Source organism: Jaculus jaculus, chromosome 8 (genome assembly GCF_020740685.1).
Source record: "Jaculus jaculus isolate mJacJac1 chromosome 8, mJacJac1.mat.Y.cur, whole genome shotgun sequence".
NCBI lineage: Eukaryota > Metazoa > Chordata > Mammalia > Rodentia > Dipodidae > Jaculus > Jaculus jaculus.
The window spans coordinates 101,004,641-102,030,131 of NC_059109.1; the positions used below are offsets into that span (position 1 = coordinate 101,004,641).

At 42.7% G+C, this 1,025,491-nt stretch overlaps 2 protein-coding genes, 2 non-coding genes and 2 pseudogenes across 14 annotated transcripts; 4 read left to right on the forward strand and 2 right to left on the reverse strand.

Annotated features, from left to right (window-relative positions):
* Window positions 1-109,800: 109,800 nt before the first annotated feature.
* Slc24a3 (solute carrier family 24 member 3) lies at window positions 109,801-668,330 on the forward strand. Its single transcript, XM_004668736.3, has 17 exons — window positions 109,801-109,921; window positions 187,949-188,077; window positions 430,000-430,076; window positions 500,111-500,185; window positions 506,669-506,753; window positions 507,111-507,214; window positions 601,892-601,966; window positions 614,509-614,534; window positions 620,028-620,081; window positions 627,033-627,166; window positions 628,915-629,075; window positions 629,757-630,027; window positions 636,998-637,164; window positions 640,329-640,443; window positions 643,334-643,446; window positions 661,573-661,638; window positions 666,367-668,330. The coding sequence occupies exons 2-17, from the start codon at window positions 187,960-187,962 to the stop codon at window positions 666,514-666,516; spliced, it is 1,791 nt and encodes a 596-aa protein (XP_004668793.2). The 5' UTR covers window positions 109,801-109,921; window positions 187,949-187,959; the 3' UTR covers window positions 666,517-668,330.
* On the forward strand, window positions 565,745-566,309 carry LOC105944789 (annotated as a pseudogene).
* Window positions 587,896-588,002, reverse strand: LOC123463081. The gene has a single exon (XR_006638693.1). It is a non-coding gene; the product is annotated as a U6 spliceosomal RNA (small nuclear RNA).
* LOC123463197 lies at window positions 638,572-638,704 on the reverse strand. The gene has a single exon (XR_006638790.1). It is a non-coding gene; the product is annotated as a small nucleolar RNA SNORA70 (small nucleolar RNA).
* Window positions 668,331-691,767: 23,437 nt separating the features above from the next.
* On the forward strand, window positions 691,768-692,673 carry LOC123462878 (annotated as a pseudogene).
* Window positions 692,674-731,225: 38,552 nt separating this feature from the next.
* Window positions 731,226-1,008,632, forward strand: Rin2 (Ras and Rab interactor 2). 11 transcript variants are annotated; one of them, XM_045156483.1, is made up of 15 exons: window positions 731,335-731,420; window positions 787,866-788,006; window positions 881,082-881,210; window positions 891,850-891,942; window positions 929,955-930,055; window positions 930,392-930,442; window positions 954,786-954,978; window positions 960,322-960,433; window positions 963,418-963,490; window positions 970,153-970,244; window positions 973,213-974,355; window positions 993,736-994,041; window positions 996,301-996,432; window positions 1,002,755-1,002,918; window positions 1,007,153-1,008,632. In XM_045156483.1, the coding sequence occupies exons 4-15, from the start codon at window positions 891,886-891,888 to the stop codon at window positions 1,007,471-1,007,473; spliced, it is 2,745 nt and encodes a 914-aa protein (XP_045012418.1). In that variant the 5' UTR covers window positions 731,335-731,420; window positions 787,866-788,006; window positions 881,082-881,210; window positions 891,850-891,885; the 3' UTR covers window positions 1,007,474-1,008,632. The 11 variants fall into 11 exon arrangements, with proteins under 11 accessions (XP_045012428.1, XP_045012418.1, XP_045012417.1 ...); XM_045156493.1 differs by lacking the exon at window positions 881,082-881,210 and having other exon boundaries at window positions 731,226-731,420; window positions 787,906-788,006; XM_045156482.1 differs by lacking the exon at window positions 881,082-881,210.
* The last annotated feature ends 16,859 nt before the right edge of the window (window positions 1,008,633-1,025,491 follow it).

Below are 1,025,491 nucleotides of genomic sequence, written 5' to 3' on the forward strand. Positions count from 1 at the left end.
AAAGGAGAGATGAATTTCAGTGATTTGTTGGTAAAGTGCATTGGTGGTTGGTTTATCACAAGGTTCCTTAGGTTGGCATGGCTTGGCAGAATGGTTAATGCTGTGTGTTTACTGTCATTTCCACAAGTCGTTTATCTGTATCTGGAAGGCAGGTACTATTTTTTCTATTTCTCTGATTTCTGTCTTAAAACTGAATTCAGCAGATATTTGTTGATTTCATACTCTGCCCTAAGTATAACACTAGGCACTGAGGGATTAGCAATGAACATTGTTGAAAGGCTTACAGGAGTCAGTACCAGCTACCTAATAACCTTTGACAAGTTATTGAGGTTGTATCCAGCCATGCTTCTTGCTGGTCTGTATCAACCACTAGAGGGCAGAAGAGGAGAGACCCTTTCGCAGGAGACTACCACCTCGGAGGCTGTGCCTTGGAAGTGGAAACCCAGCTGCAAAAACCCAAGATGTAATAGGGAGACAGGTGTGAGAACAGGAGCCCTTGTGATTATTTCTGGGTGATGTGCTTGGGCTGGTTTTGTTTTTGTTTTTGGTGTCTTCCAGAGACCTTCCACAAATTGGAAAAATCACTCAGCCGTGCTGTGACAGCATGAGACGTCTGTCCAATTACCCCAGTGCCTGTGCTCTAGGGAGCACAGTCTTTTAAGTTGTAAAATATCTTCTTTTATAGTAATGAACCACTATTAAAAAAATCAATTTACCTATAGGTGTTCAAGAAAATAGAATAGGTGGTCTCTCATAGGTAGTTTTAAAAAATTCTGTTTAAAAATATGAGAGAGAGAGAGAGAGAGAGAGAGAGAGAGAGAATGAGAATGAGTATGGGAGCAAGGGCCTTATGGTACTGCAAATGAGCTCCAGACACATGTACCACTTTGTGCATCTGGCTTCATGTGGGTACTGGGGAATCACACCCCAGGCTAGAAGGCTTTGCCAGCAAGTGCCTTTAACTGCTTATGTATTTCTCCAGGCCCTCTTAAGGAGTTTTTCTTTATCACTTTGCTCCCAGTTTAATTTAAAATAATAAGAAATGGCTGAATTTTCTTCATCTGATGGAAATATACTCAAAATACAAGCCAGAGCTTTAGTTCATCCCAGTTTGTCAGTCCTTGGGCAAATGTGGTTGCATAATTAAATGGATCTGGATATTGAGACATAATCATATGTTTTTTTAAAATCTCAATTGGGTCATCCTTCTATGTTTTCAACATCTAAGCATGATTGTTCTATAATGAGCAGAAAAGCTTGGAATAGAAAATTCTTTCCTCCTCGGTGGCTTGAAGTGACACCCATCTTCAGTGGCATAAGCTCAAGCTTGCGAGAGATTCTGATGACCAGTGATTTCCAAAGCACCTGTACAATCTAGTGGACTCAGCATATGGAACAGGAGAGAGCGGAGCTCTGAGAAGATGATAAATCCTATAGTCCTATTCATGTGAGGATACTAATATGCTACTTAACACTCTCATGGGATTGCTTACATGAATGACCTTCTACTTTATTTTGGAATTATATCCAAAGTATTTAGGAAGATGCCAGTGTGATTCACAGAACTGAAATCTGCTCATCCCTGAGCATTAGTTGTTCAGTTACCAAATCCAGGCCATTATCTAGATCCTGGGAGAAGGGGGGGGGGTCACTTGGCTAGGTGTGTGGGGTTATGGATTTAGACGAGTTGGTTATGCATCTACTTAGGGTACAAGCAATGGAGATATGTGAGTAAAACCTTAAGTTTATTTGTGTAGTCAGAATGTACTTTGCAGTTGGAAATCACTTTGTATTTTTAGAGGAAGTGAGAGACATGTGGAAAGTGCAGATAGAAAATTTTATGATGATTGCTGAAGAATTTTTTTTGGAAAGCCATTTTATGTTGAAAGTGGTATTATGTGGTCAGGTTGGGACAAGAAAAATGAGATATACTGCTGTCAGAGATACAAATCAACCTATAGGGAACAAAGAAGAATTGCATTTACTTGGAGGCTTATCAGGATTGCAATCCTAGAAATAACAAAATCCAGGCCATCTTGAAAATATGCTTCAGGTTTTACAAGAAAGTGTCCATGTTTATACCTTAAATTGCACAGAGAGCCATTAATTACATTTATTGTTTGTCAAGAATTGAGATTGCTGTGACAGAGGTCAAGCTGTTTTATAGGAAAAGGGTTTGACTTAGTCTCAGGTACATGGGACCTGGTTTCATACTAAGTACAAGGTCTGGCGAATTTCATTCTGGAAAGCTGCAGTTCGGAGTTTACAAGGTCCTCCTGTGTAATTAGACCAGATCAAAATTTGTAATCCTATGAGTACACCAGGAAATACCCCTAGTTCTCCCTTTCTATCATCTCTGCCAATTGTTCCCAAAACAACCATTATTTTCACCTTTGTCCCCATTAATTAGTTTTTCCCAATTTGGATAGCATATAAATAGAGTTGCACCAAATGTTTTGTGTGTGTCTGTGTTCCTGGGGGCTGAACCTAGGGCCTCACACATGCTGGGCAAGTGCTCTTTCACTGAGCCATATCCTCAGATCTTGTTCTGTTTTCTCTCTTGATACATGCTCTTGCTAAGTTGCCCAGGATGTCCTTGATTTTATATATAGTTCAAGCTGGACTAGAACTTGTTATTTACCAGTCTAAGCCATCCAAGTAACAGGGATTATAGCCTATACAACCCAGCCAGGCCACATGTACACTTTTGTGTCTGACTTTTATGCTGCTATGAACACTGTCATGCATGTCATTTGCTAGACATGGAGTTTTCGTAGCAGATAGAATCACTAGAACATAAGTCTGAAAAATATATAATTTGTAATTCAGTTAAGTATGTCCAAATTGTCACAGCAAAAACACTTAGAGATGACCAAAACCTGAGTGGATCAGGTGTCAATCAATGGCACATTCAATTAGAGGTTCACTCATGTCAAGGACAGGTGATCATTGCAAACTGGCTTTGAACCTTGCTCTTCCAGTCCCCAGCACTGCAACTTGGTTCAGGCTACATAAGTCCAGGATCCCTAAGTTTCTTCATCTGTGAACTGCTATAATTAGCACCTACTTCTTTTCTGAAGGTGCACCAATTTGACACATAGAACTTGATTAATACCCCTTTACTATATGATGATAATTCAGTGTTAATCAGGTAGCATAAAAGGGATCACCCATCCTTTCCTATGTTGTTTAATTTTAAAGCAATTACAAGTTAAAAGGAAAAATTAAAATAGAGTTTTAAATATATCATCCCAATTTGGTGGTATATTTCATATATGAACTGTGTTAACTTATCAAAGTGAACATATGCTGGAGATGGCAAGCATGCCACTTCAGGATCACCAGGAATTGAGCGCTGAAGAGCTGCTTGACATGGTTCCAGCCCAGCTGTCTCTTCCTTGAAGTCCAATGTGGCCCCTCTATAGAAAAATCTTTGGCTCTCTACGCCACAGAAATCTGTGGTTTTCTGTATAATGTTTGTCTTTCTCTGTCTTTCACTTGGTGTCCCAATCTCTAAGTTTACTTTTCCAGTAAAAATTGGTGTTGGTGAAGTGTTGGTCAATGTACCTGAAAGAGGCTCTGGCATACAATTGGAAAAATAAGAAAATGGGTCAGAGATAATTGTTTTCCTTAAAGGCCTTAAAGAAAGTCAGGTATGGAGTACAGAATACTTAGGAGGAAACAATGAACCTCCTGGAACAATGTAAAACTTGTTCTATGACTAATTTTCCTAAAGGGTGGCAATTGCAATTGATTCTTTACCAAGTATCCTTACAGAAAAACAACCGAAGTCAGAAAGAGTTCAATGGGGGGACAAAAGTCTAAGTATTGGAGGAACGTGAAAAGAAAAATTCAAAATAAATGATTGAAGGATAAATGGATCTACTGGATCAGTGATTAATGATGGGAAGCCCCATTTGTGGTTGTTTTGCCTCTCACCTTTAATAGAGTAATTGAAAGTAGAAGTCCAGGAAATCACAAGTGCTTGACCGCACATACATAGGGAAAGTGTGAAAATAGTTAATCATTATAGGGGCCTGACGACTTTACTTGAGGCGAATAATTATGGGATTGTTTGATGAAAAGGAATAACAAAATGTTTCTATGAATTCTGTGAAATTGTACTTTTCTTGATATTTGTTCTTGCATGACGTGATCAGAAAATAAAAGACTGAGGCTAAGAGCTGTGGTAGCAGAGAAGTAGAGAAACATGGAAGCATAGAAACAGGGAAAAACAGAGAACAGAAAAAAAGACAAAAAATAGAAAAAGAAAAAAAAAAACAGAAAAAGAGAAAAATAAAAAAATATAGAAACAGAGAAGGAGGCAGAGAAAGATGGAAAAACTCAGCTGCCTTCAGCATTAGCCTGTCAGCTTGCACCAGAACTTGACTTCGAGTCGTTATTGCACTGCTCCCTTTCACACCTCTCTTCGGGGACCCTCCTGCAAGCCAGGGCTGGGCCCTGGCAAACATATGTCTCTTACTTTATACTGTCTCACTGTCTAACAACTTAAATGCAGAAAACTCTAAGTGCTCACAGAATTTGAAGTGACTTAGTCCATATATCTTATCTTCGCAATTGCGGGACTAGCCATGCTCATCTTGGAGCTTTTGGGTACACACTGGCGTTAGAGACAGAAACAGAGCCCCAAGGCCCGAGTGTGAAGGATTCCAAATCACTATGACCTTTCTTGGGGAAATTGCTGAGTCTGTGTGCAATGGGGGCCAGCTCTGTTCTTGGGAATCCTCCAAATTAACTTTCACAGAGATCATAATGTATTCTAAAGGGGAAATCATGAAAATATGACAATGTAAAGCTTATTTATATATCACTGAAAAACAGTAATAACTGTAGCAATTATTCTGAATGCACCCAAGGTTTGTGGAGAGTATTTCATCAATGATCTCGGTTAGACTTTCTGGCTCATGTTCATCACTGTCATCATTATAATAATGAAGCTGTAGTCTGCGTTATTATTGTATTAAAGTCATGTCCTGAACATGCACCCGCTTATTTCTGAACGCAAAGCAGGAGCGCTCTTACATTCCCATGGCTGGTGCTTGCTGCTTGTGCCACTGACACAGATTTACTGTGCACAATTAAGTGTAGGCATCACTGCTGGCAAAGTTCGGGGAAATGAAAACATCAGTTCTTGATTGAAGAAAGAGGAAAAGGAAGAGAGAGAGAGGGGAGAGGGGGAGGCAGAATGTGTAGTAAGAGATGGTAACCTTGAAGATCAGTGACCTGGCAGTGGGAAAGCATGGATTACACTGGATATGCTGGAGAGAAAGAGGAGAATTTTGATTCCCTCCTTATCTCACATATCTCTAGTGTCATGTTACACATTATCTGCACTCAAAGTGCAGCAGCCACTCCTAAAAGACCCTGTTTTTCTGTCTTTCTGGGATGCTGTTTCACTCTTCTATGACTCTGTGAGGTCACCCTATGAGCACATTGCAGTGTTCATGCATGGTTTTGTGATGGATGCTGTGATGGTGTAGCCGCTGTGAGAAATGGACAAGTCTACCTGTCTCCTTCCTTCTCTCTCAGCTCTGGGGAAGTTCATGTAAGGATATAAATATAGCCCTAGCAAAACATGCCAAGGTTTTCATAATGTGCACCACACAAGTATACCACAGGGGATGCCCCTGTGAGGATCTATCTACATTCTCTGTTGAAGTGGGTGAGAAATTGATTTTGGTACCTCACACCTGGTCCCACATCTGGTCCAGAGAATAGAAATGCAGACAGTCACTTATTTCTGTCTGTATGGGGCCATTGGAAGAATTCTATTGCAAGTATAATCAGACATTGTGTTGCTCTTTTATTTTAAACACTACATGTCATCTAACTTGGCTCTTCTTGTTTTAATTGGTCCCTAGCCAACGATATGACAGAATTTACTCTGGTTCACTTTTAGGACCAAAAAAAAAAAGACAGATAAACCATATCCAGATTGAGTCTCTGGGATGGCCTGAAAGGAGGCATGATGGCCTGAGTTCTTAAAAATACCCATCTAAGATGTAAATAGTAATCAAAACTAAAAAGTTTGTAAATAAGCCACAAAGAAACCTAATCCTTTGTTAGCTAATTAAAAATATATGTTATAAAAAATGGAGAGTCTGAGCAGAAATACCTAGAATGGATATAAATATTGTACCCAGAAGTCATAGGTTTTCACAGAAAAAATTCAGGGTCAGGTTTGGGGTACCTCTTACTGAAGTATTGGTCAGCAAGGTCACTGAGGTGTTCCCCCCAAATAAATAAAGTATATTACAAAGGCTCTTGGTTGCCCACCAGGATAGGGTCAGACCCTATTTCTGAAGATACCACATGCTCCTGCTTTAGGAAACTGAGAGAACATATTAGAAACGAGCTGGAAGACTCCTCCCTACTGACTAGTGATCACTGTGTTAGAAAGTTCTATGAAGCTTGCTGGAGGGGAAATGTTATCAGGGTCTTACCAGCAATGGACCCTGCAAGCTGCCCAACTGGACATCCGGGCAAGATGTGCCTACTAGTACAGTAGTGGCATGGCTGTTCAGAGGGTAATCATTTGTTACCCTCCTAATTCAATTTGCTCTCTAATTAAGCTTAAGGACCACTACATGGAAAGAAATTCATGCCAAATACTGAAAACCTAGTCAAAAGCCTATGGCTGGGAGAGTCACAAATCTTGGAGGGGAAGTTATGACTGTCGTTTTTTTTTAACTAACAGCTTCCATAATTATAGTCACTACACCATGACAATTTCCTCCTCTACCCCACTTTCTCCTTCACAAATCCACTCTCCATCCCACCCCTTCCCCTCCCAATTAGTCTCTCTTTTATTTTGATGTCATCATCTTACCCTCCTATTATGAAGGTCATGTGTAGGTTGTTCCAGGCACTGTAAAGTCATGGATATCCAGGCCATATTGTGTTTTGCATGTCTGGAAGACTACATTGTAGGAAGCCCTACCTTCCTTTGGTTCTTACATTCTTTCTGCCACCTATTTTGCAATGAACCCTGAGCCTTGGAAGTTGTGGTAGAGATGTTTCAGTTCTCAGCACTCCTCTGTCACTTTTTCTCAGCGTTAAGGTACCTTTTGAGTCATCCCAGAGGTGACTACCATCTGAAAATAGAAGCTTCTCTAAGTGACAGTAGCATTAATACATGGGTGTGGACATTAAGAAAAGTGCTTACTGAGGCAGGTTGGTGGGCATAATATATACATTTAGCCAGACACCAGCTGGTATTACATTCCCAGGGCTCATGACCTCCCCCATAATGAGCTTTTGACTAGATTTTAAGTACCAGGCATGTATTCCCTCCTATGGAGTGGGCCTCCAGTCCAAGTAGATAGCAGTTGATTTCCCCCACAACAGACATGTCACTATTGCACCTGTTGGCTCATTTGGCCTGGCTGGGCAAACTTAAGGCTTGCAGTGTCCAATGTTGTCTATCTCCACTGATGACTTCTTTTTCCCATATGGCTGAGTATAGTATAGCTTTTTCTTGCTTTCTGTTATCTGGTCTACTGGGAGGAGGTTTTCAGCTCAGTTCCAAAATGAGTTCTCAGTGACATTGCAGCCCAAGAATGTGGAGTCTTCAGCAATAGGGTCTTACCATCTACTCCTGGTGTGAAACCAAGAGCCTTAGCAATGGCCTGTAATGTTTTGGGGGCATCAGGGACCTCTCTGGCCAATAACTCACTGGATGGTATCCCATACCTGGCACCAAATTTTTTCTAGTAACAATCTATGGCTTCTGGGTGCATTATTGTCCAAAAAAGTAGGTTTCCATATAGCTTATTCATACTATTATTGTTGGACTACACACACACATATTCACAAGGTGTCCATAAAATTTCCCCAAAATACTAATATGCTTATGTACATATTAGCAATCTCACTTTTGGTTAAAGATGTCTCTTTTCAGATGGCAGTGACTGCTAGAGACACTCGAAGTTCATCAAAGTGCTGAGAAGTGACCGTTGTATGGACAGGCATCTCTATCATACTCTCCAATGGCTTGGGGACTATAGTGGAAGCAATGATGGAAAGAAAGTAAGAACCAGAGGATGGGGAGGAGAGATTTCAAATTCTTTCTCCCAAACATATAGTGGCCATTGCTTTCATGACCTCACAGTGGTTGTTATTATCTTCATAAGAGCTGCAATAATAGTGAGCCCACCAACAGGTTGTTGTGGAAGATAGAGAAGGAAAAAATAAAAATAAAGGACATCAAACTAGAAGAGGACAACCATAGGGGGAAAGTGGGGGTTTTGTAGAGGAGGTAGGGAAAGGGACAAAGGAGGATGGTGGGAGGGGATTATGTAATTTTTAAAATAAAGTTCTATTTAAAGTTTTCAATAGTAACTGTTTAATTTTTTTCTTTATTAGTTATATACATACCCAGTGGGTAAACAGTCATGTTGGTACCATCTTTAACTTCCTCCCTATCCCTCCCCCTCTGAAGGGACCCTCCTTGTTGGGGATTGTAGGTCATGCAAAGTTAAAATTTTTATTATGTTTTATTTAAAAAAGAAAATAAAGAAAATTCAAAAATGGTCATAGCTTTGAAGCTAATTATAAGTTGACCTTTATAGAACTTTGTTATTTAAGACAGAGGATCAGAAAAATTGACTACCCCAAACCCAGTATTGTAAGGAGTAGCTTTGGATTACCTGCTTATGCATTCCTCTAGCATGTGAAACAAAGCTCCAAGATACCTAGACTTCTTATAAATGCAACTCAATACACAAATGTCTGCTCAGTTCCCCCATTTAGATATTAAATAGATATCTTATAAAAACATATATATATTTTTATGTTATATCAGTAATAGAACACAATAACCTAGGTGTCTAGTAAACACCAGAACTTTATTTCTTTATCAAGTCCAACATCAAAGTGCTGGCATGCTGGCATTCTGTTGCTGTGAGGGTTGGATTTCTGGTTTGCAGAGGGACATTTTTTTCACTGTGTTTCTTCTTCCTCCTTTTTTGTCTCCCCTTTATTTTATAGCCAGAATCTCACACTGTAGCCCAGGTTGGTCTTAACTTCATTCTGCAGCCCAGGCTTGCCTTAGCCTCCCAAGTGTTAGCATTATAGATATGATCCACCACACTTAGCCTTGTTATGTGTTCTCATTGTAGAATGATCAAGAGGTCTCTTGAAGTTCTATTTTATAAGGACACTGTTGTAGTCAGCTCCACAGTGCTGGGATGAACATCTAACTAGTCATAGGTTATGGGAGGAAGGGATTTATTCCAGCTTTCAATCCAAGGAAAGCTCCAACAATGGTGGGAGAAGCTGGCTCCTATCCATAGATCCAAGCAGGGAGCCACCACTAACAGTCAGCACCACAAACAAGCACAGCCAGGGTTCAAAACTGCTCTGATCACAACTTTGGGCTGGAATCAGGTTTATCCCCAGTGACACCTCCAGAAGGCTGCTAGAAACTTAAGTAGGAAGCTTAGCCTTAATCAAAAATACATGAGGCTATGGGGGACATATGTTCACATTCAAACCATTGTAGATAGTAATCTTATTCCAGACAGCTCAAACTCATAATCTAACCATGACCCAGAGGCTTTATCACTATATATCATCATTGGATATCATCTGACTTAATGGGCTTGAGGGCATAAATATTTAGTCAAACCTCTGATCTCCCCATCCCATAAGTTATTTTCCTATGACATTTCCTGTGTTAGTAAGTGGCAATTTTATCTTTCCATTGGTTCATATCCTAAAAATTAAAGTCAAATATTGAGCCCATTCCCATCTTCCTTACATACAACAACATATACCCAGAATCTTGTCACTCCTCAAGTATTCTACTCATCACCTTTGTCTCCCACCTACAATTTCCTGTAGCTTCATAACATGTAACTCACAACTTCACCTTCCCCTAATTCTCCATACCCATTGTCAATTCTCTACCCAGAAGCCAGGGTGATCCATTTAAATGGAACAGATCATGTCCATGTTGTGTTCAAAATCCTCTGTCAACTTGATATAGTATCACTTAGGAGCCAAACCTCTTGAAATGTCTGTGAGGGGGTTTCTAGATTTGGTCATTTGAGGTGGGATAACACACACTAAATATGGGCAATATTATTCCATGGACTAGTGTTTAAGAGTGAATGACTAAAAGGCTTCATGATCTTGATGCTATGTATTCCCCCTGTCCTGATGGCCTGGACCCTCAAACTGTATGCTGTAGTCAGTTTCTACACTATTGGGATGAACATCCAAACCAGGCACAGCTTAGGGGAGGATGCTTATCGATCCAGGTGGGATGTTCCATCAAAGATGGAAGAGGCTGCTTCATGTATCCAAGCAGAGAGAAACAACTCAGGTACAACAAAATAGCCCAGGTACAAGAAAACCAATAAGCACAAATAGGTATCAAGCAGTAGGGACCTCCACCAGAGCTCAGACTGCTCTGCATACCTTTGGGCTGAAAATCCAAATTAAAACACATAAGTGTATGGGGGACATACATTCAAACTACCACACTGTGAGACAAAGTAAACCTTTTTTCTTAAGTGCTTTTGCTAGGCATTTTGTCAAAGCAATAAGACAAGTATTTGATACTACTTTTGACTGCTCCCGTCTCACTCAGTAAAGATCCAAAGCTTTCACCTTGGCGCCATGTTGACTGGTCCTTCTCAGCTAAACTCTGCATCTGTTTCCCTTTGCCAACACTGTCTGACTACTAGACCTCCTTGCTATTCTTGGAGCTCATCAGTGGCTCACTCTGTCTTTTCCAGTGCCACCTTATGACTTTCCTGGGGGGAGAAAAGGATATGGAGAAAGAGGGCACAAAAGAGAGAGAAAGAACAATTATTATAAAAATTAATGCTATTTATGGACCATGATCATGGAACTATAGGTAGGTTCAAAGAAACTGGGATAAAAGAGGAAAGTTCTGAATAAAAAAATAAATAATTGTGAAATAGCAGTCTTTGAGCACAGCATCAACAACAAGGAAGGCTCTAAAGTTGGATAGAGTCATGGGATAGACACTCTTAACAAAGTGTTCTGGAAGAGTCTTGTGTGATGGATTTTGTTATCAGGCAAATACACATGAGGTCTCCTTCTTAAAAACCTCCTGTATTTACTTAACTTTTTAGACCATCTTTACACAAATAACTCCATATTGATTCAATAAACTTCAGTTCTCTGCTTCCATCCCTCACCATCTGTATGCTTTCACCTCCCTACTTTGTTTCTCTCTAAGATACTTTTATTTTGTAATAAGAGGAAAATGGTTAGTGGCAAAGAAAAAAATTATGGAGGTAGACAAGGTGTAGGTATCAAAAGATTAAAGTTCATAACAGCTGAATGATGACCTTGCAAAAATTTTACATTGTTCCACCAATATGCATTATTTCTTGGCCTTCATCATTGATCGAACAATACACACATAACATGTGATCCAAATGGTTGTATGTGACTCATTTTTAGAATCTTGGTAAGTATTATTGGCAAAAGGAAACCTATTTTTCCCTTGGATTGATAGGTGTGGTATAAGTGGAGCTATTAAAGACCATTTGGTTCTTATATGGCCAGACAGTGCTGGTAGGGTGGTGTGGTGAAGACCTTGCATCTCTCTGTGGAAAAGGGACCTGGCAAGTTGACGATGGGGTAAGAAAGCAGCTTTCTCTGCTCAGGTGGAAGCTGGTGCTGTGGGTCCATGGCTTAGGAAACTTGGCTTCTCCAATAGCAGCAAGATTGACATAATGAGAATGATTCCTGTTTAATCAGAATTGCTGAAGCTTTTGCAAATGCTGAACCATGTTTATAGAGGGCAGACTCTATGATATCTGAAGGAAAAAATGCAACAGTAGATACTGTATCATTGTTTTAACAGAAAAACTCAGCGAAATATAAATACTCGATAGCAATAAAGTGAGAGAGTAATGGCGTGTCCATACACAAACATTTCATGTAGCCTTTAAAATTTTTATTTCAAACAATTTTTAGTGACAATGGAAAGTGTTCATGATATAATGTTGATACAAAATTATATAAACAGTATAATTCTAGTGCTATTTTTAAAGCCTTTCTTTGCAGATAAAAGAGACTATAATGAAATATACTAAGATATAATAATGTTTTCTCTGGATGGTGAGATTATGAATAATTATAATTTTCTTTTTATTTGCACTGTATTTTTCCAAATAATATTTACTTACATGATTAGAGAAAAGCATGGCTTTGTTAAAGATTGAGAAATAGGGCTGGAGAGATGGCTTAGCGGTTAAGTGCTTGCCTGTGAAGCCTAAGGACCCCGGTTCAAGACTCGACTCCCCAGGACCCACGTTAGCCAGATGCACAAGGGGGCACGTGGGTCTGGAGTTCATTTTCAGTGGCTGGAAGCCCTGGCGTGCCCATTCTCTCTCCCTCTCTCTATCTGCCTCTTTCTCTCTCTGTCTGTCACTCTCAAATAAATAAATAAAAATAACAAAAAAAAAATTTAAAAAGATTGAGAAATAGAAGCACAATGCCTTGCTATAGCTTAAATCTGGAATGTTCTCCAAAACCCTGTGTGCTAAAGGTTTGGTCCTCAGAGAGGCATTATTGAGAAGTGATGAAACCTTTAAGTAGTCAGGCCTCTGGTGTTCCCAGTGGTACAGTAGTGATATTATTGCTATGGGGGTAACCAAGTACCACTCTGTTTGGATATGACACCTGATCCATGGGAGGGAATCTGTAAGCCTAGTCAAAAGCCTATGGCTGTGGAGGTCATAGGTCCTAAAAGGGATACTACTCCTGTTGTTTGGCTTAGTAGATATGTTCTGTGCTTATCAACTTGCCCTCTAAATATGTATATCTATGTACATAGATTAGTGCCATCCTCACTTTTGTTTAGAGAAGCTTCTCTTTTCAGATGGCATGACTGAAGAGCCTTAAAACTCATCAAAGTGCTGAAAATAAGTGACTGTGGAGTGCTCAGTGCAAAATGAGCCATCTCTATCACCTCTTCCAAGGCTCAGGGAGCAATGCAGAAGAGGAAATAATAGAAGTGGCAATAATATAAGAACCAGAGGATGGGGAGGAGTGCTGTGAAATGTGGTTATTAATGCATGACATGACCATTGCATTAATGATCTCAAAGTTACTGTCATAATCTGCACAAGATCCACACAATACTGAGCCCATCAATATTTTGTCATGGATGATGGGGACAGGCATGAGACCACTACTCCTCTGAAGATTTATGGGCATCTGATGATATCTGGGGAATCTGGAGTCATTTTCTGCAGTGGTATAGCCATTGGTAGAAGCCATATTCTCTAGTAAATAATGCCCTTATCCATGAAAGTAACCATGATTAAAGTCCATGGAACACACACATACACACACACACACACACACACAGAGAGAGAGAGAGAGAGAGAGAGAGAGAGAGAGAGAGAGAGAGAGAGAGAGAGAGAGAGGAAGAGAGAGAGGAGAGGAAGAATGAATCATCAAAGTAGTAGAATGACTACTTGGAAATAAGGGGCTCAGTGAATGCTGAATGAAGACAATGTCTAGAGAAGATAATAGAAGGAGGTGGTGATCAAGCTGCATTATATATGTGTATAAAAATTGTCGATAATTAAGAAATGACGCTAGCTAGTGCCTTTATTTCATTGCAAGTATGCTTCAAGGGTAGTGAACAGTTTTTCTCTGCTACATGTTCCACAATCTTTGCATCACTACAGGCCCAAAGTAATGGGACCAATTGACCAGGGTGCCAAGGATTAGCTCAAGTGTTTTGTTTTAGTAACAGAAAGTTATTGAACACATCCTTAGTCATCACTTTGAATATCTCCTCCTTGTAACTAAGCCATTGTTTCCTTGTAATAGCCCACAGGACATTCTGCTATGAATTAGAATTGTCTTTCCATATTCATCTTCATGGCTGGATTTGGGCTCCTTGATGGTAGAGACAAGTTTAGGTCCTTTCAGATCTCTGTCTTAGACATGCTTGGAACCTCATACATACTTAAAAGAACTGAATTGAAAGAATTTGTGTGGCATTAAGGGCCACAGGAAGAGATATGAGGAGATGCAAAAGCTAGGCATTTACCATAAAGATGGTGATTTTCCAACAGGACACGAGAGCATTTTGCTTTACCTGTGTGTGCTGAGGTAAGAATCATGATGCTTCTGTCCTCCCAGTATTTTGTGCAGGTCACAGCTCTCAACAGAGACAAAGTGCTTGACATGGCATGGGATGTATGGAAGATCAGGAGAAGCTTGCATTCTTACCACTGAATGTTCTTCTTACTATGCTGCTCCTTCCAGAATCCTTGCCAGCCCCACAGTGAGGACCTTGCTCCAGAACTACATGGCTATTTGGGGCCTTAGATCTCTTCTCTACATTCTACCTTTCATTTGTTGTCAAATTTCTTTACCCCTGAGATCATAACCCCTTTGGAATAGGAGATTTATTAAACATTATATTCCCTTTGATTCATTGCTCCTGGCAGGTACTAAATTAAACATATTTAATTAACTTTAAAATAAGTGCTTATTTTCCTTCTCAGATACCGTATTGTTTTGCTCATTTTAAATCCCAGTATTTCTTAAACTGAAGTGCAAATTTCTTCTGCTTGTTATAAAGCCAACTCCCAAGGAGTAGTATCCAGAAGATGAACCTACGGGGACTGAGGAGACACAGCTGAGTGGCAGTGAAGGTTCCCTGGTCCCCACAGAAACCCTTCACTTTTGTCTCTTAGAAGCCAGTATACAATGCTGACAGGAAAAGGACTGTCACTCTCAGATGGCTAACCCTCATGCATGCACAGCTCTTAGACACCCCATAAACATTTAAACATTTATTATAAAAATTTACTCACAGCCCCATGCTGGTTAGCTGCTCTCACCCCAGTTTCTTGGCCTATATGAGGCAACAGAAGCTAGTTTGTGTGTGTGTGTGAGTGTGTGTGTGTGTGTGTGTGTGTGTGTGTGTGTGTGTGTGTGTACATGTGTATGTGTAAGTCCAGATGTTGATCTTTTATTTAGGCAATTAAGATTTTAAATTTTTTTGTTTTTATTCTTATTTATTTATTTGAGAGCAACAGACAGAGAAAGAGGCAGATAGAGAAAGAGGGAGAATGGGAGTGCCAGGGCCTCCAGCCACTGCAAACAAACTCCAGACGTGTGCACCCCCCCCCTTGTGCAACTGGATAATGTGGGTCCTGGGGAATTGAGCCTTGAACCGGGGTCCTTAGGCTTCACAGGCAAGCACTTAACCACTAACCCATCTCTCCAGTCCCCAAGCTATTTTTATATATTTATTTGCAAGCAGAGAGAGAGGGAGAGAGGGAGAGGGAGAATAGTTGTATCAGGGCCTCCAACTGCTGCAAATGAACTCCAGATGCATGCATCACTGTGCATCTGGCTTTATGTGGGTCATGGGGAATGGAACCCAGGTCATTAGGCTTCACGGGAAAGCACCTTAACCACTGAGCAATCTCTCCAGCTCTGATCTTTTTTTTAAAGACGATTTATTTATTAGAGAGAGAGAAGGAAAGAGAGAGAGATTGAGAGAATATGGATGAGCCAGGGCCTCTTGATGCTACAAACAAACTTCAGATGCAGGCACCATTTTGTGTATCTGGCTTTAAGTGTGTGCTGGGTCATCAGGCTTTGCAAGTAAGTTTAATTGCTGAGCAATCACTCCAGCCACAGAGGTTGATCTTGAGTGTCTTCCTTGATCTGAGGCTCTCCATCTTATTTACTGGGGCAGGGTCTCTCACTCAATTCCAGAACTTGATGATTTGGCCAGTATATCTAGCCATCTTGCTTCAGGGATCCTTCCTGTCCTCCTCGGGAGTGCTGGGATTCTAAGTAGGCCACAACACCCACTTGGCATTTATGTGGGTGCTGGGGATCTGAACCAAGATCCTCATGCTTGCACAGCAAGCACTTTGTTTATTGAGTGGTCTCCCTAGTCCCCAGAATCTAGTTTTAGAATCACTCATGGTTCCCATGTTGTAGTCAAAGGCACTTTCAAAGTAAGAATGAGGGATCGTCACGCAACTATATTCCAGAGCTAGAGAGAGAGAGAGACAGGACTTACTCTTTAGGTCGGGAGCTGGCTCCTAGCTAATATCACAAAACAAGACAAACAAAACGTGCAGCACACGGCCAGCCTGGAATTTGAGGTCTTTCAAGTCCCCTGGGTTGTTTCAGTGTTCTCTTCAGCAACCCCACTAACTTGCTCTGTGAATGTTCTCCTGTAGCCTAGGAGGAGCCAAGGGATTGTGACCTTGGTCTCCTCCTGAAACAAGATGAGAATTCACATGTATGTAAATTATCCCTCTAGTTTTTCTAGCATAAATGCTAATTGATAATAAGCAGTTGATAACTTTTGATTTAGGAGTCTCTTAGAAAGCTTCCTGTTTAGTCTGCAAACAAAGCATACTATGTTTGATGGTGGGGTTGACTGTCATTTCATCATGACGCTGGGCCATGCGTCTTGCTGAAGCATGACTCACAGAATGAATTTGCCTGCCACAGGATGTCACCAATAATGCTGCTATTCAAAAGAGAAAGGATGCTACTGGCAGGGCTCAGAAGTGATTTTTTTAAAAAAATTAAAAACCATATTTGTATATCCTTCAGAATATTCCAAGCACCTCCAGGAGGAGATACAATGCTTTCTGTTTAGCTAGCAAGTTGAAGGCAACAAAACCCCCATTATGTGGACTACTCCTGGAGTCAAATTACAATATTTATCTCTACATGTGAACTTGACGTGCATAATTACCTGCACTTCGAACAGAGAATGGAAGGGAAGTTTCAATGAGAAGCCACCTGTGTGCTGGAAATGATGTTGTTCCAACAGAAACAAAAGTTGTGGGGGAGGGCTTAGGGAGGAGGAAGAGGAAGGGGGACACAGTATATGAACATCCTGGGTAGAGTAAGGAGGGAGAGAGAGTCTATGGGTGTGTAATTGAGACTTCAGAAGTATGGTCTGGAGAAAAACAGTCTGACTTGTCCACCTCATCAGTGATGATGGGACTTCCTATATAGTCACACTAAGCTTTATTCCACTAAACTACCCATGGCACCCCAAGTGTTCCTCTACCAAAGACCAGGTCAAAATAACAGTGCATCAAGGTGAGCTCAGCAAGTATGAGTATCTAGAGCCCTACTTCAGAATCTGGGGGCTGATTCTGCAGAAGACTCCCCTTGGTCTCTATGACTGGCTCTCAAGTCCACTGGGGCTGGGCAGGACCCACTGTGGTATAGGATATAATGCTCCTCCTATCCAGTGGACTTTCACCCAAGCAGCCAGCATCATCCCTCTCTCAGTACCTATCATTAGGGGGTCAAAGACATAGAGAAACACTAAAGTCCTGAGCTTTAACTCCTCTGGGGACTGTTTGTAGCCAGTGGCTGATGGGTGTGGAGATAGAGATAAGCTAGCAGTTTTGTCCCTCAATTCCTACAATTTGGAAAGTTTCTCTCTCTCACTCTCTCTCTCTCTCTCTTTCTTTTTTGAGGTAGGGTCTCACTCTAGCCCAGGCTAACCTGAAATTCACTATGTAGTCTCAGGCTGGCCTCAAACTCACAGTGATCCTCCTACCTCTGCCTCGTGAGGGCTGGGATTAAAGGCTTGCGCCACCATGCCCAGCTCAAATTGTATGGTTTTGATTCTCTATGGATTGAACCCATTTCTCGGTGCCACATGGCTTGATCCTACATGTTGACTTCCTGTTCCTCCCTCTGTTTCCTACAGGTGTTCTTGGAATGCTTCCTAGGAAACCACTTCTATGTGAGCCCATAGACCACCAGTGATTGGCTGAGAGACATGTCTGTGTACAGACACACAGATCTGCTGCTCTGGCCACAGTTGACTGGAGCCAGGATAAGGCTTTAACCCAAAGCAGATGACCAACAGAATAATCATGAAGAGATCTGTATGGTAGTACTGATCCTAAGTGTTAACTGTTGATGCCAATCATAGTTTGGCATCTAGCCTGGCATTCACAGCAGCAAACGAGAGAGACCCTGTTTCAACAAGGTGGATGGTGAGGACCAATACCCTCAAGGTTATTCTTTGACTTCCACAGTGCACCATAATGTACATGTGCCCCCCACCCCACCCCACACACAGGTGGGACACTCTTGATTGTCACTGCTTATGTAGGCTAATCTATACAACCCTTCTGTGTGGTAAGCAGTGCAGTAAAGGAGCTTTACAGAATAAAACACTCCTCTCTGTCCAGTGACCACACCGGACCTTCCACATAGTACAGATGGTTCACACTCCTTTGAGACCTTCTGAGCCTCACTGCTGGATCTGCAGGTTGCCCTCCTGGGCCTTCCCGGTTAGTCCAGCCACCAGTGGACATTCAACCTTGTTTATTAATGAGTTTGTCTTCCCTGTTAGTAAGTTTCAGTGAACTTGCATCTTTTTTGCTATTTCCTGATGTTTTCTTTGGTCTCTCAGCAATCCACCCCACTTCCCTAGCATAGCTTGGCTGGGGCACTACAGACATCTACAGCTCAATTGCTTCCAATTAGCTGGCTGGGGTCCTTTGATTTTACCTGCATAGCAATCGTGTGGCTTAGGAGAGCTGTTCTAGGCACCCTGATTAAGACTCATTTTTCTGGGTTTTAGCTGTCAGCAGTCCTGGAACTTGCCATCTATTGCAATCCTAAGCTACCAATAGACATGATCAGTGTCAGGAGATAAGCAACAGTAGTGGTATCTGCTAATGCTAGTAGCCCTTGCATAGACCTCAAGTGTTGAGATCCTCAGCCCTTGACTGTGACAAGTTTTGTAGTGCTCAGGTTTAAGGTGTCTGAGACCCCTGACCTTTAAGGCTTGGCAGCTTCCTAGGATTCTTCAACTAACCAAGGCCTACAGTTTCTCTTCTCCAGCTCTTTGCAGCCTTTGCCCTTTTGTAAATATATTTGCAAGCAGAGAGAGACAGAGAGAAAGAGAGAAACAATAAATGGGTTCACCAGGGCCTCCAGCCATTGCAAATGAACTCCAGATGCACGTGCCACTGTGCATTTGGCTTTATGTGGGTACTGGGAAATTGAACCTGGGTCACTAGGCTTTGCAGGCAAGCACCTTAACTACTGATCCATCTTTCCACTCCTATTCTCCCTTCCTTTGGACGCCATTCTCCACCCTCTGTAGCTATTGCTCTACTCCCACTATCCTCATCTCATCACCTGTGCTCCCTGCCATGCCTGCCTGAGCTATTCTCTGAAATGTTCCAGCTACCTTCTTGTCGATACTGCTGCTGTCACTTCTGCTGTGATGGGAGTGGAAGTTGCTGCTGCCCTCCTGTTGCTTCCAGTCAAAGAGCTTGAGCTAGGCCACTAAGGGAAGTTCTGTATCTTGTAGTCAAAGTAGAAATGACTTCAGGGTCATCCAGAGTTCACTGAGGTTTGGACTGGCAAACAGTCTAGTGTGGGCTGTTTGAAACAGCTGTGGCTAGGACAGTAGCTTCTGGCCCTGTGCCTCAGCAGCAAGCAGCTGTGGTGGCCATGCAGCTTCTGCAAGATATCTGGAATATTCCACGCAGCTGAGTGTCATCTTGAGGGCAGTCTGCTGGATGTATGGCTGTGGCCCTTTGTTTAAGACAACTGAAGCATCAGAAAAGGCTTTCATAGATGTGACTTACTGAGACCAGGTGCCTCGGCCTACATCTTAACTTATTTGCAGGAAAAAAGTATTAAAAGGGGTGCTTATAGTGAAGGCTTATCATAACATCAGCAGTGACTTAACTGTGCTTTAGCCATGCCACAGCGGGAGGAGCGTGCCTCTGCTCTGTCTCGCATTACCATTGCTCCCAAGCTGTTCTTTCTTAACAAAAGGCCCTTAAACTCTTTGTGTGTCCCAGTGTCTTTTACTGAACCACAAAGAAGACCTGGGTATGTTTCTAACTTCTCCAATAAAAATCCAACTGAGTGTGACACTTCCTTTTGGAGAGAGACCATTGTTGACACAGAGTGAGGGGCTGGCCAGGTTGACCTCACTGGAAAGCGCCTATGGAGGTATCACTGGCGTTGTGCTTTGGTAACACAGAAGCCCAGGGGCTATGGCTTTGAGTCTTTCTTGAAAAGAGCTCAAACTTCAGATGGCCATCTTAAAACTTAGTGTTCAAACCCAAGCTCTGGACATCTTGCTATAAAATAGAATTCAGAATGTAAACACAGATCCAGATTTTTCAATCATAGTGCTATGCAAAAGTCCTAGCAGGCACTCAAAAATATTTGAATGGTAACTGAGTGAATGAATGAAGTCCAGAGGTATAAAATGCCCTTTTCAGGATAACATAGTAAGATAGCCAAGCGGTCTTCCTTTCCCTCCCTGTCCCGTGGTAGTATTTAATCTAAGGGTAGCCTCTTTGTGGTACTGTCCCTTCTCTCCCCAGAAATCCCTGTGTAGGTTGATTTGCCCTTCCTGAAAGCAGGTGTGACTGTCATGACACATAGCGAACTTTATCAAGGGCCTCACACACAGTAGCAAGTCAATAATACTGTGTCAACAATGTGCATTCCCTCTTCTGACATATGTGTGTGTGCATACATATAAAAGTATGTGTGTGTATATATACATATACATTTACATATACATATACATATACATATACATATACATATACATATACATATACATATACATATACATATGGTGTGTGTGTAGATATATATTTTTAAACATGGCTCTCCTCATTGTGCTACTTAAAAGTTTTTGCACTAGTTCGTGGCTTCTTATTTGTGGCTTCTAATTTTCCACAGGCAAGAAGTAAGAAATTAAAACCAATGTCAAGTGTTCGCAGAGAGGAGATGATTCTCATTATTCACATCTCTTGTGTTCTGTAAAGTCACTGCAGACACTGAATTAGTACTAAGCTACCACTGCTGGAGAAAGCAGAGCTGGGTTCTTATGAGTCACAACACAGAGCCATCAGGCCCAGGGGTAGGGTAGGGACAGCAGAGATTTGAGTTCTGACAGTGTGGTCCAGCCCTCAGCTACCCTTGGATGTTTTTTAAAAATATCTTTATTTGTTTAAGAGAAAGAGAGAGAGAGGGAATGGGTGCTCCAGGGCCTCTAGACACTGCAAACCAACTCCAGAAGCATGCACCACCTTGTGCAACTGGCTTATGTGGGTCTTGGGGAATTGAACCTGGGTCCTTTGGTTTTGCAGGCAAGCATTTTAACCATTCTTTCTCCTTGCTCCCTTAGATAAATAAAATTAAAAACAAAACAAAAAAGTCTTCCTGACAAATTTCAGAAATATTTATTGAGTACAGACTATATCTCAGGCACTAGAATGGGCTGAATACTATGGTGCAAACCTTCAGTGGGTTCATGGTTTTAGATTCATCTCAACTTTTAAAATTAAAATTATTTATTTTTATAAGTTTCTACATGTATATTATGTATTTTGATCTTACTCCCCCCCACTACTCTCCCTTGATCCTCTTCTACTTCCGTTGAGCCTCTTCCTAGTCCCCTTTCTACTTGTATGTCTTTTGTTGGGACCCTATGTGTTTAATTGAGTTGTTTATATGTACCTTTATGAGGGGTTATTTACCAGACCACAGGCAACTTACCAGGGGCCACACCACTGAAGAAAATGTCTCCTCCCCAAGCAACAATTAATTGCCAAAGCTCCTTGGGGAGGGAGGCGGTGCTGTGAGCCCTTCCTCCGTCCATGCTGAAAGGCTGACAGGCCCAGTCTTATCAGTTCTAATGCAGGTAACCACAACCACAGCTGCTGTGAGTTCATGAGCGCAACAGCCATGTGTGTCCAGAAGACAGTGTTCCTCAACTCTCCTTCCCTTCCTCCAGGTCTTACAGCTTCTCTGCCTCCTCCTTTTGCGATGCTCCCTGAGTCGCTTAGGACTGAGCACTCAACAGGCCCTTATTCTGTGCACTTCATCCAGTTATGAGTCTTTTCAAATGCTGCTCACACTACAAAGAATCTTCTCTGACCAAAGTAGCTTGTAATACATTGTTTCCTGTGATTTTGTTTTTAATGTTAGGTGTTGTTACAATCCCACTGCATCCAAAAAGCAAACAGGCTGGTGGTGCACAATAGCAACCTTCACATGGGCTGGGGGTGGGCTCTGAGGGTCTCAGCTTGTCTCTTCTATCTGGGGAGGGCATGGGTTTGGCTGGTCTGGACTGGGTGTGACTTGATGACTAGGGCATCTTCTTACTTTATACATGCATGTAGGCTGGGATGCCTCAGCATCAGGCACACAAGCGGGGGTCTCTGATCTATATTATCTTCCTCATTCATTAGACCAGTGGGCTGGCCAAGCATGCTGTCATAATGATAGCAAAATTGCCAAACAGAAAGGGAAAAATACATAAAGCCTCCAAATGCATCTGCTTATTTAAACCTCATTTTATTGGCTAAAACAAACCACACAAGTAAGACTGAAGTCAAAGAGACAGGGAAATGATTGTCTCTGAGAGGAAAATGTTATAACAGGATGTGGATACAGAAAAGGGCAAAAGGATTGGAGCCAATAATGCAATCTGTTACATCATTCTTTACCCTTAGGTCGTCTAGAAATCTGGGTGAAAATTACTTAAACATGGTGTCTACTTCTTTCATTGCTTAGCTGAACTTGGCCATCTTCCCATGACTTTCTCTTCTTTAGGTTTTCTTTTTCTTAAATGGGGTACATGGCAGGAGAAACCCACCTGTGGTAGAGCCTGGAAAGTTGGAGCGGGTACCTTCATAATGTGCTTTTATCAAGAGCTCTCTGGAGGCAAGGCTTGCATCATTCCAAGTTGCACTCTGCAAATTGCTAAGTTTTAAAGAAGCAAATATTAATGGAAATGCATTAGGTATGAGGTTATCTTGAATTTGTGCACTTGTTCCCAAAACCACGCTGAGAAACTGTTTGCATAAGGCTAATTTTGTTCATTCTTTTTGTAGGAGGATGTTCTGGTAATAGGATTGGACAGGCTACATTATTTTCTTTAATACCTTGCTAGTGAAAGATTGATTTTTCTTGATGTAAAGTACGATACACCTCTTCCATTAAACAAATGAAACTGCTTAGGTCAGGAGGGCTACAAGAAGGAGCAGTGGTGTGGTGATAAATGTTTAACAACCCGCCTCTGCAAGAAGCAGCCCAAGTTTGTAGTATTTGCCAATTTCCATGGCATAAATCCTCCAGCCATAGCTAATTTAAGACTGCCAACCTGCTGATGGCTCTGCATGGAGACTGGCAGAAAGATGTACTGTGAGCCTTATGTAACCCAGCAGTGCCTCTGATGCTGTGGTGTTGAGATAGAGTGGATTAATTTGCTAGGTGGCCATAGGGGTAGTGGAGAGAGGATGTGGATCTTTTGTAGACATTTTAAAAAAAGATTTTTATTTAGTTATTTATTTGTGTGTGTCACACCAAGATCTCTTGCTGCTGCAAAGGCCCATCTAGCTTTATGTGGATGCTGGGGAACCAAGCCCAGGCATGTAGATTAAAAAAAAAATTTGTTTTTTTGTTTTTCGAAGTAGGGTCTCACTCTAGCTCAGGCTGACCTGGAATTTGCTCTGTATTCTCAGGGTGGCCTCAAACTCACAGACATCCTCCTACCTCTGCCTCCCGAGTGCTGGGATTAAAGGTGTGCACCACCATGCCCAGCTGAAAATATGTTTTATTTATTTATTTGATAAAAAGAAAGAGAGAGAGGGAGGAAGGGAGAGAATGGACACATCAGGGCCTCCAGTCACTACAAACAAACTCCAAAGGCATGCATCCCTTTGTGCATCTGGCTTATATGGGTCCTGGAATATCAAACCACAATCCTTTGGCTTTGTAGGCAAACACCTTAACCACTAAGCTATCCCTCCAGCCTATAGATTTTGCAAGCCAGTGCTTTTAACCACTGAGCTATCTCTTCATACCCCCTGTATAGACTTTCCTGAAGGTAATATCAGCACAGGATGAATCAGAATGAAGCTAGAGTGCTCATGGAGAGGAATTCCTCTGGGATAGGCTGCTTAAGAGTAATAATAGAGCTATGTATGTTTTCGCATAGTTAATAGCCACTGCTCTCAGAAATCCATTCTCACTCATATAATTACTCTTTAAAAATATTTTTACTTGTTTATTAAAGAGAGAGGGGGAACGAGAAAGAGAGGCATACAGAGACAGAGTGAGTATGTGCATGCCAGGGATTCTTGCCACTACAAATGAACTCCAGATGTACACACCACTTTGTGCAACTGGCTTTACATGTGACGTGGGGAATCAAGCTTAAGTGTCAGGCTTTGCAAGCAAGCATCTTTAGCTACTGACCAATCTCCCATTCCTCACAAAATTACTCTTTATACAACCTCCTATCAGAGGTTTCATTGGAGGGTATAAAGGCTAGGGTCAAATCTGGACATTTAAGTCTTGAGTTCTTTTTGTTGTTGTTGTTGTTTTGGTTTTTTGAGGTAGGGTCTCTCTCTAGCCCAGGCTGATCTGGAATTCACTGTGGAGTCTCAGGTAACTCACTGCGATCCTCCTACCTCTGCCTCCCAAGTGCTAGGATTAAAGGCATGTGCCACCACACCCGGCTTGAGTCCTTGTTTGAAGTCACAAAGCTCTCCTGACACTCCCTCAGTATCTGAGAAGTTTAAATCCAGGAGTGATGTGTTCTGCTCATTTTCTCTGGTACCCTCATCACTCTCTGAGACTATCCTCATCTACATTGTCCTCTTGGGAGATGAACACTTTACCCACAAGATACAAGAGCAAACACCATCTTCTCCAAGACTGGGTGTGACCTTGCCTTCCTGCCTGTGACTTCTGTCTGAGAGGATTTGTCCAGGGACTGACCAGTGTGGCTTACATCTGCTCACAATTTTAAGCCTTTATTTTTACAAAATCAAGTTATATAAACATTAATAAGTATATTAAAATTCAAAAGGACTAGATACTCCTCACTCATCTTCCCCTAAGTAACTGCACTGTGGTCCGTGCTCTTGGGATTATGTCTATGATGTGTGTCTGGTGGAAACACCCATGTGAAGGTGACCACTAAGCATCTTTTTCTCACTCCATGTGCAATGACAGCACATAGGTATTGTGAAGTCATCCATTGTAGGAACATTTGTACCATGGAGGTCATCAAATTCTGAAAAACAGGCATGGTTTATTTTGTTGTTTGGTGAGATAATAGAGAAAAAAGTTATTAAAACAGATTAAACCTAAAAATGTGCCAGGTTGGTAGCAGTTACATTTTATATCATGAAAAGCTTAATGATTGCAAATATTAGAAAGATAATATTCATTTTAGTATAGAAGTCTTTCACATCATCAGTGAGCAAGTGGCATTCCAACATGCTGCCTTTTAAGACTTCTTTTGTTGTTGTTGTTGTTAGCAAAAATACCAGCAATGGAAGTACACTTATTGACCACTTGTATCCATAGGGTTGGTAACAGAATTAGACAAAAACCAAGAGACATTTTTATTTTCAACCAATATGAAGAGACCAGATTTACCCTCCACTAAGAAAAATTGATAGAATATATAAAAATGGGTTCTCAAGGTATTAGATGCCAAGAAATTGAGGAAACAAGGTGAGATGCATGATTGACCTAGGTTGCTGCCAGGAGAAATTTTCAAGGCAGCAAAACAGGAAGGAGTGGTGGTAGAAGTGGGAGCAGACAGAATCTGGTAAGCTCCCTGAGGTGAGGATGTGCAGTTAGTGTGTGGAGAGGACAAGCTGGCTCTAGCCTCAGAGTGTCATAGAGAAGTCAGCTGCTCAAAGGGGAAATTTTCAATGGGGTCTTTAAGTATTTACCAGTTCTCACCAGTCTAGCAGCTAGTCATCACTTGGCCTTTACCCATCTATCTGGTTAAAACCTATGTGGTTATGCATAAATAATCTTTACAGAGCCTCAGTACATTGACATGATGTGTTAAAATAGATACATGTATAGTTTGAAATACACATTGTAAAATATAATAATAGCTCAGATTTATATATCAGTTTAAATGCACATTGTAAAATACCATAGTAGATCAGATTTATATACCAGTGGACATCCCTTTATGCTAACTCACTCAGACAATGAAAGAGCCAGACTTGATTTATTCACAGCATGCCTGGGATGCAGCATCATCAGAGGGAAGGAGGCAGAAAGGCATGCAATGTTCTGCAACACTTAATGGGCATGGTTGTGTGCTATCTACCCCAGATACAGGTATCAGTATGCATGCATAAGTAGTTGTCAACTTGGGATGAGTAGCTGCAGCTGAAGTTGCTATGTTCTCTAGTTCCGGAAACATTGGCAGGCTGAACAGTATTACTATTTCTTTGCTGTGTAACTATTTAGAAACATTTCCTGAAAATTGCACTGTATAGTTGATGTGCCAGTCAGCAGATTGGATAGCAGGGTGGACTGGATAGAAATGAGTACATTCACTTGGCCTGGGAGCTTAGAATCCCAGCATGACAGAGTCTGAACACCAGAGGGAGAAAGTCGGCCTTTGTTATTTCCCCAGAGTATCACTGTGGGGTTTGTGGCTGCTGGAAATTATGCTTATCTAATGCATCTAAATGCAGGCATCAAGCTTGTATTTAAAGCCAGAGCCACTCCCAATATGAAGTGACTATGCCATGATCACTGTGCCATAGTCTGTTACCTGTCATCTCAATAGGGACTATGGATTGCTTTATAAAATAAGGGCTCAGAGATAGTTATTGCTCAAGAACTGAGATTTCCCAGCAATGCCTGTTTGACTCCAAAGCTTCCATGTTATGGAATATTTCTTAAAGAAGATTGTATAAGCCATCAGCAGCACCCACAGAGTGCTGGATGATCTAACATTCACAGCACTTGGTGTAATCATCTGCATTCTTAATCCCATCCTATAGATGAGGAAGGAACTTTAGATAGGTGTGTGTCTTGCTCATTTGAGGCGCTTGGGATGGCAGTGCTGGAATAAAAACCCTGATGGTCCCCCTTCCAAATCCTAATCCCTTCATACTCAACCACAAAAGAAAGTGTTCTTATTAAAAAGATTGGACTGGGCAGGGCTTGGAGGTGCATACCTTTAATCCCAGCAGTTGGGAGGCAGAGGTAGGAAGATCACCATGAGTTTGAGGCCAGCCTGAGACTACATACTGAATTCCAGGTCAGCCTGGGCTAGAGTGAATCCCTACCTCAAAAATCCAAAACCAACCAACCAACCAAACAACAACAACAAAAAGATTGGACTGGGGCTGGAGGGATGGCTTAGCAGTTAAGGTGTTTGCCTACAAAGCCAAAGGATCCAGGTTTGATTTCCTAGTACCTGCATAATCCAGATGCACAGGGTGGCACATATTGCTGGAGTTCATTTGCGGTGGCTGGAGGTCTTGGTGAACACATTCTCTCCCTCTCTCTTTCTGTCTCCCAAATAAATAAATAAAAATAAAAATATTTTAAAACAAAACAAAAAAAGACTGGACCAAAATTTGGTGTAGTCTACTCAGCAAAATGTTAATATGCAGCCTTGTTCTTGTCCGCAGCACCTGTGTGTGATGTTCCATGTACTGGGAGAGGTTATTTCCAATCCTTCACAGCTTTCACAGTGTAATAGCACCTGCCTGGTGGTTCAATGTTCTGTAGATGAGGCTTATGCACTCAAGACTGGGAGATTTTCTTTGCAGTGAACATGCATAAGAACTGGGGTTCAGAGTCAGTTGATCTGGGCTACAGTTCCAGCATTACATCTTTGGGACTGAGTGGCTTGAAGCAATTTATTTAATCTTTACGAGGCTCAGTTTTTCCATCTGTGCATTAGGACACAGGAGACCCTGTTAGGGTTTCTATGGGGATTCAATGAGCTGACCTATGAAGTCGCAGTTCAAAGACTCTTGTCTCCCCAGCACCTTATTCTGAGGTTGAGCTAACCCTGGGCCACTAAACTCTCAGGCAAAATGACCTGGGAAGAGGAGCACAGGGTCACTGCAAGGTTGCCTGCAGCTGGCAGTAATTTTTCCAGTGGCATTTCTGTACCCTCCTCAGACAATTTAGGGGGACAGAGACCTATTCTGAGTGGTGTGTGTGTACCTCTAAGAATTCACAAACGTTCAGGAAAGAGAAATCCTGGGAAAAGACTTAACTTCACAGTAGGCAAGGGTGGGGGTTGAGGCTTTGTCCTGTGGTGTATTTGTGTCAACACATCCCAGCCACACTTCCAGAGGGTGACTCTGCAGGGTTCCACTCCTCAGCAAGGGTGTGCTGGGTGCCCAGCTCTCCCACTTCCCTGGGTCAGCCCAGCACAGCAGCAGATCCCACACTGTGGACTTGCGTCTCATTCTCTGGTTTCTGTCTGCTGCATATGGGATTTCATTATTTTTTTGAGGCAAGTCAAACAGACTGGCCTTTTTATGAGAGAGAGAGAGAGAGAGAGAGAGAGAGAGAGAGAGAGAGAGAGAGAGAGAGAGAGGGAGAATTGGCATGCCAGGGCCTACAGCCACTGTTGTCTCACTACAGATGCTTGTGTCACCTTGTGCATATGTGTGACCTTGCATGTGTGACCTTGTAGCATGCGTCACCTTGTGCATCTGACTTATGTGGGATCTGAAGAGTTGAACATGGGTACATAGACTTTGCAGGCAAGTGCCTTAACCACTAAGTCATCTCTCCAGCTCCATGGGGCTTCATTATTATTATTATTTATTAGTTATATACACAGTGTGTATACAGCCATATTGATACCATCTTTAGCCTCCTCTGCAGGGACCTTGCTTATTGGGGCTTGTGGGTCATGCCTTATGGGGGTAGCCATCAGTTATGGGGAAGAGGCAATGTCTCTGTGCATAATGTCCTAACATGTGGTTCTAACAATCTTTCCAACCCCTCTTCTGCAAATGTTCCTGAGCCATGTTGAGTTCATTTTAGATCTACTTCAGTGATGAGGTCTTGGGAGCCTCTGTGTCTCTGAATATTTGGTTTGGTAGGAACTGAGTGTTTTCTGTCTTCTTCACCCTTGTGCTGATACCAGGTTCACCAAGAAAGCAGCACTCTTGCTCATTTCCCCACATTATTTTAAGGAGATGGTTCACATATAAATTTGTGTAGAGGAATCTGCATCTATGAGGTGTTGGAAAACCTAAACAGGGAATCCCAACTATTTTAACTCCAAAGTAATAAGGCTTTAGATGCTAAAAATACTCCATAGTGTAAATGTTTTTCTTTTTAATTTTAATTGGCCTTCCACCACAATGCAAAACTACCACACACATTTGAGTCTGCCATGGAGTATTGTGCATAATTGCACAGCATTCTGAGAATGCAGTACTTGAATTTTGACTGTGGCCTAACTCTCCAGGTGTCCCTGAAAAGTCAAGCTAGGTCTCCTTAACTGGTTCAAAGGAGAACCTGTTGTCCAATACCAATTTCTTTCTTAATTTTTAAATGTTAATATTGATTAGGTACAAGTTAATTTTCAAAATAGAGAGAATGCCAGGTGGCTGAGTTCTGTTCCTCAACATGCAGCTTGAGAACTGGAGTATTGTACATTCCTCACATGCCCTCCAAGGGCCTCATCCTGATGCTGCTTCGTTCCATCCCTGTAGAGGGCTAGCCACTTACCTTCAACGTTGTGGTTATAGCTATCTTGCTTGTACTGAAATTTTATTTTGTACGTATGCCTTGCTTTCAAATATGCTTAATTAATCTTTTTCATTATTTATTTGCAAGGGAGAGAGAGGGGGAGGGAAAGACAAAGGGGTAGGGGAGAGAATAGGCCTGCCAGGGCCTCTAACCACTGCAAATGAACTCCATGTGCATGCACCCCTTTGTGCATCTGGCTTTATGTGGATACTGGGGAACTGAACCTAAGTCATTAGGTTTTGCAGGCAAGTGCCTTAATGCTGAGCCATCTCTCCAGCCCCTAGTTCAGCTTTCTAACATCATAGTCATACTCATTTTCCTCTAGGGATTACTTTTCCTATCAATATTATTCCTGAGACCCCTTCTCTGCCTTGGGTTGCGGTAGATCACTCACTTGAGCAGCTGTGCAGTTGCTAGTCCATAGTATGATTATGTAATCTGCCATTTAACTTTTTAAAATTAACAGATTTTTTGCATATGTTTTATTTTCTGAGACTTAAAAAAAAATAGCTTCCAAAGTAACAGGTTTCCTCTTGTCATTTTCACGTCTGTTTGTTTTGATTGATTCCCCACCTTCTTCCTTCATCTGCCTTGCCTCCCTTCCTTTTTCTGCTGCATTCTTTCACCTTCATTATAAAATTTACGATTTATGTTAATCCAGTTTTTCTTTCTTGTACTTATATTCTTTCATTTTTGTGGGCTTTTTTTTCCCTTTTAATAAAGTCCCTTCAAATAGTTTGGAAGTTTAGTACTTGGTCATTTAGGTGCACATTACATGGTTTAGTCTGGAGATGACTTAGCAGTTAAGGTGCTTGACTGTGAAACCCAAGGTCCAGGTTTGATTCCCCATTACCGATGTAAGCCAGATGTACAAGATGGCACATGTGTCCCATTATCTTCCTCTCTGTCTCTCTCATAAATAAATAAATAAATAAACAAACAAATAAGATATTTTAAAGAAAACATCAGAGGCTGGGTGATGTTTAAAGAAAAGAAAATTAATCTCACAGTTTTGGAGGCTAAAAGAATACACAGTATTGAATTAGCTTAGATACAGGTCCTCTGTGACAGAATCACATCATAATGGATGGATTGGAGATGATTAAACTGACATTTCAATCAGTTCACTTAAGGGATTATGTGATCCAAAATATGACACAAAACATTTTCAGTGTTCTGGGAAAAATCAACCTAGGATCATGTGTGATTTTTCCTAGAATATAAAAAATGTTCTAAGTCATGTTTAGGATGATATGGTGGGAAATGAAATATCATTCTAATCATCTTTGTAGGTAATATGCCATTTTACTACAGAGTTTAATTTTATATTCTATGTATGATGGTTTGTTAATTTCACCATTGTGTTTGACTGTTGCTTCCAGTCCTGTTTGGAATTTCTTCATTATTGATTTTCTTTTCTTTTCTTTTCTTTTCTTTTTTTTTTTTTTGGTTTTTCGAGGTAGGGTCTCACTCTAGCCCAGGCTGACCTGGAATTCACTATGGAGTCTCAGGGTGGCCTCGAACTCACAGCGATCCTCTTACCTCTGCCTCCCAAGTGCTGGGATTAAAGGCGTGCGCCACCACGCCCGGCTTCATTATTGATTTTCTTCATGAGCTCTGGACGTTTTTAGTTATGATGACTTTGAATATAGTTTCTTCCTCATTATCTCCAACAGGGCTAAGACTATGTTGAGGTGAGTGGAGGACTTGTGTTAGACACAGAATTTAGTAGTTAAAAAATTCAGTAATTGAAATAAATCATATTTTAATGCAATTTTCTAGAAACAAAAATGGATAAAAAGAAATATGTGGTGAACAAAATATCAAAATTTTGAATAAAGAGAAGATCTGGCAATGCCATGCTGAGAATGTAATTTTTCTTTCTCAGAAGATCAAATTTTGGAACATTAAAGTACTTGAAAAATTGAAAGAGGGCTGGAGGGATGGATTATCAGTTACGGCGTTTTCCTACAAAGCCACAGGACCCAGGTTCGATACCCTAGGACCCACATTAGCCAGATGCACAAAGTGATGCGTGTGTCTGGAGTTCATTTGCAGTGGCTGGAGGTCCTGGCGTGCCCATTCTCTCTTTTTGCCTCTCTCTTTCTCTCTGTCAAATCAATAATTTCTTTTTACATTGAAAGAATATGTATTAAAGCTTGACATTATTCTGTTTAAGTACTTAATTTATACCAAAGCCAGCACTTATTATGTGTTTCTATTTCTAGCCATACTGGAACAAACTCATCAAAAATGTTCTCGTGAAAACCATTAACCATTAAAATACATAAAAACTTGTATACGGAGTGCACTTTTTTTTTTCCTTTCTAGGTTGCCTGATCTCTGTCCAGCATTATTTCCCATTGCTGAAGATTATATTTTAAAATGATGATGATGACAGACATGTAAAGTCAGATGGCTTGTCCAAAACTGTTCAGCTGGTTACAGGCAGAGCCAGGCCTGGAATGTTGGCTTCTTTCCTTGGCACGGAGCCTTTCCCAATCAATCATTTCTAATTTACTGAGACCAGTATTCCTATTGCATAACCAAAATCTCTACAGGATGTGTGTTCACCTCAGGACCCATAGGCTGGGCAAGTGTTAGAGAACTGAGGTACTTCTCCAGGCAATTGGCCCACTTCTGACTGTGAGCTATTAAGTGGGAATGTGACAACTGGGTCATATACTTAATGCCAGTTCTTTGATTCTCAGACTTGAGACAGAGCACCAACAAGGTGTACCAGGCTTTTTAGCTCATTATAATATGTTAAGATACATAAGATATTAGAATAATATGAGCTGGGAGCAGTGGTGCATGCCTTTAATCCCAGCACTTGGGAGGCTAAGGTAGGAGGATTGCCATGAGTTTGAGACCAGACTGGAGTCACAGAATACATTCTAGTTCAGCCTGAACTAGAATAAGACCCTACCTCTAAACAAATAAAAAGAAATAGTCTGAATATGACTTGATCTCTATACTTTGTTTTTTTTTTTTTTTTTTTTTTTTTTTTGGTTTTTTGAGGTAGGATCTCACTGTAGCCCAGGGTGACCTGGAATTCACTACGGAGTCTCAGGGTGGCCTCGAACTCACAATCCTTCCACCTCTGCCTCCCGAGTGCTGGGATTAAAGGCGTGCGCCACCACACCCAGCTATACTTTGTTGTTTTATCCCATACCATCTTCTACTAGAGAGCAGATTAAACAAGATTGACATATAAATTTAAGAAGCATTTCTAGACTAGCACTCCAAGACCAAGCCACATTTTTGTCCAAAGCAATGAATATACTGCTTGCCACACAGAAAGTACTGTTCAATAAATATTGGCTATATCCTTAGCATTCTTGTTCTATTTGAGTATCTATGAACTCTTTGAGAAATGTAATTATTCTCCCCAATATTTCTTCTTCATAGGTTAAATATCTCCAATTCTTTTTTTTTTTTTTTTTTGAGGTAGAGTCTCACTCTAGCCCAGGCTGACCTGGTTCCACTATGGAGTCTCAGGGTGGCCTTGAACTCACAGTGATCCTCCTACCTCTGCCTCCCGAGTACTGGGATTAAAGGTGTGCACCACCATGCCTGGCTCTCCAATTCTTTTGTTTATTCCTTACGTCATTTTAAAACACTGATGCTGGGGGTTGAATTTAGGGCCTCATTTATTCTATGCTATCACTCTACCACTGAGCCACGTTCTCAGCCTGAGGGGCATTTCTAAGAAAAAGCTTAAAAACTGAGATTTTCCTACCCATTATCTTATCTTTTCTTCTGTGAGTTCTATAATTTCACTTGGTAGCTGAATCTCTGCTCTGACTGGAGTTTTCATGGAAGCTTAGCTTGATAGAAACTTCTAGGTATGAATCTTCTCCAGCAAGTGTAACTCCTTGATGAGAAATTTTCCTGAGGTTTAAGTTCCCACAAAATCTCATGTGTGGCTGGAGAATAGCAAGTGTCCATGACTCCTTGGTTTCCAAATTAGTCAATGTTTGTATGTGGATTTGTGCATGTATGGCACCCATGATGTGTGTGATGTGTGCTTTTATGGTTCAAATAAATATGCTTTCCAAATATGTTCTGCCAGTCTAAGGGCTTATATTCAGTTAAAGTAAACAAACAAGTTTCCCCTGCATTCTCCTGTCTTACCGCCACAGTGCCAGCAGTAGCTTTAAAGAAATTTAAAACTGCTATCCCTTATAAAGTAAACCTGGGCTGGGGAGATGGCTCAGCAACTAAAACCACTTCCTGTGCAAGCTTTAGGGTCTGAGGAAGCCTGATAGACCAGTCAAGTTCAATCCAGGATCCTCATAAAAATCTGGGTTTGGTCATATGCATGTGTAACCCCAGTCCTAAAGAAGAGCAGAGACCTGAGAATCACCAGAGCTTGTGAAAACCCTCAACTCCGGGATCAGTAAGACACTCTAGCTCAATTAAGAATGAGCAGAAGAGTGGATGAAGTAGGATGCCCAATGTTCTGCTCTGGCCACCAGAGGTGAGCACACCCTGCCACAGGTGAACACATGGGACACCACATAGGCATAACACACATACACGCACACACACACACACACACACACACACACACACACACACACACACCACATTATGCACGTAGAAGTCAACCTTATGCCCCATGAGAAGCATGACAAGGGTAGTTTACCAGTGTTTGAACAGATGCTTTCAAGGCCTTTTAAGATTTCAGGGACAGTGATAAAAAAAAAATTAGACCACTGGACTTTGTGGCACTTGATTCTGTGAGAATCTTCCTCCCTTATTGGTAAGTTGTATGAATCATGGTTTACTTGTCATTTTCAACTACCTTTTTTTTTTTTGTAGTTTTTGGTATACATGTCACAGATGATTATAGTTTTCTTGAGCTGGGAAGTGATCCACTATTTTATCCCAAACCTAGAATGAAAGTTCTGTCAGCCCCAATAGATTAATTCTTTGCAAGATACTTCGGGTGTGTTAAGAATTCATAAGGTAGCTAAGATGGAAAGAAGATATTACTATACAGAAGGGAAATGGATAATGGTAAAACATCTATGCTTGGTGGCAGGACCAAGTTTTAAATAAATCATTGAGTTCTGGTCAAGTTCATCTCTCCTATTTCTTCCTTCTATAGTTCACATTGATATGCCTTCCAAATAAGTTCTCAGAGTTTAAGGTTTTATTTTCAGTTAAAAATTAGCAATCAAATTTCCCCTCCATCTTCCTGTTTTACTAGGAAAAGAACACCAGCCAGCACCAGGAGTAGTGATATAGTATTTTTGGGTTCAGGACGGGTCCCCCAGAACTTATGAACCCCAAGTTTGGGGGTTTGTCCTACCTTTAATAAAGAATAAATAAAGATGTGCTCAATAAGGACAAATTATGAATTATTAAGGTTATTTAGGGGAAAAGCACAATTTGTGGGATCTATTTAAGGGAGATTGGAGTCTAGGAGGGGAGGGTAAACATGAAGGAAGTAGGAAACATGCTCAGGTGGAAAGTACAGCATAGTCCATGAGATTCATTTAAGAGAAGTTAAAAGGGCAAATGGTGATGGAGGTGGTGAAGGAGGAACAGCAGAGAGAAAATACCAAAGCAGCCTTTATAGCATCACACTCGGGTATGTAAAGGGAAGACCTGATTGGCTACAAATTTGGTGGGTGGATTTCAGAGCTAGTCCACCTAAACCATTTTATTAAATAGGGTGTTAGGCAGTGGGCAGCAGGGGTGCTGTGGAGCTGTCTTGATCAGACATTTTGCCAAGAGTTTTGTTCTTGCGCAGGGTGAGGTAGCATGGAAGCTGGGCCCCCCTGTTCTCTTTGAGCCTCAATCCCTAACTGAAACTACCAAAAATATGCTAACTTCCTCCTATCCTCCTTCAGTAGCTTTAGAGAACTTCCATTTGGCTATCCTTTCAAAAGTCATTCTGTCTGACCTACTAGGAACATGACTAGAAATATACCAATATTGTATGCTCCAAAAGACTTATGTGACTCGTGCCCAGTTCTCTTTCATGGCCCTTAAAATCAAGTGGTAGGATGCCAAAGAAGCTACCCAACACTGAAAACAGGATCATTTAGTCCTCCTAGTTATATTCTTCCTCGTCACCAAATCCAGGGTTCCACTGCCTCTGCAAAATATTTCAACAAAGAAAGGCTACATGCATGCTCTCAAATGCTATGATCACATCTACGTGTGACTATTTAGATTTACATCAAACAAAACCTTTCATCTCTTGAGATAACTAGCCACTTTTCAAGTGCTAAACAGTCTGCTACAGAAATGGCTACCATACTAGTCAGTAGAGCTATAGAATATTTTTATCATCATGTAAGGTTCTATGGGACAGCACCAGTCTCTGTTGCACATAGTAATTCTGCCTGAGTCAGGGAGTGGGAAATAAAAGCACCCTTGAAATTCTTATTTTCTGGCTTCAGGTTCCTACTAAATTGTTTTATATCCTCATATAATAAATTTATGATATTTTATGGATTGTAAATTTTCTTACTAAGTTATCATTATACCTTTTATTCCTTTGGAGTCAACCACAAAAAGGTTTCCAGAAGCTTTGTTATGGTTTTGGCACCTTCTTTGCTTTTGGCAAGAGCCATAATTTCAGTATCTCACATTCTGTTTTGTTGTAGAATGCGTCCTACAGCTAGCTTAGATGGTCTTGGACGAATCTGAACTCCTCGCGTGTGGTTTTATATAACAGCCATGGTAAGTCCTGCCAGTTGGCAGAGGATACCCAGGGATGATAGGAGGTGCCAAGCAGGTGCAGTCTTCAGCTGTGTTGGCCATGCAGGGGTTGGGGGAAGGGGAGCCAGTGCCTGGCTTTGCTCATACAGATAGCTGAGCCTGGACCTGATTTTTAGTGAATCACATGACTGCTTTTATTATACAGGTGGATTAAAAAAATAGGGCATAAACTTCTGAAAATGATCTGTTGTGATTTTGGAAGGCAACTCTGCTCACTACTATACCATCCACACACATCTATTATAATTTTGCAAAAGGGTGCACAATAAATTGCCACTCCTTCTTTTGGGGGCTATGGAGCTAAATATCTTCCCCTTGAATCTGGGTGATCCTCCTGTGTTGGTTTCCTTTTGCTATGTAACAAATAATCACTAGTGGATATTCTTAAAACAATTCTTGTTCATTAGCTCATGGTTCTGCACATCAGAAGCCCAGCACTGCAGGGAATCACAAAACGGAAACCATGATGTCATCCAGCATGACTTCCTGCCTGGAGACTACACTCTCAAAGATCCTTCAGGCCTTTGGAAGTATTTGGTTGTGAGGATCAAACTGAGCTTCTGTTTTCTTATTGGTTGAAATGGGGATTTTAAAGCCTTGTTACTTTTTCCACTTTTAAGGCAGCAATGGTATATTGAATCCTCCCATTCTTCAATTTTCCATACTTCCTCTTTTTGCCTTGGCTAGAGAATAAGGGTTCATGGGATTAGATAATGTACACATCCTAAGGTCAACTGTGCCATAACAGGTATTCACAGGTTCCATGGATTAAGATGGGACAACTTTGAGGTGTCATTTGAGAAATTGTATAAAAGATTGTGACAGAGTGGTTGATAGTATATGACAGAAAGGACCCCATAAAGTTTCTGAAGGTAGACTATAACAGATGTCTCATCCTTTTATCCAGATATGCTATTACTTGGGACTCCAGCTTTCCATGTAAGAAGTCAACTACTCTGAGGCAGCCTGGCAGTGAGGAAGCCACTACACATGCATGCCACAGTTGGGTACTCTGCCTGACAGTCCTAAATACTGAGCCAACTCAGGTGAGGCTCTAGGCCTGGGAGTCAACTGGCCATAGGTGATTGTAGCCTCTAGTCACTGAGTCACTCTAGTCTTCAAGGTTTCCCAGTTGAATTCCTGAACATAGAAGAGCCATACCTATTGCACCTTCCCTGTTCAATTCCTGAGTTGCAGCTAGAGGACCACAGTAATATGATTGTCCTAGGTCTGTGCATGTGGATGTAGTGCATTCTGTCCGAGGTTCGTGAATGTGGATTTGGTGGTTCTGCAGCAACAACCGGTGGGATAAGTCTGAAATGAGGATGAGACTACCATCTTCTCGTTCTCCTCTGTGGAAGTGCTGGTGGTCGGTGGTGTGTCAGCTATCACCATCATTGTGAACAAATACTTGACAGAAGTAGCTTAAAAGTAGAATGGGGGATGGAGAGATAGCTCTGCAGTTAAGGTACCTGCCTGCAAAGCCTAATGACCTAGGTTTGATTCTACAGTGTCCATGTAAAGCTAGATACACAAAGTGGAACATGAATCTGGAGTTCATTTGCAGTGGCTAGAGGCCCTGGCATCATGCATAGTCTCTCCTCTCTCTCTCTCTCTCTCCATATATATACATATACACACACACATACACATATATATGAACATATATATTCACATATATATTATTTTTTAAATATATATATATATATTTATTTAAAAAGAAGAATTGTTTACTTTGATTTTCATTTTCTTAGAGCTCTTGCCAATAGTCTCTTGGCTCTGCTTCTGGGTCTGTAGTGAAACAGAACATCATGGCACCAGGAGTGTGTGGCAAAGACCATTTACTTCATAGAAGACAGGAAGCAGAGTGGAACCATGTAGGGATGGCCTAGAGCATAAATATAGCTCCCAAGAATAGACCCCACCCCCAGTGAATGACTTACTTTAAGTAGGCCCCACCATCTCTCAATAGTCTATTTAGATTTTGAATCTATGACAAGATTAAACTGTTCATTAAGTCAAAGCCCTTGTTATCTCATCATCTCTGTAAATACCATCTCAGACACCATCTCCTAAATATTTCTCAAGCCAATCAAATTGATAATCAAGATTAACCTTCACAGGTGGGCTGAGACTGCTAATTCCTGTTTTCTAGGAGTTCCAGTATATGAAGGCCCACAGTAATTTTAACATGTTTACTATCTGGGCATATGCTGTTCCAGATACAAGGCAGGTGCTGGGGACCTGAGCTCTGGATTAAGGGGCAGCATCTTCTCTCATGGAGAGTAGAGCCTTGTGTTGGGGGAAGTCCAAACATGTAAATATTCAAGGTGACTGCAGGTAATGCTAACTCTAACACAGAAAATAAAAGAGGGCCCCATGCAGGTGGAGGGGCACTCACGTCTGACAGTTTGGTGAGTGAAGGCTTGTTGGAAGAGGCAGCAGCTGAAATCCAAATTATAGTCAGTTCTGCTGTCAGGCTTGTTTTTGAAAATGTGGATTTGCACCAGTGGGATTGCTATATTAGGAAACAAGTTTTGTATTTGCTTATGTGTGATTTCATCTGCAAAAACACAAAGTCAACACAGAGAATGACACTCAGGTGTTTAGATATACAGCAAAGATACCAAGGCCTCAAACATGGACCACTTTCTCAGCTCACATGTGTTGTGAGACACACCTGTTGATATCTGGTATCTGATTTGAGATGACCTCTTCATATTCCAGTCACAGTAATTTTTAAGGCACAAATCTTAATGTCTGTTTCCACAGGCAGATTTTAGTCTTTATCCAAGACCAAGTGACATATTTATTGTCATGCGATTTCTTATCCAATTACCTAAGTAAAATTCTTCTATAATTTTTGGTATGTATGTAAGTATGTATGATGTATTTTTTAAGACAGGGTCTCATGTACTTGAGGCTGGCTTCAAGTACACTCACTATGTTGCTGATACCAAGGCTGACCATTCCTCCTACCTTAGCCTCCCAAGAGCTGTGATTACAGGTTTATATCACCATACCTGGAACATCTGCTCTCATTTTTATCAGGCTCTTAACTTTTAACCAGCATATCCCTGTTGGCCTTGTTACATGATTTTTGCATAGCAGTGTGATTTTTTTAGGAACACATAAGTCATGTTATGTAACATCCCACAATTTAGAGCCACATTTTCTCTGTCCCAGAGGCAGAAATGAACTGCATATGTCTGAAGAACTGTGACAGCCTAGCCATGGCAGGAAGGAGAGAAGGCAAATGATGGAGTTACAGCTCTGAGGTTGGATCATGGAGGCCTCTGACTAAGGAGTTTGGATAGAACACAGTGGAGGTAGTAAAATGTTACCTCCTTTGTTAATGGTAGAACTGGCTGGAGAGGAGCAAGTGAGGGGGAGATACAGTGCCTTTCACAATCATGATGCCCCTCTGGGCTGGTGACTGAAACTCCCCTCAGGAAGAAGAGGTTGTGAAACATATTTTCTTCAACAAGTTTAACTCACTATTTTTAACATTCATTGCATCTGAACCAAGCATACTGTTCAGAGACTGATTAGGAAAAACACAGTTAATCCTGAAGGCTTCTGCACCATCCTTCATCCCACTTCCACCCTGAGAGGAAAACACTGTGTGTACTATGCTGCATTGTAATGTTGTGTGGATGTATGTTTATTATAACAAAGCTGGATGGGAAACCATGTCTAATTTTTGATTGATTGCTTGGCAGTAGATGAAGGCACACATTTTCAATTTCTGGGGGAGCAATGCTTACATTTCTAGATACTTAATGGTGCCCACATTGAAGGGATTTGAAAAAAAAATCATCCTTTCCTTCCACCAATGTCTGCCTATAAGCCTTATAAACGTCCTTGCTTGCACACTGGGAATTTTCCATTGTGACATTATTGTCTCTCAAAAAGCTTTGAGTCCTTGGCTCACTAATGTTCCCAAGGACATAGTGAAGCTCCCCTCTTTGATCTCCCTTTGATCCCTCAGTAACTTGAGGAAGTTTTTTTTTTTTTCTTAGCACTTGGTTGAAGTTTTCATAGGACTGACACATACATAGTAGAAAAACTTAAATTGGTTGAAGGGAAATAACAGTGAGGAAAGTGAGGCAAAGAGGAGGAATTCATGGTAGTAGAGCCCTGGGTGTCCTTGTATGGCTCCCACATCATGCATTACAGTGCATTACACCCACTTTTACAGCTGCTCTTTAAGTTTAGGGAAACCAGCTCCCCGAACCAGCTATAGCCCAAAGAGACCATGGTTTAATCATTAGATCATCTTGTGAGCTTTTTAATTTTTAGATGTTTTATTTTTTTATTTGTAAGGAGAGAGAGAGACAGAGAGAAAGAGAGAGAGAAGAAGGAGGATGAGGAGGAGGAAGAAAAGGAGGAGGAAGAGGAGGATGAGGGAGACAGAGAGAAAGAACAGGTATACCAGGGCCTCTAGCTGTTACAAACTCCAGATACATGTGCCACTTTGTGCATCTGGCTTTACATGGGTAATATGGAATAGAACCCAGGCTGTTAGGCTTTGCAAACAAGTGCCGTAACTGCTAAGCCATTCAGCCCAAGAAATGGAAGTCTCTTCTGTTTTTGGAGTGTTTTTCATGAACCTCCACTTTTTTCTCACTCTTGAGAAAAGGACATGATAAAAGAACTCCTAAGAATATTCCCTCAGACTTGTTAAATATGACCCTGCATCCACTCACCATCATCATCCAAATCCTGCACATCTTCAAGACATGGATACTTCTAGCCTTATCTATGAACATTCATTGAACTATGCAGCAGTACAGAATTTTCCTTGTGTCATGGGTTGGATGCAGAATGTCCCCAATGGACACATATGTTTGAACAATTGGTCCTTAGCTGGCAGTGCCCTTTGGGAGGCTGTGGAATAACAGCCCAAGTTGTGGAACCACTGAGAGGCAGGAACTAGCTGGAGAAAATTGATCTCTGGAAGACAGGCCTTGAGACTTATAGCATAGTCATCATGTTCTTTCTGCCACAGATGAGCTGCTCCTACCACAGTACCTCCCATACCACACTTACAGTCAGTCTTTCAAGCTGTGAACCAAAATGAATTCTCCTCCTTTAAGTTGCTTCTATCAAGTTTCATGTCACCACCAGGAGAAAACTAACCAATAAGCCTGTATGCAAGTTTCCATAGCCTTAACACCTATTTATAAAAAGAAAAATGGGTTCTGGCACCCACATGAGTTTAAGTAAAGAAAAAAAGTAAATAAATGAAATGGACTGGTGTGAGAAGAAGGCTGTGGCACAGAAAGAAATAAAAGTTTCTGAATGGAGACGCAAGCCTATTTCAGTGGCAATTGTTTGAGAGCTTACTGCCTTTGAAATCAGGCCAGCTGTTCTGCATGGAGAAATCAGGAAGAATACTGACTCTTTTGAAAGCAGAGGACAAAAATGCTAAAGAAATGTTCCCAGTCTTTTTATTGAACATTCATATGAATATATGAAATAAAAAATATGAAATGTCATCCTGAGTGTTTAATGATGAGTAATTGATTAAACAAGTCATGACAGAACTGTGCAACAGATCATTGTCCCACCAAATAAAATAAAATGCAGTTTCAGTGGAGCATTTATGTGGTAAGATGTTTATGGCATTATTAAATTAGAAAAAGTTGGCATTATTCTCTCTTGGATTAATGAATTTGGTAGTCAACCTGGTACACTATGGAGTATAACAAATGCTGGAAAGCAAGGGTCATTGGATGTGCAACGTGGTTTGGAGATGTTGGAGATGTCCACTTGGCAATGTGAGGCAGGGTTGTTGGAGTACCTGCATGGAGACCTGATGAAATCATGAGGATAATGCAGTGAAGACTCCAACGCATCTTGAAATGCCAGAACTGTGGGACAGCTACCAAAGAGAACTTCTGGCTTGGGATGGAGTCTTCTAGCCCAGCTGAAGGGATGGACCTGGGACCCTAGAGACTTCATTGTATCAGTTGGAAATGGAACTGTAAGATTTGGTGTTTGCTCTGTTTATTTTAGATTTTGCCTTGGTTCAATGTTTCCTTGCAAAGCTAGCATTTGCAGTGTGAATGTTAACCCTATGACATTATGTGTTATTGGTTTCATAACCTCACAGTTAAAGACTATGGACTATGAGGATGATTGATAAAAACTTACGGGGGCTTTTAAATTTGGACTGAATGCATTGCATTTTACATCATGAATAGTTATGAGTTTATGGGGTCCAGGAACAGAATGTGGTGGTTTGAATCAAGTAACTCTCATAAACTCATGTGTTCTGAATGTTTTATAGTTGATGGCAATTTGGGATGTGGAACCTTGCTGAAGGAGGTTATGTTTTGGGGGGTGGGTCTAGAAGTGTTATAGCCAGCTCCCTCTTGCTAGAGTTTGGCTCATTCTCCTGCTGCTGATTTCCACCTGCTGTGGCATAGGTGATGTCCAGCCTCTGCTCATGCCATGTTTTCCCCTGCCATCATGGAGCTTCTCCAGGAGACTGTAAGCAAAAACAAAGCCTTTCCTCCTATCAGCTGACTTTGGTTGTGTGCTATCCCAGCCACAAGAAGGTAACTACAACAGTGGCCATTCAGCTTGGGTGCATCAACATAGACCTCACTATAGTACTGTGTGCATGGTGAAGAGTAACTTGACTTCTTTAATACAACTTAGGTTCAGTGCTATAGAGCATAATATTTCATCATCCATGAAATGCTTCATATGTCTGAGTCCTGTCTCTGCTATGGGGTTGATCACTGATGGACTATCTTTAAAGAACTCCCTATTAGGCCTACCTTTTCTGACAACTTTTTACTGGGGAGATCAAAGGAGCCACTGTCTATGATGGTGCTTTAAATATAAAATGTCCACCTGAGCATTCAATGATGGGTAATTGATTAAATAAGTCATGATAGAACTGTGCAACAGAACATTGTCCCACTAAATAAAATAGAATGCAGCTTCAGCAGAATATTTATGTGGTAAGATGTTTATGACATTATTAAACAGGAAAAGTAAATTCAAAGCAGGATATATATACATTGTGATTTTGTCTATGAGCTCACAGTTACTCATATTTTCTTCCTCTCTCTCTGTCTCTCTCTCTTTCCTTCTTCCCCTTATCAACAGCAGCACAACTTAGGTGATAGGATTATTGACAATATAAATTCTATCCTATTTGTTGAGGTGTAAGCTCTAAATTTTCAGCAACAAACATTTTGTATTAAGCTAAAGAATTAAAAAATTAAAATCGAATACAAAGCTGCAATTTCATTCAGAATAAACTACTTTTTTAAAGATTGTGCTGTGCTAAGTATGTATAAGAGGCTCAGTGAATAATTTTGGGCTTCCTTAAATCCTATGTGGGAGGTTTGCAAGTAAATACACAGGTGACTCAGCCCACATTTGTGAGCATGGTGTGATGTGATTACCTATTTCAATGCATTGGATGACTTGCTTATGTCTAGCTCCTCAGTTGGTACTAGTTTATTTGAGACATGATCTCAAGAAGCGTGGGTCTGAGAGCAAGGGAATGAGAGTAGAAGGAAGCCAACAGTATAGATGTGCTATTAATCACACTTTTGGGCAACTGGGGCCTTACAAACTTGGGACCTCTAGAGCTGGGGGAGCATTTCCATCTGCTCTTGATTTAAGGCTGCTTCCAGAGAGTATAAATACCATAGCTTTTCAAGTCTCCATGTCTCCATGCAAAACAGGTTTCAGAGGTCAGAGGCCCACACATACAGGCAGATGGAAGGCATTAGTTTGATTGACATACATAAGAATGATGAGTGTTGAAAGGAATATGGCCAAGTATTAACAGCACTCATTGCCATTGCATCCTGAATTTATTTGTGTTGCTTTTTGAGACAGAGTCTTGCTGGCCTAGAACTCATGATCCTCCTGCCTCAACTTCCCAAGTGCTGAGGTTAGAGGTATGCAATACCATGCCCTCCCTTTTTTTCCCTTCCTTCCCATAATACTTTCCTTCTATCTCCCTTCTTTCTCTCTTTTCTTTTGTAAAGATGTGGCCTTACTATGTAGCTCTGGCTGGCCTGGCACTCAGATGTAGACCAGGCTTGCCTTGAACTTGTGTTGATCCTCCTCCCTTTGCTTCCTGAGCTCTGGCATTGCAAGCATGCACCTGTAGTGCCTGACACTATTCTTCCTTTCTTATTTATTTATTTGAAGGTGGGGGGAGGCAGAATGAGAGAGGGGGAAGAGGAAGAGAAGAGATAGAGAATGGGGCATGCCAGGACCTCTAGCCACTTCATAGGAACTCCAGATTCCTGTGGTACCTTGTGCATATGGCTTTATGTGGGTATTGGGGAATTGAATCTGAGTCCTTTGGCTTTGCAAGCAAGTGCCTTAACCACTAAGCCATCTATCCAGCTGTTCTGCCTTTCTTAATAAGCACCATCCTATTAGGTCTTACTCATATTTTGTCTTGTTGGGCCCATGACTATGGAAGGAAGTGGTCAGGGGTAGCATGTATGTGGCAGGTCCCTGGGGAAATCCAATGCTTTGGATTGGTATGACTTTGTCACCAAATACTGAATGTCTATCCTTGATGACTAGGGATATCAGAACCAAATGTGTGAAATCCAGGCTTCAACATCAATCTACTATGGCCACTGAAACTGAAAACCTGTACCATAAGCACATGATATCAGAACTTAGAGATGTTTATTTATGAGACTGGCTAGGTCTCTTTATTTTTTATGATGTGTTTGAACTCTCTTACATACAAGGCAGAATTCTATCACCCCAGAAGTCTATAAAAATCTCTCACAACTCATTTTATGGTGTGTTTGAAATATGTCAGGCTGAGTTACTTGTTGATAATTTGTCTTGTTTTTTTTTTTTTTTTTTTTTTTTTTTTTTTTTTTTTTTTTTTTTTTTTTGATGCCTCAGCTGGGGATTATCTTCCCCAAAATAGGATTGTTAACTTCTTGGAGACCCATGACCACTGTTTGCTAGGAGGATACATGAATATTTATTTATTGATGCCAATTTGGTAGCAACAGAGATCTGGATTTTAGAAAGTTTAGTAAGAACAAAGACTGTTGGAAGTCGAATCCCAAGTTGTTCATCTTAAGGTTGAGAATACAGAGGTCCAAAGTTATCAAGGTGCACCAGAATGAAACCCCACCACTTTTCCCCATGAAGGCTGTTTAGTGTCCCAGCCTGGTTGGCTAGTAAACAATATTGAGTCTGTCATTCAGTGATTCATGCTCAGAATCTTGTGATAGAATTTTATGGAATCTCTCTTTTTCACCACTGGGGGAGGGGGAGGCTGAGTATCTGAAGCTTTACTAGGTCTTTTAGTTTCTTTCTTTCTTTTTTCTTTCAGAAAAGACAGACCAATTACTTAAGGATAGCACCAGTCAGCTAGAACAAATCATTATGGGTTCCTGATATGAGAGCCAGCACTCTTCATTCTCTGGCCAGGCTCTCTTTCCACTCCAGTGGGGGCAATTTTGAGGATAAACTCAATAATACATGTGAGAAAATGACGCTGTGGTAAGACTTAGTTTGCCAAGGATCAGCTGCTCAGAGGAATAAAGGGAAATCAGCCTCTGAGGACTCAGAGTGTTTAGGATTAGGACTCCGTGCTTCTGGAGGAGGGCAAGCTTCTATGTGAGGTTTTAAAAATATATTTTATTTATTCATTTATTTTTTATTTGAGATAGAGAAGAGAGAGGAAGAGAGAGAGAGAGAAAATGGGACCACCAGGGATTTCAGGCACTGAAAATAAACTCCAGACTCATGTGCCACCTTGTGCACTGATTTTATGTGGGTACTAGAGAATCAAACCTGGGTCCTTGGACTCTGTAGGCAAGTGCTCTAACCACGAAGCCATATCTCCAGCCTTACATTGGGCTTTTTAGTTGAAGACAAAGTTCTGTGTTCAGATGAGCTAAAAACCTCACTTTGTTCCTATAGTGTTTATTTAAGATGGAAAAGCATACTAAGGGTATGGGGTCCCTTAGTTTTCTGTTGGTGTATATACATGTATATGACCTGAGTAACGTAGACAACCAATGTTTAAGAAACTTGTACAGAAGGTGGAAGCTAGACCAAAGGACACCATCCTGGTTGCTGATACCATTTCTGGGACCTCTGGGAAGTCAGTGATGTCATTTCATCAGCATGTCTTATTACCTGCCCCTCCCCTCTACACACTACTGATATAGCATCAGGTAACTTCTGCAACTCAGGCTCTGCCTTTGCCTTTCCATTACCCAGGAGCCTTGGAACAAGGAAGAGATGGGTAGGTGCCCTCAGACAGAGGTGGAAAATGAACCCACTCTATGGCCAGAAAGGCCATCCACTTCCTGTGTTGTAGCCTGGCATATACATCCTTAGGGTTTCTCAGGTTGTGGGTTGTGCTCCTCAGCTGGACCTGGGAGCAGTGAGACCCACTGACTGGAGTGAGGGGGGCATATAAAATTAGTAATTATTCAAGATGTATAAGGTTGCAGCCAGGCATAAAAATACCTTCACAAACATTTCACTCATAGCCTTCGCCACAGGGGTTTATAGTGCCATATTCCACGTGGCATTCATTAAGACACAGGAGTAAAATTGAGAGGTTGCCTGATGCATTTTCCCCTTCCTACTAACACTGATTAGAAATCCTGTTAGTTTAGAGTTTTGCTAATGAGAGGATCCCATGCCCTCTCGCCAGAGTGCTTTATGATGTTTAGTAGTTCACTCATAGTTCAACAAGCCCAGAGTGGCTAACTTCTTCACCGGGACCAAAGACTAGAACTTAGCCTTCATGGAAAGACTCAGGGATAACCTCATGGTTTGAAATATATAGCCGCCTTCAGCAGAAATTGTCCATCTAAGAATTAGCAGTAATTGCTATGAACCGCCTACCTGGACCCCTGCAAGCGGAGTGAGCCCCAAGGACTGTGCATAAGATTTCAAGATGGTACCAGGACAGGTGTCACCAGGCTGAACTACTTTTAAAATACACTTTCAGGTAAGTAGGTATGTGTGTGTGTTCATGCACACATGTGCTTGCGAGCACATGTATGTTACTCATCCCCAAAAGGCATATGTGTTTTAGTGGATCTATGAAATGGCTTTTTTTGTGTGTTGTACAAAGACATTCTGGCTTAGATAGAACCTGGTTCACATGGGCATCCAGTTGTGACTGTCTTTTAGGTTTGAGGGATACTTGTATAATTTCCCCTTTGAGACGTTTTTCTCCCTTCCTCGCCCCTCTTTTGTATTGCTCCTTAAATGTTTCTGTCTCCAAAACACAACCCTGAGGACATCGCTTCTAGGGCCTGTGTACCTGCCAGGTGCTTTTGGTCATTGGACAGAGATTCACAGGAGACTGGCAGAGCAGGCACTGGTGTGAGGTGATATTTGAGGCAGCAACTGAAGTAGATGTTATTGTCAGTACTTTACCCAGGAGCCCCTGGGTCTTGTCACTTCTTTCCACACCCAGTGTATGTTTACTTACAAGGGCCAGCCCCTTACTTCTCTGTTGGAGGACTGCCCCTGGGACTCTGAACAATTCTGCTCACATGCCAAGACCTGGCCTGGAAGTACTTTTATTTTTTAAATCAAACAATAATAACCAGGCAGATTTGACAGGAAGCCAGTGCAGTGAGACGCCAAGTTTGGAATGGGTCTCCACACTTAGGTTTTAGGATATTGAGACGTAATATATGGTCAGCACAACTTCCAGGTCTCGAGTTTTGACAAAGATATACACCTATGTAACTCACACCTCCATCCAGAAAATTAACATTTCCATAACTGTGACAGTTTCCTTATATACCTTTCCAGTTAACTCCACCCTCCTCAAGACCACTGAAAACCATGTTTTCACTTGTATTGACATATTTAAATTTTCCTGTTACAGAAATTCATGTACTTGGAATTATAGCTCCATCCTTCCTTGTGTAATGCTCTTCCCTTCAACATTATGCTTGTAAAATTCTTCCATCCCTTCATTTGTAGCAATAACTATAGTTCTCGCTATTGAACCGAAGTTTATAGTATCAATTGGCTACAGTTAGTGTATCTATCCTCTTAATGGATGCTTGGCTGGTATGTGATTTGGTACTATTATGAGTAAAGCTGCTATGCACAGTCATGTGTGAGACTTTCTAGAAACCATCATGTTCTGTATTAATTTTTCTCCATCCCTGTTTCACTGCATTTAACTATATAGTCCATGTTGAATTGGGAGTGGTCACTGACACCTTTATTCCAGTGATAGGGCATGTTTTGCATTGAGTGCAAAAGGCAATGGCCTTGTAAAGTGGCATACTGAAATACTCAAGGCTAGAGAAGATGGGACTTTGCTCCTCACTCAGCTCTTCCTGCCCATGACTTTGCAGCCTGAGCTGTTAGATGAGGACCACTCATGCAACCACGCTTTCTCCCTCCCTCCCTCTCTCTCCCCATTTCTTTCAGTCAAACACAGTCTTTGTGCCCAATCTCCTCTTAAGATGTTCTGGTTTCTCCTCTCTTATCAACATCTCAGCACCACTCTGCTAAGTCTTACTTGCCTCTTTTTTTTTTTTTCAGTATTAGGTATTGAACCCATGGCCTCACACATGCTATAGCACTTTTTCTACCACTCAGCTATATCCCTAGCCCATTACCTTTGCCTGAACCTCAGTTACGTCACTCACATGTCACACTAGCCGCATGTGGGCCCCTCCCATCCTGTTGAAGCATCAAGTCTCAGCCTCAGTGAGACCCTTTCCTTTGTGTTCAGTATGTCTCCCCATACTGCTGTTCGCAGTCCACAAACCTGAGACCAAAAGAGGGTAAGTCCCTTGCCCATGTTTACATAGCCGATGAAGAATGAAGCCAGAGTTAAAACTCAGGTCTGCTCCATCACACACTCCACATGCTTTCCATCCAAATGTCTTTGGTAAGGAGCTATATGCTCTTGAGGGTAGAAAGGAGAAGGAAGAGGGGTGGGGGAGATTGCAGATCAAGTCCCTGACTCAGTACTTTCTATGTATCAGGCTTGGGGCATAAGTGGCCTGTATGGGAGAAAATGTAAATGATGGAACCTGGTGTTGATTGGGGGATGCTTCTGGGACAAACAACATGAGGAAGGCAGTTGAGCAGAGGAGTGGCTTCCAGTAATGTTCTACAGGTGCACTGGCCAGGGCGGAGAAGAAAGAGTGTTTTATTGTGTAGGAGTCTTATGAAAAAATACATCTTTATAAATTGTAGCCTTGAGAAATGGGACACAGGTCAAACAGAAAAGCTGGAAGTTCAAAATTACTGAGGGGTGGCAATTCTTGTCTAAGCCAGCCAGTGACAAAATGGAAAAAAAAAAAATAAAGAGGTGAGTGGAGCATCCGTCTGATTTAATTATATTTATAGAATGCTAAACTTTACAGTCTATACAAGCTCTCGGCTTCAGGAACACCTGGAAAATTCACTTAAACACTTAAATAGCCTCCTCTGCTGGCTCTCTTGTTTACCTGGATTAGCTGTCATGCTGCAAGCATGTCTGGCCTGACTACCTCTGGGCTTTTTGCCAGTGTTTCTGAGGGTGAGCAGCACAGGGGCTTCCAAGGAGGGGGAGCAGATGGAGACTGCCTAGCTGCTGGGGAGAGCAGGACCACCTGTGCTCATGGTCTGTGGCTCTCCTGTAGCTGTGCACGGTTGATGGGAGTGGCAAATGCATTAGGGCATTTGTTAATAAATATTATATTACCAGAAAATAATATTGTGAAGGGTATATTGTTTTACCCATGTGATAACATAATTACAATCTTTATAAAATTTATTTTTATTAGATTTGGACATCCTTAGTATGTAAATAGCACATGTTGGTATCATCCTTTCCTTCATCCCTGCCCCTTTACCAAAGGGGCCCTCCTCATTGGGGATTCAGGTCATCCCCATGGGGACTAGGGGTCATGGATTGTGGGGGCAGCAGTCAGTTATGAGGGAGAGGCAATTCCTCTGTGCATAATGTCCCAACTTGTGACTCTAACAATCTTTCCACCTTCTCTTCTGCCTTGTTGGATGTGTTTTAAGTCTACTTCAGAGATGGGGTCTTAGGAGCCTCTGGATCTCTGCTTTGGTAGGTGTTGAGCACCCTCAGTGTCTATCTCCTTCACCTTGTGCTGATATCAGATTCACAGAGAAAGTAGCACTCCTGCTCCTTTCCCCAATTTCCTCTGTGGTTCCAGCTAGGGCCGGGGTGAAGTGTGAGGGTCACTTATCTCCTCAGGTCCCTCTCCTATATGAAAAAGAAAAGCAGATTCTCCAGTGGAGAGTTAAGCCAGCACAGGTTAAATGGGATAACCTATTAATTAAGAGAGAATTTAATGGGTGTAGTCCCTCTTATAGACCAAGATTAGTGGGAGCTTGACATTGGGAAGCAAAATCGTTATCTGAATGTAATTCTGACTTCTTTCCAAGTTCCTGATATGGTTTCCTTTCCACTGAGCAGATGTGTTAGCCAATCCAAGAGAAGTTGGTTACCCATCATGGCTGTGTCCCAATATTGCACTTGTGTGAGCATCATGTCAGATTGTTTGCTTCTGAGTCACTTAGACTTTGAGTTGCTTGGACAAATGTTGGCTACTTTCCCCCAGTAGCTCATGTAACACCTTCCAGCACTAGATAGGCTAATTGCCTGGGGACTGGCTCTCTTCTGGATTCTAACCAGGTCTCTCTATGGTCCATGCCAACAGTGTATGGCGTCTTCAGCAGTAGGGTCTTACTATTAACCTCTGGTGGGTAATCAAGTGCTCCAACAGAAATCTGTCTTGTTTGTTTTGGGAGATCTAGTAGGTCTCTCTGATCAATAGCTCACTGTGGATGTAAACCATATCCTGGCACAGGGAATTACAGGTCAGTGCCAAGGGAAAAGAAAAAAGAAAAAGACAGAGAAGAAAGAGAAGCAGGAGAAATTTGAGGTTAGGCTTGGTCTCACCCTCTCCAGGGCCCTTCCATTCAAGTGCTCCAACTAAGGTCCTCTTGAGGGTTCCACCTTTTAGTCTGATTTCCAGGATATAGGATTCTATGGTTCTCATTCAATTTGGGTTCAGTTTTGTGTTTCTCCCCTTCCCCTACATACTACCCTCATATTGTCCAAGCCTTGAGATGCCATTCAGGTATGACAGAAACTTGGGCTTATCCAGATTAGGAACTGCAGATGAGTGAGACCATGCAACAATTATCTTTCTGTGATTGTGAGTTCACTTAGAATGATCTGTTCCAAGTTTGACCATTTTTTTTTCTACAAATTTAATTGTGTCATTCCTTCTTACTGCTAAGTAGAATTCCCTTGTATAGATATACCACATTTTTTGTGGCACTTAATTTTTCTGGCCTTATTTTTATTTTTTTTTCTTTATTAGTTATGCACATACTCAGTGTGTAAACAGCCATGTTGGTACCATCGTTAGACTCCTTCCTATCCTCCCCCTTCCAAAGGGACTCTCCTCATTGGGGATTGTGGGTCATGGATTGTGGGGGTAGTCATCAGTTATGGGGAAGATGCAACATCTCTGTGCATAATGACCCAACTTGTGGCTCTAATAATCTTTCTGTCCCCTCTTCCACAAATTTCCTTGAGCTATGTTGGGTTCATTTTATGTCTACTTCCATGATGAGGTCTTGGGAGCCTCTGTGGCTCTGGACATCTGGTTTGCTAAGAGTTGAGTGTTCTCTGTGTGTACTTCTTTCACCCTTGTGCTGACACCAGGTTCACCAGCAAAGCAGAACTCTTCCTCATTTCCCCAATTTATGGTTTCAGCTGTGGCCCTGGTGAGGTGTGATGGGCTGATCCTCTCCTCAGGTTCTGTGACCATCTGAAACAGAGAAGCAGATTCTCCTATGGAGAGCAAAGTCAGCACCAGATTAATGGAATAACCATGCTATTTTAGAGAGAATTTAATAGGTGTAAGCCTTCTTGTAGCACAAGATTTTTAGGAGCTTGATATTGGAGAGTAAACTCATTTTTTTTTTTAATATGGTTCTGATTTGTTTCCCAGTTCCAGCTATGGGTTTCATTCCACTGAGTACATCCAATAGTCAATCCAAGGGCAGCTGGTTACCCACTATGGCTGTGTGCCACTATTGCACTTGGGTGAGCATCACATCAGTTTGTTTGCTGCTGAATAGCTTAGACCATGAGTTGCTTGGATAGATGTTGGCCATTTTTCCCTAGTCACTCATGTAGCACCTTCTGGCACTAAACAAGATAACTGTCTGAGGACTGACTCTCTTCCAGATTCTAGCCAGGTCTCTCCATGTTCTGTACCACTAGCATATGGTGTCTTTGGCAGTAGGGTCTTACCATTAACTTTTTGTGGGTAATCAAGTGTTGTGACAAAAATCTGTCTTCTTTTGTGAACCTTGTAGGTATCTCTGACCAATAGCTCATTGTAGATGTTAACTGAATCCTGGTGCTGGGAGTTACAGGCCAGCTCCAAGGAAAAGAAGGAAGAAAAATACAGGTAACATACAGAGAAAGAGAGAAGAGAAAGGGAGGGAGAGAGAAACAGGAGAAGATTAAGGTTAGTCTTTATCATACCCTCTCCAGGGCCCTTTGATTCAGATGTTCCCTCTAAGGACCTGATGAAGGTTCAACCTTTTAGTCTGTCTTTCAGGGTATAAGATTTATGGTACCAGTTCCATCTGGTTCCAGTTTTGTGTCCTCCCCACATATCCGTACCTTCCCCTCCCACCCCACTCTCCTTATTTTCTGGTCCTTGAGATGCCTATTAGGTATATCAGCAACTCACGGTAATCCAGCTTAGGAACTGCAGATGAGTGAGACCATGTGGTGATTATCTTTCTGTGACTGTGTGAGTTTGCTTAGAATAATTTGTTCCAAGTTTGATCACTTTTCTACAAATTTTATTGTGTCATTTTTTTTCTTACTACTAAGTAGAATTCCATTGTGTAGATATACCACATTTTGATCATGCATTCATCCAATGATGGGCATCTGAGTTTATTCCAGTTCTTAGCTATTATGAATTGAGCAGCTATAAACTTGTTTAAGCAAATATCTCTGAACTGAGATGTGGAGCTTTTAGGGTACATGCCCAGTAAGGGAATCACAGGGTCTGTTGGTAGCTCTATATTCATCCCTTTCAGGAGTCTCCATATTGATTTCCACAGTGATTATACCACCTTAAATTCCCAACAGTGAATTCAATAGCAGCAACAACAACAACAAAAATTAAATAGCTTGGAGTAACACTAACCAAGGATGTGAAAGACCTATATAATGAAAACATAAAAAAAAAAAAACTCAAGAAAGAAATTGAGGAGGACTTGAGAAGATGGAAAGATCTACCATGCTCCTGGATAGGTAGAATTAATAATGGGAAAATAGAAATTCTTCCAAAAGTAATATACATATTTAATGCAATACCAATAAAAATGCCAGCATCATTCTTCACAGAGATTAAAAAACGATCTCAAAATTCATGTTTAATAGCAGAAGGCCTTGGATATCCAAATATTTCCTCATCAAAAAAACCCCACCTCTGGCGGTATTACCATACCCAATCTAAAGCTATATTACAAAGCCATTGTGACGAAACAACCTGGTACTGGAATAAAAACAGAAACATAGGCCAAAGGAACATAATTGAAGACCCATACTTTAGGTCAAGTAAATATAGCTGCCTGATCTTTGACAAAGGTGCTAATAATGTAGCCTGGAGAAAAGACAGCATCTTCAACAAATGGTGTCAGACAAATTGGATGACCGTATGCAGAAAAATGAAATTAGACCCACTTATTTTGCCACATACAAAAATCAAGTCCAGATGGATTAAAGACCTGAACATAAGACCCCAAACTCTTCAGCTACTGGAGGAAAAAATAGGAGGCACGTTCCAAAATATAGGACCGGGAAAAGACTTCCTGAACGAAACCCCAGTAGCCCAGGAAATTAAACACTCAACCAATGGGATTTCATGAAGCTAAAAAGTTTCTGCATAGACAAACATACCATAATCAGAGCCAACAGAATACCCACTGAATGGGAGAAAATCTTTGCCAGCTGTAACACTGACAGAAGCCTAGTATTTAGAATCTACAAAGAACTGAAAAACTAAACAATAAAAAACCCTCCCATTCCAAAAGTGTGGCAGAGAACTGAATAGGGAGTTCTCAGAGGAAGAATTACAAATGGCTAACACACACTTAAGAAAATGTTCAACATCCCTACCCATTAAGGAAATGCAAATTAAAACAACTATGAAGCCGGGCGTGTGTCGCACACCTTTAATCCCAGCACTCGGGAGGCAGAGGTAGGAGGATTGCCATGAGTTCGAGGCCACCCTGAGACTCCATAGTGAATTCCAGGTCAGCCTGGGCTACAGTGAGACCCTACCTCGAAAAACAAAAAATAAACAAAAAATAAAAAATAAAAAAATAAAACAACTATGAGATTCTACCTTACCCTAGTAAGGATAGCAAACATTAAAAAAATCAAATGAAACCAGATATTGGTGAGGATGTGGAGACATAATTATGATCTGTTATCCAAGATTCATTTTCATCTATATACCTTTTGTAGAGTAATGACTTAAAAATTGAAACAAAAGTTTTAGTCCTATTTTTTCTTTCCTTTAGATATTGCCCAGTAGTCATTTTTCAAAACTAGCCAGGTAAAAGGAGAGATGTATATTTCTCTTAAGAAAGTGAGTTTTCATGCCTGGTGCTGCAAACCTGGTCAAAAGCCTACAGTAAAAGCTGCGAAGATAGCTCACAGTTTAAAAGTGCTTGCTTGCAAATATTTCCAGGTTAGGTTCAATGCCCCAGTACCTACATAATACCTGATGCACAAAAAGCTAAAGACATATGAGTTCATTTGTATCAGCAAAAGGCCTTGGCATACCCACTATTCATTCTCTCTCCCTCCCTCTCTTTTCAAATAAATAAGTCAAATATTTAATGACAGCAACGACAAAAAGCCTATGATTGATGTGGTCTCAGTACCTTGAGGAGAATCTACTATTGGGGTTTTGCTAAATGTACATGTAATTAAACTTCTTTTTAAGTAGTTTCTGTTTATACTCATAGACTAAGTCCATTTGCAGCCTTGGTTAGAGCAAGTAACTTCTTTTGACAAAGGGTGACAATACAAACTCTTAACTGGTCCAAATGCTGAGTATAAGTGAATCTTGAGTATGGGTCCCTGGATCCTCTGGACCACAGTTCCTCAAAGGTGTCCAGGCAACCATGGAGAGCAGGGTCTTGAGGGGCTGTGAGCACCATGAAAGAAACACTTTTGGGAGGCAGTCTCAGTGAACAGCTCATATATTTGTCAAGGAAATGGGCTTATAAGAAGTTGAGTGTGGGAGGAAGAGAGTCCTAAGGGGATTTGTGCGTTCAAAGGTTACTAGCATATGCCTAGAAACATTCATTCCAGCATGGAGGGAGAGAGTCAGGTGATCTAGATAGTGATGGGAAGAGAGTTGCTGGGGGTGGCAGGGATGGACTATGTGAATACTAATAAGGAGGTTCCTAGGCAACTGACCAAAGGTCACAGGACTATGGGCAACGCCTAAGTTCATGTGTGCTGGATTTGGAGAGTGAGTGGCCACCTGTAACCTGAGGGTCTTTAGCCATGCCTGAAAGCTCAGGCAAATCTCCTGAAGGCTCCAGTCTGCGCCTGGCAGTGCCCGACATTTGAGTGCTCTCTGTGTCTGTCTGTCTGTCTGTTGGTCTCTGTCTCTCTCTCTCTCTCTCTCCATATATATATATATATATATATATATATATATATATATATATATATATACACACATATATATGGCTGTGTGTGTGTGTGTGTGTGTGTGTGTGCATGCACACACACACACACATATTTATTTATGTATGTCCTACTTCCATCCTTTCATGGCCCAGGAAACCTCACAGAAATCACAAAAGAAGAAATAGTAGGAATGTAAGAACCAGAGAAAAAGTGGAGAGTAGTTTTGTGAAATGCTGTCCTCTGGAGGTGACATGGCCACTCTATTCATCAACACACAGCAGTGGAGGTTACCTGCACCAGTCTCTGTAAAAGACAGGGTCCATGAACATTCCATAATAAATTGGAGAGGATATCCTCATGAGGCCTTGTCTCTATTTGTGGAGCTATTGGCAGTGAATGGTTTCCAGTGGTTGGTATGTTTTATTCAATGTCCTTACCAGTAAGTTGTCCATGCTGAAGTGAATAACTTCCAACTCATGCTCATCTCAGCAGGTTTCCAAATTAAACTCAGTGGTTCACACAAAAAAAAAGACATAAAAGTAGAAAATGAACTAAGTGTGGTTAAAAGGTTAGCAAGAGTGGGAGGAGGATAAGAGTGGATAAAGTGGGATGAACCTGATCAAAATACATAGTATACATGTGTGAAATTATAAAAAAAAAATAAAGTTCGTCTGAGGAAAACCATGGCTAACAGAAGGCAGATATGCAGGTCCCCATGGAATGGTGGGAAGCAAGAATAATAGGAAGAAATGCTAAGATATACATTCTGATTGACCCTTCTCTAGGTCACAGGAAAACTTAAAGGCAAAGGGACATTGGTGTCTGTCTGCTAAGAAGGAGCAGAGAAGAAAAAGACTAAGAAACCGTCTGATGCACCTGAGTCAGCTAAGAGATTTTCAGTGTATTAGTGTAAGTGGACTAGATTGGATTTCATGTATCCCAGAGTGATGGTATCATGTAACACACTTTCTTTGAATGTGAATTTGTAATGCTGTTATGTGGAAAAGCAAGAGATGAAATATGAATATCCTGACCTTTGCTCTGAGTCTGATTCTCAAGTAAGCTGAAGGCAAGACTGAAGGCAGAAGACATTTGTCCCATTTCTCTTAGGGAATATGGAAGGAAGCTGCTTTACCAGAGCCCTTTGTATCAATGCTGCAAGGAACCTCAGACAGGTTTGTGGGGGAAAGAAAGAGAGTTGGTGTAACCACCTAAAGTGATGGAGAAGATTCATAGCTCATGGTTGATGGTGGAGGCTGAGCTTACTTACTTCCCATGGGGGTCACTGTGATAGGAGCAAGTGACCTTGTGGCTGAGGGCCAAGCCCAAAAGAAGCTAACATCACTGTGCTCAAACACATTCCATTGACCAGAACCAGTCACATGACCAAGTCTGAGTGCAAAGGAACCTGGGAAGTACAGACTTTTCTGAAAGTAAATGAAACACTTAGAGAATACCAAGTGGTGTTGTGGCTGAATGTCTATGCTGTATCAAGAATAGTTGCAGGTGGAGAAATGGCTTAGAGGTTAAGGTATTTGCCTGTGAAGCCAAAGGACCCAGGCTCAATTTGCCAGGACCCATGTAAGCCAGATGCACGAGAGGCATATGCATCTGGAGTTTGTTTGCAGTAGATAGAGGCCCTGGTGTGTCCATTCTCTCTCTGTCTGTGTCTCTTCTCTTCTCTCTTTCTCTCTCTCCTTGCAAATAAAAAAAATAATTAAAAGAAAGAAAGAATAAGCCAGTCATGGTGGTGCACACCTTTAATCCCAGCTCTTGGGGGACAGAGGTAAGAGGATTGCCATGAGTTCATGTATCCCAGGGTGATGGTATCATGTAACACACTTTCTTTGAATGTGAATTTCTAATGCTGTTATGTGGAAAGGCAAGAGATGAAATATGAATATTCTGACCTTTGAGACTGCAGCCTGAGACTACAGAGTGAATTTCAGGTTAGTCTGAGCTAGAGTGAGACTCTGCTTTGAGCCCCCCACCCTGTCTGCCTCACAAGAGAAAGGATAGTTGTCTCTTTTGAAGTGTTGATAGAGTTGTTGTTCCATTGGTATATGGACCATATGCATTTATATATTATGATAATATATGTTATTATAATTATTATGTGGATGCTGAGTTAAAGAGTCAGGCAGTACCAGTTACAGACTTTAGGATGTTGTGCTGTACCAGCAATAACTGAGATGGGACAAGATAAGTCTGGGAGCCCACTAGGCCTGATAAATTCAGCAACCATGGACTTGAGCAGAGATGACACCTGACAGCTCTGTCAACTCTTTAGATATTTATCTGATAGGCCATGATCAAATAAGGATACATGCAGATATATGTATTCATGGAAGTGTCATGATAAAGCCTATTACTTTATAGAACTAATATGTGTTAAGAATTATAATCAAAAAGAAACCAAAGGGAACCACAGAAGACCTAAGAAATATGATGACTTTTTTAATAGCCAAGGACGTTTCCCTCTTATTACCCTTTGGGGTGGGGACATGTTGACATTCTAGGGAGATGAAAGTTGTTATCTACCATTAAGAAAGCTACACTTTCTTTGCCTCACGGAGTGTGGAATGTATTAATTTGTGACATTATGTGTTTTATTTAGATGGGCTGAAAATCTGTTAGAAATAGCGCATGTTTCCTCTTGATGGACCTCTCATAAAATGTTCACTGAGCTGCCCTTTGCTGGAGTTCTGGTGTGGTGACTTCTTCAGGACAGGACCCTGTTGTAGCTGAGGTTTGTGGGATCACAGATTGTGCTGTTTTTAAACCAGATGTCTCTGGTTTCATGAATTTATGATTGGTAACACACAGCCTGCTATGGAAAGAAAAAATGACTATCAATATTAATTTGGCTGCAAAGTCTGCATGTAAGTTACAAGTAGTTGGACTATCGCTGAAGTGCTGGTAGGGTCTTGCAGTAACTGCTGGAAGCTTAAGACCACTTGATCCATTAGGAGCATTCAAATACATTGTGAAAAGGAAAAGAAGATACTGTGTCCATCAAACAAAAGTGATGGGGACAGTTAGGCTACCCGTTCAGCTCATTCAAAATTTTAAGTTATATTGGAGGCAAATCACTTTTAAAAATTGTTTTCCATTGGGGGACTTTGCAAACGTGTCCTTTATAAGTCATTCTAAGATTTCAATGAGCTCAGCATCCATGACAATCTGTTGTCTCAGAAAAGAATCAGTTAATACTGAAAGTTTTGCCAAAGGAGAGGGGAGTTCACAGTCTAAAATTCTAGCCCAGCATTATTCACCAGGAGACAAGGGCTATGAAACTTTTCTTTTTGGCAGGTATTAAATTAGTGTTCCCCTGCTGATCCCTGAGAGCAATAAAAGGCATAAAAAGAATCGCCAAGAAAAACATTAGAATTGTGTCTAAAAAGTTCTCAAGATCAAAAGAGGTCTTTTGGCAAATATCACCACTCTGACTCCCCACCCAGGGTGTTTTGAGCCTTGTGGGCTGTCCAGGTCCTGGTTTGGAACTATTCAGAGAGGGACATAATGACTCTTCAGATTTTGGCTAACCTCATCTTGGAGGGAAAGATATCTGGCTAATATGAGAGAAACCATGGATTTTCAGGTGGATTTGTTGAGCCATTTAGTCCGTAGGTGCAGTGTGTGCATGGGGATCTGTGTGGATGCTGCATAACCCAGAGATGGACTGGACAAGCTACAATGCTATTGTCTCTCACTTTTCCATATTCCACTGTGTGACTGCTCTGTCAGCTGTTCTTTGTTGGTTTCCATCAGTGGGGATGTGAGCAAAAGAGCCCAAGGCAGGCAGGGAAGGGTCTTCTCTTTCTTATTTGCCTTCTGACCTTGCCTTGCTTCTTCACTTTGGCAGCACTGTTTGTTCCTATAGCAACAGCTGAGTCTAGTTTGCAGTTTTCCCAACAGTAACAAAACCAGCCTTTTCATATCCCACCTTCAGGCAGCAGCCTTTGCTGGACAGTGCTCTCTCCTCAGAGATCTTCATCCAATACCACAGAGACCTCCTCTGAGCTCAGAGACACTATCATTGATTTTCCAGTGTCCCTTCCTTGGTGGCATGAGGCTTAGCTGCCTGGGACCTCTCCTCAGTGTAATCCAATGACCCCAGGCTCTTCTCTGTGTTCCTGCAGTCCAATTGAGATGTTACTTGCTTCCTAGTGCTCCACTTCCATGACACTTCTGTGTTCTCTTTTTGCTTCTTCACTGTGTATTTATTTATTGTTTTGTATCAAGTTGTCTTTGTGAAGAGAGCCCATTTGGTTTCTCTCTCCTGACTGGACCATGACTGATAAGATGAGCATTCAGAGGGAATATGAAGAGGAGGGTTTCACTTGCAGAATCTCTTATAATTACTCTCTTCCATGTGACTCTGCCTAGAAACATCTAGCTCAGGTATGTGTCCATTCTTTTGGGTGATTCTGAGGGGCCTATTCCTGCCTTGCTTCCACTTGCTGCCAACCTCAAAAGGTCTGCTCATTTCTGCCTGATGACAATGTCTTCTAGTCTTTCTAGCACTTGGGCACAGCCACATGACTCCAGAAAAGAAACATAGCAACCCCAGTAGGAGGTCTGATTTCTCAGAGAATGAATTCTAATATAGACCTCTTCCCAGTGGCTTAGTCTGTGAGAAACCTTTCAGATAAAACTTCCTCTACTTAAGGGAATGTGAGCTTGCTGCTTAAGTCTCACATGACAATTATCCTAGAACAAAGTGTCTGGGAGCACTACGTTATTTATTGCAATACTAGGGAATTTGCAGGTTATCCAAAATATGTGAGTTCACCTACATCACTTAATTTTTCAATTCACAAATGGGCCTTTAACTCCACAACCTTTCCTCCTTGCCTTCCCAGAGCAAACTATGCACAACTCCATAAATATAGACATATTATGAGACAGCTTACACCCACACTGGGAAAATACACATTTCTCTGGTTGAAATCACAAACGCTAACAAGCAAAGCTGTATTAGAACACATGGAAAACTGGGCTTGGTGGTGCACACACATAATCCTAGCACTTAGGAGGTTGAGACAGGAAGGTCAAGAGTTCAAAGTCATTCTAGGCTCCATGGAAAGACATTATCTCAAAAATCAAAACCAGGCTGGAGAGATGGCTCAGTGGTTAAAGGTCTTGCTTACAAAGGCTGCTGGCCTGGGTTCTATTTCTCATTACCCATGTGGTGCATGTGTCTAGAGTTCATTTATAGAGGTAAGAGGCCCTGACATTCCCATTATCTCTCTTCTACCCTCTCTTTCATAAATAAAATGTTTAAAAAATAAAAACCAACCTAAACTGAAACAATATACACCAACTCTATTCACCAAAACAATACATGGCACCTCATTTCTAATGTAAATACTCAAGTTAATAATGACACACTCTCTGCAGGAACACAGGTGGCCCTTTGGTTTATTTATGCCTAATTTAGGTTTTACTCTTGAGTTAAATCAAGTAATGCTTTTTCCAAGTCAGAGTGTGCTGATATCTTTACATCATAGGTTCAGGGTTGTTACAGGGAGAAGGAAAGTGTTAGTTTCATGGTTGGCTAAAGTTTGAACCACATAGCTTTGGATAAAGGTAAAGTTTCTTTCAAGGGAGAACTACTCTGTCATTCAATTAAATAATCATAATGGTACTTGTTATAAATAAATTGTACTTCCATAAAATTAATGTTCACTGGGAACCTCAAAACATGACTTTATTTGGAAACTGTGCCTTTGCGGTTGCAATTAGTTTTGATGAAGTCATATTAGTTAGGGTATGTCCTAATCCAATAAATGATGCATTTATGAGAAGATAAAATACACATAAGACAGCATCCTATGATGATTAAATCAAAAGTTGGAGTGCTACTTCTACTATCTAAGGGATGCTTAGGAATACTGACAGTTTCTGGAAGTGAGAAAAGGCAAGGGAGGGTCCTCCCCTAGAATACAGAGGGAGCACAATCTTGATTCTGGATTTTTACCCTTCAGAACTGTGAGAAAATAAAATTTCTGTTGTTAAAGCACCTAGCTTACAAAAGATTGTTATTGCTGTCCTAGAAAACAGTGTGTTCTCTTTTCTCCACCCATCTGTATATTTTATTTCTTTACTCCTGTCCCATCTTCCAACACAGATGTTGACTATCTCAGTGTTTGGTGCTTTACCAGAAGTTGAATTTTGGACCAAGAAAATTTTAGTTTCTTTGTAGATGATTGAAGACAGTCTACATATGCAAAATTTGTGAGTGATCTTTGAGAAAGAGTGAACTATATCATGTATATCAAAGAAGATATGTACTTTGTGTACATGTGCTAAAGAATAGTAATTGCTTTTGTAAAGCTAGACCCTTACTTTGACCTCTAGAGTATTTATATGTCCTTCCCCAAATGTATTTCCATTTTATGCAATAAATATAAATCATTTGTTTGTTTTTAATTCCTAGTTTTAGAACATACATGTGTTTTTCTAAACAATATTTAACTTGATTTTTTTTATCTTTATTATATAAATGGAATCATGCCTTAGGCATTCTTCTAAAAGTTGTTTTCTTTTTCCACCTAACTTTAACTTTCTGAAACTTAGCCATAAAGATATTTTAACTTTAGAATTTTTTGTGTTGCATTGTAGAACATAAAGTTTATTGGTTCAATAGACAGTAAATTTATTTCTACTATTTTTGTTACCAAAAGTTATAAAAAATGTATGCCACTTACTTAATATACATCATTATTTTATGGGGAAATATATTGCATCAGAAATATATAATTATATGCAAAGTTAATATTTATGTATATATGCAAATAATGATCTTTTCATTTCAAAAACAAGTTATTTTCTGAAATAATGTGTACCACATGAAAGTCCATAGTGGGGTGTGAACATTTACACTTCCCTAAATCCCCGTCAACACTTGGAATTGTCAGAGTTTTGTATTTGTGCTTTGTATTTGCATTTCCTGGAACTTCAAGGTGTTTTTAGAGGTATGGGCTCTTACCACAAGCTCTCATAGACTGGATGTGGTGGTTTGAATAAGAAATGTTCCCCGTAGACTCATGTATTTAAATACTTAATTCCTCAGTTATACACTTTTGGAAAAGATTACGGAACCTTAAGAGGCAAGTCTTGCTGAGGAAGTGTGTCACTGGAGGTGGGCCTTCAGGTGTTACAGAACAACACTGTTCTCTCTACTTCTTCCTTGATGATGTGAAGATGTGACACCCAACTACCTGATCCTGCCATGATGGACACTTCCCATTGAAACTGTAAGCAGAAATAAATCCTATGTTTCCATAAGCTATTTCTAGTCAGGTATTTGTCCTAGCAATGAGAAAGTAACTGATACTCTGGGTGACTTATAAACAATGGCAATTATTTTCTTATAGTGCTGAAGTGTAGAAATGAAGGTACTCTCATGGTCAAGTTCTGATGAGGGCCTTTTGCCAGGCTTCCAACTGCCAATTTCTCTTTGTGTCCTTTTATGGCAGAAAGCAAACAAGAGAATTCACTAGGGTTCCTTTTATAAGGGTACTCATGCTAATCATGAAGGCTCCATCCTCATGATCTAACCTTTCAAAGGTCTCACTTCTTAACATCATCACATTGGGAATTAAAATGTCAACATGTGAATTTGGGGGGGAGGGGAGACAGATTCGATTGTACTTCTCTTTGAAGTATCTTGCCTTCTTTCCTAATTTTCCTATCATGCTATTTATTCTTTTTTCGTAAATTTATAAGAGATATTTATGAACTATTTGGTTCAAATTTTTGACATTGTGGGTACAAGGCAAGTATCTTACAATGTGTGGCCTACACTTTTATTTACTGGAATTTTTATTGAACATAAGTTCCTAATTTTCTGTGACTGAACCAAGTTATTTTTCCTCTCTGATTTTTCTTATTTGTATATCTTTCAATAATTCTAGTTCTTTAGAAGCTGTTTTAGTGCCCCAGGTTACATTCCATCAGCCCACTGTTTGATTTCATCATTACTTGTTTTGGAAAGTTCTGTGCAAACCAGGATTCACTTCAGTAATCTCATTAGTAGACTTTTTAAAGGTTATCTGACTGTGTCCCAGGGTTAAGTCCACCTTAGTAATATATACATATGTATAAATATATAATATATGCCATACTATATATGACATTATACATATTTACACAGACACAAATTCATGTTTAGCTTCAATGTGCTGATATTCCATGTAGTGCACAGGGTTTTGTGCATCTCTAGTCATGTTTGAAATTCTTTGTTCTTTTCAGGCTTTTTAATCAAAGTTATGCCTCATCTTGGTCTATGTTTTTACAGAAGCCTAATTGTCTATTCCTTACATGTGCAAGTAAGTTCAACTGTAAATCTGCCTGAGTATGCTATTTTAATTATGAAAATTGCAAACTTAGCTATGAAGTTTTGCTAGTAAACATTACATCCTCATGTTTTTTTCTATTTCTTTTCATCAGTTTCATCGAAATGTATTGACATAGTCATAATTTTCTTTTAATCCTATCATGTTGACAGCATTGGCAGTCCTTCTTCATTCTTGATATAATGTATGGTACTCATCACCTAACTTTCTTTCTCATCCTTTATCACTCTGCTCTTGATCCCCTCTTTCTCTATTGTTCTTTTTTTTCTGATTAGTTTGTGAATAGTGTTAATATATTTAACAAAATGTACTCCAGGCATAACTGATTGTCTTGATTAGATCTTTGTTTTGCATATTATGCAGTTTCATTATTTAGTACTTATTACTTCATCTCACTTAGTTTTATTCTTTTATTAATTACTTAAGTTGGATGCTTTTTTCAGCATTCAAGTAACAACTTGAAATATGTGGTTAAAAGTATTTTATGGGCTGAAGAGGTAGCTTAACAGTTAAGACACTTGCCTTCCTAGCCTAAGGACCCTGGTTCAGTTCCCCAGTACCCATGTAAGCCAGATGCACAGGTGTGCATGCATCTGGAGTTTGTTCACAGCAGTGAAGTCTCTGCCTCATCCATTCTCTCTCTCTTTCTGTCTCTTTCCCTCCCTTCCTCTCTCCCTCCCTCTCTCAAATAAATAAATAAATAAATAAAATGTTTAAAAAGTATTTTATTACTGTTTATTCAAATATTCTCTAATTTATATTTATTGATGACATCTGAATTGTCTAGTAAGGTCACATGGTTATCAGTCAAGTCTAATGATTGTCTTGTTCCAGCCTTCACACATTCCCAGTTATTCACAAATTTGATATAATAATCACAGGGGAAGGTGTAGTAAAATGTTATTGTGTAAGAATGGACAACAGTTGAAAGATGAAACTTGAGGGTATTCTTATCTTTATGTTTTAGATTATTAAAAGTTTAAAATTGTTACATTTTCCAGGCAACATGATATTTTATCAATGTGCTATGACAATTAAGTTCTAAATCTGTTTTCTCTGATATAGCAATGTTTTAAATTTTCATTATACAAATCTTTTACCTTCTTGGTTTGAATGCTTTTCCTAAGGACCCAGAAATTGCTGTGTTATGTTCCTTTTTGTGCTGTTTACTGAAGATATACATAAGCACACTGATTTTTCTGTGTTGATCTTATAGCCTGAAATTTTAACAAATTCATATATAGCTATAGTAGTTTTTGTATAGATTCTTAGTGATTTCTCATATAGGGTTGCATGATCTGCTAATAGGGTTACCTGTACTTCTTTCAAATTTGAGTGGCTCTTATTTAGATTTCTTTTTATAATTATTTTTTAAGTTTCCATGTTGAAAAGAAGCAATGAAAATATGTATTTTATATTTTTATATTATTGTGATGTTTGTGAAAAAGCCTGCAGGATTTTGCCATTGGATATGATGTCAGCTGTGGGATTATAATAAATATGTTGAGGATGTTTCATCTTACTTTGGATTTTCTTAGTTCTTTTATCTTGAAAGGACGTTGGAACTTGATAAATTTCTTATCCACATCAATTTACAATGATGATGTGAGATTTCCTCCCTTTTATTTTGTGAATGTGATGTTGTGTATATATTGCTTTTGAAAAATTGAACTACCTTTACATTCCTTGGATAAATTCCAATTGGTCATGGCATGCAATCTTTTTCTTATGCTATTGAATTCAGTATGATCACATTTTGCCTAAACTTTTTGCATTCTTATTCATAAAAATATTGATCTGTAATTTTCTTTTCATCTGATATCTTTTCATGAATTTGTCACAGGCAATTATCCATACATAAGAATGAATAATAAGTATTGACTTCTTGGAATTTTAGAAGGATTGATGTTAGTGCTCTAAATATATGGTATGATCCACTAGTGAAGCTAGCTAGCCTTCAACTTTCTTTGACAGAATATTTTCTAATTAATAATTCAATTTCTTTCTCTTTTTTCCTTTTGATGTGGTAAGGATGAAACTCATCACCTTAGTTTGCTACACAAATGTTCTACCAATGAGTTATGACTCCAATCCTCAATATCTGTACTTGTTATAGATATGTTAAGATTTTTTTTAAAAATTCTTTTTGAGTCAGTTTGTGTCATTTTAGAGCTGCTAGGAATGTTTACATTCCAACTAGAATTCATGGCTTCATTAGGTACAATTATTCTCCTTATTCTCTTTTGTATTTAAAATATATTTATTTATTTATTTATTTACTTGAGAGAGACAGATAGATAGAGAGGGATGTAACGTGCATTCCAGGGCCCCTAGCCACTGCAAATAAACTCCAGACACATGGGCCATCTTGTGCATTTGGCTTTACATGGGTACTGAGGAATTGAAACTGGGACCTTTCGCTTTGCCACCAAACACCTTCACTAACTAAACCAACTCTGCAGCCAAATTCACCTTATTCTTTATAATTCATGACTTGGTAAGGATGGAAGTGCCATTTTCTTCTTAACTTCCTCTTTATGTTGCTTACCTCTCTCTTTAGCTTGTCTAATTAGCTAAAAATATATTGACACTTTTTAAAATTTCATTAATTCTATTTTTATTCTCTATTTCATTTCTTATTGATAATTCTTATTGTTTTATTCTTTCTCTTACCTTTTGACCTAGTTTAGTTCCCTTTCTGTAGTTACTTAAGCTATAGAGTTAGGTTGTTGACTTGAGATCTTTTTCCCCTTTACAATGTAGTTATGGTTGTGTTTTATATGGTTACATATTTTAAAGATATTTATAGTTATAAATTTTTCTCTGAGCAAGTTTTCCATATTCCTGTCATTGCATACCATGAGTTTTGCCATGTTGTCCTTCCATTATTCATCTTACAGTATTTTTCTACTTTTCTTTGTGTATTTATTTTCTTTGGCTGACTTAAGACTATTTTATTCAAGTAATGTAAGTCATTTATAATATTCCCACATATTTGTGACTTTTCCAGTTTTTTTCCATTTTTGACTTCTAGCAGTATATTACTGTGTTCGGAGAAGACATTTTGTGATCTCAGTCTTTTAAAACTGATTGAAGTTCTTGTGGTTTAACATAGTTTATGTCCTGGATAATGTTCCATGAATACATGAAATATAAAATATATTGTTGTTTGATGGAATAATCTAGCAGTGTTTGGTTAACTTAAAGTATTGTTCAAGCTTTCTATTTTCTCTCTATTTTATGGCTGATCTACTTGGATATCTAAAATTGAAAATGTGTACTAGAGTCTGTAAGTATTGTTGCATAATCATTTATTTCTTCTTTAAATTATATCACAAAATTATATAATTTAATTATATAATCATGGACCTCTGAAGTTTAACGCATAGATGGTTTTGTTATAAACTTCTTTTTACTCAATATATTATCTCCTTGTTTTCCTCTGCAACTCTTTTTTATAAGTACAGCTACCCTAAGTTTCTTTTGGCTGCTCTTTGCACTGAGTATATTTTAATATTCTTCCACTTGCAATCCATATGTCTTTGAAAGTAAAGTGGGTCCTTGCAGGTAGCATATAGATTGTGGTTTGGAAAAAAATTTATATTTGCATTCACTGCCTTTTAATTGGAAGGTTTTAGGCACTTGCATTTAAAGTAATTACCTAAATGCAAGAACTTCTGTTGTTTTACTATTTTTTTTAATTTAATATATTTATGTGCAAGGAGAGAGAGAAAAAGAGAGAGAGAGAGAGAGACAGAGATAGAGGGAATGGGCATTCCAGGGCCTCTTCCACTTGCAAATGAACTCCAGATGCATGTGTCATTTTGTGCATCTGGCTTTACATGGGTATGGTAAAATTAGCCCAGATTGTTAGGCTTTGCAGGCAAGCATCTTACCCTCTGAGCCATTTCTCCAGCCCCTTTCTTTTTTCTTTCTTTCTTTCTTTCTTTCTTTCTTTCTTTCTTTCTTTCTTTCTTTCTTTCTTTCTTTCTTTTTTTTTTTTTTGAGGTCTTACCCAGCCCAGAATGACCTGTAACTCACTCTGTAGTCCCTGGCTGGCCTTGAACTCACAGCAATCCTCCTACCTCTGCCTCCTGAGTGCTGTAATTAAAGGAGTGTGCCACCATGCCAAGCAGGTTTTTCTATTTTTATGTATGTGTTATACCTTTGCATTCCTTTCTTCATCTGTTCCAGCCTCCCTCTAAATTTGTTGTTTTTGTAGTGAACCATTTTGATTCCATTCTTATTTCTATTTCATATATTCTTTAGATATTCTCTTTGTGATTATAGGGAAGATTGCACTTAACATTCTAAATTTATTATCATATTATTTATACCAATTTACATTAAGTAGAGTTACCAAAATTCTGCTTCTAAACAGCTCTGTTCCTCTTTATGTTATTTTTTGTTACATTTTATATCTTTATACATTGAATAAATATATTTGATTTTTACTCTCTCTGTTTTCATTATCTATAAGTCTTTCACATTGTCTTTGTGGTAGCTTAAATGGATATCCCCCAGTACATCTAGGAGTCTTTGTCAAGCTTGTAACTTGGTATCACTGTGGGTGTTCCCTAGGGTCCAGCCCTAATTGTAGGGGTGGATTTAGAATTCTAGTCAGATATGCACAATGTTTGAGCTCTGCCATTATGGAGTTCCTTGTGCTGGTTTCGGTTGCTTGGTTTTCCTCTCTGCATGGACCTGTGAAAGTAGGCCAACTTTCTTCTGACTTTATGAAACTTCCTCTCTATCTGTAAGCTTTAATAAATCCCTTCATCCATAACCATGCCTGGTCTGGCGGTTCATCCCAGTGATATGTGGCTGACTACTACAGAATTGGTCCCAGAAGTGGGGTGTTGCTGACCATGTAGATTTGTCCTTTTGGAACTTGTATGCTGAAAGAATGGAAAACCTGGTGCTGACAACTTAAGACACCTTCTGGAGTGGTAATCCAAGTATTATAAACTACTATGATAAAAATTTTGAAATGCTAAGTACAGAGAGAATTATATTTGGAGGCTTAGATTATGAATTTTCTAAGGGGGAAAAGGGCTAGAGAGGACTTTATGGGACCTGGGATATTGACATAATGGCTGCCTGTGTTCTGATGCCCATGTCTAGACAGTTTGACTAAGGATAAATTTGTAATAGACTGATATGTTTGGCTAAAGAGATGGGACTAAGGAACATAAGATTTGAAATTGGAGATATTAAAACAAGTTTGAATGTCACTGGCACAGGGACATATTTTAGGTTATTGAAGCTGCTACTGTCAATAATATTAGAAATCTTAGGGAAGATAACCTAGCTGCTTTACATTAAAGTGATGGAGAAAAGGCTTGAGGTGATTTCCCCCAGAAAGATTTAATGGTATGAATGTACTCTTTTGAAAGGAGATCTGAAAAGAAAGAACTTGTCCAAGGTCATGATTTATTTCATCCCTAAATTAAGAACATGGCTGTGTCCTGCATACCTGTTATCAGATTTGGAAGCAAGAGAAAGGCATGGAATGGTTATAAATTGCACATGGTTCCAGAAGCTGCTCCTGAGATGTACCATATAGGCAGTGCGTGTTGACCCTCATGAAGAGGTTGGTGTAGTCACTGGTAGATGGACTGTGGTTTGCATGGAGACACCTAGATGAAATGGATAGACCAGAACTATGCAAGGGCTACCATGGAACACACTGTTGGCCTTGGATGGAAGTCTTCCCTGGCTATTGAGCCCAACTGGAGGGACAGAATTGAAAAATCCAAATACTACTCACCGGTCACTAGTTATGATATCATACTTGAACTACAGATGTTTGATGTTTGCTTAATGGTTGAGTTTGCATCGTTCTAGTCTCCCCCTGTTATGCCTTATAGCAGTTGGAAATGTTTATATGTTGAAAGTATATAGTGTGTTTGATTTTATAGGACTCATAGCTAAGAGATAATCTTAAATCTCAGATGAGACTTGGGACTTTGGAACTATCTTAAATTGGTAAAGACTGTAAGGACTTTTGAAGTTGGGCTAAATACAATTTATGTGAGATTGTTATAGAACTACTGGGGACCGGGGGTGAAATGTGGTAGTTTAAATGGATATCCCCCAATACACTTAGGAGTTTTATTAAAGCTTGTAAGTTGGTGTCACTGTGGGCAGATCCTAGGGTCCAGACCTTTGTGTGGATTTAGAATTCCAGTCTAAAGATATGCAGAATGTTTGAGCTCTGCCATTAGGAATTCCTGAAGTGTAGTTGCTTGTACTGGTGGTCATTGCTTGTTTTTTCTCTCTACATGAACCTGTGAAAGTAGGCCAACTTCTTCTGCCATTATGAAACTCCCTCTGTTATCTGTAAGCTTCAATAAATCTCTCCATAACTGTGCCTGGTCTGAAGGTTTACCCCAGTGATGAGTGGCTGTCCACTACAGTCTTATTTTCCATGTTTATCAGCTCTAGCAGTTTTCTGGTGGAGTCTTCAGGGTCTCGTTTATGTAGAATTATATATTAAAATAAGGAAAGTTTTTTCCTATTTGTATACTTTTTATTTTGTTCTCTTGTCTTATCATTCTAGCTAAGACTTCAAGAACTATATTAAATATACTATATTCAATGAATATGTGCCAATAAAAAGAAATAGTTACAAGCATGACAGATATTAATATATCTAAATCAATTATTAGTACATGTGAATGTATTAAATTTACTATTTAAAAGAAAAAGTGTCAAATTAAATTCAAAATTACAATACTATTTTTATTATATGTTATATACATTTCATTATATATTATTATTACAATATTTACATATTAAAACACACATAGATTAAAGTAAATCAATCAAAAATATGCATCATGCTAAGAGTATTCAGGAAAAGGAAAGTAACAACATTAACTTAAAACATAGTTGACTTGGCAGTAAGAAAATTATTTTAGATTAAAAAAATTCAAAATGAAAGAGGGATGAATTCTTTAAGACATAATAATCCTAAATGTGAATGCTTAACAGCATGGCATCAAAATGCAACAAAAAATTTAGACCTAAAAGGAAAAATAAACAAAGTAATTATTATAGTTTATAAATCAAATGCCCTTATTTCAGGAACTGGTAGGCATGGTATTCAGAGAGCCAGAAAGTAGGGTTGATCTCAACAGTGCCATCAGTCAAGTTAGTATTGACAGAACACTCCTCTAATTAGTGGAACAGCACTTTTTTCTTCAGGCTCGTATGGCATTTTCACCAAAGTGGATCATATTCTAGGTCATAAAATATACTTTAACAAATTTAAAAGAATACAAATCACAAAAAGTATGCTTCCACATCACAATGGGATTAAATTAGAAATAAATTACAGAAAGATAGCTCAGCAAAACTGTAAACATTTTCAGATTATAAAATGAAATTATTTTAAAATGACATTGCATTCTGAGACACGAGCTGAGTCTGTGGTCCATGTGTGATTACTTAGGCATTTTGGCATTAATGGGGTTTCGCTTGTTTCTTGCTCATTGTGTACATGTGTGTCTGTGCACATGTGCACATGCTGGGGACCAAAGCCAGAGTGCTATGCATGCTAGGTAAGTACTTTATCACTGAGGTACCCACTTTTGTTTGACTTGGGTTTAACATAAAGTGTTGGAATAAAATTTCAGGGTGCACTGAACTGCTTTAGTCTCAATATTTTATTCGGATCTGTTATTTGGCTTTGTTGGACCTCAGTCTTTGGAACTGCAAACAATATAAGTTTCCTTTTACTACTCCATTTTGGAGCCCTATAACGTGTTTATCATAATCAATTAATTATGTAAGCAAACCTTGTATTTAGTGAGAAACACGCCAGGGAGAGTGCTAAAGCTTGTCAATTACATTTCTTTTTTATTTTCTGAATATTTATTTCCAAATATAGGCAAGTATTTAGAAAGGAAAAAAAAGTCTTTAAATGTTAAAATCCTATTAAAAATGAATGCATATTTATTACAGACATAAAGTGTTAGAGTAAATTATCATAACTTTTTAAAAGACGGCATTAGCTAAATAGCTTTAATAAGACCAACCTGCTCATCCCTTCTGAGCAAAAAATGTCTATAAAATTCAAAGAATAATTCTATCAATTAGGTCACTCAAGCTGTTGTAACCAAATACCACAGAATGGGGTAGCTTGCACAAAAGAAGTTGATGGTTTTTTGCACAGTTGTAGAGGTTCGATGGCCAAAGTCAAAGTGCCAGCAGGGCTGGTCTCTGTTGAGGCCTCTCTTCCTGGCTTTTAGACATGCATTTTCTAACTGGGCCAGAAGAGCCTTAACTCTGCATGTGCCCTGCTGGGTTCTCTTCCTGTTCTTATGAGTCTACCAATCTGATAAGATTACAGCCCGACTCTTTTGATCACATCTAATATTACTTCTGTTGTAGTCAGGTTTGCATTGCTGGCAGAAATCACCAAACCAAGAGCAATTCGTGGGGGAAAAAAAGGGTTTATACTGGCTTACAGACTCAAGGGGAAGCTACATGATGGCAGAGAAAAACTATGACATGAGCAGAGGGTGGACAACACCCTGTGGCCAAGAATAGGTAGACAACAGGAACAGGACAGTGTGCCAAACACTGGCAAGGAGAAAACTGGCTATAACACCCATAAGCCCGCCCCAACAATACACTTCCTCCTGGAGGTGTTGATTCCAAAATTTCCATCAGCTGGGAACCTAGCATTCAGAACACCTAAGTTTATGGATCTGCCTTGTTGGATGCTGGCAGAAGACAGACATTCCAACCAGATACAGAGCAGCTGTTATATGCTTAAAAAGTTGCTCAGACAAAAAGAAAATCTGTTTCAACGTTATGTTTTGCTATTAGTAAGTAGAAGAAATCAGTAGGAACAGTGGTTACTTTCAGAGAAAAAAGTCATTGGAATCTGCTAGAAGATTTATCAGAACAATACATCTTTGACATATGCTTGCCTGTAAAGCATAAGGACTTATGTTTAACTCTCTAGGTCCCATGTAAGCCAGACACACAATGATGCAAGTGCACAAAGTCGCACATGCGCATGAGAGTATCCATTCATCTGGAGTTTGATTTCATTGGCTGGAGGCACTGGTGTGCCAATTCTCTCTCTCACTCTCACTCTCACTCTCAATCTCACTCTCACTCTCACTCTCACTCTCACTCTCACTCTCTGTCTCTTTCTATCTCACTCTTGCATATAAAAGACTGTTGGCCTTGTTACAAAACACATAATGCATCTTGGACTGGAGAGATGGCTTAGCAAGTGCCTTAACTGCCAATCCATCTCTCCAGCCATCAGGAACTATTTTTATTTATTTATTTTCTTTTTTTTCTCAATTATTATTAACATTTTCCATGATTATAAAAAATATCCCATGGTAATAACCTCCCCTCCACTCTCCTCTTTGAAATTACATTCTCCATCATATCCCCTCCCCATCTCAATCATTGTACTTGCATATATACAATACCAACCTATTTAGTACCCTCCTCCCTTCCTTTTATATCTCCTTTTTAACTTACTGGCCTCTGCTACTGAGTTTTTTCCTTCTCACGCAGAAGCCCAGTCATCTGTAGCTAGGATCCACATATGAGAGAGAACATGTGGCGCTTGGCTTTCTGGGCCTGGGTTATCTCACTTAGTATAATCCTTTCCAGATCCATCCATTTTTCTGCAAATTTCATAACTTCATCTTTCTTTACTGCTGAATTTAACTCCATTGTATAAATGTGCCACATCTTCATTATCCACTCATCAGTTGAGGGACATCTAGGCTGGTTCCATTTCCCAGCTATTATAAATTGAGCAGCAATAAACATGGTTGAGCACATACTTCTAAGGAAATGAGATGAGTCCTTAAGATATATGCCTAGGAGTGCTATAGCTGGGTCATATGGTAGATCAATCTTTAGCTGTTTTAGGAACCTCCACACTGATTTCCACAATGGCTGGACCAGATTGCAATCCCACCAACAGTGTAGCAGGGTTCCTCTTTTTCCTCATCCCCACCAACATTTATGATCATTTGTTTTCATGATGGTAGCCAATCTGACAGGAGTGAGATGGAATCTCAATGTAGTTTTAATCTGCATTTCCTGATGACTAGTGACGTAGAACAGTTTTTTAGATGTTTCTATGCCATTCGTATTTCTTCCTTTGAGAACTCTCTATTTAGCTCCATAGCCCATTTTTTGATTGGCTTGTTTGATTCCTTATTATTTAACTTTTTGAGTTCTTTGTATATCCTAGATATTAATCCTCTATCAGATATATAGCTGGCAAAGATTTTCTTGCATTCTGTAGTTTGTTTCTTTGCTCTATTCACAGTGTCCTTTGCTGTACAAAAGCTTTGTAATTTCATGAGGTCCCAGTGGTTGATTAGTGGTTTTATTTCCTGAGCAACTACCACTGTGTTTGTTGTTATCTGTGACCTCGGTTCTAATAGTGTTTGTTTGATGAATTTGGGTGCCCCCGTGTTGGGTGCATATTTGTTTAGGATTTTAATCTGCTCTTGTTGGAGTGTGCCCTTAATCAATATAAAGTGACCTTCCTTATCTTTCTAGACTAACGTTGGACTGAAGTCTACCTTGTCAGATATTAGGATAGCAAGCAACCCCTGCTTGTTTTCTAGGCCCATTTGCTTGAAACCTTTCCAACCTTTCACCCTAAGATAATGTCCATCCTTTGTAGAAAGGTGAGTTTCTTAGAGACAACAAATTGTAGGATCCTGCTTTTTAATCCAGTCTGCAAACCTATGTCTTTTGGTTGGGCCATTGAGGCTATTGATATTAAGTGATAGTATTGAAAGTTGTGTATTTTTGTTTGCCATTTTTTTGTGGTTCCAGTTCTACCTTTGCTCTCTTGTGTTAACTAGTATTTGAGTATTGCTTGTTTTTTCCAAGTTCCTTATATGTGTGCTTTTCCTTCTCTTTGGCATGGAGGATTCTTTCGAGTATTTTCTGTAGAGCTGGTTTTGCCTTCTAATCCTCCTTTAGCCTGCTTTTGTCATGGAATGTCCTTATTTCTCCGTCTATTTGAATGGTTAGCTTTGCAGGATAAAGTAACCTTGGTTGACAGTTGTTATCTTTCAGAACTTGGAATACATCACTCCAAGCCCTTCTGGCTTTTAAAGTTTGTATTGAGTAATTTGCTGTAATCTTGATGGTCTTGCCTTTGTTGGTAGCTTGATTTTTCTCTCTAACTGCTTTCAATATTTTTTCTTTGGTTTGTGTGTTTGGTAGTTTGATTATAATATGGCAAGGAGAGGTTCTTTCCAGGTTTCGTCTGCCTTGTGTTCTAAAGATTTCCTGTATCTGCATTGGTACCTCTTTCCCAATTTGGGGAAAGTTTTCTTCTGTGATTTTGTTGAGGACACCTACTATGCCTTTGGAGTGAGATTCTTCTCCTTCTACTAAGCCCTGGACTCTTATATTTGATCTTTTCATAGTGTCCTGAATATCTTGAAATTCCCATTCATAGTTTTCTATTGGTTTGTCTTTCTCTTTGTTGGACTGTATTAGATCTGCCACGTGGTCTTCTAGCTGAGATATTCTGTCCTCTCCTTCATTCATTCTACTGGTGAGATTTTCTACAGAGTTTTTTATTTCATTAACTGTGTTCTTCATTGCTAGCAATTCTGACTGGTTTTTCTTTATTATTTCTAGTTACTTATTTATGTATTGTATTGCCTTCTTTATTTCATTAAATTAGTATCCTGCATCTTCTTTGATTCCTTTGATTTCCTCTTTCATTTCCTCTTTGATTCCTTTGATTTGTTCTTTGACTTTTTGAATATATTTACAATCATCCTTTTGAAATCTTTCTCAGGCATTTCCTCCAACTCCTTTTCACTATAGGTCATCTCTGATGCATTATTACTTTTTGGTGGATTTATACTGTCATGCTTTTGGTGTTTCTTGTGTTATAATGTATATATTTTTGCATCTTGGATTAAGTTAATGCTTGGATTTTGTAGTTAGCTGGGTGTTCTTAGCTGTATCAATTGATCTGATGTTATACATCTTCAGTGTAGGAGATTAAGATGTTAGATTGGCTCTTAACACTTTCAGAGTATCTAGAAAAGTGTTCCTAGGGGTTGAGTTTGCCTGCTATGGGAGTATTCAAGTAGGCTGAGTGGAACAAAATATAGGTAGATTCTAAAATTTAACTAAACACTGTACACATTCAATCAACAACAGCACTGAATAAGAGTAGGTATTATAACAACCAAATCCTCTATCAACAAAGAGTTTAAGCTTTCTGGTCTGTTGAGGGTTCCAAGTCAGCTTGTGACCAAGTGAGACCCTTCCCTGGTGCAATCCCAATTACCTTTTTGGATGTTTTTGATCTCAGTCAAGTAGGCTGGCTGGGTTGCTGGACCGCTTCTGTTTTCTGGAGCTGGGCACTGGCTTTTCCTGTGGGGCAAACTGAGCCTGGTACCTGTGGCCCTGCAGATGGGAACCCCTGCTGCTGGAACTGCTGCTGCTGAAGCTGCTGTTGCTGGATCTGCCGCTGGTGCTGCTTTAGCTGCTGCTGCTGGGTCTGCCACTGCTGCTGAAGCTGCCACTGCTGTGTCCGCCACTGCTGCTGCTATAGTTGCTGCTGCTGGAGCTGCTGCTGCCACTGCCTTGGCTTCTGCTGCCGGGCGGGGTGCCACCGCCGGAGCTGCTCCAGCCTGCCTGTGTGGGCTCTGGATGCTTTGGGACTCTCCTACTTCTCTGCTGCCATTTAAATTTCTCATAAACCTCACTTTTTAGTAAAAGTGTGTATTTTGCTGGGTTTTCTTTGGCTTTTTCTCCCCTAGGCTGCTTTGGCGTGGTTCCTATGCTGCCATCTTAACCGGAAGTCCCTCAGTAACTATTTTTAAGTACCATTGATAAAGCCTTCAAGTTTTGGAGTTGGTGGCAATATTGCATATATTGGTAGATCTAGGCAGATTTATGTGTTTATGGTGTAACAATGAGCATCAATTGACTACTACTCATGGATACCAGGTCTTGTGAGCTCTGTAAGCTGTCAGGTGATGTTCTAGCATTATGTTAAACTTTAAAAATGTGATCACTCAAAATTCTAATTAATAAATCTATGAACAACTGAATTTCTTTTGGGGTTTGTATGGATATGTATATGTGGGTATGATATATATGTATGAATGGGCTTATGTGTTACAGTGCATGTGTGAAATCCAGAAGAGAGCCTTGTATTCTCAGTTTTCTCCTTCCACTTCCTTTAAGACAGGTCTTTCTTATTTTTCGCTGTGAATGCCAGTGTATCTGGCCCAGAAGATTTGGGATTCTCCTGACTCTGCCACTCACTGCCATAGCCTTACTGTGATTATAGACACTTGTGTGGCTGTATCTGGCTTTGTCAGTTCTGAGGAATTAAACTTCAGTTGGCTTGAGCAGCAAACACTTTTGACCACTGAGCAATCTCCCCAATTCAGATTTCTCTTTGATGGCATTTCAGATTTACTTTTTATAAGAGTTCATCCTAAATATATTTTCTTCTTGCCTATTTCAGCCAAATATAATTTTGCATCCAGCCATACCAAATTAGGCCAGGTGTGGTATTTGATACCCCTTCCTCTGATATACCTTGAGAGGATAAGAAGGTACATGAGGAGGTATGAAGGTCTCTGGCTGTCTGCATACTTATTATCAACCTCCTCAGAGGCATGAGTTTGGTTAGGACAGCAGGGGTCATTTCAACATGAAAATACCATAAAATGTCTGCCTAAAGACCAACACTTTTCCTTAAACATCCTTCCTACTGAAAATTAGCACCTATCTTTGCCCATCCAACTAGGTTCTTATTCTGTTTGGATTTTGGCTAATTGACTTATTTTTGTAAATTCCCAACAATTTGATATACATCCAGTGCAATTCAATTGCTAAATGAAACTGCAGAGCTAGCCAAATTTGCATGCTTAAATGAGGTGAATGGAGCAGCGCTGGAGAATTGTGGGGGCGCTTACAAGACTGTTGACAAATGAAGACCTGGCAGAGTGTATCAAGTGAACAGCTGGGGAATGGAGAACTGGACAGATGGATGACAGGAGGCGCACCTCAGTGAAGAATGATTTCAGTATCACGGGAGGAAGAGGGGCTCTCTGAAGACTGATGAAGCTACAAAAGATGCTCATTAAAAACTCCTCCTTATCTTGTTATGAATATAAAACATAATGTAAATATGGATAATAATGACTGCTAATATATTAATCATGTGGAGGACACTGTTTTAAGCAATTTTTCATGCATTCATCTAACTTTGCTCACAACTCTATGAGGATAGATGCCCTTATTATTCTTATTTTACAGTAGTGAACCAAGTTAAAGAAAGGTAAGCAAGTCTCCCAAGGTCATATAGCTAGTAAGTGATTAAACTGACAAGTAAAAGATATTGTATCAGGTATCTTCTTATTGCTGTGAACAAATACCTGACCTGAAGCAACTTAAGGAAGGAAAGAATTTACTTTGTCTTATGAGGCAGTGATGGGAAGGTGGTAGGCCAGACAGGAAGCAGAAGATAAATAGGACTGAGCTATAAAACATCAAGACCCATCCCCAGTGTCCCACTTCCCCCATCAAGGTCCACTGCCTAAAAGTTCCACAACCTCCCCAAACAGCACCACCAACTGGGGACCAAATGTTCAAACACATGAGTCAACATTTTGCATTCAGACCACAACAGATATTATAGCAGAATTCTGTTGAAAAAATTTAAGTCTTAATAATCAACAAACTCATCTGTTTTCAGAACTGTGTATCATTATAATTGTCTGAAGTGTTTAAATGGAATGATAAATTCTAATACTTGTAGACCATGCTTAACGTGCTAGGCTCTTTTCTGAATGTTTTATATATCTTACTTAATCTTCACAACTGCATGAGGAGGTATAATAATTACCCCATTTTATAAATATTGAAAATAAGGTTTTCCAGTGTTAAGGATTTGCTCAGATTTAACAGCTAGGTATGTAGTGGAGTTGTGATTCAGTATGAATCAGACTGGTTCTAGACTTCCCTGCAATCACTTTACTGTATTGCTTCCTACATAATAATAAATTTGTATATCATATATATATGCATATACATATATGTAACACATTTGTGTATATATAAAATATACTATGTGTACATATATGAGTATATATGAGGACAGAGGCAAATGTAGATATGGGTAGAAAAATATTGTTTCCTGGTGTATCTTCAGTGCAGAAAATCAGCCAGAGACTTCTTTCATTCTTTGCTTTAAATGGTAGTCACCATTAAGAAGAACAATTTGATTCTTGGTGAAAGGACCTAGCAGATTAGGTAGCAAAGGGCAGGCCATTGCAGCATTCATGTCCACAGTACTGTTCACCATATAGAATTCACTGTAGGAGGTCTGCCTGGGACCTCCAGGAACTGAGCTGCAGTTACCCAAATATGAAAAGATTGTTGAGATCTTTCATCTGTGTAGTGCTGTTGTAGGAAACTTTAGGGACTTTTGTGGGGCCTCAGTGGACCCTGAACAGCTCATGCAGTTTTTTTTTTTTAAATTTTTATTAACATTTTTCATGATTATAAAATATATCCCATGGTAATTACATGCAGTTTTTAAAAAATATTTCCTTTTTTTAAAATTTATTTATTTATTTGAGAGCGACAGACACAGAGAGAAAGACAGATAGAGGGAGAGAGAGAGAATGGGCGCGCCAGGGCTTCCAGCCTCTGCAAACGTACTCCAGACGCGTGCGCCCCCTTGTGCATCTGGCTAACGTGGGACCTGGGGAACCGAGCCTCGAACCGGGGTCCTTAGGCTTCACAGGCAAGCGCTTAACGGCTAAGCCATCTCTCCAGCCCTAAAAAATATTTCAAACGAATATATGTATATGTGTGTGTGTATATATATGATCAGTCACATTTCATTTTGTATTTCTGTCACATTTTATATAGAGATTTTATGATTATATTCATATATCATAAATTCATCTTATTCAAATGTACAATTCAGCAATTACAACACAATCACCAAGATATGATCACATTCCTACTATCCAATTCTAGACAAGTACAACTCCCCAAGATAAACCTTACTATAGAACTTATTAGTATTTAGCACTCTAATACCTTGGTGCTTATTAGCAACAATTTCTCATCTTCTCTCCCCTAATCCTCTGGCAACTATAGACTGAGTGCCTACCTTGAGTTGTTTTTTGCTCTGGATAGTTCATGTAAATGAATCATATAAAACACAGAATTTTCAGACTGGCTTCTTTCATATAACATAATGTTATCAAAGTTTATCCAAGCTATAGTGTGTAAACACTTCATTATTTTCTATGGATGGTAAATCTGCCATTGTGTAAAGTATTTTTATGCATTCACCAGTACATGTACAATTGTATTATTTCTATTCCTTTCAGCAACTATCAATAGCACTTCTAGATTCATTCACATGCAATATTTTATATATACCTGGAAATAAAATTTTTCATTAACATGCTTAATAACACTTGTTATTATAACTATCCAAGTGGTTGTAAATCCCATCACATTTGCATTTCATAAAGAGCTAATGGTATTAAAACATTTAACTTTTTCTTGTGTATATTATCCATAAAACTATTTTCATTTTATTTCAGGTAGATGTAATTATCTCAGTACCATTTGTCTCAAAAGCTATTCTTCACTAAATTTTTAACACCTTCATCAAAAATTAATTCATTGTAAATGTATGAGTTTATTTCTGCACTCTCAATTATATTAGATTGATCTTTATGTCTACAACTTTATCAATACCATACAGTATTGATTACTGTAGCTCTTTAGAAAGTTTTGAAATTAAGAAGGTGAGCTACCCAACTATGTTCTTTTCAAGTTGATTTTGGCTACTTAAGTCCTTTTCCATAATTGAAAAATAGCCCTTAGTTTTTAAGAGAAGTTTAGGTTCATGAAAAAGTATGTAGAAGACCCACAGAATTCCTATATCCTTTCTTCCCATCCACATGCATTCTTCCCCACTATTAAAATCTTGCACCAGAACAGTATTTGTTCCATTTGATGAGTATATAAAGACACACCTGATCAAATAGTCTACAGTTTATTATATTTGCATTTATTTCAATGCTACATATTTCATGGTTTTGACAAAAGAATAATGACATGTAACCACCACTATCATATCAAACAAAAATAGATTATGGACCATATATCTTCTGTGTTCTAGCTACCCATCCACTGACAACTAATCTTTTTCAATATCCCAATGTTTTTTCCTGTTTCAGAATGTCAAATATTTGGAGTCATAAAGGATTTTGCTTGTTTAATTTAATTTATCTTTTAAGACAGGCAAAGAGAGAGAGAGGGAGAGAGAGAGAGAGAGAGACTATGGTTCTGCCAAGGCCTACTTTTCTGTAAATAAACTCCAGACCCAGGTGCCACTTTGTGCATCTGGCTTTACATGGGCACTGGACAGTTGATCTTGGACTGTCAGGCTTTGTAAACAAGTTCCTTTAACCGTTGACACATCTCTCCAGTTAGTATAATGATTTTTGAGATTTTTTTCAGTTGGTTATACACATTTAAGATTCCTCCATGTCTGCTAGTTGCTTTATCACATACAGTGCTAAATAATATTACCTACAGAGCCATCCTGCCACCCCTTCCCCAGGATAATGGATTCCCACTACATGGGAGTCATCCTGTTACCTCTTCTCACCATGATGGATTTCTACCCCACAGTGCCATTCTGTCACTCCTTCCCCACAATGATGAATTTCTACCTCACAGAGACATCCTGATACCCCATCCTTATCATGATGGATTCATACCCCAAGAGCCATATTGCCATGACTTTACACCTTAACAGATTTTACCCTCTTGAACTGTGGCCTAGAACCCACCTTTTCCTCCTGTGAGTTGTTCTGTCAGATGCTTTGGTCACAGGGACAAGAAAAGTAACTTAATGGGGAATGCAATTGCTGTGCTTTATGGTAAGTGTATGTTTTATATTGTCTAAACCTGCTACACAGTCTCTTAATATAGGGCTTTATTGCCTGCCCACTTTAAAATCTAATTATTTATTGTTGAGTTTTAAGAGCTCTTTGCAAGTTTTGGATATTAGTTTTTGAATTTTTTTTTTTTCTCAGTCAGGGATTTGCTGTGTAGCCTAGGCTGCACTTGAACTCATCATCCTCATTCTTTAGCTTCTTGAGTGCTGTGATTACAGGCATGCACCACTACACTTGGCCAGACAATGCTTATTTATTAGATATGTCATCCTATATCTGCCTTATTATATTATTCTCTTGATTCTCAGACAGAAGTTTTCCATTTTACAGAAGCCCAGTTTATCAATTATTTCTGTCATGAATCATGCCTTTGGCATTTTAAAACTAGTTGTCAATATTCCCAAAGTCATTTTGCTTTTCTGCTGTGTTATGCTCTAAGAGTGTATCCTGTGTATTTTCCATTTAAGTGATTGTGATGGTTTGACTATCTTTCTAAACCCAAGTTGGAATCACATGGTCATTGTAATAGTGCTAAGAGGTGTGCCTTCAATCGATGATTTGGTTATGAAGTCTCTGATCTGGATAGTGGATTAAGGCTGTGAATCTTAGTGTGGGATGTGCTTCTGATGAAAATAGTGTTTGTTCCCATGCCCTCTCACTTGTTCTCAGCTACAGGTTGATGCAGTACAAAGGTCAGATAAAGCCAAAATGAACCCTTTTCTTCTATAAGCTGCTTCTGACCTGTTAATTTGTCTCCACAATGAGAAAGTAAGTGATATATCCCCATTTTATGTTGGTATTAACATTTAAATGACATTTTATACAATCTATTCTCATCAACAAAGATTGGTAATTACACCTTTATGTAATTGTCTCTTGACTCAAATAGTATAAAAATTATAAATAAAAATACATTTATCCTATTTTTATGTTTAGCTATTAGTTGCCTTTACCAGAATTCTTTATTTCATGTCAATTTGAAGTACTCTGTCATGTCCTTTAAATTTAGTCTGAAGGACTCTCTTTAGTATTTCTTTTTTTTTTTAATTTTTATTAACATTTTCCATGATTATAAAATATATCCCACACTTTCCCGTTTGAAATTCCATTCTCCATCATATTACCTCCCCATTACAATCATTGTAATTACATATATACAATATCAACCTATTAAGTATCCTCCTCCCTTCCTTTCTCCACCCTTTATGTCTCCTTTTCAACTTACTGGCCTCTGCTACTAAGTATTTTCATTCTCACGCAGAAGCCCAGTCATCTGTAGCTAGGATCCACATATGAGAGAGAACATGTGGTGCTTGGCTTTCTGGGCCTGGGTTACCTCACTTAGTATAATACTTTCCAGGTCCATCCATTTTTCTGCAAATTTCATAACTTCATTTTTCTTTATCGCTGAGTAGACTCCATTGTATAAATGTACCACATCTTCATTATCCACTCATCTGTTGAGGGACATCTAGGCTGGTTCCATTTCCCAGCTATTATAAATTGAGCAGCAATAAACATGGTTGAGCATGTACTTCTAAGGAAATGAGATGAGTCCTTTGGATATATGCCTAGGAGCGCTATAGCTGGGTCATATGGTAGATCAATCTCTAGCTGCTTTAGGAACCTCCACACTGTTTTCCACAATGGCTGGACCAGATTGCATTCCCACCAGCAGTGCAGAAGGGTTCCTTTTTTTCCACATCCCCGCCAACATTTATGATCATTTGTTTTCATGATGGTGGCCAATCTGACAGGAGTGAGATGGAATCTCAATGTAGTTTTAATCTGCATTTCCCTGATGACTAGTGACGTAGAACATTTTTTTAGATGCTTATATGCCATTCGTATTTCTTCCTTTGAGAACTCTCTATTTAGCTCCATAGCCCATTTTTTGATTGGCTTGTTTGATTCCTTATTATTTAACTTTTTGAGTTCTTTGTATATCCTAGATATTAATCCTCTATCAGATATATAGCTGGCGAAGATTTTTTCCCATTCTGTAGGCTGCCTCTTTGCTTTTTTCACTGTGTCCTTTGCGGTGCAAAATCTTTGTAATTTCATTAGGTCCCAGTGGTTAATCTGTGGTTTTATTGCCTGAGCAATTGGAGTTGTATTCAGAAAGTCTTTGCCAAGACCAATATGTTGAAGGGTTTCCCCTACTTTTTCCTCTAGCAGCTTCAAAGTTTCCGGTCTGATGTTAAGGTCTTTAATCCATTTGGACTTAATTCTTGTGCATGGTGAGAGAGAAGAATCTATTTTCATCCTTCTGCAGATATTTATCCAGTTTTCAAAACACCATTTGCTGAAGAGGCTGTCTCTTCTCCAATGAGTATTTTTGGCATTTTTATCGAATATCAGGTGGCTATAGCTACTTGGGCTTACATCTGGTTCCTCTCTTCTGTTCCACTGATCTACATGTCTGTTTTTGTGCCACTACCATGCTGTTTTTGTTACTATGGCTCTGTAGTATAGGTTAAAATCAGGTATAGTGATACCACCAGCCTCTTTTTTGTTGCTCAGTATTATTTTAGATATTCAAGGTTTTTTGTGATTCCAAATGAATTTTTGGACTGTTTTTTTCTATTTCCATGAAGAAAGCCTTTGGGATTTTGATAGGGATTGCATTAAATGTGTAGATTGCTTTAGGTAAGATTGCCATTTTCACGATATTGATTCTTCCAATCCAGGAACAAGGGATGTTTCTCCACTTTCTAGTGTCTTCTGCAATTTCTCGCTTGAGTGTTTTAAAGTTCTCATTGTATAGATTCTTTACTTCCTTGGTTAGGTTTATTCCAAGGTATTTTATTTTTTTTGATGCAATTGTGAATGGGAGTGATTCTCTGATTTCATCCTCTGTGTGTTTGTTGTTAGCATATATGAAGGCTACTGATTTCTGTGTATTTATTTTGTATCCTGCTACATTGCTGTAGGTTTTGATCAGCTCTAACAGCTTGCTAGTAGAGTCTTTAGGGTCCTTTATGTATAGAATCATGTCATCTGCAAATAATGATAACTTGATTTCTTCCTTTCCAATTTGTATCCCTTTTATGTGTGTCTCTTGCCTTATTGCTATGGCTAAGACTTCTAAAACTATATTAAATAAAAGTGGGGACAGTGGACACCCTTGTCTTGTTCCTGATTTTAGTGGAAAAGCTTCAAGTTTTTCCCCATTTAGCAATATGTTGGCTGTAGGCTTGTCATAAATAGCCTTTATTATATTGAGATATGTTCCTTCTATTCCCAGTCTCTGTAGGACTTTTATCATGAAGGGATGTTGGATTTTGTCAAATGCTTTCTCTGCATCTAATGAGATGATCATGTGATTTTTGTCCTTCAACCCGTTTATGTAATGTATTACATTTATAGATTTGCGTATGTTGAACCATCCCTGCATCTCTGGGATAAAGCCTACTTGGTCAGGGTGAATGATCTTTTTGGTATACTCTTGTATTCTGTTTGCCAATATTTTGTTGAGAATTTTTGCATCTATGTTCATGAGGGAGATTGGTCTGTAATTTTCTTTTTTTGTTCTATCTTTGCCTGGTTTTGGTATCAGGGTGATGCTGGCCTCATAGAAGGAGTTTGGTAGAATTCATTCTTTTTCTATTTCCTGGAAAAGCTTAAGAAGCAATGGTGTTAGCTCTTCCTTAAAAGTCTGGTAAAATTCAGCAGTGAATCCATCTGGGCCTGGGCTTTTTTTAGTTGGGAGATTATTGATAACTGTTCGGATCTCCATGTTTGTTATAGGTCTATTTAAGTGATTAATCTCATTTTGATTTAATTTAGGTAGGTCATATATGTCAAGGAAATCATCCATTTCTTTCAGATTTTCATACTTTGTGGAGTATATGCTTTTATAGTATGTCCCTATGATTTTTTGAATTTCTCTGGAATCTGTTGTGATGTTACCTTGTTCATATCTGATTTTATTAATTTGTGTCTCTTCTGTCTTTCTTTTGGTCAGATTTGCTAAGGGGTTATCAATCTTGTTTATCCTTTCAAAGAACCAACTCTTTGTTTCATTAATTCTTTGGATTGTTCTTTTTGTTTCTGTTTCATTAATTTATGCCCTAATCTTTATTATTTCTTCCCATCTACTAATTTTTGGTTTGCCTTGTTCTTCTTTTTCCAAGGCTTTAAGGCGAAGCATTAGGTCGTTTACTTGCGACCTTTCTAATTTCTTAATATAGGCACTTAAGGCTATAAATTTACCTCTTAGAACTGCCTTCATTGTGTCCCAGAGATTTTGGTATGTTGTGTTCTCATTATCATTTGACTCTATAAATTTTTTGATTTCCTTTTTGATTTCTTCATTGACCCACTCATCATTTAGTAGTGTATTGTTTAGTTTCCATGATTTTGTGTATGCTCTATAGCCTTTCTTGCTACTGATTTGTAGTTTAATTCCATTGTGGTCAGATAGAATGCAAGGAATTATTTCAATTTTCCTGAATTTGTTAAGATTTGCTTTGTGTCCTAATATATGGTCTATTTTAGAGAATGTTCCATGAGCTGCCGAAAAGAATGTATATTCTGCAGCCTTTTGATGAAATGTCCTGTATATATCTGTTAGGTCCATTCCTTCTATGACCTCATTTAGTCCAGATGCCTCTCTGTTTATTCTTTCCCTGGATGACCTGTCAGTTGATGAGAGTGGGGTGTTAAAGTCACCCACCACCACTGTGTTTGGTGTTATCTGTGACCTTAGTTCTAATAGTGTTTGTTTGACGAATTTGGGAGCCCCCATGTTAGGTGCATATATGTTTAGGATTGTAATGTCCTCCTGTTGGAGTGTGCCCTTAATCAATATAAAGTGACCTTCCTTATCTTTCTTGACTAACGTCGGACTAAAGTCTACCCTGTCTGATATTAGGATAGCAACCCCTGCTTGTTTTCTAGGCCCATTTGCTTGAAACACCGTCTTCCAACCTTTCACCCTAAGATAATGTCTATCCTTTGTAGAAAGGTGAGTTGTCTTGAAGACAACAAATTGTAGGATCCTGCTTTTTAACCCAGTCTGCAAATCTATGTCTTTTCGTTGGGGCATTGAGACTGTTGATATTAAGAGATATTATTGAAAGGTGTGTATTTATGTTTGCCATTTTTGTGTGTGTGTGTGTGTGTGTGTTACTGGTTCTACCTGTGCTCTCTTCTGTTAACTGGTATTTGAGTATAGCTTGTTTTTTCTAGGTTCCTTATATGTGTGCTTTTCCTTTTGTTCAGCATGGAGGATTCTATCAAGTATTTTCTATAGAGCTGGTTTTGTCTTCAAATACTCCTTTAACCTGCTTTTGTCATGGAATGTCTTTATTTCTCCATCTATTTGAATGGATAACTTTGCAGGATAAAGTAACCTTGGTTGACAGTTGTTATCTTTCAGAACTTGGAATACATCACTCCAAGCCCTTCTGGCTTTAAAAGTTTGTGTTGAATAATCTGCTGTAATCCTGATGGGCTTGCTTTTGTAGGTAACTTGATTTTTCTCTCTAACTGCTTTCAATATTTTTTCTTTGGTTTGTGTGTTTGGAAGTTTGATTATAATATGGCGAGGAGAGGTTCTTTCTGGGTTTTGTCTGGCTGGGGTTCTAAAGGCTTCCTGTATCGGTATTGGCACCTCTTTCCCAATTTGGGGGAAATTTTCCTCTATGATTTTGTTGAAGATGCCTACTATGCCTCTGGAGTGGAGTTCTTCTCCTTCTACTATCCCCTGAATTCTTATATTGGATCTTTTCATAGTGTCCCGAATATCTTGAAATTCCACTCATACTTTTCTATAAGTTTGTCTTTCTCTTTGTTGGACTGCATTAGGTCTGCCACCTGGTCTTCTAGCTTAGATATTCTGTCCTCTCCCTCATCCATCCTACTGGTGAGATTTTCTACAGAGTTTTTTATTTCATTAACTGTGTTCTTCATTGCTAGTAATTCTGACTGGTTTTTCTTTATTATTTCTATTTCCCTATTTATGTCTTGTATTGCCTTCTTTATTTCATTAAATTGGTGTCCTGCCTCTTCTTTGATTCCTTTGATTTCCTCTTTGATTTCCTCTTTGATTTCTTCTTTGATTGTTTTCATGTGTTCTTTGACCTTTTTGAACATATTTATAATTATTCTTTTGAACTCTTTCTCAGGCCTTTCCTCTAACTCTTTCTCACTGGAGGACATTTCTGATGCATTAATACTTTTAGGTGGATTTATATCATCTTGCTTTTTAGTGTTTCTTGTGTTATAATGTATATATTTTTGCATCTTGGATTAAGTTAATGCTTGGATTTTCTAGCTAGCTGTGTATTCTTAGCTGTATCAATTGATTTGATGTAATATATTTTCAGGGTAGGACCTTAAGGTATTAGGTGTGGCTCTTAAGACTCTCAGAGTATCTACAAAGATGTTCTTAGGGGTTGAGTTTCCCTGCTATAGAAGTATTCAAGCAGGCTGAGTGGAATAAAATACAGGTAGATTCTAAAATTTAACTAAACACTGTACACATTCAATCAGAAACAGCCCCGAGTATGTATGCAAGAGTAGTTATTATAATGACCAGATCCTCTATCAACAAAGAGGTTTAGATTTCTGGTCTGTTGAGGGATCCAAGTCAGCTTGTGACCAAGTGAGACCCTTCCCTGGTGCAATCCCAGTTACCTTGGGTGATTTTGGTCTCAGTCAAGTTGCTGCCTGGGTCGTCGGGCTGCTGTTCTGATTTCTGGAGCTGGGCACTTGCTTTTCCTACGGGGCAAACCGAGCCGCTGCTGCTGCCTCTGCTGCTGCCATAGCTGCCACCACCGGAGCCACCACCGTTGCTGAAGCTGCCGCTGCCGTGTCCACCGCCGCTGCTCCCCCCGAAGCCGCTGCTGCGGGATCTGCCGCCGCTGCCGCTCCTGGGTCCGCTGCTGCTGGGGCCGCTGGTACTGGTGCTGGAGCTGCTGAAGTTGCTGCCGAACTTGCTCCTGCTTGGGTCCTGCTGTCAGCCCAAGTTGGCTTGGCTGGGTCCCGGGCCGCTGCTGTGCTGCTGTGTTCACTGGAGCTGGGTTCATGCAGTGGGGGAGGGGAGGGAGCCACGGCTGCTCTGGTTGTCTCGCTGCACCACGTGTTCTTCTACCTCGCGGTCTGCTCCTCGCTGCTTGCTGCCGCTCTCCCCTCACGTGTCCCGAGTTGCGGAGAGCGCGGTGTGAGGGGAAAATCCCGCACCTGGCTTTTCCTGCGGCTCGAGCCAAGAGTCTGGCGGCTTTCTGCTGCGCCACGGCTGCAGTGGTTGGCCGAGCTGCCGGAGCCGCTTTTCCCGCCTGTGCAGCCTCTGGATGCTCTATAACTCTTCTACTTCTCCGCTGCTGCCTCAATTTCCTATACACCTCACTTTTTAGTAAAAGTGTGTATTTTGCTGAGTTTTTTTGGTCTTTTTCCCCCCTAGGCTGCTTTGGCGTGGTACCTACGCCGCCATCTTAACCGGAAGTCCCCTAGTATTTCTTTTTAAAACAATAAATTTTATTGTGACTATTTGAGAATCATATGAATGAATTAGATTCTAAAGTGAAGGAAATTAGCATATCTATTATCACAGTTCCTGTTTGTGACACAAGCAACTAAAATTGACTTATTTATTTAATAAAAAAATCAAATACAATACAATTTCATTAAATCAAGTTCTCATGCTGTATGTTAGAACTCCAAATTTGTGCATCCCATATACTAATTACTTTGCATCTTTTGACTTACCCTTCCTGATTTCCTTTCTGTCTCCACTTCTGGCAACCACTGTCTGTGTATATGTGACATTATTTTTAAATATTACATATTAACATGTAGGTAAGGCCTTGCAATGTTTTATTTTAGTTTCTGGCTTAATTTGCTTGGCAAAATGTCTTCAAGGTCCATAGATAGATAGATAGATAGATAGATAGATAGATAGATAGATAGACAGACAGATAGATGATAGGTAGATAGATGATAGATAGATAGATAGATAGATAGATAGATAGATAGATAAACAGATCTGATTCTTGTATGTGTATACACTTGTATGTGCACATGGAGGTCAGAGTTCAACTTCATTTCTCAGGTGTCATCCTCTTATTTTTGAGACTGGATCTCTCATTATCCTAGAATATACTAAGAAGGCTATAGTGTAGTCAGTGAGGCCCAGGGATCTACTTGTCTCTGCCTCCCCAGTCATGGAATTGTAAGTGCATGTCACCACTCCTGGCTTTTTTTGCATGAATTCTGGTGATCAAACGCAGGTTCTCATGCTTGCAAGGCAAAAAGTTTACCAACTGAGCTATCTCCCCAGCCCCCTTTACTGATGATTCTCTAAGGCTGAGTAATACACACACATATTCATAAACATACTTCTCAATTCTTAGGGGTAAATTTAAAATTCTTTCCTGTACTTGAAATCACAGATATTACTGAGCCCTATTTTTAAAATTTTTTTTTGTTTATTTATTTATTTGAGAGTGAGAATGGGCATGCCAGGGTTTCCAGCCACTGCAAACAAACTCCAGACGCATGTGAACCTCCTGGTGCATCTGGCTAACATGGGTCCTTAGGCTTCACAGGCAAGTGCTTAACTGCTAAGCCATCTCTCCAGCCCTTACTGAGCCCTATTACAACAGTATATAAATTGTACACACACACACACACACACACACACACACACACACACACACACACATACACACACACACACACACTATAGCTGTTGTATAGATGGCTATATACTGATAACCTAATGGCTAATGAGTGACTAATAGGCAGGTAGTATGCATAGCATGGATATGTTAGACACCATGGCCATTCATGTTCCTGGCTAGACAGAGAGGTCCAGTTTGAAATTTGATCATATTACACAGAACATCACACAATTTAGATAGTATGATTTCTTTTTAAAAAAATTCCATTGAATATTTTCAGACCAATGTTGATTGTGGGTAACTGAAACTGCTAAAAGCAAAGTGACTGATAAAGGGAGAACACTATTGAATCTTTTTATGTATTTAATCCATTTATGGAGAGGAGAGTTATTTAAATAGCTTCGTTCCTGTGAATAATGCTGCAATGAAGTCAGACATTCATCATGTAGACAGACATAAAGACGTCTTTATGAGGTGATTATGATTTGGGAGTACATAGTAAGAAGATAGCTGTATCATGGTCTTTCTATTTTTAATTTCCTTAAGAAACCTCATAATGTTTTCTACAATGGCTGAAGCATTTACATTCCCACCAAGACCATGCTGAGATTCCCTTAATATATTTCTTGCCTAACTCTTTTTTTTTATAGTCACCATCCTGTTAATGTGTTTCAGCTTAAATGTGCCTCAATTCTAAATTGAGGCAATAAATTACAGTGGCTTTGACTTATTATTAATGATATTGGGCACTTTTCATAAACCTGGTGACCATTTCTGTGTCTGTTTTGGCAAAATGGAAAATTTTGGGGGGCATTTGCTATTTTATTATCTATTTTAGAAAAAAATAGCTTAGAAAACTGTTTAAACATGTTTGTTTTCCTGATAAAAGGTTATAAGTTCTTTAGAAATTTTGCATGTGAGTCCCTATTAGATATGTGGTTAGCAAATGTGTTTCCCACTCTGCAAGTTGCCACTTCACATGGTCACTTCCTTCTGTGTAGAAGCATTTCTGTTTGTACAGTTTTGTGTTTACTTTTGCTCCTCTATTCTAAGCTTTTATTGTTGTCTCAAAAAAATAATTCTTGAAGATAAAAGCTTAATGATGAAAAATCAAACACAAATGAGTAGAATTTTTAAAATTCATTTTTAAGCTAGGTTGCAATTTGTGTATAACAATGCTGCTAGTTCTGCATATTCTACAAAGTTACTTAATTCATCTGTTAGTTGTAAAAGGTAGGTGTGTGTCTTTCTATGTAGAGAACAGTGTCATTTGCACATACAATTTCACTTCTGTATAGTCCAAATGCCTCTTCTTTCTCTTGTCCAAGTTGTTAGTTGTGGATTTTTATTTATTTTGTTTATTTTTTTTTTTTTTGAGGTAGGCCCATGCTGACCTAGAAATCAATATGTAGTCTCAGGGTGGTCTTGAATTCACAGTGATCCTCCTAACTCTGCCTCCCAAGTGCTGGGACTAAAGGCATGCACCACCACGCTTGGCTACAGTTGTGAACTTTTAGTAAATTATCTTTATTGTGTTGAGAAACTCTTAATTCTATAATAAGTTGCTAAGTGTTTTTATCAGGAAAGGATGCTGAACTTTTTGTCAAATACTTTTCCGATATCAATTGAAGCACTTGTGTGGTTTTTATTCTCTTATTCAGTTAATATAGTGTATCACATTGATTGTTTTGGTATGATAAACCAGCCACATGTACTAGGGACAAATCCCCACTGGTGATGTATAGAACTTTTAATGTGTTGTGGAATTCATTTTGTGAATATGCTATTAAGGATTTTTACATTGCTATCCATCATAGATAAGGTCCTGTAGTTTTATGTTCTTGTGAAACCTCTGTAGCTCATCTGTTAAGATGGTGTTGGCCTCAAAATGTATTTGAGATATTTGCTCTACTTATATTTTTGAAGGGGTTAAGACATTTTTTAATTTTTTGTTGTTCATTTTTATTTATTTATTTGAGAGTGACAGAGAGAAAGAGGCAAAGAGAGAGAGAGAGAAAGAACGAGCACACCAGAGCCTCCAGCCACTGCAAACGTACTCCATATGTGTGCGCCCCCTTGTGAATCTGGCTAACGTCGGTGGGTCCTGGGGAATCGAGCCTTGAACCAGGGTCGTTAGGCTTCACAGGCAAGCACTTAACCAGTAAACCTTTTCTCCAGCCCAAGAATTTTTTATAGTAATTCTTTAAATGTTTGGTAGAATTTAGAAGTGAAGTCATCTGGTCCTGAACTTTTCTGTATTGGAAGGTTTTAATTACTTCTTCAATCTCTTTATTTATTTATCTTTCTGTTTAAATTTTAAATTTTTGCCATATTCAATCTTGGTAGGTTATACTTTTCTGGGAACTTATCCATTTCCTTGAGGTTATCCAATTTGTTGGTATGTAAGTGTTCATAATAGTCCTTTATGGTCTTTGTTATTTTAAAGTTTCTTTATATGTTTCCATTTCTGATTTTATTTACGTGAACCTCACCTCTTTTCATTTTAATTTCACCAAGAGTTTGTCATATTATTTTTTCAAAGAATCAAATCTTTGGTGGTATTGACTTTTCAGTATTATTTCTGTTCTTGGTTTGTTTCTGTTCTTATCTTTATTAGTTCCATTCTTTGGCTAACTTTGGGTTTCATTAGCTCTTCTGTTTCAAGCTTCCTAAGGCATAATGCTAGACTATTTGTCTGGAGACTTTCTTTATTAGTGTAGGCATTAATGGCTATGGATGTGAAAGTGCTTTCATTGCTTCATGTACATGAAGCTATTGGGTTCAGTGCTATTCATCTTAACATGTTTTTTATTTTACCTTTTTCCCCTCCATTTATTACTGAAGAGCACTGTTGTGGTTTGATTCAGGTATCCTCCATGAACTTATTTGTTCTGAATGCCGGGTCTCCATTTGGTGGCAATTTGGGACTTGAAGTCTCCTGGAGGCAGTGTATTGTTGGGGGACAGGGCTTATTGGTATCAAAGCCAGCTTCCCCTTGACAGTGTTGAACACATTCTCCTACTACTTTTGTCCACCTAATGTTGGCCAGGAGGTCATGTCTACCCCCGCTCATGCCATCATTTTTTTCCTGCCATTATGGAGCTTTCCCTTGAGTCTGTAAACCAAATAAACCTTTCCTCCCAAAAGCTGCTCTTGGTCCAGTGTTTTCTGCCAGCAACACAAAGCTGAATGTAACAAGCATCTTGTTGACTTTTTACATACTTAAGTTTTTCTCTAAGATTTATCCTATTACTGATTTCTAGTTTCAGGCTGTGATAGTTTTGAGTAATACTTGACATGATTTCAGTTGTCTTCTATTTGCTCATTTTGTTTTGTGCCCTAACATATTGAAGAATATTCTATGCATGCTGGAAAATAATATATATCCTGCTACTGATTTGAAGGATGCTCCCTATATATGTCTGAGCTTCATTTGATCTGAGGTACAGTTCAAGTCCAATTAATTCAAATCCTTAATAGTTTCTGATGGGTTCATCATCTATTCATTGCTCCATGTGAGATTTGAAGTCCCTCACTACTATTTTATTGCTATCTATTTCTTCTTTCATGTTCATTACTATTTGCCTTGCATATTTAGGTGCTGTAATATTTACAGTCATTATGCCCTAGGTGATTAAATACCCCATTTATCATTAAATACTGAGATTCTTTTTACTCTTATAAAAGTTTCAAGTTGAAGTCTATTTCATCTGATGTATATATACATATTACCTACTCTCTTTTGGTTGGTATTTGCATGGAATATCTTTCTCTACTCTTTCATTTCTAGTCTATTTGTTGTCCTTAAAGTGTGTCTCCTATAGGCAGCATTTAATTAGGTCTAGATGTTATTATTATTATTATTATTATTTTGTCTTTGGGTTGGACAGTTTAATTCATTTAGATACAGGTCACTATTGGCAGGGAAGGACTTACTCCTAAAATTTCATTCACTGTTTTCTTATGTTTGTAGAGTCTTTCTTGTCTATATGTATTCTTTGGTGATTCTTATGTGGTGCTAAACTTGGATTATTTTGTTTTCTAATTGACATATCTGTTGTGGATTTATGCTTTGCAGTTAACATGGAACTTGCATTAATTGTCATGGTTATTCTACTTAAAATATATTAATTTACTTTTATTAAAACTTAATTTCAGGGCTGAAGAGATTGCTTAGCAGTTAAGCACTTGCCTGTGAAGCCTAAGGACTCTGGTTTGAGGCTTAATTCCCCAGGACCCACATTAGCCAGATGCACAGGGGTCGCACGCGTCTGGAGTTTGTTTGCAGTGGCTGGAAGCCCTGGTGCGCCCATTCTCTCTCTCTCTCCCTCTCTCTCTTTTTGTCTCTCTCTCTCTCTCTGCCTCTTTGTCTGTCGCTCTCAAGTAAATAAATAAAAATAAACAAAAAAATTAAAAAAACAACTTAATTTCAGCTGCATACACACTTGGATTTTAGCCCTTTCACCTCCCAATTTAGATCTTTACTGGCACAAATAATATTTTTCATATTTTGTATTTCTTAGCAACTTTTTTGGCTAGCCTTGTTCTTGACCACATTAAGTTTTTACCTGAATACCAGAGACAAAGATTACTTTTAATCTCAATTTGACTATGAATTTACTTCTACCAGTGAGGACTATACTTTCAGATGAGATGTTCTCATGATAGTAGTTATCTTCCCTATTTTCTAGAGCTGAAGTGGACCTTCCCAGGAAGTTGATGCCTTTCAGAGTAGCCATGATCCCCCCAGCCCCCAGCTTTTCCTTCTTGTTTACACAGAGCCTCATGTCAGTCCCAGAAGAAAGGTTAGGACTTTTGAGATATTTTCTCAGCATGTACACAGCCCTGGGCATATGCATAACTCTATGCATGTATGTGGCTTTCTGTATTCCCATACATTTAGGTGCTTCCAAAGCCCTTATGAACATTTCTTTGTCTGCTTCCTATTTTCAGTTATGTGGTTAGCCTGGTCTTGTTACATCTGTTACTCAGTGCTCTGGCCTGACATTCAGCAATAACAATTCAGCTATTTCCAACAAATTCCCACAGTCAAAAGACTATTAGCATTGGCCAAGTGAAATAAGGACGATTTTTTTCCCCCAACAACCATGAGCTATGGCTACTAGTTTTGCTCTGTAATCATAAGATACTCGTTGTCAAGGAGCTGGAAACTGGGAATGGGGTGAGCTAAAATGCAAGCAAGCTTACTGTTTCTTCTTTGTTTCAGCAAGTATCTCATTGAATAGATGCTCCCTCGGTTGGCATAAATCTCTCATTCATTTTCCAGTCCTGACAAAGTTGATTCTGTATCTCCAAGTTTTCTTGTGGAGTGAGAGACTTTAGGACACACTCACTTTTATCTTGCAGAAACTCCTGAAACTTGTCACATGAGCTAAAACATTGTCCACTTGAGGTTTTGCAGTACAGGAACATTCCATCAATCCAGTTACATGTGATGGTAACTGTAAAGACCAAAGCCTTTATGTCTCTGTCGCTAAGGGAAGAGTCAGTGATTTATCCTTTTAATAAAGTTGAAGATCCCAGATATCTGTCTTTGTCTGTGGATGATAACCCAGTAGTTCATATTTTCGTTTTCTTTTTTTCTATATGATGTGTTTGTGTGTGTATGTATAAGTAAGTGTTTGCATGTACACATGTGTGTGCATTTAGAGGCCAGAGGTCAACACTGGGTGTTTTCCTCAAACTCTCACCTTTTTATTTATTGAGAAAAGGTCTCTTGTTTGAATCCATAGCTTGCTAATTCAGCTAGTCTAAGATAGCTAGCTTGCCTTGGGGTTCCTGTGTCCCTGACTCCTATACATTGGAATTACAGGTGGCTACCATGCCTAGTTGGCATTAACATGGGTGCTGGAGGTCTGGTCTCTCATCTTCATATTTGTGTGACAAGCACTTTGTCCACTGAGCCTACTCTCTTTACTTTATCTTCATGACCTCACAGCAACTGTTGTTTCTTGCACCATCACGGATGGTAGTGCAGAACAAAAATAAAAAGACATCAAAGCAGAAGAAGGACTGGTTAGAAGGAAGAAGAGGTTCAGTGAAGGGGGACTGGGAAGAGGTCAAGAAAAGGTAAGGGGAGGGTACTGTGTTAAAAATACAACATTATATACATGTATGAAAATTTTCAGTAACAAAAGTTTTTAAAATTTAAAAAAAGAGAAAAATTACTGCTTGTACCAATGAGGAAAATGAAGGCCCCTGGAGGTTGTATATTCTCTGACTCTTGCATATCAGTGGCAAAGTTAGTTTGCTCTTTGTTCTTTCAAGGCATTGGAGGTTGTTGCTCACAGAGGAATGTTATGAGCACATGGCCTCAAATAACTTTAGTGCCTCTGAAGTTTCTATTAAATAGACAGAAAACATCATATTTTAAGCATGAAACAAGACACTTTTGTACCATGATACTTTGAAGCTAAAAGCCACCAGCAGGACAATACTCAGTCTGACCAAGGATGCCATCAGGAAGATCCCTCAAGTCATCAAAAGCAAAAGGTTGTGCCTACCACAGGAACTTGTTAATGCTCATAAATGTGGGTGATTAAAAAGTTTAAAAAATGCAAATTATTGTATTTAATTACACACGATTGCCTCTCCTGAATTTATTTTATAAGCTCTTGGGTTGTTTGGTTGCATGGGTTTCCACTCTGAATGGCATCTATGTTCATTTATAACCAAGTTTCATAATCTTTGAGTCCATGACTGGAAGATTCATATCTATGGAAAAGAAATCTTCTCCATGGGAAATAGGAATGTTGTAAGATTCAGTTGTGCACTCAGATGTATAATTCTCACTCCTCTCCCCACCGCTCATTATTTATTGTTTGAACAGCTTCCTTCCTTTCAATCTGCCCCCCACATCTGTGGGAGTCTTTCACAGCATCAGAAGCATGGGAAATAACTTAAAAATTATATTTAATTTATTTATTTGCAAGGAGAGAGAGAAGAAAGACAGGGACAGAAAAGAGAGAATGGATGTGCCAGGGGCTCTAGCTGCTACAAACCAATTCCAGATGCATGCACCCCTTTGTGCATCTGGTTTTATGTGGGTACTGGAGAATTGAACCTGGGTCCTTTGGCTTTGCAGGCAAATACCTTAACTGCTGAGCCATCTCTTCAGTCCCTGCCCCAGCAAGTAACTTATTAAAAAATAGATTAATCCTATAATAATCATTGTTGCAGCAATATTGATGACAATTGCTGCTAAAGTTATATGATGGAATGTTGTTAAGAAATAACATATGGGGATGGAGAGATGGCTTAGTGGTTAAGCGCTTGCCTGTGAAGCCTAAGGACCCCAGTTCGAGGCTCGATTCCCCAGGACCCACATTAGCCAGATGCACAAGGGGGCACACATCTGCAATTCGTTTGCACTGGCTGGAGGCCCTGGCGCGCCCATTTTCTCTCTCTCTCTCTCTCTCTCTCTCTCTCTCTCAGCCTCATTCTCTCTCTGTCTGTCCCTCTCAAATAAATAAATAAAACAGAAAACAAATGTTTTACAAAAGAAATAACATATGTATAGTTTGCAAGTGTCTCCTCAATATTGTGTCTCAAACAGAAACTCTTGGTCATCAAGGCTGACATCACCCCAAATTACACACAGTCATGGCATCATGAATTCTTTATTAGGAAGTACTGAGAAGGAAATGACACATTTTCATTGGCAAAAAAGTATAACCTCTTGCAAATCATGAGAATATCCCAGAGAAACCTAAATCCAGTCTCTGAAACAAGTGTCACTATGCTTCAAAAGCATCAAAGGTAAGAGATAGAAAGGCTCTAAAGCTATCACAAATTGGAGGAAACGAAAAAGAAACATAACTAAACATCATTCTGGGTCCTCATCAGGATACTATAAAGGTACAAGAAAAGTGATGAAATTTCATTAAGATCTGCAGTTTGTTTAGTAGCATTTTATCTATGCCAGCTTAGTTACCTTGATCATGGTATTGCAGATACTCAAGGTGACATCATTTAGCAAAGATTAATTGGGAACCAACCCCAAATCTCTGCAGAATTTGGTAATATTCCTCTGTGTCTAAAATTAGCTCAAAATAAAATGCTCAATAAAAATGACTGTACTCAATTTTTTAACATGTCAAAGGTCTTTCATTCCTTTAATAATTTGTTATCTTCCTCAAAACATCAGTGTTTGGGGAGCATAACACTGGAATGAGAATATTGCTAATGAAGAGTAAAGGTGGGGGTACTTTGGCAAACCAGAATGGGTGATGCCAATGCAGTACTGTAGTCTCAAATTCTCATGATGCCATCTCAATGTTTAGGTTGCACCTTGCTTTGTTTTTAGAATGCTTTAGACAGTGATGTTGTTATTGAACATACATGGTTTACAGCATATGTGGAATTTAATTCAAAATATTTTTCAGTGTTATGTGGAATACAATGTCTTGCTATTTTCAGCTAAATGTTTGATGCTGTAACTGAAATTCTTTTTGTCCTCAGGGACTTTAGAATCTATTGCCTATAGATTACTTTAAATGCTTAAGTGCTAGAAATTTGATTTTGTTGGTTTTCCATATTTAAGAGGTGTTCAAATGTAAATGAGTCATGGAGAGTTGGAATCATAAAATTGTATATATAATCTTGAGTGTCTTACTGTGTGGTTAGCCATAAACCTGGGTGGTTATTGTTATGATTTGGATATGATATGAATATGTTCCCCAAGGTTATGTGCTAGAGAGCTTGGTCTCTTGAGAACTGAATATTTTTTTAAAAATTATTTATTAGAGAGAGGCATACAGAGAGAGAGAGAGAGAGAAAGAGAGAGAGAATAGGCACCCCAGGGCCTCTGGCTGCTGCAAATGAACTCCAGACATATGCACCACCTTGAGCAACTGGCTTATGTGGGTCCTGGGTATTCAAACCTGGGTCCTTTGGCTTTTCGGGCAAATACCTTAACTGCTAAGACATCTCTCCAGCCTGAGAATGGAACTTAAAAAGTATTTTATTTTTATTTATTTATTTTAGAGAGACAGAGAGAAAGGTAGGGAAAGAGAAAGAATGGGTATGTCAGGGCCACTAGCCACTGCAAATGAACTCCAGATGAATGTGCCACCATGTGCATCTGGCTTATGTGGGTACGGGAGAATTGATCCTGGGTCTTTAGACTTTGCATACAAGTGCCTTAACTGCCAAGCCATCTTTTAAGCCCAAAGAATGAAACTTTTAAGAAGTAATTAGATCATAGGAGCACAAACCTCATGAATGGATGTGTTCTATCTGTTGGGCGTTCTAGCTCTTGTGGGACTGGATTAGTGCCATAAGAATTGATTGTCACAAAAGGAGTATTGGGCCTGTATTTCTTTTCTTAGGTACACAATGTGGTGTGGGATGTGTGTAAGTACGTGGTGTAGTGTGTGCTGTGGTGTATGTACATGTATGAATATCCTATGCACCTACATGTGGTGGCCAAAGGAGAATGTCAGGTGTCTCGCCTTTCTACATGTACTTACCTGATTCAAGAACCTGCTGATTTTTTTCTGAGCCCCTGTGATTCTCCCATCTTTTTTTCTCACAGGACTGGGGTTACAGATGGTAGTGGTCTTGCTCAGCTGTCTATGTGGGTCCTGGCGATCCAACTCAAGCCATCTGTCGGGCCTCCTCACGCTCTCATGTTTGCACAGAAAATGCCTGACTGCTGAGCCATCTCTCCAGCCCACACTTGGCCTTTTCTGTACATAGCTAGTCCTCTTCGAACTTCTCTGCCATGTTATGACACAGTCAAGCCCTCATCAGGACTTTGGCACCATGTTCTCTGGACCTTCCACCAACATAATTGTGAGTCAAATAAACTTCTTTAAGGTTTCTTAGCCTCAAGTATTTTATGTTATAGCAACACAGAATGAACCAAGGCACTAGTAAAGTGCTAGCCATCTCATCTATGATGAAGTGTAAACCAACTTCACATTTTTCAGCCTTCTTTATGCATGGGAGTCTTGTATAAATTTTATTAAAATGAAGGTGGGAGAGTCTGTATTTCTAACAAGCTCCCAGGTGACAACTCTTAAAAACAGTCACTGTTAGGTCCTGATGACATTTTGAATAGCAAGGGCTTAACTGACTAGAAGGGAAATGGCTCCAGGATAAACCTCCAAAGAAAAGGACTTAATTTTAAACAAATGAAATTTTAAGTACCTAAAGGCAGTATGGCTTGATAATAAAAATTTGAGAGAATCATGCAAATGGAACAAACTCTTGATTCAGGAAATGCTATATATAACACCCTGTTATGTTAATAGTACATTTGAGGAAACATGGAAAGAAAAGAGACTGGATTCAGCTCAAGATTAGGCTGAGCCAGTCCAGGGCAGACAAGAAACATCTTCCAGGAATACAGTCCCAAGGAGAATGTTTACCACTGACACCAGGGGGCGCTCCACCACAGCGTTTCCAGGTTTGGAGCATCTGGTCAGAGTCAATCCCCAATCCAGGGAGGCTGGTAACCTGTTGAATGAAATGGTAAGCAATGGAACTATTTCCCTGACCTCGGGTCTCTGGCAGTGAAGAAGAGTGATAAGTGTGTATCTATAGACCCCAGGTTGTTACACTTGACAACTGGGTTTGACTTACGGTGGGTTCTACAGTCAGATTTGAAAGCGTGGGGTAATGATCCTCCTTAAAGATAGCCTAAGGTCGTGCCAAGGGACAAATGACTTTGGCAGTTCTATCCTTTGAAAGTTTTGTGTTTTTAGAATGCTTCCCTGTTATTCTGAGGGAGGGTTGACAGTGTGGAAACTGAGGCACAGGGTAAAAATAGATTGCACCTTAGATCTGTGTGGCAAGATTAAAGCCAGAAATATAGCTTCCTAACCAGCCTGGCTGACTGTGAGAGTGGGCTGCATCTACCCCGGAGACATCCCAGGGCTTGTCAGAAAGGAGCCTCCAGGACACAGAACAGCCCAACGGAAGCTGGGAGAATCCCTCACACTGGAAGGCTGGCCTGAAGGCTACAGCAGGTCTTCAGCTCTGTCTGGCCAAATTTGAAGTCAACTGGCGCTAACTGCTTACACATAAACTTCTTTGCCTTTTCTTTAGTTTCTAAACTAAAAAAAAAGAGGACATGTTGATGGGAAAAATAAATCTGAAACTGTAGGAGAATATAAAATAAACAGTGAAAGTCCCCAATAATCCCCACCCTGAATCCTATACTTCCACTTCCAGGAGTAGCCACTGCTAAACACTATATTGTGTGTGTGTGTGTGTGTGTGTGTGTGTGTGTGTGTGTACATATATATACACATATCCTTAAATTCTCAGAGGATAAAAATTAAGTGTTCCAAGAATAATTTATTTATTCTGTTGGGAACTATCTATCTATTATCTACCTATCTACAGAGAAGTGATTTTGCTGAACTTCACAAAAATAGGATTAGACAATTTATATTTTGATTTCTATTTTTCAATTATATATCATAGCTTATCAGGATGAGATATTGAAACTAAAGAAAAGTTTCCTCATTAAAAACATGAGATTTGCCAGACATGGTGGCATACACCTTTAATCCCAGCACTTGGGAGGCTGAGGTAGGTGGATTGCTGTGAGTTCATGAGCTCAAAGCCAGCCTGAGACTACCTAGTATATTCTAGGTCAGCCTGGGCTAGAATGAGACCCTACCTTGAAAAACCAAAACACAAGGGCTGGAGAGATGGCTTAGCAGTTAAGCACTTGCCTGGGAAACCTAAGCACCTCCATTTGAGGCTCGATTCCCCAGGACGTAAGCCAGATGCACACAGGGGCACATACATGCACGTGGAGTTTGTTTGCAGTAGCTGGAGGCCCTGGCACACACATTCTCTCTCTATCTGCTTTTTTCTCTCTTTGTCTGTTGCTCTCAAATAAGTAAATAAAAATAAGCAATTTTTTAAAAGAAAGTAAAAAGAAAAACCAAAACACAAACAAATAAACAAAACCCCCATAAAACAAAAAACATGGGATTCTCAGATCATTGTGGTGGCACACCCCTCTAATTCCAGCAACAAGGAGGCTGAGGCAGAGGTCTTATAAATTTGAGGCTCACCTGAGTCTAACAAGACTTTCTGAAAACAAAAAACCAAATCCCATGGAAGTCTTGAACTTATGTCCATAGGGAGAAGCTTCAGTGTTCTGTCTAGCATTCTCTGCCATGCTCAGCATCCCATCTGCCCAAGTGTACGTAGACAAGATGAAATTAGAGACATTGGCCTGCTTTCTTTCTAAACCACATTGATAGAATGAACAAGCTGCTCAAATTGTGAATAGCTACCTTGTTGTCTTTTGAAGATTTCATATTTTAATCTATTTATTTCTGTGAATCTGAAGTACATTGTCATTTTTTAAATATTTTATTTATTTATTTATTTATTATTTGAGAGAGAGGAAGATGAAGAGGGAGAAAGAGAGAATGGGTGAACCAGGACCTCCAGCCACTGCAAACGAACTCCAGATGCATGCACCCCTTGTGCATCCGGCTTACATGGGTCCTAGGGAATCAAACTGGGGTCCTTAGTCTTCGCAGACAAGCACCTTAACCACTGAGCCATTTCCGTAGCTCATGTTGAGTCATTTTTAACAGTACTCATGTGAAACAAGAAATGCAGACATATCCATAGGGTGTGCTGGTGTGCTGTCTCTGTTCCTTCCTAACACTCAAAACAAGTCAATGGAAAATATTGACAAGTAGAAGCTAGGCAATATAGCTTTCTTTCTTAGATTCGCCCTCTAGGAACATGCCAAGCTTCCTCAAGAATAGCAGGTCTCCAACCTTAGTACTGAAGAGTCTCCAGGAGCTGGTAAGCAGCGCATTGTGAACCCCATCACTCAGGGTGGGGCTCACAGTACCCACTTCTGAAAAGCTCCCATGGACTTGAAATGTTCACACACTGCATTTAAGGAAACTCCATAACTTCTAAGGCCTGAGTGTGCATCTGCCCTGTCTGTTATTTTTCTCATTCAAGGAGACAAAGAGTGGAAAGGATGCATAGGAAGAGACCGTATACAGATTTTTAAAAATCTGCTACCAAATTTTATGTGCTTCTTAGGGATTCCTCTATGCTTACTTTTGTATGCTTGGCCTGAAAAAAAAAAAAAAAGCATCAGTTGATTTGTCTGCCTGAAGTCGCCCTGGTGTTCCTCCTTATATGATGCAACCGGGTTGAGAAGCAGCCAATGACTATTTGTCTGTTTCCATCTCAGCTGAAACTCCTTACAAAACTAGCCAGCCTGGGAGATCAACTGAAGCATCAGGTACAGAAAACTCCTACACCCACACAAGATGAAAAAACTCATCATGGCTGTGTCCCCCGCTGTGGACAGATCTCAGGGAGACAAAGCTGAGCCAAAGCAGCTTCCATTTACCTAAAGTTCAAGGACAGACAGCAGTGACCTAGAGTGAGAGGAAAGAGAAGAAGGGTAATTGAGGGCAGCACGATTGCCAGCAAAAGCTACTAAGGGGGAGATAAACAGGGAGTAGAAAAAGTTCTATGTCCAAATGTGGGATTTATTTAGTAGGGTGTGTTACATACATAAGGTTATGGAGCTAAAATCTTAACTGTATTTATTGAACTTCCACATAATACTTTTGGGGATTTTGTCTTCTTTTTCTTTCGTGTGTGGGTTTGGGCGGAGGCTGGCGCTCCGTACACTGGCCTGTGGTGGCCAGAGCAGAATGTCGGGTGCCCCTCTCTGTTGCTCTTCTGTTCTGCCAGGTCTTCTTTTGAGCCAGAGTCTCTTTACTGATATCAGAGCTTCCCAGGGCTCCAGCAATTCTCCCATCCCTGCTCCCTAGCAGGACTGGGGTTACAGGTGTGTGTGGCTATGCCCAGCTGTTAGGTGGACTCTGGAAATTTAAACTGTCAGTCTCAGGCTCTCTCAGGCCTTCATGATTGTTCAGGATGTGCCATCTTTCCAGCCCAGTATAATCCCTCCTTTTTTTTTTTTCTTTTTAAAAAGAAGAAAGCTGTGAATATGGCCATGGTCTACTAGGAAGAAACTCTAACAATCTATGTAGGGGTCAAAATTCACCAAATAAACGCATACAGTTGGGGACAAAAGAGGCAAAATGGAAATGATCATAAAATAACTCATTTCTTTTAACTATTGCAGTACTCTGAACACCTACAATAGCAGGAGCTCACCTTACAAACACAAAGGGCATGCGATGCGGGGACTTACCACAAAGGAGTGACTGTTTCTTTCTTCTTCTTTTTTTAATCTATGGAAATGCTGTTTTAGTGGGGTTTTTATTTTAGAGAGCATGAGAGAGAGAGGGGGGGAGAGAATTGGAGCACCAGGGTCTCAGCCATTGCAATTGAACTCTAGACACTTGTAGTGGGCATGCCCCACCTTGCGCTTGCCTCACCTTTGTGTGTCTGGCTTACATGGGATCTGGAGAGTCTAACATGGGGCCTTAGGCTTTGCAGGCAAGCGCCTTAACCACTAAGCCATCTCTCCAGCCGTTTACTGGCTTTTTGATAAAAGCAATGAGCAACAATGAGGAGTGAAGAAAATATAATTCTTCTTCAGTACAACTAAGGTCTTATCCAAATGTCTGTGACTGTGCATGTGAAAACCCATGTGACCTGCAGGTGAAGGGCACCTGACTAATTGAATTTACACAGTAGTTTCTTGAGGCTACATTAGAATTATGCATCCATAGGAGGCTTGAACACTTCCCAGGCCTGAAGAAAGTCCCACATTCAAGGTTTGGCTCTGGAATGTTCAATGGGAGGATTTCTCTCTTGTCTCCCCAACCTGCCAATATTGGTCTCACTGTGCTCCCTGTGGACAGCTAGTGGTCTTTGCTTGGGGTAAGTCTCCATGTCACTGGTCAGACACAGTGAAGAGGCTCACTTGTCACTTCACTAAGCAAGTTAATGCCATGATTTCTTTTCCTCTCCCTTCCCGGTTCTAGATCAGTGTGTCTGTTTCCCACGATGGGCAATGTTTGCTGTTATGGAGACACAACCTTACTTTGTTGTTGAGACTGCTCTGTCATGTCAGGTCTGGGCACTGTGCGTGAGGGGAGGCAAGAGAACTGGAAAGACTAAAGGTGGACCAAGAGATGTGTCTCGTCTAGGTATAGATAAGGCTGCATCTCACTGGCTGGTAGATTTCATCTGGGCTGAGAGTCCATTGTGTCAATGTGATCACCAGCCTGTCTTGGTGTTTTCTTTGTTTCTAACGCAGAGTGTCACTATAAAGCCCATGCTGAACTCAAATTCCTGATCCTCTTGCTTCCACCTCCCAAGATCAGTGATGACAGATGTGCATCACTATGCCTGGCTTCACAGGAGGGGCTTTTGATTTTTTGCTTGTTGGAAAGGCACAGCTATGCTAACAATGAGTTATCTCTATTCCCCACATTCAGTTCTAAGTCTTCAGGTAACTGAAAGTGAAATGCTATGTATGTAAAACTGGGGCCCAGGAGGGGGAATCCAGCCTCCAGCTCATTGTGGGAGATGCTCTGTAAATACATGTGTACATTCCTGGAGCAGGAAGCGGGGGTGGGGAGGAGTCTAGCATCTCCAGGATCATGCCTATTTTCTATTTTTTCCAAGTAAATTCATCCTCAGGTATAAGCTCAGAGCCTGGAGTTTTCTTCTGAAAGCTACCCTCAAAAAATGGGTTGGAGAGACAACTTAGCAGTTAAGACGCTTGCCAGTGAAGCCAAAAGACCCAGGTTTGACTCCTCAGTACCCATGTAAGCCAGATGCACAAGGTGGCACGTGTCTGGAGATCGTTTGCAGTGGCTAGAGGACCTGGCATGCCCATTCTCTCTGTACTCTATCTCTTTCTCTCTCTCAAATAAATTGAACATACAAAAAACTTTTTTAAAAAAAAACAATAAAAGATCAAATGTGAATGGATCAAAGAATGAAAGTCACAACCGCACCAGTATCCGTAAGGTTCCCAACAGTGGGAGAACACAGGGACATCCTCTACTCTCGCTCCTGCTCCTCTTTCAGCTTTCTGAAACCTCCAAGACTGGGAAGTGGACGTAGGGCAAAAATGACACTTTTCCCTGATAAGGGCATTTCCTCGGGGCTGGGGCCCTTTTCCTCCAGTACTGATTGGACAGCAAGAACCTGTTCCACTCTATACTTGCCTGAGAGTGGGATTCAGAGTGAGGACAAAGAACTTCCCTGATCTCAGGAAAATCCCTGCAGAGGGGCCACCACTTGGGCAAATAAGAAGCCCATCAGAGAACTAAGGTGTTGCCAGGCTGGAAGTTCCACAAGTTGCCACCACCCTCCCTGGGTGAAGGCTGCTGGCTTCATCTTCCTTCTCTACTTCACTGTGTCCCTTTGTCCTTTGCTCTGAAATGTGTCAAAATGACCAACAACTCAAAGAATTCTTTCTCTGGGCCACAAGGGTGTCCTTTGTCTTCCAGGAAATCTCTACTTCCTGGTCTCCTCTTTCCTCCTTCCTCCTTTCTTCACACCTCTGCCCATCACCAGATTACACAAGTCTTTCTGTCTACGGCAGGCATTTTCTGCCCCTGTGAGCAAGTGTTCATTCCCTGACCCAGTGAGTTCCATATTTTCTCTTACTCACCTTTTATTTTCCCTGAAACACTGTTTGAGTGTCTTTACTAATTAGTTGAATTATTCTGAGTTCCTAAAGGTTCTTTTCCGTGTCTCGGAATGCTCAGTGGATGTCACAGAACTGCAGAACTCTCTAAGCATGCTCCGACTCGGATGAACCAACACAGTTTTAAGTCCTCCTCAGTAGCTGGCAACCTGGGCAAAGCCCCTCCCAGACATTGCAGGGCCGGTGTGATGCACGAGGCCATGAGGATGGCAAGATGGATACAGGAATGAATAAAGTGTATGCACAGAAAATGAAAGTCCTCCATGCTATAAAGGCAAAATTATCTCCTGTGGAAAGGAAACCACCAACTGCGTCCCCCGACACCGTCAGGTGGCATTTGGCATGCTATGGGGTGGGAGATGAACCACAATGGAGGACACATTTGGACTCTGGCCCCTCTGCAACCTAGGCACAGGGACAGCTTCTTCCCCACCGTCCTTTCACCCTTCCAAAAAGCTTTCACATAGATACCCAGGTAGATACCCGGTTTCTGGGAGATCCATTGATCCTTTCTGGAACAAGACTTATTTTCAGCAGCACTGCGAAAGGCTTCTCTTCTTCCCTGGGTGGCATCCAGCTAGCAGCCTCAGGGAGGCACCTGGGAGGATGCCAGGGAAGCCCAAGTTGAAAGAGGGAGCGTGCCTGGAATCACTCCGTATTCTGTCTAGTGGGCACCTGCTGCAGAATGGTAGTTCCACCAGCCTCCACACCTTCCCTAGGTTGGGACAGGAGAAATGGGAGAAGAATAGGAGCGTCTTGGGCTCTATCTTCCGGGGTGAGGCAGGCTGATGCAGAAAGCTAGAAACCTCTTCCTCCGATTGGCCAGGGACCCTCGGGCCTTTGCTACTAAGGACCGTAGCAGCTTGCTACCATTTCTTCTCCTTTCCTTCCCCCTCTCCTCCCCTTCCCTCCACCACAGACCTGGGCTTGGTTCAATTCCCCAAGGAGCAATGTAAGAGCCTGGGCCAGAACGAGGGAGCCAGGGCATCCCCAGTGAACCAAAACCCTTTGAGGAGGCCTGTTCCAGGACCTGAGCGGGGCACCCAAGGGGATCTCCGCAAAGGGGCAGAGGGGAACCCGAGAGGCCTGCTGTAGGAGACAGTCATCACCACCCGTAGCCAGACACAGGCAATGGAGTACCTTCTCTGAAGGTCCAGGCTCTGGGCAGTGGGTGGTAGGGTGCTGAAGCAATTCTCGGTTCTTCAGAAAGTTTCAGGCCAACCTTTCTTTCTGGCGATCTCTGCCTAGGGGTGGGGGGTGGGAGGGGGAGGGAGCGTCGGCGCCGGCGCGTTTGTGTGAGTGTGTCCAGCCTCAGCAACTCGTAGCCCGGGCACTTTCTCTTGGCACCTGAAGGTTGCAGGATTGCGCACAGGTCAGCCCAGTGTCTTCCCCGCGCGCCCCATCCTCGCCTGCTGGCCAGCGCCGGGTTGCATTCTCCCCGCTACCACCCGCCCGTGCGCCCCCCACCGTCGCCGCCTACCGACCCCGAGGCAGGCCGGGTGAGCCTAGCAGCGGCCAGCGGTGGGAAGCCCCCCACCCCCACCCCACCCCGGCGGCTCGCTCGTTGCTGCCCGGCCCCGAATCCTCAGCACATGGAGTAAAGAAGGGGCGGCCCCAAGACGCGCTCCCGCAGCCCCGAGAGGTCGGAGTCCTCTCCGGGGTGGAGGTGGGTTCTCCGGCCGGCCGAGTTGGCCAGTGGCGGGCCCTCCTCCCGCTGGTCCTTCCCCGCTCCTCCTCCTCCTCCTCCTCTTCCACGGCCCCCGCCGCCCCCGCCTCCCGGCCGCCCCCGCCGCGCCGCCGCCCAGGCCGAGCGCGGGCGCGGAGCGTGGGAGCCATGGCGCGCGAGGAGGAGAGGGATCCCGAGCGCCGGGAGGCGGCGGCGCGAGCGAGCGGCCAGGAGGAGGAGGAGGAGGAGGACGGGGGGGAGGAGGGACCGAGCGATAGCGACGACGAGGGTGACGGCGAGGAGACCGGCAGCGGCCAGGAGGAGGGAGAGCCGGAGGAGGCGGCGGCCGGGTGGGAGCGCAGCGAGGACGCGCGGCTGCTGCGCGCAGGGCTGCCTCCTCCTGCCGCGGTCCCCGCCGCGGCCGCCCGCGACCCCAGTCGCTGTCCCCGTCCCCGCCGCCCGCAGCCCGGTCGTCCGAGGATGCCGCCGCCACCACCGAGCGACGAGGACCGCGCGCGCCGCCGTCGCCGCCGCCGCCGCCGGAGGGACCTTCTGCTGAGCCAGCTCTGCTTCCTGGCCTCGGTGGCGCTGCTGCTCTGGTCGCTGTCGAGCCTGCGAGAGCAGAAGGGTGAGTGCCCTCCGCTCGCCCCGAGTGGGCGCTGCGGCTCCGGATCGGCTCCGGGGGCTCGGCGAGGAGCGGCTGGGCACGGGCCTGGCCAGACCTCCCCCCATCCGCGCCCTTCCCCGGAGAGACCCGGGCACTCTCCCAGCCCTCCGCTGTGCCCGGGAGGAGGAGAGCCCGGACCACGCTGTGCAGCAGAAGCAGCCGGTCCCCCGCCTCCCACCCCCCAACCCGGGCACCCTGGACACTTTTACCTACGCCTCTTGCCTCTCTCCCTTGCCATCCTGAGGGACTGGAGGTGGTAGAGGTGGCAGGCAGACTCATCTTCAACAAGTCCTCCCCCGCACGTCCAAGGCCAGTGAGAAAGTTGTCCTGATAGGAGTGGGTACCTGTGCAGGTAACCGCCTGTACTCCTGGCTGGCTGCAGGCTTGCAGGGGTTAGCTGGTACTTTACGCCCCGCTCGGCACTGGCTCGCCATGTAGATCAGGCAGGGTGGGCAGCGCCTTGTCACCTTTGTGGTTGTTTCCGGAACAGGTGCTAGGAACTTCGAATGGGGAAAAGAGTGTTAGCCACCAGACAGGGCTTAGGAATGACTCCTTGTAGTAGGGCTTCTCACCCGGAACATATGGGTTCCTTTCCCACGGCCGCCTTCCTTCCGCAGACCTGCTGCTGCTGCTGGGGAATCGACCACTCCTCACGCTGTCCGCGGTGCCCTGCGGGGGAGGGGGTCTGTGCGCGCGCACACGCGCGCGCGCCCGTGCACAGGAACACAACTTTGGTTTTTATCTTTGTCCTTGTCCCCTTTGGAGCTAAAATAGACCTTGTGGAGAAATGTGCACGGAACAGTTGTCCATTGAAAACAATTTGGACTCCGAGGTGCAGCTGTCTTTAAGAAGGAGGGGGGAGGAGGATGGACTTGGAGGAATGTTGTTAAATGATTTTACATCCCATCCTTTCAAGTGACAGGGTTTGTGGGGAAAACAGTCATCTAAATGGTGTGTGTGTGTGTGTGTGTGTGTGTGTGTGTGTGTGTGTGTGTGTTTGTGTGTGTGTGTGTTGGGGGAGCAGTAACAAATATGTGCTGTAGTGTTAAGATACACACAGCTCTGATAGGAGGTGTTGTAAAGCACAGAATAAAGACATTTTGATAGTGACGGTGACACGTTTTTAAAGGCACTATCAATCAAGAAATGGTTCTCCCTTAAATTGCCTGTGTGGTGCTTCATGGTGAAACTCAGTGGGCATTCAGGTCTTAGCAGATCTCTCTACAGACTTCATCATATATGGTAATAAGAAGAGAGGCCTCCTAATCTTCAGAGAAGCCTGCGAAACTCTCCATTGCTTGTGAATCAGATCTTCTGGCCATGGGTGCTGACATCCGGGAGGGAGCTGTGCCATTTGAGGGAAGCAGAGTTCTTTCCAAGGGCAGATTCGGAACTGCCAGGCATGTGCCCACTGCTTTAGTGTCAGTAAGGGCTCCCAGTTTTTTTGTTTTTTTTTTTCCTGGTTGGGAAACCAGGTGATTATAGTTCATGCTACCTTTGGAAAGGGCTGTTCCAAGTCAGTTTATACTCTGGCCATTTTCCCAGCATGTTGGAGTCCTATGAGTGACAAGATTCCCGCCACTTTGCAGGATATACATTATTTTCTGGAGGATGAATGTGACACCCACAATTAAGTAATCAGTTGCAGGAGGTTGCACCCCCTATGAAAATCTGGGATCATCTGGGGGTAATGTGGTGTCAGGCACTGTAAACTTGGAACCTGATGACCAGATTGTGATTTTTGCAGTGGTTTCCCTGGTGTTGACATTTCTGTGTTCAGGTGCTCCTGACTCAGGTGCCATTCCATAGCATTCCCTCACCCCCACCAATCTCTACCTTTCCCCTTGTTTCTTCTTCATGTTTTACAATTCTCTTTATCCCTCTCTCTTCTTCTTTACCTCTTCCCATCAATGTTAGCGCCTGAAAGATTTAATTGGGAAAACACAACAGTGTTCATGATGGCGCTGGCCAGCCTCTGTTTATCTGACCCCCCCTTCAAAAAACGACATGTTATTTCTACGTTTCCTTCCATTGGATCATGGTGGTTTCAATAGGTGCAGTACAGCAGCCTTTAATAGCAAGGCATAGTTTTCCTTGAAGATCACTTGAACATATTAATTAATGCATGTAAATCTACAAATGATGACATTTCTGCTTGGGAAATTACCATTCAGCATTTTCAACACTTAAATAGTGACTCTTACACCCCCAAACTTGGAAGACACTCCACATAATGGTCTTTTCAGAATGGATAAAGCAAAGACTTGACATTTAACTTTGTTTTAATGACAAGATGGGGCTGGGGAGTTGGCTTAGCAGTTAAGGTACTTGACTGTGAAGCCTAAGGACCCAGATTCAATACCCTAGTACCCACATAGGCCAAATACACAAGGAGGTACATGCAACTGGAGTTTGTTTGCTGTGACTACAGGCCCTGGTGTGCCCATTTTCTCTCTATCTATGCCCTCCTCTCAAATAAATTAAAATAATATTTAAAATATTTTTCAAAAAAGACTAGGTATCTTAGGCTGGACACTTAGGTTCAAGTCGCAGAACGAGTGAGGGGTTGAAGGAAAAACCAACCTAAGGTGGCTTTATTCTTGGTTCCCACTGGTGTTCCCTGATGTTGGTGCCACAATCCGGATGAAGCACTGTGATATTTTCATAATTCCATGGGGATGCCTTAATCATAGCATGCAGTCATTATTAAATTCTCAGAAGCTTATTTTCTAACACATATTGATCTTGCTTTTTTTTCTTCCCTATGAAAAGAACAGTTTCTTTCCCAATCCAAATAGATGTGTGGCAGTTATGTTACATAATGTTGTATAATACTTTTATTATGGAATTCAGGAATCGTTTTTTGATTTCTAACATAAGCCTGGATTTGGTTATATACTGAAAAGTTTCAGTTGTGATCTGAAAGACTCTTAGTGTGTTTAGTATTCAGTTACAGGCAGTGTGGAGAAGAATCTATACTGATTTGTTTCTGTGGAGATGGAACATGAGGTTTGTTTAATTTAGGTCAGAGAGCATTAGTGCTGGAATGAAGAGAAATCTTAATTCTAACTGAAAAAAGTAGTAATAGTAACTACAATGTGGTGGGCTGTTGGGTGCCAGACTTTGTGCCAAGCACACCTTATGGACATTTATTTAATCTGCAAACGTGCTCCAAACCCGTGGGCCTTCAGCCATGAGGAGACAAACCCCAGGTGCTCTGTCTCATTGTTGCTGATGAAGATCTCATTGTTGATCTCTGTTGTTCAAAGCCCATTGAAATAAGGTGGTAGATTTGTTAATGATGCTTACTTTATTTTCTTCAATCAGAATATATTATTTTATACATTTTGAGTGATTTAAAAGTGTTTAATTTTGGTCTGACATAAACTATGTAGCTATCTTTTTCCAGAAGTGGTGTGACAAAAAGCCCAGGGGTTCTAATTCAGGAGTAATTACAGACATCCTCTCTAGAAAATGCTCAAGAGAGTAGCTCAGAAATATATTTCCACACACATATATGCTTATTCGATTGTGCATATGTGTATGTTATGCATATAGAACAGGATCACCCTCAAGTTCAGTATAAAACAGCTATTTAATGTCTTTGTTCATGAATGCTTTTGCTCTGGAATTTGGATGGGCACAGTGGTGATGGCTTTTCTCTGCTTCATTATGTTGGGGACCTCAGCTGGAAAGGTTGCAAGCCCTGGTGACTTGGCAGCTGGATCTGGAATCACCCCAGACTACATCACTTCCATGTCTCAGGATTGATGTGGCTGTTGGCTCCTCACCGACACATGGCCTTTGCATGTGGCTCAGCTTGAAGCCTCTCAGAGCATGGCAGTTGGGTTCTAAGAATGAGTGCCCCCACAAAGCAAGGCAGAAGTGTGTGGCACTGTAATCTTCTAGCTTAAGAAGCTGCATGGTGCTATTGCCATTATTTTCTTCCAGTCAAGGCAGTGACAAATATCAGCCCAGGTTGCAAGAGTGGGGGTCATTCAGCGGAGTGGCAAATAGACATACCAACATCCACACACATATACAGGTTTGATGGGAAATACCCTGCTGGGTGTATTTAGAAAATCCAGGAATGTGAAAGGAGTGACCATTGTCATTTCTCAAGGTGGGCAAATGACAATGAAGCATATATATAGGCACATGCATATGTATATTCAGGTGCACACTTGCCATGTAAGCATGAATGCTATGGTGAGCTGAATGTAAACGTTTCCCATAGCCTCAAGTGTTTGTGTTTGAACTTCCCACTTCCACCCCAGCAGGTGGAGCCCTGCTAGGCGAGGTGTGTCACTAGGGGAGGATCCATTTTTATTATTAATCATGAAGTTTACTATATGAATGCATCTGATGTTGGCCATATTGCCATTGTGTTATACTCATACCCCTGCTTCCTCACCCTCAACCCACTGAGGGTGGGGAAGTAGGTATATAATGCAGGGATATAAAGCAGGGATATAACCTCAGTGGGGTTATTAGCATTTGCTGTGGGGTCATGAATGTATAGGTCATTCTCTCTTTGCCACCCTGTAACTCTAACAACTTTTCAATGTGTATGGGGAGGGGGCGGATCTTGAGTCTAGACTACTGTGTGCTCGGAGCCATCTTGTGGTTGCTGAGTTCTCTTTCTGATGCGGTGGTATGATGAAATGAGCCAGCTTCCTCCACCATGATGAAGCTTCCTTTCGAAACTGTAAGCCTGAAATAAACTCCTCCCCCCTCCCTGCCACCTGATAAGCTGCTTCTGGGCAGGTATTTTATCAAGCAAGGAGAAGGTAAGGACTACATATATGCATAATATCTTTGAAATGTCTTCCAGTCATGAAAGTGTGGCTCCTCTTACCTGGCATGGGGCCTGGAGGTAATCTTTGAAGGAAGGTTACAAGGGGAGATTCTGACTGCTCATTTGAGAGTCTGTCTCTGCTTTTGTGCCATCTTTCAAATGACTTAGAGTCAGACCCATACACTCCACGACTTACCATCCCCTCCACCAGCCTTCGCTTATCTGATTTTACAACCTGAGACTTTCTGTCGCTTCATAAGAGAGTGACCCTTTTGGCCTCAGATTTCTTTCATTTGTTGTTCCCACTGACTGGCCTGTGGTGCCCACCACTACAACTAGATAAACTTTTGCTTCTAAAGCTTGTTAATTCCTTCTTTTTGGTTCCTGATCTCCTTGGCTCTATTAGAACCCCTACTTTACTCTCTGAAAACACTCTTTTGCCATTCATGGAATTTATCAGATGTGACAACTATGTATTTGTTTGGTCAAGAGTTGAGTAACATTCCTCCTCATCAGATTTTGAGCTTCAGGAGGTCTGGGAACATGTGGACTCTCCATACTTCTGTCACGTCTATCACCCAGCCTACGATAGGAGCTCAAGAGGTATTTGTTATAGAGGTACCTATGAAAAGTTTGTTAGATAAGAAAACCTTCTTGATTTCCGAACTACAATACCTGTGCTAAAAAGTAGCTACCATGTATTTGGAGCCCATGAGCGGCATACACTTTATATGCATTATTTCTCATCCTTCAAATTCAATGTTATAATTTACCATTCCTGGGATAGCACTGAACTGAAGAAAGGTGGCAGGCAGTTCCTAGGATCAGTTGATTACTGGCAGGATTTGCACACGGATGGATGTCCCTGTGTTAAAGCAGTGCAGTGCTACATTTTCCAGCCTTGGCTGAGGAGGATATGAATTCAAGATGGGGAAGCACCCTGCCTTTTTCAGTCAACCAAAGAGTAAAGGAGTAACAGAAGGTTGGTTTCATAGAAGCAGTATTTTAGAAACACATTGCTTTGCAACCTTGTCTATTTTCTGCACAAACATATATAGATGTGTTTCCTTCCTCCTGGCTTTTCTTAGCTGCTCATCAACCCAGATTTTTCTCAAAGATTTCCTTTGCTTGCAAGTCTTGAATCCTTGTGGGAAGATTTTTTACCCTGGAGGGTTGGCAAAGCCAAAAGAATTGCAAAACTAGCTATTTGCTGAGAATTCCAAGGCCTGGTGGAAGTTGGCTGATAGTACAGGATTTGGCAACTTTCTTTCTGTAAGGAGTGTTCCTTGAGCAAAAGAAAAAGAAGTTATTGGTGGTGGAGTGGGGACGGGGGGGGGGGGGGCAAGAATACGACACAGTGTTTTCTAATGGGGAGACCAAGGTCTGGGGAATTCAGAAAATGCCCCTGGGTCACAAGGCAAGTGGACTATGTTGTCAGGAAGGTAATTAGAGGGTTTCTGGCCTGGTTCTGCCTTCTGTTTCTGTGGGCTTTGTTTAGTAATTAGTTTTATTTGTTGTTTGAAGTAGTTTTAAACAGGCTGCTATCTTGTAGGATTTGAGTTTGAAATGTTAAGGACTCATGTGGAAGAAGGTTTTCTTTGAGCCAAGGGGTGATGTGCTCTGGGCATAGCAGGGTTCCACCTGCTAGCCTCTTGTCAGTCCTCTTTGGGCCCAGGCTTCCTCCTCTCTTCCTCTCCTCACCGTTGCTAGCCCAGGCTTCCTCCTCTCCTCACCATTGCTAGCCCAGGCTTCCTCCTCTCCTCACCGTTGCTAGCCCAGGCTTCCTCCTCTCCTCACTGTGGCTAGCCTAGGCTTGCCTCCTCTTTTCACTGTTGCTGGCCTAGGGGTTTCATCGTCCTTTGCTGGCTTCCCTATCCCTGTCCTCATCTTTGTAAACTGTCTTTGTAGGAAATTCTTGTCAGCAGTGCAGGGAGTCCCTCCCTGTATCCCATGGATGCCAAATCCAGGGACCTTCACCTCTTCCTTTATTAAACCTCTGGAAGGTATTTTTCTGGTTGGAGGGGTGACAGTGGTATCTAAGATGGCCACCCACTATCTTTCCTTGAGGTATGATAAAAAGAGAAGCACTCAAGAGCTGATGTTTAAGAATTATGAGAAAGATGAATGAGAAGTACAGCATGCTTCTAACAGGTCATCCTGCCTACAAGAAGCTGAAACCTGAAAACAAAAAGAACTAGAAGGGTAAAGAATAGGGAGTGAGCTGGGCATGGTGGCACACATCTTTAATCCCAGCACTTGTGGAGGATCGATCACTTTTAAGTTCAAGGCCTATCTGGGACTACAAAGTGAGGCAGGTTAGCCTGAGCTGGAGTGTGATTCTGCCTCAGAAAAAGCAAACAACCAAACAACAACAGGGAGAGAAAAAGACAAATACATGGAGAAGTGCACAAAAGATTCTGGGAGGCAGTTTGCAAAAGTGCAACAGTCAATGGCCAATGGACACAAATGGCATTTTTTAACGTTCTCAATGGGGAAATGTGAACTTAAAAATAATGAAATGCCTTTTGTAGCACTAGATTGTCAAAAATAAAATGTTGGTAAGGATTCAAACAAAATAGCTCCCTTTCACTTCAGATGAGGAAATAAATTGCTATCCTTGGTGGGCTGCAATACATTGATAACATCTTTGGCATTGATCTGACATGTGTCCCATCCTTTTAGTGAGATTCAAGTGTAGTAAGAGAAACAAGAGAGGATTGTTTATGAACCCAACATGGACTGGTTGCTTGAAAGGGCCTAATGGATGGAGGACAAGGCACTGGGCCAGAACGATGGTGTATTTGCTAAGTCAGCAAGACCAAACAGAAGGACTCACAAGCTGACAGGCCATCTTCACCTAGTCATCTTTACATGAGCCTGTGCTGGTAGTTTTGGTCTTTAATGATTAATGAGGGAAGGAGACATAGGCTTGTTCTACCAAGGGATCCAAGTGTAGTTAAATACAACATGGAGATTATTTTCCTTGAAACATACACATGGCTAGAGGGTTAGAATAGTTGAATAGAAACTCAACATCCTTGGACCCATTGTGGGCCATGAAACTGGTCAGTTGTGACTCTGAACTCTGGAGTTTGGGGATAGATGTGAGCTCTAGGGAATAGTGGAAAAGCTTATGTCATTCCTGGAACTGACCAAAACCATGCTTATTTCAACCATGAAATCTAACAGTTGTTCCTTCCCTTTCAATAGCTACTTATTCCCTAGAGGTGAACACACAGCCAGCTCATCTGCTACCTAGTTTGGTTCTTTGCCACCCATTTGCAAGTTTTGTGACATTTGCAAAACCACTCTTTAGTCCCCACCCCTCCCATACAGTGCTGCTTTGTTTGGGTTCTTAAAATAATTATTTTCACTTTAGAGAGCTCGTCTGCTACTGGCATTTGAACCTGTGGAGCACAAGAAAGAACAAAGTGGGTCGGGGAGGCCTCCGTGACCAGTAGAGGAGGCATTACATGTTGACATCAGGAAGTCAGCCGTGCCATTTTTCAGACAGAACAGGAAGCATCCATTTTTGGATAGTTTGACTGTGTGAGCTGGTGGAACATAGCTGACAGTTTAAAATCAAAATTATAAGCAGTTGCAGCTGCAGCTGCAGGTGAGGACTTGTGAGTAGTATACCAGACGGTGAAAATTGTCTCTTTGGTGAGCTCATGGTCCTCAGGTTCTGCATGGTGTAATCACCTGGGGAGCTGTGGATGCCACATTCCCAAGGCCCTGTTCCCAAAGATGCTGATGTAACACACCAGGGTGTGGAGTGGGCATTAGTACTTTTTAAAAAGTGATGCTGTTAAAGTAAGGGAGAGTGCCCCCCACCCCCAGGGTAGACTGACATTGTTTATTCATCTTACCAAGGCTGTGTAAATGCTCTTTGTTGCTGAGCTCTGGAATACACTGTGCTACTTTTCCCTGTCCTGTATGTAAAGTAATACTCCCATGCTTTGTTCTCTAGGCCTTTCTCACAAATGAAGCCCAGACTCTTCCTTTGGCCTCATCTCATCTTAATATGTACAGCAATGTTACATATTCTATCGTGTTTTCTTTTGGAAGCAATCCTTACCAGATTCTTCTAGCCTGCTCTAGTCTGGACAGGTTGCTTGCTCAGCCTGCTGTCCAGCTGTCATCTTGCCATCTCCCTTCAGTCTCGTCTTGTTCATGTCTATCAGTTCTCTCTTGTGTTGAAAGCCGTGCTTCCTGGAAGCCATGCATGTGTCTCTCTTGCCTTATTCCTGCATTTACGGTTACACTTTTCAGACCACACTTTCCAGATGCCTCTACGATAAGGCAGGGGAAGTACAGGTTTGAGATCTTGTGTGTTTGAAAATATATTTCCTCTACACACGTACATATTCAATGCATTGGAGCCAAGAATTCAGATTGGAACCCAGCATGGTGTTCTACACCTGTAAACTAGCACTTGGGTAGGTGAAATAGAAGGGTTGTGATTTGGAAGCCACCCTGGGCTACAGAGTGAGATGCTGTCAAAAAAAAAAATTAGGCTGAGCCATATTTTCTCTGGGATTTGAAGGCTTGAATGTCTTCCTCCTTCCAATGATACCTCAGCAAAGTCTAGCACTACCCTAGTTTTTAATTGTTTTTAGAATCTGTTCCTCCCTCTAAGAGATGGATATTATTTGCTTTGCTTCTAGTGCTAGTTATGTGACTAGTGGGTATCTGTGTTTAACCTTTTTCCTAGATTTTTCACCAGGTTCTTTTAATGTGGAAGTGAACGTCATGCATGTCCAGGAACTTTTCCACTGTGAGTTCCTCCTTCCTTGCTTATCCCCAGTCTCTTTCTGACTTGTCTGTTGTTGGGACGTTTGAGTTCCTGTATGGATCCCTTAATTTTCATATATCTTCTTTCCCACCTCTCTCATCATGCTTTTACTCTAAGTTTTTGCTCCTTTTTGGTGGTGTTGTTTATTTTTATTTATTTATTTATTTGAGAGCAACAGACAGAGAGAGAAAGAGGCATAAAGAGAGAGAGAGAGAGAGGAGAGTGGGCATGCCAGGGCTTCTTACCACTGCAAACGAACTCCAGATGCATGCACCCCCTTGTGCATTTGGCTAACTTGGGTCCTGGGGAATCGAGTCTCCAGCCCTTTTCTTTTTGAGATAGGGTCTGTTAAATAGCTCAGGCTGGCCTTGAGCTTATGATTTTCCTGCCTCCCAAATGCTGAGATTACAGACATGTGCCATCACTATATGTTTTTGGCTTAATTTATGCAGACTTTCTTAACCAAGAATTTCCAACTCTTACCCTGAGTTTTCAATTTCTGCTGAGTTAATTGTCCTGTACAAGTTATTTTAATAGCACCCCATCCTACCGTATCACATTTTACTTCTAAATATGTATATATTTGTCTTTGAAGTTTCTTTTCTTCCATCCATGGACTCTGGTTCTCCAAGTTGCTAATGTCCATTTATTTTGTTCTGCTTTGCATACTATGTATTTTGAGAAGAAGTCCTGGTGAAGTTTACATGTGTAGGTGTGACTGTTGCAAAGGTGATTAGAGCAGTACTGGAGGCTTTTGTTAACTCTGAATGCTCTTGAGAGGTCATCTGACTGGGTCACTCATTGGGCCAAACTGTAGCTCTTTAGCTTTCCTTCATTATCAGGGGGTGGTTGAATTTTCCAGAGGAAGATCATTCAATATCCTGCCTCAAGGGGAAAGACCTGTTCCTTCTGGGAATCCAGTGAGAGGGGAAGTTGGTGCTGCGGGAGGTTCCTTGAGCAAAAGCTCATCCTATGATGCAAGCTATACTCATTCCTCCCAACTCAGGGTATGCAAAGGTTAGATAATTTGTTTGATGACAGAATTAGATCATCCCAAGTTTCTTTAAGTTACTCTTCCTTTCCTTTCCTTTTCAGTTTGAGCTGTTATATTACATAGCAGAATTTCAAATTCATATGTGAATGGAAGAAGTAATATGGAGACATCCATCATCCATTTTTCTAATATGCTACATTAGTAATACTTTTCAAAACTGTAGTATACTACCACCAAGACAGTGACATTGGTACAATCCACCTTGCTACCTTGTTTACTAGGATGTGCCCTCTGTTTTACAGTGTGTGTGTTTGTGTGTGTGTGTGTGTGTGTGCGTGTATGTGTGTGTGTGCGTGTGTATATGTGTGCTGGTGGTTTGATTCAGATGTCACCCACAAACTTAGGTGTTCTGAATGCTAGGTTACCAGCTGATGAAGATTTGGGAATTAATGCTTCCTGGAGGCAGTGTATTGTTTGGGGGAGGGCTTACGTGTATTATAGCTAGTTTCCCCTTGCCAGTGCTGGACATACTTTCCTGTTGCTATTGTCCACCTGATGTTGGCCAGGGGGTTATGTCCACTCTCTGCTCATGCCATCGTTTTCCCCTGCCATAATGAAGTTTTCCCACAAGTCTGTAAGCCAAAATAAATCCCTTTTTATCCTCCAAAGCTGCTCTTGGTCGGGTGATTTCTGCCAGCAATGCAAACCTGACTGCAACAGTAAAGTTTATACTGAGAGTGACATTGCTAGTAGATACCTGACTGTGTGGCTTTGACTTTTCGGAGCTGATTTTCAAGAGGAATGTGGAAGGACTATTCTGGTGAGAGTTGAAAGACCTGAATTCAGTAAGAACTAAAGACTGTGAGTTTTGACTTATGAGGGTGAGAAGAAGCTTTGCTTGGACTGGGATAAAAGCAATTTATGTGAGAGGCTTGCTGTTATACCCATGTCCTGAGAATTTGTGCAGGGTAACATTATGTAGAAATGGACTGGTGTGAGCAGAGGGATATAGCTCAGAAATGAAATCTTTGGGCTGAAACTTCTGCCTGTACAGCTGCAATTATATGTGATTACAACCTTTGAGATTGGGCCAGCTGATCTGCACTGGGACAAGAGGAAGAATGTAGATACTTTTGAATCTGAGTGCTCAAGGTGTGTCCTATTCTTCAAAGTTTGCTTTATTCACCCTTAGATTAACAAATTGGCACCCTACCTGGTATTGTAGAGTATAAGATATGCAGGAAATAGAGGATCATTGAGTTTGAAAAATGGTCTTGTGTTTTGGAAATGGTCATGGGCAGTGTGTAGCAGGTTTCCTAGATGCCTGCGTGGAGACCTGATAGAGCCATGGGGATGGACTGTGGGTTGCAGTGGAGACCCAGTGGCAGTGCTGGGACCACTAGATCACTTCTAAGGAAAGCTGCAGGCCCCAGATGAAGGTTTCCAGGACTATGAGTAGCCTAGCTGGAGGGGCAGGAATTGGAACTTCAGAGATTTGTTGCTAGTTAGAATTATCGCACTTGGAGATTTGTCAATGACTAGAGTTGTTGGGCTTGGAGCTACAGAGTTTGATGCTTTCCCTAGTTCTTTTAAATCTTGCATTGATTGGATATTTTTTTTTGCTATGCCCAGTGCCATCTTTTGCAGTGTGAATGTTTATTGTGTACCATTATGGGTTTGGGGGAAATTTTTGGTATTATGGCTCAGTTAAAAGACCTTGGATTATAGGGATATTTGAACATCATTAGGATTGATAAAACTAAAGGGACCAGTTTCCCCTTGCCAGTGTTTGGAACACACTCCATACTCCTGTTCCCGTTGTCTACCTGATCTTGGCCAGGGTTGATGTCCACCCTCTGCTCATATATTGTCTTCCCCCGCCATTGCAGCTGTTCTTGGTTGGGTGATTTATGCCAGCAATGTAAAAGCGACTGCAACAGAGAGAGAGAGAGAAAGAGAGAGAGAGAGAGAGAGAGAGTGAGAGAGTGTGTGTGTGTGTTGGATTCTGTGTAGTTTCAGTACCTATGTAGGTTTGTGATCTACCACTACTCTCAAGAACATCAAGGCAGTGGACAAAGGTCACCATGTCACTATGTTGCCCTCTTATGACAAAACCATCTGTACCTTTTGCTGCAAAGGAACTGTGAAATAAAGTAATTTGGATTATATCTTTCCAACAACTTAGTATTTTTAACTTTAAGAATTAGGATAAATTCTACCACCAAGAATATTTTCACTGTGCACAAAATATTCTTATAAGAAAATAACCACCAAGTCAATCTACATTTCAAAAATTAGGACAGGAAGAGTTTTCTTTGTTTGCAGTTTTATCATTGTCATGTATGGAAACATGAAGTTGGTGCCAGATAAAGGCTACTAGGCTTGGCTTGTTAACAGTTTCTTTGATGGATATTTTTGTTTGTTTGTTTCTTGAGGTAGGGTCTCAATACAATTTTTTCCTGACATTTGTACACTATTTCTGAATAAATATCCATGGAAACTGTTTATTGAGGAAGTTATTCAAGTAGCCTAGCAATATGATTTTCAACATTGATTGTATCTGGGAGTTTTAGGGATGGAAGTGCTCTTAGAGGCCACTGAGTCTAAACCTGGAATTCACCATGTGCTCCCAGGCTGGCCTCAAACTCATGGTAATCCTCCTACCCCGACCTTCTGAGTGCTGGGATTTATAAAGGCATGCACCACAACACCTGGCCTTCTACATCTGATTTTATGTTGGAAGGCAGTGACATTGAAGGAAACTAGACTTGTGGTTCCTTGCTTGAAAAATACTTAAGAAAACACACCAGAAAGTTAAAGGGTAAAGGTGGGATACATTTAATGAAAACTAACTTGAGGTAAAACTGTCTTATACTCTGATGTGTTATTGAAGTGTTGGAATTTTTCTAGGAAATGTTTTTGACATTCACTGTAGTCAGTTCATGGGAAAAATAGAGATTCAGGGTAGCTACTTTATTTGTTTAAGCAGGAGCACTGGGCACTAGGATTCCTGACTTACATTATTAGTCTACTACCCTCTTTCTGTATAGTTACTTAATATAATCAGTAGGACGGTTGGCTCTTTGGAAAATGACTGTTCCTTCATTTTTGGTGGGGAGGGATGAGGGGGATTTTGAATTTATACATTTACAATGTAGTTTTTTCTCCTTGCTCTTGCAATCCTGGACTGTATCCTGATCACCAGTTCTGAAGAAAGTCAAGCTTCCTGTGACTTTAACAACCAAAATTTGAAAATTTGATGTGAAGGACCTTCAGAATGAAATTCCAATTTGATGGCTTAAAATCAGAGAGGTGTTTTGAATTATACACAGAAAGTAAACTCATTGCACATACTATAAACATATCTAGGTGTGAATTCAGATTAATTCCATTGCTTTTCAACATTGTGATATATTTCCTACTTTGGGCATGTTAAAATTGATACTACTGGCTGGAGAGATGGCTAAGCAGTTACTACCACTTCCTGAGCAAGCATGAGGGCCTGAGGGGGCCTGAGGAGACCTGAAACCCCTGAGTTCAGTTGCTTATCACCTATGGAAACAGCTAGGCATGGTAACACATGTACTTGTAACCCCAGTCTGGAGGAGAGCAGGGAGGAGCCTAGAGAACTGCTGGTGCTCATGAGCATGGTAAGCTCTAGTATCAGTAAGAGACTCCTTCTCAAGGAAACATGATGAGTTGTGGAAGAGGCTCAACCTGCCAGTTTCCTGTACGCTGTTCTCCACCAGTGAGCACAGGATGTGCCTATCTGTGCACACGTGCACTGCCACCACACAAACCCTACCACACCTACTACTGCTACTATATACACGCACACACACACGACATCAGACTGCATATCACATCATAGATCTTTAAATTTAAAAATGAACATAATATCTAAATTAAATTTGCATGTAGTAAAACTTCAGGATAAAGAATATCATCCCTCCCCCACAAAATATCTCCCTCAAGTCATGCCTTTGAACTCATACCCTTACCCTTATCTCTGACCATGACCCATTCTCTTTCACCGTAGTTTTGTCTTTTAAAGAAGTTTTTGGTAGCCAGGTGTGATGGCACTAGGGAGATATAAGCAGAAGAATCATAACTTTGAGGTCAGTTAGAACTATATATACTGAGACCTTCTTTTGAAAACAAAATGCAACCAAAAAATATTCCACAAATGGAATCCTCCAGTCTGCAATTTGATCTTTCTTGTATTTAATGTCATGATTTTCAGGGCCTGAGAGATGGTTTAGCAGTTAAACACTTGCCTGTGAAGCCTAAAGATTCCAGTTTGAGGCTCGATTCCCCAGGACCCACGTAAGCCAGATGTACAATGTGACACATGCATCTGGAGTTCATTCGCAGTGGCTGGAGGCCCTGAAGCACCCATTCTCTCTCTATTTGCCTCTTTCTCTCTCTGTCTGTTGCTCTCTAATAAATAAAAACTAAGCAAAAAATCATGATTTCCAGATTCATCTAAGGTATCTCCTGAGTCAGTAGTAGTTCACTCCCTCCTCCCACATGTATGGGTATATAGTACACCAGGAGAGATATTTAATAGTTTGTTCATTTTCCTATTATACAGCATTTGAATTTCTTCTGGTTTTGATAATTGTGAATATTATAATTATAAATATTAAGCTCCAAGTTAATAATTTCTTTTTCTTAACTTATTATACTGGCTACATCTTTTAGCACCATGTTGCATTTGAAAAGCCATATATGCCTTGTCCCTGATGTTAGGATGGAAAAATTTAGTCCTTCCCTGTTAAGTTTAATGTTTACTATAGACTTTTCTTAGATGTATTTTAGGAAGTTAAGGAACTTAATTTCTAATTATAATTTGCTGGGATTTTAAAAAAATAATTAATTTATTTATTTTCAGAAAGAGAGAGAGAGGGAGAGAGAGAGAAAGAATGAGAATGGGCACACCATGGCCTATAGCCACTGAAAACAAACTCCAGACACTTACACCACCTTGTGTGCCTGGCTTACATGTGTACTGGGGAGTTGAATCTGGGTCCTTAGGCTTTGCTAGAAAGTGCTTTAACTGCTAAACAATCTCATCAGCCCATGATTTTTTTTTTTTTTTTTAATCAGGGATGGATGTTGTGGTTTGTCAGAGGTATTTCGTATAACAATTAATGTCCTCATGTTCTTTTTTTTCTATGGTGGATTACAGAATTATTTTTTTATATGTGGTAGGCATGTATATTCTGGATAAACCATACTTGATCATGGTATATTTTTCATTTTATATTTCTTGGATTTGACTTGACGAAATTTTGTTGAGGACTTTTGTGCCTATGATCTTATGAAATAATGGTCTACAGTTTTCTTTATTTCCATTTTCCTTCTACTTTGTCTGGTTTTGATATCAAGATAATACTGGTCTTGGGCTGGAGAGATGGCTTAGCGGTTAAGCGCTTGCCTGTGAAGCCTAAGGACCCCGGTTCGAGGCTCGCTTCCCCAGGTCCCACGTTAGCCAGATGCACAAGGGGGCGCACGCGTCTGGAGTTCGTTTGCAGAGGCTGGAAGCCCTGGCGCGCCCATTCTCTCTCTCTCCCTCTATCTGTCTTTCTCTCTGTGTCTGTTGCTCTCAAATAAATAAATTTTAAAAAAATTAAAAAAAAAAGATAATACTGGTCTCATAAAATGAATTATATTTCCTAGAAAAAGATTACTTAGAATTGGTCAATCCACTAGTTTTCCACAGGTATTTCTCTATGACATAAAGGTTAAAATATTATGTCTCTATGATGGCAATCAAAATCACAGTTTTTTGAGTCAGAACCTCACAATGTAGCTCAGACTGCCCTCAACTTCATTATCCTCTTGCTTTAGCCTCCAAAGTGCTGGGCTTACAGATGCATGCTACTACTTCTGGCATAAAATTACAATATTTTTGTTAGTATTATAGAAAGTTGTATTTCTTTTTTTAAATATTTTTTGTTCATTTTTTTATTTATTTACTTGAGAGTGACAGAGAGAGACGGAGAGAAAGAGACAGATAGAGAGAGAATGGTCATGCCAGGGCTTCCAGCCACTGCTAATGAACTCCAGATGCGTGCACCCCTTGTGCATCTGGCTAACGTGGGTCCTGGGGAATCGAGTTTCAAACCAGGGTCCTTAGGCTTCACAGGCAAGCGCTTAACCACTAAGCCATCTCTCCAGCCCGAAAGTTGTATTTCTTAAGCACTTAACCTGCCCAAGACACTGTTCAAATATTTTTTCTATCTTGACTTTCATTTCCCAATCATCCTATGGAGTAGGTACCATTTTTATCTCCATATTACAAAGATAAATTAAACAGAAAAGTTGAGGTGAATTGCTCAAGAGCGCAAGGTTTCTGTGTGACCAAGTTGGATATAAATACAAGCTGATTCCACATCCCATGAAATTAACTATCACATTGTTTGATTATATCTCTTGATTATATAATTCTAATTCACTCAGGTCTCTATTTGAGATAGTGAGGTAGTTTTTTCCATGACCTCACTGTGGTAAATTTCTTGTGTGGAAGTCTTTGTCAATATCTGACAATTTCTTTCAGTTGGATTCTTAGAAGTGGTATTTCCATGTCAAAGGGCATGCCTACTGTAAAGGCTAATATATCCTGCTTTATCACCTTCCAGGAATGCGAACATGGTTGAAATCCCAACAGCTATGTTGAGAATGCTAGAGTCAGTGTTCTCTTGCCAAAAGTGAATAATTATTTTATGTATTTTTACTTATTTTCTTGTTTGCTGTGCTGAGGGTCAAACCCGGGTCCTCATGGGCATATTTGGAAAGCACGCTATACTTGAGTATACCCTAGCCTCTACATAGTTTAATTCAGTTTGATTGCAGAAAGATTGTGTCTCATTGCTTTACTTTGCTTTCTTCCTTTATCAGTGAGGCTTGAGTATTTTACAAATATCTATTAATTATTTCTAGAATTGAATGACGATGAGAACACATCATACTAAAACTTATGGGACACAATGAAGGTGGTCCTCAGGGGAAAATTCATAGCACTCAATGCCTTCATAAAAAAGACAGATAGATCCCAAATCAATAACCTAACCATCCACCTAAAGGCACTGAAAAAGCAAGAAATATCCAACCCAAAGAGCTCCAGAAGGAAAGAAATAATTAAAATCAGAGCAGAAATTAATGAATTGGAAACAATTAAGACAATTGACAAAACAAAGAGCTGGTTCTTTGAAAACATAAACAAGATAGGGCTGGAGAGATGGCTTAGTGGTTAAGCGCTTGCCTGTGAAGCCTAAGGACCCCGGTTCGAGGCTTGGTTCCCCAGGTCCCACGTTAGCCAGATTCAAATAAATTAAAAAAAATAAAATAAAATAAACAAGATTGACAAACTTCTGGCCAATTTGATCAAGCCAAAAAAAAGAGAAGCTTCAAATTAACAAAATTCAAAATGAAAAAGGAGAGATCACAACAGACATAAGTGAAATTGGGAGAATCATCAGGACTTATTCAAAAACCTCTACTCCACAAAACTGGATAATGTGGAGGAGATGGATAAATTACTGGATGCATACCATCTATCAAAGCTAAACTCAGAGCAGATTAATCAACTCAATGAACCCATCACACTCATGGAGATTGAAAAAGTAATAAAAAACCTCCCCCAAAAGAAGAGTCCAGGACCAGACCGCTTCTCAGCTGAATTCTATCAAATCTTCATGGAAGAACTCAAACCAATCTTCCTAAAACTGTGCCACACAATTGAAGAACAGGGAAAGCTACCCAACTCCTTTTATGAAGCTAGTATCACCCTAATTCCAAAACCAGGCAGAGATGCCACAAGAAAAGAAAACTACTGGCCTGTTTCCCTGATGAACCTAGATGCAAAGATCCTGAACAAAATCCTCGCAAACCAAATCCAACAACACATCAAAAGCATTATCCACCTTGACCAAGTGGGATTCATCCCAGGAACACAGGGGTGGTTCAACATACAGAAATCTGTCAATGTAATGCAACACATAAACAAGGTTAAACATAAAAACCACATGATCATTTCAATAGATTCAGAAAAGGCCTTTGACAAGATACAACATCACTTCATGATCAAAACATTGGAGAGAATTGGCATGGTGGGTTCACATCTTAACATAAATAAAGGCAATATACAAAGCTCCTAAGGCCCAAATAATACTTAATGGAGAGAGACTGGAGGAATTCCCATTAAGATCAGGAACAAGACAAGTTTGTCCACTCTCACCTCTCCTTTTGAATATAGTATAGTACTGGAAGTCCTAGCTCAAGCAATAAGGCAGGAGAAAGAAATAAAAGGGAAACAATTTGGAAAGAAAGAAGTTAAGTTAGCTCTATTCACCGATGATGTGATTGTATATGTAAGAGACCTGAGAGACTCCATCCCAAAACTCCTGAATGTGATTAGCTCCTATAGCAAAGTAGCAGGATACAAAATCAATGCACAAAAATCAGTAGCCTTTCTATATGCAAATGACAAATATACAGAGAAAGAAATAAGGGACACGGTCCCATTTTCAATAGCAACAACAACAACAACAAAAATACCTTGGAATAACATTAACCAAGGAAGTGGCTTTTTCTTTTTCAAGAACGTGTCCCACTTTATAACCCAAGCTGGGATTGCAGGTACAAGTCACCACACTTGGGTCGTCACTTTTTTTCTAAAAGAATAATAGTATTTTTCAAAATAACTTGTGAGTTTCATATATCTCCTATAGGAAATCTCTCTCTTATCCTCTTAACAAGAGTTTTTGGCATATTGATCTTCATATTTATCTAGTTCAAACTATAGCTTGATTTGTTTGAACTTTTTTCATTGTTTTATTTTTTATATCCAGGGTCTCAATTATATATTGATTTTGTATAATCTTCTATGCTATTTCCTCTCTCAGTGTGGTCCCCCCTTTCTAAAATAGCTACCTATTTCATTTGGGATTTATCTTAGCATGAGGTAAAGATTGTAACAGATTAACAGATTTAACAGCAATTCTAGTGGCATTGTTTATGGAATACACAATAATACAACATTGTACAAATAATATAACATTGTTGTGTTACTGTTATTCCATGCTTATTCCCTATGTGTCACTGGAAATTTGTTCCATTTGCTCATTAATTAATCTCGTAGTTTATTAGAATGTTAATTATCTGGAAGGACATGACTCTTGTCCCCTTGTATAAGGAAAAAAATATGTCATTTGCTGTTATCATTTATTTATCTTTCTGAGTGAACTTTAGAATCTCTGTTGTTTCCCTGAAATTCCTCTAGGTTTGGAGAAATCTATAAATAGTGTATGGAAAACAGGCATTTTTACAGTGAATATTCTTCTACTGGGTTGCTCTGTTTGATCAAGGCTTTAAGGAAGTTGGTTAGAATCCATGATTTTCCTTTTCTTTTCTTACATTTACTTATGAAAGTTACTCTGCGATTGTGGAAGTATTTCCTTTATCATTACTCTACTTTACAAGTTATTCTCAAAAATTGAAGGCTATATAATAATAAAAATAAGTATTAAGCAAATCATTATCATTACATTTTATAACATTTTGCTATTAGAGAACTTTTAAGAATAGTTTGCTATTGACCAGTATATACTTTCATTTTGCTATGAAATTTTCATTTAATGTTAATTTTTCCATTTTTTAAAACTCATTTGGGATACTGAATTAGCTAAATGCCTAATTAACACTTACTGAGGTGTTAAAAATATGTACCTATGTTTAGCCTTTTCTGAAGCAGGACTAGATAGTCATGGGTTTCATTTGTTGGAACTTTCTTTTTTAACAATTTCTATACTTGCAGACAACAAACCATGGTATTCCCCTTCTCTCTCCCATGTTCCCCTTCATAACTCTGCTCTCCATCATATCACCTCCCCCTCTCCATTAGTCTCTCTTTTTTAATTTGATGTCATCATCTTTTTCTCCTATTATGAGGGTCTTGTATAGGTATTGCTAGGCACTGTGAGGTCTTGGATATTGAGACCAATTTCTGTCTGGACAGTTGTATGTAGGGAATGGTACCCTTCCTTTGGCTCTTACATTCTTTCTGCCACCTCTTCTGCAATGGACCCTGAGCCTTGAAGGGATGTTTCAGTGCTGGACACTCCTCTGTCCCTTCTTCTCAGCACTGTGTTGCCTTTTGGGTCATCCAAGTGGTCACTGGCATCTGAAGAGAGAAGCTTCTCTAACCAGAAGTGACATTAGAATTAATATGTGAATGTGAACATTAATTGTAGTGTTTTCAGGGCAATTTGGCAAGAGTAATATATGCATTTACCCAGACAAGAGCAGGCTTTATACCCCTAAGTCTCATGACTACCCCTGCCATAGGATTTTGATTAGGTTTTTACTACCAGGCATGTATTCCTTCCCATAGAGTGGTCCTTCATAGAGAGCAGTTGGTTCCCCCCAGAACAGACAGGCCACTATTGCATTTGTTCAGTTATTTGGCATATCTGGCCAAACTTGAGGCTCCCAGTGTCCACTGTTTTCACCACAGATGACTTCTGTCTCCCATAAGGCTGCATACAGTGCAGCTTTTTCCAGCTTTCAGTTGGATGGGCCACAGGGAGAAGGTTTTCTGCTCAGCACCAGCTTGATTTCTCAGTGACTTTGCTACTCAAGCATGTGAAGTCTTCAGCAATAGGGTCTTACCATATCTTTCTCATGGGAAACCAAGGGCCTTGGCAATAACCTATAATGTTTTGGAGATAACAGAGACCTCCCTGGCCAACAATTCACTGGAAGGTATCCCATCCCTGGCACTGAAAATTTTCTAGTAACAATCTATGGCTTCTGGATGTGCCATTATTCAAGAAAGTAGATTTTCATATGTCTTATTCAGAATGTCTTGAACTTTGTATGAAATTTCTGCTCTTAGATTAATAAGTTTACATATATCTTTTTTTATTGCTTCTGTGTTTTTTTGTTTTTTGAGGTAAGATCTTACTCTACCCCAGACTGACCTGGAATTCACTATGTAGTCTCAGGGTGGCCTTGAACTCATGGCAATTTTCCTACCTCTGCCTCCCAAGTGCTGGTATTTATGTGCCAGGATTATTTTTTTCCCCAAAATAAATTGATCTGCACTGGGTGTGGTGGCATACGCCTTTAATCCCAGCATTCAGGAGGCAGAGGTTAGGAGGATTGCCATGAGTTCAAGGTCACCCTGAGACTACCTACTGAATTCCAGATCAGCCTGGGCTAGAGCAAGACCTTACATTGAAATGCCAAAAAAAAAAAATGAATAAATAAATAAAAATAAGAAAAATTGATCTCATGTTTCTCTATGTTGTGCAATACATTATGAAGCATAGCAATTATCAATAGCTTGAAAATTTGAGAGATTCTGCCCTATGGTAATTTTGAATAAATTACTGTTTTTTCATGAACACTTTCCTATGCAAATGATTTATATTTTCTAAAAGAAGTGTCAATTTCATTATGATTTTTAAAATTAACAAAATTATGCATTACTTTTTTTCATTTAAATTGTGTGTAATTGTGATTTTCTAATTTTCCCTCAATACTTACATGTCTCTTTCTTTTCCTTAATGAAACCTGACTATATTTTACTTATTTTGCCAGCTTTTATATGATTAATTTTTCTCCTTTTCTGATTCATTTTTTATAACTTATATTTAAAATAATTCCCTTAATTTCTGCTTCATTTTCTAACAGGGAATTGTGAATTTGATTTTAGTTCTTTTTTAAATTTGTATTTATTTATTTGCAAGCAGAGAGATAAAGACCAATGGAGAGTATGGGTGCACCACTGCCTCTAGCCACTGCAAATGAACTCCAAACACATATGCTACTTTGTGCATCTGGCTTATGTGGGTACTGGGGAATCAAACCCAGGTCATCAGGCTTTGCAGGCAAGCTCTTTAACTACTGAGCCATGTATCCTGCTGTACTTTAATTCTTGATTAATGATGCCTTTGACTTTGTTGATAGCTTCAGACTTACACTATAAATTGTTAAGTATTGTGTACTCATCACTGGCACTTTACAAATACAAATTGTCATGAATTTTTATATGCAATTTTTAAAAGACTGCCTTTGATTTCTAAGTTGCTAAGATTTTATATGTATAATTTAAAATAACAAGCTCTAATTTTATTTCATTTGCATATGGAGACTATGACTTTGTGGCGTTTGTGTTGGTTGTTCTTGGAATATTAACTGTTGTTTAGAGAGCTATTTATTTGTCTCTGAAGTCAGTCATTGTTTCTCATTTTCATATTTTGGTCTTTCCTCTTTGATTCTACAAGAGCCTCTAAATTATTTTTTTTTTCTGCTTGGTGATTTTATTTTAAGTACGTTTTTTGTTTATTTTTATTTATTTATTTGAGAGCAACAGACAGAGAGAGAAAGAGGCAGAGAGAGATTGAGAGAGAGAGAGAGAGAGAGAGAGAGAAAGAGAGTGTGGGTGTGCCAGGGCTTCTAGCCACTGTAAACGAACTCCAGATGCATGCGCCCCCTTGTGCATCTGGTTAATGTGGGCCCTGGGGAATCAAGCCTCGAACCCAGGGTCCTTACACTTCACAGGCAAGCACTTAACCCCTAAGCCATCTCTCTAGCCCTTCAGTACTTCTTTTTCCTTCTCTGGGCTGTCTTTTGTTTCTAATTGTGCTTGGTGCTGACATTTCATTTAGCCATTCCATGCCCTGTCCATTTCCATGGTAGCTAACTCCATTTCAAAGTTGGTCTTGCTCTTTAGGAGTTGATTTCTTTTCCATATAGTTCATGTTTCTTTGTATAATAATGAGATTGCAAATAGTTTCTTTCTGAAAGTTACTTTCTTTTTTGGTACGCATAGTGTATGCACATGTGTACAGCTGCGTGTGCCCTATGGGGAAGCCAGAGGTTGACGTTGAGTGTCCTCTTTCTCCTCTGTCTTATTTCCTCATTGGTTTTTCACTAGACCTGGAACTGACCAGCTTTTCCGATAGACTGGCTGAGAGAGCCCAGGCACCGTCCTGTGTCCACCCATCAGTGTTAGGGTTACAGACGTGTGGCCACACCTGGCTTTATGAGCGGGTACTGGAGGTCAAACTCAGATTGTCTCGCTTACGGAACAAGCGCTTTCACCCATTGAGCCATCTCCCCAGCCGTGCTGTTTCTTGTATAGTTACTTATTGTTATTATTATTTTTTTAGAGATTGCAGAGATTTTTTTCAAGCAATTTTTAAGACAATGTGCCTGTGACTAAGGAAGTCCAGACCAGCTGCGAACAAGTCTTCTCTCCCCCAGTGGCCCTCTTCACTCTCACCCATCCACATCAATTCAGCTTCTGTCAGCATCACTGATGCTGAAGGGCTAGTTGATGGGCATGGCCTTTGGCCACCTTACCAAGGTGTGTAGTGTTCCTCTACTTTCTTAGAGGTGATTCCCTGTTCCTGCTGTCTGGTAGTTCAGATATTTAGAATATTTAGATAGAGCTTTTGTCACTGTTATTTCCATCAAGGGGTAGTACTTCCTAACTCCTACGTCTAGAGGCATTGCCAAAGCATCGAGAATCATCCCTAGTTCATGATACCTCTTCTCTTGTTCTTTCCATCCTCTTCTCTTAATCTTTAGAAGGCAATACATTAGCATCCTGCTTTTTGATTTGGTTGACTTGGTTTTCAGGAACTGGGGTCTCTGAATGTATGATAAAGAAAGATAGTATACGGTAGAGATACCCTTGAAAGCAGTTCTTTTTGGCAGAGAAAGCCTCACATTTCTGAGATAGGTGTTAATACCTGGGGATCAGCATGTTTTCCATAGGCCAACTGCTACATCACACTTTTTATGTTTCAGGGCGTCATTCATAGTCCATATAATTATATATTTTCTCTTTATTCATTTATGAGAGATAAAGAGAGAGCAAGAGAATGGGTGCTCTAGGGCCTCTAGCCACTGCAAACAAACTCCAGATGCATGTGTCACCATGTGTATCTGGCTTACATGGGTTCTGGAGAATTTAACTTGAATCCTTAGGCTTTGTAGGCAAGCACCTTAATCACTGAGCCATCTCCAGCCCCTGCATCATTTTATATTTCTATAAATTTCCTTCAGTGGATATATGGAGAAAGATTAATCACTTGCCATTGGCTCATCCCAGAATGCCTGTTGGGGTTTAAGCTTGAGAATTTCAGTTTGTGATTAAGAAAGAGAAAGTTAATTCCTGGGTAGAATGAGTTAGAAGCAATTATATCTATCTGATGCTCACTCACTGGTCTTTGCAATTTCCAGGTTCAAGTACTTTTGCATGGTTACTTCACATCATTATATCTATAGAACGAAGGGTGAGGTATTGTTATCCACATGTGGGTTAAATGACTGAGCAAGACCTTACAGGTAGATAGTGGTTATTTTGAATTTATACTTGAGTAAAACACATTAGAACACTACTTCTATTCTAAGCATTTGTGCAGAAAAAGCTCTCTGAACACTTGTGCCAGGGAGTAGAATAAGAAGTCACCCTAGTGTGGTGGGCAGGATAATGAGCTTTGATCCCTGGAATCTGTGAATTTGTTATATTACTTGACAATTATGGAGGAATTAAGGTCTCAGATGTAACTAAGGTTGCTTGTCAATGGAACCAAAATGCACAGATTATCCTGGATTATCTAGATGGTTAAGGGTCGTTACATGGCTCTTATTAGTGATGGAGGGAGGCAGGAGCATCCAATGTTGGCCACAGTCTTACTCTGAAAAGTAGAAATAGAAGAAGTTTGAGTGATTGATAGTGTGCACATTACATGGAACATTTAAGTTAGCATCTCCAGGTCATCATTTGAAGATTTATATATTTATTCATTCAGTTGGTTGTTACTCTTCCCAAATGAGAATGTCAGCTCCTTAAGGGAAGTAGCTTGACCTGGTAGATTTTTGGATGCACACCCAGTGTCTAGAATGGAGAAGCTCAATAAGGAGTGTGCCAATTAATTTACACCCTTGTTGGAACACTGAAATTAGACAGGTACTGTCATTAAGAAAAGGAAATTGAATTAAAATTATGATATCCATCACAATCAAGATATTACTTGTTGTTTTTTTTTAAATATTTGTTTATTTGACAGAGAAAGAGGGAGAGAGAGAAAGAGAATGGGTGCACCAGGGCCTCCAGCCACTGCAAAGGAATTCCATACACATGAACCCCCTTGTGAATTTGGCTAACGTCAGTCCTGGGAAATCAAACCTGTGCCCTTTGGCTTTGCAGGCAAATGCCTTAACCACTAAGCAATCCCTCCAGCCCATGGTATTACTTTTAAATGTTCCTCCTAGTGTTTCATCATATGCACAAACATTTTTCCACATAGGTAATAAACACTCCTCACACACCAAATGATAAGAGAGGTTATCATCATAAAAAAATACAGTAAAATATGTTGCATTTTAACTTACGAATTGGATGTTCTATGTTGCATTTTTACGATTTAATATATTTTAAGTAAATGTAACTATTTAAAAAGTAGTTTCCACTTCACAAGGTAGTGATTCCATTGAAGAGATAAATCATAATTATTTATTTTGATTATGTAAGTAGTGCGAGGTTATGAATATATTTCATTACTCTTACTTTTGCTCTTTTGTGTGCAGGGTCTATTCTAAATTACTTTAGCTTTCTCATTGCCATTGTGTTTGGAGAAATTCTGTAGGCCTGCACACCTGATCAAGCCACTAATGGTGCCAACGAGTTCAGAATTTTCTCATCCATATATAGAGGGCTCTATCCACTGGGGAACCCATCTTAGAGTTTTTGACTAGCTTTTATGTTTTTATTTTATTTATGTGTGTGTGAGAGAAATAGAGAAAAAGGAAGATAGATAGAGAGAGAAAGAGGATGGACATACCAGGGCCTCCAGCCACTGCAAACAAACTCCAGATGCACGAACCACTCTATGTATCTGGCTTATGTGGGTCCTGGGGAATGGAACCTGGGTCCTTTGTCTTTGCAGGCAAGCACCTTAACTGCTAAGCTGTCTCTCCCACCTGCTTTTATGTTTTTGTTTAAACTATTAAGAAGGTGTTCTTCATTGGTGGTAACATAGTGTTGACCCCTTGTCTCTTCAACCTGTTTCTACCTGAAACTGTTCCTCAACAGAACTCTCTAGAAGTTCATTACACATGAAGTAGAAACTGTGTGTGATGTGGTGAACTCTAAGGAGAACTATCAACTTGGAAAGCATAGCAAGAGAGGTGTTAATATCAGGCAAAGGCAACTCCTTCAACTGCGCCATGTGAGGACTTCCCTTTTTCAATAACCACTTTGTTTTCCTCATTTTCTCTTCTTGAGGGCTGCTTCAGTTTCCTAACAAACCAGGTGCTCCTCTGATGACAAAATAATATGGGAAACACAGTCTTAACCCTTGCCTTAACTTTGCAAAGAGCAGTAATAAGTTGGGGTGGGAGAGTGAGTGGCTGTTCTCAGGATCCCCCTTGGTTGTATATACTAGCAATGTTAGTTGAATTAAAAACAACAGCTCTTAGAGGAGATATGTTCAGGCATATCTTGCCTCACATGGCAAGAACATCAACTTTTAATCTCTAGCCAAGAGTACCATAAATGGATACATCTTATCATGATGATTAGGGATGCTTCTGTGGGCTTCAGAATGTCTCTTGATAGCCTTAAACTTTGGGTTTGTTCACTAATGTCCTTCAAATCAATTAAGAAGTAGGCAACAAGAGGAAGAAGGAGGAGGGGCCAATAGGAAGCACATGCTTGCCTGGTGTTCTTTCCTGATGAATGTTCTAAGTGTCACCATAGAAGAAAAGGTTATTGTAGGAGACAAGAGAGACAAGATGAATGAAATCTTTTATGTTGATACTGTGCAGGACTGGGCTGTATTGTTCTGCTAAAAAGGACAGTAAAATTTCATGATGCTTTTGCACCATTACAGTTTATTCCACAGAAACATTCATATATAGGAGACTCTGCTTAAAAACTCAGAAACACTGTTCAGAGAAGTACTGGATAGTGAATCTAGAGATAATGGTTCTATTCCCATTTCTGCAAGTAGCCTTTTGCATGGTGTCTCAGTTTCCTCATCTGCAAAATGTGAGCATTTATGTTAAGTAATCCTTATATTCTAATACTAACCCTCTCTAATTTGGTCATTAATTTTAAATCACAAGCCTCCTAGAAATCATTGAAAATACACTTTCTTCTCAGGCTAATTTACAGCAAGAGCAATATCAGTTTGCTCTCAAGCATAGCCTGCATCATGATTCATTTTTATTTCATGAGAATTACTCTTTTAAGTGTGATCTTTCTATTGGATTCATAGAACCATTGAGATTGGATGATTCAATGGGGTCCTTCTGCATGCCATAAATTTTTGCTCATCGTGTAAGTCAGTGGTTTTCAAGGGAGATATTAGGATCAGCAGTATTCAGTATTAGCGTGCCCTGAGTTCTCCTAGGAGTTTGTTAGCAATGCAGAGTCTTATGTCCTACCCCATCCTGCTCAGTCTATGAGCTTGCTCAGGATAGCCATTATCTTCTCATTTCTGGGACAAAAGGACCTCATCAAAAGCAGCACACAGAAGAAAAGGGTTTATTTTGGGTTATAGTCTTGAAGGGTAGTTTCATCCTGGCAGGGAAAGCATGGTAAAACAGAGGCTGGGCATCACATCTTGTTACCTCAGCTTGGAGGTAGCAGGAAGAGTGGGTGACCTAGTGAACGCTCAGTAGGGCTGGAGTAATAAACCTCAAGATGCACCCCCAATGACACACCTCCTTCAGCATGGTTTCACCTGCCAAAGACTTCACCAGGGATTGCATGTGAGGATTAATCACAAACAAATGTATTATAGAGTACATTTCCGACTCTGACTGCCACACCCTGGATAAGGTGCTTACCATTTTTTTCTTGCTGCATAAGAAAGAGAAGTTTGAGAATCACCACAGTAAGCCAGGGCAGTAAGCAGGTGCTGGGATTTTGTCCTCTTCTCAAATCCTACCTGCAGCATTTGGTTTACTCTGTGAGTGATTATTATAGTTTGGGTCTAGACTGTTCCCTAGAAGCTCATGTATTAAAGGCTTGTCCCCAGCTAGTGGCATTTTGGGGAGGTAGTAGAAGCTTCAGGATGTAGGGTCTAGTGGAAGGAAGTTAACACTGGGGACAGGCATTGGCATGGGACAATGGGAACCCTGTCCCTTTCTGGATGGTCTCTTTGCTTTCTAGCCACTATGAGATGTCTCTTCTGCAGATACTCCTGCCATGATACACTGTGCTGTCCCCAGGCCCCAAGCAATAGGCCAAAAGAACATGGACTGAAACCTCCAAAACTATGAGCCAAAGTAAACCTTTCCTTCTTATAAACTATTTAGTTTAGGTACTTTGTCACAGTATCTTAAATCTTACTAACACAGTGACTGTACTTCAGATTAGACTATGTTAGAAATGCCAAGATTTTGACCTGCTTGTGTTAGAAAAGCATCTATGAGACTGGAGAGATGGCTTCATGGTTAAGGCACTTGCCTACAGAGCCTAACAACCCAAGTTCTATTCACCTAGTACCCACATAAAGCCAGATGCGCAAAGTGGCACATGCATCTGGAGCCTGTTTGCAGTGGATGGAGGTCCTGGTGTGCCCATTCTCTCTGTCTCTGTTCTATCTCTCTCTGTTATAAATAAATACACAAAACTTCTTTAAAAAGAAAAGAAACACAACTATGACTTTCTTAAGGGCTTAAATGATGCTGAGTGAGAAAATGTAGACCTTTTGGGGATAGAAGAGACGATAGGTCTGCTTTCCTTCTTGGATGAAAAACATAACTCCCCAATCTTTGAGGCATGTCACTTTAGAAGGAGCCCTTCAGGTGCACAAGTATATCCTGAAACAAAGTAGTGGACGAAGTATTTCTGGAGGGACAAGGAGGAGGAAAATAGCATGATCTTGCTTCCATTTCTTTATGTAGTATTATCTTTTTGATATTTGGCCCTGGGCTTTGATCATCTGTCTTGTGTTGATGATGGGTCCTAGCCAGCAGTGAGCATGGTTCCGAGGCTAAACACACAGCAGGACCAGAGGGCGCTCTTCTTGGAAGGCCCAGTCTAAGATTAAATTTAACCACAGCATTGTACATTAACAAATAGATGTTTATTAGAGCATATGTGTACACACACACACACACACACACACACACACACACACACACACACCTTTATAATCATGTCCCCAGTAAGGGGTTTTATAAAGTTTCTGTTTATCCAGCCCTTGCTGGCATTTGCTTGAAATGCACCATGCCTCTGTACAAGCCACTAAAGCCATTTCCTTATTGTGAATCATTCACACTGAGTTCAACACTGCCAAGAAGCTCACGTTCTTATTCTTTTTTTTAAAATTTAATTTATTAGTTTTCTTTTCAGTAAATACAGGCAGTTTGGTACCATTGTTTTTCTATCCACAGAATACTGGGCTCATTTCTTATATCCTTTGTTATCTTGTAAGCATTAACAATGTTCCATAGAGTGTTCTGGCGCAAACATATTCAACATGGGATGTCCAGACAGGTACAGGACTGCCACTGGCCCACAGCTACAGATGCCCTTTTCACATAAAGATGCCATCCACTCCTCATCCTATCTGTGCATCTGCCTGGTTTCCACATTGTGCAAAGTTCTAGCTGGAACTTGGAATCCCTGCAAAGTACAGAAGAAACTTTTACTTTAAAAAAAAAAAAAAAAAAACTTCTGGAATTAACTCTTATAAACTAGGGTCTTTTTCTATATGGACTCTCTGGTTTATGATCTGAGCCTCCTGTATGCCCACACCTTCATTGAACTAGCATCCTGGAAGCCAGAAATGTGTTTCCTACCCTTTATAGTGTCTCCCACCACCCCTTGGATTACTCTTATCTCATCTTCCCTCAAGCTCAGGACCTGGTAGTTGTATCCTTTGGACCCTTAGCTTTAGGGCTTCCCAGGTCCTAACTGCTTTCCCATGACCACGACATGCTTCACACTGATTGGTATATTGAAGCAGCACTGGGCTGGAGGTAGGGATGCACTCATGAACATCCATTTGTGGTTCCATACTTCCTCGTGGGGTCAAAGATGGACCCTGTCTCACGCATCGGGGCCTCCAGTGTTCAGCTTTAGCATATCTTCTTAATGTCTGTTCCCCAGACTGTATGATCAAGGCTCATCTGGAATATGCATGGATTAGATAAAATAAATATTGGATGACAAATCAAATAACAGCATGCATGACATGCTTCCAGAATGGCAGGCTCTCAAATGTTGAATCTGGCCTGCTTGTTAGGCCTAACTTAACTCCCATGTGCTAACCATTTACTCTTGTACATTTTTTATTATATATATTTTTTATTAACAACTTCTATTACAGATAACAAACCATGGTATTTCCCTCCCCACCCCTCTCCTCCCATTCCCCACTTTCTCCTTTATAGTTCTGCTCTTCATCATATCCCCTCCCTCTGTCCATTAGTCTCTTTTTTAATTTGATGTCATCATCTTTTTCTCTTATTATGAGGGTTTTGTGTGGGTATTGCTAGGCACTGTGAGGTCTTGGATATCAGATCAAATTCTGTCTGGACAGTTGTATGTAAAGAGTGGTACCCTTCCTTTGACTCTTACATTCTTTCCGCCACCTCTTCTGCAATGGACCCTGAGCCTTGGAGGGTATGAGATGTTTCAGTGCTGGACACTCCTCCATCCCTTCTTCTCAGCACTATGTTGCCTTTTGGGTCATCCCAGTGGTCATCGCCATCTGAAAAGAGAAGCTTCTCTAGCCAGAAGTGAGAGTAACATTAATATATGAATATGAACATTAAGTATAGTGATTTCAGGGCAATTTGGTGAGAGTACTATATGCATTTATCCAGACAAGAGCAGGCTTTATACCCCTAAGGATCATGACTTCTCCTGTCATAGGCTTTTGATTAAGTTTTCAGTACCAGACACATATTCCCTCCCATAGAATGGGCCTTCAGTCCAATTAGAGATCCACTGGTTTGCCCTAAAGTAGACATGCTACTATTGCACTCCTTCAGACATTTGGCCTGTTTGGCCAAACTTGAGGTTTCCAGTGCTCACTGTTTTTACTGTTAAGTATTTTTTAAAACTTGATTGTAATTTAATTTGGTGTAGTCAATTTGCCTTTTGGGTGGGAACTGCTCACTATTGGTACCATGTGGAGTTAAGTAAGATAAGTCTGGAGGCACCTAGAGTCTAGTAGGAAGACAGATGTATAGATACAAGGCCAACACCCTATGTGAATTCCTGAGAGGATGTTAGCCTTGATTGTCAGTGTTTGGATGCAGTGCATAGCAGAGCTGGCTGCGTATTTACAGTGTTTTTTTTTTTTAATTTAAAAGATGTTATCAACAAATACATTTTTTAAAAATTTTATTTATTTATTTATTTGAGAGAGACAGACACAGAGAGAAAGACAGATAGAGGGAGAGAGAGAGAATGGGCGCGCCAGGGCTTCCAGCCTCTGCAAACGAACTCCAGACGCGTGCGCCCCCTTGTGCATCTGGCTAATGTGGGACCTGGGGAACCAAGCCTTGAACTGGGGTCCTTAGGCTTCACAGGCAAGTGCTTAACTGCTAAGCCATCTCTCCAGCCCAACAAATACATTTTTTATTCAAGATGTACACTGAGACACAGTATGTATACATTGTGTCTGGGTTACTGCAGTCATATGGATGAAGACATCCACCATCATGATATGTGTTGTATGTGCCTTTGTGTGTATGTAATAAGGAGGCTTTGAATCTACTTTCATCAAATTTTATATAAGCTGTCCTCAGTATGCTACATTAGAACCCCAAAACTTATTCATAACTGCAAGTTGGTACCATTTGACCAGCATCTCCTCATTTTCTCCCACCCTAACCTTAAAATCATGGATTCCTTCCTGCTTGTGACAATTGAGCATCATCAATATGGTAGTTTGAGTGTGACAGTGTAAGTATATGGCCCTATAGACTAAGATGGTATTTCCCCTGGACTCTGTAAGCCTGAAGTAAAACCATTCCTCATATAAACTGTGTCTGGCTGGATGTTTGTCCCAACAACAAGGAGGTGACCACAACAATAGATAATACTCATGTCCTTATGAAGCATCCCTGGCATTATTGCTCAATGTTTACTCCTTTATGTAGACTCCACACCACACTCAATTGGGCATGCCCAAATTTATGTACATTTTTGTTTATCCATGGCAAACATATGGTATTTCATTGTACTTTGAAGCAATCTGTGTGTTTCATTTTGTATGTTGCTTATTGACATTCAACAGTGTATGTGAGAGATTGATTCATCTCCTTTTACATGTTAGAACAGTCTCCCAGGATATTCTGTGTACCTTCAAATATCCTGCACCCTTCCCCTATACTGCTCTATGCCAATTACATGTTCTCATTCTCTGGCCGTTCAACTTTTGGATAGGATTAGCCTATCCAAAAGTACAAAGGGGGAGAGAAAGAAGGTTACCTCCTTTGCATCCCTGCCCTTCCTGCTATCCGACTGCAGTGAACACCCCTGGCGGTGTCTGTGATTCACCTTATGCTGGACAGCCCTGCCCTCGTGGATTGGCTCCTGAGCTCCTGTAACACCCTTCTCTTTTTGCCTGTTACTCTAGAGATATTAACAGCTTCCTCCTCTTGCTAATCCTGGCATGTCTCACCGTCCTCTTGTTCTTACAGTCAATTTCCATATTAAATTCCCTTTATTTGAAATGCGTACTGTGGTTTCTGTTTTTCTCATGTGCCTCTGCCTCATTCATCTGGGTACCACAAAGATTACTTTTCTCTTTAATTGTTCTGTTCTTTATTTCATGGTTGCACCCTGAACAGGGTGCACGATGAGAGCCCATGCCCTGGAGAAATTGATATCCTGGGTCTGTTCCTTTGCTGAGGATCCAACTCAGCATGAATATTTATAGTCAGTGTTATGGCTGGTGTGAATAGAGTGTAGCAGAGAAATCTTCAGGTTCCAGATGCCAGAAAACCAGGTATATACCATGATACAGAAGAGACCCTAATGATGGACATAGGTTTTAATGGTGATCAATATAGGTTCATGTAACAAAATAGCTCAGGGGAAACAAACAGTTGCTGCCTGGAGAAGTTTGGAGTCTCCATCCTTACATGCAGAACTGATAAGCCAGTTTATATCTTGTTGTATACTTCTGTCTCCCACCACACAGGGACTATAAATAAGGGGAAAAAATCTTAAAATGAGGCCACATTGAAAGGTCAGTAGTTGTGACAGCAGACCCATTGACAGGATGTATGTGTGTAAAGGAGAGAGGGAATTTTCCTTGGGGATTATGTAGTCCTTTCTTTTGCTATAAGGAAGCGCTTGAGGCTTGGTGATAAAGAAAAACTCGTTTGTTTGGCTCATGGCTTTGAAGGCTGGAAGTTCGGTTAGCACAGTTCCAGTTTTGGTGAGCAACGTCTAGAGGTACAGCATCATCGTGAAAGTGCATGCAAGAAGGAGGAAATCACATGAGTCCAGAAACTGGAGTGGAAAGGGGTCAGTTTGGCTCTTTTTGTAACAACCTGGGGGCAATGTACACAGTGACCTAGCTGCATTCCACAAGGCCATTCTCCTTAAAGGTCTCACTATCTCCCTCTATCACCACAAGGGATCCAGAGTCTACTGCATGCCGTCTTGTGGGACAAACCACATCCAAATCATAGCAGGGGTGGCTGAGAGCTCAGTGTGAGCAGGTTTATAAACCCAACTCTTTAGAAAGTGCAGAGCTCATGGAGTTTACACTCTTCTTCTTCCAACTATTAGGGAGGCTCCCTAAGCTCCAGACACTTCCAAATCTTAAAATTAACCTAACAGGAAAAAAAAAAAAAAACAGTTGTGGGATGGGGAAATATCTTAGTGGATAAAGTACTTGCTGCTCAAGTCCTCAAGTCTGAAGATCTGAGTTCAAACCCATATCCCACCTAAAAAGCTGGAAGCTTGTAGGAGGAGAACTTCTGTAGTCTATCCCTATCATGCCAGCAGGAAGATGGGAGGTAGAGACAATAGAGTTTCCTTGAAGCTCAAGACATATCATGTGCAGTAGTCAACAATGAGTGTGGGGGAGATCCTGCCTCAAACAGGGTGGTATGTAAAGACTGACCCAGAAGTTGTCCTCTGACCTCCACCTGTGTGCCATGGCATATATGTGCCTATACACAGAAACACACAGACACATATGTACCATACATGTATACAAAAAATAAAAAAAGAAGATGGCCTGAAATGTTGATAAAGAGAAATTTGATGGGAACAGTTGTGACCAAGAGGGCACTAGCCCATTGTATATTTGTCCCCTTTCCTGAACATTCTTTAAGCTTTAAGTTTAGAGAGCTTTAAGTTTCAGGAACCGCATCTTCATTCATTTTCCTTTTTCTACCCAAAGTGGAGAGAGATAGTGAGAGGATAGGAATGAGCACCTGTTGCCAGGGTGACCAGGCACTGGACAGTGTTTTGGGGGAGAGATGCAGGGAGGGGTGTAGGTCTTGTTTAGCCAGCAGGGACATCTGTTACCTTTCTGCTTCATCTGCCTGCCTTCATCCACTCTGCTGTCTGCAAGCCACCCTGAAGGGGATTTCATGAGTTACCTTCTGAGAGGATGTGATGTGGGGTCTCTGTAAAGTCACAGGAAACTGTTCTCTCTGGGGTCAGCATTAGTTCTTGTCACAGGCTGGCTCAGCCTGACCATGGTCTCTCTGGAACATTTGAAAACTGGCAAGGCCAAGCTGAAAGTTGGAGTATAAAGCTGTTTCCTTACATGATCTCCTTGTATAATACAGTTATCCACTCCATAGCTGTAGTTTCCACAGCCAGGGGTTCAACATATCATGATAAAAATATTCATAAAAATAATTATGTCTATACTGAAGTAGGTGGAGATATATATATATATATATATATATATATATATATATATATATATATATATATATTTGAGAGAGAGAGAGAGAGAGAGAGAGAGGAAGGGAGGGAGGGAGGGAGGGAGGGAGGGAATATGGATACACCAGGCCTCTAGCCACTGCAAATAAAATTCAGACACATGTATCACCTTGTGTGTCTGGCTTACAAGGTTCCTGGGGAATCAAACATGGGTCATTTAGTTTTGCAGGCAAACGTTTTAACTGATAAGCCATCTCTCTAACCCTAGATGGACTTTTAATGCCACTATTCCTGAATCAATACAGTGTAACAAGTGTTTTATGGAGCATTACATTGTTTTAGGTATTATAAGTAATGTACAGATGATGTAATGTATATGGGAAATGCACATAGGTTATATGCAAAGATGGTTTCATTTTGTACAGGGCACTTATGCTTCTTTGGATTTTAGCATCTGCAAGAGCTCCTGGAGCCAGTGCATCATGGATACTGAGGGATGACTATACTTGGTCTCCAGTCTTATGTGAACATGTTGCATTTAAATAGAATGAAATGTGGACTATATGAGCGTTAACCTGGCTGAATGTAGTTAGGCTGAAGTTTGCCACTGATGAGAGAAAAGTAGGATAGGATAGAGGTGCTAGTCTCACACGGAACTTTTGCCTTCACCTTTCACATCAGTCCCTCATAGTCTGTTCCTTGCCTTCGTATGGAAGCCTGGACCTGCATTTTGTCTCAGCTGATTTTACTTCTAGTAGATTTTTACAAAAGCTGCTGTAACATTTTCCTACTGCCTTTTCTATTTTCAACCCAAATAGGAAGTGACAAGGACAGTTTCAGTGCAGAGAGAATGATTCATTTTGTTACTTTCTTTAAAAGTGCTTTTGGAGTGTATATGTGCAATGTTATATACACACAGAAAAAAATAGTGTAATTGCATAGCTTGATGGATTTTCATAAATGAAGCACCCATCACTATGAACACTGCACCCTTAAGCAAGCATAGATTTGTCCTATCTGTTATTGTGCTAATCCAGTGCAATGTGTGTTGACATTTATTTACAGAATGCCATGCTGTGTTCTTTGGCCATGCCCTCATTTTGGTTGTATATTATTCACTATAATTTCCATTCTCTAGTTTGCTGTGAGAATTGATGAGTGCCTGTGCAATTTCCAATATTTTTCTGTGATGAGTCATTCTGCTCAGAGCATTCTTGCATAGAGACGTGGCCCGTGGTCACGTGTCTATCTCAGTAGACTCCAGAGTGGAGCTAAAGCATCTTGGACAGTATTTCTTGCTTTCCTTTAGTAGTTCCTTACAAGCCACTCTCCAGAGTGGAGGCAACTATTTAACATGCAAAGCAAAGTGGATAACTAGTTTTAAATTCATTTGGTGAGTGGAACGGGTCTCATGGGCAAATCATAAAAGCCAAGAGAGAATCCAAACCTTCAGGAAGGGGCAGTAGCCAACATTGTGGTGCCAGAGCTCCTCACCCTTGATTGGTGTTCAGTTCCAATACCATACAAGGGACTGGCCAGACAGGGACACACCAGAGGCACCACACCTTGCCCTCTGCAGACCAAGAAAACAATGACTATTACTCTTATTGATCATCCTGTCTTCCTCCTTTTCCCTTCTATGTACCTACCCATCTCTCTCTCTCTCTCTTACACACACACACACACACACACACACACACACATACTTTGTCTTGAAGTAATTCAGGCAGGGGAATTACAGTGTGGACAAAAGTGTAAATTACACCAGAGAAAGTATGATCCCAGTAGCTGGAGCTCTTTAGAGAAGCACTTATTTAAAAGAAAGAAATGGTAGGGATGAGTCTTTCCAAAATGACTACATCTGGAGTCTGACCTGTAAGCACTGGCCTTTCCTCCGTTCTCTCTGTGCAGTGCTGGAAATGTGCTAAATTTATAATGACTGGTCTGAGGAGAGACAGCACAACCCCACAGAGTTACAAATAACAGGGCGGTGCATTTTCTGTTGCCTTTGTGGCCACCCCTATATGACTGGGGACCCCACCGTCAGCTGTCTTTGCTGGTGCAGGGTTCACCCTTTGCCCAAGGCCCTGGTGAACACAGAGGGGCAGAGTGCTGTGGAGGAGAAGACATGCCCCTTGGGATATCGGTCAACCTGCTAGAGGACAATGTCCCTCAGGTGGCTGACCCTTCTCTTTCTACCATTCAGTCCAGCCGGGAGTGGAAAATTAGGTATTTGTGTGGAGCGATGGGAATCTGCCAGACTGTGCATGTTGATTGACATAACAACCCTGTCACATTGCTCTCACCCCACTAATTTGTCAGAAGATTGGGGAACCAGTCTGAGATCACACAACTAAGAGTGGAGGGACAGTGTCTGGAAGCCCGTCTTATCCTCCATGTGTCACTCACCCCCAGCCCTGCGTGCAACAATGGAACAGCTGCAGTCTTTTGGAGGTGGTTTCTCTAGAATGAAGACCACACCTATTTTGCCTTTCCACTTGCAAGGTGACATGCCCGGGCACCAAGGCAGGGCCCTGCTTCCATCAGACCCGGAGGACCCTGGCCAATGGCCATGTGAACCCACTGTGTCTGTCCCAGTTACTGTGCTTCTGGGAAGTGGATGGAGAAGCAGATGAGCACAGCCTGAGGTCCCCGCAGGCAGCCATGGTGTGAATCCCAGGGTTCAGAAAACAAATGCATTCTGGGGGAAGTCACAGTTGGCTGCATGTGCACACTCAGAGCTAAGGCATGTGGGTGGCATGTCTTATCAACAAACTCTATGTTTTGGCCAGCAATGGTCCTCTCTCCTTGGGCACTGCAAAGACTGGGGCTAAGAAGCCATTTCCTTCATTGCAGAGCACTCCTTTGACTGTGTGGGGTGCTCTGACAGTTGGCATGGGGAACAAAGCATGATTTGGGGATGACTTATATTCCCCTCTTCTTCTCTGCATCTGGCACAACCTCAAGGGCCTAATGGAGAAGGTCAGTTTACAAGGCCTGAAAAGGCTAGTGTCCTGGGCCCACTTCTATTAGTGTTTTGCCAAACATCCAATGTCTTGGAAGACTCTGGGCCACTAAAACCATACATTGCTAAACATCATTTCTTCCTTTTCCTGTACTTTCATTATAGACCTACACAACACCTATTGAGGCTTCTGGTCACTCTGCGATATAACTATGTGTTTATGTAATTATAACTAAAAGCAGAGTCTCATGGAATTTCTGCTCATTATTAAGTCCTTCACTGGAGGAGGACTGAGGTTTTTGATGCACTGTCATAGTGTGAAACTCCCAAACCACAGCATCCTCTTCCTGTACAGAAAGGTGCACTTGCTTTGTGTACTCAGACTTCCCTTCCCAATGAGTCCCCAAGCCTAGGTGAGTAGGAGCTATAGGGACAGAAAGACTCTCTTTAGTGTGGACCAAACTCTCTGTAGATAGGCTCAGGGAAGCCCGGAAGGCCCATGTAGGTGCTGCCTGCCTGCACTCATGTGCCTCTGGAGTCTCCTCCTTCATCTCCCACTGGCACAGCTGGATTCTTGGGCAAGTGAATCATTGCAGGAAGGAAGCAGGAGAGACAGTCTGGGGATGTTATCTCTTCTGGAGTCTTACTGTGAGCTCCCGAGCACAGGCTCATCACAGAGTGAATTGTATCTTTGAGCAAAGGGCCACTTTTTGTATCTCCCAGCCTTCCACACAATAGTCCCTGGCTGTCCCTGGCATAGGCTGGGTGGCCCCTCAGATGAGAGATAGCTTTTCTGAAGATAGCATCAGCTGAGAGCCAAGAGCAGACACTGTTGTTGGCAGTAGGTGAACCTGTACAGAGAAGGAGGCCTAAGAGTATCACAGCCCCAGTCGGTGTGGCCTAGCTTGGGCCTCCATTCCTCTGTCCTTTTGTAAACTGCTTTGGAACAGCCCATGTAGATGCTCCTAGGCATCTGTGGAGCCCTGCTGGGGCCATTCAGTAGATATGATAAAAGAAAACCTCCTGTATCCAATGGGACCCATATGGGTTGGCAAAGCCAAGCTGTGCAGACATAGAGGTGTGAGTAGGGTAAGACCTTGGGGCTCCAGATATCTAGGGAGGTGTCCTTTTTTGAAGCCTGTCTGAGTTTAATGTGTTATTTTTTCTTTTGTTTTCAAGGCAGACCTGGGACTCACTCTGTAACACCAGGCTGGTCTCAGAATCACAGTGATCCTTCTCTGTGTAGGGCATTTTCACTCAGCCAGATAGTCCTGCTTATTCCACTTGAGATATCAGCAATTATGCAGACACTAAGCAGGGCTGTCAACACCAGAACCACGGTTCTGGGTTGTCCATTTCCATCTCCCCTCTCAGGTCCAGAGTTCTAGTCTAAGTATTGCCAGATCTTGCCTCTAGCCACTTAATTTCGCCATTGCTGCATTCTTGGGGCCAGGCTATTTGTTAGAAAAACATACCTATCTCATATAGGGCAGGCTTCTGGGTCGGAATTCCGAAACACTGAAAAGTACTTCCTGCACATATCCAGAAGAATTTTCCAAAGCCAGCATTGATGAATTGGTTGGTGGTGCACGTGGTGAAGTTTTCAGCTCTCTGTCTTCTTGCCTGAATCAGAGAGAGGCTCCTCCCAGGCTGGTGGCTTGAATTCACGTCAGGAGCTTTGTCACATTGAGGGAAGTTATAATGAACAGTGAATCAGCAACCCCAGACTGTGGGCTTCATTTTACTACAAGATGGCTGCCCTTTGTCTCTCTGGCAAAAAGGGTGTTGAGCAATGAATGTTTAGGGCTGTGCAAATGCTGAATAATAAGTGAATTTGATCCCATCAGGCAGCGAGTTTGAATGGCTCCCTTTGATTGACCCAGTTATACCTTGAAGGGCCCTGGTCAGGTGTGTTGGAAAAAAAATATTGGCTTCAGCATCTGACTGTGCCTTGATGTTATCAGGTGCCCCTGCAGACTCCCTTCTTCCAGTAAGATTTGATTTTGAGCATAATAAAAACCTGAAGAAAAGTGTAGAACAGTGTGAGGCAATGTGATGTAAAGTTCAGGATTGCTAAAGACACACTGAACTCAGATACAAGATTAATTTACAACTCAAAGGGAGGGATGCTGGCATAACCTGGAGCCAATATGTAGGGGTTCTGCTTGGAGTCAATGAAAACCTCAATTTTTGCTCATGTTTCAGATTCATTCATTCATTCATTGACTCAACAGGTTGTGGGATAAGGCCAGTGTTGCTTATATTGTGTTTGAGATGCCCCATATAGATTAGGGCGTAGACAGACAATGAAGTCTTGGGTGTACTATAGGGAAAAAAAAAAAAAAAAAAACCTATTTTACATTCTTTTCACAAAACCATACCAAAAGCAACTCGGGGTACAGCTGACATTTTCTATATTTTACTCTGTTCTGAAAGCACCAGTCATTCGTTAGTTGTCAGTGAATCTAGTGGGGTAAGTTCCCTTGACCCTTGTTAAAGAATAATTTTCAGAAATGGTAAACCATGACCTTCCTATGTATGTACAGTGACCGTGCGCTGAAGACTTCACTGGACTCATTATGTATGAGGAAGCTGGTACAACATTATGAGTATATCAAAACGCAACCTGAAGAACACATATTGGTAGATCAGGGATAGTGAAACAGATGTGCAAACAAATGGAGGCGAAATTGTTTTCTTTCTCAGCAAGGAAGAAAAGTTAATTGAACTTACTCTGCAAAATTAACATGTACAGGTAATTATTTTACATCACAGTCAATTTCAGGATTATAAAAATAACTCAAGGGCAAGGAAAAGTTAGAATCAGATAATCTGGAAGTGTATGCTAAAAACAGGGTATGATTTTTGTATTGAAGCATGAATTTTCCCCTATATTCAGGAAAATCCAGTAAACATGCTCAGAAGGTATCTGTCTCCTTTTAAATATATGGGGAGAAGTAAAAGATTTTTGGAGTTCTCCCCCCACTCTGCCTTTCTTCTTATTCTGGGAGACAGGGTCTCACCACACGTTACAGCCCAGGCTGGTCTGGAACTCCTGATCCTCCAGAATGCTTTGGGTTAAAGGCATGCACTATTGCTCCAATTCTTTATTATTATTTCATGGTTATACTATAATGGGACTCTCAGACTTGAGTAACTTGAAAATTAATGTAGAAGATAATCACTAAATGCACCCTATGTGGTTTTCCAGGTCATATATTAATGAAAAAATATGATTTACCAAATATGCTTATGGAATTTATAACACTGAGTATATGAATAGGGTTGGACTAGTGAATCCATGAACCAGAAATGAAGTAGATTATGCAGTATGAAAGGTTCCATAATGCACTGGTTGTGGTGTGGAGGATGGATGTGTGGGAAATGGACACATTTAGAAATATCTAAATAGTTTCAGAACATGATGTCAGTATCTCTGACTGCCACTGGACTTTGTTCCTGACTCTTGTTACACCTTCTCATCAGGATGGCTGAAGTGTCAGTCATCAAGCGTCAATCACCAAATGATTTCCAGTGAACTCTGGCTCCTTTTTAAATGTATCATTATTTATAAAATGCTTCAATTTCTCTTTCTCCTGATCTTTCTTTTCAGTACACTGTCATGCTCTGCCCCGTGGGCAGGGTCTTGTCAGTGGGTCATTACACTGACTTCTGTACCCATCCTAGTTTGACAAGCATTTCTTTAATTCCTTGGGAATGAGAACCATAAGACAGATGCTGACCCAGCTGCTAGATCTAATCCTCACCCACAACCAAGAAGACAGACATGGATTAGAAACAAACGCTGTGGAGTATAACATGCTAGAAAAGAAAAGTCCTATGGCATATGCTGCACAAGCATGGAAGGGGGAGCAAGAGCTGCCCGAGCAGTAATCACTGGGAGGGTATCTGAGGAATGGGTAGGAGCAAAGTGCATAAAAATGAGATGGCAGATTTTTCCATGTACACAGAGCTGCAGGAGACACAGTGCATTGGAGAGGCTGAGCATGGGAGACCTGTGTGCTGGGAGCAAGTAAATGAGCCTCAGAGTGACCCAGGGTAAGCTGGGGTAGGAGGAAGCAGTGGCAGACAGTACTAAGCTACGATAAAAAAATCAGCTACAAAAAGTATTTTTATTTGTTTCATTTATTTATGAAAGAGAGAAAGTGGGAGAGAGAAAGAAAGAAAGGGTGCACCAGGACCTCAAGCCACTGTAAAGGAACTACAGACACATGTGCCACTTTGTGCACCCAGCTTTACGTGGGTACTGGGGCATTGAACCTGGGTCCTTTGGCTTTGCAGGAAAGTGCTTTAACTGCTAAGCCATCTCTCCAGTCACAGTAAATTTTTTCTAAAGGTCACTGCTATGCAATGCCCATTAGACAAGACACCCTGAAAATCCCCTTTGATCCCAAATAGCATGAAATGATAAGACTCACAGAGGGGTGAGCTTGCAAGGAAGTAGGGGATATCCTCTGCCGTAGCCGCAAAGGAAGATGACTCTCCCTTGAGGGAGCATGCTGATAGCACCTGCTTCATTTTTCCCTGATGGCATTTGTCCATCTTAGTTAACAAGCGATGTATCTTCAATGATATGAAAGAGCACAAGTCAAGGCTCCTGGAGTATGCGAGTCAGTTGGGAAATTTGATATAAGATGCTGATATGAAAGAGGAATCCTTTTATTAATAAGTGAAGGGCCATTGAATACTAATAATGGTTACACAATAATGTTTACCACAAGAGAACATGCTAGGAACCATCTCCCTATTGACTTGGGCTCTGCTTGGGAGAAAGTGAGCTTATTCCAAAAATACCTTGCCAAGTACCTGCCTCATGTGCATTTGGGGTTCTTGTTGACACTATTTTTATGGCTCTAGACACACCATGCCATAAAAAGTGGATTGCACATTTTCCATCACCCTGGGATGCCTAGAAGAAGTTATGAAATTTTCAGAATTAAATTCTAAATAACTTCACATAATAGCATTCACATATATATTTATTTATTTGTTCATACAAACACATATATTAACATTTTAAACTGCATAAAGCAATGATTGTATAAGTATAATTAACTTAGGTAGGTGGTCTGAATTAAAACATTAAGTTCTTGTGTTTTGGGAGAGTCAATATGTTGATTGAAATTTAATCTTATTAAACCAAATGTGCATTTTAACATTAAAAGTTATGAGGTGTTACTAAAGTACTAAGATATATGAATTGCAAATGAAGAGAGGAAAAAATGGCACAAAGAAACTGTCAGTCCAAAGAAGAGAGCAAAGAACAGTATGAGGATGAAATAAAGGACAAGTAAAACAGGAAAAGAGAAGACAGAAAGAGATCAAAATAAATTCAAATGAGTAATAATAAATATAAATGGATTAAATTTATGACAGGTTGTCCAACTGGATTATACAAAACAAATTTTTAACTCTGTGTTGTGTACAAGGGGGAAGACTCAGTAAAAATCGCTGGAAACAATAGAGTGCAAAAGATGTAGGAGGCAAACACTAGCCAGAGGGAACTCGTGAATTGTCATGAACAGTATGATCTGGAAAGTGCTTCTATAGGTCCAAACCCTATAAATTGAGGCAAAGAGTCAGTACTTTATGATAAATGGTGTAGCTTACTGGGAAGATATAGCAGTTTAAAACTTTTCAGAACTTCATAACATAGTTTCAACATATGGAGCAAAAACTAAAGGTATGACAAGAAGAAACTGAGACAACCTTACAAGTTTACAATATTGAGAGGTTCTTTGTGACTGGATAATTAGGAAATTAAAATGAAATTGCAGCATGTCTGAGAGAATGTTTTCTGTGATGAACATGTGTGATACATTACACTCATCAAAATTGGATGCATTTATTTTTCAGAATGTATGAGAATGGAACACAGATAAGAATTTGCAGGGCCGGGCGTGTTGGTACACATCTTTAATCCCAGCACTCGGGAGGCAGAGGTAGGGAAATCACTGTGAGTTCGAGGCTACCCTCAGACTTCATAGTGAATTCCAGGTCGGCCTGGGCTAGAGCAAAACCCTACCTCGTAAAACCAAAAAAAAAAAAAAAAAAAAAAAAAAAAGAATTTGCCTCACAATTAGTCATAATATAAGCCTTTCAAAAAAAACAAAAGCAAGCGTCAGTATATTGACAGCTAATTTCTCTGACCACAGAGGAACACTTCTCACCTTAGCTGTGTGCAGCATGTTCAGGTCTGGCATGTGACATTTCATCCTACAGTCAGGCCTCACTCAATGGTGGCAATACAGTCAGAGAAATGAGGCATCCAGCACTTTGGTTGTTGTGAGTGTTCTTACTGAAGTCCAGTGGAACAGCATATTGCATACCTAGGCTACGTGTACAGCATGCTACTGGGCTGAATATCCTAGACAGGTTTAGCACTGTGGTCAGTATTTGCATATATAAATATAGAAAGGTTTGGTAAAAATTCCAAAAGACTTTTACAATATGATATTGCCACATAGGCTCTTACTAGGACTGGAGCGTACAGGACTAGGCAGTGCTTGGGTGAGCCTGTGAGTGAGCGATAAGGAAATCTGAAGGCGGGGGGACATGACTGTCCACTTACTGTGGATCTTATAACATTGTATACTGACTTATAATATGCTGAATGTTACAGAATACTTTTTTTTAATTTTATTTATTTATTTATTTGAGAGCGACAGACACAGAGAGAAAGACAGATAGAGGGAGAGAGAGAGAATGGGTGCGCCAGGGCTTCCAGCCTCTGCAAACGAACTCCAGACGCGTGCGCCCCCTTGTGCATCTGGCTAACGTGGGACCTGGGGAACCGAGCCTAGAACCGGGGTCCTTAGGCTTCACAGGCAAGCGCTTAACAGCTAAGCCATCTCTCCAGCCCATTACAGAATATTTTTAGTTTTGGATAATAAACTCATTACATTTTAAAAACTTTCTATTTTTTGCATTTTTGATTTTTGTAATAATGCTTAGAACAAATACATTGTCTAGCTTTCCAAAACCCCCTTTTCTCTTGTAAAATGAGGTCTTGTTACGTGTCTGGGGCTAGTCTCAAACTTACAAACTTGCCTCTATTTTCTGAGTAAGACATTGCAGGCCTCTATCACAAAGTTTGGCTTCAAAAATGTATTCTTTATATTATTGTTCTATAAGAGTTTCCATTTCTATACTTTTAAAAGTTTTAAGTGTTTGGGCTAAAAACTAAGACCCAAACATACACACTAATATAGGCCTATGCTGCATCAGGACTATCAGAGCCATTGTCTTCCAACTCCAGGTATATCTCTCTGAGAGGCCTTAAGGCATGAAAACAGGATTCTGTAGGGCAATCCCTGCCCCAGGCTGTTTTACAATTTCCTCCACTTTTTAAAGTGAGTGGAGGACTCTACTCTAAAATAATGATTAGCTGTTGGGGTATAACTCAGTTGGTAAAGTACTTGCTATTCATACACTAAGCCCTGGGTTCAATTCTAAGCACATCATAAAGTAGGCATGGTGACACATACCTTTAATTCTGGAAGTTGAAGCAGAAGAATCAGAAGTTCAAGGTCACCTTCAGGTTCATTTCAAGTTGGATGCTATCTTGGGCTACATACAACCCTGAATCAGTAAAATGATTTTAAAAATAAAATGAAGATTAAAAGCTGTAGTAGGGTAAACTTGTGACCTGGGGCAGCAGTCTGTCATCATCAAGTACGTACTGGGGCTGTTGTACATGCTGTGCTTTTCTACAGCGTGGGCCACAGCAGGCTTCTTTACACCAGCGTTACCACAAGCAGGAATAATGCACTGTGCTTGTCTCTATGAAAGCTGGGAAGTGAGTCAGCTCTGGCATCATCTTATGGGATTGTTGTGGATGGAGTCTGTTGTTGACTGAAATGTTATTAAACCTCACAAGACAACATTTCGCCACACCACCATAAAGACAGACTAAAAATAAATGAGTTAATCATTCGCTGTAAGAAGTAAGAGGGAAGAACACTAAAATAAATCCAGAGATATTAGAAGAAAGGAAATGATAGATGTAAGAGTGCAATGAGTTAAATAGAAAACAGATCTATCATTAATGGAATTGTCAGAACTCAATTTAGTTCTCTGTAAAAAAACAAGCAAACAAAAGAAAACATGAATATCTTGACAAGCTTGGTCAGCAAAATGGATAGAATTAGACAAAAACGTGCAGCATAAATACAGCTATGGCAGAGACTTTAAGAAGAGTGACTCTTTGCTAGTATATTAGGAAACTCAAGCAAAACTGACATTTTTCTTTTTTAAAATTTATTTTTATTTTTTAGAATAAGAGAAGGAGAGAGTGGGGGGAGGGAGGGAGAGAGAATTGGCATGCCAGGGCCTCAGCCACTGTAATAAAACTCCAGATGTTTGTGCCAACTACTAGGCATGTGCAACCTTGCGCTTTCCTTACCTTTTGTGTCTGGCTAACGTGGAATCTGGCGAGTAGAACATGGGTCCTTAAGCTTCACAGGCAAGCGCCTTAACTGCCAAGCCATCTCTCTAGTCCAAAACTGACTTTTTTTTTTCTAGAAAGAAATGACTTAATAACATGATTGAAGAAGAATTGAAAATTTAAAGAATTGTGAGATATTAAAAATTCTAATCAGTAGTTTCCTATGTGCTCATCTGTTTAAGTTTATTAATAAAATTTACCTCATAAACCTATAAGGTAAGAAAAAGGAATAAGATTTGCTCAACAAATGCAGAAAAAACACAATTTTCAAACATATTCTCTTTTCTCTTCCTCTCTATATATTTGTATCCAGTTTCAATATTTTTCTCTGCAAAGCAGGGGCAGCAGGAGGCAGAATATCAAAACCTGAAAAGAAAATATAATTATGGATTAAACATGAAAGACATTTCCATTAAAATCAGAAATAAGTAAGAGTGATCATTATTATTCTATCTAATCAATATTTTATCTCAGGTGGTATACAATGTATTATCAAGAAAAAAGTATTTCCCCAAAAGAATCAAATAGGATTTTTTTAAAAGAAAAAATAGAATGTACAAGCAGATGGTTTAACTAGCAATAAAGCTCCTCCATATGAAGATCAATAAACAAAAATTAATTCCGGGGCTGGAGAGATTGCTCGGTGGTTAAGATGCTTGCCTGCCAAGCCTAACAACCTGAGTTCAATTCCCCAGTACCTACCTAAGCCAGATGCATAGAGCAACACATACATCTGGAGTTTGTTTACGGTAGTTGGAGGCCCTGGTGGGCCCATACTCCGATAATCAATCTGTCTGTCTGTCTGTCTGTCTGTCTGTCTGTCTGTCTATCTATCTATCTATCTATCTATCTATCTATCTATCTATCTATCTATCTATCTATCTATCTCTGCCTGAAAATTCATAAATAAAACATTTAAAAAGAGTTAAAAAGTAATTCCTCATCTCTACATCAGTCATGTATGAATGGACAATATGTACCATTTGGAAAGGTAGGCCAGTGGGTCCCTTGGCTGTCATCTACTTGAGTGGGACCTTCCCTGATTAGTCAGAGTTCTCCTTCAGGGACAGCCACAGACAATGCCTAACTCTGACCCTCCTCCCCAAAGCTTTTCTGGATGTTTCTCTCACTAAAAGAAAAGCAAGGAGGAAAAAAAAATAAATAAATAAACCCAATTTCTGAAATGTCTTCAGCACTTTCTAGTGATCTGTGACTTTCTCAGAACACTCGTAAGGAGGGAAGGGTATAATCCTGAGGTAATAATTTTGTGGCTAAAAATATGAGGCTCCCAGCCACTGAAATGTTCATTCCTGGCAACAGAAGCCAGTTCCCAGCTCTGTGTGGTGCAGAAGTCAATAGTCACGTGGAGCTGAGCGAGCCCATGGACTGTGGCACTGGGATGCAATGCAGACCATGCCCATCAGATTCTGAACACTTACGGAATTTGAATATTTCAGTAACAATCTTATATTAATTATGTGTTATACAGACGATAGTGTTGATATATTGACTTAATTAAAATAATTATTATTTTAGAAAAATTTTAAAATGTGAATACTAGGCAAGCTAAGATTACACGTGAAGCCTGAAACTGTACACACTTTATTTATATTGGGCAGCAGGGTTCTAGGTCTGCTTTTCCTACTGTGTGGTTTGGGGTTCATGCCTCATTCTCTCGCTGTCTCACTTTCCTCCCTCATAGACAGAGACGGTAAGTCTTATATGCTACATATGGCCTAGAACTGTCCTTTTAAGGACCACTTGATACATGGTAAACTTTAGAAAATCTACTTTGCATGCTTTTGTTTCTTATTATCCAGTATTTATTTATTCATTCATTTATTTATTTGCTTATTGTTCCAGAGCATGGCCCAATCCCAGAAATCGAAAAAAATTTTGTGGGGGTGGAGGAGGGCTTGGAAAATATTGACCATATTTCTGGCTTCTTGCTTCATTTATTGGAGCCAGAAATCTGAACCAATCTCTAAATAAAGGTTTTCTGTTTGCCTTCCTTATAGGCCTGTACATTTAAGGAGAATGAATTCTGTATGTCCCTCACCCTACACTCTTAGTGAGCTAGGAATGTAGCTCAGTGGTAGAGCGCTTGCCTAACATACATGAGGCTCTGGATTCCATTCCTGGGACTGTAACAAATAAGCAACAAAACTCTCTGAGGGCTGGTTATGAATGTATAGTAAATTGAAATATAATGAAACAGACATTTAGTGAGGACACTTAATGCAAAACATTTGAAATGTTGAGAATCAAGTCATCTTATTTTTATTTATTTATTTTTTTTGGTAAAATAAAAGCAATAAAAAAAAATCACGCACAGCAGACCTCATCCAAAGTAGTTAGAATCCTGCTGGTGATGGAGATGTACCCTTCCTGGTGCTTTGGCCTGGTGTCACAGACCTTTGCCACTTTATCTTTTGGGCGGTTAGCAATGTCTCCAAGAGTTCCTCAGCACTAGCATTCTTTTTCCTCAGGACTGTGCCTTTGTTTGCATTGATAAGTTTGTCTGTACTGATTCCTGTGGCTGTAGTCTAGTCTTAAGAGAACAGCCCACGGTCAGCTGCTGCTGCCATCACTCCATTACCTTCAGGACACATCTGTCTTCAAGTGGAGCCACTTTCCACTGCTTTGCCTCATTTCCATCTTGTTGGCATGTTTCTTCTTTGGATAGTACATCTTGTGAAAGGTCCCATGGGTTTAATCACTGGGAGATGGAGAGAAAATACAACTTCATGATTTACTGTCTTGTGGGTGGACTGAATAACTAATGCAGTGAACCTTGGAGACTGACTGCAAAAAAAAAAAAAAAAAGAATGGATTAGTTACTGATCTTGGTGCACATGCTATTTGAATGGTGATTTGCGGGTCCAAAAGCTAGCAGCAAATGTGCCTTTTGCAACTGGTTAATATACAATGTACTTGAAGCTTGAACTGTGGTATGGGGGCATGGTTGTTATTTAGCTAAGTCATAGCAAGTTAAATTAGTGCCTGCCAGAACTGTGTGAAGGGTGGCTGGAGAGATGGCTCAGCAGTTAGTGTGCTTGCCTGCAAAGCCTAATGACCTGGGGTCAATTCCCCAGTGCCCACGTAAAGCCAGATGCACAAAGTGTCACATACATCTGGAGTTCATTTGGAGTAGCTAGAAGCCCTTGCATATCCATTCTTCCTCACTATTTCTCTCTAAATAAATATTTTTTATTTTTTTTAAAAAAGAAGAACTGTGTGAAGGGAGAACTGCTTGTACTTAGTGGGCAAGTTAAGCTCCTTAAGGGAGAGACATACCTACTGCCCCAGCATCTCTTTTTTCTTGTCTGATCTATAAGGACACCTTTCCAAATTGCATTCCTCTAATGCTGTCTCTCCCCTGAGCTTTCTAAATATAGAAGGAAGATGTTCAGGGCTAGTGGCAAAGTCGTTCAGCAGCCATGTGCGTCCGGGATCCATTCTCAGCTGGGCTCATGGATGGCCTCTGGCATGTTTGTTGGCAACTGAAAGTGCCTGAAATTGCTCTCATTTTTGGTTTTTGGCAGTTAAATTTCCAGCATACTTTCCAAACCACTGTTATACCATTTGTACAAGGTTTTAGAGTTGCTTTTAGCTTGCACTAAGTTTCCACTATCTTGGTGGCTGGGATACACAAACTATCAGGAGCATCAGCTCCTGAAATTGGGATACAGTCCCATCTGGTATGCCAAATGGGACACTCCATTTTCTAAATAGGACAATCAACTAATGGACAAGGTCTAAACTTGCACTGCTGCTGGTTAATTATTCAGAGCAACATTTCATCCAAGCCAGTCCCATTTCTCAGCATCCTCTTTCCTTGGGGTTTTTAATGGACCTGGGAATTATGGCTACCATGCTCTTATGTTAGGGTATATTATAGACTATGCTCTATAGGGTATGTTATAGTTTACTTGGAATCAGATGTCTTTGGCCAGAGGGGTAAATTCCACTGCAAAACTATCTCAACCAGATTAGAGGTATGGGCAAGAGTGGGTAAGAGTTCATCATAGAGCTTTAAAAATTATCTGTTTTGTTTTTACAACTCTTCACTGTTAAATACTTTACATACACACACACACACACACACACACACGAAATCTGAAGAAAATTTTATAAAAGAGATATGTGGCTTTTAGTATAAGGGGAACCAAACATTTATCTAGAAAGGAGTCTCCTGTGGGCTTTCAGGTATCATATGTGATCCTCATAATCTCCCTCTAGGTTGGACATCTGCACAACTGAAGTTAAAGGTTAGGCAAGGAAATCAAAATGTCCAAGATCTTACATGTGCAATGCATTGGAATTGAATCTTAGTTTTTCACTTTGCCTGATCCCAATGTTTTTTACACTTTTCCATGTAGAAATAATAAATACCTGGCTACCACCCTACTATCCGGGTGCTATTAGAGACATCACTAATTGATAACCTATCCGTTATTTCTGTCTCATGGCATGTTTCTACCTTTGAACATGTTTCATAGTGCTCTAAATAGAAAATGCATCTGACTTCCAAAGGGAAGCGTGAGGAGAGCAAAGAGACGTGAGGGGAGGCTAACCTAGAGAAACACTGGGATAGCTGCTGCCTTCAGACTAATGTCACTCATGCTCCAGAGTCAGAGCTGCTCCTCTCCCTTCCTCCTCTTCCTCCTGGCGTCTTCTTATGTCACTATTTCTGTATTAGGGATAGTCAGAGAGGGTGGAAGTGTTCCCTGTGGAATAAGTCACAGACAGGGAAAGAAAACAAGAGCTTGTGATTGAAACCCTCTCTGTTGTTTGTCTTGGGTTTCCCTAACAGTAGACACTTGGACAAGGGCTTGAGCATAAGGAGATGACCCAGGAAAAGGAATGAAGTGAGACAGGGGGATGGACAAGCAGATAAATGCTGTACTCTTGAGCAGAGTACTGAGTGGGCACCTGGGACTCAACCCTAATGGAATTCGGAAAGACTACTAAGTAGGCTTCAGGATCATCTCACAGCAGAGCAAGGAAGCCAGGGGATTCCTCCCAGTAAACCCAGTTCCTCACTGGCTGCCTGCTGCTTACATCCCTCCCTGACCCAGATGAAATCTGTGGCTGCTTTTAGTCCACACATGCTAGGGACACTCCTTCCAGGAAGCTGGTGGCTAGAGTTGGGAGGTTGGAATGGAATACTGCACAGGCATGTCAGGGGCTCCACAGGCTCATGGAGGGGTCTTCTCTTATGCCCATCCTCTCAAGCTGGCTCAACATGTTGGTTTTCCAGCAGTAGTCAGAGAGCTAAGTTGATTTTTCAAAGTCATTCCTTCATGTTCTGAACTAATGCCACCATCTGTGCGCACCATCCCCCACAGCCTTTCTCTATGCCTAAGCTGCATGTCTAGTGGTTGCAGCCCAGCGCTTTGGAGTTGTAATTTACAGTGATGGTTGATTCCATCAAAGACAACACAGAGATCTGTGTGTAACTCCTAATAAATTCCTTGTTATCTTTTACAACCATTATGGGAGAACATCATTCCTCTGGATACAACGGGCCATGTCAGCCACAGCGAATGTTACCCCAGACAGCCATGGATCCAAGATTAAAGAGTGTCAGGGCCAAAATAACTGGCTTTGAGATGGAGCCAAATTGTTTTTCATCGCAGAAGGGCAGGTTGAAGGAAGGGTGAACTCGCATGACCTTTGTACTGGACAGACCCTCAGCTTTGGGGGTTCCTAGCAGCTACTAGTAGTAAAAAGTCTTTGCCCTCAAAGCTTGGCAAAAGAAGAAAAAGCCATGGTGGTGATGGAGCAGTGATCTGTCTGTGGTAATAGGCGCTAATTAACCCAGAAGGCTGATTTTAATCATTGCTGTCATCTGTTGAAATCAGCTAGCTGAAAGAGTGGCGCAGTTTCATCTTTTCCAGTGAGCTGCTCTCTTTCCCCTTCCTGCTTCTCTCCTTCTAGCTTCAAAAGTGCCTCCAATTGAAATGGAGTGACATTTCCCAGAAGCCCCTGCCCATTCCCCTTGAGTTGTCTTGGTGCATTCATTTGCATGTGACATTGTCTCACTGCACTACTGGGCAGCCAACAGCTAGGTTTCAGCAGCAACTTTTGTTTGGAACTCTCATGATAATTTTTTTTGGATGATCCCATTTTGGGGAGTGCTTACCTCTATTTAGATGTAATGATAAATAGCTTTGTGCTACGCTCTGAGTGTGTAGGTAGGAGTGCCAGTGCATTTTGCAGTGTCATGGTAGGAGCCGTGTGTGCAGTTAGATTTATACAATTATGCAATAGGTAATTTGTCTCTTGGAGTCAGGCGAGGTCATGTGGCAACATGTGGAATAATTCCTGGATGCTTGGTCTTCCCACAGGATTGGGCAATGGTACTTCTCATGTGTGCCTCTGTGTATGCACATGTAAAGGTGTCATTTATAGAAGGTATTGGCCATTGGCCCTGGAGGCCCATGGCTTCACCTGCCTATTCCTGTAGGCAGGTGAAGAAGAAACCAGACATACAGCTTCACATCTCCTGAGGACTTGTTGGGATGTTTCAAGGTCTGGGGCCATGTCCAGGCAGTCTCAACCATGACCTCTCATGTTAAGGGTAAATAATCTGCCAGTCTTGATTGTAGAAGTCAACTAATTTCAGGGCTTTTCTAGCTTCAGAGAGGTATTCAAGCTAGTGTTCAGGATGTCAGTGTCTGAGGAGAGCCTGTTGGCACATGCTAATGACTCCCTAGCCCAGATGTTACCTTGGCATAGCCTGCTTGCTTACCTCAGGGCCTGAGCTTTCTCAGCAGTCAAATTGTCACTCTTTGGATTTCCCACACCCTTTCTACATAGGCTGGTATTCTCTTCTCTGATTGTTTCATGATCATTCATTTTGAGTCCTCAGTTTTCTGGGCTTGTAGGAATCATAGCTGTATATACTTTTGCAGCCTTCTGAGGTCTTGGCATGGGTTTGAGCATCACTTCTGTGTGAAGACACATATATGCCTTATCTCCTCTTTGGGCCCCTGGTCAGTCTGGCTTGAAAGGAGCTGAGAGAAGCCTATGGAATGACCCCACCCTTCAAGAGCTGCTAGAGTAGATGAGAAACTTGCCATGTGTTTAGGAGAGAAAAACATGATCTACCATTCTGGGTCAGAGAAGAAGGGAGGCACCAGTGCAGACAAGGAAGGCTACCCATTGCTCTCAGTGTAGTATGAATGAGGCTCAATGGGAGAGAATTGGGGCCCGATAATCTGGGTCTCTCTGTCCTCTGCCCATGGCCAGGTCTAGTGTGAATGCTCCATGTCCCTGTTACACAGCCTTGTGAGAGGCAGGAGGGAGTATTGAGGAGATCATGGAGCTTCTCTTGTTCAGCATAGGCTAATGTCCCTTCAGTGCCACAAGGCACAGACTCTGCCTCATGTTGCCAGGTCTTCTGGTTTCTCAAGATAATATGAAATATGGCTTTTGGTATGAACTTGGGAGACTTACACAAAACTGTATGAATGAATGTGTGTTCCTGTCTCCATCCTAATTGTATTGTCTAGCTAGGGGCATCTTGGGGTACTCTGTGGGATGACATTCCAGGTACCCTGCTGTCTCTTCACAGCTGAGGTGACACCAGAACCCGGCTGACTCTGTGTGGTCACCTTGCTGCTCTTGAATAGGTCCTGGGGACCTTTCATAATCTTTTTATTGTTAGTGATGGGATTGGAGATGGAATCGTCAGGACCTCCTGTGTGCTAAATTGGCATTCTACTACTAAGTTCATCCCTGGGCCTCTTTTCCCCTTACCTTTTTGATATACGAGCTCACCAAGTTGCCTAGGCTGGACTTGAACTCAGGAGTCCAGGTAAGCCCTATTGCCTCAGCCTCCTGTGTAACTGAGCTGACAAGCCTGTGCCATCAGCTCCTGGGTCCTTCTTAATCCTCTCCATGCTGGGGGTAAACAGAGAAGCCAGGCCACCTGCCCACTCCCTAGGCTGTTTGCTATCTTGGATCATGATTTCTAAGTAAGCATTTCAGGCAGCTGGGTTGAGGGCATGGTTTGGGGGACAAAGGCAATGAATCCAAGGATTGTGGAGCCTGTCAAGCCTCAGCAACACACACAGCAGCTTTCCTTCCACTTTCATAAATCCAGAGCCTTGTGGCCCATACAAGCGTGATGACAAGTAATAATAATTCATAAGCAAAGGGAAGGAATGTTTTGTCTTTCTGACTCATGTCTGCATTCAGGGGTGGCCACAAATGTTCTCTGGAGCTGAAAGGCGGGACTCTGGAGGACATTCAGCATGGGCTGGGAAGTCTTTGGATTCCCCTGAGAAAGGGAAAGAGGAGGAGGAAACTTCATAGGGAGGGACTGGGGTCCCTGGATGGTTCCTCAAGAGCAGCCTCGTGATCAGGAACCTGAATTCTGAAACTGCAGCCTGTGATCAGTGTGGGCTGTGGTACTTACTAGCTCTGTAACCTTTAGAAGGTTACCAAATCCCTGTGTGTCAAATGGTTTTCCTGTGTTCAATACAGATTATGAAAATAGTAGCAATAACAATCATAATAATACCACCCACACAAGGTTGTGAGTACTAAAATTACCATATGTAAATGACTCAGACCATCTGGTACGTAAGTATTGCCATGTAAGTGTCAGCTATCATTATTAATTACTCCTATATGTGAAAGAAAGTATGCATCTGCCCTTTCCCAGAGGTAGTGAAAGCCTTTGATCCACTGTATGGGAACTCCTGGGGCAATATTGTTTCCAGAGGATTGGAAATTCATTGGCTGTTGCCCAGCAGGCCTCTCATACTCAGGTGTGTTTGCATCTGGTCTCCATGACTACCCTTGAAGCAAGGAGTATATGTATTGTCTCTCTGCCTAGGAGCTTCGGGGAAGTTCAGAGTGACATGGCTTATTTGTGGTGACCTATCTGTTTAAACTTTGCTGCCCATCAGTGTTGGTGGGATTCAGCTTCTTCCCTTCTCTCTTCCCTCCCTCCCTCCTTATCTTACTCAGGATCCTCCTATGCAGCTCAAGTTGTCCTTGACTCTACTTCCTTCCCTCCTGTGTCCTGACTGCTGGGATTGTAGGTGTGAGCCACCACAACTGCCCCAGAGGTGCTTTCTTTAGTGTGATTGTGACTGAGTTTCCACCCCTTGTCCCTTGGAATGAGACTTGGTTGAGAACAGAATAATAGCCAGTAAGATTAATAGTATTGTCAAGGGAAAAGAGTGGAATTGCGTGGGATTCTGTTTAGCTGGATGAGTTTTCGCCTTTATAGTTGAGGATGAAGCATGTGGAATAGGATAGGTCCAAGAACACACAGGTTCAAGATCAGATGTGGCCACTGGCTAGCATGTGACATGGAATTGGTGACTGTCTTCTAGAAATTTTATTCTAGGATATCCAGTATGGAAGCCATGAGCCATATTGGCCACAGAGGTCCTGGAATGTACCAGAACATGGGAGATTTGCTTCTGGAGGTTTTGTTGAAACAATAATGTAAAATACCTCACTAAAAATCTATTGTTCACACATGGAGTAGCATTCAGCAATTAAAAGGAATGCTGTACTGATGCATGCAACATGGATGGAACTTGAAAAGATCATGCTCACTTCAACAAGCCATTCACTGGAGACCATAAGCTGTAGTATTCTGTGTGGAGGGTGTGTCCAGTGTAGGCAAATCTGTAGGCCCAGGAAGTGGGTTAGTGATCACCGGGAGACTAGCAAGGATGCCATGGAAAGGAACTACTACTGAGTACAAGGTGAATTTTACAATGATCAAAATATTCTGGAACTAGATAGACAAGGGGAATATAGGCTAGATATTGTTTAAAAATCATTTAGCTATGTGCTTTAATTTAGCATGAGTGAAATGTACATGGATCAGTTTCATATTCTAAAATGATATTTAAGTCATGTCTAAGTAAAACTGATAAACATTTTAAATAATTATTACGTGTTGAAATGCTAAAGTTTTGGATAGTCCAAGTTAAATGAAGATGTAATAAAATTAATTTCAATGGCTTGTAATTACTGTTTTGTGTATGTATGTATGCATGCATGTCTGTGTGATATGTTTGTGTGTGTATGCATGTGTATGTGTGCAGGTTCATTTTCACAGGTATGCATATGGATGTCAATTTTAGGTATCTTCTATCCCCCCCTCTCTCCCTCTCCCTCCCTCCCTCCCTCTCTCTCTCTCTCTCTCTCTATATATATATATATATATATATATATAGAGAGAGAGAGAGAGAGAGAGAGAGAGGGAGAGAGAGAGAGGCATACGCACACACAGTCTTTCATTGAGCCTGGAGCTCATAGCTCACTGATTTGGCCAGACAGGCTAGCCAGCAAGCTTTGGTGGATCCTCCCCAGCACTGGAATTACAGGTGCACAATGCCACACCTGGCATTTTACTTGGATGCTGGGGGTATCCAACCTCAGGTCATCATACTTGTGCGAAAAATACTTAGCATACTGAGCCATCTTCCCAGGCCTAGGATTACTTTTTAATATGTCTGCTGGAGATGGCTGGCTTGTGTGGTACACATTAGGTTTCCAGTTTCCATACCACACCCTCTCTAAGGACCATCCCAACTCCAAAATTCTATTCTTCCACCAAACTCACCCCTGGGTTTAGACTTCTGATGACTCATTTGGTACATGGTCAAAATCCAACTTGAAAAAAAAAAATAGGTCATTTGGGTCTTTATAAAAAAACACTATTTGCAAAAATAGTTTTTTAAAGAGAAATCCTAGAAGGAGCCAGAGTCATGTAAGGTGAACTGCAGAGCCAGAATGTCACTTTCTCCTGCCCCTACGAGCCACCTAGAGCCATCTGTAACCATGGACAGGGCTGTTTTAAAATATTTATAGTGTAAGCCTGGACAATGGATTCCTTACTCCATCTGCCTGGAGCCATGAGCAAAACAGGCAGCCAATGCCCAGATGGTTGAGAACTTTATTCCTACCTGGATTCCTTCCTTAGCACTTTCAAATGCAGCAAGAGACTAGGAAAGTATCTTTTATTTTCCCCCAAATTTCACTGTCAGAACACAACCTTGATCCCTAAGGGCAGAGGCAAGAAGATCAGAAGATGACCTCAAACACATCTTTTTGAGTAAGTCCTCCTGCAGAAGTGATTTCTCCAGTGCCTCTCCAGTGTTCTGCCCTCATTGGGTGCTGCAGAGATGTCGAGAGGTCTGAGCTATATCCCTTTGCAGACATGTAATCCCTGCGAGATCTGTAAAATGTCCGTGTCTGTAAGAATAAGAAGCCCACCGAACTGATATGGTCCATCTTTCTGCTGGAAGAAAGACTGAATTTGCTCTGCCCTTTCAGTTGCACCTTAAAGGCCTCTCAGAGCCTGAGCCTAGGCTATCCTCCTCCTATCCCTCTACATTCCATATACCTGCACTTGGGTGGGCCCTTGTCTATAGGGTCCTCTCCTGTAGTATCTATTTTTATTCCTGTTCTCATTGAAACAAATGGCACCAGGGTTCATGGCCTTAGAGGCCCGGCACTCACGGTAGGTGGTACCTGGGTCTTGACTCGTTACTTCCTGCCCATGTCAAAGTCACTTTGAACATTTGTTCAGGAAACAAGGCAAAAGCAAGCATCTTTTTGGATAACTAGATACAAAGGACTAGTTACGGGCATAGGAAGGAGGAGGCAGGGAAGAATGCACTTAACCTTCCTACAGCTTTCCTACTCAGCACATGCTTCTCCAAGATCTCCAGAGAACCGGAAGGCACAGAATGTGCCAGTTATGATCCACATAGGATGAGGCCCACACCTTCCACACTGATCAGAGCAGTTTGCAGGATGCTTTCTGAATTGCATCTTGGTGTGCCTTGTCCTGGTACTAACTCACTGGAGAGATGAGCCAGTTTGTTAGAAGGCCTCCATTTTAGTATTCCTGCAGGGATAGGCTCTGTGTCACAATTAAATTGCACTCGGGTAAGTGATATCCCAGGGAGGGATTGAAAGTAGAGCCTCAGAGATAGTTTGCCTATGAGCTGAGTTATCTCAGAGCTGTGTCTGGAGAGGAGATTTTCTGGGGGCTTTGCTACTGAGGAGAAAGCCCCTAATCACTCTGATGACAAGATGAGGCAGACTGTGGTGAAAGAGGAGCTGAAGCCAGGGTACAACCCTGAGAGGGGCTGAGGTGCCTCCGGAGTGAAGACTCCAGTGGGCATGATTCTGGAATGGATTATGTCTCACCTCCTGATGCCACCAGGCACTCTGCTCCTCAGTATAATGGGCGTTAACTGTACGCTTGCCTATGGTGTCAGCACCATGTTACCCAAGGCCTTGAGGCAGAGTACATGTGGTCTTGGGAGCTCTGCTGAACATCAGTGCACTGCATGTTTAGGAATCAGACCAAGTGGTATGAACAGTGGCCACAAAGCCAGGTACAGTCACACTAGTGTGTTCATTGTACACATTGAACTTGGCCATGTGTGAATCTTCCTGTTTTTGTTTGCATGTGTGTATGTGGTGTGTGTGTGTGTATGTATGTTTGCATGTGCGTAGGCATGCATGTGTATTCAGGTGCAGTGCACATAGGTGCATATGTGCATGGAGGCCAGAGATCAATATCAGGCATCTTCCTCCATAGCTCTCCACCCTACTTATTGAGACAAGGTTTCTCACTGGGCCCAGAGCTCACAGGTTTCAGCTTGCTCCAGAGATCTGCCTGTCTCTACCTCCTGAGCACTGGCATTACAGATACACATTACCACACCCAGCATTTTACTTGGGTTCTGGGTATCCAAATTCAGGTCCTCATACTTACTTAAGAAGTGCCTTACCAACTGAACTTCCTCCCCAGCCCGGGTGTTAATATTTCTTGGTAATGCTTTCAGATACTGCATGGGGGTATTATTAATGTTTGTATTCCAATGAAACCTTTGTAACATTACCCTCCACAATCTTTCATATGAAGATATTCAGCCATACAGAAACATGGAAAACTACACAAGGCATATTCAGGTGTCCACCACTGAGATCTCACTGTTCACATTTGCCATACTTTCTTTTTCTTTTATGTATATTTTCCTTTTTTTTCCTCTGTGTGGTAAAATCTCTTTTTGAAGTCTATCATACCTTTTTCTAAGTTCATTTTTTATTAAGTAGAAGCTTTGTAGTCTCTCCTTCATGTCCCCATTCCACTGAGGGCCCTCCTCAGTGGGGTTGCTGGTACTCACCATGGGGTTGTGGGTTATGAATTATGAGAGCAGCAGTCAGTTGTTGGGGGGGTGGCATCTCTGGATATTCCCTCCCACTCTGTGGCTCTTACATTTTTTCCAACCCCTCTTCCACACAACCCCTTGAGCCATGGTGGGTGTATTCTAAGCCTACTTTCATGTTGAGCTCTCAGCACCTCCTGGAGTTTTGCTTGTCTACGTTTGGTGCAGGTTGTCAGGCTCACCACGGAAGCAACACTGTTGCTCAACTCACCAATTCCTCTGTTGTTACATATGGGCCCTAGCTGATGTCTGAGGGGTGGTTCATCTCCTGCCAGGGCAGGTATCTTTTCTTGTCTTGTTGATAAATTTTGGTTGTCCTCCATTCTTGCTGCCTTCTGAAAAAGGAAAGCATCTTCTCCAATGGGAAGTGATATCAACATAGGTTTAGGGGGATAAGCATTGTTAAGTTATAGAGATTTTCATGGGTGTAGCCTCTCTTTTGGCTATAAACTAGTGGGAGCATCTCATTGGAGTCCATAACTTTGATCTCCATAGGATTCTGACTTTGTTCCAAATTCCAGCCATGGATTCTCCTTTCCACTGAGCAGATCTCTTCGCCAATCAGAAAGCCATTGGTTAACCAGCTAGGCTGGTTGCCACCATTTCACAGGTGTGTATACCTTGTCAGGCTGGTTGCTTTTTATAGTAGTGTCTTCTGCTTGCTCATAACATTGTTGGCTATTTTCCCCCAGCAGCTCATGGGGTAACCATCTGGAAACTGGCTTCCTCCCAGATTCCAGCCAGGTCTCTCCATTCTCTGTGTTGGCAGAATATGGTGTCTTCAGCAATAGGATCTTACCTTTTACCTCAGGCAGATAATCTAGTGCTTTGACAGAGGTCTGTCTTGTTTTGGGGACCTTGTAGGTCTCTCCAATCAATAGCTCAATGTGGGTTATAACCAGTTTCTGATACTGGAAGTTGCAAGCCAGAGCCAAATATTTTAGGATGAGGCTTCATACCACCCTCCTTAGGGCCCTTCTTACCAGACAATCCCCTATATACTCCTATTGAGGGTTATATTTTTTAGTCTGCTATCCAGAAGGAAGGTTTCTATGATACCAGTGATTTAATTTTGTGTGTATCTCTCCCCACCCTCCAATTTCCCTCTCCCCAAACCCTTCCATCCCTATTATCTGTCCCTTGAGTTGCCTGTCAGGTATGCCTGAAACTGAGATTGTTCCAGGTTAAAAGCCACAGAAAAGAGAGAACATGCAGTGTTTGTTTTCCTATGCTTATGTGCTTGTGTGAGTTTACTTCATAAAATCTCTTCCATATCTGTCTATTTTCCTACAAATTTCATTATATCATTTTCCTTACTACCTGTCATATCTTTAAAAACAGATTTTTAGCCAGATGTGGAGGCACACGCCTTTAATCCCAGCACTTGGGAGGCAGAGGTAGGAGGATCACCTTGAGTTCAAGGCTACCCTGAGACTGCATAGTGGATTTCAGGTCAGCCTGAGCTATGGTGAGACCCTACCATGAAAACCCAAAAACAAACAAAAAAATGAAAAAACAAACTAGCCATTCCTTTAGTGTTTCAGATGGGTATGTTGAGGGAAAGATTGTGCTATGAAGGTTGGGTCAGAATTCAGGTGTCCTCTGTTTAGGGGAACAAAGGACCAAGAAATCATCCCTGGGATGGGAGCTAGAAAGTGGGGAAGCCAGGTCGGGCCCTGTTGCTAAAATGCTCATGAACTTGAAGTGATCATGTTGAGTCTTTCAGGACAATTTTCAGGCTGATGTTGAACTGACAGTGTAGTCCAATGCAGATACAGGACTTGTAGTTTGATACCTTGGACAAGTTGTTAGACTTGATTTTGACTTTTGTTTTAAATTTTATTTCAGAGACAACCAAACTGTTGTCATTTAAGTGAGGCGTTGAAATGCAGCAGAAGGGTCCTAAGCCATGCTTGGTATGAGTTGGCCACAGCCAAGATGGAAGAAATTATGTGTGTGTGAGTCTGTACACATTTTTTTGAGTGTGCAGTGCCTACCAGGTTATCTCACAGAGGGGATATTATCAAAGTTTTGTAGTTAGAAATGGTGGTAAGGTTAGAGGAGAAAGAGCAGTAGTTATTTGTAAAGTTAAGTAGATCTGAACTGAACACAAAGAACCAGAGATAAAAATAATAATAGCAATAATTTCTCAGCACAACCTGTGTGTCCTCTGCATGACTGTGTGAAAAGAGATATTCGGTCTGCCTCAGAGGAGGAGAACATGTTGGCTTATTGCTTCTCATGAAAGGCTGGAGCTATGAGTCCCCTGTCTGTTGGGTCTCTTTGAAGAAGCCGGTAGCACGCCATTGCTGAAAACATCATTTGTCATACAGGCTCTGCCCTCCCATTAGGAAACTCCTCTGGCATGATGCACCTGCTCCTATACCTCATGGACTCGCAGTTTGTCAGGCGGTAGACAGCCTATCATCAGAGAGGAGAGAGCTACCTGAGTCACAGATACAATATATTGCTAATTGGAAACCCAATGGGGCAGCTTTGGCCATAGGAAGTGGTAAGGGATGACTTTCTATAGCACCTTTGGATGTTCCCAGGCCCTAGTGGGGCTCATGATCTAGGATGTCCCCAACATTAGATGACAACATTCCTGACATCAGTGAACATCTTTGAGGCAAACGTTGTTCTCAGAGGGCTAGGGATTTTTACCGGACTTCTCATCCCTTTCTGTCCCTGCTCTGATTCTTTCCTCTGTCATAGTGTGGAGCTAGCCTGGTCCATTCAAAGGTCAGGCTGTAATTTGTGTACTTCATGCTTCTAAGGCAACTTTCAACTGATGGGAGCAGGGAGTAGAGCCCTTGTCCTTTAGGTGGACAGTCTGGGGAGGCATTCTGCATGTATCTCTGGGTCTCTGGGTGGTGTGTGCACTCATTGCTAGGAACAAGGCCTCCATGACGTACCATTCTATACATTTCCCTTTCCTGGTCTTGCTTACTACTCACTCCTCCTTCATAAAATAAACCATATGCACCCAAGTCTCTGTCTTAAACTTGGCTTTTAAAGAACACAAAGCAGGAGAGCTCCCAGCATTGCCAGCACTGAACTGCCCGCAAGCATCATGACATTTGAGACCTTCCTTTCTTTGAATGGGTCATCTATTGCCTCTAGCTATGAGCAGGCCTAGGCTGGCTGAGTATTTTGGGCTGTGTGTGCACTATCTTGCTCCACTTTCAGGGTCCCACCTTCATATCTTACAGCCTGCATACCCTGGACCAGCTTCTTTGATGTGTGGATGTGTGTATGTGTGTGTTTGTATGTGTGTGTGTGTGTGAGAGAGAGAGATGTGTAGTGTCTGCATGTGTTTACAGATGCATACTACCCATGCACATGCTTGTAGAGACCAGAGGAGAATGTTGACTCTTCCACGTTGTTTTTCGGCCCCCTGCACTACTGGGTTTATTGGGGTATGGGTGCATGGCCACTCCTGGCTTTTTATGTGGGTGCTGGATCAACCTTAGGCTCCCATGCTTGCAGCGTAAGTGCTCAGATCTGATGTGCCACACTCCCAGCTCCCCATGGTCACCTTTAATTCCCAGTTTCCCCGTGTTCTCTATCTACTTGTGCACCATGATGGATGCAGAATGAAGGTGAGATGGTTTGTGGAAGAGTGTTAGTGGGGTTATGTTTTGGATTTCATCAGTTTTTCGTGGGATGGAGTTTTAAAGTTTGGAGGCATGGATCAAGCAAGAGTCTGTTGTTTGCTATTAGAGAAAAAAAGAAACCATCCCAGCCTGGCTCAGAGAGAGGCCATTGTACCATGTAACTGAAAAGTTCACGACCATCCTAGATTCAGACATCAGGGCTGAAATGTGATACCACTGGGACTTTGGCTGGCTCTCATCACCTTTCGTACCTATTGTTCTTGAACTTGAATCCTCTGGGTTCTCCTACCTCCAGATTCAGGTTCAGTAGAAAAGAGTGGGTGAGTCTTCTGGCTTTGATTGGCCTTGTTCACTAATGGCTACTTATCAAACCACTCATAGCTTAGGGGATGTGAATCCTTCATAATTTTGTTAGTCAGTTTTCTATTACTATAACAAAATATCTGTGCTGATTAACTCATAAAGATGAAAGGTTTATTTTTATCATAATTTTGGAACTTTCTTTCCATTTTTTATTTGCTCTATTGCTTTTCATCCAGGGAAAGACAGTGCATTATGGCAGAGAGTACATGATCTAACACCTCCCCTCAGGCTCTGCCTCCTAAAGTGTCAATAGTGCCAAGCCAGGGACCAAGCCTTTAACACGGGGTCCTTTGGGGGACATTCTATAGCTGTCAGCCAGCCCTACCTTTAGTACAGTCTGTGTGACTAGATGGAGCTTCTTTTCACAGTAGGAAGACTGGGTATGATGAAGGATTGCCCCAGAAAGAAAATACGAGGTTGATTCCAGTTAAGGGAGAAGACATGCTGAGAGGGATGGGTGGGGAATGTAGAGAGCAAACTTTCAGTGTAGCTAGCATTTTTTAAAAATGTTAATTTATATTCATAAGCAGAGACAGAGACAGAGACAGAAACAGAGAGAGAGAGAGAGAGTGAGCAATAGAAGGAGGCCACACACCAGGGCCTCCTGCCACTGCAAATAAACTCCAGAGACATGTGCCACTTTGTGTATCTGTCTGGAAAATCAAACCTGGGCTGTCAGGCTTTGCAAGCAAGCACCTTTAACCACTGAGCAATCTGTCCAGCCTTGTAGCTAACATTTTAATTTTGCATTTAATTTCAATAAATGATGATTAGTTCATTCCTCTGCACAAGTCCTAGTGGCCAATATGCAAAGGCAAACAGGGGGCAGGAAGATTACTCCTAAGTGAGGTATTAAGAAATGCAGGGCTGGAGAGATGGCTTAGCGGTTAAGGGCTTGCCTGTGAAGCCTAAGGACCCGGTTCGAGGCTCAATTCCCCAGGGCCCACGTGAGCCAGATGCACAAGGGGGCGCACACATCTGGAGTTCGTTTGCAGTGGCTCGAAGCCCTGTCGCGCCCATTCTCTATCTGTCTCTCCCCCTCTCTCTCTGTCACTCTCAAATAAATAAATAAAAATGAACAAAAAATGTTTTTAAAAAAAGAGAAATGCACATGGCTGGCTGTAGTGTCACCATTGTCCAGAAACAGATTTTTTACTCCCTGTGAGGCTATGAAATGTCCTTCCTCACTATTCACATTGTGTCCCCTCATCCTTTGTCCCTGTCATCCCTCTCCCTTCTCTCCATCCCCAGGAGAGTCCTGACATTTGGTGCCTTTGAAGAACCATCTTCAGTTAGAACTGAGGAAAAGAAATTGTCTTTCATTTCTCCTCCCTCGGCCTGACTCTTCCTAATATTTTTGTAGTCAGCATGAATGAAGAGAAGCCTGGGAAGAGGGGCATTTCTGTCCCTGCCCTCTTCTGTAATGGCAGGGACACGGCAGCCCAAGAGGAAACAGCAGACAATTTTGTACTTGTATTTAGGAATAAATTGGACTGTTTATCCAAGCACAAATGATGGAAATAGCAGTGATTTTGAGGAGCCAAAGTAATGCAGTGTGGTCAAATTCTACTCAATTGAAAGCAAAAATGTGAGTTTTTAAGAGAACTGAGGGAATACATTTGGCAGGTTTGCAGGGGTCAAATGTATTAGCCATGTGAAAAACATAGACATGCAGTGCATCAGCAGAGCCTGGGGTGCAGCCTGTGGCTTAGTTAGGAGGAAGGTGTCATCTGAAACTGGCTATATATTATCCACACTGTAATATGTATATATATGATGCATTCTATTTAAGCCCTGTAACTAACTGTGTATTTATTTTTAAATTTAAAGAAAGATGCCCATATTATATAACTTCAGGCCCTATATAATCCAGAAACAAAAATTTAATACATTAAATTTTTGGTGGGCTGGAAAGATGGCTTAGCGGTTAAGCACTTGCCTATGAAGCCTAAGGACCCTGGTTCGAGGCTCGATTCCCCAGGACCCATGTTAGCCAGAGGCACAAGGGGGCGCACGCGTCTGGAGTTCGTCTGCAGTGGCTGGAAGCCCTGGCGTGCCCATTCTCTCTCTCTCTATTTGCCTCTTTCTCTCTCTGTCACACTAAAATAAATAAATAAAAATCTTTTAAAAAACAGATAAAACATCTGTTTAAAAACAATATTCCATTTTTTTCACAGAACAAAGTAATCATATTTTAATGAAGTTTAATAATATGAATAATGTTTATGAGCACTATTTTGAGTAAAGTATAATTGAATCTACTTAGTCATTTTTGAAAATGGAAGCTTTACATTTTGAGAAACATCTAGTTGAAGAGCTGTTCGAGTTTCAGTTTGTTTTAATATCAAGGCCTAATGACTAGCCTATCTAAAACAGATAATTCACCAAGTGGTAGAAACACATTGTAGACAATTAAGTGAAGATATTAAGTTTTCAATTTTATCTACCAGTTATGCATAGACTCCTCATCTTCTTGGTTTTTAGTTGTTCTTAGAACTTTTCAGAAGGCATTATATTTACATGTCTTTATACATGGGTTCAAAACTCACTGATATTCTGTTTAGAAGTATGCACAAGTCTACTTCCCACCTTAAGCTGGGCCATGCAAAAGATTTTAGACTCTATTGATCTTTATTTCTTAATATTTGTTTTCAAACTACAAATTTTGAAATATGTATTTTCAATTTGGGCTGGAGAGATGATGGTCAAAACACTTGCCTGTAAAACCTAACGACCATAGTTTGATTCCCCGGTACCCACGTAAAGCCAGATGTTCAAAGTGGCACATGCATCTAGAATTCATTTCCAGTGGCTAGAGGCCCTGGCATGCCCATTCTCTCTCTCTCTGTCTGCCTGCAAATAAATAAATAAATAAATAAATAAATAAATAAATAAATAAATAAATTTTGTTTTTTAAAAATGATCTTTGCCTAGAACACCATTCTTTAGTAAAACAGCTACTGTCTTATTTGATATTAAGATTTTTAAAAAAAATTTGGCCTGAGGAGATGGCTCAGTCAGTAAAATATTTGTCTCACAAGCATAAGACTATGAGCTCAATCCTTAGTACTCACATAAAGATGCCAACTGGGGTGGTATGCACCTGTAATCTCAGACCTGGATAGATGGCGACAACAGGATCCCCAGGTCTGTCCAGCCAGTCTGGCCTCACTGGTGAGCTCCAGGACAATGAGAGGTGGGTGGCATTCCTGAGGATGATCCCCAGGATTGCCATCTAGCCTCCATATGCACACATACTCATGCACACTCGCACAGACATGCACACATATGCATTTATATACATGCATAAAATAAAATACCATTTTGAAGGACGTAGGCTTAGGTGGGTGTATGTATGTGTTCTCAGGAATTATCTGCTAGAAACATACATAGCTAGTAGCCATGTGCCTTCCCAGAAATGATTAGCATTTTAATAGTAGCTGCTGTCCTTTTCTAAGAGAGAAATATACAGTTCATCCCTAAGGCCAACAATTTTTAAAAGTTATTTTTTGAAAGATAAAAGTATACATCTATATGGTACCAAATATTTCAAGGACATGCCCCCATTTCATTAAAAAATTGAAGAGTTTATTATTTGAAATGACACTGGTGAATACATTAAATGGAAGCTAGATAAAGTGCCCCATAACTATGGAAACAAGAGAGCTAGGAAGGCCAGCATGTCTGTCCTTTGCTTGGCTTCTTTCCTGCCACAGGCAACAGGTGCCCTTCAGTTATATTAATTATAGATATGCTGACTCTGGCTCAGTGTGTCATAACTGTCAACCCACATGTGAAATATCAAATACGTTTTTCTTATGTTTAGAGTGATGTGATAGATAAGAAGATTCTAGTAGTTTCTTCCCACTCGCCCAAAAGCATGTGGCCCATCCCCTGAGGTACACAATTCTGAAGACTGGGGACCTTACAGTCATCAGCAGATGAATCTGTCCAAGACATAACAGATACATTTGAAATCCAACATTTGAGGCTGGCTCACTAATGCAGTTCAGTGTTTAAATACAGTGATTGAATGAAAAGGACTCAGCTTCTTCAACAGCCTGAAGCTGGTGGTCCTTCTGGGGTTAAAATCCCACATCTAGGCAGGTGCAGTGGCACACACCTTTAATCCCAGTACTCGGGAGGCAGAGGTAGGATGATTACTGTGAGTTTGAGACCACCCTGAGACTACATAGTGAGTTCCAGGTAAGCCTTGGCTAAGTAAGACCCTACTTTAAAAAGAAAAGAAAAGAAAAGAAAAAAAAGAAAAGAAAAGAAAAGAAAAGAAAAGAAAAGAAATCCCAAGTCTGTACCCAGTGTTATGATTTCCCATTATAAACCAGCTACCTTCCCCAGTGGGAAATCACATGATTTCTTGATCAACTTGATTTTTTTTTTTTTTTTTGCTTCCAATCTGATTTTGTAATACTTCTGTACCACATAGCAAGAAGACCATAGCTCTTCTGTTTAAGAGGGCGTGGGGTTAGTTTTGTATATTGAAGATACTTCTTATTCCGTTCTACCATTATTTTCAGATGTCTCCTTTCCAGTTGTATCACTCCTTGTTAGATGGGTGTCCTTGTTATCAGACCAATTGAACAGATACCAACGCAGATTGAGGTGAACATCTGGACCATGAGTAAGTGACTGGAGAGGTGCCTGACACCGTGCCTTTGGCTACCTGAGAAACCTACAGTACACTTCTCTTCCTCCCATGAGATGCAGTGGGAATGTGATTTAATTTTAGCATTTAGCTGGGCGTGGGTGGCACATGCCTTTAATCCCAGCACTTAGGAGGCTGAGGTCAGAGGATTGCTGTGAGTTTGAGGCCAGCCTCAAACTACATAGTGAGTTCCAGGGCAGCCTGAGCTAGAGCAAGACCCTATCTCAAAAAAAAAAAAAAAAAAGAAAGAAAGAAAGAAAGAAAGAAAGAAAGAAAGAAAGAAAGAGAGAAATTTAATTTGGGTATTTGCTCCTAAGTCTTGTATAATAACTGATAAGACCCAACAGTCTGTTGATTTTGGTGGAGACTAACTGTAGGTCTGCAGAGTTATTCATACAGAGAATAATGTCCCCCTCAGGTCTCCATCTTCTTTCTTCTGCCAGATGGAACCTATAACTTGTATAGCATCATTCCCTTCCTTCAATTTCACTTCCAAAACCATGTGTTCCATTGGGCCTGCCCAGTTCCCCCACATCAGAATCTCTGAGGGGGTGCTTAGAGTTCCTATAGGACACATTTCCAGGAAGTTTGTAATTTTTGTCCTGAAATGCAGCCCTGTTGAGGAATATATTTGCATATTGCTACTCAGACCTTTTCATGCATGGATGCCTGCCTCATGTACAGAGGAGTCGTAGTCCTGCTTCTCGGAGTGGGGCCAGGATCAGCAGTACTAGTGTCACTGGGAAGCCAGTAGAAAGATGGATCCTTAAAGCTCACCCCAGAACTACAACCCCAGACTCTGCATCTTACTGACGTATATGCACACCTTCCCTGGCTCCTTCCTAGTCTTTCAGAGCTTCCCTCTTCCCTGGGGGTTTGGTGATGAGACCCCTGTCTCCCCAGGTGGTGACTCTAATAATAAACTAGAATTCTATGGCCTGGATGCATCTGCTAAGTTTCAGCTCAGCTTTGGGAAGGCAAACGCAGGCTGTAGACATGTGGTGAGAAAATCAAATAGGACACTGAATTCCCTTGTGCCTGCAATCAAAAACAGGCAGGTATTGGTAAGGGGGATCCCTGGAAGGCCTGGGGAAGGCGTCCCTCTGTCAGCAGTGGGGTTGGGAGAGTGGGTTGAGGCAAGGTGCTGTGTGAACTCTCTCCCTCTATTTTAGTCTCACAACCACACTTCCTTGACCATCGCAATCCTCATGGGCAGTTTGGATCTTAGCTCAGACCGAGGTGTTCTCCCCCGTCCAAGTCCATCCTTGGCAGGGAGTCAGCTAACTTGCTCCTTCTCATGTCCAGCCTCTTCAGGGTTAGTGTGGATGTGTAAGGTGGGACAGGGGCGAGCTCAGTGTCAGCAGGACAGAAGTTGAGGAGATTTTTGATGGGAAATAGGGAGGAAAATAGGCCTCCTTTGGCCCTGGCTGAGTTTGTACTCAGGCGGGATGTGGCTTTATACCACTGATCTCACGCAGTACTAAACCCATCAGCATGTCCTCCCTGCTTCCATCAGGGCTTCAGCCTATGTTCCTTGTGTGCCCAGCCCAGCAGTGATGCCAGGTTCTGACAGGCACCGAAGCCTCCCTTTGCCTGTGGTGCTGAGAAGGCTGCCCCTTGGGGTCCAGGAGCAATATTCCATGTCCAGAGTGCCCAGAGAGGTCTGTGAGTCATATCAGATATTAACTCTTTTCTGCCTCCTTGCCCAAAAGGACCTGATGATGCCACTAGGTCCCAAGATCCCAGCCCAGGGTGTCCTGTGAAGTGCCCTACTTTAATTGTACAAGTGCCTGGGGTTAGGGTTTCTTGCTATCTTCTTTGCCTTGTGAGTGAAAGGAAGCCTCTCTGACGGACTCAACTTCCTTCAGACTCAGTTCTCTTCTCCCAGTGGAGATAATGGGCAGAAGCTGAAATCAAGCACGAAGGCTGCTGCCTGCTGCCGGAGTTGACCAGCTCATCCATTCTCAGGATTCCTAAGCCCCCAGCTACAGTGTGCATGCAGCTAGGAGAAGTTCAGTAGAACACAGTTTCTCTGTGTTTGGGATTCTTCTCTCAGAAATCTCAAGTCTCCTCTGCTTTTTCTTTCTGGAAGCTTCTAGGAAGTTGAGAAAAAAAAGGTGTATAGTCTGTTTAACCTCTATGTCTTTCTCTCCTGGTGAGTTTGGCCAGCTTGCTATGGTGGGATGCCATCTCATCACAACTTGTGCTCTTTCTCAAGGACCACAAAAAATGCAAAGGCAGGCTCTTGTTTCAAAAACCAACAGGGAACTTCACAGATGTAAAGCCCCTTTCATCCAGGGGATGAGAATCACCTGGTACATCCTCCTGGATGGAAGGAGTGGGTAGGAAGGGGAACTTGTGGAAAGTGGCCCTGGTCACTGGAGCATGCAGAAGGCAGTCTGCTGGCTGCTGGCTTATGCAAACACAACCTCTAACCCTGAGGTGAAGACCTGGGGCACACAAAGTGGAGGCAGCTGTGTAAACGGCAGGGTGGGTATTTATAGCCTTGGAGAGAAGCTCCGAGGCAGGCTAGAAGTGAAGTCAGTGGCCGCCACCATCAGCTCTGTTCCTTGTGCCCTTATGTGGGTTATCTGTTGTGTGATGAGTGCTTCTGTACCAGCAAATGAAGAGCTTTTGCTCTGGTCCTCTGGCTTCTTGGGAATGGTGGCCTTTCTCCACCCCAGTTTTATTTTATTTATTTATTTTTCTTAAGTAGGACAGCATTCCAGTTCTCCAGACACAGTGAATATGTGCTCTCTGAGGGAGCCTGCTCATCCCACAAGGCACTTCCCCAGGCTTGTGGCCCTCTAGAGCAAGGTGGGAAGTACATGCTGGGACTATGGAACCAGGTATGGACTCAGGTCTTGGCTTCTGAGCCTCTTCCTCTCCAGCAGCATCAAGGGTATAGGAGGATGTGGCCCAGGTAGATGTTTGGCACATAAGTGAGGAATGTACAAGCTTCTGTAAAGCAACTTCTAAAATTATTTATTTTTATTATTGTACATTAATTACACAAAGTAATGACTTTCATTATAACATTTTCATGAGTGATATTTTCATATTTTAAAAAAGAGTTTATTTATTTGCAAGGAGAGAGAGAGAGAGAGAAACAGAAAGAGAGAGAGAATGGGGCACACTAGGGCATCTAGCCACTGCAAATGAACTCCAGATGAAACTACTTTGTGTGTCTTGCTTTACGTGGATACTGGGGAATTGAACCCAGGTTATAAGGCTTTGCAAGCAAGCACCTTAAACACTGAACCAGTTCTCTAGCCCCATTTTCATAGTCTTCATCTCCCCAATAACCTATATTCTCTCCCCCTGGTCCATGTACACTGATGATACCAACAAAGCCATCTTCTGCCTGCCCGGGGGCTTGAGGACTTAATCCCTCAGCAGAGAGCAGTCCTACGTCTCTGATGGACCAGGATCTGAGAAGGGTTGGGAGCTCTGTGGGTCAGGGTTACAGCGAGACAGTGTTGGGGTGAAGGCTGTGGAGCGGGACTCTTGGTCAGGGCAGGGGGCATCTAGGAAGGTCCATTCTTGGTGTCAGAACTGCTTGGGTTCTTTATGCCTCAGTCATGGGAAGGAGACGCCCGGGGGAAGGGGGAGGAGAGAGAGCTAGAGTGCAGGAGGGTGAGCACACAGCTCTGTAATGGAAACTTGGCACCCAGCCTCCACTTTCTTTCTTTCCTCAGTGAATGCAGCTTTGGTCTCAGATTGAGAACTGGGTTTCCTCCCCTGCCAGCAGCACCCCACACCATCTCCACAGAGTACTCCTGCCCCCTCCCTTCCTGAAGCCTATACTCCTACTGGGCTGCCTCTGATGTTAACATGTGACATGAGAGCCTGATGCTTCGCCTCCTTGCCCCCAACCCCCACTCCCTCCCCTGACTAATTAGGGCAACATGCAACTTCCAGGGCCTGGCAGATGAGGAGCCAAGAATGCAGTGGATGGGGGCCAAGTGTTTTTGTTGACATTGCTCAAGTGTAGCTCTGTGAGACAGCCTGTTTGCTGTAGCAGAGAAGTTCAAGGAAGCAGGGGAGGTGAGTGAGGGGGGAGCAGTGAGAAAACAAGCATGGGCACCCCTCCATATCCCACTTGCTTTTTTTACTCTACAAGGTTTCTCCACTGCCCACACTCTGCCCCTCCTCCCAAATGTAGGAATTCAATATTTTCTTGAAAGCTAGCCTGGTGGCTCACACTTCAGTCACAGCACTGTAGAGGCCGCAGGAGCATCGTTGTGCCTTTGAAGCCAGCCTGGGTGAGTTCTAGGTCAGCCTGGGCTAGAATAAGACCCTGCCTCAAAAACACAAAACAAATAATAACTGTGCTAGACAGACAGCATGTCATTCCTTCTAGGGCTGGAGAGATGGCTTAGCCACTAAGGTGCTTACCTGTGAAGCCTACGGATTCATGTTTGATTCCTCAGGACCCACATAAGCCAGATGCACAAGGTGGTGTATGTATCTTGAATTCATTTGCAGTGGCTGGAGGTCCTGGCGTGCCAATTCTTATTCTCTCTGTCTGTCTCTCTTCTCTCTAGCCTCCTCTGCTTATAAATAAATAAATACTTCTATCAAGTGCCTTCTAAATATCTCTATTTGTTTCCATAGGGTATTACTGCTTGAACCTCAGTCACAGAGATTTCTCACTACAATGGGCAGTGACTGGGGCAGGGAAGCATTCCCAGACTACTGTGTGCTCAGCTTGGAACAGAACATCTAAACCATTTCCTCCAAGACTCAGGGAGCCTTGCAGAAAAGAGGGCTGAAAGAATGTAGGAGCAAAAGGATGGGGAGGACTGCGAAACAGGCTTTGAATATGGCATGGATGTTGCTCTGGTGAATTCACAGCAGCTCTGGTTTTCTGCACAGAATTGAGTCTATCACGTTCAATGGGGATGGAGTGGGGAAAATACACGAGACCCCACATCCCAGAGTGTCTAATGGCACCAAATAGTTACTGGGAAAGGGAGAGTCATTGGTGTAGCCACTGGTATGTTGGCTATTCTATGGTAATATATAACCTTCTACTCATGATTGTGCAAGCAACCCTTATTTCACTCAGAGTTAAAAAAAAATCTAAAGTCATGAAAGTTAGATGGGGATTATTGGGGAAGAAGAAAGATGTTAGTGGGGATAAGGTGGGAGATAAGGGAGGGTGGTTGGAGGGAACAAGATCAAAATGTATCACATTCATGTATAAAAATGTCAAAATGTAAAACAATAAGTAAAAAAAAAATTGCAAAGGAAAAAACCCAAAGAAATAAAAACAAAACAAAAAAGTAATTCAACACTCTGTATCACAGCCAGTGTCTAGGAAACTACCGAGCAGACCAGCGCGTGCAGAGTGGGATTTTAGAACTCTCTTATTCTTTGGTTTATGATATTTGCAAGATGTTCTGCTCAGGCCTAGTGATATTTCTGAGGACACAGGTACTATGAGACAATCTTCACCCCAACCTGTTGTAGGGTGCTTCCTGCCTCGCGGATGTTCTTTACTGGTATTTGCCCTGTGCAACCAGAGCTTCATCCCATCCAGGGATCTACCAAGACATTTGCCTTTAAATTAGCTGTACTGAGTTCAGATCTCTATTTCTGCCACACACTCCTGGCATGAGCCTGGGCAAGGCACTTAACCTCTGTATGCTTTACTTTCCTTATTTGCAAACTGTAGCTAATGTTCCCACATAGGACTATTAAGATGAAATGTACTGAAGAGTGGAAAGTAGCTTGCACATGATAGATATTAAGTGGACCCACTAATCTATTAAAGGTGGCTGAAATGGCCATGGACTGGCAGTGATCTTAAACAAGTCACTCCTACTCTGGCCCCAGAACCAACTGTCCCCTCTTACCTCACTGAGAGTTTTATGAGGACAAATGAATCGGGATCTAGTGCCATCAAACTTGGTTCTCACTGTGGTGGTTTATTATTTTTTTTTCCCTCTGACTAGTTGCTACATTGTTGTATCAGTGGTCTGTGGTCAAATCTATTTTTGCTGAGATAAAAGTTTGTAGGTTTTGGAATCCAGAGGTGCTGCGTTAATAGCCTCTAATTCCTGAAGATATTGAATCATTATGTTAAAAAATCCTCTAATTTTCTGCTACAATAGCTGGCTTTGCTTTTACATCTCTTAATTGGTATCAGCTTTTCTCTAGAGTTAGAGAACCATGGAAACTTGGCATAAGAAAGAACTTTGGAAGTCACTGGAAGGAATACTTTTGCCTCTATGCAGACTATTAGGGTCTTTCTGAACTTTAGGATTGCAGTTCTAAAAAGAGCTTTTTTTTTTTTTTTTTCCTGAACCATATAATGAGTACAAAAGACCAATATGCCAGTCATATCATGACAGTTTCTCTAGATACCATGTGGGTTGGCAGCTGTCAAGATACCCTGCCCGTCTCTGTTCTGAAGTCTTCTGTGCTCACAGGCATGGTTCAACCTCCAGAGCCTGCATCTCATTGTCTGAGCCTTTGCTGTGCTCACTTTGGATCGCCATGTGGTAGACTGGAAATGCTGGAGAATTAATGTTTCTGGGAACAGCCTTCAACCAATAGCAGATAAGGAGTATAGACAGATATCCGTGCTCTCTGATCCCTTTAGTGTCTGAGATGTCCATCTACACTGGCTCCCATGGCTTTCTGGAGGGATCAGGTATTCCTCTCTTATTTTGGCAACTGGCTTGAAACATACTTCCCCTATCTTATATCTCTGCTGCCTTATAGAGCCTTCTGGGATCACATCTCCTGTCAGCCAGCAGTGCCCAAGATCTTCCTCTTAGGAGCTATTTCCAGTTATAATCCTGAGACAAAGGCAATACCTTCCACTACGTTTTTGATAATTTATAATGTATTGTATATTCATGCTTTAGGACTGTTAATTGGAGTCTAAGGCTATGGACCTTAATGTTTCTTCGTGAGTTGTTAAGTTTTTTCTCTGCCTGTCATCAATATTAATCACAAGATTAACCAATCAGTTTAATCAAAGTATGCATATGCCTTGTTTGAACTTTGAGCCCTCCCTTTAGTATTGTTGTGACATTTTTGGCCAACCTAATACATATTATTACTACCATATAGGATTTTGTGTTTTTGAGTCAAAGTGATTGTTTATTTTACTATTTTTACCCCTTCTTTGACTAGATGTGTGGGGCTGCTATTACTATGTATAGCCTTTTCGCTTAAGTGAGGTACTTAAAAACAGCGAGAATTCCTAGGTCTCTCACATTACCCATCTATAAAGTAAGAATGGTGATTTCATCCTATATTTCATGAGCACCTACTACCGATTTGGTTGTGATTAGGTGTTGCAGAGACAATGATCCTGCTCCCTGTTTCTTTCTTTGGTGGTGTTCAAAGGCTCCAATTTAACAATGAAGCAAAATCACCTGGGCAATTGTGATCACTATAGAAACAGAGAAGGGAGTTTGATGGCCTTCAGCAACTCATGGACCTTTTCATACATCATGGCAGTGTGTCTGGGTGTGGCCTGTGGCCTAGTGTGAAGGCTGTTGGACACACAGACTCGGCTCTCATCTTGTATTTATATGCATTTAATGACGCATTCTAAAATACCCAAGAGATTATCATGGCCTCACATTACTTCTTTCTTTAGTGCCAGTTGCTAGAAAGAGCTATATTGGCTGGTCATCTCCATTTCCTGATGACCCACTGGTCATTTCAGCTGTCATTTCTCTGTCTTTGTCTTGCTAGATTAGGCCAGGGCATTCTAGGTAATTGACTCCTTGTCCTTGAATTTTCTTTCTTCCTATCTTCCATGACACCAATCTCTCTTGTTCTTTACCAATAGGAACCTGTGTTGGAGTCTTCCACTCTACTTATTCTCTGGAGAAATATTAGTTTCTCCATTCCTTCTCATTAGTTATCCCTGTCCAGACATAAAACCTACAGATACCCACCCAGATGTATATCTCATGGTCTTTCCTGCTTGCTCAGTCCTCTCCTGTACTCTCTTGTGTGTTAGCTGTCTTGCCTGAAGTATCGTTAGCCAGAAGTTATGTACTGCCCTACCAATTACCTTATCTGTGGATACTACAAACTCAGTATGTCTTAACAAGAATGGACTGTGTTCTACCTTCCTGTGCCCTTTTCTTTCTGTTGTTTTTTTTCCTGACATTTCCATCCCTACAGTCATCTCAGCCAGAGCTATGGGCTCACCCTTCCATGATTTACCTTCTGTGGTTTACATTTTCCTGTATCTCTTGTTTGTTGAAAACTTGCCTTGGGTCCCTCACTGGCCTGTGTTTAGGAATAGTGAAATCGTATCTTAGCTTGGTTACCTCACACTCCCCCTCACCCCCACCATGAGGCAGATCCTGAGAATATGTTCAATAAAAGTTGGTTTAGGGCTGGAGAGATGGTTTAGCAGTTAAGCACTTTCCTGTGACGCCTAAGGACCCCAGTTCGAGGCTCGATTCCCCAGGACCCATGTTAGCCAGATGCACAAGGGGGCACATGCATCTGGAGTTTGTTTGCAGTGGCTGGAGGCCCTGGTGCACTCATTCTCTCTCTGTCTACCTCTTTCTCTCTCTGTTGCTCTCAAATAAATAATAAATAAAAATAAAAAATGTTTAAAAAGTTGGTTTATTTAAGGGGCAGTTCAAGTAATAGTGGTGAAGGGTAAACTTTAGTAGGAAAAATCAGCTCACACTGAATCAGTGGAGTTGATTTCCCCTATTACTTCCCTGCTCCATTCTCAAAAATGTCATATTGATAACTTAAAGTTGACACTCATGGTAATGTTGGTACCATGGAAGTTGATCAATGACTTCAAGTCACTCCCCTCTCTCAGTATTGATTGTTAAACATCTCCCAGTGTGTTGCTGAGGGCAGGAGATTGAAAATGAGAAGAGAACCATTAATCAAATATACTTTATCAAGAGACTTATGCTGTATGTCATATGAGCTTATTCCCATCAAGGAAAGCACTAGAATCCATACCTCTCAATCATCTCATTCAATCAAAGAGGTATATGTACACCAATTCTAATCTGTCATTGCAAGGCTGCCTTTGACAGCCCAGTAAGATTCAACAGCCAGTATTTAAAGCCAATGAGGTGTCATGCAGAGCAGAGAAAAGATGGTTGATTAAGGCACACCCTCCCCAACAACATGCGTAAAGGCTGATAGGTGGCTATTAGTGATTATGGTGATTGTCTTTTTCTCCCAGGGCTTGACATCATGGACCTCATTGGAGAAGACAGAAAGTGGATGGTGGGGAGGAAGCTGATGCAAGTGAATGACACTCTGACTTCTGAAGATGCAGGACTCCGGAGCAGCAAGAACTGCACTGAACCAGGTATTAATGGTGACGGCTGTGTTCTAGGCAGTAGCTGACATTTTCTTTGAGTATGGCTGAGACAAGGCTGGTTGCTATGTTTTTGTTTTTATTTTCTTTGTGTTCCAATCTAGAGAGATTTTAAGGATATTTAGAGCCAATATCTCTGAAACTCAAAGGAGACCTCAAGTTTGTTCCTTCCAAGGGTCTGACAACATGAAGACATCACAGCCAAAGACTTGTTTCATTTTTAGTGTTATCATGAGTGCATATAAATAACCATCATTGCATCTCTCAAAGACCTTAGATATTTGAATATAAAAGGTGTCTCAAGAAGTTGTGTGTACACTCTTAGGAGGAAACTGAATAGAAGGGCCTAGAAGAATATTAACAATTAACTCACAAGTAAAGCTGGAAACAATCAAGACCACCACACACTGCATAGCCTAGAGTCCTTAAGTGAAAGTATTTGGGAGTTATTGTGGGTCTTTATTAAATGCAATGAATATCCCCAAAGGTCAGTGAAGCACATGGAAACTATATTAATTAGAAATGAAAATGGTCATTATTTTGTGACATGGGGCATGTGAACAAATGTGAACAAAAAAGAAAATAATTCCACTCAGGTCTAGCTTAGTGAATCAGTATGTTCATTGGGACTACTTTGGGTAACCAGCTGTATGTGTGAGACATGACTTAACAGGGCATGGATGACTCAAAGGCATGTACATCACCAAAAAGTCCATCTCTAAATCAATGATGGTTCACGAAATCTGCATCCCTGTGGTCTCCCTGTAGGACTTGTAGGCAGCTTGGCTAGTCTGAGGGTCTTCTCTCCCACTGCCTCTTAGAACCATGGGGAGGGACCTTGATAAACTTGTAAGTTTCAGGAGCTTTCTAAGCCTTGTAATTTTTTTTTTTTTTTTTTGGTTTTTCGAGGTAGGGTCTCACTCTGGTCCAGGCTGACCTGGAATTAACTCTGTAGTCTCAGGGTGGCCTTGAACTCAAGGTGATCCTCCTACCTCTGCCTCCCGAGTGCTGGGATTAAAGGCGTGCGCCACCACGCCCGGCTAAGCCTTGTAAATTTTGTTTGCTTTCTGAGACCTGTATGTTTCACTTAGCTTCTGAGTCTCCTGAGCTTTCCTTCCAAAGGGAAGGTTTCCATTAGGAGTAAATAGCTACAAAAATAGTAATGAAGGGTTTGATTACCCTAGCTGAGAATAAAGCCAGTTATAACCTGAGAAACAGGCTTATCAAGGAATGGCCTGAACAGACATGAGAGGTACAGTGAAAGTTCTGTGGCAAGGACTATATTGGGTGTTCTTGTCTGGTTATCATATATTTTTTAAAATATATTTTTCTTATTTATTTATTTGAGAGAGAGAAAGAGGCAGATAGAGAGAAAGACAGAAAGAGAATGGGTATACCATGGCCTCTAGCCACTGAAAATGAGTTCCAGATACATTTACCACCATGTGCATCTGGCATATGTGAGTACTGGGGAATCAAGCCTGGAACCTTAGGCTTTACAGGCAAGTATATTAACTGATATGCCATCTCTCCATCCCAACAAATATTTTTCCAACATATTTCTTCAACTGGTAGTCCAGGCCTATAGAAAGACAAGAAACACAGTATTAGAAAGTCCAGTTGTTACCTTTGGGGTGGAAAGAATGGAGTCAGACATCATTTGATGAGTATACTGTGTTGGTTTCTTCCCATGCAGTCCTAGTGGTGAGGGAGGCTGCTGTTTCTGTTGTTGGGGGGCTGTGTAATGGGGAGAAGTGAGGCAGGCTTGCTGTGAGCATCAGTGCTCATTGTGTTAGGCAATGGATTTCTCACAATTACAGATGTCGAAGCTCAAGTACATTGAAAGCCAGTGCAAGAGAAGAAATGTTTCAGCTTTATAGGTAAGCAAAGGAAACATTCAAGTTGATGAAAAGAGCACAACCCCCCCAAAAACACGAGGACAAACACAACAAGCACATACTGGTACTGGCAGGGAGGGAAGGAACAGAGAAAGGCTTTGGGAGGAAAGTGGTCGTGGTGGAGGGAGGAAGTGAGAGAGAGAGAGAATGCTCAGGCGTGTTGTGTGGAGCAGGGCAAAATGAATGTGAGATTAGGAGTGATGTTCTTGATTTCCTCATGTTCAGATGAAAGGGACTAGGCTTCATCTGGGGACTCTTGACTGAACCAAATTCTGTAGGAAAGACAGAGTATGCCTGGCAGGAAGCACCTTGTTCAAATCCTAGCGTGTCAGAGCTTGCATCCTTCCAGAAGCCTGCTGGAGCCACTCAAACTGTGGGGACCACTCATTTTCTTAATAGCCACATGTGACCAGATGCCACCATAAATGGACATCAAGGACTCAGAACATGTCCCTCAGCACAGAAGGATCATGGAATATTGGACATTCTGATCTAGAACTTCCAGTTGTCTCTGGATACATCTCCTATCTTTCCAGCTCCCTTGTAAACATCTCAAAAACTTAGAGTGAATGTGGATGTGTGCATGCAAGAGCCATCTCTTTAGACTGGGTCTTGGAGTCACATTCAACTGTGTTTTAATTCAAGCTTAGAAGTTATGTGATCTGGGCAGCATGGTCAGATCTTTTAGCCTATTTTATTTGGAAACTGTGATTGTCATTCTGGCTTTTCATACTGTGAGAATTGGTAATGAAGTAACACAAGGATGTACAGTTTAGGACTTTTTATTCAATAGTTCTCTAGAAAGAGTTGATTTGTGAACTTCCAACTCTCTGCCAGGAGATGCCCAAGCCCCATTCTAGGTGAGTCACTGTGCAAGATTACTAGAGCCACATTCTGTAGCTACTCTTTACAAGAGATGGGCTGTCTGGTTCTGTCAACAATCTACACCCTTTCACCCAGGTTTGAGAAGTCATTCAGCTGGACCTTGAGGATCAACCATCATGATTTCTCAGATAATCCTTGAAGATCTCAGGCGGGGCATGTGCAAGTTAGCCACCACAGACCACCTGTGTCTAACAACCATGTCATCAAAACACACCGCAGGGGCAAGGGAGATTGCTCAGTGGATAAAGTGCTTGCTGAGCAAGCCTGAGTACTTGAGTTCAGAACCCCAGCACCCATGTAAAGAGCTGGATGCCGTGACAGGCATTTGCAATCACAGTCATGCCTATGGGTTAGAAGGAGCTAAGGTGGAAAGTGGGGACTAACAACCTGAGGTTGTCCTCTGCCCTCCACACCCATGCTGTGGCCCACATGTGTCCTCATTTATACACGTGCAAACATTCACACAAACGATACACATGACCCAGGCTGCCTCAGTGCCCCTCGTGGGATGCCAGGTTCTTTTCTCAGCCTTGACTAAGAAGAAATTTTGTAAATGCAAAGACAAAGCACTTTCAAGGTCCTGAATTTGTATTACTATTTTTTAATAATGCAATCGGCTCCTATTCCATGGAGGATGTGTTCTAAGATCTCTAGTGAATGTCTGAAACCATGTAACATATACTGTTATTATATAGAATACCTATGATAAAGTTTAATTTAAGAGTGATTAACAACAACAGCTCATAATAAAATAGAGAAATTACAACAGTATACAATAATAACAGTTACATAAAAGTTATGAATTGCTCATGTCTAGAATTTTCCATTTAATACTTTTGGATCATGGCTGCCCATAGGAAACCAAGAACAGTGAATCTTTGGGTAAGGGGTAGGGGAACCTGCTACATTCATCTTCTCTACCTCGGGACTTATTGTTGAATGGGAAGTATCAGCTGGAGAGAGCCAGTGGCAGGTCTGTTTCCCAAACATTACCTAGATTCCTTTTAAAGGCTGTGCATACGATGCATATTATTGAGGTGGCTGAATACAATGATGCATGCCCTCAGAAGTCTTCATGTAGGGGCTGCAAAGAGGCCTGTGTTGTCTTTGCTCTCACATCCTGTGTGTGATGTTAGCCTTAGCCATGCATATGACAGAAATGATGGGTAAAGGTTGACTGCGTAGGAACTTGAGTATGCTGGGTCCCAGTCCAACTGTGGCTGTATGAGTGATGGTATCGAGGTCATAGGCAGGAGTGCCTATATCACCTGTCCTGAAGTGCAGTCAGTTACCACTTAGGATGTCACAGTCTTTCAGACTGTGTTCTTTGAACCCCTGACTTTAAATGCTGCTGGAATAAGGCTGTAGGCTCAGGGACCAGAGATGGACTTAGCTCCATCCACCTTGGTTGTATTTCTTATGAGGGGCATGGAGTTGGTTTGCTTATCAGACATCCTTAACTCTGAAATAAAACTTAAAACTGGTCTGGAGAGATGGCTTAGTGGTTAAGGTGTTTGCCTGCAAAGCCAAAGTACCCAGGTTTGATTTCCCAGGACCCATGTAAGCCAGATACACAACGAGCACATGTGTCTGAAGTTCATTTGCAGTGGCTGAAGGCTCTGGTATACCCATTTTCTCTCTGCCTGTGTCTCTTCTCTCTCTCTCTGCAAATAAATAAATGAAAATAAATAATTATCAAAAAATTAAAACTTTCATCCTTTTTTTATTATATGAGAGCGACAGACAGAGAGAAAGACACAGAGAGAAAGACAGATAGAGGGAGAGAGAGAGAATGGGCGCGCCAGGGCTTCCAGCCTCTGCAAACAAACTCCAGACACGTGCGCCCCCTTGTGCATCTGGCTAACGTGGGACCTGGGGAACCGAGCCTCGAACTGGGGTCCTTAGGCTTCACAGGCAAGCGCTTAACCGCTAAGCCATCTCTCCAGCCCAAAACTTTCATCCTTTTTATTGCACAGATCCAACATTTCAGAAAAATTTCCAGAGTAAAGAGATAAAACTTCCATCCTAAGACCTTCTTATTATCCTTAATAACAGTTTCCCATGACTGCTATATTTCAACCTTATTCTATTCCTTTCCCCCACTCCTCCTTCCTCTCTGTTTCCCTATCTCTCCCTTCCCTCTGCTTCACTGTCTATCCAGTGCAGCTCTGGTGCAGGGCCTACATCTGACCTGGGTGATGGTATTGGAGAGTCTTTATTCTTTGTATGACATCTTCCACTTTAAGAAGATACTATTTTAGATATTTTTGATTTTTTAGTGGATTCTTCTCCTTACCTGCTTTTAGTAAAAGTTGATCATTTTTTTTAATCTGTAGAACTGCGTGAAATGACTGACCTCCAGGCTCTAAATTTTTCTGTAATTGTTCCAGCTCTCTGTGAATTTTTAAGGCTATTTTTTTTAAGTCTGATGCTGCCTATTTCAACTGAAGCCTGGAAACATTGCTTTTTTGGCAAATGACACTTGAAATTGTTTACTCAGATGACCTATTAAGAGAAATTTCACTTTGAGTAAATTTGGTATACAGAAAATTAAGTTAGCTAAATGTGATATTGAGGGTGGTGGACAACTGCAGAAAAAGTGAATTTTTTTTTATCATATTTCTGTGTCACTCTGTGGAACTTTATTTATACACTTTGCAGTGTATCTCCAGAAAAAAAAAAAAAATCTATCCTCCTCTGGTTTTCCATTCTTTGAAATTTTAAGGAAATGAGCTTCTCCTCATAGTGCATCTTTAAATAAACCTTGAAAGAAGGACACTGTCTCAAGTGATGGCTCGCAATGTGGGCTTCACAGTGAGCTAACTGTAAAGGGGTCAGCTCACTTTGATCAGCTGTGAAGGTGAGGAAGACACCGGGCCCTGTGTTGCAAGACCAAAGTGAGGGCTGCAGGGTGCTGTCCTAAGGGAGTATTTCTATATCAGTTGTTTACAAGAATGGCCAGAAACCACATAATTTAATATGTAAGTGAAATTTATGAGGAGAGAAGTTGTAGGTCTTTATGAAATAAGTATGGTTGATAAGACTTCAGATATAAATGAACATGGGGAAAATCTGCTCAGGTTCTGGCTATGACCAGTGTGTCTGGATCTCACTGTTTGGGGGTTTAAACTAAATGTCGAAAGCAGCTGGTTTAGCAACAGGGCTGGATATGATCAATCTTTCACATGAAAAAAAGTCAAGATGCAGAGGAGAAAACAACCTATCCAAGGTAGTGGGACTTGTAAGAAGCAAAGTGGAGCCACTCAATCCCCAGACAGCAGACAATTTCCCAGATGGTCTGATCATCACACTATGCAGAATAGCCTGTCGAGTACTGCATGTTTTTGGATAGATGAAGCCATTGGCAATGATGTGGAGAAAGCCTGAATAAGCCCTAAATCCCAGTTCCATTGCTCTCAACCTCTACAATGTCAGATGAAGTTTCTAATTGCTTTGAGCTCCACTTCCACCTTCTGTAAAGTGAAGATAAAAACGCCTTCTTCACAAGGTGCAGTAATCATTAAATGAGGTGAGTTCTGTAGAGGAGGTGGGTCCTCAGTCATGGTGTGTGCTTAATGAATTTATCTTTGTTACCAGAAATGAAACAGATGGTAGACTGGTGGGAATTGGGTAGGGAGAGGAGTATTAGAATATGGTGAGATTATTAGGGTTCTTTGGAGGGTAATTTATTTAGGGTTCCTAAACAACAATGCAAGATTCTTATAAGCTAAGCAGTGGGAAGAAGACAGGACAGAGGCACTAAGTAGCCTTTAAGTCGTTTTCTGACAGTAGGTAGCTTGTAGACAGATAAGCAGAGTTTTCAAAGCTTTCTATTTCATACTAATGAAGAATTTAAGTTTCAGGCTTGTTATATATAGTGTTCATTTCATCTAGCTTTTGACATCCCTCCAAAACCTTTGAAGTTTTTTTAATTACCTGCTCCTTAGTGTGTCCTCTCTGAAAGTGGGACAACAATGTCCTCCTTGGGCCCCTTTTCGAAAAACATTTTTATTTGTTTATTTATTTACTTACTTATTTCTTTAAGAGAGAGTGCTATAGAAAGAGGCAGATAGAGAGAAAGAGAATGGGCATGCCAGGGCCTGCAGACACTGTAAAAGAAATCTAGATGCATGCACCACCTTGTGCATCTGACTTATGTGGGTCCTGATGATTCAAACTGGGGTCCTTTGGCTCTGCAGGCAAGTCTTAACCATTAAGCCATTTCTCCAGCCCCTTTGACATTTTTTGAGATTTTTTTTTTTTTAAGAAACTGTTCTCTGAGTGTTTTTAATAAACTCTTTCCTAATCTGGTTAGTAGTGCCTAGAATCTTCCAGTAATACAGGTAAAGAATGACAATCTCTGTTCTTACATGTAAGTTTCTATAGGCCTATTTATAAAACATTTAGGCTTTTCAAGCAAGTTCCTTTAAGTATTGAGCCATCTCCTCAGCCCCCACACTTTAAACTTTCAAAGCATTTTATGTTCATTATAAGCTTGCTGGAATAGTTTGGCCCTTTGAAACAAATTCTTCCAGCTCTGGAGTGGCTGTCTTATGCATCCCAGTTGATAATTAAAAATCTAGGATCATCCAGGCATGGTGGTGCACGCCATTAATCCCAGTTCTTGGGAGGCAGAGGTAAGAGGATTGCCATGAGTTCAAGGCCACCCTAAGATCCATAGTGAATTCCAGGTCAGCCTCAGCTAGAGTAACACCCTACCTCAAAAAAAAAAAAAAAAAAAAAAAAAAAAAAAAAGAACAGAAAAAAGAATCTAGGATCACAAATGTGAAGAGGATTAAAAGATTACTACTTCTAATGCCTTCCAAATCCTTTCCCTTAAAGCCAGACTCAACAAACAATGGCCCTTGGCTAAAATGGGCTTCTCAACTATTTTTATGAATAAAGTTTTATTGGAACTCAACCACACATGTCCATTTGTGTGTTATCAATAGATGCTCTTATCTATATGACTGAACTGAATACTTGTAATACAGGCCCTAGGGCCTGCAGAGCCTGAATGTTTTTTCTTTGGCCCTTTACAGAAATGTTTACTGATGCTCAATGTTCTAGGCCCTGAGACTGTTGTCTCATGTGGCCTGGAAGGGTGTTAAAGCAGGAATGACATTCCCAAGTTCCTCTCTGGTTTCTCTAATCTTCACTTGTGTTACATGAAATACTTCCTTTTTGTGTTGTGTGTGTGTGATATGTATATTTCATGTCCATGTACATGTGTGCTGCCATGCATGTGCAGTGGTCAGATGACAATTTCAATGCTCCCTGCTTTGTTTACCAGTCTAACCGGCCCACCAGCTTGTGCAAATCTTCCTGTTTCTGCCTCTCACCTCACTGTAGGTGTGCTTGGATTGCAGATGTCTGGCCGCAGTATGTGGCTGTTCTGGGGATCCAGCCTCAGGTGCTCATGCGTGCATAGCAAGTGGTTTATCGCCTGAAACATCTTTCCAGCCCTGTATAAAATGCTTTTAATGTCCTTCCTAGAGTATGGGAATCCATGATCCTTGAGCTCTCTCTACCCTGCTTTCTCCCTTCCCTAACCCCCCTCCATCAAGCACATAATGAAAAAAGTACCTTTAACTTTTCTCCATCCATGTATTGGAGATATATTTAAATTTTCATTTCAAGAATAATTTCCCATTCCATAGCGATGCTTCAGGAATACTGATGTTGGCTAGTCCCTTGATTCAGAGCATCTGCAGTTCAGTCCCAAGGAGTATTAGACAATCTAGTTAGTTAGTTAATTAGTTAGTTAGTTAGGGTCCTGTCTGATCTCCTTGGGAGTGATGCTTCAATACAAAAATGATAAGCCGGCCTCCCTCTTGGCCAAAGAACAAATGCTAATCTTTGTCTCCAGCCCTCTGGTTTTCACTCATTGTTTCCAGAGTGGCAACATGTCCAGGGAAACTGGGGTCTTACTCAGAAATTAGCTTGTTCCACAAAACATCCCATTTTTCAAATGAAGCTAGGGCTCAACATGTGAAGGAGTCTCTTCAGAGTCTCCTGCTATAGGCACTAGAACAAGACCAGGGCTCTACTGTCTCTTCAGGACACAGTGCTAGGCTATCTCCCTTAGCTCTGTCCCTGTGGTAGTCTGCTCAGGGTCATATCTACAAATCCAGGTCTTCATCCCCAGAATCAGAAGTAGCAGCTAGCCCCCAGGGCTTATCTCACCCAGATCCAAGGCCTGCTAGAGAGCCTCTGGAAGGAAGGCTAAAACCTCGTAAGTTTTTGAAAAACCCTCTAGGAGCTTATTGGGTGCACTCAAGCTTGAGGCCTGTTGGCTTAATTCATGGGAGTTAGCCAGGGAAATTTGAAATCTAGGATCTTCCCCAGACCATGGAAATCTAGGACTGAAGACTAAGCCTCCATGGTTTCCAGGCTTGCTGGGTATTATGGTCTGAATGCTTGTGTGACCCCTCCCTCCATTTCATTTGTTGCAATAGCCACCCCCAGAGTGAAGGTACCCAGAGTGAAGGTATTAGAAAATAGAGCCTTTGGGAAGTGATGAGGTCATGAGGGTAGAGTCCTCATGCATGGGTTTACAGTCTTTACAAAAGAGTCTGAAGAGCTCCCATGCCTCTTTCACCATGGGGTGGGGGCACAAAAGGTGTCATCTATGGATAGGAAGTGGGCTTCACCAGACACAGCATCTGACAGAGCTTAATGTTGGTCTTCCAACCACCAGAACTGTGAGCAGTCAGGTTATTTAGAAACCACTCAGTGTATGGTATTCTGTAATAACAGCCCAAAAGGGGACACACTGGGTGATACAGTCAACAGTCCAGACTGACAACAGCAGCATGAAATACATTGTCCATCTCTGTCAAGGGGAAGATCGCTGAACCCATATGCCAGTTAGAACCATTCTGTTTTTCATTCCTCAATAAGCAAACACAAAGGGAGAGCCTCCACCAAAGTTAAGACACCCAGCCTATCTTGCTGTAGGCTTCTCATTCCTGCAGAGCTCCTTGTGAGCCTTAAAAGCACAGCTACTCCTCATCACACTCCATCTTCGGAAGTGTGGGAAGATTTTATTTCTAAGTTTTCTTGGAGACACTGGAATGGGTGGTCTTTGTTCCACCTTTGTTGCATTTAAAACATCTTTATACATTGAAGTTTGGAGGGAGTGTTCCTACCTTGTTCTTTCTGTGAATATTATCTTGCTCTTGCTCTTGCTCTTGCTCTTGACTACCTCAATACTTGTCTCCCTTCCTGCCTGTGCTTAGGAGTTGGGGATATTAGAGGCTTCAGGCGGAGGTATCCGTAGGACTCAGGGCTTGGCACTGGAGTGCTGACCAGGTCTCCCTGCCACACTCTATTCCAGTTTATGATGCTTTCAGCCTGGATGAACTCAGGAACTTCAGGAGAAGAGGAGGGTCACCGAGGACCAGCCTCATCCCCCAGAGACTCCTACAGCTTTCCTAGGATCCACAGAACAGTCTAGGATTTATTGCTGACAAATGCAGTGAACATAAGAGCTAAGCCACCTTCAGAAGAAGCTGGGACAGAGGGTTCTCTCATAGGCTGTGTGTGGCCAATGGGTTAATGGCTTCCACTCCAGTCTGTACACCGTAGGGCAAGCCTCTAGCTAGGTCCAGATCAGGCCTCTCAATCCACTTTGGAGTCCATTGAAATAAGAGCATGCCTGGGTTATCATATGTGTGCTCCTGAACTTCCTGATACAATCCCATTTCACTTGGATGGAATTTCCAACAATAAAATCCTTGAATTAAAGATTGCAGCCCATTTTAGAAACACAGAACAGAAAATGGATTTGATCATAGCCTATTGGCTTATCCATCTATGTCATGGCCTTGAGCTCAGCCTGGGCTCCCAGCCCTAGGCCAGCAATGCAACCAACTTCAGGCCACCACACCATTGCAATCAGAGATAAGAAATTGAGATAAGAAATAGGGCAGGCTGTTGACCCTAACAATAGACCATACTGGAGGGAGAAGAGGACTGAGGAGAGGATAGGTTGGATCCATTCCAACCTGCCATTAGTCATCCTTTCAAAGACCCTCACAGGGTCATGAGGAAGCCTGAAGATAAGGGCTATCTACAATCTATAACTCTTATGTAGAATTATGGATATAGGCCAGGGTCCCATAGACCTGGGGAGGAATCCTGATTTTGACACATGCACAGGCTATGGGATCTAAAACCAGCTACTTAGCCATGACTTTGTGCAGTACAGACAATTCACAACACAGCCTAGAATGGATACTCATCTCCTAGGCACATGCTATGGATCTGAAGGGCTCTCATAAACGGGTTCAGTGAATGATGCTTAGCACGATATGATTACTATTCATGCTGTCAAGTCATATCTCTAATTTGGGGGTTATGGAGGGGAGTTAAATGAATCTGACAGGTACTAATTTAAAAATCCAGGTATAAGCTAGGTGTGGTGGTACATATCTCATCTCAGCACTCAGGAGGCAGAGGTAGGAGGATCACCTTGAGTCCAAGGCCACCCTGAGACTACATAGTGAATTCTAGGTCAGCCTTGGCTAGCGTGAACCTCTACCTTGAAAAAAAAGAGGAACCAGATATAAGGTAAAAATGGTAGAACAGCCTGTCAGTATCAAAATAACTTTCTCAATCTATCTTTTATTGAAAAATAGGAAATCCTTTCATGTCAAAATCATGTTGACTTGCCACCCACAGTAAAACCACCCGTGATGGGTATTTGAGGCTCTAGATAAAATATGAAAAGTTGGATGACAAGGAAAAGTTAAAAGACTGTGAGCAAGAGCAAAATAATTGCTTTACTGCTTCCCTTTATCTTAGCCCATCTTGAATGTTGTAACAAAATACTATAGACTGGTTGGCTTATAAGCAATATATATATATATATACATTCCTCACATTTCTGGAGCCGGAAAGGTCTAAGAACAGGCAACAGCCAGTGTGGTGTCTTTGGTGGTTTGAGTAAAATGTCCCCCGATAGCCTCATGTGTCCTACTTAATCCTGAGCTAGTGGATCTTTTGGGAGATGGAGTTTCTGGAGGAGGTGTGTCACTGGGAGCAAGCTTGGGGATTTTATAGGCCAGCTTCCTTACCAGCGTTAATAGCCACTCTTGTTGCTTCCTTCTCACCACTGATGTGTAGAGCTGTGATCCCCAACTGTCTGTACCTGCTATGCTTTTCTTGCCGTGATGAAACCTCCCTGAAGCCACATGCCAAAATAAACCCTCTCCTTGCATTAGCTGCTTCTGTTCATATGTTTTGTCTCAGCCATGAGAAGGTAACTGCTATGGTGTCTCATGAGGGTTCTCTCCCTTCTTTTTTTTTATTTTGCTCTTCCTTCTTTACAGATGGCATCTTCTCATCTTCTTACTCTAACCTCCTGTGATGGACAGTACAATGCAGCTCTCACTATTCTCTTTTTTAGGGGGATCAAACCCATTTCTGTCACCTAAAACTCAGGGTTAGGAATTTGACATATGAATTTAAGGTAAACATGAACATTCCAACCATAGCCACCATTTCCCATTCAAAGTGTTGATGTATGCTCCTATCCTTTGGATGTGAACTCAGTCATCCCATCTTCAAAGACTAGCCATCCATATTTCTCTACTGTCTGCTCCGTTTAAACCTCAAATTCAGGAGCCAACTTTGAATTATCTAATTCTGACCTTGTAGGAGTAATACAGCTGGCCCTCTCCCTCTGTCAGCCCTTTTTATCCACTGACACTGGTTTTAGGCAAGACACTGTCCTGCTGCAGAATTATTTTGTGTTTTTGGCCCAGAAAGGCATATTTCCTTGAAGATGTCCAGAACAAAATCACTCAGTACTGCTGGCACTGTTTAGGAGTTCCCATGGGGGACACAATCTTTAGTAGTTATGATTATAAATGTACAATTACTGTCCCAAAATGCTTCAATTTCAAGTGCTATGTTTTTGAATTTTTTTTATTCTTAATCTTCCCACTTAATTTCAAGAATCTTGCCTTCATATTTGTCTTTAACATTTTATTATAAACACTTATAAACATAGAGCAAACTAGAAAAAAAACTTTAGGTCAACACCTACAGACCCAGCACTAAAATTCAAGAATTCTTCATTGTTCTGACTTTGCTATCTGTTCATCTATATTTCAAACTCTATATCCATTCATTAATATGTCCTGTCTTAGTGTTCTTCGAAGTATTTTACATATTTTAATGTATTCTGTTATGTACCCCTGTGCTTGGGAGGCTGAAGCTGGAGAACTGTAAGTTCAAGTCCAGATTGGCTACACTTTGAGAGCATGTTTCCAACAAAATAAAACTTCACTCTTTCTCACTTCTCATGTGTACTTCTTTCTTCCCTTTTTTTTTTTTTTTTTTGAGTTAGGGGCTCTCCCTAGCCCAGCCTGACCTGGAATTCACTGTGTTGTCTCAAGGTAGCCTCAAACTCTTGGTGATCTTCCTAACTCTCTGTCTCTCGAGTGCTGGGATGGGATTAAATACATGTACCACCATGCCCGGCTACATGTGTACTTCATAAATTATTAACTAACATTCATTATTTAGCATTGTTTTGGGGGTTACATTTACCACAATGAAGTACAAAATTCTCAACTGTGCTATCAGTAAATTCTGTCATAAAATATACCTATGCACCCAGTTCCTGTCAATATAAGGACATACCACCATCAAACCTCCACACCAGATATCTGATTTATGTCACCATAAATTAGATCATGTTGGTTATAGAGCTCTGAGTGGTAAGCAAGCTCTTGGATGCCTTCTTAGTCAGCACACTGGCTTTAGGATTCATCTGGTTTAGAACATAGATACACTCTTGACTATATATACATATACACGTACACATACACATACACATACACATACACATACACATACACATACATATACATATACATATACATATACATATACATATACATATACATATAAATACACATCAACACTTTTGTAGATAGCATATGCACCCTGAAATTATCAGGAAATGTTAATGTGTTGTGGGTGTGTTTATATCTAGGAAAATTTTTGTAGATTTTGATTGTTTTTCTTAGATACTTAAATCAATTTTCAATGATGCTTTTGTGATGGCTGAAAACTTCTTCAGGGATGGCAATTAACAAGGGCCAGTTATCCCTAATCCTTCCTCTCACTTCTCTCTAAAGTTGAGCTATGAAATAGAGGGAAAGTAGGGGAGGAAAAGAAAGGAGGAAGAAGTTTGCATTCTCCTCAAGACATTGTCAAATAGGCTCTCCTATCTACATGTAGTCCAGGACATTCAACTACCACAAAAAGTAAGAGAGGAACAGAGGGCTTTGAGGAAGTAGTGTGATCCTCTGTGTAAACAGCCTTGTGGTTCTGCTGGGGAAGCTGCCTCCTGGAGCCATGCAGTGTCCTTCTGGAGCTGGGCAGCCTTCTTATTCAGCAAGAGAGAAATCTGCATTCTTTCTTCAAGTTCCTTCATTGGAAATAGATACTTGAATAAGTAATGAAAACCTTGTGCTAAAGTGGGTATTGTGTATGCTAGTATTTGGATAGCATAAAATCCTCAATTTTATTTATTCACTCATTTATTTACAGTTGATATGGGCAAGCAAGAACCCCTTTCCACTGTAAACAAACTGCAGAAGCATGAGTCACTTTGTGCATCCGGCTGTCCCTGAATCAAACCTAGACTGACAGGCTTTTCAAGCAAGTACCTTTAACCACTGAAACATCTCTCCATCCCAACTTCCTTACTTTTCAACAAATTCTATCCCAGCAGAATCCTTTGATGTTATTTTTATGTATGTTTTTCAGTTTTTAGTTTCTGATAAGGTGATTTTTGAGTAGGTCATTTGGTATACATAAATGACTCATACAGAGATGGCACACCTTGGGTGATCACAAAAATATTGCTTTACAGTGCTGAAGAGATTGCTCAGTGGTTCATAGCATGAGGGCCTGAGAGGCCTGAGACTGTCTGTGTTTTAATCCCCAGCATCCATGTAAACAGCTGGGTGTGGCCCAGTCATGTGGGACCAGAGACTAGAGAATCTCTGGGGCTCATGCAAACAGTGAGTTCCAGAATCAGTAAAAGATTCTGTCTTAAGGAAAAACAGGCAATAGAGTAATGGTGGAGGGTACCTAAGATTCTCTCTCCAGCCTCCACAGGTGCATGGGTAGGATGCCACATCGGCACATACGTGTGCATGCACCACTCACACACCAATATTCCTTCACCCATCAAGTGCCTTCACTGAGTTTTGGCTCCCCTAGAAGCAAATGGCAAGACAAAGATTTGGGTGCATTATTTTATTTTGAAGATGAGCCCAGGAAACACCAGTAGGGAATGGGTAAATGAGACAGGGAAGGGAAGGCAAGGGTGACCCAGTATGTGGTACAGTACTAGCTGGTTGCCACTGGTGGTAACTGGGCTTAGTGTGCCCAGAAAAGCCTGAATGCAGTAGAGAAAACCATCCTCAGAGTTCTCCCAAAAGAGAAGGGACACAGGCTTCCATCATTCATTCATTGAGGGTTGCTCAAGAGGTAGAAAAGGCCTGACATACCCAGCCTGCATCTCATGCAGGAAGCACAGTGTCAGGGACCAGACACTGCTTTCAAGCAAAGGAGCATAGGAGCTGGTTGATGGACTTTGGGCCAGTGAAACCCAAGAGCTAAGGTTTGGCGGAGGTAAGCAGGCCACCAACAATCTTTGCTGAACTTTTACTTCCTCATCTGGCTGAAGTCTTAGCCCTGAAGACCACACACAGAGACCCTTTCCCCTTCTCTGTGTGTACTTGTGTTCGTCTTGCTGAGGGCAGGTGTTCAGGCTCACCCCACTCATTTTCACAGCCTCATAACTTGTGTTTGTACAGGCGCTGAGGGCCTCATGGCTTCCTGAATGGCAACATCGTGAGTATCAGATTCAGGTCTATAAGTGAGAAAGGGATCTCGAGAAAACCAGGGAACATTCACACCTTCCTCATTCATCATTTACCACACACCCCTGCCTGTGCACTGGACTACTGAAAAGCACCGTGGAAACTTCAAACTTGTCAAAATGGCAAAGAGGGAAGTAGTAAGAGAATTATACCTCAGTTCCTTCTACATGGAAATAGAGACTTTGCTCCCAAGGGTCCCCTCACTGGAGCAGATCATTTTATTTTGCAATCCAGGAAAGCACAAGAGTTATTTCTAGAAGTGTTCTTGGGGCCTGAGCCTTAGAACATATGTGAACTTGGAGAGAAGACTGCACTAGATGCCTGAATAGGTTTGGGGAAAGTGATGTTGCTGCAGGCATGTGGCGTGTGTCTGATCTTAGGGGCAGACACAGGCTCTTCTGGCTCCAGAGTTCAAAGCAAATGAATGCATATCTTCAGGCAGCTATTTAATCCCTCACCAGGCTCTGCCTTGTGTGAAATGGAATTTGTATTTGATGCTAAATCATTTTTCAAAGTGAGTCGATATGTTCAAAGTAGGGAACCCTGTAGCCCTGTTGTTCATCTCTTCTGTGGTTTCCTATTCGTAGAGCCACGAAGATGTGAGGCATATATAATGATGCTCTTCAGCCCAAAGCTTGATACAATGGAGAGAATTCCCATGCTAGAATGTGCTGTGTGCATCTCTCAGAGGCAGTGGAGTACAGTCCCTAGAGGAAGGATTGTACCTCATGGTACTTTTAACCATGCATGTCACCAGCGCTCTAGTTTTGCCTTCATGTGGCATGGTCTACCTACCAGCTCCTCAAATATGGCTGCCCTTTAGGACTTGTTTCTGACAGATACAATGTGGCAGAAGTAGGTGTTTTCTCAATCTGAGTCATAAAAGGCAGTATGACTTCCACTGGGCTTTCTCTTTTGGGACAAGTTGCTCTTGGAATCTTGCCACCACATTGGTAGGAATCCAGGATGTCAGGGAAAGCCACATGCAGGCTCTCTAGTCAGCAGCTGCCACTGCCTCAACAACTAACGATGAGAGTGAAGACCCTTCCTGAGCGACCCCACCCTCAGCCTTGGTTTGACTGCAACTGCAGAAGAGACTCTGAATGGTAACTGTGCAAAAAGGGCCCAGGCCCTTGCAGAACCAGGGCAGAGAACAACAAGACAGGCCTGTTGCTCTTTGGTCCTGCCAGGTTGGGTGTGTTAGCCTGCAGCCATGCTACCTGATGCACACATACAACCATCATCACATTACTGAGGACCCTCCATGGCCAATAAGCTCCCCCCCCCCAGTCCATCACTCTTCTGTTCTCTGGTACAGTAACTTCTCACAGGAGAGAAGGGGCAGGAGGGACATCTCCCTCCTGTTCCAAATCTCCACACTACTGCCACAGTTTGTAGCCTAGAGCTGTGCATGAGGTTCCCAGTTTGGGGCCTTGTATGTTGTTTGGCTGTGTGCATCTGCTGTCTTCCTCCCTGCAAAGAGGCTCATCATGGGGGTGATTACAGCTCTCCTGTTTCTGTGATTTTTGGTCATGACCTCTTTAACTGACACCTGGGTGTCAGGAGGTAGTAAGCTGCAGAGTGTAGAGCAGAGGCTCTGTTGTCCTTTCCAGTCACTCAGACTTATCCAGGAGCCTTCACTCTCCCTTCCTCCCCAGCACCTCTTTGGAGTTCATTCTAGGAATGGCTGACTTCACCAGGCTTTGGGGGAGAATGTGAAAATGCATGTGAAAGAGCTTTAGAAATCTCCAAAGGTGTTGCAGAAATGGAAGGCACCATTAAGGGATTAACAAGGCATTTCCAGGTGGGGCAGGAGTGGCTCACCTTTGTAGCTGTTTTATTACCTTCCTGTGTAACGTAGAGTCATAAGCTCTCAAACACTTACAAACTTTCAAGATTCATGTGGCTCCACAGTCCATGTAATGCTTGAATTGCCTTTGTGACGTCGTCATGAAATGCTGTTCCTTCATGTCCTTGGAGATGTACAGCAATGGGGAGTTCACTCCCCACTTTGTGTCGACTGAGACCTTTTATTCCCTGAGCAGCTGGGGTAATTGTCATTCTAGTGAAGGACCTGAGTTATTTGTATCTAACTCACTTTCAAAATAAATCCTACATTGTTTTTCTACATGCATGCCTTTGAGGTTACCTATTAACTTCTTCCTTCCTCAGGCTTCCCTCACTAGGTTTTTAGCCCCTCATTCTCTGGCATGATTTGGAGGCCCCGTCATCATCCAGCCCACATATTTATCCATCCCCTTCTCAGCTCATAAAAACCAGTCCATGAACAAGACATGAAGAAAATGGAACTAATTCAATCAATGATCAGCTCTGAGGTATAATTATTCTAGATGAACACTCAGCATTACCACAACAAAACTGAAATCCACAGGATCTTTCCAGAGATAGGGTAAGGGAAGCAGGTGCTTAGTGAGTGCCTTCTTGGAGCTGGGACTAGGCCAAGTGCCTTACCTGTAGAATCTCCCTCATTCTGGTAAAGTGCTCCTGAGTCAGACATTCCAGGAGCACCTAGCTAGGGCAGGGCAGTGGGTGGAATTACAGCCCAGCTATGCCTAAGAGCTCTCCCCAGCACCCCGCCCCTCTGTAAGCTGAGCATCAGGCAGTCAGGAATGGAAGTACTGATCTTTGCTCTGTGGACAAGTTCTATATGGCCTGCAGCCAGGCTGCTTGTTCAGTATTACATCCCCAGGATGTAGTTAGTACTGGTAAAGTAGAAATAAAGCTTTGCTAAATCAATGAAACTTCTCTGTAGCAGTTTTTTTCTTTCATTTTAATTTGAAGTAAACAAAAATATGCAGGCTGGAGAGATGGCTCAACTGATAAGGCACTTGTCTGTAAAGCCTAACGACTGGGGTTCAACTTCCCAGTACCCACATAAAGCCAGATACACAAAGTGGTACATGAATCTGGAAGTGTTTGCAGTGACTGGAGGCCATGGCATGGCCATTCTCTATGTCTCTTTTCTATCTCTCTCTGCTTGCAAATAAATATTTTTTAAAAAATATGCTACAGGAACTTTATGGGGAAACAAATATACACCTAGAATTAATAAGTGTGAATATTTTTATTTATTTATTTGACAGAGAAAGAGAGAGAGAATGGATGTGCCAGGGCCTCCAGCCACTGCAAATGAACTCCAGATGCTTGCGCCCCCTTGGGCATCTAGCTAATGTGGGTCCTAGGGAATTGAACCTGGGTCTTTTGGCTTTGCAGGCAAATACCATAACCATTAAACCATCTCTCCAGCCTGTGTGTGTGTGTGTGTGTGTGTGTGTGTGTGTGTGTGTGTGTGTGAATATTTTTATATAGCCTTGTGTTTAATAAAAATATCTTCGATATTTTTATTTTAGAATTTTGGAATATTTACATATATAAAATGTGATATTTTAGGGATAGAAACAAGGCTAAATGTGTAGTTTATTCATGTTTCCTATGTACTTTGTTGTATTAGTTAGGGTCCTCTAGAGGAACAAGACTGACGGAATGAATATATTATAAAAGGGATTTGTTAGATTGGCTTACATGATATGGGATAGGCAGTTTACCAATGGCTGTCTACATGTTGGAGAGTTTGTTTTTTCATATTTCTTTTATATATTTGCAAGCAAGAAATTGAATATGAGTGAGAGAGAGGAAGTGGCACACCAGAGCCTTTTGCTACTGCAAACAGACTCCAGATGCATCCACCACTTTGTGCATGTGGCTTTACATGTGCACTGGAGAACTGAACCCTGGTCAGTGGGCTTTACAGGCAAGTACCTTAACCATCAAGCAATCCCTCCAGCCCCTAAGATGAAGAGTTTTATGAACCCAGTAGCTTCTCAGTCCATGAAACTGGATGTTTCAGCAGTCCCAATCTGGTGCGTAAAGGCCCTGGAGGATTCCTGGAGAGCAGCTGGTTCAGTCCATTTTATAAGGCTGAAGAAGCTGGGTTCCAGCATCCACAAAGGAAGTGATCATCAGCAAGTAGCAAGGGCAGCCAGACAAAAAAGCACTGTGTTTTCCTGAATCCTCTTTATGTATAGATTGCTACTCTGAGGGAGGGTCTTCTCTCCTAAAAATTCCTAAAAATGCCCTCACACATCTACCCAGGCCTCCTACTTAATTCCTGACCCAATCAAGTTGACAGTAAATATTAGCCACCACACCACACTTAAGGTAGCCTGAAGGAAATTTCATATGATATGTGTGTGTGTGTGTGTGTGTGTGTATACACACACACACATATATGTAGGTATATATATACATATATAGTTATGTTTTTGTTTTTTGAGGTAGGTAGGGTCTTGCTCTAGCCAAGGCTGACCTAGAATTCACTATGTAGTCTCAGGGTGACCTTGAACTCACAGTGATCTTCCTACCTCTGCCTCCTGAGTGCTGGGATTAAAGGTGTGCATCACCATGCTTAGCTCTCATGTGATATTTTAATAATTGTGCACTTTAAACAAAGTCTGTGGACATTGAACTATCAGAGGTGTGGACTTCCCCATTGTGATTTTTATGTTGACTGGAATTGAGTTTGAGATTTTGAGTGTTTAGATTTGAGTTTGCATCTAAGATTTTTCACATACAGAAAATACAGTAGTTCCAATTTTTGTCCTTATTTTTAGATGCCTCCAGAAGCAGTCATCCTCCTTATTTGAGGTTACTTAACATGCTTATCTCGTGTATATGTATGCATGTACTAAATAATTTTGATGTGTTTTCAAACAAACAAAACCATTATTTTGCTTTGTTCTTATTCTGTAATTTTTGCCTTGTGTGAATTCTATGCATGTACTTACTTCATTTTATCATGTGCCTAGTATTACTCTGAGTAATTCTATGCTACTAATTTATCCATTGTCCAATAATAGATATATGGATTATTATTAGTTTCCCACTATGGGTAACTAATATTGTCCTCACCACAAATTTTCAAGGAAGGAAGTTTCAAGCCAGCAGCTATATGATCTATCTAAGGTGACACAATTTGAGGAATTTGTATAGCCAGAGAATGAACTCATCATTTCCTCTCAAGCCAGTGACCTTTCTCATCATTGAAGTTGTCTCCCTTCAGGAGATTAGATAAGTTCAAGGACATGTTAGATCACCGCATCAGCTAAAAGCTACAGGGATAGAAATGATAACTTTTAGAGTTGAATGGGAATGTGTTATGCAAAAGAGATCGCTCTCCAATTTTTCAAGGAAGGTGTATGATAGGGGCATCATTCCTGATTCTGGGTCTTGCCATCTGTTTCACCCTTAGATCTGGACAGAAGTGTCACCAAGTGTCTTACCTGGCGGCTGCTGAACACTCACTCCTGTCTTTCTATGTAGCATACGAGGTGAAAATTTCATCTGCCACAAAGCTGGAACAGTTCACTGAAGTGGCAGGAGGGTGTACAAGACAGAATCCCCCAGCTTAGAGGATGCTAAACTATCAACCCCTAGGAGTTTTTCTGCCTTGAGTTAACATCCTTTTCTTTTTCATTTCAACTGAAAATAGTGTCCAAATAGAAGAGGGTTTTTAAATAAGCTCTCCTAATCATTTATTTCTTCATTTCTCTTTGAAAGTCAGGGCTTCAAATAATATTAAGCAACTTTTACCAATTTATCAGGAAATGTCTCTTCCTTTAAAAAGACATTGGTATGGTTGGCATCATTGTCTTTAAGTTACTTGACTCCCTTACTTCCTGTTGAAATACTTGTGGGAAACTTGGATAACTTCTTACATCTGTTTCTTCATTCAAGGCAGATACTATTAAACAATTGGTGCAAGTTTGTCATCCCTCTTTCTCCAGAGGCTGAGGCAGGAAGATGGCAGGTTTAATGCCAGCCTGCGCAATGTAAAGAGCTCTGGAAAAATACATCTCAAAGATGAAGGTGGTACATTTGCAGGAACCCTTACAAGACCCATGTGATTTCTCATTCATAATTTGGTAGTCTTTTACATAAAGAAGTTCTTCTTAATTGTATAAGTTCTGGTCCCTATAAGCCCTAGATCCACCCCCTTGTACATGAGGTTACAGTGAGGAAGATGTGCTTTCCTGTGAACCTATTGAATCATTAGAGTGCTGTAGATTATAGCCATAGTTAGGGTAATTTTCATTAGTAATCTGAATGAAGAGTATGTGCCATGCTGTGGCTGGAAAGAATTGAGTGTTCGGTCCAGAGAGATGTGGCAATCTTGTTCTCCAAGTCTTCCGGATACAGGTTTCTTGGGGTCTTCATCTTTAAAGACAGCATGGGGATGATCAGAGTGGTTTGTCTTTGACTACCTACTGCCACAGTTCTCTGTGACAGACAAAAATCCCATTCTTTCCTTAGGAGCCTTCCTTCCATGGCTCTTCCATATCCAGCCATCCTAAATGATCCAGGTGACCCCATGTTACTAGCGTGGCAATTGTTGAGTTTGGGAAGGACACAGTGAGGTTTTGAGAAGTCCACTCTAGTGCTGTTTTCTCTTCTTAACATGAATATGAAAATCCATCAATGTAAAGCTAATGTCAGAGTACTTTATAGAGGAAGAAAAATGTGTGACAAAATGTTCATTACCAACACAACAGAGTAGAAGCACATTTGGGAGAAGGTGGGATTGTGCAAGGGAGGGCAATGGTGCTGAGCATTTACTCTCAGGATTGCTCCATGTCAGGTGCTTAAGTAATCTACATCCTGCAGACTTGGATTGGAATATTTTGGCCCCATCTCAGTATTAAGACCTGAATTTCTTGAACTCAAAGTGATGGTCATTGCTGTAGATGTAACTCCCTATTGGCTGTTCGACTATTTGTTCACAAAAGGTATATGTGGGTTGCTTGCAGCTTTCTATGGAGTCACCACTGCCATGGGCCATCACGTCCCTGGGAAGCATGATCCCATGTGCCCCATACAGTTAGAGATCACCTTTTTCTATAAAAACTATTTATTTTCTTCCCAGAGGCAGGGTGTTCCTCAGACTCCTCACTGTGGTCACTTTTCTTAGGATATCTCCAGTGTTGTCTTCTTCATGAGGAAGTATGAGAAGGTGGTTGTTTTCTAACTCTCAAAGCCATTCGTGGTAAGTCATCTTCCTGTGACTGTCACAAAATACATGAAGTAATCAACTTAGAAGGCAGAAATATTTCTTATGTCTCATGGTTTGTCTCTGTAGCTTTTGGGTCTGTGAGATGCAGAATATCATGGTGGGGATAGTCTAGTAGAAGTTCTCATCTCATGGTGACTAGGAAGCAAAGAGTGAGCAAGGAGGAGCCAGAGTCCCTATGTCCCCTTAAAGGGCATGCGCTAACTTCATGCCACTGTGCCTGATTTCCCAATAGGATCAAAGACCAAGGAGGAAGTCTTTGGGGAGTATTTGAGACCCAGACAGTTTATGAAATCTTCCAGCTTCTTAGTCCTGTGAATACCCAGGTTCTCCACCCTCACCAATACCCCCAAAGGACTATGTTATTTGCAATCCAAGCACACAGACCACTTGAATAAAGGGTCAAGGATGTTAAGAGTGGATACCAAGCTCTTGTTTGGACTTCTTGGATCTTTGCTATATTTCCTGCTTTTCCCCAAGGCCTAGACTAGGTCTTGGTATAACATAGGTTTCGGTGAATAAATCTGACAAATGAATGAATGAACATAAGACTCTAGCATTTGTAGATCCAGTGAGCTGGAATGAGAATGTTTGGGGATTGTGGAGGGAAGATCTGTTGATGAAGGACTTTTTTGGGTTGCCTATCAAAGACTTCTTGGCCTTTCTTGGCTGGGATTATACTAGGGTTGTGTGCTCTGTGACAGACAAAATGGCTTATGTCTCATATAGCACTGCATAGCTATTGTGCCCACAGTGTTACACTAAGTTCTGGGCCTTGTTCGGGCTATGGATGTATCTGCCCTAGTGAGGGTTTGGATTGGAGTGGGAGTGTTAGACATGGTAAAACTACGGAGAAGAACTGAAAAGGCATTTTGGTAGAGCAACTGCATGTTGTTCTGAGATTCTGCAGATGATTTTGGTTGCATCCTGTCCATGACTTAGTTAGATGGAAATGCTAATCTTCTAATCTCATAATGAGGTTACTAAGGAAAGTAAGTCAGGTACTATTTGTAATTATACCTAGAATTCAATAGTACTGAATGTACCTGAAATGCTCAATCAATTGACATTCTCCTTCAGAATCAGGTATTTTGTATATGAAATGCACAGATAAATTAGATGGTTCATTAAAACTTCTGTTAGTGCTACAGGGAATGGATGTTTTTAAAAAGAGGAGATATAAACTCTATCTCCATGTAGATTAAAAGCTTGCATAGATAAGAAAAGATAAAATTTAAGAGAAGCAGCCCTTTGCACAGGAATATTCAGATAGGGAAACTCCCTCCTGAGGGCAGAACTTTTGTTATATTTTCTGATTTTCCCCCATGGCCTAGACCAGCTCTTGGTATAACATAGGTTTCAGTGAATAAATTTGATGAATGAATGAATGAGTGAACATAAGACTCTAGCATCTGTAGATCCAGCGAGCTAGAATGAGAATGTTTGGGGATTGTGGGGGGCAGATCTGTTGATGAAGGATTTTTTGGGTTGCCTATCAAAGAGCTCCTATTCCAAGATTAAGTGACCTAACTTGAATGAAATAACAAATGGCATTTTCCTGAAATGTAGATGCAGTATGGTACACATCAAAAGTGCATTTTGGGGCTGGAGAGATGGCTTAGTGGTTAAGTGTTTGCCTGTGAGGCCTAAGGACCCTGGTTCAAGGCTCGATTCTCTAGGACCCATGTTAGCCAGATGCACAAGGGGGCGCACGCATCTGGAGTTTGTTTGCAGTGGCTGGAGGCCCTGGTACACCCATTCTCTCTCTATCTGCCTCTTTCTCTCTGTCTGTCACTCTCAAATAAGTAAAAAAATTTTTAAAACTGCGTTTTGTTCAGTAACAACTTGGGCAAAGAACACCTGGGGAGGGACTTTCATCACCCACCCTTTTTAGGGAAGCAGAGACCGTAGTAACCCTTGGAGGGTCCTTTTACTCTCACATCAAAGCCATGTATAGCCACAGGAAGAAACCTGTCTGAACCTTTGAAAGGCCTTGTTTCCCAAACCAGTTAGACAGTGGAACCCTTTCTGTTAAATTTTTTCTGTCAACCTCTTAGAAGTCTGAACACTCTTAGGGAGATGTCCATCCACGTGGGCATGCATCGTCATGCTTTCTTTTAAGGACGGATCTCTCCAGCCACTTCTTCACCCATGCTGTGATCCTCTGGCATCTCCATGGGACAGCCCAATTAAAGCTGTTAGAGATGGGCTGGAGAGATGGCTCAGTGGTGGAGACACTTGCCTGCAAAGCCTAACAACCCACATTGGCTTCTCTAGTACCCATGCAAAACCAGATGCACAAGTGGCGCATGCGTCTGGAGTTTGTTTACAGTGGCTAGAGACCCTGGTGCACTCATTCTTTCTCTCTCTCTACCTCACATCTGTGTGTGTGTGTGTGTGTGTGTGTGTGTGTGTGTGTGTATTTAGAAGTACATGCAAACAGTCCCCTGGAACTCAGAACCAGCTACCCATGTGGGTGCTCATGCAGATGCTGTCAGGCTGAAGCTAACTCCACAGAACGACAATTATACCCACTTCCCACAACCCCTGCTTTCATGTCCTGTGGTTTTAGTTGCCTTTGATCAACCAGAGTCTGAAAAAGATTAATGGGGAAGTTCCCCAAATTACCAATTTATAACCTTGAAATTGTGTGACATTCTGAATATCAGCATGACATTCTCAGATATTCTTTATCGCTAAGAATGTCTTGGTTCCAGATGTCCTGGATGTGGCTTATCCCTACGTCTAGTGTAACCTTGCTGTATATGTTGCCCGCCCCATGGTCACTTAGTAACCCTTCCAGTTATCAGATCTGCTGTTATGGTATTAGAATGTTTGCATTCAAGTAACCCTTAGTTTATGTGATAATACCCCCATGCACAGAAGTAGTGACACTCTCAATTCAGTTATGTCAAAGAGAAGTTTATAAGTGCTTCCTTTAAGTGAAAAGGGATAAGGTCTTGATGTATGGATTTATGCTAAGGTATGATGTGTTTGAGAGACACTAATCATATTTTATTATAAAATCTTGTCATAATAAAACATTACTGTTATTGTTAACATCTTAGTGCACCTAGTTTTTAAACTATGATTACCAAAGGTATACATGTATAGGGAAAACAGTACATATAAGGGTTGATGCTATCTGCAGTTTTAGGCATCCACTGGGTGCCTTGGAAGGCATTCTCTATGGATACCCAAGACCCCTGTATTTGCATGTTTCAGGTGCTCTATCTTAATGGAAACAAAGACATTTTGAAAGTGAGTTTTCATCTTTGTTCTCTTAGTTTGCTTAATGTGTATATGACAATGAGGTCCTCTCTTTGGGACTATATAAAGGGCCCTGTTGCAGTCAGGTTCACATTGCTTGCAGAAATCACCTGACTAAGAGCAGCTTTTGGGAAAATAAAGATTTCTTTTGGCTTATGAAGCTCCATGATGACAGGGGAAAATGGTGGCATCAGCAGAGGGTGGACATCACTCCCTGGCCAACATCAGATGGACAACAGGAACAGGAGAATATGCCAAAAACACTGGCAAGGGGAAACTGGCTATGACACCTGTAAGCCCACCCCCAACAATACACTCCCTCCAGGAGGCATTAATTCCCACGTCTCCATCAACCTAGCATAAACCTAGCATTCAGAACACCAAAGTTTATGGGGGACACGTGAATCAAACCACCACAGGCCCTTAGGAAACACATGGAGAATGGTGTATAAGCACCCCCATGAGTTTCCCACCAGCCTGGCCATTGATTGTGTGAAGCTGTGACTTCACTGCTGTCAGACTTTCTAATGGACTAATTTCTAAAGCAAAGCTTTGGGAGGGAAAGGTTTCCCTAGAGATGTTTTGATCAACCCTGATGTTCCAAGCTCTTTGGCTTTTGGTTTCTTAAACTGCACACTTGTGAATATTGTTCATATTACCTTTGCTTTTTACAAAGGTTTTGGAGATTTTGTTCTAGAAAACTCCCACTTATACTTGGTCAGCCTTCATTACGAAATTGAAAAAAAAAAAATAAGCCTGAGAGACAAGTCATGCTAAGTCCCCTGCCCACTTGTCATGTATTTGGCGGCTAAGGGTTTATCAAGATAGATTGTTATACTTGATGCATTCCACAAACCTTTATTGAGCTATTTTTTATTAAAGTGCCTAAAATTACTTATGCCATTTGCAACCCAGTCTGGAGAAAGATGTTGCAGGTTGCACAGCGGCTTTAGGTTATTGTTAAGGAACCTGTGTTAAGACTTAAGTACCTCATTTATCTGGCATCCTGGGGGAATTTCTGCCTGTGCGGCTGCTGCTAAAGGTGCAGTTCCTCAGAGGTCTAGAAACTCAATGAATAATTATTGGATATAGTTGAATGAATGAAGTGAAGTAACTCTTCAAGTACTAGCCATTAAAAACACGATTTGGGGCTGGAGAGATGGCTCAGAGGTTAAGGTGTTTGCCTGCATAGCCTAACAATCCAGGTTCGATTCTCCAGTACCCACATAAAACCAGATGCACAAAGTGAGGCAGTCATCCAAAGTTGAAGTAACAGTGGCTAGAAGCCCTGGCATGCCTATTTTCTCTGCCTCTCTCTACCCCTGCCCACTGCTTGCAAATAAATAAATAATTTTTAAAAACATGATAAGCATTTGATTGATGTCCTTCTAAAGCAAAATCTGTACATTCTTCCTTTCCGAGCCATATAGAGTACGCTAAGTAAGGGTTTGACTTGCTTCAGCTAAGTGGGAGCCATGGCTTTGATGGAGATATATGTTACTGTACCACCTTATAACCGAGATCTGGGCTTCCACTTCTGTTGTTGCGCTTACGGTCATTTGTTTCACCTTCTAGGTCTGCCTGTAAAATTTTTATACCCTTTGTCTTGGAAAGATCCACCCTGGCAGCAGATGCCATAGGAAGAGCATGAGCCCAGCCAGAGCAGATTGTTCATCTGACTCCTTCCATTTCCTAATCACTGGATTCCTAACTTCATTGAATATGGGCTTCCTCATCTGTGTGTCCTTGACCTGACAGTATGACCGGGATATTACATTAAGTAATCTACATTATGGGCCTAATGAAGTGGTGAGCTTATTCCCTGGCCTCCTCATGCCACACAGGGTGGTCCAGGGACCAGCTCAGCATAATTGGGACCATTAGCAGAATTGGGGCGGGATGGTCATTAGAAATCAGATCCCAAGGTCCAGCTCACCTGGAGCTACGGAATCAGAATCTACCCCAGGAGGCTCCTGTGCACAGTGGGTTTTGGAAAGCATGGCCCAGAGCCTCCCTTTCTTCTCCTTTGTCGGAAGAGAAAATAATTTTCCAATCTGAGGCAGTCCAGCCTTCTCTTTGCAAAAGGCATATTTTCCTAAGAATCATGATCAATGGCTTCTACATGAATAGTGGAAAGTTCTTCTGGATTCTTTTCTGTGTAACAGAATTAAAGACAAGTCTTTATGGCCCCTTCCTAGCCACACACATACAGATGCAGAATCACCAAGTGGAGACAACAGGCTTCTCCATCCCCTAGGAGATGCCTTACTCTATGCCATGTACACTGTATGCCATGTGCTAGCCTGACCCCTAGGAAGAACTCTGAGTCACTAGGTGAGGTCGAAGTGACAGAATATCCTGCTCGCTCACATTTGGCTCTCAGCATCTAATCTGCCTACAGAGTCCCACCTCTGTCTAGTCAGGAATGTCCAGATGACCCCAAGGGTTTGAACACAGCAAGGCTACCTCACTTGAGAATGAGTCATCTGTTCACCCACTTTTCACTTAAGAGAACACATTGTGGTGGTTTGAATGTAAAATGCCCCCCCCCACTGCCCATAGCCTCATGTGTTTGAATACTTTATCTCCTGTTAGCAGTACTGTTCAGGAAAGTTGTAGAATGTTTATGAGGTGAAGGCTTGCTAAGGAAAGCAGGTCACTGGGAGTGGGCCTTGAGGTGTTATGGCCTAGCTCCACCTTCTCTCTCTCTCCTGTGTGACACCAGCTATCTGATCCTGCCAGACTCTCCTCATCAAGATAGACTTTCCCTCGGCTCTGAATTGAAAGAACCCTTTATTTCTTCTGGGTTTTTATTTTTATTTTGAGGCAAGTCCAACAGACTGACTTTTTTTTTTTATGAGACAGAGTGAGAGTGACAGCAAGAGAGAGAGAGAGAGAGAGAGAGAGAGAGAGAGAGAGAGAGAGAGAAACAGAATTGGCACGCCAGGGCTTCCAGACACTGTAATCAAACTCCAGATGCATGTGCCACTTTATATGCATGTGTAACCCTGCACAAGCGTGACCTTCTATGTCTGCCTTACATGGGATCTAGGGAGTTGAACATGGGTCCTTAGACTTCACAGGCAAGTGCCTTAACTACTAAGCCATCTCCCAGCAGCCTGCTTTAAAAAAAAAATTCTTAAGCTGCTTCTGGTCTGGTATTTTATCCCAGCAATGAGAAAATAATTGATAAACACATATAACCTTGCTTTCCCAGAATGCCTTGCAACATCTTTCTACCACATTCTAGACTCTTATCATTCAGAGTCTGGTCTGAGGACTAAAAGCATCACCCTGGCTGGGAGGTTATTTCTCACTCAGAAGCTCAGGCTTCACCTGGATCTACTGAAGCTGAAAGTGAACACAAACGTTCCCAGGTGACCATGCGCACAGTAGACATTGAGAAGTGCTAGGCTAGTGTGTGTTCAGTAAATATTCTCTTCCTTTGTTAAATATGGTGTAAGAAATGAAAGTCAATATGGCCCTGCAGGAGAACTTGGGTAATGAGCATTCAAGACGAGTTTCCCCGCAAGGTCAGAAGTGCTGTGGGACTGACCTGTGGCCACTTGGTGATGAAACTTATTGTTCTGGCCACTGTTCTTCCCTGTGGATGTCAGCAGCCTGCGAGGCTCTTGCTGGAGATGGCCATTGTCTATGTTGCAATCGCCTGGGCAGCAGGAGCATAAACAGAGCCTGGTGCAGCTCTCCGCTCCCAGCCACACAACTCACTCTGGAGTCATACTTGCCAGATGTTGTGCATCGACATGTTTGCCTTTACTTGAGCTACCTGTTTCTTTATCCATGCTCAGTTTTTCTGGGAAAAGGTCAAAGACAAACTCTAAGGACAGCCAGACTGCTGAAATCTGGGGAAAAAATGCTTTTCTTTCTTTCTTTCTTTCTTTCTTTCTTTCTTTCTTTCTTTCTTTCTTTCTTTTTTTAGAGCTCATTCTAAGTTGTGCTCATTTTTTTGTTTGTTTTTTGTTTTTCCTTCTGGAGGATATCCAAAAGCATTTTTTTCTTCCCTTCTGAAAACAACCAACCTGTCTCCTCCCTTTTCCACACTCTCTTCTTCCCTCTCTCCTTTCTATGGTGAATCACAATTTGGGGCCATTGGATCTTTACTTTTGGTATTTGATTAGGTCAGATATATATGAAGTATTGGGGCATGGAACAAAACTACATGCTCAAAGGCCAAGGCTTCAGGAGAATTCCATACCAGCAGTGAACAGTATTGGCCAGTAAAGTTCACTCATAGGCAGACTCTCACCTATGAATAGATCCTCCCGGGATCTATTTCCTAATCCTGTCTATTTCCTAATCCCAGGAAATCAGGATTAGGAAGTACCTCTATACTTGGGTCTATTCAATAGCCCTCCATTCCTCAAGGTTTTGTGCTGGGCCAGACATTCTAGAAGAGAGAAGGCATGAAGATAGAGGATTTCAGCCTTCAGCAACCACATACCAAGATAAAGGGGAAGAAACATGATTACCTCTCTCAAGAGTGATAAATGCTGTTCTTGAAGTATCCACATTGGGCTGGGGCCAGAGGAAGATAGATACAGGTGGGAGTAAAGAAAGATTTCTCGGGCTGGAGAGATGGCTTATCAATTAAGGCATTTGCCTGCAAAGCCAAAGGATCCAGGTTTGACTCCCCAGGACCCATATTAGCCCGATGCACAAGGTGGCACATGTGTCTAGAGTTTGTTTGCAGTGGCTAGAGGCCCTGGTGCACCCATTCTCCCTCTCTGTCTCTCTCTCCCCCTCTTTCTCTCTGGCAAATAAATAATTAACTAATAGAAATATTTATAAAAAGGAAAGACTTTTGCGAGATGACAGTGCTTGAGCCAACAAATGTTTCCAAAAGAAAAAAAAAAACAAAAAAACATTGAATTAAATCTCTGACTGGGAAGCAAATGGTCCTCAACTGAGGAAATGGAGGAGGCCATGCAATAAGTATAATGTGTCAGTTAGTTGTACCGGCAGTCTGTGACGTCCTTTCAGAGCTAGCTAGCAAAGAATTCAATTTTAGCACTGACTTTGTACACTTATAAAACCCATCCTTCGAAAGAATTACCCAAAAGAAACAGTGCCTGACACTCCATGTATGTAACCTTGAGCCCACCTAAGAACACGGCCACCTGGATCTGCCCATGACATCAGAGCTTCCTCAGTCACAAGCATAAGTAGCATATGTTTCTAGCTCCCATTCAAATTCACGTTTTGGACTCCGGAATGCTGAATGGAAGTGAACGCACAGCAGTAACTCCCGGAATGGAAAATTTCTCTGTGAACCAGAATGGCTCTTGATCAACGTATTAATGAGCTAATATTATTTTCAAGTGGCAGCACAGTGGGTGTGCTTCTGCTAGGTCACACTCCAGGAAGTATTTCCTAGGAGCGTAAGACAGAGAGCTCCATTTTTCCTCAGTGATGGGCTTCACTGGTGTTCATAAGACAGGCTGCATGCACCAGGAATTGTCAACAGGCTGTCCACGGTACACCCAAGTGTAGAAGAGAACACCAGGAAACTAGGAATATGGAAGCTCAGAAAGGCTTAACATAGCTATCTTTTTATTTTTAATTTATGTTTTATAAGAGTCATTTAAGAACACATACTTGTCCTGGAAAATCTGGATAGTAATGAATTACATAATGCATAAAACGAAACTCCTTCTTTATTTCCATCTTCACTGTGAGCCAGGGGGAGGGAGAGGATTGCAAGGACAGAAGTCATGACCTCCTTGTTCGTACTCAGGTGCCTGAAGGACTGTGAAATACCAATGAGGTACATTTTACACTTTATCTTGCCACATGTTAAATGTCTGCTCTTGATGGCTTCTTCTGTTTCTGCATACCTGTCACCTGTCCAGACTTCATGTAGACTTGGAGTGATGGAAAAGGGACTTGAGTTGTGAATTTTATTCCAACCCTTCAGTGACGCTTGGTTGTCAATGCTGACCACCAGAGTGGCTCCTTTGGCTTCATAAGTCATGCAGATAGAGGTAGGTCACTGTCATTAACTGGCCCCCTCCCCATGTACTGTGCTTGGTACAATGAATAGAGTCAGGACCCGCATGATGGGGGCCCAGAGAAATTTTCCCCAGGAGTTTTATTTACTTCTTTTTCTATTGACCTTTTTTTCCCTATAAAAGTGACACATAGAGGGACAGATTATTCTGTATGCTACCTGTCATCTATCTTCTCAGAGGTAAACTTTAACCCACCTGAGGAGGGATAGCAGGTGGCTCATAGTTCTTTGTCGCAGGCTTTATACCTGAGTGACAGTGGAGGGAGGACAAAGGAGCTTGAATGAGTCTGAGATCCAGCCTTACGCTGGGCCAGTTGCCTATTTCAACTTCAAGGCATGGACTTGTCTCTCCTTGGTCTTACATTTTTTATTATGTTGGCAGATTGGATTTTGAAATTTAACCATGAATCTGAAACATGAAGTCTTCTCTGGCTACAGCCTTCTGGGTTCTGATCTCAGACAGACATGTAAAAACCCATGTTTCAAGAGGAGGTCCTGTGAGTTACACTGACATGGGACCAGTTTCTCTTGTGCTTGAATCTTTTTCTTCTGACTTGTTCTAGCCAGGGTCAGGAAAATGCAGATTTAGCCCCTTTGGGGCTTTTGACACCTGTGTTCCCCCACCTCACCCCACCAGAAGTGATGGGTTTCAAAGCTTGGGCAGAGGGAGAGAATTGTCACACATAGGCTGAACTATAGGATTTTAGGTACAGGGATATAGGAAAGACCACATGCTACAAGCATGGTATAATGTGGGCCAACCACACTGGTCACTTACTCACTTTGCATCTATAGCACCTGACTACTCCTTGCTGACAATGGACAATAAAAGTCTTTCCAAGTTCATCTGTGGTTTCACTATAAAGTATTTGGCCTGCACACCAGAGTATTCTTCCATTGGGCAAAATTTTAGGCAAGGCTGTATTAAATGTGTGGCTGGATCAAAAGTTGTCTATTTATTCTATTCTGAAGCCTTTTTTCTGTATTTTGGACACCTGAGTGCTCGCTCAGCCATGAGGCTTTCTCTTGCCTGTAGAGAGAAGGGAGCTGCAGTGGAAGGTGGAAGATTCTTGGCTGTGCTGGCAGCTTGGAATTCCTGCCTCACAGGCACAGTGCCCAGCCTCACGGTCTTCCAGAAGTAGAGTCAGCACAGGCTTGTCACAACACACCTCAGTGTCTACCAGTCCTGGACACGTGTTACTGACTGTGGGAAGGAGGCCTGATATGTCAAACGTGGGATTTACTTGTGGTGTCTGCCATGCACAGAATTGCAGTTATCACCTTGTCATCTACAAACACTAACTGCATGCTTTGGCGTTCTGGTGAGAGCCACCTCATATCAAAGTGCCGTGGAAGAAATTTGCTTTGATCTTGTAGGTCACTGAGCCAGCAAGGCTGGCAATCAAGTCAATTGCTTCTGGGACATCTCTGCCTCTGTCCCAGCGCTAGGAGGTCATATGCTGTGTTTTGTTGCTTTTGCAAAGAAAGGGTCCTCTGTGTTGCTGTCCTCAGACCTACTTGTCACACCCACACCTGTTCCTAAGTTTCTCACACATTGCCCCTGCCAGCATCCTCCTTCCCACCACACTAGGTGCATTGAAATGGAAATGGGAAGGTGGCCCTGTGCAGTAGGCTGTAATGCTCCTGAGGAAGGTTTCAAAGCATGCTCACCTCAGGACCCGGGCATAGAGCCAGATCTCAGGGATTTCCACTTAAGTACATAGGAGGAGGTGTACATTTTAAGGATTTTTATTTTCTAAAAAATTTGTTTTTATTTCCTTTTTACTTATTTATTGAGACAGATGTAGAGAGAGAATGGGCACGCCAGGGTCTCTAGCTACCACAAACGAACTCCAGACACATGCGCCACATTGTTCATCGGGCTTACCTGGGTTCTGGAGAGTTGAACTGGGTCCTTAGGCTTCATAGGCAAGTGCCTTAACCGCTAAGACATCTCTCCAGCACTCCTTTTGTGATTTTTTTTTTCCTTTGTTGAGAGAGAGGGAGCATTTTAAGGATTTTTCAATCAGCACCAAATAGGACTGGAATGTTCTAGGAAGAAACCATATTTGTGCTAAAAACCTAGGGTCATTGTCCTGCTCTAAGTGAGCTACATGTCTGAAAAACACATCTCTCAACCTATAGGGCCATTAACTTTTCCTACTAATTGCCATGGTGGCTATAGTCGGGAATTGCACAGAACTTCTCTGTGTACCTTAGGTGTTTCCAAGAGCACCTGAGCTGGTTATGATCTCTGTAGAGTGAGTGGCTCTGGAGGTAAGAAGGTAAGGTTATCCAGCTGGAGACTCAGCACTGTAATCTGAGTTCATGGTTCATCATCTTCCAAAAGAGTAGGAACGCACTGGTATGAGGGAGATGCTGGGAAAGGTGAGACCATGCTTCTTACCTCTACATGCTTGCTGTTCAGCTGGAGAGAGGGACCGGCTGAGAGGCATCAGAGAAGATAAGCAGGTCCTAAATATTGACGTGGTAAGTGAAGAAAGGAGTATGCCTACAGCTGCCTAAGGTCAGTGGACTACCCCACACATGTAAGTGCAACGGTATCGTGCCAGGACCAGGGTTCCCTGTTTGATTTAAGCTATGCCTCATAAATCAATCGAGTGAAAAAAAATCCAATTTTTCAAAATGCCTAGTAGTTCAAAAATTCTAGAATAAAGCTCCAAACGCTGTTGCTAAAAATCAGCAAGACAGTAAATCATCGTGAGCCCCTATGGACAGACTGAGGGAAAGAAAGGCAAGGCCACGATGGTCCTAGGCAGGGAAGCTGACCTGCACTGAAGTGGGCACACAGAAGAGAAAATGGGAATGGCATTGAGGTCTTGACAGAGGAGACAGGCTTAAAAGCATTCCCTTTTTTGGGGGTGGGGGGGTGGTGGAACAATTTTATTAGTGCATATGGTCTTTACAAATTTTTAAAAAATGAAGTAGCTTTAACTTCTAATAGAACTACATGGTGGCTGGGCAGATGCATTCATTCATTAGTATGAGGTTCCTCTTGGTTCTGTTTCTCCTCCATCCATAGTGATGCTTTCATTTCCACTCTGCTTCCCAGGCTGCCTCCCCTGCCACCTTCTACATTCATGGAAAGGCTGCAAAGGGGAAAGAGCCCTCGAGGAAGGTAGCTGTGGCCTGGCCTGTGGGTAGTTCTTCCTGAGCCACCCCCTCGCTTTCAAATGGTCAAACAGATTGGGTCCCCTGCCGGGCTGGCTCTGAGTTGTTCCTCTGGACACATGATAAAGAAGATGCCCAGGGAATGTTCCTTCTTTTCCCGAGCTTCTTTAGACAGGTACACATTCCTTTGAAGAGATCCCATTGGTTTTCTAACAGCCTTTGTGGGTTTTCCAGGGATATTGAATTGTCTTATGGGGTGAGTGAGCATGCTTCGTGTTTGCAGGACACCTTTCTTCTGAGAACTGTAAAGATGTTTGCTTAAAGGGTGCCCTCCTGCATCCTGGCTGCTGCTTCGGTAGTGGCTGTATTCTGGGCTTTTTAGGATGTAGATGCAGTTTGTGCCTTGCCCGTGCTTCTTTGCTCTCATCACTTCATTGCACACTGTCCAGGTACCAGCTACTCACACCTGCGCTCCTTTGCCAAAAGGATCTCGGTGGAGGCCAGAGTCTACTTTTCTTCCTGCTCAGCCATGGAAGGAAGCCCAGGAAGTCCTCAACCAGTTTTCCTCTTGCCCTCACATGGAATACCTGTGTCATCTCCTAGAATAGTCTAGAAGGATTAGGCTCCAGTTGCCTATGGTGGTAATCTACTGGAGAGCACACAATTTTATTAGCCAACTTTCTTCATCTCATTTCCATCCTTTTCTTTCCACCTCTGGAGTAATTTACCCACACTGAGTGTTTGTCTGGATATCTGTTCAGTAGGATCTGAAACCAAAACATTCACTTGCATTGTCCTTGTGAGTAGGAGAAGGAAGAGTATTTAGCTGTGGTGAGTAGAGCCAGAGACAGAGCAAGACCAGGTCCTGGGGGAACATTGGCACTTCTGTTCCTGGAGCCACTTTTTCCTCTCTGGTGTCAATGCTCATGACTTTTCCATAAGCACTAAATTAGTCCTGTCATGCCCATTCCACGAGATTGGCTGCTATCACTAACAGGTGTGAGAACAAGAATGGGAGACACTGGGGCTGGAGAGATGGCTTAGTGGTTAAGGTGCTTGCCTGAAAAACCTAAGGACCCAGGTTCCATTCCCCAGTACTCACATAAAGCCAGATGCACAAAGTGGTGCATGCATCATGCATCTGGAGTTTGTTTGCAGTAGCTAGAAACTCTAGCACACCCATTCCCCCCATATATACATACATACATATATATGTGTGTGTGTGTGTGTGTGTGTGTATATATATATATATCTTTCCCTCTCTCTCTCAAATAAATAAATAAATAAAATATTATTTAAAAAAAGAATGAGAGGGCCAGGTGTGGTGGCGCATGCCTTTAATCCCAGCACTTGGGAGGCAGAGGTAGGAGGATCATGGTGAGTTCGAGGCCACCTGGAGACTACATAGTTAATTCCAGGTCAGCCTGACCAGAGTGAAGCCCTACCTCAAAAAAAAAAAGAATGAGAGACACTGTATGTAGTCTGCATCTAGATACCATCCCTGCCAGCTTCCTCCAGCACTGGTCTCATGGGTTCACAGGTAGAAGGGTGGGTATATGTGGTAGAGTCACTGCTGTGCCCTTCAGATAAGTGACCATTATGGGAAAATAGGAAAAGGATGTAGGTATGACCTTCAGGTCTGGGAGACAAGCTGACACTTGGGCCAGTCATGTCCCATGGACCCTTCTTGGAGCGAATCACAAGGTAAGGTGGGTACCTGCAAAGGGAGAGAAATATTCTGTCTAGCTTCATGCAGAATGACTGCCTCGGTCTACATGGCAGATTCTTTTCTCCTTTTGTGACAGAAGCTTCATGCCATTTGGAGTGTACCTTCATTTCAGCATTTTCTGGACTTCAGAGGGCAGTCAGAGCAGAGGCTGGTCTTGGGGGTATAAGGGTGAGCTCGGGCCACATGCCACAGCATGCTCTTCTTTCAGATTGTCTCCTGCTGTCTCTTCCTGCCCAGATGTTATCATCCATTTTCAAGGTGTGGGTTAGCTTCCTTTAGGGATGTGGAAATAGAAGACCAAAGTAAGTCTCAAAGAACCGGGGTTCGTCCTGTCCCACAAGCATGTAGTGAGAAACACAGTTGGGATGGAGCAGGCATAATTCTTTGCATTACATGACTGTGTGTGTTTCTTATTTTAAAAGTGTGTCTCAGACATTTCCAGCAGAGTTGCCTTGTAAATAAACCAGTGCCTCGGGCCTCTTGGAGGCCCTGCCCTTGAACTGTGGGTGTGGCTCCAAGGCTGCAGTCTGAGCCCAGTCTTGAATGTTCCATGCACTCTCCTCACCCACCACAGCCCTCCCTGCCTTAGCACAGACTCCTTCCATTCCTTACTGGTACTTTTGGGTGCGCTTAACTAACACCTCTGGCATGTATGGATCTGGTGAACACACAGAGATACAGAAATAAATAAAATGGCCTCCCGCCTGCCGTGGAAGAAGAGCCATCTGGAAGGCAGAGTGCAGGTTAAAATAGCCCGCAATTAAGAGCATAACATTGACAAGCTGGAGCTGAACCTGGTCGGTTGGAGCAAGATCTTGGGGCAGTGCTGGGGAGGTGAGGTTGGGGGTGTCTTGTGGGTCAGGGAAGCACCAAGAGAGGTACTGATGGGGTTTGGAGGACAACTATTTATCAAATAGTACAAAATAGCTTGGAGATTATCTGAACAACTGGTAAGTCCATACTGGTACAGACCAGCTGATTGCGCCACATTGACCGTGGGGTAACTCAGAAGGGAGGGTCAGCGGCTGCTCCCCACAATAGGAAGAGACTACCAGAGCTTCCTGTCACAAACTACCGGGGGAAAAGTTCTACACCACCTTCCCTTTTGGACAGCATTGCACAGATAAGCAGAGCTGGGCTCAGGCAGCCTGCTCACCTGTAATTATGTTTGCTCAAATCTGTTGGATGTCAAGGTTGCACCTGGAGCCCAGCGTGCTTAAACGAAAGCTGGACTGTGGAGGCGCCGGATGCCCTGCGTCCTGTGTGGCAGCCCCCTTGAGGCTTTGTTGTCTGTCAGGCTGCAGACAGGGCCACGCTTTGTCATTCAGAGAACTGGTGTGCATGTGCTTTTGTTTCCATCAAAATATGGTAATTTACTAACATCATAAAGGTCGAGTTATGAAATTAACATGAGGGGATGCCTGAGTGAAATGTAAAAGATTATTTCCACCTCATTTAAGAGATTGTTGCTGAGTCGTGGTTCTGGAGCTCTTGTTTTTAGACACCTGCTCAGGTTTTTCTGGGACAGATGTTGTCCTCTGCTTCATTTGTGCTATGGTCATTCTGCTTTCAGTGAGCAAACCTTTCTGCAGCCCTGCGCCTCTTGCTCTGTGAACAGCTCATGCAGCCATGATTATACTTATGATCTTTTATTTCAGTATACATATCATGTGTTGTGTATATATGCATATTACATTATACCTCACATATAGTTATTACCCAATACACATGTATGAAGATACAAGCATCTGTACTTTACATATGCATATATAACTGTGTATAGGTTGGGCTTGGGGGGCACAAAATCATTTGAGAGAGCACTGGGGACAGACATCATGATTCTTTGTTTCTAAATACTTCAGTGTATAATAATATACATATATGAAGCTTCATAACTAAACCCGTATTTTTTTACACTAACTGAAGTTATTAATAAAACATACTCCAGCATGATCTTATAGGAAAGAAGGCATCCTTGGAACATTCCCAACTACTAGCATAATGCCCTTATCACACTAAAAAAGAATGGACAGTTATCTTGAAAACTTAAGAAAAAGTACAAGTGAGTCAGACATGGTGGTGCACATCTTTAATCCCATTACAAGGGAGCCAGAGGTAGGAGGATTACTATGAGTTCACGTCAGCCTGAGACTACAGAGTGAACTCCACGTCAGGTCAGCTTAGGCTAGAGTGAGATCCTATCTCAAAAACAAACAAGCAAACAAAAATCAATGACAACAGCAATGACAAAACCTATACTTCTTTGTTGAATTGCCGCTTGAATATTGGAAACAGGTGAAATTGTTCCTAACTTATTTAGTAAGTCATTGGCATGCACCAAGCACCATGTTTGACACCAAGAAAGCAAAAGGCAGAAAATATGTGAAGGAGAGAAAAGAAATTTGAAGTAGCTTATTTTATATGCCTTCAATCTTGACAATTCTTGGAAAGTTAAAAGCCACTTCTATCTCCAGGCTGTGAAATCATCTAGAAATCAATGTGAATCATCCTTAGGTCATCTGGGGTTGGTTACATTTAAATGTGTTTATAATAATTAAAAATGTCTGTCAAGGGGAAATTTCCAATCTATTAAATGAGCATAATTCTATTTTTCTGGTCAAAACTAAGGTCAATGGTATATATTAGATATATATATACACACACACACACACACACATACACACACATACATATATATATATGTATGTATGTATGTATCTATATATGTATACTTTTGAGGGGGGAGGTTAGGTAGCTTTGTTAGACAGGGTGGCCCCTGAAAGTAAAAGGGCAGGACCATCTGTGCTTGCTAGAGATCAAAGGATGATCCCACTACTTATCTCTTGCTGAGTCCTCTACATCTGTTTTTTTCCACAAACAACCTGGGTCTCTCCTGGGAGGGAGGTCTCTTTTAGGATTTAAATCTAATCCTAACATTGTGTTTGGTCAAGCTTAGACCCCAGAACATGGCTGGCCTCTTCCTGAGACAGTCCCTCACCCAAACCAATCAGCTATCCCTCTGGCTCACCTGCGCCGGAAGATAGGGCCACCACCACAAGGTTATAAATACATTGTGCAGGCTGGAGAGATTGCTTAGTGGTTAAGGTGCTTGCCTGCAAAGCCTAAGGACCCAGGTTCGACTCCCTAGTACCCACGTAAACCATATGCACAAAGAGGCACATGCATTTGGAGTTTGTTTGCAGTGGCTAGAAGCCTTGGTGTGCCCATTCTCAATTCTCTCTCATCGCCTCTCTCTTCCTCTCTCTCAGTTTAAAAAAAAAAAAAAAAAAGATAAAAGAAAAGGGAAAAAATAGGTTTGTGAGGGAGGGCAAGATCTTTGTGCTGCCTAACTTCTGAACCTTCAGCTTCAGGTGAGTTTCTTCTTGGTTTAACCCACCTAACTGGCTAACAAAGCCACTTGACCCACCCCTCAAAAGTATATATGTCATTTAATATATACCATTGACCTTAGTTTTGACCAGGAAATAGAATTATGCTCATTTAGCAGATTGGAATTTTCCCCTTGACATACATTTTTAATTATAATTATAATAAACACCTGGGCCAAGCTGAGGGGAGAGCCCCCAAGCCCTTTCTTTCCACATGAACTCTTTCCCACATGGCAGGAGCTCTTTGTACTTTCTTTTCTATCTTCTCTATGATTTTTCCAGGCCTACCACATGGGCTCTTGAGCCATGTGGGCTCATTCATTCTCCTTTCCTTGATTTTGTACTTCCCTCAATAAATTTGATAATTTAATAATTATCCTTCTCAGTCTTATTTAATTCTCTTCTTTGGTTAAAAATAGACATGAGCCTAGGGTTTACGGTTCAAGGGCTTTCTTGCTATCCCTAGCACCCTGTTATACTTTTTTAAAATAGAAACTCTGAGAACTATTTCTTTTTTAATTTATTTGAAAGAGAAAGAAAGAGGCAGATAGACAGAACGGGTGTTCCAGGACCTACAGCTGCTGCAAACAAACAACAGATGCATGCGCCACCTTGTGCATCTGGCTTACATGGGTCCTGGGGAATCCAACCTGGATCGTTTGGCTTTGCAGTGAATCACCTTAACAGATAAGCCATCTCTCCAGACCACCGTTAGACGTTTATTCATATTTTTTCCACCTGTCCACTAAAGTCTTTTATAGTTCCTTTTCATTTCCTGTGTGTGTATGTGTGTGTGTGCATCGCGTGAGCATACATGTGAAGGCCAGTGGTTGACGTCAGGGGTCTTCCTCAGTTCACTCTCCACCTTATTCTCGGAGACAGGTCTTTTTAGTGAATTTAGTGCTCACAGATTGTGGTAGTCTAGCTAGCTAGAGAGGAGCCTTGGGAATAACCTGTCTCCTCCTCCCCAGAGCTAGGATTATAGGCATGCACTACTCTGCCAAGCACTTTTACATGGATGCTAGAAATTTCATCTTGGGTGCTCGTGCTTGCTCAGCAAGCACTTGACCTGCTGAGCCATCCCTAGTCCTCACTACAGCTTTATTATTTTTTAAATGTAAAATCCAGCAGCAGCTCCCACATTCCTGGACCCACCAAAACATCAGTGACAAGAAGAAAAAGAAAACATAAAGAGCTGTTTCAAAATACATTTGTTTTGAAACAGCTCTTTATGTTTTCTTTTTCTTCTTGTCACTGATGTTTTGGTGGGTCCAGGACTGGTAACTTATAGAATACCAAGCTCTGGATCTATGTCTAGGTCTCTCCCTGCATCAGTGTTGTGGGTGGAGTCCTTCTAGTATTACCCATCAGGAGCTACATGTAAGAACTCTTATCTGTCAGCTTGGATCACTTGGTTAGGGTTATTTGCATATGTATTTGCATATTCATGACTATCCCAACCCAGTGACTTTTCATGCTGTGGCTTAACATCCATGGAGCATACTTATCTCATCAGTCATCATGTCAGGCTTTCTTGTCCTTCAATTCTATACTAGCTGGTTCAAAACGATCTCCTCCCCCTTTTAGTATCACTGAATTCATTCATCTTTCTTATTCAATTTTTTTTTGTTTTGTTAGCATTTCATCATCATCGTCATTGTTCTTTCTGAGCTCCACTTATCTCAATTTAGGCCATGGGAGCCCATTTAAGCTAGCATGTTCCTGACCGCCCCACCTGTTGCCCTTTCCTGCTGGGGCATTTTTGACTTTCAGTGATCTTGAATTTCTCTCTTTGGCCTGCACCTACCAGTTCTGGGAAATCCACTTAGACTCTAGCAATTTCTCTTGCAACTACTGAGCATTATTTTCTAAAATCCCTCATGTCCACAACCAAGAGATGCTATCCACACCTCATACTTAGGGCCAGTGACTGTGAGCTTGCTGGACATAACAAACTCAAGGACTATTGTGGTTAAGCCTTTCCCTGCTTGCTTGTCAACATTCACTGTCCTTGTCAGTTAGAGCTGACAAAAAGACACAATGACAACGAGACAGAAAGAAACCCACTTTGGGTGGACAAGTTTTCCTTTGAGGATAAGTATAATCCTGTATTCCTTAAGCTTTTTTTTTTGTTGTTGTTCATTTTTTTATTTATTTTGAGAGTGACAGACAGAGAGAAAGACAGATAGAGGGAGAGAGAGAGAATGGGCGAGCCAGGGCTTCCAGCCACTGCAAACGAACTCCAGACGCGTGCGCCCCCTTGTGCATCTGGCTACATGGGACCTGGGGAACTGAGCCTCAAACCGGGGTCCTTAGGCTTCACAGGCAAGCGCTTAACTGCTAAGCCATCTCTCCAGCCCAACCTTAAGCTTTTAAAGTATTGAACATAGAGCTTTATACTCAGAATGTTCTGGAGCAGAGTTTAACAATATATATGCTAATGGGGGTTAAAGTGCAAGAGGCTCTGTGACACATAAACTTTTAGATGCCAGGTCTGAAGATATTCTAGAATTATCCTAGGACTCAGAGCTTTTAGATTGAGTTGTTTCTGGTAAAAGTTTAACATGTCTTTTATATTTAAGATATTATAATTAGATAATCCCTAAACATTCAGACTATACACCATGAGGCCCAAGAACCTTCAGCCCAGAAAGCCCTCACCATGAATCTCACAACCACTGGGTTCACCAGGAGGTAAACATGAAAGGATGAGACCTAAGGTAGACTTTGCTACCATTTACGCTTTTTATAGAACTTTCTGTCAGAGGCACTATTAAACCATGAAGCTTTCATATGAGGGAAATGAAGTTTCAAATGGCTGTGGGTGGATTTTAAACACCAAGGAATGCAGTATTTTGACTAATTTCTCCTGCTCCACTGAAGGGAAAGGACAGTCAAAATTGCCCTCTAACATCCATTTATACCTCTTCTTTTGCCAAAATGGCAAGAAATTTAGCTTTAGCTAAAGAAATTGCTCCTGGAAAACTCTGTTTGGTTTAAGAACTTCTTTTTGTAGCTCTGTAAAACATTTAAATGATGTGATTATCAACACTATCATAGACATTTCTAAAAGAAATCTTCTGCGTTAAGAATATTTGCTTTCTTTCCTGTCATAGACATAAAGAGTACCTGCTTCGGAAGGTCACTGGGAGATAAACGAGGCCACACAGAGCTCCTCCGCAGTCCTGGGAGTAGAATAATTGCTGAGGAGATACTGGGCACAGAAACTGGTGGCCTCAATGATGTTTCTTTAAAATACCTCAGGGTAAAAATATGTTCTTCCTAAGCCATTAGATAATTCCTCTTATTTCAGTCATTGGAAATTTCTGGGCTATCTGCTATGGTGGAAGATAAGTTATAAATGGATGTCAGAGGAACAGGAGAAATTAGTCAAAATACTGCATTCCTTGATGCTTAAAACCCACCCACAACCATTTGAATGTATTTTTACTTTTAACATTCTTCTTGCCTACAATGAAATTAGGCCACAAACAAATTGTCTAAATTATAACCTGTTGGAATTTATCATGAACAATTACTGCTGCCCTAATAAATAAATGGGAATTCTGCTTTTAAGGGTTTTTTTTTTTCACTTAGAGATATTACAATTCTTAGAAAAAAGAGCAAGAAAGACTCTGCTCAACAGGCTTTATTCAAGGAAAGCCTGAGAAGAGCTCTGACTGAGCATGTCAGAAGCTACTTCCCTTACACACTAGAGATACTTAGTGGGTAGTGGAGTCATTGGAATTCTTTGGTTGCAGGGTGGTCCACCTTGCTGCCGGGCTTGGGCCTCTTCAGGGAAATGATCATCAGACAGGTAGTTTGGGTTATTCCAGGAAAGTGATAATTGGGAAGGGTGGTTTGGGTCACTCTTGGGAAACAGAGAATTACAGTGCAATGGCAATCAGAGTCCAGAAATGGAGATATTCTAACAATAGTTAAGAGATACCACAACCCCACATACCTTGACTCTGTCCAGTCTAGGTTTGCCCATGGTGCTACAGCCATGACTACACCACTCACCACCCTCGTAGGACTCCACATTGTGATGGCTATCTGTACTCATCTGTAACAGCTGAAAAATCACATTGTTGGTACAGGGATTAGATTTCCTTGGGCTTTCTCTATAGAATACCAGTTATGCTGCTGGAAATAGAAAAGCCAATTACCTCATGTTTTCCCAAAGCGTTTATCACAGTCTGATATTTGGATTAATATTCTGATGCATCCTAGGACATGCCTCCTACTTTTGTTAATGGAGTTAATGCTTGTAGTACCTTCAATTGTCATTTTTTTGCCCTAGGGGTTGACATTTGGGAAGCCCAGCTTTTCTGTGATAACATTTCAGGGAGAATAGAAGGGGAGTTCTTTTTTTATGAGATGATACCTTCTCATTCTTACTTGCTTTCATTGTAGAAGCTGTTGAATGCATTGTGGTTTTCCAAGAGAGTGTTACTATCCTTAGGAAGTCGCCACTGAAGTCTATGGGGGAAAAAGGGTCACCATAATGCAAGACCTCTATAAGTCTGGGAAAAATGAGGGTCTTGGAAAATGGCTCAGCAGTTAAAGTCACATACTTGGAAGGAAATGACACTGTACAGACAGATAAGTAAAAATGACAAAGCAAATAGGGTAATGTGTTGACATTTACAATGTATTGACAATTGGGTAATTTATGGGGGCTCCATGTACTGTTGCTTCTGACTTAAGCTTGAAATCACTTCCCTAAGGAAATTTCCTTGATAAAGGTACATTTATTCATTGGATGATTGATTCACTCCTGAAATAACTTGCTGAACATCAGTCCTGTGTCAGGCCTCATCTCCTATGCCACACTCACAATAGCCCTATTCTCATGGAGCTTCTGTTCCAGGGGACAGTGTAAGGGATGAACTGATAACAAGTAGACAGCATCAGATGGTGACCTGTGCTGCACAGGAGGGAATGAGGAGATAAGAGGGAGGGATGGGGCTGATGGGAGGAATCATTCAGATGAAGAGCCAAGGGGACAGAGACCTGATTGGTCATGTCACAACTAGGAATGAACATTCTACATGGACACTGGCCTGCTAGAGATCTGTATTCAGAGTTGAGCAGACAGACCTGGCTGAGGTAGAGAGAAGGGTCGTGAAAGAGATCAGGTAGGAGGGAGAAGGACCAGAAGCATGGCCAGGGCTGGACCACCATCTTAGCGGAAAGAGCTTGAATTTTGTTCCCAGTAGGAAAGGGAGCTGGTGGAAGGATGAAACAGACACTAATGAGCCCATGTTTCGAAAATCACCCTGGCTGTTATTCAGAGAATGAAATGTAGGCAGACACTAGGCTGAAAAAGCAGCTGGTGGACCACCACCATGGCAGGTCTGATACCATGGTCACCACCTTCATCCAGGTAATAGGAAAAGCATCCAGGACACTTCTCCCCTACGTCTTCTCCCAGCCCACATCCTCTTGACATTAACATCTGCTCAGTACAGGTGATTCAGGCTAACTATATCTTTTTATTTTCTTTATATCAAGATATATCTTTAGTGCAGTCACTCAGTGCCTCTCAGCAACTCTAAAAATTGTCTACATTTCTTCTTCCAACATTACTTTGACACATGCCAAGAGTGACAAAAATCTCTGTCTCCAACTGATTTTTTTTTTTTTTTTTTAAACCATGGAGTTACCTTCAGGGCTAAGTGCTAGAGAAGAATGACTAAACACTTAGAATATGTCTGAAGAGACTGGTTCCACAAAGAGAAAACCATATTAAAGTTTCAGAAAAGCGTTTATGTAATTACCAGAACCCCTAAAATAAAAGAAATGGCATTGATCCCATGAGCACTTTGTTGCTACCTGGTATATATTAAAAGAAATAAAAGCTGTAGTTTTTCTTGTTTGCTAATGAAGTCTCATCTCCTCTGCTTCTACCTGGTACCACCAGCCACTCTTCTCTAATTCTTGGAATTCTGATAACTAGGGAGCCATGACCATTTAGGGAAGATACTCAAAAGGCTATTGAACTGGAGAACTTGCCTCAATCAAAGTGGAAGTACCAGCACCAGAAGTTGTCCTCTAACTGCCTCATGCATACCATGACATGCATGTGCCCACGCTCACACAGGAGCATACATTCACACACACTACAAAAAGAAAAGAAAACAGCAGCTTTGTTTCACCTCCCCTTAGTGTCATATGAACCAAGGATTGTTTCAGCAAGCTGAAATGAATGGTTGCTGGCTTCTGTGACTCACTGATAGTCATTTCCTTGAGATTCCATCTTGCCAGAAAGTATGAAGAGTGGGGACATGTCTTCCCACACTATAATTCTTCAATGAATGAGCAGCTCTTGTCAATCACTCTAAACTTTAGTCATGTCTGTGTGTCCACACATGTACATCAGTGTGTCTCAGGGTTTAAGGAAAATGTATAGTGGGGCATTGACTGTCCATAGAAAATCAACTGTGATGTCCAAGTGTAGGTAGATACTTCATAGGTTTTGAGAAACACTGCCTTTTTCTTTTAAGCCTGGGACTTGTGTTTGATAGCACTAATGTATGACTACAAGGTGCTCAAACTTGTGTCTGTGAGACATATTTTGATAGAGGCTTAAATGGCCCCAGTTGTGGGGTATCAGGGGAAGCTGGGGGCTCTGGTCTGTTGATAGAGCCCTGTAGAAGAAGGGGGAATTGTTTTACCAAAGTATCTTGTGACATAAATCTGGATGAGAGGCCTGGGGAGGAATATAATTTTTGAAAAGGGATATATTTTTACATGAGAAATGTTTTATTGAACAAATAAAGTATTACTGATGAGTCTTGTCTTGCTAATGTTTTTGCAATAAAAATAAGTGAACATAATTGGTGATTTTTCAAATGGAAAGGAATAAGTGGCATTAATATTGTAAGTATTGCTTGCCTTTTTTTTTTTTTTGGTAAATCTTTCTTGGTAATAAATTAGCCTTCAGTGCATGTGACTTTGTTGAATGAAGCCACAATGCTCATGAGCAGAAATGACGTGTGAGATCACACATTCTGTCACCCTTTAAGGTGGGAGAACACAGCACAACCCTCTGAGCCATCTCATTCTAAAAGCAAAAAGCTGGCCTGTACAATGAATTGAAAAAAAAAAAAAAGTCTTATACTGTTGGACTAATATTTCCAGTAATGAGCATCAAATCCAACCTGTAACTATACTGAATACCATCAAGTGGTGTTCTTTCAATGGTTGAATTGGATGGGATGTGAATCGTATCTGGATATAGCTTAGGAACAAAGAAGATATCAAAAGAGAAACAGACAGATGTACTTGACCATGAAGAAGTCACACAGGAAATAAAGCATACAAAGGAGTGGCCATTGGCTCCATGGCTATGCGCCACTTATTCAAATGACTTGTTATTGGCTGAAAGGTCCTGAGAGCTGGGCTGTGGGAATAGCTTTCAGAGCCCAGGACATGTTCTTTTCAGTATTCTCAATGGAGGTCAGATGTCACTGGAAAGTGGCTTGATTTTTGGAAAGAACTTAAACTGCTCTAAAAGTAGACTGAGTGACTAAGTAAATGATTGACCTGCGAAAAAACAACATAGTAAAAGAAAAAAACCCCACTGTTATAAAGTAATATATACACTGTAACAAAAAAAACCTTTTCCTGAGATCTTATATGCTGTTTCCACAAATGAATACCTTCTTCACCAATGAAATGAGCCAGGTTTCAAGCAGCAAGATTCAGCACCAAGATAAATGCCTATCTGGGGATCTGTGAACTACTGGCATACTTAACTGCCTTCATTGGGTTCCTCTAAAAGTTGACCCAAATCAGGCCAAGGAAGACAGTGTGAAGCCAGCCAGTGGCACATAGGCCACCTAGACTCACTGCCACTGGGAGACTGTGGAAACCAGTATAGAACATGTCTCAGTTACTCAAGCCAGAGCATAAGGAAGCTGGGTTGCTTGTCCACTGATTATCACCTGCCATTTGTTGCCAGCATTTCTATTATTGTCATAGCTGGCCTGTCCTGTATGTGACCAAGTGTACCCAGGAACTATGCACTTCCAGAGTAGGGTTAGCACATCAGTGACATATAGCTTCTGGTGGGGGCATCTGTGCAGTGCATCCAAGCTATGCACAGCATATAATATTCTCTACCACTGTAGTCCACATCAGCACAGCCCATCTGGAGTCTCTGGGATGATGGATGTGTTCTCTATCTGTGATGTCCAGTAACATAGCTTGAAACAGAACTAATCACTGAGGATCTGAGTGCTTAGTTTTACTTAATTTTGATTTCAATGGTTATGTATAATGAATAGCTACCATCAGGGACATTGCCAGACCCAATAGAATATTAGAAAATGAAGCCCTCAATATCTGGTTGTCTTAAACTTTGAGATTAGGAGGACCAGAATAAAGTGAGCAATATGTGAATGTTTATTTTTAATCCTCCCCTAAATCTTCAGTGTTTTGTTTCTCTTGGCTGATAAGTAGGACTCTGTGTTCAAGTGAAGATAATGGATAATATTGAACTGATGGAAGTCAAGTTCAGGTAGAGAATCTTTTTGCTTGTGCATCCCAGATCCACACACAGAAGAGTAAATGCTGGGATCCTCATAGATGGGGAATCCACATCTGTAGGAAGGCTCACATGATTGATTGTGCCTCAGGTAAAGGTGATTTATGCCAGTATTGGTGCAAGGGTATAATTGGAGTTTTTATTGCTTTGATTTTCTATTCATTATGGAGAAGTATTGGTGGCGGAAAACTTGGTTTAGCTTTCTCTAGCTTTACTATATGGGACAACTTTTTCCTTTTCAAATGATCTGGTTGGAGTTAGTCAAATCAATGGGGTGGAAGGTATTCAGAAGTTCACACACATCTTTTTCTGAAGACTGAGTTATCATCAGTTAATTATTACTGAACATTAGCAGTGGCATTACAGAACATAAATGACAAATATGTGGGACTTATACGTCTTTTTCTACTTCTCTACTCAGGGCAGGCATTGCTAATCAACTGTAACACTCTTCCTTGTGGACTAAGATATGGCCTCTTGTCCTTTCTGAACACTAAACTCCTACCATACATTGCAAGTTAATCAAGAAGTGGCTGTCTAATGAGAAACGATTAGTCATCTCTGTCACCTTATAGAAAAGAATGAATGATTCAGATGTCATTAATATGTAAGACAATTGTAACAGACTGTTTATTATTGTTTCCTAATTCCAAAGAATAAGGGCGTTAACTTTACCATGTATTTTTCCTTCCTTGTATTTATCATTCATGGCTTAGAAAATCTGTGCTCGTTTTTGTAAATAAACTTTCATGGATACAACTATGCCCTTTCACTCATGTGTTGTTTGTGACAGAACAGTACACTCAAGACTATATGGACTATAACATCTAAAAAATTTGCTGTCGGGCTCTTCATAGAATAAGCTTTCTAAGCCTGACCCTAAACTCCTCTTTGAACTTTCATACATGGAGCATAGCTCTCCATCCTGGCCATGTGGGAAGCAGTGAGAGCAGCCTGTGCTTGCCCTTCTAACTGAGAGAAGTTATGAGGTTCCTTCTTCCTATCAATAAAAAAGCACATGAATTTGCTATCTGACCATGGTGGAAACTTTTAAACCCAGTGCTAATTAATCATAGAGACAGGACTTCTCGGCATGCGAACTTGGAGACGTTGGTCTTAGATTCACGTTTCAGATCAGTCTGAATATCATGTGTTCTTAGTCCACTCAACATCCCCATGTGACTATTTTCTTATTTAATATGAGGATATTAAATATCAGTCCGTGTGTGTGGCTGCCAGAACTAAGTAAGAAAATGGAACAGGCGCGCTCCCCCTAGGGCTTCACACATATTAGAAGAACATAAATGGTAGTTCTTAAAGCAGCATATGTTTCTAGATAGGGTCATGAGCCAGAAGAACAGGCACTTGCTCAGAACAAACTTGTCTGCTCTGGGAGTGTCTTGGAGAAAGACCTTCCTCCATTCATGCATTGGGAATTCTGTTGTATTCTGTTAGCGACAGCTGCGTAACAAACTGTACTTAAACTTCATTACTTTAAACGGTCAACATTTACTATGGCTCATATGTCTGTGGGTCTATGGGTCAGCAGGGTGCTTATGCTAAGCTGGGACTGGCTCAACTGATGTCAGGGCTTGCTGATGTGTCTGCTCATGTGTGATCTGAGGGACACCTGGAGTGGATAGCAGGGCAAGGGGGCTTCACATGTCATGTTACCTAGAACGTGACTCTGATTCCCACCCCTCCTTTCCCTAGTAACTCGGACTCACTTATAGAGGGATGGCGGGGAGTTTGGAAGTGAATAAGACTTTCTGGAGTCTAGGCTGGGAAAGAACACAGTGTCATGTGCCCTGAGTCTCATAGCCAACCAAGTCATGAGGATGGCCCAAATTCAAGGGCACCATCAAAGGATGTGAAGGGTAGAATAATCTGACTGCATGGAGAACTGGGAAGAATTTCTTCATCTACCACATTCATTTGCTCCTTTGCTAAGCTGATAAACAATAAACAGACTAAGAAGTCATAAATGTTTTATGAATTATTGAAGTCAAGCACCCCCATATTTTCAGCCATAGCATTTGGAGCTTTTCAAAATGACATTGACTATACATTTTAACGAGGTGCTATGAAACAAAACATCCTGTTAGGAAGTTCCACATGGCAAACCCAAGATCGACCATGCCATGTCAATCTTGGCCTGTCCACTTGACCAGTAGAACCTCTGAGGTGTCAGGATATTCACTTGGGTCTGGCCTTTCACAGTCTGTCTCTCACATAGCAGAAGGAGCAAACCCCAGGGCCTGTGGGCTGCTGTGTTCTAGGTTACTTTGTCATTTCCACCAGCAGTGGAGCTGTTGGTACTTCTCAGTCGGTGGAGATCTAGGGCTTTATCTGCACACTGTCCCTGAGGCCACTTGAGAAGTGGAATCATGGCAGACAGGGTGACTTCTTGGCCTGCAGAATTGGGCCCTGATGCTGGGCCTGCCCTCTTGACCTCATTGGCTGTTCTGTTTCAGACAGTTGTTGGGGCTAATCATGGAAAGGCATGAGGGGTTTAAGAGGTCAAGTTCTGGGAGCAAATAAAATGTGAGACCCTGGCCCCTTGCCATGCAAATATGACTTTGGGAAAGACATTGACCTTGAGAGGCTCCAGCTTGATTTACTTCAGTGTGAGTAATAATGGCCTTTCACATATGTGCTGTGAGGTTTTCATGTGCTTTGCACCTAACTTCACTGAAGGGAATAAGTACTTACTCCCCAATAGCTCTTGTTATTAGCATTATTTTATTGGCTCAGCTGCACTGTAGTGGACCCCTTGCAGTGATTACACCTAAGTCAGAGGCCCAGTGTGCCCTCTTCACAGGATTCCCCACTATCTCTTTTTTATCATGGTCTGCATGTGTGTACATATGCATGCACATATTTACCCATACATATATGCATATATATGTATGGGTACACATGTGTGTACATAAGAGTGCATGTGCATGTGAGGGTCAGAGGTCAACATCACGTGTCTTCCTAAATTACTGTCTACCTTATTTTTTATTATGTTTTAAGTTTTCATTTTTATTTATTTACTAGAGACAGACAGAAGGAGAGAAAGAGAGAGAAAAAGAGAATGGGTGTTCCAGGGCCTGTAGTCACTGCAAACAAACTCCAGATACATGAGCCACTATGTGCATCTGGCTTACATGGAACCTGGAAAAATCAAATCTGGGTCCTTGGGCTTTGCAGGTAAGAGCCTTTACTATAATCCATCTCTCCGGCCCTTAATTTTACTTAATTTATTTGTAAGGAGAGAGAGAGAGAGAGAGAGAGAGAGAAATAGAATGGGCATGCCAGGGCCTCCAGCCACTGAAGCAAACTCCAGATGCATGGGCCACTTTGTACATCAGGCTTTATGTGGTTACTGGGGAATCAAACCCAGGTCGTTAGGCATTGCAGGGAAATACCTTAACCATCTCTCCAGCCTTGTCTACCTTATTTTTTGGGAAAGGGTCTCTCACTGAATCTGGATTTCATGAATTTGGCTAGACTAGTTTGCCAGTGAGGCCCAGAGACCCCTCCTCAGCTCTGGGATTTGAGGCACAAGTCTCACACCTTGCTGTTTTATTTATTTATTTTTTGCATGGGTATTAGGGATCAGAACTCATGTCCTCATTCTTGTGCAGTAAGCACTTTACCAACTAAGCCATCTCCCCAGTCTTCTATTGGCTTCTTTAAGGCCAGGTCTGAAAGGCCCACTTTGAATGAAAACATCTATGCATCGCCACAGAGATGCCATTTTTGATTCACACAGGGACTTTCCGTATTTTGAAGAGGATAACATCTCCTCAGAACCGGGATATGTGCCAAGCTTCGAAAGAGCTATAAACTGCTGAACTGTGGAAATACATTCTTGGACATGGGGCTCCCAACAAACCTGGCTCTGTTTGTCATTAATTTGAGTGCTTCCAGAGCTTCCTATTGCAGCTTCCCTGCCATAGTCCCATGGGGAATGCCTCAAGCTGTAGATGCGGTTTGGGGGCCACGTTTGAGAAGGGAGGGGTAGTTACTTCTTCCAGGTGTCTGTCTGGTTTGTTTACTCCCTCTCCTTTCTGCATCTGTGTGGGTGTTTGCTCTTCAGAAAGGACTGTGTAAATAAAAACACTCAACGAAGAATCCATGAGACCGTTTATTCATAAACCATCACTGTGTCTATAGAACAATTTATAAGAGAACAAAATGTCATTTCACTTGGTTAGCTGTTCTAAACTTCTAATTTTTCCTGTTTTATTAGGAAGAGTAAAAGCAACAAGTTAGGAAAACTGAACCAAAAGTCTGTCAATGCTGGAAGAGACAGAAACTGGAGTTGCAGTTTGCTTTGCTTCCCACATGGTGATTTGGAGAGAGCCCGCCCTGATTTACCTGCTGGGTAGAACTGTGTTCTTAACCCAGGGCTGAGGGGTTTGCCAAGACTGGTGGCAGAGGGCCAGAAACCAAGGGGAACGAGGGGCAAGGGCTAAGCTTGAGACAACCTCCTCAGATTCCCAACAAGAGCTGAGTGACCTGTATGCAGCCTGGAGTTAGTAACATCTATTAAGCATGGGATAAATCATATTGAAACAGCAATACATTGGGTAGAAGAATGACAGGAGGGAAGTAAAGCATCACAGAAGGAAATAAAGTGAAATACACATGGTCCTGAAGCTTTCCTTCTGGTAGTTTCTGAAGCAAGAGGTGTTAGATAGAGTACCATTCTAGCTGGCTTCATACACTCTTTCACATGTTTCACACCCTGCCCTCTGTCACTGGGACTTAGGTCATGGAGGGACCAGGAGATAGGCTTGAATCTTTTAGTTTGGTATGGCGTTATGATTTTAATTGTATCCCTCCAAAAGGCATGTTGCTTCCCCCCAGTCCTTCCTCAGAATGCGTGCTGATTTGGAAACAGGGTCCTTACATTAAGGCACAGTCATGGTATCATATTCAGCTAGCACAACAGATGTCTTAATAGAAAGGACACTTTTGGACACCAGCATGACACGGAGAGAATCTATGTGACAATGAAGACAGACATTTGGGCAATGTGTCCACAGTGCAGCAACACTGAATATGGCAGCTGTGGTGATGTGAATGAAATGTCTACCACAGACTTATGTGTTTGGAATACCTGTTCCCCAGCTGGTGGTAAACTGAGAAAAGTTGTAGGTGTGTCACTGGGGCAGGTCTCGTGGTATTAGTATAGCCCAGCTTGCCAGCAATAGGAACTTACTCTTGTTGCTTCCTCCCAGCCAATGTGATAAGATGTAACATTTGGTTGTCTGCTCTGTCATATTTTCATTGCTGTGATGAAACTTGTCCTCAAGACTGTAAGCTGAAATCAACCATTTCCTTCCATCAGCTGCTTTGGTCAGGTGTTTGTCCCAGGAATGAGGAAATAACTGATACAGCAGCCAACCATTAGAATCTGAGGAGAGGCATGAAACAAATTCACTCCTCATAACCCTCAGAAACCAGTGCTATCTACTTGATCTTGGACGTCTGCTTTTAGAACTGGGAGTTTCTGTTATTGAAGCCATGTAGTCTATGGGGCTGAGTCATGGCAGCCATAATGAATGTGTACCAATGGCCCACTGCAAAAGAACATGGGCATTCTGTCTGCATTGCCCCACTGTCCTGTTCATACCATCCCACAGTATGGGCAGGTGGGAAAAGTAGGGTGGGAAAAGAACAGGCAGTATTTGTGATCCAAGCATTGCCAGATCCAGCCTAAGAGAAGCTAAGTATCACTTGGCAACTTAAATTACTGTATTTCCCATGCACACCCAGAATAACACAAGATTTGGATCTCTCTCTATATTGTCATCTAGGCCATTTCTTTATAACAACAATACTAATATAAAAAGTGCTGTTGTATGGTAGCTTTCCACAAAATAATTTGAGAGCAGACCTCAATGTGATGAATGTTTGTCACACCAAGTGAAGTTGGTCTCCCGGGTCCCTTATTGTGGGGGAGCTGAAACTCTGGTGAATGATAGAACCAGGGATCACATTCAGGACTCCTGACTCGCTGGCTTTCCCCACTGACCAGTAGGGCAACTGTACCAGAGCCCCACTGGGATTTCTCAGAGACTCTGAAAATACCTGGGCTTGGACTACCCATGAGAAACTGAATCATTTGTTCTGGGTTGGGCCTGGGCATGGGGATTTTTCAGGCTTCTGTCATTGGGATCCCCAAAGAATTATTTTAGGTTGGTGGCCACTTTTAAGATATTATCTTATTGAGAGATGATCCTAGAGATTCATGACTATTACCTAAGAACTTAGCCCTTGCATATAAACTCTTAGGTCCTGCCCAGGCATACAGGTTGTGGATTTTTAAGGGAAGCCCTGAAACCTGCATTTCAGAAGTCTGGTGGTCATGGGAAGATCATAGTGACTTGGGAAACGATGCTAGCTTATCCTCTTCAGAGTATGTTCTAGAGAGATTCTAGGCAAGAAAGGGTTCTATTGTCTTCCCATAAAGCCTTTCCTAGGATATCAGGAACTGTGGTTCTCTACCTGCTTCAAATGTTGCAAAGGCAAATATAGTTTCACACATAAAAGGTCCAAGAACATAGGATAAATACTCATTCTTCACTCAGGAAACTGAGTATAATACCCAGCAACCAGGAATGCTTATATGAATTTAACAGCTTTGTAGAAGATACTTGATGTGGAAGCAGTTACCTAGTCTATATCTGCATAGAATACAGCTTTTGCTGATATCTGGCCAGGTTCTTTACTCTGCAAATACAACAGAAGACAGTCCTCCAATCTTCTGCCTTCTAAGGGCAGAGTTAGGACTGAAAGCCCTCTAAGGTCAAATTGTTCTTCTGTTGTCTCTCTCTGCTTCTGACCCTGAATGCATCTAGCTGCAATTGCCTGTCTGCTTTTCTGAGATATCTTGTGTATTGGATGAGATGAAATGGAAGTCACTATAGAGTCATCATGATGTGGGAATAAGCAAAGCTTTCATGGCTGGGTTTCAAGCCAGTGCTTCAGTAGTATGTCCAAGAAGAGGACACATCTTATTTTGCACACATGGCTTAAAGCTAAGAGGTCTGACTTTCTAAGCAGCATGTTCTAGAATGAATAGCATAGCCCTTTTTGGAAGATTGCATGTAATTTTGGGGTACCTAGTTCTGTATCCTATAGACATATGCATGTCACACATTAGGAAATCCCTTCCTGGGAGTGGTTAATTTTTTGGAGTGGAGTAGGAACCTGGGGAGAGAGCATGGTGCAACAAAAAATAAACATAAAGTTTGAGCCTGGAGGCCTGAGACCTGAACCTCAGCTATACTGTTTGGCTGTATAAGATAAACTCTCTGGGCTTCTTGTTTTCTTATCTATATCATCTATAGATGAATGAGACTATAGGTAGATTATCTTTCTGTGATTGGGTAAGTTCACTTAAAATGATATGTTCCAGGTTTGACCATTTTTCATCAAATTTTATTGTGTCATGTTTCCTTACTGCTGTGTAGAATTCCTTGGTGTAGATACATCACATATTAGTTATCCATTTGTCTAATGATGGACATCTTGGTTGATTCTAGCTCTTAGCTATTATGAATTGAGCAGCTATAAACATGATTGAGCAAATCTCTCTGAACTGAGGCATGGAGCTTTTAAGGTACATGTCCAGTATGGAAATAACTGGGTCTGTTGGTAATTCTATAGTCAACTTTTTAAGGAGTCTCCATATGGCTTTCCAAAGTGGTTATACCATCTTACATTCCAACCAACAGTGGATGAGTGTTCCTATTTCTCCCCATTCTCACCAGCATTTATTTTCATTTGATTTTTTAATGTTTGCTATCCTTATTGGGGTAAGGTAGAATCTCATAGTTGTTTTAATTTGCATATCTCTGATGGGATGATGAACATGTTCTTAGTGTGTGCTATTTGTATTGTTCTGAGAACTGCCTGTTGAGTCTTTGCCCAGTTTTTTGAATGGGTTGTTTGACTTTTTACTGCTTAGGTTTTTTAGTTATTTGTAGATTCTAGAGATTAGGCTTCTGTACATTAGATATTCAGCAAATATTTTCTTTTTTTTTCAGTTTTTCAAGGTAGGATCTCACTCTGATCCAGGCTGATGTGGAATTCACTATGTAGTCTCAGGGTGGCCTCAAACTCATGGTGAGCCTCCTACCTCTGCCTCCCGAGTGTTGGGATTAAAGGCATGCGCCACCATGCCTGGCTTCAGCAAATATTTTCTATGTTTGAAGTATTTGTGAATAGTGAATGAGATGGTGAGAGTCAATAGCACTTTACATTTTTATAAACCATTGGTCATTATGACTATTGTTATTGGACCATTAGTTAGTCTATACAAGATTGATGTGGAAATGGTGAGTCACCAACTTTAAATTTTGTCTATGAGAACAGTTAAGAACTAAATTCTGTTGGCAGGTCTGATTTTCTTTGGTGAAACTTAAAATAATTTCATAATGTAATGTTCTATACAGTGAGTTAAGCTGATTAACTTTCTTTTCTGGAATTTAAAATCCAAGCCAGAAATTCAAGAAGTTACAAAGATGACTGGGCCACAGCCAGCTCAGGTTCATTAATAAATCTATTCTTACATCTTGCCCAGGCACTGTGGGAAACTGGGTCAGAGCCATGGGACCTGCACTCTGCAAGTGTTCCATAACATTCGCCCTTAGTGTCAGGACAGACCTGATGCTTTGGCCATGTTAATCTTTGGACAGATCTTATGTTTGTGATCATATTCAGTTATAACAACCATATATTGGGATTTGTGCAATCACAAATTAGGCTATTAATGTTGAGTGACATGGATAAACATTTATGATAATAGTATTTGTACAATATGGAAATACATGTACCAAGTGTTAAGAATGCATTTCCATTGGCAGAAGGAAGTTATTTTTTATCTTCTTCTTTGTATCTGTTAGCCTTTTTAAACTTGTTTATCTATTTATTTGAGACAGAAAGAGGAGAGAGTGAAAGACAGAGAAAGATAGAGAGAGTGAATAAGAGGGAATGGACATACCAGGACCTCTTGCCACTGAAAACAAACTCCAGATACCTGCTCCACTTTGTGCATCTGACTTTTGTGGTACTGGACCTTCAGGTTTTGCAATCAAATACCTTTAACCTCAGAGCCATCTCTCCAGCCCCTCTGCTAGAACTTTTAACAAAATGCTATTTCCATTGATGAATGTGTTTCATAGAAGAGGTAACACGAGGGCTGGAGAGATGGCTTAGCAGTTAAGGCACTTGCCCATAAACCTAAGAACTCATGTTTGAATCTCCAGGTCCCATGTAAGACACACAGTGGCTCAGGCAAGCAATGTTTCACAGGTACATGAGGAGGCACAAGCATCTGGGGTTCATTTACAGTGATTGAAGGCCCTGGTGTGCTCATTTTCTCCCCTTCTTTCTCGCTCTCAAATAAATAGAAAAAAAAAGAAGCAACACAAGACGTGTCTTGATGGTTGCATAGAAGTTTGAAAAGGTAGCAGAGTCTATCGAATGAAAGTAGTATTTGTGGAGGCATAGAGTAAGTAAAGGCTATGATCTGTTCTGGAATTGATGCAGTTTAGGCTGGGACACATGTGGATGGTTGACAGTTATCAAGAGAATGTCACAGTGTGGTGTCTATACAACCTAAGTTTGAATCTTGGCTCTACTGTTTTAACTATGTGATCTTGGGAATGTAGGTGCACCTCATTCACTCTTATGACTTCATTTGTAAAATGTGAGAAATATTAGCACCTAGGTATGGAGGAAGAATGAATGATTAACCTGTTAATCAACTAGACATCCCTAGAGCATATACAGTGCTTGGCAAATGCCAGCAGTGGTGAGATTTTGGCTACAATGTCTCATCATTATGATCGACATTGTGTTGGCCCTAACATAAGCATATACCTTCACTTCTCTAAGAACTGAATGAGAAAGAGAAATAATAAGGAAGACTCCATTGAGGACAAGTGCTCTGGGAATGTTGAAACTGTGCAAACAGAGGGAAACATGGGGAGCATCATGATGGCAGAGGTGCCACCAGAGGAGAACATTCCTCCTGTATTCAGAACTTGAAGTGAGTTCCTGCTGGAATAACAGGAAGGTCTGAAGGTGTGTTGGGAAGCAATGCTAGATACATTCAGTGAAGTGGATAATAGGAGAGGGTGTTGGGGTTAAGTGGTGAAATTCTCCTCCATAAAGGAAAGAGGATTAGGATGTGACAATACAGTGTGACATGCTTGGTGGAAATGTTAGCACAAGCAGGACCTGGGCCCAACCATAGTTTTTAAAGACATGGGGTTGCATTTCCCATGGATTTAGCCTGTAACCTGTACCAATCTGGAAGGATTTCAGACCATACTTTCCTACAGGGTTAGTAATAAATTCTAATCCCTAAGCTATGAAGGAATTGTGGAAGGTTCTCTTCTGAGCATTGCATTCTGGGTTGCAGAGAGCAGATGAGAGTCTGAGAATGCCCACATCCTCCAGTGGCTACACAGAGCATAGGTCAGGCATGGAGAGATCAGTGGAAAATGGAAGCCACAGTGGAGTACATTATCTCCACTTAAAGTCTATTTGCTTTTTAATTTTTCTTCATTTTTGGCATGTTATTTTTTTAATTTACTGATATGGTTGAAATACATACCTGGCTAGGTTTCCAGTTAGAATCATGTTTACATCTCTAAACAGTGCATTCTAGCACTCTAAATGCTAATTTTTACACCTGTAGGTAGACTGAAACCAGTTATAGCATGGCTTGCTCTTAGTATGAGTTTCTAATAAGCCTCTGAGAGTAGGGTTTGAATTCAAGTGGCTTATTTAGGAAATAGCCCAAGAAGCACTGAATGGGAGGACTGGGGAATATCTATCCATGTGCACTATTGGTTGAGGGTTGCTTCTGGGAGAGTTAACTCCTCAACAATCATGGCCTTTTTCACACTATAAGCTCAGTCTTCCTTGTGGATAGAGAAAGCCCTTAGACAAGAAGTGTGTGCCAGAGGAAGATGGGTGGAGCACCTCCTATTCCACATCACAAGGGGGGGCACTAACAATAAAAGAGATGGTAAGAATGTAGATATTTTGCCCCAAGATCAAGAACAAGGCAAACATTTTCAATCTCATCACGTCTACGCGGCATCCTCCTAGGCACCCTAGCCAGTGCAGTAAGACCATGAAAGAGTATAAAAAACATTGTCTTGTTTACAGGTGATATGGTGTCCCATAGAAAATTCCAAATAATTGCCAAAATACTCCTGGAGCCAATAAATGGTTATAGCAAGGTTGCAGTATACAGTGATACAAGAGCCTATTGTTTTCCTGTGTACCAGTAGTGAGCAACTAGAACTTGAAATTTAAAATACAACACTATATGTTGTAGTCAGGTTCACATTTCTGGTAGAAATAACCCAACCAAGAGCAGCTTGTGGGGAAAAAAAAGAGGTTTATTTTGGCTTAGAGACTCAAGGGGAAGCACCATCATGGCAGGGAAAAAGAATGGCATGAGTAGAGGGTGGACACCACCCACTGACCAACAGAAGGTGGACAAAAGCAACAAGAGGATGTGCCAAACACTGGCAAGGGGAAACTGGCTATAATACCCATAAGCCTGCCCCCAACAATACACTGTCTCCGAGAGGTGTTAATTCCTAAATCTCCATCAGCTGGGAACCTAGCATTCAGAACACCTAAGTTTATGGGGGACACCTGAATCAAACCACCACACTATATTTTTGCTAAAAAGGAAATATTTAGGATAAATATAACAAAATATCCATAAGGGCTACATAAGGAAAATTATACAATCTCAATGAAAAAAATCAAAAAAATATTTAATAAATAAAGAGATTCTTCCAGGGTTCATGAGTAGGAAGAATCAGTTTTGCTACAATATCAATCCTGATGGATACACTCAATGAAATGTCAATGAAAAGTCCAATAAGTTATTGTATTAATATCAACTGAATTTTTATACAGAGGCAAAAGGCCTAGAATAGAGTACCCAATAATGAAGAACAGCCAAAAAACTGATACTGCTCAACTTCACCACTTACCACCAAGTGAGGGAGATCAAGATGATGCAATACCAATGCAAACAATAGATGAGGGGCTAGGGAGACTACTCAGTGGTAAAGGCACTTGCCTGCAAAGCCTAAAGACTGGGTTTTGATTCCCCAGGACCCACATAAAGCCAGACGGACAAAGTGGTACATACATATGGGATTTGTTTGCAGTGGCACTATTCCCTGGTGTGCCCTTTGTGTGTGGGCCTCTCTCTTTTTCTGTGTTTGTAAATAAATAAATAAACAATATAAAAATAGATACTTAATTTTAAAAAGTTTAAATAAGAAGATGACTGAAAAAGACAGGGAATCCTACAATTGGAAGCAACTCAAGATGCCCTTAAACAGGTATATAGATAAACAAAATATGGTGCATCTGTACAGTGGGAAATTAATTTATAATGAATGACATGTCTAGTCACAACATGACAAAGAGGAAACTAATGAATATCACTGCATGAAACATGCTAATGTATGTTTCCAAGAAGGTGATTGTTGCAGTCAGGTTGGCATTGCTGGTAGAAATCACCCAAATAAGAGCAGCTTGTGGGAAAAAGAGGTTGATTTTGGCTTATAGGCTCGAGGGGAATCTCCACAATGACAGGGGTAAATGATGGCATGAGCAGAGGATGGACATCACCCATTGCCAACATAAGGTGGACAATAGCAACAGGAGAGTATGCCAAACACTGGCATGGGGAAACTGGCTATCATACTCATAAGCCCACTCACCAACAATACACTGCCTGCTGGAGGCATGAATTCCCAAATCACAATCAGCTAGGAACCTAGCAGTCAGAACACCTAAGTTTATGGGGGACACCTGAATCAAACCACCACAGTGACATACTGGGATTGGCTGATTTACTTGACCAATAAGCAGTTGCTGATTCCCTGGAGTTTCAGTTGCAGGGAGAAAGGGAGGAGTAAGTAGGTGCAGCCTCGAGGATTTTAGGACAGGGAAAGTATCTTCTTATGCATGATGGTGGATGTATGGCACTATATGTTAGTCAAAAGCCACAGAGTGTACATCAGGGTTGAATCCCAATGTAACTGTAGACCATAGTTAATAATAAAGTATTAACACTGGTTAATCATGTGTTTCAAAGATATTTCTTCAACAGAAGGGGAGGCATTTGGGAAGACAAAGTGCTATTCAATTTTTCTGTGAATCCAAAACTCCTCTGAAAAATAAAGTCTGATAATAAATGAATGCACATAAATAATAAACATGTAAATAAAGTCCTAGAAGTCAATTCTTGTGAGAAATTAGTTTATAAATTATAATAGAATCTTATGGGATATGCCCATAAAAATGAAAGGGTGATGTTATGATATAAAAAATGGTATGCTTGGCACACCCATTCTCTCTTCTCTCTCTCTCTTTCTCTGTGTCTTCTATCTCTTTCTGTTTCCAAATCCATAATAAGTAAGTAAAAGTAAAATCCAGTATGTTTGGCCTGGAGAGGTGGCTTAAGAGATTAAGGCACTTGCCTGCAAAGACTTAGAACCCAGGTTTTATTCCCTAGTACCCATATACTAGGGCATGCATCTGGAGTTTCTTTGCAATGGCTACAGGCCTGACATGCTCATTCTCTTTCTCTTTCTTTCCCTCTGTAATGAATAAATTAAAAATAAAATTTAAAAATATGTATATATATATTTAAAATAGTGCACTTGAGGCTGGGGAGATGACTCAGCATTTAAAGGTGCTTGCTGGCAAAGCATGCTAGTCTTGTTCAATTCCCCAGTCACCCACATAAAGCTGGATTTGCATTCATTTGCAGTGGCAAGAGACCCTGCATGCCTGTACATTCATACGCACAAATAAATACACTAATATGTATAGGGAGATGCATGTTACAGTGGAAGACCATGTGAATGAGTCATGTCTCTGATTCCTGTCTCAGACTCTGTCATTTGCAGTAGACTTTAGATAAGTTATAACTAAGTATCAGAGAACAGTGAATGCGGTCAGACCTCCTCCACAGGGTTGTAATGAGGATGAGCAAAGATAAGCTTTCCAAAGTGGTTAGACCACATAGTGCATGGAGTTCAACTCCTGCTTGCCCTTGTCCTGCTTTCAGACTTCTCCTGGATGCTGAGCAGAACATTTCTCCTTGATTGAATGAAGAGTTGCACCATCTTTGGCTTGAGTTCTGCTGTGGGGTTGCCAATTGATGACAGACAGCTCCTCTGGCAGGTCACAACAAGGTGGTAATTGACCTTGCTTCCCCCAGGACATCTGTTCAGGATCTTTTAGAAGCCAAAGACTCCCTGATGGAGGGTTTCAGTTTCACATTGTGGGAGTCCAAACATTCTTTATGGGCTGGCAAAAAGCATTTCACACTTCAGATGGGCCTCTGGAGGGTGATTTTCTTTCTTTAAGGAGGACTGGGAATTTCCAGATGATTGGAACTTTCCATACACATTCATTTTAATGCCTCAGATAGACTTCCCAACACGTGCAAACACAATCATATCTGGAGGAGCCATCATGTACTAATGGGCAGTGAACTGTCACTGTGTTGGACAATGTAGATATAGGCTTTTCCATGGTTGCACAAAGTTCTTCTGTTAGACAGAATAGAGGATGTTCTACCTCTCTTGATAACCACCCTTCTTATCTCCTATATGCATTTCTTTCTTGCTATTACCTTTATTACCACCTCAGTATCTCCAGTTGTCAATGCCTATAAACACTCCACTTGATAGAGTTATCTTCTAGCAGAGCTGGCACTGGTACTGAAGCTCTGACTTCTCAATGGCCAACTTACCCCTTTACCCAGTACTCAAAAGTTTTGCAGGACCCCAGCACACCCACGTCACCTTATGTTCTCCTCCCTCCAAGACATGCACAGTAGTATGTGAAGAGGAATCGCCAACTACATTCTGCTTGTGAGTTTTAGAGTCCCGTTCCTGCTTCTAGCGGAGGTCTCCATGTTTTCTCCTCTCCTGGAGTGGACTGCCCTCCTCCGCATTGGTCCAGCTCAAGTTCTTCCATTATAAGGTATGCATCCCCAATATTGCCTCCTCAAATGAGGCTCCCCTGATCGCCTAACAAGATACCATTAGGGAAACGCCCTAATATTTTAGGTTTCACACCCACACGACAGCTAGCTAGTGCATCCTGTTTCAGATGAAGTCAGTCCGTTTGCATTTTTCAGCCTCACTACTTCCTGGAATACATGTATCTTGAAGGACAAGTGCTCTGATGTCTTCATCTGTGCAGTGCCTTGTTGAGCAATACATGGAAAACACTTATAAAGCTGTTGCTCCAAGAAGTTCTTTCCTGAAGTACCCATAGCAACAAGTCAACACTCCTGCATTGATTCCATGTAGGAACACATGTGAGATCTCTGCCTCATTGATGGTGTCTGTTTTTGCCTCCTTCACCCATTTGTGTGCCTTAGATAAATGTATGGCCACACTGGTCTGATGTCCACTTCAAAGGCAATGAGACTATATATCATATACTGTCCTGGCTCAGCTCATGGTCTTTAAGGCATATTACTTAAGTGGGTATTTCCCAAGCTTCCCACTGCCTGAAGTTCTGGGAGGTTCTGCAGTACCTGAGAGGACCACTCTATCTGCTCCACAGCAGACTAGAAGTTCCAGGGAAATAATGAGCTCTGGAGGCAGTCCTCAAACAGGAACTGATGGGACACAGCATGTAAATACCCTAATCTCTTATTTCTTGGTGGCAAATCTCTAAAGGCACATACCTTATATGATTTTCAAGAATTCCAAAATGGGGAACTTCAGTTGCCCACAATAGTAATCCCCTTTGTGGGTTCCCATGTCCCAACTCACCTCCTTGCTATTAGGATCCTTCTTGCTTCCATATAACCATTTCCCTTAAATCTTTAAGTTCTGCTTCTGGGCAACCCAAATCAGGTCAAATGACAACCAGGTCATCTTCATCATCCTGGCTTCTTCAAGTTTTTAATCAACCTTTGATTTTTTTTTTTTTTTGTTGTTGTTGTTGTTACTAATGTTTTTTGAGGTAGGACCTTCATCTTTGCCCAGGCTGACCTGGGATTTACTATGTAGTCTCAATCTCAGGGTGGCCTCAAACTCACAATGATCCCCTTGCCTCTGTCTCCTGAGTGCTGGGATTAAAGTTGTGTAGTACCATGTTTGGCTACATCATCCTTTGATTTTTCTATGGTTGATGTTTTGTCAGCTAAGCACTTAGCTGGAGTGATTGTCTCACTCATGCCACAAGATGAATCCTTGTAAATGACATGTTCAACTAGGTTCCGGGCAGGAGGGGGAGTAGGCCTTGAGAGCATGAGTCCATTTGAAGGCATCTAGGAGTTCTGGAGAGAACAATGCAGAGCAGTACTTGGCCCCAGAAGCTGTCCCTTTAGCCAGGGATTTCTGAGAGTGACCAGCTCTGCTACTTAGAAGGAATGAATACACAGCTGGGGAGTTCATAAGTGAAAACTGGAAATACTTTTTGAATGTGAAACCTCATTTTGTTTTATTAAAAAAAATTGATTAAAGGGAATTTGATGGAGATGTTACTTTGCAGAATTACTTTTACAGATTCTACCTAAAGTGGTTCCTACTTTTCTTTTTTGGGCTTGTGTATCCTTTCCTCTTTTTTTTCCCCCCTTTCTTTTCTTTCTTCCCTTTACTACTATAATTTGTGATATAACATTTAAACAATGTTAAGTTGTTTTTAACCATATGTAATTAAAAATATTTTTGTTTATTTTTATTTATTTATTTGAGAGTGACAGAGAGAAAGAAGGAGGCAGAAGAAGGAGAGAGAGAGAGAGAATGGGCATGCCAGGGCTTCCAGCCACTGCAAATGAACTCCAGACACATGCGCCCCCTTGTGCATCTGGCTAACATGGGTCCTGGGGAACCTAGCCTCAAACCAGGGTCCTTAGGTTTCGCAGGCAAGCGCTTAACCGCTAAGCCATCTCTCCATCCCAACCATATGTAATTTTACTTAGCTCATTAGCACTTGAACTCATTAGACATGCTAAACAGAACAGGGCAAATCTATAGTACATGCCCTGCCAACCTCCATCCACAGCACTTTCCAGACACCAACAGTCAATCACAGCACATTCTTCAGCAGGATGACATGGCCAGTGGTGGGTATTATTAGTGTAAGCAATAAACCACTTATGAGCTAATGGAATTGATTAGATTGGATTGACACATTGAGGCAAATCATTGATGTGATAGTCCTCTCATTTGCTGTTCATTAGAAAAATGAAGGAAGGACTGGAGAGATAGCTTAGTAGTTAAAGCACTTGCCTATGAATTCCAAGGACATGTGTTTGAGTCCCCAGTAACCACATAAGCCAGATGCACAAGGTGGTGCATGCGTCTGGAGTTAGTTCGCAGTGGCTAGAGGCCCTGGCATGCCCATTCTCTCTCTATGTCTCTCTCTTAAAGAAATAGTACTTTAAAAAAGAATGAATGAAAACTAATAGCTTAGAAGCATTTAGATTCAGCAAAGAGGGCTCCTGGATAGTGGCTTCAGTTCTATGGGTTCTGAGTCAGTCTGTGTTGAGTTTGTCATCAGTCTGAGAGGATTGCAAGGAAGAGTGGAACCACAAGTTTGGTTTTCCACTCACCTCCATCTAGGCCTTGATGACAGGGTAATTTAGACTTTTAACCACATGAACAGATGGGATTCTTGCCTTTCATCTCCTCCTATAAATTTTATACATTTTTTTTTCTGATCAATTCCAAACACAGGACAGGGAGGATGGAATGAATAAGGAAAAAAACAAAAAAAAAACAAAAATAAAACCCTATACTTTACTTCCCTGTTAATAGTAAGCCATATATCCACAATGTGTTTTAGATACTTACCCAGATCATTAATCCTTGCCACTAACTTAACTCAAATGTTCACTAATAGCCAAGCAACAGAAATCCATTGTGAGATAACACCTAGAAAGAATAGCTGCATTGCTGAATATATCTTATTAACTGAGTAGCTTAGTCTCTCAATATTTAACAAGTTGAATCAAAAAGTACTATCTTTGTTGCTTTATGGTGACATGACTATAAATGCATGATTTCAGTCAATCTTCCTTCTAATCATTGTGGATTTAAAACTTTTCAAGTGCTAGTTGTGGGACATTTTAATGCCACCTGGTTTCCCCAAGATCCAGGCCCCAGATCCTCTTGGTCATTGTCATAGGCCTTCCTTGAATTATTTGGTTTTCTGTAGTCATTGTGGTGGTCACAGGGTCTCTGCTGGGTCTCTTGGGAAATGTTTCCTCCATGTTTGTATCTCATCTCTCTTCCCTGGAAACCTGGCGTTGGTGTCGTGAGCATCTTCCACTCTGTCAAGCAACCCCACCCATAGCTGTGTGCACCATTCAGGTCTCCAGGTTGGCTGGGACACCAAATGTGGAACCATTTCCCCTTCCTACCTACTTCCCCAATAGAAGTCCATTCTTGATATTTCCTCTATCTCAGCCCCACATCACTGGGTAATTGAATCTTGACCAACTTGTAGGGCTGAGGTGCTTTTGTTCTAAGCTTAGATGCATGACAAAAAAAAAAAAAAGATGCCTGGTCTAGATAGGTGGCACATTTGTTACCTTAGTCCTGTGGGGAGCAGAAATCAGAGAACTGCTGGGACTGATGAGGAGAGGAACAAAACAAAAAAAGATCTGGGATCAGTAATAGACTCCTACTTCAGTAAGAATGGGTAGAAGAGTGATGGATTAGGACATCCAGTGCTCCCCTCCATCCACCCCAGGGGAGCACCCTGCCTCAGGCTAGCAGAGAGCTGCATAGCACATATGTGCTTACACCATACACATACCCCCCCATACCACATTACACACATAAACTAGAAAACAAGATGACCTGTGGCTTTTTAACCATTCTACCTCCAGCTTCTCTTTCCCTGTTATCCTTATGCTGTGTCTTGAGAAACAACTTAGGGAATTTCTTCAAGTGTGTGTTGTGTGGTGTAAATTAAGTGGTTATGCTTGTCGTCAGCCCTCATGTGTGGGACTACAGAGGTAGTAATATTTTCCATTCTCAGATTCCCCTGAAATTCCTTTCCTGGTGTATATTTGTCAGTGACGACATCACTGAAACACAGGCTGGAGGTTTGGCTTTGTGGAGTCCTTACCTATACACCACCCCCACTCCCAGCCCTAAGAGATGTCTCTTGTCTGATTACTTAGTTATTTGTTCCAGGTGATTGGTTTGAGGCAGGATGGGAATGCCATACTATCCACAGAATCTATGGATTTCAAGAAACTGAAAATATGAAACATTTCTTCAGTTGTGACTAAGTTACAACTTCTGATATCCACAAGCATGACTTCAAAAAAACCATCCTCTTCATCATTAATGCACCACACTAGATTAGTCTCTAGAAGTTCTTGGTTGTCATAAGTGGGATTTCCACCTTTAGAGACCAGGGCCATGACTTATGAGCCTGTGTTTTATTGAGGAGAGAATTCAGAAAAGATTTGTGAAAGGCAGGATAGAGGCCAAGAAAGGATACTGTGTCAGCCTTGGCCCAAATCTATTGCAGTCAGGATTGATTCTGTAGGTTAGGTCACATCAAGAATCACTCTTCCAGAGGCCAAGTCCCATGATTCTTGTACTTGTAATAGTCTGCTGATGCCCATGGGAATAGAGGAGGGGTACAGCCTTCTAGGGAGCTCTTTTGACAAAGGCTGTGGAGAGATTTTGAGTTGTAGTCCTAAAACTCAACAATTAGGAGATGATGGTACCAGCTGGTGGATCTGCACCAGTGGCAACAAATACCTCAACCCCTGCTCAGGACAACAGAAACCAGGACTCATTAAAGGTTGCAATGAGTACATGTTAGATGGAGAGTTTTCCCAATTCCTACAGTCTATGAGGTCATTATCATTTACTCAGTCTTTGTATGTTGGAAGGAGGGTCTGGGGATTAAAACCTAGGGCTTGTCCATTCTAGGCAAGCCCTGTACCACTGAACTTCCTCACCAGTCTGATTCTCTGACTTTCAGATGAGAAATCTGAACTCAGTGGGATTCAGGAGCTTCCTAAGTCTGAGAACTACTGTCCAGAAGAGTTGGGATTTGACCCCAGAACCTTTCTTTATGGTTTCTCTCTGAAAATCCAAAGCTTCACTGAACCTCATTGCTGAATTTCTTAAAGGCCTCTAGCCCCTGTTTCAGCCTGTGCATTCTAAGCAGTTGTGGGGAAGAGAATATCACATCAGCATCTCCTGTATTCTCACCTGTATAAGTACTTAAGGCCCTCACTTGGGGTCATTTGCTTTCATTTACACAGTGGTGAATTTAGAAGTCAAAACACTTCTGTATCAGCTTCCCAAGCAAGTCCAGAGTTGATTCAAATTGCCAGTTTAAAAGGTAGGTCATCTACACGCAGGGGGGAGCTGAAGACATGAAATGGAGAGGAGGAGAAACAATTTAATCACAGCAATTAAAAAAATTAGCAGTCTTGGGCCATTCATGGTAGAGAAGCCTACAGCTCAGCACTCTTCAGTGGGATCCAAGAATGTTATTAGATTATATCCTACAATTAACTGGAATTTGTCTGCTCACTTCTTCCTAGCAGAGTTCAACTGAAGACCTACATTGGCCAAATACCATGCCAGACATACAGGACATGGTTCTTGTACATAGAGAGTCTGTGTCCTACAAACTGTTTGAACATAAAGTGGATTAAAAGAAAGTAAGAGACAAGGTCAAATCTCTTCTTAGTGTAGGGTGCTTTACTACATTAACCAGACTAATAAAAATGTACCACCCAATAAGTTGTAGAGGGCTTAATCATACCATTACTTATTAGGAAATGAAAACTGAAAGTACTATGAGATTCTATTGCATGCTCACTAGAATAGATCAAATTTAAAAGCTTATTGCACCAAGTATTAGCAAAGATGGGGAGCATCTGGAACTTAAAGTATCTTTGGATTGGGGAGGTGGCTTTGTAGTTAAGGTGCTTACCTGCAAAGCCTAAAGACTCATGTTTGAGTCCCTGGTACCTATGTTAAGCCAGACGCATCTGGAGTTCATTTTCAGTGGCCCTGGCATGCCATCCTTTCTGTCTGCCTCTCTTCTCTCTCTGTTTGCAAATAAATAAATAAAAAATATTTTTAAAATATTGATGGAAATGTGAAATGTGAAGAAAGCATTTTGGAAAGCAATTTGATTTTCTAGGAGATCAATTTGCATTTAACATGATTTAGCTATTATAACTCTGCAGTTATTAACCTAAGAAACATGAACACATGTAGATATAACATGATATGTACATGATCCAGGAGTGGTAGGTAAAATTCTAGTTCCTTGACAGACTGAGGCAGTTTTATCTTTTGAGTCCAGAAATTTGAAGGTCACCCGAGCACCACAGCAAGAAGTAGTATGAAAGAACTGGTAAATGTATAAATAAATAATTGCATATTCATGCAATAGAAGACTTTGGAAGCACCATAATATGCAAGGATCTCAAAAAGATCGTGCTGGGAAGTGTCATCTATGTTATGGGAGCAGAAAGCAGAGCAGTGGTCCTACAGAGACCAAGCATGAGAGGGGTAAAGGACAGGAGGGAAACCGTGTTGTGTGGAAGCAGACCTAGAGCACAGCATGGGGTCAACAAGCGATGGACTGAGAAATAGCTGTTTAATCATTTGTGTTACCTTTTCTTTTTTCTACATAGGGTCTCACTCTAGCCCAAGCTGACCTGGAATTCACTGTGTAGTCTCAGGGAGGCCTCCAACTCATGGCGATCCTCCTACCTCTGCCTCCCATGTTCTGGGATTAAAGGCGTGCGCCACCATGCCCGGCCTTGGATGACTTTTTCCATTTTCCATTATGCAAGTAGGCAATAATGATACCCCAAATAATGCAAATGGCTTCAATTTTGCTGAAGTATATAAACAAATGTTAGATTTATGTAAGGATGCAGATAAATCACTGTGTGCTAGGCTATTATGAACCTGTTTCCTCAGATCAGTGGTATCTTGTTCTGTGGGCAACAGCAAGGAACAGGACTCTTCAATCTCCTACCTTGGGCAGCAGTGCAAAACCTACATCATCTGCTTGTTGGGTGCTGTGTGGAAATTCCAGACAAGGTTCACCTGTGCTAGAAGCAGTTGTATCTCTCTCTTACTTTTGCCTTGGCATCCCAGAATCCTGGTCAGGTTCCCAGGGCTTGTTTGCCACACCCCAGGCCCTCAAGCCTCAAGGGAGGAAGCTGCCTATGGTTCTAATCACAGAAATTAGGAGTACAGCCTTCATGCTCACCAGTTTGCCAATTTCTCTTCCGTTTGGACACTCCGTCCACTTGTTCAGTTCTTGTGTTCAATTTGTCTGAGTTCAGAACACTTCACAAGATAGTTCCTGATTAAAATCCAATAAAACAAGACAGAAAGAAGATGGGATGGGAGGGAGGACACATTTAAAAATAGCTCATCTTAATTCCTGGGCTGTGCATTCAACATCTGCTAAGATAAACAAAAGTGCAACTTCCTCTTCCTCTCGAAATCCAGACTTGATTCTTATCTCTGTCTTCTCTTACCTGGAGCTATGGGGACCCCTAGAGATTGTCAGTACTATTGGCTTGACCCTTGGGAATCCCAGCCTTCTTTCTCCTTTTCCTGGGGCCCTGAACTCCTTGTCAATGTGGAGAAAAACTTTTTTAAAGACACAGTCTAAAAAATACAGAGTGCCAAAAGATATTTATATTGAAATATGGTTATCAATATAATGCATAAAGTCCCCGGTGGTAGAAGAATTGAATTAATGCATTTCCTTATTAGTACATTTTAAAGGGAGAGCTGATGTTGGGGCTACTGTCATTTTGGATTGTTCATGAGCATATATCCTATTTTGGGATGTCTGCCACACTATAATATGCTATAACATAACCAAATGTTGTTGGGAATAAAGCTATGACAATTACCAATACTGTGCTGAACTGCCCACATATACTGGAAGGAAATGCTACATTTCACTTTAAAGACAGCTTAACAAATGTATGTATATTTTGTTCATCCCACTTAATAGTTCTCAAAATTGTCTCTAGGCCCTAGATATAGAATCTGTGGGGTTAAGATCAATCTCTCTAGCTACCATGTATTACTACTAAGAGGTATCCCCTGTCACTGTTTTACCAGCAGCCCATGTTACATCCTAAATATTAAAAACAAAAAGATGATAAAAATGCAGGCATAAAAATATATGAGGAAACATAATGAATGTCTTAGACCTATCTCCCACTTAACATATAACTTATTTGAAAATATATTTTGAAGTCTCCTGTGGACTTTTCACTGCTTACAGTTGTGTTGTGTTTCCTGTTTTTGAATTTGGCATAAGTGGCAGGGTATGGTACTTGTATTGTCCCACAGCATGCATGTCTTTCCTGTGTTATGTTGGGTGCGGGGGGAGTTGCCTGTGTCACTGTATGGGACTCTGCTCCACTTATTTGTAGTGCTTCTTATAGCATATTATATGATCCTTGTACAGTGAGATGATTTTGATGAACATTCAGATTGCATACTTTCATCAAGCCATCTCTGACCTTTTGAATGGTCATCTCCTGGTCAGATGAACTTCTCTAGCCCTAGAAGGTTTGGGTAATGAGATGTGTGTACCACTAGATTTTGTGGTTTCTACGAAACAGCCCTGGCATTGTGATTTACTGGTAGGGGTGTAGGTTCCTATCTCCTATGCATTGCTGTTCTTATTTTCTATTCACAGACAATATATGCAGTATGACACTATGAAATGGTATCTCATTCAGGTTTTTTGTTTTGTTTTAACTTTTTACTTTATTTATTTGAGAGAGGGGCATATAGAGAGAATTGGTGTGCCAAGGCCTCTAGCCACTGCAAATGAACTCCAGACACATGCACTACCTTGCGCATATGGCTTAAGTGGGTCTTAGGGAATCAAACCAAAATTAGCTTTTGCAGGCAAGCGCCTTAACCCTCTCTTCAGCCTACTCATTGAGGCCTTTGATTTACATCTTGTGGGTTACTAGCTGTAGTAGAATAAGCACTCTCCTTGTGAATATGAATGCACATGGTAATTTTACATGTTATGTAATTATACAGATGTGATCAAGGATTTCGAAGGGAAGAAATTATTCTGGATTATCTGGGTGGGTCCTAAGTGCCTGTTACATCTTTATGTGAGAAGCAGAGGTGGAGGAGATGCCCAGAGAAAGCGGCATCACAAAGGCGATGGCAGACATTGCAGAGATGCTGATCCAGGCAGAGACTATAAGAGGCAGGAGCAGACTCTCACTAGAACCTCTGAGGAGTGCCTGGCTTCCCCCACCCAGCACACCTTCATGTTGGACTTTGGCCTCCAGAATTATGAAAGGACAGATTTCTGCTACCTTATGGCACCCATTCTTGGTAATTTATGCCAACTGCCTAGAAAACAAACACACCTATGAAGTTCAGTTTCAGTGTCTAAGTTCATTGGGCACTTGAAATGGTCTCTTTTGTGAATACTTTATAGACTTTACCTGTTTTGTGAGACTCTGAGAGAATGTTCCAGATTTAGGATATTAACATTTTGTCATATTTTGTCCATGGTTGATTTGAGATATTTTATTTATTTATTTGAGAGAGAGTTGGGCGGGGGGAGAGGGCTGTCCATGGTTTTTATTTTTGGCTTCTGATACACAAAATGTTTAGAAGCCAGGTGTGGTGGCACATGCCTTTAATCCTGGCACTGGGGAGGCAGAGATAGGAGGATCTCCATGAGTTTGAGGCCACTCTGAAACTACATAGTTAATTCCAGGTTAGCCTGGACCAGAGAGAGACCCTACCTCAAAAAACCAAAAACAATAAAAGTTCAGATGTGAATGTATATAAGGTTATCATTTCTTTTTTTTTTTTAAATTTTATTTTTATTTGAGAGCGACAGACACAGAGAGAAAGACAGATAGAGGGAGAGAGAGAGAATGGGCGCGCCAGGGCTTCCAGCCCCTGCAAACGAACTCCAGACACGTGCGCCCCCTTGTGCATCTGGCTAACGTGGGACCTGGGGAACCGAGCCTCGAACCGGGGTCCTTAGGCTTCACAGGCAAGCGCTTAACCGCTAAGCCATCTCTCCAGCCCCATTTCTTTTTTTGTATGGATCACTTTGTGACTTGTTTGAAAATCCCTTTAGTATCCTGACCTTGCCAGTGTACCCACAGCCTGTCCTCTGAGCATCTCTAACTCTTTGGGATCAAGCTTAGCAGGGAAGGGCTCCCTCACACTGTTATGATAGGTAAATCCATGTGGGCACTCCATTGTGCCTACTAGAGAGCATTGCACTGAAAGACAGTTGTGGCTAGAACTTCCAAGCACTGTTTTTGCTAGTGCCCTTGCTGATTATTGTGACAATGCAAATGTAAAATAAAGCTAGGGCTTGGGCAGATGTTGACTCCTATATTTTAAATGATCACTTAGTACTTCCCAGTTCAGACCACCATTAAGGCTTTCTGCTTAGGCATCCTTAACCCACTAGTTCAGCTTAGGTTCTCCTTTCTGCTCCAAATGTGCCATCAGTTTTATGCAGCTTATTATTTGGTGCTAATGTTATAATCAAAGTCATACTGAGAAATTTCCTATTTATATTCCAAAGCCATGACTTCAAATGCTTTCATGAGCAGGGAGTAGATGGACGACCAAGGAGCTGGGGGTGTGGCCTCAGGGCGGCTCTGTAAGAGCAAGTTCTGTTCCAAGTTCAGAACTGAACACACAGATGGTACCTGTATACCATATCTGGGCTCTGGAGATGGTACAACCTCAGCGTTGAGCCACTGATGAATGAGAATGGTGAGGTTGAAAGTCATTCTTGCTTTACACAAGCCAGCATTCCCAGCCTGCCCAAATGGAAGTCAACCCCTTTCCTGAGGCCAGAGGACATCCTTGGGCAGAGAGATTCAGAAAACTGTAGGCATAGATGGAAGCCCCCAAAGGTTCATGAATGTTTGCTGCAGAAAAAGGGGGAGAGGGGTGCAGGCTAAACTTGACAGAAACATCTGAAAAGGAATCAGAATTTATATTTGGGTGAAATCACCTGGTGTTTGAAGTCCAACACATGAATGAGATCTCAGTATGCAAATGTCTTAACATCCTCTCAATGTTTCTACATGTTAATATGCAAAAAATATTTTGACATATTAATCTGAGCGTTTCAACATCTGGTTCTGTCAAGATCTCAAAACCTCAGTGTGCCAGCATCCCCATTTCTCAACATGTCAATGGCTCCACATGCTAACATGTGGAAGCCACAACATCAATATCTGAACTTGAGAATGCCTTAACATCTCCACTTATAAATGTGTCAACATGCAAATTTCACATCAGAACCTGTGAATATGTCAATGCCTTCATGTGCAAATGTCTCTCTATCTTCACATGCCACTGCTGCAGCATCTTGAATCCATACAAGTCTCAACTTCACAACATGCAAAGGTCTCTTTTACAGCATATGATCTTGGTGCAGAACTTGCTCTTATACAACCACCCTGAGGTCACACACCCAGTGAAACATAATCTTCTTTCCACATGTAGTGCCTCAGAACATTGCCAAAATACTAACTGTTGTAGGAATTCTCTTCTCTTACCAGATCGCAAAGCTGATCTAGCATCAGGTGCTGGCTCTCTCAGATACTCCCAAATCCATGTTGAGAATAAAAGCCACTGAGGCCAGAGCACCTTTCAGAATATGGTTTTTGGCATTACTTATGTGGTTCCACCCAGATAACTGAAGATAACAAATTTGGACTCTGACTTCTTACAAACTGATAATGGACTACAGAGAGAGAAACCAGCAGGTAGGCTCCCTAGAAAGTCAGGATGCGGGTTGCAAGGAAGAGGTGTAAGGAGTAGTATAGCAAGAAGACTTTTGGCTACAGAGATGTATTAATTCTGCAAACTCAAGGGCTGTTCACTTCAGATGTGTGCATCTTTGCAGCATGCACTTAAATTGTAGTGCAACAGAAAAATAGGTGAACAGTAATTGATATGTCCTGAAGTATTCAGAGAGAAGTGAACTGATGGTATTTTCAATATCTCTTTAAATGCATTTCAATGATAGATTTATGGATGGCTAGAGAGATAAATAGGTTAGAAAACAAGTATCTTACAATGTCATGGTAAAATCTAAGAGGTAGTTGAACCTAGAAAAGTGTGAAAATTTGCCCAATAAAATATTCCAAGCACGCACACACACACACACACACACACACAGAGAGAGAGAGAGAGAGAGAGAGAGAGAGAGAGAGAGAGAGAGAGAGAGAGAGAGAGAGAGAACTAACAAGTCCAGCCACTGGGGACAATGTAACAGACTTGGAGAATGTCACTCAAGTGTATCTCACTTTTATCCCTGATACTTATTAATGGACTGGGCTACTTTTAGAAATCTTACATTCTAGTCCATGTGTATTTAAGGCTGCAAAAAAGAGGCTGTAATTACTTTTGGAAATTTTCCATTAAAAATCTCCGTACCAAAGAAAAAGAGTTGATTCTTAATTAAGGGGAAGCTTTAGATACCTGGAAAATCCCATTTAAGTGAAACCTTAAGTTCCCTGATGACCGAGATGTCATTTTAATTAGAACTTCTAGCTTGTGGACAGTCATATCCCCTTACCTGTTACTTGGCTTCCTCATTTCCAGGGTATTTTTACATGTGCCATTTCAGGGGTTCAGAGGAAAGACTCTTCAAGTTACCATTGTGGGGCCAGTGACCATGAAGAAACTTGACTTGTTTGAGTTTGGTGCTTGACAAGTAGAAATGACAATTACCTAAAATGCAGGCTACTTAAATCAGGTGTGGTGGCGCATGCCTGTAATCCCAGCACTCAGGAGGCTCGGGCAGGATAATCAAGCATTCAAGGCCAGTCTGGGCTACATATAGCAAGACTGTCTCCGAAAACAAACACAGAAATGACTCAACAAACATTCTGTGACCTTTTCAACAACAGTTAACCATTTGCACTGCACATGTGTCATCCAGGGCACTTGGACTGTGGCTGCCACAGCCAGCCATCTGAGGACATGGAATAGCACCCACAGATGTCTGTCTTCCTGGCTATGAGCGCTCCAGGTGGGCAGCTGTTTTCATATTCTACCGCTCTTCACTCTGACCGCCCCCCACCCCACCACCAACAAGGGAGTTTTTAAATCCCTCTGTTCTGGGGCCAGACACAGACAAGGAAGCTCAAGACATAGGTCAGGGGCCCAGTTGTGAGTCCACAGGGCAGCAATGGCCTTTCAAAAGGCCATATGTCTTTCTGAGCATACTATATTTCCCCCTTTTCTTTAGCCAAAACTTTAAAGTTTCTATGTGTAAAAATGAAAGACCAGAGTTACATTTATTATATCAAGTAATTTCATGTGGACATTGAATCTACCTCAGACTTGCCATACTGGATAGGTTTATGTCAGATATCTAGGTGTTTTTTTGTCCCCAATTTTTACTTAAAGTTTTTTTTTTTTTTTGATTACTTAGCAACTTTACTGTATGAACAAATCAGGTGTTGGTCCAGTTCCTCTCATGTTATCCTCTTATATTCCTTCTTCTCTGCCCCATTCCACTAAGGCCCTCCTCAATGGGTTGTTGGTATTCACCATGAGGATGTGAATACATCAGTCAGTTTCTATGATGGGAGGGGCAGTGCCTCGGGATACTCCCTCCCACTCTGTGGCTCTTATAACCTTTCTGCCCCCTCTTCTGCAATGTTCCCTGAGCCTTGGTAGGTGTGTTATAATCCCACTTCAGGGTTGAGCTCTCTGCAACCTCTGGATTTCTGCTTTCATGAGTTATGCATGTCCTCAGTGTCTATCCCCATCTCCCTGCTGCAGGCTTTCTCTCTGGAGTTCAGACTGGCATCAAACTTGTGATCCTTCTACCTCCACTTCCAGAGTGCTGGCATTGCAAGACGTGTACCACCATGTCTGGCCAGATGTCTAAGCCGGAATGAAGTTTTGCATGTCCTCTTAGGCTTGTCATCCAGAATTGATAGCCAGCCCTAGTTACAGCATGAAAGAAGAACATTTCCATTTGAGAATTGTGTCTGCCCTTTGAGTGCTCTGGCAATGCCCAAAGGGAGCCCAGCATGTGTCTGGCTGGGGACACCCATCCAGGGTGCTCTGTGGTATGTCAGAGGCCATAGAAGGAACAAAGTACACTCAGACCAACCCCAGGAGAGAAGCTGGGGCCAAAGCACACATGCTCTCATGTGGCTTACTGTTTTTAGAGCATGATAGAGAATTACACCAGACTGTTTGGAGCCTTAACAATCGCTTATTTTGTATTGGATGTTTAAAAAAAAAAAAAGCAAGGTTTTAATTTTTTTTCCTTTGTATGTTACACATATTCCAGGAAAAATAGTTCCTGTGAATGAAAACAACTCAAGGGTCAGTTTACAACTTGAGAGGGGCCGTTGGGTCTAGTTGCAAAGATGCTATTTTTTCCTATAAAATTGAGGTTTAGTGTCCGGGGAGGAGACAGATCTCTGGCCAGGCAGGTAGGCTTAATGGCAAATGGTTTCCAGTCTTGAGGTAGGACTAGCCAGGTCTTGAGGAGAGCTTCAGGTACAGTTGGGGATCTGCCTCTGGCCTGAAGGTATGTGGGCTCCTGAACAATGAGTGTTCAAAACTTAATGGAGAGCAGATCTGCTTGCTATGTGCCAGGCCTGACATCCATACATGGCTCTAGGCTTCCTCAGGAACAGTTAACTTTCAACTCAAATGTTGCTTCAGCATCTCTAGGGCTGGTCTGACCCAGGCTCCAGGTTTTCTTTGGGCTCTACTATTAACTGCAAGGCCAAGAACCTGCCAATCAGCAGCAGAGCGGGTGTGTGCATAGACCAGCAACAGAAGAAATGAAAAGACAAGAGAAGTTCAACATTCGAATTCACCCAGGGCTACCATGGTCACCCTCTCCCCCTGCCCTACTGCCCGCCACAGAAGGGCTCTCAGGACATGTCCTGGTCCAGTGTCTAATGAGAATGATATTTTCAACACAGCTCTTCTGTGGAGCTACTCCACTGGCTTGTTGCTGACAGATGCCTGCAGAGAAGCCTTGCTATTGATCTCAAGGACAAATGAAGATAAAGACATTTCCCTGTTGGTAGGTTCAACTTGACTCCCTTCAGGACCACTTTTGGGAGCACTGGGATTCATTCAGGCAGCTTTTCTCAAGGGACTTGGGATCCCAGACCACCTTCCCTTGGGAAATACAGGTTCTCAGGCTCTACCCTTGACTGGCTCTTCTGGAGGTAGACCTTCGAATATGATCCACACTCCTAGTTACAGATCACAGCTATGGTGGAACCCCAAGAGCTTCTTCAGAGCATGGGTAGATGGCAGGAGTGAGGTTCCATTGTGAGCCATTTCTTTAATCTCTCTCATATTCTGTTCTTTCTATCTCTAAGGAGGGGCTTTGGGAATATTTGGGGCAGTGCTCTACTGGAAGGGGAATTTAGGGATCTTTTTGTTAATGGCTATATAGAAGAGCACACTGTTTCCAAATTATATGATCAGTGAAAATGGCAGTTTTTCTAGTGGTACTGTCCTCATACTTTACGTAAGAGGAAACAAACATCAGTACAGATGTTCTGGTAGCTGTTGGCTAGACCATCCCTCACCCTACCACCCATCCCTGCTCTGAGGCCCCTAGTTTGGGACACTGACCTGTGAAAATGAAGACTTTTTTTTTTCTTTACTTCCTGACTTTTCTCTGACATGTGGGTCCAGGTATTATTTATTATCTGTTTTTTCTCCCTGCCTCCAGGCAAGGATCTATTTAAGCCAATCCAAACTTTGCAAATCTTAAAAATAACTTTCCCTTTGCTAACCTCTTCTAAGCTTGGCAGGGGCTTCATTGAAACAGGAAATCCATCTTCCTACCTGCCCACCCCTCATGATTAACTTACTTCATGATCTTTTCTAACTTTTTCATGTTGTTATGATAGCATTAGACAAGAAGACCTCATTTCTTTCTTGGTGGTGGTCAGAGTGGGCATGGGTTCCTCCACCATTGCCAAGGGTCCTTATTTTAAATGAAGCAAATTGGGAGATTAACTTCTTTCAAGGCCAAACAGCTGTCAACACTGGTGATGAACACTCATGGCTTGATCAGATTGAATTCATTTTTACCTAATTGTTCCTGAAAGTCACACTTGCCTTCTAGTAGAACAAGTGATTGTGACTATTTTAAAGAATGACCTTTAAATCCTGCCTGCCCCTGACATAAGTAAGCTGATGATTATCTCCAAAGAGAATTACTTTTATACTGAAATAAATCCCCCCTCTTCCCCTGGGAGAGTGCCATTCTCTCATCGTTCTTCCATTTGCTGGGTCTTGAGTATATTCGTGGGTTCTGCACTCCATCCTCCCACATCTTGCCATCTATTTTTTTTCCCTGTGGTTTTGTTCAAGGTAGGGTCTCACTCTAGCCCAGGCTGACCTAGAATTAACTTTGTCGTCTCAGGGTAGCCTCAAACTCACAGCAATCCTTGTACCACTACCTCTAAGTGCTGGGATTAAAGGCATGTGTCACCACACCTGGCTTAACCTATTCTTAATAATTACATATTATCAGGAGATTTGTTTTTATCTGTCCCTAAGAAGCATTTCACTTACTGAACTTCTCAGCTCCTGTGTAAGGCTATCCAAACCATGTTTCTTTCTTCACAGGGACCTGGAAAATATGAAGTGAAAGATGCTTGGTAGACTGAAATTTACTTCATTAATGGGAAAAACACAAAGACTAGCAATTGGGTGCCATATTGACAGAAAAGTTCCACTTGGCTGAGAACTGAAGAGTGGAGTACACATGGAAACAAAAGAAGGTCCGTAGAAGAGAGATAGAAGTGAAAGAATCCCCACTCCCACCTGTCACTTTCAGCCACACACATCCTGCATCTTGCCATCCTCCATGGCTGTATGTAAAGATAGCATTCCAGGACGTCACTGAGTAGCTCTACCCCAGGCTTCTCTGCTTTGACATGGACATGTCCCTTGACCAGCTCCAGTCTCTAACAGAACATCCTGCAGTGGCACAGACATTCTCTGCATTGTTCAATATGTGTTTCACTTGCCACTGTGTCTATTGTACACCTGACACATGGCCAGTGGTACAGGTGGCATACATTTTGAATTTTTTCATGTAATTGGCATTTGCATATCAATGGACACATGTAGCTAGTGGCCAGCACTTTGGACAGCTGGAGGAAAGGAAGTGGGTTGTGTGAATAGTGTCCTGTTCTTCAGCCACCTGATGATCCCTCTGGATAAAGGTCAAAGGAGTACCTTTGGCTTCTTAATGAGGAATCCCTTCCTAATTTTAAACCTGGAGGCTGAGAAAAGAAAAGTAATTTTTTTTATCAAGTGGAGTAGATTGAGGCCTCCGATTCTCACTGAGGTGAAGCAGAGCCCTCCTTATTTAGAAGACTGGGATGAAAACAGAAGGCAAAATAGAAGGCACTGCATACATGTACATATATGCACATATATGAATATAATTGAAGTCTTCATTATCCTCTAGGGATAGGTGGACATAACTCTGTGAGTGCCTGAGGACTTTCCTTGTGTAGCTGTGAGTGGAGTAAGCTAGTGTCTACTAGAAGTCCAGACTGTGGGATTAGCTGTGGTCTCCCCCTACCTTTCAATCCTCATGCTGATCTGTGTCTCACTTGGAAAGTGAGAAGACAGGAAGAAAAAAAGAATACAAGTTGCTCTTGACCATGAAGTCCTGGTTCATGAGGTGAATGATGGAGAGGCATCTTGAAACACCCCACACAAAATGTTCAGAGCCACTGGGGCAGCTGTGTGGCCATATTTCTTAGAGCAAAGCACTTGTATTTGGGGGTTTCCCTTAGTAATGACCAGCCAGCTGCCACCACTGATGTTCGGTGGGTAACAGACTCTGTTTCACATGTGAGATTCAAAGAACCATCATTAACTTAATTTATTTATTTATTTGCAAGCAGAGAGAGAAGAGAGACAGGCAGAGAGAATGGGCATGCCAAGGCCTCCAGCCACTGCAAGTGAACTCCAGACGCATGTGCCCTTGTGCATCTGGCTTATGTGGGTCCTGGGGAATCAAACCTGGGTTCTTTGTCTTTGCAGGCAAACACCTTAACTGCTAAGCCATCTCTACAGCCCTCATTTATTTATTATTTTGTGGTGCTGAGGATTTAACCTAGGCTCTACTGCTTTCTAGGCAAGTGCTTTACCACCGAGCTATAGCACTCCCATACTTAAAAAAAAAAAAAAAAACATTTTGAGACAGGGTCTTGCTAAGTTGCCTAGACTGGCTCTAAACTTGTAATGTAGCCCAGGCATGACTTAAACTTATAATCCTCCTGTCTCTGCCTCTTGAGTAGCTGGGGTTACAGGCCTGTAACACCAGGCCCCACTCTCAAAGAAGTATTATTTTTGTGACCCCAGAGCATAGTAGCATGGAGTTGGAAAGATAAAACACACACTCTCAGAGTAAGTTGCATTAAAAATAAACTTCAGGACTGGTGAGATGGCTTAGAATTTAAGGCACTTGTCTGTGAAGCCAAAGGATCTAGGTTTGATTTCCCAGTACCCACAAAAGCCAGATGCACAAGGTGGCACATGCATCTGGAGTTCATTTGCAGTGGCTGGAGGCCCTGGTACACCCATTCCTTCTGTCTTTATCTGCCTATTCATCTCTTTTTCCTCTCTCTTCCTCCCTCTTTAAATAAATAAATAAGTAAAACATTTTAAAAATAAGTTAAATAAACTTCAAAGTGTTAATTTTTTGGCTTAGTGTAGGTATATGAGTATATGAGTGTGAATGTGAGCCCACAAAATTAGATAATACCTTGGTGGGAGTCAGTGAGGCAAACTTAGAGAGATGTTGGGTTTATTTGACCCCAAGAACTACTGGTGCCTATGTCTCCTCAGCATAGTCCAGTGATTGGCAGTGATGAACGCTGCCACTCTAAGATAGTAAGGTACATCCAGAGTGAAAATGGAGCAGACAGTCAAAAGTGGAAAACTAAGGTTGTAAGATTGGCCTTACTTTTCTGTGTTCTATAAAAGGAGGCATTAGTGTCATGATAAGCAAAATGAATGAAGTCTGTAGGTTACATACATAGTATTGTTATCGCGTCCGTGTTTTGGCAACTTTGTGGTGGTATGGAAGAGGACGGCCTTTTTGTCCAGGAACACACTAAAATGTTTGGACACCGAAGTGCCTGATGCCTTGGTTGTCTGGAAGGGGTGTGGTGAACCCAGGTCAGGTTGTCCAAAGGCTCTTTTAGCACTATGGTTTTTTTTTTTTTTTTTACCAGGAATTCAGATTTGACAAAATTCATTGAATTTATACTGAAAAACTATGTATTTCCCTGTCAGTACATTATGCCTCAGTGAAAAATTAAACCAGAAAAAAATAAACATTTAAGTACTTTGCAAACTGCTTAGTGTGTAAAGTCGTTGCGGTGAGCAGAAATCTTTCACAGTGGTTACTCTGGAATTCCAGAGAAGGGCAGGTAGATGGTTCAGTTGGTAAAGTGCTTTCCACACAAGCATGAGCACCTAAGATTGAATCCCTAGGGCCCACACAATAGTCATGTCTGGTGGCAAGTGCCTATAATCCAAATACAGGATATACTGCCTGCCTTGCTCAGTGTAGCTGATTTTGTGAGCTCTGCATTCAACTAGAGACCTTGTTTCAAAAAATAAGGTGGATAATGACAGAAGAAGGCATCCAACATTGACTTGTAGCCTTCATATGCATGCTCACATGCACCTACACACACATGTGCACATCACACAGATATATACATGCAAAAGACAGAGAGAGAGAGAGAGAGAGAGAGCTGGTGAGATGGCTTAGTGGTTAAGACACTTGCCAAAAAGCCTAAGGACCTGGGTTACCTTCCCCAGGACCCATGTAAAGCCAGATACACAAGGTGGCTTATGTGTCTGGAGTTAAATAAAATATTTTAAAAGCAAAACAAGGGAACAGAAATATCGGACAATTTCTCCTATCAATGCATGTTAATTTCTAGAAATAATTTCCTACTTTTTTGTCACACATATTCTCACATTGCCTGAAGCATCACGTGGAGCAGACTAGTACTTGTCAATGCTTGATGACTGATGTGGTTGGTATTTTACTGCATTGTATCTTTTCTGAGATCTGAGGGACAGGAAAGGATTTTTTCTTCCTGGAAGGAAGAAGTGGGTGACTGAAGCAAAACATTCCAGGAATTCACCTGTAGTGAAGGATTTTCCACCTTGAGAAATGGCCCTGTCATGGTTGAGTGGGCTACTGGAATAATAGCAAGCTCTTTAGTTCCATAGACATTGAGTTATAGAATCTATTCATAGAAGTTAGAGGACCACTGCCAACCCCTCATGTTGTTGTGCAAAGTTTGAAGAATTTACCTGTTACTTTTTAATTAGCCTACCACTCCAGATGATTGTCTTTTCTTCACCTACAAATCTGTTGGAGTAAAAGTTTCCTACCAGCCTAGCCCTGCAGGAGGAAAAGAGGTATACACAAATCAGATCTCTTAGGTAAAGACTAGATAGAGTTCAGGTTCAGGAGACCAGGGCCACTCTGGCAGTCTCTTGCTATACCATGGCTCAAGAAATAGGGCACATATCTCACACTGGTTTAGCAATGGGTTCTTGGCAACTATGGAGGTTTGATTCAGGTGTCCCCCATAAACTTATGTGTTCTGAATTCTAGATCAGATGGTGGCAATTTGGGAACTTAAGCTTCCTGGAGGCAGTGTGTTCTTGGGAGAGGGCTTATGGGTGTTATAGACAACTCCCCTTTGCCAGTGTTTGGCACACTCTCCTGTTACTGTTGTCTATCTGATATTGGCCAGAAGGTGATGTCTACCCTCTACTCATGTCATCATTTCCCCCTGCCATCATGGATCTTCCCCTTGACTCTGTGAACCAAAATAAACCTTTTTTTTTTTTTTTTTTCCACAAGCTGCTCTTGGTCAGATGTTTCCTGCCAGCAAGGTGGACCTGGCTGCAGCCGCAACTGAGTAGTTCATGGTGCTGGTTCTGTCCTTGAGTCAGACAAGCAGGGTTCTGACCCTTATTTGCTGATGAAGAAACACAAGTTCTTATGGCTTAAATAAGAAATGTCTCCTATAGGCATATGTTTTGCATACATTTTCGCAAACTGGTACAACTATTTGGAGAGACTGTGGAAACTTTGGAGCATATTACCTAAGTATAAAAAGTACTGGAGCTGGGTCTTTGAGAATATATAATCTCTGGCCACTTGTTATCACACTTTCTACTTCTAACCTGAACAGCTCTCCTCGCCACGTACGCTCACCACTATGATGTTCTTCCCTACCACATGGGGAGTAACTAATATGGAGGCTTAGGGATAGGTACTCACTAGGCCTTGGGCACTCTTCCCAACTTCCCTGCTTTTCAGAGCCCATAATGGCCTCAGTGTGAGTTTTTATTTGTTTTCAAAAGCATATCCCGAACAAGGATTTAGGTCATCTCCATAAGAGCTTAACCAGGGAAGAGAAGAAAGGTCTGATTGCCCCTGGGCTGAGACTCAGTCCTTAGCATACCACAGGTCCTTAGCATTTATTCACCATGGTGGGGGGAGCAAGCATATGTGTATGCATATGTGTCTAATGTGGCAGCTTTCATTAGTTGTTGGTTGTGGGCTCCTGACAGGTGGGACAAGGATGTTAATTCTTGGCCCTTAGAGATTGCCAACATTACAAGCTGGCAAGCCCTGAAAGGGCATAGGCTGAAGAAGAGAAGTAACAGAATACAAATAGTGTCTACTGGCTTTTGAGTGCTGGACCATGTGGAAAAGACTGAGTACTGAGTAGGCCAAGAACATTCTAGAATAAATTGCACATATGAACTTGGAATAGACACATACTGCTGTGGACACCAGCGTCAGGGTACACTTTTTTTTTTTTTTTTAAGAAAAAGGCATTGGGGTGAAGACACATTGTATTCTTGTCTAAGTCGTTTCTGAGAAAAGACCCTAAGTTTCCTAGGTGCTAATGAACCCCACAACCTACCACCCAAATGTGGGACATCCCCTCAGCAAAATTCTCCTCTCATATAGATAAAATCTGATGTCGTCCCCTGTCTTTGTGAGGTGGGAAGTCCAACTCAATCATCATACATCTTTAGGAAGGGAGTTCCAAGCCATGCAAAGTGGAGCTAATTTCTTGAACTCCCCATGTCTTCTACTAATGTGCTTCTAGCTCAGAGTGGTGGTGGTGTAGGGGGAGATGCAGAAGTTGAGAAAAGGCTGAAGTGAGGCTGCAAGGAGACAGGAAGGAAGTGTTGTAGACAAGTGAGATGGCAGGAGGCACAGGAGGAGGACAGGAATGTCCACATTCCACTGACTCTTGCTGTTACTCATGCCACAACTTACTCAGCCATGTCAGCCATCTGAGGGTGAGGGATGTTCTTGAAGACAAAGGGGCAAAGTATAAAAAGAAAGAAGAAAGAGAGAGAGGAGGGAGAAGGAGGGAAGGCTACCGTTTTGCCTCACTGATGCTGTATGTCATAGGTCCTGTTTGTCATCCATTGCTTTGACTAAAATGGGAAGACATGAAAAAAAGAAATGAACAAATCAACATAGCAAGCAGATGAATCAAGCTCCAGAGAGGCTTCCTGTCCGTTCCTGACTCTAACTACAGTGAGAAAATTGGAAACGGGCCTCTTCTCTGAGCCTCACTGGTCACCTCAGTTGTGGAGAGCAACAGGGTGTCCAGGGAGAAACTTGCAAATGTGATTAAGGCAAGGCTGTCCCTCCACCTGCTCAGCATGAAGCCAAAGACACAGAATGCAGGAAGTTCTGTCAACCTCCACTTTGAGCAGCAATACAGATTTAATCAGATGGCATCACAGGGCAAACATTTGGACCTGTCTATGGAAAGTTCTTCTCACTCACCATTTCCTGTGGTGGCCTGGGGCTGGGTGGGACCACAAGGGAAATGAGTTACATAGAGAGGCCATGTGTGAGTATGAGTGCACGTGCATGCTTCAACTTTGGGATCTTTTTGGCCCCTTTTTATTAAAGGGATATTGCTCTGGCCATCGCTTGGCTTGGAGGCCTACAGGCTGGCTTCCTGCCCTCACCTCATTTTGTTCTTTCACAAGGATGCTTTCAGGCCTGGTTTTGGTTTGTTTAGTTGTGTTTCATTCCACAGGAGAATTTGACTTATACAACCTAATTTCTCCCTTGGCAAACCCAAAGGAAACCAGACCTTTTCTGGAACATTCCTTGTCTCATGAGCCAGCATCAACCCCACTGTCGCATCCTCTGCAGGGGCAGGATTCTGAATTGGGATGAGCTGTCTTTCACCTGGTTGGGAAGTGGGATGGGGACTGGAAGTCCAGGAAAAAAAGTACCATATTGGGTTATGATCGTAAAAGTTCAGGACATCAAAGAAATATGGAAGAGAGGGGAGGGAAAGGGAGGAGAAAAGAGAATGGGGAAGGAGGAAGAGGAGAGAAGAGAGAGAGAGAGAGAGAGAGAGAGAGAGAGAGAGAGAGGGAAAGAGAGAAAGAAAGAAGAAAGAAAGAAAGAAAGAAAGAAAGAAAGAAAGAAAGAAAGAAAGAAAGAAAGAAAGGAAGAAAGAAAGAAAGAAAGAAAGGGAAAGAGAGAAGGGCTGAAGGACTCCTACTTCTTGGAGAACAAGGGGGAAGGCCCAGTGGGGAAAGACTTGGTAGGGACTCTTGGTCACTATCCACATGACTCTGAAAAATCATTCCAAGTTTCTGGACTTTGTTTCCCCAAACCCAAAAGGCAAAAACCACAAAGGAGGACCAAAGACAACTGATCTGCTACCAGCCTGGAGCTAGTTACTCAGATAGCCAGGCCCCACGGGGCCTCCCTTGCATCTCCCTTGGATGTCATAAGAATGTCTGAAACTTCTTGCTTTGAGAATTATCTACCTGTCCTTCAGCGGATAATGGAGTATCAGTTTTCCTAGGTTTAGGGAAGGGCAGTCATTTTTTTTTTTTAATGCTGAAACAAACATGGGCGCATCATGTTGCTTATAAAGCAAACTTTAATTTTAGAGCTATGTTAATGATAATAACTATAGTGGATCTGTGGCCAGGAACACCTGGGTAGACCATTAGAGAAGTCATCCCCTTCCTCTATATCTTGAGGGTCATAAAAGCCCATGAGTCACCTAGAACAGATCCCCACCATCTCTATGCCTTTTTAAGGTATTGTTTTAGTCTAGGATGATGGTTCCTGATTCTTGGGAGTCCCCAAGTCCATGAATAATCAGACTGTAGTAGCTATAAATTTGGACATGGGTTTTTCAGAGTATTTGGGGAAGCCAAGCCCACTTGATAGATCCCCAGTTCCTGGGTCCTAGGTTAAGGAGGCTTCATCCAGAGGGATATGAGTGAGAAGATGATGTAGAGGAAGCCCGTTAGCTCTAATGGATGCCATTTAAATTTGAGGTGTCTGCCAAAGTCACTTTTTAACTCACAACAGTAGGAACCTGAAGCTGTGGGGTCACCACTAGGCTTAGTCACAGCTTCTTTCAGGTTCTCCTTGGATGGGATCAATACTTAGCTTAACCTAACTCTTCATCCATGTAGTTGTTACCAAACTATTTAAATCAGCTTTTTATGTCATTGTTTATTAAAGTGGCATGTGCACTTTGATGACAAATGTCTTTGCTTGAAGTCCTGGAAAGGAAAGAGTCATAGAAGCCAGACATGGTGGCATGTGCCTGTTATCCCAGCACTCAGAAGGCTGAAGCCGATCATGAGTTCAAAGCTAGCAGCATGTCCTAAGTCAATCTGAGCTACATGGTGAGACTCTGTGTCCATAAAAAGAAGAAAAGAAAGGAAGAAAGACAGAAAGAAAAAGAAAGATATGAATAAAGAAAAGAAAATCAAAATGGAGGAGCCATGCCACAAACTAGGAAAGTATAGATCTGATGCTTTATCTTGCAGTCAGAGAAAAGCAATGACTCTCAGTCATTCTCAAAAGAAAAAAAAAAAATCCCTCAATTTCTCTTCTTACCTGACCCCAGGACAGAATTGAAATGGCACTCTGGAGTGAGCTGAAAGAAAGCAGGATGGGTTGTTGATGTTCCTGTGGCTCAAGTTGCTCAAGTTTTCTTTCTGGTCATGCATGAGTGACCATCACCCTGTTAAAGTGACACATGTTTTCCCAGAGCTGGGGTGCTGATGAAGCAGGCTGGATTCATAACCCTGAAAATTATGCTGAGTACCTGCCCACTACGCACTCAGTCAAGTGGAATCTTGACTGTTGAGTGAGTCTTCCTTTCATGCTCCGTTATGAGTAAAACAAAAGGTAAGCATCCAAGTCTTAGCTAGAGCCCCTGGTGGGCTCCTAGCCACCACTGTGGGCTTGGGATAGTGAAATATCTTACTGTGTGCTATCATTTGCACAGTAGGTTCACAGCATCATCTGACCAAATTTTCCACCAGCATGTGTGGAAGGTATGCTGACACTATGTTATGTATGTGTAAAGGAAGGTATGGTATATGACTGAAACAGCTATGGTCAACAGTAGGTCATAGGATTAAGTGCTACCATATCCATGGCCATTTTCTTCATCCATATTCATTAGGGTGCCTGCATTCCTTTGGCTGAGGATTTCCTCTGCCCACCTCAGTGTGTGTTTCCTGCTTTTTAAAATATACTTTATTTATTTATGTATTTATATATTTATTTATTTATTTACTTGAGAAAGAGAAAGAAGCACAGAGTGGGTGAGTGAGGGAGGGAGGGAGAGAGAGAGAGAGAGAGAGAGAGGGAGAGAATGGGTGTTCCAGGGCCTCCAGCCACTGCAAACAAACTCCAGATGCATGCACACCCTTGTGCATCTGGCTTACATGGGTCCTGGAGAGTTGAACCATGATCCTTAGGCTTTGTAGGCAAATGCCATAACCACTAAGCAATCTCTCCAGCCCCATGTGTTTCCTGCTTTTATGATACGCCAGCAGTCAGAGGACTGAATGCTTCCTTGAGCAACCTATACTATAACAGCAGGATATTGGTATATAAATATCCTGTGGGCAAGTCTTGCAGAGGCACATACCCCTACATTCATTCACTTTTCCCAGGTTCCTACTGAGAATAAGCCCCACTTTCCACTCAGCTAAATGGCTTGAGGATATGTGCTTCACTGGGTGTCTTCCCTTCCTATCTCCAGATTCCCTGCTGGTGTGCCTTCATCTTGCAGAGTAATCACTTGAAACCCTTGTCTGTGACTGTAAAAGCCACAGATGCCTGGGCACCATGGTCAGGCTTTTTCTTCCAGATGCAAAGGCTCACCAGGCTCCATAGGGAGAGACCAGAATGGGTTTTAGGTGAATAATCCATCTCAATCCTGTAGTGAAGAGCATGCTGTGGCATTTCATAGATTTTCTTCCATTCTGAAGAGGAATAAGTCTGAATAATCCTGCCTTGTACCCTTGCCTGCAACGCTCCTAGATCAGCATGGTGTTTCTTATCCATAAAGAGAAGTTGGCTGACATTGAGATAGGGTGTCCAGAGACCCATGAGAAAGCTCCAGTGTCAGAGCAACTTGCTAGGGAAGACAGATGGATCCCAGATAGGTTATAGACTTCATGGAGCTACTGTACTTACTCAGCACCTGGCCTTATACTATGTGAGGGGAGGAAGCCTCATGTGCAACTCCATGACAGAGCTTGTAAATTGTGAGAAGTGTGTTGTGGCCACTTCCTCACTAAGGTTTGGAAACGAAGCCATCTGTCAAACCAGGAAGCCCTGGCCCTCAGTCACCTTGACTGGGCCTTTGGCTGACTGGCTATGTGGTATGGGGGCGGGAATAGTACTGTGACATCTGCAGAGTGGGTCTTTGCATCTCTGGACTTGTTTGGAAATCAGACAAGCCCAGAAAAGCCCATTAGAATCCTCAGAAATATTTTTCCCACTCCACTCAGGTGATCTGGAGTTTACCATGTCAGTGAAGATGGACTTTTTCCATAAGGCTACCTCTCCAAAATTCTTATCCCTGTCTAGAAAATTCTTTTGTGTGTCTGGAAAGAGAGTGAATTCAAAAAGGAAAACCTGGCTTCCTTATTTAAAGACGTGTTATCTAAGCCCGTTCTACCCATGAAAGACAGATGTGGATTTTTGTGTGTGAAAATAAGTGCTAGAATGCATACCTGTGGGCAGGTAAGTACAGACATGTATGCCTGTGAACGAGGGTAAGTGTACGCTCTAAACACATTGGAGATATATGAAGGTGAGACAAACAGAAAGCAATGATGTCCCATGGAAGACATTGGTGACCACAGCTAATATTATTATATAATTTTATTACTTTGCTTGTAACTTTATTTATTGCAAATGAAACTGCCAATTTGAGAAAAACATTTTAGGCACTGGGTGTCAGATTCAATAATAAACCAAAGGACAGATGGAGGACTGCCTTCAAGATTTCCACATGGTTGTTGTTCTAATGAATAATTAGAAACATAAAGCATGAGTATAAGGGCGAGCAGAAAGATTCCCACAAAATGAGACCCCAGAGTCCTCTTGCAGATTGGCTTTTGCCCTGTTCCCCATGTGTCCACAGGGTGGATACTCATGGCAGCCTATTGTCCCAGCTTTTCTAGAGGACTGATTCCAAGTCATTACTGTTCTCTCTACCACGATCAGCCAAGGGAAAAGGACAGTCCCAAAACCAGAGTGCTCCAAGTACTTTGAAAGGTCATTGCCACCTTTTTTTTTTTTTTTTATTTTTTGGTAGTTCTCAGCACAGTAGAAATGCTTGGACATCAACCCTGTTCCTTTAACACGGCTGCAGACTGACTCCATTTGTTGGAGATAAAACTTCCCTCTTGGTCCAGGAGTGTTCACGGCTGAGTTGGCCACGAGACAGAGGACCCTGTGTTCCTAATTATTTCTGTATGAAAAGTCCTGCAGGCGAGTGGAAATTCAGGGCAAAGATGGCCAGGTGGCACCGTCACCAGTGTGCAGTGAATTGTAGAAATGGAGAGATAATTAAATTAAGAGTGCCAGGTGCAGGCATTGAAAAATAACCATGGGTATTAATTATGCAGTCTAGCCTCACAGTCCAGTGTTAGCAGAGGGAATGCCATAGGCCTGTCCATCATGTTGTGGGTGAAAAGCTTAGGAGAGACACATTCATGGTTTCTAGGGGATTTGCCAGTGCTGCCTACTTGGGATTCTAGTGATACAGGGATTTATTTATTAAAGGCAATGTGCACATTTTCCCCATTTCCCCCTCCACCAAGGTGGCAATTTTTGTTTATGTTCATGGGTTGGGGGATTAACCGGAATGCAGTAGAAATATATGACTGTGCCACTTCCAATTGATACACCTCCAGGGGTCTTACTTCTCTCCTTTATTTCAAATTTGAAGTGAACTTGGCTTTTATGGATCAGTGGCAGTGTGCACTTACTGTGAAGAGGAAGGGGTAAAACCTAGAGAGTAATAATCAAAACTAGTGGGCGCCAACAGCATCAGCACATGGCTAGATTATAAATATGGTAATTTGAGTGGAGACACCAGGCCTCTGAATCCACTCCTCAGGATCCCATGGGTGGAGTTCTAGAGCAGACTAAAATAAGCATCAGATCTGTGGATGCATAAAGGGAACACCATTGGGAGGGCAAGAATATTCTCTATCTTGAGCTAAAGGCATAGAGATGTAAGGTCTTTGCATTTTTTTGCATACCTATAATCTCTCACTGAAAGAAATATGAAAGGAACACCAGTACTTTGCCTGGGGATGGATTTGAGACCCGTCTCAGTCAATATCAAAAACATACTGAGGATAAATCTCTATTCACAGCCCAGACTTTTCAGTGCTGACCTGTTGAAAAAAGCTTTTCACTGGAAAAATAAAATAAAAACAAATATGGAAAACTATAGCCCTTTTATACCAAATCCATTATACTAATAGTTTTGCATGTAAAATTGTCTTGACATATCTCCATACCCACTCATTTTTGTGTCTGTACAGTCACCCTCGTGTCACAGTGGCAGCTGAATAACTACCACTCCTTAAACCTAATGGGTAGGTTCACTCTCTGACCCTTACAGAAAAAGCTTGCTGATCCTTGGCCTAAAGAGTCATTTCTGTTTGAACTTACCACTTCTGGTTAGTGTGGGCAGAATTTTCTAGTAGAGTATGTTTCCAGGGAAGGAGAATTATCTAGAGCCAAGTAAAGCACTGGAGTGGATTGGCCCATCCTGTGGAGTTTGCTGTGTATTCATGATGCTGAGAACCTGCACAACTTGGCCTATATAGAGTCTAAAAAAAAGTTTTCTGGGTCACTGTTATTAAGGAAGTAGAAATAAATCAGCCCTGGAAGCTATCAGTGTGGCCAAAGCTAGACTCCAGTTTGAAAGCCTGAGCTGTTGGTTGTAAATTATCCCTTCACGGAAAATAAAACTAAGCTAATTGATTATGATCAAAGTAAATGTGATCTGGCTAAGCTTGGTCAACATGATTGGCAGCATTTGTTCAGTAAATGAAGGAACAAATTGAACCAATATAAAAATTCAGGTTTAAATTTGGAGCTAAATGAATTATGTAGTTAAAAGTCCTGTGTATTATTTCTTTTAATAAGGTTTAAATCTCCCTTCTCTCCTTGACCTTCCACCTGAGATAACTGGGGAGAAGCCCCTAGAGTATTTGGTAATGAGACATATGAGTCTCCAGGTTCAGTCTTTCTTCATTTTTCATGGTTTTATTTTCTTCCATCTCTCTGCTTTCTCATTAAAGAGTTAGATATTAGACAAGAAGGATCGATCACTTTTCTAATGAAAAGAGTAAAAAGTGATCAGTAGCATCCAAAACTGGGTAGAACCTTGCTATATGAGAAAAGAAAATGCAGGGAGCTAATTATAGACCCATGTACCCATCTCACTGTGGGTTTCAGAAATTCTGCACAGAGCCTTCGTTTCTTATTTAGCTATTTTTCAACCATTCTGGGTTACAGGTGAGGACAAATTGACAGAAATGGAAAATCACTGCCTAGCTAAGAGGGTTTCAGAAACAATCTGATGAATCCCGAGTTGTAGTAATATGTTCTGTGAAACACACACGTATTGCTGATTTGACCATCCATCTGGTACATTTTGAGTGGGAATTCATTGGTTTAGTTCATTATATATGTCCAGGGCCTCCAGTACATCTGGCCCTGTGCTGGGAGCTCATATTAACATGAAAACACCCCCATGTGTTCCTCGCTCATGAAGCCTGTTTGGAGCTGCCAGTGGGAAAATCACTGGAATAAGGCTAGAAGTCGAGTACTAGCAGTGCAGCAGTCCAGGTCTTGCTGAGTTTGGAATGAAAGCCCACCATCAGTGGCAACTCAGCTTCTATATCTTTGTTGATGAGAAGGTCTGGTGAGCCTCAGACTCAGTGGGTTTGGGTGAACCCAAGATGGACTGTTTTGCTCTGTGTGCTGGCGAAGGTATACAAGTGTGCCATGTGGGTGGTGATGACACACTCATCCACCTTCGGTTACTTTTGTCAGCTCCAAGTTTGTTAGGAACCATCAGATGCTGTACAGATAATAGCTAGTTTCTGCTTTCATTGCACCATAGTGCCAAAAATAATTAAATCTCTACACAGGTCTCCCCACCTCCCACCAGGCCACTGCACCTGACTACAATAACAACAAAAATAACACACACACACCATAATTTGAGTTCCCCCCTCATACCTTCAGTTATGGATTTGGGAGTTGAGAGGAAATTTTTCATACTTGTTTACAATATGTATAAAGTATTTGGTAGGTACTCTTCTAGAATTGCTAATAAGCCTCTGTGTGGGATTACCATATGTCAGACACTGGCTAGTAACGATTCTCTATGTATTCATTCATTTCCCTCTTTCATTCTTCCATCAGTTAATTAACTAATATTAATGGGGCACAATACTAGATGCAAAACATACTACTTGGTTCTGGGGAGCGAATAATGCATCAGCAAACCGATTTCTTGTCCAGAGGGAGCTTGCAGCTTAGGAGATGAGGCAGGTAATTCTGAAATGATGTTCACATGAATGTTTTTACATTTAGAAAAAAAACTGTGAAAGACGTTATACTAAGACATTAAATAATGGGTCTGGGGGACTTGAAAGGCTTTTCAGATGAAAATGATAAGGGGTTGAGGAGGACTGGAATGTACAAGACGGATATTGACAAGGTGAAAGTTGGAGGAAGTTGTTCAATGACCATGTGGTTCAAAGAGGCAGAGCTCGTTAGAGGATTTGAGAAGACTTCAGGAGCTAGAGGTGCAACTCAGGTCTAGAGCCGAGACTCAGCATATGCAAGGTCCTATTTTGGATTTCTGGTCCCACCAAAAACAAACAAATAGAAACTCTGCAGATTGGGAGAAAGGAAAATAGGGTGCTAGACCGGACAACAAAGCAGAAGATAATGCACAGGATGTGGCAATGCACATCCTTGGGGATGTGGAAAGGAGACACTATTCCAAGCCCAAGAACAGTGGGGAGCTGCTGCAGTGCTAAAATCAGGGGAATGTAAGTTCTGGAATGTTCTCTCAGACTGTTGTACTTGTGTGAACTTGGAGAGAAAAAATTCAACCTTCTAATGGTGGCTTTTGCTACTGATTTTTCCTACTTTACTTTTCTCTGATGTTTGGGGTTCTGAGTTATCCCTGATAGACTCCAAGTAGGGATCATCATGGGGGAATTTATTGAAGCAATTGTGATGGAATGTCCTGGAAGACTATTCCTTGCATTTTGGAATGCGCAGGACTATTATTTGCCAACAGCAATGGGCAAAACAAGGTAACCCTGGTGCCAAGAGATAAACAGATGTCTAAAGTGATTCTTACCACTGAACTTTAAACATGAAATTTGAATATTAAACTTGGAGTTTCTTTTGACATTATGAATAAAGTATAGGAGGGTTTCTTTGGTAGTGAGAACTTATGTTTCCTGAAAAATAAAATAAAATAAAATAAAACACACCTATGTTGAAGATTCTGCCAACCAATTGGTAGGAAAGTTAGAATGTGGCAGATGGAGAGCCAAAATTATCTTAGGCTATCTTTAGTCCTGGTAATAGCCATCTATCTATCACCCACCTCCCTGTCTGACCTCACATCCTTTTAACTGTCAAGTCGAATCTTTGGGATGTATTAATTATTAGAAGAACACTAGCTTCTATAAGCCCAAAGAATTAGAATGTCATCAGATAAGCCTGAAAAGTCTAACATAGATTTCCCTGCTTTGTTGTAACCTACCTCCCTGATGTCCCCACCAACGCATGTGGTGTATGCACTGATTTATGACTTTCACTGCTTCTGTAATTGTGCAAAATTCATGTAAACCCTTCCATGGTGGAAAATGTCATTCAGGGTAAAATGGCCTCGTGTTCCTAGGCCAAAGTCTACTTATTTGGCTCAGACTAAACTCACTCCCTTTGGAGTAAGATCTGTGTTTTTGATTGACAGTAGAAAATGAAAAATGATGGGGCATTGGAGAATGACTTCTGCCTCCTTGTCATAATTAGCCAGGCTAACACAGTCACCTGATGTCAAGGAGTCTAAGGACAGGGATAGGAAAAGCAGGCGGTGGGAGAAATATTACAGTGCTTAACTCAGCTTCCCGTGAGGATGTTGGCTATTGCCATAATGGCTAATAGTAATAGAAATATATATTAATTGAAATTAAAAATATTCATTTATTATTTCAACCAATGCTCAATAAGAACTCACTATGCCACGATTAAGTGTTGGGAACATAGCAGTAAATAAAACCAAATCCCAGTCACTCTAGAGCTTATATTCTGGTTGGGAAGTAGAATTAATAAGTAAATGCTATGACCCACAATCCCATGGGGCTGACCTGCATTCCCAATAAGGAAGGCCTCTTCAGAAATGGGACAGGGAGGAGGGAAAAGATGGTACCAATATGTGATGTTTACATACAAATATGTCCATATCTAATAATAAAAAATGAAAATAAATAAATAAATGCTAAATAAGCAAATGCATTATCTGACAGGTGATGAGAAGGGATGAGAAAGGAAATACAGCAGAACCATGGGTTGTTGGGAAGGTGTCTCTGAGGTGGTGCTGTAGATACAGACCTGATTAGAAAGAGAAAGCTTGGAAGATGTCTGGGAAGATGGAACAGCAGGTACAAAGGCCTTGCATCAGGAGGTGCTCTCAGGATTGAGACGTGTATCTATAGCCTCTCTTACAATAACCACTAAATCTTACCAACAGGAATAGGCCCCTCTTCCAAGGAGAGGAGTGGGCAACTTTGCTAGAAGGGCTATCATCCACTTTCACCTTTCTTTGTTCCTGAAGTTCTGATCCCCACCTTCCCTTCACTATCTCAGTCCATGTTAGACCTGCAGCTGTTCATTCACAAGGCAATGGTCCCCAGAAGAAATATCTTCAGAGTATGAGCAAGGCACAGTGTTATTTCTCCCCTTTCCAACAGTTTTCAAGATTAAGAACAACATGCTTATCCACCTTCTTGGTGACTAGAGAGGCAGGTGTCCTGTTAAGCATGGGACACAGAAATAAGAGTCGGAGGTTGACTGCTGAAGCAGCATTTGAAGGGAATGCATCTGTGGCTGAAATGCACCCCCCCCCCCCAGTGGCATTTCAATTGTCTGCTTTGCATTCCACAGAGGATGTTCTCTGCTGTGAACATCCCTTCCGACATTTATGTGGACACCTGCCACGTGTCAGTTCTAGGCTAGGAACCAGGAAGCATTCTTAGCATGTCAACATCTTGGTAAATGTGTCAGCAATGTGTGTGACTCACTACATGTGAATAAATGCTATGAATTTGGCTGATCAACTAGGACCTACAAAAGCAGGAGGGGAAAAAAAATGGATGGGAATACACAATCTAGAAACTTCCACAGGCTAATACTGAGTATGTGGGAAGTTCTTGAGACCAGATGCCTTTGATGATACTATGATCAGTTGTAGCTATGCAGGAGCTTATAGAGGGAGAAAGAAGGAAAAAGTTTTGAAAGGAAATAAATTGAATTGTTTCCTTCCCTTTTCTTTCTTTTTCTTCTGACACACCAGAGAGTCATAGTGACACCATTAAGCAACTTCCTCCTCTCTTTTGAAGACAACCTAGGGATGCTGATAGTGTTTTCTTTTTGTGCTGGGGAGCTGGCGCCTGGCAGACATGCAGTGTGAATTCATGACCTTCTTGACTTGGAAGCTATTCAAGCCCATGCTCTATCCAACAACTTGTTCTTGCATTCTCTCTCTTTTCTTCTCTCTCTTCCGCCCCGCCCTCACACTGCGTCTCTATCTCTGTGTCTCTGTCTGTCCCTCACCCTCTGCCTTTGCCTCCCTCCCTTCCTCTCTTCTTCCCCTTCTCTCCTTGTGAGGCAACACCCACTGCTCTCCTAAGTGCGTAAACACTTGACGTCCAAACTGCACAGTGTGAAGGAGAGGAGAGCAGGGCTTAATTGCATCTTCCTTACATTGCCTGTCTGTCTTCTCACACCCAAAGTATTGACTATTAAAACAAATATGGCCTGTGAAGAGGCCTTAGGAGGACTTAGGTAGGAGGCCAGCACAGCCAGGCTAGCTGATAGAGATGCAGTTTGTTACAGAGCTCTCCTGCATTCACTCCAGTGGAGTCTGACTGCCCACGTCTCTATGGTGAAGGCTGCAAAATTACCAGCATTCAACTTTGTACAATTGCCACTGACTCAGCTGCCAAAACATATTTTCCATCCGTTTCTGACAGAGGCTTCCGTTTAAATAGAGAGAAGAAGAGAGATGATCTCTTTTCAAAATGATTCCAGCCTGATTCTCGAAGTGCAAGTGGTCAAGTCACCAAGTCTAATTGGAATGAATTGATTTATCCTCTCTGGCAGCCCCGATCAACGCCCTCCCAAGAGGTTAGGCTATAAATGGGAGGTAATCATGATGATAAACATATTTCTCTGGATCTGCTTGGCTCATCCAGTCCATTTTCCATAGCTATCACTTCAGACAGCTGCTGTTTCATTGTGGGTCATGAATATTTTTTAAAATTTTAACCTTGTGCTTCAAGAAAAGAAATATGGTGACTTTGGAAATGCTGTTGAGTTGCCAGAAAACATGGGGGTCACTCTCTGTAGAAGCTTCTTTTTTTTATTCTTTCTCCATGGGCAAGAGTTGAATAACCCATTTATGTTGTGAAATGACAGAGATGTATGCATATCATATGCATGATAATCAATTCAGGTTCATTTGCTTATGTTGATATGTCACTAGGCTTCTCTCACTGTGTCTCTGTCTTTGTCTGTGTCTGTCTGTCCCTCTCCCTCACTCTTTACTGCCCTCCTTCTCTTCTCCCCCTTCTCTCCTTGTTGCCTGTTCTGTTAGATCCATTCAGGCTGGGACTTTGGATAACACTTGAGGTATTTGCAAGGTCTTCCTCTGTGCCTGCTGACTCCTCAGCTCGAAGCTTTGAGAACAGTTTGCATTTTGACTTGTTTTGTGCACTGCTTGCTAGCACCTCCCCATACCGAGTGCTTCCTCAGCCATCTGTGCTCAGGACCTCAGCACCCTCCATTCAGTAGTACTTCATCTTCACTTGCCTCACCTCAAGCTCATCTGGGATCAAGGTGCTATACTGATTCATTGCTGGAACTCCTTACTCCAACATCCAGCTTAATGTGCAGCAAGTTTTGGATTATGTGGCAGTTTTATTTATTTATTTTTTTGAGGCAAGATCTTGCAATGTAGTTAAGATGGGCCTGTGATTTTCCTATGTCAGTGTCCTGAGTGTTAGGATTACAGGTATCTGATAACATGCCAAGCTTTTCTATTTTATTAATCTTTTTTTAATTTGCAAGCAGAGAGAGAGAGAGAGAGAGAGAGAAAAGCAGACAGACAGACAGAAGAACTCTGGTGTTATTTGATTATCTCTTTGTTTTAATCCCCACTGCTGCATAAATACTCTATGCTAGTTTGGATTGAATGTGTATACTGCTCAGTTGAATTTTAGAGTTTACCAGCACATTGCTTCACTCAGCATACCAGAATATGTGAATAGCAGGCAAAGTCAACACCTAGGGCCACTTCTGCTGTTTTACTGGTGTATAAGAGCTACATACTTCGCACCTTAAACTCCTACCCTGAAGATATATAAAGTCGGATTTACACAGTGAAGAACACAGCAGATAACTAGAAATCCCAAGAATCAACTCAACTCAAGATGCAAAAATCTCTGCATTCTGTGTTCTTAACACCTTTGTTCAAGTTAAAGTCATTGTAAATTTGAGGGCTTATTTCTGGACTCTATTCGTTTCCAGTGGTGTGTATGTTCCATTTCTATCTTAATACCATGTTCCGATCACTAGTCTGTGTAGCAGATTTGTGAATCTGGTAGTGTGGTGCTTCCAGTTTTGTACTTATTGTCCATGATTGATTTGGGGATCATTTGTGGTTTCATATGAATTTCAGAATTTTTTCTATTTCTCTGAAAAATGCCACTGGAATTTTGATAATTCAATGGAACCTTGGATTACTTTGGCAAGTATGGACATTTCAACAAAATCAATCTTTACAAGCCATGAACATGGGATATCTTTCTATTTATTTATGCCTCACTCAATTTTTTTCAATCCTTGAAACATTATATATACAGATTTCTCCCTAAGCTAAATTTACTCCTAAGTTTTTCTCTGTTGCTAGTACTAGTATATTGATATCTTGATTTTTTTTTCTGAATAGTTTGTTGTGGTGGTGTAGAAATACTACTGGTTTCTGTATGTTGGTTATGTATGTACCGTGAAACTTTACTGAATTGATCTATTAGTTGTAATATATTTTTGTGAAATAGTTAGGGTTTTCAATATATAAAAACCTGCCATCTACAAACAGAAACAGTTTAATTTCTTCCTTTTTAACTTGGAAGCATTTTATTTATTTTCTTCCCTAATAGATATAGGTACAACTTCTAGGGCACTAGTGAGCAGAATTAGTTGGAATTGGAATTGGAATTGTAAAAGATCTCTGAGAGAACTTTATAGTTTCCTTCATTGATTATAATGTTAATTGTGAGGAGTTTTTTAAGTGACCTTTTTGTATTTAAGAAATTCCCTTCTATCCCAAACTTATTGAAAGTTTCTTTTTGTTTGTTTGTTTTTGTTTTGTTTTTTGAGGTAGGGTCTCACTGTAGCTCAGGCTGACCTGGAATTCACTGTCATCTCAGGGTGGCCTCAAACTCACAGCGATCTTTCTACCTCTGCTCCTGAGTGCTGCCTGGCGAAAGTTTCTTTTTTTAATCATGAAAATATTTGAACTTTCCTAAATGCTTTTTCTTTAACTATTGATATGATCACTTGGCTTTTGCCACATTGTATTATTGATATGGTAAATACGTTAATTAATTTGTACATGTTAATCTAAATTTGCATCCTAGGGATAAATTCTATTTGGTCATGATGTGTAATCCTCAGTGTGCTAATAAGTATTGAGTATTATTACATCTATGGTCATCACAGATATTGATTGAGTCAGTTTCCTTACAATATCTTTGACTGACTTTAATATCAGGGTGATGTAATAAACTGTGTGAAGCATTCTCTCTCTATTTTTTTTTTTTTTTTTTTGTTGTTGTTGTTAAAAGTACAAGAAGCCATCTGACCCTTGGCTTTTCTTTGTTGGGAGTTGTTATGGTTTGGATCTGAAGTGGTCCCTACTGTGTCCTGATTTGAAGGCTTGTTTCTCTGCTAATAGCGCTCGCTATCTTGTCAGGTTGTGGAGCCTTCTCGGAGGTGTGATCTGGTTGGTAGATGTAAGTCACTACAGGCAGACCTGGTTCCAGCCGCTCTCTGCTTCATGATCCTTTGCGATATGAGATTCTTCTACCTTCTGCTCACTTTGTGCATGGAGTCACTCTCTGTGCCTTCCCTGCCATGATGGGCTGAAATGCTATAGAAGCATGGGCCCAAATCTTTCCTCCTCAAGTTGTTTTGTATGGTAACTAAAACAGGAATTTTTAATTAGTTCTTTAATTTCATTACCGGTCATTTATCCACTGATACTTTCCATTTGTTCATGACTTGGACTTGATAAATTGTGTTTTTCTAGGAATATATCCATTTCTTTTAGGCTATGCAGTTTGTTGGTATATAAAATCTTTAGTATTTCTGTGGTGTCAGTTATAATGTCTCCTATTTCATTTGTAATTTTGTTTGTCTTATATCTCTTTTTCTTAGTCTGAGATCTGTCAGCTTTATCTTTTCTAAAAACCAGCTCTTACTTTCATTGCTCCTTGCTATTGCTTTATGTTCTCCACTTCATTTATTTATGTTGAGAGTTTTATTGCTTCCATTGGTCTGAGTTTTTTTTTTTTTTTTCTTTTACTGGTTCTTTGAGGTATGAAGTGAGGTTATTTATTTTAGAACTTTCTTTTCTGTAGGTAGGCATTTATCATAATGAACCATTTACGTGGAACTGGTTTTGCTGCATGTCCAAATTATAGGCATGTTATGCTTCCATTTTCATTTGTTTTAAGCTATTTTTGACCCATTGGTTGTTTGGAGTATGCTTTTTAATTTCTACATATTTGTATATTTTCCAATTTTTTTCTTGTTTTAAATTTCCAGTTTCACTGTGGTTGGAAAAGACACTTGATATGATTTAAGTCTTCTTAAATTTGTTAAGACTTATTTTGTGGCCTAACATATGATCTGTCCATGAGAACATTCTTCAGTGTGCTTAAAAAGAATGTGTATTCTGCTGTTGAATAGAATGTGTGTGTGTGTGTGTGTGTGTGTGTGTGTGTGTGTGTGTGTATATATCTGTCAGGTCCATTTTGTCTGTAGTGTTGCTCAAGCCTGGTGTCTCCTTATTGATTTTCCATGATAATCTATCTATTGATGAAAGTGAACTCTACTATTATTATATTGTATCTTTTTTTCCCTTAGTGCTAATAACTCACTTTATATATTTAGGTGTTTATTATTGGGTGCATGTATATTTCTTATTGCTATATGCACTTCATAAGCCAACCCATTATCATTATATGATGGCTTTCTTTGTATCTTATGGTAGTTTTTTGACTTAAAGTCTATTTTGTCCAATTTAAGGAAAGCCATCTTATTTTTTTTCCATTATTCTTTGTATGGATTATCTTTTGCTATCCATTCACTTTCAGCCTACATATCCTTGAAGCTAAAATAAATACAGGCAATATATAGTTGGTTGCTTTAAAAATGCATTCTTTGCTTTTTGTTGGATTTTTCAGTATACTTCCATTTAAAGTAATCATTGAAGTGGCAGCTTTTTTTGCTGCCATTTTGCTAATAGTTTTTATTTTTTGTAGTTCCTTTGTTAGATTTTTTTCTATTTTTTTAATGAGTTTAAGCATTTTGTGATGCTACATTTTGTTCTTTCCTCTTTATCCTTTGTGTATCTACATCAGGATTTTCCTTGGTGGTTGCCATGATATTTACACAAAACATCTTATAGTTACTGTAGTCTATTTTAATATGACCATCTGTAAGAACTACTTTTCACTGTCTCCTCCTACTGTATTTTATTAGTGATTTTAAAGTTTATATCTTTTATGTGTTATAGTTCCATAATCAAATAATTGTAGCTATAACTATCTTTTAAATTTTATTTATTTGAGAGAAGAGAGAGAAAGAAGGGGGGAGAGAAAGAGAGGAAGGGCAGGACTTCTAGCCACTGCAAACAAACTCCAAATGCATGTGCCACCTTGTATATCTGGCTTTATGTGGGTACTGGGGAATTGAACCTGGGTCCTTTGGCTTTGCAGGCAAGTACCTTAACCAATAAGCCATCTCTCCAGCCCCACTATAACTCTTCTTAGTACTGCATCTTTCAACTTTTATTTTCCCTCTTGTGGAAGGTGCTGGAGGTTTAACCCAGGGCTTGGGCATGTAAGGCAAGTACTCCACCACTGATCTGAACATCCATCTCTGCTTTTAACTTTTGTAATAGATTTAAATGTGACTTAGATACTACCATTATACAAATATTAGAATATTTTGAACTTGATTATAGCTTGCCCTTTAAATTGAACTGGATCTTTGTGCTAGAGGGAACTGAATTGAGTCTGGAAAGGCCTAGAACCTATCTGTAGGGATGAGCTTGCAGCCTGGGTTTGAAAGACTTTATCTTATACTAGATGATCTTAGAATCTCAAGTCTGTAGGAACTGGCCTGACAGTGTTGCTACCCTAAATACCAGGTGTTCAGGAGTTAGCACTGAAATGAGCTTGTGTTAATGGGACTAAATCCATTGCTAGATTATATAGGAAGCTTGGGGTTAGAGCCATTCTGGAACCTAGGCTTGTGAGAGGTGGTCTGGAACTGATGTGCATAGCAAAGATAGGTACTGAATTTTTTTCTATGAGCCATGCCAAGCATCTCTGCCCTATGCTGCCTTGGCTTGGGGCTAGGAGTAGATGCAGATAATGTGAACCTGCCCTAACTTCTATACTACACCTTAGCTCTGGTGGTTATTCTAGTGCATGGATAGATGTTTCTGTGAAAGGGTGACCACTGATAAGTCCAATCACACTGTTCCAATGATGGTACCTTCACTGTGTCTCAGACATTTATTTGTTAATTATTCCTGCATACTCTACTACATACTCAGGGATAAATATGGGAATATTTCGTTCATTTCTGAATTTCCGGACAAGAATGGTTTCTGAAATATAGCATATACTCAACAATACTTATTTAATAAAAATATTAATAAATGGAAATATATTTTAATTATTTGTCTTATTTTTCCCTCTGAGACTGACTAGTGTCCTCTCCAAGTTCTTTTTTGGTAAAATTTTATTTATTTATTTATTTATTCATTTATTTTCAGAGAGAGAGAGAATGGGCATGCCAGGGCATCCAGCTTCTGCAACTGAACTCCATATGTATGTGCCACTTTGTGCATCTGGCTTTATGTGGGCACTGGGAAATTGAACCCGATCTTAGGCTTTGCAGCAAAATGCCTTAACCACTGAGAAGCCTCTCCAGCCCCTTTAAAATTTTTAATTTTATTTATTTGCATGGATAGAGAGAGAGAGAGAGAATGCTCTATCCAAAATCTTCCACCACTGTTCCATAGCTACATGCTTCTTTTTCCCATCATCATTTTGCTATGTGAATCTATGAGAATTTTCAATTATACTGAGAGTACCACAGTATATACATATGGATTCTACCTAGATCCTACCTTTGGCATTTAGTATACTTGCCCAGTCACACATTTACCTATTAATCTAAATTGCAAATGCCCTTTAAAGTAAGATGGAGGAATATAAGCAAAGAATGAAAGCCCTAAAGCATGCTGAGTTCACTCAATATGGTTCTCCTAAATGGGGCTTCATCAACTCTTATAGACAGGCTCAGGAAAAATAGTCCAGTTAACTAGGTAGGGGATTGCATGTCTGCCCAGGGATTGACTTGTGACTAATGAGGACTGAAAACTACTATGCTCATACATCAGTGAACAGACTTTTCTCTGAGGCCTGAGTACTTCACTGTTTTCTTGAGACATTCTACCCTAATAAGATCTTTAGAAGCTTCCTCAGAAGTGCCCATGGCATATTGTCACCACACTTGACATAACATAGAACCTCAGACTGTCTTGTTCTTCTGTTTAAGTGATCTGAGAAAGGCTTTCTTGTCCCTACCATCAAAACCCTGAGCTTCTTACATTGGACCCCAAATGTGTTTACTGGTCCTTTCATATCTCACACTAGCTATAGTGTGTATTAGTTAGGTGTCTTCAGAGAACAGAATTAACAAAGCACATAAAATTATAAAAGATTTTAGGGCTGGAGTGATTGCTCAGTGGTTAAAGATGTTTGCTTGCAAAGCCTGATGTCCTAGCAGTACCCATGTGAAGCCAGATGCACAAAGTTGTGCATGCATCTGGAATTCATTTGCAGTGGCAAGAGGCTTTGGCATGCCTATCCATCCTTTCTCTCTCAAATAAATAAATTAATTATTTTTATAAAAGTTTTATAATTATATTAGATTATATCACATTATTAGAGACTGAATAGTCCTACAATGACTATCTGCAGGCTGGAGAGCCTGGAAAGCCAGTAGCTTTTCTGTCCATGAATCTGGGAATTTCCATAAAAGGAGGATATGGGTTGGAGAGATGACTTAGCAGTTAAGGCACTTGTGTGCAAAGCCAAAGGACCTAGGTTCAATTCCGCAGGACACATTAAAAGCCAGATACATGAGGTGGCATGTGTGTTTGGAGTTTGTTTGCAGCAGCTAGTGGCCCTGGTGTGACCATTATCTCTGTATCTGCGCCTTTCTCTTTCAAATAAATAAAACGTATTTTTAAAAAACAGCAACAAAGGAGCATCAAAGATGCAACTCCTATTGAAGGATGAGGCCTGGGAGATCTTTGGAGATAGAATGCTGGTTCAAAGCCAGGTTCAAAGCCTGATGAATATGGAGCCAGAGATCCACAGTGATAAACAAAACAAAACTTCCTTAAATGTATCAAATGTGTGTGGTGGTCTCTCTCTTGCTGCTATTTTGTTCCTTATGGACCTCCAGTCTATTGGGTGGTGCTACCCATACTCATACCAGGGCTTCTTCACTCATTCTCTGACCAACTCCACAGTCTTCTCTGGAGTCTTCACCTTCACAGGTACATCCCAAACTGTGCTCTACCCTCTACCACTACTCTAGGTAACTCTCAATCCATTTAATGTTGACAACAACCAACATGAACCATTTCGGTGAGGCTTCTTAGGTGACTGACTTAAAGGCTGGTTGGCTATGGATGACTAAACTTGCCTTGTCGTCTCTAAGCATTAGTCCAGATGTGTGTCACCGAGGGATGGAGAGGACTGTCTGGTCTACAGAAGCTTCCTAGAGTTCCAAGGTAGAGGATACTACAGCCTAGTTTTCATTGGGTTTATAACTGCATAGTCTAATGTGGTCGTTCCCTAAGTGGGGTCTTCATTGAGTATCATTGATAAAACATCAAGGAACTTGTTAGATATGAAAGTTCTCAGGCCCCATTCTAGACTCCTCACATCAGAACCTCTGAGGTGGCCCTGTACTGTATGCTATAGCCAGCCTCAGAGATTCTGAAGTCCCCTCCACTGGGCTAAGCCACTGCACATTTAACTCTGTTGCAGGAGGAAGCTGACTTCAGTCTTTGAGCAAGGCTTCTGCACTTGCTGAATAGGCATGTGTTCTGCTGGCAGTGCTACAGCTGTAGTGCATGGAGCAGGGAATGGATGTTTTAGCCACTGGTAACTGTGTGACTTATGTTTCTTTGTCTGAACTTCATGAGGCTAAAGCTGGGTGGCATTGCTTTCTGGGTGGCACTGATTCATAGTAGCTGAACAATGAACGTTTCACAAAACGAAAGGTCTGTGGAACTTAGATGTCTAAAGGTGTAAAGGTCAGGAAAATAAGATCGATGTTTCAACAGTTCCCTCTGGGTCTAGGCCTGGCAGTGATTCTTCTAAGATAAACAATAGCAATGCCTGAAAGTCCCTTGAATTGGGCCTTCTAAGCACCTGGATATTCAAATGAATAGAAAAGTAGTCACAGAAGGAACCCAATACCTTCAAATGACTCAATCGACCAAAAATGCTCCAAAAGCACTTAACACTGGATTGCAGCATTTTCGCTTCCCTTCCTTGAAGATTGGAGCTATAAGAACATCTTTTGACATACAAAATTAGAGGAAATACATAGAAGATAATGTGAATCATTCCAACATAGCTCCCAGTATTCTAGCTTGGAGGTTTCTCTGTGGTTTCACCTCTTTGAATGGTGGTAGGGGTGGGGGTGTAGTTGACTGAAAAAAAAATCTAGCTTAATGTTCACAAGTCCAAAAGTGAAGAGGTACCCGGGCATCTGCAATAATGATGTTGATTATTCTATGGGCCATTGAAATTAGTTGCCACCTTTGACTTCTGGAACAAAATCTCTCCCTTAGTCCTCAGTAAATATCATCAAGATGGAGTCAAAATTTCTCAGTCATAGGTCTTTGTTATACAGATGCCATCATCAATCATCATCTTCATTTCACATTGCAAAAGTGAGGGAGCTCAGTGGTAGACTGCTTCTCTAGTATGGAGGGTCCCTAAGTTCAATGCCCAGTCCCACAAAAAAACTTTTTTTATGACAACTCCAAAATGTGACAATATGTAGGTAAATCTTCATCAAAGACTACTATCGTGACTTGCGATATCATGAAAATAAGTAAGTAGACTCACTCCCAGTCAAGACAAGAAGAGTTTATAGTCAAAATGAGAAAGGTTTTCTTCCCTCTATGATCAATCTTTTTGGCCAGAACAAAAATAGCCATATCTGATCACATGTATCTATATCCTGGAAAAAATGGATATTATAGTGAACTCGTTCAATCATGATCTGTCCAATGACTTCTTATATGTTAATAAATTTAATCTGATCATAAAAATTATACATGGTCCCTGCAACAATAAACTTATAAGACATCTATGATGAAAACATGAAATATTATCAGTACCCACAATAACTCAGTGGTGAAAAACTGGAAACAATCAATATGTAGTTGCCTAATATTGCCACTTATATCCAACACAGTAGTCCAATGCCAGAGAAGTTAGAGAATCTTTAATCCACACCTGAAAGAAGTAATTAAATTATTTTTGTGGACAACATGATTATATATGTAAAAAGCCCTAAATATCTCCACTTCTCTCTCCCCCACCGACCCACACAACAATTACAACCAATAAACAAATTTAGCCTAAGCTTCATAGCGAGATCATGTCTCAAAACACATAACTGAAAAACACAATATAAGACTTTTAAAATAGAGCATAAAGAAAGACTTTGTGACATGGATTTAGCAATGGTTTCTCAGATATGACACAAAAGCCTAGGCAACAGAAGTCCACATAGGTAAACTGAACTATATCAAAATTTTAGATGTCTACGAATCAAAGCAAACTACAGATAGGGTGAAAAGAGAGTAGAAGGAAATATTTGCCAATCACATATCTGACATGCCTTTCAGCTGCCTTTATATATATACATAAATCCAAAGACAAAAAAAGAAAACCAAAAGACTTGGATGAACAGTTTTCCAGAGATGATATAAATCAGTCATAATCCACCCATAATTCACCTAGTGTCACCACCAGAATTGACCACTGTGAGATGTTAGCATATAACTCTCTTAGATTTCTTCTTCATCTGTGTGTGAGTACATGAACATTTACCAGTATTCACACAGGCACATACATGAACACACACGCACACATAGACCCATCAACACAACACTATCTTGGCCTTACTGTGTTGTAGGCACAAAGAAAGCTACCAATTATAATAGATGGTCTTTGCTTACAAGATAGAAAAATTACAATGAAATGAAGTTGTACCCTAATGATTAAATGATAAAATTGAAGAACAACAGGAGTGTAGCAGGGGAATTTGTAAGAGAAGAGGCATCTGAGTTGGTTTTTAAAGGCTGGATAGTTTTATGGGCGAGAAAGAGAATCAGTATTCCAATGAAGCAGAAAAGCATATGAAAAAGGTACAGAACAGTAAAGGGTGGTGATGTGTTTGCAAAACAATAAAGAGACCCAGAGATGTGTTTAGAGCATTTGGATAAGGCAGGCAATGGCAAAACATGAGCCTACAGGAGATGGTTTGGGATGGAAACTGGGAGCTTTAGTTGTTACCCCTCAGAAGTACTCCCTCTCACAACCTCCAAAATAAAGTTTGTTGTCGTAAATAATAAGAATGATATTTTGGCTACAATGTGACCCTAAATGCTCACCAGGAATCCACTGTCACTGTAGGAGTTGTATAATGACCATTCAAGTTTTAAAAATGGAAATTAGCAGTATCTTGGCTTCAAGGGGATTAGACTTCTAACACATACTGCGGCTGACTTTCAAAGAACAGTGTGCCCCCCTCTTGTATGTTAAAGTAGAGCAGGCTGTGAGCTCATTAGGTTATTCATTCTCACCATCTAGGAGAGCACTGTCCAGCAGAGACATAATACAAGATACAAGAGGTATATTTTCTAGTTAGCTACTTTAATTAAGTAAAAAGCAACAGATGAAATTGGCAAACAACGTATTGCCATTTCATCATGAAACCAATATGAAAATTATGAATGAGCTAGTTAAGTTCTTGTTTGTATGAAGTAATATTTTCCAGTGTGTGTTTTATACCTACAGCCCATCTCAATTCAGTCTACCCACATTATGAATACTTAATAGCCATGTATCACCAGGGGCTACCATATTGAGTCAGAGCAGATCTAGAATAGGCAGCGATTAAAAGACAGCCCTAAGAGGCATGCATTGTTTAAAGCTTTGCTTGGAATAAAGCATAACTGGTATGAAAGCCCTCTCCTTAGCCTCTGCTCACAGTACAGGTAGAATCACTTCCTGGCACTTAGGAGGGTTTAAGCTGATGGGTTATAATCATCACTTGACACTTCAGTTACTAGGATCATATATGGTGCCTAAAAATATTGCAGTTATGTCGAATCATGGTAACTAGTGCCAGGAACAAACTTGTCAGATGCATGCAAGCAAACTCTTATCACCTATACTGGCCAACCCTGCAAAGGCCTGTTCGTTTTTGCCTTTTCATCCAAGTCAACAGAATTGAATTTCTCCCCAGGATATGTACACATGGTCTGTGTTAACATAGGTGGGAATGAATTTAGATGAGATTTGCCTGAAGGGTAAATGAAAAAGTGATCATTAATGTCACCAATATTGAACAGAACACACACATGAGCATGCATAAGACATTTCAGTAAATATTTTTGCATGTCTCTATGCACTGCAACCCAACTCATAGAATTAATTCTTTTTTGTCCCAATTTAAGTACATTCTATATACCTTTCAGATTTTCCCTCATCCTATGGCTGGCGTATTTTTAAAATATAGATTTGAAACCCTTAGATCAAACATTATCTTTTTCTCATTAGCAAGATGTCTCCTACAAGCCATATGTTTTTATTCTCTCAAAATATGACTTGTTTTCATCATAACCAGTTAGATTCTTGCCAAAGGTATGAAATAATCTCTGAGATGGCATATCTCAAAGCCCAGCCTTACATCAAGATAACAAACTAGCTGGAAACCACAGCAGTTGGAAAGAAAACAAGATCTGAGCCCAGGAGTTTAGCAGTGTTTTCAAGCATTGAGGGAAAACAGAAAAAACTAAAAACAACTTACTAAGCAACAGATATGTTGTCTTCAAAAGGAGGACTGCTATTTTTCCTAATCTCATTTCTTACTGCCTTAAAAATAGTAGTCTTTTTTCTAAATGTGAGAAGTTATCAAGAGAAATATTGTGTCTTTCTTTTGTAAAGTGGTTGTTAGGCAGATAAGGGTAAGGGTTCTAAAGCTTGAAACAGGCAAAATAGCTAGGCTCTTTCATCTGTTACATAAGTTGGAAGCTTCCAGGAAAGAACATAATTTGGAACTATCAACTGTGATGTTGAAAGAGCTGATGGTTCTGCCATGTGGTCCTGTGAGAGCCTAAAAGGGGGAGGATCAGAACACTATAGACTGTCCTCTGAAGACCTAGGGCAAGAACAGGAAGTGAGAGTCCAGCAGGAAGTGAGATGATAAACAGAAAATAAAAACTGTGCTTTCTCTTGCTAAACCTGACCCAGGGAGAGCAATACCTTTGGAGCAACCAGCACCATTTTTCTTATGCACTGCTTTACAAGAATGGATTCACCTTATCAAATCCTAGGCATTTTGTGCTTTTTCTTCTGTCTTGGCCTCTGTCTCTTAAATCTTTGTGTTTTATATATTTCAGGATTCGAAGCTTTTTACTTTTGTTCCACGAATGATCATTTCCTTTTGGTTCATGATTAAATTTGTAAAACTCCTAACTGATTTGCCTTCACTAAGGAACCATGATGTTCTTTTTCAAAAATAAATGTTGCAACTTTGATTGAAATTGTGTTGAATATAGAAATCAAATCAGAAGGACTTGGCCTCTGATGAACATAAGTCTTCCAATGCATAAACATGATATAGCCCTCTATTTGTTCAGGTGTTTAACTTCTCTCAGCAAACTTTTATAGTTTCTGATATACATATCTTGCACATCTTTTGTCAGATTTACCTCTCAATACATTTTTAAATTATTTATTCATTTGAGACACATACACACACACACACACACACACACACACACACAGAGGGAGGGAGAGAATGGGCACTCCAAAGCCTCCAATTGCTGCAAACAAACTCCAGACATATGCATCACTTTTTGTGTCTGGCTTTACGTTTGTCCTGAGGAACTGAATCTGGGCCCTTTGGCTTTGTAGACAAACACCTTAACCACTAAGCAAAATCTCCAGCCCTGTTACATTTTTTGAATGCTAAAACATATTGCTTTTAAATGTTTTTTAGTTTTGAGATAATGTTTTATTCTTATTTCAAGTTTTTATTGCTCACTGGCAGCATGTGAAACACAGTAGATTATTGTATATTGATTTGTATTCTATAATCGTAAAAGGTCATGTGTTAGTTCTAATAGATTTGTTTTTAATCTACTGCCTTAGGTTTTCTATACTGAGAGTCATGATATCTGCAAATAAAGATAGTTTTCTTTTATCTTTCCAACATGAATGCCTTTTACTTCTTTTTCTAGGCTAAAGTTCATGTAATTTTTAACAAAAGTGGAGAGGGTAGATATGCTTGTCTTGCCTCATTTTTGGAAATAGTCAGTCTTTCACTAGTTAATATGATGTAAGCTGTAAGGATTTCAGCTGATTCCCTTATGAAATGGGAAAGTTTCCACACTAACTTGCTGAGAATTTTATGAGAAATGAATACTGGATTTTGCTAGGTGCCCTTTGATGATTCCATTGAGATGATCATATAATCTTTGTTCATCTGTAGTTTTGAATCTTGGCTGGGGTAAATATTTCAGTATCTTTGTCCTGGTTTCTCAACTTTCAGCCCTGTTCCATAGTGCTAGTGTGACAGCGTGTAAAGCTGATGGATATCAAGGGTTTAAGACATGCCCGACATAAGTGACCTTCCTATTTCAGGTCAGATCTTACGGGGACAGTGGCTTTAATTGCTTTTCCTGAGATTGTCAGAGGAATTATTGAGATAGTGCCTATGATCACACAGTTGGGAATGGTGCAGCTATGAATGATGGCATTGCCTCTGTCATCTCTGGTATTCTCAGAGTGAGAATAGACTACACCACAAACTGCCCTGACATGGCTGGAAATTCATGGAAGAGCTGTAGATCAACAAACATTTTGGGGCTGGAGAGATTGCTTAGTGGTTAAGCACTTGCCTGTGAAGACTGAGGACCCTGGTTCAAGGCTCCATTCTCCAGGACCCAGGTTAGCCAGATGCACAAGGGGCGCATGCATCTGGAGTTCGGTTTGCTGTGGCTGGAGGTCCTGGCGCGCCCATTCTCTCCCTCTCTCTCTCTCTCTCTCTCTGTCACTGTCAAGTAAAAATAAACAAAAAAAAGTTTAAAAAAAGAAACATTTTGCATCTGAGGGTGCCCCATCCGTCTTGTAGATGATATGAGGTGTCCACATGGATGCCTGTTAGAAAGTAATTCATAGCCTTAGAGAAGCTACAAACATTTTCAGAACCTTGGGGGTCAACTACTTTGGACCCTTCCTTGCACAATGGAAAGGTTAAATGACTTTTCCTAAAGGATTTCCTGATAGAAATTGATTAGAATTCTGTTGGAGGTTATCATACTACTTTCAGGAGTAAATATATTTTTCATATATTTAAATAGTCACACACATCATACAATGGGGTTCTGGTATAGTATTCCCATACATGCATATAATTTTATACTTCTTTGTCTAAGGGCCTTTATTTATTTATTTATTTATGTTGTATTTTAGAGAGAGAGAGAGAGAATTGGCATGCCAGGGCCTCAGCCACTGTAAACCAACTACAGATGCTTGTGCCACCTAGTGGTCATGTGTGACCTTGTGCTTGCCTCACCTTTGTGCATCTGTCTTATGTGGGATCTGGAGAATTGAACACGGGTCCTTTGGCTTCAGAGGCAGGTGCCTTAACCTCTAAGCAATCTCTCCAGCCCTATTTTTGTTTTTAAAGCCTGTGCCAGGGCCTCTAGCCACTCTCAAATAAATAAATAAATAAGATAAATATTTCATTTACTTATTTGAAAGAAGGTGGGGGAGAGAGAGAGAATGGCATGCCAGGGCCTCTAGTCACTGCAAATGAACTCCAGACATATGTGCACCTTGTACATCTGGCATTACATGGATGGGTACTGGGGAATCAAATCTGTGTCCTTTTGGCTTTGCTGGCAAGTGACTTAACCACTGAGCCATCCCTCCAGCCCCAAGACCTTGATTTATTTATCTATGTATTTTTTACTAAAAAATAAAAAAGCATGTTGTGCCTGTCCAGTGTGGTTCTGAAAAGTACACATGGGTCCGGAAATCTCTCTCTCTGGATGACTGTGGGAGCTGGTGTATATATCCCCACGGCCCCGTCTCAGAAGCATGCTTTACATTGCCTCCAAGAATGCCCCTGTGGAGTTCAACCGTGGTGTGCAGCATGCTGGCTGGTTTTCTAACACATCTTTCATTGATTGTCTTCACTTTACTTTCTCATACCTCCTACCTCCTGCTGGTTGCTTCAGCTCAGTTCCCTAAAGCATTATTTGCCTGTAAATCTTTGTATTAGTGGCTGCTTCTGGAAGAGCCCAAGCTCAGGCAAAGGCTAGATGGGGACAAGTTCCAACCCTTAAGAAGGGCAGAAATCCCTTTTTAATGTAATGTTATGAAAGAGGAAAAAAGGAATTACTGCTCTAATGCTCTAATCTAAAGATTAGACAGAAGCCTTGAGATAAATGATCACAAAATAATCAAACCCATGATGATCTCAGTCAGCATAAGCCAGCAAATGAAGAGGGCTCTGTCTAGGAAAGCAGATTTGTTAGGTTTTTTCCATCTCCATCCATTCCACTCCCCCATTGTAATATGACTTTAAGTGAGAGGTGAATACAGATACTGGCATGATAGTTCAACAACTTACAGTTTTGCTTAAAAAAAAAAAAAAAAAAACAACCTAACCAGAATAGTGGGAATATAGCTCAGGTGGTAGAGTGCTGACCTAGCATGCACCAAGCCCTGGGTTCAATTCCCCAGAACTATGTAAAACAGGATGTGGTGGTGCCTATCTGTAATCCAAGCACTCTGGAGGTAGAGGCAGGAGGATCAGAAATTCAGCATCAACCACATCTTTATAGTAGTTTGAGGCTAAACTGGGCTACATGATACCCTGACTCAAAACAAATTAAAGAAAGAAAGAAGAAAGAAAGAAAGAAAGAGAGAGAGAGAGAGAAAGAAAAAAGGAAAAGAAGAAAGGAAGGAAGGAAGAATATTGATTTAAAAAAAGAAGAAGAATTTGATCAGGGCCATAGACAGAAATGGTGAAAAATAAACCCAAACCTCACTGTGGATTCCACACAGTCAGGACACCGGTGGAAACGAGGTCACATCCTCAAAGAGAAGGAAAATGAGACAGCCCAGCTACAGAAAGACCATAATAAGAGAACCCACCTTGAAAGGAAGTTGTTGTCAGCAAAGGACATGAAAATAATGACAACAAATTGGGCATTTAAAATCTGTTGGGCAGAAGGAAATATCAGTGATTTATTTCTTTGACAAGTGAAAGCTTTAAAAAATCTTTCTGACTTCTAACTCCTCAGAAAATATCAGTTGCAATCATGGTGTTAGGAAGGAAGGAAACTCAAATAGTGAACACTGTGGGTGACCCCAAGTATGAAATTTTTAAGAGCTTAGGAGGGCCAAGAACAGTGACCACTGATCTGTTGGTAGAAATGTTCTACTTGTGGCCAGAACAATAGCCACAGGTAACTCTTAAGTACTCAAAAAAGGGTTGGTATGAATGAAAAAACTGATTTTTTAATTTGATTTGATCACTACAAATGCAAACAACACATGTTAGTCAACCCGGGATATTCTGCACTATTATGTGAGTTGTTTCAGAGAAGCCGCTGGCTTGCCCGTTTGAGCCATCACTTAAGACAGAGTGAGCTGAGGTTTTGAGGAAGATCCAGTGTGACTTTTGTACTTTTCTAAGCAATGTGTCCCTGGAAACTACAGATTTGTCCATCTCCTAAACTGCATGGAAAGATGCCATTGTGGCAATGATGCCTCTTATGCAACATGTTTTTGTTTGTTTGTGATGCTGAGGGTTGAGCCTAGGGCCTTGCTCATGCTGCTAAGAGAGTGCCTAGCTACATCCCCATGCTGCTTTTATTTTTACTATACTTTTTTTGAGATAGGGTCTCACTAAGTTCCCAGGGATAGCCGTAAATGCAGTTTGTTGCCCAGGAAAGCTGTGAATTTACAATCCTTCTGCCAAGCCTCTTAAGCAGAAGGGATTATAGGTCTATGCCACCAATTCTGGCTGCATCATCTTTTTAAAAATATTTTTATTTATTTAACACAGAGAAAGATGGAGAAAGAGAGGGAGAGCAACAGAGAGAGATAATGGGTTTGCCAGGGCTCCAGCCACTGCAAACGAACTCCAGACGCATGAGCCCTCTTGTGCATCTGGCTTATGTGGGTCCTGGGGAATCAAACCTGGGTCCTTTGGCTTTGCAGACAGATGCCTTAACTGCTAGGCCATCCCTCTATCCCTGGATGCATCATCTTAATGCTTGATAAATTTGTCATTTATTCATGTATTCCTTTGGTAAATAGTCATTAAGATATATGAGTTGAGCCCTGGGGACAGAGACACAGTCTGTGTCTTCATGCTCAGAGAGATGATAATTTAGCAAAAGGAACAGACGTCAAACCAATAATTACACTGATTTATTTAATTATGACTATAAAAGTACCATCATCAAAAGAACAGGGTACTGTGAGAGCCAGTAATGGAGCTCGTGTTCATCTGAAGGTAACAGGTGGCCTTCCTGAGGAAGTAACTTGTGAGTACAAATTAGTCTGGCAGAGACGCAACACTGAGTGGGCAGGAAAGAACACGCCAAATCCAGGGAACAGCATATGTGCTGGCCCTGGGGAAACAAGGACTGTGAATTATTCCAGGATCCTTAAGAATGGTGGTGTGCCCAAGACAGCTTGAGGATTGTACATGTGGTCAGGTGGTGGCCGTGAGAGAAAACAGAACTCAGTAGGTTTTCAAATTTTTTTAATACTAGCAGTGGAATTCTTGAATGAAATAGAGTCTCCCTGATAGCCACCATAGCCCAGTGGTGAAAGTGGACAGACTCGACTTTCTTTGGCACTCCTAGAGGGAAGAGACTCCAGCAAGCCTTAGGATATCAAGCAAGTATAAAATACTGCTAGAGGATCTGAAAAGGATGCCTCAGTGGCTGAAGAGCTCTTCCTGTGCGAGCCTGAGGGCCTGGGAGACTGAGAGACCACTGGAGTTTGCTCCCCAGGACCCATATAATTAGCTAGTTGTGGTCACATGCATCTGTAGCCCTAGTCCTATGAACAGCAGAGACCCAAGAATTTCCAGAGCTCCCTTCTCTCCTACCCCAAAATAGTAAACTCTGGGATTAGTGTAAGAAAACTCTGGCTCAAATTAGAACTGGCTGAAGAATGATAGAGTAGGATACCAAAGTTTTGCTCCAGCCACCACAGCTTAGCACATCCCACCACAGGTGAGCACATAGGGTTCTTAGAGAGTAATATATGTAACACACTATACACACACACACACACACACACACACACACACAAATATTGCTGAGGCCAACTCTTCACACTTATAGGTGAGGAAACTGAAGCTCAAGGAATGTGTGAGACATGGCTGGAATCACAGCTTACCTGGAGCAAAGAAAAGTTAACACTATGTCACATTATATCACATTTCCATTATCCACTCATCTGCCAATAGGTATCTGGGATGTGCAAATATCTCTGTGGTGGAGTGTGAAATTCCTAGGATATTAGTGCCTAGGAGTGGCATTGCTGGGTCATATGGGAGTTCTACTTCTTTTTGAGATATGCCCATACTGATTCCCATAATGTTTGTAGAAGTTTGTATTCCCACCAACAGTGGATGAGGCTTCCTTTTTCTCATATCCTCACCAGCATTTGTTATTGGTTTTCTTTTTAAAACATAGTTGATTTTTTTTTTTTGAGAGAGAGAGAGTGAGAGAGTGAAAAGAAGAAGTAGATAGAATAGGTATGCCAGAGCTTCTAGCCATCACAAACAAACTCCAGATGCATGTGCCACCTTGTGCGTCTGGCTTACGTGGGTCCTGGAGAATTGAACCTGGGACCTTAGGCTTCCCAGGCAAGTGCCTTAAGTGCTAAGCCATCTCTCCAGGTCTGTTATCTCTTGATGCTAACCATTATTCTGGGCTGTGATGGTACTTCAAAGTCGTTTTGGTTTACATTCCTCTGATGGATAGGGATATTGAACATCTTTTAAGTACCTGTTGATCATTTGTTTTTATTTTGTAAATTGTGTATTCATTTCATTAGCATGTTTGGTGATTGCTAGATTTATTTTTGTGGTGTTTAATTATTTTCAGTTATTTGTAAATTCTAATCATTAGCCCTCTGTCTGAAGCAAAACTGGCAGAGAGATTCTGTAGACTGTTGGCATTGTTGATGATTTCTTTTACTGTGAAGGAACTTTTTTATTTTATGTATTCCTAGTTGTGGATTCTTGGGGCTATTTCTGATACTATTGAAGTCCTGTTCAGAAAGTGAACTCATGATGAGACATTAAATATTGGGTAGGATAAGCCAGTAACCTCTCAAGGTGTAAAAGATCCTTAAATTCTTATGAGTGGATTGCAGGCTAGGAGTTAAAAATCTACTACTGTTTTATCTACTTGGTCACATAAGTAGATGTGGGAAGTGGCTTGTGATACTGAATCTAAGGTACTTGCTAATTATGGTTTTGATGGGCTTTATCAAAAAAGAAGTCATCTGGAGCCTCAAAGGCGGCTTAGTTTTCTGCCAGTTCTTTCTCTTCTTTCCACCAACTTCCTCCCTTGTGTATTTGATTATAAGAAGTGCTGTTGATGGTTTGACCATGGGTTTCAACTCAGTTCCATTCAAAGTTCAATGGGACCCAGCATGGCTTCTGGTGGGGCCCAGGGCTGTGTGGAGGAGTTAGATGTCTATTGCTCACATGGACTTGTCCTCTTGCTATGCATGCTGCCCCTCACCCAATTTTTGGCATGGCTGAAGAAGTCAAGTGCCTTCTACACTAGAGACTGTCTCTTCCCTCTTCCAGTGGCCATTCTTCCCCTGTCCCCCAAGCAAGACAATTTTGCATTTCTGATTTCTCTTTTTAAAATAAATATTTTATTTATTTGTTTACAAGGGAATTGAGACACACACACACAGAGATAGGGAGAACGTGAATAAGAATAAGGAAGTCGGGACCTCTAGCCATTGCAAACGATCTCCTGATGCATGTATCACTTTGTGCATCTGGCTTTACATTGGTACTAGGGAGTCAAACCCAGGTTGTTAGGCATTGCAAGCAAGTGCCTTAACCACTGAGACATTTCTCCAGCCTTGCATCTCTGATTTCTGCCAACTGTGTTAGTGGTGAAAGAGTTTTATTTTATTTTTTTTGGGGGGGGGCGTATTTCAAGGTAGGGTCTCACTCTAGTTCAGGCTGACCTGGAATTCACTATGTAGTCTCAGGGTGGCCTCAAACTCACGGCGATCCTCCTACCTCTGCCTCTGGAGTGCTAGAATTAAAGGCATGTGCCACCACGCCTGGCTTGAGAGTTTTATTTTTAAAAGCCTTCATTTGTTCTCATGGTTTTAGACTACATAGAATAGAAAGATTTGACAGTATGACATACCTCATAGGCATTCTGTCCCAGTATCCACTAGCCAGTGCTCCAGGAATTCTCTGTGCACGCAGTGATTTCTGCTGAAAGTCAAGATTGCCCCTGTCCACCTCACCCTACCTCAACTTGGCCAGAGTCTTCATTCTAAGATCCAGTGTGTCCTCCATTGCTCCTGGTCATGTAGTCGTCTCTAAAGAGCCGGTTCTTGTGGTCCTTTCTCACATGGTGGCCCTAGTAAGGAGTTCTTTTATTGTCAGTGTGATGGAATGGAGGTCCCCCTCTTCCATACTTCTTCCAACAGCTCTAGGGAAAGCTGGCACCCCACATGCTACCTCCATATAAACTCAATTCCTTATTTCTACTTCTTATGCAAAGACAAGTGTACTGTTAGACTGTTAGCAGCAAAAAGATCTATAATCTCAGCACTCAGGAGGCTGATACATGAAAATTGTGAGTTCCGGGCCAGCCTGAGCTATATAATTTGAGTTTGTCTCAGAATTTAATAATAATAAATAAACAGCCAGTAAAATTTTAAAAAGATCAGTGTCTATTGAAACAAAATGTTCATGAGACTTTTATTAGTGACATTCTGGCTGCCTCAGAGTCTTTTCATTTTGAGGTCAGGAAGAGAAAAATAGACACAATTTTGTGTTGGTGACCTGATCATGCCTATGGAGACATCATTGAAACTAAAAAGGCAGAGGAGCACCTTGGACTCGATCACAATGAGGTAGGGGTGGGGGAAGACTATGTACTCATCTGTGTGTAAATCTTCATAATTGCACTTTTCTGTATTTTGGCTTAAAACCATCCTGACATAAATCACCTAATTCCCAATAGTCTGTTTACCAGCGGCACAGTTCCTAGCCAATTTAAAACAAAACAACAAAAAAAAATCATAAACCCAGAAGTATTTGAAAATTTTTAATTTTATTTCTACTAAACTAATATTCTACATACCAGAAGACACAGTTTTCTAACAAGACAATGTGTAGGAATAAAATGAAGGTGCTTGTTATATTTTTTTTGTAGAAGGACCTTTGGTAAGATAATGGTTTAAACACATGGATTTGGAAATGTTTTCAGGTCTGTTCAGTGAACAATTTCCTGTGCCAAAGGATTGTGTTAATAAATACTCTGTCAGCAAATGGGATGTCAAACGGGAACCTCTGACTTTGAATTGCTTCATGGAACTTGCTGAAATCTTGTGTCTGCCCTTCCTTTCTTGTCTGATTGCTTTCAGAAATCCTTAGAATTCAGTCTAAGAGGTTTAACTGATGTCAATAAATTGGGTGCTCAATCCAAAGTATTCTGTCTTTTAGAACAATGCCTCATGATATTAAATATGTATTATTTGTGTATGTGTGTGAGAGAGAGAGAAAGAAAGAGAGAGAGAGAGAGAGAGAGAGAGAGAGAGAGAAAGAAGGGGGGGAGAAGTTGACTATTGGTACCCTATCTGGATGATTCCTTCTTTGAAATTGTATGTAAGTATTCTTAGACATACATTTGAGAACAATTATGAAATTATAGAGAATTAACAAAGTTTATTTGAATTGAGAAACTTGAAGTTGAGTTTTATAGCTTCTCTGCTTCTCTTTGCCTTTAATGCAATAACTGACTTGTCAGTCTTCATCTAGAGCATCTATCCAGCTCAGCTCAGATCTTCTTATTAGAACCCACTCTGTGTTCGTCCACTTTGACCAAACACAATGTGACTCCTCTTCAGTCAAAGCACATATGGTCTCATTTCCTACAATGCAGAGTAATAAATGCAGGGAGATGAGCAGGGACAGAGCGCAGAGGCATAATGAAAGAGGGAGGGAGAGGAGAAGTGATTAAATGGCCTGACGATACAGCCAGGGTCACAGTCTCCTCCCTGCCCCCAGTGGCTAGGTTAGTCCCACAACTTCTGACAAGGTCATGTTTTCAGCATCCCAAGTCAGTTTCATGCTTTCTGTTACATATGCCACAGAAAGCCCTGAACTCTGTGATGACATATAAAGAAAATTGCAAGCCCTGGCTAGGTAGAGGCAAAGAACTGGTAAGTGCTGGTACTGAGTATATGTGTGGTACTCACAGTCCCTTCCCCCATACTGAAGGCAAACATTCCTTGTGGATTATTCATGGAACCCTTTCCTGTTTATAAACACAGGGGGTCAACCAGGCAGTTCCTACCAAACACCAAACTGTCATTAGCAAGATGCCTGTATTGGACAGGTTTTCTCACTGAAACAAATGACCAAGAGAAGCAATTTAAGGTGGGTTTAGTCCACAGTTACTTGCCTGTGTTGTTTGTGGAGAGGCAGAGCAGGACCACTGGAACAGAGCTGCTCACCACATAGGAGACAGGAAGCTAAAAGAGCCAGGAAGAGGCTTGGGACAAAGCACCACCTTCAAGTGTGTACCTCCAGTGGCCTACTCCTCCAACTATACCCAGCCCCCGATTTTCCACCACTTCCCACTTATGTCATCATATTTTGAATCCACCAAGAGATGGATCCATGGACTAGGTGAGAGCCCTCAGGACCCAGTGATTTCCCAAGAGACCATTGGGTGGCAACCAGGCCTTTACATTAGAGCCTTGGGGCCATATTTCAGATTGAAACCACAATATTTATTGACTGTGATCAGGGAGTCTGCTTCTGAAAGCTTAGTAAGAAAGGTACGACTCATGAATTTGTGGATCCAGGGACAATTCAGGGGTCTCTAAAGGGCCATCATCCATTCTTTACATAACCCATGGCCAGAGGGGTAGGCCATGCTGGGGGTACCTTTTCACAGCAGTTCTGGCTTAGACCAAGGCTAAGTGTTGTGAGGTCTTTTGTGACAATTAATTAAAATAATGGAGTTGGAAAATGTCAGGGTAGAGGAAATGTCCTTCTGTTGGAAAGGGTCTGTCATTTTTAGTTTCTCTGTATCCCAAAGCTGTATCCTTGTTTCCGTCTTCCTCCTGGGAATTGAGGAAGGGGCAGGCTGTGCTCTGATGGCTCCAGCTGTTGCAGGTGTCCTGGGAGGCCACCTAGCAGGGCAGGGCTGCCTTTCATGTCAGCAACAGAGGAAGGGAAATAACAACCAAGTGTCCCTGGCTTGAGAAAACTGCAGGAACAAACTGAGAAAGGGCTCCAAGGAGAATAAATGAACCTCAGAAGCGTCTATTTTAGGAGTTTTGATTTTTGTTTAATCTCAAGCATGGAAATAAAAAAAAATGAAATAAAAGCTAAACAAGAACAACACACATGATGGAAGTTGTCATTTATAGAAACTTGCCACTTTTCTCCTCTTGGTTCCTGTTACATTTTTCCCCTTCCCACACCATCCTGACCCCTGAGTCTTTGCTATTTTAGTAAAGATATAATGGCAAAGATGTGTTTCTGTTCTAATTTTAAAGTATTTATTATTAAGTTGAATTTAATTCCTTTACTCATAAATTCTTTTTTTGTGATAATGTGCCCAACGTATTTCATGAAAAGAACTAGTTTTCTTAGTTTTTAATTAGCATGCAAAGTATTAGATTTCTTAGGTCATTTTCAAACAAAATTTGTTTTTGTTAACTCTGTCCACCCTTACCTCCTCCATCGCTTTCCCCACTTTGTATTCTCCCATAGCCTTTTCCCCATATGCCCTACTGCCCTCCTCCCCTCTCTCAAAACCTCTTTTTTGCCTCTTGTCTTCTTGTTTTCTCTAGTGGCACAGCCTATACTCATGCTCATGCCCACTTATATACATACATATATATATATTAAAAACTAGGATCCAAGTCGGGCATCGTGGTGCACACCTTTAATCCCAGAACTAAGGAGCAGAGGTAGGAGGGTTGCCATGAGTTTGAGGTCACCCTGAGACTCCATAGTGAATTCCAGGTCAGCCTGGGCTACTCTGAGACCCTACCTGGAAAAACCAAACCAAAACCAAAAAAAATAAAAAAACAAAAAACAAAAACTAGGATCCAAGCTTGAGAGATGGCTTAGCAGCTAAGGCATTTGCTTGCAAAGCCAAAGGACCTAGGTTTGATTCTCCAGGACCCATGTAAGCCAGACACACAAGGTGGTACATGCATCTGGAGTTCATTTGCAGTAACTGAAGGCCCTGGTGTACCCATTCTATTTCTATCTGCCTCTTTCTCTCTCTCATAAATATATAAATAAATAAAACATAAAGGAGACTGAGTCACTTTACTTAATATAATACTTTCTGGATCCATCCATTTTCCTGGTAATTTCATTTTTATTTACAACTGAAAAATTTCAATTGGGTAGATGTACTGCATTTTTATTATCCATTCATCTGTTCAGAGACTTCCAGCTTGGCTCTGTTTCCTTCCTAGCCTGAATAGTGTGGCAGTAAACATGGATGTGCCAATATCTCTATGGTAGGATATAGAGTCCTTTGGATATATGACCAGGAATATGGTAATTAGATAATATGGCAGTTCTATTTTAAGTTTTTGGAGAAATCTACATACTGATTTCCATAATGGATGTACTAGTTACCATGTTAGAATCCAATGTGCTATCTATTGCACCACAGAATCTGTCAGTGGCTGTACTAGTTTAAGTTCCCCTCAGCAGTCCTCTTTCTTCATATCTTCACTAGCGTTTATTGTTGTCAATATTCCTGATAATAGTCATTCTGACTGGGGTGCAATAGTATCTCAAAGTAGTTTTAATATTTGCTTTTCTTATGTCTAAGGATGTTTGACACTTTTTAAACCCCATTATTGGCCATTTGTGTTTCTTTAGGGGTATCTATGTATTCATTTCAATAATTCATTTATTGATTGACAGGGTGTTTAACTTTTAGTGTTTTGGTGCTTAATTTTTGTAGTTTTTTAAAAATAAATTTTAGATAGCAATCCCCTGCCCAATATTAACTAGCAAATATTTTCTCCTATTCTTCAGGCTGTCCACTATGCTGATAATTTCCTGTGCCAGGCAGTCCCATTTGTTAATTCCATACTATTGGAACCCTGTCCAGAATGTTCTTGCCTGTACCTATATTTTGAAGTGTTTTCCTGTTTCTCTCTAGCAATTTTATTGTTTCAGGTTTTAAATTAAGATGTTGGATCCATTTTGAATTGATTTTTGTGCAGAGTGAGAGGTAAGGATTTAATTTCACTCTTCTGTGGGTGGATATCCAGTTTTGCCAGCACCATTCAATGAATAGGTTGTCTTTTTCTAGTGTATGTTTTTGACACTTTCATCAAAAATTAGTTTGGCTAAAGCTGTGTGGGTTTATTTCTGAGCACTGTATTCTGCTTCATTGATTTACAAGTCTGTTCCTGTGCCAGTGCGGTACGGTCCTTGTCACTACGAGCAAAGCATAGCACAATCTGAGTGTAGTATAATCTCTATAGTATGAAGTCAAATACTGCAAAACCTCTAGCAATGTTCTGTCTGTTTGGAAGTGCCTTGGCTATTTATGATTTTGGACTTTTTCTAGTTTTGTAAAGAATGTCTTTGGAATTAATAATAAAGGCTCTATATGACAGACCTATTGACAATTTTATACTTAACAGAGAAAAACTGAGAGCACTTCTAAAATCTGGAATGAGAGAAGGATGTCCCTTCTCTCTGATCATTCAATGTAGTGTTCAAACTCTTAGCTAAGAGCGGTGAGATAAGAGAAATACACAACAGGTATAAAACTTAAAAGGAACGAGTGAAATTATATCTATTCACAGATGACATGATTCTTTACCTAAAAAACCCTGCAGTCTTTACCAGAACTCTCTTTCAGTAAAGTTGTAGGACACAAAATCAACATACATAAGTAGTTTTAACACACCAATAAAAAACATGTTGATAAAGAAATTATAGAAACTATCTTATTCACAATAGTTCCAGATATGGGAATAATCAGACCCAAGGAAGTGAAATATCTCTAAAGTGAAAACTTTAGGATACTTAAGCAAAGAAATCTAGGAAGATACTAAATAATGGAAAGTCCTTCTATGCTCCTGATTAAATAGGTTAGAATTGTGAAAATGGCTATATTACCAAAAGTAATCTATAGTTTCAGTGCAGTCTCCATCAAAATTTGAATGTGTTTAAAATTACCCATGCATGATTACTTGTACAAAAATAATGGGTTTTATTATGACTTTTTGGATGTTAATATAATGTGCATTGCTCATATTCACCACATTATTCTCTCTCCTCTTCTCGGTGTTCTTCTACTTGCCCAATCATTCCCCTCCTACTTTCATGCATGTTTTTACTTTTATTTATATGTCTATGTATGTGCAGTTTACATATGGTATAGGGGAGGGAATGCATGTCACAGTATGTGGAGGAGTCAGAAGCCAACATCAAGATAATGGTCCTCTCCCACCCTATTTGAGACAAGATCTCTTTTGTCACTGTGTTACTTTTGTTTACCTCCAGGAAGGCCAGACTATCTGAATTTGGAGTTTCAGGATTTTCCAGGCTCTGCTTCTAATTGCAATAGGTGTTTTGGGATTGCAGATCCATGTTTCACTTTGCCTCTAACTTTGCTTATGGTTTCACATGGGTGCCCAGGCTCCAAGCTCCACTTTTCAGGCATGAAGAGCAAGCAACTTTAACCACTGAGCCCTGCTCTCCACTCTGCAAGCCTAACTCAAGGCAATCCTCCTACTAGTACTACTCTGGTGGCACAGCCTATACTCATGCTCATGCCCACTTATATGCATACACATATATATATTAAAAACTAGGATCCAAGTCGGGCGTGGTGGTGCACGCCTTTAATCCCAGAACTAAGGAGGCAGAGGTAGGAGGGTTTCCATGAGTTCGAGGCCACCCTGAGACTCCACAGTGAATTCCAGGTCAGCCTGGGCTAGTACTAGAGTCTCCTGAGTGCTGAGATTAAAGGCGTGTGACACCATGCCTTTCATATCTTTTAAAATGAATCTGGCTGGGCACTGAGACTACAGAGTGAATTTCAGGTCAGCCTGGGCTAGAGTGAGACCCTACCTCAAAAAAACAAAAACAACAAGAAAAAGGAATCTAGATTCTGCATAATAGAGAAAACATACAATATTTGTCTTTATGATTCTGGTTTATTTCACTTAACATGATGCTCTCCAGTTTCATAAAATTTATACAAACAGCATAATTCCATTCTTTATGGCTAAGTATGTTGCATTTTCTTCATCTTGCTATCTGTTAATGGGCATCTCTGCTGGTTCCATAAGTTGATCATTGTGAATGTTGCTGAAGTAAACATGGGTGTGCACATCTCTCTATTGTGTGCTGACTGATCCCTTTGAGGTTATACCCAGGAGTAAAATAACTAGATCACATGGTAGTTCTCATTTTAGCTCTTTGAGTAACCTCTGTACTGCTTGCAGTAGTGGGTACAATAATTTAAATTCCCAGAAGTAGTGTAGGATCCTTTCTCCACAGAATCCTCACCGACATTTTTAAAACAGCACCTTTCACCACTGTGCCATATCCCTAACCCGATCAACAGCATTTGTTTTTGTTTCTTTTTTTCTTATAGTCTCTATGATTGGGTATGATGGAATCTCAGTGCAACGTTATTAATTTTAGAGGTATAGTATGTATGGTGCATCATGTGTGTTGTATGAGGGGTATGTGTGCTGTAACACCCTGCATACCTGCCTCTAATGCTTGAGATTGTCCATGTCACCTGGAGGAGAATGTCCTGTTTTCCCTTCCATCACTCACCCACCGAATTCTCCTTGGTACAGAGTCTGTTATTGGTTCCAGAGTTTGCAGTTGATGAGCCCTCGTTGTTCTCCAATTTCCACACCTCAACAAGCCAGGTGTTACCGGAGTGCATGGCCATACCCAGCTGTTTAATGTAGATTCTGGAGATTTGAACTCAGGTAGTTTCAGGCCCCTCAGACCCTCATGCTTGTGCCTCTAACGGCATAGCTAGCTCTCTAGCCCTCGGTTTAGTTTTGATTTACATTTTGCTGATGCTTAGGGATGTTGTAAATGTTTTTGCATGTATTTATGGACAATTTTGCCTGTTTTGATTAACATTCATTGAGTTCATTTACCCATTTAGCAATGATATATTTCTATCATGGCATCTAAAATCCGTCCACCTAGTCATCACTAAAGATTTAGCCAAAGAGGTCAATTAAATAGAAGACCTTAAGACTTTTTTTTTTTTAACTTGAACAGAAGGTGAGGCACACAGAGGCTTGTAACAGTTCCAGGTTTGTTTACAGGAATAAATTTTTAAACCTGATAACATCTCAATACTTAAGAAAATAAAGGCCAGCTGACAGTACCCTTAAAAAGTGGAGGAAAATGTTGATTTCCAATACCTCAGAAATAGGAGAGTGTTTATTATTTTTTTATTTGAGAGAGAGAGAGAAAAAAAAAAGAAGGAGAGGAAAAAATGGGTATACCAGGGCATCTCACCACTGCAAACAAACTCCAGAAGCATGTATTACTTTGTGCATCTAGCTTGCATTGATACTGGGGAAATGAATCTGGGTCCTTGGGCTTAATAGTCAAGCATTTTAACTGCTAAGCCATCTCTCCAGCCCTGAAGAATTTTTGTTTTTGTTTTTGTTTTTCGAGGTAGGGTCTCACTCTAGCCCAGACTGACCTGGAATTCACTATGGAGTCTCAGGGTTGCCTTGAACTCACACAATCCCACCTCTGCCTCCCGAGTGCTGGGATTAAAGGTGTACACCACCATGCCCAGCCTGAAGAATTTTTAATATTATATTTTTGTTGAATTGGAAAAGAAATGCATGCCAATTGGAGAAAAAAATTAAGCCTTGAAAACATGAAGAAAAAGATAATTTTATCACTCAGACATGTCATTAATATCTGCTACATTTCTTGACATTTTCATGTCATTTGTGATTCTTTATAAACATAGTTTATTGCCTGCATCTTATTTTGCCATTCATGTGAGATTGTTTAGTACAATAATTTCTCCAGTTTTAAAATTAGGATAGTTTTCAGTTCTTTATGTGTGCGGAGACCTGATGACCATCCTGTGTCAAAACTGTTAGCTCCACTTTTGCCTGTGTCATCAGGAAAGAATCTTGGAAGCAAAATACTAGGCAAAGGGTTACTGATGTTTGCAAGGCTTAAGAAATCCTCCAGGCATAAAATATATCCTGACAATGTGACAAATAGAATATAGAGCATTTTACCAAAGAAGTATAATTGACCTTGGTTTAGATATGTTTCCCCAAAAGTTCAGATGAGTAAAAAGTTAGTCCCTGGAGAAAAACACTGTAAAGTGCTGTGGAAACTTAAGAGGTAAGACCTCATGGAAGGTCCCGAGGTCACTGGGGTCTTGGAAGGTAACTTTTGTGGGACCCCTTAAGATCTCTCTGGAGGTTTGTTATAAAAGGAACGCACTGGGCCTGTGAGCTCTCACTGCTTCTGGCTCTCTGTGTGGTCCTCTCCCTCCACGTGTGTCGTACTGTTTGCCTTTCTTTGGACATAGGCTCTAGCTAGAGCCATTGTCTATGCTAAACCACATCTAGTTTTGCTCTAGCACTAGGCACATAGCCTGGTACATATTATGTGCTCATAGTGTGTACTAAAAATAAAGGAATGAAAGAATCCCATAAATGATGAGCTTAAGATATCTCAAGGGGATACTAGAAGCATCTTTTCTTTACAAATCCCCTCATTTTGTTCTGTAAATATTTATTGACCACTTCCCTGTATAAGCCAACACCTTCAAAATAGAAATAGCATACAACAAACATTGACTAAATTAGTGAGTCTTAATTTGATAGTGAAATCGAGCTAAGGTGGGAGATGTTTCTTGAAATCTCCTTAGCTTTTGGAGAAGGAGTCTCAGAAAGAATACATGGTTCCTCCCTGTGTTCCTCACTGCCTCAGTCTGGGCATGGAGTTGCTATTTCATTTCTCTCTCTGTTTCTGATGTTTAGGGAAAAGATGATTCATTCACTAGCTAGTTTGAAGAAAATATGTTAGGCCCCAGGAACATCATGATAGGAGTGACACAAGTCTTGAACACCTTCTTGCTCCTGCTCCCTACTCTTCCTTAGGTGAGGATATTGCCTCAGGGTTTCCATATAGGACCCTACTATGGCCTACAAATGTCTTTGTTTCAAGTTCTTGCTTCAGTAGAGATTGTGGAGAAAACAATGGCTCTGTACAATGTTGCTCCTCTATGTTTCTAACTTAAGTCTTTAGAACCCTACAATGTCCTGACACTTGGGAAGACAATGAAGTCAATGTTTGGATCTAAAACTGTTTCTGGACTTTGCCTTGGACATCACCAAGCAGTTTGATGATCCTTACTTTCAATTCTAGGATCCAGATCTGTCAAGTGCCACCTGCAACAAGAATTCAGGTGGATTTCTCAGGAAGCTGAAAGCTCTGGCACTTGTAACAGTCTTGGTTTGATGTGTAAGTCAAGCAAGCCTGATGTGGGAGTGACCGAAGGAAAGCAAATAGGAAGCAGCAGGGTATCACGTAGGGAGTCTCTCTTCTGCCTCCCCCTCCAAGCTCTGGCCACCTCTCTGTTGGTGTCGTGAGTTATCAGAACACAAGTGTTTGCAGCCTCCAGGACATTGATCTCCCATAGCTACACTTTATAGCTTGGGATTGGGATGTTGAATTTCCCTCACCACTTCCAAAATAGACAAATGTTGATTCTTACATAGTTGATGACCATTGGATTCTTCTAAGAACCTGTCATGGCATAACAAACAGTGTGAGCTTAACAAGGGCTCCAACGCAGCCTCTCCTCAATCTATACTCCTAACTGGGAGCATGCACAGCACTTTAGCCCCTTGGTTAGCAATCTAGGTTTGCACTTGGCAAAGCTTAAATCCCAGTAGCTCTAGAAATTTAGTGCATTTAACTTGTAAATTTATCTCATACCATTATTTTTGTTCAGATTCACAATGCATCTTTGTTACAACTCAAATGAAATTAAGCCCCAATGAAATTATTCAGGCAGAGGGAGTGACCCAGATAAGAAAATTGCTCTGTTGGAGTAGATAAACAGTCAAAAATTCCTGGAGAAAGCCCTTCTATAGGACCGGAATGGGGAAATAATGGAGAAGATTGTGATTGTTTAATTTTTCTCATGGGTGAAATATCAGATTGAACAAAAGAAGGAAGAAGAGAAAGAAGAGAGGAAAAAAGCAATAGCATCTCCTGGTGCAAATCTGAGAATATGAGACAGTATGTGACACAGCACAGAGTTTGGTCTAATATGTTTCAGGGAAGGACGAAATGGGCTGTTTGCTCATTGCCATACATGAATAATACCCATACAACTTGCAAATCATTACCTATTGGAATCTGGCCTCTAAACTCAAGTCACCAGCTAGTGGATGTTTTTGTTTGTTTGCTTGCTTGCTTGCTTTTGTGGGCATCTTTCTCTGTCAAGTACATTATTGTTTGGGGAACAAATATGATAATAATCAGAATTGAGAACAGTGACCAAAATGGACCAAAAGCATCTAAACTTGTTACTAAAATGTACCATTTTGCTGTGAGTGCTCTAATTAGTAGCCACCTGGGATATTCCAACCATCTGTTAGTGCTGGAAGTAATGTTCTCTTTTGCCTTTTGTTCTAAGTCATCAAGAAAGGGCAAACCCAGAAGTGTAGAACTGGGACTAAAATTTCCCTGAGATTGACCTGGATTTGTAGGAAGTTGTGTTTTGATAGTAGAAAAAATTTTCTGAAAAAAAAAAGAAAAATTAGAACACGGATAGTTGAAGGTTTTGTGGCTCTTTATGGAATTCCTTGGACCAAACCAAGACACAATGGATATTTGTATAAATAAACACAGTACCAGTCTTTGGGATTCTTTACCTCTACCACAGTGGGGAAGCAAGAATAGGAAAAATAACTAACAGAACACTAAAGTTGTAAAATTTTCCCAAGTCCTCTACAAGCAGGGGATTGTTAAATTCCAGGTGGACCCTTTGAGGCTTCCCTTTGGGAAGATGCCTTGAGTGGGTTGTGTGTTCAGGCTGTGGTGCTCTCTCCTCTAGGGCCTTGTTTGGGTTTCTATCAGGGGCACTTAGTAACAACCTCCTTGCCCTTAACCCTGAATCCCATTTTGCAACATCAACTGTATTGGTCAACTTTCATGCAAGCGCCATTGAGTTCACAGGTTTGGGGAGTCAAGTTCATGATGAATTAGCTGCATTGCTTTTGACGTGTGGTGAAGCAGCAAACCATGGATAAGCAAAATCACTCACCTCACAGCTAGGGATGCAGAACAGGAAGGAGGCCAGGGTTTTATCATTTCCTTCAAAGTACATTCCCCAAAGCCTAAAAACCTCCCACAAGACACTACTTTCTCAAGATTCTAGCAACCTTTCAGTATTACTACCCTGGAGACCAAGCAGTTGAACATGGACTCTGGGGGAAGCCAGATCCAAGGATAGAACTGTTGAATATATTTGTAGCTTCCAGCTCAGAAGCAGATGGACACAAGGAACAACAAAAGGCTCAATGTTATTCCACTTTAGTTCCTTAGAAGACTATTCTAGTAAAATTAGGTTGGAGTTACTCAATGTGGATGATTTGAAGTATAATGGAAATGATCAATAGGTCTGACTTCATTACACTTTAATGTTTCTCTATAACATTCACTTGTGAGAAGAATTAGTAAGCAAGCATCAAGTTGGAAATGTTTGGAACAAGCAGGACAGAATAAAATACAAATACTCCCAGTATATAAAGATTTCATACAAATCAATTAGGAAAACATTAAGACCCAAAAAAATGCCCAGATAAAGGACAAACAAATTTCTAAATCAACATAGAACTTCCAGCCTCCATTGGTTTTGAACCAAATGCAAATTGAAGTAGCTGAGTAGGATCATTTCCCCGATTAAATTAATTAGCAAACTTTCAAAAAGATTGCCCAGAGAAGGGAACAGTGAGGAAGAATGTCATTCTCATTCAGAAGCTCAGATATTTGGAAAATAATCCACTCTTATGAATCAAGAGCCTTAAAATACATGCATGTTTTCTGATCCAGGAACTCCGCTTCTAAATGTACATCTTGAGGAAGTGACCAGAGATGTGGCACCTCATTCACATATCAGGATGCTCATCATAGATATCTGATTTTATTACTTTGGCCAAATCTGCCAACTGTGGCTAGGCGAATATGGCCACATAATATAGAACCATTAAATGTGATGTGTGAGTGAGGAGGTGTTCACAATATGAGACAACTCTTAATAGTTAAGAATAATTTCAAATTCTCACTTTGAAGGTATATATATATACATATATATGTACATGTATATATGTATATATATAAATATAAGGTAATTCACTATAATATCTGCACATATGTGTGTGTGTGTGTGTGTGTGTGTGTGTATACAGTATGTATAGTTGAGTTAGCGAAATCATTGATGTGTTTGGTTTTGACGTGCTGTTCAGCAACCAGGGCATACAAGAAGTGGTACAAGGTGTTGAGAGGGTGTTCTCTCCAGTTACTTGTACACACGCCATGCTCACAGTGACACACATACCCTGTCTGTCCTTCACTGTTCACTGTGGGCTGCATCCTTCAGGAGTATGTATACACATCTACCTTGATTGTGCTTCTCATGGTGTAACCTAGATAATGGAAGCCATTGAATGCTCAGTACAATCTCCGTTTACAATAGTGAGGTAAAACCTTAGTGCATCTTCCACATCTAGTCCCACACACACCTACATAGAAGTTGAGGTGGAAGCAAAAACTTCAGTCAGAGTCAGACTATTCTCTTTCCCCAAAGGAAAAGTAAGCAGGTACTCTAATTTCCAGTTAAAAAATCTCTGGATAAAACAACTTTTAAAAAATTAACCAAAATGTATACTTTATATGTATATAAGGGTTATATATTCTGCCTCAATAAAAACTCATTTTTTATAAAAAGCACATTCCTCACTAATTCTGGATCCTGTTCCAAGATTCTGCCCTGTCTTTAGGTGAGATGGTGTTACCAATCTACATTTCAGATATTTTCTCTATACTGTGAATTTCCCTCTTGTGTTCCAATTCCAGGAGAGAAGACCTAAGATTACCATGCATCTAAATCCTTACAATTTAGGACATGTCTAAATTAGAAGGAAAACTTACCAAGGCTCTTTTGCCTAGACCCTCTGGACTGTTTTATGTTTTTTTTTTTTTTTTTCTAGATGTATAAAAGTTTCCAGTGCAAATGAGGAAGCTAAGGTGCAAAACCCAAACACAATAGCAACTACAGAAAACCGCAATCATTTGCTCAAGTTTATGGATCTTGTAGAAGTAGAACCCAGATGACAGTGACACCCAGAAGAAGTCGTTCTTTAGAAAGGAAATGTTGTGACAGTCCTTCTGTGACTTGATTCCTTATTATTCGACAGGTTCAGTTTGAATCTCCATTAAGCCTTTCTACAAAAATTATTATAAGAACTTCATCGCACTTGTGATCAGCTAGAAATTACATCCATCCAAATATGTACTTCTTTCTTTCTTTCATTTTTGATTTTCTTGAGGTAGGGTCTCACTCTACCCCTGGCTTACCTCTAACTCACTATCTAATCTCAGGGTGGCCTCAAACTCATGGTGATCCTCCTACCTCTGCCTCCCCAGTGCTAGGATTAAATGTATGTACCACCATGCCTGGCACCAAAGATGTACAATGTAACATTACCTCCCGTAGCAAAAGAATGAGTGGTAATTTATATGTTGGAAGGTGTGATTCATAATATCCTGGAACAGGGTGGAGATATATGTCAGTGGAAGAATGTTTGGTGAGTATGGCCTTAGAATCAATTCCAATGTGCATGTTCAGACACATGTACTCACACAACACACACACACACACATACTCACACACACACACACACACCATCATCACTATCATACTGGATTACCTACATCAACTTCAAATGTCCTTACAAGTTTCCTTTAGAAGAGGAGAGTTGAGGGGAACACACACACATCCACACACACACCCACTCCACACACACACCAGGGGGAGGGTAGTGGAGAGGTGTCATGGATAGGTGGAAGCAGAGATCAGAGAGATTCTGCCACAAGTCAGGGATGTCTAGAGCCGGAAGAAGCAAAGATGAATTCTTCCCTCCAGCCTCTCTTGGGAGTGTGGCCCTGCTGGCATGCTGATTGGGGAATTCTGATCTTCAGAAATATAAGATTGATTTCTGTTGTTTGAATCCAACTTATATATGGTAATTTATTACCATGTTCTATACCCTAACAGGTTTACAGTGTTTCATCCCATTTCTGTACAGGCCACCAGTCATCCTAACTTGCTTCTGCTGCGGAGAAAGGATCTAAAGCAGACTCACTGAAAAAAAAAAAATCATATGTTTTTGTAGTTACCTTCATGTTTCTGAGACAAAACAATTGACCAAAGGCAGCTGATGGGAGGGAAAGGGTTTATTTGGCTTATAGTCTTTTTTTTTTTTAATTTATTTATTTGAGAGCGACAGACACAGAGAGAAAGACAGATAGAGGGAGAGAGAGAGAATGGGCGCGCCAGGGCTTCCAGCCTCTGCAAACGAACTCCAGACGCGTGCGCCCCCTTGTGCATCTGGCTAACGTGGGACCTGGGGAACCGAGCCTCGAACCGGGGTCCTTAGGCTTCACAGGCAAGCGCTTAACCGCTGTGGCTTAAAGTCTTGAGGTAAAGCTTCATGGCAGGGAAAAGATGGCAGAGCAAAGACTGCACATTGCTTCTGCCACAGTATGTGGGAAACAGCAGCAGGAATGAGCTGAACTAATACTGGTAATCTGGGGGCTAATAAACCTCAAAGTTCACCCCCAGTACCATACCATCTCCAGCAAGTTTCCACCTCTGAAACTGCCTCCAGCTAGGGACCAAGCAACTCAAAACACATGAGTTTATAGGGGACATCTGATACAAACCACCACATATGTGGAATGGATGACAGAAATTAAAGTGTTCAAATTACATTAGAATGTGAATTCTGAAAGGTATTGCCTATATGGTTTGGAAGATACTGGGAATTTTGCTAACCACCTAGAGACTTCCTTTTCACAGTCTTTTGGCGTGAGAGCCTGACAACTAAGGTAGAAACAGCTCCTTGTCACTGTTTTACAGACGCAAGCCCCAGGGAACAGAATGGTTAACTCATCTGCCCATTTGCCTCTGTTGACAATGGAAAGAACATTCTGTATGGATACAGCCATTCTGCACAGTTGTGAAAATGTACTGTTGGGGCTGCTGAGGGAAGCTTTAAATGGTCATTTTTTTCATGGAAAAAAAAAAAAAGAATTCCACATTCCTTTGTGACCTAAAATATTTATTGTCTACTGCAGATGGTATCTTCTGGTTCATGACTGGAAAAGTATAAGGGACTCAGATATTACAGCTTTAATCTCTGCCATTAGGGGATTCACTAGGGGGATACTATTTGCATTAAGACAAATCAGAACCATGACAAGCATTTGCATGTGACAGACACCAATTTTGAAAGACTTCAGGTAACTGGCTGTTTGGTTCTAATGCAGAAAGCTCCCTGGAAACCAAGAACCTATTGAATGGCCCAGATCAGCTCCTAAGATCTCCGTGGTCTCTGGCTACATTTCATGTCTTCAGCGGCTTGCCTGCAGATACGTACTTTCTGCACATTCTTACCTATAAGATGAAAGGGTGCAGTGGGTTGAATGATACCTGAGGTCCCTTCTGGCTCCAGTTGAGATCCCAGGAACTAGATGGGGCTGGGCAGAATGTGACCTTCTTGACTCTCTACTGAGATGAAACTCTGCCTTAGCACTCAACAGTTGCTGAGAACCTTTCTTAAGGCTTTTATATAACCCCACTGCTATACATTTTTGTAAGCACATCTTATATCCGCAAGCACTTTGTGTCCTCATCAGCACCTTGTTGTAGAGTGTTGGGTTTTAGGAGACAACAGCTCTAGACTGGTATCATGTTTCTGGTATCTGGATTCATTTCTGCCAAGTTAGGGTTCTTTCCTACCACACTCACCCTGGGAAAGACTTAGTCACCAACATCCAAAAGCACATCACTGAGCTCCTGGGCCCCCAGGGTGGGGACACCTGATCCAAGCCCACAGATACATGTACCTGTACTTTTCAAGGACAGAGAAAGTGGGGCTGGTCCTAGTGGCAGCTTCTCCTAGCTACCACTTTAATGCCACATTGATGGTAATATGTCAATACCAGGCACTGAGCTGACATGTCATATATGTCATATATTAAACAGACATATAGTCATGTCTGTTTCTGAGTCTACTTTTCAAACCCCCTATCAATTCCATGACCCATCTAATGTCCCCCCAGCTAACTACCCTGCAGAAGAAATTCCTATATTGATAATGGAAACCTTTACTTGATCAGAGCCCCAGAGTTACAGACAAAGCTAATGAAGTCAGAAGAATGGGCCTGTGGAGGACACCTTCAAATGAGTTGTCCTGTGCAACGAAAGCCTCTTCTATGATCCTGCCTTGGCCATCATACAAAAATGAGAGTGAAAATCATGGTGAATGGTGAGAGCCCAGTTTGACACTCAGAAATGGAAGTCAGGTCTGTACTCTTGGGACAGGAAATTGGATGGCTGGAGAAATCTTTTGAGGGAAGACACGTCAATTCAAAGAAGAGATATGCATAATCTTGACAGTGAAAGTATCCTGAGAAATCATTAGATCTGTTTGATCACTCTGCAATGATGTCCATTTGGATGCACGTTCGTCCTTTGTGGAGATTTCAATAAGGACGTTATCCCACCCTTCAAAAGTGAATGAAAGGCAAAGGGCCATCAGATAGCTGAAGGTGAGAGCCAGAAATCATAGTGACAAAAGTAGGACACAACCAAAGACAGTGACATGCATATGAAACATCGCGAAAATGATAACTGATAGTCTGAGCTAGAAGAAGAGTTATTTCATCATGGAACACAAACAGTATGCTATTTAAGAAAAAACCCAAACAAACTGAGAACATACTAGAAACAAAAAAGCAGAATAGCAAAATGAAAATGGTCTAAAATATAAAGTTAAAAGCTCATAGAAAGTAAACTTCAGCTATATAGAATAAAATAATGGGAAAATAAGAGTAGTGGTTGACAAAATTCTAAATGTTACAAACCAAAACAAAACAAAGCAGAAAATGGAATAGAAATACACAAGAAAATGTACAACTTTGAGACATCTATCGAGTGTTCATCCAATGATTTTAAAAGGACCCTTATTTAAATTACCATTCAAGAAAACCAGAGTTTACTGGAGGAAAAAATAAAGTTGATTCTAGGACTGGGGCAGGAGGTGTTCAAGATGGAACATTGTGTCAAGAACACATGAAAACAGTCATTAAAGTCTGGGACATATCCACAGGACTCAGGAGCCCATTTGGAGCGATTCTCACTGGCCAGACATGTGATGATCCCAGCACTCCTTACAGTGCTGACTGCAGGGCAGCAGGCATGTTTCAAAGGACGACTCTGTAATGTTTCTTCACTCAGAAAATCTTGTTGGCCACCTTTGGAAGATGCAAGGGATCCAACTCATTATTTTGAAAGCTCATAAATAACAAAAAGAATCCAAAATTATTTTGTCTTTCCTGCAAAACTATAACTGTGGGGCTGGAGAGATGGCTTAGTGGTTAAGTGCTTGCCTGTGAAGCTTAAAGACCCCAGTTCAAGGCTCAATTCCCCAGGACCCACGTTAGCCAGATGCACAAGCAGGCGCATGTATCTGGAGTTTGTTTGCTGTGACTGGAAGCCCTGGTGTGCTCATTCCCTCTCTCTCTTTCCTTCTCTCTATCTGTTACTCTCAAATAAATAAATAACAAAAAAATAAAAAAAAAACTATAACTGGTTGCTTAACAGTTGATAAGAAAAGGCTTTTAATTTTTTTATATATTATTTATTTATTGCAAGCAGAGTAATATATATAGAGAAAGAGGGAGAGAGAGAGTGGGCACACCAGGGCCTCCAGACACTGCAAATGAACTTCAAATGCATGAGCCACTCCGTGCATCTGGTTTTCATGGGTACTGGGGAATTTAACTCAGATTGTTAATCTTGGCAGGCAAGCACCTTAATGGCTGAACCATCTCTCTGACGTGACAAGGCTTTTTGTAAAAAAATCTAGTATTTAAGCTAAGAAACAAAGTGAATGAAAACAAGGAGAACTTCACCATGCTGCATCTCCCAGTGAAAGGGAGGATACAGCCAATGTCACTGATGTTTGCAAACTTCTCAGTGACAACTGGACATTTTGTGGTGCCTCCTCATAAATGGCATGCCACCACCTGTGAAATCTTTTTGTGAAATTCCCTCTCCTATTGGCATAAACCAGGCATTTTTTTAAAAAAGCTAGTTTCTCATGTTCACAGGTATCTAAGATACGAGAGAATATGTTAGGCTAAGGCTCCACCTACAATAAGTACAGGGACTAGGTACTTGGCATTGTCTCAGACAAGTGATTAATTTAATATTTAATGGGTGACCTGATACCTCCATATAAAGTTGCTAAATTTCTTCCCAGAAGGATGGTGGAAGTTAAGCTCAGATGCCTGTCTGAGATGGACCAGTTCTGATGTCCTTCAGGGCATCCATCCCAGGAGAAAGGATGTGATATGAAGGAGCCAAAAAGTTTGCTAGATTGGATCTTCCCAGGAGCAGCCATTTTCTATCTTCTCCCATGGAGAGGGAGGAGTGGCAGGGAGCACAGCTCCCTCTCTTCAGTTCCACAGGGATGTAGAGGTGGAGCTCACCTAGGCTGAGGCATGAACTCCAGGCCTCATGATGCTTGTAGTTGGTTTCCTTCCACACCTGATGCTGAATAAGGGCCTGTGGTAAGGAGGCGAGGTGATCCCAGAACATAAATGAGGGAGTGGGGAAGTGCAATGTGAGCTTATCCAGGATGCATCAGTGGCTGGGATGGTGTTACTGCAGTGGACAGTTGGGGCTTGATCACTCTGAGGACCTTGGGGAAACTGAGGAACATGCTTCAGTGTTTCCTCATGGGGATCAGGAGTCTTTCCCATTAGTTTACATTTCTGGGACCCTACTGAGCATGCATTCTGGCCCAAGATCATATACACACAGGGCCAAGCTGTGTTTCAAGTGATCAACATGTGACATAAGATTGCCCACATCCAGCCAGTAAGTAGCAGGGCTCAGAGAAAATCTGAGCTACTACAGCCCCAATGCTGGGCATGTAACTGCTACACTACATCATTCTTTTGGGGTCTTTTAAAAAATATTTTAGGGCTAGAGAGATGGCTTAGCGGTTAAGGTGTTTGCCTGTGAAGCCAAAGGTTCAATTCCCCAGGACCCACGTAAGCCAGGTGCACAAGGGGCAGATGTGTCTGGAGTTCATTTGCAGTGGTTAGAGGTCCTGGGATGCCCATTCTCTCTCCCTCTCTCTCTCTCTCCCTCTCTCTCTCTCTCTCTCTCTCTCTCTCTCTTTCTCTCTCTCTCCTCTCTAGCTCTTTCTGCTTGCAAATAAATAAGTAAAATTTTTAAAAATATTTTACTTTTACTTATTTATCAGAGAGAGAGAGAGAGAGAGAGAGAGAGAGAGAGAGGAAGGGAGGGAGAGAATGGTTGTACCAGGGCCTCTAGTCATTGCAAATGAACTCCAGACACATATGCCACCATGGGTTCTGAGGAATCAAGCCTGAGCCCTTAGGCTTCACAGTCAAATGCCTTTACCACTAAGCCATCTCTCCAGCCCTTTGAGGGTCTTTTATAAGGCTCACAGCTTGGGGCAAAAGGAGCAGGCAGATCCAGGAGGCATTTGCCTAGGTTGACCAGGTATTATGTGTCAGAAAAAAAATACAGGTATTTTGGTGGCCAGGGTAGTGTGCCCACCGAAATAAATGGGGCATCTGTGCTCAGTGTGCCAACAGAGACTTGGGGTTCTGACAGGAGCGCTTCTCCTCCAGAGTTCCATATCCTTTGTGGTCAGCTCTCAGCCCTAATCCTGCCCCTGGCCAGGCAGACGGCTTCTGTGAAAGTGCTGACAGCAATGGCTGGCCCTGGCTGCACATATAGGCTACCAGAGAAACTCTCAAAACACTGATGCCTCTGTCCCCTTCCCAGAGCAGGGAAGGTAATTGTCTGCAGTGAGTCCTAACAGAGCTCTAAACATGTCCCTGGGTGTTTCTAGTGAGCAGTCATGCTCCTAAGAAAGTTCTAAATGCTTAAGCAGCAAGTCCCTGTGGAAGACAAGTATTATTTTAGCCATCAGGCAGGAATTACTCACTTCTTTATAAAGTCCCACCAATGAAGTTGAGGGTAAGAATAAGACCCCATAGAGAGATCTGTGAGTGAACCTCCTTTTTGTCTACAAGCCTGAGGTGGAATGATAATCAACTATAAGTGTCAATGACTTGTGATTGATACCTCTTTTGCCTCATGGCCATGGAAGCATACTGACCAGCTATGCCTCTACAACTCCTTTAACTTGAGTTCCCATATTTATAAAATGTGCATATTTGCAAACCAACTGTGGACATAGCATGCATGAGAGACAGACACACAGAAGGCTCTTGCCTCATGTCCAGCTAACTGGCCAAGAGTAGTTCTGTGTGAGACACAAGGGAGCTACTTTAACAGATAAGGAAATACTCTATTTTTTTTCCTGCTGTAGTGGTCAGCCAGACTCCATGTGAGGGAGACATTTGAGGAGCCAAACATCTCTCTTCCTCCAGCTTTTCCTGCTTGGCCCACAAGCCCTAACCACAGAAACTGCATGCCAACAGCCAGTGCGAATGCCAAGTGATAAAGGGTCTCCAAGGTCTTAAGAGTTGCTGTGGTCATTGGGATAGGAAAAAAAAAAAAAGTAGCTGAGCCACTTATGTACTTTGCAGTTTGCTTTCTCTCCCAAAGAATGAGAAACCCCTCCCCCGGGTGTTTTTAATGGGCCTCAGCCGCAGGAAGGTTTGCACAATTGCTTTCTCCACTCCCAGGGGTTCCATTTCTGTTTTGGCCTGAACACTGAATGGTATTGGTCCTCAGTGCTGAGTTTGTTGTTATTAATAACACAGCATCATCCAGAGCTTGGCCCAAGGCAGGCATCAAGATAAGCAGAGAATCCCACTATTTAGGGAGGACACTGTGTCCAGCTCCCACAGTAGGTGATGTCTGTAGTCATTTGGAGGAATGACCTCAGTGGGCAGCTGGGACTCAGTTTCTCTAGAGACTTCCAGGAGACTGTAAGGAACACTCCTCAGAGTTATCCTGTTCTAAGCCATAGGAGCAGGAATCTCTTTTCCTCACTGCTTGAAAGTCACTCCTGAGGCACTATTTAGCATGCTTTCTGGCCAGGGATCATGTAAGACAGGGTCAAGTTGTCTACATGCAGCCAGTAAGTGTTTCTGCTCAGAGCAGAGCCAGACCAACATAGCACCAGTGCTGGGATTATAACTGCCACATTGAATCACTCTTTGAGGGTCTTTCATACAGTTCAGAATTGGAGCTTGGGTAAGGAGGGCAAGCAGATCCAGGAGGGGCTTGTCTAAGTTGAACTAGTATCTTGTGTCAGGAAGGCAGACCTTTGGGTAACATGGGCTGATGGTGTCATAGTGCAATCACACTAGAAGCTGGGTCTGCCTGGGGAGATTATTGGTTAGTGTGGGATGTCAGATATGTCTGCAGTCAGTCCATTTCAAAGCACAGCCAATGTCCAATGTAATACAAACAGGTGCTTTAACGAGGGTGGGGGAGGCAGGGGTGTGAAGAAAGATATTGATCCTATAGGGATTCTTGTCTGAGAGGAGCAGAACTGACAAGAAGCAAGGAAAGGAAGATGGTAGTTTCCATGGTGGATGGAAATACCTGAGCCATGGCAGAGCAAAGAAGAAAGGTGTGGTGTGGTGAGAAACAGTGAGCAGGTGGCTATGGCTGGAGCACAGAGGCTGGGGGCCAATATGAGGGAGAAGATATGGAGCTGGCAGTTGAGCACAGACCATATACTCAAGACATCTTCCACAGTTGAAGAGCTGAGAGCTTACGCCATTGACTCCAGTGTTTTACACTGAAACTTTTTTTTTTTAATATTTTTATTTATTTATTTATTTGAGAGCGACAGACAGAGAGAGAAAGACAGGTAGAGGGAGAGAGAGAGAATGGGCGCGCCAGGGCTTCCAGCCTCTGCAAACGAACTCCAGACGCGTGCGCCCCCTTGTGCATCTGGCTAACGTGGGACCTGGGGAACCGAGCCTCGCCGTGGTCCTTAGGCTTCACAGGCAAGCGCTTAACCGCTAAGCCATCTCTCCAGCTCTACACTGAAACTTCTAATCTATAAAAGTTTGCAAGAATGCTATAGAAAACAACTGTGTAACCCACAAATGTATTCTAAACTTGTCAGTGAGTGCTATACCAGCTTTTCTCACCCTCTCTGTACTTTTTCCAGAATTTTGAAAGTAAGGCATCAAGACTAAATGTGTAAGCATCAGTCACTAGGAGGCAATAATATTGTCCTACCTAAGCACAGTACAATGACCATACCTGTGATATTAAACATTTGATAATATACTGTATCTGCTATCTGACATTTTATTTATTTTTTATATTTTTATTTGTTTGTTTACAAGTACAGAGGCAAGAAGAGAGAATGGGCATGCTGCCAGGGCCTCTTGCCACTGCAAAAGAACTCCAGATGCATGTGTCATCTTGTGCATCCAGCTTTCTGTGGGTACTGGGGAATCAAACCCAAGCCATCAGGCTTTGTAAGCAAGCACCTTTAATCACTGATCCATTTCTCCAGCACTTAAAATTTTTTCTTTCTATTTCAATTTTTGTGGCACGATATCACTCTAGGCCAGGGTGACCTGGAACTCCCTCTGTAGTCCTAGGCTGGCTTGGAACTCACAGTGAGCTTCCTCCCTCTGCCTCCTGAGTGCTGGGATCAAGCTTGTGCCTCCAGGCCCAACTCTATCTGACATTTTAAACTCACCTCACATAAGACTCCTGCAAGAACAATGTCTTGTCCATGATAATCTCCAAATGAACTTCTTTGGTCTTTCACTCTTGTCTACAGTCTGATCGAGGAAGACACACTGCATTTGGGAACATGGCTTTAGTCTCTTTAAATGTACAACAACACACACATTTTTGTTATTCACTTTTGTTTTATTGACATCAACATTTAAAATCCTGATGTTGTCATAGCAGTCTGCAACCCCCAGCCAGCACCATGCCCCCTGCAACTGAACGAGACACTGATTGAAGTAACATTTAGAAAGGGCCGGGCGGTAGTTCAGTGGTGGCACACTTGCCAGTCAAGTGTGCAGCTGTGGATTTGCTCCCCAGTACTGTGAACACGAATGAATGAGAAAGACTGTCCATGTACAGAGCACCACTCTCTCAGTGTGGATGGGTACAAGTGTTCCCTTATAATTAGATTGAGATAAAGCCTTTCTGCCAAAAGTGCCATATAGAAGAGGCCAAGCCCTTCCCATAATACCATAGTGAGGTACTCATGTCAGCTTCTCCCCAAAATTTCTGTGCTAAGTGTCTCAGTTGTGTTGCCACAGCCTATCTTAAAGATACATTTGACCCTTTCTAATAATTTACAATTCATACACACACACACACACACACACACACACACACACACACACACATATTAGAAAGCAGAGAGTGAAAGAGAGGCAGATAAGGAGAGAGAGAATGGGTGCACCAGGGCCTCCAGCCACTGCAAATGAACTCCAGATGCATGTGCCACTGTGCATCTGGCTTTATGTAGGTACTGGGGAATTGAACTCAGGCCATTAAGGTTGACAGGCAAATGCTTTAGCCACTGAGCCATTTCTCCAGCCCAATTGACAGTTTTTTCATTTCCCATTTGTTGGTTGGTATTCTTATCTAAATCAAAACTCCTACCATGCACCCTCTGTTAAAAAAATCATTTAATACCATAGGTTTGATTGTTGTAAACTGTTTCTTTTTTCTTTCTTTTTTTTTTTTTTTTTTTTTTGGTGTTTATGAGGTTGGGTCTCACTCTATCTCAGGCTGACCTGGAATTCACTATGTAGTCTCAGGGTGGCCTCAAACTCATGCGATCCTCCTACCTCCGCCTCCCAAGTGCTGGGATTAAAGGCGTGCGCCACCGTGCCCGGCCAACTCTCTCTCCTTTTTTTTTTTTTTTTATGAGAGACATGGTAGGGGGAAGGAATTGGCGTTTCAGGGTCTCCAGATGCTGAAATCAAACTCCAGACATGTGTGCCCTCTTGTGTGTATATGTGACATTGAATGCTTGCATCACTGTGCATCTGGCTTATGTGGGACCTGGAGAGTCAAACATGAGTTCTTAGGCTTCACAGGCAAGCACCTGAACTGCTAAGCCATCTCTCCAGTCCTGTTTTAAACTTTCATTGACTATTTTCACACATGTACATGATATGTTTTGATCATAACCCTCTCCCATTACCTTCTTTTGTTCCTTGAAATTCATTTCTTTAATTTATGGATATTTTTATAAAATGGTTGCTCATATAGGCCCCCTCTTCCCACCCCAATTCTGCTCAGGGTCTTCAGTGGGGTTTTGGTATTCAATCTGGGGACCAAGAGGCTTCAACCAGTCTCTGTAAGGACGGAGGAACCACTCTGTCTCGGGCTATATCTGCCCACACTGAGGTTCTTAAGAATCCTTCCAGCCCTCTTCCATGCTGCTCCTTGAGCATTGGTGGGCAAGGCAGGGTTCTGATTTAGTGTTGCTTGTTCTGTAGACTCTGGGTCTCTGTTTTTATGAGGTTTGAATGACAGTAGTGTCTGTCCCCCACTTCTCTGGAATTGGTTTTCAGGCTAGCCATGAGAGAAGTGTTCATTTTTAATTCATTGCATTATATTTCTTAGATGTTACTATACTGCTTCGTATTCAAAGTATCCTTAGTTGAGCCAATCACAGCCCTTTAAGTTCAGCTCATGTGTGTCCCTGGCAGGTTCTTCTTTGACTTTAAGCACTTCCCATCTCTCTGCCTTGCTTTGTGCCTTCCTGCCCTGAGGTACGTGGGCATAACCACTTCTCAGAGGGACCCTAAGTCCTTTTAGTAAAGACTGATTGTTAGTGACCATGGTCTGGTCACCAACCATACTCTTCATGGCTGCAGAAACATCCTTGCCTTAGGAAATTTGCATGGAGGGTCTGAGAAATTACATAAAATGAACAAAATCATGTATCAATAACACCAATTAAAGGGTCTTGCCCATTCTCTCTCATTCCCTTTCCCCTCATCGGTTCTAAAGGGTATGAATACATTTACTTGTCTTCTGTATCCTATTACAAGTAACAAGTAAATTACAAGTAACACCACTAATAGTAGCAGACTTACAAGGTAAAAATATAGCTTGGAGTCTCCTCTCCCTTAGAATATGGCCTACTGTAGATATACATTAAAAGATACATTGAGAGTGTGAATTAAGAACTAGTGGATTATTTCTGTGTGACTGTGGTATAAATGTGTATAACTAGATTTACTTGTTTGTTTTTTATTTTCACTTTTTTTTTGGAAACATAATACTTACATTTCAAAAATCAATACTGTTTAAAATGGCATCCCTGACCAGTCTCCTTGGGAGTTTGGGTGCTTTCCAATCATTTGCTATCACAAATAATGGTATGGTAGATTATTTGAATTTGTGAGTGTGAATCTACTAGGTAAACCAATTCCTGAAAATAGATTGCTGCGCTGGAGGTCAGATACATATGTAATTTTCTGTGTTGTTGTCACATTCCCTTCCACACATGACACTCCTCGTGAATTGACATTGGTTCTTTATGACAATGGATCTGAGAGGAAATTAGATTGGACATAGGGGAAATGGGCCAGGAGCCCCTGCAGTTGCCTAGGCTATTGTCAGAACCATGAAAATAGGACTAGGGAGGGAGGTGCGGGGCTGGAGGAGGTGCTGGGATCTTGATTGGATATGAGCAGCACAGATGGAAAGAGCAGAAGGACAATGGATTAGCCTGTCCAGGTGTTTCAGCGAAGGTAAACAGATTAGGGAAGCAAGGGGACAAGTAGACTCACTTGGTGCTATAGCAAAAGAATAGAGGCACTCTGGGGTCGAAACTAAGACTGGAGAGGCAAGAAGGAAGAAGACATACATGCATGTTCTGTGTATATCCAGGCATGCGTGTATACCTGAGTGTACATAGGCACTTAGGTGTGCACATATGCACTTGTGTACCCTAGTGTACATGCACAAGTGCCTATGTATCTATGTCTGTGTGTGCATGTATGATCTATGTACACCCATATGCCATTGTGTTCGCATGTATATGCATATGTGTATGCATGCGTGCTCACACGTTCACTGGAATGAGTTCTATCTGAGCATGTGGAGTTTGGAAGCAGATGCCCAGGTAGGGTGGGGCTGGCAATAGGGAAGAGGCTGGCATGAAGAAAGCGATAAAAAGCCACGCTCATGGAAGAGATCAGTCCATAGACTGCAGTGTGTCCCCAGACTCTGCACGTGCAGGGAGCGTTTGTGCTTCTCAGAGGAGCAAGTGTGCCTCTTGCTTTAAATGTGGGTGCATTTCATGTGAAGAAGCACCTGGAGACTGAAGGAGGTCCAATGAGCCAATTGTGTAAGACAGCAGTTCACCATCGTGGAACAAAAAGAAGCAACTGGGCTTTGTTTCTTAGCTTTTAGGAACCCCACAGACATTATAGTGCAGCCTTGGCCCCAGTATGAAGAATGATCCATCCTTGGGGAGCAGGATGCTAAGTAGGAACTTCGTAACACCGTTCCTAGATGTTGCTGTCTGTGAAAAGCCCCACCCTTCTCCATGCCCCTCTCCCAGCCTGTCCTGGAGAGACCCAGGGAGGATAAAGATCTCTCTCGGAGAAAGGAATTTACCAGAGACAGAGAGGACCCACAGGCAGTGGGAATCAGCACTCTGACGTGCTCCCATGAAACCTCCCAAGTGCCTTGGAAGGGACCTCTATCTTCCATCAGGGTTCGCACTTCCTTCCCACAGGGCAGGTCATGTTGTCTGCTAAAGGTAGGGCCCGAGCATTCATGCGTGACTTTCACTTCAGGGGATCATTCCACAGTTTTAGAAGACACCAAGAATTTTGCTGCCTTCACACATGTATTATAACCAATACCACGTACATGAACCAGCTATGTGCTTCTAATACTACATCCAGGGTCTACTATTGCTATGTTTCTCATGTTTGCATTATGCAAATAACTGGAGAGTTCCTTTAGTAAAAAAAACAATAAAACACAGCTTTCTGGGCTTTGTTTATTTTACTGCATTTTTTCAAAATATTTTCTTTATAAGATATTTATTTGTTTATTTATTTTGAGATGTAGAGAGAGAGAGAAAGAGGATGAGGGAGAGGCAGGGCTTCCTGCCACTACAAGTGAACTCCAGATATATGTGTCACTTTGTGCATCTGGCTTTATGTGAGTGGCTGAGGAATCAAACTTGGACTTTGCAAGCAAACACCTTTAACCACTGAGCCAGCTCTCCAGCCCTCAAATATTTCCTTTTTGCATGTGCATGTCATGAGTGGTGTACTGTGTGCACAGGGTGCATGTGATCTGTGCATGTTGATGCAATGTCCTGTGAACACAGAGGCCAGAAGGGAATGCCTTTGTTTCCCTGTGTGTATGTGTGTGTGTGTATATATATATATATATATATATATAGTGTGTATATATATATGTATGTATGTATATATATGTAAAGTATAGTGTGTATATATATGTATGTATGTATATATATGTATATATACATATATATATACATACATACATATATATATATATATATATATATATATATATATATATATATATATATATAGTATCCTTACAATATATCTAGTGCACATTAATTAGCCATTTCTTAACTCAGTCACCTCAGAGAGAGGCCAGGGTTAGGGTTGGGGTTAGAATTAGGATTGCACTTGCTGTTAGTTCCCTTAAATGTTGGCTGCCAGCCATCACAATCTGCTATCTCCTGGTTTGCCTCCAGCAGCTCTCTTTCTACTTTGTTTGCTGGTCTGAACACTCAGCAGGCTTGGACACAGATACTCATTTGAGACGCCACTAATACTGTGTGTTAAATTGATGTCATGAGACTTTGAATAGCTTCTCAAACGTGTGATTAGGACTTAGGGTGCTGACACAAAATCATGACTAAATGATATTTTTTAAATGATATTTTTTGAGGCAAGCCCAACAGACTGGCCTTTTGTTATGCAAGAGAGAGAGAGAGAGAGAGAGAGAGAAAGAGAGCGCATTGGTGCATCAGGGCCTCCAGCCATTGTAGTCAAACTCTGTATGCATGCGCCACCTTGTGCACATGTGGGACCTTGAGCGCCTGCATCACTGTGCATCTGGCTTACATGGGACCTGAAAAATCAAACATTGGTCCTTAGACTATGCAGGCAAGCTCCTTAGCTGCTAAGCCATCTCTCCAGCCCTAAATGATAATTTTAAACATTTTTTTTACTTATGGGGTGGAGGGGAGAAAGAATGGCCATGCCACAGCCTCGAGCCACTGTAAACGAACTGCAGATACACGTGCCACCATGCACATCTGGCTTACATAGGTCCTGGGGGGCGAACCTGGGTCCTTAGGCTTTGCAGACAAGTTTCTTAAACACTAATCCATCCCTCCAACCCCAAATGACATTTTTAAAAATTATTTATTTTTATTTCTATTTATTTGAGAGAAGGGAAGAGGTAGAGGGAGAGAAAGAGAGAGAATGGGCGCTCCAGGGCTTCCAGCCACTCTACAAATGAACTCCAGATGCAGGCGCCACTTTGTGCATCTGGCTTACTTAGGTCCTGGGTTACTGAACCAAGATCCTTTGGTTTTGCAGGCAAGTGTCTTAATCACTAAGCCATGTCTCCAGCTCCCAGATGACATTTTAAAAGTATTTTTTCTGGGCCAAATTAGGGTGACTAAGGTTCAGGAGCAGAGATTCAAGTTACTCTGAATGACATGTTTTTACCATGGAGGAGGCTACATGAGCTACTGTATTCAGAACAAAAGAAAGTCAGAAATGGACACATTTGTTTACAACCATACCACCCTGAATGCACCCGATTTTGTCTGATCTCGGAAGCTAAGCCGGGTCTATCCTGGTTAGTACTTGGATGGGAGAAATGGACACACTTATGTGTTACATTGGGAAGGGACATCAGCAATGGAAGGCTGACGACAGCAACAACGGGCAATCTGGGCTGTAAGATTCTCTTGTGACACTCTTCGTTTTAGGATTGGAGGAACTACGGATCTGCTCAGCTCAATGATAGATTCTGAGGTGTTTAACCACAGACTACTAGGCTAAATAAGAAAGTTAAGGTAATTGTCTGTTAAAGGGTTTAAAATACCTCAAGATAATTTTGGCTGTTGACCTATACTACATTTCATCTCTTCAGAACCACAGTGCTCTAGTTAGTCAAGGTCAAGCAATCTTCAAGATCTTGAATTTAGATTTTGCTTCTTAGAGCACTTCAGTTTACAAATGCACACAGCAATGGCTGAAAAAAAAAATATCTGAATTTGAGAACAGTATGGGGAAGAACTCAGACTTCTGGACAGTGTTCTAACCCATGGATACTTGTCTACAGTTAATTCTTTTCCACAAAATGATAGTTCTTCTAGGCATCTGAGCAAAAAGATGTCATCCTTCCTGGAACTGCTCTTGTCAAGTGGGTGGCGATGTTATGGACCGGACATAGTTATCACCCTGAAGGCAGCAGAAGTGTGGACACCCTAGACCGAGATTATGAGCTCAGACCCACTCCACATTCCATTGATTATGAGTTATATGGTCTTGAGCAAGTTGGAACCCTCTTGTCTATAACTCCTTATGTATAAAACGTAAGGCTGTTACTTAGTCTGCTTTAGCGGTGGCTGTGAGAAGGCTTTGCTCAAGCAGCACAGTGTGTTAGAACATAAAATACTTTTAGTATATTCATATCCTTAAGTGCACCTTGGGGCTATTGCCAATGTAGGACAGACAGGCTATGGTACAACCAGTGTGGTTTTTCCCTCTGCTACAACAGACACATTGTACTTACTTTGCTTCTTCAAGTTTTCCTCTTCTTCTCCAGTGTTTCCTTTACCTCTTCTATCACCTAGAACTTTAAAGGGCAATATGATGCTTTATTTTAGAAATCTGACATGGCTTCCCTGTCCATCTGCTGCAGCTATTAGCTGTCAGTGTTACTTCTCTGAAGGTTGCTAATGCAAAGAGAAGCAGGGCTGTTGACAACAGTGAGCGTCTCCACGGTCCTCACCCTTGCCTCCGTGAGGTTGACCCATAGACGTCTATCAATATCTGACCGCCTTTACATGCAAACATGGTGATTTCTAATGATTTCCAAGAAAAGGTAATTATATTCTTGGCTCAGAGTTATCCAAAGCAGTATCAGTAGCACACTTAACCCTCATTTTCATGGTAAACATGCTAGAGAGGACAAAACATATGGGTTGCTATTTGAATTACATGCCAAGGTAAAGCTCCACCTTCCCTGTTGTTCTGGCTCCCCACGCTTAGGAGACACTGTTCTTTCTTAACTGTAGTTCACCCTAAGAAACAGACCTGTTCATGCAGAAGACTGTGGGACGTGGACTTGAGTTTACTGTCTCATTTGAATATGCTGCTTCCTATTCTGAACAGTGACACTCTGAGAGAGTTGCTTCGGGAGGCCTGCTGATCTTCTAAATAAATAATGTCCTGGGCTGCCATGGTCCAAGGGCATCATAAATCTGAGCTCGTGAGTGAGCAGCCATCCAGCACTCCATCTTTATTTCTGACTGACCCATAAAAGGCATCTTCCATGCTGCTGATCATAAACTCGTCATTTAATTTCAAGTTATGTCACCCTAAAGCAGAAAGAATTTCTTCACAATAAATCTCTTGCTTTTAATCCACAGCATCAGGACTTCTTTTGCGAGCCACTGAGGGAAAGGACAAGTGTGATTAAATAGGGTCAAGGGCGGTGAGACAGTCACCTCTGGCTGTTTGAGGGCATTCTGTAGAGAAGCAGTGGGGGCTGAGGCTTGAGGGGAGACACGGGAGGGGTTTCTGTGTAGTCTCTCCTCCCCACTTCCTACCCTGCATGGATCCTGTGTCTGAGTCAAGATTCAGCATTGGCTGAGGCCAAATCCACCTTTGGAGCTGGCTTTACAGGCCTGGCCAAAGGCACCATGGTTGTATTGGGGGTTAGGTGAAGGGGGTAAGCAGGACTGGATCTGAGGAACCATAAAAAGTATCTGAGTATTTTTAATTATTTTTATTTATTTATTTATTTATTTGCAAGGAAAGAGAGGGAGGGAGAAAGTGGGCATGCCAGGACTGCTAGGCCTTTTAGCCACCTTGTGCATCTGGCTTTACATGGGTGCTGGGGAATCAAACCCTAGTCATTAGGCTTTGCAAGCAAGTGTCTTAACCACTATGCAATCTCTCCAGCCTTCTGTGTCTTTAAAAAATGTCTGGTTGTGTTTTTGCTCTGCCTAGCTTTCAGATGGCCTGTTGAACTTATTCTTACTGTCCACATTCATACAAGGATCACACAGAAAAGTCCAACCTAATGTCTGATTCCTGCACTATCTTTCCTATCTCCAGCCCTACGGCATTCATAAGTGAAATAAATTCATTAACAAAAGGCAGCAAGAAAAACCAGAAGTTTTCAGTGATAAGCCTGGGGCTTCACCCCACTAGGCAGAAAGCATGACATGGTATGCTGCAGAGATATGATCAGCTGTTTGTCCTCAGCTAAAGATGGAAAAATTTGGTAGCGCTTAGTAGCCAGATACATTATTTAGAATGTGTTTACTGAGGCATCTTAAACATGACTATGAAGTGAACTTTCTGTGACATTTCTATGGATGGTGTTGGTTGTCATTGACTGCATTTCTTGTAGCTTTACACAGGAACAAGGAGTGTCATTCTGTTGTCCAGGTAATTCTAGTAAGCTCCAGAAGTTTTATCTCTCTAGGAAATTGTGTCTACCTAAGATGCACCTTTTTTTTTTTTCTCCAATATACCACTAAGGGTATGTCAAGGTTTATGTAGGGTAATATCACCTATATTTTATTAGTAGACTAATGATATTTGACCAAATCTTTGTGCATAAAACATTTATATTTTATCTTCAGAGTTCGGGAATTGAAAGTGGGTCAAATCACAGAGAGTTTTTCCACAAACTAATGAGCTTACAAAATCCAGATCCTCAGGAATCCTGCTTGTGGTGATTTTAATGAACGTTCCACAGGGAAAATGCACCAAAATTTTTCATTAAAATCAGGCAGTGACTAAACTTAGGTCACTTTAGGTAAATTTTCTCCATTATGAAAACTATTAAACTTCCTATGTTCATATCTTTGATTCTTTTGATTCTATTTTTCATTCGTAATGCTTGGTGTTCCTCTTTGAACATAGAGATAAATATGAAGCTACAAAAAAAAATTGTGTTTTTTTTTTGTTGTTGTTCTGCTGGCTTGTAGGAGGCAGGCTGTTGAGTCTTGAGAAAGTGACTCGGTCAGTTCCTGTTTTTTCTTGAAGTATAATGTGCTAATAGTTGAAAAATGGCAAGAAGGACAGACCATATGACGGCAGTAGAAAAAAAAATAGTTTGCTACAGGTCCCAAGAGGAGAGAGCATGCCATGCTATGCAGGGCCACCCAGGACAGTACTGCATCCAGCCACAGGCAGGAGTGAGAAGAGAAGTAGGCAGAAACCTTCCCTGCAAATGTCATAGAAGCAGCAGGTGGGGCAGGGTGAGCAGGCTTGGGGGTGGAGTTTGAATGACTCCTGAGGACTCTGGGGCACAGATGTCCCTATGCCCTTGATCATCAGGACAGGTGGACAGTTGCCCCAGACAAAGTGGGAAAGCCAGTACAGAAGGTGGTTGGGATATAGGTTTGTATTTAAACATTCACTTCTGGATAAATGGTTCACATTGAGAAATTAGCTGACCCTGGGGCTGACAGTCCCTCCCCGGGGTCAACAAGGGCCTTGGCATCAAATCATTAGAACACAAAACAATCTAAGATAGTTATCTACAAGATGAAATGCCTGCGATTTATCCAACAAGACAATGATTAAGGACTACATTTTTATTCACAGAAACCACTACATACAGGGTACTTTCATGGAGACTAAAATAAAAAAGTCAGGGAAGCCCACAAAACTGGAGTTCATCATCAGCCCCTCTGGTCCTCTATTGTGAGGACCTGCAGTGTTTTTATAGAGTGAAGCAGATGGCTGAACAAGGGGCAGGTGAGAGGAGAGGAGAGACTGGGAGACTGAATAAAGGACTAAGTGCATAGTAGCAACTAATTAGAAAACATTTTTTAGGTGACCCCAGCCCAAGAAAGTTTATATCAATTGCAGGATAAGATGGAGAACTTTGTATAACCCTGGTCTCTACTGTTAGCACTGATGGAAGATGACCATTTGGGGAGAACTTTTCACTTGTTTAGAAAGAAGCAAAGGGCCACTGGTCAAAGCAGCTATATATAGCATAGCATGGTGTCTTCAATTCTCCCTATCCCTCTACACACCTGTACTGGGCTATACAGGGTGTCACTTGATAGCTATGTATTCATGACTAATTTTAGCAGAAAGGGATTTTAAATGGTCTTATAGAGATGAATTTATAGTTATAACCCTTTGTTTTTCATAGGAAAAAGTGATACATGCCTACAAGTGCTAACTTGTGCTTGATAAGGAGACAGGTTTAAGAGTGTCCTTGCTTCAAAACAAGAAATAGTATTAGCAAATATGTATGAGTATTATGTGCCAGATATTGTTCTGAGAACTGACACATATTAGTTCATTCAACGACCTGTGTGGTGAGGACTGTTCATAATACATCATATGCCAATATAATGGGGATTATATTTGCCCAGGCGAGGAAAGCCAGGCTCAGGGAAGTCCAGTGCCTAGCCCCAGGGTTACACAACTGGAAAAGGGAGTATTCGAATAGACCTTCTGCTTGTCCCATAACTCTTTGAAGTTGAAGAGTTGTCTCCTCAAATTTCTTTGAAAAAGCCAACCAAAATGACTTCAAAAGATTTCAGTTCATGACCTTGGCATTAGTCTGATCCAGGTCTCTTGGACTCCAACTCCTGTTCCACCTGTAAAGAAGGTCCAGGGTGAGAGTGCAGATGTGTGGGCCTCCATACGTACAGCTACTTCTCCAGGGGAGGTGTCCCAAGACCCTGCTTCTGGCTGAGTGCTTTCAGGAGTTGTGTGGGTGGTCGACAGCTGGCCACGCAGAGCAAACGGTGCTAGGAGGGCCCAGGCTTTCTCCTCCTATCAGTCTTGTTCTCCCATGTTGCTTTTCTCAGCTTTGTGGTCAGTATGGCACCTACTGGGTTTCCCTTCTCATGAGGTGAGGAGAGTTCATGCAGGCAGATTATCCACATGCCTCAGGCAGGATGATGCCAGTGAATGTCTGGCAAAACCTTATGTCTGAGAAAAGATGCTATTATGTCAGCTTCCAGTGATGCCAAGTTTTACCGACCACTCCATTTCACCCTGACATTCTGGTCTAGTCCCCATTCTTCTCTTTGTTTTCCCCATAGGCACTTGGCACATGGTAATTGGCCGTACTTGCTTTCCTCTCTTCCAGAACACTTCTCACCATCACATTACCGCATGGGGGCCAGAGCAGGGCCTTGTGTTATCTTTGGCATGATAGTTTGTGCCTAAGTCTGACTCCCAAGCCTGCTACTGAGAACACAGCCATTTTCCCACAGGCTCTGGATTGGTGCTGCCGCCATGCCGTTCCCTGTAAGCCTGACCCTGTGGGTCTGTGTTGCTGAGAATGTGAAATGATGACGGAAGAGAAAAGTCAAGGAAGTTTGCAGTAGCCCCAGTGTCTAGGCACTGTATGCTTAGCTATGAAGAAATGCATCTGACAGAGTGAAATGGTTTTTCACCTATCTGGGAAGATAATGGAACTCAAAAATGAGGACTTGATTTCAAGGACAACTGGTTTGCATTTCACCAGTTCTGAGTGATTCAGAAAAATGGCCTTAGAGAGGTTCAGTCTTGCCTCCCTTGACCGTTACTTGTTTGGGAGAATGGTAGTAGTATATACAGCAAACTGTCCATGGACTCTGTGTCTATGCTTCCCACATGGCACACAATGTCGAGAGTAAGCCACATATGACCTCTATGCCTATGTCCGTAACATGACGCATAGTGAAGACAGCAACACGTTCACGGACCTCTGTGTCCAGATCCCCACATGGCAGGCGGTGTAGACATGTCACTGTCTGTACCTTGTATCTCCACAGAGTCACTTGAAGCCTTTACCTTGTGGTCCTCTGAAGAGCTTTCGTTATGCACAGAGGCGAAGGTGAAGCCAGAGTGAAGAAGTCCCTTGCTTGTGGTTTCCTGGGATGCAAAGTGGCTTCCCTGAAAATAAGGCTTGCTGCCTGCATGCCAGAAGCTTCTGTATCATGTAGCTTTATATGTGTCTCCACTGACTTCCTTTCCCCGGGCCTGGTCCTCCCCATCTCACTGTGGCTGGAGTCCTGGTCTCATGTTGAGCAGCGTGTGATATCACCTAGATAGCCCTCCCCACTCTGAGGAAAAAGCCCCATTCAGAGTCATTCATTTTTTTTGTTTGTTTGTTTTGGTTTTTCAAGGTAGGGTCTCGCTCTAGCCCAGGCTGACCTGGAATTCACTATGTAGTCTCAGGGTGGCCTCGAACTCATGACAATCCTCCTACCTCTACCTCCCAAGTGCTGGGATTAAAGGCGTGTGCCACCACGCCTGGCTTCAGAGTCATTCATTTTACTTTCCAGACCTTGTAAAAAAATAAACATGACACCAAGTGGTTGTTTGTATTTTTGTTTGGCTTAAAATGTATATATATATCTTCTATACTTAAAAACAACAAACCATGTTATTTCCCTCCCCTCCCCCACTTTCCCCTTCACAATTCTGCTCTCCATCACATCCCCTCCCTCTCTCCATTAGTCTCTCTTTTAATTTGATGTCATCATCTTTTTCTCCTATTATGAGATTCTTGTGCTTAAACTATTTTAACTTCTATACAAAATGAACCCAAACAAGACATCACAAGAGCAGCCAGTCAAAACCAAGCAAAGCAAACAAACAAACAAAACGTAAAGAAAACAGGTAGATCTGGCTGGATTCTCCGGCTCAGATGTGTATTTGTGACACCCTTGTAATGATTTGTGTCTTGTATAATTCCATACCAATTTTATTAGGTCACCATTAATGATTATTGTAATGGCCAGAATTTACCTAAAGGCAGTCCAAACTCATTGTATATCTTATACTCTTCCATTTCTCCATAACTATCCACATGAAGTCAGTACACAAAGATCTGATCTATGACAACAGGCCTTTGAATAACTAAGAATGGTGTGCCTCTGATCAACATGTGACTTGGTATCTCTCTTAGAGGATACAGCTGACTCCTGGAGATGAGAATGGGAGAAAGGTTGATTGTACCATAAATCCAGATCGTGCTTGGTTTTGCACATAGCCAACTGTGAAAGGGTACCTAGATTTCCCACTGGATGCAGGAGTTCTATTCCCACATGAAAAGTCTACAGTCATACAGATTGATAATGTATCACTCTTTCAAACAGGAGGAGAAGCAGACCTAACTTTGGCCATTTGTCTTTGCTAAGATATAGTGATCTGAGAATTCCTGAGTGTTGGAGGCACTCCAGAAATCACACTTACTCTTTATCCTGGTGATTTTAATGTGTTTCAAAGCTCAGAGACACCAGAAGTTAACTCATAAGCAAAACCACCATCCCACATATTTATTATTATCAGGTTGGTCTAACCTTACCATCCATCCATCCACCCACCTTATCTACCTTTACTTTGTTATCAAACAGGTTTGTGGTGTTTGTTCAGACAGCAAAGTTCCAATCTGTAATCTCAGCGGGAGCTGGGAAGGCAGGTTATGAGAGATAACGGGACAAGTGTACAAAGATCTATTAGGGCTCTTGCTGTGGTCAGCAGCATCAAAGTCTGGGCCTATCAGGAAAGCATTAACCCAGGCCCCTTCCAGTGTCCTTGTGAAAACAAACTGCTTCAGCACCATGAGGCCGACAGATGGCGGCCAGAATTGACATTCCCACATTTTTCTAACCAGGAATTTATTTACCTTAAATAATCAAGAAAATATTTGTGGGAGGAAAATCCTCTTTGAGTTGTTTGTTAAAGTATGAGTGGAATGTCTAGAATCAGAGTAAGCACAGGTTCAAGGAGCAGCAGCATCTGAGAAAGGAAGACAATGGGGTAGGTGGCCAGGTATCCATGAGACATCCCGGAGGATCTTTCAGGAGAAAGATATATGCCCTGTGGTCATGACAACCTTGAGATGTGGGGTATACTGGGAAGCAGATGCCCTGAGCTTTTGTTAATGTGACTGGTGGGTGTTTTAGGTAAACTGGTCCACAGTCACACAATTTGCTAAAGTGAGAACCAGGCTGCTGCAGACTCCATAATTGCTGAGAATTTGTGTCACATACCAGCCACACCATATTTCCCATAAGTCTGTCAGAAACTTTTTTTTTTGTGGTTTTTCGAGGTAGGGTCTCACTCTAACCCAGGCTGACCTGGAATTCACTACGGAGTCTCAGGGTGGCCTCGACCGCACGGCGATCCTCCTACCTCTGCCTCCCAAGTACTGGGATTAAAGGCGTGCGCCACCACACCCGGCTCACATTTGTTATCAGAGAGAGAGAGAGAATTGGCCTGCCAGCCTCTCTAGCCACTGCAATCGACCTCCATACATGCGTGCCACCTGGTGTGCTTGTGCCACTTTGTACATCTGGCTTACGTTCTAGGGAGTCATACCTGAGTCCTTAGGCTTCACAAGCAAGTGCCTTAGCTGCTCAGCCATTTCTCCGGTCAGAGAAACATTTTTGAAAATTTGGCTAGAGACCTTTAGCCAGCAAGATGTCTCACCAAGTCAGGGACAGTCTGGCTCTTTTAGGGATCTGTTCCCACCTCACAGGACAGGAGCCCACAACAAGCTCTGTGACCTGTGTTAAGGTCCTTACATCTTCCTGGGCTCACCTATCAGCTGGGGTTACAGACAGGTGGCACCCAAGGCCAAGCACAAGACATCACAGCTTAATGTGAACCATCCCCCCTGTACCCAGGTCAGGGGCTGTTTCCATCTGAAAGCAAAGGAGTCCAAAGCAATTAAGGCAGAAGTTTGTGTGGATCTAACTCTCCCTCCTACCAACTGGAGCACATTTCTTAGAACTTCAGGGAATAGGAACGCACACACATACTATTTGACACATTTTAAATTAATTTTAGAGCGGTTTCAGGTTTATAGAAATGGAAAGAACAGGAAGTTTCCATACATCCCATCACTTCCCACCCGTTTCCTCTAGTACTGCCATGGCACATCAGTGTGAATATCAATGATACATCAGGATTAAATAAACTCCACGGTTTATATTAGGGTTTGATCTTGGTGTGTGGTTCTGAAGATTTTGCCCAGGCACAGTGTCCTGTGTCTACCGCTGACTGAATCTTATGGAATGATTTCACGGCCCTGAAGCCCCTCTCTGTGCTGTGTGCTTCCTCCCTTCCCCACCCACCAGCCCTGAAAACCACTAATCTCTCTTGGTAGTGTTTCTCTCTCCAGAGTGTCATACAGTTGAAATCATAACACATGTGGCTTTCACTGCTTTTACTTGATAATATGCACGTAAGTCCTCCATGCCTTTGTGGTGACTTATTAGTTCATTTCTATTACCACGGAATAAATAATACTCCATTGTCTGGTTTGCAGCAGCACAGTTCACCTCTCCATTTGCCTACTAAGGGACACCTTGGATACTTCTAAGTCAGGGCAATTAAGAATAAGCCTCTGTGTGGTCTGGGAAAATGGATCAGTGGTTAAAGGCTTTTGCTTGCAAAGCCTGCCAGCCAAGGTTTGATTCCCCAGCACCCACCTAAAGCTAGATGCACAAAGTGGAGCATGTATCTGGAGTGGCAAGAGACCCTGGCTTGCTCACAACTAAAATATTTTACAGAATGAATAAGCTTCTAGGAACGTTCATGCATAACTTTTTATGTGGGCATGAAGTCTTCAATTCATTGGGTAGATTGCAAAGAGCACAGCACCTAGATCCTATAGGAAGTGGAGGGTTAGCTCTGTAACACACTGCAGACTTTCAAAATGGCTGTAAGTTTTCACATTTCCACCAGCCACAGATAAGTATCCTCTTACCTATACATGCTCACTAGCATTTGGGGCTGTCTGTGTTGTGGATTTGGGCTGTTCTCATAGGCATGCTATTATTTTAATTTGTGTTTTCCTAATGCCATGTGATGCAGAGAACCCTCAGTTATTCTGGTATGCCCTCTTGGCATCATTTCCTGGGGAGGTGTCTTTTCAGATCTGCTGATTACTTTTTAATTGCATTATTTCTGATTATTAAATTTTAAGAACTCTTTGTATATTTCAGTACCAAGTCCTCTGGCATATCAGTGTTTTGTGAACATTTTCTCCCAGTCTGCATTTTGTTTTTCTTTTTCGCTCTCTGAGCTGTGTCTTTCACAGAGAAAACCATTTTTTATTTAAACTTATCAATGTTTAATTTAAAACTTTGCTGTTCTTTTCTGTTATTTTTGAAAAAAAATAATCAAATTCAAGGTCACTGAGTTTTACTCTAATGTTATCTTTTAAAGGTTTGAATTTAGTTAGTGGTCTATTTTAAGTTTTTATTATGAAAGGTAACATAGTGTCCATCCTCTCTCCCTCCCTCCCTTCCTCTTTCTACCTCCCTCCTTGGTAGGGTCTCATTCCAGTCCAGGTTAACCTAGAACTCATTTTGTAGCCCCAGGTTGGTACAAACAATGCCCCTGCCTCTGCTTCATGAGTGCTGGGATTAAAGGTGTATGCCACCACCCCAGCCATATTCTTTTGGTGCACATGGATCATTAGTTTTCCCATCACCATTTTTTTTTAAATAAAAAAAGCTGTTCTTTCTTTATTGAATTACCTTTGACACCTTGTCAAGGTTGGTTGACTATATTTGTGCGGGTCTATTTCTGAGTCCCCTATTCTGTCCTATTAATCTATTTGGTATTCCTTTATCAATGTACAATGATGTGATTATTGTAGCCTTGCAGGCAGTGTCAGCTCTCTGTCATGGTTTTCTCTAGCTTTATGTAGGATGTTCTGTGTCTTTGTCTGATCTTATGAAGTCTGAAATCATTTATTCATTTGTAGAAAAATTACTTGCTGTGATTTTAGCTGGGATTCTATTGAACCTAGTCTGTGAACTGACAAGAACAATATTGAGGCTTCCTATTCATGAAGATGGAATACTATATGATTTTGTTCACCAGTGTTTTGTATTTTTGTTGTTTATATTTTTAAATTTTTATTCTTGTTTTTGTTTTGACAAGTTCATATGTGTATATAATGTTTTTTGACCATATTCATCCTCAATTACCCTCTTTTATCCTCATCCCTCTCCCACTAAACTCCTTCTTTTTCATGACTACTTCTCTCCCTACTTTCATGTCTTTTCTGTAACCTGCTGAATTAAGTCAGGGTCGCTTGCACAAGCCTGGGCGTGTGGGGGGAATTGCTATTTACTAGAGTAGAGGCAACTTCCAGTGGCTACACTAAATTTCTATCATGTAGATTTAGTGCTTGTGCATTTATACATATTTTCCCCCCTTTCTTTCAGGGATAGAAGTGGCATCATGTTTTCACTTTCAAATTCCAGTTGTTCATTGCTATTGAGCTGTGTATGTTAACCTGTGTCTTTCAACATGCCTTACTTCACTGGCTAGAATGCCTTGTGTGCTGTTGAATGGGTGTGGTGAGGGGCAACATGCTCTCCTTGCTCCTAGTCATAAGGGAAAGCATCTCATTCTTATGTTAAAGTTGAGCCCTCCTGTGGCATAGATGCGTGAGGGCTCTGCCCATGCCCTGTGGCATCCCTCTCCCCTATGTGAAGGCTTTCTCTAGTCTGGTCACAGAGCAGGTGCTGCCTCCTATTAGGTGAGGAAGGCCAGGGGTGTGAACAAGCTAAGACAGTGTCTAGTTTCTTATCAGTAAATGTGGTATTCGCTGTAGGCTCTTTGTGGGTGTCTGTCAGATTCCTTAAGTATTCTTCAGTTACTGAGAGTTTTTAAAAATTATTTTTATGAGCTTTAAAAAATCCGTTTAGTGCCCATGTGTGTGTGTGTGTGTGTGTGTGTGTGTTGATATGTGTCTTGTGTGCATGTGCAGGCTTGTATGCATGCAGAGACCAAAGGAAAATGTTGAGTGTCATCTTCCTCTCACCCATTCACCTGTTTCCTTGACACAAGTCTCTCACTCAACTCAGAGGTGCTGCCATTTTCACCATGTTTTCAGTCAGCAAGTTCTTAAGATTCTCCAGCTTCTGCTCCCTCACAGAACTGCAGCTACAGATGTGCTAAGAGATCGAACTCTGACCATCTCGGTCCTCTCAGGCACTCACTCTAACACAAGAAACGCTCTTAGCTGCTGAGCCATCTCCCCAGCCCTGAGTAGTTGTTTTGTTTGTCATCATGAATTGAGTATTGGATTTTCCAAAATTTTTTTTTTGAGATAGTCACATAAGATCCCCTGTTTAGCCTGTTGATGTGGTAAATGGCATTAATTGATTTGAATGTTGAACCATCTTTGCATGTTTGGAACAAATCTTATGTGCTCACTGTATGTCGTTATAATTTTTATACACTGTTGAATTTAATTGCTGTTATTTTGTTGAAGATTCTTTGGCATCAATATACATTAGAGACATTTGTCTGTAGTAGGCAACTTTCTTATAGCTTAATTGCATGCCTCTGGTATTAGGATAATGCTCTGTAATTGTGTATATGTGTGTGCATGTTCATATGTTCATATGTTCAGGCATGCACATGCCAGAGCACATGTGCTGTCATGCAACAGCCTCAAGTGTTGGTCCTGGTTTATTCTCTTGTTTGAAGCAGGGTCTTCAATTTTTGATCACTGTTGCTTTCTCCAGGCTAGCTGGCCTGTGAGGCTTCTGGGAGATTTTACTGTCTCCACCACTTTTCCCACTCCAGGCATGCTGGGATTACAGAAGCCCACCACCGAGTCAGACATTTTAATGTAGGCCCTCAGAGATCTGACTTTAGGTACTCACACTTGGACAGTAAATGTTTTATTCACTGATCCATTTCCCCAGCCAAGAATTGATATAATTACTTCTTTAAGTGTCTGGTATAATTTACTAGTGAGTTCATTTGGGCCTTTTACTCCTATAAAAGTTTATTAACTTCTCTTAGAACAACATTAATTACTCACTAATTTCTTTCATGATGTAAGCCTATTCAGAATCCATATTTGTCCTTGTTTGAGTTTTGGTAGATTTCATTTTTGAAGAAATTGGTCGTTTCATCTAGGTGTTCAAATTTGGGGCCATAAGGTATTTTGCAACATTGTTTTATTATGTTAATGTCTGTCAGACAAGTAGTAATGGGTCCTCTTTCATTTTATCTATTTATATATTTATTTGAAAGGAGAAAGAGAAAGAGAGAGAGAATTGGCATGCCAAGGCCTCTACTTGCTACAAAAGAAACCCAGATTCATGTGCCACTTTGTGCATCTGGTTTTACATGGCTACTGGGGAATTTAACTTGGGTCACCTTAACCACTGAGCAATCTCTACAGCCCTTCTCCTTTATTGTTAATACTAGTAATTACTGTCTCCTCTCATTTTTGTTTTCAGCTAGCTAAAGCTTAATCAATTTTCTTGATCTTTACATGAGTCACATTTTGGGTTAATTGATCTTTTCTACTGTTTTACTGTTCTCAATTTTATTGATTTCAACTTAAATTTTTATTATTTTTATTCTTACTTTGGGTTTAATTTGCTTTTCCTTTTTTAATTTCTAAGGTATAAACTTACATTATTGATTTCATATCTCTCTGTGTGTGTGTGTGTGTGTGTGTGTGTGTGTGAAAAAATATATGTATGTGCATATACAATGATATAAATGTCCACCTAAGAATTGTTATGGTCCACAAATTAGCATACTCTACTATCACCAACCAGAACTGACATTGAATATGACCTTATATTTATCTCATATTTATATTATATATACTTAATTGCCTCTTAATAATAAAATCCAATATAATGCTGCATATAGTGTGGGTACTGTCCTCCTGCCCCTACCAGCTCTCAAGACCCCTGTCTTTTTCTCTAGATACAGGAACTCTCATGAAGGGAGTGTGTTTTATTCCAACCCAGCTTAAAAGTACTGACTTAGTGTGTCTTCCTGGATTATCCTGTGTCAATAATGTGGACCTCTGGAAGCCAGAAAGAAGAGTAGTCATTACATTGAAGTTAATAGAAACAGAATTCACAGATTTGGCTCAGAATTGAGTCTAGAATAAATGGATATGTGTTTATGCACAAGCATCTCTCTTTGTTTGAGGTCTCTGGGAAACATACAAGGTCAAGGATTCATGGACAAGCAGGTTACTTGGACGTACAGGTTCAGGAGTAGAACTATGAGACAAGAGCAGACAAGCACACTGGAAAGGTTAGCTGCATTGTCAAGGAACTTGTTACTGTGACTAGGGCCAGTTGTTTCTGGAAAGTTGGTCTCCATGAGAAATGACAAAACAGGATATTCATTCACAATATCCCTTATTATTGGTTAAGAAGAGCTCCCAGGAGCCAAGGGATTTCTGGACATAGACAATCAATTCTACGGGCAGAATGAATCCCTGGCAGAGGCATATGTGCCATTAGACAGAAATTGAACCACTGTGCACCAAAATGGTCAGGATGAGGGATTGTGAGCAGTCTACCAACAATATCTGCTGAAACATCCTATAGAAAATTCCTCTTCTGAGGTTTACCTTCCCCAGTAAGTATATAAAATGAAGAAATAAAAGCATCACCCCTCCTGACTATGTGCTATGTGCAAGGCCCTGAGATCTCATCTCATCTTTGTGAGACTCTCAGAGGGAGCTGCTGTTACCTGTATCTCCATTGTCCAAATGAAGGTTGCTAGTGTTCAACACATAGTGATATATAGCTGCACTAGAAGAACTCTGATCTACCTGCCCAGAACCCTGAGCTTCAGACATTAAAGCTTCATAAGTAAGCATAAAGAACATTCAGGAAGGAAAAGGCCGTAATGGCAAAGAATGCTTATTTTTAGCCCATTTTCAGAGGGCAGAATATAATGAGTTCTGGGAGGCTTTTAATTAAACATTGAAAGTGCAAGAGGTTGAAAGCAAGCTGCTTCAATAGGAAAGCTAATATTTACAGATTAAAAAACATGTAAAAGTCTGGAAACTCAGGTCTCTTGTTAGGTGTAATATAATTACTGGATTTCCATTTCCTAGCAATAAGGAAAAGATGTTAATTTTCTGTCCGCTGATGGCATTTAGGCAAGGCTTGGATCTGGTCACTAGCTGGAAGTCTGTTGTCAAGGGACATGTCTTTAGATGTTTTGATGGAACCAGGAAGTCACTCTGAAAATGAAAGCACTGTTCTTATTTGCAGGATTCAGTTGACTTGGATGAGCCATTTGGACAGTGAATGTCAGAAGAAGAAGATGTTCTTTAGGTGAACTTGATAATTCATCTACAGAAACAGAGACCTCACTCAGCTTTGCCACTAAAGTCCCAGATGTGGGACTTTGGAAAAGTCCACAGACCTCTCTGGATTTGGCATAATATGGAGTGAGGTCCTCTCCAGGTCCATTAAATAGCACATGACAGAGAAGTGAACAATAAGCCTTTGCCAAAACACTAGTGGCTGCACCTACAGCATTGCCACAAGGACTCATTCAGAACACAGCATTGTGCAAAGCAACTCAGCAAAGTCCTGGTGTCTAGTCAGTGCTCTATACATTATTAATATTTAAGAGAATGCTAGACTTGAGATATTTTCTCCTCCTCTACTCAAGAATGAAGGGAAAGCCACTTTTCCTGGGCAGGAAAGTGTAACCAAACAACAGTCACTCAGCTCTAGAATAGTAACTTATAATCCATGTTTCCAATATGCAAATAACACTTGGTTTTCAGAGAAGACAGGGATGTATCCTGTTTTCAAACCTAGTCCACCCAACTCCAACATTGGGAGTCTCCAAAGGGACTTTTCAACTCATGAATTACAGCATTAGCTGGATTATTTATCATTTTCACCTGAGTGCTTTCCATTCTTAACATTGCTTTCTGTTTTTGAGTCAGGGATGAATTGGACAGTCCTCAGAGTGAAGGTAAGGAGCTGTGAGGATGGGCACAGGCCCTCTTTGGCTCACACCTGTATCCCACCATTTACTGCATTACCCAGAAGTCTTTGCTGCCTCATTTGCATAGGCAGGCAGCACCTGTGTCAGCAGGTTGGCAAGGAGTAGGTGAGATCATCTGTGTACGTTAGTCAGCTCTGTGCTACTACAACAAACTATCACAAACCAGGACAAGTAGAAGAGAAGAAGTCCATTTTTCACAAATCTAGAAGCTGAAAAGTCCAAGGTCAAGGGGCTGGTATCTGGCAAGAGCCTTCTACTGCATTATCCCATGATGAAAGGCAGAAGCACAAGAGCATGTAAGAGGAGAGAAAGACAGATGGAGCTAATCCATGATGAAAGTGGAGTTTCCTGACATAAACATCTCCCAACAGTGTTACACAGTGGATTGAGTTTCCAAACTATGTTTTGTGAAGACACATTCACACCATAGGCTGGTGCAAAGCAACTTAACTCAGTCCAACCTCCTAGTCGGTGCTCTATACATTATTAGTATTTGAAAGAGTGCTGGGCTTGAGATCATTTTTTCATCCTCTACTCATGAAGGAAGGGAAATCCACTTTTCCTGGGCAGGGAAATACAACCAAGCTATAGTCACTCAGCAACTCCTGGGGTGCAGCCTTGAGTTGGACATGCTTTATGAACCCTGTACACTTTGTTCAGGGTTCAATGAAAGCAGAACTGAGAGATCAGGAGTCAAGAAGTTTATTAAGGTAGTGATCACAGAAAAAAGTAGTAATAAAAAGGAGCTGGCAAGAGAGTAAGGCAGGCATCGAGAAGCACCAACCAAGGGTACCAAGTTATGTGAGCAGATGGGACTCCATGGCTAGCACAGAGCAGACCAGCCCCTGAGCTGTGTCTTGGCAGCGATGGAGTCAAGGGGCGTTCTCCTCATGCCTGTTGGCTGACAACCAGCTCCCTGCACTTCTGGAGCTGAGCAGGTTTGGTAGGCTTTGGGGAGATAACTGAACCAAACCATCTGAGAGCCACAGCTGGTGCTGACCAGAAGACTCTATTCAGGGCTGTAGAATGCCCTCCCAGCTCCAGAGAGACAACAGGGGACCTCCAGTGTGGTGGCCTTCCTGACTGAGATTCACCCATTTTCAGGAAATTCAATCTGATCATGCTAGGTAGAGGCTTTGTGCTGAGAATGGTGAAAAGACCCTTGGCATCCAGCAAGAAAATTAACATTCTCAGGTTTCTCAGCCCTGGTGCCCAGCCAAGAGGTTGCCCAGGCCCAGGCTCTTACACTGAAGTTCCTACCTTTGCCATTTTTGAACGTGAATTTCTATGGACTACAAGGTGTCTAACAGGCAGAATGAATGAGAGAGAAATGTCTTCCCGGCCAGTGGTGTTTAAAAACCTTGCAGTAAACTATGTACCTTGCAGTTGTCACCAAAGAGGAGAAATACCATAGTGCTCTAGATTTTCTTTTGTTTTTAAATATTTTATTTTTCTATACTTATGAGAGAGAGAGAGAGAGAGAGAGAGAGAGAATGGGCACACCAGGGCCTCCAGACACTGAAAATGAACTCCAGATATGTGTGTCCCCTTGTGCATCTGGCTTACATGGGTCCTGTGGAGTTGAACCTGGGTCCTTTGGCTTTGCAGACAAGCACCTTAACAACTAAGCCACATTGATTGTAAGACCCTCTCACACACACTCTGTTCTGGAGCTGGAATCCAAACCCTAGCCCTTGTGGTGTTGTCAATTATACTTCTACGTGCTTTTTGTTTAATCCCTTATTTATTTGCAAAGAGTAGGAGGGAGAATGGACATGCCTGGGCCTTTTTCACTGCAAATGGACCCCAGACACATGTGCCACTTTGTGTATCTGGCTTTATATGGGTACTGGGGAATCAAACTCAGGTGGCTGTCAAGCCTTGAAAACATGTGCCTTTAACCCCCAATCCATCTCTCTAGCCTCACCAGGTATTTTTTTTTAATCTTATAACCTTTTTGGAAAGGAATATTAAATAGAAAATAAGGAGAAATGGCATACCCATTATATTTACTGATTCATTATTTCTCGAGCATCCCTACTTTTTCTCAAGGGATCCAGACCTCAAGACATTTACAGACTTAAGAAGGAGAGGCAGAAGGTATGTCACTTTAATGAGAATCATGTTGGCTACCAGAGGAGAGTACTGTGATGCAGAGGAGTTGGGTCTCCACAGGCGAATATGGTCATGACACACATATTTCCTTTGGATCACAAGAGGTTAGGTGAGGATGTTTCTGAGCACGTGATGGCAATCCCTCCACTAAGCAATAAACTTGACTTGCTTCCAGCATTCAGACAGTGGCCAGCTGGCAGCATCCAAACCCAAGAGGGCTCTCAAATAGGATGGTATGCATCCCTCTCCCCATTACACCTGCTCTGCAGCCACTGCCAAGGAGATGCTTATTTTGGTCCTATCTTCCCAGCCCTCATGATGATCTGATGCAGTTCACTGCGAGAAGAAGGTGGCAGAAGGGAGGGAGGAAGAGGGGAGGGAAACCTTCCATCTTGACACATTCCGCATGACATGGTTGTAGCTTCTCAACATACGCTAAATTTTCGAGAACCTTCCTCTGGTCACACAGTTCCAGAGCACTGTTATAAAGACTTGAAAAAGCATCCGTATGGGCATTGGCTTAGTGAACAGATGGCCCTCTGCTCAGATGCTTCCAACTTTTCAAAGGGTACCCTTAGGAGGGACACGTCTGAGGATGTGACAGCATTCCGTGTCTTGACCCAGTGATGAATACATGGGGGTGTTCGGCTAGCACAATTTCATCAAGCCTGAATATATGACTTATGCGCTTTTTGTATGTATGTGACAATAGAAGAGATTTGATAAAACACTAAAGGATTAAGAAAATTAATTTTTTAGAAAGCACTCATCTCCCAGTGTGACTTGGCCAAGGGGCTACATCCTCAGCAGGTGTTCATGTGAACTGTACATCCCACACAGCCATTCATGGCCAACCTTCCCTTACTCAACACAGCACAGGCGTAGTGTCAGCATAGTGTGGACTTCTGGTAATGCTGCTTGGCCATTAGGCACAGAACCAGCTCTTTATCTTCATTACCAGTGATAGCTGTGCTATGTGACACGGTGGAGAGGTGACTGCTACAAACTCAAGAGTTTATACTTCAACTAATTCCCTGCATTTGCACAAAAAAAAAATGAAAGTGGGAGCAGCTCTCTGTGGTAGAGGCATGCTGGCGCTGGCTGCCTACAGATGCACGTAGATCTGGGAGACTCTCAAAGTCAGCGACGAGATTGCATTTCCAGCCACTGATAAATGATGCTCATGGGGCTTTGTGTCCATGCTATCCTTCTTGGTGGTATTGTCTCCTTCCTTCTTCCCTGTATAACTATCTCAAGAATGGACTACACAGTCCTTGTCATAAAAATTGGCATCAGTTTCCACACTATCAAAAAGCAATCAACTTTATCACTGTTTGCCCCCTAGCAGTACTACAAAGAGCTTTTGGCCCCAACAGAGTGAAAGAAGGACATGTTTGCCAAGGGCCTCCCTCCTCCCTTCCTTTCTTTTCTGCCTTGGTCTGTCCACATGTTGTAAGACAGGATTCTCTCCGTGGCTATTTTCAGAAGCCCAGACCATAGCTCATTACAGCGCAAGAGCATAAGTCAAAAGGAGTCCAGCGCCACTCCTGGGAAGCATTGCGTGTGAGAGATAAAATGCTCAAGGCTTATCCTGCACATGCAGCAGGGCTGTTGCGGCCAGAGATTCACACTGGAGGAGCCCTGGGGAAGATATGCTGTGCTTTTTAAAGAACAGAGTTTCCTGTTGGGGGGTGGGATGGGGGGGTGTATGTAGTCATTTATCAAAGGTTTACATCGAAGCCTACTATCTTACCCTCAGGCTCCCAGCAGTATTTCTGTCCTAATTGTCACAATTCATCATTGGCAAAATTTAAAACATCGAAAGCAGGTGGCTAATGGGAGGGCTTGAAGGGGGTGTGAGCATATGTGTGCATGTCGTATATTTGTTTACGAGATGGGACATGAGGCCTCAAAGAGGAAGAAGGTTGAGAGGAATAGAACACTCTGGGCTTTGATATGGTGCTGGGGGGCTGGGTAGTGCTGGGAAACAGCCAGAGGAAAGTAGCAAAGAGTCCTGTGGGTGAAGGTTAGGAGCTGGATATGATCCAGCCCTTGAGAGAAGAGACTATTGATAGACACCAGGAACATCTGGCTAACCACTAAAGTCCTTTGTGGACCTGGTCAAGTTCTGGAGACCCTTGATGAATTCTGGCCCTAAATGAAAAGCTGCCAAGTATCCGAAGATACCCAGGAAAGTGTTGACAGAGGAGAAACCCTGGGGACAAAGGTAGTTAGGATGCTGGGATGATGAACATGTCCACTAGTACTCCTAGGCTGTCTGACTGTCACTGCCTTGCCCAAACACGTGCCTCCTCCTCCCTATGCAGGGCCCCATGTGTTCGCATACTTTCCCAGGGGATGCTTCAGAATGCAAATGATATATATTACTGAAGGCTTTACTTCTTTCAAGCATTTTTTGATCACCAACACCACGGACAAAGACCAGCTTTGCATTTTGCAAGTGCTGCCTCTGATGTTTTAAGTGACTGTCACCAAATTTCAATGAGTTATCCCTTGTAGCCATTTGGCCATCCTGATGGTCCCACCTTAGTAGTGGGGCAAAGACGCTAGGGCTGAGATGTATTCTCAGTGCCAATTATTTATAGGCACATCTGCAGGAACTGGATAGCCACAGCCACATGTGAGGGGGGAGGCTCAGCCACTGTTCCTGTCACTTGCTGCCCATCTTGGTGTTTCCCTGTTATCATGTTGGTGAGGGGAGACACATCAATCACTGCCATGCGGCCTGACTTTACAAGTCCAATCCATGACGAATAGAACTTTGCACTTTTCATTCATTTTCTGGTTTGCAGTAGGATTTTCATGTGGGTAATTCAAAACAGATAGATTTGGTTTTGATTTCAACATAAGATTTGCAGGATCAGTTATGGGATCAGTATTGGTCATACAGATGGTTATGCTATGGATGGGACACTGCTGATATGTTAGAGGCTGTGTGAAAACTACTCCAAAAATGTGAATTATGTCCTGGAGGTAGAAGGTGGAGTTATCTATCATAGCATGTCTGCACTTGACCCCAACATGCTCGAAAAAGAAAGTGATAGGGAATACAAAAGTCAAGCCATTAAAAAGTGCAGCAAAGACATCAAAGGCATAATTAACACATTTGTCAAAGGTCAGAGGTTTGTAAGAGTCTCCTTGAAGTGTAAAGAAGAAGCAAGAACCTAGGCTGTCTCCATAGCTTGCAGTGAAAACAAGGAAATTCAGCCGGGATACGTTCAAGGTCCCACATGTAAAACCCCCAGTGCAGGGTGGGTGAATTCTGGATAAAGAGTATTTTCTCTGGAAAATGCTTGCATATTTTAGCTTTGTCAACATTAGCATGATCACATATGGCCAGGAATAAGCATAAATATAGTGTGTCACTGTCAGAATTCCTTCCTTCTACTCCTCACCCCTGTCCCTTGTAGGCTGTCCCTTTTAACAGCCAAGTAGGTATCTAGTGCCCTTCTCCTTGAGGATTCTCCCTCATATCTTGTACTCTGTCCTGAGCCAAGCATTTGCAAAAGAGAGTTTAGACACCATTGTGGACAGTGCACACCTGGTTTTAAGGAGAAAAGATTCTCTGGCCAAAGCAGAGACTCTGTCAGACAGGAAGAAAGGGAGAGATGGATGTTGAATAGGAAGCTGGAAGGTCCAGCTGCTGATGGTGATGGTAACTATGAGCTTCTCTATTTCTTGTCTATTTTCCATAACACCTGATGTTGGGTTGAGTTGTCAGTGGGCTGACTGACGTTATGAAGTTCATTTCTGATTGTTATAATTAAAGAAATGGATTCACCTAACAAGTGGATAGAATGTGAAATTGTAGAGTGTGGCAGATGCTGCCAGTTTCCTGCCTGTGTCTTCTCAGCCAACCCGCAACGTCACCTGTAGATAGTTCCCGTGAAAACCCATCACTCATGCATTCTTGAATTTCTTGCCCTCCTGGTGTTTGCTGGCCATGGGAGTGTGCTCAGCCTGAGTGAAGAGCAAGCTCACCATGCCTGGGAATGAGTGCCCAGGAGCAATCTTCAGCTACTATGGGATGAGAGTAGATAAATGCCAGCTTCTTTGCCTCCTCATGAAACAATTTGAAGGTGGCTCAGCATCATCTCTCAGAGCATCCCTGAGGACCACTGAGACAACAAACTCATGAACGCTCCTCGTACTAGATGCATCCTTCTTTTGCCTCACCTCCCACTCTCTGACTGATGCTCCCTGGTATCACCTCAAACACACTCCCTATTTCAGGTCCAGCTTCCAGGCAAACCTCCTGACAACAGAAACTATATAATTAGAATTAATTGATTGGGAGAATGAAATTACAAGTGTCCACATAATATTGTTGGTTCCTTAAGTAGATGTATTAAGCTTCCATGTGTATAGTCATTGATTTCTGCATTTTTATTGAACTCTGCAGTTATTGTGTATTGGGGAGGAAAAGTGGGAACATCCCACCTAGGAAGTCCTCTTGCTTCACAAACGTGACACCTCTTCTATGAATACCATGTTTTGCTTGGTCTTTTTCTCCAACTGTATCCATAACATTTTGCTTTCTTAACCTTGAATGGAAGCCTTCAAGAAAAATGCATTTCAGGCTCACAATTAGGTAACCGTTTAAGGAGGAACTATGAAAAAAAGAAAATAAGGCCTTTCAGAATCAATCATTTGTCTTGCCCCTCAAATGCCCTCACACAGTCTTGAAATGATTAGAATTCCTGTGGCTGCATCCTCTGCTACCCTGTCCCTTACCTAGAGATCCTCTACCAACCTTTGAATACCCCACGTTGGTCTTTGGTCGGGCTGACATAAACACGGGGTTACTATGGATGACTTTAAGCCTTGATCACTGTTATAGCTTGGATATATAATCTCACTCAAAATGTTCATGTACTGAAAAGGTCCCCAGCTAATGGTACTATCCGGGGAGCTTCAGGAAACCTCAGGAGGTAAGGCCTCACTGGAGGAAATATGTCACTGAGGGCAGGTCTTGGGGTGGGATATCTTGTGTGTAGCCCCTTCTTGTACCACTTTCTCTGCTTCCTATCCACCTCCTCTCCTGCCCATGCAATGGGACCAGGAAACATATACTGGGTACTCTGAAACCATGGACCAGAGTCAATAATTATACTGCTTTAGTTGTTTACTCCAATATTTTGACCAGAACACTGAGAAAGCTAAATAATAGAGATGGCTTTGACCTTGGAGTCAGTTCAACACACCAGCCACCACCTGGGCACATAACACTCCACAGTATTCAGCAAGCAGACCCATGGATCAAAAAAAAACAAAAAACAGTTGATAATAATATTGACCCTTTGTGTAGAACTTCCTTGTTAGTGTCCTGTAAACTTCAATATTAGAGCCTGAGCTTTCTCTTGGGATTAATAGGAGACATATGCCAGATATGACTCTTTCATGAACTGATACTATAAAAAGAAATACTGCAAAGAGCATTCAGAAAAATGTCTTAGTGCAAGGGAAAAAAAAATGAATGATGTAGTGCTTACCAACATGTGGCCTGGAGTGTACCAGCAAACCCTAATGTAATAACCTCAAATACATCCACTGTGGAGCCGCACATTTTTATTACCAGACTCTAATTGTGGTGGGAGAAAGCAGGCAGGAGTGCGGGGTCCTGGCTTCAGTTCTACTGTGTGATCTGGGCAAACCACTTTACTGCTCTGGGCCTTCTTTAAAATGGAGTTAGACTAAATCGTTTTCAAGCACTATTTTCTTTTTGCATAATACAAATTCAGACTAAAAAAAAAAAACAAAATTTATTTGTGTCCTACTTTCTGAATACTCAATATGAAAATGCTTCATTGAATTCTATGAAAGAGAATATGGATTTGTATGATTTAGAAGATTTTCTCTGCTGAATAGAGGAGTGCTAATGAACGAGTCAGCACTGCTCCTTAGCCTCAGAGAAGTTGAGCGCTGGGGCATATTTAGGCATTGATATAATGGGGAAAGCTTTCAGTTGCGCTGCCCGAAAACGGAATCTCTGGGCTGGCTTGTGATGCCCAGCAACCAATGCACATCCCACAGCCCCAAACATCCCCTATAAGCATGAAGGGCCCAAACCGTGGTCCTTTGAAGGACTCCCATTCCCTGACCTAGGATGCTGGTCTGCATTGTGTCCCATCTGGCAGAGGCAAAGGAATCAGCTGCAGAGCTGAAAAGCTTCCAAAGAAAGGACACAGCATGATTTCCACAGGCGTGACCCCGGCCCGTGATTGCTGAGAGTGGCAGCTCCTGTGATGAGGCGGCAAGGCTTTGGGATTAGTTAAATCTCAGAATCTGGGTGGGGTGGGCATAGATGCATTTGTTCTCCAAATGATTCCTCCAGCAATTTTAGGCTGTACTGACTTCTTACACAATGTCCTTCTAGCCTGGCTTCAGCACACTGGGTTAGCAAGGCTGGGTGTAACCTGCAAGTATTTTGTAAACCTGGTGTGAGCTTGGGAACATGTCCTGGCCTTTGGAACCCCAATGCTTGCAGGAAGGTGTCTTGAAGCCCCCCACCTCTCTCTCTCTCTCTCTCTCTCTCTCTCTCTCTCTCTCTCTCTCTCTCACACACACACACACACACACACAGTCACATGCATATATATGCATGAGTCTGTCTAATTTCTCCATCTTTTTATTTCACTTGAGTAAAGTCAGTGGAAGCCTCAATACCCAGGACCTCCAGGTTGCTATATAAAAAGTTATTTTAAAAAATTCTAGCCTTATGGGGCTGGAGAGATGGCTTAGCGGTTAAGCGCTCGCCTATGAAGCCTATGGACCCCGGTTCGAGGCTTGGTTCCCCAGGTCCCACGTTAGCCAGATGCACAAGGGGGCGCACGCGTCTGGAGTTCGTTTGCAGTGGCTGGAAGCCCTGGCGTGCCCATTCTGTCTCTCACTCTCTATCTGTCTTTCTCTCTGTGTCTGTTGCTCTCAAATAAATAAATAAAAAATGAACAAAAAAAATTCTAGCCTTATATTTAGCATTAGACTACACTATGCATTAAAAAAATTATAGTCCTGATTATTCAGTTAATAGATTAAATAATTTAGTGGTGTTGGAGGGGGGTCACACCAAGGGCCTTGCAGCCACTAGAAAAATTCTCTGTTCTCAGCCCTGTTTTCTTACCCACCTCTGAGTGAACAGTTCTGTGGCATTAAGTGTATTCATGCTGTCGCATCTCTATCACCATCATCTATCTCCTGACTTTCATCATTGTCCTCAACTGAAACTCGACTTTCATGACCCACTAATTTCCCAATCTGTGCTCACCTCAGCCACTGGTAGTCGCCATTCTGCTTTCTGATTGCTATGGACAACCTCATATACATGGAGTCATGCAGTATTGATCTTTTTGTGACTGGCTTATCTCATGTAATAGAATGTTATCAAGGTCCAGACATATTATACCCTGAGACAGGATTGCTTTTTTCTTTTTTATAGAAAAAAATATTTTATTTATTCTTGTTTTTAAATATCCATTCCCACAACTTCTTTTGTTGTTGTTGTTGTTGTTTATTTTTATTTATTTATTTGAGAGTGACAGACAGACAGAGAGAGAACAAGGCAGACAGAGAGAGAGAATGGGTGTACCACGGCCTCCAGCCACTGCAGACGAACTCCACATGCATGCACCACCTTGTGCATCTGGCTTATGTGGGTATTGGGGAATCAAGGCTCAAACTGGGGTCCTTAGGTTTCACAGGCAAGCGCTTAACTGCTAAGCCATCTTTCCAGCCTTATTTATTTATTCTTTATTTGCAAGCAGAAAAAGACAGACAGAAGAGAGAGAGAGAATGGGTACACCAGGGCCTCTAGCCACTGCAAATGAAGCTCTGAGGCCTGCACCGCTTTGTGCATCTGACTTTACGTGGCTACTGGGGAATTGAGCCCAGGTTGTTAGGCTGTGCAAGCAAGCACTTTAACTGCTGAGCCATCTCTCCAGCACCTCTTTTTTTTTTTTTTTTCGAGGTAGTGTCTCACTCTATCCCAGGCTAACCTGGAATTCACTATGCAGTCTCAGGGTGGCATTAAACTCATGGTGATCCTCCTACCTTTGCCTCTCGAGTGCTGGGATTAAAGGCGTGCGCCACCACGCCCGGCCTTCTTTCCTTTCTAAGACTAGAAATACTCTAGTGTCTATATAGTCACATTTGTTGATCCCAGTCTGTTTTCCTATGCTGAATGAGCAGTCTGCTTTGTGTTGTGTTGAGATTGTCTTTACTTGTAAAACTAGTTATCTTTAAATCTGCAGAGACAATGTGGGGGAGTCAGTGAATTTTTATTCTGATCTCTGTCGGGTCACTTTCCTTGCAGTAGTACTAGTTAACATAGATGTTTGGCCTATTAGATGCCTATAATGGGTGTGTTACAGTTGGATTTGTTCATAACTCACTAGCATGAATTGGGAGGATCTCTGGAGCATTCTGGGACTGGTCCCAGCACCAAGCAAGTCTGATTTAGGTGATCCATTAGTCTTGGTTGACTTGAATTGGGTGAGTTCATTAGAATGCAAAGTACATCTGTGAACTGTTTTAATAGTGAACCTTTGACTATCTTGCCCATGTTTGTCATAGTCCCCCACATCCTCTTGTTTCTGTTTAGTGTTTTTTCATGTCTCCCCCACCCTACCTACCACTGTCTAAGTCTCCATCCCATAAATCATACAGGACATGCAGATTTTTGTGAACTCTTGACCCTTTGCATTAATAATTGGCTCATTGCCATTCTTCACATCTTTCAGTTGTAGAAAGGACAGGAACTTGGTATGCACCTAACACGTTTTCCCTTTAAGTTCTGGGTACATCTGAGATACCACATAAATGTTTGCTGATTTTTATTGCACAGACGATATTGACATAATGCAATATTAAATACTTTTAGTCTTGGATGGAACCTTCGAGAGTGATTATTTGTCTATTCAAACACAATGCTTTGCTGAATATTTAATATATTGTCAATAGATATTTATGTTAATATCAGTGTGATACCTCTCTGGAAGTAAGTATAGATCTAGGATCTGCCAGTGACTGGAAGGAGATACAGAACGCCCCTTTCACGTTATCACTTGTGTAACAACACTCTCCACAGGACCTCAGCTGCCCTGGCCAATGCCAGATGAGTCTGAGATTTCTGCCCATTTCTCAGCTCCACTATCTGTCAGACTTAATTATTTCAGCTCTGAGTTACCTGGGGACCTTGTTAATGTGAGATTGTGACTTGAAAGGTCTGGAAAGGAACCCAAGCTTCTCCACTCCTAACAAGCTCCTGAGTGGTGGTCTTGCTTCTTACTGATGGGAACCAACCCTCTCAGAAACAGCTTGACATAAGAAGCAGAACCAGAACCTGGCTTAGTGGTGCAAGGCTACTGTCAGAGCATGTGGAGATGGAGACAGAGGGACCAGTGAGTTTGACAACAGACTGGAATATGTGATGAAAGCCTGCCTTGATCAACCAAAAGAAGAAAGAGGGGGCAGGGCTAGGGTAAGGTGAGAGAAGTATCTAGGGCACAGGTTCTCTCTCACAGGCAGAGGCTCCCTCTTTGGGTGTGGCAGATGCTCAGACAACATGTCCCCTGAGAGCAAATGCTTTCACACATTTTGTGCCCTAGTTGCCTCATGCACCTCACCCTGGTTCTGGACCTAAAAGATTTTGGTCCAGAGGATTCAGAACTTGTTTGACCTAGATGCCAGCACAGCAGAAACTTCTGGTTGTTCGTCAGAAGACCCAATCTTCAGCCCCTCACCCTCCAGCCATCTGTGGGCAGAGGCTCATCTAAGTGCCACCCATGACCTGCAAGATGAAAGTAGGATTCTGACAGTTGGGTCTTCTTGGCTACACAGCTGGTGCTACACATTAAGGCTAGTGCGGCTAGTGAGGCTGTGCGTTTTGTCATGAGGGCTCCAGGGTGTGACATGTGTGATATCCCCAAGGCGGCACATTGAATTAACAGAGTGCAGCACAGCTTGACCCCAAGCAACCCCTTGGCTTGCGGTGTCTTCACTGCCTGATGGAGCATACTCAGTGCATACTATTTTGATGTCTGACTCCAAACCCCCTCCTACCTGGGGCCATGTGCTTACTGTAGATAATTGTGTCCTCCTCAGCTAGCCATGAGGAAGGAGAGAAAGCAAAACTTTCTACTCAGGCATGCTCTTATTTCTTTTCCCACTTTCTCTCTCCTCTCAAGAATCCAATAAAGTTAAACTATCAGAAGGAAAGAGGAGCTAGAGGGTAGCTGGCCAATGTTCAGGCATCCTCCTGCCATGGAATTTGGGGGTGTCCCAGTGAGTAGAAATGGAGAGTTCAAAATTAGGATGGTGGGAGCTATGGCTTACTGCTTAAGGCTCTTGCCTGCAAAGCCCAGTTTGATTCCCTAAGACCCATGTAAGCCAGATGCACAAGGTGTCACGTGTATGGAGTTCGTTTGCTGTGGCTAGAGGCTGGAGGGTGCCTATTCTCTTTCTCTCTATCTCTTTTTCTCTGTCTTTCAAATAAATAAACACACACACACAAAAATCCCAGAGGAGATAAGTTCCAGAGGAGACCAGCTGTACTTGCTTAAACAAAAATGGAGTTAAAAAAAAAAAAAAAAGAAAGAAAAGAACTGAGTACACCTCTGGACCTGTGGAGGAAGTGCAGCATGCACTCTAATATCCCCCCCCCCAGCACCCACGGATCCTAAAACAGGAAGAGGTAAAGCTGACTGGCTTCTACACCTGTGGATACCCTGAGCATCCCAGCCCTCCCGGGCCCTGTCCTTAGATCACCATGTTCACTGCCTTAGGAAGCCAAACAAGGCTCCTGGGAGGATCTTGGTATGCTAAGTCAGGTTCACTCTATGCTTTCTAGAAGGTCCCACATGAGCCAGTTTTCTTGTACTTTGAGTTTGGATTCTGTACCAGGAGAGATTTGTCTCTGAATTTCTCAACCGGGAAAACAACAGGAAAAGAAAAAGAAAACATACATATACAGAGAGTTATTCTTCTGATTGATTGTTTTTTGGCCACATACAGATACCAATCTGTGGATGCTCAAGATCCTTATGTAGAATTGACATAGTATTTATGCTATTTGTTTACAATCCATATGTATCTTTCTTATACTTTAAATCATATTTATATTACTTAGAATACATAACAATGTAAATGCTATATAAATAATTGTTGTACTGTGTTATTTGGGGGATAATGATGTGCTGGTTTGAATTAGGTGTCCCCCCATAAACTCATGTGTTCTGGATATTAGGACCTAAGTTGTGGGCAAGTTGGGAATTTGAACCTCCCAGAGAAGGTATGTTGTTGGGGGCAGGCTTATGGGTGTTATAGCCAGCTTCCCTTTGTCAATGTTTGGCACACTCTCCTGCTGCTGTTGTCTACCTGATGTTGTCCAGGGGGTGATGTTCACCCTCTGCTCATGCTATAGTTTCCCCTGTCATCATGGAGCTTCCCCTTGAGTCTGTAAGCCAAAATAACCCCTTTCCTCCTGCTTGTTTGGGTGCTTTGTATCAGTAACATGGTGCTAACTGCAACAAATGATAAGTAAAACAAAAATAGTTTAAATAATTTATATATATTCAGTGAAGAAATGGAACTCAGTAGGAAGGGATGACTTTATTTGTGCATATACGTATATACACAAATATACATATATGTGCATATATATGAGCCCTTATATGTACATATTGTATATATGTGGTAAGCATGCATTGAGCACTTATTATTTGCTAGATGTATTCTGCTTATACTAACTCACATAATCTTAGCAGTAGCCTTAAAAGAAAAGTAGCAATATTCTTCTCCAGTTACTCCCAGAGGTCAAATAGAATATCAGAGGTTGGACAATGTTAAATCATTGATCAAGGATTTGAATTCAGGTATTCCAACACCAGTGTCTTAAATCTTAATGAACAAAGCATTCATTCTCAAACCTAAGCACCTGTCAGAATCCCCTGGCAGGGTGCTAAAGTTCGTGAGTCAGACTTTTCAAGGTTTTGAGAAAATAACTGACAAAACAAAGTAAGGGAGGAAGAATTTATTTGGCTGACTGTTTCAGAAGATTCAGTCCATCACAGCAGGAGAATGTGGTGGAAAGGAGCAGCTCGCCTTGTGGTGGCCAGGAAGCAGAGAGCAGAGAAGGGACACAGAGCATGCTCCCAGGGGCCTTCTTCCTCCAGCTAGGTCCCACTTCTTCCTTTGTAACACCTCCCCATAATGTCATCCTCTATCAAGGATTGATTCAATGATTAGGACAGAGCCTCCCCCCCCCATCCTGTCAGCTCCCAAAGATGGAATCCACCAGCTAGGGACCACAGCCTTCCACACATGAGCCTTTGGAGGAGGCACTGGCTATCCAAAGCATAATATAAGTACAAATATCTGGGACATATTCTAATAGTTTTAGATCATGTTGGGCTGGGTATTTCTAATAGTCTCCCAGGGGCTGCTGCCCTTGCAGAAAGCCTAGACTTAAGAGGTGCACATTGTGGTGAACAACAAAAATGTCACAATGAGACCCAAGTTCTGAATGAGAGGAGTCTCCATGAGTTGTCTCCTTGCCCCAGGTGACATCAGTAGCCATGTGCTGCATACTGCTGTTGCAGCCCTTGATGGATTGCATATACCATGGTGTTTCTCCATGATTATATTGGAGCCAAAAGCCTCAGATTATCTGGTGACACTGTGGCTGTGATAGAGTCATAACATGCTGGTGTTTATGGGTATGCTGACATGACCAAACCTATAACACTGCCAGTCATATAAAAGTATAGCACAGGCAATGACAGCCATGTGTTGTACAGAATACTTAATCATGATAATGAACAACAGTGTCACTCGTCATGTGTTTATTAAATTCAATCTTTCATCACTATCGCGGAATGTACACCTACTTATAACAATGCTGATCATAAAGCATGTGGCCTGTGTTACAGGGTGGCAGCCTCACACAGATCCTCTTTACCTCATGTCTTGATTGCATCATTTTATACTTTGCATGGTTTAACCTTGTGCTGTTCATTTGTCTCTAGGAAGGACAGCCTATATCATATAACCTGTTCACATGCATTTGTGTAATTGCACTCTCTGATGTTCCCACAACAATACAATCATCTAATGCCACATTTCTCAGAATGTAGCCCTGTGCTTCAGTGATACCTGTTGCCCATGGGTTGGGCACAATCGGGAAGTTCTTATGGAGTCCATTTGATGTGCTTACCACTCAAACAAGAAAGGCAGTAGAGAGAAAATGAATTTTTTTTGAGAAAATGAATTTATCTGTAGTCTGTTACTCATCAGCTTGGAAAGCCAGCAGCTTTCTGAAACAGACATTCTGGTTCCATCCTCTCTTGTTGGAAGATTTTCCGAAAGGAGAGGGAAAAAGGGTGGTTAGAGGGTGTTGCAACTCAGGGTTTTGGCTTTTCTGCTCCCACACGAGTTCCCATGGAATGCTGAGGGCCCACTATGGCTTTCCCAGAGAAAGGAGTGAGATGAAGGCATAATATGAAGTTCTTCCAGTCTTCCTTGGGCCTATCTAGAGTCTTCCTGGTAGTAACCCAGCTCTGGAGAGGAAGACCCTGGAGAAAAGTCTGTAAAAGGTTGCTTCTGACCTCCAAAGTTCTGCTTACCACGCCCACCTCAAGCCTAGGGTGCTCCTGACCCTGTGGGCTATGGACATTAACCAGGAAATAGCCATTCTCCTGATGAGCAAGTTTCCATCAGTGTTTGCATTGTGTGATGCTCACAAAAGGAGTCTGCATCAGTACCCACACTTGTAAGCCTTTATTCACAAGGCTCCATGACTGATTTGGAGGGCTAGCAAGTATGAGAAGAATTTCAGGAGAAAAAAAAATCAGTCCACTTTATCATATAACACTAGGAAAATTTTGACTAAAGGAATTCTGTTTGTCTGTTTGCTGCTACTCTAACAGATGACCCCTGGCTGGGAAAATTATAAACATTTAAAATATATTTGGCTCAAGGTCCTGGAAGATGAGAAGTTTGAGCCTGGTGCCAGCATCTGGTGATGGCCTTTGCACTGCATCATATTGAGGGAGGGCGGGTGAGTTCATGCAAGACAGAAAGGGATTGCGTAGGCTCTGGCTTCTCCTGGCCTTACACAGCCTCTGATCTCATCCTGGGACTCCACCTTCATGACCTCCTAACGTTTCACTGTCAATGTGTGAATTTAAGAAGTAAGTTTCCCAGACATGTATTTTGAGGGGGGATACATTCAAACCATATCAAATAAAGTCATGGAAATAGAGTCCCTTTATCTATGAGTGACTTTAAACTTAAAACCTTGAGTTATGAGTTGAGCTGCAAGCAGCTTACTTGGGAGGTGAGTCTTAACAATAGCCAGCAATGAAGAGAAGAAGTGAGGCAAGAAAGGAAGGCAGCCTGTGAAGTTAGCTGTACCAGGCAAGTTACCTCTTGGGCAAATGAGAGACAATCCCACTGCAGGAGGCTCTGGGAAGCAGAAGAGTATACCCCACATCTCATGAGGGGTAAGAAAACTAGAATATTTGTCACAGCTCCCATCACTCAGTGTGTGGTGATAATTCCTGAGGCCATCTATTTTTTTTATTTTTATTGAGAATTTTCAATAGGTGAACATATGGTAATTTGATGACAATCCCCGCCCATTACTCATTTTTGTCCCCTCCTCCCACTCTTGTTCCACGTAATTGCCTCCTCTTTCCAACCTTCTTGGGTGCAGTCTCTGCACTACCATGCAGCCCATGTGAATCTTACTCCTTTGTATCCCATCTTTGACCCAATTTGTCAAAATTCACTTGTTCTTTTTTAACTTTCTTTTTAACAATTTCATACACGCATATAATATATATTAAATAGTTTATTTTTTATTTATTTATGAGAGAGAGAATACCAGGGCCTCTAGCCACTGAAAATGAACTTCAGACACATGTACCACCATGTGTATCTGGTTTATGTGTGTTCTGGGGAATCGATCTGGGTCCGTAGGCTTCACAAGCAAGTGCCTTAGCTGCTAAGCCATCTCTCCAGCCCTATATAATATATTTAATCATATACAGTCCTCAATACCCTCTCTTAGACTCTTTTCATGCCCACTAAACTGTGTGTTATTTTTGTGAGCCATTGAGTTTAATTAGGTTTGCTTGCATGGGTATGGGGGGCGGGCATCAAACCTGAGCTGACAGGCTTTGCAAACAAGGGCCGTTAACCACTGGACCATCTCTCCAGCTGAAAGTTGGGGTTATTTACTGTGACATAGGCAACTTACAAGTGGCTACACCACTGAAGAATATAACTCCTCCTACCCCCCCATTAACTGCAATAGCTCTACCGGGGGGTGGGGATATCATGAGCCCCCCCCCCCCATACCCATGATAGAATGTTGACAGGCTCAATCTTGAACAGGTGACCACAGCTACTATGAGTTCATGAGTGCAACAGTCATGTTGTATGCAGAAAACAGCATTCCACAACACTCCACCCCATCCTCTGGTTATAATTTTCTCTTTGCTCCCTCATCTGTGAGGTTCCTCATCAGGGATATTTGTTACACCATTGATTCTTTCTTCTTTGACTTTGCCATTCATTGTACATTACTACCTGTGTCTTTATAGGCAACCTCAACACCCCACTGCCAACTTTGTTTATTTTTATTTATTTATTTATTTGAAAGTGACAGACAGAGAAAGAAGCAGAGAGAGAGAGAGAGAGAGAGAGAGAGAGAGAGAGAGAGACAGAGACAGATAGAGAGAGAATGGGTACACCAGGGACTCCAGCCGCTGCAAACGAACTCCAGACGTATGCGCCCCCTTGTGCATCTGGCTAACATGGGTCCTGGGAAATTGAGCCTCGAACCAGGGTCCTTAGGCTTCACAGGCAAGCGCTTAACTGCTAAGCCATCTCTCCAGCCCCCCACTGCAACTTTGGCCCTCTGCCTCTGTGGTTGGCCCAGTGCTGCTCATCAGGTTCTCAGCTTCCTCCTGGCATGTGGCAAGACGGCACCATCATTGCCTTGAAGCCAGGTTTGTTCAGAACAGAAGTGACATATGGTGGTCCAAATGAATGTTTTAAGAGCTAATCCGTGACTCACATCTTCTTCTACTTAATGAGTGGTCATAGAAGCAAGTGTTGAGTGATTCCTGTGAGCACAGCTTCTCTGCTGCCCACACTGGACAGGCATGCTGTGTGAATGGGAAAGCCACAAGTGTGGCACTGAGCCTCTGAGCTTAGACTGCAGCATTACCTCACCTGCCCTGAGGCATCTGTTGATTATTAAGTGCAGAGTTACCCGTCATCAGGCAGCACGTTATTTCTTGTTTCTGATTACTCCGCATACACTGTCCAAGTACTGTTCTTTACTGTTTGTGACTTTTGCTTCCTATGACAGTGTTTAGATTCCTACTGAAGCCCCATCCTAAACACTAGTGCATCCTTGTAAATCCACTTTCCCCACAGCATATTTTTGGGGAGGATAACAATATTCTCTGAATAAGGTGATGTACACAGAGACAGCGGCCCCTGTGGCTATGGTACAGTTGTTCACCACAGTTTCTTCATCAAGTGCCAGTTCGGTCATGGTGAAATGATGTCCCAGGTATGGTTTTACATGTTTATATGGAAAAGACTTATAGAATCTTCTACCCACAATCTTTGTGGTTTTCTTTTATTTTTGTTTTTTTATTCATTTATTATTTATTTGAGAGACAGACAGAGAAAGAGAGAAAGGGAGGGAGAGGGAGAGCAAGCTCTCCAGGGCCTCTAGCCACTATAAATTAACTCCAGACATGTGCCACTTTGTACATCTGGCTTTATGTGGGCAATCAAACTTGGGTCTTTGGGCTTTGCAGGCAAGAGCCTTAACCTCTGAGCCATCTCTCCAGCCCCTATCCTTGTGGGTTATTTTTTCTGTTTTGGTTTTTTGAGGTAGGGTCTCAGTGTAGCTCAGGATGACCTGGAATTCACTATGTAGTCTCAGGGTGGCCTCAAACTCATGGAGATCCTCCTACCTCTGCCTCCCAAGTGTTGGGATTAAAGGCATGCGCCACTACACCTGACTCCATCCTTGTGTTTTTTATTAGCACATGCACTTCAGGGTACAAGAGATCTTCCAGTGTCTTTTCCATGACTTGTACTAACACCCTCTCCAGATAAACACAAAGTGTGAATGAGAGGCCATTACAGATAAAGGAGAGGGTTAGAGGTATGGGCCCTGAGACACTCACACACTGGGTGGTACCATGGCAGGCTGAGCCCATCTTACAACATTGATAATCCTGCTGAAAAGCTAGGACTTTGCAAACAGGAGCCTCTCCCATGTTGGATTGACAAACTCAGGAGAAAATTTACCTTGTAGTGGGCTAGAACATGGGACTGGGGCTGTGGAAGGAGAGGTGAGGTGCCTAAAGGTCTTCTCCTGGCTGTCTGGAGGTCTTCTGGGTGAAAGCTTGGCTTGGATTGCATTTTCTTTATCACCTACCCAGGGGCTCTTCTAGGAGCTGGGAGACAGCCTAGCTAGGAGGAAGGAAGCATCCCTGACATCTTTTCAACCCACTGTTAAAGCCTTGTTGAAAATAGAAGTGTGTTCGTAAAGAGAATCCCCAGCTCTGAACACCCACTCCTGACTTGTGAAACAGCGCTCAGAATGAAATCTCGCTGTACTGTCACTGAGGCCTCTGGGAAGTTAATAGCTTTTATTGACCTGTGAAAAGGTCAACAGAACCTGTGAAAAGGTGCCACAAAAGATTCTTCATCACAGCAGCTGCCAAGGCCTGCCTGGCCCCAGGATGACCCTTGCTGGCAGGGGGAGGTGGGCTTTCCTATGTCTTCACAGAGCCAGAGAAGCAAGCATGCTGCTCAGCCTCTCCTGCCGCACAGTATTAGCTCTGTGGCTTGCCTCTGACTTACTCGCCCTCTGTGAGCTCCAGAGGCCCCTACTAACACATACGTGCCTGTGCACACACGTGTGCCAAGTGTTTGCATGTGTGTGTGGGTTTGTGTGTGTGCACACGTGTGCGTGCAAGCCTATTCAAAGTATATGCTCACAAAGACAGGTTCACAAGAAAACTGAGGGCTGAGAAGATGGCTCAGTGAGTAAAAAGTGCTCATTGTGCAAGCCCGAGGACCCAAGTTCGGATCCCCAGAACCCTCATAAAAGCCAGATGTGGTAGCTCACATCTGTAATCCCAGCACTCCTGTGGTGAAAAGGTAAGCAAGAACAGGAGAATCCCCAGAAGCTTGAAGGTCACTGAGCCTGGTGTGTGCAGCAGCAAACAACCATGACCTTGTCTCCAACAAGGTGGAAGATGAGGACAGACATCCAAGGCTGTCCTCAGATCTCCACATGTGTACCACAGCATACACGTGCCCACACATGCGCACATAATACAGACACACATATACACATTAACAACATAACACAGACACACACACACATGCACACATAAACAGACACACACACACACACAAGAGCTGAAGTCAGATAGGAAAAGACTGACTGTTCCAAACTCCATTTGGTTCAGAGCCCTGAATGGCCAACTCTCTATGTTTATCCTCACTTACTCTCTGTAATTTTTTAACGTGGACCTGGTTCTGGGGGATTTTTGTTAGTTCAAATTAACAATTGCAGCACCTCTTATATATACAGTATGTTTGTGCCAAGAATGAAAGGCTCCCTTTATAGCAAACCTTCAAATGCACAAAGCTTAGAGAGATAGGAGAGCCCATGCTCACCATGAACTTGAAGAGTCCAAGGGCAAGAATACCTGATGTTCCCATTTCTTCCAGGAAGGCTCACATGACACTTCAGCATTTGATCATTCTTTACTTCCTAAGCCCCAGCCAGTGTTTCTCCATCCAGAGTGCTTTGGTGAGACTCTACAGGTCTCCAGAAATGCTGCCCACTAGAGTCTTCTGCAATGATGAAAACACTGGCTCTGCCTGGGTGCTTAGTATGGTAGCATGTGGCTGTCCAGAACTTAAAGTACAACTGGTGAAATCAAGATCTCGATTTTAACTTTTGTTTGCTTGTTTTTATTTTTTTTTTTATTAGTTTTCTATTCAGCAAATACGGGCAGTTTGGTACCATTATTAGGCTCATCAGTGACCTACCCCCTCCTCAATGGCCCCTCCTTGTTGATGTATATGGGTTGTGCATTGTGGATTTAGCCCACAGTTATTGGTATGATAAATGTCTCTGCATATCATGACCCAACATGTGGCTCTGTCTCACTCTAGCTCTAGCCCAGGCTGACCTGGAATTCACTATGTAGACTTAGGCTGGCCTCAGACTCACAGCCATCCTCCTGCCTCAGCCTCCTGAGTGTTAGGATTAAAGTCATGTGCCACCACGCCCAGCCTGATTTCAATATTTTATTTATTTAACTCAGTTAATTTAGATAGCTACATGTGACTAGTAGCTACCATTCTGAACAGGGCAGAAGCCTGAAAAAGCACTCTGAAAGAGCACATTTCATGAAGTGGGGCAGCCAGCTTTCCTTTGTTCCTTTACTTGTAGGAATATGTCATGGAGGTAAGCTGGGCAGGTGGAAATCTGTGAACATCTAGGGGCCTTGGAGCCTGAAATCATCACCACTCATGGTTGTAGACATTTACATAGAATCCAGTCCTCTAAGAGAAAATTCCCATTGGAGGATATATTCTCTCCCAAGTGGCTGAGGAATGTGCTCTCCTCCCATTATTAATACAGAAGGAAACTTCTAAGGTTCTTACTCCCATGGTTCTAAGAATTCACTATTTTTTTTCTAAAATCCAGCCAATGAGCAGTGAAATTTAGTTAAAACACTGCATAAATCAGAGTTAATGATGTGACTGTTAGAATGCTGAGAGATTCATGCATAAGACTAAGGTCTTCCAGGAAAGTGGGAAATCTTATCTATGCAGGCCAACTTGTGGTCTGTTCTTGGCAGAAAATGAAATTGGTATGGCTCAGCATGCTTCCCTTTTGTCATAGATGTCAGAAAAAAGAATGCATAGGCAAAGTCACTGCCCCCATTGTGATTGTCTCTGGGATGTAACAGAATCTCGCCCCGCTTCCCCTTCTGCTGCTGGAAGCACATGAGAATCAATGGTGAGCTTTAAAAATAACACGTGAAGCCCAGGCTCCTTCCTGGGACAATTAAATCAAAGTCACTGGCTGTAGCCAAGCACTGACATCTTTTAAAGCCACCCAAGGGACCTCATGCTTCAGGCGACATTTCTCTGTGCTCCTCTAACCATCTTATTTCTTTTCTTAATTCCTTACAAGATGTCCAAGGTCTTTTCAGAAGAAGACTGGGTATAAACCTTAATTTAAATTATGCACTTTTTTCATGAAAGTACAAATATATTTGTCATATATGTGGAAGCTTGGCTTTTCTTAAGCCCAGAAGCCCAAACAATAAACCTGAACACAATTTCTATAAAATGTCAAATGACTTCATTATTTCAGATTGTGCCTTCCCTCCCTACACCCTTTGGACCAAAAGTCTGGCTGCCACAGGGAAAGATGTTGCAGGTCTAAGTGGTGTTTAAAAGTAGAATACACTGAAGGATAAAGGACAGCGTGCAGTAAAGGTGCCCAAAACAACACTGGAGAAAGAACAGAATCTAAGCCACCTCCCTTTTCTGGCTGATGGGCAGAAGCGGTGTGTGGCTGTGTGGTGTTTGGATTGGAGAGCAAAGCGCTGTGCTTCTCTAAGAGAAGTCTCTCATGCCTCTGGAATATTTCCCTGGTCCTTCACAAGGTAATAAAATATGTGCATGCGTTGATTAGGAACAAATGTCAAAGTGCCCGCTCTGATGGAAGCCTCTGATTTCCATGGCTCTGATAAATCACAGCAGGAGCTCATGCATCTTTAATGGATGGCCTATATTTAGGGGCTTTCAGTTTCTGAGGGCGATGAGAGGTTCTGCAGAGATGCTGTTCTCCCCGTGCCCTGGCTTCTGCCAGGGCCCGTGCCTATTTAAAGCACAGCTCAGAGATTCTGCTGACAACAAGAAATTTTTCTAGGCCTGAAATCAAGTGATAAGACTTCCTACCTGAAAAGTGTTCATTCATTTATTCAAAAAATATGATGTGGATTGTCTACTGTTGCTGGGCATAGTGGAGGAATCAAACAGAACTCCTGGCTTCTGAGCTTGCTCTCTAGTTGGGGAAGATAGTCAACAGATACGAAAACAAATCATCAAAGTAATTACAGGCTATGTTAATTGCAGTGAAAGAAACAAGCAGGGTAGCATGATGTGTTTTTAAGCACAGAAATGACATCAGCTGATTTGCATTTTGAAAGATCACTCTGGCTGCGGCTGGATGGCAAAATGGATTGTACAGGGCAAAGGTGAAAGCCATGGCCGTTATTAAAAAGCCTCTTCAGTGGTCCAGGGACCAGCTGGTGATGATGAGAGAGATGGAAGGAGGAGGGCAGATGAGCTGTGTGTTAGGAGGGGTAGGGTACTAGTGATCAAACCCAAAGTCATGTCTATGCTAAGCAAGCATTTTGCCACTGAGCTGTATCCCCAGTCCTGTAGCAGAGTTTTTAAATCTTTTATCATTTTATTTATTTACTAGATACAGAGGGACAAAGGGATAGAGAATGGGCACGCCAGGGCCTCCAGGCACTCCAAACAAATGTATGCACCACAATGTCCATCTGGCCAACATGGGACCTGGAGAATTGAATCTGGGTCCTTAAGGCTTCACAGGCAAGCGCCTTAACTCCTAGGCCATCTTTCCAGCCCCAGATTTTTTTTTTAAAGATTTTTATTTATTTTCTTGAGAGTGACAGAGAGAGAAAGAGGCAGATAGAGAGTGAGAGACAGAATGGGTACGCCAGGGCTTCCAGCCACTGCAAACAAACTCCAGATGCGTGCGCCCCCTTGTGCATCTGGCTAACGTGGGTCCTGGGGAATTGAGCCGGGGTCCTTAGGCTTCACAGGCAAGCACTTAACTGCTACGCCATCTCTCCAGCCCAAGCCCCAGATTTTTTAAAATATTTTTATTTTTATTTTTTTATTTGAGAGAGAGAGAGAGAGAGAGAGAGAGAATGGGCACTCCAAGACCTCCAACCTCTGCAAACAAACTCTAGTCACATGCACCACCTTGTGCATCTGGCTTATATGAATCTGGGGGAATTTAACCTGGGTCCTTTGGCTTTGCAGGCAAGTGCCTTAAGCACTAAGTTATCTCTCCAGCCCATGAAGCAGATTTTAAGAGCAAATGGGAAAAAACTTGCTGATTATTAAGCGAAAAAAAGTCTAGTGGATTATTTTATATTTCTAGAGACAGAGAAGAACAGAATCTAGAAAGAAGAATCGATGTAGGGATAAATACTGAGTATAGTGTCACCTGAATTATCTAGGCATGAAAATTATTGAAGTGTAGATATAGATAGCCAAAGTTCAGATTAGAGGTCAAGCCTACAGATACTTAAAGACAGAAAATTGGAAGTAGCTTTGAATACCATAAGCTGAGATGGAAAGATAGCCCCTCTAGATAGTGAGTCCTCTGAGCCCTCATCATTTAGAATACAAGAACACAGGTGCCATCTAGGTTGACCATGATGGAGTGGCCAGTGGAGTGTATCCTTTAAGCCAACACATGAGAGAGTTCCAGTAAGGAGACAGTGATCATCAGAGAAGTAACATGAGGGAAATATTCTCTGGGGTCCCTGGCACCTTTGAGCCTGTAGTGACCATGACAAGGGAAATTTGGAGTGTAAGGAGAGTGATTGAGTCTCCAAGTAACAATGACAAGAAAATGGAGTTACACCAACAAGTTTGTCTTTGAAAACTGAGCACAGAAACAGGGCAGTGATAAGACATCCAATATCAATCAAGAGAGGGATTTGCTTGTGTCATAAAGGATGCTTTGAATAGAGATCATATAGCATAGTTGTTTGCTGAGGAAGTGACTACATAGAAAGGGGAATGTTGAGGTGCCAGAGATAGAGGGGAGAAATACAAAAGTACAGTTGTTGAAACAACAAAAGAGGATGGGACCCAGAATTCAAGTTCACCCATGCCTCTTCTAAAGTGGTAAGATTCATGCAGTGTGACACCAGTGAATAAAATGTGGGTTTAGAGACTGGAAGACTAGGAAATTTGGTGGAGGGAGCAGAGAGCCAAACAATACCTTTCTCCCAGACATAAGGCAAAGTGACAAACATGTAGAGGGGATAAATTTGAGGGAGAGAAGGAAGTATGACATGGTCCTCAGGAAGTGCATGGAGGAAGCTCCTGAAGAAGCAGTAGTTGGACTGCTTCTGGTGTCTTTTTTGCACACTTATGGCCTGTTTGTTGACAGTGATGTTTCCCAGCTTAGAAGTATCCTCTTGGGCCAGTACGTGTTACTCAGATGTGGTCCAGCAGAAGTGAGCATTTGGGTTTAATCAGTCTGAAGATTGGCCACTTGAGTGTCAACACAAGATAGAGAAAGGCAAGGAGAAGGTACTTGAGAAGGAGTTAGGAAAATAAATTATGGGCTCCTATGAGCAGCTAGGGTGGCAAAGAAGGAAGAGGGATGATGAGGAATGTAAAGAAGATGTTACTGTGGGGGTTCTAGAACAAGAGGTCTGGGTGGGGTGCTAAATCCTACACATTAGATATAGCCACTTCAGAGTCAAAGTTTAGACATGATTATCAGAGGTAACAAAGTCAAGGCTTTGGATGGTGGTCCCTGTGGATGTTGGAGTCACCATGATTACTGACGCAGGTGCATGAGGAAGAAGGGCCACACTTGTTGGGGAAGGATGTTCATCCAGGAGATGGGGATAAGAAGAGATGCTATAGAAGATGAATGACATGGAGTCACAGGAGCTGGAAACTGAAAGACAAATGGGTTGGCAGCAGCAGGGGAGAGCTTTGATGTAAATTAGAATAACCTGTATTGCTTGAGTTTCCTCACCCTTTGGGCATGGGGCCAATGTTTTACTCAGATCTGAGGAGATTTTTAGAGAACAACATGTCCTTAGCTCAGAGACTCCAGCTCCCTGGCAAACTGCAATGCTGGGCAAACTGCAGGCTGTTCACAGCACTGAGTGGGGAGTGCTTCTCAGCTGAGAGGTCAGTTATGAATGGCACATTTATGGGGTTGTCAGTGGTCTAGAGAAAAAATCTAGCTCTGCCAGTATGCTCATATTTTGCTTTGGACTTGTGATTACACATCAGTTTACCAATTTATACAGTGAGAGAGGAAATGTGTTTGTTTTCCCAAGTCTTCTCTCTTGTTCTAGTCTTCCATGACTTTGATAGCCTGAAGTCTTTCTCCATTATGAAAAACACTAGCATCCCTCAATGTGTTTACATTGATGGACACTGTCCATTAGTGAACATGCTGCCTGGTCACCTCAATTCTTCAAGCCTGAAATTATATCCATGTAAAATATGCATCTCTCTGTTCAAGGAATATATTCTCACACGGGTATACTCCCAATACCTCCAGGCAAGCCTGAATCATTCCCATGATATACCCAGGTATGCTGAGAGCTTACCCTCATTTATATTCCTGAACAGTACCTTGGCCTGTCCAGCTTTACCTGTCTTTTCTGGCAATTGGGGATTCAAACTAAGGACCAAAGTCCTACCAACAAAGGTTGATACCAGAATCCTTCCTGTGCAGTCTGCTATAGAATTGCTCAGTACATCTGGCTCCCAAAAGCAAGGCAATGGGCAATTTCCCAGATCAGAGAACTGAGGCGCTAAGTGGAGTTTCTATCTCAGTAGCTCCAGGTGTGAGAGTTGAGGACCGCCTTCCTTCTCTGAGAAAGAAGAGGATTGAAAGTGGGAAGCCAGGTTGTGCTGCCCAAGCGTTAAGAGCTAGAGGACTCAGCTCTTTTGACTCCTGAGGAATATTTGCTCAGACCCTAAAATATATATTGCATCATAATCTGGAGGGTGATGGCTAGATGGCGTTCAATCTGTGGACTGAACTACTCCCCTTCTGTATGCATATTGTAGTAGTCAGCTCCACAATGCTGTGACAAGCATGCAGCTATCTAGACACAGTTTATGGGAAGGAATGGGATTTATTTCAGGCTTACAAGTCCAGAGGAAGTTCCAGCAATGACAGAAGGAGATGGCCCCCTTTCACAGATCTGAGCAGAGAAACCACCACCAACCAGCAGACACCGAAAAGCAGCAAGCACATACCCACCAGAGTTCACACAGCTCTCTCCACACATTTGCACTGGAATCAAATCCCCCCCCCCCCGAAGCAGACCTTTAGGCTGGATTCCAGGCTCTGCCCCCAGCGGTACCTCCTTTAGCCAGGCATCTTGACATCCAAGTTACTAGCTTTATAATTCACATAAGTCTATGGGGGACATACATTCACATTCAAATCACCACAAAATATAATGTACACACAATGCTCAAAATTTTATTTGTTATTATTAATTATTATTTTTGGAGGGAAGGGGATGAATGAATACTGCTGCAAATAAAATCCAGATGCATTGCCACATCATGCACCTGGTTTCTCATGGGTGACTTGGGAATTGAACCAGGAGATGAGCAGGCTTTTTACATGAGCATCTTTACCAATGAGCCATCACCCCAGCCCTCAGTAATTTTTTTCTTTGCTGAATTTTATATTTATTTATAGGTGTTTTTCTTTCTTTGCTTATTTGATGGAGAGAAATATATGGAGAGAAACAGAGAGAGAACATGCCTGGATTAAAGGCATATGTCACCATGCTTGGCTTTTATTGTTATTGTTGTTATTTGCAAGGAGAGAGAGAGAGAGAGAATGGGTATGAACCCTTATAAGCAGGCAAGATGAACAGCTCCCCAACCCTGAGAAGTGTATTTATTTATTTATTTATTTATTTATTTATTTATTTATTTATATGTCTCAATCCAGCCCAGGCTGGAACTCACTCTGTATGCCCAGACTGGCCTTAAACTCATAGTGATCCTCTTACCTAACTCAGGCTCTCAACTTACATGTTAGTGATGTGAAACCAACATAGTTGCAGTCCAGGGCAAGTGACTCGCTCACACATACACTCATACACAACAGGTATAATGCCAACATAGTAAGGGGAGAGCAAACACAACAAAATATCACAACATTCTCAACAAATGGCCTTTTCTCCTAAGGGGAATCTGGAGAGCTGCAGCGGGAAAAGGCATGAGGATGCCTGAGATGGGAGGTGGCAGAGGCTGAGAAAAAGCACAGCCACAGTGGAGTGGGTGTCAGGTGTGGAGAGTACACCAAGGCATCTCCAGTCAACTGTGCCTAGTCTGATGGGTTCGGGTCAGGGCGTCTGAGGAACGTGAAGGAGAAGCCCGTCAGAGTCAGAGCTGAGGAGTATCCTCTGCAGTGCTCCATGTGGCTGTGTGGCCTGCGTCCAAGGCAGATCCCTGGATTCGCCCAGTCTGCACTGTACACCGCTGTGGTCATCATTGCTCTGTTTCTGAAAGAGTCACTGAAATTGCCATTAAGATCCATGTGGCAAATGATCTTTCCCTCTGCGAACTGCTTGGCTCTGGAAGCCGGGAAGCCACGGTGGTGCCGTTGATGCACACTGAACAGAGAAGGGCCAGTGTTCTGAAGAACATCAGAACGGAGAGAAGCCGCCTTATCTGTGGTATAGATACCTCCATGATGGCCAAGGTCAGAGCAATAATGACAGCTGACTCAAAACCCCTCCACACGTTTAGCACTTGGCTCTCAGAAGCAGATTCCAAACACCCCAGGCATCGCTGAGGCAAGGGTGAGGGTGAACATGAAACAAAAGTATGTAGAAAATATGGCAAAAGTTCCCTTCCCTGGTGTCCTGATGGCCCCTCCAGCACTCTCTGTGAGCATTTGTTATTTTTAATTTTTTTTAAAAAAAAAAAAAAAAAGCAAACACAAATGGGCTGGGCAGATGGCTCAGCAGTTGAGATGCTTACCTGCAAAGCCTAATGGCCCGGGTTTGATTTCCCAGTACCCATGTAATGCCAGATGCACAAAAGGGCACATGCATATGGATTTCTTTTGCAGTGGCACTAATGCCCTAGCATGCCCATTCTCTTTCTCTCCTTTTCTTTCTCTGCTTGAATATAAAAACTATCTAAAAAAAATAAATAAATAAAAAATCACAACTAGATGGCTGCAGCTATATTATCTTCCTAGACTCAAATTCCAACCTGATCTTTTAAAAGTAGTCCAAGAACTGAAAATCAAACATACAAAATTAAAGCCAAGCCTGATGGCACAAGCCTATAATTCCAGCTTCCTATGAAGCTGACTCAGGTGGATTTCAAGTTCAAGGTGTGTCTTAGCTACAGAATGAATTCTTGGCCAGCCTGTGAAACTTAACAAGACTTTGTCTCAAAGTAAAATGTTAAAAGAGGGCTGAGAGTATAGCTCAGTATTAGAGTGCATGCTTACAATGTGTGAAACTCTATGTACTACTAAAATAAATAACAAATAAATGAAAAGATCAACAGCAGTCTGCAAATTTTTGCCCATCAGAGAGATTATTGCTTCAAAATAGGACTCTGCTATCTAGCTCTTTAGATATTGCATTCTCCTGGAATTAAAATCAGTCAGTTTGCAAATATTTGATTTACTTGGCTTTTTAAAGTTCTGTTGTGTAGAGTTAACAGTTTTTCACTTGAGCTCTGTAGGTCCCTGAAAGGCTCCACTGGAGTGCAAGTTTAGGAACTTAGTGAATGTTCTGTGTTAGCGCAACTTTTCTGGAAATGGTGGGTAGCTTTCAACAGATTCTTGAATATAGCTGTTGCTCCAGTGATAATTGTTTATGCCACATGCTATAGAGTCCAATGTAATACACATAATAAATGTGTGGGTGATCAGCTCTGTGAGTCCAGTGAAGGGCTTTAAATTGAAGGCATATGAAAGAAGGTCCAGATTTAGCCTGTGTGCTGGGAACTTTTACAATCTAGAGGGACTGAGCTGGCCCTGGAGTGGCAAGAGACATAGCCTTTGTAGATAATCACCTGTAGCAGATGTTTGATTATAATGACAGTAGTGAAGCAGCGTCTACCTTGCACATGTGAAGAAGGATGCCCAGTGGTCAGGCCCTTGCCTAACATGTGAGTAAGCAAAGGAAGCCAAAGATCCAAGTGTGTTGCCTCTTTCTCCATCCAGGAAACTACTCTGCCCAGCTTCTGTTCATGATTCTCCGTGGTTCACAGGCTCTCTATACCACAGCTACAGGAGAGCTGGAGGAACAGGATTATGACTGGAAGTCCCCACTCTTGTTGCTCAGCACTCCTTTCCAATTTATACCCATGGGCATCCAGACTCCCCAGGCCCCCAGCAAGGCTTCCCTCTCAGCTTCCCTTTCACATCCCTACGTAGCACTTGAGCCAATGGTGGGAGGAGCTGCTCCTAATGACCTCATGAGGGAGGCTGTTTAGTGCACTGAACATGTAGCACTTGCTAGTCACTAAGCATTGTGGTCATTGAATAGGGTTTCAGGGATGCTGGGCAAGGCTGAAATAAGAATCTCTACTGCATCTGGCCCCAGAGTTGGTCTTTCTGGCTTCTGCCTGTTTCTCTGATGTCTATAAACCTAATTTTGCTATTTTAAAAACCAAAGATATTGCTCCTGAGACTTGGTGGGTTAGAGGTTCAGTTAATATCCCCACCCTCCCCCTGTACATAGGATATGTTCCATGTGAAAGCCTGAACCCATGGGTAGTACCCAGTTCTGCACACACCCACTGCCACTTCACGTCACTGCTAAGGGACCAGTCGGGGCAGGGGTTAGCACGTGCAGCATGGATGCACCCACTGCCCAAAAGAATGACCTGGCCCTGAGCACGATGGTAGAACAGGGAGATTTCATCCCAACAGTGCACAGTTTAAAAAGCATGGGTTGCTTTTCTTTCATTTAATACGTTCAGATTGTAGTTGACCAGAGGTAACTGGAAGTACAAAAAGCAAAACTCTGGATAGAGGGCAACCCCTGTCCAGTTGCTATAGTTACACATTCAGAAGAGCATGAAGCACATATGTCTGTGTGACTTCAGGATTCTAAGATACTTGTCCCTTCAGATTCTGGAGCATAAGCTATTATGTATATAGTTATGCAAAGATTTAAAAAACTGAAGCTTGGGGTTTATTGAATTGGCTCAGAGCAGAGCTATAGACTCCCAACTCAAATCTACTATGCAGTCTGCTAAGAAAAAGTAACAGTTACAGTAATAAAAGAAGAAGCATTAATAGTGCTCACAAAAGTAACTACAACTGCCCTACATAACCCATGACACACAGCAGTGCACTGCTGTCCCCCTTTCTGATGTCACTGAGGTGACACCCTCAATGATGTCGCAGAGCTGGTAAGTTGGTGAGCCATGACCTGAATGAACCCGCCTGGCTGCGGCTTTCTCACCGTGTCTTAGAATAGCTGTCACTCTACCAGACGCTCCCAGGTGGATGCTGCTGTCACTTGTCACGGATGCTCTGGTAGTTCCTTTGCAGGTTCTGACCAAGAGTTCACGTCAGTGACCCTCCACCGTGCTGTGGGAACACCAGGCTGGCTCTGGACTTTGTTCTAATGGCCTTTCACCATCCTGTACAATTGGATCAGTCCTTAATTCAATGGTTTGGTCTACAGGGACTTCTAATTAAAAGATGGATTTTCTAATGAATTTTTATTAATTCAGCAATCTGTCTGGATGCTGAATTGTCATTTTTCCTAATAGAGAAAATTGGTTTGGTTTATTTTCCAGAACAGTGAAAGTCGTTCAACTTAATTAAACTGTCTGAGGAGATTTTCTACTTGTCTTACTAAACATGGGCCAGGAGGGAGCTTGCTGCAGGAGGTCTGTCAGCCACAGTGGTGATTCAAGTCTAGCTTTTCTTTTGAAGTCACCTCTAAAAATTCCTATGGTCCAAAGCAGTGCAAAAAACAATAACAAAAGAAAAAGAAAAAACAGGAATAGTGGCATACACTAAGTATAGAGACTGGAGGGCTGTGAACTCAAGGCCAACCTGGGATACCTAGGGAAACCCCTGTCTCAAACACAAACAAAAAGCCACCACAATAGTCTGCATTGTAGGTTTTAGGTTATCAGAAAGGTCCCCAGGTTCCCAGGAGCTCCTCATTGCCCCAGTGCCAGACGTTCAGAAAATGTAAAGGGTGGCTTGCACTCCCCATTATAAGATAATAGCACAACCCAGATTTACAAATCTGACAGAACACCCTGAAATTGACATTATTAAAAATTCAGAGTGTTAAAGAGAATGCTAACCATATTTGGCAGTACATTAAAAAAAAATCATCTCTCATGAATAGGAAGGGTTTTTCCCCAGTATGCAAGGCTTAATTAATGGTACAATATCTGCAGAAGCACTCATCAGAGATGGCACTAGAGGAAAACACTATAGGAAAACCTGGTTTTTTTTGGAAAAAAAAGAACTTTATGGCATATAAAGTATTTATGGAATATTTTGACATACATACATATTGTGGAATTTTTGTGATGAGAACATTTAAATTCTATCAGCAAAATGTGCAAGCAGTTTTCAAGTCTACAACATACTAACTGTTATGGTGTATAACTATTTTCCATATAGTGCATATTACAGTATGTTATATTATTCTCATTAGCTATAGAAACCATGTTGTACCACAGAGCTGCAAGGCTTGCCTCAATGAAACTTCCTGAACAACATTCCCATCCTCTTCCTTCCCCAGGCCTGGCAACCCATCATTACAAGCTCTGCTTCCATGATTTCAACTTTTAAAAACATATTTGATATTGAAGGGAAGAATATCCCCTGGTGTCACAAACACTTTCTCACACAGGAGCAGGAACCCAGATGACCAGGAAACATGCTTGCCTCATGATAGCCACATCCAAGACAGAGAATGGCTGCTATTAATATTTTTATTTTCTTTGACACTTTAAATGTTCTACTGCATAGCCAGCCACTGTAAATAGAATAACTTTTATTTGCAGAACATCTGATTATATGCTTGGAAAATCATGAGGATCTGTTGATGATTGCTCAAAATAAATAAGAACATTTCAAATGATTAAAGGCAAGATAAGGATGCAGAAACCAATTGGCAGTCACTAGTTAGAAGATAAACTGAATGTTAGTTGGATAAGAATAGTAATAAGGATATGATAAAATAACCAGAATTCACTTTAACCACATACATACAACCTATGTAAAGAAAACTTCAACGTGTACCTAAAAATACATTACGATGTTTTAATGAATAGATTTTCTTGGGTAGAAGATGAGGAATTCTGAAATCCTTTTTCTAGTTTAATTAGTTTAATTTAAAAGTCAGATTTTTGAATTTACCTAGAAATATTATTTAAGGTTTTCTTTCCTTTTTGTTGATTTATTTGGTGTGTGGTGCATGTGGGCGCATGTGCACGCACACAGCTGTGTGCTTGCCACAACACACAGATGGAGATCAAGGCTCAACTCTCAGGTTGGTCTTTGTCTTCCTCCTCTTTGGCGGTAGGATCTCTTATTGTTAACCACTCCCTTCAGGAGCTTCAGGAAAACTCTTCTGTTCTGCCTCCCTTTCCACTGCAGGTTCACGGGGATCACAGGAGCCTGATACAGACATTTTTTCATGAGTACACAGCTTTATTAAAATGTAATAGTTGTACTATGAGGAACATCCCATTGTTTTCAATGCAGCTTCCCTCTTTCAATTGCCCAATCTTTATCCCATGTGATTCACCTGATACTCTCCATCACAATTCCTCCTCTACCCTTTTTTGAAAGAATGACTTTCCAAGTTATTGTCTAAAAGAGGCCTTTGATACCCCCACAACTGTGTAGTCCATTGCCAAGGCTCTTAGTTGCCCAACAGAACAAGATGGTAAGATCCTATTGCTGAAGTCTTCACAAGCTTGGGCTTCAGGTCACTGAGAAATCAAGGTGGAGCTGAACTGGAAGCATCCTCCTTGTTGACTAGCTGTTAGGATACTGAAAATACCTGTGTAGCCTATTGTGGGAAAATGGTTTTAACCAACAGTAGCCCTAAAAGCTTTACTGCTAGCCAGACACACTAAATATAGCAACTGGTGAAATGGTGGCATGTCTGTTATGGGGGTAATCAGCTAGCTACTCTTTTCTAGACTTGAGGTGCACTCCACAGGAGGGAGTTCCAACCTGGTAAATAAAACCTAATGAAAAATCTATGGCTCTGGAGGTCATAAGCCCTGGAACAGGGGCGGGGGAGGAGACACTATTATTTCTGTCTGGCTAAATGGATATATTATAGCCACCAAACTTCCTGGACACACACCACCTACCAAAGCTAAACTCAAAGCAGATTAATCTGCCACAGGCTTTTTGTGGAGACTAGGGAGTGAATACTCAAGAATTGTGTGGCAAATGCTTTATCCCTTGAGCTATCTGCCCAGCCAGGGACTTGAAAACATTTTGGTGAACAGCAGTGAAGGAACACTTTGCTTTACTCTATTCTGAAATGTCGTTTGCATTTTATTTAAACTTCAGCATTAAGTCACACAAATGAGTGAAACAAAGCAAACAGTCCAAAACTTACTTATGACCTAAGAGAAACTGGCTGGGCCAAGGCCAAAGGAAGGGTTATGTAGAAAAGTGTGTGGAAAATTGACAAATTACTTGAGAAAACTTGAGTTCAATTCCATCACTACCTCCCTCTCACTGTTCTATCAGATCCAAGCCGTCTAGTCCCAGCCTCCTTGCTGGTTTTGCAGCTCATCTTGCAAATACTCCCGGAGATCCATTTTAATAAGTAATTGATATTCATCTAACATGTCATTGGTTAAAAATAATGTGTTTGCCTTAGGTGAAAACCCAGGACTTGATTAAATTCAAAAGCAAGAAGAGCCCTGATGACCTCATTTAGCAAATGGCATGTTTCCTACAGAGCAATAGATAACATCGACTCAAGTGTATAGCATCGAAAGCTTGGGTGACCTTGAGTTTGGCAAAGATGGTTTAGATGTAACACCGACATAAAAAGTATCCTTAATGATGGGCTGGAGAGATGGCTTAGCGGTTAAGCGCTTGCCTGTGAAGCCTAAGGACCCTGGTTCGAGGCTCGGTTCCCCAGGTCCCACGTTAGCCAGATGCACAAGGGGGCGCACGCGTCTGGAGTTCGTTTGCAGAGGCTGGAAGCCCTGGCGCGCCCATTCTCTCTCTCTCCCTCTATCTGTCTTTCTCTCTGTGTCTGTCGCTCTCAAATAAGTAAATAAAAAAAATTTTTTTAAAAAAAGTATCATTAATGATAAGTTGGACTCCATTAAAATTAAAACATTTTGTTATATGGAAGACAGTATTAAGAGAATCTTAGGGTTGGAAGGATGGCTTCACAGTTAGGGTACTTGCCTGGGAAGTCTAAGGACCCAGGTTTGATTCCCCAGAACCCACATAAGCCAGATGTACAATGTGGTGCATGTGCCTGGAGTTTGTTTTTAGTGGCTATAAGACCTGGCACACCCATTCTCTCTCTATCTGCCTCTTTCTCTCTTTCTCTCTCAAATAAACAAATAAATAAAATGTTGTTTTAAAGGGGAGAATCTAAGGCTGTAGAAATGGTTTATCAGTTAAGGCACTTGCCTGCAAGGCCACAAGACAGGTTTGATTCCCCAGAACCCACATAAGCCAGATGCACAAGGTGGTGCATGTGTCTGGAGTTTGATTGCAGAGGCTGAAGACCCTGGTATGCCTATTGACTCTCTCTATTTATCTCTTTCTCACTCTCTCAACTAATAAATAAAAATAAACTTTAAAAAAGAGAATATTTATAAAAAAGCCACAGAGTGTGAGAAAAATCTTTGTCATGCACATATCTAATGAAGGACAAGCATCCAAAATACGTAGAAGTGTAGAATGTGTTGTTGGAGGGAGCAATGTGAATGCTTAGAGATGGTTGCTTCAGAGAAGGAGGGAAATACTCCGATATTTAGTCATTTATATGCATTAAATATATATTGTTTATTGGTTTTTGCCTTATGATGGGTCTATTGGGAGATGATCCTCTTTCTAAGTCAAGGAGATCCTCTGTAAACTGTGATTACTATCTATTCTGTAGGCCATATAAATGCACTTAGACTTATTACAGAGAGGAGTTGATTTTGCTAATGCAAATTTGGAATGAAAGAATGTGGTTGCCACTCAAATTAGGGGCGGCCTGTGCAGACAGAGAAGTCCTACAATGAAATAGAATGAACAGGTCCCCAGACATCCATCCCCACCACCACCTTCACCCTGCCTTGGAGGCCTTCAGGAATTTCCACCATGCTGCCAGCTGGGGATCCTCAATCATTCTCACTTATTGACTTTTTTATCTTGATTATTTCTAGGGATTTCATTTAGGGATGAGATCTAAAGCCAGAGACTATCCGCCAGCATCGGGAGCCTGGGGAGGAGGTGTGCGTGACCTTGTATTCCTGCTCTGGTCCTGCCCCTGCCTTTCTGAAATTGACAAATGGCATACCCTCTCTCTCTCTCTCTCCCCCTGGGAGAAATGAAGTGCAAGCTTGGGGCTTTATTGATTTCCCAGCACAACCGATGCCTCTTTAGGGCTCTATTTTTATTTCAGAAGTAGCCTTCTGACCTGACTCAGGTCTGTAAATCAGCTGACAAGATGCTCTGGCTGCTGTTCTTCTCAGCATGATCTTTCATGCTGCCGTCTTTTATTTATTTATTTATTTTTAACTTTTGCTTGACATGGAGAATATCCTTGGGAAATCAGGTATGCCCTCTTCTCTGGGTGGGTGTTATTTTCCTAACTTTAACCTCTGGGATTTTTTTATGAAATAGTTATTTTTAGGTTTACTTTCATTTATTAGAGACAGAGAGGGGAAAGAGAGAGAGAGAGAATGGGTGTGCCAGGGCCTCTAGCCACTGCAAACGAACTCCAGGCACACGCACAACCATGTACATCTGGCTTATGTGGTCCTTAGGCTTCACAGGCATACACCTTAACCACTCAGCCATCCATCCACTCTGGGATTTCTTTTTAAAGAGGACAAAAGCACAGCCCTGGATCCACTGTGGCTTGACTAGAAGCCAGAGTATGCCCCAAAGGAGAACATGCCTCATGTGACCAGCAGTATTTATCTCGGGCCCCTGCTGGGATAAGGGTGGAGATTTCCCCAGGGACTCTGGACCCATGTCCAACTCAGGTAGTGAGCCACCCAAAAGCTTGCTTGCTTTGAAAGAATTGTACATAGTCCCCTGTGTTCAGTAGATAATTTTCTGCTCACAAGTCCTTTCAAACCCTGTATTGCATATCCACATTACCATCATCCTTCCATAGCCACAGCTCTATATTCCATGGTTTCAGTTATCCACAGTCATTCAAGTAGAAAATTTCAGGAAATGACAACTAACGATTTAAGCTACATTCCATTTGAATATCATAATGAAATTATATTCAGTTCACTCTACCTGGGATGTCAACCCTCCCCTTGCCCAGCCTCGCCCTGCTGTAGATGCTAACCCTGCAAGGCATTTAGTAACCACCGTGGTTGCCAGACTGACTGGTGCAATATCATACCATCAGTATTTAAATAACCCTTACTATACTTCAAAATGACCTTTAAACACAAGAATAACAACATAGAAATTCAGATAAAAGCTATGAAGTGCTCCCTTTAAAATAAAAGGGGGAAATGCAATATTTTTAGAAATGACCCCCCCAATCATAACTTTGTTATCATAGTCAGGTTCTCATTGCTGGTAGAAATCACCCAACCAAGAGCAGCTTTTGGGAAAAGAGAGTGTATTTTGGCTTATACACTCAAGGGGAAGCTCCATAATGGCAGGGAAAATGATGGCATGAACAGAGGGTGGAGGTCACTTCTTAGCCAACATCAGGTGGACAACAGTAGTAGAGCATGCCAAACAGTGGCAAGGAGAAACTGGCTATAACACCCATAAGCCTGCCCCCCAAAATACACCATCTCCAGGAGGCTTTAATTTCCAATTGTCATCAGCTGGGAAACCTAACATCCAGAACACCTAAGTTTATGGGGGACACCTGAATCAAACCACCACAGCTAGTTACCCTTACATCTCACTGTGTCTGCTTTTTCTAAACTTTATCATGTGTGTAGAGGAGAGAACATATCCTATGAGGCTAAGGAAAAAGTGCTGAATATGATAAAGAACTTCAAAGAAAAAATATGCTGAGGGCAAGTATTGTTTCAAGTTCATCTGTGCCTCCAAATCACAGCCCAGTCTCTGGCACAGGGAACTCCTGTTAGCAGTGTGTGCCCTGCAGATGGCATGGAGCCTGCAGACGTTCTGAGTACATGCGTGGAACAGCCTCAGCTACACTCAGATGAGCATCATGAAGGGAAATTCTAAGGGGTTTTGGCCCAAATGCCTGATCACTTAGCGGATGTGGCAGGTGTTCCAGCTCAATGAGATTCAGTTCTCACTGTGAAAATGGTATAGACATTAGATGGTGGTTGTGAAACACTAGGAAATGCATATAAATTGCTTTATTAAGGACCTGGATAGGCAAGTACAAAGATATTTGAGTGCTTTACAGTGTTCTAGTCATACTTATCTTTCATACTGGCATGTGTTCAGGACAGTGTGATGGATTGTCACCTGTGATGTGCAGCATCAGTCCTTAGATGACAGGAGGTTCGGTGCCTGGCCTGAAGATGAGCAAGCTGAGAAAAGGCATTTCACCACTCTGAGTCCATTTTCTCATTTGGACAAGAGCAAAAGCTCTCACTGAGGTGTCTGTGAAACAGTTACTCACAGGAATAAATCCTATATTCCACATTGTACTTTTTGCTTCCAAAACCCACACTAACCCTGCTCAACAATATTGCATTCAGGACCATATTGATATCACAAGACCCACAGCTGCCTGAATTTAAATTTCTAAATGCAGTGTCCAACCTGAGGTATATTGTAGTAACCAACTGGAGATTTGCTTGGCATATTCTCTGCCTAGTACTTGGAGCCTTTGTCAGGCAACTAGTCCATTTCATTCCTGAAAGTCTGCTCACAGAAGAGTCCAGAATATTCTGTAGGTCCTCAAACTCAATTGGGAGAGCCATTGTGTGGTTGTCTTATAGTAAGGAAAATTTCTAAAAGTATGATTTGCTTATCTAAGTTCCCTTGGTCACTGGATGAAATTCAAGAGTTGGGGACATCAGTCATGAATTTGTGGGTCCCAGAAGACTTATCATTTCTTGTTTTCTTGTTCCTGGAAGACTAAAATAACATAACTGAGTTTATAGATACCAATAAAAACCCAGTAGAACTCCATAACTTCGTAGTAACTTCCCTGTTTAATACCAGTCTACAGAAAGACTACAAGTCAAGAGCCTGGTGGATTGCTTGAAGGCAAAGAGTGAAGTGAGCCGACCTGGGATCTATGGAGTTAGATATTAGTGGGATGGTTGGGGGGAAGGGTATCCACCAGCACTCCCTGGAGTGTCCAGAGATATCCCTGGGTTCCTTCACACATGTGCTGGTCTTCTCAGTGGGCATCCTAAGGCCTCCCCTCTGTGCATTCTGCTGTCCTTCTTTCGATACCAGGACTTGCTCTACAAGATGACGTTGACCTTCTGACCCTCCTGCCTCCAATTTCCATGCGCTAGAATTATAGGTGTGTGCCAGCAAGACCAGTGTTATGTAGTGCTGGGAATGGAATGAAACCAAACTGAGTTATATTCCCCGTCCTGATCGCTAGAGCCTTAGTCATTGCATTTCCTTCTGGAAAATCACAGAGCCTTCTAACTCCACATATCCAAACATCTCTTGACCCAGTCCTCAGAGCAAGTCCTCCTCCCCGGACCCTGCTCACACTGAACATAACAAGCCAAGAACTTCCTCCTGTCTTCTGAACTGGGTGCTGCAGGCCATGTGCTCTGTTCTCCTCCAGTGCTCCCAATAGTCTGCATGCAATGGTCAAAGAAATCCCTCCACAAACTAAACCATATTCTGCATCCTCTCATTTAAAGTGCACAAACAGGGCTAGAAAAATGGCTTAGTGATGAAGGCACTTGCCCATGAACCCTAAGGACCCAGGTTCAATTCCCCAGTAAGCACATAAGCCAGATGCACAGGTGGCACATGTGCCTGGAGTTCATTTGCAGTGGCTAGAGTCCCTGACGTGCCCATTCTTAATCTCTCTCCCTCTCCCTCTCCCCATCTTTCTCTCTCTCTAATAAATAAATAAATAAAATAAAATATTTTTAAAGTATACAAGGAGCTACCTATTCCTCCAAAGATAAAATGCCTACACTTCTATCCTGACCCTTCCAGCCCATCTGCCTTACCGTGGCCTGCCATCTGTTGTCTCTAGGTCACTCTCCTTTAACTGTGTAAACACCACATCTACCTCCTCTTCCAAACACCTCTAGGTTTATCTTCTTTGGGACAGTTTGTTCCCACTCATTCCCTACATTACCTCCATACTTCTCACCGCCTCACTGTTCATGCACTGTTCATGTTCCAAGAGTCCCATAAAGCAACTTCCTGGCGCTCCTCATCTTTGGGATTTTCATTCACCGGTGAAATTCAATCATTCATCACTCCCCACTGAGCAGTAACCTCTCTGCATCCCCGCTGTGTAGCAGTTGGCAAGCACAATGCGGGTACTCAGTGCATGACAATACAAAGTAAGAATGAAGAAATGAAGGGGTGAAGCAAGCCTAGGAGGGATTCGCTTCTGTCCCCAAGTATTAATTGCTCTTGCTTCTATGATCTAGGATGCTCATCTCACAGAAACTTCTGGACAGTGAGAACCCTGCTGCTGGGAAAGCAGAGCAGACCCTGGCTTTGTGGGCTTCCGGAGAAATCCATACATACTTTAGGCAGAGTTTGAGAATGTTCCAAACAGTGAAGGCTGAGCCACCAGGAGCCTCTGCCACTCTGTACACTGAATTCAATTGCTGGGCTTCTGATCAATATAAAGACCAGCTTAGTGGATGGGAAGAAAACGTTTGGTGGCATTGTGGCCTTGCCCTCTCAGTGATGGCACAGACAGCTCGGCCTTCTGATTGAGCTGATGTGTCAAGATACCTCTGTTTCCCCTGCAGAAATCGCTGTGCTATAACCACAAGGAAGGTACAAGTGATTCACTTATTCCTTATAGTTCATGGTGGTTGTGGCCTGGCCAGTCAGATTCTGTGATCAGGTCTGATGCTTGGATCAAACCATCCCACTGACTGTGGACTCCAGGAGGCAGTAATACTTCTATTCCCACTCACCCTGTGGAGACTGACATTTAACAAACAATAGTTCCTTGGCAAATTTGATCTTTATTAAGCAGTGGGAAATGGACTCTTCAAAAAGTTCTTTTCAATAGAAGCAAATGGAAAATAATTTTGACAGCAGCCAGCTAAGGACACTGGACACAGAATTTCACTCTCACATTCCAGTAGCTTGTGAAGTGGTGGAGTTGTTGTGTATGTATGTTTTAACCAAACTTAAATTTAGGGTTGTAGAATGTTTGGCAAGGTCTTTAATGTAAGTGGCATTTTTTATCAGCTGCACCAGCTGTTTTTCTTGCCCTGAGATTAAATGTTTCCAATGGCCAGAGGAGCTTCCTTAGTGGCAGTGAACGGATATCAAAGTGGCTACAGCTGACAGCAAAAGAGGTGCTGGCAAGCCTTCACCATCAGGAGGCTCAACCCAATGCCCCAGCACTAACTTACGTGAGCATGTCATTGGGGGGTGTGAGAGACCACATCTACAGACTTGGGAGCTAGGCTGGGTTCACACTTGGTAGGGCTGTTTCCTGGCTTTATTTTCAGGTCCCAGTGGAAGGTCAATTCTGTAGTAATCAAGAGGAGCTGAGGAAGCTATGAACAAATTCTGTACTAAGCTTCAATATTTGAGAGAAAATTCCTGGGAACACTTGGGCTGAGGTTTAAAGTTTAGTGGGAAATAAAATGGTATTATTATTAATATATGCTGAAAGAGTGAAAGGTGAAGTTACCATTTACCAAAGCAAGTCCAGTTTGGTTTATATATCTAAGAGGATCTAAAACAGGGTCTTGAGGAGATATGTGCTTGTCTATGGTCATGGAAGCATAGTTCACATTAGCAAACAGACAGCAGGCAAGGCATGGAGGCACACATTTTAAATTCTAGCACTTGGGAGGTTGAGGCAGGAAGACTGTAAGTTTGAGGTCAGCTCAGGCTACATAATGAGTCCAAGGTCAGCCTTGGATGCCTGGCAAGATCCCATCTGAAAAATGAATAAATGAAGTAAAATGAAAAGAGAGCTTGATAGTCCTGCAAAATAAGCCAATATTTACCATATGCCCAAGGCACTTATGTTCCTAGACATATTCCCTCAAGTAATTGGAACACACTTGAATGCAGTGATAATCCAAGTGTTCTTCAACATATGTATGAATGAACAAAAAAGTGGACCGGCAATCCCATGGAATGTTTTTCCAGTATGAAATGCAGTAGTACTATGCCACAATATGGGTGCATCATGAAAGTTTGCTGAGGGAAATAAGCCAGACGCAACTAAACCAACATCTTATGATCCCATTTACACAAAGCAACCAGAATAGGCAGATTCATAAAGACAGAAAGTAGATTAGAGGTTGCCTGGAGCAGGGAGAAGGAATAAAAATTATTACTTAAAGTATTCTGGAAAGTGATGATGTTTGTACAATATTGGGAATGTATTTCATGCCCCTCAGTGTATCTGACTACTTTATAACCTCATATAACATAGGGTTTACCTTTTTGTGACTGGACTTTTCACATGTCCACAAAATTCTTGTATGTTGTAGCGTGAATCAGATATAGTTTCCTTTTCCAGGCTGAATAACATTACTTGCATGGATAAACCATGGCTTTGCTAATCCATGCATCTTTCTTTACTCTCTTTGTTCTTTTGTTTTATTTGTAAATATTGTATTGAAGTAAATTTTGTTACATAAAGGTAGTATACTACTGAAAGTACAATGGTTGCCATGGCGGAGGGGGAGGGAAAGTAAGGAGTTACTATTTTATGGATACTGAGTTTCTGTTTTCCAAGATGGAAAACTTTGTGATAGTAATTACATAATCTGAATATATTTACCATTCCTAAGCCATATGTTTTAAAATTCCAGTGAGGATAAAAACTTTTATATTTTATATATTTTTGCCCCAATAAAAATATTCATTCCCTTTAAAAGAAAACAAGCAGCAGGGAGTGGTGGTGCACACCTTTAATCCCAGCACTCAGGAGGCAGAAGTATGAGGATCACCGTGAGTTTGAAGCCACCCTGAGACTAAAGTGAATTCCAGGTCAGCCTGGGCTAGAGCAAGACCCTACCTCAAAAAAAAAAAAAAAAAAAAAGAACAAAACATTCTAGGTTGAGGTGGTACACACCTGTTATCCCAACACTCAGGGGAATGATGCAGGAAGGTCTTCCATTTGACGTCATCCTAAGCTACACAGCAAGACTCTGCCTCAATTGGTAAAAAGACAAAGCACGTTGAAAGATAGTCGCTTTGTCATGATAAGGAAAAGTTCAAAGCTACAGTGACATGGTGTATATGTGGTCAGGGTCACAGAATTACATAATGTGTTGGCATAATGTGGGGGGTCAGATACCCTTGTGTATTACTTGTGAATTAAATATATATGTGTGTGTGTGTGTGTGTATACATATGTGTGCGTGCGTGTGTGTGTGTGTGTGTGTGTGTGTATGAAGAGAAGCCCTTTAGAATGCACAGATGGAATTGAAAACCCCAAATGCTTCAGATTTCAAAATCTTTAGTGTACTGATCTGACACCACAAATGGAAAATTCTACAACTAACTTCAAGTGTCATGTTGAGTCCAAAACACAAAAATATTGCTTAGAATTGCCTTCCGGCTGTGTATACGGAGTGTATATCAAATATAAATAAATTTCTGTGGTTAGACTTCAGTCCTATCTCATGATGTATATACAAATATCCCATAATCAGAGGAAATCCAAACTCTAAAACCCTTCTAATCCCAAACATTGTGGAAAAAAAATGAATATATTAATTTATATTTTATTTTGATTAAAAGGTTTGAATGGGGGGCTGGAGAGATGTCTTAGTGGTTAAGCACTTGCCTGTGAAGCCTAAGGATCCCAGTTCAAGGCTTGATTCCCCAGGACCCATGTAAGCCAGCTACACAATGTAGCACGTGCATCTGGAGTTCATTTGTAGTGGCTGGAGGCCCTGATGTGCCCATTCTCTTCCTCTCTCTCTATCTCTCTCTCTATCTCTCTCTCTCTCTCTCCCCCCTCCCTCCCTCTTTCTTTGTGTGTCACTCTCAAATAAATAACTAAAGTAAAAGTAATTATTTAAAAAAAGACAATTTTTTAAAGTGTTTTTTTTTGTTGTTGTTGTTGTTTGGTTTTTCGAGATAGGGTCTCATGCTAGTCCAGGCTGACCTGAAACTCATTATACAGTCTCAGGGTGGCCTTGAATTCTCAGCGATCCTCCTACCTCTGCCTCCTGAGTGCTGGGATTAAATGTGTGCGCCACCACACCAAGGGAAAAAAAACGTTTTGAATGTACCTTGTATCCACCAATCAATTCCCCTGATAATGTCCTTGTCATGCTGCACAGGAACTATACACTGGGTGAGGAGGAAGCCCAGTTTGTAGAGTAGTTGACTCGCAGCAGGCTAGGTGCCTGTCCCCCACGCAGTGGTTAAATCCATCATCATCACACAGTCAATGGATGAGTCAGCTGGATCCATGGGCACTGTGGAGAGATTTCCAAGATATGTCAGGGGAAAGTAGCAGCATTCAGGCCATTGTGTTTAATTAGGCACCATTTGTGTAAAACGAAAGGCTGTTGGCTGTATTTATGCCTAAGTGCCTGAAATACATGAGAATACAGATGCCAGGGCCCTCGGGAGACCAGAGCATCCTGCTTGTGTCTGAGCCAGGACTGAATGACTACAGGCTTCATTCCTTCTTACCCTTTTGAGAGTTTCTTTTCAAAAACACAAATTACTTATTCCACATGAATGTATTCATGCATAGAATGCCTGCCCAAGTGTGCATATGCTTTTGTAGAGTTGGCTGAGTTGATGACAGTCCAAGCCACCCTGGCCTCCTGCCTACTTAAGGACCCTCTGACCCACCTCTCGGGAGAGCCAAACCACCAAGCTTCACCCATTTCCATTGACTGCTAGAAGTTCAATAGAAAGGAACAGAGTGCCCTCTCCCCAAAGAGAAAGGTCCCTCTAGGAGAGGGAGAGAGAGACTGAGTTCCTCGATGTAGCTGGAGCAGACATTCTATTGTCCCTTAACCCAGTGGCTGACTTTGAAGGTTAGTTCAGGTCATGAGACACTGAGGACCTTGGGTCGTACCAGTGGTTGGTAGGATGACCTTCAAGGGATCAGTCAAAGGCAGACACAGGGACAGCTGCAGTGTGATGGCTAGATGTTGGATCTGGGCCTCGGATAGGTAGAAGGAGGTGGTATTACATCTCAGGGCACTGCACCATGCCCATTCACTTTTCCCACCTCATTCTTACACCCAAGCACATCTTTGCTGACCCAGCAAAGGAGATTCTCCCCACCAAGAATGGCACAAGTTGGGACATAGAATTTATAAGATCTATAGTGAATCATTATCATAGTAAATTGTAAAACAGATCAACATTTGCAGAGTGTTAGGAACTGACTGAGAGAGAATCCAGTGTGTGGAAGAAGTGTTCTGTATCCTGACTATGAAGGTGGTTGAATAAATGCCTTTGTCAAAGCCCACAGAACTGTACACGCAAAGTGGTGAATTGTATTGAATGTGTCTTTATCATAAAGTAAATGAACGCTTCCAGAAGGCAGTCTCTCTCTGGTGGTGAAGTAAATTGGAAAAGAACAATGTTACCATGTGGGTACTATGTGTTCAGGATCTCAAGTCCTCATTTAGGATGGGCCATGACCCGAGGTTTAACCCACAACATCCCCTTCAGGGTAACACTTTTGGGTGTTCCTATTTCTCCCTCTTCCTTTGCCTCAGCCCGTCCACAGCGCTGGCTGCTGCTACATGAAAGGTGTTTACGTCTTCTCTATTTGTGCATGCTTTATCTATCCATAGGCTTTCTCGTGGGGACCAGAGCTGTCTAAGAAATAAAAAGGTGAGATGTGGCTGAAGTAGAAGTGAAGTGAAAACTCAGGCTCTACTTTCTGTCTGCCAGGAAGGCGCCCTCATCTCTGCAGAATGATTAAAGATATGATATTGCACAGGGAACCTCTGAGTGAACATTCTTCAGTCCCAAGAGCTTGCATGTCGACATGCTCAAGTTGTGTCTTTATCATGAAGTCTATTTTTTTTCATTTTTTTAATTTATTTATTTGAAAGCGACAGACATAGAGAGAAAGACAGATAGAGGGAGAGAGAGAGAATGGGCGCACCAGGGCTTCCAGCCTCTGCAAACAAACTCCAGACGCGTGCGCCCCCTTGTGCATCTGGCTAACGTGGGACCTGGGGAACCGAGCCTCAAACCAGGGTCCTTAGGCTTCACAGGCAAGTGCTTAACTGCTAAGCCATCTCTCCAGCCCTATCATGAAGTCTTAACTGTGGGATGATGGTTAGCAATACTGACACAGGTTCACAGGCGTTGGGTGGAGCTTCAATTCCTTGAACATAGTAATGCTAAACCTTAATTTTATCATCTATAAAGTGGGTATAATGGTCACACCTTCCCAGGAGAGTTAGAAGATGTTAGGTGAATATGGAGCACTCTTTCTTTATCATCTCTTGCACAACCTTTCAGGACACAGGGAACAATAAAGTAGCTCTTCTTAAATTGAAGGGATGTCCTATAATGTCGTAACAGGCTCAGAGATTGGAAAACCCATGTCATAAGGAAAAATTCCTCCCTGTGTTTCTTCTTGTGATGGTGGTGCTAAGAATCACACCCAAGGCCTTTCTCTCCCTAACCAAAGAGTTGCATCCTCAGCATAGGTCTTTGTTGCCTTCTGAAAGTGCAGGAAGTTTTGCTGTTTTTCACTGTCTTTGTTCTGTCTTTTTCCTTTCACAGTTCATTTCATTCAGATAGATCATTCCTTTTTCCTCACTGCATTTTGACCAATTCAGATTGGCTTTTCTTACCTCAGAATCAGTACTTCTAAATAATGGTAATAATAAAGACACCAATGACATTTTCAATTGTCTGTAAGTGGTGTGTGTGTGTGTTTGTGTGTGTGTGTGTGTGTGTGTGTGTGTGTGTGTGTGTGTGTGTGTAGGTGTAGGTGTGGAGGCCAGAGGAGAATGTCAGGTGTTCACCTCTATTCACTCTTCCTTGAGATAGTTTCTCACTGAACCTGGGTCTTGCTGGCTTTTTCCTTTTATTGTTAGACTGGCTACCAGTAACCTCCAGCAATCCTCTTATCTCTGCCACCCTCAATTCCAGTGTGTGTGTGGCCACACCAAGCTTTTACATGGGTGCTAGGGATTGAACTCAGGTCTGTATGCTTACCCGGCAAGACCTCTTACCCATTAAGCCCTGCATTTTTTGATTTCTAAAACAAAATGTCTCTTGCCTGGTTAGGTAGATGAGCGACTGACGCTCATAAGAGGCACACGTCCCTTCTGTCATCCCCAGACTCCTATATTTGATGGACCCAAATCTCTCTGAGGAACTAAGCTCCAGCTTGTCACATTAAAACATCTGTTATGAAACATGGAGAAATTCAATTCTGAGTCAATCAACTGCCCTATATTTAGCCAGCTGCTATGGAGGATGAAGGGGAAGACAAAGGTTGGTGTGCCACCCTAACTTCCCAGTGGACTTAGAGGCAAGTACCAGATGCTTAGTTCTAGAAATATTTGCTGATCCCAAAGATCTGCCCTAAGCCTTCTTAGAACTATCTTTGTGGTTGGCTCTTCTTCACAGCTATCATCAAATCCCTACAGAGTTTTGCTTTATTTGCTTGGTTGTTTTCCTCTGAACTATGTTTGTATGATGTCTCTTTCTTCCAGTTTGGGTCAAGCTGGGTTATGTGGTGATAATTATCTCACATGTTTGTGATAGCCACTTCCCAAGCAGATTCTTGCACGGTGCCCCTATTGCCAGAAAGCCAGCAGGAATAATCAAGAGCAGCATTAGTGTGCCCTGGATAACGTGATAGTGATGATTTACTCTGGCATTTGCGCCTCAACTGCTCCTGTAATCATGAGACCTCAGACAGGCTCAGGTAGATTTTTTGGTTCAAAGGCTGAAGGGTGGGGTGTTTTGAAGCACTGACTTAGATATTTAATCCCAGCATGCTCCCTGCTCATGCCTAAGAACTTCATCTTCTCCTTTCTGATTAGAACACTTGAAAATCTGGGCTAAGAAGTAAGGAAGGGAATCTATCATGTTGTAAAATGAGACAGGACCAGGGCAGTGCTTCATTAATGAAGTTCATGTATGAGGTTCTGTTCCCCCTCCCCCTACCCTGGGCTAAGAGAGAGAAAGAGAGAGGTCTAAGAAGTTGTCTTTTGTGAATAAAGAGAATGGAAGCCCATATCCTCAAAGAGATCAGACTGCTGGACTCTCAGATACCCCAACAGGTGCCACCAGGAGATGGTCTTTTCTAGAACTTTCATCTTGGAAGTCCCTGTAGATGAGTCAAGTTGGGAAAATGGACAAGTTTCTTTTCAGCCTCACCAATGTACATAAGCAGTTTGTTCAAGCTGTGTTTCCTGAGATCAATCCCAAGTATAAATGTGGGCACTTTCCACTTGCTTTTCCCCTTTCTACACCCAAGAAGAGAATATGTAAGTTCTTCGAGAATCTCTGGGTAGGATACATGGCCTGATACAATCCGTACATTCAAAATTGCTGCTGATAATTTTGTGAGACAAAATGCCATCATTCTGTGATGACATGGAAAATCCCTAGGCTTTTGATCCCTCTACAGGGAACAGTAAGCACAGAGGCCTCCTTTTATATATGACAGACCTGGTCTTAATCATTTTTCATCACTGTGACAAAATACCTGATGCAAAATCAACTGAAAAGAAGAAAAGGTTTACTTTGGCTCTTTATGTCAGAGACTTCAATCCATGGTTACTTGGCTCCATACTGTCTTGGACTTGTGGTAAGAAAGAACATCATGCCAGGGAGCCTGGGGTGAAACAAAGCTGTTCATCATGGCAGCCAAGGAACAAAGAGAGAAGTAAGGAGCCAGAGTCCTAATATTCCCTTTGACACATGCCTCCAATGACCTAACTCTGCTAAGCCCCACCTCCTAAAGGTTCTCCCATCTCCTAATAGATCCACAAGCTGACCAAGGCTTGAACACTTGAGCCTTCAGCCACATCCCAGATTCAAACTATAGCACAATCACTGCATCTGTAGTTTCTTTTTTTTTTTTTTTTTTAAATTTTCTCGGTATGTGTGAATTGTCACATATCAGAATCCTGAGTTAAGACCACTGGTTTTAATGGCACTATATAACATTATTTTATTTTAAGTACCATTGAGAAAGCAGCCCATGATCTGATATGATATGCTCTTGTAGCCTTTGTGCTAGGTCCCTAATTTGCATTTACTAAAACACCTGAAATTGGGTATTACTATCCTAAACATACACATATTTCTCTCTTTTATAGATTTTTTTCCAGTTATATTTTCAAATGAGCTGAAGGGCTTTGGGAGTGTTCTAGCATATCATTAGCCAAAAGCTACAGTTCACATGCACCAAGGTCCTTATCAGTAGGATTTTAACTGTTCACAGTGGCCCTGGGGATCTATAAGTACTGGACTGTCTGATTGTGGAAGGAAATTCATGCTGTGTTCAGCAAAGGCTAATGCTGAGTGTACTTTATAGTGAGAGCTTTAATTGATGGCCCATATGTTAATGTATAGTTGGTACCTCACTCTAGAGTCTTCCATTCCCTTTACCATGCTGAAAAATAGAATTAAATGTTGTCCTCTATTCTTTCTCAATCTATCAGTAGGTTTTACATGTTTGGGGTCAAAGGAAATAGAAGGGACAGGGAGATGGCTCACCCTGTAATGTGCTATCCCCTTGATCATGGGGACCTGAGTTCATATACCTAGTACCCACAGAAAGATGCCAGGCATAATGCCACACACCTGTCATCTCATTGCTAGAAAGGCAGAGACAGGAAGATCCCTAGGACTCATTGGCTAGCTAGTCTAGCCAAGTTAGTTAGCTCTAGGTTTAATGAAAAACCCTGTCTAAAAATCAGAGATGGAGAGTGACTGAGGAAGATGAATGCCAACCACTGGCTGCCACATGCTTGTGTGTGCATGTACATATGTGCCTGCATCCACACATGTGCCATACACCACATATACATGCATTCAAGGGAATGGGTAAAGAATGTCTTTGGGAATAGAGGGATTTCCTGTCTTTGGGGAGTGTTGTGATTATATGCACATGTGTGTATGTTCCTAAGTTGCTTACCTACCTGTTTGTCAACTTGCTAATTGGAATTGGTAATTGTAGTGTCAATGTTTTCCATCCATCCTTATTAGCCCCAGTTCATTATCCAAATGAACTATTTCCAGTTCACCCAAACTAACCCCAAAAGCCACATGTCCTCCCATCTGTTACTGAGCAACAGTGATAGGGGAACCAATCTGAAGCCCAAGGATAGTACATCTCCAAACACAACCTAGTGGCCTATGAGAATTGAATAGGTGGCTCCTGTTTAATTTCCCCAAGATAGAAACTCTTCTTAGGCCTGGGAGATATCAGAAACATGTCTTCTGTCCCTGCTCCATCAACAAAACCAGAGAGATAGGCCCCAGTATTGTTTTTGTTGTCAAACAAGTTGGCTTTCTGAGCAGAGGGACAAACAGATACCCCTAACCCCATGCTATCTATCATGTGTATAATTAACAACCTTTAAAACTAATTTAAATATTATTTATTTCTTTATTTGAGAGAGAGAAAGAGGAGGGAAGGAGAGAGAAAAAGAGAGAGAGAATGGGTGTGCCAGGGCCTCCATCCACTGCAGACGAACTCCAGACGCATGTGCCACCTTGTGCATCTGGCTTACGTGGGTCCGAAGGAATGGAACCAAGGTCCTTTGGCTTTGCAGCCAAGTGCCTTTACAGCTAAGCCATCTCTCCAGCCCTAAAAGTGATTTAAATACAATTATATTTTAGCCCCTAAAAATACCTGACCTGGATGTCTGCTAAAAGACTATAATTAGGTGTCGTCCGTGGTTGAGATTGGAGCTGTCAGGGGGAATGCGTCATCAAATGCATGAATGTCAGACATCAAAATTGTTTTTGTTTGGCCTTACATCAGACCCACTTCCCTACATGATGTGGGATTCTTGTGCTTTTTGCAGAACAAGGGATCTGCCAACAAGGTCACTGAGAACTGATCCCCGTGCTCTGCCCCTTGCTTTTCCTCCAGGGTTCTACAAATACACACTCCATAGCGTTGAGTGACTGGCTTTGGGTGAAATTTTTCCATTTCCCCCATCCTCCCTATGGCAATATCTGCTTCTTTTAAAATATGATATTTTACAGTTTAAAAAATATTATTTTAATTGCACAAATGGGTACAATGTGATTAGACCATTTGATATACAGTGTATAATGATTAAATCTGGCTTGTTAATATATTCATCTCCTTAAACATTTAAAAATTGCTTAACATGTAATAATTTTATTTATGTATGGAGTGCAAAGTGATATTTCAATTCATGTAGACAATGTATGCTGTCCAAACCAGAGCAGAAAGTAAGTAATTTATTCATATTTCAAATTATGAAACATTAATAAGAAGCAGACTTATTTTTCACCTTTTTATATACATCAACAACTCAGGGGCTGGGGAGATGACTTAGCAGTTAAAGGCATGTACTTGCAAAGTCTTCTGGCCCCAGTTTGACTCCTCAGTACCCATATAAAGCCACACATGCATCTGGAATTCATTTGTAGTGGCAAGAGGCCCTGGCATACCCATTCTCTCTTTCTTTACTCTCTCTCTCTCTCTCTCTCTCTCTCTCTCTCTCTTCTAGCAAATAAATAAACAGTTAAAAAAAACTCAGGCCGGGTGTGGTGGCACATGTCTTTAGTCCTAGCACTTAGAAGGCAGAGGTAGGAGGATTGCTGTGAATTCAAGACCAGCCTGAGACAACATGGTGAATTCCAAATCTGCCTGGACAAGAGCAAGACCCTATCTTAAAATAATAATAATAATAATAATAATAATAATAATAATAACTCAGTTGAGGCAACAATGAAAAATTAAAAGCATGTGAAATTGCCTTTGCCATACCTTGATGAGGAGAGGTCCTCACTGTTGTCTTCCTTTCTGTCTGGATATCAGGGCAATAACTCTTTCCTCAAGTCTCTTACCTGAGCTTTGAGGAGGCATCCAGGAGAGGCAAGGGCTATCAGTTCTTCCATGTCCTGTGAATATGTGTGTTTTCTTGTTCTGATTTCTGCTGGCCACTGGGTGTTTGTTTCCTCTGGTTAGTTATCGAGTCCATAAGTAACCTATTTAACAGTTATTACTTCCATACACTCTCTCCCAGCACCTGCCTCTGCTGCTTGCTAGGTTCTGAGTAGAACAGAAGCTCCAGATGTTATTCATGTCCTTCAGGACATTAATGACCCCAGGGTTAAAAAAAATGGCCGATTCTTTCTCATAATGGCCAAAAGTAGCCTGGCAAAGACTGAGGTTCTGGTCAACTTGCCTCTGGATTCTCTAGGATTTTCATCTTAGTGCCATCATCACATTCTGCAGACCCCTGAACACCTTCTCTCTGCTCCTGCTCATGCGTGGGACCTATGATGGACATGGATGGGTCCCCCAGAAACATAACCATTTGTGTGCAAGTTACTCGTGAAGGACATGCTGGTCAAGAGGATAGAGTGGAGGAAGAAGGAAAAGAGGAACGAAATCAGGGATGGGACCTCAGCAAATATCCTGCCCTCAATGGCTTCATTCTCATCCCATAAGGCTTTTCCAAGTGTCAAATCTCCCCATAAGGTATCTGAACCACAGGCCAGGGAGCTCGGCTAGCACACACCTGCCTCCAGTGGTGATTAAGGGGCCCAGGCAGGTGCACCTTCAGAGTTCCTCTAGAAGAACCTTATAATGAGGTCTACGGGTACTGGCTGGTGGAAGCTAGAAGCATACTGAAGGGGACAGGGATGCAAGCAAAAACAAGGATGCTCCTTGCCTTGGATATTGAGTCCCTTATCCCAAAGTGCCAATTAATAACACAAGTGAACTTATGGGTATTTCAGGCCTTGGCAGAGTCATGTATCTTCTTTTTTACCATCTGGGCCAGATGATTGTTCTGTGGGAATCAGGATGACATCGTGGTTAAGAGTGTGGCATTTGGAGCCCAAATCGCTTTGCAATCTGGTTCTGCTTTAGGAGTTGTGTGGTCTTGGGCAAGTTATTTACTTTTTTGAGTAGGATCTCCCCATCTGTGCCATGGTAACAGCTAGACTTACATGCCAAGGTATTTTGTTTAAAGGACTGATTGAGACAATTCCTGCCTGGCCTGGCACTTGTTGAATCTATGGGAGGCCTTCAGGTCACTATGTTTCCCATTTTAATCTCAGAAAATTCTGAGAAATTGCAAATGTAGCAGGACCATCCCTTCTGCCTCTGTACTCACCATCGACGATTGACCCATTAATCCTGGTTGATGTCAAGGTTCTCTCATCCCACATTTCAGGGTCGTCATATTCACACACTCCTTAAATTATATCCCTCTTGCTTTTCTTTAACTCATCTTTAAAATACATTCATTTTGTGAAGGCGATTTTATTATCCCTCTTCCATCAACAAATATGAATCACTTAATAATAAAATTAAAACAGCCATTATATGACTATTATCATTTTTTTAAAAGCTTGTTCTCATAAGGCTTAACATCAGCTCACATACGCCTGGCAATATAGAGAACACTGTCTTGCCATCCCTTCCAGGCCCTGTCTATTTACCATTCACTATAGCCATCAGCCACATCCAGCCATGGAGATGGGACTTACACAGCACTCTAGTTGAGGAAGCAGTTAAGAATATGGCATTTCTAATCTTTCCAATAACATTTCCTGTTTCTGACTGCTAATGTCTGAGTCCAGGCATAGAATTATTTCTGACCCTGAGGTTGCTTGGAGGTCTGATGAGTAGCTCTCTGAATTAAATGGATTGGCTCTGGCATTGTTGCCATGGTGACAGGAATCAGCACAAGCTGACCAGGTGACCATCTGGATGGCAAAGCCTTCCAGGTGTGAGATATTTCTTTGTCAGCCATCTCAGTGGTTCTTGGTCCCACCCCTCCTGAGCTGGTCACATGAGGGATACTGATCCCTATCCCATTCCTGGCATCTCGGTTGGGGGCAGCTGAAGCCCATAGTCTAACATACATACTTAGAAAAGGATGACATAAAAGAAGAATAAGACAAGTAAATAGGGCAAACATCAAACATGGCCTCTTTACTTACAGATAAACAGGTGTTTGATACAGCAGAGGTATTGCAAAACATCTATGGAGCGAATCAGCCAAGTGCTAAAACATACTATGGAATAGTCAGCCACCTTCTCCATCAGCTGGCAGTTATTGGCTTCAATCTACCAATGATGAAATAATCTAGAAATGAGAAGTAATGATGGGATGGAAGGGGTGGGACTAGGAGGGGTGGACAAGGGTATCTGGGCACATGATTTTACAGAAAGATGATGAATCCCTAGGGGTTGGAGGATCAGGAATTAAGCTGGGATACAGGAAGACTTACGGGCAGGTCAGGAATGAATTGCTCAGCAAACCACCAAGGAGAGAATAGCTCAGTGTCCCACACACCCAAACACAAAAACAGGCAAACTTTCTAAGAGTGTGCCACAGACAACGGACCAATGCGCTTCTTGCCTTGCTTGAGTGGAAGATAATGTTCTCTTTTAGGCGTGCTTGCTGTGTGCTTTATCTCTTGGCTCTGGTGCCCTTGGCCTAGCTTGTTGCATTCCAGTCTAAAACAGCCAACACTGTCTCTAGATGGGACCCAGCAGGCTCGCCAGGGCCTGAGTGTGCAGACCTGCATGGCCAGAAAGCAAGTCTGGCTATCTTTTTTCTGAGCATCTCTCTGGCTACTCTGCCTCAGTTGCTCCCTGCGTGTGACCAGCAGCCTGTGTGTAGCACCTGAAGTTTAGACCCCCAACTTGGCCTCTGCCCACCCAAGGCAGTATTACCCATAGAAAACTTAGTTAAGCAGTTTTAGTTCCTATCAAAAAGGAAATCAAACTCTCCCTCCAGAAGTCAACATGAGGGTTCTTCATGAGAAAAGTATTCCCACAGTAAGAGGGCTCAGCACACAAGAGGTATAAAATCCTCAGATGGGAAGTTTTACATGCTCACAGTTTGGGGGCATCTAAACAAGGATGCTTGGTTCTATTCAAACTCTTTCTCTTCCAAGTGACAGAATCATCTGGAAAAGAATTTTTTTATTAAAATATGAACACCCCCCCAAATCGCCCTTCAGACTTCAAACAGAAATCTGGGAGATGGAAATCTTATCTTACTTTTAACTATCACAGGGATGTTAGGGGAAATAGCAGACCTGTTTCTTGATGCCAAGTCCAAATTTGGTTCTATGCTGTTAGTTTCCAGGGTGCACAGCCTGGACGGCAACTTTTCTCAGGCTGGGGGTTTGGCTTGGATGAGAAAAAGCTAGAATCTCGAATCCAACGCTGGTCTTCCGTGATGTGAAGGAATTCAAAGAAGTAAAGCTTGTTCTGGTCATTCCTAAGTTCCCAGGAGACTCATTTCCAACACATTTTACATTTTAAGACATGCCCCATTCTGGTGGAGATTTAGAGCAATAGCCAGCCAAAGGGGTTATCTCGGGTTGAGACCATAAGGCAGAAATCCTTGTGTGATTTATAGATGGAGATTTCTCAGGAGAAGGGTTATGGAGTAGCCTGGAGGAAGGAACCAGCAAAGATGTTGTCTCTTCTACAGACTAGCTCCTGCCTGATCCCATGTGGCAAGGATGGAACCAAAGTGCTGTCCTCTTTTGAGCTTGGGACTGGCATATTGGCTCCACCCCATTCCTGGAGCAAAGATTTGATCCTGGTATTCCTGGCTGAAGTAGCATATGTTAGCTGAGGGCAATTATCTAGTGAAGAATGTGCACAAGGCCATTAGCAGACAGCAAGAAAAACATCCTATGCAGGTGGCCTTAGCTCCATGATTGGCTCCTTGGAAGACATCAGCAGCCTCTGCTATGGAGTTAGAGTTATACTGCTGCATTTGGACAGGGTGTACAAATCGTGCTACCTTTAGAGAGAAGCACCAGCCATCCTTCTGTGCGATCACTCTTTCTGTTCCAGGCCATATGCCATAGCCAGCCCTAGGCATGTTTTATAGAGGGACGGGAAGCTAACGTAGCTGGTCAAGCATGAGCAGCTTCTCCTTTATAGATCACTGCCAGCATGGATGTAGCCACTCAACTATTCTGCCAGGCTTATTAAAATATGAGGGCATAAAAAGAGCTGATTCCAATCATTTTATGGCTGGACAGTTTCCCCTGGGAATGGCAAGGCTGGCCAGAATGTGTGTGGTCCATACCTTTTATGTGGAAGATATTTGGAAGGCTCTCCTTCCTTGGATATGCCTAGTCTTGCCTCTGACCATGTACTCAGGCGCCCCATCTTTTCTCTGCCACTTGCCTTTCTGGTATTTGGAAATGGTCAACAAAAATTCTAATTTTTTTCCATTGCCAAATCCAAGTTGCCAATTTCTTTCATCTCATGTGGTTCTAATATCCAAAGAAATCCTTCGCCATACTCTGTAATGGGGCTGGATGTCCTGTTGTCACCTGAGTTATGTACCTGTTCCTAGAGACAAAGACATAACTATTTGTGTCTGAACATCCCTGTAAAAATAAGGTTTGAAAAAAAAAGTTGTGATGAGCAAACACAGAAATGTCTGGAACACGTTCAAGACCACTGCAACACTGTGAGAAGATAGTTTCATAGCTGCTTCTCAGTTCAGACGAGTCAGACATGCCTCTGGGACACCCCTGGCTCCTTTCAGCTGGCACAGGAAATGGAAACTTGGGCCATGGATAGTTGTTTCTGTGGCTTCTCTACTCCCTGCCTCATCCCTAAGCCTTCCTTCTTCTCACTGACAATTTCCCAAAGTAAGTCCAGCCTAGCATCCATCGATCCATCCTAAATACCAGCCAATACACCTCAGTGCAGCCAGGACCCAGAGTCTGGCCACAAACTGGACACCTGTAGACAGAAACCCCTGGGAAACGGGCTGTGGAGTGATGTGTGGGACTCACTGGAGACTCTCATCTGAAGAGAGAGCATGGGAGTACGATACCTCTATCCCAGGTGTGGGGAACAGTTGCAATCTACTACCCACTCACCAGTCTGCTCTCATGAGGTTTGCATCCTTATCTAGGCAGTCACTGAGCTCAGAATTCCTCTGGAGTGACTGAGGCAATGTTGGAAGAAGTCGAGTGTCTGTGTGATTCTGGGGTTAGCTGGCTTGAGCACTCTGAGGAAGTAATTGGAAAGTATCTCCTGGTATGGGTAGGAGACTGGCAGGGGAGCAGAGAGGGGAGGAAGTCAGGAAGGGCACTGCCCCCAGCACAGCTTTACAGAGGGGCTCTCAGCTCGGGAGAGTGCTTGTTATCAGTGCTGCTGACGGTGGAAACACCTTGAGAGCCAGACTAAACAAGTGGTAAAGGCATTCTCATCCTCCATCCTAAAACAGTGGCAGAGCACCAACAGTACCTGCCTTAATCTGCACTAGCAGCAATCAGGAGAGGTTTCAGGAACAACAACTGCACCAGGCCAATTCTCTACCCATGTTAAACCTATGTTGTAAGTTTGGCTCTTTCACAAGCCTTGATGACAGTCATTTCTACCTTGCCTAAATGAGTAGTAAGAAACTAGAGTCACATGACCTTAAGGTATGCAAGCAATCACGGAGCTCTGGGCACAGAAAGCATTAGTACAAAAGGTGGCAGCACACTTTTCATCAAATGGTATGTCAAGTAATGGGAGAAGCTGAGTCAACTCCTTACTCATGCTTAGCCAGGACGAATGTCAAAACAAAGAGGACATTGCAAACATACAGGTAAGGAAAGAATTATTAACCAGCTTTTGGGGGTGGAAGGATCATTCCATCTGGATGGGATAAAGAAACACACCACAAGGCCTACAGTGAGGAGCAAAATTCCCAAATCCCACACTCCAGTGGTGTGATTCTCCAGCCTAAAACTTCATAAAAGGCTAATTAGGACAATGGCCAAGATTTGTGTTGAGTTCTGTGTGAGGTTTTAAGCCAATACATGTATTGGTTTTCTGAGGTAGTATCTCACTCTGGCCCAGGCTGACCTGGAATTCACTATATAGTCTCAGGGTGGCCTCGAACTCACGGCAATCCTCCTACTTCTGCTTCCTGAATGCTGGGATTAAAGATGTGTGCCCCCATGCCTGGTTCAAGCCATTATAAATTTTAGTGCTATTCCACATGTCCTTTCAGATTCTGGGGGTGTGAAGTCTTTTCTTTCAGGAGACAATCCACAGCTAAAGCTTGCCTGAGTAAATACTTAGTTCTCTGAGCTGGGGGAAATGTGAATTCAGACATGTCCAACATTGATTGTGAAGAAGCTACTATGTTGGGAGCCCCAAGATGACAATTGCTTTGCAAATTGGGCCTTAGTGTCCCATACAGAGCCCTCAAGGGTGCTGTGTGGATCAGCGAGACCATGTAATACCTGAATGTGGCAACTGAGCTGTAAACTCCATGAAGTCAAGTCCATGTTGTATGCTCCCTTGCTACCCTCTGCCAGACTTGGAAAGACATTGTGGAGATAGCAACTATATCCTCAGCACTTGAGTTCAATTGATAAGGAAACATGTGCACATCTGTGTCCCTGAAAAGCTGATTACAGGATGGGACTGTAACCATAAAGAAACCAGGGTCATTTTGATCTTTGAGTCTTTCTCAAAGGAACCCTATGTCCTTGGAAAGAGCCATTTGCCTGAAATTGCTTAGAATAAGCCACTTGAGTTGCCTCTGTGCCACAGGCTCTGAGAAAGACGAGCTGCTCTTGTCCCCCCCCCCCCATGCAGTAATGACAGAGGTCTCCAGAAAGGCGGGTCTTGCCTCCTGAATACTGGGTCCCCACAGAGTTTGCTGTTTTCCATTATCAGATTGAAAAGAAGCCCTTTTTCCTGCTCTTCATCTGGCTGTTACCTAGGAGATCAGAGATCTTTATGCAGATAGATTTGACAGTCTGAGCTATGCAAGAAAATTTAAAGATTGGGGTCTCTCATAGAATGTAATTTTTTGTCTGAAAGGTGGATCATTTTTAATTTTTTCTATTTTATTATTTGTGAATCAATATGTGTATATATGTACATGATGTATGTATGCATGTATGTATGTGGCATGGCATGTATGTGTGTAGGTCAGAGGCCAACTTCAGCATGTTTCTCCTCTCCTTTAACCTTCTTTTGAACAGAGTCTCTCTTGCTGCTGCTAGTGAGCTTCCAAATTCTGATTCCCATTACCATGGACACTTTGGGCTACAGACACATAGGCCACTTGACATCCAGCTTTATATGGGTACTGAGGGAGATTAAACTCAGGTAAGCAGACTTGCAAGCAGGTACCTTTAGCTGCTGATCCATCTGAGCCCCAAAAGGATCAATATTTTCAATAATTATTTAAATAGTTTTTCTCAATTGATCTAGATGAAATGCCCAGAAAAATGTTTATGAGCAAAAATTAAAAGAAGTAGTGATATGGAATTAGTTGCCATTCTTTAAAAGTCTCTCTCTCTAATAAATAAATAAAAATAAAATATTTTTTTAAAAAAGGGATGGCGAGATGGCTTAGCAGTTAGGGCACTTGCCTACAAAGCCTAAGGAGTCAGATACAACCCCCCAGAACTGATGAAAACCAGATGCACATGGTGGCGCAGGCACCTGGAGTTTGTTTGCAGTGGCAGGAGCCCCTGGTGTGCCCATCCTCTCTGTGTGTCTCTCTCTAATAAGTAAATAAAAATAAAATATTTTTTTAAGTCCACTACTCACCCAGGCGTGGTGGCACACATCTCCTTAATCCCAGCTTTTGGGAGGCAGAGGTGGGAGAATCACGATGAGTTCGAGGCCACCCTGAGACCACATAGTGAATTCCAGGTCAGTCTGGGCTACAGTGACACTCTATCTCAAAAAAAAAAAAAAAAAAAGTGTTTTTTTAAAGCCCGCTCTATGAACTCTATGAACAGGACAATGTGGCAGATGATGAGCACATTATGGTTGACATTTGAAATATTCCCCACAGCCTCCCATTTGGAACTCTGTGTCCTCAGTTTGTGGCGCTGTTTTGATGGCTATGGATCCCTTAGGAGGTAGGACCTAGCTAGTGGAAATAGTTCACTGGGATGTAGGCTGTTGAAGTCTTACCAGCCCCAAGTTGTAGCTGCTGTCTGCTTCGTGGGCCACTGTCCTGTGAAGAATCTCTACCATGACAGGCTGAGACACAGCAAACATGTGAGCCAAAGGAAACCTTTCCTCCCATATAATGTTTCTTTTAGGAATTCTGAATGAAAACATAACTAATACAAATTGCAGGCCAGCTTCTTCAAGGGCATGGAAAACTGGGATGGTGGAGTTGGAAGGGAAGCATTGATTTCTTTGGTGAGCCTTGTCCAAGTAAGCCTGAGATTTGTCCTGGCTCATGACAATAAATACGTGTACATATACATGTGACCTCTGTGACATTGTTGAAAGCAAGGAAGACTTTCGCAGCTCGGGACAGGCTTAGCTAGGGATTAAAATGTCGGACAGTCAAGGATCACTAAACTTCCCCAGCCAGTGGTTCTCAAGTTCATTGTCTTGTGACCAGAGAAGAGTGACAAGTGCAGACAAGACAGACCAGCAAGTTAAACAAGTGTTTATTAGAAAAGAAAGGTGAAAGTAAGGCAAAGTAAAAATGAAGCAAAGAGCTCTTGAAGGGGACCCAAGAAGAGAGGGTCCCAAATTGGGACCAGAGGGGTAGCTGCCTAGTGACTTGGATCAAGGCTATTTTTTTGTTTGTTTGTTTGTTTGTTTTGAGGCAGGGTCTTGCTCTGGCCCAGGCTGACCTGGAATTCACTATGTAGTCTCAGGCTGGCCTCGAAATCAAGGTGATCCTCCTACCTCTGTTTCCCAAGTGCTGGGATTAAAGGCGTGTGCCACCACACCCAGCTAGATCAAGGTTTTTTATACTTTTGGGGGTGTAAGTATCAAGTCAGGGTGGCTTGGTTACTCTGACTGTTTGTGAGGGGCTCATGACAGACTGTTGAGTTAAGGCAAAGGATTAATTACTTTGTATGGGTAAGCCAGCTGACCTACTGGTTGAGTAAGCATAAATCAGGGCTTTTGACCTTCAGTAAGTCAGGGCTTTTTGGATTTAAGTCCCCTTACTAGGTTCTCTTAACAACCTCTGGGTTCATGGGCTGTGTCAGAACAAATTGTCTATTTATTTCCCTTTGGGCCTATAACTAGCTGCCTGCAAAACAGAGGCTACCTTACTCTTAATGCCTATCAACATCATGGCCACGGTCATTGTATCTCAGAGTTACTATGTCACCACTCCCTCTGCATTGACTTTAAGGATTCCTTAAGTCTTCAACTCAAGCCAATTCTGCAATGACATAGACACATAGAATGATGTAAAAACAGCTGATGACACATAGTTCCTGAGGGGACATAGAGGTCACTGTAATGGAAATGTTTTTGTTGTTGTTTATTTTTATTTATTTATTTGAGAGAGACAGACAGAGAAAGAGGCTGAGAGAGAGAGAATGAGCACACCAGGGCCTCCAGCCACTGCAAACGAACTCCAGACACTTGCTCCCCCTGTGCACCTGGCTAACATGGGTCCTGGGGAATCAAGCTTCAAACTGGAGTCCTTAGGCTTCACAGGCAAGCGCTTAACTGCTAAGCCAACTCTCCAGCCCTGGAAACATTTTTTTAGTGATGCCAAGATAATGTGAACTGTTTCCCTCCTACTGTGTTGTGCCTTTTCCTCTTTCTTTTGAATTCAAATTATGGTATTTGTTATCTTAGTCTCTACTAATTTAAGAATAAGGCAGACTTTTCCTCTTCTTCTTTTTTTTTAAAAAAAATAAATCATTAATATTTTATGTGCCTTTTGTAATGGCTGGATTTGGTCAAGAACTTCATTTACTGCCTACTTTTATTTTCTTTTTGTGAAGCTTCACAAATTTGTCTAGACTTGAAAAGCATTTATTAAACACCTACCTACTATTGCTGTGAATTTCAATTTGCCAACTTCATGTGGGACATCAAAATCTGACACTTACAGGAAACAAGTAAGACATCGCCCAGGTTCTGAAGGAAAGGAGAGCAGGACTTTACTCTCTTGGCTATAACTAGCACAGAAGTTTGTGTTGCCTCTGAGCCTTGGGGCATCACCTGTCAAAAACATCATAATTGCCACAGCTGCTTGTTGGAATGACTTGACCTTGAAATATTTATAGTCAAGGGCTTTGGAATGCTACAATGTCTCTTTCTGCACTCCCCTCCACCACCATCAAACTAAACTAAATATTGTTTATGTCTAATCACTGCAGTATGAAACCATGTTATCTCCCAGCCACATACCCCATAACCTATCTTCTTAGTTCATCCTGGAACCTGTCATTTCCCTTTGGTTCTTATTTGGCACCAGGTCATGCAATTACTCAGTGGCATTAGTTCCACAGAAGGCTTACTTTTGCTTACTTTTTGGATTCTTTACATAAAATATCTGGCCATACATTTTCTTGCAGCAGTTCATGCTGAAAGACAATATGGGCTTCTAACTTTCAGCCATGGTAGATGGTAATGGATTCACTCTTTTATAGAAGCAATCGTGAACTTTAGATAAAATAAAGAAACAGCCATTGTTTAAAAGCTCTCAATAGTGAAGAAAGCAAGAAGATGCTGAAGGAAATATTGACCATGAAAGAAGGAAGTTACATTGTGGATGGCACACCAGTTGTATCTTCCCCTCGGGAAGTTCCCCAGCATGTGTGGTATGTGGGGAATCAAGCCCATACAGAAAACAGCAAGCTTACTTTGTTTAGGCATCATAGATCAGTGTGGATCTTCAAGAGCTGTTGTCAAATAGGAGTAACATCAAAAAGTAAGGAATCACCAAGGGGAAGCTCTGGAACTTGCATATTCTCCAACCTCTGACCCCTGAACTGTGCATGCTCAGGAAAGTTCCAAGTAGCCAGAGATGGCTGAAAGACTGAATGATCAGGGATGTAAAGTTAAGAATTAAATTCACAAATTAAACCCTTTGATAAACAGCTTAGATTTTCTTTCAAAATCATTCAAGGACAATATCCCAAGACTATCAAAGTAGGCTTACTAGAATTAAAAATAAATAAATAAATAAATAAAAGCCTACAATGGCTGCAACAGAAGAGCCTCCAGTAACTCAACCACAGCATAAAACTCTAAGAACACTGCAAGGTCCACCTAATTCAACTTCTTTAGAACAAAATTCAACACTGCAGAGTAAAACAACATATTCCAGTATTCTCTTTTTTTTTTTTTTGGTTTTTCGAGGTAGGGTCTCACTCTGGTCCAGGCTGACCTGGAATTAACTCTGTCATCTCAGGGTGGCCTTGAACTCATGGCAATCCTCCTACTTCTGCCTCCCAAGTGCTGGGATTAAAGGCGTGCGCCACCACGCCCAGCTTATTCCAGTATTCTCAATGCATCTTCCATCTGTGAAGTCAAAACTTCCTACCTGTCTATCAAGTCCATTCTAGACCCTCTTGCTTCAATCCCACCTACTCCACACTGACACTAGTCTTGCTCATCTAACTATAAGATGACACTAAGGCCTTCCAAAGGCTTCTCTCTTGTCATGCATGCCTGCTCTGGTCACACCCTAAAAGCCTACTTAAAGACCTAAACAATATATATATATATCTATAGTGATCCAAGGAATTGAGGAAAAAAATAATAATAAAATGAGTACCTTTTGGCTTGGAATAATGGTGATCTTCCCTTAGTATCTAATCATATTTAGTGACAGGTATTTCTTAAGATATGGATTTATGATATTTGGAATATAGACTTTGGACACAGAAACTTCATGATCTAACAAAAAGTGTTAAACTCACATCTACTCTAAAGAGTTCCAGATGTAACTGGTAGATTCTTGAGTTCTTTGATCTAGAACCATATGCAAATGACCAATAGCTACCTAACATGTGGTGATATAATGAGGCAAATGATTTCTTTTAGGTAACAGCTGTATTTTGCCCTGGAAGGAGGATGGCCAAGTGCAAATTTCAAGAGTAAACACAGCTTGCACTTTCCCAACTAAATTAGACAGTATTTTGTCCTCCTATTACTCTTTATGAGTTTTTCTTAGACATTTATTTTACTACCCTAGATTAATAGTTAGTGGGTTAGCAATAACCTAATTCATATACATGAGTGTCTTTTAGTATCTTTGGGGGGTTGCATTGAAGCACCTTTAATCTTTCCTCAATCTTGAAATGGACTATACTCTAAACGAAGTACAGAGCAAAAGAAATGTTGGCAAAAATCACCATTGTCAAGACCACAGACTGTCAGTTTCCTGCATTTCAGACCTTCGTTAGCAAACCTTCAATATAAAAGAGCACACATGTCCCCATTCCTGGCCTCGTAACTATGCCAGGCACTGTTAATAGGTTGAATGACTCTTTCCCAAATAGCCTAACAGTGAGTTACTACCAGCCAGTTCATGACAGGAGAAGAGATCTGCTGTCTAACCCTGAAATGTGGCAGTCATGGAATGACATGGAAAAAGGAATGGGCACAATATAAGGAAGCTGAGAGAAACCCTCATGTTTCTCACCAAATCTTTTGGTGATTATCTTTCCATGTATAGACCACTAGAGCATTGAGGGTTACTTCCAGCTCTGAGATTTGGTGATGCAACATTTTAAAATGTCACTGATTTTGAAACCTCCAGTCATTTAGCATATACACTTCATCTTTTATAAATCAAATGCTTAAAGGGTAAAAATGTTCAGTGGGGATTACTGCAGGGAATGGCTACAGTCTAAAATAAACTATTTTAAGCATGTTTTTCCTTAAAATATTTTCATACTGTCTTTCCAAGGATGCTGAGGGACTTGGACAAATTTTCTAACCATGGTGGGTCATCTTAAAGAGCTGTTGAGTAGGTTTCTGTGTCCATTAACTTCTTGGTCTGAGTTTGTCTAGATCAACAAATAGACATAGGAGCATGAGCATTGCAACATCTGGATTGGACCCTTGGGGTCATCCATTCAAATGTCCCGTCTCTGACGTTGGCACCAAGGAACATTCTGAGGAAGAAAGAAGCCAAAGTAGGCATCTAGCTCTGAATTCCACAGGGATGTTTACCATCAATGTTTTATTTACTTTAATGAGAATTCATTACTGACTCAGCCTTTAACATTTCATGCGAGCAACAAACACAAACTGCAAATAGGCCTCCTATGTGCAGCCATGTTTAAGGCCTATGAATACTGCATTCTTCATGGCATTGCTGGGTTTTCTGCAGGAGCTCCTGCCTAAAAGACACAAGAAGCACTAATGCCATGTTTTTTTATTGTTATTGATTGAAAACAACATATCTTTTTCATTAAATTAGGTTTCAGAGTTCTGCCAGGCCAAATGTCTACGTAACTAATGATCAAGTTTCTTTAGTTCCAAAGAATATCTTTTCCCTTCCAGGAGGAAAGCTTGTGGCATGATTGTTTAAAATCTCCTGCCAATAGGGACATGAAGAAAAGAACCCTTAAGTGGAAACTAAGGAGCTTGTCATGGGTGATGGATCAATTTCAGCACCATGATAAAAAAGGCAGCTTGCCAGTCCTCCCTCAGCAGGGAGGTGATCCTGTAATGCCATCCAGGTTGCAGATCTGCATAAATGCTTGAAAATAAGTCCACTGAAGATTGCCTGAAAGACTATTTCCCTAAATATGAATGAGTCCTTTGATGAAAAAAAAAAAAGTAATCATGGTTGACCTGGAGAGATGTTAAAGTGTCAAATTCCTATTCCTCTTTGTCTAAATTACAGGCCTCCAGAGGTGGACCCTGAGGCTAACGCAAGTAAAAACAATTTGTTTGGGAGGGGCACCTGGTAGGGGAGTACAGAAGTGTGGTAGTGAGACTGGGCCGGGAATGTAGCCAACCAAAGGTGTGTTGTAAAGCAGGGACCACACGAAGCAGTTTCTTTCCACAAGCACTTCTGATGGTATTGTTCACACTTGACAGGTTATCCGGGTGGCTTGAGAGCTGGGACATTCGTGCATCTGGCTTCCACCAGACTTTAGTTGAATACTTCTCTTAGAAGAAAGAGAGCCGTTACTCTCAGTTCAGTGTACCCATACTCAGCTTTGGGGGAAACCCTTAGGCAGAGACATAAGTACTGACATCCTTAGCATGACAGTGGTAGGTCACCAAGCTGGAGTCAGTATTCTGATTTTCTTGGGAAATACCCTTTGTCTACATACCTCCCTCTGTAATACTTATTAAAGTTGAAGAGAACTACCATTTGATAATACTTATTCAACCCAATTCTAGGCATTGCATATTTCATGAGCATCTTCACAATTAATTTTCATAATAACCACACACACTAGCATTGTTTTCATTTTCCCATTTTGCATATGAAGAAACTGAGACTCTTAAGATATTGAGGCATGTCCACAAGGTCACATGATTGGTGAGTGAGGAATTCTCTGGGCTCTTATAAAACTCTGATTATTTCTGGTAAGCAACTATCACCTTGTTTGAGGCAGGACTCAGAAGCTTTTGTTTGGTTGGTTTGAGAAAGGGTCCGCTATATGTCCCTGGCCGAACTGGAACTCACGATCCTTCATCCCATCTCCCAAGCAGTGAACCAGGGAAAGTATATATTTTCATGTTTGGTAGTCCTTCAATTCAGAATACTGAAGTTACTGGAATGATTATACAGAGACTTCCATATTCCTTTGCGCCTGGTAACTTGGCCTTTTATCTGCCCAACTAAAAAGACTTCACTGATAAGAACTGTGTGAGCTTTGATTGTCTATATCTAGGTATCTGTAACATGCTGTCTAGGACAGGGTCAGAGTTGCCTCAATGTGTGCTTTTAATGCACCACATTGCTTGTTAATAAACTCTTCAAGGTAATTAAGACATTGCCTTTAAAACCAGACACAAACTCTGAAGGTGGTCTCAATCCACTGTAGCCCCCAGCACCCTCCTTGCCTGTGTATCCCCCTCTTTCACTCACTCATGTATACATCACTGAGTACAGCAAAATGTCTCTAAAACATGTCCAGAGACTAAGCATACAGACGATGAACTTGCGAATGCACAGGTTGAACATCCCTAACCCAAATCAACCAAAACACCAAATGTATCCAAATCTGAAACCTAAATGGCAGCATCATACCTACAAGTGGAAAATTCCTCACCATGAAGCATCATTTAACACAAACAGCTTAGGTACTTTGTCAAAGTTAGCTTTGTGCTATGTGTCTAACGTATATATGAAATATAAGTGAGTTCTATATTCATATTTCAGCCTGAACTCCAAGGTCTCTCATGATAGATATATAAATATAGCCAAATATTTCAAAGAAGTCCAAAACACTCTAGTCCCTAGGCATTTCAGATATGAGATACTCAGCCTATTATAAGCCCACCAAGTTTCTCCTGTGAATTATTTTGTCCAGGGCTCTTAGTTATGAAAAATAACTTGATTTCTTTTTTTCTTTCATTTCTGTATTTTTTTAAAAAACATTTTTTATTTATTTGAGATTGAAAGCAGCAGAGAGAGAGAGCGAGAAAGGGGAATGGGCATGTCAGAGCCTCCAGCCACTGCAAATGCACTCCAGACACATGTGCTTCCTTGTGCATATGGCTTCTGTGGGTATTGGGGAATGAAACCTGGGTCCTTAGGTTTCATAGACAAGTGCCCTAACTGCTAAGCCATCTCTCTAGCACCTCCTATTTTTTGTTGAGAACATTAATATAAGAGCATACTGTAATTTTTTCCCCACTCTCCTATCACCCATTCCCTGAGGACCCTCCTCTTTCAAGGTAGTCCTTCCTTCGTTTTATTGACTCTTTTTTTTTTTTTTTTTTTTTTTTTGGTTTTTCGAAGAAGGGTCTCACATTAGTCCAGGCTGACCTGAAACTCACTACATAGTCTCAGGGTGGCCTCAAATGCTCAGTGATTCCCCAACCTCTGCCTCCCAAGTGCTGAGATTAAAGGCATGCACCACCACGCCTGGCTTGACTCATTTTTTTGTCCTGCTACATCCTTCATGTCAAAATGTTAATGGGATTAGGTCTGTGCTGGTCTTGTTGGGCTATCAGTAACCACTGTGGGGTCATAAAGAAACCACTGGGTTCACAGTAAGAGGACCATACCCCACAGTAAGCCTTTCCACCCTGTTGTTCTGCCCCTTAGTCCCCAATGTTTCCTGAGCTTTGAGGGTGCTGTGCTCTCTATTTTGATGACTTTTGGATCTCCTCATTGTCTACTATCCACTCCCTAGAGCTTCCTATTGGAGTTACCTTTGTGATGCTGGGACAAAACACACAACCACAAGCAGCTGGTGGGAAGAAAAGATGTAGTTTGGCTTATAGTCTTGAGAAGCTTCATGATGGAAGGGGATAGACTAGCATGGACAGAGACTAGACATCACCTTGCCACAGAGGGTGGAAAACAGCAACAGGAGAGTGAGATGAACTCTGTCAAGGGGAATCTGGCTATAATACCTCAAAGCCAGCTCCCAAACAGTATTCCTTCTCAATCTAGCAAGGCACTACCTCCCAAACTGCCATCAGCTAAGGACCAAGTATGCAAAACACATGAGTTTATGGGGGACCGTCTGATCCAAACTATCACACCTCCATGTTGACTTCAGTAGTGTCTATACACGTTTTCACTCCCACCAACACAGCATTTGTTGTCATTTGATCCTTTGATAATAGCCATTCTGGCCAGAGTGAGATGGAATCTCAAAGTAGTTTCAATTTGCAATTGCCTGAGGCTAAAGATGTTAAACATCTTTTTGCATGGTTATTGACCATTTGTATTTTATCCTTTGAGAACTCTCTGTTTAGTTTCCTGTCCTTTTTGTTTTTTTTGACTGGGCTGATTGATTTTTAATGGTTCAGTTTTTCAAGTTCTTTGTATATCCTAGAAATTAAGCCTGTATCAGATGTATAGCTGACAAAGATATGTTAATTTCTGGACTGAAGAGATGGCTCAGAAGTTAAGGCATTTGTTTGAAAAGCCAAAGGAACTGAGAACAATTTCCCAGGACCCAAGTAAGCCAGATTCACAAGGTGGCACATGTGTCTGGAGTTCATTTGCAGTGGCTGGAAGCCCTGGTGCTCCCATTCTCTCTCTCTCTCTGTCTCTCCCTTTCTCTCACTCAAATAAGTAAATAAACATACAATATTTTACTTAAAAAAAAGATACATTGATTTCTAAAGAGAACATTCGCTAAGCACTAGGGAAACAGAGAAGAATAAACACCATAAAATCTTAATCTCCCTTGCCCAGTTCTAATAGAGAAGACAGAAAACAACTAAAATTTGCTACAAGGCAAGATCTTACCTCCAAAAAGGCATAGGATGCTAAGGGCCACATTAATTCTGACATTACACTACCATATTCTGGGTAAAAAACCTCCAAAATCTTAGTGGCTACAAAAAATGTCACTTTTGTTCATGTTGTGTATACAAAATACGTATATGAGAGGTGTGGGATCCTAATAAGCCGCTCAAGGACTGAGTTTGACAGAAGATTCAACCTGATGTGAAACTGCAAGCTTGTGAATTAGGTACTGGTTTTCAAAATCACGTGTGACCCCTGCCATTTTATTCACATTTCACTCCCTAACTTTAAAGGGTCTGTAGAAAGAATCTAGAACAAAAATCAGTGGGAAGCTGGATGTGGTGGTGCATACCCTTAATCCCAGCACTTGGAAGGAAGAGTAGGAGGAGCGCCCTGAGTTCGAGGCAGCCTGGGACTACATAGTGAGTTCCAGGTCAGACTGGGCTACAGTGAGACCCTGCCTTGAAAAAAAAAAACAGGAATGGGATGGGATATTTATAAACAGTCCTAATGGACTCCAGTGTTGGGATCAGATTGTTGGAAGTTTTACTTCCCAACATCATTTCCCGGTTAGCAATTCTGTCTTGCATTTATACAAAGGCCACCTCCTGAGAGAAATGGCCTCCATGTTACTCACACTTATATTTACTTCATCTGCATAGATCCCTGCCTGGTGGGTGCTGGTACTACACTGGGTTCCTGTCTTCAGGGAGCTCGCCGTGTCCCTGAAGCTAAACTACATATGGATAAGCAAGGATTGCAAGGTGGCATTTGATGGGTTCTTGCATGATACAATGGGACTGCAAAATAACAGTCAGGGAAGGCGTGAGAGGCCATGAAGAGCCACACCTGACACAGTTCAGGGTGTTCCAGCCAGAGAAAGTGAAAACAGTAGGTTTTACTGGGGTGGAAAGTAGGGGACCACTATGACAGAAAAATGTCCAAAACACAAGTGTGAAGTCAAGGTAGGCAGCATTCAGATCCCTGCTTTGGGTGCAATCCTAAGAGAACAATCAATGGAGTGGTGCTAAGTATTTTGTCCTGAGAAGGTTGCTAAGGTTGCTAGTGTTCTGATGACTGTAGCAGCCTAGATTCCTTCTGCTCAGACATATTGAAGGATTTGGCCTCTTGTTCTGTGACTTTACCTGGGAAATCTATTTCTATTTGCCACAGATAGAAAGGTCAACAGACCAGGGGAACAATTCCATCCAGATCCAGATTGATGAACCACTGAGCACTGGTGACTCATAGACAGCTGTAACACCAAAACCCCCCACCGGAGCATGGGCAGTAACTCACAAAAGCAGGATCACTAGAGTCCCCCACACAATTTGCAGACAACCATAGACACCTGAATCTCCTCTCTCCTAGCAATTGTTTACTGCTCCTATAACCTCTGGAGGTTCCTCCTAGGTTTTGAAAGTTTCTTGGGTGTTTCACAGCCCCTGTCCTGGATTCACAAGAGGATGTTTCCATCTAGAGGAACAGTTACCACAACACCTCTTTAGAATGTGTTTATATCATCCTGGACTATTCCTTGATCCACATGTCAGAAGTGTGTCTAAAGATGACACGCATGGTCCCTACTGCATTTTTTTAAAAAATAAAACACTTCTTACCACTCAACAAGCCTCCATTTAGATTTTTTCAAACTCAGGCCTCAAGAATGCAACCAGGAGACAGAAGCAAGGACACTGACTGCTGTGGTCCTGAAAAGGAGGCTGTACTCCATCCAGGGCCCTGTGGTTTCCATGGGAACAGCATTGATGCTGTTGCTGGCCTCCAGAGCTGGCAAGATATATTGGAAAGAAAATTACAGAGACAAAAAAGACTAGCACAAGAAGATTGATGGTATTTGTGGAGGAAACTCTCGGCTGGCTGGATAAGACTACATCCGTACACATGTAGCTAACCCCTTTATGTCCCAAGGGCCGTGTGGTCCCAATAGCCTGTCCACATGTACAACTCCCATAGATCACCATCCTATGGAAACAGGCCAATGCAAGACAGACAGAAAGTGGCAATAGGTAGCTTTCTGTACCAAGAACATAGAGAAATGTGCCCTCTGTGTCATGCCAGACTAGCATTTTATTATTGCAATTAAATATTCCAGGAAGCATGGTGGTAGGTATTTTATATATACTGCCTGTAATGTCCTCAGCATTAACACATCCATCTACAGATGAAGTAAATGGGTCTCTGTGGGACACACATGTGATGGGCCTGGGTCCCATTCCCCACTGTGGTCCATTATGCAAACTACAGTCAGTTGTCATGTTCCCAAAGACAGTAAGCGTCCTAGCCCCAGCCATCAGAAGTGCCCCCCCCCCGATCTTTGGGTTTTGACATGAGAAGCACACCCTTACAGGATGGCATCAGTACCCGCCATCAGTTCTGATGGGGCCCTAGCAGTCTTGCATCACCTGATCTCCTGTTTATTGAGGATGGGACTAAGCCCAGGGAGCACAGGCAGAGGGTGTCACCCTGTCTCCTTATACACATTTCCCACACGCACGTGCAATGCCAGCAGTGTGGCAGATTGTCTGCAGTGAACAACCTCTCACGGTTGGCCACTCTGAGGCATGTTTAACATAACCTGGATGCAAGTTGGAGCACAATGTATCAGTCCCTTCCCTCCTCTGACTTATGACAACCATAAAATGCTCCACATCATTCCAGGGGTCACCTCCCAAATAAATGACTGGTATTCAAACCCTTGTTTCAAGGGCTGCTCTTGAGGAATCCAGCCTAAGGTACAGGCATTTGAGATCCATGAGGGAAGACTCACTTCTACTTCTTAAAAGGAAGAGAGGGCCCAGTGCCATTTTTAAATAAAATCTCTTTTCATGACTTTTTAAAATTTATGCATATATAATAGCAAAAATAATCTATATACAACACAGTTATCTCCACTCTCTAACCTGCAAGGGATATGTTCCAAGGCACCCAGTGATTTCCTGGAACTGTAGATAATAATGAATTCCTATGTATAAGAGAGGTAGTGGGCTGGAGATATCACTTAATGGTTACGGCACTTGCCTGCAAAGCCTAAGGATCCATACTTGACACTCCAGGTCCCACATAAGCCAGCCACAGAAGACACAAGCATGCAAGGTCACACATGTACAGCAGGTGGCACACACATCTGGAGTTTGACTACAGTGGATAGAGGCCCCCGAATGCCAATTATCCCTCCCCTTATAAAAAATTACCAGAAAAAAAGGAGAAGTAGCTACTTAATGAGATGAGATTTCATCATGCTTTCAAGATAGTGGACAATTTAAAACTGTTGAAGTATCTATTTATAGAATTTTCAAATGCATCTGTTCAAGGGGCTCAGTTGACCACGGATAACTGGGACTGTGAAAAGTGAAATCCTAGATAAGACAGGACTTCTGCATTATTTGAAGGTTGTGCCAAAACCGTTTGAAACCACTGCCACAACTTCATCACTAACCTGATGTGCATTTGCTGAGAGGAACTATCAGGTGACACTTTCCCGGGGCTATTTAACCTGGTTGTTCTTTCCATATCGCTGTTAACCACCAAGAAGAGTTTTTACTATTGTGCTTGAAGCAAACAGTTTTGAAAGCACTGGATTGACCCCACTCTATGGGCCTTCTGCCTGTGAGCCCTTGAGTATGCTACTTAATGTTCTTGTCTCTTGGGTTTATGGGGTTCAGAATGGGGATAATAAAAAGGGATAGCAGAGGTACAGCATGAGCCAATGTATCTGCCCAGAATAGGCGACCAATAAGTATGATGCCATCATCATCCTGACATACACATTGCCAGGCCTCCTTCCTGCCTCCAGAGGCACAGTCTTGACTTATTTGGCTCTATCACTGGCCACCCAACCCAAACTGCAGCTGCCAGCAGCTTTATGCAAAGGAGCCTTGGGAGGGAGAAGCCACCAAGATGTTGCTAGTGGTTGTCATATCTTTAAAATCAAAACTTGAAGAGAAAGGTTCCAGCAAGTCCAGGAGTCAGACAGGAAGCCCGTGAGGCACCCATGCAGGAAGAGTCACCTCTTTGTACCTGTCCAGAAGCTGGTGGGACAGGGACCCCTCAGGGGCTTTTCCTGTCTTGTGACCCGTCCTAGTCCTAGTCCCTTGAATTTGGGTAGGGGCAGCACGCACCATTTCTCATAGTTCCTGACCCATGCTTGAACTTTTGAGAGAAGGTAGGAAAATGTGGTAGCTGTTGAGTGGTTATTGCACTCAGGCTTCTTTACCTAGGGAGAATCCAAACATTCTTCAGGAGGGAAAGGAAGAGGGTGGGAAGACAGCTGGGGAAGAAGTGGCTACAGCACCCCAGAGGAGCCTAGAGGAGATGTATCATCAGCAGGGAGGATTTAGAATGGAAGGGCTTCTGGGCTGGAGAGGTGGCTTAACAGTTAAGGCGCTTCCCAGTGAAACATAAGTAGCCAGGTTCAATTCCCCAGTACCCATATAAGCCAGCTGCACGAGGTGGTGCATGTGTCTGGACTTTATTTGCAGAGGCTGAGGGTACTGGCACGCCCATATTCTCTCTCTTTCTCTATTTTCCTCTCCCGCCCCCCTCAAATAAATAAATATAAGAATAAAACTTAGACGCTATTTGGTGGTATTATTAAAAAACAATAATAAAAGACTTCCTCCAAAAAATAATAATAAAAGACTTCCTCCTAGAGAGGCTGACTAACTTTCTCCAGCTCTACTAAACCCAACACAGACACTTCAGACAGCCATTAGGCTTGTTGAGGCAAGGTGATAGGAATTGAGACATTGCAATGAAAAGAGTGGAATAGGGAAGGGCCCAGAACAGGACTGCCACCTTCTTTTGAGGACAATTATTTACTTATGGTTATTTCTTGCTTATAGCTTCATTGTGGTCCCCAAGATGATATTTTCCACGATCCCTCTTATTTTTCCTGTTTATTGATCAGAGGGACTCTGTGCAGCATGTTTAAAACAGTATACACTTAGAAAAACACTTGGAGAGACCAGAATGTTCCTGTTGTTCCTCGAATACCATATTTCATGGTGTAAAACTAAGTAGTGTAACCAGTTAGATATGTACATTCAGGTCTTGCTTTCAAAAAGGAAAGAAAGGGGCTGGAAGGATTGCTTAGTGGTTAAGATGCTTGCCTGCAAATCCAAAGGACGCAGGTTTGATTCGCCAGGACCCACGTAAGCCAAATGAATAAGACAGCGCATGTGTGTATAAGTATGTTTGCAGTGGCTAGAGGCCCTGCCGGGCCCATTCCCTCTCTCACTCCCTCCGTCTTCTCCCTTTCAAATAAATAAAAATTTTAAAAAATATATTATAAAAGGAAAGAAAGAAAAAATCTTTAGTGAGATATAAATTAAATTATATGTGTTTATTGTATGTTTTAAAATTGAGCTGTTTGGCCAGGTGTGGTGGCCCACACCTTTAATACCAGCATTTGGGAGGCCAAAGTAGGAGAATCACTGTGAGTCCAAGGCCAGCCTGAGGCTACATAGTGGATTCCAGGTCAGCCTAACCTAAAGCAAGACCCTACCTCAAAAAAATATTTATTTGGAAAAACTAAAAATAAAATGGAGTTGTTTGTGTTTGAGCTTAAACACTCCTTGATCTTTTGATGTACATATACAGGTGTTCTTTGACATACAATACAGTTATAATCTTGATAGCCCATCATTAATTGTATATTTAGCACACTTAGCCAGGCACAATTAGCTTAGCCAGCCCACCCATCTCAAACATTATCAAATCACTAGAATCAGACTGGAGTTAGGCCTGATGGAGAACACTGGACCACACACTGATATGCCAAACCATTGTAACTTAGGGTCTATCTGTCCACTGCAAAATGAGCTAGTTAACATATCCCAAAGCTCTATATAATTACTTGGGGAGTCAGGTAGGAACTGGACAATTTCAAGTCAACAGTATTTTAAGTGTTGCTCTTGCTGTGCTCTAAAAGATGAGCCTTGTTCTCTGTGCCTGACATACATTCTAGCCCAAATTCAGACCCAAGAAAACAGGTCACTATTCCAATGCTGCCTCGAAAACAAAGAACTGAACAGTTGCTTATTCTCATGCTTGTATAGTAAATGCTGTATCTTCTGAGCCATTTCTCCAACCCGGGAATGCGCATTCTCATTTGAAAGAAACCCTGAAATCTGGTTAGAATTCTATGAACTTAAAGGCATAGTGTTTTGCTTCTTGCATTTTGTTCTTGCCCAAGGTTTTAGACCTAGTGTTCAAGCCAGGTGTCTAATTCAGGGAGGGTGACACTTTCCAGACCTGCAGCACTGAAAATGTCACCTATACTGAGCTGTTTTCTCTCTCTGTCTTCCAGCCCTACATGAATTCCCCAGGGACATATTCACTAACGAAGACAGAAGACAAGGAGCGGTGGTCCTCCACGTGCTCTGTGTAAGTACCCTTTTCTTCTCTGCCTGGAGGGCTCAGCAGGCAGAAGGTAGGTGGGCAACTGAGGTTCTCAGGGAGACAACTCCATTCCTTCCTGCCCTTATATCCGGTGGAGATACATCTCTTAAAAGCCATATACACACACACACGTATGTATTTTGTTTGTTTTTGTTTTTGTTTTGGTTTTTCGAGGTAGGGTCTTGTTCTAGCTCAGGCTGACCTGGAATTCACTATGTAGTCTCAGGCTGGCCTCGAACTCATGGCAATCCTCCTACCTCTGCCTCCCGAGTGTTGGGATTAAAGGCATGCGCCACCATGCCTGGCTTTAAAAGCCATATATTTATAAGCTGGAAGATATCTTTCTGTAGTCTTTCCTTCATATTAATGCCTAAGTGTGGATTCTCAAGTCAAACAAATTTTCTGTCCACTGTTTAGCCTGATTCTGTCAGTGTTCACATTCAACCCTTGGGAAGTCATTTGCTTTGTTTTGTTTTTACCAGCTGGTCTAAAGTGCCACAGTGTTTCTCCTTGCCATGCTTTATCACCATGCAACCTGTCCTGTACTGCTATTCGTTTATTGCCTGTCAGCCTCACACATAAGCCCTGTGAGAATAGGGAATTTGTTTTGTATCTGACTTTGTTCCTGTACCCATTCTTGACACATGTTGGGTGATAAGCATTTCCTGAATCTGTAGATTAAACATGATGATGGTCTGTGTCTGGCATATAATACTGCCAAAGCTTGTTCCTTCCTTCTGATCTCATAGTGCCCACCATATTCCTATATCTTCTGCTGCAGACCAAGCAGATCTAAGGTGTTTGTTTTACCTTGTCTGCATTTGAAGAGTTTGGGGAGGGTGTGTGTGAAGATATATCTAAGGAGTGGCTGCAGAACCAGAAAGCTTGATGAAAAATCTAGATGGGGCATGTGATTGTCTTCTATCTCTGTGGCATGCACTTTGTTTCATAATGCTCTCATCTCCAGCCTGCTTATTTATTGCTATGAAGCATAATCATCAGACTTAGTGGCATACCTGGTCGTATACATCGTTCATGTGTTCTGTGTATCAATCACTCCAAAATGACATGGGAGATTCCTCTACATGGGTGGGACAACTCAAGTGGCTAGAGCCAGACCCACTGGAGTGGCAGGATTCCTTTCCAAGAGGGGTCCTCCATTCCCACATCTGGGGCCTGAGTTCGGATGGACTCAGTTGTGTCTGTCAACCAAAGCTACAGATGTCTGTGTGGTACAGCAGCTGCCAGGAGTTAGACTTCCATGTGTCAGCCCATGGTTCAGACATGGGAAAGAGTATGGCAGACAAGGAAGTAGTGTTGTGGTCTTTTTTTTTTTTATTTGAGAACGACAGATAGAGAGAGAAAGAGGAAGAGACAGAGAGAGAATGGGCACGCCAGGGCCTCCAGCCACTGCAAACGAACTCCAGATGTGTGTGCCCCCTTGTGCATCTGGCTAACATGGGTCCTGGAGAATCGAGCCTTGAGCTGGGGTTCTTAGGCTTCACAGGAAGCGCTTAACCACTAAGCAATCTCTCCAGCCCAGTGTTGTGGGCTTTGTGATGGGCTTTGAATGATGCAAAACATCATATCCATTTGTTGCTGTCAAGTTTGCATTGCTGGTAGAAATCACTCAAACAAGAGTAGCTTGAGGGTGGGGGAAGATGCATATTTTGGCTTAAAGGCTCGAGGGAAGCTCCATCATAGCAGGGGAAAACAACGACATGAGCAGAGGGTGGACATCACCCCCAGCCCACATAAGGTGAACCACAGCAGCAGGGGAGTGTGCCAAACCCTAACAAGGGGGAAACTGACTATAATACCCATAAGCCTGTCCCCAACAATACACTGCCTCCTGGAGGTGTTAATCCCCAAATCTCCATCAGCTGGGAACCTAGCATCCAGAACACCTAAGTTTATGGGGGACACCTGAATCAAACCACCACACTGTTGTATCGGTTACAGTCACAATCCTCATCTGTAGATGATCCATAGACATATCTCAGGCTCTAGGGTCACCACAAACATGGATTTGGGACCCATTTCTGTTCTTCTTGCTTTGTGTATCACTTCTGACATTATAGTTCACCTCTCTAAACTCATGAACCTGACCTCCTTTGTGGTGAAAGCAAACTCTTCCTCACTGTCCTTTCACTCCCACCTTCGGGATGGGGGTACATGCATGCAGTGTTTCCTCTTAGCAAAGACCATCTCTAAAAATATCAACTAAATAAGACCTCTGGAAAGCTCCCAGCTCTCCTGCCTTTCCTGAGAGTTGCATGCACTGGACGATTAATGTGAATGCCATCTTCGGCACCACAGAGGCTCTCCTGTCATGAGGCTGAGGAATCCCAGACGCTAAGGAGAATCCAGAACTCGCCAGCAGCTCCCTACAGCCTTGACATCTGAGATAGGAGATTTCTACTCCCAGCCCAAACAGTGACAGCTTTCATCCTCCCTCAGCAGCGCTCTTGGCTGCATCTGGAAGGGCCCCTCTTCTGCACCTCCATCTCTCCAGCTGAGAGCCAAGGGCCTTGCCTTTACCTCTGTCCTTCATGAGACCACAGCATGAGTCAGTAAGGCCCTTGCTGTCTGTGATAACAGGGTTCCGGGCTGGCATGAAAGCCACATGAGCAAAACGAGCAATATTGCCCTTAGACCCTTCCTTACAAGAGTGGGAAACAGCCTGCACCTTGATATTTGGTCGTTCTTGGTATCTTAGCATCAACAAAGAGTCCAGGGACAAAGATCAATGTTCATTCCTTCAAGATTCTGTGCTGCATATATCTCCTCAAGCCTCCTGCCAAGATTGTCAGTGGCTTTCTCCCAGGGTCTGCTCCTTGGAGGGAAGAGACCCAGGTGGGTTTAAGCTTGAACTTGCTTTCTTGGCTCCACATGCATATGTGCATGGTCCAGGGCAGAGCCAGATGGTCAGGCTGGAGAGAAGCCTCTTTTTATGCAGCAGAGATAAATGTTAGAGTAGACCTGTTGAGCCCTCTGTAGGCTCCCCCACAGGATATAAATGTTATGGAAGAAGCTTCTTTGTATCATGTTTGTTTCATTGAACACTTACTACTTGTTCAATTGTACAGTTACTACCTTGTCATGTAACACATTTAGAATGCTCAAGAATTGTTCAATGAGCATCACTCCAGATAGGGAGAATTGGTACAAGGGCAGATCACTGGCGTTTCAATAGCCAGCAGGAAAGAGATGCATGCATAAAGTCAAAACTGAAAGATGCTACATGCAGACTTCCTGTGCCCACACATTTGGAAAACACTCCCTCAACTAGTGCAGTATGGTTGTACTTGGCTAGGCCCTTCTGGGTGGGGAAAAAAAGAAAAAAAAAAAAAACACTTCTCCCCGCAAAAACTCAGTGTCTTCTGAGCAGAACTACTATGGTCTGAACGCACAAAGTACTGCCTGCTATGGGAGCTCAGCAGGGGTATAACCAGGGATTGGGCAGTGCTTGTCTTGAAGGGTAGAGAGGAAATTCCCAGAGACAACAGCAAAATGAGGTTCCAGGCAAGAGTAGAACATTTCATGGTCAAGAATATAGATATGTGCTAGTTGGGCACATCTGGAAGGAGCAGAACTCAAAGATGTGGGTGGTGAATAACACAGTGTGAGGGTGGGGAAGTGGTGGGATTTCACATGGAAGGCACCAGGAGATGGTTTAGTGGCTTCATTGGAGTGGTGGGGAACAGATTTTTATTCTTCCTTTCTTCTGTCATCTCTCTTAGGGTCATGACTGAAAAAGGTCAGACTTGGCCAAGAGCACCAGAGTGGTAGTCTCTTCTGTCTGGCAAAAAAGGGTCCAGAAAGGTCACAGGAAAAAGCTCAAGGTCATTTGGGTAAGGCCCTGAGTCCAAGGTATACTGAAGGATGCTTCAGGAATAGTGAGGGTCCATCTGGAAGTTCTGTCTCAGGAAACTGAGGAGCTTGGCCTGGGTTGAAGAGAGAATGCCCTTCTGCCACTGACCCCACTTGGCATGGGAGAGGCGTGCCATTATCCTTTCACAGGCTTCACTGACTATAATCTCAGGTCTTCAGAAGAGTGCCACATGCTTTCAGATCCTCCTGTGAAATCTGTCACTCTGGTTAGCTTTTATTAGTACTTGTACCCAAACCCAAATAGCCCATTCTGCTTGAAACCCCTGTGTTTGCTTTCTATATAAGGCTTATAGCCTTAGGTCTAAATTGGGTATAGACCTGGGTAGGTAGTTGGGTGTAGGTACCCTCAACAAAAGTCTCCGAAATCTCAGATGTCCAGGCTTGCTTTGATTTTGCTTCCATGCAAATACTTCTCTTTTGTGTGTGATTTGTGGAACTTAAGAGTCATTTTTAGCTAAACTTGCTGGATGCTATAGCTTTAGTTTCCCCTTGAATCTCTTTGGTTTTTCAGGTTTCGGGATGCCTAAACCATGAGACTACGCTTCAGAAAATGTCCCCATTCCTTCCAACTGTGTGTGTATGCCTTCCTTACAAGTGGGGAAAACCATAATCTTTGCAATTTTTCTCACCAGTGAATATCCCTAAGAAAACACACATCTTCACACCTTAGGTGCTGATTTACAGCCTGCATTTCATGATACTTTAAAGCATTAAAATCAAGATTTTCTGGGTATGAGGAAGTGTGCACCCTTTTAAAACTCATTGAGTCTGCCCCAAATAGAGGGAGAAGCCTGTGGATTATTTTCTAGAACTGTGAGTTGTTTGTGGTTTATAAATAGATTTTTCTAATTATCCTGCAAGACATAGAGCGCTGAATCTTTAGGGTGATCAGCCAAGCTAGGCATTTTCTCTGCCAGTAAAAGTAGCTTTAAACAATCAATATTTGAGATTCTCAAAAACGACTGTGGGAAGCTGTCTACCCTTGGTAGCTCAAACTTCACAGTAGGAATAAATAGTCTTATGAGTACCCTGTCAGCTTTCCTCTAAAGCTTTGAGGCTTTCCCCCCCACTTTTGTTATAATTCATCTTTTTCAGTAGGCAGAGATATCTCTATGTTTGTGTGCATGGTGGTAAAAAAAAACAACAACAACAAAAATTTTGCCTTGGTAAATTGCTTACCAAGGCAAAATCTTTTCTTTAGTGTGTTTGTGTGGGGCAGTATAAGCTCGTGCATGTGCCCATGTGACACCCCATCACTCACCTGCAGTGGCAAAGTGGAACATTGGGTCTCCAACTCCATTGCTCTTCTATCCATTCTTACTTGACCTGGAGCCTCTTACTGATTCCAAAGCTTGTAGGTTTGTCATGAGTTGGAGCAGTTCTCCAGTTCCTGCCTTCCTATGAGATTAGGGTTATAGACACGGGTGTCCACACCCAGCTGTTATGGCCAAAATGCTTGCACAGGAAGTGCTCTTAACCACTGAGCAATCTCTTTAGTCCATATTCTTTTCCCAAAGGTTTTTTTTTTTTTATCAATTTACATGAGTAGGTCTGAGGAAAAGGCTGATTATTAATTCAGCACTCCAAATCTTTCTAGGATGTGGTTGGGACAGAAGTATCAAAGAAAGGGCGAGGGTGCAGCTTGCCTAGGATGTGTGAGATCCTGGGTTTGATCCCTAGTCCTACAAGAAATAAGCAAGAACAATCTCTTTATGACCAAACTACATTATTTACATATATGAAAACTCAATAAGAACATGTGAAAGCACCAATGAGAATGCTTTTGATGTACATCTTCATGTTATAAACCTGGACATGCTCCAAGAAATGCCTTAGGAAACTTGGGAGTTCACTCAAAGGGAATTTTCCTTCTTGGAGCTGTTGGGGTGTGTATTAGTCAGTGCTTCCATCACTATGATCAAGTGCCTGACAGAAATGGCTGAGAGAGAGGAGATATGTATTTAGGCTCACGGTTTCAGTGGATTCAGTCCATTGTGGCAGGGCAGCCCTTATGGAACAGTTCACATCATGGCACACAGGAATGGAAGGACAGGAATGGTTCTGGTGACATTCAAAGCACACCCTCATTTACCTACAGTTAGATCTGACTTCCCAAAGTTTCCACAACCCATCAACATAATGCCCCCAGATGGGAACCAAGCATTCCAAACATGAGCCTGGTAAGGGCACTTCATATTCAAACCATACCAAAGTCTCTGCCACATACATTCATTCTATATTGACCCCTAGAATAGCAAAGCCCTGTGGGAGAGCTGTGCATATCAGCCTTGGCTTGCTTCATCCAGTAGTGGAGCCCCCTTGTCTGCATTCAAACTTCATTGCATCCTGGTGTCCAGTGTTCATTAGGAGTGTTATTATAATAAAGGAAGTGAGCTCCGTAGAGGGTGGATCATCCTAGGAAACTTTGAAGGATTTCTTTACCTTCTTCCATCCTAGAGCCCCATGAAAGATGGCTCACCCTATAGATTAATCTGTCACAAAGCACCTCCTACCATGGGACCAGTGCCAGATCCATTTACGCACAATCACTGTTCTTGCCAGCAAGAGAACAGGTGCCACAGGAGGGTTCTTGGCAAATGGAATTCCCTTCAAGCTCTGAGCTCAGAGGTGCTGTGGGGTATAGATTTTCATTTCATTTTAATTGAAAAAGAGTCATATATATTTGTGGGGCTCATCGTGAGGTCCTGAGACATTGTGGAATGAACCAAATCAGGCTAGTTAATATACCTTCCACCTCACATACTTATAACTTCTTTATGTTGACAACACTTAAAGTCAATTCACTCAAGCCTGGAGGGGGGCCTTAGCTAAGTGGTAGATAGATTGCTTAATATACATAAGGCCCTGGATTTCATCCCCAACCCCACCAAAAGAATAAGTAAATGAAATCTACTCTTTTAGAAGTTTTAAAAATACTATGCATTTTTAATAGCTGTGATATAGGAAAGGAAGAAATGAAATGATGTGATCATGTCTCCTGATGTGATCTTTTATGCAAAAAATCCTAAAGACTTCATCATAACAAAAACAAAAAGGTACAACTGATAAACAGTAATGTTGCAGGTAATAAAATTGACTTACAAAAATAAGTAACTGTTCTGTTCATTAACAAATAGGTATCTGAAAAAGAAGTTATGAGGACATTCCCATTTGCAACATCATTACTAAAACACTTAGGAGTAAATGTAGCCAAGAGGAGTTTTGAAAATGAAGGGGACCTACATGGTCCAGTCAGAAAGGTCCCAGCCACAACTCACTCTCTGGGCAGACCTGTTTAGTTAAGGGATTTAACCCTGGAAGAGAAAAATGATTAGAATAGCTTGTGGAATTTGCTGTTTATTCTTGGAAAAGTGCTGAGCATGTCCTTAATTTGTCAGTGTCAACACAAAGCTAAAATTGGTGTCCAGAGAGGATTAGCACAAAGAGAGTAAATTATGTTCTGATAGATCTTAAGTCACTCCTTGCTGGCCTTGCCCATGCGACCTAATTCATCAGGCATACAGCTGAAGCCAACAGACCCCTTATCCTCCCTTCCCCAATGGCTTGCTGGTGAGTTGATGCCTGAGGCTTCATGTATTGCAAAATGCAAAGTGTGATGGTTTAGACAAAAACCTGCATTTTCAATAAAACCCAGTCTTTTTCCATCCAGTCTTTTCTACTTACCAGCTTATAGTCATGGGAAAGAAAGTTATTATGCCTCAGAGCTTTGGTTTCCTCACCCCCAGTGAAGATAGGGGCAAAACCCTTCTCCATAGATTGCATTGAAGGATACCTAAAAGCATGTGTATGAAGAATACTTGGCAGAGAGCCTGGCACTGAATACAGCATGCCCTCTACCTGTACCCTCTTAACACTTGCTAATGGTATGTGCCCACCTAAATGCCAATTTCCAATACCCCCTTACAAATCAGGGCTTTTTACTAGACCCTAATTGCCATTCTTCCAGAATGTAGAATAGCCCTGAAAATAGCCTTTGTAAAGGGATTTGATGGTAGATAAATATTTCAATTCTGCTGCCTTCGCTGGACTAATCAAATCACATTTGTTACCCTGTCTCCTAGAGTCCCTGGACAAGAGTAATCTAGTTGTCATCCCTAGTAACTTGGTCATTAATACACTGCCCAACTCTCCCAGTGGCACATCCCATGATTCCTTTCCCATGTCATGGACTTGCACTGGAATCTTCCTATCAGATTCTGCTTCTGAGGCACAGGCTCACCAGGCATCACCTACCATTATCAGACCTCTTTGCAGCCACCCCCCTCCCTAGACTATAGGAGATGGAGAAATCTGGAGATTCCAGTCCCTTCCAGACATCTAGAGGGGGAAAAAAAAAGATCTGCTGTGGTTTGGCCTATCATTACTTGGATTTATGTCCTGAATCCAAGCCAAGACAGAAAGCATTTGGGAGAGTGGGCTTTGAGGGGGACATAGTTTCAAAGTTTATTTCAAGAGAGCCCAAGTGGAGGAAGTAGAGAGATAATCTGTGTGCTTCTTGGTATTTTTAAAAAATGTCTTTGCGGCGGGGTGGCTGGAGAGATGGCTTAGCAATTAAGACACTTGCCTGCAAAGACAAAGGACACAGGTTTGATTCCCCAGGACCCACATAAGCCAGATGCACAAAGTGGTGCATGCATCTAGAGTGCGTTCGCAGACGCTGGAGCCCCTGGCATACCCATTCTTCTCTATATATCTGCCTCTTCTTTCTCTCCCCCCTCCTCAAATAAATAAATGAATAAACTATTACAAATACAAATAAATAAAAAATAAAAATGTTTTTGTATATGTGTATGTGCACACGTGCAAGGCAGTATCTCTTGCCAGTGCAATTCAACACCAGATACATGTGCCACTTTTTGTGTATGGCTTTAAAATAGGTGCTGGGGAATTGAACCTGGGCTGGCAGGCTTTGTAAGCAAGCACATTTAGTTGCTGAACCAGCTCCCCAGCCCAGGTAATATGCTTTAACTCATCCTTCAGGAAGGAGAGCACAGCTGTTGCTTGGATACCTGATGTTCATGCATGGAGATCAGATACTTGCAACCTGTTATGTGCTCCCGATCATATTATTTGTCTAATTTATTTCTGTTATTTGTTTAATTTCATATAGTAAATAAACTTTATCTGTTTGTTCTTCTGAGATGACAGTGACAACCCTCACAGAGGACATAAAATAGTCATTCATAAACTAGTTACAATTTATTGGAGCATTTTTCCTATTGGAAAATATAGACACAGAAGCAAAGTAAACAAGGAGGTATTTCGTTTGGGCTTATTACATCGCATCACTTAAATCATTAGTCTTTACCAAACATTCAGAAATAAGTCAGTCTGGGGCTGGAGGGATTATTTAATGGTTAAGGATCTTGTCTGAAAAGCCTAAAGACCCAGATTCAATTCCTCAGTACCTACATAAGCCAGATACACAGATGGCGCATGTATCTGAAGTTTCATTTGCAGTGCCTGGAAGCCCTGGCGCACCTATTCTCTCTCTCTCTCCCTCTCTCTCTCTCTCTCTCTCTCCCCCCCCTTTCTCTATCAAATAAATAAATAAAATATTTTTTAGAAAAGAAATGAGTCAGTTTGGGTAAATAATCAAATGCTCTAACTTATCAGAAAACATTTCATGTTTGTTAAATGTTGTGCTCTATGGTTTTTGTTCTTTGTCAATAGTTTCCTGCCTATTCTGCTCTCTGGAAAATCCCAGTCTAAGACCTGAGTTTATCAGGCCTTGAGGCTTCACAATGAATGCTAGCCAGTGAGAGATGTAGGTTCATTTATTCTATCTACTCTTTCCCTCCTTGCCCCATCTTCCTGGTATAATATACAGTTAAGATAAGTTGCTAAGTTGATGTGGGGGAAAAAGAAACTGATCTTGTAGTATAACTTCTGCATTCTAGGAATCTGATAGCATGTTTCAGAACCAGCATTCCCAGGGTCCTAGTGGTCACTTCCTCCTCCAGAATATGCACTGGAAGAGCCATGAGTAAAGAGAAGTCCAGCTCAGGTAGTTCCTTGGTGGATGATCCCAGGAAGCACTGAGCAGAGAAGGGAGGCAGTTGGCAAAGAGTTGTGGTAAATAGGGATGTGGACAGGTGAGTTGGAGTTCATTCCACTGGCAAGCCAGCAGATGATGGAGAATTCCTATCTCACATGTCCCAGCCAGGGTATGAGGGAGCTGTGGCATGAATACATTGACCTCTGTCCCCCGTTGGCTGAGAGCTGCTAGGGAACCCTTACCTTGCATTCTAATTGGCCCCAGTCAACAGAGCTCCATCGCCCTCAATGAAAATTAGACAGTGATGGTGGGGATCGGGTGCTCAGAACCATGAGTGTTCAGGGACAAGGATGGGTGTGGACATCACCAGCTAGAAGACATTCTAGATCTTGCCCAGTGGAGCTGCCCAAATAGAATTAGAGCCACACCAGTGCCATGTCCTGAGTTCAGCAGAACCCAGGCTATAAATTTCTATGTCTTCCACTGCCTGCATCTGCTACAGGCATGAAGTGTCCAGGAACACTCAGAATCCATGAGAATGTTCTGGGGATCTCCTGAGACTGGGTTCTTAGACAGACACTCCTGTCGCTTGGCAAAGTGTCTTAGTCTACCCAGTTCTGCTATGTGTCCTGCTGGCCCTGCCCCTCTGAGGCAGTTTTTGTTGTTGTTGTTTGCTTTGGTTTTTTATTCAGCCTTCACATTTCCTCTCCTAGCCCATGAGCTATGAACAGTATGGGTCTCACCTGGTTCCAAAGCATTTGTTTCATTCAGTGCATTTTCTTTAGCCTGTGCCAGACTTTGGACTTGGAAAATCCCATTTATTCTACCCCTAGAATTAGGGTGAAGGGCAAAATTTCAAGCCCTGGCTATGCCGTGGATGGCCTATGTGACCTTTAATACTGTGGGTTTCAGTTTAGCTATCTGTGTATGGGAATGAGGATGGCATCTTCCTCATGGGACAAAGAAGAGAAAGCGCTAATGCTTGGTCCATGCCATGCTCATTGCTTTTACCTTTAGCCAGTCAATGGGCACTCCAGAGCCATTAAGTGATGTTCTTGGGTTCGATCTGTATCTTTCCTTCTACAATTTAGCCCCACCAGGACCAAATCAGCCTCTTGAAAACAATGTTCAGGTCATGCTGTACCCAGAACACTCCTATAGGTTATTCCACATCATCAGGGAGTCCGCATGGTATGCTGGAGAGAAAGGTGGGTTTTTAAATTCAGACTACCTGGATTCAGATCACAGCCTCACCTCTGTTAGAGTACATTACTTTCTTAAAAAAATAAATAAATAAAGGCGATTTCTGGTTAAGATGGTGGTGTAGGTACCACGCCAAAGCAGCCTGGGGGGAAAAAAAAACAAAAAAAAAAACTCAACAAAATACACACTTTTACTAAAAAGTGAGGTGTATAGGAAATTGAAGCAGCAGCAGAGAAGTAGAAGAGATCCAGAGCATCCAGAGCCCGCACAGGCGGGAAAAGCGGCCCCGGCAGCTCCACCAACCACAGCGGTGGTACAACAGAAAGCCGCCAGACTTGGCTTGAGCTGCAGAAAAAGCCAGGTGCGGGGAGCTTCCCCTCACACCGGCACTCTCCGCAACTCAGGAAACATGAAGGGAGAGTGGCAGTGAGCAACAGAGGAGCAGACCTCGAGGTAGAAGAACACATGGAACAGCGAGAGAACCAGAGCAACTGCAGCTCCCTCCCTTCCCCTCCCCCACCACCTGAGCCCAGCTCCAGTGAACAGGTCCCGGGACCTGGCCACGCCAACTTGGGCTGACAGCGGGACCCGAGCAGGATCAGAGTCTGGCAGCAACATCAGTGCCTCTGGCACCAGTAACAGCGGCCCCAGCAGCAGCAGACCCAGTAGCGGCAGCAAGAGCAGACGCAGCAGCAGCAGCTTCAGTGGCAGCAGCAGCAGCAGTGGCTCCAGAAGTGGAAGCTACAGCAGCAGCAGCAGCAGAGGCAGCAGCAGCAGCTTCAGCTGCTGACAGACCCAGCAGAGGCAGCTTTAGCAGCAGCAGTTCCAGCAGCGGGGGTGCTGATCTGCAGGGCCACAGTTGCCAGGCTCAGTTTGCCCTGCAGGAAAAGCCAGTGCCCAGCTCCAGATCAGAACAGCAGCCCGACGACCCAGGCAGCAACTTGACTGAGACCAAAATCATCCAAGGTAACAGGGATTGCACCAGGGAAGGGTCTCATTTGGTCACAAGCTGACTTGGATCCCTCAACAGACCAGAAATCTTAACCTCTATGTTGACATAGGATCTGGTTGTTATAATAACTACTCTGGCATACATACTTGGGGCTGTTTTTGATTGAATGGGTACAGTGTTTAGTTAAATTTTAGAATCTACCTGTATTTTATTACACTCAGCCTACTTGAATACTCCCATAGCAGGGAAACTCAACCCCTAGGAGCACCTTTATAGATACTCTGAGAGTCTTAAGAGCCACACCTAACACCTTAAGCTCCTACCCTGAACATATATAACATCAAATCAATTGATACAGCTAAGAATACCCAGCTAGCTAGAAAATCCAAGAATTAACTTAATCCAAGATGCAAAAATATATACATTATAACACAAGAAACACTAAAAAGCAAGACGACATAAATCCACCTAAAAGTATTAATGCATCAGAAATGACCTCCAGTGAGAACGAGTTAGAGGAAATGCCTGAGAAAGATATCTAAAGAATGATTGTACATATGTTCAAAGAAGTCAGAGAACAAATCAAAGGAGTCAAAGAAAAAAAATCAAAGAGGAAATCAAAGGAATCAAAGAAGATGCAGGACACCAATTTCATGAAATAAAGAAGGCAATACAAGACATAAATAAGGAAATAGAAATAATAAAGAAAAACCAGGCAGAATTACTAGCAATGAAGAATACAGTTAATGAAATAAAAAACTCTATAGAAAATCTCACCAGTAGAATGGATGAAGGAGAGGACAGAATATCTAAGCTAGAAGACCAGGTGGCAGATCTAATACAGTCCAATAAAGAGCAACACAAACTTATAGAAAAGTATGAGTGGGAATTTCAAGATATTTGGGATACTGTGAAAAGATCAAATATAAGAATTCAGGGCATAGTAGAAGGAGAAGAATTCCACTGCAAAGGCATAGTAAGCGTCTTCAACAAAATCATAGAAGAAAATTCTCCCCAAATTGGGAAAGAGGTGTCAATGCAGATACAGGAAGCCTTTAGAACCCCAGCCAGACAAAACCTGGAAAGAACCTCTCCTTGCCATATTATAATCAAACTTCCAAACACACACACCAAAGAAAAAATATTGAAAGCAGGTAGAGAGAAAAATCAAGTTACCTACAAAACCAAGCCCATCAGGATTACAGCAGATTATTCAACACAAACTCTTAAAGCCAGAAGGGCTTGCAGACTGGGTTAAAAAGCAAGATCCAGGCTGGAGAGATGGCTTAGCGGTTAAGCACTTGCCTGTGAAGCCTAAGGACCCCGGTTCAAGGCTCAATTCCCCAGGACCCACGTTAGCCAGATGCACAAGGGGGTACATGCATCTGGAGTTAGTTTTAAGTGGCTGGAGGCCCTGGCATGCCTATTATCTCTTTCCCTCTCTCTCTCTCTCTCTCTCTCTCTCTCTGTCTCTCTCTCTGCCTCTTTCTCTGTCTGTCACTTTCAAATAAATAAATAAACATAAAACAAATTTTTTTTTTAAAAATAGCAGGATCCTACAATTGGCTGTCTCCAAGAAACTCACCTTTCTACAAAGGATAGACATTATCTTAGGGTGAAAGGTTGGAAGATGGTGTTTAAAGCAAATAGGCCTAGAAAACAAGAAGCGGTTGCTATCCTAATATCTGACAAGGTAGACTTTACCCCAACGTTAGTCAAGAAAGTTAAGGAAGGTCACTTTATATTGATTAAGGGCACACTCCAACAGGAGGACATTGCAATCCTAAACATATATGCACCTAACATGGGGGCTCCCAAGTTCATCAAACAAATACTATTAGAACTAAGGTCACAGATAACACCAAACACAGTGATAGTGGGTGACTTTAACACCCCACTCTCATCAATTGACAGGTCATCCTGGGAAAAAATAAGCAGAGAGGCATCTGGACTAAATGAGGTCATAGAAGGAATGGACCTAACAGATATATACAGGACATTTCATTCAAAGGCTGCAGAATATACATTCTTTTCAGCAGCACATGGAACATTCTCTAAAATAGACCATATGTTAGGACACAAAGCAAATCTTAACAAATTCAGGAAAATTGAAATAATTCCTTGCATTCTGTCTGACCACAATGGAATTAAACTACAAATCAGTAGCAAGAAAGGCTATAGAGCATACACAAAATCATGGAAACTAAACAATACACTACTAAATGATGAATGGGTCAATGAAGAAATCAAGAATGGATATCAAAAAATTTATAGAGTCAAACAATAATGAGAACACAACATATCAAAATCTCTGGGACACAACAAAGGCAGTACTAAGAGGTAAACTTATAGCCTTAAGTGCCTATATTAAGAAATTAGAAAGGTTGCAAGTAAACGACCTAATGCTTCACCTTAAATCCTTGGAAAAAGAATAACAAGGCAAACCAAAAATCAGTAGGCGGGAAGAAATAATAAAGATTAGGGCAGAAATTAATGAAATAGAAACAAAAAGAACAATCCAAAGAACTAATGAAACAAAGAGTTGGTTCTTTGAAAGGATAAACAAGATTGATAAACCCTTAGCAAATCTGACCAAAAGAAAGAGAGAAGAGACACAAATTGATAAAATCAGAGATGAACAAGGTAACATCACAACAGATTCCAGAGAAATTCAAAAAATCATAGGGACATACTATAAAAGCATATACTCCACAAAGTATCAAAATCTGAAAGAAATGGATGATTTCCTTGATCTATATGACCTACCTAAATTAAATCAAAATGAGATTAATCACTTAAATAGACCTACAACAAACATGGAGATACAAACAGTTATCAATAATCTCCCAACTAAAAAAAGCCCAGGCCCAGATGGATTCACTGCTGAATTTTACCAGACCTTTAAGGAAGAGCTAACACCATTGCTTCTTAAGCTTTTCCAGGAAATAGAAAATGAAGGAATTCTACCAAACTCCTTCCATGAGGCCAGCATCACCCTGATAACAAAACCAGGCAAAGATAGAACAAAAAAAGAAAATTACAGACCAATCTCCCTCATGAACATAGATGCAAAAATTCTCAACAAAATATTGGCAAACAGAATACAAGAGTATATCAAAAGGATCATTCACCCTGACCAAGTAGGCTTTATCCCAGAGATGCAGGGATGGTTCAATATACACAAATCTATAAATGTAATACAATATATAAACGGGTTGAAGGACAAAAACCACACGATCATCTCATTATATGCAGAAAAAGCATTTGACAAAATACAACATCCCTTCATGATAAAAGTCCTACAGAGTCTAGGAATAGAAGGAACATATCTCAATATAATAAAGGCTATTTATGACAAGCCCACAGCCAACATATTACTAAATGGGGAAAAACTGGAAGCTTTTCCACTAAAATCAGGAACAAGAAAGACAAGGGTGTCCACTGTCCCCACTTTTATTTAATATAGTTCTGGAAGTCTTAGCCATAGCAATAAGGCAAGAGACACACATAAAAGGGATACAAATTGGAAAGGAAGAGATCAAGTTATCATTATTTGCAAATGACATGATTCTATACATAAAGGACTCTTAAAAAAAAATGACATGATTTGCTTTTATTTTCTATGCCTTATTTTTTTCCCCATCCAATGAGCACAATGTTAGTATCTGCTTCATAGGGCTATGTGAGAATTAAGTTAATCCCATGCCAAATGGACACATGGGTAGATGAGGGCCAAGCACTTATGAGGGCCTCCATAATGGTTAAGCATTGTCATTGTTATTTCAGAACAACTGCACGTTCCATGTGTCAATCATGTTTCCTCTTCTTGTGCCACTCATGGTCAAGCAAAATATGATTCTTCACCCATCAAGAAATGCCAGGGCCTGCCCTCAGTTCCTAAATAAGTCTCCATACTCTCTGGCCTCCTTGGAACCCTACAAAGTCCTGCCAGGTGCCATAACCTTAAAGCTTTCTCTATCTTCCCATAAGGGGGACTTGGTGCTAGCCCACATCTTCCCTACTCTTAATTTTTCACTTTCTTGGGTTATGCTACTACAGCATGCCTTACCCTTCCTCCTTCTTACCAGCTAAGCCTGGGCTGGGAAAATGGCTTAGTAATTAAGGCATTTGCCTGCAAAGCCTAAGGTTTCCAGCTCGACTCCCCAGGATCCACATAAGCCAGATGCACAAGGGGGCACATGCATCTGGAGTTTGTTTGCAATTTCTGGAGGCCATGGAGTGCCCATTCTCTCTATTGGCCTCTTTCTCTCTCTCTCTCTCTCTCTCTCTTTCAGATAAATAAATAATAAGATAAATATTTTTTAAAAACTAGATAGCTAAGCCCATGTTCTTGTCATGTTTATATCCATATAATGTTGTATCTATCTAATTGCCAACTGAGGCTGATGTCATATTGATTTACCAGGGTTTTCATAAGGCCTGGGGAGTTCTCTAGCCCTGTATATAACCAGGTAGATTGGGGGACAAGGTCTTCTTTAGGAGATGTGCACTGAGGCAAATATGCTAAATGCCCGTTTACAAGTCAAGAGTAGACTGAAGCAAGCACATGTGCTGCCGTGTATACCAGTGGCATGCCTTGTCTCACCAAAATGTCAACACTGCCCAAAGACTTAATGACTGGGGGCCTACTGACATCTCCTGCAAAGATGTGTTTACTTCACAATTTAACAGTGATTCAGAGCCCTTTCTGAACATTTACACAAAGACAACATCTAAACAGATGCCACTGAAGATGAGGATCACTTCTTTTCTTTTCTTTTCTTTTTTTTTTTTTTGATGGTTTTTTGAGGTAGGGTCTCACTCTAGCCCAGGCCAACCTCGAACTCACTATGTCATCTCACACTAACCTCCACCTCACAGCGATCCTCCAACCTCTGCCTCCCAAGTGCTGGGATTAAAGGCGGGTGCCACCACACCCAGCTTGAGGATCACTTTTATGTTGTTCAGTTCCTTCTCTGAAGAGCTAGACTCTCACCACTTTGGTATCTTGAGCCATTTGGTCAGGAATGGAGTCACAAAAAGAAAAAAATAAAAGCAAACAGTTCTTTGTGGCCCAGACTCCAAGGCTCTTCTCAGCGAAGGCCCTAGATATCTCTTGTTCTCATACTGCATGGAACCCCAAGAGCCTCTAAAGCTACTTGTTCTTTCAAATTTTTTTTATTTCTTATTTTTATTTATTTTTTATTTTATCACTATTATTATTATTGGTTTTTCGAGTTAGGGTCTCGCTCTAGCTCAGGCTGACCTGGAATTCATTATGTTGTCTCAAGGTGGCCTCGAACTCATGACAATCCTACCTCTGCCTCCCAAGTGCTGGGATTAAAGGTGTGAGCCACCACACTGGGCTGTTCTTTCAATTTTCACATGTGCTTGCCTTCAAGAATTTGGAACCAGAGCTCAAGGTGCTCAGAGAACATGTGGAGTAAACTGTTAGCAATCACTTCTTCTGTTTCCCTTGGGACCCAAGGTGGAACCCATTTGTCTGTCCATCTCTTTATGGTCAACATCTATGTGCTGAACTGCCCAAGGCACACCTTCTGTTTGAGAGACACTTCTAAGGCTCTCTACATCATTTATCCCAAGATTTCTAGGAGCTATTTACAAATGGATTCCTTGATGAAATGCAAATATCCCCAAGTGCATATGCAAATTAGATCCAAAGGTGGCCTTCCCTATGGGATGTTAGGTTTGGATGCATTTCATTGACTCTTATGATGTATCCTGATGGACCTGGAAGACGGACTCCTACTTCCCCATGGGCAGATTCCAAAGGTAATCATGGGCTCTGCCTAGCCAGCTATTTCATTAGCATTCTGATTGCTTTGTTTTATGCACAGAAGTGGAAATCTGTGGATTTCTTTTCTCCCTTCCTGAGCTTGTTAGAACTGTCTTTTTCCCTGCATTGTGGGCCACAGGGATTAGGCAGAGGTGTATTTTTGGCAGTTAGCATAATGCTTTGCAGTATTTCATGTTGTGATAAAACCAACAGTTTTGGCTGGTGCTGGGCTTTTTCATCTTCTCCTGGACACAGGCCCAAATTCATTTGACTTCATCACCTTGGCTTTGCAGAGATAGTCTGGGGAGAAACCAGTTGCTTTCCTCAACAGAGGCCAGGTCCTGGGTGATAATTTTATAGTCATGCCCTAATCTGAACATACACATTGCATAAACATACACACAAACATGTACACACACACACACACACACACACACACACACACACACACACACACGTCCAAGTGGTGTCTTAAGAATATACGTGAGAATCTAAACTGCATGATGTAGCCCTGCCCACTTTCCCAAGTTCATTTTAATCCCCACTCACCATACTTCAGCCTTAGACCTTCCTCCTGTTCCTCAGATATTCCACATTTGTTTTACCTTAAATATCTTGGCACACTCTGTTTATGGTTCCCCTCTGACTGTGCAGACTGCTGTCCTTATGACACATGTCCCAGTTCTTGCTTCTATGTAAATTCACCAACAGGCTGCTGCCCAAACACTTTGCCCTACTCTTAGCTCTGTTGGCAAAGGAACTTGACTTTTCTATACCAAAATTGGCATGAAGTGCATCCTCTTGTCAGCTCAGGGAGGAATCTGTTCAAACTAGAAAAAAGCCCAATGTGACTAAAGAGACCATGTACTGTGGCATTCCTTATAAAACTGGCTGGCCCTCATTCAAAAGAGCAAACGTCAGAAGGGAAATACAAAACTGTTCTGTGCATAGAGTCACTTGGGCTTGATTTAGTGATGGTGTTGGCATGGAGACAGCATGAAAAGGGAAGGAAGAGGGGTTCTGCACTGTAAGACATGGGAAAACCTCCATTGTTTTCCATCATGATCTGTTAACAAGATACCATAAAATTGGGCTGGAGAGATGGCTTAGTGGTTGCGCGCTTGCCTGTGAAGCCTAAGGACCTTGGTTCAAGGCTCGATACCCCAGGACCCACGTTAGCCAGATGCACAAGGGGGAGCATGCGTCTGGAGTTCCTTTGCAGTGGCTGGAGGTCCTGGGGCTCCCATTCTCTCTCTTTCTCTCTCTCTCTCTCTCTCTCTGTCTGCCTCTTTCTCTCTCTGTTGCTCTCAAATAAATAAATAAAAATAAACAAAAAATAAAAATAAAAGATACCATAAAATTGTACCTGCTTGACTTGAACAAGATAGCTATGCTGCTTTTATTAGAGTAGTTTGTTTGCTGGGATCAAACTCAAGGCCTCATGAATGCTAGGCAAGTGCTCTAACCTATTCCCCACCCAAGCCCTGGCATGCAGCTTTAAATGCCTGCTATTCAGGCTTGAGGGGTGACTTGGTGGTTAAGGCACTTACCTGCAAAGCCAAAGTACACAGGTTTGGTTCCCCAGGACCCACATAAGCCAGATGCACAAAGTGGCACATGTGTCTGGCATTCATTTGCAGGGGCTGGAGGCCTTAGTGTGCCCATTCTCTCCTATCTCTTTCTCTGTCTCTCCCATTCTCTCTAATATAATAACATTAAAAAAAAAAAAACTGGAGATTAAATGCCTTCAAATCAACTGAGTGCCAAGGACTATGTTCTCTTGTTTTTGAATACAGTAGCAGTGGAAAGTCTACTCATCAAAGGAGAGAGAGCATGTTTGTGTGGGAATTTCCACATTCTAAGCTTGTTTGTTTCCATAGAAACTAATGGTTGTGGGTCAAACTGTCCCAGAACTGCCACTGGCCAGTTCTATGACCTTCAGAAAGTCACCTGCCCTTTAGACTCTTGGCTTATTCATCTCAAAAATGGGAGAACTGTTTTCAAGGTCTAGCTTAACTCAAGGATACATGATTTATGGAATGAAATATGACAGGGCTCCTGATAACCCAAAGCCCATTTCCATATCCCTGGACAGTTGTGAGATGGTGCAGTTCCCCAGAACGCAGCTCTTCTTGAAAGCCTGGAGTTTCTGCAACCCAAGACACTTGGGTATTTCCCAACTCAAACTCCCTCAGGCAGCAGCAGGACCTTTAGCACAGAGATATAGCCAGCACTCCCAGAGGAAGGCTCTGTGCCACCTTGTCCTGAGTCTATGGGCATGTCTTCATGGCCCTGAGGGTTATATCAAGTCTGGTGACCAGTATGAGCAGAACAAAGGTTCCCAGCTACACCAAGAAAGGAGTAGGACTCCTGTCCCCAATAAGAACCACTGCAAACACTAATACTGAAGGCAAGAAGCAAGATGCTGGCCAGTGCTTTACTCTGATCATTCTGGCCCACCTGATCCACACATCAGAGTAGCTTCAGTTCTGTGCTGTCCTCGGGCCGGGACAGGAGTAAGCAGAAAGGTCATTGTGTTTATTGCACTATGCTGAGCTTCACTGCCAGGTGTGTAAGCCCCTGGTCCTCCACTTCCCTTTGCAGCCACCGTGGGTACTGAGTGCATCAGAAAGTTTCCTAGAAGCTCCAAAATAAACAAATAATAAGTCAGGTAACTAGCAATTCATCTCTCCTGTGAGATACAGGAAAAAGTAAAGTGTGGATTGTGGAATTATGCAATGGTTCTAATTGTTTTGCCCATAAGCCATTAAGAGGAAGAGAGAGCATTGGCTAGGGTCTGCTGGATTGGGAGGAGCATGCTGGTATCTTTTGCACTAGTATCTCTAAACCTCCCCATTTTAGAAATGAATAAACCAGGGCATGGGAAGTATCTTGTCAAAAGAAACAAGTTCTTTAGACTAAGATAGGTACAGCTGGTTCAGTTAAATTTAAAAACAAAACAAAACAAAAAAAAACCTGCTGAGGTTTTTGTAAGTGAGAAGCACAGAATTAGAACAAGGAGGGATCACCACTTAGTCCCTACTGCCTTGGAGTCCGGAATCTCCCAGGATATAAGCTAGAAACATTACAGAGGGAGATGACAACAGCTCTCTGGGTATTGATATGTCCTGTCATATAGCTCCAAGATGGGGGCCCCAGTGTGGTCCAGATCCCATGGCAAAAGGAGCAGAGCACTAACTGAGCAAAGATAATTATCAAGCCACAGCAACAAGTGTGACCACATAGACACAGGCTAATTGTACTTTAGAACTTCATCACCCTCTCTTAGAACCAGAAGAAGCTACTTTCTGCATTACAGAACACTCCAATATTTAGTAGCTGGACACAATTTATTTTCAAACTAGATCTATGACTCCCCTGGGCTTAGCTTAACAACTCTTACTCAAGGTCCTTCATACAGTGACATCAGAAGATAGATGGAAATCTCAACACTCTCCAGGGCTGAACATACAAGTCAGCCTCCTCGTTTGCATACTGAGGCCACCCCAGTTACATGCTGGGGATCTCTGTACTGCCTGCATAGCTTCTTTCTCCAATGGAGGAAACTGGATGGTTTCTATAGCAGCTCAAAGCTCCATGAGAAAAGAGCATGGTGGCGGGGGGTGGGGCTATCACGTTTCGGAGATACCACTGGAACTAGCCTGGCATCACTTCTACCATACTGTATAGGATGAGTATCCTGGAGATCACCCAAATGTAAGGGGCTTGGCAAAGTCACACTGCACATGGGACACAGTGGTATTGTCATGGCCACCTTTGGAAAAAAACTGCCACAGCAACCTTAGAGTATGCCTTATTTAAGTGGAGCTTGGTGAGGAAGCACTGAGAGTCTGTACAAAGGCATTTGGAAAAGAGAACATGGATCATGTGTGAATTACAAAGCTGTCACGATGGCTGAAGTGTTTGGTTCTAGATAGATAGTGGCAAGAGCTGAGGCAGGGAAGAGGCCCAGAATACTTATCCTAACAATATTGAAAGTCACTTAGGGGAATTAATCAAGCAAGGTATGGACCTGGTCACTTCTATATCTTGGAAAGATTCTGTTGACTGTAAAACCAAGAATGACCAGACAAGGGCTGGAGAGATGGCTTAGCAGTTAAGCGCTTGCCTGTGAAGCCTAAGGACCCCGGTTCGAGGCTCGGTTCCCCAGGTCCCACGTTAGCCAGATGCACAAGGGGGCACACACGTCTGGAGTTCGTTTGCAGAGGCTGGAAGCCCTGGCGCGCCCATTCTCTCTCTCTCCCTCTATCTGTCTTTCTCTCTGTGTCTGTTGCTCTCAAATAAATAAATAAATAATAAAAAAAAAAAGAATGACCAGACAAGAGCAGGTAGACCAGCTGCTTTCCTCAGTTGTCTCATATTCCAAGGAGGGGAACCACCAGACTGGACTGCTGTCATAGCTCATTGCATTTAACCCTCACAGACTTCAGAAGCAGATTTCCTGCCCTTGGTTCTCATCTGAATAGCTAGGCTGCATGGAAGAGCAGGATCCCAGGACAGTGGTGTCTGCAAGGCGCAGACAGTTCTCTGTTAGGCTAACTTGTCTGAGGTTCCAGCAGCCTTTGGATAGCACTCATGATAATTACAGAATCCCTACATATATTGATGAGAAACAGCTACATAAATAGCACGGCTTGGTATTTACAAAGTGCCAGTTTTCTGCAAATATAGAATTTTGGCAGTTACTGCTAGGGAGTGTGTCCAAACTCTGTCCTAAGACAGCCCTCATTTGTCTTATTACAGCTTTTTCCAAGAGAAGTGTCTGGTCACTTCCACCTATGGCCTAGCTATTAATAAAACTAGGAAGCAGCTAGCATACTGAAATTGGGAATAATAATCCCCAAGTTGGAGTGTGGAGACTCCATTTTGACATCCAAAACCAAAAATGTGTTGTGACCATTTCCACCATCTAAGTAGTGTAAAGACTCCCTGACTGCCTTAAAATAAGCCAGAGCTCCTTAGCAAGTCTATGGCCTACAGATTACAAACCAAAGCTTGTTTATTGCTCTAAATCAGCATTTCCCAAATTACTGCTTTAGGATGCCAATGAAAGAAAGACAGTCATAAATGTCATGTACAAAATAAGGAGTCCTTTAAAAATAAATGCTAGTGGCTAAATTGAAAGACAATCAACAAAAAGTGTTGACAAGCTGTTGATGGAATAAATAGATGACTCTTTATATAACTGTTAGGAAACTGGACCTGTGCATGCCCTGTGACCTAGAAGCCCCAATCCTGGGTATTAACACAAGTGTGTATACATACACACAAAAAGGATGGGAATGTTCTTAGTAGTAAGACACTGCAAACTATACAAATGTAATCGAAACGATCACTGTACTGTGTTCATGTAAATACTATAGAACAATGATATACAGTGTAGACAGATCCCACAAGCACAGTGTGGAGTCAGATGCAGAAGAATAGACAGTGTGTACCACACCTATATCATAAAGAACACAAAACAGAAAAACTTAGGGCACTAACAGAAGTCAGTGTGTTAACTACCATTCTGTAATTGTAAGAAATACCTGAGACAATCAGCATACAAAGGGAAAAGGTTTGTTTGGGCACACTATTTTGGAGGTCTAAGTCTGTGATCAATGGCCTCATTGCTTTGGAGGCTATGTGAGGCAACACATCTCATGGTGGAAACACATGGTGGAACAAAGCCTGTCCACCTCGTGGCCAGTATGTAAAAGGACAAAGGAAGATGCCACTACCCCACTTTGCCCTGGCACAGCCTCATTGACCAAAAGACAGCTAACCAGGACCTATCTACACAAGTCTCCACCTTCTCCCAACAAGCACTGAGCTGGGGACCAAACCTTTGCCATGGGGGCCTTCTGTGACATTTCAGATCTAAGCATAGCAGTCAGGATGATGGTAAGCCTCAGGAGTTAGTGACAATGACACTGGTCATGTTTTGCTTTCTCATTCTGATGAGTGATTCTATAGGTGTATTCATTCAAGCTTCCCATTATAAATGCATAATATGTCTGTTCTGATTAAAAAGGAAATGTGAAGTCAGTTCCCCAAGGTACTGGTGACTTGTTAGCCCAGACACACTGGGTCCCCTCTGCTTCCCACACCTGTCACTTCTGGGCAACAGCCTAGATTAAAAGAATAGGCTAGGGATCAAGAGTAGGGACAGGTGCATGGCCCAAACCTTAGGGCCATGTACCAGTGGTTGTGTGCTTTATAGCTGGCCTGTGGTTCTGCTGGCTGACCTACGTGTACCCCCAGTGTAGCACAGATGTGTTTGCTCTTACCTCCCACTTCACTTGACAGCTTGAACACCAAAGACCCACAAAGATCACCCTCATGGCACACCACAAACCTGCTCAGTGCAGAGTTGCCCTTAAGCCAGGGTTTCCCCAACTCCTGAACTTGTCTTCTAAAGAACTCCACCCATTGCCCTGGAAACAAACATAGGGAACTCAGCAAGCCACGCACCTGGCAAACATCATCCCTGAACAACCTGAGCTGCCTGCAGCCAAGGGAGACCCTCAGCGCACACTGCCTCCTCCTGAGCACCCATCATAAATACAAATGAATTCTTTAATCTGCTGTGAAAATGCAAATACCATTCCAGAAGCTTCTCAGAGGCAAGTAACACCAACTCCTGCACATATATCCTGCATTCCAAGCAGTATTGAGGGGCAGAGCCAATACCATGCCAAGAAATACCTGAGACAATCAGCATACAAAGGGAAAAGGTTTGTTTGGGCACACTATTTTGGAGGTCTAAGTCTGTGATCAATGGCCTCATTGCTTTGGAAGGTAGAAGAAGGAGAGTTCTTAGACATCAACCATGCATTACACATAGGAGTGTTAATTTTGCATGATGACTGGGCAAGGTCTGTTTCCTGACATTTGGCTTCCATGTTTTAGTCAGGACTCCATTAATGAACAGGCTTGCATTTGGTTTGCTTAATTTTCAAAATTACTTTCAGCAATGGAAAAAGAAATTGAGGGAGGGGTAGACAAAACATCATGGGTGTTCCCTTCTCTTTATTGGGTAATCTTAGGATATTTGTCACAGTCACCAAAGATCAATTGCAAGTGTTAATGAAAAGAAAATCTATTTTAGTGACATATCACTTTAAATGGATTTGAAATGCATAGGCCTTGAAGCCAATTTTAGAACTAATATCCTTCCCTGGTTCCTTTCCCTGTTTCTTGTGAGATAACCCTGCAAAATTATCCTGGCTAAAACTGGAAAGCAGGGTGAAGACTTAGAATGCAACTTCATTAAATGTCTTGCACACATGTAGTTCATGTGTTCTTCTGATTGGAAAACAACTTTTTGCCCTACATTTCCTTTATAGGGAACATATTTTACTTAAACCTTCTAGCAAAATATACCTTTTAGGATAAACCTATGATGGAATCCTTTTATACAGAAAGGAAGAGCCTGTGTGATATTTTTCATAATAATTGTAATACCTAAGCCGCCCCAGGGAGTCTGCCTTCAGAGACTATGTTGGAGCTACTTAAAACCCTGGCTCCCTCTCCAGCCCTCCCATGCTTTGTTCTGTGGAAAATGGACCTTCTGCCCCACCCATCCATCTAAGAACTCTCCTTCTTCCACCTTCCTTTTGTCTTTTCATAGTCAAGTTAAAACTTTAAGAAGTCTGTGTGCAGATGGAGGGGCAGTTAAAGGAGCTTGCTTGCAAGCAGGTGACCCAAGTTCAATTCCCCAGCACCTATGTAAAGCTCGACTTAAAGTGGTGCATGTAAAGTGCTTCCTTTAGAGGGAAAAGGTGAATGTTTGGGGGCTTAATAGGAAACACAGTACTATATAGACCACTGATTGTGGAGATTGGTGGAAATGAATGAATCCATCTGTCAGACCAGAGTAAAGAAGACAAGTTCATTGGGGACAGGATACACAGAACTGCCAGTGTAATACTATAGGTGCTGACAGCTCTTATTTGGGAAATATTCTCCTTTGGTTACACTGACATGCCATATTATTCTCACTGAGCAAATAAAGTTAGTGCTTGGTTCTGGGTGGTTGCTAGGTTTTCTGGACAGTTGTCCTGTGGTACTGGCAAAGTTTATTATAATTGGCAGCACTCAGTTACATCTCATACTATGGCTAGCAAAGAGTCACCATGTTCTTTCTAAGGATACTTTCTGGAACAATCTTTCACTGTAGAAGTTCCCTGATAGGGACCTGTTTCTTTTCTTTTTCTTTTTGTCTCAGTGATGGCCGTCTCTTTCCATGCTCCCTGGACAGAGCAGCACAGCCAATCTTGGGAAATGGGAAGAAGGTCTCTTCTTCAGTAGTCTCTGCAAGCTTAGCAGGGTGATACACAAGTCCTACTGATCATGTGCTGCTCTGTTGCTGCCTCTCACAAGGTGCCCTGAGAAGAGAACCACACCTGGAAGTCATTTCAATAGAAGGCCTGTGTTGCCTGGTCCCAGGGGCTTAAAGGGATTAGGGCTTCCATTATCAGTGGCTGAAACCCTTGAGGTAGCATGGTCTGAAAATGGAACTGCTGAACCCTAGAAAACAAGCTTGACAAGAGGTTAAAATGTGAGAACAAGGGCTGAAGAGATGGCTTAGCAGTTAAGGCTTGCAAAGCCAGAGGACCACAGTTCAATTCCCCAAGACCCATGTAAGCCAGATGCACAAGGTGGCACATGCATCTGGAGTTTGTTTGCAGTGGCTGGAGGCCCTTGAATGTGCTCTCTCTCAAAATAAAATGAATAAATAAACAAACTAAATTTTAAAAGTATGAGAACCAGATATAGGAAGAAGACACGGCCATAAGTGGTCCCATAAAGGGAAGCAACCCTGGAAATCACAGCCAGAACTTGCTTAGTTTTAAATTCCCACCAGGCAAAGAGGCCTCTGTTGCTTATTTCCAAGACTCACTGGCATAGGTGATGACATTTTGAAGATGTTTTCCTGTCTAGATCTGCTGACATGAAAGTAGCAATCTTCCTGTAGCATCCTCTATGTAAGTTTCACCCTAAGTAGTAGTCAGTAAATCTAGGATCAGTAGTTCTGAAATGTAACTACTGTACATGAACTTAACTGTGATAATGGGAGCTTTTGGGTTAATGTACTTATTTTATTTGTGAGTTCCAACAGTAGTCTTTGGGCAGTAAAACGGAATTCATAAGAATTTCTGTTCATGTACCTTTAGTGAAGGTAAGGCCAAAAAAATAAATGTGATTTGGGGAAGAACAGATGCTAAGGTACATGGTCTTGTCCAATTAGTTGGGAGGCAGAGATGGTGTTGGGTCCCACAAAGAGAGTATGTATGATCCTCAGGATTTAAGCATGCAGTAAAAGAAAGATGGAACTATGGAATTTTTCTAATATCCAGAAAGATGGACACCATAGATGCTCCTTAAGAGGATTAATGCATCTTGCAAAAGAGTGAAAAAGTAAGATAGAAGAGATTTGAGCCCAGAGGAGCAGGTTTTGATTACAGTCCCAACCTAGATCTCCACTGAACATGGTTATAACCATCTGGAGTAAAAGCTGTTTAGTTCTGGAAGAAGTAAATCTGATTAGCCATTGAAGGAGGCATGGATGCATAGAGCAACATAAGGAATCTGGTTAAATGGATGGATCATGGGCACACCCATCTAAATAATGCTTTTAAAAGTTGGTAGAAAGAAGAAAATAGAAGCATCTTTGTGATGAAAAGAAAGTTTTTCCCATAGGGAAGACAATAGGAAGGTAAGAGCTTGTGTTGTGGGAGATAGAAATTTGGGTTCTTGGGCTCCCTTAGAAGGCAAGAGAGGATTTAATAGGTAAAGGGGCCGGAAATATGGCTTAGTGGTTAAGGAGCTTTCCTGCAAAGCCCGAGGAACCAGATTTGATTCCGCAGTACTCATATAAACCAGATGCACAAGGTAGCACATGCATCTGGAGTCTGTGTACAGTGGCTAGAGGCCCTAGCATGCCTGTTTCTCTCTCTCTCTGTCTCTCTCTCTCTCTCTCTCTCTCTCAAATAAATCAATTAAATTAAATATAGGTAAATATTTCTGTGTACCAGTGGCCCAGTGGTGTCCTCTGTGGTCTGTGGCTCATATGGGGAATTTAGGGTTATGTTCTTAGGACTGGGGTAATGTGCAGGCCATGTGGGTCAAGCCTGAGGATGACTACTGAAGACCTACTTGTGATGGAGATTTTCTCCAGCAGTAATAAAGCACATATTAAGCAGAATTAGATTTTTATTTACTCGGAGCCAGATAAATTGGTTTTGATAGAAGAATGGAACATTTGAAAGGATTTTTATAATAGTAAAAAGATTTTTCTGGTGGGGCAAAGGTAGGGTGGAAAAAAGTGTTATTAGGTTTCTTCCTTTGAGAAAAATTTCAAAATCAGGAGCAGGAGCATTGAGTCATGGGTTATAGATTTACTTTTCTGAGATTGACACTGAGAATACCTTTGTTATATCTCTTTTGTCATAATTTTATTTTTACTAAAAGTTAAGAAAATACCTCAGACATTTACCATTCTAAAATTTGTCAGAAAAAAAATTCTTTAATAATTTCTTTATTTATTAGTTCTGTACTCAGTGAATACACTCAAGTTGGTACCTTTGTTAGGCTCATCCATGTCCTACTCCCCTCCCCCAGCCCCTCCTTGTTGAAGTATATGGTCATGCATTGTGGAGTTAGCCTACAGTTATGGGTAGGAGAAATGTCTCTGCATATCATGACCCAACGTGCAGCTCTGACATTCTTTCCGCCCCCTCTTCCTCAAAATTTCCCTGAGCCATGTTGGGTTCATGTTTTGGTCTGCTACCTTTTTAAGACAAAGTATCACGTTATCATTTTTTAGTTTTTAATTATTTTATCTTAAGTGGTATTTTTAGAAAATAGAGGTTTTTAACATTTTATTTATAATCTCCCTGCAAATAGATAATATATTATGATCAGATACCCAAACTCCACCCTCTCTTTTCTCCTCTTAATCCCCCTCACTGAATCCCTTTGTCTTTCCAGGTCTTTCCTCTTCTATTTTGATGTCAGTAGGTCATAGCCACTGTGAGGTCATGAAAACTATGGCAAAGTTGTGTCTGGAAGGCAACATTGTCAGCACTCTTCCCCTTCCATTGGCTCTACATTCTTTCTTCCACCTCTTCTGTAATGGGCCCTGAGCCTTGCAGGTTGTAATAGAGATGTTTCACTTAATGCTAAACACTCTGTGTCACTTCTACAAGCACTTTGGTGAGTTTTTAACCACCCCAATAGTCACCACCTTCTGAAAAGTGATAATAGCTTTAATATTTGGGTATAAATATACATATTTAGAAAGTAGTTTGGTGGGCATACTATATCATTTAGATAGAAAACACTATTTATCTCCCCTCTAGGGCTTATAACCTTCTCAGCCATAGGCTTTTGATTAGGTTTTCAGCAACAGGTGGGAATGACTACCTGTGGAGCAGGCCTAAAGTTCAATCAAAGAGAGTTTGCTTTCCCCCACAACAGACATGCCACCATTGCAACATTTGGTATATTTGGCCTGAGTGGCCAGCCATAAAACATGCAGTGTCCATTGCTGGTTAAAACTGCTGATGGCTTTTCTCCTCCAACAGACTGTTTAACTCTTTCCAATATCACTACAATTAGTCAGCAGGGGGAAAATAGGGTTTGATCTTGCACAGGTAAGCCAAGTTAGTAATTTCTTGGAGCCTGATAACCACTGGAGTACTTGATAAGACATAGTAGTATCCTTTTTAAATGGAGCACTAAAGCTGGCTACTTGAATGACTGCCTTTGTGGATGTTGAGATTCAGTTTTCTAAGTAGTTAGAAGGCTGACTATAGAAAACATAAGTAATATCTTAAGAAAAAACTGTTTTTAGACAATTCTTATAACACCAAGAGCAGATTAATACTTCAATATTTTAATGAAAACCCAAGAAGCTGCATTTGAAAAATAGAAAATGACATTATTTCAAATACCTTAAAATTATTACATAGGTAAAATGTGTTAATAGTCCTGGTAATGGTTTTTAACCAGTGTTAAGACTAGGGATACCTCTAGGTCTAGGTGCAAGGTTAGAGTGAGGGCTAGACCTAGGTCTAGTAGTAGATTAAGGTTTGAGCTAGAATTAGGGTTAGGGCTAAGGCTAAGGTTAGGGATAAGGCTATGGTTAGGTTTAGGTTTAGGGTTTGGGTCAGGGGTATGGCTAAGGCTAAGGCTAAGGCTAGGGTTAGGGCTAGGGTTAGAGCTAAGGCCAGGGTTAGGGTTAGGGTTAGGGTTAGAGCTAAGGCTAGGTTAGTGTTAGGTTTGGCTTAGAGACAGGGCTAGGGTTAAGGTAGTGTTAATCTTAGTGGTAGTGGTAGTGGTAGGACTAGGGCTAGAACGAGGGTTCGGGTGAGTATAAAGGCTAGTATAAAGAGTAGGGTTAGCTTTAGGGTTAATTGCAGAGCTAAAGCTAGGGCTAGGGTTACGGTTAGTTATTATTAGTGTTAGGTTTAGAATTAGGTTTAAACTTGGGTTGAGGGAGCTGGAGACATGGCTTAGTGGTTAAGACATTTGCCTGCAAAGGTTAAGTATACAGGTTCGAGTCCCCAGGACCCACATAAGCCAGAAGCACAAGGTGATGCATGCATCTGGAGTTCATTTGCAGTGGCTGGAGGCCCATTCCCTCTATTTGTCTTTCTCTCCCCACTTCCAAGAAATAAATAAATAAAATGTTTTAAAAAAAAACTCTGGTTAGGGCTAGGGCTAGGGTTATGACTGGGTTACGATTACAACTAGGGCTTGGGCTAGGGTTAGGTATGGGGCAGGGCTAATCCTAAGACTAGGGAAAGGTTTAGGGTTAAATTTAGGGCTAAGATTTATACTAGGGATAGGAGTAGTCCTAAGAAAACTTTTTTTAAAAATATTTAATCTGTATTTCTTTATTTGAGAGAGAGAGACACAGAGAGAGAGGCAGGTAGAAAGACTGGGCATGTCAGGGACTCTAGCCACTGCAAACAAACTTCAGACACATGCATTACCATCTGTAACTGGCTTATGTGGGTACTGGGGAATCAAACCTGGGTCCTTAGGCTTCATATATAAGCACCTTAACCACTAACCCATCTCTCCAGCCCCCTAAGAAAACCTTGTAGTTGCTTAGATTTTAAATTTTCTTTTGTTTATTTTTCTCTTAGACACAAACCTGATGGCTAATTAAACTCTCGAATACCTGTATTTTATCTAGGATGGTCTTGGTATAGCAGCCTTGAATAACATATTTTCTTAGAAACAGCAGAAAAAAAAAAAACACAATGAGATACAGGGGTTAAAAACCCCCTCCATTTTAGCCCTACTCATAGAACACATACAAATACCAATGTCAAATATGGACAGAGGCCAACAGCTGAACCAAGGCAAAATGACATGTAAACAGTTACTTTAATACAGTTGCAAACCCTGTAAGCAGAAACCAAAAAGACATATAACTTATTTTACATTTAACCAGAGCCAGCTCTTAGTAGAAACAATTTACATCTCAAAAACATAGAGCTTAACTTAAAACACTGATAGAAGCACAGGTATGTCAACTACTTTCTCCTTAGTGGAACAAAATATACAACCAGAAGCAGCTTATGGAAGGAAAGGGTTTATCTGGGCTTACAGTTTCAGAGGATAGAATCCATCATGGTGGGCAAATCATGGTAGGAACATGAAGCTAGCTTCACATTATCATATCAGCAGAGAGGAAGGAGAGCAAGAGAGAGGGAGAGAGAGAGAGGAATAATCATCAGGCAGAGCAGTAGGACTGGGACCCATTTATACTGTGAAGAGAGATTATATCATTTCTAGGAACATAAGACTTTTTCCTTCTGAGGGTCTTAGAAGCAAATGTACCCAAGTTTTTTAGGATTTATCCCAGTGTTTAGTCTATAGGAGCAGAAGTCTGAACCATATTGAGATGGGACATCTGAATCTAATTTTTAATGGGCCACCCCTCTGGAGGAAAAGGGTCCATGGCATTCATAAGGGGTTCAAGGTACAACTTTCTACAAAGAGCATCCCACTTTTGTGAAAGGACGTCCTGGCAAGGCATCCACAAGGGACTTGAAGTATAGCTTCAAAGGGGGCATTCTATCTTTTGAAGAGACCTTATGGCACTGGGGCCAACAGTTAAATTAGGGCAAAACACTAAGTATACAGTCTAGGTCCAGAAAGGAAAGACTCACCAATCTGATGTTACAAGGAAACCCTCAGGTGGATGGAATCAGTCTCTGGATGGCAGACCAAAGGAGAAGGATGAGGAAGATAAAATATGTCCAATAGTAGCATGGGCACATCCACCCATCTGCTGCTGCTTGGTATGTTTGAGCTGAGAGAAAAAAAAAAAAAAATCTTCCTTATAGGCTAAGCAGTTCCAGTCAACCTGACCCAGGTCTTTCTACTCTGCTAGAGAGTTGCCTGGCCAGAGGTCCTTGGCTTCCAGAGAAAGAGGACCCCTCCCATGAAGGGTCTCTCTTAAGGAGACCAGGTCCTTTACTTCTCTGAAGGTTGTAGGAGTTGTCTTAAACAACCAAGAGACCTTTGAATCTCACTGAACTTTCTCCAGTCAGAATTGCAGCTTTGGAGCTTTAGTGGCATCCTCAAAGCATCCTGAGGCAGGGAGAAAGTCCCCAGAGGAGGCTGGGGAGTCACCTCTCATGGCTGGACTCCTCACCCTTCAAGACTATGCCACATTTGTACTGAAGCAGGGAGGCCCTCTGGCCATACCAGGTAGTAGCCTCTAGACTGGTGGAAAATGAATGAATTCACCCATCAGACAAGAGAAGAAAAAAAAACATGTTCACTAAGTGCAATAGGCAGGGTAGTAACTGTCTGCACAAGACCATGGTCCATGGAAGCTTTTGTTCAGGACGTATCCTCTCTTCATTGGGGTGATCTGCCATGTAATTCCTATGGTGCAAACGAGGGCAGTCCTAATTGGTTGATATTTGGTTCTGGGCAGAGCCTAGATTTACAAGCTGGCAGGTTAATGGTATAGATCACAGCTCATTTTCACTGGGTGTACTCGAGCATATCATTTCACTATTCACAGTTTTGAGCTTTGCAACTTCTGACCAGAGAAGGTTCAGCGAGATTCAAAGATCTCTGTTCTTGAAGACAACTCCTACAACTGTCATGGAAGTTTGAAAAATGGAACTGTTGATCTCTTCTGGGGTATACTTTCTGGACCATATTATACTGTGGTAATTCCCTGAGAAACGCCCATGCAACTTTCTGCTTTCTCAATCATGACCTTCTCTCCATCACAATACTATCCATGGTTTCAGAGACCCACTGAGGTCTTAGAAACTATCTCCTGAGGATAAGGCAGACATTGTAATTACCTTCTCATTGTTGGGACGAAACACACAGGAAGCAGCTAATGAAAGGAAAGGGTTTGTCTCAGCTGACAGCTTCATCATGGCAGGGAAAGCATGGTAGAACAGGCAACCTGGGGGTCACATCATGTTACAGTAGCAGGAAGGAAAATAAGCCAAGTGAACCAGCTAGCACCGGCAAGGGGACCAGACTACAAAGTGCCAAGGCCTGCCCCAGTGGCATTCCTCCTCCAGAAAGGCTCTACCCCACAGAGTCTCCCCCAGCTATGGACCAAGCAGCAGGCTTAATCACAAGTACTTAAGGCAATGGGAGACATTTCATGTTCATACCACTGCACTGTGTTTGGGATCAGAATAAATTACTGATCAGCAGCATTTTGACAACTTAGACTGTTTCCATGTTCCTCTTCCTGAGAAGTTAGACCTAAGTTCAAGGATACTCCATCAGGGATTGTGAGTTGACAGGAATCCAGGCTAATGCATCTGTGTAAAACCAGACAATGCATTGTTTTTGAGGTTGTAAAGGTTTGCTTTTTCCTGCTGTTATAGTTGCTGTCTCTTTTGACTATACGATGAACATTATAGTTTGTGTAAAATCTGGGTTTTAAGGGCTGATAGCTATCCCAGAAGAAAGGCTGCTCCCAAAGTGAGGCTGAGAAGTATTTCAGTAAATAACCTTTGCTACTATAATTGTATAAGAGATCAACCTAGACTCAGACTATGAATGAAGGAAAATGAAAGAAATGTGCCTGAGAGATGGTTATTGATTGAGTTGGATCAATCACTTTGTATCACTGTAACAAAATATCTGGCACAGGCTACTTATGAAGTGAAGAGGGGTTATTATTGGTTCATGATGGTTTTGGAGTTTTGAGCCAAAGATTGGGTGGCTCTACAGTCTTGAGCCTCTGTGGAGGTTGACACACAATGTCAGAAGGTGCTTAGGAAGCAGAGATAGACGAAGATCCCACAGTACCCTTTCAGAGCCCAGACCTCATTGACCTAAGGACCTTCCACAAAATCTCAAACTTTGTGTATGTTTGTATGTACGTATGAGTGTAGGGTGCAAGTGTGTATGTATGTTTGCATGTGTTTGAGCACATGTGTGGGTAAGTACACGTGCACCTACATCGGGTTGTCTTCCTCAGTTTCTCCCCACCTTGCTTTTGGAAACAGGCTATCTCATTGGCTGGGAGCTCACCGATTTGGCCATCTAGCTAACCAGTCTGCCCCCAGGTGTGCTCATCTCTCTGCCTCCCCAGCACTGGGATTACAGGAAAAAACTGCCATACCTGGCTTTTGTGTGATGCTTTTTTTGTTTGTTTATTTTTATTTATTTGAGAGTGACAGAGAAAGAGAGAAAGAGGCAGAGAGCGAGAGAGAGAATTGGCGTGCCAGGGCTTCCAGGCACTGCAAATGAACTCCAGATGCGTGTACCCCCTTGTGCATCTGGCTAATGTGGGTCCTGGGTAATTGAGCTTCGAACTGGGGTCCTTAGGCAAGCGCTTAACTGCTAAGCCATCTCTCCAGCCTTGTGTGATGCTTTTGATCTAGACGCTGGTTCTTATGCTTGTGTCATGCTTACCAACAGAGCATCTCCCTAGCTACAGTCTTTTTTCTTAAATGATACAGCAATGTCATCTGGGTCAGACCTTTACCTACGGCCCTCTGGGAGTCACCACCCAGAGGTGGTGATCAAAGAAACTTGGGGTCAGGAGTATGTGTGAGCGAAGGACAGAGCCTCCTTGGAAGACACCACAAGACACAGGAGTTAGATAACGTGTAGAGAAAAGATTATGAGAAAGCTTGCACTTAGGACCATGTCTGAGATAAATACTTGACACATAGGATTTTTATTATACTTATCCTGATCTTGTTTGTTCTTCATATAAGCGAGGATGATCTCCCCTTCACTATATGGACTAAAAAGAAGCTCTGAGATGAAGTCTGGTCTTCAGGTTTGTAGCAGTTACCTTCTCGCTGCCAGGACAGAACACTTGACTAGAAGTAGATTATGGAAGGAAAGGGTTTATTTCAGCTTGCAGTCTTGAGGGGAAGTCTCCATCATCATTGGAAAGCCACAGCAGAAGCTGACAGCCAGGTGTCCCATCTCCACATCAACAAGGAGGAAGTGGAAAGAATGAGCCATGAACACCCAGTAGGGCTGGACGAGTAACCCGTAAGTCCTTTAGTGGCACACTTCTTCTAACAAGGCTGTACCTCCCATGGCTCCACAAAATTCCCAAACAGCATCACTAGCTGGCTATTGGTATAAGGCTTGATCACAAACACATGAGACTGTGGGGCACATTTTGCACTCAAACCACCACAAGATTCATTCCTCTAGTGGGTGACAGGAGCAAGATGTAGCCAACAGGCCCATCTTATCTACACATGGATATTACATTCCTGAAGGTGGCATAAGGCAAGGAAAGAGAATAGTGGGTAGTAGTGGCTTTCTCAGAAAATATGAATTCCACTTTGAAAGGCTATATTATGGAAGAGGTTAAGGCAGTCAAGGATGCTGAGCTGTAACTTTAATCCTCTAGAGGGGCCATGACCATATAGCCTTATTCAGTGAGTATGTGCTGAAGTTCTGTAATGTGCCAAGCTGTGATGAGGGATGCAAAAGTGAATGAATCTCTAGATTGAGCCAGAATGCTGCTGTCATGGGAGGCTACATGAGAGTTCTGTCCTTCATGACCATAGAGAGGGATGAGTGGATAGAAACTCTTTACCCAGATAATGAGGTGAAACTTACCATCTTTCTTTCTAGATATTGTTTGAATTGGTCAATAAACCAAGGCACCTAAAGGACATGTACATGCTCTGTGCAAAAAAGGTTAGCAAAACTGTGAACCGCATGGTCCAGTCCCTCCAGGGCCAAATGATGGCCGTACAGGATGGAGTCCATGCAGAAGTGAGCTGCCTTTAATCCTGTCCCAGGAGGTCACACATGTGCCTGTGTCGTATCGCCCAGAATACTTGTCAGATGAAGGCTCTGGGTGTTGCTGAATCCTATCAGAAAGTCAAATCTGTATGTTACATTTAGTCACGCTTCATTTCCAACCAGAGAAAATCTTATTAACCACCCTGACCACCCACATATCTTACCATGAGGGGGTTTGGGGCTACTTTACAGAATCAAAACCACCCTTTAAGGACCTCGTCTGCCACATTTGAGGTTGTTAGAAAGGATAACCTAAAGGAAAGCAGCGCTATCCCAACTCCTTTCTCAAGGACCCCTGAGAGGCACTCTGTTTGCATTTGGCTCTGTGGAGACCCTTGAGAAGTGAGAAACAGAGAAACAAGGAAGAGGCACCTTTCATCCTCCAGCTGAGTTCTGAGAGTCCACCTTCCATGTGACACAGCAGTAGAATCAACAGACAGCTTGAAAGAAAAAAAACAAGCACAAAACAAGCATGAAAGGGTCTTCTGAAATTCTAATGCGCCTGTGGGTGGATGTGGGAAGGAGCGTTTTTTGAATGACATTATTCTCACACCAACTAAATTTTACAGGGTTTAAGGTAGTTGGGAGGGGAGATTGATAAACAAAACATCTGTTCCTCTTGTTTGGAGCATTTCTGAGCAAAGAGCAACAGCACACGTTGATATTAGCCATGCATCTGATGCAAATCAGTGAAATGTGCTGATAGAAACCAGGCCAAGGCTCGGATGTTGCCTTGTTCTCTCTACCCACCAGGTCAAAGATGGCACAGTCAGGAAAGTAGACTAGCCTTGTGGAATAGAAGGTTACAAGTGAGGGTCATTTCAAGGAAGCAATATGAACTTGGACTCTGGCCTCAGATTCAGTTCCTTGTGAGAGCTAATAAGGGGAATTAATGGGAATAGAAGCATGGGAAAGAGATTTGGATGTTTCCTCTCAGCACCAGATCCAGGGAGTGAACTGTATAGGAATACTCATGATGTTTTTTTGGTTTTTTTTTTTAATATCTGCCAGAAAAAAAAAAAAAAAGATGGCTCTTGGGGATTTTAAAATAATGCATACCTATTGTTTAGCCTGGGCTTCCTAGGCTGCAAGGAATGAAAAAAATTGGGAAATATATGTTGGAAATGCAGGCAGTAGTTTTTAACAGAGGGTACTTAAAAGGTACAGTGTAGATGGAGAGAGGATACTTAATTATGCAGGACTCCGTAGGGGCAGATCTGAGTTAGGGAGTAGTTCAGCTTGTGGGAACAAATGCAACTCAGGAAGAAAGGCATTCCCAGCGTCCATGTGGATATGTGAGTGCTCAGCTCCTGGCCTCGGCAGGACTCCTCTTCAGAGGCGCTCCCCTTGGAGCCAGCTGGCCTCACTCCCACACTCATATGAAGTTGCTCTCCCCTACGCAGATCATGTTTAATTAAGACCAGATAAAACGGCTGATTTTTTTTTTTCTGACTCTGGCTCCCATGTGGAGTTGAAAGGAATCAAACAACTAGGTCAGCCATGCTCCCCAGGCCCTGAGAAGGGAGTGATGTTAGCAGGTCTCCCAGACATGGGTTGGGAGGAAGGACGACAAAGGGATTGGATCTGGGTCCTGCTGCTACTATGCCAACCCTCCAGCATTCCCTGGTATCTTCAGGAGGTCATCTGCCCCGAGCTAGAGGATATCATGTAGCTTTTCTGCAGTGCTGGGACAGATGCAATGACCAGTTTGGAGGCATGTACCTCTTCTGGCTCACAGAGGAGACAAAGAGCTGTATATGTTTAATTTACATAGTTACCCATGCAAGTTGGTTGATGAGCAATTAGCGGAGGCTTCCAAACCCTTTAGTGCTTCCCACCATCATTTTGTTGTTGTTTCAAAGCAATAGAATGGAGGCTGGAGAGATGGCTTAGTGGTTAAGGCACTTGCCTGCAAAGCCAAAGGACCCAGGTTCAATTCCGCAGTACCCAGGTAAAGCCAAATGCACAAGTAATGCATGAGTCTGGTGTTCCTTTGCAGTAGCTAGACGTCCTGGCATACTTATTCTCTTCTCTGTCTGCCTCTCTATCTCTCTCTCAAATAGATAATTATTTTAAAATGTTAAAAAGCAATAGATTATACATTCATCAGATCTCATCAGTGTATCAAACAAAGCTCAGGCAGAAGGACCAGAGAGCTGCTCCCCACACCTCATCACTTCTCACTCACATCTTGCCCATCCTTCCCACCCATCAAATCATCTTCATGGAGTTGTGAGAATGCTGGGTGATCATCTATCTTCATTTCTGGTATGTCCGATTAGTTACTTACTTAATCTTATTTTACTTTTGGATTGCATTTCTAATGTGATAGGATTGCACCATGTAGCCTAGTCTGGCCTCCTGAGTGTTAGGACTATAGACATGTACTACCTCACCTAGCCAGACTAGATTGTTAAGATTCTTTCCAATGTGGAGGTTCTCTAATTCCCTGTCATAGTTATACAACACTTCAGCCATCTGTCCATAGGTATCACCCAAGCCTTACTCTCAACATGGTCCCTTTCTCTGAAATTGAAACTGCCTTTCCTGTAGCCACAGAGCCTGGAAACTTGGGTACCATCACTAACATCATCTGCCTTGCTAAGTCTACTAGCAGGTAGTCTCAGTGCTGGCTTCTCAAAGTGTGGCCCATGGACACCCTCCCCACCACATGCATATTACTTGAATGCTAAATAGAATATTGAATCTCAGCTTCACCCTGCACTTCAGCAAGACCACCAGGAACATACATACATGTGACAGCATGAGAGGCAAGTGACACTCAGCTCGATCTCCTTCCCTTCTCTGCTGTCGGTTACCCTGTGGGCTCTTATCTAGTCCATCAAAGTCACCTATCTCCAGGTAAATCAGGATTCACACTTGAGTCTGCCATGGGATCAGGTTGAGGCAGCACCTCCATTCACTTTTAACACCCAAGAGCCATGCTCCACACTGTGTCAACACCTCTGACCTTCTGGTTTTCCTTTCACTCATTCTTTCCTTGGAAGATTAATCTTAAAATCTCCGGTGAGAGGTCATCTCCTCTCTGCTCCTACCTCTGACCACCCAGGTCAAGTCACATCCCCTGTTGGTCTGAACTGGTAATATTCTGTACCTCTCCGTGACAATTATTATTACAATATATAATTATACACCGTTGTGGGATTATTTGATTGGCATCTTTCTCCCTGCTAATCCTAATCTCCCTAAGGGTAGGGATCATGTCAGCTTCATTTAACAGTCCATCCCTAGGACTTGTCAGAGAGCCCAACATGTCACACATGCATCTTAAGTGTTGAACGAAATGAAAGAAGCCAGCAAGAACAAAGAATAAGATCTATCTTGACTCCCAAGGTAGGACATTTCTAGAAAAGATAAGCTAATGCAAAAACGAAATACAGTGGTCACCTGAAGATGGAGCTAGGAGTGAAGAGTTGGTTTCAAGTACATATGGAAAAACTATGGGATTAATGGAAATATTATAGAATTGGACTATAATGGTGGTCACATTATTTTGTAAATTTGTTTGAAATCATAACCATATAGTTACAATGAGTGAATTTTTGAGCATGTAAATTATGCCTCTATAAAGCTGCTCAGAGATGAATGGAATGAAAGGAAACATGATCTCACCGGTGACTGCCGCCACACAGCCATGGTCACATCCCCCACTTGCTGTCTTTCTTCTCCTCATGCAGAGTTGTGCACACTCAGCAGCAGCTGAGTGAATGACCAGGCCAAAAACAACTCCCTTCCCCCACCTCCCTCCCCTGAGCCCAGCTCACATACAGATGCTGAGATTGCACTTCCTTTGATGATGTCCCAGAGCCCAGGCAACAGAGAGATTCATGATTTCTAATAATGTTCAGCCCTGGCTATAGCTCTGAACCTGGCTATAGCTATGAACCATTTCTAATTAGAGTGATTCTTTGGGCCCAACCTAGAATCAAGACATCTTTTTTTTAATTTTTATTTTTTTTAATTTTTAAATTTTTATTAACATTTTCCATGATTATAAAAAAATATCCCATGGTAATTCCCTCCCTCCCCCCTGACACTTATTTTTTATTAGTTTTCTATTCTGCAAGTACAGGCAGTTTGGTACCATTATTAGGCTCATCCATGACCTACCCCCTCACCATTGGACCCTCCTTGTTGATGTAAATGTGTCGTGCATTGTGGAGTTAGCCCACAGTTATTGGTATGATAAATGTCTCTGTATATCATGACCCAACATGTGGCTCTGACATTCTTTCCGACCCCTCTTCGGCAAAATTTCCCTGAGACATGTTGGGTTCACTTTTGGTCTGCTTCAGTGATGAGGTGTTGGGGGCCTCTGGGGCTCTGGCTCTCTGATTTGGTAGGTGTTGGTTTTTCTCTGTGTTGGTCTTCTTCTCCCTTGTGCTGGTATCCGGTTCATCAGGAAAACAGCACCCTTGTTTGTTTCGCCAATTTTCCTTGTTTCAGTCAGGGCCCTTTTGAGGTATGATGGGGTGGCTCTCTCCCTAGGATCTGCATTTATCTGAAAAAGAGAAGCAGATTCTCCAACAGAGAGTAAGTTAGCACCAGGTCAAATGAGATAACCCTTACTTTTTTATAGAGAGTTTAATGTGTGTAGGCCCTCTTGTACCCCATGATTGATGGTAACTTGATATTGGAGAGTGTGCTTATGTTTGGATATGGTTCTGACTTGTTTCCCAGCTCCAGCTATGGGCCTTGTACCACTGAGGGGATCAGTTAGCCGAATCAAAAGCAGTTGGTTTCCCACCATGGCTGTGTGCCACTATTGCACTTGTGTGGGCATCACAACAGGTTATTTGCTGCTATGTAGGTTGGACCATGAGTTGCTTGGACAGATATTGGTCGTTTTCCCCAGTCACCCATGTATCACCTTCTGGCACTAGACATGCTGACTGTCTGGGGACTGACTCTCTCCTGGCTTCCAGCCATTCCGTTCCATTTTACGTGTCAGCTGCCTATGGTGTCTTCAGCAATAGGGTCTAACCACTCACTAACCTTTGGTGGGCCATCAAGTACTCTGACAGAAATCTGTCATTCTTTTAGATAACCTTGTAGGTTTCTCTGATCAAAAGCTCATTGTGGGTGATAGCCCCATGCTGGTACTGGGAGTTACAGGTCAGTACCCCCTAAGAAAATGAGGGATAAAGGTAACTAATAAATAGAAGTTAGAGAGGCGAGAAGGGTGGGAAGGAGAGGGAGGGAGGGAAGATGTAGAGGATTTAGGTTAGACTTGATCCTACCCTCTCCAGTGTCTTGTGGTTCAGGTATTTCCTGTAAGTTCCTGGTGAAGGTTCAGCCATTTGGTCTACCTTTTAGGAAATAGAATTTTATGGTACCATTGCCATTTGGATTATAGATTAGTGTTTCCCACCCCTTTGATGCCCTCCCCTCCATCCCCATCCCTCCTATTGTCTAGTCCAGAAGATTCATGCTGGGTCTGTAAGGCATCTTGGGTAGATTCAGGTTAGGTGCTGTAGATGAGTGAGACTATGTGGCGATTTTTTTTTCCTGTGATTGGGTAAGTTCACTGAGAATGATCTGTTCCAGGTTCAACCATTTTTCCTCAAATTTCTTTGTGTCATTTTTTCTTACTGCTGTATAGAATTCCATTGTGTGGATATACCACATCTTCCATTCTTCTAGTGATGGACATCTGGGTTGATTCCAGCTTCAAGACATCTTTGCAGCTACAGACTTTAGCAAAATAATCAAATTTGGGAACTATGGAAAGGCTAATCCAGGATTTTCCCCTAGATCATCAGAGATGATTGCCCAGTTAAGTTTTGTTCTGTTTGAATTCTTCTACCTTCTTTTTTGATTCTCCTGGAAGTCAGGGCAATGGGGTACATATGCTCCTTTATAGAACCTTAGAGAGTTAGTTGTGTTCTTACAGAGAACTTATCAGGAAGGAAACACAGAAGTGCATGATATAAAAGGTCTTTACAGACCAAACCTAGGAATGGCACATAACATTTGCATCAGTTCACATTCACATTTTATGGGCTAGAACTCAGTCATATGATGGCCCTTAACTTTTGAGGATTACTGTAACGTATGTAATATGTTTTATGTATCTGGTTAAGTACTTCTCAGTGAGATCTTTAAACTGTGATTAAGGGATCACTCGATCTTGGTGGATAGCTAAATAATAGCCACCTAGATGAAATTTTGGGCAAACAATACAGAATAAATCCATCAAATGAGATACATTATCCTCCAAGATTTACTTGTATGTGTATGTATATGCGTGCATGCATGTGTGTGAGTACCAGCACATACATGTGCCACGATGTGTGTATGGAGGTCAAAGGACAACCAGAGTATAGGTCTACACCTTCCACTTTGTTTGAGATAGGATCTTCTTATTGTTCTTCACTACATATACCAAGCTATATGGTCAGCAAGCTTCTGGGATTCTCATGTCTCCAGTGCCCATCTCACATAAGAGTGCTGGGATTACAGATTCACACTCCTGCACCCAGCTTTCCATGAGTTCTGGGTATCCAAACTCAGGTTGTCACTTTTGCACAGCAAGCACCTCACCAAGTTAGTCATTATCCCCAGCCATGTTTAAGAATTTTTAAAGATAACATAACATACTTACCTCAGTTGTGACCATAAGACTGACATGGCTTTTACCAGCATCACCATATACATATATTGCTCAAAACTTAACAGCTCCATGTACCTGCTGAATTCAAAGTCGTTGACTCTTGAAAGCTCATTTGCATTTTCAATTGATGAGGAGTTGAATGAATAAGATGATTTCAAATGATATGAAACTCATCATCAAAATCAGAGTCCCAAGCATGTTTTGCAATTACAGAAAACGTAAGAAAAACCAACTAGCCTTTCTGTATGACTAGTTTGAATTGTGGCGTTCATTGCAAAGTAAAAGTTCAAGACATTTTCTTTGAAATGTCTTATTTCATGAGTCACAATCATTGTTTGTCATTCTCAGCGAAGAAAAGTGTGCTTGAGAAGAAAACAGAAGTCTCGAAGCACCAAGACAACAGTTACTGAATTTGGTCTTGAAATTTTCTCAAAGTCACTTTCTCTATGCTATGCTAAGTAGAACCCATGAATTGCAGTAATTTTCTATTCCTCACACCCCACTCAATTTTTTTTGACTCATGGATCTGTTTGGTTCTTTAAAGAGTTAACAGATGAAGGTTGGTGAGATGGCTCAGTGGCTAAAGTCATTTGCTTGCAAAGCAAGGCCTGTTGGCCCAGGTTTGATTCTTTAGCGCCCAAGTAAAGCCAGATACACCAAGTGGGGCATGCATCTGGAGTTTGTACTGGCAAGAGGCCCTGGATGCACTTTTTTTTTCTCTCTCTCTCCCAAATAAATAATATTTTAAAACAGTTAACAGGTATTGGAGAGATTGTACAGAGGTTAAGGCACTTGCCTGCAAAGCCTAACAACATGAGTTTGATTCCCTAGTACCGACATAAAGCCAGATGCACAAAGTGGCATGTGCATCTGGAGTTAATTTGCAGTGGAATAAAACAGTTAACAGATCATTGATCTGGGCATGGTGGAGCATGTCTGTAATCCTAGGACAGAGGAAGCTGAAATACATTGCAAGTACCAGGCCAGCCAGGAATACATAGCAAGAACCTGTAAATAAATAATATGCAATAGATTTTTTTTTAAAGAAAATAGCATTTGTTCTGTTCATGTGTCCTTTGAGAACACCATCTTCGAGCTAAGCCTTGTGTCCTATAGAACTTGACACTTCTCACCAAGGAGGAAAACTGAGACCCCCAAGGAGAGCAGCAGGCAATTCCTGAACTGCAGCCAAGGACAACCAGAAACTGAAAAGAATTCTACATTGAGGCATGTCTACTAACAGAGTCACAATAGGAGAGAAAGGGAATGTGCCTGTGTATGTGTTACATTTGTAAAGATGTACATGTATGTAAAGAAAATGGAAAATGCATTCTCACTTTATGTTTCAATTTAATTTAAACGCTGTCAGAATGATATCATAATATAATTATAATTAGGTTTGGGGAAATAACAATAACCTTCTGCCTTTGCAGAACAGTTAACTTCTGTTCTATAGTTCATGCCTGCTAGAGCTTGTATTTTACCTGGGTAAGACAGGAACCCCTAGGTCTAGCTTAAAGAGGAAGTGCCTTGAAAGCTGTGACCAATTAAGGAACCATACTGAATATATTAAAAAGAATCAATAATTAAGGCCAGATGAGGCTAAGGGAATGAGTGGAAAGTAAAATAGCCCCAAGTGGGCTGTGAGGATTGAGAGCAAGTGAGAGTGGGGAGAAGAAAGCACACAGAACCAAGCAAATAGACGCTGTCTTGAGATCAGCACTGGGCTCCAGGGGACTGAAGCCCTAAAAGCAGTGTCATCTCACAGGAGCTGTTGCAGTTACTTTCTTGCTGGCACAAAACATCCTACCAAAAGCAGCCTATGGGAGGAATGGGTTACTTTGGCTTATAGACTTAAGGGGAAATCTCATGATGGCAGGGGAAAATGTGGCATGAGCAGAGGTTGGACATCACCTCCTGGCCAACATTACATGGACAACAACAGCAGGAGAGGACACCAAAACTGGCAAGGGGGAAGTTGGCTATAACACCCATAACCCACCCCTAACAACACACCTCTTCCAGTAAAGCTCTGATTCTGGTGGAAAGGATTCATGTGAGACTGAGGAGAGCTATTATGGTTTGAATGTGAAATGTCTACCACAAACTCTCAAATGGTGCTATATGGAAGTTTGTAAAAACTTTGGGATGAATGATTGGCTGGTAGGGATGGGTCACCAGGGTAGGCCTTCGAGGTTAAGCAATCATCTAGTCCCATCCATAAAGCTCAGTTTGCTGGTCTGACTGTCATACAAAGGGACCTGCTAAGCTTCTGCAACCACAGAGACACTCCACCATGCAGAGAACTGACATAGCAAGCTAAAATATCTTGGAAACCATGAGCCAAAATAAATCTTTCCTTCCACACACTGTTCTGTCAGGTGTTTTGTCACAGCAATGAGAAAAGTAATTAATGCAAAGTTCATTTTCTGGTTTATTCTCTATAGGTGGAAGCTTTCAATAAAAAGTTAAAAAGAAGAAATTAAAACAGAAGTGATGCTATTCTAGAATTAATTCTCATATCTTCCTCCCTATCCCACATCCACATGACCTTCCCCTGTGGTCATGATGAACATAGGAAAATTAATTCTTTTCCTAAATATATTAATGTTATTTTGCAAACAGAGAGAGAGAGAGAGAATTGGGTGCACTATGGTCTCTTGCCACTGCAAACAAACCCCAGATGCTTGCACCACTTTGAGTATCTGGCTTTTTGTGGGTACTGAGGAATAAAACCCAGGTTGCCATGCTTTGCAAACAAGTGCCTTTAACCACTGGGACATCAGTCCAGTGCGGCAAATTAATTCTTGGGTGGAGTTGCTATAACACACCCTGAGTCTCTTGTTTGCTTCATGCAGTTTTCTCCCCACCTCTTCTAGAGAACACATGTGACCCTATGCTACGGGCACTGCTGGGATTCAGGTGCCATGTTCCTGTGACTCTTGGAGACCCAAACACTCCCACAGAAGGCTCTTCTGCTCACTGCCCAGCCTGTGGAAAATGCTCTCAAACTCGCTCCTCCTGAGCCCTAGAATTGATTGCAAGAGGCTTCTTCATGACCTTCATCCTACTTTCCATCTTCCCCAGAGAACCAAAAAAGCTGATCTCAGCTGCCAGATCCAGTCCTGGACTTCAAAATATATCAAAATGTCTTCAAAGTGAAAACATTCCTTTATGAAAAATAAAAGTGAAAACTTGGATGCTGGCTTTTGCTGACCACGCAAGGAGCTTCTCATTTCTTTGCTACTTGCTGTTACATTTGCCTATTTTTCAATTCAGTTACCGCTCACCTAAGAGATTTCAATTCCCTTCAAGACCTACCTTTAGGAGAATGTTCCCCTTTGTTGAATCTTATCATTTGTGCAGTCCTGTAGATATTCCTCTCCCAAAATAACCAGCCTGGGCCATCTCCTTCTCAAAGCTTCCACCAGGCTGGGAAGATGAATTTGTTCCTTTAAGCCACTGCTGCCAGCAGAGGGGAAGGCTGACACAAGCATCTTTCCCCCTGCATCCCCAGATTTCACCAACAGCCCTAATTCTCTCATGCAGGTTAATCCACACATGCACTATGGCTATCTACACACCAGCCTGGTTGCTGGGGAAACAGCAAACCCATTTTGTTGGTGTGACTTCACTTCACCAAACTTCTAGGTCTTTAGTTAGTAGTTCCTCCCAGTGCTCATTGGCTGAGAAGTTCAGAAAGATAGAGGCAGGTTTCTATTTTTCCTCAGCTCTGCCATCTCTAGCCATTAGTTTGTTGACAAGTGGAATGTGATGAATCTCTGGGTTCCATCTCTGGGTTTCGGCCACGAGTCTGAATCTAATGTCATTATGAAACAACATCTGATTTCAGCTTCTTTCTCTCAGTTTTTAACTTGGAGGTTAAACATTTCTAAAGATCTATTTTGTCTTCTTTCCATCTCCTGAAATTTCCTGTTTGGCTTTTTGTGGCTGCCTTCATTCTCCCTGGCCAGGGATTCTCGCTGGCATGGAGGCTCCTTCCTGACTACCTCCAGTAACTAGTTCTATGAGCAACAATAGGCAGAACTACATGACAGCTTACCATTACAGTCTCTGGCTTCTTCCAAGGAAGGGGGCACTGGTAAAATCTGCAGATTGATTGTGATCAGTAGGAATTCAATGTGGTATGAAAATGAAGGGGGATAGTGCTGAAAATGTCAGCAGACTCCAGACTGCTTTGGTCTCTCTTCCCTTCCTCCTTACTTCCTTGTTTGTCCTTCTTTCTTCTCTCCTTCCTCCTTCCCTCCTTTTTTACCTCTCTGTCCCTCCTTCCCTCTTTCTTTCCTGAAGTGTTATTTTGCTAAATCACCAGTATCTTATAGTATACATGGCAGCCTGTGTGTGTATTTCAGTATGGGAGTGCTTGTGTGTGTATGATGAACACAAGTGGTCCCTGGTCTTGACAGGACAATTACAAGCCATGGGAAGATGATTTGCTGGTCACAGTCATTGTAAAGAGGCTCACTGCATCTAATGAAAGTAAGAAGATTTTCCTGATGTGTGTTCACTGGACATAAAAAAGTGAAATCTCATCCATGGGGAGAATAGCAGGTTTAAAAGGGGGAGATCAGGTTAGCCTAATCCATACTTCTCCCTCAGAATGGTGATTGGCATCATGATACCAATAAATAATATCAGGATGGCTGGAAGCATATATAAAAGTAATGCTGATATAAGCACTTTGGTGTCAACAATGCTGCCCAGTCAGCTGATTGTACAAGAGACCCCATGCCTTGTAAGTGGCATTATGAAGTAAAGACATCAAAGGTTGAGTGTAAAAGAAAAAAAAAAAAGATTGAGTGTACACACTGAAGCCTACAGGGCCTATCTGCACATGTTTTCAGAAATGAACACCAGAGGAAATATAAAATAGCTGGTGTTGAAACTGGGGAGCCTTGGGATGGAGTTGCACAGAGTGTGTGGCAGCAGGCTGGGTGATCTGCAAGCATCAGAACAGCAGGGCAGGGTAGGAGCTTTTCTCCGGCAAAGGAGAAAAATGACTCAGAATTGGCAGGAAGCGACTCTGAGTCACTGGATGCAAAGTAAGAGGAACAGACCTGGTGGCAGCAATGCCATCTAAAAGAAATGACCCAGAGACAGAATAAGGAGTCCCTTTCTCAGATGCCTAGTACGGTGACCACCAGACCCAGTGGCTCTGCAGCCCTGGCAAGGTGGCAAGTCCAAGGTGAGAAAATGTTAGATGACATGTGTTCTTATTTCTCTTTGAGTGCCCTAGCTCGAGAAGTGCTCCTGGAGTCTACTGAAGTAGTAGAAATCACATTTGGCTTCAAGTTCACTTCTTGACTATATGGGCCTAGTCAAGGAACACCATGATTCTCAGAAAGTTTAAGTTTCCCCATTTATATAGTAGTGATGATGTCTAAAGAAGGATCTATACATAGCTTCTAATGGGATATCTTAGATACAACAGGAAATTCTCATATAGTAGTTCTTTCTTCCTTTTTTTTTTTTTTTCCTCTCACCCAGAATAACACATCAAGGGCCCCTGGGGCAGCAATGCAAAGAAGAAATAGCTTTAGTATTCTCTGAATGTGTCTCAACTTCCTGGATGGTAACAGATGGAGCTAGTGGTAAGAGAAGAAGAAAAATCCAACAAAGAGACTAGACAGCTGAGCAAGGACTGCAGCCAGCCCACAGTGACAAAGCCATCCACCCAACTGCGAGGGAAGGTAGGAAGGCAACAGGAAGAAGCCTGGGTGTAGCAAGGAGGACTTGAAGCTTCCCTGCCCATGACTGAAACACTGTGTTCAAATACATTTAGATTAAATGATACATTTGCTCATAATAGGTAAGAGAGTATGATATTTCAAGGTCCCTGCAGTTTTATAAAACTGACTTTTTGTTAACTATAACCTCTGTGATCTACAGCATTAATATATCTCCCCCAAATAACATAATATTCCTGAGGAAAAAAATAGTATAACTCATATTTATTCTTCAGCTCAGAAACTTGTGGGAAGAACCTGTTAACTTGCTTCTTGGCAAAGAGAAAAATAAGAATATTCCAGGGTCCTGGTGAGATTCTGTGGTGGAAGAAAAAACAGATTCTTGCCAAGACCTGGAGGTGATTCTACTTTTCTTCCTTTTTAAAATTTTATTATTTATTTGATAGAGAAAGAAAGAGACAGAGAGAGAGAGAGAGAGAGAGAGAGAGAGAGAGAGAGAGAGAGAGAGAGAGAGAAAGAGAGAGAGAGAGAACGGGTACACCAGGGCCTCCAGCCACTGCAAACGAACAGACACAGGCACCACCTTATGCACCTGGCTAATGTGGGTCCTGGGGAATCAAACCTGGGTCCTTTGGTTTTGCAGACAAATGCTTTAACTGCTAAGCCATCCCTCTAGCCCTGATATGACATTTCTTAAATAAAGGAAAGTGAAAGCAAGAGTACTGATGGGTGAAATTTTCCATTGTCCACTTCCAATCTATTGAATTCACACTTTGAAAAAATGGCCCTATTTCATCTTCCATTCATTAATCTCAACAATAAGAAAGAAAAATGGTTGGATAGATAACCTCTGGCAGGAGATCATCTCCAAATTACTCTAGGTAGCACTGTAGAATACCACTGGTCTAGAGATATAAGAAAGCTTGCTTCTACTGCAACATTCCCAATAATTTGTTCTATCCCTGTGGAAATATCAAGTCCCTCTCCAATAGCCTCAGCGCCTCATTTATAAAATGAAGAGGACACCACAGGGCAGGATGTCATAAAACCCAGCTCCCTTATTTTATGCTTGGGAAAAGAAAAGCCCCAGAGGTCATCTTGTAAATGATTGGAGGCATTATGAACTGCTCTGAGTTTTAAAGGACCCCTATCTTCCACATAATGACACTACATGATGGGTTTCAACAGTCCTGGTCTAGAAAATGCACTAATAATTGCAAATTCTTGCCATGTATGTCAGTATCTTCAGGCTGCTGTAACAAAATAATGCAGATGGGTGTCTTAACAACAGAAAGTGGTTTCCTACAGGTGTGGAGGCCAGGATGTTCAAGGTTAAGGGCTTTCAGGTGCATAGATAGACACTTTCTGGATGGGTTTGCACATGGTGGAAAGGGCAAGGCATATTTCTGGGGCTTCTTTTAAAAGGCCACTAATATCATCATTTAGGGACCCTTCCTTATGGGCTAATTACTGCCCTAAGATCTTCTGACCTAAACCAGCCCATCAGTGATTGCAGACATCAAAAGTTCCCTGCTGGGGTCGAGGATATACCTCAGTGGTAGAGCATTTGCCTAGCATGCATTAGGCCTCAGGTTTGGTGTCCAATGTTGTCAAAAAAAAACCTGCCTGTTACATCCTTCCTGATGTGCTTTTAGGCATGAGGAAAATTGAAAATAAAATTCCCTTCTTGCTAACAGAATATTCTACTGGGAAAATTGTGCACAGTGTTAATAATCAGTTTGTCTTATTAAATTGTATACTCCCCCACCCCATCATCCAAACTGGTAGAGAATTCAGAGTCAGCTGAGTAATTTCAACATTTAGTTAAGTAATTTAATAAGTGTGGGTTTTCTTCTGGCAAACCCCAAATAATGATGTCAAATTGAGAAGGAGGCATTGTTTTCAGCTGGAGTGTAAAAATGTTGCTGTAGTGGCCAGTATATTTTTTAAAAAAAAAAAGACAATTTCACTGGATGGCTCAAGCAACTCAGATTCAATTCACTACTATAAGAAAGTTTATACAAGGTTTATGACACCTGGTTGGGAAGGCCATCTTTGCCTAAGATTTTAAGTGACTAGTTTCACATAGTTCATCCTCTCAGTAGTAGATCCTTTCTTAGTGGGCAAGCAACATTTGCATCATTTTTACTGACTTCAAAACCCAGAGATGCAGAAAAATTCTCATCAGTAATAGTCTCACCAAACAATCATTAGGTCTATGGAAAGCTTATGGGAACAGACTATTTCTCACTGTTCTCAAAACTCATTTTATAAAGTCTTCAATCTTGTTGGACTGAGATGTTAGGGCACCTCTTTATTGTCTGACTACTTTCTTGGGCTTCTGTCCCATGCTGCCAGTGAGAGGTACTAGAATCTCCAGTCTTGTCCACAGCCCCACACCTTTGGCATTCTTCTAGGTGGGGCTTGTATTCCTAGAAGGCATGGAAGTCTGCAACTCACACTCTCATGAGAGCACACTGATTCTTTTCTCCTAGATCATCATCTTGGATCTTCTATAGTGCTGACATCTGAACTCTTCGATGGTTTTCAAATCTTTTCCACATTCAAACATTTGTGGAAGCCTCTGTCTCAATTACCCAGCCCCACCCAAACTCAAAACCTCATGTCTACATAATGGAGTGTTAGAGGTGGCATGGACTGGCTCACAGAAGCCCATTACCCTTTAATCAGCCATGATGCCAGCATGCACACTATGGGAACTAGAAAATGTCACATGCCAGGGTTTTCCCATAGATCATCACTTATTAAACACTTTCCAGCTAACTATTGTGCCTATCTAGTGATGTCACCCTTTCCAGCTCAGCAGACATCTCCAAAGCCACCCACCCACTTCATTGTATTAATGATGAACTTCTGAAAGTTACACCAAAATGTAATATTTTTAAATTACATTTCTATGGAATTTTAAAACTAGTTATTAGTGACAGTATCCCCCTTTTAATGAATCCATAAGAAAAATAATAGTGTGTGAGTACACCTAACCTGATAGAATGGAACATGATCAAAGCGTGATGTAAGGTAGGAAATAGGGGAGAGAAATGAGGATGGAACTTCCCAGGATTGCTATTTCCTTATTTCAGGTCCTTTGAAGAAACATCAGGCACATTGGGTCACAAGCCCATTCACTTCTACCTGGCTTCACTGAGGTATAATTTCCTACAAAACAGAATCAGTCCTTAGAAACTTAAAATGATTTTAGGTTTGTAGAAAAGCTGCAAAATAATTTTGTAGAATTTCCATATGCCATTTGCCTGTTTTCCTCTAATGTTATCACATTGAATAACCATGGAAGACTGATCAAAACCATGAATTAACATTGGGACAATACTAATTTCAGGTCTTACTAAAATTTATCTAGTTTTACCATTAATCTGTTTTTCTGCCCCAACCTAGGATCCCACACTGCATATGGTCATTCTGTTTCTTGAGTTGCTATGGTAGATCTTTATTCTTTATATTTTGTGACACTAACAGTTTTGAAGTCTAAGCCCTTTGGAGGTCTGTCTTCTGGTTTCATATATATGATTGAGGTTATATGCTTTTAAGGAAATGTTACAGTGATTGTTGCAGTCAGGTTCACATTGATAGAAATCACTCAGCCAAGAGCAGCTTGTGGAAAAAAAGGTTTATTTTGGCTTACATACTTGAGGGGGAAGCTCCATGATGGCAGGGAAAACGACGACATGAGCAGAGGGTGGACATCACTGCCTGGCCAACATAAGGTGGACAATAGAAACATGAGAGTGTGCCAAACATTGGCAAGGAGAAACTGGCTATAACACCCATAAGCCTGCCCCCAACAATGCACTCCCTTCAGAAGGCATTAATTCCCAAATCTCCATCAGCTGGGAACCTAGCATTCAGAACATCTAAGTTTATGGGGGACACCTGAATCAAACCACCACAGTGATGCTATACAATTTTCAGTACATCATACCATGCATGTGAGATACTGTATGTTTCATTATGTCATAGTCAGCTTCATGCTACTGGAATGAAGCTCCAGATCAGGCACAGTTTATGGGAGGAAGACATTTATCTCAGGCTTACAGATCCAGGACAGGTTCCATAATGGTGGAAGAAGCTGGCCCCCTTTTGCAGAACCAGTTGCTCCACCTCCTCACTAACACTTGATATGGTTATATGATTATCATTCATTAATTAGCTTGTATGTTTGTTTTAAGGCAGTCTTTTATGTTACCCACACTGGTCTCAACTCACAGTCAGCCTGTGAGTGCAAGAACTTACAGGCATGTGCCACGACACCTGAATCTGATCAGTTTTCTTAGGGTCATTTATTCTGTGTGTGTGTCAGTATTTTAGTGTGGTTTTATTTGAATTTCCCTAATGACTAATGATGCTGAAGATCTCTTCATGAACTTCTTGCTCATTTATTTGCCTCCTTTAGGGAAATGTCTGCTCAGTTGTTTTGCCCATCTTTAATTGTGTTGTTGTCTTCTTGTTTGGGACTTATAAAAGTTTTTAGTATAAAAGGAATAGAAGTACTTTATAAGATTTATATTTTGCAAGCATTTTTCTCCCAACCTACAGCCTTCCTTTCATTTCTCTGAGTAGTGTCTTTTGAAGAGCAAGGTTTTGGGTTTTGAATTGCTCTATTTTTTCTGATGTGGTTCATTTTATCAGTCTTTATCTTTTCCTGGATTTTTCTTTTCTAAATTCTATCTAGTAAGAATATTTGTGTAACCCAGGGTCATAAATATTTTTCTTCTATGTTTTCTTCTGGAATGACTTTCAGGTAGCAATATCACCTAACATTTCTTCCTTTTAATTTCTCTACCTACCCACTTAACTCTAAATGTAGAAACCAATGATCTTCTACCAATTACACACACTTGGAATCGTTAATCCTTTGGCCCATGAGGAGATATTTATAATAAACAAAACAAAGTTTAATTCATTTCTAGAAAATACTCATGTGCTGGCTTCACTTGATACCTACAGTCTTAGTTTGTGAACTCTATACCAGGACAAAGACAAGGATGTGCTGGTGAATACTTAGCAACTGGCTCTTCTGAAAAAGCAAATACATAAAAACCCTAATTAGTCACAGTTGTAAATTTCCAGAGTGAAAATGCTTATGGCTAATTTTAAGCTACCAATATTACATCAACTGACATGCATGATTGGCTGTTATGAACTGATATAAGCCTGCTCTAACATACCACTAGGCAGAGGTTGTTTCTGGAGGTTATCCTCACAAATCAATAGTGTGAGAGCAAGGGAAATGAGACATACAAAGGAAGGAGGCCAACAAAGAGGGAATTGAAAATTTGGCTAACTGTGGGCAACTGGATTCAGTACCACTGAAGACTCTCCAAGGGACAGTATATTCCACAATTTTAATCTGTCACAATGAAGGATGAGAAGACAGTATCATTGATTCACTGACTCCTACTTCACTTTTGCTGATAATTGTTCCTGGTTTCTTAAGACATGGACACTTTAAAACTTCTCGGTAGGTGAGATGAGGAATATTCTACAGCACTGGTAAACACCTTAAGCAGAAAATCAGGAGCCGCAGGTGAGGTAGGAAGCTGTTCTCCATCTGAAACAGACCAAGGGGTACCTCTGGCTCCACACACTACACATTTTTTAAATCCTGGATTATTCCACCCAATAGATACACCTCCCCATCCTCTCTCTCCCTCTCTCTCTCTCTCTCTCTCTCTCTCTCTCTCTCTCTCTCTCTCACACACACACACACACACACACACACACACACACACACACACACACAAATTGCTGAGAAAATACAACTGAGAAGAGGCACCTTTAGTATCCACTTAGTAATGTAGTGAATTCCAAGTCCCCAGCTGGTCAGGCCTAGTGACACCAGCATTGCATCTAGGAGTCACAATGCTCATTACTTTTCCCTTCACCTAGTAGACTGTTTGCTTCAAAGAAATGTGGATTGCTCCTGGCTCCATCTTTTAAAAGATAAGTCATATGAGCAATGAGATATAATTGAATAATTTCCCCATCTAAGCCACTTAATAATTGCAACTCAATGAACTAAGAAGATGGTGCAAGGATCATCTTATAAGCTACTAGACCAGTTGTATTTCAACATTTCCCTGTCTTGATATGAAATCATTCTGAGCTGTGGTAGCCAATTACATTCCTGAGGTATTTCTACTGACCTTTCCTTGCTTGAGTATCTGACCTAATGTTTCTGTGGTTATGTAGATCAGAGAAAATCTTATCATGACAAATAAGATAGTTTCTTCAATGCAAAAGTCCATTCTTTCTTGGAGCAAAAAGAAATTGGCCACAGCTCTGCCTCCTCCTCTGGGAAAATGTCCCACAGATGTGGAGCAGATGGACCTGGATTTAACCACCATCTGTTTTCAGTTGCAATTAACGTTGGACCCAGGGGTGGGTTGGATTGGATTCTGCCATGGAGTTGGCTATCCCCATGACCACTAGAGAATCTTAAATCATGTGTTTGTTGGTATGTGAGACTTGGGTTGGAGTTCTTTGCATGGGCAACAACTCTCATGAGACAAAGAAGAAAAAGAAAACCAGGTTCTTCAGCGAACCACTTCTATGTAGCTGCTTCTATGGAAAGAACCTCCACAGTCAGAGACAGTAAACCTGGTGATCATTCCTCATGAATATGAATGTTTCCCCCAAGTTCATTCTACTCTATGGGCCCCACTTTTGCTAAAATAATAATGATCTGCCCAAGCAACAAGTCTATCTAGCACTTTTGGAATACTTACAGCATTCTAACTATTGTGCTGAGAATTCTGAATGCATTATCAAATAATATCAAAACAATAATACCAGGTTGGTGCTATTATTTTTCTCATTTCATAGACAAGAAAAAAGCTAGGCCCCCAGTGAGGTTAAATTCCTCACCTCACATCACACACCTGAGCTATGGCACATACTATCTGATCCCTGCTTGATGGCCATGGTATTCTCACTGCCTTTGCTGACTTCTTATAATGGGTATAAGAGCAGCAGCAATCAGCTAGCAAGCTTCTACCATTCCTGCTTTGCAGAGCACAAACAAGAATTGGGAAAAACTCAAAAGCAGCATCTTCTAGTGTCAACAAAAGCAGTATTTCTGGCCTCAAGAGATTCCAGTCTCTTGTACTTTGGTATCTTCTATCCACGTGTGCCTTTAGGAGATCACTGGGCTTTTATTAGCAATTCCACTTCTTACTTCTGAGCTGTGGAGGTGGTAACTGAGAATGTGGTTAAATCTTAAAGTGCTATCTCACAACCATAGCTCCTAACATTACTGTCACCATCCACAAACTATAGCTGGTCAGTCCTTTCTATTAACCATGAGGATATCTCACACTCTTCCTCCAACAACAGAGATGTTTTAACCACAGCAGTCTAATAATAGATTTTTCTTGAGCTCTGATTGCTTCTTAGGGTCATATACCAGCTACATAGATTGCAATAGAGACACACTGAGAACAGGAGTCATTTTCAATGAGGTACCAGTGTTGCCAGACTACCCCAGAATTTTAAACCAGAGAAGGAGTTCATGTACCCACCTGTAGTAGTTTGAATGTAAATTTATGCCCCCCCCCCATAGACTCATATACTTTTTAGTAAGCTTCCTACTTAGTCTTCAGCAGATTGAGCCATGTTGGAGGAAGTATATCACTGGGGGTACATCTTGAATACAGCCTTAGGAGGTGTGGAGAAAGCCATTTTTGAGTTCAGACTTTTTGTGCTTTCTGGGGTTTGTTCTCTTTGTCTCTGTTATGGGTGTATGATGGAGTGAGTCAGCTTCCTCCACCATGATGAAGTTTCTCCTGGAATCAGTAAAGCTGAAATAAACCCTTTCCTCCCATAAGCTGCTGCTGGTTAGATGTTTATCCCATCAATGAGAAGAGAAGGTCAGAAAGGAAACTGAAACACCACCCAAAACCATTGTTTGACAAGAGGAGTTTTGAATCTCTTGTAAAGCACAAACAAGAATTGGAAAAAAAAAAAAAAAAAACTCAAAGGCAATGTCTTCCAGTGCCAGTCAAAGTTAAAAGTCCATAGTAATTATCTGGTGATTATTTTAATGCACTGTCATTGAAGTGTGAAGTTGTAAGTGCTATAATAGGGAGTTTTAGTCTGGCTTAATTTGACAGACTAGATTAACAGCAATAAGATGAAAGATGTTAGTACCACACAGGCCAAGCCTAGTGACCTTGTTTATTTACACAGTCTATGACTAGACCCACACCTACAGCCATCCAGCTTGTTAACCATTTATACCTATCACAGGAAGGATCAGGGTAGACACCCAGAGGTGGCCTTGCATAGCCCATCAAACCCTACTGCAAGCATATCCAATGAGAATAGGCTGGATATAGCAAAGATACAGTTAACGTCCCACCTTGAGAGAGTTGCTATGGCTAGATCCAGGGTGCCAGGCTATGTGGTAACACAGTGAGCACTATGATGATACCATTTAACTTGAGCTTATACATGGCATAAGTCCTTATACAACTGAAAGTGACTACACTAAGCCTCTCTACCTGAAGCAAGTCCCCCTGAAAGAAATAGGTGCATCTCCCAGTTTTTGCTGCTCCTCTCCAATTCTATCATGCATATTTGGTGAGTGATCATCCCATTCAAGTTTAATTGTAAAATTGAAAAGTGTATAACATTTATCCATGTTAGATAAAATGTGTTTTGATATCAAAATGCTAATTATTAAGACCTTAAATATAATCACAAGAAACAATCTAGTTCAGAAGAGTACAAAATAACCTTGAAAAAAAAATAATAGAAAGTCAGAAAAAATGGGGAGAATTTTTAACAGTTTTTCTATCAGAATATTGACTATACGGTACCAGTGGAAATGAATTACTAAGCATTAGAGAATATTAGTTTTGTTCTCCATTCTCCCTAAATTAATGTTGGATAGATATTTAAATAATATGGCTTTGAAGAGGCATCCAATCACAAGCTTGTCCTGCAGGCTTGGGTCTCAATCCTATTCTTATTTTGCTTCCTCACCCTTGATTAGCTTAAAGGTCCATTGTTTGATGTTATCTGGCAGCGCTGGTGCCCATCAGCTCCCAACACTGTTTTCAGACAGAATAATCCCTCCCCCCCCAAAAAAAAAAAAAGTCAGTAAGGCAAAAATACTAATATCTTGATAACTTTGAAGAGCCTGGTATTTTTCAAAGGAACCATGTTGTGCCATACGCTTAGAACAAACTCAAACACAAAAATTCCTACCCTACTGTGATTTTTTTTTCCCTTGGAAAGGCTTGACTCGGATTGTTAATAAAAACTTTCAGGCAAGAAATAGGTCTTTTAACCATGAAGTAAAGAGCTGTATCATCCTACAGCAAAGTTTTGAAATTTCAAAGGCATCCAAAAAGTTAATTTTTTTTTAGTACATTTCTAGGGTAGAAGTCATTGTCCTAATTCTCACAGGGAACCCAAAGAAGACCTCAGTATTAATTGGCAAGATCTCTTGTAAGTCAGTCTTTACACGGAAAGTGCATGACTCCCAAACCGTGTCACTTGGGTCGAGGGGGAAGAGGAGGGAGTATCACTGAGAAGTGGTAATGGGAGAAAAGTGTAGCAGTTACCTTCTCATTGCTGGGACAAAACACCTGACCAGGGGAAGCATATAAAAGGAGAAAAGGGTTTGTCATGGCTTATGTGCTTGAGGGGATGTGTCATCATGCCAGGATGCAAGACAAAGTAGGTAGGTGAGCATCACATCCTGTTCCATCAGCTGGAAGGACACAACAAGAGTGAGCTAGCAAGTATCCAGTAAGCTGGACTGTTGAGCTCCAAGGTCCACCCCCAGTGTTGCACCTCTTCAAGAAAGGCTTGACCTCCCAAAGGGTCCCACAACTCCCCTAAATTGCCACTAGCAGAAGACTTAAGTATTCAAATCACCTGTGGCTATGAGAGACATTTTACATTAAAACCATCACAAAAAGGAAGAGAATCCAAGATAGCAGAAGTGAAAACCAGTATGTATTAAAGCCATTCCTCTTCTCTGATGTAAAAAGAACTGAGCAGTCGACCTGTGAGCGGTGGGCTGTGGGCTGTGACATGGACTGGAGTCACAGAACTGGGGCTGAAGCCCAGGACTTCCAGGTAATGACTCTGTGACTTGGAGCATATATTATCTCTGCTTCAGTTTTCTTGTTTGAAAAATAAAGATAGCAATAAGTGCCTACCTCATGATGTCATTAAGTTTTTTAAGTCAGTTATAGGCCCATTGTTATTAGTAAATGCATTAGTCAAGGTTCTCTATAGGAATAGAACTGATAGAATGGATATGTATTATAAATGGGATTTGTTATATTGGCTTACATGATATGGGCTAGGCACTTCTACAACAGCTATCTACAGTCTGGAGCATCTAAGAACCTGGTAGCTGTTCAGTCCATGAAGCCGTATGCCACAGCTGTCCTACTTGGGTACTAAAAACCTACTGGGTTTCTGGAGCCCAGTGGTCTTCAGTACACGTTGGAAGCATGAGGAAACTGAGCTGCACTGTCCATGAAAGGCAGCAGCAATAGGGTATGTACACTCACCAGCACGTACAAAGGGCAGCTAGACCAAAAGTTGCCAGAACCTCTTTCTATGTAGGCTGACACCAAAATGTTTGCCCACTCTGTGAGAAAGTCTTTCCCCGTCAGTTAATCATTCCTGGAAACACCCTCATAGACATGCCCAAGAGGATGTCTCTTATCTGAGTCCTCATCCGATGAAATTGATAGTAGAACTTAGCCACCAGTGAACAAATGTTAGTTTTCATCATCATCACCATCATTATTATTTCACAATCACTGTCATTATAACCGTCACAATTTTCACCATCACATCGGTATCACCATCACCATAGTCCTCATTGTCGTCATTGCCCTCATCATCATCATGTCACAAATCACTCATCCCAATCACCATAAGGCTCATCTAGTAGAGCCAATAGTGACTCCTATTCGAGACCAATAGTCTGGACATATACTTTTAATTGTGTCAGCATGACATAACCCCCCTCAAAACAAAACAAAACAAAACAAAAACCCTCAGCTTTGCCTATCTCTATGCTTCTTCATTCACAATCTGCACTACAGCAACAGGGAACAACTGGTAGTTTTCAACACCAAGAATATTAATTTATATTACTATCATTTTGTTTCTGCTGGCCTTTGCCAATTCTTTCCCAACATCTACATTGGATAATGCCTATTCGTCTTCTCAGGTGTGATGCAAGTATCAATTCCTCAATAATAATAGTCTTGTCATATGCTTCCCCTCAGTGACTCTATGGTAAACTTCACTACACATGCTGTGGTTATACACTGAGCAGGTATGGCGGTGCTCCAGATGCTCTTAACTGGTTGGTGAGCCTGTCTTCAAAGGTCTTTCTTGGGCTATTGATGCTACCTTGCCAAGATGCACTGAGAGTGAATAGTGCTTGGGAGTTTGTTTTCTTTTTTTCTTTTTTTTTTTTTTTGGCGAGAGAATGCTTAGTAGCAGCCAGTGACTAGCTTATCCAGCAGTATGAGACCCAGCGCTTGGCCCTCAAGGCAACAAAATTCTTGGGTACAATCTCAGTCCCAGAGTCCTGTGCATGGTCAGGCTCATGCTGAGATGTGCCATGGTGTCATGTCACTGCATGGCCTCTTCGCATTTTGAGTTGCGCCTTCCTGCTATGTCACTGGTTAACCATGACACATAGATAATCACCTACAGATCTGCTTCTGGAAAATCCAATCAACTGTTCCAAGTGCCTTTTCCTTGGATTAGCTCAGACTACCAAAGAATAATCATCCTTCATATTGTCACTTAAATGTATAGATGGATTAAGTGACTCCTGAACACAGAAAGAATTCTCCATCCTTAGCACCTGGAGGCCACTGGGAGTCAGGGTTGTGGGATTCAGATCAGGGACTTTGAAGACATCCACCTCTGCACTTGGGTCACATATGGTTCAGCAGATAGGATATGTTTCTTATTCTCTCCTAACCTCAGTTTACTCATCTATAAAATGGATATCTTGCAAGCCTAACTTCTGGATGCAGGTTTTTAGAAGGGGAAATGAGCTGAAATATTTCAGACTCATTCACTCTTTGAAGAAAGAAAGACTGCAGCACTCCAAGCACATGAAGCTCAATCCAGCTGAGCACTTGGAGGCAGCAGCCTAATCACCCTGTATAGAGCAAGCTGGGCACTGACATGCCAACTCCCATCAGCCATTGCTTGAGAGTTAGCTTCTCAGTATTTCTTTACAAGACGATGAGTCTTTAGAGAAACTGAGGCTGGTTCGAACACTGGAAAAATCAGTAGCGTTCTAAATTAATTAACCTCGAAAATTATGGAGGGATGGAGAAGGAACACCAATAGCTATTAACTACATTCCTTTTGTCCGCATGCCCTCTTCTCTGGTCATTTTTGTTTGTAACCCTCATCTGAGCTCTGAGGATAAGCCTGTCTCTTTGAACATTGTCCAAACTCATAGCCAACTCAAGAGCAGGCATGTGGTCACTTCCATCATTCTTGGAACTGTGAGACACAGAGCCTGGAATGGGAGAAAATGCTTTTCAAAGAAATAACTGCCCTTTTCTAAGCCTAAACCTCCAATAACTTGAAATGAGAAAGAGGAGGGAAAGGGAAAATCTGTTCCTTAATTAGTCAAGCCATATTCCCTGGGAGATTTAGAGAGTTTCCATGCAGGCTAGACCCTCCCTCGGAAGTGCTTCCCCAGCACTCCATTCATGGAGTTGAAAGGCAGAGGCAGCAAGGCATGATGTGGTAAAAAGAAATTATCTGGGAAATCTGCTGACTGTCCATGCCACATAAAACAGCAGGGCCAAAGTCGTGCTGCTCAAATATATTTGACCCCAGATTTTAGAAGCACTTATGTATATCAGCGTTTCAGCCACAGCCTGTTCACCTTCATTAAGTCACAGACCACAAATATTTCTTATTACCCTAGGTATATTTTTTTAGTTTAACCACTATAGCCAAAGTTCCCCAGTTTTATTAGTCCCAATAAACCATTGAAATTGTCTGATAATATTTATCTTTTAAAATCTTGGCTCAAGAGTCACCTCTTTCATGAAACCTCCTCTACCCTCCTTCATACCTCTGCCAGTAGAATATCTCCTATGGCCCATGTCAGTTAGAGAGGCATATGGTTGTAAGGATGGAGATCTCAAGTAATGGCACTAAAATATTCAGGGGGTCCTTTTTGGAAAGAAGAAGAAGTACAGCAGGAAATAGTTTCAGGCATTAGTTCAGATAGAAACTGGTGTCCTATTGACTACCCTTAGGCACTTTTGTGCGTCACCTCATCCTTTTTACCTCATAGTCACATACTGGCTGCTGCCATTCCAGATATTAACTCAAAGTTTAAGGCAGGAAGAAAGGTTGACTTTCATTGGGTCTATGCCTTATCCTCATTGGCCCAAATAATCACATGACCACAGATAATTCCAACAAGGCTAGAAAAGCTGAAGATATTGCTGCTCAACACAACAATGGAGCTATATCTGCAATAAAAAGAAGTGCATGACCATTATAGGACAGTGACAAATCAAGCTACAGAAAGCCTCCTTCCTGTTGGCTGTCACAGTGCTAATAAGTGCTATGCAGTCTGTTGGGAGAGGTGGGGGCAATGCTAGTCTTAGCCAGCAGTGGAACCTGCAAGCAAAACAACCAACCAGCCAGGCAAAATGTGTTCAGTCACCAGTGCAATAGTGGCATGACTATTATGGGGGTAACTGGATTTGAGGGTTGGTCCAGAGGAAAGAAGTCATGCCTGGTACTGAAAACTTAATCAAGAGCCTATGGCTTAGAAGTTCATAGACCCTAACTGGGAGCTGTTTGGCTACTGTTGTTTGGCTAAATGGATCTGTTCTACCCATCAAGTTGCTCTCTAAATGTTTATGTTTATGCAAATAGATTAATGTTTCTCACTTTCGGTCAGAGAAGCTACTTCTTGCAGATGATAGGGACTACTGGTGAAACTCAAACTTATCATAAATGGGCAGGAGAGATGGATTCGTGGTTAAGATGCTTACCTGGGAAGTCTAAGGACCTATGTTCCACTCCCCAGATCCATCAGCCAAAGGCGCAAAGTTGAAGCAAGCACAAGGTTGCACATGCCCACTAGGTGGCGCAAGAGTCTGGAGTTGGATTGCAGTGGCGAGATCCTGGCATGCCAACTCTCTCTCTCTCTCTCTCTCTCTCTCTCTCTCTCTCTCTCTCTCTTTCTTTCTTTCTCTCTCACTCATAAAAAATTAAAAGAAAAAAGCTCATCATAGTGGAAAAAAGTGGCTAGTGAGTGCTTAGCTCTAAATGATATTTATTTATTAGAGAGAAGGACAGAGAGAGAGAGAGAGGGAGGAAGGAAGGGAGGGAGAGAGAATGGGCGCACCAGGGTCTAGAGCCACTGCAAACGAATTCCACAAGCGTGTGCCACCTAGTGCATCTGGCTTATGTGAGACCTAGAGAATTGAACCTGGGTCCTCAAGCTTCAATGGCAAGTGCCTTAAGAGCTAAGCTATCTCTCCAGCCCTAAATGAGACTATTTTATCACCTCCTCCCAGGCACATGAAACATGGCAGAAGAGGGTGCAGAAAATGTAAGAGCCAGAGGATGGGGAGGAGTGCCATCTCCCAGCCAAGAAGAGGTCATTTCATTTATGACCTCATAGTGACAGCCATTACATACACAAGACCTGCATAATATTGGGCCCCATCAACATTTCATGATGAATAATGGAAAAGGGCAAACTAAAAAAAAAAAAAAAAGACATCAAATTAGAAAAGGGACAAGCTAGATATCAGAAATGATTTGGTGAAAGGAAAGCAAGAGAAGTTAATGGTAGGTGATAATGATAATGTACATGTATGAGAATTGTCGATCACAGATTTTTTTTAAAAAAGGAGTTAATGTGCCAAAAGGACAAGCAATCAAGAATGTTTGCTACATTATAGAGCTCTACCCTAGCATCTGCTCACATCACAGAGCTCTACCCTAGCATCTGCTCACATCACAGAGCTCTACCTAGGATCTGCTCACATCACAGAGCTCTACCTAGGATCTGCTCACATCACAGAGCTCTACCTAGCATCTGCTCACATCACAGAGCTCTACCCTAGCATCTGCTCACATCACAGAGCTCTACCCTAGGATCTGCTCACATCACAGAGCTCTACCTAGGATCTGCTCACATCACAGAGCTCTACCCTAGGATCTTCTCACATCACAGAGCTCTACCCTAGGATCTTCTCACATCACAGAGCTCTACCCTAGGATCTGCTCACATCACAGAGCTCTACCTAGGATCTGCTCACATCACAGAGCTCTACCCTAGGATCTGCTCACATCACAGAACTCTACCTAGGATCTGCTCACATCACAGAACTCTACCTAGGATCTGCTCACATCACAGAGCTCTACCTAGGATCTTCTCACATCACAGAGCTCTACCCTAGGATCTTCTCACATCACAGAGCTCTACCCTAGGATCTGCTCACATCACAGAGCTCTACCTAGGATCTTCTCACATCACAGAGCTCTACCCTAGGATCTTCTCACATCACAGAGCTCTACCCTAGGATCTTCTCACATCACAGAGCTCTACCCTAGGATCTGCTCACATCACAGAGGTCTACCCTAGGATTTGCTCACATCACAGAGCTCTATCCTAAGGTCTTCTCACACTGAGTTAAGGGGAACCACTAGTCTTGAGTTCTCCCAACTAGACCTCAAACTTATTCATTTTTGTGCAAGGACATGAACTTATGAAATATTTGGCTGCACTACCAACCAGTGCATTTGGCTCTGACTTCTTATTCCTCATTTATCATTGAATTAATAAAGAAATAACTCCTCAAGTCCTAAGATGTAACTTCATTATAATAGAATCATTTTCTTTGGTTGCCTCTGAAAGCATATATTTTAAACATATTTTAGCTGAGAGGAGGGCCCATGTTCACAGCCATCCCTAGAAGTTATATTTTTTCCACTTGTCTTGGGGACTTTGTAAGTCTGCTTCTTGGTGGTTACTCATGACTCTTGTGTTCATTATGGCTGTCTTTGGCTCTCTTGGCTCTCTCTGTTAGCTGTGCATCAAAGGATACATTCAACAAAATGCCACAGTAATGCTGCAAAGCAAACAGCCTTACAACCTCAGCCAACAACAGTAAACAAGTACTTGTCTCAGGCATGTGGAGGTTTAGCTGACTGACTAAACTTGGGCTGTGCCGAGCCAGTCATAATGGAGCCTACATTAGTGGGTTAGCTGCTTGTCGCCTGATCTCTGACAGCCTCAGTGAGAACTGGGGTGATACTGTCCCAGGTCTCTCCCAAGCAGGCTAGCATGGACATGCCTTCATGGCATTCCTGTTGTTGCAACAGTGATGGCTTTGTGTGAGGTGTGTTTCTGTGTCAGGACCCTTTGTCCTTTTGTTTCGATGGACTTCTCACAACAGCCATGTAAGACAATTAGATTGCACACCGATTTGGTCCTACACTGGAGGCTTCAAGAGATAAGAAGTCACTCAAAGTCACATAGCTTGAAAGAATCATATTTAAGACTTCAATGTGATGCCTTTTCCCTATCCTGAACTTACCAAGGGTCCCGTCAATGCTTTAGGTACATTTCAGAGCTATGCCATGCATACCAACCTCCTCAAGATCCACTTACTTTGCGTGAGTCATCCTGAACCAGCATCCTGGAACCTGGCAAATACAAATGTGTAAAGGATACAGCTTCTGCCCTTCAAGTAAAGGTCTATATCAGCTGCTTCTTTTTGCAAAATCATTTTATTTATTTATTTATTTATTTATTTATTTATTTATTTAACAGAGAGGGAGGATAAAGAGCAAGATAATGGACACCCTGTGGCCTCTAGCGACTGCAAACAAACTCCAGACACATGTGTCCCTTTGTGTATCTGGCTCACGTGGGTACTGGGGAATTGAACCTGTGTCCTTAGGCTTCACAGGCAAGCACATTAACCACTAAGCCATCTCTCCAGCCCTAGCTTCTTCTTTTTGCTGAGAGAAAACTCCATTTACATGAGGAAAGGTTTACTCATTTCAGCTTACAGTTCCAAGTTACAGTCCATCATGGCAAGGAAGACTGCTTGAGACAGCTGGTCACCTCAAGTCCACAAAGAGATAGGAGAGCAGAGTAAGGCCAGGACCCTGCACACAGTTAGGTCAGGTCTCCCACCTCTATCAACCTGATCAAGATAATCCTTCACAAGTGATTTTGTCCTGTCAAGTTGTCACAGAAAGGAAAGCCAGATACATAAACAAAAACCTGGCTCATACCCAGGCTGTACACAACAGTATCAGTGTGCATATTTCCACTATGAGGGTTCTGGTAAGTTCCATGGAAGGGAAGCCCCAGTGGCTTTGAGACTCAAGCTGTAGTTCTATGGAATCCTCTGTAGACACTCTTCATTCTCATTTCCAGAATGGATCCCACATTGGCTAGCTGCGGTTGCTGTAGCCCGGCTGTGGGTTTGGGATTCTAGATTTCAAATCGGTCTTGTATTTTGTAGCATACCTTTTTAAAAGAAATAATATTTCTCATAGACAGCTCCCCAAAGTAGATGTTTGAGATTCCAAAATTGTCTGTCCTTCTGTTCGACCGAGGAAGATAGTTTACTAGCAGGTGAGCTAGAAATCAGAAATAGTAACAATGGTGTTGTGAGTTAGAATTGCCCTGCGTAGAGATCAAGCTGGGCTCTGACAAGGCTGGAGAGTCCTGTGGTCAAGTCTGAGACCTACCATTTGCTAACCATGTGTCTGTGAGTTGTCAGGGAAAAGGGCCCTAGACCTGCCTGCCCTCCACAACTTTTGAAGAAGTGAACTAGTCCATAGAGAGGGCCTGCACTCCCCTTAGAAATTCTGGCTCAGTAAGTGGTGGCACATGTCACGGAGACCTTATATCCTTCGGAACTGTGGGAAGGGTCAATGAATCTGAAGTTTCCAGTTGTAGGGACAATCTCATCGATGTCACTCTGCCAGTGGGATCTCTGCATAGTACATTCAACTTTGAGCATTTGATTCCTTCATTCTTTTGGTTTGTGGGGGAGAAAATAGGAACTGTTTTTTTTGGGTTTTTTTTTTTTGGTTTTTTTTTTCCAGTGAGTCTCATGGGAAAGATTTACAGTAGAGGTTGGGGAAGAGTATAACCATAGAGGCAGCTTCTACTCAGATGTCAGAAGGTGCCTGCAGCTAGCAAGGAGCTCCCACACACCTCTGAGGTCTCATGGAGTTTCCACCTGTGCTGACATGGGGGTCTGATTGGCAGTGGGCACCCCAGGCCACCTTACTCTGCACAAAAAATAGGGTGGCTTTGCATAGTCCGCACCCTAAAGTATTGCACTTGGAAGGTCTATTCACCTCTCATCTCAACCTAAGCATGGTGTTACAGTGTTGCATAGAGCTTCTTGTCTCAAAACAAGATCAGTAATTAATATGGGAGCATGCTCTTGAGAGATTGTACAGACTTCTAAGCAGCACTGGCTGCTCCAGTAAGTTGATTTCTACCAGTGATCGACAGCTTACTTAGATCTTTGTTAATCCACAAATATATTGCTCTGTAGTCCAATTACTTCATTTTGATGTCTTATCAAGGAGAATGTTAAAAATTGCATATCACTGGACCAGCCAAGTTGTACTACACAAGAGGGTTTGAGTCAATTACAATTTGGGAGTGTATTTTCTGACTCATCCACTGAGCTATAAAATACAGTATTAATATTTTTCAATTGACATTTTCAAAAATCACCAGAGACAAGTAACTCTGTGCAGATTATGAATATGCCAATCAATAAAAAGCTATTTCCAAAGACTCCTCTATATGCCATGCTCCCCAGAACGTAAAGATTAACAAACTATATACCAGAATTTACCTTTAAAATCTCCCACCACCTGCAAAGATCACACAAGAAACATGTAATCAGGGTAGAAAATTAGAAAATGAGTCACAATTTTTAAATACAGATGGATTCACACTAGCAGAAGGAAAACATGGCTATTATTTTGATTGATGGCCTGACCATTCATATGAAAATATGCTTATATATGTGCATTGGCATATACATGTGCCCAGACAATTTGACAACAGCAAGCTTGTGGGCAGTTTTTGGCATTTTCATGTAACAGTGTATCAGAGATATGTTTTCTTCTTATTAAATTGTATTTACATATCTCTTTTAACAGAGTTTCACTAAGTGATGACTCATGGTTAAACTAAACCATCCCCTGTGGTGCATTTTGTTAGATTTTCATAATTTAGTATAGTTCTTGGTTTTGAAACAACTATACCTGTGTGCTTTGTGTGATATTTCCACAGAATGGAATGTTCCTTGAGAATCTTACTGTCTTGTACAAGAGACCAAATACAAACACACTAAAAGAAAGCAAGCTCATGTGAAGGGGGTAGATAACTAAATTAATGCAATGGCTAAGAATCAAAGGCTTGAGATCCTTCCTTGCTTGGGTTACTCCAGAAGACCTCATAAAAGACAGTTGCAAGTAACAGAAACTCAACTAGCAGTCCGTAGCAGTTACCATCTTGTTGATAGGACAAAGCACTCAACCAGAAATAGCTTATGGTTTACAGTTTTTTTTGGGGGGGGGGTTTCATGGCAGGAAAAGTGGAGCAGAAATGGGAAGCTGGCTTACACCGTCTTATATCAACAGCAGTGAGGGAGCAGCAAGAGTCAGCTAGCTAGCACGGGCAAGGGGGCTGAATCATGAAATCACAAGGCCCACCCCCAGTGACAGACCTCTTCCAGGAATGCTCCACCCAAAAGCTGCACTGTCTAGGCATCAAGTATGAGACTAATCAATAACAAACGAGGCTGTGGGGGCCATTTCATATTCAAACCACCACACAGTATAAGAATAATGGCACACTATTGACTCATGAAACTGAAGAATCCATTTGGGTTCACAATTTGTATGATATCACAGGACACTGTGTGTGTGTGTGTGTGTGTGTGTGTGTGTGTGTGTGTGTGTATTGTGTATACACACTGGATACATCTCTTTGTTCAACTTCTTACTGGTGTGAGCATAATTATCAGACAAGCTGTCTCAGTATGACAGCTGTCTCTAGCAGCTGCAGGCTCAAGAGGTGTTTATCATAAGGATAAAGACCTTCTCACCTGTCTCTCTTAATCCATGTTTAGCCTCTTAAATGGACCTTCTGCCTGCCTATCACTGTGTGACAAGGAATGAGGTGTTCTGGTGGCTGGCCTAAGTTATGTGCCTGTGCTCTGTGGTAAAGAGAAAAGAACGATGCTGTGGAGTAGTCATCAGCAGAAATAACTTACTGGAAAACCAGCAATAAATCCACTAAGAAGGAGGCTGCTGGAAAATGAAGCAGCTCTGGTGGATGCCTTGAACTTTAAGAAACAGGGACACTCCAGATCCAACTATTCCCAATAGTGCCTGTGATATGTGATGGAGTGCAAAAGACACAGTGGGCTTGAAGTAAAACTGACCCTGATGTAGTATCAGAGTCCCTAACACCACCAAGTCACAGTTTTCATTAATATGGTTGCCAATGGCCATTAAAACACTCCCCAGCTTCCACAGGTGGCATCAGAGAGTGAGAGACAGATCCCTTTAGCAAGGTTGATAAACCTTTCCTGCTATCTGACTGGGCAAGTGTAGATCATATGCCCACCTCTGAATTGATAACCATAACCACTAAGAATACTACATGTGGACTGATCAATCAATGTCTACTCCTGGAGAACAGAGTAGGGCCAGCTTCCACATAGGCACCATGAATATTGGAAGGAGATGAGAGATGTATATTGATTGAGTGGTCAACCAACACTGGAATCCAAATAAGGCTATATTCCTTATAGACAATTAATAGTGTTGAGTAAGATGAAAAGAGCAGTTTCTGGCTAGAACATAGAAGTCTAAGGAATTCCCTGGTGTTATCTTGCCAAAATGTGACAGCAAGGTTGCAAAATCTGTCCTGCAGGAACCACTTCAGTTGGGTGTGCTCTTCTATTTATTCCTTCAGTCAAAGCCCCTGAAGTGTGCCGGCCTTGAGCTAACTGCTGTAAATGCAACAATAATTACAAGATAAAGTTTATGTTCTCGTGGACTTCTAGTGATACGGACTGGCAACAGACAAATAAATTTAACCTAAAAGTTACCAAAAAAAAAAATCAAGGCAAGTGGGGTAGAGAGAAGACTGTAGGCCTGGAGTAAGGTTGCTCTTTGGAGAGAATGATATGTGAAGAGTGGGCCGATGGGATGTGTTGGCAGAGGGAACAGTGAACACAAGGACCTCGAAGCAAGAGTCCAGTGTTCTTGGGAAATGGAAGTGGTCAAAGAACAAGTCGTAAGTGATAAGAGGCAGGTCACAGGGACTTGTATTTACTCTGAGGAAGAAGTTGAATTCCTGATAACAGAGGTGAGCAAGCCCTGTCCCCTTGGCTCTACCTGACTCTCACCTTTTGACTTCTCCCTTCTTTCAGGCAATGTACATGTTCTACGCACTGGCCATTGTGTGTGATGACTTCTTCGTCCCCTCCCTGGAAAAGATCTGTGAGGTATGTGGATTGCATTCCCAGTGCTCCTAGGTGAGCCCTGGACAGGGCTGTGCTGGCATGTTCCAGTCTCTTTGCAAAGATCCTGGGGAGTCTTAGATGCTAAGCACCTGAATGTTTGAAGGACAATCTTAGTACAATGTGTCAATCAATCTGCACAACATTTCCTGATGCCAGTTGATAGTCAGACTAACACAATACACACAGCCAACTTTTCCCCCAGTGCATGTGGCCATAACTGCTGATGCAGCATCAGGGTATTGCTTCTAGGATGCCTGGGGTACTGTAACCCATGGATGCTCAAGTCTTCTTTGCAAACAACCTACACATATCTCCTGTATACTAGATGATGTATGTATCCAACACAGTGTACAGATAGTTACATTATATTGTTTAGAGAATAATGACATGACAAAAAGACTGCATGTTTGGGAAAGATGTAGGTTTTTTCCAAATGCTTTTGATCCACTGTCAGCTGACTCCTGTCAGAACCCACAGATCGGAAGTCCATCTGTACCGGTGTTCTGATTCCCCATTTTCTTTGTCTTTTAAATCCTCTTATTTCTCTCTATCGTCCATATTTCTTTCCTCCATTTCCTCCTTTCTTTGGTGGTCTGTGGGGTCCTCTCAGGGTAAGAACCACCTTCCACTACAAACCATCCTCAAAATACTCTCTGAAAATTACAAAAATGCTCATGATGGAGACACAGGAGGTACTAAGATGAAAGAGATCTCTGAGCACAGAGATCAGGAGAGAATATTAGAGATCATCATAGAGAACACCCAGCCGAACAGCAAGTTAGATCTTGCTCCTCAAAAACTATCCAGCTCATCTGGAACTCTCTCATTCTCTCTTTCATCTCTGTCTATTGTGAAAGGTAAAGTGCTTTATCTGAAAACTTTGCACCTTATTTATTTATTTAGTATTTTTATTCATAATCCCCATTTTCCGAAAGCAACCCTCTCAGACACATCTCCCATCTGGAACTCAAGTTTCTTTGTGCCAGTGGCTCTCAAACCTTGAGGTCCTTCTTCCTCTACTCACAGCATGTGAATAATTCGGTCCTGAAAAACAAGAGGGAAGGCAACTAGAATTTGTGTTTCAAGTGATGCTAAGGACACTGGTCCAGGAACCATACTTGGAGAACCATGAGCCTAAACAGTTTCTTCTAGACCGTAGAAATGTGCTCATTTTGATGTGTGTAAGTAAATAATAACTCTACAGTAACCTGAGAGATCACAGAAGGCTTCCTCTGTGTGACAACAGCAGGATAAGGAAAAGGGAGTGGTGTCTGAGATGTACAGTGCACCTGTATGGACACCTGTTGGCACAGTGATTCTGCCCAATTAGCTGGTTCACCTTATGCTGAAGTTAAGGAAGTGTTGGACACCATAACTGGAGTCCTTTGTGATCCTTCAGTGTCAATGGGGAATTGGTTCAAGAACCCTCATAGATGCCAAAATCCTCTGAGGATCAAATGCCTTCTACAAAGCAGTGTAGAATTTGCATACGACCTGTGAAAGTCCTTTTGGATAGCTCAAACCATTTTTAGATGATTTGTAATACCTGGTGTAATTAAATATGATGTGAATAGTTGATAGACTTACTTTTCACAAAGAAATGACAAGGAAAAGAAAGGTTGGTACAGGTTCAGTTCTAGCATTTTCCATTTGGATACTTTCCATCTGAGGTTGGTTGGAGCCATAGGTGCAGAACCCAGAATACATAGGGCCAACTTACCATTTAATTGTTTATTCTTTATGCAGAACAGAATGATGCTGTGTCTTCCTACACCACTTTTAATCATTAACAAAGGTATTATGCCCTAGAAACATAAATATAGTTGTCATTATGTGTGCTTCATTGAGGAAGCCTGTACAACCTTTGAGAGCATACATGTCCTCCTAAAAAAAAGCAAACAAGTAGAAGGGGCTGGAGAGATGGCTTAATGGTTAAGGAACTTGCCTGTGAAATTTAAGGACCCATGTTTGGCTCTCCAGGTCCCATGTAAGCACAAAGGTGAGGCAAGCACAAAGTCATACATGCCCACTAGGTGGCACAAGCATCTGGAATTCAGTTGCAGTGGCTGACGCCCTGGTGTTCTAATTCTCTCTGTAAAAAATAAAAAATGTGGGTTGGAGAGATGGCTTAGCACTTAAGCACTTCCCTGTGAAGCCTAAGGACCCTAGTTCAAGGCTCGATTCCCCAGGACTCACATTAGCCAGATGCATAAGGGGGCACACCCATCTGGAGTTCATTTGCAGTGGCTGGAGGCCCTGGCGTGCCCATTCTCCCTCTCTCTCTATGTGCCTCTTTCTCTCTCTGTCTGTCGCTCTAAAAATAAATAAGTAAATAAATAGTTAAAAATAAAAAATGTTAGCTGGGTGTGATGGTGCACACCTTTAATCCTAGCATCGGCAGAGGTAGGAGGATCACCATGAATTTGAGGCCACCCTGAGACTCCGTAGTGAATTCAGGTCATCCTAGGATACAGTGAGACCCTACCTCAAAAAACAAAAAAAATAAAATAAAATAAAAATAAAAATAAATAAATAAATTGCAGGAAAAAAAGGGAGGATAGGTGAGCTTTTACACAAAAAAAAAGTTAAGAAAAGAAGGAAAACGTTTAATGGAATAAAGATGTTATTTGGGGTGTCCCTGAGGTGTAAGACACTGGCTGTCTTGCTAAGTCAGAATAGTATAAAAGTGTTCATTCACCTGTTTAGTAACCCCTGTAACTACCAGGTGACTGCAGTTCTAGTCTCTTCGGGAATCAAGAAACTGGGGCTAAGAGATATGAACCCAACCCTTCCTCCAGGTTGCACCCCCCCAAAGCCGTCATCATACTTCTTCACCCCTACTCTGCAGGCACCAGCTGTATCATATTGTATCAGAATTGCCTCTACTTCTAGGGTTCACAGTCATTCGGGAGGGGGTGAATGTAGGGGAACCTCTGTTTCTTGAGTTCTCCCTAGTTCCACCCTGGTCTGTCTGGTCTTAGGAGCAAGATTAATATGACAGGAGAAATTACATGCCACACACCTGACTCTTGAAGTGCAGCTCCATGGATGTTAAGCAATCCTAACTGGTGAGCGGGTGGCATGTCTGTGGTTGTGGGTGGGATAAGGACAGAGTTTGCATCTACGCAGATATCCCACAGGTTTATGTCTTCTAACAGACCTGTGGTCAGCAGTCATGGGAGTTCTGTTGTCTCGCAGAATCAGGGACATGATGCAGGTCCAGCCATGGTGGTCTAGGGGGCTTCCTGGCCAGGATACACTGTACTGCCTTTGCTGTCCCCAATCTCCTTGTACTGGTGTGATACTGTGTGCTCACCACTCGCTCCCAGACTAAAGCTGGGGCCAGGCAGAGATGCTCAACAGAATGTTTTCAGCTTTGGTAAAAGAGGACTTGGGAAAAAATCCATATTGCTCAACAAATTATAGCTAGAGGGATGGGTTCCCATTCAGTCTCACATGATTTAAAGTTCAAGTCAGGAAAAATGTGGAAGGGGCAAGGAGAAAGAAAAGCAAGGATGAGGGTGACAAATGGAAGGACCCAGTCATGCTAGCAGGTCAGACTATTCCACATCAACTGCTTCACCTATCTGGCCTCAGTTTCCCCTTTCTGCTTGAGTAAAATACCCATCAATAGAGTTTGAACAGCCAGGATGTTTTATCATGGGACATGCAAAGGTGTCTGGAGTGTGGAAAAGGCCTTTGTCCACAGACAGACAGACTCGGCTGTGCTGAAGGAAAAAATGGGGGAGCATCTCAAGGGCATGCAATAGCTAAAGCTCAGCAAGGGAAAGGGTATGGCATTTCTAAGGGCCCTGAGGTGGCAGCCCGGGGTTGAACAGACACTTAGGCAAGGAAGGAGGAAGTCAGATGGCAAGGGTAGGAAGGCCATAGGGCCACACATACTTCTCCAGGGTGGCAGAAGGAAGGACGCCCTCCTTAGCAGTATGCTGTAAACACTGAGCTGGGCTCTGCCCCAGCCAGCTAAGTGGCTAAAGCTGGGATGGAAAGGAGACAAAGTGCAGAGTGGTTGCAATCCACAGCCTCATAGGCCAGAGAGCCTATTGATAAAGTCGGCCTTCTATAGACCCAGGTTTCACATCCAAACATTAAACATTTGATCAAGTATATTCGAAAAACTGTTGCATCTATACTGAACAGTTACAGACTTTTTGTTACAACTCCCTGGACAATTCAGTTATTTACGTAACATTTACACTGAATCAGGATGTGAGTAGTCCAGAGATGTTTTACAGGACACAGCAGAATACAGGTAAGTAACTACACTATGTTACATGGAACTTGAACATCCATAGATTTTGGTACCTATGGGGTTCCTGGAACCAGTCCTCACTGATCACAAAAGCTAGCCATATGCAGAGAAGGTGGATTGAATCAGTGGGGACTTGGAAGCAGCAGAGAGAAGGGAGGGATGGATCCTGTCAGGATAGCTGGTGATCCTCTTACCTCCTGAATGGTAGGATTAACAGTATGAGCCATCATGCCTAGCAAGGAAAGGTCTGTTTTATAGGATTTCTTTAGATTTTTAAAACGTATTTTATTTATTTGAGAGAGAAAAAGAAGGAGGGAGAGACAGAGAGGGAGAGAAATGGGCATACCAGTGCCTGTAACCTTTATAAATGTCCAAATGCATGTGCTACCTTATGCATCTGGCTTTACCTGGGTACTGTGAAATCAAAGCTGGGAACTTTAGCTTTGCTGGCAAGCACCTTAACCACTAAGCCATCTCACCAGCCCACGAAAGGTCTTTTTAACAAAAGATTTCTGGAAATGATATTTTCTCAGAGAAAGTCTAAATCACAGAACCCAGATGGAAACAGAGGAGCTTGTATCATCAGCTCCTAGTGAGCTCTGGGTGTCCAGTCGGGGAAACAAGAATTGTTATCTGCTGAGGAAAAAGCTCAGGAAGATTTTCCATGCCCTGTATGCAGTGAACAGTGCACAGGCAAGTGGGTCCCCTGGCTGGTGTGAGCCTAAGTGGGATAGTGCTAGGAGGAGAGTGAATTAAGGATGAGGGAGGGCGGGATGGAAGGATGTGTGCAGGCAAGACAGGAACAGCACAGAAGCCCCAGCTTCAGGGCCACTGGTACCCATCCATCACGTAGTCCAGCATGGCAGTGCAAAGGTCATGGCTCATGGCAAGACCACCACACAGAGCTGACCTGTGCCTTCCTGGCAGTCTTCTACCCCATGAGACCACAGTTCCAGGACTTCCTTGCCAGCCACAGCTTTCAGCATTGAGATACTATCTGAGAGTCTCCTCAGCACCCCATGGGAACTTCAACTGTTGAGTAGAGAGTAGAGGGACCCAGGATCCCAGACCAGATTCCATTGTCAAGATTCCACCAAGGCCATACTGCCCCTCTATGGCCAAGTAGGGTACTGCAGCCACTGGGAAGAAGTCATTCCAGAGTGAAGCTCTGCTGGTGTGCCAGGTGACATACTTTTCCAGGGTGGCAGAAGGAAGGGTGCGCTCCTGAGCATTGGATGAGGAGGGCAGGGCACCCTCCATACACTGTAAGCACTGAGCTGGGTTCTGCCCCAGTCAGCTATGTGCCTAAAGCTGGGGTGGAAACTAGACAGTACAAAATGGTTGTTGCTATGCATAGCCTCATAGGCCAGAGAGCCGATTGGTATAGTCGGCTGCTTCCCAATAGCCAGCAGCTTACTTTCTGGGTGGTGATGGAATGCAGAAAAGCTACACATGCTAACCACCCTGTTCTTTGCCAACTGCCTTCTGCTTTAAGGAGCAGGGTGACTTGAAGAGTCCCCCTGAGAAGACTACCCTGACAGAGCTGCTTCTGTGTCACCTGACAAGCTGTCTCAGTTCCCCTCTCCCATTCTGATACCCAGGGTATGAAGGCCAAACGTGGGGACTGGATTTAAAGAGGCTGAATCCATAGGCATACTCCCCAGAGCCCCATGTTAGGCTGGGAGCTTCATTGAGCTTGAGATCACGAAAGTTCTACAACAATCATGATGTTTGCACCTCAAATCTAGATCATTGCCACTGCCTTTAAAAGCAGAATGTCTGGCAACACCCAGGGAAAACTGAGCAGTCCTGCTGTTAGAAAGGAGCTGAAAATGAAAACCACTGCTGCCTTATGCCCACTGTCCACAGTGGCCTCCCCCACCCCGCCCCCCGTCATTCCCACAACTCCTGGAGACATCCAAGCTGGGGACCCCTAGTCTTCTTCAGAGCCTCTCACTCACGAACGCCTGCAGATCCACTGGCCAGGAGGCTGGTGGGAGGCTCCGTGGCCCTGCAGGGGACTTGCTGTGAGGTCCAAGCCCTATGAGAAGGACAGTGAAGACTGAACCCAGCTCCTGGGTCTCACCAGAGCTCTGGCCCTTCCTCCTGTGGGCTCAGGACCTCAGGAGTCATGGCCATCTGTGTCTCCAGATGGAATCCCAACTCACCTGTGCCTTGTTTTTGCTCCCCTACAGCGTCTCCACCTCAGCGAAGATGTGGCCGGGGCCACATTCATGGCAGCGGGTAGCTCAGCCCCAGAGCTGTTCACATCAGTCATAGGTAGGTGATACGGGGTATGGGGGGGATGTCCCAGCCCTTCCATATCTGAGAGAAAAGGGGAACAGTAGGCTATCACATTTGGGTTGTGTGCTATTGATAGGCAATGAAGTCCGGGGACTCCAAGCAGAGTATTAGCCTTCCACTTTGCTGTGGTTCCATTCCCATGATAACTTTACTTTGTGTGACTTTGTCCCAGAGCAAGCCAGTGATACACAGGAATCGTTTCCCCTCTGGGTGACAAAGCTCCTCCCAACCCCAGGGCTGCCAAGCACAGGCTAGCACTTAAGAAATATTGCCCACGTCGTGGAAGGAAGCTGGGCCATTAACAATCAGGCTGGGTTTGGGTCTGTGTTCCAGGGGTCTTCATCACCAAGGGTGACGTTGGAGTCGGCACCATCGTGGGCTCTGCGGTGTTCAACATTTTGTGCATCATTGGTGTCTGTGGGCTCTTTGCAGGCCAGGTAAGCCTGGTGACTCTTTTGTGATGGTGGTGATGACCTGTGGGGAAGGTTGAAGCAGGGAATTGTCATGGTGGGATACACCCATACTGGGGCCTAGTGACCTTGGGAAGTGATGATGACTGGGGAGGTTCTTACACCCAAGAGTCAAGGCCAGCTAGAACTTGAAGCTCTGAAGCCACCATCATGTTTTCTACAGGTTGACAGAATGTAACATACCCACATCCACAGAAGGAATGAACCAGCCTGAATGGTGCAAGTCACAAATTTGAAAGTGTCATCCTCTGATAGTCACTGATCTGAACCAGGATGACCTAAAACAATTTGAGGTGTGATTTTGCTTCAGAGGAAATGAAATAAGTAAGAGAGAAAGAGAGGCTTGGAAAGAGACAGAAATTTTCTGCTAAAAACAATTTACAGTGGTCACACTTCAAGGGTGTAGCTTTTCTTCCAGAGATGGTCTGTTGGGTCTCCTGTTTGTTTTAACTGTTTGGGGGTCCAGAGAAGCCTTGCAGGACCATAGTTAACCTAAGGAGACGATTTCACTGCCAGAAGATGTCCTGGGGACTGGTGTCCTCTATGAATGCTGATATCTCATGGAAAGTCTGGGGGACCAGTTCAGAAGTCACCAGTGAGACTGCCAGGAAACCAAGATCACGATATGTTGGGCTGGAGAGGTGGCTTAGCAGTTAAGGTGCTTGCCTGCAAAACTAAAGGACCCAGGTTCGACTCTCCAGCACCCACATAAGCCAGATGCAAAGGGGCACACACATCTGGAGTTCATTTGCAGTGGCTGGAAGCCCTGGCACACCCATTCTCTTTCTCTCCCTCTCTCTCTCTCTCTCTCTCTCTCTTTCTCTCTCTCCCTCTCTCTCTCTTGCTCTCAAATAAATAAATAAAAATGAAATATTTAAAAAATCACGATACGTAACAGCAGGCCTGAACACTTGTGGGACATGCAGTTTCCTGCCAGCTTTGATGTTCTATTTTCCTCAAAATTTTCAGCAGAAATAGTGAAAACCTGTATTCTCTTCCCAAACATCCAACACTTGGTGTCTTCTGGAAAAAACTGTTTCAACAATCCAGAGGTGGCCAGTGTCTTCAACAGTCTCAGGAGTACCCAGGCAGACACTTGATTATTGTACTCCTCAGCCTAATTTTTTTTGACTGCCTTCTCCATTGTGTTCTGTATATCTGGACTGCCTGGTGTGTTTGTTCCTTCCAAATGGCAAGTAGAGGAGCACCATGATCTTGTCAGAAATTAACTTCAGACCACTGAGGTGGACAGAGTCATGATGCTTGAAGTCAGCCCAGCTGACTACACTGAGCCTCCTCTGTTCTCTCACTGATCTGCTGTACTAAATGTGATAAACCCACACTATGGTACTCTTGAGTTCCCCTACATAGGTGATTAGTGACAAAGAATGAGCCCTGTGCCTGCCTTCGGTGCCATCGCTTTCCCCTGCCTCTGTTCTGCCTGGCACCTCCTCGTTGCCTTCCAGAGATGAACAGTCACACCAGCGGAGGCTGTTGCTGTTAGCACTTTCTTAATTAGCATTGTTGCTATTAGGCGCGTGATTATTAGCCCGGCCGTTATTAGTGTTGTCATTAGTTCATTAGTCATTTGTACCTGGAGTTTGATTCAGAAGCAAGCCCAGAGGGGGAGAGATAATGTAAAGAAATGAAACAAATAAGTGGATGGTGTCTATTCAGAGTGGCATACAACTAATTGCTGGTAGAACGGCTGGGCTGCCGGTGTGGTGCACAACCCACCAGCAGTACCCTTCATCACCAGCGTGGCCAGAGCACTTGCAGCAAAGCCATATGACTGCTGAACTTCAGCATGAGCTGCTGTCTGTCCCTCTGTCACATCCACTGGTGTCTCACAGCCCCGTACGACTGGAAGGAAGGAAGAACCAGGACGGCTATTGGAAGCAGTCACGCAGGGTGATCCAGCACACGGCCCTCGCTTCTAACGTTCACTGTCCTGTGCCCACTGGGAGATGCCCAAGGTCATCCGCTTCTCTTTTGCAGGGTTTTGTAGATTCCTCCAAGTCTTTTCAGAGGACACTGAATGGTATTTTGGAAGGGACAGTGGCCGGGGAATCAGATTGGCCTGGGATTGAATCATAACTCTACCATTTGCCGAGGGACTTTGGAGAAGTTATTTCAGCTCTTTAGGCCTGGTGGTTCCCATCTCTAGAGTGGGTATGAGCATATCTAGTTCCTACTGTTGCCAGGGAAATGAGACCTGGTGTGTTTGGTATTAATAACAGTACCAGGTCTGCAAGGAAAGTCAAAGTAACTCAGAAAACATTATCAACTCCCAGGATACCCATACCTGGGGTCCTCATCACACAATTCCACCCTAGATCACTGGGAAAATTTAACACTTCAATGATGAGAAGACGAACAGAGGTGTTTGAGGTTCCCATTGGAGACACATGGGAGCATAGAGAGGACCAGGCAGAAGGTTTTGTAAATGAGAATCAAAATGAGATATTGATAGAAGGCTATCTCAGAGGGTTAGTGCTCAGTTCTGGGTTGTCTGATCAGTAGGTGGAAAAGAACGATCAGCAAGAAATGAAAGTCGCCCAGCCTCTCCCACGGGGAAGCCATCCTGGGCAGCAGAACTGGTGCAATGGAATGTTACAGCAAAGGATAGGGGTTGGGAAGTGAGTAATAAATGCAGCCATGGTTCTCATTTGGCATGACTACTTACGTTGCTCCACACTACTGTTGGCTGGGAGCATTTCCCCGGGCCTCTGTCTAAGGCATTTTAGCATAAAGGGCAGTCCATGAGGAAGTCTGTCACCCAACTGAAATTAAAGTAATTAAGCTGTAAGATTTGAGCTCCTGTCTCAATTAGAGTTTTGATGAATTCAATGTAATTAAATGCCTGCTGTACTTGCAGTTTGCAAACATAGCCAGTGCTTTGGTGTTCGCCTGAGGTGCTTTGGGAGTTTTATAGGGCAGGAAGGAAATTGCTTCTTAGAAAGTGGCTTGGAGAATGGTTCTTGGCATCCCCACAAGACATTGACCAGGCTGTGGTCCTACCAGGTTTTCTTTAAGAACAAAGAGAGATAACTACACAGAGAAAATATCCAGTTCTTGACGAAACCTACTAATGTATTTGTGCATATCACATTGAAAGGACTTCATGCCAATTTTGTAAAATAATGTGCTTATGGATTTAAATCTGCCATTCAGAGCATGTTAGGCTTAAATACATAACCACAAACAGAGAGTAAACAGTTTAACTGCATCCCAGATTAGGACTTTCGTCTTCTGGTTATTACGGGCTGGCAGATGGCTCCGGTTTATTATAAAGAGCTCCCACTTTGCCTCCTGGCATCCTCGTTGTGTCCCTGACGCTCTTTGGCAAGGCCCGTCTAATCTTGGCAGGGTTTGCCTTTCTTCAAATAGCACCCCATCTGAGCTGGCTTGTTTATATAAAACAGAGCAGCACCCCAGAGGTTGCATATGCAAGTTGAAACTCGCTATCCTTTGGATATCCCAGAGGAGACTCCAGGCTAGGAGTCAAGTGCAAGTAGTTATTTGAACCCTAGGGGATGCCAGCAAGACATTGAGGAAGTGAGACAGGGAAGAAAAAGTTGCCAGGTGGGATGTTAGCAAGCAAGTTATCACTGTGGGCACCTGAGCTTTGACTCACCTCTGGGAACTGGGAACCAGTATGGCATGTGGGTACCTAGGGGAAACAGAGCTGGGTATGTATCCATTCACCAGCTTTTACCTTCTGTTGGAGAAGCACTCTTAGTAAGGGACCTGAAGTCTGCAACATTCCAGCTTGTTGGATGGGCAGAGTCAGAGTGAACTTTGGGGTCCAGAGATAACTCCAGGCCTGTGCAATACAGGACTTCAAAATAAGTCACTTATTAGTTCATCTGTCACTGCAGGAAACCCAATTGTCAGTACCAGGTGAAGTCTCAAGAAGTTGCACACAAGGGATCAGTGGTGGTACAATGCTGGCCTGGCATGTGTGAGGCCATGGAATCCTATCCCAGTACCTAAAACTAACTAAACAAAAAGAATGTAGTCATGTAAAAGGTTATTTGTAGATTATCTTCCATATGCCAAAAGTGGCTGGTACAACTTTCAAGTACATTAGTTTAGTATGAAGTTTAGTTTAGTTTAGTACAACTTTCAAGTAGATTAGTTTAGTATGAAGTTTAGTTTAGTTTAGTATGAAGGGGCTATGATTATGGATTCTTGAAACATAATTTGAAATTTTACATGAAAAGTAAACCAAAGGGGCTGAGGAAATGGTTCATGGGGTGAAAGCATTGGCCATACAAGAATGAGGGTCTGATTCTCCCTGAGTCAGTCTCCAGAGTTCACAGAAGCATCTGGGTCTGGCCACACATACACAGAAGCCCAGTCCTGTGAGAATCACTGGGACTGACCCAAAGAGGGGAAGTGTCAGGTTCAGTGAGAGACTCCTTCTCAAAGAAATAAAGTAGAAGAGCAATACAGGAGGATGTTCAACACTCTCCTCTGGCCTCCCCACACATATACACAGGACATACACATCTGCACACCCAAGTGCATTACATGGCACATGTACATTCCACATCACACATAGTACACACACGCTCATATGTGCGCACACACACACACACACACACATACATGCATGCTTGTGACTATGTGTCACAAAATAAAAAGTAAGAAAGAAAACTTTTAGAATTAGGATTGACCAAGGTATACTGTTCATGAAGTGCCACTTTTACTTGTGTATTATAAAAACGTGATATGAAAAGATTCTTTGTCCTGATAATCAGCACCAGGGTGGAGGAGACAGACCTTGAGGATATTCAACACCTACCAAAGCAGAGATCCAGAGGCTCCTAAGAGTTCATCACTGAAGTAGACTTAAAACTCAACCACTACAGCTCAGGGAATTTTGCAGAAGAGGGGGCAGAATGATTGTGAGAGCCACAGGTTGAGGCATCATGACCAGAGGCATTCCCTCCCCCCAAAAAATAACTGACTGCTGCTCCCACAACACATAAACTACAATCCCATGGGGGAATGCCTGCAACCCCACTGAGAAGCATCCCCAATGGAATGGGGGCAGGGATAAAGGAAAAGAGGGCATCAACACATGATGTATTCATACAAAATATGTTGTTAATTTTTAAAAAAAGATTCTTTGTAATATATAACTGTATATCATTTCCCATGTGTCTTTATTACCTAGACTATGCTCTATAAATAATTACATTTTAAAGGAAAACAGAGATATACAACCCAAATGATAATCACTGGGAGAAAAATCACAAATGAATAAACAGTGACTCACATAATTAATACTGCCTGAGGTAACAGAATTGTTAAATAGTAAAACTTCAAGTTAAAAATCCACATTGAAAACCATCATAGAATGAGAAAAATAATAGCTATAATTTATTAAGCTTATCCATGTGCAGGCAACACACTCAGTGATGCTTATGAATATTTGTAGAAATGAGCCTGCTGAGTTGTAAGATAGTATTATCCTTAGTGAGAGGCAAAGTAACGGCACTGGAAATGTGGGGACAGGGGTCTACCAAGTGCACAAGACTAAAATTGACAATCTGCTTGGCTGCACAGTTCAGATTTTCCATATGGGGAAGATAGCAGTGACCCAAAAGAGATGGCAGAAGCCCTCAGCCCAACAAAGGCACATCTAGAAGCTTCTATTCTAATCAGATGGCATCCTCTACAAGCTAGGCTTTTACTTTTCCCAATGAAGTAGATGATTTTGGTGATGAAAGTGTGAGTGACCCACAAAACACCCCAGATTACCCTATAGACATGAATTCCAGGTTCTTGTTGCCAAGACAACATACCACCTATCATATTCCAGTTCTGAGAAGTAACTCAAAGTCCTCCAGAGGCTGGGGGCTGAGGAAGATGAGGCTGAAAATCACAAAACCACATACCACCAATCCCAAGCCTTAAAGTAGGGATTGAAATCCTGCCAGCTACGAGGAGGGGGGGAGATGAAAAGGCAAGGGGGAGCTGCCGTGGTTGATGGCGAACCTAAGGGGCAGGGTAGGAGAAACCCTGTACAGGAGGACAATGCTCTGATGTTTGGTTCTGTGAGAGAGAAGAAAGCAGCATGCTTGGGGCAGGCTTGAACCCATGTCAGGGTCATGAAGCAGTCACTGGATTCTGTCACCCAGTGAAACAGAAGCTCTCCCAGTCAGAACACAGATCATAGCCTTAGCCACCAGATCAGCTGGATCAGAAGAGAGGCTGACCCTGCAGCAGTCCCATCTGTTGGCTCAGTTCCACTCAGATTCTTAGCCTATCAGTGGCCCTGGGTGACAGGCAGCCCTTCACATGAATATAACCCCTGTGGTGCCCGAATCCTACAACCTCCTGCGTCCTTGAAGCATTCCCACTGGGGTAGTTTCTTTGCTCAGAGTACTACCATCACCCTCCCTCAAGACCAAGTATGAGCAGGGACCCACATCTGATGCTGTCTTTCCCAAGCCCAGAGTTGCACTCCTGTTACCTCCTAGTTCTTCCTGCTCCATTTGGACTGCCTCTACATCCTCACTCTGATTACTGCGTTAACTTTGACTTCAGCCCACAGAAGTTGCTTCTGGCTTGTCCTGCCTCTGCACTGTCTCCTGAAATCAGATCCCAGCTTCCTATTCACATCTGGAAGAGTTCTAAGACTTTCATCTTCAGCTAACAAAAACCCCAAGCCTAACTGCATCTTAAATATTGGTGCCTTTAAAAAATACACTGGAGGCCAGGCATGGTTATATATAGAGAGAAAGTGAACATCAGGAGCGGTTTGTTCAGGACTCTAGCTCCATTGTCTTGATTCTCTTGTCTCTAATCTCCCCTGTCCCCTTCCTGAGACTAGTTTTCCCTCATGATAACAACAGAAATGGCTACAGAAATTTCAGACCTTATAGACACATATCTCATTGGCCAAGAAAGAGAAGATATTCTTGCCTATACCACCCTCAACATCATCAGCGAAAACAAAAATCTATGGTTCAGCCTATTCCTATCTGGCCAACTATTCTGACTACAGTGACCCAATTACTTTAGGTTATCAAGAACCTCCCATCTATACCTTTCTTCTCTCAGAGGTAAGAATCTGGTCAGTTCCAACTAAGATTCTTAGCTTTGCTCCCTGTTATGCAATGCAGAGATAAGTGATGAAAGGGGCAAGCTTGTGAGGTACCATGGGCTCTTGATGGCTTTAATTCCCAGGCTGGTATCACTCAGATCTACCATAGGACACATGCTGGTATTTATGAGCAAGTAACCCAGTAGGCTTATTGTGTGGAAAAGGAAGGTATATTCATTACTTTTGTGTCACTATGACTAAATACCTGATAGAAAATTTTAAATGGAGAAAAGATTTATTTTTGACTCAGGGTTTTAAAGTCTATGGCCTGTTAGCCCCAAACACTTGGACAGAATAATAATGGTGGTAAAAGCACATAGTGGAAGCTGGTCAGCCCTCACTTTTCAGCAAACAAGAAGCAAGAGAATGAGAAAGCAATGGGCCAGTGATAATACATTGACCTATCCAGTGTCCTATATCCTCTACCTGGAGCTCATCTCCTAATGTTTCTAGAAACTTCCAAAAGAGCAAAACCAGCTGAGGACCAAGTAGTCAAAACATGAACAGTTCATATTCAAACCATAATGACATTTGTTTCTTTAAAAAAAAAGAACTAGATACATGTAAAGACTTCTGGTTAAGATGGCGGCATAGGTGCCACGCCAAAGCAGCCCGGGGGGGGGAAAGACCAAAAAAACTCAGCAAAATACACACTTTTACTAAAAAGTGAGGTGTATAGGAAATTGAAATGGCAGTGGAGAAGTAGGAGAGATCCAGAGCATCCAGAGCCCGCACAGGCCAGATAAAGCAGCCCCGGCAAGTCCACCGACCACGGAGGCGGCAGCGCAGCAGAAAGCCACCAGGCTCAGCTTGAGCCGCAGGAAAATCCAGGTGGGGGGAGTTTCCACTCACACTGGACCTCTCAGCAAACTCTAGAAACCTGAAGGGACAGCGGCAGTGAACAACGGAGGAGCAGATCACAAGGTAGAAGAACACGTGGAGCAGCGAGAGAACTAGAGCAGCTGCAGCTCCCTCCCCACCCCCACTGCCTGTGCCCAGCTCCAGCGAACAGAGCAGCAGTCCCCGGACCCGGCCACGCCAACCTGAGCCGACAGCGGGACTCAAGCAGCAGTAGAGTCTGGCAGCAACATCAGTGGCTTCGTCAACGGCAACAGTGGCTGCAGCAGCAGCGGATCCAGTAGTGGCAGCTTCAGTGGCAGTAGCGGTGGCTACAGCAGGGGCAGCTTCAAAGCCGTCAGTGGTGGATCCAGCAGTAGCAGCTTCAGCATCAGTGGTGACAGATCCAGCAGAGGCAGCTTCAGAAGCAGCAGCAGTGGATCCAGCAGTAGCAGCTTCAGCAGCAGTAGGGACAGACCCAGCAGCGGTAGCTTTAGCAACAGCAGTGACAGATCCAGCAGTGGCAGCTTCAAAAGCAGCAGTAGCAGTTCCAGCAGTGGGGATGCCAATCTGCAGGGCCACAGTTGCCAGGCTTGGTTTGCCATGCAGGAAAAGCCAGTGCCCAGCTCCAGAAATCAGAACAACAGCCCAATGGCCCAACCAGCAACTTGACTGAGACCAAAATCATCCAAGGTAACTGGGATCGCACCAGGGAAGGGTCTCACTTTGTCACAAGCTGACTTAGATCCCTCAACAGACCAGAAATCTTAACCTCTTTGTTGATAGAGGATGTGGTTTTTACAATAAGAACTCTTGCATAAATACTCCGTGCTGTTTTTGATTGAATGTGTACAGTGTTTAGTTAAATTTTAGAATCTACCTGTATTTTATTCCTCTCAGCCTACTTGAATACTCCCATAGCAGGGAAACTCAGCCACTAGGAACACCTTTGTAGATATTCTGAGAGTCTTAAGAGCCACACCTAACACCATAAGCTCCTGCCCTGAACATATACAACATCAATCAATTGATACAGCTAAGAATACCAAGCTAGCTAGAAAATCCAAGCATTAACTTAATCCAAGATGCAAAAATATACACATTATAACACAAGAAACACTAAAAAGCAAGACAATATAAATCCACCTAAAAGCATTAATGCATCAGAAATGACTTCCAGTGAGAACAAGTTAGAGGAAATGCCTGAGAAATATTTCAAAAGAATGATTATAAATATGTTCAAAGAAGTCAAAGAACAAATCAAAGGAATCAAAGAAGAAATCAAAGGATTCAAAGAGGAAATCAAAGAAGATGTAGAACACCACTTTAATGAAATAAAGAAAGCATTAAAAGACATAAATAAGAAAATAGAAATAATAAAGAAAAAACAGGCAGAATTACTAGCAATAAAGAACACAGTTAATGAAATAAAAAACTCTGTAGAAAATCTCACCAGTAGAATGGATAGAGAGGGCAGAATATCTAAGCTAGAAGACCAGGTGGCTTATCTAATACAGTCCAACAAAGAGAAAGACAAACTTATAGAAAAGTATGAGTGGGAATTTTAAGATATTCAGGACACTATGAAAAGATCAAATATAAGAATTCAGGGCATAGTAGAAGAAGAATAAATCCACTCTAAAGGCATAGTAGATGTCTTCAACAAAATCATAGAAGAAAACTTCCCCCAAATTGGGAAAGAGGTAGGAATGCAGATATAGGAAGCCTTTAGAACCCCAGCCAGACAAAAGCTGGAAAGAACCTCTCCTTGCCATACTATAATCAAACTACCAAACACACAAACCAAACAAAAAATATTGAAAGCAGTTAGAGAGAAAAATCAAGTTAACTACAAAGGCAAGCCCATCAGGATTACAGCAGATTATTCAACACAAACTTTAAAAGCCAGAAGGGCTTGGAGTGATATATTCCAAGTTCTGAAAGATAACAACTGTCAACCAAGGTTACTTTATCCTGCAAAGCTATCCATTCAAATAAATAGACGGAGAAATAAGGACATTCCATGACAAAAGCAGGTTAAAGGAGTATTTGAAGACAAAACCAGCTCTACAGAAAATACTTGATAGAGTCCTCCATGCTGAAGAATAGAAAAAGCACACATCTAAGAAACCTGGAAAGAACAAACAATACTCAAATACTAGTTAACACAAGAGACCAAAGGTAGAACCAGAACCACAAAAAAAAAAAAAAAATGGCAAACATAAATATACAACTTTCAATAATATTGCTTAATATGAATGCCCTCAATGCCCCAACCAAAAGACACAGGTTTGCAGACTGGATTAAAAATCAGGACCCTACAATTTGTTGTCTCCAAGAAACTCACCTTTCTACAAAGGATAGACATTATCTTAGGGTGAAAGGTTGAAAAACAGTGTTTCAAGCAAATGGACCTAGAAAAAAAGCAGGGGTTGCTGTCCTATTATCTGACAAGGTAGACTTCAGTCCAACGTTAGTCAAGAAAGATAAGGAAGGTCACTTCATATTGATTAAGGGCACACTCCAACAGGAGGACATTACAATCCTAAACACATATGCACCTAACATGGGGGCTCCCAAATTCATCAAACAAACACTTTTAGAACTAAGGTCACAGATAACACCAAACACAGTGGTGGTGGGTGACTTTAACACCCCACTCTCATCAATTGACAGGTCATCCCAGTAAAAAATAAACAGAGAGGCATCTGGACTAAATGAGCTCATAGAAGGAATGGACCTAATAGATATATACAGGACATTTCAGCAAAATCTTGCAGAATATACATTCTTATCAGCAGCACATGGAATATCCTCTAAAATAGAACATATATTAGGACACAAAGCAAATCTTAACAAATACAGGAAAATTGAAATAATTCCTTGCATCCTATCTGACCACAGTGAAATTAAGCTACAAATCAGTAGCAAGAAATGCTATAGAGCATACACAAAATCATGGAAACTAAACAATACACTACTAAATGATGAATGGGTCAACGAAGAAATCAAGAAGGCAATCAAAAAAATTATAGAGTCAAACAATAATGAGAACACAACATACCAAAATCTCTGGGACACAATGAAGGCAGTTCTAAGAGGTAAATTTATAGCCTTAAGTGCCTATATTAAGAAATTAGAAAGGTCGCAAGTAAATGACCTAATGCTTCACCTTAAAGCCTTGGAAAAAGAAGAACAAGGCAAACCCAAAATCAGTAGACGGGAAGAAATAATAAAGATTAAGGCAGAAATTAATGAAATAGGAAAAAAAAGAACAATCCAAAGAACTAATGAAACAAAGAGTTGGTTCTTTGAAAGGATAAACAAGATTGATAAACCCTTAGCAAATCTGACCAAAAGAAAGAGAGGAGAGACACAAATTAATAAAATCAGAGATGAACAAGGTAACATCACAACAGATTCCAGAGAAATTCAATAAATCATAGGGACATACTATAAAAGCATATACCCCACAAAGTATGAAAATCTGAAAGAAATGGATGATTTCCTTGATTCATATGACCTACCTAAATTAAATCAAAATGAGATTAATCACTTAAATAGACCTATAATAAGCATGAAGATCCGAACAGTTATCAATAATCTCCCAACTAAAAAAAAGCCCAGGACCAGATGGATTCACTGGTGAATTTTACCAGACCTTCAAGGAAGAGCTAACACCATTGCTTTTTAAGCTTTTCCAGGAAATAGAAAAAGAAGGAATTCTACCAAACTCCTTCTATGAAGCCAGCAACACCCTGATACCAAAACCAGGCAACGATAGAACAAAAAAAAGAAAATTACAGACCAATCTCCCTCATGAAGATAGATGTAAAAATTCTCAACAAAATATTGGCAAACAGAATACAAGAATATATCAAAAAGATCATTCAACCTGACCAAGTAGGCTTTATCCCAGTGATGCAGGGATGGTTCAATATATGCAAATCTATAAATGTAATACCTTATATAAATGGGTTGAAGGACAAAAATCACATGATCATCTCATTAGACACAGAGAAAGCATTTCACAAAATCCAATATCCCTTCATGATAAAAGTCCTACAGAGACTAGGAATAGAAGGAACATATCTCAATATAATAAAAGCTATTTATGACAAACCTACAGCCAACATATTATAAAAAGGGGGATAAACTGGAAGGTTTTCCACTAAAATCCGGAACAAGACAAGGGTGTCCACTGGCCCCCCTTTTATTTAATATAGTTTAGGAAGTGTTAGCCATAGCAATAAGGCAAGAGACACACATAAAAGGGATACAAATTGGAAAGGAAGAGATCAAGTTATCATTATTTGCAGATGACATGATTTTATACATAAAGGACCCTAAAGACTCTACTAGCAAACTGTTACAGCTGATAAAAACCTTCAGCCATTTAGCAGGATACAAAATAAATACACAGAAATCAGTAGCCTTCATATATGCTAACAACAAACACATGGAGGATGAAGTCAGACAATCACTCCCATTCACAATTGCATCAAAAAAAAAAAAAAGGTACCTTGGAATAAACCTAACCAAGGAAGTAAAGAATCTCTATAATGAGAACTTTAAAACACTCAAGCGAGAAATTGCAGAAGACACTAGAAAGTGGAAAAAACATCCCTTGTTCCTGGATTGGAAGAATCAATATTGTGGAAATGGCAATCTTACCAAAAGCAATACACATTTAATGCAATCCCTATCAAACTTCCAAAGGCATTTTTCATTGAAAAACAATCCAAAAATTCATTTGGAATCACAAAAAAATCGAATATCTAAAATAATACTGAACAACAAATATAAGGCTGGTGGTATCACCATACCTGATTTTAACCTATACTACAGAGCCATAGTAACAACAGTGTGGTACTGGAACAAAAACAGACATGTAGATCAGTGGAACAGAATGGAGGACTCAGATGTAAGTCCAGGTAGCTATAGCCACCTGATATTTGATAAAAATGCCAAAAACACTTATTGGAAAAAAGACAGCCTCTTCAGCAAATGGTGTTGGGAAAACTGGATATATATCTGTAGAAGGATGAAAATAGATTCTTCTCTCTTTCCATGCACAAGAATTAAGTCCAAATGGATTAAAGACCTTAACATCAGACCTAAAACTCTGAAACTGCTAGAGGAAAAAGTAGGGGAAACCCTTCAACATATTAGTCTTGGCAAAGACTTTCTGAATACAACACCAATTGCTCAGGCAATAAAACCACAGATTAACCACTGGAACCTCATGAAATTACAAAGCTTTTGCATTACAAAGGGCATAGTGAAAAAAGCAAAGAGGCAACCTGCAGAATGGGAAAAAATCTTCGCCAGCTATATTCTGCTAGAGGATTAATATCTAGGATATACAAAGAACTCAAAAAGTGAAATAATAAGGAATCAAACATGCCAATCAAAAACTGTGCTATGGAGCTAAATAGAGAGTTCTCAAAGGAAGAAATATGAATGGCATATAAACATCTAAAAAAATGTTCTACGTCACTAGTCATCAGGGAAATGCAGATTAAAACTACTTTGAGATTCCATCTCACTCCTGTCAGATTGGCTACCATCATGAAAACAAATGATCATAAATGTTGGCGGGGATGTGGAAAAAGAGGAACCCTTCTACACTGCTGGTGGGAATGCAATCTGGTCCAGCCATTGTGGAAATCAGTGTGGAGGTTCCTAAAACAGCTAAAGATTGATCTACCATATGACCCAGCTATAGCACTCCTAGGCATATATCCTAAGGACTCGTCTCATTTCCTTAGAAGTATGTGCTCAACCATGTTTACTGCTGCTCAATTTATAATAGCTGGGAAATGGAACCAGCCTAGATGTCCCTCAACTGATGAGTGGATAATGAAAATGTCTCACATTTATACAATGGAGTTCTACTCAGCTGTAAAGAAAAATGAAGTTATGAAATTTGCAGAAAAATGGATGGATCTGGAAAGGATTATATTAAGTGAGGTAACCCAGGCCCAGAAAGCCAAGCGCCACATGTTCTCCTTCATATGTGGATCCTAGCTACAGATGATTGGGCTTCTGCGTGATAAGGAAAATACTTAGAAGCAGAGGCCAGTAAGTTAAAAAGAAGATATAAAGGGAAGATAAAGGAAGGGAGATGGGTACTTAATAGGTTGGTATTGTATATATGTAAGTACAATGATTGAGATGGGGAGGTAATATGATGGAGAATGGAATTTCAAAGGGGAAAGTGCGATTGGGGAGGGAGGGTATTACCATGGGATATTTTTTATAATCATGGAAAATGTTAATAAAAATTGTGAAAAGAAAAAAAATGAAAAATAAAAAGACAAAAAAGGAACTATCAAACTGCTTGTCACAGGGGTGAACCATGTTATTCTCATCAATACTATATGAGATTCTGCAAGCTTCTCATCATCACCACCACTCAGTGTTGTCAATTTTACTTGGTTTTGCTGCATTTTAACATTCTAGTCATTCTGGTGAGTACAAAGAGTGACTCTCTGTTTGCATTTTCTCGACATGTCATGACATGGGTTATCTTTTCACAAGCCTATATGTCATCTTCTTTCCTGAAAAGTCTGTTCAAATTTTTGTGCCCGTGTTAATTAGGGGCTTTGTCCTGTTCTTACTCTCTTGTCCAAGCAGTCTCTAAATCACTGCACTCAACCACTCCTCTGAGTCCTTCTGTCCAATTTACTTTAATTTCCAAATCAATAGAGAGTAGAGCCATTAGAGATGATTTAGAGTGGTCATTGCAATGTTTTGTTAGTGTGCTGCACTCATTTGAGCTTGCGGGGGAGGTACTCAGAAACCACGCTCTTCAATTGTGCAGAGAAAATGAAGGGGTCACTGCCCTTGTGCCCAGTAAACCCGAATGTAGCAATAACTGAGATCCAAGATTCATCACAGCAGAAATGTGACAAAGGAAGCTGGACTCCCTCGGTAGCTGGGGATAAGCATTCCTGTCACATAGGAATTAGATCTCATGCTGTTCCTGGAAAGTCAGTTTCAAGTCACTGCCTCCCTGCTTGGACAGACCATTCATGAGGCTGGCACAGACTGTAAGCACAGGAGTCTAGCAGCTTCCTGTTGTGTGGCCTCCCAAGAAGAGCAGGCACCTCCAAGGCCCAAAGTAGTTTCTTCCCAGGACACAGTGTTCTCCTATATGTCCCTGACAAGAACAGCCTAAGGAAGGAAGGGTTTGTTTTTGGCTCACTTTGAGAGTACAGTCCATCATGGCATGGAAGGCGTGGTGGCGGGAGCGGCAGGCAGCTGGTCATATCGTATGTATAGTCAGGAATCAGAGAGAGATGAACACTGGTGTTCAGCTGGCTTCCCTTTTTTGTTTCAGTCCAAGGCCCCAGCCCATGGGATAGTGCCCCTCACACTCAACGTGGGTCTTTCCCCCACAGCTAGACCTCTCTGGAAGCACCCTCACAGATATGCCCAAACGAGTGTTTGTGTGCTGATTCCAAGTGCACTCAAGTTGACAATGAGCATGAACCACACTGCCTTCCAACACAGACAAGTTCAATTCTAGAAAAATCTGCCATGTTGGTCTATGCCAAGAGAACTAAAGCCTGGTCACCCCTCAGTGGAAACACAGGAGGAAGGATAGAGTATGAATCACACTGCCAACCATGAGCAGCCAGGCCCTCCTCCCCACCCAAGTAGCTGAACCTGGAGGTGAAGGCAGAAGACATTGCTGCTACAGGTGCTGGTTTCATTCATTTAACAAGCTCATCTCATCTACAGTGCCGATCCTGTGCCAGGCGCTGTTCTTGAAGCATCCTATGTATTCACTAATTTGGGCCCTCAGATAACTCGCTGAGGAGGAAATTATTGGCAGAATAAACTAAGGCTCAGAGAGGTTAAGGAATGCGTCAATCACAGACTTAGTATGTCTGGAGGCATCGGAGCTGCAGGGCTCAGCCAGGACACAGTCACAGGAAGTTCTCTCTCAAAGCCCTGCAAAGTCCACACCTCAGCTTACTACCATACCCCAGCCATCCCTCCCACTCCTCCACAGCCCAACGCCTTTCTAACCCAGGAAACTCAAAGGAAGCATTAGCATGAGGGGCAGAAAGTGAGCTGAAGGTCATCAGTTACCTCTTTTTCCCTCTCTGGGATGTATGTGGTGCTAACTGAGGTTCCATGCTTCTGTGCACTTGGAAAATCTTGATTGGGCATATTACCCCTGAACTCACTGAAAGCTGCCAGGGGGACCCAGGTGCACCAGCATTTGGCACAAAGACACCTCACCTACTGCATGTCCTTATGCTTAGGCAAAATCCACACAAATATTAGCATGTCATGAGTGTGAGTGTGCATGCACATGCAGTGGGGCTATGAATGAAGGCTGCTTTTGACTTCTGTTCCCAGAACATATCCTGGTCTTGCCTCTTGTCCCTCCACATATTCAGTAAAGTGTGAGCTATGACAAAGCAGCCCAGATTTCATGATTTGGGTGCCAACAGCTCCAGTCAGAATGTCTGTGACAGGACCTATAGCCAGCACCTTAGGCCTGAGGCTACCCCACACTTGAAATAACAGGCCTGGTCCTGCACCATGTCCATGAAAGGTAATTTGTCTCATTGCTTTCTGGACATTTATGTTTTGTTTTGTTTTGTTTTTTGTTTTTGTTTTTGTGTTTTGGTTTTTCAAGGTAGGGTCTCACTCTGGCTCAGGCTGACCTGGAATTCACTATGGAGTCTCAGGGTGGCCTCGATCTCACAGCGATCCTCCTACCTCTGCCTCCCGAGTGCTGGGATTAAAGGTGTGCACCACCACACCCGGCTTTCTGGACATTTAAAGCAAGCATAATAATTTACTGTTGTGTACAGGGGAAATAATTATAAAGCTATTTTGTTTCTTTCTTTCCTTCCCTTCCTTTCCTTTTTCTTTCTTTTAAATATTTTATTTATTTAAAAAAGAAAGAAACAGATAGAGAGAAAGAGAATGGGCACACCAGGTCCTCTAGCCACTGCAAACAAACTGCAGACACATAGACACCTTGTGCATCTGATTTATATGGGTACTGGTGAATCGAACCTAGGTCCTTAGGCTTCACAAGCAATTGCTTTAACCACTAAACCATCTCTCCAACCCTTTTCCTTCCTTTCTTCCTTCCATTTCTCTCTCACACACACTCTTTTTCTTTCTCTCTCTCTTTCTTTATTTCTTGCTGTCTTCCTTTCTACTACAGATTGAATCCAGGGCCTTTCAAGTGCCATACCACTATGCTATATATTTCCAGCCCAGGAAGTTAAATTCTTTATTTCAACAGGTGTTAACTGATTCCTTACTACATACCAAACACTGTTCTAGGCACCAAAATAATGTCACCTAAAAGAATTACTTTCTAAAATTGGGCTGTAGAATATTAGCTACCCAATAAGAATGTCTGGTTGATAGGCACGTAGGGAAGTAGAAGGATGGATGGGTGGAGGCACAGGGAGAGAGATAATGAGATATCAGTGCAATGGGATAGCAATTGGAGGCCAATGCTATGACAAAATAAAGCAAGGTAAGGCTCACTGGGAATACATGTGATAAAAAGTAGTGCCTTATAAAGAGTTTCCAGGAAGCACACCTCACCTTTGCAAAGGATGATGGTTTAATGCAGTGAGCAAATACCACCTTCCACTCTAAAGAAAAATGGCTCCACTTAAAGTGTGTGCTCTCTGACTCAGGCGCCACTTTGAACATAAGTCACTGCGAACACAGGGAGCACACCATCTGTGTGTTCCAGAGAGCTGCTGCCCATAGAAACATTCTGGAATTCTGGTTTGCTGTGGTCCAATGTGCCTTGGCTAATCCATTCTATAGTTTTTCTTGACTTTCTCTCCCTCTTTCCCAGCTAGCCCTAGGGCCAGCTAGAGCCTGACTATTTTATCATCTCGTTCTCAGCTGCAGTACCATCAGAATGTCCTTATTCCAGGAGCTCTAAGCTTTTAACCATCTATACCCTCCTTGCTAAGCCATCTGACAATAAGAAACCAGTGTGCAATTTTAAATGCAAAAATAGAGGGAACAACCAATGGAGTAAGAGCTTTTTGGATCTTGTTCTTCTAATATGACAAAATATGTTTCAAGTACAGCTCTTCTCAGTCCAGGCCAATCTCCTTTGACATATGAGAGTCACCTATAGTCTCCAGACTGCTCTTCCCTTCAGAGTAAATACGGCTCTGTGTTTTAAGGGACCTGAGTCTGAGCCTCCAAGTGAGAAAAATAAGCATCATTCATTAGCCCTTCCAGCTCATGTGCAGAACCCGTGGACAATGGAGCACTCACGAACTAAATATCTGGTTTTCACTGGCAAAGAAGATGTTTTGTCCTACCCCAGGCCCCACCACAAGTCCACTTAGTTAGGAAAAGGCAGGGAGGGTGAGATCTGTCCTCTCTTCTCTGTGGGGACATGCATGAGCTGTCACTCCCCAGGAGATGAAGAAGAAAACTGATCAGTATGCTTTATTTATTTTTTTGTGGTTTTTTTTCTCCATGATGAAATTGTGTCTGCAGTTGGGGCATGAAAAATTGGAATTAGGGCATGTGATGTGGTAGCCAGCAGCTGGGAGACTCAGAGCTAGGTGCAGCTGCTAGACGACATTAGCTCCCTGGCCTTCAGGGTTTCCAGGTCTTAGTCACAATGCAGTAAACCGTGTTGTTTCCATTCCCTTGCTCTGTCTTTGATTACTGCAACATGCAGCTTCTAACAACATGTGTCCTGCCTCCCCAGCACACCATTTATTCTCTTTAAAAAAATATACAACTGTCCTCTGCTCCCAGTTTTTTATGTATTATTACTTTAAATTAAAAACAGCTCTTGGGCTGGAGAGATAGCTTAGTGGTTAAAGCATTTGCCTACAAAGCCAAAGGACCCAGGCTCAATTCCCTAGGACCCACGTAAGCCAGATGCAGAAGGTGGTGTATGCATCTGGAGTTCATTTACAGCAGCTGAAGGCCCTGGCGCACCCATTCTCTCTCTCTCTCTCTCTCTCTCTCTCTCTCTCTCTCTCTCTCTCTCTCTCAAATAAAATAAATAAATAAAAATTATTTTTAAAAATATCAGCTCTTGTGTTCATCGCTGACTTTTTGGATTCTCAAATTAATATAAAATTATGTGTATTTACTCATTTAATCTTTAGATCAATCCCATGTGTAGGTACTGTTTTTCTCATTTTGCAGATAAGAAAATTGTAGAAAGGAAAATGGGCAAACTTGCCCCAGGCCACACACACAGGAAGAGCTAAGTTGGGATCAAAAGCCAGACTTTGGTTCCACAATCCTTGTTCTTAATCTCTGTGGAGCAAAACAGTGCACAGGGTCACTGTGCTCTGTGGTAGAAGGTTGTAGATCATATCTTATGAAGGAAGGAAACAGATATATTAGACTGTCATGAATTTTTTCCCTGGTCTAGAAACTGATGTGTATGGGGTATCCTCAAACCTCTTTGCTGTAGAATCTCTTGTAATGTTGAGACTGGCTACCCTGGTGGCAGTCAGCTCTGTGTAGGAAACAAAATCACCTTTCACTTTAAAACTGAGCCTCCATTCTGACATACTTTGCCCATGCCCTAACTCTGGAATGTAGGAGTGGCTGATATACAGCAGTGGATTTAAGGAGTTTGGGGGCCCTTTCTGCCACTAATACCTAATTCTGCGGTGTTGTAGTGCTGTAACATTCTACTGCAAAGAGCAGTGGAGGTCTCACCTCCCCTTGCTCTCGGATACTAAGGGGTGCCCCAGGATTGATTTGTTCAACCCTTTCTGTGAACAGACTGTCTTTGAAAAGTCAACACTATCTCTGGGACATAGAGGAAAGACTGAAAGATGAGCCAGGGAGTTATGCTCAGGAATGTCCTTGAGGAAACCACATTTGCTCTGGAGTCCCTGGATGATGGTTAAGCTCATGCTGTCTGTGAGTGTTGAAGTCCCAGAGGAGTCTTCTTCTTTCTTTTTTTTTTTTTTTATTCTTGCTTTATCTCAGGTTGACCTGAAATTCACTATGTAGTCTCAGGCTGGCCTCCAACTCACAGCAGTCCTCCTACCTCTGCCTCCCAAGTGCGGGATTAAAGGCATGCACCACACATCCAGCTTCCAGAGGAGTCTTTCTGAAGGAATCCTCAGTGCTCTTGGTACAAACCTATGAATCAAGTCAAAACAGGAGCCTGACTTAGTCTGAGGTAATCTCACCCCAGTTTTTCCTGGAAATCTGGCTGCAGACCCTACCCACTCAGCCTTGATGAACACCCCCCCAAAAAAAATACACAAGGTCACATCCCTCTCTAGATTTGGATAAATTCTCTGTGGGCAGTTAAGCCCTAGGAGAAGCCCTAATAAGAGGTTTTACAGGCACTTGAAGGCTCAGGACCACTTTCCAATGCCATCCAAAGTAAAAAAATAATCAGCTCTACAATTTCATATACAAACAATAAGAATGTCAGGCTAAAATATATTTTCTTCATATCTATGACAATAAAATAAAAGAATCCCACATATCTATCATCTCCCATAAATGAAAATGCATTTTAATGAAATGTGACTCTACAAGTTTTAATGGAAGCAAATATTTAAGATGTATGGCTCCAATTCTAGCCTTAGGCAGAAAGAGTAATGGTAAATATTAGTCATCTTGTATTTAAATGGACAAGTACTGAGCCACACTTGTTTTATAAGGTTCTAAAGGCTGACTGACTTCCAACCCTGGCCTCCCTACAGCTTGACAATATGACCTTAGGAAGTTACTTAACCTCGTTGTGCCTTAGTTTCCTTAATTGAAAATAGTAACATCTACAGTGTTGGGTTGCTGTAATGCACAGGTAATTTTTCCATGTGCATAACACCTAGAAGATTGTCACCTGTTGGGAAAGATCCTTAACACTTTTTAAGTAATCTTAGGCCAGTAGTGTGCTTAGTACCAAACAGCACTGTTCTTATCCCAATTTGAGTAAGGTTGTGGTTGAAGTGTGAAGTGATTCTCCATAAGCTCACGTGTCTGTACACTTGGTCCACAGATGGTAGCACCATGTTGAGGGACTATGGACTTTTAGGAACAGGACTACCTGGAGGAAGTGGGTCACTGAGGTAGGGGAGGTTCTTACAAGGTAGAGACTGCCCCTGACTCCTACCCAAGCTCTCTCTGCTTCGTTGTCTGTGCCATGGAATAAGCCAGGTCTCAGGCTTCCACCACCACAGATATGAGCAGTTCCTGCCACCATGTCTCCTTTACCATAACAAACTGTATCCCCTCAACCATGAACGCAGCCTAAGTTGCTTGGGTCAAATTTGTTCAAAGCAAGAAGAAAAGCAACAAATGCAAGAGTTTAGAAAGTGAAGTGCAGGGGTGGAAGGATGGCTCAGCAGTTAAGGTGCTTGCTAGCAAAAAGCCTTAGCAGCCCCGGTTCAATTCCCTAACACCCATGTAAAGCTAGATGCACAAAGTAGCACATATTTCTGTAGTTTGTTTGCAGCATCTAGAGGCCCTGGTGTGCCCATTCGCTCTCTGTCTCTCTTCTCTCTACCTTTTTTGCTTGCAAATAAGTAAATATTTTTAAAGGTTTATTTTTAAAAAAGAAAATGAAACTTCCAAGTTAAAAAGTGAGGTATTTGAAATCCCACAGAAAGTAACAGCAAGGGCTGGAGAGATGGCCTAGTGATTAAGGCGCTTGCCAGCAAAGCCCAAAGGACCCAGGTTCAATTCCCCAATACCCACATAAAGCGGGTGCACAAAGAAGAGCATGCATCTGGAGTCTGGAGTTTGTTTGCAGTGGCTAGAGGCCCTGGAGTTCTCTCTTTCTCGCTAAAATACTTTGAAAAAAGAAATTAACAGCATAGGTAGGCATCACACCCAGATATGACTGGCCCCCAGAGCCCAAGCACTTCTCTACCCAGAGAACAGTCTGCTTATTAACAAGTCGGTAGATCTTGAGTGTGAGCATGGGCGTGAACTTGGCAACAGACCTCTGGGGCTTCCGTGGTTTGTGGTGATGGAGCTCCTTCCTCGTCCTCTTGAGGTGCTGAACCTTCCTCTCGCCCTACGCTGTGGCTCATCAAGACCCTTTGCTGGCAAACCCTCCACCACAGCAGCCCTGCTGCCACCCTCTGCTCCCACTGCTGCCCCAGACCTGGGCTTGGCCATTCTGCTCAGGAATCAGGGAGAATTCAACTCAGGGAGTGCCTTGCCTGGAGACCCTGCCTATATTTTCAGCACGTGCAGCTTTTTTTTTTCCTTTTGATGCCTGGATATGTGGCTGTGCTTTGCAAATACCTAATCCTTCTTGGCTGGAAAGTGATCAAGAATTCTTCCATATGAAGATCAATGCTTAGAGATGGGCAAGAAGATGGCAGACCAAGAACCTGGCTGGACCTCTGTGCCCTCCCTCCGCATTCCTGAAGAAGTCATATCCCACCTGAAACCCCAGCTTCCCCCTTCTCATCCTTACCTGTTGGCAATACCCAAGTCTATCAGTTACTTTCTCATTACTTGGACACAAAACCCAACCAGAAGCAGCTTCTGAAAAGAAGAGGATTTAACTGGGCTTCTAGTCCATCCTGGGGAGGAGTGAGGCATGGCTGACCAGAGCAGGAAGCTGGCATTGCATCATTACAAGGGCATACAGAAAGTAGGGAGAGAAATGAACTTGGAGCAGGCTGTTAACACCTCAAGCCCCACCCCCCAGTGACACATTTCCTCCACCTCCTCCAAGTCTCATAAATTTGCCAAACAGCACCACCAACAGGTTATCAGGTGTTCAAACATGAGTTTATGGGGGACATTTTGCATCTGAACTACCACACCTAGGAAGTCACCAGTTCCATCCTGGTGACTCCACAGAGAAGCCAGTATTGGTGCTGCCCTCTCTTGGATGGGTGCTACAACATATCCCAGAGCTCTAGGTTTTCCAGATGCCTGGTGTGATGTAAGCTTGCACTCTGAGCTTAAGAATGTCTGTAAGTCAGAATGCATAAAATATGAAGTTGCCGGGAGGAGGGAGTGAGTTACTCTTTTTCTTGGAACAATACAATCAATATCCCATGCGAATTGCTTTGTTTCATAACCATGTCATTCTGCGTGGGTGTAAATCTAGATTTTTATTTAACCCAATTTACTTTAAATAAGACGATCAGAATGTGATTAAGTGATGGTAGGTTTTGGTCTTGCTTTCTACTAGTAATAAAAATAGAAATAGTACTACAATAGGAGTGTTATTTCATAATAATCATTTATAAACTACATTGAGGACTCGTGAGTATTGTTGTACCATATTCTTTTCACACATCATTATGTTTACTCTTCTGTAGAAGGCCTTGATGAAAGCACTGTCATTACCCTCACTTTACGCATGGGAGAACAGAGAAAGCTCAACAATGGTTGTGCCAATGGTGCCTGAAGAGCTTTCACCCCTCCATTACACACAAAGCCCCAGTATCCTGGCTATAAGGGCATGGCTTTAGAAACTCTCTCTGCCTTCCCTGTATAGGCAGCTTTCTGATTCTATTCTTTATAACACTGAAGTCCAAGTGGTTTCCAACATTACTCAGGTAGAGAGTCCAATTCACACTTTAAAACTGGGTCTGACCAACCCTAAAATCCAAGCCCTTCCATGCTCTCCACTATTTATTCTATAGCAATCCCCAATATTAAGCATGGCAAAACTTGAGCAGTCCTCGCCCCAAGGGCGCTCTTTATCCACATGTACGAAGTCTTTATTCCCTGCTCTGTGACACAGGAGGCATGTCCAATCCTGATGGTCCAAGGCACCATGCGCCTGGGACCCCAGCTCCATTTGTAGATGACTGGTTAACAAATGTGTGTGTGCTTAGCTGAAAACCAGTTTGCATGCTTTTCCTTTCTGCTACCACTAGAAGCAATCACTAGCCCAGGTGAGTTTACCCATACCTACACCCACCTTGTTGCTTACCTGAGACTAGCTTCTCTTGAGAAGCCTGGTACATGTGTGATGTACAGGCTGTCTTAGTAGAAAAAGAAGGCGGAGGAGGCAGAAGGAGGAAGAAGAAGAGAACAAGAAAAGAAAAGGAAAAATAAAAAGGCCAGGGTTTCTGTCTCTTTGAAACCACTTCTCTCTTTCTAGCCCTACACCTGTACATTATGGTCCTAGTCAAGAAATCAAAATTTATTCAACAAAACTCCAAGTGTGAATTAGAAACAAAAGGACCCTTACACATAGATAATCTCTGGACCAAAGCAAGCTAGGCCTGACTCACCAACCCTCTAGGATTAGGTTTAAGCTTGAGGAGGCTTTGATCTGAGTGCTCTGGCCACACCATGGCGGCTACACACTGAACAGATAAACCTAGCAGGGCATGTTATGGCCAAACTCGGAAAGCTACAGGATATCTTTTCTTCTCCCCTCTACTGATAGAGAAAAAACTTCAAACATCTTAGCAGGTATAATGGCATGTACCAAATCTTTGCCATCTCCAAACTTATAGAGCCAAATTTCTTCCCTTTCTGAAGAAAAGAAATCAATATGGAAAGGGGTTGTAATTGGGTATTTCTGAGGTTTGCTTGCTTTTAGTACTCCTGAGTCAAGTGGGTCCCACCAGAGATGGGACCAACGGATGCCATAAATAGTCCACTGTGACTTCATATTTGTGACTAAGTCCTTCATGTGCCCAAAGGCCTGGTCACCCAGTGGTCTGGTTATTGTCATGCTGCTTGGCAGTTGTTTGAAAGCAGGAAGCCTTTTCTCCATCAGGGGGTAAAAAAAGTTTCTGAGCGTTTGAGTATATATTTTTGTCCTTTAGTGTTTGTTTGGTTTTGTTTTTCAGTGTAGTGTCTCACTCTAGTAGAGGCTGATTTGGAACTCTCAGGATGGCCTTGGACTCATTGCCATCCTCCTGCCTCTGCTTCCTGAGCGCTGGGATTAAAGGCATTGCACCATCACACCTGGCCTCTTAGTCTCTTTCTTCCTTCCTTTCTTTCTTTTTGTTTTGTTTTGCTTTGTTTTGTTTTTTGAGGTAAGGTTTCACTGTAGTCAAGGCTGACCTGGAATTCACTATGGAGTCTCAGACCTTGAACTCATGGTGATCTGCCTACCAAATGCTGGGATTAAAGGAATGCACCACCACGCCTGGCCTCTTAGTCTCTCTCTCTTTTTTTTTTTTTTTTAAGTATTCCTTAAATCCTTTGTTCATTTGGAACTAAGTGTATTGTCACTGGCTGTTTATCTGGTACTCAGGTTCCCCTGAGTCTAGTGCCCAGGACAGCTGAGCCAGCCATTGTCTGTGTTGATTGTGAACTGCATTGAGTCCCTTTGTTCTAGGCCCATGAGGATTCCCAAGAAGAGTGTGAGGATCTAATGACTCTATGTCATGAAAGTGGTAAAAGGTACTCATGGTCCCCAGATAGCACCAAATAGACCAATCACTTAAACAACAATAATTTGCCAAGGGCCAGAGAGAAAGAGAGAGGCAGATAGAGAGAGAGAATGGACACACCAGGGCCTCCAGCCACTGCAAACAAACTCCAGACATGTGTGCCACCTTTATGCATCTGGTTTACATGGGTCCTGGGGAATTGAACCTGAGTCCTTAGGCTTTGCAGGCAAATGCCTTAATTGCTAAGCCATCTCTCCAGCCCAGAGGGCCAGTTTTGACACTGGGTATGTGCTAGTGATTAAGAGAGGGGAAGATGAGCAGCAAAAAACAGTAACAAAAAGGCAGGGGTTGTAGCTCACTGGCAGAGTGCTCACTTAGCATGTGTAAGACCCTGGGTTCAATCTCCATCACCATTTAAACAAAGTAAAAATAAATCAACGGGGCTGCAAAGATTGTTTTGCAGTTGGAGTGCTTGCCTGTGAAGCCTAAGGACACATGTTGGACTCTCCAGATCCCACATTAGCCAAATGCAAAAAGGTGAGGCAAGCACCAGGTCACACATGCCCACTAGGTAGTGCAAGCATCTGGAGTTTGATTTCAGTGGTGGGATCCTGGCATGCCAATTCTCTATCTGTCCTCTCTCTGTCTCTTGCTCACTCTAAATAAATAAATCAACAAAGTAATTTTATAGAGAAGTGGTCTAAACACAGTAAAAGGGGGTAACTTTGGTGCCTAGAGACAAAGAAGAGAGGAACAAATGCTCCTTTGAAGAGGGTACTTTGGTGCTGAGACCTGCCCAATATGCAAAAAGAGCCATGTAAATCAACACCTAGGGTATTCCAGGCAGCTGGCACTGCTGTGCAAATTGGGCTATGTGGCAGGAACAAGGACATCTTGTTGGAGGAACCAAAAGAAAGTCACTGCTGCCGAAGAACAAAGGCCCAGGGGAGAGCAGGCCCAAGCAAAACTAGCTTGCTGAAGGCCTGTGAGGAGGCTGGCTTGACTGCAATCAGACAATGACCTTGGAGCTTGCAGGACGTGGGGGCATTGTCTGTGACGAGATGTCACAAGAGAAGAAATCCAAGTCTTTCTTGTTTTGGTGCCACTGGAGATTGAACCTAGAGTCTCATGTCTCCTAAAGAAGTACTCTACCCTTAGCTGTATCCTCAGCTCTCTTTTTGCTTTGCATTTTGAACCAGAGTTTCACTAAGTTGCTGTAGACCAGGAAGGCCTTGAATCTCTATCTTCATGGTTCAGCTCTTGAATAGCTGAGTCTCTCGTTCACTGCTCCATTCACTAGACTAGCTGGTTCTCAAGTTTCTAAGAAATTCTTCTGCCTCTGCCTCCCATCTTCATGGGATTACAGAAGCCCATCACAGCTTCTGGCTTGTACGTTGTAGTAATACAAACTCCTCTCACACTTGTATGGTAAACACCTGATCCACTGATACATCTCCCTAGCCTGCATCTGACTTTTAAAAATCCATATTAGGGGCTGGACAGATGGCTTAGCAGTTAAGGCACTTGCTTTTGAAGCCTAAGGACCCAGGTTCAATTCCTCAATACCTACATAAGTAAGATGCACAAGGTGGCACATGTGTCTGGAGTTTATTTGTAGTGGCTGGAGACCTTGGCATGCTCATTCTCTCTGTCTCTGTCTCTGTCTCTGTCTCTGTCTCTCTCTCTCTCTCTCTCTCTCTCTCTCTCTCTCTCTCTCTCTCTGTGTGTGTGTGTGTGTGTGTGTGTGTGTGTGTGTGTGTGTGTGTGTCTGTCTGTCTGTCTGTCTGTCTCTATATCCACCTCTTTCTCCCTCTGTCTCTCTCAAATAAAAATAAAATTTTTTCGAGGTAGGGTCTCACTCTAGCCCAGGCTGACCTGGAATTCACTATGGAGTCTCAGGGTGGCCTCGAACTCATGGCAATCCTCCTACCTCTGCCTCCAGAGTGCTAGGATTAAAGGCGTGCACCACCACACCCAGCTTTAAAAATAAAATATTTTTAAATCCATATCAGGGGCTGGAGAGATGGCTCAGGTTGAGTAGCTTGCCTGCAAAGTGGTACATGCATCTGGAGTTTGTTTGCAGTGGCTGGAGGAGGCTCTAGCATGCTCATTCTCATTCTCTCCCCTCCCCCCTTTCTCCTTGCAAATAAATAAAAATATTTTAAAATCCCTATGAGGGAAGAGTAAGAGACCATGATGACTTCATCTCAACCTTGGAACGACACTGGATTTGAGGCACTACAGAATGGTTTGGAATTAGCAAAGGCCAAGCAAGAAGATGATGTGCACCATTTGTATAGTGTCTGACTGACCAACTCCAGTCTGAGCTGACGCTCACCCAGCTCACCTCCATCCGTCTGATGTTGAAAGGCTTTTCCATTTTCTTTACATCCTCTTCTTGTGATTTATCAAGAACGCTTAAATCCCCTACCTAAATATTCTACTTCCCATTACAACTTTTATTAAACCTTCTCATAAAAGTGCTTTTTATCTTTGATTGTTATTTAAATTAAAATGCAGTCTTGGTGCTAGATGACAGAGAATATTAGCCTGAGTTCCTAAAGCTGACATCAACTGATGCTTCACCATTTACATCAACCATCGTTAAAAGAATGATGAAACCTGCTAGAAGCATCAACACCGCATTTTTCCCCACAGCTGCCACATGCACGGCCTTCTTTTAAACAGGATTTCCTTCACAGTGGAGGCTTCCTGCTCCTTCCCGTGGAGCCTCTGTTTGGTGACCTGATTTTTCAGCATCTTCCCTAGCATGTCACAACCAGGATTTTTAAGCTTTAGTTTTTCCCACAAATCAATTCATTGAACTCATCAAACCAAAAGAAAACTAAAATAACTTAAGATTTTTGAAAAGAAAAAAAAAAGTTTTATGCCTGTCAGACGGCCTTTCTGCTAGCTCCTCAACTTAAAGGTGGCAGGAGGCAGTGGCTAGAGGCTCAGTGGGACTTCAGGAATAATTTGTGTCTTGATTGGCTTCTTTGTCCCAAATAGTTGGGCTTACCTTTGAGACCAATTCTAACAGCCAGCCTGAATTCCAAGTCTGAGAATGCTCATTGTAAAGTCTGAAAACAGTCTCAACTTAGGGTTCCTGACATCCCTTAGCTGGACTCGATATTTGGTCATGCTCAGCAATGGCCACACAGAAGATACTTAGCCTAATGAGCCATCTAGCCTTCCGCTCTCTCCCCCTGAGATGGAGTGGGTCAGTGGTAGTCTGCTTTAACCTCCATGCTCAACAAGACCCCTTCACCAAAAGTTCAGCCTACCTTCTGGGGATCCTCAGAACACACTAGACAGTGGGTAAGGACTTTGTTCTGGTTACTGCGTGACTGAGTGCTTGGAGACTTCTAATAGGGGTGCCAGTGAGTTGTTTAAATGGGCTTCTTTGGGCTGGAGGGATGGCTTGACTGTTAAAGTGCCTGCCTGCAAAGCCAAAGGACCCAGGTTCAATTCCCCAGGACCCACGTAAGCCAGATGCACAAAGGGGTGCATGCATCTGGAGTTTGCAGTAGCTGGAGGCCCAAGCGCTTGCTTTCTCCCTCTCTCTCTCTCTCTCTCACTTTCTCTCTCTCCCTACCTATATCTGTATATCTCTCAAATAAATTATACACACACACACACACACACACACACACACACACACACACACACACACATATATATGATGGGCTTCTCTTACAAGAAATATGGTTCTAGTTGACAATGGTTTAGGCAGTACCCAGAAAGGTAATGGCAAGTCATTACTGATTTTGTTTTTTATTCCATAGCTCAGGGTGTTTAAAAACATTTTGGTATTGAAATGCAGAATTACAAATATATTTCAAGGGATTTCAAGTTATAATAAAGCATTAGGACCTCTAGCTACATTTGAATATGCTTTATAAAAAGTGTTCATCTGATAACTTTAATGAGAAAAATTTTTAGAGCCCAAGGAAGTAACCTCTTCTCTTTCTGTAAATGTGCCTGGAAAACACCAGGACGTCCCTCGTGGGTATGAGGGTAAGCTGAGGAGCACAGGGATGGAAGATGAGTCGGAGGATGTAGAGGGATGAAAGCCAGAGCAGATCGTGAACCAGGGGAAATAAAATGACCATAGCTAGCCTGGAAGGATATTAGAAAGTGTGAAGCCTAATCCCTCTTTTTTTATGAATAAACTGATACTGAGAATGGGAAGTGGTCCATTTGGCCAACACCATTTGTAACTGTCAGAAGATAACTCGATCCCCACTGTCTGCTTCAGGCCCAGCCTCCTGCCATTCGGGTGTGCCTGTGGACACATGTGCCCATGCTGGGCTTCCCACCCGGTGCGCCTCTCAGACTGACCCCTGCAGCGATTCATAAATGAATGGAGAGACATGTACGCATGGGGGAGGGACAGGCAGCCAAATGAGCCCAGAAGGGTGTCTTTAAGAAACCCATCTTTAAGGACATATGAATCAATTCAAAGACATTCCCTGAGCACCCATAATGCATGACTGACCTCCCTCTCCTTGCCCAAGTTTCAGTTGAAGCTCCCCAAAAATCTCTTCCTATGTATAAACCAAATCAGCTTTGTTCATGAGACATTCATTCCAACAGCTGCATTCTACAAAATGCTGTCTTCCTCCTGAAGTCCTTCTACTCTCACCCCCCACAGCAGTATTGCTGCCCCTAGCAGCTACCCCTGGTCTGCACATAGATATTGTGGAGGTTTGATTCAGGCGTCCCCATAAACTTAAGTGTTCTGAATGCTAGTCTCCCAGCTGATGGCAACTGGAAATCGCCTCCTGGAGGGAGTGTATTGTTGGGGCGGGCTTATGGGTGTTATAGACAGTTGCCCTTTGCCAGTGTTTGGCACACTCTCCTATTGCTATTGTTCACCTTATGTTGGCCAAGGGGTGATGTCCACCCTCTGCTCATGCCATCAGTGTCCCCTGCCATTGTAGAGTTTCCTCTCTGAGCCTGTAGGCCAAAATAGACCTCTTTTTTCTCAGAAGCTGCTCTAGGTTGGATAATTTCTACCAGCAATGCAAACCTGACTGCCACAGATATGTTCTAATCTAATCTCGTGGTGTCATCCCTGGCATTGACTCCTTCTGTTTCCAGAACCTCATTTACAAATGGTCATCAGATCTTTCTTTCCTAGGTTCTCTGAGATGGCCTCTAGTTCAAGGTCTAGTTCAAGGTCTTGCCAGTCTACCTTCAGGAGCATTGAGTAGACCCGCATGGTTTCTCTCAAGCTCTAAGCCAGTGTCTCAAAGCAGAATCTCCATACCAAACCTGCTGTCAAGTCTGACTGATTCTTCTCTGACAGTGTGCTTCATGTGTGGCCCTTCCTCCGTCACACCATCCTGTGCAGACTTGCGTGCTTGGTCAACTGCTCTATCAGAGTCCTCTAACCCCTGTCTTTGTGCTCCCTCAGGCCCATGTCCATGTTGAGCAGACTTCTTGAACCTCCACTTTTACCTTTTCCATCACCTACAAGGCCCCTCTCCCTGCACACATCCTGTCACAATTACTTTCTTGTTGCTAGGACAAAGCACTTGACCTAAAGCAGCTGATGGGAGGAAAGTTTTTATTTTGGATTTCATCTCAAGGGAAGGCTTCATGATGGCAAGAGAAAGCATGGCATGACAGAGGCTGAGCATTGCCTCAGCCACAGCAGGTGGAAAACAGCAGCAGGATAGTGAGCCAAACTGGCAAAGAGGAGCTGGAGAAAACTCCCCTAAGCCTGCTCCCTACAACACACCTCCTCCAGCAAGACTCCACCTCCCAAATGACCATCAGCTGGAGACCAAGTGTTCTGAACACATGAGTGGATGGGGAACATCTGATTAAAACCACCACACATCCCAATAGCTGCTCTAGTTCTGGCTGTCTTCCATGTACCCAAATTTGCAGCAGAACTGAACTGCTCATTGTGTCTGGCCGTCATTATGCCACCTCTGGGCACTTGTTGGTGTATGTGTCACTTGTCCTAGCCATAATGCCTTTCCTCCTCTCTCTTCACTCTCTACCACCCCAAATTCTAAGAGTACAAGTCATGTCCGTTCTTCAAGGCTGCATTCAATGTTACCTCCTTCACGAAGCCTTCTCTGATTTCATAAGTGAGACGTGATCTCTTCTTCAAACTCCCACAGCAATCTTCCAGCTTTATTATTTGGTGTGCAGATAATAAGCTCTTAAGGCTCCTAAACTTATCTGGCTAAATAGATGCTTCTGCCATTTGGTTGTTTTGGGAGTGAGAGTATAGAAAAAAAAAAATGTCTGGACATGTAAATATGCATTACCAATGTAAGACTTGAGATACTCAAAGAAACACAAAATTCAAAGTTGCAGATGGGTGAGTACCCATTTCCAGAACAATTGTACAGATGTCAAGTTCCCACGGTATGATTCTCTAGCAGAATCTAAAGTTGTCTCTCTGATCATCCTGCCATTCGCCGATGCCTTCTCATGCAGCGCACACTGTCCTACAACGCCGTGTTACTAAGTCAGCGACTTTCTCTGCAGATTAGCTTCATCTTCAGCTAGGTTTTTGTTATTAGTATAGACTCACAGTGTCACAATAAAACTCTAAAAAAAGAATAGCTATTTTAAGCATATAATAAGAGAATGTCATGCATAGTGGGGTCAGAGGACCTTATTATTGATTCTAAGTACAGTGTTCATTATCTGTGTCACTGCTATTGGCAGGTTGTCTAGGGATGCCAAGTTGGCGACACACCCTAGGTCTCCCCTAATGAACAAACCTTTAAAACTAGATACCCTCATCCATCCTTCCCTGCCAGAAAAGATCATCTCTTCCCATCCATTGCATCAGCCTCTTGGTCCAGTTTGTGAAGGTCTCATGGATGATGTTGTAGCATTCCATGAAAAATGCAAAGTGGTTGCAAGAAGAAGTTGAAGGATGAAGATAAGGGTTTCATGACATGGGTATGGTGGCGGGGCACGCACCCCTCCTTCTGTGGCATTGATGAATAAGGCTCTCACAGTTAAAGAAGGGAAGAAGACAAGGATGGTGGCACAGCCCCTCTTTACTTCTGAAAAGAAAGGATTGGAAAATTAAAGGATCAGGACAGGGACTTCGAAAACTTGATGAAACCCTTTCACAGTATTCCAAGTTCTCTCTATCACTGTAAGAAAGTAAAATAGGCAACTGGCAGAGAGCAATGCTGTTTCATGCTCGTCGAGTGTCTTAAGGGGAGATGACACCAAGGATCCTTCAGTATTTGATGCCTCCTTTGTTTCTGTTATAGGCAGGGTGTGGTTGTTCCTAAGACCTAAATTGTTAAGGAAACCTTGTGTTGATTTATTTTACAAGATAAAATTTCCCCGCAACCATTTCTTACTTATGCAACTTAGCCCTGTTTAAGTAGGTTACATAAAGGCTTCTTCGCTTTGCCAGTGGTTCTCAAGTTTGTTATAATGAGAGAAGGATGGGTTTTTTTTTTTCTGAAAATAAAAGACATGGAGACCAAAAGGGTTTGGTTTGGGGGTCTCTGTATTCCTGTGGGTCTAGTGAAAGTGTTAACAGTGACTGGAATTTTGTAGTGTTTCCCATCAAATTGAACCAGCATTTGTTCTTCTTAGCTGTAACCACAAATCCTCAATTTGTACTCACTGAGTCAATATGATGATTTTGAATTGCAGACAAGGGAACGTGGGTAGAAAACTGCCCATTTGTTTTCCTTGTCAGTCTATTACTCCAATTCCAGTGAAATAAGGCTATTCCTGAAAATTGATGTCTTGTTCTCTATTTTCCTTAACTTTTTCTTTCTTCCACTGCCTTTCTTCTTCTATTCTTCCTTAATCCTCCTGTGCATCCTCTTCCTTCTCTTCCTCTTCCTCTTCATTTTTCCTTTCTTGTTTTTCTTGATGGTTTTTGTTGAGTTTTACCAAATGTTATTTCACCTACACAGAGAAACATTGGGATTATTGATCTAGAATTTCTCTTCTCCAAAGTGCTAAAATAAACCTTAGAGCTTATATGGACCACCCCTCCTTGGCTCATAGACGGAAGAGAGGGGCTGTACTGCCCCTCCATACACTCACTACTGCAAGTCACAGCCCCTAAGCAGTTACTTGCCAGCAGAGAGCAGTGACAAGAATCTAGGATGTCAGGCCTTAGAGTATTTCTTCTGTGCCCAATTCTATGTTCCCTAGAAATAAATCCTCAGACAAAGACTAGAGAGAATCATTTGTGTGGGACAGTACCCTAGGAAACTCAGGGCAAGAATGAAAGGCAGAGTCAAAGGAAAGACATAAGGCATCTGGTAGTGTGGACACTGGACACTGTTGATTCAATCCTCTGGGAGATGGCAGATTACACACACCTCAATCCCAGTTCCCAGAGGTAAGGAAAGCAGAATGTCCATATGCCAATTCCCACCTGTGCAGAGCTGTCCTCTAAGCCAAGACTATGCAGCTCATCTTGCCTGCTCCACGTGAAGGCTGAGCAGTCTCAGGCAACCACAGGAAACCTAAGCATGAGCACTAGAGCTTAAAATCCAACCTGTGTGTGTAGAAATGGTTGATACTGGGCTGGAGAGATGGCTTAGCGGTTAAGCGCTTGCCTGTGAAGCCTAAGGACCCCAGTTCGAGGCTCGGTTCCCCAGGTCCCACGTTAGCCAGATCCACAAGGGGGCACACGCGTCTGGAGTTCATTTGCAGAGGCTGGAAGCCCTGGCACGCCCATTCTCTCTCTCTCTCCCCCTATCTGTCTTTCTCTCTGTGTCCGTCACTCTCAAATAAATAAATAAAAAATTTAAAAAAGATTAAAAAAAAAAAAGAAATGGTTGATACTGATAAAACTAGGGCAGGATACCACCATGCCTTCCATACACCATGTCATAGATGCACACTATTGCTTTTTCTTTTCTTTCTTTCTTTCTTTCTTTTTTTTTTTTTTTTGGTTTTGTTTTATTTTTTCATGGTAGGCTTTCACTCTAGTCCAGGCTGGCCTGGAATTCACTATGTAGGTTCAGGATAGCATAAAACTCATAGTGATTCTCCTACCTTTGCCTCCCAAGTGCTGGGATTAAAGGCCTGTGCCACCACACCCAATTGATGCACACTATTGGAAGATTAGCACCCACTCTCCTATGTGCTGGTAGGAAGGTTCAAGCCTTTGGAATGCCATGCTAGTCCACTATTCATCAATGGAACAAAATTCCTGAGATGACAGCTTATAAACAGAAAGGGTTGGGCTAGGAATGTAGGTCAGTGGGAGAGCAGTTGCCTTGCATACCCAAGGCTGTAAGTTTGATCGTCAATACCACACTTTATTTAAAACAAAAATGTTTTCAAGGTAAATGGTTTATTTTTGGCCTATGGTTTTGAAGGTTCCAGTCATGATCAATTACTTAGTTGAGCCCTTTCTTTTTGACCCTGTGAAGAGACAGCACATGACACTAGGGATATATGATGCAGACACCTCATGCTAGGAAGCTAAAGAGAGAAAGAAGAAATTATCAGGGCCCCTCAAGCCCATGCCTCCCTCTCAAATAACCTGCGAGCCTCCCACGAGATCTCACCTCTCAAATGTTTTACTATGTCCTCCAAGAGTCAGCCTTGAGACAAGGCCTTCACATACTGATCTTAGGGGACATTCAAATTCCAAACTACAACAGATGCTAAATTTCATTCTCAGGAAGAATGAGAGGAAGTAGGGATTAGGATATCATGGCAGACTTAAATCTAATGACTCTGTCCTAGAAAGATAGCTTTGGGGCAAGACACACCAAAATATTTATCACTGCAAATTCAATAGGTTAATGAACTAAATTTGGAATAAAAGATGAATCATAGCCAGCTTGTCTCTTTGCAAAATTTTTAATTTCTCTGGCTCTTTCTCAGATACTTCATTGAAGGTTAAGTCTGTCACAAACATGATCCTTGGAAGAGAGGAAAGGAAGTGGCTAGCTGTACCTTGTTGAGAGATTCTTTGAAAATAAGAATCCATCTGACACCTGCACCAGGATTCCTGATTCCTCACTAGGCATGCTGTTGAGCAGCAGCCCATTCGTAAATGAATATCTCTGCTCTTGCCAGAACAGTCAGTGGGTGGATGGATCAAAATGAGAAAATATCCTGGTAGCAACAGAGTCTTTGTTCAAAGCCAAAACTTCACAAGTTTTTTGACCTCGAAGAATTTGAGTAGGTTATTCCCTTTCAGGGTGTTTTCCCACTAGCCAGACCTTCCCCACAATGGAACTTATCATAACAGAGGGTCTTAGGATTCAAACGGGGTATTAGGAATTATTCAGTCCAAATTTTCTCCCAATAAAGTATTCCTTCAAAGGGACTGACTGACATTCCAGCCAGGCTGGGCCCCCTTCACTGCACTGTAACTGCATAATCCCTGGTGACTTCCGTAGGTCTAACCCTAATGCTGGCTCCTTAGCTTCTTCTAGGATCCAGCAGCTCTGGGCACAGCTATACTGTCTCCTGAAAATGTGATAATCCCTTGGCCTCCAGGCTCCACATTGTCCTACAGCCCTCATAGCTCCTTCTCTGCTTCCTCACATGGTCCTTGTTCATTTCCCCATGCACAGTTCAATATTCTGAGCTTGCTTTAAGGCTTGTGGCTATAAATGCCACCTGTATGCTGATGGCTTCAGCTTTGTGCCCCAAATCACCTGCAAAACATTCAGGTTTATCCAAACCTGAACTCAACACTGTGCCCCAAAATCGGCCCCTCCTGTACTCTGCTAAGTAAACAGGGCTTCTATCCTTTCAGAGACTCCAAATATCCCTGCAGTGATCCTTGGTTGATTCCACGCCATATCCTATATCAAAGTTATCAAAGTCCTGTATGATCTGTCTTCAAAATGCACCTAGAGTACTGGAGAGATGATTTAGCAGCTAGGGCGCTTGCCTGTGAAGCCTAAGAACTCATGTTTGAATCTCCAGGTCCCACATAGCCAGACACAGTGACACAGCACACACTGGCACATGCACCACAAGGGGGCGCATGTGTCTGGAGTTTGTTTGCAGTGGCTGAAGCCCCATTCCCCCCCACCCTCTCTCTCTCTCTCTCTCTCTCTCTCTCTCTCTCTCTCTCTCTCTCTCAAAAAAAAAAAAAATGCACCTAGAATCTTACAAGTTCTGAAGCATCTCAAAGGTTTCCACCCTGGCCAAGCTGCCATTGTCTCTCTCCAGGGCGACTGTGGTAGCTACAGAGTGGCCCCCACATTCCTTTTCTCATCCCCTTGTTCTCTGATCCCCACTAAGCATCCAGAGCTATGTTGGAAGTTGAGGATGGAGCATGTCACCATACTGCTTAAACCTGCAGCCCCCATAATACCCACGGCAAAAGCCAAACTGGTCTTGCCAAGTCTTGGAAGTCTTACTATCCTTCCATCCTCGGCAGGTTGGTCTGAGTGAGATGTGTATTTTATGATTATTTAATCATGAAATAGACTCACTCTGCTTTGTGGAGATGGCAGAAACGGGACTTGATTCGACATGTTCCAGGGAGAGAAGGGCCCACAGCTTGCCCCTCACTGTGTCTGCTCCAGCCTCACTGGTCTTCTTGCCACCTCCCAGGCACACTGCATGCTCCAGCCTTAGCATCTGCTTTTTTCTATTTCAGGAGCACCCTGTTCCAAGCATCTGGCTACTCATTCCTCATACCTCAGGAATTTCCAACTATCTCAGGATCCCCTTCCTTGGTCATCCTACTCAAATGTTCACACATATCCCCACCCAGAACTCCCAGAATGCTTGCTTTGCCTTATTTCCCTCCATAGTATATATCATGATTAGAGCATGCTAAATTGTTTCTAGCCTAATCATGTATTCTAAGGCGTTTTTCCATCATGGGGCATGCAGGTTGATCAATTATAGTCCCTGCTATCTCACCAATGCCTAGACTGCTCGAAATCTGTTTGCTGACTATTTGATGGATGAAAAAGATCATGGGCCAGTGTTTGTCCATCCTCAATGGATTTATCACTCAGTAATGCATAGTTTTACCATTTCAAAGAACTTCTGTTGATTTTTCAAATAGTTCTCCATAGTATTGTATTGAATGTTCTCTCCCTATAATATATGACAGCAGGTTCCATTGAGTTTTTGCTACCAAAGCAGAATATGTATAGTCCCTATTTATTTATTTATTTATTTAATCAATCCTAAATGCCAGAACTTCATTTATTCCTCCATCTTCATTTATTCCTACAGTGAGAATTGATCCCTGCTCTATTCTTTTTCTATACTTGTTTTGAAAGTTCACTTCAAGATACCGGTCCTTGCTTGAGATAATCACCCCTGGATAATGTGCAAACCTGGAGAGTATTGTTCTCTTGATGTGGAATGGCTGGTGCTAAATCCAGAGAGGTGCTCCTTTCCCAGCATGTGAAAGCTCTTTTCCCCAACTCAGGCTTCATGAGCCCAGGGAGAAGCTATCTCCTACAGTTGGTCCATGGGAGCATCTGCATAGCTCTGATCTCCAAGTGATCTTCCCATGCACCTCCCTGTTCTGATTATCTGCACCCATCCCTCTTAAACCTCCTCCCTTGTTTGTCTTGGCACGGGCTGCTGACAGCTCCTTAAATCTTGATTCTCTCATGCGGAGACAGCTCTGCTTCCAAGTTGTGTTTGCCCAGAGATCTGATAAGCAGTTTCAATGGTGGAATCTGCATCTATGGAATGCCCCATGAATATTAGTCTATCTAAAACTTATATATAAGGGTGCTAATGGAATGGGCCACAGCGGGTAGCTCACCACTGTCCACCATTAATGATCAACTTTGCATATGTAGCAGCAATAAGAAGGAGTGCCTCACATTGCTCACTGTAGGAAATAGACTCACCAACCACCCTGGCTGCTATGCCCTGAAATCTATGTCGGTGTTTGGGATAGCACAGTGTTTGCCATGGGTAGTTTTCAGCCAGTGGCTTAATGGCCCCAGAGTCTTAAGTAGGCTAAGGAGATCCAGAGCTCCTCCACTGGGTGATTGTCTTGGGATCTCTGGTTTCTTAAAAGTTAGACTAAAACATGGAATTTGGACAACCATTTAAGATGTTTCAACCCCACCAACTGTCTATGATATTTCCCTTGAATCTTGTCTGTAGCAAGGCAAGAAGATAGATTTTGTTTTGCTTTATTTTTGCCATTCCTATAGAATGTGGGATTGGCATTCTGAAAAGATTGTGACTGAAAGCATGATTCATAGCTTGGGATTTGGAGCCCAACTGCTGAGTCTGAATCTCATTTCTACCACTTACTGCCTGTGTGACACTGAGAAAAAAATACCTGAATTGTCTATCCATCAGTTAGTTATCTGTAAGATGGGATAAGAATAACAGCTTTAGGGCTAGAGAGATGGATCAACGCTTAAGGTACTTGCCTGAAAGCCTAATGACCCAGGTTCAGTTCCCTAATACCCACAAAAACCCATAAGTACAAAGTGGCACATACATCAGGAGTTCATTTACAGTGGCTAGAGGCCCGTCCCTCTCTCTCTGTCTCTCTCTCTCTCTCTCTCATTCTCTCGTCTTGAAAATAAATAAATATTTTTAAAAGAATAATAACACCTGGCGTGGTGGTGCACACCTTTAATCTCAGCACTTGGGAGGCAGAGGTAGGAGGATAGTTGTCAGTTCAAGGCCATCCTGAGGCTACATAGTGAATTTCAGGTCAGACTGAGCTAGAACAAGACCCTACCTCAAAAAAAAAAAAAAGAAAGAAAGAAAGGAAAGAAAGAAAGAAAGAAAGAAAGAAAGAAAGAAAGAAAGAAAGAAAGAAAAGAAAAGAATAAAAGACCATAAGAAATAATAGCTTTACCTTGTGGGACTATTTCACTGGCTGAATAAGCGAACTCATGTGAAACACTTAGAATGGTATCCAGATAATACTTAGTGAAAATGACCTGATATTATACCCTTGTCCATGCAGTATCTTTCTCCTAGGCCCAGGCCAGGCAACACTGTCCCATAGTGCCCATTGACTTTCTTTCCTCCGGACCTTGGTCTTCACTGCAGAGCCTGATAAAGGTCACCTCTCATCTTGCTCTGCTTTTCTTACACACTTTGCAATGGCTACTCTGAGTCACCAGCCTGCACTGTGAGTGCAAAGTGAGCAAGTGCCATTGCACAGCAAGTTCTTCTTTACCAACTCCCCAGCCCAAACTGGAGAATTGAGAAAGCGCAGCCGGTGACACTGAGACCCCTCCCCCACCCCGGGCATGCTGTCAGTTTGGATTAAAACATTACGAACTTTACAACTGAGGTGACCTCACTTCTGTGCCCAGGCAGACCCCTGACCCAGATCACTCTGCTAAGAACAGAGGCCAAAAACAAATAGTGAGCTGAATTAGGAGGCATTGAAGGAAGAGCAAGTGATCAACTGGGCTGGCATTTAGCAACTCAAATGGAAATGTGCTGGGTGCGTGGAGGGGGGGGGGGAATGTGTGTGCGTGCGCTGTGATTAATAAATCACTTCTGTTTGCTTATTATCCAACCCATAATCTCTTGTTTAAACCATAATCTTTTAAGCTTTAATTTCATAGACTATGTGGTATTTAGCTTCATCCTTGAACAGACCTCTGTGGGACAGAGGCTCTGTCCTAGCAAATTATCTCATTCCCTTTCCAATTGATTTTTGTTGTTATTTGTTTGTTGACATTTCCTGTTTTGCAAAACAAATTCTACTAAACAAGGATCAAAGCAGAATCCCACAATGTTAAATGAATGGGTGACAGTCTATCATCGGGTGTGTTTTCGGAGATGCTAAGGCCTAGTTTAGATTTTTGTATGGTAAAAATCACTTCTAAGGAAACAGGCTGCAGAAAGTGTCAATTATTCAAAGGACATGATTAAGCCCAGGTGTTGTGGAGAGTTCTAACGCATGGGTGGACATTAGGACCCCTCCACCATCCCATTCCTCCTAAGAAGGCTTCAGCCAAGAGTAGAAACCATGTCTTTCCATGGTGCTGCTTGGGCTGCCTTGCATTCATTTGGGAGCCCATTTGAGAAGTAGAAGGAATGAAAGGATTGAACGCCTCCTGTGGAGATCACAGGTTCACTGCTGCACTGGAGTTCTGTGGACCAAGCAAGCACCTACTTATTTTCCCCCTTTCGGTGTTTATTAAGTGCCTACTTGTGAATGAAACAGATGATACCCTTGCCCTCATGGATTTTGTTTCCAAATGGGTGTGTGGATAACACACAGAGATTACACACTGTTGGAGTTACCTTTGAATTGCTGGACAAATATCTGACCAAAAGCAGCTGGAAAGGGTTTATTGTAGCTTAGAGTCTCAAGGGGAAGGTCCATGATGGCAGGGGAAAGGATGGCATGAGAGAGGCTGAATGTCACCTCCTGGCCAACATCAGATACACAACAGCAACAAGAGACTGTGCCAAACACTGGCAAGAGGAAGCTGGTTATAACATCCACAAAGCAGCCCCTAGTGACACATCTCCTCTGGGAGGCTTCAATTCCCAAAACTTGCCATCTGCTGGAGACCTGGCATTCAGAACACATGAGTTTGAGCTGGGTGTGGTGGTACATGCCTTTAATCCCAGCACTCGGGAGGCAGAGGTAGGAGGATCGTATGAGTTTGAGGCCACCCTGAGACTACATAGTGAATTCCAGGACAGCCTGGGCCAGAATGAGACCCTACCTTATAAGACACATGAGGTTGTGGAGGACACCTACTTCAAAGCCTCACATATGCCAAGTCACACAAGCAGAGTCCTACCTTCCAGAGCCTCAATCTGATGAGACAAAGTACAATGTGAACTTACCTCTATAAGCTCCTCTGGAGCATGTGTCATGGGACTCTGGAGTGTGATGAGAATCTGTACAGCCATGAAATGTGTCTGACACGCTCTGTACCAGGGTGTGCCCACCCATTCTTGCTGGTGGCTATAGTCAACAAATACCTAGAGCATCTCAGAGGTGCAGTGTCAGAAGCAGCTAGGACTATAAAGACAGGGAAATGTACCCAGTCCCTCTGCCAACCACTAGCCAGTGAGGATTAAAAGCAACAGCTCACAGATTCGAGATTTGAGACACTCAACAGAGCTGGCCTCAATATCAGGGTACATGGGGCCTACCTCAGAGCAGATTTGGGAACACAAGTGAGGGAGAGACCTCAAACTATGGGAAGGCAGTCCAGACCCTTTCTTGAAGACTTGGAGCTAGGGATTGTCTCTGGGGAACCCAGCCCACAGTCCTGATTTCAGGCCACCCACATACTTCCAGAGCCCACCATCAGCCCATACCTTCTGCCTTTCATAGCATAAATTAAATAAAATGAAACAAAGGATTTACTAGAACAAGAGAAGGTGTCCCAGCAGGGACTTCTGCTCCACAGTTCAGATGAGGCTACGTATTATGTAACTGTAGGGTAATGAACAGATAGGGAGCACTAGGGGCTTTGGAACTTTTAGTTTTGATCTACAACTTCCAAGCCAGACCTCTAGGAGCTTGAAAACTGCCCTCATCCTGTTTGAAGTGCTCTCACTCCAGGTTTTACTTGGGAGGGAAGGAGGGAGGAAAGGAGGGAGGGGTCCTGCCTCACTGTGACTCGGCTTCTCGTCCTAGCATTCTCTACTGAGTACCTACCATGAAGGATTTCAGGGCAGAGATGGCAGCCTAATTTAAAACACATTCGTTGTTAGTGGTGGGGAATGTTGAGTAATACAGTCATTAGTGAGGACCCATGTTCCAGCTATCCGAGTTGGACCAGCAAGGACACAGAGCACAGCGGGCTGCCTACATCAAGATTCCACATCACTGCTGCATCTGTCACCTGGGACTGCCATACAAAGTGTCACAGCTGGGTAGCTTACAAATCAGAGGTGCATTTTCTCCTGATTCCAGAGGGGAGACATATGGCTGAGTTCCAGAAGTCACCAGGTTTGGGCTGGGGGATTGCTCAATGGGTAGAGCACTTGCTGTGTGAGCAGGAGTATCTGACTTCTGACACCCAGAGCCTGCATAAAGCTGAACGCGGTAGCACGTGATCTGTAAGCCAAGAGCACCTGTGGCTGACAAGAAGAGAGGCAGAGACCCCAGAACCCACTGCAAGGTCACAGAACAGTTGGTCTTGGGAGTGGGGCAGTGAACAAGAAACTCTCTCTCAAACAATGAGGACGACAAAGACCAGTGCCCTAAAGTGGTCCTGGTGCCCTTCTCACAGGTGCACGCCTATGCTCACATATATGAACATGCACACGCACAGAGAGAAACACCATCACTGGTCTCTTCCTGACCTCCCTCGGCATATCATCTGTCTTCTTGCTGGACCTTTTAGTGTTCCCTCTGTATACTAACCTATCCTTATAAGGACATCAGTTTCAAAATGTCATCTTACTTTAATTACCTCTTTCAAGGCCCAATGTCCAAATACAGCCATGTTCCAAGTTGTGCTGGAGTGGGAAGACTTCAGTGTCTAGATTTGGAAGGGTACAGTTCAGTTCAGAGAAACCATGTACCCGCTGCACAATTAGAATCCAGTATGTTTTTCAAAGGGATGTTAACTGTTAATAAATACAAACATCGTGAATTAAATCAGTTAAAGTGGTATGGGCTAAGTATGAATTAGAACAATACCATGCACTGTTCTGATTTCATAGAAATGCTGAGCAAATTGAGGCATAACCCACTCATTCTACTAATCTTGGAGACAGGACATGTGATTCAGAAATTACTTTTGGTAGTTTATTTTCAATGCTTGAAAATGTAGTATACATTACATTCTCATAAACAAATGGTGAAACTGTGGCTAGGTGAGGGTCAAAACAACCTCCCCAGCAATGCTGTACTGCACCCCCTCACATCCCAGTCCATCCTATCTACTCCTCAGCATTACTGTCCAGCACCCCTCATCTCTCCATCTACTCCTGTCTACTCCTCAGCATTACTGTCCAACACCTCTCATCTCCCCATCCCCTCCTGTCTTCTCCTCAACATTACTGTCCAGCACCCCTCATCTCCCCATCCCCTCCTGTCTACTCTTCAGCATTACTGTCTAGCACCCCTCATCTCCCCATCCCTTCCTGTCTACTCCTCAACATTACTGTCCAGCACACCTCATCTCCCCATCCCCTCCTGTCTTCTCCTCAACATTACTGTCCAGCACTCCCTCATCTCTCCATCCACTCCTGTCTGCTCCTCAGCATTACTGTCCAGCACACCTCATCTCCCCATCCCCTCCTGTCTACTCCTCAACATTACTGTCCAGCACACCTCATCTCCCCATCCCCTCCTGTCTGCTCCTCAACATTACTGTCCAGCACACCTCATCTCCCCATCCCCTCCTGTCTGCTCCTCAACATTACTGTCCAGCACACCTCATCTCCCCATCCCCTCCTGTCTACTCTTCAGCATTACTGTCTAGCACCCCTCATCTCCCCATCCTCTCCTGTCTTCTCCTCAACATTACTGTCCAGCACTCCCTCATCTCTCCATCCACTCCTGTCTGCTCCTCAGCATTACTGTCCAACAACCCCTCATCTCCCCATCCACTCCTGTCTACATTTCAGCATTACTGTCCAGCACCCCCTCATCTCTCCATCCACTCCTGTGTACTCCTCAGCATTACTGTCCAGCACCCCACATCTCTGCATCCACTCCTGTGTACTCCTCAGCATTACTGTCCAGCACCCCTCATCTCCCCATCCGCTCCTGTCTACATTTCAGCATTACTGTCTAGCACCCCTCATCTCCCCATCCCCTCCTGTATACTCCTCAGCATTACTGTCCGGCACCTCTCATCTCCCTATCCCCTCCTGTCTTATCTCAACATTACTTTCCAGCACCCACTCGTCTCCCCATCCACTACTGTCTACTCCTCAGTATTACTGTCCAGCACCCCTCATCTCTCCATCCACTCCTGTCTACTCTTCAGCATTACTGTCCAGCACCCCCTCATCTCTCCATCCACTCCTGTGTACTCCTCAGCAATACTGTCCAGAACCCCTCATCTCTGCATCCACTCCTGTCTTCTCCTCAGCATTACTGTCCAGCACCCCTAATCTCCCCATCCACTCCTGTGTACTCCTCAGCATTACTGTCCAGCACCCCTCATCTCTCCATCCACTCCTATCTACTCCTCAGCATTACTGTCCAGCACCCCCTCATCTCCCCATCCACTCCTGTGTACTCCTCAGCATTACTGTCCAGCACCCCACATCTCTGCATCCACTCCTGTGTACTCCTCAGCATTACTGTCCAGCACCCCTCATCTCTCCATCCACTCCTGTGTACTCCTCAGCATTACTGTCCAGCACCCCTCATCTCTGCATCCACTCCTGTCTACTCTTCAGCATTACTGTCCAGCACCCCTCATCTCTGCATCCACTCCTGTCTACTCCTCAGCATTACTGTCCAGCACCCCCTCATCTCTCCATCCACTCCTGTGTACTCCTCAGCATTACTGTCCAGCACCCCTCATCTCTGCATCCACTCCTGTGTACTCCTCAGCATTACTGTCCAGCACCCCTCATCTCTGCATCCACTCCTGTGTACTCCTCAGCATTACTGTCCAGCACCCCTCATCTCTGCATCCACTCTTGTCTACTCCTCAGCATTGCTGTCCAGCACCGCCTCATCTCTCCGTCCACTCCTGTCTTCTCCTCAGCATTATTGTCCAGCACCCCTCATCTCTCCATCCACTACTATCTACTCCTCAGCATTACTGTCCAGCACCCCTCATCTCCCCATCCACTCCTGTCTACTCCTCAGCACTACTGTCCAGCACCCCTCATCTCTGCATCCACTCCTGTCTACTCCTCAGCATTACTGTCCAGCACCGCCCCATCTCTCCGTCCACTCCTGTCTTCTCCTCAGCATTACTGTCAAGCTCTCCCTCTTCTCTCCATCCACTCCTGTCTTCTCCTCAGCATTACTGTCCAGCACCCCTTCATCTCCCCTTCCACTCCTGTCTACTCCTCAGAATTACTGTCCAGCACTCCCTCATCTCCCCATCCCCTCCTGTCTACTCCTCAGCATTACTGTCCAGCATCCCCTTATCTCCCCATCCATTCCTGTCTACTCCTCTGCATTGCTGTCCAGCACTCCCTCATCTCCCTGCCACTCTTGTCTACTCCTCCGAATTACTGTCCAGCAGCGCCTCATCTCCCCATCCACTCCTGTCTACTCCTCCGAATTACTGTCCAGCAGCGCCTCATCTCCCCATCCCCTCCTGTCTTCTCCTCAGCATTACTGTCCAGCACCCCCTTATCTCCCCATCCATTCCTGTCTACTCCTCTGCATTGCTGTCCAGCACTCCCTCATCTCCCCGCCACTCTTGTCTACTCCTCCGAATTACTGTCCAGCAGCGCCTCATCTCCCCATCCACTCCTGTCTACTCCTCCGAATTACTGTCCAGCGCGCCTCATCTCCCCATCCACTCCTGTCTTCTCCTCAGCATTGCTGTCCAGCAGCACCTCATCTCCCCATCCACTCCTGTCTACTCCTCCAAATTACTGTCCAGCAGCACCTCATCTCCCCATCCACTCCTGTCTTCTCCTCAGCATTGCTGTCCAGCACCGCCTCATCTCTCCATCCACTCCTGTCTACTCCTCCGAATTACTGTCCAGCAGTGCCTCATCTCCCCATCCACTCCTGTCTACTCCTCAGCATTGCTGTCCAGCACCCTCTCATCTCCCCATCTTCTCTGTCTACTCCTCAGCATTGCTGTCCAGCACCCTCTCATCTCCCCATTTATTCCTATCTAATCCTCATTTTTGCTTTCCAGCACCCTCTCATTTCCCTGTCCACTCCTATCTACTCCACAGCTTTGCTTTTCCGCACACAGCACCCCTCATCTCCCCTTCCCACCCCTATTTACTCCCTATATAATTGTGGTGGCTTAACACAATGAAGAAAATTCTTCTTCCTATCAAAAATTGAGTCCTATTTTTCTGGGTTCAGTGTTTCTGTAACAAATCTGAGGCCAAAGGACACTGGCCTCCAGTGCTGGGCCATGAAAAGCAATATTTCTTTCCATTGGCTCTTCCCCCATATTCTGTGTTTGTGTGTGTGTGACACACACACACACTTTCTCAGAACATGGTCTTTGGGGCCTCTAAGATACCTTCAATCAAGTCCAGCTACCCTGACACTACGTATTGGGCAGAACTTATAAACTTAGAGAGCAATTCTCAAGGAGTCTCATATGTCATTGCATGTTTCTAGCTCAAAAACCAGACATGAGAATAAGCAATAGACATCTGACTTTCATCCTCAATCCTCAGACCAACAAGAGACAAGCTATCCTTGTGGATCTATGCTGGTTTCATGCCACACATTTTGGGGTGACACATTTAAAATGACACAACAGGACCATCAGTACAGTCAAAATACAGCCACTGTAGGGCAAGTTACTCAACGCTTCTATACAAGAAACAAGGTGTCACCCCTCCTTTTGATACACGGAGCCACCAGTCTGTAACCACAAGCACAATAGCCTTGCAGAGGACATACTATGTTTATGTTACTAAAAACTGACAGAAGAAATTTTTGTTTTCTGGTTAATGACAGTTGGATAGCCTTAGAAGAAAAACAAATCAGGTTACAGAGCATAAGTAAGAGGTAGAAAGTTGTAAGTATGAATTAAATGATGTCCAGAAAAAATATCTTGGTGAAGAGGAAAGTTAATGGAGAAGGAAAAGGAGGAAGAGACACAGCTATGAATTTAAGATACTTTATCTTGCTTGCAAAGAAACCCTGAGACCCACTCTAAGAGCCAAAGGACCTCTTCCCACCTACCCCCAAGTAGATCTTTTTATCAAGATAGTTTCCAGTAGGCTTAGAAATAAGACTGAGGCTTCTAGCTCCTTTGAGAAAAAGCAAATGATAATGGGGAACACCTATGCTTTGGTGTGCTATCCATCTTCTTTGGCTGGAGCAGTGCAAATGTACTTGAGCATCTCAGATTCAAAGCTCTTTCAAACCCAAGATGTTTGGCAGTGCTATGAGGAACCGTCTATATGTCAAGGTATTCAGCATTGCCAAGAGAGCAGAGCTGAAAATGGCATTACCTGACTATCGGCAGTTGGGCATTAAAGCTTGGTGACAAGACAAAGTTTCTTTGGGCAGAAGAGCAGACAATGGGAATATTCACACCAGCTGCCCTCAGATATCACTAGGATACCAACTCATGGCATTAATGGGGAGAGCATTCAAGGCACCCCCTCCTGGGACAATCTTGGGTCTTCTGTCCTGTATTTGCTGAGCAGCTAGATGGAACCCTCATTTGCTCCACACCTGATAAGTGAGGCTTGAGTTTCAGTCCTAGGGTGCAAAACAAAAAGGAGAGTGAATATTTGTAGGGGTCAAAGAAGCTGCAGTTCTGTCCTCCTTTTGAGTCTGCCTTGCCAAGACATGGGAGAGAATGATAAGGCTGCCTGGCTGTCTCCTTATTTGCCAGAGTAGACATTGGAAAGGCCAAGACAGCTTTTAAAGGGCCTACCTTCTTATTTTCCTGTAGAATAAACATGTCAGCAGCTTGGGAAAACATTTCTTGGTTGAGAAGTTAAACTTTAACTTTGTGAGCTGCTGGATTCTGTCTGGAATGAAAAACGTGCTTTAAGATTTTTCTCTTCTCTGTTTTCAGTCAAAAGTTTCATTTTCTAGCCAGGAGTGGTGGTGCACGCCTTTAATCCCAGCCCTCGGGAGGCAGAGGTAGGAGGATCATCATGAGTTTGAGGCCGCCTTGAGACTACATAGTGAATTCCAGGTCAGCCTGGACTAGAATGAGACCCTACCTTGAAAACCAGGAAAAAAAAAAAAAAAAAAGGTTTTATTTTCTAGACCCTGTACCAAGAGGCAGAGGTCGTACTTTCTAGCAAACATAAAAGAAAACCGCTGTACTTCCTGTCTTTAAGGATTCCTCTTGATGGACGCCTTCCCCTCCTGCAGCAGAAGCCAGCAGAATGTTAGAGTTGGTTTCGAGCGGTGGACAACATCAACCCCTAGATAGACTCAAAGCTTTATCTGCTCCTCTATGGCTTATGTGCATGGTTACCCTCTCTGGCCCCATCATGTGACCTCTCTACTCTTAGAATTAACTTCCTCAGGCTGTGGAGAAGTTGGCTTCTTGTCTTGGGTTTTACAAGAGATACTTAGTACACCTAGGTAAAAAGCTCAATGCTGATGTTTTTGCTCACAGAATTGGGTGTCTGGTTCCCTCAGGAATAATATCTAATTCTCAAAAATACTCAGTGAGGTATTCTTCACTTTAGGTTTCACATCCTTTGGATAGAGCCACAGAAACTGTTTACTTCCTGTCATGATTTGAATCTGAAATGTCCCCCCCAAGGGTTTGTGTTTTGAACATTGAGCCTCTTAGTGGTGGTACTATTTTGCAAAGTTGTAAAAACTTTCAGAGGCAGGACTTAGAGGAAGAAGGTCACTGGGGAAAGGTCTTTGGGGTATAGCATTCCTGGCCACTTCCTATTGCACAGTCAGGCATAAAGTGAACAGTTCTCCTCTGCAAACATTCCTACCACCACAATGCTTTTCCCTAGCACATGAAACCATGTGCTGAGCCCTCTGAAACTCTGAGCCAAAATAAATCCTCTGCTTTCAAGTTGTTTCTGTCAAATAATTTGCCACTGAAGCACAGCAACAGCTAAAAGACATGTATTCCAGCACCTCTCAATCTCAGTGTGCCCATAGATTATGGAAGATCTTGGTGATGTTCAGGTTGGGATTTAGGAGGTCTGAGATGGGTGGAACCTGAGGGTCTGCATTTCTATCATCTGCCAGATGTTACTGCTGCCATAGCTCAAGTTCCAGAACAAGTCCGCAGGGCAGCCTCAATCTTCTGTTCTCTCCACTGTCCTCAGAGACACATACTCCATGTGTTGTCCTGTGGGAACACTCCTCTCAACTGGTCTGTTTGTGAAAACAAACATTAACATTAGCATGAGGCATTAAAGCCCAGGGCCACCAATGTCCTGGTGGCTAATATAAACCCCGCCCACCAAACACTAAAGTTACTTTGAGCTTCTTCTCTGGGCCAGCGTGAAGCAAGTTGCAGGGATGTGGTGGATTCCAGGAAACTTGCCCAGGGAATCCTTGCTCACTGGCTAAGATAAGGGCCCAGAGAGAGAGAATGAGCAGGAAATAGAGCCCTTAAGCACAGGAATCAAGAGGAGACTCACTGGGAGCAGTCTGGGTGGCCAAGCAAGGTGGAGATCTGAGGTGAGGGTCTGAGAAGGTATGACAAGAAGGAGGCCAGAGTAAACACACCCTCACTGAAGCACTTACATTCTCATGGCTGGGACAAAAATGCCAGGCCAGTTACATCTTATGAAAAGATATGGCCTATTTTTGCTAATAGTTTCAGGGAAGTCCATCATGGTATGGAAAAGCATGATAGGAGCAAGGTAAGTCAGGAGGAAGAAAGGGGGAATAAGGGCAGTTAGCATAGCTAGGCTAGAATAACTCAAGGGATACCCCCACTGAAAAGTGTTCCCCTCCATCAAGATTCCACATTCCAAAAGCTCTATAATCTTTCCAAACAGTACCACCACTGGGGATTATGTATTCAAACACACAAAGCTTTGGGAGACATGTTACATGCACACCACCACACTTACCAAAGGAGATGTGCAAGGAGAACTGAGTGGACACAACCTCACCAGAGGAGCAAGTATGAGGCTATTATGGGTAAACTTGCTGAGAGCTAAAACTCCATACAGACTTAGTTGAATACAAAAGGGAAACTGAGGTAACAGAGTCTGGGTAATGTCCAGAGTGTCTCTTTGTGAGCTGGAACGGTTTAGAAAGAGTTTTATGCTTGTTACCAAGCCAGCAGCCACCATTCAGATCTTTGGAGGATGAATTTCAGATCATAATGGGCTAGAAAATGGAAAATGTGTTTCAGAGCCCATGGTTGACATGTTTTCACTCTTATTCTAGAAGTCTGGGTACACTGTTGAGAAGGCCATTCACAGTGTACCCTGCTTTGTGCTAAACTGTGGTATAGAGTATCTGGGGGGAGAGGGAGACAGCATTCCAACTATACTGGAATATTTTCCAACCCTGGAGCATAAATATGAGTTCTTATGAGTTAAGTGGAAGTTTAGGGACTTCACTTGGTTTTGTTTTTAAGTGAGGTAAACCACCAAATATTGTGACTTGAATTCAGAGCCTTTAATTGAGCAAGAAGAAGAGGGTATTTCTGTCAGCAGTTGCCATGGTCTCTGGACTGTGGATAACTTGCTCAGATAATGTGGAATATGTATCATCACAAGCCCATGTTGTGATCATCTGTTATTTTAATGGTGCAAGCTCTCATACGTCAACCCTTTCCTCTTTCTCGAAGCAAGTGGTCATTGACACATTGAAATTTGTGTGCTGTCTGCCAGCGTCCATCACACTATCTCTGCTGCTGCAAGGGCCTCTAAAGTAGCCTTCAAGACTTTGGCCCTTTTTTTATTTTCAGATGCTTAACTTTTCAACAGCTTTACTTATCAAGTTAACAGTATTTATTAGAGGTTCAGATACCCTATAAAATTGTGCTATCCAAAATGGCCACCAGCCACACATGGCCATTTAAGTTAACGAGTTAAGTAAAATTAAAACTTGAGTTCTTAAGGCATAAAAGTTACAGTTGAAGTGCTAATAACTACATGTGGTTAGTGGCTCCCATGCTAGAGAGCACAATATAGTCCATTTCCATATTCACAGAATGTTCTGTTGAACAATTTCTGTAACCTACCCACACAATTGTCTTGGATTTCCAGTGGTGGTTGGAAAAATGGACCTAACTGGGTATGAGTCAGACATCTAGGGGATAGAAGCAATTATATGCCCTTAGGGGAAAGATCAGACCTGCATAACCTCCAATGGACTGAGACACATGCTGACAGGCACAAATACCTAGTAGCCTGGTATGTCCCTATGACTCAGAAAGAAAAGAGGAAATCAAAGAGCATGCTTTATTTTTCACAAAACCTCTTTTAATGAGATAGCCTGACAATTCCTGCCCCTGTTAGATGTTAGGTCACAGACCATCCAGAGAGCACCAAAGCCTCCAGAAATCTTACCTCCTACAACTTTCTTTTCCCCCAAAACTTGCTTTACTTGGGCATCTGCCTTTCTATCCAATCTCTTTTCTCTGCTGCTTAGATTAGACCCTCACCTTGGTTGGATCTTGCCTTCACCTCAGAAAGTTATTTTCCAAAGTCATTCAGAGATTGCTCTACAGCAAAGTATCCTGAAACCAAGCATCCTAGACCCCAGACCTATACTGGTGCATGAAATACCCACTTATCTGGTAAGGAAGTTAAGATATGTTGGCTAATGTAGAAAGATATATATGTCAGTCAGCTACTACTGTGTAACAAAAAAATCTCAGTTGAACATAACAGTAAGCATTTTTTTGCATACTTTTCTTTGTGAACGCCATGTTGAGGTGGCAGCAGCAATTTATGGGAAGGTCTTCTCAATGACAACAGAAATACAAGAAGACAAGAAGCCTGCTTCTCAGTGCTAATAAGCTATCACATCATCATCTCCTAGTCCAGTGTCCAGAGTAAGCCACATCACCTTGCCCAAACTTGAGGCACTAGAATATGCACTCTGTATCATACAAGAATTGCAAAGTTGGGGGCTGGGGAGATGGCTTAGCAATAAAGTGCTTGCCTGCAAAGTCTAAGGAACCATGTTCAACTCTTCAGATCCCACATAAGCCAGATGCACAAAATGATGTGAGTGCTCAAGGTTGCACATGTGCATAAGGTGGTGCACGCATCTTGAGTTCAATTACAGTGGCTAGAGGTCCTGGAGTGCCAATTCTTTCTCACACTCTTGCTCTTGCTCTCACTCTCTCAAATAAAAAAGGGCCAGTCTGTTGGGCTTGCCTCAAAAAAAAATTTTTTTTTCTACATAGGGCTGTATAGATTGCTTAGTGGTTAAAGTATTTGCCTGTGAAGCCAAAGGACCTAGGTTCAATTCCCCTGGGCCCAAATAAGCCAGATGCACAAGGTGGTACATGTATATGGAGTTAGTTTGCAGCAGCTGGAGGCCCTGGCATGCCCATTTACATTCTCTCTACCTTTCTCTCTCCTTCTCTCTCTCTCTCTGTCTCTCCTCTCTCTCCTTTCCTCTCTCTCAAATAAATAATAATGTTTTAAACAATTGCAAAATTACCTAGATTATGAATCCAATTCAGCCCAATGCATTGTGTTACACACCATACTGAGATTGGAAAGGGAACATGTGCAGATAATCCATCATCATTCCCACCCATGGGCCTCTGATTCACTGTATGAGTTCTGGAAATTCCTGTATCTATTGCTATTTAGGAGGCTACCAAAAGATTTCATTATTTAAAACAGCCACCATTTTACTTGGCTCATAATTTTGTGGCTCAGAAATTTGAGCTCAACTCAGTGGGACAATACATCTAGTATAGGAAACTGCTGGCTGAGTTTACTGCATTTTTCAAGAAAGAGAACTGTGCCTCACTTTCTCCAATAGGCTAGCCCAGGTTTGTCAACATTGTGATAAAAATGTCCCCAGCATAAGCATGGGTACTTCAGGCTTCTTCAGACCGTGGCGTAGAACCGATGCCCGTCACTGCTGCATCCTTTCTGTTGTAGTCAGTTCCACTTCACTGGAATGAACATCCAAGCCAAACAGAGTTTATGGTAAGAAGGAATTTATTTGAAGCTTACAGATCCAGGGGGAAGTTCCATCAAATGGCAGAAGAAGCTGCTTCCATACATCCAAGCAGAAAGAAAAACTGCAGCAAGCAAAACAGCAAACACACAGAAAAGCAGCAAGTGCGAGCCAGGCAGCAAGCAGCAGGGACCCCTCTAGAGCTCACACCTCTCTGCATACCTCTTGGCTAAAACCAAATCTGCCCCCAAATGCACCTTAGGGCTGGACCCCAGGATCCACACCCAGTGGCACCTCGTCTAGTCAGGCAGCTGGAGACCCAAGTTACAAGCTTTAATAAAACACCTGAGTCTATAGGGGATGCACATTCAAACTTACCACACTATCTATGGCCCAAAGCCAGTTATCTTTAACTTGAAGGATATAGGGAAGTCCACACTAGTACAACCTCTTGATGGTACAAGCTTCAAAGAATTTTGGGTTATTTTTGGACCTTACTAGATGATGTCAAGATATATATTCTATGATTAGAAATAAAATTATATGGTTTATTTCCCATCCAGAATTTTAAATAGAGGGAACATGAGGAGTGGAAAATATTAAGTGTGGGAAGAGTTTAGAGAAGAAGTCTTTTTTTTTTTTAATGGTTTTTATCAATTTGAGAGAGAGAAAGAGGGAGGGAGAGAGAGACAGATAGAGAGAGGCATGCCAGGGCCTCCAGCCACTACAAAGGAATTCCAGACTCCTGCACCACTTTGTGCATATGGCTTAAGTGAGTCCTGATGAATCAAACGCAGGTCCTTTGGCTTTGCAGGCAAGTCCCTTAACCACTTAGTCATCTCTCCAGCCCTAGAGAAGAAATCTTTATCAACGACTCTCAATGAAGTGGAATATCCTTACATGCCCTGTCTTACTTGATGAAATAATATTGAGAATAATTTGACATTACATTTTGATGGAAGCCAGTAACTATCAATAAAACAATATCACACTAGAAATTTGCTAGCAAAAATCTATATGGTCTGAATCTCCTAAGGAAGACCTCATGTGCACTCATCCTCAAACAGCACCCTGTCAGCTCGTTTCTGAGGGATGGCGTTGCAGCTGTCAGGGACAGCTGCAAAAATCACACCAAGTTTCTCTAGTTTAATTCTTCATGAGATCTAAAGTGAGTACAAGCATATATTGTGTAATTTGTCCTTATAGAGGTATATGTGTTCAGGAACAGTTGGACACAAGTGGTTTCAAGTAATAACCCCCCAAAAGATATTTTTTATGCAGTCCTAATTTTCCATTTCATCCTACTGAGACTAATGCAATACTGCCTCTTACTGCAGGCATGTTAAATATATTCATATGGTACAAATTTCTTTCAGCTTAGCCTTTGCTCTACCTTTATTTACTAAATTCTAGCTTTCTTGCTATTTAACTATTTGAATTTTCTTTCAGTTTTATATGGTAGACCATAACTTTGCAGGACATCTGTAAATTTGTTTTAGTAAAATCATTTTATTTCATATTACTTGAATTTATAAGGCAGTCATTTTCAGCTTATGACTGTCACCAAGTCGAGTGAAAATACTTCAGAATTCAGAAAGAAAATACATGCCTGTCTCCATAGCAAGACTTGAACTTATCATGTTCAGATTAGCGTCAGTCCAGAAGGAGGTGAATTACTACTCTGTTTCAGTTGAGAAAGCTGAGCCTTGGCACAGAGAGGCACCTTGTTGAATTGCCAGGGTCTGGGTGAAGGACAACAAGGGTACTCTTTATGTCACTGTTCCTGGTGCAAAGGCTGTGATCTCCTAAGTTAAATATAAAGGATGTCAGAAATTCCAGTTTTTTTCTCAAAAAAAAAAAAATCTACTTTGGGAGCTGGAGAGATGACTCATCAGTTAAGTGTGCTTCCTGTGTAAACATGATAGCCTGAAAGGGCCTGAGACCACCCCGGTTTGAACTTCACCATGAACACCCGTGAAGAGCTGAGTATGTCCACATGTGCCTGTAACTCCAGCTCTGCAAAGAGACAGAGACCATGGAACTTCTCATGCTTGAGGAAAATGCTGGTATGGGGAAGAGACTCAGGTTCAAACAAGAACTGACATAAGAGTGATGGAGCAAGAATGTTCTGCTCTGACCACTGCTGGTGAGCATGTAGAGTGCCACAAGAGCACATACATGGCCATGTAGTGCGCACAGAAACATACATCACATTGCATGCCCACAAGCAAAAACAAAACAAAAGCCGGGCGTGGTGGCGCACGCCTTTAATCCCAGCACTTGGGAGGGAGAGGTAGGAGGATCGTTGTGAGTCCGAGGCCACCCTGAGACTACATAGTGAATTCCAGATCAGCCTGAGCCAGAGTCAAACCCTACCTTGAAAAAAAAAATCTGTTTATGTACATTGTTCATAGTAGGTAATAAAAAATTAATGTTGAGTTGGACAGAATCAAATCCATCTTTAGGGTAACTATGCAACTTATTTGAAAAGTAAGTGGGTATTTCTTGGTCCTATCTGTTTGGGAGTCTAAGTAGGTGTTCTTGGGGAAATGGAAGCTTAACTAATTAACAATTCCACATAAATCTCTATTCCTCAATGTGAGCATGCTTTGTACACCAACACCTGGAAATTTTATGTAAAATTACTCTGGCAGTCTTACTACATCTCATGAGAATTTTATCCACCAAACACCAGAAATAAGAATGGAAAATTAGTTTTCACAACCCAAATGCCCTGATCCTACTGAGAAAACATTGAGTATTTCAATTACCAGCAATATGCCTGTTTGATTATACACAACCCTTTCAGAATAAAGAGGTGAAAGAGCTGGGTGTGGTGGCACACTCCTTTAATCTCAGCACTTGTGAGGCAGAGGTAGGATCACCATGAGTTCAAGGCCACCTGAGACTCCACGGTGAATACCAGTTTAGCCTGGGCTAGAGTAAGACACTACCTCGAAAAAAAAAAAAAATGTGAAAGATTTATACAATCTGAAGAGAAACCAGAATGTGCCTTTCTGTATAAATACCGGCTGTCATTTAGACCCAGTTGAATACTACAGAAAGATCCCATACAAGGACTTTGAGATAACAAGAACAGGGTCCTCTCCACTTCTACTGAAGACTCTTCTGCCACATGTTTCTATGCACTGGTAAAAAATGCCTGACCTGTTGGAGATTGACCAAGAGTTCAGTCTATCAAACTTTAGCACACAAACTACCCAGTCTGCAAAACAGAGGTGAGACAGGTCAGTGAGCCAATTGAGTGCAGCAGGCACTTAGAAAAGGTCTAGAAAGATGAAAGGCACACATTTGGGAGTCCATTCTATTCAAGGATGTGCCTATCCCCTGGATGCACCTTCTGCCCATGTTCCTCCAAGACATGGCATAACTTGCTATATGAGGACCTATTCCACTCACTATTTCCTCCTCGTTTTAACAGTCTAAGTGTTATTACTCCATTCTTCCTAGATTCTCTTTCTTCTATATTTTCCCACAACCATTATATCTCCCACATGTAACATTTGTGATTCTATAAATAAATGTCCTTTAATCATTCATCCTTACAGCTCTTAACCATTCTGTATTTGAGAACCCTAAGTCTGATTATACCTTCTATGAACATAAAGATGCCCTGAGTCAAGAGTTTGCTTGTAGCGTGGGCTAGGAGTATAGAAAAGGGCAAAGGTTGAAAATCTAGAAATCAGGGGAGATGATAAAATAAATGAGCAATTAACATGAGACAAAGAAGGAAAGACATGCCTGACCAGCAGTATTTTCATATCCCACTTCATTATCTCGTGGAGGAGGGAATTTTATGGGGTTTTTCCCTTGATGAATGTTTTCTCAGTGGTTGTGAACTGTCTCACTGCCATATTCCTTGAACAAGTATAAATAGTGGGTGACGACAAGCGAAGGGAATGTCATAAGGACGTGTGTGTTAGCTATGTGAAGAGTAGCAGATCTGAAGTAACTTTAAGGAAGATTTTAACCAGCTGCCAACTAAAAGAAAGTGGGAACGTGGAAGTGCTCAGAGCACCCCAATGACCTCACCTCGCATAAAGGGTAACCACGCCCTCCTTCCCCTATGGGCTCAATAACAATGTGCATGCATTAGTGAAACACCCCCCCCCCCAATCACTTGAAACATGACCCCAGGTGGACACAAGATCAAGGAAAGGCACAGGGCAGGAGGCAAGAAATTCCATGACACTTAGACACCACTTCCCATTCCCTTTGCCAGAACAGGGTGCTGAAATTGGCAGAAAACTTCCAGCACTTGGCTTCTCTCTCAAAAGGAAAAGAAAAAGGTAGAATACCCAGTGATGGCTTTGATGGGAAGCTGCGTAATGATTTGGTTTCTGCCTTCCCTGATGATGAGCACTGAAGGAAGAAGATTACAGCCCGCTTAGATGCCTGCTGACCACAGAGACCAAAGGCCACCCCTGGATTTGCCTCAGGGTATATAATCACATAGTATGTCGCCAGGGGGAGCTCGTGAGCAGAAAGAGAAGGCTTCAGCCAGAAGATACCCACAAGTTCAGAAGCGTTTCAAAGAATTGCAGAATCTCTCACTTGACAGACTGAGGGGAGAATGTGTCCTCCTAAATATAGACCGTCCATGCCCTCGGAGAAGCGGCTGTTTACAATGCCCTACTCCCAACAAACCATAAAACCACCATAAACAATATTTAATAGAAAAACATGACCCAATCAAAAACAAATCTCAGAAATGGGCCACCTTGAAGAAATGGAAATCTACATAATACCTCTAGAAAAATTCATAATAATTATCAAAATACTTAATAGTAACATAGATGACAAGTACTCAAAAATATGGTAAAAACTGCCCTCTAAACACTTAAGGTTATGCCTATATATTAATGCTACCCTCACTTTTGGTTAGAGAAGCTTCTCTTTTTTTCGATGGCAGTGACCACTGGGGTAACTCAAAGCTCACAAAAGTGCTCAGAAGTGACAGTGGAGTGTTCAGCACTAAGTGAGGCATCGCTATCACCCCCTCTAAGGCTCGGCGACCATTTCAGAAGAAATGGAAGAAAGAATGTAAGAGCCAAAGTTAAGGGAAGAGTGCTTACAATGCTGTCTTTATGTTCGCGACCTCCCTACACACGACATGCATGAAAACGACATCAAAATAGAGGGGTCTAATTACAAAGAAGGAAGGGCTCAGTAGAGGGGGGATGTGAGGGGAAATGGGGGTTGTGGGAGGGGATTATGATTATGTTATATTGTCTATGCTTATGGAAGTTTTCAATAAAACATATTTTTAATTATTTTATTTTATTTTATTTTATTTGAGAGAGAGATACAGAAATAGGCAGGAAGAGAGACAGAGAGAATGGGTATGTCAGGGCCTCTAACCACTGCAAATGAACTCCAGATCATGCACCATCTTGTGTATCTGCCTTACGTGGATCCTGGGGAGTCGAACCCGGATCCTTTGGCTTTGCAGGCAAGCACCTTAACCACTAAGCCACTCTCCAGCCCAATAAAAATATTTTTAAAGATGGTGAAAAATGAGAATATAAACAAATTATGAAACAACTAAAATTTAAAAATAAGCCTCTGGAGATGGCTTCCTGCTCTCCATCATGGTGCAGGACCAAGGTGAAAAGGAGAACTCCATGCAGGAACTTCGCGTCCGTGAGCTCTGCCTCAGTAGCTGTGTGGGAGGGAGTGGAGACACGCTGACCGGGGAAGCCAAGGTGTGGGAGCAGCTCACAGGCCAGACCCTGTGCTTTCCAAAGCTAGATACACTATCAGGTCCTTGGCATTAGGGGAAATGAAAAGATTGCTGCCCACTGCACAGTCCATGGGTCTGAGGCAGAAGAAATCCCGGAGAAAGGTCTAAAGGTGTGAGAGTATGAGCTAAGAAAAAATAACTTGTCAGATACTGGAAACTTTGGTTTTGGGATTCAGGAACACATTGATCTGGGCATCAAATATTATCCAAGCACTGGTATCCTCGGCCTGGACTTCTACACGGTGCTGGGTAAGCCAGGTTTCAGCATTGCAGACAAGAAGCACAGGACAGGCTGCCCTGGGGACAAACACAGAATCAGCAAGCAGGAGGCCATGCTCTGGTTCCAGCAGCATGATGGGATCATCCTTCCTGGCAAATCAAGTATCCAAATGGCCAAAACATGTTCTTTATGACATGTAAAAAAAAAAAAAAAAAAAAAACTCTGGAGTTGGAGAACATAATAACTGGCTTAAATTATATATGCATATGTGTGTGTGATTAAGTTATATATATGATGAAATTATATATATTAGAGAGATCTCTCTAGAGCAAGTCAATAAGAAGCTGTCCTAAGCAGATGAAGGAATCCAAAAAAAAAAAAACAAAACTTTGAACAGGTCAATTGAAACTATGGGTTACAGGAACAAAAAGGAAAAAGAATCCTGTTAACCTCAGCTAGTCAGGAGACTGGGGCAAGATGATAGTGAGTTCAAGGCCTTCCTAGGCTGCAGAGCAAGTTCAAGGGTGGTGAAAAATAAAAAGTAAAGAGAGAGCTGGGGAGACAGCTTGATGACACAGCACTTACCCGACATGTGTGAGGCCCTAGGTACAAAGCCCGATACCATAAAAATGGAAAAGGAGGAGCTGGAAAGATGGCTCTGCAATTAAGAACACTTGCCACACAGGATGAGAGCCAGAGCCCATCTGAGTTCAGTTCCCCAGCACCCACATACAGAGCTGAAACAGCTGTGCACGTTCACATATTTCTGTGACCCCCAGTCCCGTGGAGAACAGGGGCCAAAGAATCACTCGGGCTCGCAACAACTGTAGCTCTGGGTCCAAAGAAAGCGTGTCTCAGGGAATGGAGCAATGGAAGAGGATGGGCAGTGCTCTCCAGCAGCCCCACATGCGCACACACAGGGCACGCGCATTCACACATGCACACGCATATGCCACGCACCACACGTAGTACACAGGTATACACCAAAAAAGGGGGTGGAAGAATGGGAAAGCCTAACAGACTTCTAGCACACCCAGCAAGTAGACAAATGCATGTGCTATATAAAGAGCAGAGAGTATATTTGAAAGAATAATGGCCAGTTTTTTTCCCAAATTTGAGCACATGTGCACACAAGTTTGAGAAGCCCTAAGACTTCATACGTGATTGACCCTAAGAGAGTGATGTCAAGACACATCACGATCAAACTGCCAAAAATCAAAGCAGAGGGCTGGGATGTGGCTCAACGGCAAAGCACCTGAATAGCATGTGTAAGGCCCTTGGTTTGAATCCCAGCACTGCAAAAGAAAGAAGGAAGGAAGGAAGAAAAGAGAGAAAGAAAGCAGAAACAAGTCAAGATAAAGAACCTTGGATGCAATAAATGAGTTGTCATATACATAATAGCTTCTATAAGATTATGGATGGATTATTATTTCTCAGCAAAAGTCTTTTAGGCCAGAAAAGAGTTACATAAGAGGTTCAAAGGGCAAAAAGGAAATAACCAAGAATGCTATGCAGCAAAATGTCCTTCAAAAGTGAAATGGTTAAGACTTTTCCAGGTAGGGCTGAGAGCTTGTGGCCACTGGATTTGCTCTACAATGAATGCTAATGGGGAGCCCTTCAACTTGAGCCAGGTATGTGGGCAACAGCACTAGAGACTGCAAAATTATGAAGCTCCCTGGTAAAGATAACTACACCAAAAATATATACAATCCTGGGCTATAGGGATTGTTTCATGGTTAAGACGCTTGCCTTACAAAGCCAAAAGATCCAGGTTCAATTCCCCAGGACCCACATAAGCCAGATGCACAAAGTGGTGCATGCATCTGGAATTTGTTTGCAGCAGCTGAGGACCTGACACACCCATTCTCCCCTGCCCCCCATCTCTCTCTCTCATAAATCAATCAAAAAATAAATAAATTTAAAAATAAAAATATATAGTCCTGTAATATTCTTTAAAAAATTACTCATTTATATACTTCTTTATTTGTGTGTAGGCACCAGGGCCTCTTGCAATTGAAAACTAACACCAGACCCTGGTACTACTTTTTGCATCCAGCTTATATGAGCAGTGCTGGACTTGAACCTTGGCCAGCAGACTTTGCAAGCAGGCACATTTAACTACTGATCCATCTTCCCAGCCCCTTAGTGCTATAATATTTTAATGTTGTTATATAGAGTTTAATTCTGGTACACAACTTAAAAATATAAGCTTATTATAAATTATTTATGAGTGGAGATAAATAATCTGAGAGGTTCATTGTGGAAGAGACCCTGTGGAAAGCCACCTTGATTTATACTCACAGAGATTCTATTTTGTGTAGTAAAGTTATCCAACTGAGGCTGAAGGAGACAGTCAGAGGTGAAGCATTAGACTAAGATGGAAAATAAGATTAAGACAGCTTATGACTTTGAATATTCTTCAATAATTATATAGATAGCAATAAGTTTTGCACCAAGCAGAAGCTAGTCAAATCCTTATGATGCCTGTCTATACTTGATTTTAATTATCAAAAGAACTTTTTTTTTTTGAGGTAGGGTCTCACTCTAGCCTAGGTTGACTTGGAATTCAATATGTATTCTCAGGCTGGCCTCAAACTCATGGTGATCCTCCTACATCTGCCTCCTAAGTGCTGGGATTAAAGGCGTGTGCCACCATGCCCAGAAAAATATACCCTTTAACAGTTTTCTGCAGAAGAGGAGCTCTGAAAGTAGCTTCATGGAGGTTCTACACTGGTCCTCAGGCTGCCGTTATGTACATGCAACCTGTTAGCTGCTGCGGCATGAAATCAGTTACATGATCAAACACCTTCATTATGTACGATGCGATCAGCATAGTCATGGCAATACATGTGTGGAATATTGGTATCAATTACTTCAGAGAGATTGCTCAGTGGCTAAAGAGCTTGCCTGCAAAATATGAGGACCTGGGTTCAATTCCCCAGAACCCACGTAAAGCCAGATGCACAAAATGGTGTATGCATCTGGAGTTTGTTTGCAGCGCCTAAAGCCCTGGCATGCAAAAAAAATATACATTGCAAATGAAGAATCAACATGTTATGTTGTTTAACAAAGTCACCATAGACTACATCCATCATGAAATATCTAAAATAAAGCCAAAACATACCAGCCTTTTCTTATTTTTTTCAAACTTGTTTTAGTGATCTGAAAGAGCAGAAAAAATAAATGTGCTGGAATATTCTGGGTGACCTGGTATTAGTAGGGTTTGTACAGAGAGAGATAATGAAGATGATAAATGTTAGATGAAGAAGAATTGTTCTAATATTTTATTTATTGCTCATTTGCAAGCACAGAGAAGTAGACAGAGTGATTGAGTGCACCAGGGCTTCTTGCCGCTGCAGAAGGAACTGCAGATGCATGCGTCACTTTGTGCATCCGGCTCCATGTGGGGACTATGGAATCAAACCCAGACCCTCAGGCTTTGCAAGAAAGTGCCATTAACTGCTGAGCTGTCTCCCCAGCCCAAAAGGAGCTTGGGGGAGCTCAGTAGAACTTGGTCCCTGACATACAGTTTCAGAGTGGACAGAGGTGGTACTTTCCTATTGCCTCATTACAAGTTACCACAAACTTAATAGCTTTATACACCCTGAGTTGATTCTTTGACAGTTTAGAGGTTAAAAGTGTAAAAGCAACATGTTAGAAAGCCTGTATTTCTTCTAGAAGCTGTTGTATGAGGAAGGACCTGTTTTCTTGCCTTTCTCAGCTCCATGGCTTAGTGATGGCTGCCATTTCCCTGGGTCTTCATGTGGTTTTCCTGTGGAGAGCTCCTTCTGTTCTAAAGATACCAGTCTTTCTGATTAGGGTGCATCCATTTTAATTTCATCACTTCTCTCAAGACCTTGTCTCCTAATACAGTTTACACTGTGAGGTACTGGGTGTTAAGACCACAAACTTAGAGGTTTTAAGAAGCCACAACTCAGCCAATAGCAAGCAGGTATCTTAAAGATCCACATGCAAATTAAATTACTAAAAACTTGCAGGGGAATGTCATTAAAATGGTGCCTGGAGTTCATAAATATTCAATAAATGCTTCTGCTAGTGCTGCTGCTATGGTTTTCAAAGGAAATTGTCCAACACACCCTCCCACCCTTCTCCATATCTTCTATAAAATAGTTCATGTGTTTATAAAGGAGGGGAAAAACGTTTCCCGTGTCTTCCACTTCCTTTCAAGTTTCTACTCAGCACTTCTTTTTATAGATGTGACCATTCCTAAATCCTGAGACATTGCCAGTCAGAGGGGAAGCATTTTGGTCTCTGCTCCATCTTGTTTATATGCTATTTAAAAAGAGGCTGCCTGTCTCTTTGAAATGCTGATTATCAAGGCATTCCCCAGTCAACATTTTTCAGTTCAGCAATCCTGGCTTTGATTTTCACAGACCACTTCTGATATGGTTCACTCATTCCCTCGAGCTCCTGGGAGCCAGAGTTTTATCATTCATAGAAAAGCCAAGAGTCTCTGGTCCCAGAAACTCTGCGAGGAAGAATCTAATCCTTTAAAAGGGGAATAGCAGGATTTAAAATATACAGATATACAACACTCTGATGGTATCCATCAAAAGATGTGTCCCAATGATGATCATAGCAGCTTGTCAAAAATGCTGACATCTCAAATACCCATCAACAGTGAACAGGTGAAAAGTGGAACCAACCATTGATGCAAGCAACACAGGAAGATGGCTCAGTGGATAAAGCACTTGCCATGCAAGGCTGAGGACCTGAGTTCTGAACCCCAGAACCCACATAAAGCTGACCACTATGGTACAGGTATCTGTAATCCCAGTGTGCCTTTGGCAAGAAGGGAGGCAGAGACAGTAGAATTTCCCAGAAGCTCACTGGGCCCAGCTAACCTGATATCCAGTCACAGCAGCGTGCAATGAGAAACCTTGCCTCAAACAAGGTAGAAGGCAAGGACTGACACCGGAAGTTGTTCTCGGACCTCCACCCATGTCATGGCATGCGTGCACACACACACACACACACACACACACACACACACACACACACACACACACACATAGGCGTATGCATAGTGAGCATAACATACAGACACAGAAACACACATACAATGTGATTCTACTTACATGAAGCCCTAGAACAGTGAAAGTCTTCTAAGATGATAGAAATCAGGTCCATTGCTGGATAGATGGGGTACTTGATGACAATGCAGAGGGGGGACATTTTTCAAGATGAAAGAAATGTTCTCGATAATATTGGAGGGGGGTACATACAAAATTTTTATAACTCATTAAATTATACATTTTATGTGAGCACACCTTATTGCCTGCAAATTAAACTTCAAAAATTATTTTACTTAAAAGCCAATAAACAAGTAAAATAGCATTCAACTAAGATAGAAGGAAATTAAGCTAGTCATATTCACAGGGTATGTGAGTAGAAACAAACACATTTTACTCTTTGTATTAGTGATGTGTTCTCAATCTCCAGACACAGCCTACATCCATTTATGGCTATGAAATGTACCACTTTTGATCAAAAGATTTCTCCCTTCTTCCAAAGTACTGCACTGTTGCTTCTCAAAAGGGACATTTACCTCCTAGGGTTAAATCCATCATTACCCAGAGTCAAGGAAAGCATGGTAAAAGTAATCTTAACATATTTCTGGAGGGTGGAGAAAAGATGTAATTGTATTGACCAAGAGCCTGAAAATACTCAGCCTGGAGCACTCAGGAAAGCACTGAAGAGTAACTAAGAGACCTGATTCCAGATACACTCTTAGAGCTGTAAGTACAAAGTCAGCAGAGGAGTGATGATGTATGAAACACTTGTTAGAGAAGTAGCATGCAGGGTAATTAATCAGAGTGCCATTATCAGGTCCTAGTATAACTAGTCACCCCAAACTTAGTGTCATATAACAAGAATGATTTAAGTCTGCTCAATGAGTGTAGGGTCCAAAAATTTAGACAGAGCACAACAAGATGATTGACTGCTGTGCTCCACAATGTCTAGGGACTATTCTAGAAGTCCTAGAAAATCTGGAGGCACATGGATAGACCTGGAACCATCTGAAATATTCCTATTCACATGTTTGACACTAGGACTGGGATGAGCTTCAGGCTTTGCTCAGCCCATACCCATCTGTGTCTACATGCTTTAGCCTTTCCATATGGCTTGGGTTCCTCTCACATCACAAAAGCCTCGGGTGGCAGGTTACCTTCATGGCAGCTTAGGGCTCTGCAAGTGTCAAAAAACAAAAAAGGTAGGTACCACATAGGCTTTATTGACCTAGCTACAAAAGTCACAATGCACCACATCTGACAAACTTCATGGGTCAAAACTTCACACATTTGCCCATATTCAAGAGAAGGTGGCAAAGATTCCAAATTCCCAATGAACTGAGTGTTAATGCATTTGTGATCTTAGTAAAAACAAACAGCTGTTCCATGGAACAGATGAATTGGTCCTCCCTTTTCCATCATCAACTGACTAGTGACTTTCCCAAGGCAGATCAAGAAGAATGGCTTTAAAGTGAATTAAAGTATGTCTAGGAAAGAGTGTGGCTGAGATAGGACCTGAGGTATCTCTGGGCCTTTTCAATGCCCAACCCTATAGAGGGACTCTTAACCATGAGAAGCATATCACATCCTCCTCTATTCTGGCTTTTGGGGCTATGAGCCTAATAACAACACTGATCAAATACCCTAACATGCCAGGAATTTTTGTCCACTTGTCTTTTCCTGACATACAATTTCTAGACCCAAGAGAAAATAAATCATGCACAAAGGACTAACATGAGACGAACTTCAGAATTTAACTGTGGCAACACTGAATGCCACAGGACAGTGGAATTGTACTTTGGGAAAAGTAATGAATTTAAACCTAGAATTTCATAGTTAACTAAACTCATAATTAAAGAAGAGATAAAATTATAATATTTTTCTAGGGCTAGAGAGATGGCTTAGCAGTTAAGGCACTTGCCTATAAAGCTAAGTGAGAGTAAAAGCTAAAAAATAAATTAACAAAATTAACACAGATGTCCAGTGAAAAAGAATCCCCAAAACCACTAAGCAATTAAGCCTAGCAATGAAATGATCCAAATATTTTTTAAATCATACCCTAAGATATTCAGGAGTAGAATTAATTGCTTTCCAACTCCAAGGTAAACAAATATACATGCAAGAAAGATATTGTGAATATACAGCTCAAACTGAGATATAAAATGTGTTTTACAATTTATTTAGTGTTGCCAAATGTATAGTACACGTCATTACAAAACTATGATTCAGACCTGCAACTAAGTAGCCAAGTGTAAAGGTCCAGATAATCTCAAATGGGTTGTCTGGGGAAATCCTTAGAGCGTTTCAGTAGATTCCTGTTCATCCTCAGATGTTTACTCTTAAACAGTATGCTTTCCAAGCTATAAAAATCCTTATTTAAGCTTTTTGTAAATTACCTTACATTTACACACTTAAGATGCATGGAGGCTGGGTTCAAATATAAGTACCTAAACCTGTCCTTTAGTTCCTTTTAAAAAATGTTTATTTTATTTTAAAAGAGAGAGAGAAAAGGGAGCAGATAGAAAGAATGTGTGCACCAGGGTCTCTAGCCACTGCAAACGAATTCCAGTTGCATGTGCCACCTTGTGCATCTGGCTTACATAGGTACTGGGGAATCGAACCTGGGGTCCTTTTGCTTTGCAATTGCACCTTAACCACTAAGCCATCTCTCCAGCCTCTTGGCCCCCTTTACAATAAAGCCTTTACTGTCTTTGTTCTCTGCTCTGTTCCTGATTGGTCTTTGTAAAACCCACATCACATGACTCCTCATCAATTCTATGGGGTTCGGTTCCTGCTCTCTATCCCTGTTTCCCTAGTGTTACTCATTTAATCTTTTAATTATATCCACATTGAATTTACATCCCTGTGCCAGCTCCTGAATGGCCTTTGTGTCATCCCATCTCACCACTGCATTGACAGGTTTTCAGGATGTGAAGGCCTGGCTAACATGTTTACCCTTGAGACACTGCACAGTCTTGGCCTATAGTCACTTTAGCATGAAAGGGTGTTGTAGACATTGTGGACAGATTAAAATGCTGTTTGCCACAAACAAGAAAGAAATAGGCAAGTAAGTGCTTGGTAACAGGATGTGGTGGAGAACACATGACAGGTAGGCTCATCACATTTCAACCAGAATACAGAGGGCAAAGAGAAAGTGGAGCTAAACTATAAAACCTCAAGACCCTCCCCAGTGCCTCACTTCTTCCAGCAAGGAACTGCCTGCAAAAGGAACCACAGTATTCTCAAACAGGATCACCAGCTGAGGACCAAGTGTTCAAGCACAAGAGCTAATGGAGGACATCTTACGTATCAAGTCGCAACATTCTGCCCCTGGCCCTCTTGGGCTCTTGGACATTTTATGATGCACAATATATTCAGTCCAATTTCAAAAATCATTATAGCCTTCAATAATCCCCATCATGCTCAAAAGTCCAAAATTTCTGCTGAGACTCAAGACAATCTCTTAGACCCTTCCCCCCACCCCTGCTCCCCGCTGAAGTCCCCCAGTGTAAACTGAAGTCCGGCTGGAAAGGGTTGCATAGGAAGTTCAGATGCATTTACACTGGTCATTTCCGTAGAATATGGTACCCTCCATTGACCCTTCCCACAGCACTGTGTCTCAGGCATGCTATAAAAATTCAATTTACATCATTTTCTGCTTCCTGGACACGTAGCATCCTGTCTTCATTCTCCCAGCACCACCATGACACAAGGTGACAGAAGCCAAGGTACAATCTACTGAGCCTCCTAGGAAGGAAAGCAGCATGGCAACAGCTCCTAAGATGACAGGCAGGTAGCAGGCTCAGAGACCAAACTAGATTGTCCTTCAGATAATAGATTTCATTCATCCTCATATAAGTACATAATCTCTTCTTATTTGGTTGGAATTTTTAACAGTTGTGGTTCTTTGGAACCTAAAGTCTCAAGTATATAGACATGTACTCATACACTGAACTATATCTCCAGCCCCTAAATATTTTTTTTTATTCTGATACAGGGTCTCATGAACCTACCTAGAAATAATTCTGTAGACCAAACCAGGCCAGACAGGACTTAACTTTTTGGTCCTCCATCCTCAGCTTCTCAAGTAGCTTGGATTGGAGGCCTGCACAGCCATATCTGGCTTTCATAAAAGTACGTAATTTTTAGATTAACAAGTGTGTCACAACATTGGACCCACTGGAAAAATTACATTCCTAACACACTGTTTGACACTACAGTGAGTAATAGTCACTTACTAGCAGTAATAATTTAACTGCTATCTAGTTCTATACTTAGAGTCAACCCTTAGATTAAACATAGACTATTTAAAGATGCTGTTAAACTACAGTGTAAATATCTTGGTTTTGACAACGTAAAAATCAAGTTATGCATGAGAATAGTTTAAAAGTAGAAAGTGGGCACTCAGGCTGTAATGCAGTTGGTAGAGTGCTTGCCTGGCATATACAAAGCCATGGCTTCAACTTCCATCGCTTCATAAACTGGGCATGATTGAGCATGCTTGTAATCTTAGCATTGGGAGAGTGGCAGCAGAAGGATCTAGAAGTTCAGGATCATCCTCAGCTACATAGTGAATTAAAGGCCAGCCTGTGTACATGAGACTCTGTCTCTAAGTATATAAATAGTAAAACAAAAGTAGATGGTGGGGTGAGTAGGTGACTGGAAGATAGAGATGTTAACATAATTATACTACCTATCATGGAATCAAGGGATATTCCTGGAGGCTGGTTGTAATTGTTAAATTTTATTGTCAACTTGATTATATTAGGAATCATGTAAGAGACATGCCTCTTGGGTGTATCAGTTGGAGCATTTCCAGGAAGGGTTAACCAAGGAAAGAAGTCTTTGCCTGAGAGTGGTAGGCTACATAAAAAGATCTAAGAGAATACTGGGCTGTGATACACACTGGTGCCTGCATCTACCCTGTTGCTGTTATCCTTCAGACATTGGAACCCACCTTCATGAGCCTTTCAATGTGGACTGAAAATGAGTGGATCTCTAGGAACCCTACAGGCTTTTAGTGCATCCAGCCTCATAGACTGAGCAGCTACCTGGTTCTCTGGGTGTCTAGCCTGTCCTATAAACTAATCTAATAAGCCTCTTTATAATACATAGTCATTCTACTACGTCTGTTCCTGTAAAGAATCTTGACTAATGTACTAATGGAATGTAAAATAGAGAGAGAATCTTCTAATATATCTTAGCTATAATAAAAATAGCTATTGGACTTCCAGTTAAGATGGTGGTATAGGTACCACGCCAAAGCAGCCTAGGGAGAAAAAAAATCAAACAAAAAACAAAACAGCAAAATACACACTTTTACTAAAAAGTGAGGTGTATAGGAAATTGAAAAATAGCAGAGAAGTAGGAGAGATTCAGAGCAGCCAGAGCCCACACAGGCCAGCAGAAGCGCCTTCAGCAGGTCCGCAGACTGAAGCGTGGCAGTGCAGCAGCCAGCCAGCTGCCAGGCTCGGCTTGAGCTGAGGAAAAGCCAGGTGAGAGGAGTTTCCACTCACACCAGAGCTCTCCGCAAACTCAAAAATGTGAAGGGAGAATGGCAGTGAAAAACGGAGGAGCAGATCACAAGGTAGAAGAACACGTGGAACAGCAAGAGAACTAGAGCAGCATCAGCAGCCTCCCCTCCCCCACTGCCAGTACCCAGCTCCAGCAAACAGAGCAGCTGTCCAGGGACCCGGCCACGCCAACTTGAACCGACAGCAGGACTCAAGCAGGAGCAGAGGTAACTGGCATAACACCAGGGAAGGGTCTCTCCTGGTCACAACTGACTTGGAACCCTCAATAGAACAGAAATCTTAACCTCCTTGTCAGGATTAAGGGAGTGGGTGAGGCTCCACATAGCCTAAGGGAAAGACGGAGGATTTGGTTGTCATAACGCCTACACTTGGGTAAATACTCCGTGTTTTTCATTGAAAGTGTACATTGTTTAGTTAAATTTTAGAAATTATCTGTATCTGGTTCCACTCAGCCTACTTGAACACTCTCATAGCAGGCAAGCCCAACAACTAGGATCACTTTTGTAGATACCCTGAGAGTCTTGAGAGCCACACCTAGCGCCTTAAGCTACTACCCTGAAGTTATATAACATCAGATAGATTAATACATCTAATAATACCCACCTACCTAGAAAATCCAATCATTAAATAATCCAGGATGCAAAAATATATACATTATAACACAAGAAACACCAAAAATTAAGGCAATATAAATCCACCAAAAGGTATTAATGCATCAAAAATGGCCTCCAGTGAGAACGAGTTAGAGGAAATGCTTGAGAAAGATTTCAAAAGAATGATTATAAATATGTTCAAAGAAGTCAAAGAAGAAATCAAAGGAATGAAAGAGGAAATCAAAGGAATCAAAGAAAACACAGGACACCAATTTAATGAAATAAAGAGGTCAATACCAGACATAAATAAGGAAATAGAAATAATAAAGAAAAACCAGTCAGATTTACTGGCAATGAAAAACACAGTTAATGAAATAAAAAAAAAACTATGTAGAAAATCTCACCAGTAGAATGGATGAAGGAGAGGATAGAATATCTAAGCTAGAAGACCAGGTGGCAGATCTAATATAGTCCAACAAAGGGAAAGACAAACTAATAGAAAAGTATGAATGGGAATTTCAAAATATTCACGACACTATGAAAAGATCAATCATAAGAATTCAGGGCATAGTAGAAGGAGAAAAATTTCACTCCAAAGGCATAGTAGGCAGCTTCAACAAAATCAGAGAAGAAAACTTCTCCCAAATTGGGAAAGAGGTGCCAATGCAGATACAGGAATCCCTTAGAACCCCAGCCAGACAAAACCTGGAAAGAACCACTCCTCGCCACATTATAATCAAACTACCAAACACAAAAACCAAACAAAAAATATTGAAAGAAAAAGAAAGAGAAAAATCAAGTTACCTACAAAGGCAAGCCTATCAGGATTACAGCAGATTACTCAACACAAACTTTAAAATCTAGAAGGGCATGGAGTGATATATTCTAAGTCCTGAAAGTTAACAACTGTCAACCAAGGTTACTTTATCCTACAAAGCCATCCATTCAAATAGACGGAGAAATAAGGACATTTCATGACAAAAGCAGGCTAAAAGAGTATTTAAAGTCAAAACCAGCTCTACAGAAAATACTTGATAGAATCCTCCATGCTGAAGAAAAAGAAAACCACACATATAAGGAACCAGGAAAAACAAACAATATTCAAATACTAACTAACACAAGAGAGCAAAGGTAAAACTGGAAGAACTACAAAAAAAAACAGCAAAAATGAATACACACCTTTCAATAATATCTCTTAATAGCAATAGCCTCAATGCCCCAACGAAAAAGAATAGGTTTGCAGTCTGGATTAAAAAGCAGGATCCTTCAATTTGTTGCCTCCAAGAAACCCACCTTTCTACAAAGGATGGAAACTATCTTAGGATGAAAGGTTGGAAAACAGTGTTTCAAGCAAATGGACCTAGAAAACAAGCAGGGGTTGCTATCCTAATATCTGACAAGGTAGACTTCAGTCCAACATTAATTAAGAAAGATAGAGAAGGTCACTTTATATTGACTAAAGGCACCCTTCAACAGGAGGACAGTACAATCCTAAACATACATGCACCTAACATGGGGCCCCCAAATTCATCAAAACAAATGCTACTGGAACGAAGGTCACAGATAACACCAAAAACAGTGGTAGTTGGTGACTTCAACACCCCACTCTCATCAATTGACAGGTCATCCCAGGAAAAAATAAACAGAGAGACATCTGGACTAAGTGAGGTCATAGAAGGAATGGACCTAACAGATATCTACAGGACATTTCATCCAAATGCTGCAGAATATACATTCTTTTCAGCAGCACATGGAACATTCTCTAAAATAGATCATATATTAGCATACAAAGCAAATCTCAACAAATACAGAAAAATTGAAGTAATGCCTTGCATTCTATCTGACCACAATAGAATCAAACTACAAATCAATAGCAAGAAAGGCTATGGAGCATACACAAAATCATGGAAATTAAACAATGCACTACTAAATGATGAATGGGTCAATGAAGAAATCAAGAAGGAAATCAAAAAAATTATACGTCAAACAATAATGAGAACACAACATACCAAAATCTTTGAAAGACAATGAAGGCAGTCCTAAGAGGCAAATTTATAGCTTTAAGTGCCTACATTAAGAAATTAGAAAGGGGGCTGGAGAGATGGCTTAGCAGTTAAGCGCTTGCCTGTGAAGCCTAAGGGCCCCGGTTCAAGGCTCGGTTCCCCAGGTCCCACGTTAGCCAGATGCACAAGGGGGCGCACGCGTCTGGAGTTCGTTTGCAGAGGCTGGAAGCCCTGGCGCGCCCATTCTCTCTCTCTCCCTTTATCTGTCTTTCTCTCTGTGTCTGTTGCTCTCAAATAAATAAATAAAATTTTTAACAACAAAAAAAAAAAGAAATTAGAAAGGGTGCAAGTAAACAACCTAATGCTTCATGTTAAAGCCTTGGAAAAAGAAGAACAAGGCAAACCAAAAGTCAGTAGATGGGAAGAAATAATAAAGATTAGGGCAGAAATTAATGAAATAGAAACAAAAAGAAATACAAAGAATCAATGAAACAAAGAGTTGGTTCTTTGAAAGGATAAACAAGATTGATAAACCCCTAGCAGATCTGAACAAAAGAGAGAAGAGACACAAATTAATAAAATTAGAGATGAAAAAAGGTAGCATCACAAGAGAAGCCAGAGAAATTCAAAAAATCACAGGGACATGCTATAAAAGCATATACTCCACAAAGTCTGAAAATCTGAAAGAAATGGATGATTTCCTTGATTTATATGACCTACCTAAATTAAATCAAGATGTGATTAATCATTTAAATAGACCTATAACAAGCATGGAGATCTGAGCAGTTATCAAAAATCTCCCAACTAAAAACAGCACAGGCCCAGAGGGATTCACTGCTGAATTTTACCACACCTTTAGGGAAGAACTAGCACCAGTGCTTCTTAAGCTTTTCCATAAAATAGAAAAAGAAGGAATTCTACCAAACTCCTTCTATGAAGCCAGCATCATGCTGATACCAAAACCAGGCAAAGATAGAACAAAAAAGAAAATTACAGACCAATCTCCCTCATGAACATAGATGCAAAAACTCTCAACAAAATATTGGCAAACAGAATACAAGAATATATCAAAAAGATCATTCATACTGACCAAGTAGGCTTTATCCCAGAGATGCAGGGATGGTTCAATATATGCAAATCTATAAATATAATACATTATATAAATGTACTGAAGGACAAAAATCACATGATCATCTCGTTAGATGCAGAGAAAGCATTTGACAAAATCCAACATCCCTTCATGATAAAAATTCTACAGAAGCCGGGTATGGTGGCACACACCTTTAATCCCAGCATTCAGGAGGCAGAGGTAGGAGGATTGCAATGAGTTCAAGGCCACCTGAGATGACAGAGTTAATTCTAGGTCAGCCTGGACCAAAGTGAGATCCTACCTCGAAAAACAAAAAAAAAAGTTCTATAGAGACTGGGAATAGAAGGAACATATCTCAATATAATAAAGGCTATTTATGACAAGCCTACAGCCAACACATTACTAAATGGGGAAAAACTGAAGATTTTCCACTAAAATCAGGAACAAGAAAAAGGTGTCCACTGTCCCCACTTTTATTTAATACAGTACTGGAAGTCTTAGCCATAGTAATAAGGCAAGAGACACACATAAAAGGGATACAAATTGGAAAGGAAGAAATCAAGTTATCATTATTTGCAGAAGACATGATTCTATATATAAAGGACCCTAAAGATTCTACCAGCAAACTGTTAGAGCTGATAAACACCTACAGCCATGTAGCAGGATACAAAATAAATACACAGAAATCAGTAGCATTTCTATATATGAACAGCAAACGCACAGAGAATGAAATCAGAGAATCACTCCCATTCACAATTACATCGAAGAAAAAAAGTACCTTGGAATAAACCTACCCTAGGAAGTAAAGTATTTGAACAATAAGAACTATAAAACACTCAAATGAGAAATTGCAGAAGACACTAGGAAATGGGAAAACATCCCTTGTTCCTGGATTGGAAGAATCAGTATTTTGAAAATGGCAATCTTATCAAAAGCAATCTACACATTTAATGCAATCCCCATCAAAATTCCAATGGCATTCTTCATGGAAATAGAAAAAAACAATCCAAAAATTCATTTGGAATCACAAAAAACCTCGAATATCTAAAATAACACTGAGCAACAAAAATAAGGCTGGTGGTATCACCATACCTGATTTTAACCTATGCTACAGAGCCATAGTAACAACAACAGTGTGGTACTGGCACAAAAACAGACATGTAGATCAGTGGAACAGAATAGAGGACCCAGATGTAAGTTCAGGCAGCTATAGCCACCTGATATTCGATAAAAAGGCCAAAAATACACATTGGAAAAAAGACAGCCTCTTCAGCAAATGGTGCTGGGAAAACTGGATATGTATCTGTAGAAGGATGAAAATAGATTCTTCTCTCTCTCTCCATGTATAAGAATTAAGTCCAAATGGACTAAAGACCTTAACATCAGACCTGAAACTCTGAAATTGCTAGCAAAAAAGTAGGGGAAACCTTTCAACATATTAGTCTTGGCAAAGACTTTCTGAATATAACCCCAATTGCTCAGGCAATAAAACCACAGATTAACCACTGGGACCTCATGAAATTACAAAGATTTTGTACTGCAAAGGATACTGTGAATAAGGCAAAGAGGCAACCTACAGAATGGGAAAAAATCTTTGCCAGCTATATATATAATAGAGGATTAATATCTAGGATATACAAAGAGCTCAAAAAGTTAAATAATAAGAAATCAAACAAGCTAATTAAAAATGGGCTATGGAGCTAAATAGAGAGTTCTCAAAAGAAGAAAAATGGATAGCATATAAGCATCTAAAAAAATGTTCTACATCCCTAGTTATCAGATTATGCAGACTGAAACTACATTGAGATTATATCTCACTCCTGTCAGATTGGCTACCATCATGAAAACAAATGATCATAAATGCTTATGGGGGTGTGGAAAAACAGGAACCCTTCTACACTGCTGGTGGGAATGCAATATGGTCCAGCCATTGTGGAAATCAGTGTGGAGGTTCCTAAAACAGCTAAAGATTGATCTACCATATGACCCAGCTATAGCACTCCTAGTAATATATCCTAAAGACTCATCCCATTTCGTTAGAAGTACATGCTCAACTATGTTTATTGCAGCTCAATTCATAATAGCTGGGAACCAGCCTAGATGTCCCTCAACTGATGAGTGGATAATGTAGATATGGCACTTTTATACAATGGAATTCTACTCAGCGCTAAAGAAAAATGAAGTTATGAAATTTGCAGGAAAATGGATGGATCTGGAAAGGATTATACCAAGTGAGGTAACCCAGACCCAGAAAGCAAAGTGCCGCATGTTCTCTCTCATATGTGGATCCCAGCTACAGATGATTGGACTTCTGTGTGAGAAGGAAAAAACTCAGTAGCAGAGGCCTGTAAGTTAAAAAGGAGATATAAAGGGAAGAGAAAGGAAGAGAGGAGGGTACTTAATAGGTTGGCATTGTATATATGTAAGTAGAAGAATAGATTATTGGGGGTGAAAAGGCCCGAAGTGAGGTCAGGGTAAGAGATTGAGTAAAGCAAAGGTGGAGGGAGAGGTAATCAAAATCTAAGAGGATACAAATAAATCATATGGAATCATCTGGTTTTGGACAATGGAGCACTCAGGAGCCATAGATCGTTGTTAGAAAATTTTCAGTGCCAAAGATGGGATACCTCCAGTGAGTTATTGGCCAGGGAGGTCCCTGATGCCCCCAAAACATTATATGCCATTGCCAAGGCCTTGGTTTCCCACCAGGAATATATGGTAAGACCCTATTGCTGAAGACTCCACATACTTGGGCTGCAAGGCCCCTGAGAAATCCTGCTGGAACTGAGCTGATAACCTCCTTCATGTAGACCATCTGACAGAAAGCTGGAAGAAGCCATTCTACATGTAGTTCAATGGGAGAAAGTGAACGTACTCAACAGTGGACACTGCAAGCCTTATAATTGGCCAGCCAGGCCAAATGAGCCAACGGGTGCAATAGTGGAAATGGTGGAAACAAACTGCCCTCTAATTGGACTGGAGGCCCACTCCATGGGAGGGAATACATCCCTGATACTGAAAACTTAAACAGGGGTATTCATGAGCCTTAGGGGTGTAACATCTGCTGATGTCTAGATAAATGTATATACTATGCTTATCAAACTGCCCAGTAAGCACTTCTCTTAATATTTATATCTTTATATTAATGCTACTCTCACTTTGGGTAGAGAATCTTCTCTTTTCAGATGGCAGTGACCTTGGGACAACTCAGAAGCTATCATAGTGCTGGAAAGAAGTGACTGGAGTACTGAGTAACATCTTGTTCACACCTTCCAAGGCTCAGGGTCTAATGCGGAAGAGGTGGCAGAAAGAATGTAAGAGCCAAAGGAAGGGTAGGACTCTTTACAACATGCTCCCTCCAGACATGAAATAGCCTGGATATCCATGACCTCATAGTGCCTGATACTACCTAAACAAGACCATCATAAGAGGAGGAAAAGATGATGACATCACAATAAAAGAGAGACTGATTGAGATGGGGATGGGATATGATGGAGAATGGAATTTCAAAGGGGAAAGTGGGGGGAGGGATGGTATTACCATGGGATATTTTTTATAATCATGGAATGTTAATAAAAATTGAGAAAAAAAAAGTAAAATGAACATCAATATGAAAAAAATAGCTATCAAATATTAGATGTATGAAAGAAAATGGTGAAAGGTATGAATTAACTAAACTTTTAGTTCACATAGTGGGACTCAGTAGATATCTAAAGAGGATAAAATCTAGAATTATTAAGATTTTTTTAATTTGGCATTATATAAATTATAATAAAACAGCCCCAAAGTGAAAATAGTTACAAGTATGATAGCTCTGAACCACAGAAAGGGTAAGTTAATGAGCAGCTTTTTTCATTACAGAACCTTAAGTACTATTGAGTTTTTAACATGTCAATTTAATTTTTTTATTTAAGAAGACGATCCTTAAAATACTCCTAGGAAAGAAATTTCAAGTGTCCCAGGGAGGAGGAGGGGAAAGAGAGAAGAAGGAAAGCAAAGACAAGAGCTGTGGCTGGCTATACAAGTGCTATATTAAAGTGCTTGCCTGTGAAGCCTAGGGACCCAGGTTTGATTTCCCAGTACCCACATAAGCCAGATGCATAAGGTGGTGCATGTGTCTGGAGTTTGTTTGCACTGGCTAGAGAACCTAGCATGCTCTCTTTCTCTCCCATAAATAACATATTTACTGTACATTATATGCATTTATTAAATTGCAAGAAAAAAAAAGAAAGAAAGTTAAAAAATAACCCAATTTTAACAAATTGGGTCAAAGTTGGGATACAAAGGAGCATGAGTCACCTCCTCAGGGAGGGGTTGGGTCTCACAAGCCTGTTCACCATTCATGATGAAATGGTGACAAGCTCAGTCTTGTGTGAGTAACCACAGCTACTGTGAGTTATGAGGGCAATGGCTGTGTCGTGGCCAGAAGACAGCATCCCGCGGCAGTCCTGCCCGTCCTCTGGCTCTCACGTCCTCTCTACCCCCTTGTCAGTGATGTTCCCTGAGCCTCTGAGGGGGTGATACAGACTACCATTTAGAGATGAGCACTCAGCATCACTTATTCTCAACACTTTCATCAGTTATATGTCTCTACAGTAACGACTACCCACTGGAAAATGAAGCTTCTGTCACCAAAACTGAAGGCAGCACTGTGCGCATAAACATAAATATTTAGAAGGCAGTTTGACAACATGTTCATTTAGCAAGACAATACTAGTAGGTTCCTCCAGAGGGTCTCCCTAGCCACAGGCCTTTGGCCAGGTTTATAGGACCAAGCATGAACTCACTCTCTTGGAGCTGGCCTCAATTCAATCAGAAAGCAACTGGCTAGCCTCATAACCATCATGGCAACTGTTGTACCAGGGGACACATCTGGCCTCGCAGGTCCAGTTGTACAGAACATGGAGCCTATCCCTGAGTAAGACTGTTGATCTTTCACTCCCAGCAACCTGCATAGCATCTTCCTGCATTATGAAAATGAGCCAGTAGGCAGGAAGCTTCCATTTCAGGTGCAGCTTGATTTCCTTATGTCCTGAAACCAAACCTTGTGCTGTTGTCCACATCTGGATCTTACCATCTAGTTCTGGGAAACAACCAAGAGCACTGACAAAAAGCTTTAGTACGTGGGTGGTTTGTGGCAGACTTCTTTCAGGTCATTCATATTATTTTTAAGGTTTATAATATAGAAGACCTATATATTACAGTGGAGTTTGAATATAAAACCAGATAGGACTAGGAAAAACTTATGAAAAATCAATATATGGTTACATACAAGATTGGGGGTAATTTATATTCATCCATAAGTATTTTTGTTTCATTTGAAGGGAGATATATTTAAAGGTAACTTGTCTATACTTCTGTCCCATTTCAAAGCTCCAGGCAATGATCATATTTCTCCAGTCTTGTGACGAAGGTGTAATGATGCTCTATCATTTCTGAGGCAGGACCTTGCTGAGCAAATCTGGAGGAATGGCTACATATTATCTGGACCTAGTTGATTTCTAGGATCTGGTGAGGTGAAAAATCAGCTACAAGGGACCAGTCTTGTGGGCTCCAGGAATACAGATTTGGCTCAAAACAAAGCTGCATCTTGCAAACTGTGAGCCTTACTAAGCCTTACCTCACTCATCTGCAAAATAAGAATACTTAAAAAAAAAAAAAAGCTTGAAAAGTGCTTGGTGCAATGTTTTGACATAGACTCTAACTTTTTTAATGTTATTTTTGTTTGTTTATTAGAGAGAAAAAGAGAGAGAGGGAGAGAGGGAGGGAATGGACACACCAGGATCTCTAGCTACTGCAAACAAACTCCAGATGCATGTGCCACCATGAGCATCTGGCTTACATAGGTTTTGGGGAGTTGAACCTGAGTCCTTAGGTTTTGCAAACAAGTGCCTTAACCACTAAGCCATCTCTTCAGCCTGATTCTAACTTTTAATTTGACTACTATGGTCAGGCATGATAGCACATACCTTTAGTCCCAGCACTTGGAAGAAGAGCTTCTGTGAGTTCAAAGCCAGCTTGGGCATACAGAGTAAGTTCCAGGTTAGCCTGGGCTAGAGGGAGACTCTACCTCAAAAAAAAGGAAGGGGGAAAGAGAGAGAGAGAAGGAGACTGTACCTCAGCCTAATCCAGTATTAGGCTATTTCCAGGCAGTCATGGTACCTCAGGCCATGACCACCTGGAAATAGCCCAATGCTGCATTCCAATGACCCCAAGTCATCCAGACAGTTAATCTCTTTCCTGAAATGAGATAAACACTTATGGTTAAAGCCTCTGTTTGCCAAAGCTCTTTCTTCCTAATGCATATATGACCAATACTCCTTTCTTTGCAAAGTCTTAGGATCTCATCCATCTTCACATGCATTCTCTCTCACACATTGTTGAGGATCTGATATGAGGCACTATTACTGTTCCAGATGGGAAATAGAAATGGGACTGAGACATGCGATATGTACATGCCTGGTCAGGTAGTGCTATGAGGATGAGGATGGGGAGAACCTGGACCCCCCTGCCACATGCTCTGAAAAGTCATCAACACTCTTACCAGTGGTGCTGCACACTGGACCTTTGAGGCAACATGTACCTCCTGGTACAATGATGGCATGATTGTTATGGGGCTAAGCAACTGCTTTCTGGTTGAAATTGAGGCCCTCTCTACAGGAGTGAATTCATGCTTGGTATTGTATACCTGGTCAAAAGCCCATGGCAGGAGAGGTCATAGACCCTGGGGAGAACCTAGGAAGAGGCTGAAACAAGACTGAAATCCCCTTCTCTCGGCTGCCCCTAAACAGTAGAGTTATAATACAACCTAAGTATATAACCCTATTATACCTGCCACTGCAGTCTGATTAATTTCTAATTCTGTGAATGGCTAAGGTACCAGCTCATCTCTGCCTGTACACCTTTTATTTGCAAACTGAAAACTTAGATTAAATATTAGATAATATAACCTCTGTCTAAAAGTTATTCAACTGTTCAGACAGGGTGGCTTTTTTTTTGGATGGTTGATTTATTGGTTGTGGTAGCCATCCAATTCCATGACTGTCTGCCTTATTGTTTAATACGGATCAAACCTAGATGTATTATTGGTGCATTACCACCATGTTTTAATTCTCAATTTGTTTAATGTTTGGGAGGATAATATCTTACAAGTACACATTATGAAATGTCCTTATGCTCAGTTTGCCCTGGCTGCAGGATTAATTCATGCCCCACCCCCTGGCAGTTACAGAAATTGCTTAAAATAGATTAGCTGCAAATCAACTGAAGACAGATAAGCTTCAATGGCATAACAACCAGTATTTCTTCGTATAAAATAACTACCACTAAAAGATGACCACAGCCTGTATCCTCACCCAAGGGAAGACAGGTACTCTCTTCTGACCTGGAACCCACCAAATACCCAAAGGATTTGGGCTGGGAGAGGGAGTGTCCACCCATATTTGTTCTCTGCCCACATACTTTTCATTTTAAGTCACACTAGCTCATGGCAAAACTACAGGTCTCTTCTTTGTCAAACACTAAGTAGAAATCTTCATCGTTTCACGAATTTGAGTGTCATCCTTGTGCAGGGGCCATGCTAATCTTCTCTGCATTGTTCCAATTTTAGTAGATGTGCTGCCAAAGTGAGAACTTTTTTTGTTTGGTTGGTTGTTTTTTCGAGGTAGGGTCTCACTTTAGCCCACGCTGACCTGGAATTCACTATGTAGCCTCAGGGTGGCCTCAAGCTCATGACGATCCATCTACCTCTGCTTCCCAAGTGCTGGGACTAAAGGTGTGCTCTACCATGCCCGGCTGTGAAGTCCTCATTGTTAACATGCACAGCTCCTTCTCCTTGTGATGTGTTAATTGATAAAGCCAGAGAAGCTTGGATTTTTCCAGGTGTGAAATGGAAACTTCTAAAGGCACACTGAAGACTGTGTTCTGAAAAACAGCTAGTTCTCTGAGTTTTCTATCTCTTGTTTTCAGCTGTCAGTTTTCAGAGCAGGTAGAGGAAAGTGGATCATCTGCCCCCACTCACAATTTCTTTCCCCATTCTCTAACTCCCTAGAAAACATCCTGCTCTGTACTCCAGTAAACAACATCAGACACTAAATGTTCATGTGATGATGTAGGCCATGTGAGGGAGGCCTTTCTTCCCGAAGCCTAAACACACGTGCTGCTTGTGCTCTCCTCAGCTGTCTGGTTTCTCATCACCTTCTCATCTTTTTCACTGTTTTCATTGAAAGCTTCCATACTTACAGGCAATAAACCATGATTGTTCCCTCCCCTCCCCCAGTTTTCTGCTCACAAATCCACTCTCCATATCCCCTCCCCTCTCCATTAGAATCTCTTTTATTTTGATGTCATCATCTTTTCCTTCTATTATGAAGGTCTTGTGAAGGTATTGCTAGGCACTGCAAGGTCATGGATGTCGAAGTCAATTTCTGTCTGGAAGATTGCATTGTAAGCAGTCCTACCCTTCCTTTGGATCTTACATGCTAGCAGCCACCTTTTCCGCAATGGACCCTGAGCCTTGGAAGATGTGATAGAGATGTTTCAGTGCTGAACACTCCTCCGTCACTTCTTCTCAGCACTATGGTGCTTTTTAGGTAATCCCAGTGGTCACTTCCATCTGAAAAGAGAAGCTTCTCTTACCAAAAGTGACAGTGGCATTAATATGTGTGTATGACCATTAAGTGAAGTACTTACAGGGCAGTTTGGTGAGCATAATATATACATTTAGCCAGACAAGAGCAGGTGTCATATTCATAAGCCTCATGACCTCCCCCATTATAAGCTTTTGATTAGGTTGGCAGTACAAGGCATGTATTCCCTCCCACAGAGTGGGCCTCCAGTCCAATTACAGAACAGTTTGTTTCCCCCATAACAGACATGACACTATTGCATCCACTTGGACATTTGGCCTGGCTGGCCAAACTTAAGACTTGCAGAGTCCACTGTTCTTATCAGTGATGACTTCTGTTAATCATAGGGCTGCATGCAGTGCAGGTTTTTCCAGCTTTCTGTCAGCTGGTCTACAAGGAGAAGGCTTCCAGCTCAGTCCTGGTTCAATTTCTCAGTGACCTTGCAGCCCAGGCAAAGGGGAAATCTTCAGCAATAAGGTCCTACCATCTATTCCTGGTGGGAAGCCAAGAGCTTTGGCAATAGCTTATAATGCTTTAAGGACATCAGGGACTCCCCTGGCCAACAACTTCATTTTTTTTTAATTTTTTTGGCAACACTTAGAATGCTAGAAAAAAAACAACACACTGTAATTGGAGACAAAGTCATGTGCTAGTATGTTACAGATCAGTATACCAAAATGATCCCTCAGCCTTGAGATTGCCCCATTAGATTATGTAAATGAGAAAAGGGGAAAAAAATACCAAGCAACATACATCTGGCTACTAACCTGACTAAAAATTTTAAATAAGAGCTTGTTTGATTTTTTTTTTTTAATGCTTTCTTTTTAGCAGCAGGATCTTGTTAGGAAGCAGAAATTTTCTTTCATTATTGTATATGGTAGAAAGGAATGGTTACCCATCAAGGCTAGTTCTTGGGATAGATAACATAAGAAACCCTCAGGCAAGAGAGGGGGCAGAGTGGATAAAGTGCTTGCCACAAGTGTGAGGATCAGAGTTTGGCTCCCCAGCACCCATGTAAATGCCAGTTAGGTGTGGGCTTCCCAACTACAATCCTAGCATTGGAGGGTAGAGAAAGAGAACCCAAAAGCAAGCTGGCTAAATAAACTAGCAGAATCAGCAAGGTCCATGCTCAACTGAGAGACCATGCCTCAGGTGATAAACTGAAGAGTGATGGAGGAAGACACCATGGTCAACTGCTGGCCTCTGTGCAAGCACGCGTGCACACAGAGAGAGAGAGAGAGAGAGAGAGAGAGGTGTTCTCTTGCCCAAAGATTCTAGAGAGCTTCCCATGCCCACTGTATCACATCCAGACACCCTTACTTGGGTTGAGGGCCACATGTTCCTTCACAAGTTTCTTACTCTTCTTTTTGTAAGTGTGGTGTGTATGGGTGTGAGTGTATGTGTGGATGTACCTCTGTGGGTAAATATGTATTCACATGTAGAAACCAGAGGACAGCATACTATCTCCTCCTCAGTTTCTCACTCCTCACCTTATTATCGTTATTATTATTATTATTTGTAGACACAGTCTCTCACTGAACCTAGAGCTCACCAATTCAGCTAGATTAGCTATCCAGTAAGCCACAGGGTTCTTCCTGTCTCATCCTCCCCAGCACAGGATCACAGGCATGCACCACCACACTCAACATTTTTACATGGGTGCTGGCGATAAGAACTCAGGTCCTCACGAATTCATAGTAAACGCTTTACCTGCTGAGCCTTCTCCCCAGCCCCAGTCTCTTTATATTTTCCATTTCCATCTGTGACTCTGATTGGGAATTCCCTGTCTCTAAGCCAACACTCGCAACATTATAAAGGCACATGCATCATGTGGGCATCCTGTTGAGATGCAGCAAATCTGCCTGGGACCTCAGAGATGCATTGCTAACAAGCCCCCAGGCAATACAGATGCCACCGTCTAGAACTACGCTTGGGACCAATAGGGGCGCTCACACTTAGCTGTGGGAAAAGTGTCCTGTCCATTCAATCCTTGGAGGAATGACTCCACTTCTGCACTTAGCAGAGATAAGAGAATAATGCTGTGGGGTGCATTAATTCTTCCCGGAAACTATATAAATATAGCCAAGTTTCTGTCTCTGGTAATGGACGGAACAGACAGCACACTTACAGAAATCTGCAGAGAGCTCCAGACAGTATTTTTGCCCTTAGTTACTTTCTGCTGCCCTTAAACCTGAGTTCTTACCAGCACAGCCCTATGAGAACAGCAACCACACTACCCCCTGCCCACTTTCAATTGAATCAGCAGATCCCAGTGATTAAGAAGCAGAACCTCGAGGTTTCCATCTCTAAACACTGGCCTGGCTGGCAGGTGTAGTGGGCAGTCAGTGAACTTGGGTGAGAAAAATTTACATCTTTTCTTTTTTAATTTGAGACAAAGATAGAGGAAGAGGGGTGAAAATAGAAGCACCAGGGCCTCCGGCCACTGCAAATAAACTCCAGACGCATGCACCACCTTGTGCGTCTGGCTCACATGGGACCTGGAGAATCAAACCTGGGTCCTTAGGCTTTGCAGGTACACGCCTTAAATACGAAGCCATATCCCCAGCCTTGCATCTTGTTGTTTTTTTTTTTTTTTTCATTAAGCCCGCCCATCCGTCCAACATTTAGACAACAGTGCAGAGTAAGCATAGCAGTGTCTGTGACATGGCCTGCCACAGGGTAGTGGGCTGCTTTCATGCTGCAGAGCACTTCTTGCAGACATCTCCAACCTCTTTCCTCATTCAGCTTTACTTTGGAACAGTTAGCTCATTTATTTATTTATTTTTGCAAGCAGAGAGAGAGATAGAAGAGAGACACATGCACAGAGAGAGAGAGAGAGAGAGAGAGAGAGAATGGGTGTACCAGGGCCTCCTGCCACTGCAAATGAACTCCAGACATGTGCCACTTAATGCATTTGGCTTTATGTGGGGTACTGGCGAACTAAACCCTGGTCATTATGATTTGCAGGCAAGCTCCTTAACTGGTGAGGCATCTCTCCAGCCCCAATTAGCTCTCCTCAGAGTAAGAAAACCTGCTTCTTATTTAAAAAGAAATATTATTACTACAGCTCCATATTTTTAGCGTTTGGATAACTGGATTTCAATAAATCAGTTTATCAGTAACTTCACATGATTTATTGCATGCTGCTTAGTGTACTGCTCTGAGAAGTCCATAGGGACGTCAAGGGATGTCCAGCTCAGAAAATGTTTAAGAGCCTTCATCATGTTGAACTCTGAAGAAATGACAACTGGTTGTATTCAGCATTGTCAATACTGATTAATATAATTCTGGAGGCTGGAAGCCACAGATGTGTACCTTTCCAAGACGTAGGTATAGAGAGTCAAAGTGGCCAGGACCAAGGAACTCCATAATGGAGGTGAGTACACGGCAGCTAACTCTCAGCTTTGGAGCTGGGAATTGCATGGTGAAGACTACACACTGCATGTGGTATCTCCAGAGGGTCCTGCAGACCAGTGCCACAGTGCCACAAGTTTGTCTGGTCTTCATACTTCCTAGAGAAGCCTGTGGTAGTTGGTCTGCATTGTCGACTTCACTGGATTTAGAATAGCTTAAAAGACATGCCTTGGAGTGTGTCTGTGAGAGGAGTAGCCAAGGAAGGAAGCACCACCTTGAACATGGGTGTGGGCGTGAGCATAACTACCCCATGGGCGTGTGGGGGGGGGGGTTAACAATGAATGAGTGTCAGAATTCTAGTTTTCTTCTTGTTTCAACAAGATTGAGAAAATCTAGCCATATGCTCTGGGCACCTGCTGCCTTCCTCACCCTAATGGACTGTGCCATCCCCAACCATGAGTCAGAAGGCATCTTTCCACCCTTACATTGCTTTCCTTGAATATTTGGTTATAACAATGAGAAAGGTTACCAAAACAAAGCCAAAAGTCTTCTTTTCTTTGTTAGACAGGGTCTCACTATGTAACCTCTAGGCTGACCCCCAAAACTTGCAATCCTCCTGCCTCCGCCTCCCTAGTGCTGGGATTATAGCCATGTGCCCCCATGTTGGCCCTCCGAAATCTTGTAGTGGAGCAACCCTTTGCTGCCCCATAGCCCCCAGAATTATAATGCACATGTTCAAAGCTAGTTCAATTAGCAAATACCAAAGAAATAGTAGAACTCTGATCAAGCCAGACAGAACAAAATAGTAGGTGTTACCTACATTAAGATAAATAGATGGATGATGCAGCTTCCATGAGGTCACCATCCAGGATGGGGTGGGACTTTGTGGTAACGCAGCTACCCTCAAGTCACCCATGCTCCGGTGAGAAGCCTCTCACCTGTGCTCTGTAAGTAACCCCAATAAACTCACTGGATCACCAAAAAAAGATAAATAGATGATGTAGAAAAGATTCAATTTCCCTTATCTCCTAAGAATATTTATTCCAAAATCACTAATGTCCAACTGTGTGATGATCTAAAGAATTGCAGGTTCCTTCCCAGTCAACAGACAACATATAATTAGTCTGGTTACCAAATTCTGGATATAAATATTCAGGACACACAAATTTGAATTTCATATAAGTAATGAAAATGTTTTTAGTCTGTATCCCATGTGACATATAAGATATGATATTTTTCATTGCTTGGTGTTTACCTGCAATTCAGATTTAGCTAGAGTCTTTATATTTCTGTCTGGTAGCATCCCTAATAAACCAACCCCCAAGTCATGTTGGAGTTACGAATACAAAAACCAACACGTAATATTGACAATGAGAACTAAAATTATCAGTGAAGCTTGGCCTCGTTTTGTTTGAGTCATATTTTATTGAAATACCACATAGAACCAGAAAAGTGCCCACATCACATGGTATGAAATATTCACTGGCATTTCACAACTCAAACACACCCAGAATCAGCATCCAAAATGAAGAACCGGGTAAAGAACAGTTCTGGCCTCCAGGTGTCTTTTATCAAGCCCTGCTGGCTGAAAGGAACATTCTCCCTGACTTGAAATAGCAGGAATTAATGTGACCCATTTTGCAATCTATGAGATTCAGTTGTATGTTAGTTGACTTTCCACTACTATAACAAAATACCCAAGATAATAAACTTAAAATAGTAAAGGTTTATTTGGCTCATGGTTTCAATTGTCCTCGCTGCTTTTAGGTCTGTAGCAAAAGAATGCATTGTGGTGGGGAGCAGGTGCTGAAACAAAGCTGCTCATCTCATGAAAGAAAAAAGAAAACAGGGATAGAGAGATTGCTCAGTGGTTAAGGTGCTTGCCTGCAAAGCCTAAGGACCCAGGTTTGATTCCCCAGTGCCCACGTAAGCCAGATGCACAAGGTGGGGCATGAGTCTAGAGTTCATTTGCAGTGGCTGGAGGCTCTTGTGTGCCCATCCTCTCTCTCTCTCTCTCTCTCTCTCTCTCTCTCTCTCTCTCTCTCTTTGGCTCTTTCTCTCTCTTTGATAATAAATAAATAAAATATTTTTAAAAATTTTAAAAAAGACAGAAAAAGGAGGAATTGGAATCCCACTGCCCCCTTCAAGAACTCACCCGTAACGACCTTAAGCATCTCATTTGGCTCCACCTCTTAAATGGTTCACTGCCTCCCAGTAACACCAACCTTGGGAACAAGGCCTTATGTAACACATGGTCCTTTGGGGGACATTTCAGAGCCAAACTATAGCAGGTTGTATTTTAAAGATTACAAAAGTGTGTGTGTGTGTTGGGTTTTTGTATAAATACACAGTTTAAGTTAGAGCAGACACTATCTCTGCTCACCGATGATCCATCATCTTCACCGTTTCAATCCCTCTGGGCCTGACTTCCAACTGCCGGAGCTTCATTTCTTTACCTGAGGGCTCTTTCTGGCCACAGAGGCCCACATCTTCTACCCTTGGGGATAAGCAAGGACCAGAAAATTAATACTCCGGTAGTTAATGGAAGTGAGCAGATAAATAGCTCAGCTCCCTCTGTGCCTGGCTGAGACAAGGAGAAAGAAATCTACGTGTTTCCCCAGGAGGCCCCTCTAAGGTTGAGCCTCATTGGCTCCCTATTACCTTCTTCCTCCATCTGCCTTACTTCTCCAACCTCCCCAAAATGCCTCTTGAACCACTTCCCCGAGCACAGTACTTGCATGTCTATTCCTTTCACTTAACACAGCTCATTAAGTGTAGTTGCTCCGAACACACAACCTTTATTCAAGCAACTTGCATCGCGTGCCTAGTACTACCAAATGCTATATTGCCTGCTGTCCTATCAGTGCACACCAGTGAATGCCAATATCCCCATATCTGGTCTCCAAGTGGGCAAAGGGTTCCAAGGGCATAGCAAGAAATAGCCCAATAGCCCTGTAGATCAGCATTTTCTTCCCAGCAGCACACCCGACCCCCTGTGAGCTCTGATGTGTGTACAAATGCTCTGAACTACCAAATTTTGAAGCCCTAACAGGTAACGGTTTGCAGGTAACATGAAAACTGCTGAACATAATGCTGTGGATGATTGAAAAGGCACTTCTGAGCCCTGGGGATCTCCAGGCCATCATGAGCAACTTCCAGCACACTCGATGGAGAGCATTCAATAGATTATTTTGCTTGTGGACTACCCTTATTTAAATGCATCACTAGGAGTGGCGTGTTTACTTGCCATTGTTTTTCTTGCATCAAACTAGAACTCAAGATGAGCTTTCTTAGAAAAAAAATTAACTGTGAATTCATTTTATGTACCTGGTTGTGTAGATTAATAAGTAGTACAAGTTCATTGTATTTTGCAAAAACATGAAATAATGAACTTCTAGAAAGCTAGGGCCACTTAGATTTCAGTGGTCTTTCCAACATGGAAGTATCTTATGATATTTGAACAACAGACAGCCTAAATAACTGAGACTTCTTCCCTGTGGAGAAAGAGCCTGCATCCAGACCCCATCTGTCCAAACTTCAACACAGGTGTCTTCAGGTAGTCTCAGGGCACCCAGAGCCCTGTCCAAACTCCAGATTGTGCAGTTATATTTCCTGAGGTGAGATTGGCTGTAGAAATTGTGTCAACTTAAAATCTTGGAGCAAAACCCATGTTATGAGTTTTCAAATCTTTTTTCCATGAAATTTCTGTGAAATAACATTTCTCTGAGACAACAACAGTTTCATGTCATGCAACTATTATGGTGTTTGGTCTGCTTCAATAGTTTTCTTTTAAAAAGAAAACTAAAACATAAATGTACTCACAAATTAGGGGTATTTGTGCTATAAAATGTTCCTGCCATGTCAAATTCCATTATTCATCAAGAAAAAAGGATCATAAATATTTTATTTTATTATATACATAAACACTGTATATCACCACAGATATTTTGTGTATATGGTGTGTGTGGGGTTGGGGGTGATGATTTATAATACATATCGTATACAGAAAAGATAATTGTATCATGATCTTTTAATCTACAAGAAGGAGACTGAATTCCAAAAGATAGGAAAATGTGTTTTCCTCTGTTTTAGAAGTGTGATTTTTTTTTCTGCCTTATGCCATCTGAAACTAACTGAAATTATGGGATGAAACTAAAGAGGATGTGTGAAATGTGCTCTAGAAATAGAACAGGAAATATCAAGATGAAACTCCAGCTGGGAGGGATTCCTAGAGCTATCAAGAGAGCAGAGCCTCTGGCTGGATTATGGAAGAGTCTGCCCGGGGATGGCCTTTTGTAATCTGCACCATCTGTACTATTGATTAATGAGGTCAAGGGCAGAATTACTCACTGTTGGTATTCTCCCAAGACCCCTGTTCTAGTCTCTTCTTCAAAATGACTTGTCTTGCTGCCTTAGAGCCATTTTGCAAAGTGCTGCAGAACTGAGCATTCTGCCCATCACTCTGCTCTGGGTTGGGTGACACCTGCTGACAGATGCAAAGGACTTCCCTTCACCTTGCGTGCAGGGATACTGACATGGCCATCCATCTCTGCCTGGAAATGTGGCCAATGTCTGACTGAGAAACAAAGGGAACCGGATGAGCCCCATAGGATCAGTGTACCATGTGTACGGAAAAATGAAACGTTCCATTGCCAAACAATGATATGAATTACCTTTTTGAAAAGTAGAAAAATGAACAATTTTCAGTACTTATTTAACTATTTCCTTCTTTGTTATCCATACCCTTCCCCACAGTCCTCACGATTAATGCCTTTCTGCTTGCCTGGATCTCCTCCTTCAAACACCTCATTTCCTTTTTTTATTTTTCCTTTTTTTTTTCCATGAAGTAGGATTTCACTCTAGGCCAGGCTGACCTGGAATTTACTATGTAGTCTCAGGGTGGCTTTGAAGTCTTGGCAATTCTCTTATACCTGCCTTCCAAGTGCTGGGATTAAAGGCATGCGCCACCACGCCAGGCTCAAACAGCTTATTTCTAAACTTGACTGTGGCCACTGTTTTGTTTTGTTTTGTTTTCTTTTAGGCTTCAACTATTTCCACCTTTAGCTACAATCTCTAATATACTCATCCTAATAGTTTCAAGTAGTGAAAAAAACCCTCTGTCCCTACAGGAGGCAGTACTATGGCAGATGGGCATGTCATTATCAGCCTTGCCTCCACTGAGGCACGGTAGCCACATTGTGTGGGCACAGGGAATGACGACCCAGGTCTCCTGTGTTAAGTCCCAGTTCTCCTCCATTCTGCAAGTACTATCTTGCTCAGGTCTCTCAATGTTGCCAAGCTCAGACTTCTGGCAATAGAGGGAAAGCCCAAACATACTCAGTTGTGCAGACGGAATGAAATAACCCTTTTCCATCCCCTTGGTTTCAGAGTCAGATGAAGATTGGCTGGTGTCAGTGAACAGTGGTCTCAGGAAGGTCAGGCAGAATTGGATATAAGTGGCCGCCCTCATCATGTCTTCTCCAGAGTTGTGGATGGCTCAGGGTGGCTGCCTTCCAGCAACTCCCTCTAGAGCAGAAAGACATTGGTCTGTGGTTTGGCTCCTTCTTACTATGCCCCAGTTCATCACATCTGTAGAGAAAAAAAATGGTTTTGCTAAACTTAACATCTTAATCTGTGACTGAAGTTCAGTGACAGGCTAGATATTGAAGATGATTCTATTTTGAATCAGAGAGAATGGATTAAAGTCTGCTCAAATCTGATATCTAGACCTGGTGTGGGGTTTATTTCTCCATCAGTCAATCTAAATGGATAATCTATATTATATGTTCCAATTTTATTTTTATTAAAGTTACATGCACACAGAACTTAAACAAGCAGCCTGTTATTGAAGGCCTATTATGGAAAACAGTCATCTTTCAGTCCTGCCAGTACCAAACAGGCATCTTCCAGTCCCACCAGTACCAAATGACCTCTTTCAGTCCCATCAGCACCAAACGGGTATCTTCCAGTCCCACCAGTACCAAATGGGCATCTTCCAGTCCCACCAGTACCAAACAGGCATCTTCCAACCCCACCAGTACTGACTTCCTCTGAGGCAGCTCCTTTCCACTAATGTGGCTGCTCCTGAAACTTGCTGCATAAATAACATGCCTGGGTAGTAGTGATAGGCTTGTTCAGTCGCAAGCATTTGTCATTGATTTTGAAGGCCAGAAGAAGATTTAGCCCCACCCAGCCAGACTCCATTCTCCTCAGATAAGTTACATCATAAGTTTGCTTAGACAATAGTCTGCTTAATTTATCATAAGTATATAGGCCACACTAACGCATACTGAACTCATGTATAGTGAGTCAGAATCTTTTGGGCTTGGTTCTATGGTTTCCTAGTGGTTTATAATTGTCTATTTGATTTGTTTTTGCTCTTTTAATTTGGTTTGTTGGGGTTTTTGTTTGTTTTGTGTGTTTTTTTAAATATTTATTTATTTCAGAGAAGGGGGAAAGAGGCAGATAGAGGGAGAGAGAGAATGGGCATGCCAGGCCTTCAAGCCACTGCAACTCACTCCAGAGGCATGTGTCACCTGGTGCATCTGGCTTTACTCGGGTACTGGGGAATCAAACCTGGGCCCTTTAGCTTTTCCAGCAAGCACCTTAACTGCTAAGCCATCTTTCCAAGCCAGTTGTTGTTTCTTTTAATGTGTGTGATAGATAGGGAAGGGGGCATGTGCATTCCACAGCTTCTATGTAGAGGTCAGAGGACAACCTTGGAGCATTGGTCCTCTCCTTCCACCTCATCTGAGACAGGGTATCTCTAGTTTGTCACTGGGGAAAGCCATACTAGCTGCCCCTAAGAGCTTCTGGATTCTCCTGACTCTGTCTCCCATTGCCATAAACAAGCTGGGATTACAGACAAGTATGCCACTCTTGTGTTCAGCTCTCCGAGGGTGCTGAGGATCCAAACTCCAGGCTAGCTAGAGCAAATGCCTTTCACCACTGGACCATCTCCCCAGCCCTGTCTGGGGGTTTTGGAAACAGAGCTTTGCTATCATATAGCCTAGACTGACCTCAGACTTGCAGACCCCCAATCTGAGTCTCCTGAGTGCTGGGATTATAGGAGGTGCCACCACACCCAACTATGGCCACCATTGTTTGTTTCCTTTGTCTTTCTGTGTTCCATTACTAAAACTCTCAAACCTACTACTTGTAAGTTCCAAATTATTAGATATTCCATCAGGGTGTTTTTTTTTTTTTTTCTTTTAGCATCATTTCTCCTGGAATCTTCTGACCTGCTCCAATATAGCTAGGTATCCTCTAACCCTGCTGTAAAAGTTTGGCTGTGGCATCTCTTTTTGTCTTCCTTCTATAATCTCCCTTCACCATCATTCTAGAAATGTCATTCAATTATGATTATAGATTCTAGCTGCAAAGCATCATGTTTTTGTTTAGTTTTGGCTTCTTTCTTGCTAACGTACTTTTTAATGTAACTAGTGGTCCATGCCCTTGTTTTTATGAAGTACATCCAGCAGAAATAGACAGCAGTCATACTGCTTGGGGTGAGAGAGGAAAAGGTTGCAGATTTAAAAAACATTCTTAAACAGGCTTTCCATTTTTGTCCTGTGTCCAAGCCCATCTTCGGCCTTACTTCTGAACTTTCTGCAAAGTCAGATAAATGAACAATTCTCCTTCGGCTTTCCAGATTCCAAAGTTGTATGGTCCAAGTCATTTATTCCATTCTTTCTGCCTTATGGGTGTATGAGTTGTTTTTGAAGATCCTTTTACTGTCATCTGGTTATAGGATAATAAGAAAGCGCAAAGGCAATGGTATGCATTCAACCTGCCATCTAAAAGCCCAAGTGGTTTGTGAAGAAACTTAGAACTGACATTTGTCTCATGCTGTAACTTCATTTGCCTGATGGTAATAAATTGAATAAATAGCCAAGGCCTTTTGTGAATTGATGACAGATGAACAATTTAATTCAGTTTATTGTGTCTCATCAATGGTGAGCAATGACCACGGGTTCTAAGAGTTTACAGTGCAAGATTAGTGAAAGGGTAAAGTGCACTCTGTATTTATTCTTCAGTGATGGCTGTGGAGGAAGTCCTCTTTCACACAAGCCTGGTCTCTTTAACTTACATCAGCAAACACAAGCCTAAGGTGATGATATCAACCATGGAAAATACCTATATATTGACATAGCAGAAAGTGTCTGTACATGGAAAAAGATTGGCCTCCTTATGTTCATCTGTGGTTCTATTTCGGACCTTCCTGTCTTTCATATTATTTGAATGCAGAAAGCTTTCACTCATCTGACTTTGCCTACTCTTCATTAGTGACAGGGACATAAGTCAGGGACAACAAAGGCACAAAAGACCACCTTATCCTGGGACCCCTTCTCCCTGTGTCCTTGGTGTAGTATATGCTTGTGGCTGACCCACCCCCACCCCGGGAGTGCTGACATTCATCCTGTCCTTTTCCACTTACTAGCCCTGTGGAAAAGACAGCCAAGCACACGTCCTGCAGCCATGATGCTCTTCCAGGAAGGGTAACACCCAGCGACCTCCTGATGGCATAGTGCATTTCCCAGGAGTCACTGTAAGAGTGTAGAGAGAACTTAGGTGTCCGTCAGAAAGAGACTTGAAATTACTTATCAGGAAGAGATGGCTCTCCCACAGCTCCCTCCACCTCCTTCCAGTCCTCGCTCCACTTCCCTCCATGTTGCACCCTGGCACCTCCTTTTCCCATCGCCATGGCTACCTAAGCCTCAGCAATATACTGCTGGCCTAGTCTCAACAAAGCCAGCATCTCTTTAAGAGGACGTGTCCCAACTGTAAGAATAATGTTTTCTGTAGATCACTGGGCAAATCGACTTTTTTTTTAAACTTTTGATTAAGTTGGGCCAAATGTTAACAGACCCCAGTAGGAGGGCCTGGTGGGGAGGGGTGCTGTGAGGAGCTTGTTGGATTTTCTGAAGGACAACAGTTGCCCAGTTCAGACATTCCTTCCATGCCGGTGCATGCACAATTTGTAGAATTGCTGACTAAGGCTCAAGTTAAGTGTACGCCTATCACTGCCTTGACATTAGGGAAGCTGAGCCAGGCCAGCTCCTGGGAGTGGTGAGACCCCTCTGTGAGCATCTTTGCCCAGGGGTCCCTCTATGTCCTGCTACATGTTTCTCAGACTACCCAGCACCCTGGGAAACCTCCATTGAAGAGGTCATAGCGGGGCAAGTGTCTTGATTCCCCTCCCATTTCTGATCATTGGCCATTCCCCTAACCCAGCTGTGTTAACTTAATCCTCCCTTGGTGTCTGCCTTTGAGATGACCCAGCCTCATGTGTCTGTAGCTTCCATAAATTCCTATTGCTGGGCTGGCTGATCAGAGCCAGGGCAGCAGACATACGTGAGGCTGTCTCTGACTTGTCACTAGCCAGGAATACAGATGACTCATTTCATCTTATGTGGAAACAGCAAAGCCACCCTTCTTTTTGTTATTTATTTATTTATTTTTGTTCTGTCTGGGTTCTCAAGGACAAGAGCTGGCAAGACTCACACTTGTTTTTTTTCCTCTCTGTCTCCTCTTCCTTTAGGTTGTGGCTCTTTCCTCCTGGTGCCTGCTGAGGGATTCCATCTACTACACACTGTCTGTGGTGGCCCTCATTGTGGTAAGTTGCTTTGACCCTTCAAAATACTGCTCTACTCAGGCCAATGCACAGCTTCCATCTGCCCCTGTCTGCGTACAGTGTTTCTCAAAAACATGGTGGCCAATTAGCAAGTACATGGCTCTCTGTAAAAGCAATTTTTTGTTTGTTTGTTTTCTGGGGCTTTTCTTAACCATATATCAGTATTCTCTTTTCTTCTTTTCTTTTTTCAACATATGTATATGTATATGTGTGTGTGTATATATATATATATATATATATATATATATATATATATATATATATATAGTTTTTTTTTTCCTTATAGTCACCCAGAACCCCTGCTTGATCACTGGATGCCCATAACAGGTGACTTAAACTTTCTGAGTCCATGAGTCCCTGTGGCTCTTCCATGACCTCCTTGGCCACTCCTGTTGGAGGGCCTCCTTGCTCTTCTGACTCACTTCCCAGGCCCCAGAACTCCTTGCCCAATTACCCTGTGAGCACTCCCAGAATGGCCCCTCCTCTTCCACAGCACTCCTCTCCATAACTACATCCCACTCCTGTACTTATAGAAACAGATTTCCCTAAGGTCCACTTGTGGTAAACAAATCTCTACCAGATATCAGCCATGCCCCACCCTTGACATGAGTATAACTAAACTCTCATGTGTCCCCCAAGACTAGACCCTGTTTCTGCATTTTGCCTCCATTCTTATCCCAACCACTTAACTGGGAAATAATATGAAGTTGTACTTTCCTCCAAATCCCCTATACCCATTTGACTGAACTTTCTTGTACATTTCCACCTCATAACAACATCCCAAGCATGTGTCCACATCATCTGGGGCTCTCTACAGCCCTAACCTTAACAGAGGTATGGACCGTGCCATGCTCTTTAATGGGTCAGGTTGTAACACAGAAGTATGGCACCACCTACTTCACTCCTCCTCTATCCCTGATCCATCCTCTGAGCCCTCCAAGTCTCTACCAAGAATACTCATCCTTGTTTAGTGGATCACACCTATGGGGAGGAAAAACATAACCAAACTCCTTAGCCTGGAAGGCTGGGCCATGTGGGAGTAGATAGTGGCAATGTTGGAAAGAACATTTAAGCTGGAGTTGGGAACCCTAATTCATAAATCTGATCCCCTCATGTGATGATTAATTTTATGTGTCAACATTATTTCTGGGTGTTGTACATATCAGTTACTTTTGTGTCAATGTGGTGACTATATCGGACAGGAAAAAAATCTTCAGGAGGAAAGATTCATTTTGACCAATAGTTTCAGAAGGTTTCAATCCACAATAGCAAGGAAAGAATGGTGGAGCAGATAAGGTCATGGTGGTGGGAGCATGCCACAAAAGCTGTTCACATCATAGTGGACAAGAAATCTTAGTGATTCCTTGTCCACTACATGTATGTGTGTGATATATATATCACACAACACATTGGCTCTGTGTATCTAGAAAACTATGGCTAATACACCTCCCTACTAGCTTTAATGACCTTGGATCCATCAGTCAGTGTGGGGTTTAGTTTCCTTATATATACAATACTACACAGCCTGCTCCACAAAGCACTTCCCTATAGATTATTTTACTGTCACTGCGTGTGTGGCAAACATGATGCCTGATATAATACTTCTCTCAAGGAATCAGACAGGCAATTCTTCAGTTGCTGACACTGAAGATCTTGGGTTTACAAATCAGCACAAAATTTTCCCTGGGAATAACACATGCTCTGAAGATGATTAAAGATCAAAACAGGACTCAGCATTCGGGAGGCAGAGGTAGGAGGATTGCCATAAGTTCGAGGCCACCCTGAGACTCCATAGTGAATTCCAGGTCAGCCTGGGCTAGAGTGAGACCCTACCTCGAAAAACCAAAAAAAATAAATAAATAAAAAGCAGGACTCAGTGGGAGGATCAAGACTCACCCAAGAGCAGAAGGACTCCACATGCTGTGTTGGAACTGAACACGTGCTTCATCTCTTGAAGTCCTCCTGGCCAGCAGTGAAGGACACACCTGGATGCAGTTCTTATGCCCAGTTACCATCTGTAAGAAGGCTTTGATCACCCAAAACCGAGATGATTTTTCTCACCTCGACCCAAACTTCCCACACAAACTTGGCAGCAACCCTTGTTCTCCAAGCTACACTTGTGACTTCTACTCTGCACTTTTACCTTTTGAGCATATTTTAGCATGATTTTTTTTAATTACTGTTTTTTCCATGATATACATAGAGGGTAATGTTAATAAATGCAACTATCTACTTTGCTGAATTCCAGAAAGAGTTGAGTTTGCTCATTAAGACAAGGCAGTGAAAGGAAACAGAGAAAGTCAAGATCCCCCAGGAGCACAGACTTAGCCATGTCCTCTTCCAAGAGCAGTTTTGTTGGTGTCGACTTTCTTGCCTGGCTTCAGCACAGATACTGCCTAGACACTGTGTGAAATAACTTGTCTTCTGTGTAGCTTATCTGAACCTATCCACAAAATAAAGTAGGTATAAATGTTGCTAGTGATATATGACCACGTAAAGAGGCCTGACTTCTTTGGGTGGTAGGTGACATGTTATCCTGAGCTTGGTCTTTGGGCCAAGCACCTGTCTGCCCCAGGGGCTGTGTGGCATAAATCACAAGCTAAGGCAGCTGAACATATTTCCTTCGTATAGCAACAAATTTCAGCACTGTCTGAAGATTTGCACTGTGTATTTATCATAGACAGGTTGTCAAAGCTAAAGTTTTGTGATTTTTGAAGAAAATTACATTTGTCTATTGCAAAGTGGAAAAGATAAGTTTGAAGTCCTCAAGGCTGAATCATGGTTCCTCTTACCTCAACTGGCGTTCTAACTAGTGAGCATCAAAGCTAAGTACCATGACTTCCTGAGGTCACTACTGCTCAGCCTGAGGTGGCAGACTGGTCTAAAGGCTTACAGGTGCCCTCTGTGCCTGTCCAGCAGTTCCTGACTGAAGACTGGAGCTTGCCACTGAAGACTTGTCTGCAGCTCCCACTGCTCAGACCACAGAATGGGTAGGAACAACCACGGGGTGCTCATAAGCTGTTCCATGATATGTAAGCAAAGCGGAAACATGAATGGAAAATAAACAGCTTCATAAAAATGATCATTATGTAAGAAAGATGGGGCTGGAGAGATTGCTCACTGGTTGAAGGTGTGTACTTGCAAAGCCTGACTGCCTGGTTCAATTCCACAATGCCCACATAAAGCCAAATGCGCAAAGTGATGTATGCATCTAGAGTTCATTTGCTGTGGCAAGGGCCCTGATATGCCCGTTTTCATTCTCTCTCTCTCTCTCTCTCTCTCTCTCTCTCTCTCTCTCTCTGTCTCTCTCTCTCCCCACCCATCATAAGTAAATATCAAAACTAACAACACCTGGCATACTTATTGAAAAGGCAGAAGCCAAAGATTTGCACCCCATAGGTTCTGGAGTAGAGGCCAGGAAATTGCGACCAGCATCATCCTGCACACGCCAGGGGGTCTGCATGCCAGAAACACTGCTCATCTAAGCATAACTTCTAAGTAGGGCTGGAAACCCTCTGGGATATATTCGTCTCAAGTATAGCAATGATGATTTTGGTAATTTTCAAAGTCAACTTTGAGATTGCCAAAGAAAAAGAATCCTGGCAACCCAAACATTTTTAGTTTTATCTGGATTCCTGAATTCAATTAGTGAGTGTGGGTTATTCCTCCCCCCCCACCCTGGGGTCTTTTTCACGAGATTTAAAACCTGCCAGAGGAGTGAAACAGTCTCACTTTGCAGCACTTAGCAAAGGCACTTTCACAGCCGCACTCCACGCCCAATATAATCTGTGCTCCAGCCTCAGGCTACATGCATGCACACCCTAGTCTTTTCTGTTAATACTTCTTTCTCTTTCCCATCTATGTCTCCAAATATTGGTACAAAACTATTTTTTTTTTGTCCCATTCTGTGAAGGATTGTGCCATGGGCACTTAAAATTCCTCTTTTTTTTTCCAGCTTTCAAAATAATTACCAACCTTCCCAGACAATTGATTTAACTTGGTTTTACAAATGGTCCCCCATTATAGAGATCAGAAATGTCCAGCAGGTGTAACCGCTGACTCCCCAAGGTTGCACGATTAAAATTTTAAAAAGCCCATCCACCCATAGGGCAAAACTACAGAGTATGTAGTAATTAAGTGGAACCAGATGCCATGACTATACACATCCCCATCCAGGGGCCCTTCAGAGTCACACAAAGGAGCCACAAAGACAAGCCCTCCAGGCAAGATGGCTTCTCCAGAGACATTGCTGAGGGGCTGAGAGGCAAGCGGCCTGCGTTGAGATGTAAGCAGGTGCAAGGGGAACTTGAACAGGGAAGAAAGCACAAATCTAGAAGTAAGACGAGCAACCAACACAGCTAAAACCAGTTCATGCAGAGACACAAGGTTGATTTCTTTTTGGTATTTATTTGAGCTCCACCAAAATATTGTTCTGTGCTATCTTATAGTTTGTTTTCAGGAGAAAATAGAAGAAAGTGAGAGTGTACCATTTGTCTAAAAGAATTTGTGTTTTGCTGGGTGTGGTGGCGCACGCCTTTAATCCCAGCACTAGAGAGGCAGAGGTAGGAGGACTGCCAAGAGTTTGAGGCCACCTTGAGACTATGTAGTGAATCCCAGGTCAGCCTGAGCAAGCATGAGACCCTGCCTCAGAAAACCAAAAAAAAAAAAAAAAAAAAAAAAAAAAAAAATTATGTTTCAAAAACATGCAGTATTTATGCAATATTTTCTTCTCATTGCCCTTTCCCCACCCGAATCCAGCATCCCCTTTGTCCTGGTTGCGTTCTGTGCATGACAGCCTCAGATCCCGGCAAAGCTGGGCTGTGCAGGGAGGTACTGTTAAGTCCTGTTAAGTTTGTGGTGCCTCCCTGTATGCATCCACCCAAGAAACCAATGACACTCTACAAAGAACTGTAGCTCTCCTGCTGCTTTTCCTCCGCCCGATGAACCCGTGACCGTGAGCATGGCGGGCCTCCTGGGCCCGCCCTTTCACTAATTGTCAGGAGGCCTGTCTGTTCCTTGCATTTAGGTGTGACTGTGATTTATGTAATCATGCAGAGTACTTAAATGCAAATGACTCATTACATCATCAGTTTAACAGCTGCCCAAAAGAAACTGTTTCATTTTGACCCTTCACCTCTGGCTGAGGACAGGAACTGTGGCCATCAAGGGGAGAGAAGCCTCCATGGGAAATGGAGAAGCAAACAACCACTTCCTCATTACTTGGCTGGTATAGAAGGGCAGTTCACAAGTGCTGCCAATCTGCAGATGCTAGACTAGAGAAGCCACTGACCACGGATGACATGGCCCTTGGGACACCCTGGGCACAAACACAGCCGAGAGGCTGGTCCACACAAACATGCAGCAATCGCATGGGAATGAGGAGACTGACTGCGTAAGTGGCCTACCCACAGTTTGCATAAATGCACATGGCTCATATCATCCTCAGACAAGGTTCTAGGGGTTCCGGTCCAAGTTCAAGTAGCCCCGTTGCTTTGGGCCTGATGACAGGAGTGTGTGGTACAGCAAACTGCCCACATCGCAAACGTAGAAACAAGAGAGAACAGGAATAGGGAGGGTTCCCACCATTGTCTTCAAGGGCACGCACCCACTAATCTAAAGACCTGTCACTAGATTCCACCTCACAAAGGTTCCCACTAGCCTTCCGATACCATCAACCAAAAGACCACACTTTTAACACCAGGGCCCTTGGGAACACTCATCCCAATCAAGCAGCTCCCAGCTGAGTTGCCACACTGATGGAAACAGTCTAGAAGGCTGCGCTGTCTGGTGTGGCAGCCACTGACTACATGCAGCTACTTGAACACTTGAAATTTAGCTTGTGCGATCGAGGAACTGAATTTTTTTTAATTTTATCAATTAGCCATATTTGTATGTATATAGATAGCTAGCAGCTTCCACATTGCATAGTGCAGTGCTAGGGGGCAAACTGTCCCATAGAAAACATAACTACATTCTCGGAGGCACCCCACCCTTGGGCTTACCACAGCAGCTGTGTATGTACTCCGCTGTAGCTCCAGCTACTCTACAACTGTGTAGAATTCAGATTTTTCTTCCAATCAAATCCGCCTGATAGTGATGCATGAAACTATTTTTTCCCCTGAGGATACATGACCACATCTATTCGCCCCAGGATAGGACAAAGAGGCAAACGTACGTATGATTGCATGGCAAAATTAAAACCACTTTTGGTGAGCCAGTGAGTTTATTGGGGTTCCCTACCAAGCAGAGAGTTGCTGACAGGAGGAATGGCAGACTCAAATGCAGCTGCATCACCAAAAAGCCCACCCCAGCATAGGTGAGGCTCACGAAAGCTGCACCCCGAGCTCACTACACAGCCTACTGGCAGCTCCGCAGGGCAGCTCCAGAGTCTCCTCTCCAAGCAGTTGCTTAACCTTTATATAACCTTAGGAGAGATCTTGCAACTTTTCCCCAGACTTGTTGAACTCCTAAATCTCTCCTCCCTTTTTTTTTGGGGGGGGGGGAATAATCCTATACAGAAGAATTTACTATACATCATAGAGTCTTTGAGGTCTTCCTTATTTTGCAATATTGGTTTTAGAAAGAAAGAATTTTGCCCTCCCTCCCCTAGAATTCATGGAGACAACTAATCTTAAATATTCCAGAAATGTTTTTATCCTGCTCATTCTGTGGGAGAAAAGCAATCTTAGAGGTCACAGTGAGAACTGTCCAGTTGTCCTTCACCTCCCAGCTGCCCTCCCCACTGGCCAGGATTCCCTCCCTCTTGTCACGTTCTTACTGGGAGTTAACTGCTTCTTGCTCCATTTTAGTCAGGTTGATTCCCTCACTCTCATTGTGCCCGCATTTCATGTCAGCTCTCCTTCTGGCCAAGTAAGGAGAACAATGGTAGTGAGAAGATTCTCACAGGAATGACTATGCCAGAATTTTTAAGGTCCTGAAACAAATTGACTATGATCACACAAGGGTTACCTGATTTATTTTTATTTTTTATTATTTATTTGCAAGCATAAAGGCAGGGAGAGAGAGAAAGAAAGAAAGAAAGGAAGGAAGGAAGGAAGGAAGGAAGGAAGGAAGGAAGGAAGGAAGGAAGGAAGGAAGGAAGAGAGAGAGAAAGAGAAAGAAAGCAGGCAGGCAGGCAGGCAAGCAAGCAAGCAGGCAAGCAAGCAGGCATGCCAGGGCCTCCTGCCACTGCAAACAACTCCAGACACATGTGTCACTTTATGCATCTGGCTTTACATGGGTAGTAGGGAATCGAACTTTGGCTGTCAGGCTTTGCAGGCAAACACCAGCCATCTCTCCAGCGCAGGTTCATTGTTTTGTAATTCCTGCTATGAGTGGGCAAAATGACCTGTTTTCAGTGATGCTAGGAAATCTAAAGGGCGGGGGTCCCCCTTGCACTTGCTCCTTTAATAGGATCGTAAGTCAGCTGGCCTGGAGAAGGCGACTGACTCCCTATGACAAGCCCCTTGGCTTTTACAAGGAAAATGACTTGAAAGGCTTGCTGTGTACTCACATTTGTGCACTGTCCAGAAACCAGGGTCCTTGAGTTTAGCAACCTCCGTCTCCTGTAGCCATCTTCCCATCCCTCTTTGGTCCCTGCAACTGGTACTTCGATATTCCTACAGGAGATGACCAGCACTCCTTTAGTTCTTGTCCCTCCCTCCTGCCACCACCACCACGAGCACCAATCAGCCATCCTCCCAAATGTCCTGAAGAATTCCCATTAGCCTTAAAGCTGAACCACATCAAGGTGCCTGGCAGCCAGCTTTCTAGCATATCCCACTACATTCCTCTCAGATACATGAGTCTGCCTTTCCCTTAGCTAGGCCATCTCTATCACCTGCTCACGGACCCAGAGGAGAGAGTTACTCCAAATACACATCAGGTAGAGGAGGGGTACCCATGAATGAAAAGGGTTACATGGGAGGTTATCTCCACTTGATTGCAAAGAAAGGAGACTTTCAAGGTTTCAGCCTCATGAAAGAAAATGATGGTGTTGATTTTCTATTATTTCCAGTGCTTAAAATTCTAGCAGCACCAGTGATTATAATGCAGGCTATGAAATCTCAGCCATGTGGCCGGGCCCTGTTTTGTGGTTATAGCTCACAGTAGGCAAATCTGGAGGGTGATGTGATGCTGTTGGGGCAGCTCCCTGCCCAGTCTCTCCTCCCTTCACCATTCCTAGGTCATCCCTGGCTTTTCTTCTCTCTGTTCCCAACTGAAGCATGCCATTCCTTTGACAGTTCCCTGGGATGCTGTGACATCCAGGGATTTACCTGCCTCATGTCAGCCTGTCTCGCTTAGAAGGATTGGAGAGCAGATAGGAGGATTGACAAGCTAGTTACCATGGTACCCAGCCATGTCTCTGAAGCCCGGAGGTGGTTTCTTCAAATTTGTTGCTGTTTGTTTACATTTATCCCAGCTGCAGAATACAGGGAAACCTGAGGGCGAAGCCAAGGACAGGTTTGAATGAATCACATGAGGATCAGAGGCCAGTTCATGCTCAGCTCCAAGGCCCAGCTCTCAGCACCCACTGGTTCTGTGGTCTCCCCAAGTATCTGGCCCCAAACACAGAAGAGCACAGAGAGAAGATCAGCTTATCCAAGGCTTGCTTTCAGGTGGGAACCGGGTAGGTCATTCCAAACACTGTAACAGGAGGTTGCTCAGTTGCAACTCACAAGAGGGATGAGCTGATTATGAGAATCAAGCGCCCCTAGAATGCCAGCTTGTCTCGTGACAGCGATAGGCTGGCTGCGGGACTCTTAGGCAGGCTGTCTGCCTTGAGGTGCTTCTCCTTGCAGAAGATTTACCAGAGCTTTGAAAATGGACTTGAACGGACTTCATTTCAACTTCACTCCGGTGGCAGGGTAAACATGGATGGAGGTCCGGGATGTGCGCGCCACCTAGTGGTGATAAGATAGAACTGGGGTGGTATTTCTTGTTTGAGAGGAAGTATAAGCCATTTCAAGTTTTTTCGATACGATTCCAATAAGGAGTGGGAAAAGTTGTTTTGTTTTCTTTTATAGGTAAAACATTAAAAAGTGTACTTGTATTACTTGTCTCAAGAGAATGAAATTAAATAAAACCTGTGAAGAATAACAAATCCATCCCCCGCTCCTGCAACCCTCAGCAAAAGAACACCTTGTTCCTTGTCATCATAAGTTTCCAGAGTGATTCTAACTCCACAGCAGGATGGTTTTGCAATGGCTTTCCCAAAGGAACAGTATGCCATTCTCCGACTTCCTCATTTTCAGTCTTTCCAAGAAGGGATGATGGTCACCCTGTCTCCCCACAATACCACCACTGAGGCTCTGAGACTGTTCATAAAGCTCCTCCCATTTTTCCCACAAGAAGCTAGCCTATCTTCACCTGGCTTTCCTTACAGACAAGATTTCAAGGCCCTTTCCTTCATTTTACTCTTCTTTTCCAGGCCTTCTCATTTCTCTACACAATCCTCTTAAAGTAGACGTATTAACTGCACTGTATTTGTGCCACAGTCACAGGGCAGCTCAGTCCCTGGGCTCTGTGGAGGAGGCTTCCTCCTCTGCAGCCGCTTCAGCAGTCACCCTCAGTGACAAGGTGTCCTCGGGCCAGGCAGAGACAAAGGGAGATCAGTTTCCACCATCTGGGTGTTTCTAGATCTCTACTGTCACCTTGAATGGCAAGGTGTCCTCAGGCCAGACAGAGATCAAAAGAAGATCAGTTTCCACCATGTGGCTATTTCTAGATCTTTACTATGTCACCCTGAGTGACAAGGTGTCCTCGGGCCAGACAGAGACCAAGGGAGATCAGTTTCTACCATGTGGGTGTTTCTAGATCTCTACTGTCACCCTGAGTGACAAGGTGTCCTCAGGCCAGGCAGAGATCAAAAGGAGATCGGTTTCCACGATGTGGCTATTTCTAGATCTTTACTATGTCTCCCTGAGTAACAGGGTGCCCTCAGGCCAGGCCAACACAAAGAGAGATCTCTATCCACTGTGTGGATGTTTCTAGATCTCTACTATGTATTAGAATTTGCAGCAAGATGGCCTCCATGTCTCCTTCTCTGTGTGCTCCTGAATCACATGCCCCCAGCTTCCACCACCCACCACCACCACAGCATTTCCTCAGGCTCATGATGCAATGCCCCTAATAACTTGCCCAATCACATCTAGATTTTCTCACTGTTTCTCTGATCTGTAGGGCTTCTAGTAAACTCTGCCCCAAGTTGTGCCCAAATACCTGACAGAAGCGACCTAAAGGAGGAGAGACTTATTTTGGCTCACAGTTTCAGAAGGCACAGTCCACCCTGGAAAGGACAGCATGGTGGTGGGACAGGCAGGTTCTCTCTGTGGTGCAGAAACATAAGGTGGCTTGTTCATATCCTGTTTCTGTGGAACAGGAACCAAAGAGTCTGGGCTAGAACCAGAAACCAGAGCACCTTCAAGGCCAATGTCACACTTTTGCTACCTAGGCCACCCTTCACAAAGGCTCTACAACTACCTACTCAGAACAACACCACCAGGTAGAGACCAAGTATTCAAACAAATAAGCCTGTAGGGGACATTTCACATGCAAACCATAACAGGAACCTTTGTATAGTTAAACCCTTGCCTATTTTTAATTTACATAATCTTCGAAGTAATCAACAACTAAAGGCTTCTTGGCTCACAGATGTTTTCTGAGAAGTCCCTCAGAGGTGCTTCTGTGAGCATCAGGATTGGGGAGCTGTCAGTCACTCTTTCCGCAGCATCCTGTGCCCCCGTCTATGTGGCCCATCACCCAGTTCATGGGCTTCCTGAAACTGCTTCTCTGACAGAAGAAAATTAAATTGATCTGGTCTAATAAACTCTTTTCTTATATCTTACATCTCTCTAGTGACTATGAAGTAATTGTTCCAGCCTCATTGCTAAGGCTAATATTGAATTAAGTAATTAATTTTAAAAAATATTTTCCACCTTAAATTATTGAATGCTCCATAGTGCCTTGATAATTTTTTAAAGCTAGTGATTATGTAAAACAACTGTGAATGCCTTGCAGGGAATGGACTCCCCACCTTACAGCCTTTACTTCTTTAGTTCCTTTACTACTTTAGTTCCTTTACTTCTTTAGTTCTCGTCCTGTTCTGATTTGGCATTTTCACCCAAATGTCAATGTGTTGAATTGGATGGCAAAGATGAGAGTAACAAAAATGATGAAACAACATCTTTTTTCAGCAGCTTGTTAGGAAGAACCAGTTACAGATAAGCACAGCTCCTTCCACCTTGTCCTTCTCCTTAGACCTTTAGGATAATTGGAGAGTTCCTGATGTATCTTGTGAGCTGTCTTTGAGGTGTCTTTTGCATCAAGGGGCAACTGAAGATTATTATAATTGTTGGGGACTGAAGCAATGTTCGCATCGTTAGCAACATTTACTGTATGACACAGTGACACTTCACACCTGGATCGGTCTATAGCCAGTACCTGGGAGTCACCAGAGGTTCCAAAGAGAGTACCACCCAGAGACCATCATGTTCAGAGCAGTCAAGTGAACCACGACCTTGGCCTCTTACCAGAATAATATGTGGACCCATGGGATCTCTACAAGTCATATGGGCAGCTTGCCACAAAAAAAAAAAAAAAAAAAAAAAGTTCAAAGGAAGAGCCCGGGCTGAGTTCTAGAACCAACAATGGGGCACACTGAGCCTCGCACACAACTTAATGATGTTGCCTGCAGTTCAGTTTCCCTACATAAATGTAAGGATTATCCCATTTTTTCCCCCAAAGTGGAAGTGATCTGAGATGGTGTGTGGACAGGGATGAGGAAAGTGTAAATCGATTAATTGCTCTTGTGGATGCTGTCTTGGTCTTAGCAGACAAGCGGGAAACCTCAGCTGGGCTGTTTCTGTGCTCCTCTGCCCTCCTTCAGAACAAAAAAGCTACAACGCGACAGGGGCTTCCAGCTGTGCCCAGCATCTGCAGCAAACAACAGTTTGGTGCTATTACTTCCCTTTTTCTCAGGGTCACCCTCTATAAAAGGGTGCTGATCCTCCACTCTGGTTGTGACAGACAGTTTTTCCTTTAGAAACAAAAGGAAAATACAGGGTTCATACAATTTCAAGCACTCACATAAAAACTAGCAAGGGGGTGACGCATTTTACTGAGATATGCCAAAATATTGCCAGTAGCACCTACAGGACCAGCATTTAAAAGTATCCACCAAGCTCCCACCTTCCTTTCCAGATCTAAATTCCACAAGGCATCTTGCTTTGTAAATCCAAGTCATCACCCTTCCTAGTCTCTCCTCTGTGGGCAGAAACTGAAGGACAGTGAGATCAGCTGATGCCTTGGTCCTCCCCCATCTCCTCCCCCTGCCAATCTACCAACTCCTCCTTTCACTAGTGCTGGCCAGAGACAGCCAGGATGGAGAGAGCTTGCCTACAGGCACCTAATATTCCTCCCTGGCTCTGACTGCCAGCAAGGATGGACAAGATGCCACCTTAAACATTATATGTGTGTATGTGTGCGTGGGTGTCTAATCTTCCATCCTTTTTGTTTTTTAACAGTTCATTTATGATGAAAAAGTTTCCTGGTAAGTACCTCCTCTTCCTCTTCTACTTATTTCTTGTTATATTGCAGAACCAAATAATACTGGAAGGTCAGAGTTAATGCTTAGAAAAGGAAGGAAAATGTCATGGAAGCGTTAAACAACTAGAATTTCTTAGGATCTCACTGTCCACTGAAACAAAGAAATTAAATTTTTCCTTGGACAAAAAAAAAACAAAAATCCCTTGGATTGGTGTGGTGAGCTTCCTTTTAGGGTCTTCTTTTCTACATGGATATCATGTTGCTTGGAGATTGTGACCTCTCTGTATCTTTCCATAGTAAGCCATTGTTAGGTTATGGTTGAGGTCTGGCTAATTTTTCTATATTGTGTATGTGTCAGTCAGTTTTCCATTATTGCAAGCAATGCCATAGATCATCAGCTTATAAAGAGGAAAGGTTCATTTGGTTCACAGTTTTAGAAATGTCAGTCCATTATCAGTTGGCTACATGGCTTTTGAGCTTCTGAAGAAGCAGCATGTTATGATGGGGGGCTGGCAAAGCAAAACCCCTCACCTCATGACCTGAAAGCAAAAGGAAGATGTCTGGAGTCCCTCTGTTTCTTCACAGACATGCCCTCAATGACCGAAAACATTCTACTTTAGTCTCATATCTTAAAGTTTTTGCCACTTACCAATGGCAACACACCAGAACCAAACCTTTACTACATGGGCCTTTGGGGAACATTCCAAATGAAAGGTATAGAAATAACCAAACCCAGTTCAATATCCAAAATCTCATGGGCATCTTGTGGGTCAGATCCAAGCACATCAGAGACCTTTAACCCATTCAAGTGCCATTTGATATGTGCAGAATAATCTTACAGCTCTGAAAATCAGTAATGTGGGGATAGAAAATTTTGGCCAAATTAGATGTATGGAAGGATATCTGCATTTGGACCAGCTGTACAAATCCTGTCCTTAAAATGAGTTCTGAGTGAGTCCAATATGTTTGAAATGGAAATAGAAACCGAGTTTGCCACACAGTCTTGTTACCTTTTTTTTCAAATATTTGATCTTCAGTAGAATAGTATGAAATAACTTCAGAGAAACAGGGGTGACTTTCATGGCATTACTTAAGCTAAGAATGAGTGGGAAAAAAGTATAAAATTCCCCTGGCTTCAGTTGCAGTTAAATGAAGGCTAACTCTCTTTTGTAGCCCCCTGTTGGTGGGAGGGAGGCACCTCTATCTGAGGACAATCTGATTGTTTTCAGAATTTTAGAATGGCAGGGAACAGTGGTAAGGAATGTCATATGCTATGCCAGGGCATTTGGGAAATTTTGGGAAAATTTTGAAACTTCCTCCTCTAAGAGGGGAGCAGAAGATTCAGTATACCTTTAAGATCCATGAATTTCATATTGACCCATAATCATAAGTCTTTGTGGAGGCATGTATTTGTGCATGTGGGCGCACAAGTATGTGTAGGTGTGTGTATAGGTTGACCCAGGGTTGCTTTTCAGTAACTCTCCACCTTATTTTTTTGAGGCAGGGTCTCACACTGAACCTAGAGCTCACCAATTCAGCTAAACAAAGCTGTCAGTAGTCCTCAGAGGTCCACCTGTCTCCACCTCCCCAGCACTAGAATTAGAGGCACACACCACTATGTCTGGCCCATGGGTGCAGGAAATTTGAACTCAGGTCCTCATGCTTGTGCATCAAGCATTTACCCACTGAGCCATCTCTGCATCCTCTAAGAACCCTTTTGAGTAATAGTGATCAACAGCCTGAAAGGGGTCAAAATGCCTGGTAGTACCCCAGTTCACGAAAAGCCCGCTTTGATGTCATTCTGGATGGGGTAGCTTTTTCCTCTTAGTCTCTGGAGTTGAAGTGCGACATGAGGAACCTTCCCAGAACAGTCCTGGGGCAAATGGATGGCTCAGTGGTGAGGCTATTGCTCTGCCATAGCAGAGGGCAGGTGTGCTGGCATGGCTCTACGTTGCCAGTCTGCTAAGGATGCTGCCCTAACAATGAGCAAGTTGGGGTCACCATGGATACCAGAGATTGAGCTGATGCTGTTATGCAGAAAAACACTGGGAAGGGGAATCCTGGGGTGGTCATCTTGGGAGATCTCTCTCTCTCTCTCTCTCTCATTATTACATGGAAAATATCAGAGAGAGATGAAAGCAGGTCACCATAAGTCAACTTCAGCTGTTACACTCACAATCTCTTTCACAGTCATGAAGCAAGAAAGGGGGTGTCTATATCTTCTTCATTCTGAAGGCTCAGTTATTTTTCTCTGTGATGCTAGGATAGAACCCCAAGCCTGTAGCAGAAGGTTCTAGATTCCACATGAGAACAGGCCAGCAGGCTGGCACCCTTGCTCCTGTACATGGAGTCAGAACTTCTGCAAGTAGGAGGTGCAAAGGGTGTGCATCTTTTCTCTAGCCTGGGACATGTCTAAGTCATAAATCACTCAGTCTTTGCTTCCGAGAAAGAGCTGAGCAAGGGGCACTCCCATGGCCCAGAATAACATTGTTCCCAGCATGCTGGCCTGTTGCATAATTATTGTAATTACATGCATGGGCTGATGGAGAATATTTTGCACATGAGTGAGACTAAGAAATTAAAGTCTGTACCACAGGCCTTTGACAGCTTTGGGACTTCCAGGGATTTCAACGCTTCATTCAGGGGATGTAAAAAATATCAAACTTTAAGATGCATTTCACCATTCATTTCTTCTGCCTTCCTACCCAGCCAATCACAAGCATTTATTTTGCTGGAAGGATGCATTGTAGAAGCCAATTTCTCACTATAAAATCAGGTTCTTCAATCTGTTCAATTAAAGCAAGGAAGCATTTCTATAATACTTCAGTAAATTCCATCCCTTATGCTAGAATGATCTGGCACTTTCTAGAGAGTTCAAGTTAGGGAATTAATTGACTACAAATCTGCAAAAGGAAACTTGTTTCAGCTATTTATTTTGAAACATGATTACTCTTTAGGAAGAAATGAACTTTGCTAAATACAGAGACTATGATCCCTTGGTCCCTATGGAAAATGGGTTCCGGGACTGTCCAAGAATACCAGACCCCAAAACTGTACTGTTTAGTACAGGTGCAGTTCTTAAGAAAATATTTTCAACCTGTGGTTGGTTGAGTTGCAGATGTAGAACCCGCAGACAAAGGGAGTCAAGTGTATATAAAACAAGGTGTCCCTAACATGCCTAGGTGAGATTCCCTTCACTGCTTCTAAAGCCCATTCTGCAGTGTATTCTCATTCATTCAAGAAGTGGTGGTCAGCAGTCAGTTGGGAGTGTTTTCAGCAGAAGATATGTTTTTTAAAGTTATTTTACTTATTTATTTTATTTGTTTCAGAGAGAGAGACAGGCAGATAGAGAGAGGGAGAATGGGCATGCCACGTCCTTCAGACGCATGCACTATCTTATACAAGAAGATATATTTTTATTTAGTTATTTATTTTTATTTATTTGAGAGCAACAGACAGGCAGAGAGAGAGAGAGAGAGAGAGAGGGCATGCCAGGGCCTCCAGCCACTGCAAACGAACTCCAGATGCAAGCACAACCTTGTGCATCTGGCTTACGTGGGTCCTGGGGTATTGAACCCCAAATGGGGGTCCTTAGGCTTCACAGGCATCTGCTTAACCTCTAAGCCATCTCTCCAGCCCAGAAGATATATTTTTTAAGTAGCTATATTGATTTGCTTTCCTTACATACCCAGTATCTCCCAGTGTTTCGTGGTGCAAAATGCTTGTGCAATCTTCCTGGCCTTTCCCTAACATTCCCAAAATGGTTATCAGGGTTCCAGCCATCAAGTATGTATTGGAGATAAGAAGGTGGAATAAAAGGCTCTGGTGTCTTTCTCAGACCTTCATCTTATATCGCTTTAGTAACAACCTACTCAATAAATGGCTAGGTGGAGAGTAACAATTACAACTTTAGACCAATCATGATTGATCCCCAGGGATTGCAGGCAGACTCATCTTTTTGGAAATCATTTGCTGCTTCAACACAGGAGGGCTCTAAGCCTGGGTCAAAAAGGATGGGAGTTATCTGTTAGGTACCTATCCCAAAAGACACTCAAAATAGAAAGGGAGACCTGTCTGTTAGGATGTCAGCCTGCAGGGCAAGGCCCATGAGTCTTTGATAACAGGTCAGCAGAGTTCATAGACCCTCAGAAGGAAGACGAAAGGTAAATTTTGTGTTTCTGGAGACCAGGGAAGAAGTTAACGGGTCCAGAGTGTGGCTTTGTTTCTTCCCTTGAGTGTTGGCTCTGGGAGAAAGAAGAGGCCTTCAACTGTCTCCAGGCTGTATTAGAGAAAAGCTTCAACTGCCCCCACCACAGGTACGAGGAAGCCAGAGCAACTCCGGCTGAGCAGGACAGAGCCCCCAAAGGAGCAGCCGTGTAAAAGTCAGGTGCAAAGGGACACATGTGTCTGTGATCCCAGACATCTAACCATAGTGGGAGGTGGAGCCAGGAGAATCTAAAGCTCATGGGTCAATCAGTCTGACATTCATTGGCAGGCTAGCAGTTCATCTGCAGCTGTAAGAGACCCTGTCTCAAAAAAGGTGGAGCAAACACCTCAAGCTGTCCTCTGGGCCAGGCGTGGTGACACATGCCTTTAATCTCAGCACTCCAGAGGCACAGGTAGGAGGATCACCATGAGTTTGAGGCCACCCTGAGACTACATTGTGAATTCCAGGTCAGTCTGGGCTAGAGTGCGACCCTAAAAACAAAAAACAACAACAAAAAAAAAAAAAAAAAAAAGCTGTCCTCTGACCTCCATAACACACATACACAGATAATTATTTTTAATTCTAGTTTTGTTTTGTTTTTTGACACAGGGCCTTGTTCTGAAGTCCTGGCCAGCCTAGAACTCTATAAAGCCCAGGCAGCCTAAAGTTAGAGCAGTCCTCCTGCCTCGGCCTCCTGAGTGCTGGGTTTTACAGGTGTAAGCCACCTTGTATGCCCAGCTTCCTCTCACTCATTTCACCCTTCCTGCTGACCCCTTCCCACTGTTCTAGATTCCTATTCTTTCTCTTTTCCTCCCTTTCTTACCTTTCTTTTCTCCCTGTCTCCTTCCTCCCCTCTTCCCTGGATCTATTTGTCTGTCTCTCTTTGTCTCTTTGTCTCTCCTTAACGTTATTATCTGTCTTTCTCCCTGACTCTCTTTATCTTCTCTGCCTTTCTGCCTATTCCCCTTGTTCCTGGTCCCTCTGCCTCTAACACCCCCCAGCCACACTCATCAGTCCCTCTACTTCATTTGCCTTATAGACAAATGTCGATAAGCTCAGTGAATGATGACGCCCCTAGACAGGTTTATACATGCAGGAGCTATTCCCTTCAGGTGGGGAAGAAAAACCATCAAGAGCACCTACCTGAAGCATAAAGGACGTGAAGACCAAGCATTGTCTAGAAATGACTGCCTGGCCACCCTGGCTATTGACATGAGATGTTTCCAGAACGTGCTGGTGTGTGTCCTGCCGCCTGGGGTAGCCTTCTGAGTCTGTTCTGTCTGTGTGCAGGTGGGAGTCTCTCGTGCTCGTGCTGATGTACCTCATCTACATTGTCATCATGAAGTAAGTACAGTGCCGCTCCCAAGCTGAGTCGGCGTGCAGCATGTGTGAGGATGTGGAAAGCGGAGCTGGGAGAGAAGGTGACTGACTGGTGCAGCACGCACCCTCACAGGCTTGGTGATCTGTTGGAATCCTCCTTCATTTTGACTAGTAACAGCAGCAATAACCCTTCAACCCTTATTTGGTGACAGAATCAAAGCATCCCTGTTTCACTTGAGAACACTCTAGAATCCTTGCTCCTACTTTAGGATTTGGCAACCTTAGGTTTGTGTTTTATTAATTCAAAATAAAAAGTGGAGGTAAAATCTAATCAATTATGTTTTTACATTGGGTGAGGAAAGAAGGAACCAGAGCTAATGAGGTGATTGAAGCCATGCAGCATGTTCCTGTAGTCTTCCCTTACTCCTGTTGTATCAACCATCTGTGGTGTAACACATTGTCCCAGAACTCAGTGACTTAAAACCACAAAGACGCTTTATATCTTTTCTGAGAGCTAAGAATCTAGGAGCTAGCTGGGTGTGGCGGCCCGTGCCTTTAATCCCAGGACTGGGAATTCTGGGGAAGGAGGGTCGCCATGAGTTTGAGGCCAACCTGGGCTAGAGTGAGACCCTGCCTCATAAAACCAAAAAAAAAGAAAGAAAGAAAAAAGAAAAATAAAATCTGGAGCCTGGGTAAAGCCCAGCACAATAAAATTATCTATAGCTCCTCACCAGGTGGGCAGGTCTCTCTGTTGGCTGTTCATCTCTCCTGACCTTCCAGGTTCCCACCCTGGTAAGCTTCCCTACTCCTCCATGGCTCACCCTCCACAAGGGAGGAGCTCCCTGCACTTTCTCCTCCTTCCTCTCTAAATCCCTTTTTTAAAAAAAAATATTTTTTATCTTTATTTGTTTACTTGAGAGAGAAAAAGAGATAGAAAGGGTGCTCAAGGCCTCCAGCCACTGCAAACGAACTCCAGATGCATACACTACCTTGTGCATCTGACTTACATGGGTCCTGTGGTATCGAACCGAGATCCTTTGGCTATGCAGGCAAATGCCTTAACCGCTAAGCTATCTCTCCAGCCCTCTAAATCCCTTTTTATATTTCAGCCCCATACTCACTACCCACATGGCTTCTGGAGGTCATATGAGTGTATCTATCTTCCCTTTCTTGGCTCTTGGCCCCTCCCTCTCCTTCATATATTTCTGAACAAAATTGTAATGGTGAGAAAGAAAGAAAGAGAGAGAGAGATAGGAAGGTAAAGAGGAAGGGAAGAAGAAAAGAAAAAAGAAAAGACAAAGAGAAAAACCGGGCATGGTGGTGCACACCTTTAATCCCAGCACTCGGGAGGCAGAGGTAGGAGGATCACCTTAAATTCAAGGCCACCCTGAGACTACATAGTGTATTCCAAGTCAGCCTGAGCTAGAGTGAGACCCTACTTCAACCCCCCCCCAAAAAAAAGAAAGAGAGAGAGGGGGAGGAAGGGAGAGAGGGAGGAAGAAAATCCAAGAGCTGGTTCATAAGAGGTGGGGAGTGCTTCTTGCTCAGGATCTCTCATGAAATTTCATGGTGAAGACTGGTGAGGGCTAAAATATAAACTTCACTGTGGTTAATGAATCCACTTAGGAAATGGCCAACTCACATGGCTGGTGAGATGGTGCTGGCTACTGGCTGGAGGGCTCCTCACCATATGAACTTTTCTTAGGGAAGCCTGATGGCTCTCTACAGAGTAATATGAGAGACAGAAAGTTTGTCACACCTGACACCTTCTATAATCCCATCTCAGAAGTCACACACCATCATTTCTACTGTATTCAATTTATTAGAACTGAGTCACTAAATGCAGGTCACACTCAAGGAGGGCTCCGTGTCACCTGTGACGGGAAGAATGTAGACATACTTGTTCGTATACTTTTCAGCCAATATGTGCCTTTCCCCTTCTAGATTCAGCATATCTTTGTATCAAGAATGATATTGCTGACATTTCTCATTCTCTAAATAAAATGTAAGCACCATGGCTTGAACCTGCTGGTTCACATTTCTGCCTAGTCTCACTGAGATGAAGAACTGACAGCAGCCCAGAGCAATAACCTTGTGGGAGCTGCTTCTAGACTCTCACTCAGTCCCTACATTCCCCAGCTTGTGTAGCTGCTGGAGGAGCCATCTTCTCCAGGGGAAGAAAAGTTGGGAACTCTCAGCTATTCTGAGCTTGGACAAACCAGGTAACAGTCTAGAATTGGCATGCTAAATTTTCCTGCTAAGATATGACAAGAGTTCATTCTGGCCACCTTGGACTGAGAAGCCTGTTGGGGGAAACCAGTATGAACATTGATAAGTGTCACGTGACCAGTGGGCCCAGGCTCTGGCTCAGCTGGTGCTCAGGGTGGGCTGTTAGCCATCTGCTACCCATCTATTCAGTAGAGCGTCCAACATTTGCTGGAAGAGCTATCCACTGACCATGGTGCGCCCAATTTCTGGGCCTTCTTACTGGACGCGACATTTGTGGAATAGGACCTCACTCCAACATATCCTGGTGTGAAGTCACCATGAAGGAACTGAGGAAGAAGCCTGAACTCTCACACCTTGGAGCTAATCACCTTCCACTGAAAACATCAGAACATTCATTGTCGAGATCCCAGAGCTGACCCAAAGTTTACACAGCCTCTAGCTGTAAGGGAAAGGCTGTACCATGGGGCAGCCATCTTACTCATCTTGGCCTCTAATGGCAGAACTATAAGTGGATTCAGTACCACAGGGGGAGGCTTCAAACGATACACACAGCTTCCGTTGGCATTTTATATTTAATTTCACCATTTTAAAATTTTATTCTTCTTTGGTTATTATTTATTGACTTGTTTTTTCAAAAAGGTTATACCCTCAAGACTCTCTCACCCCCACTCCAATTCTGCTGAGGGTCTTGGGTGGGGTTATCGGTGGTGTTCATTGAGGGGAGCAAGAGGCCTCGGTCAGTCTCTGCAGGGGAGGGGGGTGGGAAACATGGTGCCTCGGGCTATTCCCACTCTCCCTGAGGCTCTTACAATCTTCCCACCCCACTCCCCACTTCGTTTGCGATGTTCTCTGAGCCTTGGCAGGCATGTTAGTGATCTGACTTAATGTTGCTTTCTCTGTAGCCTCTGGATCTCTGTTTTGATGAGGTTTGAGTGTTGCCATCTCCTTGGAACTGGTTTTCAGACAGGCTGTGAGAGCAGTATTTCTGTCATGGCTTCCTGTGTAATGACTTCTGGGGCCTGGGCAGATGAAGGGGAGGTGACCCATCTCCTGGTACACAGTTGGCTCTTTCTTGATGTATTGATGTATCCTGATTCTCCCCAGTATTCTTCGCTGTCTGTCCCCAGAGAGCACACCTGGGAGTCTTATTTCACCCCTTTTTCTTTTTCTTTTTCTTTTTGTTTTGTTTTGTTTTGTTTTGTTTTTCAAAGTAGGGTCTCACTCTAGTCCAGGCCAACCTGTAATTCACTATGTAGTCTCAGGGTGACCTCGAACTCATGGTGATCCTCCTACCTCTGCCTCCCAAATTCTGGGATTAAAGGCATGCACCACCACACCTGGCTTTTATTTCACCTTTCAAAAAAAAAATCTGGGCTAGACAGATTGCTTAGTGGTTAAGGCATTTGCCTGTGAAGCTAAAAGACCCAGGTTTGATTCCCCAGGGCCCACATAAACCAGATGCATAAGGTGGCACATGCGTCTGGAGTTTGTTTACAGTGGCTGAAAGCCCTGGCACACTCATTTCTTTCTTTCTCTCTCTCTCTCTCTCTCTCTCTTTCTCTATCTGCCTCTCTTTCTCTCTCTCTCTCTTTCTCTCTCTCTCTCAAAATAAAATAAAAATAATTCTTTTGAGCCTCTAAGTTTGAGTTTCAAGTCAAGAGTCCTTATTTCCCCTTGTGAGGAGCTGGATCCATCAATGATTCCAGAAGACCAATAACATAGCCTCTCTGCTATACCCACTTTAACTCTGGGGTCTTGAATCTGAATCACAATGAACATACCTACTATCATTCATTTACTGGAGGCTTCTCAGAATGAGTAGGTCTTCAAACGCAGATAGTGTGAAAGGGGAAGGGAAGTTGATGGATTTTGCCAGCATACTTTCTATGGCCACAGTTCCCTTTACCAGTTCATAGAAAGCCTGAGTTACTCAGCAGCCATGTGAACATTAGGGTATTAAGCAAATGCATCCTCTACCCCAAATCTTACCAAATATGGAAACTGGCAGACAAGGCATGTTTCTGCTGAGGCCTCAGCTTTACCATCATTCCAGCTGTTCAAGCCAGCAGGATGCAAATAAAACTGCAAATGAGAGTTACTGTACTCATGGAATTTTCTGCATAAATTCTGGTCCTAAGTTCTAAATTGAAATCTCTGCTCTTTAGCTGCCCCCCTTCTGCAATCAGAGGCTCTAATCATTGGGTTTTATAAAATATGATTTATAAAATTGCATGCTTCACAATAAAGTAGCTTCAGGGTGCAAGCACAAAATTTTAAAACATTCAATTAAAAATATAAAACAGAGCAGCAGCAATGAAGAAAGACAGCATATATTAAATCCATCAGCTGCTTTCTGGGTAGATAGCCTCAAAGTGACTTTAAACAATCTGTCCGAAGAGCCGAAGGCAGTTTTGGATTGGCCAGACAAGTAGGAGCTGCAGAGACTGTGCAGCATAAGTGGCCTTGTCAAGGGCTAGCTTCTGCTCACCTTGCTCACTTCTTTGGGATTCATTCCCCACGTGAGGCAACATGGCCTGATGGGTAAGAACAAGTGCTTCATTTGATCCCTTCATGTAGATGTCACCATGAGAACATGGCCAAATTATTTAGCCATTTTGAATCTCAGTTACCTCTTTCACAAAATAACAATAATAGTACCTACTGCAATGCTTTCTTCATAAGGCTTGAATGTGAGGCTGAGTTATTGATATGACATCTGATTTCAAGAAAATCCTCATTGTATGGTATGCTATCCTGTTATCAATGCCCTAAGAATTGATTAAGGTGTAGCCATGTCTCTCATACAATGCAAACTCTTGTACAAGGCCATGTTTTTATGGAGAAAATGGTTTCTGAGTCAAGAAGGTAGAAACACGGCTTCTCAACCACACATGGTGGTACATACCTATAAGTCCAGCACTCAGGTGGCAGAGGTAGGAGTATGGGCTACATAGAAGGTTCCAGATGAACCTGGATTCCATAACCTGAGCTTGTCAAAAACAAAAAAATAATACACTGCTAGAGAGAGAAAACCCCTACAGTAGGGAAAGTGAGGGACACTTCCATTAAAAGGAAATACAACAGAATAACATGACAAATCCCATGTGTTCACCGCTAGTCCGAACAGCCATCAGCCCAAGCTTAGTCCATCCATATCTGTTTCCTTTCTTCCATATAATTTTGAAACCCTAAACATCTTACAGGTTCATTCATGAACACGTTAGTATGTGTTTCAGAAAAAGCTCATTGTAATAACATAGCCACCATTATTATTTCTATACCTAAAATCAGTGCTAATCTCTTGTTATCACAAAATACCCAGTCAAATATTCAAATTCCCAAAGGTCTCATAAATGCTAACTGTAAGATTTCTTCAGACTCATAAATATAAATATTTTTTAAAGTCAAAATCCAAAATAATGATTTTTAAACTCATTAGAATTGGTTGCTACCTATTTTGGATCTCTTTTCACCAATTATCCTCTCTCTGTGGGGTGTGTGTGTGTCTGTGTGTGTGTTTCTTTGCAATTTATTCTTGGGACAAAGTTTAGCTGTTCACCCTACAGAGACTCCTGTGGTTTGGAAGTTATTGATTGTATCCTGTGACGTGGCTCAGCCTGTTTCTTTGAATTCTTTGTTTCAGCATTTATGAGTCAGGCCAAACTGTGCACGCCCCCTCCTCCCCGGGGTGGTGAATTTGGCCATTAGGGCATATCGAGGCCAACTTTCTCTCTGATGGCAACAGCCATTTTTGCTCCATAACTGGATTTATTTCACAAGGGCTGAAAATTGAGGTGTTCTGATTCACTCACTACCTGACACCTTTGAATCCTGAATCTTCTATAATGGACCTGTCCAATGCTCTTTTGGAGCCAGGTCCTTCACTCCTGACTAGTTATCTGTTCTCCCTCATACAATGAAGGAGCAACCACAGGCTCCAGGAAATATCAGAGGGGGAGAGGAGGCCCAGCCACAGAAGGTCCCTGTGATTCTGGCATGATAGTGATCATCTCCCCATAGGCGACATCCTCCAGAGCTGTCCTGTGCACAAGGGCAGGAATGGGGGAAAGGGACTGCAGAGGATCTCAAGTCTAACAAAAAGAGGGGAAACACTGGTTGAGTGGTCTTGAAGCTTCCAGTGAGGTACCACACCTGGCTGCCATTGCTGAGAGGCTAGCGGTCCAGCTGGGAGGGGAGGAGTCGCTTCAGTTGGTTAGCCCACGGCCAGGAACCCACAGGGCTGACAATGTCCTAGAAACCCTCCTCACACCTTTGCCCATAAGATTTCTAGTGTTCCTCCAAGAAAGTTCTAATGCTCAAGATGAAATGGAACATTTACTTGTCAATGGCATCCTAGGAATGAAAATGTTCCCTAACCTCTCCGAGCCTGAGAAACGATATCATTAGTACAATGAATGAATAAGGTAGGGGAAAAGCCTCTTCCTTTCCAACGCAAGTTTTCTAGGACATGAGATCCCTGAATGTTTTCATAAAGCCAAAAGCCAACTGGACCTAGAATGAGAGAACACGGTAACAGAGAGTCACACAATAAAACCTCTGACTACAGAAAGCCAAAGACAGACAGACCTAGACAGCCGGCCACCTCTAACACACGGACCATGAGGCCCTGTCATGGGATGCCACCTAATGTATCCAGAGGGGGAAAGTTCTGGGGACACCCTGTGGGGTTGGGAAAATGAGAGCGGCAGGCTCTGATGAACTCTCTTCACTTACTGCTTTGCTCAGATACAACGCGTGCATACATCAGTGCTTCGAGAGGAGAGCAAAAGGTGCTGGGAACATGGTCAATGGGTTGGCCAACAATGCTGAAATTGATGACAGCAGCAACTGCGACGCAACTGTGGTGCTACTTAAGAAAGGTAAGTGGCTGATCCCCCATCCAGGAAAGCGGGCCCAGCAGCTCGAGGGTGAGTCTGTCTGACCACTGCCTAGCCACAGTCAGGCATCCTAGGTAGCCTTGAGGGAATGCAGGATATGGAAGCTTCCAACCCTCCTGTCCTGCCTTGGAACACCTCATGGGCCCATCTCGTACCTCATGATGGGACAACTCAGAACGCCCCATGGAGATTCCCAGGAACCCACTTTCTGGAGGCAGTGAGGGGGCATGGGGACAACACAGCCAGTGAGAGAAAACCATGGGCTACTGGTTCCATTACATTTGGGTTGTGTGGCCACAAAAACAGTTATTTAACCTCTGAACCTAAGCAGTGGTTACCATCTTAGTAATGACTAAATCACCTTAAGTATGTGAAAGGGCCTCACACTGTGCTCCGTCAATGACAGGCACTGATAGCTCCTTATCGCATACACCCAAATTCACTTCCAGATTACAGTAACTCAAGTCCCAAATTGCCAAGGAGAAAGAAAATTATCACTGTTTTCAAAATAATTCTTATATTCATGTGTTCTTTGATTTAAAATATTTTCTGTACAGGAACATAGAAAAAAGAACATTTAATTTTGCCCTGAGTATTTTTTTTAATTTTTTTTATTTATTTATTTGAGAGCGACAGACACAGAGAGAAAGACAGATAGAGGGAGAGAGAGAGAATGGACGCGCCAGGGCTTCCAGCCTCTGCAAACGAACTCCAGACGTGTGTGCCCCCTTGTGCATCTGGCTAACGTGGGACCTGGGGAACCAAGCCTCGAACCGGGGTCCTTAGGCTTCACAGGCAAGCGCTTAACCGCTAAGCCATCTCTCCAGCCCCTGAGTATTTTTTTTTATTTAACTTAAAAAATATTTTCCTTGAAATGTGTCTCATATGGTTACTGTGCAGGAAAAATGATTTAGAAAATATATAGTTTGTTTTCAACTATATCTCTGGCTTTGGACTCTGGGTAATTTATTAGATTTTGAAAATCAGATATTTGATATATATTTCTGATATGCATGTTTAATAAAAGTCTAGTGTTATTTGGCACCACATGAGGACTTTATTTACTTTGTTCTCTTCTGGGTACTACATAATCATGAAAGGAACTCGTAGCAAGCCAAACAGGGCTAGATAATATTAGTTGGTGTTTTCAAAGATCATTTCATGGTTTCATGACTTGGGAGACAGGAGCAAGTACTAAAAGAGGCTATAGCCAGGTACCAAAATTTATGGCACAAGTAGGAACATTTTCTCAGGCCTCCCAGCAAATCACTGTACAGGACTTGTCCCGAGCCCCCTTTGGAATGTTGGACCTCTGTGTGTAGACAGTTCATTTTGAGAACAGGGGCAAATTCTATCATTTAATCATGCTTACCATGTCAGTGAATAATGTTTGAATCATTTCAAAACACTTTAAAGGAGCTATAATATTATCCATGGGAAGAAAATTTTTATCTCTTCTTCAACTGTCCCTAAATGAAAAGAAAGAGAGAGAGAGTAAGGAGGGGGTAGAAGGGAGGAAGAAATGGAAGAGAAATGGAGGGAGTGAAGGAGGGGGAAAGGAGAAAGAGAGAGGGGGCGAGGAGGGAGGGATGGCTGGCTGTACATAAACAGGAACAGAGATGGGAAGAGGTCAGGGGAAAGAAGAGCAGGGGAGGAGGAATGAATACACACCTCTGTCCTGCTCTTGGCCTCCCTTGATGCTATTCTACTTTCCTTTCCCATTTCCCTAGCCAATTTCCACCGCAAAGCGTCGGTCATCATGGTGGACGAGCTGCTGTCAGCCTACCCACACCAGCTTTCTTTCTCGGAGGCTGGCCTTCGGATCATGATCACAAGCCACTTTCCCCCCAAGACCCGGCTCTCCATGGCCAGTCGCATGCTGATCAATGAGGTATGTGGGACAGCATAGCCCACGTTACAGTGGACAGGGTGGGAAGCAGAGGGAGAGAGAAAACCGCTGCTGATTTGAATGGACTCAGAGTTTAAGAGTCACCCTAGGCCCTTTCACACCTCTGCTCACTGGGCTGGCTGTGTGCCTTGCTCCTCACAAAGCCTAGCTCCTGTAGCGAAGTTCCCTCGTCCCCTACTGATTTTTTCTCCTCCTTGCTTCCACTTGTATAAAACCCTGATGTGAGCTTGCACTGAAGTAATTGGTTAAGAAAGGTTGTCTCAGTTTAAAACAAGCCAGAATGTCTGGCCTTTTCCCTTTATCTGGAGTGGCAGCCTTATCGATACATGAGTCCAGCTGTTGAGGTCCCTTCTTACACAATGCGACAGAGAGTGAAAATTCCCAGGTACATGCATGTCAAAGATGCCCACACCCCAGAGACAGGAATTTCCCTCTAAGGGGATATTTAAGTTCCAATGAGCTAGAAACAGTTGCTCTTCCCTCCCAGAGGGAGGTTGTCTAAATTGATAAGGACTTTGAGGAAGCTCTTAAAACTTGTCCCTGGACTCTAATGGAAACAGCTCCCTTGCCTGCTATCTGGGGAGGATGCAGCCCACTCCTGCTTTGCTGTCAGGGACTGGCCACCCCTCTGACCAGAATAACCATTTTGCTTTCTCTTTCCAGAGACAAAGACTGATAAACAGCAGGGCTTATGCCAATGGGGAATCTGAAGTGGCCATCAAAATCCCAATTAAGCACACCGTGGAGAATGGCACAGGGCCCAGCAATGCCCCAGACAGGGGCGTGAATGGGACACGGAGGGACGATGTGGTGGCCGAGGCTGGCGATGAGACAGAGAATGAGAATGAGGACAATGAGAACAACGAGAACGATGAGGAAGAAGAGGAGGATGAAGATGACGATGAAGGGCCGTACACACCATTCGATCCCCCCTGTAAGAAGGCCTCCGTCTGGGCTGGGTGGCAAGCTATTTTGAGGCCACTAAGTGGATGCTCTTCACTTAAGTGCCCTTTTCACCATTCTGTTCATAAAGGGTCTCTTTGTAAACATCAATGTATTTTTGTAAAATGCCTGCTGAGGGCATGGCACTATTGTGAGGGTCTGAAGATGACCAAGGCGGCAGCACAGGACCAGGGACTGAAGTCGGAGCTCTTTGACTTCTCTTAGCCTCCTGGGTGTTCTGTGGAAGCTTTGTGCGCATGACTCATCTCATCAAGGCAGCATGGTGCCCAGGGTCAGCTCCATCCATCTCTCTTTTTTTTTTAATTTTATTTTTTGGTTGTTTTGAAGCAGGATCTCACTCTAGCCCAAGCTGACCTGGGACTCACTGTATAGTCCCAGGCTGGCCTCAGACTCACAGAAATCCTCCCACCTCTGCCTCCTCAATGCTGGGATTAAAGGTGTGCACCACCACACCTGACTTTCATCTCTTTGCAGTGAACTGGAAATATCCTGCCAAGGCCAGTCCAGAGGGACACCTGTCTAGGACACGTTGTCGTCACTTCCTCATGCCCTCTATTTAGAGTCTTCCCTCTCCCAGATTGGGCAGAAGCATACAGGAGAGGCTTACCTGGGTGCAGTGCCAGCCCTCATCACCTTAACCAGCATGGCTGGCAAAGACTCCCCAATACCCTGAAAGAGCTGTAGACAAGGCCTATCAAAGCTCTTAGAACCTTGGTTCCCAGGATGTATCCTTCTCCAACTGCTGCACTTGGACCACATGACCGCCTTTTCTTAGAGCCCTCCCATTAGCAGAACAAGAAAGACCATGCCCAAAGAGTTCTGTGTCTTTGCTAGACTTTCTAGAAACCTCTGGCTCTATCTAGGAAGTATGATCTGGTCTAAACCATATTCACTGCCAAGCACAGGAGGCTTTGCTAGTGTGTGTAGACTCCATGGGGTGTCTGAACTCACATGAGGACTGTCTGAGGAGGGACCGTGTGATCCACATGAAAGCCATTTACGAGTGGGATGTGGATCCAGAGTGTCCGAGTCTTGTGCTGCTGCTTCTCAGGTGCTCTTCTGTGTGTCACTCAGGCCAGAACTACTCCTGAGTTCGTTCACAGCTCCTGAGAGCACACTTCATGAAGTATCACCAAAACTAATTAGAAATGTCCATCCTCTCTCTCCCTCCCTCTCTGTCTCCTATCCCTCTCTTTTGCTCATATATATATATATATATATATATATATATATATATATATATGTATGTATGTAGATGTATATGTATATGTATATATATACACACATATATATACATTTATATATATATACATATTTATATCTATATATGTGTGTGTGTATGTATATATATATATATATATGTAGAAAGAGAGAGAATATCCATCCCGGTTCCTACACTCCAGCCAAAGTTAAATTATTCCCTGTTCATAGGTTGTCTTGGTAGAAAAAAAAATACAAGGACCTCCCCTGATCTGTGGTTTCACTTTATGTGGTTTCACTTATCCACGATTAACTGTGGTCAACCGCATTCAACATCCACAGTCTAGAAATATTAAATGGGAAATTATGGAAATAAATAGTTCATGGTTTGAAATGGAACTTTGTTCTCAGTGATGTGATGAAATCCCACATCATCCTGCCCTGTCCCATCTTGGATGTGAACCATCCCTTTGTCTGGCAGACCCATGCTCCATCTTTGCCCCCTCCCCTCTCATCTATCAGTAATCACTGCTGCCATCAAGGCTGTTTATGTTCAAGCAGCCCTTTTTTTTTTTTTGTTTCTGGCCCTAAAGGGTAATAATTGTGATGCTGGCAATTTTATTATAGCATCATTGTTATAATTGTACTATTTGTATCATTAGTTATTGTTATGAATCTCTTACTGTGCCTAACTAATAAACAAAACCATACCATAGGTACAAATGTGCAGGAGAAAAACAGTGCAGATCAGGTTTGGTACTATATGTCCAGGCTTCCTATGGGGATCTTGGAACATATTCCCTGCAGACAAGTGGGGGCTGCTGTACCCGCTCTTTGTCCATCCTGCCACCTCTGGATCTGTTTCTTAGCAACCTTCTTGCCTATCAGCCTAGAAGAAAATCAAAACCATCTTTAAAAGTAAGGACAAATGTCCCCTCTCCCTTGAGGCCGCTTCTATTCATTTCCCTTTGCCTTGTAATACATATAGCAGCTTAAAACAATACCTGCTGGTTAGCTCATGGTTCTGTAGGTCAGAAACCAGGTGGGTTCTAAATCTCACAAGACCATAGTCAAGATGCGGACAGATCTGAGCTCCTTTCCAGAAACCCTAAGGAGAAACTTCCCAGCACCTGTGATCTGGTGGGTGGCAGAATTTGGTTCCTGCGGCTGTAAAAGTCCTTACTAACTGTGCTCGGACCCTGTTCACTGCTCCTCGAGGCCCCTGAGTTCCTCCTCGTGGGCCCCTCCATTTTTAAGTTCTTCTCACACTTCTAATCTCTCTAGCTAGCCCTTGTTCTCTTGAGGACTCATGCGCTAAGATCAGCCACCTGCAGTTTATTGCACTCAAAATACAGCAGTCAGTCATTAGACTGAGGCTGTCATTAACCCTACTCATATTTTAAGGGCTGGGCTGTGGCATATTTTATTACATATGTGTATATCTGTCACACACACACACACATATATATGTGTGTGTATATAAATTGATTGTGTGTGCATACATGTATAGCATGCAGTCAATGATTGATGTATTATATACATGATATATGTATATGTGATATATATATATATATAGAATGTGAGATATATATAGAATGATTGATATATATGTATTATATACATGATATATGTATATGTGATATATATATAGAATGTCTACATATATTCAATGCATTGTGTTGCATATATGTAGTATAGATGTATATTCTATAATATATCTGTATTCTATTTATAAATATATTATAAGATATATACATATATTATATATATGTTTATATATAAGATATATATATATATATTACATATATATATCTATGTGTAGTTTATATAAATGTAATTTTTTTTTTTTTTTTGCTTTTTTGAGGTAGGGTCTCAGTGTGGCCCAGGGTGACCTGTAATTCACTATGGAGTCTCAGGGTGGCCTCGAACTCATGGTGATCCTCCTATCTCGGCCTCCCAAGTGCTGGGATTAAAGGCGTGCACCACCACGCCCGGCCCAAATATACATATTCTTAAGTGAACAAGTCTTGCCATTGGCAGACAGAAATGTGCATGTATATAAACACATTTCCATAAAAAGAGGACTAGAAATACATCCACCAAAATATAATTATGTTTTTTGTAGATGGAATTTTTATGTTGGAAATGTATATTTTAATTTCTATGCAACCAGAACAAATGCACATGCTTTGCTGTAGGTCTAAAATATTACACAGTGGCTTATCTCTCTCCCCCGAGCTAAGCCTTCCTGAAACTCTTGCTTCTTAAAACACAATCATTTGCAAAGGCGTCCTGAAACACATGGCTCTGGATTCACCTCCCATCCACAGCATCACCTCCATGGAGGGGCATTTTTTATTTCTTAATTCACTGCTGTGTCCCAATGGCTGGGACAGAATGGCTCAGAGGGCAGCCAACAAACATACGCCCCATGCACAAATGAACTTGTCACCTGGGGCTGTATTTGGAGCAGATGGTGACAGAACAATAGTAGAAAAGTATCCAGAAATGCTATTGACTCAAAGAGGAGAAGAAACTATTTTGACCCTTTATTCAGAAATGGACATTAAGGCTAGGGGACATGCATGCTATCCTTTGCTCCTCCTCCTCAGAGTCCTTTAAAAAGCTCCATTCTGTGTCACTTGGTTTGCTCAAGGAGTTACATCTGCTGTTTTGAGCTTAAAGACATATTTTAGACAATGCTCATTGAAGTGCACCTTTAGAGTCCTTACCATTTTAATGGCAGTGGGACTGTTTTGCAGCTCTCATATCCTCCGGTGCCAAATCAAAACATCTAAAAGCAGCTGAGGGAAAACTCGGCCCTCGCCAGCAAAGAACGTGAACTGTGTGCAGCCTTATATAATCGATCTCACTCTCCCAGCTCTTGACTTCTACATTTTGACTACATCTTCCTGCTTGTTTTTAGTTTCTCAGGAATATTAAAGAACCAAGTTGACATCATTTCTCTTCCTAATCATTTGTTTCTTCGTAACCATTGATTGGTCATGTATTTTAAATCTAACCCCCACCCTCTCTCTCCCCTAAAATCTCACTTCCTCTTTATCCTTCCCTCCTCCTTCTTCATTTTCTCCTCCCTCTCTCTCTCTCTCTCTCTCTCTCTCTCTCTCACCCTCTCTCTCTCTCTCTCTCTCTCTGTGTGTGTGTGTGTGTGTGTGTGTGTGTGTGTGTGTGTGTGTGTGCGTGCGTGTCTCAGAAAATGTCAAGAGCCATGGGAGTAAAACCTCATCAGAATTCCAGGATGCATTTAAGATCCAAAGATCTGGCCATATTCTGGCCATTAAAGTCCTTCACAAAACAACCTTTGTGCTGTCGGGCGTTGCTTTGTAATCCAGCCGGTCTATAGGATACCAGGATCCTGTTGACCTTCTCCAAGTCTTAAATCTAACAAAATATTCTTTCTTAATTTTTTTACTTGTTAGTGAAATTCTCTTAGATTCTCAAAACAAAATGACTTTCTGTTGTCTCTCTGATTAGATTTTTTCTATAGTAACACTATTATTACTAGTATTATTAACATTTCAGCTTCCTTGAGGCATAAGGGGACTGGGATTATCTGGACTGGAAGAAAGTCAAAGATGTGGGTGGCATATGAACAGGGAAAATGCAAAGGGAAGGCCAAGTTAGTCCTGGTATGGAGGTGTGGGATTGTCTAACAGCAATGGAAGCAAGAGCAAAGTTCTAGAACAGTTTTCTTTTTGAAACTCTCCCCCTGGCTGCTGGCATCAAATAGATAAAGGTAGGCCAGGCTTTGGTGTAGGAGTCAATTTAGGAAGCCAGGTCTCGGGCCAGGCCACGCGGAGGAGAGCTGACTGTGAGGATGGTGGAAATACCCTGGGCTAGCAGCAAGGTGGGTCATGGTATGAAAGAAAGGCCAGAATCAAGAATGACTCACAGGATTTTAACTAGAGTGACTTGCAAGCTTACATCGTCGTAGCCCATGTACTGATATTACAAATCAGCTGGCTGGGGCCCTGTTCCTCTACCCAAATAGAACTCAGGGGCCAGGAGAATCTCTCCAAGGGCAGGTCATTTGCAGCCTGAAAGTTTGACGGTGACCAAAAACAGCAGCTCCCGGCAAGCGGAACAGTTGCAGATAGCGCCCTCTACTGTTACAGCTCTCTCATACAGGCGGTGAATATCAGGATTCCTTGGCCCTTGGCCTTGCTGTTTGCTAGTAGGCATAGGTATCAGGATCCCTCAGCCCTTGACAGCAGCCACTGTTGTAGCTCCAAGGCCTGGGACGTCTGAGATCCTTGGCACTTAAGGCCTGGCAGTTCACAACTCTTCAAGCCACTAGGGCATGTACTTTCCTTCCTCTGGCTGTTTGCAGCCTTCTATCCATCCTCAGCCTCAGTGTTCTTTATTCTCCCTACTTCAACCACCACCGTGTTCCTGTCCTAGCTGCTCCCTGGAGCTGTTCAGCTGTCTCTTCTTCAGCTGTCAACGACCTGTCTCCTTGCCACTTTCACAGCTCAGCCTTCAAGCCATCCAGCTTCACTGCATCTGGTTCAGTCGCTTGGAAAACTGTTCTTAGTTTCTTACAAAGTTAAGTAACTACCCACCTCATGACTCAGTAATTTTCCCCCCAGGTCTTCAAACAAGACAAAACCATGCCCACAAAAAGGCCTGTGAAAAAGAACAATCACTTTAAGTATAATGTACCCTAAAGCTGGCCACAGCCCAAGCACCCATCCCCAAAGGAAATGGATAAACTAGGTGGCATGGATTCATAGCAATTCAAAGGAATGCATTGCTGGCAATTAAATGATTTTCAAACAAACACTGTTAGATAAAAGAAAGTAAGCATATAAACATATTAGATATGTGATTCTTTTGAAGTTGGGGAACAGGAAAAGCGAATCTATGGCGGTCAGGATGAAGGCTGACTAGAAAAAGACACAAAGAACATAGAACTTTCTGGAAGATGTGGATGTTCTGTATCTCACTTGAGTGGGCAATCCATACATATTTCTTTCCAGGGTAAACTAGCAAGTAAGTCAGGTGGTGATGAAAGCCAAAGGACTTGAACTAATGTATTTGTCAAACCCGAGATTGCAAGGAATTCATTGCAGGATGGTCACCCAAACAAGCATTTCTGAGCGTCTATGATGTAAGCGCACAGGCAACACAGGGGTAATCGAAACACCCTTTATCTTGTTCCAGCAGCAAGTCAGTGCTGAGAGAACCTGAAAGCATTGTGATACAAATGCCTAGGGCTTCCACTAGATGGCGCTGGGTCTACTGGCGCTTTATGATTTGGAAAAATAGTCATGGAAAACAGACACAAACTGGTGACCTTCCTAGCTTCCCACCTTCTACCTTAAACCCCCTCCACACCTATGTATGTACATACGTATATACACACACACACACACACATCACACACACAATGGCACCATGGTCTCTTTTGTATCTCCAGTGCCTTTCACATTTTTTCCCACCTAGTCCATCTGTCAAATCATCATTCCCACCCCCCTAGAAGGTATTACTCAGAAGTGACTCAAACATTTGCAAAACCTAATGAACAGGTGGGCAGTGGATAACTTTCTTTTGTCTATTTGGTTTTATACATATGGATCTGGTGTTTTGGAAAGGTACTTAAGTGTTTTGTGAAAAGAACAATGTAACAATGTAACAAGGGTTCATTCTGGGGAAAGCCATGGCGAAGATAACTTTTTTTTTCTGTTTTTGGCTGCTTTGCTGCTTTTTGTCTTTCCCAGCTGGCAAACTGGAAGTAATGAAATGGGCATTCACCTGGCCGCTGAGTTTTGTCTTATACTTCACTGTCCCCAACTGCAACAAACCGCGCTGGGAGAAGTGGTTTATGGTGACATTTGCTTCCTCCACACTGTGGATCGCAGCCTTCTCCTACATGATGGTGTGGATGGTGAGTGTGTAAAGAACCCACACACTGTACATGGGCGAGAGAGGAATCAGAATTGGGGTTACAGCGAGTAACCATCAGTCAGCTATAAGTCTCAAGTAATGAGCTATAAATTAGTTACAGAAAGCTGTTAGCAAGCCACCCTCTCAATCCATGGTCACAGCATTCATTCTGCCTGTTTACCTTCAGGCTGACTCGATTTGATGATTCTCAGCTAGGACTGGCTCTGTAGCTCTGATCCACACTACAGAATGGCTACATTTAGTTGAGGCAGCAGGCAGGGGCCACCTCTACTCCATGCATTCACTCTATATCTTTGGGCTGGTGGCTACGTGGGAAATCCTGCTGTCATGGAGACGAGTGAAAATGCTGGGTACCTCTTGGGGTCTTCACTTGAGAATGACTTACCATTACTGCCTTCCACAGCCCATTAACCAAGCCCCACATTTTGGGGTGAGGAACTGTGTCCTGATTGTATTGGAGGGACTGCAGAGTCACAGGCAAAGGACAAGTTGGAAAAGGCAAATCATGCTCAATCTAACCCATCTCCTGTCTGCCAAATCTTGGTTCTTCAAGCAATGAGATCATTACATTGGGTGACTGCTCATGGGTCCCTTCTGAGGCTAAAATAAAGATCCAATGATTGGCTAGGTGATGCAGCCATGCTCAAAATCAAAAAAAAAAAAAAAAAAGCTCTGCCCTAAAGTCATTTTAGGAAACCCAGACAGACAGAAAGCATTACTCATTTATGATGCTAGCTTTTAACTGGAAAGCAAGCCTAATTCATTAGAATTGGAATCAGGCAGAAATTAAAAGCATGACAAAATTATGCAAATCCAAATTAACCTTGCTTGAGTATTGGACAGAAAGGCAATATAAATTCAAGAGAATTAAATTTTTAAAAAGGTTCTGAAAAGATGATTTGAAAGTAATAAATTACAATGAAGTCAGACTTCTACCTAGCCTCAATACCACAAACAGATAATTTTTTTCATATTGTGAGATTTGTTAAGTAAGTGTGGTTGGTAAGGTATGAGCCGTGAAAGCCCTCCTGAGTGCAGAGCCTCTCACTTGTCCAGAGACACAACTGGGATACATTGGACCCCACAGCCATCAGGGATGAGCAGCTTCTCAGCGGCCATATCTTCAGATTTATCTACATTGAACTTGCTGAAGCCCCACTTCTCTGACATGTAGATCTCCTGGCAGCCAGGAAACTTGAGCTTGGCTCTGCACAGGGCCTCAATCACATGCTCCTTATTCTGCAGCTTGATGCAGATGGACATGATAATCTGCCCAATATGAACCCTGGCCACTCTACCCAGGGCCTTTCCAAAAGCACTCCCCCATACCTGTCTGGAGCCTAGACTGGGAATAGCATGAGATCAGCAATATGGATATCCACCAAAAAACTGTCCCCAAGGTCCTCTTTGCAACCTGGACAAGCAACAGTTTACTACATTACCAAGGAGGCGGCTGTTTGCAGCCATTGCACACCGGACCCCCATGAGGGAAGGAATCCAGTCAGCTTAACTGGCTGCTGGCAATTTTAAAAAAAAACACTGAAGTTTTATAGCTAGGGGCTTCTCCCTCACTGACACATTTGTTGAGTGCCATCTCTGGTCCAGGTTTGAGGTACCTCAAGATCTGAAATGCACTAACCATTGAGCTGACCAATCTGGGCTCCCCTTTGAAGGATATTCCAGTAAGACCCGAGAACAGAAGGAATAGTGAGGGAAAACACAAAGAAGCAGGGGACATGAGCTCAGCCTCTGAGGCCATCACGTCCCAAGAACCCCAGGCCCCGCCACAAACATCCTAGTACCAGTGGAAGAGCACAGCAGGCCAACCCCAGCTGAGCCGGGCCACCGCCCTGAGGGACGGAGCTGGAATGGAAAGGAAAACAAACTTTGGCCAGAATGTTGTAGCTCCATTTTACAAAGGCTCCTCAGAAGAAACAACAGACAAGTGTGGGGTTCAGCATCTCCCTTTCATCCCTGGAGACTGCTGGTCAGAAGCCCAAGGCCACCCCGGGAGTTAAATTCAGCACTGAGAGGAAGTGGGGAGCATTTTCTGGCTTGGTACGGAGCAAGCCCCATCTCAATGGACTTTGCTCACCGCCCCTCCTCCCCCACCCCACCCCTTCATCACTGGTCCAGGAGGAGCTGTGAGAAGAATGCACTCTTAGTGTGGTTTCCATTTCTCACAATGTTACAGAAAGTGAGGAAGCCCCAGTAACATCCTCAGATGCCCCAAGAGTTCCAGTCTTGCAAGTCTCGTGTCCTTAAGCCCACATACAAGGAATGTGTTTCTCTTCCTCTCTATTTTTCATTTGCTCCTGGCTCCATCATCCTGTTGCGACTGCTTGCTGCCCCATTGTCCTATCAGGAAATTGGAGGACAGTGATGAGCTCATCTACAACAAAAGGGGACATCTCAAGTGACAGCAGTCTATTCTTTGCAAGCTTCTTCCCGTATGAACTAAAGTGCTTCCCATTCAAATGAGCCCATCTGCCTGAGTTGGAATCCCACCTTCTGCCAGTTACCAGCAGCATGGACTTGGGCAAACACCTCCTTAAGCCCTCAGATGGGAATAGCAGAGCACTTAATCCACAGGGTTGTTTTAAGAATGAAGTAAGTTAAACTCATCATTTAGCCCGGTGCCCAAGTACTGAAAAGAGAAAGAAAAGCAATGATAGAGAAGATGAGGTTGACCAGCTCCCAAGTTTTCAGGAAGTGAGGGCAGGAAACACCAGCTATGGCTTTTCTGACAACACTAGAAGCTACCAGCCCCTTGTCACAGCTTGTCAACTCCTGTCACAGACCTGCTGGCGTGGCTGCTTATGTTCCCTGTCAGCCAGGATTCCTCAGGACCATCTTGAGTTCAAATATTTTGTCCCAATATTGTCTTTTCCCTGAAACCCTAGCTCTGCAAACTGCCTGCTTTACCTGGTAGGAACAAATGAATGGCTTTAGCCTTTCACTGGGAAGTCTGGGGTTCAGGTCTCATCCACACAATGCTTATGCCCCCCTCTGCTGGCATGGAGAGCAGATGTTGCCCCCCGCAGATGGTCTGGGTTGGAACTTTTCCTGCATCTTGATCTGAAGGAGTCTGGGCAGGTAGCTCACAGGGGTTGTTAGCTCACTGCCTCCTTCTGCTTCCTTCAGGTCACCATCATTGGTTACACCCTGGGAATCCCTGATGTCATCATGGGGATCACCTTCCTTGCTGCAGGAACCAGCGTGCCCGATTGCATGGCCAGTCTCATTGTGGCCAGACAAGGTGGGACCTTCATGAGCAGCAGGAACTGGGAGAGGAAGAAGGAAGGCCTTCCTACGGGGGGTGGAGGGTCCATATGGCAAGTAAGGGGTATCCGATCCCACATGGAAGGAGTGATGGGTGACTTCCATGCCAAGTTGGCCAAAAGACTTCCTGATTTCAGAGGAATGAGAGGAAAAGCAGAAGGTTCTACCTTAAGAGAGTACAGATGGTTGTCTAAGTAGCACTTACCTCCAGGCCATATTACCATCTGTTCACATTAAAAATAGGGCTGGAGAAATGGTTTAGTGGTTAAAGTGCTTGCCTGCAAAGCCTAAAGACCCATGTTCAACCTTCTAGGTCTCATGTATGCCAGACGCACAAGATGACACTGTGCAAGGTCACACATGCACACATAGTAGCACCTGCATCTGGAGTTCTGTTGCAATGGCTAGAGGCCCTTGCATGCCAATTCATTCTCCGTCCCTCTCTCTCTCTCTCTCTCAAAAAAAAAAAAAAAAAAAACAGTAATAAGCTGGGCATGGTGGCACACACCTTTAATTCAAGCACTTAGGGGGCAGAGGTAGAAGGATTGCAGACAGTTCAAGACCACCCTGAGAGTATGTAGTGAATTCCAGGTCAGCTTGAGCTAGAGATCCTACCTCAAAAAAATGTTTAGAATTAAATACCTGGGTTATTAAAAAGAAATAGTAATAAGGGGGCTAGGGAGATGGCTTGATGGTTAAGGTGCTTGCCAGCAAAACCAAAGGACACTGGTTCAATTCCCTAGTTCCCAGTAAATCCAGATGCACAAAGTGGCACATGTATCTGCAGTTCATTTACAGTAGCTAAGAGGTCCTGCTTTTCACACTCTGTGTGTGTGTGTGTGTGTGTGTGTGTGTGTGTACGCACTTCTCTCACAGTCTCTCAAATAAAGAAGTAAAATATTTTTAAATATTTATTTATTTACTAGAGAGAGAGAGAATAGGTGTACCAGGACCTCTAGGCACTGCAAACAAACTCCCGATGCATGTGCCACCTTTGCATCTGGCTTACATGGGTACTGGGGAATTGAACCTGGGTCCCTAGGCTTCACAGGCAAGCTCCTTAACTGTTAAGCCATCTCTCCAGCCCAAGTAAAATATTTTTTAAAATAGTAATAAGGGGGTAGAGAGATGGCCTAGCAGTTAAGTCGCTTGCCTGTGAAGCCTAAGGACCCATGTTCAACTCTCCAGATCTCACATAAGCCAGACACACAGAGTTGAGGCTAGCACAGGGTCGCACATGCTCACTGGGTAGTGCAAGCATCTGGAGCTCAATTATAGTGGCTAAGGCCCTGGCACACCAATTATCTGTCTATCTCTATCTATCTATCTATCTCTCTAAAATAAAAAAGTGATGAGTTTAACAGTAGCTAATTAACTGTACTGAGTGAGGCATTTTAGGCACATTCTCTTGTTAATTTAGTTTTTATTATTTATTTATTTATTTGAAGGAGAGAGATAGAATATGGATGGCCAGGGCCTCTTTCCACCACCAGCAGACTCCAGACTCATGGGCCACTTGTGCATCTGACTTTACCTGTAGGCTTTGCAAGCAAGTGCCTTTAGCTGCTGGGCCATCTCCCCAGCCCTTATCTTATTAATTTAAATAACTGAGAGGTAGAGACAATTGTGCTCCCATTTCATGGATAAGGAAACTAAGAAAGCAGGCTGACATGCCTAAAGTTTATTCACTGGCACCTCTCAAAGTGACAGTTGCTAGAGGCCAGTGTTCAGACTCTTCCTTGCTTCAAAACTAAGCTCACTTCCCTAGCTGAATAGTCTCAATGTGGCCATGACCTTCCTAGAATCCATTCTCACCAGTGCTTCATGAAGCTCAAAACTAAACATAGCCAGGTGTGGTAGCACACACCTTGTATCCAGCACTCAGGAGGCAAAGGTAGGAGGTTCTAGCAAGACTGCATAGTGAATTCCAGGTCAGCCTGGGCTAGAGGGAGACCCTACCTAGAAAGAAAAATATGTGGGGCTGGAGAGATGAGATAGCTCAGCAGTTAAAGTACTTACTTGCAAAGCCTAAGGACATAGGTTCAATTCCCCAGTACCCATGTAAGGCCAGATGCTCAGGTGCCACATGCATCTGTAGTTCATTTACAGTGGCTAGAGGCCCCGGTATACCCATTCTGTCTCTCCCTCTCTCACTCTTCCTTAATATTAAATAAATTTAAATTTAAAAAAAACATGGTGTCCTATAGATGTCCTCAGGAAATCCTACTGATGGCATTATCTTTATGCCACTCAATTCTTCATAAGCTATGAATACAGCATAGAACAGGTGGGAAATAATGATAAAATGTGAATTCACAAGTCATGATACATATGGTAGTGTTTATTCCTTCTAGAAGGGTGGCTTGGACCTTCCAGAACTCTTGGAACCATATGTGAACTTTTTAAAATTTTTTTAAAGTTTTATTTATTTATTTATTAGATACAGAGGGACAGAAGGAACAAGAGAGAGAATGGGCTCATACAAGCCTCTAGCCACTGCAAACAAATTCCAGATGCACATACCACAATGTGCATCTGGCTTACATGGGACCTGGAAAAAAGTGAACCTGAGTCCTTAGACTTTACAGGCAAGCACCTTAACTGATAAGTCATCTTTCCAGCCCCCATCTGTGAACTTTTTAATCACTAACATTGAATCGGTGATCACATGTGAAGACCAGTGATCCCTGTGTTTCTGTGTCTTGCCAAGTGTCTTTATTCATATCAAGAATGGGAGAGAGAATAAGATACATGATCCAGCAAAACTATTCTCTGGCCATCAGACCAGAGACTTGACCGAGTCCCACATGGGTTCCCTGCCCTGTGCTGGGGTCTACTCCCTCACCAGTGGCCTCTTGTTCTTGCAGGGATGGGGGACATGGCTGTATCCAACTCCATTGGGAGCAACGTGTTTGATATCCTGATCGGCCTTGGTCTCCCCTGGGCTCTGCAGACTCTGGCTGTGGATTACGGATCCTATGTAAGTGATTTGCCCCATAATTTTTCCTGAAATTCAGAACTATGCAGACTATGTGATCAGTGGCCCTGGCCACCGAGATGTTGTCTCTGGGTAAAGGAGACACATGTGAGCCATGCATGTGGAGACGTTCAGAACTCTAAAGTAGAGGTCAGCAACCTTTTTCTGTCAAAGTCAGGACAATAAGCATTGTCATAAGCCAGATGGTCTCAGACACAGCTGCTAACTCTGCCGGTGTAGCAAGTAGCCACAGAAAGTGTGGTAGTTTGAACACTTTATTTATAAAAACAAATGTGAATGTTTATAATTTCATGTCATGATACATTATTCTTCCTTTGATTTTTTTTCAACTATATAGAAATGTAAAAATCATTCTTAGCTCAGGAGCCACCCAGACCAGTGGGTGAATGATCTTTGGACACTGGATCCCATTTCCTATCCCCTGCCCTAGTATAGTTGTCCTTCTTCTGATTATAGATGACAATTAAGAGACACTTATAAGAGAGACACTGAAGAGGTGCTGTCGTGGATGGCAGTTTGAATAGGTGTCACCTATTGGCTGGTCACATGATTCCAAATAATCCTCCTAAATTCTGCAACCCAATGAGTGAAAGACTGTGTCAGTCAGCCCTTTTGGGTTGACACACATCAACAAAATTCGCAAGCCATATATATACATGCTTTCTGCCTGATATGTGTATGTGTGAGTGTGTGTATGTATATATCAGGCAGAAAGCATATTTATTGAGGGCTATTTCTTTCTTTGTGGTACTGGAGAAAAATCTTTTGTGGGTGATATCTTGGGGCCCATGAACATTCTTAAGTCTGACAGGAGTACTCACAGCACTCGATAATGTTACATTGACTAAAGTTGATTGAGTATATTGATTAAAATTGATTGTGGTGGAAGAGCAGTAGGAAAATGAATGCCACTAGACATTCCAAGAGGTCCTGTTTAGGCTTCCAGATCTTTCTGTGCTGGGACACACAAGAACTCAGGGGACACGTGGGAGATGTCTTTGAAAAGGGAGGTTCTCTGAAGTCTGGGGCATCAGGGAGGGCTGGTTAAGTGTTATGTTTCTTTTCCAAGAGCAGCTGTGGTAATTGAATTTCCAAGCCCAGGTATAGATCAAGCTTGCTAGATAGTCCTGACAAGCTAGTCCAACATGTCCCGTTGCTCCTCATGAACAAAACGCCATCAATCAGCAACATTTCAAGAACATTGATTGGTCAAGGCTGCCTGCTATGTCAACACCTGCTGTATGGAGGGTAAAATTACTCTTTTCTTTGTCAGAACAGCGCTCCAGGTGCTGTATGGCAGGCAACTCCAGAATCTCACGAGAGTAACCCAACAGTGATTTATTTCTTATTCTGATTCCACAGCAGACATCCTCGCTCTGACAGCTCCTGGGTACTCTTCCAAGCGGAGACTCGGGGGGTGAGGAGAGTCCCATCGTGTATGTCTTAGAGGCTGTCTTCTCTAGCCATGCAGACAGCAGAGAAAGCAAGGGCATGGGAGACAGTGCAGGTCAATCTGTGACACCATTCCATTGTCCAGATACATCACATGGGCTCACCTAGTTGCACAAAGGATCTGGGTCATTCATTTACTGTGTGACAAGAAGGAGGAAAGCCAGTGGCTGTGAGCTGGAGCGGGTTTATCCAGCCCCTTTACCTGGCTCACCCATGGCCCACCTCCCTTCTGCCAATGCATCGCTCCTATTGTCAAGAGGAAAGCAGTAGTATTGAGTGTTTAAGTTCACTCCTTAAGACTAGCTTGTCACTTTCTTAAAATACAAATATTGTCAATGTGAAAAGGTTCTCAAGGGGTTTGCCTACAATTGGATAATCTGAACTTTTTTTAAAAATATTTTAATTTATTTATTTATGAGAGACAGAGAGAGAGAGAGAATGGGCATGCCAGGGCCTCTAGCCACTGAAAACGAACTCCAGACACATGAGTCACCATGTGCCTTTGGCTTACGTGGGTTCTGGGGAGTTGAATCTGGGTCCTTGGGCTTCGCAGGCAAATGCCTTAGCCACTAAGCCATCTCTTCAGCCCAACCCTATGATAAAAATAGTGCATGTGCTTCATACAAAATTATAGCCCATCTTGGTAGGAGTAAATGCCAGAGCAACCCATGCACCTCACAATCCAGGAAGGAGTGAAAGAGCAGAGATGGACTGGAGACTCACACTCTCTTCAAAGGCATGCCTTTGACAAACCAAGGACCTCCTCCCATTGGGCCCCACCTCATAAGGTGTACACCATCCCCCAAGAGCACCATCCCATGGACCAAGACTTTAGCACATGGACATTTGGGGGACACTAGCTTAAGCTATATCACCCACTATGTTTATTTTTTATTTTACTGAGATAATAGGGTACACTGATGGAAGATAAAATCATAAGATTTCAACAACAACAAAAAAGCTAGAACTCATCCCCGAAGTAAACCTGGTCCTTTCACCAACTCTTCCTGATCAAACATGAGTATCAGACATGAAATTCCACCTCAACTAAGCATGCTGTCATCTCAAATAACCCCTAGTGTCCTCTCTTCCTCCCCGCTCTTTCTGACATTCTTCCAGTAGTATAAGGAATGGAAAGTGACCCATTAGTCTCCTGTCTATAATTCCCACAGCTGTGAAAATATTCCCTTTCCAGGTCCTGATATCTAGTGACAGGGTGACATCATGTAGTCAAAAATTCAAGTCCTATTAGGTGTTTGGACCAAACTCATGTTTTCCATCTGAAGATGACAGAATTGGGTCACTCTGGCCATTGTGTTGTAATTGTATGAAAACTGAGACCAGTCCTGCAGAGAAGGTCTCCTTCATCCTCGTCAGAAGGAAAACACAGGCAAGCCAGTCTGCTATGTGATCAACAGATATGCATGTGCATGAGAATCCTCTTAGGGGAAATCTTGGTTGTGGAGGTTCTATAGAAAAGTGTGTCACATTGCAATTTCATCCAAACATGGCTGTTTCCATAAGCCACTGCAAAAGAGAGAGAGAGAGAAAGAGAGAGAGAGAGAAAGATCTTTGTTTAACTCCAGAAATATAAACATCCAACATGGCCCTCACTTTTGAAAAAAAAAATAGCAATATAATCAATCATCAGTTCAAGGAGGGTGTTCATGAACTTCTGATTGATTATAGCTATATTTTACTTATACATGGAGGGAGGCAGGGGTCCAGCTCCATTCTTCTACATGTGGAGATTAGTGTTCCACTACGGTACATTAAAAATGAGATTTTGTTTTGAACTTGAAAGATTCCAAAGAAGTTCTAATTGGCTTATTCTTCAGTCTGATTCACAGCCATCTTGAAATTGTGATTTTATTGGTATTAAAGCTGTGAATTCTGGAAGTTTGTGTTCCATAAGTAGTGATAGTATTCCTGGTTTAGAAGTTTTCATCCTGGGATAGACTAGAATTTAAATATACACAAAACAGGGACAGGCCAGCTGCTAGCTGAAATATTAAAGTGGCAGTCATAAAGCCAGCTCAAATCCTAGCAACATGATTTAATATACACTTTTTTACTTATTTTCCTCAAATAATTAGCTTTCTTCTTAAGAAGATTTTCTCCCTTTCTCTCTCTCTCTCTCTCTCTCTCTCTCTCTCTCTCTCTCTCTCTCTCTCTCTTTCATGTATACATGTTCATATATGTGCTCATGCATGTGTACAGGGGTGTGTGAGTGTGTGTGTGTGTGCGTGTGTGTGTGTGTGTGTGTGTGTAGGCTAGAGGTTGATGGCATTGTCTACCTCAGTCACTCTCTACCTTTTTTTAATGATTGTTTATCTGAGACTTGTATTTGTGGTGGTGATCCTGAGTCACCAAGAAAATGCTGTTCTACCTCTTCTAGGATGAAATTTAAGTGTAGATCAGAATGAAATATTTTGTCAGAAGCAGATAATCATCTCAAGAAAGGGAGACTTTAGTCTTCTGGAAAACATTGCTTATACAGATATAACTCTTTGAGTAGTAATGTTGAACCAAAATAGTGGTGCAGAATTTCACTCAACTAAGTTGTACCTTTGGTTGCATGGAAACCAGCAGTCCATGGTGGAGTAGAAGGGTCCCCTTCCAGGGGTTCCTGTTCTTTCCTTCTCAGGGTAACCCCCAAGTGTCAGCTTAGATGTCAAAGGTGATCTCTCAAGCCTGGATCTGGTGTCACCTCCATGCCTTTCACCAGCCAGCTATGGGACAGGTTGGGTGTATGCAGAAAACGGGAGCATTCTGGGGAAAGGGGGGGTTGCTACCAGTGCAAAGACACTGAAGAAGTCTTATGTAAGAAGATAAGAAAGTCCAGGGGTGAGAGTGCAGAGTAAGGTAGACAAGAGGCCACACCAGTCCCCCAGGATGGACGGAGAACTCAAGTTTCATTCCAGACACAATGGTGCCCTGATCCTGTTCTCCAGATCAAGAAATCAAGGCCCGGAGTGGTCATAGCCCACAGGCAGAAAGGCAGAGAGGAGACAGGGAGAAGACCAAAAGATGCCAAAGCAGCCACCAGACACAGCAGCAGGCATGGGGTGTGGTGATAGGGGTGGAAGTTTAGGCTGGACCCATCCCTAAGCAGAGATCATTGCTGAAAGTTAAGGTGGGGTATGCTGAAGGAACCAGGAGAAAGCCCTCCTGACTCCAGATTTCCATCTCAAAGGCCCACAGGTGATGTGGAGCTACAGTTGTCTCTCTATTCCTGGGATGAGTGGATGGTCTTTTCTACTGTGGTGTAGCAGTTACCTTTTTGTTGTTGCTGGAACAAAGCACCCACCGAGAAGCAGCTGGTGAGAGGCAGGGTTTTATTTCAGGCTTGCAATCTCAAGGGGAAGCTTCATCCACATGGAGAAAACATGGTATGAGCAAAAAGCTGGCTCACATATATCAGCAGCAGGGGACAGCAGAAAGACTGGGCTGAGTTAGCTCTACACATCCAGTGGGCTGGACTAATAATAAACCTCACAACCCCCCCCCCCCCAGTGACACACCTCCTCCAGCAAGGCTCCACCTCCCAAAGGCTCACCAGCTGAGGACTAAGTAGGAGACTTAAATGTGAATACTTGACTCTACAGGGGATATTTTACACTCAAACCACCACAAGTGGGTTTCCGTCTCAGGCTAATGGACAGAGACTTCAGGGTCATGAGGATGGCCCCTTGTTCAAGCCCTTCTCTCCCTGGCTTTCATCAAGTTTCCTAAATGGCCAGTTCCCCAAGCCCAGCTGTTCTTGGAGGTATAACTAGGTAGCTGTGTGCTGAGATGAAGGGTCATTTGGGAAAATGGCACAAGTTCATGGGAAAGCAAACTTAGGACCTCACAGCCACAAGCATTTGTTTTGTCCTCACCTCCATCCTCAGCTATTCCCAAGAGAGGGGCTTCATTTCCTAGAGGATACTCAAGGGCCTCCTTCCACTTAGCATGGCAGTAACCCCAGGATATCCTCCATGTCTCTGACATCAGAATGTAGCAGCTTGTGTGGGTTTAATGGCCTCTGCCAGCCTCACAAGGGACCTGCCGGCAGTGCTGAAGTGATTTTCCATCTCATCCAGATGGGATTTCCAAGTCATAATTATGGGATAATTACCATCCAGACAGCTGTTCTGGGCCTGACATTAGGTTCAAACATTTGGCACTGAGAAAAGAATGTACTTTTACAGATTTTGACATTTTCTTACACTCTGTGGCTTGCTCAGAAGCCAACTAGTTACCTAAGTGCCCCAAATAAGAAATGCTTCTAAAAGTCAAAGTTTGGAAAATGAGTCCTTCTTGTCCCATTATGATGATGAACGTCTGTGCAGTGAGATGTAACAGAACTAAGAAATCAGCAGGCAGGCTCCAGGAACCCAGGGCACCATTCATGTTTCTAAGCTAAGGCTTAGAGAGGTGAAATAAATCTGAGAAGCAATGGCAGGAAGAAGAGTGTATTAGTCAGGGTTCTCTAGAGGAACAGAACAGATAGAATGAATTGTATTGAAAGGGAATTTATTGGATTAGCATATGGCAATCCAACAATAGCAGTTTGTAGGCCAGAGAGTCAAGGAACCCAGTAGCCATAAGACTGGATGCCTCAGCAGGCCCAATCCAACACCGAGGGCCTGGAGGCTCCCCACATAGCTGCTGGTCTTCAGTCAATGCTGGTCTTCAGTCCTCCCTGGTCTTCAATCAATGCTGGTCTTCAGTCGACACTGATCTTCAGTCCATGCTGGAAAACAGCTAGCAGCCCTGCCACCAGATGGGGAAAACGTATTCTTTTTTTCCCCCAGAGCTTCCTTAGATAAAGCCTGCCCCCTTCTGAGAGAGGCTCACCCTGGGGGAAGGACTTCCTTCTTCAGTTAATCCTTCCTGGAAGCAACCTCACAGACCCACTCAAGAAGAATGTTTGTGGATTCCTAAACAGATTAAGTTGACAACAAAACTGCCTGACTCTAGACTACATAAAAACCACAAGAAGGGATGACTAGAAATGTGAGCCCACACCTTCTGCTTGGTTCATTCTCTTTTGTTTTTGTTTTGTTTTGCTTTGCTTTTTTAACCAAGCATTAACTGAATACCTACTGTGCATTGAGATGCTAAGGTAAGCAAGATGGACAGTCCTGCGCTGCTGGAATTAGGGCCTGTGGAGGAGACAAGTTCCTCCCAACAGTCAGCCATGTGCAGCAGGGGCCAGGGAACCCAGACACCAGTAAGAACTTAATGCCTGTTCTGAAAAGCTGAGATTATCAGAGCAAGTTGGCAGAGAAAAGTGCAAGAACTTGTCCAAGCAGAAAGAACAACTTGTAGAAGACTGAAGGTCTCCCAAGGGGCAGAGCCTGTGGCTGGGGATAGAGTGCCGTGGGTGGAAAGTGGGAGAGTGGAGAGATGAGTGAAAGTAGGGACAGAGAGAGGTCACACCGCAAAGGGCAGAGTTAGGCATGGTGATGGGAAGAATGGAAAGTATTCCAGAGGGAGAGGTGTGCTCACATTGCCCTTCAGAAAAAAGATTGTGAAGCTGGGCGTGGTGGCGCACACCTTTAATCCTAGCAATTGGGAGGAAGAGGTAGGAACATTGCTGTGAGTTTGAAGCCAGCCTGAGAATACATAGTGAATTCCAGGTTAGCCTGTGCTAGAGTGAAACCCTACCTTGAAAAACCAAAAAAAAAAAAAAAAAAAAAAATGATTATGAGAATTATGAGAAAGGGTTGAAGCCAAACAAGACTGATGACATCAAGGCCAGATAGAAACCATTAGGAGTGGAGAATATGGACAGTGTGATGGTTTGAGTGTGTCTCTCTCCCCCAAGCTCAGGTGTTTGGAAGTTTGATCTTCAAAGTCTATTTTAATGGTATCTGGACATGAGGCCTTGAGAGGTAATTAGGATTAGATAAGGCCATAGGGTGGACCCCCATGGTTTCATGGTGTAATAAGAAAAGGAGGAGAGGGCTGGAGAGATGACTTGGTGGTTAAGGCACTTGTCTGCAAAGCCTAAGGACCCAGGTTCTACTACCTAGTACCCATTTAAGCCAGAGGCACAAAGTGGTACATGCATCTGGAATTTGTTTGCAGTGGCTAGCAGTCCTGGCATGCCCACATTCTCTTTGTTTTTCTCTCTTTCTCTCTCATAAATAAATATTTTTAAATATTTACTAAAAAAAGAAAATAAGGGCTGGAGAGATCACTTCAAAATTAAGGCACTTGCCTGCGAAGCCTAAGAACTCATGTTCAAACCTCTAGGTCCCATGTCTCTTTTTCTTTCTTTCTCTCTCTCTCTCAAAATAAATAAATAAAATTTAAAAACCATTAATAAAAAAAGAAAAGAATTGCAGGAGAGACTTGAGCCATCATAACTGCTCTGTCTTACCAGGTGACGCACCCCCACCCCACAACTCTGTCACTGTCCTAACACGACACAGCAAGAGACCCTCAACAGATGGCCAAGCAAATGCTGGTGCTCATGAACGTAACAGCCTCCAGAGCTATGAGCCTAAAAAAGTCTATTCTTTATAAACTAGCTGGCTTCGGGTATTTTGTTATGGCAATAGAAAGCGAACTAAAATGCTAATTGCATTGACTGTCGTGGCTTCTTTCATTCTTATAATTTATTTAACATTCTTATAAAAGTGCCAGGCAGGAAAGGCATCAGGCAGAGTAAAATGAAGTCTGGAGTTCAGTGAAAGCCCAGGTCCAAATGCAGGTGTGACCCTTCACCAGTATTGTAGCCCGGCTGAGTACTGTGACATCTGAACCCTGGTTATCTTACCTTCAAATGGGGAGAAAAAAAACTCACCTACTTATATCACAGAGTGTGCCCTGGAATTAAATGCATGCTGTGTCTGGGAGAACACACAAGAGAAAAGGGTACTTGGGAAGGCCAGCTGTCACCAACTTGTTTCTTTCTTATGGCTTGTTCTCTTTCTCAACTCAGTAAATTGTTTAAGGAAAGACATTTACTAACACCCAATGTAAAGCCAGAGATAGTAACATCCATTTGGAAGTGACATGCAGACAAATGTTAGAATTACCCAAATGTTAAAAAAGAAGAAGAAAAAGAAAAAGAAATGTGGGGCTGGAGAGATGGCTTAGCAGGTAAGGTGCTTGCCTGTGAAGCCTAAGGACCTGATTCAATTCTCCAGGACCCACATAAGCTAGATGCACAAGGGGGCACATGCATCTGGAGTTCACCAGGGCTGGAGGCCCTGGTGCACCCATTCTCTCTCTACCTCTTTCTCTCTCAAATAAATAAATAAAATATTTTTTAATTTCTTTTAAAAAAAAAAGAGAAAGAAATGTGGGCTGAACAGATGGTTTAGTGGTTAAGGTACTTGCCTATGAAGCCTCAGACCCAGGTTTAATTCCCCAGTACCCATGTAAGCCAGATGTACATGGTGGTGCATGCATCTTGAATTTGTTTGCAGTGGCTGGAGGCCCTGGCGATCCCATTCTCTCTCTCTTAAATAAATATATAATATTTTTAAAATGCAAAGCACTAGGGAAGCTGAGGCAGGAACATAGTGAGTTTGAAAGTAGCCTGGGCTACATAGTGAGAGCCAGGGAACAAAAAGAAGAAGAGGGGAGAAAAGGAAAAACAAAAAGGAGAAAAGGGGAAAGAACAGGGAAAAGGGAGTAAAGAAAAATAGAAGAAAGGGAATGAGAAAATACAAAGCAAAATGCAACATCTGTTCCAAGTTGGGAATAAGTTAGCAAAAATTCAAGACCTTCTTATTTTTCCAGAAGAATTCATTGATAGGATAGAGCTGAGCTCAGATCTTGGTTCATTCACCGATGCCTGAACTGCTACATGGGGAATCCAAATCTCTTTACTAGGGATCTTGGATCCCAAAAGCAGTAGGGCTCTGGGAACTGTTTTATGAGCAACATGAATACATGAAATTTGGTGTGAATGGGTCTCTGTGTGCACATCTGTACTAAAAACTATGCCTGTGCTGTGGGGCTATGTTCCTGTTAACTTTGGAAGCAGCCACCCTTCTGCTTCCTCTCTCACAACTTGCCAGAAAGGAACTGAAAAATAAGAAAATGCTTATTTCTGAAGGCCAGAAATGAAAACAACATTAAATGGCAGGACTGAACAATCTGCATTGTACCTTGGATCAGCATTGCCATTAAAACACACTGCATTGAATTTGTCACACATCACATGAGTGAAGCATCAGCCAGGGAAACAGTTCAACTCAGTACTGAGTTGAAAATCACAGGTAATACAGAAACGAGGAGGGTTTGTCTGACTTGGCAGATTCCCAAGAAACTAGTGCTGTTACTCTTAAGGACATTTTCCTCAGATGATGGAGATATTCTGTGACATGTATTCATTTTGTATAGTCATGATCTATTGGTTACTTTCTCATTGCTGGGACAAAAATTATTTTAAAGAAGGGAGAACTTACTTCAGCTTACAGTTCCTGGCTACAGTCCCTCATGGCAGGGAAGGGATGGCAGCAGAAGCTTGAAGCACAGCTGTTCACATGCAGTCCACAGTGAGGAGGCAGAGAAGATGAATGCTGGTTCTCAACCAGCTCTCTCCTTTGATACAGTTCAGGACTCTGACCCATGGAATGGTGCTGCCCACAGTTGAAGTGGGTCTTTCCACGTCAGTTAACCAATCAAGATAATCCCTCACAGACATGTCCAGAGGCTAACCTAACCTGGATCACCACTCAAAGGTGATTCTAGGCCCTGTCAAGTTGACCATCAATATGAACTATCACAGACAGGTTTCATAAAGACCTCTTCATTGAAGAATATCATGTGATTTGAGGGCTGGAGAGATGACTTAGTGGTTAAGGCACTTGCCTGTGAAGCCTGAATGCATGTTCAGACTTCCCGGTCCCACACAATCAGACACATAGTGACCCAAGCATGCAATGTCATACATGCACACAAGGGGGTACACAGGTCTGGAGTTCATTCACAGTGACTGAAAGGCCCTGGTGCACTCATTCTCTCTCTCTCAAAAATAAAAGAGTATCATCTAATCTGAGTATATTTTCCTTCTAAACTCCCTCTTTTCTCCTTTCCCCCACTCCTGCTACTCTTCTTCCTCATCTCATATAGCCCCACTTCTACTTTCATATCATATAAAATTATTTTATACATAAAATTTATAAACAGAGGCTGCAAATATTGCTCAGCAGTAGAGGTGCTTGCCTGCAAAGCCTAACAACATAGGTTAATTTCTTCAGGACCCACATAAAACCAGATGCACAAAGTGGCGTATGCATCTGGAGTTCGTTTGCAGCAGCTGGAGGCCCTGATGTGCCCATTCTCTCTGTTTCTCTTCTCTCTCTGCTTGTAAATACAGAAAAATATTTTTTAAAAAAATGTTTTTAAAAGAGAAAAGAATTGTTGACTCTTTAAAAAGCAAAGAGGACAACCTCAGATGTTGGTCCTCACCTTCCACCTTATTCAAGGCAGGGCATCTCATTGTTCAATATAACACTTACCAGGCTGGGTAACTCACAGTTTCCAGGAGCTTCTCCAGTCTCTGCCTCCCTTCTTGGGGTAGGTGCTCTGGGATTACAGGACCATGACAGCATCAGGCTTTATATTGGTTCTAGAAATCTGAACACTTGTGAATCAAGAACTTTATCCACTCAGCCATTTCTCTGGACCCATGGACTATCTTACCATATGCAAGTTGTGCCTCAACTAGAAAAAAAAAAAAACTTGGCATTCTCTACAAAGATCATCTTATAGCCAGCCTCCACCATGTTTGCTCTGTCTCTCCACTGAAATGTTCACGCTTGCTCCTTATCCCTAGCCTCCCTGCCACTCAACATACTCAGACACACGTGTTTGTTGTCATAGGCAGATATTCATTTAAACATGTGGGAATGAGGTGCTCGAAGGAGGAAACAGTGGAAACCTGGACATCTACCCTTGGGGGCATTTGGACTGGCTGGGGAGGAAAGATCACCTCATACACACAGACTCAGCAGGAGGAGATCAGCACCAGTCAGAGAGAGTTCAGGCAGGACGGGCAGAGAACAGGTAGGACAGGGTGAATATTCCACTTGGCTGGACTGGAGGTCCTGTGAGGGACAGGACTGTGCTGAGGTTGGAGAAGCGAATTGCTCTACTTTGGAAAAGTTCCAAGTGCCCAGCTGCAGAGAGCACTGCTAGGATGCAAAGTGGAGATAGGAGATCCTTCCCTAGCTGCCTTCATCATCTTGATTAATAGCTCTCCTATTGGCAGGGAGCCTCGTTTCATTGTGCTTTTGAATTATGAAGGAAATATGCACTAGTATCTCAAAACTGGAAGCTGCTCAGCTATCACTGGGAGAATAATGAACCAAACCATGGTACATTCATACTATCACCATATAAAAATAAATGAGCTATTAATAAAAACCTTGAAGGGATATTTTAACATTATACTGAGCAAGAGAATACTGATGCAAAAGACTGCACACTACAAGATTCCATTCAGATGAAGCTCTAGGATGACCTAAACTAACAAAAGCAGTGACTGCCTATGGGTGAGACTGGCAGGGAGGGCAACAAGAGAACTTTCTGGGGTATTATAAGTGCCCTGCATCATATTTGAGTTTACACACTATACTCTTTTCTCAGAACATATTGAATGAGACAATAATGATGTGTGGGTTTCATCAGATGAACATTGCATGTGAAAATAAGAGATATGAGTTAAAACTGAACACTGCTTAATGAGATGTAGATGGGAATGTTTAGGGCTGTAATAAGGTACTCTGGTATTTGCAGCTTACTTTAAAGTTCATTTAAAAATAACATGGCAGAATGTTTTGAGCTTTTTTGTGTGTAGCATGGTGTGGGTGTGTATATGTATGGTATATGAACATGTGTATGCAGATATGCATGTAAGGAAGCCAGAGAACAATGTTTGGTGTCTCGTCAGTGTGTTTCCTTGAGCTGAAGTCTCTCACTGAGTCTGGATCTGCTATTTTGAGTCACACTAGCTGACCAGTGAGCCCCAGCAATTCTCCGATCTCCACTTCCCACAGGTCTGAGTTACTTGACATGGGTGGTTATGCTCAGCTGTTTACATGGGTGCGAGGAAACTGAACACAGGGGAGATCAGGCCCTTTTGGGCCCTTATGCTTGCATGATAGGGAATATTAAGGAGAGGTCATATTGCTTCTGGAATATTACCTAGGAAGCAGTACCCATTGTCTTTCTGCTGCCAACTTTTCTCTGGCCAGTCTCCATTGGCTCACTGAGAGCTGTCTTGTTGTAGACCTTATATGACATGGTACCTCATAACCATTCATAATTTATTCATCAGCTACACGTTAAGCACCTGCTAGTCGGTGGAGGATATAGTAAGAATGGCGTTGCCCCTCATGGTGCCAGTAATTTAATAAGATGTTCACTAGGGAGCTAGATGAGAGGCCAGAAGGGGTAGGAACAGTCTTATCTCCATTCTAAACATCAGAAAACTGACATTTATGGAAGTTGAATGATGAATAAAGCAACTGAGAAACTAAGCAGAGATTTAAAAAAAAAAAAGTGGAGGAGCTGGAAAGATTGCTTAGTAGTTAAGGCTCTTTCCTACAAAGCCCAAGGACCCATGTTCAACTCTCCAGATCCCATGTAAGCCATATGCACAAAGGCGAGGCAGGTGCAAGACTGTACATGCCCACTAGGTGGCACAAGCATCTGAAGTTCAATTTCAGTGGCTAACGCCCTCGCACACCAATTTTTTTTTCTCTCTCTCTCTAAAAATAAAAATAAATAAAATAAATTAAGAATATAAAATAAAACAAAGTGGTGTCTGGGGGCTGAGGAGATAGTCTTGAGGTGAAGGGCCTTTGCCGCTTTAACATGAGGGCCTGTAACCCCAGAACCCATGTAAAAAGCTTAGCATAGCCATGCATATCTATAACCCTCATCTGCTGGGAGGTCGGCCTGTGAATTGCTGGGGCTCAATGGCTGGGGGAGGGGGAGATCCATGTCAAAGAAGTATGTGAAAGCCAGGCATGGTGGTGCATGCCTTTAATCCCAGCACTCAGGAGGCAGAGGTAGGAGGACCACTGTGAGTTTGAGGCCACCCTGAGACTACATAGTGAATTCTAGGTCAGCCTGTACTAGAGTGAGACCCTACCTTGAAAAACCAAAAAATAATTATGTGGATGAGCAATAGAGAAGGGCACACCAAGTTCTCTGGTCTCTGCACTCACATGCATGAGTGCATCTGCACACACATACATACAGACATGTGCACATGCACACACGCATGCATACACCACACCACACATACTACACACACACACATACACATGTTTACACCACACCACTCATACTGTAAACACATATGCATACACCACACCATATATACTGTATACACACATGGATACACCATACCACACATACTATACACACACATGCTTAAACCACACATACTGTGTACACACATGGATACGCCACACCACACATACTACACACACACATGCTTATACCACACCACACATACAACATACACACACATGGATACACCACACCACACATACTACACACACATATACACACATCACACACATGCACCCACACATCAAACAAGAGAAGAGAAGGAGCATCTGAAGCCTGTGCCTGAAGTTTGGGATTAGCTGACTTTTTTTGTAAATGAGAAGAGAACAAGCTTGTAAGCTTTGTGATCAGTCAAAACTAGTCAGTTCTAATGAAGCAGAATGTCAAAAGCCATTGACAATGTATAAATGAGTGAGCCAAGTTGCAATAAAACTTAATGTACAAGAACAGAGAATGGAGCAAGATTTGATTCAAGAACTATAGTTCACTGACCCAAACCACCCATAGTCTCCAAGGGGAGATTTTTTAAAATATTTTATTTTTATTTATTTGAGACCGAAAAAATATATATATATATATATATATGAATGAGAGAGAGAGAGAGAGAATGGGTATGCATCTGGCTTACATGGGTCCCAGAGAATTGAACCTGGGTCCGTTGGCTTTGCAGGCAAGCACCTTAACCACTAGGTCTTCTCTAAGCAAATGAAGGGCCTCTAATTCCTGGCTGCCATGTTTGTGTCAAGGCATCAGGATCAGCCATTGAGGAATAAATACAGGCTGTATAAGAGCTCAGTTCTCTAATAGTGAAAAATAAAATAAAATAAAGCAATACTACCAAAGGGAGACTGCAATAAAAAAAATTTTAAAAAAGTAGAAAACTCTCAGAAGCCCCACAAAAGAATTTGTTGTGTTTTATCTTTGAAGCCAGAAACAGAATTTTTAGCCACAGAATTCCTTGAGGCTTTGTGTGAATGTAAGAAGAGTAAAGTTCAAAGCCTGGGTGTAATGTGATTCATTTGAGAAAGGATTAGCCAGAGAGAATCATCCTACTGGGATCATGGCTCTCCTTCCCTGGTCCTTGGTTTGTTAAGGGTAAGAAATCACTTTGTTCAGTTCTTGTTGCTGACTAGGATTCAACCCTAGAGCTCAGACGGCAAGCAAGACTGGGAACACGTCACCCTCACTCTAAGAAAAATCCACGCAATGTTGAAAATTCAGAGCTCAAAGGATTCCTGAGTGTTTGCTCGGTTTCTAGTGCTCAAGCACCGCCTCAGAAGTGTGCAACCAGGACAGCCTCAGAGCCAGTTCCTGTCTCTACTTCAGGCCCCATGAAGCTCCGAGGAATCCTCTCATCGTGTCCAACACAGCAAAGGGTACATGTGAGGCCATTATAGAGTCAGTGTGGGTAGCATACTTAGAAAAAAAAAATCTTTTTTTTTTTTTTTTTTGATGGTTTCACTATGTAGCTCAGGCTGGCCTCAAACTCACAGTTGTCCTGTCCTAGCTTTCTGGGTACTGGGATTACAGGTATGGGCCAACACTCCCAGCAAGAGAGACTTTTAAAGAATGATGCATTTCTGACACTGTCCTCTTTATACAAACCTGCTGATGAGAGTAAGTCTTTCCACATCAGCTGCAGTGACTTAAATGTAAAATCCTCTTCCACCTCCAGCCTCATGTGTTTGTGATTAAACCTCATGCTTAACCCCCAGCTGGTGGAGCCTTTGAGAGTTAAAGCCTTGCTGGAGAAGGTGTGTGACTGGAGCTGGCCTTGGGGTATTATAGCCCAGCCCCTTCTGCCACAGTTAGCTCACTCTGTTTCCTGCTGATGTGGGGATGTGATGCACACTGTCTACTCCTACCATGCTCCCCACCACCACCACCACCAGCAGCCACACACAATGATGAAGCTTCCCCTCAAAACTTTAAGCCAGAAATCAGCCCTTTCTTTTTTTTTCTATTTTCTATTTATTTATTTATTTGAGAGTGACAGACAGAAAAAGAGGAAGAAGGGTTTGGGGGGGAGCAGGAGAATGGGAGCACCAGGGCCTCCAGCCACTGCAAACAAACTCCAGACACATGCACCCCCTTGTGCATCTAGCTAACGTGGGTCCTGGGGAATTGAGCCTCAAGCAGGGATCCTTAGGCTTCACAGGCAAGCTCTTAACCACTAAGCCATCACCCCAGGCCCAGCCCTTTCTTTTATAAACTGTTTACAATCAGGTGTTCTGTTCCAACAGCAGGATGGTAACTGCTATACCAGCCCATCTGGAATGGGCAGATCCTCCATTTTTCTTCTTCAAATGAACAAAATTGCTTTCATGTCAAGAGTTACAACTTGATTCCTCCTGTATTCTCAAGAAGCCTTTGTGTGGCTGGGAACCACTTCCCAATCATGATGGATTTACAGAGATGGCCAGCATAGTGAGGGGTTGTATGAGTTGATTAAGGGCTGGGGAAATGGCTTAGCAGTTAAAGCCTTGCCTGGAAAGCCAAAGGACCCAGGTTTGATTCCCCAGGACCCACATTAGCCAGATGCACAAGGAGGTGCACACGTCTGGAGTATGTCTGCAGTGGCTGGAGGCCCTGGTGGCCCCATATTCTCTCTCTCTCTCTCTCTCTTTCTCTCTCTCTCGCTCTTGCTCTCTCTTTCTCTGTGTCAAATGAATAAATAAAAATCAAAATTTTTTTAAATGTACCTGTTATGCCAAGCTAGAAGGAAAGCAAGTTTATTTAGCATACCACAAAGACAACACTATGAATGGCAGTCATAGCAAAACTGCCCACATGTAGCAGTGGACTGTTCTTCATTTTGGAGGGGCCCTTATCTGGCAGCATAAATTAATTTATTTGCAATTATCTAGCAAGCATTTCCCAGCATGCAAATAAGAGCAGTCCTGATTGGCCCAGGTTTGGTCCTGAGCAGTTAGGGTGAGCCATTATGCATGCAATTTATCCATCATTCAAGCAATTCCTGCTATGCAAATTATGACATCTCTGCAGTGTTGGTTTATAAGTGATTTTGATTAGTGGTACCATCCTGCCATCTGTTCTTGTTTTTCTGATTTGGGGGTGCTTGCAGTGAAAACCCATGGCTTTTCTGATCTCTCATTCATAACCTTCCATCTGCAGTCCAGCGCATTCCCCCTGTGACAGACATTGCTTAATGAAACACAGTGTGCAGGTCCATCACAAGGAGTTGGTTGCTTAGAGCATCTGGTTAAAGATGAACAAACATGACTGAGAAGTGAAGACCTATACATGTTCCTATACACACACCCTAGCAGTCAGCGGTGGAAATGAGGGCACAAGATACCTTGAACCTTGTCACTGGACCCCAAGCCACTCCTATGCTTCAACCCCACTTAGAAAATAACAGACAAAGCAGACATGATATCTAAATTGTCTTTGACTTCACATGTTGAGGTAGGAGGTGCCTGACAGGAGCAAAAGAGGAGGGACACTCTCCTTCAGGTGGAGACCCAACCACTGGCACCCACCATCACTGCAGTGGGGTCATTCACAGACTCATTTAAGCTCTCAACCCAGTTGTGTCTCAAAGTGGCTAAGTGCCTTCTCTCCAAAAAACATTTTTAGAGTATGTATGTATGTATATGTGTATGTATGTATGTATGTGTATATGTGTGTATGGGCACGCATGTACCACAGCATGCATGTGGAAATCCAATGACAACCCAAAGGTATCCATCCTCTCTTTCCTTGAGACAAGGGTCTCTCTTATTTCACCACTGGGAAGCCCAGCCCAGTTTGCCAATGAGCTTCTAGATTCTCTTGATTCCACCACCCCATTGCCGTGTGCCACTTAACATCAGCTTTACATGAGTCCTAGGGAGGACGGTACTCAGGTCAGCAGGTTTGCAAGCAATCATCTTTAACCTCTGATCCATCTCTCCAACTCCACAAAAACAACACATTTTTATGTGGAAAACAAAGTTATCCATATTTCTCCATCACTCATGTGATGAAATTCACCCTAGTATGAGTTTGAGTAAAGCCAAAGCTCACTAGAGGTTAAGTCAACAGACGCATTGTGTAGGTAAGAATCACATACTACATGCCGGAGAATTTGAGTGGTCCTGGGCTGCTGAAGCTGGGGCCCTGCTGTTAAAGGTAAGGAAAAGATCAGGCTAAGAGTGGACAAGGACAAACCCACCTTTCTGGAAAAACACATATTTCAGGAAGGAGGGCACAGCTACCAAGGCTGCCATCTGACTTTCCACCCTAGAGGAGAGATTTGGAACCACTGCTCCTCGGAGTTTGAATGTCCTGCACTAAGCTGCCTGTTTGGGAGGCCTAACTCTGCTTCCTCCTTCCTGACAGATACGGCTGAACAGCAGGGGGCTGATCTACTCCGTGGGCTTGCTCCTGGCCTCTGTCTTTGTCACGGTAGGTTTGTAGCTTCTTTTCACTCTTGAGTCAGCATATTCTTCCCTCCTGCTGGGCTCTATGCAGATCAGGTGAGCTTGGCCTCTGGTAAATGAGCATAGTAGACATCTAGACATCCAGTCTCCTGGTTCTTGCTTCTAAAAGAGGATTCTAGTAAACCACTAGAATTCCCCTTCCATTTCTTAAGATAGCCAGCCCTCTTCACAGAAGTATAGCCCTGTCTCATGTCAAGTCCAAAAATGCCATTTCAAAAGCACAGAGGAGGGCTGGTGGTATAGCATAGCGGCAGGGCACCAGTCTAGCAGGTGTAAGACTCTGGGCTGGTTCCAACAACAGCAAAAAGCAAAAGGGAATTTCCCCTTTTTGTAGATTATCTATCAAAGGCTAGATTCTGGTCAATTGATTATTTCAGATTATAAAACTTCTCCATGATTTTGACCAATACTAAGAGACTATGTTCATTGATGAGACATTTTAATGTCACTCCACTCATTATCTAGGCTAATACCCATTTATGCAATTTGATAGTCTTAATGTCCACACAAAATCCACTAACATATAAGTATACTGTTGAATTTAAGTATTAGTAAGTGTTGTAATACAATTTGTATTTTCTTAACATTCCAAGGAAATAGTCATTGAGTCTCACCTGGAACATTTTTGACATACATATGCCAAGGACTGGGAATTCAGAAAGGTATACTGGAAGCAACAGAAGGAATTTAGGCTGTGAGCCTGTCAAGAGTTTGCAAACAAATACTGCCTTACATAGACCTGAATATTTACTTAAGTCTTTCATAGTTTAGGTTGTTCCTTTAGGTTTTTTTTTAATCCATTTTGGGGTTTTTTAAAATGTTTTTTATTTATGTGAGAGAGGGTAAGGGGCAGACAGAGAGAGAGAGAGAGAGGATGGGCATGCCAGGGCTCCCAGCCAATGCAAACAAACTCCAGATGTATATGCCACCTTGTGCCTCTGGCTTATGTGGGTCCTGGGGAATTGAACCTAGATCTTTTGGCTTTGCAAGCAAGTGCCATAACTGCTAAGCCATCTCTCCAGCCCCCTAAAAATATATTTTCATTATTTATTTTGAGAGGCAAAGTGAGTATGGGTGCAAGAAGACCTCCTGCAACTGCAAATAAACTCCAGACACATGTGACACATTGTGAATTTGGCTTTACATGGATATAATTAGGAAATCAAACCCAGGCTATTTAAAACTTGAAAAGCAACCACCTTTAACTGCTGAGCTAGCTGACTAGCCACTTACCTGTTTTTTAATCTATACTGCAGATTGAACCTAGGCTGTCTTTATTATTATTATTATTATTATTATTATTATTATTATTATTATTTATTATCCTACTAAGTTTCCCAGGGTCTCACTAAGTTGTCCAGGCTGGCCTTGAATTTGAAATTCTGCAAGCTTAGCACCTTGGGAATCTGAGATTGCAGATCTGTGCCATGAGGTACAGCTGAGTCAGGATACTTTGTGCTTAATGCTTTGCATATTTTCCCATTTGGGGTCCTTCCCTACCCACCAGTTTACTATTATCAGCTCCATTATACCAAAAAAAAAAAATCCCTAAGGCCCAGAAAAATGATGGTATAAGCTGGTTATCATCACTTTGTGGGCTTTGGGGTTTTTCTCTCCTTGGGGGGTGTTTTAATCACCCAAGCTACAGGAGACTGAAATAACCACTTGTAGAAAAAGGGTGCTAAGAAAGAAGTGTGTCTGAGAAAGAATAGCATCTTCAATTTGCAATGCCTACTTTCCAGGAGAGAGGTCATAAAAGTCAGTAGAGATACAAGTCTGATTTCTGCAGAAAGGTATAAACTAGAGACACCTGGAAGTATATGTTAACCACTAACATTAAGCCTTGATGAGATTGTTTGATGAGATCTCTAGGAGAGTGCATATCTACAGAAACCTGAGTCCTGCTGGGCTCAAACATTTGGCAATCAGCACAGTAAGGACAAAACACCTACAGGAACAGCTAGGGACGGTGGGGCATGCAGGTAATCCTAATGATCAGGATGCTGAGGCAGAAGGATCAGGAGTTTGAGACCATCCTGGGCTGCATAACATGACCTTGCCAAAAAAATAAATAAATAAAGTAAGAAAGAAAGAATGAATGAGAAAGGAGGGCTGGAGAGATGGCTTAGCAGGTAAGACATTTGCCTGCAAAACCAAAGGATCCAGGTTCAGTTCTCCAAGATCAACATAAGCCAAATGCACAAGGGGGTGCATACATCTGGAGTTCATTTGCAGTGACCAGAGGCCCTGGTGTGCCCATTCTCATTCTCTCTCTCTCTCTCTCTCTCTCTCTCTCTCTCTCTCTTTCCCTCCTCCCCTCCCTCTTTCTCTCTCTCAAATAAAATAAAGGAAATATTTTTTAAAAAGAAAAGAAAAGAATGAGAAAGGAGAGTGTATTCTCCTGGAAGTCATGTCAGCTGTTTCAAGTTAGAGGGGACTGCTCAACTGTGTTAAGAGAAATGAGCCCTGAGGGCTGGCCATTAGAGTCAGAAATAGTGTTTGTCTCCTCTCCTTCTGCTGTTTTTTTTGTTTGTTTGGTTTTTTTTTTTTTTCTCAGGTAGGGTCTCACTCTAGCTCAGGCTGACCTGGAATTCACTATGTATTCTCAGGGTGGCTTCAAACTCTCGGTGATCCTCCTACCTCTGCCTCCCGAGTGCTGGGATTTCCTTCTGCTCTTGACAGGAGTGGTTCTATTGAGTGAGGGCAGGTTGAAAGGAATAGGCTAAGAAGCTTAGGAGAGAGCTTAGAGACAATGCCACAACTCTTTCAAATGATCTGCAAGATAGAATGGAAAGAAATGGAAAAAGTGTTTTTTGTAAGGTGAAAGGTACAGTAGCATCCCTGGATGGTCCAATAGTGGAGGAGGGGATGGAGAGCAAGATGAAAGATGGCAGAGGTTTTAGAGCTGCATTATTAAGCAGAATGAGAGATGGGATCTTGTCCAGGTCCATGTGGAGTTGGCTACGAATGGTGGCTCCTTGCTAACAGGGAAGAATCGGGAAGATGGTGGGAGCTCTGCAAAATAGAAGTGAAGAGGAATGGTGTAGGTTTGAGAGGATGTATGAAATAGCCATCTGAGAAAGGAATGCATAGGGACCAGGAGAAGATAGGATGCTTCTTTAAAAGCATTACTGGGGCTGGAGAGATGGCTTATCAGTTAAAGCACTTGCCTGAGAAGCCTAAGAACTCATGTTCAAATCTCCAGGTCCCACATAAGCCAGACACACAGTGACATAAGCGTGCAATGTTGCATGTGCACACAAGACACCGGTCTGGAGTTTGTTTGCAGTAGCTGAAGGCATATCCATTCCCTCTCTCTCTCTCTCTCTCTCTCTCTCTCTCTCTCTCACAAAAATAAAATATAAAATAATAAAATAAAAGCAGCACTAACCCACCTAAGGACAGTGGTCTCGAATTTAAAGTGAGAATAGTCAGGGTCACTAAGCATTATCCTCCAGCCTCAGTAGTCAGCTGTGTGAATCCAGTATGGCCAAATGGTGGCATGGCTTGAACCAAAGGACCATGGCTTTACCAAACAAGGACACAAAGTAAGAGAAGTCAGAGAATCAAAACAACTATCTGGGAGCAATTCTCACAATTGTCAGTGAGATGAAAGGACAGCCGGGGAGAGACAAGATGGGTAAAACTTGTTGTAACTCTGATGCTACCAAGAAATTGCAGGTCATCCAAGTTGAGTTTGCACAGTTGTGGGAGTTTGAATACTAAGGGAATATGCTGGAAAGAAAGGAAGCTATGGGCAGAAAGTGACATGCTTGGTACTGAGACATCAGATGTTTCTGCTATAGGTAATAACAAGAAGGTCAAGCCCACAGACTTGTCCTGCAGAGCAGTCTCAGATGACGCAGTTGTGCGTGCACTGCTTAGCAGCCACTGTGTGGCATTAAGCACCTGGAATGTTAACTGGTGAACTTCATTTCATTTAAATGTAAGAGTGAGTCACCATGTGGCTGGTGGGTACAACAAAGGTCTCAGGTGTGGCAATTAGGTGAACAGTGCAGGATGAAGGGCAAGAACTTGTGATGTCAAGTGCGGGAAAAGTCCTCTCTGTGGGACCTGAAGTCACTCAAAAAGACAGCAGATGTGCACTAGTGGGCTGTGATGGTGAGCTGGGACATACATCTCCAATAGAGATGACCAGGGCATGGTTTACAGCAACCAAAAAGGATAGAGAGAAATAGCTGGTTCAAACAGTGTGAGGTGCCACACTCCCCTTGCGCACAGCATGGGAGGGGAGAAATAATGGTTTAGAAGCAGCCATGGAGGAAGAGAAACCACTTCCTCACCTTCAATGAGGATGTCAGGGGGAAAGAGAGTGGGTGAGCTGCTGGGTGAGACCACCACCTGAGAAGGATGCACATGGTGGGGGGGGGGCAGCAGAACCTGTTAAGGCAAGGTGGAGAGGCCCAACCCACTGCACACAGAGGGCTGTGGGGCCAGCGCCCAAGGGAACTTTGTGAGTTGGTCCTGTCATTTTTGCTAAAGAGGGTGACCTCCACCTGCGGGCTCCACCTTCCTCTCTGCTTGATTGTGACTTTACTTTTCTACTTTCTGCCTTCTGAGAAATGGGTATACTGTAGCCTGAGAAGGACCGGGCCCAGCTCCCTGGTCCACCACATGCAGCCCTTCTCCCATGCCACTCCCGGAGCCCTCTGACCCATTCTGTGTGTTGCAGGTGTTTGGGGTTCACCTGAATAAATGGCAGCTGGACAAGAAACTGGGGTGCGGGTGCCTGTTCCTGTATGGCGTGTTCCTGTGCTTCTCCATCATGACGGAGTTCAACGTGTTCACTTTTGTGAACTTGCCCATGTGTGGGGACCACTGATCCGCCAGGCCACCTGCCAAGGCCTAGATCCTTCTTCTCTGTGCAATACGAGACCCTGCCGCACCGCACCCCGAGTCATGCGGACCCCCTAGGGCTGCGGCGTCAGTCTCTCCCGTGATCTCCACAGGCCTCTGTTCCTGTTCTGGAGGCGCAGGCTCTCCTTTGCCACCTCCCACGTTCCCCCACATCCTTGGTCCTACCTCCCATCACACCCCTCTCACCTGCCCGCCCACCCCTGCCCGCCTTCTCCATGTGAAGACGTCCAACATCCGCGTGAATTTTCAAGCTCCATTTTTGAACAGTGACTGAGGTTCTAGAACAAAACTGGCTGCTAACTGGCCCGAGCCAGGCACAACTTACTACAATCCCTTCTCCTTTTTTTAAGTTATTTCATGGAAGATACCCTAATTTATGTATGACTTAAGACTATGGAGGAAGTAGAGGAGAGGGTCCACTGATGGCAGGGAGTGTTTGGGATTATTTTGTTTGGAGGTGATTCCTAGGTTGCTGGGCTTGGAGCGGGCATTGTGTGATTTTGAGGGGACTTCCCATTTTATTACTTTTCGTCCAGAGATGGAGAAATCTCCTTGCGTCTTCTTTCACTGGGCTCTGGCTTAGTAGATCATCCACCGACTGTATTGCCACGTCTCCTGGGATGAGCCCCAGGCATGTTGGAGCATGCGTGGATTTAGCAATTTAGTGAGGGGAAAACACTGGGTGAGGCCACTGAAAACAAATGCATGAGATTTTCTGCCCAAGGACATCTTGCTTATGTCCTGTGGTTGTCACCTGGGTGGGGGGGCGCAAGGTGTTAGAGGAAGAAACTTGCTTCGCACATGCTCACTACAACCATCTCTTTCTCACTAAGTTCTTTCTAGTTTTTCAAGCAATAGTTTTAGCCTGCCTGAGGCCTTTGACAAGAAGGCCCTGGCTAACTGTCCATCCGCAAGGCACCAGGCAGTCAATGACAGAAGCTTCCCCAGCGTGAGTCCTTGAGATGTGCTCTTGTTGCTTGGCATTTGGGGCGACAGGGAGTGTCCCAGAGGCCACCACTGCTCTCTGGGGCAGAAGTTACAGACACTGGTTTCTTGGAAAATGGAGAGATGCACATTTTGCACAGTTGTCAATTAAGTCCCAATTTGCCACTTGGTATCGAGTACACTGGACCCTGATGGCTGGCTCTTGGGCAAATGTCCTTCCTCACAGGATGGCACCACCAAGCTGGCCAGCTTCACCGCTCTCCTCCTTGGAGGGATGGCCGAGGAGGAAGAAAGCAGAGAACTGATGACGCCTTGGAAACCACGGAATGTGTTAACCGCAGACTCCCGCTCAAGAGCCTAAGTTATTATGAACATTTCGCCAACCACTGCTCCACAGCCCTGCTAGATTTTGTATGATGCTGAATTATTATGCAGACTAATTCCACCAGTTGAGACATACCCATGCTTGTTACACTCGTATTTATTGAAAACTGTGGATTCTTGCCCGCCCGTGCTGGCCCTCGTATTTACTTTAAGCACTGATCACTTATCATTCATTCAATACGGTTTTCCTAGTCCCTTGTATACATTCTGGTATGAATTGTTTAAAAAAAAAACCTGCTACAAATTTGGTTGAGTGTTTCTGTCTGGGGTACAAACCGAAGGGTGCGTCAGCCCAGGGCATACCTGCCCAACCAAGGAGCAGGAGAGGAAATCACCAGTTTGGGCTCTCAGAGCTAAGACACGCTTAGTGATTCTGTTGCACATTTTGCACTGGTTTATGGCGATTGTTTTCTTGGACGGATGGTGTAAAATAAACTTCTCTGTTCTATATCCTTCCTCGAGCAGAGCATATTTCTTTCTGAGCTGAACTGCAGTTGTTTTACAGCAAAAAGAATGTGTGGATGGTAAATGATGATGGCCCCTTTGGAACCAGGTATTTTTGCTTCTACTGTTTCTGGGTTGGCATGCTGGGAAGTCTAGCAGATGGCAAGAATGAAGTGTCAGGCCATAGTCCTATCTAAACCTTAAAAGGACTTTAGACCTCTGGTCCTGTCACAGAATTCTAGAATTCCACCTGTGGTAAAGTACCTATGACATTAGGTTAGGAATCTCATCTTTTGGGTGTATATGAAAGGAAGACCATCACAGTCCTGGCATTAATGGGAACATCAAATCAAGTTCTCCATCCTGATTTTATAGTTTGTTGTTGTTGTTGTTTTTATGAAAACTAAGACCTCCCCCAGCCGAGCATGGTAGCACATGTCTGTAATCCCAGTCCTCAGGAAGTTGGGAGAGAAAGAATAGCCTTATAGTGAAACTGTCAACAAAAGAAAACATGTCTCCCCCAAAGCCAATTCCTCAGGAGACAGCTACAAGCCACATTCTTATTTAGAGAGAGACCTTGTCTTAAGGAAACATGTAGATGAGTGACACATTCTCCTGTGGACTCCACATGCTCACACACACATGCTTACACCACACCACATATAATACACACACACACACACACACACACACACACACACACACACACATATATATACTACAACACATTTTCCTTGAAATCTTTAGAAACTGTAGTTCATATCTCGATTTCCTTAAGTAAAAGTGAAAATCCTTGGATGAAAGCCAGGGATGGTGGCACACGTCTGTAGGGGCAGCAGTCAGGAGAAAAAGTCAAGAAGATTGAAAGTCCGAGGCTAGTCTGGGATACATGGCAAATATCAGGGCAGCCTGAGCTACATTGTGAGACCCTACCTCAAGAAGAAAACGGGGCTGGAGAGATGGCTTAGCGGTTAAGCGCTTGCCTGTGAAGCCTAAGGACCCCGGTTCGAGGCTCGGTTCCCCAGGTCCCACGTTAGCCAGATGCACAAGGGGGCGCACGCGTCTGGAGTTCGTTTGCAGAGGCTGGAAGCCCTGGCGTGCCCATTCTCTCTCTTCCTCTATCTGCCTTTCTCTCTGTGTCTGTCGCTCTCAAATAAATAAATAAATAATTAAAAAAAAAAAAGAAGAAGAAAACGAAAAGAGAGAGAGGGAAAAGAAACCCTAAGGTGAGCCAGGTTCCCTGTTTTTATCCAGAAGGACTGCCAGTCTAGGAGCTCTGAAGGTTCCTTTCTAAAATGAGAGCTTAACATGTTTCTGCCTGGATTTCAGCCATGCACAATTACATCTTGAAATGTCAGTTGTGAATGTAGTTCCCAATGACGCAGCTGTCCTATGATGCAAAATCGCTAATGTTGCCATTTTCACTTCTTCTGCTATGCTGAGACTTTAAAAGGTTTGGGATGAGTTGGAGGAAAGAAATTTTCCCAACATCTCAAACTTGATAGCTCTCTAAAGACACCCTTAGAGCAATGATCTCAGATGACTGTGAAACTGTCTCCCTCCAGTCAACCATGGAGGCTGTCATCTCCTACTTAAGTGAGATACCTCCTGGTCGTAGCCAAGGAAAGATGCAAGCAAGAGTTCACAGATCCTCTGAAACATACCTGACCTTGCTAAGAGGCACCCTCAACAGAACCTCCTTTCCTCCCAACCTGGCCTAGGCTTGCCTATGGTCATTGCCAGTGGCCATACCGTCACATGGCCTCAAAGACACTAAGAAACCACCCAAGGGCACAGTTCTAGGCATACTGGAAATGCCTCCTCTGTGAAAGTGCTGGCCTACCTCCTGAGGAATGTGCAGTTCTGTAGGTATATTCTGCAGGCCAGGCGTGGCGGCATATGCCTTTAATCCTAGCACTCGGAAGGCTGAGGTAAGAGGATCACTGTGAGGTTGAAGCCAGCCTGAGATGACATAGTGAATTCCAAGTTAGCCTGAGCTAGAATGAGACCCTACCTCGGGGAGGGGGGTGAAACATATAATGAAAGATAGGGGGTAAAGATGTTCGCTGAATTTTCTAAAATTTTGCTACACACATTTCTAATTTACAGACATAAACTTGCATACTTGGTATTTGAGACTTTGCATGTCTCAAACAGCAAGGGCTTGCACCAGCCCAGGCTGACCTGGAATCCACTATGTAGTCTCAGGGTAGCCTCTGCCTCTCAAGTGCTGGGTCCCAACTGGCCCAAACAGTAAATTTGAACTGATTTTAATCACTCAAGCATCAAAGAAAACCCTAAATACTTAAAAGAGGAGTGGAGTGTAAAATCCAGAGTTTTCAAATTTTAGTGTGAAGTAGAAAGAACATTCAATTGCAATTGCTGATCAGATATGGCCATGAAACTTTATGAAATTGTTTATGCATGTATTCAGATTGTTGGGAGGGGAAAGTAGAGGTAGGAAATTGATGGTGAAGAAGGCACTCTTCTCAGTATTTATTTTTGCCTTTTCAAACTGGGGTGATTATATGGTGGATAAGATGTTCTAACACTGCTTCTGACTCACTTCAATCAACTGTTTTGCAATAGTTGACACATTTCCTTGTTACTAACAAGTCTCATTTATGCTGATAATAACTTCAAGGGCCACTCAAACACAACACATGCATACGCACATACACGCACACATTCTCTCTCTCTCTCTCATACCAAAGCTATAGGCAAATAATCCTGAATGTCTCTGAAATTTTTCTTACTATCAAACTGCCAGAGGAATAAGGTGGAGTCAGCAAACTTTTTTCTGATAAGTAAAAATATAATATGCATTCAGGCTGGAGAGGTGGCTTAGCAGTTAAGGTGCTTGCCTGTGAAACCTAAGGTCTCAGGTTTGATTCCCCAGTACCCACCGGAGTTTGTTTATAATGGAGACCCTGGTATGCTTATTCTCTCTCTGTATCTCTCAAATAAATAAAATATGAAAAAAATATGCACTCATGGACTCAGCACCCAAAGATGCAAACATTATTGAGATGCTGAAAAAGTCAGGAGCTGAGGTGGGGTGGGGGAGGAGAAATTATCATTGTGCATGACATAAAGTATACCATGTCCTACCTGTTCTCATGGATTTGAGTTTTTTTCTTTTCTTTTCTTTTCTTTTCTTTTTTTTTTTTTTTTTTGCTAGTTTCAGAACATAGAAAAAAAAGGATTGGAGAGAAATCGATCAATAATTTTTATATTATTTACTGTTCTAACAAGGGCATGCTTGTCTTTAATAAAGTATACTTAATAGTCTCCTTAACTTAAGAGGTTTTGCTAAATCTCGAGATAGCAAACATTCTTTCCAAATTCTAGAAATGAGTACTCATGGTGATTACTCATTTTATTTTCATTTGATCTGTTTGTGCCAATATGGAAGACGAAAATATTGAAAATAATATTGCAATTTTCGCATATATACCATTGAAGAGTTTTTCATAATTTACATAAAAACATAAGCATCTGCACATTCATTAAATCTCTTTCATAAAATGGGTAACATGGGCTGGAGAGATGGCTCAGCGGTTAAGTGCTTGCCTGTGAAGCCTAAGGACCCCGGTTCGAGGCTTGGTTCCCCAGGTCCCACGTTAGCCAGATGCACAAGGGGGCGCACGCGTCTGGAGTTCGTTTGCAGAGGCTGGAAGCCCTGGCGCGCCCATTCTCTCTCTCTCCCTCTATCTGTCTTTCTCTCTGTGTCTGTCGCTCTCAAATAAATTTTAAAAAAAAATTTAAAAAAAAAATGGGTAACATGTCACATGCCTGTTATCCTAACACTTGGAAAGTGAAGGCAGGAGAATCAGAAATCCAAGGTCTTCCTCAGCTACAAAGTAAATTTGAGGCTAGCCTGGGCTACATGAGACCTTACCTGAGAAAGTTAAATTAAATTAAAAATCTTCTTTACTATCATTTCCCATGTATTCCAAGTCATCCAATTTGTCAAAAGCTGAATTTGGTGATATTGTATCTTCTGGTTTAAGATAATCAACTCTATAGCTGATTTTAAAACTACCACACAAATTTGGAGTGAAATGAAATAAGAAATTTCAAATTTTCTATAGTTATTTTTTGGATACTTCTGAGTCATTGCTAAATGGAGTAATTTGTGCATGAAGGAGCTTTTACATTATAATTAATATTTTTCAGTTCTTCAACAATAAAGCATGATTCAAATCTTTTTTTCTGAGATTTCACCTCCTTCCCATGATGGATGAGGGAATGACTCATTTTTCAAATGTGAGATCTTAAGCCTATATCCTTCAGCTGACATTGCCCTCATTACCAATGGGTTTGAACCAAAATGCCTCCAGCTTTGCTCTTAGCAGAATTCATTTTCCCTTAGTTATAGGTTTCTAATGTACCCCAAATTAACCACCACCTAAAAATTTTATTGTCATAGCAGTTCACCTGCAGTCTCTCTGTTTCTAGCAAGAAAAAAAAAAAAACATTTTAAATTAAAACCCAATTTAGTTATTTAAATTTTCTATACAACTTCAATCTGTGAAAAAAATCAATTTACCTACATATTTTTGTCTAAACTGCTACTTTCAATCTTTTTCCCACTTCAGAATTGCTTGGAGGATTATTTAAATGCATGCTTCCAGGCTCCTCCCCTGAGATTCTAATGCACATATCTATGGATAGGCCTAAGAATTTGCATTCTCACAGATTATAAGGTACAAATTACTGCTAGGTCTAGAACCCACTTTGAGAACAATGGTTATAAATCACTTTAGCTCATAAATCCGCATTTTTCCTACACCAGACCCACCAGTACCACTGGCTTACAGGTGCACACACAGGGTGGGATGTATTTTTTTCTTTCATCCTTGTAAAATTCTTTTTGTCTTTCTGCTCCTGCTGAGATCTATGAACGGCTAAAAATAGACTAAGGCATATATTTGGTTCTCCAGAATCTACATTTTCTATCATCCTGAAGTCTCTCTGCTTCTAGCTAAAAAAAAAAAAAAAAAAAAAAAAAAAAAAAAGTTTTAAGTTAAAACTTAACTAGGTCAAAGAAATGGTTTAAGATGGAAATGCACGAAAGTCCCCATTCTGAGTGGAGCAGGAGAGTGGAGTCCATTCAAGGTGGAAAGGGGTTAGTCACAAAGGACAAGAGATAGTATGAGAGAATGTAAGAAGACTTCCTACCCATGAACCTATATTTGCACATCACGATCATAGATAACTTTCTTTTTAAAATATTTATTTATTTGAGAGAAAGGGAGAGAAAGGAGAAAATGGGCACACCAGAGCCTCCAGCTGCTGCAAAGGAACTCTAGATGCACGTGCCACCTTGTGCATCTGGCTTACATGGGTCCTGGGATTCAAACCTGGGTCCTTTCGCTATGCAGGCAAGTGCCTTAACCACTAAGCCATCTCTCCAGCCCAATGGATAACTTTTTAATCTAAATCTGTTGAGTGGGTGTGTGCGTGTGTATGTTTCTTGCACTGCTGAGGGATGAAGCCAAGGACCATGCACATGCTATGCAAGTGCTCTACCACTGAGCTACATCCTTGTTTGGATTTTGAGAAGGGACTTGCTATGTGGCCCCAAATGTCCTCAAATTTATGATTCTCCTGCCTCCATCTCCCAAATGCTGAGATTACAGGTGTGGCTCTAAATATGTTACTTTGACTTAAATTAATCAAACAAAGACATCAAATTTCAAAAGAAATTAAAAGCCCAGAATGAGCTGCTAAGTGTTTCAGATACATACACATACCCTTTGTAGTTCTAAGACCCAAGAACAGATCATTTTCAGCCACACATCTACCTGGGGTTCCAGAAACTCCTGAGCTCAGATAGTAGCTCCCCAGTGACAAATGACAGAGGCTTCCAGGGAAGAGACACACACAGGTATGGTGTATGCCAATGGCCAGACCTTTTATCAGGGGTGGCCTCTTGGCTAATCAATGAGGGCTCAGAGAGTTCCCATACGATGTGTTAAAATCCACATTATTTTTTTTTGTGCATTTTTTTTTATTTAGTTATTTGAGAGCGACAGACATAGAGAGAAAGAAGAGGGAGAGAGAGAGAATGGGCACGCCAGGGCTTCCAGCCTCTGCAAACGAACTCCAGACGCGTGTGCCCCCTTGTGCATCTGGCTAACGTGGGACCTGGGGAACCGAGCCTTGAACCGGGGTCCTTAGGCTTCACAGGCAAGCGCTTAACCGCTAAGCCATCTCTCCAGCCCAAAATCCACATTATTTTTGTTGTGTTTTCGAGGTAGGGTCTCACTCTAGCCTAAGCTGGCTTCAAGCTTACAGCAATCCTCCTACCTCAGCCCCCTGAATGCTAGGATTAAAGGCATGTACCACCACGCCTGGCACAAAAGCCTTGTTTCACAAGGACCACTGAAAATTTTGCTTGGAGACAGGAAGTGGGTTTAATTACTGGCAAGCAACCTCCCTCTAGCTGGTTTGCAAGTGGCTAGAGGTGGGTGCTTCAAGGGTTTCTTCACCAGCTCATCCATGATGAAGGCTCTCACCATGATGACACTCCAACTCCAACCCAGGGAATTCTGGGAGTGTGGCTTACCTAGGCTGAGTGATACAGCCAAAAAAAAAAAAAAAAAAAAAAAAGACCATTTTTACTCCAACTTTCAAACTCTATATGAAAATGTGATGGCCATAAATTGCCCTCCTAAGAATGATGGCACATACTTTAATCCCAGCACTCAAGAGGCAGAGGAAGGAGAATCATCTTGAGTTCGAGGCCACTCTGAGACAACGTGGTAAATTCCAGGTCAGCCTGGACCAGAGTGAGACCCTACCACAAAATAACAAAACAAAAAACAGTAATAGAAAAGGAACTCTTTAAGAGCTATGTTGGGTGTATGTGGACCTGTGACTCAGCTCTGACACTCACGCTGGCATCATGCATCATTTGACCACTGTCTGCACTGAAGAAGAAATGCCAGAGCAGCTGAACAATCTTAGCCATCTCTTTGTAATCACTTTGTACTGTTGAAGTTTTAGTTTTGGTGACTAAATGCACTCATTCTTTCTTTCTTGTGGATTCTCCTGACTCTGCCTCCCTTGCCATTAGGCAAATTGGGATCAAAGACATGGGTACCACTTGGTGACAGCTGTATATGGGTGCTGAGGAGGACTGGATTCAGGTCAGCAGGCTTGCAAGCAAGCACCCTTAACCACTGAGCTGTGTCCCCAAGCCTATACTTTGTTCTTACTCCCCTCTCCCACTTCCTTTGTCTGCCCGTCTTATCCTACTACTTACTGGACCCTTTCCTCCCTCCAAATAGGTCCATTCACTCTTCTGCTTTCATATCACATGAATTCCATTTCTCCCTCTCTGTCTCTCTCCTTCCCTAGTTCATTTCACATAACTTAGATTTCCTGTTAGTTACATCCACTTTTCTTCAAATGTCACTATTCAATTTTCTTGATGGCTAAATAAAATTCCATTGTGTATATTGCCACATTTTTTTTTATCCATTCATGTGTAGATGAACATGTAAACTTGTTAAGTTTCTTCACTAGTGTGAATAAAACAACAATAAGCCTGAATGGACAAGTGAGTCTGTGGAATGCTGACTTAGAGTCCTTTGGATATATTCCCAGAAGTAATATAGCTTGATCATATGGGAGTTCTATTTGTAATTTGTTAGGAACTTCCAACTAACTTCCATAATAGCTGTGCCAGTTTACATTCCCACTAGGAGTGGATTAGGGATCTACTTTCTCCACACCCTCCAATATTTGTTGTCATTTATTTTCTTAATGACAGCCACTCTGACAGAGGTGAAATAAAATCTAAAAGCAGTTTTAATTTGCATTTCCTGGATGGTTAACAATTTTGAACACTTTTTCAAATATTTATTGGTCATTATTATCACTTCTTGTTTAAATAAATTTTTATTGGCAACTTCCATTATTGTAGACAATAAACCATGGTAATTCCCTCTCCACCTCACTTCCCCCTTCACAACTCCACTCTCCATTATATCCCCTCCCTCTCTCAGTAGTCTCTCTTTTATTTTGATGTCATCAACTTTTCCTCCTATTATGAGAGTCTTATGTAGGTAATACCAGATACTGTGAGGTCATGGATATCCCGGCCATTTTGTGTCTGGAAGAGTGTATTGTAAGCAATCCTACCCTTCCTTCGGCTCTTACATTTTTTCGGCCACCTTTTCCACAATGGACCCTGAGCCTTAGAATGTGTGATAGAGATGTTTCAATGTTGAGCATTCCTCTGTCACTTCTTCTCAGCACTATGTGCCTTTTGAGTCATCCCAGAGGTCACCACCATCTGAAAATAGAGCTTCTTTAACCAAAAGTGAGAGCAGCATTAATACATGGGTATGAACATTAAGAGAAGTGCTTACTGAGCAGTTTGGTAAGCATAATATATGCATTTAGCTAGTCACCAGCAGATGTTACACCTCTAAGGCTCATAACCTCCTCGCTGTCATAGGTTTTCAGTATTGGGCATATATTCCCTTCCATGGAACGGGCCTGCAGTTCAGTTAGAGTATAGTTGATTTCCCCCATAACAGACATGTCATTACTGTGCCCATTGGCTCATTTGGCCTACCTGGCCAAACTTAAGGCTTGCAATGTTCACTGCAGTTTATCTCCACTGATGACTTCTCTCTCTCCCATAGAGATACATGTGGCATAACATTTTCCAGGTTTCTGTCAGCTGGTCTATAGAGAGGAGGATTTCAGCTCAGCTCTAGCAAGATTTCTCAGCGAACTTGTAGCCCAGGTATGTGGAGTCTTCAGCAATAGGGTCTTACCATCTATTCCTAGTGGGAAAACAAAGAGCCTTAGCAATGGCCTGTAATACTGGAAGGTATCCCATCCCCAGCACTGAAACTTTTCTAGTAACAATCTTCCGTCTTCTGGGTGCACCATTGTCCAAAAATGTAGGTTTCCATATGACTGATTTATACCCTTTTAGATTTTGATTAGCCCTCCCAGCACTACTCTTTTACTCAAACTCTTCCCCTGACCTCACTTAGGCCTTTCCACCCCCAATAATCTGTTCATATAGGCATATATTACCATCCCTGTAAGTTCTCTCCTCTCTTCCCTCCCTTATAGCCCCTTTCTCTCTTACTGGCCTCTTCTACTAAGTTTTATTCCAACTTTCATACAAGTCCAAACATTTGTAGCTAGGATTCACATTTGAGAGAGAACATGCAGTTCTTGGCTTTCTGGGCCTGGGTTACCTCACTTAGTATAATCCTTTCCAGGTCCATCCATTTAACTGAAAATTTCATAATTTTATTTTTCTTTATTACTGACTAGAATTCCATTGTATGAATGTGCCACATCTTCACTATTCATTCATCAGTTAAGGGACATCTAGGCTGGTTCCATTTCCTAGCTATTTTGATTAGAGTAGCAATAAACATGGTTGAGCAAGTATCTCTAAGGTAGTGAGATGTGTCATTAGGATATATGCCTAGGAGTGGTATAGCTGGGTCATATGGTAAATCTATTTTTCATTTCCTAGCTATTGTGACTAGGGCAGTGATTGTTTCTTTCTCATTCATTTTTTTCTTTTATTTATTTATTTATTTTTGGTTTCTTTTGAGGTAGGAGGCTCACCTGGAATTCACTATGTAGTCTCATACTGGCCTTGAACTCACAGTGATCTTCCTACCTGTGCCTCCTGAGTGCTGGGATTAATCATGTGCACCATCATGCCCAAAAATTGTTTCTTTTTCTATACAGAATCTTTAATTTCATATAAATCCAATTTGCCAGTTCTTGGGATTATTTTCTGTGCTGCTTCATATAAGGAATACTTATAAGAAAGTTCTTGGGCTGTAGACATGGCTTAAAGGTTGAGTGCTGACCTGTGAAGCCTAAGGACCCCAGTTTGAGGCTCAATGCCCCAGGACCCATGTTAGGCAGATACACAAGGGGTGCATGCATCTGGAGTTCATTTGCAGTGGCTGGAGGCCCTGGTATTCCCATTCTCTCTCTTTTTTTTGTATCTGTCACTCTCAAATAAAACAAAAAAATTTTTTTAAATAAAGTTTTTGCTTAGTCCTATATCCTGAAGAGTTTTCTCTATGCTTTCCTATGGCAGTTTCAATATTTCAGGTTTTAAATTAAGTGGGGGTTTTTGTTTGTTTGTTTGTTTGTTTGTTTGTTGACTTTGAATAGATTTTTATGCATAGTGAGATATATGGATCTAGTTTCATTCTTGTGCAGGTGAAAATCCAATTTTTCTAGCACCATTTGTTAAAGAGGCTCTTTTTTTTCCAGTGTATGTTTTTGATATGTGTGTCAAAGACCAGGAGGCTGTAGCTGTATGAGTTTGTTTCTAGACCCTGTACTATATTTCACCGGAGTACTGTGTATGTTTTATGTCACTAACATACAGTTTTTGTTTCTTTACTTCTGTAGCACAATTTGAGATTGGGTATTGAGATACCTCCAGCATTACTTTTTCTGCTTAGAATGCCTATGCTGGGTCTTTTATGCTTCTATATGAATTTTAAGGCTTTTTTTTTTTAATCTGTGAAGAATGTTTTGGGATTTTGATGGGAGCTGCATTGAATATGCAGATCAATTTCACTAATATTATCACCTTCATAATATTAATCTTACATATCCATGAGCATGGGAAGTCTTTCTATTTCCTAATAATTTCAATTTCTTTCTTCAGTATAGTAAAGTTTTCCTTGCAGAGGTCTTTTACCTTCTTGCTTAGTTTTATCAGGTACTTTAAAGCTAATATAAATAAAAAATTTTTCCTGATTTCTTTCTCAGAAAGGTCATTATTGGTATCTACAAAGGCCACTTGCTGATTTAGGAATGTAGACTTTGTATCTTGCTTGCTGCAAGTATTTATCAGGTGTGATAATTTTCTGGTACAGTCTTTAAGGTCTGTTAAGTATAGGATTACATCCCTGTAAGCAGGCTACTTCCACTTCTTCCTTTCCCATTAGTACTCCCTTTATTACTTTCCCTTTTCTTATGTGTCTAGCTAAAACTTCAAGCACTATATTAAATGGGTAGTGAGAGAAGGCACACTTATCTTGTTCCTGATTTTGGAGGAAAGGTACTTTTCCACAATGAATACATGTTTGGCTATAAGTTTGTCTTATATAGCCCTTACTATGCTGAAATATTTCTATTTCTAGTTTCTTCAAAGTTTTTATCAAAAAAGCATGTTGAACGTACTCAAAGGCCTGTGTTTATTGGGAAGATTTTGTGATTTCTGTCCTTAAATCTATTTATATGTTGTATTACATTTATGGATTTGCACATATGCTGAACCAACCTTGCATCCCTGGGATGAAATCAACTGGATCATAGAATATGATCTTCCTTTTTTATATATGTATATAATGGGTTCTGATCATAATCCCCTCCCATTACATTCTCTTGACCCCCACCCCCATCCTGCTTCCACTGAACCCCATCTTCATGTGGATCCTACCATTGGCTGTATCACCACAGAAAATGTCTCTCACTCCCCCAGCTACCATGAACTCCCCAGGGAGGATTAAGGGCCTATGACCCCCTCCATCATCCATGACAAAATAGTGATGGGCCCATTACAGTGTGGGTCTTGTGTAGGTTGTGATAGTCATTGTGAGGGTCTGAAGGGAACAGCTACATCACGTCTGGAAGACAGTGTTTCATAGCACTCCTCCCCAGCCTCTGGCTCTTACATTCTTTCCAGCCTCTATTCCACAATGTCCCCTGAGCCTTGGACCTGGCTCATTTAGCACTGAGCACTCCACAATCACTTATTCTCAGCACTATGACAAATTTTTAGACTCCTCAGTAGACACTGTCATCTTCACAAAGAAGCTTCTTTAGCCAAATATTAAGAGAAAACCTAATGTATAGGCATAAACATACAGGTTTAGAGAACAATTTGATGGATACAACATATCTATGTAGCCAAACTACAGTGGTAGTTTATCTCCTAGGAACTATAACCTCCCCATCCCTCATAGCTTATCCTTTTTAATTAAGTTATATTTTATTTATTTATCGGCATGCAGAGAGAGAGAGACAGAGAGAAGACAGATAGATGGAAAGAAAGGAAGAAAGAAAGAAAGAAAGAAAGAAAGAAAGAAAGAAAGAAAGAAAGAAAAAAGAAAAGAAAGAAAGGGCATATCAAAGCCTACAGTCACTGCTAATGAACTCCAGATGCATGTCCCGCTTTGTATCTGGCTTTATATGGGTACTGGGGAATTGAACCAGGCTTGTTAGGCTTTGCATACAAGAGCCTTATCCACTGAGCCATATCTCCTGCCCAGCTTCTCTTGATTTCTACATTTATTCCACTATGATCTTATGAAGACACACACAAAAAAAAACAAAACAAAAAAAAAAAAAAACTTTCCTGTTCTTTTGTATTTGCTAAGACTTGCTTCACAATCAAGAATGTTGGGCTGGAGAGATGGCTTAGTGGTTAAGCACTTGCCTGTGAAGCCTAAGGACCCCAGTTCGAGGCTCGGTTCCCCAGGACCCACGTTAGTCAGATGTACAAAGGGGCACACGCATCTGGAGTTCGTCTGCAATGGCTGGAAGCCCTGGCACGCCCTTTCTCAATCTCTCTCTCTCTCTGTCTCTTTCTCTCTCTCTCTGTCACTCTCAAATAAATTAATAAAAAAAATGAACAAGAATGTTTTTATTTTTATTTTTACAGAAGGTTTTGTGGACTTCTTAGAATAATAATGCATTCTCTTCCTGTTGGATGGAATGTTCCGTAGCCATCCTTTACATCCATTTTGATCTATAGTATAGGCTTACTTGAACTTTATTGATTTTTAATTTGGATGTTCTACGTAAAGATGAGTGTGGTATTAAAGTCACCTGTCATTATTATATCAGGACCTAACAGATGTTATATGTCAATTAGTGTGTGGTTGACGAAATTGGGATCACCAACATTTTGCACATATATACTAAACAACTGCTAGAGATCCCTGACGAATTGTTGCTTTTACTAACATGGGGTACACTTCTTACCTCTTCTGACTCATTATGGTTTGAAGTCTAACTTCAGAGATAATATTAGCTTGTTTTGGACTTTCATTTACTTGGTGGATTATCTTCTATCCTGTGACTCACAACACACTCTGTGGATTTGCCAGTGATGTATATTTCTTGGAGACACTAGAGCTAGTCTTTTAATCCAATCAGACAGTCTGGATCTCTATGTTGGTGAGTTGAGGCCATGTCCATTTAAGTAGTTGAGGGATGTCAACAAATTCCTGGGATTTGGCTTCGTTTTTCTGGTTGGTTGGATTATTGTTTATTCTTTTCTTTCTCCCTGCGAATACTACAGATGTGTTGAATCACTTTTTTTTACATGATAGATTCCTCCCTAACTCTCTTTTGTTCATTTATTCCTCTCATGACATTTATTCTTTCCTGTCCCCTTGTGATTATGACTGTCTTCCATCCACCTCTGTGCATAGTATTCTTTTAAGTATTTTATGCCATACTGTCTTGGTTGTCCTGAACTGCTTACTTTGTGCTAGTCTTGAAATGCCTCTATTTCTCCATCAATTTTAGCACCTAGCTTGGCTGGAGATAGTCATTGTGACTGTCAGTTATTTGCTTTCAGAGCTTAAAATATGTCATCCCTTGTTTTCCTGGTTTTAAGAGTTGCTGATAAAAGATCAGGTATGTGCACGTTTTTGTAGGTGAGTTGGTATTTCCTCTTGCAGCTTTGAATATTGTTTATTTGCCTTGTATTTTTAATGTATGTGTGTGTGTGTGTGAGAGAGAGAGAGAGACAGAAATGAGAATATGGGTGTCTCAGGCCTCTCCCCACTGGCAACAAACTCCAGATCCGTGCACCATTTTGCACATCTGGCTTTATGTGGATCCTGGGGAACTAAACCTGAGCCAATAGGCTTTGCAAGAAAGTGTCTTTAACTGCTAAGCCATGTCCCTAGCCCCCTGCTTTGTGATTTTAATATCTTAACTCTAATATGTAATAAAGAGATTCTTCTCTAGCTATATCTGCTTGGGTTTCTCAATATTTCTTATCTTTAGATGTCTATGTTTTATCTAAGTTGGGGGGTGGTATAATTTCACTGAATTGATTTTTTTTTTTTTTTTTGCCTTTAATAATTATCTCAGCTCCCTCTTCTAACCTGTGGATCCATAGGTTTGGTCTCTTGATTGTGTTTCAGTGTTCTTACACATTGTGATCATGCTTATTTTATCATTTATTATTTATTTATTTTTATTCTTTTTTATCAATGTTCTTGCTGAATATTTCTTGTATGTTGCTGACTTTTTCATCCACGTTCTAATTCTTCCATCCAGCATTTTGCCTACTTTAGTATATTTGAAATGAGTAGCTGAAGAATTACAGTTTTTGTAGAAATATCATGTTGCCTTGACTTTTACTATTTATTTTTTAAAATATATTTTATTTATTTATTTGAGAGAGAGAAAGAGGTGAGGGGGCAAGGGAGTGGGTGCTCAAGGGCTTCCAGCCACTGCAAATGAGCTCCAGATGCATTCACCCCCTTGTACATCTGGCTTACGTGGGTCCTGAAGAGCCAGACCATGATACTTTGGCTTTGCAGTAAATGCCTTAACTGCTAAGCCATCTCTCCAACTCCTAATATTTCTTGTATTTCTGTACATCTGTTGGTTTGGATATCTCCTCTAGCTTTATTTGTGATCTTCTCATTGAATAGCCTATTCTCAGGGGTTCAATCCCCAGTACCACTCGGGGAGTAGAAAAAAACATCAAAGCCATACAATATATAAAAATATACTTTAAAATATTAAAACATGGTTAGAAAGATGGTTCAACAGTTAAAGATACTTGATTGCAAAACCTTCTGGCCTAGATTCAATTCTCAAGCCACCCATGTAAGCTAGATGCAAAAAGTAGTGCAAGTGTCTGTTGTTTGTTTGCAGGGGCAAGAGGCACTACATGTCTCTCCACACACACATGTGCATATAAATAAATAATTATAAAATATTATAATAATTATTAAGTTATATAATATAAACATATATAATATAATTACAATTTGAAAATATTTATAAATAAGTAATTTCTTAATTACAAAAAAAGATGGCTGGGAATGGTGGTGCATGCCTTTAATCCTAGCACTCAGGAAGCAGAGGTAGAAGGGTTGCCAAGAGTCCAAGGCCACCCTGAGACTACATAGTGAATTCCAGGTCAGCCTGAGCTAGAGCAAGAATCTACCTTGAAAAACAAAAAAATAAAATAAATTAATTAAAAACTTCATTTAAAAAAAGATGGCCACCGACATGGTAGCACACAACTTTAATCCTAGTACTTGGGAGGCAGAGGTAGGAGGATCACTATGAGTTCAAGGCCAACCTGGGACTACATAGTAAATTCCAGGTCAACTTGAGCTAGAGAGAGAGACCCTACGAAAAATGAGACTTGGGAGAAGGGGCTGGAGAGATGGCTTAAGTGTTAAGGCTAAACCTGTAAAGCCAAAGGACCTGGGTTCAATTCCCTAGGACCATGTAAGCCAGATGCACAATGTGGCACATGTGTCTGGAGTTCATTTGCAGTGGCTTGAGGCTCTGGTGCACCCATTTTCTCTCCCTCTCTATCTTTTACTCCCTCTGTCTCTCTCTCTCTCTCTCAAATAAATAAATAAAGATAAAATATCTTTTAAAAAAGGATTACAGCTTCCTAGCAATAATGTCCATAAAACCAGAAGATGAGAAAATATGGAATGTTCTGTGAAGTTAAAATTTATTTGGGTTAAATGTAGAACTAGTAAATGAATGATATAAAGAAAGTAGACACTGCAAGAGAAAATAGAGGGGAAGCAATGTTTTATGTTAAAGAAGAGAAGTGGAAAATAATGTTATAAAGAGGAATAGAAAAGAACAAGATATTAGGAAAGATTTTTAAAAAGAACTGAAATAAAGACAATACAAAAATAAAGAAAGATTTCCTAATCACGAGAAAGCTTATAAACAATATTAAATGTAAAAAGGGAAAACAAATGAAACCATGTTTAAAAAATACTAGTAAAAGCATAGTAAATAGAAAATATAGGTGCTAAAAAAGAAAAAGTATTTCCCAATAATAAAAAGTACACAAGAAAATTAGATAAATAGATGATAAGTAATAAAAAAAATAAACAGTTCCAAACATGAAGTTGAAATGCTGTTAAATATATGAGGCACAGAAAAAGTAGAAAACCCCAGTAAATAAACCCCAATCAATACATTAAATGTGGAGTGGTGGAACAGCTTTTCTGGGTTCTAGTTAGCTGGTTCTAGGGACAGGGGGAGGAAAGGGTCAGCTCAACTGTGGGCTCTTATCTGTCCAGTGCTTGATGCTGGTGTTGCGCCCACATTGACCAAGTGTCCATTGTCTGCCAGATCTGTCCTCAGCTCCGTGGTTTCCTTTCCTTGGGAAAGGGCCTCTGCTGTCTGCATTTAGCTTCACACTCTGTGGGCTGGGCAGGTTCTTGCATCCCCCCGCAAAGACTCCCCAGCTTGTGGCCCTCTAGGGTGGCTTCTGTTCTATCTGGGAGGGGGGCCTCTCAATTTCATTAGGAGTGTGAGACAATGACAGCACTGAGCTCCATGCAAGCAGAGGATCTGTCTTTGGACTTTGAAGATTTCCTAACTTATCCTGTCAACTGGAGGAATGTGGCTGAGGGAGTCAGGTTAGACCCCCGAAACTTATACGTTCTCAGGTTCTATAGCAGTAAACAGCAGAGAGCTCAGGTTCCGGGCCATCAAACTCCAGGGCTACCTGTCCTCACCGGTGAGATCTGCTTCCAGCAACTGAGGGTGTGGTAGGCTTGCCATCTTGTGCCTGTACTTTTTGACCTGTCAACATCTGGCTATCCCATTGTCCACACCTGCCTCCCCAGGACTTTCTGCTACCCTAGGGTTGTGACAGATTAAATTCAATCTTCGTGTCTATGTTTGTTCCTTTTCTCAGACTTCTAGGATAGATCAGTTTCAAGCTCAGTCCTTACACCCTGAGTCAGACAGATTGACAGAATGGGATTTGTCTCCACCACTAACACTTCCACTGGATAAATCATTCTCACCCCCACCCCCAGAAAAACAAAACCTCTCAGGGGCTGCAGAGATGGTTCAGTGGCTAAAGGCACATGTTTGCTGTTGGATCAGAGTTGGGGCTGAACCAGTCAGAATAACATGGAAATAAGGAGAGGAAATATATGACCTCAACAGCAGGCTGTTCTTTTTTTTTTTTTTAATTATCATATTTTTAACTTTTTTTCTTATTTATTTATTTTCTCAATTTTTATTAACATTGTCCATGATTATAAAAAATATCCCATGGTAATACCCTCCCCCCACCCAACTTTCCTCTTTGAAATTCCATTCTCCATCATATCCTCTCCCCATCTCAATCATTGTACTTACATATATACAATTATTTATGTATTTGAGAGCAACAGATAGAAAGAGAAAGCGACAGATAAAGAGAGAGAGAGAATGGGTATACCAGGCCTCCAGCCACTGCAAATGAATTCCAGATGCATGTGCCCCCTTGTGCGCTGTTCATTATTGGAGAGCAAGTGAACAAAAGATGACCAGCCCCATTCGCCTCTCTCAGAAGCATCTGAGCTGGATATTTAAAGGAAAGGACAAGCAGGACAGAGAATGGGGGAAGGGAAAAAGGAAAGGGATGTTAACAAAGCCATTTCCTTTGTTGATATGTGTGGTGGTTTGATTCAGGTGTCCCCCATAAACTTAGGTGTTCTGAATGCCATGTCCCCAGCTGATGGCAATTTGAGAATTAAAGCCTCCTAGAGGCAGTGTATTGTTTGGGGTGGGCTTATGGGTATGATAGCCAGTTTCCCCTTGCCAGTGTTTGGCACACTCTCCTGTTGCTCTTGCCCAACTGATGTTGGCCAGGTGATATCTACCCTCTGATTATGTCATTGTTTTCCCCTGCCATCATGGAGTTTCCCCTCCAGTCTATAATCCAAAAAAAACCTTTTTTTCCCACAAGCTGCTCTTGGTCAGGTGTTTTCTGCCAGCAATGTGAAGCTGAGGGCTCCAACTTACTTTCCCAGGTAGGACCTGCAGGTGACCTTACCAGGTTGTGGTTTGAGAAGTTATTTGCAACCCAAAAGAATTTCCTCTGTGCTAAAGCCTGTTTCAGGTCAGCATGTCCCAGTAATTCCTGTGACTCTAATGATTGCTGTGATCCCAGGCATTACATTTGCAAAGTCTAATGGCCAGGGTGTGATCCCATAGTACCCATGTAAAGCCAGATGCATAAAGTGACACATGCAAGAGGCCCTGGCATGCCCCTACTCACTCTCTTTCTATCTTGGTGTTTCTCTCTCTCTCTCTTTCAATTAAATTAATAAAAATTTAAAAAAAAATCCCCAGGACCCACATAAGCCAGATGCACAAGGGGATACAAGTATCTGGAGTTCATTTACAGCAGCTGGGGGCCCTGACATGCCTATTCTCTCTCTCTCTGTCTCTCTCTCTCTCTCTCTCTCTCTCTCTCTCTCTCTCTCTCTCTCTCTCAAATAAATAAATAAAAATAAAACTTTAAAAAAAAAAAAAGAAGCCAGGCGTGGTGGTGCAAGCCTTTAATCCCTGCCCTCAGGAGGCAGAGGTAGGAAGATCGCTGTGAGTTCGAGGCCACCCTGAGACTCCATAGTGAATTCCAGGTCAGCCTGGGCCAGAGTGAGACCCTACCTTGGAAAAAAAGAAAAAAAGAAAGAAAAGAAAACAAGTCAGCTCTCACTTGGAGGCTTGTGAGGATCATCCTAAAAGAAGGACTCCTGTGTCTTGTCACATCTTGCACGAGTCTTCTGCGTCCCCACCCCTGACCTTGGAGCTGGGTTTGGTTTGACTTCTTTTCCATGAGTCACTCACCTTTTCTGTCAGGTATTCTGTTGCTAGGTAGCTGGTCATATATGAGTAAGTTTGAAAGTCATTGGGGAGGTGCCCCTCCCTCACCACCAGCAGCTTACACTACTAGGAACTAAGACAAAAGGAATCTGGTCACTCTAAAGAATGGGATCTGGGGCTGGAGAGATGGCTTAGCAGTTAAGCGCTTGCCTATGAAGCCTAAGGACCCCGGCTTGAGACTCGATTCCCCAGGACCCACATAAGCCAGATGCACAAGGGGCACACGCGTCTGGAGTTCGTTTGCAGTAGCTGGAGGCCCTGGCACACCCATTCTCTCGCTCTCTATCTGCCTCTTTCTCTCTCTGCTGTCACTCTCAAATAAATAAATAAAAATAACAAAAAAAAAAAAAAAAGAATGGGATCTGAGTCATACCTTTGGCCCTGGGTGACGACATGACATTCTAAACTTTCCAGAAAGTCATAAAAGTGCTATCTAACCAGAGGCTTTCTGGCAAAGAACAAAGACATACTATCATCTCCTGCAAAAAGAGTTCCTACAAATAGGCCTGTCAATCACCTGGGCAGGAAAACAGCCATCAGGGCAAGCTGTCTATTGAAGAGATTTTGAGAACTAATGAAGCCTACCTAAACTATAAGTCAGCACAATGGTGCCTTTGGCCGCTGTACATTCTCATCCCTTAAGAGTGCTTTATGGCAATGGTCCTACAGCCATTAGTCACACTCCCCCTTTTAGTGCTTCACTTTACCATGTAATAACTCTATTCACCTTCAACTCTAACCACTGTCTCATCTAAATTCTTTCAACAAAGATCACAAGGAAGGACCTGTGTTGCTGTTTCCAAGAGTAATGGGACCTTTCTCCACTCTGGTTGGGCTTGGCTTAGTGGTTAGAGTGCCAGGCACTCAACATTCACTAGAACGCCCCAAGACAGTGGCTTTCTTGGGTTTGTTGTCTTATGACCCACAAACAAATTATGTGTAGACAAAGTAGAAAGGCAAGTTAAGGGCTGGAGAGATGGCTCAGGCTCAGTGGTTAAAGGCTATGGCTTACAAAGTCTGACAACAGGATTTATTTAAGTCAAGAGTGAATGCACTGATTCTGATGTCCCTGCATCTGCTGCTGCTGCTGCTATTTACAGGCACTTCTTTATTTTTTACTGAACAGCAAAATATAGCAATATATGATAAATTAGTGTTATGTGGTCAAAGGACAGGCCACATGTGAGTGAGGAATCAGCATTACATGAGTGAAGAACAAGAAAATTTGACTCTAAAAACTGTTGTGCCAAGACCCCTGACCAGGAGCCAAGTCCCCCGGGCACCCAGGAGTCACCCAGAGAACAGCCACAGAAGCTGAGACACTTGAATGTAAAAGCAACAGTTTTCTTTATTGCAAGCCTAGGCCTGGGCTCCGTCCACACAGCCTGGCACAGCGGTAGTGAGGGAGAGAGCCCGACCCTCAGAAGAAAGAGGTTTATAAAGGAAAGGTTACATCATATTGCAACTTTTAAAATGATTGGTTCTGGGCTGGAGAGATGGCTTAGCGGTTAAGTGCTTGCCTGTGAAGCCTAAGGACCCCAGTTCGAGGCTCAGTTCCCCAGGTCCCACGTTAGCCAGATGCACAAGGGGGCGCACGCGTCTGGAGTTCGTTTGCAGAGGCTAGAAGCCCTGGCGTGCCCATTCTCTCTCTCCCTCTATCTGTCTTTCTCTCTGTGTCTGTCGCTCTCAAATAAATAAATTTTTAAAAAAATTTTAAATGATTGGTTCTAAGAGGGCACGTGCGGGAATTTCAGAGAGGGTGTGTGTGGGAACTCCAGCCTACTTATCTTAGGTAGTAACTTGTTTGCAGAACCTATTGCAAGAGCTGTTTGCAGAACTTATCTTTTGCAAGAGGCCAGAGCCTCCGTGGCTAGGTATCTCTGGAATGTCCTTGAAGTGGAGGCTTCCCAAGAATCGGGGGGGGGGGGGGCATCTATAACTAAGCAAGCATGGATACAGAAGCAAAAACAGACATTAGTTAGCTAGTTCCTCATCTGAGTCAAAATGGATGTCTGATTTTAAATGGCAGCACCACTGTCCAGCCACTAAGCGAGGTCACAGAAGCCACATGCAGCACATGACTTCTCCTTGGTCTCTCAAAACTACTTTAAACAATTGCTTAAAGGAAAGGATTTGGGGGCAGGAATAATGAACTTGGATGGCACAGAGCACACACACACTCTCTCTCTCCCTCCCTCTGTCTCTCTCTCTCTCTCTCTCTCTCTCTCTCTCTGACACACACACACACACTCAAACACACTCATACATGCACCCTGTTCATGGATACTATCACTCTAAGCCCACCTGTTGCTTTCACACTTCTGTGAGAAATTTGTTACTTTTAACATCCATTTGCTTTTAACAGTACTGAATATATCTTACCCAGACACACATTGTTCTGGATCGTGAATGCAACTAGGTTACTGAGGAAGTATGGAAAGATGCATAGGTTAAGGGCTGGAGAGATGGATCAGTGGTTAAGGTGCTTGTTTACAAAGCCTGATAGCCTGGGTTCAATTCCCCAGAACTGACATAAAGCCAGATGCACAAAGTAGACCATGTGTCTGGAGTTCATTTAGAGTGGCAAGAGGCCCTGGTGTGCCCACTCATTCTTTCTCTCTCTCATTGAAAGTAAATTAATTAATTTTATAAAACACATAGGATAAGTTCAGTCAGCATCTCTCTCTCTCACTCTCCCTCTCTCTTTTTTTTTGGGGGGGGGGGGTTATCAGGGAGGGTCTCACTCTAGCCCAGGCTGACCTGGAACTCACTGTGTAGTCTTAGGGTGGCCTTGAAATCATGATGATCCTACTACCTCTGCTCCTCAAGTGTTGGGATTAAAGGTGTGAGCCTCCATACCCAGCTCAGTCAGTATCTCTTAATGTTCCTTGTCAATATTGGTCATCTGTAATGTTTAGGGCAAAGGCAAGCTAAAGCAGAAGATATCTGATTAGATTATCTCAAGATAGCTGAGTACATGGTTTTAAGATTAATTTCAGGGCAAGTCACAAGACAGGAACTCCCCAGGAAAAGCATCTCACAGAAATACTCTCAGAAGTTATTTGCAAGGTCCATTGGAAGTATTCCGTGATTCTTTCTCATAGTCCATTCTCACAGTTCATACTCATCTTCATTCACACACTCCATCTTACCAGGAAGTCTAGCTCATAAAAGGTCTTTTATTGATTTATACATCAAGCATAGAAAACAAGTAGCCATAACACACCTCTACATTCAGGTACTGACCAGATGGCAAGACAAATCTAACCTAAGAGAGAATGGCTTAACTGTAACTGGTTTCATGATTCCATGGCCTGCCTGGTTCTGGTGTTGACATTCGTAGGAATACTTGTGGGTATAAGAAGTATGTTAAGGGCTGGGAAGATGCTCAGTGGTTAAAGGCACTTGCTTGCAAAGCCTGATGGCCCAAGTTTGATTCCCCAGTACCCACATAAAGCCAGATGCACAAAGTGACTGGTGTATGTGTCTGGAGTTCATTTGCAGGGACAGAAGCCTTGATGTGCCCATTCCCTCCCTCCTCCTCTTCCTCCTCTCTCTCTCTCTCTCTCTCTCTCTCTCTAAGTAAAAATATTTTAAAAATAAAAAAGAAGAGTGGAAAATACCTTTACAAGGGAAGGGTAGGTGCTCTGACCACTTGGGAACTTCTAGCTGTGGGTGAGATTTTTCCTCAGCTGGTCCTGGGCTGGCTAGCCCTTACTCTTCACATAGGTTCTTTATCCCCTCCATCTCCCCATATGGAAGGAGCTCCTTGAACTTTCTTTCCTCTCTTTCCTCTCTTTCCTCTCTTTTCTTTCCACCATTTTTTTTTCCAGGCCCTCCACATGTGATCTCTAGACACATGGGTGCCTTTTCTTGACTCTGTACTTCCCTCAATAAATATAATAATTTAATAATTTTAAAAGAAGTGTTTAAGAGATGGGGAGATGGCTCATTGGTTAAAGGGGATTGCTCACAAAGCCTTCCAGCCTGGGTTCAATTTCCCAGTACCCACATAAAATCAGATGCACAAAGTGGCACATGTGTCTGGAATTTGTCTGCAGCACCACAAGGCCCTAGCACACCATTTTCTCTGCTTCTGTTTCTCTCTTTGCTTGCAAATAAATAAAAATATTTTTAAAAAGAAGTGTGTGTGTTCGCTCGTGGGCCATCCTGTGGGCAGGTAGCTCAGGGCGTGGGGCGGGCACCCGCCACCAAGGGGAAACCCAGTTATTAAAATTGATTATAGAAGAGCAAACCTGACAAGCCAATAACAATGGAAAAAATTGGGAGAGTTACCAAAAAGCTGTCATCCTTAACACCAGGCTTAGCTGGTGGCACAGGATGCAACCTGAGGAGCATCTATACATCTAAGTACTTCAGAAAAGAACAATAACATAGTTCAGCCTTGTTGAGGACCTTCTGCACTCCAGACTACTCCTGAGTGCTTTCCATGATCAGCTCACTGAATTGAGCCAACCTCTGAGGCTAAAAGAGTCCTTCCTGAAGAAGAAAGGTCTTAAGCAACATGATGGATTCAGAAGCTCATGAGAAAAGATCACAGATCCTAACATCTTCAAAACAAGATCTGTCTCCTCTCATTACAAACGTTGGAGAAATGAAGCATTACTTGTGCGGTTGCTGCGCAGCTTTCAACAATGTAGCGATCACATATCCCATTCAGAAGATCCTCTTTCGGTAGCAGCTGTATGGGCTCAAAACCCGGGATGCAGTCCTGCAGGTGAGAAGGGATAGATTTCGAAACCTGTATCGTGGAATCCTCCCACCATTGATTCAGAAAACAACTACCCTGGCCTTTATGTTTGGTCTCTATGAGGATTTATCTTGCCTTCTCCGGAAGCATGTCAGTGCTCCTGAGTTTGTAACCTGTGGGGTGGCAGCAATACTTGCAGGGATAACAGAAGCAATTTGCACTCCATTGGGAAGAGTTCATACACTGCTTCAAGATCATAAGCATTATGACAAATTCACAAGCACTTACCAGGCTTTCCGGGCACTGAAATGTCATGGGATTAGGGAATATTATCTAGGCTTGGTGCCTATTCTTTTCTGAAATGGATTTAGCAATGCCCTTTTCTTTGGCCTTCGAGGACCTATTAAAGAGCATCTGCCTACGGCGACGACGCATAGTGCTCATCTGGTCAATGACTTCATCTGTGGAGGTCTTTTGGGTGCCATGTTGGGATTCTTGTTTTTCCCAGTTAATGTTGTAAAGGCTCAAAAACAGTCTCAGATTGGTGGGGAATTTCAGTCCTTCTCCAAGGTTTTCAAAACCATTTGGCTAGAGCGGGATAGGAAGCTGGCACATCTTTTCAGAGGTGCTCATCTGAATTATCATCAGTCTCTAATCTCTTGGGGAATAATCTATGCAATTTATGAGTTTTTATTAAAGGTTACATGGCAAAGTCACTAGCAAAATGTGATTTATCAGCTAATTAGACCCAAGAATGAAATTTGGCTTTGTACCTAATTGGCCTAAATACGTTGGTGTCATTAAGTCAGTAAATTATGGACAAAGCATCAACGAAAGCAGAATGAAAGTTTTCAGAAGGTAATCGAAAGGTTTGTTTTGACCACTACCCAAGAGCTTTAGGCTGCTGCCTAGTAGCTAGCTATGAGTCTCAGGGCGACCGAACAGCCAGGATGTGATCCTTTTTCCTCCTGGAAACAGTCTTTTGGCCCCTGTATGGAAGCATCCTGGCCCTGTGCAGCCCCAGCACGTGTTCTTGGGCCCCAGGATCCCTCAGGCACACTTTGTTCCTCTTACTTACTGTGGTTTCTCTGCTTCCAGAGGCAGCTGCAGAAGGTGGTCTGTTAGACTGAGCACCCATAGGACGAAGGAGCAGAACAGAGGAAAAACAGGTTGTTAGAGATAGGCATTACACAACAAATTACTGCTGCTAGTTTTGAAAAGAAGTGCCTTGTTGGGTTAATCATCCAAATTATTTCTGTTTAGACCTAGTAGAATCAAGCAGCTAATAAAAGTTTTCATTTTGCTTTTTTAGCTTTGAAAGTTTTCTGTTTAATTCCGAATGTGACTTTAAGCCTTTCCAAAATATCCTTGTGTTGATTTTACTGAATTCATTGCCAAAAGATGGGAGGACTTAACATTCTGTTACATGCTTCATCTGGTTAATTACATATAGAATAGATCATATCCTGTTTAGCTTGGCTTCTTTGAATTAATGGTACCAACTTGAGAAGAATATCATTGGGCATTATTTTCCCCCTTGAGTAGTAATTTGTCATATTCAAGCACCCTGTTCTCTTGAAATACACTGTTAAAAAAGCAAACACTTCCTGGTCTGGGAAGATTTCTCACTGGCTAAAGGGGCTTGTTTGCAAAGCCTGCCAACCCAGGTTCAATTCCTAAGCCAGATTCAGAAAGTGGCTCTAGCATCTGGTGCTTGCAGTAGAAAGAGGCCCTTGGCACACACACAACACGTATGCAGACAAATTCATTTAAATAAAGTTTTATTTTGGGAATCCATTGACATAACCCCAAGTTTTCTTTTTTCCAGGTTTCTAAATACCATGGAGGGGAGAGAGAAGGCTCAGGATAGATTTTACTCCACGGTGTTAGTTGTCTTACGTTCTCTTGGAAAGAGACTTCTTTAGGATTTTGACATTTGGAAAACCCAATTTTCTATTGTACCATCAGAAGAAGATACGGACTAGAGAGATAACTTAGCGGTTAAGGCACTTGCCTGCAAAGTCTAAGACCCAGGTTCTATTCCCCAATACCCACATGAAGCCAGGTGCACAAAGTGGAGTGTGCTTGCAGTGGCTTGAGCCCTGGAGCACCCCTCTATCTCTGTCTCTCTGCTTATGAAAATGAATAAATAAAAATAAAGAAGATAAGAGCATCTGATCTAAGTAACATTTTGAATTCCAGAGATTGGTACCAGCCAGACAGCATACTCATCCCTTATAACCTTAACTGACAAAATGTCTGAGGAATCAGATAATATTAGAGCATTTTTTCAAGTAAACGTAACATGACTCATGCACCACTGAATAATGAAATAACATGAATCTTTTAAAAAGCAGCCTGTAAATATTAGGTGTTCTGATTGTTCAGAAAGTGGTAGGTTTTGTTGTTGTTTGTTTTGCGGTGCTAGGGAGTGAACCCAGGGCCTTGTACATTCTAGGTGAGTACCACAAGGGTGTATATACCCCATCCTCCACTCCCCTCCCCTGTTTTAAAGGTAGGTTTCCTACTAATGGTTGCTTTCCATCTTTCTGGGTAATTGCATGCAAATATGTATGCATACCAACCAAAATGAAATCAGGGCCTCAACTAGTAGTTTACTAGAAGTTTCTGGGCAGAAAATCCAAAACAGCTATTCACCTCTAAATACAATATGGCTGGTTAAATAAAGTGAACACCTTCCAACTGAAAAATGGATTAAAGAGCATATTAAGCATTAACAGCAATAATGGAGCTGAGTAGCTTTTGTAGGAAACAGCTTGAAAGTTTTCTAGGTACAGCAAGCAGTGCAGTGATCAAGTCACAGATGTGAGGATTTCAGAAAGCAATTTGACACCAGTGGGCTGCTGCGATGGCTCACCTTAAAGGTGCGTGCTTGCAAAGCCTGCTAGCCTTGATTCAAATTCCCCAGCCAGATGCAAAAAGGGACTTATATGTCTGATACTAGTTTGCAGCAGCAAGAGCCCCTGGTATGCCAGTTTGACTAGTGTACTTTGCATGTTGAATCAAGATTGGAAGAGAATTCAGTTTCACACATGAAAGAGCACCTTGCTTTCTGATGGTGTGTTCACATATGTGCGACCTTGAACACCCACAAGTATGTCTTGGTACCAAGCACAGGGTAAATTAGCCAGGAATTATGACTGTTTCGGGAGTATGCTTCATTGCTCTCTCAGTGATGTGAGGCTTGTTTTTATCTTCACACTCCATGTAGGTGATAGAAATTAAGTTGTAAAGCACTTTTATGAACTATTAGAACTAAAGAAAAATGCTTTAGTTTTTGCTTTCTCAAATAAATGGCATTTTAAGTTAATTACTAAAAATTTTTATCGTTTTTAACTCAAACTGTTGCCACTCTTAACAGCTCTTGACAAAACTGCAAATATATTATCAGAAATTATTTTTTGTTTATAAACAACTTTGACAAACATTCAGAACTTGTAACCAACTTGTAATGTCAAAATGTGTAATTAAGAAATTCTGATGAATGTGGTAATTTTTTTAAGGAAAACAATTGAACTGTCTGAAAAGCTTTAAAATTGGTCTTTCTGTTACATGTGTGGCACACAGATGACTCATGGGCACAGGACACTCAGCACTGTGCCTTGTACTTCATATCTGATGTTACCAGAAATGTGTTATGGATTCTGTATTTAACACACTTTCAGTGTATGAGTTCTCAGGACTGCACCACAGTAAACACAGCCTTTAGATGGTGGAATCTTATTTAATTTGTGGTTGGGGACAAAGTTGGATGTTTTTGTCTAATAATTAATATTCATCTTATGTTTGGATATATAATCACTTGCTATCTGTGGTGGCCTGCACAATAAAATAGAGTTGTACATACAAAAAAATAGAAGTGTGTTAGTATAAAAATGTTTATAGGGAGACAAGAGAAGATAATGGGGGATGAACATAATCAAATACATTATGTACATGTATAATATTGTCCTATATAATTAAATATGAGAAAGTATTTTTCCTTCTTGAGCCCCATAAATAAGACAGTCACCAATTTGGGGACCCTCCAAACAAAGAGATGTCAAAAGGAGCTTACCTTCACAGGCTGCCAATTGTCTCTTCACCCTTGAGAAACCTACAGGGCAGATGTCTGTACTTAGTCCCTGGGAGAAGTTTAAAATGCTGATTTTTAAAGCTTCAGCTTGATTCTCAGAGATTTAGCTGAAAATCGAGGTACTGAAAAAGCTATTAGGAGACAAAACTAAATAGCTTTCTATTGGCTTTTGACTGAGCTTGCTAGAAAGTTCTATTTATTTTGCATGTGTATATGGATGGTGTGTACGTGTGTGTGTGTGCACATGTGTGTGCAGGTGTACTCATATGTGTGTTCATGTGACTGTGGAGACAAGAAGACAACCTCAGTGTCATCATCAGGTACATAATACACTTCTTTTTGAGGCAGAGTTTAAGATTGGCCCAGAGCTTATGTAACACTGGCTGGTCAGCAAGCTTTGGGGACCTATCTGTCTCCACTTCCCCAGTGCTAGGATTACAGGAATGTGGTCACTGATTCAGGTGTCCCCCATAAACTTATGTGTTCTGAATGCTAGGTCCCCAGCTGGTAGCAATTGGGAAATTGGAACCTCCTGGAGGTGGTGTATTGTTGGAGGCAGGCTTATGGGTGTTACAGCCTGTTTCCCTTTGCCAGTGCTTGGCACAGTCTCCTGCTGCTGTTGTCTACCGGATGTTGGTCAGGAAGTGATGTCCACCCTCTGTACATGCCATCATTTTCCCATGTCATCATGGAGTTCCCGTCCAGCCTGTTAGCCAAAATAAACCCTTTCTCCCCACAAGCTGCTCTTGATCAGGTGTTTTCCACCAGCAATACAAAGCTGACTGCAACAAGGCATGTACTACCATGCTTGGTATTTACATGGCTATACTATGGGTCAAACTCAGGTCTGCGTGCTTGTAAGACAAGCACTTTGTTAATTGAGCTATCTCTCTACCTCCTTATTTTTTTAATCTTTAATTTACACATAATAATTATATGTTTATAAAGGTTTGATACAATAATTTCATACGCATATACAATATGTAATGATCAAATTATATAATAAGCATTTCCATCTCCCCAAACATTTACCATTTCTATGTTTTCTAGTCATAGAACAAAAGAGTAAAAACTGGTCAGTAGACTAGGAAGGGAGGGGAAATGGAAGGAGCGCAGTGTGGCAACATGAACCAAATACACTTAGAGGTCTGAGGATTAGCTAAGTGATAAGCACTTGCCTGGCATTCATGATGCCCCGGGCCCATATTTCATTATTATAGTTCATTCACACACTCCATCTTACCAGTAAGTCTAGCTCATAAAAGGCAAAAGTACAGCATGTACGTTCTCACACACACACACAGTGAGAGAAAGAGGAGTTCTGCTACCCTGAAAATGCCCAATCTCATCTCATCTAGGAAGCTAAGCAGAGAGAATCAGGCATGGTTAGGTTAGTACTTAGATCAGAGATAGGAGAATACTTTATTCTGATGAGCCTAGAAAAATGCCCTGGCCTTCCTTGTTTCATGGATCACAGTAGGTTGTGATACTGCATCCAGACCTAAACAATGGTTCTTTACCTAGGTCCCAAGAGAAGATCACCTAGGATACATATAAGACTAGGCTCCTAGACTCTCTGCATTCTAACAATTCTGATTAGGATCATTTGTTTGCCCAAAACACCATAACCTCAGTTTAAGGCCCACCAGATATTTCTAACATATATTCTAGGTTCATAACCACTGACTTAAGGATACTTCCATTCAAGCCATTTGGGACATTTTATTTTGCAGATTCAAAAGGATTCTTAAGTATCATGTAGGTCTTTGCTACTCAGTGTGGTAAGGTCTCATCCCCGCAGCTCTGGAAAGAAGAAGGGATGGGGCGGAGGAAAAGAGGAGAGAAGGAAGAAGAGGGATTGAAAAAATTAACTCCACAGAAGTGGAATTTCTCTAGGAATCTCATGCTGGTGATATGAGAATTGAGAGGTCAAAGCCTTTCTGAGCTCCTGGGTAGGCAATAGCTAAAATGCCAGGGTGCCTGACACCATCACACAAAGCTTCCACTGAAAGTGGCCTTCTGTCTCCTTATGTTATGAGTTTTGCCAAATGAATCCCATAGAACAGAGGATAAGGTTTAGAAATATTTTATTATAGAGCTTAAGAGACCAAAAGAACATAGAGCTCCTGCTAGGAAGCATGTGAGGGTTTCCATAAATCGGGGAAGTTACCTAGATACCTATATTTGGGTCTTTTAAGGGAAGTTTTTGTATGGGAATTGAACGGATCAGTTCAGTCCCTAAAGCAGGTAGGTGTCTGGGTGCCACCAGGATCTCAGGAGCAAGAGTAATTCCTTTACATTCTGTTCTAAGAGAGGAAAAGATAAGACCAGACCTTCTCTGGTGAGGTTTTAGGGGAAGGAGAAAAGGGAAAATACACTCTTGATGCCAGGTAAGGAGCCAGTAAGAGATATCACACAGTTTTACAACTTATCAGACGGGACCACCCTCAAGACAAAATGGAGCAGGTATAATGATGAGACAGTGGTATATGGGACCACACCGTGACCAAGACTGCTTAGTTCTGCATCCCTCCTTCCCTCCACTTAAACCTGAACCTCATGTCAGGACCCTGATGGTAGACTTGTAATCCCAGACCTTTTGATTTGTTGCTCTTCCTAATGTGGCTAACTTGAATGCATCTCCTTTCTTTGTCTTTTTTAAAAATATTATTTATTTATTTATTTATTTATTTATTTGACAGAGAAAGGAGGAGAGAGAGAGAAAATGGGCATGCCAGGGCCTCCAGCCACTGCAAATGAACTCCAGACTTATGCGCCCCCTTGTGCATCTGGATAACGTGGGTCCTGGGGAATCAAACCTAGGTCCTTTGGCTTTGCAGGCAAACGCCTTAACTGCAAAGCTATCCCTCCAGCCTTTCTTTATCTTTTTAAATGACAAATTGAAGGCAGGTGGCAGAGCTCAGCTTGTTAGGGTAGCCATAGCCTGGACTTTGACCATAAAAGCTCTGGTAACACTTCTACCGTAGACCAAGATCATGAGGCTACCTTGAACTAGACAGATGCTGGGCGGCAATAGTTCTGAAAGGATGGTCCCATGGCAACAGCAGCATATCTTGTGAACTTAGAAATGCATGTTCCTAGGCCCAAACCACAGCTCCTGAGTTGGAGGCAAGTCTAACAAAATCCCCGGGGGGTGTCTGTGTGAACATCAAGCCCAAGAAGTGCTGCCAGTAGCTGTCTGCAATCTGCTTTGCGGGATGTAACCTCCCGCACAGTCCTTTTCCAAAAGGTCACTCTGTATTGCCATGGCTAACCAAGTAGAGTTCTGGAATTTTCAAATATCGGCAGGTACCAGAACCACAGAGCGATGCATTTACAATTTGAACTGGATGAGGTAAGTGTAAAAGGCAAAAGAGTCACATTTTCATTCCACCAAGGGTTGATTTTTATGGGGACATAGAAGAATAATATAGAGGAGTCAACCACAAGGCAAAGCTGTAACTCATGGTCTATATCACCTGATTTTCAGACCCATCCCACTCCGTTCTGTAAACTGGAAAGCCTTGGGTGGTGCTGCTGGATACCTTACTGGACTTGCCTCTCTTCTTTTGAGGCTATGGATGGAGGGAGGGCAAACACACACACACACACACACACACATGCACGCACGCACACACACACACACACACACACACACACACAAATCATTTCCTTTAGCAACAAAAAGGGAGGTACAGAAACCAGGACAAAGAACACAGTGTTTTACATAACAGTTTTTATGAGATGCATAGGGACAGGTCCCTCAGGAGGGCAGTTAGGTTGTTAATTTTGATGTGATAATTGGGAACCATCTGGATAGCAGTAAGGGTCAAAGCCAGAAGCAAACACAGCCAGGAAGTGGAGGCGCAGATGACTGGTCCACAGGGCACAGACACTGGGTAATTTCCATACCCAGAGGAGTGGCAGTCCTCAGTCGCTGTATAGCATCGTGAAATCCAATGATGTAAGCAAGATTGGAAATCTGTCCTTCTGCATCATGTGAAATAAATTTAAACGCAGCTCTTGGCATGTCAAATGCTGGATATTAAACCCAAACAGACCCTGGATTTCCATTCAGGTCACTAGGGATTTCCTGCCACTCTTACTCCATCCCCAATTCTCCCTTCCTTATTTCCCACCCCCAATTCAAATACAGAACAGACCTGGGGAGGTCTGAAGGGATAGCTTAGCAGTTAAGACACTTGCCTGCAAAGCAAAGGACCCAGATTTAATTCCCCAGGACCCATGTAAGCCAGATGTACAAGATGGCACATATGTCTAGAGTTCATTTGCAATGGCTAGAGGCCTTGGTATAGCTGTTTTCTCCCTCCCATCCCCCCTTTTCCCATCTTTTCTCCCTCTCTTCCTCCCTCTTGCTCTCTTTCTTTCAAAATAAATAAATAAAAATAAATTAAAAAACAGACCTGGGAATTGGAGTTGAGTGCTCCTTCACATCTTCGGGGACCATCATTATAGAATGTGTCTGTAAAGAGCACAAAATGAAAACCAATGAGGCATTTTATTCTGGCATTTTTATGCCACTCAAACTCAACTTTTGCCCAGCTTCAGTCCCGATGGAAATGACTGGACCCTCTTTGACAAGATCCCCCAAGTTAACATGTATCTTCATGATGTCTGGGCCCCTAGCCAACAACAAATAGAGATTCAGAGGTAGACCCCTAGCTCACACAACAATCCTCACAGGGGCCTGCTGAGCAATGCCTGCCTGTTCATGCTAACCCTAACTATCTCTGGGCCTGATTTACAAGGTTTGGCTAGTCACACAAAAGTCCTTTTGGTTTCAATGGAAATCATTCATCGTGCACTGTGTTCACAGATGATTCAGCTGAGTGGACCTAAACTTCCTGTGATTCTGGAAATTTCATTTGAAGTCTTTCTGGGTGCCGGCAGTTATGGAACTCTGAGTTTCAAAGCCCCAGGCCCACATAAAAGCCGGAAGCTGTGGGCATCTGTAACCCCGGTACACCGAGGAGAGAAGGGAGGCAGATACAACAGACAGGAGAATTTCCCTGAAGCTCAGGCATGATACAAGGTGGACCATGAGGACTGACCTGAAAGTTGTCCTCAGACCTCCACGTGTGCGCTATGGCCCTAGCGCTCTCACATTCATACACATGAACACGCACGGGAACATGCTCACACATATACACATTATATACACACATATATGTTTGACTTTTACTTTTGTTGCTTTCAAGATAGAATCTGAATCTATCCCAGACTGACCTGGAACTCACTCTGTAGCCCCTGGCAAGCTGTGAACTCACAGTAATCCTCCTAACTCAGCCTCCTGACTGCTGGGATTAAAGGCATGCCCCACCATGCAACTAATAAATACATATTTAAAGTCTTTCTTCTAGAAGTGTCACTTATTTTGAAGACCTCCAGATACTTATATATTAATTAATTCAAGCTGGAAGTGACGCACACCTTTGTAATCTCAGCACTCAGGAGGCTGAGATGAGAGAATCAATCACCCTGGGATACATAGTGAGTTCAAGGCCATTCTGGGAAATTTAATAAGACCCTGTCCCAAAATAAAAATTTTAAACGGCTGGGAAAGTAGCTCAGAGTTAGAGCACTTGTCTAATATTCACTGGATTTACTCTCCAGTCCCATCAATCAATAATATTAATTTGAAAGAACTCAACTCAGGCAGCTAAATTCCTTTTATCTGCAGATGTGCTTTTTCTTCTCCGTGGTAGACACATTTGACTTGAAGAAAAGCATGGCAGAAAAACTGAGCTCAGTGCACTCACCTGTCACCATGAAGCAGGGATGCTTTGCAGAATTAAATGGAAAAGAGTTTCATTTCATTTATCAGAATTAACAGTTTTATGGTATTTTCCTAAATATAATACATACATAATAATATACATGGGAAACTGTGGGAACATCACACACTATATTTGTAACTTCTGTTCTTTGAGCTCTATAGTTTAAAAAAAAAAAAGGAAGGAAGGAAGGAAGGAAGAAAGGAAGGAAGAAGTTGGGCATAGTGACACACGCCTTTAATCTCAGCATTCGGGAGGCAGAGGTAGGAGGATATCTATGAGTTTGAGGCCAACCTGGGAATATAGAGTGAGTTCCAGGTCAACCTGGGCTACTATTGGAAAGAAAGAGAGATGTTGGGGTCCAGCCCTGACTTGAAGGAGGGTCCTTGAAGAGAGGTGTGAAAGGGAGCAGTGAAGTCAAGTTCTGGTGCAAGCTGATGAGCTAATGCTGAAGGCAACTGAGTTTCTCCATTTCTCTCTCTGCTGCCACAGCTCTTAACTTCAGTCTTTTATTTTCTGATCATGTCATGAAAGAGTAAACGTCAAGAAAGGTGCAATTCCATAGAATTCATAGAAACTTTTTGTTATTTCTTTACATCAAACAATCCCATAATTATTTACCTCAAGTACAGTCGTCAGGCCCCTATAATGATTAACTATTTTCACACTTTCCCCATGTATGTGCAGTCAAGCACTTGCGATTTCATGAGCTCCTACCTTCAATTATTATATTAAAGGTGAGAGACAGAATAACCACAAAATGGGGGTTCCCACCATTGATCCAGTGAACTCATTTATCCCCCAACCATTTCTTTTGAATTCCCCTTTCTACACCCCTCTAATACTTAGACATTGGTCCCCCAATTGAACTCTTTCAGACCTTGGTTGTTTTTCCTGTAAGGATTCTTGGTAAAGATTCATAGTTTGCTACAATTGCCACCATTCAGAAAAATTAGTTATAGAACAATTTTTACATTGTTCCATGAGGTTCATTGTTTCCTCCTCAGTGGACTGTTCTCCATGCCTGACTTCCTTTAAGGCCTTCATTATTATTTCTCACCCATTTTCTTGTTTTCCCAATTCTATGCCAGAGCTTCTTTCAGATACATTGACCAACACTTCACTAACATCCATTTTTGCTGGAAAAGTAAACTTAGAGATTGGTGCACCAAGTGAAAGACAGAAAAAGACAAACATTACACAGAAAACCATAGATATCTGTAGCACAGAGAGCCAAAGATGTTTCTATAGAGGGGCCACATTGGACTTCAAGGAAGAGACAGCTGGGCTGGAACTGTGTCATGCAGCTCTTCAGTGCTTGATTCCTCATGATCCCGAAATGGCATGCTTGCCGTCTCTGGCAGAGAGAGAGAGAGGAGAGAGAGGAGGGAGGGAGGGAGAAAGGAAGGAAGGAAAGAAGGAAGGAAGGAATTAGGAGGGTTGAAGTTCATTCTCAAAAACTCTTTTCCCCAGTGAGTTTTGTTTAAAAGGTGAAACTGACAATAAATTTTTTAAGAGATTAACTAACTTTCCATTTGTTTATAAATATGATTTCTCTTCACTTGTTTTGCCATATTGCAAAAGACCACTTGCCTTTATTACTTTCTTCCTCTTGATGTCTTCATTAGTTTAAGAGTGGTGAGTACATTTATTTCTCATTTTTAAATAACTGAAGTATCTCTAAGTTCACCTTTCTGTATTTGAAAAAGTTGTAGCTATCAATAAGCCTAAGAAAATTCCACAAAATGGGCTGGAGAAATAGCTCAGTGGTTAAAGGTGTTTGCTTACAAAGCCTGGTGGTCTGTATTTGATCCCCAGTACCCATGTAAAACCAGATGCACAAAGTGGCACATGCATCTGGAGTTCATTTACAGTAGTAAAAGACCCTGGCAAACCCATTCCCTCTCTCTTTATCTATCTATCTATCTACCTATCATCTATCTCTCTCTTTTCTCTCTCTCCCTAACTCCCTGCAAATAAATAATAAAAGCATTTTTTTGTACTTAGTGAATACAGTCAAGTTGGTACCATTGTTAGTCTCCTCCCTGTCCTCTCCCCTCCACAGAGACCCTCCTTGTTGGAGTAAATGGGTCATGCATTGTGGGGTTAGCCTTCAGTTTTGGATAGGAGGAAATGTCTGTGTGTCATGACCCAACGTGTGGCTCTGACATTCTTTCTGCCCCCTCTTCTGCAAATTTCCCTGAGCCATGTTGGGTTCATTTTAGGTCTGCTTCAGTGTTGAGATCTTGGGAGCTTCTGTGTCTCTGGATATATGGTTTGGTAGTGGTTGATTGTTCTCTGTGTCTACCCCCTTCGCCATTGTGCTGGTTCCTGGTTTGCCAAGAAAACAGCATTCTTGCATGTTTCCCCAATTATTCTTAGTTTCAGCTGGGGCCTTTTTGAAGTATGATGGGGTGGTTATCTCCTTAGGATCTGCATTCTCCAATGGAGAGTAAAGTTAACACCAAATAAATGTGATAGCCATTATTTTTTTAGAGAGAATTTAATGGAGAGCAGGCTCATTTTTTGATATGATTCTGACTTGTTCCCAGCTCAGCTATGGCTTCCATTTCCCTGAGTAGATCACTTAGCCAAATTGAGAGCAGTTCATTTCCCACCATGGCTATGTGCCACTATTACACTTGTATGAGCTTGTATCACACTTGATACCCTTGTATCACGTCAGGTTGTTTGCTGCTAAGTAGGTTAGACCATGTGTTGCTCAGACAGATATTGGTTATTTTCCCCCAGTTGCTCATGTTGCACCTTCCTGCACTAGATGCGCTAACTGTCTGGGGAATAACTCTCTTCCAGTTTCCAGCCATGTCACTCCATGTTATATGCCAACAGCGTATGGTGTCTTCAGCAGTAGGATCTTACCACTATCCTATGGTGGGTCATCAAGTGCTCTGACATAAATCTGTCTTCTTTTGGGAAACCTTGTAGGTGTCTCTGATCAAAAGCTCATCGTGAATGATATCCTCCTGATGGTACTGGGAGTTATAGGTCAGTGCCCAAGAAAAGAAGGAATAAAAAGATAAGGGGTATAAAAGAGATAGAGAGATGAGAGACAGAGAGAGAGAGAAACAGAAACAGTTTTCATCATACCCTCTCCAGGGCCTTGTGAATCAGGTGTTCCCTCTAAGGGCCTGGTGAAGGTTCAACCATTTGGTCTGTCTTTCAGGATGTAGAATTTTATGATATCATTGCTGTTTGGGTCCAGTTTTGTGTCCCCTCCCCTCCCTTGCCATCCCTTCTCTCCTCACCCTCCCTATTATCCAGTCCTTGAGATGCTTGCTAGGTATGTCAGAAACTTGGGTGGATTCAGGTTAGTAGCTATAGATGAGTGAGACTATGCAGTGATTATCTTTTTGTTATTGGGTGAGTTCACTGAGAATGATCTGTTCCAGGTTCAACTATTTTCCTTCAAATTTCATTGTGTCATTTTTCCTTACTGCTGTGTAGAATTCCATCATGTAGATATACCACATCTTAGTTATCCATTCATCTAATGGTGGACATCTGGGTTGGTTCTAGCTCCTGGCTATTACAAATTGAGCAACTATAAAGATGGTTGAGCAAATCTCTCTGAACTGAGGCATGGAGCTTTTAGGGTACATGCCCAGTAAGGGAATAACTGGGTCTACCAGTATCTCTATAGTCATCTTTTTTAGGAGTCTCCATATTGCTTTCCAAAGTGGTTATACCATCTTACATTCCCATGAACAGTGGATGAGGGTTCCTATTTCTCCACATCCTCACCAGCATTTATTTTCATTTGATTTTTTGATGTTTGCTATCCTTACTAGGGTAAGGTGGAATCTCATAGTTGTTTTAATTTTCATTTCCCTGTTGATTAGGGATGATGAACATTTTCTTAAGTGTTTGTTTGCCATTTGTATTTCTTCCTTTGAGAACTGCCTGTCTAGTTCTTTGCCCCATCTTGTGAGAGGGCTGTTTGACTTTTTATTGTTTAGGTTTTTGAGTTCTTTGTAGATTCTAGAGATTAGGCCTCGGTTCGTTGGATATTCAGCATATATTTTCTCCCATTCTGTGGGCAATCTGTTGACTCTGCTTATTGTATGTTTGTCTGTGAAGAAACTTTTCAGCTTCATAAGACCCCATTGGTTGAGTGATTGTTTAAGATCCTGTGCTACTGGGGTTTTGTTCAGGAAGTCTTTTCCCATTCCTATATCATAGAATGTTCCTCCTAAATTTTGTTCCCGTAGTAGCCAAGTTTTTGGTGTTATACAGAGGTCTTTGATCCATTTGGACTTGATTGTTGTCCATGGCGAAATGTGTGGATCAAGTTTCAGTTTCCTGCATATGGTTATCCAGTTTGTCCATCACAAAGAAAAGAAAGAAAATTCCACAGAACTGACATTCATAAGACAAGATTGATCACGTGTGGCTGGTTCTACAAGCAAAATGCAATGTGGCTGTGGTGCATCATCTTCAAAGCATGAGGGAGGAGAGCAGCTTTGTCTTTTAATTTGTCCACATAACTTGAAGCTGTAAGTCAAAATAAGTTTCTCTGGGTTCTTTTTTCCCTCCAGCCTCTGGACCATAATGTGATGTGATCTCAGAACTCTTCTTATTAGTGACCTTTCTTTTGAAAATGGTGTCTTTCCAGAGATGATCAAGTTCAAGTAATGTCATAAGGATTTAGGGCTCCCTAATCCAGTGACCAGGGATCTTATGAGAAGAGGGATATCTTGCCACAGACACATAGAGAAAAGGAAGGCCATATGACCATGGAGGTAGGCTGGCATTAGGCTGCCAGATGCTAAGGACTGCCCTTGATCAGGAAGGATGAGCAAGAATGCACCAACCCTCCCTGACCTTGGACTTCTCGTGTCCAGAACTAATGAGAGTGATCTGTTGTTTTAAACCAAGTGTGTGGTAATTTGTCACCACAGCCTTAGAAAATGGTTGCAGCAGTTATTCATATACTGTCACTGAAACAATGCCAAGTTTATCAGCATGCCAAGTTTCCTTAACTTTACCTCGCCTGTTTAAAAGAAAGAGGTTGACTATTGGTAAACATGAGGAAATTTCACAACACCATAGGTCTGTGGGTCCCTTTCCACAGTTGGGTCATGACACCAAAAAAGAAAACAGCACTTGGTGATTTTGATACCTCTGAAAAGTGCTTCTGTGACAACCCCATTGAGAGTAGCACCTTGGAGATCCAGGAACACAAGGCCACTACCCAGCATCTCTGCACACACACACACACACACACACACACACACACACACACACACGAATGCACAGATCTGTTTAAAACAGTGCCAGATGTAATGTGCAGTGTGGGACTGCTTTCCAATTAAGATGAAAAACATCTTGAACCAAAATGTCACCATCAACCAAAATATCTGCCAAGCATGGGGGCCAAATAAATGTTTTCAGATAGACACAGACTCTGCAAATAATTCTTCTGGAACTCACCCTTTCTTTCCTTCTTTTCTTCCTTCTTTACTCCTTTCTTTCTTTCTCTCTTGTTTCTATCCTTCCTTCATTCCTTCCCTTCTTTCTGTATGCACACATTTTTGTTTGCATATCATTAAAAAAAGTAAATAGCACAACTGAACACATTTACAGAGCATAATGTTTCCTTGCATGTATATACTGTAATAAGCACACCAGGGCAGTTACTGTACCCATGATCTCAAACATTCATCATCTCTTTGTGGTGAAATATTCGAAATCCTAGTGCTTGGCTGTTTTGACATGCATGACACACTGTTGTTAACTATAGTCACTCTACCATGCAATAGAACTTATTCCCTAGAGCTCTGATGGTCTGGTATAAACAAAGAAAAAATTAAAGAAGACTTTGGATTCTTGGAAACAGTAACACTATATAGAAGTACATAGGGAAAGAAAGGATGTGGTATAATAGTAAATTTAGTTCCCAGAAAATATCCAGTCTACAAAACTTCTTAAGTCTCTGGAAGTGTATCTGCAGAGAGAAGCGGGATCCCCTGTAGTTTGTACAATGGAAGGGTTGGGAATTTCTGAAGATCTGCTGTGGTAAATGTCCTCAAATGTCCTCTGTTGGCAATATAATTTTGTTTTTGGTTTTGGTTTTGCATGGTAAGGTTTCACTCTAATCCAGGCTGACCTAGAATGCACTATGTAATCTCAGGCTGGCCTCAAACTCACGACAATCCTCCTACCTCTGCCTCCCAAGTTCTTGGATTAAAGGCATGCTCCACTATGCCTGAGAATATAAATAATTTAATATACATTTAATAATTTAATACAAATAGAAATAAATTTTTTAAAAGAAGGAAGGAATATGCATGCTCAGGAAAAGGAAGAAAAGGAGGGATGTAGGAAGAAAAGGAGAAATGGAAGGAAAGAGGGGAGGAAGGGAATAAATGATGGATGGAGAAGGAGGAAAGAAAAGAAAAAGGGAACAGAGAGCTAATTAGACACAGGATGGGGTGATCTTGAGAAAAAAAGATGGTTTTTGGGCTAGAGAGATGGTTAGTGGTTCAGGCGCTTGCCTGCGGAGCCTAAGAACCCAGGTTCCATTCCCCAGTACCCATGTAAGCCAGATGCACCACAAGGTGGCACATATGTCTGGAGTTAGTTTACAGCAGCTAAAGGCCCTGGTGCACCCATTCTCTCTCTCTCTCTCTCTCTCTCTCTCTCTCTCTCTCTCTCTCTCTCTCTTCCTCTCTCTTAAAAAAAGACATATATATATATATATATATATATATATATATATATATATAATTTTTGAGGTAGGGACTTGTTCTAGCACAGGCTGACCTGGAATTCATGATGTAGTCTCAGGGTGGCCTCAAACTCATGGCGACCCTCCTACCTCTGCCTCCCTAGTACTGGGATTAAAGGCGTGCGCCACTATGCTTGTCTTATGCCTGTATCTTTTGAGCTTTGTGTCTGTTTGATGTAATCCTCCTGCACCCCCTCACCCTTGGCTGAACCTTTCAGCCTGGTGGAGTTGGCCCCTTAGGCTCCACCCCTATGTCAACTTGTCTAGGCAGAAGCCTTTAGCCACTAGAGGCCTTCAGTGAGCTCACAGCTGAAACCAAAGCCACAGCTGGGGACTGCTCTACAAACTCAAACCGTCTTAACCAGGAGACAGATATGACTAGCACCTTCTTAATACTGCATATAAAAGCAAAACACAGAATTAAGTGGGAAATTTCAATGACTTGTTGGAAAAGATTCCTAAAACAGGAAATGTTATCCATCATTGCAAATGATATTCCCAAAGCTTTCTCCTTTCAGAACAAAGCAACACAAATCCTGTGTTTCCAGCCGCCATTATTCTTTGGTTTTCTTTTGTTTTTCAAGGTAGGGTCTTGCTCTAGCCCAGTCTGACCTGGAATTCACTATGTAATCTCATTCTGGCCTTAAACTTGAAGCAAACCTCCTACTTCTGCTTCCTGAGTCCTGGAATTAAAGGCGTGTGCCATCACACCTGACTAGGATATTTTAAAATATTATTTATTTATTTATTTATTTATTTGACAAAGAGAGAGAGAGAGAGAATGAGCATGCCAGGGCCTCCGCCCACTGCAAATGAATTTCAGACACATGCACCACCTTGTGCATCTGGCTTATGTGGGTCCTGGGAAATTGAACCTGGATCCTTTGGCTTTGCAGGCAAGCACCTTAAACACTAAGCCATCCCTCCAGCTTTTTTTTTTTTTTTTTTTTTTTTGAGGTAGGGTCTCACTCTAGTCCAGGCTAACCTGGAATTCGCTATGTAGTCTCAAGCTGGCCACAAATGTATGAGCACCTTCCTATGTGGATGTGGGCTTGTGGGTTCCATCCTTGGCTTATGTGACCTGAGTGCTTAAACTATCCTTGCTCAGGCCACACTCAAAAGAGTGGCATTAGAAGCTCTGAAGGTAGATTTCTCTGCTGCTTCTAGTGTTCGACCAAGGCTGAGAACTGATTTAAAGGCTGCAACATGTTTGTTTTGTCTTGGTTATTTACTGGACTCACTTGGGTAGCTATAAAACTTCTTATACCTGAATCCTAGCTAAGAGACTCTAATAGGTGTCAATTGTGGCTTGGGCATCAGGATTTTGTAAGACCTACTGGCTGATTGTAACATACAAAGTTGAGACCCACTGATCTAGAACGTGTCACAGCAAGTGGGGCATGGTAGTGCACACCCTTAATCAGGAGGCAGAGGTCAGAGGATCACCATGAGTTGGAGGCCACCCTGAGATTACATATAAAATTCCAGGTCAGCCTGAGCTAGAGTGAAACCCTACCTCAAAAAACAAAAGCAAAAACAAACAACCAAACCAGAAGGCACCAGAATCAGAGATGCTACTCTTCTGGCCTCAAGAAGCAAGTGTCCTCTGGTGAACTGCCACTGGAGAGGACCACATGGTCGGGGGACTCCATGTGGCCTCTGGGAGCTCAAAGGCTGGACATGTGAAAGGACAATGGCCAGATCCTATCTACACAGAACTGTAATCCTCAACCTGCCAAACTTATGGGTAGCCAGATGGTGGACAGCTACTCCAAGAAGCTGAACAACAGCACTGTAACAATCAGTACCACACTACCAGGACTTGAAGAGTAACTGACAGCTTTCCTGAATGTGCCCAACAGATGGCCAACCCCAGAGAGTAAGCATCACTGGTCAATCACAAAGGATACCCTCTTCCAGTTAGCCCACCTGCAGCTTCTCCAGCTAACAGCTTCCCACCAGAGCACATCAGAAGCCTTCTTTTCTTCTACCATAAAGCCTTCCAGCTCCTCTGCATGCCTTGAAGAAGGTTTTGCAAGAGTGCAAGTCACTCCCTTGCTATAGAAAGCCCTGGGTCGATGCCCTTTGCTTAAGTTCATTTGATTGGCTTTCATTTATTTCCACGGAGACAAGAGCCTCAGTCACAAAGCTCCAAAGAAGTGGAAGCTGCCAACAGCCACATGAGCTCAGAGGAAAATCAGGATAGGAATTCAGAGGTCACAGATGAAGCCTAACAAAGCCTTGGCCTGCACCTAAAACTGCAGCCCTGTGAGAACCTGAGGGGGAGGACCCCGAAGCTCCACCCAGATCCTGAAATGATTTTGAGCCACTACATCATGTGAAGTTGTTACACAGCAATAACAGCCATAGTCATATGTTGCCTTGTCATTGTAAACTGCTAAAAAGTGACTTATATCAGATCTAACTATTCATCTTTCTTTATACTTGTACCAGTCACAATAAACAATGCCCTGAGACCATCATGGCTCTCACCAAACAACTGTCAAAAAGGAAAGTAACCACCTATATCAGAATTAATGGGGGAGCCAAAAGTTTTAGATAAGTATAATAAAAAGGGGGGAGCTGGAGAGATGGCTTGGCAGTTAAGGTATTTGCCTGCAAAGTCAAAGGACCCAGGTTCAATTCCTCAGGACCCACGTAAACCAGATGCACAAGGTGGCGCATGCATCTGGAGTTCATTTTCAGTGGCTAGAAGCCCTGATGTGCTCATTTTCTCCCTCTCTCTCTTTCTCTCTCCCTCTCTCTCTCCCTCTCTCTCTCTCTCTCTCTCTCTCTCTCTCTCCCTCTCTCAAATAAATAACTAAAAATAAAATATTTTTTAAAAAGATGAAGAAGATAAGGAATGAAGTTAGCTATATTAGACTTCTAGAAATCGCATGAAAAGAAAGGAAGTGGAAACATTAGATAAGAAACAAAAAATATTGCCAGGCATGGTGGTGCACGCCTTTAATCCCAGCACTTGGCAGGCTAGGGTAGGAGGATCACTGTGAGTTTGAGGCCAGCCAAACTGACCAGGATCAGGCCTGGTCTAGAGTGAGGCTATACCTCAAAAAAAGAACATATTTTAACTAGAAAATGGTGCTGGGAGCATGGTTCAGGGGTAGAGCATGTACTTAGCACACACAGGTGATAGGATGAATCCCAACAACCTTCCTAAATATACAAATCAAATACTTCATATAATAATGAAAAGTATATATTGTTACATATTTATAATACATATGATTACATTAATTATAAAAAGTAGATAAATACAACCAACGAAACAGTGAGCAGGAAGACGTGACCCAGACCCTCTCTAAGAAGTTAGCTGGGGAGAGAGAGATGGAAGGTGAAGACATTGTATGATAGGGAAGATAGAGCGGGTGTGCAGGTCTCAAGAAAAGAAGAGAATGAAGAAATGGAAAGCAGAAAATAGTTCAAGAAATAATGAAGTTTGGGCTGCAGGGATGGCTCAGTGGTTAAAGGAACTTGTGTGCTAAGTCTGGAGACCCAAAGTTTGATTCCCCAGTATCCATGTTAAGTCAGATACACAAAGTGTCACACATGCAACTGGCAACCAATATTCTCTCTCTCTTTTTTAATATTTTGAAAATACTTTCTTATTGATTTATTTATTTGAGCTAAAGAGGGGGGAGGGAGAGAATGGACATGTCAGGGCCTCTAGCCACTATAAATGAATTCCAGACACGTGTGCCACCTTTTGCATCTAGCTTTACGTGGGTCCTGGGGAATCAACCTTGATCCTTCGGCTTTGCTGGCAAGTGCCTTAATTGCTAAACCATCTCTCCAACCCTCAGTCCTCTCTCTCTCTCTTTTAATCTCCCCCTCTAAAATAAATAAATAAAAACATTATAAAGAAATAATGAGAGCCAAGCGTGGTGGCACACACCTTTAATCCCAGCACTCGGGAGGCAGATGCAGGAGGATTGCCATGAGTTCGAGGCCACCCTGAGACTACATAGTGAATTTCAGGTCAGCCTGAGCTAGAGTGAGACCCTACATCACAAAAAAGAAGAAGAAGAAGAGGAAGAGGAAGAGGAAGAGGAAGAGGAAGAGGAAGAAAAAGAAGAAGAAGAAGAAGAGGAGGAGGAGGAAGAGGAGGAGGAGGAAGAGGAGGAGTAGGAGGAGGAGGAGGAGGAAAAGAAAGAAAAAGAAATGAAAAGAAAAAGAAAAAGAAAGAATGAGGTTTCCCTAGAATCCAAACAGATGAAATCTTTCAGCTTAAAGAGGCATGTAAAAGAGTATCTCTGTAGAGAGAAGAAAAAAACATTACAATTGCATTAGAGTGGAATTTTAAAATGTTGAGGACAAAGTTGTTATTGCAAAAGCTTCCAGATTGCCAAAACAGATCAAATTGACCTCGGGCTTCTCAACAGCAGGGTTTTACTCAAGGAGACAATAGAATAACATTTTTTAAGTGTTAAAGAACTGTGACTTGGAATCTAGAACTTTATAACTAGCCAAATTGTCACTGAGCAGAGAGGACATAAAAGCCATACATACCTTCAAGCATATAAGATGTCCACAAAGGTGCCTGGTGGAAGAGGTGCCAATATGCATAAAGCCTGAAGGAGGGTGCTTTTGTCAGAGGAACTAGCTGGTGCAGAGGTTCTAAAGGTGGAAAGAGCTCAGAGTATTCAAGGGGAACATAAAAGAAACCCAGGATTACAGCACTGAGGAAGACAGTAACAGAGGATGGAATTAAAGAAGACACATGGGCAGGAGTATGTAGTCCATGGGGATCAAAAGAGGGACTTCAAATTTCATCAAAGAAGAATAAGCAGTGAAAAATCACTATAGGCTTGTATGGTGGTTTGAGTGTAAAAATGTCCCCCAAAGGCTCATGTGTTTGAACACTTAATTCCCAGCAATTTGGGAAGGTGGTGGATCCTTTAGGCTGTGGGACCTTGACGGCAGAAGTACATCGGCAGGGGTTGGCTTGGGATTCAATAGTCTAGCCTCGCTTGCTGCTCTCTTTCACTTTCTCCTTCCTGCCTGCTGATGTGATCATGTGACTGGCTTCCAGTGCCTGCCATACTTTTGCCACCAGGATAGACTCCATCCCTGGAACCGTAAGCCAAAAATAAGCTCTTTCCACTCTTTCTTTCCCTAAGCTGCATCTAGTTGGGTATCCTAGTCCAGCAACAAGAAAGTAACCAGGCTAGAGAGATGGCTTAGCAGTTAAGGTGCTTACCTGTGAAACCTAAGGACCCAGGTTTTGTAATGGAGGGAAATTGGGGTTCTGGGGTGCTTCTGCAACCCAAAGCCCTGAGTTCATATCTGCAAACAAACCAAAGAATCGGCAGTTCCAAATTCAAGAAAATGATTTTTCAAATACCGCATTTTATTCAGCTCTTACAAAGATGTGCAGAAGGGAGAAAGCAGGTGGATAAGGAGGGGAAGGTGAAGTGGGGAGAAGAGAAGCATGCCACAGGAAGCCCAAACGCCCAGGTAGGCCACGTGTATGCCAGGAGCCCATGTAAATGAACATGGATCTTAGAGAAAAAATCATGAAAAGGAATTTTTTTAAATGTGCACTTCTAAAAAGATTAAAAGTCAAGACAGTAATGGGTGGGAGGCATATCTCACCCATCCTAGACCCAAAAAGCACTGTTTCCAGTTCTGGAGAGAGACAAATGTGCAACTCTCTCCATGGGTCCTGGGGGGATATGCTGTAGAACTTGGGCCATTATACCTGGACTTACCTGTACCAGGTGTCCAGTCCATCAGCCTGGGCTTGGAAGATAAATCCACCCACACTGGGGCAGGGTGCTCAAGAGAGACCTAATTGGAAGAGGTGGGCAAACACTAAATCCACATCTGACACAGGCTGGGCAAGGGTGTGTCATTCTAAGATCTCTCCCTTTAAGGGCCATCTTAGTCCTGCCTAGTTAAACTTCCTGTGGCACCCCCACAGTTTGAGTCCCCAGTACCTATGTAAGCCAAATGCACAAGGTGGCACATGCATCTGGAGTTTGCTTGCAGTGGCCCTGACACACCATTCTCTTTCCCTCTCTATCTGCCTCTTTTTCTCTCTCAAAGAAATAAATAAAATGTTTTGTTTTGTTTTGTTTTTTTAAATGAGAAAGTAGATAGGGTACGTTGACACATGCCTTTAATCCCAGCACTTGGGAGGCAGAGGTAGGAGGATTGCTGTGATTTTAAGGCCACCCGGAGACTACATATTGAACTCCAGGTCAGCCTGAGCTAGAGTGAGAGCCTACCTTGAAAAACAAAACAAATAAACAAACACAAAAACAATATAGGTATGTATGTATATAATAAAAATGAGAAAGTAACTGATATAGAAAATTATTACTGAAAAGTGAGTCCTTTGTTGCAGTAAATCTGGTTATGTAGTTCTTGAGTTTTTAGAATTGGTTTGTAAGAGTATGGTTGTTTTCGACTAGAAAATCTTACAATGCTGTAAGCAGAGCTTACTGGACCATTCAGTGGAAGTTGAAAGCCCAGAATGCTGAGAGAAGCATGAACAGTGAAGGCTTGGCTTTTGAGGTTGCAGAGGGGAATAAAGACTCTATCAGGAACTGGCTTAAGAGCAATTCTTATGATATTCTGGCAAAAAAAAAAAAAAAAAAAAAAAAACTGGCTGCATTCTGCACATGTCCTGAGGACAGGAGTGAAATTAAATTTAAAAGTAGTGGACTAATGTGTTTGGTAGAGAAAATTTCAAGGTAGAAAAGCATTGAGTCTGTGATATGGTTTCTTTTTGTTGCCCCAATTCAGATCTATGATGAAAGAGAGTAAAACACAGAGCAGAAAGATATAAAAATTATGAAGTTTGGGATAAAAAAATAAGTAAATTTAAAATCCCAGGCCCAGAAACTATAGCCTCTTCCACTCCAATTGTTAAAGATAGACTAACTGTTCTGCAATGGGACAATAGGAAGGATTCCCTGAGGGGATGGGTAACTCAACCCCTTGAAGGCTCACAGTAGGAAGAATGGGAATTCTCTTGAGAATAAAAGGTTTGAAGTAGTTTCTGCTCCCCAAGTTTCACATACAGAGACTGCTCTGATGTGGTCCACAGCCAGGCTGTATCCTGACCTGGACTTGAGAGTATTGCCCACATGGTATTGATTTTAGAAACATGAAAAATCCCCCCCCCCTTCCACAATATTCCCTGAGCCTTGAAGGCTTGTTAGCAGTCTGATTTAGGGACCTCTGGATTTCTGCTTTGATGGGTTTTGGTTGACAGCAGTGTCTGTCACCATCACCCTGGAGCTGGTTTTCAGGCTAGTAGTGAAAAGCAGCACTTGTTGTAGCTCCTGCAGTTTCTCCTAGGCCATGGCAAATGTGGTAGAGGTGGCACATCTTGTGGTGGGCATCAGTTATCCTTTCTTGTCATATTGATGGCTCTTGGATCTCCTTCAGTTTTTCTGCCATTCTTCCCCCGATTTGTACTGTCTCCAGAAGCCACAGTAGAACGGCCGGCCTAGCTTGTTTTCATTTTACAGGGTTCACAGTTAAGAGACTCCCTTGAGTCTCACATGAGATTTTGGGTTTTAGACTTTTGAACAACCTTAGGACTGATAAAACTATGGGACTTTTAAACTTAGAGCTGGGTATGGTGGCACATGCCTTTAAAGTTAGACTGAACGCATTTTGCTTTGTGAGGAGATCAGGAATCTATAAGGGTCTGGGATGGACTGTGGTGGGTTGAACGTAAAATGTTCCCCAAAAGCTTGCATATTTGAACACATGGTTCCCTCCAGCAAGTGGCACTATTTGGGAAGGTGGAGCCTTGCTGGAGGGAATGTTTCACTGGGGACCAGGCCTTGTGGTTTGATAGTCCACCCCTACTTGGTGTTCTCTCTCTCTCTCTCTCTCTCTCTCTCTCTCTCTCTCTCTCTCTCTCTCTCTCTCCTTCCTCCCTGCTGATGTGAAGATGTGACTCTGGTCTCCTGAAAATATAAGCTGTAAGTGAAGTCTTTTCTTCCTTAAACTGCTTCTGGTCCAAAACATTCTAACCCAGCAAGAAGAAAGTAACTGATACAATTTGAGCAGAAAGTGACTTGATGCAATGTCCCTTCTATCATTCTGCCGACTATGTACAAAATGACCAGTAGGTACCAGAATTAGCTGCAATATCCCAATCAGAATGGAACTGCAGGGGCTAGCAGGGGTGGGAGCTGGCTGTAGACAAGGGCACTGGATGGTTGCTTGACTTAGGTTGGCAACATGGGAAAAGAAGTGTCAGGCTACGTTCTGTAAGGAGAATGGGGAGATGTTATGTGTGTTTAGTATGGACCAAAGGAAAAGCAAGAGAGAAATGGCTTAAAGGTCTCTCTAGCTTCTCCTTCCTCTCCGTTGAGAACACAGAGAGGGGGTCCAAGGGTCACTGCTTCAGAAAGATTAGATCACTAATTTTGAATCTTCTCCCTGGAATCTACATAAACTGGAGAAGGTCAACCGATAGATAAGAGTTAAGGTCTTCAACCACACTCAGGAGACCCTTGTCCCAGACCAGTGTCTGTTCTTCCCTAAAAGCCATGTACTCATCCTCCAGTATTTCCCACAGCTCCTACTGCCCTCTCTCATGTGAAGGGGGTATTTAAGCTGCCACCATTTGGACCTTCTTTGAGCTTCATACTTTGTGTGACTCCCTTGTGCTCACATGATAATATGTTTGTACTTGTTTTTTTTTCCTGTTAATCTTCCTGTTGTCAGCTTATTTCAGCAAACTCAATTGCTGAACTCAGAAGTGAGGAAATCCCCTTGGTACTACTGGGAACTCACAGCCCAACCTCAACTTTTCAGGGAGACTCTTGCTTTACCAATCTGTTGCATTCCTCTATTTTCCAACATTTTTACGCACTTAAAATGTCATATTCTCTTGCCTCTTCACTTATTGTATATCCTTAAACCAAATATGTAAACGCCCCCAATTTAACACTGTGCCATCTGCTGTTGCCCCATCCCACCAAGATACCTGCTGCAGGTAGAGGCACCAGTTCCCAGATTCTGTAGAGGATTGCTCTTGGACTACAGGGACTGCTCCACCTAGAAATGCCTGGGTGGTTTCGCACCCAACCCCATTTCTGAAACTGTGAACAATGGTTAAAGATTGACTATTGCAGAGAAGTAGAAACCAGCCCTGTATTTGTCGGGGTTCGCTAGATGAAGAAAGCTGATAAAATGAATATATATTACTGTTGGAGCATCAGAGACCCCCTATACTTAACCATCCCTTTGTTCCCTACCACTTGGCCAAACTCAACAGGAGATCTAGCCAACCTGGTTCCTTCCTTGAGCATCACACTCCCCCCACTGGGAAATTGACTCTCCCCAAGGGCATAAAAACTCCCAGATGCCCCTCAGTCACTCTTTTGCCCACCCTTTTTCTTTAAGTAAGGTGCATGTTCTCTATCTCTAACTGTCCTATTATCTCTTTATTTCTCCCTCTGTCGCTCTCTGTCTCAGCTGCTTATCTATGTCTCTCTTCCAACAAGCACCTTCCCTTCTATCCCTGTCCTTCTTTTCTATCTCACCTTCTCTCTCTCTCTCTCTTTCTCACTCTCTCCTGGCTTCAGAGTCCCCTCCTACCCAACCCCTCCTTCTCCCAGCCACACCACCAATACACATAAATCCAAACTTTCTCTGTCCATTAATCCCTCCAGGTTTTCCCTAACACCTGACATCCCACACCACATTCCACCATTTCTGGGCTGGTGGCGGCACAGATTCTGGGCCCCTGTCATCCACTATGTCCTTACCCCTCTCCTAAAACCCTCACCCTGAGCTGTGAATAAGATAGATTCAGTGTGTGTGTGTGTGTGTGTGTGTTCCTTTAAGTTCTAGCCCTTTTTCAATTTCCCTGGAAATCCCCTTAACCATTCCAGCCTTTCTCTGGATACTAATTTTCTCAAATAAACCTTATACTTGGGGCATGATGGCACATGCCTTTGGCCCCAGCATTTAGGAGGCAGAAGTAGGAGGACCACTGTGAAATCAAGGACAACCTGAGACTACAGAGTTAATTCCAGGTCTTCCTGTGCTAGAGCAAGACCCTATCTCAAAAACCAAAAGAAAAGACAAACCCTCATAATTTAACATTTTCAGAATCCATTTCCTAAATTCTTTTTGGAATAAACAAGGATCTAAAAGTCAGTGTTTGGGCTGGAGAGATGGCTTAGCGGTTAAGCGCTTGCCTGTGAAGCCTGAGGACCCAGGTTCGAGGCTCGGTTCCCCAGGACCCACGTTAGCCAGATGGACAAGGGGGCACACGCGTCTGGAGTTCATACTCGGTGGCTGGAGGCCCCGGCGCACCCATTCTCTCTCTCTCTCTCTCTCTCTCTCTCTCTCTCTCTCTCTCTCTCTCTCTCTGCCTTTCTCTCTGTGTTTGTCTCTCTCAAATAGATAAATTAAAAAAAAATCCTCTTAAAAGTCAGTGTTCACAGGCCAGAGAAAGAAGCTCCTCCGCCCCCGCTCTGGAATCCCATAACATCCCCTCATTGCTACTCTGAATATCAATCTTCCAACATATGAACCCTTGCAAGGGTCGCATTCAAATCCTAGCAGTAATGAAATATCTTCTATAGGGCTCTGGGAAGAAAGAGTGTCAGTCATATTGCTGTGTAACCAACTACTATGAAATTTAGTGGCTTAGAACTACTGCTTATTTTTCACCATTTATGTAGCTGTGCAGGGCTTAGCTGATGGTTTTTCTGCACCTGTTGGTAACTGCAGAAATCACTGATGAAGCTGAGTTCAGCTGGAAGCTCAGCTAGGTCTGGATCATTCATGATGGTTGGACCCTTGACCACATAGCTAGAAATGGTCTGTGGCTCTCTCCTTTCACAGTGTCTCATCACTAGCCTGTCTATATTAATTACTTTTCTCATCACTATGACCAAATACTTGACAGAAGCAGTTTTAGGAAGGAAAGGTTTACTTTGGCTCATGGCTTAAGCAGGGATACAATCCAGTATGACAGGAAAGGAATTGTGGCAGCAGGGTGGGGTGGTTGGTCACATAGCGTCTGCAGTCAGGAACCCATGGAATGGTGCCACACACATTCAGGGTGTGTCCTTCCCTATTCGGTTCAACCTCTCTAGTAACACTCTCATAGCCAAACCCAGAAACGCAATCTCCTAGGTGATTCTAAATCCAGTCAGGTTGACAATCATGATTAGCATCACATTATCCCAAGATTATCTGGCATTGGGTCCCATGAAGCACAAAGTGGGGACAATGAGACCTTTAAAGTCCCTAGACAACAGTAACACAGCATTGCATTTTTACCTTCTTTTGGTTGAAGCAAGTCAGAAGATGGGAGTAGATTTCAGTGGAGGGAAGACTGGCTCTTCATGGGAAAAGTGACAGATAAGAATACACTGGGATGGAAGAACCTCAGAGGGTCACTGTCACAGATAATCTGCCACAGAAAACAAGAATTCCACATTCTGTGGTGTGTGAAGTGATTCAATTTTCCCAGAAAACATATGCATAGAAAATGTATGCCCCTCATGTCCTTCTTGTAAAAATGATTTTAAGTTATAGTGTAGCTAATGAAAAAGTAAACCATTGAGCATGGGAAAGTTTTGATATGAATAATGGTGAGTGGAAATCGAAGCAAGTTTAAACAGAATTAAATCTTAAGTAATTGTTATTAATAGAATTGGTATGTAAAGACAGATATGAAAACAATTCTTGAAAGATGAGTCATGTCATCTAAAAATAACGATTCAGTGATAGAAATATGTGTCTTAAAGTTCAGTGTATATAAACAACAACTAGATGGCAAGAATACGGAGGATGTGCATGGGTGTGAGGAGAGGATTGGACAGCAGTACATGTGCACAGAACTGCGTGTCGTGGTAAGTGCGTTCATGAAAGGATAACTAGGACTCTATTTCCCGTTCCATGAAAACAACCCATAAACAGCCCTACAATTTACCCATGTGCTTAGCCAAAAACATCAGTTCCTATGTGATTTCTCTTTCCTCTATAGGACTTCTGTCCTGTGCCCTGGAGCATGCAGAAAAGGGTATTCTGAAGTAAACACACACACACATACACACACACACACACACACACACACACACACACGTTGTTTCTGAGTTCTATCTTGTCTCATAACTTCTGATTTTCACAGTCTCAAAAGAGATCATCAGCTGGGTGTGGTGGCGCATGCCTTTAATCCCAGCACTTGGGAGGCAGAGGTAGGTGGATCTCCATGAGTTCAAGGCCACCCTGAGAGTACATAGTTAATTCTAGGTCAGCCTGGACCAGAGAGAGAGACCCTACCTCAAAAAAAAAAAAAAAAAAAAAAAAAAAAGAGAGAGACCATCAATATTTTTTAAAAGTAAGTAAGTATATATTTACTATTCTCCAAGTTTAGTAAAATGCACTGATGTCTAAATGAAACTAAAATGTAATCTGAAACACATCTTCACGTATTCCAGGAGGATGAATGCCTGCCTAGTGGGCCCCACCTTTAGACTATGCCTTGAGTTCACTGACCTTCCTCTATCACTCACCCTCTACTATGCATTATTGACTGATCTGCAAGCCTGGGTTGCTGTTTCCTTCCTCCATTCATTGCTGATCTGCACTCTACAATCTTTCCTCTTCACAGTGGCTTTTGTAGTCATTTGAAATGTGAATTCATCTAGCTGTTTGCCTGACAGAAGTTCTCCCCAGCTTTCCCCAAGTGCCTGGCTCCAGCCAGTGACTTTGGACCTGTTCCTAGACACCCACTTGAGGGTGTTGGTTTTGGATGTTCCTTCTGTGTAGACTGGAATGTTCTTCGTCAGATAGTTGCCTGTCTGGATCCTCACCCTTTTGAACAACCTTCTTTTTTTTTGAACAACCGTTTTATGGAGGTTTTCTTTGGTCAGCTATTGTGGCTTGGAGATGAGTGTCCCCTAATAAGGCTCATGTGTTGAAGGCTTAGCTGGACAGCAATGTTCAGAGGTGATGGTGAGGCAGGATAGAAAGACATGAGACGGGAAAGCAGCCACTCACCCAGGAGTCTGGTGGAAGCCTCTCACCAGCAACAACAGTTTCCAACTGCTGAAGGACTTTCTCCCTTTCCCCACTGGAAACCTACAATTTGCCAGGAATTTCACTGGAAAAACCTCATTTATAGTATAAGCCATGTCCTAAATCTCTTGTGACAAACTTAGTGGTTCCTGATTTTATCTCATCAGTTTGTAGCACCTCCTAAACCTCTCTACAGCCTTAATTATTTAAGAGAGACCAGAGCTAGAGTGGAGGGTCCCCTGCAAATCTCCTGAACAATGGACCTCCAAAAAAGTGTCACCAGGACACCTGAATGCATCTCTCTCCCTCTCTGTCTTTCTTTCTGTCCCTCTCTCTCTGTCTTTCTCTCTCCCTCTTTCTTTCTCTCTCTCTTTCTCTTTCCCTCTTTCTTAGAGAAGCCCACACCGACATTCTCAAGTGTGCTTTTGCTCTTTTTATGTATTTCTTTGAAGGTGGGCAAATAGAGAATGGGTGTGCCAGGTCCTCTAGCCACTGCAAATGTTCTCCAGATGTATGCGCCACCTTGTACATCTGGCTTATGTGAGTCCTGGGGAATTGAACCTGGGTCCTTAGGCTTCACAGGCAAGCACCTTAATCACTAAGCCATCACTCTAGCCCCTGCTCTCTCTTATTTAATATGTGTGCACATGTATGTGGAGTGTGTGTGTGTGTGTGTGTGTGTGTGTGTGTGTGTGTGTGTATGAGTGCACGTGGAAGTCAGCGGAAAATCTCTGGGTGCTTGCCAACTTCTTCCACCTTCTTTTTAAACTGGGTTTACCTTAATTTTTCTTTTCCTTTTTTTTCTTTCCTTTGCCACTGTAGGTACATCAGTCTAGCTGGCCTGTGAGATTCCAGATTCTCCTGGCTCCACCTCTCATTGCCATAGGTATGTTGAAATTACAAATGCATATACGATTTTTTGTCTGGCTTTATGTTGGTGCTGGGGAATTGAACTTGGGCCAGTAGACTCATATGTAAGCCCCTTTTAACACTGGGCCATCTCCTTAACCTCCCCATTCTCTTCTGAGCACCTTTCTTTTTATCACTTGTGCTTATTAAAACACCTTTAGTAAAATCTCCAACTCTCCTTCATACAAGTTCTTCATAGGACTCTTTCTTGCATGGAAGCCATGAATCACAGGTTTGCCTGAGCTGAGGATATAAATAGTCTAGAACTCCTCAGGTTGTTGAGGATCCTCTGTAGCAATTTTCCCGGAACTGAAACATTCCCTTCTGGAGGAATAAGAGAGGCTAAGGGGAGCATCTCAGAAAACTGAAACTTACAATGTTACATGACGTACCTCCCCCCCCACCTCACAATAATAGTAGCAGTAAACAACTGCTGCCAGTCAGGCAGGGGCTCCAGGGATGAAACTTTCCTGAGTTGTTCCCTATGCTGTGGTGGGCTTTCAATGATACAGCTGCCTTCAAGTTATCCATGCTCTGTAAGTAACCCCAAGAAACTCACTGGTTTGCCAAAATTGGATTTTGGTGAAGTCATGATTTGGTCTGTTGTTTGTGTCCTATCTGGGGTGAAAATACATTTGTTTACATCACCCAAGAAAAGTTCAACACAACAGAGAGTGGCAGCATGGAGCATGCCGTAGTCCCCTCAGCACTGACAACTGCATGATGAGAGCACGGACTTTATCAATGAATTGATCCACTCGCTAAGTTATTGCTGAATGGACTATTAGAAGGAAGGGCCTAGTTGGTAGAAGAAGGTTGTAATGGTGTATGTTGAAGGGCAGACCTTGTCACTGGCTTTCTGTTCCGTTTTCTCCTCTCTTTTTCTCTCATCTCATTCTGCTGTCTGCTTCCTGGCTACCATAAACTATTCTGCTATCTTCCCTGCATGATGCTCTGCCTCACGACAGCCACATAAACAGTGGAGTCAAGTGACCAAGTGACCATGGCCTAAAGCCCCTGACACAGTCAACACAATCTTTTCCTCCTTTTAAATTATTTTTCTTAAGTACTGTGTTACAGAAATGGAAACCCAACTCATCTCCCAAAATAGGCCCTCCAGCTTTTCTCTCTTACAACTCTGCTTCTTTATTATTTTTTCTTTTTATGCAAAAAGAGGGGGGAGGGAGACAATTGGGGCACGAGGGCCTCAGCCACTGAAATCAAACTCCAGATGTGTGCGTCACCTTGCGTGCATGTACAACCTTGTGTTTGCTTCACCATGCAAGTCTGGCTTATGTGGGATCTGAAGAGTTGAACATGGGTCCTTAGGCTTTACAAGCAAGTGGCTTAGCTGCTAAGCCATCTCTCTAGCCCCCTGTTTTGTTTATTCATGATACATATCATGGCCTGTCTTTTTTCGTATTAAATTATTCATGTGGCTATTGTCTGTCATTCTATTAAATGGAAGAATTCTACAGGAAAGATTTATCTTCTTTGTGATACTCACAATATTGTGCACAGTGCCTGCCACACAGCAGACAATACAAAGTTATGATGTGCTGAAAAAAATGTGCAAACAAATATATCTTCCAAACACCGGGAGAATATAAAAGAAATAAAAGTGGCCAAGCCGGGCGTGGTGGCGCATGCCTTTGATCCCAGCACTCGGGAGGCAGAGATAGGAGGATTGCCATGAGTTCTAGGCCACCCTGACTCCATAGTGAATTCCAGGTCCGCCTGGGCTAGAGTGAGACCCTACCTCAAAAATTTAAAAAAAGGGCTGGAGAGATGGCTTAGCGGTTAAGCGCTTGCCTGTGAAGCCTAAGGACCCCGGTTCAAGGCTCGGTTCCCCAGGTCCCACGTTAGCCAGATGCATAAGGGGGTGCACGCATCTGGAGTTCGTTTGCAGAGGCTGGAAGCCCTGGGGCGCCCATTCCCTCTCTCTCCCTCTATCTGTCTTTCTCTCTGTGTCTGTCGCTCTCAAATAAATAAATAAATAAATAATTTAAAACTTCACAAAATTATAAAGGTTTTTAAAAAAAAAAAATTAAAAAAAAAAAAGTGGTCAGGCATGGTGGTGCATGCCTTTAATCCCAGGACTCAGGAGGCAGAAGTAGAAGGAGCACTGTGAGTTCGAGGTCACCCTTAGACTACAGAGAATTTCAGGTCAGTCTGAGTGAGACCCTACCTCAAAAAACCAAAATAAATAAATAAATGTGCACTCAGCTTTACCAAAAAAGTCTTGGGAAGTCATAGAGTTTTATAAAACTCTAAAAGCCATGTTAGAAATTAAACCAATTTTACCAGCTCAGTTCAAAGATAAAACCTAATTGTAATATATGTTGCTTTTGAAGGACTCATCTAAAATAAAATGATCCAAAGAAGCTTAAAATAGAGGATGAACAATTTTTCATTAGAAACTTGCAAACAGAATAAACACGGGTCATGATGTGAATTCCAGTGAAAGCATCAGGGGATGAGTGAAGGAGCTTTATTATAATGATAATGAATGCAATCTGCAGTGAAGTACAAATAAACACTTATGTGCTGTGTACCACAGCATGAAAGCGCTGCAATGCAAATATCTGAAATTCAAAGAAAAATGTCAGAATGCCAACGAAATGGAAGATATTAACATATCTGCCCTGAATCCATTTTATCAGGAAAGTGGTTAGAAGAGAAATCAAAATGTAAACTAGGAAAGTGGCTGGTAAATAAAACAGTAAAAACAAATGACATAGAGAATTTAAATAAATTATAAGGTAAATTAACATTTAATCACTTAGTGTCGCATTCACTAATAAATGATTTTTGGACAACTACTACATGCTAAGCATAGACATGGATCATGGGGAGTTTAAAGGTCCAGTTGATTTCAGAAAACAGAAACCTTACAAGCTACATTCTTTGATCACAATAAGAAAAAACTGAGAACCTAATAACAAAAAATTGAAGTAAAACAAACCTCAGTGCTGTGGTTTGAATACATAACATCCCAAAGGCTCAGATACTAAATGCTTGGTCCCCAGCCTGTAGTGTGATTGGGATGGAAGTGGAAGCTTTCTGAGGTGGAGCCTGCTGGAAAGGGTGTCCTTGAAGATACCCTGGGAGGGTGTCCTTGAAGACACTGAAACCTGGACTGTCCTCTTCTTCCAGCTGCCGGGAGGTGAGCAGGATCGCCACCAACTGAAGCCTCTGAAACCATAAGCCACTAAAGCTTCCCGTGTGTGTGTGTGTGTGTGTGTGTGTGTGTGTGTACACATGTGTGCACATGTACTGCTGCAGAGGTCAAAGGACTGCCTTAGAACACTGATCCTCGCTTCTACCTCATTTGAGACAGGATCTCACTTGTACTGTTGCAAACACCGCACTACAAGGCCCATGAGCGTCAGGATCCTCCTGACTCTGCCTCTCATTGCTGCAGATGCCTTGCAGTCACAGACCTGTGCACCACTTGTATCTGGCTTTATGTGAGTTCCAGGGATTTGAACTCAGGTCACCAGGCTTGCAGAGCAAATGCTTTTCTCCATTAAGCAAGCCATCTCCCCAGCTCCAGTTCTTCTCCTCTTTTCATTTTCTCAGGTACTTGCCATAGACTTAGAAATGTAAGTTAGAAATTTTAAGATGATTTAATTAATAAAGTCAAAAGGACATTCAAGTATTGGGTAATTACTCCTAGGCATATATCCTAAGGACTCATCTCATTACTTTAAAGATACTTGTATATCCATGTTTATTGCTGCCCTAGTCACAATAGCTAGGAAAGGGAACCAGCCTAGATGGCCCTCTACTGATGAGTAATGAAGATGTGGTACATTTATACAATGGAGTTCTATTCAGTGGTAAAGAAAGTGAAATTATGAAATTTGCAGAGAAATGGGTGGATCTGGAAAAGATTATACTTAGTGAGGTAACCCAGGCCCAGAAAGCCAAGTGCCACATGTTCTCTCTCATATGTGCATCCTAACTACAAATGTTTGGACTTGTATGTAAGCTAGAATAAAATCCGGTAGCAGAGGCCAGTAAGCTAGAAAGGGGATATAAGCGGGGGGGGGGGGGGGGCTTACAAGGATGACAATATATATATGTAAATAGATGAACAGATGCCTGGGGGTGGAAAGGCCTAAGTGAGGTCAAGGGAAAAGAATGAGTAAAGGAATGGTGGGGGGAGTGCTAATCAAAATTTAAGAGAATATGAATAAGCCATATGGAAACCTATGTTTATGGACAATGGTGCACCCAGAAGCCATAGATTATTACTAGAAAGATTTCAGTGCCAGGGATGGGATGCCTTCCAGTGAATTGTTGGCCAGGGAGTTCTCTGATGCCTCCAAAACATTACAGGCCTATTGCTGAAGACTCTACATGCTTGGGCTGCAAGGTCACTGAGAAATCCAGCTGGAGCTGAGCTGAAAACCTCCTCTTTGTAGATCTGCTGACATAAAGCTGGAAAAAGCTATGCTGCATGTAGTTCTATGGGAGAGAGAGAAGTCATCAGTGGAGATAAACAACAGTGGACCCTGCAAGCCTTAAGTTTGGCCAACCAGGCCAAATGAGCCAATAGGTGCAATAGTAGCATGTCTGTTATGAGGAAAACCAACTATTTCCTTCTCTAATCAGACTGGAGGCCTGCTCCATGGGAGGGAATATGTGCCTGATATTGAAAACCTATGACGGAGGAAGAGGTCATGAGTCTTAGGGTTGTTAAGCCTGCTGGTGGCTAAATGCATATACTATGCTCACCAAACTGCCTGGTAAGCACTTTCTCTTAATGTTCATACACTTATGTTAATGCTACTCTCGCTTTTGGTTAGAGAAGCTACTCTTTTCAGATGGCAGTGACCTGTGGCATGACTCAAAAGGCACCATAGTGCCGAGAAGAAGTGACGGAGGAGAGCTCAGGAAGAGGTGGTGGAAAGAATGTAAGAGCCAAAGGAAGGGAAATGCTTACAATGCACTCTGCCAGACACACAATGGCCCGGATATCCATGACCTGACAGTGCCTGGCACTACCTACACAAGACCCTCATAATAGGAGGAAAAGATGATTACATCAAAATAAAAGAGAGACTAATTGAGAGGGAGAGTGAAGTTACAAAGGGGAAAGAATGGGTTGGGAATTATCATGGTTTATTGCCTAAAATTATAGAAGTTGTCAATAAATTTTTTAAAGTATTAGGTAATTATTTGTGTCTGGCTCTACACTTGTACTTCTATGCATAAGATCAATACTTATTTTATGACTAACCTATTAATGTATTTTAAATATTCAAAGTTTATAAATATGCAACTTGAAAGTTAAAATCATACAAATTCCAAAGTGGAGATATGATTATTAACTCCTTTCTTAATTTTTTCTTTCTTTTATTATTATTATTAATTTTGTTGAGGTAGGTTTTCACTCTAGCCCAGGCTGACCTGGAAATCACTATGTAGTCTCAGGGTGGCCTCAAACTCATGGTGATCCTTCTACCTCTGCCTCCCAAATGCTGGGATTACAGGTGTGCACCACTGTACCCAGCTCTTTCTTAATTTTGAAACTGAAAAAGTTATATGTCCATGTTAATATCCCTTCTCCCAAGAACCATTCCTAAAGAGGAAGAAGAGATTTTCTTTTGTTTTGTGGTACTGGGGGTTGAGTGTGGAACTCCAAGGACCGAGTGGCTCCTCAGCCCAAGATGAGTAGGTCTTTTTAATTTGAAACAAGGTCTTGTTATGTAGCTCTGGCTGGCCTGGAACTTGCTATGTAGAATAGGCTAGTCTATGCTGCAGTCCTTTTGCCCCTTGCTCCAGCGTGCTGAAATTATAAATGTGAACTACCATGCATGGATCCAAGGTGGGTAGCTCTAACTATACTAATATTTGGCGACATTAACTCTTCACTGATAATATATCTCTATCTGTCTGTCTGTCTATCTGGGTGGTTATGGGAGACTGGACAAAATAATAACACACGTTATGAGCACTAGATCATTAAACAAATAATTTCCATATTATTATTGTTATTTTACAGCTTAGGCCCTGGAGTTATGAACTGCTCTTTTCCCAGTCATTTTATAGGCACATGACACGCATCTCTATTTGCTCTGCCCCAAAGAAGAGAAAAGCAAACTGTGGATCTGTCAGCTCTGGAAAATGCTTTCTGAATCAATGCTACTTGGACTGATTCAAAAGGGAAATCACTTTATTAGCAATGATATGTTCTTCGCTAGCTGGTCTCCCACTGGCAGAAATGTCCTGACAGCACAAATGCAGGTAGCTGAATGTAGTGGCCACTCCAGTCTACAGGGCCTCAGGTGGGAGGTCAGGCCTGCCAAGCAGTAGGTAAGTGAAGGAGGCATTACAGGGCTGCATCCCTGAGATCTCCTATGACTCCCTCCCTGCCCCCAAATTCCCAGCATGCTTTCCTCCTCTTGCTGTGTGAATTTTCCTCCATAGCTCCTCAGCCTCCATTAGAACATGAGTTCCAACAGAATATGGTGCTGTTTGGATCATTACTGGGCCTCAAGTACCTACTCAGCACACAGCACTATGGGGAAGTTTTACATGTTCTCTTTTTAAAATTTATTATTTTATTTTTGAGAGGGAAAGAGAGAGAAAACCTATGTACTTATTACCATGTGGAATCATGACAGCCATGTGCCAAGTACATGGCTCAAGGGGGCAGACAAGCTGAAGCTAAATAACATTCTGAGATGCAGGAATAATATGAGGGATGAGGTTACCTATAAGGAAGGTAGTGATCAAAGCAAGGGTGTGGGGAGACACAAATGCAGTGGATAAAATTCTTCTAATTATGTGTGTAAATTCTCCCAGGTAAGTCATCAGATGACCACCTGGGGAAACTCTGGGCCAGGTGTCAAGTCCCCGCACCCCAACTTCTTCCAGTGAGTGCAGAGAGAATGCAGGATTACACCCACTGGATACTGCTGTTATAGATGTAAGTCCCCAGGTGGGAAGAGCATGGCCCATCGGGCCCCAGTATCTGAGAGACTGACTGTGGGAAGGTCCACGGTTCAGTGTCCACAGTGGAAATTTGTGAGAGGTTAAGTGGGAGAGGATGAGGAGAGTCAGAACCCAGGTCTTTTTAGCATTTAGTTGGGGCTCACTCTATCAAACTGAATCACTCAGGGGCTGAGTAAGAGGGAAGGAGGGATGCAGGGTACATTCTAGCCCTCGATTCACCTCTCCCTTTTCCCTACATATCCAGCCTCTTAGAGATGGTTGTCAGCACTGCCTTCCAAATAGGCAGGAATCCAGGTACTCCTTTCCACCTGTCTGCCTATGAGACTGCTCTGTCACTTTTCACCTCCGGCCTGGGTAACTGTACAGACTTCCTGCCCCAAACCCCCGCCCCACTTGCTCCATAGCCTCAGACCACGGAGCTAGCTGCTCAGATGGCCATGAGCTGCCATCTGCCCCCCACAACTCCTTGGAACCCTGGCTCCCTGCCACCTCCCCCAGGCGTCTCCTTTGTTCAGGGCCCCCTCATCTTTGCTCAAATAACCACGTGCCGGAGAAGGTCTTCGGCCTGCCATATCCTTTTCCTTCTTCCGTCTCTTGTAACATCCCAGTAATTTACCTGCCGCGCTCACGTCGTCCCTTCAGTCGCCCACCCCTTCCCTCTCAGCACATCCTCACCACCGCAGCCAGATCTCTGATTTATTCTCTCCCACACGTCCCAAGCGATAGAACACAACCAGATGCTTAGCAGCTGCTCAATTATTAAACAAACAGGTGACTTGGAACACGAAGAGAAGTGCAGTCAGTGACATATGCTTTGCTGATGACAAAGACACCTTGGAATTTTGAAGCCAGGTTTCCCAAGCACCACCACCAATGAAATCCAGGGCTCCTCTGTTGCAGGTCGGAAAATAAAAAATAAAAAATAAGGCCCCTTATTTCCACTTCTGGGCAAAAACAAGGAGCTCTTTGATACCTCTAGAGATTCCCCTATGTGACATTGGCCACTTTGGTTCATTTTGCCAGCCCACGGGAAGGAAGGAAGGGGGAAACCCTGCCCTGCACCCCGACTCATAAAAGACGACTGTGGCTCCTCGTAGGGACAGGTCCCACAGCTGTCCTTTGCCTGCCGTTCTGCGTGGCCTTCACCGGGGGGTCACGAGGTCTCAGTGCAGAGCCAAACTCCATCCCGCTTCCCCGCGGCTCGCGCTCGGTCGGCAGCACACTCACAAAGCCAGGCTGCCCAGCCCGGCTTGACCCAGCGGTTAACCCGCTGCTATGGCCTCGGCCGGGGCAACTCGGGGACAGTCCCACGCTGGGGATCTCGCGGCCCCCGGGACAAAGGGCTTAGCCGACGTCTGGCCTCCCTGCGAAGCCGGGCGGCGGCGCAAGAGGAAAGAGAGAGAGAGAGAGAGAGAGAGAGAGAGAGAGAGAGAGAGAGAAAGAACCTCCCCGAACAAACTTTGGTTTTCGGCGGGGCGCGCAGAGGGGGTGCGCGGCGGCGGCGGTGGCGCCGAGGCCGGTCGGGGCGGGTTCTTAGACAAATTTCCCGATGCCGGGGTTCCTGGTGACCGGGTTAGCGCCGAGGGTGGGCGGGACCAGGCGATGGGGGTGGCCGCAGCCTGGGACGCGCAGGCGCCTTGCTCGCCACCTCCGACCCGCTCGCCCCCGCCCCATCCCTGGGGCGAGCATTAGCCAGGGCAGGGGCGGGAGAGGGGGGCGGTGAGGGGGCCGGAGGATGGTCGTCGTTGCCGGGGGCTGGGCCGAGGCAGACACAAAGCCTCCCCTCCGCTCTTCCTCCTCCTCCCTAGCCACGCCCCTCCGCCTCCTCTTCCTCCTCCAGGGCGGGGAAAGTTAGCCCAGTGCGCCCGTCCGCGGGGACCACCGGTCACCCCCGCCTCCGGGACCCGAGCCAGGCGAGAGAGAGGTAAGGAGCGGCGGCCGCGGAGACCCCAGCCCCGTGTCCCCGAGCGAGGTGCATCTACCCCCCCCCCGCCCCCCCCGGCTCTCACTTCCCCAGAGGTCAGGGAGAGGGAGCCACGATCAGCCCAGCGTCCAGGGGACAGAATGGGGAGGACACATCGGGGAGTCTGGATGCCGGGGCTTGCCCGGCGCGGTGACATTCCGCCGCACCAGGGGGTGTCGGATGCTGGGAAGTACGGGGTGTCCTCGGTTGACCTTTGCAGGGAGGGGTGAGGGGCGACCGCCGAGAGCCGGTGCGCGGCCGAGGTTCAGGTGAGTGTGCGTGTGCATGCGTGTGCACACAACGCGAGCACCCGAGCTGGGAGGTGTGTCAAACGCTCTGCCAGTCAGTGCCTCGCGGGCTGGACGTCGAGTCGCATAGCTCGGGTGCAGGGCACGGGCTCCGACCCGGGAATTGCTCCCCACGGCGCAGCGGAGCAGTGAGCGGCTTGGGGGTTGCTGGGACAGTCGCGGTGATTGATGGCTGCTCCGCGGGCGGGGGAAGAACGCTGGGCTCCAGCTGGGAAAGGACGGGGTCACTTTACCACTTTGAGGCCTCCTCACTACCCCTGTGGGATGGTTCTTCATCCTTGGTCTGGGGTCCCACGCGCGCAATGTCCACTCGCTCTCGATGGCGCTCTTTTCGACGACTGGGGGACAGCTGGGTGTACCGAAGTCCAGCTGTAAAGCTGATTAAATATGTTGCCAAGAAATACAGGGTAAGCTGGGGCGGAGGGGGGCGCTGAGAGGCGCCTTTCCTCAGAGCTCTTAAATCCCTGGGGCTTTCCTAAATTCAGCACTCAAAGGGGGTAACCTCAATTTCTTGCAGGGTTAGGGCATATTGTGGTTCCCTAGAAACATACTAGAGTCAATAAGGCGACTTCAGAACATTCGTTCTCCCACAGGACTCTGTAACTATTGAAGGAAACACACACACACACACACACACACACACACACACACACACACACACACACAGGCGTGGTGGCTCACGCCTTTAATCCCAGCACTTGGGGGCAGAGGTAGGAGGATCGCCGTGAGTTCGAGGCCACCCTGAGACTACAGAAGGAATTCCAGGTCAGCCTGAACTAGAGCGAGACCCTGCCTTGAAAAATCAAACCAAACCACCCCCAACCCCCCCCCCCCACACACAGCAGCACTCTCACATTAAGTTAGTCACTTTAGTGCGCTGTTTTAAAAATGTAAAATGTCACGATGAGCAAAATACCAACATTTTAAATCAAGTCAGGTGACTGTTATGTCCCTGCATCATTGTTCAGTGGCACACAGTCTTTCTGGTTCCCACCCACCCACCATTTTTCTGGCCCCTGCTCTGTGGTTTATAAGGGCTGACAATGGCATGCGCAGACTGGGCAGTTTGGACTTTGTACGTAGTCAACTTTTACTAACCTTTCCCCCAGCTCAAGCAGGGGAGGATGTTTGGATAAGCGCATCTAGGCACTCATTTTCCTCTTTGCCTCAGACTCCATGCGTATCTGAATATTCACATTCTTCATGCTTCCACCTCCCCAGGGGACATCAGGGTTGGGAGGGGCTGGGCAGTGAGGACTCCTTACATTTAAGACCTGGGAAGAAGGCTGTTGACCTGAGCTTTTGGGTTTGGAACTTGCTGGAGGTCACTGGAGGTAGAGATAGAGTTGGGGGTGGGAACAATCAACTCCCATGACCTCTCTTATCTGGAGCTATTCTCCAGTAGGCAGGTTCTCTGAGAAGAGGGGCAGCTCTCTTGTTGGGTAGCACTGTACTTTTTGAGAGATGACCACGCAGCAGCTCTCATCCCCACCCAAGGGTTCCCTTCCCTTTGCCTTTCCAAAGCCAACTGCAAAGAGGAGTTATACTCTCCAGAAGCAACCTTTTCACTTAGCTCCAAACTTCCCCTCTGCTTGGAGGAGGCAGATAAATCCTTCTGTCCATCACTAGGCCCATTCTTCACATGTAGGGTTTTAAAAATATATGTTTTATTTGTTTATTTGTGGTAGAGAGAAAGAAGCACACAGAGAGAATGGGCACACCAGGGACTCTAGCCACTACGAACTCCAGACGCGTGTGCCACCTTGTGCATCTGGCTTTCTTGGTTACTGGGGAATGAAACCTGGGTCCTTAGGCTTGGCAGACAAGTGCCTTAACCGCATTTCTCCAGCCCATATGTAGGGTTTTGCTGTTCTATCCAACCTTCCATTGTCCATCCATTTTGCCTAATGATCCTTCAAGAGTCCTAGGGGTTCAGCAAGGACGGTTGCCCTGACTTCCTCCTCCTTTGCCTCAGAAGACATTTCCTCAGTGTGTGTGAGTGACTTCCACTCCACTCGCCCACCGTCTGTGAGCTTCCCAGGGTACAAAACCAAGTCCTAGCCTTAAGACATGCTGTTAAAGGAGTGTGTGTTGAATGAATAAGCCCGTAAAATGTCCCAGCAAGAAATACACATCTTTGGTACTCTATTGGCTGTAAAGAAAGTGTATAATTACAGAAAGTACCTCAGTTATTCTCAACTATCTGAACTGCATTTTGTAAGTGAGGCTATGGAGGCCAAGAGGGGTCAAAGCCCCAAGGCTCCAGGTCCAGCAGACTTGCTAAAGGTAGACCTGCTCGGAGACAGGCTGCTGCAGTGTGGCCTAGAACAAGAGCTACCGAGCTGTGTGTCAGTGTGCAGTTTTATGAAGTGACTGATAAAATGTGCTTGGAGAAATGCTAACAGTAAGCTGGGTTTTTACAGCAGGACTTTTCAGAGTATTTATTATTAAAAAACACTCACTGGGATTCTAGTATGACACCATCATATGGCATGTTTGCTAACTTCACCTGGCACACAGCCCTTTTTCTTAGGAGGCATCTGCTGGAAACTGTATTCCAAGGAGTCCACTTGAGGTGTTGCTTATTTCACCCAAAATATGCTGCCAGGGGGGTCAGTTTCCAAGGAGAGTGGATCCCATCCAGTACATGGTGCTCAGGGCAGTGAAAATATACATTCTGAACATTAGGAAGCCATAGCCTTCCACCCTCAGGGCATCTGACGGTTGGAGTGATAGGACCCGAGGCTCTGGAGCTGCCAACTCTGCCAGCCTTCCCAGCTCTCTGTTCTCAAATGGCAATGTGGATGGGGGGTAGAAACCCCAGGGCTCTTACACTGAGAGGTCTGGGGGTTTGAATGTGAAAGTATGTCCCTCATAACCTTAGGAAGGGTCTCACTCTAGCCTAGGCTGACCTGGAACTCTGTAGTTCCATGCTGGCCTCAAACTCACAGCTATCCTCCTACCTCTACCTCCCAAGTGCTGTGATTAAAGGTATACACCACCATACCTAGCCACCAAAGGTTTATTATTATTATTATTATTATTGAGAGCAGCAGACAGAGAAAGAGAGAGAGAATGAGAGCTCTAGGGCCTCCAGCCACTGCAAACCAACTCCAGACATGTGTACCCCCTTGTGCATCTGGTTAATGTGGGTCCTAGGGAATTGAGCCTCCAACCTGGGGTCCTTAGGCTTCATAGGCAAGCGCTTAACCACTAAGCCATCTCTCCAGCCGACCAAGTAAGTTTTCATATTGAGTCTCCAGCCTTGCTGGAAAAGTGGTATATCACTGGGAGTGGCTTTGTAGTCAACCCTAAGGTGTGTTGAGAGCCAGTTTGAGTTCTGACTGTTCAGTGGTGTCTCTCTGCTTGGATCTATGGATGTGAGCCAACTTCTTTAGCCATTGATGGTGTTGTTCCTGGATTCTGTAAACCTGAGATAAATTATTTTCTTCCGTAAGCTGCTTCTGGTCCAGCATCATGAAGGTAACTGCAGCAAGAGCATATAATTTATTTTGAGGTATTGGGAATGAACTCGGGGTCTTGCACATGCTAGGCAAGCACTCAGCCACCACCCAGCTGTAAAACACTATTTCATCTGGGTTTATATCTTCCTGAGATGCATTCACCCAGTGAATCTTCAGTTCACTCCCTTCCTGTCCTGTTGGGGACAGCCCACAGATTCTCTACGATGGCAGTGTGTGTTTACTGCTAAAAAGCTTGTTGCAGCAGCCGCTTTCTGAGGGGTGTAGATCTAGAACAAAGAGCTGCTATCAGCTATTCTTCATCCCAGAGGTGCAGCCCCCAGATTCTGTGTGCCCACTGTTTGAAACGTGATGCTTCTAAATCACAGCTAGCCTACAATATCTTGTATATACTCCATTGCAATTCGAGAGATGAAGAGGGGATATGGTGAGCAAAGAGGTGCAATTGTGCATGCATGTGGTCTGCAGACAGTCCTAGGTTTACAGTCCTGAGCAAATGTATCTCAGGGTTTGTTTCATTTTGGGGGGGAGGTTGGTTTTTCGAGGTAGGGTCTCACTCTAGCTCAGGCTCACCTGGAGATTTACTAGGTCATCTCAGGGTGGCCTTGAACTCATGGCAATCCTGTACCTCTGTCTCCTGAGTGCTGGGATTAAAGGCATGCACCACCACGTCTGGCTTTCATGGTTTTTTTGTTTTGTTTTGTTTTCAAAATGTAGAACTTAAAGAGTATCACTCATATATACTGAATAGGGCAGCATCACCAGTGATAGGGAAGGGATGGGCCTGGTGGGGGCACCAAGGTGAAGTAAAGAACATGACTAGAAGGTTAAATAATTGTTAGCCAAGAGGCTGGAGGTATGGCTCAGCTGTTAAGGTGTTTGCCTGCAAAGCCTAACAACCTGGGTTCAATTCCCCAGTACCCATGTAAAGCCAGATACACAAATTGCATCTGGAGTTCATTTGCAGCTGCTGGAGGCCCTGGCATACAAATTCTCTCTGTCTGTCTTTCTTCTCTCTCTTTCTGCTTGCAAATAAATAAATGAAAATAGAATTATATTTAAAAAGTGTTGTTAGGGGCTGGAGAGAGGGCTTAGTGGTTAAGGCACTTGCCTGTGAGCCTGAGGACCTAGATCGATTTCCAAGTACCCACATAAACCAGATGCACATGGTGGCGCTGCCATCTGAAGTCCCTTTGCAGCGGCTAGAGGCCTGGCACACCCATTCTCTCTCTCTCTCTCTCTCTCTCTCTCAAATACCTAAGTAAAAAATTTTAAAATATTTATAAAGAGTTGTTGGCCAAGCCATCGAGTTGTGGAGGAGTGTGTGTGCATGTATGTGCACATACATTTACACATAATTATTTGCATACTCTACATATGTGACTAGGAAAGATGCTAGAAAGAAATACTGAATATATTTTTTTCCAGCACTGGGGATTGAACCAGGGCTTTGTCTATGTTAGGCATCCCCGGCCCTTTGTTTTAAAAAAGTATTTTTAGAAATTTATTTTATTTATTTACTTATTTATTTGAGAGAGAGAAAGAGGCAGGGGGTGGGGCAGGAGATTGGGTGCACCAGGGCCTCCAGCCACTGCAAACAAACTCCAAACGCATGCGCCCCCTTGTGCATCTCACTTACGTGGGTCCTAGAGAATCAAACCATGATCTTTTGGCTTTATAGGCAAACTCCTTAACCACTAAGCCATCTCTCCAGCCCATTATTTTTGTTTTGAGAAAGTCTCACTCAGTTGCATAATCTAGTATTAAATTTGGTCCTTTGGCCGTAGTCTCATAATGCTGGGATGACAGGCCAATACTCCAGCTCTGAATGTCATTTTTAGCCTGTTGAGTTCATATTGCCTACCTGGAAATGCACAGTAAGCAGCAGGAAACAAGAGTCACTGGGCCATGGATAGTTGAGGAACATGCCAAGGGGCAATTGGGTTGAGGTAGAATTCTGAAAACCCCTTCTTGTTGCTGGCACCATGCACCCAACCATCATCAGCTGATGGGAGGAAAGGGTTTATTTTGGCTTACAGTCTGAGGGGAAGCTTCATGAGGGCAAGGGAAAGCATGGCATGAGCAGAGGCTGAGCACCACCTCTGCCACAGAATGTGGAAAATAGCAGGAGAGTGAGCTGATCTCTTGCAAGGATGAGCCGGTTCTCACACCCCTAAGTCTACTCCTGACAACACAACGTCCTCCAGCAAGGCTTCACCTCCAAAACTGCCATTAGCTAGGGACCAAACATTCAGAAAACAGGAGTTTATGGGGGCCATTGATTGAAAGTACCATACCATGTCTGGGGGTTTTGGAAAGGGAATGTGAAACAGTGAGTGGGGAAGAAGAGCCTTTATTGACAAGCTGGGTGATCCAGAACTTTCAATGTGGTAGCTTATGACCCAATTTCTGTAATGATTGGTTGGGATGCAGATAATCCCCGGAGGTTAAGCATTTTTCAAATTGAGAACTTTATTGAATGAACATATTGCATATTGATCATATTCCCATTGGGTTATATTCCATTTAGGCAGTTTTAACATACACCAGAAAAAGTTCAGTGAATCCATAGAGACTGAAAGGAACCACAGACATTAATATACCCAGGAGCAAAAGAACTCCAGAAAAAATCATTATATAATGAATGAAGAAGGATTAAGCACTTTTTTTTTTTGTAGCAGAAACTTTTTAAACTTACCAATGGCTTGACAGAAGTTTAAACATACTGTGGAGGAGTCTAGGAAAATAAGTCAGATTTTTAAAAGTTAGACTATGTCCATCTTTTTTTTTTCCTTTTTTGAGGTACAGTCTCACTCTAGTACAGGCAGACCTAGAACTCACTCTGTAGTCCCAAAGTGGCACATGTGTCTGGAGTTCTTTTGCAGTGGCAGGAGGCTCTGGTGTGCCCATACTCTTTCTGTATGTGTTTCTCTCTCAAATAAATTTAAAAAAGTATAATTAGCATAAAAGAGAAGGGCTGGAGAGATGGCTTAGTGGTTAAAGTGCTTGCCTACAAAGCCACAGGACCCAGGTTCAATTCCCCATGACCCTCATAAGCCAGATGCACAAGGTGGCACATGCATTTGGAGTTCATTTGCAGCAGGTGGAGGCCCTGGCATGCCCATTCTCTTTATCTGCCTCTCTGTCTCACAAATAAACAAATAAATTTTTTTTAAAAGAGCTGGGAAGATGGTTGGTGGTTAAAAGTACTGGTTTGCAAAGCTTGCTGGCCCAGGTTCAATTCCCAACTAACCCACACAAGCCAGACACAAAAAGTGGCACAAGCTTCTGGTATTTATTTTTCAGCAACAAGGAGGCCCTGTCACCCAAACCTGTACATATGCATGCATGCACATACATGTGCAGATATATAATTAAAAAAATTTAAAGTCCCAAACATTTAGTCACTTTAAATAAAGTTAAATTGACTTTGTTTTATTTTTTTTCAAGGTAGGGTCTCCACTGTAGCCCAGGCTGACCTGGAATTCATTATGTAGTCTCAGGCTGTCCTTGAAATCATGGCGATCTTCCTACTTTTGCCTCTGGAATGGTGAGATTAAGAGTGTGTTGCCATGTCTGGCTCTTTAATTGCTTTTAAAAGTATTATTTTCATTATTAAGGAAACCACTTTTCTCCACTCCCTACTGCATTTAAATTATGGTTCAATTACAAGAATACTTTAAAGATGAATGGAGGCATATGTCTTTCCCATGCATTAGCCCCAAAGGCAAACTGCATGGGTTAGACTGCACTTGACCTCTGGGGTCTCCGGAAGTCAGCCAAGAGTCCACACCTGGCAGCTGCTAGCAGCAGCTGCACCTGCGCTGGACTGGCCTGGGCTCTGGCTGACCTCAGCACACAGGCAGAGCAGACTGAGGCCACATCTCAGCACTCAGCAGCGCTCCTGTCAGACTTTGCTGGAAAGTTATGAGTATGATTGACCTGTCAGCCAAGAGCTTTACCTTTTTGCATCATCTACTGTTTGTACATTTTCCTTGGATTTCATTAATGGTTTTTGAGTGCAGAGAAACCTCTCCAAGTACTCAAAAAGTCAAGCTTTTGCATTTCTTCTAATGTTTTAGTTTTACACATTAGTTTAAATTCATTTGGGAGAACTCGGCAGGTGTGTGTAAAGGAAGAAGGAAACTTATATAATTTCTCAATATTCTGTCTGACCCCAGACCCACCCCCATCACTGGTGCATAAACCACCTTTTTCCAGCTTCACAGCACATAGCTGCAGCAGTTGGGACGGTAAGTCATGCCCTTTTATCCCTTCTTCATCAGAAACATTTTTGGCAAATTCATCTGTTAGTACTTTCAATCATATTTTATTCCACAGAATTTCTTTTTAAAAATATTTTTATTTATTATTAAAATAATAAATAATTAAAAGATTATTTTATTTATTTATTTCCAATACATTATTTGTTCATTTATTTATTGTCAAGCAAAGAGAGATAAAAGAAAGAATGGGCACACAGGGGCCTCCAGCCACTGCAAACGGACACCAGACATTTGTGCTAACTTTGTGCATCTGGCTTTACGTGGGTACTGGGGAGTCAAACTCAGGCTGTTACGCTTTGCAGGAAAATACCTCAACTGCTGAGCACTCTCTCCAGCACAAGGATTTCATATACTAAGCATAGACACTAACTTGGGAGGAACCAATAGATACTTTTGGCTTCTCTTCGTCTGATAAAACTGGCCACCAAATTGCACTTGAAGACTAATGTTATGTGTGCTCTGAACAAGTATGTATACTGGTTCCTGGACTTCCTGTGACATTGGTTTAGTAGAGACATGGGCGTCTTGTTTCAATAATGTTGGAAAGTGTGGGGACTTGGCTGGCATCAAGGTTTGTTTGCAGGCTGACCCCTTGCAAGGGCCCCTTCATGGCAGGTAATGTGGGCACATATAGGCAGAGATTGGTGTCATCAGTGCTTGATTTGGTATACACACATATTTGTACCACTTGTGCCAAAGCCTGGCTTCTGGCAGCCCTAACAAGCTAGGCTTTGCCACTTGTCCTCCATAGTTCCAGTCAGAGAGACAAATAATAACAAAAAGCAGAGAGAAGCCAGGTGTGGTGGCGCACACCTTTAATCCCAGCACTCAGGAGGCAGAGGTAGGAGGATTACCTTGAGTTCAAGGCCACCCTGAGACTACGTAGTGAATTCCAGGTCAACCTGGGCTAGAGAAAAACTCTACCTTGAAAAATCAAGAAAGAAAAGCAGAGAGAGGCGATTATTATTCAATGTGGCCACATTAGGAAAAGGAACAAAGCCAGAGGCACTGTGACCCAAAGTTTGAATTAGATATCCCCTGTTAGTTCATGTGTCTTCAATGCTTATTCCTAGCTGGTGGCCTTTTGGGAGGTGGAACCTCACAGGAGGAGGTGTGTAGCTGAAAGCAAGCTTAGTAGTTTTATAGTTAGCTTCCCTTTGCCAGATGTTGCAGTCCGGTTCGCGTTGCTGTTAGAAATCACCCAACCAAGAGCAGCTTCTGGGAAAAAGAGATTTATTTTGGCTTACAGGCTCAAGGGGAAGCTCCATGATGGCAGGGGAAAACAATGGCATGAGCAGAGGGTGGACATCACCCCCTGGCCAATGTAAGGTGGACCACAGCAACAGGAGGGTGTGCCAAACACTGGCATGGGGAAACTGGCTATAAAGCCCGTAAGCCCGCCCCCAACAATACACTCCCTCCAGGAGGCATTAATTCCCAAATATCCATCAGCTGGGAACCTAGCATTCAGAACACTTAAGTTTATGGGGGACAGCTGAATCAAACCACCACACCAGACCTCAGCTCACTCTCTTGCTGCTTTCTGCCAGCTGCTGTGGCAAGAAGTGGTGTCCAGCCTCTGCTCTACCATCCTTTCTTTCTATGCCACGATGAAAGTTCCCCCTTGAGACCGTGAGTGAAAACCAACTCTTTCCTCTAATCAGCTGCCTTTGGCCAGATGCTTTGTCCCAGCAAGGTGAAGGTAAGTACAACATCAAGTCCATCTTTGAGGTCCTGACTTGAAGTTTAGGTTTAAATAGAGAGCAAGAGATATGCATAACTAAGCAGTCCTGGCCATGGGGCGGTCCCCACTCTCATTGGCCAATCATTGTCTCAGTTCCAGTGTGTTTTGCAAAGTGGTCTGATACGTTGTCAGAACTGTGTGCACCCTCTTTCTGAGAGATAAGTTCCTCCTCTGGATGGCACCAGACTTAAGCCTTCTCCCAGCATGAGATTTCTGGGTAAATTTCTAATTTGGGGTGGGAGAGGTTCAAATGTACCTTTAGAATACCTCTTCCTCCAGAATTGTTACATGTATATGGAGTTTAAACTCAAAAACCTCGAGCCGGGCATGGTGGCGCATGCCTCTAATCCCAGCACTCGGGAGGCAGAGGTAGGAGGATTGCCATGAGCTCAAGGCCACCCTGAGATGACAGAGTTAATTTCAGGCCACCTGGACCAGAGTGAGACCCTACCTCGAAAAACCAAAAAAAAAAAAAAAAAAAAAAAAAACCTCAAATTCAAGTACTTTGTTACTTTACTCTGTAATGTAGGGGTCTGAATAAGAACAAAGGTGCAGGTTCCATTTTCAGTATTTAGCAAGCACAGGATTGGGGTGTCAGGAGGTTCCTGGCTCTTGGCTGGGCTGGCGTTGCTTAACGAAGGACATTCCACCCTTGTGGACACTAAAACCTATCTGAAGGTTTCATGGTTTGTGATACAGGGAGTGTGGTGAGGGAAGAAGTGTGATGAAGGTATTTACTCAGAATGGCTTCCTCAAAGCTTTCTGGCTTCCCCATTGGGGTTGAATAAGGTCCGGTGTATGAAGCACAGCAGACAGCCCCATATCCCTCCCCTGCAGCCGAATCCCTCTCCTGGACATCTGTTATCCATGGGGTGCCCCAGCCACCCATTTTTCCAGTATCCTGGGATTCCTGCATTAGCAGATGGCTTATACCCTGTCTTACAAACTCGTTTTCCCTGGGCCCATCTCGTACCCTGATTATGAGTAGTACTCTTTGTCATTGGCTCTCCCTACGCCATTTACACAATAACCTTGGGTTACACAGATGTTCTAAATAATACAGATAACCTTTCTACTGCCTGATTTATAGACCCTCCCCGTCTCAACTCTATTGCCATGGAACTCCGAGGTTGGTAGAGTCATTCCCAAAACAAAGCTACGAAAGAGCAGATGCAGGGTGGATTCCCAGACGTTTTTCTATTCAAGAGTAATGGGATTTCATAAAGAAGTAGGGACACTTAATTCTGTTCTGGGCATCTGAAGTGGGTCACAGCGGGGGATGTCTAAGCTATGTTGTATGGTAATGAACTATAATAACAAACTGTGAGGGGGGACTAGAGAAATGGCTCAGTGGTTAAGGCACTTGCCTACAAAGCCAAAGGACCTAGGTTTGATGCCCCAGGACCCACATAGACTAGAAGCACAAGGTGGCACCTGCATCGGGAGTTGGTTTGCAGTGGCTGGAGGTCCTGGTGTGCCCATTCTCTCTCTCTCTCCCTCTGCCTCTTTCCCTCCCTTTCTCAAATAAATAAATAAACATAAAACATAAATAGAGCCGGGTATGGTGGCATACACCTTTAATCCCTGCACTTGAGTAGCAGAGGTAGGAGGATCACCATGAGTTCGAGGCCACCCTAAGACTACATAGTGAATTGCAGGTCAGCCTGGGCTAGAGTGAGACCCTACCTCGAAAAACCAAAATAAATAAATAAAAGAAAAGAACAAACTGGGAATGAACTATGGGAAAGAACTGGGAATCTTTCCTGCAGCTCTTACAAGCAGTTTTTGTGATAATTGTTGCTGTAAAGTTGCTAAATTCTTTACTTGCAACTTGCTGTAAAGTTAATCTTACATCTGTTGCTTAAGGCAACGTGAGTAGGTTTCCTCGGCCTTGGTGCACCTTTATCCTGAACGGCGCAGATGACCCGTATTGACAAGCAGTGTTTAGTGATGCTGACTGCTCTTAAGCTGTGCTCTGTGCTCCTTCCCTCAGAGGCCTGGTTGGACTCCTGACCCAGAACACACATACGGGCATCGGAAGTGCTGAGCGTAGTGTTGCAGTCAGTAACAAAGGGCCACAGGTCTGTTGAAGGAAACAGGTGGGCTGAATGTGATTGCTCTTAGCGTCAGAGTGTGTGTGTGCTCTGGATCAGCGGAGTCCAGCAGGTCATGCCTTGAATCCCTTCCTTTAACAAATGCTTAAGGATTATCCAAAACTTGTTCATGTGTTATTGGCTTCTCACTGTTCAGTAGAAGTACTAATAAGAACCTGTATACAAGACAAGGAGCCACAACCACAGCAACATCAGAGCAGCAGTGACAGCAGATGCAGCAGGTTTACTAACAACTTAAACTAAACTTCTCTTTAGTTTCTTTTGTCTTCAGGCAGCTGCTAGAGGCAGCTATCCCACCTCTGAGATAGGGGTATCCGAAGTTGGTTCTCTCACCTCCCAGGTGCTCCTAGAAGCAGTTGGCTCATTTATGCATGGGAAGGTTCCATAGGTTAGTCTTTCCTAAATCAGGGCTGTTCCCCCCAAAATAGTTCCATGATAGACAGATTCATTTGTGTGAGCTTCCAGCGAGAAGGTTCTTGGCAGGAGAAGTGCAGCATGCAGTCTATCAGGGCTCCACCTAGGACGCCAGGCTGCTGCTGGCTTCTCCAAAGCCCAGAGCATGATGGGGAGAGGGCATGGGCAAGACCCTTCAACAGGTTTGGGGCCAGGAAAAAGAAATAAGAACTGTACACATGTGACAAGCAGAGGACAGTACTGGGCAGCATCATGACCTAAGCAATAGACTGTGGAGAGGATGTGAAAGTCTGAAGGGGGGGGGGAGAGAGAGAGAGAGAGAGAGAGAGAGAGAGAGAGAGAGAGGTGGGGGGGAGTGTAGAATTGGCCTTCTTTGCCAAGAATGAGATGCAAGAGTTTTTGTCTTAGATGAGGTCCATTAGAAGTAGGTCTCGAGCCGGGCATGGTGGCACATGCCTTTAATCCCAGCACTTGGGAGGCAGAGGTAGGAGGATTGCTGTGAGTTCGAAGCCACCCTGAGACTCCATAGTGAATTCCAGGTCAGCCTGGGCTAGAGTGAGACCCTACCTCGAAAAAAAAAAAAAAAAAAAAAGAAGAAGAAGAAGTAGGTCTTGAGGTTAAGATTCATGTGAAAATAGACTTGGAAATGTTCCTATGGACAGGGAAGTAAGGGGAGAGGAGAAAGGGAGCTAGCTGGGAAAGAAGCTAAGCAAGGTGCGTATTCAACAATCTCCTCCCCACAGGAGGGCACTTGAAGAATGTGTCACAGGAAAGTTCTGGAGACAAAGTAGGCCCACAAGTGTAGCCAGAACGGGGGCCCTGTTACTGGAGTATTCATGCCCTTGTACTGGTCAGACTTTGGCTTAAGGCTGCTTCTGTCTTTCTCTGCACACTGGCAAAGGAGTTGCAGCCTGAGGGCTGTTCTCTGACAGAGATATAGGTGCTAACTGTGCAGTGGAGATAGATAAAGGAATATGTCAGAGATGGGAGCATGCGGGTGGACCACTGGAACAGCCTCTAGGGTAGGAGTTATTAAAGTCAGAGCCTGGGTCCTGGCAGATCTACCCAGCTGGATTTGTAAACATGTCCTCAATTGGCCTATATAAACAGACTAGTGATAGTGAAAAGCAAAGGAAGGAGGTTTATTCAGTGTGATCATATTGGGAAGAGAGGTATAGAGGCCCAGTGATTGTCCCATATATAACTCCTGGGGTCCTGACATAAGGTTTAGGTTTAAATACAAAGCTAGATGTATGCATAACCAAATATTCCTGGTCAAAGTGTGGTCCTGTCCATCTTTGACCCATTATTGTCTCTGCTCCATTCTCTCCTGCAAGTTGGTCTAACAAGTTTTTGGAACTATTTGGAATCTTTCTGGGCAACAAACTGCTCCTCTGCCTAACATACCACACTTCATCCTTTCCCTCCCCTCAGCATGAGATTCCAATTTTTTGGGATGCATTGTTTCAACCGTCTAATATTCAAAGGAGGGGGGCCACAGGTGTCTTTGGGATATCTTCATTCCTGCCAGTATGGTTACACAGCCTGAGATGCCTGTTCTCAGCTTTGTTCAAGCAGGCGGAGTAGACTGTTACTGAGATTTCACACTAATTCGGTTCCTGTGACCACCTGCTGTGTGATGCGCAGAAGTTTCTTACCATCTGTGCCACGTATGGTAACGTATAAGCCAGGTTTCTGTTACTGTGACAGAATTTTATTTTTGTTTATTATTTCACTGGGATCAGTCCATGGTTGGTTGGCCCCATCACTTTGGGCCTATCATGGGAGTGAGAATGTGGTAGAACAGAGCTACTTACCTCATGGGGGTCAGGAAACAAAGAGGAAGAGGCAGAGCCCTAATACACCCTTCAAAGACACACCCTTAGTGACCCCAGGCCTTCAGCTAAATCCCATTACTAAGGTTCCTGCTGCCTCCTAATAGCATCTGGGGGCTGAGGACCAAGCCCACTAGCATGTAGACCTTGGGGAACAATTCACTTCTGAACCATGACAACAAGGATGGCTTCCTGAACCCTGAGTGACTATAGCAGGTAGCCAGAAGCCATCTGTCCTGGCTGTGTTTGTTTCTGACAAATCTGCCACATATCTTTAATGCCTTTAAACTTTATTGCAAATATTCTACGTAATTATGGGATGCCTGTAGATATGTAAATACCCTTCTTAAAAATACTGTTTGTTTCTGTTTTTTTTTTTTGTAAATTCATTTATCTATATGAGTGTGCATGAATATGTGTGTATGTCAGAAGACAGTTTTGAGATGCCTGTGCTATACATTCTTTAAGATAGGGTCTCGTGGGCTGGAGAGATGGCTTAATGGTTAAGGCATTTCCCTGCAAAGCCAAGGGTTCCCAGTTCGATTCTCCAGGACCCCCATCAGCCAGATGCACAAGGGGGCGCATGCATCTGGAGGTCATTTACAGTGGCTGAAGGCCCTGACATGCCCATTCTCTCCCTCTCTCTCTTTCTCTCTCTGCCTCTTTGTCTGCATCAAATAAATAAATAATATTTTTAAAAGAGATCGTGTCTCTTATCACTGCAAATGGACTGCCAGACTGCAAACACACGCCAGACTAGCTGGCCTATGAACTTCTCATTCTCCTGGCTCCACCTCTGATTGTCGTAGTGTGTTGGGATCATAGATGCATGCACTACTTTGCATCTGGCTTTACATAGGTGGGTGATAGGAAATTGAACCCAGGCTGCAAGGTAGTGCCTTTAACTCCTGACCTGTCTACCAAGCCCCTAGTTTCTATTTTCATTGGCTTCAGTTCCTTGAAGGGAAGCTAAAGAGGTATGTCTGAGATAAAGGTGTCCAAGTACAGCAGCATACACCTTCACTGCTCAGGCCAGGACCTGCTAAGTCATTACTCCACATGCTGGATGAATACCTGAGTCCCTTTTTGTCTTCCTGACCCTATCCTCTCTGTCCTTTGTCATCCACCTTGTGGTGGTTTGAATCAGGTATTTCCTATACACTCATGTTTTCAGTATTTTGTTCCCAGATGATGACATTTTGGGAGGTGGAGCCTGGCCCAAGGAGGTGTGTTGTGGAGGATAGGCTTAGGAACGTGATAGCCAGCTCCCTTTTTGCTAGTTTGGCTCTCCTGCTGCTGTTTTCCACCTGCTGTGGCAGAGGCGATATCCAGCCTCTGCTCATGCCGTGCTTTCCCCTGCCATCATGTGAGCCAAAATAAGTCCTTTTCTCCCATCAGCTGCTTTTGACTGGGTGCTTTATCACAGCAACAAGGAGGTAACTACAGCAGAAAAGTGGTACCAGTGGAGTGGGGTCATTGTTGCTAGAAACCTCATTTTGTGGAGCTTTTGGTCTTTTGGAACTCATTTGCAGGAGGAATGTGGAAGGAAACATTGGACTGAGAAATGCATTGCAGTGCTGTAAGTACAGCCTAATGGATTCTTGTGTGAATTCCAAGACCTAAATATAGAAAGAACTGTGGATCCAGAGGCTTGACTTATCAGTGGAAGAAAGAGATTTGTCTGGACTGGGCCAGAGGCAGTTTGTGTGAGAGGCTAGCTTCATTTTAACCATGTCCTAAGAACTTGAGCAGGATTGAATTTAGAAGTGGACTGGTGTGAGCAGAAGGATATGACACAGAAAGAAATGAAAGTTTTGGGCAGGAGATACCAGCCTGTCTGAGCTGTAGTTGTTTGACAGGTCACCACCATTATGATTGGACAAGCTGTTCTACACTGAAATAGCAGAAAGAATGTTGACTCTTTTCAAAGTATGGTGTGAGAATGTGAAGGAGGGTCCCATTCTTCAAAGTTGGCTTTGTTCTCCCCAGGATTAACAAATTTAGTAGCCTTCTACTTGTTATGGGTGTAACAAATGCAGGAAAGAGAAGGACATTGGATTTGCACTGCAGTATTTTTTGTTTTTTGGACATGACGACTGAAATATGAGGCAGGGTTATTGGAATCCCTATGTGGAGACCCAGTGGAGCAATAAGGATGAACCATAGATGGTAGTAGAGACCCAAAGGACTTTTTTGAGATGCTAGGACTATTGGATGGCTGCCAAGGAGAGCTGCTTGTTTGGGATGGAATTTTCCCCTGGCTGTGAGCAGTCCAGCTGGAGGGGCATGTTTGGAACTCCAGAGCCTTTGTCACTGGTTATAGACTTGGAGCTACAGGGTTTGATGTTTGCCCTGTTTATTTTAGATCTTTCATTGGTTCAGTCTTTCCTTGAAATGCTATCTTTTAGAGTGTGAATGTTTACTCTGTGCCAGTATGATTTTTGGTTTTACAGGCTCACAGTGAAGATCCTGGATTATGTGAACGCTTGAACAGTGTTGGAATTGATAAAAACTATGGGGACTTTTAAAGTCGGATTGATTGCATTACATTTCACCTTATGTATAGCCATCAGTTTATGGTGACTGGGGTGGTTTTAATTAGATGTGCTCCATAAAGTCATGTGTTCTGAAGGCTAGGTTCCCAGCTGATGGCATTTTGTAAGGTAGAGAGAGCCTTGCTAGAAGAGGTGTGTTTTGGGGGGTGAATTTAGGGGTGTTATAGCTGGCACTCCCTTGCCAGAATTCTGCTTACTCTCCTGCTGCTGTTTTCCATCTGCTGTGGTAGAGGTAATGTCCAGCCTCTACCCATGCAATGCTTTCCCCTGCCATCCTGGAACTTCCCCTCAAGACTGTAAGCCAAAATAAAAATCATTTCTTCCAAGCTGGGTGTGGTGGTGCACACATTTAATCCCAGCACTCGGGAGGCAGAGGTAGGAGGGTTGCTGTGAGTTCAAGGCCACCCTGAGCCAGAGTGAGACCCTACCTGGTAAAACCAAACTAACTAAATAAAAATGTTTTCTCCCATCAGCTACTTTTGGCCAGGTGCTTTATCCCAGCCAGGAGAAGATAAGTACAGCATACTTCCTCCCCTCCCTATCATTGGTGGGTTGCACAGGCGCTGCCAGTGGGAGCTGGACACACAAATTGCTTCAAACTAATCAATAACGGGAAGCTTCAGAGATGAAGCATGTTGACTGGGTGAGGGGTGATTAAAACATCAAAATGCTACCAATGAATAGGCCATCAGTAAGAATCCCAGTCACCTGGTATTCTGGGCCTGCAGCAGCTGAAATAATGATTGAAAAACCAGAAGCCAGAATAACATGGCTAGAACACATGGAAAGCAGAGATTTAAAATACCCTTTTTCAAGATCTCAAGAGAGCTCATGATATGGTCTAGTTGGGACTATTGGCATAATGTAGAATTCCATTGTTTCTTTAGTTGTTTTTCTAAGGTTTCCTCCCCTTCCTTCTTTTTTCTTTCTTTCCTTCCTTCCTCCCTCCCTCCCTCCCTCCCTCCCTCCCTCCCTCCCTCCCTCCCTCCCTCCCTCCCTCCATCTCTCCCTCCTTCCCTTTCTCTTTGTTGAAGAATCAAGAAACCATCAAAATAGTAATTGCCAAGAGAAAAACAAATCAGTTATAACAAGGAAAGAGTGTGGACAGCATAAAGGAAAGGGAGACCTAGTAGCTATTGTCTTCCCACAGTCCATGTATAAACTCCTGATTCTTAACTGACCTTGAACATTTTAGAGGATTACTTCTCTTTCCCATAGCTTCCAGGAAAAGTATACTCAGGTCTTTCAGAGAAAGGGAGAGTCTGTCTCTAGGACCAAGACTTGGGTTTTATCTTGGTGGGAAGTGTTAGGGATTGAACCGAGAGGTTTGTGCATGCTGAACTGTCATTCTGCCACTGAGGTACGGTCTCAGAACCAGGATTATGACTTTTGCTCTGAGTTTTTTATTGTTTGTTCCTGTAAGAAAGGGCTTTGCTATGTAGCCCATGCTGCTTTGAACACATGATCATCTTTCCTCACCTTCTTGATGACTGATTTACAGATGTGTGCCACCATGCCAGGCTATGATGTTTTTGTTAATTTCACCCCACCCTTTGGTGCTAGAGATTGAATCCAGGGTTTCATACATGCTAAACAGGTATTGAACATTCTAATCCTGCAATTCTGTCCCATGGAAAATTACTTCAATGAGCTGCCAAAGATAGAATCTAGAGGTTTTTTAAAAAAATATTTTTACTTATTTATTTGACAGGGAAAGAGGGGGAGAGAGAAAATATGGGCGCCCTAGGGCTTCCCAGCCACTGCAAACGAACTCCAGATGCATGTGCCCCCCTTGTGCATCTGGCTAACCTGGATCCTGGGGAACAGAACCTGGTTCTTTTGGCTTTGCAAGAAAGTACTTAACTGCTAAGCCATCCCTCTAGCCCTAGAGGGTTTTTGTTTTGTTTTTGTTTGGTTGGTTTTGGTATTCTAGCCCAGGCTGTCCTGGAATTCACTGTGTAGTCTCAGGCTGGCCACAAACTCACAGTAATTCTCCCACCTCTGCCTCTCAAGTGCTGGGATCAAAGGCATGTATCACTATGCCTGGCTGAGGTTTTTGCCTCCAGAAAATTGGCAAAGAAAGAGCTCAGGCTTCTAAATCCAGTTTATACAAAGCCTAATGCATGAAGAACGACTTGAATACCAATTTTTCTCTCTTCCTGCTCCTGAGTAGCCAAGCAGTTTACTGAGGCAGGAGAGTCTTGGGACTGATGCTCTGCAGTGGCCGGGATGGAATCGCATGAAGATCTCTACCCTAATTTCTGTTCCAGAGGAAATCAGATAGGAACATGGACTGGGCACGTTGTATTTTTCTTAGAGTAGATTATGATAAAAGTGATAAGTTCTTGCAACCTGCGAAGTAGGGAAAAGATGAGGAGCCAATGCTTGCAAGAAAAACATGAGGATTATTTGCCATTAGAGAAAGGCACAATTCTCCCTTGTCTTCTATCACTGTGGCATGTGAAAGAGTTGAAGATGCTGGTAGAATATTTCTTCATGTTTTATTGACTGTAAGAGCTGAAGGAAGGGAGAATGCTATAGAGCGCTGTCTTCTGCATGCAACATAGCCTTTGCACTCAGGAATTCACAGCAGCCATGGTTCCCTGCAGATTGGGCCTGTCGGCATTCCTTCATGGGCGGGAAAGGGGCCCACAAGGCTCTATCCCTTCTTGAGGAACTACTGGTGGTTGTTGGACACTCAGGGAGGAGAAGTCATTTGCTCAGAGTATAGCCCGTGCTATCATAAATAACACTCCTCACCCCGCAAATATACACGCTCATGCAAACAACCCTACCTAAATTCAGCGGGTTACAAAAACAGACAGACAAACAAAAGACATGACAGGTAGGAGGGGGGACTAGTTGAGAGGAAGAAGAAGGGGTTCAGTGGGAGTGGAGGGGGATAAAAGAGTAACTGTAGTGAATGTGATCAAACTGCATAGGCAATTGTCAATAAATGCTTTTCATAATGTAAAAAATTATATTCTATAAAAAAGAAGGAATTGAGACCCATGCATTCACCATCTAATATTTGTTAAGTACCAAGTGTGTTGTCAGTTCATCTGTGTTGAACAGTGAAGTACTAAATCTCCATGACCATTGCCCCAGAGCAAATCAGGTGATCTGAGTTTGTTTCAAAAATCACTCTACCTGCTGAATACAAACAGCACTTCATTGGAACAAGACTGGGCTCAGTCAGGCAGGAGAAGATTGTGATTGTTCAGGCTGATGCAAGACTACAGGGCAGTATTTTTTTAAATATTTTATTTATTTATCTATCGATCATCCATCTATTTGTTTATTTATTTGAGAAAAAGAGAAATAGAGAGGGGCAGATAGAGAATGGGCATACCAGGGCCTTTAGCCATCACAAAGGCCACATTCAGACATATGTGCCACCCTGTGCATCTGGCTTTACATGTGTACTGGGGAATTGAACCTGTGTCCTTTGGCTTTTCTGGCAAGCGCCTTAACCACTAAGCTATGTCACCAGCCCTAGGGCAGTCTTTGAGGTGAAATTGGAGAATGATCCAGGAGCTGTGATAAATCTGATGTGAAGAGTGTACAAGAGAGAAGTCAAGAGTGGTGCTGGGTTTCTTCCTGATCAGTGGACATTGCTGTAAGGAGATAGCAGATCTGGGTAGAAAAGGTGTGAAAATAGAGGTGAATTTTATTTGTGTTAGGTTTGCTGGGCCTGAGAACCCAAGGACGATGGATCCAGGGATATGAGCCTTGAAGGAGCGCTTTGGACTGCAAATGCATATAGAAAGTCAGAGGTGGGTAATGTTGTGCAATTTAAAGGTGTGGAGGTGCTATTCCAGAGCCAGCAGGATGGAAGTAAAAGCAGTATTTTATATTTCTCAACGTAGCACCCGGAGTCCATGAGCACATTATAATTCAGGAGTTGGTTGCTGGTTCACTTCCCTTAACTATCTTTCCTGCCAACCGGACCTGCTTTGAAATTGTTATTTAGGGCATTAGCATCTTATTTGTAAGTCTGATGGAGCTATGCCTGCCTTCTTATTTGAGATTGAGTGTCACGCCCGCCTCGCCAGCAAGGAGGACGCCACAATCAGGATTCTTCTGAACACACTTTATTGGGGACTGCCAAGCTACTAGATGCGAAGACGCGAAGACCCAGAACCACGAAAGGCAACTGTTTATATAGGGTTTAGGCTGCTTACCCACAAATGATTGGTCAACTGTGGATATGTGGCCACCAGTGATTGGTTACTTTCTGGATGCCTCATTAGCATCGGCCCGCAACGGGTTGGAGCATGCGCACTGTGCTAAATTTACACCAGCTGTGACCAATAAGAGGCCAGAAACCGGCGCCAGCTTGTAATAGCGTCTGCGCGGCTCCTAACATCTCCCCCTTTTTTTTTTATTATTTAGACACCAAGGGACCAAATCACCGATCTAGCCTTTCCCACTTCTGGCAACAGGCGATCAAGGTTATAAGGCCTTGGAAAACTCACAACTCACCTTATCCTGTGCAATGAGTTATTCCTCAGGGATGTGCAAAGGCTGAGTGTGAAATAAAACTAAAAGTCTTATGCCTAACCTGGTGCAATGAGAATAAGCTCTCAGGGTGCAAAGGCCACAAGACAGCTCAAACGAAGGGAGAAAACGTCCAGGTCAAGCAATAGCAAAATTACACACAGGCACATCATGCAAGTACCAACGAGGCCCAGAGTAAGCACCAATCACTGGTTTCAGCTCCCTATTGTTTCAGAGTTATCAATCAAGCATTAGGTGAATGTCCTGTTTCCAGTGCAGCAAATGCTTGCACTAGCATAGCATTGTCTCTGAGTCTTTGACTTCGCATTTTACAAAAACACCAAAAACATCCGATTGCAGCAGCAATCATAAACAGCATCATGGAACCCATTCCAGCCCATTCCTTCAAATAAAGGGTAGCTTTCTATATCCAGTCCAATAATCCCGTAACCAAAAACAAGTCCACTCATGTTGAATTCACATGGGTCAGCAGTCCAGTTAGTAAGCAAATAATGTGATAACTGGCGTGACAGATTATACACAATCCATTTTCCATTCACATTCCAATTGTGCCAATTACCATAAAGTATCAACTTGTTCTTACACTAAATTAATTCTTTGATTAACAATCATTAACCCTGGTCTTAATTGTGCATTAATAAAAGTTTGAACATCCAAAGTATTAGCTACATTAACTGATAAATTATTCAAAGTCGCCGCAATTTGTATAGTAATAGCAGCCACAATGGCTGTAGTAATCCCAAAATCTCTTTTGATTCTAAACAATGTCATAGAACTAGGAGAACAGCATATAGTAATAGCAGCCACAATGGCTGTAGTAATCCCAAAATCTCTTTTTGGTTCTAAACAAAGTCATAGAACTAGGAGAACAGCATATAGTAATAGCAGCCACAATGGCTGTAGTAATCCCAAAATCTCTTTTTGGTTCTAAACAAAGTCATAGAACTAGGAGAACAGCATCATGTATTACAGGTAGAGGTTTTGGGAATACTGAGAGTATTCCCCAACGGGGTTCTGTCCATATCCCCAGCAGGTTGAACAGGGGTAATATCATCAGCACAGCAATCACAATCTTCATCCTTTTCTGGGCTCTCTTTGACCACTCGCGTCAGTCTGGCAGGAACCCAAATGGGATTGTCTTGATCCTGTGGAAAAACACAAACAGCTCCCCTGGATCTTATTAAAACAAGATCCGGGCCCTTCCATTGATTAGATATAACATCTTTCCATTTTATTTTTTCTGAAACTGGTGATGGTGGCAGACAATGCCTGTCTGCTGCTGACCTACCCATCACGTCCAAATTTAAAAAATTAAGTGTAAAAAGAGCTAGGGAAATAGTTAACTCCAAGGTTGGTCTTTCATCCAGATCCAGTGAGACATAGGCACATCCTCCTCTGGAGGATCCAAGACCTTTTGTTCCTCTAATATCCTTTTTATAAGGGAACAAGCCATGTAGGCTAGGCAATACTAAAAGCTGAGCAATACGATCCCCACAGGAAATAGAAGATATCCCTCTAGGGGAAGAGCACAGAATTTTTACTTGTCCTTCATAATCCTCATCTATAACTCCAGGGTGAACAATTAAGCCTTTCAGAGCAGAAGATGAGCGTCCTAGCACCAAGCCTACTGTATCAGAGGGCAGGGGTCCTTTAAAATCAGAGGGGATTGGTTGACAACCCATTTGTGGTGTTAATACTGCTCGGGTGGTGGCACAGAGGTCCAACCCTGCGGAACCCAGAGTGGCTCTCGGTGGCTCCCCGGTGGCCTCATGGATACCTTGGGTGGCTCGACATTCATGGCCCCATACATTTGAGGGCCCTGGGGTCGAGGGCCCCTCTGTCCGTTTTTTAGCTGGCTATTAGAATCATTTGTGAGCACTCTCCCCTTAATATCTTTAACTAACCTACACTCATTGGCCCAATGTTTACCCTTCCCACAACGTGGACACATCCCAGGAACTTTCTTCTGTACATTAACTCTGTCTTGACTTCCTGGAATCTGACTCTTACACTGCCTTTTTATGTGTCCTCTTTTCCCACAATTATAGCAAGTAATGTCTCTAATCCTCTTTGCAGCAAGGACAGCTGCTGCTATCCCCGCATTAGACAAAGGACCTCCTATCTCTCTGCATGCTTTCATCCAGGCATTAAGCCCTTTTCCTTTCCATGGTGTAATAGCATTTCTACACTCCTTTGTACATTGCTCATAAACAAGCTGTTCTATAAGGGGCATAGCAGTATCAGGGTCTCCAAAAATTCTACCTGCAGCCTCCATTATTCTTGCCACAAAATCCGAAAAAGGTTCATTTATGCCTTGAACTATTTTTGTTAAGTTGCCAGTAACTTCTCCTTTATTGGGCAGGCTTTTCCATGCTCGTACAGCTATCTGGTTAATCTGTCCATATACCTCCACAGGGTAGGCCGTCTGATTAACCGTCCATTGTCCCTGGCCAGTCAACATTTCATAAGTCCAAAATGGCTGACCATTAGCAGCATTTTGTCTAGCCTGAGCGGCACAGGCATCTTGATAGATAGATTTCCAATCAAGATATTGTCCCATTGTTAAGCAGGCTTTCACTGTATTATACCAATCTGCAGGAGTCATTGCATAAGCAGTGAGCCTCTCTACCTGAGCCTGAGTAAAGGAGGCATTAGTCCCATATGTCCTAACTGACTCTGCAAGATCTTTTAACTGTTTATGTCCTATGGGCTCATGATGTCGGCCCTGAGCTGGATCGTCAAACACTGGAAATATTTGTTGAATTTTTCTTATTTCTTTTGGCTTGCAGAAAGAAGTTCCCTCCATGTATCTCAGTACTTCCCTATTTGTTAAAGGTGGGGCAGAAGGCACAACAGGTGGGTCAGGGCGATATCTCTCAGCCTGATGCCTGTCAGCTTCCTCCTCTAACAGAGCCTCATCATACAAGTCCAACTCCCCTTCGCTATCTGAAGATTCAAAAGATCTTACAGAAGCAGTCTCAGAACTTGATGAGCTTGCCACATGTAAATGTTTGAATTCACTTAATAAAGGATGCAAATCATTACCTTCCAAATCTTTAACCTTAGTTTCCTTTTTATCATTAACCTTCATTACATTTTGTTCCTTCCTTTTATTACCTTCTAAATCTTTAACCTTAGTTTCCTTTTTACCATTAACCTTAGTTTTCTTTTTACCATTAACCTTCATTACATTTTGTTCCTTCCTTTTATTACCTTCTAAATCTTTAACCTTAGTTTTCTTTTTACCATTAACCTTAGTTTTCTTTTTACCATTAACCTTAGTTTTCTTTTTACCATTAACCTTCATTACATTTTGTTCCTTCCTTTTATTACCTTCTAAATCTTTAACCTTAGTTTCCTTTTTACCATTAACCTTAGTTTTCTTTTTACCATTAACCTTCATTACATTTTGTTCCTTCCTTTTATTACCTTCTAAATCTTTAACCTTAGTTTTCTTTTTACCATTAACCTTAGTTTTCTTTTTACCATTAACCTTCATTACATTTTGTTCCTTCCTTTTATTCTGTTTTCCTTTTTGTTCCCTTTTTTCTGTTTCTGACATACTGTCCTGATGTTCCGCTAAAGTCCTCTGGCCCTCTTTCACTTTAATGAGCACACAGGGCAAGAAGAAAATCATAACAATAGCATCAACCTCCCAGGGCAGCATACCTCTCAGAAAAAAGTCCGGATCCGTCCGTCCCGTGTGTCAGTTCTGAATCCTCCTTAAAACAGGGGTCTTCGCTGGTGCAAGATGTTCTTCAATTCCCGGGGTTTCAGCACCACTTGTCACGCCCGCCTCGCCAGCAAGGAGGACGCCACAATCAGGATTCTTCTGAACACACTTTATTGGGGACTGCCAAGCTACTAGATGCGAAGACGCGAAGACCCAGAACCACGAAAGGCAACTGTTTATATAGGGTTTAGGCTGCTTACCCACAAATGATTGGTCAACTGTGGATATGTGGCCACCAGTGATTGGTTACTTTCTGGATGCCTCATTAGCATCGGCCCGCAACGGGTTGGAGCATGCGCACTGTGCTAAATTTACACCAGCTGTGACCAATAAGAGGCCAGAAACCGGCGCCAGCTTGTAATAGCGTCTGCGCGGCTCCTAACAATTGAGGATACCACTTGATTTTTATTTTTACTATCTTTAAAATTTTATTTATTTATTTGAGAGAGAGAGACAAAGAGGCAGATAGAGAGAGAGAAAGAGAATGGGTGCAACCAGGCCTCCTGCCTGTGCAAATGAACTCCAGATGCATGCACCACTTGTGCGTCTGGCTTACATAGGTACTGGGGAATCAAATCTGGGTCCTTAGGCTTTGCAGGCAAATGCCTTGATTGCTAAGCCATCTCTCCAACCCCTACCACTTGATTTTTTTGCAAAAATACTATAATAGAGTCCTGAGAGGCAATCTCACAAATGATTATCTTAAAAAAAAAAGGTATTTGTTGGGCTGGAGAGATGGATTAGCGGTTAAGTGATTGCCTGTGAAGCCTAAGGACCCTGGTTCAAGGCTCGATTCCCCAGGACCCACGTTAGCCAGATGCACAAGGGGGCGTGTACATCTGGAGTTCGTTTGCAGTGGCTGGAGGCCCTGGCATGCCCATTCTCTCTCTCTGTCTCTGTCTATTTCTCTCTGCCTCTTTCTCTCTCTGTTGCTTTCAAATAAATAACAATAAAACCTAGTATTTGTTGAGTATGCAGGTGTGTATTATTCCTAAGCTGAGTGTAGTCCATATGCTAGCATATAAAATACTTATTTCCATCCTGAAGATGGTACTCTTATACCCATTCCACAGTGGGAAAACAGAGGCTTGATGGTAGGCAACTTATTTAAGGTCATGCTAATCAGTGCTAGAACCCAGCTGTCTTAGTGGGCAAAGCAAAAGCATCCAGTGCCAAGCTGTGTTATTTCCCTGGATATTAGAGTATCAGGAACATCTTTGTTCCTTGCTACTCCACAGTTCAACGGAGAATGGGACTCTGTTTAGGAGCTTCGGTCCTCCTGTGGTCGTCCAAGCCTGCAGCACTATTCCAGGTGCAGCCATCGAGAAATGCCCAGGGACTCGACTTCTACAGTTCTGCTCTGAAATAGAAATACTTGGGCTGGTAATGCAGCTCAGTGGTAGAACACTTGTCTAGCATTCATGGGGCCCTGGGTCAACCTCCACTTACTCCCTCCCTAAGCCCCCCCCCAAACAATCTCGATAGGAAAACTAATAGTTTTGCAATGTTTATGGTTGTATTAAAGGCATTCTGGCCATTTTCTGGCCTCAGTTCTTGACCCTGAAGGCTACTAGTCACTTCTTTTCAGTTACAGAAGTTTCCGTGGATGTGTGTGTGTGTGTGTGTGTGTGTGTGTGTGTATTATAAAGGTTGGAAAGGACATAGGTGTGGGCTTCACTTTCCATCTTGTTTCATGTAGGTTCTGTTTCCTACCACCGTATTAACTAGGCTAGATGGCGCTCTAGCCTGTCTTTGCCACTTGTCTCTCTGTTAGGCAGGCTGGAGTTGCAGATACTAGTGTTCCTGGCTTTACCTGGGTTCAGGGGATCTGAACTAAGTATTCATACTTGTAACAGCAAGTGCTTTATCTACCAATCCATCTCCCCAGCCCAGGAGTTTCCTCTTGTGCATATTTCATTACGCACAGTTTTAGTTTCCTACAGCCTGAAAATATTATGTTGAAAATTTCAGAAATAAACAGCTCATGAGTTTAAATTGTACACAGTCTGAGTAACATGTTAAAATGTCATGTGACTCGCTCCATCATGCTGGGGTCATGGCATCATCTCTTTGTCTACTTATCCATGCTGTTCACTGTCCTCTATTAGTCATGATAGTGTCCTTAGTAATTAGATTCACTGTAGCTTTCTTTTTCTTTTTTTAAGAATACTTGGGTCCTATGGAAAAGTCCACTTTATTTTTTAAAATATTTTGTTTATTTTTTATTTATTTGAGGATGACAGAGAAAAAGGCAGATAGAGAGAGAGAGAATGGGTGCGCCAGGGCCTTCAGCCACTGCAGATGAACTCCAGATGCATGCACCCCCTTGTGTATCTGGCTAACGTGGGTCCTGGGGAATCGAGCCTCGAACCGGTGTCTTATGCTTCACAGGTGAGCTCTTAACCACCAAGCCACCTCTCCAGCCCAATTGTACCTTTCTTGCTATAGTGTTATAATTGTTCTGTTTTTTTTTTTTTTTATAATTAGTCATTGTTGGTTAACTCTCACAGTGCCTAATATATAAATGTTATAGAATTATGTATAAAGTAGAGAGAGGTCCTCCTTGTTAACCCCTCTTAGTTCTTTTCTTTAAAAAAATTGATTTATTTATTGGAGAGAGACAGAATGAAAGAGAAAGAGAGGCAGATAGGAAGAATGGGCCTCTAGCCAGCGCAGATGAACTCCAGACACATGAGCCAGCTTGTGCATCTGGCTTACATGGAATCAAACATGGGTCCCTGGGCTTCGCAGGCACATGCCTTAACTGCCAAGCCATGTCTCCAGCCCCCCTCTTAGTTCTTACATGTGCTCTTGGGCTAAGCCTGGAAACCCAATTACTACAACTTTTTAACAAGAGTAAAGCATATGGGTTTTCGTAAATAGACATGTGCGTGGGGGCCTTCTCAAGAGAGTGAAGTCCAAAGATATGATTGAGCAGACAGTGATCCATCTGTGGAGCGAGGGGGGAGACGGGAGAGTAGTGGCATGGCTGCTGCCAAGAAGTTCATGAGAGGAAGTTGTAGAAGGTCAGGGTTAGCTAGCTCACTTTATTCGGTTTGTTGGGGATGCAATGACCAGGCACTGATGATCACAGCTACTTCCAGCTTTGGTATAGGAAGGAAACCCCTCCCCAAAGAATTTTTATAGCTTGCTGTATGTCTGGAAGAACAGGCAAAATGGCCCTTTCTAGTCACGGTTACTCCAATGATTTAGTAATTCATATACCAATTCAGCCTATTTTAAGGTGGCACATCATTAATCCCTTCACTTTTGTTGGAAAACCAGTCTCTGTGTTGTTTGTAATTTCAGGCATTCACTGGGAGTCTTGGAATGTGGATCTGAGGGAACTGACCCCTGCAGTGGGTAAAGAGGAAGAGGGGATGTTGAAGGGTGAGTCCATCTAGGCAGGAGTGTTTTCTATTCTGGCTAAGGATTTGTTTGTCAGAGAACACACTGAGCTGGAAATCGTAGGGTGGAGGCTGTCAGCCCCAGAAATCCCTTCCCTCCCTACACCACCATCTTTCTGCTTTCTGATCTCTTTCCCTTCTGACCTCTGAAAATGGGAGCCTCGGTTTCACTTCTAGAGAAAAATGAAATTTCCAGTTCTGTGGTCTCTACATATTTTTCTACCCCTCGCCACACCAGAGATTAAAACCCCACACTTTAGTTACTATAAAGCCTCATTATGGGATTTAACAGGCCTTTATAAATTTATTGATTAGATCTGGCCTCAGCTTTAAGGTTTAAGAAATGACCATTTAAAGCTATACCTTCAAGTTAACTAGTGCTCTTTCCTGAGAGCAGAAAAATTTACCATTTGTAAGATTTGGGAGTGACCAAGACCACACAAACCACTCTGAGGCAAAGATGAAAGCTTTTATTTGGGAAATACAGGAGTTGACTCACGGGAGAGGAACCCAGCCAACCTGAGTTTTTCAGGTCCTGGTCTTTATAGGGCTTTTTCAGTTGGGGGAAGGTGAGGAAGGAAAAGGAACTCATTTGTTAAGTTGAATAGAAAAGCTACTATGGGGAGATCATTACATTAAAAATAGCATTTAAAATAGCTAGGGTGTGACACCAGAACAGCGACCATGTGACTTTAAAATAAGGGTCAGGAAACCATGACCTGGGGTATTGTTAGGCAAGGAGGGGATCATGACTGGGTGGTTTCTTGAGGAATGTGTATAATCCACTTTCCTATGCCGCTGTCACCATTTCTGGAGTCCGTCCTGACCTAACACCATCATTTTTTTTCTCTCAATTTTTATTAACATTTTCCATGATTATATAAAATAACCCATGGTAATACCCTCCCTCCCCCTCATTTTTTTTCTTAAACTTTGCATTTGTTTCTGGTTGAGAATAGATCTTCCTTGTAATAAAGATAGGTTCCTATTCATATGAAACCTTTAATTTTTCCTGTGTCTTCATTCTGTATAAATTTAAAATAAAAAAAAGTAATGTGAATAAACAAAGCACTCAAGAAGACTAAAGTCTTACATTTAAAATTCCTGGCATGGGTGTTTTGGGGTTTCTTGTTAATACACCAATATGCCAACACACCAGTAAGTTTAGGATACTCTGGATTCTTGTCTTAAGAATTTAAAGGAACCAGGCATGGTGGCACATGCATTTAATCTTAGCACTTGGAAGGCCAAGGTAGAAAGATTGCCTTGAGATAGATCAAGGCCAGCCTGAGAATACAAAGTGAATTCCAGGTTAGCCTGGACTAGAGCATAGCCCTACCTCAAAAAAAAAAAAAAATAAAATAAAATAAAAATTAAAAAAAAATTAAGAAAGAAAGAAAAAAAGAACTTAATTAAAAATCCATAGACCAAGAGAGTAAGGTTTAGAAAGACTTTATTGGGAGAGCTCCTGCCACTTAGAAGGCATAAGGGGATAGAGAGCCCATGTGGCAATAGGGGTTCCCACCCCATCCCAACAGGGCTGAGAAGAGAGGAAGCTTCCCAGCTCAGGGACCTGGAACTTCTGCAGAGGTGAAGGACTACAAGAGGCCTTAACCGCCTGGTAAGCATCTGTTTTAATCCTATTGTGGTGGGCTCTGGTGAGTCTGAGAGAAAGCTGATTGGTGGACTAAGACTCCGGAAGAGGTCAGCCATGACTCCAAGTTCAGGGCTGAGCTGTAGCGTAACTCCAGGATCAGATTTACACGTTAAGTTTAGGAAAGTGGAACTCCTTTCTAGCAAGGGACTTAGGTTATTTATGGAAAAACCAATTAGGCAAGAGATAAGGAGAAGCCAGATTCTTCTCTGACCTCACACAAGGATATTCCTGCTTTTTACTTTCAGGGGCCCAGTCCCCCTAAACTGCTGCCTCATTTCCACTTTTGTTCTTGGATTATTTATAGTCACGTTTTACTAAGAACAAATGAGACCTGATTGAATTTGGTTGTGCATGAGTTCATGTGTATTCTTATGTGTGTGCGTACGTGCCCACCTCTGCGCAAACCAGAGGTGACCCAGTGCCTTCCTCCGTCACTCTTTTTTTGGGGGATCTTATCTTGAACACCTATTTGTTTTTGTTTTTATTTATTTATTGACAACTTCCATGATTGTCAACAATATACCATAATAATCCCCCCCCCCCCACTTTCCTCTTTGAATCTCCACTCTCCATCATATCCCCTAGCCCTCTCAGTCTCTCTTTTATTTTGATGCCATCATCTTTCCCTCCAGTAATGATGGTCTCCTGTAGGTAGTGTCAGGCACTGTGAGGTCATGGATATCCAGGCCATTTTTTGTCTAGGGGGACCACATTGTAAGGATTCCTACCCTTCCTTTGGCTCTGACATTCTTTCCACCACCTCTTCCGCAATGGACCCTGAGCCTTGGAAGGTGTGATAGAGATATTGCAGTACTGAGCACTCCTGTCACTTCTCAGCTCCGTGATGCCTTCTGAGTCAGCCCAGAGGTCACTGCCTGGCCTAATTCATGGTCTTATTTGACCACAAAATACTTTTATAGCCTTTGGCTGGGAAGCAGGGTTTATAAAAGCTCAGGGCAATGTACTTTGCATTTCTAAAGTTGTACCTTCTTTACAGGAGTTTTCCCTTTCTTCCCCAAGCAAATGCAAATACACTCAAGCAGACTCCAAACAAAGGCATGCTCTCCTTCCCTCATCACAAATGTTATTCAGCACTATTTGTGTTTGTAAGAATTTCCTTAGATTGGGGGAGAAAGCATACACTAGTAAGACTGTGGGTTGTAGCAGGCGTTGATTGCAAATATATATCCAAGGCCTCTCAAAATTCAATCAAAGGGCTAGGCATGGTGGTGCACGCCTTTAATCCTAACACTTGGGAGGCAGAGGTAGGCGGATCGCCATGAGTTTGAGGCCACCCTGAAATTACGTAGTGAGTTCCAGGTCAGCCTGGGCTAGAGTGATTCAGTGAAAGAGATGGAAAAATGGGTCTTGTCATGCAAGCATGAGGACCAGTTTGGAACCTCAGAAACCCATTTAAACTGGGTGTGATGGTGTATGCCTATCATCTCAGCCCAGTGCTTGGGAAGCAGAGACAACCCCTTGGACAAGCTGGCTAACTATAGAGGTCAGACTCAGGTGTGTCTGGGCAGCACAGGCTAAGAGCTGGGGAGACACGCACGCACACAGGCGTGCGTGTACTCTGAGGGTCATGTCCAAAGGGAGAGGGGTCCTGGAATATAGCATCAGATTCAGGTAGGTAAAGGGAAGACCTGACTGGCTAGTAAACTTGGTGGGTGATTTTCAGAGCTAGCCCACCTGCACCGTTCTATTTAGATAGCATATTAGATAGTGGGCAGCAAGGCTCAGTGCTGTGGCTCAGTCTCATTCAGACAGTTTTGTCAAGAGTTTCATTCTTGTGCCAGAGCAAGGTAAGACATATAAGCTGGTACCCCCTGTCTTTGAGCCTCAATCCCTAAGTAAAACTGCCCCCCCCCAAAAAAAAACTAGCTTTCTTCCATCCTCCTTCAGTATGTTTGTTGAACATCAGTTGCCTGTCGCTGTGTGTGTTTATTTCTGGTCCTCTACTATGTCGCATTGTCCTGTGTGTCTGCTGTGTGTGTTACTGTGGCTCGGCGGTGTGCTAGGAGATCGACCAGGCTTTGCGGAACCTGCACTGTTGCTCTTCCTGCTGAGGACTGCTCTGGTTGTTCAGGCTCTTGTGCGTCCAGGTGAATTTCACAGTTGTTTGTTGCAGTTATGCTGTCCCAGGTTGAATAAAAGAAAGGACAAGTAAGAAAAGTGGAAAAGAATGCCATGAAGAGGGAAATAAAAGAGTGATAGGAAATATCTGGCTGCCCAGTGAAGAACACATGTAAATGAAATTCAGTAAATGTAAGAGTAATCTTAAGAAAAGCAGACTATAGATACAGCTTAGCAGTTAAGGCACTTGCTGGCAAAGCCAAAGGACCCAGGTTCAATTCTCTAGTATCCACGTGAAGCTGGCAGCACAAAGGTGGCGCATGCATCTGGAGTTCAACACTGTTGTGCTCATTATCTGCTTCTCTTTCTAAAATAAATAAATAAATATATACATATATATATATGTATGTGTGTATATATATATATATATGTATGTATATGTGTGTGTGTGTGTATATATATATATATATATATATATATATATATATATATATGTGTGTGTGTGTGTGTGTGTATATATATATATATATATATATATATATATATATATATGTATGTATGTATGTATGTATATTTTGCCGGTGGGGGGAGGGAAGAAAAAGAAAAACCTAAGAGCTTTTTTCAAAAAATGGGGCTGGGGAGATAGCACAGTGGGTAACGTACTTTGCAAGCCTGAGGACCTGACTTTGAGTCTCTCAGCACTCACACAGAAATGCTGAGCATGGTGGTATGTGTTTATAACCCCAGTGCTTCAGAGACAGGGAAATCCCTGAAGCTCTATGGCCAACCTGCGTAGCCTACTTGGTGAGTTACAGGCAGTGAGAGATCCTATCTCAGAAAAGGTGGCCAGCATTCCTAAAGAATGACTGTGGTAGTTTGAATGAATGGCCTCCAGTATATTCAGGATTTTATAAAAGCTTGTAATTTGGAGCTACAGCCGCCTGGCTGGAAGAGGTGTCACTGTGGGTGGATCCCAGGTCCAGCCCTAAGGGTGGATTTGGAATTCCAGTCTAAAGATATACAAAGTGCTGGAGCTCTGCCTGCAGTTCTTAAGTGTATTTGCTTATGGTACTGGTGTGGCTTGTGGCGTTTTCTGTCTCTGCTTAGACCTGTGAAAGTGGACCAGCTTCTTCTGCCATTGTGGAACTTCCCCTCCATCTCTAATAAATTCCCTTCCTCCATAACTGTCTGGTCTTGAGGTTCATCCCAGTGACTTTGAAGCTGTTTGCTACAACAACATCTGAGGTTACCCTCTGGATTCTACCTGTGCACACATCTGTACATGCAAACACACATATGAAATATATATATATATATATATATATATATATATATATATATATATATATATGTATGTATGTATGTATGTATATATATATGATGTATATATATTATTTATTATATTTATAATTATACAAATATATATATTTCCAATAATTATATATATAGAGAGAGATGGCTTAGTGGTTCAGGCACTTGCTTGCAAAGCCTAAGGACCCAGGTTCAATTCCCCAGTACCCACATAAGCCAGATGCACAAGGTGGAGCATGCATCTGGAGTTTGTTTGCAGTAGCTGGAGACCCTGGCATGCTCACTCTCTCTATATAAATCTGCTCTTTCTCTATTTCAAATAAATAAAAAATTTTTAATGTCAAATACACAAGAGGCAAAAAAAAAAAAAAACAACCCTGAAATGTTGGAGTAGATTATTTTCTGGGTTCTCTACAATTGGAGTCTGCCAGGTGTGTGTGGTGGTGGTGATGTCTCTTGGTTCTTGTATCATCTAGTCTGGTTCTGAGCATGGGCTTGTCAAGTGTCCACCAGAGTTCTCTTCCTCTTCGAGACTTACCTTCTGTGTGAGCCAGGAGCCTCCACTGTCCACATGCAGCTTCATAGTCTGCGCATTGGGTAGGTTGTGCCTAACTCTTTTTGACTGCCCAGCTCACATCTCCTGGGGTGAGTAATGTTCTGTCCTGGGGTAGTCTCCTGAGCTCATCGGAGCCAAGAAAGAAACAGCACTGCGCACCAGCCTCTGCTTTCAGCACCTGCTGTAGGGACGAGGCTGCGGAAGTCAGCTACTCTGTGGGAGCTTCTGAGTCCCCAGCACAATGGCAGTGAACCTCACGGCACATAGGTGGCTCCAGAAGTTGGGTCACCTGCTGACCATAGACTCAGTGATACCAGAGCGGGCATTTATCTCCAGGTGAAGGGCTCAGCACTCACCGCTGAAGACAAGGCCACCACTTGCTGTCCCTTCATGCCTAGGCTGATCCTCCCACTGCCTGAACTTTTTTTTTTTTTTAATTTTTATTTATTTGAGAGCGACAGATACAGAGAGAAAGACAGATAGAGGGAGAGAGAGAGAATGGGCGCGCCAGGGCTTCCAGCCTCTGCAAACGAACTCCAGACGCGTGCGCCCCCTTGTGCATCTGGCTAACGTGGGACCTGGGGAACCGAGCCTTGAACCGGTGTTTAGGCTTCACAGGCAAGCGTTTAACCACTAAGCCATCTCTCTAGCCCTGCCTGAACTTTTGTTGTGTCTGTATTTAGCCTCTTTGCCTCCATGACTGCCCTGCGCTGCCTCCCACCCGGGAGCTGTGCTGGGTTGTCCTCGGGCTCATGGCTTTTGATAGTTGCTTGTTCTCAGGGCCAAATGTACCTCAGTCTTACACAGTAGATTAGTTCTCAAGATGATGCCATCCACAGCCTTGGCACCAGGGCTTGTTTTTCCTTTTGTATGCAGCTTCTGTTTCTCCTCCACCTCCAGAAAGCCACCTGGCTAGAGTTGGCTGCTGCTTGCTCCTTGTTGCCATGCCTCCCTTGTGTTTATTTATTTATTTTCTTTTTTACCTTTCAGCTGTCCCGTCACCCCCTTTCTGATTTCCAGTCTTTCTTTGGAGTAGAATGTATTCTTTTCATGTTTACTTTTTATTTTTGGTTTTTCTGGATAGGGTTTTGTCTACAGCTATACCACCCTGAACGCACCCAATTTCAACTAGTTAGGGTTTTGCTCTGGCTCAGGATGACCTGAAATTCACTGTGTAGTCTCAGGCTGGCCTCGAGCTCACAGCGATCCTTCTACCTCTGCCTCCCAAGTGCTAGGATTAAAGGTGTGTGCCACTGTCCTGACTCTTTCATTCATTACACCACACAGAGGTGGCTTCTTAGCACCAACTTATCTTGAAAAAGCCACAGGCTGATTCTGAGCTTGTGCACAGGACAAATAGAAAACCTTGAGCCTGCTATGCCCAGTTCTTGGCACCCGCAGTGACCACCAAGGAGAACCAAACACGTATGCAAGGGCAAGGAGCTTTTTTTAATATTCGGGCTTAAGCTCCGTCCCTTGACTTCAGCAAGTGGTTGCATACAAGGGCCCCAAGTAGAGGGAGGGTAGGGTTTTATTGGGATTTGAACATAGAAAGGGTTGGGAACATGATTGGTTGGTTTAAACAGTATTTTTCTGATTGGCTTGGGATTTTGGCGGGCAAGGTTGGAGGCAGGGCGGAGGTGGGAGCTAGGGGAACCCCAGGTAGATAAGGTAGTCTTCATTGTGATTGGCTGGGGCAGAAAGAGCAGAATGGACAGGCCTCAGGCATGTCCTGGGCATGACTAGGCTAGGGGGTGACTCCGGCCTTTGGGTGGGCACCTTCCCTAACCATATGTCAGGGTGGTTGCCTTCTGCCTAAATGGAAAACCTGAAAGCTAGGCCCAGCCAGGGCAGCGCCTTACTGAATCCTTTCATGGTGTTAATTTAGTTTCTGGGTCTTTCAGAGCCCCTTTGGAGTCAGGGGGTGAAACATTGCAAGCCTCAGCAGCCCAACTTCCTGGATTATAGGATCCATAGGTCCCTTACAGTAGTGAGCTAGGGACATTTGAATGACAACCTTCTATTCAGAGAGTTGGAGATCATCTGAGACCCCAGAAGGCTCCTTTGGAGTGCAGGTAAGCAAACCAGAATCCTATACTAGTGCTTGGGAGTTTGTTCCAGACCTGCTGACTCTTCTACAACTCTGGGGATTCCCCTTCTACTTTGTCCAAATCTGAAAACCAGCAGAGAACAGCCTGGATCTCAACAGAGTAGTCTAGACTGAGAACACAGCCAAGTTTAAAGGCAGGGCATCAATAACGATAGTCCAAGTAACTTAAAAGAAGGCCACAAGGCTGAGTGGGTGGGGAAGCTAATGGGAGCCTTCCAGGACTCTACCCTCTTGGAGCACCACAAAGAAGACCTAGTGACATTTTCTAATTCTCCGCCCATCCCTGAAGGACGTCTCACTGAGGAGGCTAAATACAGACACACAAAAAGTTCAGGCAGTGGGAGGATCAGCCCAGCATGAAGGGGACAGCAAGTGGTGGCCTTGCCTTCAGCGGTGAGTGCTGAGCCATTCACCTGAGGATAAATGCCCGCTTTGATATCACTGAGTCTAAGGCTTGATCAAGTCTCTGGCTTGATCTTGACTTATAATTAGCAAGTTTCATGAAGTGCACACTGTCCTATCATAAGAGTGAGACCTGACATTCAAAGACCAGATAAGAATCATCTTTACAATAATGAATTATAGTGGCCACTGTCTATTCTGTGCCACCACCAGCAGGTGCTGAGTGGACTCCGTTCTTCACAGTTGCCATTTTTATAGAAAACTGTGAGGTTGGGGGGGGCTGTTTCTGAGTATCCAGTTTGTCAGTCAGTACAACCAACTTGTTCAGATGACAGAATGTGGACGTTAGGATTAGAATGAGGAGAGTAGTTCCACATTCCTTGATCCATGTAGTCTCTAAGGATGCAAAACGGATTCATTCAGGACTCCACTTGCCATACCAAGCCATGCAGAGAGTCTCAGCTAAGAGACCCAGATACATTCACTAGTGATGTGGCTATTTTCCAAACCCACATTGTATGAAGTTTTCTAAATTAAGAACTTTGGGAGTTAAATAATGCCACTATGTCACAGCTTCTGGAAGTATCAGCTATTGCTTCCAGAGCTCAGGTTAATGGGATAGTTTGGATTTAATTGGTGTCAACAAATCATGTACTTTTAGGAAAAGAATAAAATCAGTCTTACGTTTGCCCAAGTATGGTGATGCTGGCTTATTCCTAAAACCCGTAGAAGTGCCCTACAGAAGCAATGGTATGGTGTTTGTAGCAGATGCTTTCCTTCTTGCTAGCATCTCATTCATAGATAATAGCATTTATTTCTAATTATAAAGGTTATCTGCTCATTGTGTATGATTTGAACAACTCAGAAAATACAGAACACCAGTGCCTTTTGGATTCGACTCTTAGGCTAGAATGTAGTGTAATTCAGAGTATGAATTGTTCATGTGGAAGTGTTTCTTGATAAATTCCCTTCTTCATGGGGAGCTGCAACTTAAGGCTGCATGTACCTAGGGTTCTATTAGAGGGAGAGCCTTAAAATGGCATGGAAGCAGTCATGACAGATTCCTTTGCAGCAGTGAGCTTCCTGTGAGGGTCAGAACTGATGGGATCTAAGAAGTAGTGCTTCTAAAGACAATCAAAGAGGGAGAAGGGTTGCATTCTCCCCCAGAATGCTACCTCTGGGGTCTGGTGCAATTAGCTTTCCTTTTTTTTTTCCCCCAAAATTATTTATTTATTTATTTGCAAGCAGAAAGAGACAGAGAGAGAGAGAGAGTCAGTCTGCCAGGGCCTCTTGCCACTGCAAATGACTACACCAAGAATCTGTGGGTTTTGGTAAGTCTTGGGGTCTTGGGACCATTTCTTCTAAGGATACTGAACTAAGAAATATTTCTTTTGTGAAGAAAAAATACGTTTGGATAAAATAGGTATTTTTAATGCAGTGGATGGCTTTTTCCCCCCAACATGTAAGGCCCCAAATTGCTGTAGAATTATGGTGTTTACCAGGATCCAAATTATTTCTCATAACATAAAATTAGAAATGACTTCAATCAAGAAATAAAATAAATAAGATGACTATTTCCCCCTGCCCTCAGAATTACCAAGAATGAGAACCCTTCAGGTTCCCTGTAAGACTTGAGATGAGCATTCAGGTATGGCCAGGCAGGCTTTGGAGCCCACCCCTGTAGGAAGCACTGGGTGGAGACCACAAAGGGCCTGCAAAGTGCAGGCATCTGCAAAAGCTGGGGTAAGGCAGCCCCAGGCAACACCACCCCATGAAAGACAAATCCTATCCTTAATGGAAACACACTAGCCATGTGGCCTTAGGAAAAGATGGTGAGTCCTAGAGTCACTTGCCTCTTGGAGACTTGGTGATGTTCAGAAAGTCAGTTTAATAACGAGGTGATAGATAGATCTTAGATAGATAGATAGATAGATAGATAGATAGATAGATAGATAGATAGATAGGCAGATAGATGGATGGATGGATGGATGGATGGATGGATGGATGGATGGATGGATAGATAGATGAAAAGCTTAGAGTCCTGCACAGACTAATGGGGACCATTTCAGAAGACCATCCCTAAGAGTAAGTTCTACAATAAAGAAAAGACAGTGGGGATGGGGGGCTGACTTAGTGGTTAACGTGCTTGCCTGCAGAGCCAAAGGACCCAGGTTTGATTCCCCAGGACCCACATAAGCAAGATGCACAACATGGCGCATACATCTGGAGTTCACTTGCAGTGTCTGGAGGCCCTGGCGTGCTCATTTTCTCTGTCACTGTCTCTCTCAAATAGATACAAAAAAAAGAAAAAGAAAAAGAAAACAGAAACTGTTCTAACAGTAGAGGGCGCATTTGAATCAGAAAACCCCACCAGTCCCAAGGCAAGCGTTGTTTACCTAGAAGTGAGCCAACTCTTCACTAAAGTAGTGTATGTGTCAGAACACATGACAGTTTTACTTCCCACCTTTATGTGACCAAAATAAATGCTTTGTCTTGTCATGTATGGGGACACGTCTGTAATTCCAGCACTTGGGAGACTGAGGCAGGAGGATTAAGAGTTTGAGGGCAGTTTAGAGTACTATATAGTGAGAGCATCTAGTGTTAAAAAGGGGAGAGAGAGAAGAGAAGGAAGGGGAAGAAGAGAAGAGGAACAGAGAGCTGAGAGAGACTTTGCTTTAGTTTATATGTCTGAAAAATGAGACTGGCTATGGCTTCCTTACACATGGCATTCAAGGGACATTGCTCATGTAAGACTAAGGACAGATGATACTTTCCTAAACATAGCCATGACAGCACCACCCACTCTTCCTGTGTGTTTAGCTTCCATTCTTTCACAACACGTCATCTAATCCCTTTCTTTTCAATCTGTGTGGGTTTGGGTCTCACTTATAATCACTAGAATGTGAAAAGATTATGCCACATTACTTCTGAGGATGAAGTTGAAAAGGAAAAGATCATGCCTTGATTTCTTGTACATTCTGGCTGGACCTCTGAGCTGCAGTATTTAACCTGTTAGACTGCTGTGAGGCCACCGTGCTATGAGGAAGCTCAAAGTAGCCATCTAAAGAGACCACTGACAGCCCTCAGCTTCACAGAGAGATGCCCTCGTACTCTGCAGTGGTCCCAGCCATGCCCCCTTCACCACCACTCCACAGTCCAGCACCAGCTGCCATCTGGCTGCTGCTGAGACTCTCAGCCAAGCTCTTCCTGAATTCCAGACCCTCAGAAACCATGGTAATAATAAAATGATTTTTGTTTTAAGCCACCGAGTCTTGTGGTCTTGTTATGCAACAGTAGATAATTGGGATGAATAAAGCTTCAAGGAATAACAATGATTTTCAGAGGAAGAAGAGCAACATGCTTAATACCTTTTAATATCAGTTTTTCTTTTGGGTATTTTCTGAAGAAAAAGCTGACCGTGTTTTTTGAGAAGAATTATATTTTCCCTTTAGATTTAATTTATTAACCAACCTTTTCACTGAAGAAGAATTGAGCTGTTTTAAGATTTTTCCTTTTGTTCTTTTACCTTTAGTGCAGTAAGAGTACAATGTACTATGTAATACAGCAAGCTGAGATATGTAAACACCAGACAGTGAGGGTTCAGCGTGTTGAGAGCAGACTTGAGGAATAGTGGCAAAAGCCACCACAGGGAATAAAGGTGGGGACCAAGGTGACTGACAGACGGCATCTGTCCCTTGTCACCAGCCAGCTCATGGTAGTACATAGGCCATTACCTTGTCTATCTTGGGAATGAGAACATCAGGCTGCCCACTTCATAGCTTTGGGTTGGTTTAAGGGAAGAAGGGAGTCAACATAATATCTAGTCACTTCTTTGTGCATGCATGCATGCATGTGCACACATGTGGCATGCATACATGTGTGTAGGTACTGTGTGTGTGTAGGCCAGAGGTCAGTGTTGGGTGTCTTCCTCAGTCACTGTCTGCCTTGTTTATTGAGACAAGGTCTCTCACTGAACCCAGAGCTCGATGATTTGCAAGTCTAGCTAGCCAGCTAGCCCTAGGGTTCTACCTGTGTCTGCCTCCTGAGCTCTGGGGTTATAAACACATACCTCCATGCCTGGCATTTATGTGGGTGTTTCGGATCTGAACTTAATTCCTTTAGGCATTCACAGCAAGCACTTTCCTGAGTGAACCATCTCCTCAGCTCTCATTTCTTAGCAAGTGCTAACACTTGCCTGTTGTATTTTGAGATAGATTTTTAAAGGATGGGCAGGATGGTAACAGGAGGTGGCAGCAGACAGCAAGGAGTTGTAGGTCGATTAACTACTGTGTGTCTGTGGAGAAGGGTGTTTGTGTGTGTCCTGTGCTTGTGTGAATAAAATTGTGTCTGTTATAGCCGGGTGTGGTGGAGCATGTTGTTAATCCCAGCACTTAGGAGGCAGAGGTAAGAAGATCGCCATGAGTTCAAGGCCACCCTGAGACTACATAGTTAATTCCAGGTCAGCCTGAGCTAGAGTGAGACCCTACCTCAAAAAAAAAAAAAAAAAAAAAAAAAAAAAAAAAAAAAAACCTGTGTCTGAATCTCCTGGCCAATTTGATCAAGCAAAAAAAAAAAAAAAAAGAGATACTTCAAATTAACAAAATTCAAAATGAAAAAGGAGAGATCACAACAGACATTAAGTGAAACTGGGAGAATCATCAGGACTTATTTCAAAAACCTTATCAGCTGAATTCCATCAAACCTTCATGGAAGAACTTAAACCAATCTTCCTCAAACTGTGCCACACATTTGGAGAACAGGGAAAGCTACCCAACTCCTTTTATGAAACTAACATCACCCTAATTCCAAAACCAGGCATAGATGCCACAAGAAAAGAAAACTACCAGCCTATTTCCCTGATGAACTTAGATGCAAAGATCCTGAACTAAATCCTAGCAAACCGAATCCAACAACACATCAAAAGCATTATCCACCTTGACCAAGTGGGATTCATCCCAGGAACACAGGGGTGGTTCAACATACGGAAATCTGTCAATGTAATACACCACATAAACAAGGTTAAACACAAAAACCACATGATCATTTCAATAGATGCATAAAAGGCCTTTGACAAGATACAATATCACTTCATGATCAAAATATTGGAGAGAATTGGCATGGTTGGTTCATATCTTAACATAATAAAAGCAATATATAAAGCCCCCAAGGCCAAAATAATACTTAATGGAGAAAGATTGGAGGAATTCCCATTAAGATCAGGAACAAGACAGGGTTGTCCATTCTCACCTCTGCTCTTCAATATAGTACTGGAAGTCCTAGCTCAAGTAATAAGACAGGAGAAGGAAATAAAAGGGATACAATTTGGAAAGGAAGAAGTTAAGTTAGCTCTATTCACTGATGACATGTTTGTATATGTAAGAGACATGAGAGACTCCATCCCAAAACTCCTGAAGGTGATTAACTCCTATAGCAAAGTAGCAGGATACAAAATCAATACACAAAAATCAGTATCTTTTCTATATGCAAATGACAGAGATACAGAGAAAGAAATAAGGGACATAGTCCTATTTTCAATAGCAACAAAATAAAAAAAATACCTTGGAATAACATTAACCAAGGAAGTGAAAGATATATACAATGAAAACATAAAAACACTCAAAAAAGTAATTGAGGAGGACTTGAGAAAATGGAAAGACCTCCCATGCTCCTGGATAGGCAGAATTAACATTGTGAAGATGGCAATCCTACCAAAGGCAATATACAGATTTAATGCCACTCCAATTAAAATCCCAGTGGTGGTCTTCACAGAGATAGAAAAAATGACCTTAAATTTCATATGGAAAGGCAGAAGGCCTCACATATCCAAACATATCCTCAGCAAAAGAAATACCTCTGGAGCTATCACCATACCTGATCTAAAGCTATATTACAAAGCCATAGTAATAAAACAGCATGGTACTGGCATAAAAACAGGAGTATAGACCAATGGAATAGACTTGAGGACTTGGACTTTGGGTCAAGCAACTATAGCTACTTGATATTTGACAAAGCCCCTAACAATATAGGCTGGAAAAAAGACAGCATCTGCAACAAATGGTGCTGGACAAACTGGATAACCATATGCAGGAAATTGAAACTTGATCCACACATTTCACCATGCACTACACTCAAATCCAAATGGACCAAAGACCTCAATATAAGACCAGAAACTCGACTACTACTGGAAGAAAATATAGGAAGTATTTTCCATGATATAGGAATGGAAAAAGACTTCCTGAACAAAACCCCACTAGCTCATGATCTTAAACAGTCACTCAACCAATGGGATCACATGAAGCTGTAGAGTTTCTTTACAGACAAGCATACAATATATTAGCAAAGCCAATAGATTAGCCACAGAATGGGAGAAAATATTTGCTGGTTATCCAACTGACAGAGGCCAAATCTCTAGAATCTACAAAGAACTCAAAAATCTAAACAGTAAAAAGTCAAACACCCCACTCACAAAATGGGGCAAACAGCTCAACAGGCAGTTCACAGAGGAAGAAATACAAAAGGCAAACACACACTTAAGAATATGTTCATCATCCCTAATCATCAAGGAAGTGCAACTTAAAACAACAATGAGATTCCACCTTACCCCAAAAAGGATAGCAAACATCAAAAAATCAAATGAAAATAAATGTTGGCAAGGATGTGGAGAAGTAGGAACACTCATCCACTGTTGGTGGGAATGTAAGATGGTACAACCACTTTGGAAAGCAATCTGGAGACTCCTGAAAAAGCTGACTAGAGATACCAACAGACCCAGTGATTCCCTTACTGGGCATCTACCCTAAAACCTTCAAACCACAAGCCAGTGAGATTTGCTCAACCATGTTTGTAGTGACTCAATTTGTAATAGCTAAGAGCTGGAATCAACCCAGATCTCCATCACTAGAAAAATGGATAACTACACAATGGAATTCTATACAGCAGTAAGAAAAATGACACAATGAAATTTGAGGAAAATGGTTGAACTTGGAACAGATCCTTCTCAGTGAATTTACCCAATCACAGAAAAAAAACACCACATAGTCTCACTCATCTACAGCACCTAACCTGAATCTACCCAAGATGCCTTACATACCCAGCAAGCTTCTCATGGACTAGACAATAGAATGGGTGGGGAGGGAGGGGAGCGGAAGAGGGTGGGAAACAAATCTAGACCCAAACAGCAATGGTACCATAAATTTCTACATCCTAAAAGTCAAACCAAATGTCTGAACCTTCACCAGGCCCTTAGAGGGAACACCTGACCCACAAGACACTGGAGAGGGTATGATGAAGACTGACCTTAATCTTCTACAGCCTCTCTCTCTCCCACCCCCCCCTCTCTCTTCTGTGTATCTCTTTTATATTAGTTATGTTTTTCTTCCTTTTCTTAGTGGGCACTGACCTAGTACCAGCATATGGCTATCATCCACAATGAGCTTTTGATCAGAGAGACCTACAAGGTTTCCTAAAAGAAAGACAGATTTCTGTCGAGTACTTGATGACCCACCAAAGGTTAGTGGTAAGATCCTACTGCTGAAGACACTTTATGCAGTTGACACATAAAATGGAATGGCTTGACTGGAAGCTGGAAGAGAGTCAGTCCCCAGACAGTCAGTGCGTCTAGTGCCAGCAGGTGCTACATGGGCGACTGGGGGAAATGACCAATATCTGTCCAAGCGACTCATGGTCTCACCTATTTAGCAGTAAATAACCTGTTGTGATGCTCACACAAGTGCAATAGTGGCACACAGCCATGGTGGGGAACCAACTGCTCTTGATTCAGCTAACTGATCCCCTCAGTGGTACGGGGCCCATAGCTGGAGCTAGGAAACAAGTCAGAACCATATCCAAATATAAGCCCACTCTCCACTATCAAGCTACCACCGATCATGGGCTACAAGAGGGCCTACACCTATTAAATTCTCTATAAAAAAGTAAGGGTTATCTCATTTGTCCTGGTGCTAACTTACTCTCCATTAGAGAATCTGCTTCTCTTTTTCAGATAGATGTAGATCCTAAGGGATAGCCACCCCATCATACCTCAAAAGGGTCCTGGCTGAAACTAAGAACAATTGATGAAGAAAGCAAGGGTGCAGTTTTCTTGGTGAACCGGGTACCAGCACATGGGTGAAGGAGATCAACACAGAGAAAAATCAACTCTTACCAAATCAGAGATCCAGAGACCCAGAGGCCCCCAACACCACATCACTGAAGCAGACCAAAAATGAACCCAACATGGCTCAGGGAAATTTTGCAGAAGAGGGGATGGAAAGAATGTCAGAGGCACATGTTGGGTCATAATATGCAGACATTTATCCTACCCATAACTGTGGGCTGACTCCAGAATGCATGACCCATATACCTCAACAAGGAGGGGCCAAGGGGAGGCAGTAGGTAATGGATCAGCCTGATAATGGTACCAAATTGACTGTATTCACTGAGTACAAAACTAATTAATAAAAAAAAATCAGAAAAAAACTGTGTCATGTGATGTGTTTATGTGTCTGTGTGTGGCAGATGTGTGTTCAGAGTTTAGCATTATATGCATTTTGCGTCTGTATGTATATGTGTATGCATTCAAAATATACCATTGTGTTTGTGTGTGATGTGTGTTCAAGGATGTGGCATTTTATTTGTGTGTTTGTGTATGCATCTCTCTGTGTATGTGTGTGTTCATAATATAAAGTGTGTGTGTGTGTGTGTGTGTGTGTGTGTGTGTTTTCAGAGTGTAGCAAGTGTCCCAGGCCAACCAAGGAGTCTTGGTGACAGAAAGGCTTTAAAGACAGTTACAGAGTAGCATTGGCACTGTCCAGTAGAAATAGAATGTGAGAAAAATATTTTACATTTTTTGTGGTCTCATTTTAAAAAGAAATAGGTGAAATTAATTTTAATAATATATTTCATCCAGTATTTGAAAATATTTTATTATTATTAATTAACATTTATTCATTGAGGTAGTACACAATGTTTTGGTACTAAGTCTTCAAAATATGCTTATTTTCTACTGACAGTGTATCTTTATCAGGACTTGCCAAAATTCATGTAACAAGAGCCGCCTATGGCTAATGGCTGCTCTATTGGCAGCCCAGTCATAGAGAGAGGGCTTTCAGTCTTGCTAGAAGTCACTTTGTTTTCTTTGAATATCACTTTTCCTTGTTAACTTCAGCTCCAGAGAGATGGTGCTGGAATTTAGATCTTGAATGTCCTCTAAAAGCTGATAAGTTAAAGATTTGGTCCCCAGCCAGGCATGGTGGTGCATGCCTTTAATCCCAGAACTCGGGGGCTGAGATAGGAGGATCGCTGTGAGTTTGTGGCCAGGCTGAGGCTACATAGTGAATTCCAGATCAGCCTGGGCTACAATAAGACCCTACCTTAAAAACAAAAACAACCATTATATATATTTGATCCCCAGGGTGGCATGTTATGTGATGAGGTCTTTAGGTCATTGGAGATGTGTCCTTGAAGGAGACTAGGGACACTGGCACCTTCTTACTCTTTCATTTTTCCACCATGAGCTGTTTATTTTGCCCTGCCATGCCCTCCCACCATGATGTGCCACAAGCAACCTGGTTATGAATGGAAACCCCAAAAACTATAAGGCAAAATAAACAATTTCTAAGTTGATCATCTTGGGTATTTGTTGTGTTAAAAGAAAGCTTAAACAAATTGTAATACATTTTTCCTAGTACAATGGATTTAAAGGGGAAACGAAATCTGAAAAGACAGAAAAAAATTAAGAGTGCTGGAGAGGTAGATTAGTGGTTGAAGTGCTTGCCTACAAAGCCAAAGGACCCAGGTTCAATTCCCCACGACCCACAGAAGCCAGATGCACAAGGTGGCACATGTGTCTGGAGCTCGTTTTCCATGGGTAGAGAGGCCCTAGCACATTCATTATCCCTCTCTCTCTCCCTCTCCCTCTCTCTCTCTCTCAAACAAGTTAATAAAGATGAAATAAAATAACTTTAAAAAGTAAGAGATCATCTTTCACAGGGAGCTTAGTCATAAGTACAAAAAATTGAAAAGATTTTGAGACGTTATAAAATCTACTTTAACCCTTTCAGACTATATTAGTATAGTTGTTCTAGCATCAGTTTGCAGAAACCAGTTTTCTTTGTGTAACTCCACACCTCTTAGGGCTATGGAACAATGTTATAACATTTAAGACTGGGAATGTAGTTTATAGGAAAAACTATGGCAAAGCCTAGATGAGTCGAGGTTTGAGTTCTGAATGGTGGCTGCTGAGGAATTCTGGGTAGGGACCTGCCCATGGTGAATTTGAGTGAAAGAGACAGCTCGACCCTGAGTGAAGAGTCATAGAATGAGCCAGAATCAAAGTTGTGGCCTACACATGAAGATACCACAGGCAATATTTGACACCAGCACAAATCATGTTGATCATTTGATGTCTTTGTATGTGAGGTTTAGATAACAAAGGTAGCATGAACTTAATTAACCTGAGCTTCTTTTGGGAGGATATCAAGAACACCAGTTGTCTAAGTCCACTCTCCGTTGGCTATAAGGAAATACTTGAGTCAGATAATTTATAAAGAATGAGGTTTGTGAACCCATGGTTCTAGAAGACAGAAAGTCTAAGAGCATGGTGCTAGTGTTTGTTTGGCATCTGGTGAAGGTCTTCTTACTGCATCATATTCTGATGGAGGGCATCCATGGTTTGAGTGATTGTGCCAGAGAGAGCTTGCTTGTATAACAAAGCCGGTTCCCCTGACAATCTGCCAGTCCAGTTGAGGCCCCATGATAAAATCACAACCTTTCAAAGGCCCCACCTCTGAACACTGCTGCTCTAGGGGCCAAATGTCCTGCATATGACATTTGCAGAACATATTCAACCCATTACCAGTAATACATCCAGGCCCACAGCTTTTTTAAAAAATTTATTACAGACATACTTAGCATGGATACATCATGTGTTGGTCCCATCCTTTCCCTCGTCCCTGCCATCATTCCACTGGGGGCCCTTCTCAGTGGCATTGCTGGCATTCCCCATGGGACTGTGGGTTATGTGTTGTGAGAGCAGCAGTCAGATATTGGGTGGGGCAATGCCTCTGGGCATGAAGTCCCAACCTGTGGCTCTTACAATCTTTATACTGTCTCTTCCACAAAATTCCCTGAGCTGTGGTGGGTGCGTTTTAAATCACTTCAGTAATAAGCTCTTAGGAGTCTCGTAGGTGTTGAGTAGTCTCAGCGTCTGTCTCCTTTATCCTGGCGCTGATTGTCAGGTTCACCATGGAAGCAGCATGCTTGCTCATCTCCCCAATTCCTCTGTGGTTTCTGCTGGGCCTTGGCTGAAGTGAGAGGGGTGGTTTATTTCCTCGGGTCTTGCTACTTTCTGAAAAAGAAAAAAACAAATTCTCCAATTGAGAGTGAAGTCAGCATAGGTTAAATGGGACAGGTGTTATTAACTTAGGGAGGGTTTGATGCATGTAGTCCCTCTTCTGGCCAAAGACTAGCGGGAGCTTGACATTGGAGAGCATAATCTTTGTATCCATAGGATTCTGACCTTGTTCCTAGTTCCAAATATGGGTTCCTTTCCACTGAGCAGATCTCTTAGCCAATCAGAAACCTATTGGTTACACATCAAGGCTGTGTGCCACCATTGCGTTGGTGTGTACATCTTGTCAGGGTGTTTGCTTCAGAGTAGCTTAGACCCCTGCTTGCACATACTGTTGTTGGCCGCTTTCCCCAAGTAACTCATAGCGCTTTCCAGGACTAGATGAGCTACCTGTCTGGGGACTGCTCTCCTTTGGTTTCCAGCCAGGTCTCTCAGTATTCCTGTGTCAGCAGGATATGGTGTCTTCAGCAATAGGATCTTGCCTTTTACCTCAGGCAGGTAATCAAGTGCCTTGACAGAAGCCTGTCTTGTTTTGGGGACCTCATAGGTCTGTCTGATCAACAGCTCATTGTGAGTAGCAACCAATTTCTGATACTGGGACAAAGCCAAAATTTTTTTTTTAAGGTTAAGATTCATCTCACCCTCTCCAGGGCCCTTTTTTTCAGGTATACCCTCCTTACTCCTATTGAAGGTTAAATCTTTTAGTCTACCTTCAAGGATAAGGGTTTTTGTGGTACCAGTTTATTTTGGGTTTAGTTTTGTGGCAAACTCAATTCTTAATCAGAAACACTTGAGTCTATTGGACCATACATTCAAACTACCACAACAGCATATCACTGCCAGCCCAGGCTGATTTCCAACTTGAGCTAGATCCTCCTGCTTCAGCTTCTCAAGTTAGCTGCCAGGGCTTAACACAAATTTTAATTTATACGTCTTTTAATAAGTAATTGAGGGCTTCTGATGAGAATAATGACTCCTCATTTCCCCCAGTGCACAGTACCCAATAGACACTGCATCAGTGTTTATTTAATTACTAAATAGTAGTGACCAGACAGTCCTCTGTACCCACCCCCCCCATCAATGTCACTTTCCTCCACAGGGAAATTAAAACTTAACTTGAAATTCTCAAGGTTCATAGTCTTTAGAGAAGTTCTTTGCTAAAGAACCCGTTGAGTTTGGAAGTCATTTGTGTTTCTTTTTGGGACAAAGCCCTGTTCAAGTTTAATAACAACTTTGAGCAGATGTATTTGCTGAGGAAATGCTGTAACACTGCCCTAGAAAGGCCAGGACAACTTCCCAAGTTGTTCCAGCTGTTTACCCTCGACTCAGGGAAGCCCCAGGCAGTCTGTTTCTCATTTCAGTATACAGTTGTATTTTTCTTCTATAAAAGCATATTTTCAGTGGCTAGTGTTTTACATGTCTGTATATAAGACTTTACAGCATGTCATATCTCTTCAGTGTCAGTTCAGCTTAGTGCTTTATTTTACATGGTTTGGGCTTGGCTGTTTGAATAACATATTTTTTCAAAGTCAGATCCTCTTTGTCTGTTTTACCTAATGGGCCTCTGTCCCCTCCCCCACTTTGACTCCTTGAAAAGCTTTGAAAGACTTCTGGATATTACAGCAGTATTCATGTAAATTGGGTCATGTCAAGCAGCATTTCATCCTCTCTGTTTTGCCCATGTACTAAGGACGTTGGAGGCCTAAAACTACAGTCTGTGTTCTGGGCTGGAATGTGTTGTAACTACGTAGATACTTAGTAAGTCTCCTCTCTAAGGCCACTGGTGCCTCTTTTTTGTTTGTTTGTTTTGTTATCGAGGTAGGGTTTCACCCTAGCCCGGGCAATTTACGGTGGAGTCTCAGGATGGCCTGGAACTCATGGTGATTGTCCTACCTCTGCCCCAGAGGGCTGAGATTAAAGGCGTGCGCCACCACGCCCAGCACTCACATGTGCCTTTCGTCTCCTCCCCTAGAGTACCAGTTTCTTAAATCCAAATTGGAAATAATGTGCCCAGTGATGTAGCTCAGTCAGCAAGGACTGATGACTGATGCAAAGATCTGCCTCAGGCAAGCTAAAAAATCAGACCAGGGCCCTGGACAGCCCACCGTCAAGCAGCATGAGCTCTCAGTGTGACAGCCCACCTTGGAATCACTTCAGGATTTCTTCAAGTAGATAAAACGTTACGTGAAAAGGTAGGTATGAACCAATAGCTAGTGGGAAACACACTGCAAGCCCAGGCATGAGGGAAGGTAAATACATATGAGGAAGCAAGGTTTTGTGAAATGAGGACTTTGGCACATGCTAAAGAGGTTCAAGATGGCTATCTACAAGTATGCGCTTGTTTTCAGAGGTTCATAGATGCACCTTAGAGTTTTTGAAATATGTTTCATTTCAGGGGTCATCATTAGTAATTTGTCAGATTACATTCTGGGTTAGCAAACTGTGTGTCATGACCCTCTAGGCAATGTGATTTGTGAAGGGGTGAAGTTGAGTGCATCTAACACTGTTTCAAATAAAAATAAGGGAGCAGGAGATAGGAGAGTGTATGTGACTGGTGGTGAGAGAGAAGTGAGGTAGTGTTTCATAAAGTGTTTGTGTCTGGCTTAGCTATGGGTCATAATCTAAAATGTCTTTACCACTGTAGATGGAAGTCAAGAGAGTTGGAAGTCACAAATCACTGGGTCACGGATTCTTAGCCTGCAGTGCAGGTTGGATCCATCAAGCAAGGATCCCCTTGTAATTGATTTGGGGTGTAACCAGCTTGTCACTGACTTAGAGCTCCTTAGATGTACGTCCAGGGTAGGGAACTCCTGAAAAGTGGAGTTTTGTAGCCAAGTTTTGCAAGTAATTGCACTGTCTGCCTTTGGGTTGAACATTATTTTATTTTTCCTGGAAGGAAAACATCCCATGAATGAGGATGTTTGCAAGGTATGAAGGGGTAGGGGCAGCTTGATATGGAGATGATGTGTTTGCTTGAGGGAAGGTTAAAATGCCATCTAGTGAGGGGAAAGAAGGCTTTGCAGCAATCTGGGAGACAGTTGTGTTTTGGAGAGTGTAAGGAAAAGTGAAACGATCAAAACTGTTGAGCAACTCTGTCTGCCATTGCACTCAGTGAGCAAACTTCCCAGTTCAAGAACAGCTCCTTGCATGACTGGCCTCAGTTTATAGGTGCCTCTCATTCCAGCACATCAGCTTCCAGAGTAATTATTGATTCACTGTCTTGTGTGAGCCTATTCCCTCAGGCATAATGCAACTCGACTGCATTCACAGAAAAATGCAAAGTGTGACAGACAGAGCCCAGTCAAACCACCTCATCCCTTGCGATGACTTGAGTTGCTTTCTTTGTATTGGTTTAATGCTCCCATTCTTACATAATTAATAATCATGCTTGACTTTATAATTGCATAAGGATGAGAATACAATGTGTTTATACTTTCTTATTTTGTTTGCACATATTCATTTAGCATAATCTCAACAATGAAACAGTGTATGTGAAGTTGCACTAGAAAGTTTGTCCCTCATAGGATAACATTATTTTACTCATTAGCTCCTTTGGTCCAGAGTGATTCACGTTGATCATCCGGAAAGAAAACTAACTTCCTCCCCATCTATTAATAAAGATGAGAAGGTTTAGTGAAGTGATACACACAGAAATTAAAGTTATTGAGAGAATTTTTCATAGTCCTTTATGTGAAGTAAGAGTTCAGAGGAAAACTAGATTGAGAAAACGTTAAGTTGGGTACATTGCTGTGTACCTGTGGTCCCATTTACTGAGGAGGTTGAAGCAAGAGGGTGGCTTGAGCTGTAAGACCCCCAAAACGAGGACCCCACGCTCTGTCCAGAAATGGCGACACCCCAAATCACTCAGGAGAAACGGTCTTGATTCAAACAGCAAGAGGATTTTTATTCCAAGCGCGCTGGGGCCCACAGTCGTACACCACGCAGGGGTAGAGGACTGCCAAGCCCTGAATGCAGGAACAGTACAGTTTTTATAGGGTTTTTAACAAAGCCTGTGCATTAGACGAATCATTTTTTTAACATCAGGAGCCCACGGGGTGCGAGCCAGTCAGTTTGTGCCACTCCATAGTTTCTAAGCCAATTAGTTTAATTTGTTCAAGCCCCTCGTGGACCAATCAGTCTCCTATGACCTTGGTGGTCAGCATTTGCGCAGGTCCTTGGGTGGGGGTAGCAGAGTGTGGTATCAGTCTCCTTGGTGGTCTGAGGCAGGCTGCTACGGCTTATGGTGCGGGCTACTAAGGCTTTCGGTGTGGGCTATTAAGGCTTATGGTGCAGGCTATTTACAGAAACCAAATAAATGGTTCACTTCATTACTCATTTCCCATCCTTGAGGGCTATCTCATGCCCTTTTTACCTAGTTTTATATTAGGAGCGGGCTCTGATATAATGAGAAGAGGGATTCTTTATTTGCTTCCATCAGAGAGTAAAGCCTGGAGTTTGAGGTATGCAGGGGCCCACTTAAGCTCCCTTTGGAGTGTGATAGTATTTTTGGGCTTCTGAATTCTTGGGCCTTTCAGAGCAAAGGTGTTTGAGGACAGCCTGGAACCATAGTGACATCCTGTCTGGAGTGGGGGTAAGGAACTAGGTATTTAAAGTACTCATGAAAACTGTGCTAATGGTCATGTGGATGATAATGAAATGTTGAGCATATACTGAGTAGCCTGCAGGGTGCTGGTACATTCCATGGATTATTTTTCTTGATATTTGGAGAAAGTGTTTTAGGTGAGTTACAGTCACTAGGTAGGTGTAGAAGACAGCTTCAGGTTCAATGAGATGAACTCCCAGACCAAGCACAGTTATGGAGGAAGGGATTTATTGAAGTTTACAGATACAGGGGAAGTTCCATAATGTTAGAAGAAGCTGGCCTGCCTTCACAGGACCAAGCAAAGAGAGAGAGAGAGAGAGAAGCCACAAGCCACACAGCACACCTCAAGAGCTCCAGGAGGAACTCAGGCACTTTGCCTATCTTTAGATTGGAATTTCAAACCTGCCACCACACCTTAAGATCCACCCAGTGACACCTTCTCCAGCCAGGTGCCTGCAGATCAAAACTACAAATAAACAATGAATATACTAGAGGCCATTCATTCAAACTACCACATTCCACCCCCCCCCCCGCCCTCAATAGATTCATAACCATCACACATTATCAATTGTATTCAGTCTAATTTCAAAGGTCCCTACAGTCTTGACCAATTTAAGATAGTGAATCCTGTAAAATCAAAAGAGTTAAATACTTTCTACATATAAGGCACAGAGAAAACATTTTCAACTGGTACAAGGCATAGCGAGGAGAGACCAAAACAATGCAAACCCCACCACCATCCAACAAACATCAAACTTCTGCAGTTCAAGTGCAATATAACCAGAGACTGACAGTCTCCAGATTTTCCAATTCCACCCTTCCAGTTGGGCAGAGTAGCCTGGAACACTTCCATCCCAGGCCAACAGTGCTCTCTATGGTAGCCCTTGCATAGTCCTGGTATATCCAAAACATCTTCAGGCTCCATGCAACCCATGGTCCACCTTCCAAAGGCTCTGTCAGCCTATCAGAGTCATCATTCCACATGTTAGCAGTGGCTTCTGGAACCGTGTGCATTTCATGATTCATTCCACACATTTTTCATTCTTCCAAAACCAATACCAGGTGGGTAGGACACAGCCATATTCTTAATTCAGGGATGAAATAAGCCAGAACCTTGAAAAGCAACTTCTTTCTCCACTCAACTCTTCCTCAGGAGTTTGCATTTTTATCAGTCTTTCCTCAGGCATCCATTCCATTATTTTAATGTAAAGCAGTTGGGCCATCTTCCTTAAGATTGCTAATGTGTTTCAGAATAGCAGCTCTAGCAACCTAAAACCAGTCTCAGTGCCTGTAATTTTAACCTGCTTGAGGTTTTCCAAATCTCTCAGTCCAATATCTTTAGCCAAGCACACCAGTCCATTACAAATTTAGCTTTGATCAAACTCTCTGGGCTTGGGCAGCAGAATGCCGCCAGCCCTTATGCCAGTAGCCTGGTTCCAACAAAGTCCTCTGCAGTCTTTCCTTCTTCCCCTTAGAAAGCTCATAAGTCAAGCCTCAAAGTTCAATACTGTCGGCACTTAGCATTCTCAAACTCTCATCAGAATAGTCCATAATACTTGGATTACCATTTCAGAAGGAATCTTCAGTTGTAAGTACCAAGTCCATGCCTGTTCTCCCAAAACAAAGGTTCCAAAAGATTAACATCCACATAGTCAGGTACATCTCAGCCCAGTCCTCGGTACCAATTTCTGTAGTAGGCAGCTTCAGGTTCACTGAGATGAACTTCTAGATCAGGCAGGGTTATGGAGGAAGGGATTTACTAAAGCTTACAGATCTAGAAGTTCCATAATGGCAGAAGAAGCTGGCTTGCTTTCATGTCCAAGCAGATAGAGAAACCATAAGCCAAAAGCCACACAGCACACTTCAGGAACTCCAGGAGGAACTCAACAGGCACTTGGAATATCTTTAGATTGGAATTTCAAACCCACCACCATACCTTAGGATCCATCCAGTGACACCTCCATCCAGGTGCCTGCAGATCCAAACTACAAACTAATAAAACACTGGATATATTGGAGGCTATTTATTTAAACTACTGCCATAGGTTACTGTTGCTATTATACCTAGTGACTCTGGCCAGGAGTGGTGGCGCAACTCTGGAGACAGAGGTAGGATCACTATGAATTTGAAGCTAACCTGAGACTCCATAGTGAAGTCCAGATTAGCCTTGGATATGGTGAAACCCTACATCAAAAAACAAAAACAAAACAAAAAAAAAGGGCTGGAGAGATGGCTTAGCGGTTAAGCACTTGCCTATGAAGCCTAAGGACCCCGGTTCAAGGCTCGGTTCCCCAGGTCCCACGTTAGCCAGATGCACAAGGGGGTGCATGTGTCTGGAGTTCGTTTGCAGAGGCTGGAAGCCCTGGCGTGCCCATTCTCTCTCTCTCCCTCTATCTGTCTTTCTCTCTGTGTCTGTTGCTCTCAAATAAATAAATTAAAAAAAAAAAAAAAAAAAAACAAGGCTGGAGAGATGGCTTAGCAGTTAAGGTGTTTGCCTACAAAGCCAAAGGATCCAGGTTTGTCTCTCCAGGACCTACGTTAATCAGATGCACAAGGGGCACATGCATCTGGAGTTTGTTTGCATCTCTCTCTCTCTCTCTTTCTCTCTCAAATAAATAAATGAATAAAATATTTTTTTTTAAATTTCTAAAAGTATCTTTTTTAAAAAGCAAAAAAGCCTGAGCTACATACCTAGTGAGTCTGTTTTATATACAGTGATCCCAAGTTGAATAATTTGCTCCAGAGGTTGATTGGAGATAGACATGGTGGCACACACCTTTAATCCCAGCACTCGGGAGACAGAGGTCACCACAAATGTGAGGCCACTCTGAGAATACATAGTGAATTCCAGGTCAGCCTGGACTGGAGTAAAATCCTACCTCAAAAAAAGGTTGATTGGAGACACAAGCCCAACTATGTTGGATCAAGACCTGAATGCTGAATATTATCATTTATCTGGTGAGGGATAGGGAGAGTATTCTAAGCCAGAACCATAACATGGACCTAGACATGAAGCATGGGATGTGTGTCACACTCACTTGGATTAAAAAGAAGTCAGAAGCAAGTCATAGAGCCTGTCAGAGGAGTTGGAAGTGAAATATTATGAAAGTACTGAGAAAAAAAGATTGATGAGATAATTTTTTTTAAGTGAGAGAGAGTTGGTGTACCAGGGCCTCCAGCCACTGTAATCAAGCCCCAGACATGTGCTCCACCTTGTGCACATGTACGACCTTGTCACTTGCGACACCTTGTGGGGCTGGTTTACATGGGACCTAGAGAGTTGAGCATGGGTCACTAGACTTCACAGGCAAGTGTCTTAATTCTCAGCCATCTCTCCAGCCTGAGATAATCTTATTATACTAGATTGTAATTTAATATTGAACACACACAATAATCTAGCAAGATGTAATCCAAATCTAAACAGTGTCCACCTTTGCCAAGGATATAGGTATTAGTGGAGCTCAGCTATGATTTGATATTTGCATTTTGCTTTCTTTGCAAAGGATATGACTACATTTGTGTACTAAGGTAATAAATTTTGGAAAGGCCGGAGTACTGGTAGAAACAGTTGAAACTGAAATATGTGGTAATATAGGCATTTCAATCCAGGTTACTTCCATCTCCAGGGTCCTAGGGTAGATGATTGCAGGCTTCATTGAGAGACCTGATATGATGCAAATAGTAAGGATAAAAATGAATTGTCACCTAATTGATAGAGACAACTGGTTGATCATGGATTCATCCCCTTTTTAAAAATGCAAGACCATTTGGAATCTTTAACTTCTGTGCATCACTTAGGAATTAAGGAGGCCCTTCTCCATTTCCTGGTCTAGATGTGAGAGTGGGGTCAAATGAGAAGAAAATCTCACTGGTGCTCTCATCTGTCAATGTCCCCAGAGTTAGGCAGTGAAAAGGTCACCTGTGTTTTTGTGTTTTTTTTAGATACATACAAATCCTAAATGGTGAATTCTGTGTGTTGCAGATGAAAACTGGAGATCTGGACTTCTGAATTTACACCAGAAAAGATCAGATTACAAGCCTTCAGAATGCTGGTGTGAAAGAAGGAGATGCTGGCCTGACAGGGTATGTAAAACTGAGATGATAAAACCCAGCGCACAGCAGGTCAGGGATTTTATTCCTTTCCAAGCCTTCCATTGAGATTGGGGATATTGTTTTCCACAGCTTTGGAAGGTTGCTGTGCAGGTTGTTTCCATTTTCTGTGGGATTCCATTCATGACTGCAGAAGCAGCAGGGCCACCTCAGAATCAAGACATGTTAGAAACCCCAAGAACATACAGTAGCACCACTCATGTTGTGAAGAGCACTAGCTACATAACAGCCACAGCTTTAATGAGTTAGTAAATTTAATTTTTACAACTGCATGAGGCAGGCAGTACTATTTTTTCATCAAAAGATGATGCCACATGGGTACACAAAGATCTGGGTAGCCTGGAGTGAAGGCAGAGCATTTATCACTTTTCACGAATTACTCACTTATTTTCCCCTACCCCCACTTGTCTTTGTTTTTCCCCCATAGAACTTGAAAGGAAATGGGCATCAGAGGGGTATCAGTCAAGGTCACTGTGGCACAGAACCACAAATGGCCGCCCTGGCATTACTGCTCTTCCAAAATCTTACAGTTCTCCCATCAGGTGGAAAGTCTACTTTCCATGAATCTGGGCAGGACTTGATGGAGAATGAGGCAGAAATTAACACCACGGTCAAAGTAAAAGGGATGTGGCCTTTTACCTGGCTCACTAATTGTCTTTGGGCATGTATCCTTGAGATCCAGCCAACATGTAGGGAAACCTAGGTCCCAGAGAGAGGTCCCATGTAGTGGCTCCTGCTGGCAACCCACTGACAAGTGAGTGAAACTTTTAGCCTTCAAGCTGCCTCTACTGGTAGCTACTGGAATGGAGACAACTCTTCTTGATGAACCATCCCTGCAGAACCCTGCCATTGTGGCAGATTCATGAGTAAATGGTATCATTTTAAACCCGTGGCAAGACCATTTAAGGTAGATTTCATTATATTCATTTATAATTAAGAAAACCAAGGAAGACACAGGAGCTAAAGTGATCAGTCCAAGTCACACAGCAAATGAATGTGTTGGTGGGAGTTAAACACAGGGCTGCCTGATTTCTAGCCCGTTATTCACTTTCTTTACTGAGGACCCTAGTTAGATGCCTCCTGACCTGGTTTAAACGTAGAGTTCTCCATGTGCTCAGATCCTATGGGACCTATTCCTGTTATATAACATGTTTTTTTTTTTTTCCTGTCATGTAAAAGAATTTTTTTGTGTGAACATGTGATCAATGTTTTTATTTCTTGTTCGACCCTGTGAAGGGAAAAGATGGCTCTGTCTCTCATATTCCTCAGCTTATTTCTTCTAGAATGTGTCTTGACCTGTACTAGAAAAATAAGAAGTGCATGTGAAATACATACCAAAGGATATTAATGTGGAGTTTCTTAACAATAGTGAGTATAGAATAAGAAATTGAATACTTCCAGTATTCACTATCCAGTGACTAGTAAATATTGAAATTTTACTGTGATATTAAAATCTTGTCTTTCCAGGCTGTTAAAAAGTAAACTGAGGTGCTGGGAAGATGGCTTAGCAGATAAAGTCTTTGCTATGAGGACCTAAGTTTGGATTCCCAGCACCCATGTACAAAGCTGGGTGTGGCAGTACATGCTTGTAATCCCACTGTGAGGAAGGCAGTGACAGTAGCCCTTGGGCTCACACAAGTACATGTACACACACACATATACCATGCTCACCAACACAATTAAAGAAAAGTGTAAACTGAGGCTAGGAATGCCCATATGTATGCCCATATACTAGCACTCAAGGTAGAGGCAGGCAGATCATGAATTTGAGGCTAGCCTGGGCTGGGGTGTAGCTTGGGGGTATTTATAAGGTCCTGGGTTAAAACCCCAGCATGCCCTTCAATAGCAAACAAAAAACTGAAGCACAGTAAAAACTTAAAAATCAGTCAGCAGTTCATGATCGCAGAATTCCACAGAAGTGGTGCTGGACCTCTACTCAGGGAGGCCATGGAGTGCCCATGGGAAATGTGGCAGTTACCTCTCATTGCTGGGACAAAGTACCTGACCAGGAGCAGCTGATGGGAGGAAAGGATTTATTTCCGCTTTTACACTCTCAGGGGGAGGTTTCATCATGGTAGGGAAAGCATGGCAGAGGAGAAGCTAAGCGTCACAACTGAGGTAGCCCCAAGGGTGAGTGAATTCTGGCAAGGGGGAGCTTGTATACCATGCAGATGCCACCACCCGCTCCCAGCAACTCGCCTCCTCCAACAAGGCTCCACCTCCCAAAGACCCAACAACTTCCCCAATTTGCCACCAGCTAAAGACTAGTTATTCAAAATATATGAGGCTATGGGGTGGGGTGGCATTTCATTCAAGACATAAAAGGGAGTCATGGAAGTGAGATGAGGAAAAATTTGGTCATAATAACAAAGTTGTTTTACTTGGCTTCTTCCATTGGAAATACGGCTGAAACTTTCACCTATATTTGCAAATTGAGCAAAATTCGGGTCACATATGAGGACCAACTGGTTTTGTCTGCTCACGAGTATGTCAGATCTGGTCTTCGTTTTCATTCATTTTAATAAAGCCAAAGATGTCTTTCTCACTTCCTTTGTCTTTTCTGCTAGATAAAATCTCTTTGTGCTGAATGTGGATAAATAAGTACCTTCAGTAAAATAGACTGTAAGCTAAACAATAACAGGAACTGCCGCAGGGCTGAGACATGCTGAATGTTAATAGGTTGTCATCCAAGTGGAAAGTATTTTTTAAGAGGGGGGAAAAATAAATATACACCATTGGAATGCACTTCAGTTAATGGATTAGTTACTTTTCTCGTTGCTATGACAAAACACCTGATAAAAACAAAGCAAGGAAAGCAGGCTTTAGTGTGGATCACAGTTTGAAGACACATGATGGTGGGGATGGCATGGTAGAAGGAAGGTGAGGTAGCTGCTCACGTGTGCACAGTCAGGAAGCAGACGGAGGTGAAGGCTAGAACTCCACTTTCTCCTTTTCATTCAGCCTAGGGTCTCAGCCCATTTAATGATGCCACTCACATTCAGCATGTGTCTTACCTCCCAAATTAAACTTCTCTGGAAACACTCCAGTGTGACAGGGTTGAGTATTATTTGGGTCTTTAAGAGGTGTTGGTTTGTTGGAACACAGCCCTTGTGAAAGGATTAGTGCTTCTCTTATAAGAGTGATTTTTCACATGGGACTAGAATGGTTACCTGAAAGTGGGCTGTTAGGCTGCAAGCCTTGCTCCTCCCCACTCTCTCTCACATGTGCTTCTCTACCAAAGGCACCCGCTTCGAGTACCATGAGGCTCTCAACAGAAGCCAAGTGGATGTCCATGCATATTCTACTCAGCCTCAGATGTTCTCTTACAGAACAGAAGACAGCTAGAAATTAGGGAAATACAAAATATGTAACTTTGGCGGCTTTGCACTTAGGAATCGTGACACTTTTTCCACGTGTATGTGTATGCATGTCACTATAACTATTTTTGAATTGGGAACAAACCTTATTTTTTACATTGTCCAGAACATCCAGTATTCAGCTATATACTTTGGTGCTGAAAGAACCCAGAATCTGTAAAGATGGCAGCAAGATCAGAATATAAAAATAAAATTTGTACAGTGTCTTTCATTGTGTTTTGCAGTGGCTCATCTATTTGTCAGTTAGTTTTGGTGCCTAACAAACTACCCCAACTTCATTCAGGTTGAATATGCCTTCTCTGAAATGCTCAGAATCAGATCAGAGGTGGTATAGACTTTGTATCTAATTCAGATTTTGAAATATCTCTGGTGGGTTTTATTGGTTGAGCACCCCTAACACAAAATTCTGATTGTTTAAACACTCCAAACAGTTTTGAATTTCCATAATAGGGCTATTCAACCTGTAAGTTAAGATAATAGCCACTGATTGAGTTCATGATTCTGCGGGTTTACAGCTTGAGCCAGGCTCCATGGTTGCCCCTCAGCTAGGCGGACTGCCTTGTGCATTTTCAGCCCTCTGCCAGCTGACAGGGCAAGGATGGCCTCAGGGCGATGGCTCAACTCTGTTCTAGATGTCCCTCATCTCCCAGTAAATCAGGCTGAGCTTGTTCACATGGAAGCGAGGTTCCAAGCAGGGCTTTTGAAAAGGCTCAGCTTGAAAGTGACATTTTGTGACTCTTCCCCCATTCTACTAGCCTAAGCAGATAATAGCCTCAGTCAGGCCAGATTCAAGAGAGGAGAAATTGTCCTTAGTGTTTGATGGAAGGAGTTCCTTGGCCACCTCACAAATAGGGGTCACACAGGGAGAGTAGATATCCTTACAACCTGCGACTTGGAATCAAATGCAAGTATTTTATCAAGGGAATTAATGACATTATAGCAGAGATGGTAGAAAAGAAACCATTTTGCATGACCTACAGCCCATGATAAAAGCTTAATGGGATTAAGAAAGGATTATAAGAGGCTGAGTCATCCCAGAATAGAAAAGCCATGCATGGTTGCTACTTGTCCATTTCTTTAAATCTGTAAAAGTGGGGATTGAGATAGGAACAGCAGAGCAGAGTTGGTGATAGAAAATGTGGTTATTTTTCCCCCCTTTGCTGTTCTTTTCTCCTGTTGACAAAGAGGTGGCAAATAGAAATATCTTATCAGGCAAATGGCAGGTAAAACATAAACAGGCATGTTCACCTGTAACCCCGTGAGAGCCCCCCCCCCCCCCCCCCCCCCCGTGCATTTGACAGCCTGGATCAGCTTAGCTGTGCACACTTCCTGGCAGTGAAGCCTCCAGGTCCGTGTACTTTTGGGTGTGGGAAGAGTACAGAGAGAGGACAAAGGTCAAATGGTTTGTCTCTGTATTCCTTCCCCATGGAATTTAATTAAAGGAGGCTTCGACTTAGAAACACTTGAACTCTGAGCTCTACCACTTATCTACATTACATCCAATCATTGTAACCTTATAAGAGTGGGATTATAGTCAGCCCTTCCATTTTCTCTGGGTCTGTATGTACAGATTTAGCCAATAATGGACAGCAAAGAGAAGAAACCTGCTATGGTATCTCACACCTATAAACTCAGCAGTCAGGAGGCTGAGGCAAACGGATTGCTATGAGTTTGAGGCTGCTCTGAACTAAATGGTAATTTTTAGATCAGCCTGGGCTAGTCTTAAACCACTCAGGTAGGGAGAGGAGGTGGGTCACAAGCAGCATCTGGGAGACCTGGAGTTTGGGTGGAAAACAATCAAACTAAAAAGCCACCAAAAGAGAAATAAGAGAGAGCGAGTGGAAGACAGCAGAAGTACTAGGCAGGGTTTTCTCCATCACAATGCCAGCTGACACCCCTAGCCTCACCAAGTGGCTTCTGTTGAGCCAGGTCTTACCAGGGAAGTGTGTTTAAGAAGTCTGCAATTGGGGCTTAGTTAAGCCACTTGCTGGCAAAGCCAAAACACCCAGGTTCACAAGGTGGCACATACATCTGGAGTTCATTTGAAGTGGCTGGAGGCCTTGGTACACCCATTCTCTCTCTCTCTTTCTCTCAAATAGATAAATAAATAAATAAAAATTTAAAAAGCCTGTGCACTAAACACTGTGTTAGCAGGGGACAGAGAGAGAAAAAGAGACAGAGAGAAGATTCACAGTGCTGGCAACCCAAATTATAGGCTGAACTCAGTATGCCCAGAAAGGAGAGTGGAGGCAAGATTTGGACACAGACCAGAAAATGGTACAGGAGTTTCAGTTGAGAGATTTGTAAGGCCCACCATTCCTCCATCCTTGGAGAATTCATCACCAGCACTAAGTGAACTATTTTGCGTAGTACCCCACTTCTACCTGAGTGCATATGTGTGTGTGTGCGCATGCACATACATACACACACACACACACACACACACACACACACACACACACGTATAGAATCTTTTTTTTTTTTTTTTTTGAGATAGGGTCTCACTTTAGTCCAGGCTGACCTGGAATTCACTATGTAGTCACAGGGTGGCCTTGAACTCATGGCGATCCTCCTACCTCTGCCTTCCAAGTGCTGGAATTAAAGGCGAGCACCACCATGCCCAGCTACCTATGTCATTTTTAATCTGGGTGCTCCATCTTCTCCCTTGGCTAGTCCTTGAGGCTTCTCCAAATGTTTGAGTACCTTATTTTGCATAAGTAGGGCTTCCAGAACTCTATTCCCACCAGACAACTGTCCTTGGACCACCGTCAAGCCTTTGAAGTAATTCCCCACCCTGTTGTGGAAACTGCCTTTGGGAATACCTCCCATTCCTCAGCCCTGCCAGTGCAGGAGCACAGGCTGGTCAGGGCAACTCCCCCTGGGTGCCAGTCTTCTCCCTTTGATGCACTAGAACTTTAAGAGCTAAATAAAATAGTGGAAGATGTTTAGTGGTGAAGAGCATGTACTGCCATCAGCTGGCTGAGAATTTGAAAGGTTTAGTGACAATGCATTTAATTTCTGTTTCTGCATTTTCTTTTTCTTCTCCTTTTCATCATTCCTAACCCCATCCTTTCCAATAGTAATAGATTCATCTTAAAAGCATGATAGTGGTGAGGATAAATAAGTCTTACTTGAAAATAAATGGCACTTATGGAAAGCTTGTTTTTGAAAAAAAAATTGCATGTTCTGACCTCATGAAAGGTCATGCATGCCTCAAGGCAACTGGCACATTCAGGTGCTGAATGGATATCAGTCATTATTTGTAAAAATGAAGTGTGCCTTAGTTGGGATCAAGAATTGGAATGAGCCAGGTATGGTGGTGTAAGCCTTTACTTCCAAGACTTGAGAGGTTGAATTAGGAGGATCATCTGGAGTTTAAGAGCAGTCTGGTGTTACAGAGTGAGTTCCACCTCGGCCTGGCCTAGAATCAAACCCTGCCTCGAAAACAAAGCAAACAACAAAAGCACTGGAATGTAAGAACTTACAGGGACAGTGATTCCTGGAAGCATGGCGAGGGTGTGGGTGATGGAAGGAGACGAGCCACATGGATACCTGGGTCTCAGTTCCACTGAGAATCTGAAAGCTTGTATTTAGTATAAACCCTGGGATTGTCCTAGTAAGGAACATAGAAGGTGGGCTATTCTCAGGAAAAGAACTTTTTTTAAAAATTTTTTTGGGTTTATTTTTATTTATTTATTTGAGAGCGACAGACAGAAAAAGAGGCAGAGAGAGAGAGAGAATGGGCGCGCCAGGGCTTCCAGCCGCTGCAGACGAATTCCAGATACATGCGCCCCCTTGTGCATCTGGCTAACGTGGGACCTGGGGAACCGAGCCTCGAACCGGGGTCCTTAGGCTTCACAGGCAAGTGCTTAACCACTAAGCCATCTCTCCAGCCCAGGAAAAGAACTTTTTAAAGCATTCGTGGTGACTTTGCAGAAAAGTTCTGAACATCACAATTATATCCTGTCTGTTGCTTCTGCTACCATTTTTCCAGGGAAAGAAAGGGGGCACCCCACCATGCACTATTTCTGTGGCTTCTTGTACCCCGCTGTTGCTTCCTTCGTCCACTTTTACATGTGCAGAGAGAAAATTGATTAGAGCATCTTTTTTAGCTTGTCAGCTAAAGGTTGGGCTCTGCTGGGCAGATGCTGGTGGCATAACACGCATGTGGGGGTTGGCAGATGTGGGCTGAACTCAGCAGGGTGGCGCTGCTCCTTGCTTAGGTCCAGGTAGGCTTGCTTTGCTGATGGAAAACTTAAGGCTGGCATCATCTGAACACACCTCAAGAACAAGTTTGGGGTACTAGATACCTGAGGGAAGCTCTTCTCATGCTATGGCTGAAGAAGAGTGGAAATCCAGCAGGTCCCTTAAAGCCTAGGCTTGGAAGTGGCACACTGACATTCTGTACGTTTTTTTGTTTTTGTTTTTTTTTTTCGCCAAAGCATATCACAATATCACATGATCAAACCTAAATCAAGAGGCAGAGAAAAATAGTGTGCCTTTGCCAGGAGAGTTTTCAGTGTTAACCGTGGCTTAAGACCAATAAGGCAGCCCATCACGCTGCCTTCTTCCAGACAGGGCCACTGTAGTGTGACACTGGCGAGCCTTCACTTTACCAGTGCCAGTTTCAGTGATCACTTTGGGCAAAATCCCAAATCCTTAGTGATAAGTCTAATTTGTTATTCATGGGAGATGAAATGATATTAGAAGCTGCACACCTCCATATTCTAGAAGTTTATCTGAGAGGCTCCTGGAAATCGTTGCCTCATTTTGTGCTGTGGCTTTGTCCGTCTTAGACTCATGAGGTGTGCGGAGTCATTGAGCATGCTCTTCCCACAGTGACAGCCTGCTACCGACAAGCAGCTGCCTACCATGCAACCCAGAGCCAGCATACCCCAGTTGCCATAGCTCGTCGGAATGAGATAAAAGCAGCAAGTAGACCGAGTTCAATTTCATGGATGTATATATTTAACTATATCTTAGGCAAAGCCTTTGAGTTCTGTAAAAATGTCATTTCTTTTTTTGCCTCTTTTCCATGCCTTGGCTCTCTCCTGCGGTGGGGACACAGCTTAGCTGGAAGGATAAGAGGCAGAGCTTTTATACTGGCTGGAATTTATCGCCATAAATTAACAGGATCTTTTCCAAGTTAGCATGGAAAAGACTCGCTGTTTATGCCATTTCTAAGTTCTAAGTCATAAAGCATATGCGAGGGGTGGCATGATTGTTGAGTTCCTGGCTGTGGGTTGGAGGTCTGCAGAAGGCATGTCAGCTTTGCACCTTTAAATGTCTTTTCCATTCTCATAAGTTATGTACACTGTGCATGCTTTGTACAAGCAAGCCAGCAAGCAAATAAACACAGAGCTTCCTGATGCCAGCACTTCAATGATGACACCTTATTTGTCTTGACAGAGTATTCTAACTAGGGAATTCCTTAAATTGTATGTTTTACTGATACTGTTAAAATGTCTGAGTACTTAGTGGCTGGTTTCCATCTGCATAGGTGCATTAAAGTATGTGGGAAGTACCGAATTTTCATGTTTCAACAGTGTCTTCTTTTGGAGTCTCCTAAAAGCAGACACTGAGATATAAATGCCAGTTATTTGTTGGGTAAATGACTCTAGGATAGATGGTGCTAAAGCACGGGATGGGACAGTCACTGACTTTTATCTATTTATTGGTTTTTCAAGGTAGGGTCTCACTCTAGCACAAACTGACCTGGAATTCACTATTTAGCCACGGGGTAGCCTCAAACCCACGCAATCCTTCTACCTCTGCCTCCCAAGTGCTGGGATTAAAGGCATGCGCCACCACGCCTGGCTTAGTCGCTGACTTATGATGGTGAGAAGGACAGATGGACACTCTCCTTTAGAATGTGAATGTTGATCTTTTCCTCTACTCACAAAGTATGGGGTATGACACTCTTGGGATTCTCTGTAGCAACCCTGAGTTACAGCTCCCAACAAGCCACAGAACCATAACAGGGAGCAGCCAGTACTACACAGGGGATGGACCATGTGCTCAGCTAGGACAAACGGTAGGTTACTGATATTCACTGCATTTTGACTTAAAATATTTTCTGTTTACAGTAACTGTGAGGACATAATGTCATGGTACATTGAAGAGCACCTAGAATGTTAATGAACCATTTCCTACCGTGGACACCTGGTGCTTAGTCCTGCTGGGATCTATGGGCAATGGTATTGACCTCACTCAAGGAGTGAGGGAGCTGGGGTGTGTATCCACAACTTCCATTCTTAGCTGAGGAGGACTCTTCCAAGGACTAATGATGCAGGCACTTCTGGCCCATCCATGAGTGATTCAGGCATGCTCCTGTCCTCAGAGTCTTCACAAGAGTCAGAGGATGCTAAAGTGGGAAAGCCTTGATATCCCTGGGGGACACAAGTGAGGTGCTGTTACAATTAGTATCGATTGTCAACTTGATTGGATTAAGAAACACGTAAGAGAGTCCTTAAGTTAAGCCCATCTGTAAGTGTATGTGTGAGAACATTCCCAGAGACAATTAGATCATGCAGATAGACTCACAATATGGTTGCATTATTGGCAGGTGGTGAAAAGGTAGGAGGCAGGGCCGAGTTTGAAGAAGTAGCTCACGAAGGAGTTGGGGGAGAAGAAGCACATCTTGTCCTGGCTCCTTCAGTTATCATCTGTTCTATGCTTCATCCACCAAGAAGGGAAGACGAGCCGCTGCCAAGACTTCCTGCCCAAGGCTAAGTAACTGTGGGCTGGACCCTCTGCAACCAGGTTCCAAAATAAATCCTTCTTCCCCTAAATTGTTCGGTCAGGTATTTTATCACAATCATGAAAAAGTAATTAATTCCGGGGCCATTAGAAGGTGGCACAAGGTACTCAAGAGAGTTTGAGGAAAGGAAAGGAGGGAATATATAACTTTTAATGCTGAGCACAACAGAAACTAAATGTTCTCAATCATTATATAACTGCTAAAAAGAGCTGGTATAAAACTCTGCAAGTTATAATTTTCAGTAGAAAAACACATAGTAATGTTTGGAGTAAGCTCCCATTCTTAAAACAGCTTTGAGGGTAACTTTCCTAAATAAATTCTACTCATTTTAAGTGTACATGTATAAGTGTTTTAGCACTTTATGTAATTTTCTAGAAATTTTATAAAAGGCAATTTAACAGTAGGTGGACTTTAGGCCAAACCATTTCATCCAATTATAATGTTATTAAAGCAACCAACGTGTTAATAGTTTTACTGTTGCAGTTCATTTTATGATTAAGTCACATTTTGTTTGTCCACACTGTTTGACAGACAGTAGGGTTGTTTTAGTTTTATTATGATGAACAAGCTGTTATGAACATCCTTGGGTATGACTTTGTATGTATAATTTCTGGGTGATAATAAGTATATGTTTATTTCTTTATGAAACTGTCAGATGGTTTTCTAAAGAAGACGTATCATTTTGCGTTCCCACCAGGTAGGTGTGAGCATTCTGGTTTTCTATTTCCACACCAACCATTAGTATTATCAATCTCTTTTATTTGAGCCACTCTGATACCTGTCTTGTGGCATCTTATCATGGTTTTAGCATTAACCTGTAGATCCAGTTTGAGCATCTTTCTGTGTGTTGATTTGTCATTCATTCACATACATCCTTTTTGTTTTGTTTTGTTTTGTCAAGGTAGGGCCCCACTCTAGCCCAGGCTGACCTGGAATTCACTATGTAATCTCAGGTTGGCCTCAAACTCACAGCGATCCACCCACCTCTGCCTCGCAAGTGCTGGGATAAAAGGCATACGCCACCACGCCTGGCTTCACATACATTCTTGAATGAAACATCTGTTCATGTCTTTCATGGTTTGGGTTGTTTTTATAAATTGGTAAGAATTACAGAATTTTTTTTTGAAGATCAACATTATTTCCAATTAATAAGTTTTAAAAAACTGCGCTAGTACCCATCACTCTTCCATAGCCCCCCGAATGGCACACTCAGGAATTAGTTCATAATGTGGATGGACATCTTCACTCAAACAATCAACAGGAAGTTGAAGAATAAGTTGAATTTAAACCATTGGCCAAAGATATCCATTGTCTGGCTATAGCTCAATGGTTCTTTATTGAATCAGGAAAAACTCCCTTCACTGCTTTTCGTCTGTGAATGGAACTTGATGAATTAAAATGTCCCGGTGTTGGATAAAGAAAGAAATGTTGGGGGGGGGGGCTGGAGAGATGGCTTAGTGGTTAAGGTGCATGCCTGTGAAGCCTAAGGACCTATGTTCAACTCTTCAGATTCTACCTAAGCCAGACGCACAAAAGTGAGGCAAACACGAGGTCACACAGGCCCAATAGGTGGTACAAGCATCTAGAGTTCGATTGCAGTGGCTGAGGCTCCTGCACACCAACTCTGTCTCTCTCTCTTGCTCTCTCTCTCTCTCTCTAAAAACAGAAAGAAATGATGGTGCTTATTAGTAGCCTCCTCTCTTCAAGTCCTTGGAAGTTGTTCAGCCTCCTCAGCCCTTTCTTTCCCTTCGGGGATATTGGAAAACCACTGGCTATGCACACTTTGCCTGACTGGAGGGTCAGACCATGAGCACGGAGGGGTTGGCATAGGCAGGCCCATGTGTGCTCCATGGCAGATCTCCCAGTGCGCCCCGCTCCGCAGTGGCCTCTGAACGAACATCAGCCCCATCTGTCCACATCCCCCTCTCGTACTTGTCACCAAGTCTGTTCCCTCTCTGTTATTCCTCACAGGACCCAGGTGAATCAGAATACAGGGCTGCAGCTAATTGTTTAGTTGAACCAGCAACTAATCGACCAAGCAGACAATAGCAGCTGACATAGAAAACAATGAGGCAGAAAAGAAAGGTGTCCAACCCAATTACCATCTCTGTTTTGAGGCCAGCTAGCTTTTACTAACTGACTTTCCATTTTCAAAATAGTGAGGGCCAACTACTCATTCTTTCAGTTCTTCATTAAACCCTAAGGACTCCCGCAGTGTGCCAGACACTGCAGGAGAGATTTAGTAATGAGCAAAAATGTCAGGTCATATTCCCCCAAGAGGCTTCCATCTTAGTGGGAGAAACGAATCATAATAATTAAGAAAGTACTCAATGTATTTTAGGTCATCATAAGCATTATAAAATGGAATAAAACCCAATAAAAAGATAGCGCTAGTTGAGTACCTAAAACTTCTGGAAACAGGGCTGGAGAAATGGCGAGTGGAGAAAGTGCTTGCTATACAAGTACGAAGACATGAATTTGTATCTCAGAACCCATTTAAAGCTGGACACAGTAGCACATGTCTGTAAACCCGGTGCTCTTAATGTTGAGATGGGAGGAGGGGCCAAGAGAATTCCCTGCAGCTCTGGGCTAGCTAGTGGAGTTGCTGTAGTGCCAGTCAATAAGAAACCTTGTTTCAAACAGGTGGAATTCAAGGACTGACATCCAGGTTGTCCTCTGATCTCCACATACATGCTGTGGCACTCACACACATGAACACGCAAAGATTTAAAAAATTCTGAAAAGATATACTCTAACAAACTAACAAAGCAGAGCTGAGATTTTAAAACATACATCTTCTATTACCTTAAAAAATATTTATTTACTTATTTATTTATTTGAGAAAGAAGCAGATTAAAGAAAAGGACATTGGGCACACCAGGGCCTTTACCCATTTCAAATGAACTCCAGATGCATGTGCCATCTTGTACATATGGCTTACATGGGTACTGGGGAATTGAAGCTGGGTTCTTAGACTTTGCAGGCAAGCACCTTAACTGCTGAGCCATGTCTCTAGCCCTTCAATACTTTTTCTTTCTTTTTGTTTCTTGAGGAAAGATCAACAGACTCTCCTTTTTTATGAGGGGGGGGGGGGAGAATTGGTGTGCCAGAGCCTCTATCCACTGCAATCAAACTCCAGAAACATGTATTCCTTTGTGGGCATGTGTGACACTGCATGCTTGTGTCACCGTGTCTGGCTTATGTGGGACCTGGAGAGTCAATTTGAGTCCTTAGGTGTCACAGACAAGCACCTTAACTGCTAAACTATCTCATCAGCCCTTTTCTTTCTTTCTTTTTCTTTCTTTCTTTCTCTCTCTCTTGTTCTCTCTTTTTCTTTCTTCCTTTTTTTTTCCTCTCTCTCTTTCTTTTTTTATTTCTTTTCTTCTTGAGGCAAGAAAGAGAAGGAGAGAGAGACGTTTTCTGCAACTGGTATTGCTTTTATAATAAGAATTTTATTCTCCATATGCAAAAGGCATTAAGTTTGAAATTACACGCAATTAACTGTATCACCCATTGTATCATAATTATATAACCAAAAATATTAAAAATTTCAATCAGAAAATAATGCCTTTATTATCTGTTGTGTCAGTATGTTTTAGGAATTTTGATATTTGGAAATAGTACGTAGGTGAATTACAGAAAATCAGCCATGTTGATAAACTATTTTCCAGTGGGCCACTGGAAATGATGAGTAACACTTGCTTGTTTTATTAAATGACAGACCGCTCTAAGTAGGTCAGAATAGAAAAGTGGTATCATTAAATACAGAACACAGAGCAAATATTTGAGCCTAAAATGCTGTTTTTATACTGTTATGATTTTTTTTGTAGGGGGGGGCAAGTGGAGTGCAGTGTGTGTTGGAGAAGCCACACAACAGAATACAAAGTAGAGATTTGGGTGATCTGATTTGGCCAGAGGAAAATCACACCAAATCAGATTGCTTTAAAGCCTGCTCCAGACTAACTATTGGAGGCTGTGCTGTCTGGAGTATTTGGATGCATATATTATCTGTGGATGAGTGACTGTGTCCCACCCTTACTGTCCACTCTCTGCCCCTCTTCAGTGCTTTCACCAGACTGACAGTGCCTTTACATTACTTTCCCCTGCAAGATGACATATTTGATTCCTAACATCCCCATGACTGCTCACCACTGGTGCTTGTAACACCCCACTGAAGACCTCTACAAGAATTCTCCCCTTCCCACCCACACTGTTATAGTCAATCCCTGGTCGATACTGAATTAAAGTCCAGTTAACAATATGTGATGTGAGAACAAGCCAAATCCTGTCCAAATATTAACTCCACGTTACATCTTGTCAAGTCGGTCAGGTTGTAGTTCTCCACATGAACACTAATAAAGAAATTCACATTTTGTGTCCACATGGATATCAGTTGACTCACACTTTTAGGTTGGGACTTCCTAGCTATATGTGTTTATTTCCAGAAGGTTTGAATGTATCAGATCCTCACAACCTTGAGGCTTGCCTTTGGTTGAATTATGTTTGATCTTTTACTTGCTTGTTAACTTGGTTCTCCTGAGTCTGATTTTGCTGTTCTATCTTGGTTTCTCAGACCATTCATTTTTGTGAGACCAAATTAGTTAAAGAACACTGGTAATGAGGCATCAACTCTGTTTACAAAGGTAAAGTAATTTAAGCAAAAGCTAAAATTTTAAAGTTTAGTAGTGACAAATAAAAATGAAAGAAGGTGTTTTTTGAGATTGGCCAACAACATTATATTGGCTCCCTTTTCCTAATAACAAAAACTGGGCTAGAGAGATGGCTTAGCGGTTAAGCGCTTGCCTGTGAAGCCTAAGGACCCTGGTTCGAGGCTCGGTTCCCCAGGTCCCACATTAGCCAGATGCACAAGGGGGCACACGCGTCTGGAGTTCGTTTGCAGAGGCTGGAAGCCCTGGCGCGCCCATTCTCTCTCTCTCCCTTTATCTGTCTTTCTCTCTGTGTCTGTCGCTCTCAAATAAATAAATAAATAATTTTTTAAAAAAGAGTGATAAAATAAAACTATCTTCACTAAGGATTTTTATTTCTTTTGTGTAACTACATTTGGAGTGCACTACCTAAGCTTTGCCACCAATAGATTTATTAGTCTTTGTTTTGAAAAGTTGCTTTTCTTTTATATCTTTGGGCTTTGAAAAAACAGAAGTTACTCTGACACGCTCAGCGTGGTATTTGCTGATGCATGAGAATATGTTTGTGTGATTTTAATTTGTAGCAGCCATTCCCCACCACCACCTTTTCTTTTGGTTAGTGTGAATCACAGTTGTATTTCTACCCACGCACTGTGATTCATTGCCATCCACTTCCTCTGGATCACCACAAAGACCTTTGGGAAGTGATTTGTCATAGCTGAGTTGGGTACATGCACCTGCCTGCCCATGGCCAGCATCGACTCAGCGGCTGCCTTTAGGAACAGGAAGAAAGCATCTATCGCACCCTTTGGGGGAGGGAATAAAGCTTTCTTTAGGAACAGGAAGAAAATAGCTAATGCATCCTCCTCCTGGGAAAGGAATACTGTCTCATTTTGGCATTTGCATGGTTGGTAGCAATGATGTATTTATCTTCATTCTGTAATGTAGAAATCTGATCATGAAAAAAAGGCAAATTTGTCTAATGGGGGGGTCACACTTCTGCCCTCAGAATACAGACCTAAGGGTGGTCACAGACCTGCCTGTGGTGAATACATTGTGGGTTGCACTATAATGTTTGGATGGAATTTTGGAAAACTTGGGGGATCACCACTCAGGACACCTCCAGTTTTACAGGAGCTTTGCCTTCTTCCCATCTCCTAATATTTGAATAAAATTTGTTCTGCTTGACTGTCAAAAAAAAAAAAAAAACAAAAAAACTTGGTACAGATTCATTGATTTCAAGCACATTTTTATCTAACCTTCTTGAGTCTAATTTCAGAGAATTTCAAACCAAAAGAGTTTTTCTTCAAAAGTGAGCCTTTTAACGACATTCCTGAAAGTGGACCTTAATCGTATTCAATTACTTGGAATAGGTTTCCACTGCATGTAATATTGCCCATGAGCAGCTTGTGACCACCACCCCTGTTGCAGACAGCTTCACGTTGCTGGCAAGAAATGCCTGGCCAAGAGTAGCTTGTTGAGAGTAAAGGGTTTATTTTGGTTTACAAACTGTAGGGGAAAGCTCCACAATGGCGAGGGAAAACGATGGCATGAGCAGAGGGTGGACATCACCTCCTAGACGATATTAGGTAGACAACAGCAGCAGGGGAGTGTGCCAACCACTGGCAAGGGGAAGCTGGCTATAACACCCATAAGCCTGCCCACAACAATGTAGCACCTCCAGGAGGCTCCAGTCCCCTAACTGTCACCAGCTGGGAACCTAGCATTCAGAACAAATAAATTTATGGAGGAAACCTGAATCAAACCACCACAATCCAAAAGGTAGATAGACTTCTACCTGCACAAGGTAGCACCCAACTTTTGGGCTACCATCTCTACAGTTATTTTCTTATTTAGAGCAAAGCCTTTGCAACTTTACAGACTCTGAGCAGTTTAAGAATGAGGACAAAAGGTTAAACCAGTTAGAGGCTGAATAGGTGTCAGAAAATTGAATTCTGGTTTGAGCCTTGGGTAGCACTTGAGAAGTAATTTTTACCACAAGCACCTCCAGAATTCCTGAAAGTCTCCCAGCAAGGAGCGTTAGAGGCAGAAACACAGACTGGTGCATCCTGGAGGCTTAGACATGATTGACCTGCTGCCAGAACTGGGCCACACAAGAGACTTGATCAATAATTGTTGAATACATAAAACATATGTCCTGGTAGGTTTTGCTCTTGCTTGTCCTGTTGACCATTTAGGAATCTGTCTACCTGGAATTAGAGCTTATTGGTGACGTATTGATGAGTGAGCAATCAAGAACACCCAGCTCTAACACTAGCTGTCACTTTGACTAACGTCAACTTTGGGTGTATAATTTTGCCTTCTGTGCCTCACCTCTTCACTAATGGAATCACATTATAACTGACTGAATGCAATATGAGAAATGATTCTGAGGCCCCAACCTAAGAAATATCACCATGATAGATTGTCAAAGGCTGTGACGTTAGGAGAAAGGAAGTCATGGGACCAGATTTCCACCATTTATTCAGTGATCCCTCAGTTGTCTGCCATTCTAACAATACATCAAGATGTCATGACCAGGGCTAGAGAGATGGTTTAGCAGTTGAAGAGCTTGCCTGCGAAGCCAAAAAACCCAGGTTTGATTCCCCGGGACCCATGTAAGCCACATGCACAAGGGGCACATGCATCTGGAAATTGTTTGCAATGGCTATAGGCCCTGGCATGCCCATTCTCTCTCTGTCTGTGTCTTTTCTCTCCAACTCTCTTGCTCTCTGCTTGCAAATAAATAAATAAAAATTTAGGGCTGGAGAGATGGCTTAGCGGTTAAGCACTTGCCTGTGAAGCCTAAGGACCCCGGTTTGAGGCTCAGTTCCCCAGGTCCCACGTTAGCCAGATGCACAAGGGGCGCACACGTCTGGAGTTCATTTGCAGAGGCTGGAAGCCCTGGCGCGCCCATTCTCTCTCTCTCCCTCTATCTGTCTTTCTCCCTGTGTCTGTCGCTCTCAAATAAATAAATAAAATATGAACAAAAAATATATTAAAAAAAATTTAAAAATTTTTTAAAAACAAACAAAAAAATACATGTTGTAACTGAGGAAAGCTTCAGAAGATCAGATTTGTGGGTAAGATTCTGAATAACTGGCTAGCCTGAGTATTGGTGTGAAACTTTCATGAACATAGAAATTCAGTTCCCCCAAAGTGACTCATAGCTGCTCATTTGTAAACCGCAGTGCCAGTGGGTCCACCTACCTTGAAAGCTAATGGCTGGTGCAAAATGAATTTTCCTTGCTGATCTGAAGTTCATAAACCAAGAAACCACACTTTTTCAAGAGATGTATTTGATGCATTTAAAATATGAAAGTAAATGGTTTTCAAGGCTGCTAACCATGGATCACTGTTGCGTAGTCTGAGGTACCAGATAGTTGACTGACCGTTCTACCTCCACATAGGTCACGGAATTCTGCTAAAATGGATTTCAATTCTCATTAAATGGGGATGTAGCTCAGCTGGTAGAGTGTTTTCCTAGCATGCATAAAGCTCTGGTTCCATCTTAGTATCACAGCATTGAGGAGGTAGAGGCACGCAGATGAGAAATTCAGGGTCATCTGGAGCTACATAGTGAGTTTGAAGTCTGGCTTGGGATACAGACCTTGTCTCAAATTAAAAACAGATTTTCATGTAGCCTGTTTTGTTTCAGTTTCCATTTTTACTGAAATGCTCCCTTTTGTTTATCTTTTCACTCCCAGCTGTGGCCATGAAGAAGAGGAGTTTATCTTAATGCAAGTCAATAACATTTGTTCTCCATGTCCTGTTATGTACTTCATATTTTGTCCATTTTAGAACCATTTTGGCATTTTTCTGATAGTTGCCTATTTCCCATTTCTTATATCAACATTATAGCAATTAATCGTTACTGAAGGCAATGTAGAAACATAGTACAATACCCTAAAATATTAGCTTGGCAAATTTGTACCCTCTGGCAACTACCAACTTTACACATTTATTGATTTATTTACTTGTTTATTTGCATGTGTGTCAGATGTTGGAATAAACCAGAGCCTCTTGTCACTGCAAACACACACCAGACATTTGTGCTACTTTTTGTGTCATACTTATGTTGGTGGCTTGGAAATTGAACCTGGGCTGGCAGGCTTTGCAAGGAAGTGCCTTTAATGGCTAAGCCATCTTCCCAACCCACAGTCACATTATTCTTTCTTTTTTAAATAAATTTTTATTTGAGAGAAATAGGCAGAGAGAAACAGCGACAAAAAGAGAGAGAATGGGCACACCAGGGTCTTCAGCTGCTGCAAACAGACTCTAGACACATGCACCATCCTGTGCATCTGGCTAACATGAGTCCTGGGGACTCAAAAACATAAGTCCTTTGGCTTTGCAGTTAAGTGCCTTATCAGCTAAGCCATCTCTCCAGCCCCACAATCACATTTTTATAACTTGCTTTTAAATTGCTTATTGCCCCCTCAAATGGCAAAGCTAAATCCCCTTGGAATGTTTTATTGTTGATCAATTTTAAAAACCACATAATGAGTTAATAACAATAAAGAAAGAGCCAAGACATGAATAGGAAATCACAAACACCTACACAAATGAGTAAAGTGAAACATATTGAATGTTTATGGTGTGCCAGGCACTCTTGTAAATGCTCCATGTGTATGTCAAATCACTAAATTCTACAATATTGTTCTTTTTGCAATGGATATTCTGCTATGATCTCTATTTTACCAAAGAATAAACTATAGTGTTGCTTTGGTAGAATACTTTTATTTTTCTCTTATCCTGAAACCCCACTTAAATGATAATAAATAGGTTTCTGAGGCATAAACCTACAGCATTAAAAAAAAATGTGGGGAAGAGACTGCAGCAGAAACATTTTAGAATGAATGATTTTGAAGTTCCTGGCTAGAAGCTAGGAGCAGTGCCATTCACACTGCAGAATCTTAGGAACTGTCAGTACAAGTTTTAGCTGCAAGTTGTGGGAGAGGGAAGTTCCAAACAAATGTGAGAGGTATCACATAGCTTAAGAAATAGTCTCTAAGCCAAGCGTAGTGGCACACGCCTTTAATCCCAGCACTCGGGAGGCAGAGGTAGGAGGATCGCCATGAGTTCAAGGCCACCCTGAGACTACATAGTGAATTTCAGGTCAGCCTGGGCTACAGTGAGACCCTACCTCAAAAAAGAAAAAAAACTAAACTAAACTAAAAAGAAATAGAGGCCCTTTCTCACTGCACCAGAAAGTAGATGAGACAGGTGTCTACACAAAGGGACACCAGAGACTGCCACAGTGAGTTTAATGAATGCTTCTGTGTGATGATGTACTGAACAGAACCCACTGAGATAGTCAGCTTCTGGAGTGTGGTCAGCCAAATTTGAATCTTCCACTAAAAAGCCCTCTCAAGAAATCAGACAATCCAAGAAAAGAAAACCAAACACAGTAACACCAGGTTCCCTGTGTTCCATACCCTGCAAATATACATACTTTCAGATTTCTCCAGAGCAGTATCCACAGCTGACAATTCCCACTTGTCTGTTGAGAGTTTCCAGTTAGTTCTTTGGTATCCTGCTGGTAAACATGAGGAAAACGATTAAAATTGAAAAATATCTGTGGAAAGATAAAAACAGAAACAAGCAAACAAAACACCTTAGAGGAAAATAATCCTAAACAGAGAGAAGAAAATGCTAAAAATACAGGCATATTGACAGCTTTGGCTAGGAAAAGACATACTCAGAACATATGGAAATGACTGAAGGAGAGAAACATTGAAGGAACAAAAGATTTCAAAAAATACAACAACATAGATGCATAAAAGGGCTGGATAACCAAATTACAAAGATGTGGACATGGGAGAGATCAGCACTTATCTAGGAACTGTAATAGCTGAATAACTAGAATTTCTTTAAAAAAAAAAAAAAACAATGAAAAGGAAGAAGTCACAGTTAATAAAGCAACTTAAGAAAGCAATGAAAGGACTTGGTCTTCCAGGTTGGGAGAGCCTGTCTTCCCAAAATCAGTGGTAAAAATAGACCTTCACTAATGTCCATCATTCTGAAATCACAGAACATTGGAACCAAGTTTTCAGAGAGTAAAAGCTGATATTAGGGGCTAAGGAGATGACTTAGCAGTTAAAGGTGCTTGCTTACAAGCCTTCCAACTAAAGTTCGATCCTCCCCTGCACCCACATAAAGTTGGGTGCAAAGTGGCACACGTGCCTGTGATCCAGTACCTGTGGCAATGAGAAAATAGGGACAAGAGAATCAAGAAGCTTGCAAGCCAGCTAGCTTGACACACAGTGGCAAAACAACAATGAGACTCTCAAAGAAGGCAGAAGGAGAGCTAGGAAGATGGCTCAATGGTTAAAGGTGCTGGCCCAGGTTTGATTCTCCAGTATCCATGTAAAGCCAGATGCATAAAGTGATGCATGCATCTGGAGTTCATCTGCAGTGGCAAGAGGCCTTGGTGCACCCATACTCCCTGTCTCTCTCTCCCTCTCTCTCTGCTTGAAAATAAATAAAAAATATTTTAAGGGGCTAGAGAGATTGCTAAGTGGTTAAGGCACTTGCCTGCAAAGCCTAAGAACACATGTTTGAACCTCCAGGTCCCACATAGCCAGATGCACGGTGACACGGGCATGCAATGTCACACATGCACACAAGGGGGCGCACACATCTGGAGTTCATTGACAGCATCTGAAACCTCCCCCCACCCCAGCTCTTTGTATCTCCCTGAATCTCTCTCAAAAAATAATAAAGTAGCCAGGTGTGGTGGCTCACACCTTTAATCCCAGCACCTAGGTGGCAGAGGTTGGAGGATCGCTGTGAGTTTGTGGCCACCCTGAAACTTCATAGTGAATTCCAGGTCAGCCTGGGCTAGAGTGAGACCCTATCTTGAATAAAACCAAAATAAATAAATAAAAATTTTTTTTAAAGGTGGAGGGAGAGGGTATACAACTTGAAATTGTCCTCTGACCTACACACATTCACTGTGGCAGGTGTGGCCCCTTACATCACATACACACAGATTTTTTTAAAAGCTGGTACGATGGTTTGATTCAGGTGTTCACATAAACTTAGGTGTTCTGAATACTAGGCTCCCAGCTAATGGCAATTTGGAATTAAGCCTCCTGGAGACAGTTTATTACTGGGGTCTGGTTTATGGGTGTTATAGCCAGTTTCCCTTTGCCAGTATTTGGCACACTCTCCTGTTGCTGTTGTCCACTTGATGTTGGCAAGGAGGTGATATCATCACCCTCTGCTCATGCCATCATTTTCCCCTGCCATCGTGGAGTTTCCCCTCAAGTCTGTAGACCAAAATAAACCTTTTTTTCCCCCCCCCACAAGCTGTTCTTGGTCGGGTATTTTCTTCTACCAATGCAAATTCGACTGCAACAGCTGGTATCAGAATTTGCAATCACGGTGACTTCAGACCTCTCCAACAGTGGAAGCTAGAAGACACTGCAACGATTATCTTCACTTTTCAAAAGGAAGTGATTTGTGTGTTAGTAAATTGTTTAGGGTCTGCTGTTGGTAATGGGGAAAGGCCAGGACTCATGTTCTCATGGTCTGGCTTTAGAGCCTGAACTTTCAATCATTATTACATGTTTCCCTTATAGAAACATTCAATAGACTCATCACAGTCTGATCCTGATGAGTGTTATATTTCACCTGTCGGGGTTGCAGAGCTTTAAATGATTGCTAATGCTCATGATGGGCAAGAGTGTGAAGCTTCACACAAACGTCCACTCAGTCCAGACCTGGCTAGCCCTCCTGCGAGAGGCTGTATGCTTATAGCTAGAGTTCCCAGCTTTCCACCTTGTGTCCATGTCATCTGGAGGGCTTATAAAAACTTCCCCTGGGGACTTGGGTTCCAAAAGTCTGGGGTGGAACCTTTGAATTTTCATTGATCCCTAGTTTTCAAGTTCGTTGGCAGTTCTGAGAATGGGCTACGGAGCAGCAGGCCTCATATGTAGCACCTGCTCACTACCAGGTGTTTTGTTTATTCCTTTTTGAGGTAGCGTCTCTAGCTCAGGCTGACCTGGTATTCACTAGTCTCAGGGTGGCCTCCAACTCGTGGTGATCCTCCTACCTCTGCCTCCTGAGATTAAAGGCATGTGCTACCACCCGGCCCAGATGTTTTGTTGTCTCCCCCCCCCCAAGGGTTTAAGAACTAGTTCCTGGGTAGTTAACAGTTGGTTCTTATGAGCTGGTGTGAATTGGGTCCTGAATCTTCAGGTCCTGACTGGTGGGATGGATAGCCGGTCTTAGTTTTGCTTTACACCAAACATTTCACGTCTTTGACCTTGCCTCCTTCAACTCTGTTTCTCTACCATCTGCTGTGCGCTTGGGCTCCACACTCATATATCCAACCCTCTCCTAAGTCATCTCTGTTTTGGTGACCCACAGCCTCCTCACACTCACACTTAGCTGGCTCAACTATGTTATTTCTCCCATGATCACTGCTGTCTTTCTAGGTACCACAGGTTTTTTTGTTTGTTTGTTTTTTTCAAGGTAGGGTCTCACTCTAACCCAGGCTGACCAGGAATTCACTATGTAGTCTCAGGGAGGCCTCGAACTCATAGCAATTCACCTATCTCTGCCTCCGAGTGCTGGGATTAAAGGCGTGCGCCACCACTCCCAGCTTTTTTTAAAAATTGTTCCACATATACCCAATATACTAAGACAGAAATGAATTTTATCTTTTTTATTTTCTTTTTGATTTTTTTTGGATAATTTCATACATGTAGACAATGCATTTTGATCATCCCCCAATTACCCTCTCTCTTCATATTTCTCTTCCCAGTAGATCCCCACCCCACTTCCATGCCTTGTTTAAACTAGGGCCACTTGCATAGTCATGTGTGGGGAGTGGGCCATCCTTCAGTGGCTACCCCGTCAAGGACATGACTTCCCCTCTCCCAGCCATAATTAGTGCTGTTTTCTCATAGTCTCACATGCACTCAAGTCCTGTACTACTAAATAGATCCTCCATATATGTCCCACCTTTATCTCACCTCATACGTGTGCTGCCCCTGTTCTGGTTGCCCTTCTACAGTGACTCTGCTGCTCGAAAGTATGCAATGGTGAAAACTATACCGGGCTTTTGGTTCTGTTAAGTTTAGGGTGTGATCACTAGTTGTCAAGCTTGTGGGCAGGTATCTCTCCTGGATGTGGACCTCATCATTCTCCCACAAAGTATAGAATAAATGTGTTTGATGGATTTTAAGATGATCCAGTCTCCCCTGGCAGGCTGCAGGACCCCATCCACAGAGCACCTGAAGCTCCTGCAGGAGTGGCCACACTGCACCTCTGGTCTCTCCATACAGCACGTGCTCACCTCCCGCCTGTGGCATTTCCATCTGGTGTCTCCTCTGCTTTCCTGGATAACCCCAGAGAACCCTTTCCTTGTGAAGCTCCTGGTCTTCCCTGGGAGAGCTTCTACTTTCTTTCCATCCTCTGTTCCTATCTCACAGGCCTCCACTGGTCTTTTTTTTAAAAAAAACATTTATTTTTATTTATTGGTTACAGACAGAAAGAGGGAGGGAGAGAGAGAGGAGAGAGAATGGACACGGCAGGGCCTCCAGCCACTGCGAATGAAGTCCAGATGCGTGCGCCCCCTTGTGCATCTGGCTTACGTGGGACCTGGAGAATTGAACCTGGGTCCTCAGCCTTCGCAGGCAAGTGCCTTAACCACTGGGCCATCTCTCCAGCCCCTGGTCTTTGTTTTAACAGTGATCTTGTATGTGCCTGGGGCCAGAGGGTAGCACTTTTTTTTTAATGTTATCATTGACTTCCAGGTGTATGATAGATGCCAAATCACAGGGTTTTGTTTGTTTTTGTTTTTCAAGGTGGTAGCTTACTCTAGTACAGGCTGACTTGGAATTCACTCTGTAGTCTTTGGGTGGCCTCGAACTCAGTGCAATCCTTCTATCTCTTCCTCCCAAGTGCTGGGATTAAAGGCTTGTGCTGCCACGCCTGGCAAATCACAGTTTTTTAATCAAAGAATGGTTGATTGAATTGTGGGCTATGTATTTATTACCCATCCACAGTACATAAACAGAATAAGGTCAAACCAAAAAGGTGAGTACTAGTTTGATTTTTTTTTTTTTAAATTTAAGGTCTTCAAGATGAAGAATATCCCATCAATAACTGGGAGAGATGATGAGTGTAGGATTTGGGGGTACATGTACCATGCTTTGGAGACCATACATATAAATGTGTGTGTGAGAGAGAGAAAGAGAGAGCCCTAGATATTATCCAAGCATTCCCTATGAGTTTTAACTGGTAGGGTTAGAGTTTAGAGTATGCAGGCACAAATTTAAGAAGGTCACACTTTGACTCAGAGGCTGTCACTGTGTCTTATCTGCACAGTCCATGTGGGATGTGGGAGTCAGAAGAACCAGATGGATTGCATCTCACTGTCCCATTGGGAAGTGGTCTCCAAGAGGTGGCTGTATAAGGCAGAAGTCTGAATCAACCACATTGAGGAACTAGGAGGGAGGTATATGTCTGGAAATGGAGTTGAGAGTGACAGCCCCGCTTTCTGGTAGGAGAAAGTCCAAGAAGTAATCAAAAATGAATGTCCTAGTGATATAAAGTTATAAGAACTCACTACACACAGATTGAAGTGGGCACATTGCTCTCCTACAGCTTTTTAGAGGATATTTTCAGGCTAGTCAGGATTATAGTTCCCAGAATCTTATAGCCCATGAAGTCCACTCTCTATTCTGTGGTCCACCTTTATGATGGAGCCAAGTATATTTTATTTCTAGGCAGTTCAGAGGGAGGCTTGCAGAGGAGAAGTATTGGGCTGGTGTGGGATAGGTTGATCTGCTCTCCAAGACTAAAGAAATCAGGCAAAAGCTGTGTGGATTTGACCAGTGGAAATGACAGCATTTTCCACTGGGCTTCCTATGTTTTCTCAAAGTTTCTAAATGAATTTATTATAGGTGAATCCAAAGAATGACAAGCGTTTTCAGGAGCTATACCAGTGGAACTGATGGAAGAATCCACATTTATAAGAAGAGATGCAGAAATAAGGAATCCAAAAGCCAAGAATTGACTGCCCCGGCATCTTGATGCCACCTTTTAAGCTCCCTTGCTTGAGCCTGTCTTTCCTGATTGTGTCTAAAGGTCTTCAGTTTTTCAGGTGTTGGAGTGACAGTGTCTTAGAGCAGTGGTATTGTGCCTACTAGTGAGGCTTACTTTCCTGTGTGCAGGTGTTTAGTTCACTGATTTCCAACAGTGAGACACACAGAGCTATAAATCCAGAGGCTAAGGTGCCAAAAGTGTGAATGTATCTGGAAAAACATAGAGAAGTGTTTTTAAAATATATTTTTTTAATTTTTATTTATTTATTTGAGAGCAACAGACACAGAGAGAAAGAGAGAGGGAGAGAGAGAGAATGGGCACGCCAGGGCTTCCAGCCTCTGCAAACGAACTCCAGACGCGTGCACCCCCTTGTGCATCTGGCTAACATGGGACCTGGGGAACCGAGCCTCGAACTGGGGTCCTTAGGCTTCACAGGCAAGCACTTAAACGCTAAGCCATCTCTCCAGCCCCAAATATTTTATATATTTGTTCATTTGAGAGAAAGAGTCAAATCGAGAGACAGAATGGGCATACCAGGGCCTCCAGCCACTGCAAAAGAACTCCAGAGGCCTGTGTTTCCTTGTGCATCTGGCTTACGTGGGTACTGGGAAATTGAGCCCGGGTCCTTAGGCTTGACAGACAAGTTCCTTAACTGCTAAGCCATCTCTCCAGCCCCATAACAAAGTTTTAATGATTTGTACTCACTCTTTACTATCCATGTTAACATGTGCATTATTAAGCATCTTCTGATACTTTATTTATTTGAGAGAGAGGAAGAGAGAGAGAGCAAATGGGTGCATCAGGATCTCTAGCCAGTGCAGAAAAACTCCAGATACATGTGCCGCCTTGTGCATCTATATAGCTTTATATGAATTTATATGAAGAACCTGGAATTAAGCCCAGTTCCTTAGGCTTTGCAGACATGCACCTTAACCACTAAACCATCTCTCCAGCCCCCATGGGACTCCTAGCTTGCACAGAACCTTGAGTTCATTCCTAGTATATCCACCAGCTTTATCTCATACCAACTCAGTTCTCTTGAAAGCTTAAAGGTGATCACACACAATCCCACTGACATTGTTAACCATAGTTTAGCATGCGATCTTTCCAGAATGACAAGAGAAATGCCTATAGAACTTCCAGGTACCCACGGCATCTTGCCTCAGGGACTTCAGAATTCATGCTACTTAGTAACTAATACTGGTTTCTTTCTTAATATTAAAGTCTATTTGATCATCTTACATAACCACTCTTAATGAGAAGAGTTTAGATTCACTTTTCCTTTGTTTTGTTGCCATTTGACTTTCTTGTGTTCCAAAAGCATCTTTACAAAGTCATTTCACAGTTTTGTTGAGCCTTGTTTTATTTCTAAGACATGCCTTTTTAAAAAAATATATTTTATTTATTTACTTATTTATAGGAGAGAGAGAGAGAGAGAAAGAGAGAGAATGAGCACACCAGGGCCTCTAGCCACTGCAAATGAATTCCAGACACATGCACCACCTTGTGCATCTGGCTTACATGGGTACTGGGGAATAGAAGCTGGGTCCTTAGGCTTCATAGGCAAATGCCTTAACCATTAAGCCATCTCTCAGCCCAAGACATGCCTTTTTTTTAAAAAAAAAAAAGTTTAAATCATTTTTAATTCCACTATTCCAAATATTTTGTAAAGTTGCTGTTCAAGCCCCCCCACCTTCCCATGCATGTTCATTTTTAAAGGGAATTGGGAAGTGGGGCGGGGTGTGACCCGTGCCTGTAAACCCAGTGCTCAGAAGGTGGAGATGCAGGAGGATCAGGAGTTATCCCTGGCTACATAAGGAGTTCAAGGCCAGCCCGAGCTACACAATACTTTAAAACATGCTTTTTCCAGCACTATTCACATAGACGCCCTGTTAGGGATTCGCCTGTGCCTCTGGAACCTGTTCCCATTTGTCCTGTGAGTCCATTGTAATGTCCGTGCAAATGCATCAGTTGCTGTGGTGCTTCTCCCTGGGCTATTTGCTCATATATGTTTGCGACGTCCTAACCCCATTTGTAAGCCACTTGCAAGCCCTTCCCATTCTACCTGATGGGAAAGTGGAACACTTCCAATAAACTCCAGCTCACTTAAACTTCTGGAACTCTCTGCCCATAAGCAGCAAATTTCCCAGCATGACTAGGTTTCCCATTCTCAGCAGTCAGGAGAATAAAGATAAGACTTGCCTCTCACAAAGGCCCATCACTTCTGCTTCTCTAGCGGGTTCCTCCTTGTTAATTGGAAGCACGTCAAAAATAGCAGTTCCTCTCACTCCTTCCTCTACTGTGAGGATTGAGTCTGTCAGTGAGTTAGGTCTGGGTGTGTCATCCACACTTTTTTTAAAAAAATTTTTTTTATTTATTTATTTTGAGAGCGAGAGACACAGAGAGAAAGATAGATAGAGGGAGAGAGAGAGAGAATGGGTGCGCCAGGGCTTCCAGCCTCTGCAAACGAACTCCAGACGCGTGCGCCCCCTTGTGCATCTGGCTAACGTGGGACCTGGGGAACCGAGCCTCGAACCGGGGTCCTTAGGCTTCACAGGCAAGCGCTTAACCGCTAAGCCATCTCTCCAGCCCATCATCCACACTTTTATCATAGTGACACTGTGAGAATGTATCTGGCCAGCTAGCCTTCACCTCCAGTTGCGTTTCTGCCTTAGCAAGATGAATCACTCACTTCCTGCATTCACAGAGGTAGTAGCATGTATCTGCTGGTAATCTTTTTTTTTTTTTTTTTTTTTTTTTAAACACTACTGGGCTTTAAACCCCAGAGCCTGCTCCTGAGCTCTGTCAGAATTGGCGCACCTGGGCCTCCAGCCACTGCAATCAAACTTCAGACACATGTGCCTTTTTGTGCACACATGCAATCTTCCATGCTTTCATCACTTTGTACATCTGGCTTACGTGGGACCTGATGGTCAAACATGAGTCCTTAGGCTTCATAGGTAAGTGCCTTAACCGCTAAACCATCTCTCCAGGCCTCCCCACCCCTCTTTTAATTTTATTTTGTTGTTGTTGTTGTTGTTGTTAAGACAGGGTCTTTCCGAGTTGCCCTGGCTAGCTTCAACTTCCTTTTTAATCCAGGTAAACCCTGACCTTGTGTTTCTCCTGCCACATACCCCTAGCAGTAGTTGGGAGTGCTACCTTACTTTTCTCCGTTCATCTAAATTATTTTCCAACATGAAACTCATGTACAGATACGTAGATTTAGTTGTCTGTAATTTACAGTTTAATTTACAGACAGTTTTCTGCTTTCTAAAAAATGGGGGGAGAGTCTGTTTCTTATGAACAGAGCGTGTCTAAATATGATCTTGCCCTTCTGTATAACCATAGCCCCGTTCCTTTCAGTCTCGCAGAGTTCTGCAAGGGCCTGCTGAGCTAATCGTTCATTTACTGCCCATCTCTAGATCCATTCTTGCCCCCCTCTGGCTGTACATGTCATCTCAGGCTCTATTTGACAACAGGAGTAAAGCCCTGGTGAATATTATTGGCAGAAGGTAGGCAAAAGGAAGGGGAAAGCCTGGAAATTAACCCCAGAGAACCCTTTCCTTGTGAAGCTCCTGGTCTTCCCTGGGAGAGCTTCTACTTTCTTTCCATCCTCTGTTCCTATCTCACAGGCCTCCACTGGTCTTTTTTTTAAAAAAAACATTTATTTTTATTTATTGGTTACAGACAGAAAGAGGGAGGGAGAGAGAGAGGAGAGAGAATGGACACGGCAGGGCCTCCAGCCACTGCGAATGAAGTCCAGATGCGTGCGCCCCCTTGTGCATCTGGCTTACGTGGGACCTGGAGAATTGAACCTGGGTCCTCAGCCTTCGCAGGCAAGTGCCTTAACCACTGGGCCATCTCTCCAGCCCCTGGTCTTTGTTTTAACAGTGATCTTGTATGTGCCTGGGGCCAGAGGGTAGCACTTTTTTTTTAATGTTATCATTGACTTCCAGGTGTATGATAGATGCCAAATCACAGGGTTTTGTTTGTTTTTGTTTTTCAAGGTGGTAGCTTACTCTAGTACAGGCTGACTTGGAATTCACTCTGTAGTCTTTGGGTGGCCTCGAACTCAGTGCAATCCTTCTATCTCTTCCTCCCAAGTGCTGGGATTAAAGGCTTGTGCTGCCACGCCTGGCAAATCACAGTTTTTTAATCAAAGAATGGTTGATTGAATTGTGGGCTATGTATTTATTACCCATCCACAGTACATAAACAGAATAAGGTCAAACCAAAAAGGTGAGTACTAGTTTGATTTTTTTTTTTTTAAATTTAAGGTCTTCAAGATGAAGAATATCCCATCAATAACTGGGAGAGATGATGAGTGTAGGATTTGGGGGTACATGTACCATGCTTTGGAGACCATACATATAAATGTGTGTGTGAGAGAGAGAAAGAGAGAGCCCTAGATATTATCCAAGCATTCCCTATGAGTTTTAACTGGTAGGGTTAGAGTTTAGAGTATGCAGGCACAAATTTAAGAAGGTCACACTTTGACTCAGAGGCTGTCACTGTGTCTTATCTGCACAGTCCATGTGGGATGTGGGAGTCAGAAGAACCAGATGGATTGCATCTCACTGTCCCATTGGGAAGTGGTCTCCAAGAGGTGGCTGTATAAGGCAGAAGTCTGAATCAACCACATTGAGGAACTAGGAGGGAGGTATATGTCTGGAAATGGAGTTGAGAGTGACAGCCCCGCTTTCTGGTAGGAGAAAGTCCAAGAAGTAATCAAAAATGAATGTCCTAGTGATATAAAGTTATAAGAACTCACTACACACAGATTGAAGTGGGCACATTGCTCTCCTACAGCTTTTTAGAGGATATTTTCAGGCTAGTCAGGATTATAGTTCCCAGAATCTTATAGCCCATGAAGTCCACTCTCTATTCTGTGGTCCACCTTTATGATGGAGCCAAGTATATTTTATTTCTAGGCAGTTCAGAGGGAGGCTTGCAGAGGAGAAGTATTGGGCTGGTGTGGGATAGGTTGATCTGCTCTCCAAGACTAAAGAAATCAGGCAAAAGCTGTGTGGATTTGACCAGTGGAAATGACAGCATTTTCCACTGGGCTTCCTATGTTTTCTCAAAGTTTCTAAATGAATTTATTATAGGTGAATCCAAAGAATGACAAGCGTTTTCAGGAGCTATACCAGTGGAACTGATGGAAGAATCCACATTTATAAGAAGAGATGCAGAAATAAGGAATCCAAAAGCCAAGAATTGACTGCCCCGGCATCTTGATGCCACCTTTTAAGCTCCCTTGCTTGAGCCTGTCTTTCCTGATTGTGTCTAAAGGTCTTCAGTTTTTCAGGTGTTGGAGTGACAGTGTCTTAGAGCAGTGGTATTGTGCCTACTAGTGAGGCTTACTTTCCTGTGTGCAGGTGTTTAGTTCACTGATTTCCAACAGTGAGACACACAGAGCTATAAATCCAGAGGCTAAGGTGCCAAAAGTGTGAATGTATCTGGAAAAACATAGAGAAGTGTTTTTAAAATATATTTTTTTAATTTTTATTTATTTATTTGAGAGCAACAGACACAGAGAGAAAGAGAGAGGGAGAGAGAGAGAATGGGCACGCCAGGGCTTCCAGCCTCTGCAAACGAACTCCAGACGCGTGCACCCCCTTGTGCATCTGGCTAACATGGGACCTGGGGAACCGAGCCTCGAACTGGGGTCCTTAGGCTTCACAGGCAAGCACTTAAACGCTAAGCCATCTCTCCAGCCCCAAATATTTTATATATTTGTTCATTTGAGAGAAAGAGTCAAATCGAGAGACAGAATGGGCATACCAGGGCCTCCAGCCACTGCAAAAGAACTCCAGAGGCCTGTGTTTCCTTGTGCATCTGGCTTACGTGGGTACTGGGAAATTGAGCCCGGGTCCTTAGGCTTGACAGACAAGTTCCTTAACTGCTAAGCCATCTCTCCAGCCCCATAACAAAGTTTTAATGATTTGTACTCACTCTTTACTATCCATGTTAACATGTGCATTATTAAGCATCTTCTGATACTTTATTTATTTGAGAGAGAGGAAGAGAGAGAGAGCAAATGGGTGCATCAGGATCTCTAGCCAGTGCAGAAAAACTCCAGATACATGTGCCGCCTTGTGCATCTATATAGCTTTATATGAATTTATATGAAGAACCTGGAATTAAGCCCAGTTCCTTAGGCTTTGCAGACATGCACCTTAACCACTAAACCATCTCTCCAGCCCCCATGGGACTCCTAGCTTGCACAGAACCTTGAGTTCATTCCTAGTATATCCACCAGCTTTATCTCATACCAACTCAGTTCTCTTGAAAGCTTAAAGGTGATCACACACAATCCCACTGACATTGTTAACCATAGTTTAGCATGCGATCTTTCCAGAATGACAAGAGAAATGCCTATAGAACTTCCAGGTACCCACGGCATCTTGCCTCAGGGACTTCAGAATTCATGCTACTTAGTAACTAATACTGGTTTCTTTCTTAATATTAAAGTCTATTTGATCATCTTACATAACCACTCTTAATGAGAAGAGTTTAGATTCACTTTTCCTTTGTTTTGTTGCCATTTGACTTTCTTGTGTTCCAAAAGCATCTTTACAAAGTCATTTCACAGTTTTGTTGAGCCTTGTTTTATTTCTAAGACATGCCTTTTTAAAAAAATATATTTTATTTATTTACTTATTTATAGGAGAGAGAGAGAGAGAGAGAAAGAGAGAGAATGAGCACACCAGGGCCTCTAGCCACTGCAAATGAATTCCAGACACATGCACCACCTTGTGCATCTGGCTTACATGGGTACTGGGGAATAGAAGCTGGGTCCTTAGGCTTCATAGGCAAATGCCTTAACCATTAAGCCATCTCTCAGCCCAAGACATGCCTTTTTTTTAAAAAAAAAAAAGTTTAAATCATTTTTAATTCCACTATTCCAAATATTTTGTAAAGTTGCTGTTCAAGCCCCCCCACCTTCCCATGCATGTTCATTTTTAAAGGGAATTGGGAAGTGGGGCGGGGTGTGACCCGTGCCTGTAAACCCAGTGCTCAGAAGGTGGAGATGCAGGAGGATCAGGAGTTATCCCTGGCTACATAAGGAGTTCAAGGCCAGCCCGAGCTACACAATACTTTAAAACATGCTTTTTCCAGCACTATTCACATAGACGCCCTGTTAGGGATTCGCCTGTGCCTCTGGAACCTGTTCCCATTTGTCCTGTGAGTCCATTGTAATGTCCGTGCAAATGCATCAGTTGCTGTGGTGCTTCTCCCTGGGCTATTTGCTCATATATGTTTGCGACGTCCTAACCCCATTTGTAAGCCACTTGCAAGCCCTTCCCATTCTACCTGATGGGAAAGTGGAACACTTCCAATAAACTCCAGCTCACTTAAACTTCTGGAACTCTCTGCCCATAAGCAGCAAATTTCCCAGCATGACTAGGTTTCCCATTCTCAGCAGTCAGGAGAATAAAGATAAGACTTGCCTCTCACAAAGGCCCATCACTTCTGCTTCTCTAGCGGGTTCCTCCTTGTTAATTGGAAGCACGTCAAAAATAGCAGTTCCTCTCACTCCTTCCTCTACTGTGAGGATTGAGTCTGTCAGTGAGTTAGGTCTGGGTGTGTCATCCACACTTTTTTTAAAAAAAATTTTTTTTATTTATTTATTTTGAGAGCGAGAGACACAGAGAGAAAGATAGATAGAGGGAGAGAGAGAGAGAATGGGTGCGCCAGGGCTTCCAGCCTCTGCAAACGAACTCCAGACGCGTGCGCCCCCTTGTGCATCTGGCTAACGTGGGACCTGGGGAACCGAGCCTCGAACCGGGGTCCTTAGGCTTCACAGGCAAGCGCTTAACCGCTAAGCCATCTCTCCAGCCCATCATCCACACTTTTATCATAGTGACACTGTGAGAATGTATCTGGCCAGCTAGCCTTCACCTCCAGTTGCGTTTCTGCCTTAGCAAGATGAATCACTCACTTCCTGCATTCACAGAGGTAGTAGCATGTATCTGCTGGTAATCTTTTTTTTTTTTTTTTTTTTTTTTTAAACACTACTGGGCTTTAAACCCCAGAGCCTGCTCCTGAGCTCTGTCAGAATTGGCGCACCTGGGCCTCCAGCCACTGCAATCAAACTTCAGACACATGTGCCTTTTTGTGCACACATGCAATCTTCCATGCTTTCATCACTTTGTACATCTGGCTTACGTGGGACCTGATGGTCAAACATGAGTCCTTAGGCTTCATAGGTAAGTGCCTTAACCGCTAAACCATCTCTCCAGGCCTCCCCACCCCTCTTTTAATTTTATTTTGTTGTTGTTGTTGTTGTTGTTAAGACAGGGTCTTTCCGAGTTGCCCTGGCTAGCTTCAACTTCCTTTTTAATCCAGGTAAACCCTGACCTTGTGTTTCTCCTGCCACATACCCCTAGCAGTAGTTGGGAGTGCTACCTTACTTTTCTCCGTTCATCTAAATTATTTTCCAACATGAAACTCATGTACAGATACGTAGATTTAGTTGTCTGTAATTTACAGTTTAATTTACAGACAGTTTTCTGCTTTCTAAAAAATGGGGGGAGAGTCTGTTTCTTATGAACAGAGCGTGTCTAAATATGATCTTGCCCTTCTGTATAACCATAGCCCCGTTCCTTTCAGTCTCGCAGAGTTCTGCAAGGGCCTGCTGAGCTAATCGTTCATTTACTGCCCATCTCTAGATCCATTCTTGCCCCCCTCTGGCTGTACATGTCATCTCAGGCTCTATTTGACAACAGGAGTAAAGCCCTGGTGAATATTATTGGCAGAAGGTAGGCAAAAGGAAGGGGAAAGCCTGGAAAATTTACTTTATTATATTAAGGATTAAAAATGTATACCACAACAATAGATTAATAGACAAACAACAGGTTGCCTAGGAGCATGATGGCAGAATAGTTGCATTTAAACTTGGTAGGCCCATGAATGGTAAGAGGTTTTTGAAATTATCACTCATGAAATGGAAGAAGTATTGGTGAGAAATTCATGAAGGTTATGATGGATCTGTTTTCCTGGTAGGTGACTTCATGATGAACTTGCAAGGAGGGGAAGAATGAACAATGAATAAACCCAAAGGTACAGGGTGTGCTTGCAAACTGAAGTTGTTTGTTAACAAGTGACACGGTGGTTGATTCTAGTGGATGATGGAAAGTGTGTGTGTAAGTATACAAGTGCCATGGCACATATGTGGAGGTCAGAGGAGAACTTCAGATGTCAATCAATTCTTTGCCTTGTTTGAGGCAGGGTCTTTTGTTATCCACTGGTGCATTTGCCAGGCTAGCTGGCCCACCAGCTTCTCTTGTTTCTGCCTTCTTCTTGCTGTAGACACATTGAGATTACACTACAGAGTCCAGCTTTTATGTGGGGTCTGAACTCAGCTACTCATGGTTACGTGGGAAGCACTTTTGTCACAGAAATATATGTACATACGTACATACAATCATACATACATACATACATACAATCAGCCCCCCGGACCCTTTTTAATATCCTCATTAAGAAAATTGTACCTCTTGCTAAAAGTGGGGTTGCTGGAGTTCTAGAGTGCCTAGAGGTGAGGAGACCATGCCATCTTAGAGTGGTTCTATGGATAGTCTACTTTGAGTGCTAAGGTTCTAGAGAATAGAGTCCCTGAGTTAACAATGGTTCACCTCAATAATTCTTTTTGTTCACTAGGATATAAAAGTGATATAAGACTGGGGGATATAAGACTCAGTGGTTAAAGGCACTTGTTTCCAAAGTTATCAGCTTGGATTCCATTCCCCAGAGCCCATGTAAAGCCAGATGCATAAAGCGGCATTTGTCTGGAGTTGGTTTGCAATGGCAGGAGGCCTGGCATGTCCATTCTCTACCCCCCCTTTCTCTGAACAAATAAATGAAAACATTACAAATTTTTAAAGTAATTTCATTTCAGAAATGACACTTCACGTTTTGAAATTTGATCTTTTCTCAGCCTACAGCCAGTACCAGATCAGGATACTCAAGGGAGGCTGAGCTGAGCTGTATTAAGATGGTTAAATGTACTTAATGCATCAGTATGGTATTTTCAATTTGCATTGGGTTTATTGGAACATAATGCTTGTAAGTTGAGGAATATCTGCACTGTGTTTGAAGAAAGGGTGCTGTGACTTATGAAGATTGCAGTCCACTGTTGTGGATAATGGGTAGTGTGTCAGTCAGGGTTCCTCAAGCTTCCTTTCCTCGGTGTAGTTTAGGCAGGAGAGAGACTAAAGAAAAGTGTTGTCAGAATCATGGGTCCTTCAAGAAACAGGCTTTAGGCCCAGCAACTCAAGTGACTGCCACAATGGCATAGCACGATCGTCCCACTCACAGACCGGCTCCTACCATCAGGGTCAGGCATCTACTGATTCAGGAGAGTGCCTCCCAGCCATGCCAGCGCTGCCATCACCCCCGACTGCCACAGGATTCCCCCACAGTGTCACCCTAACGGTATTACTCAGGTCCTGAGGAAGCCTTGCATGAGTCCCTCTGCGTGGCAAAATCTACAGCACATGACCACATCCCAGCAGCAAGGAGGCCAGGAATGCTTTATTTCATTGTTCTGGACAGGACAGCTGGGACTTATCCTGCAGGACCCTGGCAGAGAATAAGGAGTATGGTCAAAAGATTTGGGGCATGCATAAATGGCAGATATGTGTCTTTGGAAGATAAGAGTGTGTGTGTGTGTGTGTGTGTGTGTGTGCGTGCACGCACCTTGCACGTGTGTGTGAGTACATGTGCATGTAACTGTATCCGTGTGTGGAGGCCGGCAGATAACCTTGGGTAGCCTTCCTCAGGTGCTGTCCGCGGTTTTTTGAGACAGGGTATCTCACTGGCCGGGAGCTTGACAAGTAGGCTAAACTGGCTGGCCAGAGAGCTCCGGGGATCTGCTGTCTCCCCAGTACTTGGATTACAAGCACATATCACCATGCCTGGCTTTTGTTATTATTTTTTTTAACATGAGTTCTGGGGATTGAATTCAGGTTCTCATGCTTGCAAAGCAAGTACTTTACCAAATGAACTATTACCTCTGAGGGGAAGAGAATGGAAGATGAAGTTTACATTTTTAAATATCATTTTGGGGCTGGAGATATGGCTTAGTGGCCAAGGTGCTTGCCTTCAAAGCCACAGGACCCAGGTTCAATTCCCCAGGACCCACATAAGCCCGATGTACAACATGGCACATGCATCTGGAATTCATTTGCGGCGGCTAGATGCCCTAGAGTGCCCATTCTCTCTCTCTTTCTTTCTGCCTCTTGTTCTCTCAAATAAATAAATAAGATAAATTTAAATATCATTTTCAGTTCAGGCCAATTGTGGTGGCTTCATGTAAGGTCATGAGACTGCTGGGTTTTTTGTTGGTGGTGGTGTTTTTTTTTTTTTGTTTGTTTGTTTGTTTTGTTTTGTTTTGTTTTTCAAGGTAGGGTTTCATTCTTCCCCAAACTGACCTGGAATTCACTATGTAGTCTCAGGGTGGCCTTGAACTCACCATGATCCTCCTACCTCTGCCTCCCGAATGCCCAGCTGAGACTGCTGGTTTTTTAGTTGGCTTCACATCTGAACAAGTTCTCTGAGTCCAAGTTAGTAATTCATGAACTCTTAAAGCAGCTCTCAAGTCAGTTTTCACTCTGAATTCTGACGTCAGAATCCTCACTTGGTTTCTCTGGCAGGCATCACCCTTGAAGAACCCCTGCTGCCGAAGGTGTGGGTCTGCCTTAGTCATGTCGCAGTCAGCCTCCATTCCCAGAGCTTGCAGGATTAGTTCCTACAGCATGCAACATTCAAGCAAGTGTTTATCACAGTCAGCTCTGTGCCAGTAATTATGTCTCCAGGACCCTAGATGTGGTTGGACTGGAATTTCCTGTTGCTGGGGAATAGAGCATTCACAATTGTTGCACCATGTGTCCTTAGTGAATGAAGTGGCATTAGTGTGGTGACATTGAAATGTGTCACTAGATCACCCTTCAAGGAGGAGCTTGTTGCCTGGCTGCTGGCAGTGCTTAGGCAGCCTTCAGTACAAACCTTTCAGGGATGCCAGAGACAGGACTGTTTCCAGAGATACCCATATCTAGTCCAAAGGCCCGGGTATGGGACTGGAGAGATGGCTCAGCAATTAAGGTGCTTGCCTGCAAAGCCTAAGGACCTGGATTTGATTCCTCAGTACCTATGTAAAGCCATATGCACAAGATGGCACTTGCGTCTAGAGTTCGTTTGCATTGGTTAGAGTCCCTGGCACACCCATTCTCTCTCTCTCTTTCTCTCTGTCTCACATAAATAAATAAGTATATTTTTTATGGGCCCAGCTCTCTGTCCACCTCAGCACACCCCTAAGGTTCTCCATGATATTAGCTGAGCCTGGACCCCCTTTCCACTATCCCCTTGTACCCATTTCCACCTCTGATCCCTCACTCTATAGGCACTTATCCCACATGTGCCCCTGTAATAAGCCTTCTGCACGCTAACCTGCCCCAGTCTGCTTCCCCACCCGTAATCCTCAGCATCAACGGGAAGCACTCAAGCAGATACCCGCATGGCACATTCCATGCTGACACTCCACCCTCCAAAGGCATGAGCTCACCTTAGGAATGTGTGGTTGCCAGTTGTTCCCAACTGGGTAATGTCTAGTGCCTGGTCCTTGGAAGTGGTTTCATTCACGTACAAACAGTATCGATCTTCACATTAACCATTCTTTAATCTGGAAAAAAAATTGAACTCTACTTAATGGCACACATGGCAAAGTACTTAGGGGAAAGTACCGTTTTCTTTGAAATGCACCAGAAATGGCCTGGACTGACAAGACCTATATCACAGCCCGATAGCTTTTCCAGCTGCTCTAGGTTCACTCCCCCATGGCATTTTCCCTAATGAACATTTCTCATGTTTAATTCTAGCTTGATGTCTGTGTCTCAGACAACCCAGATGAACATTTTTAATCTCCATTTTACAGATGAGAGGACTGAGGCACAAGGTTGCAGAGCTGGGCTGAATTGCTGACTTGTGTCTCTGGCAATGTCTTATTTCCTAAGAAGCTGGTACTCAGGACAGGTTCCAACCACTGTGGATCCAACAGATGCCACCTAGGGGTCTTCATTAATGGGTCATAATGAAGATAACATTCCTGGTGCACAGCACTGAAACTCTGCACACACCTCATGCAGTTTAATCTGCAAAATACCTTTATGGGCAGGTATTATAATCTCCATTTTTTAAAATTTTGCAGTGATGGGAGTTACCTGACAGTTATCTGTAAGTTTGGGGGCACATGCTAGGCAAGTGCTCCATCACTGACCCTACCTGTAGCTACTATTTTTTCTGTTTTTAACATCTGGCAACTGAGCCTCAGAGAGGTCCAGAATTCCTCCTTGTCACATGCTAAAAGTCGAGCTGAGTCCTCTTCCATGCTTCTACCATGAAGTCTTGCTCTTAACCTGAATTCTGCTGTGTACACTTTCCAAAGGATGTACAGGGTTGTCTGCGCCTCGGACATAGTAGTATAATTCATGTGGAGCAGGCCCTGAACTCAGTGAAAGATGTCCACACACAGTGCATCAGGCTCTGCAGGGAAGGTGGACTTGGCTGGGAGCCCCACATCACAGCTGTAGAAACCTGTGCCTGGGGGGCATGGAGGACGTGAAAGAGACTGTGGCAGCATGAGAAGTCACCTCAAAACAAGCTGCTTGTCCTGCCCTTGATGACCAGACTTGTCTGACACTTTTCTTCAGAGTTTAGGACAATGTCTCAACACGTCTTGGACCTTGAAGCTTTGCTGACCCTGGAGGGACTGCCCGTCACAGGCCTAATTCCCAGAGATAGTAAAGGACTCACTTCATTTTAAATTATATTTTATTATATTTTATTTATTTATTTGAAAGGAGAAAGGAGTGTGGAATGGGCATGCCAGGGTCTCTAGCCACTGCAAACAAACTCCAGATGTATGTGTCACTTTGTGCATCTGGCTTTATGTGGGTACTGGGGAATAGAACCCAGGTTGTCAGGCTTTACAAGCAAGTACCTTTAACTGCTGAGCCATCTCTCCAGCTCCTAGAACTTACCTTTTTTTTTTTTTAAACTTTTTTTTAAAATTTTTATTTATTTATTTGAGAGCGACAGACACAGAGAGAAAGACAGATAGAGGGAGAGAGAGAATGGGCGCGCCAGGGCTTCCAGCCTCTGCAAACGAACTCCAGACGTGTGCGCCCCCTTGTGCATCTGGCTAATGTGGGACCTGGGGAACCGAGCCTCGAACCGGGGTCCTTAGGCTTCACAGGCAAGCGCTTAACCGCTAAGCCATCTCTCCAGCCCTAGAACTTACCTTTTAAACATGCTTTTCATATGCAAACCATGGTATTGCCTAACCACCTCCTCTATTGGGCTCACTCTCTGGACCACTGTCCATATCTCCCCAGGACCAGCTACCACACAGCCATAGACAGCCCCCATCTTTATCTATGTTTCTATCACAAAGTATTATAAACCAGGTTATTTATAAATGATAGAAATGTATTGCTTATCGTCCTGGAGGCTGGGAACTCCAAGATCAAGATTCTGTGTCATGTGTGGGTTGCCCTCTGCTTCAAAGATAGTTCCTTGTTTTTGTGTCTTCCAGAGGAGAGAAAAGTGGTGTCCTCCCAATGTGGAAGGGGTGAAGGAGCCAACTCACTCTCGCAAGACTTTTAACAAAGGCACTGGTACATGAAAGGGAAAAGCCCCTCTTCTTAATACTGCTGCACTGGGGATTATGTTTCAGTATGAATTTTAGAGAGGCACACAACTAGTCAAAAGCGTAGTAGCGCCTGTGATCAAGAGCCTGCTGAAATCATTTTCAGTTCGTCAGTCCTAAGCCTACATACCTGTACCAGTGTTCCTTTCTGTGGAGACCACACTACAGACTAACCAGTTTCCCACTTCACCCTTTCTGCTTCCTGATGTGACCCATAGTGCCAAAGCACCCCCATTCTTTTGGTGTCTATGCATGGCTTAGTTAGCTCTCTGATGCTATGAAAAAACACCTGATACCAGGTAATTTCGTGTCGTTGTTCTTCTTTTTTCCGAGGTAGCCTCTCACTCTAACCCATGCCGTCCTGGAACTCACTATGTAGTCTCAGGCTGGCCTGGAACTCACAGAAATCCTCTTGCCTCTGCCTCCTGAGAGCTGGGATTGAAGGCATGTGCCACCATGCCTGGAACTGGGTAATTTTTAAGGAAAAGAATTTGCTTTTCTCTTTATTTTTCCATAGCTTACCATTTGGAGGTTAGGATTCCAAGGTGGCTGCCTCTGCTCAGTGATAGCCTCATGGCAGGACAAACATGCAGAGATGCAGGGACACAGGAGTCAGGCACTTTAAACAACCTGCTGTTGAGATAGCAAACCCCCTTTAGAGTAAATACAATGATCCTTACATGAGACCTCACCACCTCTTAAAGGCTCCACCTCTTCGCAGTCTCACTACATTATCAACCAATTGCAACCAGAGTTTTGGTGGAGATAACCGATCAGATCACAGTGGTGAGTAAAAACCTCTTCTTTCATTGGCTGCCATCTCCTCGTCTATTTGCCTTTTCATAACTAAATAACAGTAGATCTGGTAGTTTTAAATTTTACTTTTATTAGTTATGGGTATACTTAGTATGTAAACCACACATGTTGGTACTATCCTTTCCCTCATCCCTACCCCTTTTCTGAAGGGGCCCTAGTATCAGCATTCCTTGGTGTCTGCCTTTTCTGAGTCATTGTTTGCAACTTGTTAAGCTCTTAAAATAGCAGGAATGCCAGGCATGACTTACCCTCACATACTTGGTTTTCACGTATGAGGAACAGAACAAAAGCCGAGATCAAAACAGGTGGTTGTAGCAGGGCTGCTGTGCCCCACGGCATCCTAGAGCCTGAGCTGGTGCCCCCCTCTGCTGGCAGTGTTGACTGCTCAGTGATTACCCACTTTCCCCAGAAAGTCTTCTTCCCAGGGTTTGAGGAGAGTGCTTAGACAATGCCTGACTAGCTCAGGGGGACAAAACAGCAGCCCCCACCCCCCTTGCTTCATCCCAGGACCAGAATTGTACAGTGCACACCCCAGAGCTTCTTTTCAGCCTTGTGTAGATCTTGGCTTCCTACTCAGGTCACATCCCTGACAGGCCCCTCCTGCTTGTCCCACTCCCCTTCTCAGAGTGATCCCCTCAAATCACTTGTAGAGAAGACAACCCCCTTCTACTGCCCCACACACTGTAGGCTCCCAGTGAGACCCTCAGTGGCTGGTTACAGCAGCTAAAATGTGGAGTGAGCTGGAGCTGGGGAGCAAGGTCTCCCCCTTATATGGAGGGTCATGGATCATGGGTGAATCCTGCTGAACCCTCCAGTACTATTAGCTTAAGAAAAGGGTGAGTGGGGAGGCAGCATCTCAAATTTCCCATCTCCAAAGAATGATGAAAAAGCCACTGGAGTTAGCTGCAGATTTCACACCAGCCAGTGCATATCCATCTATTCAACTTTATGTTTGAGGAGCAATATGAACTGGGACCAATTTGGCCGAAGTGCATAAAGACTGTGAGAAGAAATAAGCAGTTTGGTGGCCATTTGCTGGGGCCAGGTACTCTCCTCATGCAAGGAGAATGAATGGTCCATTTAGAATCCCACAGGCGGCAGGCAGCAATGGCCACCGCTCACATGGGACCACTGTCCAGGCCACTTCATGCTCTTCCTGTTCCCAGCTAGCATCCCCCCCCCACCTTGTCGTTTCTCCCCTGGGGACGCAGATGTTCAGGTGAGCACCACAAGGCTGGCCCTGACTATTATATTTATACTCAGCATTCATAGATGCAGATTAGGAAGATAAAACTACCTTCTGTTTTTGAAGTTGGACAATAAATATCCATCATTTCAAGAACTTGACTCCAAATATTCAGTTAGGAAGAGTTCATTTTCTTAATGCCCACACTAGCATTATGTAATTCATCAATGGCACATTGCTCTCTTAAAATATATGTGGTAGTAAAAAAGTATGTGAAATGTACATTTGTGTGCAGTAGAGATGTATATATGTGATCTGTATTTGTACATATATAGTTTTAAACCCTCATCAATAAAGGTTTTTAATCTGCAAATTAAATTTACTTGAAGGCTAATTTTAAAAAATCTTAATAGCAAAAGTAATACTTTAAACAGGATCAAATAAAAAGAACATAAATGAGTGTCTACTAGGTAACAAGGGAAACAGGATTTCATATCACTTACATGAGGCAGTTAAAAGTTTAGAAAAATTTAGAAAGCTTACTTTAAGGTAAATAAATTTAGCTAAAAGAAAGTCAGAAGAATCAGTTTCTGTAAAAGAAAAGCACATCTCCTATTGAATATACACATAAATTATCTTCTGACTAAATAACAGCAGAAATAAATGGAAAATGAGCAGATACTCAGAATTAACTAGTTTTTTTTTTAAGTACTTCATGTTGTGAACCAGGATGGGTAAAAAATAAATCTCTCTTTCCTGTGAGCATGTTCATTGCAATAAAGGCAGAGGGGAAGGTACCTGGCCAAGGGACAGAATGCATCTTGCTCCTTAAAAAAATCCAAGTTGGGCTGGAGAGATGGCTTAGCGGTTAAGCGCTTGCCTGTGAAGCCTAAGGACCCCGGTTCGAGGCTCGGTTCCCCAGGTCCCACGTTAGCCAGATGCACAAGGGGGCGCACGCATCTGGAGTTCGTTTGCAGTGGCTGGAAGCCCTGGCGCGCTCATTCTCTCTCTATCTGTGTCTCTCCCTCTCTCTCTCTGTCACTCTCAAATAAAATAAAATAAAATAATGCAAGTTGTAGAGCTTAGAAAATGCAGGTTTGTAGTGAAGCCACCCTGCTGCTCAGGCCCTGAGCACTGAGCTAGGAACCAGGAAACGCTCTGTTCCTTTGGTGTATGGTCAGGCTATCTGGTTTCCAGGTCAACTGGACAAGTTCATTCAACCTGCACACCCAGAGGGATATCTAAATTCTATATTAGCCCAGTACAGGACATAACATTGGCTCAGCCCCTGCTGTGGCTGTGGCATCTCCCCATTGCATCATCATGGTCTGATACATCCATGCTGGTTGCACCAACCATTAGGGAAACAGCCTGCAGAACTCAAGCACTGAAGGCCCTCAGAGGTCGTAACACTGAGCATGAAAGGCTCCTATTCATCTAGGGGTATGCTCTTGTTCAGTTGATTAAAGTGACAGTGAACTCATAAGTGACAGTTTTCTAATTATGCTTTACATGAAAATTAAAGAATTTGTCCTCAGTCCCCACATCAGCAACTTAAAAAATTATCCAGGATGAAGAGACTTGCAATTCTCATTACATATCACTAGCATATTCTTAATACCATTGAACCAATTAGGTATAATTTAACTTATTGGCTATATATCTATTCTTTTCTTTTTGTTTTTTATTTTGAAAGTGAGAGAGAATGGGTGCACCAGGACTGTGGTGGTTTGATAGAATAGATGGCCCCCACTATATTCAGTTGTTTATTTGTTTGTAGTTTGCATCTCTAGCCACCTGGCTGGAGGCAGTGTCACTGGGTGGATCTTAAGGTGTGGTGATGGGTTTCAGATTTCAATCTAAAGATATGCAAAGTGCCTAGCTGGAGTTCCTGAAGTGTGCTGTGCTGTGTGGCTTTTGGCTTGTACTTCTCTCTCTCCCTGCCTGATCCTGTGAAGTCAGGCTAGCTTTTTCTGCCATTTATGGAACTTCCCCTGGATCTGTAGGCTTCAATAAATATAACTTCCTCCATAACTGTGCCTGGTCTGGAAATTTATCTCAGTGAACCTGAAGCTGTCTACTACAGAACTTGGTACCAAGGAGTGGACTGAGTTGAACCTGACCATGTGGATGTTGATCTTTTGGAACCTTTGCTTTGGAGGAATAGGCATGGACTTAGTGCTTGCAACTGAAGATGTCTTCTGGAGTGGTAAGCCAAGTTTTATGGACTATTCTGATGAGAGTCTGAGAATGCTAAGTGAAGACAGCATTGAACTTCGAGGCTTGGTTATGAGCTTTCTAAGGGGAAGGAAAGACTGCAGAGCCCTAGTGCAAATCTTTCTTCATTTCTGCTTTTAGCATTACATTATTTTGAATGGCTGTTATGGTTATTGAATTACATAATTCTCATCTTTACTTTTATAGTTATTATCATAAAGAAAGATAATGAGTTTCTATTTAATTACTGAGAATAAATAATGCAACTAATGTTTGCATTTATAAGTAATATTCTTTAATTGCTAAGCATAACTGTTTCCTTGAAGAAGTAAATTGGGTTTGATAAGTGATGCTATAAAATCGCAGTATAAAAATAGTAATGAGTTACTCATATAGCTCTGAAAGTAATGGTATTAATTTTGGAGGAGTTAAGACATTAAAACAGCTATCTGCTGTAGTTTGGGTCATAAAGGACCCCTAAATGACTGTAGGTTAAAGCTTTAAGGTAGTGGAACCTTTGATAGGTGGGGTCCTGTACGAAGCCCTGAGGTCATTGGGTCATGCCCTCCAAGGGGATTGTGGGACTAGAGCTCCCTCCTCTTTCTCTTGTTTTTGTTTCCTGGCCATGAGGTGAGAAAGCAGTTTGCTGTGCCCCTCATAATCCTACCTCACCACAAGCCCAAAACTATGGAACTGATAGATATGGGCTGAAACCTACAAAATCATATGCCAAAATATACCTTTTCTCTTTCCAAGTTGATGTCTCAGATATTTTGTTACAGTGATTGAAAGCTGACTAACACTACCTTACCTTTGCTGCCCCTCAGTTATTCCCTTAAAGCTTTACTTACAGGATTTCAGTGTGTCTTGTGGGTACTGTATGTTGGGTCAGAGTTGGGCCTGAACCAACTAGAGCAATGTGGAAACAAAGAGAGAGAATAAACAGCTTTTTTTTTTTTTTTTTTTTTTTTAAATCAGAGCAAGTGAACACAGAAGGACAGCCAGCCCTAATCCATGGGTTTGATACTGCCAGGATCAGAAGCAGCTGAACTGGATGTTTGAAGGGGCAAGCAGGGCAAAGAATGGGGAAAGGAGAAGGGAAAAGGATGTAACAGGGCCATTTCCTTTGTTGGCTTGTTTTCCCATGTAGGACTGTTAGGTGTCGACTAGTTCTTTGATGATAGAAGGGTTTGTATGGCTCCTGTGTCACCATCAGGTTGTGGTTTGGGAAGTTATTTACAACCCAGAAGGATTTTCTCTGTGCTAAAGCCTGTTGCAAGGCCAGCATGTCCCAGTAATTTCTGTCATCCTAATGTTTGTTGGGACCCCAGACTTACTAACCCTTACACTGTACCAATTCCACATCTGTAAGACGTGGAAACCAGTCTCAAAGAAGTTAGATAAAACACTGAGCAAAACACACGTGCATGCGTACACACACACACACACACACACACACACACACACACACCCCTATACACAGGGTAGGTTAAAAAGCTTGGGTTTTAACCCATGTCTGCCTGAGTTCAAAGCCTACACATGTAATTACAACAGAAAAGAAAATTCTTGAGAATAAAGTAACTTGATAAACATGAAGAAATGTTTAACCTGCAAAGCCAACGGACCCAATTTTGATTTTCAGAACCCACACAAGGTGGCACATGCATATGGAGTTCATTTGTAGTAGTTGGAGGCCCTGGTGTGCCCATTCTCTCCCCACTCCTCCTCCCTCTCTCAAATAAATAATTAAAATATTTAGAAATAAAAGAAAATTAAAATACTTCAAGGGAAATTAAGCAGTCTGAGAAAAACAACAAGGGAACATTATCTATTTTGTAATAGTCACTAATTTCATAAGTGAAACACACTCTTTCATTATTACTTTTATTTGCATTTTTAGTACCAGGAAGTTTCAACATTATGAAATTAATCACACATCTTTTCTATCCTGTGGTTTTTCATGATAATTTTTCTTTTCTATATGTAACTTCAGATTTTATCCTTGGTATAGTAGAAATATTTACTGCTTTTATTTGAACTCATTGTAAGCAACTTAGTTAAAACCTGTCTCAAAATGAAAATAAAAACAGGCTGAGGGCACAAGTAGATAGAGCGCTTGCCTAGTCCACATGCAAGGCCCGGAGACCCAGTCCCACCATCACAAACTGCACCAACAAAAGCATTGCATTTCAGCTCAGAAATATAAGTGAAATTGCAAAGGGGAAGTGGGGGAGGGGGAGGGAATTACCATGGTTTATTGTCTATAATTATGGAAGTTGTCAATTCAAAAAAAGAGAAAAGAAGCACATCTGTCTTTGGGAAGCTTCATCTTCCTGTAAAAGCAAGTAACTTATTTTTCTGAGATAGGGTCTCAGGCAGCCCAGGCGGGTCTTAACTCACTATGTAGCCAAAGATGACCTTGAACTTCTGATCCTCCTGCCTCCACCCCCTGAGTACTAGCATTATTATGTGCCACTCCTACCAGCTGAGCTATGTCCCTGGTCCCACCTTTTGACAATTATGAATGATGCTGCTGTGAACATTAACCATCACAGAGATTTTAGCCCATGAGTTTCTCCTGAGATTGCTCCCAGAGCCTGGAGCTGTCTGATTAAGCCTGCTTCCCCTATAACTAAAATCAGATTACTAGCCATGGTAAAATCTATACTGATGACTCATTGGAAGCATGGCATGCAAATTGGCACACCTGCAGTGTGCTATGGCTTTGTCTAAGGTAGGATGTCACCCCACACCTTACACTGGAGGTCCTGGCAACTCATCCTTCAGTCCCCTAACTCTATTCAGTGGCCTAACAACACAAGCTTGTCACCTTGGCAGGCATGTGAGGAGCTCCGGGATCACTGTAGATTCATAGAGGAGTGGAACAGACGCATTCATAAAGAACAGGGTTCCAGCAGGAACTAGGGGGTGAGATTGTTTCCTCATTGGGAGGTGCCCAAATCCAAGGCTGTGCACATGCCTCTGCACTTGTCTCCTGGTCATCCTTGCCCAATAGCTGTGTGGTTTCCATGGGGGAACAGAATGTCAGCTCGGAAGCACTGCAGTGCAGAGGCCCCTTGGCTGTTTTATGTTGCCGAAGTCCTTGTGAAGGAAACGAAATAGAGGCAGTGGTGGGGTGAAGTCTCCTTCCCCATGCAGTAAGAACAGCTTCCATGTACAGCTTGCCCATGGCTGGCAGAAACCGGCTCCTTTGTGTCACCCTAACTGCTTTGGAGGAACTATTGTCCTGGGCAGGAACTGTTTGTCCACCTTTCACAGGCTCAAGGAGGTTGCCGCAGTAAGTCATAAAACCGGTTAAGCAATGGAGCCTGGCATGTCTCCTGGCCCCAGAGCTATTCCTTTCCTCTGGCTGTTTACTGCTCAAGGTTGGTGGTGTGGTAATAAATAGAATTTCTTGCCTAGAGAATACCCTGCTCTCTCTGCTCTCTCCATCCTCCTCCTAGAAGGTCGAGCTCAACCCTTACCCCTGGCATCTCACGTGGGTCTTTCTTATGGGATCTGCATATCCCTAAATCTCCACCTTCCCCACTTCCTGTGTGATATGGCACCCATTCTCTGAGTGAACCCTATCCAACACACAGATGCAAAGTAAACAGGATGCTTGAAATATACAGTATTCACAGGTTTAAAGTGAGAGAAAGAATCTTCAACTTAAAAGTCCTTCTGTAACCAAGTCTAGTGGCTCGTGTCTGTAAATCCATCACTTCCAAGGCTGAGGAAAGAAGATCATGGGTTTGAGGCCAGCCTGAAAGACACAGTGACACCATTCCTCAAAAATATTACACAAGGGCTCAATGGTAGATTGTATAGCATGCACAAAGCCCTAGGTTTAATTCCTAGCATGCGTATATGCATGTGTACACAGAAAAAAGTAAAAACATACTCATCCAAAAGCTCTTCTGCCAGCTGAAGCTCACTTTGTGGTCATGAGTCTTTGGACCCAAAAAGTTTTTGGAATATTAGCTATTTAAAAAATATGTGGGGCTGGAGAGATGGCTTAGCAGTTAAGCGCTTGCCTATGAAGCCTAAGGACCCTGGTTTGAGGCCCAATTCCCAGGACCCACGTTAGCCAGATGCACAAGGGGACACATGAGTCTGGAATTTGTTTGCAGTGGCTGGAGGCCCTGGCGCACCCATTCTCTCTATATATCTGCCTCTTTGTCTGTCGCTCTCAAATAAATAAATAAAAATACAAAAAAAATTTTTTTAAGTGTATGAATTTGAGAAGTTACCTGAAATAAATAGTACATGTTAGCACTAATTTTGAAAGCTACTCCATGGTAGCAGTATAAGTTTTTTTTTGTTTTTTTTTCCTTAAAGTTTTGCTGTATTCCTTATAATGAGTGTGTATTACTTCTACAAGGAAACTCATAAAACTGGTAGTTCAATACTGTTAGGATTTGGATCTAAATTTCTCCCCAGAGCTCACATGTAGAAGAAGACTTGGCCCTAATGCAACTGCATTGCATTCAGAAGTGGGACCTGTGGGAAGTGACTGGATTCTGAGGACTCTGATCTCATTGATAGGTCAATCCATTATGGATTCACAGATCAACAGGCTGTTGGCAGGTGGTGGGGTTTAGGAGGTATAGCTTAGTAGGTGGCAGTGGGTCATTGGGTGCTGTCTTCTCTCCTCTCTTCTCCTTTCCTCCCAGTAGAACTTGTGCAGACTCCCCCATGTTCTCTGTAGATCTCCCCAGACCCCCTCATGGAGACCTCACTGCACTTAGAGTTGTTGGAAGTAATTGAGGAACCAGTGGCTTTTCTTTCTAGACACTCACACATCTTGACATTGATTAAGATTTTGTTGTTGGGCTGGAGAGATGGCTTAGCGGTTAAGCGCTTGCCTATGAAGCCTAAGGACCCCAGTTCAAGGCTCAGTTCCCCAGGTCCCACGTTAGCCAGATGCACAAGGGGGCGCACGCGTCTGGAGTTCGTTTGCAGAGGCTGGAAGCCCTGGCGCGCCCATTCTCTCTCTCTCCCTCTATCTGTCTTTCTCTCTGTGTCTCTCGCTCTCAAAATAAATAAATAAAAATTAAAAAAAAAAAAAAGATTTTGTTGTGGAGAGTTGAGGCATCAGTCAGATCTGAATGGGTCCCACTACCCTCAATGTGTAATTTCTGCTCTGCGCTTTCTTCTTTGGCCTCTCTCGTCCTTTAACAACATCTGTTCTTTAGGGGACATTTGATCATAAAGGCTGTATTTAGTCCTGTATACACATCAGGCAAGGACTTTCCAAAAAGACTTTACTATGGTTTATTTCTTTCTTGGCATTGTGGCTTGAACATGAATGGCTTTTGTCCTTCCAGTTCTGTTGAAGTGAGCAACAGACTCTACAACCTCACCTAGCTTTGTAAATAACAGATGGGCTCCAGAGACTTTGCCAGTTAGTAAAATAAAAAAGAATACTTTGGAAGTGCTGAATTGAACCATACAAGCAGGATCTTCTCTTTCTCCACTCCTAGGAAGAGCTTCATTTGTTTTGAATGGCCTGGGTGTCCACATTGTGAAGGGGCTTATCAGATAATGACAGTGACCTTTTCAGAGATCATTCTGAGAGCCTCTCACTATTGTCAGTCAGGGAGAGGCACTGGGGCCAATGTGGGAAACAGTAAGTGAGTGAAGAAAGCCTGTGGAGATCAGGCAGTATCATAATTTGAGTCTGAATGTCCCTTATAGGCTCTGTTTTGAATGTGCATTGCCCAACTGGTGCTGCTATTTTTGGAGGCTGTGGGAACCTTTAGGAGGTAAAGCCTGGCTGATGGAGGTACTACCACAGGGGTGAGCCTTTGAAGGTATAGCAGATACTTTCTTTTTGTGGGGTTAAAATATCTGACAACAGTCATCCTGTGGAAGGAAAGGGTTTATTTTGGTTTACAGTCTCAAGTTTCATCATGGCATGGCAGAGAAGAGGCTAGGCATCACATCTTGCCACAGCAGCTGGGAGTAACAGCAAAAGTTAATTGACTCTGGTAAGAGGGATCTTGAGCTATAATTCCCCAGGCCTACCCCAAGTGACACATCTCCACCAAGGCTCCACCTCAAATTGCTACCAGCTGGGGATGAGAATGAGGCTTAGTCACAAACACATGAGGCTGTCGGGGACATTTCACTGTCAAACGACTACAGAAGGTTATAGCTCCTAGTTCAGGATGCTGTGCTTCCTGGTCTGCTATGAGGTGAAGTGTCTTAGCCACAGTCTCCTGCCACCTTGAGCCTAGTCATGATGGACTGAGATCTTTGGAAACTGTGAGCCAAAATAAACCTTTCCACTCATAAGTTGTCTCTGCCAGGCGTTTTGTCTCAGTGATGTGAAAGTAACCAATACCAGGAGTACTTAGTCAGGACATCCTGCTGTATCTCTTCTGGGTGGGATCCTATCTGTGATGTTTTTCAGTTATACAAAAAGGTCTCCATGATGAACATGTCTCACAAGTTGGAAGGGAAGAAAAACTAAGTGTTTAAGAAAGTTTTAAGAGGCAGGAGTGGCTTTAAATAAAAATCTTTCATTAGCTGAGATCTGGAAAGGCAGAAAGAAGCAAGAGAGAATGAAATAAAGGATAGTTTGAGGCTATTGGAGTAGCTGTCAGAGGTGAATGAAGAACATCGTGAGGAAGATAAAAATAGCAGCTTGAGGGAAGGTCTGCCATGGTCATTTAATGTTTGCTTCCGAGACTCTGCATACTGGAGACTGAGCCATCCCTCTATCCTGTGTTCAAATAGCAGCATGCTGTGAGTACAGCAAGGAAGCAGCCCACCTAAGGACCTTGCACTCACCCTTCAGCCAAAGCTACAATATCCTTACTTAGAGATCTTGTACCCAACTCAGGGAGTTAGACAGTTTATTTCTAACCAATACAACTAGTCAGAGACAGTGTGCTGTGGTTTAAATATTTTTCTCTTCCAAAAACTCATGTTGAAATTTGATTGCTATTGTAGCAATTGCTGGAAGATGGGGCCTTTGAGAAGGGGTTAATATGAGGTTAAATAGAAGGACTTGTGCCTTTCTTGTGGGAATGAGAGTGGGTTGTCATGAAGTGGGGCTACCACTTGCCTTTCATACTGCACCACGTTATGGTTCCCTTGTCAGGATTAGCTGCTGTGCCATTGCACTTCCCAGTGCTCAGAGCTATGAGTCAGAATTAATCTGTGTACATTGCCACCCCTTTATGCCTGATGCAATCATTTTTATGCATTAAACCCTTAGAGAAGTGCTTAAAACACAAATGTGAATCACATTGTGTATACACCAACACAAATATGCATGTGTGCATGCGCATGTACACACAATGCACATTCCAAGTCATTTTGAAAAATACAGTCACTTTTTTTGAGTTTCTTTCCAAAAGAATCTTGTTGGGGGTATGGAGAGATTGCTTAATGGTTAATGTGAAGCCTAAGCACCCAGGTTCTATTCTCCATTATCCACATAAGCCAAATATACAAGTTGGCACATGTATCTGGAGTTGGTTTTCAGGGCTAGAGGCCCTGGTGTATCTATTATCTCTGCCTGCCTCTCTCTCTCTCTTTCTCTCTCTCAAATAAATAAACAAAATATTTTTTTTTAAAAAAAGAATCTTGTTGGAGATAGAAAATTGTTCTAGCAAAATATCTTTCAGTTATAGTACCGGTCAGTTTTGCATAACTACATGGAATACCTAAAACTGAATGACTTCATGAAGAAAAAGAGGCTTGTCTTATGTGATGGTTAATTGCTGGTTGTCAACTTGATAGGATTTAGAAACACCATGGAAACAAATCTCTTGGCATGGCTATTAGAGCTTGTGTAGATTAGATTAATTGAGGCTGGAAGACCCTCCCTAACTGTGAGCAGGACCATCCCATGGCCTGGGGGATTCCTGGACTGTGTGAAAAGGAGAAAGCTAGCTGAGTGCAAGCATTCATCACTCTGCTCGACTAACTCACAGTGATGTGAGGATGTGATACTAGCTGTCTGCTCCTGCCATGTTTTCCCCATTATGATGGACTGTAAGCTTAAATCAATCCTTTCTTCTGAAGGCTGCTTATAGTCAGATCTTTTGTCCCATCAACAGGAAAGTAATGGGTACATTTTAGTTCACCATATTTGAGGCTAAATGCCCCAGATCAGGTGTCTCCCTTGATTCATTCTCTGGTGAAGGCCTAAAGGCAAGTGGCATCATGTGACAGAGAGGGGAGGAGGGAGGAAACAAAGAGATCTTACATGGCCAGACAGGAATCCAGAGAGAAGAATAGATCACTCTCAAGGGAACTAACTGCGCATCCCAGAAGAATGACCTCCCACTAGGTCCCACCTCTGAAAGGTGCTACCACCTTTCACATGGCCACACAAAAAAACAAATTTTCAACACATGTCTCCTTTGGGAGACAAACCATATTTAAACCATAGCAGTTATCAAGAGATGCTGACTTTATAAAGCATGCCTTTTATAGTTCTATAAAACACACAGTGTCATGGTATGTGAACTGTGCATAAGTTTGCAAACAATTTGACTTAGGCAAATAACAAGCATCGGGGTATGCAAATACTTTAACTAGGATGGCAGAAGAAACCATTAGCTTCCAGGTTGTCAATTATATTTAAGTCCTCAAGTACGTCGAATTCCAGTGCCACAGTAACTTAAGGAGGAGTAAAATGATGTCACTGGGTCCTTTTCCAATTTGGCTGCTGAGATCGGAAACAGTTGGTAATTGCAAGCCAGAGCTTTAGGAGCTGGTCCTAAACACACCATTGCTGAGATATTTGAAGCATGAAAGCATCTGAGCCTGAGACCAGCTATTCTCCTAAGGTATTGAAGAGATTAGTGGCTCAAAGGGTTCAACCAAGACTGCCAGAACCTGACTTAGTGAATTCCAGTTTTCACTTCTTCTGTGATATTTTTCCTATTGCCAATCCGATATGTCAATATTGTCTTCAACTCAAAAAGGCCATCTTGGTGTCTCAGAAGGATGGCTATTGCGAGAGACACATGGTCAAATGCCAGCTAGTTAATGTTGGTGTGTGATGACTGGCAACGGTGGAGTTTGTGGGCAACTAAAGGAGCCCTCTACAGGGAAGCAGCACGTGCAACGCCAGGCAGCCAACTGATGTCACAGCTGGTTCCCAGCTCTTATGGTATCTTAATTTTTAAGCACTGTCAACTATCCAGTTTTTCTTTCTTTCTTTCTTTCTTTTTTTTTTGGTAATATTAGGAGGGCTGCTGTAAAGCAGCATTTTACCCCTTAGTAGACATTGTTTTGTTGTTAAATACAATAATAGTAGACATTGTTTTGTTGTTAAATACAATAATAGCCTGGCTGAATTGCCAAAGATAACTCTTAAAGATTGCTTTCTGTTGCCAATTTTTCCTCTCATCCTTCATCTAAGCACTTAGCTTTCTGTTTAAAGCCTTTATTTCCCCCTTGACAAAAGCTGGGATAGATTTGTTGCTCTCTGTCACTTACTCTTCCTGGCCGGTAGAGCTGGGAGTGTAGATCTACTCCCTTGCCTTTGGGACACATTACAACTAGGAGTTAAAAGATCTTTCTTCCCTCTCCATCTTCCTTCCTCTACCTCCTCCTCCTTTTCCTCCTCCTCTTCTCTCTCTAACTTATTTTGTGCCCATAAAGTATACCGGAGCTGGAACATATACCAGCAAGTTGCTGGTGCCCCATCTTCTGGGACCTAGAGGGGATTCCAGAAATGTGCTATGAAGAGTTTTGCCTGCCCCAATGAAGTGTCAAACCCTTAAAATACACCTAAAGTGAACCTAAATGTACTTTCAGAATAAAATTTACATAGTGAATGCCAGGCCAGCCAGGATTACAGTGAGACCCTACTTCAAAAAAAAAAAAAATCAGATACCCTGTTTTAAAATTAATTGCAAATTGAAATTTTGATATATTAGTTTAAAACATTTAATATGAAAATTAATTTTACCTGTAGACTCTTTTTCTTTTTTAGTTGTTCAAGACAAGGTCTCCCTGTAGCCCAGGCTGACCTGGCATTCACTATGTAATCTCAGAGTGGCCTCCAACACACGGCGAGCCTCCTACCTCTGCCTCCCACGTGCTGGGATTACAGGAGTGCGCCACCACGACCCAGCCCTGTTTGCTTTTTTTTTTTTTTAACTTATTTATGAGAGCAAACAAGAGAGAGAGAGAGAAGTGGTGCACATTTGGGTCTTAGACATTGCAAATGAACTCCAGGCATGTGCGCTACCTTGTACATCTGGCTCACATGGATTATGGGGAGTCAAACCTGGGTCCTTAGCAGGCAAGTGCATTAACCTCTAAGCCACCTCTCCAAGCCCCTGCTTAGTTTTGAATCTATTAACTAGAAAAAAATTTACATTAGTGGGACTTCCGGTTAAGATGGCGGTGTAGGAAACACGCCAAAGCAGACTGAGGGGAAAAAAGACCAAAAAAACTCAGCAAAATACACACTTTTACTAAAAAATGAGGTGTATAAGAAATTGAAGCAGCAGCGGAGAAGTAGAAGAGTTCCAGAGCATCCAGAGCCCGCACAGGCGGGAAAAGTGGCCCCAGCAGCTCTGCCAACCGCGGCGGCGGCAGCGCAACAGAAAGCTGCCAGACTCGGCTCCAGCCGCAGGAAAAGCCAGGTGTGGGAGCTTCAACTCACACCGCTCTCTCCGCAGCTCAGGAAAGGTGAAGGGAGAGCAGCAGTGAGCAACGGAGGAGCAGCCCACGAGGTAGAGGAAAACGTGGAGCAGCGAGAGAACCAGAGCAGCTGCAGCTTCCTCCCCTTCCCCACCACCTGAGCCCAGCTCCAGCGAACACAGCAGCGGTCCCGGGACCCGGCCACACCAACTTGGGCTGACAGCGGGACCCAAGCAGGAGCAGAGTCCGGCAGCAACATTAGCTGCTCCGGCACTGGTAACAGTGGCCCCAGCAGCAGCAGACCCAGTAGTGGCAGCAGTGGCAGACCCAACAGCAGCAGCTTCAGAGGCAGCAGCGGCAGTGGACCCAGCAGCAGCAGCTTCAGCAGCAGCAGTGGCTCCAGAAGTGGCAACTACCTCAGCAGCAGCAGCAGCAGAGGCATCAGCAGCAGTGGGCCCAGCAGCAGCAGCTTCAGCTGCTGACAGACCCAGCAGAGGCACCTTTAGCAGCAGCAGTTCCAGCAGCGGGGGTGCTGATCTGCAGGGCCACAGTTGCCAGGCCCAGTTTGCTCCACAGGAAAAGCCAGTGCCCAGCTCCAGAAATCAGAACAGCAGCCCGAGAACCCAGGCAGCAACTTGAATGACACCAAAATCATCCAAGGTAACTGGGATTGCACCAGGGAAGGGTCTCACATGGTCACAAGCTCAGTTGGATACCTCAACAGACCAGAAATCTTAACCTCTATGTTGATAGAGGAGCTGGTTGTTATAATAACTACTCTGGCATACATACTTGGGGCTTTTTTGATTGAATGGGTACAGTGTTTAGTTAACTTTTGGAATCTACCTGTATTTTATTCCACCCAGCCTACTTGAATATTCCCATAACAGGGAAACTCAACCCCTAGGAACACCTTTGTAGATACTCTGAGAGTCTTAAGAGCCACACCTAACACCTTAAGCTCCTACCCTGAACATATATAGCATCAAATCAATTGATACAGCTAAGAATACCCAGCTAGCTAGAAAAACCAAACATTAACTTAATCCAAGATGCAAAAATATATACATTATAACACAAGAAACACTAAAAAGCAAGACGATACAAATCCACCTAAAAGTATTAATGCATCAGAAATGACCTCCAGTGAGAACGAGTTAGAGAAAATGCCTGAGAAAGACTTCAAAAGAATGATTGTAAATATGTTCAAAGAAGTCAGAGAACAAATCAAAGGAATCAAAGAGGAAATCAAAGGAATCAAAGAAGACACAGGACACCAATTTCATAAAATAAAGAAGGCAATACAAGACATAAATAAGGAAATAGAAATTATAAAGAAAAACAAGTCAGAATTACTAGCAATGAAGAACACAGTTAATGAAATAAAAAAACTCTAGAAAATCTCACCAGTAGAATAGATGAAGGAGAGGACAGAATATCTAAGCTAGAAGACCAGATGGCAGATCTAATACAGTCCAACAAAGAGAAAGACAAACTTATAGAAAAGTATGAGTGGGAATTTCAAGATATTTGGGACACTATGAAAAGATCAAATAAAAGAATTTAGGGCATAGTAGAAGGAGAAGAATTCCACTCCAAAGGCATAGTAGGCATCTTCAACAACATCATAGAAGAAAATTTCCCCCAAATTGGGGAAGAGATGCCAATGCAGATACAGGAAGCCTTTAGAACCCCAGCCAGAAAGAACCTCTCCTCGCCATATTATAATCAAACTTCCAAACACACACACCAAAGAAGAAGTATTGAAAGCAGTAAGAGAGAAAACTCAAGTTACCTACAAAAGCAAGCCCATCAGGATTACAGCAGATTATTCAACACAAACTTTTAAAGCCAGAAGGGCTTGGAGTGATATATTCCAAGTTCTGAAAGATAACAACTGTCAACCAAGGTTACTTTATCCTGCAAAGTTATCCATTCAAATAGACGGAGAAATAAAGACATTCCATGACAAAAGCAGGTTAAAGGAGTATTTGAAGACAAAACCAGCTCTACAGAAAATACTTGATAGAATCCTCCATGCTAAAGAAAAGGAAAAGCACACATATAAGGAACCTAGAAAAAACAAGCAATACTCAAATAGTAGTTAACAGAAGAGAGCACAGGTAGAACCGGAACCACAAAAAAAAAAAAAAAAAGGCAAACATAAATACACACCTTTCAATAATATCTCCTAATATCAATGGCCTCAATGCCCCAACGAAAAGACATAGGTTTGAAGACTGAGTTAAAAAGCAGGATCCTGGGCTGGAGAGATGGCTTAGCAGTTAAGCGCTTGCCTGTGAAGCCTAAGGACCCCGGTTCGAGGCTCGGTTCCCCAGGTCTCACGTTAGCCAGATGCACAAGGGGGCGCACGCATCTGGAGTTCGTTTGCAGAGGCTGGAAGCCCTGGTGTGCCCATTCTCTCTCTCTCCCTCTATCTGTCTTTCTCTCTGTGTCTGTCACTCTCAAATAAATAAATAAAAAATAAATATTAAAAAAAAAAAGCAGGATCCTACAATTTGTTGTCTCCAAGAAACTCACCTTTCTACAAAGGATAGACCTTATCTTATGGTAAAAGGTTGGAAGACAGTGTTTCAAGCAAATGGGCCTAGAAAACAAGCAGGGGTTGCCTATCCTAATATCTGACAAGGTAGACTTTAGTCCAACGTTAGTCAAGAAAGATAAGGAAGGTCACTTTATATTGATTAAGGACACACTCCAACAGGAGGACATTACAATCCTAAACATAAATGCACCTAACATGGGGGCTCCCAAATTCATCAAACACTATTAGAACTAAGGTCACAGATAACACCAAACACAGTGGTAGTGTGTGACTTTAACACCCCACTCTCATCAATTGACAGGTCATCCCAGGAAAAAATAAACAGAGAGGCATCTGGACTAAATAAGGTCATAGAAGGAATGGACCTAACAGATATATACAGGATATTTCATCCAAAGGCTGCAGAATATACATTATTTTCAGCAGCACATGGAACATTCTCTAAAATAGACCATATATTAGGACACAAAGCAAATCTTAACAAATTCAGGACAATTGAAATAATTCCTTGCATTCTATCTGACCACAATGGAATTAAACTACAAATCAGTAGCAAAAAAGGCTATAGAACATACACAAAATCATGGAAACGAAACAATACACTACTAAATGATGAATGGGTCAATGAAGAAATCAAGAAGGAAATCAAAACTTTATAGAGTCAAATGATAATGAGAACACAACACATCAAAATTTCTGGGACACAATGAAGGCAGTTCTAAGAGGTAAATTTATAGCCTTAAGTGCCTATATTAAGGAATTAGAAAGGTCACAAGTAAACGACCTAATGCTTCACCTTAAAGCCTTGGAAAAAGAAGAACAAGGCAAACCAAAAATCCTTACGCGGATAGAAATAATAAAGATAAGGGCAGAAATTAATGAAATAGAAAGAAAAAAAAAAACAATCCAAAGAATTAATGAAACAAAGAGTTGGTTCTTTGAAAGGATAAACAAGATTGATAAACCCTTAGCAAATCTGAGCAAAAGAAAGAGAGAAGAGACACAAATTAATAAAATCAGAGATGAACAAAGTAACATCACAACAGATTCCAGAGAAATTCAAAAAATCATAGGGACATACTATAAAAGCATATACTCCACAAAGTATGAAAATCTGAAAGAAATGGATGATTTCCTTGATTCATATGACTTACCTAAATTAAATCAAAATGAGATTAATCACTTAAATAGACAAGCATGGAAATCCAAACAGTTATCAATAATCTCCCAACTAAAAAAAGCCCAGGCCCAGATGGATTCACTGCTGAATTTTTTTTTTTTTAATTTATTTGAGAGCGACAGACACAGAGAGAAAGACAGATAGAGGGAGAGAGAGAGAATGGGCGCGCCAGGGCTTCCAGCCTCTGCAAACGAACTCCAGACGCGTGCGCCCCCTTGTGCATCTGACTAACGTGGGACCTGGGGAACCGAGCCTCGAACCGGGGTCCTTAGGCTTCACAGGCAAGCGCTTAACTGCTAAGCCATCTCTCCAGCCCTCACTGCTGAATTTTACCAGACCTTTAAGGAAGAACTAACACCATTGCTTCTTAAGCTTTTCCAGGAAATAGAAAAAGAAGGAATTCTACCAAACTCCTTCTATGAGGCCAGCATCACTCTGATACCAAAACCAGGCAAAGATAGGACAAAAAAAGAAAATTACAGACCAATCTCCCTCATGAACATAGATGCAAAAATTCTCAACAGAATATTGGCAAACAGAATACAAGAGTATATCAAAAAGATCATTCACCCTGACCAAGTATGCTTTATCCCAGAGATGCAGGGATGGTTCAATATACACAAATCTATAAATGTAATACATTATATACACTGGTTTAAGGACAAATATCACATGATCATCTCATTAGATGCAGAGAAAGCATTTGACAAAATCCAACATCCCTTCATGATAAAAGTCCTACAGAGACTGGGAATAGAAGGAACATATCTCAATATAACAAAAGCTATTTATGACAAGCCTACAGCCAACATATTACTAAATGGGGAAAAACTGGAAGCTTTTCCACTAAAATCAGGAACAAGACAAGGGTGTCCACTGTCCCCACTTTTATTTAATATAGTTCTGGAAGTCTTAGCCATAACAATAAGGCAAGAGACACACATGAAAGGGATACAAATTGGAAAGGAAGAGATCAAGTTATCATTATTTGCAGATGACATGATTCCATACAGAAAGGACCCTAAAAACTCTACTAGTAAACTGTTAGAGCTGATCGAAACCTAACAGCCATGTAGCAGGATACAAAATAAATACACAGAAATCAGTAGCCTTCACATATGCTAATAACAAACATACAGAGGATGAAATCAGAGAATCACTCCCATTCACAATTGCACCCAAAAAAATAAAGTACCTTGGAATAAACCTAACCAAGGATGTAAAGAATCTCTACAATGAGAACTTTAAAACACTCAAGCGAGAAATCGCAGAAGACACTAGGAAGTGGAGAAACATCTCCTGTTCCTGGATTGGAAGAATCAATATTGTGGAAATGGCAATCTTACCAAAAGCAATCTACACATTTAATGCAATCCCTATCAAAATTCCAAAAGCATTCTTCATGGAAATAGAAAAAACAATCCAAAAATTCATTTGGAATCAAAAAAACTCGAATATCTAAAATAATACTGAGCAACAAAAATAAAGCTGGTGGTATCACCATACCTGATTTTAACCTATACTATAGAGCCATAGTAACAAAAACAGCATGGTACTGGCACAAAAACTGACATGTAGATCAGTGGAACAGAATAGAGGACCCAGATATAAGCCCAAATAGGGATAGCCACCTGATATTTGATAAAAATGCCCAAAATACTCATTGGAGAAAAGACAGCCTCTTCAGCAAATGGTGGTGGGAAAACTTGATATATATCTGCAGAAGGATGAAAATGGATTCTTCTTTCTCGCCATGCACAAGAATTAAGTCCAAATGGATTAAAGACCTTAACATCAGACCTGAAACTCTGAAACTGCTGGAGGAATAAGTAGGGGAAAGCCTTCAACATACTGGTCTTGGCAAAGACTTTCTGAATACAACCCCAATTGCTCAGACAATAAAACCACAGATTAATCACTGGGACCCCATGAAATTACAAAGATTTTGCACTGCAAAGGACACAGTGAAAAAAGCAAAGAGGCAACCTACAGAATGGGAAAAAATCTTCGCCAGCTATATATCTGATAGAGGATTAATATCTAGGATATACAAAGAACTCAGATAGTTAAATAATAAGGAATCAAACAAGCCAATAAAAAAATGGGCTATGGAGTTAAATAGAGCATTCTCAAAGGAAGAAATACGAATGGCATATAAGCATCTAAAAAAATGTTCTATGTCACTAGCCATGAGGGAAATGCAGATTAAAACTACATTGAAATTCCATCTCACTCCTGTCAGATTGGCCACCATCATGAAAACAAATGATCAGAAATGTTGGCGGGGTGTGGAAAATGAGGAACCCTTCTACACTGCTGGTGGAAATTCAATCTGGTCCAGCCATTGTGGAAATCAGTGTGGAGGTTCCTAAAACAGCTAGAGATTGATCTACCATATGACCCAGCTATAGCACTCCTAGGCTTTTATCTGAAGGAATCATTTCATTTCCTTAGAAGTACGTGCTCAACCATGTTTATTGCTGCTCAATTTATAATAGCTGGAAAATGGAACCAGCCTAGATGTCCCTCAACTGATGAGTGGATAATGAAGATGTGGCACATTTATACAATGGAGTTCTACTCAGCGGTAAAGAAAAACGAAGTTATGAAATTTGCAGAAAAATGGATGGACCTGGAAAGGATTATACTAAGTGAGGTAACCCAGGCCCAGAAAGCCAAGCGCCACATGTTCTCTCTCATATGTGGATCCTAGCTACAGATGATTGGGCTTCTGCGTGAGAATGAAAATACTTAGTAGCAGATGCCAGTAAGTTAAAAAGCAGACATAAAGGGAAGAGAAAAGAAGTGAGGAGGGTACTTAATAGGTTGATATTGTATATATGTAAGTATAATGATTGTGATGGGGAGGTAATATGATGGAGAATGGAATTTCAAAAGGGAAAGTGGGGAGGGAGGGAATTACCATGGGATATTTTTTTATAATCATGGAAAATGCTAATAAAAATTTTAAAAAACCAAAAAAAAAATTACATTAGTAACTCCCAGTCTTTTCTGATTAGGGCTCTTGGAAAAGTGTCCTGGAGGCCTCTGAGGACTGGCAGTTTGAATCCGATGTCCCCCATAAACTCATTTGTGCTGAATGCCGGGTCCCCAGGAGATGGTAACTTGGCATATAGAGACTTCTTAGAGGAGATGTGTTGTTGGAGCAGGCTAAGGGGTGTCATAGCCAGTTCACCTTTGCCAGAGCTCAGCTCACTGTCCTGCTGCTGTTTTCCGCTTGCTGTGGCAGAAGTGACGTTCAGCCTCTGCTTGTGCCTTTCTTTCCCCTGCCATCATGAAGCTTCCCTTTGAGACTGGAAGCCAAAGTCAAAACTTTTCTCCCATCAGCTGCTTTCGGTTGAGTGCTTTTCCCTTGCAACAGGAAGGTAACTACAATAGCTGGCATTCTGTCTCTTGATCTTGCACTGGTTAAGAGAGATGTGAACTATCTATAAATTAATGGAGCTCTACTCGCATGCTAATGTGCGTGCTTTGTCATGGGGACATTGTACTTGAATAAAAAGTTGACTTAAAGAGACTCAGTGTGCATGTTGTCTGTGTGGATAAGGGACAGTCCTCTTCCCCCTTCTTAAGACTGCAGCCATTATTTTAGTTCTCTACCAGTAGTCAACAGTGTAGCTATCCAGTGTCATCTGGACTTCCCCCAGGCCTCTATGGCTGTTGTCTCACCACACCTGCATTTGCTCAATGGCCACGACTTGGGGAAAATCGCACTGGGACAAAATTAAGACAATAGGCCATTTAGGGAACAGTGGGAGAATAGACATCACTGGACATGAAAAATGTAAATTGTATTAAAGGCTCATGTGCCAAAGCCACCAGATTTTGCCAATTAAAATACAATCCTTGTTGTGGTTGAGTGTATCCCGTCTACAGAATGAATGAATGGGTTTTAATGTCTTGGCATTGCAATGCAGACAGCACTGGTTTGTGTGGTGCAGGCTGAATGAGAAAGCCTGGCTAGAAGTTAGAGAACTGACCTGGGCACCCCTGAAATTAGGCTCTTGAGGTAGCAGTGCGTGACTCACACCCAGGCCATCCAGTAGCTAGGAGAACGTCCTCCTACTCCAACTCTTGCTCCTAATTTGCAGTGAAGTTGCAAGAAGTGAGCTTCCAGAGTGGAAACATTTTAAAAGAAGTCCTTTAACTTTTCGCCTGTGGATACAGCTGCGTTGATACAAAGCCACGTTTGAGGCATGATGTCTCGGAAGCCTGGCACTGTGGAGTGTTTTTCTACTGGGACCCATAATTGTTGGCTTTTAAGAGTGGTCCTGTGTTCAGTTTTATCAATGTGGTACTTGAACTGGACTTTCAGCTGACCTCCAAAAGGAAATAGTTTTAAAAAGGAAGAATTTTAAGTCTGCCAAGAGCCAGATAATGGCACAGCACAGAGAAAAGCCAGCGTTTTGTGGTTTTTATATTAAAATACAAGTCTCTTAATGCCTCAAAACAGCAGCCTCCAGAATATCTGAAGTTTAATGTATGAAGCTAGAAGAAACAGTTGCAAAGAGTGACATTTTCCCTCTTTGTCCCTTGTGAGTCACCCAAAAGGAACAAACACTTTTCTCCTGAACCTCCTCCTACATCTATTTTTGGTTTTATATTGGTTTATACAAGTGACTGTTTTTATTAAAGCAATTTCAAAGTATGCTGAAAATATTCCTGCCTGACTCTAGGCCTCTTGCTTGACTATAGGCCTCATGTCTGAGGAGTTTTCAGCTTGGATGCTCTACAAAAATGTCTGGAGGACAAACGCCATTAGCATCTGGTTTTTCCAGCATCATGAGTTACTTTCTCCATGTGCTTCTCTTAAAATACCCCCTTCCTTTCCTTTATTTGAGCCCCTGGCTTGCAGATTTATTTTGTTAGTTGACACAATGTTTGTTTATATTTATAAGATGCTATATGCCAAGTCAATCTATGTATACAATGTGCTTTGCTTTTCTACCTCCTCTAACATTTGTCATTTGTATGTGTTGGCGACCTTTCAGCTGTTTCAGATATTTGGAAACACACTGGACTGGGAGTATAACTCATTGATAGAACATGTGTTTAGCATGCATGAAGCTCTGGTTTTAATTTTCAACACAAAAAATAGAAAAAGAAAAAAAGGCTGTAGAGATGGCTCAGTAATTAAGATACTTGCTGGCAAAGCCTAACGACCCAGGTTCAATTTCCCCAGTACCCATGCAAAGCCAAATACACAAAGTGGTGCATGCATCTGACATTTATTTGCAGCTGCTAGAGGCCCTGGTACACCCATTCTTTCTCCCTTTCTATCTCCTCACTCTCTCTCCTTGAAACTAAAATACTTTTTAAATTTTTTATTTATTTTTATTTATTTATTTGAGAGCGACAGATGGAGAAAGAGGCAGATAGAGAGATGGAGAGACAAAGAGAGAGAGAGAGAGAGAATGGGTGTTCCAGAGCCTCCAGCCACTGCAAATGAACTCCAGACATGTGCGACCCTTGTGCATCTGGCTAACGTGGGTCCTGGGGAATCCAGCCTTGGACCGGTGTCCTTTGATTTTATACGCAAGCACTTAACCGCTAAGCCATCTCTCCAGTTCAAAATAAAAATTTTTAAGGGAGGAAATGAATGGAAAGAGAAAGGAAAAAAGAAAAATATCATAAATTATAGATGGCATTCACCCTTCAGTATTTACTATGGAATATGGAAATGAACTCTTATGTAACTGTCTTGAATTGCACATCCATCGTTTTTTGCCCTCCTCCCCTGTGGATCTAATAAAGACCCTGTGGGGACGTGGGATGGTTTGTCTAGCAGTCCCAGGCCTGTCCATGTCCATTTCTGGCTCAATGGAAGATGTTTTGCTAGAGAACAATCACCTGTGAGCAGAATGCATCATCAGTATGGACTCTGGCTTGATTCTAGACAAGGAACAGGTCAGCTCACAGGAGAAGAATCTCATTCTCACAAAGCAGTGGGCTGGAATAGTCAGTTTGCTTCTCTTCACAGCAGTCATGTTAGTAGGTGGAGCCAGGAAGAGCAACATAGACGACCAACAGAGTTGACCTTCCAGCCACGTGTGAGAGTTCCTGATGCTCTGCATCCTTGCCAATGTTTGATGTGATTTTATTCCAGTGGGTGTATGGAAACATTGCATCATGGTTTTAATTTGGATTTTCCTGTTGAGCAATAATGTTGAACTCTTTTGGATGCCTAAAGGTAGAATATTCTCTGAAGTGAAGACCTTATTCAAGTCATGTGCTCTTTTTATTTTTGTCTTTTTCTTATTAGTTGTCAGTGTTCTTCATGTTTTCTGACCCATGAGTTCTTTGTAGGACATGAATCTTTATTCTGGGTGTGGTGGTATGTATCTTACAGTCTCAAGAGTTCAAAGCCAGCCTGGGCCACATAGCAGGACCTCATCTCAACAAACAAACAACTATATAAAACATGACCTGTTGGTGCAGACCTATAATCCTACCCAAGAGGTTATGGGAGGATGATTGCATTCAAGGCCATCCTGGGCCACATAGCTGACCTGTTCTCTAAATATATGTTCATATATTTACTTCATTTGTGTTTATCACTTTTGAATGATCTTATTGAATGAATGCTTTTAATTTTAATGAAGTCTAATTTAGTTTTGTTGGTTTATCTGTTTGAATTATGATTAAAATTTATTTTATTGAGATGGTGAATGCTTTTATCTCTACTTAGGAACTCTGGATCACTCCATAATTATCTAGTGGTCTAGTCCATTCCTCTGGCCAATTCAAGTATCTTTGAAGTCAGCATATTCTCAGTGGAACCAGGTCTGGCTTACTCCAGGCGAACCAGAAAGTGTCAAAGAGTTAAGTTAGCAAAGTGAGGTCAATAATTTGCAACATAAATGGAAGAAAGAAGGGCCCTAAGGAAGGGTGTATTGGAGATACCTTGGAGCTGGAACCACATACGTCCACTACTGGCCTGCTCCCATCTCTGCCTAGTGTTTTCATAGTCTTCTCAGGTTCCCTCATGAAATCCTATTGTTCTATGTTGCTGGCTTTTGATGTATTGCCTAGAAACATTAAAAGGTCAATAAAGGGCTGGAGAGATGGTGTGGCAGCTAAGGCACTTGCCTGCGAAGCCAAAGGACCCAGGTTCGATTCCCCAGTACTCATGTAAATTCGGATGCACAGGAAGGCACATGCATCTGGAGTTCATTTGCTAGAGGCCCTGGTGCACCCATTTTTCTCTCTATTTGCCTCTCTTTCTTTTTCTCTTGAATAAGTAAAATATTTTTTTAAAGTTTTTAAAAAGTCAATAAAGCTCATGTGTTAGGGCCATCATGCTGATGTGAGGAGGTCATCATTTTTCTTCTAAGTGTTCAAACACCATTATCTGAATAATCCTCTCCTAACCATACCCGGAAATTAAAACCTCCATTAGAATAACATTTACTCATCCCCAGTCCTCTGAGTTCTCCCCCATTCTCCATAAGCTTTCCTAAAAAAAGATCCATGTCAGTGATTCCATGATCTCATTTGTTTTCTTTCCATCCAGAGCAAGTCTCTGGCTCTACTTTTCCTAATGAGGCCCTGGCAGGGTCAGCACAGAGCTGCCCAGGCAGTGGGAACCAGATCCAAGTGGAGGTTGGCAGAAGGCATAGGACATGCAATAAGAAGGCAGGACCTCTATGAACCCTAGAGAACTGATGTATCCATCTTATTTAGATCCAATGGCCAAAGCTGAGTTGAGGTCCTAGAGCTGGGGTCATGGACATGGAGGCTGTGAGGCTCTGAGCAAGAAGAGCATATGCCCATGACAGAGCATCGATTTTGTCCTTGAACTCTGCAACAACGAGAGTCAAGCTGAGTCACCTAGGAGGCAGTGACAGGGTGGAACCAATGAGCATGGTGTAGTAAAAAGACAATTGGGGGCTGGAGAGATGGTTCAACAGTTAAAGGCACTTGTTTGCCCAGGTTCAATTCCCTAGTGCCCACATAAAGCCAGATGCACAAAGTGGCTAAAGCATCTGGAGTTCTTTAGCAGTGAGAAGATGCCCTGGCATGCTCTATGTCTCTCTGATGGCAAATTTAAAAAAAAAAAATTTTTTAAGAGAGAACTTAGGAGTCACATATACCTGGTCCCATCCTGGCTCCATTCTTTTGTGGCCATATAACATTAGGCAAGATGATACTGCTATCCTATATCTGATAAAAGGATCATATGGAATATATGTATGGGATGACAGTTTTTTAATTTCCTCCCATTTCTTTGGCTCTTCCTACCTGATGCTCTTTCAACAGATAGCTTGGTATCCTTATCTTTCTTGCTACTTGTGGTGTGCTTTGAATGGAAAAATGCCCCTCATAGATAGATTCATGGGTTTGAATACTTAATTTCCAGGTGGAGGTGCTGTTTGGGAAGTTTTTGGAGCCTTTAGGAGGTGGAGCCTTGCTGGAGGTAGTAGGTCAGTAGGAGTGGGCCTTGGGATATGATATAGTCTAGCTCTGTTTGGTGATTTTGAACTTTTATACTTCCTCCTTGAGGCTGTGAGGATGTGACACCTTGTCTACCCTTACCATGCTCTCCCTGACATGACAGAAACTTCCTCTAGAAACTGTATGCTAAAACAAACCCTTTCCCTCCATAAGCTGCTTATGGTCAGATATTTTGTCCCAGCAATGAGACAGTAACTGCTACACTGCTTTCCACACTGGAAGCATTAAATGGTTGACAGTATCATGAAATAAAAGCTTTCCTTGGAATTCATGAAGATCTCATCCATTCCATGGCAACCACTGCCGGGTGTGTGTTTGTAACTTCCACACCTGTGTCTCCAGAACATTTTTGCATCTTTTCTAAGAGCCAGATATGTGGACATCTTACTACTTCCTGTACTTTCCCCATAGATGTCTAATTGACAAACTCAGAATTCCCAAGCTCAACTCATTATTTATCCCTAACAATCCAGCCATGAAACCCCAAACTCAGGACTCATAGATTCAGGTACAGATGGTTTATCTGGGAAACTATCACCAGTAGAGAGAACTGGGGAAGTGAGACTCAAGTAAGAAGAGTGACTATAGGAGGTTTTATCGAGCCTGGTTCCTCCGGGGACAAGTGGAGTCGAGGACCACTGAAGAACTTGCAAGTCAGAGTTTCCCATCCTGTTGAGGAGCTGGGGAGTCACTCACCAACCCTGTCAGTCATTGGTGGATGCATCACTGGCTGCCTCTCCTTCAGATCTTCAAGTTTGCTACCCATGTGGTACCCTTGGGTCCTATGAGCCTGAGATGATCCTCAGGCAAAATGACGTAGGTGCTGACATTCGAAAGTCTGAAAGGAAGACATCTTTTATGGATTAAGTTGTTCACTTACTTGGGTAATTCTTTGGCTTGGGGTATTTTTTTGTTGTTTTGTTTCTTTTTAATTAGAAGCTTTGTTTGTATGAACAAATCATATGTTGGTCCCCTTCCCCTCCTCCTTCCCCCCACTCCACTGAGGTCCATCCTTAGTGGGGTTATTGGTATTCACCATGGGGTTATGGGTTATGAGTTATGAGTTGTGAGAGCAGCAGTCAGTCATTGTTGGGGGGAAGCAATGCCTCTGGATACTCTTTCCCACCCTGTGGCTCTTATAATCTTTCCACCTTGGGTATTTTTTTAAATATATTTTTATTTTAAGTAGAGAGACAGATACAAAGAAAGAGAGAGTGAATGGGCTTATTAGGGCCTCTTGCCACTGCCAATGAACTCGAGATGCATGTACCACTTTGTGCATTTGGCATTGCATAGGTACTGGGGAATCAAACCCAGGACAACAGGCTTTTGTAAGCAATCACCTTCAGCCACTAAGCCATCTCCCCATCCCAGGTCTTGGGGAATTTTTAGGCTTCCTGGATGTCTGCTTTCCTGGAAGCCTCTGTCACTCACATTCTTCCTCTTCAGAGTACATATGGTATGCACCCTAACCTGTTAACATTGATAGCCATGTATTTTAATGGTTCTCTCTTCAACTGTGACCTCACTGGAGTATGACCATCTTGTAAATAAAGATCAAGTCTTGAACTGGGGAGATGGCTCAGCAGTGAAGGCCACTAGACTACAAAGCCTAACAACCTGGGTTCAATTCCCCAGTACCCACGAAACCCAGATGCACAAAGTGGTGCATGCAATCTGGAGTTTGTAGCACCTAGAGGCCTAGAGTGCCATTCTCTCCCCTACCCCCCCCCCCGCTTACAAATAAGTAAATAAAAAATATCAAGTCCTCATTCATCTTCATTCATCTTTATCGCCCCATAGTTGGATGGATGAATGAAGAAATCGTAGAGAAGATGGTGTACAAATTCTTTCAGGCTTGCTCAGATAATCTGTAAAAGCAGAATTCAAGGTTGACAGTTCTACTCATGGCTTTATCTTCTGACATTAAGCAAGGTCACCAGAGTAAATCAAGAATTTATCAATGGTAGCCTATACTTATAATTTCAGCACATGAAAAACTGAGGTAGTATAATTACAAGTTCAAGGCCAGCCTATTCTAAATAATGAGTCCCAGGACAGCCTGTGCTATACAAGATCCTGTCTCTACAACAATAACAAAATTGTCCAGTGACCTACTTTATACTGAGTTTCCCAGCAGATGGTAGGCTGCTTGCCTTCTCAATTCCTGGTTATCTTTTAGAGCCCATTTCAAATGCTCCTCATGTTTAATAAATTTCCCTAGTGCTCTGAACTCTGGAGAAAATGAAATTGTCCTCCACTGTCACCAGCCTTTATCAAGCAGGCTGTTGTTCCATAGCCTTTCCCTTGGTGAAGACTGCCTGACCAGGCTTTAGGCTCTGGAACCTTCTCCAAGCCTCACCTATGTACTTGCTTATATATCTCTGCCTTAACAAAATACTTTGCAAAGCTAGCTCAACTTCAGGCTGCTGGCATTTCCACATCTCTCCTGAAAAGTACCAGGGAAGTCATGTCCCTAGGAACAATTCTCAGTGGGTGGCTGGTGAGATTGGTATGGGAATACTCCAGGTATCTGACCTTTTTCCAGAAAATCTCTCTGAAGCTTGTGTTTGACATAAGTGGCAAACACAATGTTCCTGTGAGATAAAAACTCCAGACCTGGGCATGGTGGCACAGGCCTTTAATCCCAGCACTGGGGAGGCAGAGGGAGGAGGACTGCCAAGAGTTTGAGCCCACCTGGGATTACATGGTGAATTCCAGGTCAGCCTAGGCTAGAATAGGACCCTATCTTGAAAATTAAAAAATCCAGTGGAGATCTGGAGAGATAGATTAACAGTTAAGGGTTTTCCTTTGAAGCCTGAGGACCCAGGTTTGATTTCCCCAGAACCCACATAAGCCAGATGCACAAGGTGGTACATGCATCTGGAGTTCGTTTGTAGTGGCTGGAGGCCCTGGTGTTCCCATTCTCCCTCTCTCTCTTTATCTATCTCTCTATCTCTCTCTCTCTCTCAAATAAATAAATAAAACATTAAAAAAATAAACTACAGTGGCCTATCTGGTAATTGGCTTGGAACCTGGCCTCCTCTCCCCGCTTTCCTTTTCCACTCACCTACCAGTATTTTCTAGAATTACTTCTCAAGAAATGACCTGTCTTGTAATTCTTGCCTCAGAATTTGCCTATGAGAGAACTCATATTTGGTAGTGTGCAAAGTACTGGCTGGGAGCCTAGCATCTAGAACACTTGAGAATGCTACTGCTTCTGTTGTTATTGAGCTGTCTTTTACCAGGAGGAAGCAAGATGCTCAGAGAGGAAAGCCATCTTCTCTATTGGGCAGGTAAAATCCCATACAGACATTGCCAGGCTGTGAGAGTGTGGTCAGTAATGGTTACCTTCTAACATCTGTGCTTAGCTGGGGCTAGACTACCTTTAAGGGCCAAAAATTGGCTTTGGAAATGAAAAGAACGCAACTTACTTTAAAAAAAAAAAATCTGTTCTTCCTAGAGGTGGCAGTTTTGGAGGGGTAGCCCTGGTTATAGAGGAGGAAGAGGAGGATATGATGGTGGAAGACCTGAATATGGCAACCAGGGTGGGGCCTACAGAGGTGCTTATGACAATTATGGAAGAGGAAATTATGGAAGTGGAAATTACAATGATTTTGGACTTCTACCTTTGGTCCAATGAAGAGTGGAAACTTTGGTGGTGGCAGGAACATGGGGGATCATATGGTGGAGGAAACTGTGGTCCAGGAGGCAGTGGAGGAAGTGGGGTTATGGTGGGAGGAGCCCATGCTGAGCTTCCTACTTGCTGTGGGCTCACTGTGTATAAAGAGGAGAGGTGAGAGCCGGGAGGTAACAGAACAGCTTCAAGCTATTGAAATAACAATGGTAAGGCAAGTCTTATCTCAGTCATGCATAAATATGCAGTGATATGACAGAAGACATCAGAGCAGATGCAGAGAGTCTTTTTGTGAATGGATTGGCTTATTTACTAACATTACCTCACTGTGGAGGAAGGATTGTAAAAAACAAAAAATGCCCTTGAGACAGTTTCTTAGCTTAATTGTTGTTTCTTTGTAGTGGTCTTGGTAAGGACTTCCGGTTAAGATGGCGGTGTAGGTACCACACCAAAGCAGCCTGGCGGGGGGAAGTCCAAAAAAACTCAGCAAAATACACACTTTTACTAAAAAGTAAGGTGTATAGGAAATTGAAGCAGCAGCGGAGAAGTAGGAGAGATCCAGAGCATCCAGAGCCCGCACAGGCCAGCAAAAGCAGTCCCGGCAGCTCGGCCAACTGCGGCGGCGGGGGCATACCAGAAAGCCGCCAGACTCGGCTCCAGCCACAGGAAAAGCCAGGTGCGGGCGCTTCCCCTCACACCGCGCTCTCCGCAACTCGGGAAACGTGAGGGGAGAGCGGCAGTGAGCAGCGGAGGAGCAGACCGCGAGGTAGAAGAACACGTGGAGCAGCGAGACAACCAGAGCAGCTGCGAGTCCCTCCCCTCCCCCCACCGCCTGAGCCCAGCTCCAGCAAACAGAGCAGCGGTCCCGGGACCCGGCCACGCCAACTTGGGCCGACAGCGGGACCCAAGCAGGAACAGAGTCCGGCAGCAACATCAGTGCCTCTGGCACTGGTAACAGTGGCCCCAGCAGCAGCAGACCCAGGAGCAGCAGCAGCAGCAGACCCAGAAGCAGCAGCTTCAGTGGCGGCAGCAGCAGTGGACCCACCAGCAGCAGCTTCAGCACCAGCAGTGGCTCCAGAAGTGGCAGCTACAGCAGCAGCAGTAGCAGAGACAGCAGCAGCAGTAGCAGAGGCAGCAGCAGCAGTGGGCCCAGTAGCAGAGCTTCAGCTGCTGACAGACCAAGCAGAGGCACCTTTAGCAGCAGCAGTTCCAGCAGCGGGGGTGCTGATCTGCAGGGCCACAGTTGCCAGGCTCGGTTTGCCCTGCAGGAAAGGCCAGTGTAGTGGTCTTGGTAAGAGTGTAGGAGCTTTTCTTCTTTGATAATGTTGGATTTGTAAGTTTCAGGTGACATGTAAAGCCTTTTTAAAGATTTTTCTCAAACTTTTGAAAAGCTATTAGCCAGGATCATGGTGTAATAATGTTTTTCCTTTAAAAAAATTAAGCGCATGTGTAGAGTTAAGAAGGTGTTGTATATTTATGATTTAATAAAATAATTCTAAAGGAAAAATCTGTTCTTTAAAAATATTTTTATTGGCCAGGCGTGGTGGCACACACCTTTAATCCCAGCACTTGGGAGGCAGAGGTAGGAGGATCGCCATGAGTTCAAGGCCACCCTGAGACTCCATAGTGAATTCCAGGTCAGCCTGAGCTACAGTGACACCCTACCTCGAAAAACAAGCAACAACAACAACAAAAAATTATTCATTCATGAAAGACAGAGAAAAAGAAGCAGACAGAGAAAGAAAGAGAATGAGAATGGACACACTAGGGCCTCCAGGTGCTTGCAAACCAACTCCAGACACATGCACTACATTGTGGATCTGGCTTTATGTGGGTACTGGAGAATCAAACCCCATCCATCAGGCTTTGCAAATAAGCGCCTTAACCACTAAATCATCTTTCCAGCCCCACAACTTTTTTTTTTTAGAGGTAGGGTCTCACTCTAGCCCAGGCTGACCTAGAATTCACTCTGTAGTCTCAGGGTGTCCTTGAAACTCACAGTGATCCTCCTACCTCTGCCTCCTAAATGCTGGGATTAAAGGCATGTGCCACCATACCTGGCCAGCCCCCCAACATTTTTTTTCAAGGTAAGGTCTCACTCTGGGCTCAGGCTGACCTGGAATTCACTCTGTAGTCTCAGGGTCAGCCTCCCAACTTTTAATGTATAAAGTACAAGTGTATATGAGAAACACAATGTAAAATAATATTTGTGCTATTAAAATTTACAGAAAATGCTAAGACAGATGTCTGAGCCAAGCATCATGGTACATTGCTTATAATCTCAGAACCTAGGAGGCTGAGGCAGGAACATAGAAAATTCAAGGACAACTCGGATTACATAGTGAGTTTGAGGCCAGCTGGGATGACATAGCAAAACCCTATCTCAAACAAAGCCCTAACTAACAAAAATGTATGAAAGGGCTAGGAAACTATTTCACAAGAGACATGGGACGTTAGCATTGACTTGCCCTGGCTCCTGCATTGCTTGGTTTGGTTTGTAGGGTTCGTGCCCTCTTTTCTGGAGTGAGGAGTTAACAGCTGCACTTTCATGAAGTTGCTTGGTTTAAGTTTGCCCAGAAAGTCACCAGGACTTTTGGCAAAAACATCATCTGCTTGTGGTTAAGATTTTCCTGGTTCTGTTACAGCCAGACTTGGTTATGTTGGAGAATCATGCTTGGCTCGGCGGGCAAGACAGACGACTAAGTCATCAAACGCGGCGTTCTTTGAATCTTTCCTTTCTGCCTCCTCTAAACCTTCTCTTCTAAGGCATTGCATTCGACAACAAGGAAAAAGCCTTCATTTTCTTTGTCTTCAAGTACAATCATGAAAGAGCTCAAGAATAGATGTTTCCTATAGATACATAATGACTGTGGGGTTCTTGCTTTCCCTCTCATTAGGGAGACCTCAGCAGGCTGGCAAGGCTGGTTCACAGTAGGATAGAAGAGAAACACTGGTGTGTGGATAATCAGTCCAAGGGAGCTGCTGAAATACACTGGGTATTGGGAGTATTTGTCCTTGCTGACTGACAGACAAAACTGGGTACCATCCTTCCAGGGCTGTCAAACCAGCACATTTGGGAGTGGTTGTCCACCAAATAAATGTTACCTATAGGTTGTACTTGGATGATTATGTTTAGGTATCTTGGACACTCCTTCCCACCCCCCACCCCCACCAACAGCAAATGGTAGACAAAAAATAAAGAAAAGGTCATCTATTTTCATGTTAACACTTCATGTGGCAGCCTCTTTGGATCATAAAACCTTTGCAAGTGTTGTTTCTTCCTTTTCTCTTTGGGGTTTAAAAGGTTACCTGGTACAATAAAATGACTTTTCCCTTTCACATCAAAGTCAGCTGGGAACTGGGTGTGTTCTGTGGTTTTCTGTACATGTGTGCATTGCCCTCCTATGTAGTATTTGTCCATTCCTATAGTATAATTTCTCCAGCCATGGGTAATTGTAACTATCAATGTGGTGTTATCAAAAGTAGAGTCAAGGAGATATGTGTAGTCACTACTGTAAGGGGATATGTTTGGTGTGCTGGGACATATAGTCTATGCTATGGGCTACTAATTACTTCCCAAAGAAGTTGTACTTCTGAAAAGTACAATTAAAGATGCACAAATATAGGACTGGGGAGATGGTTCAATAATTGAGTGCTTGCTGCATAAGCATGAGTATTTGAGAGGGCTGGAGATGATCCAAATTTGATTCCCAAGCACCCAGGAAAAAAACTTGGCATGGCAACACATGGTTACAACCTGAGTCCTACGGTAGGGTGGACACTGGAGAATCTCTGGGCATTACTGACCTTCCCTCCCTAAAAAACACCCAGCAGCTCTGGATTGAGTGAGCAGCTGTCTCAAGTAAACAGGTGGACGAGTGACAAATATTACAACCAGTGTTTTCCTCTGGCCTCCACATTCATATTTACAGGACATGCACATCTGTGCATACATGTACATATACCTCACACATGCCCTACATACACATGCCTTCCTAATCAGGGTTCTCCCTCTGCTTTCATGTTATATATAATAAGCAGGTTAACTTATTTTTATTTTTTTGTTTATTTTTTTATTTTTACTTACTTGAGAGCAACAGAGAGAGAGAGAAAGAGGCAGATAGAGAGAGAGAATGGGCGCGCCAGGGCCTCCAGCCACTGCAAACCGAACTCCAGACACGTGCGCCCCCTTGTGCATCCGGCTAACGTGGGTCCTGGAGAATCGAGCCTCGAACTGGGGTCCTCAGGCTTCACAGGCAAGCACTTAACCACTAAGCCATCTCTCCAGCCCAGGTTGACTTATATTTGAACACATTGTAGAATAAAGGTTTTCCCTGCCCTCTGCATTTCATTAACCATTTCCCAATGTTGGATGGTACATTGGGTAAAAAACATTAATCTGTCACTAAGAACCTTGTTATATTTTGTTTTGTCTAACAAGGCAATGGGACACATTTAAATTTTAAAACAATTTCAAATTTACATACAAGTTACAATTTTGTCTTAAGACAAAAAAGAACTCAATATGTTATGTATCCAGATTAACACATTTTTAACATTTTGCCATATTTGAGTTCTCTCTCCTGTACACATGTTGCACAACACACACACACATGCATGCACATACACACACACGTGCAACACACACCTTTCTGAGCCATTTGGGAGTAAGTTACATGAACCATAGCTCTGTGCTCCTTAATTCTTCACTGTCTCTTAAGAACTAAGACATTCTTTCATCATCACAGTACAGTTATCAAATTCAAGAAATTTAACATCGATATAATACTTTTAATTTCTGGTCCATACATCAGTGTTATCCCAGTAATGCCCTTCATAGGATCAGGGTGGGAAAGGGAGTTCAGGATTGAATCTAGGGTCACTCATTAGATTTAATTTCTCTTTAGAGTAAGAGACTCCTTCCATCTGAAATGGATCCTCAGCCTTGGTTTGTTTGTCAAGACTTGGATATTTTTGTTTGTTTTGTTCTATTTTTTCAAGGTAGGGTCTTGCTCTAGCCCAGACTGATCTGGAATTCACTCTGTAGTTTCAGGGTGGCCTTGAACTCATGGAGATCTACCTACCTCAGCCTCCCAAATGCTGAGGCATGTGCCACCACACCCGGCTGAGACTTAGACATTTTTGATGAGTGACAGCCAGATGTTTTTGTAGAGTGACCTTCAGTTTGGGTTTGTCTTCTTCTTCTTAATGGGGGATTCAGCTTTGTTTTCTTGGCAGGAATGCCAGAAAGCAATGCCATCTCCTCATAGCCAACACCAGGAGGCTCATGTGACAGGTTTTTGAATTATGCATCCTGCTCACTCCTATCACATCCTTCAGTAGGTGTCTGCCACATTTCTCTGTAGTGGGTTTTCATTGGTTTTTCTTCTCCTCCCCCTCCTCCTCCTCCTCCTTCTTCTTCAAGGTACGGTCTCGCTGTAGCTCAAGTTGTCTTGGAACTCACTATGTAGTCTCAGGGTGGCTTTGAGCTTATGAGGATCACCCTACCTCTACCCCTGAGTGCTAGGATTAAAGAGGAAGCCTGAGAGGGTGGTGCACACCTGTACTCCTAGCTCTTGGGAAGTGGGGTTAGGAGGCTCAGGAGTTCAAGGTCATCATTAGCTGCATAGTGAATCTGAGGCCAATCTGAGCTTCATGACACCTTGTCTCACAAAATAAACAACAAAGATAGAAATCAATCAGGTTTTGTTCTGCCCTGAAATTTTCCGACAATATCATATAGCCAGGCCAGGGCTACTATCTAAGCTATTGGCATTTTTGTGGCCCGAGAAAGGGAAGCATCAGCAACCTTTTCAGAGTGAGGTTGCTCAAACCACCAGTGTCAGTATGTCTGCTGTGTGGCACCAGCTGCCCAGAGGGCCCGGCGGAGTCTCCACCAGGAGCCGTTCCCAGGTGAGGCCCTGGCTGGCTGCTGAGAGTGGTTAACCACCTGCTTTGGTAATATGACAGTTGTACAGTGTGGCTTTCCTCAGCACTCCCCATTTTCCCATATGTAGTGATCACAGCGTTTCTTCTGACCCAGGGCTGCTAAAGTGCCCAGCCATCAACCACCCATTGCCTGACACAGGCTTGGGCAGCAGCTTCTCAGGGAAAAACAGGAAATTAGAGCATATGCACTTTCCACATTTGGCGCCGTTCTGCATTTCTCAGTACTTCCATGTGTCTCGAATAACAGGGTAATTTTCCTTCATGAGGAAAATACCCACATGAATTAAGCTGCCTTATGTGCAATAACATTTTATTTTAGTAAATTGTTTCATGTCCTGAACTGTTTTAAGAACTTTCACGGATCCTCTCATTAATTCCTGCCAGTGATTTACCAGGCCAGGAAACATGTGGGTGGAAAAGACAGATACCACAGTATCCTCCGTGTTTTACAGAGATGGTGGGCCCACGGGAAATGTCAGACAGTGGCCTGTGGGTAATAAACAAAACCCTGTAATCAGGATGTCATGCAAACTGTCAAAAGGGCACCCAGAAAGGGGCAGGCCTAAAGACAGGGTTGGGGATCTGGCTGAGTCTCACAGGCTAGGTGATCTTTTTGCTGAGTCTTGAGGGGTATTTTAGTTTGCTTTTTGTAGCCATTGCCAAAATTCCTGCCAGAGGCAGCTTAGAGGGGGAAAGATTTATTTTGGCTCATGGTTTCAGTCCATTATCACTTTGCTTCATGCACTTGACCAGGATATGATGATGGTGGGAGCTGTCCACTTCAGGACAGAAAGGAAGCATAGAAAAAAGGGGCACATAAGAAGAGGGCAGGCAAGGGACAAGGTAGAGTCCCCAGGGATATGACCCCAGTCACCCATTTCTTCCAACCAAGCCCTGCCTCCCAATAATGCATATTTTAAATCCATCAAGGGACTAACCAATCCTTTGGTTCCATCCCAGCCCTCATTATCTAATCATCTCTGTGACCACCCTCACAGACACACCCGGCGGCTGCTTCAATCAAGGTGACAGTCAAGATTAACCATGACAAGGTGTTGATCAGGTGGTGAAGGGACAACCTTTTAGACAGAGACAGAATGGTGTTCACAGGGTTACACGTTGTGGTGGGTGAGGGTGAGCTCAGGGGAGGGATCCGAAATGAAAATAAAGATAGGAGTCTAGTTAGGGCAGGCCATACGTGCTGTGTCAGTCTAGGCTTTATATTCTAAGTGTCAGAGACACTTGGTTAATTTGGGGGTTCTTTAAACTTGAAGGAAAGGCTCAGCCTTCAGGTGTGTGAAGGTGTGACGCCTGTAGCCACTCACTGTCTACACCAAGGATGGACAGGCACTGTCTTGGGGAAGGCAAACAGAAGGACCAACGCTGGGAAACAAGAATTGTTTTATCTGGGAACCACTGGCTAGCCCACGCTACCTTGTGAAACCCCACCACCAGCCTTAGCACCTCCCTGCCCACTATCACTACTTCAAGATTTTTTAAGTCTTTATTTGGAGATAATGCTAAATGCGGGAAACAGTCTCAAGAGCTGCACAGAGGACTCCCCACCTCCTGAAAGCGTCTGCACCATTTTGCCCTGTTTGTTGCATCATTTTCTGATTGGGAATGGACTGCAAATACCACCCTACTTTGCTGCTTATTACATCAGTATGGAACTTTGTAGAGCTGGTTTTCAATTAAATGTCCACATTCTAGTGTCTCAAGACTGTTGACTGATCATAGACATGTTTAATTCACTCTACTATACCAGAGAAGTGCTTTCCTGCTAAGCTACATTCCAAGACCCACAATGCCAATTCTTTTTTTGTTAATTTTAATTTAATTTAATTTTATTTTTTTATAAGAAAGAAAAAGGCTATTTTTATTATACTTCCTGTGAATTCATATAATGTAGATTAAAACTAGTGGGGTGGAGGGATGGCTTAGCAGTTAAGGCATTTGCCTGCAAAGCCAAAAGACCCATATTTGATTCCCCAGGACCCACATTAGCCAGAGGCACAAGGGGGCGCACGTCTGGAGTTTGTTTAATGTGGCTGGAGGCCCTGGCATGCCCATTCTCTCCCTCTCTTCCCCTTTTTCTCTGATAAATTAAAAAAAAAAAAACAATTAAAAAAACAATTAACATGTCTATTTTTCTCAACTGTATATCTTCTAATTATAGATATTCTCTTATTCCCTCCAAATGTAGTCTCTAAACTTCATTTAGACCTTATTGCTCTAAACTCATGGTTACCTGTTTTCCCAACCTTTCAGTTCCTAGTGGTTAACCAAACCTATGAGTTCCTAATCACATTTCTAGTCTCAACACATCAAATGCAACTGTGAAAAATCCTCATCTCTATATATTTATAATTTCCAGTGGTGTTTAAGCAAAGAATGTACCAGGAAGGATAAGAAAAGGATATATAGGGGGGAAAGAAGTAGGGCCCCTGCAAAGAAAGGTCTGAAATAGAAGAGCCTGACGTTCTCCCTATACTGTCCTTTACTAGTGTTCCTTTTCTCTTAAACTTGCATATGCATTATTTATACAAAAGCAAATCATGAAAATTTAAATAAGTTAAAAAACAAAACCAGGCATGGTGGAGCACGCCTTTAATGCCAGCACTTGGGAGGCAGAAGTAGAAGGATTGCCATGATTTCAAAGCCACCTTGAGACTACATAGTGAATTTCAGGTCAGCATGAAATTAGAGTGAAACCCTACCTGGAAAAAAAAAAAAAAAAAAAGAGCCTACTAAACTAATGAAACTATTATTAACAAGTAGTATAAATGCAGCATTGCACTGTCCCCATTTGTTCTTTTCTTACAAATTGGATGAGTGAACTTTTCAAAACTGGCAAAAAGACTGTGATCAATTATGCTGTTACTAAGGCTGTAACACACTAGTTAGGACAGCACATTTATAACCTCATGAAAACTTCATTCTCTTAAGAGCATTACGGTACCTTATCGAAAATGTTTCGGTATATGATGCAATACTCATCAACAGGCCCTTTCTCATTACAGCCAACTCTTTTGGTTTCTGTAATTATGTATCTTTGCATACTTTCCAAAAATTTTTTATCACTCATGCTAATGATAGGAGGGAGAACTGCATATTTGTATATTTCTTGGGCTGACATAAGTCCTAATGTACAAGCTTGTTCACCAGAGAAAAGCTAAATATTGACGTCCTCTTGAAACAAAGCCAAAACTTTGATGAGCACCCTTCTCTAGCCTTCCATCCCATTTTTGCCACAGTCTCACCTTCTGGGAAGCGATTGTTCTGTCCTTAGGCTCCTCACCTGAAACTCCTTAATTTTAATTTTAATTTATTTATTTGAGAGAAAGAGGCAGCAACAGAGAGAGAGAAAATGGGCATGCCGGGGCCTCCAGCCACTGCAAATGAACTCTAGATGCATGTGCTACCTTGTGTGTTTAGCTTATGTGGGTCCTGGGGAATTGAACCTGGGTCCTTTGGCTTTGTAAGCAAGTGCCTTAACTGTGAAGCCATCTCTCCAGTCCCACAATCCCAATTATTATTAATTTTCCCAATGATCCTATATATGATAGTCTATGACTTAGGATGATTTGACCAAGTTTTTTTTTTTATTTTTTAATATTTTTATTTATTAGAGAGAGACAGAGAGAATGGGTGCACCAGAGCCTCCAGCCACTGCAAACAAACTCCACATGCATGCGCTACCTTGTGCATCTGGCTTATGTGGGTCCTGGGGAATCAGACCTGGGTCGTTTGGCTTTACAGGCAAGCATCCTAACCACTAAGCCATCCCCCCAGCCTTGACCAACATTTTTTTTAAATTTTTATTTATTTATTTATTTGAGAGCGACAGACACAGAGAGAAAGACAGATAGAGGGAGAGAGAGAGAGAATGGGCGCGCCAGGGCTTCCAGCCTCTGCAAACGAACTCCAGATGTGTGCGCCCCCTTGTGCATCTGGCTAACGTGGGACCTGGGGAACCGAGCCTCGAACCGGGGTCGTTAGGCTTCACAGGCAAGAGCTTAACCACTAAGCCATCTCTCCAGCCGCTTGACCAACATTTTTTGACTGACTTTTTTTTTACTTTACAAAAATTTCACTCAATGGAAATCATACATTGGTGCAAAAATTACATTCAATGACAGCCATACTGGAATCTTAAATTAATGTGACAGGATCACGTCTAACTATACCAGGCAGTGGCAGGTATCATGACCCACACTTTCCAGTGAACCCCAAGATCATGAAAAACAACTCTCCAGTGTGCTGTGTTGTACAGCAAGGATGCATGGTGGATGAGGTGCATTCAATGCATTAAAAAACTTAAATTTATTTGAGTCGGGGGAGTGAGAGAGAAGGAGGCAGATAGAGAGAGAATGGGTGCTCCAGAGCCTTCAGCTGCTGCAAACGAACCCCAGATGCAAGCACCACCATGTGCATCTGGCTTATGTGGGTCCTCGGGAATTGAATCTGGGTCCTTTGGCTTTGTAGGCAAGCGCCTTAATCACCAAGCAATCTCTCTAGCCCTCAGTGCATTTTTACTTACTTTCAGCTCCTGGTGTGTTTATCAGGGTGCCATCCCATCATAAGTTAAGGGGCATCTATGTAACATGCTTCTTCCTCCAGTCTAGGAACTAGTTTAGAATTTTGACTTTTGGGGTCACATGTCAGTTCTCTGAAATCTAATTAAGTTTTTCATGGTCTACCAATGTTTGTCTTTTACTGCATTAAAATTTTAGTGGTATTGTGGAATCTAGGCCAGTTCTTGATAGAATGTCCCCCTCAGCTGGGGTACGTATGTTGCTTCCTCATGTTGACACTGGATATACCCACTTCTGATGGAACAGCCCATCGTTGATTGTGTGTTCTTCTCAGAATGTCACATCTGGGGAAGACAGCATCTGTTGCCCTCATTGGCGATGCTGATTTTGATCTCCTGTCACTATGTTCTTGAGTTGCACTCCTGTGTGCTCACTCTCATTCTCCCTGCAACCTGTGAAAAGACCTTGCTGTTTATTTTTAAGTCTATTTGGATTTCAACATAAAAAGTCCTAACTGATTCAAGGGTCCAATTATATCTGGAGATTAATTGCTGATTACCATGGCAAAACATACAAGGGATAATGAAGAGGAAAACTCAAGAGATTTTATGAAAGCTTTCATTGTGGGCAAATGGTAGCAGAGCTGGATTGAAGTACACCCGATTCCTGATAGGAGAATCATTTTGTGATACTTATTCTTTTTGTAAGCGCTGAACAGAAGGAGGGAGAAAAGAGAGATTCTCTATTAATAAAAATTATACCCTTTGTTTAAAATAAATGCATTTTGATTGTACTAAATGTAGAACAACATTTTATTTTATTTTATTTAGTTTTTTAAAAATATTTTTTGTTCGTTTTTTATTTATTTATTTGAGAGTGACAGATAGAGAGAGAAAGACAGATAGAGGGAGAGAGAGAGAATGGGTGCGCCAGGGCTTCCAGTCACTGCAAACGAACTCCAGACAGGTGCGCCCCCTTGTGCATCTAGCTAACGTGGGACCTGGGGAACCGAGCCTCGAACCGGGGTCCTTAGGCTTCACAGGCAAGTGCTTAACCGCTAAACCATCTCTCCAGCCCAGTAGCACAACATTTTAAATTGTTTACTTTTTTTTTTTTGTAATTTTTGTTTATTTATTTGAGAGAGACAGAGAGAGGCAGATAGGGAGAGGGAGAGAGAATGGGCACGCCAGGGCCTCCAGCCACTGCAAACGAACTCCAGACGCATGCGCCCCCTTGTGCATCTGGCTAACGTGGGTCCTGGGGAGTCGAGCCTCAAACCGGGGTCCTTAGGCTTCACAGGCAAGCGCTTAACCGCTAAGCCATCTCTCCAGCCCTTGTTTACAATTTTCAGTGTTCTTTTATTGCAACTTTTCATCAATCTCAAATGGACATTGTCACATTCAAAAAGGGAAGTGGTAATTTTAGGAAGAGCAATTGTATTCAAGTGTTATATATATTTCTCCTGGATTTTACAGGAACAAAATCATTTCCATTCATTGTAAATACAATGCCAACTGAACAAGTTTTCATCTTATGATTCCTTGAAGGATCTGTGAGCCAGAGTCTGACTGTTGATGGTACAAGTAATTTACTTGTGAGGAAACAAACAAATTTGGCTAAATGAAGCTGGAAGTTGTGGGGAGTTCCTCTCATTGGAACGCAAAGCTCCTAGTGGAAGGGAGGGTCTGGGTCAGACAGGTGAGCCTGCACTTGAGCCCTCCCTACCTCCCCACAGTACACTGCCATGGCTTGTTGGTGGTCCGTCTTTTGTTTTGCAGAGAAGTCTGACTGTGTAGCCCAGGCTGACCTTGAACCCAGATTCCTCCTGACAGCCTCAAGGATACTTTTTTTGTTGTTGTTGGTTGAGGTAGGGTCTCACTGTAGTCCAGATGATGTTTTTTAAAGGTAAAAGACACTTGATAAGGATATAGCTTAATGGAAGAGTGCTCACATAGGCCCTAGCTTCAACCCATAACACTGAAAGAGGGAAAACAAGAGGGGGAGGGATAAAATGATGTAATAAGACACTTGAAGAAGTATTTTAAAAATACACTGTTCAAAAGAATTTTTAAGCCGGGCGTGGTGGGGCATGCCTTAGCACTCTGGAGGCAGAGGTAGGAGGGTTGTCGTGAGTTCGAGGCCACCCTGAGAATACAGAGTGAATTCCAGGTCAGCCTGGGCTAGAGTGAGAAGCTACCTTGAAAAAAAAAAGAAAAAAATTTGTTTCAAATTTTTATTAACAACTTCCATGACTATAAAAAATATCCCATGTTAATACCCTCCTTCCCCCCACTTTCCCCTTTGAAACTCCATTCTCCATCATATCCCCTCCCCTTCTCAATCAGTCTCTCTTTTATTTTGATGTCATGTACTCAGCACTGCAATATCTCTATCACACCTTCCAAGGCTCAGGGTCTAATACGGAAGAGGTGGTGGAAAGAATGTAAGAGCCAAAGGAAGGGTAGAACTCCTTGCAACGTGCACTTCCAGACACAAAATGGCCTGGATGTCCATGACCTCACAGTGCCTGACACTGCTTACACAAGACCATCATAAGAAGAAAAGAAATTTTAAAGCCAGATGCTATAGTACACACATGTAATCCCAGCGCATGAGAGGTAGAGATAGAATTGTGGGTTCAGGGTTATATGGAGAGTTCTAGGACAGCCTGAACCATGAGGTCCTGCCTCAAATTTAGAAAAATAATTATTTTTTAAAATGTCATAAAATGACTTAAAAATGTATAGACTAGCCAGGTATGGTAGTGTACACCTTTAATCCCAGCACTGGGGAGGCAGAAATAGGAGGCTCACTGTGAGTTGAAGGCCAGCCTGAGACTACATAGTGAATTCTAGGTCAGCCTGGACTAGAGTGAGACAAACTGTTCAGGAAAGGACCAGGTAATAACTATCTTAGGGTTTGTAAGCCCTGAAATGCCTCTAGACAACATTTTTCTAATATCCTGCTGGGTTTCAATAAAACTTTATGTGTGAAAACCACATGGAGGGGTGCATTTGTCCCACAGCTGACATTGCAGACACCTGATGTAGACAAGTAAGGATAATGGAATTAGCCAGATGTGATGGTGCTGGCCTGTAATACCAGAACGCAGGAGGTGGTGACAGGAGGATCAGGAATTCAAGATCATTCTCAGCTACATAGTGAGTTTGAGGTTAGTTTGAGTTACAGGCGACCCTGCCCCAAAAAAGTGGGGGCTAGGGAGATGGCTTAGCAGTTAAGCACTTGCCTGTGAAGCGTAAGGACCCCAGTGTGAGACTCGATTTCCCAGGACCCAAGTTAGCCAGATGCACAAGGAGGCGCATGCGTCTGGAGTTTGGAGTTCGTTTGCAGTGGCTGGAGGCCCTGGCATGGCCATTCTCTGTCTCTCTCTCTCTGTCTCTCTCTCTCTCTATCTGCCTCTTTCTTTCTGTTTCTCTCTCTGTCACTCTCAAATAAGTAAATATAAATGAACAAAAAAAAATTAAAAAACAGAGAAGAAACAATACCAAGTCTTTCAGTATCGTATCATCCACAGGGTACCTCACAGAACAAATTTGTGCTTGGTAGGAAAGAACTCTGTGTTATCTTTAGTTTTCCACAGTTTTCACAGTTGAACGTACGTATCTTTAATCCACATTATTTGTTGTTCCTGCTTTTGCAGATCTTCCCACGCCATATAGTTTATTTATACCTCCCAGATCAATAATTATAGAGCCTCTGCAGTCAGTCAGCTCTTAACATAAAAAGCCAAAAAATGTGAGGCCACTGGCACGTTTCATGCTGGGCTGGGTGAGGGTGGCTGTGCCTTCTTGGACCAGCTCTCAGACTGCAATCACAAGGGTCCTTTCTGGAGTCTTCTGAGTGCTGTGTTTTTCACATTTTTGCACTGTGCTGTGTGTCTGCGTGTGATTTCCCTGTTTCAAATGGTCCTTAAGCATAGTGTAGCGTCGCTTAGCATAGCATAAGTGCTGTCTAGCATTCCTGTGCACAAGAAGGCTGCCATATACGTGATGGAGAAAATATGTGTGCTAGGTAAACTTCATCAAGCATGAGTGAGAATGTCGTTGACCTTGAGTTTAATATATTTAATTAAAAGAGAAACACATGTAAAGCGAGCTTAGACTGTCAGGAAACTAGCCTTGTGTGTCCCTGGAAGCAAAGATTCAGTGTTCACTGATCCCTGTTGGTGGTGACCTGTGGAACCTAATAGCATAAAGTGCAAGAATTGATTGTAGCTCCAGTAACGGAAGGCAGCAATAACCCAGGAGGGTGCTTGAGACAGTACACTAGTCATTTCGGAGTCACAGTGCCCGAGGCCAATAACGTGTTTTTCTTGGTTACTTGCTTTCTTCTCCCGTCAGTACCTGTCTCCTCCCTGCCAGTGTTTTCTGAGATTACCTCTTATTTAAAGACTTATCTCAGCGTCAGTTTCTGGAGGACTAAAACCAAAAGGCTACACTGACAGAGAGACCCAGAGAGATTTGAGGGATGCAGGGACATAACTGCAGGAAGAATAGAAAGTTAGGTTTGATACAGAGCAAGCAAACCCCTGGGTACCCAACAAGGAAACAGGAATATTAAATTCTAAAAATGTGTGTTTTTAGCAAGGAAGTGGAGTACTGAGTAATGGCCAGTCTTAATCTGCTTTCTGTTGCTGATAACGTAATACCAGTCTGGGTGAGTTAGTTACAAAGAAAACAGGTTTACTGTGGCTCACAGTTCTGGTCCCAAGTCACGGGCCCTCATCTGGTGAAATCGTTCCTGCGAGCAGTGCAGGGCATCATTTAGCCAGACAGGGAGCAGATGGATAGTGTGTGTGTGTGTGTGTGTGTGTGTGTGTGTGTGTGTGTGTTGCTGGGGCATGCACCCAGGTCCTCACACTTGCTAAGCATCTGTTCTAGATACACTCTTCAGTCCTCGCTCTGATTTTAAGCCCACCAGTAGCCAACTATGTCAGCTTTCATGTGTTTGTGTGATCCTAATCACCTCCCAAAGGCCCTACCGCTGAAGTTCACACCCTCTTAATATTTCAAAGTAAGAATTAAATTTCAACATAGAAACCCTTGAGGGGACACACTCAAACCATGTCCAAGTCATAACAGCGCCATCCCTTCAAGACACACCAGTAGGATGGATGAGTCGAGACAGGCAGTGGGGATGCACAGATGTCAGGGAGCTGCTGAAACCATTAAGGCTGTGGCTGTCCCAGGCCCAGGTGGGTGTGGATCCTGGACAGGAAGTTGAGAGACATTTGGACCTGAAGATGTTTGGGCAAAACTGTAGACTGACTGATGTGCAGAGCAAAAGGAGCAGAGAGCCTGTTCCTTCCCCGCGAGGCTCCCAACCTGGGGCTGTCATTAACAGAACAGAAAACAGGACTTCAGAGGAACGGAATGTGAAGTGGAAAGTCAGCATTTCCGACTAAATTTGAGAAGAAGAAACCAGCAATGAGTGCTTCTGCTACGTTTTTTTTTTTTTTTAGGCCAGAAATGGAGGAAGGGAAATAGCAAGAGGGCTCACAAATACTAGGTGTTTTGCTTTTGCCTTACTATTATTGGAACCAGACAAAGTAAATACTTGCAATCCAGAAATAATGTATAGATCTGCCTGCAGGATAATTTAACTCCTGTCAACTGTCTTTGTCTAACTTGATGAAATAATAAAAGAATAGAAAATAATTTTAGAAATGGGAAACAGGAGAAATAGGGAAATCCATCTACCTACGGGAATGGAACCTAAATGATAAATAGGGTCTGGGGAGAAAGCCTTGGTTAAGATAGAAGCTTCTAGTACTATAGAGGGGCTTGTGTTTCAGATAGGAGTGCCACGTAGGTGTGATCCCCAAATAGGTAAAAACGCAGTGAGTAAAAGCACTTTATTGGGCTGAAGAGATGGCTTAGCAGTTAAGTCACTTGCCAATAAAGCCCAAGGACCCAGGTTCAATTCCCCAGTACACACATAAGCCAGATACACAAGGTGGCTTATGCATCTGGAGTTTGTTTGCAGTGGCTAGAGGCCCTGGCGTGCCCATTCTCTTTGTACCTGCCTGTCTTTCTCAACAAATAAATAAATTTTAAAAAGCACTTTATAAATCAAAATGCCATCTGGGTTAGTTAATTTTCTCATTGCTGTGACAAAATGCCTGAAGAAAACAATTTAAGGAAGGAAAGATTTCATTTGGTTCGCAGTTTGAGGGTATAAACAGCCCCCCACGGTGTGAAGGGCCTGGCAGGAAGAGCAACTCCAGCTGTGATAGCAAGAGTATGAAGGGTATGCTCAGCCAGGAAGCAGAGATGAACGGGCCCCAGCCCGTTTACTTAATCCTCTCTAGAAACTCTCTCACAAACACACCCAGAGATGTTTCTCTAGGTGATTCTACGTCCCATCAAGTTGGCCCTCCAGGTTAACCATCACAATTAGTCTCTTGCCTTTGAGTTATGCAGGCTCCTCTCCTGCATAACTCTCACTTCAGTTAGGCCAGTGAAGATGGGGGAGAGTTTGTTTGGCCTAGTGCTGGAACAGTATCAGCTGTCCCTCTTGGAAAAAAAGTAAGGATTGGGCTGGGGGATGGCTTTGTCGTTAAGACGCTTGCCTGCAAAGCCAAAGGGCCCATGTTCGGTTCCCCAGGACCTACGTTAGCCAGGTGCACAAGGGAGTGCACACGTCTGGAGTTCGTTTGCAGTGGCTAGAGGCCCTGGCATGCCCATTCCCTCCCCCTTCTTTGTCAAATAAATAAATAAAATGAAATATTTGAGAAAAAAGTAAGGATGGGCTGGTGTGGTGACACACACCTTTAATCTCAGCACTGGGGAGATAAGAGGATCACTGTGAATTCAAGGCCACACTGAGATTACATAATGAATTGCAGGTCAGCCTGGGCTAGAGTGAGAACCTACCTCAAAAAACAAAACAAAACAATAACAACAACAACAAAAAGCGTAAGAATCTAAGGTTGTGGTAGAAAAAGTTTAACAAAGAAACCGTGCCCAGATGATAACTCTAAAACAGTTTCTATTGGACATACCTTGACAAGGGAGACAGCGTGACCCTGTGTCTCCTCCCTATCTATGCAGCGCACTGTGCTGTGTGTTATCTGGATAGTGCAGCCATACACACAAACACCCCATCAACAAACAGCTTTTTTTTTTTAATTTTTTATTTATTTATTTGAGAGCGACAGACACAGAGAGAAAGACAGACAGATGGAGAGAGAGAGAATGGGCGCGCCAGGGCTTCCAGCCTCTGCAAACGAACTCCAGACGTGTGCGCCCCCTTGTGCATCTGGCTAACGTGGGACCTGGGGAACCGAGCCTCGAACCGGGGTCCTTAGGCTTCACAGGCAAGCGTTTAACTGCTAAGCCATCTCTCCAGCCCTGTTTTGACACTTTTTTTCTTGACAATTTCCATACTTGCAGACAATAAAACATGATGATTCCCTTCCCTCTCCCACTTTCTCCTTCACAAATCTACTCTCCACCATAGTGCCTCCACTCTCTCCATTAATCACTTTTATTTTGATGTCATCATCTTTTTCTCCTATTATGAGGGTCTTGTGAAGGTATTGCTAGACACTGCAAGGTTGTGGATATCGAGGCCAATTTCTGTCTGGACAGCTGTATAATAAGCAGTCCTACCCTTACTTTGGCTCTTACATTCTTTCTGCCACCTCTTCCACAATGGACCCTGAGCCTTGGAAGGTGTGATAGAGATGTTTCAGTGCCAAACAGTCCTCTGTCATTTCTCAGCACTATGTTGGCTTTTGGAACATCCCAGCAGTCACTGCCATCTGAAAAGAGAAGCTTCTCTAACCAAAAGTGAGAGTAGTGTTAATATATGGATATGAACATTAAGTGAATTGCTTACAGGACAGTTTTGTGAGCATAGTATATACATTTAGCCAGATAAGAGCAGGCATTACACTTCTAAGGCTCATGACTTCCCCCACCAGGCTTTTGATTAGGTTTTCAGTACCAGGCACATATTCCCTCCCATAGAGGGGGGGACTCTAGTCCAATGAGAGAGCAGTTGGTTTCCCCTAGAATAGACATGCCACTATTGCACCTGTTTAGACATTTGGCCTGGCTGGCCAAACTTGAGGCTACTAGTATCCACTGTTTTCATCACTGATGACTTCTGTCTCCCATAGCACTGCATGCAGTGCAGCTTTTTCCAGCTTTCTGTCAGCTGGTCTACATAGAGGAGGTTTTCAGCTCAGCCCCAGCTTGATTTCTCAGTGACCTTGCCACCCAGGCATGTGAAGTCTTCAGCAATAGGGTCTTAACATCTGTTACTCATGGGAATCCAAGGGTCTTGACAATAGCCTGTAATGTTTTGGGGGCAACAGGGACTTCCCTGGCCAACAACTCACTGGAAGGTATCCCATCCCTGGCATTGAAAGTTGTCTAGTAACAAACTATGGCTTCTGGGTGTGGCATTATTCAAAAGAGTAGGCTTTCATCTGTCTTATTCACAATATCTTGAATTTTGATTGAACCTCCCCCACCCTTCTTTTGATCAATCTTCTGGCCTTGCTTATGCCATTCCACTCCCTATAATCTGTTCTTCTACTTACATATATACAATAGCATCCCCTTAAGTCCTCCCTTCCCCTCCCTCCCTTATAGCCCTTTCCTAGCTTACTGGCCTCTGCTACTGATTTTTGGTTCCAGCTCACAAGTCTAAACATTTGTAGCTAGGATCCACATATGAGAGATAACATGCAATGATTGACTTACTGGGCCTGGGTTACCTCACTTAATATAATCCTTTCAAGATCCATCCATTTCTCTGCAAATTTTATAATTTCATTTTTCTTTATTGTTGAATAGAACTCCATTGTGTAAATGTACTACATCTTTATTATCTATTCATTTGTTAAGGGACATCTAGACTGGTTCCATTTTGCTAGGGAATCTTTTGTTTGTGCACCCAAATCATGAAACCATAGAGACTTGTAACCCACCAATAGTATAAGGAACTCAAGGTGATGACACACTGCCTTGCACACTGTCTCAAAAAACTCCAATCCATCTGGGCTCAGGACTTAGACTTTGGAAGTTATTCCTCTTTGTCCATGTCAACACGAGTAAGATTTCTGATGCTGCACTCTATCTCTGGGTGACTCAGTTTTTCATAACAAAGTCTTTAAAAGATAAAAGTGCTAGCTTCTGGTCTCTTCTCGTTGGCTGAAGATGGATCTACAGTCAGAGAGAGAGAGAGAGAGAGAGAGAGAGAGAGAGAGAGAGAGAGAGAGGAGAGAGCACCTTGTTTCCCAAGATAATTGCCTTTTAGATGACTCGGACATGTTATCCACTCTTCCTGTTATCTGCAGTAACTTGAGGAGGGCAGAATCCGCTAGTGGAGGGGCAGTGACGTTGCCCCAGTGTAAGACTGTGTGGCTATGTCAGCTTGGCTGTGGACACAAGGCAGAATTTTTGAAGTCTTAATGGATTTGTTTTGGCTTTGACGATGAGGATACTTGGAGAGAAAGGCAGTGGATATAGAACAGAATCGGGGAGGAGTCCAAGATGGCAGATCTACGGTAGAGGGGCTGTGGTTCTGTAGGATGCTTTTTTTTTTTTTTCTGTAGGATGCTTTTAAGGAGAGAGTCCAACCGCTCACTGGGACTTAAGAGCCAGAGAAAAACTAGAATCCCTCTAGATTCCCAGTCTATGATGTCTGCTTTCTCCAGGTACCACAGTGATATTAACCAGGGCCTGAAACTTGGACTTCTGCAATCCAAGACCAGGAGTGCTGAAAGCAGTAGAGAAAGCCCAAGGCGATCCTGCCTGCCTCCCCTTTGCACCCAAGGGCTCCCCTCTGCACTCTGTCCTTCTCCAGCCTCACTCCTATGTATGAAGGGTGAAGTCTATGGGACAAAAGAGTTGGGTCAAGTTAAGCTCATATTCCCCTCCCAGCCATGACCGCTCAGCGTTCTGGAGGCTGTGGATGCCTGCACAGGCAGTCGCTGACTCCTTCAACCCAATAGCTTAGCCTGCTCCTGTTGCAGCTGCTGTAAGCTGGAGGCTTGGAAAGGGACAAGACAGGAATAGCAGGTAGACAAGAAGGCTAGGCTGTCTGCAGTGCTGTTAGAGGGAAGACAGGTATGACAAGCCCTGAGGCTGTTTCAGGCCTGCCTGCCTGCTCCATGTCCTCACATTCAGGCACACAGCACCAAGGAGTCTGAAACTCTACATCGTAAGTGGGCCTTTGAGAGCCTCACGAAGGCACATCAGTCACGGTTAGATCACTGTGGTAGAATGGATCTTACATGGTAGTTTGTAGTCGTGGTTTGTCTGTTAAACGCTCACACATTAGAGTATGTATGGTCATCCATCTGTCTTTTCTTCTGGTCTAACTTCTAAACTGAATAGATGGAACTCACCAAATCTAAGATAATAGACTGAACACATGAATCCTTCCAGTTTTCCTGTTCATACTGTTTAACTTGGTGAGGATAATAGCCAGAAGTAGTTTGTATCCAACTGGTGACAAATAATGTGGTTTCATGGGTAATGCACTGGTCTGAGCTACAGATCTAATTTCTTACTTTTGCTGTACTTTATTACTTCAGTGTATGAAGAATCAAATTAAGAAACCTCTTCAAAGACCTCGTGGCTCAGAATCAGTGCATGAAATGCAATGGTCAGCTGCTGTTGGTTCTGCCTGCTCATCTGAGCTGATTGTTAGAGTTTTGTGAATTTTGTTAGTCTGTTGATGTCATGTTGGAAAGTTGGAATTGGCTGTGATAGAAGTAGTTATACCACAAAGCAGGAAGATGCTAAAACTTGGGGTTTCATGTCCCAGCAAGGCGGCTGTTAAGAATTTTCTATCACATTACTACTTAAAAGGGAGAATGAATGTCTTAGTGATAAATTGCTAAATTTGAAAATATCCTCCATCTATGCGGTAGAAGATGAAGGGAAGGGGACTGTCTAAGCACAGTGGTGGAGTGCTGCATAACACCCTGGGTTTAATCAGCTGCATAGGAGGAAGAGGAGGGTGAAGAAGAGGAAAAGGAAGAGGCAGTTATGTTGTTCACTTTATGTAGCTGAGGCAAAATACTTGAGAGGAACTATTTAAAGATATTTTGGTCAATGATCCACTGGCACCATTGCTTTTAGTTCCAGGGCAATACAGAGCATCGTGGCAGAAGAGCATGGCACTGGGGAGCCACTCAGCTTGTGGTATCCAAGAAGTAGATGAGAAGACACACAAACGCTCACATGCATACACACACACACACACACACGAAAAGATAGACCCTTAAAGGGCACATCTCCAGTGACCTTTTCCTTTTCCTCCATCTAGGCCCTACCTCCTGATAGTCTATTCAGCTATAAGTGACGCTGATGAGGTTAGAGTGTGTTCACAACTCAGTCACCTTGCAAGAGCACCACCAGCTGGGGACCCAGCCTTCAAACCAAGACATTTTGGAAGGTACGCTTCCTATCGAAACCATAGCGTAAATTAGTACATGCGATTCCCGGCTAGTTTATTACATGGTAATGATGCCCTTCCTTCCTTACTCTAGGGATGTGGGGGCTTTAACATTTTGACTATGTTTATAGACACAGGATCTTGCTATGTAGCACTTGCTAACGTTGAGCTATCAGTTCTCTAGCCTCAGTCTCTTAAGTGTGGCCTGTGGTCTTTGTCTGAATCAGATGTCTACAGGTTCTTGACCTCTTGTTCAAGGAATTGAAGAAACACACAAAAATAGCAAAGCTGCCAGGTTTTAATCAGAGATACCATACAAGTACAGAATAGATAGGCTGCAAAAGAGCAGCAGACTCCAAGCTAGAATCACTCAAGAGCACCGTGTCTGCTCAGGGTACTTCCTTGGGGCTTAGGAGAAAGAGGAACTGATTGCTAGGGTCAGGGAGAGCATGGGTGGTTTCCTGGTTTGATAGACAGGCTTGGGTTATGTAAGACTTTGTTCACTGCACATGTCCTTACCTGTGATGCATCTGATTTTAAGCATAAGTACATCTAATCATGATAGGTATGATAGCAAATAGGGAATTTTCCTTAAAAGTTCATTTTTAGAACTCTGTTGGCTGTATCTAAAACCAGTTCAAATGAGATTGGTCTCCCTTTCTGTACTTGCTGAATGTGTTTGAATGGAAACTAGCCACAAAAGGGAGGTGGCTGAGAGATTATTACGGTAGAGTTGCTTTGTGTTGGGAAGGGTATGTATCTAACTCAATGCAGGTAGAGTCCACAGTTGCTAAGCTATCCCTGTAAGCTATCTGCCTCCCAAGTGCTGGGCATACAGGTGTGTACCACCAGGCCCAGTGACACAGAACAGTTTTATGTAACCAATTGAACTTTTTAGGTTCTTTACTCTTTACTAATAAGGATGTTCATAAATGAGACAGAAATATTAAAGAATGAAGAAGACACAGAACTTAGAATTATATTGGCCCATTGGTGGAGCACAGAATATTCTCGAATTATGTGAGGAAACTTGTTTGTACTTTTCTTTGTGATTGTCTAAGAATTTCAAAATCCCCAGGGTTGTGACCTTTTCCTAATGAAATGGTTAAAGCTATCCCTAACATTATTTATGAGAGATCCAAAATCTGCCTGGTAAGTTATATTTTGATTATAATTTCAGAAAATTAAAAATATAAGGTAGACTATGGTGGCTCATGCCTGGAATCCCAGCTCATGAGAAGCAGGAGCAGGAAGACTGGGGAGTTCAAGGCCACCTTCAGCTACTTTGCAAGTATGGACTCAGATTCTTTGTCAAAAACCAAAACTGAAAGTAAGGGATGAGGAAGAGAGGAGAAAGAAAGAAAGATAAGGAAAGAAAAACTGACAGGCTGGAGAGATAACTTAGTGGTTAAGGCAGTTGCCTGCAAAGCCTAAGAACCCAGGTTCTATTCACCAGTACCCACGAAAGCCAGATGCACAAGGTGGCTCATGCATCTAGAGTTCATTTGAGGTGACTAGAGACCCTGGAGAGGCCATTCTCACTCTCTTTCTGCCTCTCTCTCCCTTTCTCAAATAAATAAATAACTTTAAAAAAATAATAAAAACTGAGCCAGTACTCTGGAGGCAAAGGTAGGAGGATCGCTGTGAGTTCAAGGCTACCCTGAGACTGCAGAATGAATTCCAGGTCAGCCTGAGCTAGACTGAAACCCTACCTTGAAAAAACAAAAAAAACAAACAAAAAAAAGAAATACCTGAAAAATATTAGGTTATTAGAAGAAAACCTTACAGCAGCTAAAAATGCACAGTCATATTTGATATTGACGAAAAATTGACAGAAGCATCAAATAACCTTACAAAATTCAGATATTTACCATTTAACTGGGAAAAATTGGAACATTATAGCAATAATGAAAATAATCACCTCTTCACAGAGCAGAAACCTTAAATCATAAAGCTTAGGCAATATAGTTTACGAGGACAGGAATTCAGCCCTAAAACTTATTTTTCCATAAGATTAAAATTAAATGACTATGTGAAAAAATACTTTCAACTTTCTACTTCATAACTTACACAGAAATCATCTTTATCAGGCTTCTAGATTTAATTATTTGAGAGCTTACAAATCTATACTAGAACAAAATGACAGCCAGGTGTGGTGGTGTACACCTTTAATCCCAGCACTTGGGAGACAGAGGTAGGAGGATTGCTATGAGTTCAAGGCCACCCTGAGAATTCAGAGTGAATTCCAGGTCAGCCTGGGCTAGAATAAGACCCTACCTTGGAAAAAAAAAAAAAAAAGACACAAAATTCCAGTAGAATTGAAGTGCAGTTTTAAGTACTTTATATTGTCTCAGGATCTTGAGATAGATAATTTAAAAATAAAAATAAAAACCCTTTATGTGGCTGGGATATAGCTCAGAGGCAGAGCACCTGTCTAGCGTATATGGGGCCCTGGTGTTAATTTTTAGCGTGATGCTCAAACAAAGTGTTACTTAATCTGTTGTCTATAGTACCGACTGAATCAAAGGTTCCAGGTTCCAGGCTCTAGGTAAAGTAACCACTTGTGTGCACTTGTTTTCCCTCATGGACAGAGAGCCTCGTATAAGAAAGCAGTGAACTCAAGGTCTGGAGCTGGTGGCTTCTCCAACCATGGGAACTTTGGGGTGAAAAGCCAAAGGTGGTTTAGGGTACCTCCACACTATATGTATGTTGTCACTTACTCCGGTGCTGTGTGTGTGTGTATGTGTGTGTGAGAGAGAGAGAGAGACCACTTACCATGTGAAGGTTTTTATTTTGAAAATGTGTACCCTTTTCAGTGGCCTTGGGGTAGCAGCACTTTTCCCCTCCTCAGCCACTGGCCCCAAGGCCTGAGCCACGGAGTCCAGGGAGGAATCAGTAGTGTCCACAGGGACAGGATATGGTTTACCCTTACAGATCTCATGTTCAGAGACTGAGGGTATAGAGACTTGCCTTAGCATGCAAAAGGCCTTGGGTTCAATCCCTAGTGCCACGAAGAAAAAATTAAAACTCGTGTTGAAAAGGAGGGAGAGGCACAGAGGGAAGGGTGGACAGAGGGAGGGAAGAAGGAAAGTCTTGTTGGAATTGAATACCTATTATGAAGTATTAAAAAGATGGAAACAGGACTGGAGAGATGACTTAGCAGTTAAGGCACTTGCCTGTGATTCCCCAGTATCCACAAAAGCCAAATGCACAAGGTGGTGCATGTGTCTGGAATTTGTTTGTAGTGGCTAGAGGCCCTGGCGCACCCATTCTCCTCCTCCTCCTCTCTCCCTCTAAGGTAAGTAATAAAATAAAAATATATTTTTTAAAAAGTAGAAACAGGGCTGGAGAGATGGCGTAGCGGTTAAGCGCTTGCCTGTGAAGCCTAAGGACCCCGGTTCCAGGCTCGGTTCCCCAGGTCCCACGTTAGCCAGATGCACAAGGGGGCGCACGCGTCTGGAGTTTGTTTGCAGAGGCTGGAAGCCCTGGCGCGCCCATTCTCTCTCTCTCCCTCTACCTGTCTTTCTCTCTGTGTCTGTCGCTCTCAAATAAATACATAAAAAATTAAAAAAAAAAAAAGTAGAAACAGCTGGACATGGTGGTGCACACCTTTAATCCCAGCACTTGGGAGGACCAAGTTGGAAGATCGCTGTGGGTTCAAGATCAGCCTAGGCTAAAGTGAGACCCTGCCTTGAAAAACTAAACAAGGGGCTGGGGAGATGGCTTAGCGGTTAAGCACTTGCCTGTGAAGCCTAAGGACCCCGGTTCGAGGCTCGGTTTCCCAGGTCCCACGTTAGCCAGATGCACAAGGGGCACACGCGTCTGAAGTTCGTTTGCAGAGGCTGGAAGCCCTGGCGCGCCCATTCTCTCTCTCCCCCTCTATCTGTCTTTCTCTCTGTGTCTGTCACTCTCAAATAAATAAATAAATAATTTTTTAAAAAACTAAACAAAAAAAAAGGAAAGAAGGTAGAAACTTAATCCAACTATTGTACTATTGTTTAAAAGTGGAGCCTGTGGTGGCTTTTTGAGAGAGAAGGAGAGACAGAGACCAGGAGACACACATGTTTTCCCCCTGTCTCTCTTTCCATGTGAGGCCTGGTAGCACCTTGAGACTGCCAGCAAGAAGGCTATCTCCAATGTGATCCTTGAACCTCTGAGAGTTAATCTCTGCCCAGCCTCGGGTATTTTGGTATAGTAATACAAAACCGTCATAAGAGACTTTCAGGAGGTAATTTCTTAAATGATCCAATGAGAGAAGTAAGAATGGGATGAAAGGAGGCAGTTCCCTTCAAAAACAGGAAGATTTAGTAACCACAGAGTGCCCTTGGGTGTCTGTATGGGCACCGGCACAGCAGAGATGGAGTGAGGGTTTCTGTGAACCTGTGAACCACTTTTCTGGGAAGGGAAAGGCTGGACCTTCATGGCAATTAGCCTCATTCACAGGCCGACTCTGTTTTTAAAAGATAAGTACTTTTAAAGATTTTTTAAATTTTTTGTTTATTTTTATTTATTTGGAAGCGATAGACAGAGAGAACAAGAGACAGAGGAAGAGAATGGGCGCGCCAAGGCCTCCAGCCACTGCAAACGAACTCCAGATGCATGCGCCCCCTTGTGCATTTGGTTAATGTGGGTCCTGGGGAATCAAGCCTTAAACCAGGGTCCTTAGGCTTCACAGGCAAGCACCTTAATGGCTAAGCCATCTCTCCAGCCTGAAAAAGATAGGAAGTACTTTTAGTTCCTTGGTTACTGCTAGAAAAACAGTGAGAATTTTTCTTGATTCTGTTTAAAAAGTACTTCAACAAGGGAGCTGGAAATACAGTTCCATACTCAATTTTTTATTTTATTACTTTCCCTTGAATTGGTTTTTTAATGAAAAGATCTCAAGACTTTTTAAAGTTCCCTCACTGAACCAGGCATGGTGGTACGCAACTTTAATCCCAGCACTTAGGAGGCAGAGGTAGGAGGATCCTGTGAGTTCAAGGCCAGTTTGAGGCTAGATTACATAGTGAATTCCAGGTCAGCCTGGGCTAGAACAAGACCTTACCTCCAAAAAAAAAGAAAAAAAAAATCCATCACTGAATCAACAGTTCAAAGGTAGCCCCTGCTATATAGAGAGATCCTATTCTAAATAAACAGATGATAGATTAGATAGATAGATAGATAGATAGATAGATAGATAGATAGATAGACAGACAGACAGACAGACGGAAAAGGAAGGAAGGAAGAGATATTAAAAAAGAAAACTACAGGTTTGACTATTGAGTGATATCCAAGACACTGATTTTTTCCTTTTTAAATTCACGTAACTTGAATTATTGAGCCAGTGTCTGGAATAACTTTTTTTTCCAACTTTTAAAATCCATGGTAACACAAAATAGAAATATTCAGAGACCTTCCCTAGAAGCAGACAGAGCTGTCCTTGGTTGCTTCCACCTCTCTCCGAAAAGGCAAAAAGCATGCCTGCTGCAGCACTGGCTGTTGCAGGAACCAGATGAAAGGGGGAAGGACATTTGTCAAATTTAGACTTCACCTGACAGGCCCCTGCAGAGTGTCATTTTGGCAGTAGAGTAATGATATCAGCATGATCCTGTTTACTAAGAATGAAGTCCAGTGGTCACACTCAGCCACTAAAAGCATACTAATAGTTATGTGTAGGAAGTTGTTTTGAATGTGATTAGATTTGGGGAGAGGAGGAACTCTCACAGCTTGGTGGTAACAGCTCAGAACTTGCATAAGCTACATGTCTTTTACTTTTTTTATTATTTTTTATTCATTTGAGAGAGAGAGAAAGAATGGGTGCACCAGCGTCTGTAGCCACTGCAAATGAACACCAGGTGCATGCACCACCATGTGTATCTGGCTTGCATCGGTTCTGGGGAATCAAACCTGGTCCTCAGGCTTCTCAGGCAAGTGCCTTAACTGCTAAGCTCTCTCTCCAGCTGCCTTTTTATTTTTTTGTGTGTGTGTGTGTGTCATGGGCCCATGTGGAGGTCAGGAAACAACCTTGGGTGCTGGTCCTCATGTTCCATCTTGTTTAAAACAGTCTCTTGTTGTTGGCCTCTGCATCGACCTGGCCCATGAGCATTGGAGTTCTCCTGTCTCCTCCTCCCTTTTTGTTATAAAAGCACTGGGATTACAGGTGTGGGTTCTGGTGATCCAAACTCAGGTCCTCACACCTACATAGCAAGAGCTTTTCCTGAGCCATCTCCCCGACCCCAGACAACCATCCTTTAAATAGCACTTGTGAATGGTAGATTCCCAACAATTGTATCTGCTATTACTTTATGGCTTTGCACTTGTAACCTAAAGCAAATAAAATTGCAAAGGGGAAAGGGATTATTAGGGTAATCTTGGTCAAAGGTTACAAAATGCCTGTTAGTCACAACATGGTGACTATAGTTAATAATGAATTACATTGCGGAAAATTGCTAAAAGATTTTAAGTATTCTTACCATACATAAGTATATAAGTTGATGAATATGCCAATTAATATGACTTAGCTATTTAAAATTTGTAAATATTTTTATTTATTTGCAAGAAGAGAAAGAGAGAGAAAAGAGAACAGAGAGAAAGAGAGAAAATGGGCCTCCAGCTGCTACAAACAAACTCCAGATGCGTGTACAACTATGTATCTGCCTTCATGTGGGCACTGGGGAATCGAATCCAGGTGGTCAGGCTTTGCAGGAAAGCATCTTAACCACTGAATCACCTTTTCAGACCCCTATTTCAAACTTTTTGTTGTATTCCATAAATAAGTACATTATTTACAAAGTATTGGAGGTATAATTTGACTAAATAAATTAAGGGGAAAGGTAGTGGGAGGGATGGGAAAGGTCCCTCTCTCCATACTGCCATGAATCACATAGAGACATTTCTGTAAACAGCAGACCCCATATAGGACTGTCTGTGGTCCCATAGATTGTATCACCAGGTCATGCAGAAGCCACCTCAGTTTGTATTTGAACAGTTTATGATGTTCACACAGACTGCATTATATCATTAAATGGCACATAACTACATATATCAGACCCTCCTTCTTACCCAGATCTGGTCCCTGGGTTTTAGCACAAAAACTAAACAGAAGCATGTTGGACTCAACTACTTCCATGAATCATCCAGATGGACACAGGGATCTCTGCATCAAGCTCCTCAAAGGACAGACTCCAGCAATGTCTAGTTAGGGCCTTGGTGGCTCTGAGGAGGGGGAGGAGTTGAGCAATCAGCCTGCAGCTGTCTTGCTCAGTGGGTTGCCAGTGCAGTTGGAGCCCAGCCAGAGGATGTGGGAGTCATTCACACTTAGAAAAAACATTTATTTACTTGAGACAGGGGGGAGGAGGGAGGGGAGGGAGAGAATGGGTGCGCTAGGGCCTCTAGCCACTGTAAATGAACTCCAGATGCATGTGCCACCTTGTGCATCTGGTTTATGTGGGTACTGAGGAATTGAACCTGGATCTCTAGGCTTCACAGACAAGTGCCTTAACCACAAAGCCATCTCTCCAGCCTCTTTTTTTTAAAGAAATATTTTATTTATTTATTTAAGAGTCATTCCCACTTTTAAGGACAACAGTCACTCTTGAAGCTACCTGGAGAGCCACAGCAAGGCAGACTATATATACAGGAACCTGCCTGGTGTTTCTGGGAGAGTGAGGAGAGCAGTCATTTCCTGTCTTTGTCCTTTATCCCCCACTGTGGCTCTGTTTACATTCTTTCGGTGATTTACGGAAAGGCCTGGCTACTCCAAAATGTTGTCATGTCCTTAGTCCAATTTGGGATTCTTACTTTTTTTTTTTAATTTTTTTGCTGCTTCTCAGCAAGCATCTTGAAAGCACACTGGACTGGACACCCAGGGCACATTTTTCAGAAATCTGATGACTTCCCCTTGTAGAAACCAGGAAAGGTTTTTCATCAGCTTCATTGAGAGGAATTTTACAGCCTCTCCAGTCATGGTACAGCTTTGTGTTGTTTCTCTGTTGTTCCTGGGTGATTTGGGGAAGGATGGAAAGCAGTGGAGAAGGAAAAAGTAGTCACATTCGTTTAAAATTTGTGCTGTCTAGTGAGCCAAGGTGTGAAAAGGTTATGGTTTAGGAAGAAAACTAATGACAGGAAAAACCTTAAGTTAAAACTTATGGGCCCTAGTAACCTTTAATTTCAGGTAATAACATATCTACTATCTGCTTGCACCATGGAACACTCCCCACCTTCTGTTCTATGCTGTATGTCTGTTGTGGTACGGTTAGGATGTTCCTGTCACCTGTACCCATCTCTATCTTGGAGCAACCTTGCAGTCTGTCAGGATCATTTGCAGAAATGTGATGGGTCTGCCTGCCCCATGGGAAATCTAAATTAGACTTGACATTCTATTGAAGATCACTTGAAGCCAAAGTGATGTGAGGAGGTATGCACGGCTAATTACACTATCATCAGGCTTCTGGATTCCAGACTACTAGGTTGCCATAGGCAAAATTCCCTGCGTGTCTTGGCTCATCAGCGAGGATTTGTATATGGAAAACCTTGGAACAGAATGCAGAAATTTCGTTCTGGATGAGGAATGAAGTCTTGGCTCTCTTAGCAATTCCTGAACTGCTAGGCTACATATCAAATCCCCTGCCAGGAAAATGTCTGGAAGAAAAAAAAAAAAAAAAAAGATGACAGAGCTCAGGTTTGGTTTCCAGTGGGGTAGCTTTCTTAGTGTGCCTGTGCTTATGGGATTAAACAGGGAAGGTTCCCATCTTGCTCTCCTTCTGAACGGAGCGCTGTGTTTGTTTTTCTTCTGGAGTGCCCATCTGAGGGCTTTGTAATGAGGGATGGACTTCAAAGGCCTGGGAGCTTGGGCTCCATTCAGATGCTGAGCCCAGGAATCTGAACCTCTAGAGTCAGCTAGATTGCCTTGGGAAGCTCACCGCCTCTTCAGGAGGGTTTTTGGAGCACACTGGTCTTCATTCTGGTGGGACTGCCATCAACCAAACCCAGAGAAGACTGCAGATCCTTTAAAGTGACCAAGACACGGAGCAGTGCCTGAACTAGGTGAAGGTTTTGGAAGGAGGGCTGGGTGTGTGCAATTTTGTTTTCCTCGTATACCTGGTAGCCACAGCTCACTGTAGATGCAAGCTGAGAGGCCACTCACCCTGGCCAAGTGAATCTCTGCAAAGGTTTCTGTTCTCATGTGCATGCGTTTCTCTGTGGAAGGCTTCGCTTTTTCACTTGTTTGAGCATCCCTGACCCTGTCCTCAGTGTCCCCTTTTGTGATGCTGGTCACCCAGGCTTCAGTGCCCTTCCACAATCCCATGCTTGCAGCCCAACCACTTTTAATATTTCTTTTTTTTTAAATACTTTTTTTAATTTTTTATTTATTTATTTGAGAGCAACAGACGCAGAGAGTAAGACAGATAGAGGGAGAGAGAGAGAATGGGCGCGCCTCTGCAAACGAACTCCAGACGCGTGCGCCCCCTTGTGCATCTGGCTAACGTGGGACCTGGGGAACCGAGCCTCGAACCGGGGTCCTTAGGCTTCACAGGCAAGCGCTTAACCGCTAAGCCATCTCTCCAGCCCCACTTTTAATATTTCTTAAGAGATGTTTTCACTTCCTTCTCTCTTTATTGTTGTTTGAATGTATTGGTCATGGTCAGGATGCGCCCTGTCTTTGTGCATGTTATGACAAGTCGGGGGTGCTGTGAGAGCGGGGAGTACAGTTTTCTATTTGATTCTGAGACAGTTTCACTAAGTAAGGAAGGGCTTGGGAACTTCTCCTAGATACCTCAGTATGTACTGGTCTCTGCTAGGTGTGCTACTCCGTGTGTGTGTGTGTGTGTGTGTGTGTGTGTGTGTGTGTGTGTGTGTACGCGCGCACACTTCACTTGGAAGTGAAGGTGGGAGGCCTTGTGGTCCAGAGGGGAGGATTATTGAGTTCTGTACTGTGCACTCGAAGAGGGGAAATTGCAAGCTCAAATAGCAATGGTGATGATTCAGGACTCTGTTAGCCAGCCTTTACATTTTCCTCCGCATTCCAAAGGGGGCCCCACCCCCAGCTCCTTAGATGACCATAGAGCAGTTTACATGCTTCCCCTTACAAAACACAAATGATCTCTGTAAACAGTGACACAGGCTTGCATCCCAGGCCTGCTGGCTTCTAAGGGGGAAACAGAGGGATGTCTTCCCCGTGCCCTTCTTTTGACCTTGCTTATGAAGAGAGCTAGCAGAGGGAATGCAGACCTCACCCCCTTCCAGCAGAACTTCCTGGGATTTACAGAACTCCATTCTTCTGTGATCTGATCGGCCACCTTGCATCTGTAAGCTTGCGGAGCAGATTATGGGGACATCTAATATTGGTCCCTTTTAGACTTCAGTGTGAGGTCAAGCAAACACACAAAGCCATCATTATGTTCCCTAAAGTCCTAAGGACCTTCTACGTCAGCTGCTGGCAGAGGGGGTGGGGCAGCGAGGTGGGGCACAATCTAGGAACAGTGCTGGCTACAGCAGGAAATCAGGCTGAAAGGACATGTAAGGGCTTTGGTGAGAAATAAATGGCACTGTGTTGTTGACGGAAAAAGATCTTGGCAGGACTGTTGTTGTGAGTGTTCTGTGGCTTAGAAAGGAATTTCCTACAGGCTGGACTAACCATTAAAAATGTCTCTACCTTCAGGAGTCCCGGGCGTGTAGTAGAGCCTCTCTGGGGGAGATGTCAGCGTGGACCATGGGCACCCGAGGTCTGGACACGCGAGGAAGTTTCTTTAAGGTAAAAGGAATCCCGACTTGGATCTTTCAGACTCTCTCTCTCAGCTTTGCTCCCTGTGCGTCGCTGCCTGGCAAGCTGAGGCACTCGCAGCTGCAGAGCTGGTCCATCCTGCTGGGGCCAAGGGAACTTGCCCGAGTCCTGCGGTGGTTGCTCCCACGTCTCCCAACAGGTTGGGGCTGCTGTGATTCATGCTTCCATCCAGGCTTGAGGCTCTGGCAGAGAGATGTCACACTGTGAGACACTGGAGGGGCTCTTCGTTGGGAAACTGCTGGACTTTTTCCACCTGGGGTGGGGGTGGGGGCCTTAGGATGGAAGCTGGGCTATGCTTTCCAGACAAGTGATGGTGTGAACCTGTGTGTGCTCTAACCTTTTGCTTAACAGTATGGGTTACTTACAGTACAAAAAAAAAAAAAGCCAGAAAAAGAAAACCAAACTAGAAATGTCAACCAATTCCTAGACCTCGCCTTAGATTACATGTTAGTTTCTGCTGTAGTTTTATCAAACACCCCAAGGTTTCTTATGATAGAGCGTGAGAAAAGCAAGATGAAAACTGTACAGCTTTTCGGTATCTTATCAGCATTGAGGGGACTAACTTGACTTTCTTGCTTAATGAGTGTGTGTGTTGTGTGTTTACGACTTGGGAGTCATCTCTAATTTACACTTCAGGATTCCCTTTCTGTCTTTTTTTTTTTTTTTGCCTTGTTTGCTTTTATTCACCCTCAAAAAATGAATATTTATTATAGAAAATAAAGAATCAAGTGAAAAAAAACATAAAAAGGGAGGTAAAATAACGTATACTTGAAATTTGTTATAGGCAGGTGTACCAGACACTGAGTCCTGTGCCCAGAGGAAGAACCCCAATGAAGACACTATTTATTCCTGAGAAAAAGAGCTGGGTTTAGTAACTCCCCAGCCCTTGTGGGTTGTAAGGATGTATTTATTTATATTCTCCCTATGTTCAAGAGATCAAACTGACACTATGTCAAAGGCTGACTTAATAAAATCCATCAGAAACACCTGCTGATCAAGCAAAGCCAAGCTCATTCCCAAAATGAGGGAGCTCACTAACAGAGCAGTCTTATTAGTGTATAGGCAAGGGTCCATTGGGAGGCACAATGATAGGGTTTGGGGATGTGGGTACAAATGCTTTATGCTGCATTTTTCAAGGTGGGGCATGATTGGATGTCAGAACAATTGGTAACTTAACATCTCGGGATTGGTGGACATAGGATCTTGAAGGGAGTCTTGTTGAGTAAACAATTGATAAGCAAGCTGCATCCCCAGGTGAGCAAACTGTTGGCCAGGACAATTTGTTCTGTAGGAATTTCCTATAGAAAGCAGTGAAGCTATATATTGGTTTATAGACTTAACTCTCTGGGCAAGGATGATCTTGAAGAAAGAATTAAGTTATATTGACACAAATGGATAAGTTAAGCTATGTGGACATAAATAATCTCAATTTTCAACTGATTGACTGAGCTTTCATCAAGTCTGTGTAATTTCTACCCACATGAAGGAGTTAGGAGGAGGGGAATCCTCAGGTCTCCTGGAAACCAGCTGAATCCCAGATCTCTGGATTGTAACTTACCCTGAGATATTTATGCATAAGTGCTAGTCTCTAGTCCTTCTTGTGCCAAAACATTGCCTAAATTACCCTAAATATTGCCTTGTCCATAATTACCACCTTAGGGTGTTCAGGGAGCGCCATGGAGTTGTAGCTTATATAGTGGTTAGACTTCAGAGTCAAGGCAAAAGAACAAAATTGAATGTGGTCAAAAGTGCTTTTGAAAATTCCTTAGGAAGATGTCCTGTTGGGCAAAATAGGCTGTCTGTATTGAAGATCACTGGGGCCAGTTTTTCTTGCAGTCCTGGGAAAAAAATGTGTTTGTTGATACTTGACTTTTCAGTGGGACAGCAGGTAAAGTAATAGACTTGCATTTTTGGTTTATGTTATATGAAAGGATCAACTAGAGAAGAAACAGAAGCTTGTTAAGCCCACTGTGAGTTCCATTTCCTGATCTCTCCTGAGTCAGATCCCCTGGGGAAAAATACTGGCAAAGCATCTTGCACCATTTAACTTGTTGTTATCTGTATTTTTGGCAGAACTTAAATTGTGTAATTTCTTTGTTAGATGTTCCCTGTAAACGATATGGTTACTTTGATATAGCATATTTTTCTTTCTTTCCTCTTGTTTATAGACATTGTTATTCTGTAATTCTTCTCCAGCATTATGCATGATGTTATCTGCAAGGATGAAGAAAACCGCCCTTTGGACGCTGAGTAGTACAGTTCAGTGGCTGAGACAGTCTGTCCCTCAGCACATTCTGGGACCCACTGCCTCTTCCATTAAGCCTCATACTTTATTTAGAGTCACATCTATTAAGTACCTATGATTGTGCCAAGTTCTGACCTAGGCCAGGGAAGCTGTCCCTGACTTCACAGATCTTTCAGTCTGGTAGCAAAGGAAGACAGCCATCAAATTGTCACCACACCAGATACATCACTGTGACTAATGAAGGGAGTGTGTGAGAAGTAAAGGAGGGCTCTGAGGACATATAACCTAACCAGGTACTCCAGAGAAATCTCTCTCAGAGAAGTGAGCTTGAGATCTATATTTGACCCCATCTTATCCAGGAAGGTGGGGGTGTGCTAAATTTCAGTGTCTGTCTTAGGCTACTGCATAACGATGAACATTCTTGGCTGATAGCTGGATTCTATAATATGCTGGTTTTCCTGTTGTTATTAGTGCTTGTGTGGTTTGGTGCAAAGCTCAGATCCCTGAAAGGCTCTTGTTGGACCTCTTCTTCATCATTACCTCCTGCCCAGTTTGTGTTTCGAAACCAGAGTTGCTAACCACCAATAGTAAGCTTTGATTTGTGGCTTCCCAAGGGCCCTGGCTCGGGGAAGTTACTCAGATACGTTGGAGTGCATGAGGCGCGTAGAGAAGACCCAGGTGACGTGAGCACTCCAGGGTCACTGAGGATGCCCTGTGTGTTCCTGAGTGCTTCCATCCTGTAAGCTCCCGCCACGTAAACACTAAGCTGAACACACATCCTTCCAGTTGCTCACAGCTCCATGATTAATTTTCCTCAACCACCCATGAAAAATAACGTTTTCCTGCTCTACAAGGCCACTGTGCAAACATGTGGGCAGCACACAAGGAGGTGGAGCCATGGTCATCGAAACCAGATAGCTGCATGTACGTGACATACATATACAGCTGTTGGATGAAAGTGTGTACATAGGAAAGATGTCATTGTTTCCAGGTGATCATGATTTAAGAAGAGTCATTTATGCTCCTTCCTTTTCCTGAATTAGCTCCCCTCACCCCATCCAGGGACCCAATGCTGCCAAATCTTGCACAAAGTCTTAAAACCCACGTCCTTCTTCTCCACATGCACCTTTCTACCTAGGCTGTTATTCTCACATCCACAGGCATTAGGGACAATGTTCCTGAGCCGTTTCCACCATCAGGTGTGTTTGTTTCCATGTTTATTCCCAAACCGTTACATTGATCCATGCTGCCGGCGTCAGACCAGTTCAGCTGTCTTTACCTTGATACTCAAGGGCCTGTAGGTTGTGCTCTTCCTTTTTCCATCTCTCCTTCGTGTCCTGCTGGAGCAGCAGCATTGGGTCTGAGGTGAAACCTTTGCTGTTCAGCCTCCAGGCTTTGACTGTATGGCTTCACCCGTTACCCTCTCCCTCTCCACCATCCTTCCAGGCTGGGTAGACCCACTGTATCCACAGAGTTCACACAGGCTGAGCTGGGTCCACCTTTCCTTCTGTCTGAAGATAAAATGGCGTGTAAGAAGGCCAGCTTTAATCTATAGCTCTAGTTCTGCCATGAGGGATTTTATTATTCTTATTACTAATGATGATGATGATGATGGTGATGATAATGATGATGATGGCTCAGAACACAAGGGGAAATTTTCACAGGGATGCAATTGAGCTGTCTAGGCTGCCTACCCTCATCAGCCTCAACTTGTGTGTGGATCCTGAGTGACATTTTTCAGCCTCCCTGGGCCTGTAGGACAGGGTGAGAATCTTAATTGATCAGGAAGAAAATGTATTTGGACCACAGAGACCCTGTTCTCCTATGCCTCAGAACCACTTGTGCTGTGGGGCTATCCCTGAATCCAGGACTGCAAACTAGCTGGGAAGGGCTGGACTCTAGTGCAGTGGTGGATCTTTTGCCTAGCATTGTATGAGACCCTGAGTTCTACCCCCACCCCCAGTTGTAGCAGTTACCTTTGTTGCTGGGACAAAACACCTGACCAGAAGCAGCTATGGGAGGAAAGAGTTCATCTTGGCTTCTGTTTTGAGGGGAAGCTTCGGAAAACCATGGCAGAGCAGGCAGCCTGGACATCACTTGTTGTCACAGCAGCAGGGATAACTAGCCCTGAACACCCAGCGGGCTAGACTAATAAACTCCAGTGAACTCCTCCTCTAGCAAGACTCCACTAGCCAGCAACCAAGTAGGGGTTTAATCACAGATCCTTGTGTCTATGGAGGACATTTACATTCAAACCACCATACCAGCTCAGATCATTCAAGGGCCCAAATCAGCAGCTGGGGCTCAGTGTGAGAGACCTTCCTGAGTTTTTGGTTTAGACAAGCTGGCACATAGTATTTATTTGTCTGCTAGAGATGGAAACCTGCAATTATGACAGGGAAGCCACAAGAGACCTCTCTGACACCATAGAGAATAAAGGTGCTAAGGTAGGAGTCATCTCTGTCACCTCTGCTACGGCTCAGGAAACATTACAGAGGAAATGACAGATTAAATATGAGTGCTGCTCTCGTGTCTAGCCTGAGACCCTCTTACAGAGAGATGGTGGTAGACACGGAGGAGACTCAAAACTCATCAAAGTAAAAAAAAAAGAGGCTGCTGAGAGCTCAACACTAAAGGAGTCTTATACTACACCCTCCAAGGCTCATGGAATATTGTGGAAGGAGTGAAAAGATTCTAAGAGCCACAGGAAGGTAGACTCTGAAGCCTTGTCTCCCTCACAGAGACTGACTGGTACATTCATGACTCCATAGCGATTACCTATACCCCCACCCAGGAGGGCCCTCAGTGAAATGGGGTAGGGAAGAGGGAACATATGAGTATAACCCAAGGGCTGGAGAGATTGCTTAGTGGTTAAGGCGCATGTGTGCAAAGCCTAAGAACCCTGGTTCAATTCTCCAGGTCCCACATAAGCCAGATGCACATGGTGGCACATGCATCTGGAATTCATTTGCAGTGGCTAGAGGCCCTGGCATACCCATTCTCTCTCTCTCTCTCTCTCTCTCTCTCTCTCTCTCTCTCTCTCTCTCTCTCTCCCCCCCGTCTCTAATAAAGAAATAAATAAATAATTTTTTAAATATAAAAAAGAGTATAATCCAATAGGAATGTGACCAATTTGCTCATATATTAAAGTTCTCAAAAAAAAAAAAAAAAGACCAGCCTGAGCTAGATAACAAGTCCTTATCTCAAAAACTATTTCAGACAAAAGGAACTGAGTGCTGCTAGCTTCTGCTGAAACCTGGCTCTACCACCTGGCTAAATGGTACTGATGATTGTTTCTCTTCACCTCAGCTGAGTCCCCTTGACTGTGAGTTTCTTCTGGTCAACTGAAATGGCATTCAGTTTTGAGAAATCCTGCCTGCAGAAAAAATGTTCAGTCTTCCCAGAACTAGTACAACTGTGCAGCTTGGGCCTCAGTGACTCCCAACATTTGAATTCTCAGAGTGTGTGTGCATGTAAATAAACTTCAAAACATGCACAGCCAAAGACATTCACTGTTGCATAATAGTGGAAAGATGTGGCACAGACAAAAAATCTCATTTTTAAGCAAAAAAAAAATTCATTGAGTGAACCCTTCTATGAATCTGTGGATGATGCAAAGCCATAGAGATGAATGTTGGTTTTATGTCCCCGCGGATGGTGAATGATCAGCATCTCCTGCTGGTCTCCAAGAGGCCCATCCTTACAGTCTATCACCACACAGATCCAAGCACCTCACAATGGGAACACTGGTAATTGGAAATTTAGTCAGAGTGACTGGCATAGTGACAATTTATTTATAATATTGAAAGCATCCCTAACATTTGTATCTGGGTGTGCCTCTTGTTTTCATAGATAAATATTTCACATACATTGACCCTCTGAGAGGCCAAAGGGCAGTGTTGTCTCATGGAGATACTTACAGATGGAATTTGGAACTTTCCAGTAGCCATATGAAAAATGTTTTTTTTCTTTTTGCCGGGCGTGGTGGCTCACGCCTTTAATCCCAGAACTCAGGAGGCAGAGGTGGGAGGATTGCTGTGAGTTCGAGGCCACCCTGAGACTCCACAGTAAATTCCAGGTCAGTCTGGGCTACAGTGAGACCCTACCTCGAAAAACCAAAAAAAAAAAAAAGTTTTTTTTTTTTAAAAAGAACACAAATGAGGGCTGGACAGATGGCTTAGCAGTTAAGGTGCTTGCCTGAAAAGCCAAAGGGCCTAGCTTCAATTCCACAGGACCCATGTAAGCCAGATGCACAAGGTGGTGCATGTGTCTGGAATTCATTTCAGTGGCTTTAGGACCTGGTATGCCCATTCTTTCTCTGTGTGCATCTCTCTATGCTTCTCTCTGTCATATAAAAAAGAACACAAATGAAATAAATTTCAATACAACATTTTTTAAAATAATTTTTTGTTGAATTTTATTTATTTGAGAGTGACAGAGAGAGAAAAAGTGGGGGAGAAAGAGACAGAGGGAATGGGTGCACCAGGGCCTCCAGCCACTGCAAACAAACTCCAGACACATGTGCCCCCTTGTGCATCTGGCTTACGTGGGTCCTGGAGAATTGAGCCTTGAACTGGGGTCCTTAGGCTTCACAGGCAAGTAGAAGCTATGCCATCTCTCTAGTCCCTCAATATGACATTTTATTTGACCTCATGTATATAAAATATCATCATGCTAACATGTCATGAATATAAAAAATTATTAATCAGAATTTTACATTTTGTGCCATATCTTTTTGACTTGACAAACAAGTACATATTTATCATGTACACATGTCATTTTGAAGTGTGCACTGTACTCCATCATTAAAATCCACTCCATCATTTTCCACTCAGCATGTGTAGCAATTACCTTCTTGGTAAGGGGAAAAAAAACACCCAACCCAAAGCAGCCTATGAAATGAAAGGGACCAGTAAACCTCCAGGTCTGCCCCAGTGACACACCTCCTCCAACAAAAGCTATATTTCCCAAAGGCTCCACCAGCTGTGGATTGAGTGTGAGACTTTATCACAAACATGTGAGTCTGTGAGGGACATTTCACATCCAAATCACCACAGCGTGTCTCAGTTCAGCTACATTTGCTTGCTCAGTAGCCCTGTGTGGCTAGTGGCTGCCATCCTGAACAGCGAAGGATTAGTGTGTATCTGGCTCAAATCCCTCCTTTTGCAAGTGGGAAACTGAGCCCAGGGCTGGATAGTGTAGAACAGAGATGGAAGTCAGCCCCCCTGTGACTCTGCCTTGATACACTGCGACCCACCTTGCAGGAATGGAAATAACCTAAGGAGAGAAACTTGTATAAGCCTTTCCCTTCTACATAGAGACTTTTGACACAATGGGCCCCAAGAAGTTGGTATTTCCCCAGGAGTCTTATGCTAGAAGAAAGAAAATATGAAAGAAAGCCCAGTGCCAACCAGAGGAGGAACTTGACTCCCAGGAAGAAATTTTATACAGTGCCAAAAACTTGTCAGACCACCTTGTAAGAGAGACTATAGCCAAGACAATGATGGATCAATGATAGATTGGGGGGGGGGGGAATCAAACCCTGATCAGGACACCTTAGTCATACATAACTCTTGCCCTCTAGTTAAATCTCATGTCAGGTTCTCAAAGATGGGTGTCGAGGGGGGGGGTGTCACTGACCCCTTTACATATTCCTCTTCTCAATGTGGCCACATTGATTAAATTTCCACTGTCGTCTTTTCACCATTACTGGTCTCCCTAATTGGCATATTGGGAATATGTGGGTGAGTCCAGCTTGTTAGGGCTGCCAGAGCCCAGGTTTTGAACTTAATAACTCTAATAACAGTACCTCCATCCCAGTGATTTTGGGGCTGTGACGGCTTTGCCCCTAACCAGTTTGCTCTCCCAGGAAACTGCATTCAGAGAGGTCAGGAAGCCAGTGGCCTTTTCAAAAGATGTCACTAGCTTTTTCTCTATACACACACAGGCCTCTTACAGGCGACTCCAAAGCTATTATGCTAATCCCATAGTCCATGACTTTCCAGGAATGCCATGAGCGGATGGGTCATCAGTTCCTGTTAGCATTTACAGAAAAGCAACAGACAGCATGGACTGTGTGGCTGGTCAGGGAAACTTCCTGCATGTATGGCAACAAGGTCTGAAGTTAAGTGTTTCCTGTGGGTCTCAACAGATGCTCTAGAGGACTTTAATTAAAAAAAAAAAATCTTTGGCTGGAGAGATGGCTTAGCAGTTAAGGCATTTGCCTACAAAGCCAAAGGATCCTGGTTCAACTCTCCAGGACCCATGTAAACCAGATGCACAATGGGCCACATGCATCTGGAATGCGTTTGCAGAGGCTGGTGGCCCTGGTGTGCCCATTCTCTCTATCTCCCTCTTTCTTTCTCTCAAATAAACTATATATATATACACACACACATATACATTTACACACACACACACACACACGCACACACACACATTGGTTTTTTGAGGTAGGGTCTCGCTCTAGCTCAGGCTGACCTGGAATTCACTATGGAGTCTCAGGGTAGCCTTGAACTCATGGAGATCCTCCTACCTCTGCCTCCCAAGTGCTGGGATTAAAGGCATGTGCCACCACACCTGGCTAATAAAATACATATTTTTAAAATCTAAAGCCAGGTGTCAAGTCTCTCTCACTCTCTCTCGCTTTCTCTAAAAACTAAACTAAAATTCGGTCCTTAATCTAACAAATTCTGTATTATTCATGCAGCTGTTTACTATTTACTTCTGAGATCTTCATGCTGTGGATGGCCCCATTTTCCAGATGAGGAAACTGAGGCATGGAATCGTTCAGTCATTTGCCTAGGTCACACAGTTTGTGTAGGTGACAGTACTTAAGCTTGAAGGAGTTTCATCTGACTTTTTGCAGCCTGACATGAAGTGTACCTGGACCAGCTCAGAAGGGAGATACAGGCACCTCCTGCCCTCCATGCCACACATGCATACACTATTTCATAGAGCATGGCCACTGGGTTTACTGCTTGTGAATCAAGCTTCTTTTCACATTCTTGATGCTCTTGCCCCCCTGCCCTGTCCTCTGCTGAGCACCCACAGCTCTCCCTTCCAGAGGGCTCCCTCTCAGCACTCCCTAACATCTCAAGTGGATGGCCTTGCTTCTCAGAGATCACCAGGAAAACACTCTTAGCCAAAACTGGGTTGAAGCCAGAGGTAGGAGGATCGCTGAGAGTTCGAGGCCACCCTGAGACTACAGAGTGAATTCCAGGTCAGCCTGAGCTAGAGTAAGACCCTACCTTGAAAAAACAAACCAAAACTGGGTTGACTTGTCTACTGCACCAGAAAGAACATGGACCAGATCTTACAGGGCACTGTGGGGAGTTTTAGGATGTAGATGTGTGCTGGCTAACACTCAATAAGGTAAGGTCAGAGATTTAGTACATAAAATATGCAGGAATCTCAAGTACATTTGAAGTACATCTTAGGCAATATTTAAGATATAAAGGTGAGGATGTGGCTTAGCAGTTAAAGGCACTGGCTTGCAGAGACTGGTGGCCTGGGTTTGATTCCCCAGTACTCAAGTGAAGCTGTATGCACCAAGTGGCACATGTATCTGGAGTTCAATTGCAGCGGCAGAAGGCCCTGGCTTGCCCCTTCACATACCCTCTCTCTTTCTCTTCTTGCAAAGATTAAAAAAATAAAATAAAATATTTTCAAAAGATGTATTCACCATAAATTTTACTTATCTAAAATTCAAATTTAACAAATTTATCTGGTAGCTCAAAAGGAGTGGATATTGCATGGAAGCAGGCACAATTTGGTGATTGGGATGGCTTAATTTTTGTTGAGAAGGTGGGGAAATCAAAGGCACTTCAGGTGACATTGCTAAAGAAACAATCAACATACTGTGTGTCAAGACAGGAGCTATCTCATGAGTTTCATGGTGTATTTTGGTTTCCCTCTTGTTTCAGGCCTGTCCTCTGGTGGCCTGTAATGATCAGTACTTGTATTCTGTGTTTATTTGTTATGCCAGGGACATTTTTCATTCTTGCTCGTTCTACTTCCAGATTCTGTGCTTATCTCAGGGTCTTGTAGGAACAGGCTACTTAGGGTCCTATCCAGGATAGCCAGCTCAATCTTTGCCATTGGATCTCTGGACGTATTTTTTGTGACCACAACTTGGACAGAGGAGCTACTGGCCTCTAGTGGGCAGAGGCCAGAGATGCTGCCAAACATTTTTAACAAACAGAATGGCCTTCACCAAGAATTAGCCAGCCCCCAAATGTAATAGTGCTATGGTTAAGAGGTCCTGACCGACACAGTAGAGATACTCCTCATCTGAGGTTTTTCTAGCTATGTCTGCATCAGGCCTTCCAGAACTAAAGGAAAGGAAACAGTGTGGTCCTGCATTTAGCACCCACTGTCCCAAAGGCTCATCTCTCTTTTTCTGAGTTTGTGTCATCTGAGCTTGGCTAATACCTGGCCTGTAATCATAGATGTTCAGTAAATATGTGGATGCATAAAAATATGTGATTCATATTTTTACATACATGCACATATTTACATACAGAATTTGTTTATCCACATGGTATGGAATCAATACCGGTCACCATGTGTCCTGTCCAAACACCAAATGTGCAGGGATGGAGGAGCTCAGAACAGAGAAACCTGGGCTTGGAGGATGGGAGAGGTACTGGTGTGGGTGTGGGTGTGGGTGTGGGTGATAGGTAAAGGCTTTTTGTGTTCACTGAACTGTGTAGGAGAGAAAAGACGAGAGAGAAGAGCCTTTCTGAATAAGAGAGCTACAAGTACCAAGGCAGGCTGGGTGATAGCCGTGACAGGCTGGGTGATGATGGGGCCACTTTTACAGTTGGAGGATGATGTCATTACTTTCTCATTGCTTGTTGGGACTAGAGACTGCTAGCAAACTGTGCCCCCCCTTCCAAAGAAGCTATGTGATTCAAGTTCTTTTTAAATATAACTGTTTTTTTGTTTTTCTAACTTGAAAGAGACAGAAGGAGAGAGAGAGTGTGTGTGTATTGGTGAGCCAGGGGCTCCTGCCACTGCACAAACTCCAGACTCATGTGCCACTTTGTACATCTGGCTTTACCTGGGTACTGGGAAATTGAACTCCGGCCATCAGGCTTTGCAAGCAAGCACCTTTAACCACTGAGTTACCTCCCCAGCCCCTCAAGTTCTGTTTGCTTGTGGTCATATCATCCACGCTGTCTGTCACCTATCACCTATACAGTTGTCAAGCTGAGTGGGGTCACTAATTGCGTTGCCTGCAAAGCCTAAAATATTTACCATCTGGCCCTCCCTAGAGATAGTTCAAGGGCCTCCAACTTGGAAAATGGGTTGCATTTGGTCACTGAATTCTCCAAGGCAATCTTTTACTTGTTTATTGGATTTTGTGTTTTTGTCATCATTGGGAATTTTATTGAGACACAATGTCTCTAGGTAGTCCGCACTGGCCTCAAACATGTGATCCTCCTGCCTTGGCCTCCTGAGTCAAAGGCAGTCTTGAGCTATGTCGCTCTGTGTCATTTCACAAATGAACAAACATACGCCAGGGCCAGTGACCTGTCAAAGGATATGAGAATAAAGGCAGGGCCAGGACGCAGAGCCTGGGCTCTCAGGGCCTTTTTTCTGAGTCATACCTCCTCCTTGTAGGTTGTCAGAAATCACGAGAATGAGTACAGTAGTGGCCTCAAACCCAGGTGTCTACAGGAGCAAGCAAAGCAGATAAATGGCAACTGACATTTGGCCTCAGGGAATGTGAGGAAAGTTGGAGATCATGGTAACTAGACAAGAGAAATCTCACCTAACAAGGACTGTATCTGTACCTCTCCAGTGTCCATCAGGTCAAAGTGAGGGCATAGTGGGCGTGCCAGCAGGAAATTCCACGTTCCTGGGTCTTCCTGTAAGAACTGTGGTTGACTTTCTATAAAATTATCAGTGTATCACTTCTATAAGGACAATCAAGGAACAGCCCAAAAGACTGCCCACTGCTCCCACTGTGTGGGTGATACTGTGAAGGTCATGGTCAAGACAGGCAGATCAGGGCTGGGGGTATAACTCAAGTGGTAGAGTACTTTGCCTGGATCCAATCCATAGCAGTACACATAACAGACAAAAGCAAGAAAGAGGGGCTGGAGAGATGGCTTAGTGGTTAAGACACTTACCTGCAAAGTCTAACAACCAGGGTTTGATTCCCCAGCACCCACGAAAAGCCAGATGCGCAAAGTGACACTTGTATCTGGAGTTTGTTTGCAGGGGCTACAGGCCCTGGAGTACCCATTCTCTGTCTTTCTGCCTCTCTGCGCTTTCAATGAATGAATGAATTTTAAATAAAATCTGGAAAGGTAAAGGGAGTAAGGGAGGGAAGCCAGAGCTCAGAAAGCAGGCTCATCCGTGGGTGGTAACCAACAACAAAAGCGATGGATCCTGCGGAAAAGACTTGGCTTTGACAGTAACGCAGGAGTTGCCATGAGCAGGGCCCCCTAGCCAGGGGATGATCTCTGGCATATGACACACAGTTGTGGTGACTGCTTTCTGCGGAAGGGTGGGTCCCTCAGGAGGCACAGGGCAGCTCTAGATAAGGCAGCCAGGAGTTGCATCTGCTCTTACCAGAGAAATGTTCTTCCTACCAGCTTCCCAGGCCTCCAGACAAGCCCTCAGCCCCTCGCAGAGCTTCCTGCCTCTGCTCTTATCGCCAAAGGAAAGGGAGTGCCCACCGCCTGCCGATCCTGACCGGGCTTTAGATGATTTGAGGATGCGCGGACACAGGAAGGCTGAGCTGGAGAGGAAGTGGGTGGGGTGGACTTGCACAGACCCGTGGTCTGAAATGCAGATGGTCAGTTTGACCTGGGAGCAGCATCAGGGTCCTTCCAGGGGTTCACACAGAGCCCTTTCAAAAGACATGAAGCCAAACGTTACTTTAGTGCCTCAAAGTCATAGGGAGAAGGCTCTGACTCATTAGCTGAGAACCCTGGCTGCCAATACCTGTCACACTACTACCAGCTGTATGTTTGACGTGGTCAAACTGTCAGAGCCTCATTTTCATCATCTGGTGGGATTAACAAGTCTCTGCCCAGTGATGCTCAAGACGACTTGAGGATTGAAGGAATGGAAAGACAGTGTCTGCTGTAGAGACAGCCTCCCAGCTGTCAGCTAGGATGGCTGAAGCTGGTTAACAAAAGTATCCCTTTCACTTCTTTTTTTAAAGTTTATTGAGATAGGGTCTTACTATGTAGCGAAGGCTAGCCTCAAGTTCCCAATCATCCTCCTGCCTCGGCCTTTTGAGTGCTATGATTACAGGCACAAGCAACCCCATCTGGCAATACTGTACTATTTAAAAGCAGAGTTTTCAAGACATGGCTGGCTTGGGATCCCTTCATCTCTGTTGCTTCAAGCATTGTTGTTGATGATGATGTTATTGGAGATAAGGATCTCTATAGTAGCTCATGCTGGCCTTGAACTTGCTACATAGTGGAGAATGACCTTTCAACTTCTTTATTTTTATAAATTTGTATGTATTTATTTGAGAGAGAGAATGAATTGACATGCCAGGGCCTCCAGCTGCTGCAAACAAACTCCAAATGCATGCTCCACCTTGTGCATCTGGCTTACATGGAACCTGAGGAATTGAACCTGAGTCCTTTGGCTTTGCAGGCAAGCACCTTAACCACTAAGCCATTTCTCTAGCCCTGATGTTGAGTTTATGATCCTCCTGCCTCCACTTCCCAAGTGCTGGATTTATGGGGTGCTGGGAATCAAACCCAAGGCTTCATGCATGCTGCACACTCTACCAACTGAGCTATACACCAAGTCCTCAAGTAGTGTTTTGTTTTTAGTGGTGGTTTGGTTTGTTGTGTCAGGTTCTGGCTTTGTTACCCAGGCTGGGCTTGAACTCCTCATGTATTCCAGGATGGACTTGAGTGGTTTTTATTAATATAATTTTATTTTACTTTTAGAGAGAGAATTAGCACACTAGGGTCCAAGCACAGCAATTGAACTCCAGACACTTGCACCACCGAGTGGGCATGTGTAACCTTGCACTTGCCTCACCTTTGTGTGTCTGGCTTACATGAGATCTGGAGAGTTGGACATGGGTCCTTAGGCTTCACAGGCAAGTGCCTTAACCATTAAGCCATCTCTCCAGCCCTATTGATATAATCTTAAATTCTAGTCACAATGCAGAGAATTCCTGTATGTTCATTCCCCTCATTCCAGGTTACCAGTTGCTTCCATTTGGTCCCATGGGCTTTATCACTGTCCCTCTTTGTAAGCCCTGCAAGTGTGAGGACCAGAGTTCAGATCCCCTACTTCCACCCAAATACAAAGGCTTACCTATGATCCAGCATATGGGAGGCAGAGACAGGGAAACTGGAATCCCGGGGGAAGCTGACTAGCTATAATACCAAATCAGAAATCTGGGTTTGAGTGAGAGACTCTTCCTCTGTAAATGAAATAGAGAACAATCAAGGTAGACACACCAATGTCAACCTCTGCCCCCCCCCCGCACATACCACTTACGTATGTGTGTACACATACGCAATGCATCCATAACCCACATGCATATGAAAATGTACATCCCTCACATACACAGGGAAAAAAAGAGAAATGACTCCCCTGGTTGTTGAAGTAGAGGATTCTCAGGAGTGAGCCTAGGGTAGGGGTTGGGGTTCACTAGTTGAGTGCTAACCTCACAAGCACAGGCCCTGGGATCCATCCCCAGCACCATCAATGTGATGGATATATTTTATGGCCAACCTGACTTGATTTTAGAATTACCTCGGGGGAGGGGGAGAATCACCTAGGAGATTGAAACACACTTCTTGGTATGTCTGTGAGGGTGTTTCAGAGAGAATTAAAGTGGCATTAAAGGTCTGCCCTGACAGTGGGTCATACCATAGGCCCAGATGGAATGAGAGGAGAAAGGGGAAAAGAGAGCAGAAGCCAGAATCCTCCCTTCTCTGCTTCCTGGTCCTCGGTGATGCAAACAGCTCTGTTCCACCATGCCCTCCCCACCATGATGGACAAACACCTTCTGAAACTGAGCCCAAATAAATCTTTCCTCCCATGAGTTGTTTCTGTCAGGTATTTTGGTCACAGAAACAAGAAAAATAATGCAATCAAGAACTAAACAGAGCTGGACAGATGACTTAGCAGTTAAAGCACTTACCTGCAAAGCCAAAGGACCCAGGTTCTATTGCCTAAGACCCACATAAGCCAGACGTACAAGGTGGTGCATGTATTTGGAGTTGGTTTGCAGAGGCTAGAGGGCCTGGTGTGCCCATTCTCTCTGTCTCTCTCTCAAATAAATAAATAAAAATGAATAACATTTTTAAAAAACTAAACAGAGAAACTCACAGATAAGCGGACATGTGAACCATGGCCTTGGCACCATGCAATGAGGGATGACTATGACTTTGACACCAGTACTGTAAAGGTTTCCCTTGAAGTAAGCTTTAGTTCATAGCCCTCTTTTAGTATTCAGAATTTCCTCTTAAGGCTGAATATCATTCCACTGTATTCGTAGATGACATTTTCTTAGTGCCTTCCTCCATCCATGGACACTAGTGTGGCTTCCACCTTTTGGCTGCAGTGAATAGTGCTACTGTGAGCATGTGTTGGATTCCTGTGGCCTCTGTACCTACTTCTGCAAATGTTCTGATGGTTAGATTAAGCTGAACATTGAAAACAGATTCTAGGGCTGGAGAGATGGCTACGCAGTCAAGGTGCTTGCTGCAAAGCCAAGGGACCCAGGTTCGTTTGCAGCAGCTAGAGGCCCTGACGCCCATTCTCAATCTCTCTCTCTCTCTCTCTCTCTCTCTCTCTCTCTCTCTCTCTCTTATAGATAAATAAAAATAAAATATATTTTTAAAGAAAACAGATTCTAGAGATCAGCCTGTACTCTAGGAGTCTTCCTCAACTGTGTGTCAATGTGACTCAAATAGAAGTCAACTGGCCACAGGTACAGGTAAACTTTTCATTTGAAAACCAGAACAGGACAGGGGCCTCAGGGCAGCTCCAAGTCAGTGCCCTCTTGGAGTATGGTACCCAATGGCTTGATTTCAGGAGGCCATTCCACATTAGAAAGCACCCAGCATTGCAAGCTGGAACAGTGGTTCTTCACCATCCTGCTGCACTATCCAGATATGCAACGTCACCGGAAAAGAGAAGGTTCCAAAGCATGGGAAAGACACGGCTGAAGGGGCTGCCTTTTGTCCCCAGCGTCCAGAAGTGACATCCAAGTGTGCCCCACGCAGACGCCCTGATTCCATCTGCAAGGAGCCAATGTGCAGTTTGGTGGCTTACTCTTCTTCACTCTTAGGGTTCTCTGGGTCCTTGTACCAGGTAACTGTCACCTAATTGAGAGCACCCAGACTTTTGAAGTTGAATCTGTGTTATAAGTTATTTGTACAAAAGAAAGTCTCTACAGCATATATGTGTCAATAAATGATACTCAACAATAACAAAGGCAACAACATCAGACGATCTTTTATACTCTGCTAACTCTCTGGTATCTGTTTTTGCAGGATTATAGTTATGCTTAAATACACATATCATAAAAGTTACCATCTTACTACCTCTAAATGTCCCACTCTGTGGCATTAAATCTATTTACATTATTGTGCAGCTGCCACCACCAACAGTTTCAACACTCTTTTCATCTTGCAAAACTGGAAGTATCACCAGTCCTCCACTTTCCCTCCAGTTCCTGGTAGCCACCATGCTACTTTCTGTTTCTGTGACATTGACTACTGTTAAGTACCTCTTTACCTCATAGTCCATGACAACACTAGTCCCCACAGCCAAAAAGTGGAAGCAGCCTGAGTAGCCATGGATGGAAGAAGGCATAAATAAATGTGGTCTCTGCATTCCATGAAGCATCACTTGTCCTGTTGTGACCGGCTTATTTCACTTGACAGAACATCCTCCAGATCCAGCCAGGGTTGTTGCCTATGTCAGAACATTCTTCCTTATTTAGGATGAATAATGTTCCATTATCACTTTTTTTTTTTTTTTTGGTTTTTTGAGGTAGGGTCTCACTCTAGCCCAGGCTGACCTGGAATTCACTGGGAGTCTCAGGGTGGCCTCGAACTCACGGCAATCCTCCTACCTCTGCCTCCCGAGTGCTGGGATTAAGGGCGTGCGCCACCACGCCCGGCTAATTTTATGTATCCATTTGTGCATAGACATTTGAATTGTTTTTATCTCTCTCTCTCTCTCTCTCTCTCTCTCTCTCTTTCTCTCTCTCTTTTGTTTGGTTTTTTTCGAGGTAGGGTCTCACTCCAGCTCAAGCTGACTTAGAATTTACTCTGTAGTCTCAGAATGGCCTTGAACTGACGGCGATCCTCCTACCTCTGCCTCCCGGGTGCTGGGATTAAAGGCATGCACCACCACTGACAACCAGAAATAATTCTGACATTCACTGCTATTACAGTTATTTTTACCCTAAGTAAGAATTTTTAAACCCAGATTAAGGAACCTATTTACTCACAAGGATCATGAACCCGTGTGTTGTGGTGGATCTTTGATGAGGCTGAAGTTGAACTTGAGTCTCTATTGTGAAAGAAAGTCCAGTGTTTGCTGGCTGGAAGAGATGAATGGCTTTAGTAAGAGTCCCATTGATTCAGAGGGGCTGAACTCTTGTGGAACCACCGTATTGTTTTCCACAATGGCTGTAGTAGCTTACATTCCTATCAGTGGAAGATGCGGGTTGTGCCACATCAGCACTTGTTACTTTGTTGTTGTTCTCTTTCTGATGTCTGTGCTGAATGGTTTAAGGTAATATCTCATTAAAATTTTGATTTGCAGTTCCCTGATGATTAGTGATGGCAAACAATTTTTTTTTCATATACATCTGTTGGTCACTTCTATGTCTTCTTTTGGATAAATGTCTATTTGGGTTCCTTTTTTTATTATTTTTGTTTTGTTTTTCAAGGTAGGGTCTTACTCTAGCCCAGGCTGACCTGGAAGTCACTATGTAGTCTCAGGGTGGCCTTGAACTGGCAGCAATCCTCCTACTTGTACCACCATGCCCAGCCCCTTGTTTGTTTGTTTTCTTTAATTTTTATTTTTTTAAGTTTTTTTTTAATCTTTATTTATGTATTTATTTAAGAGAACATGAGAGAGAAAGAGGCAGACACAGAGTGAGAGAGAGAATGGGCATGCCAGGGCCTCCAGCCACTTCAAATAAACACCTGTGCCTCTGCATGTGGGTCCAGGGGAGTCGAACTGAGGTCCTTTGGCTTTGCAGGCAAATGCCTTAACTGCTAAACCATCTCTCCATCCCCCTCGTTTGTTTTTTAAAATCAAGTTATATGGTTGTTGAGTCCCTTAGATAGTCTAGATATCAACCCTTTGTCAGATGCAAAGCTTACAACTTTTTTTTCCTTTATTGTACACAAGATTTTTAGCTTAATGCAATGCTATTTATATCATTTAACATTTGCTTTTGTTATATATACTTATGGAGTCTTATCCAAAAAACAAATCTATAGTCAGGTCAATGTGATGTGTTATTTGCAAATTTTCTAATTTCTTCTCCTGTTATTACCTAGTAGTTTCATAGTTTGGGGTCTTATCGTTTAAGTCTTTAATCCATTTTGAGGTGAATTTGACATAGTGTTAGAAATAAGAAGCTGGCTTCATTCTTCTGCATGTGGACATCCTATTTTCTCAGCACCACTTGTTGAAGAAACTGTCTTTTGTATCTTCAAAGGTAAGTTTTTGGCATCTTTGTCAAAAATAAGTTGTCAGTGAGAATGAGGGTTTCTGTCTATGTTCCCTGTTCCATTCCATTGGCCCATGTGTTTGTTTTTATGCCAATGCCAGCCCGTTTTGGTGAGTATGGCCTTGTAGTTTATGCTTACGTCAGGGGTCTGATGCATCCAGATTTGTTCTCTGTGCTCAAGATTCAGTTATTCAATACATTCTGTGGGTCCATGTGGATTTTAGGATGCATTTTTTTGCTATGTCTGTGAAGAATGTCATGGTATTTTATAGTGATTGCCTTAAATCTCTAGTTGCTCTGGGCACTGTGGACTTTTTAGCAATATCCATTCTTACAGCACACCAACATGAGCTGTCCTTGCATTTATTAGTATCTTTGAATTTCTTCCATCTATATTATATGGTTGTTAGTGTAAAGAACTTTCAGTTCCATTCTGGAGACATATATATATGTGTATATATATGTATATATGTATATATGTATGTATATATGTATATATACACATACATATACATCTATACATATATATATATACATATACATATATATATCAATAAGAAATGAAATTGATATGTCAAAAGATGCCTGTGCCCCATGTTTATTGCAGCACTATTCATAATAGCCAGTAGGCACAGAATCAAGCTAAGCTAAGTGCCAATTGGAGAATGAATACAGCAAATGTTATGAGCCCTCCTCTATATCCATGGGCCCCACACCCATAGATTCAACCAACCAAGAAGTGAAAATAGTATATACAGATTTGCTATATCATATAGAGGGTATATACAGACACTTTTTTCCTTGTCATTATTTCTGAAGCCATACAATATAACAACTATTTACATATTAGGTTTTATTAGTAATCTAGAGGTGACTTCAAGTACATGGGAGGATTACAAGTTATATGCAAATAGTACAGTATTTTATGTAGACCCCTTTAAGCATCTGCAGGAGTCCTGATACCCATGCTTCATTTGGGAAGTGGTCGTAAGAAGCACAGGGAGGATGACAGGAAGTGATACAGGAAAACAAAGCAGCCAAGACAAGGCTCAATGCAGCTGACCATGTCTGGGAGGCTCTATGAAGGCATCTGAGCTGCTCGGCCAAAGGATGAAGATGCTGGTGTGTTTACGCACAAGCTCCCAGCTGTCCCTGGCTGAGAGCTAACCTGGGATATGAACTCCCTGACATTTCCAGCTTGCTCTACACAAAGATGTAAGGTTCTTGATATAGAAAGCCGGCCCAGCCTGAGGTAACAGTAACTTCTGCAGCCTGTGCAGGGTACCAGTAGAACCTTCTACATATGTCCTATCTGAAATGCTAAGTCCAGGGGCCTCTGCAGACCTCACCATCAAACCTCAGCTTCCCATTGAGGAACCTTTACATTGCAATAAGTTTCATAGCTCCAGTAATTCATCTCCTGGAGTTACTAATCATCCTCATGAGACTGAGAATGACTGAACTGCACATTTGCTTCAATTCAAATTCCCTTCTCATAATCCCTCTGCCTTCCTTCTCTAAACTGAAGATGTGTGCTCAGAAGAGATTGTCATTCTCTACTTACAGGAAAAGCTTTCATGTTCCCTTTCAGAAATCTCATCCAGCTGTTGTAAGTTACGGATTCATGCCTCCTCTTTGAATACGTACTCTACCTTGGCTACTTTCTTTCTTTTGAAAAAAATTAAAATCAAACTTCTAAGTATGATAGTCACTGTCCCCAGGGGCAGCTCTTTAACTTAGCATTTCCTTAAGGAGTTCTTTTTTCTTTCTTTCTTTCTTTTGTTTCTTTTTGGTTTTTTGAGATAGTGTCTCACTCTAGCCCAGGCTGGCCTGGAATTCACTGTGGAGTCTCAGGGTGGCCTCAAACTCACAGCAATCCTCCTACCTCTGCCTCCCGAGTGCTAGGATTAAAGGCGTGTGCCACCACGCCTGGCTTTCCTTACAAATTTCTGCAGCACAGTGCTCCTCAGAAATGGTCAGGAACAGAAAGTCTTTATTGTAATTACCTTCTCATTGCTGGCCTAAGGCACCTGGCCAAAGTAACTGGTAGGAGGAAAGTTTTTATTTTGGCTTATACTCACAAATAGAAGCTTCATGATGGCAGGGGAAAGCATGGCATGAGCAGAGGCTAGACATCATCCCTCCAGAACAGATGGGAAATAGCAGCAGGCGAGCAAGCCAAACTCTGGCAAGGAGGAGCTGGCTATAACAACCATGAGCCCACCCCCAACAATATACCAGTCCCCCAAGGCTCCACCTTCCAAGTAACCATCAGCTGTGGACCGAGCATTCAGGACACATGAGTTTTGGGGGGCATCTGATTCAAACTACCACAGTCTTCCTGTCACCAGGTCTGGGGATCCCATCGACTGCTCCCTCCCTGGAGAGCCACACTGTACACAGGCACACTGTGCATCTAGATGATTCTGTGGAGTCCCTGGCAATTTTTAAAGTATTTTTTTTATTTAATTGAGAGAGGCAGAGGAAGAGAAAGAGAGAGAAAAAAGAATAGCTGTGCCAGGGCCTCCAGCCACTGCAAACAAACTCCAGATGCATGCGCCACCTTGTGCACTTGGGTCCTGGGGAATTGAACCGAGGTCCTTTGGCTTTGCTGGCAAACACATTAACCACTAAGTCATCTCTCCAGCCTGTGGAGTCCCTGGCAATTTTTTGTAACCATATTTTATCTGATTGGTTTCAGGAGATGCTTCCAGTGTTACTGGAGCAGTGAGTTCTTTATTGAAATGCCTCATCACATCCTACGCTACCTGTGTTGGGTAAAAACCATTAGGGAAAATGCTACTTTGCTCGGAGACCTTAAGTCTCAATGAGTTTGAAATCATAAGTGTTTGGAGTGAGTTGGGTAGAAGCAGTGAGGCATAAGGAAAATTATAGCTCAAAGTTTACTCAGTTTTTTTTCAACTAGAAGAAACATGTGCCAGGTAAGTTATGCTTTGGAATGCAGAAGTCAATTGCAGATTGAAGTCAACCCTGACATGTAATTGAGATTTGAAGAAAGAAAGAAAGAAAGAGAGAGAGAGAGAGAGAGAGAAAGAAAGAAAGAAAGAAAGAAAGAAAGAAAGAAAGAAAGAAAGAAAGAAAGAAGGAAGGAAGGAAGGAAAGAAACAAAGAAACAAAGAAAGAAGGGAGGGAGGGAGGGGAAAGAAAGAAAGGGAAGGAAGGAAAGAAAGAAAGAAAGAAAGAAAGAAAGAAAGAAAGAAAGAAAGAAAGAAAGAAAGAAAGAAAAAGAAAGAAAGAAAGGGAAGGAAGGAGGGAGGGAGGGAAGGAGGGAGGGAAGGAAGGAAGGAAGGAAGGAAGGAAGGAAGGAAGGAAGGAAGGAAGGAAGGAAGGAAGGAAGGGAGGGAGGGAGGAAGATGGAGCCAAGTGTGGTGGTACACGTCTCAATCTCGCATGCAGGAACCTGGAGCCCGAGGGTCTCACATTTCAGGGTATCCTGGACTACATTACAAATTTGAGGTGAGCTTGGGCTGCAGAGCCGGGCCATGTCTAGGAAAGAAGGAAGCTCATAGGTGAGTGTAGTTATGAATAGAAAAGCCCAGAGTCCTAGGAGGGAGGAAGATAATTCCCTAGCTCAGCTGTGATCATTGACAAAACATCTGATTGCCTTTGTTCATCAAGGTCTGCTCCATTAACGTGACCCATTGCCTACACTTACAGCAGAATTAAGCCTCCTTCACCCAGATGTTACAAGGCTGAGCCCAGGAGTTCTGAAGGCAGCGGATCTAGTTCCTCTGCTTCTTACTTCAGGCTCTCTGTTAATCCCACCCATTGAATTAGTTCTTTGCCTCAGCTTTTCTGAAAATGAAAATAACTGCCTTTTCCTGTGGGGGTAAACAAATAGTGAAATCACTGCAGAAAAAATTATTTTAAGTGTAAAGAAGAAAGACCATCAGCTGTATTGAAGCACCTATCGTTGCTCCACTGGAAATTAGCCCAGTGAACACCTGACAGTGCTAGGCCCAGACTTTGGCTTGACCTGTTTATAATTCTGCTCCACTCCATAAATCTACATAAGTACATCCATGTATTTTATATGAGTGGGCCCAGCAAACACATGCTGTTCTATAACTTGTTTTTTTTTTTTTTTTTTTTTTTTTTGAGGTAGGGTCTCACTCTGGCTCAGGCTGACCTGGAATTCACCATGTAGTCTCAGGGTGGCCTTGAACTCTCGGCGATCCTCCTACCTCTGCCTCCCGAGTGCTGGGATTAAAGGCGTGCGCCACCACACCCCGCTCTAACTTGTTTTGTTTTGTTTTTTATCGTTTATGTATTTATTTATTTATTTATTTGAGAGAAAGAGAAAATGTGTGGGGCCTCTAGCCAATGCAAACAAACTTCAAAAACATGTGCCACCTTGTACATCTGGATTATGGGGAATGGAACCTGAGTCCTTAGGCTTCACAGGCAAGTGACTTAACCACTAAGCCATCTCTCCAGCCCCTGTAACTTGCTTTTATTCCACTTAATAACATGTCTCTATGTTAATATTTTGGCATCCAGTGTATTGTCATATAGTTAGTATACAACTCAGTAACATATACCAGGATCATTATTTGTTGGTTGTATTGTATTCCATTATATAGCTACAGCACACTGTTACTATAGTCTGTGGTCTTTAGATAGTCCCTCCTTTCCCCATTGCTCACTACTGTAAATGATGCACTAAGAACATTCTCTTATGTCTGTTTTGGGTCAATTCCTTGAATTGGAAACATCAGATACAATACATTTCATAAAGATTCACATTTCTTTTCAGAAACGGTGAATCATTTGCTTTCCCCCACTGCTTCTAGAAAGCCCAGTGGAGACAGCTGTTCAGCAGGAAGGTGGAAATGGGAAGAGAATGTGACGGAGGATCCACCCCACTGCACCCAGGAAAGGGCAGGCAGGACAGCCGGGGAATACTAGGCTTGAGCCAGAAAAGGCATTAGAAACCCACTAAACCACTTAGTACTTGAGGAAACTGAAATCCATGGAGTTTAAGCAGCCTTCTTCCTGCCAAAATCACAGTCACACAGTTGGCTAGCCTCTCAAAACAGTTAACCCCAAACTTCAGGCTGTTACAAAGTAAAAAAAAAAAAAAAAAAAAAAGTGACTCTTTTACAAATCCATAGTGAGCAGTATGGTGTGAATGTGTCCTGCTAAGATCCATCAGTTGGAAATTTAATTCCCAATGCAACAGTGCTGAGAGATGGGACCTTAAAGAGGTCATGAGGCTCTACCCTTGTAAATGTTATTTGGACTGTAATTGTGGAAGTAGGTTTGTTATCAAGGAAGTAGATCTCTTGGTAATGTATTTCCCAATTTTGGGTATTCTTTACAGCAACACAAAACAGCAAATGTGCCAAAGCTTGTTTTAAGTCATAAATGAAAAAAATCAGCAGCTTTTGCGAGGTGTTTCCAGGTGGTAGAAATGGGTACATGAAAAGTCAGTGGGAGCCAGGTGTATGGTGGTGCACACCTGTATTCCCAGCACTTGGAAGGCAGAGGCAGGATGGCCAGTTTGAGGGCATCCTAGTATATATCAAGACCCTACCTCATGATGCCAAAAACAAGCATACACACAAAAACAATAAAATCAGTGCAAAAATATATCAGTTTCTTTCTTCCCTTCCTCTCTTCTCCTCCCCTCTCATCCTTTCTCTTTGAGATAAGGTCTCAGTATGTTTCACAGGCTTGGGTTTGCAATCTTCCTGTCTCAGTCTCCTGAGTGCTGGGATTACAAGCCTATGCTGCCACACTTACTAAGCATAGTATTTTGAACCAGGTTTAACATTCCCTGTGAGACATCTCATATTATCTACTAACTTTGATATCACCAGCCTTTAATAAGTTTTTTTTTCACTTTTAAACCACACTATTTCATATGATTTGGCCTAACACAAAACTGGCTAAAGACATAACAAGGAAAATAAAAATCCAAAACTTAAATTTCTGTTTTCTACCAAACAAGTGTCAGTATTTAGTGCATTAACCCTCTCCAAGTTAACATTGGACTTTGCAGCCTGGGTCTTAGCCCAAATAAAAATCAAACAAAATGATATTCCACGTGGCCCAGAGATAGGCCTTATTAGACAGCATCCAACCATAATTTTGAAAAATTAATTTTTTCCTCTTTGTGAAGTTTTGCATCACCCTCAAATGTAGAAACAACCTCTGGTGGCTGATCTGGTGTGTAGATGAAAAAAGGTGATCTTCATGGGTATCTTCAAGCTACTTTCAGACAGGTTCCGCTAAAGGCTGGAAGGCTGACAGAGCCACAGTGAGATATGAGAGTGTGTTCTGTCTGGGTTTTGCATTTTCCCAGGAGGCAGAGGGGCCTGGTCAGGCTTCCAGCTGTTGCCATGACAAGATGCCTCAGAAGAGCCCAGCCACTCCTGGAGAAGGCACAGGGTTAGAATGCCTGGGGGTCATCATGCCCGCACCTGTCTTGTACATTCCAGGATGCTAGTCCGCCACGCCACCTGTTTGTCGCTAAGGAGGCAACCAAATAAGTCATAGCACTCAGCCCATCCAGCCACAGGGCTTCTCTGTTTTGAACTTCAAGAAAGCACAGATCAACCAAAGCAGTTCAAGGCTAAGGTTTCCCTGGTGGCAGATTTTTTTTTCTAGATGGTCTGTAAGATAAGTGCATCTTATATTTGGTAGTATCTTAAAGTAAGAGTGCACACACACACACACACACACACACACACATACATACACACACACGTTTTTGTGTGTCATTCAGACAGACAGAATGGCCTAGATCCCACATGTACAAGACTGCCATATTTTTCTTTTTTTGAGCCATTAGTCCTCCCCTCTCCCTTCCCCTTAGACCTCTTCCTCCCCCACATAAAACCCTTTTTGCATTCAGGTCACATTGGTACATATATATGCATGTCCCACACATGAGAGAAAACATGCAGTACTTGTCATTCCAAGTCTTGAGCAGACTCCTTTTAGTAGGTGCCACAATTCCTACTACTTCCTCATCCAGGCTAGCTGAGGATATAAAGTACTGGCAATTTCAAAGGGGAAAGTGTGGGGGGTGGGGGGAAATTACCATGGGATATTTTTTATAATCATGGAAAGTGTTAATAAAAATTGTGAAAAGAAAAAAAATAAGTAAGCAACAACAAAAAAGTCAATAAATAAATAATTAAATACTCATTAAATACTGCAGCGTCAAAAAATAAACAAAAAGGACTGGCGGGAGCTCTACCTCCTCCATGTCCTGATTTGCCCCGTCTGAAATACAAATGAACAAGGAAGTTACCAAGAGGATGGTGGGAGGGGAAAAAAATCAATGAGTTCATTCACGTCCAGTGCTCCGGGCTTAGAGAACACAGTGCTTAGAGTAAACAACATGCCTGCACTGGGAAAGTTACGTCCAATGGGAGTTACTGAGGGGAGTTCTGGGTTCTAGAAATTCCCAGCAGGCAAGTTCACCAGCTTGAATTGAGTAGATGTAGGGTTAAGTAGGGAGGCTGGAGAATGTCTTGGACTAAGTTCTTTAGAAACTCTTCCAGAGCTAAATATATTCATGGAAGTGCCTTACCTGAAGTTGTTCCCAACAGAAACCCATATTGGAATCAAACTTGAATTAAGCAAGGGAAAGATATCACAATAGCCTACAATATCAAGTAGAGTTTCCTGAGGGGAACTAAGCCCATAAGAAAAGGAGCATTAGAAAAATGAAGGCTCTCCTTGGATTTATTCCAGCCATGGATATGGGAGCTGTATTTATGCTCCGTGGGTCTCTGGTTGAATGCTGATACTGGGGTCCTCCTTGGTCTCCATGCACCAGACAAATCAGCTTCCAGCAGCCTGGATTGTCTCCTTTGTCAAGAGATGTGAATCTGTGTGGGGCATGGATCTTCTTGACCACTCTCCCACGGTGTGAGAGGCCTCTTCCAGTGGTCTTAAGTAAGACCACCGAACAGCCTGATGTTTGTAGGGATTTTCTGATCCAAGGAAGAGGCTAAGGGCTAAAAACCATGATTCTTGGGCTGGAGAGATGGCTTAGCGGTTAAGCGCTTGCCTGTGAAGCCTAAGGACCCCGATTCAAGGCTTGATTCTCCGGGACCCACGTTAGCCAGATGCACAAGGGGGCGCATGTGTCTGGAGTTCATTTGCAGTGGCTGGAGGCCCTGGCATGCCCACTCTCCTCTCTCTCTGCCTCTTTTTCTCTTTGTCTGTCACTCTCAAATAAATAAATAAAAAACAAACAAAAAAATTTTTTAAAACATGATTCTTGATTCATCACCTACTTGCACCACAACTCACAAGGTACACCAGGTTCTTAATTTTCTGGTGTTTCCCTAATTTGAAACAACCTATCCATTGTACCATGACCCTTGAACCTTATTCCTCTGTGGAGTCTGTTATGGGATCCAGTGTTGCACAAGTAAGACCATCAACTCACGGAATGTGAGGCAAAGTTTTAATGGGTAAAAAAAGAAAGAAAAGAAAAAGAAGAACGTCTGGTATACAATGTCTGCACCCCAGAATCTCAGAGTACAGCCCTGGACTGTTAACAGTGTCAACTCTTATAGGAAAAAAAAAAAAAAAAAAAACAGGATGGGAGTTAAACCATAAATCATAAATCACAATTCACATGTGACAGTTACAGCCATAATAGCAAAAAAAAAAAAAAGGAACTTGTAAATAGGTCTGTTTGTCAATTACAGGAAGCGCCTGAGGGGTGCAAGGTAGGCCTGTGACCAGGAGTCCCACTTATCTTAAGGAGTTTGCTCAACATTGCAGGCCCCAGGTAATGCTATTCAGACAAGCAGAGCCTCCTGTTTACCTGCCATTAACAGAGCCTCCTGTTTATCTACCATCCCAGTCTGCTTAAACAAGTGTTTCATTCTATTCTTTTATGAGCTCCTACAAGGAAGTGATTTATATTTTTCCATAAGCTAGGTACAAAGAAATGTAGCTGGGCATGGTGGTGCACACCTTTAATCCCAACACTCGGGAGGCAGAGGTAGGAGGATTGCTGTGAGTTCGAGGCCACCCTGAGACTCCATAGTGAATTCCAGGTCAGCCTGGGCCAGTGTGAGACCCTACCTCAGGGAAAAAAAAAAAAAGAAAGAAAGAAAGAAATTAGAAAAATATAACATTTTGCTCACTTTACAAAGTCAAAGTGTTCACAGGGACCCTGGGGTTGAAAGTCTTTCCTATGGGCATTGTACCAGGACCCAGCAAATATCATGAGATACCACACTTTACACCTCCACCCTGCACTTCTAGTGCCCTTATAAACCAGACCCCTCCTCACCAACAAAAATGCCAACCGTGTGCATCTGTCAAGAGTTTCATCATACCTCAGTGAACTTACCAGACAGCCCTGAAATACAGCCTCATGCCTCAATATGTGCATTTAATGCTTAAGCTTCAAATTATTGACTCAGGGGCTAGACAAGATGGCTTAGCAGTTAACGTGTTTGCCTGCAAAGCCAAAGGACCCTGGTTCGATTCTCAGGACCCACGTAAGCCAGATGCACAAGGGGGTGTATGCATCCAGGGCTCATTTGCAATGGCTAGAGGCCCTGGCACACCATTATCTCTTGCTCGCTCGCTCGCTTGCTCTCACTCTCTCTCTCTATGTCTCGTTCTCTCTCTCAAATAAATAAGTAAAATACATTATAAAAAATTATTGACTCAGAAACAGAGTGTTTATACCAGGCATGGAGGCCCACTCCTGTGTTCTCTATAATCCCAGCAGTGAGGAAGCTGAAAACAGGAAGACTGAGCTTACCCTGGACTACGTGTAGAGTTTCAAGGCAGCCCCATCTCCAAACAACCCACCAAACACAAATAGCAGCAGCAACACAAAACACTGCTTGAAACAACAGAGGTGAAGCAATTCCAAGATCGGCGTGTACTCAGAACTATGCTTCTAAACGTGAAATTATTCACTTGTGCTTGTTTCTGTCAGTCTGAAGTTTACACTCTATTATTTATTTAAGTTATTCCTCTCAAACCACTGCTTTACCCCTTAGTTCAGAAAAAGGTATGGGGGCAGTTGGCTCACTAGTTATTTTTTCCCCTCTACTTAATTATGTTATTTATTTCTTTTTAGCTTCAAAATGAAAATAAAAAGATAGTAAAGGTTACTTGTTAGTAGGTAGAAAGTTCTTCATTATGGTGATGTTTCAGGTCAACCTGGTTAAGATGGCCTCATGCATCAATGTTGAGCTCACTTGTCCTCCATTGGGAGAAAGGGCTGAGTTCTGCCTGCTGGGGCCACCTCCAGCCTTTGGTAAGTTCATGAGGCAGCAGACCTCTGGACACATGGTTTGGCTTGCAGAAGGTGCCTTGGGACATCTCAGATACACCTCAGTAGCTTAGAGAGTCTCGCTTTGAAAACATTTTATTTGCTTTGTTAATTTCGAAGTTTTTTTAATTTATTTGAGAGAGAGAGAGAGAGAGAGAGAGATGGTATGAGCTACAAGGGTCTCTTGCTATTGCAAACAGACTTCAGATATGTGTACCACACTATGCATCTGCATTTACATGGATACTGGGGAATCAAATCCAGGCTGGCACACCTTGCAAGCAAGTGCCTTTGATCACTGAGCCATCCCCCCAGTCCCTTTGTTTTAGTTTTTGAAATAAGGTCTTGCTGTATAGCAGTGGCAGGCCTTAAACTCATGATCCTCCTACCTCAGCCTCTGGAGTGCTGGTATTTATAGTTGTGTGCTTGTGCATCTACTGTTGGCCATATTTTAGCTACCTCCTAGTCCTGATCTTGGCTCATATACAAAATTAAACTCCAGAGGAATGAAAGACATACAAACAAATATACACCCTGTATATATATACATATATAAATCTCAGTAGTACTTAGATTTTAGTACCATGATGAAAAATTGGTTGATTTTTGGTTCTCTCATCAAGCCTGGTGGTGCAGACCTGTAATCTCAACTACTTGGGAGGCTGAGGCAGAAGTATTGCATAATAAGACTTTTACCTGAGCTTCAGTGGGATAGGCTAGCGTGGGCAACTTAGTGAGATCCTGTCTTGAATTAAAAAAATATATTTTTTTAAATGGAGACCACAGGGCTGGAGAGATGGCTTAACTGTTAGGCGCTTGCCTGTGAAGCCTAAGGACCCAAGTTCAAGGCTTGATTCCCCAAGACTCACATAAGCCAGATAAACAAGGAGCACATGCGTTTGGAGTTCATTTGCAGTGGCTGGAGGCCCTGGCGCGCCCATTCTCTCTCTCTCTCTCTCTGCTTCTTTCTCTCTCTGTCACTCTCAAATAAATAAATAAAAATAAGCAAAAACTATTTTTAAAAAATGGAGACCACAGCTATAGCACAGTGGTAGAATGCTTGCCAAGCTTAATAAAAAAAAAACAAAAGGCAGCCGGGCGTGGTGGTGCATGCCTTTAATCCCAGCACTTGGGAGACAGAGGTAGGAGGATCGCCGAGAGTTCGAGGCCACCCTGAGACTACATAGTTAATAATTCCGGGCCAGCCTGAACCAGAGTGAGACCCTACCTCAAAAAACCAAAAAAAAAAAAAAAAAAAAAAAAGGCAGAGACATAGTATGAAAGTATTTGAAATGTGTGAGACATTCACAGCTTGTCCACCTTCACCAGAAAAACGAAGAAACACCTAACTGGGTAATAAATAAATGAACAGGCACAAAGAAAAAGAAATACAGACAGACAACAAAATAAATGCAGAACAGAGCCAGCTAAAACAAAATGAAAAAATATGTATATCCTGTGTACTCATCAGGCTGGCTAAGTTTAAACACTGAGTACTAGGTTGGGGATGTAGTTTTCCTAGCATATACACTGCCTGTTGCAGTCCGGTTCGCATTGCTGTTAGAAATCACCCAACCAAGAGCAGCTTCTGGGAAAAAAAGATTTATTTTGGCTTATAGGCTCGAGGGGAAGCTCCATGATGGCAGGGGAAAATGATGGCATGAACAGAGGGTGGACATCACCCCCTGGCTAACATAAGGTGGGACACAGCAACAGGAGGGTGTGCCAAACCCTGGTAAGGGGAAACTGGCTTTAATACCCATAAGCCCACCCCCAACAATACACTCCCTTCAGGAGGCATTAATTCCCAAATCTCCATCAGCTGGGAACCTAGCATTCACAACACTTAAGTTTATGGGGGACACCTGTATCAAATCACCACACTGCCCTAGGTTTGATCCCCAGCACCAGGAAAGAAAAAAAGTTCAAGTTGGATATCAAATTCTGACAAGTGCCATGGATACTTTCAAACGGGGCAGAGGCAGTAAAGGACAGAGCCATCTGGCCAAGAATGTGATAGGTGGATTCGGGCATCTTCTTTGAGCTTTCCTGTGGTGCACAAGGGAGCCCCCAAAAGGATGCTCGTCACAGTACTGCTTGCAAGAGCAAAGCAGTGAAAGTGTCCCCAGCATAATCAAATAGAAAGAGCTGGGCGAGGTGTGGCATGCCTGAATCCCAACACAAGGGGCACTAAGTCAGGAGGAATACCATGGGCTCCAGGCCAGCACACCTTGTCCCCAAAAAATGAATGAATGAATGAATGATAAGAAGAGCAGATTGCTGTGTATCCCTATGATGGAGAATACAAGAGTCCCGCTTCAAAGAACTACCACTGCTAGTGAAGATGATCTTGGACCACTTTGTTGAATGAAATTAGCAAACTGGAGCAATGCAAGGATGATTCTACTCGTGGAAAAAGCTCAGAGCGATGCAAGAACAGTGCAGCTGGATGTGGTGGCCTGCTCCTTTAATCTCAGTGCTCAGGAGCCTGAGGCAGCAAGATCAGAAATTGGATCTTATCTCAAAAGCCAAAAAAAAAAAAAAGAAGAAGAAGAAGAAGAGCTGGAGAGATGGCTCAGCAGTTAAGGTGCTTGCCTGCAAACTCTTAACAACCCACGATTCCCCAGTATGCACGGGGGGGGGGGGGGGGGTTGCATGCATCTGGAGTTCGTTTGCAGTGGCTGGAGGCCCTGGGGGGTGCCCATTCTCTCTCTATGTATCTCTCTCTGCTTGCAAATAAATAACTGAAAATAATATTTTTTAAAAAGTGAGTGATGGGGAATATAAGTGATCGTCAAGGGAAATTAGCTTTAACGCTAGTATTTTTCTTCCATGTGACTGTAGTCATGTATTAAGTTTGAAATTATAACTTATATTGTTATAGTAATAGTATTAAATTTCAATTAAATATACAATAGTATTATATTTCAAAAATATAAATGCAAGAACCCTGTGTTAACCTTGCTGGGTTTGGTCTTTGTGTGTGTGTGTGTGTGTGTGTGTGTGTGTGTGTGTGTATGTGCATGTGTGTGTGTGTTTTGAAAGATCAGGGCCTTGCTAAAATATGTACTCTAGCACATATTCAGCCCTCACAAAGTGTTGTAGGATTTGGGTTTGACTAAAATGCTGAGGGCTCTGGTGTACACCTATAATCCCAGCAATCAGGAGACTGGTACCAAAGGATTGCCTTGAGTTCAAGGCCAGCCTGGAGTTCCAAGTAAGCCCTTGTCTCAAAATGGCAAAAGAAAACAAAAATAGGTGTGGTGGCCCATGCCTAGAACCCCAGGACTCGGTGGCAGGAAGATCAAGAATTGTAAGGCCTGCCTGTGCTACTTGGACCCTTGTCTCCCCACCCCAACCCGCCTCACCCACCTCCCCAAAAGGCAAGGTTCTTCTGATGTCCTCCCCATCACTCTCAAGGTGCCCCTCTACCAAAGGATGGAGGAAACCCAGATGACTTTTGGTTTGCTCAGTGATAGTTCCCTGAGGCAAAGGTTCTTCTGTGGCAGAGAGCCATTGTTTCCACGCTGCTTTAGAAAACCTCCAGCACATGCTCTCAGCCTACCACAAAGCAACTAGGGGTCAACTGAGGTAAACAGGAGAGGGAATTGCTTGGGTCATATGATTTCTCAGGTCCCAGAGGTAGGTCTGTTCCCACAGAACTGATTCCAAGAATGTAAAAGCCCACCACACCTCAAGGCCAAGTTGATGAATTGTGGTAGAAGGAATCCCATAGCTAGGAGCCAAGCGCTTGACTTTTCCCACACCCCTAGGTTTCTAACCTTCATACTATCAGCTACACATCCCTTCTCAATCCACTGATAACATTCCTGAGTGAGGAATTTTGAAAGCCCTGTATCTGAACTCACTCTATAAGCACTTGCTTGTTTTATTTTTACTTGACCTTCACGAGAATTATTTTCCTTTTATCTAACCCTAAGAGGAAGAAAACAAGATTTGGGGTCCCTCCCTTTTCCTTCCTCCCCCACTGCATACAGTGATACATACAATGGCTTTTCTCCCCATTAGAAGAAAATGGGCTCCAGTGGGCAAATTTCTAGATTAGAGACTTCTGGGCAAGCAGACAGAAGGAGGTCCCTCCCTCTCCACAGGGCTCCGCTGGTGGTGATCAAGTGGCTCTTTCCAGGCTGGGAGGTGTGCGGCTTTCTCTTGAGTGTCTTAAGACACATCAGCTCCCTGTGTGATCATGAATGACAGGATCAAGAGGTAGTGTACACAGGGAGAGAGGAGGGAACTTGTGCATACCTTGTGCAAAATGTCGTCACTTCATTGTCCTGGTTGGTCCTCTAACCATCCCCTCCGTAGCATCAGCTTCAGAGGCTTAAGGGATGAGGCCACCTGACAGACTCACCACTGGCCCAAGCTGACCTTGCCCACAGGGGAGGTTGAGACAGGAATCAGAGGCCAGTCTTCCTGCCCCTCAAGCTGAAGTGTTTGCCACTGCTCCATACAGTCAGGCCACGACCGCCTCGAACTCAGTACAAGTGGCTGCTGCTTTCAAGCGTTGGCCTGCGGACGACATTCCCACCTGCAGAGAAGTTACGAATGATTCTGTCCTGGTGCAAATTAGAGGGAAGTCCTATACCAGACGAGTGCGCAGGCCCAGTCTTTCCCAGGTGGTAAGGACTGAGAAAGACTTCCTGAGTTACTCTCGCCCTCTGGGCAGGGATGCCCGTTCACGTGCAGAGTCACCCAGGTGAATAATGCAGGAAGGCTCACAGGTTCCAGAACCCCAAGGTCACAAGGTTTCTGAGTAGAATGAGGGAGAGGACCCAGGCATTCAACACCTGGCCTGCCTTTCTCTCTCATGAGCACCAGGGCTCCTCTTGAGCCCCCTTGGTACCCAGACATGCCAGTGGCCTTCTCTCCTAGCTTATTTAATTTTAAAATTTTTGCAGTGCTGAGGAACAAGCCCAGAGTCTCACCCATGTGAACCAAGTGCTCCAGCACTGTGTCATAGTCCCCAGCTTCTGAACACATGTGTGTCACCCCTTTGCTTTCTATGTGTTGCTCTGGGTCCCTGCAGGGAAAAACAAACCCAGGCAATACCCTCCTTTGTCCATTGAGCTCTGGTTACTATGCTGTGTGCCTGAAGGGGGCTGGCTGTTGGGTCTGGCCCTTACTTACTGCGTGGTGTTTTGGAAATAACATAGATGTTCTGGGGCTTGGGGGTAAGAACGAAAATCGCACCAACTTTGTGCCCTGGCAATACGGTGCCCCATCTCAGCCTCTGTACACCACTTGCCTCTGTTGCCATCTTCCCTGGGGCCTGTATACTTCCTGGGTATCCAAGCAGAGTTGGGCCAGCTGCAGTCATGGTCTGATCCATACATGTCTAGGCAGATCCTATTCTTACGGGAAGACTTCTAGATCTATGTGTTGGGTCTTGGGTTGTGTGAGTAGATTTTGGGAAATCTAATTCATAGCACTAATTTTGTTTGCTTGTTTTTGAGACCACGTCTCATGTATTCTTGGCTGCCCTTGAACTCCCTATGTAGACAAAGATCCCCCTGCCTCCTCTGCCTCCCAAATTCTGGGGTTGCAGGTATGCACCATTACACCCAGTTTATTCAATGCTAGGGGTTAAGCCCACGTCTCATGCATGTAAAGCAAGCACTCTACCAACTGAGCTACATCCCCAGCCAAATAGAATCTTTTTTTTTTTTTTTTTTTTTTTTTTGGGGTTTTTTTTTTTTTAAGGTAGGGTCTCACTCTAGCTCAGGCTGACCTGGAATTCACTATGTAGTCTCAGGGTAGCCTTGAACTCATGGCGATCCTCCAACCTCTGCCTCCCAAGTGCTGGGATTAAAGGCATGCGCCACCATGCCTGGCTAAGGACTTACTGATACTGTTAACGGCTTTAATATGGAAAAGGTTTGCCTAAACCTGGTCTCTGTGGGTGACAAGTTATCTCTGTCCTCAAAGAATGAATTCAGGAAGACTCACATGTGGGCTGGGAAGATGGGTCAGTGATTACCAGTACTTGCTGCTGAAGCATAAGGGCCTCTCGGGCAGAAACTAGTAGGTTCTACTTTCCAGGACCCACATAAAAAGCTGGGCATGGCCACCCATATCTGTAACTCCAGTCCTTTGGAGATGAAGACCAAAGAACTCCTAGGCCTCCCTGGCAAATGAAAGTTCTGGGTTAGGGAGAGACTTTGTCCCAAGGAAAGAAATACCTGGATGGGCTAAAGAGAAGGCCACCTGTTGTTCTCCTCTGGTCTCCACATATATGAACATGGGACATGTGCATCTATACACACATGTGCATTTACCACATACCACACACATACTCTACACATGTACATGCATGCACATACACACACACAAGGAGGAAAGAACCAAAAGTAGAAGTAATGTTTGTAAGAATTAAGAACAAACATTGAAGCACAGATTTATCCAAGAACAATATTGGGACGACCAGAAACCCAATCAGAGAGAGTGAATGCTTTCTGATGATAACTTGTCCTCGTGGAAGGCCTGGAGGGTATATAAAAATAATTCTGAGAAGCAGACCTGGCCTGGATTGCCAAGAAACCCCCTCTGCTGTCAGGCTTGTGCATGGAGGTTGGGTGGAGGGGGAGAGAAAAGATGGAGGGGGGCAGAAGGCAGTTCTCTCATCTGACTGCCGTCCCGCCAGGAGCCCCCTTTGTGTTCGTGTACCCTCATGTCCTGAGGTCTCTGTCCTTTATTTTGCACTACAGAGAAATGGCATTGTCAGTGATGTGCCATGATATGAAACTTTAGATATTTGATGTAACACGTTTAGTCTTGCCTTTGTTGTTTGTTCCATTATGTTTTTGAGGTGGAAAGTCTCACTACATTTTGCTTGTAAGGGGGTCTCACTATATTTTGTTTTTGAGGTGGAAGGTCTCACTACATTTTGTTTTTGAGGTTGGGGTCTCACTATATTTTGTTTTTGAGGGGGAAGTGTCTCTCTACATTTTATTTTTGAGGTTGGGGTCTCACTGCATTTTGTTCTTGAGGTGGGGGGATCTCACTATATTGCCACAACAGTAGTCTCAAGTTTATGGCCTCAGGTGATTCCCCAGCCTGGCTTCCCAAGTAGCTGAGACTACAGGTATAATCCCTAACGTCAGAATATGTACATGTTTTTGCTTGTGTGTATGTGTGTACAGTGTGCATGTATACATGTATCTGTGTGAATACACATGCATATGCGTGCATGGAGACCAGAGGTCCTCTTCCTGTCTTCTTGTTCTTTTTTTAAAACATTTAGCTTTATTATTTTTTTTTGTTTATTTTATTTATTTATTTGAGAGCGAGAGACAGAGAGAGAGAGAATGGGCGTGCCAGGACTTCCAGCCACTGCAAATGAACTCCAGATGCACACGCCCCCTTGTGCATCTGGCTAACGTGGGTCCTAGGGAACTGAGCCTTGAACCAGGGTCCTTAGGCTTCACAGGCAAGCGCTTAACCGCTAAGCCACCTCTCCAGCCCTTGTTTTGATTTTTAAAATTTGTCACTTATTTTACTTTATTGGTTCAGTTGTTCATGAAGAGACAGGATCTCTTTATGTTGCCCAGGCTGGCTTCAAACTTCAGTGCTCAAACCATCCTCCTGCCTTTCTTCCCCCCCCCCCCCCCCATGTAGCTGGGATTACAGGCATGTGCCAATGTGCCTGCCTTTCGTCCCTTAAAAAACTAAGCCAAGTAGCACATGTCTATAATCCCAGGAGGCTGAAGCAAGAGGATTGTCTCAAGTTCAAGGCTACCCTGGACTGTTGAGTGACTTCAAGGTCAGCCCATGCTACATAGCAAGACCGTGCTCAGTCACTCACTCACTCAACCAATCAAGGCAGGACTGAGGATGTACTTCAGTGGTAGTATGCCTCCCTAATGTGTAAGTCCTGGGTTTGATCCTGAGCACCACAAAATAATCGAGTTTATAAGTGCTATATGTCCTTTACTTTGAGGAGGTCAGGGCTTGGTTGGTCATTTTGAACCAGAGTCTCACTATGTATGTAGCTCAAGCTGGCCTCAAACTCTCTTGATACTCTTTCCTCACTTTCCTGAGTGCTGGGATTGCAGGTTTGTGCCACCACACCCAAGAGAGAGAAGAGAGAGAATGAGTGAGTGTTTTGAGTCAGGATCTCATGTAGAGATTGGCTTCAAACTGCAGCAATCCACTTGGCTCTCTTAGCTAAGTACCAGGTTACAGATGTGCACCACCATGCCCAGCTTTGGATTGCAAGCATTGATTTATTTTTCACTCAAGTCAGGGTCTCACTCTAGCCTAGGCTGACCTGGAACTTACTCTGTAGTCCCAGGCTAGCCTCCAGTTCATGGTGATCCTCCTTCCTCAGCCTCCCCATGATGGGATTAAAGGCATGCTCCACCAACCTGGGTGCCTGCAGAGAATCTCTTGAAATATTTCCTTGACATGAGTGAATGTGGAGGTCTGGTTTGAGTAGAGTTATTTCTTCCTTTCTGTGTTCATGTTGAGCAACCAAATCGGGCGTCAGATTCTTTTCTTTATTACAATATTGAAACCCAAGCTTTTCCCTAAGACTGAATCTAGTTCCCTTTTTAAAAAGGAAGCTGCCCTTCCCCTTTAGTTTTTCCTCTGGTTAGAGGAAATTCACAGAGTCAAGATTTTTAAAAGGATGGTCATGTTGGTGGCTGTTGAGGGCAGGAGCTCCCTAGCTCTGAGAACATGGCCCCGCCTCTCCACTTCCTGACGTCATACTATTTTTTGTCTTTGAATAGCTCATTGACACAATCGCCTCAGAGATCGGAGAACTGAAACAAGAGATGGTGCATACAGATGTCAGCCTGGAAAATGGCCTGGAACCTTCTGAAACCCACAGGTGACCAAAGACGGAATATTAGATGCTGGGCGCGAGATGGGAGATTCTGTGAGGCCCATGAGGGAAGAAGAGAGCTGACGTTGTTCCCTCACTCCTCCCAAGTTTAGGACCTGGGAAGAGATTCTCTGTAGGAGGTGGGAGTGGCCTGGGAGTGCCTTGTCTGCTTGTTTATTTTAATGGCTTTGAAGGCATTTGAACTTTATACCTTCTTGATTCCTCCTGGCACCAGAACCCGGAAACCTAAAATTGTCAGTGACATGTCACAGTATGGAGACAATAGCACAGCGGATCTTCTGTGTGCAGAGTAGCAGTCAGCGTAACCCTGTCTGTCTCCAGCAGGTTTAAAGGGGAGCCACTAAAGCGGATGGACTCACTTTGCATTCTCAGGTCAGAAAAACCCCATAGCCACACTCTCTTTATCACCATTCACCTGAAAGGTGGTCTAGTGGGTTGGAAACTAGATGCAGTTGTAAATGGTTAAGGAAGGGGAGGGACTATGCTATTCTGGTTAAACGTGTTGTGCACTCTCAGAATCAGGGACTGGTTTTTATCTGGTAAATGGGGTACCGGGGTCAGGGTGGGGCTGGGAGTTTGGAGGTTACCTCTTAGGAGCTTGTTGATATTGTCATCTTTACTAACAAAGGCAGCAAAATATAATCGCTACTAAAAGTCATGGGCACTTGGTGCCTTGGAAACTAAACTGATCATCAGCTTCCCTTTTATGCAGAAAGTGGGGTTGAGGTTGTCTGGAGCAGTGGGAAGCTGAGATTTATGGTGTAGGTTTTGCTTGCAAGTCATGTGACAGCAGGTGAACCAGGTGACTCAGGTTGTTCAGGCAAGTTTCAAACCAGCCCGACTTGTTCTGTGCCCAAGACTGAGGGGAGCAAGCACCAACTCGGAGGCAGGCACCTGGCAGCTGGAAGGTGGTGCTCTGACACCCGGCCTCTCAGAAGGAACTGCCGTTGTCTTAGCTGTGACAGCACTGAGTGTCTTCCACTTTCTGGCCTTCTCTACAAGATGATGAGGGTAGACCAGATGTTTCCCACTCTCCTTGGAAAATCCAGGCATTCTAGGCTTTCTTTAGACCTCAGTCTGAAGGGTTTTGATGAGTTACCTTTTACTCCCCGTAAACTTAACAAATTCACAATGGTTTTTGAGTTAGGTATTCATTCCCATCATACATTCAGAGTAGTTCTAGGACTCCTTGCAATTTTAGCCCAGGATTCACATTTATCCTTTGCCTTGTTAAGCAAAAAGCAAATTAAGAGTCCAGACTGATGACAGGAATAGGAAGAGAGATTTATGGGCACTGGTTTCTTCCATATCACGGGAGATGTGGCACTATGAGACTCCCTAGCTTTGCAGGTGACAGACACAGATGCAGAGCTATGGACTGCCTCCCCTGAGTTTTAAGTTACCTTTAGGGATGTGAGCTGGAGTGTTAGGAGCCATCAAGATCTCACTTCTGACTTCAGCAGGTATTACAGTGGGAGAGCTGGGAAATCATTTAATCATTAAGATCACATTTATTGATTTATTTTGGAGGTGGAGGATTGAGCTTAGAACCTGTATATGTTAAGTACATGTGCTGACACTGAGCAACACCCTAACAGATCTTTTAATATCTTCCTTTTCAAATGTAAACTAGCCAAAAGTACACCACAGTAACTTTTTTGTTCAGATAAATGTCACTTGTTCTTGGATTCTATATATTTAACAGTGAACTTACTAATTTCTAGAGTGGTTTTATATGGCTTAAAATATTGTTTAATGTGTGGTGGCTTGAATCAGATGTCCCCCATAAACTGCTGTGTTTTGATACTTGGGTCCAGAGGAGGTGTATCATTAGGGGTGGACCTTGAGGTTTATTAGCCCCCAGCTTGCCAGGGCTAGTTCAGCTCACTCTCTTGTTGCTTTCTACAAGCTGCTGTGGCAAGAAGTGATGCTCAGCCTCTGCTCTACCATCTTCTCCTGCTATCATGAAGCTTGCCCTCAACATCATAGCCAAAATAAACCCTTTCCTCCTCTTAGCTGCTTTTTTGTTTTGTCCCACCAAGGAAAAAATAACTACAAAAAATAGGAAAGAAAGAGCAGAAGCAAGATAACTTGTCTGTTTAATAATGTGCATGTCATGTTTGCCATGTGCCAGGCACTAGCCTGAGCCAATAACAGCTGCTAACTCATCGCATCTTCCGAACAACTCTAGAAGCAGAGGTCTATCATCATCCTTTTTCTACTGATGCAGGATCTCTATGGTGTGGCTAAAACACTGGACTAATGGCACTTGAGCTTCTGTTTCTTAGTCCAACATATTGTTTAAAAAGTGATGCCTTTCTTTGTAAGTTTTCCATTTTGCCAAATGCAGGGTCAGGAGAGCCAAACACCAGGGAGAGAAGAGAAAGAGATTTGCTTTCCCCCCAAGGTCTCACAGTAGCTCAGGCTAACCTGGAATTCACTATGTAGTCTCAGGGTGGCCACAAACTCACAGCAGTCCTCCTACCTCTAAAGTCATGCCCCACCATGCCCGGCCCCTTTTTTCATTTTTTAAAAATATTTTAATGTATTTATTTGGGAGAGAAGAGAGAGAGAGGCAGATAAAGAATCAGATAGAAAGAGAGAATGGGCACACCAGGGCCTGTAGCCATGGCAAAGGAACTCCAGATGCATGTGCCACCTTGTGCCTGTCTTCACGTGGATACTGGGCAATCAAAGTAGGGTCATTAGGCTTTGCAGGCACCACTTTTTCAAAAATATTTTTATTTATATTTTTATTTGAGGGAGAGAGAGAGAAGGAGAGAAAGAGAGAGGAGTTAGAGAATGGGCATGCCAGGCCCTGTAGTCACTGCAAATGAACTCCAGACGCATGCACCACCTTGAACTTCTGGCTTGTGTAGGTCGTGGGAAATTGAACCTGGGTCCTTCAACCTTGAAGGCAAGAGCCTGAACTGCTAAGCCATCTCTCTAGCCTGAGAAAGAGATTTTTAGTTGTTTACAAAATGAAGGCAAAACATAGTTGCTTTGGACCCAAGGGAAACCACAAGTCAGCCCGTGTTGCTGCCTTCCCATGGCAAGAGGTTGCTAGCTGAACAGGGCGTGGTGACACACACCTGTGATCCCAGGACTTGGAAGCTTGTGGCAGGAAGACCATAAGCTTCAGGCAAGGAAGGGAAGGAGGAAGAGGGGGAGGGAGAAAGGGAGGGGGCTATCCCCATCCCTCCTCAGACACCACCGATGTATATGATGTCGGATACAGCTCAGGTGCATCCCAGTCAGCATCCTCTGACATCCTTCTCCATAAGTGTGAGTGGGCTACTGCCTCCTCTAACCCAGGCACAGCCTCCACATGCCCAAGCTTCCTCATTTGGTGCAAAATGGGGTTCAGTGCCAAGGTAGTCCCCTAGATAAGGAATTGTACTCCCTTACCTGTGTTGGCATTTAGTCACTCCAAGGTTAATATTGAATCTTGAGATCCTAATGTTTCTCTTGTGCCCTGGGCCCCTCAAAAAATTTCAAACTTATAAAATCAACAGGAGAACATAGGAGAAACAATGCTCAAGATGTATACAGTGTGATTTCCTAGCATAGGAACTTCTTTATTAAGGCATGAAGTGAGGCGGTCTGCAGTGGGATAGGAACTACCATCATCTGGATGTGGAGTTGAGCATCAGTACCATGACCTCTGTCATCTGGGCTGGTGGAGAATACCCCTGGGTTCTGTTCAGTGAAGTCACAGGGACTGTGGTTACTATCATGGCTTTGTCACCCGCATTCCAAGTGGGAGGAAATTCATTGCAAAGTGAGGTTTGTGAAAATAAAGCGTCGCCTTTGTCCACCCAGTGGCCAGTTCCTAGCTCTAAGACACCACATTTCCTGGGCTCCTGTCCCCTCTGCTGCTGCTGCTTCTAGCTTCTGGCCTAGTCTCCTTTGTTCCATGATGCCTTGAACCCTGCAGCCCCTGGGACACAGGCCTGAGCCTTTTCTTCATCCCTCTCCGCCTTTCTCTTCCACTGACCCTGTCTAAGATACTTAAAAATCCCTGTGCCTCTGTGTTTACATCAGTAAAATGGGAATTGTGCTAAGGCAGCCTCCATAGGGTTCTCAGGAAGATTAAATCAGTTAATGGCTCTGAAAGTCTTTACACAGTACCTGACCCAGGCAAACATGGTGTGTGTGTCATTTTAAAAAGAGGTCTCTAGAGTAATGTAGGTAATCATGTAAGGCCTTGTGATGGTGATCCCATCTACATGTGACTTCCCTTGTAGGCCCCTTGACTGATCAATTGTTCAACTGAGAGGCTTACATCCACTTCCCCACTCAAACTGATAGACACCAGGGTTGGACCCATGGGATCCCAATATAAACCTACTCTTTCCCAGGTCTTCCTTTCTTTACCCACGGGCATAGACCTGAATATTGTTCTTGCAGCCTTTCTCTCATAACCCACCTTCCATCTTCCTCCACATCCTTGTAGCTCTTCCCTTTAAAATAGATGCAGAGACTACTTTTCACCAGCATCACTATAATATACCCTGCATGGTATCCCTGTCTTGGTGCGTTCCACTTCTCTGGGCTATTATCTAAGTAGTTAACCCAAATCCAACTCAAGACACTGCTCTGTTCAACAGATTTCCACATGAAACCAAAATCATTACCATTAAGACTCTAGATCTCACTCCACCATGTCCCAGCTACCACCATCTCTTCTCCTTCAGTTACTGGATGACTTTCTTGCCAAGGGGTCCCTAGCTCCTGGTTTTGTTCTTACTATTCCTTCTGCCTAGAATGTTATTCCTCCTGGAAGCAGTTGCCCTTGAACCCTCCATTTTTTCTACCAACTATTCCTGGTTTCCCTGAGAACTCGTTAGGATAGAGCATAAACAGCCTTACAAATTGATGAGTTCTGCCTCCATGGATTCACATAATCACAGATCAAAAAATATCACTTGCGCCGGGTGTGGTCGTATACGCCTTTAATCCCAGCACTTGGGAGGCAGAGTTAGGTGGATCGCCATGAGTTCGAGGCCACCCTGAGACTACATAGTGAGAGTGAGACCCTACCTCGAAAAACGTAATACTGTATGTATGTATGTATGTATGTATGTATGTATCACTTACAAACTTCACATCTCTACTGAATTTGTACAGATGTTTTTCCTATCATTATTCCCTAAATAATATGGTATAACAACTATTTATGTAGTGTGCATATTGTGTTAAGTATTAAAAGTAATCTAGAGATGACTTTTACTGTTGAGAAAGAGTCACACTGCCTCAGCTTAAGTTGACCTCCAACTCTCCATCTTTCTGCCTCACCACCCAAGTGCTAGGATTACAGGTGTGCATCACCATGCCTGGCTTAGAGGTGATTTAAAGAATACAGGAGGATGTGCATAGCTTAAAGCAAACTTTATACCATTTTATTTAAAGGATTTGAGCATCTACAGATGTTGGTATCTGTAAGGGTCATGGAACCACTGTCACACAAAGAGATTTCTATACCTTCAGCACTCATCTCCTGCCTCCCACGGTTAGAAGGCCGTGCTCCATGAGAACAGGGTGTGGCTTGTCATCTTTGCAGGGCCCGGATGAGGTCTGGCACTATGTAGTCTCAGGGTGGCCTCAAACTCATGGCAATCCCCCTACCTCTGCCTCCCAAGTGCTGGGATATACAGCGGGCGCCACCATGCCTGGGGCCATGAACATTCTTGTATGTTTGTTGGTGAGCACAGTCGGTGGTATGAGAGTGGAGTTACTGTTATAGAGTGGAGTGGTTGCACATGCTACTTATTCTTCTGTCAGCTTGCTCTTACAGCCCCAAGTGTATGAGCTCACTGTTCTCATGCACAGATGGTTGTAGCCACCTTCTGTTGTGTTTGAAACGATTCTGACTGTGCTGATTGCATTTCTACACCTGTGATGGGTGCACATAGGCAGGTGTACCTTCCCTGTGTCTTGACTCAGTGTCTGTCTCGGTGCTGTTGGACTCAGGAATGGGAACTCAACAGTCTTTACTAAATTTGTCACACCTTTGAATTCAAAGCTAAAGTCATGGGGAATTCTGAGCTCACAGCAGGTTTGCTGGGTAATATTTATGAAAACTGAAATTAGTAAAAGGGTTATTTGGGGAGAGGAGATGAGAAGGTTAAATAGTCCGTAAATTATGAAAAAATAAAATAGGGCTGGAGAAGATGGCTTAGCAGTTAAGGTGTTTGCCTGCAAAGCCAAAGGACTCTGGTTCAATTCCCCAGGACTCATGTAAGCCAGATGCACAAGGAGGCACATGCATCTGGAGTTTGTTGGCAGTGGATGGAGGCCCTGGTATGCCCATTGTCCCTCTCACTTTCTCTGTACCTCTTTCTCTCTCTCTCTCTCTCTCAAATAAATAAAATATATTTTAAAAAGAAAAAATAAACATAAATGTATCTGTTATTGTTATATTTGTTTTAGAGTTTTAGATCTAATAGAAGAAAAAAACTAAAAGTACAGCAGTTTTTCTCCCCATTTCTTAGTCTATTGCTGCCTTATTTTGTGCTGTGCTGTGCTTACTTATTTGAATTCTTTTTCTCTTTCTTTCTTTTCTTTTTCCTTTTTTTTTCTGATTTTTTGAGGTAGTGTCTCACTCTAACACAGGCTGACCTGGTACTTACTCTGTAGTCTCAAGCTGGCCTCAAACTCACAGAAATCCTCCGTCTCTTTCTCCCAAGTGCTGGGATTAAAGTTGTGAGCCACCATGCCTGGCTCCCTACTCTTCTTTTTCCCTCCCTCCTTCCCTCCCTTCCTCCTCCCTTCCTTTCCTTTGCTTCCTATTCTCTTTTTTTCTTTTTTGTCTTTCCTTCTTTTTTAAAAAAACAAGGTCTTAAGTGGTCCAGACTGGCCTGCCACTACCTAAGTAGCCAAGGACAACCTTGAACTCTTAATCCTCTTGTCTCTAGTTTCTGCCTCTCAAGTGCTAGGATTCCAGATGTCTACCATCATGTCTGATTTTATGGAGTGCCTGGGATCGAGCGTAGGGAGTTCTGTATGCTAGGTAGGCACTCTACCCACTGAGCCCCAGCCCCAGCCCTGGTTTCGTGTATGTGTGCACGTGCATGCGTGTGCATGTATGTGTGTGTGCGAAAGTCTCAAGTAGCCTGGGCTGGCCTTAAACTTAATATGTAGCTGAGGCTGGCCTTGAACTCTGAATCTTTCTGCCTCCATCTCCTCAATGCTGGGATTACCAGTATTTGCTACTGCACCCAGTTTATTTGTCCAGTACTTGTGTGCAGAAATTCTCAGCATCTCATGAACTGACTTATTCAAGGCTATCCACTGCACCATCACTATGTTCCTAAAGATGATATAGCTGTGGTTAAGTTTAAATTCCACTTACTGCATCTAATACAGTTTCCCATGTTTAAAAAGTAGTATGTCCTCAACTGAAGTGACTGCAAACACAGAATTTAAAGTGACCTCATTTGATTCCTTTTCTTCACAAAACATATATAAAGAGGCCCTCCTTCAGGAGTTTATATTCTGCGCTACTCATCTAAAATTGTTAGAATGTGCACATGAGGTCACTTGGAAACAGGGTCAAGCCACTGGACGCAGTCACAGTGCGTTTGAACTTTTCACTTTATCTGTGTCATGTGCAGTGTTAGCTTCTCTGCCCTCTGTGGAAGCATGCCAGACCCTAGGTCAGCGTTGCTCCTGGCTTGGGGGCTCATGCAAGGTCTCCCAGCGTCAGCCTCTCCCAAGCTCAGCCACAGCTTGATTGTTTGAGGGGCTGGGGACATAGCTCCGTAGGAGAGTGCTTGTCTAAGGAAGTGGGAGAGGGGGCAGTTTGTTTTTCTTCCTTTATTATGAGTTCCTCTCTGGTTCCTCAACATGGGTGACGCACAGGAGCCATCTGTGGCAGAGTATTGGACTTTCCTTGCAGTAGCTTAGGCTGTTTGAAAAAAGAAAACTGTTTGATATTCACAACTGTGTAATTTCTTGTCTGTTTCCAAGCATTGTAAGTGCACATTTCCACTAGCTCCTAGGTGTTAGTCATTGTCAGACTGTTTACATTCTTTCTGAAGACAGGGAAACTAGGTAGAAAAACTTCTTGCTTTGTGTCAAGATTGCACTCTGGGGGCTGGATAGATGGCTTAGTGGTTAAGCGCTTGCCTGTGAAGCCTAAGGACCCCAGTTCGAGGCTTGATTCCCCAGGACCCACATTAGCCAGATGCACAAGGGGGCGCACATGTCTGGAGTTTGTTTGCAGCGGCTGGAGGCCCTGGCGTACCCATTCTCTCTCTCTCTCTCTCTCTCTCTCTCTCTAGTAAATAAATAAAAAATAAACAAAAAATTTTTTTAAAAGACTGCACTCTGAAAGATAGCTGAGAATCTACTCTGTGAACCACTTCATCGAGCCTGCTTTGAGGGGGACATGCTTGGTTCATAAATAGAGCAGGTATGTTCAGCAGTGATAGTTTGGCAATAAGACATTTTCCTGTCATGCCTATGGAGGGTATGCTGTTTTTTTAAGAGAGAGCGAGAGAAAGGGAGTGAGAGAATTGGGGTGCCAGGGCCTCCACCACTGAAATTGAACACCAGATGTTTGTGCCACCTAGTGGGTGTGTGTGACCTAGTGTTTGCTTCACCTTTGTGCATCTGGCTTACTTGGGATCTGGAGAGTTGAACATGGCTCCTTAGGCTTCGCAGGCAAGCGCCTTAACCACTAAGCCACCTCTCTAGCCATGGAGGGTATTATTTTAAAAAATATTTTTTTAGTAGATGTATTTATTTATTTGTACATGTATGTGTTGGGGGGCTGGGGCGCCAGGGCTTCTTTCTGCTGCAAACTAATACCAGAAACCATGCACTACTTTTTACATCTGGCTTTATATGGATACTGGGGAATTGAACTCAGGCCATGAGGCTTTGTAAGCAAGGGTCTTTAACTGCTGAGCCATCTCCCCAGCTCCACTGTGGGAAGTGTTCTGCTGTGAATATGCTAATTTGATCAGTTTCCCTCCAAACACTCCTTGAGGTCCTTACTTACTCTGGTCATTAAGTGTGTTTTCCATAAAGCTTTAAGGAATTCTCTGAGGATTTGTCATAACAGTGTGGCAACAACTAAGTTCACCCTGTGGGAAGTGTTTGTCGAGTGGGTGCAGTTGCTAACTTTCCTACCCAGTGGAGCCTTGTAAACAAGTGACTGTCATGTAATGGAATGAGAGCATCACAGATGAGGACAGGAGTGAGCCAGAGGTCTACAGGGAGCTGGGTAAAGCAGGTCAAAGGTGGTTTTATAAAAGGTAAGACCTGAAATCAAGTTGGTTAAGGAATATATTGAACTGGTTGAGAATAGCTTCTGATCATCAGTGCTCCAATGAGCTAGTCAGTCTGTCTCATATAAAAATAACATTTGTACTTTCTTTTCTTGATTACTAAAAGTGAACATGCACATTGTTGAAAAGGCACCTAGCAGAAAATATAAATCAAATTCACCATGAAGCCAGGCATGGAGGCACACGCCTTTATTCACAGAACTTGGTAGGCAGGGCAGGAGATTGAAGGGTGTGAAGCTAATTTAGACTACATAATAAGACTTGTCTTTAAAGATAAAAGGCAGCTGGGTGTGATAGATCATATCTATAATCCTAGCACATGGGAGGTGGAGGCAAGAGGATCAGGAGTTCAAGGCCTGCTTTGACTTCATAGAGAATTCAAAGCCATCCTAGGCTACAAAAGACTCTCTCAAGCAAAGAAAAAGACTGAACTCACCCACTGAGATAGAATCACTTGTGTCTTTTGGGTTGGCTGCCTTGTTTCATAGTGTATATCCCTCCAAAGTTTTTGTTTGCCATTACCCTGCATTTACATGGTAGATCATGCACGAATTTTCCCCGACTGACATGGGTGTTTTTAAATATCCCAGAACTGCACATCAGCCTAGTAGAACTTGATTCTACATTTGGCTCTTGGTTGATAATGGATTCTTCGGAAGTTTTTGTTTCGTTTTCTCGGTGTTGTTATGGTCTGCCTGTTTGTTTTGAGACAGCGACTCACCGTGTTGCGGAGCGATCGCTGGACTCCCGGGCTCCGGTGATGCCCTAACCTCAGCATCGCTAGCATCTAGGACTAGGCAGGCATGTGCCGTTGCTGGCTGGGTCCTGTTTATTTTGACCAGTAATGCCATTCAATTCCGTGGTTGGCTTCTCTGCCAACAGTAAACTTTGATCGCGTAATTGCAACAGAGGCACACTCTAGGGTTAGATTTATTTTACACTTTTTTTTTTTTTAACTGATGCTGTCTCATGGCCTCACACACGCTAAGCAGGTGCCCTGCCACCGAGCTGCACCCCAGCCCTGCTGTGCTCCGCAGGCTTGGTCTCCTTGCTGTCTTGGCTTCGCCACAAGATATCTGGTTACTTAGAATTCAATCGACGGAGCAGTCCAGCTAGGAAATAACATCAGCATCCGAAAACACTTCCATGCTGGAAACTGCGAACCCAGGGAGTGCGTGCCTTTCTGCGAAGCCGCGTTGCCACCGCTCCAGGCTCAAGGGCTGTGGGGTTAGACTGCAGCCCGCCTGGCTCCTCTCTTGCCTGTTTTCGGCTCCAAGGGCAACCAAGACAACAGGTTCTTTGTTTGGACGTCTTATTTTTACAAGAAGAAATGAAGTCCTCTGCCAGGACTGACTCCATATCTGGCCTTTTCATCTCTAATTGGAGAGTCTGGGAGAGGAAGCTCCTGAGGGAGATTGTCACCCAGTTTTTCTTCTGTGAAAGGGGCTGTGCTGCCCATGGTGACAGCCAGAGTTTGGTTCCCATTTCTCAGCCCTTTCCTCTTAGTCCTTGAGAGAGAAATCTTAAAAATCACTAAAAGACTCAAATGTTTTGTTTGTTTGTTTTTCCCAAATATCCTCCTGAGACTTGTCATTAGAAATCATTTTAAGGAAGCTGTGGTTTCTTCTCTCAAAACATCAACAGCAGCCCTCAGCCACGCTGGATTAAAATCCCTAACCCAAAATAATAGTCGTAATACTTTCTCCTTTTAGAGTTGAAGAGGACAAGAAAAGCCTTCAAGGAATTAAAACATCAACTCATGTTAGGGAGAAATGTCAGGAAACTGGAACTGGGGCTATAGCTCAGTCTTAGAGTACTTGCCTAACATGTATGAGGCCCAGGGTTCGATCCCCAGCACCACAAAGACAAAACAACCATAGCAACAAAAACATCAGAAGAGTAGATTTGGGTCCAGTTCTATTATTTTTCAATCATTTTGGGGATGGAGGGATGGCTTAGTGGTTAAGGCACTTTGCTAATGAAGTCTTAAGACCCAGGTTCAATTCCCTAGTACCCATGTAAGCCAGATAAACAAGGTGGCAAATTTTATTTATTTATTTATTTATGAGAGAGAGAGACAGAGAGAGAGGAAAGGAGGGAGGGAGAGAGAAAATGGGCATGCCAGGACCTCTAGCCACTACAGACAAACTCCATACACATGTGCCACTTTGTGCATCTGGCTTTACATGGGTATTGGGGAATTGAACTTTGTCCCTTAAGCTTTGCAAGCAAATGCCTTTACTGCATGCCTGGTATATATAAATATATATTTTTTAAATCCTTCTCTGCCGGGCATGGTGGCACGTGCCTTTAATCCCAGCACTTGGGCGGGAGGAGGATTGCCATGAGTTCAAGGCCACCCTGAGACGACAGAGTAAATTCCAAGTCAGCCTGGGCAATCTTTTTCACCTCAAATAAGGAATTAAGTTGGATGACTCAAAAATATCTATCTCCCACTTCAGCTAAATATTCCATGATCTTTGTAAGTATATCCCTTCTCCACCATTATCACCTTTCCCATCTTGGATGGTGGGTAGAAGTCTTCCTCATCTCACCAGCCAAATTCTGTGCTATAAACTGGAAACATTTGCTGAGGCTCTAAGGTGTCCATAGTGAGCCTGTCCCTCCTTCCCTTGGTTTAATTCAGCTCCAAGTATCTCAAGAGTTGCCATCATGTCTGAAGGTGGTAAGCAATCACTAAATAGCAACTACTAAGTGTTTTCTTTCTTTTTCTTTTTTTTCAAGTTAGGGTCTCACTCTAGGCCAGGCTGACCTGGAACTTGCTCTGTAGTCCTAGACTGGCCTCAAACTCACAGTGATCCTCCTACCTCTGCCTCTCCAGTGCTGAGTTTAAAGGCATGTGCCATCAATGCCCAGCTATAGAGCTGTAGTTAGTCTTGAAGGTTTTCTGGGATGTTTTGTTTGCTTTGGTGTTATGTGTGCAGAATTTTGTAGCAGAGATTTTTTTAATATATTTATTTATTTATTTGAGAAAGACAAAGACAGAAAGAGGCGGAGAGAGAAAGAGAGAGAGAGGGAATGGGCACACCAAGGCCTCCTGCCACTGCATACAAACTCCAGATGCATGTGCCAGTTTGTGCATCTGGCTTTACGTGGGTACTGGGAAATCAAACCTGGGCCATAAAGCTTTGTAAACAAATGCCTTTAACTGCTGAGCCATCTCTCCAGCCCACCAGAGATTTTTTTTTTTATTAGATGGATTTCTTTTGTCTGTAATTTTTCTATCTTTTACTAACTTTATTGAAACCATTGATTCTCAGACCTACCACCTAGTACCACCTCCCTCCTCCCCAGCCCTACTAAGCCCTGGGTTCATCTCCCACCAATCCTGGCATCTATGGCCACTGCTAAGCATTTTGATACATGGTCAAAGGTCTGCTTCTCTATGAGTAAAACTATGGTATACACAAGATTCAAACTTCTGTCTGGTCCTTCATAGTTTTCAATGTGTGTGGTGTGGTAGTGTGGAATGTATGTATGGTGTGGTGCTGGAATGTGTGTGTGGTGTGGTGGTGGTTTGTGTGTGTGGTGGAGTGTGTGTGTGTGCAGTGTGTATATGTGTGTGGTATATGCATGTGTGTGTGCAGATATGCTCTCAGGCCACAAAGGCTAGAGGAGAACATTGTCTTTCTGTTGTTCATCCATGTATTTCCTTGAAATGGAGTTTCTCCCTGAACACAGAGCTTCCTTCCATTTTCAGGATTCTGCAAGCTATTCTCCAGACTCTGCTCCCCTCAGACCTGGTGTTAAACATGCATGACGACGCCCAGTTGTTTCTGTGAATCCAGAGGAACCCAACTCAGGTTGCCTCAGGCCCTTGTGTGTGTGGCAAGCACTCTTACCCACAGAGCCATCTCATCAGCCCCCAGCCCTTTACTCTTAAGGACAGAGCCTTCATTGACCTCTTAGAGCAAGAAACCTGGGTCCTCCAGCAAGGCCACAGCCTGAGTTGCTTCTTTTTTACTCTTGTGTTTGTTTGAGGCAACTTCACGTGAAAAGGCTTTGGAAGGCCTGGGAGAAGCTGAAGGCTCTTGGCAGGCAGAAAGAAGAAAGGAGGCTTGCAGAGAAGCAAAGTACACAGGGGAATCTCAGCAGAAAAGTGCCTGCACTGTGCCACACACACAGATGGCAAGTGCTGGGGGCCACGTTGGGATTAGACCCTAGTGGTAGATAGAACTCTCCGACTCCAAGAAGCTGCTAGGATCCATCCTTAAGAACATTCTTGGGTTTTCTTTCCCCAGGTCACATGGAAAGTTGCCAAAACAAGCTCCAGAATCTTGTCTCTAAAACAGTCGTTGTCAGTCCTCAAATGGAAACACAGTGCCTTCCCCTCTTTTTGTGACTGCCCCAAACTAGGAGACAGTGCAGGCGTCATCCTGGACATTCCACCACTGAATCTTTACTCACAGTTCCAAAGACATCCTGGGCTTTTAGAACCACAAGTTCTATCCAGGTTTTGTTTGTTTATTTTAGTAACAGATTTCCTTTTTATCCACGAGAATCCATTTTTAGACACAGGGAGTCTGAGGCTAGATGGCATGTGGTCGGTGTTCAGGTCCTCATAGTTAGGAGAAGTCAGTCAGCACGAAGGCTTTCCGTAGCAGTTCACCTTCTCATTGCGGGGACAAAACGCCCAACCAGAAGTAGCTTGCGGAAAGAAAGGGCTTATTTCACGCTCACAGTTTTGAGAGCATGTTTTTTTCTCCATGGTGGAGAAAGCATGGCAGAGCAGGCATCTGGCTCACATCTGCATACTTCAGCAGCAGGGCAAGAGCAGCAACACTGAGCTAGCCTGGAACACCCAATGAGCTTGACTAAGAAGCCTCAAGGCCCACCCCCAGGGTACACCTCCTCCAGGAAGGCTCCACATGCTAGAAAAGCCACAACTCTCCCAAATTGTCACCAGCTAGGGGCCAGGTATTCAAAACACATGTACCTATGGGAGACATCTCATTCAAAGCATACACTTTGATCCCAGCTTCATTATAAATCCTCTTTCCACAAATCCCTGAAGATTATGGGGTTGAGGCCTGAGTGTGAAGATCCGTGGTACAGCCTTTGCCAACATGCTCAAGGCCCCGGGCTTGATCCCTAGCTCTGTAAAAAAGAGAAATTATGAGGTTGAGGGACTAGAAATAGGGTTGATCAATTGAAACTATGATCTGCCTTTCTGAAAATACCATGTCTTACCAAAAAAAAAAAGAGTCGTTTTGATATCCATACATTCACATGAGCCAGAGTTAGGTGATTTAGACTCCAGGTAAACAAGGACTTATTGAGTGACTCCTAAAGCTCTCTGACCTGTGTGATCTGGCGTCCACATTGGGGTTTCTCTTTGCCTCATGCAGTGTACCTGCTTTACATGAAAGGCTGTTCATGAAATGCTATCTACTTTGAGATTTTCCTGTGCACAGCAAGCTGTTGGCATTGGAATCTTTCCTAGCACTGGAATAGCCATTTCATATTTTGGAGACCTTAGATGGAGTGCTTGTCACCAGTGTCCTAGGTCAGTGGGCATAGACTCGCAATTAAAACTCACCGTGAAGGCTAGGGGTGTCAATGAGTTCATGAACAAGGAGGAAGTTGCTGCTGAAACTTTGGGTTTGTTATGCTGCAGGGACGGAATTGCATCATTGCCTCAGGCCCCACGATGGCCAAAGGCCAGGGGGCTCTTGGTAATAGTGGTGACTTTGGCCACCCACTTCCTGATAAACACACAGACAAGAACCCTTTGTCTCCTGAGACTGGAACTGAGCAAAAGATTTTGTTCATTCAGGCCTGGCTAAGGATAGGCCTGAATCCCAGGTTGTATACAGGGGCCTCAGAATGAAGCTAAGGGCCCATGAGCTTCCCCCTCACTCACATCAGTGTCCACATACCACCTCTCACTCGGGCCTCTGGCCTTGCCTGCCGTGGGCTAGACATGAATATGGCTATTCCTAGATCAGCATACTATGGGGAGGGGGCCGGGTATAAGTACACAAAGCTACGAAGGGATGCAGGCCACAGGATAACTTGAAGCTGAAAGAGACAGAAAAGGAGACTAGGACTTGAGCTCCGTTTTGACAGGTAGGCAGGCGCCAGATAGATTGACAACCTTCAAGTACAACCTTCAAGTAACTTGGGGCTTGTTCGTGGAGTGGCTCCATGGGAGAATGTGTGTTCAGCATGTGTAAGGCTTGGGGTTCTATCCCCAGCACCACAGAAGCAAATAAAATAAATAAGAATAGTTTAGACTCAGCAAGAAGGGGGCCCACGCATGGCAAAAAATAATAGTTTATACAAGATGATTTTTCCTTTTGAATCTACTAAATATTAACATGGGGAAAATAGTCTTTCATTCTAATCTAGAATATCCTCCCTAATTTTAGTCATATGGTATGCTGCCCTTGACTCATTCATCTTTACTAACTTAACTAATCGTTTCCTTAAACTGACTCCCCCTTTGTATATATTCATTTTCATTTAAAAGGTAAATTTCATGTCTCCACTAGGATTGAGAAATATGATAGCTATATGTCACTACTGTGGAAGGACAAAGTTGTAACAGCTTAGTTTCAAGTTCTTCATTGTCTTCTTTTATATTGTAGAACTGGACATGCGTCATTCCATAAAATAGGAAAAGGTGCTCCAATGAGCAGAAGAGAGGAGGTTAGTAATATACATAGAAAAAGGATGAAGAAAGCAGGAAAAAAAATGAACAAAATGAGATCAATTGACTCTTTCAAAGTGACTTTTGTTGTAATGCCGGAATGGAATCAGAATGACAGAATAACTGATTGATGCCTTCAGGTTATTCGGGTTACCTGTTGAGCAAAGATTAAGGCAGAGGGAACTTTATTGTTAGGCCAAATGAAATTGGTTGCTGGAGAGATTTGGCTGTTCTGGCTCTAGTTAGGATTTCTCAGAAGGTCAGATAACTAGCTTCGTTTCAACTTGGTGATATGAACTTTAGCCTTAGAGTGATTTTTATTTTTTTAGTGTGGTCTGTTAGAATTTAGTATAGGAGTTCAGTCCAAAATAATAACCTTGTGTATTTTTCATTTAAACCTATTAAAATTCATACCAAGGGCTGGAGGGATGGCTTAGCAGCTAAGATGTTTACCTGAAAAGCCTGAGGACCCAGGTTTAATTCCTCAGTACCCATGCAAGCCAGATGCACATGGTAGTGTGTGTGGAGTTCATTTGCAGTGGCTTGAGGCCCTGTTGCACTCATTCTCTCTCTACCTCTCTGCTTCTCTGTTTCTCTCTCTCTCAAATAAATAAATATGCTTTTTTGTTTAATTCATACCAGTCATTAAAGTAAAGCCAAGATCCATGTACCACCTTAATATACCTGCCATACCTTGAGAAATAGTCTGGTTTTGACCAACCATTGAGATGTTATAAAACAGAGAAACAAAGCCAGGCATGGTGGCTCACACCTGTAATCCCAGGACTCTGGGACCTTGAGGGAGGAAGATTGCCAGAGACAATGAAATACTGATAATCGATAGTGGAATGGTTTCTCAGTTCTCCAGCTAGACCCAGCTCTGCAGCTCTTTATGCTCTGGAGACAATGCAGTGATGCTTAAAGCACAATTAAGTCAGAGGCAAAAGCAAAATGGAACTGAGTGAGCTTTGGTTGTTGTTTGTGTATTTTTGCTTTATTGACAAGGTTAATTTCCTGTTGGTAACGATTAGCCCCGTCCATGTTTGCACTCTACAACCATCTGCCATGCAAACAGAAGGAAGTTTGTTTGCTCTAAAGTCTTAGAAGGAAGGATGAGGTTGCACCTCACAGGTCGATCCCTTTCCTAGCACACATAAAGCCCTGAGGAAAAAAATAAATAAATAAATAAATAAGTGCATAAAACTATGGGCTAGAATATCCACCAGGAACTCTCAGGGTACAGACCTCAAGCTTCAGGGACAGCAAGAGAATCTTTTCTCAAGGGTCGAGTGCTCTGGACATACCTTGTTGGAAATTCACAGGAGGCCTCACGAAGTGAGGCATGGTAGAATCCCACCATCCGCTTCTTCAAAACCCAGATCTGAGGCACCTGAGGGGCTTCTCAACCTACACATCAGTAATGGCCTGGGAGAAGCAAGCAGGCCCTCGAAAAAAGGAGCTGTCCATACCTTGATAGGGCCTGATGGAGAAGGGGGTTTCTATCCCAGAAGTTGGGAGTTGGGAAGCAGAAGATAAAAATGGTACTATTTATAAGTTGTGATGAGTTTGCCTCTAAGACATCCTGCTGACTCGTTTGTCCCCAAGTCTCCAAGTGACTTGATTTCCCAGGCCCAGCAAGTCTGGAAGTAGAAGAAGAAGCAAAAGAGAAGACCTCACTTAAACATAAAACTTAGGTCCTTAGACTTTGCAGGTAAAACACCTTAACTGCTAAGCCATCCCTCCAGCCCTTGGTATGAATTTTAATAGGGTTAACTGAAAAATACAGGAGGTTATTATTAAACGTAAACATTGTCCATGAAGGTGGCCCTGGGCACACCCACTTCCAAGGCAGGTGTGCCAGCATGTACGTTGAGGAGGCTCAGTGTCCTCCACCAAGGACTTGCCATTCAAATTTTACCATACCAATCCCTTTGAAGTTGAACTGCCACCTAACAATCTGCCTAGAAAGGTAAATTCCTAGTACCTTTGAAATATTTAACTGAAAAAAAAAAAAAAAGAAAGAAAACTTATTCTCAAAAAAAAAAAAAACAGGTATTATCGTAGTTGATATAAATTATCCACTTAAAAATTGTAATTGTTAACTCAATGAAGACGTGATTTTTACACATCATTAGAAGGTCTGGAGATCTTTTTGGTTTTATTTGCTTATATATGTTTATGTGTTTCATTTTTTAAAGTGAAAAAATTAAACAATTTGGTTTAAAGACCTTTGTGATTCCAGAAAATAAGATGAGAGTTCCGATTAGCTGAGCACAGGAGCTTGGTTTTAGAGACAGGAAAGGATTGATAGAAAAGAAAAAGAAAACAAAATATGGATTGCTCATTTCAAAGTTCCTCGTAGGACAGAAGCGGGAAGACCTCAGTAGAGAAGTGAGTGGCTGAGGTAGTGGGTGTTGTGGCACAGCCTGTAGCCCCAGGGAGGGCAGGTGCACGAGGGTTACAACTTTGCAGCCAGCCCAGGCCATAGAGTGAAATCCTGTCTCAAGAAAGCAAAGGAGGGCCAGAAAGATGGCTTAGCGGTTAAGCGCTTGCCTGTAAAGCGTAAGGACCCCGGTTCGAGGCTCGGTTCCCCAGGTCCCACGTTAGCCAGATGCACAAGGGGGCGCACGCGTCTGGAGTTCGTTTGCAGAGGCTGGAAGCCCTGGCGCGCCTATTCTCTCTCCCTCTCTATGCCTTTTTCTCTGTCTGTCACTCTCAAATAAATAAATAAAAGTGAACAACAACAACAAAAAAAGCAGGCAACCAAGCGAGCGAGCAAAGGGAAAAAGTCCAATGAGATGGGAATATTGTTACTTTTTCCACAGCATATTCTTTGAGATATTTCAGTCCCTATGGAAAAAATTGGGAAAATACACTATCCCCTAAAATTCACCTATTGTTGAAATTTTTTACATTTGCTTCATTTGTGCCTGTTTTTTATTTGTATTTTGGAGGTAGATGGGAGACCAACCATATATTTTAGGCATTTTATACCATATATAGTCAAAGTACCTTTTCTTCTATAATTAAGTGGTCTGTGGGTGATGTTTTATTGCTGTGATTATCTTGACTCCTTACAGTCTTTTGTGTGTGTGTGTGTGTGTATATACATATACATATACATATACATATACATATACATATACATATACATATACATATACATATACATATACATACAGTGGTTTTCAAGGTAGAGTCTCACTCTAGCTCAGGCTGACCTGGAATTCATTATGTAGTCTCAGGGTGACCTTGAACTCATGGCAATACTCCTTCCTCTACCTTCCAATTGCTGGGATTAAAGGCATGTGCCACCATGCCCACCTTAATTTTTTTTTTATTTTTTATTTCCGCCTTAATTTTTAAAGTAGCACAAAAATAGGCTTCACTATGACATTTTCATACATACATATATCATTATACTTTGTTTATATTTGTCTCCCATACCCTATCCTGTTCCTCCTTACACCCCTTTTCTGGTTCCCTTCCTCTTCCCAAATATTCCCCCTTCTACTTTCATGTGTGTGTCTTATTGTTGTTAAATGTAGATTCTGCACATGAGTTAAAGCATGTGATTTTTGTCTTTCTTCCCCTTCTCCACTACCTTCTCTTGTACCCTCCTCCATTTTGATCCCTTCCTGAACCCTCATAGCCCCTCCTACTTTCCTAGTGGCCTTTTACCTACTGTTTTTAGCATCCATTCAGTTTTTGCTTGCTTCATGCTTCATGCTCAGTTCTCAAGCAGATGGTTCTTAAGGAGTAACTCCTACCTGGCGGCAGAGGTAGCATTTCAGATCAGAACAATGAGGCCCAGAAAAGAAGCTGGCCAAGGTCTCCCATGCCTGGACAAGCTAGGAGGGGGAATACCACGCTTCCAGCAAGGGCTGGTACTAGGATCACCACACTCTGACCATGCCATTATTTCAATCACCTGGATTATGTCATATAGTGCCCTGTTATCTGTGTAAGCCACTCAGTCTCTGCCTGTGCTCATTTGCATTCAGACATCTGTCTGTCTTAGAAATCACTGGTTTCTATTACTCTCAGCTGGTTCTGACTTAGGTGGCATTCCCTAGAAGGAGAGCCTTATTTCAGGAATTTCTTGTGAAAATGGTTCTGGGGGGAGACACTAAGGAGCATTCGGAGGAGGAGTGATGGGTGTGGGATGGACAGAGACAAAAGCAAGGCAGAGATGTGAGCTCAGCCAGATCCTGCAGCGGGCTCAGGGGCCTGTTTAGCAGAGCCGCCGCCTCCTGAAACAAGATGCTGCTGTCTACAGCCACCACATACCAGAACATCATGAGCGGCGCTCAGTTCCCAGGGAGAGGGGATAACTTCCCAGGCCTTTCCAGGAGAATGGGAAGGTGGTAAACTATTAGCAGCCACTGTCCACAGCAGGTAGGGTACAGGTGTCTGGCCTGGAAAGGGGATTCCAGTGGGAGTGAGAGCATCCACCATATAGTCCGTCTTTCGTCCATCAGTTCTTTCCTGGAAGTTGTTCTTGATAAAAGCCACTTTGTCCTGTAATAACACACTGTAAACCTCACGTGGCTAGCTGGATCAAGGAGTTAGCTGAGTCAGTTCCAAAGACTAATTGCATGGTCTAATTTATGGCTGCTTTTTCATGGGGCTCCATGAATCTTACCGTCTTCCTGTCTGGGCCCTGGCTGAGGTCAGTCATCACAACAAAGTGTTTTTTGGCGTCTTCAGTTTGAAGATGATTCACAGGATGTGCCCTTCTAAGGAAGGAAGAAGTGTCATTCTATTTGTGATTGTGTTAGACACTGTCAAATCGGGCCTTGGCTTGATAGGTTATGGCCAACTGGAAATGGTGGAAAAAAACATGGGTTTCTTTTTTTGTTTGTCCATTGTTTTTTTTCTTACAGTGCTAGGGATCTCGAACATGCTAGGCAAGTGCTGTTCCACTGAGCTGTGGCCCTAGCTCTGAAATATTTCTTTAAACTCCAAGAATTCCTTCAATGGCAAGGGACCCTCCTCTTCTCTGGACCTCTCACAGAATCCAGTAGCTAACTGGATCAGAGTTAAAGGCATGCGCCTTGTATTTGTTCTCCACCAACTTGTCCTTAAAGCCTGGTCTTCGGATTGACAAGATTAGCCTCACCCAGAACTTGTTAGTAGCGCAGCTCCTCTGGTCTATTTTGCAGTTATGGAATCAGAATCTTTGGGGCCTCACCAGACCCCCAGGGAACTTCCACACAGGTTCTCATGTTTGGCTGATCCTAAACAGGGCTTTGTAAACTTGTTTCATTTTGAGATATCTTGTGACTTAAAAATTCTGATACCTGCATCCTTCCCAAATAGTCTCATTTGTTTGAACTGGAGTGCAATCTAAGAATCGATGTTTCCTCAAGCATCTTAGGTGATTTTGATAGACAGCCGAGTGCAAAAGTCAGTAGTCTCCCAGTTAGCTCACTTTATGTGATAGAAATCTTAACATTGGCTTCTTTTGGAGTTGTTTTGTTTTGTTTTGGTTTTATTTTGGTTTTGGTTTGTCGAGGTAGGGTCTCACTGTAGCCCAGGATGACCTGGAATTCACTATGTAGTCTCAGGGTGGCCTCAAACTCAAAGTGATCCTCCTACCTCTGCCTCCTGAGTGCTGGGATCAAAGGAGTGCGCCACCATGCCCAGCTGTTGTTTTAAAGCTACAAATAATCACTTCAAGTGGGGATGAAGAGATCACCCAGTCAGTAAAATAAGGCAGAAAGCAATTGAGGAAGGCACCCAATGTCAACCTCTGGCCTCCATCTGCATGAGCACCCACATATACATGAAAACGCAAGCACACACATACCACACACATAGTTGCATGCAAAACCAAAAACACCCTGAGGGACTATAAAGGCACAGCAAACAAGAGAGCTTGCCTTGTTTGGGTACAGCCTTCTCTCTCTCTCTCTCTCTCTCTCTCTCTCTCTCTCTCTCTCTCTCATGCACACATTCTCTCTTTCACTGTCTCTGAAAAGTGGTATCCAACATAATGAAAAACTTTCACAGTCTTGAGATGAAATCAAAGATAACACTTATGTTGTTTTTGAGCTAGGGACTTGATAGCTAGAGCTAGAGGCCTGGCTGGCCTCTATTTTTTTGGGCTCAAGTGATCCTCCTGCTTCAGCCTCATGTGCAGATGTGGTGCAAGTACACAGCTTAAAGCTAAGTCTTGAAGGAAAACAAAGTTGTTTAGGTCTGAAGAAAGCCATGAAGGTAGGGCCAAGCCTGGAAGAGGTTTCTGGCCATGTGTTCTCATCAGGGCTGCTGTATGGGGTCACATATGTGGTCACATAGGTTATCAGCTCAGGTTGGCTGCTTCTTAGGAGTGGCATTATCCACATGGAAGACCTTACACTTTCTTTTTTGCAATCCCCCTATTTTCCCATTGAAGACATTGAGACATTGCAGGACACGTGCGTTTCTCTGGGTTGAGGTGTTTGACAACCAAGTATACCCGAAGTCTAACCTGCCTCTTTGGACAAAAGGGTGAAAGCCAATGCTCCTACTGGCTTCTCTAGGACCATGTTGAAGACTTGTCCCTTAAGAGTCAGGGAAAGTCTCAGGGCTGAGGGTGGGTCAAGAAGAGAGACCCCAGAGCTAAGAAGCCTTGGATTGGCATTTTAGCTCCCTCCCTCTGAGGAAGGATATGAACTTGATCCTCATTTAAAACCAGTATCACATTGGGCTGGAGAGATGGCTTAGTGGTTAAGGCGTTTGTCTACAAAGGATCTAGGTATAATTCTCCAAGATCCATGTAAGCCAGATGCATAAGGTGACACATGCATCTGAAGTTTGTTTGCAGTGGCTGGAGGCTTTGGCATGCCCATTCTCTCCCTCTTGTGTGTTCTTTCTCTCCCTCTCTGTCTCTCTCTCTCTCTCTTATATTAAAGGGACCGTTATACAGTAGACACTACATGGGTACAAACTGTCCTGTGGTGCCAAACTTACTTGTTACCTGCTAAGTTAGGTGGATACCAGACTCTGCTGTTCTGTGGCTGTTTGGAACTCTACACAGCTCAAAACCTTCTGGGCCTCAGTCTCCTCATTTATAAAACAAGGATTAAATGCTCACTGAGAATTAGTGTTGGCATCCAAGGTGGTCAATATGCTTTATTTGTTGATATAATTCACAGACCGTAAAAGTTTCCCTTTTAAGTGTGTAAGTCACTCAGATTTTTGGTCTATCCTATTTGATCTATTTGTGCAATCTTCACCATGACTTCATACCTTGTTTCCTCTACTGCCCAAAGAAACCTGGTACCTGTTTGCAGTAGCTCCCCATTCTCCTGTCCTTTTCGGGCAACTACTAACCTACTTTCTCTCCCTAGGGCTTTTCCTATTCTAAACATGTGCAAGTGGGACCATACAATATTGTGACCATAGTTGAAGGACAGTTTGTGCTACATGACGCCCTGTTCTCCCCCTTTCCCCCAAAACTGTGACCTTGGGTACCTGGTTTTTTTCATATATGTTGTTTTCCAGCTTAATCCATAGGGTAGCATGTGTATCCATTGTTGATTTATATGACTAATGTCACTATGATTTTATGACATTCTGTTGTGATGTTATGAATAATATTGGTGATAAAACACTTCAATTTTCAGAAGAAATGAAATCCAACTGTTGGGATACCAAATGAATATGCCTAAGTGAATTTTGCCATTAATGTTCAGCTATATTCATGTTTTTGATCACCGAGGCCTCATGGTTACTGAACCTGGAATTCAGCATGTGAGGGTTGGGCTTCGAAGTCCGAAATGCTTTATGCCCAGAGACAAACCTAAGCTAAATGGTATTTAGAGTGCTTTAGAACCCTTTGAAACAGGGACTGGAAAGACAAGATTGTGTCTGTTGAATACAAGGTACTTTATTATTTATTTGTTTGAGAGAGAGGAAGGAAGGAAGGAAGGAAGGAAGGAAGGAAGGAAGGAAGGAAGGAAGGAAGGAAGGAAGGAAGGAAGGAAGGAAGGAAGGGGAAAAAGAAAGAAGCAGATAGAAAGAGAGAGAATGGGCTGAGCATGGTGGTACATGCCTTTAATCCCAGCACTTGAGATGTAGAGGTAGGAGGATCGCCAGGAGTTCGAGGCCACTCTGAGACTACATAGTGAATTCCAGGTCAGCCTGGGTTAGAGCAAGACCCTACCTTGAAAAAAGAGAGGGGGGTATTCCAGGGCCACTAGCCACTGTAAACAAACTGCAAATTAATGTGCCACCTTATACATCTGGTATTATGTGGCTACTGAGGAATTGAACTCAGGTCCTTAGGTTTTGCAGGCAAATGCCTTAAATACTGAGCATCTCTCTCTCTCTCTCTCTCTCTCTCTCGTGTGTGTGTGTGTGTGTGTGTGTGTGTTTGTGTGTGTATGTATTTGCAAGCAGAGAGAGAGAGAGAAGAGAGACAGAAAGAATGGGCACACCAGGGCCTCCGACCACTGCCAATGAACCCCAGTTGCATGCACTACTTTGTGCGCCTGGTTTTACGTGGGTACTGAGGAATTAAGCCCTGGTCCTTAGACTTTGCAGGCAAGTGCCTTAACTGCTGAGCCATCTCTCCAGCTCCAAAGTACTTTCTTTCATATCACGGTTTACAGTGAGATAAAACATCAGACTGCCCTCAAGGATTTTTGTCTTGGGAAGATGTAAGTTGGTAGGATGGTACACATGCTGTGATTGGTCTGTGTGGTGAGCTTGTGGGGATGACAGTAGTTATTTGACTCCATCTTTCTCTTTCTTGTAGCATGGTAAGACACAAGGATGACAGCTATTCTGAGGAGAAGGATGGAAAGACATGTCCACGAGACTCAGGCTATGACAGCCTTTCCAACAAGCTCAGCATCCTGGACCGGCTCCTCCACACCCACCCCATATGGCTGCAGCTGAGTCTGGGAGAGGAGGAAGCAGCACACGTTCTGCAGTCCCAGCCTCCAGGGGTGAGACTCTGGGTCCTGGGAGATAGGCTGAGGCATGCAGGAAGCTTGCTTTCCTGCAGAGAAATGCTCACAGTTTCAGAAAGTTCTTCCCAGCTTTAAGTGAGAGGGTATGGCTCCTAGTGCAGACCTCCCAAGCCTCGGTTCCAGGATAAAAGAGCAGCTCTAACCAGTGGCCCTGGGACTGGCCTTCTCAGCCTGGTTCTGGGTCCCAGTTGCATCTGCTTCTCTCATTTTATTCTGAGCCTGGGACCCTGTGAGTCCCAGCCATCCAGCTTGAAAAACAACCTTTAAAAGTTCTGTGTGTTGGGCTGGAGAGATGGCTTAGTGTTTAAGGCACTTGCCTAGCCAAATGACCTAGGTTTGATTGCCCAGGACCTGCATGAAGCCAGATGCACAAGGTGGTGCATGTGTCTGGAGTTTGTTTGCAGTGACTAGAGGCCCTTGCGTGCTCATTCTCTCTGTCTGCCTCTCTCTCTCTGTCTGCCTCTCTCTCTATCTCTGTCTCAAATATTTTTTAAAGTTCTGTGTCATCAGACCTGTCTGCTTAGACTGCCCATGAAACCCCCCTTTTCTTTGCTTTTTCAGCTGCTTTCCATATAAATCAAAATGTCTGATTTAGGTTTACCAGTTACTGCTGATCCAAGGCCACTGTTTCCTCTTATTAAGACTTCTCCACAGCTAGGGATAGTGGTCGATGTCTGTAATCCCAGCCTTTGGAAGGCTGAGACAAGAATATCATGAGTTCAAGGTCAGCCTGGGCTACATAGAAAGATCTTGTCCAAAAAAACAAACAAAAACAAAAACAAAAAAACCAATAACAACAAAAGAGAAAAAGGAAGAAAAGTAAAGTAAATCACCCCATGTCTCCATAAACATTTTTTTTAAGTGCCACACAATGATCAGTACAACCTACATTGTCCCTTAAGATAGCTTCTTGCTCTGTTTGCCTATTTAAATTCTCAAAGTAAATTAAATAAGCGGTTCAGTCCCTCAGTTATGCTAACCATATTTTCATTGCTTCAGGAGCCACAGATGGCTGCCATGTTGGATGGCTAGAGAGAACATTTCCATGCCTGCAGAATGTTCTACTAACAAGCACTGTCTGCTTTCAAACAAAAAACAAATGCAATAAGCCACAGATAAAATAAAGTTTAAAACATATGACAATGTGAAGAAAATAAGACGGTCATGGAGAGCCAAGGAGAAAATCCCATCAGTAGCTGGCTAAGGGATATCTTATAAGATACACAAAACCAAACTTTGGAGTTTCATAGCTTCGAGATCCTGTTATCACCAACTTTCCTTATAAGCAAATCTTTATTTTTAATATTTTTATTTACCAGAGAGAGATAGCAGGAAGCATAGAGAGAGAGAGAGCATGGGCACATTAGGTCTCCAGCCACGGCAAACGAACTCCAGATGTGTGAGCCGCCTTGAGCATCTGGCTTATGTGGGTACCGAGGAATTGAACCTGGACCCTTAGGTTTCACAGGCAAGTGCCTTAACCACTAAGCAATCTCTCCAGCCCTGAATCTTTATTTCTTTATTCCTGGAAGCAAAACCAGACAAACTAAGAGCTCATGTTTATGGTGATAGGACATGATATTTGGTCATCTTTACAGAGAGGCTGTTGCCTCTGTTTTTGGTCTGTATGGTCCAAAAGCCCCCCTTGCTGCCAGTTGAACTATCTGCTTCTGCATTTCTGCCAGAGTTCTGAATCAGGACATTACCAGGCAACAGTTCCCCACCTTGCCCGGCTCCCCGCTTTAGGGTGAGGCACATCCATTCCTGCTGAGACCTGCTTGGCCAACAAGCCAGGTAGCATGTTCTCTCCATCCTCCGACCAGATCCCTGGACAGGGACCTGACAAGATGGGACCGGCAGAGGGTGGGACAAGGACAGGAGTCATCTGGGCAGAAGAAGAAAGACAGAGGAGGAGCTAGAAGATGGCTGAAGGGTGTGAAGTTTTGAGGAAAGGGGTGAAGCTGGATTGAAAGCCTGAAGGTGGTAGCGGTACCCTGCCTTTAATTAACCAACAGCCTTCCTGAGGTAGGAATCTGCAAACTGCTCTGCAAAGAGTCAGAGTCCTAATGTGTGGGGCTTTGCAGGTCATGCCCTCTCTATCACATCTATGCAATTTCTGGCAATTTCTGGCCAATGCAGCCACAGACAATATGTAAACAAGCTCGTGCTGTGTTTCAGTACATCTTTACTCAGAGAAACACAAGCATGATGATGTGTTCTGCAAGCCAGAATTAGGCAAGCTTCCTAGTGAGACTCAGTCCTCTGGGAAGCAAGGCTTGGGAGCTGCACTCCTGACTCCTAAGGGACGCTACAGGGTGGTCCCCACCCGCACAAAGAGCAGGGCCTCCTGTCTGCCAACGGCTGCCCCTCAGCAGAACTTGGGCTTCTTGCCCATCAGAAGTCGTTTAGGGAGCATCCGCTACAATTTTAGGCTGTCCCGGAGACTCTTGAGGGCTCAGATAAATGAGCCAGATGAGCTCTCTGTATGCCTCCCCTGAGCATTAGGAGAAATGGAAGCTCAAAGCTTCCTGGCTTCCTCCTCAGCACATACCCAGTTCCCATGGCCACTCCTTTCTCTACTATTAACTAAACATAAGGAGAGAACCAAGATTAAGTAGCATAAATGAAATGATGTTGCAAGATAGAGGAACAGAGACTATGATATCCAATCCAGAGGAAAGAGAAATGATTAAAGAAGCAGGACAGGTGACTGGAGAAGATAGCTCAGTTGGATAACTGCTTGCCATGTGTTTATAAGGACCCGAGTTTGATTCCCAAGACTCACATAAAAGAGCTAGACATGGTGGCATGTGCTTGTAATACCAGCACTGGGGAGGAGGGAACTGCTATTCCTGGGGCTTGCTGGCCAGCCATTCTAGCCTACTTGAACCTCCACATCAACAAATGACCCTATCTCAAAAAAGTGATCTGAGGACTGGAGAGATGGCTTAGCAGTTAAGGTGCTTGCCTGTGAAGCCTAAGGACCCAGGTTCAATTCCCCAGTACCCATGTAAGCCAGTTGTACAAGGTGATGCATGCATCTGGAGTATGTTTACACTGGCTACAGACCCTGGCTTGACATTTTTCTCTCTGTCTCTCTCTCTCTCTCTCTCTCAAATCAAATAAATAAATGAAATCAAAAGAGAAAAAAGTATTTTTTTAAAAAGTGATGCAGATATGATGGAGAGCAGAATTATGAAAGGGAAAGTGGGGGAAAGGAGGGAAATACCATGGTTTGTTGTCTGTAAGCATAGAAGTTGTCAGTAAAATAAATTTTAAAGAACCTCAAAATTACACATCAAAAAAAAAAAAAAGTGATAAGCCTGGGCATGGTGGCACACACCTTTAATTCCAGTACTCAGGAGGCAGAGGTATGAGGATTATCATGAGTTCTAGGTCACCCTGAGACTACATTATGAATTCCAGGTCAGCCTGGGCCAGAGCAAGACTATAGCTTAAAAAAACAAAAAAAAATAAATTAAATTAAAAAGTCATCTGAGGGTGACAACCAAGGCTGCCTTTTGGTGTCTACATGCATGCACATATGTGCATTTACAACTGTACATATATGTACCTACTATACAGTACCAACTGTGCACACATGAGCATACATGTGCACACGCACAAAGAAAAAGGAAAGGAAAGGATTCTTACAGGAGGTTCATGTACCACAGAAGAGGATCAAGAATCAGGCAAGACTGCCACACTACACAAACCGTTTGATTTGAAAGCCGTGTGCATGGAGCCTCCTGGAGCTGCAAAGGCTGTGGCCTACACAGCAGCTGTGAAAAATCTCTGCATGGCTAAGGCCACCTGGTGTCCTGAAGTCAGCACTGGGAGGTGGTTTGGTTTAAAGCAAATGTCTAATGACAGAGTTAGAACCTGGAGGGAACTGTTGACAAGTGAGCCTTGGGGAAAATGGGCAGCCTCAGTATTGGCTGGGGAGAATGTCCCATCACACCCACCTCCCCTCCCCAATAGAGCTTCCAGTTTTGTCTCCAGAGGGATTTTCACTATCATGTCTGGCTCAAAATATTATCTCATTTTCCCAGAGAATCTAGAAATTCAGATTTTAATTAAAAAATAAATAAATAAACCTCTTGCAGCCAGGCACATGCACTTAATCCCAGCACTCAGGAGGCAGAGGTAGGAGGATCACCGTGAGTTCAAGGCCACTGTGAGACTACATAGTGAATTCCAGGTCAGTCTAAGCTAGAGTGAGACCCTAGCTCAAAAAACAAACAAAAAAACCTCTTGGGCTGAAGAGATGGCTTAGCAGTTAAGATGCTTGCCTGCAAAACCAAAGGACTCAGGTTCAGTTTCCCAGGACGCACGTAAGCCAGATGTACAAGGTGGCACATGCATCTGGATTTCATTTGCAGCAGCTGGAGGCCCTAGCGCGCCCTTTCTCTCTCTCCCTCTCTCCTCCCCTACCCCACATGCATATACTGTACACACTCAAATAAATAAATAAATATTTTTTAAAAGCTCTTACTTTTTCACTATTAACAGCAAATTCAAGTTCCTTTCCTAAATATGCCAAGAACCTAATTAGCCAGTGAACTCCTAATTCACCACAAAGATTAAGTAGCATAAATGAAATGATGTTGCAAGATAGAGAAACAGAGTTTAGCCATGTGACCTTTGTTTAGAAATTAGGTTTTTATCAGCCAAGACCTGAATGAGACAGGGCCTGGGGAATGTGTAGCTGTGGCAGAGAGAAAGTCACCAGACTGCCAGTACCTCTGCATAGGAGAGACTTCTTCACTGCATGGGTGAGGTTGGGTCAGAGGGAAAGTATGTTCTTCCAAAGCTGGTTTTCTTTTTTCTTTGCCATGTGCCTGTGTGTGTGTGTGTGTGTGTGTGTGTGTGTGTGTGTGTGTGTGTTTATGTACACATGTGCATGTGGAGGTCAGAAGCTGATATCAGGTATCTTCCTCAGTTGCTCTTAATGTTATTCTTTGAGACAAGGTCGCATACTGAACCTAGAGCTCACTCACCAGTCTCTAGATTAGCTGGCCAATAAGCCCGGCAGGTTTGTCCTGTCTCCTCTTACTTCCCCCAGTGGTGGCCTTACAGATGCACACCACCATGCCTGGCTCTTTACGTGGGTGCTGGGGAGCTGAACCCAGGTGCTTGTGCTTGTGCAGTGAGCTCTCCTGCGCCCCTTTTCCTGGCTACCGTGTCCTGCAGTAAGCTCTAAGGTTCTGCTGGGAGGGCCTTCTATTCATGGGCATCAGATGTAAGGAAAATTATATGCCCCAGTTCCAATTTTCTCAATTTTTCCTAAACTTGAAGCTTTTTTCCCCCCTTTTCTAGATCTTTTTAGTCCGTAAATCCTCCAAAATGCAGAAGAAAGTTCTCTCCCTTCGCCTGCCCTGTGAATTTGGAGCTCCACTCAAGGAGTTCGCTATAAAGGAAAGCACATACAGTAAGTGATTGTTGGATAGCGTGGCCTGGGCTCATGGGAAGGCCTCGTGTCTCCTAGAAGGATTCTGTGCTTTGCGACAGACCCATGTGGACGTCCTGGCACTGAGTGACCTACCTCAGGAGCCTTCATTTTATCATATGTGCAGTGAGGGGATGGTAACCTATGTCGTAGTCTCAGGTCAGCTAAGCCATCTGTCCCTGCCCCTGGCACCTGGTAAGAACTTTAAGGAAATTGGCTTTCTTAAGTAGAGCGTGGGTTTGGACCCTAGGCTTGCTGATGACTAAACCACAGGGCAGGCTGCAGCAACATACTCTTTTACAGGATCTGACACCAGAACATGTGCCTGCACATCTTTGTGCATAAGTACTCCTAAGCACAGGCATTTCCTGTAAGCAGTCTCCACTGTTCAGTCTTCTGTGAAGTGCAGCTGAGCCGAGGTGGAGTCTGGCCCTCTGGGTAGATGGCCGGCTGGAGATTTGAAGGGAGAAGATATTCGGTCGTGTTGGTTTTCTTCTCGCCATCCCGTGGTTGCTGTCTACTTTTTGGTCATTGGAAATGTGAAGCGGTGGGAGGCCAAGTTTTAAATAAAAGAGGGAACACGCAGTACTGATGTACTGCCAGTGTCCAAGAAAAGATCAGGAGATGGATCTGCACAACAAAGTAGTTGGGGTCTGCAAATCCTGAGTTAGCAAAGCTGAGCTAGGAAGTAGGACTGAATGTGCCTCAGGTCCTAGGAAATGGAAGGTACTGAGGTCAGTTGAAGGACAAGCATGAGATTCCACTTATTCCAGAGTTCAGTCTCCCTAAGCCAAATGACCTTTGACTGAATCCATGCAGGAGATGTATTCAGCAGAGGAAAAACCTGCCTTCCTCTATGATCTACTCCCAGTCCAAATATAAACCCGGAACCTACAAGATAAAGGATGTTAGGAAAACAACTTCACTTGAACGTGCAGAACCTGGAGAATAATTACAAGACATTAGAAGGTAATCTGAGGACACATTATAGGCCCACCATTTTAAAGGGAATGAGGTTTTATTAAATAAGTAGAAGATCAATTAATGGTAAGTAATCCTAAATTGGCTTTTGAAAGAGCACTGGCCAAGCAGTGACAGGTCTTCCTGGTTTTTAAATTTCCTCCTAAATATCTACATTTCGCCTTGACCTGGAAAGCCACTTCCTGTACAGTGTCTGTAAAAGTCCTCCACTGTCCATCATGGTTCTGTGTCTACAGGTTTTTCCTTTGTGACATGGCAGACTTCAGCCACTCCCTTCACCCTCTCCACGTGACTTTCAAATGATTGAAAGAACTAGTTTGACCAAAGCATTATCCTGGCCATAGCTAGTTACCACAGGCCTTGGTCCCATCATGATGGCACCTTCCCAGCAGAGCCTTTCTATACAAACTGGGGTAGGATGAGGGATCGCTAAACGTAGATATTTTATCATTATTTCTGGATAATGTAAAGAGTACCCCTTCATATTTTTACCTTAACATAAATTAATTTCATTTCTAAAAAAAAAAAAATTCAAGTCCCCACTTTGACCCTTCTGGCAAGCAAAGAAAGAACCATTATTGTCCATTTTTATAGATGAGAAAAGTTCGGCCCAGAGAAGTTAAACCAGCCAACATTGGTTCCCTCCTAGTGAATGTGGTAGACTGGTACATACCTTTGTTGTTCCTGTGTATGTATCTCTGAGTCTGTCTTTCATAATGTATGTGTAGAATATAAAGGCATTTTGAAGTACTACAGAAATGCTAAGTCAGCAACTAATACAAACTAAGCCAAATAAAAAAGGATATAAAATGTTAAAGTGGGGGGGAGCACAAACATAGGCAATTAAATCTTCATATGCAGATCATGGCTGGGATGTTTGTGGAGGAATGACATTGTGAGTAGAATTTCAACAGAGGTGGCACGAGGTTGGTTGGCAAATACATGAGAATTCAAAGTTAGACCATTCCCTACCCCACCGCACCGCAGATGTATACATGACATAGCCTTTCTCTGACCAGAACATGTCTTCCATTAGGAACATGCCTTCATTCGGAAGCTCACATGGTGAGGCCAGGCTATATGACATGGCTTTAGGATATTTCTTGTGGAATGTAACCAAAAACTGATTTCTGGAATTTTTGAAATGATCTCCAGGCTCGATGCCACTCTTCCCTGTGGCTTTACCAGAGGAGCCCTGACTTGTCAACAAAAGAATATGGCCAGGTGTGGTAACACATGCCTTTAATCCCAGCAGAGGTAGGAAGGTCACTGAGTTCAAGGCCAGCCTGAGACTTCATATAGAATTCGAAGTCAGCCTGAGCTAGAACAAGACCCTACCTCAAAAAAAAAAAAAATGCCAGGTTTGGTGGCGCACGCCTTTAATCCCAGCACTCAGGAGACAGAGGTAGGAGGATCAGCGTGAGCTCAAGGCCACCCTGAGACTCCATAGTGAATTCCAGGTCAGCCTGGGCTGGTGCAAGACCCTACCTCGGAAAACAAAAAAAAAAAAAAAAAAAAAAAAAAAAAAGAAGGGAAAAATAAATAAATATATTAAAAAAAAAAAAAAGAATGTGGCACAAGAGGTCTGAGACCAAGAGAGAGTGGGTAGGAGCGGTGGGGTCCTTGCCCCATCACTGCCATGTACTGATGGCCTCTCGCTGTAGTCAGACTGGCCCTTAGCCCCTGCCCAACTCTGTGCTCAGAACTTGAAAACAAAACAAGGTTGTTGTGCAAGTCGAGCCTCTGGTCTGTTTATGGCGCACTGGAGCATGTGCTCCACGTGAGTCAGGGAAGGAGCCCCAGGCCACCCCGCTGCTGACAGCTGTGTTTGGCTGTCAGCCTCCCCCTTGCACATGGTTTGCATGAGCTCCGCAGTACTTAGCTTGAGCGGATAGAAATGGGCCCACGCATGCTGCCTCAGAGGCTCTTCCTTTCCAGACGAGCTCGGTGAGACTCAGCAGCTTTCTGGAATCTCTCTTTTCCAGCCTTTTCCCTGGAAGGCTCAGGAATCAGCTTTGCGGATTTATTCCGGCTCATTGCTTTCTACTGCATCAGCAGGTAAGGCCTCTCTGTGTCTCCTGATTCCAAGGTCCTGCTTGGTGTGTGTGACAGAATCTGGACTCAAGTTGGGAGGAGAGAGCTGCAAGGCTGGTTAACTATTAGATGTCAGAGGAAGGGCTGGCTACTTAAATAAGATGTTTCCAAAGTATGTATACCCGAATTTAGATAGAAACAACTGCTTAGCCCTCCAGGTGCAAATTCTCATGAATATGACCCTTTCCTTAAGCTTCTTCAAAAGTTCCTATTGGCTAGACCCATTAAGCAAGAAACATGTGCACACATGCATACATACACATAATAAATGCACATGTATCATATATGATCACACACAAATATATACAGTCACATAGACACACATACACACAGAAAAGGGAACCAGTGACATAAAGTCTGTAATGTTTTAAGGTCCCTGATAATGTTTTTGAAAACTCTCTAGGGAATAGAGTCCATTCTACATGCTTGGATTCCTCAAACCAACCCATAAATTCTGCATAGTTGTTCTTCAGGCTGAGTGCTTAGGTCCTTTCCATAACTGATATGAAATTAAGCATGTGAACTAGTGTCGGGAGTGGGTTGTACATTATTATCATCATCATCATCATATTTTATTTTCTATATAGTAATAACAGCTTTTCTAAGTGTGTTCTCCTCATGATTAAGCAAGGAAGACTCAGAGACTGCAGAGGTAGGCCTTGCCTGCTCTTGGCTGGGCAGCACTCCACTTGAATATTTTAGCTTTCTGTTTGCACAGCGCAGAGGATACAGGGAAACACATTTCCAAAAATCACATCTCATAGCCCTCACTCTCTAAGGCTGAGCAGTTTGTTTGCGCTTGGCTCATTTTACTGTAAGGATTAGGTTATTTGACATTTTATCAGCCCTGTTGATTTTTCTCTGCCTGAGGCAGGCTCTAGGTTCTCAGGCTTGTTGAACTGCCCAGTAATCGCATGATGAAGGGCAGGTATTTCCAGAGGGAGAACCCAACCGAGCACTGGCCACCAGCAGGAAGAAAAGGCTTCTCCTATAAGAGACAGTGCCTCCTGTACCCTCCCAAGGGCATGCCACCTGCTGCCAGGGTCAAGTCACAGTCCCCAGAGTCTCTGCATTTTCTGAACACCTAAAGAGAACTACATATAATGGATAGTTTTAGGTTAAGAGAGTGAAGACATTACTTAGCCGAATGCTGCATCATTTCTCTTTTTGGCATTTTAAATTTTGGCTAAATAATATACTCCTATTTAGTGTGCACATACACTCAATCTGCAGGCTGTGCCCCAAGTGCAGACCAAAGCTGTGCTGGGTTTGCAGTCTTGGCACCCCACAAGTGGCACACAAATGGCAAGGGGGCTTATTTTACATAAAGACAAACATTTCTGGTAACATTAGGTCAGAACAAAATGCAAAACTGAAATCTTTTTTTCTCAATATTTTACTTATTTATTTAAGAGAGAGAGAGAGAGAATGGGCACACCAGGGCCTCTAGCCACTGTAAATGAACTCTAGATGCATGCACTATCTTGTGCATCTGGCTTTACATGAGTACTGGGGAATCGAACCTGGGTTGTTAAGCTTTGTAGACAAGTACCTTAACCACTGAGCAATCTTTCCAGCACCCCAAAACTATATAATCTTTTTATCAATGAACACAGGAATTGTCTTCTTGGTCATTGAGTAACATTTTTTTTTTTTTCTTTTGAGGTAGGGTCTTGTCCTAGCCCACCTGACCTATGTAGTCTCAGGGTGGCCTTGAACTCACAGCGATCCTCCTACCTCTGCCTCCTAAGTGCTGGGATTTAAGGCATGCACCACCATGCCTGGCATTGAGGATTATATTAAAATTGTGCAAAAGCTCCCTCTTTAAAAAAAAAAAAAAACCTTGGGCCAGGCATGGAGGTGCACACCTTTAATCCCAGCACTCAGGAGGCAGAGGTAGGAGGATCGCTGTGAGTTCAAGGCCACCCTGAGACTACAGAGTGAATTCCAGGTCAGCCTAGGCTGGAGTGAAACCCTGCCTCGGGCAGGTGGGGGGACAGACAAAACTTGGGATATGAATGATTCATTTCTTTGTGAGATAATTGTCCCAATAAAATGAGATTCTCTAGCATCCCTTGTTCCTAGTCACTAAAAGCCAGTAGCACCCTGACAATATGACAAACTGCATCCTGAAAAAGAAATGCATACCCCAAAAAGAGAAAACAGTATGGAAAGACAGCCCCCTAACACGCACCTGCATCCCTGGGAAGCCAGTCCTAGCCTAGTCTGAAGCCAGCCAGGTTGGTGGAGAAGACATTAATGTTAACACGTCAGACAGAGGTGAAGTCAATAAAGGTTGCCTTCCTAGTTTTGTCTTCTGGGAATTATGCTGTTATGGGAAAAGAGATGTACACCCACAAATACTTGGCAGCCACTCAAAAAATCCCATCTCCTCCATGTTCAAAGTAGTCTGTAATGCCTGCTTTAGTTCTAGGGTGGACTGAAGTAAATGAAAGTCTATGGGAAATGACAAGTCATGACCCATTATCAACATTACACAACCAGATATTCATTTTTCCTTTGTGTTCTAGAATGCAAACATATTGTTTTCTTTTTTACTGTTACTCATCTGTGCTCTTGGTAATCAGTGGTTTATAAGATTCTATCATCATAGTGAATTCCAGGTCAGCCTGGACTAGAGCGAGACCCTACCTTGAAAAACCAAAAATAAATAAATAAATAATATAGATTCTAATTCAAGAGATCTGGGGTGGTGCCACATCCTGCATGTCTAACAGCCCTTGTGTGATGTCAATGCTGCTGCTAGGCTGGTTATAGACTCTTGAGTTTTGAAGGGAAATGGTAGCTGGGTTTTTTACATCTGGGCCAGGCACCATGGTACTTTGTCACTAACTCTCCTGGCAGTCTTATAATTTAGAACCAAGAAGTTGCTGAGTCTCAGAGTAAGTGAGGCACTTGCTGGCAATCATGTCATTAAAAAAAACAAATAGGGTTGGAGGGGTGGCTTAGTGGTTAAGGTGTTTATTTGCCTGCAAAGCCAAAGGACCCAGGTTCGATTCTCCAGGACCCACGTAATCCAGGTGCACAAGGGGGCATATGCATCTGGAGTTCATTTGCAGTGGCTGGATGCCCTCTCCCTCGTTCTCTGTCAAATAAATAAATAAAATAAATTTTAAAAAAATAGAGCTGGGTATGGTGGCACACACTTTTAATCCCAGCCCTTAGGAGGCAGAGGTAGGAGGATTGCCATGAGTTTGAGGCCAACCTGAGACTACATAGTGAATTCCAGGTCAGCCTAGGCTAGTGAGAGACTACCTTGGGGAAAAAAAAAACACTAAATAGAGCGTATAAGCTAGTGTGGAGGTGCACACCTTTAATCCCAGCACTTGGCAGGGAGGCAGAGGTAGGAGGATCATTGTGAGTTTGAGGCTAGCCTGAGACAACATAGTGAATTCTACGTCAGCCTGGAGCCTGGGCTAGAGTGAAGCCCTACCTCAAAAAACCAAAAAGACAGAGAGAGAGAGGGAATGTGCTCACATAGTGATTCCTTCACTCAGAAAAATGGAGAGTTCAAGGCTAGCCTACTTTATATGTGAGGACCCATTTGAAAAAAGTGCACATACACACACACAGAAAGAGAGAGAGAGCCCAGATACTGGGTTTGAATTCAGTCCTGCCTTGATAGCAGAGCCCTATTTTCCCATTACACACTACTAGGTAACTTAACATCCAACACTGGTAGCTTTGGCCACTACAAGCTCTGTGGAGGGCATGCCAAGGACTATGTTTGTATGATCCTGACATCATAGAATGGGGAACATTGCAGCTTCCTACTAACATGGTCTGTGGGCCCCACAGGAGTTCAAGTGCTCTGTGCTTTGCAATAGTACTTACTTAATAATGTAAGTCTCCTCTCCTTGAGAAATGCAGAATATGGAGCAAAGATAAAATGAACTAGACTGGGCATGTATTAAGACTCTTGCATGAAATTTTTATATGTAAGGTGATGGGTCTATTTTATATGTTATGCAAGCTTGAACATTGGGGCCTCTCTTTTTGTTTATTTATGTTTTTGTTTGCTGGTACATGCCTTTATGAGAGAGGAGAGAGAGAGAGAATTGGCATGCCTCCAGCCACTGCACTCAAACTCCAGATGCGTGTGCCACCTTGTGTGCATGTGTAACCTTGCACTTGCATCACCTTGTGCATCTGGCTTACTTGGGACTTGGACAATGGAACATGGGTCCTTAGGCTTCACAGGCAAGCCCCTTAACCACTAAGCCATCTCTCTGATGGAGCCCCTCTTTAATAGAATGTACATGAGAAGGATGTTTCCCTGTGTGTGAGAGAGAGAGAAGATGCTGAGGTACCTACTCCTTGGTTGGCACAGTGGGAGAGGGCTCACGTACAACATCTAATTGTCTAAGTAGATCAAAGCCTACAACCATTCATTAGCAAATGCCAAGTATAGCTTCCTCTTGCATGTCATTAAGAAAAACGCAAGCGAGGCAGGTGATGTTTAAACGCCAGGTAGCGCATTGAGCCTGGGTAAAAGTACTAGGTTGGTTTTGTTGCGTGTAGTTTTTCTCACACGTTGGCTGAAGAGTGTCGATTTGAATGAAATGGGTGCAGCCATACAAACACAGACCTGCGGTACAGTCTTAACGTTGCGAAGCCCCGGTTGGCATTAATCTTCACTTCAGATCATAGTTAGGGTCACTACCCCTGCAAAGTCACACAGCAGCCACGCCCTGCAGCTCCACCAGCTTTATACAGACACAGGTGGACGCACAGACGGAAGGTGCTCGCACTTGTACGGAGGCAGGTGGAGACCTGGGTTGGACACCATCAAAAGCAGCAGTCCCCTCCACACCCCCGACCTCATGTGACATGGCAGTTTTGGTGACATGATACAATGTTGGAGCACCCACACTTTGTTCCTTTCATCAACTTCATAGCTTTGTTATTCACTCTCAACAGCTCTAGGGGTTCCAAAATTCTCCAGTCACCCAAATTTAAGTAGTCCATTATAAAAAATGTTGTCTCACCTTACTGTAGTAAACAAGTTATTTGGTGTAGTGATTTTCTCTGGTGGAAATTTTCAAAACAGTTTGTGATGACAACATGCAGGCAGAAGCTGTAACCCCTCACCGGCTCCACCCCACCCATAGTTGTTCAGCTGTGCCAGACCCTCCCCCACCCAGAGCCCTCTGCCCGCTGCTCACCCCCCCCCAACCCAGAATAGCACTTCCCCAGATGTTTACTCTCTGGCCACATGTTCAGGAAGCCAAACATCACCTCTGCATACTCTTTTTAGTTTTTCCCGAATTTTTTGAGGCAGGGTTTCATGTAGCCTAGACTAATCTGGAATTTGCTATGCCTAGAGTTCATGATCCTCCTGCCTCAGCCTCTGAAGTACTAAGATTACAGATGTGCACCAAGACACCTAGCTTCAAATAGTCCTTGTTCCACTTTGATGCAGCACTTTACTTCACAGTATGTGAATTCTACCAGTTTCATAATCATGTTTCTCCTGTTGATGCCCACTAGCATGACACTCCATCTCGCAGTGACTCCATGTTTTGTCACTGGGCCTGGGACAGTGTCTGCCATAGCCAGATGAGCATACACATTCACGCACAAGGATGGAAATTTGTTCTTCGTAAGATCAGTACAACTACTGAAAAAAATAATGCCTTTTTGGCAGGTCACTGGTGTTATTGAATGCTCATTCGTTCATTTATTCTAAACTCACTTCTCTCAGGCATAGGACTGTGCTGAGTCCTGTGGGAACTTCTTGAGGGCCTAGAGTGGGGTCCTCAGCCTTGTCTATGAAAATGAAGAGCATGTTATTTATTGTATTTACCTTTGCTATTTCTGAGAAGGCAAGTCAGGGTCCACACATTTACTCCTGATGACTTGATGCCCTGGCTGTGAGGGAACCCTGGTGTCAGCTTGGTTCCTTCCTATTAGGTTTCTTGCGTGGTGATATCCATCTGCACCTGATGCCACACCCCTTGGGCAGTCACTGGCATGAGGTACCTGAGACTTGACTTCAAAGATTGGTTCTGGGGGTAGCAGTATTCACTGCTTGGAAGCTTGATAGAAAAGTAGACAATATGCAATGGAACCAGCCTCTGGAGGATTCCTATGTAAGTCCTAGTTTAAACACCACCGAGAGTTTTGTCTTCAGTACACAAAGTATGATGCGTGGATCCTAGTTAGAAAATGTCACGAAGGAAACCATCATATGTTTGCTGAGGATCTGCCATGTGTAAGACACTGAGATTTAGGTTTGCACATTCCTGTCTGGGGAGTTGGAGCCCAACATTCAGATAGGCATCTAGCAAATTAGCACATGCTGCTGTCGAGGTGCGATAGGTCAGCCGGCATTGTCAGCGATTCTGATATGAATGCTATTCATGCGTTTGCTACCCAGCAGGGAAATTTGGTCCTCAGCATGGATGAGGATGAAACCAAGCAGATTTATGGCTTGGCCTACCTTCAGTGTGATCATGCAGATAATAAGGAAGTAAGCAGTAAAGAGAAATTTGGCTTGGATGCAGTGGGGTGTCTACTTAAGCCGAAATGTGGCTAGGATGACAATGAATGCCTGAATGAATCCAGACATGTAATTACATTCTCTCTTTTTCTAAACAAAACAGGGATGTTCTGCCATTCACCTTGAAGTTGCCTTATGCCATTTCAACAGCCAAGACTGAGGCTCAGCTTGAAGAACTAGGCCAGCTGGGACTAAGTAAGTGGGTCTATCTTAAAGTGAGTCTATGGGGCTGGCTAAGGCTACGGAGTTACATCACAGCACTCCCCGCCCCCATGGTCCAGTGCGGCCCTCAGGTCCATGAGGTCCCTGAACCATACTTTGTAGGATTCCTTTTCCAGATCAAATGCTCAGTCAATGCTAAGCCTGTTTGCCTGGATGGTCTTCAAACATCCAAACTACTCCTGCCGGGGTTTTTAATAATAATGTAAGCGCCTGTGCTCTGTTAGGGTCTTCCCTTTTCTGTGGCATCTTGCTGAGGAGAGACAGCTCTAAAATAAGGAGAAATCCAGTGTGGTGCGTCTCACGTGCATGCCTTTCATGTTGAGTGGCACACAGGCATGGATGGCCCTTCAGTGCTCTGAGGAATTTGACAGCATAGCCATCTCAAGTGACATCTGTCTCTCTTCCCCTCTAACTCAATGTCTGTCCTGTTGCTTGGGGACATTTCCCTTACCCCGCCAAGAATCCCTGCCTTGGCAGCTGAGCCTTGCTTCCCTTCTCTGGCCCTTTGCCAATGCCGCTCCCCACTCAAGCCCCTGCAATTCCTGCTGGATGATGGCTGTCAATGGCCACAGCTCACCTGGTTTGGCTTCTTTGTCCTGACAGTCTGTGAAATTGGAGTGGACTTAACTTTTTCAAAATAAATAAATTTTTTTAGAAAATAAAAATGAATTTACTCCTAGATGGAAAGGGGAAATTCTCTTAAGACTTTAGGACTTCAGTCCTTGGACAGGTTAACAATCAGACCCTGGTGTTTGAATGGAAGTTTGAGGATTTAAAGCCCCAGTACCAAGATTTCTTGAAACTGAAAAAAAGAAAAACTATCATTCTTGATCTGGAAAAGAAAAACAAGATGTTCTTCCTATGGCTTGTTCTTACCTCTTTCTTTCTTTCTTTCTTTCTTTCTTTCTTTCTTTCTTTCTTTCTTTCTTTCTTTCTTTCTTTCTTTTTTAGCTAGGCTAACCTGGAACTATAGTCCCAGGCTGGGATTAAAGGCATGATCTGAAGAACTTGTTTTGAAATGGCTGTCAGTTCTTAGGGAGCCTTCCTCACTCATAGAGAACCTAGCAGAAGCTCCCCATTCCCTTCTGAAACATCAGTTGCTTCACAAGAATTGCCACATGTGTCTCCGGCCTGTCAGAGTAGGAGGACTGTGTGGGGACGTGAATCCTGGGGGAAAAAAATGGCAGAACCATGGAAATGTCCCTACTTTAAAAAAAAAAGTCTCTACATTTTGGGCTGGCAAGATGGCTTAGCAGTTAAGACGCCAAAGGACCCAGACTTAATTCCACATAAAGCCAGAGGCACATGGTCGCGCATGCGCCTGGAGTTCATTTGCAGTGGCTAGAAGCCCTGGAACACCCATTTTCTCTACCTGCCTGTCTCTTTCTCTCTGAAATAAATAAAGTTGCACCTTTTTTTGTGACTAAGTTACAAATGCCTTTGGAGAGAGAGTAAAATATTTCCAAAAGTTAACGCAATCGACTAGATTCTTCCCCCATGCTAGAGATGGAACCCAGGATCTTGTACGTGCTGGGCAATGCTCTGCCACTGATCTGTTCTGCAGCCCCTGATTGCAGGCCTCTTGAAGACATGCCTCAGGTGTCACTTTTCACTTGTGATAACTGCCCTAGTAGCTCTTGTTTGGTGTTTGGCATGCAGCATATGCCTACTGTGGGGATTAAAGGAACAAAGTCAAGGGACTGCTTGTATTGCTCAAAGATAGCTCTAGACTCCCATAAGTAAACGAGGTCTAATGATTAGACGTTGCACTGCAGTTTTTTTAATGTGGAGTAAAGACCTCACACTTTTAAATTCATCACCTCATTTATTCATTCATCCAACAACTATTCCTTAAGGATCTGCTGTGTGACAGGGAGGGTGCCCCACATCAAGAGGTCAGAGACAGCACCATCAGACTTGTCACCAGGCGAACTGGGTAGGGCCAGGGCTCCTATCCTACACTCCTCTCTAAGCCACCACTACCACCAACCATTCTGGAGCCATAGGAAAGAAACAGGTAGAATAAACACATCAAGGAAGAGGAGAGACAGAGACAGGGATGGAAGGAGAGAGTGGAAGTTGTTCCAGACCCATTTCTCATTATCACTGTCTCTCTCTGTGCGTGGATCACTAAGGGCCTTTCTGAAAGAGCGGAGCCAGGTAGGACAGAGGCAAAGAGCAGCTTCAGCATTTATAGCCTTAGAAAGAAGGTTACAGGATTTGGGAAGGAAGGCAGCCAACCACAGTGATCAGCGCTCTAAACCGCACTGCACCTTTGCATCTGCTTGTCCTGCTGTCCTTGCGAGGGGCCTATGTGGGATCCATGAGCATAATTTTCTTCTCCTTTGGGCTTTAATGCTGAATGTGTAAAACCCCAAGCTGATTGTGTAACATTCCCCAAGGCCCAGCTGCTGGTCCTACCCGGTAAAGGGGAACTTGGAGGCCAGATGGGATGGATGGGCTGAAAGCCACCTCAGAGGAGAGGCGGTCAGGGAGAAGTTGATTGGAAAGGGTGGTGTTGCTTTCTGAGCTGACTGGGATTTGGGAAAGCCAGCTAGGGAGCTCTGTGACCTTTCCTGAGCTGCACCCGGTTCTCCTTTTCCCTCTTACCTGAGTCAAGGGCTGGGCGGGAGGTATCTGTTGGCTGAGCCAACATTTTCAAGGGCTTTGAAGGTGAGAGGCCCCTGGAGTCTTCCTGTTGAGCCCACTGCTGGGCCTGGCAGCCTTTCATTCCAGTAAGGGAATGCAATAAAAGGGGACGTGGGGAGAGACACAAAGAAGGGAGGGGGAGAAAAAAAAGCCCTAAGTGCAGAGAGTGTGTTATTTTCTTTTCTTTTTTTTTTTTTTTTTTTTTTTTTTTTTTTTTTTTTTTTTGCTTTGTGAGGGAATGGAGTGAGTGCACTATATTTACATTCTTGTGTTCACTGATAATGACTTTCAGATTTTTGGAGCTCCTCAGCTGACAGCAAACCCCCCAACTCCCCACCTCCCCATAGGCCTCTCTCCTCCTCGGCTGCCGACAGCATCTGTCCTGCCTCCTTGCGTCAGCTCTGCCTTATAAATGGAGTGCATTCTATAAAAACCAGGACGCCTTCGGAGCTGGAGTGCAGCCAGACCAACGGAGCCTTGTGTTTTATTAATCCTCTTTTCTTAAAAGTGCACAGCCAGGACCTCAGCGGAGGCCTGAAGCGGCCGAGCACAAGGACTCCCAACGCCAATGGCACCGAGAGGCCCCGGTCCCCCCCACCCAGGCCCCCGCCCCCCGCTATTAATAGTCTGCACACAAGCCCGGGGCTGTCCAGGACTGAACCCCAGACGAGCATGCCAGAAACAGTCAGCCATAGCAAACATGGGAACGTAGCTCTGCTTGGCACAAAACCAACTCCCATCCCTCCACCCCGGCTGAAGAAGCAAGCTTCTTTTCTGGAAGCAGAAGGCAGCGCCAAGACCTTGACCGCCGCACGGCCACGGCCAGGCCAGTGTCCCGAGCTGGAGCTGGGCACAGCTGGGCATGCAGGTGGAGCCCCGCCCGGGGACGCCCCCGGGGATTGCACAAGGCCGGGCTCTGAATCACCCCAGCCTCCGTGCCATGGAGGCAGACAGAGGCTGAGCGACATGAGCATTTCCACTTCCTCCTCCGACTCCCTGGAGTTCGACCGGAGCATGCCCCTGTATGGCTACGAGGCAGATACCACCAGCAGCCTGGAGGACTACGAGGGGGAGAGTGACCAGGAGACCATGGCGCCCCCCATCAAGTCCAAAAAGAAAAGGAACAGTTCTTTTGTGTTGCCCAAGCTCGTCAAGTCCCAGCTGCGAAAGATGAGTGGGGTGTTCAGCTCCTTCATGACCCCAGAGAAGCGGATGGTCCGCAGGATAGCTGAGATGTCCCAAGACAAATGCACCTATCTCGGATGCCTGGTGCAGGACTACGTGAGCTTCCTGCAGGAGAACAAGGAGTGCCACGTGTCCAGCACAGACATGCTGCAGACCATCCGGCAGTTCATGACCCAGGTCAAGAACTATTTGGCTCAGAGCTCCGAGCTGGACCCCCCCATCGAGTCCTTGATCCCCGAAGACCAAATTGGTAAGCACTGTTTCATTCTTTTAATGTGCAAAAGCTGCTGTCTATCCTCGTTAGACAGTCCATCTGTTGTTTTGGATGAAGTTTACTCTGAAGTTCAGTATGATACTAGACACCTGAAGTGAACAGAATGATTTTTCTTAGAGCAGCTGCTGCATGTCAAGTGTCAAAGTGACTGGAACTTTGGCAGGATTCTGCTCAGGATGGAATTTGTGCCACTCTTCAGGCGCCCAGGTGTCTCCTGCTAGTGTGTATGTGTGCGTGCATTGTCTGTTGAATCTGTTGAGCATTTTCTGAAGGTGTATATCTCTCTGCAAGCTGAATACTTGTTTTCACTGTCTTCTGAAAGCTGTGGGTGTTTTGTCCTGTGTTGATGTTATAGCTTATGTTTGCAGTGCAAAGAATCAGGCACAGTGCCAGTTCTGAAAGCACAAGACAGCATCCAGGGACCCTGAGACCCTGTCCTGCACCAACAGAGTAACCTCTCTGCTGGCTTTTTTTAACCCACAAGAGTTCTGTTCTAGGTACAGTTTCGAAGTAAGCCAGAAATGTTTAGTTAGTGTGACTTTAAAGAAGGTGACATTGTTTGGAGGTCACATGAAAGGCTTTCTCTCCAAAGTCAAAGGGAAATACTTTCTTTATAACCTCATGGGAGGGCTGAATTGTTAATAGTTACTTTGGGAAGGAACTTGCCAAGGCAAATTTCAGTTGGCAAGCAATCTTTTTTTCCAGGCTGAGAGTCTTGAAGGGATTTTTTTTGTTGTTGTTTTGTTTTAATTACAGAAGGTTGACTCTAAAAAGGTTAATTTCAGACGTATTCACTGGGCAGCAAGAGCCAAACGTTTCCTGGCAGTTCAAAAGCAAAGCCCAAATTTCTTCTTTTTGATTGGGTGGTTTGTTGAAAGTAGTAAACAGTGTGTGGTGGTGGTAGATATCTCTCTCTCTCTCTCTCTCTCTCTCTCTCTCTCTCTCTCTCTCTCTCTCTCTCACACACACACACACACACACACACACAGTGAGGGAGAGAGAGAGAGCTGGTGTCTCTTCCTGCTTTGAGTTTGAGCAGCTCTTTGATTTGCTCACAAAGGACTCAACACCTTGTTTGTTTTCTTATGATGGTTTGAAGGAGCCCAGGGTTGAGCAGGGTGTGGTGGAGAAGCTGGAGTGCTGCCGAAATAAGTGAAAGGAATGTGTCTTTATAATATGCCTTGCAATTGAAACTGCCTCAGAAGACCTCCAAGGACTGCTGAAGAGACACAGAAGTTGGTCTTTCCCCCATCTCCCCACCATTGTCTCCTCCCCTGATGATCAGCCCTGCCTTAGTATTCCAGGGACCTCGACCTTCATGAAAAGCTTCCTCTCTGGACTGAGGGGTGGCCAGCAGGCTGATGTCAGGGCTGAGCTATGTGCAGGAAGTGCCAGCCAGCCCATGGAGCAGGGGCTCCTTAGGGAATAGGACCTCAGCCTGTATATGCCTGCTTACGTCTTTTTAAAAATATTTTTATTTATTTATTTGAGTGCTTGAAAGAGAAAATGGGTATGTTAGGGCCTTTTGCTACTACAAACAAACTGCAGATGCATGTGCCAGTATGTGTATTTGGTAGGTACTAGGGAATTGAACCTGGACCAGATAGCTGAGACATCTCTTCAACCCTTTGCTGATGTCTTAAAACACCTTAAGAAGGTCTTCTGCCAGCTCCTTTCGTCCTTAAGTTCAGATATGGTATCTACTCTTAGAAACCGAGAGCTCATCTTCTTCAAAAATCTTGCTGGAAATTATACACATCCCTATGGCAGAGGGATACAGTCTTTAATTTAACATCTAAAGTCCTAGTGAGAAGGAAAGTCAGGCAGACTGACCACCAAGCTCCTATCGTGGGTCATCTTCCACTCCCCAGCTTCTGTGTAAGAAGTATCTACCGGCCAGTGGGGAATGTAGGAAGGCAGTGGGAATGATTGCTTCAACATCCCACCAGCTAATAGCTAGCACAAAACTTGAGCTTCTATGAGATTATAAGCCCCTGGTACCCACTATGTAGCCTGTCTTTGAACTTGCAATCCTCCTGTGCTATGATTACAGGCATGTGCCACCACCCTTGACAAACCTCTGTTTAGCTAACCTAACCCTCTGCTACTGCTTGTGTTCATAATTTGCCATCAGGTGTTAAGGGGAGTTGTTACAGTTTGCTAATCCTCCATTGAAATGTGGCTGAGACCTTCAGAAACATACTTCTAGATTCCCTTGCCCCGGCTTCAGGAATAGCTGGAACTGCATGCCCAACCTGGCTTTCAATTTATTCGGTCTTGTAAATTTGCATTAAGACAGGACGTTTGTCTCATTTCTTCATTGTTGAAACCATGATACTGTTTTGAAAGAATAGTGAAAAGTGTCGGGCTTTTGAAAGGAAGGGGAAGGCTAATGGAGCAGAGGTCAGTCTGAGAAGCTCAGAACAGGAAGGGGAAGATATGACCCTAATTATTAGAAAGCCTATGCCCATGAGTAGATTAGGACTCTGTCTAGAACATGTATTTAGCTCAGTGGTCTATGTTTTATATATTCCTAAATGAAGGTCTCCATGGCTTGATATAGATGTGTTCACTGTGACACCTTTGAGACCTATAACTCAAAGTTGTCTGTATTGTTTATGTTTTGCACATTTGGAAACAGAGACCAGGATATAGTTCTGTATTGAGGGTGAAGCCAGGGCACATAAGGAAGGCATTAAGACCAGCTCTTCTGCTCTCTGCTGTGTGCTCACTCCCACATCTCACTTCCTGGAAAGAACACCACTTTGAAGGCCCTCACCAGAATCTCAAGCCTCAGCTTTGTTCTGAACAGGTGTCCATGAATGCTTGCAAGGCTTTCCAAGATGTCGCTTGGGTTTCTCTGCTTTAAAGGAATCTTGTCCTGCCTCCCCTTCCCATAACTTCTGGAAGTCAGAGTGCTGAGATAAGAGATGGGAATTATAATTTAAATCCAGATTTACAGAACATTCATTCTGAAGTCAAGGAAGTGGAAAGAAGCATTTCACTTGCTAAAACCTCTGTCCAGTGAGAGTGGCCATTCACTCAACAGGCAAAATGAGTGTACAGGGATCTCTTCCATGCTCAGAGCTGGTGCCATGTTTTCTTTGGACAGTGATTTTTCACTTATACAGAGAAAAACATCTGGGAAGGGGAACGAGTTCTCATCCACTCTGATTCTGCCTATGTGCTGGTACCACTCTCTAGCACTTTCTGGGCAAGTATAAATGATAAGCTGTGAATCAGTCTAAAAAAAAGTGCTAGGTATGTTGGTGCACACCTTTAATTCCAGCCTTAAGGAGACAGAGCTGGGAGGATCACCATGAGTTTGAGGCCACCCTGAGACCACATAGTGAATTCCAGGAAAGCCTGGGCTAGAGCAGGACCATACCTCATAAAACCAAAAAACTGGGCTGGAGAAATAGCTTAATGGTTAAGGCACTAGCCTACAAAACCAAAGGACCCATGTTCGATTTCCTAGGATCCACATAATGCAAAAGGGTACGCACACATGTGGAGTTAGTTTTCAGGGGCTGGAGACCCTGGTGCACGCCCATTCTCTCTCTGCCCCCCCACAATAAGGAAAAATTAAAACTAAAAACTAAAATGAAATAAGAAATAAAAATTAAAGGCTTCCACTGTGAGTGGTTATGTCCTGTCATGGAGAATGTTCATTCTACTTCGACTTCTCTTTGAAGTACCTCCATCCAAAAGCCCCGCCATTCAGAGGCTCTTGAATACATATTAGTTGACTGACATCAGCTTGGTGATGCTGGTTGGACAATGAACTTCATGAGGATGAGACATAGGCCAGTTTCCGTGTAAACACCTCTCCCTTCATTCTAGGGCCACCCATTGGGCTTCCCTTTCTGGACAGCTATCACTCACTCTTACACCCCCCCCCCCAAGGTGGTATAGGGAAGGACAAAACCAATGTTTCAATAAGAAGACGACATGCTTGAAAGCTTTACATAAACTTCTGTGGTCATTTTCTTCCTGAACAGAGTGAGTTAAACTCATAACTGGTTGTATCAGATCATTAAGCACAGATGGGTATGACATTACTTGTTAATTCAACATTTATTCCTCATGGGCATTCTTGCTTAAGTCCTTTCCTACCAATGGGAGAGACTTGTTTTAAATTTCTGATAAAGAAATCTTCATTGGAATGCCTTGATTAAGTGTTTTAATTGTTTACAATTTTATTTACTTATTTATTTATTTGAAAGACAAAGAGAATGGATGTGCCAGGGCCTCCAACCACTGCAAATGAACTCCAGGTATACATGCCACCTTGTGCATCTGGCTTACATCGGTCCTGGAAAATCAAACCTGGGTCCTTTGGCTATACAGGCAAGTGCTTTAACCACTAAGCCATCCCTCCAGCCCCAAATGTTTTAATTTTAATAAAATAAATTTCCTTTTGACTTGACACCAAACTTGGAAAATGCTTGTTTTTTAAACTTTTCTCAAAAAAAAGTAAATTTTCACTAATTCCAAAAATGTTAGTAACCCTAAGATTCTCTATTTCATTCCAATTGTTCATCACACTCTACCAATAGTGATGCAAAATGCCAAAAGTTCCTAAAAATCAATGATAAAAAACAAAACAATATTTTTCTTATAGGCCAAAGCATATGTGTTTTTCCCCGATGAGCATTTTAATTCTTTGAAAAAGAAACACTTTAAACTTGATTCCCACAGTTTTCAAAGAGCACATTTACTTATATATCTAAGGAGTTTTTTTTTTTTTTTTTAAATCATGAAATAGTACTTAAAATGTGGTTAGACACTAGAGAATAAAACATGCCTAAGAGGGTTGGGGAAGGAGATACTGGTACAATGAGTGGTAGATGCTAATCATCCCAGTCCTCAAAAGGGTGAGACAGGGGACTACCGGAGGCTGGGATTTCAAGGCCAACCTGGGCAATAATATGGTGAGAATAAATAATCAACACTACTTTGGGTCTTGTTGTTTTGTGGGTTTTTGGCTGTTTAATGGATTTTGTTGTTATTATTGCTTGCTTTGGTGTTATTATATTGTTTTTGATTTTTGTTTTTGAGACATGGTTCCCCAATGTCACCCTGGATAACCTGGAACTACGTATGTAGACCAGGCTAGCCTCAAACTTATAGCCATTTTCTGGCCTCTGCTTCCTGAGTGCTGCAGATTAGACTTTTTTGTTTTGTTTTGTTTTTGCTTTTTGAGACAGAAAGGCAGAGAGAAAAAGAAAGAATGGAGGCACCAGGGCCTCTTGTCCCTGCACATGAACTCCAGATGCATGCACCACATTACAGATCTGACTTTACATTTTCTGTTTTGTTTTATTTTTTGAGGTAGGGTTTCACTCTAGCCCAGGTTGACTGTAATTCACTATGTAGTCTCAGGGTGGCCTTGAACTCATGGCAATCCTCCTACATCTGCCTCCCAAGTGCTGGGACTAAAGGCGTACACCACTGTGCCCAGCTTGTTTTTTTGTTTCTTTGTTTTGTTTTGTTTTTGTTTTTAAGTAAATGTTTAAGTCTGGCTAAAGTTCTAACATCTAATGTCATTTGTTTATAATTTTTTAATTGTCAGAGTGGTTCAATATCCTGAATTGTTTTATTTAAAGAGCCATTGTGAGACATGTGGCAGAGAGGCATGTTAATACCCACTTGAGTTTAAAAAAATCTCAAGTCTAGCCTGGGGAGATCTCAGCAGGTAAGACTGCTTACTATATAAGAATTAGGGCCCAAGTCCCATCACCAGTGTCCACATTAAAAAAAAAAAAAAAAAAAAAAAAAAGCTAGTGCATGCCTGTAACTCCAGTGGTGAGGGGCAGGGATAGGAGATTCCTAGGACTCACTGGTCAGCCAGGCCAACCAGGTTCAGTGAGAGCTCTGTCTCAGGGAAATAAGGTGGGAGGGGGATAGAGAAAGACTCCCAGCATCTTCCTCTGGTTTCCACATATGTGTACACATGTGCACACTCATGTACATACACACACGCACGTGCAAACACACAATCCTTGAAACTTCTAATGTCTGATATAGATTTGTGACTGTCACCTGCAGTTAAGAATGAGTAGAATGGGCCTGGAGAGATGGCTTAGCAGTTAGGCGCTTGCCTGTGAAGCCTAAGGACCCCAGTTTGAGGCTCAATTCCCCAGGACCCATGTTAGCCAGATGCACAACGGGGCACATGCATCTGGAGTTTGTTTGCAGTGGCTGGAGGCCCTGATGCGCCCATTCTCTCTCTATCTTTCTCTTTCTTTGTCTGTCTGTTGCTCTCAAATAAATAAAAATAATAATAAAAATTTTAAAAAGAATGAGTAGAATGACTGGACAAATTTTGGCCTCTTCTAGAATGCAAAAAGAATGCCTATATCGGGCTGGAGAGAGGGCTTAGTAGTTAAGGATCTAGTCTGCAAAGCCAACGGACCAGGTTCAGTTCCCCAGGAACCATGTAAGCCAGATACACAAGGTGACGCATGGCATCTGAAGTTCATTTGCAGTGCTAGAGGCCCTGGCATGCCCATTCTCTCTCTGTGTCTGCCCCCCCCCCCAAAAAAAAGCACACAAATAAAAAGAATGCCTATGTCATTTCCTCCCCCCCCATTGGGAAATTTTTTTTTGTTTTTTTTTTAATTTTTAAATTTATATGTCATTTTTGAAATTTAATTTAAATAGAACACCTGCCCCTGTGGGGTATCATCTATTAAATGATTTTTACTTTTAATTTTTCAGCAACAATAAACAGGGATTAACCTAGGGCCTCACTGTTCTAGGCAGGCACTCTACCACTGAGCTATACCCTCAGCCTCCTTTTCACTTTTCATTTTGAGACAGAGATACCTGGGCTGGCCTTGAACTTGGAGTCCTTCTGTGCCTACCTCTCACTCTCATATAGCTGGGATTACAGTCATAAACCAGCAGGTCCAGTGTAATTTTTACTGTATAACATAAGATTTGGGTCAGTGATGTTATATCAACCACAAGAAGGTTCACAGATCTGGAGCCAATGATCTCCATGGCTCTATGACATTCTACCCAGCTGATAGGCCTGTCACTCCCAAAGCTGCTGCTCAGAGGTAGGAAGTGGGAATGGTCTGTGTGAGACTTTGCTAACACATCCCTAGACTCTTCTGCCTCCCAGGCAACAGGATAATGCCAAAATTGAAGCATGACTCAGGAGCATTCTAAGATTCACATTGATTGACTAGAATTGGAATTTGATTCCTATTACCCTATTCCCATAGAAAGGAGGATTCCTGCTGGCGGTTGTAATGCTGCTGGTGCTACACAGACAGAGCTCTCAGTGGTCCACGGGTCTGCCTGCCTCAGCAGCCTCACCTAGGAACACAGGATAGCTCCACTTTCCTGTGGAGGGTCTCAGTCATTGTCAACTGGAGGTGAAGTCACAGGGCTACTTCACCTGAAGGGTCAAAGATGAAGTGTTAAATGCATACAGTCATCCTTTGGTATCCATTAGGTAATGGTTCCAGGACCCCCTTGGAATGCCAAAGTAAGGAATCTCAGGTCCCTTCTATAAAATAGCTTAGTATTTGCATGTAACCTGTACACATCCTCCCACATACTTAAAATCATCTCTGGACTACTTATAATACCTGCTACAATGTATATGGTGCATATGGTTGTTGTTATCCTGTATTTTTATATGTCCTTTTATTGTGTTATTTTGATTGTTGGGTGTGTGTGTGTGTGTGTGTGTGTGTGTGTGTGTTTACCCAAATGTTTTAAGCCAGCAGTTGGTTGAATGCGCACATATAGAGCCCAAAGATTTGAAGGATAGATATTACTGTGAATTTTAAAGAGCCAGTGAAAGCCCTTTTATGTATAAAATCCCCTTTAGTCCTCAAGTTGTCTCAGAAGGCCCCATTTAGTAACCTCATGTTTACAGATGAGGAAACAAAAGTTTAGCATGGTCAAGCAACAATGCAAATAAGACTACTGCCAACCTCTGACCTGCTTAGTGGCTAGTCACTGCCTTTCTTCTTTGTTTTATAAAGGATGGAGGACCACAGAGGTAGCATTACATCATACCGAGGGCACTTGCTCTTCACAAGGCTTACCATAGATGTTGTTTACCTTGATCACTTGGACAAGGCCATGTTTGCCAAGTCTCTGTCCTGTGAGATGCAATGTTTTTTGTTTCTCTGCTCTTCTTTAGAAGTCACAAAGCAGGGCCTTCATCCAAAGGGGAGGGGCAGAACCATGCATCACCACTCCTGGAGATGGGAGACTCTACCTGAAAGATTTGGACTTCTTTAGTATAGAAACTGTTCTTTTCTTCTCCCCTGGCCTTTTACTAGAAGGCACTGAAACCAGTTCTGGAGGTTCCTGTCATGAAATGCTACTAGCATAGAGTACATGAATTTTCATGATGGCCTTTGCTGAAGCCCGCCAAATTGAGCAAAAATGTGAGTGTATCACAACCCCACCTCTTTATAAAGTGTCACAGGGCTGATGGGATCTTCCTTAAAAGGTTGGGCCATCATTGCTGATGAGCCAGCGTGTATGTTGCTGACTGTGTTACAATAAATCCAGGCTCCAGGACTTCCCTGCAGAGCTGCAAGGGACACTGTTGGCCTCTCACATGGGCAATTATGTCATCACTAATTATACATCAGTGTTTTACACAAGAACAAAGAACATAATTTTCATGTAAGCACGCAGAGAAAGGATGTTTCTGTCCAATTCAATAAATACTTTTGGAGTATGTGTTATATGTTAGATTTCTGCTGGGGTTTGGGGTTAGCTGCCCCCCCCCCAGGACTCATTTTCACAAAATTTCCTTTCAAGGAGAGGAGTCTAATTTTCCCAGTGCCTTGGCAGCAGTAACAAAGAATACTGAGGATGCAAGGGGCTAGGAGGACGCAGTAAGGGAGGCAAACAAGTGGGCAGTTTCATTAAAATCCATATTGGGAAAGAGCAGAGCCCAGACCCAGGAGAAGGAGCGTGCCTGGCAGGCAGCAGCTCTGAAAAAGCACAGAGGTGCAGACAGAGGTTCTATAATAGTATTTGTTTTACCAAGAGCACAAGGTCCTTGGATTGGGAAGATTGGCTCAATGGTTGAAGGGGCTTTCTTGCCAACCCAGGTTCAATTCCCAAATCTCCCACTTAAGCCAGAAACAAAAAAAAAAAAGTGGCACAAACATCTAGTGTTCATTGTCAGAGGCACAAGGCCCTTGGCACCCATTGCGTGTGCATGCATGTGCAAATCAATAAAGAAAAATTAAAAATACTTTTAAAAAGGACATAAGCTGGGCGTGGTGGCACACGCCTTTAATCCCAGCATTTGAAAGGCAGAGGTAGGAGGATCACCATGAGTTCGATGCCACCCTGAGACTACATAGTGAATTCCAGGTCAGCCTGAGCTAGAGTGCGACCCTACCTCAAAAACACAAAAAAAGAACATGACAAGATAAAAGCATGGGACACAAGGCAGGGACAGATACCCAGAAGTTGTCTGAGATCTTAAGTTGGTAGAAAACAGTCAAAAAAGATTAGCCCAGGCAAAGAAATAGGCAAACCATTGAACAATTTCTCCAGCCCAGGTGCCAACAAGCCAAAACAGTCACTATTGATGCCACATCTGTGGACCAGTGTGGCCAGCCAAGAAACCAGGTCCTGGAGTAGAGAGAATAGAGCAGGCAGTGTGATATGGCCCTCTGCAGTTCATAGACCAAAAATTCCACTGACGCTGAGCCAAATCTACTCTTCACCCCACGTAGCAGGAGGCTTGTGTCCTCCCAAACCGCATCGTGCACCAGATTTTCTCATCTTCAGCGGAGCTGGGCCCCCCTTCCTCTCTTGATTCCCATTGTTCGAAAGGCGACATGACCACCCAGATCACCCAAGATGTCTAGCTCATGCTGGGCTTCAAAGCACTTAGGTAGGAATGGGATGCAGCCAAGATAAAACTCTAGGAATAATGAGGCAAGAAAGGTCAAAAAGCCAGCCTCAGGTCCCGTCTTGATGCCAAGGGGGAGGGGCTGACATGGATACCTGAGAGAGAAAGAGGTGCCCAGGAAACTCATTTATCAGCATACTTCCAGTTCCCACTTCAGGTCTACACAAACCACAGTTAATATTGAAAACCAAAACAGAACAAAAACCCCTGAACTTATCAGAGGCATCACCCTTTGTTCCATGGAGGGAACCAATGGCTTTAGCGTGTTTTCTGTAGGTATTCGTTCTCCCTCAAGATTACACGTCTGAAGTGTGACCATTCAGACTTTGCATCTGAGCCAGGTGCCTCTGCAGCCTTGAGTGCTCTGTGTCTGGGGAAGTTTTGGAAGGAGGCTGAGCAATGGGCTTTCATGTGTACCTGGGTGCCAAATTGAGATTTTGTTTTTCAACACAGCCTTTTGCTTCTCTCAGCTTTCAGCTCTGCTGATACAGGTTAGACAGACTTCCCCACTGAAAGGCAGGACTGTCAGGTGAACCAGCAGAAGCGTTCAGGCTGGACCGCTGGGTTTTAAGTCCCTGCTCGGATGCTGAGGACCTGTGTGCATGGGTCCTGTTTCTTAGTATCTTACTGCCATGTAACGAGGTGCTACAGACAACAGTTGTGCCCTGCCCCTTGCCACTTGCTTTTCAGTCTGACACTCAGCAGGTAGCACCTGTAGCATCTGGCCTGAGACATCCTCATGCCACCATTGTTTGGCTAAAGCCCTCTTCTCCCTCTTGGAGGGCCATAGAGCACCTCCAAGGCATGTACATCATGGTATCCTAGAGTGTCCAGCTGGGCTTGCCTCTAGTAATGAAATCCCCTTAGGCAGTTCTCCTTCCCCTTCTGGAACTTCCTGAGATCACTTCCTGTGCTGGTCAGTCGTACTCAAACCCTTGTCTCCAGGTCAGTTTCTAAGAGAACCCCAGGTTAAGACAAATAGGGAACTGCAGAGATTGTTCAGTGGTTAAATCACTTGCCTGCAAAGCCCAACCACCAAGATTCGATTCCCCAGTACCCATGTAAAGCCAGCTGTACCAGGTGGCACATGCATCTGGAATGCATTTGCAGCAGCTGGTGGCTTGGTGTACCCAGTCTCTTCCTTTCTGTCTCTGCTTGCAAACAAGAAAAAAAATGAAAAGACTAATAGGGATTGTGTGTGCTTACTCCAGTTTGATCCTTTCTCTAATCATCTGACCAAAACAGTATCTGTCAGTACATGGAAAATAGAAGCACAGTTGCCACTGTGGCACAGTGGGCAAATGGTACATCTCCAGACTTGTTGGGCATCCTGGTTTGCACCTCAGCCCAGCCTTCCTGGGACTGTCATTTGAACATGAGAATGGGAATGGTTCCTGCTGCCTACAGCTGATATGAGGGTTCATAGGAAATCTTAGAATAGGAGCTGCACAGTTACCATCTCATTATTGAGACAAACCATCTGACCAGAAGCAGCTTATGGGAGGAAAAAGGCTTATTTAAGGCTTATGTTTTCAAGGGGAAGTTTCATCCTGGTGGAGAAAGCAGGGCTGTGAGCTCACATCCTCATATATCAGCAACAGGGAAGGAGCAGCAAGAGCAATCTAAGCTGAACACTGAGTAGGCTGGGCTAATCAACCCCAAGGCCCACCCCTAGCAGCACACCTCCTCCAGCAAGGCTCCACCTCCCAAAGGCTCCACCAGCTGGGGTTTGAGTGAGAGGCCTAATCACAAAACAATTTGAGGCTATGGGGAACATTTTACATTCAATCCACCACAATGTCTAGTCAATATCAGAATTATAAATGTTTAAATGTAAGAACCTGAATTTCCTACAAAAAGCCCTTGTATTGTTATCTAATATTAGCTTCTCTTTTTGCTGCTTTAATCTTGTTTTAAATAATCACAACGGTAGAAGAAGAATAAACCAAGAGGCCCTACAATCTAACTTCCTGTTTTCATCTTTGTCAAGGAGCTTTGTAACCTATGCATTTTTTAACCTATGCATTTTTAATACAAGTTAAGCATTCAGCATCCTTGGTGTTTAAATCTGAAATTGGAAATGAAAATGAAATTGGAAACTTGAAATTTTGTGACATAAGCTCAAAAGTTTCATCTTGTAATTTAGACTTCTGGTTTGAAGATATGCATCCAATACAATCTCTGCAAGCACTTCCCAATCTGAAAATCTCTGAAATGTGAAACAGTTCTGGCCCCATGAGAGATTGTTGTGGTTTGAGTGTGAACTATCTCCCACAGACTCCTGGGTTTGAAAACTCGGTCCCCAGCTTGTGGTGCCATTCTTGGAGGTGCTGAACTCTTTGGGACGTGGGCTTAGTTGAGTCCCTGAGAGCAGTCCCCTGAGGGGTGTGGGCCAGCCCCAGTATACAGGTCCCATTCTCTCTGTTTCTTGATCTGCCGAGATGCAAGCAAGTGGAGCAGTTAACTCCAACTGACAGAGTCCGAAAGAACCAAGCCACCATGATGGACTGTAGCCAAAGTTAACCTCTCCTCCTGTAAGTTGCTTCTGCTAGGTATTTGGTTCAAGCAGTGACAAAAGTAACTCATCCAGGTCAAAGGCATTTAGTACAACGGAGCTGGGTTGGTTGCCAGGCCTTGTGGCCCACAGGGCTCTAAGTCAGACTCCTCTAGACATCACTTTTGCCTCCAGGGTTCTTGCTTCTACTTGGGCTGCAGTGGGTAAGCAGGAAGGGGCAAACAAAGCTGATGTGTTATTTAGAGTTGGCTTATCTGTCTCTAACCTTTGAATCTGTGCTGTAGGTCAGAGACAAGGAAAAAGGAAAAGGCTTCATTTCCTTTGTTGGTTTGTTTGTTTTTGTTTTATTTATTTATTTATTTATTTATTTATTTATTTATTTATTTATTTATTTTGAGGCAGGGTCCCATGTAACCAGGGTTGTCCCCAAGCTCCCTATGTAACTGAGGCTGGCATTGAATTTTTTTTTTTTTTTTTACCTGAGTGTTGTGGTGGCAGTATATATAATCTTTATTAGGTTAGGAGAAGTTAAACCTTATAGGTGAGGGCCCAGGCCAAATTATCATAGAGAATAAAAAGGCCATATGGCATTAACTCTTCTACCAACATGGCATTGAATTTTTGATCTTGCCTTCCTTTCCAAGTATGCCACCTCCTTTTCTTAGTAGGCGAGAAACTCCAATACAATGAGCATTTCCTATCAGTGACTACATTAAGTAGCAGAAAGGCAAGGAGAATCAAAACAACTGTCGTGTTCTTTGTTACTTCCTGCTTAAGCATGGTCTTTGGGATCAAGTGATATGATGTGTATGTTTAGAAATCTTTGTTTCCAGCCTTGTGTGGTGGCACCTGCCTTTAATACCAGCACTCAGGGAGGCAGAGGTAGGAGGATCGCTGTGAGTTCAAAGCCAGTCTGAAACTACAGAATGAGTTCCACATCAGCCTGGGCTAAAGTAATACCTTATCTTGCCAGGGGTGGTAGGAAATGGGCTGAAGAAATGGCTTAGCCTGCAAAGCCAAAGGACCCAGGTTCGATTCCCCAGGACCCATGTAAAGCCAGATGCACAGGTGTAGGTGCATGTATCTGGAGTTCATTTGCAGTGGCAGGAGGCCCTGGCATACCCATTCTCTTTTTGCAAAGGTTTTTTTGTTTTGTTTTGTTTTTCAAGGTAAGGTTTCACTCTAGCTCAGGCTGACCTGGAATTCGCTATGTAGTCTCCAGGTGGCCTCAAACTCACAGTGATCCTCCTACCTCTGCCTCTTGAGTGCTGAGATTAAAGGTATGTGCCACCACGCCCGGCTTCCATTCTCTTTTTGTCTATCTGCCTCTCTCTCTCTCTCTTACTCTCTCTCTCTCAAATAAATAAATAAAAATGTTTAAACAAAACAAAGCAACAACAAAAATAACAAAAAAAAATCTTGTTTCCACTTTGGATCATTCAGAGAGTACAGCTGACATTTGGTTGCTGAAATTCAGAATATTATAGCTCAGACAATTCTCTAGTATTTTCATGCTATAAGAAAAAATTGAAAGCACATTAGTGAACTTCAAGGGAAAACAGTGACCAGTTCCTTGTCATTTGATGGGTGCAAGTGGCTCTTCTACTTGCTTGCTCCTGGCTTAGAGTAGCTGACATTCTTTCAAGAACCCCAGAGATGGAGTGGGGACACAGCTCAGTGGGGAAAGTGCTTGCTGCACAAGCATGGGATCCCCAGACAAGTGCCAGGCATGGTGGCAGTACCTGAAGTCCCAGTATTAGGGAGGTAGAGACAAATGGGTTTCTGGGGTTTATTGGCTAGCTAGTGTAGCCATATTGGTGAGTTCTAGGTTGATTGAGAATTTGTTCTCCCCTCCCCCCTAATAAAAAAAAAGGTGGACAGCAACTGAAGAAGATACCCAGCATCAACCTGTAGCCTCCACATATATGTGTGTAGCACACACACACACACACACACACACACACACACAACAACAACTACAGAGAACCCAGGAGACATGCTTGGTTCTGAATCCTGGTTCTCTCCTTACTAGTGCAAGATGTGGTTTCTTTGGGTTTCAGTTTCCTCTTCTGTAAAGTGATGAAATGATAGACCTTCTTCCTTGGAGTTTGAGAATTTGAAGAGTCAGTGTCCGTAAAGTCCTAGACTCATGTTGTTGTGCTTACTTTAAAAGTGAAAAAGAGCCAGGTATGGTGGCTCGTGCCTTTAATCCCAGCACTTGGGAGGCGGAGGTAGGAGGATTGCTGTGAGTTCGAGACCAGCCTGAGACTACATAGTGAACTCCAGGTCAGCCTGGGCTAGAGCAAGACCCTACCTCAAGAAACCAAACCAAAAAAAAAGAGAGAGAGAGAGAGTTGGGATTGTTTTGTTGGTATTAAAGCAACCAGAGATAATGGGAAACAGAGAGGAGTAATTTCTAAGAAATGGGGCCAGTTTGTTTGCAGCAGCTGGAGGCTCTGACATGCCCATTCTCCCTCTCTCTCTCTCTCTCTCTCTCTGTCTCTCTCCCTCTTTCTCTATCTGCCTCTTTCTCCCCCCCTCATAAGTAAATAATTGCTCTCAGAGGCCAAGATAAAAACCCCATGCTGATCTTCAGTTTTCTGTTTGCATATTTATTTGCATGCATAAATATGTACATCCTAAGAACTGAGCTCCACAAATTTTTACATAAAAGTTCACCCAAGTACCCCCCACCCAAAGCCAGAAATAGAACTGAAGTGTCCCTCTGTCCCCTTCTAGTCAGTTCCTCCACATTCCAACCTCTGGCTCCATGGCCAGTCATTTTCTTGTCTCTTTTAAAGAAATTTTTTTTTTCTTCATTTGCAAGGAGAGTGTTATTAGCATGTTAAAGCCTCCTCCTGCTACAATTGGACCCCAGACACATGCTCCATTTTGTGCATCTGGCCTTATGTGGGTACTGGGGAATTGAACCCAGGCCAGCAGATTATGCAAGCAAGCACCTTTAACCACTGAGCCATCTGTGTAGCCTCCACACGCTTGGATTTTATACACATGAAGTACGCTTACGTCTGGCTTCTTTCATACCCACAGCATTAAGTCTGTCTGCTGCCTCTGGAGCTGTCGTGCGCTTCCTCACTGAATGAATGTTTTCCATTGTCTGAATTCCCTTGCAGTCTTCCACTAGCCAAATATAGCTCATGCAGCCTGTTGGGCCAGGTTTTAGGTTATTTCCAATTTGAAACAATAATGAAAAACACTGCTGTGAACATTCATGTACATTTCCTAATTAATAACTAACACGACTTCCCCATGCCTCTTGGAGATTCCATTCTACCAAGGTAAAGGTGGCTGCTAGTCATGAATACAGCTTCCAGAACCTTTGGATGTGAGAAATAATCTGGCCAGTGTTTACACATACCTTGAACTTTAGAATTAAGGTCTCGCTTACTTGGGTGCTGGGATTTGCTCAGTGGTCGAGCTCTTGCCTTGAATGCTCACGACCTTGAGTTTGATCTCAGCACTACAGAAAAGAGAGAAAGACCAAAGTATTCTCTCTTGTAAAATGGGCATAGTATTATTAGTGTTATGCAAAAGTGAGAAATTGTGGCAAGGATTAGATGCTAACGAAGTATTTGGGTAAGACTTAGCTCATCAAAGCACACAATACTAATTACTGTAATTGACTTTTTATGGTTATGATCATGTAAGATAAAGTCAAAGGAGTTATGAAGTCACACAGTTTATTAACACAAAGCAAAGCAAACTACATGATGTTTCAGTGTCTGATGTAAACACATTGTTCTGCTGTTTTTCTGGTCTGATTTCTATAGTCTCATGCAGGTCTGTATTTAAACACAGAGGATATCAAGTGGACGAGCAAAGACAAATCTACATTGAGGAATCTGATCATTGTGGAATTCACATTAACTTTCAGTCTCAGTTTGTTTTATTTTATTTATTTGAAAGAGAGAGAGAGAGAATGGGTGTGCCAGGGCCTCTAGCCACTGCCAAGGAACTCCAGACACATGTGCCACCTTGTGCATCTGGCTTTTGTGGGCACTGGGAAATTGGACCTGGGTCCTTAAGTTTTGTGGGCAGGTACCTTAACCACTAAGCCATCTCTCCAGACCATCAGCCTCAATTTTGAGTGAAGCACAGGAAAATTGTTCTCAGTGTTTGGACATCTGGCTTGGATTACTTTATTTCCCTTGAACTTATAATCATGTACAATAATTTGGATTCAATATGATCTGACCTAGTGTCAGGAATTCCAGAAGCCAGAGAGATAACCCAACTGTTTACAGCCTTATAAATAAGTGAATCCATGTTTCTCCAAGCATTAGAACCTCATTAGTGTCATGGATTAGAAAGTCATGGTAGTGAATACAGGTGGTTTTGACGCCAATGTGCAGACATGTGAGATTAAACCGCTGTTATTTTAAAAACAAAGAATTTATCAGTGCATAAATCATCTTTAGCCTAGAACCCCAGGCTCATGTTGTTGGTCATTTTAGTATCAGCTAAGGAAGCTGTTCCATTGGGTAACCATTCAAAGAAGGAGGAAAAAGTAATACCACCCACACACACTTGAAGGCATTTCCTAACTCCTTAGAAGGTTAAAATGTTCTGTTTTCATTTTGAAATCTTATCACACTTTCAGGAAAGTTGCATGAACAATACAAAGCAATGTCCAGCCTTCACCCAGATCCCCCACTTTGCCACACTTGCTTCATTCTCCTTTCTGTCTCTCTGTGTTTGCAAACATTCACACACTTGTACCTTCCTTTTTCTTTTCTGAATCATTAGAAAATAAGCTGCAGGCATTACAACCCCTAACCCTAAATAGTTCATTACATATTTCCTAAAAACAAAGCCATGTGCTTGGCTTTATAGAAGGGTTTTCTAATAGTGAGTCTTCAAAAGTCCTTAAAAATACTTACTGAGGGCTGGAGAGATGGCTTAGCGGTTAAGCACTTGCCTGTGAAGCCAAAGGACCCCGGTTCGAGGCTCGGTTCCCCAGGTCCCACGTTAGCCAGATGCACAAGGGGCCGCACCCATCTGGAGTTCGTTTGCAGAGGCTGGAAGCCCTGGCATGCCCATTCTCACTCTATCTCTCTTTCCCTTCTCTCTGTCTCTAATAAATAAATAAAAATAAATCTTTTTTAAAAATTACTGAGGACCCCATTTCCTTCTCTTGATCTAACAAAGTCTCTTTAAACTTAAAAAAAATGTGTAACATAAAACACATCAGGTCTTGGGCTGGAGAGATGGCTTAGCGGTTAAGCGCTTGCCTGTGAAGCCTAAGGACCCCAGTTCGAGGCTCGGTTCCCCAGGTCCCACGTTAGCCAGATGCACAAGGGGGCGCACGCATCTGGAGTTCGTTTGCAGAGGCTGGAAGCCCTGGCGCGCCCATTCTCTCTCTCTCTCCCTCTATCTGTCTTTCTCTCTGTGTCTGTCGCTCTCAAATAAATAAATTTAAAAAAAAAAAAAAACACATCAGGTCTTAAAGTGGACCTGGAGATGTTGTTCAATAATAGAGTTCTTGCCCAATACATATAAAGCTATGGGTTCATTCTCTCACCCTGGGGTGGAGGTATGGGGAACAGTTTAAGAAGTCATTGTGAAGTTTCTGGTTTCTACACTCTGTAACAAGCCAGATCCTCCACTCCCTCCAAAATAACATGAGTTGACATGTCCTAGTTGTAAATGCCCAGATCTTTTTTCCAGTGCTAGTGATTATTATTGCCAGTAGCAAATGTATTATTATAATTCTATATCTCTTTTACCCAAAATGTAATCAAAATTATCTTCCAAATAAATGAGAGAAAAGGGGAAAAAAAAAGTTACTGAGGAAACAAATTCAATGAAGCATCTTGAATCGGGTTCTAGACCAATTTTTTTTTTTTTTTTTTTTTTTAGGCAGGGCCTCACTCTAGTTCAGGCTCACCTGGAACTTCTCTATAGTCTCAGGGTGGCCTTGAACTCAGAGCAATTATTCTACCTTTGCCTCCTAAGTGCTAGGATTAAAGGTGTGGGCCACAAGGCCTATCCAGATGATTTTTGTGTTGTTGTTGTTGTTTTAAGATAGGGTCTTAGCCAGGCGTGGTGGCTCACACCTTTAATCCCAGCACTCGAGAGGCAGAGGTAGAAGGGTTGCCGAGAGTTCGAGGCCACCCTGAGACTACAGTGTGAATTCCAGGTCAGTCTGAGCTAGAGTGAGACCCTACGTCGGGGGAAAAAAAAAAAAAGATAGGGTCTTGCTCTAGCCAAGGCTGACCTGGAATTCGCTATGTAGTTTCAGGGTGGCCACCAACTCATGGCACTCTTCCTACCCCTGCTTCCTGGGTCTGGATTAAAGGTGTGTGCCACCATGCCCAGCTTGACTTTTTATTTCATTTCCAACAGAGGACATTAGCACCAGATGGAATCTGAATAAAGTCTGCAGGTCAGGTACACGCGTAACAGAGCTTAAGTATTATGCTCCAGGTTTGATAACTCTTCTGTCATTGTGTAACAGATGGCTTTGCTTCTTTGGTCTTTTGGAGGTAGGGTCTCCCTCTAGCCTGGGCTGCCTGGAGCTCACTCTGTAGCCCCAGGCTACCTACAGTGATCCTACTACCTCAGCCTCCCAAGTGCTGGGATCAAAGGTGTGTGCCACCACACCCAGCAAGAATGACTTCTAAAACATTTGCTTGTACATATGTGGAGTGGTACAAAAGTGATTTAAGATAAATCTGTTTGATTACATCAATTATATGCAAGGAGAACATTATTAGGAACAATTCACTTTTCCTGGCTCATGATGGATTAAAAAACAGGTTGGCATGTGATATCTGTTGAGTATTAAATGATCACTTGTTTGCCCTCTCCAGTAACCAATATGAAAAGTTGCAGAAAGGCCTTCTGAGGAAGCAGACATTGCACTTCTTCCTTCAGACAGTGGTCACAGTAGCTGCACTTTCTTTGGCAGATGTGGTGTTGGAAAAGGCCATGCACAAGTGCATCCTGAAGCCCCTTAAGAGCCACGTGGAGGCCATGCTGAAGGATTTCCACATGGCCAACGGCTCATGGAAACAACTCAAGGAAAACCTGCAGCTGGTGCGACAAAGGAATCCACAAGAGCTGGGGGTCTTTGCCCCAACCCCTGATTTTGTGGATATGGAGAAAATCAAGGTTAAATTCATGACCATGCAGAAGATGTATTCTCCAGAGAAGAAAGTCATGCTGCTGCTGCAGGTGTGCAAGCTTATCTACACAGTCATGGAGAACAACTCAGGTGAGACGACCAGATTCGTGGGGCCACTTCCTGGTACGCTGTGTCAGGATTCTGATTCACTCCCGGTTTGTTCTCAGGATTTCAATTAGCAGCTCAGAAAAATACAAGTATTGTTTGTGGATCTGTGAGTCTTGTGCAGCACATTCACAGAATAACACCAGTGCATGGAAATGGATAAGGGCACCGAGAGTATTTTTTACATATGGAATTAGTTCAGGGTAGTGCCTATGAGTTCATTATCTGGGGCCTGAATTCCAACCCTCCCTCTATGAATGAGGTCATCTGCTGAGGGACTTCGGCTGCCTTTATTACCTTTCTACATTGCCGTTTTCGCATATCATTGTACATGACCCTTTCCTTTAGAAAGGAAAGATTTCACATGCTTAGCTCCAAGTACAAAAGTAGTATGAGCGAGAATCATTACTATGCTTTGGCCAATGAGCATTTGTGTTGATCTACAGCATGCACCATTTGGTAAGAGCAATTTCCTTGGCTCGCCCTTCTTTAACACAGGCGGAAGCAGCGGAACTGGGATTCACCAAAGCTCTCAGATTTCCCCTTGCTATTTCCTAGATGTAGGAATACTTATGATTCATGGATAGTGATTGAACCTACTTTGTTCCAGGTCTTTAGGGAGCTTGTTATAGTACAGGGTTCAATTACTAACTTTTTCTCTGAGGGCACTTGCTTAGTTGAAAAATAACACAGAGAAGCCGGGCGTGGTGGCGCACGCCTTTAATTCCAGCACTCAGGAGGCAGAGGTTAGGAGGATCACTGTGAGTTTGAGGCTACCCTGAGAATACAGAGTAAATTCCCAGTCAGCCTGGGCTAGAGTGAGACCCTATCTCAAAAAAAAACCAAAATAATAATAATAATAATACCACCACAAAGAAAACTCAGGCTCTTGTTCACTGCAGTAGTAAATAGGAATATGTAAATGCACTGCAGATTGTTGAGTGTGGACCTTATCATCTGGAATGAGTTGATGACTGCCTGAGGACATGGCCTCTGAAATTTGCAAACACATCACACACAGGAAATATATTTTCTATAGTTCATCAGATCATTTATTCAAATTCCCATAGTAATATCTGCATAGACTTACATTCTCCTGAAGCAGGATTCTCAGCCTGTGCACTGATGACATTCAAACAGGGTCATCTTTGGGGGCTGTCCTGCTTCCTGGGGGAAGGTTAGCTGCATCCTGGCTGCCACCTGTACTATTACCCTTCAACTGTGACACTAAAAATAACTAAAGAGTATCAAATGTTCCTTTTGGGAACAAAATCACCTGTTGAGAATACCCATTAGAAAATTTAAAATAAGGACTGAAAATGTTTTGCCATGTATTGCTACTAATCAATGTGTCTGTTCAGCCTGTACTGAATTGGCACACTTAAATAAGCTTATCAACATTGAGAGAAAAGTTTGTTCCTGGCTGGAATTTTGTCTTGTCATTACATTTATGATAAATGTGTACAGAAAGCTATAGAAAATGAGACATCAAAAAAAAAAAAAGCATAAACCAGGCATGGTGGCGCACGCCTTTAATCCCAGCACTCGGGAGGCAGAGGTAGGTGGATCTCCATGAGTTCAAGGCTACCCTGAGACTATATAGTTAATTCCAGGTCAGGCTGGACCAGAGAGAAACTCTACCTTGAAAAAAAAATGGCATAAATAGGGCTAGAGAGATGGTTTAATGGTTAAGGTGCTTGTCTGTGAGGCCTAAGGACCCAGGTTCAATTCCCCAGTACCCACATAAGCCAGATGCACAAGGTAGCACATGCATCTGTACTTTGTTTGCAGTGGTTAGAGGCCATAGCATGCCCATTCTTTCTCCCTCTATGTATGTGCCTCTTTCTCTCTCTCAAATAAATAAATAAATATTTTTAATTAGCAGAAGTAAATATTTTGTTAAGGAATTGTAACATGACTTGTTAACACTTAAAATACCCAAAGATGCTCTGTTTTAGGGCACAATTTTATAGCAGTCAGGAGTAAGTAAGGAGAAAAATGTGAACTGTTTTACCTGACTCATAGACATTCATTCTGAGAGTGTGAGTAAGGGCTGGTCTGGTTACCAAGGGGAAGGATCAAGGACTACTTGGGTAGGAGGATTCCAGAAACACCCACCTCTGTTTATAAATGGTACAGTTCCCCAGAATAAGTTCTTAGTAGCTAATAAAAGCAGCAAGCAGGATGTGAAAGAAAGAAAAGTTGATAAAATATTCCCGACTCTCCCTGTCTTCCTCATTCCAGGGAGGATGTATGGTGCGGATGACTTCTTGCCAGTCCTGACCTACGTCATAGCTCAGTGTGACATGCTTGAACTGGACACTGAAATCGAGTACATGATGGAACTGCTGGACCCATCGCTGTTACATGGAGAAGGTAATGTGCTTTTGAAAGTGGTAGGGGAACTGGGTGTTTTCTTCTTCTTTTTCTTCTTCTTCATTTTTTAAAATCGAGATGAAATTTGTAATATATAAAGTTATCCACCTTTGCCGGGTGTGGTGGCTCACGCCTTTAATCCCAGCAATTGGGAGGCAAAGGTAGAATTGTTGTGAGTTTGAGTCCACCAAGACTCCATAGTGAATTCCAGGTCAGCCTGGGCTCGAGTGAGACCCTACCTTGAAAAAAAAATTAGCCACTTTAAAACTGGACATGGTATAATCCCAACATTTGAGAGGCTGAAGGCTACCTGAACCTATCTCAAATAAAATAAAAAAACATAAAACTGAACAAGCCAGAGCTGGAGAGATGACTCAGCGCTTAAGATGCTTGCTTGCAAAGCCTAACAAACCTGGTTTGATTCCCCAATATCCACATAAAGCCAGATGCACAAAGTGGTGCATGCATTTGGAGTTCATTTGCAGTGGCTGAAGGCCTTGGTCCTCCCATTCTTTCTCTCTCCCTCTCTTTCTGCTTGCAAGTAAATAAATACTTTTTTTAGTGAGCAAATTGGGCTGGAGGGATGACTTAGTGGTTAAGACACTTGCCTGCAAAGCCAAAGAACCCAGGTTCAATTCCCCAGGACTCACATAAGCCAGATGTACAAGGTGCCACATGCTTCTGGAGTTTGTTTGCAGTGGCTGAAGGTCCTGGTATGCCCATTCTCTCTCTCTCTCGCTTGCTCGCTCTCTCTCAAATAAATAAAATATACAAATAAAATTTCTTCAAAAATGAGCAAATCAGTGGCAGTTAGCACCCACACAGTGTTCTGTGACTACCATCTCTCACCTCAAAACACAATCCTGGACCCAGTAAGCTGGTACTAGGGTGCTTTATGTTGACATCTTACGAATTGACTTCAGGATTGATACTGATGTCATTATTAATATTAGAATTATTAACAACTATGTACTAAGCCATGTGTTGGTACATGCGCATCTATAAATCCAGCAGGCTCAGGAGTTCATGATTATCTTCAGCTAAATAGCAAGTTTTAGGCCAGCCTGGACTAAATGAGACCCTGTCGCAAAAAACAAAAGGCAAGACTAAGAAGATTAGCTCAGTGAGAAAAGTGTTTCCCTTGCAGCCGTGAGGACATGAGTCCAATCCCCACTGCCATGATAAAATGCCAGGTGTGGCAGCACACACCTATAATCCCGGCTCTGGGAAGACAGATACAGAAGGATCCCTGGAATTTGATAGCTAGCCAGTCTAGCCTGTTTGGTGAGCTCTAGGTCAATGAGAGACACTGTCTCAAAAAATAGTGCACTGTGTTCCTAATGTTAATACACAAGATTGTCACACAAGTGCACATGTTCACACACACACATGCATGTGCATGCACACATGACACATGTACATGTGCAAAAATCAAATGTAGAGTATGTATCATACCAACCGTTTTTGTTGATTCCAACAGTAATGCATGTTCATTGTAGAAAATTTGGGGTCAGAGAAACAAAACAGAAAATGTAGCAAAGCCCATAATTCATGCTTCACTGAGACTGGAAAATGACAGTCAGAATTTCATAGAATTAGACATTCAGTAGAATATCATTTTTAAAAATGGTTTCTTTGATTCTAGTTAGCAACTCTTCTCAGTACCAGAAACACCGCTGCTATTGTCCACTAAATGCCTTTGGTTTTTGTCTTGGAAAACATTTTTTAAAATATTTTATTTGTAGCCGGGCATGGTGGCGCATGCCTTTAATCCCAGCACTCGGGAGGCAGAGGTAGGAGGATCGCCGTATGAGGCTACCCTGAGACTACATAGTGAGTTCCAGGTCAGCCTGAACAAGTAAGACCCTACCTGAGAAAAAAAGAAAGAAAGAGAGAGAGAGAGAGAGAGGGAGGGAAGGAGGGAGGGAGGGAGAAAGAAAGAAAAAATATTTTCTATTTATTTATTTATAGGGGGACAGATAGAAAGAATGGACACACCAGAGCCTCTAAGCACTGTAAACGAATTCCAGACACATGCACCACCATGTGCATGTGGCTTATGTGGGTACTGGGGAATCAACCTACGTTCTTTGGCTTTGCAAGCGAGTGCTTTAACTGCTAAGCCATCTCTCCAGCCCGAAAACATTCTTTTTTGTTCTTGTTGTTGTTTTAAAAATTAAAAGCAGCCGAGCGTGGTGGCTGGCACACACCTTTAATACCAGCACTCAGGAGGCAAAGGTAGGAGAATCACCATAAATTCGAGGCCATCCTGAGACTACATAGTAAATTCCAGGTTAGCCTGGACCAGAGTGAGAGAGTGAGACACTACCTCAAAAAAAAGAATTAAAAGTAGCATCAATTTTCTTTCCAATTGATAAAAGATATCTGCTCATTATTACAATAAAAATACAAGAGCCAGATGTGGTGGCGCACACCTTTAATCCCAGCGCTTGGGAGGCAGAGGTAGGGGGATTGCCATGAGTTCGAGACCATCCTGAGACTACATAGTGAATTCCAGGACAGCCTGTGCTAGAGTGAGACCCTACCTTGATAAACCAAAAAAAAGAAAAAACCAGCAGTAGGGAGAACCCAAGTGGTTTGCTGCCAGTTTACCTACGTTCAGTTCCTTCTCCCAGGGCTTCAGTTCGGGGTTTTATTGTAGAGACCCTTTGGCTGCTTTACAGTGTAGCTCACCTCCTTGACAAGCCACAAGAACTGGGACTATACTGTGTGTTTGTCTTTTTGGAAAAGAACAACTCAGGGCCTGTGCATTGTGAATCTCGTTTAATCCACTTTCATGGATCCCTGGAGAGGCCACGGCTGTGTTTTCTTTTCTCCAGTCAGTTTTGGTCTGGACTTGAGCTCAAAGGTCTGCCTCTGCCAGCCCTCAAGATCTCCCTCCCCACGCCGCCCCCCACCTGAGTCACCCTGGCATTTCTCAGGGAGGGAATGAAACGCACTCTTACCCCTAGAAGGTGCCAGTGAATGTCTTCAGTCCTCTCACATGAACCCACTGGACCTTCACTTTCCTACAGAAGCCTGCCCTCCCTGGTCCCCCAAAGTGTACCCTCCCAACCAGTCTCTGGACAGTGCCAACTTGGAATGAATATCTCCCACACTGTCCCTGACCTGAGGCATATAGAAATGAGCCCTGCCATCCTTTTACCCTCTTTCCCCTTCATGTCCCCTCATTAATAGTCTCAGCTAGGGGCCCAAATAGTCCATGCTGAGCCCACAAAACCCGCAGTGCATCTTCCTCTCTGGGATTGGGCAGGAGAGTATATACATACAGGTCTTCATCTGGGGACTAGGAGAAGCATTTGTTAGTCTCAGCGTCATTCCTTCCTTTTCCCCACCGTGTTATTACTGCAATTTGGGGTTTGTTGTGGTGAGCTTTTCAAAGTACCTTCAATCTTATTTAATTCTAGCAGTAAGTGTGAATCCCTCTCAGGGCTTTAGGGAAATGGCAATATCATTTTCCCTTAGAAAATCCCCATTCTGCCATTACACTGTGTACTTACGACAGACAGATGCTTATGTCTTGTGGTCCGAGGACAGGGACAGCCACTTCCTGCCCCTTTTCCTGAAGTTGCCTCACAGCAAGACCCTGTGTTTAGAGCTTGTTTTTCTTTCTCTTTCTTTCTTTCTTTCTTTCTTTCTTTCTTTCTTTCTTTCTTCCTTCCTTCCTTCCTTCCTTCCTTCCTTCCTTCCTTCCTTCCTTCCCTCTCTCTCTCTCTCTCTCTCTCTCTCTCTCTCTCTCTCTCTCTCTTTTCTTTTCCTTTCCTTTCCTTTCTTTTCTTTTTTGTTTTTCAAGGTAGGGGCTTGCTGTAGCCCAGGCTGACCTGGATCCTCCTAGCTCTTCCCCTCCCCCACCCCCACACCAGTGCTGGCATCAAAGGCGTGCACCACCATGCCCAGCTAGAGCTTGTCTTTCTAAAGGAGAACATAAACACTGTGTTGATGACAAATGGGCAGGTGGCAGGAATCCCATGTGAGAAAAGGACAAAGACATGCCATGACACATGGAGAACCCATGAACTGCTATATGAACTAGAACCTGCTTTCATATGCTGTCCTGGGACAACTTGGCTTCCTTCCTCGGGAGAGGGGTTTGGCCCAGGCAGGCCAGCTGTGATTACAGACCAAGCCGCATAGATCCAACTGCAGCATTGCAGATGGGGAAGAACTCTGGTGACACGTTACAGATCCGTCCTTTTAGTGGTCTGTTCCAAGTTCTTTTGGTTTTCCTGGCAGCAGCCATGTGTCTTTTTTGCTGTTTAAGCAGGTATTCTCATTTACACAACAGGCGTCACAGATCCTTTGCTAGCGCACAACTTTCTTACGATGGGGTAGTTTTACTGAAATTCAAAACCATCCTCTAATTGTATCCATATGGTCAAAAGTGGCCAATTTTGTGCTCCTGGCATTTTGGAGAATGAGAGAGAGAGTCCTTACTGGCCTAAGCACATAAGAGCTATGGAATTGAAAAAATGAAGTCCAATGAGCCCTTCACTCCACAGTAATTTAGCAACCCCCAGCTCATAGATATATGTGGACACCTCAACACAGCGACTGCACGTCTGTTTTCTTCAATAAGTGTATAAACTTCTGAATAGCAGGTAGTCTGGACATACCCAAGCTTGTCTGAACAGCAGGACTTGTGTGACTGTCTTGAGCTCATAAGCTTCAATGGATATTTTGACAAAGACTGTCTCTTAAGTATAAAATATGCTATGCCCAATTAATTTTTACAACACATTCAAGGCGCCCTCTAGTGACTGCCAAGTGCAGACTTCACAAATGCCTTTGCAAGCGCCTAATTATATGAACAGATAGATACTTGATGTCTGTTGAAGCTCCCCACAAACACACAAGGTCATTTTTAAAATATTTTTTATTTTTATTTATTTTTTTGAGAGCGACAGACAGAGAAAGAAAGAGTCAGAGAAAGAGAGAGAATGGGCACACCAGTGCCTCCAGCCACTGCAAACGAACTCCAGACACATGCGTCCCCTTGTGCATCTAGCTAACATGGGTCCTGGGGAATCGAGCCTTGAACCAGGGTCCTTAGGCTTCACAGGCAAGCACTTAACCACTAAGCCATCTCTCCAGCCCACAAGAGGTCATTTTTAAAGGCATTTTCAAAGGGACATTATTAGTCGGTTGTGGTGGTGCACACCTTTAATCCCAACACTTGGAAGGAAGGCAGAGGTAGGAGGATCCTGAAACACAGTGAGTTCCAGGTCAACCTGAGCTAGTGTGAGACCTTATCTCAAAAAAAGAGAGAGAAAGAGACATTGTTAGCTCTTCCATGTAAGTTATTTTTCTTAAATGCCATGCAACAACCATCTGTACCTGAGGGAAATAAACATTATCAGGAGGAGGAAATTATTTTGAAATAATACTTTCATGAACATATTTTGTGTAGGCCACAGCTTTTTCAAAGTGTTTATTTGACCTAAAATTTAGAAAATATGAATTTCTATAAGCAAAGCCCAAGGACAAGTATTGCCAGGAGATACGTGGACTAAAGTAGGTGACCTTGGCCTAAGAAGCAGTTGTCTGTACCTCCCACCTGCCTGACTTCCTACCACGCCATCAGGCCTCAACACTCTGACCTCTACTGGGAAAACGTTTTAACATTACTCTCTAGTTATGTCAGAGTTGTATGTGCTTTACTCACCGGATCCTTGCTCAGGTCCCCAGGTTGGACTTGATGAATGCCTGGGCACAGAGGATTCCCATCAGTGGAAACAGGACTGCCGTCAGTTCAGCGATGCTCCCTGGCTTTGGTGTAGGCTTAAGCCACTCCACCCAGCTCCGTGAGATGGGAGTATTTGTGGCTAGACAAAGGAGTGAGCTGTACACTTCTGTGGAAGCAATGGGGAATCATTACCTGCCTCCACATGCCTGGGTCCTGGACATTTGTGGATTCATCCAACCATGGATGTAAACATTTAGAAAAAGTAACATTAGCATAGATAAACATTTATTTGTCCTTATTTCATAAACAAATGTGTATAGCACCTATATTGTCTGAGGTATAAATGAGTCATCTAGATAATGATTTTAATTAAGTTTATAGGAGGATTTTTTGGTTTTGTTTTTGTTTTTGTTTTTTACAAATACGGTACCATTTTTCTATAAGAAACTTAAGCATCCATATATTTTAGTATTCAAGGGTCAGGTCCCAGGACACCCACCCCTTGAAGATACCAAAGAACTGTTGCACACAGTGGGTCTCTAACACTAGTGCACCCCCACATACACTGTCCTCACAAGGGAGTGGCACCCTTGAGAACCCATTTTTCTGCTCTTCCAGGAGGCTACTATTTGACAAGCGCCTATGGAGCTCTGTCTCTGATAAAGAATTTCCAAGAAGAACAGGCCGCGCGTCTGCTCAGCTCAGAGACCAGGGACACCCTGAGACAGTGGCACAAGCGGAGAACTACCATCCGGACCATCCCTTCTGTAGATGACTTTCAGGTAAGCCGCCCGAGACCCCCATGTTCCTCCTCTTGTCTTCCAGGAAGGCAGAGCCGGCTCCCACCGCACATCTGGCTCAAGGCCTGAGGTCCTTGCTCAGGTGAATTCTCTGGTGGAAAAGGGTTATTTTAAACCATCTTCTGACCTTGTAGTTTTCACTTCTGCTTCTTCAAACATATATATAGATGCTCCCCAACTTGCAAAGAATCACATCTCCCCTGAAAATACCATGAACGGAAAATGCATTGAACACATCAAGTCTACCGAGCATCCCAACTTCATGCACTGTGCCGGGGTGGGGGGATGGGATCAGTTGTGCCTCCTTACACTCCCATGGCTGGTTGGCAGTTTCAGCTCACCACTGCTGCCCAGCATCACAAGGAGGACCCTATTTTGTATTGCTAGCCTGGGAAAAGATGCAAATTTAAAAATCTGGCTGTGTTAAGCCAGGCGTGGTAGTGCACTCTGGAGGCAGAGGGAGGAGAATCACCATGAGTTTGAGGCCACCCTGAAACTACATAGTGAATTCCAGGTCAGCCTGGGCCAGGGTGAGACCTTACCTTGAAAAAAAAAAAAAAAAAAAAAAGCTGGCTGTTGGCACAGCTCAGTGGCAGAATACATGTGCAGGTCCCTGAGTTCCATCCCAAGCACACACATCTAAAACTTCAAAATTCAAAATACAGTTTCCACTGAATGTGAATCATTTTAGTATGCTCATAAAGTTGAAACACTGTTGAATCATCATAAGTCAGGGACCATCTGCATTATGTGTCGAGGCATCATAAAGTAGGGACCACCCCTAGGTTTGGCCCAGATTTTGCTACCCTTAGTTTAACGAAGTCAAAGGAAGTCAGGATTTCTCCCAAAATATTCTTTCTGGTGCTAAATATCTGACCCAACAAGAAGTGCAAAAGGAAGAAGCACTTGGCACAGGCATCGGATATCTTGTTTCTTCAGGAAGCGGTAGTGTTTGCATTGCAGATGACTTGGTGGCTCTTTAGGAAGAAAGGGTGATACAGTGGTGTGTTTCTTCCTCTCTTTCCCTTTTCTCTCCTACACTCCCCCAAACAGAAGACCCCAGAATCTGAGGAGCAGGAGTAGTGGTAACTTGTCAGGGAGCCATTTGAGAGCAGACAGTGGACCCAAGCCCCACTTGGGTCCCCCAGCTGGAGTGTTCCTCACCTGATGGGTGCTTGAGCATGTAGGATTCCCCGTGAGCTTATTTCTCAGAGGAGAGACAAGTTAGTGCCCAGATACCTTTCCCTCACCCAGCAGGTTCCCACTTGCTAGTTGTCCTATGATGCTGAGAAAGTCTGCAGATGTCTTCCAACATTACGAAGGTTTTGGTGGGATGGGAAAACCCGACTGCACTTTATTTCTGCGTGCCACGTGGCAAGCTACCTAGCAGGAAATTGTAAAGTCTGGATGGATTTGTCTCCATGTTCGGATTCATCTTCCTTGCCTTTTCTTTCCTTCCTCACTTCTTCATGCTTTGAAAGTAACCAAAAAGCACCTTGGGTTCGAAGTCAGCACATGCTGAAAGGCAGATTCAGCATGCTTTTCTCCAAGATTGCAGTTTTCTCAGAAATTCCTTCCAGACACAGAAAGTGACAGAGCAAGAATATATGCTGCATGAGTCCCCTCTTCGGCTGTTTAAGAACAACCGTGTGTTAAGTGAGTTAGCATACACAGACCCCTGAGCTATGTCAAGGAAGGACACCTTTTAAGAAGATCAGAGGCAATGAGAAAAGCACATTCCTCCATCTCCTGCCACTGCCACCAGGCCTTTCTTCTTGTCACCTCTACAATGTCTACAGAGACCTCCAGACACCATAGAGCCCTTCCTTTAGCACTTGCCTTTCCTGTTGACTGTGCTCACTTTGGAGATGCATGTCTCTTCAGAATATTACCCAAGAGAGACATTTGAGTACTCAGGTCAGGGATGAAAGGAACACTTAGACACAAAACTTCACTTGGAACTCCAAAATCAAAGGTCATAAACACAAACAGCGTGACAAGAAGGTGTACAGTCCGGTAGTAAAAGTACTGGCTCTGGGGCTTTCTAGGTGTATGGTCTTAGGCAAGTTACTTAGCCTCTCTGTGCCTCATTGTCTTTACTAGTCAAGTGGGGCTAATGTAGGATGGTAGGTTGTTCTCAGAGTTCTCTTCAAGACTCCTTGCATCCATGCAAACAAACTTCAGGAGGAAGGATGTGGGCTCATGGCACCTGCACACACTCCCGAGATAGGTGTTCAAGTCCCAGAGTGTTCCAGCTCACCTCCACAAAGTCACGGGGGATAACAAATATCCTCTCTACACAGACATGAAGAATTTTGCATGCACAGAGCACACAGTCCTTCCCAAGAGCTTTCCTTCCTGTATCCCAGTTAACCATCATGCCAACCACCCAAGAACATAGGCAGAACCCTTCCCTCCTGAGCTGGGTTGCCAGATCTAGGAAGTTCTATCTGTTTTGTAGTGCAACTCAAATTGGACTATGACTTTTCTACTTCTCTTGGAACCCCATGCCTTCTTGTTTGTTTTGTTTGTGTTTTTTTTTTTGTTTTGTTTCTCCTAAAAGTTTTTCATTTTTTTGGTTTGCTTTATGAAAGTTATTTTGAGATCTTTAATATATGAACATATTGTAGTTTGATCTTACTCCCATCCCATTATCCTCTTTTGTTCCCGCTCAACCCCTATTCCACTGAAGACCTTACTCCTTCTAGGTAGTTCTGCCTCTGTTTTGTTGTCTCATTCTTTTTGTCCTCCTCTGTCTTATACATGAAAATGGCAATGGTCTCAGTGTGTGTGTGTGTTCATGTTTATGTGTGTGAGTAGCACATGCCACTTTAACTTAAGGTTGGACCTCATCTTTTTTTTTTAACTTTTTATTGACAATTTTTATACATGTATATAATGTATTTTGGTTATAATCCCCTCCCATTTCCTTCTTTTGTCCTCTTTCTCTATCCTCCTTCCACTGAGCCCTCTCTTATTTCCAACTAATCCCTCTTCTGTTTTGATGTCTTTATTTTATTTTAGCCCTCCTCCATCAACCATGATGGAATGTTGATGGGCCCAGTGTTTTGAAAGTCTCATGGAGGTAATGACAGCCACTGTGAGGATATGAGTGCAATGCCCATTTCATGTCTGGAAGTCAGCATTCCAAAACACTCCTCCTCATTCTGTAAATTCTCTTGGGCCTCTCTTCCACAATGCTGGAAACCCTTGTCTTAGGAACAAGGAAACTAAAGAGTTATTCAGGGTCATACAATCCAAGAGATCCTGGTGTGTATTGAGAATTCTTCGCAACTGTCTAGGCTTTTTATTATAGGAGACTCCAGGCTTACTGTCTTTCAAGACTGCAAACATCTAGCATGATTCTCAATCCCAAGCCTGCAAATGTTGTTGTTCTTTGTGACACCTCTCTGTTCTCAATCAGCTCCATCTCCAAAGACTTCTGGCAGAGTCTGCATTATCCTCCCTCTGAGTCTTTGCCACATGACAGCCAGAGCCACTGGGGAGCCTTATGTTAGGTTGCACTACATTTGGGAGCTCAAAGATGGTCAAACATCAGCAGTCTCTTGGGATTCAACCTAACATTATTCTCCTTGCTTAGGCTTCATAGAGCAGTGCTGTGACCAAAGTGAGCACCATATGTGCTGTGGTATCTAGGTGGGTTGTCTTTTTTTGTTTTTGTTTTGAGGTGGGGTCTTTCTCAAGCCCAGGCTGACCTAGAATTCACTCTGTAGTCTCAGACTGGCCTCAAACTCAGCACTTCTACCTCTGCCTCCTGAGTGCTGGGATAAAAGGCTTGGGCCACCATGCCCAGCTCTAGATGTTTTAAATCCTCCTGCTAACTAACTCCTGGATCAGATTCTTCTGTTGTTTGATTTATTGTTCAAGCTGGGAATAATCCCAGCTTTGGATGTGGTTCACACTCTTACCCAGGGATTTCTTAAGTAGAAGACTGTATGAGAGAGACAGAAAGATGAAAATTGGGGCTGAATGGGCTTCTGTTTACAATGAGCTAAAATGTGGCAGCTCAGTCCATGTAGTTACCCCAATACACACTGTCAGCCTCAGATGGGACGCTTTCCTCAGACATTGTGACAAACAGGAGCCTTGAAGTGGCTCACATGTTTGACTTTGCACTTGCTTCTCCTGGTGTGACTTACTGTTGTCTGCTTTTCTCTTCTGACTTTGTTTCTGACATCTGTGTTCCCACCTGCAGAATTACCTCCGAGTTGCATTCCAAGAGGTCAACAGTGGCTGCACAGGGAAGACCCTCCTTGTGAGACCGTACATCACCACGGAGGATGTTTGTCAGCTCTGTGCTGAGAAGTTCAAGGTGGAGGACCCCGAGGAATACAGCCTTTTTCTCTTCGTTGATGAGACATGGCAGCAGCTCGCAGAAGACACTTACCCACAAAAAATCAAGGCCGAGCTGCACAGTCGACCCCAACCCCACATCTTCCACTTTGTCTACAGGCGTACCAAGAATGATCCTTACGGTGTCATTTTCCAGAATGGGGAAGACCTCAGTCCCTCATAGAAGACACATGGGACTTCCCATTGATGCATCCCAAAGGGAGCTAGAAGCCCAGCCTTCGGGCTGGCACATGACGGAGCCCAGAAGACAGTCACCTCTTTGAGGACCCCTCAGTTCAGTGACGGAGCCATCCATAGGCTGACTTGGCCCTGGGCATATTTTAGACACATTGCCTAGGCAAAGTAGCTAAGGTTTGTCTAACTGTAAGATTCTCCTCCATTGATGGAGAATTGCATTTGATGATTCAAGTGCCCTGAGGTTCTTGGCTACCTAGCCCTAGCCAGGCTCTAGGTTGGCTGATGTATGTATATGTGCTGAAGAAACATTTAAGGTACAATTTCTTCCCTTGAATTCAACAGCAGGTTGACAAGATGTCCGATGCAGTGCGTCTGGTACTTCTCAGTTCTGTAGATGTCTCCATTCTTTCTTTCCTTCTACTCTTCCTTTTTCTTCTTCTTCTTTTTTTTTTTTTACAAAGAGCCTTTGTGGTTTTTATATATTTCATAGAAATTTTTATAGCAGTTGCAGGTAAACTGTCAGGATTGGTTTTTAAAATATTTTTGTAATTTTAAAATATTCTATAATTATGCATGTGATTTAACATTTAATATTTGAAAATAAATCTCTTGCTGGATTTGAGAGTATCTTGTTTTAGAAGTCTCTCCTCTGTAACTGGATGTTTTGGCAATTTTGTGGGGAGAGACTGCTGGATCTCATAAAACAACGTATTCCTGACACTGGCCACAGACTGCCTTTGAAAATCTGATGTACTGTTATCCTGTTCACATTTAGTAGTGTGACATTTATTTGTTTTGTTTTTTAAATAAGTGATGCTGAGAATAAGGAGAGAAATGAATGTAGAGAAAGGTCGAGAGAGAAATACAGGCTCTAAGCAAGGGCTGGGGAGAGTAGTCTGCAGGTTCAGACTCTCCAGAGGAAGCAGGAAAAGGAGTTGGAAGGAAGCACCTATGCTACAAGTACTGTAAATATGCAATGCCGTGAGATTTGGCCAACATCGGTTCTATATGCTGTCTGCTTTGGGAAAACAATTTTAAAATGGCCAATTTGGGCTGGAGGGATGGCTTAGCAGTCAAGGCGCTTGCCTGTGAAGCTTGGGACCTAGGTTCTATACCCCAGTGCCCACATAAGCCACATGCACAAAGGTGGCACATGCAAGTCCAGAGTTCCTTTGCAGTGGTTAGAGGCCTTGGTGCACCCATTCTCCCCCCCCCCCATCATTCTATATGTTTCTTTCTCTCTCTCTTTCTCTCAAATAAATAAATGAAATATTAAAAAACAACTTTAAAATGGCCAATGTGTGGGCAAGGAAAAGTTAAGTCAAGGATAACACTGCCCACCCCTCATTTCAGAAATCAAAACTAAGGTAATCCAGTTATTTATGGGAAGAAATCAAGTTAAATAATTGAGTTAAGTAAGATGCTATTGGAAAAAGAATTTGAAAATGTACCCCAAAAAACCCTCTTGGGGGAGTGGCCCAGAAGTCGAGTGTTTGCCTCTCATGTACAAGACCCTAGACTTAATCCCCAGCATGAGGGAAAAAAAATATAGATAGATAGATAGATAGATAGATAGATAGATAGATAGATAGTCTATCTATCTATCTATATAATGGATATGTGGTAATATTAGGTTTATGTTTTATAAATCCAGTTTATGGGTGCACAAAGCAGGAGGGCCATGTATCAGTGTAACACAGGTCATTAAAGAATACATGTTATTGTTCTGTGTAAGGAAGTGTGGGCATCTAATTTGGTTGGCCTTGTATCTTTGTATCTTATCCAGCCTTGGCTTTCATTGTACTAGAACCTTCAACACACACTGTGTTGTACATCCTTTTGTAAATGGTTTTCAAATGGAATTTTGCACATAAATACATTGTAATACTGTATGATAATCTGTGTGAAAATAATTTTTTTTTTGCAATATTTCTCAGTTGCCTCTTTTTTATTTGTTTTAGAGTCAGCATGTAATCAGGCACCCCAAGATGTCAGGAACATTTATATGACAGTAAATCTCAGATTGAGCTGGTTGGCTGTGGAATACAAACAGAAAGACTTACATTGTCCAGAAGCTTACAGACTGAGAGAGCAAAAGTTAAGGGGCAGGAGAGGAAACCAGATGGTCCCGTGACCTGAGAGGGTTGGGAGGGTACCCAGCACAGTACTGTCTTAGTTGGATCTGGAGCAAATCACAGCTAATCTGACCACAGACAGCTCCGCCCCGTCCTTAGGCAACCTCTGCAGTGTCCTAGCTGAGAGTTCAGGCCATTTGCGAAATCAGTCAACAAGGCACAGGCATGGTCTTCTTGGCTGCCGTAGTCTCTGTGCTTGCAGCTGTGCCGGCCTGACAGTAAATGCTCATTCAATCCTAGCTGACTGAAGCAGAGAAGCCCTTCGGAAGGGTTTCTGAACCCTCGGGATGAGTGCTGAATGAACTGCTTGCCTTTGATGTTTGCAGTGAATGGACCTCTCCATCCATTGAGCTGTCCTCCTCTGTACTCTGAATTTGGACCACTATGCTGTCCTTGTACTGAGAGATAGCACTTGGTACAGTGCAAGCAGGTCACAGCATCTGCATCCAAGGCAGTTTGAGAAGCCTCCAGAAGATCAGAACCAGAAAAGCGAGTGTGGGCAAAAGGAAACATCACAAGACCTTCCCTGATTTGTCATTGGGCAATGCTTGTCCAGAATTTCAACACATGTGTCTTCATTTTCCCCCCACGCAGACATTTCTCAGTTCCCAATTTGCCAGGAAACAGACTGGTGGAGTTCAGATGGAATAAGAGCAGAATAAAAATATACATGCTGGGTGCAGGGAGGAGAGGACGCACTTCCAAATCTAAAAATATGTTGAACATCAGCCAGAGGAAAGGATTTTTGTTTTTGATGTCGAACGCACTGCCAAATATGGCCCCCTTGGGGACATAGAATAGAAATAGAAATTGCTAATGTTGTTCCTATCTGTGGAAGTTACAAGGTCATATCACAAGCAAACACAAAAGACAGGAAACTCAGCCTGAAAGCTTCCATTCACAAATGTGGTCCCATCTCCCTCAGCAGTTCTGATCTTCTGTAAGAAATGTGAAATAAGTAAACTCTGGTGTTCAGCAACATACCTGGTTATTCCCCCCAAACGTTGGAGGGAAATGGGCCCAAGAAATCTCTGAAACAGCCTACGTGGGACCCAGTATCTTAACTGCCTGGCAAAGTCCAGGTAAAATATTGACAAGCTTATTCTCAGACCATTCTCATGTGTGTGAATTTGAGACTAAAAGTGTTTATTAATTGGGGAACTCTAGCCACGTTGGAAAAATGACCCAAAAGAAATCATATTGCATTATAGAATCATAAGCAGATGGTGGAGGGAAGCAGGGAGGGAGGAAATACTCACATTTGTCTCAGGATACAGGTATTTTGCTTGTTCGTTTGAAAAAGGGTTGTTTTAGCATCAAAGGATGAGTGGCAACTGACCCTAACTTTCCATATGAATACTGACTTTGCTGGGAAAGGAGATGTGGGAAGCTAAAAAGAAATACATATTCAGGGGCTGGGAGTGTAGCTCAGTAAAACAGTGCTTGCCCAGCAGGCATTTGTTTGCTGTGGTACACAAGCAGATAAACACACACAAAGGACTGAAAGGTATGACTCAATACTCACTTCGTTTTGTTTTTTGAAACAGGACTCACTATGTAGCTCAGGCTAGCTTTAAACTTACAACAATTCTTTTGTGTCTGACTTCTGGGTCAACACACTTGCAAAAAAAAAAAATTTTTTTTTCAGTGCTGTGGATGGAAGCTAAGCTCTCATATACACTAAACAACTGCTTTACTACCAAGCCATACCCCCACCCTGAGACCAGTCCTTTTTTGTTTATTTGTTTGAGGTTGGACTTGGAATTAACTATGTAGTCTCAAGGTGGCCTCTAACTCCTTGTGATCCTCCTGCCTCTTTCACCCCAAGTGCCGGGATTAAAGGCGTGCACCACCACGCCCTGCTCAAGACAGCTTTTCTTGATCCCAATAAACTCTTGCATTCAAAAGGAGAATTTGGGGCTAGAGAGATGACTCAGCCATTAAGGGGCTTGCCCATAAAGCCTAATGATCTGAGTTTGATTCCCTAGAACCAACCTAAATCCGAGTGCACACACAAGGTGACCCATGTATCTAGAGATGGCTGGCAGCATCTAGAGGCCTGGGCTCCTTCTCTCTCTCTCTCCCAGGTGTAATGGCACTTGCCTTTACTCCCAGCACCCTTTTGAGGGCAGCCTGAGACCATATAGTGAATTCCAAGTCAGTTTGGGCTAGATTCTACCTCAAAACAAACAAACAAAAAAAAAAAAAACAGAATTTGCTACGTTCATACTCTATATTAAAGACATTTAGAACATGATTATGTAAATGAATTTGGATATTTCCTATGAACATGTTAGAATTACTGTAGCTGAGCCTTGCATCTCACTGATCACAGGATGAGCCAGCCATGTGTGGGCTGAAGCGTGAGGCCTAGGGATGGCCAGAGAGGATGGTTAGCATGACCTGGCACTCTTAACAGCACGTGGGTTTCTGGGACACACGTCTCTATATGTTTATTGGATGGAGCTTCTCTCTCTCTTCTTCAGGGCCATCCTTCCCTTTCTTCTCATGCTCCCACCAGGATCTGTGGAGCATAGCTTCTCTCCCACTGCAGGTCTTAAAATGCTTTTATTCCATTCCAAGCCTCCCCGCCAAAACACAGACCCTGTCTTGCCTTGTCCGCTCTATAGCTCAGTTCTGCAGTTCTTTTTAGAGATGTGATTGTGAGCAGAGCCCCATGGCATATATCACAGCACCCCTTCCCTGTCTGTCACCAGGTCTCAATGTCCACTACTTCTATTTAAGTGTATGTAATTTTGTTTGTATGTGTGTTTTGGTAGAGCTGAGGAGGCAGCCCAGGGCCTTGGGCATTCGAGGCAAACACTCCACCAGTGGAGTTTGCAGTGTAGGGCTGCATCCAGAAATTACTTAGGGCTTTTAAATCTCTTAGTGCCAGGGCTGCCAGACCATCAGACAGTCTTCAAGTGGGACCCAAGTATTCAGGTTATGAATACTTCCCAGATGCTCCGCTGTGGAAGCAGGGCTGAGAACCACCAGAAGCAGGTCTTACAGTAGAGACACCCCTGAGAGAGCCACACCTTGCCTGGGCCACTAGTCCCTGACTAAAGTGATCATTCTGTATTGGGATGGCAGAACACTCATGTCTCTGTCTAGTACAAACATGAAGCCAGCCACATACTTTCAAATTTTCAAAGTTACATTTTTTTAAAGAAATTGCTTAGGTGATTTTTTAATGAGAGTGAGTATGGGCTTACCAGGTCTCTTGCCACTGCAAATAAACTCCCAACTTATGCACTACTTTGTGCATCTGCGAGTATGTGGGTACTGGGTAATGGAACCCAGGCCAGCAAGCATTGCAAGCAAATCTCCTTACCACTGAGCATTCTCCCCAGTCTTAGAAGCCACAACTTAAAAGGAAAAATGAAGCAGTTTAAATCAATTTTAAATAAATATTTCAACAGTCAAGCTGGAGAGATTGCTCAGCAGTTAAGGAACTTGACTTCAGAGCCTAGCCACTCAAGTTTGATTCCCCAGTGCCCACATAAAGCCAGATGCACAAAGTGATACATGCATCTGGAGTTTGCTTGCAGTGGCTAGAAGCCTTGGCAAACCCATTCTCTCTCTGTCACTTTTCTATCTCTCTCTGCTTGCAAATAAATAAATAAAAATATATTTTAAAAAGTAATTATTTCAACAGTCAAAACATTAAGGAAGTATTTTTATCTTTTATATTATCTTCAGAATTTTATGTGTATTTTATACTTACAACACAGTTAATTTCCCACTGATCATGTCTCAAGTGACCTATAGCCTCTGTGGCTACTGCCTATCAAATTGAATAGTGGAATTCTAACATACTACCAATATATTTGTTATTGTAATAGAAAACAGTAACACCTCATCAGAGTTCCAGAAGGCCACCATGAATTAAACCATGCCAAATGCTTAGGAAAATGCCTAACATAACTGGACGTGGTGGCACATGCTTTTAATCCCAGCACTTGGGAGGCAGATGTAAGAGGATCACAATGAGTTGGAGGCCACCCTGAGACTACATGGTAAATTCCAGGTCAGCCTGGACTAGAGTGAGACCCTACCTCAAAACAACAACAACAAAAGAAAAATACCTAACACATCCTAAGCACCACTCCATACTGGTTATTTTCAACATAGATAATCTACTGCCTTGACATTTTCCCACTATGATTTATTTCTACTTATTCATACTATTGCTGGTAAATTTCTCAAAGAAAAGAAAAGAAAAGCAGTATTTGTTAACAAAGGGTTTAAAAAAAAAACACATTGGAGTAGAATGCTCAATGCAAGAGGAACAGATCAGAAATATAAAGGGAATAGTATTCATTGACATTAACTTTGTTGTTGTTTGGTGGTGATGGTGGTGGTGGAGAGAGAGAGAGAGAGGTAGGGAGTGGTCGATTCTTCCCAGAATTCTCTACTAACTAACAGCATCACTGGAGTTAACCAGTGGTATTTTTACCAGGAAAGGGAAAATGGAGGAATGAGAGTGCAGAGACCAGCCTTGCTGACTACCCTTTCCCGGTCGGAGTGAAATCCTGAGAGAAGCCAACTCCACCCCCATGAGAGTCTAAAGTAGCACTTCCCATAAAGGAATTATGAGTTAACCAAAAGGCAATTATAGTCAGCAATTATTTCAGCAACTTCCCCAGAATTTTTCCTTTTTATTTCATTTATTATATTCACTTATTTATATAATAATATATGCATTGATAATTAATAGTAATAATTAACAAGGGGGTTGCTCCTCAAAAAAAATTCTTGACTGGGCTGAAGAGGTGGCTTAGCGGTTAAGGTGCATGTCTGTGAATCCTAAGTACCCAGGTTCGATTCCTCAGGTCCCACAGAAGCCAGATGCATAAGGTGGTGCATGCGTCTGGAGTTTGTTTGCAGTGGCTAGAAGCCCTGGAACACCCATTCTCTCTCTCTCTCTTTAATGAATAAATAAAAATAAATCTTAAAAAAAATCTTGAACAAAATGAAAAATAAGGCATTTGAGGTGGTTAATTTGTATTTCTTTTATCTGGGCATCCCATGTCTTGCCAGTTATGAGAGCACCCGCTTACCTGTCAGAATGTAATTTCAGTCAGTGTTACTTTCTTTTATCTTCCTGTCTTGGCAACCTATTGGTGTACACTAGATGTAGAATGGGCTCAGACATTGTCATGAATGAGAGAAAAGCTGCATAAGCAAAGCTCAGCTGCTGATGGCTCTTCTGCCAGCAGGAAGTGAATATGAGGGCCCACTTGCCCTTGCAGGAGAAAGCTTTGCAAACACAACCTGATAAACTGCAAAATGTCATTTAGCAAATAGTTTAAAGTCTTGTGGCTAAAAATATAGCCCATAGATAAAGCAATCTGCCTACTGGAAGTTCATTAGGACCTCGACTTTCTCTCAGACTTGCTGAATGGGACCCTGCATTTTGGAGTAGGGATGCAGCTCATTGGAGCAGTTTTGGCTACACATGTGCTAGGCCTGAGGTTCAGGGGCATTGACATGGGTCGGCTGAAGTAAATAAACACATGGAGTAGAAGAGGTGCTGTTACATCTCTAAGGGAGAAGAAACAGCTTGTGGTGCTGCCTAGAAATAAGGCATGCTTAAAACCACCTAGATTACCTACACTAGCCTTAAAATGCAGATGGCAGTTTTTACCTACCAGCTATTCACGATATTTTTGCTTTGGTAGAAAAAAGGGGGACATTATGGAAAGATTCTGATTATGCTGGGCATGGTAGCACATTTGATCCCAGCACTTGGGAGGCAGAGGTAGGAGGATCACCGTGAGTTCAAGGTCAGCCTGAGACTACGTATTGAATTCCAGGTCAACCTGGGCTACAAGACCCTACCTTGAAAACACAAACAAACAAAAAAAGGAAGGAAGGAAAGAAGGAAGGAAGGAAGGAAGGTGGGAAGGAGGGAAGAAAAAGAAGAAAGGAAAAAGTCTAATGATGAGGAGTGGTCAGTGATGGCAAAATAAGCTAAATGATTTGCCAAAGAGCTGTGTGTCGGGAGGCCTGCCATCCAAGCCAGGCCCACAGGCATGGACGTGTGTCTGTCCAGGGACATGACCTTGTAGTACAAGCAGTTAACTCGTCACACTTCTGCATGTGATATGGGGAGTTTACTACTTTGTCTTATTTTCTTAGAGAACAGCCAGCTTCCTTTTAAAGGCATTCCATTCTGCAAGGATCTATCAATTACAGCACTATCTTATTCATCAACTTTGAAAAATGAGGAAGGTGTATTCAATCAAGCGTGCATTCTGGCTGTAGCTGACAGTTTCAGGTTCACTGAGATGAACTTCCAGACCAGGCACAGTTATGGAGGAAGGGATATTTGTTGAATCTTACAGACTCAGGGGAAGTTCCATAATGGCAGAAGAAGCTGGCCTGCCTTAACAGGACCAAGCAGAGAGAGAAGTACAAGCCAAAAGCTAAAAGCCACACAGTACACTTCAGGAACTCCTGCTAGGCACAGTTTGCATATTTTAGATTGAAATCTGAAACCCACCACCACACCTTAAGATCTGCTCAGTGACACTGCCTCCAACCATGTGGCTGCAGATGCAAACTACAAACAATAAAAAACTGAACATATTGGGGGTCACCTATTCAAACCACCACATTATGCCCCTGGCCCCCAATACATTTATAACCATCACACATTGTAAATTGCTCTCAGTTCAGTTTCAAAGGACCCCACAGTCTTGACCAATTTAAGATAGTAAGTCCTGTAAAATCAAACAAGTCAAATACTTGCAACATATAAAGGTACAGAGTAAACATTTTCAACTGGTATAATGGATATCAAGGAGAGACTAAAACAAACCCCATCAAACAAACATCAAACTTCTGCAGTTCAAGTCCAATACAACCAGAGACTGACAGTCTCCAGATTTTCCAATTCCACCCCTCCAGCTGGGCAGAGTAGCCAGGGAACACTTCCATCTCAGGCCAACAGTGCACTCTATGGTAGCACTTGCATAGTCCTGGTATATCCAAATCATCTTGAGGTCTTCATGCAAACCACCTTCCAGCTTCCAAAGACTCTTTCAGCCTATCAGGGTATCATGCCCTGCCTCATGCCGCATCTCAGCAGCAACTCCTGGAACTGTGTACAATTCATGACTTCTCCTCACATCTTCCATGCTTCTGAATCCAATACCAGGAGTACAGGGCACAGCCATATTCCATATTCAGGAACAAAATAAATCATAACCTTGAAAAGCAGGTTCGTTCTCCAGTCAACTCTTTCCAAAAGAGTTTGAATTTCTATGATAGTCTTTCCTTGGGCACAGTTTTCATTGTTTTAATGTAAAGCAATTGGACCATCTTCCTTAAGATTGCTACTATGTTGACAATAGCAGCTTTGGTAACCTAAAACCAGTCTCTGTGCCAGTAAATTTAACTTGCTTAAAGTTTTCCAGCTTAAAAATCTTAAATCTCTTAGTCCAATATCACTAGCCAAGCACATCAGTCCCTAACAAATGTAACCTTGATCAAACTCTCTGGGCCTCAGCAGCAGAATGGAGCCAGCCCTTATGTCAGTAGCCCAGTTCCAACAAAGTCCTCTGTAGTCTTTCCTTCTCTTTATAAAGTGCATAAGGCAAGCCTTAAAGTTCAATACTGTCTGCACTTAGTATTCTCAAATTCTCATCAGACTAGTCCATAAAACTTGGCTTACCACTTCCAAAGGCATCTTCAGTTGTAAGCACCAAATCCATGCCTATTTCTCCAAAACAAAGGTTCCAAAAGATCAACATCCACATGGTCAGGTTCATCTCAGTCCACTCCTTGGTACCAAGTTCTGTAGCAGACAGCTTCAGGTTCACTGAGATAAACTTCCAGACCAGGCACAACTATGGAGGAAGGGATACTTATTGAATCTTACAGACTCAGGGGAAATTCCATAATGGCAGAAGAAGCTGGCCTGCCTTCACAGGACCAAGCAGAGAGAGAAGTACAAGCCAAAAAGCCACAGCATACTTCAGGAACTCCTGCTAGGCACACTTTTCATATCTTTAGATTGAAACCTGAAACCCACCACCATACCTTAAGATCCACCCAGTGACACTGCCTCCAGCTAGGTGGCTGCAGATGTAAACTACAAAGAATAAAAAACTGAATATATTGGGGGCCATCTATTCAAACCACCACACTGGCTAAAGAGTGAATTATGAAAATACCTTTGGAAAAGTGGGGTCCTCTGGAATGAGCAGCAGTGGTGGGTGGTGCCTCATGAGGAAGGCCTCCATTTCTCCAGGTATTCTCTGGACAATCCCAAGCCATCATTTGCTTTTCCAGAGAAATGCTGGCTCATTCACAAGATTTCCCTATCTCTCTTTTTATGGGTGGAAGGAATGAAAGTACATGAATTTTAGGCTGGGCATGGTGACACATGTCTTTAATCCCAGTACTGGGTAGGTTGAGGTAGGAGTATTGCTATGAGTTTGAGGCCAGCCTGGAACTACAGAGTGAATTTTCAGGTCAGCCTGGGCTACGGTGAGACTCTATCTTGAAAAATAAAAACAAAACAAGGGCTGGAGAGATGGCTTAGCAGTTAAGTTGCTTACCTGTGAAGCCTAAGGACTCAGGTTCAATTCCCCAGTATCCACATAAGCCAGATGCACAAGGTAGCACATGCTTCTGGAGTTCATTTTCAGTGGCTGGAGGTCCTGATGCGCCCACTCTCTCTCTCAGTTCCTCCCTCTCTCTGCATCTTTCTTCCTCTTTCACATAAATAAGTAAAAATTAAGTATTTTTTTTAAAATACATTAATTTTCAATCTTAAATATTAAAAGGATTTAAGTGAAAGTTGCAGTTCCCTGCTCTGTACCCCAAATCCACGTCTGGTGTCTCCTTCCCAAAATACTTCTTCTTTTCTGTCTTCCATAACTAATCCCATATGTCTAAAAATGCTTATACCACAGTTAGTGAATTCAACTTTGATGTCAGGCATTACTTTTTTTTTTTTTTTTTTGAGGTAGGGTCTCACTCTAGCTTACCCTAGCTGGAATTCACTATGTAGTCTCAAGGTGGCCTCAACCTCTCAGCCACCCTCCTACTTCTGCTTCCCCAGTGTGCCACAATGCCCGGCTGGCATTACTTTTTGAGGTGCTAGAGATAGATGATATCTTGTAGTGCATGTAGTTAACCAGTCACACTGTCTGAACATGATATATGGAGTTCACTACTTTGTCTTGTTTTCTTAGAGAACAGCTAGCTTCCTTTTAAAGGCATTTCATTCTGTAAGCACCTATCAATTACAGGACTATCTCATTCATCAACTTTGAAAAATGAAGAAGATACATTCAACCAAATGTGCATTTTGCCTAAAGAATGAATTATGGAAGCATCTTTGAAAAAGCGAGGTCTAGATAGGGTCTAGTACATTCCGGGCAAGCATTCTACCACTGAGCTACACCCCTAGCAACACATTACTTTAAAAATATTTATTTATTTATTCATTTGCAAGCAAAGATAAGAGAGAGAGACAGAGACAGACAGATAGAGAAAGAGAGAGAATGAGCACACCAGTGCACCCATATGCATGAACCACTTTGTGCATCCAGCTTTATATGGGTCCTGGGGAACCATTGTCATTAGGCTGTGTAGGTGGGTGCCTTAACTGCTGAGCCATCTCTTAGGCCCCTAGACATTACTTTTTTATGTGTGTGTGTGTGTGTGTGTGTGTGTGAGAGAGAGAGAGAGAGAGAGAGAGAGAGAGAGAAATGGCATATTAGGGCCTCCAGACTCATGTGCCACCTTGTGCACATGTGCAACCTTGATCATGTGTCACCTTGTGCATCTGGATTACATTGGATATGGGAAGTCAAACCTGGGTCCTTAGACTTTGCAGGCAACTGCCTTAACAACCAAGCCTCCTCTGCACCCCATAGACATTACTTTTTCATTCCATATTATATATGCTGAAGATATAACCTTAAATGGTGGTCCTTCTCATGTGGCAACCTGATCATTTTATTGGGGAGCACAGATGTGACTATCCATGAGGCTTTTCTCTTAGGTCAAGGAACTCATGCCCAAAATATTCCTGGGTGTTGCAGAAGGGTATTAGTCTAGCTGCCAGCTCCTGGTACCTAGCAGGGCTTTTATCCTTTTGTGTGCCAACCTTCACAGACCCCTGCTTCCAGGGGAGGGTGTTCACTTGCAGCAGCCTGAGAGTTCTCTTCTGAGACCTCTGCTCAGGGGAAGCTAGGACTCGACTCCATCACAGAAAGGAATTTTAGGATGTGCCCATGAGAAGCAGGTAGATAGTAGCATTGGGTTTAATAGAGAGAGAAGCACTCAGGGAAAGGATGGTGAACGCCCAAGTATGGGTGCAGGCTCCTCCAAGGAGAGTCACGTGTACTGCTGTAGCCATAGCCACAGTCACTATTTTGAAGGATTCTGAAGTTACATCTCAAGAACTTTTTTTGTCTCCTTCCTTATGGTTAAATAAGATTTTAATGTCCTGAAATACCCTGGATAGGATTATGGTCTGAGAAGGTAAAGCCATGGGTTACAAAGGCTGCACAAGGAGTTAAGGCATGTCTTTTGTTATAGATGGAGCTTGTAAGCTTGCTTATGAGATCCCCCAGGAAATTCAGCAAAAGGAGAAAGACCTTACTTGGTCATAACTTCTTAGGCCTTAGGAATGGTTCTTAGGCATTAGGAATGGTTCATTGCTATTTTAACATTCTTATTTGAAATATCTCTCTATATAAGGAATTATACCTCTATGTAGGCAACCTTCACAGAAAAGTGTGTTAATTGTGCTGGAATCCTTAGCTCAGCTGATGACAGACTTGAACTAGACTTCAGAAAGAGAAGATTCCTTTCTTTTCTAATATCCCCTTAAATCTCTTGTCTTCCTATCCTGCCTCATGAGGAGGTGGGCACAGCTTCTTGATCTCCCCAGAAAGTAAGAAAGGTTTGCATTTTCTTCCTGTAGTCATATCTATTGTGTTTAATCCCTGAGTTCCATTGTTTCTCTTCTTGTTGGACACACACACACACACACACACACACACACACACACACACACACACACCAATTAGCTTTCTCCTCTCCTGTCTGCTAATTAAGTTTTCTGGCATCCAAAATTTTGGTGCCAGCTCTCATTGACTCCTGGGATTCTTTGTCCTAAGGGCATAGGCCCTTTATTTTTATTTATTTATTTTGAGGCCTGTAACCTAAGCTGATCACCTGGAACTCACTTTGCAGCCCATGCTGTCCTTAAACTCACAGTGATCCTCTTACCTCAGCCTCCCAAGTGCTAGAATTGAACGCATGAGGCGTGAGCCACCACATCTAGCTTAGGGCTTAGGACCTTAAAAAAAAAAAGTCTCTTCCTAGTTTTAATGAAGTGTTCACAGGAAATAGATATATTCAGCTTCCCTTATTTAACTGAAAGCTATAGTCGACTTTAAATTTCAGTGGTGAATATATTTATATATTCTAGTTAGCAGAGCTGTAAAGAGATTATTTTATAGATGGTCAGGATCAATGCATCCATCCTGTTCAGTTATTATTTTGTGATAAAACACATTTTTCAACAGCACCTACCCCACTTAGTCTGTTTCTTTGTAAGCATGCTCCCTCGGGTGTATCCAGGTATATATTTATGGCTTTGTGCTTGCATGTAATCTGCAGAAAATGAGACAGAGAAATGGCCTATGAGACTCCAAGCTGTTTGCCTGTTTGAAATGTGAAGTTTTGCAATGATAGGTGTGAATCTGGGTCAGCAGCATTTGCAGAGCATACAATGTTTTGTTTCAACAAGCAGGAAAAGGTTCTATGATTAAATGTGACAAGAGCTTGTCTCCCTCCCACCCACCCCCAAGCAGTAAAAGGAATTACTCACTGTAAAACCATAAATAAAAAGTTCTATGAGTCATCTTTAATGTGGGGAAAATGTGCAGCCAGTACAGAAACTGTTTTCCTGGGTGTTAAAAACAAAACTAGGCTAGGATGGTGGCACATGCCTTTAATCCTAGCATTTGGGAGGCAGAGATAGAAGGATTGCTGTGAGTTCGAGGCCACCCTGAGACCACAGAGTGAATTCCCGGTCAGCCTGGGCTAGAGTGAAACCCTACCTTGAAAAACCAAAAAAAAAGAAAAAGAAAAAAAGAAAGAAACAAACAACCAACCAAAACCCCCCCCACAAAACCCAAGTGCACTGAAGTAGAAATCGATAAAGCATGTCCTGGAACTGCAAATAATTGTAGGTCTCGTAGCAAACTTAATCTCATTTGTGCTTTTCAAAGAAATTCATTGAAATGTGGTGCCAATAAGATAAAAGCTGCTTTCTTTCCTTCCTTCCTTCTTCCCTTTCTTCCTTCCTTCTTTTTCTTTCTTTCTTTTGTTGTTTCTTTTCTTCTGTCGTGCCAGTTTTATTAAGGTAAAATTTACATACAGTAAAATCTCTTTTTTACCATATGTTCTATAAATTTTGACACATGACACTTCCATTTATGTAGCCATCCTTGTCAATCCTATTTCTCTCGCACCCTAATCTCTTGTGCTACCCAGTTCAGCTCCAGGTGACTACTGATTTATTTTCTGTTCTTGCAATTCTGCCTTTCCCAAATTGTCACATAAACAAGAAACATCCTTGAAAAGACTGACCCTGGGCACTGAGGAATGGCTCAGCAGTTAAAGGCACTTGCTTGCAGAGCTTGCTGGTCCAGATTCAGTTCTCCAGCACCCACATGATGCCACTCCTAGGCCAGGCCTCATTTGCAGTCCCAAGAGATCCCATCTTAAAGATGTAGAACACAGAGAACTTCTCTGATGACCAAGTGGGCAAACCTATACATATTCATAAGTAAATTAACTTAACTTTTTTTCAAAGAGACTAACTCTGGCTTAACAGTCATATGTGAATATAAGTTTTCATGACTCTGGGCAAAATGCCCAGGAGTGCAATTGCTGCGTTAAATGTTCAGTTGATAAAGAAACTAACAGGTTGTTTCCAGAGAGGCTGTGGCATCCTATTTTCTAACCAGCTATGTATGATTGATTCTGATTTAAAATTTCAGCATTAAATTGCAAGAATTGTTAGAGATTGAGTTCAAAATGTATACATTATCAAAAATACTTGGAAGTGTGATAGTTAATAATCCTCCAATACAATTAAGTAACTCACAGAGAGAGAGAAAAGAAAGGACTCGGGCTGGAGAGATGACTTAGCAGTTAAGTGCTTGCCTGTGAAGCCTAAGGACCCTGGTTCAAGGTTTGATTCCCCAGAACCCACATAAGCCAGATGCACAAGGTGGTACATACGTCTGGAGTTCATTTGCAGTGGCTGGAGGCCTTGAAGTGCCCATTCTCTCTCTCTCTCTCTCTCTCTCTCTCTCTCTCTCTCTCTCTCTCTCTCTGCCTCGTTCTCTCTCTGTTGCTCTTAAATGAATAAATAAAAATAAACAAAGAAAAAAAAAGGAAAGAAAGAAAGGACTCATGCTGGCCTAATGCTTGTCCCCCAGAAAGGTTACACAGTAGACAACAATGGGGTGCTGATGTTTACAGAGTTATGGGAGAAAGATCATGGAATCCATGAAGATTCAGTCATTTTGACAGGAAAGCAAGCTCTGGGAATAGAGGACCTGAGGAAAGCATAGCAAAGGAAGTATGCCAAGAAAAAATACCTATAAACGTGGTGGTGCATGCCTTTGATCCCATCACTCAGAACACAGAGGTAGGAGGATCACTGTGAGCTCATGGGCACTCTGAGACTACATGGTAAATTCCAGGTTAGCCTGAGCTAGAGCAAGACCCTACCTCAAAAAAAAGGAGACGGGGGGTGGCTGAGAGATGGCTTAGTTGTTAAGGTGCTCACCTGCGAAGACCAACAGTTTGGCTTTGATTTCCCAGTGCCCACCTAGGCCAGATGCACAAGGTAGAACATGCATCCGCAGTTCATTTGCACTGGCTAGAGGCCCTGGCATGCCCCCTCCCCTGCTTCTTTCTATCTTAAAATATTTTTTTAAAAAAGATATGCAACTGTTCAAGAAAAAAAAAGCATGTAAAGAAACTCAGCCACCCACAAACAAATCAAAATGAAGAGTGTAATGGGAAAATTCTAATAAAATATGGCCTAAGTGTTAAAATTATACACTTAAAAGTAAATGATGGAAGCACCTTGTGTTGCTTATTCAACAATAAATCCTGAAAGCAGCACTCACACAAACAATATAATTTACCAGAAGAATGGAGTAGAAGGCACAACAAAAATCATCAGGGGGCTGGAGAGATGGCTTAGCAGTTTAGGTGCTCACCTGCAAAGCCAAAGGACGCAGGTTTGATTCCCCAGTACCCATGTAAGCTAGGTGCACAAGGTGGCACATGCATTTGGAGTTTGTTTGCAATGGCTGGAGGCCCTTGTGGGCCCATTCTTTCTCTATGTGCTTTCTCTCTCTCTCTCTTTCTCTATCTCTCAAATAAATTAAAGTTAAAAAAAATCATCAGGGGCTGGAGGTGTAGCTCAACGATAGCATGGTCACCTAGCATGTACCAAGTTTGATGCCCAGCCCCAAAGAGAAAAAGAAATTAATAATAAATAAAACAAAACAATCATTATCAGCTCATCTTTCATTCCTGAGTCAGTAGTGCCCTAGATTGGAATTTAGATTTCCAAATATGATTTTAACTTCTTAGTGGTCATTATTAAGATGTAGAAATCATATTTAATACATATGTAATTTCACACACATCTTAAACTCAGAAGCAAATTTTACATATTCATATTTTCTGCATATGTTGGAAGTCTCTTCAGTTTCATTTTGTTTTTAATTTATTTGAAACAGAGTCTCATGTAGTTCAGGTTGACCTTAAACTTCCTGTGAGGCCAAGGATGACACTGAACTCCTGATCCTCCTGCCTCCACCTCCCACATGCTAGGATGATAGATGTGTGCCATCATGTCTTACTTCTCTTAAATTCAGTTGGTTTCCTTCTTCTGCTAAGTTCAAGAAAGACTAAAAGACTAGAGAGATGGATTGGTTAAGGCACTTGTCTGCAAAGCCAAAGGACTCAGGTTCAATTCTTCAGGACCCATATAAGCCAGATGCACAAGATGACGTGTGTATCTGGCATTCATTTGCAGCCGCTGGAGGCCTGGGTGCTCATTTTCTCCCTCTCTCTCCCTGCCTGTCTCTCTCAAATAAATAAATAAACACAATATTTTAAGAAGAAGAAGAAGAAGAAAGTGCTGGATAGTAACCACTGCCCTTGAGAATTCTTCCCCTCAGGTGGACTGCTGCTGTTTCTCTTGGCAATGTATTCAAAACTTGAACTTTCACTTTGTTCTTTTTTTTTCCTTTCTATACTTTGTTCTTTTTTTTTTTAATTTTTTTGTTTTTATTTTTATTTATTTATTTGAAAGTGACAGAGAGAGAAAGAGGCAGAGAGAGAGAGAGAGAGAGAGAGAGAGAGAGAGAGAGAGAGAGAGAGACAGGGAGAGAATGGGCGCGCCAGGGCCTCCAGCCACTGCAAACGAACTCCAGATGTGTGCGCCCCCTTGTGCATCTGCCTAACGTGGTTCCTGGGGAATCGAGCCTCGATCTCTCCAGCCCCTTTACTTTGTACTTAATAAAGCTGCTTGCTACTTTGCTTCTTGTGTATGTCTTTTTTAAGACTTTTTCTTTGGTTTATTGAGGTAGGTAGGTCTCATTCTAGCTCAGGCTGACCTGGAATTTACTCTGTATTCTCAGGTCAATTCTTTTTTTGTTTGTTTGTTTTGGTTTTTTGAGGTAGGGTCTCCCTCTAGCCCAGGCTGACCTGGAATTCATTATGGAGTCTCAGGGTGGCCTCGAACTCACGGCGATCCTCCTACCTCTCCCTCCCAAGTGCTGGATTTAAAGGCGTGCGCC

Excerpts from the sequence above, each read along its gene's own strand:
- Rin2 (XM_045156493.1), top strand. The coding sequence starts at position 891,886 with ATGTCAGCGTGGACCATGGGCACCCGAGGTCTGGACACGCGAGGAAGT. Across the intron at positions 930,443-954,785 it reads GACTCACTTTGCATTCTCAG|CATGGTAAGACACAAGGATG; the intron begins GTCAGAAAAACC and ends TCTTTCTTGTAG. Across the intron at positions 1,002,919-1,007,152 it reads CTTCTGTAGATGACTTTCAG|AATTACCTCCGAGTTGCATT; the intron begins GTAAGCCGCCCG and ends TCCCACCTGCAG.
- Slc24a3 (XM_004668736.3), top strand. The coding sequence starts at position 187,960 with ATGGACCTCATTGGAGAAGACAGAAAGTGGATGGTGGGGAGGAAGCTG. Across the intron at positions 506,754-507,110 it reads GCTGTTCACATCAGTCATAG|GGGTCTTCATCACCAAGGGT; the intron begins GTAGGTGATACG and ends TCTGTGTTCCAG. Across the intron at positions 643,447-661,572 it reads CTGTGGATTACGGATCCTAT|ATACGGCTGAACAGCAGGGG; the intron begins GTAAGTGATTTG and ends CCTTCCTGACAG.